General features: G+C 36.2%; 3 protein-coding genes and 3 pseudogenes across 9 annotated transcripts; 2 read left to right on the top strand and 4 right to left on the bottom strand.

Annotated features, from left to right (window-relative positions):
• Positions 1-113,225: 113,225 nt before the first annotated feature.
• Positions 113,226-114,450, bottom strand: PDHA2 (pyruvate dehydrogenase E1 subunit alpha 2). 2 transcript variants are annotated; one of them, XM_033106434.1, is made up of 2 exons: positions 113,938-114,450; positions 113,275-113,844 (listed from the first exon to the last, which is right to left on the bottom strand). In XM_033106434.1, exons 1-2 carry the CDS (start codon positions 114,448-114,450, stop codon positions 113,275-113,277), a joined length of 1,083 nt encoding a protein of 360 aa, XP_032962325.1. The 2 variants fall into 2 exon arrangements, with proteins under 2 accessions (XP_032962323.1, XP_032962325.1); XM_033106432.1 differs by having other exon boundaries at positions 113,226-114,450.
• Positions 114,451-317,258: 202,808 nt separating this feature from the next.
• On the bottom strand, positions 317,259-317,846 carry LOC117022241 (rRNA-processing protein FCF1 homolog; annotated as a pseudogene).
• A 14,237-nt stretch (positions 317,847-332,083) lies between these two features.
• UNC5C (unc-5 netrin receptor C) lies at positions 332,084-702,635 on the top strand. 2 transcript variants are annotated; one of them, XM_033106150.1, is made up of 17 exons: positions 332,084-332,559; positions 551,692-551,913; positions 579,118-579,261; positions 598,274-598,377; positions 632,365-632,545; positions 635,943-636,110; positions 638,628-638,792; positions 653,900-653,956; positions 655,929-656,120; positions 656,793-657,137; positions 659,994-660,081; positions 669,920-670,088; positions 672,398-672,631; positions 686,447-686,596; positions 688,643-688,807; positions 694,951-695,132; positions 695,901-702,635. In XM_033106150.1, the coding sequence occupies exons 1-17, from the start codon at positions 332,436-332,438 to the stop codon at positions 696,064-696,066; spliced, it is 2,856 nt and encodes a 951-aa protein (XP_032962041.1). In that variant the 5' UTR covers positions 332,084-332,435; the 3' UTR covers positions 696,067-702,635. The 2 variants fall into 2 exon arrangements, with proteins under 2 accessions (XP_032962041.1, XP_032962042.1); XM_033106151.1 differs by lacking the exon at positions 653,900-653,956.
• A 6,949-nt stretch (positions 702,636-709,584) lies between these two features.
• BMPR1B (bone morphogenetic protein receptor type 1B) lies at positions 709,585-1,077,880 on the bottom strand. 5 transcript variants are annotated; one of them, XM_033106684.1, is made up of 13 exons: positions 911,820-911,921; positions 894,575-894,673; positions 859,880-859,974; positions 757,124-757,283; positions 746,761-746,863; positions 746,124-746,226; positions 734,118-734,214; positions 732,898-733,036; positions 726,961-727,153; positions 725,892-726,189; positions 715,522-715,697; positions 711,536-711,666; positions 709,585-710,049 (listed from the first exon to the last, which is right to left on the bottom strand). In XM_033106684.1, the coding sequence occupies exons 4-13, from the start codon at positions 757,264-757,266 to the stop codon at positions 709,924-709,926; spliced, it is 1,509 nt and encodes a 502-aa protein (XP_032962575.1). In that variant the 5' UTR covers positions 757,267-757,283; positions 859,880-859,974; positions 894,575-894,673; positions 911,820-911,921; the 3' UTR covers positions 709,585-709,923. The 5 variants fall into 5 exon arrangements, with proteins under 5 accessions (XP_032962575.1, XP_032962573.1, XP_032962576.1 ...); XM_033106682.1 differs by lacking the exons at positions 859,880-859,974; positions 894,575-894,673 and adding an exon at positions 1,077,722-1,077,880; XM_033106685.1 differs by lacking the exons at positions 894,575-894,673; positions 911,820-911,921 and adding an exon at positions 1,077,722-1,077,880.
• LOC117022673 (uncharacterized) lies at positions 813,816-813,947 on the top strand (annotated as a pseudogene).
• Positions 1,077,881-1,119,487: 41,607 nt separating the features above from the next.
• LOC117022093 (pre-mRNA-splicing factor 38A-like) lies at positions 1,119,488-1,120,458 on the bottom strand (annotated as a pseudogene).
• Between the last annotated feature and the right edge of the window lie 32,975 nt (positions 1,120,459-1,153,433).

Genomic DNA, 1,153,433 nt, shown 5'->3' with positions numbered 1-1,153,433 from the left:
AAAATGACAGGAGAAATGACTTTCAGAACTGGGGAAAATTCCTAATGACTGATTTGTTTTGCACAGTTTTGTTCAACTATCACTTTTTATAGACACAGAATATAAAATGATTTATGCCCATTTTTAGGTATGTTAAGTATTTCAGTGTAGTATTCATGAACTCTTTTTTAAAATTTTAAACTTCTAATATACAATTACCTAGTGTCTTAACTTAGGACCCCCTTAAAACAGCCAATGACAACAAGGATTTGGGTGCCCTTATTGTATTTGAAGTGAGAAAATAAGGAAAGTGAGTTAAGCAAGGAGGAAAGAAAATGGGAGGAAACTTTAGCAAGTTTGCTCAGGTGAATGCTGTCAGGAGTACCTCGGACGCATGCAGAATACCTGTGTCAATTGTTCACCTGAAAGACAGGGGCCAATAGAAATTGGCTCCCTTTCCCATGTGAGTGTTGTCATGAGGGATATAAATTCTTCCACATCCTAGACTGAGCTTGAGCCCAGGTTCGGTGCACAAAGCACTGGAGGAGACCCTGGGTGCAAAACAGAAAAAACAGCAGTATGAACTTGGTCAACAATAGAACAAGATCAGCACAGACTGAGTCTGAGCTCCTCCACACCTGGGCCCACAGCAGTGACCAAAGCAGAGACAAGCCTAGCTATTATGATGTACGAGGTCTGACAATTAAGTGCGCAAATTTGTTGCAATGATGTTGCTAAACTTTTTTGATATCAGAGGGATTAATCATTATGAATTTGTACCAACTGGACAAACAGTTAACCGAGTTTACTATTGGGAGATGTTGAAAAGGCTGCATGAAAAAGTTAGAAGAAAATGACCTGAACTTTTCGCCAACAATTCATGGCTCTTGCATCACTACAATACACTAGCTCACAAGGCACTGTCTGTGAGGGAGTTTTTAGTCAGTTTTTTAGTTAGTAAACAAATAACTGTATTGGAACACACTACCTACTCACCTGATTTGGCCCCCAATGACTTCTTTCCGTACCCAAAGATAAAGGAAATATTGAAAGGAAGCCATTTTGATGACAGTCAAGATATAAAGGGTAATACGAGGACAGCTCTGATGGTTGTTAGGCCGTATTTAGGCCAGGAGCAGAAAACTTCTTATCTTAAAAACCATCTTGTCATTCATTGTACTTTGTACCTGCTGGCTTGTGTTTGTCTCCCAGGGGCTTCTGATCAGCAGGCCTGGGCAGTTCAGATGGTGGAGTGGGGGCCAGGATATGGAACCGGAGTGCTTGGTCATGCCCTGAAACCCTTAGTTGTGAGGGGCAATGCAACAAAAACCCCCTGAAGCATGGAAGGGGGGACCACCTCCTTTACCCCCTCCTATAAAACTCCATACCTCTGTTTGCTCGGGGAGGTTATGGTCTTTTCTAGCCTGACCTCCTGCAGCTCAAACAGCCAAATAAATTCTAATAGACCAATTTTGGTCTCCTGGGACTCATTCCTCTGGCCATGACTAAAAATTTGGTCGCCCATACGGGAGCCACCTTTGTCTACCCTTCGGTGGATGACTTAGGTAAGTCTTCCCTCTTTCACCCTCCGACTCGGTTAGATTTGCCGCCGGATACAAGACCTAGTGCTAGGCTTAACTGTGTCCTGGGGCCAGGCCCCTGGATCAGCCATTGGCAGGGACGCCTGCCCTGGTCTGCACCCTTCCCCTCCTCTGGACCTGTGGAAACCGACAGTGGGACGCTCTGCCATTTTCCCTTGTCCTCTGGGTAATTAAAAGGGCCTAGACTTTCCCTCCTTTTGCCCCCTATTCCCTTCCTCCATTATGATGGGCAACCAGCTCCTCCTCTGGCACCAAGGTCTCTCCTTTGGCGATTATTTTGGGCCTCATTAAGAGAAGACTTTACCCCATTAAGGCTAAACATCTTATTTTCTTTTCAACTGTGGCCTGGCCACAATATAAGCTTGATAACGGCGAATCCTGGCTGCCTACCGGAACTCTTGGAGCATGGCCCCCTACCTCCTGGTTTCCTTTGTGCTGGGACAGACTTGTCCCATTTCCCACCTAAGGGCAAATCACACCTCTTGGGTTTAGCTTCCGCCTCTTCTTCTCCCTCAGCTCCAGAGTCCTCACCCCCTAATCCTTATCCAGATCCTTTTGACCCCCCTGATTTTCCTTATCCTCCCCTACCTCCGCTGGTTTAAAAACCCGCTGCCTCCTTGTCCACCACCCGATACTTCCTCAACGCCTGATACTCCCGCTTCCTCCACTACTGCCCCGCCTGCTCCCGAACTTTCTTCCCCTCCTCGTACCCTATCTGGACAGCCTTATGCACCCCAACCACCCAGATGCCTCTCAGGGAAGTTGCAGGCACTGAAGGCCCTGTTAGGCTCCATGTCCCTTTCTCGATAACAGACCTGAGTCAAATTGAATCTAAGTTAGGCTCCTTTTTTTCCGATCCCTTCTGCTTTTCTAAAAAGTTTGAATATGTCACCCTTAGCTATGACCTTACTTTGTGGGACATCTATATTATTCTCTCCATGTGTACTAACTTTGATGAAAAGGATCATATCATTCAAAAAGCTAGGGAAATAGCAGACTTCATGCATCGCCAAAATAATAATAATAACACCCATCCTCCTGGGGATACGGCTGTTCCTACCCAGGATCCTAACTGGAATTACCAGACTCACCCCTAGCCCAATCCCAACCACCTAAGGGGAGACCATATGATTAATTGTCTCCTTCAGCGCATGAAAGCAGCCATTCAGAAAGCTGTCAATTACAAAAGAGTTAGGAAAATCTACCAAGACCACCATGAGAACCCAGCTGTTTTTCTCTCCTGCCTTTCAGAGGCTCTACAAACCTACAAACATTAATCCTGACTCTCCGGATGGCAGAGCTAACTGTTTTAGCCATGCGTTTCATCTCCCAGTTGGCCCCTGACATTCGCAGGAAGCTTCAGAAACTAGAGAAGCGTCCTAACACCGCACAAGCAGATCTTTTAGAACTGGCCTTCAAGGTCTTCAACAATTAAGATGAGGAAGGTAAACAGGCCCATACTCAGGCCTTACAAATGGTTGCCGCAGCAGTTTCCCTGGCCGTTAGGCCGGGCCAGCCCCAAAGCAAAGAACCAGGACCCCAGTCCTCTGCACAGCCTAATCAAGCAGGTGCCTGCTTTAAATGTGGCCTCCCGGGACATTGGAGCTGCTCTTGCCTAACCTAAGGCCTCCTACTAAGCCTTGCCCCCTATGCGGCTGTGGTGGCCACTGGAAATTAGATTGTCTTCCAGCAGCTCAAGGCTCAGGAACATCCACGTCCTGGCCCCACCAAACACCACTCCTGCCACGTCACTAGTAGATAGGAATAATCTTTCCCTCCTGGGGATCCTCGGCACCGATGAAGATTGAAGGGGTCCGGTCCCGTCACAGGCCTCCACCTCCACCATGTGCATGACAGAACCACGGGTAACTCTCCTAGTTGCCGGTAAGGCCATTTCTTTCCTTCTGGACACGGGGGCCACTTACTCGGCACTCCCCAAATTTTCAGGCAAGCTCTCTCCCTCTCTCGATTGTTGGGGTTGATGGGATAGCTTCTCACCCCATGACTACCCCACCCCTTTTATGTTCCCTAGAGGGACACTCTTTTACTCATTCCTTCCTAGTCCTGCCTCGTTGTCCCACTCCTATTTTAGGGAGGGACATCCTCTCCAAATTTCATTCCACTGTTATTATATACCCCTTCTTCTGCTACCACTTTTCTTCGGTTTACTAGCAGAATCACCCCCCAGAACGCACCCCTCCTTCCCCTTCTAACCCACCTGACACTGGCCCCTCAATATGGGATACCTCCCAACCCATTGTCGCCACCCACCACCCACGTCTTATCATCTCACTCAGAGGTCCTACGCTGATGACCTCCTCCTTTGTAGCCCTACACCTAATATCTCCACTTCTCATACCCGCCTGCTTCTGAAGGATCTGGCTTCCCTAGGTTATCGTGTCCCCCACCATAAGACCCAACTCTCCACCCAACCATCACCTACCTAGGACTTCACCTGTCCCCAAGTCGCCAGGAAATCATCACACAGTACAAAACATTCATTTATTTTATTCCCTTCCCCTCCACTAAACAGGATCTTCTCTCTTTCCTTGGCTTGGTTGGATATTTTTGCATCTGGATCCCCAACTTTGGCCTCATTGCCAAACCCCTTTACCAGGCCACTGCTGGCCCCATCCAGGAACCTCTCCTGCCTACTTCAGAGACCACCTCTGCTTTTTCTCAACTCCAGATGGCTCTCATTTCCGCCCCCGCCTTGCTTTACCTGACCTGATCAAGCCTTTCTTCCTATACACCCATGAATCTTAGGGGCTCATTCTAGGCCTCCTTGGTCAGAAACTGGGCCCCAATCTCAAAGCCATCACTTACCTATTCAAACAACTAGACCCCACTGCCTGGGGCTGGACCCCTGCCTCTCTGCCCTTGCCACCTCTGCCCTCCTCACTTCAGAGGCTTCCAAATGTACTCTCAACCTATCAATGTTTTCTTGCCCCATTTGGTAATTAATCTTCTTAATAATAAGGCCCCTTCCTTTCTTAGTTCTTCTCGCATTCCTCATTACCAACTTCTTCTGACCTCTTCCCACATTACTCTTCTTCAGTCCCCCGTCCTCAATCCCTCCACAATTTTTCCTACTTCCAACTCTGTGTCTCATTCTTGCATTGAGGAACTCAAATCTTCCCAACTTCTTCTCCCTGACTTTTCTGACAACCCCCTTCCTGATCCCGACTACACCTGGTTTGTTTACAGGTCCAGTTACATTCGTAATGGAGAGCGCTATTTAGACTATGCTGTTACCTCTGACCATAAACTCACAGAATCTTCCCCACTCCCTTCTAACACTTCTGCTCAGAAGGCTGAACTTATTGCCCTTACTCCCACCCTAAACCTAGCCAAAGGATGCTCTGTCAAAATTTATGCAGACTCCAAATATGCCTTTCATATTATCCATTCCTATGCTGCACTCTGGGCAGAATATGGCTTCCCTACCTCCAAAGGTTCCCCTGTAGCCTATGGCCACTTAATCCTCAAGCTTATTGAGGCTCTCCAACTCCCTGCTCATGTTTCCATTATACACTGTGGGGGCCACCAAAGGGGTTCTGGCCTTGTAGCCGTTGGTAACAATAAGGCCAATAGAAGGCCTGCGGGGCCACCCTCCTCAGCTCTCAAGAGCCTGTTACCCAACTCCTTGCCATCCCTAACCTTCAACCCACCAGATGAAATGACTTCCCTTACCAGTCAGGAAGCCATTTGGGAGGGCCGCTGGCTTACCTCCACCAGCAAACTAATCCTGCCTGATAGCCAGGCTTTAGACATCCTTACGGCTTTCCACAACTCTCTTCACATTGGACATAGATCCCTACTCACTTTCTTACATCCCTTTATTACTCACCCCGGTCTTTCTTCCCTTTTAGCCCACCTCAGCCAGGCTTGCTCTATTTGCCACCTTTCCAACCCCCAGCGGGCCATTCGGCCTCCCCCATCCTTCCTGACCCATCAGGCCTGCGGCCACATCCCTGGCCAAGATTGGCAAATTGATTTCACTCATATGCCACTCATCCACCAACACCGCTGTCTCCTCACCTTCCTGGACACTTTCTCTAGATGGCTTCAAGCCTTCCCCGCCACGTCTGAAAAATCCTCCATGGTCGCACATGCCTTTCTCCTCCACATTATCCCCTGTTTTGGCTTCCCTTCAACCATCCAGAGTGACAATGGTCCTAGTTTTATTTTCCAAATCACCCAACAAGTCGCCACCCCTCTTGGTATTCAATGGCGACTGCACATCCCGTATCGTCCCCAAACTTCTGGATAGGTACAAAGGGCTCACTTTACCCTCAAAAGTCAGTTACCCAAGCTGTCCTTAGAACTCCATCAGGACTGGATTTCCCTCCTCCCTATTGCCCTTTCTCACCTCCACACTGCCCCCCGTACCCCAACTTTCCTCAGCCCATTTGAACTCATGTATGGTCGCCCTTTCCTCTTTGGCAACATACTCCCATCCTCTTTACCTCTCCTTGGTGATTACCTGCCTACCCTTTCCCTCACCCAACACCTCCTCCACTATGATGCTGATACCTTCCTCCCCAAACCTCAGGCTGGAATTGAAATTCCAGCAACTCCTCTAGAATCGGCAGACTGGGTCCGCTTGAAGGCACTCCCAGACCAAGTCCGCCTCCTCCATCCCAAATGGGAAGGATCCTATCAGGTCACCTTCACAACCCCCACAACAGCCAAACTGTTAGGAATATCTTCTTGGATTCACCTATCTAGGCTTAAAAGGGCCCTGGAGCCAGCAACCCCGGACATAGACCAACAAAAAACAGTAGAAGCTAGACCAGCCAGAGGGACGCCTGCCAGACATCCCACCAGACATTTATACCTGCACTCGGAGAGGTGACATGAAGGTGACAAATACGTAAGCAACAGACCACATGAGTACTAAGACCTCACAGGTACGTGCTGGACAAGTTTATGATATCATCTTAAAGGATTCTGACTCAAATGCCCCCGGATAGTTTAAGGGACTTAACAGACACCCAGGTAGAAAAACTGATCTGGGAATTGGCTTTTGACAAACTGTTACAGGGGGATTTTATGGACTGTACACCAACTGAGCTTCAGGACTACTTGGAACTCTTGCTATAATCCCCAAACCCTTTATTCCGGCCTGTCAAAATGCACCATCACCCTCCCTTATCTTCCCTAGGTTTATTTCTTTACCTCACCTTTCTCTGCTATCTCCCCTCCCCTGGACACAGGGACTGGGAAGACAATTTTTTAATTAACACCTCTTGCATTTTAGCTGCAGGTGAAAATTTAACTAGATGCTGGATCTGCCATACCAACCCTGACACACTTCTAGACACAATACCCATGTTAAGGCTTATCCAATTATTATTTGCTCTCTAATCTAAACGAAGAACTTCTCCCTCCAGGATGAGAGGCCCCCCCTCTTCCTTGAGAGTTCGTTGGGAATGTAACTCACCCCTCTGCTTTAAACTAACTCCCTTACAACATAGGACTTTCAACTTCTCCAAAACCTCTCTCACCTGTAACGCATCCCTAGGCTGCACTCCCTGCTTTAATAACACCCATACATCCAACATTGACCTCCTTCAGGCCCTTGGTGCCTTAACCCAGGGTGGCTCTGCTGACTTAACAACTGGAGACATCCGAAAGTCTCTCAATTGGTCTCACCTCCTCTGCCAACCTATCTTCAGTCAACCCTGCACCCCTAATGACATCCATTGTTGTCCTGAGGCTATTACAACCTTGGATCAAGCCAACTCAACTGGCTGCAGACCACGGAAACGGGACAAATTACTTCAGAGGACCTTAGCCACGTTTAACCCACCTCCGGCTTCCCCCTACAAATCCAAGCTTGCCAACCTAACTCCTTTCTTGTATCTCCCCTCCATCCTGTATACTCCCTAGCCAATATAACTCTACCAATAACACTCACATCCCCTCCCCACCAGGCCTGATGTGGCTTTGTGGGACCCCTAACAACTGGCTCACTACCCAGCAGGAGCCCCTAGAGGCCACAGCCCACTCCCACCTTGATAATTCCCGACAGGGAGGAGACTGCACCCTGGGCACCTTGTCCCCACAGGGCCTTACCTTCGTAAACCTCACCCAGAGCCCACCTCCACATAGACAGAAGAGGGATTTAGGACTCATGGTAGCAGGGGCAGCTGCAGTGATAGTGGGCGCTGTCCCTTGGGGAGGTTTTGCCTATCATGAACACATTCTAAAGGAGCTCACTAAGTTCAGATAAGACACTTCCCAAGATAAGGCAGATGTCCTGGCAGAACTCTCCAGGTCATTGTCTTCGACAACCGCCTTCGCCTGTACGGTCATTAACAAGACCTGCTCTACCTTTATTAATAATTCAGGACAAGTTGAAACCAATATCAAAAAGATTTATGAACAGACTGAATGGCTGCACAAATACAACAGTCAAGGGCGACTAATTCCCTGACCTCCTGTCTTCCGAGCCTTTCTTGGTTCCTCCCACTCATAGGCCCCTTAATCACCTTACTTCTCTTACTTTTTGGCCCCTTCTTGCTCTGCCTGTTCATTAACTTTATACAGAAAACCAAAGCTTAGGTTATTGGCAGGCAAATGGCTCTCAGCATGCTCTTACAAATGCACCGCTGCATTCCCCTCACCCAAAACTCTAGTTAGGGATCCTGATCAATGCCCCCGCTCAGCAAGAAGCAGTTACAGAAGACTGACCACTCCCCCTTTTCCTAAGAATATAAGAATAGTTACCAAACACAGAGGGGGAATCTGTTAGGCGGTATTCAGGCCAGGAACAGGAACCTTCTTATCATAAAAGCCATCTTGTCTTGCATTGTACTTTGTACCTGCTGGTTTGTGTTTGTCTCCTAGCGGCTTCTGATCAGCAGGCCTGGGCAGTCCATACAGCAGCCAGGATGTGGAACCGGAGGGCTTGGTCATGCCCCAAAACGCTTTGTTGGGAAAGACAATGCAATGAAAACCCCCTGAAGCATGGAAGGGGGAACATCCTCATTTACCTCCTCATATGAAACTCCATACCCCTGTTTGCTCAGGGAGGTGATGGTCTTTTCTGGCCTGACCTCCCGCAACTCAAACAGTCTATTATTAAAATAAATTCTAATAGACCAATTATGGTCTCCTACAACTCATTCTTCTAGCCGTGCCTAACAATGGCCATTCCAAAAAAGTTCCAAAATTGCTTTGAAGGGTGGACTAGGCACTGGCATTGGTGCATAGCTTCCCAAGGGGAGTACTTCAAAGGTGACCATAGTGATATTCAGCAATGAGCTGTGTAGCACTTTTTCTAGAATGAGTTCGCGAACTTCATTGTCTGACCTCGTAGGGCTCTGGTGCATCTTAAACTAGAGACATCAACTCAGAAATGGATTGGAAAAACATTTCTTCCTTCCTTGATTTACTCATCGTAAGCAACTTACTTAAGCAGACACTGTATTAAGTAATATTCACATATCTTTTCTCTCAGCTTTTTCTTATAAGGCTATATTTATGTTTTTTGGTCACCAAGATATATTTTAATATACTACTCTAGAAATGTAGAAAATAGTCAATAAAATTATGGAGTTAATTAACTTTCCCAGGTGCCTTCAAATTTCTCAGCTGTGTGATTCACTATTTATTGAACTTCCAAGGACATGCATACATTTTTCTTATTATTCAAAAATAATAGTACTAATGGGGATTGTTCTCTCAGTGACTGAAAAGCTGGATGTGTGACTAATGGTCCTTTCCATCCTACATAAATGCATGCACTGTCCTTCAGCTATGACTTGCTGTGTCTGAGGCTATTTACAACTAAGTCTCTTATACTCACTCTCTTCCCAGTACCTTCACTGAAACAGAAACACCCCATTTCTAATTGCATTGTGTAGGTCTAAATTGATGTGCATTAAAAAGTAAAAAATTCTCTTCTAAAGAAAGCACTCTTTAGTTTCCATTTTAATGCCTAAAAACATTAATCTGTATTCACAAAGCCAAGCATACAAAAGTGGGCGGGAGTTGCTTTTCTCATCAAATGTACAGAAAGAGACCAATATTTTAAAATTGCAAATGCCTATATGTTACTTATATTACTGTTTATTTTGGTCTGTGCTTTTCCAACAGTTATGTGCTCTTAGAATTTTTTGTTGTTGTTAAAAAAAAGTTATTGGAATGGAATTATTTTTAAAAAAGATAATAAGTCACCTACCTCTAGAGTCAGCTCTCTGTACCCTGAATCCTCACCACAGGCATCAGTCCTCTCTTTTATATCGTATCACTCGCCAAATCCTTTGGGATTTTCTTTTATCACAAATCTCTGGTTTCCATCCTGTGTTTTCCAGTCTTATTGCTACCACCTAGCTAGACTATCTTTCTGAATTTATTCAGTATATCCCATGGAGTAGGCATTTTACTAGGTATAACACTATCCTAATAATTGCAGATATCTATCAGTTAATACTTCTTGCTGTCTCATCTAGACATTTTTAGTTTGAAGTAACTCAGTAAATAACTCAAACTAGTTCCAAACAAATACAAAGATTAATTTCTAGAACAGAATGTTGTCGCAGAGCACCCAAGGGCAGTAAGAGCTATCTGTCTGTAGGAGAGACCAGAACCCGGGAACAGAAATTCATCATAAACTCAGGTAATTACTACTACCTTTTTTCTCCTGAATGTTTCTCATCTCTTCTTCTCTTTCTGCAACTACTGAATTCTTCGAACTTCTTTTTACACTAGTTGTCTCTAACTCTTTAAGTGCTCATGTTTAAACATAGATAACCAACTTCTCCTAAATTTATGTGTTATAACTAAATGAATATCACAATAGATGATTAACACATGAAGGTGAACTCTCCACACTCACACTTACTCATTGAAACTTAGCAATCCTGTATCTCAGCCATCTTGTGTCTTTTAAAATGGCAATTAGTTAAGAATGTATATATTAGTATTGCCTATTGAAAAACTAAAATAAAGCTTCAGGATTTTTCCCCCAGCCTCAGTTAATATGCGTGGATTGTAATAATGATATTCTGAATGCAAAAACTAGAAGTTGTCTAACTCAAAGAATTAATCATGAACATCACATTAAAACAAAAGGAAAGATAGCATAAATGGCTAAGGAAAAAAAGTTCTTGGAAAGGACAAGCCTCACAGTGCCCTGTAAAATCATACTTTTTCAACATCAGCTCACATAAGTACTAACGAACAAGAATTCAACAAAAGGACTCTTTCAGCTTCCCCCCTGCTCCTCTTCTCCCCCAGGAGGAGGGAGATGCCAAGACAATCTCATTGGCATAAGAGCCAAAAGCTTTCTACAGAATTCTCCAGTATCTAGATGTGGTGTATTAACACCAAACATTCTTCTCCAGAGTATTTCAGGTGAACCTTCCTGCTAAAAGGGAAACAGAGGAGGTCACCTGAGCTTACCTAGTGTTAATAGGCATGGGCTACACTGGGCAACAAAGACAGGAAGAATGGTTATACACCTACTTTGTGTCACATCTAAGGTGGTCTTATTCAAATGATTTTGCTCAAATAAAAAATTCTGAGAAGTTTCAAAGCATGCCCCTCCACTTTCTCTTCTTGTAATAAGAATAGCTGAATCATCTCACTTCTTTGGGAAGGTGCATACCTGTCGTCTGTGATAGTACATTAAGAATCCCCGTGGATATAGAATTAATATCATTCTGGGAAGAGGTAGAGATTGGAAATAAAACTGCATAATATTTCGGCAAAAAAGTCTCTCTCTTTGGGTCACTGCAGGCAAAAGTGATGCAGGACTGCAGCCACTTGGGATTTGGACCCAGTCAGCTATATTTTCCCAGACAGCATTCTTGTCAAATCTGATAGTAGGTAAGTAGGTGCTACTCCTAAAACGGGGAGGTTAGTGTATTTGTGCATGCATGGCTGTGTACGCTCTCAGCCTCTGATCTTCCTGGGAATCTCAGGGTAAGAACTTACTATGTGAACGGTGTTCTTTGAAGTATCAGGAGAACCAAAAATCTTTAGCTGGAAGGTCATACAATTAAGACAATCAGAAAACTCCATCCATACGCTGCACAATGGGTCCTGAAACAACTGTTGTTATTTTTCTACTGAAACTATTGGCTCTAATGAAAAGAACACAGAGTCTGTAGTCATTGAAAGAATAACTGTATATTTATATTTCATTGCTCATGACCTAAAGTCACCAATTTATGTAAAAGTTCCGAGTCATGGAAATAATTTGCTTAATTACATTTAACACTAAACTATAGCACTTAGGAATGTGGTAAAATAATTTCTTAGGAGAGTTTTCAAGCTGACATAGAATATTTGCATATTCCTTATTCCATAATGCAAGCCCTTCATTAATTGCCTTCTCTAAAGAGCATTTCAGCACCTTTTCTAAGCCTAGTGATTCCTCATCTAAATAATATGAGCAAGCTTCACCATTCTGCTCATGAAATGAGGTCACTTTTATCAATATCATGTATTGCAATGGTTAATTAATGAACAGAAATTCTGTCTTTTTAAAGAGTTGTCTTCTCTTGATAGCACCAAAGCTCCCCAGCGAGCATTTCTCATAGAATCTATTCTTTTCTTTACTGTAACTTCTCTCATGAGAACTCAGGGGCACCTCTCAAGGCCATACTCAGAACTCACTAGTTCCTTTGGTTTGACCCACTCCTGCTCACCACCAAAACCTCTTCCTGCTTGTTTCGACTGCATCAAAACACTGCACTGAGCTATATCATTGTAGGAGTCAGGTGCAGCTGAAGCCCCTATCACCTAGAGAGGCTGGAAACCCAATACCAATTCTGTTGCATCTACCAGAATCTCTCCAACTCCTACTTGGTCCAAATAAGAAATGTTCCACGAAGTTGAGGAAAAAATATTTCCTCTCTCTATGTTAATGATTGGTCATGTGTATTCCACAGAAAAAATAAATAAGCTGAGCCCCAAGTATTATAGATTTTAATTATCCAGCTTTTCTAAATTGATAAACGATCCCCCCTTGCCTCCATGTTGAAACTTAGCTAATTTCAGAGCGGAAATGAATGCCTACCAGTTACACGTTGTGTCTAAAACACAGGGCCCTAGTGTTCTATCCAGCAATCAGGTCTCAGTCAAATCAACCCCACTCACAAGCTGCACATTGTTTCTGAAAAGAGAAAGTCCCAGTTCTAACCAGCAATCATGTCTCAGCCAAATATACTCCAGTCCATCAAACTCCTTATCATATCATTGAACTCACTGGGGAAGAGGGCGAGGGTGGGAAGAGAGAAGATAAATTTCTAGAGGCAAATAGGTGTTTGGAGAGAAAGGGCACCACTACAAAACATGCAGCTTTAAACATAAAATACTGACAAATGTTTGGAGCGAGGAGTGACAATAAGCCCTCCTAATAATATATTCTGAACAATAAGCTACAAATCCAGACAAAATGTCCTGATATACATGTTTTAACATGTAATTTTTTTCTAAATGTCTTTTACCCAAGTCTAGAACTAAAATTCTACAGATAGCATGGTATTCCCACAATAAAAGAGCTCCTACATGAGAAACTCATGAATTTTATTTATGTTACCTGCCTACTCAGGTAGATCATTATGTATCTATCTGAAGAATGTATGGATTCACGTAGTTTTATGTCTATTCTGTTATGTCTGAACAAAACCTTTAATTTCTTCTAAATGCAATAGCAATTAAATGAGCTTCCTATTGTGCGTAATCTCTTTTTTCCCATATAATGTGGAATGCACCTAAAATGCCTGTATGCCCTTTCCTTGAATCCAGAGCAACTCATAATATTGTTTCTTCATTTATCCTTCTGCTCTGCCCACTAAAGATCGGTGTGTAATGTGTGAGATTACTGAATAGTTGAGAAGGAAAAGCGTAATTATGAGGTTGGTGCAAAAGTAAACGCGGTTTAAAAGGTTAAAAATAATTGCAAAAACCGCAACCACTTTTGCACCAACCTAATATTTCTGAAGCTCTGTGAGAGTCACATCTGCCCTTTAGGTCAGTTGTTCCTAAACCTGGATGATCAACAGCATTTCCTGTGATTTATTTTGCAATTCAGTCATCTGGGCTCCATCTTGAGAGATTCTGATTTAGTGGACACAAGATTTTCTTTTAACCGAGTTAATTCTGATGTTCAAGATTGCTCTATCAGAGTGCAATCTCTGAACACAGTGAAGGACCACCACCCCCTTTTCCTAATCTGAGTATCTATTTCCCCCAAATGCTAACAATGCTGCTGGCAGAGGCCTGCATGCCTCCTGAAGGAACTGACTCAGCTAAAGTGAACTGTATCACCCAATGGAATGCTGCCGCATCTTGAGCACCAAGGCCCAACCACTCATCCCAGCTGTGGGCAACTGTGAAGGGCCATCTCACCTTCAGGCCTCCTGGTAGGGCTGGCTAAAGCCTGCAGTGAATCTGCTTTACAGCTCCAGTCTCCCTGAGCCTGGCTACTTCCAGGCGCTGATCCTGAGGACAGTCCCTAATAAAGCTGCACCCTGTTCTCCCTTTCTAAGTCAGCCTCCTGCCACCCCCAACACCTCCAGACCTCCCCCCACCCCACCCCCCTGCCCCATGCTGTGACAGGTATTTCATTAGCTAGTATGCCAAAAGCGAGCCCTACCAAATAATTGTAAATATATTTCTCCTCAGGTGGAATATAAACCCAGTTCCAAGAAGGAAGTCATATTTTATTCCCATCCACCCACCCCACCAAAGAAACACAGCTGGCTTAGCTGCTTCCTTTTGTCAATTATTTACTCATAGCACCCCATCTATCACTATGCATTCTTCCCACAATGAACTGCTCTCTCCTTTATTTCTCTAATCCAAACCCCCATTGTCATTGCTACTCAAGATTACAGTTTGTCTTCCTTGAAGCTTTGCCTCTTAATTTTCTCAGTACTTATCTATACATGTATATACAAATCTCTAGTATAATTATCAATTTCCTTATATATTAGCTTGTAATCTATCGATAGGTAATATGTTCCTGGAGAGAAGGACCCAAGTCTTCTTTTTTGTTTAACATTTGCCTTTGTTTTGCTCTGTTTTAACTAGTATGCCTATTGAAGGAATGGAAGCAATAAAGAATAATGATTCATGTTCTAACATAAGACCTTGTTCTTTCTAGCCACCAATTTTACCAGGATTTCTGAAAGGTCTAGTCATACAGGGAGGGGGGGGAGGACGAGAGGGGGGGTGAGAGAGAGAGAGAGAGAGAGAGAGAAAGAGAGAGAGAGAGAGAGAGAGAGATTTCCAACTGTCAGTTAATATTGAGTGTTTTAATTTTCTGTGTGGTAAATTAATTTTGATTTCTGTAATGTTTTAAGTGCGATTAACCATTATTTTTCTTAATATCTGAGTTACAGTTGCAGTTGTGTTTTACCAATAATGTGCATTGTTGAGTTGTACTGTCCTTTGTTTGGAAGAATCAAGGAATGAGGTTTTTTTTGGTTTTGTTTTTGCCTTAAAGAAAAAAGGCTGGAGTTACATTGAAAGATTGAGAAGATTTGAATCTGCTCATTATTTACAAGCTTTGGCACTTTGGATGGTTATTTGATCTCTCTGTGTTTCCATTCACTTTGCTGTATAATGTGGATGAAAATAATGCTCGTCACTTAGGGTTGTTGAATACTTTGAATGCATGTTTGTAACAGGGCAACACACTCTGGGTTTGAAGCTTTTTCTTTTTTCATTTATTTAAGTGTTTTTTTTTTTTTTAATTCTAAATTAATCCTATTATTTATTGTAAGGGATTTAATTCATAAAGTACAGTTACACACCTATTACTTAAAACTGCCAAATGGAACAACAACAAAAAAGAATGGAGAGGTTCATGGATGTAAACTACCTGGTAACTGGCACATGGTCAGCTCATGATAAAAGTTAGCTCTTGTTGGCATTTAAAAATTATTTCCACTCAGCACCCTTCATCGTGGTTGATATGATGTTTTAGTGTATCTTAGAGAAGGAACCCAATGATAGTCCATTTACTCTTATCTCTCAGAAGTGGAAATAGCTCTGGTCAGGAAAAGAATATATCAAATATAACAGTTGGATACTGTAGCCGATTTCCTCTTATCCGTGCAAAAACTTATATACCTTGGTAGTTGAGTAGCTGAGTCAAGTGTATAAACTAGTAGTGTTAATCATGGTGGTTCATCAGAATAACTTTTGGAGATTTTTAAAATTACACTTTTCCATTTTACTTTGAAATTCTAATTTAGTTTGGAATAGCGTGAGTCCCAGGTATCTGTATTTTTACATTTTCTACAGGTGATTCCTATGTGTATCTAGGGTTGAGAAACCCTGGTAAAATTAGCAGGTTAAAAATTATTGGCATTATTAAGCATGTCATAGGGAAACAAAAGTAAGGTGATTTGAAAGAGAATATCATCCTTTGAAAGTTAAACTACAAGTAGACACATAATATATTGGGGCCAAGAGGTGACTGTACCTTAATGAAACCATTACTGCCTCTAGAGAAAGCATATATCTACTAAAAAAAAAGGTGCTAATAATTAATAGAAGAATAAAAAAGGGAGAATAATAGACGAAAGTCATAGTATCCTTCCAACAATAATGCAGGAGAGAGAAAATGTTTACTAGGACCATCAAAAGATGGAATTATATTGATAAGGATATATCTTTCAGAAAAATAATTTATAAGCTATGACATTTACCAAAAACCTCACCTCAATGTTTAATCTTAACCAGATATCACTGAAAATTCCAATTCTGTAGCCTACAGTGTTCTGATTCTACGATATCCCAGTACACTGATACTTGGTATGCTACAAGGAGAAAGTCCTCATGTTGAACTGATGTGAGTAGTTTTACCACTTGATAAAATTCTCAATATAAGTGAAGACACAGACATTCACAATGCACATAGTTGATCTCCCATGAACTTGGCAAAGCTAAGAATTCCATCTTCTCATCAAAATTAGGAAATGGACAAGGTGAGTTCTTAGGCCTGAAAAGGTGAACTTTTCAGTTCACTACCAGAACTCAGGTAGCAGTAAATCTCAAGTTCACGGTCTCAGCACAGAATGAGCTTCTCTGTTCACCAAGAGACAACCCTCTACATTACAACCACCAGACTTTGTTGTGAGAGATTTATCAGAATTGTCAAGTAACTTCCTGAATAATAAGAAAGAAAGACTCACCTCAATGTCTAATCTTTTAGGGCAAGAAGTTTTATAAAATGATTAGATATTTATAGTTTTCCCTCAATCTCTAAATTGGTCTAAAAAAAATAGTTGCAAATACATTTTTGAAAACTTCAATAATATTGTGTTTGACAGTGATGTGAGCAAAATCACTAACCCTGTCGCCAGTGAGCAACAAAAGAAGCTGGTTTGATTGATTAGAAAAGCATGTGTTGGCTATATCCCAACATCTGAAAAGCTGACTATATCCCACTATTTGAAAAGTCAATCTGTAAAGTGTTATCAATTGAAGAAGTAAAGGAGTGCTGAGTGAGAGGAAAATAGGAGATTCAAAAGTACCATTTAGTAATTCCTTAGGTGACAAGGAACCAAAGATATGCAAAGTGAGGAAAGTATATTGAGCTACTTCAGAAATATTTGGAGATATTGTTCTTAAGCACATCTCTTCTGATAGATGTTTTGATAGTAATATAAGTACAGACAAAATCAAATAAAAACTTCACAATTAAAAATATAACTGAGTAAATAAAAATAGAGACATCTGAACTGAGGTTCAAAGAATGTAAATACAGAATAATATTGTTTCAAATGGAAAAAAAAAAAAAATGAAACCATTGTAAGGCCAATAACTAAACCCTGAAACCAAATGACTGTTCATTTGGGTAGGAAAGGAGATAAAGCTATTTTAATACCTCATTCAGTCACTTACCTTTGTCATTTAAACATCTTCTATGGAAGAAAATGTGACAGGCAATTTGAAAAAAAAATTATGGACTTTATTACCTTTTATAAGGAATGTATTCCTTTCTGTGTGCTCAAGTTGACAGAGCTGCCCAGAGTTCCTTCTACCTATGCTTCATCATATAAAAGCTAAGAGAAAAAAAATAACTTGATGTTTGCTTTGCTTTGCTTTCCCATACAATGTGACCCAAGGAACAATATCATTTTATGGATAAACGGATGAATATGTATATAATTTTGTAGAAAATGAAAGACATAGAAAATAAAAACGATCATGTTTTTTTTAGCCAGGTTTTTTTGTTGTTGTTGTTGTTATAATGAATATTTTAGTGAAATTACTTCCACATTTACACACAAACATATACATATAAACACATATATACCTTTTTTATATATAGATTTATGTGTATATGCATATTTTTGTTCAATTCAATAGCTCTTCACAACCTACCACACCCCACTCCCTCTATCTTTCCTCCCAGTGGTTGTTAGTCAGCTTTCCACCTATATTTGACATTTTTAAAGATTGTTAATATTTTTGTATTGTAAATGATGTTTGTGAGGATAAATATTATCTTGTGCTCACTGAGTTTATATACAACTTCCTGGCAAGTTTTCCTAAATAGTATCACTCTGTAAATAAAAGAAATTATTAGTTCTAAATCCAAGATCTATAATAGCATGAACATTTAGCACACTGATAAAAATATAAAGTAGGTTCTGCTTTATAAAGTGGTTTTTGCTGTTATTAATGTGTTATTTCAGTTCAAATTGATGAGCTTGTAAATACCAATAACTGATTCTCTATTTGGACTCTTTCACTCTGATAATAAGGATAATTCATCATTTAAGACTTTTAAGGTTCTCTCTAAAAATAAAAAATTTTCACAATTGGAAGAAAATGTCACAAAATAAGTACATACAGAATTATATAACTACATTACATATTATATTAGTATATATTTTAATATATTCACATTTTATAATTTTTTCCCTTTTATAAGATAATTGTCATGAGTCTGAGGTTTACCACACAGCTCCCCTACCTTCATTCCCCCAACTACTGGGAATATTGACAACTAACAGCTCTGAGCCCTTGTTTGAAGAGTCATTTTGCCCAAGTTTATGCCCCAGAGGAAACCAAATCCAATGAGTGATCAGCACAAAGGATAAAGGCCTGACCTCCTTGCATCAATTTGTGATAACTCGGCTGAGACACCCCAGCTCCAGAGCTGCCCATGGGCTTGGCTTGCTCACGTCTTTGTTGTGACTGTACCACAGTTTAACATCTCCCTCTGCCCAAGTCAGCTCCCTCCACACCCCTGACAGGTGCCAATCCTAACAGAATTCCTCAATTACTTTATGGCTGCTGATCTCCCTCTCAGAGTCCACTTCCTAAGTAACCTGACCTGGAATAACTTTAATCAGACAGATTACAGCAATCCAAAGTGGTTCCTACCATTGGAGGAGAACATTTTGTAATCTGATTACAAAACTAGGAAGCATAACCTTAGTGTTTAGGATTTTATCCTCTACTTGCTATGTAGCCTTTTAGTGTAAAGAGTAACATTAGCCTTCAGGGTAACACAAAATCTGTGGTCACAGATGGATCATTTTTTCATCCCTATTTGATAAAAATATAGAGCAAATACACTGTAAAAATAGCACATTAGAATAATTGTTTCTCAGAATTAATTTTCTGAAGATGGAATTTAAAAGCCCGCGTGACCCTCCTTTTGACACAAATAAAAGATACAAAATGCAATGCTATATTACCCCATTATGGATATACAGATAACCCTTATATTACTGACTATAAACATCTAGTTAAAGGCAGCTGCTACAAGGAGCTTCACTAGTGAATTCTTCCAAACATTCAAAGAAGATCTAATACTTGTCCTGCTCAAACTCTTCCAAAAAATTGAAGAAGAAACAGGACTCCATAACTCATTTTATGAGGACAACATTACCCTGACACCAAAACGTGGCAAGGATAACACAAAAAAGAAAATTACACACCAGTATCTCTCATGAATACTGATGCAAAAATCCTAAGCAAAATTCTAGCAAATCGAATGCAACAATACATTAAAAAGATTATTCATCACGAACAAGTGGGGTTTATCCCAGGGGCACAAATATGGTTCAACATACACAAATCCATCAATGTGATACATCACATAAACAAAATAAAGTACAAAAATCATATAATTATATCAATTGATGCAGAAAAAGCATTTGACAAAATACAACATCCATCTATGATTAAAATACTTAATAAAATAGGTATAGAAGGAAAATACCTTAATATAACAAAGACCATATATGACAAACTCTCAGCTAATCTCATTATTAACTGTGAAAAACTGAAGCCCTTTGCTCTACGTTCAGGAAAACGACAGGGCTGTCCCCTATCACCTCTGCTTTTCAACATGGTGTTGCAAATCCTCACCAGAGCAATCAGGCAAGACAAAGAAATAAAAGGCATCCAAATTGGGAATGAAGAAGTTAAATTGACACTGTTTGCAGATGACATAATGCTATATATAGAAAACCCTAAAGACTCCACCAGAAAGCCATTAGAAACAATAAACGAATACAGTAAAATGGTCAGCCACAAAATAAACATACAAAAGTCCATTGCATTCCTACATACAACATTGATATCTCAGAAAAAGAAATGAAAAAAAAACAAAAAAAAATCCTTTTGCAATTGCAATAAAAAGAATAAAATACCTAGGAATACACTTAACCAAGGATGTGAAAGACCCATATGCTGAAAACTATAAGACATTTTTAAAAGAAATAGAAGAAGACACAAAGAAATGTAAAGACATTCTGTGCTCATGGATTGGAAGACTCAACATAGTTAAAATGGCCATGTTACTCAAAGTAATATACAGATTTAATGCAATGCCCATTAAAATCCGAATGGCATTTTTTAAAGAAATAGAACAAAAAACCATCAGATTTGTTTGGAACCACCAAAGACCCTGAATAAACAAAGCAATCCTAAGAAAAAAGAACAATGCTGGAGGTATCACACTCCCTGATTTAAATTGTACTGCAGGCAACAATAATCAGAACGGCATGGTATTGGCAGAAAATCAGACACGTAGACCAATGGAGTAGAATTGAGAACCCAGAAATAAAACAACATAATTATGGAGAGATAATTTTTGACAAAGAAACCAAAAACTTACAATGTTGAAAATATAGCCTCTTCAATAAATGGTGCTGGCAGAATTGGAAAGCCATGTGCAAAAGAATGAAACTAGACTGTTATCTGTCACCATGTACCAAAATTAATACAAAATGGATAAACGACTTAAGCATAAGACTTGATACAATAAACTGCATAGAAGAAAACATAGGTACTAAACTTATGGACCTTTGTTTCAAAGAGCATTTTATGAATTTGACTCCAAAGGCAAGGGAAGTAAAAGGTAAAATAAATGCATGGGACTATATCAAATTTGAAAGCTTTTGCACAGCAAAAGAAACCATCAACAAAATAAAGAGTCAACCAACCAAATGGGAGAAGATTTTTGCAAACAGTGCCTCTGATAAGGGACTAATATCCAAAATATACAAGGAACTCATACAACTCAACAACAAAAAAACACACAACCCAATTGAAGAATGGGCAGAGGACCTCAAGAGACATTTCTACAAAGAGAACAAACAAATGGCAAATACACATATGAAAAAATGCTCAACATCACTAATCATCAGAGAAACGCAAATAAAAACCACAATGAGATATCACCTTATCCCGGTTAGAATGGCTATCATCAACAAGACAAACAGTAACAAGTGTTGGAGAGGCTGTGGAGAAAAAGGAACCCTCATACACTGTTGGTGGGAATGCAGATTGGTGCAGCTGCTATGGAAGGCAGTGTGGAGGTTCCTCAAAAAATTACGAATAGAATTACCATATGACCCAGCAATCCCTCTCCTAGGTATCTACCCAAAAAATACTGAAAACATTTATCCATAAAGACAAGTGTGCTCCAATGTTCATTGCAGCTTCATTTATGGTGCCATGACTGGAAACAACCAAAGTGTCGGTCGATAGATGAATGGATAAAGAAGTGGTATATATACCCAATGGAATACTATTTGGCGGTAAGAAAACATGAAATAGGACCATTTGTGACAACATGAATGGATCTTGAGATTATAATGCTAAGCGCAGTAAGTCAGACAGAAAAAGGAGAGAACCATATGATTTCACTGATATGTGATATATGAACCAAAAACAACAAAAGAACAAGACAAGCAAATGAGAAACAAAAACTCATAGACACAGACAATAGTGTAGTGGTTATCAGAGGGTAAGGGGGGAGGGAGGTGGTAGATGAGGGAAAAGGGGATCAAATATATGGTGATGGAAGGAGAACTGACTCTGGGTGGTGAACACACAATGTTATTTATAGATGATGTAATGTAGAATTGTATACCTGAAATTTATGTAACTTTACTAACAATTGTCACCCCAGTAAACTTTAATTGAAAAAAAAAAAAAGAATGACACACCTTAAAAAAAAGTTTTATACATTTCAATAAACATCAGATCTTATAGGGTATGCTGTAGAGTTTTGCAGTTAGATTAAGAAGTCACAGTAGGAAAAAAATGAAAGAAGTAAGGAAAACACTTTTGCCAATAAGAGTGAAAAGAAGAGAAGATCAATGAGATGGCTTCTTAATCTTCTAAATTCTTTTCTTATCAGAAAGTATAAATAAGTCATAGTCCTTAGTATAAAGACTTTATTTTGTGGCAAATGTTAAGCACTGGACAACATTCAGTTTGATTTAAAAGCATTACTGAGTGTGTATTATTTACAAGGCACTATGTTATGTGGTATAAGAAATGGAAAGGATATGACAAACACATTTGGGAACATAAAACAAACGTTTTATCAATCTAATGCCAGGTAGTGAAATAACTGGGGACTGTCCAAGGTCATTCATTGGAAACAGAGATTGTCGTGGGGCAGGGACTCACAGAATGCTCCATGTTGATAATGCCATTTAATAGAAGATCAGAGGAATGGATTACACTGAGAGTGGAGAGAGTGGTCATTTCAAACCAGCAGTGTAAGTGAAAGGGCATGAAAGCAGGAGGGAATGAAAGAGGTGTGCACGAAAGGCAGAAATAGACATTATTATATTTTCACCTTCTACTTTCCGGGAAGCTTTGATTAGTCACTCTTTTTCTTATATTACTTTAAACCCAATCTAAGGAGAAATTAAATAGTAATATAATAGCTAGTATAATTAACTCCACTAGTGGCAAGGTTTTCCAAAGCAAGATATGAAATCATTCCAATAAACATTTCTGGAAAGAGCAACAGTGAGGTTTAAAAACCCAAACCAGAATTACTTTGTTGGAAGTTGTAAGATACTGACAAAAAGGAATTTCTGTCTATATCAAAAGGAATGAAACCTGATTATGCTAATGAAAAACTGCAATTTCTGTTCCTACTGCTATTGCTGGATATTTAATAATTATATTTCACATATTTTTTTTCAATTAAGATAGACACTTTTTGATGTTTCAGTGGGGCATAAAAACAAAATGAGGGTTTCTTTACGCTCTTGTGTGATAAAGGTTGTCTCTAAGGAAATTATTGCTGCTATTGTACATAGTTTATATCTTTTTAACTCTTGAAAAGTACTTTACAATCATTTTATTAGTCCTATAGGAAAATAAATTATATAAGGTACACTAGTATTATTTCCTCATTTAAAAATGAGAATTTGCTGCAGTAGACTGAAGCAGCACTATTTATAGTCTACTTTTAGGGTCTAGAGTAGTGGTTTATAGACAAAAGAAGTAAATTGTCACTTTAGATTAATAATTTTAAGTCACAACCTGCTGTAATACATTGTGATATATTATTAATGATAAAATAATGATAAACTATTTTTACTGGGACATTGAAAGTGTTCAAAGTGCAACTCCTGCTGTTCAACAAGGTTGGATGGCTTCCTGTGGCTAACCATTGGCCCATGGCTGCCTGTGTCCCTTTTATTCCCAGTTACTCTGTTAGAACACCTCTATTTAAACAGGCCTGAATCTGAGAGGAAGTTACAGTCCTCAGAAAGTTAGTCTATAAATATATATATATGAAGAATGTCTGTTTCTCTATCTACTACCAAATATCTAATTTTGGGCTTTTTGAGGATTGCTACAAAGTATGAAAAAGTCAAACCATAGCCTGTGTAGATTATTAAAGAACAAGATCAGACCTCTTATAATATAGAGAGTGACTTTCTTGTCATCTACACTCCTGATGAGAGGCCCTTTAGGTCCTGTCACCCACTCCTCCCTGTCCACAGAACAAACTCATACCTCATCATATGGATCCATGGATTCAGAAATATTTTATTTATGTTCAGAGTATTTGATATTTAATTTAATATTTAATTAAATATTCAGGAATATTTAATTAGCACCAAAGTGATGCCAGGTACCACTCTAGACATTTAGTGTTAAGATCCAGCACTTAGCAAGTACGCGATCTAAAAGAAGAGACAGGATTTAAACAAGTAAATCAGTAGATGACTATATGCATTAAAATGTTCACGAGTCCTCTTAAGGAAAAAGGAGAGAAGAAATATTAGCATGGAGTCCCTACTTTAGATTATTTGTGGAAGACCTCGCCATGTAATATGGGTTTAAGCTGAGGTCTGAAGGATGAGAAGGATCCAGTCATTTCAAAGTAGACTGAAGACTCTTAAACTCAGAAGCAACAGTTGTGGATGCCATGAGGTAGGAGAAGCTTGACAGTCTGCAGGCTATGAAAAAAGGGTATTGTATGGGGAGAATGGACTATGAAAGGGAGATCTGAAAACCAGCAGAGCCAGATCCTGCAGCAGTACCATGCCAGTCAATGTAAGGCGTTTATTCTGTTTCTGTGGGAAGTTATGCTAGGGTTCTAATCAAAGGGGCTACACTATCTGTTTAAATTTTAAAACATTTATCCACTTAACAACAACAAAAAGCAGTTTTTAAAAAAGCAAAGGAATTTAATGACATTCCTCTAAAGAAGATACACAGATGGCCAATAAACATATGAAAAGGTGTTCAATATCACTAATCATTAGGAAAATACAAATCAAAATCATAATGACAATGACATACTACTTTATGTCTATTAAGATGGTTATCATCCAAAAAACAAAACAAAAGAAAGCAAATGTTGGCAAGGCTATGGAGATACTAGAACCCTTGTGCATTGCTGTTGAGAATTTAAAATGGTTCAGCCACTGTGGAAAACAGTATGGCAGTTTCTCAAAAATATCATAGAATTATCATATGACCTGGTTAATTCTACTTCTGGGTATATGCCCAGAAGAAATGAAAGCAGGAACTCGAACAGATACTTGCATAATTTTATACCAATTTCATAGCTGCGTTATTCACAGTAGTCAAATGTCCACGAATAAAAAAATGTGGTATATACATACAATGGAATATTTTTCACCTTTGAAAAAGAAGGAAATTCTGAAACGTGGTACACCATGGATGAAACTTGAACACATTATGCTCAGTGAATTAAGCCAGACACACAAAAAAACGAATATTGTACAACTCTACTTATATTAGGTACCAAGACTAGGCAAAATCATACAGACAGAAAAGAGATTGGAGGCTCCTAGAAGATGATGGGAGGAGGAAATCATTGTTTAATATAGTTTCAGTTTGGGAAGATGAAAAAGTTCTGTAAATGGATGGTGGTGATTCGACAACAATATGAATGTACTTAATGTTACTGAACTGTGCACTTAAAATAGTTAAAATGGTATTTTTCACATTATGTATATTTTGCCACAATAAGAAAAGGTAGTTTCTGAAGCAAACTCCAGATTTTTTATGAGGTCAAGAATAGTAACTGTATCATTCCAATTGTAACTTTATAGAATTTTTTTTTGATCAGTTGCTATATTAAGTACTGTCTGCCAGTTTACTATCTCTTTGTGCCATGTTAAAGATATATATGTGCATATATATATTTAATTTTGAATATTTCTAACTTGTTCTTGATTAATCAAGAGGTTTTTTTATAACCGTTTTAGGAACTCAAACTATACTTATTTTAACTATTTACTTTTTTCATTTCACTAGGAATTTCTTCTCTCATTTACTGAGTTTGTGAGCTATGTTTTGTTCTTTTGTTAATTCTGTACCTTTTTTTTGAAATATTCATTTTGCAAATTTATTTTGAATGGGAAATGGGTTTTAGTTTATTTTGGAAATTTATTTTCCTTCCTCTTTGCCCCACTTCACAACTGGATATTTTTGTGTCACTTCAGTTTAAGATTTGAGGGACCCCAGTTTTAAATAACATTTTATTTTGCTGATTTTAACCTTTCCAACTCATAGAAAACTTCCTAGACAGTCCCAGAGTGGGCGTGTCTCTCTGTAGTGCCACTTTTTCTGCTTTCAAACTTCTCTCCAGGCAAAGAGCTCTTCAAAGACCACAGCTCTGGGCAGTTTTCCCACCTATATTTAGCCTCTAGCATTTGAGAAGCCCTGCCCTAGACCTACTTCCATGCATTTATCTTTATAACAGATCCCTAACCCAAGTAGGCCCTCAACTTGGGTGATTTGAGCCCCTGGTTACTTCAGGAGTGAACTCTCAGAAAACCATTGACCATTTCTGTCTCTGGATTCCAGAGACTCAGTTCATCTCAATGTGTCTTTATTTCTTTTCTGGTACATGTAAATGTTTTTAAATGTTTTTTTGTGTGTTCTTGTTTTTCAAACATGTTGGGCAATTTGTAGTTTTTAAAACCTTTATGTTCATCACATAGAAAAATCTGGAAGTATATACAGAAAACCATAATGTTAATAGTGCTTATCTCTAGTTATAGCACCTAGATTCCTATGTCTTTCAGTGACCAATGCCCTTCCACTTTCAGAGACTTCTGGGAAAGGAAATAATAGAAACATTGTAGGACTATGTAGTTCCTGACTTTCACCATCCAGTCTGATAGGCATAAATTACAAGATTTTAAAAACTTTGTCTTCAGGACATTCATACAGGAGAACAACAGTAACCACTTCTCCAACTGTGTCAGGATTTTGTTAGGTAAGTCAAGGACTTTTTAATTCTCTGCTTCTGTTGCTTTCTCCTCCCATTTTTGCCTTCTCTCATTCTCATTTTTTTTTCTTGCTTTGTTTTAGTTTTTATGTCAAAAATAAAGGGAAAAATGTAAATGAGTTTACCACGAGGTAGCCAGAAAAATAATTAAAGAAAATTCAACAAACAAGAATAGTGACCATACGTACAATAAGATCTTTATTTCCTAGATCTGGGTTCCCATATTGGAGCTATAGACTGACTGAAGAGAGGGATTTCAGAGAAAAGAAAAACCCCTCTGTCCTGAGAGAAACCAAGATGGACGGACCCTCTATCAAAGCCAAAGCTATTGAGTTAGTTTTACATAAAACATTTTGGAGGTACGGAACAGGCCAGGGGCAGCATAAAGAGACAAAAGTTGTTAAAACCAAGAGCTACTTAAAGTGTAAAAGCACTAGGATTGGGTGATGGGTTGAATATTGTAAGACAAGAAATCAGCAAGGGATAAAATGACCACTACATATTTGGCAATTATTTTGGAATGGAATGAAATTGATAGGAATGGATACAGGAAGATTTTTTTTTTTTTTTAAAGAGTGTACAAGTATGTGATATAGTTGAGAATTTCTCTCTGAGCCAGATTTGACTGGGACCTTCTTTAAGTGCTGTAGCGTGGAGATTCTATGATATATCAGGAAAAGCGTGTCCCTATTTATCATTGAAAGTGGTTTTTAAAATTGAAAGTAAGAGGGTCAGAGGACCTAAATTCAAGAAAAAGCTCTACCGTGTAAAATCTCCATATCTCACCTAAATTTTCTGAGCCTTGTTCTAAAAATACATAAATCAATAAAAGGCAATTATGTTACTTATTTTAATGTTTTCACAATGTTTCTGTGAAAATTGAATGAGGTAAAAAACTTCATTCACAACTATGATCTTAGTTATCATTGGCACTGTTATTATCATGCTCTCCCCATGCTTTTCCTACCTTCTTTTTCCCTTGCGTGATTAATACTGCCTATGTGTTCTGGGGGGAAAAAAGGGAGAGAAAGAGAGCGAGAGAGAGAGAGAGAAAACGTCTGGGGAAAAGGTTATGGATATATGTATATTTCTTTATGAATAGTAAATTTCGCATAGTAAAGTACAGTTTGCCTAAGTAGGAAGAGAAAAGTTAGTGTTTTTGTTGTTGTTTTTAAATGGCAAGAAATTAGGGAAATAATATATTACTTTGATTATATAATAAGAATTTTTTTAAAAAATCAACAGAGGATCAACTTGTAAAAATTCTTGACCACCAAAAATGTCTAACAAAAGGTTGATATACACTATTTTGCTATTCCTATTTATCTCATTTCCTCTCTCATAATTGTCGAATATTTTAAAGAACAGTTCATGCATTAACTGTATCATTTACTAACTTCTTGTCTTCAGGAAAAAAAAAATGATTGAAATTCATCCTGAGATAAGCAGCTAAAACTGGAAATGCCCAGTTCGTAGTTGTTTTCCTTCCAAGACAGAGATAGCAAATAAATTTAGAATGATTTGAGAATCTCTGATAAATATAAAACAGTCGGTTCTCCATGGTTTATCTGTCAGTTTTTTGCTTCAATAATGCCTCATGAAAACCACACAAAAATTCAGTGGCATTTTTCTCATGCGTACAGGTCTGCAGTTCCATAGCAATATAACTCATCTAGACAAGGTAGGTTTGCTAGCTCTGGTTCAGGCTGAAGGTCAGCTCGGTTTGGCTCCAGACCGCAGTTCAGTTCAACTCCATTTCACATGTGTTTATTTGAGCTTCATGTAAAGAGGCAATGGCTCCTCTTCTCTTATCATGATAGATCACTGGAGCACAAGACAAACACATTTGAAACTGACAAACACATTTGAAACTGACACTTGTGTCCCCACTGCCAATCATCTCACTGGCCAAGTAAAGTCACATGGCCAACCCCAACATCAATGGATTAGTGAAGACCACTCTACAGTGGTAAAAGGGGGGACTGAATATTTGCCAAATATAGTCCACACTGAACGTCTTGGTTGCAACATTTTTGCTTTTATTGTGTGAAAACAATAACTCTTGTAACTTTGTGTCAGTCTGTAAATCATAAAATGAAGCCTTGGTATAATATAAATATGGTGTCAATGTAAGATCTATTTTGAAAACTAAGGAAATCTGGTCCTAGCCCATAGGTAGTAAAATGGTGTTCCAATTAAAAGATGTTTCGGACATAGGTACTAAACTTATGGACCTTGGGTTCAAAGAGCATCTTATGAATTTGACTCCAAAGACAAGGGAAGTAAAAGTTAAAATAAATGAATGGGACTGTATCAAACTTAAAAGCTTCTGCACAGCAAAAGAAACCATCGACAAAATAAAGAGGCCATCAACTGAATGGGAGAAGATTTTTGCAAACAGTGCCTCTGATAAGGGGTTAATATCCAAAATATACAAGGAACTCATACAACTCAACAACAACAGAAAAACAAGCAAACAAATAACCCAATTGAAAAATGGGCAGAGGAGCTGAAGAGACATTTCTACAAAGAGGACATACAAATGGCAAATAGACATATGAAAAAATGCTCAACATCACTAATCATCAGAGAAATGCAAATAAAAACAATGAGATATCACCTCACCCCAGTTAGAATGGCTATCATCAACAAGACACAGTAACAAGTGTTGGAGAGGCTGTGGAGATAAAAGAACCCTCATACACTGTTGGTGGGAATGCAGACTGGTGCAGCCGCTATGGAAGGCAGTGTGGAGGTTCCTCAAATAATTACGAATAGAATTACCATATGACCCAGCAATCCCTCTCCTGAGTATCTACCCAAAAAATCTGAAATCATTTATCCATAAAGACAAGTGTGCTCCAATGTTCATTGCAGCTTTATTTACAGTGGCCAAGACATGGAAACAACCAAAATGTCCTTCAATAGATGAATGGATAAAGCAGTTGTAGTATATATACACAATGGAATACTATATGGTGGTAAGAAAAGAGGAAATAAGACCATTAGTGAAAATACAGATGGATATTGCTAAGCGAAATAAGTCAGACAGAAAAAGCAGAGAACCATATGATTTCACTGATATGTGGTATATAAACCAAAAACAACAAAAGAACAAGACAAACAAATGAGAAAAAAAAACTCATAGACACAGACAATAGTTTAGTGGTTACCAGAGGGTAAAGGGGGAGGGGGTGGTAGATGACGGTAAAGGGGATCAAATATTTGGTGATGAAAGGACAACTGACTCTGGGTGGTGAGCACACAATGGGATTTATAGATGATGTAACACAGAATTATATACCTGAAATTTATGTAACTTTACTAACAATTGTCACCCCAATAAACTTTAATTTAAAAAAAAAAGATGTTTCGGAAGATAATAATTTTGTTTTATATTTTTATATTCCATCAAAAGTGTATATCAAGAAAATATCCAGATATTTTAACATTTTGAATTATGTGTATATTGTCCTCTAATGCATGTGAAATTAATATTACATTGATGTATAATAAATGAAAAAATATTTCATTACATGGTCCACAGTTGGCCTGTGGGGTTAATTGTCACAGGAGGTCACTGAATCAAATACTGTGGCTAGAATTTTGAAAGCTGTTGGAAAATGTTATGATGACTAATGGCATTCATTATTATTCATGTCAAGTGCCAGGTAATGAGCTCTCCCACTTGAGGCTCTGACTGATCACCTCAGGGGGTCAATGGAACCATCCCCTCTGTGTAGATAAACAACAGACCATTCATGTGGGGACATCCATAAGCTTACAACACAAATAAAACCCAGTTTAGAGACCTCCAAAACTCATATCATGCCTCAACATTTCAATGTGGTAGAAACAATCCCATATCTTACTATCAAAACTGATTTTGTTATTATATATTTATCCCAATTGGTTTTGATCACTCTGAAATGAAATAAAATTGAAATTGGAGCTATTTCTCAATTGTATAGAAACAGATAATTCATTTTCAATGCAGAATTCCAAGCTAAATCTTAAACTGTCAAAGAAAAACAAATATCATTGTTTTTCCTTATACTTTCTTATTTTAAGAGAGCTTCTCTACCCTAGAAGGCACGGAATGGGAAGGATTGAAGAGACTGATATTTCATTTTCTCCCATTTTTCCTTGTTCCCCAGTAAATTCTCCACTCCCCAAGGAAATGCAGAAAAACTGCAAATGCTAATATGAGTCTTCAAGTTAATAATACATCATTTCTCCATTTGCATTGTGCAGTGAAAAAATAGAAATGAGTTAAGTAAGATAGAGATAAGTTTCCAGTTTCTTCTAAATTGTTTTTTCAATATTGTTTTTATTCTTTTTTGTATTTTTAAAGATTGTATTTTAGCAGAACAACAGATATATTTGGTTTTTAATACAAATAGAAAATTTGCCCATAGCCAAAATACACATGTTGTGGGAAATTTTCTGCTACTTTGAATTATATAAGCACTTATTATCTACCTTAATCAAAGGCACACACATCTTTAAATCAGTTTTATTTTAATAAAAGTGTTTTCATGGGTGTGGCAATAATTCCATATATATATATATATATATATGCACACACATATATATATATGCACACATATGTATATGTATGTATGTAATATTTCAAGTATTTTTAACCATTTATCATTATCAATAATTTCATGAAGAGACAAAGGATAATAAATAGTTCAAATGATAAAGGTTTGCAGTAAATTATGAAGGAAACAAGACAAATAAAAGAAAGATTGAGGAGGTCTCTAGTCTTAGGGGAAATACAAAATACAAAGCAGAGATAAAGTCAGGTCACAAAAACTAAAACTGATGTATACCTGGAAGTCTGTGAAGACTCACAAGTCTATTCTTAGGAATATGTAAATAATTATATATATGTGATTATTTGTTGTTTCTTGTTTTTCAGATGCAGTACAAAAGACTTTACATTTTAAAACCTTGGTAGAATTTTTTTCTAGTTATATATTCCAAGCTGTTAAGTTACTTTTATGTGACAATATAGAAACCTGTTAGGAATAGTAGTTAAATGTATTATATTAGTTTTTTAAAAGTAGAAGGAAACATAGTACTCATAATTCAAATTTGTATTGGAATATAGTAGATGCTTGCCATTTAAACCAATCTATTTTATTATCCAAGTGATCACAAAACTCCATGGCTTAAAGGAGCTGATGAGTTTTCTGAGACATAATTTTAATAAATGGGATGTAGTGCCACCAGTAAGTGAGTTACCAAGCTGGTGGCTGTATATTTAGGTGACATTGCCTGGGAGTGCCAAATAAGTTGCAGGTTTAAGTCACAGGAGTCCTTTGCTGCAGAAAAGTGACTGACAGAACTGGAATATGAAAAAAGTATCTTCTCCCCTATTCACACCCTCAATATACAGCCTATTTCTTCCCATCCTCTCAATCAGAAGTCAGCTGAGAAGGAAGTTTAGGGAGAACACTTTGTAAAGACCCAGCCTCAACGTCACAGAAAGAGTGTGAATTGTGTATTTGGAGATATCAGGTAAATAATATCCCCACAACTCTATTTGTTTCTGTGAAGAAGAAAAAAAAAAACAACACATTACTAATATTACAGATATAGGAAGTGAATACATGTAAAAAAGTAATGGTATTCAAAAGTGTATGATTTAATAATGTCTTCCTTAACAAAATTATACCACTGTTTCTGCTTCATATTGTACGTAGAGCATCCACAAACATTGTTACTCATTCTTGAGATAAAAATGACTCTTGGACTTAATTTATAGTCATTTTTACTTTCATTGTTCTTAAAGTTTTTAAACTACTTGTCAGGCTCTGATTTGCCACCAAATGTACAAAAAATAATTTTTTGACATTTGGAAGTGAATTATATCTTCCTTATCTACCTATTGCTTCAAGCTTTATAATTAAAAGAATTTTCAAAATATATATTTTGAAACATAATCGTTGAGTATGATTTATCTATGAGTAGCTAAAGTGTGCCTAAGACTTCAAGGATGGTTCAACATATGCAAATCCATCAATGTGATACATCACATAAACAAAATAAAGGACAAAAATCATATGATTATATCAATTGATGCAGAAAAAGCATTTAACAAGATACAACATTCATTTATGATTAAAACACTTCATAAAATAGGTATAGAAGGAAAACACCTTAACATAATAAAGGCCATATATGACAAACCCTCAGCTAACAATATAATTAATGGTGAAAAACAGAAGCCCTTTGCTCTACGTTCAGGAACATGACAGGGCTGTCCCCTATCACCTCTGCTTTTCAACACAGTGTTGGAAGTCCTCGCCAGAGCAATCAAGCAAGAGAAAGAAATAAAAGGCATCCAAATTGGGAATGAAGAAGCTAAATTATCACTCCTTGCAGATGACATGATGCTACATATAGAAAACCCTAAAGACTCCACCAAAAAGCTATTAGAAACAATAAATGAATACAGTAAAGTTGCCAGCTACAAAATCAATGTACAAAAGTCCAATGCATTCCTATATACTAAAAATGAAATCTCAGAAAAAGAAAAAAGAAACAAAAAACAAAAAAATAACCAGTTGCTTTTGCACTTGCAACAAAAAGAATAAAATACCTAGGAGTAAACTAAACCAAGGATGTGAAAGACCTATATGCTGAAAACTATAAGACATTTTTAAAAGAAATTGAAAGACACAAAGAAATGGAAAGACATCCCATGCTCATAGATTGGAAGAATCAACATAGTTAAAAATGGCCGTATTACCCAAAGCAATATACAGATTTAATGCAATCCCCATCACAATCCCAATGGCATTTTTTAAAGAAATTAAACAAAAAATTATCAGATTTGTTTGGAAACACAAAAGAACCCGAATAGCCAAAGCAATCCTAAGAAAAAAGAACAATGCTAGAGGTATCACACTCCCTGACTTTAGCTTGTACTGAAGGGCAACAATAATCAAAACAGCATGATATTGGCAGAAAATCAGACACATAGACAATGGAATAAAATTGAGAACCCAGAAATAAAACCACATATATATGGACAAGTAATTTTTGATAAAGAAGCCAAAAACATACAATGGAGAAAAGACAGCTTCTTCAATAAATGGTGCAGGCAGAGTTGGAAAGCCACGTGCAAAAGAGTGAAACTGCACTGCTATCTGTCACCATATACCAAAATTAATTCAAAATGGATCAAAGACTTAAGCATAAGACCTGAAACAATAAACTGCATAGAAGAAAACATAGGTACTAAATTTTTGGGCCTTGGGTTCAAAGACCATTTTTTGAATTTGACTCCAAAGGCAAGAGAAGTAAAAGTTAAAATAAATGAATGGGACTATATCAAATTTAAAATCTTCTGCACAGCAAAAGAAACCATCACAAAATTAAGAAGCCACCAACTGAATGGGAGAAGATTTTTGCAAACAGTGCCTCCAATAATGGGCTAATATGCAAAATATACAAGGAACTCATACAACTCATCAACAAAAAAACAAACAACCCAATTGAAAAATGGGCAGAGGACTTGAAGAGACATTTCTCTAAAGAGGACATACAAATGGCAAATACACATATGAAAAAATGCTCAACATCACTAATCATCAGAGAAATGCAAATGAAAACAACAATGAGATATCACCTCACCCCAGTTAAAATGGCTATCATCAACAAGAAATAGTTACAAGTGTTGGAGAGGCTGTGGAGAAAAAGGAACCCTCATACACTGTTGGTGGGAATGCAGACTGGTGCAGCCACTATGGAAGGCAGTACGGAGGTTCCTCAAAAAATTATGAGTAGAATTACCATGTGACCCAGCAATCCCTCTCCTGAGTATCTACCCAAAAAATACTGAAAACATTTATCCATAAAGACACGTGTGCTCCAATGTTCATTGCAGCTTTATTTATGGTGGCCAAGACATGGAAACAACTAAAGTGTCGTTCGATAGATGAATGGATAAAGAAGTTATGGTACATATACACAATGGAATACTATTTGGCGGTAAGAAAATATGAAATAGGACCATTTATGACAACATGGTTGGATCTTGAGATTATAAGGCTAAGCGAAATAAGTCAGGCAGAAAAAGTAGAGATCCATATGATTTCACTGATATGTGGTATATAAACCAAAAACAACAAAAGAACAAGACAAGCAAATGAGAAACAAAAACTCATAGACACAGAGTTTAGCAGTTACCAGAGGGTAACGGTGGAGGGGTGGTAGATGAGGGAAAAGGGGATCAAATATATGGTGATGGAGGAGAACTGACTCTTGGTGGTGAACAGAAAATTTGATTCATAGATGATGTAATACAGAATTGTATACCTGAAATCTATATAACTTTACTAAAAATTGTCACCCCAGTAAACTTTATTTGAAAAAAAGATTTCACTAGATGTTATGAGGAAAAAAGGACCCATTAATACCAAAAAAATAAATAAGTAAAAATTGTTGCTTTCAAAAAGTTTCTGTTCCAGTTAGTTAGGCAATGAGAGCCATTACAAAGGAGTCTTCGATAAAAATACTAAGCAATTATAATAGTTAATACTTATTGAGTGTTTACAATATGCTGATCATTAAGTTTTGCATATATAATAAATCTTCACATTTATCCTTTGAGATAAAGTTTGGAATTATGTATATGATGAATCTGAAGCCCTAAAAAGATTGAAGTACTTGCTTAAGTCATGCAGCTAACACCTAGGCCAGCTTGGTTAAGTGTGGAAGCTGTCTGAACTAGAAATCTTCTTAAACATTGTGTTACATATTCCTCTGAGAACTTAGAAAAGAGTGTCAATGATATGATAATAGGTCATGACGGTTTTATGGAACTTTCAAGGATGATGTGGTATTTTGAGAGTGGAGAACATTCCAGACAGTCCCTCTAAGGGGATAGTGGTGTGAAGAGGTCAGGACTTGGGAAAAAAAATAATTAGATCAGTCAGACTGAAAGAGACAGTGAATAAAAGAGAACCATGAACTTGGACAGACTGGCGAAAATCGTGAATGCTGACCTAAAGACTTCTTTTTATTTTATTTTTTATCTTGAAAGCGATGAGAACAATAGAGGAGATGGAACAGTATGAAACAGAAACCACATACAACAACAGTCCTTCTAGGTTTCTTTCAGCAGCGATGTTAAAAAAGGAAATTAAGGTATTTCAACCTAAGGAATTATCCAGGAAGAGAGACCCCAAGAAATAACAAGCAGCAAAAATTAAGGCTGAGAAAAATATGTCATACAAAAATGAGCTACTTTGGATGTGGTGAATACTTTTTTTTTAAACCTACTGCAGCCCCAAGGCCAGCAGTCAGGAGGAACAAAGCCTTGGGTTCAAAAGTCCCCATGCAATTTCCATCTTCAAAATTCTGTCAAACTGAACTGAAACTATTTTTATCCAAATCCTCCTAAGATTTTAGGTAGCCTCCAGCTATGCTGAACCACTTTTCACACAGTTTCAAAATTCCCATTCCTTTTATATCTAAAATATGGGTTTGCCTTATCTTAAAACACATGTGCATGCATGCATACTCATTCCACACAACAAAAGTCAATGGAAAAGAAAAGTTAACAAAAATCTTCAAGAATATCAGAAAATATTTACTTCATATCCTGGTGTGGGGGCCTTATTCACATTTATATCACTAGTTTGTTCTTCCATAGAAATGACCTTAAAAACAGGGACATGTTATAAAGCTCTATGCTAAAACACATTTTAATTGACTATAAATTTAGAATGACTCCACTTTAAACCATTTTAGGATTTTTTAAAAGTCTGATGTATTTTTCATCAGTTAGCACTTTACAGCTAGACAATCCATCCTGCCTTATTTAGTCACATGTGTGATGACTGGTAATAAAACTATTTATAATTACAATAACAGCAAAAGGTTCCCTACTTCTACCAAAAATTTTAGCTGCCTCAATCCATATTTCCATGTGAAAAAGGACATTTGCATGATTAAATCTGAGAACCACATTTTAGTCATTTTACAAATGTTCACCAAGAATACTTTAAATGTATGTGTTAAGTGCAAAATATTTTTAGAAGATGGTGTTGAAAATACAGTGAGTGACTGATGCCAGAAAAAAAGTTTAACTTTATGAAAATTCAAATTTTCAATATATTTTATCTACTTTGAATTTATTTTCAGATAGTTGGTTGAGGCATTATTGAAAGCAAATAGAAGTTACACTCTAAAAGCATGGCTACCCAATTGAACTTTGTAGTTAATAGAAACGTTTTTTATCTGTGTTGACACACTTATTATAAGTATTGATCATTTGAAATGTGGCGTGTGTGGCTGAGAAATTAAATTTTAAATTTTATTTAATTTTAAATAAGTTTACGTTAGGTAACCTCATGAAGTCAGTAGCTAATGTATTAGAAAGTACAATCTCAAATCTGCTAGTAGTTGAAATATATTATCAGTGTATCACCTTTTTGACAAATAGGTGTTATTGCTTGTGTATTTTGTGCATTATCAATGAATCGATAAATCTAAAACACAAAGGAAACAACATAATAACACATTCATATATATTTGTATATATGTACTCATACATATATATCTATCAATATCTATATACAAGCTTAAAACAAATAATATAATTAAAATTCCTTGCTGCTGAATAAGAAGAAAATCTTGCAACCAGATGGTCACATCTAACAGGTGAGCTCTGTTTCTCCAAAGAAAGATCTCAACTAAATGTTTGATTTTGGGGGAATCTACACAAAAGGAATTTAATACTTACTAATATATCAACATATTTCCATACATTCCCTATCAGTTTGGAGCTTTAGAAATGAACCATTCACTTCTTTTCTGGCTAATGTCATTGAAAAGAGTCTCTCTCTCTCTCTCTCTCTGTCTCTCTCTCTCTATATATATATATACATATATATATATATATACACATATATATATATATATATATATATACACACACACACGTTTATTTTAATTGGTTAAATATACGTTCTTCAAACACCCTACCTCTGTGTGTCTTTTCAGTGTCTTAAAAATATCCTCAAGACCTATTTCTTTTACTAGCCCTATTTAATGTACAGTTATAGCTGTTACTGCTGGATGCGTGGCCTCACACAACATAATAAAGAAATTGTAGCTGTCACATAAAATTATTTACCCCCTATCTTTCCAAGAAGACTTACTTTTATGGGGCTATTACTGCCTATACCCCTTTCTTGGTTTTCCCCCCATTTCAATTGATTTTAGATGTTTTGTTATTTCTCCCTCTCTAATGTATTACCTACTTGATTCAAATATGTAGGTGGTATATTTTTAAGTGAATCGATAATGAAGTAGTTGAGGGCACAATCCTCATCACCGTCTTCCTGCTATTATTATTAGACTCCCAAGGGCCAACTGTGCAGTGAACCATGGTAATGAGGTTGATAGTTCATGAAGGAGCTGATGTGACAAATTGCCAACCTGCTGCAGGGACAGCCTCCAGAAACCCTCCAGAAGGCCAATGTTATTCTAATTTTCATCCAGTTTTGCTCTCCTTCTAAATGTGCCAGTAGTAAAACAGTACTTCAATGGCAGAGTCCCCACCTTATACCCCTTGCAAAAGAGAGCTCCTGGTGTCATGTACATTTATAATCCCCTTTTCAAATTGACATGCTCTCAGGATGAACTGAATCAGCATTTGTCATACATTTTAAAGTACAAATGGATGTTCCATTGTTCACGCCTTAGTTTGGAGGCATTTGTGAAAACAAGTATGTTCATTTAATGCTGTTCTGGATCCATAAGAACTTCTTACATCTATTATTTTCTCTCTCGATAGTCACATCAACTGACTTTTGTTATATTTTCTCATATTTGAAGGAAACCCTTGCAGGCATCTTTTTATTCCTTTTCCCTGCTTGAGTCTGTAATCTGGAAAAGAAGGTAAAACTCTTAGCTTATTGAAAGATAAGTATTACTCAAGTACTATTGAAGCAGGTGAATGTCTTTTTAGATTTAAAAACAAACAGATTTTTTACTTTGATCTCTTCACCTTATCTTAAAGGTATTTTTTTTTCTTCACAAAATTGTTATTGTTAGCAAGGGAACAATGAGAATGAATCATTTCTGACTTTTAGGGAGAATTTTAGCCTGATTGCACTGTCTGTGAAGCTAGCCTTTTATTAGACATTTATAAGCATTTTAAATAAAGTTTACACTTAAGAGAATGGTTCCCAACCACCGCTGGCTTGTCCTGCAAAGAGGTGGCTGGACATCATGAGCTCAATTTACACAGTGAAATTAAAAGGTTCTTAGAGGCCGAGGTGCCAAAATAGTTTTATTTAGTACCCGAGATGCTTCTAAAATTCTTGTTTTTGATTGATACCCTCCCAAGCTTAATAGAAATTTATTTTATAAATTGGAACTCTACTTCTTCAGCCCCTAGTTTCCAGCTTCTGTGAATCATACAGAATAGAGCTTTGTTTCCTAACCATAAGGGAACCAATTTTCTAATCACCACATAAATCAGTCACCTCAGGCCCATACATTTTGAACCTATGTTGTTTCACCTTGCATTTCACCATGTAAAACACTGAAATTATTCTCCTGACATTTCTTAGGCACATGTTTTGTCTCCTTATGTAAACTCCTTGGCACGTGTTTTGTCTTCTTATGTAAACTCCTTGAGGCCAATGCAAATGTGACGCTTTTTGTCAGACCCTGGCTATAAAGTCAATGCTGATTAATCGTGACCTGTATGTTATCACTTGCTCTTATTATTCACTCTGGGAATCTAATCATCTTGCAGGTTATTACTAGGATGAACCACTTTTTACTTCACAATGCTCAGAGCTTACAAATCAGCAGTCCCCTAACTAGATTTAACCGCTAGACTTGTTTTAATTGGTCAGTGAAGTGATATTAAAACATTAAAGCTTAAATGCTTTTAGGAAGGACATTTCCAGTTTTATTCAGCCCATTTTGCTCTTTGCTCTCTCACACTACAATAATCGACTCTTCAGCCAGAGAATATATGTGAGTTTGAGACCCTCCTCATATTTATTTTTTTGCTCCATGTGCTTCCTTCATTCATTAAACATCTATCTGTTGAGTTTCAATAGAAGCCAGGTACTGTTCCAAAAACAGGTAAACAGACACAAATCTCTCTCTTCACGGAGTTTATGTTCTGGGGAGCTGCACTGTGGGATCTGATAATTTCTCACTAAATATTTGGGGGGAAAATGAATATAAAGTAGTCGTATTAGTCCAGGTCTTCTGAGAAGCAGATACCAAGAGGAGATTAAACATGCACAAGAATTTTATTAAGAAAATGTCTATGTGGAAGGATATAGGGCCTGTTCAAGTTATGTCTGGGCTTTTGTAATTAAATCCAATTCAAAACGGGTGGTTGTAGATGCATGATAAGTTGGTGTCCTGTAGTCAAGAATTTCATCTCTACCAGCGTGGGGTAACAGAACCTTGTTTCCCAAAGGAAGTATAATCTTCTTTCCCTGAGGGATGGTCTTGCTTCTGATTCCCAGGGGATGCTTCATGATTTTCTCAACTGGACCTTGCCACAAACGCCATACTTCATCATGTCCTCCTACTGACACCTCCAACATCATAGGTCCTACTAGATGAAAGATAAGGCCCGAGGAGTAGGGCTTATTGTACCCAGCCTGGATCTACAACACTGCTCTTTCCTGCTCCAGGCCAGCCCTCCATATTACCTGGAATACAGGTATACAGGTGTGGAAAGAGCCCAAAGTGGCCTGAACGATGTGCTGTTTTCTTTGTGTCAAGGAATACAAGATGCATTTGTAACCTATTCCACTGGCCCCTGACCACTGGATCCCTAAAAGCTTTTGACAGGTCAAGCCTCTTTTGCTTCTCCTTCTACCTCACCCCGTATGGTAATCGTGAGTCCTAGTTTCTAGTGTTTAAGCCATTTGGCCTCTATGACTTCTTCAAGGCCCTTCACCCTTCAGATGTGCATGAGCTCAACAATATGAATGTCTGTCCTACTCTCATGCCTGGCCTTCAGAAAGAACACACCACTGATTTTTGGTGACGTTGGTGCCCCTCTCATCACCACATTCCTGATGGACCCTCTCATGTATCATATTCCTCTCCTGGATCTTCTGACCTCATCTAATATAGCTGGTTGAACCTAATAGGTAAGCATAACCACTTACTTCTCTCAGTCCTCATATTCCTTTTTTTATGCTCTGTTAGGCAAACTCAGGTATTTGTATTTCACTAAGAGTTGGCCATTGTTTATTCCAGGTTTCTAAGAGCCACCCAGCAGTGAACTTAATCCATGTACTAGTGTCCTTGCTAGGATGTTAAGTCTCTTGTCAGAGAAAGTGTCCTCAAGTTCATAAATTTTGCTTTCCAGCCTAATAGTCTCTTGATCTTGGGTCTCAGAGTACTTCCCTGGTTTCTGCTGGTAAATGCCAGTTAATAATTATAATCCTTTAGATGTATAGTCTCTTGGACAGTATGACACCAGGTTGGGTTACACTGGGATTTAATCCTATTTACCAATATAGGAGCTGGGAGAAAAGGTGGAAGATTCTGATGGGAGCCCTTGTTGCTTTGTGGGGGAGAGGCTTCTACAGAACTATTGTAATGCGGGGTCTCAGCCCCTGCTCCCCACACAAGATCGCAGGATATGGTGAGGCCAAAAAGGAACATGGATAGGGGTTCACACCACTATATTCTCGCTGGCGCCTGGGTTAGAGATACAGGAAGCGGGATACACACAATACGCAATCCGCTGTCCGCTTCTCTGCCAACCAACCAATCCCACTTGCTAACTGAAATCTGCACCTGCCAGCCTAGCCACGACAGTTATATTAGTGGCTAATGGTTAACCGGTTACAGCTGATGGCCAACTAATAACCGAGCCAGCACCTTTCCACATGAGGCCGAAAGCCTGGAAACTGCTCTCTGGGACTCTATCTCCACAACTATCCATGCTACCTCTTATGAAGGAAAGGTGGGCCACCTCTGCAAGCCTGGTGATCCAGAGGGCCTACAGAGTCAACATCCTCAGGGGAATCCTTCCAGATGTCTCCATTTCTGTCTTTAGGATTCCAGGTTTTCCTTGCCAGGGCCCTTATTTTGTCATAACAGACCTGCCTTGGTTGAGAGTTCAACGCCCCATGAGCTCTGTCATTCTCACAATTAGATCTTCAGGCTGCCTTTGAATTGTGTCTGCCCTTCTAGGACAGGTGATGACAGCGTCCTCATAGGCCCCCACTTGGGCTTCCTCCTTTTCCAACTTAACAATTAAGTGCTAGTAAACAACCCTCATTCTTTCATTATCCTTGCAGAGCATCAAACAACTTAACAGTCGCTGACCAGTGTCTATTGTCAACTATCTTGTTAGGCACGGATCTTTTCCCAAAGCCGATCTAATTGCAGCAGGCACAGCATTTCCCTCCACCAGGATATTTTCAAAACACATTGTTTTCAGTTTGTGCACTAATATGTTACCAAAAGTAAAAATTTTAGGTAAAAGTATATTTTAACTTATATAGACATTACTAGATTTCATTCCTGCTCTGTTTCTGTTGTGACCATTCATGTTTTCACCAGCAATCTACGAGACTACATATCACTCAGTATACTCCTCAATATTGGATATAAATGTTTTTCATACTTATCAGTCTGGTACATGGGAAAAAAATGTTCTTATTGTAGTTATAATTTGCATTTTCCCTACTGCCACTCAAGATATATTTTCATTGCCCATCTGGCTTCCTTTTTTTCTGTTCATATATTTTGCCCACTATTCTATTTTATTTGCCTTTACTTATCAGTTTGTAGAATCTATTTGTATATAAGTGTTAGAAATAGTTCCTTTGAATTTTCACTTTATGTATTTTTAATATGGAACACTATTTCTTACAGCCTATGTGTTTTCAGTCTTGCAGCTCTCTATACCAGAAGACAATACCAATATTCTCAATTTTTTTTCTTCTAAATGTATATTTTTAAATTTTATAGGTATTTAACCTAAATTTTAAAACTTGAAATTTATGCTCATGTGGGTTATAAAGAAGATGTCTATATTTGTTTTCTTTCATCAAGATAGCCACTGATACCAGGGCATTTATTAAATAATCTTATCAACTGTGTCCAAACTTGAGCATGCCTAATCTACTGAGGTTTTTCTTTTTCCCTTTAAAACTATATTTTTAATTTTCAGGAATTATAAAATACTCTCTTTTCATATCTAACAATAGTGATTTCTTTTCTGGCTTTTTTTGGTTGGTTGTCCATTGGATTCATAATGTTTTATTATTCTCTACAGATTGTATTCTGTCTTTCACTACCTAAGTACATATTTCAAAATCATTTTTATTCATTCATGTACTTGAAAAGTTTATTTGACAAAGTTAGCTTAGCCATTTGCCTCCACCCACTCTCTTGGGACTTCCAAGCCACCGGTTTCTTCCTGTATTCATATTGGAGAGACCACAGATCCACTTATGTCTACTTGTGATGCCCTACATCGCACTGTGAGGTGTGTGGGGGTCCTCTAGCACCACTAGAGTGCAAAGTCACACAAACTCTAGCTCTAACTTTTTTTGGCCTGTTTTAGGTATGAATTTTAAGCAATGAGCCTAACTCCAATCCCTGTAAGACATTTGGTTCCACACCCTGTTCAGTAGAAGTTCCAACCATCCTTGCTAGCTTCTGACACAGAGTCCTATAGTTTTATGCCTATTTCTACATTATTTTCTCTTCAATTTTAATAGAGATATTTGTTAATGTTTAAGCAAAACCATGTCTCCTTAGTTTTCCTGGGTTGTATTATAGGTATTCTTCCTTTGTCTTTCTTGTGGACACAAAGTTTGACACTGTTGTAACCAGAAATCATTCACTTGCACCAAATTAAAATGATTTCTTAAGTTCCCACTGAAGGTTGGATCTACTAATGGAAGTTATTTTACTCTAATACTATTTTTAAAATAGTTGCATAATAAGTTAAAGTGTTTTGTAAATCACTATCACTATCACTATACATTTTCAAATTATTCTTATTTATTTCATCATCTTAGTTTCTTAGATATAAAATATACCATCAGGGTACTGATTGGAATTGCATTAACTATATATCAATTTTTAAAGGTTTCACAACTTGAAGACATTACCTTTCTACTGTGTTTCCCCAAAAATAAGACTGGGTCATATTAAGTTTTGCTCCAAAAGATGCATGAGTGCTTATGTTCAGGGGATGTCATCCTGAAAACTCATGGGGCTTATTTTCCAGTTAGGTCTTATTTTCGGGGAAACACGATAGAGATTTGTTACATCTCTCTATTTTGGAAATTTTATTTCCTACTATGAGAATTTATCATGTCCATGATTTTTAGTTAACTGAATCCGTGTACTTCTAAAAACTATTGTGAATGGATATCTCTTTTTCTATTTCCAAATGATTAACAGTGTGTGGAAAATACTGATCTTTGTATATATATATATTTTTATAAAGGAAATGTTGCAATGACAGATTACATCCAGTCCTGAGTTAAATGTTTTTGATGGCAGAATATCTCCTGCATGGGATTATCCAATTCAAAAAGAAGGAGCATAAGATTTGATTCAACCGTGAATGCTTTTATTAGACCCAAAACTTTTTGACATTCCTATTCTCATTAAACGATAACATAAAACAAAATTTAAAGAACTATATAAGAAGGTTAAGACGTTAGCATTTTTTAATCTTCTTGAAAGTTATACAGAAAAATAGCAGTGTTAACTAGATGTGGAGGGAGAAATCTATCCCACCACTTCAGGAAAAGAAATAGCAGAAAGAAATGCTGACCCATATGTAGTATGTTCAAAATGTGTGGAAAGCTACCATGTTTCCTTTAAAATAAGACCTAGCCAGACAATCAGCTGTAATGTGTCCTTTGGAGCAAAAATTAATATTATACCCAGTCTTATTTTACTATAATATAAGACCGGGTTTTGAATAGAATAGAATAGAATAGAATAGAATAGAATAGAACAAACAGAACAGAATAGAATAATATAATATAGTGCGGGGTCTTATATTAATTTTTGCTCCAAAAGACGCATTAGAAATGATTGTCCGGCGAGGTCTTATTTCCGGGGAAACACGTTGGTGTCTTGAGGAACAAACCAGTGCTGTGGGTCTTTGCTAGTTTTTAAGAACATTAGCTTCAGTTGAGGAACATGGAGAGGGTGATTCTCCAACTGAAACAAACGTGAAAATGAGTGAAAATACTTCCTTAAGAACTAGACTTTATGAGTAGGTCTCAATCTTGACAGCACACAGGAATCACCTGGAGAGATTTTAAAACCAGGGCTATCACAGACATCCCCCCCAGAGGTTCTGATTTAATTAATTTGGGGTAGGACCTAGTCATCAGTATTTCTGAAACACTAGCCAAGTAATTCTACTGTGCAGCGACAGTTAAGAACTACTGTTTTATAGGCCTAAGCAAGCAATCTCAGCTCTGGAGGTACATTAGAATCCCAGAGAAAGCTTTTAAAATATATCCATCCCTGGACCCAAAGACGGAAGGTGAGGTATTTTAGCACAGCTCCCCCAGTGATTCTAAATCACAGCCCAACTTGAGAAACAAGGGCTCAAGAAGCTACAAAAATCGTTGGCAGCAGTCACTGATCACAGACTAAAAAATGCCTACTCACAAAACCTTTTGGAGATTCTTTCATGCTCATTTGAATATGGAGATGCCAGAAACACAGGGCTCAAATGTGATATGGAAATTCAAAGATTTTAAATATCCAAGAAAGATGTCTCAATTAGGACCTAGGTGACTGAGGGTGCCAAGATTGTAAAGTTCTAACCTTTGGAAAAATTCTGCAATATCCCAAAAGCCATTCTTAGAGAGAAGAGGCAGTTTTATGAGTAGATTTCCACCTAAATAGAGTACATCTTTGATGACTAAGAAGCTATTGTAAATGGTTTTTATTCACTTTTTGAGTGTTTATTGCTTGTATTAGAAAAATAATTAATTTTTGTACAATGACCTTGAATTCAGTAAACATGCTAAGTACATCTATTCATTTTAATGATTGATTTTTTGTTCAAAATGTTATCTATGAAAAATGATACTTTATTTATTCTTTTTGTAACCATATATTTATTTTTCTCCCCTTATTGTACTGTCTGGGACTTCCATCAAAAATGTTAATTAGAAGTGGTGATAATGGACATTTTTGTTTAGGTCCTAGTGTCAAAGTCAAAACTGTTTCATCTTTAATTTTGATGTAAGCAGTAGGGCTTTTTGTTTGCTTATTTGAAAGCAGCACAGTTTATCAGGTTAGGTGTATTTGTTTTCTATTGATGCATAACAAATTACCTCAAATTTAGTGGTTCAAACGCTTCAGATCTTTTAGCTGACTGTTCTGTAAGTCCCTCTGGCTAGCTTCAGCTAGGTTCTCTGCCTAGGGTCTCACAAGGTCAAATTAAGGTTTTGGCCAAGCGGACTCTTATCTGGAGACTATGAGAAAGAATCAATCAGGTTGTTGCCAGAATAGAATTCACTGTGACTGAAGTCCCCTTTCCTTGCTCAATGCCAGCCATAGCTCCTATCAAAGACATCTTTAATCCTTGCGGAATTCCATTTCTGTTACCAGCTAGAGGAAACTGTTTTCAAAGGCTCTTTGTAATTATATTAGGTTAGGCCCCACCCTTTCCCCATATAATGTAGCATAATCACTGGAGTGACATATCATCAAATTCACAGGTTCCACCAACATGCAAAAGAAAGTGTATTATATAAGGGCCAGGGTCACTGATGGCCATTCTTAGAATTCTGCCTATGATACTGTGACAATTTCCGTTATCTTTTTACTTTGTCTTCATTTTTATCATGAATATTTCCTATCAAATGCTTTTTCTGAACATTTGAGATAGCATACACATTTTTTTATTTAATCTAGTCAGTTACTGAGACAGGTTAGTTAGTATGACATCAGGCAGTTAGAGACTCCTTGGTAGACTGAGCAAAAACAGAACAAAAACAGAACACAGGGCAACCGTATCAGGATAACTGTCCCAGGACAAAAATATTATCAATCATACTCTGGGACAAATGGGTTTATTTCAAAGGCCTCCCCCAAGCTAAGCAGTAGAGTGAGTCTGGGAAACATTGTATCCATAGACACCCACATCCCAACATCCCCCTCCTAGGCAGAAATAAAGGTATATAAACACCAGCTTTTTGCCTTAGCTAGTGGACATCCCAGTTTCAGGTACCCCCTCCCTCTCGGGAGCTGTAACTCTTTGCTTGCTATAATGAACTATCTTCCTTATGCAACTTTATGCCTCTCCCTGGTCTGTGTATCCATTCTTAAACTCCACGAGACTACGAACCCTGACACTCACTAAGCAACATCCTACATCATTACAATGACTGATTTTTGAATTTTAAACTAGGTTTGCATTCCTGAAATAAACATAATTTGGTCAGACATCATGTGTGTTTGTACACATATTTACATATATATGTAAATATAATAATGAATTAATTTGTTGAATAGATATATGAGTATTCATACTTTCATCTGGTCTTGTGTCACCTTTGTTCATTTATGTTTTTGAGGAATTTGTCCATTTTTTATAAATTTCCAAATTTTTTGACATTACTTTTTATTACCCTCTTAATAGTGTTTTAATAGCTGTAGGAACTGTAGTGATGTCCCCTTTTTCATCTCTTACAGTATACTATCCCTTATATAAGGCATTTATGCACTGGCACTCTCTCTCTCTTGCTTTCTCTCTCTCTTTTCTTTCTGTCAATCTCTTTGTCTGGACAATATCACTAATTGCTTATTAGCTCCATTAGTAATCTTTTATTTTTTCTACTTTTATTGTGTTTGGATTGCCATTTTTTCCTTTTTTGAGATACATGATAATTGATTTTTGATCTGGATTCTTTTCAAAGATATGCATTTAATGCTAATGCTATACATTTCTCTCTGTGCTTCAGTGAGGTTGTTTATATATTTGTAATACAGTCAGTTTGCTCACAGTTTGTATTCCTTCCTGGGATTCCTCACCCTACCCCTGCCCCTAAATGACTGTGTTTTTTAAATTTTCATACATTAAGATCTAGGCTTTATGGCTGTAACATTCCACAGGTTTTGACAAGTGCATAATGTAATTATAACCATTACAGTATTGTACAGAATAGTTTCATTTCCCTAAAAAGTGCCCTGTGTTTTACCTATTCAACCTCTCCCACCCTCCAGAACATTTTCAACCACAAATCTTTTTGTTTCTAAAATTTTGCCTTTTCCAGAATATCATATAATTTGAGTCAAAGAGTATGTAGCTTTTTCAGATTGGCTTTTTTCCTACTAACAACATGCATTTAAGGTTTAGCTACGTCTTTTTGTGGCTTGATAACTCATTTTATTACGAAATAATATTAAATTGCAAGGATGTTCTATAGTTTGTTTATTCATTCACCTATTGAAAGACATTTTGGTTTCTTCCAATTTTGGGCTGTTATGAATAAGCCTCTATAACCATTTATGTGCAAGTTTTTGTGAGGACAAAGGTTTTCAAATTTGTTGAGTAAATACCTAGAAGCACAATTGCTGGATCTTATCTTAAGAATATATTTATCTTTATAAAAAAAATGCCAACTGGTCTTTCAAAGTGGCTGTACCTTTTTGCATTCACACCATAAATGAATGAATGTTATTTTTGCTTCACTACCTCACCAGCATTTGGTTTTGCCATTTTTTTTTTTAATTTCATCTTTCCCAATAGGCTAAATAATACAGTGGTATTATTATTTAAATTTGCAATTCCCTAATAACAAATTATGTTGAATCTTGTCCACAATTTTTTTTGCCATCTGTATATCTTCACATCGATGTGCCTTCACAAATCTTTTGACTATATTTTATTTAAGTTTGTTTGTTTTATTATTGTTGAGTTTTGAGAGTGCTTTGTATGTTTTAGATATAAATCTTATGTGATTTACAAATATTTTTCCAGTCTGTGGCTTGTATTTCTTAATCAAAAAGTATCTTTCACAGAGCAGATGTTTTTAATATTAAAACTGTTAAACATCAGTTTTTTCTTTCATGGATTGTGCTTTTGATATTGTATTTGAAATTAGTGTCCAAACCCAAATTTACCTAAATTTTTTCTTGCGTTCCGTTCTAGAAGTTTAAGTTTATGATCCAACTTGAAGTAACTTTTGTGAAAGTTTTAAGACTTGTGGTGTAGGCTCACTTTTTGCGTATCAAAGTCCAATTATCACAGCATCATTTATTAAAAAATTACTCTTTCTGCATTAAATTGCCTTAACTTCTTTGTCAAAGATCAGTTGACTATACTTGTAGGGGTCTATATCTAAGTTCTATATTCTGTTCCATTGATTTATGTATCTATAGTTTCTTCACTATCATTTTGTCTAGATTACTATTGCTTTATAGTAAACAAAATAGAGTAGTGGTACTCCTCCAGCTTTGTTGTTCTTCTTTAGTATTTTCTATATTTTGCCTTTTCACATAAATTTTAGCTCAGCTTATCTATATCTACAAAAGAGTCACTGGGAATTTTACAAGGATTGTGTTGACTATAAATCAAATGGAAAAAATTGACAATTTAATATATTTATCCTTCCAATCCTTGAACATGAACTATCACTCCAATTAAGTTTTTTTTCTTTAATATAGTTTTATAGTTTTCCACATATAGATACTATCTATGCTTTTCAATAGGTTTATATCTTGGTATTTCATTTTTCCAACTCTTTGGAAGATCCAAATCCAAAGAATTGGCCTATTACATCTAAGTTATCACACTTGTTGGCATATCGTTGCTCATACTATAACTTTACTATCCTTTTAATGTCCACAGGATGATCCTTCTTTCATTTCTGATACTGGTAATTGGAGTCTTCTCTCTTTTTCACTTGGTTAAAGTGCCTAGGAGTTTATCAATTTTATTAATCTTTTCAAAGAAAGAGTTTTTGGTTTTGTTGCTTTTCTCTATTTTCCTGATTTCAATTATAATGATTTCTGCTCTATTTTCAATTATTTATTTCTCCTGCTTGCTATATGTTTAAACTCCTCTATGTTCTCTATTTTCCAAAGAGAGAAGCTCAGATTATTGATTTTAAATCTTTCTTCTCTTCTACCATATGGATTTAATGCTGTAAATTTCCCTCTAAGCATTGCTTGCTGCATTTTACAAATTTTACTAAATTGTATTTTCTTTTTTATTTAGTTCAAATTACTTTTTAATTTCTCTTGAGACTTCTTTGACCAAGGTGTTTTTATACCTGTATTTAAACTCAAAATTTTGAGGATTTTGCAGCTATCTTTCTACCCTGTTTTTAATATAATTCCATTGTGCTCTGAGAAAATACGTGTACGATTTCTATACTTCCAACTTACTATGCTATTTTTTATGGACTAAAATATGGTCTATCTTGTTTAATGCCCCATGTGATCTTGAGAAGAATGCATATTCTGCTCTTGTTGAATGGATTAGTCTATAAATGTTACTTAGATCAAGTTGATTGATAGTGTTGTTTAGGTAAACTACATCCTTACTGATTTCTGCCTGCTTGACATAGATTTACTGATAGAGAAGTATTGAAAGTCTCTAACTATAATATGGTTCATCTATTTCTCCTTGTAATTCTATAAGTTTTGACTCACATATTTCATCACTGTGTTGTTAGGTACATACACGTTAAAGATTTTTGTGTCTTCTTAGGCAATTAACTGTTTAATAACTATCTAATGCCCCTTTTTAAACCTGATAACTCTCCTTGTTTGAAGTCTGATTTGTCTGAAATTACTATAACTACTCTAGCTTTCTTTTGTTTAGTGTTAACATAGTAACAAGTATCTTTTAATTTATATTTTAAGTAAGTTTCTTGTAGATAGCATCCAGTGGTTCTTCATTTTCCCCACTCTGACAATCTCTTTCTTTAATTGGTGTTTGTTAGATCATTCACATGCAAAGTAATTATTGATATGGTTTGGATGAATAACTACAGTGTCTGTAACTGTTTACTATTTGTTGCTCTTAATCTTTCTTTTATTTTCTTCTTTCTGCCTTCTCTGGTTTTAATTGAGCATCTTAACTATTTAATTACACTTTTTAAAAAAAAAATTTATTGGGGAAGGGGAACAGGACTTTATTGGGTAACAGTGTATACTTCCAGGACTCTTTTTCCAAGTCAAGTTGTCCTTTCAATTTTAGTTGTGAAGGGTGCCGTTCAGCTTCAAGTTGTTGTCCTTTCAATCTGTGTTGTGGAGGGTGCAGCTCAGCTCCAGGTCCAGTTTCCGTTGCTAGTTGCAGGGGGCGCAGCCCACCATTCCTTGCGGAGTCGAACCGGCAATTTTTGTGGTTGAGAGGACACGGTCCAACCAACTGAGCCATCCGGGAGCTCAGCAGCAGCTCGGCTCAAGGTGCCATGTTCAATTTTTAGTTGCACTGGGCGCTGCACACCATCCTTGGGGGACTCGAGGAATTGAACTGGCAATCTTGTGGTTGAGAGGATGCGCTCCACCGAGCCATCTTGGGAGCAGCTCAGCTCAAGGTGCCCGTGTTCAATCTTAGTTGCAGGGGGCACAGTCCATCCCTTGCAGGACTCGAGGAATTGAACTGTAACTGAATTGGTAAACCTGTGGTTGGAGCTCACTGGCCCAGGTGGGAATCAAACCGGCAGCCTTCGGAGTAGGAGCACGGAGCTCTAACCGCCTGAGCCACCCAGCCGGCCCTAAGTACACTTTAATAAAATTTTTCTAGTTGGCCTTAGAATTTGCAATTCATTTACAAACTAATCTAGATCTCTTTTCAAATGGCACTATACCACTTCAAGTGTAATGAAGGTACTTTATAACCAAGTTTTATGTGTTGAATTGTGTCCTCCAAAAAAAGATTTGTTGAAGTTATAAACCCCTTGCTCCTTTACATTTTTATTATATATAATTTTTTCTTGCATTGCATTTTGGGATTTTTCTATTATGTTTCCAAGTTCTTTGACTCTTTTCTTGGCTGTGCCAATCTAGTGATGAACCCATAATAGGCATGCTTCATAGCTGTTACAGTTGTTTTTGTATTTCTAGCATTCATTGTGATTTTCATTTAGAGTTTCCTTTTCTCTGCTTACATATCCATATCTTGCATGTTGTCTGCTATCTCCTTAACATATATAACTTTAATTTATTAACCTTAACATAGAGCCAACATATTGATTAGAATTATTTTAAATTCCTTGTTTGATCATTCCAAAATCTGTGTTGTAAACCAAAAATTAATTTAGATTGTAATAAAGAATCGAAAGCATTTATTTGAGCAAAACAGAGCTGCAGGGTTGTAGACACAGAATCAGGTAGCCACCTAAATTGTGTTCCACTGAAACAAAAGGGAGGCTAGCCTGTCTTTTATAAGGAACTTCCTGCCCAGGTTCTCAATTAAGCCCATTTCATGTAAATGAGGTTTCCCAAAATGTGCAGGTCTGATTGGTCATATAGATGCAGACAGGGATGCAATTTTGAATGAGATAAGTCTCATTCAAATGGTAAAAAGCTGAAAACCAGGGTTTCCCTGCCATGGTTGATTCAGATGGGATAAAAAAGTGGGGCACAGTGCAGATAGCCCAGAGTTCAGTCTGAGGTTCTTCCCAGTATACAGAGCACATGAGCAGCCACTGTCATCAAATAGCCTTTACGTTCCTATTATTTATAAAATTTGGGCCTTGGTTGACCATCAGGTAACCTTCTCAGCAGATAAATTTCTTAGGGTTTGCATCAAATAAATCTTTCTTCTTGGGATCCATAGTATAATATTTGAGTCTGGTTGAGATACTTGTCTGCCTCTACAGGCTGTTTTCTCTTACTTTTCAGAATGCCTTACAATTTTCTGATAAAATCTGGATATGATAAATCAGGTCATAGGAACTTAAGTAAAGTCCTTTAGTATAAGATTTTATGTTAATCTGGCTAATTTGGGCTTGTTTAATATTTGCTCTAGCTGTAGGTGCCCAAGATTAATTTTTTTCTTATGTCCCAGTGTCCTGTTTTCCTCTCCCCTTTTGTCTTTGTGTTTTCTTATTCTTTAAATACAGCCATACTTTACAACTATTTTTAACTGTACTCTTCTGTTATCATACTGGGACTTTGTTGATGTGGTGGTAAGGTTTGGGGGAGGAGAAGCATTTTCTAATCTTATTTTTATATCTCAGTATTTATATAACTGTATTATAAGAATATCATACTTATTTTTACAGAGGAAGAAGTAGAAAATTAGAATGTATATGTAATTTTTCCATGATTTCACAAGTATTAACGAACGGGTGGCTAGATTTAATACCAGATACGTCTGGTAGTGAAGATAATACTTCTTAACACTACTTTCCACAGACTACCCAAGCATCTTGACTTAATGAAATTCTTACAAGAAGAAATAGATCATCCAAATAGACCTACATAGAGCATTGAAATATGCCTATATCTAGTAAAGAAACTGAATCATAATTAATAATCTTCCAAAAAATAAAAGTGCCAGACCCAGGCTTCACTGGTGAATTTCGCCAAACATTTAAGGATGAAATAACAATTCTCCACAATCTACTACTTAAGAAGACAGAGCAGAGAGAACATTTCCTCACTCACTGAATATGACCAGCATTATCTTCATATCAAAAACAGGTAAAGATAGTACAATAAGGGAAACCGCAGACCAATATCTCTCATCTTTCAGGGTGGTGCTAATATAAGTGGTTTTGTCTTTTAAATTTCAAATTCAAATGCCCGTTGCTCCTATATAGGAGAGTGATTGACTTTTTTATATTAACCTGCATCCTGAAGCCTTGCTATAATCACTTATTAATTCCAGGAGTTGTTTTTGTTTTGTTTTGGTGATTTTTATTTTTGTCAATTATTAGAGAGTTTTTACATATACAATATTATCACCTGTGACTAAGACAGTTTTATTTCTTCTTTCTCAATCTGTGTACTGGTTACCTCCTTTTTCTCTCTTACTGCATTAGGTAGGACTTTCAGTATAGTCTTGAATAGGAAAGGACAGAGGGAACATCCTTGTCTTGTTCCTAATCTTAGAAGGAAAACATCCAGTTTTTTTACCATTAAGAATAAAGTTAGCTGTAGTTTTTTTGTTTGTTTGTTTGTTTGTTTGTTTGTAGATGAATTTTAGGAAGTTATCCCTTTTTTTTAGTTTACTAAGAGAGTGTTTAGCATGAATGAGTGTATGATTTTTGTCAAGTGTGTTTTCTGCATCAATTGATATGATGGTAAGATTTTTCTTCTTTAGCCTGTTGATATAATGGATTATATTATTTGAGTTTGAATGTTGAACCAGACTTACATACCTGGAATACTTTTACTTGGTCATGGTATATAATTATTTTTATGTATTGCTGGATTCAATTTGCTAACATTGTGTAAAGAATCTTTGTATCTATGTGCCCGAGAGATATTTTACAGATGAAGAATATACATGTAATTTATCCATGATTTCACAAGTAATAAGAATGGGTAGCTAAATTTAATACCAGATTGGACTGGTTGTGAGGATATTAGTTCTCAACATTACTTTCCAGAGACTACCCAAGCATCTTGACTAAATGAAATTACTGTATGAGTTTGTACATTATGTTTATTTTAGAATTTACATGTTATCACACTCTTCCTAGAAGACTTTGGTTCTGATGAATGTCTGCCCATTATTTATTCACAGACATTTTTTCCCCTAACAACATTTTATAGAGACCTATATGCCAAGCACAGCCTAAAAATCTTAAAATATTATTTTTCAACTCTTATAATGATTTGAGGTATATCCTATCAGTATTTCAATTCTACTTGTGAGAATACAGGTTAATAAAGATAAGTAATATTCCAATGATCACTATTTTGTGTGAAGGAGCCTGGATTTGAACCCTAGTCATTTTGTCTCGAAGTTCATTAACTTAACCTCACATTATATCATTTTCTTTGATAAATAGTTCTGTTGACGTTTTATTTTGATAAATTAATGGTACAGTCATATTTTATCCACTTATAAATCAAACCATTCAAGTTTTTTCCCTCAATGACTATTAATATGTAACAGATTCTAAGCTATTATAAACCATGACTAATCGATTTATCCATATAAATAAAGTTAATAAAATGTATTTTGCTACATTGTATACTTAGTGCACAAGACCAGCCAAGAAGTCCTATTCTGTAGCACCTCACATCCTCAACTTTAATCATCATGTCCTTTTTTTGGAAAGACATCACTGCTATGTTAGTTCCATTTGACAGCTGTCAGCATATCCTGGAAAATTCTAAAATTTTCTTCAATTACACTACTTAAAATATGCAGTATTTCACATTTATATTATATTGCTTATAACTCTTTTCCAATCAGGGATAATCACTTCTTTCAGAAGGAAACATATGTCATGAGAGAAAACATGTATCTGTGGGCTTTAAAAAAAAATCGTAAAATGGAGTTATAATACTTTGGCAATTAAAATATATGCTTATCAATTTTTAGGTACATCTAGAATAATTTTTAAACTGTTATCTACATATGGACATAAAAATTTTTAAATGTGTATTAGAAAGTTTATATTTGTAAAATATCAATTTTACAATACAAGCTTGTAACAGGTAGAGATGTTGCCTTTGTGCAAGTTACTTAGTTATTTGTTTCCTTTTCATTTTTGATATCTTGTACAAATTTGTGAAATGTTAACTAACACTCAGAAGAAATTAACTGAAAATTTTCAGAGGAAAATTCACTCTTGAAGGAAATTGATAATGACATATGAAAATGTTTACCTCTAAATCAATTGTCTTCTGCACAATGTTGATTAGCATACATCGGACATACAGGCATATTATAAAGTCAGGTAGTCATGCTTAATAGTTGAGATCTGTCCAAACTAATTACTTACTACTGCAACTATTACTAGGGAAAAAAGTGTCATGGCATATATTCTTGAAATGTTTCAACTCTTAAAAAAATAGACAGATGCACATGAATTAAATATTCTGTGTTCATGGACTGGAAGAATCACCATAGTTAAAATGGCCATATTACCCAAAACAATATACAGATTTAATGCAATCCCCATCAAAATCCCAATGGCATTTTTTAAAGAAATAGAACAAGAACAAAAAGTCATCAGATTTGTTTGGAAACACAAAAGACCCCAAATGGCTAAAGCAATCCTAAGAAAAAAAGAACAAAAACTGGAGGTATCACACTCTCTGACCTCAACTTATACTACAAAGTAACAATACTTAATACAGCATGGTATTGGCAGAAAAATAGACACACAGACCAATGGAATAGAATTGAAAACCCGGAAATACCGAGTTTCCCCCAAAATAAGACCGAGTCTTATACCATATTTCTCCAAAAATAAGACCGGGTCTTATATTAATTTTTGCTCCGAAAAACACATCAGGGCATATTTTCAGGGGATATCTTATTTTTTCATGCACAACAATCTACGCTTATTCAAAAACAGTCATGTCATCTTCTTCTGGAACATTGTCATAATGTACTAAATGCGTCCGTCTGGCTGACGATCTTAACTGGGACTTATTTTGGGGGTATGTCTTATTTTCGGGAAAGCATGGTAAACCCACACACACAGAAGGTGCCAAAAAAACTTATACACATTTTAATAAAGGAAAACTGTATTAAAATTGTAATACTCGATATGTACTAATAACAAAAGATGAATACAAGTCACGTTTGACTTGTGCAATTAAAAGAGGTGCTCAAAGTGGTTACCATCAGCATCCAGACACTTCCGATGAAAGCAAACTACCACTTGAGCAACGTTGACCAAAGTGTCCACTTGTGTATATTTTTTGACACCTTCAGTATATATGGGAAGATAAATTTTCAACAAAGGAGCCAAAAACATACAATGGAGAAAAGAAAGACTCTTCAAAAAATGGTGCTGGAAAATGGGAATGCCACATGCAAAAGAATGAAACTAAACTGCTATCTGTCACCATGTACCAAAATTAACTAAAAATGGATCAAATACCTAAACATAAGACCCGAAACAATAAACTGCGTAGAAGTAAACATAGGTACTAAACTTATGGACCTTGGATTCAAAGAAAATTTTATGTATTTGACCTCAAAGTCAAGGGAAGTAAAAACAAAAATAAATGAAAGGGACTTTATCAAACCAAATAGCACAACAAAAGAAACCATCAACAAAACAAAGAAACAACCAACTGAATGGGAGAAGATTCTTGCAAACAATGCCTCTGATAAGGAGCAAATATCTAAAATATATAAAGAACTGGTACAACTCCAACTCAACAACAACAATACAAACAATCCAATTAAAAAATGGGCAGAGGACCTGAACAGACACTTCTCCCAAGAAGACACAAATGGTCAAAAGATATATGAAAAAAAGACTCCACTTCATTAGTTATTAGGAAAATGCAAATCAAAACCACAATGAGATATTACTTCACACCTGTTAGAATGGCTATCATGAACAGGAAAAATAATAACAAGTGTTGGAGAGGCTGTGGAAAAAAAGGAACCCTCATACACTGTGGGTAGGAATGTAAATTGATACAGCTGCTATAGAAAACAGTATGAATGTTCCTCAAAAACAGAATTACCATATGACCCAGCAATCCCTTTCCTGGGTATCTACCCAAAAAATCTGAAAACATTTATCCATAAAGATGTATGTACCCAGACGTTCATTGCTGCATTATTTACAGTGGTTAAGACATGGAAACAACCAAAGTATGCTTCTATAGGTGATTGAATAAAGATATGATAGATAGATAGATAGATAGATAGATAGATAGATAGATAGATAGATAGATAGATACACACACACAGTGGAATACTACTCTGCCATAAGAAAAGATGAAATAGTGACATTTGCGACAACATGGATGGATCTTGGGATTATTATGTTAAAGAAAATAAGTCAGTCAGAAAAAGTCAAGAACCATATGACTTCACTCATATGTGATATATAAAAGTGAAAGCAACAAAGAAACAAGAGAAACGAACAAAAATTCATAGACACAGACAACAGTTTAGTTGTTACCAGAGGGTGAAGGGGGAGAGGGATGGTAGAAGAGGGAAAAGGGAATCAAATATATAGTGATGGAAGGAGAACTGACTCTGAGTGGTGAACACATAATGTGATATATAAATGATGTATTATAGAACTGTACACTTGAAACCTATGTAATTTTACTAACCATTGTCACCTCAATAAATTTAAAAAGAAAAATAGTAATAATTTTAGGAAGAAGTAACAGAGTGACAAATACACATGTATATATAGAGACACCTAGTCATATTATTCATGCAATTCTAAATAAAATTAAATTAAAAACTTAAATATATTCTAAAATATCATGATCATTGAGAACAAGTATTTATTAATTTAAAAAGGAGTGAAGAACCTATTTTTCAATGCAAATTTCTTTTAAGTAGAAATATGTTCATATATTGAAGAAGGAAAACGGAATAACATTGCTCATCGTAAAATAAGGTAGGATATTACCAACACATTGAGGATAAACCTTGATCCCATAAAACTAGTTCTCAGAATTACAAAGAAAGAAAATATACTTATCATATCTTCGATATAAAGCAAAGATCATATGGGGTGTAATAAAGTAACAAAGAAGGAAATTAACATTTATTGCACTAGATGCCCACTTTTGAGCTGCACACTTTAATGTATATAATTGTGTGATAGTCTCAGAACAGCATGAACTTGGAGGCAAGAACTGTACTTTTTAAAAATGTGTGCATCTACTGCCCTTAAGCATTGTTTTCCAATAAATGCTGGTTAAATCAATTATTACATGAAAACATGAACTGATAAATAAATGAATATGCAAATACTGTTATCTCTGAAAGGAAGAAGTCTTTGGAATACAGAAAACCGAGTACTTCTTTAGAACAGGAAAGTTTTATTTTATTATTTGTTTTAGTTTTTTGTTTGGTTTTTTTAACTACTCTGCTACCATTTTTTCCATCTGTACCTTTTATGTTAAGATTATTGGATCTCATGTATATTCATGTCCTTTATAACTTATTTCTCTTTTATATTTTCCACGGCAGTCTTGAAGAAACGCCTTATTTCTTCATTGAATTTTAATTGCCATGTACTCAACTCTAACCATGTTTTAAAATTGTTTCTCTCTTGAGATTTGTTCATTTCCCAAAATCATATTTTGAGGGTTTTATGTGTTTTTTTTTAATATTCAAGAACTATCTCCTTTACAGTTTTACATTTTTTTATTATAGCATCCTTTTCATTAATGCTCAAATCTCATTGAAATTGCTAATGAGACCTTAGAAAATTCTCTTCTGGCATCTATGTTTCAAGGGGAGCCATTTCCTTCAAGTGTTGATTTTCCTGGAATAGTAGTCAGTTTCTCTTAGTTGTTTATATTTACAAGAAGATGTATCATGGTGTTCTGCCACAGTTTATGCTGAGGACCAGAGACTTTCACTCCCTCAAGTTCCTTTCCTCTGCTAACGGGCTCATCCTTTTGTTCCTTCTCTTCACTCCCAAGGCCTCTCAAAATAAAAATGCCTTCGACTGTTCTGAATGATTCAGCTTTGCCTTCAGCTTGAACATAGCTCTCAATACAAAAAAAAAAAAAAAAAAAAAAAGATCTTGGAAGTTCAGCCAAACTTCCAAACCACCCCCAAACCTACTCCTACGCCCCAATCCTTCATCTACCCCACACACAGAGGGGGCTCTGAATAAGAACAAAAATGGTTCTGCTGCTAAAGAAAGTTTGACAAACATTCATCTAACACTTGACATCCTTCTGGAGAGAACGTCATGTGAACCCCGTCCCTGCAGCTGGGGCCAGCGCTGCACGAAGATGAAGGGGTTTTCCTTGGGTTCTGACTCGCTGGCACTCCACCTCGCTGACTCTGGGGTTCTACTGAGAAGTGCCTCTGGTCAGACAGCAGGGGCCAAACCCACTGGTTAGCAGGACCAGTTCCTGCCTCTTTTCCCCAGCAGAGAGATCTTTTGTCCAGGGGGCAAAAAGCTAGGGATTGCACAACATACATTCGAAGAAAACAAACCACACAACAAAACTCATGGAAACAAAGACGATGATAGGTAAGAGAAGACACTGAGGGTGTGCCTTAAGGAACCCTCCCGCTCTGCACTGTTCTGGAATTGGCCTCTCCGTACAACTGTTTCTGCCTGTGATGTTGGGGTTCACAGCCTCCTCTTTCTGTGCCCTCCTTATGAAGAGAGCTGTAGCTGACAGTGGTCTTCCTACATCTTATGCCAAACACCCAGCTCCCGCACCTAAAAATCCTACTGGCTGTAGCAGAGAATATTAAAACAAGCTTCTGTTTTAATCATCTTTTATATTGTTTTCTTCTGCGAAGACCAACTTCATATACCTCCCTTACGCCAAAAACCTGTTAACATTGTCTTAAGGCAAAATAGCTGTAAAATCAGTATTTAACTAATTTCTCTATACTCCTCTTTTTAATCAGTGAATCAATTGTGGATGGAAAAGGGGCCATATATTAAACCTGACAAGCTCAGAAGACTGAAAATAACCACCTAAGATGGTGTGGACATAAAACATGTCATAACTCAGTGGGCCATGGCGAGAAGTCACAGCTTTAGTTTCCTTCATAAAGTTAATCTGTGCCTTTAAGTGAGCCTGTCTGTTGTCTTTTTGCACCTAAGAAACTATGTTTGGAATGTCAGTAATCTTTTTTCTGTACCAGAGCTGGAAACTGCAAAATCCCTCATTATTATGCTTGTCTCCTGACTACCATCTCTATGTGCTGTAAAAAGCGAACTGTTAACTATCCTGCAACCACCTATGTAAAAGAGTATGTGTCTCTCCAATTTACTTTCATTCAATCCCAGAGATTTTCATGCTTTGCTTTCTCCCACCCCCTTAATCTATCACCAATGGATTTCACGTAACCTTCCTCCTTTGATTTTATGTATAAAATAAGCTGAAAACTGCTATTTCGCGGAGCATTTTCTCTATCTGTTGAGATTTTGCTTCCCGGCAATTGTCGTCAGTTTGTCTCAAATAAACTCTTATAAGCTTTCTCTTCGGCTGGGTGTTTTTCGTCGACACGATCAGAAACTAAGGACACTCACATCATAAAGGTAAATGGTAAATTACTCAATAGGAACAGGTAATACAAACAGTAGTATTTTTTTTTTGTCTTTAATTTTCAATCTATAAAGGATGGCAATTGCACTATGAAAAGAGAAGAAAAATTACTGACACTGTAATTTATTTACTCACGTGAGAAAGGCCTTTTAGCTAAAATAGATCAGAAATGCTATGGGACATATCCAAACTTTCATTCTGGACAGGGGAAGGACAGTCTATATAAAGTGAAATTGAAAGGACAATGGAAAAAAATAAAGCAGTGCACATCTTACTGTGTTCACATCATTAAAAAAAAAAAATACAGAAGTTGATTAATGTGAATAGGCTCTTAAAGACTTCCTGACTTGCTATGGTGGTTTCTTTCGGGTTTTTTGTTTGTTTTTGTTTTTCTATACTGGGTAGCCTTTCTTCTGATACAAAGATCCTCAAAAATCTGCCTTTGATAAAGCCTTCTTACTCAGCATGCTCTGTGCTTCAAGCTTATTGAGAGATAAACAAATAAATTTTAATTAAAAAAAAAAAAAAGCACATAGCCCACTGCACTGTGTGAAAGCTTTATAGCATCCCTTAAGAGAAGTCTTTCCTGTTCTTTCTCTCCAAGAGTCTCCCAAGATGTCTCGGGACCATCCTCCAAGTTACCTTGTTCTCTTCAAGTCCTTGCTTTTAAGCCAGTTGTTTTGATGTGACCCTGGGGCACAAGGTTACAAAGATTCTATTGATGATCTATGAACTGATCAAAAAGTACATATCAATTTGGGAGAGAAACCACCACAAAGTTCTAGAGATGTTAAATTTTACATCTGACTATAGGCTATTTGCTATAATTATGGAGGTACCGACATTAAGTTTCAGCCTGTTTTGTCTAAAACCTACCTAACTTTTCAAATTAGCTTAGGCCTTTTTCCAGCCAGTCACTTTCACTTTGTTATCACATGTATTGTTCATTATTTTTTCCATTAATTTTATAGTCTATTGAAAGGTTCTTCATGTTGGTACTGTATAATTCTTACTGAGTTTTCAAGCTATTTATTTTGTCCATGTTATACTCGTATATAGAATGATTTCTCCATTCAAGTTTTTACCATTTCTTTCTTTTATGTAGAAAAAATAGTTCCTTTAGAATACTCATTTTGAAAGAAGACACCATCTTGAAGTTCGTATTATTTTATAGTTTCCAATGGTTTTCACTTTCCTTTGGGCATAAACCTTGCAGGAAAGTATTTCTAAGTTATTAATATGTTTGTTTTATATTCTTTTCCACATCCATAATTTACATAATTCTTGCTACTGAATCCTATGAGCCTCTATATTATTACCACTATCTTCTGACTAATAAACATCAAATATCCATGAGGCAAACAGAACGAAATTTTGGGAATACTGAGATAGAAAAATCAAAAGGCACACTGAAGAATGAGTTTCTCCAATTGTAGAAACTAGTACCTACTAAAGTGCAGACTAAAAAAGAAAGAAAAACAACAACAACAACAACAAACAGAAAACAAAAAACTGAAGCAGTAGAAAATGGCCTGGAGGAAAAGGAATAGAAACACAGTGTTCTGAAAAGTTTTTCACATCGGCATTGAGATGAAAGGTGTAGAAACCATAGTGCCATATAAAGAGTAATGAAGAGCCATGGTCTTTATGCCCAGTCTGAGCACATGTTCAACAAATCCTTTTCTCATGAATGAGTGAATGACGTTCAGTATGAAGAGAAAATACACAGGACATGAGAACTGTTTTCAAAAATTTAGAAGCTTGTTTGGTGAAAGAAGCAACAGACTTCTTTGAATGATTTAAAGGGTTACTCTTAGATTGGAAAGAAGAAAATTAATATGAAGGGCAACTTTTTTTTTGGAGGAGGAGGGTGCAGAATAGCTTTCTAAAAATAAGAGATCTCCAGTAATGGAAATCATTCGTTCACCAAATATGCCCCTGATAATACAGGTGATGGGTAAAGTCTGGAATTTTAATGGTGGACATTATTAATCTTGAACTTATAAAGATGGAGAGAGTAGGGAAGAAGACAGATACTGGACAATTAATTACACTATAATTCCAGTTCAAATAGTTATGATAAGACGAACTACATAATTCTATGAGTATTTTAACCAGAGCACCGCACCTGGTCTCTGGAATTTAGGATTCCCTGAGGAAGTATCATCAGGGTTATGATTCAAAGGGTTTTTTTCATCATGAGTTTAATGATGAAAAATTCTAAATTAAGGAAGGGTGGGGAGAGAGTGATGGGTGACCAGGTAGTAAAAAAAGTGTAAAAAGGCTCCAGGTAAGAAAAAGTCAGTTTTGGGACCAAAGAGGAGTGTGGCAAGAGAGGTGAGTGAAATACAGTGCATGGTGCCTGACATACTAGATTAGAGAAAATATGCTTAGTGATGAGTACCAGGGAGCTGGGTGGACACTGCCACAGTGACGTCACACCGAAAAAGCCATCTTGATGACCTCCAAGGAAGAATTTTCAGCCCATTAGCCTGACTGAGTGTGTGAGTTAGATTGAAGTCTTCAGTGTCCCACAATCCTGTACAAACAGTCACTCACAGTACTTCACGCTTTTAGTGTGGACACTATTGAACCCTGCAGAATAGATAGTGCAAGACTCAGACCTCTTGAAGGATGATTCTGTTGTAAAGGAAAATCTTTGCAATCATATCATCCGCACAGAATGAGGTTTTTCTTTTATTTCCTTATATTTTGTGTAATATTTCTTTTTCTTTTCTAGTTGCAAAGTCTTATAGTCCCAGTAGTTCTTGTATCCTGTTAAATAATTGTGCTGATAATGGACATTTTATATTTTCTTGACTTTCAGTGTTTCCAGTGCTGCTTCTTCATTAAATATTATGCTGCCCTTGTCTTAAAACACATTTTTCAATTTTTCAAAATTGAATTAAAATTCATTTATTGAATTACAGCTTATTAAAAGTTGTATTTTAAAACAAAGGTGTGTTTCATTTCTAAAATGGTTTGCCCACAGTGCTACCTAAATTCTCTGAATCAGGAGACACATTTTCAATTTCAAGAATAAAAAGTGGTCTGGTGGGGTAGAGGATGGTAAAAATAATGTGGTGTGCTGGATACAAACAGAGACGCTCTGATATCTTTTAACAAGAATCTGCACACATCTCTTTTTCAGTTTTATTACTATTTGTTAAAGAATGCTTAAAAATACTTGCCAAAATTACTCATACTTTTTTAGAAGTTAATGTAAATTTGACTCTAAGATTTCTCACTATGGTGAAAATAGTCTGGAGCACAAGATATAGATATATGCCTATCAGGTGCACTGCATTTCCTATAGTGAACCCCACAGATCCTATTTAGTCCTTTCTACAAGTCAAATCACTCAAAGCTAATAGTTCTCATTTCTTCTCCTGTATTGTCTTCTGGCTCCCTTACTGCACCGACATTCAAACTTGCCCCAGAGATAATGTTTTCAACCATGAAGAAAGACACCTTATTATCCAGTGTAAGTCGAGAAGGTAAGAAACACTCTCCACTTCATTCTTTCTTCCCTACTTGCCAGACCCAAAGACTGTGCTGAAAAATGGCATATGATCAAAACCACAGACTTGGAGTTTTAGTTGAAAAATTCTGCTATAAGACACATAGCTTCTCAAAGCAAAGCCAGTGTCACTTGTTATAGTGCCTTTCTCTATATCTTTGTCACAGAAATGCGATAAAATTACCCAAGGCAGAGTTTCTCCTAGCATATAACTTCCTTAGCTGGAAACTCTACCAATGTGGCATAAGTTGAAAGAAGAGCAGGCGAGTTATAAATTGTACACCATTGTAATTAAATGTGAAATTGTCACTCATTAGGTGGCCATACCATTCATAAAGTCCTTCCCAGCTCATTGCACTGGACTTCTTAATTTGGTTCTTGTAAGGTAGTTAATTTTCTCCGTAATTGAAAGAATATCCATTGTGAATGATTTCTAGGAGAAAGGGAACATGATGATTTGCTTAACCAGACAGTGGGTGTTGAACTATTTTCATTTATTAATTTACACTGATTTCTTTGTGTCCACTGAAATTCTAACTTTATGCCAAAAAAGGTTATGCATTCAAAAATGAGCCTTGTAGTTGACTGTAATGAGTCATCTTGCAGTCAGCTTAAGGGGGGTGGGGGGTTGGGGGGGAAGGGCTGGCAGATCAGCTGGATGAAGAAGAAAATTAACCCAACATAACCTTAGGTTTATGACACTGAAAAGCTAGTTAAGCGGGCTATGGGCTGAGCATTGTAGTAAAACACTTCTGAGAGTTTAAAGTAAAATAAAAGCCCTCTGTGGAAATGCTACAATAGTGCCTAAAGCAAACGATTTCATGTTTTCTCCTGTGGGAAAATGACTATGATTAGGTTTATAAGACATTTAACTCTGCACAAGAAATATTGTTTGATGACACTGTCTGAGGCTATTGACAGCAGTGATGACTCTCATTCAGAAATTGATATCAATCATTTCAAAATTTCAACAAATATTTCAATCATCTGAGTTAGAGTTAAGTTTCCCAGTCTTTCAAATAATTACCTGACTCTTAATATAATGACTTCTTATACTGTTACCTTAAATTTGCATAGCACCTCTCAAAGGAGCACAGAGCGATTTCCAGACCGTATCTCATTAATTCTTTTAAAAGCATTGCCAGGGGAGAAGACCAAGAGAAATTAGAAAAGACTGTTTCTAGTTAAAAAAAAAAAAAAAAAAAAAAAAAAAAAAACAATCCACCATCCACACCGAGTCTCTGTCTGTGTGACCACAGCTCCCATTGTTAAGCAGCCGGAGATTCCTTGGACGTTCTTTAAGTTTGCTTTGTATTTGTAACAACAATTTAAAAGATATTTCTTTCTGACGTGTTCTTTGAAATAACAAGCAATGGAAAGGAAGTAGCCTTGCTTCTCTTGAGTAAATTAAAGAACATGTATACCATCCTGAAGGGTTTATTCAAGCTGATCCACAAGGGGACAGATGCCAGCCAAAGAAGTTGATCATGTTTACTGTAAGTCTGGAACTGATGAAGTTCCGGGTGAGTTTTCATTGTTGTACACACACAAACGAGGTTTCAGTTAGCTTATTAAGAGGTATGTGGAGCACCTGCATAGGTTCTGAAGCCATTGTTCGTGTACAAATGGAGTGGATGCTATCAAAGCATCCCAACATACTGAAACGGAATCAAATGCAAGCAGGAGTTTTTGGCTTTTAAATTATCAAGACTTGTTTATGGGGAAGACATGGAGGCTTGAGGACAAACTTGGTAGTCTGCCATGCAGTTCTCACCAGTTCAATAAAGAATGCAATAGAGGGTCATCTGAATCTATCTTGGAAACAATTACGAGAGCCATCAAAGTACCAACAAGGTTGTGGGATATTCATTGGCTTCAATGCAAGTAGAGAAGGACACCCAGGCTGAGTCATCCAGCACATTCTGGGTGGAATGACTGGTTCTCTCCACAAGTACTTGGAATGATTCTGGACCTCCCTGAGGAGCATCCCTGAGTTTGGGAGGATCAAGGGATGGAAATCAACAGAATAAAATAAACAAGAATAAGGTCAACAAGACCAACAGAACAAGAGCCTTTTGAAATTCCTTTGGTTATGATTAGACAGTACTCAGGCAGTGTTAGCAAGTGGCTGATAAAAGTCCAAAACAGGCAGGTGGAGGCAGCCGAAGCAAGGTCCTCTTATAGAAAGATCCTGCTGTTCTTCCTCCCAGCAGGACCAGAAGGTAAGAATTATTAAGACCTCAGTCACCATGGTGGAGTAGAAGTGACTAGCACCGAAGTAAATAGCTCTTGTCTGGAGTTATTAGTCCAGAACTACCCGGAGTAGCTGCGGCACTAGACTTTGGCAGAGGCAGCCAGCATGGCCGTGAGAAAACGGGAAGACCAGCATCTGGAGAAGGGGTGTCCATAGCCATTCTTCATTGAGAAGCCATCTGGCAAACTCCATCCCCAAGAAAAGCACAGGTCTTCCTACACTGCGCAAGATGCCCAGCAGTATGGAGCTGGTACCCAACTCTGCAGCTTCACCAAAACCAGAGGGAAACCATGCAGAAAACAAATTTCCTCCCTCAGAATCACCCATGGGCCAGCACCCTCAAAGAAACACAAATTAGAACAATAACTCAAATGTCACAGATGTGGAAAGAGAATAGAATTGGAAATTAGAAGAACTTTCTAAAAGCAAAAAAATGCAAACTTTTCATATGTATACTTTCTTTATCGTCAACATCCTATGAAAGGGATCAAAGGAGGTTTTACCACCACTTTAGATGAAAAGATCATCACAGAGAAATTAATTAAACTGCTAAAGTCATTCAACCCCCTATTAGAAATCCCATCTCTTGGTATATGAGTAGGAGGGAAAGGTATACTTCTTTTTTCCCCCACACAGGCCTTTTAGCTCATTTATTTAAAAGAGCAAAAGATATCATGTTGTAAGATTGGCTTCATGCTTACCCAATTTTTCCCAAACATCCCTGTAAACAAGTTAGGTCCTAAACCTACTTCACTACAATTCGTAAATCACTGTAAAATTTTATATTCATTTTACACTTCTAATTAATATGGCTGTGATTGAACTAATCTTAGCCTTATCCAAGTTTGAATACTTCCTATCTAGTCTCCACGCATCCACTATGGACCACGCTGTGGACCGGGCTCCAAAGATGAATAAGAGCAAATCTTCCTCTTTAGGAACTCACTATCTAGTGGGGGAGAAGAAGAGACTAAAACTATAGTAGTGAAAAGTACTAAAATCCACCTAGATGCAATGTGTTGTAGAGAAGCGAACAATTTAATCCCAGGTGTTTTAGAATGTTTACACATGCTTTATTATAGCCTATAAAGTATTTCTAAAACTCCTACTTTACATCATATTCACAACTGTCAGAGAAGTTCCATATGAAAGAGAAATGCAGCTCAGAGATGTTAAGCGAATACGTAATCTGAGGAGTAAGGAGCAGACCCAGGACACAGATTTCAGACTTCTGACTTCAGATCCTCTGCCCTTTCCACCATTAGGACATTTGAACTTAATGCCAAAGGAGGGATACGCCGGGTTAAAGGAATGGTAACAGAGAGAATATATGATTAAAACTTCTGTAAAATGCAGAAAGAAGGGAAAGGAACGGTCTTAACTTCCTCGTCTCTGGAGAGGCAACAGTATAGGTACTCTGCCTGAGAGCGTTATGAAGATGTGGAGATGGGGCGGGGGCAGCGCACGGGCCTCCGCCTCCGAAGGGCCTCACACCTGGAGCTGCTGCTATTGCTAGAGTGGACGACGGAAGGCTGGGGCAACTCTGGGAAGTTAGCTTGTTCAAGACTGATCTCCTGATCCGTGTCACGGCGTTACTCTAACGTCAGATCATTGTTAATTCCCTGTGCCTGAAATGCCTCCCATTTTCACAGGATTCTTCCTTTGAAATCCATGGTACTTTATCGGTTCTTCTCTTAGTAAATCAATTCCACTTTTTTTTTTTTTTTTTTATAGTTAAGTTCAATTTCTCACCTTACTCTAATGGTAAGGTTAGCAAGAGGACTTTAATAACCCTTATCTGTCTAAACAATGAACACAATGTTTAACAAGTGGAACATGCTTAAACATGTTCATTATTTTATATTAAGTTATATATGAAACATAAAATGTAAGACTTTCTGGGCCAATATTTATAGTTCTAGTGCTTATTTGCAGTACTGAATATACATTTAAATGAATGAATGTGTGATACCTATTTGGTGATGGATTAATGTGTTTGAAGTTGCAGAGAACTACATTTGACAGGAAATACCTCATTTTGCATTCTGTTGTATGAGATATATGTGGAGGGTTTGCACATATTTTAAAAGCAAAGCGGTTTGTGTAAAGCATATTTGTAAGTGAATGACCCCATATGTTAAATGTATGTATAAGTAGTTTTGCGAGTTGTCTGAACTCAGTAGGGTACAGTCTAGAAACAGTATTTTTTTCTCTTTCTCTTACAAATGTCTTCAACATAATTTATTGCACCTCTTTTTCTCGCTGCAGATACACTTGGGCTGATTCTATAGACTTTTTTAGTCATATTCACATCTTAGAAGAGTCTTTGAACAGTTTTATTTCCGGGGTATTCAGAAGTTCAGTCTGACCTAAATAAAAATTTTAATCTCACAATCAAATTAAAGACTGTTCATACCCTACATATCTGAAATGAGTAGTGGCTAGCAACATAGAAGAATGTATTTTGGTCTGTAAATCATTCTCCATCTCTCCTGTCTTGCCTGTTAGGGTCAGATAAAGGGGAGGAAAGGTTAGAGAGGAAAAGTTACAGGCTTCCTTACTTAGCTGGTGCATATGTCTTGAGTATAAAACATCCTCTGTCATGGAAGATGCTCTAGCAGGCTCTTCACAACCTAGCGGATGGGAGAGGGGATCCTCGCTGCACAGTTAGCTCCCTTTTGCAGGGGATACACTCTGGTTACTTCCCAAGCTTCCTTACAGTTGTTACCTCTAGTTGCTGAGTTGGTGAAAAGCATACTCACATATTCCTAGTAAAGAAGTCTCCTTTCCCATAAACCCCTAACATCCTCTTTTACTCCTTTAACATATCTAGGACCCCACTTTAGAATATGCGTGTTTACCCCCATTTTCTCAACTTTGTGGCTTAACTCAGAAACAATGAAAGAAGCAATGAATGATGGACCAAGAAGTTGAAGCCATTAGTTACAATAGATAGATAAATAGATAGATAATTGATAGATAGGTAATCAAAGACAGAAAAATTACTTATTTGCTCTATATCTTATTGTTAGTGATTTCGCTTGTGCACATGCACAAAGTAAAAGGGTTAATAATAGGTGAAAGGAACTGTCTTTTCACCTATTATTAAGAGACTATAGCCTTCTCTGGAATCGCATGAAATTTCATGCATTGTGAGGTTTTCCCTATGAGTATTCCAGTCTTCTCAGGATTTGGAGAATTGATGACAGTTGACTTGTTACCAGACTATAACTTCAGACTTGTTAACTTGGATATAAATAGACACATCCCAAGTATCATGAAGTGGAACTCCTTTGCTTGCTTCCTTCTAATATTTTAATTAAAGTTTATTGTGGTGACAATGGCTAGTAAAGTTACATAGATTTCAGGTGTACAATTCTGTAATACGTCACCTATAAATGACATTGAGTGTTCACCACCCAGAGTCAGTTCTCCTCCCATCACCATATATTTGATGCCCTTTACCCTCAGCTACCACCCCCATTCCCCTTTGCTAACCACTAAACTATTGTCTGTGTCTATGAGTTTTGTTTCTTTGTTGTCCCTCTAATATTTTTAAAACACTGTGTTTGACACTATACTGTTATTTGGATAACATGGAATGAATAAATTATATTCCTAGGTGTACATTTCAAGTGAAACCACCTTTTTTTCTTTTCCAATTGGAAAATAATGGATGATTAAAAAAACTTACTAGCTATAAAACTGCCAAATTGCAAAGTTTACAAAATAAAAGTCAGTTCAAAATGATACTACTGTATATATTTTCTCTCAATAAAAGTGTCATGATTTTTTTTCTCCACCCATGGCTATTCTTATAAAATAATATCTTTACAAAGTATAATTTCAATGACCTCTTATCTTTCCATAGTATGAATCTATTATAATTTAAGAAATCCTAAATTACTGGGAATCTACCTTGTCTCTTAATTGTATATAATTATAAAAGCTGCTTTAATAAACATCTTTATAAAATTTTCACAAACTATAATCATTTTCTTAGCATCAATTTTGGAAATCAAATTTATAAATAAATATGTGTGCCTGTTATAAGGGTTTTAGTAAATATCACCCAATTACATATTAGAAATGGACCCACTTAAAACTCATTATAAATGTAGGAGAGTAGCATTTCCTCATACTCTTTCCCTTTAATCCTTTTAAATCTTCTCCAACTAATACATGAAAAATGGTATGGCATTTGTTTGATTCTTTTAAGGTAAACTATGATTTTCATATGCTTACCATTTGTATTTGAAATTAATATTATAGTATACTTTACCCATTGGAATATTTCTGCTTTTACTTTATCTGTATTATATGAAATAGCATTATTTTATTTCTCATAGACATTGTAGCTTTTGACATCTGATATTTGCTTTTGTTATATTTTGATATACCAATTTTTATGGAGCAAACTCTACCAACTTCTCATTTTCTGGTTTCTGCCTGTGCTAAGTATCAATAGTTTATGGGCGGGGGAGGTAAAGAAGAACAATGCATTAGAAGAGATGGCAAAGAAAGGGCAGCATGTTAAATAAATGTATGTACAATTTTTAAGAACAAAAATTCAAAGGATTAGATATCATCCCCCTCCTAAGGGCCTTCAAAGTCTTCCTCATTGAAATCTCCTTTAGAAGAAGTCTCAGATGTTACAATGCTTTAAAAAAACAAATAAATAAACAATATCCTAACTAGGGTTATGATTACTCCTAAGATAGCCATAGCAAACAAGTGATTTAATTATGTTTTTTTAGTATGGTGGTTAAAGTAGAGCTATTTCTTTGATTGCTTATCTCTGTTATACTGTTAACAGAGATCATCTTCAAGGGACAAAATGAGATATTTTATTTTCTTCTTTATAAATTCATAAATATTTTCTTTATTTTTAAATAGACAGGCGCATACTCTTATAATCAGAAATATAAGATGTTTTCATTTTGAATTAAAAAGATATAGGATTTTGCTTTTAAAATCTGATATATGCCAACAAATTTCATTGTCAAGAAAAAAATGACAATGTAGTGGGGGAGATTTCCTGTCAAATTTAAAGTGCACAGGAATCACCTAGGAACTTGCAAAATACAGACACTTGTGAAATATATTTGCAGTAGCCCCTAAGACTCTTTATTTCTAACAAACTTCTAAGTGATGCTGATGGTGTGGAGTTGCAGACCACAATCTGTACAGCAAGTGTACAGAGATCATTCTTAATTTCGGCAGCAGAGAGAATTAGACTTCTGTTGCAATGTATTTTGTGGGAGAGTTTTGTTTTGCCTTGTTTAGGTTTTTTAATCTGCCAAACTCAGTGACAATTAAATGAGATATTGACTATGAAAATCCTTTGCTGAAGGCCAGGCAGTAGCAAGAATTCTGCAGCCTGTGATGCTAAAATTACTTTGGACTGTCAAACAACAACAAAAATTTATTCTTCATCTATAATTAGGCAGATAAGCCAAATGACTCATTAAAAAGAGATGTCACTATTCACTAATTTACCAAACATGTTTCAAAGCAAATAAAGCCAATGCAAAATTCTACAACTTGAGATACCAATAATTTCACTTTTACCTTCTCCTTCTTTTAGGATCCACTGATTTGGTACTGAGAAGTTTTAAAAGTAGTAAGGTTCTTGATACTATAGTAAAATTTCATTCTGTTTTAGAGCCCTCAAGGGTAGCAGCAATAGCAAAATAATGCAGCAATAGAAAATTCTAAATACAGTATACAATCTCAATGACCCTTTTTTTCTTGAGATGGAGGAGAAATGCAAAAACAAGCGAGGGGCTTAATGTGAGCTCCACTGATCTTGAGAAATTGTCAACAGTTTCTGTAACAACTATGAGGTGTGATCACAAAGTACAGCAGATGTTTAAATTAAAAAAAGTTATGACCATAAATGACACATTGCCATAAATCCCCCTCAAAATACTCTCCGTCACTTCGAACACAACTTATCCCATCGTTCTTGCCACTTTCTGAAGCAGTTCTGGAAGTCCTCTTTCGTGTCTTTAGTTGCGCTGTTGTGGCTGGTCGATGTCCTGAATTGGTTAAAAATGTTTACCTTTCGTGGGCATTTTGACTTTGGAGAAGAGCCAGAAGTTGCATGGTGCCAGATCCGGTGAATAAGGTGGATGAGGACACACCATAATGTTTTTACTTGACAGAAATTGCCATACCAGAAGTGATATGTAACATGGAGTGTTGTCATGATGGAGGATGAAGTAAAGCCAAAAGAGGACTTCCAGAACTGCTTCAGAAAGTGGCAAGAGCAATGGGTTAAGTGTGTTCAAAGCAAGGGGGGGGGGTCTATTTTAAGGGGGATTTATGGCAATGTGTCTTTTACTGTAATAATTTTTTTAAAAACATTCACATTTTTTTAAAAATCACTGCTTATATATTCCCTTGGGCTTGGCAAAGCTTCAAATGAACAGCTAAATGTTGAAGTGGATATCTGAACTGAACCTCTGAACTTTGGGAGGTTCACCTGTCATCCCTGAATGTATAATCAGATCATCTCTTTCCCTTTCTGCCTTCCCTCTGGCAAAATTTCCAGCATTAATTCCTGCCATTTTCTCATCTTTCAGCAGTTTTCTCTACTGTAGGCAAGGCAGCCACAGTCCAATCAAGAGCTCATTTACATTGCGAGTTCAGGGACAGATGACACCCTACTTTATACGCTTACAATCAAAATAGACTTCCTATCACCCTCCCCCTAGAAATAAAACAATCCTGCTATTCTTTTTGTGGAAATTAACATTTATGACGGATTGAGCTTAGCAGGCAAAGCTTCTTGACCTAGTTCTTAACATATTATTATCTTCTCCCTGTAGAGTTGTCAGGCTTACTGTTATGATAGTCCAAAATTGACTCTGTTCTATTAATGGCTCTCTGATTTTCCTTCCCTAATAAACGGGAAATAAAGTGAAGAACAAAGAGGTTTGTTTTTTGTTTATTGTTTTGGTATTTTGTTTTTTGCTTCCTTTTATTTTTATCAGAATCTCAAACAATATGTTAATTCAGCAATTCTATCTTTGGATAAATTGATAAAGTCACCAAAAGTTCAAAACCTGCTGGTCTCCTTCTGGATATTGATCTTCATGGGCAGTTTCAGGAGAAAATGCACATGAGATTCCTCTCTCCTGTTGTGGACACATTCTTCACTTGCATAAAGTGGGATAGCTTAATTTTTATCTGCAGACTTAGAAATCTTGAAGTTCAGTTTCTGAACTAGTTGTACAGTGTGAAAACGTGAAGCATCGGTGGTGAATCTACTAGCAGCTCTTAATGTGGTTTTATAATCCAATAACCAAATTCATAACGTTTTCTATAGCAAAAGAAAATGAGGCATGGAACTCTCTGAATGCACTGCAGAAGTGGGGCATTGATACAGGGCCTAATATTTGCACAATTTGAAACACAGATATTCTGGGGCTATGCTATTTTAATTGCCTTGCCACATGCTTTACAAACTTTTTGCGAGGCCCTTCAGTGGCAGGGCCTTTGCTCACCGATGTATCCCACCACTGGGCCTAGTACTTATACGATCTCCACCTCAAAATTCACTTTTTTCACGAAATAGTTACATTGGGGAGTTATGAAGCTTTCAACATGGGTGCATAGCAACATAAAGAGGAGGAAGACAGCAATAGAAGCTGTTGCCTGAAATAGTTAAATCAGTGGTGTAAAACACCAGCTTCTTCATGATACCAGGTTTTCCCAAAAATAAGACCTAGCCGCACAATCAGCTCTAATGTTGTCTTTTGGAGCAAAAATTAATATAAGATCCGATATTATATTATATTATACCAAGTATTGTATTATATTACTGTATTATATTTTATATTATATAAGACCCAGTCTTATATTATAGTAAAATAAGACCGGGTCTTGTATTAATTTTTGCGCCAAAAGACAATTAGAGCTGATTGTCCGGCTAGGTCTTATTTTGGGGGGAAATACGGTAGCAGCAGTTCTAGCCACACATGCTCTCAAACTCAAGAGTATCATGAGAGAGCGCATTCCCCTTCGGTCACTTTAGCAGAAGCCTTGTGATTCCAATCCAGGTTGGTCCTTATTGTCATGGCTCGAATCACATGTTTATCCCTGGCCAGGGAGAAAGTTAAGCCCCGATTTTAGTAGGGCTTTAAACATATGTTCTACCTTCAGGATAGTGGGTGAAGCCCTCTCTGGATCACACGGGGGGAGAACAGAGAGGAATGAATTCTCTCCCCACCATTTTCTGAGTGTTATTACTGGAGGTGGGATAACTACATACAGAGAGCCTAGACATACACACAGGTGCACACATACACACACACACACATAGACACACTAGCACACACAAATGTCCAGAACAATTAGCTACTTAAGTCAGGCTGATGTTTAACCTCATGTTCTTTCCTCTCAAGTAGGAGACTGTATCATGTGCTGACAAGAAGTTGGATCAGGAGAAAGAAAACCCCAGTGCTTATCAGCTTCTGTCTTGATTTTGGTTGCCAGATCTCTGATATGAGGATAATGTCTTATCTGCCTAAAATCAGTGAGCTGTATTTGATTTTAAGAAGAATGTGATAGATCTCAGCTATAAAATACTATATATGTTTGTACTTAGAGTCCCTGTGGCAGCATTCTCCCAGTTACATTAAAAATAAACAAATTAGTTTACTATTCCCAACCCCATGCTAATAATTTCACGTGAATAATCTTAATCCTTAGAGAAATGCTGTAAGAGATGTGTTTAATAGGATACTTTGGGTTCAATTTATTTGAAAAAATACGATCTCAAACAGGCATGAACAATAAAGCCATTTACTATCTGAAGGAGCCTCAATTCAGAAGGAAGAGTGTCCTCAGGTGTGTGGTATGAACACGGCTCTGGGGATTTTTTTTTTTCTTTTTTTCTTTTTTTTTTTAAGACAGAGAAAGATGAATACCATATGATCTCACTTATATGTGGAATCTAAAGAAAAGAATAAATGAATGAACTAATCAGAAACAGTCTCAGAGACATAGAAGAAAAACTGAGGTTTGCTAGATGGGAGGGGGCAGGGGGTAAGGGGGAAGTTGAGGGGATTAGAAAGCACAGTCAGTAGCCACAAGATGGCCACGGGGATACGAAAATCAGTTTGGGGAATGTAATCAATAATGTCAAAATGGCTATCATCAATAAATCAACAAACAAAAAGTGTTGGCGAGGATATCGAGAAAAGGGAACTCTTGTGCACTGTTTGTGGGATAACAGATTGGTGCAGCCACTATGGAAAACAGTATGGAGGTATCTCAAAAATCTGAAAATGGAACTACCTTATGACCCAGCAATTCCATTCCTAGGTATCTGTATGGAGAAACCCAAAACTCTAATTCAAAAAAATTTATGCACCCCTGTGTTTATTGTAGCACTATACACAATAGCCAAGACATGGAGACAACTGAAATGCCCATCAGTAGATGACTGGATTAAGAAACTGTGGTACATTTATACAATGGAGTATTATGCAGCCATAAAGAAGAATGAAATCTTACCATTTGCAACAATATGGGTGGACCTAGAGAACATTATGTTAAGTGGGGATTTTCTTAATTTGCCTGTCTCAGGGTCAGCTTTGTCTCCCAGCTACCTGCCCTCATGGTTGCAAGACAACTGCCCCCATGCACTGAGACAATATCCATCCCTGTTTATTTCCATGAGAGAGAGAAATCTTTCTCCCTTTACCAAAGGTGAAGTCTTTTTTTTTTTCTTTTGTCAACTTAGATTATACGCCCACCATGGATTTAAAGTATCCCCTGGAGAATGGCATGTGTGATTAGATAAAGTAGAGCAGAAATCCCCAAACCCAGCACTGGGTTAGATATATCAGGACCCACTCCTAGAGATGGAGAGGGAATCACTTTCCCTGACTCCTCTGAGCTGCTTGGAAAGATGGCAGGATCTGAAAAAAATCAGTAAGAAGGACTTGAGAGCTATAGCAAAATGTTATTTGTCACCAAAACTTAGACACTTTTGAGATTGACAAATGTCAAACCAGACAGAATGACATTCTACTAGACATAAACAGAATTATCCCATGCAAACCAGGATATATTACATGATTGCCCTATTTTGTATATTGAGTTAGCAATAAACATTTTCTACTACAGGAAGTATTATTACCATAGCCATTTCAGTAATAAGACATAGAGCTTAGAATGGTCAAGCGTATGTTCAAAACTACTTAGTAAGTGGTGATGTGGGGTGAAAACAACTATTTCCTACTAGCTTTTAGATTACTTTGTAGACCACAGAACAGTTTATTCAGCTTCTCGTCTCAGGACTGTAGATAAGTGGCACATGTCATGTGATAAGTTTCTCAGATGGATGCATTTATTTTCATTTACTGTCCTCTATGCTAATACCACTATGTTGAAAAAACATAATGATTTCTAATGTCCAATAATTTAATCCACATAGCGATTCTTTCTAATCTAGAGAAGAAATACAGCTCAGTGGGAGATTAACAACAACAAACCAAGCTGTAGGTTGGTGGCGTCAGAAAGAATATCATAAAAGACGCTGGGACACTGCACCATCCGTCTTCCACTTTGGCCACATGGACACATTTGCCCTCCAAGAATGGATCAGGTATAAACTAAAAAGTGCATATACCCTGAAATGACATGTGCAACAAGTGCTAATAAAGTGTTAAACTTAGAAATCCAGTTAGAAGTAAAATCACACTCCTTCCTTTACTATTCTATTTGAAGGGAATGGTTCAGCCAAATCTTCTCTCCTATATAAGAAATTATTTTAAGATCCACAGAATAAATTGCTAGTTTAATAACCTCGACTGCTTCCTTAGTAGATGTTAGCACACCAGATTTTAGAGTTTCCTTTCAAAAATTTACACCCAAATTTGTGCCTATAGAATAGCTATACCCTACCGGATACAAATAGAAAGATTCGTATAGTTGAGAGAGATTTCTAAACATTTCATGGCATTTCCAGTTCTATCCTGAGACTGAAAACTGTTATTTGAAAACACTTTAGAGCGTAACTAGTATTTCTCCAAATATTGTGGATGTTTCTTGGGTCAGCTCTTTTTTACGAGCCATTGAACACACAACAAATGCAGTACATGTGATGAATTATAAGTGATATATTGCAAAGACAGCACCTCCCACTTGAAACTCCAAGTATACCCTAAAGCAGTATAAGGAGGAGGAAATAAATCTCTTTCTATTTTCAAACCAACTGTGGGCAGCAGTTAGTATTGTTGCCGATCAGTGTTATTTCTGTATCTCTGAGACCTTGTCTAAAATAATGTGAATTTTTAAGATATTGTTTATATCCACCATGACACAATTTATGTGCAAGAAAATGAAAGAGAGGAAGGGAGGGAGGGAGGGAAGGAGGGAAGGAAGGAAGGAAGGAAGGAAGGAAGGAAGGAAGGAAGGAAGGAAGGAAAGAAGGAAGGAAGGAAAGGAGGGAAGGTGGGTGGGAGGAAAAGAGAGAGAGGTTGGAGGGAGTGTGAGACTGGAAAGGAGAGAAAAAGGGAAGAAAACTAGGGAGGAAGGCAGGACACAGGAAAGAAAAAAAAAACACAAAAAAAACCAGAGACGAATATTTAACAAGCAAAAGTTCTACTGCTCATTACACTGCTTGAATATACCATTAATTTCACCTGGTCTACTCCATCAGCTTCTAACTGGTCTCTGGACCTCACTCTTGATTCTTTGCTAATCATCCTTCCCATGCTACCACTTCTTTGTTAAGAATTAATCAGATCACAACTCTGACTTTCCTAAATTCCATTAATGCTCTGCTATTATACCTCAGTGTTTTGGTCACACGGTTGACAAAGGCTTAGCCTGCCTGTTTTTCTAGTTCCACCACTCCTGGTGACATTTCCCCTTCACACACCATGCTCTATATATTTTGTTGTTGTTTTCTTCTCCTTCAGTCACTACCATATACATTCCCATCCCAGGTCTTTTGCATTTGCTGATTGCTTGCCGCCCCCCTCCCTTTCTGTTTCCAATGCTATATCCCTAAATCTTTATGATGATGCCACCCTCCTCCTCTTATCCGGGTTTCAACTTAAATATTAACCTTTCATACATACTATTGGCAGCCAAAATCTTCCAGGTTAGTCTCCAGAATACAACTTTATGTTATCTTCTTTGAAGCATTTCTCAGTTCCTGAAATTATCTTATTTATGATTATACATTATTATCCCTGTCATGCAGGGACTCAGCTTCTGCTCCCTGCACAAGAATGCAGGATATGGTGAGGCCAAAATGGAACAACAACGGCGCAATGGATAAGGGGTTCTTACCAGTATATTCTCGCTGGCGGCTGGGTTGGAGATACAGGAAGCAGGCTTCACACGATGCACAACCCACCGACCACTTCTCTGCCAACCACCCAATTCCCTAAGTAGCCATGGCAGTTATATTAGTGGCTAATGGCCAACCAGTAACAGCTGATGGCCAACCAACCGCAGCGTATAGCCATCTACTACCCAAGCCAGCACCTTTCCACATGAGGCCGAGAGCCTGGAAACTGCTCTCCTGGCTCTGGCCCTACAATCCTCCACCCACAAAAATGTAATCACTCTCATGGCAAAAACCTGTTCACTGTTATTCCCCAGTTGTAGAATATTACAAAATAAGTTTAATGAAATTCTTTTTGATTGACTATTGATTGACCATCACTTCTCAGTCCCATTTGGCAATTATAGTTAGTATTTCAGAAAATATCCCATCAGTTCTTTTTTCAGACCTGTATATGCTTACAGATGGCTTTTGTGACTTTATATTCAATAATATAGGACTACATTACTTTATTTAACTGATACATAATCTGGATACACTATAAACTATTAATCATTCTGTTGATGAACATTTAGGTAGGTTCTAATATTTTGATACTATACAGATTTTATGGCATAAATAATATTGATAGCCTACTTTGCTTTGGTTATTATTGTAAGTATTGGGAACAATCAGTAAACAAACAAAAACATCTACCTTCATGGAGTTCTTTCTCATGAAGAGAATTATATAATAGACATTAAATGCAATAAATATGTAAATTTTAGACTAAGACTTAAGTGCTATGAAAAACAAAATGAGGTGAAGAGACAATAAGTATTTGATTCCCACAATTAAAAAGTTTTGTTTACTCATTTTTACCTCTAGATTAAAATATGTATTTACAATAAAAATAACAATAAATGGAGGAGACCAGTTTTCCAAAATCTTCATTGGAGAGATCATTGCAAAACTTAGAATTGGCTGCTTGCAAATCTATTATTTTTTTTGTTTGGTTTCATTTTTATTCTGGATGTTTTTAGGATTTTCTGCTTTTCCTTGGAGTTATAACATTTTATCAACCTAGTCTAGATGTTTGTCTTTTTACAGTGTTATTGCTTGGCTCTCAATCTGAAAACTCTTTATTTTGTTTAATTTTTTTTGTTTCCCAGCTCAGAGTTTTGTTTTTCATATCACTATTTTATTCTTTCTATTCTCTATATTTTGTCCAATTAGAGAACTAAAAATCTGTTGAAATTCTAAAATACACATTTTGAAATTCTTGGCTGTATTGTCCATCTCTCCATGCTTTTCATCACTTTGTCCTTTTAGTCCATGTTCTGGAAGAGATTCTCAATCAGTCTTTCAAGTCACTTATTTATTCTTCTTCCATGTATCCCCCTGCTATTTCACCCATATATTGAGAGGTTATTCTTCACATAGTTTGTAGTGCAGGGGATCCTGCCAACTACACGAAGTGTCGTGCAGGGCGTCCGGTGGGGTCTCTGGTCCCACTCCCCACACAAAAACGCAGGACATGGTGAGGCCAAAAAGGAACACCCACAGAGCCATAGGTAGGGGAGTCATACCACTATACTCTCACTGGAGGCTGGGTTGGAGACACAGGAACCAGGAGCAACACAATTCTCAACCCTCACTGTGCCGCTTGCAGACTCAGCCACCATCTTCTTGCTAGCTCCCCCCTTTTACTGCTAGCCTAGCCACGGCAGTTATATTAGTGCCCAATGGCTCACTGGTTACAGCTGACAGCCAACTAGCCACAGCTGCTGGCCATTTGATTACAGTCGATGGCCATTTACTACCTGAGCCAGCACCTTTCTATGTGAGGCCGAGAGCCTGGAAACTGCTTTTTGGGGCTCTGTCCCCACATAGTTGCTTTTAACTTTCAAGATGAGATTGTAGAGTCACTTACGTCCTGTGTGGCATTGGGAAATTTTTCCATCTATAAAATGGGAATAAGAATTACGAGGTATGTGACAATTAAGTTTGCAAACTCATCCTAGAAAAAGTGCTACATATCTTATTGCTGAATATCACTACGGTCACCTTCGAAGTACTCCCCTTGGGAAGTTACACACCGACACCAATGCCTAGTCTATGCTTCAACGCAATTTTGAAACTCTTTTACTGGAATGGCCATCAGAGCTGTCCTTGTATTATTTCTGATGTCCTGAATATCATCAAAATGTCTTCTTTTCAATATTTCCTTTTCTGTGGGCAAAGAAAGAAGTCACTAGGGGATAGATCAGGTGAGTAGGGAGGTTGCTCCAATAGAGTTATTTGTTTACTGGCTAAAAACTCCCTCATAGACAGTGCTGTGTGAGCTGGTGCATTGTCGTGATGCAAGAGCCATGAACTGTTGGCGAAAAGCTCAGGATGTCTAACTTTTTCATGTAATCTTTTCAGCACTTCCAAAACAATAAACTTGGTTAACTGTTTGTCCAGTTGGTACAAATTCATAATGAATAATCCCTCTGATTATCCATTACAAACAATGTTTAGCAACATCATTGCAATAAGTTTGAAAACTTACTTGTCAGAACATAATATGATTATTTCATAAAGCTCTTACATAACAGTAACACTCAACACTCAATAAATGTTACGTTTCTATTAAAAAATAAAATTAAAAACCATTTGGCAGCTCACCAAAAATATTAAATTCCCTTTTGATGTAAAAGAAATCAGACTGAGTGAACAAAAGAGAGCACATTGGAGCAAAGTCTTTAAAATCTTTAAAGAAAATGTGATCCAATGCCTTTATTCCCAGCCATTCAAGTATAAACACAAGACAAAATTTTCTGGCCATATAGCAAGTCAGTTCCCATGAGTCTTCTTGAAGATACTATTAAGGAATAAAGTTCAGCCAACTAAGAGGTTCATGGTAAAAATAATAAAAAGAGTGCAAAGCTCTAGGACTAAAAGAAATGTAAGCAGTATGGTTAGTAGTATGCTTAACAATATTGGCAATGTAGCACACTGATAACTAACAAAGTTTAAGAATTCAAAGGTAACAAAAAGTTTTGCAGTAACGTAGGTATGCCAACTCTTCTTTTATAAGCCAGATTTCAAAGGCTATTTAAGTCTGATAAATCAGGGCAGCTGAATGGCTCAATTGGTTAGAGCATGTGCTCTGAACAACAGGGTCGCCGGTTTGATTCCCATAAGGACCAGTAAGCTGTGCTTTCCACAACTAGATTGAAGACAAGGAGCTGAGCTGCCGGTGGGGCAGCAGGATGGCTCAGCTGGTCAGAGCATGAGCTCTCAACAAGGTTGTTGGTTCAATTCCCATATGGGATGGTGGGCTACGTCCCCTGCAACTAAAGGCTGAAAACAGCAACTGGACTTGGAGCTAAGCTGCGCCCTCTACAACTAGCTTGAAGGACAACAACTTGGAGCTGATGGGCCCTGGAGAAGCACACTGTTCCCCAATATTCCCCAATAAAATTTATTTAAAAGTAAATATGATGAATCAAATGGTAAACAATATAATTATAATTATATATAAATAACAAATATATAAAGTAAAATACAAATAAAATTAATGTAATCTAATAAAAATGGGAAGAAAAAGGAGGGAAAGAAAAGACCAAAAAAAACGTAAAAACGTACAGAATCAGAATTTACTCATGGTGGGGAAACAAATTCTTTCTCAAGATAAAGAGATTTAAATGTGATATACATGATACACATGCCTCTGCCACAGTGGACAAGCCATAGCTCACTGGTGCAGCTGAAGCCCTGTGTACCTTACCTGGCTACAGCGTATTAGCTAAAGATCGCTGCCTAGCAAATATACAAAACACAATGGTTTAAAAAGAACCATAATCATGTTTTTGTGAGGCAGGAATTCAAGAGCAGTTCAGCTGGGCAGCAGCGACTTAGGGGTTTCTCATTAAGTTGCAGTCAGATCTCACCTGCAGCTGCTGTCAGTTTTAGGTTCACTGGGTCTGGAGGATCTGTTTTCAAGGTAGTTCAGCCACATGGCTGTCAAGCTGGTGCTGGCAACTTGGTTTTTCTCCATGTTGAACTCTTCATGAGACTGCTTGAGTGTTCTCCTACCATAGCAGCTGGCTTACGCAAAGCAGTATTCCAAGAGTCTAAGGCAGAAGCTCCAACATCCACCATGACCTAGCCTAGAAGGATAGATACTATCTCTTCTGCCGCATTCTGTTGAGCACACAGGCCAGCCCCATTTCAGTGTCAGAGGGACTTCAGAAGGGCTTTTAAAAAAATGAGGTGAAGGTCACTGAAACGAAGAAGTACCCAAGGCCTGTTGAGATCTGTTCAAAATCACATACAATTGATTCCATTGAATTGAGTTGGCCAAACCAGATCCTGAGGCCAGCCCAAATTTAAGTTGTGGGGAAATAGACTCCACTGTAATGGAAGGAGGGCCAAACTCACATTACAAGGAATGTGGATGACAGGAGGGGCATAGTTATGACCATATTTGCCAAAGAAATCTATCAGAACTTTCTATGTAATTTTTTAAAATTTAAATTAACACATGATAATTCAGCTGATAAAGATTTTGTGAGAAGCGAAGAGAGGGAATATCCAGTGGTTAGTTTATACAACTGTCCTGGGTTTCTCTTCTGTGACTTAGGTTATGCTTTTTAATGCATTTTCATTTTTCAGTCCAACAGTTTTACAGCAAATTGATGCTTTAATTCTCTTCCTCACAATGCTGCAGTAAATCCCAATTTTCCTCTTTGTGAAACGTAAGTTCCTGATGGTAGATATTAAGGTCTTTCACTAATTTGAAAATTGATAGTTCATCACTTCCCAGTGGCTACTTAATTGACATTTTAATTCTTTGAAAATGACACACACAAAACATAAAACACATTTTTAGAAGCATCAGTCCAATACGAATCCTCCTTCGTAATATATAATAAAACTCGAGCCTTCACTATTAGTACACTCTACCAATGAATGTAAATGCATGGTGCACTCATACATACACACACACACATTTTTCTATGTACCTATGTTTTGTTTTATATGAGTTTATGAATTTTTGTCACTCATATTTCCATTTTATGTTTTTTCTTCCATTTCTGATTGAAGAGTATGGCTATGATTTAAACTACTCAAAATGGATGAAAATGGACTTTGAATAAAGGTCTCCCCATAAATGTAGACTGCTTTAAGGTTAGGCTATATCTCTTGTAATTAAAATGACAAGATTGAAGCATTGAAAAATGCATAAATTGCTAAAAGTATAACTACCACTGGGTTTAACTATATGTCTTCAACAGATTATCACTTGAGACAACCCCACTATTTAAATGGACTGGGTTGATTTTTGTCATTTGATTCATGGAGAAGAATTTCAGAATAGAACACTAAGTTATTTAAAATTTTTACCATCATGGTAGGCATCATTGGTAGGCAAACTAAACGTTTATTTTCTGTCAAAATCTTCTTGAATAATAATTACAAATATCTGGAAAGGACCTTATCGGTTATCTAGTTCAGGACTGACAAACATTTTCTTAAAGGTACAGACTATAAACATTTACTCTTGCTGGCTATACAATCTCTATCACAACTATTTGACTCTAACGATGCAGTGTGAAGTAGTTGTAGACCTGGCATAAACGAACAATTGTGAATACATTTCAATAAAACCTTATTTACCAAAATAGGTAGCTGGCCCGAAGGCCTTAGTTAGCCAACCTGTGACCTAGTCCAACATTTATTTTCACTTTTTACATGAGGAAAATGTTTCATAAAATAGTGAAATGAATTACCCAAGGTTACTTATAAAAGAATGAGAAAAAGAGTATAGTTCTTTTGGACTCCTACCGAGGGCAATTGTCAAAATGAAATGCCAAAATTTGCAGAAAGAATAAATGTACACAGTGTGTATATATTTGTGCCAGTGAGCATGTGTGTGTGCACATGTGATAGAAGCAGAAGTAGCAGTAACAGTACTAGAAGTAGTAATAGAAGGTGACATGTAGCTAAAGCATCCCATAGGAGTATAATATAAAAGTAACATAACTATGCAAGCTTAAAAAACATTGTCCTTGAGCGGCAGCTCTTTTGGAGAGATAGTGTAACTTATCTCTTGAGATTATTATAGATACTAATTTTTTTATGTTGGCTTAATTGGTATTATTTTGGGAAGTACTAATTTGTTCTGCACACTAAACTGAGTGAATGGCTCCTTAAGGGCTTCCATAGTTGCTAATTGACTAATCCTAAGCAGTTGGAAAAGTGAATTCAATTTTCTCAGAATAAATGTGTAGATTAAAATCCTTTTAGGTCTAGAAATCACAAAGGAAAGAAAAAAACAAGACAAAATCTGCATAACAGAGTAAATACATCAGAGTCAATGATAAAGAAATTTTGGATCAATATTTGTTGGTAAATCAAAGGGCAGAGTGGCAATAATAATTTAAAATTCGTGAGTAATATATAATGTGATTGTTCCAGAATTGTATAATCTGATCAAATTTTGATAATGAGCAATTTATGTTGCAGTTATTAAGTGAATGTGTTTATGTACAGAAATATTTTATTAGTAATTCTCACTTTTCTCCTCAATATGCTAGTAGAAGCCATGCCTTGTGATGAAACTGATTTCCCATTAAAAATTCATAATTAGATATTGCCTTCCTAACCAATATCTTGGCATCAAATAAATCATATATACAAAGGTCTGACATTTAAGTTCACAAACTCATTCTAGAAAAAGTGCTACATACCTCATTGCTGAATATCACTATGGTCAACTTCAAAGTACTCCCCTTGGGAAGCTATGCACCAATGCCAGCACCTAGTCCACCCTTCAAAGCAATTTTGGAACTCTGGAATGGCCATCAGAGCTGTCCTTGTATCACCCTTGATGTCCTGAATGTCATCGAAATGTCTTCCTTTCAATATTTCCTTTATCTTCGGGTAAAGAAAGAAGTCATTGGAGGCCAGATCAGGCGAGTAGGGATGGTATTCCAATACAGTTATTTGTTTACTGGTTAAAAACTCCTTCACAGACAGTGCTGTGTGAGTTGGTGCATTGTCGTGATGCAAGAACCATGAACTGTTGGCGAAAAGTTCAGGTCATCTTACTTTTTCAGGCAGCCTTTTCAGCACTCTCAAACCGTAAACTTGGTTAACTGTTTATCCAGTTGGTACAAATTCATAATGAATAATCCCTCTGATATCAAAAAAGGTTAGTAACATCGTTTTGACTCTTGATTTGGACTGACAGAATTTTTTGGTCGTGGAGAACTGGCTGACTTCCACTGTGCACTTTGACGCTTTGTTTCAGGGTCGTATTGGTACATCCATGTTCCATCACCAGTGATAACACAGCCCAGAACATCTCCTTGCCTCTCCAAAAGGTCTTGGCAACTTGAACTTTCCTTTGCTTTTGTTCACTGGTGAGCTCCTTCGGGACCAATTGTGTACACATCTTTCTCATGCCAAGATTTTCAATTAAGATTTTCCAAACTGTTTCTCTATCGATGTTTACTTGGTCTGCTATGCTTCTTCCAGTCAGCCAACAATTTTGATGCAGAATTCGTTGAATTTCTGCAATGTTTTTGTCAGTTCTGCTCATTACTGGCCATCCTCGCCTCTCTTCATCAGTGATGCATTCTCTCCCCTCAGAAAAACATTGAATCCATTTGTACACTGCCATTTTCTTCATGGCATTATCCCTATAAACTTGGACTAACATGTCCCTGCTTTCATTTCCTCTCTTGCCAAGTTTAACAAGAAATTTAATGTTTGTTCGTTGCTCTAATTCAAGCTCTGGCATTCTCACGAGGGCACACAAAAACACTCAACAACAATAATAAACACCACTGAGCAAGACACCGCCACACGTCGACATAAACACAGCTGTGAATCACTGACATACCAAGCTTATGAAACCTTACTGAGCTGTTTGTCCAGTGTTGCCAATGTAAGTGCACGGTGGCAAGTTCACAAACGTATTGTCAGACCTCGTAACTCTAACAAAGTTTAGTTTATAAATTAGGCACGGTAAGAGATTAACAGCAATGATTAATAATAAAATAGAATAATTATAACAACACACTCTAATAAAAGTTACATGAATATGGCATTAAGTAAAATAAGGGTGACTTGAACTCAAGCACTGTGATTGATCCCAGGACAGTTGATCTGATAACCAAGATAGCTGCTGAGTGTTTAACTGGTGAGTAGTGTTACAGCCTGGAGATGCTGGACAAAGGGATGGTTCATGTCCAGAGAGGGGAAGAGCAGGATAGCACAAGATTTCAAAATGGCCTGCAATTTAAAACTTAAGAATTGTTTATTTCTGGAATTTTCCATTTAATATTATTGGACCGCAGTTCATGTAGGTAAATTAGAAAGCAAAATCACTGATAAGGGGGGATTACTGTATAATCTACTCTTCTAGGTATGAAGTGGCCCTGCTTGAAAAATAAATTATAGAGAGGAAAAGAAAGAGATAAATTAATTTCTTAGAGATCAATAACAATTTACTGAAGGAGTGGTGTCATTTGAGGATTCTATTAGTCAGAATTCTACAGAGAAATAGAATCAATAGGATATATATATAGAGAGAGATATATGTGAAAGGAGACTTATTATACAAATTGGCTCATGTGATTACGGAGGCCGAGAAGTCCCACAGTTCACTGCCTGTGAGCTGGAGAACCAAGAAAGCTGGTGGTGTAATTCAATCCAAGTCTAATGGCCCAAGAACCAGTTTGAGTCCAAAGGCCCAAAAAACCAGAAGCACAGATGTCCAAGGGCAGGAGAAAATGAATGTCCCACCTAAAGCAATGAGCCAATTCGCCTCTCTCTGCCTTTCTGTTCTAGTTTGGCCTTCAGTGGAATGGGTGATGCTCACTTGCACAGGTGAGGGGAGTCCTCTTTCCTGGGTCTATGGATTTAGTCTACTAATCTCTTCTGGAGACACCCTCATGGACACACCCAGAAATAATGTTCTAACAGCCATCTGTGCATCTTTTAGCCCAGTCAAGTTGACACACAAAATTAACAATCAGAAGGGGGATATAATTACATAGTTTTTATTTTGTAAGTGCTCATTTGTTCCAGGTCTTATGCTAAATGTAATTTTTTCCCCCTCAGGACCATCCCGATACCAGTTACAATATTATTCCATTTTAGACATGAGAAGACTAAAGCACAGGTAATTGAGTAGTGAAACTTGGACATAAACTCAGCTTTGGTCAATCGCTAGTCCTACAGTCTTAACATCCATGCTATAATCCGCACTACTGTCCAATACGCTTCTCACAATTGTAACTGAGGACAGCTAACAAATGTTCTGGAGCCAATTAGGTTCCAAAAAGGATACAACTCTCTGACCAATACACTAACATCCCCCAACTTAATTCTAGTCTACACATAACACATACCAAAGAGTCAGACAGAGAGGAGGAAATGGAAGGAACTCTACCCTATTTTTCACTTCATTGTTAACCATAATAAACAAAAGAATATTTTTTCATGATAATTTTTCCACATTTTAGCAAAACAAAACAAAACAAAAAACAAACAATTCTGTCCATCCACAAAATTGTTTACCTTCTTGAGAGCTTGGCAATCACTCCACTTAGTACTTAGGCCTACTATCAAAATTTACAATCAGGTAAAATATAAGTGTATATATATATATGTATCTAAAATATGAAAAAATCTATTGCATAATGCAGTTTCATTTAACTTTTCTGGGTGACTGCTTTATGACAGTGACCTACATGGTTTGAAAATGTAATGTGACAAAAATATATCTACTTTCCATCCCAAGGACATTTTTGAAAATGAGATGTAATATTTCAAGAGTTTTATCCTTCTGAGCAAAATGTTAATAAATAGATAAATCTTTAACACTTGCCAAATCATGAGCTTGTATTCAGTATAACTAAAAGAAGAACATGATGTCTTAGGGAGCAAGACTAGAATATAAAATGTTCTAATGTTGTCACCACTATAGAGTTTAGTCCAATCTGGGAAGTTATTCTTGGTCATATGTTGAAGGATATCACAATTGGAGTGAGTTATTGGTATAGATGCATTAAGAAAGAGTAGGACCAAATAAACTACTCATACCAATAATGCAATGTGAAATCTACATCGAAATTCTCTCTAGAATGAACTGGAGGAACGAGGTGATTGGCTGTGAGCCATTCTTCTTCGGACATACTTCCTCACACTACAGGATAGACCACAGCCATGAGGCTAATGAGAAAGTCTCAGAAAAGTGAGAAATGCTCATCTGTGTGCTTACTGACAGAATATTTGAGAAAACTAGTCAATAAATATGATATCATTAGTTTTAAAAAGAAGTTTGTCTAAAAAATTGATTTAGAATTTATATTAGTATGCATATGTGTGTTTTATATGTTTTTGTCATATTTGAATAGTATTTGCTTGGCAAAAATAACTATAAAAATAGTATATAATATTTATTTTGACCTTGCTACGTATACTAAGTAGTTTTATCACATTGAACACTCTCCACAATATATGAGTCAGGTACTATTATCATAACCACATATAATATCTTTACGTACGTGAAACCTCCATAATAATCCAATGACGCAATCTTATTTTCATAGCCAGTGTTTCAAGATAATCAAACTAGGTTAAGAATGATTAAATAACTTGCAGTAAGACTCATGGTATATAGTGAAATAAGACTCCATCCCAGGGTCACCTGACCTCAGAACTTTTGCTCTTAACTGCGGTGCTTTCCAGCACTTTATCCTCTATATTGTTAAAACAGTGACATTTCTCAAGAAACTATTGATAAGAAAAAGTCAGGCTGCAGAAATACTGCAGCCACTGCTTTATTCAGATAAACCAATGCTTATGTGTTTCTCCTATACTGTTTGTAAAAACTCACACACACACACACACACACACACACACATATCACATGTTCTCTCTTTCAGAGAAACTATCAACATATAATTTAGTAATTTTTTGGATGATAGACAGTCATAAATCAAACCACCTAAAGTAAAATTCTTGTTTACCACAGACACAATAGTATATATTAAATTTGCAATACTGGAAACCCTTTTGAACCATTAAACATATTTAAACTGCCCCTCCAAAATAGACGAGAGTAAAATAACACACAAATATCTGCTTTTAAAAACATTTTAGAGTAAGAATTTAATATAATTGCTATGTCGAAATATGTCTCCAAAGTTTGGATTGGTTCAGACTTAAAAAGGTAGTTCACTGAAGTTTGTTCTGATGACACAATCCTTCTGATAAATCTTACAGCAAGGTTATGCCTCCATTGTTCCAAGGATCAGCAAAACTTATTTAAAATCTTCATTACCTGTTTCAAATTTCTTTAGTTTCTGATTCAGTGGATGTCAATGTATTTCTCTGAGAGTCTTTGAATGGTAAGTGTTAGGATATAAGTTATTTCTGTAAAGACATGTTGAATGATCTCTGCAATGCAAGTTAGTTGATTATCCACTGACTTACACCAGCCTGTTACCTACTTCACTATTCAATTATTTATTCTACAAGTATTTATTGAACATCTACTAGGTGCCAGGCATTATTCTTATGCTAGGAATATAAAAATACAAGATCCATCCTTCTTATAAATGTTAAATCGGTCATAATCAGGGATTGGTAAATATGAGTTCGGGTAATTACTATAAGGACTTTTTAAGAGTTATAATTTCATGACTTTCTTTTCATTCCTTTTTGCCCTATACTAAGATTATTCTCACTCATTTATAGAAGCATACTTCTTTTTTTTAATTGTTACTTTTTATATTAAATTTATTGGGGTGACAATGGATAGCAAAATTACATAGGTTTCAAGTGTACAATTCTACAATACATCATCTATGTATCGCATTGTGTGCTCACCACTCAGAGACAGTTCTTAACAACCCCCGTGTTTAAGGTCGCCAAAAGCTTTGAACAGTGGTACATGAAATACAAAGAAACAAATCGGAAGGTGGGGACAGGAATGGGACAACCTTAATATCTAAAATAAATCACTGTATTGTATGCCTTTCTACAGTTCCAACAGCTTAATGAAAATCTAAGTTCAGAGACAATCTTACCATATCAAATTATTTAACTCTGTTTCAGACAATCTGTAGTTAGTAATCGCATATATCATCTTCATGTCATTGTCAAAGGGAAGGGAAGAAAGACATGTATATTCATCAGCAGTAATTATTAGAGCAAAGATTAATTTTTACCAATAATAATTGCTCAAGTTGATAATTAATAACCGTAGTGAGCCTATCATAATATTAAAAGGCAATTATGTTACTCATCGCTACATCTCATTTGTATTACCTAGTAAATTACAATTGTAAATGATTATATGTTTTGAGGACTTTATTGCTGCATAATTAATTGAAGAAGTATTTGTAAGCCATGACTGACCCATTGGTTTTATGAGAAGGACATAATCTAAATAAAGAATATAATGTAAATTTATTGCAGTAAATTTGCTACAGTAAAACTGAATCATCCTATCTCATGGTGGAAAATGTATATAAATGTACTTTTTAAAAAATAAAAATGTAGCTCTTATTCCATCTAGAATTTATAATTGCAAAGACTAACAAGAAAATAATTGCATGAAATTCAATTTTCCCCCGAAAACCAAATATACAAGCAAGTAGCATTTAAAAGGCAAGAACACTGAGAAAAGCGATACGAATGAAATATAAAAATAATAGAACTCACTTAAATAATAAAATCATAAAACACATGAAAGTCAACTATAAAGTAAAAAATTATGTAATGATACGTCTCTTACACCGTCACAAAACATATTTTACTAGGGAGAAGGAGAGGAGAGTCTTAATAAATTTCAAAATGGAAGACCATGATAAATACAAATTTTATTTGAAAATGCAGGTATCAAGAAGATAGGTAGTGAATAGTAGAAGAGAAGCTAACAGAGATGAGATAGTAAACTCGATCAAAGTGGTCCTTTAAAAAAAATATAATGTAATGTAAATAGACTTCTAGAATAATGGAATGAGGACCTCTGTGAACTGTCTTTCCTACTGAAATTATGAAAATATAGGCTATTTTCAACCATTTCAGAATTCTGGAAATTAACCAAAGTCACAGAACAAACTGAACATCTATCCGGGAGAAGCTGCTAAGCATCTATAAAACAGCATAGTCTGTGACATTTTTTAACTGGTGCTAGTCCCATCCCCCTTCCCTCCCAGAGCAGTGGCCAAAAGTCTGCAGTTTTGCAGACACCAGTGAGGGGTGAGGTTAGACCTCTTTTGGAGTGCCTTTAAAAGCACAATCCCCTGAGCACAGTCAATATTTTGTCTGAAATTGCAGCTCACTGGAAAATCTTTATCCCCCGGGTGTTGTGGCCATTTGATTTGACTGGGAACTCAGATAAGTGGGTAAAGGGGGTGCCCCAGAGCATTCCTAAAATAATAGCAGTGTGCTGGCAACATCATAGCTGCCTAAAGCTGAGTTTCAGTTGGAGCAAACTGAAGCCTAAAAGGGCTGGAGGCATGACTTAAAAAGAAATTTTGGAGAACCAGATAACCACAAAGAACTTTGAAATGTTCCAACATATTCATGGGAATCTCAAAGGCTGTGCCCAGGCCCAGGAAATACATGGGAAAGGAGAAGGTAGGAATTATTCACATCTGACTGACCTTAAAATGATGTAGAAGCAAGAACTGAAAACTAAGGATGTCTTGTAACTGCCTGAAGTCTGGATGTGCCTTCTCAAACACATACAGATCCATTTGGCAAAGGTGGAAAACATAAAGGAATTGCATTTAAGGAAATTTTCTGATGGACCATTGCAGACCACTAAATTATACTGATCTAGACGTGACCTCCTAGGAAGCCAAACTTTAAAATAAAAGCAAAGATAAAAAAAGTATATACATATACATATATATATATATATATATATATATATATATATATATATGTTCTTTATATATTATATAAATATATTCTTTATAATTTATATATATTCTTTATATTATATATGTATGTGTTCTTAATATATTATATACATATATTCTTTACATAGTATATATATATACATATATACACGTGTGTGTGTGTGTATATATATATATATATATACACACACACATATTCTGAATGCTCAGTTTTGCACACTGCTAGATACAGAATCTGCAGAATTAGTCCATGAAGGTCTCTAAACAGATAAGCTAAGCAGATGCAAGAAAAACAACAATAACAATAAAAATGTAAGCAACAACAAATCTTGAGTGTGGCGGGTCTGATATCAGAATGGCTATATATCTAAACCACTCAACGAAGGTAAACACAATGATTTCACACAAAATAGAAAACATCAAAAAAAATTATTATTTAGAAAAGAAATCTTAGACTTGCAAGAACAAATAACTGAAATAAAAATTTCACGTGTCTCAATAAGAGATTCAAAATGACAAAATATAGAATCAATCAACAAATTTGAAGAATGGAAAAAGAATAAATAAAATAAACAGAGCTTCAAAGAATTGTGGGACACCATCAAGTTTACTAAAACAAAACATAACAAAAGTTCCAGAGGAGTGAAAAGAAAAGGACAAAAATAATCTGTGAAACAAATGGCTGAAATTTTTTTAAATTTTATGAAAAATATTCATCTGCATGTCTAAGAATATCAATGAACTCCTAGTAGAACAAACTCAGAGACCTACAGTTAGACAGAGCATAGTCAAATTGATGAAAGTCAAAGACAACAAAATCTCTTCAAAACAGCAGAAGATAAACAACTTTCTCAATTAGAAGAAACAGAAGACATTGGGATGATATCTCCAAAACATTGAAAACTGACCAAGAATTTGATATCCATCTACGCTCTTCTTCAAAAATGAATGGGAAATTAAGACATTCCCAGATTTTTTTTTTTAAATGTGGTGTGTTGGGGGATAATTTGTCCTAAAATTAAATTGGATTGATGGTTTCTGAATATACTAAAAATCAGTGAACTATACACTTTAAATTGGTTAATTTTATAGTATATGAATTATATCTCGATAATGCTAATTTTTAAAAAAATCAACAATGAAGCCCCTCAAACAAGAAAGCTCAGCTGCTGGAAGAGCCTCAGGTGGTATAGGAGTTGGGTGGGGTGGGGTCTCAGGGGAATAATTTTAATATTGAATATGTTTTTAAAAACTGAATAAATAAGTAATGAATAGTGTGTCATAAACCATTTTTCATCATGAAAACATGTATGGTCATCCATTAGTTCAATTCATCAAATTTTGTCACTTAAAGTAGTTACAAGGACATACAGAAATTCAGAAAGTATGCCACTAAGAGAGAGAAAATGACAGTAACGATTTGACTTAAGAAGAAAGTCTATTTGGTGTTTCGTATTCAGTATTTTTAAGAGAAGCATTTAATGCATGAAAACTGATTGCTTTTGTGTATTGCACATTGGTAAAATGCTGAGTGGTAAAGTTTTCATACCCATGGGTCTTTCTTTTCAGAAATAAATAGGCCCAAATTCCCATTTCTATCATCCTTGTAACGGGAGGTAGCCCTCTGACAATTTGATTGAGATCAGGACCATAAAGAACAAAGGGAAGAAAATCTAAAAAATTAAAGCCATTTTAGCTCCTGAGAATTGTTGTCTGTCTAAGTTCAGTATTGAGTCTCTAAGAAATTGTGATAAGCCACCAGTGATCCATTCAGAATGGGCAGGCATTGGCCTTAATATGCACAGGTGATTTCTAGTTCAATTTAGTTTCCAGGTTGCATTAGAATACTGCATATCTAGCCTTATGATAAATGCCTTTAGCTTTTTTAGTTTCCAGAAGATTTTTTAAAGAACAAAGAACAGCAAGGTCAAACTGAAAATAGCCTCACAATGCAGGACAAAAGGAGGACATGTAGATATAATCTGAGTTTGAAATCAGCTGATTTGTATCCCCTGTTTGTGTCATTTACTCTCTCTCCTCACTCCTGAATCAACTTTGGAACTAGGTTCTATAAATTCTTCTTCATACAGAAAGTTAAAATAATAAATTCATTCAATTTCCATTATCCTAAATGACCCTAAAACCTTTTTCCAACCTCCTATTGTCAATATACACCTGGGATTAATTCATCATGTTACTTAATACCTTATGAAAATAACTGAGTTATGAAAATCAATTCTATATGTAGATCATTTCTATGGTGGTAACAGAGGAAGATAAAACATGCTTCTAATCCATAATGCAACAATACCCAAAAGAGAAATCTGTTAATAGTCACCCAAAATGCCCTCACCTATAAAATGATAATAGCTAACATATATTGGGCATTTACAGCATGCCATGCCTTATCATAATCTCTATAAGTATGAATTAATTCTATAATAACATTAGAAACTAAAGTGACACATAAATCAGGAACTGAGGCATACAGGGCTTCAATAAATTGTTGAGGTTACTCAGTATGTTACAAAGCCAGGATTCCAACTGGAGCAGTTGGACTTAAGAGCCTGAGTTCTTAACCACTATATCTAGTCTTGTATAATAACAGCAGATGGTGTGGATTGCAATAGAATGTTAACCTATTTTTTAAAAATATATCAGTTGCAAATAGCTAAAGGTCACTCTATGCCATTTGGGTTTTCATACAGTTACAGAATTACGTGTGTGTGTGTGTGTGTGTGTGTGTGTGTGTGTGTGTGTGTGTGTGTGTAGTTACAGAGTGGCATATATTTAAAATTCCTTGTGGTTGTTAAATCACTTAATGGAGAATAAAGAAATTTAACTTTTATCTGTGTCTCTCTAGACTTGTTTCCTCATTTACAATGAGATAGGTGGAAGACTTGAGTTCAAATACTCTTAAGAGTATTCTTCCTACGAGTTACTTCAATATCTTATTTGTTTCTATGATTTACTACAATATCTTACATTCAGATCCTCTGCCTATTTTTCTCAGAGGTTGTTGATTTCTTTTTTCTTACACATTTATAAGAGCACTTAATGTATTAAAAAGTATAATTAGTTATTTGTGATATGTGTTAAATATATTTATTTCCCATTCTATTTTTTTATGGTTTATTTTGCCACTTAGAAATTTAAATAATTTTATATAGTCATGTATTTAATTTATTTTCTTTAACTCTTCTGGTTTCTGATGTTTCAAACATAAAATATAAAAGTAAATTACTCAGTCTTTTCTTCTACTTTATAAGTTGAATTAAAAACATGAGATTTTATCTATTAAGGATTTTTGATACAAAATGTAAATTAATTACAGATTAACCTTTCTTTCAAATAGCTAGCCAGTTATCTCAATATCACTTATTAAAGTTTCTACCTCTCTTTCAACGGATTACCTATTAAGGAAATTCAACCTTGAATATAAGTTACATTCTTAAGTGAATTTAGGTCACATTATAAACTCTTAATTCTGTCCCATAGAATTGTCCATCAGTACCTGCACGAGCATCATATTGACCAATAAAGATAAAGATCCTCACCACAATTAAAATAACAAAGTTTAAATACAAAGAGAAAATCTTAAAAGCCGCAACAGAAAGGCAGATAGTTACCTACAAGAAAGCGCCCATAAAACTGTCAGTTGATTTCTCTACAGAAACTTTGCAGGCCAAAAGGAATGGGCAGAAAATTTTCAAAATGATGAAAAGCAAGGAACTACAACCAACTACTTAACCCAACAAGGCTATCATTTAAAACTTGAGAGATAAAAAGCTTCCCGGACAAGGAAAAGCTAAAGGAATTCATTACCATCAAAACAGTATTACAAGAAATGTTACAGAAACTTCTCTAGGAAAAAGATGGGGAAAATATACATGAATATGAATAATAAAATGGCAATAACTACATATCTATCACTAATCACTTTAAATGTCAATGGATTAAATGCTACAGTCAAGACATAGGGTAGCTGAATGGATAAGGAAACAAGATCCACACATATACTGTTGACTAGAGACCCATTTCAGATTGAAAGACACACATACTAAAAGTAAAGGGATGGAAAAAGATATTTCATGTAAATGGAAATGAAAAAAAACACTAGGGTAGCAATACTTATATCAGACAAAGCAAATTTTAAAACAAGGCAAGAAGGACATTTGAAACAAAAAAGACATTTCATAATGATAAAAGAATCAATCTAACACTGGATAAAACCCTTGTATAAATGTATACACCCAACAAAGAAGCACCTGAACACATAAAGCAAACATTAACCAACATAAAGGGAGAGATTGACAGTAATACAGTCATAGTAAGGGACTTTAACACCTCATTGACAACAAGGGATAGATTTTCCAGACAGAAAATCAACAAGGAAACAGCAGCCTTAAATGACACGTTAGATCAGAAGGATTTAGTTTATATTTTTAGAGCATATCACCCTACAGCAGAAGAATATGCATTCTTTTCAAGTCCAAATGGAACATTTGGCCATAAAACAAGTCTCAATAAATTTTTAAAAATTGAAATCATACCAAGCATCTCCTCCCACCACAAATCAATTACAAGGGAAAAAAAAAAACAACTGAAAAACACACAAACACATGGAGGCTAAATAACATGCTACTAAACAATGAGTGGGTTAATAGTAGTTCAAGGAAGAAACCAAAAGATACCTTGAGACAAATGAAAATGAAAACACAACAATCCAAAATCTGGGACACAGCGGAAGCAGTCCTAAGAGAGAAATTCATAGCAAGACCAGTCTACCTTAAGAAATAAGAAAAATTTCAAACAAACAATTTAACCCTATACCTAATGGAACTAGAAAAATAAGAGCAAACAAAGCCAAAAATGAGTAGAAGGAAGGAAATAATAAAGATCAGAGTGCAAATAAACAAAATAGAGTAATATATTTATATGCATATAAATATATATACATATATACATATATATATAAAAGATTAATGAAACCAAGAGCTGATTCTTTGAAAAGATAAACAAAATTGATGAACTAAATTCATCAAGAAAAAAAAGAGAGGACACAAATAAATAAAATCAGAAATAAAAGAGTAGAAGTGCCAACTGACACCACAGTAATACAAAGTATTATAAGAAACTACAAACAATTATATGCCAACAACTTGGACAATCTAGAAAAAATGGAAAAATTCCTAAAAATATACAATCTCCCCAGACTGAATCAAGAAGAAACGGAAAATCTGAACCAACCAACTACTACTAAAGAAATCGAATGAGTAATCAAAAAATTCCCCACAAACAAAAGCCCTGAGCCAGATAGCTTCACAGGTGAGTTTTACCAAACATTCAATGAAGAATTAACACCTACTCTTCTCAACTAATTCCAGAAATTTCAAGAGGATGGAAGGCTCTGAACCACTTTTTATGAGGCTACAATTATCCTGATTCCAAAACCAGACAAGGAGATTACAAAAAAAAAAAAAAAAAAAAAAAGGAAAATTATAGGTCAATCTTCCTGATGAACATAGATGCAAAATCTTCAACAAAATATTTGCAAACCAAATTCAGCAATACATTAAAATGATCATGATGGAGTTGGATGTATTCCTAGGATGCAAGGTTGGTTTATATCTGCAAACCAATTAACATGATCCTAAATGAACAGCATTTCCTTCCTTTCATTGTTTAATTGCCAAAGATTCCATTACCTTCACTAGCAGGAAGGTCTTCAGCCTTACTTCCAAATTGCTGTAGTTCAGAGTGGTAGTAAGATTAGAGCCTGATCAATTTAGCCACCAATTTCATTGCTTCTTCTTTCTTTGACACATCGATTCCTTCTTTAACATATAGCTTTTTATATTATCCTATAAGGATTTCAGTAATAAAAGTGTATTTTAAAACACTGTAAAAATTAGTGGCAAATCACACGTGAAAATGCAAAACTCATATTCTACTTAGTAAAATGTAAGAAAGAATTACATTTATTTTTATTTAATGCAAATAGAGTTACTTGATTACTGTTTTAAAAATAAGATTAAAAATAATTTAGCATTGCTTTAAGGCTGACTTTAGGGATCTTTGGAACCCTCTGGGCTCTATCTTATCTAACTTCCCTAAGTAATGTCTTTCAAGAAGATTGCTTTACAAAAAATCTACTTATGCATACAGTCCTTTCAGTAGATGGCAATTATACTTTAATTTAATTCATTGTATCTCTGCCCACTGCATTGATCTTTTTGTCTGTTTCTGTGCAAGTTAACTTATTTTGATATTTTATGTCATGAATCACTATAGGAATTTAATTAAATTGATATATTAACTGTGCTGTAATTGCCACTGAAGTATTACAGATGTCAGGCCACTCTACTTTCATCCCAGATCATGACTGGAAATAAGATGCTGCAACTCAGATTCTTTTCTTTAGGAAAAGGTGTATATAAAATAAATAACCCACTGTTATGCATTTTTACCCAGGATCTGGAATTAGACTTTTATCTTTTAGAAAGAAATGATAAATGCTTTTGCAGAATATTGGATTAATTGCCTGTAATTATTTGTTTCAAATTTTTCTAATTTTGCCATGTTTAATGCCCTTGTACGTTCATGATCTGATCATTGATAAATTGCCTCTCAACATTAATGCTGCTGACTTTTTTAGACTCTAATTTATTCAGCTATTTTTTTTTTTAACATGAGAGTTTTATTTCAATTTTCACTGAGTTTATTTTCAAAATCTCTCCTGATAATTTATTTTCAAAAGTTGCATACTACTTCTTCTCAATATATAATTGTTATAAAAATAAAATACCCAGTTTAGCAAATTGATCATCAGAACACACAGCAGCTTCTGTACCTTGATGTCCTTATCAGTGTGGCAGCAAAGATACTATATAATGGAACTAACTGAGCCAGAGTATTTAAGATTGCATTAATAAGGGAGAGCACTTCACACACTATTAATACGTATTTAGACTAAAACAATAACATCATATCTTGAATAATAAATGTAAGTTTAAATATTTTGAATGTTTAATATTTTCATTTATTCAACATTTATATTATTGCATGCAATCAGATACAAAAGTAAAATCAAATTAAGCAATAAGTTATGTTAGTTTGAATCAACTGCTTATTATACCAAAGGTCATGTTTACTTATCATTTATCCAAAATTAACTTAATTCCTTTCCCAAATAGATGGATTATAGGCAAGAGATTTAGGCATTAATAAGTATTAATATATATAAAGCTTTAATTAACCTTTAATGTCTTAAAACCTTTTAGTATCCTAAAATTCTAGTTGGCTGGCATTTTCCTATTTACCCTTAAAAAAAGCCATCAAATATAAATTTGATGATGTTTCTTCTACCTTAACACCCCAAACAATGTAATATATAGTGCCATAAATAAATATTTGGGGGAGAATTAATTAAACGTTGGGTTAATAAATAGGTACTAAAATATATTTTTGGATTTGAAGATCTATGAGAAAGTCCACTTTTTAAATGTAGAAAGCCATCTGTTTTTTTAAATTATTAAAATTTAAAAAAGTAAAATATTTAATAATTTTTATTAAACTTCAGAATTTTCAATAATCTTAGATTTACAAAAAAATGCAGACATAGTGCAGAGAGTTCCCATATACCTCACACCTAATTTTCCCTTATTGCTAAAATCTTCTATTAGTATATACACAATTCATGAATCAATAATAATGAAATAATAATAATGAAACATTATTATTAACTCATGTTGATACTTGATTCAGATTTTCTTAATTTTTATTTAATGTCAGTTTTTTATTCCAGAATCCCATCCAGGATACCATTATAATTAGTCATCCTGTCTCTGTAATCTTCTCTTGGCAATTTATCCCATATTCCTTTCTTGGATGATCTTGATAGGTTTGGGAAGTGCTAATCAGGTATTTGGTATTACATCCCTTAATAGGTATTTGATGCTTTTCTCATAATTAAACTAGCATTACATGTCTAAGGAAGAAGACCATGGAGTTAAGTGCCATTTCCATCACATCATTTCAATGGTACGTACTATCAATATGATTTATCATCGTTGACATTGAACTCAGTCACCTGGCTTAGGTAGTGTTTGTCAGGTTTCGCCACTATCAAATGACCTTACTTGCCTATTTTCAATCTATACTCTTTGGAAGAAAGTCACTATGCACAGCCTACATTTAAGGAGCAGGGAGCTATCCTCCACCCACTTGAGGGTAGAATATTATTTGGAATTTTTTGAACAGAAATTCCAGAAATTATTTGGAATTTTTTGACACGGGAGATTTATAATTTTTGTTTTCTTGTTTATTTATTTATTTATATAAGTATGAAGGAAAGTCTAATTTAAATCAATAACATCTAGGACTAATGATAATTACTTAAATGAAGGGATAACAAAAAACATGATTATGTCTGAAAAGGGAATATGACGTTCGATATGATTTGCAAGTATATGGCTTGCCCAGTTGTCCCTGGTACTATTACATACTAATAATGGTCAAAATAAAATAGTCGTATGCACCATTCCCTTTGATTTTTTTCATCTTTCAACAATACTTATCTTTATTGGTAAAGAAAAAAGAAAACCTATTCTCAGTTCCTCTTTGGAACTCTTTAGTAAAAGCCAGATGGAGAAATCTGGTTTTACTTAAGAGTAACTTCTCATTTTCTCTTTTTCTAACCTATATATCCAGTTTTTCTCTCTGTTTTAGTAAAACTATATATTTTCTTTGTTTACTCCTTATTTATGGAACACTTACCATGTGTTCTGAGGATAACAAACAAGTTTGCTATGTTTAGTTTTCACATAGCATTTATTATAATTAACTTTGGTTCATTCGTAGTTAAATTGAGGAAAGCAGAGATTAGATATAGTCAAACACGCTGCATTTTTCTAACCATGTGTCCCCTAGGAAGTACATCACATTCCTCAGTTCTTTTTAAAATTATGTAAGATACTCTGGTTCAAATACTACACAACTTCCAGAAAACCTTAGAAACGGTCAGTTCAACAGCCTAGAAGATCATGGAAATCATAAGTGGCTAGTCACAGGACAGAAATCAAGGAAATGTTCTTGGTAAGACACAGATATTCCAATACAGCCCAATCATAATCGAGTGGTATTGACCTTAATTTCTGTATCATTTGCACACATAAAATACTGAAAAAGGTATAAAATGGAAAGATAATGCAACATTGTGATTACCTTGCATCTTGTATATATTTGCCACCTTCAAGAAAAATGGAAACCGTAAAGGTGATTTACATGTGTTTACCATCAGAGATCCCATATTTTAAGATAGCAATTCAAGTCAAATTCTCTATAGATTAAAAAACAATTTATTTTTTTAAAAATGATTAAGTGGCTTTGAAATCCTGGCCAAAAAAACGGATCCTACCTTAGGAATTTATGTTCACTATTATTTAACGGTATTTACAAAATCATGCTGTGACATATGATTGTTAATATCAACTTATACTTCCAAGAATTCTCATCCGAAATTGTTATAAAGATAAACAAATGCAGTGAATTTTGTCTACACTTCACTGTTCAAAAATTAATCATCAAATGCTGGATGAACCAATCTACAGAGAGTGTAGACCATTTTGAAAGAGCAGAGAAAAATTTAAATGTAGTAAATCTCCAGAAAGATGAGATCAGGCAAGTTCAGGGTGGTATGGACATAGACACACTTGAGAAAAAGATTTTTAAATCAAATTTTACTATATGTTGTTGAAGCCCAGTATTTGGCTTCCCAAAAATCCTATTATAGATGAATATCCTGATCAGAAGTGTTTTGACCCATTATGCTAAATCTATATAACACAATTATATTTGATGTCTGAAACTGTTAATTCAAACATGTGTCTCTTTTACTTGTAGTTCTGTGGCCTTGTGTGTCACTTTCTTCTGAAAAATACCTTCTTAGTAAATTAGGTAAAGAAAATGCTGAAACAATTAATGATATTAAAAACTGATATTTGCAGAATTAGGCTGAATTGCATAGAATATCAATTGGAGGAGAAAAAAAAAACTTTACCTAAATATCCATGTAATCACTGAGAGCTATTGTGAGTGGATATAAAATCATAATTTCCAACTTTTATTACCAAGCTATGGTAACTAAATAATACTATACTTCCGTTTACAGTACAGTAGTGTGCTTTTAAAGAAGACACGTAAAAAATCAAATGACAATAACAGCTGTTTACATATCCTCAAGCTATCCTATGTTTAAATAAAGATTTACTAAATACACATATTCTTTTACCGCCATGCACAAAGGTCAATTTATAAAAGAAGAGGCAGTCTTGAAGCAGGACGTTAACTAAAAAATGTAATTATCTATCTGTCTGTCTGTCTGTCTGTCTGTCATCTCTCTAATTATCTATCATCTATCATCTATCCATCCACCTACCTACCTATCTGTCTATCTATCTAAATACTGATAATTGTTTCATCTTACAGTATAGTATATCCCTAATTATAACTGCAAAGAAAGAACAATTTACTCAGCAAACAAAGACTATCATTCTATGGGACAGAACAGGGCCAGCAGGTGGACATCTGTGAATTATGCAAATAGAGGGATAGAAAACAACTAGGTCCTAACAAACAACTTCTATTCAGATGGAAAAGAGGAGCAGAGAAAGACTCTTCTCAGATAATTATTAAAGTTGGGAGGGCATTTATTCCCAGGGTGCATCTCAGGGAGGACTATTTTGTTTTGGCTTGCCTCCTCAAGTGGAAATTTAAGTGTGAATTAAAAAATGGCATGCTGAGTTTGAGGAGTGGATTCTTCTCTCTTTGCCAAATAGCAGCGTTGGATAGAGGGCAACATGTCATTGATTTCATGAATCTCCAATGTGCATTTTATACCCTTATGATGAATAGTAAGTAGTTTAATGCTGTTTATGGTAAAACTTTATGAATAATATTAATAAAGTGTTTGCACTACTGTTCATTTAACTTGACAGAATGTTGCCACCTGCTCCTTAATATTGATTAACACTAAAATAAAGTCCTTATTAAGGAATAAAAATAGCAAATTTATCTTCAAAGGAAACATTTACACACATGTAAAGCTTATTGTGCATATGACAAATTTTTTTCTAAATTAGCTAACATATGTTAGATTATAGCATTTTAGAGGTTTGAAAGTTTTCATACTAATAAAAATCTTTATGATAAGAGCTATACTTCATACAAAACTTTGACAAAATGCAATGTGATGGGGTATTAGAAAATGGGGGAGTTCAAAATGAATAAGTAGTCTGGATAATAAGGATAGGCAAGGCACACTCTTAGCAACTCATACCTACGCTACATATGTAGTAAACTCAATTTATAGACCAGGTGACATTTAAATTTTCCACTGGTGATGTGTATAATGCAATAAGAGCAATGCCTAGTGAGTTTCAGGTATCACTGAACAAAAATCATGACTAAGGTTTTAAAATGATGGATTCAAAATCTAAATGACATTTGGTAAAGGTAAGAGACAAATGAGATATTTTTCTGTAAAAATATGTGACAAAAATTAAGCCTTAAACATAAGACAGGACATGAAGAAGAAGGGGAGTAGAAGGGAATATATAACTACTCTTTGGAGAATTTAATATGTGACAAGCACTAAGGACTCTATGCATGTTATTTCCAATCTTCACAACAGCACTACAAGGTTAAGTGTGACATCCCTCCTTTTTACAGAGTAGTAAATAGTGACTCAGAAAAGAAATTAACTCACCCAAGATCACATAGCCAGAAAGGTCAGTTCTGGCTATGAGTTCTGTTGGGTTTGACCTAAGGTATAATTGAGTCTGGTTGCCTATGATCTAATAAGAAATCAGTTCTTTCCCGCAGCAGAATTCAGTGAATAAAGTCCAGATAGTGAAACTGTGTTTCTAATATCTTTATGCCTGTCAGAGTTTTATTTTTGGAGAGTTCTTGGTTTTAATCTCAACAATTCAGAAAAATGTAGGAAAACATAAAGGGCTAAGAAGACTATCAAAAGACAATGAGAGAAATGACAAAGGATTTTGGAAGATACGTTTAAATCACAAGAAATATGCCACCTTCACACGAACTGAGTTCATAATATGCTTTCATAGTGGTTGTAAACTGCAGTGCTTTGGTTCCGAAATCTGTGATATTCCACATGACTTCTATACCCTTTTGTCTAAAGAAAGCTGTAGATCTCAGTGAAGGAAAAAGCTCTTCAATTCTTTGAACCTAGATGTACCTCAAGGAGGTGATAAACTGGTCACTCTGCAGCACCAGGCCATACGGATGGTGATGGAGAGACTCTCTGGGCACTGTCGGCAAGTCACTCTGAGTCTCTAATGGAAGCCAATTACACAGGACTTTCTAAAGTGACAGTATCACTCTAGTAATGTGGAGATTAAGTGTTCCAGTGAAATCTAATAGCTCAAACGCGCCAGTAACATTATTAAAATAATTACTTCCTTCTACTTTTTGTCTACTATTTTTTGGCAAAGTGCTACTTCATGTGGCAGCAGGTTTTATAAAGAAGGTAACATAAACTATAGCAGGACACAGAAACTATAAAGGCAGTGTTGTCCCTCTTTAATAATTCTGACGTATGACGGCTGAAATAATAGTGCGGCCTGAAAAGCTGCCTTCCAATAGAACATTTGTGGATAATTGAACTCCTGCTCATTGTTCGAAAGGTCATGAGGTTTGAGTGGGCTCTTTTTCTTTTGGTAAATTATTCAGCTTGAGTATTTATTGGCATGCCAAAAGGATAGTATTGTATGAACTGTCTTTGTTGCTCTTCAGTGTTTCCTAATTTAATTGTGTTGTTTTCTGTGCATAACCTCAGCAGAAAATTTCCATCTCTCTTTCTCAAATTCCAGTACAGAGATCTCTCATCTTTGCTCTTTGCTATACAGACCAACCTCATGCATCAAAGAGACGTGAAGTAGCCAAAGAGAAAAAATTATAACACTGATTGAATGGAGAGTTTTGGTTGGATTTTGTTTCACACTTGATGAAATCCCTGCTTTTATTAATATATGGGAACACTTCTTAAAAGAAATCTATAATATAATAGGAAGAGTGGGTCTAATTTTGAAGAAATTGCGAGAATTAGAATATCTACAGTGGAATGGCAAAATGTGTATTTCCCAGACCTTATTCTACCAAAGTAGTATCTATACAACATCTACATGCTGAAGGAGAACTACTGAAGTCAAGAGTGAGAGGGTCATGATAAAACAAAAAGTGGATGGATTTATAAAAACATATCCTACATGCAGCTCTCATTTTCTTCTGATCACAGCAATCTCTGCACCTACCATGCTTCCCCGAAAATAAGACCTAGCTGGACAATCAGCTTTAATGCATCTTTTATAGCAAAAATTAATATAAGACCCAGTCTTATTTTACTATAAGGTCGTGTATAATATAATATAATGTAATGTAATGTAATGTAATATAATATAATATAATATAATATAATATAATATAATATAATATAATATAATATAATACCGGGTCTTATATTAATTTTTGCTCCAAAAGACATTAGTGCTGATTGTCCAGCTAGATCTTATTTTCGGAGAAACAGGGTAGCTACCTACATAAAACTGAAGGTTTTTTGTTTGTTTTTTTTGTTTGCTTTTGTTTTATTATTGCTTTCAGATAAGGGAGAGTGGTCTTTTCAAATTTTTGTCATTTTCTCAGTAAACAGCTCTCTTCCTATGGACCAGATCATCTTGGTTTACATGGAACTAAGCTAGATATTATTTACTTCTTCATTAAAATTTTACAACAGTCATATGGATCAACCTTATTACAGATGAAGAGGAGATACAGAAAATTAAGTCCCTTTCTTAAGGTATCATTTCTCATAGATGACAGGGCCATGATTTGACACCAAACTCCAGACTCTAATTTAATTCTACGTCACATGTCACATAATTACTGGATTGCTTTAAGACCAAGTGATACTAGACAGGAAGCATTAGGTTCTAAAGGGCCTGTTAAGACATAAGATGCTACTGGTTCAATTCACCCAATAGGTATCGACTTCTATGATAAGACAAAGGTCACCAATATGCTAACCTACTACTTCTAGTTCCCTTGCCCTTATTTGTTACATATTCCCACCTCATTGTCCAGGCCTCTGGTTTAGTCTTCTGTCTCTCTCCGGTCTGTACCCACCAGTTTGGCTCAGTTCTTGACTTCATTCCAGTTTTGCCTCTTGGGTTCCATTAATCCTCAGTCCTTAGCTGCCATGATTCCTCTTCACTACTTGGGTAGACTGGTCCCAAATAGCTGTGAACGCCCAACGATTCGCTCACAAACTGCCTTGGCATTTCAAGTGCCATCTATGACTCAGCAAGGCCTTATAGTCACTGATCAACAGAAAGCTTCCACCTGGACTTTAGACAAGCCCCAGTCAGTGAATTTGTACATATAATCTGAGTGTGATTCTCGATCTATGGTTGACAACACTTTATTATCATATTCTGAAAATGGTTGACAACACTTTACTATCATATTCTGAAAACCTAATGTTTTAGGTACTTTAGTTTCTCTGAAAAACAGGCTCAGGTGGTGGGAAATTATATGTTAAACAGTTGTAGTTTTTATTATTAGGTTTTCTTATTTTTATTGGAGACTTGTTTCCTCCTCTGTGTTTTCTGCTTTTGAGTTGTTTTAGTAGTCTTCACCTGTTCTCCTGACATGTCTGGCTTGGAGTAAGCAATGTAACTTTCATTTATGCTGAGTTTAACCTCCCTTTCTATTCTGGTTATCTGTTGCTATGTTACAAAGTACCTCAATCAATAGAATTTTAAAAGCAACCATTTTGTTTTTCTTGTGACTTATGCATTAAGAATCTGGGCAGGTTGATTAGTGCTTCCACTGCTCCTTGAGTCATTGTGGTCACTTGTTGGCTTTCAGTGAGCAAATGAGCTATCTGGAGGGCCCAAGATGGCCTTCACTCACATATTTGTGTGTGTGTGTGTGTGTGTGTGTGTGTGTGTGTGTGTGTGTTTAGGGTTGGCTAAAAGACTAAGCTCGGCTGGAACTGGTGAGAAAAGTACCTTCCCATATATTCTCTAGCGAGGGTTCTTGATATATTAGAACTTAAATGGAGATCGTAACTCCCAGAGATAATGTTCCAAGAGACATGAAGCAAAGTCTGCCTGTTTCTTATGTCTTAGGCCCTGAAACTGCAGAGCATTATTTCTGCTACTTTCTATTGGTCAGAGGACAGATGGGCTCACCAGATTCAAGGGGAAGGAACATAGATCCCACTTCTCAGTGAGAGGAGTTTCACAGAATGATATGTGGCTTTCTTTCATCCCCCTTACTTCCTATACCCTAATGTCTGTTTCTCTCCCAATTTTAGTCTTTAGTTTATACTCTAAGCTGGAAAATATGAACTCAGTTTATAGTAAAGTAATTGATAAAACCCCCTGGTTCTAATTTAATTCCACTCATTCACTTATTAACATACCGTTTTTGTTGGTTTTTTTTTTCACCTGTTACACAGTTGAAGATTACATGAAGTAATGATTAGAAAGTAGTACAATAAAGTAATTTTCAAAATATAGACTTTGTTCACCAGCTTTGAACTTTGCCTTCATCATTTATAAATTGTGAAATCTTAAGCAACTTAATTAACTTGAGCCTCAGTTTCCTCTTTTGTAAAGTGAAGAATAAAATGCCCATATTATGTGCATGTTTCAAATATTAAGTGTAGAAATGTATATTAAATACTAAGCATATTGTCTTGCACTCAAATAGTCTAACAAAAAAGAACAGTAGCTATGATTAATAGCTATCACTACCACTCATTATGTGAGCTTGAATTAGTCATTTAATATTTCTAGGACTCCTCTTCTAGATATATTTTTGTTCTGTGTAAGCAACTTGACTTGACTTTTTTTGGTTATGGTTTTAGTTTACTACAGTAAAAGATATAGATCAAAATCAGCAGAGGGAAAAAAATAAATAAATAAATAAACATGAAGAGAAGTCCCGGAGAAAACAAACTAGTATAGCATGGCTCCAGGCCTCAGGCCTGCAGAAATATTCTTATCAGCAAAATATCCCCAGGGTTCAGAAATCGTTTCCTAGGAATGTGAAGACAGGCCTTTCTTTGGGATATGCACGGATTGAGGCACCTAGGCCAGGTGGGATTATCCCTTCCTTCCCACATATTACTCTAAAACGTTTGCAACCGAGGGAACTGGGCACAACTCATAAGGGAATTCTATTCCTTGTCCTCAATTTTTCTGTAAAACTAAAATTGTTCTAAAAATTAAAGTCTATTAAAAATCAATATCTAAATTGGAACAATAGATCATATAAACTGATAAATATTCAGGCTGAAAATGTTTTAACACTTTTTAACACTGTCTTCTATCTAGTAATTTTATCTAATTGAGGTGATATTGTAAAAAAAATCTGTTGCATTGTTTTGGCCTTCTTTAAAGGTAGTGATTTCTGTTGCATTCTTTAAAGGTAGTAATTTATGAATGTTTTCTCATCAGTAATAGCTTTTATTATTCTTAGTTGCCAAAAAGCAGAAAAAAATCCAAATGTCCATCAACCGATACATGGGTAAATAAAATGAAATGTTATTCATCCATAAAAAAGAATATAGTCCTGACATATGCTATAGCAAAACTTGAAAACATTATGAAAAAAGACAGACACAGAAGAGCACATGGAGTTCGGATAATTAAGTTTGTGAACTCATCCTAGAAAAAATCCTACATACCTCATTGCTGAATATCACTATGGTCACCTTTGAAGTACTCCCCCTGGGAACCTATGCACTGATGCCAGCACTAGTCCAACCTTCAAAGCAAGTTTGGAACTCTTTTTCTGGAATGGTCATCAGAGCTGTTGTCATATTACCCTTAATGTCCTGAATGTCATCAAATGTCTTCCTTTCAATATTTCCTTCATCTTGGGTAAAGAAAGAAGTCATTGGGGGCCACATCAGGTGAGTAGGGAGGGTGTTCCAATACAGTTATTTGTTTACTGGTTAAAACCTCCCTCACAGACAGTGCTGTGTGAGCTGGTGCATTGTCGTGATGCAACAGCCATGAATTGTTGGCAAAAATTCAGGTCGTCTAACTTTTTCACACAACCTTTTCAGCACTTCCAAATAGTAAACTTGGTTAACTGTTTGTCCAGTTGGTACAAATTCATAATGAATAATTCCTCTGATATCAATAAAAGTTTAGCAATATTGTTGCAACAAGTTCACAGACCTCATATATAATTGTCAGACCTCATATATAATTTATGGTAAATTTCCAGAATAGACAAATCCAGAGGTAGAAAGTAGATTAGTACTTTCCAGAAGATAAAGAGATGAGGAAATGAGAATTGACTGATAATGAATATGTGTTTTATCTTTGGGGTGATGAAAATGTTCTGGAATTAGATCGTGAAAATGACTGCACAGCTTTGTGAACACTACTGAATTGTACATGATAAAAGGATGAACTTTTATGGTATTTGACCTATATTTCAATTTTTAAAACTGGCTCTTTCTCACAAATAAATTTTCAGGTTAAATTTCATGAACATGTGCTCTGTTTTTTGTACACTAGATTAGCAGACCTATCAATTTTGAAAAATAAACACACTTCTAATAGATCTAATATATCTAATATCTAATATATCTACCTTTATAAAATTTTCTTAGCCTCCTTTCTTTTTCGTTTCATTACACAGATACGCACACAATCCTTTACCTTTATAGAATACCATAAATATTAAGATAATAGGAACTTTTACTTTACTCAGACATTCTAGCATTGTTGCAACAGTGATATTCTTATTACGACCATCATGGCTTATTAGGTCTACTAATATGTGGATAAAATAGACTGAGTAGTATAGACAAGAAGCAGAATCCAACTGCTATTAATTTATTGCTTTACCTAATTGAAATCAACAGGGGGTTTTGTCTTGCTTCTTATTTTTTATTTTATTTTGTTTTGCAAAAAATACAGAATTGTGTGAAACCAGTGATATGATATTTCCTGAATGTACACATAAAGGCCTGGATATAAACGAATATAGAAAACACTGAAAACTCCCTGCTTTAATGGAATTTTAAAATGTATATTGTGACAAGTGTACTTTATTTCTCTAATATAGTAAGACTGGATTGTTTCCTGAAACGAAGTATCTGTGTATCTTGGTTTAGTGATGGTTTCATTTCTAATCAATTATTTATATCTTAAATTTTACTGATATTAAAAGAATCTATAATATAAACAAACTTTTAATATGATTTCTGTATATTGTATACACAAAATAGCTGTAATTGAGCAGCTTACCTTCCACTTGCAAGTTTACGAAAATATAAGTATGTCAAAATAAATAAAAATGAAATACTTCTTTAGTTTTAATGAAAGGAATCCAATCAACTTACCTCTGAACTGAAGCTGCATAATCAAAACATATTAGCTAGGGATATCACTGATTTATAAACAAACCAATGCTTTTCTCTGCATGCTGAATTTAGCATAGTGAGCTTATCTTACTTGTTTAAACTTGTTTGGTGAAAGGTATGAAGAATAAGCTAGTACATATGTGTACATATGTTCATGCACTCACAGACCTCTAAACTTGGTTTTCTGTTAAGAGTTCTTAGAAAGTATCTAGTTTTTACTTGTAGAAGTAGATGCTATACAATAAAGAAAAGCTTTTAACATTTTTCTCTAGTAAAATGTAAATGGCATATAGTGGAATATTAGTTTCAGGTGGATATAATGATTTTATATATGTACATATTGTGAAATAACCAAATAAGTCTAGTGAATATTCATCACCATGCATAGTTAACAATTATTTTTTTTCTAGTTACGAGTTTTAACCTTTAACAACTGATTCTTCTGGTGTTTTCTACAAACTGCTTCTTAAATCACTGGCAAATTCTGATTTCTGATTTTAGTGAGTCTATCACAGAGAAGTAAGACAGGCCAAACATCACAATAGGATTGTTAGATCATTAGTCAAATATAACTAAGTAAAAATGTTTTCACAAAGTCAGACTTGCTAATTGACATAATGTAGAACTGTGGGTCCAAGCCAGATTTTCCGTTGAAAAAAGTTATCTGTGAATGTTCAGTTCTTGCTAAGGCAGATTTTACTCTCAACTTTTTATTAATACCATCTCCTCTGCTTAAATTCTTTGATGTTACCATATCTATTCATTCATTTTTCAGTCTGAAATTTACCCTGATAGTTCTTTATGTAACACACAAAGATACAAATGGTTTGTAAAATAAGAGTAGCTTTAACCTTAAAGTAAAATCTAGGGAAAAACTGCATTTTAAAGCAAAATGCAGTTTTTTCCCTAGATTGTACTTTGTTTATATTTTTCCTTTAAATTAGTGTACTAAAAATATTGCAATAGAGTACAACATGATAAAAATGTCATGTCCTGTCTTCCTCTGCCCTGTTATATATCATGTTTCGTTGGAAACATGGTCTGTGTTAATTGGTTTCAGCATCGATATTGAGTATATGCACATACATACGAGTGTTATAGCAGGCTGTGTTACTGGTTAATTTAAGTCAGCTATTGTTAAGTTGCATAGCTGTAGGGGTCCTGATACCTTGGTGTGGCTTGAAATTACCTCTCTACCTCAGGATGGAGACTTTACACAAAAAGCCCTGGCAGGATGGAGCAAGAATTAAAGAATTATTTTTCCTTTGAATGTTTACTAAAATAATATAAAGCTAAATGAAATTGAACTATTACAGCAAATAACATGGGATGTTAAATGATCCTTTCCCTGTTTTTCCTGTTTAGGACTTGCATAAATGTAAAATAATCTTTAAGATAGTCCTACTGTTTAAGTAATTAAACAAGGTGGCCCTCAGACTAGGGTGGCTCTAGTGCCTTGGTTGCCAACCAAAATTGTAAGCAAACCAAAACCTAAGTCAGAGTCAATGCACTCAAATCTGAGAAAATGAAATTCAAGAATAACCAATCACAAATGGCCAACAAGGCTTTCCCAAATAAGGCAACCACTTAAGCTATAGCCAATCAAATAATCTTTGCTTCCCTTCTCGATAAAAATTTCTGCCCTAGTTCCTGTTGGTGATGGCTCCTAACTGCCTTTAGTTTGGCACTGCCCGATCCTAATCAATATATGTTCAAATAAAGTCTTGAAAATGTTAATGTATTTCAGTTTATGTCTTAATACTAAATGATTAGTATCATTTAAAATAACAATGTACAGTTGAATGCAATATCCCTTTTAATTGAGCGTACATCTTTCAGTGACCTCTTTTAGTCTCTTTTAATAGACTCTGAATGATGTCAACTTCTTTTAAGAAAAGTTTACAAGACTTGTTTTGTGGGGTTTACTTATTATTCTTTAACAAAATTGGGCACACATTTTCTTAAAGTTGACCATAAATATTCCTTTGAGGGAATAAAAATTAATTTACATAGAGTCTCCCTTTAACTTATGGACTTAAACTTGATCCACGGGTTTGCACCACGGACTTCAAAAGGTGGACCACTACTGTAGATGTGATGGCCTATTTCTTCCAGAGGTGGTTCAGGATCTGTTGTAGCAAACTGGGCCGCATCATCAATTTCTTTTCTCACTTCAACATCAATTTCCTTTAATTCTTCAATACTGGCAAGCTTGTTGTTTACCATTCTATCTTTGAGAAGCATAACAGGATCACTCTTACTTCTCACACTATGAATTTCTTCTCGAGTACGATAACTGACTCCAGGATCACTCATGCTGTGTCCGTGATAACGGTAAGTCTGCATCTCCATCACTATGGGCCCTTTTCCAGATCTGCAATAGTCAGCTGCAAACTTTGTTGCCTCTCGAACACACAGAATATCCATTCCATCTACCCTTAGTCCAGGGATAAAATTGCCTCTCTTGTAGTAATCAGTGCTGGCTGCTGCTCTCCCAATGGCTGTTCCCATTGCATAGAGGTTATTCTCACAGATGAAAATACAAGGTAATTTCCACAAAGCTGCCATATTGTAAGCTTCAAATATCTGACCCTGATTAGCAGCGCCATCCCCATAGACAGTCAAAGCGATCTCATCGTTTCCCTTGTATTTACAGGCCAGAGCAATACCAGCTCCCAGGGGTGCCTGAGCTCCCACAATGCCGTTGCCCCCGTAGAAATTCTTGGAATACATATGCATCGATCCACCTTTTCCTTTAGCACAACCTCCTCTTCTTCCTGTAAGCTCTGCAAGAATTGACCGGACAGAGAGTCCACGAGTATAGCAGAAGCCATGAGCCCGATAGGATGTGATGACATGATCGGTGGGATTTATCCCAGCCTCAAGGCCCACGCAACAAGCTTCCTGACCATCACACAAGTGACAGAAACCACGAATAAATTTCTGTTTATACAACTGATCTGCCTTCAATTCCATTCGGCGAATAGTCTGCATCGCCTTATAGTATTTGAGCCCATCCTCCCGGGTGAGCACTGTTGCGACAGGGGGACCTTCTTCCAACCGATAAAGATCACATTTCTTAATTTCAAATGTAACATCTTTTGAATAGTTACAGGATGCCACCAGCACTCTGCTAGTGGGCTTCTGGGGGACACCCGACAACACGCGGGACACGGCGGCAGCGAGCATCTTCCTCATGGAGGGAGGCTGGGGGCGGCAATGGCGACTGCCAACTGTCCAGAGCGCGCGGGCTGCGCCTCCTGTCGCCTTCTGAGCCTAACACACGTGGCGCCATAATGGCCACGCTGGTGACAGAGGCCACGTCATGCGCACTAGGTCCTTGGCCGCCGGCCTGGATTGATTGATTTTTACAGGGCCTTACAATTATAAAATTAAGAATAAAGGTCGTTTCTAATACTGGAAGACTTGGCAGAACTACAATCCTAATTAACTCCATCATCTTCGCTAAATCATAATAATCTGAGTCCTTTTTCCCTGCTAAACACTGTAGCAATGCTTCTCAAATGTGTATCTATGGAAGAGAAGAACAAATACAATCCTAAAGCATATAAGAATTCTGATAAGTTAAGCCAAAGATATTCTCACCAATATTTCTTTCAAGTCTTTTTTTAAACATATTTATGACTATTTTATCCTACTCCATAATATACCAAATTTATTTTAATGTAAGAATAAAATTAAATTATTTGTAATTTAAATATTTAATTTAAAAACAGGCACTTTTTTTTTTTTTTTTTTAAGTTGGTGCTCCAGAAGACACCACATTTATCTTTTTGGCTTCTGGTATCTGTGTCACCTGGGGTGGAGGGCAGGTGGTAGTACACAAACCCCAGAGTGAGAATAACCATCTAAACCACCTGATGTCGGAAAAATTGGAGGCAGGGTTGAATGCAGATTGCCCTAACAACTAACAAGTTTTTGATATGGTACCTTTCTTAAAATCCTCAATCCTATCCAAACAGTTTTAAGCCTATTTTTCTGACCAATTTACTTTTTTTTTTTTTCCCCTACAATGTCTTCAATAGGTTTCCATAGAAAACATCAAGATTCAGGTGGCTTTGTTTTTTGGCTTTCAAATCAATCTAAATAGAACCAGTTTTATTCTGGGAAATTGAGAAGCGTGTTCTTATAATACCTCTTTATAAAGTAAACACTTGAAAGTATAACTTCTGGTAAAGTGACTCACTCAACAGTATACAGTTTGGTCTGAAAGAGAGCAATAGAGTTTATTTAAGCAACTCATAACAGTTCAGTCATAGGGCAAAATAATCTGAGGCCTAGGGTTACAAAGACCACATATCATTTTCTTCTTTTATAGGTTTACTAGGAAGGTGATTTTGTACCCCAATAAGCTAACCATAAGCAGGGATCCTGTTCTATTTAGGCTATTAAGCAATTTACCTTAATACATGGTGTGTTTTATTTCCACTGCCTGTTTGTAAATAAACATGCAAATAAAATACAAAATCCCAGTTGGTAAATAAATTCTTACCCAAATTTCCCTAGGACACATTCAAAGCAGCTGCCTTTTCTGTATTTAGCTGCAAGTGTTATTTTGGACACTTCTTTTGATATTTAGGCAAGAAGGAAAAAAATAAAAAGTTATGCTATCTCTTAAAACTTGATATTTCCCCACCTTCCCAACCAAGCCATTATAACAGGCCTAATTTTTTTCACTCAGTTTAAAATTCTGCTGTTGGAATTCATGGTCTTGCTGTGTTGTTTGCTCCTCCTTTGATAGTTAGCCTGTCTCTGCTGTTCTCTTTCATTCCTGCAGGTATTGGAGATCTCCAGGGAGCATTATCTCCATGAGAATGAGAAAAATGACACTGCAGGATGGAACCGTAGTGTTAATGGGTCACTGAGTGACAGCTGAGCCTTCTCTCAGAGGTATCAGCTGGGTAACACTGCCAGGAACACAAGAGCTCTACAATAAAGTGTGCCAATTTAATCTTGTCACACATAGCCTGGGCTGCAAAGATAGAGCTCCCCTTAAAAGTCCAGTGTGACAAGGGTAAATCCGACTCATGGGAGAGGAGAACATGCAAGGATGCTAATTGGGAAATACCTGTGCTACAGGTACCCACAAAAGATGGCCATTTTTTTGCAACAGGCTCTGGTTAAGATAATAAACAATAAAATGTGAAACTTACAGGAACCTCTTAGACATCAGTTACACTATACCTTCTAAATTCGACTTAAAGATAGACAGATGAAATCATATTTGCAAAATATGACAAAGTATTTCCATTAAACTTATTAGTTCTGATAATTTTCTGAGTTTTTATTATGTTACCAAACCCATTCACATATTAAAAAAAAAAAGAAAAGTGAAATGTCCAGATGTCAGCGGAAAAGTTTAAAACTCCCAAGGAGACCCTGAGCTATTGAACCTCTCCTCTTATGGGCCCCTAGTTAGAGAGGATTGAAGATTACACATAGACAATAGAGTTGATGATGGTGTACTTTTCTTCAAATGATTTATTTTTGATCTTGTGGTTGTCCAGTAACAGTTTTATTACCAAACAGGACCAATAATCATCTACACAATCAGCGCTCAAATGTTGTTTGCAATTAAAGTCCCCGTAAATTCTAAGTTTTTAATTAATACCAAATCTCACTTTTAATCTATCTGAAATTAAAGGAAAACAGATAAGTTCTTTTATAAGGCCAATGTAATTAATTAATTACATTTAATTAATAATAAAAAAAACTAATAAAAGAGGAGCCAGTAATTATAGTAGCAGTCATTCTTGTCAATGTGACAGAATTTCACATTTCATGTCTAATGATTGATTTTCTACAGGGACGTTTCTGAATTTATCTTAAAAATGTCACCCCCATTGCATCAACAGCATAGAAATTTTTTTCAAATAAGTGACAAAGAAATGTTACAGAAAACAAAAAAAGAACAGCATGTTTGAGGGGTATTTAAATTCCTTCAGTAATAATTGCACTTTTCACCAAATGTTAACTGAGAAAAGCTGTTAAAAAGTGAATATGTTCTAGATAAATAATATCAAATCTCATTATACGATTAGTGACAATGTATTTTTTTTCATAGTTCTAAGATTTGGCAATTAAGAGTGATGAGTAAGAAAAAAACTGAGTTATATAAAACTCAGAAAAGAATTTTCCCCATTTGGTCGATTACTTTCCCTTGGAGAAAGGGAAAATGTCAGTACCATATATTCTGCAAAATAATGACAATCAAGCTAGGATCCTCTTTAATGTTATAATAAGTGAGGTTATTAGAGAACAGTTCAGAGCCCTTGGCAAACAATTTTTTTTTCTCCTCCTCCTCACCCCCCTTCATAATTCTGAAGATTCCTTAAATAAAAATTCAGGACAAATTACCATGAAGATAAGACTTGATTGAAAATGACAGGTAAAGTGAGAGTGCTTTTCATTTCACCCAGATATTGATGGTGTAAGGAAAAGAAAGACATTGTGGGTTAATTTTCAGTAACAACTGGTGGAGCCATCATCTTTCTCCTACTGGATGGCCTCAGTCATCTGATTCATCGTGTTCATAGTAATCAACCCTCTATAACTAGATATCGGGACCAATATCTAGCAGTTAATGATAAAAGGGATCATAACACAAAAGCATATTAAAAACAAAACCAAAAAAATTTTTCAAACATTTCAATGAGCTCCCTATAATTAGAGCTGTAATTGAATGCGGTCAGATGAAATAAGAAATAAAAATATATATATAATATGGTGTCAAGATTTGCTAATGCCTATATCTCAACCAGTACAGGACTAGTATAGGAATCAAGAGTTGTGCACTGATATTTGTTCAGTTCTTTGAGTTGTTTTGTAAAATCATAAACTCATTCAAAATAAAAATCATCAATACATGTCATTAACAGATCAAAGCAAGCTCAAGAAAGCTCAAGTCAGAATTAGGTATATTTGCATTTCCTTTAAAAATTATTATTTACAATTCTTGGGAAAGTGTTTGTTCAGATTTTAATTCTCACATACTTGCAAGTTCACGTCTCAAATTTGTATTCTTTAAACAAACATACGTTTATCCCTAGTAACCTTAATTTTAATAGTAATAATTTTACTAGTAATAATGTATATATTAAGTGTGATAGTAAAAATAAGCTCAACATATTCAATAGTGAAATGAGGGTGTCTTGCCTTTGTAAAGTCTTTAGTAATACATTAGTTTCTCTTTACTATACAATTTTATGATGTTTTCTTTATAAATGGCCTCCAAGCACCGTTCCTCTAACAACTTTGGGTAGACTACTACCTTTTTCTAATATCAGTATGCAATAACATAATTAGCATGTTTATTTCTTTTGATTGTCTTCTTTGAATGAAGACCTGAGTCACTGAACTAAGTTTAAAGAGAGACAAAGGAATGTTGGCAAAATTCCAAAGCACTGCTGCCGCCTAGAAGGAAGTTTGAGCAGCACACTTGACCATCACAGAGAAATCTTGAGGAAAAGAGACTGAGGAAGAGGCAACTCTTGTTCCACACTTTAAAAACATACTGTTGGCCACATCATCGGTTTTCATGGCTCTATTATGTATCTAAGATTGGGCACAGTCTTGCCTATCACACCGTAAACTGAGATCCTAATAGATCACATGGCTCTCTCAGGAAACCTCTGCAAATATAGCAAATATGTGCAAACAAAGAAGCGAAATATTCTTGGCAAAATAATACATATATTTTTAAATAAGGGAGACGAAATTTCAAGCTATCATATAAGTTCATTTGAGATTTAAGAACATGTTATAAATATTGCCCAGGTATGTGATAACCTTGCATCTCTTTGCAGGAGTTACAAAGTTTACTCATCTAATTCTCACAGACACAGGCAAAACTCTTTCTATCGTTCTCAATTTCTGCATGAGGAAACTGAGGCTGAGAGAGTTTAGATGAAAGGCAAAACTTACAGAGCTGGTAAAATTTTTAAAAAGCATAATATTTATTCTTCACTTATACTGCACGTATAATGAAGTGACTTCCTTTTATATGCCCCTTTTAGGACCTAAAGAGTAAAAACACAATGATGACATACAATTATATTTCCCTCCACTTAATCCAGTTCACATGGAGGTGTTGTTTTGTGAGTTCTCCCAGATTTTCTGGCAGTGCATGCGGAAAAGAACACATCATTATTGAATGACAAAGGAAGCGACACATGAGCAGCTGTTACAGAGGCAATAAAACTAACTTATTGCATTCCAGGCAATGGTTACAATGACAGTGTGTCTTTATTAGGATCAATGATGAGCAAATTAAAAATAGAGTACCGCCAAACTGCAACATACGAAACAGACCATTTTAATTTTGTAAAGTTGTGGTGTCTCCTTTAATTTGGTAATACAGCAGAGCTGGAAAGCCACACTGGGAAAAATGAAAATCAAGATCTCATAATTATGCAGTACATTATGAATATGAATGCATTTTCTCCGAGCAACCTAAGACAATGCTATAGAAGTTTTATGGAGCTTTTTGTGCGTGAGAATCTTTCTGTTCCCACAGACCCACTGTGCATCTAAGATTCTAAGATATTTCCATAGTACCTAACACTGTAAATCTACAGCCACCATGAAAAGCCTCAAAAAGTTTTTGAAATAAGAGAACCAATAAACACCATCTTCACTGGTAAATAAAGATAGTGTCCAAGAAGAGTTTTAGAGCTCAGACCTGTTAGACACTCATCAATAGCATCAGACTCAAGAAGCAAGATTGTTGGGCAATTGTCAGAGGAATTTAACAAGCTCCTGTCAGGGCCATCAGCTGGTTAACCTGCTTCCTTCTCTTAGGTCCTGATCACTACATTGAAATGTATGATGAATTTCCCTGAAACCTCCTAACTTCTATTTGCCCTCAGCCCACTTCATTTCACGATAAAATTCACCATCTACTTAGAAGAATGCATTGCAACTTAAAGGGATTTTTCTGAATTTAATGCATTTTCCCATATTATTTGGAAAATTATGTGGAATGTATCATATCCCCATTGATTTAAGGAGCAACGGACCTGGCATGGTTAATAAGCCACATAAACATTGAGCATGTCGTCAGGTCACACATCTAATTCATGGAGAGTCAGTCTCATCTTCTGAGCCAGTGCTCCTTGCCTGCACATACTGCAATGCTTCTCCAACCCAGCTGCCTGTCTCCTGATGAATTTTTACATCTATCAGAGCTTCCTTCCCCCTGATCTCAGCGGAAGAGTTCTCATCTTATCTGAAATCTAACCCCTCAGCCTTGCTGCAGAACCCGCTCTTCCCGCATAATGAGACACTGCTCTCACTCACATACCCCCGCCCGTACCCCCCACCAGAGAATCATCAATTTTGTCTTCTCCTTTGGGTCTTTCCTGCTCATATTTCCTCAGCTCTGAAAGAAGACACCAGAGTCCTCCTTGCCTCTTTTAGATCTCATCCTATATTGTTCCTTTTATCTAGTCAAGCTTCACAAACATACAGACTGTACCCTTAGTCTCCATTTACTCTCCTTTAATTGCTTCCATATGCTTCTGCAATCTGTGTCGTCAACAACAAACTAAAATTTCTCACATCAAGGACTTGGCTAAATTTAATGACAACTTTAGTATTATCACTCTCTGGAACTCTTCCCCACGTAGCCTAAGTGTTTCTCCATGGATATTCCCTTTCCCTAACTTCAAAAAAAATATCATGTTCTTATGATGGTTATACCCAAAACTTCATTTCCTGATATATCAACCTTGACCCCAAAAATAAATGTGGGTCTAAAGTTTAATACTATGTGCTCTATTCTTGCCAGCTTCAATGATTACTCACAGAGTCTCATGTGATTTATTGGTTTAATTCTCACCAGTAGGGAGCTGCCAACTACATTTTCAACATTAAGTTCCTTTCATGCTCTCTAATCTATAAGGGGGAAAAAAAAAGTGTGTTAAAGCCCTATAGTTATTTAAACCTGAAAATTTCTAAAAAGAAAGATTTTCTACCTTCTACCCATTTGATTAAAAATATCTTCTCTTCCTAATTTTCTTGTTATCATTAGAGACCTACATTTATAATCTTAACATACACCTTGACTATAGTGTCTTTTGAAAAATTTTATACTGTAAATGCAGAAAAGCACAAAGACAAAAGATTTAAATCATCCAATGATAACTACTGTTAAATTTTTATTTCCTTTATTTTTAAAATTTCTGATATAATTAGGATTATGTTACGCATTTTTTTAAACTCAAGTTTTTTGCATCATATTTTCATAATAATCAAAACCCATTTAAAAGATAATTTCAGTGGCTGCAAAAAAAGAATCCCCATTATATGGATATGCCATAACTAACTAAAATATTCCCTTAAGACTGCACACTTGTATTATGACTTAGCGCACATTATGTTCCAGGAACTATGCATTACGGAGACTACTGATTTTTTAAATTTAGATAATAGTGATTTTAACACACACAAAATAATGTATTCAATGTATTAGTCTCTTTTGTCATGCTTCTACTCCTTTTTTGCACACATAATTAGGATATGTGTGTTAACATATTCTAATTACTTATTTTTAATTGTTTTATTCTTTTATATTTAGTCTTTGAGACATCTGAAAGTTACTGCATAACACAGATGTGACATTGCAACTTAATTTTGTACACTCAATTCTTCCACTATCAAGTCCTGAGTACTCTATATCTTTATTATTTTGGGATATTAACTTTATCTTTATATCTATATATCTATATGTATATCAAAATCTCCATAAGCTAAAACTTTTGTTTCTAGGCTGTTTAGTTTTAGTATTAGGTTGGTACAACAGTAATTGCAGTTTTTGCAATTATTTTTAAACTATTAAACCGCTAATACTTTTGCACCAACTGCACCAATCTGTCAATTGATTCTTATGCAAACACTTCCAAGTTTTAATTATTAAAACATTATACATAATTACATATTTGATAGACCAAGCCCTTTCTCATTACATTTTTCTCCCAAAAATGTTAAAGATTTTTTAGTCTATATACTATTTCATAAAATCAGAGTAATTTTATTAAATTAAAGTATAATTTGGAATGTGGCCTAGAATTCCTTTAGAGATATAAAATAAATTGGAGAGAACTCTGTCTTTACAAAATTTGGTTTTGCCATCCAAGAATATGCATCTCTCACATATGCATTCACAACTTTACACACTGACCTTGTATGATTTTCCTTCTGAATATCCTATCAATTTCTCAAGTTGTTTCTCAGCTTGGGTGATGATGATTTTAATAGTCAATTATTTATGGACTTCTGCTATGTTCCAGGCACCTTGCTAAGTGCATTGCAAGCAACATTTTACTTAACTGTTACGACAATCCTGACATAGGTAAGATCGCCTCATCTATTTTCACTGATAAGAAAACCAAAGCTTGAATAGTAAGTATTTCCAGGAACCAAAAGCCTGTAAGTGATAGATTTGTCTAACTCCAAAGCTTCTAATGTTTCCTCGATAATTATGAAGTTAACTCTGAGATTGAAACACATATTTTATTAAGAAAATGTTTTCAATTTAATTTTTCTCTACATATTTAACAAATACCTTAAAATTTTTCAATATTTATTGAGGCAGTCATATCACATCCTTTTTTTTTTTTTTTTTTTTTGCTTACTATATTGGCATTGAAGGCTACCCTTATGGTGTGTGGGTCCCCAGGAAAATATATCTTTGCAGAACTCCAAAATGCAATACAAAATTCTTGGATCCATGTAGGGTATAGTTATTTATCGATGATAATTTGGAATAATGGGTAGAGAAGAGGTAATTACATATGTATTGTCCAATCAGAGTTTAAGAAGGTTCTTGATAATGTTCAAAAGGAGCAGTCTATTTTTGTTAGTGTCCAAACACCGTCCCTTTCCATTCCTTATGGCCAAATGCACAATTTCTAGCTAATTTGAAATCTGCTTCCTCAAGAACAAGATAGTACCTGTTACTAATCAAAAAGCAGTCATTCTCCAGAATTTGTTTGTGTTGAAACAACATAGACATTTTTGACTTTGTAGTTCCCTAAAACCATTTATTTAATTGTAGTTATATCATTACTCATGATGTTGCAACATAAATCCTACCACCCATGAAGGCTACCTTCTTAAAGATTGTTATTGTGCTTTATTGATGATGACCATATATACAAGTCTGATCCAGAGAATGCAGGTAAAAATAAGTGATCATTCTATTTCTGGTCATGATCAATTTACTTTTAGGATATTTATGGCATAAATGTGGAACAACACATCTTCCAACCATGTCTTTTCTTGAGCAGTTTAGGCTGAAATCACTGCATTTCTAGAATGTGATTTCTTTCCATGTGGATTGCATTCCTGTCTTCCACACAAGTCCACCAGAAAGAGAGGCCATGGAAGGGTTGAGATGAGCAGTCCTATCATGTAAGAAATGGCTCTCCTGTCTGTGGCACAGCATAAGGCCAACCAAGAAGAGCATGATGTCACAACGTCAATTAGAGGCAAAAGAGGAAATCTGTAAGAAGGGCCTGTTGACATCGTGGAGTAACTGTATAAAAGTCCTAGGAAGAGATAGGTGCCAAGTGCCTATTACTGGTTAGGCTTGGTAACCACTCTTCTCTCAGCCTCCCACAGCTTTAGTTTACTTATCTTTTTTTTCTTATTTGTCAAGTAGTTTTTTTGTTTGTTTGTCTTAAAAAAAAAAAAAAAAAAAAAAAAAAAAAAAAAAAAAAAAAACTTAGTGTGGGGCGCCACCACAGGGAAGGGAAAAAGGGATGTAGCTCGTCTCTGCTACATGTAGTATGGACTGGCTAATCAGTAGAAGAGCAAATAGGCATCACTGGTGCACATATGGCTGGAGGACATGGGTGTGACACTGGAGTCATTGAAATTGTGCCATTTTCCTGTCATTGGACTCTGGCAGTAGGATGTTTAATGGCTGCCCATGGAGGTCCCGGAGTAACTGGACACAGTATAGGTTGTAAATAGCATTTTTGGTATTTTCTGAAGCAAATTCTCTCAAGTCCTTGTCTCTTAATGGGAAATTCACAAATGTTGTGAGCATGCCAGCTCGTACTGTGTTTTCTGAGAACCACTTCAGATGGAGCACCAAGATCTCTGAGAACCTCTGGATGGAGAGATACTGTATATACAATTTCCTGGCTTGACAGCAACAGCATGTTGACTGTTCATGACCAAAAAGCACTTTCTCTTTGGTGAAGAGCCTTATGCAGTCCATTAAAGGTCATGTCAGGAGGGCTGCCTGATCAGTGAAGAGACGTTTGTAGAGTGGGGGAGTGATCTCTGTAGGTAGTACTTTGCATTAAATTCAGTGCCATACAAGCTCCACTCTTATCTGATCCTGAGAGTTTACTATATATATTTGCTGTTGTTAAAATTTATTAAAAGAGCACAAGTTAACATGTAGTCTGTTATAAATGAAGAAGAAATACACATGACAAAATTTTAAAGGGTATTATGTATACATTTGCTTTAGCAATTCAATGTTAATTAGTTTATGGTTGAACCACAACACAATCTTAAATAATGAAAGATTTGAGGCCCAAAATATGCAAATATATATGGCTTCCTACCATCAACAATAAAGTAAAACAACTGATAATGAATGCAACAATAAATGAAAATGAAGATGATGCTAACCTAAGAGTGATCTGTAAATAAAAGGGAAGAATATCAACTATTGGACATCATGTGCACTTCAGACAGCATAAATATGCAAAATCAGAACCTTCAGTAATCTTTGTGCTAACTTGGGATTATGAATATGAAATTTTAGTAATCACAAATATCATAATTAGGAAGTTAGTAGTAAGTATCCCTTAGTCACATGTAAAAATGGGTCCCCAAAACTTTATTCATTATCTTGTAGAATAAAATAAAAGATTTGCACCTTTGGATCAAGTCTCAGTCCATTGAGAAAACTCTTGTGGCTTTTCAGTGGGCAATTAGATCACATTTTAAACATTCTAGCTGAAGAGCAGGGGCTTCAGAAAAGTAAAAAGGAATACTGCATTTGGGGGCTGTTTCACCATATACTCTACCTGGTTAGTGGGACTAGAATATAAAATTATTCATTAAGAAGGTCATTTCTTTTCCTCTCAAGCTACTTTGGGAAGCAATTTATTCAGAGGAAAAGAAAGAAAGAGAGAAAATAAGTCATAGATACAGAGACCATTTTGATGGTTGTCAGATGGACGAGGGGTCTTGGGGATAGGTGAAAAAGGGGAAGGGATTAAAATGTACAAATTGCCAGTTATAAAAAAGTCACAGGGAGGTATAGTACAGCATAGGGAATATAGTCTATAATATTGTAAAAACTATGTATGGAATCAAATGGGTAATAGACTCACTGGGGTGATTACTTCATAAGTTATGTAAATGTCTAATCATTATGTTGTACACCTGAAACTAATATAATACTGTATGTCAACTGTAATTGAATATTTTTTTAATTTAAAAAGAATAGAAGACAAAGTTAAAGGAAAATGAAAGAAAAGGGAAAAGAGAAGTGAAGTGGAGGGGAGGGGAGAGGGAGGAACGGGGGGGGCAGTGGAGAAAAGAGGGCAGGTGGGCACTAGACTTATAGGAAGGATCAGTTTGTAAATGATGTAAGTATCTAACCACTATGCTGTACATCTGAAAGTAATATGAAGTAATATTGAATGTCAGCTGTAATTGACAAAACACAAAAACATCCAAGTTCTCTAGGCACTCTTCTTTTTTAGAATCTTTCTCAGATGTTTCCTCCGAATTTTCTGAAATAACCCAAAATGTATGAGTTAGAGGTAAGTTAGCTACACATTTTAGAAAATCCACATTGATGGTTGTTTGCTGTGATGGTTAATTTTACCTGTCAGCTTGACTGGGCTAAAAAATGCCCACATAGCTGGTAAAACATTATTTCTGGGCATGTCTGTGGGGGCGTCTCTGGAAGAGATCAGCATTTGAATCAGTAGAGAAGAAAGACTGCTCTAACCAATGTGGGTGAGCATCATTCAATCCATTGAGGACGTGAACAGGAAAAGGAAAGAAAGGAAGGAAGGAAAGAAAGAAAAAGAAAGATAGAATGAAAGAAAGAAAAAGAAAGGAAGGAAGGAAGGAAGGAAGGTAGGAAGGAAGGAAGGAAGGAAGAAGGACTGCCTTCCTTTCCTCCCTCCCTCCCTCCCTCCCTCCCTCTCCTCCCTCCCCCTCCCTCCCTCCCTCCTCTCCCCCTCCCTCCTGCTTTCCTTCCTCTTTCTTTCTGCCCTCCCTCCCCTCCTTCCCTCCCTCCTTCCCTCCTTCCTTCCTCCCCTCCTCCTTCCCTCCTTCCCTCCCTCCTCCTCCTTCCCTCCCCCTTCCCTCCCTCCCTCCTTCCTTCCTTCCTTCCTTCCTTCCTTCCTTCCTTCCTTCCTTCCTTCCTTACTTCCTTCCTTCCTTACCTTCCTTCCTCTCCCTCCCTCCCTCCCTCCCTCCCTCCCTCCCTCCCTCCCTCCCTCCCTCCCTCCCTCCCTCCCTCCCTCCCTCCCTCCCTCCCCACCCCCCGCTCCAGAAATCTCCTCCCTTCCTCCCCTCCCCTTCAAATGCCTGTCTTTCTGCTTGAGCTGCAACATCCATCCTCTTCTGTCCTCGGACATCAGTGCTCCTGGGTCTCAGACTCAGGCCAGTACTGAACACCATCAGTCCCTGGTTCTCAGGCCTTTGAACTCAGACTGAATCCCAAGCTTGGTTCTCTAGCTTGCAGACAGCAGATTGGAACTTCTCAGCCTCTGTAACTGCGTAAGCTAACTCCTATAATAAATCTTTTTGTATCTATATCTACATGTATGTGTGTATGCCAATGCCTATGCCTACACCTACATCGAGCTATATCTACATCTACCTATATCTATATCATCTATATTTATATCTATACTTGTACCTATATCTGCATTTATATCAATATCATCTATGTCATTGGTTCTATTTCTCTAGAGGCTAATACCCTTGTATTAATATATAAAAACTTTCATTCTCTCAATTCAGCAGAAGTCGTCAGGAACCCAGTCTCCTTCCAGATCTCTGCTTCCCATCCCTGATATGCAGCCCTTACTTTCATACTTCAGTATTGCTGCTTGATCTCTAACCATCACATCTGCTTTTCAGGGAGCAATATGAAGAGGTAACAAGAAAAGACAAAAATAGGTGAAGGGTTCTGCCAGACATCTTCTAAGAAATTTTCCTTGAAATTATATATTTTTCAGCTTACATTCCATCAGTCTTTAATTAGTGACAAGGCCACACTTAATGCATGGTAGAGAAACTGGAAATTATCATCTTTCTATTAGGCAAATACATAAAATAGGAGATTTGGTTATTAAAGAAGAAGAGAATACATTTTTATCAGTTACCTATTAATTTGTTACAGAATAAATTAACACTAGAGGCTACTCTACTACCAGGGTTAACTACTCATCCCAAGTTATATTCTGCACCTTTCCAATATATCATATCAGAGGTTTTGTAATGAGATTGAAAGAAGACAATGAGAAACTCTGAAAAAAACAAACAAACAAACAAACAAAAACTGAAACAAATATGAGGACAAAATGAAAAACCTCTCCCTCAATTTCGGTCAAAAAATACAGAAATACCTCATGAGCATCTGAGAAAAAGAGGTTAAGTAGAGAAAAGTATTTGGGTTTAGCCTCACCAGAATGATAGTAACTTCCCCAGAATTCTGTGAACTTAACCTAAATCCGGAGAAATGCCTAGGTAGAGATGAATTTTGGCACTGTACATTTAACATAGCAGGAGAGCAGCTGCTGGGAGTCTCCTGTGTCTGTCATATCCTCTCTCAGACAGTGGCTCTTCAGAAAGTTTTAAAGCACGGATGGACACAGTCACCTGGTCTTATTATTTTGCTTTTCTTTCCAACTTGGTATATTCCAAAACCTTGTGACTTCCATTTCCTCTCAGCTTTAAGTCCCTAGCACTTGCTGTGGCATTTGGTGTGAGGTTTACCTAGTGGTATAGCTACCACATTTCTTGTCAATCAGTATTTTAGTCCTGTGTCCAGTGTTGCAGCCACTGACTCTGAACTGAAGCCGCTGCTGATGCTTCTAAGCAGAAGCCTCTGGGGTTGGGGAAGGACAATGCCACAGGCTCGTACTTCTGTAGACTTTGCCATTTCCCCATTTACAACTTCCATAAAGTTCTTGGGAAGGTTCCATTAGAGCACAGACAAAACCTGCAGGCCTAGTTATAATGACAAAATTACCCTGAACCACACCCAGAAATCATTTAAGTAGTTTTTATTCTTGAGCCAATGGGTAAGCTATGTGAAATTAAGAACTGTTCCTCCAGAATTTCTTTCTTGGTTCTGAATTCAGAATGGAATTTGGGGCAGCCGACCCAGTGCTATGTCCCTAGGCCTTTCTCTAATAACTTAAGTCTAGAGATTCTCTAAGTCTCTCCAGAACATAAGGAGCTCCACCATGTTTGAGATTAAAAATAGAAAGCATAGTTCCTTCCTCTGATGTTTAAAGGACTCATAACCAGAAAGACTCTCTTTCACACAGATGGAGCTTTGCCTCAGCTGAGACTGCCTAGGAAAAATTCTGCCTGTAAAACACCTTAAAGCCTGAAACCCCTACATCGTGGAAAGACAGCAGTTTTGCAGAGGTTCATGCTCTGGCTGATTCGCTAACCCTTGCTTAGGCCTGTACCTTTGCTGAGGCCCATGTCCATATGGCTTGAGTTCTACTTGTTGGGCTACTTGCACCTGCCCATTGGCCAACACCCAAACATCCCTTTGCAAGATCGTGTGGCTAGCTGAAAGCATTCTGCTTAGCTACAGATGAAATCTAACTGCCCAAATGGAAAATCCCAATTCAAAACACTTTGTACATATCCAAAGGCATGGCACACCAGAAACCTATATTTTGTTTATATTTTGCTCCCTAAAATTTTGTTCCCTATAACTTATTTCTTTGTAGATGGCCTGGCCTAAAACTGAAATGATGGGTTTTCTTAGCATGGGACAAACAAATTAAGAGTTTGAAAAGGGTATCGGATAAAGGCTAAACATCATTTTTATTATTGGTAGCAGATGTGGTTTAGCAAGAAAAATAAATGGGCTTGGTCATTGTACTCCACAATTAGGCCGACTTGCCCACCAAGACACAAGCAGGACTGGGAAGTCTCCTATGGGAACAGGTAGTGAGTAGCTCGTTCCCAAAGGAGCAAGTAAACTGAACTGGGTCCCTGGGTTATATTTTCCAAATTTGCAAGTTAAATAAGCCCTTCCCCTCCAGTGAAGCAGAATGAGTAAAGGAGAATTCTGGATGATGAATGAGAAATCGGGATGATGAATGAGAAGTCTTTTCAATTCTACCTGGAAGAACACATCAGGAATAAAGGTCCCTGCCCCTCATCCAGTTATTTTATTGGGTCTAATATTAAATTACCAATAAAATTATTTATTTAAAATTGTAATAATTGTAGAGATCAGAAGAAACCTAATGGACATTTTAATACAACATTTGATCTATTTTCTCCACCAGTATTTCTCAATGGGGACAGTATTTGCATTTTGAAAGAGACAATATTTCAATGTGAAAAATTAACCTCACATTATGGCTCATTTAGCATCCCGGTCCCTGAGCACTAAACGGCACCAGCACTCCCCCCATAAGTCACTATTACAATAAAAAGTGCTTCTACATGTTCTTAAATATTTTCTAAGTGATGGCATCTCCCCCATTTGTTAATTACTGCTTCAGGTGATCCAGAAGAATTCTCAGAGGAGAAGACTCCACTCTGAATTCTTAAATATGTGTAAAAATTGGATTAGCAGAACAGGAAGAAATCGTGTTCCAAGAAGAAAGAATCTTAGATGGCCTTAAGGCCAGGAGGAACATAGCATATCAAAGAACTCAAAGAACACTTTTGAGCTTGGAGTCCAGACAGTGGGAGAAGTGCTGGCAGAGGTGGCTGGCGATGTGTGCAGGGACCCACCCAGGCCTTATTAGTGTTAACCACTGGCGCGATTTAATAAGGGATTGGCATGTTGAGATTTTTGTTTTAATGCCAATCATTTTATTGCACGATTCTCACTTGCAATAAACTCCTTTTGAGTTAATATTCATTATTTGCATTAACTTGGGCACCTTTCTAATTCTTATGGCTTTTCTCTTTTGTGTATACATTTTTGGGGGTTTTTATTTGCTTGTTTGTTGGTTTTGTGGAATTGTTTTTGTTGCTTTTTGTTTTCAAATAGAATAAAGGCATTTCATATGAAATGGAAATAAAGCATCTTTTAGTTACCCACGCCTTCACTCCTCATTTATTTCCACACCGTTGTTGCATATAAGATGATAATAAATCCAATTGTTCCATACTACATACACTGCACGAAAGCCTTGTCCTCACATTGCTTAGTCTTTAAAATTTCACGAAAGCAAGCTGATAGATCTGCTGATGAAGGTGTTCAATTAATTAACAAACAGTAAAGTAATAGACTGACTTTAATTGTGCATATCCACACTCCCACCCTGAGGACTGAACCTGTTTATAAAAGAACATAGATGCTGACAAAAAGGAAACAAATAAATCATAAAAGATATAATTGCTCTAAATTGTGTAGCAATAGACTGGACATTACACATTCCTTCATTTAAACATTTAATGATGGAAAACCCATTTTATCTTTAAGACAAGAGATGGTGATTAACCAAGTAACAACATACACCTTTATACAATTTGTATAGAAAAGCCAGAGTTAATGCTGCTTATAGAATGAACTCATTATGTTCAATGGAGGGACTATAATTTCAGTACATCTGGTATACCACAGCAAGCTCAAGGTTAATTTTTTGCCCTCCATTTAACTAAATTCATTCTAAGTGTTTGTAATATTTCTCTTGGAGTTTCAGAATTTATCTTCTTACTTTTAAGTGATTCGATGGAATAAAGAATTTCCCAAAATGTACAAAGCTATTTTCAAATAAATACCTGACATAGCTTTCTGTATTCATTATATGAGTTTTGAGGAAACCAAACATATAATTTTGCAGCAAATTTAGGGTTTAAACTTAACTTAAAATATTTTAATGCTCACCATATGCTTTCTCCATAGTAATTATATAGGACATAGAAAATTTACAAAACATGTATTTTGGAATTGTTATTTTGAGATGTTTTTTTCTATTGCAAAGGAAATACCTAAGACTGCATCATGCTAAATAGATGCCTGAAACCAGCAGCAAATGAGATCCATGGAGAATATAAGCAATTATTGTTTTATCTGAGAAATACTTCAGTGCAATTTCATGCATTGCCTTCTTGAGAATCCTGAAAATATAATATATTAAACACTTAATTCATTCAGTAATATTTATTGAGAGGATGCTATATGAAAAGAGATGTAATCAGAGAAGGTACAGCAAGTTAAATCCTTATGGCATTATAAACTGCAGAGAGTTTGGATTTTATTTTTAATAAGCTGGGGCCATGAGAAATTTGAGGAGAAATGTGGCAAATTGAAAGTTCATTTTACAAAGTATATTTAAATTATTGCTTATATGGAGGCTTAAATGTAAAAGGTAAATTAATATCAATTGAAAAGCATGATAGTGTTTACAGATTTGTGCTGAAAATATGCTGAGTTATTATCTGTAACTCTTTGAATTTAGAGAAAATAAAATAATTTCTTAAATCATTTTTTTCTTCAAGAGTAACTAACATCACAGCCTTGATCTCTACCCACTACATTTTAAGTAGGACTAGATTTTCCTTCAAGTTCTTCCCACATTACTTAATAATTAGAGAGACCAATTTTAACACTTTCTACATGCCAAGAACTATTCTAAGAAGGATGCTGCAGTTTAGAAGGCTAGTTTTAGTAACAAAACAAAACAAAACAAAACAAAAAACAGAACACTTTATTAAGATGTAGTATGAAAATTGCTTTAAAAGAGGTGTTCACCTGAACAAAGGGGGTTTAATAGACGAACTATCCAGACTTGAGTGGTTTTGTCATTTGAGAATCTTCTCCAAGACTTTGAACTGATTTTGAAGAAACAATTATATTTATCTAAGTAAGTTGTATATGTATGTGTGTGATTAAGAAAGGGAAAAAGAATGTTAATGGAGGTCAGAAACAAAAAGTATACTAGACAGAGGGAGCATTGAACACAAAAACATGGAGGACAATTTACTCCTATATGGGACTGCAACATTGTATTTATGGAAGTAGAGTTTGAGGGACTAGGTGGCAGGAAATTAAAGAAGAGTTGCAAATTCCATGTGAGGAGACTTCTATTATACACAAAGTTATCTGGAAGTTATTCTAAACGATTTGATCAGTCATACAGCATTGGGGAAAAAAGAAATGACATGATCATATTTGCATTTGGGGAAGATCAATCATTCTGACATTATTATGTCCTCAATGGCACAGCTAAGAAAGTGGAGGACCAGTTAGGAGGACATTCAATCATCCACGTGAGAAATTGTGAAGACTTTAATTAAGGCTGCTTGATAAAGGGGGATGCAAAGGAATGGACATTACCAAGAACCGTCCAAGAGGAAAATCTGACAAGACATGACGCCTGAATAAGTGTGGGTGGTGAGGGTAGGTGATGGCAAGGTAGACATCTAGATTTCTAGCATATTCCACTAAATTGTGTGGTGGTGTCACTAATTGAGATAAAAAAAATTAAAAAGGAGAGGGGAGTTTTAGGCTATAAAGTCAATAAAATTAAGGATTTGCTTTTAGAGATGTTAAGTTTGAAGTGTTATGAAACATTTATATTGTCCAGTAGGCATTAGATCTCAGCAGAAAGATTTGAGCTGGAACTAGAGATCTGAGTTTTAATAGCATGGGCACGACAATGAATTGAGCTGGAAATACAGACAAGAGTTTAATTGCATGAGCATAAGATTGCTTATCCAAAGTGCATACCACAAGAAAGAGAAGAAAATTGAGGCTAGAAACATGGGATAACCAATATTAAAAGTGCAGGAAAAGGAAGAGGAGTATGGAATAGAAGACTCCCACCCCTTGCCCTGCACTCCGCCCTGAAAAAAAAGAGGGAGCAAAGAGCAGGAGACATGTTGCTTTACAAATGAAAGAATGTACAATTATAAATAAAGAGAAAGAGGATGAACCCAATCACATGCCACAAGAAGGACAGTCAGGATAGGGTCAATTTTTCTTAATGGAAAATCTTGTGTTTGCAATTAAAGTCTATCATTCTAGGAGCCAGCGATCTTGTTTTACAGTTTTGTTTTATGCTACAGAATGCATAATACATTATGTATGCGTGTAAGTGTTTACTATGATGATAAATGGAATATAGCCTGCATCTTTTTAAGGCAAATATTTTTAAACACTTTCTTTAATTATACATATCTTTTGTATATATGGATCTTATGGCATAAATATATTAAATTTTTCCTTACAAATTAAAAACCTTAATCTTACAAATAAATATATATTATGTTTTATAATATATGCTATATAACATATATTTTTCTGATACTTAAACCTGGAGATACATTTGTTTTATATATATATATATATATATATATATATATATATATATATATATGATAGGGCAGGCTAGTTACATTTATCTCAATAATAATAAGAAACTATTCACTATTCTTATTAGGATTATCCTCATTGATATACTATGATTTGTCATATTTGCATCTTATATTCATGTATACATGGATTCTTTATTTTATTATACATATATAGTGTATATAGACTCTGAATGTATTATATTTACTTATTAAATAAACATTAACTCTAAATTGCTAATAGTTTGATCAGACTTCCCAGCAGATAATTAATAAGTTATGATTCATCAAACTCACTTTTAATAAAAACTTCATATCAAATGGACTGTCAGCTAGCAAAATCTAGCAAAAACACTCACTAGCATTTTAAACTAAGTATATTTGTGTCATCACATATTTAATATTTAAACTTGCAGGGCTTATTCCTGCAGGTAAGTATTATTAGCAGGATTGAAAGTGACAATTTCCCATTTAGACTTATTTTATCCTTGATATTTCTGCTCTTGATTTGGGTGAAGAAACTACAAAGAACATCTGAAGACGGGATTGCAATTAGGATCGGTAATCTTAAATACTCAAACGGGCTTCTACAAGAGCAAAGCAGGCTGAGTGTAATACAATAAGCTGTGGATCAGACCGGCATACCAGGGAGCTTGTGTCCGGCTGAAGGAGCTAGTCAGCTGTAGGCATATTTGTTTTCCCCATGCTATGTTTTAAAAATGATGTATATGGAGTCACTAATGATTACAAAAGTCACTAATGGTTACCAAAGAGAATAGGGCTATTTCTTTGCAGTATAATTCATGTTTATACCTAATGTCAAGTATTAGACGCGTGGTTTGTCTTTAATATCACCTCTATCTTCTATACTTATGACAAGCTTGGTTTTCCTTGTGGATTTTGGCATTTGGTATTTTAATCAGATAATACCTTTTTTCATTCTGTCCTAACAAGAGAAAAATTTGACTATGTAATTGCAGGGCTCCATTTTATTTTCATTGTTTAGATTACTACTTTATTTTAATTGTATATCTTGCAGAAAGAATTATAGGAATAAGTTTGAGATGGTTATAATTACAGTGACATTTAGGTTAAATAGTGGAGAATATAATTTCCAATTTTAAAAGCACATTCAATTCTCCAAGGGTTGGAAATTTATAGTATTGGACTGAAACGGATATAGTGCTGTTTGATATGTTGTTGTTGCTGTATTTTTGCTCAAAAGTTTAAAAAAAGCTATATTACTGAGAAAAATATTGAAACCATAAGTTTAAAGCATTTTAATACACAAAGCCAGAATCTGGAATATAGGTAGCCTCTAAGACACTCATGTCTGACTTTGAAATGCCTGGTACTCATCAAGAGCTCATTGCCCGTCCCTCGGTTCTGTGCTGAAGAATAAAGGAGAAAGTACTGGTCTATTTTAATCAGTCTGTTTCTGGGTCTCATTGGGAAGTCCTGGGGAAATGCTATGCTTTCTAGTTCCCAAGAGGGGATGTGGAATTGTCTACTGGGAATGTTAAATAATGCTACATAGGAGTCTTGCTCCTCCATGCCCTTTTTCTAGACTGGGATTAAGACTGAGAAGTTGTGCTTCACTAGAAAGGGTGCACTGATGGAATCTTCCCTCAGAGCATTTTGAACTTTGATGTTTAAGGATTTGTTTTGGGATTTACGTGAACTGGATTCTTTTCCCCAGTCCTCCATGATAAAATAGAGGAAACATATTCTTGGATACTTCCCCATTTCTTTTCCACTCCAACTTTGATAAACCCTGTATCTTCCTGCTTTTCCCAGTTCTGCTCAACATTAGGTATTGGAAATTTTTCATTCACTCAGACTTTTCAAACGTCAGCCTCCGTCCTTAATTTTCAGAGGTATCACATTTATGCTTGGGTCATTAGAGAGGGGATGGACTTGGCAGTTAATCTCACAAACCCAGGCTACTCCAAACCTAGCAAGCTGCAGCCTTTTCCTTACCCTCCCTCCTTTCTCTCGTCCTCCTTGTCATCAGGACTTGGCCAGAGAAGTGGGTTTCTTCTTATTCACTGATTTGTATTTCAATTCTCCTTCCGGGACAAGACTTCTGATGAAGTTTAAGCTTTTTGGCTGTGGTTTGCACAACCTAACTATTGTCCCAGTTTTTCTATAGGGATTATTTATTGTACCCAGTCACTGGCTCTGGGACTGCTTTGAATAGGAGTCGAGTTCCTCGAATAAAAAAGGTACTTGCTGCCTGACTCTTAAGTAGGAGATTTTGTTGTTATCTCGTAGTCTGTCACAGAGTCTCACTTCCCACTTCCCCAGATTGAATGCCATGGTCTGACATAAGGCTCGATGATTTCAAGTCCACTCAGCCTTGATAGCCAGCCACCATTTAGATTGGTAGCACACTCACACTTATGCTAGTGCTGCAGGTGAGGTGGGCCTTCCATCGCTGACCCACATGCATGCCTGGCTAATTTCCTGCATGCCCTCTGTTGAATGTACACTGGACTATTGGCCAAAGCTTCACTGGCTGTGCTCTTGTTAGCCACCAAGTTTTTGATAAGAGAAGAGAAACTAGCTGAAAGAGCACACTAACGGAACAAATGAATATGGGTACTTCGTCAATAGGCAGAAGGCAAACCACCTGAAATATATGTAATTTAAGATTCCAGAACTCTTCAATTTAGCTTTAAAGTAAACATATCTCCATCTATCCTCCTTTCAGCCCCCAGAGGATTCCTCAGAGTCTCCTGTCATCACAAAGTTGAAGTCTTTTCACTTTTCCACATGCCGAGGACACATATTATTGTTTTTCTCCTATCACAAAATTCTATTCCAATACCATTGGACATGATAAAGCCTAAAATATCCTTTAGAGAGATTGCCTTTTAGAAAAAGATATGGGTCCAGAGAAACTGATTGGCTAACTTAGCTGATTGTTACCTAAGCTACTAACAAAATGACATTCATGTATGTTCACTCTTTTCATGGCAGCATACTTAAAAACTCAATGCTAAACAGAAGTGAAGAGAACACTGCTTTATATAGTGGACAAAATATAAATAAAATAAATATTAATAAGTGTCTTAGGTAGGAATATCTATATGTATATTTCGATCCATATATATATATATATATATATATATATATATATATGGATATATATATATATAATATCTATCCATCCTGAATCTATCTAGATTTATAGATAGAGATATATAGATTTCAGAAACTTCTGGAAGAATATGTAGTTACTGCCCATAATCAGAAATAAGAGTCTTTACCAGTCAATGATCACAGCCAAACTCAGAATCCAGAGGATGGTGCAAAATAATTAGTTACTGATCCCAATGAGTTGTTAAAATTTGGACTGAATCTAACTTGAATGGGTGCCTAGAAACAATTTCTCCCTCAGTCTCCCTTCCCCTTTTTTGGCCAATCCTCTGCTCTGGCCTCTGTGTCATAATTCCATCATGGTACAAAATCCTGAAGTCAAGGCTAGAGTGACAGATTTATGGTTCTATCCTAATATAACATAGTGAATTCCTACATTTTTCAGATTGGAACAAATACAAGAAAAGAACAAGCTAAAAAAAAAAAAAAACAGAACAGAACAAAACTAACAAACAAAAGAAATCATCAAAAAACATCAAAGTTTCTCCTTTGTTCATATTAATCACCTGCCTTCTATAGAATCACATTAAATTGATAACTTATTGTTCTAAAAGGCTCTCTTAAAGAATGGAGGGAAGATGATGTGAGAAAAGAGAGTAAGAGAAGAGTCTGTGTTGCTCAGTTACCCGTCTCTCTCTCTCTCTCTCTCTCTCTCTCTCTCTCTCTCTCTCTCTCTCTCTCTCTCTCTCTCTCTCTCTCTCTCTCATCACTCTATCTCCATATCTTTCTTTCTTTTTCCACCTTTTTTCCAGGAGGTCTTCTTCCCTCCAGGAGGACCTATTAGGCAGGACACACAATGTCCTCCCAGCACTTCTTTCTTCCTGTTGGCTCACTCTTGTGCCCCAGAAATATAAATGCATCTCTTCTCCAGACAAACTATAGAACTTCAGACCAGCAGATCCCAATAAATTAGTACCCTCCTCACTTAGCTACCAAAACATTTAGTGTTTTTCTTGTCCTTTATGTTTCCTAGGCAAAAGTCAGATCCCAACTCACCATCCATTCCACTTTTCTTGGGTAGGGTTCAGGCTCCAAACCTGTGTGTCTGCCAGTTTTAAGAAATACATTTCAAAGCTCTCCAATTGTCTTTTCTTAAAGCTTTCTAGCTTTCTAGCTGCTGTTAGCACTAGAAGGTAGCTACACTCCCACTCCCCAGCTCCACCCTCCCGAACAAAAAAAAATGTGGGAGATGGAATGGGAAAGCACAAAAATGTAACTGCTGTCTCCAAGTAAACCTCTTCATTGATCACAAAATTGTTCTTCTAGAAAAATGACCTTTTAGATTCTCCAAGTGGATATAGGATCTCAAAGCATGAAACAAGCTCTATCTAATGCCTTTGAAATTCTGTATGAGTTACTTTGTCTCTTCTCAGTTGGTCTCTCAAATTGGTATTACTGTCAGAAAACAAGGCAGAGAAAATTCCAGTCTTAAATACTATTAAACACACTTGGCATGTGTATCAGTCAGAGAGAGATAAAAAATAACCCCCAAATCCCAGTGGCTTAAAGAAACAAAGATTTATACCTTGCTCTTGTTTCATGATAATTAGTTAGGGCTCTACTCTGCATTGTCATTGACAGTTCAACTCTTATCTTGAAACACTGATAGTTTCAGTGGTGGAGGGAACAAGGAACGTGGTACAGTACAAGGTAAGTCTAATTTAGCTGGCCAAAGAAATGTACATGGATACCCTTGAGTTCAACAGGTAAAGAAGTGTAATTTTCCTGCAGGGAGGAATCTAGATATTGGTAAATAGTTATAGTCTTTCACACCACATTAGCCACTCCAGTCTTAGAGGAAAACTAGAGAGGAGTTAAGTGTTCTAGTAACTGGTTACATGACAGTATGACAAATGATCAGATATGAATCAGGAAAGAAAAGTTTACTCACCCATAGTGCTCAGGGCTTACATATTTGATAAACTGGATATTGAAGTTCCTTTTACAAAATTTTCCTTGCTTTTATACATTGTAAATATACTTATTTCAATGGTTATGCTGCCTGAGTACTGAATGAGATTAGGAGAGAACGTATAGGCCAAAGGAAAAAAATAACAATTATTAAACACCTCCTATGTGCTAGGCATTGGTCATAGTCGTTTCACATGGCCAATATAGTTAATTATTCTAAGAAATCTTGTGAAGTAATAATTATCATCCCTGTTTACATATAAGGAAACGGGGGTTCATAGAGATTAGGTGATTGCTGAAGATTAGCTAATTGGTTAAGACAGAGTGATAATACAAACCCAGCTCTTAATCCAAAGCCTTTAGTCCCTCTATTAGATCACCCCTGGTTGTTTTACTGGGACATGCTCTCTTTTGTAGTAGTCTAATATTGTTCCTAGAAGATTCTTTAAGTTGTACTTCCCAATCAGGATTTAGTAAATCAACTTAAATATAGGAGGTGGAAATAGTTGTTTTGTTTTTAAACATGGCCCAGTCTACTTTATGAACCAGCTGATGAGCATTTCACTATTCAAAAAGCTACTTATTTCACTTTGGAATATGCAGAGCCATCATATAACATACTTTCAAAAAAAAAGAATTATTAAATGGAATAGAAATTAGTAGGAGGCTGGAAAACAGAAGATTCCAGATGACTCTACCCTCTCTCCTTTATATATACTCTCTTTGAGAGCCAAGCTGAAGAATAAAATCATGAAATTTTAGAGTTAGATGTGAACTAGAGCTCATACAGTAAAATTTCCATATTTAACAGGTGAGAATAATGAAAGGTTAAATGTCCAAAGAGACTTAGTGATTATGGTCGTCAGCTTCCAAGATGGCCACCAACGATCCTTATCTCCTGGTATTTATGCCCTTGTGTAGCTCCCTCTCACACTGACACATATTATGACACACAGAATGGTAGATGTGACAGTGTATAATGTTCGAGGCTGGATTACTAAGGCAAGGAAGCCTTTGACTTGATCTCTTAGTTTGCATTCTCTGGGTCAATCCAACCAACGTGCTGTAAGGATACTCAAGAAGCTCACATGGACAGGATCCACTTTGTCACCATCAACTTGCCAGCCATGTGAGTGAGCCCCCTTAGAAATGGATCTTCTAGCCCCAGAAAATTCTTCAGATGACTGCAGGCCCAGCTGACACCCGAGTGCATCTCATGAAAGACCCTGAGCTAGAGCTGCCTGACTCAGCTGCTCACAAATTCCTCATCTATGCATCCCACCATATGTGATAGCAAATGACCATTGTTTTAAGTTATTAAGTATTAGTATGATCTGTCATGCAGCAATAGGTAACTAATACAGACTCTTACTGTAGGACAGAGAAGTCTTTGGAAGGAGATACACAAATAGACTTCTAGTCATCTCTTAAACTCCAACACACTGAGGTTTGATTTTAGACTATTGTGTTACCTCCATGCCCAATGCCATCATTCTCACATACTTATGTCTGCTTTCTATCGCATCCTAAGATTGCCCTCTCTATAAAGTATTTCTCACAGCATAAAATTATCCTATTACTTTTTCTACTAAAACAACAACTATTTTGCCTTTTATCCAACATTCTCCTCCAGCTAGCAATCTAGTTCCAGGATTCACTTTACAGAAAAACTCTTCAATAGCGTTATCGGTATTAGCTGTATTTGTTGCCTCAGTTTTAATTCTCTCTTAAATTCGCCCCATTCATTCTATTATCCATACTTCTCCGAAAATATTGACAGTAAGATTACCAGTGACCTCATATTGTCAGACCCAATAAACAATTCTCAAATCACAATTTACTCAATTTTTTCACAGCATTAGACAGAGTTGAGATTGATTTCTTGAAATAGTTTCTTCAGTAGGGGTCCCAGACAACACACATTCCTGAATTTGTTCCTACTTCATTATCTCATTTTATTTTGCTGGTACTTTCTCCTACTGCTGATCTTTAAACATCAAGTGCTAGGAAATCAGTTTGGACTTTCCTTCTTTATCAGCATTCACTCCCTTGGTGATCTCAGCCAGGCTCATGATGAATACAGGTTGCTAACATTTAGCCATCCCGCCCGCCCCCCACCCCATAAGCTCCAAATCGATGTATCCAACAACCCAATGGATAGCTGCACTCAGGTGTCTAGTAAGCCCGGCAAATTTAACATGAACAAATCCAAACTCTTGAGTTTCCACGTTAAGCCTGCTTGTTCTTAGCCTTTTTTTCACTTCAGCAAATAGAGGAAGTAAATCTGGTCCTCCCCAGTCTTCTCCACTCACTTGGGTGAACATCCTGGAGTCATAAATGTGTTCTAATTTTCGTACACAACTCACCCCCAACCCATAAGCCATTTATGCAATATCGACCTATTAAATATATTCTGAACAAGACCTCGTACAACTTTTGTAGCCATGGCCCTAGCTAAGCCACTTTCATATCTTCCTTGGAGGAATTAGTGAATTGGTTTGAAGTGGACTCCTTGTATCCTTCCTTATTCCATCACAGTCTACGTGCATTTTCTGCATAGAAGTTAAAGGAATCCATAAAATTCTCTAGTGGCTTCCCACTATAGTTAGAATAAAATTTGTACCATTCTCTACAAATCTGCAAATGAGCTGGTCTGCCTGGCTTTAACTCTAATCTCATTTCTTCCTTCACTTCCCTCCAGGCTGACTGGCGTTTCTGTATGTGAAACACACAAAACAAAATCATATCTCAAGACTTCACACTTCATATTCCCTCTGCTGGAAACGATCTTCCTCATACATTCACATGGTTTACTCCCCATTTTCATCAAATTCTTCCCACGAAACCCCTCTTTAACACAGTCCTTCCTTAGTTATCCTATGCAAATGTAGTACCCATGTTTCTCACCCCTAAACCTTACCCTAATTTAATATTCTTCATAGTATTTATAACTTTCTGTCATATTATATTGCTCACTTATTTTATTCTACGCCCTCCCCCCACACAGAATATAAACTTTATGAGGCAAGGACTGCTTTTTTCTTTACTGTCATATCATTAGTGCTTAATGTAGTGCTTAAACTATAGTGTGTGTTCTATAAATTATATATTTGAATGAATCAGTGAATTAATAATTGCTTGAGTCCATGCTGAAATGGTTCAGCAAGATTTTGAATGTTCATCACTGTATGTCTCGCACTGAGTACTTTGGCTCATAGTGGTCACTGCATAAATACTTAGCTAGTAAGTCAGTGGAAATGTGATTATCACACAAGCAGACATAAATTCAGTGTAAGTGGGGAGTCCACGACTTGCCTGATGCTTCAACACTATTGCTCTCTTTGCGCCCCGTGCCTAACTTGCAGGAAACCCTAAAGGGTACAACCCGAGAATGTGAATGAATATCCTAATAAAATATATGAACAAGAAATTAGACATATTTGCCAATCCCACATACAGCAGATGAGTCAAAGAGGATAAGATGTGAAAAGGATTGGGTCACTAGGAAGTGATGGATGTTTAAAAAAAATTAATAAAAGGATTGGAGCAGAAGCCAGTTTAGCCAAGATTAAATGAATTAAAATATAGTGGTGTCAACATCAGACAAAATTTAGAGGAGGTTGGCAGAAAAGGGAGAATAAAAGGGGAATAGCTTGAGTGGGTAAGAAGTGTCACTTAACATTATTTTAGTCAGGATTGAGGCTTCCTAATCCTGTTTCCATGTAGATTGTAGAAAGTGATAATGCCTGTATTTTGAAGTGAATATATATATATTACATATTATATATATATATATATATATATATATATATATATATATATATATATATATATATTTTCTAACAGTTTTCAGGGTCCTAGATAATAGGTTGAAAATATTTCAGCAAAGCAAATCGCTTTCTAAGGAAAATGTGTAATCTAAAAATCATCAGATATTTTTGTTCTCTCTGACTTGTCTCAGGTTTTGTTATGTTTAAACCACAAACTAGCAACTGATGATAACTGAGGGTTCCAATTTAAATAGGACTTTTCAGTCTTCTTAGAAGCTATTGATACTAAGCAATGAAAGTTTAATATGTGAGAAATAATAGTTTGTGGCATGTAGTATATGCAACTTTCATTTTCTGGCCTATAATAGTTTAGCAACATTAATTTTCTAAATCTTCTAACATCTCCTCAATGTTAATCATATCTCCCATGAAATAATTTAGTTTAGGATATTTTTATTATGCTATTCCTCAAATAATATGAATTTTTAAAACTTAAGGTGACACAAAAATCTGTCAGAAATCAGGTTGTACATTTTGCTCAAGGTATAATTTGCTAAGTGGTAGAAAGTGATTTTTTAATGATTATTTTTAATTTGATGGGACAATGTGCCTTTGGAAATTTTCAGTTCTAATGTTTTGTTAGATATAAATGACCAATTCAGTAAACAAGGAAAACATCAGCTCTTTAGACTTATTAAACATACACACTTAATTCATATTTGAAATAATATGTTATACATCTATATTGCAAAAGAATAGTAACAACTTGTGGAATGCAACCTCTAGATTTGGAGGCTGAGTATTAGGCACAAGTCAGGATGACCATAAACATCTTAGTTTGTGTTTAACCCATATTTTGTATGTTTTTTATTTTGCTATTATGGAACTTAAAAGGCATTTTAAGGGAATTTTATATTTTCTGGATATTTTAAGATGGATATATACTCTACTTGTAGACATTTATTGAACAAATACTCAAGTTACTATCAAGCATGGCTTCAGAATTGCCATTAATTTTGTATAACATATAATGAAATCACTGCTCTTGTAATTTTCCCAGTGAGATGTAGTGACCAAAACACAACTCCAAACTTTTTAGCTTTATCCTATAGCTAATTGTGATCTTAAATAAATCTATACATTTTTATGTTGACAAATAGTGATTAAATCAGAATGATGGTTAGCTGAGTGCAAGGCAACATTAAAGTTAAATGAGCAAAGAAACTCATGTTAACACTAATGTCTTCAGAGACTGAGATTCTACCTAAAGCAAGACTTTCATAAAGTAGAAGATAACTTAAGTTTATCTTATAAGAAAGATTCTGAACTCTACTTATCAGAAATGTTCAGGTAAAATCCAAAATAGATTGTCCCTCTTTTTTTTCTTTTTCTCTTTTTTTTTTTTAATAAATTTTATTGGGGAATATTGGAGAACAGTGTGTTTCTCCAGGGGCCATCAACTCCAAGTCATTGTCCTTCAATCTAGTTGTGGAGGGCACAGCTCACTGACCCATTGGGAATCGAACCGGCAACCCTGTCTTTCAGAGCTTGTGCTGTACCCAACTGAGCCATACGGCTGCCCCTGAGATTGTTTCTTTTTCCTTATTAAATGTATAGGTAGATAGCTCAGATGTTGATTTGCATGCTAGGTAACATTTGATCATTTTGTGAGAACAGATTAGCTCATCCCAAATATTTCAATATGTCATTTATTCCTTAGTGAGGTAGAAGCTGCCACCTCATATTACAAAGGGAGCAACTAAGATGAAATGAGTTGCCCAACGATATATACTTGGCTAGAAGCAGGGGCAAGAATCAGACTTGAACTTCTGAACTCGGATCTAGAGCCCTTTACTCAGCCTCCCAATTGTTTCATGATGATCCAGGACTCTGATGTTGAGACTGTGCCCAGTAGGAAGTAACAGAAAAATGCAAAGCAGTAACGGCTTCAACAAGACAGAAGTGTCTTTATCTCTTCTCTGACAAGTGTTCTGCTTTAGAGAGTCCTTGTCTGGAAGGACCACTGGTTTCAGTTCCAGAAGCAGCAGCAAATTCTCCTTTATTGCTCTGCCTGTGCATGTAGACAAGTCATCATTATTCTGCATGATTCGGTACCAAACGCAAAATATAGAAAGAAAAGGCATCAGGGTAGGAAACCTGCAGTCTCTGACACAAAGAGATATGAATGGATAGAGATAGATGATGATAGATAGATAGACAGACAGATAGATGATAGAGGAAGAGAGATAAAGCTTTTTCTTCTGTGCTGTAGACTCGTTATATCTATTATATGTTATATGTGTGTGTGTGTGTGTGTGTGTGTGTATATTCTGAGCCATATGTATCTTTATATAGCTATATATAGCTATATGGATAACTTGGAAGTTATCTACTTTCAAGGTTTAAAACTAGATATAGTTTTATGGTTTTAGTTGTAATTAAATAAACTCTTGAATTATCCTTTACTAAGATTCAAAATAATTTTTCCTTGAAACAAATGAAAGTCCCCAACTTCGTTTTACAATCTTTTTTTTTTTTTTTTAATGTTGCTTCCATTTTATTTGCCTGTCTTGGTAGAATAAAGCAATAATGCTTCCAGGCAGATAAGCAGCCCACAAAGCCAAGGCCCACGGGGACAGCCTCTCCACTTCAGCGTTCATAGTTCATAGACAACACACAGAAGGCAGCCAATCCTCCCCAGTGGCTCAAGGAGTGGGAGCTGCTGCTCAGCTAGTCCAGGGGCACAAGATGATCCCAGCCTCTTCTAAATGTTGTTTCTGTTTGGGAGCTGTGTATTGCAATGTGGTCCTTAGTCCTAAAAATGCAAAAAAGGTTAATTCCAAATAGCAGCGTCCATTTTGTTAGAGCCCCATAGGAACATGCGGGGATGAGAATGAACAATCATCACACTTAAAGGACAATTATGTTTTTCCAAGTCCACTCCTTTTTCTATCCCAGTGCCAGCTCTTTTTTCCTTCATTTATACTGTGGGACTTACATGCTGCAGTGGTACAGTGAGAGCAACTTTTATGAGACAGGGATTGTGTTGCCTTATAGAAATGCTTAACTTTTTAGATTAAAAAAAAAAAAAACCGGGCCTTAAAAATTACTGACTGGCAAAGAAAAATGAATTAAACTAATCTAAAAGAAAGTAAGCAGCAATAATATAGATTGTATCTGACACCAGGTTACAGTCTCTGCTAGGCTTTCTAATCAAGAAATTCATTCCATGCAGTCATGAAAATAATGTGGTCAAGCAAATTTTGTGCTAACTTCCATGTGCCATGAGAAGACTGCAATTAACCTGTCTTGTGAGTCACTGAGCCTTTATGAATTCCATTTATATTGCATAGTAGAATATGGCATTTACTTCTTCAGACCATTTTGACTTTTTTCAATTATTGCCATGACAAAAACATATTGAGCAAATGTCACTGCAAAAGAAGCCATAGCATAATAGTGGTCATTCCTCCAATTGGCTGGTATTGACTGCTAAAAAACAGCAATATAAAGAAAAGGCCTGAAGTTCCCTAATATGACCTTTAACACCCAGAAATGGTATCCTGATCTTGTTAATTAAGTGAATTAGAAACACACCGCAAACCCCAAGGAAAAAGCCAGGTTGGTCATTTATAAAAATCTCAGAATTAATTTTTATCTTTGAATTCTCTAGAGCAGCAGAGTTATTTTCATTCATTAAAGACCAAATCTCCATTTTCTTGATTTTGACTTTCATAGCACAAAAGATGTCCATCTTAAGCTTGATTTCTCATAGGTACAATAATATATGTCAGTGATCGGTCAACTTACTGCGTCAAAGCCATCTGCACGGTTCCAATTCCCTCAGCACCTGATACAGAGGTTACTGTTTATACATCCAAAGCCTGACAATCTTTCAGTAATTAGGACAACTTTTCACTGCTTTGTGGGATGTTGAGAAAAAGAGTGAGTGTTTAATGAAATGCACCATGACTTTGCACTAATATAATCTTATTTCTTATAAGATAAAAAGAAAAGGCACATAGATTTTAAAGAGGTAAAGTATGGCAAATCTCAAAGCAATGAGCAAAGTAAACATCAGGTGAAATACAAAGACTGGAATAATTGATTATGTCACTGGTTGCTTCTTCTGAGGAAGATAAAAGGATCAAGGACATGCTCTGTTACTGCATGCATGCAGTAGTTGGACTTGGAAACAATATACTGACATCTCTGCCATACAGATAACTCCAACAAGTTAATGTGCTGAATCAACTATTATCATTTAGGAACTTTCTGGGCCTACCCATTGACAGCTACAAAGTATCTTAATGGTCTTCTCTTTGCAAGTCAATTTTAATGAAAAAGAAATAAAATTACATGGAAGAAAATGAGGATCAAAGGCTAAAAAGAAAATGGGACAAAAACAGAGAAAGAAGATAAAATGTCAATATTGCTTTACCAAACGTGAAATAGTCAGGGGATTACTCTAGTACTAGTTAGGTAATAAAAAATTTAAAAACAAAAAGGTGACCACAACCATGTGTTTAGACAATTCACCAGAATTGTCTAAACATATACTGACACAGCATATGTAATTTAGATGTTTTTTGACAGCTTCCATTAATAGATTCTTATCATTACAGTCTGTCTTAATGATCACAGCCATCCTCATTGGCCTGATCTGAATACCATTTAATAAACTAGATAACCACAAGCTCTCTGACATCTGACTAAATGATTAGTAATTCCAAGTATGCATAACAGAAGGGAGTTGGTTAGCAATTGTATTTGTATGTTACATCCACGATTGCTACAATTCCAAACTCATAAGCTCTTCAGCTCCCATAGAAAAACAAATACTCTTTCAAGCAAATTCTGCTCTGGATTCCAAAGCTATTTTATGCCTTAGGCCATAGCAAGCACTAATACATTTTAAAACCCTGTTCAAAGTTATCCATATTTATATATTTTAAGAAAAGTTCCAGGAGCATCAGAAGAGGAGAGAGGGTAATTGAATTTTCTGGAGATTTTTAACTTATTAATACTTCTTTCTTAGTAATTTTAAATATTAATTTTAATCACAGCATGAGGAGTTTCAGGGGTCTTGATGAAAATGGAATTGATGGATTTACTTTAATGATATTCTATTTTCTGTAACTAAAACAAATATAAGATGTAATATTGACAGTATTATTAATTTATAATTTATGTCTCACCTACTTCCATTAATAATTTTGGTACTTCAAAGAATAGAGTCAGTGTCAATATACACAAGAACAGAATATCCTATCAGAAGACAACAGAACCAGACTGAGATGTACATACATGTGGAAGGCTAATAATTTGACATGCCTTGAAAGTGGTTTTCTTTAAATATTTATTAAACATTTACTAAGAAGAAAGGCTGCATGCTTTGTGAGAAAAAAAGTATTAGTTGAAGTGCTTCTCTCTCCCTTATCATCCTTAATAATTAGATTGAGGCCCAAATTCACATGCCTCCTCCAAGCAAAGGAAAGACGAGCAGTTAACTGGACCCATGCACTATACAAGGCAGTGCACCTTCTGTGAGATAATAGAAAATATCCATAGGTCTCTCCCCCAGATTCCTGACATGGAGGTCTTAAAACCCTTGTAAATGCCTTTGTGACTAGATATTTACCAAGTACTAAGAGTACGAGGGGCATATTTTGTTTTAATGAGGCAACTTTCAGTGGGCTACTAGATGGGAATTACTTGGATCGTGGGCTACTTGGATGGGGACTATCAACAGAAAGACCAAGCCATCATCAGAAGCTTGGAATTTTCAGCCCCTTCCCTGACCCTACCTTTTCCAGAGAACGCAGAGGGGCTGGACATGCAGTTAGTAATTATTGTGCCAAAAGAAGAAGCCTCCCTAAAACCCCAATAGTATGGGGTTTGGAGAGTTTCCAGGTGGGTGAGTGTATTCACACCGGGAAGGTGACACATCCCAGTTCCATGGGAAGAAGCTCCTGTACCTGGGACCATTCCAGACCTCGCCCTATGTATCTTTTCATCTGGATATTCACCTATATCCTTAATCGTATTCTACAATAAACTGTTAAATGTAAGTAACTGTTTTCTTGAGTTTTATGAGTCACTTTGACGAATTAATCAAACTTGAGGAGGGGATCGTGGGAACCTCTGATTTATAGCTGATGGGTCAGAAGCACAGGTAAGAACCTGGACTTGTGATTGGTACCTGAAGTGGGGTGAGGGCAGTCTTGTGGGATTGACACTTTACCCTGTGATCTGATGCTATCTCTAGGTGGATATTGAGTTAAATTGAGGACACCCAGTTGGTACTGCAAAGAATTGTTTGGTAAAGGAAAAAGCTCTCCACACAGTTGGTGACCAAAATTGTCAGAACATTGTGAGTTTGGTACTCATGTGAAAGTAAAAGAGACACACTGAAGGAAGACGGAAGATGTTTTCTAATACACCATCCATTATTATTTGACTGTCTCCCTTGGGTGTCTACCTTCCTTCAAACCCCAAATACCTTATTCCTTACAAATGTATACTATATTCTACTCATCTGGCTCACCAGACGTTAAATTATTGCTACCTTACGATTGTACCCAAGTGATGCTTTGCCACCACTTAGAATGTCTCCCTGGGCAATTGGTCTGTGTCAACTTTATTAATATAGGTTTGAGTTCCAAACTACAAATCTGGCCACCCGTCAGGAGAGCCCTGGTCCTCCAAAGGGATGCAGAGCTAACTCTTTACTAGTGATTTTACTTTTCAGTGAGTTCTTCACCCAATCTAACAATACTTTCCTGTACTTTCAAGATAAACTTTCTCATCCTGCCTAGTACTCCCATACACTTTTTTTTTTTTTTACCTTGAACAAACATTAGCCAGCTGCTAATACCTCCTATGGGTCCCATCCAGAAAAGTCTCCATGAAAAGGCAGGTCCTGAGGTGAGAAGAAATATAATAGCTGAATTTATATGAGGACACCACCATGCCCCTCAAGACAAACACTCAGTAAACCATGAGCCTACTGAGACGTGTGAGAGAAAGATAGAAGCATTTCTTTCCCACAGCACATCAAGCTGGGCAGTAGGGAAGGCAGTTGGTCTGGAAAGGAAACATGCATTGGAGAATGCGGATGTGAAACAAGGAAAGGAAAACAACAAGAGGAGGGCTGCATTACCCAGCCAGCCACCACTGCAGGTAACTGAAGCTTAATCCCTACCTATAATGGCACTTCAGAGCCAATGGAAAACACATAACCTTAATGTTAATCTCTCCAGGGAGAAAAGAAGGAGGGATAATTGTATATCAACTCTACTCAGTTATTGGTTGAGGCCTGTTCCCAGGGCCACTCATTCCTGTGCACTTACAGCATGTCAAACAAGAGATAATACGGGCTCATAGATGCAAGAGAAAGCCCACAGCAAAGTAACATTGCCCGACCAAGTGGTAAGGACACGGGATATTCATGGGATACTAAAGGCGTCTTCCACCGAGGCCTTATAGGACCTACGCAAAACATTAAACAGAGTCTATCGAATATCGCAACTGTATTAACATGTTAAGTGTTGGAATTTGTGTGTATTAAATGTATTAAATGATGCAATTTGAAACTATGAAATGGAAATATTAATTAGCCACACCCCACCGAGACTATGTTCCTATTCTGTGCCACTGAAAACACATTCTTACTTTATAAAAATATATTTAATATTTAGTGGAATAAAACATATACGCCTCATCAGAAAACATATAATACATGTTTTAAGCCCTATGGTAAAAGAGATGAGGTCTTCAATAGATCAACGAGACAAGAGACCCCTCAACTCAATTTCTTTCATTACAATTAGGTAAAGAAAATGCATCTAGGGAAATTAGCCATTTACTCCTCAGCCCTTGAGCATATAAACATGTGAAAATGACATGGTGGTGGCCTCACTTCAATTTCTGGGGGATCAGAAATCCTTAAGTGCTAAAATAAATGCCTATTCCTGTAACCCCAATGGAAAGCCAACAGTGGGGTAATGCCCCAGAACAGAACAGTCGCACAGGATGTTCAGAGACAGGACGGTGTGGAGGAGAGTGTTTCACACTCCCAGAGCTACATCTGCTCTCAGCCTAAAAACAGAACTGCACCTACCACTTCTGTCCATCTGGTACCTGCAACAGGACTGAATTAATTTCAAAATGAGACATGCACAGTCACATGATGGAAACAATTAGGAAACTAATTAGAGAAAAATAAATTTCTTCAATAGGATTTTGTATTTTGAAAGAGACTTTTGGAGGCTAACACATACAAATATATCAAACTAAAAGATCAAATGAAATGTTCAGTGAAATTATTGAACTTAAAGGAAAATCTTGTGTTGAAAATATGATGATAGCTGACGTGTTGCCAAAAACATTCACTATACTTCTTCATAATAATAACCTCAAAGTCATTTCAGGCTCAGTAATTTTTACATGTATTCCAAGCAATCTAAAGATTACTTTGTTGGTGTCTTTGTTTGCTTATTGGAATGTTCAAGAAGCACAACTTTAAAAAATACCCATTGTTTGAGTACTATCAGAACAGTTATCAGCATCATATTAAAATGAGCGGACAAATCAAAGTGTCCTTAAAATCTCTTGGTAACCAGGGATGGTAGCTATGGGTGCCCAGTTACCACATGCATCAGTTATTATTACTTATCATATTACCCATAAATTTAGATGGCTTACAATAACAGTAATTAGTTATTCTCACAGAATTCTTTAGGTCAGATGGAAGTTGGAGAAATTATGATGTCCAGGGCTTTAGATGAAAGACTCAAAGTCTAGGGACTGGAATCATCTAAAATTTTTCATTCACTCACATGTCCAGTAGTTGATGTTGGGTCTCAGCTGAAGACCAACTGGTGCTTTCCACCAGAACACCTGCAGGTGAACTCTCCATGTGGCTTGGATTTCTTTAACGACATGGAAGTAAGCTTCCCAAAAAAGAGAGCAAGCCAGTTAGGAAGCAGGTAAGATTTAGCCTTCAGTGTCATGAAGCATCATTTCTGCTGCATTCTATTGGTTGAGGAATTTACACAGGCCTGTCTAGGTTCAAGGGAAGAAACACATACTCCACCTCTCAGTAGAGGAGCATGTAGGCTATTAAAGAAGAAAATGTCGGATGCAGTCATTTTAGGAAAGTGCAATTTGCCACACTGCAACACATGATCCTACACCAAAAGGATGTTTCCCCTCATTACCAGACTGTGCCTAGCATCTATCTTTTATACAGGGGTGTCCAAACTGCGGCCCGCGGGCCAACTGCGGCCCATGATCCATTGTTAATTGGCCTGCAGCAAATTCCAAAAATATATTTAGTTTACTTAAATAAACCAGGTGACGCAATCCGTACTTCACCTCGAGTGAGTGGCCCGGCTGTTTGTGTATTTAGCGCATATGGCCCTTGGTGAAAAACGTTGAAAAAACTTTGGACATCCCTGATAATATTCGGTTATTGAGCTGAATGAATCGGAAAGCCTTTGAAGGATGTTCATTGGAATTGATCTCTTCCAAAAGTTTGAAGTCAAAAGAAAGCAAAGAAACAAAACAAGTAGAAAGTACTAATTTTAATTAAAGTATACATTCTACCATATTTGCCTCTCCAGATTATTACATTTCTAATAATATCTCATCATCCCTTTAAAATTATTTCAGAGCCCAAATAATTGAAAGTTACTGTGTTTCATGTGAGTTTTGTTTAAACTATAAAGGAAATAGCATAGCAAATCACAGCAGAAATCTTTGAGAAGCAATATTTTATTCTCTGAATTTCTAAAAATGAGTAAATTCCTTCCCTTGCGGAAGTGCTCAATCTACCCATACCCCTTCAGTATGATCTAGGGTCCATTACAAAAAGTCAATTTTTCATTTTTGCATGACTCTTCTTCCTCCACAAACAAGTTTTAAGGAATTTTACGGCTTAGACTCAAACCATGTTTTTGATTCTTGAGTGAATTTAATTGTATTGGATCATTTCTGATACAGGTCTAGAAAAGTCATAAATTCGAATTCAGTTTATGATTTTTATTGATTGTAGATGAACAAAATATGATTCCATGTTTCCTCGAAAATAAGACCTAACTGGACAATCAGCTCTGATGAATCTTTTGGAGCAAAAATTAATATATGACGTGGTATTATATTGTATTATATCATATTAAACCCGGTCTTATAGTAAAATAAGACCTGATTATATTATATCATATTAATTACATAAAACCTGTGTCTTATAGTAAAATAAGACCGGGTCTTATATTAACTTTTGCTCCAAAAGATGCATTAGAGCTGATTGTCCGACTAGGTCTTATTTTCTGGGAAACACGTTGTTTTGTTTTGAACATTTTCTTATTTAGTATTTCAAAATGGTAATAAATATCCCCCAAATAAAATCTATTTAAATGTAGATAGTTGCATTTTGAAGACAGTAGAACACTGAATGTTGAAAAGCGAGTTTCTTTAAAAATATGAGTTTTAAGCTATTGAAAATAGGGCAATTGTTTCTATCTGTCACCATGTACCAACATTATTTCAAAATGGATCAAAGACCTAAGCATAAGACCTGGAACAATAAATTGCATAGAAGAAAACATAGGTACTAAACTTATGGACCTTGGGTTCAAAGAGCATTTTATGAATTTGACTCCAAAGGCAAGGGAAGTAAAAGCTAAAATAAATGAATGGGACTATATCAAACTTAAAAGCTTCTGCACAGCGAAAGAAACCATCAACAAAATAAAGAGGCAATCAACTGAATGGGAGAAGATTTTTTGCAAACAACGTCTCTGATAAGGGGCCAATTCCAAAATGTACAAAGAAGACATACAAGTCAACAACAAAAAACACACAACCCAATTGAAAAATGGGCAGAGGACTTAAAGAGACATTTCTCCAAAGAGGACATGCAAATGGCAAATAGACATATGAAAAAATGCTCAACATCACTAATCATCAGAGAAATGCAAATAAAAACCACAATGAGATATCACCTCACCCCCAATCAGAATGGCTATCATCAACAAGACTAATAGTAACAAGTGTTGGAGAGGCTGTGGAGAAAAAGGAACCCTCCTCATACACTGTTGGTGGGAATGCAGACTGGTGCAGCCGCTATGGAAGGCAGTGTGGAGGTTCCTCAAAAACTTATGAATAGAATTACCATATGACCCAGCAATCCCTCTCCTGGGTATCTACCCCAAAATCTGAAAAATTTATCCATAAAGACAAGTGTGTTCCAATGTTCATTGCAGCTTTGTTTACGGTGGCCAAGACATGGAAATAACCAAAATGTCCTTCGATACATGAATAGATAAAGAAGTTGCAGTATATATACACAATGGAATACTATTTGGCGGTAAGAAAAGATGAAATAGTATCATTTGTGACAACATGGATAGATCTGAGATTATAATGTTAAGTGAAATAAGTCAGACAGAAGAAATAGAGAATCATATGATTTCACGGACATGTGGTATATAAACTAAAAGCAGCAAAGGAACAAGACAAACAACTGACGAAACAAAAACTTATAGACATAGACAATAGTTTAGGGGTTACCAGAGGGTAAAGGGGGATGGGGGCTCTAGAAGAGAGTAAATGGGGTCTAATGTATGGTGATGGAAAGAGAACTGGCTCTGGGTGGTGAACACACAATGTGAGACATAGATAATGTATTACGGAATTGTACATCTGAAATCTATGTAACTTTACTAACATTTGTTACCCTAATAAACTTTAATTAAAAAGAAAGTAAATAATGCAGTTGTCAATGTTTATGTAAAAAGAAAATAGTTGACCAAATTATTAATAGGCAAGAAAATGAAGAACAATTGTTTGGCACATGAATTTAAAAGTATGGTACTCAAATAAATTATATTTGTGACAGACCCAGAAACAATGTAACAGACCCAGGGAAAATGATCAGTATAGAAAATTTTCTGATTTTTCACACCTAATCCCATTCTACTAAACTGCATTTTGACTATTCCCAGTTACTTTTAATTTTGCTAGCCAGATTATGCGCAGGCTTTTCATATTCTATACTTCACCCTCATTCTTCGAATCAAAATTGTTCTGGGGGTTTCAACAATCCTCACTCACCCATCCAATACTTCTCTAAAGGTCATGGTTCTTGGTAATTATGAATGTTTCCAAGCTTTGGTCCTTTTTCTCCTGGTATAAAATTATGAAAACATGCTCAAACCATTTTTGTAACCCCATAAAAGTGATTATTAAACGCTTTCAGTTTCTATACTGCTTGTTCTTACTTTCAGAATGAGTCTTAGAGAATGGGCCTCTGTGTTTGTCTGCCATAGATATTAGGCTGATCTACGAGACCCCAAAATAAAGTTTTCATAAGTCTGGTGGGTTTGTCCACTGCTGATTTAGCAACTTGATTGTGTTGATGGTCCAGTTATCTTTTGACTTATTACTCTGCATCCTAAACATGCAGGTTTGATTCTTGATGTCCAAGCAGGCTTGTGATGGCTCCCTCCTTCATAACCATAGTCCAGCCAATGACAAGGAAGGAAGCAGTAGAGAAGAGTACTCTATCTTTATGGTCATGGCCCAGAAGTTGTTGTAGCATGTTCACTAAGTGGAACCCAGTCACGTGGCCTCTCTTTATGAAAAAAAAAGAGAGCTGTTATATAGCCACTCGTATGAAACTCCTATTAATATAGAGAAAGGGATGTCAGATGATAGGGAGCAATCGGCTGTCTCTCCCAAAACTTTAAAATAGAGAGATTTGAGCTTTAGTCCCGACTCCATAATTTATGACTATTAGGCATCATGAATGTCTAAAAGCTTCGGTACCTTGTCTAATCTGACTTATTTCAAAGAGGTATTAAGAAGGTGCATCCAAAATGAATATAAAAGGTATAACCTTGTGTTTGGAATATAATATGTGCCCAATAAATGAGAGCTAATATAGACAGAAAAAGAGTACTAACACAAAGATGTAATATTGAAGATTCTGAATGGGGTAGGATTTATACTCACTGAAATCCTGCAACTAGGAACTATGCTTAGGAGGCTAGGTTGGAGAGATAAAGACAGGTAAGAAAGATCTTGATTACCTGAAGCATAGGTGAATATGCCAAGAATATAAAGACTAAAAGTAAAACAGACGAATGAAATATTGAGAGTAACTCAGGGTTGAAATATATCCCTACTTTCTTCATTAATTTTGTTTTTTTCTAGTCATTTGTAACCCAGTCGTCAGAGGTCAACATTTTCCCTACTTACACATATTGAACACAACACTGCATAAATCATATTTTCTTATACCAATTGAACTTAGCAATTGCCAGCCAAGTTCAAAAGTTCAGAGAAGAGTTGAAACTCAAACTAATTATTCTCCTCCCACAACTGCTAACTCTTTTGAAAACTTACTTATCTGAACCCTCACCAATAAGGATATTTAAAGCATGATATTGAAACATCATACATCCAGGGTTGGTGGCAAATAGTTGTTTTCCTGCAAGTTCTTAGCAGGTGGCCCAGTGAAAATTCTAGGTAAAAGGGGAAAGCCATGTAATCCAGACTCTCTGTACCCCTTTCAATTGTACTTTAACGTATCGGAGTCTTCTTTGTTTTCTCAAGTTAAAGGCTTTATTCTCCTTTTAGAAAATAATATGATATTCCTAGGTATTCCTAGGAATAAACTTAATCAAGGATGTGAAAGACCTATATGATGAAAACTACAAGACATTTTTAAAAGAAATTGAAGAAGACACAAAGAAAGGAAAAACATTCCATGCTCATGGATTGGAAGACTCAACACAGTTAAAATGGCCATATTTCCCCAAAACAATATACAGATTTAATGCAATTACCCATCAAAATCCCAACAGCATTTTAAAGAGATAGAACAAAAAATCATCAGATTTGTTTGGAACCACAAAAGACCCCAAATAGCCAAAGCAATCTTAAGAAAAAGAACAATACTGGAGGTATCACACTCCCTGACTTTAGCTTGTATTACAGGGCTACAATAATCAAATAGCATAGTATAAGCAGAAAATCAGACATGTAGACCAATGAAATAGAATTGAGAACGCAGAAATAAAACAACATAAATATGGACAGATAATTTTTGACAAGAAGCAAAAAACGTACAATGAAGAAAAGACAGCCTCTTCAATAAATGGTGCTGGGAGAATTGGAAAGCCATGTGCAAAAGAATGAAACTGGACTGCTATCTTGTCACCATGTACCAAAATTAATTCAAAATGGATCAAAGACTTAAGCATAAGACCTGAAACAATAAACTGCATAGATAAAATATAGGTTCTAAACTTATGGAATTTGGGTTTAAAGAGCATTTTATGAATTTGACTCCAAGCAAGGAAGAAGTAAAAGCTAAAATAAATGAATGGGACCATATCAAACTTAAAACCTTCTGCACAGCCAAAGAAACCATCGACAAAATAAAGAGGCAACCAACTGAATGGGAGATTTTTGCAAACAGTGCCTCCAATAAGGGTTAATATCCAAAATATACTAGGAAACTCATGCAACTCAACACAAAAAAACACACAACCCAATTAAAAAATGGGCAGAGGACCTGAAGAGACATTTCCCCAAAGAGGACATGCAAATGGCAAATAGACATATGAAAAAATGCTCAACATCACTAATCATCAGAGAAATACAAATAAAAACCACAATGAGATATCACCTCACCCCCAGTCAGAATGGCTATCATCAACAAGACAAATAGTAACAAGTGTTGGAGACGCTGTGGAGAAAAAGGACCCTCACACACTGTTGGTGGGAATGCAGACTGGTGCAGCCGCTATGGAAGGCAGTGTGGAGGTTCCTCAAAAATTAAAAATAGAATTACCGTACGACCCAGCAGTCCCTCTTCTAGGTATCTACCCCAAAAATCTGAAAACATTTATCCATAAAGACACGTGTGCTCCAATGTTCATTGCAGCTTTATTTACGGTGGCCAAGACATGGAAACAACCAAAATGTCCTTCGATACGTGAATGGATAAAGAAGTTGTGGTATATCTAACAATGGAATACTATTTGGCGGGTAAGAAAAGATGGGCCTCCAGGACCATTTGTGACAACATGCATTGATCTTGAGAATGTAATGCTAAGCGAAACTAAGTCAGACAGAAAAAGCAGAGAACCATATGATTTCACTGATATGTGGTATATAAACCAAAAACAACAAAAGAACAAGACAAACAAATGAGAAACAAGAACTCATAGACACAGACAATAGTTCAGTGGTTTACAGAGGGTAGTTAAGGGGTGGGGGGTGGGGATGAGGGTAAGGGGGATCCAATATATGGTGATGGAAGGAGAACTGACTCTGGGTGGTGAACACACAATGGGATTTATAGATGATATAATACAGAATTGTAAACCTGAAATCTATGTAACTTACTAACAATTGTCACCCCAATAAACTTTAATTAAAAATAAAGAATAAAAGAAAGAAAGAGAGGAGAGAGAGAGGAAAGAAGGAAAGAAAGGGAAAGAAAGAAAGAAAGAAGAAAGAAAGAAAGAAGAAAGAAAGAAAAAAGAAAGAAAGAAAAGAAAGAAAGAAGAAAAGAAAAAGAAAAAAAAAGAAAAAAAGAAAGAGAAAGAAAGAAAGAAGAAAAGAAAGAAAGAAAGAAAGAAAGAAAGAAAGAAAGAAAGAAAGAAAGAAAGAAAGAAAAAAAAAAAAAAAAAAAGAAAGAAAGACAGAAAAAATCATATGAAACATTTTTTAACACAAGATTCAGGTTCTAAGTGTTAAACAGACTCATATCAATTATTTCTTATATCTTTATTCATAAATATTCATTTGCATTAGCTACAAAAGATATTTTCCTCTACAAAAACTTTTTCATCTCTCACTAATTCATTAATTACTCCCCAATTATTCACTTCCTCCTTTGTTACACCTATTCTGCTTAACACGATACCTCGTATATAAAAACCTCAGTACATTTTACTGAACAAATGAATTCAAGAATGAATAAATATTAACTTTCACTGACTAAATAAACCATTATCAGAGGAATCTCATTAAGGATCATTCCATCACTAAACTGGTTTAGCATTATTAAATGGAAAGAACTCTGACCTTGAAGTCCAAAAAAGAAAACAAAAAAAATTTTGGTTAAATATTTCACTTCTGAAACTCATGAGTTCTGCCACAACAAACAAATTCCTGGCAAAACTTTAAACAATGCTGAGGCTCACTGTCTTTTTCTGTAAAGTGGAATTATTGCCAATAAAAATCTAAGTGAGACAATATACATAAGAACACTTTGTAAGTTATAAATTGCAAAGAAAAATTAAGACACTGCTATTCAATCTAAACTGGAGTAATTTTCTATTGTAGTTGCAGAGATCTTATGCTGATGTAATGCAGTGAAATACGTTTTCCTTTACAAAAAGACTGTGTGTGCTTGGTGCTAGGACAAGCGAGTGATAATATATCCACCTGAGATATATGTTTTTAAATGTCCACACAGATTCGTACTTGTGAGAAACTGATGCCCATGCAACTAGACACATGCGTAGTGAGACAATAAAACCAACGGAAGAATGGGAAGAATTATTTTACACTTGAAGTTATTGTTTCACATTTCTGTCTCTAAACATAAGATGCTTTTCCTCTCTGCCTTCCCCATTGTTCTCTTTTCCATAAGGAGATCCTTTTGGTATCAGCAAGGAGTATATAAAATGCCTTAGGAGTTAAAGTTGGTCTTTTTTTATAGCATTTTTTTTATTTATTCAGTTCAATACTAAGCAAAAACTTTTAATGGTATGATAAAACCAATAGGGGCATAAAAAAAAGTTCCACTGTTAACATTTTAATTATGTTTTGTTTATGGGATGTGGAGAAACACTTCAGTTCTTTCTCAACACGTCGCTGCTGCAGCCTGTTTCTTGCCATGCTTGTAATGAGAGTCCCTGTGGCTTTGAGGTCACACAGACATCTTGACTCTATCAAAAGCCAGTTTTATGATCTTGAGCACATTGCTTAAATTTCAGAACTTAAGTTTCATCATCTGTGAAATGATGGCAATCATCCCTATGCCATGATATCTTAGCAAAGATTAAGCAATTTTTTTAGTTTATAAAATCCGATCAATATAAGTAGCAATTACAACGGTGTTCTGTAATGGCGGGAACAAGAGCCAAAGTAAATGCTACATGGCAACAAAACTGTGGCATTACAGTAAAAATTAGTATGTCCCCAAAGCATGGTTTAATTTGAATAGCTTTATCAGAATGATTAAACCACTGGGTAAAAATTCCCAGCCCACAAGGCAATCAGATTGAACATTTGTGATTCTAACAAACATGCTATTGCTCAGCATATAGTATTACTTTATACCCAGAGAAACTTTCTGTTATGCATACAATGGGTATCATATATCATTATTCCACTTATTCATGACTTAGTCTAGCTTAATCTGGGCAGAACCCTTATATTGAGTTAAACTGATTAATTGAATTTCTGTTTTATCCAAAGATAATATTTACCCAATTATAAACATTTTATGATGGTTGAAAATCATGAGACATAAGCACAATAATTATAAATATTTTAAGCACAAATACAGATGGATAAATATAACTAAAGTGTTTTAGATTAGCTTCCACTTTTGTAAACTCAGAAAAATTGAAAGCTATCACATAACTCTTCTCCATCAACAAATAATTCAGTATTCATTATAGGCTTTTGTCTATAGTGATGCCTAACATTTCTCAAATTTTAGCAGTGTATTGCTGCTATCTTAATTTCACATCCTGGTTTGTTCATTATTAATTAAAATTAGTTATTTTTTAAAATCACATGATCACACCTAGGAAAGGCACGTCTGAAATGCTGGAAGAAGTCATTGTGGTTTTGTATGAAATCATTTGTACCTCATAACAGCACTTTTATTTTTCCTCCCGAGATTCAGAACAATTTCTTAAACAACACACTTTAACTTTTTATAAGTTCATATCTACACTAGTTAAAATTCCTTTCTAGAATGGAGATATACATTTCCTTTAAAGGTAAGAAATTCTGTGCTGATGAAGATTTTATTCCTGATTACTAACTTCAAGTTTGGGCTAGACAAATTTCTGTATGTTTCTTAGATAACAGCACAGTCTCAGCCTTAATTTCAGAATTTAGCTGACACATACACTATACTCGAATATGCCCCATTACAAACATATGAGTGAATTTGGATGGGTGAATCAATAATTTTGTATGTGAAACAGAAAATGAAGATCTGTTTATTTCCAATAAATATACGTAATAAATGTTCTTTCTTGGTATTCGGTTCTCTCTATTGTGGAGTGAGTGGGGTGAGATAAAATGAAGATATAAAATCAGATATACTCATATTTTTCCATGTAAAGGAAAACAGACTCTCTTTGAAGGATTTACTACCATCAGCAAATTTGGTAGCAACTCCTCAAATATTTAATATTAAATCAATGTTCAAAAACAATATAAGCAGAAGATATCTTGCTTTTAAAGACAAAACTAAATACAAACTACATTGGGAAATGTACATTGGGAAAGAAATTATGTAGTTTGAAGATTTCATTTATTACAGAGCAGAGGATTTAGTTTGTTGATGAAAGAATTATTTTTACCTATAATGACTGTTAAAGCCTCATTTTCTTTATGCCATGTTAAATTTACTTCTTTAGCGTAGGCCAAACATCAGGTCTTCGTTAAACACATGAGTTGAAAGATCGCTTGCAGGAGCGAGGAAGTAGAGATTATCAGGTAAGAATGGATACGCAGCATGTTAAAAATTGCTGAATTTGTCTCCACGCAAGAGAGTCACTTACAGCTGCTTTCACAATAGATATTAACTACCATATGTTTATTGATTTTTTAGCTGTAAGAAGAGAACAACCATCTAACAATTCAGATCAGTTGCAAATGACTAATTTTTTATATGTTTATCCATTTTATGATTGATAAGTTATCAAAGAAACATTACCAAAGCTTTGTTTTTTCATATAATAGCTACACTAGAAACAAAACAAAACTAAAACAAATTAACATTGTCTACAAAGTCCTTTTGATTTGAAATATGGTTCTTGAGGAATTAGGTAATTCCTCTGCACCCACCCTCCCCACTACTGGGTAGTTTTGAATACAGAGAAAGGAATGTTTGTAAATTGTTCTGAACTTTATTCCCACCACAACGGTACAGCTTATTACTATATTTTCCACAAAGAGTTCTCTGTGGTCTCAGAACACGATAGATATTATATTTTTGTTAGCTGTGTAGATATCTAACTAAAGCCACATTGCACAAACCACTTCACTCAATGAGAAGAGTGAAGCCAACTAATGTCTTTTTTTCCCTCTCTTCTTCTGCTGTGACCACAAAGTAATAGGTCTCTTTTACCTGTTGCTTCTGATTTCCTCTTTCACCTTCTCCAGAGTGGCTTTTGCTAGTCCAGGTTAGTGCCCAGACTTACAATTGGGCCAATTTTCTTAGAAATTCAATGACAGAAGTCTTTTTTGTAAGACACTGAAATTATTTTGTTTTTCTTGGGATCATTGGAGATCCTGGTGACTTGACACAGAGGAGTGAGAGAAAAGATAGAAATTGGTGAAATTTTTTTGGGTTTGGTGACACAATTTTTCCTAAACCAACGTTCTCTTCTGATGGTTCATATCCATTCATCCATTTAACAGCTAGATATGGCCTTTAAGTCTTCATAGAATATGAAACATATGCATTATATTCACATGATTACAAAAGTAACATAAATTCTCTGCTTTCCTTAATATTATTAAATTTACATGGAGAACATACACAAACATATGGAATCCATGTCAAAAATTAAGTGAAAGTATTGATTTCACTTCACTCATAAAATGAGCTCCTTTTTTAGCACCATAATTTTAGCACATTATGATTAATTATATGCTGAATCTTTTGACAGAAAAAGTTTCATATTTTTTAAAAGAATAAAATGTATATGAATTTTCTCTTCGTTTTAGATGCTTAATGATAGAAGAATTAAGGGTGAACTATCCTGAACGTTCTTATAAGTATACTGAAAATATAAAACAAACAAATAAACAAAAAGACATATCATTATTGAGATAATATGTAGTCATAATATTGGTTAGAACGAAAATTCTAATAATGGAATATTATCAGTCTTACGGGTAGCCTCCACTCTCATTTATAAAACTGTGGACTAATATACAAATATGAAAAGTCATAAACATTTAATCATGGCTTTTAAGAAGAAATAAACCACATGATACAGTAAAATGCGTATAATAAGATCATTATGCTCACAGTTTAGGGTAATTTAGAAAGTGGTACATAGAACTAAGACTCTTGTGATTCTTAACAAATGCTTCTAAATTCTTGTCTTCCTAGCAAGGTTAAAAGCCTTTAGGATGAGAGATTGAGTCCTGTGCTAATTCGAATCTCCCATTTCTCTTGCACTGTGCTCACCAAATCAAAGAATAGACATCAACATATATTTGTCAAACACTTATTATTGCTTCTGTTACATCATATGAGGGATAGAATAAAATTGTATTTTGTCTGCCAGAAATTTACAATATCTCAGGGATGTTAGCTGTTTCTTTACTTTTTTTGAGCTGATCAATTTACAGAAAACCAGCGACAAACTGTCCAAAAAGAGATAAATTGAAGCAAGCTCAAGTTTTATGTTGCCATTACCTAGCCTGACTTAGGACATCCACACTGTGCTGCCTTCAACTCATCGATCAGAGAATATGCTTTTGTTTCACCACATTGCAAAAATATATAATATACATTACATCATAAATATGACAGTTCTCATTTCCTAGGCTTTTAAGTGTAGAACTGTGTTCCTGATTTCTAAACCTTTACTATTTCTTTGATGCCACTGAAATTGAATGTTGGTGTCCTTCCTTAGATAGTAATAAAAATATTCCTCTTGTGAAATACTGGATAGCAAATTTCTATCCTTTCCTTTTCAGCTCTGGCCCTTAGTTAAGATTCTAGACATACAGAAGAGTTATAGTTATCTTAATCTGGAATCTTTCCCTTTTTAAATTCTAATTAAAAAAATATGCCAATAATTTCTAAGAATTAATCTTTACTTTGGCTATATCTAAGGCACTAGGTTCTAAAAATGCAGAGTCAAAACAGGATTTCTCACCTAAGTTAGGATCGGCATGACTAGAGAACAAGTTACAAGACATTAAAGGATGAGAAATGAACCTGGAATCTAGGCCACATAACAAAAAATGCAAATGCAGAAGCCTGGATTTGGGCTCAGGAAGTCTGGCTATAGAGCCTGTGCTCATAGAATCTCTGGCAACATTAAAATAAAGATCTACAAAGAGAAAAGTTTGCTATCATAGTGAAATATTGAAGTTTTTAAATTTTCAAAGCTGAATGAAATTCAAAATATGACAATATATTAATCACAAAGATTAATATGGTACAAAGAAAATTTAATTACTTGGAACATTGAATTGACTCATAAATGTCACCGTCCAAATACACCCAACTTCCATATACCCAGAATGTAGACAGCACATGGGTCTGCTTCGGATATATCTCTCTTCTGATATGCTCACTAGTCCTTCATGCCAGATTTGCTGAATGTGAGTTATCCTTTGCATTTTCTTTCTTATTTCTCCCAAATACCTCTCCCAAACTCCTTTTATGTGACCTCAATATACTTGGAGTCATTTCTGTGATCCTCTGAACCTCATTATCTACTTTCTCAGGTTGGTTGGCTTAATTCTAGGTGACTCCCCCACAAACTCGTACTAATTTGTGTTCTTACCTATAATCTGCTTCAGGTGGTCACCTTTGTCATATTTTATCCTAATTTTTTTAAAGTAATTTTACTTACAGTTCCAAATCACAGGTAGGTATTATAGTCTATATTTGTTGAGAGGGAAAAAGAAAGAATTGATAGAAATCATTTCCTTAGCCATGGCTAAGATTTGGAAAATAGAATGATATCTTTTCAACACTATCCTAGCATACGAGTATGTCAATATACAATTGAATCGATACTGAAATGCTGAAATGATCACAAAGATACAGTCATTTTTCTTGTGATTCATATACTTTGGAGAAACAAATAAACAAATAAAAGTAAATTATGGGGAATTATCTTGAGAAGGAAAGATAAATATAATGAATAGTGGCCATAGTAGAGATCTTGATAACAGGAGTGTTCTCTAGAACAACAAATGTAACATCTTAGAGCTGGCTAGACTACAGTTCTGGGATGTATAGACCTTAGAGGCTGGTCTTTTCTCAATGTCTCTTCAGTGTTGAAAATTTTCCATCCGATTTTCCCCTAGATCTTTATAGTTATCACTTCTAGGAATATGTAAAGATCCTTCTGTGTTCTTCATTCTCTCTGTATCTTCCATCTCAGTTCACCAGTATTAAATTCTCTGGGATTACAAAGTGTAAAGAATTTGTTCCAGTGGGGCTTCTGGAGAATCAGCTTTCCTAACCTGTGGGAAAGTGGCTACCTGAACATGAACCCAACACTAAAGAAATTATAACATAGAGATGGAAACAGAGGAGCCACGTCATAACATACTGATTAAGACTGAATTTAGTGCCAGATGAAGTCAGATATAATTCTGTACTTTTCAAGTAAGTTAACTGAGAAACTCCTTTATGTATATATTATGAAGTAATATGAGCTGGATTTCTATCACTTGTAATTGAAAAAAATCTTGAATATATATCTATATCTATATCTATATAGATATACATATATATCTATATAGATATATATAGATCTATAGATATATATAGATATATATATATATAAATACACACAGCACCATACCATGCTCTTTAATTATACTTACTATTTATGACAGTTTTAATATTGTACTTATACCTATGATAGTTTTTCTTCTTCCAGATGGTAAGCTGTAAGAAAGATCTTTTTATATTTGTTTTGTTCATCATTTCTATTTCTATAAGATTTTGCATTTTTTTCTCTCCAGCCTTCAGTAGCAGCACCTAGTTTAGTGAATGCCCCACTGTGCATAGGCTTATGGGAGGCAGTGCCCTATAGAGAGTAGATGGGGTTGAGGCAAATTCTCCTTCTTCCTGCTCTCGGAAAATCAGTGTGAAATGGGTGACTTAGATTGGGCCCATCAGATGTTTCTATTCTCATCTTTGAATCTTGACTTAGTGACACAGAGACAAAGGGTGAGTTAGAATCTATTTAACAGCATTAGCGACGACGATATTCCTTAGGAGTTGTAACATCATCCTGACCAAAATTTTGTTGTGTCTTTGTAGCCTCTTGGGCAGCCTTGGTTACTAATTATTTCCCAGTCCCAGTCCTACAATGTTAAGTTTGTTTACTCTGCGTTCTCTTGCACTTCTTGTAAGTTTCCTTTTTGTCTGCGATTTAGCCTAAGTTTGTTAATATTGCCTGCCTTGAAAAAATTCTGACTGGGAAACCAGTAAAACTTCTGTAAAGGAAAATCTCAGATTTTTTTTCCTTTCCATATAGGGAAAAACACAGTTCTTCCCTAGTGCCCTCCCACCCCCCGAGTCTCCTTTACTACTCACACAGAACACTTATGTCTGAGGCTTCTGGTTAACATACTTTGTCCATCACCATCCGATAGATACTCTGACACCAGCTGGGTGCCCTATAATTTAACTCAATTGTGACACTATCTCCCTGGAGATAACACCCAATTCCACAGATTAAGGCCTCAGCCCCACTTTACTGCCCCCCCCCCCACAGGGTTAATCACAAGTAGGAAGTTTCTAAGTTACCCACAACTTCTGTCCAACCTGGCTACATGTCAGACCTTCCCTTGACCTCCTCCCCATTGGATGAGATTAATGTTCTAGGGCACCTCATAGAACTCAGGGTAATGCTTACTTATGTTTATTGGTTTATGATAGAAAGATGTGATAAAAGCATTCATATGAACGTCGAGATGGAAGAGATGTGTAGGGCTAGGTACGTGGGAAGGAAGGGGTGCAGAGCTTCCATGCCCTCTCCAGCCATGCCACTCTCCTAGCATCTTCATGTGTTCACTCATCCAGAAGCTATCTGAACCCCATATTTGGGGGAATTTATGGAAGCTTCATCATGTAGGTATGATCTCATGAGATTCGCAGGGGCGGCTGAATTCCAAGCTTCTAAGTATGGCTTGGTCTTTCCCGGAACTAGCCCTCATCCAGGAGCCATCTAGGAGCCCACCTAGAGTTGCCTCATTAGAAAACCTTTTCCTACTGATCTTATCACTTAGGAAATTGACAGTTTTAGGAGCTCTATGCCAGGCACTGGGGGCAGAGGTCAATATATATTTTTTCTATTATCTCACAACTTCCACGATTAGCACAGAATAGGCAGTCAATAAATAATTATTTAAAACATAAATTTTTGTAAAGATGAAGATTTGGGAAAGAAAATATTATTTTTCTATTTAGATGGATTTTTTTTTTTGTATGCATTGAATTCAGGTCTATAAATATGTATGAAAAGGCACTGTAATGAGCTCATCTATACAGACATGGGTAAAACGCAGGAATTTATTTCAAAATGCTTATATTATAATTAAGGACTTCCAAGAGTAAAATACAAGAGATAAAAGATAAGGCAACTAATAGTTAATTTCCCCCAGAATTCCATTTTTGCCAGAATTACTAATATCCAAACATGTTATACTTACAAATATTCATTCACTGAAAAAGAGTTACTGAGCATCCCCTAGGTACGAAGCACGTGCCAAGCCCTGGAGCACACAGTACAATATAGTCAAAACTGTGCCCTAGTAGAACTTCTACTTTGACAATTCATTTATTTACCAAAGAACAAATTTAAATACAAAAAATTACACTTTTATATTTAAAATTATTAAAACGATTTTAAATGGCAAATGACAAACTTGAGAAAACATTTGTAATAGTTTTTTTTGTTTTTTTTTTAAACATCATTCTTTCTTTTTTTTTCTTTTTTTAATTGGGGAATATTGGGTAACAGTGTGTTTCTCCAGGGTCCATCAACTCCAAGTCAAGTCGTTGTCCTTCAATCTAGTTGTGGAGGGCGCAGCTCAGCTCCAAGTCCAGTTGCCATTTTCAATCTTTAGTTGCAGGGGGCACAGCCCACCATCCCATGTGGGAATTGAACCAGCAACCTTGTTGTTAAGAGCTCACACTCTAACCAACTGAGCCATCCGGCTGCCCCATTTGTAATAGTTTCGAGTGATAAAAATTAACACCTCTAATATATAAAGAGAACTCAGAGATTCATAAAAACAAATGCTAATTCTCAAACTGAAAAATGGTCATGCTCATACATAAATAATCCACAGAACTGCAAATTACAAATAAATATATGAAATCTGATTAGTAATCAAATAAACAGCAAAAAAAGAAGACACTTTATTTATCTAATTTGCAATATCTTTTAAGTAGTAATGCTAAATATTTATGACGAGACATAGTCAGGCATTCTCACCTACAATGTTGATAAGAAGTTTGGCAACATTTTTCTATGCCAGATATAGAGCATTTTTCTTAACGACACATAACAATAGCTCTAAAGTTTCCTTTAATACAATAATGCTAATTTTGGAAATCTGTTCTAAGGAAATATAAATTGGAACAAAGTTTATGTGCAAACATGTAATAAAAAAATGGAAAAACATGAAAACAAACAAGCAAAAGCTTCTCATCCAAATCTCCAAGCTAGCACCTTTTCACAGAGCTTTTCTATAATTTTTTTTCTTTCTTTCAGAGTCTCAGATTAAGTTCCTTTCTCTATTGTTATTTTATCTAACATCATGGGCCCATATTTTAGTATGGGTCAACAGGCTTTCCTACATTGAAAATGACTTGCATTCTAATTTATATTTATACTAATTATCAAATCAAAGTCCTCCTTCTGATTTCTGATACATTAAAACTCTTTTCAAACAGGGCACACTTCTTTTGAGTGGATTTTCTAGTTTCTTGTCATTTGAATTCAAATTAAAGGGGACACACACTTTTTTTTTCAAAAAGTACTGTAAAAACCAGTCCCAACTCACTATCATGAAAATATCACCTTTCACTTATCATTGTTTTGCAAAAATTAAAGTGATCAATCCAGTTACATTAACATATTTCATGAGAGAACTGTTAACACTATGTAATCAAGAAAAGGTTAAAGGCCCTTTCCCTTTAAAGTGGCCTATTTTTGAGAAAGCCCAGTAATGAATCTAATAACTATAAAGATTTTTAAGGCTTAAAAAATCTTTATCTCTTCCTTTTCTTTATGGAAAATGGAATTTTGCTCTCTTTCTGTGAAAATAAAAATGTTAATAAGAAATAGTGCACATAAGAATACAAAATGTGGAAACAACTTTTATCCATTATGTATAAAGGGGAAGACAGGAAATGGCAAGTCAAAGAATAAAAAAGTAACACAGGAAATATAAGGTCAGCTGCATCAAGAGATATTTCTCAGAGCACAGTGCCTTTATTAAGAATTCTACATTATTCAACCATGGTACAATGGAGATGTTTTTAGAAGTAAATAACATTCCTGTTCACTTTACAATTCAAAAATCACAAAATTACTAAGAGTTCTAACTGTGCCATAAAACAACCTTTATTCCTTCCTCCTTCTTTTCATAATGTAATGGTTTCAGTACACCCTGGAAGTCTGTATGCCCAGTGCTCAAAATGAAGAGTTCCGCATTGTGTGTACAAAGCAAAGCCTCACCAGTTGAAGCCTGTCCTCCCATCAATGTTCTACTATTTTCTGGGCTTCTTCCTTTTTCCTTTTAGCTGTTATGCTCCAGACATTTAAAAAATATTATCTTATTTGATTATTCCATTTTATAGATAAGTAATCTGAGGTTCAGAAATCTCATGGGCTATATTCAAAGTCATACATCTGATAGATAGGTTTCTCTGACTCAAAGGGTCTACTCCTTCAATGTGACCAGAAGGAAACGATTTTCATGATTGTTTCTTATTGTGATGGGTTCTATTGACTTGATGTTAGAATGAACATTTAATCGCAAATATACCAGTCTGGTGTATTTTTCCTTAACATATGTTTTGTGGAAGTTGAAAACACAAACACATATCAGGAATCATAGGAATATTACAAGGACTGCAAATAATGGACAATGAGAAAAGCAAATCTGTTGTCAAGTTCATACTTGGAAAAATTAATCAAATCAAGACAGCTATCAGTAAGACTAAGTTTGATAGAGCTTGATTCTGATATGTGTTCAATATAATGTTTATTGAAAGAAAAACAACCTCAAATATAGAAGGATTCTGACAAACATAAAACAAAGAAAAATGAGGCTTGATAGCATTGCTGTGCATCTAGAAACAGGTACTTGGCTTAGACGTTTCTCAAAATGAGTAAACTTTTAGAACCACTAGGCTTTTGTAATTAAACACACCCATTATTTAAAACGCAGAGTACAAGTTTTAGTTTACAAAACATAGTCTAACAATATTTTACTTTAAATGTATATTAACAAGGCACAATAGTTGAACATCATATTGTTCCCCCGTTTTGCCCAGTAAGTTTTAAATTCAAGACTTCCTGGAAAGGCATGAACACCATGAGTAAAATCTGTCAGCACATTGGTTATGAAGTGCTCTCTCTTAATTTATAAAGCAAAACCAAGTTCTCAGACTATAGAACATAGAAGAATTACCTATGAAACTTGCAAAAGCTGCAAATTCCTGGATTCCCCTTAGGGAGATTCTGATCCAGTAGAATTTCTTGGAGGCCAAGGGGTCTGCAGTTCAACAAATATCCCAGGTGATTCTGATGAAAGTGGTCCTGGAACATATTTTCTAGAACTCTGCTTTATAAAGCACGGATTGCTTCATGAAATATTAACCTAAGTGGCACTTTCTTCCACATTCTTGACACCCTTGGCATGCTTTTAATGTCACACTAATCTTTGCAGTGAAAGTTTCATGTAGTGGCCAAATTTTCAATTAAACACAATTCTACCCAAATTTAAATCACACACACAATTTATCACAGCTGCTAAACCTGCTGGCTAAATAACTTTTATGTTCCAGTCCAGACGTGCCTCATTTCAGGGATGAATTAAGAGATCCCTATAAAGTAGTCGCCTATCTACCTGTTGCTAGCTGTCATGAGTGTGTAAGGAGTACTATATGATCCTCAGGTGCTGGTTTTGAAAGTGAGAACAGAGACAGAGATATGAAGGGAAACCAAACGGCTGTCTAGGCAAATCAAGCAAAGCTGAATTCCACCTTAGGGTAATTGCCTGAAGTCTTATTCTCATATTTTCAGATTAAAGAATTCAAATTTGTTAGAATGCCACAAATCAGGATGGAGATGGAAAACGGTTCAATAACAACAAAATAATTATATCAACAACATGTCTCAAGAATTAGTGACTACTGTAAGGCATTTTACTATGCACAACCTATGCATTTCATCGTTTATTTTAATTTTCAGCCAAATGTATAAGGTAGGTAATGATATTACACATATTTGGCAAAAAAGAAAAGTAGGTTAACCAAAGGCAGAAGAAACTGGTGAGTAAACCAAAATGCAAATCTACAAATACCATGAGAACTCTAACTAGCAAAGTGACCCTAGAGTATTATCTCTCCGCTTAAAAATCTACATGGGAAATAAAATTAATCAGAGCAAGGAGAATAGGTTAGCTGAATGAACCTAACCGTTAATGACATCAAGCTATGATAGCCTGAGGCATCCATGGGGAGTGCTGGGGAAATGCTAACAAATTATTTTTCTCAGAGTCCCGTTTCTTCATGGTTTGGCTAACTATGCTATCTTCAGGAATGTTAATGTCATTGATCCACCTGTTTTTCTTTCATATCAATTCCATTCCAGCTGTGCCCTCCTGAGCCCACTCCCCACTCACCTTGATTAGGTGAACTTTTCTCAAATCTCCTCCAGGATAACTGAGAGACTGTTTCACAGGGTGAATTGCTTTATCGGATGACTAACCTACTACATTATTTATTGATTCTTCCTAGTATGGTTTTCAGGGATCAGTATTTTCATATTTTAAAAAGCCTCTCACTTATACCCATCTACTTATTACATAGAAACCGGAACAAAGCAATAAGTACCTTCAGCCAAGATGAAAAATAATTTGCAATCCTATTCAATCAATTGATAAATATTTATTGACGGTTTCCTTTACACCAGGCAATGTGCTGAGAGCTGTTTCACTTACTCCATGCTATAAACATTCCTTTCTAATATTGGAATGTGCTGAACAACGAAAACTGGAAACTCAGAAAGAGTTTACTCAGTAATACATTAAAAAAGAAAACAAAAACAAAAACCAAAAGAACCTCTTCTAGCTTACAACAAAAATTTGGTTAGGACTACGAAAAACTCTAGTAATCTTCTTGATATTTTTCTGATTTTTTTCATAAAGTTTCTCTTTTAGATAAGGTTCATCTTTACAGAAATATTTCAAGGCATAGAGAGCTCCCATATATCCCTCACTTGGTCACCCTTATTGTTAATATCTTATACTACCGTGCTTCCCCGAAAATGAGACCGGGTCTTATGTTAATTTTTGCTCCAAAAGATGCATCAGGGCTTATGTTCAGGGGATGTCATCCTGAAAAATCATGCTAGGGCTTATTTTCCAGTTAGATTTTATTTTCAGGAAAACATGATATTATGGAACATTTGCCTCAACTAACGAATTGAGTACATCCAAAACGGGGATGTACTTACTACCTAAACTCCACACTTTATTTGGAATTCACTAGTTTCCCCTCAAGTCCTTTGTCTGTTCCAGGACCCCATTCAGAATACCTCATTACATTTAGTCATCTTGTCTCCTCTGGTGTGTGACAGTCATATTCCCTTGCTTTTGATGACCTTCACAGTTTTGAGGAGTTCTGGTCATATACTTTAAAGAATGTCCCTTCCTTTGGTTTGTATGATGTTTTTCTCACATTTAGAAGTGTTATAGATTTTTGAGAGGAAGGCACAGAGGTGAAGTGCTATTCTTATCATATCATCTCAAGGATGCATCACTTATCATTCATGACATTCACCCTGATCAATTGGTCAAGGTGGTGTTTGCCCACTTACTACTATAAAGTTATTTTTGTTTCCCAACTGTTTTCCCACTGTCCACTGGAAACACGTTACTAAACAGAGTTCACACTGTAGCAGAAAGGGAAAGAATGGGATGTCAATTTCCATCTCCTGGAGAGATGTGGTCATCAATCTACATAAAGTACTTGGAATTGTTCTATGAAATTTGTCTCTTCTTCCCCATTGATTTAGTTTATCATTTATTATAATATATTAGTATAGATTTTTGCTTTATGGATATTTATTTTCTATTATGAGGTACAATGCAATAGTATGTTTTTTATTCTATTGTTAAAATTATTCCAGCATTGACCTTTTGGAGTTTTTTTCACATTGTCTCCCACATCCCTTTGACATGCGACCATCCTTTTGTTTTTATTTTTGTTTTTGTTTGAATACTTCCGTACTTTCTGCAATCCCCTTGATTTTGTTTCTGAATTGCTCCCTGACATTGAACAAATCACTCTACTCCTATATGCATTGACATGAATCTGGTAAATTAAGTTATTTTTTATATTAATGGAAATCACAATGTAGTAAATCTTTAAAAAAAAAAAAAAAGCTGAATTCATTTTAAACTTTCGTTCAGACGAAAAAGAAACCATACATGGAAATGGAGTTTCTTTCTTAAGAAATAAAGTGGCAAAATTATAGAAAATGAAAGAAGGAAAAGGTAGAAATTACATTTAAATGAATTAAAGCATCACTAATAATTGCTTATTAAGTGGGTCCTCTGATCAAACAGGCTTGCTGATTGTCAGGAACTCAACTCAAAAGTGACTATTTTTGCAGCTTCTTACATAGATGGCATTTATTATGTCTTTCAGGACATAATTTAATCTGCCCCACCCCCACCCCGGTGGAAGTATGGATCATGATCTTCTGGGGGAAAAAATGAATGTCTTATTGTCAGTTTTCTTGTTTGATCCTCTTTGGTCAGATTTCAGAAGAAACTACAAGATATGAGCCTGATTTCTACACTGTCACGTTGCTCCTTAGGAAATGAGATATCAGTTTGCTGATTGTATTCCATTTCTGCTCACGACCATTTATTTGTATCATGTGATGAGACAGCAGCTATTAGACTCTGTATACCTAACAATTATTACTATAATAAAAATAAACATAACAGTCAATAGGATGGGTTGGGAAATATTTTTGAGCCATAATCTAGATTTCCCACATGAAACCAGTAAAAATGTACCTTATTTCTTCATCAGATTCTTCATAGCCAAATAGTGGGTTACCGACAATATCCCTAAGTTTAAAAACTCATATTGGCTCTTTCTCTATTTTGAGTAGTGATGTTAAAAAATTCTAAAAGATCTTTAGAGAAATAGGTGTAATACATTTCTTTCAATAGGGAATAAATTCTTTTGTGAGACAAGATACTAGTGAAGTGACTCCCGATGCTAGTTATTTAATCTCACAGAATTACTGGTGCTAATTTGGGGACAATATGTCAACCCTTGTGATTCACCTACCTAGCAAATTGGAGTCAACAAAAGGATTATGTGTTTTAGGAAACAATGCAATTAGAGTTTCTTGCATATGTGTTGAGAATGTCATGCAAGCAAAGAATGGAATTTTTTGCTTATTTTTATTACATACCTCGAAATTTATAACAAGAAAATGAATGGGATTTTGTTTAATATACATGATGGTATATTACTACAGAGATCTAGGTACAAATTCCTATGACACTACTTACTGTTTGTTTCACATCCCCCAGATAACATCTGTGATTCTCTGTATTCTTTTCTGTAAAACATTCCAGGGTTAATACTGTGTTTCCTTGAAAATAAGACTTAACCAGAAAATAAATCCTAGCATGATTTTTCAGGATGACATCCCCTGAACATAATGCACCTTTTGGAGTGAAAATTAATATAAGACCTGGTCTTATTTTCAGGGAAACACGGTATGAGGACGAAAGTGAAATAAATGTAAAATGCCCAGCATGGTTTCTGCTGGATAATTCAAGCTGAATAAATGGTGGTTGTTATAATAATTATCAGTCAACAAATATTAACTGACTACCTTACAAGTATCCACCTCAGTATTAGGCCTGGATGAGATAAAGATTTGTACATACGCATTCTCTGTGCCTTAGTCTTGCAGGAAACAGATTTCTGCTCAGGTGGTTTAACTGAAACGACTTCAGCGAAGCACTATTTAAAGGAATAGACTTAAGGGAATCAACAAAAAATGACCAAGCATCCAGGTAAAGTAATTCCTTAAAACCAATCTGTGTGTGTGTGTATGTGTGTGTTTGTATCCTATTGGTTCTGTTGCACTGGAGACCCCTGAATTTTGCTCTGGATACCACCTCTGAATTTTCTTGAGTTTATTTTTTAACCCCTGCATGCATGTGTTTTTCTAAGAGCTCTACGATACTTGCTAGTTTCTGATCTCCAAGTCTCATTAGTGTCATTCCATTAACTTAAGGACTAGTGTGATGTTCTTTGGGTTTTCAACATTAAGATCCCTGCAGACTCTATACTGACAGATTTCAGGATATTGCTACCACTACAGGGTGAAGGTAAACTGCTTCCTGTTGTCTTTGTTAAATGGACTTGAGGTAGCATATGCCAAATTAATGGTACATACCAGGTGTCAGGAACTGAGTCGATTTCCTCTGAAAAATAGATGCCCTATAGTTGAGATTGTTACCATCATCTGACTAAGTTTGTGCTTATTTATAATTTTCTCAAAATCTCATCTAGCTTTCTCAGAGTTCAATCAGATACATTAAAGGTGATATAATAGGAATCATCACCTCTTTGTCTTCAAAGTTTGTACGGTGAAACTGATCTCTAAAATTCCCCTAAGAAAACAAGAATAACACTAGTTTACTAATTTGAAGAGTTTGTGGGTGGAGGCAGCTCCATATACTTATACCTGGCTCTTCTCCCATTATAATCATTGCTTCATAGGTCAGGGATCTAAGGTCGAGTTCCTGTTGCTAAATTATTCCAAATATGCATAAGGAATTGGAAAAGCAATGACAGGCTATCTGTGGGTCCGCTATACTCATTTTACAATGAACTTGAGTCAAGACTCCTTTTACCACTATACTACCGTAATCCACTATGTCTGATGGTAGTATTTTGGAGCCCCAGAAATTAACATCACCTCAGAACCATGTTTCTAATAACTCCTGGAAGATCTGGGTGTTTTCTTTCCTCCAATAAACTTTTGTCTAAATAAATGTCCTTTCTGGTGAAAGTCTGGAGGAAGATTTACAACATACATTTGGCCAAATTGCAGGATCTATCTGAAAACAGGTTCAACCCCTTAAAATATCAAGCAATTCTATGATGGTTAGTTTTGTGCTAATTTTTCTGAGGTGTAACACTCAGTTATTTAGTCAATCACGAATTTGGGTGATGCTGTGAAGATATTCTGTATGTATAGTTAATATCTGCAACGTGGTTAATTATTTATAATCTTTTCTGTGAAGGAGATTACCTTCCCAGAAGAAGAAATTATGCCTTAAAACTGCAGTATCATCGCCTGCCTGAGTTGCCAGTCTGCTAACCTGCCATACAGATTTCAGATTTGCCATCCTACAATTGTAGGAGCCAATTCCTTAAAACACCTCTCTCTCTCTCTCTCATATATATATATATGATTTTATATATATATTGCATATATATATATATATATATATAAGCAATGATTTTTTTTCTTGTATATACACACATATACATATCATTGACAAAATTCCTAAACATAGGATGAGAGTGTCAGGCCAATCTTCCCTGAGGTACCCAAAGGAAAAAAAAATGAAATAAAGTTCTGCTAGCAAAGGAAAAGGTGAGAACGCCTTTTCAAGTAGCCATTTGTCTCTGATACAAGTAGCATATACTACAAAGACACTATTAATAAACATAATGTAACAAATAGTCATTATGAAAAACTGCTAAATATTATTTCCAGTCTTTTAACAAACTATTTTTGTTTAATTAAAAATATGTTTTAACGCAATGAGTTTTGGAAAACTCCAGTGTGTGGGCGGGGGGAAGGGGAGGTGTTGGTGCTTTATATTAAAAATATAACTAAATAAAGGAGGCTGGTAAATAATACCCAAGAAACTTTCCTTTCTCAGGATCTATTTAATTTCAAATGTTTTATATATCTATATATATTATCTCATCAAAATTTGATCAGTTCATAATTGTTACTAAATATAATATATTCATTTTTATAAAAGCAATGATTTTTTTTTCTTGTCTCTTTAAAGAACAAATTAAAGTTTTGGAAGTAAAAGTAAGAAAAGCAAGTGTTTTAAGGGGTTTATTTGTTAGGATTTTAGACTACTTGAAGAATGCTATAAATTTCCTGGGGGAAAAAATATCTATGAATTAAGAACTTTCATTTTTCCCAAATATGTTTGGGAAAAAAAGTTTTAAGAAAGTATTATCTTTCTTCAAACACAAATTCACATATTTGTTCCTGGAATAAATCTGAAATCTCTTCATATATTGTTCTATCTAAAGTCAAACACGCAGATAGTTTTACAGTCTCACATGACTGAGAGCTCAAGGCAAAACCATCCTTCTGTTGTGTAATAAGAAGCCTTTAATTGATGACCCTTGAAAGACCCTCAGATTTGGCCTTATCACCATCATTATCTTTTACATCTTTCGAATTAATTGTTTATCTACTATATTCAATGCTTGGCTCAGAGAAGCTTCTCAATAAATATTTAGGTATGGGGAGGACAAAGAAGGGAAGGAGAAAAGATATAATATTTCGCAACATTTCTAAGAATTCTAACCAACCCACATGCTTGACGGGACTGAGCTGTTGTGCGCTCTCTCTTTTCATTTTTCCTCCCTCACAGGGGTCGGATTTAGGGAAGATATGTTTATGAACACCTACACACCCTTAAGTACATATTTCTCTCTCTCGTGATTTAATCAGTGGCTGGAATTGTTTTAGTTCACTATTGGAAACATTCATTAATTCATTACTGATAGTTTCCAGAGAAATTATGACATTCTTCAAAAGGCAGAATTGTGCAATACTTCGAGATATTCATGTAAGATGTTTTTGTTCACAGACATGAAAATCTGGCAGCTATTATTGAACAACTTGGTAAAGCAGGGAGACACCGCTTAAATGTACCCATCAGTTCTCATAGGCCTTCTTGACCTTGTCTAATGGTTCCTTAACGACACTACTGATAAAATCGCAGTCTGGTTTTTCAAGTGTGCCAAAGCTCCTAATAGCCTCCTCAGCTTCAGAATGCATGCTTCTCTAGTTTGTCTTCTTGATTCCCTTCTCTCTGACTTCTGTCCCCTCAAACAACCCTGCCTAACTAACCTTGAGAAATATAATTATGCCCTCACTATTGATTAGGAAGGCTCCATACTTAATTATGTGTAACATGTTCCACTATCAAACTTTCAGCTTGATTCACCAGTGCCTAGTGAGTCCTGTTGCCATATGCTGTATCAGTCGCCGTGGTTAATGAGCTTCTTTATAAGATGTTGAATTTTCCCAAGTCCTTATATTTTACAGAAAACACTATCGTATCTTAAGATTATAGTTGGACCCTTTCACGAAGCCTGCCTTAAAGAATGTTTCCTTAACACAGAGGAAATCATTACTGAGCACATTGTGGATATTTTTGCAGCAGCCCTGAGTGATTCATATGTGCCATTAGGTAAAATCCTGAGATCACACAGTGCTTAAAGTTCAACTACTGCTGTAATCAGAATCAGTTGCAAAGTGACTTATTCTGCTAAATCATGAATACAGTCAGTTTATTCAAAAGAGAACTGCTTCCTGTACTACCTTTTGTACAAACATAATATTACTGCCAGTGCTTTCAACCTTTGCATTGAAATTTCAGTTTTCTTTACCTCTAGAATTTTACTTCTAAATGTTATTCGTGTCTTTCGATGAAAGCTTGCAATGAAACTATCCATAATGGTTTACCTGTAATTAATACATAAATATGTTCAAATAATATAAAATGTCAGACTTTTAGAGTTGTACAATATTAATGACATCATCAGCTCTATTCTTGCTAAATAATAACTTTCCACTGATGCTAATTAAATTATTTTCAATGCAGTAGTCATTGAAAATGTCCAAAGGACCGGATGGGTGGGGTAATGTACGGAAAATCAGAATGAGCAAATGAGTTCATGTATGATATTTAAAATTCTGAGAATAAATTTCAAATAAATCAGGCTATTAAGATTAGTTGTTATCTAGGGCTAACATAAACACAGAAAATGAATAAAAATTAATAAACGAAACTTTGATAAAAGTTCTGTGCTTTAGCAGTGTAAGCCACGGGGTTTGAAAATTAATCTGGGGAACGTAATTTGGTGGTTACCAGAGCGTAAGGGGGTTGGGGGGGGGGGATGAGGGTGAGGGGGATCAAATGTATGGTGATGGAAGGGGAGCTGACTCTGGGTGGTGAACACACAGTGTGACTTATGGATGATGTGATACAGAATTGCACACCTGAAATCTATGTAATTCTACTAACAATTGTCACCCCAATAAATTAAAAATAAATTAAAAAAAAAATGTATTACTCAGAAAAGTTCAATGTTAAACTCTTCTATCCTATGGTTGTATTAATCAAAGCTAATTACATGCTGTGATCCCTCAAAAACTACTTTACACTTAAATTATTGTTACTAGGTCCAGTCATGCAATGGATTGTATTCACGCTTATTTAACTTTTTCTGATAATTCTTTGTGAACCATTTGACTACGAGTTAACTGGAAAAATTAATTCACCTTAAAGAGATGAGCCCTTCACTTCCTGTTTCATTTCTATATAACATCAAGTATAAATATGACAATAGTCCTAATAAGTTGATCAATTTAGGCAATTAAAATTTTATGTTGGAAGAACCATCTTATTGAACTTGTCACTCATCTAATCTGACAAACATTTGTCAAATAGGAACCAACTACCATGAATAAAATGAAACTCAGTGCTCAAATCGAGGAATCTCAGTTGTTAAAGCTATGAAGATACTGTTTAATGTCATCTTTCCCTATCCGTAAGTTTAACAAAAGTGTAAAGCTTCATCAGCAGTTTCATAAAACTTTAAAGCTTCTCAAAAATTATCTTTTGATCTTTAGACATCCTACATTTTCTTCCCTAATTTTCCCCCAGGGTGTATCTATCTGTGCCTTTTAGGGCTTCTGAGAGTTGCAACATGCACGTTCTTAACAAAAAATTATAGAAAGCGTAAAAAGCCTTTGAAAGTGCCCAGGAGTGAGACTGCTGTGAGTAGTCCTCCATATTGTGGCCACAATGCAGACACCACAGTCATGGACTCCTGATGCTTCCATGACCACCGTGGATTCTGTTTGTTGCTCAGGACTGAAAACCCCTGGTAGAAACACCCAATTGGGTAAGCCACATACCCTTGCCTTGGCTGCCATGAAGCAAGGAGGGGTATTATTAATATTTGTCCCATTCCAGCCACCGCAGTTGAAGTTGAGATTCTGCTCAGACTGGTTGGGATTCCCCAAAGCTATTCGGTTCTGCATTGACGAAAAACAAACAAATATTCCTTTCAGGTACCTGTCAGCAGGCACCTTAAAAACTCAGCAATGCACCCCATCCCTTACTTAAAATTAATCCCTAAAAATTTAGGGATGGTTCTCAAGGCTACAAATAACCTGGGATATGATGATTTCTCCCTTATTTCTTACCTTCCAATTTCCCTAATCTCCTATCCCATGTTCCAATTCTATGAATTATGTGCAGTTTTCCAAAATCTTCATGATTTTTTATGTCATTCCCTATGCCCAGAATGTTCAGCTCATCTCTGCCCATTTTCTTCTCTCTCTCACCTGCTATTCCTCCCCAGAAAGTTCCCTTTCACGAATCCTTCAAATGCAAAATTGTCGATGACATCTCGTTCGTTTGAACAGATTAATCATTTTATCCCTCATATTGCAATTTTTTATAATAGAAATGCTGACATTTTTGCATATTTTCTGGTTCATCCCCTTATCATATTATAGTATAATATAATGTTAGTTGAAATGACATTTAATTTCACAAAGCAGAAACATCCTTTTTCTCTTTTTTCACTACCTTTAATCACAATGCCATTGTTAAGGCTTCAATAGTTTACATATAAAGGATTCACTCAGTTAATAAATATTCTTTGTCTGCTTCTATGTAATAGGTTGTTCTGGGCCCAGGGGATTAAAAAAAAAGTAAACAAGATAAAGTACTTACTCTGAGGGAGTTCATATTCCTATGTGGAAGAGAGACAATATATTAGGTTGGTGTAAAAGTAATTGCGGTTTTTGCCATTCTTTTTAACCTTTTAAACTGCAATTACTTTTACACCAACCTAACACAAGCTAGCGAATACCTCTATGACACAATGTTAGCGATAATGCTGTGAACAAAAGCATGGTAGGGTAATATAGTGTGAAATTGAGGACAGAGAATCATTTAAATAAGGTAGACATGAAAAGACATTCAAAGGAAGTTATACACCCACAGAGAGAAGAATAAAATGAGGAAGAGAGACATGATGATATCTGGGAGAAGACATCCCAGCTGGAGGAAACCATAAATGCAAATCTCTGAGGAAATGCAAACTCAGTGTGTTAAATAGCAAAAAGGCCATGGCGGTTGAAGCTGTAGAACTAAGGAATAAGTATGGGACATATTGCCATGAGAGATAGAAGATCCTGTGAGCCCTGGTAAGACCTTTGGGTTTTATTTTAAGTGTGATATCCCTTGGAAGATTTTGAGCATGACAGTGGCATTTTCTGATTTATGTTCTTACAGGTCACTTAGGATCACCATGGGAAATGTACCACATAGGGCAAGAATAGAGGCAGGGAGTTCAGTTAGGAAACTGTGGCTATTGTCTAGGCAATAGGCGATGCTGATGACTTGAACTAGAATGGTAGCCATGGAGTTGGAGAGAAAATGTGAGATTCGGGATATAGTTTAAGGAACGTTCCAGTGGGCTTGCTAATGGGTCAAACATGAAATGTGGGGGTGGGGGGCGAAGGAGGATTTTTACTAGGTAAGTGGCCTGATAAAGTGAGCGTGCTATTACTCAAGACAGGTAAGACTAGAGGAAAAGCACATTTGGGTTAGGGGTTCCCTTTTAAAACAGAAGCATTTGAAATTCCCTCTGGACATGAAAGTAGAGATTTTTAGTAGATAGTTGAAGATATAAGTGTAAAGTAAAAGAAAATGAGAGCAGTAGGGAGATAGTGGGGGTGTCTAATTACATGGATGATTATTTAACTACTATTTCAAAGAGTGAGTATAGAAGGAGAAAAAAAAGAGGTCTGTTCTGGAGAATTCAGTAAAGTAGGAGAAAGAGAGACCTACGAAGCAAAAGAAAATGAATACTGGGTGGTTTCGTAGGAGCAAGGAAAATTCAATGTTTTAAAGTGGGTGATCAATTTTTTCAAATGATGCTGAGATGTATTTTGAGAATTAGTGAGGTGGAAAGCTGAAGATCTGTGAGAACCGTGACAAGACAGAGTTTAGGAACAGAAACCTGATCGAAGTAGACTGAAAGGGAAAGGGAAGTAAGGGAGCATCAGTCTTGTAACATGTCTCATTTCTTCATTTTCAATCCTCTGGTATCTTCATAGTCCATCAGCATATTCTTTGTAAATGTAAAACAGATTGTGAAAGTCTGTGCCTTACAGCTAGATACTTCTATCATCTATAGCAATTCTCAAATCTTCTCAACAATTCTCAAATCTCACGGTGTATAAAAACAGCATAGTTGTAACTATTAAAAATGAAAATTTTGTCCCCTGCTATTGCTGATTGTGATTGACTTGCTTTGGGAAAAGGCACAGGAACCTCATTTTTAACAAACACCCCATGTGATTATTCTATACGTAATCCGAGATCCTAACGTAATGATTGACACTTTATTATTTCTCCACCCTTTTTGCCTGCTCTTTCCTCTTCCTAGAATTCTGATATACCTTCACATTTTTGAAAAGTTCCTATTTACCTTTCAAAACTCTGAGGTCACTCCCTCTTTTAAGCCACCCTCATATTGTCAATCATTGAGCTCAGTAAATATTTGATAAATAAATGGAATATCCACAACTAGATTTCCTTTTATCAAAACACTAGGTGGTTGGTAAGTTTCTGCCTGCCTCAAGCGTTCACATCATTCAGTAAACTGAATTCTATTTATATTTATCATGTCAGTAAGTTTCCCCAAATGGGCGTGATTAACATTCTTTACATAGCCAGGAGAGAGTCACGGTTGTTAAATGAGGCTGTTTCTAAATAATTCCAAACATCTCTCTGTATTTCTGAAGGAAATGTCAAATGAGTTTGTCGTGAAGTGCATTCATGATCACAGCATCTGAATCAGATTGGTGTCACGAGTAAATCAAGAAATCAAGGGACACCCTTCCTTTGATTCTGGCCTATTTTAAAAATGAAGTTCTCTTCTGTTCTCACTTAAGAACCTAGTAGAAGTCCTGTTGCTTAACTATACTCGCTCCACCATCCTGAACATGGCTTCTTTGGAGTGTTTAAAAAAGAGGAAATTGCCCAACTTAAATTCAGTTTTCCTCTTGTTGAAGCAAGTTTTATTTTGTTTTCCTCCCCAGTTTCTTTTTGTTGTTATTTTTTTGCATATCAAAATTTCAAAGCAAAGAACTGATGGGTCAGCAAATCATTTACTGGACCTGAATTTTTCTTGCCACTAGCTTTTCTATTCTGATGCTTCTTTGATTTCTATTTTATTTGCATCTTTTATGGCTTAAGTTCAGGCATGTGGAGAAAATAATAGTGTAGTCTTTGCTCAAAAAAGTTTTATTCCATCCTATCCCCAAATCTCAGAAAATTAAATAACTTCTCCAAATCTGAAAATGCTTTCAGACAGAAGCTTCAGACACAAAAATTAGTAAATCTATGTTGTAATTCTAAACAATTGAACTTTCAGTAGCCAGGCTTCCAAATAGACAGGGATCAATTTGGCCAGGGATATTTCAGAGCAAACATCAATGGTAATGAACACTTCCTGTGTTTCATCATCTGATTTAGACAAATACTTATTAAAACAATAACAAAGTTAACACAGGCTGGGCAGAAGGCAATACAATATGGTGACCAAGATCTTGGTATTTGGTTATAGACCTGATCCTGTTTTTGCCACTTCTAGCTATAAGCCTAATAATAGTCTCTTTTTTCTTTTGTAAAATGGGAATAATAATAAGGCTTATTTTGTATGTTTTTATTGAGGTGATGTAAGATAATTTGTATGGCTCAGTACAGTCCCTAACTCATCGTAATTTAACAAAGAGTAACCATCATTGTTATTATTAGTAGAGTAACCAGCATTGTTATTTTTAGTGGTAGGCTTTTGCTGAAATTGTGTGTGACCCTGTTGCACTGCTGCATCTACAGGACAATGCAAAGCCCATAGCTGCAGCCGTAGCACCCAAGAATGTCCACTGGGCAGCAGTGAACCCCTAGACATGAGTCACAAAAGGAACGAGAAAAAGCTCTATGACATTTATCATGTCTTTGCAAGAGCAGTAGATGACAAAGTACCCAGCCAGCACTATTATTCTCTAAATTGTGATTCAAAGGGCAATGTCCTATGTTGTTACGTATATCTATGGTATATATGATAAACATTATTAGATCCATGAGCTCTGCTGTGAATTCTACTTGACAAATTCTGCTTGACTAGGTCTCTTTGAGCCCAAAACAAGTCCAGCAAGGAAGTGCAAGATGTGATCATCCTCATATTTCCCTTATGGCATCTTTTCCTCTATCTTATCCTCAAAACTAATAAAATAGAATTTATACAGAACTCAAGGATATGAGTCAGCTCCCAAGTTTATTCTTTCATGCCCAACAGTTATTACTATTATTAACAGTGATACATAATAGTAATCAGTTTTAAAACCAAGAGTTTTGGTTTTCTTATAGAGTATATGATTCTAATGGGGAGAATTGTCACAAATTAGACGTGGATCTTAGCAGCTATTAACAAAGAATTTTAAGTCCAGAATACATGCAACTCCATGCCATGAATACACTCTGCATATTTTACCAAAACTGGTGAAATAAAGGCACAATGGGGAGAGGCCACTGAAATTTGGGAAGAATTAAAAATGTAAATATCAACATGACCTCTGAGGTCAAGGTATAAGATGAAATTAATATAACATATGGTTAGAAAATAATTCAGGATATCTAATTTCTACATCTTATGATCTTCTCTATCATTACTTCAAATGGCTGATTCTCCCAGATTACCAGTTATTGAGCCACAGCTACAAACAAAGCACTGCTGGCACTTTGATTTAAATCTCTAATTCTCACATATATGGTGATCCTAATTATAGATACATTATATATTTATCATATGAAGCAGCTTGATGGGCACAACTCATCTCTACTTACATTTAAGAATCCATGTTAGAAGTTTCAATATTCTGCATGTAATTCAAAGAAGCTGATTTACATCACTGGGTTGGCCTTTATTCAGTTGACAAAATAGCAGACATTTGGTCTTTATTCCAAATTTTTTTGAGAATGTTATTCAGTTCTTCTTCACTTCAGGTCCCCGTCCCCTCCCCCGCAACAACTTGTCCAATAAAGAGGTTAGACTCAATTGAGTTAGAAGCGCCTTTTAGTTTGAATTTGATGTCATCATTGATGAGTGACCTCTTTGACTTGAATAATTAGTATAAGAGCAGTAAGGGACTATCTGTTGGCTTATCTCATATAGTGTATTTAGGTTTGTCATGTTACGCTCATTTTACTTAATCTGCCATTAATTATGTTAACCCATGTTCATGATAAATGAAAATATTTGCACAAAATATGTTTCATTTTGAAATATTGAAGAGTAGTTTTGTCCTTTCTAAATTTCAAATTTTGAGGAAACTTATGTTTTTAGAAATGTTTCTTTCAACCTCCCTATCCTCATAAATTTCATTCTCAGAAATACTTAGTGTAAACTTAGCCTACATCCTCCTGCTCCACTACAAATCGTGTTTGCTTGTAGTTTTAGTGTAAAAGCCTGGAATATGTGAAGGTGAGATATGCATTATATTTACTTTCAAAGATACTGATTTTAAAACCTCGGTTTAATTCAAAATTGACAGTGAATTTGGATATCACTTTGGCTATCTGAGCCAGAAATAATAGGTATTATACATTTTTATAACAGATTATCACTAAAAAAAAATTATGAATTAAAATTACATCAGTAAACAGTTTTGTTCTCCCATTACTGCTTGAGCAAAAACAAGCATAAAGGACAATATTATAATTCTGGTCCAGGTGTTTTAGTGTAATTTTAGTCATTTGAAAAAATAACAGAAGAAAAATATATATCCATCTATTTATATGTAAAGATTTAGCTAAGAAAATAGTGTATCATAATGCAAAAAAAAAAGGAAAAAAAGCCATACATATACCTACAGGTTTAAAATTAATATATAATGGTGATATGGAATCCAGCTACCAAATTAATTTCAAAATAACTGAAATATTCATTCAATAGCTAAAATAACTAAAATTGCCATAGGTTAGCTGTTGTAGTCATATAAAATACATAGTTATAGAATGGAAGGCACTGGGGGAAATTTCTATAGAAAATAATTAGGTTTTTGCAAATGATGAAAACATATAAGTATTAAAGTAAATTTTAAAAAACTAAAATATTCGCTAAAATTATCTGTCCAGCTATTCAGATTTTGTTTATAATATATGCATTTGCTAGTCTTTTCCTTCACATGATTACAAATAAATAGCACAATTCAAATAATGTTCATACTGTTGAGAATATTACCAAATATAAACGCTGAGTGTAAAATGTATTATAAAAATAATATGCACTAACAATATTATATACAAAATATAATACATGTCCATAGTAGTTTCAGGGCACACTTTTTCTATATACTATCTCAATGGTAAAAACAGTTTTTATCAGCTCGATGATGGTTACAAACGCTAGCATTTTCCATTTAAATATACTCAACTGCCAAGTTTTAAATTATAAAAAGAATCTCAAGTGTCAGGCTCAATGCAATGAAGAATAGTTTTCTCCTATAAAACAGCTTAATGGCACAGAGCTAGCATGAGTCATACATATCCAGACCTTGAACTCATTGGTGCATTCAGAAGAAGCCAAAGATTAATGTTTAATAAAGAACAGGTCAGCTCTGGCCATTTTAATTACAGGATGATGGTTTGTGATCATTTGGTGCCTTAAGCCATTGTGGAATTCTTGACTACTCCACAAAAGAAATCAATCTTGCTTTTCTAAACTATTCCAGTAATCAAGGGTAGAGGACTAGATTTTTAACCAAATTAGAAATTATTGCTCAATAGGATATCATGTCATACATTTGTAAATATTTTTTTTTCAAAAGTCACACACTAGGCCATAAACCCCAGGAACGATCACTGTAACTTGGTTTGAATTATATTTTCAAAGTAATGAAAAACAATACAGTACTGAAACCATATGGTTAATAATATTATAACGGCTAGCGTTTATTGAGCATGTACTATATGCCAGTAACTGTTCTAGTGAGCTTAATATTTATTAATTTGTTCAATCTTCACAACAATTTTTAGGTAGATATCACTAATATTATCTTATTGATGAGAAGACTAAGCATAAGTTGGTTAAATAATTTACCTGTCTAATAAGAGGTGGAATTAGGATTCAGTCTATGTTGTGTGACTTTGGAGGCCATACTCCTCATGTAAACCATGCCTTAGATATGTGGTAATAAACAAATTACTTATCCTTGCTGAGTCCACCTTTGTTTTCTGTAAAACGAGGATAATGACATCACATTTCTTTTTCCTTAATGATACTAAGGCCACTTGTATTTGGGATTTTTTTTGTTGCAATGAATAGGAGCATACTTCAGGTAGGTAGTTGTGGTTATCCAAGTACAACCAAAAACAATTCTACGTGTTTAAATCAGATGGAAATAGAGACTTTACTGCCCAGGGAATAGAAAAGAGCTGTGGAACAAACCACATATTAACAAAGCAGAGCAGGTACCACAGCTAGGCTGGCAGGACTTAAGGGGCCAGCCACGCTGCTGGAGCTCAGCCTGTGGGAAAGGCAGATAGGAGCTCAGGGTACAGAGGAGAAGCAGCTGCTGCTGAAGACACCACCCAACACAGACAGAGAGAGAGAGACATGTTTCCCCTTCCTCTCAGCCTCCTCCAATCTCTCCCTGCAAGTCAGTTGACACAACCTTCAGAAGCAGAGGGCTCACTCTAATGCTAAAATATTGTCAAAACTGTATGATGGAGAGAGGGAGGAATTTGAAATCCTGGAGAATGCCTGCAAGAAAAATAGTTGAGACTTAAAAGACTTTTTGGGGTCTTATTTGGGGAACAGAAACCCCTTAGCATGGCCTAGAACAAAAATGTTAAATGGAAATCGTATAGTGGAATTCTGTGTACTGCATTATATTGTCCCTCCGCAACCTCACACATTTTTGGTTAAGACTATAAAAATCATGAAATACTTGATAAAACAATATTTTGGAAAGATGTTGAAAGGCTTGGTCCTGAACTGCAGAAAATCTAAAGTAATCATTGAAAGAGAATGAGAAAGGGGTAAGAGTGTATATGTATTATTTAGTGCCACCATGGTTGCTAGTATCATAGTGCCATGTCAGTATCCACGAAGACCGTGTGAAGGATATTGCCTGGGATCTTGTAAGTTTTGGGGGCCCAAAAGCTGGAGTATCACCCAGGGAGACAATAAAGTTGTAATGAAAATTTATTACGATTATTATTAGTAGTAATATCATTACCATTATTAATATTGTTATGGTCCTAGTAGTAATACAGTGCCTGTGTCAATATCCACCAAGAATTTGTAACAATGGCCAGAGAGATACCACAAGTTTTGAATATCCAGAAGCTGAAGAGATGCCCCAAAATGGGCAAGAAAATCATAGTATAAAAAATCTCTAACAACTTCAGCTAATTTAGCAGAATACAGTCAGTCAACAACAGAGACATTTTATAAAAATAGTATAACCTCATTCCATTTTACATGGGATTTAAATATAATATTTAGTTCAACTAAATATCTAATCTCAACATAATTCAGCACTTAAGAATTGAGAATAGAAAGGAAAACAAAAACAAAAAACTGGAAAGCCAACCCATATGATTGTACTGGGCCTGCATATTTCTGTTTCCCAGGAGGGTCTTTTTTAAATTCTTGTATGACCCATAATTTTATCCTTGGTCTCCCTTTATAACTGCACTGCTCAAGACTATCTCAAAACCTTTCAATGAGCATCGATGTAGGAAAAAAGAATGATGAAATAGTGAACATAAATAGAAATTATTAAGGCAATATCCAATACAGCAGGCAATGAAATAGTACCTGAAATGGGAGACAATCTAAATGAAATATAACAGAAGGGCCAGTTTTGCAGGAAGAAACAGTTTTGATCTTTAAAATTCTGACAGCAAACACTATATTTTCAACAGAACTTCAACTTGAGAGGACAAGGTTTTGATTTCATTCAATAACTGTCTCACTAAGTACCTTGTTTACACACTTGCTACACACAATAAAGGATAAAGATCTGAATAACTTTCAGCTGCCACCTCCTAAGAATCCACAACCACTGAACTTCATGGAGGTTTCTGAATGTCAAGAACTGAAAGATTTCCAAAATAAGGTTCACTCTTAAAAGGAAACAAGAACAAATTGTTTAACTTAATAATTGTTTGTAGTAATGAGAATAATTTACACAAAGTGTGAGTAAGGGGCGAGTGAGGTGTTTTAAAATGAAACAATGTAAACAACTTGGTAGGTATAACAAGCAAAATAATGATCAACGAGGATGCTTATAGTGTCTCTTGAAAGATATGAAGGTAATGATCATCTTTAAAATGGTTTCAAATTAGAAATAAGGCAGGACTAGAACAGCCACATAAAATTTTGCAAAAGAAAATTTAGATTAAGAACCTTGGTATATTTCTGTACACTAATGTGTCAGCCTATGGGGACACTGCTTCAAGAGAAATCCTCAAAGTCCCTATGGCTGAGTGATTTAAGCATAAAGTGGGCAAAGGATCCAACAACATACTATAGTGAATAACTTCTCTTTAGCAAGGGAATATAGTGGATGACTTCATGACCATCTCTGATGCCACAACTGCTACAATTTCAATGTGGCACCATAATGAAACACAAAGAAAATGTTAGGTTGGTGCAAAAGTAATCGTGGTTTAAAAGGTTAAAAATAATTGCAAAAACCACGATTACTTTTGCACCAACCTAATAGCAATGAAACCAGGGATGTATAAGAGTATGTACTAGTGTGTATATACATCTATATGACATATGCTATGTTAATATACATATATGTGCATGCATATATTATAATTTTCTCTTTCTTAACTCACTTTATAATTTGAAAATTAATAGCCCAGGGAAGAAATATTTTTCTTGAGATTAGTGTTTCCAGAGAAACACTTCAGAAATATAGGGTGTTGTTTTTTGTGTATATATATATATATATATATATATATATATATATATCCTGCTAAATTTAAAAGAAAATTTTATCCCTTTTCTTGTCTATTTTTCTGAACCTCAAGAAAGTCTGTCTAGCATAGCTAATTTAAGTGACTGACTTAAAGAGTTTTGTTGTCTTCTACTTGTTTCTCTTTAAACAATTACCAAAAAAAAGCAAGTGGTACTTTTTTTGTAATTTCTCTTTCAAAAGTCTCAACAGCTGTTGTAACAGTTCATCCTGAGGTGAAGAAAAGGATGCCTAGAGGCCAGGAGTCAGCTAAAACCCCACTGCAGGTCTAGGCTAGAGAGCAGCCCAGGCAGAAGCTAATGGGGCCATTTCTCTGCTCAGCGCTAAGCACAACCTGAGTTTTTCTTTGGGACGCAGGCTGAATTGTTCCTTTTCTCCATTCTTAACATACTTCAAGCTGAAAGCTATATTCCTTTGGAAGAAACACAGTGCAAGAGGTGAAATCATTAACAGAGATGTATTGTCACTGGCTCTCCAAATCTGTGTCAGTGATGAGTGTCAGCTGTTGGTACTCTTTCATTTCAGACCTAACAATGAGTTCTAACTTTATAAATTAAAAAAAAAAAACAAGATGAATCAAATGTCCTCTTCATTTAATTTTATATTTCTTTAACAAATATGAATAATTAGAGGACAATTTTAATACATTGTCTGCTAGTTCTAAAATGAAAAAAGAAAGAGTGTGGGAGAGATCATCCTATATCATTTGTGTCATTGGATCTGCTGCACTAAATTGCAGTCAGATTGAATCAAAGCATATATATACACATAATCTTATCATTGATATAAAAATGCAAATAAATGACCTCGTTTATACGGGAGATCAGAGTTGGAAAAATAATATAGTATTCCTATGTCAGAATTTAACCAGTTATATCACTAATGCTTAAATTTATTTACAATATTACCTTATTTTTCCCAGGGAAAATTCACCCAAATCAAAAATCAGTGAATATAGAACTGTGCTCTTACTGATTGTCTCCAGTGTGAATTTTACAAAAAATTAACAGTCAAGGGTGGCCGGATGGCTCACTTGTTTAGATAGAGCACGAGCTCTCAACAACAAAGTTGCTGGTTCAATTGCCGCATGGGATGGTGGGCTGCGCTCCCTGCAACTAAGATTGAAAACGGCAACCGAACTTGGTGTTGAGCTGCGCCTTCCACAACTAGATTGAAGGACAATGACTTGGAGCTGATGGGCCCTGGGGAAACACACTGCTCCCCAATATTCCCCAATTAAAAAAAAAATTAACAGTCAAATGGAATTTGGTAATTTGAGTATCTAAGTTACTTGTTAGGTAGCTAAACTTTAAGCTTCGGAATTATAGGGTCAAATGCTTCCAGTTGTAAGAGAATGTTTATAGTAGTTGGAGCACTGTCTTTTAGTTCTTGACATCATTATTAAATTCTAACAATATCTCATTCTCTGTTTGCATTATTCTGTACTGATCCTTTTAAAACAATCAAGACTAAGTCTAGCTTAGGAGCCTCTAGGTCTAATTTGTTGACACCCTCAAAAATTCTCATTGTTCTTTGAGATTGGTGTTCCCATTGGCTTAAGTATAATGAGTCACCTAGGATTACATAATAGTCAGCAACTTGTATTTCATTTTTCTTTGTTACTGATGAGAAAGAAGTCCATAAAAGTGTTGCTGTCACCTCATATGTTTATAAGTGACACTCTAGGAGAGGAGGTGGTTTTCTAGACACTGACAGGACTCCCTTTCCATTCGAGTTTTTGGTGTGGTGTTACAACATTATTTTCAAGACGAGTCAAGCATTTGCTTCCTAGAGTTCACTGCTCCACTATTCCAAAAGGGCTAGAGAAGAACTGAGTTGGGAACAGAACCTGATTTTGCTATTTTCATTCTTAATCCCAAAAAGTGGGAGAATGGTGATGACAGGAAGGAAGGAGAGCCTGGCAGTGCTGTATAGCATAAGAATCAGTGGAAGACGGTCCTGCCCCCACCTCTCGATGCCCTATTTCTGTATAACTAAAGTTCTATGCATCCTGAATGCCATTGCACACAGGGAAAAAGTGGATTTTGTCTAGGACGGGTTTGAAAAATGGTGGTAATTGATTTCCTTATTGGCCACTGTATTCCACCAACCTAGGAAATAATTCACGTAGCACAGATAGATAGATGCTCAATAATTACTTAATGAAAGAATGAATGATCTCAAAAATGAAATATGTTCCACTTAAATATAGTTATTTTAACTTCATGGACAGCTACAATATATGCTCTCTGAAAACATGGACAGTTTCTGTCTTCTTTATTGAAAAACCAACAGCTAATACAATATCCTGGCACATAGTAGTGAAATGAAAAAAAAAAAAAAAGAATTATCAGATGAAAGAATTAATACTGATATCAAACAAAAAGAAAAGTACTTGCATGAAACAGCATTTCTTTTTCCTCAAATTAAAGTGTGAGAAGTTTCAAGAGAGAATGATGAAAATAAATATACTATATAAAAGGACATATGTGTTCTTATTTTAAAATATGCATATCACAATTTGGGGGGAAAAAACTAACAGGAAAATTACATGCCATTTTTGTTTTTCCAACTCAAATTTTTTGTCAAAAATTATATCAAAGTTAGAATATAATCTCAATGTTTACTGTAACCATTAGAATCCAAACAAAGGCATGGATTTATTACCATTTATCCTATGGATTTATTCTTACAGATGAGAGGTTACTAAATTTGGTATACATACATATATGTATATATACATACATATACATATATATATACATATCTATATATATATATAGAGAGAGAGAGAGAGAGAGATAACAAAATATATAAATTACCCCCAAAAAAATAATGATCATGATGATACAATAATATCACTTATACTAGGTATAAATAATTTACTTTTAGACTGCTGCATCTTTCATGAAGATGTGAACGGAGACCAAGCTGTGTGGAAGACAGTGCTGGAATAACCAGCACATTCTGAAGGCAGAGCCAGTGACCTAGGGAGGGATCTGAAATCAAAGAACAGTTTCAAAACTTGGGCCTTGTAACTGCAGTCCATTGGCAGTCCTTGTTGAAATAGCTCGTCTGACAGGAGGGAGTGGGGTTGACTGTTGGAGCTAGTAGTAAAATAAGGAAAAGAGGCACATGGACTCAGTCTGGCCTCCAGAAAGAGCGTCACAAAAATGCAGTTGGAGAGCAGGCACCAGCTGGCTTTCAGGGACTCACAGGACAAAAACCTAGGAAGCCCTTGTGAAAGCTAAGCTTCCTCCCCAAATTAAACAGAGGGACAAATCTCCTACAGAGTTATTTAGGGACTTGCATTTGATAATGTAGATGAAACACCAGGTGGAAAATTAAATTTCAAACATTTCAGTCTAAACTGAGAACTGTTTTCTGGAAACCACTAACTAGTGGAATAGAAGGTTTCAAAATATATGTATATATCTATTTACAGAGAGTGCCAAAAAATTGTGTACATTTTAAGAAAGGAAAAACTGTATTAATATTGTAATACTCAATATATACCAATAATAAAAGATGAACACAAATTACGTTTGACTTCTGCAATTACAAGAGGTGCTCAAAGTGGTTACCATCAGTGTCCAGACACTTCTGATTATGGCAAACTACTGCTTGAGCATAGCTAACATCTGTTAAAATGAGTATACATTTTTTGGCACCCAGGTATATATAATATTAATACTATTACTAATAATAGTAACAAGGTATAATATGATTGAACAGTAACCAGTGTCAGGTTTTTGATAACCACTGTGCATAGATTACCTCATTTATTTCTCACAGCAACTTTATGAGGAGGTATTGTGATTCCCGTTAGATACATGAAAACAACTGAAATTTAGAGAATTTGAAGAACTTGCAAATTTCCCAAGGAGTACAGCTGGCCTCCCAATTGAAGTCCACCTGACAATATGGGCTACCCTAATAACTGTTAGGCTTTATTTCAGGCTGGGTTTCAGAGCTACCCAAGAGAAAATGGGGCTACCAGAAGGTGGCAGAATGCTTGTCACACACAGTAGGGCAAGGATAGAGTAGGAGTTAGGGAAAAGTAGATAGCAAAGCACATTGTGAACTTTTGGACTTGTCAGATTTGATTAATATTGTTCTCTTTCTCACAAATTAGTATTACTAATAATTAGTCCTCATTTCTAATTTATTTTTCCTGTTTGCTACTAAAAATACAATTTGTACTCCTTTAGTCCCCTATACCTTTCTTATTACAAGGCAATGAATGCGTACACACTGAGAATACAGATTATCCAAAAAAATGATGAGCCTGAAAATGCACTCTTAAAGACTTGTGAAACAAAACTGAAGAGGAATTTATTTATAGGACTGATTCGACATGTCATATTCATCCACCTCCATACATTTTCATTTGAACCATCTGTAATTCTATTTCTGGAATACTTAATTGCATTTTTCTATTTGTGCAAACTAATGGGGAATTATTCCGTTATGAAACATGAAATTGTAATAATTGCCTTAGTGTATGCTTAATTTATTTATATTATGTTATAATAATGCATATACAAATATTGTAGGTACCTTTCCTCCTAAAAGCATTAGTTAATGACTATTTCCTGTACTTGCATAATGCCAAACAGCTGGAAAAAACCTGAGAATTTCTGTTACTTTTAGAATGTTTTCTACTTGATGCCACAAGTGCTGATAGTTGATCATTTTCAAGTGTGGTAGTGATAGCCAGATGTATACCAGGGTCCACTCTCCTCTTTTCCTGCGTGAATGTAGATCAAGTGTATTTTCCGGTCTACTTTGCAACCAGGTCAGGTCAAGTGACTGAATTTTAGCCAATAGAAAGTGAATGGATCAAACATGTGCCATTTCAAGGCCTTGACCACAAAATCTCCCATATGTGTTTCTCCAGGCTTTTCTAACTGTGGTAGTGACCACAACCCTCACTCCAGGAGAAACCTGGAAGCCACATACTAAAGCTAGAATTACTGTTACTTGTGCTTCTCCTCGTCTGTGTAGAGCGGAGAAGAGAAATTCCTCCCCCTGGCCTCCCACTCCCAAGTTTACTATCACCAAACTGCCTGTGAGAAACAAAAGCTTCCATTGTATTACGCCTTTACATGTCAGGGTTGATTTATTTTCACAGCCTAGTCTACCTCAACGTATATTCTAGATGATTGACATTTTTTTCTGTTCTTGTACAGATATTTGCATTTGGTTTTCTTTTCTTTCAAGGATTGAATTCTTCATCAGTTCTTCAGTTACTCCAGCAGCAGACCGTGAGACGTTGCCTCACAGACCTCCTCCTTCAGGGAGCAGAATTAACCCAGGGCCCCAGACTGCCTTTGGAAATCTCCCACCTCTGAGCAGGCGACGTGCCTCCCACAGCTGTTGGCAGTCATTGAGTAATATGGCAGGGATACAAAGGCCCACCTGTTCCCATAAAAACCCAACACATCCCTGATAGCTGACTTTGACTTGAAGACACCTCCATGGCTTTGCCAAACTGAATCCTCATTAGATTACAGGACAATCGAGGAAATGTCCATCCATTATTCTCTCCATGTTCCTTTCACCCAATGTCAGACTTACATGTAACCTGATAGCTCTCCTAGCCTTACCCAGATGCTCCAGCCTTACCTGGCCCCCTCCCTCTGTTTTTCTCACACAGGCATTTCTCCTACTAAGAAGCCAAATCCTTTCGTGGTATCTGTTGCTGAGGACCTGAACTAATGCAGACACCCTCTATGAACAAATATGTGTCATTCATTCCTTGGGATACATTATTTTATTAGTTTCCAAAGGTTGCTGTAACAAAATATCACAAACCGTGTGGCGTAAACAACAGAAACTTATTGTCTCACAGTTGTGGCGTCTAGAGGTCCAAGATCAAGGTGCTGGCAGGATTGGTTCCTTCTGAGGACTCTGAGGGAAAGTCTGTTCCTTGCATCTCTCCTAGATTCTGGTGGTTTGGTGAAAATCTTTGGTGTTCCTTGACTGCCAGATGCATCATCCCAACCTCTGTCTTCATCTTCACATGGAATTCTCCTTATGCACATGTGTGTGTGCAAATTCCCTGCTTTTACGAGGACATCGGGCTCCTTTGTATATTAGACTAGGGCCCACCCTAAGAACCGCATATTGACTTGACTATTTCTGGAAAGACCCTAAATAAGATCACATTCTGAGGTGCTGGGTGTTAGAATTCAATATATCTTTTTGAGGGTGTCAGAGAGGGACACAATTCAACCTATAACATAGCTATTAATCGTGACAGACTAGGTTTCCCGTACGCTTAGAAAATAGTAGATGACACACTCACGGAACTACCTTTTTATAGCAGATATCTCAACATGATAAAAAATAAAATCTGTAAGTTACCTTTCAAAGTACTTTAAATCTTATGGGAATATGGATAAATAGTTCCTCACCCACTAAAATTCTTTCCATGATACAATTTCACTACAACACAATCCAAATATCAAGCTAAGAGCCAAACCCTCACAAATAGACCAACTTGCTGAAGAAGCACCTGGGGCTACCAATTTTAATTAGATTCAAATTTCTTATCAGAATTTTATTTGAATCAGTAAGGTAACTTGGAACTTTAGTGGAAATTTGGAATGTTAAAAGTGATTTATTGTTTAATGTTTAAAAATGAGTACATGTTATTTAACAAGACAATCCTGCTTAGAGGAAGTTACAGGCAGCCTAGTATGTGTAAGACGCTGACACTATACTTTGCCGTTAGGGTTTCATCATCCAAATAGACAAAGCAGAACAAACGGTTATGTGTGCACTGCCTTATTTTTTCATAATGAAGTAAAAGTTTGGGAGGATACCATAAATCATCACATTATCTCTGGCAAATAAGGAATTCTACTCATTCATTAAAAAACACCTTGGGATATTTTATAAACCCCAGTCTCTGGGCCTGACAGTGAGGATAAAGAGACTACTGAAACATTTTCCCTCATTGAGCTCGTAGTTCCAGTGGAGAAGAAAAACACTAACTATATTATAACCTGGTAAATGTGATTTTATAGGATTGCACAGGGATCCACGTGGGACAATTAAACAAAAGGATGAAGATAATAGCATCAGCTTCTGCTAGTTTAAAATTGCATTTGGTTGCCATATCTCTACAATCTCTCCAAGTTGCCCAGTAAAACAACAAATAAAAATAAACACAAAAAAGCTCACATGAATACTTAATACTAACACTAATGGTTAATATTCCACAAGAAATGATGGAGAATTATGATAACCTTCAAGTAGATGAAATTGGCCTATCAGAGTGCTGCAGTTACATAAAAACAAGCTCCATACATATTTGTTGCTTTTATTTCAATAAATTTTTCCAGTTTGTGTATGTGTGTGTGCGTGTGTGTGTTTTCTTTATAGAGGATTAAGAATTGTTAATTATGTAGTTATATTGATATTTCATTTTGTGATCGCCTCAACAACTATTTAAACTTGTGATTCCTTTTAAGAGCTAACTTCATTTTTCTCCTCACAGCAAAAACATATTAAAAAGTACCTGCTTATTAAACGTATTGTGCCCCGACTATGCTTCAGGTATTGAGTTAGAACTAGAGACAACATTTGCAAAACATAATCCTAGCTCTAAAGTTCAAGTGCTTGAGACAGACAAAGAAAGCAACAACAACAATATAGAGTCAAAAAGCCTTCAAAAATGATACATTCACAGAGGGGCACAATAATTTAGAAGAGCGTTCTATAACTTTGGGGATTGATATTAGTGCTTTGGAAATATCACTTTAGGTGTGGGGAGTAAGATACTTTAGTGAAAAAGAAATGGGAGAGCTACATGATAAGTATCCATTTAGGAGTTAGGCAGGTAAAGATTGAGAACAAGGGCCATTATTGGCAAAGAAGATATAATTTTCACAAGGGAAGAAGAACGGAGAGAGACAGAGAGAGGGAGGGAGAAGGGAAGAATGGGAAGAGAAGAAAAGCAAACATAGTGAAACTAGTGAGTTGGAAATGATTTGTAGACTAGAGAATAATTGGGTGAAGAGTATAGAGGGACCTAAGATGAAACCGGAGAGACGTGTTGAGGCGAAGTCCTGAAGGGCGTTGCATATTATGCTAAGGAATTGTGTGTTATTCATGAAGATACAGGGAGCCATGGACTGCTTTAAGGCCAGAAGATAATATTGTTTCTCTGGTAAATGATTCGTGTGGAGAAGTCTGGAAGCAGAGAGATCAGGAAGGGACAATTGTCATCATGAGCTAGGTGAGAGGCGGTGATGGCCAAAACCAAGACGGTGATGGTATAAAAGGAAGACATGTATTTTATAGTTTTAACAATATAGAGTTGACTGACTGAATACATGTGGGGTTAAAGAAAAAACATGAGAATGACTCTGAAATTCTAACTTAAGCAATGGACAGATCACAGAAGCATTTAATGAGACAGGAAAGAAGAACAGACCACTATGAGGAAATCATTTATTTTGTTGGTTCTTATTCATCTGTAACATTAGTTTTTCTGAAAATGAAAATACATCTTCTATTTATTATTGAATTTGTCATAATGATTCTTTTTTATTTTCATTGTCACTAGGATAGGGAAGGATTAAATATGTTTGTACTGTTGTGTGTGCTTGTACCTAAGCAGGAAAGAGCCTTTTGTGTATAAAACAGCAAAATCTCCCTGAAAGACCTCAGAGATCTTTGTTATGTGTAAACATATTCTCAGTTCTAGAGAATGCTTTCTCTAGAATATATTCCAATATATTTTGGACTACTTACTTTTCATAGCTAGAAGTAAAATTTCAGTAATTTGATAATTTATCATAAATATATTTCCTTTCTTAAAAAGTAAACACTTTTATGATAAAATGTTTTTAAGCAAAAAGCAACTTTTTTAAAGCCAGAATTTCTACTAGTACATTCAAACCAGCTCATTTAATGTTCAACAAAGAGCAGAACTTTCAAGGCTGTCAAAATAATAACAATAATAATAACAATAATAATAATAATATAAACAAACAGAATATAAGTCATAATAAAATGTTAAAATGCATGCAATATATTATATGGTTAGTGTTTATTTTTCTATAATCTTTAAGCAGAAGGACTTAAAACACCTAATGTGTTAGATACCTACAATACAAAAAACTCAGCCAAAAAACAAACAAAAAAAAAGGTAATTATATAGGGATAGAAAACATTCTTGGGGAAAAAGACAAACTTTAAACTATTTCATGAAGAGACAGGGACTGAGTGCATTGCTGTCATTATTTTACATAATCTTGAATGAATGCACAATGTATCTTTTTAAACACTAAATACTCAGTTCAGATAAAATAGTAATTTTTTTTTTTTAATCCATATAGATCTTCTATAGCAGACAGAGTGCTGCTTATGGTAAGTTAGAACTGAAATAGCATTTTTCTCATCTGTTATCAATTGCACTTCTATGACTAAAATGTGTTCCTCAAAAGACTAGGTATAGTTAGTAGAGTCTCTAGTGTGTATATTTGAAAACTCCCAATACTGGAGAAAAAAATTGCCTCTATTTATGTGAAAATTCTCCCATCATTGAAGCCTAAACTTTCAAAAAACCAGTCGATAAACTTTATAAATAAATAAATAAACAAACAAATAAGCCATGAAATAAAGGCTCATAAATAAAAGTTGCCCTATTGTTCTTAGCATCAGAGAACACCTGGAAGTCACTATGAGTCTTGGTCTATACATAGTGAGAAAATCGGCCATTTAGTCAGCAATTATTGTCATCATCAGCAGCAGCCAACTGACAGAGGTTAACCACTGTGTGTGATGTCAACAGAGGCAGACAGCTGAACAGAGAGCTAAGGGAAAGAGACAGTAAAAGAGAACCTTGCAGAAACCACTGGTATCCCAGAGAGATTAAACATATGCCCCAGACTGTGTCTTCTGAGGTATGACATCAGTGGCTGCACACTGCAGAGGAAACAGACTTTACCAAAACAGTTCACCCAAATCACTGAACAAACAAAAAGAAAACAAACAACAAAAACAAGTTTCTGAAAGAAGAAGGTGCAATTATCCAGAGTTGCTACAATGTATTTCCTAAAAAGCCCCGTTTTCAACAACAACAACAAAAAATTACAAGATGTACAAAGAACAGGAAAATATGACTACTACCAGGGGGGTGAGAAGCAAACAATAGAAATTACCTCTGAAAGGGTCCACTTTGTAGACTTAACAGGCAAAAAATTCAAAGCAGCTATTATATATATGTTTAAAAACTAAAGAAAACCATGTTTAAAAAAAGTAATGGAAGGTCTGATGACAATGTATCATCAAACAGAGATTATCAATAAAAAGATACAAATTATTAAAAAATAAATGAATGAGGGGAGGCCGGATGGTTAGAGTGTGAACTCTTAACAACAAGGTTGCCAGTTCAATTCCCGCATAGGATGGTGGTCCGTGCCCCCTGCAACTAAAAATTGAAAATGGCAACTGGATTTGGAGCTGAGCTGCACCCTCCACAACTAGATTGAAGGACAATGACTTGGAGCTGATGGGCCCTGGAAAAACACACTGTTCCCCAATACTCCCCAATAAAAAAATAAATAAAAATAAATAAATAAAAAAATAAACAAATGGAAATTCTAGAGTTTAAACTCATAAGAACAGAAACAAAAACTTCACTATAGGGATGAAAACTAGACTCGAGTTGGCAGAAGAATCAGTGAACTTGAAGATACAGCAATAGAAATTATGCAATCTGAAGAACAGAGAATAAGGAATCAATGACAAATGAAAAGAGCTTCAGAAAATTGTGGGACACCATTACGCACAATCACATATCCATATTGAGAGTATCTGGAGGAGAGGAAAGAGAGAAAGTAAAACAAAAATATTTAAATAAATAATTGCTGAAAATTTCCCCAAATGGGTGAAAAACAATCCACACATCGAAGAAGTTCAATGAATTTCAAGTAAGATAAACATAAATTGATTTACAACCAGACTCATCACAACAAAAATGTTAAAAGTCAAAGACAAAGAGAAAATCTTAAAATCAGCAAGAGAAAAATGATTCATTACTTATCAAAGAAACTCAATAAGATCAATAGGTGACATAATCAGAAACAATAGAGGCCACAAGGCAGTAAAATGATATATTCAAAGTTCTGAAAAAAATAAAAAATAAAACAAAACACCTGGGAATCAGAAATCTTATATCTAGGTAACTACTTTTCAAAACAGAAGATAAAAAGAGACTTTCAGGTAAACATAAATGGAAAAACAAATGTTGCTGGGAGACTTACCTTAAAAGAAATACTAAAAATATACTGTGGGATGAAAGCAAGCAATTCCATACAGTAATTCAAATCTGCCTGAAAAAATTAAAACTACTGGTAGGAGAAATGAAAGCATAAGTCCTTGCAAAAGCTTGTACATGAATATTCAGCATTATCAATAGCAACCAAAAAGTTAGGCAATACAAACACCAATCAACTAAAGAATAAAATTGCTATATTTATATAATGGAATATTATTTGGCAATAAGAGGGAATAAAGTACCAATAGACACCACAACATGTATGAACCTTGAAGACATATATATACGATTCCATTTATATGAAACATCCACAATAGACAAATATATAAAGAAAAAAATTCGATTGGAGTGGAGGGATAGGAACATTGCTTGATGATAGCTAAAGTGTAAAGGTTTCTTTTTATTTCATTTTATTTTATTGGAGAAGGGGAACAGGACTTTATTGGGGAACAGTGTGTATTTTTCCAGGATTTTTTTCCAAGTTCTTGTCCTTTCAAACTTAGTTGTGGAGGGTGCCGTTTCTGCTTCAAGTTGTTGTCCTTTCAGTCTTAGTTGTGGAGGGCGCAGCTCAGCTCCAGGTCCAGTTGCCGTTGTTAGTTGCAGGGGGCACAGCCCACCATCCCTTGCGGGAGTCAAACCGGCAACCTAGTGGTTGAGAGGACGCGCTCCAACCAACTGAGCCATCCGGGAGCTCAGTGGCAGCTCAGCTCAAGGCAGCTCAGCTGTGTTCAATCATTAGTTGCAGGGGGCTCTGCCCACCATCTCTTGCGGGAAATCGAACTGGCAACCTTGTGGTTGAGAGCCCACTGGCCCATGTGGGAATCGAACCAACAGCCTTTGGAGTTAGGAGCACGGAACTCCAACTGCCTGAGCCACCAGGCTGGCCCAGGGTTTCTTTTTGAAGTGATGAAAATATTCTAAAATTTGATTATGGAGATGGTCTCAAAATTCTGTGAATACACTAAAACCCTTTGACTTGTACATTCTATAATGATGAATTATATCTCAATAAAGCTGGGAAAATAATACCCAAGACAGGAAAAATAAAATCAATCTGAGATTTCATGCTACTTGAAAGCTAAAAATTTAGTCTGCCGTGGTCTCAAGGATACTGACAAAATATACAGGCTTTCTGGGTCAAAGACAGAGTTACTTTACTCACAGTGCAGTACTCAGCATGAACATCATCATATGTACCTTGATTCTTCCTGCCACTGAGTTTCAGGGGGTGATTCAGAAGGACCTGATGGATACCTGCCAATATAAATTACATGAGTGGAATCTTGAGCTCAGGAAACCTGAATATTTTATAATGGGCACTAAACCTTCCCTCTTTGCTCTAGAGGAAGACATTGTCACTATCACCCAAGGCTATAGGCAAACTTGCTGTTGGCTCCGGAGGGAGACACTAGCTACAGGTTCCAGGGTTATTTGCTGTACAAACATACGTGGAAAGATAGTCCAAAACAAAAGGCAATCAGTGTCTCATTCAGAAGACATGCAGAAATCTCAGAGACCCGTGGAAAATTCTTCCCAAATAAATGGTAACTCAAGAATTTTCCGTGTCAAGAGAGAAAGTGAAAAACTGAGTCTGGAGAGAAACCCAGAGGAAAAGCCCAAGAGACTCTTATATTGACATTAAGCTGACACGTGAGGCAGATGAATAGCTGAGTAGGTTAGTAAGAGGCAAGATGTAGCAAGGACTTGTGAAAGTTAAGAGAGGAGAATAAAGAGAGAGTACTATGCTGACAGAGTGGTTCTGGATATCAAGTTGGTTGCTATTCTTTATAACATCTGTTGTATTCTTTGTGAAGCTTAGGCTGTGGCTCCCCAAAAGTACTGTACAGTGGAGAGATCCAAGTTGGCAGAGTCGATAAACATTGTGTATGCTTCCTGCCATGAACACATTAAAATTACAACTAAATTACAGAGCAATCAGTCTCGAGAACCATCTGAGGTCTGGCTGAACAGATATTTTATAACTAAGGATATAAAGAAGCCACATCGAGACTGATAGGTGGGGAGGAGATGTGAAACGGGATGATCTGAAACCTGTGTGGCGGTTGAGAATCAGGAGGGATATCTCAGCCGTGGAGGTTCCCCCTGGAGAAGAGAGGGACCCCAGCCCCAGGATCCCAGCCTGGAATATTGGTGCCAGGAAGAGGAGCCTCTATAACACCTAGCTGTGAAAAACAGGGAGGATTCTGAACATCGGGATGGGATAGAGGACTGAGGGAAACCTAGATGTCCTTTTAAATGGCCTATGCACAAACTCTTTCATTTCCAGGCACTCCCCTGGGCTCTGGCAAAGGGACAGTGACTCGGGGAGGCTTTCTGGGGCAGACTGTGGTGTGTGGCTTTGAGGCAAGAGTTGATGGAGAGTCACCATTTTCCCTGTGTGGTGTCCTCAGCCTGTGCAACTGACAGGAAGACACCATCTTTCCTTGTTAAGCCCTTCCCCTCAAAGCCAAATCTGAATCTGATTGGCTTGGTGAACTCCTTGGAACCCCTACCCACCCAGCTCCCACACACGTTGCACTCTTTTTTGGAAAACTACCATAGTCTGGACCCCCAGCAGGCAGTGACTCCTTGGTGTGCTCTGAGACTTTTGCTGAGTAGCTCCAAGCTCAGCACTGGCATCAAACCAGAACCGACTTTACCCTGGTGACCACAACTCTTCCCACTCTAGTGACTTCTTGAGACCCTACCTAACCCAACTCATGTACCACAAAAGGCTTTATCAGTGGCTGAACATTAAGGGAGCTGGCAGGTGGCAGTAGGCCCAGGGATGTACTGGCCTTTTGCAGAGCTACCCCAGACACGGTACTGGTGGCAGCCACCCTCAGTTCGCAGTGTGGCCTCTCCCACGTGGCCTCCAACTTTAGCACAGGCCATAAACAACTGTGGATTGCTTTGTAGCTCTTACCAGCTAGTTCCTGGCCAATCACAGGCAATAGCTGACCTGGGCCTGCACCGGAGCTCCTGGCAAGAGGCCTCAGAACCAACATACTTGAAGGTGGGCTTCAGACCACAACAGAGCACCGCCCAATTAGCCCCACAGGGGGCACAGGCAAAGGAAAGTCTCAACAGGCACCAGAGCCCACTGGGGCGAATCCCGCTCAGTGGGACAAGCCACCAACGTAGGAGCCCGTAAGCTGTGGATATGGTCAAGCCCCACAGCCAGTCAGCCTGAGGGTCAATCCCCAAAAAACTGTTACAACTTTATGATGAAGATATCTGTAGATCAGAGCCTTAAATAAGGAATCAAATTTAGCATATTCACTGATAATTCTTCTGGATATGATATAGTGTGGAGTATATATATATCACTTAACGTAATATTTGAAGGTAATTCCTAACCATGTCTTATTTTCTATTTCACTATTCCCTGCATGCTGGATAGCCCATTTCCCCTGAATATATATTAGAAATGGAAGTACAATAAACTCCTCATTATGAGAAATTATATTTCATCTAATGGACAATCACCATGCATTCCAATTAACTTGTAATACACAGAGGCAGTAGAATTTAAAAGAACATTTCCCAGTCTCTCTTGCAGTTAGGAATCGATATAACTTATGTACTGCCAATTAGATCACATACATGAGACTTTAATTCAAATTAACAAGGGGACAGGGGCAAGATATAACATGTCTGTTTGTTGGCATGGATTATGATTTGAAGTTTGAGGTTTTTGGATCGGTTGTGGTTCCCTGATTCAACAAGGAGCTTCTATTTTCAGTAGCTCTGGCTAAAGGAATGGAGGAATGTAGCTAGCAAGGCTCTGGAGCAGAAGGGCTGGTGGAAGCTTCTGCTTCTAAAATTACTGATCGTGGCAAAAGAAATGGCAACTTTAGTGGTTCGGTTCTGTGATATGGTGTTGAAAGTTCACCATGGAAATCACAGTTTTACTCCTGGGTGTTTTCCTGCTATTATGTAAAGTCATGGGTAGCCATGAGGCTAAGTGAGGTAAATAAAATCATTTTTTTTAAATCAGGTATGATTACATAAATTTCATAACGTTCAGAAATTTCGGAATAATAAAATAAAGACACACTAATCATACACAGTGTCATCAAATAAAAACATCATTAGAAATTTAGAATATTTCCTCCAGTCTATTCTTTATTCCAATGTGTCTATTATACAGGTATGATTATATTGTAGAAACTATTTTATAAACCATCTTTTTCATAAAACTGTAAGAATTTATCTTGTCACTTAAACTCTTCAAAAATTATATTTAATTGCTGTGTAATATTTTATAAGAGGGAATGTCTCTTTACAGTTAAACAGTATTTTATACAGTAAGTGGAGCAGTTTTCTAAAACAGTCATGTCATTTTGAAACACCCCTTACTTACTCTTCCCCAAGGAGAAGGAACAAATTACCTGCCTCATTCTCTCATTCACTCACATCTTTATTGTTTCAGTTAACAGACATGTTTTGAGGATCTGTACAGCATCTGTACAACTGTCTCAAGTGCTGAAGACAGAGTAATGAAGAAAACAGAAAAACAAACCAAAACAACACCCCCCCCAAAAAAAAAAAAAAACAAACAAACAAACAAAAAAACCTCTCCTAGCTTTATGTTGCTGGTATTTGGGGTAATGCTTTGTGTTTGTAAGGTAAAAACTACACAAAATAAATAAGTAAACTATGGTAGGTTAGATCATGTCAAGTGCTAAGGTGAAAAATAAAGCAGGTCAAATCGACAGTTTCAGATGTGCCAACTAGATTTGCTTCCTAGGGCTGTCACATCAAAGTACCACAAACTGGATGGCTTAAGACTACAGGAATTGATTGTGTCACAGTTCTGGAAACCAGAAGTCTGAAATCAAGGTGTCAGCAGGGTCATGGTACCTTGGAATCTGTAAGGGAGTCCTTCCTTGCCTCTTACTAACTCGGGTAGTTTATCTGCAATCTTTGGTATTCCTTGGCTTACAGCAGCATAACTCTGGTCTCTGCCTTTGTCATCACATGGTGTTCTCTCTGGGCTCACATGTTCCTCTTCTTATAAGGACACCTGTCATATAGGGGTAGAGGCCACTCTACTCCAGTATGACCTCATCTTAACTAACTACATCTACACTGTCCCTATTTCCAAATTAGGTTTCATTCTGAGATACTGGGTACAGGGTCTTCAACATTTTTTTTAGGAGGACACCATTAAACCCGTAACAGCAGCCAAGAGAGATCTCATGAAGAGACTGATATTTGAATAATGGCCAGAAAAAAAGGTGACAGGATGAGCCATAGGGATATTTTGGAGAAGAGTTTTCCAGGCAGAGAAAATAGAAAATGCAAAAGTCCTGAAGTAAAGGCATTTCTGGTATGTTCAAAAAGCAACAAAGTGGTCCAGAATGGGAAAAAAATGGTATGTCTTTCAGGCCGTGGGTAAGAACGTTAGCTTTTACTGTGAAATAGATAAAAAGACGTTTGGGGGTTTTACACAGATGAACAACATGATCTGTTTAGTTCTAAGAGAATCACTATGATGAGAATGGGTTGAAAAGTGCAAGAGGGATGGAAGGAACTCAGTTAGGACATAATAGCAACATGCCAGGTGAGAGATGATTGTGCAGGCACCAGGATACAGCAGAGGAGGAGGTAAGGGGTAGTCAGATTCTGAATATATGCTGATGCTAAAGATGTAACAGAAAGGGGTGAATTGATGATGCTGGAGAAAGACACCCCAGGGTAGGTTAGAGGATAGTATTTAGCTCATAAGTAGAAGCATTAAGCTTTGCCAAGAGCATGCTTGGTGGGTGACTGCTCTTGGCTCACAACTTTCAAGTAGATAAAGGTGATCTATCAAAGATCAAGAGAGCAGGTTTTGGTCCCTTTCTCCTTCTCCCCTGTATTAGCTGCTGAGGCTGCTATAACACCGTCCCATAGATTGGGTGGCTTAAACAGCAGAAATGTATTTCTCACAGTTCTGGAAACTGGAAAGTCTAAGAACAAGGTGTTGGCAAGGTAGGTTTCATTCTGAGACCTCTCTTGGCTGGTAGGCAGCACAACCATGTCATGACTTCTTCATGAATAAGAATGGGTGTGGTGTGGAACACTGAATCTCTGGTCTCTGGAGTCTCTTCTTACAAGGACAATGATCCTCTCATTGAGGGCCTCACCCTTAGGATCTTATTTAAGTTTAGTTACTGCCTCAGAGGACTTTTATCCCAAAACAGCCACACTAGGAGTTGCAGCTTCAACATAGGAATTGGGAGGCTGGCGGGGGGTCTGGGGGGCCTTTACATACACTGACACTCAATGAGTTCAGAATTCAGAAGGGAAGGCAGTTGTTGAAGCTCTCTAAGTCCCAATATATTCCATTGAGTGGATATGCCAAGTTAGTTAGCTATTTTCCTATTACTAGAAATTTTGGTATTTTCAAATCTTCATTCATTTATGAAAAAAAGCTTTACAACTTTCCTCACATATATTGTACACAATTTCCTGTTAAATTTAACTCTCAGAGTTTTGTATGTTATGATGTTATTATAAATGAGTTTTTAAAATGTTTTCTAACTAAATGATGCTTTTAAATAAGAAAACTATTGTTTATTATAATTCACTAAATGTTTTACTGAATTTTCCTTTTGTGTTTATTCTCTTCAATCGAATCACTTTTGTTTTATAAATATATATTAATATACTCTGTAAGTAATGATCATTTTTTCTCCGTATTTCATATATATATATATATACATATTTCCAAAATTATATATTTTTTTCAAAATTTTACATATATATATATGTATATGTAATAGCTTTCATTTCTATTTCAAATCTAATTGTATCCTATAAAACCTACCTGTAAGAAATTGATAAAAATAACAGCATGATTCACTGATTAAATATCTCTGATTTTATTGGGAATGTCTTTAAAGTTGTACTATTAAATATGTCAGGTTTTTAATTAAAGCAAATACTTTTTATGATATTAGTTTATAATCTTATTCCTTGGTTTATTCTTTAATACAATGTATTTTTTAATACAAATTGTTTGAATGTTATCAAATATCTTTTCAGGATCTCTTGAAAAGACTTTAAAGATTTTAATGTACTTAATCTACAGATTAAATATGTAATAGTCTCTTGACATTACACAACGTTTTCATTTGTTTGCAAAAATAAGGGAAATCAAATTATTGAACATAATGAGTAAAATAAATAGTGTGAGCACAAGAACTGAAAGACTGAATTCTTCATTTTCCAAGGTTGTCTAAATGCTTATATAAGAAAATATATGTGAGTCTCCTTAAGAATGAGGTTTGTTTTTCTTTCCTCATTCTCTAAAATGTGCAAAGGAAAAGTTTAATGATCTGAATTACAGAGATGCATTGATTAATTCCTTTGAAAATTTTCATCTTTATCATTTAAGAAAGCAAATTTTAACTTTTAGTTTACAAATCCTAAGAAGACAATCACCTATATTACTATAATACCATTTTGCTACTAAGAAATGGTGTGCTGTCTCTTTTAAAAGAAAATTTTGCCTTCTCCTATTTTGATTTGTTTTGTTTTATTATTTTTTATGACATTGTGGGGGGTGTTGGTTTAACATCCAGGCCAATTGTTGGTAGAGTGCTCTATATTCTAGATTTTTCTGCTTACTTCTCATGATTAAGTTCAGTTTTAGTATTTTGGCACAAATATTACATAAGCGATATTACATACTCCTTACTGTACCATATCAAGAAGCATTATCAGTAAATATGCTGTTTGATTACTTATTTAAGTCTCTGATCTATAGACATCTTCATCATAAAATTGTAACATTTTCTTTGTATTTAGTAAATTATCTGTTGGATAATACTTTGACTCCCTATGAATATCCTATTCCCAAAATATCTGTCACCCCATGATTTTAACATCTCCTGGTCACCTTTCCTGAATCAATTATTATAGAAAATGTCTATGTTCATACAATTTAAGAAAACTGTTTTAACATCCATGCGTGCTGTATTTATAGCTGTCTTCTTTATAGCACCTCTGGGTACATTGTAATAATTAATCACATGGTAACCCAGAAATTTATCACATCAACACCATAAAACACACAACAGAAGTTTTGAAATATTTTGTTAGTTTTTTTTTAAATGCTTTCATGAATTTCTGTGAACAAAGTAAGCTTTATATAAAGGGTTCTGACATCCTAATAATGGTTTTCTCTTAAACCATGGCAATGAAAAATAAACAACAGTTTGCTCTTTCCCCACTTCACAGTGCATCTCCTACCTTGGGGAAAAACATTTACCCTTCTTATTTCAGTGGCTTCATTTGGGACATCATTGTTTACATGGCTATTTAATTAAACCAATTATCACAAAGTGATCCCAATTTCTTCATTACAGTCCCTCCCTTTACTTTATAGTGCTCAGAATTTACATTCACTTGACAATTAAAGCTCCAAAACAGTTACTAAAGCCTTTTATATCTGGTTTTCATTAGTTCATATTAAACGATTCATTGGCTTGATTTTCACTTCAGTGGGCCCTCTCATAAAATCTGGTTAGACACGATGGTGATATAGCACGTGAAAGGAAATGAATTAATACATCAGCAAAAACACTGCCAAGCAGACTATTTTAATACATTTTATCATCTCATGTATGCATATACTTGTCACTCATATGAGAGCTATATCAAAGTGAGAAGAGTGAGGACTCTAAGAAGTTTTAAGATTGAAGGGATGAAATGAAGCACAGGGTCCTGCTTTCATTTACTGAAACAGATGCACAGTCAGCAAGTCTCTCTGGAGAGGCTTTATTCGGTGGACAGTTTCCTAGCATTATAGCGGCTCCCATTAACACCCCTGCAGTTATAGTTTTTATAACATTTTACTATTGGAAGCCATAATTTCAGTTTGTACATGGGTGTGTGTGTGTGTGTGTGTGTGTGTGTTATAAATGCATGCCTTTTTATATTTGAAATCATACATGTGAACAATTTAGAAATTCAGTAATTCTAAAGAATATATTTTCTTAAGTTTCATTAATTGGAACTTAGAGAATGTATCAAAACCTGTACTTCTTCAAAAACATTTAAAGAGGGAAAAATAGAATGATTGGATGAATCTTCTAAATCTAAGTAAATATTTTCTTATAAAGAGAGTCAGTTATGAAGATGATTTAAATACTTTTGCTGATCCTTGGTTTTATCCGCAATATTCCTGACTAATATGGAAAGCAGTAAGAATATAGAAACACAGGTCCAAGAAACAGCATTCTATGAAATATAGCAGCCATATCCATTACCTCTAATTAAAAAAAAAAAAATCTTTAGGATGACGAGGTCTTCAAGTCATTAAAAACATACCTAGGATAATTTCAAATATCCTAAGAGATAGATGTTCTGTTTTTGTAAACCCCCAAATGCAATTGTTGCCATAGGCAGAAAGAATAGGGCCACAGGGAGAGAGGGGGTTGGAATGGAACGAGAAAGTGAGAAGAGGCAAAGGAGGAAAGAGATGAGATCATCCTTAAAAGTACAGCTACAGACCAGCCAGCACTAGATTTCAGTGGCTGAGAGCACATCCAGGATACCATCTTGCCTCTCAAAGTGAACTTTAGCTAATTATAATGGATTACAATATTATTAGCATGGCAGCCAAGAAAAATTTCCACTCCTTATGTTGCCATGACAGTTCCAATAAGAGTTAAATAAAGACCAAAAAATCCCTCTTCTATGGGAAGGAGTGGTCAGGGAGGACCCACCTAAGGAACACCTAGAATGCCTGCCCTAAATCTTGAATATTTTGTGCCCTCATGTAAAGTGTAATAAATTCTTAGGCTTCTTAGCTCTTCTGGGGCGCATTTCTCTGGGCCTGTCCACTTTCTCTATCTTGAGAGTGTACTATCTTTTTAATAAATCTACCGCTTGCTTGGCTTCTTGGTGCATCATTGAATTCTTTCCTGCGATGAATAAGAACCCTTTTTCCGGCAACACTATGAACATTTATAAGACTACAGATACCAGGGGCTCCTGGTATGGATACATTAACTCCTTAAAGGTAAATTGCTTTCACATTTTCCAATCAAGAACACAAGAGTGGTTTTTATGTACGTAAATTGAATTCAGCATAGTGGTAAAAACAAGAGATGCAACTTCATTTTACAATGATGTGAAGGTATATCTTCCTCCCTATGAATGACCAGATGTAAATATGTTGTCATCAGTAGTTGATATTAAGACTGAGGTAGATGAAAAGCAAGCTGCAGAGGCAGGGCTGGCTGTGGGGGAAAAAAAAATATATCAACCCTCTGAAACTTATTACCAGACCCCTAGGCTAGACTTCAATGTGGAATAGACAGTTGGTGGTCTGGGAGCTGGCTAAGACTGGCTATAACCAGCTAAAACCAACATGGTGATGAATTGCTCCTAACAGTCTTTAGCATTAGCATGCTAAAAGACACACCCCAGGCCGCCACTGTCAGAAATGGAAAGACCAGAAAAAGATGCAAAATGGCCGACAGAGTCCTTCCAGAAATCTCCACCCTTCCCCAGAAAACCCCAGAATATTCCTGCTACAAATTTGAATGTACAGCCCATAATTAAAGGGACACGAATAATAGGCTTAAACCCTGGCAGGAGCATGGTTGCTCTGTTTATGGAGTATCCTGCTTCTTGCCTCTCCTCTGCTTGAATAAACATATCCTTGCTTTATTTTCATTTTTGCTCATGCTTGAATTCTTTCCTGTGGGCTACCAAAGACCCACTAGTCCAAGCCCCTCCTTTGGGCCTATGAGGGCAAAGGCATCATCAGGCCTCCTGCAACAAAACTGGCCACTTCATTAATGAGTGCTAAAAATCTAAAAGCTGTTTCTTTAACATCTCTAGAATATAAGATTCTCTGTGGAGGCCATTTTTGTCTACTTTTTTTACTCTTCATCCCAGGCTGTTAAATGGCAGGTGTTCAAGAAATATTTGTTGAATGAGTATTTGTTGTTTTTTTTCTCCTGTTATAGATCCTCCTATGGTTACTTCAGAATTGAACTAAAGTGTTCATTAGAATTTTCTGGCTGCTATACTCTCTTTAACCACTCTTTATTAATATTCCCATCAACTCACATAGCTTCCTCCAACTCCTCTTTAGATATGGGACCAAAAGATCCATCTCTAATCTTAACTTCTCCCATAAGTTCCAATTCCTCCATTAGCTGACTCACTTTACTTCTGTGTCTTTCATGGATTTACAGCTTGGTATAACCATAAAGAGCCCTGGAATTAGAATGAGAAGATTTCGTGTTAAGTCATAGATTTGCTAGCTACAAATTCTGCACTGTAATTTAATCAATTACTTTCTGAGTCTGAAATTCAGTTTTCTTTTCTGTAAAATAGAGATTAAAAAAACCTCCTTAAATTCAAAACAATAAAATTAAATCTATACAAAAGGCTTTTTAAAACTACAGAGCATTGTACAAACGCAAGGTTGTTGTTGTTTTTATTTTTTATTTTTGCCATCATTATTCCTTATGCCAAGGCTGTGCCAATTTTTACATTGTTTTACAAGATCAGGTTTCTTATTTTACTTCCTACTTGATTGGAAACAAGAGACTGTAACAGTCTCCTAATTCATACTCTGAACCTGTTATCTTTCTAATTCTGTCTGCTGCAGATTACTTTTCCTAAAACACAACTGAGATTAGGTTACTCTTTTATGTAAAATCTTCTCATGCCTCCCCCTTATCTACTCCAAAGCCCAAAATCCTTTGCATGGCGTGTAAAACCACACCCTACTTATCTCATTCCTTTTATTCTTCTTCCTATTTGTTCTGCTCTTGTCAAATTTTATTCTGTACATGAGTCATCAAGCTTTCCCTCTTTCAAGACACTCTGGATGTTATCTGTTACCTTGAATGCCATTCCTCCTCAAGGTGTTCAAATCCATTAGCATGCTAAAGCACATGGTGTGTTAATTCTGCTACTCTGAGAAACAAATTCCAAATGTTATTGGATATGCAAGAAATTTTTTCTTTTCTTTTCTTGCTTGAATGACTGGGAAAGCTAAAAACAAGGGAGAAGGCAAGTACAAATATGAAACGTGTGAAGGAAAGGTAGAGGGAAGGAATATGAGGTAGGAAGAGAATCATACTACAGTCGAGTTCTGTGAAAGTTTCAATCACGCCACTCTAAAATCCTCAATTCAAAGTCTTTCATTTGAAGAGTTGCACATCTTAAACAAACGGGCCAAAATTAGTACCTCCATCATGCTCAGTCATCAGATGGTTAGAGCCAATGGAAAGGGTGCGCTAGCTCCAACCCAGAGGGTGAGCTACTGGAAATCACAATCAACTATTCTCTCCTCAGCAGGAGATCTGTTGTCATGGTCACCTATGTTACAATTTTACTCACCCTCTACTCAACCATGGCCACCTATGTGACAATTTTACTCACCCTCTACTCAACCATCATAGCACTTTACCTCTGAAAGTCTCAAGAAATTTATCACATTCAGCCTCAAATTTAGTGACAAATGTCCTACTAGATTATAAGCTCCTTTAGAGATAAACCATCTCTTTTTCATTTTTGTTTTTTATAAAGTATATATTGCATTTCAAAATACAGCTGTAGGCTAGGTAGTCTGGCTCAGATGCTCTAAGGAATTAAATCTAGCTGTGGGGTAAAAAAAAAAAAAAAAAAAAAAAGGAAAACACCATACCTTGTTTTGGTTATCTATTGATGTGTAATAAACTAATCTAAAACTTAATGGTTTAAAATAACAGAAATTTATTAGTAGTCATGATTATGTGGGTTGGTGGTTGACCATGAATTTCCTTTGCCTCATGTTGAAGGAATTCAGGACATGTCATCCCAAAATATGCTACTTTGGCATATTAATTATTTTGAGCTGAAGACACTTGAGAAAGAGCAGCTGTAGGAGGGGATCTCTGACCAACACTTTCTACCTAAAACAGGCCATAAAATTTCCCATGAGAAAGGTGCCCTTCCTATACTAGGAAGAGAGAACATCCTTGTCACCAGAGACGGGGAGTTGCTGCTAAAATGGATCTCTACAAATTTACTAAAATAACCCTTATCTTCCACTCCCCCAATATATCTCTTAGTCATTTCCCCACAATTTACTGTCCCTGTCTCAAACCCCTTTGTTTTGTTATTTCTTCACATGTTTATTGTTTCTTTTTCCAAAAGGTCTAAAAATTTTCTGTTCTATTCACTTCTTCAGTGGAAGAGAATTTTTTCCTTCACCTACAATGTGGTATCAATTAGGCCCTCAGGCAAAATAAGAGTTCTAATGGCTTCATTCACATGGTGGACAGCTGAGACGGTCAGCCAGAGGCACCAGTTCTCCTTCATATGGACCACTGCACATGGCTATTTAGCATTTTTCATACATCATGGCATCTGGAATCCATGAAGAATGTTCCAAGAGGACAGATTAATGTCTAATGTTAATGTTGCATTTGTCAAAGATAGTCACATGGCCCTACCCAGAGTTGATATGGGAGGGAACTCACAAGGGCATGACAATCAAGGGGTACGTGTCACTGGAGGCTCCCAAATTTTAGCCTCCCACGTGCCACTGAGACAATACATGGGAAAGTAATCTAACAAAATTATAATTCTGAAGTAACTGGATCAATAGAATACAGAGATAGATGAAATAGCAATAAAGATAGAAGACATTGAAATGTTTTTGAAAATAAGAGGATAGGCTATATGATGTTGACGGCCCCTATTCTTTATTATATACAACATTTTTATACTAGATAACTGATTTTGCATGACAATGACATAAATCTCAGTCAAGAGGGCTTAAATAAAGAACATGCTTATTTGGGAAATGTCCAGAGTAAAGATAGAGTTTTGTCAAATTTTGTCACTACCCTTAACACACACACACACACACACACACACACACACACACACACACTCACACACGCATGACAGGTGCACGCACAGTTTGTTCCTTAAGTAACTCATCCTACATTAATATCATGCACACAATTCCTATGTAGAATGATTTTTTTTAATTATAAGGAATAAGAATAGTATTAACAATCCAGAATACAATGGAAAAAGGAAGAGAAAATATAAGACATATTAACATGAACAGTTTTAGAGTTATAGTGCCTTTGTACAATTTCAATCCTAAGAGTGCTCAGCCAAATATAGCAACTATATAATTAAACAGATAGACTAGAAAATAAATCAAGATAATAAACTTCTGTCAAATGATCTTAGTTTTTAAAATCAGCAGAGTTTCAAGCTACAGGGAAATTGTCCCAAAGGGATTCTCTGCACCTTCAGGTTCCTGACCTTAGTAATGAAAGGCTGTTGGGCTATTTTCTAAATTTAGAAACATACAACAGATACTAAAGGAAAAAAAAAAAAAAAAAGCAAATCACCAAGATAGTTTGCTTTTGCCTGGTGTTATATCAAGACAGAATAATAGCTTTAGTTTAAAATTAATGATCAGAAGCTGTTATAAATTTGTTTATATCTTTGATTACTATGAAATTGGGAAATATTTTTAGCTATAGGAGGAGAACTGTGTCTATAGGACCTAAAATAGTTCTTAATTTATAGCCGGCAATCAACAGTATTTGTTTAATAAATAAATGACTGCAAATTAATCTGGTGATTTGGTAGAGAAAACATCTTCAAACACAGGATTCATGACGGAAAAAATACAAGTGAAATCTGTTATTGAGAAGATAACCAGTTCTATATTATCCAGATACAGAAATATCCCACGAAATATCACTAGAGATGTGACTAAATATGAATCAAAGTTAAAATTAGCTAGTATTTCTCAACAGTTTTAAAGAGTGACATCCCTCATGCACTCCCAAACCAATGACTTCATGTCTATCGGGAAAGACTCTAAATGTTATTTGGGGATTACTGAACAATGAGTAACAGTAATTACTATCCTAGACATGGTTTTATGATTCATGTTTAACGTGCTGATGTTGTGGAAGTAGAGTAGAAGGCTGCCCATACTGCAACTGTGCATTTACTGTGGTCCGGGGTTAGTCTCTCTCCTACGTGACTATTACTAAGGACATGGAATTGTACCACCTCCGCCTCTACACATAGCGACTGGATCATTGAAGAGTATTTTACATGTGAGAATATACACGTATATTTCCTTTTCCTCTAGGAGACCAAATTAGTGCAAAACATAATTCCTTGTATTCTAAAATACCCATTTACAAGGCATTCACAATGCCTTTGAGGCAACATCTTATAATATCTTTGAAAGAGAGAGGTAACATACTAGTGTCCTTCTCATATAGCTTGAAGGTATAAGTCATTCATGGAACCGAGTTGAGAACATAGCTTGTTGGCCACAAATCTAAACCACCTCTTTTAGCACAACTGTCATAAACCCCAGATATTGAAAGTACTAAAAGGCATCATACCTGTAATTTTTATTACCCATTTTACTAATATTACTCATTTTAATTTAACATATTAATTCATAATGTACGCATTTCAAGTATTACATCAGATACTAGTGATAAAACATAAAAATCAATAGCCAATAAATATTCTTAAGTAACAAAAATATGCTTTACTGAACACATAAATTCTAATTCTGAGATATCTACAATATACATAATACATATATTTTTCTCAATTAAATTGTGTAGGCAAACAAAATGTAACCAAAACATTTCTTCAGGTACCTAATATGTTTATAAAATATTTAATTGCTTATATGTATATTGATATTTATCCTATATTACATAAGAGGCTGGACCAGCTCTGTCAACAACATAACAGTACATATGTTAAACAATACTATACATTAAAAAGCTACAATTATGTACATTACTAAGAGACAACTGCTCATGTATAAAAGTCTGCATAATAATCTATTAGTCTAAGTCTTAAATATATGATAATATATTGCTCCTTTATAACTTTATGTGCGATATTTAAATATACAAAAATCATTAAAACATGTAAGTGATTCAAGTACATATCCTTGAAACATCTTAAACATCTTAGCAAAAATCAGTGTGAAAATGTTTGCAGGCTCAGGCATAAACTCTTCTGATAAATAAGTCTGTTCATTCAACATGTAATATTAACTCTAGTAGAACATGATTAAACATAATTAGATCCTCTTAAGAGCATAAGCTGGGAATAATCCTTGTTATTTCTTTCAAATTGTTAAAGCATTTGAAATATTAAATTTTGTAATGGATTATTTTCAAGTTTTGAATCTTGTATTTGGTATTAAGACTTTAAATATTATTGGGAAGGAAAGCTACCTAAATGAAAATCACTCCTTATCTGTGAAAAACAGTTACCAAACTGATAAACCGGAATTCCACTTTAAAGGATAATTACTTTTATGTCAATTAGGATTCTCTAACTTTGTTAGCTGTGAGAGTACAGAGTTTTTTCAAATAAATGTGTATACTGAAAGTAAATACAAGATTTGTGAATATTAATATATTTGTGAATTGTTTAAAAATCAGTTATTACAGGCATTGATAACATCATTGAAGGTAAATGTTGTTTGAGTAATAGGAGTTCCAGTTCCAGACAAAATGGAATAAATTCCTTTGACAATTATTTCTTCTACTAAGGACAGGTAAAAACTCTGGACATAGTACAGCAAATAATATAAGAAGCATCTGAAAGGTAGAAAGAGGGCAGATCTTGGGATTTGAGGAATGGATTATCTTTTCGCTTCTCCCACATTCCAGACTGGGGGGTTGAGAAGCTGGCAATTTAGAAATGCCAATAGACACAGACCAAAAAAGGCCCAAGCGAAGATTCCTCTCTCTAGCCAATGAGTCAGAAAAAGAGTGACGTGGAAGAATAGAAAACTTCTTCAGCCAACACCAGAAGAAAACACATGTTCTCACCACCTCACCATCATTCAACCCTCCTTTCTCTCCCACCTCTTCCCGATCTCCCCATCAGAAGCCAGGTGGACAGCCTGGATTAGCAAACCTGCACAGCTTTAGCAGGTGACACTACACTACCCCAATCATGCTAGTGTAGGTAAAGACCAAGTGGAGAACCCTCCTGCATGGGTAGGAGGAACTCCCTCCCCTTCCAACTAGAGTTTTGAGGTAAGGAGCTAGTGAAAAGGATTCTTTAGACCTATATATTAAGTCTTAAGCTGACTCCCGAATAGCCCACGTAAGAAACTGAACAGATTTAGTATGGCAAAATATTGAAGAGCTAGACCACTATTAGGAAAGCCACTGACTAGACTCTGGGTACCACACAAACAAAGCAGAGCAGAAGACTACTGTAAAGACTGGAAACTAAACAGAACTTGTTGCTAAACCTAAACAAGGTGACTGCCTGATAAGATTTAAATAGGATGTGGAGTCCAATAACATAACACCCAAAATGTGCAGGATATATTTGAAAATCTCTTCTCATACCACCTACAAGAAATATCACAAATAGATAAGAAAAAGACTATTAATTGACATCAACTCTAAGGTCACTCAGCTCTCAAAACAACCTGACAAGGATTTCAATGTAGTCATCTAAAAATATTATAACAAGCAACTACAAACACTCTTGAAACAAGAGGAAAATTAGACGATTTCAACAAAAAAGTAGAAGGCTAAAAAAAAGATAAGACCAAATGGAAATTACAGAATGGAAAAAAACACAAAAAGCTCACTGGATGTTCTTTATAGTAGAATAAAGATGACAGAAGACTATCAGTTTGAAGACCAATCAATAAAAATTATTCAATCTGAACAACATAAAGAAAATAGATTAAAAATTAAAAATGAACATAGCTTCAGGGACATATAGCCAATAAAAAGGATTTAAAACTTATGTCATTAAAATCCACCAGAAGAAGAGAAAATGTGTTAGTTTCAAACAGTAATTGAAATAATGGTTAAAAATTTTCCTAAATTGGCAAGAGATATAAACCTTCATACCGTGTTTCCCCAAAAATAATACCTAGCCGGACCATCAGCTCTAATGTGTCTTTTGGAGCAAAAATTAATGTAAGACCCGGTATTATATTATATTATATTATATTATATTATATTATATTATATTATATTATATTATAAGACCCGGGCTTATATTTAGCAGGTGACACTACACTACCCCAATCATGCTAGTGTAGTGTAGTATAAGACCAGGTCTTACATTAATTTTTGCTCCAAAAGATGCATTAGAGCTGATGGTCCGGCTAGGTCTTATTTTTGGGGATACATGGTATTCAAGATAAATGAATTCCAAAGAACATTAATCCATAGAAACACATACCCAAATATATCATAATCAAATTTCTGAAAATTAAAGACAAAGAAAAAAATCTTGTCTAGAACTAGTACAATATGGCACATTATCTGTAATGAAGCAACCGTTCAAATGACAGTGGACTTCTCCTTTGAAACCATGAAGGCCAGAAGGAATTGAGAAAATATTTTTCAAGTGTTAAAAGCAAAGGACTTCATCCCCAAACAAATTTCATTTTTTTTTAATTAAAGTTTACTGGGGTGACATTTGTTAGTGAAGTTACATAGATTTCAGGTGTACAATTCTGTAATACATCATCTATAAAACCCATTGTGTGTTCACCACCCAGAGTCAGTTCTCCTTCCATCACCATATATTTGTTCCCTTTTACCCTCACCTACCATCCCCCTCCCCCCTTACCAAACACATTTCTATATATTTCTAGAATGAAGAGGAAATGAAAATATTTTCAGATGAAGATAACTAAGATAATTTATTGTCATCAGACCAAACTGAATGATTAATGAAAGTTCTTCAATCAGAGAAAACGATAACTTGGAACATCGGGGAGGGGGAGAAAGAACAATAACATGGGTTAAAATAGGGGATTATGTAAGAGACTTTTCTCATCTTGAGATTTTAAAATCAAAGGCTTTTAAAGACTTAGAATTGCACTGTCCAATATAATAGTCTCATATGTTCATCAAGCACTTGAAATCTACTCTGAACGGAGATGTGCTATATGTGTAAAATACACACCTTGAATTTCAAATATGTAGTATAAAAATATAAATTATTCCACTAACATTTGTTGTTGATTATATGTTGAAATGATAACATTTTGGATAAATTAGATTTAAAAAATAGGTTATTAAAATTGAAATTAATTTGATTGTTCTTTTTTCTTTTCCTTTTCTTAGTGTGGCTACTAGATAATTTAAAATTACATAATTGCTCCCATTTGTGGTTTTCATTGTATTTCTATTGGGCAGTACTAACCTAAAGGGCTTAACACACATTGGCGTAATATTTTATTTCATGAAAAACTACTAGAAGATGACCTTCATTAAGAAGAAATTTGGTGACAGGATAAAAACACATTATTGATTTTATAAATACTGGTATACGGTAAAATGCAATATTTTGTGAAAACATATTGGTATATTTAAATAACTCTTTATGAAATTTTAGGAGAGTAGTTTTAGGAGAGTGTGATAGGAACTGCTCACTAGGCATGTGAATTATTCTAAGTTAGATGTCTTATTCAGGAAAAAAAGCTTGCTGATTAAATATAGGCTTTTTTTTTTTTTAAAGAAAACTTTTGGTAAAGAGTTTGTATTAAAAAATTTAGGATAACCTCCAAAAGAACAACTATACAGCTTCAAGCCATTCAAGGAAAAAAGAAGCGGAAATACAGAAAGCTTCCTTAAATCCAAAGAAATGAAAGACAATAGACAAATACAAAAGAAAGGAAAAGGATTACAAACAGGAATTTTAAAATGTTATGTTAAAAGTAAATATAAATAGAAAAGTGATGAAAAAATAAATCCACTTATTAAAAGATGGAGTATATCATATAGGAGAAGTGATCAATAATCATGCAAAAACATTTCAATTTTACCTAATCAAATGAATGCTAATGAACAAATAAATGAAATACTATTTTTACCTATAAAACTGTAAAAATGTTTGGTCTTGGTTATCAAAAGTGGACTTGCTTAAACAGTACTAGTTAGAATATAAAGTGTTATCTCTTTAGAAAGAAAAATTAACAAAAAGATGCTCCTTACACTGTAATATATAATACCTAAAAATCAGATGTCATCCAGATGCCGAATGATACGAAATGGTTAAATAATTGACAGTACATCTATATTATTAACTATTAAACAGTCATTAAAATCATGTTTTCAAATAATATGTGTAGTAAGATGGGACATGCTTAGAATTTAAAAATTAAATAAAAACATGATACATAATTAAATCACAAGATTGTTAAGAAAATGATATATTTCGTTAACATAAACACTGTTTGTTCATTTTTTTGGTTCATTTTTAAAGCTAATATAAATACATTGTTTTTATATGTATTTAATAAAATAGAAATATTTTCCTTTAGTTTCTGTTAAGAACAAAGAAAACAGATGCTACTTTTCAAAATAAAGTGTGAGACCACCATGTAGAATTTATAAAAGGAGGCTGTGGAAAACCATTTGTTTTCAACCTCTCATTCACATCAAGAGGGGAAGTAGAAGATTAGAAGTTGGCTAGAGTGGTAGTTGTGCTGGTGTGCATGGAGTCTATTCACCCTCCTCCCAAGGAAGCAGAACGAATGAATTTTTCTCTTCACCTCAACTAATGACAGAGGACAATGAGGAAGTACTCAAGGGTCTTAGTATTTGTCACTTGCAGTGGGTGTACCTTGTGGACAGATGTCAGGATGAGTTTGAGAAATCTGAGGATGAGTAATTTTCTGACATGCTAATCTGCTGAGGGAAGAAGTACTTCTGCATTGATATCTGCCTGTTTCCTCAAGATTGTCCTGACAATGTATTTCCAGTGGAACAGATGTAGGCCTTATGTGTAAGCCTCTCTCATGAGGCCTACATCTGTTCTACTGGTGGGCTTGTATTGATTTTGCCCAGGATTGCCACTTAGAGGGCCAATAAGAATCCAAGAGGGAGAGAAAATTTATGTGGCAATGGAGTACTGAGAATCAGGGAGAAAAAAAGCAAGAGGAAGTGGCCATTATCTATCTGGTGAAGGGAACTGCAGGTGAAAACTCCCATGAGGCAGAGAGGTCATGCAGAGTAGTCTTCAAAGAACCAAAAAAAGTGACCCGTGGTGGAAAAGTTAGTTTTAAATATCTCCCCTTCCAAAGAGCACGTTCCAGCTCTGAACAGTGTTAGTCAAATAAAAAAAGTGTCTGACTTCCTTCCTCCCCTCACTCATGCCCCTGCAGGGGTCAGACACTCTGACTGACAAGGTAAAGAAAGTGGAGCACAGACATCAGTCAGGGAAAGAGAAGAGAGCACGCCTCTCTCCTACTGTCATTGCCCAGCCTACAAGCATGCATAATCTGGGAAAGGAAGAATACCTAGTCGTTGAATGAGGTTAAAATGTTGAATATTACAATGTGCTGAAAATATTAATTACTGTTTGGACGATATTTCATTATCTGAACATGACTAGATAAGCTTGGGGACGTGCCCTAAATCCCATCCAGAAAAAGAACTAAGACTAGGAGGAGAATTTGTCAACAAAATAAATGAAAAAAGGCAGGAAGAGGGAAATAAATATGCTTTGTGATTGTATCCCACAAGACGTGTTTGATCCCCATAGCAGCTATCTCAGGAAGAAAGAGGAAAGACTAGAAGGAAATCTACCCTTATTAGCAGTAGTATTTGGGATAGATAGTAATGGGATTACTAGTGACTTTTCTTTTCTTTCTTTTTAATTTTTATAAAATCAATAATGTGTTTTTATCCTGTCACCAAATGGGTTTTTTAGTGCATAGGCTCCTAGATCATAATGAAACGTGTCTTTCTAGTTAAATGCATACCTAAGTTACTTTCAGAAAGACCGGATATTTTCTCACTGAAGATCTATTGCAGTCCTTCTAGAAAAATGTTAAGAACCATAACAAAACTAAACTTTCTTTATTTCTTTTCATATCTTTCTATGCCAATTAGTCTACATTGTACAATTTTTAATAAGTTAAACCAATATTATAAATAAAAGTAATGTGAATACACACTTTAATAAAGATGAAATGCATTTAAAATTCAACTAATATTTACTTAGTTTTGTTATTTTCCAATTGATTGTGTACCTTAGTAACAGAACCTAAAACCTCTCCTTATTGCTCAGGATAACCAGGAATATTGTTAGGTTCATGTTTTATTAAAAGCTTCCCTTGTTTTCATTGAAAATTTATAAATGTCACTATGATATGACAAGCTTATTACTTAGCTGTCTAAATGAAAAACCAAATAAAACATTAATTTGGATTCTTTCAGATAAAATATTTTGGATAAAAACAGAAGGAATAAAATATATGACTTCAGGGGTGGCTGGTTAGCTCAATTGGTTAGAGCATATAATATGCTAATTACATGTGATGTGCTAATAACATCAAGGTTACTGGGTCGGTCCCACATGGGACACTGTGAACTGCACCCTCTTTAAAAAAAATTTATATGTATGTGTGTGTGTGTATATATATATATATATATACCCTGCTTCCCCAAAAATAAGACCTAGCCAGACAATCACCTCTAATGCATCTCTTGGAGCAAAAATTAATATAAGACCCGGTATTATATTACTATATTATATTACATTATATTAAAGACCCAGTCTTATAGTATAGTAAAATAAGACTGAGTCTTATATTAATTGTTGCTCCAAAGGATGCATTAGAGCTGATTGTCTGGCTAGGTCTTATTTTCGGGGAAAGACGGTACATATGTAATACATACATAAGTCAATAATACATAAGTCAACTATACATAAGTCAATCTTTCTTAATTATCACTAATGATATTTATTATTTTACAATACTATAAATGCATTGTTTTCAGTGCCTGGTAGAAAATTCTTATTTATTCAATATTATTGAATACATATTTATGTTCTCTTAAAAAACATTGTCTGTCTTTCTGTTTGCTATTTTAACTATGCTCATACTGTATCATGGACAAAACCTGCTCTAGTTCAAAGAATGTTCCATTATAAAAATATCTAAAAATAAACAAGTAAATCCTTTGGTGAAAACAAATCATACAATAGTGTCTTTTTTGTGCTAAACAGGGAAAAGTGTTACCTCAAGGAAAGGACTGCATGCAATCAGCTCAACAAATACCTGTGGTCCGAGCCACAGGCAATCAAGTATCACCCATCAACCTTTGAGAACATCAGATTATACACTCCCAACTAGGTGGGGCAGGAAAAAACTGTTATGCATTATGAGATTTACAATAATTTAAAATATCCAAGTACTATCTTAGAGGAAGACAAATTTTTACACTGAGACTGACATGATCATTATAAACAATGCTCTAGTTTGCAGTCTCTAATGAATGTGGCATGGCTTTTTGTTTTCATATTCATTTGGTTGCTTTTTATTTTAATTCTGCATTATATCTTTTTCCTACATTAACGCAGATTTGAAATTTGAAAATACCTATTGAGACTATATTTAAAAACCTTTAAATCTACAGTGTAGCTGGATTAAACAGCAGAGTAGAGTTATCGTTCTCAGAATAATTACTGCTATAGCCCCTTCTGTGTTCAACAACCATTGGGTTTTGAGCAGTGTATTGAAGATGTTAAGACCAGTAAAAAAGTTTCCCTGCTGCTCCTCCCCCTGAGCGTGTATGGATTTATCAGGGCACTTCAGGGCAGTATTCTTTCAAGATTCTCCTGTGTCTAAATAGGTATGCAGTTCTGTAATATAAGATAGTTGGCCAATCCTAAATCAGGTGATACATCCAACAGCTCCCAAGAAATTTACTTATCCAGAAATCCAGAGTGTTACTATGGTCCTCTATAAGTCCCAAACTTATATAATGGCATCCAACTACAGGCAAGTTCCAGGGGTTTAGAGTTCCCCAGAAACCCCTGGGATATAAAACAAAATAAAGTCATATTTTATTACATCTGACTCACTATATTTCCATTAGTTTGAGTGTTTCCCCAAAGACAGTTTTCAATCTCACTTAAGTTAATCTGAATTATACAGTGTCATAAGTTTATTATGTATATTAAATGAAAAGTAGGTATTAAAAAATGCCTAGCTCATGGCTACGGTACAGAAGGGATGTTGAGTAAATACTGTGAATTTAAACAAAATGTACTACATATCTGATCATATATATCAAAAATATATATTGCTCTAACATACCTCCCAATGATGTGTGATTAGGTAAAAAATGTTTAGCCACACATTTCTAACATCATAAAATATCAACAATGTACATAAAATATGATTAATGTTTGCTGTGCACTGAATTGTGTCCTCTTAAGACACATACATTAAAGCCCTAATGCCCAATGTGACTGTATTTGGAGACTGGGCCTAGAAGATGGTAATTAAGGTAAATGAGGTCATAAGGGTGGGGTCCTGATCCAATGGGATTAGTGTCCTTATAAGAAGAGACACCAGAGAGCTCTCTCTCTCTCTCTCTCTCTCTCTCTCCACATTCAGAGGAAAGTTCATGGGAGTACCCAGAGAGAAGGTAGCAGTCTGCAAGCCAGGAACAGAGCTCTCACCAAAAACTAAACCCTGCTGGACCATGATCTAGGATATCCAGCCTCCAGAAATATAAGAAATAAATGTCTGTTGTTTTAGCCACCCAGTCAGTGGTACTTTGTTTGGCAGCTCAGGTCGACTCATATAGTGTTGTAATTCATTATTTGGTTCTTGAGAACTAAATATACTTGTATATGCCTATTTCAAATTTTGCCACATTATAATTTTTCTTCATTGGTTAAGTCATTGTTTAATTCCACTCTGAACATCATTTTATATCATAACTCTATGGTCTCTTTCCTACTTTTTCTTGGGATTTCCCATTTTATGTAATAGCTTTATGGGTAATATAATACCACTGCTTTTTTTATTGACTCAACCCTAGCTCATTTCCCCAAAGCAGCCCTATAGTTTCCACCAACAGTGTCAAATGCTTTCAGAGAAAATTCTTACAAAATCCCTTGGACTCAGCCACAAACGTCTTTGGGCTTCGTAGAAACTTTGTCAAATCAACAGACTATTATCTTGTGTTATCGCCTATGATTTCTCTAGTGCTTAATAGGCACAATGGATCGTACATGATGTTAACTAAATCTAATGAATGAACAAAGCAGTATGCTTCTTCACCCTTGTCTTGCTATCTAGGCACTGATAGGCTCAACCTATCTGACTCTGACCATCACTCACCCATGAAGCTCATCCTGTTAAGGGCTCAAAACTTTGTGGCAACGGTAGCCTCAACAGGAATGAGTTTTCAAAAGCAGCAAAAGTCAAGTTTCCTGCGGTAGCATCTAGTGTTGGTGATACAAGCCCTAGATGGACAACAACATTCTGCAATGCGTTTGCTGCATTCTTCTGAACTACATTAATTCTCTGACCCACCCAAAGATTCTGTGAGCTACTTATAATCCTTTAGTAATCATGTTTCTGCTTGAGCCAAGCAGTGTTGGTTTTGGCTGTTTTCAGTGAATATCCTTGATTGACATTGTGCTTTTACCTAGGTAGATAAGTCACCACTTTCAATAGTTGTCAAATAGGATCAGTGATCCAACAAAGGGTAAAAGCTACAATTTAAAAGAAAACAACTCTCTTGAGAAAACTGTGGTTAAAATGTTCCTCCAATTAAACTGAGTTTTAAAATTTTGAATGTGAAACATTTAAGGAAGGAGCCTATAGAGACATAAAGGCAGGCTATAATAAAAAGATTAATACTGGGATATCTTCTTTATTTTTACCAAATGCCTTTATTCTTTTAATTATGAAACATTAAAATATGAATAATTTTATTTTATAGTCACATTTTTATTCATTGTAAAACTCCTGCTTATGTTGTATAACACATGCTTTGTCTTAGATTTGACCCTGAATATAGCTCAGAGTACTATTAGGTTGGAGCAAAAGTAATTGCGGTTTTTGCAATTATTTTTAACCTTTGAAACCACAATTACTTTTGCACCAGCCTAATACATATATATATATATATATATATATATATATATATATATATATACTCACACACACACACACACACATATATATATATACACACACACAAAATACCAATATACATGAAGTTTTATAATATAAATTAATAGAAGTCAAATTATTGGTCTTTACATCTTTAGTCATTTACAAATGAGCTTGAGTCAAATGACAGAAGCTACAAGAACTTGACAGGCATTATCTCATTAAGGTTCTCACTAATCTTAATATAATATTACCACCCTCATTTTAACATTGGTGCAACTGAAGGAAAGAAAAATTAAACATTAGCCCAAAGTCACACACACATACCCATACTGCCAAAAATAATGTCTACTGCTCTTAAATCCAAGCTTATAAAGAAAAATAAATAAAAATAATGAATATTTTTTTCAACATCAGTTAGTACGAGTGTACATAATGGTAAGAATGAAAATTAACTGCTCTGAAAAGTTGAATTTTATTCTGCTAAAGTTTCAACTCGCTAACTGAATTATAAGACTACTCAGAACATATCTATCCTGCAGTTAATTTTAAGCTTCATGCGGGTAACAAACTGTTACTCTTGTTCCATAACCTCTCCTTCCATCCATCTATGGAGAACAGAAATCAACAGATAGTCCAATAACACCCAGAGCTCCTGATGTGGTTCCCTGTCTTCTTGCTTATTATAATAGATAAGATAGCTAGTCCACAAAGCTAAAAGTTTTCTTTAAGCATGTGTAAAAGTGCATGGTACAGTGATTGGTATGCAGTTAGGTTTTTTTTTTCCTTTTTTTCCATAAATTCACAACTACACCCAAGCAGTTAGCTCCTCATTTTATTTTAACATGATCAACTGTAGCTAAAAAGATGAAGCCATCCCACCATACATTATATAAGAAAACAAGACAGGAAAATATTGATTTGTTTTTTAAGACCCTGATGCTTCATTTAATAGATAAAGCAAACACAGAAATTCAGCAGGATATTTCAGGAGGGTCATGTGTGTGCTTCAAAGACTTGGATTTCAGGAACAAAAGTGAAGAATAAGAGAGCCGGCAAAGGGGTGATGGGAGGAGCAGTTTAAGGCTAGCATCTCCTCCGACAGTTTTCATCATGCTTAGAAGTCAAAAGGGAGTTCTAAATAAGGAGGACAGGTAATTCCAACAATTTTGGTTTGAACCTCAAGAAGTAGCAAAGAGAGCTGCCTCGTGTCTTGCGTTAGACAGGAGTCCCTCAGTGTCTACTAAATGTGACAGATGAGTAAACCCCTCAGAGGAGAGGGAAGCAGAAACAAAATATCAAGAACAAAACCCCAGGCCTCAGGGTTTGATGATTATGGGCAGTAGTGTGGTGGCAGGGAGTGTGGAGAAGAGAGGGACGTGACAGTAATTTACATACTCAACAAATTTCATAAGCAGACATCAACATTAGTCATCATGCCATTAACACGATATTTTTGCAGTAAATAAAGCTCATGGGTTTTTTGCTTCCTCTTGGTAAAATTCTACAACATTTACACTACAACAAAACAAAAATAGGTGTGAATTAATCTTTCACAATTTCACATTGCCAACTTTTGGAATATTAGTATTTATTTTCTCCTTTGGAAATGGTCAATATGGGGGAATGGATTGGAGAGAGACTGAAAGAACAAAATTGTGATAAGCAGATGACCCCAGGACTTTAAGAAATTGCAGTGAATGTGATACTCTTCAAGAGATAAAGGAAAGTCATGTCAACTCAAGTACTTTAAAGACTCTTACCATACAGCTGTCTATCTCCTGCAGCAGTTACATTATCTAACCATCTCAATAGCCCCTGGGTTCCAATGAATATAAACAGAAGGATCTCATTTATCACTACCTAATCCTAAGGATAATTCATAAACAGTATTGTACACTCTTCTCAGACTCATCTTCTTGGACAAAGGACTTCTCCCCTTGAGACTATTAAATTTAGTGATTACTCACACATCATTTATGACTCTCCATAATCAATCATACTAAGAATGGAGAAGTCACTCATCACTAAATTCTTTATGTTTCTGTTCATGATTGCACAAGGAAGCTTTATGCCTGTTCTAACACTTAGCAAATCACCATCAATGACTTGTTTTTGGAAGCCCTGCAGCTATATTGATATAGCAGAATCTCGCAACCTTTGCCCATAGAATCAAATCTTAGTAATTAGAAAGGGGTTTAAGCATACTAGCCACTTAAACCTACAGAAATACATCTTGATGCAAGGTCAGTTTTCTATTTTCTATCACATTTTTAATTCACCTTTTTTTTAACCATGTAGATGCCTATATTTCTCCATGAAAACAATATGAATACAGTCAGCTCACCTCAAATGTTCTTCAATTTACTCCCATTAAATATGGGAAATGTGTGGGCTCTTCATGTGCAGTGATAAATGTACTTGAAAGTATGTTAGATCTAATACTGAATAGGTACTGCAGAGCTACATAGAAAAAGAGAGCATATCTTTGGAGTCTTATAAACATTGCTTGAATCTTTGCCCCTATGATTTTGCAAAAGATCTTCACCTCTATGAACCTTGGTTTCTTTAACGGAGAGGATAACATCCAATTTTCTGAGCAGTGAGAATGCTGTGATACAATGTATATGAAGTACATAGCCCATAATTTTTGTTTTAAAGTTTAATGCCATTTTAATTAATAATGTATATTTCAGATTCATTGTTTCCTTATGTGATATTCTAAAAGATCAATTTTCTCAGAGCAAACAGTCTCATTAAAAGGATAGGAGATGTCTACGGCCATACAACCCTGAACGCACCTGATCTCGTCTAAAAGGATAGGAGTCATATAATAATGCAAATTATTTATATATGTATATATAAATACAATTTTATATACATAAAACTATAAGGAAAGGAAGTGTGGAGAAGAAAGGGACATGACAGCAGTACATGTATGGACAGTATGTACATGTAGTATATGTAGACATTATATACTGGGGATGCCAAAAGAATGTATACACATTTTAAGACATGGTCAACGTTGCTCAAGCAGTAGTTTGCAGTAATCTGAAGTCTCTGAACACTGATGGTAACCACTCTGAGCACCTCTTGTAATTGCAGAAGTCAAACATGACTTGTATTTATCTTTTGTTATCAGTATATATTGTTTTACAATTTTAATAGTTTTTGCCTTTCTTAAAATATGTACACATTTTTTGGCACCCTCTGTGTGTGTGTGTGTGTGTGTGTGTGTGTATGATGTATATGCATACATATGCATATAAATGTATATAATATGTATATATAAATGCATACAAAGTATATACATATGTAAATAAGTATATATGTATAAAATATGTATATATATAAAGATCTATGTATATGAATATAAAAATATACATATGTAGGTATAAAATGCATATTATATGTATATATAAATGTACATAAATATAAATTATATTTTGTATTTAAATATAAATTTTATATATATGCCGAATCTGGTTTAAATATTAGTAAACTCAGGTCTACAAAACTAGCCAGAGCAATGAGGCAAGGAAAAGGTATAAAAAAACTTCCAGATTGGAAAGGAAGGAATAAAACTATTTCTATGAACAGATGACATGATCTCTATATAGAAAATCCTAAGGCATCCACTAAAATAATACTACTAGAACTAATAAGTGATTCGGCAATGTTGCAGGATATATCAAGACACAGAAACAATACAAAAATCTGAAACTAAATTAAGAAATATATTTACAAAAACATCAAGTGTAATAAAGTACTTGGATTAAGTTTAACAAAATAAGTGCAAGACTTGTACACTTAAAACTGCAAACATGATTGAAAGAAATTAGAAAAAGAAAGAATATCTAAAGACATGGAAAGAAATCTCACATTAGTGGATAAGAAAACTTAATATTGTTAATATGGCAATATATCCCAAATTTATCTAGAGATTGAACACAGTACTTATCAAAATTTCAGCTTTTTTGCAGAAACTGACAAACTAATCCTAAAATTTATATGAAAATGTAAGCAACCGATAATAGCCAAAACAATCTTTAACAAAAATAACCAAGTCAAAAAACTCACACATATCCTAGGTCTAATCTTACTACAATGTCAGAGAAAATAAGACAGACAGAGACCATAAAGATAGACATGTCAATATAACAGAATTGAGAGTTCAGAAATAAATCCTTACATTTATGGTAAATTGACATTTTAAAAGGGTGTCAAGACAATTCAATGGGGAAAAGAACAGTCTTTTCAACAAATAATGCTGGAATCATTGGATATCTACGTGCAAAAGAACAAAGTTGAACCCCCTATTTACACATACAGAAAAATTGACTCAGAAACGTATCATATATCTAAATGCACAAGCTTAAACTATACACTCTTAGAATAAAACACGGGATCCAACAGTGGTGACCTTGGGTTAGAGAAAACCTTCTTAGATATGAAACCAAAATCACAAGTGATAAAGGAAAAATTAATAAATAAATTGAACTTCATCAAAAATAAAAATTTTGTGTTCCTAAGGATACTACCAAGAGAGTGAAAAAACAGCCTAGGGAATAGGAGAAGATATCAAATTATTTATCTATAAAGGACTTGTGTCCACAATATGTTAAGAAAAACAAAAACAACTCATTTAAAAAATGAACAAAATATTTAAATAAATATTCCTCTAAACAAGATATACAAGTGGCCAATAAAATATAAAAATATGTTTAACATCATGAGCCTTTAGGGAAATGCAAATCAAAACCACATGAAATATCAGTTGACACTCATGATGTCTATAATCAAAAAGACAGATAATAGCAAGTGTTGCCAAGATGTGGAGAAATTGAAACCCTCATGCACTGCTAGTGTGTACCTGAAATTATGCAGTCGCTTTAGAAAGACTGACTATCCCTTAAAATATTAAATGTGAAGATACTGTATTACCCAGCAATTTCACTCCTAGGAAAATAAAAATATACATTCACACAAAAAACCTTAAATATTAATATTCATAACAGTGTTATTCATAATGGTCCCAAAGTGGAAATAACCTAAATGCCTACTAAAATGCGATATTTTCATACATGGAATATTATTCTGCAAAAGAAAGGGAATGAAGTACTGACACATGCTATGATATGGATGAATGAACCTTGAAAATATTACGCTAAGTAAAAGAAGACAATCTCAAAAAGAACACATATTGGATGATTCCATTTAAATAAAATGTCTAGAATAGGTAAATCTATAATGTTAGTAAGCAAACTAGCAGTAGCTTAGGGCTAGGATCATGGATGGGGTTTGGAGGAAATGGGGAGTGACTGCTAATAGGTTTACTTGGGCGGTGATGAAAGTTGGGCGGTTCTATAATTGATCAAGGTGTTGGTTGCAAAATTCTAAAAATATGCCAAAATCCACTAACCTATACACTCTGAATGGATAAATTGTATGGTATGTGAAATAGGGATATTAAAAGGAAAAACCCACATGCTACTTCCACTGCGAAATCAATGAGAGATCATCCCTGAATAACAAAACACAAAGGCAGGGCCAAGGCGTCACTGCTGAAAGGTCTGCAGACAGCAGCAACAATTCGAACAATTCGGTAGGACACAGATGGAAGGCAAAGGGACTTCCAGTGGCCCAGAGAGTCAGAGACACCATGAAGTGAACTGTTAACAAGTACTCATTCCCAATAGAGACATCTCCGATCGTCAGGCAAAATTCAGCAGGACAATTGAGAACATCAGCTGAGTCTGGAAGAGACTGTGTGGAGTCTATTTTACAGGTGAATAAAGGAGATATTGAAATATGTGGTCAGCAAATAGCACTCTGTGGCCTGTAAACTCTAGAAACCAACACTATAACTGGTTTTCAGGACTCAGTCCATCCTGAAAATAAACCACTGGAAGAGAAACTTAATTGAGAAGGAAGGAGACACTGGGGCAAAGGAACAAAAAGTTCGAGATAAAAGTGGGGAGAGGAGTAGATGACACAGATCTCAGAGGACACAGTCTATGCTGTTGAACACCCAATGTTAACATCAGAGGAGGGAACCCTAGAGACATAAAGCTGGAAAACATCCCTCCCCTACTCTGAGAACTGAAAAGCCAATAACAGGTGTGCTGGTCACTTACCTATAAACCTTCAGTTTCAAATCAATCCTTCTATCCTCTGTTCTATGATACTCCATACTATTTGCCAGCTGACATCCCATTAGGTTCTGCCAATAGTAGGACTTACTAAAGTAGGACTTGAAGGCAGAGGAAGGGAGAATTAATTCATTATTTTCCTATTTTCATACTGTTCCTGATAGTAATGCCCCAGCCAGGACATTTCAGCACAGCAGCAGCAGTTGGTCCCACCCTCCAACTGCCACGAGCATTCCCAGAACTCTTCTATTATTCCCTGCCCACCATTATCCTTGGCAGCTGGGCAGGATAATTCCGAGATACAGCTCTGTGACACCTTCCCTTAATCTTCTACTTATTAATAACCCCAACTTCTTCCCCATGTTACATCAGGTTTAAACGTGGTAGCTTTGCCGACAGTTATCACCATGTTACCTAAGTGTTCCCTGTTGACTCATTCAGACTTTCAACACCGGTTTAATCAACTCATGTATTAAATTCCCTCTGTTGAAATACCTAGCTTGGTTGCTTTATTCCTCTATAGATCCTAACTGAGAAGATTCTTGGGTTGGTTGGCAATGTTTTTGAATGCAGGCTAGATGTCATGCCAATGTGAAATAGAACCCTAGCAACCCACAGCATTCAGAAGCATCATGGTCAATTAAATTATAAGCAGCTGTTTGTGACAAAGTGCCTGTTAAGTACCTTGACAGATGACATGGTTGTTGCACTTCCCAATTGTAAAGTGGTGGTAATGATAACTTCAAGAGCTGTGAGGATGGAGGGCTATTGCTCATTGCATTGGAGAGTTTTACAAAGAGAAGATGGCAAGATTGGGCCTCTAAACTCTCCATTTAAGTCACAAAGAACCAGAGCTTAAATGGCAGACTTAATGGAATCACTCATTCCTTATAGCCATAGCGATAGAGACAAGCCTGCTAAAAGTAAGACCCAACATTTAATTGTTCAATTTGAAGAAGTACAACACAAGTTGAAGTCACAGATTCATCAACTGGAACAGCACTGATTAGGAAAGATTGAGACCCTGAGATTTGGAATGGGAACACATGGGAAACTTGAATAACGCTGATCATCCTGAACCCCCTAGATTTTCTAAGTCTTCTTTGCCAGCAAAAGCTTCCCCTCTCCATGTCTGAGAAAACTAGCTGTTCCTTGTTTGAACACCATATAATAAACTTACTGAGGTAGTGACATGGTAAGGAAGTGCTGTGTACCTCAAGACCCACCCAGACCACCCATTATTGTCTCTAATCTATATTTAGTGTCATATCTCAGCCGGCGTGAGAGAAATAAGAGTGAAGCCTAACCAAAAAAAAGATGGTTTATACTTCAAAATAATTGCAATGTTTTGTTCATTTACATCACCAGAAACTTTGGGAAAGATATGTGGTAATGAATTATGAGTGTTAAGCCATAGAAACAGAATATAACTTTTGATTATGCCCAAAGATTGATACGGATATACCTATCACACACTCTGGATTTAATGTGGTGGCTCCAGCAGCTCTAGCAGTTTGCTTTAAACTAAAACATTGACTTCAGAGTAACCTGAATCAATAAAGTTGATTTTGTTCAGTATGATATAGAGGAAGAAATCTCATGCTTAAGAAGACACTGATTTGAAAGTAGACTTATGTGCAATTGCACACTTAACAGTCAATTCTTTGAGAGGGCCCAAAGGATGCAACACTTAATAAACTATAGAGGACTACATTAGACATGGTGGCTGGTTGCCCCACATGAGTGATTCCAAAGAAGAAGGCTAAAGCTACAATGTCTTTTATGACCTAGCCTTAGAAATGACACATCATCGCTTCCAAAGTATATCATTGGTCATAATGATTAACCTGATTTGATGCGAGAGGAAACTGTGCAAGGGCATGAATACCAGGAGGCAAAGATCTTTGGGGACCACTTTGGAGACTGGCTACTACAATTTGTTTGTGAATTTGACTTTAAAATAATGAGATTATTCTAAATAATTATTATGGGAAATTAAAATGACATAGAAATATCTTGAAATATGAAGCTAAATTTTATTTACATATTTTAATTATTTATTAGATTGTTAGCATAACCACAAAGAGAAACGATTTCAAGTGAGTAAACACAAAATTTAGCTATATATTTCTAGTTAGGTATATCCTAAACACAAAAAGAACAGAAAAAAAATAATTTCAAAGTTTTTTGTGTGACCATGTCGTTGGTGATAACGCTGACAATATTTTTCTTGTTGTGTTTTTCTGGTAGTACTGATAGTGTTATATGTGTATTATAGAATAGAGTGAAAGAGTAATTATATTGGAGCCTTTAGGGACACGAATTTTCAGGACTGGTTGACAGGAGGTACACATACAAGATCAATGAGGTTATGTATACAATTCTAATTCAGTTGGTACTAAATCTGAATTCAAAGAGTGTAAATGAACTCACTTAGTGTTGTATATATATTTGTTAGTTCTTCCACTAAAAATGCCCAGAAACTATGATAAGCCTAGTTTCATGAAGCCAGTAGTACTCAAATTGTAGTCTCAAAACATAATTTCCCATACAGAGGAATCAGGAGTTCCTTGAAGAAGTGTCTGATTCCAGTTCTGGGGAAGAAAATGTACAAGATAAGTCTGGAACATTTTGCCACCCAGAAAGAAAAGGAAATCATTAAAGACAACTGGGGTTTAATTAAAAGGACTCAGTAGCCAACTTGAAACATCTCCCATTGGCCAGTAAATTAAAATACATCAAATATGATTAAATCCATGGGTCGTTAAAGTTCTTTTAAAATAATTTTAAAAACAGAAAAAGGGAAAGAGAAGAAATAGAAAAGAACAGTCATTGTTCACCTTTGAAAGATGCAAGGTTACCTATTCATTATTTTGAAAACTGATTAATACAAAAAGAACTAAACATTTATCTACATTTTCCTATACCAACTGTATCCCAGGGTAACCAAATATGTCTTGAGAAGTTTCTCCTTATAATTGTGTCCTAGCTAACAAGTAAAGGAAATATAAAACATCATCATCATTTTATAATCCTTAATGAATTAATGGAGTTAGATAATGATAATAGTTTTGGAAAGAGAAGTATCAGTGTTTCCTGATAAAAATAAACAAAACAACCTCTGAAGTAGTTTTCCTGAAAATCTAACCTATATGACAAGGCCCATAGCTCTAACTTCTGCGTTTCAGGAAATGCAAGAATCAGAAAAATACGAGTGCATTATATGAGTCCACAACAAAATTCAAACTTTCATTAAGTCAAACAAATGACTCTGTTTCTTCAAAATATAAATTGCAAGTGAAAAAACAGAGAAGAAAAGATGTAATATTTTAAAAGTGAGAGCTTAAAGATATATCTTCTAATTACAATACGTGAAATTTATTTGGCTCTTCATTTGATCACTTTTATGAGACAATGCAATATTTGAACATGGAATTCCCTAGTATTAAGAAGTAATTATTATTTTTAGTGTGGTAATGATATTAATTATAAAAACAACTTTATCTGTTAGATATATGTACTGAATAATTACAGATAAAATAATATAGATAAAATTATAGATTTGCTTCAAATAAATTCTAGGAAGATGAGTGTGGATACAAATGAAAGAAAATTGGCATTGAGTTGATTATTGTTGAGTTTGGGTTAAGAGGCATATGGCATTAAATTATATTCTTGTATTTACTTTTATATTTGGAGTTTTTCCATAATAAAAAAAAATAATTAAAATATAAATCTAATGAGAAAAGATCCAAGATGGTGGGGTAGATAAACACTGTACCTGCCCTCTTCCGTGAACACATTTAAACTACAGCTACATAAATTATAGAACAACCAACCTGGAGAACCATCTGAAATCTAGGTGAACAAAAGTCCTATAACTAAAAATATAAAGAAGAAGCCACCCCAAGACTGGTAGGAGGGGCAGAGACACGGGGCAGGCCCCACACCTGCACATGGTAGTTGACAATCAGAAGGGATATCTCGGCTGCCTTGGTTCCCCCTAGAGGAGCGAGGGACCTCAGCGCCCCCCACAGTAGGCTCTCCATCCCAGAGTACTGTTGCCAAAAAGAGGAGCCCCCACAACATCTGGCTATAAAAAACAATGGGGATTCTGAAGGTTCAGGAAACCCAGATGTCCTCTTAAACGGCCTGTGCACAGACTCATTAGGTCACGAGCACTCACCTTGGGCTCCAGCAGCCTCAGAGACTTACGGGGGGGCAGACTGTGGTGTGTAGTTTTGGGGGCAGAATTGGAGAATAGTCAGCATTTTCCGGGTGAGAGGTCCATCTTGTGTGCAGCCAGCAGGCAGGTGCCATCTTTCCTCTGTTGAACCCACCCTCTCCAGCCAAATCTAAATATGATAGGTCTGGGGAGCTCTGCTGCTCCACCCTGCTAACTAACTGGGACCCTGCCCCAACCAACTGACATACCACTGGAGGCACTTTCTCCGAGAGCAGCCAGTCCCACCCACATTGCACCCCTTCTTGGAAAGCTATCGGAGTCCCATAGGCCCAAGGTGCATGGCGACTGGCCTTGGTGTGCTCTGAGACTTTTGCTGAGTCTCTCTAGGCTCAACACTGGCACAAAGTCAGAATTTACATTAATCTGGTGACCACAGTTCTTCCCACTCTAGTGACCCTGGGATTTTACCTTACCCAACTCATGGACCAAAAAAGGCACTGTCGGTGGCTGAAACTTGGGGGAGCTGGCAGGGATTGGCAGGCCTCAAGTGTCCTGGCTTTCTGCAATGCTATTGTCATGCGGGAGACCCTGCTCACTGTGCCATGTGTCATGCGGGGCAGCCTGCAGGGTCTCTGGTTCCGCTCCCGACATAAGAACGCAGGACATGGTGAGGCCAAAAAGGAACACCCACGGAGCCATAGATACGGGAGTCATGCCACTATATTCTCACTGGCGGCTGGGTTGGAGAAACAGGAAGCAGGAGCCACACTGTCCACAACTCGCCGTCCTAACTGCAATCCGCACTTGCCAGCCACCATCTTCTTGCTAGCCCCCATTTTTTGCTAGTGTAGTCACAGCAGTTATATTAGTGGCCAATGGCTCACTGGTTACAGCTGACAGCCAACTAGCCACAGCTGATGGCCATTTACTACCTGAGCCAGCACCTTTTAGCATGAGGCCGAGAGCCTGGAAATTGCTCTCTGGGGCTCTGTCCCCACAGCTACCCTAGACCCAGTACTGGTGGCAATCATCCCCAGTTCACAGTGTGGCCTTCTCCATGTGCCTCCAGGTCTAGCACAGACAGTTAACAACTGGGGTTCGCTTTGCAGGTCTTACCAGGTAGACCCTGGCTGGACACAGGTAGTGGCTGACCTAGACCTGCACCAGAGCCACTCCCAAGAGGCCCCAGAACCAACACACTTGGAGGTTGGCTTCAGACTACAGCAGGGCACCACCCAATTAGCCCCACAAGTGGCACACACAAAGGACAGTCTCAACAGGCACCAGAGTCTGCTGCAGCAAATTCCACTCAGTGGGGTAAGCCTCCCACACAGCAGTCCATAAACTATGGATGTGGCCAAAGCCCACAGCCAGTCAGCCTCAGGGTCAATCCTTCCCACCGATGAACCAAAAGCAATCTAGGCTCAACTATAACACAATGGCACACGCAACCCATCAAGGGATACTCTTGTAGAACCCAGCTCAGATGACCAGGGAAATTGTGCCAGGGGTGGACAGGGCTCCTACTACATACGGCATCCCAAATGAAAGAACAGAAGAATAATCCAGAAACAGAATGAAACAAAATGGAGGCAAGCAACCTACCAGATACAAAATTCAAAACAATGGTTATAACAATGCTCAAGGAACTTAGTAAGAACTTCAATAAAGAAATAGCAAGCATAAAAAAAGGACATAGAAACCATAGAAAAGAACCAGTCAGAAGTAAAGAATACAGTAACTGAAATGAAGAATGCACTAGAAGGAATCACCAGCAGACTAGATGAAGCAGAGGACAGATCAGTAATTTGGAACACAAGATAGTATAAAACACCCAATCAGAGCAGCTAAAAGAAAAAAGAAGGTGAAAGACTGAGGCAATGTATTTCACTTATATCTGGAATCTAAGAACAAAATTAACAAACAAAACAGAAACAAACTCATAGATACAGAAAACATTTATGGTTGCCAGATGGGAGGGGGGTAGGGAGTGTGGGTGAAAAAAGGGGAAGGGATTAAGAAGTACAAATTGGTTGTTACAAAGTAGTTATGGGGATGTAGGGTATAGCCTAAGGAATACAGTTAATATTGAAATAACTATGTATGCTGTCAGATGGGTACTAGATTTGTTGGGGTGATAAATGGGAGGGGGTTTGGGGAGGCAGGGTGAAAAAGATGAAGCAATTAAGAAGTACAAGTTGGTAGTTACAAAATAGTCATGAGAATGTCAAATAAAGCATAGGGAATATAGTCAATAATATGGTAATAACTATGTACCGTGTTTCCCCGAAAATAAGACCTAGCAGTACCATCAGCTTTAGTGCGTCATTTGAAGCAAAAATTAATATAAAACCTGGTCTTATTTTAATATAATATAAGATCAGTCAGGTCTTTAACCTAATATAATATAATATAATGTAATATAATAAAATATAATACCAGGTCTTTCATTAACTTTTGCTCCAAAAGATGCATTAGAGCTGGTGATTCGGCTAGGTCTTAGTTTCAGGGAAACATGGCATAGTGCTAAGTGGGCACTAGACTAGACCGGGGGATCACTCCTTAAATTATATAAATGTATAACCCCTATGCTGTACACCTGAAATTAATATAGAATAATATAGATGGTCAACTGTAATTGATATTTAGAAAGGGGGGGGGGAGAACGGGAATAAGTGGTCCAAAAATCCAGGTATAAAACAAATAAGTCATGGGGATGTAACGTACAGCATAGGGAATATAGTCAATAATATTGTGATATCATAGTAAGGTGTCAGATGGTTGCTGGACTTATCATAGTGAACACTTCTTTAGGTATATAAATGTTGAATAACTGTGGTGTACCCCTGAAACTAATATAATATTGTATGTTAGCTATATTTTTAATAAAAATCCTTAAAAAATGAACTAACTAACTAAATAAATAAATATAAATTTACATGTGTTACATTTTTTACAAGGCCATTGAAAGTATAACTTAATATTGATAGCTAGATATTATCATCATATCTTCTATAGACCCACATTACTATTTATTTTCTCTCTGGCAATGCTTATGATTAAAGTATCTACCCTTTGATCTGTTCTTTTTCCTAGCACTTCAGACACCAACAACCTTACAGATTGGCACATGGCTTTATGCCCAGGCTTTAAGACATGAGGCTAGAGCGAACGATTAAAGTAATAACTAAGCACTTTCTATTATTTACCTTCAGCTAGATGTTTAAAGGGCTTTAAATTCAACAATTAACAAAATTATACTTGGCTGTAGATAGTCACTTAATTTTTTTGACTTTGAAAGTCATAAAACACCATGGACTGTAGAGCGACTTGACATAGGTAAGGACGAAGTGACTGGATTAGGGCCTTATTATCCTTGTATCTCCAGTTCTTGCCATTTGCCTGGCACACAGCAAAGAATGAACCAATTTTGATTTACCATTGAAGGAAGAAAGAAAGAGACTGAGGGAAAGAATGATAGAGATGGGAGGGAAGGAGAATTGAAAGACGCTGTACTATTTATCTATTGCTGCCCTAATGCTTTATAAAAAGAACCACAAAACCTCAATGGTATACAACAATAGGCTTTCAATGCCCAAGTGCCTGGGCTGCTTTCTCGTTGGATCTGCTGAATTTTGCGGTGCTTGTTCTCCTGGCATCGGGCTTACCTAGACATAACTCAGATGGGACAACTGAAATTATCAACTTTACTTCATGTCTCTTATCCTCCAGCTGGCTTTGACCAGGCATGGTGATGGCAGCGATGCAAGAGAGAGGGCCTGTTTGTTCAAGCACGTTTTCAGCTTGGTTTTGTTTGTTACATCCTACTGACCCAAAGAAGCTACGTGGCCAATCTTGGAATACTGCAAAGTCAGATAACAAAGACCATGGATGCATGAAGCAGGAAAGAATTGAGGCCATTTATTACTATCTATCACAAAAGAAATAAGGATATTAAATACATAACAGGACAAATTGGAACTCTGAATATTGCTTGTTTTCTTCATCTTTTTCCAATCCCTAAACAAAGATGATTGGAATTGTGGCACCAATTAACTTATACTTTGATGTATAGTAGAAGCTGTTTTATAATTCTTTTATTAATTCAACAATATTTATTGAGCTTAATCTCTTTGCAAACATCTGTATGAATCATTGTTCTTTTAGTACATGCTAACTACTCGATAAATATTGATTAAACTATCAGACTGTGCTCACAAATTCCTTGTCTGCCTTGGCACCATTCCTTATTTTGCACCAATATCCTATATACAAGAGTTTTTTTATGTGAAGCAAGGGTTATCCTGCTTCTCCACTCTTGATGCTCCCTTGAACGTCGAGGAACCACTATTATCTAGTATTCTTGCCCGCTCTATCCATATTCTGACCCCATCTCAGGTGGAGTGATTTTTCTAACTAGTAAGTATGGGGGGAAAAACTGGGCACTTTTAATGCCATCCCTCTGCTTTGCTTTCTCATAGGAGAACAGACCCTGCGCCTCTCGGAAGACTCTTTCTCATTATGGCAAGTATCCCACCTAATTTGAGGTTGAATATTAAGCAGCCCACTTGCCTTCAGATACAAGCAAAGTCCTCCAAGATTCACTATATCAATAAAAGAGATATTTTGGTTTCTATCTGTTTGATTCTTATTCAGAACTTGTGTGTGGAAAATGGGTGCTATTTCTGGCTCTCTGCCTCCAAAACACCTATAACAATTCCTATTTCATTATTCTCTCGTGATATATTCTATTTGTGATTAGAGGGTTGGTAGTCATGTGGATTCGACGTAATCCAAAGGAAAATACGTTACCAAGAGCACATAATCTGTGGCCTCATCAAAAGTTTTTCCAGAATGCCAATGCATATACAATAGCAAACATTTAATAGATAGTGAAAAATATAATTAATTATCTGATCTATACAATGCTCAATATCTAGAGCTAGAAAATATTAAACTGACTACATTTCTTGTGTTTCTTACCATGTCCAATTTTGTCTGTAGAGTTTAATTCAAAGTCACTTTCAGGCTGAAAATTTAATAACCTCCATTTCTGATAACATATTTCTTTTTATTTCCCAAGTGTTCTACTAACTTTAGTGTTATATAATGTATTTTCACAAGTATTTTCCCAAACCATTTATATAATATCAAAAAATCAAAGATGGCTAGCTAATCTTGCAAATAAAGATGTTGCCTATAAAAATGTAAAGTGACATCAGCCCTGCTCTTTGTTTGAAGATAAAGAATAGTTAACTTCTGTGATTCAACATGATTTACACTTGTTTGCTAACAACATATATTAAAGCTTATTTTTAATCATCAAAAAGGTATTTCCCAGTGGGTAATATAAGGGTTTGTCTAAGAGCAGTGAAGTTATAATTGGGCTCAAAGATTACTTATTTGGCTCCACATAGTAATGTGTACTAATAAAGTGAATTAAGCATTGAGTTGTACTGTACTTTTTCATGACCTACTGCACTTTCCAATGGCAAGCAAGACATAAGAAAGATAAGATCTATTATGTTATGCTTCACAAACTATCTCCATAGAAATACAGAGCTCATTTTCTCTCCTGGTCAAAAAGTGTTTGGATAGGGTTCAGTACTGATTTAAAATTTAAGTAAAATTTTACCCGTAAATGGAAGGATTTTGTTAGTCATGCGTGTATTGTCTTTTTTTCTGATATGACCTCTGTTTTCAACTGAATGTGACTTGTTCTTTCAAAAGCTGATGTATTCTGTGAGTGGGAAAATATAAAATAGCTTTGAAAGACAACTATTTTCCTTAAGTGCTTATTTCAATATTATTTGATGCAAAAGCTAAGATGCATCAAAAACAATTTTCCTGGTTTTATTTGTATCAGGTTTCCATTTTGGAAATGTACTAAGTATAGGCATTTAATGGAAGGATTGTGGCTTTTCATGCAGTTCTAATGGCTCTTAATTTAAACATACTGAAAGATGTGAATGTGAGATAAAAAGTAACATTGTTTGCCTACATTATACTATATAGTAGGTTTCTATAGTTGTACTACATGGCTGAGTAGCGAAACAAATATATACAGTAGTTATATTACATTCTTTTCATATTACTTTTATAGTATGAAATGATTGTCTTTGATTCACCCAATTTCAGCATAAAAGGAAGCACAGCTTACTTTATCTAAAAATGGTTCTAAATGCCAACTCCAACCCAACATGTAAATGCTGTTACCTAGAGATGCAAACTTCTTGTAGCACAAGGAAATAGACTTGTTCATTTCATAAAATAACACTCTTTCATGCTGCCTGGGGAGCCATGAGGTTAACAAAAAATAACTATGGATTTAACGTTTATCATTTATTTTTGTTCATAGAAAACTATATTTACAGAGCAAAGATTTACCATTTTAATCAGTGTTGTTCTTAGGTATTTTTTTGTTGTTGTTGATGTTTTCAATTCACAGTTGCTATTATGCTCAGATTATTTTATAGCTCAGATAATGAAAAAGATAAGCATAAATTTAAAACGCTTAACGTTTATCATTTAAAAATTCTGTAAGTGTTTATGTACAGTGGATAAAACTGTAAAACAAAAATCACTTCTTAAAAAATAATTTATTGTTCTTTTATTTAATTATTGAACAAATATTAAGTGCCAACTCATTATATGCTGGCTACTGCCTTAAATCTACAAGAAACAAAAAAATGTGTATGAGCACGTTTAACCTTTTTTGTACTTATTTTAGGATACAGGTTATAATCTTAATTATCATCTCAATTTTATAGATGTGCACACTGATGTTTAGCAATGTTATGTAATTTTCCCAGGCTACACACTAGAAAGTGGCAGAAAATGAATCTGGACTCATATTTTTGGCACTATATCAAAGACACTTCTTTTTTTACTGTATGCTTTGTTCGTCTCCTCCACTTGACTCTAATCTCCTTCAGTTTTGAGATTGTGTTTACACATTTTTCTCCTCTTGCAAATGTCTAATGGTGGCACATTATCTAACACTCATTAAATGCAATACTCACCATAAATGCTTGAACAGTCTCAGTTAAAAAGTCATTTTATCAGTGGACTACTAAAAATCATACCTCCACACCACCCCACTTCGCTTTTGCCTAAACTTCAACCCTGCTTGTTTTTCTCACTCTACTTATAACTATCCATCATATGTATATTTTACAGGTTTATTATTGTCTTTCTTATTTTACTAGATTCTAAGCTCTATGAAATAAAGTGGTTTTGTCTGTTTTGTTCACTTTTGTACCTGTTGAAGCAAAATAGTGTTTGGAACATATTAGACATTCAATAAATATCTGTTGAATGAATGATCTATTTTGAGAGTGTGAAACAGACATCACTGAAAAACCAGCTTGGAAACCAATGCAAAAGTCCAGATGCTTGGCTTTACAAATAAAGTGGTGGCACTGAAAGAAGGAGAGTAAATAATGAATCTAAGAAATATTTCATTAGATAAGGAAGCTCAGTCTTGCTTACCAAGTAAATATTAGACACCTCTCTTTTAAATGTGCCAAGACTTATGTAACTTCAAGTGCCTTTATGGAATCTGAGAGTTGAGAAAGCTTTGATTGCAAAGTATCTCATTTATCCCCTCAAAGTACAAAGGAAGAGACTGAGAGTCTGGTTGATTAAGTAACATATGCAAGGTACCAATCCCAGAACTCTCCCTATGTGAGATGGTTCTCTGGTAGACAGCAGCGAATAGATTTATAATATATCACTGTAATTTTATTAGAAGATAAAATTCAATGGGAAGCTTTGGTTAGTTTTGGTGTATATCAAAATCAGTTGTGAAATAATGACTCTTCCTAATGAAGTCTTATATGATACTATCCATTTAACAACTCCTCTCTAATCAAAATATCAAACTGTTGAATGTAGAACTACAGAATAGTAAAGTCTAACCTTGAACAACATTCTTATTGGCAATGAAAAAATAAAATGATAAGCTATAAAATGCAGGGGAATTCCATATCAAGAGTTTGATGAGATTATGTTTTTGTACTTGCAATATGTTTATTATATGTTAAAAATTGATCTCTAGAGTCAACTGAGTATATAATAGCTTTTTAAATATTTAAAATGTTACCAGAAAAGTCTCATTTTAGCAAGACTGTAAATGAAATAAAAAGATCATTTAAGAGTACAGAGTTACAACACTCACCACTCATGACTTACACATTTTTCCACACTCCTCACACTGCACCTATAAAGTGGTGACACCCCATGATCGTTTCCCATAAAGAAAAAGACACCAAATTTGACTGACTTCCATGCATTGGGAGGGTTAGAGAATCAACAATTATTCCAGAGTCGGGGGAGTCACTCTCTCCTGAGGCCTTTCAAAATTAGCATAGGTGCTTTTTCCTGCTGCTGTTAAATGAAGAGCTCACATTGTCATGTAAGTGTTCATGTTTGCATAGCTCACCCTAGTTAAGCATGCAGCATCACATGAATCTGAAGCTTACTGGTGGTCTGACCACACGTGATAAGTAGAACCCCGTTGGGCTTCTGCTCTATCTATACCGCTGGCAGGACCATAGCCCCATAAACAGCTGCAGTGACCTATCTCCTGATCTGGCCTGAGCTCCCAACCTGGTTTTTACCTAGTTCACACTCATTCCACAGTCACTCTTCAAGCCTGCAATGTTTTCTCCCCGATCCTCTTTCTTGGTTGATCACCCTGGTTCCTATTTCACTAACAGAATAGGAGCAATATGAAGAATTTCCACCCGCTCTTACCACCACATTTCATGTCTAGCTATATTTCTCCTTTTCCTTGGATGCACTCTTCATGATCCTATAAAAGGCCAATCCGTCCCATCTTTGAGTATCGTGCATTCGGAGGCACTATTCCAGCCATCGTCCCTTTTCTTTTCTGCATTTTAAATAATTCCTTCACAGCTCATTCCCATCAGCATCCATATATACTAAAATACCTCCCTTTAAAAACGTTTCCCTTGAAGGTATATGCCTTCTAGTTGCTAGCCAATTTATTTTAGTTTCCATTACCATAAAAAATTCCTTTAAAGAGAAATTTATTCAAGAGAGTAATTGGCTTCACACTATCTTCTCTCATTTTTTGATAAACCCACTCCACCTTACCCCTCTCTCCACCAAAGATTACTGATGGCCACAACATTGTCAAATCCAATGTTCATTTCATTCCAGATTAGCAGAATTTGACAGAATCGGTCATACCTTTCTTGACATATTCTCTTCACTCTGTTTCTGGCATCCATCTCTCCTATTCTCCCACCACGACTGGCTGCTTCTTCTCAGTCTCTCTTCCTGTTCCTCCATGTCCTCTACTACTGCAACCCAGCGCTCAGTTCTCAGACATCTACTCTTCTTCTAAGCAAACTGACAACCTGGGAGAACCTCATTCCATTTCATGCCTTTAACAAAATATAAAATGACAACCCCAAATATACATCACAGCCCAGACCTCTCTCTGACTTACACAATTACCTGTGTCTTCCACATCCCCACTTAGATGTCTAACAGGTATCTCAAAATTAACAAATCCCAAACCACGTCCCAAACAAAACACCCAATTTGCCCCACCAAACCTGCTTCTTCCACATTTTTCTCCATCGAATCAAATGTCAATTTCATTATTCTATTTATTCTGGACAAAATCTTTGCAGTCATCTTTGACTCTTTCTTTCTCTCAGACCTCACATCCAATCCATCAAAACATAAGCAACTGAGGAATGTTCTAGCCAACTTGCCATTAGTAGCAGACAAGTTAATAGAAATTATACGTGCAAACTACAGTTAAATTATATGGAATGTTATTTCAAGTGGCCCAACAAGAGGCATTGGATGGAGATTTAACCAGGTGAAGTATGGTTATGGTATAAGATAGATCTTACATCAGGAAAATAAAGAAGATGTGAGAATCGGTATTAAAGACCTGAATGTTATTCCTAACATTTTGAAAAGAATGGTACACACAGATTTGCCTCCTGGGAAGAGCCCACATGAAGTAGTTCACCAGGTATGTATGTAGCTGCCATTTATTTAATGTTCCTATTTTACTGAAGACTTAGCACATGCTAGCTACTTTTCTAGGTACTGCAGGTGCAGGTATAGCAGTAAACAGAGTAGACAAGGTCCCTAGAATCATGGAGCTTCCTTTCAAGTCAGGAAACAGAGATGGTAAACAAGACCAATAAGTAATCAAGATCATGTCAAATAATGACTAGTTCATAGTATTAAGAAATCAAGCATGGAGGTGGTTGATTAGGACAACAAGTCAAACTGAAGGTAACAGTCAAGCCTGTATTCACTTACTGTAACAATTCAAGCAACAGGCAAAAAGTACCAGCTCGCCAACGTTTTATTTTCCCCCTGCAGAGGGGACAAGATGAGGATCAGATGGATGAAGCACAGATAGGGGAATCGTTCACTGAAGAAGAGTCCATACAAAAGGCCCCTTTCTCTTGACAGATCCAGGGCGGGGAGGAGGGACAGGAGGAAGGACTAAGAGGAGAAAGGTGCTAAAGTCAAAGGATGTGTGCCTCAACTAAGGTCTTAAGCAGTCCCCGAACGGAGGAGCTTGGGCTGCGAATGCAGAATATTTATATGAGAGTATGAGAGTGGCTGACCTGGTCACGGGAAGCAGGAGCTGCATCCTGAGTGCAGAGCCCTCTGGAAAACCACACTGCACTAGCTGTGGTGTACAGAGGGCAGTTCCCCCCATGAGGCCTGTCCAAGAAAGCCTTGTAGTTGCCTATGGTTGGGCCTGAAAGATCACACAAAAGATCTGGGCCAGGAGTGACTCTTCACTTAGAAGGAAGCTGTTTACATATAAATATAACTGGGAAGGCCTCACCAAGTAGGTAGACTGTGTAGATGGCACCCAAATCACAAGAAAGAAGCCATCATAGGACAAGCTGTGAGACTAGCATTCCAGGAAAGAAAAGATCAGTACCAAGTGATGCAGCAAGGAGCTTGAAAGATTCAAGGAAAAGAGGGAAGGTCAGTGTGTCTGGAGCATTGCGAGCCAGGAGAAGCCATTATGAGATGAGACATCTCATCTCTTGAGTTCCTGCCATCTTCTTCCAGGCATTTTTCTGGGAGCTGAAAGAAAATAGTCTTTGCTAACAACACCACAAACACTTTCAGAGTCAGGTACAGTTGTTGCAATTAAAAAGAGAAGGCAATAAAGCACAGTTACTGACCTTCACTCTATCAGAGACTGTGCCAAAAGCATTAGAATATCAAGTCCTCAAAGCAACCTTGTGAACAGGGTTTAAAATATGTATTTTTATCTATAATGCAAATAAGTCTCAGAGAGGTTAAGAAAAATTGTCAAATATAACCATTTACTAACTGAAACTACAGCCCACGTCCTTGCTTCTAGACCACAAGTGACTGGAAGTTTGGAGAATGGTCATTACGAACTAGGGCTCAAGGCCAGGGAAGGCCCAAGAACGAGGATGACTCCTTTCCTAGGACTTTTTATGTCCCTTTGTCTAAGGAGTGCGTTAGTTGAGTCTTAGATGACACTGACCGTGGAGCTGTTGTCTAAGTGGGTGATGCTGCATGTGCTAGAAGCTGCCTAGACAAGTTGGTAAGCAGATCACGATTCCAGTGGACCTCACAACACCCCCCAACAGCCCCAGCCACTGCCTAGTGTGTGAGGAATTCATGCCTCACGTTGTGCCCAAACTAGACTTTATGTCTGTAGGGTTTCAGAAACATCATTCTCGCTAACATCTTACACTGGAACACAGTCCTTTCGTAAGAATTGATGGTTGCTTGAAACAAAGAAGTGATAGGACATGAGAAAATAAGCAAAAGCCTGAGACTCAAGAGCTCTGTATTATTAGCTTGGCTCAGAAATCAATTTCTGCATCCTCCTTGGTGATGTATTTCATTTTCTCTTTAATTTTGGTTCGATTTTGCTAAGAATATTAATGTCAAATTATAGCAAAATAAATGTGCGTCTTGGTGTTTTTATCTTTCAAATGGGAACAACATGTACCCACAACAGAGAATCACAGTGGGGCCATGGCAATGTGTATTGCATAAAAACAGAGGAGTCTGATTATATAATAATTAGAGTCTTTTTCTGGTCTGAATATTTTTCCCCATTGCTGAGAACATTTCCCAAGGCTCAAGTAGAATGTCCCTATTATCACCTGCATTTGTTATAATGGCTCATCATTTGCATGTCATCGTCCAGGTCTACAAAGAGAATGATTAATATTTGAAAGCAGCAGCACAGGGTATTGTTAGAGGCTGTCATTCTAGCCAGGGCTTTTTAATGCAATTGTGCCATGCTGCTGGAGTGGAGACCTCAGGTTAATGTCTACTGTCTTTCACTTTCAATTTAAACAGTAGATTAAAGATGATTTGCTCTTTTTGAACATGACAGAGACCTTTTGAGATGAAATGTCTTTAAGCCAATTTGGTTGCTGGAGTTGTTGGGCCCAAATCCCTGAGGGTAAACATTATGGTGACTGCTGAGAAATACCTCTCAAGTTCTTAGAAATGACTGCTTTTTAACCACAACAATGACAGACAGGAAATACCAAGACAAAACTCAGCACCATTTCCTTCTTTTACCAACTTATTGTATTCTCATCGAGAGAACATTTTCTTTAGCAAAGGAGATTAGAGTGTCTCTCCATTCACTCTGTCCTTTTTCCTTTTATCGATTGGTGCATCAGTGATTCCTTTTCCTTTCCTGAAAATATGCTACACATCCTTATCCATCATAGTTTTTAAATGCTGCATCATCCAACTCTGAGTTTGTTCAATTCAGAGCTACCACAGGCTGTCAAGCATTTCTGATGCAAGTCTAGGCAATTAACCCCTCTTTTGTGTTGTGTTTTTCCCAATTCTTTCAGTGGGGTGAACCAATATAATCCCAAAAAAAGAGAAAAGTCAGATGCCAAGAAGTGGATACAGTCTGTGCTAGAAAACCATAGGAAAAAGATTCATTATTCTAGCCATTCATATGCAGATGGATGTTTTCCTACTCTTGCAGAGCTTTGTACATACTAAGTGCTCAAAAATGATTATTTTTTGCTTTATTTTGTTTGTTTTTGAGGAATATGAATGAATGATGCACTTCAATCAAAATTTCTCTCTGGAATAATTGTAATAAATCTAAGCATGCATATTTGCTGGAAAGATCTATGAGGTTTTAGTTATTATCAGCATAATCAGCAGTGACTAAGTCACTTACCTTCATAATCTAAAAATCCGTTAGAAGTCTCAAGTTTCAGGACAATATCATACAAAGCAGCCCTCAAGCAAAAATATTGACAAGTGCTTAGAACAGCAAATAGGAGAAAACAGCTTTAGAGAAAGTACTCTAAAAAATTACAGTGAAGGGGGAAAAGTTAAATCTACGTGATATCTAAGATTAAGATACTCTCTTCTAATCTTTTCTAATTTGTTCTGTGAGAAATGAGAAATTTCAGCAAAACTTGAGTATTGAAGATTCATTAAGGAAAAAAAAAAGTAAAATGTGTCATGTATCTGCATTCTTTCTTAATCTCCTTGTAGTAAGTTTAATATATTGTCTATTGAATCATGAAAACACCGAAATTATTTTTACAATTGCTTTTATACTATTTTTAATTTTAAAGATAACTTATTTTAAGGAATCAAATGTTGATTAAGAGCCCATATTAGAGGAAACCTACACTAGGAAAAATAGGTAAAGATTTAAATAATGTTCTATTTGTTTTAAAGCAGTTGGTGACATTATTTCTTGTAATTCAGTCACACGTTCAGAGGTAAATCTTTTGCTACTCCTGCTTCTAGTTCAAGAAGAATTAACTTCATATCACACGCAAGTCAGGGTGTTTTGCAGTACACCTCGCAGCTGGAGAGCATACACAGGCTTACTTCTTGACCACCTCTTCTGGGCATGCTCCTCCTACTGAGTTTTGACTCAGTGAAGTAAATGGCACTGTGACCTTTTTCATCCCAGTCCCTTGCGATCAGAAAATCAGCTAGTTCAGAGCAACACTTTGGAGCACAAAATCCCACACTTAATTTCAACTTGATCTTAAAGAGTTGTTTATTTGAAAAGAAGCTGACAATATCATTGTGACATGATAGCACACAGTATTGAATAGTACAATACCTAAAGGTAGAAAAAACATTCTCTAAATTATCTATGCTGCGATTCTCTTCTCTACATTCATTCTCTCCCCTCCTCCTCCCTCCTTCCTCCTCTCACTCCTCCAGAAATCCTAAAGGATGCTGAAGGCACACACAGCTGGGCCTAAGAAAGTTGTATGCATATATGGGTCGTGTGTGTTAAACTATTTACACTGGTGTGTAGGAGGAAGAGAGAGATTTTGTTGCCCGATAAAGATCAAGGATAACACAGGAATGGGAATTGAGAATAACAGACGTTAAGAGCCTCAACAGCTGACATTTAAAATGTTTACAAACCACAAAAATTTCCATTAACATAAGCAGTGTTATTATAAAGCAATAAGAGACAACATAAAGAGACACAGACAAAAATAATCTCTGTGCATTTCCTGCATCAGAACAAATGGTACCAGATGACCTCTGAGATTCTTATGGGATGACTCTAGTCTTAGTTCATGTGTAGTATGGATATTGGTAGAGTTCAGAAAAGGCATAAAGAATGACATTTTCATTTTAAATTGCAACTAATTTCTTTTACAAAACATTATGTGTCATTGTTCCCTAATGGCACAGTCAACCCCTACAAAGTAGTTATATTAAAAGATTAAGCTCTAGTAACGTGTTTAATTTTTTTTTTTAGTTCTCAACAAAGTACATTAGTTCAATGCAGACTCCTTGATATTTCTAATCATGTTTGCTAATCTGCAAAATTTAGTAATTTGCAATGGATCTCCCAGTCATTAGTGTCAATTAGGAAGACTTTTCCTTGTACCAGATGGTACTGAGGGAACAGAACAAGAGAGTGGAAATAAAATGTGTTTTCTGAAACCCTCCTACGTGCCACTTTAAACAAAAACTGTGATTTTTTAAAAGAAAAATATAGTAAGAATTGAGAACATAATGCCTTATACTTACGGAGCATCTTAAACCCACAAAAAAAGAACTCACTAATGACACCCTTATGAGCTGAGTGTAGAGTCCATATGGCAACGATTTCCCTTTGCATATGAAACAAAAAATGGTACTCTGTGCAGGCAGGGTCCTGTCTTAGCTCTGCCCTGTGCTTATTTTTAAAACCTCCATCATTTGTAGATGAAGACTTAGCAAATCTTTTTTATTCCATCCTAGTCAAGGTTTGGTTTCTAGGACAGAAAAAAAACTGAAATAGTCTCAGTCTTTTAAAGTCCTATGAGCTCCCCATGAATGAAAACCAAGTATTATTCATCATTACTAAGTCTACCTTAGCTATGGGCGCATTGCAGGATCTCCCCAAGTACATGTCGTATGAATGAGAAACTGAGCAAATCACTAGTGGCTACCCTTATCCATAAATGACTCTTTCTGATGATCCTAACCACAATGCTTCTGCACTTTTCATAACTTCGCATGTTAGCTTAGGTTGCCTCCAGGAAAAGAGCTGAAGGTAATGATTTGAGTGAAATATTTTATTTGGGAAGTGATCCCAAGGAGCCTAAGTTCTGAGGTGAGGGAATAAGATAGGAAAGAAAGTTTATACAGAGTATGTGCATAAATCGATTATCAGGTATGAGGCACAGCTATAGCTCGGTCCTGTTGAGGACTTCTGGAAGACTCCATGAAGTAAGCTGCATAGTCATCCCACCCAAGGAGTAAGGATGGGGGTGTTTATCCATCAACTTGTTTCCACTATTAGTTAAGGTCTACTCCTGGAATTGTTAACAACCAGGCACTCCCAGCTTGTCCCACAGAAAGCTGAGAAGTACAAGAGTCACAGGTGCTGATAGTCGGAATCCACTAATGTATACAAATGATGAGCGCTGAGATATGAGCAAAGTAGCCACAGTAACTGGTACACTCCCATACTTCACCAGACTCTGAAGCCTTTTTCACTATTCTACGACAAAAACAGCATAGATTTAAATTGTGGCAATCCAAACCAATTACAATGTTACTGCTATTTTGAGACAAATTACCTCGACAGGTATAAATATGCATGCAGGTAGATGCAGCATTCTTTATGCCTTAATAAGCAAACAACTTAAATTCATAGCTTCTTACTTTGTTTTCCATTAAGATCAACTGAATCAGGGCCCAAGGTGTTAAAATAGGTAAAAAATAAAAGAGAAAGACCCTTCACTTTGCCATCAGTCCTGTTAAAAATCTGTGGAGACTATATGAAAACATGGGCATCTCATCACAGTTAGTGCAGGAAGATCACATTCACAGATTCAGCCAATATGGGTAACATTTCCTGAACCCTTATTAGTTCGAGACACTCAAGACACCCCCAACCAATTTTTAGAACCCGTCACCCCAACAACTTCAACAAGATGTTTAATTAGTATGCAAAAGTGAGAAATCAACTACACTTTGGTATACAACTGACTTCAGGATTGTCTGTCCCCATCCAAGTTGTTTACTAGAATTGCATGTGTAATAACTTAATTTTCTCCCACAATTATCCCACATATCTTCATACTTCACCATCCTACTGAGAAAGTTTAGAACTATCAGCGTGAAATAATTTATGTGCTATGGTTTGAAGGAGAAATATGCATCAAGTAGGAGTTTTTGGAAGGAGACGGTTTCTTAGCATGCTATTATACTTAAAGTCCACAGGCCCATATGGCCTCAGCAATCTGTCTTTGCCCACATAGGAGCTCCTGATGTGCTTCAGAAGGTAATCAAATGTTCCCCCCAAAACATACATAATTAGGGCATTTGTTAAAGTCCAAACAGTAACAACAACCACAGAAGGGCTTATTAGTGTAGTTGCTGAAGGATATAACAGCTTTTCTCAGTTACAAAGCCTGCTGCTGAACCTTAAATCTGATCAAAATCCATGTTACTATTCTAAAACTCACTCCTTTTGCTAATAGTCATCAAAGTTATTGCTATGAACACTCCTTTGTAAGATAGTCTAGTCTCTACTAGTCAAGGTAAATTTTATGATTCTCTTTCTTTCTGTTTTCTTTCTCTCTTGCTCTATTCTAAATTGAAAAACACATTTTACCAATTAGAAAAGACTCAGGCTTAAAATGGTTAATCATGTTTCCTCAGGACACACAGCTAGTTAGTGGCAGAGTCCGGATGCTCACACATGACTGACAGCCAGAACTTCAGCCATTGTCACCAGGTAGTCTGGCTCCTGTGTCATATGTGCAGCAGCGACATGTCAGTACCCAACAGAGATGCAGGAGGAGATTTATGGTAGAGGCAATAAGAAAGTAAAGGAGAACTCATGAACAACTGGGAAGAAAGGAAAAGATCACAGGAGAAAAATAATACGGCAATAAGAAAATAGTCAGGGAGTTGTAATAATATTTTGCATGTAAATGGTAATAGCTTTTGCCTTGATCTTATCAAAGCACTTTGTACATGTAAATTATCCTACATTCATACCATATTTGTTAGTACTTACTATATTCCAGACACCATTCTAGGTACCACAGATACCAAAACAAAGCCCTAGGCTTCGTAAATTTTCCATTGTTTGGGGGCAAAGAAACAACAGGCAAAGAAACAAACAAGTAGCTTAACTAACATCAGGTAGTGAGTGGATTATGGTCAGAGAAGAAGAAACTATTGAATTATTGAAAACTATTGAATTAATTATGTAATTTATTTAACTATTGAATTAAAACTGCTTAATTGATGTCTCTAGTTCATTTTTCTAATTCCAGTTCTAGTTTAAGCATCTAGTTTCAAACTCTAGCTCATTATTGAATTAATAAACTTGACATTATTTCAGATAGGCAGGCTTCAGTAAAAAAATGAACTTTAAATCTCACTTTGTTGTTATTGTTATTACAAACACCGCTTCTGGGAGGCAGTAGGAAGAGATTATTCTCATTTTTCTAAGAGGAATTAAAGTCCTATATCAGTAAAGTGACTTGTCTAATCTGTCATTATAAAACTTGGAATGAAATAGAGAAGTTCAGAGATTCAATTCACTGCTAGTAATAGTTTTGTTTGTTTGTTAGATCTGTTACTCATTTGCCCCTATTGGCGGGATGGGGCTTATACCATCATCCCATTTTTTAAAAAGCTGACGAGCAAACTAAGGAAAATAATTATTAAGAAACTTACCCCAAAGTCAGACAGGGAAGGGTCTGAGTCTTAGTAGAATTATATCTTCATATCTCTGTTCCTGTGTTCTCACCATGCACTCCAGTACCTTCCAATGAAGCAACTGACTTTTAGTGAATATTGACTCAACCTTTCTCCCATAGTAATTTAAAATAGTGGATATATTTCAACAAGTTTCAACCTTTCACCCACTCCGGTTTGTTAAAAAGAGTAGTGCTATATTTCAAAGGAATGTATAAACATGTTTCTTGATAGTTTGTCATGTTCATCATTCATGAATATTTATTAATTTTTCTAGAGTCTCAGATGTTTAGAAATCACGGATCCTTGTAAGAATCTGATGAAGACTACGAACACTCCCTAAATAAATTTATAAAATTTCAGGATGCTCATAGGCTTTAAAGCATATTCTTGAAGCACTGGGATCAATGGACTTCCAAATGAAGAATTTTTGATAAGTTGTGGGCCCACACCTCCCATAAAAGCAAACAAGTTAGGTAGCTCTCCTTAATTATATCTTCTGGGCTTTTAAATGAATCTAATGCCCATCAAGACAAATGTCTATCAAGATTAAGGGGAAGGTGGGCTGAGAGTCACATAATCTGGAGTGGGGTGACACAGGACCTGAATCACACAGATTTGACTTGATTCTGAGAGCTTTATATTCTTGGGTATGATGCTAAATACCTTTGAACTTAGTTTCATCATTAACAAAATGTTAAAATGATGCTGAACCATTTTAAATTAGATAATGTGTGTCAAGTACCAAGGTCACTGTCTACACTTCTGTAAATAATCCATAATTGATCATTATTTGGTTTATTGCTATTGCTGACATGGTGTTATGACTGTGAGGGTGTATTACACCAACACATTACTGTACAGACAGCCTCCAACTTACCAAGTTTCAACATATTTTTCCAATTTTACGGCAGTAAGAAAGCAATATGCATTCAGTAGAAATTGTACTTTGAATTTTGATCTTTTTCCGGGTGAGCAATATACAGTACAATACCCTTATGATTCTGGTAAGCAGCAGCAAGCCACAACTCCCAGTCAGGCACATGCTCAAGGAGGTAAATAATTGATACTCTACAATGTACTATGTTGTCAATGTTTTTTGGATATTGTGTTATGAGCACATTTAAAGTAGGCAAGACTAAGCTATGATGTTTGGTAGGTTAGGTGTATTGAACATATTTTTCACTTAGGATATTTTCCACTTATGATGGATTTATCAGAATGTAACCCCATCATACGTCGAGGAGCATCCATACTTCATTGTGACAGAATTTTGACAAAAGCTCCTCTTTGATATAAGAAGTTACCACTAAATAGAAACAAATTTGGCCAAAAGGAAAAACAAGGGACATTATCAGAAGATGAACCTCTACACATTGTACAGATATTTTGTAAAAAGATTGCTATTTAATTGAAATAAGGTATAATGAAATAAAAATAGTAGCTAATGTTATAGTATTTCATCCTTTTTGATATTTTAAAGTTTTGTTCTGGGAGCAAAAAATATATATATGGATGAAATTTTAGTTGGACACATTTTTTCATTAGCAGGATTATAGCTCCAAATTTTGAAACATTATACAATGATAAAAAGAATTAGAGGAAAGGAAAGATCACCAGAATAATGTTTCCACTGCATCAGGGGATATGCTAAACAACATCTGAACAAAGAGAGCTGACTTTTCTCTGCTCCCATTGATATGCTTGGATTTATATACAAGAAAGATGAAACAGTCGGTGTTTATATATTTGGATATGTTTGTCTTAAATATTTATACTGTGCAAACTACATAAGAATTTTGAGGATGTTTTGTGAACTCCTTATAAAATTTTAGTTCAAACGAAATTTGTTGGAAATGTCAGCTTAAGTGAAACCATTTGTTAACCAGAATTAGCCTTATATTATCAGGGTGATGAGAAGTAAGGAAGAGTGTAGATACATTTATTAATTCTAACTGACCTCATTTTACTCACTCATAAAATGAGATATAGTAGAGCTAAACTAATCATAACGGAGTACTCGGGACTTCGAAACGTGGCTCGTATTTATTCTACTCCCTCTAGTTTCATTGTAAGCACCGTATGGCAGAGACCACCAACTGTCCAAAGCCACATTCATTCTCATTCTCTCCTTTCTTGATAACAGAATCCTAATTGTAGTGGGGAATCCACACTCTTACCCCCTTCAGAAACCTGCTATGACCACTTAATATTTGACCAACAGGATAGAAAGAGAAATGTTTTGTGGGGCTTCTGGAAAATCTCCTTTAAGAAAGGGGACATGCCCTATGCTTCCCATTCCATTTCTCTACTGCCTGCGATGTGGACCTGTTGGTAGAATTTGTATGGCTATCTTGGTTCAGATAATGGCATTCTTGAGAAAGCAGGGCAGTAAAATATATGGCACTTAGGAAACTGATGATTGTGGGACTGCTGTGCTAGTAGTCTAGGACCACCTGCCTCAGGGTACGAAAGTGATACATTTCTATCTTTTGTTTTTCTGTAAGTGTCAACTGCACCAAATTCCAACGTCCATTATTTTTTATTAAGATTTTAAATAGTTTCTTTCCTCAAACTTAATACCTGGCTTTCATATCATTGACTGGCATTCTCTTATTTACTTATTCAACAAATATTTAAGAAGAACCTACTGCATGCCTGTCACTAGACTAGCAGCTGGTGATTGCTCAAAGAACAAAATAGATTTGACTATGGAGCTTCCAGTTTAACAGAAGAGCCAAACATGACACAAATAAGCAAATAAATAAATATATAATCACACACTGTGACGTAAAAAAGGAAACGATGTGATGAAAGTTAAAACAAGGCCTTGATTTGGATTAAGATTCAAAGCAGAATTCTCTAGAAATAATATTAAATGGAACCAAAGGATGTGCAGTTACCAGAAAGGGAGTTGGAGGAGAAGAGCATTTTAAAATATCATCAGCCAGGAAAGAGTTTAAATTATTTCAAAAATTGGGACGGGCATACAGTATGACTGATGGTTAAAGGGTAAATAAAGTAACAAGAGGCAAGAGGTGCCGCTGGAAAGACCCCTGAGGGGCTGATAACACAGTCTGCTGGTAATGTTCATTTGAGATTTTGTTCTAAAAGTGATGAGGAGTGGTTGAAGGAATTTAAGAAGAGTATGAACTTACTTTTGCTTCGGAAATGTTATTCTTGCTGTAATGAAAAGAATGGATTGGAGGAGGCAAGTGTGGAATGTGAGAAGAGTAGAATCAATTGCAGGGATCCAGGTGAGGGAACTTGGTGACTTGAACTAGAAGTGAGAGCAGGGGAGATGAAGAAAAGCGTGCATCTTCAAATCTGTTTTACCAGCAGTATTGACAAAATAGGGGGGGAAAGGATTAAATATAGAGGGTAGGTGGAACAAGGGCATTATGGCATGAGCACTTAGGGAAAAGGAAGTACTGTATCCTGGAATACAAAAGCCAGGAAGAGAAGATTTGGTAGGAAGTCAAGAAGTTACCTTTAAACTGATTTAGTTTTACCTGTCTGTGACACATCCAAGTGGGAATATCCAACAAAAAGTTGGATAAACAAGCATGAAGTTTAGAAGAGTAACATAAAAATGTAAGAATGTATATCTCTTCCCTGCCAAAACCCTCTCATTGCCTCTCATTGCCTACATGTAAGAAAACATCCAATTCATAAACGCGCTCTCCTTTTCCATTTACGATTAACCACTAATCTACTTTTCTTGTTGTGTATTCTACTATGCCCTCCGAAAGCCCTATGCCCTAGTCACATTGGTTCCTGAATACATCAGTAATCTTCACAGCTATGTGCCTTCTTTGTTCATATCGTCTGCAGCTGGTATGCACTTCCCACCGTTGTCTCTTTCCCATACTTTTAGCCTATTAATGCTACCCACATTTCAAGGCTCAACTCAGAACCCAATCCTCTGAGAAGGTTTCCCTAATTCCTCAACGTAGTCTTCCTTCTTTACTATGATGCTGTTAGTCTATGTATTTGGATATATTTAAGAAATATTTAACTGTTTTCTAGTTTCTAAAATGAACTTGGCCTCTATTTCAAGCCCCTCTTCTACCTAATGACAGAAAATTTTAGTCAGCTCCAGTTTTACTCAGTCAGTGTCCCACACATAATAGGTTTGACTCAATCACTGAAATGTTCTCAGTCAGTTCAAGGTTGTTGCAGCTATCTCAAGATTCTATACCGCTTCCTCTTTTTTTCTAGTGACACACTTAATTTCCTAGGGTACCTACAAAGCAATTGGGAAGTGGGTTACTTGCTTCACAAAACCTCTTCTATATTGACTGATACTGCTTCACTTATTCTGACATCTAATATTACCACCCATCTTTCCTAGTCTATCTAGTTGCCCTTTCCCTCTGCATTCTCCTTATCCCTAACCGAAGTCTACTCCAGAGTGCAAGTTCCTCTTACCTAATTTCCACACACTCTGTGACAGCACAGGAAGAATGCAATGTGCTTCCATGTGGACACAGGCTCAGAAAATTTGTTGAGTTTGCCTCAGAGCTTCTGGTTTTTCTGTGGAGGCATATTCACTCTAGATATCCACTTCATAAAATATGCCCATTCCATTAGGATCTTCCGAAATGCTGACAATTCCCAGGGCTCCAGGCAAAAAAATTGACCCACATTTGCACTACTCTCCAATTCTTTATCTGGGCTTCTATCATTTGTCCCCTATTCTAAGATTTTCAGACCCAGAAGAGTAGGTCATAGATCCCTATTCGGAAGCTCCAACTGTCTTGCTCGCTTTCCAAATCTCCTTCCCTGTCCAGGCTGCTTCATCTAATTTGTGAATGGAGGGTATATTTGCTCTCCATTGTCTGACCTTCTATGTCCATTGCTAAGAGAACATGAACTTTATTTCAATACTCCTAAGAGCTGAACCGTTTGAAATTCAAAACCCCTGGCTCTTACATATCACAAATTTCCAGTTCAAAAGACTAATTGCCTTGCTCTGAGTTTAGATATACAAAAGCCAAAAAACTGGCTCATTGTTCTTTGTATTCCACGTAATTATCACCATGAAGCAATGAAACAATACATATCTCTTAAGAGTAAGAGAGTAGAGAGTGAGAAAATTACCAAGTTTAAAATTTTCGAAGTTTCATTCTACCACAAATCTTCATTAAGAATATTTTATTCTACTTATGTTTTAGTTCATTCTGCAAATCTGTCCATTCTTTGAGAGAGGTAATCTTGTGAGACAGTTCAGAAAGCCTCAGCTTTTTTTCAGATGGCCTGGGTTTAAATCTCTGCTCCACCATTTACCAACCAAGAGCCTTTGGGCATTTTAATTACCCTTTTAAGCATCAGTGTCTTTATCTGTGATATTAATTGTACCAAAATTCAAAGGGTTGTTGTGAGGATTAAATTATATAATCCATATTAAGCACTTATAATAGTGCCTTGAAATGTAACTAGGAAGAGCTCAAAAAATGTTAGTTTCAATAATTATTGGCCAAAAAATTCCTGGAGTTATGAGACCATATGGGTCATCTAAACAAGAATTTATGGCTCATCTAATCCAACACTGTCAATCTATAGAGGAGGAAAACAATTTTGCCAAGGACACAGCCTGAACCCACTCATTCTCCTAACTCTACTACTTTGTTATCTCTGCTTTATCTATTATACCGTATTAACCACTGCACTTAGTTGAGTGATCATAAAATGTAATTCTATTTGAATGATTATATTATATTTGTTAGTGGCAATCACGACTTAAAGATGTATAAAAGGGCATTTTATGCTGAACATTGATAATGGAAATATATAAGAACATTTGGCTAGATCCTGAATATGCAAATCCATGAGCAGTCCTTTTTCATTATATCCATGAGGAAGACACACTCAAAGGACTCAGGGCAAATAAATGTAGTTTTATTACTGACTCAAGCTTCAGAGTTAATTCCCCACCCTCTTTTTACATAAAAGTGTTCTCAAACTCTAGTCCTCGATTCAGGAACCTAGGATTTCTCTGAATTTTAAATATATTTTTGTTTTGATGGTACTCTAAGGATTAATATAAACGTGTTCTGTTTCAATCTGATAGTTACCTTATAACAGAGTATTTAGAATTTGTGTATATAGTGCATAGAAAAAGTTGGTGCCACTAGATTACATTAAGTGACATGGTTAATGCATATGTGATGGTAATATGTTTAATATTAATATGTCTGACTGAAGTAAAAGTTGAACAATTGAAAAATGATAGCAATCATCCCTTTATTTTTGTATTTCTTTGTTTTAGATGGAAAATATTATATTATGTTTGCATGCTAATGGTAATAATCCATTAACAGAAAAAAACTGATGATGTAGAAAAGTTAAGTGACATATTTGCAGGGGCAAAAGTCCTTAAGTAGAAGAAAATGAATACAAATACGTAAGTATAGTGTCCTCAATAAGAACAGGATTGTTGGATGCATTGTAGCAGCAGAAGGGAAGACAGAGTATACAGATACATACATATGTGTATGGTAAATTTGGTGGCAGAAAGATAAGTTTTCTGCTCATTGCTTGCATATTCTCAGTGAAATAGAAAGCAAAGTCATCAGCTGAGTCTGCTTAAGAGCGTATGAGTGAATGGACTGGGAATTAACGTGGATTTTGCCTGGAAGTGCTGACCTAATCCACAGAAATGTTCCTATAATAAATAGAAGAATTCACTGGAATAAAAGAGAGAGTATAGATAAAAATGCAACCAGTCTGTTGGCACTAAAATATAAAATGTTGGCAAAAAATTATTTTCATATAGGATGGATGCAGAACAGCAAAACACCGATGCAGCTACTAGCCTTACAAAGGTTGTGTGTTGCAAGTCGATGATATACTTGAGGAAAATGGGCATAGCAAAGTAATTCACTAAATGGCTCAGACAACTGACAGGTATAGGAAGTAGCAGAAATGCCCAGCCAGGAAATGTAGACAAATGCTTCTAGCCATATACTAGAGGCATAAAAGCAAAATCAATGTTTGAAATAGTTGGCAGCGAGCGAAGATCTTGAGGTAATTGATATCTGTGACAAGTTTACTCAGTTTCAGAAAAGAGAACACCTGTGCCCCCCCAAAAAATTCAAAATGCATCAAAGGGGAAATAAAAAGATTAGCTCTGGTCATCTAAAGAACATTTTACAAAATAATAAAGTATAGCAAGGTGAATGTGAACATTTAGGCACCCTTTACTGCTATTTACCATGTGAAATACAGTTTGTGAAAAAAAATATTCTCTAAGTAACTTTAAAGCTGGAATTATTAGGGCCATTTGGTCTTCATGGTATCAAATGTATGCTCAAGAATGACAAGAAAATAGTAAAAACTATATAATTTTATTCTGGTTTTTATAAAAAAGAATTTACAGGGCATTCCAATGTCAAATCATCTTTCAGCAGACAAGTAAGAAGTAAAGAAGAAATAGAAATACAGGTTGCTTTACAGTAGTCGATGAACTAAATATAAGGGAAGCCTAAAAACTGTACTCCAACTAAAATTTTGGCAATACCATAAGTATATATTGTATAAACCATGATTGATGTTTATGGCCTTGATCATACAAGTACCAAACTTTCAGAGAACCAGTGTCTTGCCAAGATGTGTTACAACTCGGAAAGTTTCCAGGAAAAGCAACAGGTCACACTCAATTATATTAGCTTACCTCCATGGCAGGGAAGTGATTGATAGGCATAGTGCTGTTTTCAGAAATGCAATCTACTGAGATCAAGGCAACATTAGGTCTCACTAATCTACTAGAGTTTTTTGGGAAGGACAAATAAATGGCTAAATACAGAGGAACTTGCCATTAATCGTTTCTGACTGGAAAATTTTTCTAGATGTTATTAAGCCTATAATAGAATAGGTTATATAATGGAATCAAATTTTGTTGACAAGTCAAAAAAGACAGTGATTTTTAAAAAAATCTTTGTAAAATAGCCAGTTGAGCCCAGATCTGAAAGACAATTATCACTATAGTACAAAAATAGGAATTAGCACTTGATAATATCACAAACATTCCAAAGGAAAAAAGAAATCAATGAGAAATAACTACTCTTTAAAGCACAGTTGGGACCAAAAGATGTAATGATTCCTTTGCTTATGAAAGAAATCAAGTAATCAAGATTTTTTTTATCCCTATAATTTGAAAAGCTGGAGTTGAGACAAGGTACTAGTACAATTGGATGTACTCTTCTTGGTTCGTTCTCTCCAATGAAATTCCTCTGCAGTGTGCTGGACAGACAAGATCTACACAGCTTCACCAAGGAGAAAGATAATAGGGTAGTAAGTGGAAAGACAATGGGCTTCCACCTGACATGAGACTACAAGAAACATCATAAAGGAGTCCAGATAGCATCGTGCCACACATTTGTAAAAAAGGCCAGGCCAGAGAGAAACAGTAGAGATATATGATCTTTCAGAAAAAAATCCACTAAACATGGAGTCTCCTGGAATTACACACCCAGATTATGCGCCTTTCCCACTCTGGTTTCAATATCTCTCAGCTAATAATATAAGCTTACATCAACCAGCCCTTAAAACAAAAAAAAATAACAATAATTTAAAAAAAAAAACTTTAATAAACATGCATACTGTGGACCCCAAGAAGAAAGATTATATTGGTGTTAACCACAAGAAGGAATTTATCTACTCAGATGGATGCCCCATGGTCAACCAAGGGCCCAAATTTCATAAACAATGAGGGCCTACTGGCCATTTACTGACAGGGGCTCCTCACTTACTCTGTATGATAAGAAGAACCTCAGGCTGAACTCTCTTCTTCCCTTACTATGTCCTGCCTGTTTATGTTGTCTGAGTCATCAACTGCAGGGAAACCTTGGTTTCATCTCTACCAGGAGACTGAGACCGACCCCATCCAATTAGAACTGCACAATTTGGAAATCTCATTTACATAAGACAGGACTAATTGAGAACCTGGGCAGAAACTTTCCCTATAAAAGACAGATTCCCCTTTGTCCCAGTGGAACACAATTTAAATTGCTACCTGAATCTGTGTCTCCTGGGCTGCCATTCCTTTTTCTCAAATAAATGCTTTTTATTCTTTATTACAGTCTAGAATTAATTTTGGTTTACAATTTAAAAAAGGAGAAAAAAACCAGAAACTATACAGATCACAATATGTAACCCATATCCACGATAGTATTTCTACATTCTGAGAAAAGGCAAAGTGTCAGCAACAGTCAAACAAAGTTTTTTGTTTGTTTATTTTTTCATACTTTTTTTATTATTATTTGTTTCAGGTGTACAAAACAACACAGCGATTAGACATTTACATACCTCACAAAGTGATAACCCTAACAAGTGTCTACTACCCCTCTGACACTGTACTTAGCTATTATAATTTCATTGACTATATTCCCTATGCTCTACTGTACAACAAGTGACCATATATTTTTAAAATTATACTCGGCATCCCATATTACATTATATTATATTATATTATATTAGTTTCAGGTATACAGTGTAGTGAATATATATATATATATATATAAAATATAAAATTTATGAAGTTATCCCCATGAAAAATCTAGTACCCATCTGACACCACTTATACACAGTTTTTACAACATTATTTACTATATTCCCCATACTGTATTTCACATCCCCCTGACTATTTTGTAACTACAAATTTGTGCTTCCTAATCCCTTCACCTTTCTCATCCATCCCCAACCTCCCCACCATCTGGCAACCATCAGCTTGTTCCCTGAATCTATGAGTCTGTTTCTGTTTTGTTCTTTCATTTTTTTTTCCTTTAGATTCCACATATAAGTAAGATCATATGGTGTTTCTCTTTCTCAATCTGACTTATTTCACTTAGCATAATACCCTGTAGGTCCATCCATGTTTTTGCAAATGGAAAGATTTCATTCTTTTTTATGGCAGAGTAATACTCCATTGTATTATGCCTAGGAATTTTATTTTTTGATGCAATTATAAATGGTATTGTTTTCTTAATTTCTGTTTCTCATAATTTGTTGCTTGTGTATACAAATGCAACCAACTTCTGAACATTAGTTTTGTATCCTGCTATTTTACTGGATTCATTTACTAGTGCTAATAGTTGTTTGGTGGAATCTTTGATGTTCTCTATATATAGTATGATGCCATCTGCAAATAATGACAGTTTTACTTCTTTCTTTCCAATTTGGATGTCTTTTATTTATTTTTCTTGTGTGATTGCTGTGGCTAGGACTTCCAGTACTATGATGAATAAACGTGGTGAAAATGGACATCCTTTTCTTGTGCCTCATCTTAAGGATAATGCTTTTAGCTTTTCCCCATTGAATATGATATTAGCTGTGGGCTGGTCATATATGGCCTTTATTCTGTTGAGATATATTCCCTCTACTCCCACTTTGCTGAGAGTTTTTACCATGAATTGATGCTGGATTTGTCAAGAGTATTCTGCATCTATTGGTATAACAATGCGATTTTTATTTTTCATTTTGTTTATATGATGTATCATGTTAATTGATTTGTGGGTATTGAACCAACCTTGCACACCAGGAATGAACCCCACTTGATCGTGGTGTGATTTTTGTAACGTATTGCTGAATTTGGTTTGTTAATATTTTGCTGAAGATTTTTGCATCTATGTTCATTAAGGATATCAGCCTATAGTTTTCTGTTTTTTTTAATGTCTTTGTTTGGTTTTGGAATCAGGGTAACGGCTAATAAAATGAGCTTGAGAGCCTTTCTTCTTCCTGAACTTTTTAGAATAGTTTGAGAAGGATGGGTGTTCTTTTTTGAATGTTTGGCAAAATTCACCTATGAAACCACCTGGGCCAGGACTTTTATTTGTTGGTAGCTTGTTGATTACTGATCTGATTTCATTAATTGGAATTGGTAGGTTCAGATTTTCCGTTTCTTCTTGATTCAGTTTTGGAAGATTTTATGCTTCTAGGAATTTATCCATTTCTTTCAGATTGTCTAATTTGTTGATGTATAGATGCTCATAGTTTTCCTTTTTTTTTTTTTTTTTTTGTATTCTTGGGTGTCTACTGTCATTTCTCTTTCATTTCTGATTTTATTTATTTGGATTCTCTCTCTTTTTTTCTTGATGAGTCTGGTTAAAGTTTTGTCAATTTTGTTTATCTTTTCAAAAAACTGGCTCTTGGATTCATTAATCTTTTGTATTGTTTTATTTCATTTATTTCCACTCTGATATTTATTATTTCCTTCTCTGCACTTATTTTGGGTTTTGTTTGCCAGTTCCCTTACATGTAAAGTTAGAGGATTTATGTGAAATTTTTGTTGTTTCTATAGGTAGGCCTACATTGCTATGAATTTCGCTCATAGGAATGCTATACTGCGTCCCACAGATTTTCAGTCATTGTGTTTTCATTTTTGTTTTTCTCAAGGTATTTTTTTTTATTTCTTCCTTAATCTCATTGTTAACCTATTCACTATTTAGTAGCATGTTATTTAGCTTCCAAGTGTTTCTGTGTTTTACAGTTTTGTTCTTGTAATTGATGTCTAGATTCATACCATTGTGGTTAGAGAAGACATTTGATATAATTTCAATCTTCTTACATTTATTAAGAAGTTTTGTGACTTAACGTTTTGTGACTTAACATGTGGTCTATCTTTGAAAATGTTCCATTAGCTCTTGAAAATAATGTATGCTCTGCTGCTTTGGGGTAAAACCCTCTAAAAATATCAATTAAATCCATGTGGTCTAGTGTGTCATTTAAGGTTGCTGTTTCCGTGTTCATTTTTTGTCTGGAAGATCTATCCATTGGTGCTAGTAGGGTGTTGAAGTCCTCTACTATGACTGTATTACTATCAATCATCTCTGCCTTTATGTAGGTTAATATTTGTTTTATATACTTCAGGTGCTCCTATATTGGGTGCATAAATGTTTATATGGTTATGTCCTCTTGCTAGATTGATACCTTTATCATTATGTATCATTCTTTGCCTCTTAATATAGTTTTTGTTTTAAAGTCTATTTGATCCAATGTAAGTATTGCTACACCAGTTTTTTCTTGTTTACATTTCTGTGAATTATCTTTTTTTTTCCATGTCTTTACTTTCAGTCTATGTGTGTCTTTCAATCTGAAGTGGGTCTCTTGTAGGCAGCATACGCATGGGTCTTGTTTTCTTATCCATTCAGCTACCATATGTCTTTTGCTTGGAGCCTTTAATTCATTTATATTTAAAGTGATTATAGATAGGTACATAGTTATTGCCATTTTATTATTCATATTTTTGATCTTCTTTTGTTTGTTTTCCTCCTTCTTCTTCTTAAAGAAGTCTTTTTAACATTTCTTGCAATGCTGGCTTTGTGATAATGAATTCCTTTAGCTTTTTCTTGTTTGACAAGCTCTGTATCTCTCCTGCAATTTTAAATGATAGCCTTGCTGGGTAAAGTAGTCTTGGTAGTTGGCCCTTGTTTTTCATCACTTTGAATATTTCCTGCCACTCCCTTCTATAAAGTTTCTGTTGAGAAATCAGATGGTAGTCTTATGGGAGCTCCCTTGTAAGTAACAAGTTGTCTTTCTCTTGCTGTTTTTAGGATTCTCTCTTTGTCTTTATCCTTTGCCATTCTAATTATAATGTGTCTAGGTGTGGGTTTGTTTGGGTTCTTCTTGTTTGGGACTTTCTATACCTCCTGGGCTTGTATGTCTTTCTTTCACCAGGTTAGGGAAGTTTTCAGTCATTATTTCTTTAAATAAGTTCTCAATCCCTTGCTCCCTCTCTTCTCCTTCTGGTACTCCTATGATGCAAATGTTCTTATGCTTAATGTTCTCCCAAATATCCCTTAAACTATATATATTTTTAATTTTTTGTTTTTGTTTTTTTTGTTCCAATTGGGTATTTTCTGCTCTCTTGTCTTCTAAATTGCTGATTCAAACCTCTGCTTCATCTAATCTGCTGTTGATTCCTTCTCGTATATTCTTTTTCAGTTATCATATTTTTTATTTCTGACCAGTTCCTTTTTATGGTTTTTATGTCTTTCTCTGTACTTACTATCTCTTTGTTAAACGTTCTAAGTTACTTAAGCATTCTCATAACCAATGTTTTAAACTCTGTCTCTGGTCGGATGGTTGCCTCCATTTCATTAAGTTCTTTTTCTGGAGGTTTCTCCTGTTCTTTTATTTGGGATATGTTTCTTTGTTTCCTCATTCTTGCTGCCTCTTTGTGTTTTCTTCTATGTATTAGGTAGGTCTCCTGTGTCTCAGTCTTTGCCTGGTAGCCTTATGTAGTATTTGTTCTATATAATCCACAATCTCCCTGGTCAGTTGTGTGTGTTCCAGGAGTGTCCCTTATGTGTGTTGTGTGCATTCTCCTGTTGAGTTGAGATTTGATTGGATTTGGTACAGCACTTGGTTGAATTGAATCCCAGGCTGACTGGATGTGAGGCTACAGAGTCCCACAGTGTATGAGCTATTGTGTGAGGGCTGAGTCCTCAGAGAGGGATTTGCCTCAGTGGGCTATTGTTCCTGTTGAGTCCACCCTTTGGGTGTGCCATTTGTGGGCTAACTGGGTATTACTCTGGTTTGGTTTGAAGCTGGCCTCTGGGTGTATGGGGTGTCCTCCTTGTGAACCAAGGCAGCTGCCACCATAATTGGACCTGGGGCAGCTTAGCAAAAGGCCCAGTGCACCCCTAGGCTTTTTGCCACCTGCCAGCTGCCTGTAAGGCTCAGCTGTTGAAAGAGCCTTCTTAGATACACAAGCTGGGTTGGTTCACCCAGTGTTGAGAGTGTCCCTGGCAATGCAGCACTAGCTGGGTGGGGTCACAAGGGAGATGATTCTTGAGGTTTAATGGCTTTCTGCTGCAGTAAAAGGCTTCCACAGCTTGTGGGGTAGGAACAGCCACCCAGGAGCTGAATGTGCCCCAGCAATGCAGCGCTAGTTGGATGGAGCAGGGACCCAGGGTGCACATGCGGATTTTACCAGACCAATGTGGTCTCAGATTTGGCCCTTTGGCAGAGTTAAACATAGAAAAAAATATGGCACCCTCATGTCGCCTACACATAAGACAGTCTCCACAGAGGGACAATGGCAGCTCTCCCTCCAGCCCTTGCTCCAAGGCCACTCACCTCACTCTTTCCCCATATGCCTTTCAAGTTGCTGTCCTTCCACTAGACCCAAGGTGAGTATTTGCAAATGACTGAGTCTCTATGTGCTCCCTTTAAGATGACATTTAGGTTTCCAGTCACCTTTCTTTTCATGGGGATGGATGGACAGAGTCCATGCCGATTCTAACTGCCAAATGTTGTTATGACTCCTCTTCCCAGCACAGGACCAGTGGGCTGGGGAGCCCACTGTGGGGCTGGGAACACTCCCTTTCAGGGGGAACCTCTGCCACCAAGGTGTCCTTCCCAGTGTACAACCACTACCTGTGGGTTTGGGGTCAGCCTGTTTCACCTTCCCACTCTTCCTATGTGGCCTCTTCTTTGTATCCTTAGTTACAGGGGTTCTGTTCAGCCAGTCTTCAGATGATTCTTGAGGTTTATTGTTCATAATTTAGTTGTAATTTTAATGTGATCTCAGGAGGTAACAGGCATAGCATTCTCCTAATCCATCTTGGATCTTCTTCTCTACCTTTGTTTGTTTATTTTATTTTGTGTTTATGGATCATATATTATGCTGTTTGGGGGAAAAAATAATTGGAGAAACAATTATAGCTATAGTTAAATTGTTGTATTTTCTCTAATGATGGTAGAAACAGTAAAACTTATCCTAAGAGTTTAATTATCCATATTTCCATGCTAACATCAGCAGCCCATGCCTGCTTAAAGGTACCCATACTGTTGAAATTTGAATTCCAAAAATATCATAGAAACAACTTCTATTTGTATAATTTATTTATCATTAACATGTCAACTAGACTGATTATATCACAACAATAATTTGGGGAAAACCTTAAGCCATACTGAGTGTCTAATGTTTATTGCAAAAACTTGATTTTCCTGTACTTTCTTTCTAGATTATGAAATAGACCTGTTAAAGAGAAGACCACAGGCCCAAAATGGCATCACTTGTGCTAAAGCCCATGATATCAAACCTAGACTTAATACCTGAACTAACTGAAGTTTTAACCTAACCAGATGTCATCTTAATCAACCAATCTGGAATTTTCTTGTCAACACAAATGAGGTAATCTGTAACATGTGCCATTTCCACCCACTACACCTGTATATATAGGAAGAAGAGGCAGTCTGCGTGATAAAACCCTTGCTGTTCCCTTTCCACAAAAAATAAAATGTCCTGGCCTGAAAATAATCCTTTATTTTCTTCAACTAATAGTTCCCTTGCAACATCCTCCTTCTTATATAAACCTTCCGTCTTGTACAACCCTTGGAAGCACCCTTTTAGTTTGCTGAATGAGATGTTGCTTGATTCATGCATCGCTTAATAAAGCCACTTAGATCTCAGATTTACTCTGCTGAATTTGTTTTCATGGATTGATGTGATCCACCTTTAAAATGCTTACATTTGCAATACATACCTCCATTCTTCACAATTTACCAAGATATTTTAAAATTGCTATTTCCTAAGGGTGTCTATTTGATTCCTATCCACGCTTTAATGTTCCAGGTGATCATGTAAGCAGAATATAAAGGAAGTAGAGTATATAAGGTATGATCAAAAAATACGATGAATGTTTAAATTAAAAAATATATATATTACATACAGTAAAAGATATATTGCCATTAATCTTCCTCAAAATACTCCACCTCACTTCAAACACACTTATCCTATTGTTCTGCCCCTTTCTGAAGCAATTCTGGAAGTCCTCTTTCATGAGTGTCTTTAGTTTTCCTGTCGTGGTTGCCTCAGTGTCCTGAATCGATTCAAAACATTTCCTTTCATGGTCATTTTGACTTTGGGAAAAAGCCAGAAGTCTCATGGTGCCAGATCTGGTAAATAAGGTGAATGAGGACACACCGTAATATTTTTATTTGACAGGAATTGCCATACCAGAAGCGATGTGTAACACAGAGCATTGTTATGATGGAGGATGAAGTAAAGACACTCACGAAAGAGAACCTCCAGAACTGCTTCAGAAAGTGTCAAGAACAATGGGGTAAATGTGTTCGAAGTGGTGGGGAGTATTTTGAGGGGGGTTAATGGCAATGTGTCTTTTATAGTAATATATTTTTTTAAATTTAAACATTCACAGTATCTTTTGATCACACTTCATAGAACTATCCTTCCTTCTTTTATTCAAATGTTGCCCCATCCTTTCCTCTGTGAGCCAATAAATAAATAGGCTGGAGTGCTATGTTCTTTCATCAAATAATATCTTCACTTTTCTCAATATTGAATTTGAAATTTGGTGTTTTCTCCAGAAAAGGTCTCTTTCTATATCTCTAGTTGGCATTTTCAAACCTCAAACTATGCTATGAACTGCAATTTAAAAGCTCTTTCCTACAAGATGTAAAATGCCAAAGTGATATTTACAGAACTGTAAATATCGTCCTCATTGAATTTAGAACTGTTATATGTAAGGGCAAGAAGTCTGTCCTTAGTGCAGAGGAAAATTAGAACACAGTCAAATAGGTAAATTCTCAGTCACAGTTCAATGTCATAACTGCAAATGTCTCCATTATGAAAAGTCAAATAAGAAACAAGTGTGTCATGGTGAGACCTAAAGAATCATTCCTCTTTTAATACAAGGAAACTTGACCTTAAGATTAAAATTTACCAGAATTTTCTCAAAGTAGAATTCAAAACACCAATGGTTATTCAACTTTTCTTGGTCTCCCTAACTGTATAATGAAATTAAGGCTATCACAGGCAGCTCTTGAGATGATACTTTACCTGCTCCATAGGAGTCCTCATTAAATGTTAGTTTTTTCCTCCACCACAATTTAATAGATAAGACATGTTCACATGAAATAAATTAAGTGGACTGTACTATATTCCATAAAATATATAAATTCCTATTAGAAGGAAAGTAATAACGTCAGATATTTATTTGGGTGAGGCAGGTAATGGAGAAGGGGGAGAGAAAGAAAGCAGAATTAGAAAACCATGTGACACATTTTTAAAAGAAAAAGATATATTTAAGAAGTGGAAAGAATCTATTTGCCAGCGGAGTAGACCACTTTAAAAAAGAATGTGTGCAAGGCTAGTCTGGAAAGGTGGGTTTGCATTAAATAATGAATGATCTAGACAGTTGATAAGAGTCCTCTTAAAATGCTTATCTAAAGTTGGTGGGTGACAGGACCTTGTAGTTTCACTGGGTTATTTTTGTGGTTTTGCTTCTGATCTGAATAATTAGAGACAGGCTTTATGGAAAAATCCATCTGGAAGTTATATATAAATTGGGTCAGAAGAAGAGAAGCTAGTATGTGAGGAAAATCATTCAAGAGCTGCTGAGGACAGCCCAGGTAATGACATTATGAGCCAGAATAGGTACAGATCTAGAAAGTGGAGGGAAAATGGGAGAGACACACGAGTGGTGGCCATACAGTAGTATTCACAACCGGCTAAGTATTACACTGAAGGAAGAAAAAATAAAACACATTTCTTATGCTTCAAATTCAAGCAATTAGGAAAATAGTAATATTTGAGCCAGAAGAAGGGGTAGTTTTGTAAGGAAATATGATAAGTTTAGGTTCTGAGATGAGTTTGAAGTGTGAAAACATCGAACTGATTTTATGCAGTAGGTAGTTGAAAATAAGAATCTGAAATACAAGTGGACACTCAAGGCTGGAGATGTAAACTTAGAATCAATAAAGGTGAATGCTGAAGACCTAGATGTAGATGAGACCATAAAATAAAGAAAGGATTAAGGGCAGGGATTTTAGGAAATGCTTATAGTAGCAGATAAAACAAAAGCTATTTGAAGAGATATAAATAAAGAGTTCATGAGAGTAGGAAGAAAACCAGGATATAATACAGTACTATGAGATAGCATTACATAGCATTTAAGAAATTAGACTAGGATTTCAGTCCTGGCTGTTTCCTCATCTGAATACAAATGGGGATAATAGTGGTACATACCCATAAATTTGTGTTAGATTAAATCCAATTACTCAAGACAAGCATTTAGTAATGTGCTTGCTACAGAGTTAATACTCAATAAAGTTTAGTAATAAAATAACAATGAAAGAGAATTTTTTTCAAAAAGAAAAGTGAAACTAATCAATACCATTATAGTCCCCATTTTAAAGATGTGACAAAGAAGCCAGCAATGCCATAACAGATGGCTCCAGGTACTAACCCAGATGTGTCTGACTGGCTTACTTTCTTACCTGCTAATAATTTCTCTTTAGTGAAGCAATCTGGACTCAAATTCCTTGAAAAATGATTCTTAATTAAGTCTATTCAAGAGTGTGTATTACAGCTTGCTTTCTGAAACTTTTGTTTTTTGTTCCCAAAAATTGAGTTTTGCTCAGAAGTCTAGAAACAGTAGCTTAAAATATAATTTATAGTCAAACATAGGTATTTGTGTTATTAATACATACACTTGGCCTCTAGCACCTACACATATTGCCTCCAAACAGTTGCCTAGACAGCTTAAATTTGTTTTTTGCACGGTTTCAAGGTTTACAGAAAAGCACTAGAAATTGTGTTGCTTACAGTTTGTGAAACATTTATATCCAGGACTTCCATTTTGAGATTAAATTGGGAAATGAATTAACTAAACTAATACTGCTAGGTCTCCCTTTTTTAGACACCGGCTTTGCTGAGATATAAAAATATTCTCAGCAAAAGCTAGTACATCGACCACCCAACAGAATTAAACTTTTTCATTATGCTGCCTATTGACAACTTAAGCCAACATAGACCAGACTAGAAAACCAAAGATAAATATATGTAAATCTATATAGAGAGCTTTAATCAATTTATATATAAATCTTTATATATGTAAATATATAAATATATAAAAATTGATTACATCTCTACTCTTAAATTTTCTAAAAAGAAAAATATGCTTTTCAAAATCTGATAAATACTAATATGCTCTTTATAAGAAACACACCTAAGCCATAATGAAGGTATAGAAAAAGATATACAGGCAAACACTAGTCAAAAACAAAAAACAAACAAAAAAAACATATGGTATATAGCTCTATTAATAGCAAACAAAATAGGCTTTAAGATGAAAAGTACTTCAAAGGATTTGGTTACTACATGAAAATAAAAGCTTCAAACCACCAGGATTCTATCAGCCACTGCAAGAGATGTATTAAAATCTCCACCTATCATGATCGGTTTTTCAATTTTGAAGCCATGTTATTGAATTATGTCATGATAGGTGGAGATTTTAATACATCTCTTCCAGTGGCTGATAGATTAAACAGAAAAAAAAATCAACAATGAAAATAAATTAATGTTACTTGCTTCAATATCGATAAATTTCAGAAGGATGATGATGAATAAAAGCCAATAACGTACTTGTAGATAGAACACAGATAGTGATTGCATAGGTCCAGGTGTTCTGAAGAGGAATAGGGAATGATTGCTAATGGGTATAGGGTTTCTTTGCGGAGTGATTAAATGTTCTAAAATTAAATTGTGTTGGTTTGCCTAAGTTTGTGACTATACTAAAAATCATTGAATTATACACGTTAAGAAGGTGAATTTTATGGTATGTGAATAATATCTCAACAAAGCAGTTTTTTTAAAGTCACAGAATGCCCAGCCTGTGATATTATTTTTATGCATTTTAAAATATATTATTCGTAGTAATAAATATATGCACAAGATAATGATAAGCACAAAATGAAGATCATGCTACCTCTTATCTGGCTGCAAGCCAGATGAAGTGTGACAGAGACAGGACACACATGGAGCTGCCACAGTAATGTTCTAGTTTTCTGGTCAGGTGCTTCCATATTACTATTACAATTTTAAATTTTGTATATGTAACATTATGTCTTGCAATGGTGCACACTATTTCATAATTCAAAAACACTGATAATATCAATTAGAATTCATATCAATTCTAATTATTTTTCTACTTGAAACTAAAGTTGAATGGATGTGGATACTTTTCAATATAATTTCACACATTATCTGACTATTGTCACAATTAACTGAGATTAGGGCTCAAATATTATCATCCTATTTTACAAGTGAGAAAACAAACAAAAAATGTCCAGTTTAATTGATTTCTACAGAGTCACTGAATGAAGCTGTACATTCTTGTTGAAGTCAAAATAGAGTAACTTATATTCTGATTTTAGGTCAGTGTATTTTTCAGTACAACTGACATTCTGTTGCTGTTTATCTGTTGTTTTTTTTTCCTTAATTTTCCTCTCTAGAAAAACTCTGTAGCCATAATAAAAATAACTACAACAAAAATCACGACCATTCATTGAGTCGGTACTATGAGCAAGGGTCTCTATTCTCATTATCTTATTTAATACTAAACAATCCTGTGATGTTGGTACTGAACTCCTGAACTTACAAGTGAGGAAATTGAAAAATAAAGAATTTTATTCACCCAAGAGTATACAACTAATAATTGGTGAAAAGGCAATTCTGAAACTCAGTTTTAATCACTGTAATAGATTACCTGTCTAAAATTCAATGTCAAAGTCTGCACTGCAAGTTAGGAGGGTGAAAGGAAAGTTATATGATTTCTTTGAGAATACATTACATGCATATAATTGGTAGTACATAACAATAATATGGGAACTGGTACTCAAGAATCTGAAAATTTTAGCTTCTCTGCTATTTACTTTTACTTAAGTGGGTAATTTATGCCCTATACCATTCCGAATGGCCATCATCAATAAATCAACAAACAACAAGTGTTGGCAAGGATGTAGAGAAAAAGGAAACCCATGCACTGTTGGTGGGATTGCAAATTGGTACAGCCACTGTGGAAAACAGTATGGAGATTTCTCAAAAAATTAAAAATAGAACTACTTTATGACCCAGCAATTCCACTCCTGAGTATTTATCCAAAGAAATCCAAAACACTCATTTGAAAAGACACAAGTACCCTATATTCATTGAAGCATTATTTACAATAGTCAAGATATGGAAGCAACCTAAGTGTGTATCAATAGATGATTGGATAAAGAAAATGTGGTAAGTACATATATAGAATGGAATATTACTTGGCCATAAAAATGAATGAAATCTTACCATTTACAACAACACGGATAGACCTGAAAGGTATTACACTAAGTGAAATAAGTCAGACAGAGAGGGACAAATTTACCATGTGATCTCAATTATATGTGGAATCTAAAAGCAAACAAATAAATGAAACAGAAACAGACTTATAGATGCAGGTAACAAGCTGATGTTTGCCAAATTCGGGTGGGGGGAAGAGCAGCTGTTGGGATAAAAAAGATGAAGGAATTAAAAAGCACAAACTGATAGTTATGAAATAGTCAGGGGGATGTAAATTAAAGCATAGGGAATATAGCCAATAATATGGTAATAACTATGTATAGTGCCAGGTGAGGACTAGACTAGTCAGGGGGATCTTCGTAAGTTATACAAATGTCTAACCACTACGTTGTATACCTACAATTAATATAAAATAATATTGAGTGTCAACTGTAATTGATAAATTTAAAACAGGGGGAACGGGGACAGGGGAATAAGAGGTCTACATTTCCAGGATTAAAACAAATAAGTCATAGGGATGTAATGTATAGCATGGGGAATATAGCCAATATTGTGAAAGTGTAGTACATTGTCAGATGGTTGCTGGACTTATCATTGTGATCACTTCTATAGATGTATAAATGTTGAATAATTATGGTGTACCCCTGAAACTAATATAATATTATATGTTAGCTATATATTAATAAAAATAAAAAAGTAATTTGTGCCCTAAAGATAAAACTGCTCACATCCATTCCTTGATACAAATGAGTATAGTTGCAAAATGTTTAATTTTGCTTGTGCCTTTTATAACACATAAACTTTCTAAAGTTAATTTATATCAATATAATTTTCAATGCCTGGCATAAATGAATGACTGAGTTTGGGGCTTAATTTATTTTAAGTTGTAGTTTGACTATTGTCCTCAAAGAAATGTCATGAATTAGAGAACAAGGTTGGGGAAGTCAGCAAAAGACAGGTAACGGACTTCCAAGATGAGATAAAGCCATTGGGTTCAGACCATAAATTTAAATCGAGGCTCTTCATGAGACACAGAATTTGTAGAATATCAATTTTTGAAAATGTGCTGGATTTTAAGCCATGCAATCATACTTTCTGATGTACAGGTGATTGAGATAGAATATTTGTCTTAGGGTTTACTATCAAAGAGAGAATATGTTACCTGTCACTTTTTAAGAGTCACTATTACCCTTATCATATGTCTGACTATCAAGTTCAAATTCAGGCAAATTTTATTTGAATATTATGGGTTTTAATAGCATTTCTAATCATTGCTTTAAAAAAAATGTGCAGTGCACCACCAGAACTGCAACAATATCAGTGACTTTCAACTGCATTTCGGGATTTTAGGGAAGGGGGAAATTATGTTTTCAAATAATACCTGCTCCATACTCCCTTAAATTCTCTCATACCTCTGAGGAATTTGACTGTGCTATCCACCTTGAGAATAAAGCTATATATTGTGGTCTATTACATAAGTGAATAGTGTTTTTTTTTCAACAAAAGATTGTGAATTATACTTCAAAATGATTCTGTGAAGATTTTAACATAGCTTCAGAATCATCATCAGCCTTATTTAATTATTCTGACATAGTCAAATGGAAAAGAAAGCATGACTATACAAAAGTTCAAATATTTTTTTAATATAAAAACTCTTGGTTAATTCTATTTCAGTAGCCTATTACATCAGTAAGATGTTAAAATTTTCTCTGGATTATATTTATTAACTTCTACATTTATACAGTGAAAATAATTACTTTGGTAAAATGCCTGGAAAGTATTTATGTATGTTTTCTCTAGTCTAACGTGCATGTTCAGTTTTATATTTTTGTTTCCTAATGTATTTAATCTATTATGGTCTTTACATTAACAAATGAATTTTAACTCTATTCAACTAGCCTAGAATATGAAATGTAGATGTATTAGAGGATTAATGGGGAATAGATATTAATTTTAGAGTTCAGTTCATAGAACATGAAAGTTTGCAAACAGAAATTATATTAAACTCTTTAAAATATTTTATCGCATGTAAAATAAATGTATTTATGTAAAATAATTCTAGGACTAGCAGAGTGTAGGGGCCAGAGAGTTCTCACATAAAGTAGGACTTTATGTTAAAACTAGGGAATGCCTAAGACAGAAAGACGGAACCCCCTAGCATGATAAGATTCAGTAATCAGACCATACTTCTTGTCAGGACTTTTTGTCTGAGGGATGGAGAAGAGATTCAGTTATGCAGAAAAATTCAAGGACTATATTTTGGCCACTTTCTTGAATGGAAATTTGAGAATCAGGGAATCCTGTTTGCTTCTTCTTGCAAAATGCCTCCATGATATGGGAATAAAGAGTAGAAGATGTCTACATTGATTTGCTTTATCTTCAGAGGCCACCTGGCACACCAAGCTTAACTGAGGTGGGTAAACCTTTTGGGTGGTAAAAGTGAGTAATTTTGATTGTGATAATAGCAATAAACCCAAGTTTTCATAACTTTAGGAGTAGACTTTTAACTCTTTTGCACAATGCAAAAGACTTTGGGGGTCCCTAGTGAATCTTTAAAATTATCTGCTTCATATAAGGCCAGCTGTCAAAGAGAACATAATTGTGCTGGAGGTTTTCAGAGGTTGTGACTCCTAGAGCAGATTGATCAACCGTACTGGAGGCCCTTGAGGGAGATGCAGATCTAGGTGAATACACAGTGAGTGCATTGCAAAGTGAGCTTTAGAATTACGAAAACTGCAAATAAGTCATATCCTTCTTTGAAAAATAGGTCAACGGAAGAGGAATAGAAGACCAGAAAAAAGGGTACTGCAAAAGACATCTAGTATGGTTATGTCGTGGAAATGTGAAAAAATAAAATCCTCTGGGTGAGAAAGAGTAAAACTTAAATTTTTTTTTTTTTTTGCAAAGAAAGATTGATGCTTGGGAAAGAGAAGAAAGAAATAAAATGAAGGCCAAGAAAAGGTTTTAAAAGATTTTAAAAGATTATAGGGCCTTAAAAATAAAACCTAGTAAACACTACAGTATTTCATTACACTGAAGGTGACCTGTAATGTCCTTGACCTCTGGCCAGAGGAGTTCTTGCTCTGGTCTTCACCGTATCACATACTCACATACACATGCACACACACACACAGTTGTTTTTAACCACACATAGGCACTGTGCATCAGATCTTGTGCTCAGCACTGACACAATATGACCATTGTGAAACCACAGAAAGTACTCCATGTCTCTTGCCATAGGACCTCAAAACATGTCATTAATAATACAAATGCCATGAAGTCTTGGGAGTTGTGCTGCCGTAGATGTAAGAGAAGAACACAGTTCCTAAGAGGGAAGGATTTGAGTAGTAACATTGTTCAATTAAAAAATAATGACAAATTAATTTTCTTGTCAAATCTTGCCTCTCAGCATGAAAACATAAATCCCCATGTAACAAAGACTCGGTCTCAGTAATGCTGAGCATTAATTGTATTGTTTTGCTTTGTGTTCCAAATAATGCCTCTGGAGGTGTTTTTGAATTTGGGTGGTATTTACAGCAGTTGCACAAGATGACTAAGAAACATTTTGCAACATTAGACAATTCTTATTCTTAAATATGCAATGCCTAGGTCTAGACATAACTAGGGGGACTCTGAATACTAGAATTGAAAATTTTTATAAAAATATTTAATAAGAGCTTATTTTTAAATATAAAATCCTCAGATTTACTTAAACAATTTTGATTTTTACAGTTTTATATTTAATTCTATTTTTTTATTTTTTAACTTTAATATATAATAGGAATAATTTCAAAGAATATATATTTTTATGTATTCATATTTAATATTATGGTTGTTACGGCCCTTCAGGAAACAGAATACACATTAGTTATTTTCACAGAAATAATTTCATATAAGAAATTTATTATCTAGATTTTAGAGGATTAAAATGGCTAAAATATAACAGAGTAACATAGAGCTAGTCACTTGTAAGAGAAGCCACTGCTACTAAGGCTAAGGGAACAGAGAGACAAGATTGGGTTTTTAGAATCTAGAAGTTTATATGGAGGCCCACAGAGCTAGGACTCAAACCTCTAAAATGGTATCCCAGGAGCTTAGAAGAGTGCCCCCATAGCACTGGAGCTAAGATCTGAGGAACATACACTGGCTTTCTGGTGCTGGAATCCCTGAGGGAACACACTGAGGTTGGTTGTGGAATGTGAAACAAACAAAAAGAAACAAGAAACTGAAACCAGCAGCTATTACCAGGATGTAGAACCATTGCCAAAGCGAGTCTGACAGGAACAGGAAGTAAAATTATAATGGGCCCTAATCCTTCTCTCTTCTCTTGCTTTCCAGTCTTCCTCTAGTGTCCCAAATGGAAGAACCTAACAGGGAACCAGCTGACAAGAAGAAATGTGGATTAACAAATCCTAGTCTCAGCATAATAATGAGAAGACTGGTTTTGAAACAGAGAAACAAAATTTAGTAATCTACACAGTTATACCCCTTGACTACTCAAGATCTATCTTCGGCATATAGCTGAAGTTCCATGCAACAATAACAACATCTTTTGCCTACCAAAATACATCTCTTCCTTAAACTCTCACTTTCTCCCATAAAAGGTGAGACATATATGTGAACAGTCATTGTTACTCTGTGTATGTACTGTGGTATACTCTGTGACAATCACAGTATTCCTAAGGGAATTATCAATAACTCCTTAAAAATCAGTCAAATTTCCACCAGAATATTCTGTAACCTGAAGACTAACTGCAAAATTAAATAACACCAACCAGCCTATATAAAACAATGAGGTGATATGCATACACTAAAAAGCAAGGGAAAATATGTTCATAGTATAAATTCCTCTTTCCATAATTGGCCATGATGCCATAGCTACCCTTCTTCACCTATCCATTTGATGTCACCTTTGCACTCAGCCAGAACTTTAGATGGTTGGGGTTCTTTACCTGGTAGGGTGATCTAAAACTTCATTCCTAAAGAATCTGAATCCTTGGTGTTTTGTTTGTTTGTTTGTTTGTTTTGCCTTGGTGTAGTTTCCCATTAATTTTTACTATTTGATGAGGAAATTCTAACAAGCAGCCAGGGGAATTCACTGGATCCCAGGCATAGTCTACCCATACATACCCTTATTATATAGGAGGATCCCAATTACTTCCCAGTCATTGCCACCTCCATTAGAGTGGTGCACACCCCCATTTTCTTTGCCTTTTCATTCAAAGCCATGAAAAGTCCAGAATGGCCACACAGCATTCCAATTCATGGACCTCTTGTCATGCACCCTGGTAGAGGCACTCCTCCTTTGAAAACTAAGCGCTCCAAAGCAACATAATTCCAAATTTCAGGGGATGGAAGCAAACAGAAAATTCTCTGAGTGCACTGTTAAGGCATAATAAGGAGAAGAGCCATTCCACATCTAACCTTGATTTCAAGATCAATTATTCTTATTATAGGAGTAAATAGCATAATGAGTTGGTCACCAATTCAAGGGTAAACTGTAACCTCTTGGGTAGAACTCCATTGTTTCAGGGTACTCTCTCCCAAATGCTGCAATCAAGTATTATCAAGAAAGTAATTTAATAAGCAACACATACATGAAATATAATCTTAACTGTTTGCCATTTCACGTTGTTTATTTTATATTACTTTTACTTTAATATACTTTAATTTAATTTACTTAAATATATTACTTTTACATTTTAATGAAAATATATTCAATTTTGATTTTTTAATGCAACTACATTTAATTTTTTAAACCGTTATATCACTGTGATTGATCACAAGTTGAGATAATGACAGAAATAGAAGATATGTAAATGGAGCTCAAAAAACATGGTGAAAAGAAAAAATAATAGGAAGTCTTTAAAGCTGATCTGCTTACATTTGTAACAATACTAACAATAAAAGCGAATAGACTTCTGTCAACTATGACATATTAAATCCACAAATGGGACATTACTAAATATTTAATGATTCTTTAGTTACTAATCAAAATAATAAAAATAAGGATAAAATTATAAAAATGTATCACCTAATTTTCAACTTGAATAGGGAAAATGAAATCAGCTATATTATATTATTTACTGGATAAGGTAATTGATGATCAAAATATGAGAATAAAAAGAATTACTCATATCAAATTTATGATGCATAACACACAAATGCAACCCTGGACTGCATATTAGAATATGAAAAAAATTATACTATGAAGTTGGTAAATTAAGCAAGAAAGAACAAAAGTCCTCAATCATTTACTATATTTATTGGGTAGTAATTCTGCAAAATGGTAATAATACCATTCTGAGAGCATGATAATGTTTGTAACAAAGCATAATCCTATTCAATTTTATTATTACAATTATCCTTTCTTTTATCCTGGCAGAATACTTATATTTTAACATTATGACTAAATTATTTCAAATGGAGAAACTATATAAATGTTTTTTCTAAAAATTGTGGTAAAATGTGCATAATATAAGAGTTACCAATTTATTATTTTTGAATGTATAACTCACTATCATTAAGTACATTCAATTCATTGTGAAACCATCACCACTATCCATCTCAAAAACTTTTTTATCATCCGAAACTGAAACTCTGCACTCATTAAACAATAACTCCCCATTTTTACTTCACCCCAGAAAATTACATTTTTATATTCTAAATTCAGAAGCACAGTACTTTGTTTCTTCTATAAGATTTTTCACAACAATCTTTAATATCAACTTTGGGGCCTCATTTATGATTGAAAACATTTAAAGTGGGAAATACTATCAATAGTTTGTAAGGAACAAAAATCATACTGAATAACTAATTTTTATTATACCAACTATTGAACTACCAGATAAAATATATAGAAGTCAAAGTTAAAGAGATTTTCATGGGTTTTCTACATGATGTAAAAACGTTATATTTTGAATAAAATGAAGAATTGAGAAAACAGCTTTCAGTTTTAGGCACTGATTTCAAAAATAATTGCATAATAGTTCAAATGAAAGGGTCTCCAAGGCAGAATTTGGGCTAAAACTCTAGGTACTGTTTGTGTGCCAAGCAAGGCCTGTGGTGTGAAATACTTGCAAAGAAACATGATCTCAATTGTGCCAATAGCAATAATGACATTTGGAACATTCAGGATTATATATTTTCTGGATCTGCCTAAGGTGTAACAACTTGAAACATACGAGTTGTACATCTTATTTGATCTTATGACTCTCAGACACATTAGGGAATGCTGACTAAATTTTGTTAATATCATTAGAATTAATTTAGAGAAGATAAAATTCTTTAGTAGAATTAAGGAAATATGTTGGTGCTCCTCAAATCAAGATCAAATTATGGTTTTTTTTCGTAGAAATGAAATTAATTTTTAATTTGAGCTACATGCAGTTATTTGGTATGAACTATTACTAATATTAATCATGATACAAATAAGTTACAAAACTAATTTAAATTTGATTATTATACTTTAAATTTTTAAAATACTTTTTTATTCAGGGCAATATTTTTCTAAATTGAAACAAATTTTACATGAGATATATGACATTCTAATAAAATATAAGGATAATAGATTACACTTAAATCTTGAAATAATTGCTACAGGGACTTTTGTAGATATTACAGATTAAGATTTAATCTTGAATTATAATATATATGGCCAAGTTTAGTAATATATTGTTATTTAATTCTTCTACTATCATAGCATTGAAATATTTAAAAGAAAAAATATTTTAATAAACATTGCGGAGATTTATATACTGCTGTAACAGTAAAAATTGTAATGTGCAAGTAAACTGTAAGATAAAGTTAAAATATTTTGTATTTTCTGTGATTATGATAATTTATATTTGATTCCATTACAATGTATGAACATAGCATCAAGTTTATATATTTTATTTAAGTATGGCTTTAAGAATTTTATTCCACTCACTACTGCCTCAGCCAAGAAAAAATTCTCTAATAAATAAAAGTATGTAAGAATTATAATGCTCCAAAAAATGTTTAGTAGAAAATATGAATATATTAATATTAATAACCTAATTAGTGATTTTATTAAAATGAAGGCAAGAAAATAAAATTTTATGGAATAATAAAATATATGAATTTTACATGAATTTGTTACTATCCAGACTTCACCAACCTATCAACAGACCACCCAATATTGAACAATAATAATTAAATTCAATTGTCTTTGTGATTTCACTGACTTTCATTGATTAAAAATATAATCATAGCTCTACATTTGTCATCAATTTTGTCCTTATGAAGATATACTTGCCAAGATTGGTGGAACTAAGAAGCATCCCCAAGAGTCTTCAGGTAGCTCTGGAAGGTATTTACAATGGTTTTACTAGAATCCAGACCTTCTCTATCTTAGTCACCCCAGTCTTTCAGAACTCAGGGACAGGCAGGAGGTAGAAGCAGACAAAGCCAGTGGACCAAACACAAAGCATTACAGGCCACTGAGTCCAATTTGGGGGCATGGAACATTCTCGCAGCTTTCAGATTATTGGAAACGCTAAAGCCAGCAAAGACAAATGAAATAGCTGATGCTAGTCACTTTCTAGAATTCCATCAGAAAGCAGCCTCATAGTGGCTCAGGAAAGGCCCAAGGCCAGGGGTGGGGAGTACTCAGAACAAGTTCCTAGAAGAATTCTCCAATAAGTAATTGATGGAGATAATTAAACATTTAAAAAGAAATGTGAGAAAGAAAAATGAGAGAAATAACATTACATCCTTAGAGGTCTGATTAATTAGATAAACTTTAGTCTGTGTAGCTCTAATTTAGGATAGTTTCTCAAATAACAGTCACAGCTCAATAGAAAAGGGCGAAATGGGGCCCTAAAAAGAAGTCAGGGCCATAGAACATGTCTCCTGAGGCCAGGAGTCATCTGAGGGATGGAAAGATCTCTGAGCTTCTGGGCATCCCTCCTATACTCTGGGTACCTACATCCTCGCCAAGTTTCAATTTTTATTTTTAAACCATTCTTTAGAAAACTGTGTGTTTTTAATCTCTTTTGTAAAAACTAATTCTTCAGGGTAAAATAAACTCTCACTTAGAGTTTCTATGGTTTACTTAAAAAGACCTTAAGATCATTCAATATTCAGAAACTGCCGAGTTAACAAATAAAAGTTTTCATTTGGAAACAGAAAGTTTCATTGTCAAATTTATGAAAGCCCTTATCCTATGAGCATGTGGTTTGTAACAATTATGTGGTCTGGCTGGTCTTCTGAGTACTCACCCATGTTTGTTCTACATTAACTCCTGCCAAGGACATAAATTCAACAATTTAAATCTTCAAAATGCTAGTAAAAATCACACAACTTGAGGATGCTTTTTGTTCAGATTTCTGGAGTAATATCTGGTATAATTAAGCCAAAGTTAGTTAACTCATATGTTTTGTTATTATTATCCTGTTTTAGGTGTAATCCTCCTATCTGGGAGAACTTTTTTTTTTTTTTTTTTTACATTTATGCATATGCTCCCTTTTGTGACTAGTGGGAAAAGAGATCTCTTTTTTAACATGTCAGGAAAAAAAAATAAAATCCTTGTCTTATTTGGAGGATGGACATTATTTTTGCTTTTTGGGAGTAATTTCCATTTCCACTTCATAGAAGAAGTTTGCTAGCATCAAAAGTAGTGACCCAGTGAGGTGGAGTCAACTACAGATGTAAAGGCAAATGCTAAAAAGGCCATATGCCTTCAATAAATTAGGTAAAAGATTTGTGACTTTGGATTTTTTCTCTGAAAACAGTGTTTCTAAAAGAAAACGGAAACAGAACATCAATTTTCCTCTTTTAGAGAATGCCAAATGTTAAGTAATTTTTAGAATTTATTTTATTCTTAAAGGTTGAAAAAGTATCTGGCATAAAGCACTGAGAAACATACCACTTGTTAGTTCTGAGTTTCTTTCTTTTGATACCACCGGAGGCAAGCTTTTCTGACGTGAGGTGATTCAGCTCTTTGGTAGCGTGCAACTAATACTGAATACAAAATCCCAGGTAGTTATGTGGCTTTTATAATCCACGAAAAAGAAAAATCTGGATGTTTCACTAAAATATTCGATATTTGTCATACAATTCACTAAACATCTAGGAAGGTACGAGGGAAGAAAAGAAAGCAGTAAGAAAGGAAGGGAGGGCTTAGGGAATAAGGGGGGGAGGAAGGAAAGGAGGAGAGTTTGTTGAGTTGGAGTTCCTAGTAATGGGATTTTGATGTTGTAATATAAATATATAGTGCAATTAAGACTTTGGCAATTTGATTTTTTTCTAAAGGTAAGTGAGATTTAAAAGCTTATATGGAAATTGTCTCGTGAATTTTCTGGTGGAACACTTTTTATGTTCTAGCACTAGACACATTTTTTTCCCCATAAATTCTTAATATGACTTCAGATTTATCCTCTGAATGCCTCTAAGCAACTGAGGTTAGGTAAAAGTTTAATTGGGAAAACTTCAATAGCTCAGTTATCTTTGTCATTCCCCTGGATAAATTAACTTAATTTTGCATAAAACAAAGTTTGCTTAGGAACTGTTTTGCCTGGTTAGATTTGATGCTTTATTCATGGGTAGGAAAGCTTTTAATTTATTTTCTACTTTATATTCAAACTACAGACCTTTATACAGGACAAAAAAAAGTGTGGGGGGGGGCGGGCACAGACATACCCATAAGAAACATTGAAAGGACGTTATCTGGGAAAGATCGGTTAGAGTAAAGCTTCATGGTAATGCTAAAAAATACAAGGTTTTCAAAATAGAGAAATGAGTACATTTAAAATTTCCTATGGAAAAAGAAGAAGGAAGAAGGACAACTGCAATACCATCAATAGGTGCAAAAAGCAAGGGCTCTTTTGTCAGTCTGGGGCCTTATGCCCTTATGGTTGGGGAACTGGTTGGCAATTTCTTTTTTCAGATACTGGAATTGACCCTGGGGAGGCTGACCCGAAAGATCATGAGAACCTGCTCTCATCTGGGCCACTTTTCAGATGCATAGCTGAAGGTCAGGAAGAAAGATAGAGGAATCCAATCAAGATGGCAGAGTAGGTAAATGCTGTGCTCACCTCCTCTCACAACCACATCCAAATTAAACTAAATTATAGAACCACCATCACTGAGCATCGCCTGAAGTCTAGCTGAACCAGAGCCCAATACAGAAGAAGTCACCTCAAGACTGGTCAGAGGGACAGAGATGTGGAACTTGCTGGTCCCTCAACCACATGTGACCATTAAAAATTGGGAGGGATATCTTGGTTGCAGAGGTTCCTTCTGGAAAAGCCGGGTTCCCGGCCCCAAACAAGGATCCCCAGGCCACAGTTTCAGTGCCAGGGATAGAAGTTCACACAACTTCTGGTTGTGAAAACCAGCAGAGATTGTGGCTGAGTGAGACAAAGCATTGCTGGAATCCCAGTGCTCCTCTTAAAGGACCCACACATGGACTTACCCATTGATAGACTAACTCATTCTGAGCTCCAGCACTGTGTCAGCAGCTCAAAAGACACCAGGGATATACTGGGTGGAACTGAGTTATCTAGCTTCAGGGCCAGAGGGGCAGCTTTCTTCCAGATGGAAGAGCTGATGGAAGCCATTGTTTCTTTGTTGAGCCCTCCCCGCTCCCAGCATGCAGATACAGGTAGTGATCATATCTGAGTCTCCATCAACATAGTTAACACCCAACGTTCACCTTGCCCAACTTTCACGCACACCCAAGCCACTTCCAGTGGGTTTTCAATATAAACAGCCTGTCTGAGCTGATGCTGTGGATTGTCCTAAAATCTCTCAAAGATTTACAAAACCCAAATTAGCAGCATCTTTACTCAGCATATCCCATACCTCATGCTGAGTAGCCCCAAGCCCGGTACTAGCAGCAGTCAGCCATGGTTGACAACTTAGCTTTCCAAGGCACCTCCAAGCACAATGCAGACAAAGAGAGAATCTTAAAAGCAGCAAGAGAAAAGCAGTTAGTTACCTACAAGGGAGCGCCCATAAGACTATCAGCTGATTTCTCAACAGAAACTTTGTAGGCCAGGAGGGATTGGCAGAAAATATTCAAAGTGATAAAAAGCAAAGATCTACAACCAAGATTACTCTACCCAGCAAAGCTATAATTTAAAATAGCTTCCTAGACAAGAAAAATTAAAGGAGTTCCTTACCACCAAATCAGTATTACAAAGAATGTTAGAGGACTTCTTTAAGACAGAAAAAATAAACAAATAAATAAAATATATGAGTAATAATGTCAATAACTACATATCTATCAACAATTACTTTAAATGTAAATGGATTAAATGTTCCAATCAAAAGATACAGGGTGGCTGAATCAATAAGAAAACAAGATCCTTACATATGCTGCCTACAAGAGACTCACTTCAGATCAAAAGACACACACAAACTAAAAATACAGGGTTGGAAAAAGGCATTTCATGAAAATGGAAAAAAACCTGTGGTAGCAATACTTATACCAGACAAAATAGACTTGAAAACAAAGGCTTTTAATAAGAGACAAAGAAGGACCTAGTAATTCCACTTCTGGGTATTTATCCAAAGAAATCCAAAACACTACATCTAGAGGACATGGGCATCCATATATTCATTTCAGCATTATTTACAATAGCCAAGATGTGGAGGCAACCTGAGTGTCCCTGATTGGATGCATTGATAAAGAAGAGGTGGTACATATATACAATGGAATATGACTCAGCCATTTAAAAACAATGAAATCTTGCCATCTGCAACAACATGATGGACCTAGAGGGTATTGTGCTGAGTGGAGTAAGTCAGAGAAAGACAAATGTCATATGATTTTACTTGTAAGTGGAATCTAAAGAACAACAACAACAACAAAACAGCAACAAACTCATAGATGCAGAAAACATTTTGATGGTTGCCAGATGAGAGGGCTGGTTAGGGTTGGGTAAAAAAGGGAAAGGGATTTAGAAGTACAAATTTGTTGTTACACAGTAGTCATGGGATATAGGGTATAGCATAAGGAATATAGTCAATAATACTGTAATAACTATGTATGGTGCCAGACGGATACTAGGTTTTTTGAGGTACTACATGGGAGAAGGGCAGGGGGTTAAAAAGATGACAGGATTAAGAAATGCAAACTGATAGTGACAAAACAGTCATGGAGATATAAAGTAAAGCATAAAGAATATAGTCAATGATATGGTAATAACTATGCATAGTGCCAGGTGAGGACTAGACTAATCAGGGGGATCTTCCTAAATTATACATATGTCTAACCACTATGCTGAAATTAATAAAAAATAATATTGAATGTCAAAAAAATTAATTAAATTATGTATCTGAGCTCCTGAAAAAAAATGAAAAAGGAAAAAAAACAATAAAAAGTAGAAAAGTATTTTCATCACACTACACTCGTAAAGACTGTACTCATGAGTACTATTTGTAAATCATATTAATCCTTGCAAAGCCAATAATAGAATGACTAATAAAGAAGAGATGGTCCTTTATGGTGTAAATGGATGATACCTAAAACTCTGGAGAGCACTATAATTTAAATACATGGAACTGGGAAACTGCTTCTAGCATTAAAATGTTATATTTAGCAGGACAATTTATATATATATGATGCGTTAATCAACCAGTAATATTGAAGGAACAGTAAAAAAAGAAAATGCAAAGCTTTGTGCAGGTAATTTGTAAACATCAACTCATTCATCACATTAAGGAATTTTATTTTCTTCCCTCTTTACCAACATAGCCAAACAGTTCTGTGTGGTCTCACCCCATCACCAGTATGTTATGTCTAAAGAGGCCAGCTATGGACAGATTTTGGGTCACCCTGACCTTCCTTCCCTGCACTCCATTAAAATCAGTCAGGTCTTCTAGGAGGGTTTCTGAACCAGAACTGGAGGTAATAAAAGAGCAAGAAAACGCAGGACATTCTTGCTGTTTTCAGACGTATGAAATAATCATAGAAAACCAAGAATCCAGGTTAGAGTAATTCCCCTGGCAAGGCAGTAGTATATTGGGGGTTAAAAATGATAATAGTAATTATAATTCTACAATAAATACAAATTTTTATATAATCATTATTGCATATGTGAGTCTACCAACAGAGATACATGCACACACACACACACACACACACACACACGTATGGGAATCGCATATATGGGTTTTCTGGTAGATACATAATTTTCAATGTTTTTATTCAACAGTTGGTACTTGAATCAAAACAAACTATTCATTTAATTAAATAAATTTTATTGTTTTCCTGCTAAATGCTAGGCACTGCTCTACTGGCGATACAACAGTACACAAACAGGCATAAAATCCCTGCCCTTATCAAGCTAGAATTCCATTGTAGGTTTTATTCTCTCATTTTGATCAATGTTCATATTCCAAATTATGATTCATAATAGAAATAAAAAGGAAGTATAATTAAGGAGTGCCTTTAAAAATCGTATAGCTGTAGTATAGTCTATTCATTTTAACTTGGGGAGCATAAGAACATAAACATTAGGACACATGAGGATCATTTTATACTGAAACCACTTAACCTCAGTCAATGATAAAGTTCAGTATGGTTCCGAGCAGTAATAATTTGCAGATACTGGTGATATTCAAGTCTCTTAACTTAAGGGTTTGGGGGATACAGCCCCAAGTAAAGATGATCAGAAAGCTGAGTGCTTTCAAGAGTTGATTTTGACCTTTATCACCCTGAGCAGTTCTCTATTCACCTAACTACAGCTGTCATCCTTCAAGATCAGTTCACTTAACTTTGTGTACATGAAAAGACAACCATCAAAAGAGAAAATCCAATTTTACAACCAAGATACAACCCGGATCTCCCTTTAGAGAACTAAATAATATCAACCACAATCAATTTGGGGTTACTGACCAGACAGAAAGGACCTGAGGGCCCCATTTAGCTGTCTGCCTGCCTTAGTTACCACTGAAAACAAAGGTGGGACTTGATGTTAACCAATTGGGAATTACATGACACGAGACGAGGAGGAAATAAAACATAAACGTGATGACAAATTTTGATTCTCAAGTATTGATAGGACACTGATCACAAATGCGACTCCAAAGACATGATTTCATGAGGCTTTCTGTACTTCAGAGTCTTGGTATCACTTGTTTGCCTCCTGCCATGAAAAGCCACTAGGCATGGAGATGGAGAGCCTGGGACTTCTCAAAGATCAAAGGCCTAGATAACTTGTTACATGAATTTAGTAATCCTCTAGGCTCACGAAACTCAAGCCTTTTGGGGCAGTCATTTCATGCTTTGGATATGAGCTGGTGACAACAGCAAAGTCAGTGAGACCAGAGCTGCCAAATTTAACAAAGAACTATCAGGTCACTCTGACTGAAATGTGCAAAAATATTTCAGACAGATACAAATTCCATTTTCAGTGATATACATATAGGTAGGCTACTTTTCACAATATCCAGACCCAGTTTTTAATACCTCTCTTACCTCCAATTTTTTCTTGTTCTGCTGCTTTCATTGGAGATGATAAATTGATCACTGTATACCATATATACAGTGTATATTTTTCTTGTGTAAGAAAATTCTTGTCACTCCTCCTGAACCTTATTTTTTTCACATCAAATAAACACTGTCTCTTTCTCATACTATTTCAAACATTATTTTATTTTATTTTTTTTTTTACTCATACTTTGTCGACAAATAATTCATTAAAATTTGTGTTTGGAAATGCTTGACACCAATGTAAAAGTTGTTCAGAGAGAAATGTATTTCATAGATGAGTTAACATTTGCCCCTAGCTCAGTGTTATGAAGAATAAATCAGCTCCATTTCACCTTGCTACACAGACTGAAAACTTCAGGGTTTTCAAGATAGTGCTTCTCTATTCTCCCTTCTTTCCTTTCTATTTTTCCCAAACGTCCATCTGCATTTCATTATTAAATCTTAGGTGAAATCTTCTTCCTCCCTTCTAAATCCCTTCCCAGATGTCATCTTGACCCCGGTTACTTGGACTTTGGTTAGGCGATTTACCTCTCTTGTTTATCCCCTCCGCTCTGCACTGTGATTATTTCTGAGGTGGGAGTTAGCCCTTTTATCCAACTTGCTTATCATTTTCTACAGCAAAATTCCTAGTCAATTCCCACAGGGTTTACATCTCAAAGATAGGTATCAGATCCTCTGATTCGTAGGAATTAAGCAGGAAGCATTTGGGTTTAACCCTGACATGACAAATGGCACCAGGCTCTGTTCCTTAACCCGAACCATGCTCCATATCACACCCCTCCTCTGATCGCCCCTCCTGGTGTGAGCTAAGGGCCTCTCTGGAAGCTCTTTAGGTCCTGGAACCAGACTGCGTCGGTTGGAAATCCTGGATTTGGAATTCTGGACCTGCTGCTCCCTAGATGTGTGACCACGGGCAAGGTAATCAGCATCTCTGTGCCTCAGTTTCCTTACCTGTAAAGAGGAAGCAAGAATAGTACCTCACTCGTATAGTAGCTTCAAGGACTGGGTTAGCCCAAAGTTGTTACAACAGTTCTTGTCACTTAGAAAGCACTAAACAATGATTAGCTATTATTCGATTTGAAGAATAGATGAACTAGGAACACTTCAAGGTTCCACTTCAGCTGAATCCTCCACATCCTCTTTAGTACCCCCTCATGTCTCTCCTTTAAGTCTTATACCCTTAGTTTCAAGTACGACTTAGCCCTTTAACATATTACAACGCACCTACTCCCAGAAATCTTCTGCAATACCCAATCTCCTCATTACTTTGTTATTCTTAGTCCTCATGTAGGAATGTGTGTATATACATATATAATTTTCAACTTGCATAATAGTTGTCCTAAAATCATTTTATATATTAGCCTTTTGTCTCCTCAATTATATTTTAAACTTTCTACCTACTCATCTCTCCTATTTGCTTTGTCCCTAACAATAGCGTAATGAATAATAATCCATTTTAAAACTTTCTCACTGGGTGCTAAGTACTATAGTATTAGATATCACACTGAATCTTCACAATGACCCATGAGGTGAACATGACTACCCCACATTGATGACTAAACTGAAACACAGAGACTTTAAGGAACTTGTACAAGTGGGACTTAAACCTGAGATTTCCATACCCTAGATCATTTCTTCTCCTACAGAAAAAAGAGTTCACCTAAGGTACATAGAAAGCGCTTGTAGACTAAATGAGTGAATAATATGAATGCTGTCATGAAGTAACATGATTTTCTCTTGGACAAAGTTGGGGGAATTAAATTTTAAAAGTTTGTGTACTGGAAGGAGTATAAATTTTAGAGTCTGACTGACTTTAGGTTAATTTCTGGCCCCAACAATTTCTGATGCATGAGTTTAGGCAAGTAATCTAATTTCACTAAATCTCAAGTTTCCTCATTTGTAACACAGGACACTATCAATCTCAGAGTGTTTACTAGGGAATAAATGAATTTTCATTTACAAAACACATTAGCATGGTGCTTCAAGAGGGCTCAAGGCATGTGTGAAACAAAAATCCATGGAAGACATAAAGGTGGATTTATGTTTGAAATGAATAATAAAACAAAAACAAGAAGCAATTGGAAGGGCAGGGGGGTGGGGCATGAAAGGTAGGTTTGGGACATGGGGGTGGGTAAAGGATGTGGGAAAACTTAACAAAATTAAGTGTCTACCTCAAATTCCCAGTTTTGCTTCTATATTAAAAAACATTTGCATAATATAGCATTTGTTTAGATGTTCTCAAGGAAAGCTAATGATTCATTATATAATTATGGTTGTGTAGAGTTGTCATATCAATGCTCTGTTTGATTTACCTTATTTATATATTCTTCCTCTACCAGTTTCACAACTCAGAGCAATAGACACCTCACATTTCCTGTCAGTACAGATTATTGAGCTTTGCTTTCAATATGATGGTGTCATACTGAAGAAAGTAGTACGACCAAAATAACAAATTAGAAATCACTGAGAAGCAAAGAAATTCTGAGCTCCTAAGCACATATAAATTTACTTCTGGATATTCTCAAATGACATTTTTCTTACTGAATTCATTCTAAAGTTATGAATCACTATTGCAGTAAAATAATGGAAAAATTTCATAACTGCATAATCTCATAATCTCTCTTTGCCAGATTCACATTTAAATTCTTAGTTGTTTCTATATAAAATACACACCAGAGAAAGGATGACATGATTAAATAATCAAAAGATTGCATCACTCCAGTGGCTTCCAAGGCAATTAGGCAAGTGAACTTTCACATGTTTGCCATGGAAAGTACTTTATATATAAATGAAGATCACAATTGACTGATTGATATAGATAAGTTTTAACATGTTTTATTTCAGTCAAGAACCAGATTATTACCTAGATAGTTTTCACAATATAGAGCTTGGACCTCACCGACTTGTGTCATCAGTTCTAGGCATCTCCACTTTTGCAAGAGTCATGATCATCTACAAATAGAAAAAGAAATTACTTTCTGTGACATGCCGCTCAAGAAAGCAGACTGTTTGACAAAGTTGTTGGTCATCTAAAATTACATATGAAATCTTGCTCTTATCAAAATATTAATACTGCTTCAGCAAGCAAAGATAGACTTTTTACCCACAAAGGGAAATTTCTTTTTCATTTTTTGAACCCACACTAGCAACACTGCTATTCTTAAAGATCATATTCCATTTTGTAATATAATATTCTTATCTCCTTTCATTACATTGCAGCATATTTTTAATGTGGATAAGACTTATAGGAATATAATCTCTCTCTGTTGTAATAGCCAGGAAAAGGGTATTTCGATAGGTTTCAATACCTAAAAGTCTAGTGAAAGTGTCAAATGTAATTAAAATAAATATGCACAGATAAAAGTTGTAGAAAATCAGGCTGAATATATATATTGGCTCCAGATTTTATATTAGAAAAATTATTTTTACCTTAAAATAAGGGTACTGAAAAACCTAATTTTCTGATATCTGTTTATCTTCCATGATTTTCTCCTTAAAAATTCAACATAGATAACAAGCTGATCAATGGAGTATATTTTCATTGAAAGCACATATATGTATACATATATACATACTTATATACATATGTATGTATATATGTGACAGAAGTGATATACATACTCTTCCTATGTTAGTGCAGTAACTAAGAATAGCTTAATAATTTCAAATAATTGAATTTGGATCCTTGGGATTTGTGAAGAGGCATCAAATAATATTTTTATAAAATACAAATATCTGATTATACAGATAAAGTGGGTCATAGAAAATGTCCTAAAAATTCTACCTTGCTGATAGGACATATTTTTCAATATTATTTGAAATAGAAAATATTGGGAGGTAAAGTTTATGCAACTCAAATACCTATATAAACCTATAGAGTGAAGCCTAAATAATTAAATATAGGCTAGTGAATATTTTATATAGAGTGTGATGTAATTTATGTTTTTTTTAACCCTAGTATTTTTTTTCTTTTATATTTGTATTGCTTGCTAACCCTAGTTCATGCCTATTCTAGATAATCATTGGTTATCCAGAAAATTGACTGTTGTGAACATGTAGACTTTAACAGATATTTTATTCTTTGTCTAGGTATTTTGATATATTTAATCATTAATATAATGGTGAAAGCAAAAAAATATACATTTATTTAACATATGGTTTCTTCCCACAGATCAATGCTCTTTAGGCACTCACCTATCTTAACTCCTATAAGACGATATTGCTACTAGTAAGATTTCACAACTCCCACTACCTTTTTAGCCCTCAAATGCTCTTTACTAGCACATAACTGTCCAATGACCTGTTTCACAAAAGGCTAGAAATTGTCAGGGATGAATTACTTCAAATCAATATATCTCCTAAAACCACCTTTTGTAAGTCTGCTACTCTCGTCTTCCCTATTTTTTTTTTTCCTTTTTTTAAAAAAATTAACTAGGATATCCCACTTAATTGATGTTTTTGTATGGTCAGCGACCATTCTAAAATATGTCTATTATTTGGCACATATTTTGAAATTCTATTTGCATTTAAGTTATATTGTTATTGGTTCCACTCTTTTCACGAATTCATTGGAATAAGTAGGAACAAAAATGATATAATTTGATGTATTGGTTCACTGGAGATTTAATTTTCTGTGGGTCCTTGCTTTTACATTTGGTTAAGGTTTGAGAGCTCAAAGTATTATTCCTGACAACATGTTAAATGTGTGAGGTATGGATGTATAATGAAATACTGCAATAAATGTCTTGTGTCCGTATTGATTTTGTAGATGAATCTGCTTTAAAAATTCTGGCACCCAGCAGCCCAATATCATTTAACTATGGTAACCTTTTATTTTTTTAAAAGAGTGTGGCACCTTCATACTTAGGTGGCCAACTGACTCTTAGTGACAGAAGAATTGATCCTCATCCTCTCATGCTATAAGGTTATTTCAAAGAATGAGCCTCGCAATTGATACACGTCCAGGAAATCTAGCCAGTGTCAAAAAATTGAGACACAATCTGATGTTTTCTACAATATCTGGTATTGTTTTCTAGAAGGGAGTGTTCCTTAAGAATTAAAAAGTTATTGCGGCATGTGGCTCTGAGACATGTGACAAACAAGAAGCGATAATTCATGCCTTAGAATTAGACTTATTAATATGAGATTGTTAGGAATACTCTGCTACCTTTTAGAGATTTGCATAAACTTAATGAAACAATGAAGAGATTCTCTGTTCAGTAAAGATAACTGAAAATGTGACGGACCAAGAAAATGTGGGAATCAAGGAAGGTATTTTTGTGCACACTAGATGCTTCAGGATTAGTATAAAACTGTGATAGAAAAATGTGAAAGGAATGAGCAAGTAAAGGAAGATAGGGGCATTGTATCTATCGGGCTCTTCCTTATTTCCAAATCCCTGTACTTCCCTGGACCATATCCTTAGTATCCGTTAAAGCAAGTAGCTCCCCAAAAGTTCCTTAGTCCTGTTTAGATCTCAGAGTGGATGTTTGAATCTTTTTATACAGCTTCATTTGCCTAAGGTTGGACAGGAAGGAAGGAAAGGAGGAAAAGAAAGAAGTGGGAGAAAAAAAGGGAAGGAGGGAGGGAGGGAGGGAAAGAGGAGAAGGAAGGAGCAAAAGAATGAACAAACTGGTCCTTAGTGAGAATTTTTGTATTATTATTATTAAATTTATTGGGGTGAAAATAGTAAAATTACATAGGTTTCAAGTGCACGTTTCTATAATACATCATCTAGATATTACATTGTGTGCTCACCATCCAGAGTGAGTTCTCTTTCCATCACCATATATTTGGCCCCCCTTACCCTCTAGTAACCACTAAACTGTTGTCTGTGTCTATGAGTTTTTGTTTGTTTGTCTTGCTCCTTTGTTGCCTTCTGTTTTATATCCCACATATGAGTGAAATTGGGTTCTTGACTTTTTCTGTCTGACTTATTTCGCTTAGCATATCACCAACTATATTATGCTGTAGTTTTGCTGTGGATCCACCACCTTTTTATTTCTGTTCACTTTTCCAACCAAGGAGTAATTTTCCAAAACAAAAATAAAATATATCAAATAAGCAATGATGTGCTCTTTAAGTTTTTCCCTTTAACTATTCCTGTGATTGAGGCTACATACGTAATTTTAAATTCATCTTTAGAGCATATTTTATTGTTTTATTACTTGCTTTTTCCTACAGATGGAAGAAATTATCCGGGAGAATTACAACAGCTTCTATTCATGTTACATGATCAATTTGGCAAAACTCTGCTTTCATCATCCTGAACTTAATTTCACTAATAATCTATCCAGAATGCTTCCATGTTCAGAGTTATATTTTGCTTTTCTGTGTTCATTTTCATGTTAGAGCCTTTATCTATATGTTCCACAAAAACGTCTTGAGGATCTAACAGTCTGTCTACTGCATGCTCACAATTGTCCAGGCCCTGGGACTACGTCAATGATCCAGATGCCCCTGCTTTGGGATAGGCAAGAGACTGATCCAATGGCACAAAGTGACTCAAGTCTTAAATTTCCAATTTATGTGAAATCTTTTCAATAACTCACCTAAATCATTAGGCAGTTAATCACATATAATATGCACTCTTTAAAGCACCATAGGTAAGCAATTCAGAAAAATGATCCTAAGTCATTTTGCTGAAATAGGAAAAAAATATGATTTTTATAAACTTTACTTCTAATACAAACAAATTTTTGTTTGTTTGTTTTTCATTTCTCAACTTGGTAAAATGTCTGTAATGTTAATTGGGCAATTTGTCAGTTGTCAGCATGCTAGTTTTTTTTCAAATTTAAATTCTGTTCTCAGCATTCATTTTTCATACTATTTAATATTACAAAGTGCACCCTTTTAAAGTGTGTGCCCTACATACAAAACCATTTAGCATAAATAATACCTGAACCCTGGAGTAATGTTAAATTCTTTAAATGATAGGATTGAGCCCTATGAAAACAATATGTAGATCAATGGAAACAAGTTTGTTTTGGTCAATCCTGAACCAAATAAAGAAATCTTTAGAGTACGAATATTATCTATATCATCAGCAGTGGAAATTGATAACTTTCTTAATTAGCATGTCTCCTTGACCTAACGGCCTAAATTTTATTGGATTAAGTGGCACTTAAACACACACACACACACACACACACACATACACATATATTCTATATCTTTTTCATATACGTGTGTGTGTATGTGTGTATTTTGTCTACAGCCCTTTTAAGATTTCACAACTGCTAGCAGTTTTTAAACTATCAAGTCACCCAAAGAAAAAGCATTACAACTATGAAGGACTCAAAAGCAATTTAGTAAAATGTTATTTGAAGTCTTTGAGTCTGCTAAAGGCCAAATACATGGAAGTTTATTTTCCATTTTTTACTGACTGTAGTTTTATCCAGACCAATGGTCCCTTCATTTCATGGTATTTTCTCAGTCCATTTCTCTAAGTTCTCACCTCTCACCACAATCAGGGTTGAGAGAAGGAAGCAGATCTACAATTACCACCAAGAGATCCTATCTGGCAGTTGTCTCGACTGACACAGCTACTTTCCAAGCTACTATAAATGCGTTAGACTGCCTTTGACCTTTTTCCTCATCTCAGTGAACTACAAAGGAGAAACTGTCACTGAACTGTTATTTGTCTCCTAAGATCTAAAACTTGTAAAGCCATCAAACTGAGACACCCTGATCATAAGAGCATATAATCACAATCTAATGCGCCCAGAAGCTTCCTGGAGATTCCAGATTGCTGCTTCTACATTTTTTTTTTTGAATAGTACATAACACTAATTAGCAGTTATTTCTTACCAGAAATCACAGTCTAGCTAGTGAATTTTATCTGACACAACATAAATTCATGGCTGTACTAATGTTATCTTGCTGAATAAAAAATGTATATTGAAAATAATTGGGGTGAGGAAAAGTTCCCTTGTTTTTTTCTCTTTTATGTTCATTTACTATATTTCTGTTGTACTTTGTGGATATTCTGCCTCATATTGTTTTTTTTCAAGGATTTTTATTAAAAATATAGCTAACATACAATATTATATTACTTACAGAGATACACCATAGTTATTCAACATTTATATACCTAAAGAAGTGATCCTCATGATAAATCCAGCAACCATCTGACACCATGATATACGTTATATCCCCATGAGTTGTTTGTTTTATACCTGAACATTTGAACCTCTTATTCCTCTTCACCTTTTCCCTCTGTTTTAAATTTATCGATTATAGTTAACATTCAATATTATTTTATGTTAATTTCAGGTGTGCAGCACAGTGGTTAGACATTTATATAACTTAAGAAGTGATTCCTCTGACTAGTACCCAACTGGCACCATACATAGTTATTACCATATCATTGATTATATTTCCTATGCTTTACATCCCCATGACTATTTTGTAACTACCAATTTGTACTTTTTCATCCCTTCATCTTCTTCACCCTGCCCCCAACCCCCCTCCCATCTACACCCCCACAAACCTAGTACCCTTCTGACACCCTACATGGTAGTTACAATATAATTGACTGTATTTCTTATTCTATACTCTACATCCCCATTACTGTGTAACAACCAATTTGTACTTCTTAATCCCTTCCCCTTTTTCAACCCACACCTCCAACCCCTGACCCATCTGACAACCATCAAAATGTTTTCTGTATCTAAGAGTTTGTTTCTGTTTTGTTTGTTAATTTTGTTCTTAGATTCCACATAAATATGAAATCACATTGCATCTGCCTGATATACTCCACTCAGCGCAACACCCTCTAGGGCCATCCATGCAGCTGCAGATGGCAAGAACCCATTCCATTCCATGGAGCATTATCCCATGGTATACATGTACCACTTTTCTTTATCCATTTTTCTTTATCCATTTTTCCATCGATGGACACCCATCGATGTGCCTCCATATCTTGGCCATTGTAAACAATGCTGCAATGAACATTTGGATGCACACATCCCCTCAAAGTACTATATTCGGTTTCTTAGGATAAATACCCTGAAGTGGGATTACTGAATCCTTCACTATCTCTTTTATAGGCTTTGTTTTAATGTCTATTTTGATTGGTATAAGTATTGCTGCCCCAGATTTTTTGGTTTTTCCATTTTCATTTTCATGAAATATCATTTTCCATCCCTTTACTGTCTGTGTGTTTTTCAATCTGAAGTTAGTCTCTTGTAGGCAGCATGTATAAGGGTTTTGTTTTCATATTCATTCATCCTTCCTATATCTTTTGATTGGAACATTTAATCCATTTACATTCAAAGTAATTGTTGATAGATATATAGCTACTGCCATTTTATTATTCATAATTTTGATTTTTTTTTTCCATCTTAAAGAAGCCCCTCTAATATGCCTTGTGATACTGGTCTGGTGGTGATAAACTCCTTCAGCTTTTTCTTGTCTGGGAAGCTCTTTGTCCTTCAATTTTTAAATGATAGCCTTGCTTGGCTAGAGTAGTCTTGGTTGTAGATCCTGCTTTTCCATCACATTGAATATTTCGTCTCAAACCAGTCTTATGGGAACTTATAAGTTACTAGTTGCCTTTCTCTTACTGCTTTTAAGGTTCTCTCTTTGTCTTTAAACTTTACCATTTTAATTGTAATGTGTCTAGCTGTGGGCCTGTTTGGGTTCATCCTGTTTGGGACTCTCTGTGCTTCTTGAACTTCTATGTCTATTTTCTTTACCAGGTTAGGAAAGTTTTCAGTCATTAGTTCTTCAAAGAGGTTCTCAATCCCTTGCTTTCTCTCTTCTCCTTCTGGTACACCTATAATGTGAATGTTGGTATGTTTGATGTTGTCCCAGAGGCCTCCTAAACTATCCTCATTTTTTTGTATTCTTTTTGCTTTTTGCTGTTCTGATTCGATATTTTCTACTACCTTGTGCTCCAAATTGCTGATTCGATCCTGTGTTTCATCTAGTCAGCTGGTGATTGCTTTTAACACATTCTTCATTTCAGTTATTGTAATCTTCACTTCTGACTGGTTCTTTTTTATGGTTTCTATGTACTTTTTTATGCTTGCTATCTCTTTGTTGAAGTTCTCACTAATTTCCTTGAGCATCCTTATAACCATTGTTTCAAACTCTGTCTCTGGTAGGTTGCTTGCCTCCATTTTGTTTCATTGTTTTTCTGGATTTTTCTCCTGTTCTTTCATTTGGAACATATTTCTTTGTTTCCTCATTTTGGCTGCCTCTGTGTTTGTTTCTATGTATTAGATTGATCTGCTATGTCTCCCAGGCTTGGCTGGGTGGCCTCGTGCAGTAGGTGCCTTGTGGGGCCCAGAGGCAGAGTGTTCCTGGTCGCCTAAGCCAGGTGCTCCAACAGTGTTCTTTGTGAAGATTCTGTGTGCTGTACTATTATAGTTGAGACTTGATTGCTATTGGCACATCAGGGGATGGGATTGACCCTCCGACTGATTGGCTGTGGGGTTTGGCCACCTCCACAGCTTATGGGCTGCTGTTAGGGCAAATTACCTCATGGAGCAGGATTCACCCTAGTGGCTCTCATGCTGTTGAGACCAGCCTTTGCTTGTGCCACTTATGGGGACGATTGGGTGGTGCTTTGCTGTGGTCTGAAGCCAATCTCCAAGTATGTTGGTACTGGGGCCTCTTGGGAGGGGCTCCAGGGGTGGCCCACGTTACTCACTGCCTGTGACCAGCCGGGGACTACCTGATAGGAGCTATAAAGTGATCCACAGTTGCTCGCTGCCTGTGCTAACTGTGTAGGTGTATGGGAGAAGCCTCGCTGTGAACCAAGGTTGTCTGATATCAGTACCAGACCTGGGGTAACTCTGCAAAATGCCAGGACACCTGGAGGCCTGCTGCTAACTGCCAGCTCCCTTAAGGTTCAGCCACAGATAAAGCCTTGTATGGTACACAAATTGGATGAGGCAGGGTCTCAGGGAGTCATTAGAGTGGCAAAAGTTGTGGTCACCAGGTTAATGTAGATTCTTGTTTGGTGCCAATGCTCAGCCTGGAGTGACTCAGCAAAAGTCTCAGAGCACATGGAGGCCAATCACCACCCACCTGGGTCTTGCTGGACTCCGGTGGTTTTCCAAGTAAGAGTGCAATGTGGGCGGGTCTAGCTGATCACAAGAAAGTGCCTCAGGAGTTGGGGGAGTCAGCATGGTGGAGCAGCGGAGCTCACCAGGCCAATCAGATTCAGGTAGCCCGTGGGGGTCAGGCTCAACACAGGCAAGATGGCTACCACCTGCTGGCTGCACAGGAGAAGGATCCCACACAGTAGAATGGCAACTGTCCTCCAGCCCTTGCTCCGCAGCCACATACCTCAGTCTACCCTCATATGCATCCAACGCCCCCCAAGTGACTATCCCTCTGCTGGAGCCCAAGGTGAGTGCCTACAATTGAGAGAGTCTGTGTGCAGTCTGTTTAAGAGGATGTCTGGATTTCCCACAGCATTCAGTCCCACCCAAATGGCTGGAATTCACACTGTCTTCCACAGCCAAATGTGAGGGATCCTCTTCCCAGCACCAGTACTCCAGGCTTGGGAGTCTAATCTGGGGGACTGGGGTCCCTTGCTCCTCCAGGGGAAACTCCCACAGCTGAGATATTGCTCCTGATTCTCATCTGCCAATGGAAGGTTTGGGGCCCATTCTGCATCTCTGCCCCTCCTATCAGTCTCGATGTGGTTCTTCTTTATATTTTTAGTTCTAGGACTTCTGTTCAGTTAGACTTCAGATGGTTCTCCAGGTTAATTGTTCTATAACTTAGTTGTAATTTTAATGTATTCACAGAAGGATGCAGGCACAGTGTTTATCTACTCCACCATCTTGGATCTCTCATATCGTTTCATTTTTGTGGTCTCTCTAGGTGGATTATAAATTCCTCAGACCAGTGAAGAGGGTTCCTAATTTGTAAAAGCCTTCCTTCATGCTCAACACTGAATAAAATGTGATGAATAAAGGCTCCTGAAATAACTAGTTAATTAATGGCCAAGTAAATTTTACAATCATTGTCTATAAAATCATAAATTTAATTTCCCAAATATTAAAACTAGCTTTGTAAATTCCTTAATGCTTTCAGGTAAAATATTAATTTCCATTATTCTGTGGAAAATAGTATAGAATCTAGTTATGTTATTATATGTAACACACATATGCACTGTACATATTTATACGTATACATAAAATAGGCATGTACAAATATATATGCTAGCATATGAGCACTAAGTTATGAAATCACAGGGCATGAAATGAGCCAAGTTCTGTATAAATTCTAAATGTAGAGTAGTGTGTGTTTTTGTCAAAAGGCCATTTTTTATATAGTCTATCTAATCTTACATTTCTAGGTATTATTAGAAACCTTAACATTGGAAAATCTGTGAGAATACAGTTGTATATCCAATGAAATTAATGATTTGATCTAACCATCTAGATATTGGCTTAACTTTCTAGTTAGAGTACGCATATAAATTAGCAAGAATCTTTGTTTATTCTCCCTCAAGGGTAAGTTTCTCTGTTTTGTTTGCTCCTGTAATTCAAACATCTAGAATAATGCTTGGTGCATAATACGAACTCAACAAATATTTATTGAGTAAATAAGTGAATGACATGATTGTGTCCCAGAAGGCAACATGTGATGGAATTATATGTGATGGAGTTATCTACATAAAGAAGGAAGAGCTCAGCAGGGAGAGACAACAGCATGTGCAAAGACCCCATTGCAGAAGATAATGAGTTATGGTCCAGTACTGAAAAACCTCAGATGGGTTGGAATACAGAAAATGGGGGAAGTGATTTGTAGCCTTGGAGATAGAAATGGACTAGACTATAAAGTCTTTTCAGCCCACGTTGATTATGATGGTCTTTATCTTTAGAACAACAGAAGCACTGCAGGATTTCAGTCAGGGGAGAGATGTGACCTGATTTGCTTTTTGAAGAAATTATGCTTATGGAGCTGAGCAAGGTTTAGAGGACAACATGAGTAGCAACAGGGAGCCCAGTTAGTAAGCTGTGTGGTACTCCAGGTAAGAGGTGATACAGGCTGCAGTAGATGGTACTGGTGAAATGGAAGGAAGCTTATAGCTTTGATATAAGGTCACAGTACTGCGCATTTTCTCCATTCCATCTAGTAGAGTTTGTAATTTCCCATTTGTTTATGTGACTATTGAGTAATGAATGACTGCTCTACTAATCTCTGACCTCCATAAGGCTGACACAATGTGTAGTTTTACTCTGCACTCTACCCCAGTACTTAACATCACGCCAGCACATAACAAATGCTCCATAAATATTTGTTGATTGGGTGAATGAAAGTACATTCAAAATTAAACCTGTCTTGTTACCATACATAAAAGAGAGGTTTTCTAATTAAACTATACGTGAAACACTGAAGTTTAGAATTTTAAATGTTATAAACTTAAAGAAATTTCAAAATAGTATAAGAACTTTAAATACATAGGAATGCTTGAGTTTAGTATGTTTTACAATGTTTCTAAAAGATGATTGGTTTAGGTAGTTCCACCATGAATAGGCCACAAGGGAATTTATTCCATTGCCAGAGAACTGGGCTTTAAAAGTAATTCTATAGACAAAAATCTATATTCTTTTCACTTCCGTTATTAATCCTACTTCTGAATTCTGGAATAACATAGGAAAATTCTAATCCCTTTATTATTTTTCAAAGTTGTTTAAATATTTAAATATGCTCTGCTAAGTCTACTCTAGATAATCTCTGTGGCTTGCATATAACATGCCTTCTAGATTTCTACAATCTTGGATACCTTTTTTTGGAGGCATTCTAGTTTGCCAATGCTCCTAAAATGTATACTTGTATTTGAGGAGCACCACTTTGTGTGTATATATATTATAAATACTATGAAACTTCACCTCATACATTTAAATACATATTATATATATATATTTATATTATATATATCACGTTGTGTGTGTGTATATATACATATATATAATATAAATATATATATGTATATATATTTAAATGTGTGAGGTGAGGTTTCAACACAATGCTGCAATTGCAATTTGACAGCGTAGTGTGCAATGGGTTTAGTGCTTCCCATGATCTGAGCCTCATTTTTTTTCTTTTTTTTTTTTTACAACTCTTCCTCCACAAACCCTCTTTCAGCAACATGATGTCCAGTGTGAGAATTTCCTTTTCTCCCTTCAAGACCAGGCTATTCTTTGTAACCAGGCTATCTGTATATAAAAAGTTAGGGGACCTTCCCTATCTACCCCTGCTGTTGCCACCCCCACTGTCTTTTATGAAAGATAGTTCTGCTCTCGCCATAACTGCTCTGCCCTTAGTGAAGACCACATTGTTAAGCTTGGTATAGTTTGCTGTTTCCTTTCCACCGGGGGTTTGCTAGCCTTTCTTCAACCCCAGTATGAAGGGGACTATGAATGAATGAATAATTTGTAGTACATTCTACTTTGGAAAGGGAGTTCTGCTTGTTGCTTTATAATTGGACAAAATGCAAGTATAATGTTTTAAATTGCACTTGATATCTTATTTCACATCCCCTAAAAGTACCCACCTAAAATGAAGTGATGACATATAAGGCCATTCTGGAGCAGAGAAGGTATTTTTCTCCCCTATCATGAAATAATATGCTTTAACAAACATGTTCTTCCCTGGGTAACAGACCCAAGCAGGTTCTTTTATCACCACCATATTAAAACTGAGCACCAATCCTTTTGCAACAGATAAACAATATAGAATCCTAACTGTTAGCTGACTAATTTTAAAGAAGACAATGCAATAGAATTTTAGTACCAGAAAAATTTTGGGCCGTTCCACAGAGTTTGTTCCTATAGCATTTGAACATTATTCTCATTTGGGCAGATTTTTATGTTGATGCATTAAACAGTTTATTTTCATACTATGTTCTACAGTACTCTGGGGTTCCAGCTGAGGAGGGGACCAAGCAGGAAGAGCTTATTCCCTCTCTGCTCCCTGCTTTCACTAAAGCAATTCCATTCTTCTGCTTTATGTATTTTGTTTACTGTATTAGTCAACTGGGACTGCCACAGCAAAGTATCATTGACTGGGTTGTTTAAACAAGAGCAGTTTACTTCTCACAGTTCTAGAAACGGGGAAGTCCCAAGATCAAAGTGTTGGGTAATTTGATTCCCCAGTGAGGCACTTCCTGGCTTGCAGGTGGCCACCTTCTCGCTGTGTCCTCACGTGGTTGGTGAGCCTCATCTTTAAACAATTTGAAGAACTAAAACTAACTGAGGATAAGTCATATGCTTAAATTGGGATCTCCTCATTCACAGCTCATTCTGCTACCTGTATGATTATTTCTCACTACATGTGAACCTCAATAAAAGCATGATGATCAGAAAATTAAATGATCCTTGCCATAATATACTTCCATTGATAAAAATCAATAACTATTAATATAGTTTTAATTTCCAGGCAGAATCTCAAAACAGTTAAATTAGTGCAAATACTTTTTAATAAGTTAGGCTAGTTTTCATCTGGAAGCTTAGATAATGTCATTGAAAGTCAAGTGCTCTTTATATAAAATATGGCTCATCCAAGGAATGCACATCTGTTTTCTGAAATACAATTCCAAATTGAGAACCTTGTCAATTTTAGTTAGAATAATAACACAAACCACACTAGTATAGCTATTTTCTCTCATCTAATAAATACTTTAGCAAAAAATTAAAATGTGTTTAAAACAAAATGATATCCAATTATTAAGGGCAGCTGCTATTTTTCATCTGTTTACAGTTTTTCAACCTAGATATAATTTGTTTTAGCCACTATTTCTGATGTACTAAAGTCTAATTATGATAGGATAATTGAGTAGGTTGTTAATTGTGGAATCTAACTGAATCAGAATCCATCATGATAGCATTTAGTTATAATATCTATTACTAAATAGTAATTACTGCTATAAATATTAACATTAGCAAAATAATATGAGAAAATGTAAGAAATTTCTAATTTTGAGATGTATTACTTTGTAACTTGTCTTGTCAGATCTTCTACTAATAGATAAAATAGGACTTCTATAATTTTCTAAAGAAACTGATATAGATAAACAAAAAAATCTGAACCTGCGTAGAAAAAAATGTATATCATTATATATTATAAAACTAACAATTATTTTACAATCAACAATTTTTATGGAGTACCTACTATATGTAAGTAATCTATCATCTTAACAGGAAATTTAAGTTAACATGTATTGTATGTTTGTATAATTTAATGACTAATAACATTTAATAGTATACAGATCCTGTTTAATAATAGTATATATTACTACATATAAATATATTAATTATATCTATATATACATATATATTTCCATAGGCGCATATATTTTTTAACTAGATTATATTTAGATAATTACATTTAGTCATTTTTGATAGGCTGAGCAGTTATTAGGTTTTCAACAGATAAATACTGAATTAACTAAATTTAGGTTTATATTCATAGCAGGTGCTTTCAAAATAACGAGTCCATGTGGTAGAACAATTACTAGTTTGTACAATAAGTAAATCTCAGTTCATAAAACTCAAGAAAAAACTACCACCTGGACAGTCACCTAAAGACTGAACCAGATGAGCATCTGAGGTTCCATCTATTTATATTAATGTCCATTCCAGGTTGTAATAAGTAGGAAGGGTGTTCAGTTATCTGTTTACTGGCTAAAGACAATGCTGTGTGAGCTGGTGCATTATTGTGATGCAAGAGCCATGAATTGTTGGCAAAAAGTTCAGGTCGTCTAACTTTTTCATGCAGCCTTTTCAGCACTTCCAAATAGTAAACTCGGTTACTGTTTGTCCAGTTGGTACAAATTCATGATGAATAATCCTTCTGATATCAAAAAAGGCTAGCAACATTGTTGCAACAAGTTTGGGAACTTAATTGTCTAACCTCATATATAAAAACTCACAAATGATCTGACCTAGAATTTTTCCATGGACTGATATAAGCTTTCCAAAATTAAATATGTAAGATTTACCCATTTCCTTTAGTGGAAACTACTGTAATATTTGCTAGTTTTCCAACCTTATGTCATCTCTACCACTCACATGGATTCACCAACTCTCACAAGAGTTTACATATCACTATATCACAAGAGTTTGTGTGTGTGTGTGTGTGTACACATGCATTCTTCTCTGCCTTAGGATTTGCCTTTACATAGACAGTGCTAATGTAAAGCATCTACATGATTTATCATCTGTCTTGATTTTAATTTTTTTAAATAAGTATTTTTTCTAATCTCTTCACTTTGAAAATATATTTTTGACCGGAAAGGAAGGAAAGTTAGAATTTTATTAAATGAATTAGAATGTGCTGCATCTCTATACTAATAACTATCTTAAAACTTTTTGTTTTAATCAATTTGAACAATATATTTGAATATAGCATTTTAAATATTGAGCACCATCCACTAAGGCAGACACTCAAATGTGGATGTTTAATGCATGGACTGTCACACCCCATTTATATATGCATTTAAGCCACTGATGTGTATTCTGCTAACTGTATTCCACTGAGACTGTTATTTTCCAAGTACATTATTTTCCTTAGAATAGTTCTCACGTTCTAATATTGTCCTTATCATAACAATTGCAGTAGGATTTTTTTTCTTCTGTTTTCAACACTTCATCCTAAACTATTCTTCTCTGAATGAGATACATTTTTTAATAGCACTCACAAAGGGAAGCTAGTGTTTAATAATTGTTTGTATTGAATGGAAATATCAAATTATTGTCAATGTCCTGATATTTAATGATTCTAAAATTTAATAATTCAGGATAGAGTACCTAAGTGTGAATTGGGAATTTAAAGTTTCAGATCCTTAAACAGTGACACTTGTTCATTTAGTTATTCAAGTAGTTCCTGGATAGCTACTATGTGCCAGGCAGTGTGAGGGGCACTATGGAATCAGAGGAGAATAAGATAGAAAGATCCCTGCCTTCATGGTGCTTTCATTCAGTTGGAGAAGACAGAGAAGTCTGGTGGTGGGAAATGTGAGGAAGAGTGGAGAGGGAGGTGGGCACCCTCTTTAGGAAGCTAATTATGGAAGACCTCTTAGAGACAGTGGGGGGCAAGTAGTGTTATTAGTAAAATGTAATATACATGCCACGCCTGAAACATCTTTGATCTACAAGATTTTCATCCTTTTAATTGACTCGGTCTAATTTTATAAATGTCCCTGCCCTTGTTCAAGGAAAAGCAAACTATTTCTTCTACATTTATTTCTGTCTCCTTCAGTTAGTCCTCTGTATTCAGTCAGATCCTCACTTTTATCCCGGAGTTATATGGGGAAATATGGCAGTCTTATAACTTGAGATTTATCATGGGAGATTACAGAAATGGGAAGACTGGCAAAAGACAGAACCAGCTAGCATTGACTAATTTTATCCGATATGGAAAATCTCCATGGGAAGGAAGGGGTTTCATACCAGATCTGTAGTTTTTACAGGGAAGGTGTATGAGACTTGAAAGGCCAGAATTCACACCAGATCCAGGGGATCTGAAAAATCAGAACTAAACAAGTACTGGGTGAGTTAGAGCACATGATTTCTCTGTTACTACATGTGTCTACAATGGACAGATGTCAGGATTGATATATGTCAAATGCTGTCATATGTTGGGGGACCCCACTCTGGGGATATAAAACTCAAAACCATGGAAGCTTTCTCCAATGTCTTCACACTAAAGAAGTAGGCACAGATGTGCAAATAAATAGTATGTTCAGGGAAAGGAGTGATTATGTCTTTCTTGGGAAGGGTTAGTGATTATTACAGAGACAAGAACTAAGTTGATTTGGCTGATGAATAGTTATTTAACAGGAAACTCCATAACAAGTGGACATTAAGGAGTTGTCTTCATGTGAGGTAAAAAGTTAGCTTAAGAAGTAAACCAGGAAATTATGCAGGGTGGGGCTAAACAGATAATCTGAAGAAGGAGAATGAGATGACACATTGCTTTACCTCCCCCATCTGGCCATTGACTAGGGAACGCATACATAGTTTTGGGACTGGAAGATTATACACGGTTAGAGGGTATAAAGAATTTGGGGCAAAGCCTTCTACATTTGACCTTGAATGGAAAGAGATGTCCAGGTAGAAAAGATGTCATCAGTGGAATCCATCAGAGACTCAGCAGGGCCTGAAGTTAAATGAGATGCTTACAAAGGCCAAGAAGCACCATCCAGAAGGGTAGAAACCTACATAACTATTTATCCACTATGTGTTTTACATTTTAATGTAGCAAAGCTATTTTGAAAACGTCATAGTGTCTCAACTATTTTGAGGGAAATAGGCTGCCGTCCATGCCAAAGTCAAAATATTAAACCTAAGAGAGGGTATAGATGGCAACATGAGAAAAAAAAAACTCCCAAATGAAGTGGACTTGAGCAATATGTGGGGGCAGGGAAAGGCAAGTGGAAGATTCAGTTAAGTATCCAGAAATGTCCCTGAAACATCACCCTGCCTTCTGCCCTTGAATTTGACAGTGTCATTACGGAGAACTGATTAAACCTTGGTATCTCGGCCCTTCAATGAGGTAAACGGAATCAGGAGGGGCTGGAGGGGCAGCTGGTTCTAAGGTGGTAAGTGAGCCTACTGTTCAAAATTTCTACACAGACAAGTGCAAAAGTGAACCACCAGATGTAAGACACTGATTCCTGCACAGAAACACTTCATCTCTGCCCTGATTAGAGAGGGAAACAAGGACTTATATATTCACTCAGTCATTTCTTTATGTATTTCATAAATATTCATTGACTATCTCTCAAGGTCTGTGCTTTCTGCCAATGGCCAGAGAAAGGCAGAGCTGCTGTGATAGCACTACATGCAAAAGTCAAGTTGTGTTGGGAGGTCAGAAACTCCCTATACTTGCAGGAGGGAGCCACTGCAGCTCTGGGCTACTTTAGCACTCCTATGTGCAGAAGTACTCGGCAAGGCCTGCCAGTGTATGACTTTCCATCTTCAGGATTTTATACAAACCAGGACAGATCCAAAACTACTCTATCACTCAAGATACCACCAGCAGATTTGGAAAAGATTTCTCCAGCTTCTGAAGTCTGAGTATAGATACTTGAATGAGAGAAAAGAAAGTGAAATAAGAAGAACAAGAAAACAGAGCAATTTTGCAGAAGAGAAAAGAGTGAACTAAAAGGTAGATTTCAAGGTGATGTGACATAAAAGGAAAAGCATTGAACTTGGTAGGAAAATCAAACGTATTGTGCACTTACTATATCCCATTCATTGTATTAAGTCATATTATATCCATTCACATAATGATGCTTCAAAACAACTCGCTTTATTCAGGTTTTATCACTACTATTTTAAAAACAAAATATACTTGGTTGGATTAAGCAACTTGCCCAAAATCAGATAGCTAGTAAATATCAAAGGTGGAAATGACATCAGATATCCTATTTTACAATCTTTCCAATATGACAAAAAATCAAAAGACATCATTGTAGTATTGATTCTGTCATTAAGTCACATTTATTTGAACAAGTCAATTTGACATTCTGGAGATCAGTTTCCTTATCTGGAAAATTACATTTCCTAGGGTCTAGTTCTAATCATCATAGTAAAAACAGTCATGCTTTGGCTCTTCATAGAAGATGGATGAAGGGAAAAAAAGGCAAATGTGGAAAGAGAAAGAATGAAGTAGCAGGTAAAAATTGGGTAGTAGAAGGGCAGTATATGGGATTGAAAATGTTAGAAGGGAATTGAGAGTCCCAGGTTGCAAGGAGGGTAAAATTGGGAGTATGTGTGTATATGCAAAATCTACTGACGCATTACTTGTAAATACTGAAAAACCAATGACAGTAGTATTTGGCCTGAATCCCAGAAGAAAAAGCTGGTTAACATACCCTCTACATAGGCATGCACATACACACCTGACCAGGACCACCACACACCAATTACTAACCTTGAAAATCAGGGCAAGTTGCCTCACAAGGCAAACACAAAATGTAGAGACCATCGTTAGCCAAGTGGCATTTGGGCTAGTGGACAGACAAGCCCTCAGTGATAAGCTATGCCCCAGAACTATCATGGATTCTGGCATGGTTCTTATTTGCTTTAGTCTTTTTCTCTTTTTACATATACAATCCCCTCCAGGGAACAGGTGAGCTCAGAACTGGGCTATAGGGCTCTGTCATCCACTGACTTATCAAACCAGAACTTCAAACACAATTCTTTCCATAGCCTGCTCATCCAATTCTGACCATTTCTCCTCTTTAGGTATTCCAAATTCTTCTGATTACAAGTATCTAAACAAAGGAAATGGAGTTATCATCCTACCCTCCCAAAGATGGGAACCTCTGGTTCTTCCAGGGGAGCACAGGTAACACCCGTCAGATGTAGCAAAGATGATTTGCCCCCTGATAGAAACCAGGGTACCTTTCTAGCTCTGCTCCCTGGCATCCCTCACATCTTTGGATCCAATAACCACCTGAGGGGGCTTGATGGCTGACAGCCTAGATGAGGGGCAATCCAACCTGCCCCAGCTCAGGAACCCAGCATGTGCCGCTCAGTCTGGCTGGCACCGTCTGTGTCGCTCCTGCAGTGTGTCTCTTCAAGACGAGTTCCAAAGGAAGCTTTACAAGGAGCTGGCCCGAACTACAACCCCTTGGAGAGGCCCGTGGCCAACGACTCGCAGCTGTTTACCATCTTCGCCCTGAGCCTCCTGCAGATCATTGAGGTAGTGAGTCCGTAGTGACGCAAGCTCCCAGGGGTCATGGAAGCAGAGGGTGGCCACGGGGTGTGACTGGCGCTGACACTCTAGCTGGCTCCTGGCCAGGCCAGCCTGCGCTCTGACCCTACCCGGCCTTCCCTCTGCTGTGTGCCTCAGTCTCCCTGTTCGCCAAAGAGGAACCAGTGAAGCTTGTTCTACCGCCCCGACACCTGCGCGTGGGCGCTTCAGTCGGGCCTTAGAAACTCAGATCGAACTCAGAACGAACACATCCCGAGCCAGGAATCAGCAAGAACAGGGTCCTACTGATTATATCACACTGTAGCTTCACATGGGTTATAAGTGTTGGCATGAAGTCTAAACATTCGATGCCAATTTAGCCATTTCTAGACTTCTCTGCTGCCCGTGGCATGTAGCTGCTTTGGGTAAGGGCCTGGCCCTGAGCTTTGCAGCTGGTTAATCTGTCCAGGAAGGGGACGGGGCGCAGCTACGAGCAATTAAGAACCCCTCCCAATTCCAATAATGGGCCTTTTTGGGTTTTGCCTTCCGGGTGAGGGTAATGCTGGTAGTATTGCACTGAGGAAGGGCAAGGCTCCCCATTCCAGATACACCTGGCCGTTCCTCCAGGCTGCTGTCCTCGGCACCACAGGTGGCCGGCCTTGCAAACTTTCTGCACTCATTTCAGTTGGCGAATCTGTGTAGTCGCCATGTAAGTTTGTTCTTTTGCTCATCTGGATTGCTTTGAATATTGTTTCCATTGGCATAGCCTTCATAGGATACAAACATTTTACCAAATGTTATAAATGGGTTGGAGTATCTAATCTGTACAAGGTGTTGGGTTCTGCTCCCAGCTGGTGCAGGGCACAGAGATAACGGTGTTAAGGGGGAGGGAAGCATATGGTAGGAGAGAGGTGTGAGCATAGCCACAACTCCACGTACATAGTGCTAACACCCTCCAGAGGGGTTCAGAAGATAGGTGATATTTCATAGTCCTACAAATAAAGAGTACCCAGAGGACCACGATGGTAGAGGCCTAGGGATGCCGAACTTGCCCAGCCCATGAGCAAGATCAAATATCCACGTATACAGGTAGCAATTACTCCTGTGAGGTGGCCTAGCGTTGAATGGCCAGCCTCTGACAATACATAAGAGACCCAACAGAGAAGCTGGAGAGCCCTAGGAGCCCTCCGCGAGCTGTGGGAACTCTCCGGGCCCGCGGAGCCACTGATGGAACCACTGAGCCCCATTGTTCATGGTCCTATCCACCCAAACGGGGTGGTGGGAGCTTGTTACAGGCTTAGGCCTACCTGCAGGGCCACTGTGGTGCATTCACAGCTTCGCTGTCTGCAGCCTTGGCCTGGGAACACCTGGAGCAAGCAGGAACATCAGAGCGGCAGCACAGGCACCTTGTCGCCCTGGCAAGAGCAGTTCCTCCCCGCAGGAGGTGCACCTGGCGTCCTGAGCGCAGGCTCGCTCCATGCTTTCCCCACAACTACTGGGCACATAGAGCGGGCCCAGAGGCTGCTTCCATACGGACCACTTTCTCTGTAACAAACCAGAGAGAGACTGCATAGAGACGACTGGGGAGCCCCGCAGCTCTCTGGGGACCTTGGGAATTTGGGGGGGAGGGTGGTTTGTGTCAGAGGGGCTCCGTGAGCGCCATTGTTTATGGCCCTTCCACCTCCGTAGGACGGGAGGAGACTCTATATAGGAACGTTGGACTGCCTGCAACATTCCTGCAGTGTAAATCCCAGCCACAGCAATCAAAAAAGAAAAGGGAAATGAAGAAGTAAAACTCTCATTATTTGTAGATGACATGTTACTGTATGTATAGAGAAAGAGTCCACCAAAAAACTATTAGAACTCATAAATGACTTCAGTCAAGTTGCAGGAAACAGAATCAATATACAGAAATCTGTTGCATTTCCATACACCAATAATGAACTATCAGAAGAAGAAATTAAGAAAACAATCCCATTCACAATTGCATCAAAAGCATAAAATGCCTAGGAATAAATGTAATCAGAGGTGAAAAACCTGTAGTGTGAAAACTATAAGACACTGAAGAAAGAAATTGAGCAAGATACAAATAAACGGAAGGATATACATTGCTCATGGATTGGAAAGATTAATATTGTTAAATTGTCTTATTACTAATACACAAAATCAACGAAATCCCTACTAAAATAACAATGGCATTCTCAGAATTAGGACATCGATCCTAAAATTTATATGGAACCACAAAAGACCCCAAACAGCAAAACAAATCTTGAAAAGAAGAAAGTGGAGGTATCACACTCCCTAATATCAAACTATACTACAAAGTTACAATAATCAAAACAGGATGATACTGGCATAAAAACAGATATATAGATCAATGGGATAGAATAGAGAGCCCCAAAATAAATCCTTTTTTATATGTCAATTAATCTATGACAAAGGAGGCAAGGAAACACAATGGGGAAAAGACAGTGTCTTCAATAAGTGGTCTTGGCAAAACTGGACAGATACATGCAAAAAAGTATAATTGGGCCACTTTTTTTACTTCATATACAAAATAAACTCAAAATGGATTAACAAGTTAAATGTTAGACTTGAATCTATAAAACTTCTAGAAGAAAACATAGGCAGTAAACTCTTTGACATTGCTCTTACCAATATATTTTTTTTTAATTTGTGAGCAGTCATCAGATTTATAAAAAAGCTGCAACAAATTTTAAAATTATACAAAAATATCATTTTCAAAACAATATCAAAAAATGGGTGTCTTTAACCATACTCAGCTCATAACAGAGCAAATGGGTGAGTGGAATAATAATTCACGCTTTAGCATGTTTTGTAAACTGACAACAGAGAAAGTTGGTTGAAGGAAAGCAGAGGAAATTTTTCCTTTAAGAATTAGAACCGAGGGGCTCCATAAACATCTTCTCAATGTGGTACCTGTGTTTAAAAATGTACATGGGTGGAAACTCCAGGGATCTTCCTGATTCTTCATTTAAGGTCCTGGTCATCCGTGCCACAATGTAACACTTGTGCTGAGTTACTCTCTGTACCAAGCAGTCTCTGGTTCCTTTGTGTGTGCATGGTAGTGGTTCACATCTTGGCTCCTTGGCGATCCTTAGAGCCACTCAATATTTTTGCCCCAATTTCTCAATTTCAGCCATTAGCCAGGTAGTCATACAAGAGAAACACTGGTGTATAGACAGTCCATCACTGACTGCACTAAGTCTGGTTTGGCTTTAATGGAGAAGTTGATAAAGTTGGTGTCAACCAGGGTGCAATAAGGTGGGCCCAGCTGTGTGTTATACAGGAAGAATAGCAGGGGATGGGGTGTTGGCGGGGGTGTTGGGGGACTTCTTTTTCCTTGCGTGCACTGGGATCTTTCTTTTTAGATTTTAATCTATCCTTTTCTTTAAACCTCTGATCTCTGAGACTAAGCATTTGCTTCATGGTCCCATAATTTCTTGTTTTCTTTAGCTTCCCCATGTTCTCACTGCACTCTTGTTTCTTCCAGAATCACAAACAAACCAGCAATATCTTTTAAAATATGTCTCCCCAGGGAAGGAAAACAAAAGAAAAATAAACAAATCGGACTACATCAAACTAAAAAGTTTTTGCACAGCAAAGGAAACCATCAACAAAACGAAAAGACAACCTATTAAATGGAAGAAGATATTTGCTAATGATATATGCAATAAAGGGTTAATATTCAAAATTTATAAAGAACTCATACAACTCAACGCCAAAAAATCAACCCAATTAAAAAATGAGCAGAAGACCTGAATAGACATTGCTCCAAAGAGGACATACAAATGGCCAACAGACATATGAAAAGATGCTCAACATCACTAATCATCAGAGAAATGCAAATTAAAACCATAATGAGAAACCACCTCACACCTGTCAGAATGACCATCATCAATAAATCAACAAACAAGTGTTAGCAAGGATGTGGGGAAAAGGAAACCCTCCTGCACTGTTGGTGGGATTGCAAATTGGTGCAGCTACTCTGGAAAACAGTATGGAGGTTCCTCAAAAAATTAAAAATAGAACTACTTTATGACCCAGCAATTTAAAATATAATAATAATAATAATAATAATAATAATAAACAACCAGTCATAATGGTTTGAATGTTCCATTACCTTCATATAGACTTCCCTCCACCTTCCTTTAGATCTTAAATTTTAGCATGCATAAGTAGTACTGGGAAAATTTGTATACACAAAACATATACTGTTCTTCGTGATTGATTTAAAGAATTTTCCAAAGGTAATTTTGGCTATAATTATTTTAATTATTGTGAATCTCAAAACGTACTTCAAAGGCTCCACTAACACTACTGGTGGATGTGGTTGCTCACATTATATTACTATATGTGCGTCACCCACTTTTAGTGCGACCTATGTACATGGAAACCTACCTAAAATAAAAAACATCGTAGACCTGCTATTTAGCACCACCATATAAATGGAAATAATGTAGTATTTGACCTAATCAAAAGGTTTTAAATAAGTCAATTTTAGGATATTTTGGGGAGGTTCAGACTTTGAAAATTATGACATAAAATGCAAGAAATGCAATCAGACAAGTTTCTACCAGGAAAAGAGTTCATTTTTCACTCTGCAGCTCAAATCAGCTCTACATGACATTTATATATCCTTAAGCTTCAAATCAGTGCCGCACAGTGGGGGCGAGGTGGGAGGCTATCAGAATCACCCAGGAAACCTTTTCAAACAACACCAGCCCTCCTCCCCCAGGAGTCCCTCCTCCCCCTGAGATTCTGCCTAAGATGTGTCTCTGAACTTGAGCAACACCATCTGTTCACTTACAAATAGGCATGTTTATCTCCAAAAGGGCAGGTTTCTGCACATGAGTCTCTTACATGTATGGGAAGGGGGTAGAGAGAGCTGAAACATGCATCAATGACATAATTTTTCAATTGAATGGTGACATGTTAAACATTGGACATATCTGTTATTTTCTGAGTGATATATTCAGATAGTTAGCCCCTTGTACTAATGAGATAAATATTGCTACTTTAAATATTCACATAGGTCAGTAAGGTTTATTCTGGGAGTTTTCTGTAAATTCAGGCTTCATTTTGTGAGATTTTCATAAATGCAGGCATTTGTGGAATTAAACAAGAGAGTGACAGATTCAGCTCAAATCAACTACTACTATTAAAAAGCATGGTGGGTGAATAACATCAACTTTCTATCACAAGGAGCATTAAAAGCCATGTTTACGATACACACATTTCCCAGCGCTTAAATTCTTATGATGACTGTGTCACAGTCCCTGAGGTATATTTTTCCCCCTTTAAAACACACTGTGGGGATTTGTAGATATTGTTCTATTCTCCACAAAACTGACCTTCAAGGTTTCCTTTGCTACAAATGTTATCTTGACTTTTTGAACATAAGATACAAACATAAATACACATACTGCTCACATTTTTATGTTGTAATTATATAATTGATTCATTTTATTCTAGCGTGCTTTTGCCAAATTTTTGAAATGTGGAATATGTTGAGGTTTGTAAACTAAATATTCATAAATTACATTTTTTATTTTTGTAAGTAAAAATATTAGTATGAATACACATTAATGTATTTATGGAATTAAGATATTCATAATGTTACAAATATATTTGACATAACAAGTGTTTTTACCTGTGAAGTGACTGGAAGATGTCTGAAACCTCTTTGACAGATAGAAGCTTATGTCCTGAAATACAATAATAATTTTTAAGATAGCTAACATTGATTAATGTTTACTCCATCCCGTGTATGGTTAGTAGTGCTTTATGTCAATTAATTTGTTTCACCCTTACAACAGTTCTACAATGTAAATACTATTAATATCTCAATTTATATATAAGAGTGCTGATGAAAAACATGATATTTCTCAGGTCACAAAGTTAGTGAGTACAGAGCAGGAATTAGAATCGAGACACTTGCACTATAGTGTGTGCTCGGGAACACTTGACAACTGTCAAAGTCCACTGGTGCTTTGTGGCTCATCTGCCAAGCCCTGCTGTCCTTGTACAGCACGATTCCTACCCACGTCCATGGCCTCTCAGAGTGGACATAGTACAAGTTACAGTTGTTTTAAAAGCAGTACTACCCTGTGTGTCTTTTCTCATTAAAGACATTCTGTGTGGCTCTCCAGCACAAAATTGCCTTCAGAATGCAGCATAGTTTTCCTTTTTAAGTTATTTTCCACTGAGGCACATCATGTTAATGTAAGATGAGATCTTTATGTCTCCTTTTCTTATCCCATAGGGTTTCTATACTTGCCTCCCTCATAAGCAGACCCTATAGAGAGCAATAGAAACAAGATCTGACTTCCTTGCTCTTCTATTCTCTTTCTGCTTTTTGCCACCATTATCTAGAGATAGACATGGTGAGATTTGGACTTCTGGGTTTTTCTCTTCCCCTTATTATATGCTCTAAATCATGAAGTTTAATGGCCTCAATCTTAATTACAAGTGGCATCTTCTCTACACTATACCAGCTAATTTTTAAACTCATTGTTTGGCTACATAGAAATTTCATCTTGGAGTTTAGAAGCTAAATATGAATTCTTTCCCTTCTATATTTCTGCTATAATCATAGGAAAAGGTGCCCATTTCCTGCACCTTTCCCTTCTTCCTCAGTAGATTAGTGTCTTTCAATGACTAAGAGAGCTATTCTGTTCGTGGAAAGGCAAAAGAGAAGAGCCCATTAACACATTTTAAAAATGTTATTAATTTACTATATGTCAATCAACAGGTTAGCGGCTGTTAAAAAGCCCAAGCCATCTGAGACCCAAACTTCAATCATACACACCATATAAATTAGTAGAAGGAAACTATACATTTATAGAGATATCAATACAAAGGGATATAAAAGCATGTGGACATCAGAGAAGGAACGAGAACTTCCAGTTCTAGGGCTCAGGGAAAGCTTTACACCTGGGTTAGCATCTGAATTGGACTTTGAAGAATGGTTGATTTACTTGTGAGGAAGGAGATTTCATGTAGAGTAAGGGTCGCAAGCTGATGTAAAAAGATTTGAAGGCATCAATTTCCCAGGTAAATGGGCTGTGACCAGACTAAACACTTAATTACTGGGACAATGGAAGTTGGCCATGCCAAGGGCATGGAAGCAGAGGTAAGGTTCCAACACCAGTCTCCAGATGCCATTACCACACCTGAAATAACTTATTTGAAATATCCTTTGGAGATTTTTAGCCTTGTCAGGTATTCAAACAGATTTTCTTAAAGTTATTGGGGCCTGTCTCCTATGATCACAAATTTGCTCAGTAGTCAACTCCTACCTCTAACCAGCACAATTTGTAGCTTTTGGTTAAAGAGATCAATAAGATGAAAAGTAAACCATTGCATGTAAAAGGTCTCATTGTATTTTTAAAAATCAGTATATCAGCAGACACACACAAAAAAGTGGTCTTTGACCTCACCAGTGTCAGAAATGTGAAGTGAAATTTACCTTTGAGAATAATCATCATCAAAATATTTCCCTAGTCCTAACAAGAAATAAAATAGCAAATGACAACAACAACCAAAAAAAATCACTGGTTAAATTAAAATGCACATAAATTTATTTATTTATTTATTTATTTATTTATTTATTTATTTATTTATTCATTCATTCATTCATTCATTCATTCAGTCAGTCAGTCAGTCAGTCATTCATTATGAAACAACTCTTAGGGTCTTCTAACAGTTAGGCATGGGGTAGATAATGCTAATGATTCAAATGTTGCTATGGTAAATTAAATCCTTCTTGAGAAGCTCAAAATCTAGAGAAATAACATATGTAAACAAGTAAGCCAAAAATTTCAAGAACTTTATTCTTCTAAGTACCTGAATTGTAATAGTCTCCTAAATCTTATGCTAAATTGCCCGTTGAATCCTACTCTACAATACCAGGCTGTTTTTGGCCAGTGGGGCCCTCTGGTGGACCATGCGGGTGATAATCGAAACCATTGTTGCTTCCTCAGTGTTTATTAATTTCATTTCGTTTTAACTTTTGTTTCACATGGTTCTGTTTAATACTTCTGGAAAATTCTCACTTGAGTTGTTTTATTCCTTTCTTTCCCTGTATTTTTAATTTGTTTTCTTCAACTTTGTCAGAAAAAAAAATAATTCCTTTTTTACCTTCTTTGTTCCTTTTTATTCAATATACTAACCAAAAAACAACTATGGTCAAAATAAAGTTAGTTAGCACGAGTACAAAATCTCAGTTAAAGAAAATAAAATCCACTTATTTCTAATTGAAATTAGACATGAAATAGAAGGAATGGCTTCCTTGTTAAGCCATTGTTAAGTCATTGGAAAAATCATGAAATGAACCTAGAAATCTCAGTATTTTACATCCTCTTCTGTTTTGATTGATTGAATTATATATTTTTTAACATCATTATTTTCTTTATAATCATACACTATTAACAGGACTTTGTGGGCTGAATTCTAGACCATAATTTATAGCCTGTTTCTGTAAAATAAATCACAACACATTGCTAGCAATGAACTTATAAATAAATTCAGGAAAAATTTAAAGTAAAAGATATTTAATATATAATAATGAATTTTGGTTATAGATTATAAATGTTTCTTATAAATTACTTGTTTACTTCTTAAAATGTTTACTGACTACCTTCTTTGTGCCAGGCACAATGTTAAGGACTATGAAAAAAATAAATCTGGTTTTGTGACCAAAATGTTGATAAATCATTATAATATCTGTTGAACAAACCATTTCAAGTCCCAATTAATACATGTAGTTGCAGGAAATTAATGTGTCCCTCTTACCCTTTAAATCGTATTTCTAATTCTTTAATGCCTTTAATTAAGTTGAGGGTAGCTTACTGTTGCATGTTGCTTTTCAGGATTGCATAGTTTATTCTTAATTGTATCATGAACATTTAATAATACAAATTTTGCATCCTGTGTGCTGGAATTAGTAACCACCATCCCAACTGAACATCATGTCTACATCCTCTTCACTTGCTTTCTGTCTACTGTGCATTACATTCAGGCTCACACTATTTCTTATCTTGATTATTAGAATAGACTCCGGGATTTTTCTTCCAGCTTTACTCCACTTTGCACATTGATGCAAGACATGGTTATGATATCATTTCATTGCTCAAAGCCCTTTGATATCTTTCTAGTATATGTATAATGTAGGATAGACCACATAGCAAATCATGAAAAGCCTTTCAAAATTTAATTCTATCTTCCTGTCCAAATTCACTTTGTGGTATTTGTCTGCATCCAGATAAACTTGAGTTCAGATCTCATTCTGACACTAATTTAGCTAAGCAATTTATTTAACTTCTCTGAGCCTTGATTTCCTCACTTATGCGTAAAATGAAGATAATAATAATACCTACTTCATACATAGCATTGTGTATATTAAGTGAATATATATGTATACGTCTAACTAATGTATTCAGAAATATTAACAGAGAATTTAAAAATTGTAATTAATAGCATTAACTATAATACTTTCTGGGCTCTAAGTTAAATCACTCAGTATTTGACATACATGTTCTGCTCTTCTTTCCTGCTTTTGCTCCAGTTGTTTCTTCTGCCTAGAATGTTGTCCTTTTCAACTCAGCAAACACAAATTCTATTTATCCTTCAAGGCCTAAACCTAATGTAATCTCATGTAAGACTCTGCTGATTATTTCAAATTAAAGTAAATTTATTGACTTGAATACACAAATCATAGGCATGTATCCATACCTCTGCCACTGAACTTCTCAGAGCACTACAGGGAGATTATCATCTGATTTCCCTTGAACTTAATCTGAGGACAGGATTTCTCACACTATGCATATCGGACACTTCTTGCTCTGATAACGCCACATAAAAAAATCACCCCAGAACTCAATACTCAATATCTGAACAAAACAATCATATATATATATGTATATGTATGTGTATATATATATATATATATATATATATATGTATTTTTGTCTTGCTCATGGGTCTCATGGGTCATTACTTGCTCATGGGTCTCATGGGTCATTACTTCTGCAACTCAGTTAAGCTAGGCTGGACTCAGGTTCTGGGCTCCAGAGCACAGGCACCAGGCATACACTACACATCTCTCCATGTGTCTCTCATTTACCTTGGACTGGCAGCTATCTGGGGAATGTTCTCCTCATAACTACTGGCAGGAACACAGGAAAACAAGTGGGAGTATGAAATGGAAGGAACTGGCACCCTGTAGCATTTGCCCACATTCATTGGCAAAAGCCAGTCTCACGGCTAAGCCACAATTAGTGAGGCAGGGAAATCCATCTCAGCTATTGTGGGTGGGACTGCAAAGACAAAATGAAATTCTATTAACAGGGAAGGAATACAGAATCAGTTATAATGCAACCTAGCACACTATATTTACTTCAGAATTCCTTTTTCAAGGAGAGGAAATCCCTGTAATGGACTTTGGGAAAGGGAGCCTAAGACAAGGAGGAATCATTGAAGAGGATTTTAGGACAGTAAAATCACAGGATTTACTTGTTGGAAGGTCTATCTGGGGTGTCTGGAGAGCATGGATTGCACTGTGAAGGCAGACTGGCTACTACCGGAAGTAATTACGGCAGACAACACGGAACATACAATATGCGAAAGGACAGACAATTAAGTTCACGAACTTTCCACCATGCACTTAACATGTGTGGCCCGAGAGAATGGGATAGGTCCAGGAGATCTTTAAATAGTAAAATTGGATGGATTTAGTAATTGAATAGATGATGTGAACAAAGGTGAGTGAGATACTGAGAACAGCACCTAGTTTACTCTAGGGTAGTGAAGTTCACATCGCTAATGTTAATTCTTTAGATGAGAATGTAAATTAAATAAAATGGGCAATATAGAACATGCCTCATCATAATAATGTCCTACGTATAGACACGTTACAAAGCACTTTCAGACATATTTCAACTTCAGGGCAACTTTATGTGTTCATATTGTTCACTTTTTTTATAACAGAGAAATTAAAGTGCAAGGAAATTACAGGAATATCTGAGCAAATAAACTAGATAAATGGAGGCTTCACTCTTTGTTTACTGATTCAGAACCTTCTGACCAGTTTATAAAGTATCTTCTTTCTTCAATCTGCAACATGAGAAAAATGACTGTTGTCCAATTTGGCAGGTACATTTAAAGTAAAATTAGGTATTTGAAAAGCTCTAATAAACAATAATTATAATATTTATCCCAGTAATCGTCTAAATTACATATTCTATTATTTTCCCTATAACTTTTATTGAGCCTTTCATTGTTTTCTCCCTCTTATAGCAGTTACATCATGCTACACAAATGCAGAATTCACACTGGACTTAATTTCTTTTTATTCCTTTATTTCTTCTTTTTATTCTTTTTCTTTTCCTTTTCCCTTCCTTCCTTCCTTTGTCCCTTGCATCCTTCCTCCTTTCCCTCTTGCTTTTCTTCCTTCCCAGTCTTTCATGTAATCTTTTTTTTCCCCTTGGTTTGTTTCTGTTTTTGCAAATACTGTCTCTACACAACAACTGTAAACTTCTTGAGAAGACGTTATCTCAGTGCTACACACTTCCTAAAAATTTAATAAACATACTTTAGTGGACGGAAGTAGAGTCTGTTCCATCCTTTTATCCCAATGTGATAGAAAAACACTCCTCCCTTTTACTCAACTAAAGATAGAAAAATTACTTTCCATCAATTTGTAATTGTCTGAATATACCCTGTCATTTCCTGTCTTCATATCTTTCTCTTTATCCCTTCCTCTTGACAGAATGTTGGAGAGGAGGGACAAGAGGAAGGAATAAAGAGAAAGATATGAACCCAGCCAGCATTCACAATACCCTTTTCCTTATCCACTACATGTGACTGGTCTACGATGGCCCTTTGACAGGCCACTGAGAAAATGGAAACTGCATTGGCTGAGAGCTTCCAGAAAAATGCTGTTGGAAGGTGCCTAAATTGGCTCTATCCCCTTCGGCCTGTTGCTCCTTCATCCTGCCTGGATGTAAGTGCAACAGATGCCTGGAGGTAGAAAAGCCATCAAGCAACTCTGAGAATGAAAGCCACACATTATGGAACACGGAGCCAGGCCTTGAAAAGAGCATAACTGAGCTGCTCTTAGTCTATTATAGCCCTGGACTGCCTGCTTCCAGATTTCTTATTGTTAGACATCAATGCTACCTTTGTGTGAAGCTTAGCATTACTAATACACCAATGCTGAAGGCTTACTTCTTCTAGGTGTTTTTCTTCTCATATACGCCTAGTTAAAATTTTCTCATAGCCTTATATTTCCACCACACTTTGGTCTTTATGTGGAATCCTTTGGTTTATTCATCCATGTTGTCTGTTAGTCTACAAGCCCTTGGAGTACAAGGACTCTTACTCATAAGTATTCTTCCCTGGGGATCCTGGAACATAACCTCAATAGAACAGGGGCTGACTCAAAATTCAGTGAATTGAATTGAATTGAGTTGAATCAAATGGAATTGAATGGTGCTCAGGTGGAAAAAGGAATCTAAGCGGGGCTAATCTTCATTTGCTACACTGATGTGTTGTGTCACAAAACTCAAGCTTGGAGAAAAATTCACTCTGCCCCCTACACCAGACAGTAGGCAGACTTATTTTGTCAGTCCTACATCCATTCTCTAGGCATCTATTTTTTCCTTTTCTATATTGATTTTCCTTTTGGGGAAACTATTCTCCCTCCTCTCAATCCCAGTTTACAGTTGCCAGAAATTAACACACGATCTAGGCCTTGCCATTCAGGACAGTCTAACCTTTTGGCCATGGTAATTAGCTCAAGGATAGGTATGTAACCAGGATAAGCAGGGACATAATTCTGCGATTTTGTGGGCTAGACGGGAATGAGAGTGTTCTTTGTGCTGAGACTGATAATGGTAAAGACAATATAAACTTGGAGGTGCCAGGGATCCCAGTGTGGACATCACGAGTCTGTGAATGAAGCCAAAAGAGATGAGAGCAGAACCAAAAGATTGGAGGGAGTTGGGGGAGCGACCAAGTCCCGTGAGTAGTGGTATTTAAGTTCTTGAATTCTGGAACATGATCCCTGAAATAGGACTAGCATTAACAAATGTTAACTGTTTGTGACTTAGGCAAAATTACTTAACCACTGCTTCTTCATGTATAAAGTAAGGATGATAATAGTACATTCATTTAGTCTTCATTTTGAGCTTTAAATGAGACAACACATGTAAAAAACTTATTTTTTTTTACACAGTGCCTGACACTCAGTGCATGATTAATAAATATTAGCCATTATTAATATAGATATTTTAATACATGGCTTTTGAGTTATGTACATACAGCAATAAATTATCTTTTATGCTTTAGTTGCTTGAGTTAGGTTTCTATCGTTTTCAACCTAAAGAGTCTAGTCTAAATTAATAGAAAGCATAAAGCTCCAGAGTGTACAGGTTTATGGCAGGACAAATTCCCTTCTCTAGGCTGAGGTAGAAAAGGGGAACTGAGTCAATTAACTCTGGACCATCTGGCTATCCTTAGTTGATGGCTATCAGTAATTTTTCTTGAGGTCTATAGACCCCAACTCCTACTTAGGAAAAGAGTTTTCTCATCACCATCCCATTCATATTCACAAAAACCTTCCTTTTTCTATGTTGCCAATTAATAATATCTCTGCTATGATGATTAATTTTTTAAACATATAAAAATGCAGAAAATGGGAAATAAAACATATGACAGAGATAAAATGAAAGGAAATATTTCTATAATTAAAAAACATTTTCTATTGTTTTTTATTTCTTAAGCCTTAAGCTGGAAACTTTTCATACCAGTTTAGAGTAAATAATATTGTAAGTAAGCAGCCTACATGCTAAATAGCATACTTTTCTTGGTGTAGATTTCTGGAGGGATATGCAGGGGATTTGCATGCTTAATTCCCATTAGCACCTGTCACTGGGATTTATTATCCCAGAGTTAATTCTCCACTCACTGAAGCCAAGGAAAAGGAAGCCCTGGTACATGGATTTAAACCAAGCTTTTTATTTTTTCAAAATGAGATGAATTTCATGTCTATTCCTTAAATACCTGCAGTATTCCAACCCTGAAAAAAATTCATATTTAAATTCATTTTTGGTAAATATTTGCACAAACTTGATTTTATTCAACAACTAGAAAAGTATATTCATAATTTGAAAATTTGTCTTGTGGGAAAAAAAAGTCTTAATCAAGAAGTTAGATTAGTTTTCAAATCCATTAGCTCTTACTTTTCCATTCAATGTTGAATACACGTTTATTGACCATCTATTAAGTGCCAGGCAGTTTTCTAGATTCTGGGTAGAGAGTGGTAAAAGTACTAGGAAAAAAATCCCTCACCTTGAGAAGCATACAACCTACTAAAGAGTATATATATATATATATATATATATATATATATATATACACATATATTTTTTACACATATGTCTATGTACACCTAACCGTAGACATGTTACAGAGATACATGTGCATACAGAGGGTGTCAAAAAAATGTATACACATTTTAAGAAAGGAAAAAAAACCTGTATTAAAATTGTAATACTCAATATATACCAAAAACAAAAGATGAATACAAGTCACATTTGACTTCTGCAATGACAAGAGGTGGGTAACATCAGTGTAATTTTAATACAGATTTTTCCTTTCTTAAAATGCGTATACATTTTTTGGGCATCCTGGGTATATGCGTTTATATAAAAGAAGTGCTATACGGAAAATCAAGCCAGGTGACGACAGTTGAGGGTGATGAGGTGAGTGTTATTGTAGGTAGTTGGTCAGAGAAGGTTTCTCTACACAGTGACGTTTGAGGCCAGATCTCAGTGAAGTAAGTTAGCAATCCTATGCTCAGGAGCCGATGCAACACTGCATTACCTCTTTGGGGAAGAAAAAAACGAGTTGGGATGTTGATATACAGGGGAAGTTCCATCTGCAGCCATGGATCATAGGAAACTCAACTGCTTGGTAAAACGGATCTATTTGCTGTTTCTGTGTGTTTTTTTTCCCGGTCCTTGTGCTTCTGCTGTCACTCTCCCCTTCCTGTTCCACCTTATTTCTACCTACTATTACTCAAACCATTCTCCTGCCCTCTTTAGGCTGAATTTCAGTATTGTACTACTTTTGCCCTGCTTATCTTTTACTCTTTCTTTCAAAGAATTTCATGCAGTATCTGTCACTGAACACCTCAATGCCCCAAACAGGATTATGTGACAATTTAATTTTATTTAACTAACTAGATTTTAAGGTTTCTTCCCTATTGACATTTTGGCAAGCAATCAACCAATAGTAATTGAACACCAACTATATATATTGGGCTTTGTGTTAGGAGCTGGGGATGAAATAATGAACAAGGCAAAGTTACTGCCTTAAAAAAGAAATTCTAGTTAGAAATGGCAGTCAATAAAATTAAAATAAATAAGCAAATAACTTTTAGATGTTGTTGATATGATAGTGAGTATATGTGGGGGTTTCTTTCTTACTACTTAAGCTGCTGACCCTCTTGGAAAAATTGTAAAGACAAATATGAAATATAATCATAATCCTTTCGGGTGATGTCATCCTCAAAATAAATGACAGGTTATGAGTGGCCTAGATGCACTGTCCAACATGGTGGTTTACTAACTAAGTGGCTATTAAAATTAATTACACAAAAATTAAAATTCCCAATTTACACTAGTCACATGGCAAGTGCTCAATAGCCACGTGTGTATAATGACCACCATTTTGGAGAACATAGATATGAACATGTTCCTCATTGCAAAAAGTTCTGTTGAACAGCACTGCTCTAGATGGCATGAAGCTGATAGGAATTGTTTTATCAATAGTAAGAATAGCAGCTAACAGTTTTATGTGGTAGGCACTTCACATATATTTATCTCATTTATTTTTCACAAAACCCTATGATAGTTATTGCTACTAAACCTATTTTACAGATTAGGAAACTGAGATACCCAGCTTTATTGTTCAATATTTGTCAACTAGTAATGAGGAATGTTAAGCATTAATCCAGACAGTCTGGTGTGGGAACCTACTCTCTTACCAAAATCTCGTGATATGTTAGTTAGTATGGGGGAGCTAAAGAGGGTGAAAACCGACATTTTAATATGGCAAGCAGTTCCTCCCTAGAAATAAGAAATGGTCAGAGTTGTCAATGTTTTTGCCAAATATGACTTTTTCGGATCTGTCAGATTCATCCAAGACACATTTTATTTGTCAGAGGGTTAGATGGAGCTTGGCAGGCAGAATTGTGGAATGCTAGAATTGAAAAGAACTTTGAAACCATCCAATAAAATATTTTACAGATGAAGAAACTGAAACATGCGTTTACCTGACCTGTCCAGGATGACAAAGCGGGCTATGACCTCAGCCAAGATTAGACAGCAAGCTTCCTGCCTGTGTGCATGTGTGTATGCACCCCACCCTCGGCATCGAGAGCTTAAAATTTCCCTTATGTATTATTTATTATTAGCTTAGAAATGTACTAGTCTTAGGAAGTAGTTTTCTTCTTTCCAAAATGTTACCTGTGCAAGTGTATATTGACTTTTTAATCCATCCACTTTCCTTATGTCTAGCTTTTCTTATTTTATCCACCTATTCCTACATTCCTCCTTCATCATTACAACAGGGATGCACAACCTAGCTACCCAGACAATTCTTTCCTGACCAAAAAAAAAAAAAAAAAAAAAAAGGGTGAAAAACAATTGATAGCAGTTTGAGTCCACAGACACACCGTCAAGAGTTTGGAAAACATGTCATAGGTTCCACCATCACTTTAAGTGAGGCTCTACAAATCTTGTGCATTATTTCTGGGAGTTTCTCCCGGGGTTATCTCACCATGCTTTACATACTCAACCTTGCTAGCCACCAAGATGCATGCAAGTAATGCTCTGTTGAAGAATTAGTTTTCCAGGAGCTTTTAGTTTCTGTTCCACTACGGAGAGGTCACAGGCGCCCACAGCACAAAGCAGTCTGAATGGCGCTGACAACCCCAAGATTGCAGCGGGTTGGGCACGGAAAAGGCTTCACGTCTTCTTCCCCACCATGAAGAACTTCAGCTCCAGCCTGCACCCGGCTTTATCAATCTCAAGTCCCGAAATCGTAGAGCGAGTCCAGTCCCGGGAGTCTGGCTCAGGCTTTGCTGGCGCCGTGGAGAAGCTGGCAGGCAGTCGGCTGAGCTCCACAGGACACAGCCAAGTGGCTCCGGGCGCGCCGCTGCGCTCTGGGCGTCCAGGCCTGGCGCACCGCGGGAGGCAGGCGCGCTCCCACTCTCCGCGGGCCTTTCTACCTTCAGGTCTCTCTCTCCCCCGGCTTCCGCAGGTAAACCCAGAGCCGGTCTCCGCCTCCCGCGCTGGGCGCGCATCTCCCTCCCAACCTTGCTTACATAAGGCGGCCGGGCGCGCTCCCGCCGCCGCTTACCCCCCAGCCGAGTTGGGCTGCGCCCTCCACGCCTCCTAGGCGAGCGCCTCCGCGGTCCCTGGCACCGCACACTGACTGGGAGGTGACCCTCCTTAGCTACCCAGCGGTGGTGGCCGGGACGTCTCCACGCCGCGTAAGAACACTGAGATCGGGGACGGGAGCGCCTCACAGTGCCCAACTCCTTCTCTCCGCTGTCTCCTCCTCCCACTTCTGTCTTCCTCCTCCCCCCACCCCCGCCCGCCCGCGCTGGTGTGTGTTCGGCACTGGCGAGGGGACCCGGAGAGCAGTCCAGGCTCGGCACGCGGCGGAGCTGCGGCGCCCCAGCTGCTGGGGGCAGCGACGAGGTGGCCGCCTTGCGCCTCCCCGGACTTCCCAAGTGGGGGCAGCGCAGCCGCTCGCGGAGCCGCCAGTTAGAAGGCGCAGGGAAAGACCGACCTCCAAACTCCTCCTCAGCGTCTCATCTCCACCCCCTTTTGGCCCCTGCCCTTGGAGAAAGTGGAGTGGGGCGCTTGGTTATCATTCTTTCTTCTGACTGCTTCGTGGTGCACGGATTCAGCTGCTGCCCAGTGGGGCTCTCCGCTGTTCGCGCGTCTGTGTGTGGTTCCCCCCGGCACACCTCTGTCGACGATGAGGAAAGGTCTGCGGGCGACAGCGGCCCGCTGCGGACTGGGCGTGGGGTACGTGCTGCAAATGCTCGTGCTACCTGCCCTGGCCCTTCTCGGCGCCAGCGGCACCGGTTCGGCCGCTCAAGGTAAGGGGGTCCGCCAAGCTCCGCGGCCACCTCCCTTCGCTTCTTCCTTCCCTCCTTCTTCCTCTCCTCCCCAGTTCTCCTGGCTTTCTTAATCCACTTCGTTGCACTCTACTGGAAATCACTTTAAATTCCACTTTCCCAACTAGTCAAGAAGCTTTGGTTATTATTATTTTTAATCTGTCTTCCGAGATGGGCACGGATGGACCAGGGACGCACAGGGTATGGACACGCATCTATTTCTGGGCATGTGGGCGCCTTGGGTGTCTTTTGCACTTTCTGCTCCACTCGCTCACGTTGTTGCATATTATACACTCAGAGGTTTGGAGAGACTCTCCGTGTGAGTGTCTATATGGCTCGCCTTAGGTGCACTGATGCGCTGTGCCACGTCTGGGTTGCGGGATCTTCGGTGAGTCTCTGAGCACGCCAGACGCCGAAGGGCGCTCAGCTAAGGAAATATCCTTTACAGCCGAGGACCCCCCCGAGCTCCGCTGCCCCTCGGCTGCTGTTCAGGGTGTTGTGGAGACTCACAGCACACCCCGACCCACACGACCCATCCTGCGGCAGACCCCGGGGGTGCGCACGCCTCCGCGCTCACATCCTCTCTGTGTCTCCCTCCCAGCAGGCGACGGGGAAACTTAAAACCTCAGAGCTCTGGGGACTGGTTGCCTACACCAAATCCGAAACTCTCCGGGGTAACCGGCCTGTTTATAACTCTGACATTTTAATTTAGCGCGCGTCCAGCTATAAAATAACTGGGTCCCTGGGCAAAACCTGGGTTGGGGGGAAAGCGGCCAGGAGTTGAGAGTGGGTAAGGAGGAGGGGAGGCACGGGGCTGATCGCCTAGCTCCCTTCTTGTCCCCCGAGTTTGAATTGGTAGCGGCAGCTACCAGCCTTGCGAGCAAGGGAAGCTGAAGGGAAGAGAGATGGAGTGGAAAGAGCCAACGCTGCCCTCTCCGGTGTCTCTCTCGGGTCTCCTGGGCCCCCAACCTCTTGGCCAAGGAAAGCTCCCACCTGGGTCTTTTCGATCAGTGCAGTGGTGGTCACTGGCTCTGGGGATGCGACTCAGCTTTTCCCTTACGATGGGGGTGGCGTTGGGAAGTGGGAATGGAGGAAGCTTCTGCAGCATTAGGAGGTAATTTCAGGCATCCCATCATCTCGGTTTACACTTCTGTACACATCGGGAGAGCAGACGAGATGCGGCGATAGCCTCAACTCCCCTGGAGTAGATCAGATACTCTGGGGGTTCCGGACAGCATCCCCTCTGATCTGCGAAGGCGCTGGGGGCCAGGGCGTGGGAGGTGCAGGGGAGCTCTGAACGTAGGTGAGTGTGGTCTGGATGGGGAGGAAAGTGATTAGTAAGGCTTTGTGAATTAGCCGTAGCTACTTCGGGAATAAATTTTCCTGCTGCCGCGCTAAGTGGCCACGCTCATAAATACTTCCTTTCCTTCTTGCCAGACGCCTCCCATCCCGAGGTTCTGCTCTGGTTTTCTTATGCATCCTTCCAGAGCACATCTGCCCATTTGACAAAGGATTCTCCGTTAAGGATCCTATGAACTTGTAAATTTCTTGAAATTTGTTAAGAAGTTATCAGGGCTTTAAGAAGTTAAAGGTGCTGGGGGTGGCGGTGTTTGGAGTTTAAGTGGACAACCTGATGAATGGTTGTGGACTCACTCGCGTGGCTCCCTGTGGAACTCGCCTGCTGTTATTGGGTGTACAGAGCCAGGGGGTAGGGTCTGCGAAGGGGAATGTGCAGTGAGAGAACTGTTTGGGGAAAGGACAAATTAAAGTCCCCAGAGATGCCAAAAAGGAGATATGCGATCCCTGCTGAGAGGGTACTACAGCCAAATTAAAAAGACTGTAGTAAAAAGGATCAGTAAAAATGATCAAACTGGACATTGTAAGTGGATTAGTATTGAAAGAAGAAGGGAGAAGACATGAAAAGAAAAGATGCTCAGCAAAGACTGAGCGTTTGCCACTTGGGCTGTTTTTCTTCTTGTAGACCAGGCAAGCCAGAGATTGAGGACTGAACCTGCTTTTCTGATCTTAAGCGGAAAAATAAAATGTATTCCGTTGGGTGTATGGATTTCAGTGCTGTTCATCATTTAGTTTTAATTCTTTCAGTTCCAGATCAATAAACTATTTATTTACATTTGAATCTTGGTCTTTGAAAGATACTATTCCACCACTTTTATCTTAGTTATCCTCCATGTTCCAGGATGCCAGCTGTTCCTGTGTTGTCTGTTAGGTATCAAAGATGTAGAAAGCACCAAACTCTACCATCAGCTACTATCACATTTAGTCTAATCCACTCCCCCAGCCTGTTTACTGTTGAACCACTATTCCACTTCATTCGCAGAATCACACTTGTATAATGGCCTCACGTGGTCAAATCTCCTTTCCCTTCCATTTCTCGTCCTGTCTCCTATCTCTTTGGACTAGAACGCTAGAGAAATACAAGCTGCTGTTGCTCTCTCAAGGTATGATTTCCATGTGCTGAGGATTTAAAGACAGAATGAACTATTTTTATGAACGGCAGTACATATGCAATTACGATGAGAAAGTTAATTTTAGCACTTTACAATGTGGATGAGGTTTTATTCTGTTGTTAGAGAAGTACTGGGGAAAAGTTAGAAGTTTTAGGAAATATATTTCTTCAGAGATAGCCAAAAAAAACAACAAATGTTTAAGATAAAAAATGAAACAAAACCATAATGAGTATTATTTGTGAGTGTACTGCATTTTGTAACTGAGGTTTAAAGAAAGATGGCAGTCATTTTAAACAGGTCCTTGGGAGATTCTCTAGGCTTTAGGCAACAACTTTCTCCTTTCAGGCTATGCCCTAATTGTTTCATTCAGGATTGCTGGGAACGCCTAGCTCCAGGGAATTTGTGGTGCTTCTGACTTCCAAGAATGAAAGATTTTACTAGGGAAGGAGGGGGTGAGGGTGGAAGAGAGAGAGAGAGAGAGAGAGAGAGAGAGAGAGAGAGAGAGAGAGAGAGAGAGAGAGATTGAATGTTGTGCCTCTCAGAATTAGGGCCCTCCTGTTTTATAAATGCGTTTGATTTCTGGAGTACACAGCCTTGATGCTCTGCTTATCTAGCACCAACTAGTGTTATGAGTGTTAACACCACCAAACTCTGAACAGAAAAGTGCTGAAGACTCTAATCATACTGGGATAACTCTCTACTCTCATAAGTTAATTTATAATGCTTTTAAAAACAAATAACATACTTCTTCCTCTAAAAGAGTAAAAATTATTTTCATGTGTTTATGAATATTGGTGTGTAGACATAGACAATTGGTATGAAAGATAAATGAATTTCATTACAATTACACTACATTTTTTTCTATTTTAGGAACAAAGTAAATTTATAAATTCACATTTAGAATTTGCAATAAGAAAAAGTAGGCTAGTTTACTTTTGTTTAGAAAAATGCTTTCATGCATTCTAGCTTAATGCTTAAAGGGTTTTAGAGAACAACCTTTTTAAGCAAGTATTTAAAAGAGTACGAAACCATTACATTGTTAACATTTATTGACTCCTTGGCCTTCTGTATTCTGGATACTGGGGTGCAAAGTTCAACAGGACAGGGTCCTCCAGCATCGCCCAGTGTAGTCCTGACCAGAATTCATGGTGATCTTTTTTAAGCAAACCCCCTTAGGACATGAACAAGAACAAGGCATGAGATCCACTGCGCAAACCCTCTTAGCTCATTTATAGTTGTTGTTGAGACTTTGAAATAACTGTTCTACAATGTATGCTGGGTTCTCCAATTAGTGTGAATAGTGAGAATGCTCTGCTAGGCCTTATCTGCATTTAGCACTTTTCTGATTTAGGTCATGGCTCTGCTGGAGCAGCAGAGGGAGTCACTCTCAGAAGAAACATTAAAATTACTGCAACCACTTCGGGAAGATAATGGGGAAAAGTGTGGGGGCAGGCGCTGAGATTTCCAATCTGACTTTTATATATGTGGCAGTTAAAAACAAACCTGGTCCCATCTTCTCATTATTTAAAAACTTCCCAGCTTATTTGGATAGTGGGTGGCATTAGAAGTTCTTAAATAATTATAGTGAACTTATTTTGTCCCAGGCTGTATGCTAATTGTTAGAGACACAGATTTGAATGACACACTTTCAGCCTTCAAGATAATTATAATTCAGTTTCTGAAATATAATAATGGGCACAGGTATAGTGCTTTCTGGATTCAAGCATCCAAAGATAGTAAACGTAGATCAGGCTAGGGAGTGGTGGTGGGGGGGGGTGGGTCCCAAAATTTCTACACAGAGGAATTTGAGGGCAGCAGTTTGGTTGGAAGTGGGATACTCTTAAAGCCAAGTTTGCATTGCAACTGTCTTATATTAAATCTTACTTAGATTTAATATAGATTCAGTCTGGTATTGGGGAGACACAGCTAAAAGGCTGGTAGTGGTATGTGCCCATTCTGCCAATTACGTAGTGGTTACTGCCATCTCAAGATCCTGCCTCCACCACCTCCTAGGTGTGTGGATATAAATGAGTTATTTAGCATCTCTGTGCCTCAGTTTCCTCTGATATAAAATTAGGATAACATATACTATAAGTCATATTAGTATTGAATGAATTAATACATCTAAAGTATTTAGAACAGTACTTTTTTGTCTTCCAACAATGTAAATCACTGGCAAAGAAATCTAGAAGTTAATGAAAGTAAAGGCTAATAATTTTGAAGGTAGAATGGGGATTGCTGCAGACACTGCTTCCCCAAAGCAACAAATGGAGTGGTCTCAGGAGATGCTTCAAAGTGTAGCACTGCAGACTCCTGGACAGTGATTCTTTGAACAACATGTAGAAGCTGTCTCCTTGCATAGCCCAATTTCTTCTTTTCTGCTCTGTGAGAAAATCCACCTAATACCTATTCTAAAACTGCCATGTTAAGTCACTGTCAGTAAGGTCCTGGCTATAAGCTCTACCCTTGACTTTTCTTTCTTTACAATGAATATTGAAAGGGGACTTTTCATAAATAAGTAAATACTTTATAAAAAGAACAAAAAAATAAAATAAAATAGAAAAGAACATGTCAAGCAGGTCCCATGTTTTCAGATAAGGGTTTGGGGGAAATCAGCCCTTTATGCAAATGTCAATGTTTTTGTTTGTTTGTTTGTTTGTTTTTAAATAGATGCAAATGTATAGTCTAAAGAACATAATTGAACACATGATAAAAAAGACACAAAGAAACAGAGAAAATTAGGTTGACTTGAAGGCAAGCAAATTTACCAGGCCTTTCATATATTTAAATGATGTTTGCAATAAAAAGTTTTAGTATCATAATTTAGAATAACATGGATAATCTAGAACACAAAGTTTCACATTTAATTACTTCTAGTTGTTTAGTGGTTGTTGCTATTTTTTCCATGTTTGACCAAATGATTTTTGGCAAACTTTTATAATAAAATTAGAGATTTGTGGGGCTCTCTATGTTAAAACAGATCTTTCTCCTACAGTATTTTCATACTGCTTTAAATATTTGATTGCCTTGTGTGCACTTATAGAACCCCAACTTTCTCACTCCTTTTTAACCTTAACTTCTTAAAGCTATGTGTGGACTCTTCTTTGATTTCATATTTTATTTGGATTTATAATTGTTTACGTATTACTGGAGGAAGGCTACATGAACCTGAGACCTTGGGTATTGCTCCAGTATCACTTAGTTCAAAGATGTTTGAAATACATCCCAGAAACTCAGTGCTATGTTTTATGAAACTTTTAGAAATAGAGTAAGTTTGTCTTAAGCAATGTTAAAATTCCACTATCTACTTTATCTTAGTTCTTAAAAAGAAATCCAGTAATTGAATAATTTATAGTTTCTCTTATTTTATTTAAAATAAAATCATTTTATAGTAATTATTTTATGAGCTATCAAGATCAGAGATAGTTAACTTTTTTACCCTCTCTACTTGTTTAGAGCTTCCAGAATTTCTTCCTTTTCATGAAAACCCCAAACATACTATGTTGAATATATTTGAACTCTATAAACAAAATGTTAGAAAATATTGTTCTGTATTTTAGAATTTAAAAAACAATTTTACGTTCAAATTGTAATATGGTTTCTCATTTTGAGTATTCCTGCCCTCTACAAAGTTGTTCCCTTAAGATTATACAATGAGATTTTGAAATACACAGAATAACATCTCCAGATTTTATAGTTACTTAAAACATACCTCGCTTCTATATGGAGTTCGTAGTGTTAAAACTACTTTGACATGAATTAAATTGAAGTTATAATTTAGAAAGCGAGCTATGGCTTTGAAAGTGCCAAGTATGCAGATAGTTGTCCTTATGTCAGTGTACCTCTTATTAGCTGTGAGCAGTGGTTCAAAAGTGCTTTGTGTGGCAAAAGTGAAGTCTAACATCTGATAATTTCAATGTTTGGGGAATACTCTCTTTTAATTAAATAACTTACCATATCTCATTGCCAATGTGATCGTGCAACGTGAGAGTGAAGGGGAGCCAGGTGAGACTTCATTATATAGATGTGCCTGTTAGAGTTCTTATTTTAAATATGAAGGCTCATAATAATAATGTTAACAGATGATATTAATTAATCAAATTTAACTTCAGACTTACCAGTCTTATTTATTTTAAAATGTTGTGAGGATGGGGAGTGGGGGTGGGGTGGGGTGGTTAACCTTCATTAATCATTGTCATTTGGATCCTATGGCTGGTTTCATTTCTCAGCAATTATGAGAGCCATAAAAATGCCTCATGTAGATGAACAGGTATTTTCTCCTCTTCTAACCAAGGATGTTAAACAAGAGAAACTCCTTCAGCATATTTAACAAGTTTATTGATGAATGCTAACATTTCTCAGTTTTAGTCAATGTCTTAATTGATTATTTAATCATGGACTGTCTGAACTCAACTGCATTTATTACCTTCTATCTTTTTTTTTCCTGCTCAGAAGAAAAACCTTATATGTGAAACATTTCTTTCCAATAAAAGCAGATTAGTGCTTGCATGATGAAATGGATCTGCAACCCAGTTATAAGGGCAAATATGTCCATGGATAGAAATGCAGGTGTTTTTCAAAATTCAGGAAAATTGGTGTGTATAATAATATAGAATATAAAAAAGCAGTATAAAAGTAAAGTATACCATTTTTATAGAAAAATAATCATTTTAAATTAATTCGTAATGTACACTTTATTAGACAATGGAAGTTTAGCACAATATGATAGGGTATGTGGTGTAACAATATCCATTTATAGGCATAGTGAAATACATTCATGTATAAGATTAAAGTTAAAGGGAGCAATTTTGGACCATTCTATTCTCTATGAATTCACAAATTTGTTACTTGTATTCAAATAAAATATTTTGTATAATTCTAATATATTTCTGGAATTTCAAGAAACTGAAAAAATCCTTTCAAGATCTAGATCAAAGAGTACTGTTTAACAAAGGTATTATCTACTCTTATAGGAACTAAAAATGATAGTTGGTGACAAAAGCACTGTTGTTTTATCACAAGTGATTTTCAGAGACCTAGTTATCTTTAATCCATACCAAACAAATAACCAAACTACTATCATAATAAAAACTTTATGATTGAGATGACATAGTCAACAATGGCAATTTCACTTTGAGCATTATGTCTGTGTGAAATAATGTCAACATTTGAATTTAGCCTTTGATAAAGGGAAAGTGGTACATTTTATATTCCATGGAATAAAGAGTTTGTCAGATATACACATTGTAGCCACCCAGTGGAAGTGCAGAAGTTTTACCAAGTAGCAATCTTGCAGTCATTTTAAATAAAACAGTAATTATGTTACCTGTTGTTTTCTTTAGCAACTTTCCTTCTTTCTTCTGGAGCTCCATAAGATAATGAAAGATTGTAAGCTTTAAAATGTGTTAGGGATCAAATCCAAGGAAGCAAAGAGCCTAAGATATTTCCCTCCTAGCCTACCACAGACATCAGCAACAGATTATGCAGTTCGGTGGAAAACAGAAGCCCATTTCAGTAACTACTCTTAGAAGCTGAGGAAAAACAGGCATGTTCAAATGATTTATTTGTGCTATCTGGGATAGAGATCCGCATTTCATCATAATATTATTCAACAGGCCCTCTGACTTGAAACTTTTATCTAAATAGAGTCTTTATCTGTACCTATTTCAATTAACAGAGCAAAAGAATTTGTAAAGTATTTAAAAGGTATATATTTGAAAGAAGTTACGTTTGGATTTTACTTGGACCTATTTGGGCAGGATGTGGTGTTTGAGAAATCTAGACTTAAATCAGAAATATACTGATATATAGTATCTATACGTATATTCCTCTGGATCATATAATTAATCTTTTAGTGGTCTTTATAGAATGCATTGCCAATTCCTGAGTTCCTCTGTTAAACCTTATCATTGATAACAATACTAACATTGTATCTTAATTCTCACCTGTACTTCAGAAAACGAATCGCATTCTTTCTGCAGGGAAAGAATTTGCTTAAGTGGAGCTTTATCTGTAATATATCATAGCACATTTTTAAAATGTTGCCAATATCTTTCTCTTACATACTGATCAAAATATTTATTTTCATTTATATTTATACACACGTACATGTATCTATATAGTATTAAAAGGACCACAGTGGAGAAAGTTATGGTTTACTTATTTTAACATGATGAAAATAAATAAAAGGATGACTAAGAAAAGTTTTAATGATAGGTATGTTTCCAGAGGGATGTGGCTAATCAGTTTATTGGATTTATTAGAAATGATGATCACATAAAAGATACACATGTCACTTTTTATTGAATTAAATAGCTGTGGAATTATTTTCTAGGAGGGTATTTCCAGGCAGACTCTTAATGAAATGAAGAGTTCTAAGGAGTAGACAAATATAGTTCAATAATTCCCAGTGAGCATATATATATGTGTGTGTGTATATATATATATAGATATATATATATAGATATATATATATAGATATATATATTTGCACAAATGGTGTGTGTGTGTGTAACCTTTTTTGTTTGTTTTAGGAATTAGAGTTCATTTTCAAATAACCTTGGCAATATCCTTAAAAAACAAACAGAACCTTTCAACAAAGAACTTTTTTACTTATAAAACAAATTCATAAAGGTAATCATTGAATAGGAAATCAGATTAAATCACTGGTTTGTGACTGAAAATCATATGCTAGTTTTCTGCAAAAAGTGCCTTGTTCTCTGCAAGTTGCTAAGTCATTTACATAATGTACAGGAGAGATGCCTCTGCCTCATTCGTTCAGTGCCCTATCTGATAGAAACAAGATTTATCCTGCCCTCTAAGTGGCAGAGACTGGGGGATCTCCTCTTTCACTGGCTTATTTCAGACACCTGGAGGAGAACTTCTGGTGTTTTCCCTCAGAGTGGACTAAATTTCTTGACCAAAGGACAACGTCAACTTTCATGCATGCACAGGTACAATTCTTCATCTGCTTGTACGATTCCCTCTCAAGGTGCTCTCAGGAGCGGCATCATGTCTCTCCTAAGCAGCCTGCCTGAGGTGATCTTCTATGAGGGCTGATCAAAGGAGAGGCCAGTTGTGTTGTTCTTTCCTGAATTCTGTGATGGTTTGTTTCAACTTCTTAATCAAATGGAGGTATGTCCCCAAGCTGCAGAATATTTGATTTTCTTGGACTCCCTCAGATGCCAGACAGGTGGCTTTATTTCCAGGTTTCACCATTACATCTATTGAAAGCTATGTTTAAATGAACAAAGATGAAATTATTGAGGGAGAAAAAGTTTGTTACCAAAGAAAGAATACACAGAATTTTACTCGTGATAAAGGATAGTATGCTTCCTTGTTTATATTCAATATTGTATCAAAATGCAGTAATATATAAATATTTATATAATATATAAATATGTATTAATTATTGCCATGTGTCCACATCATTTGGCATTTCTGAACTAGGATTTTAAAAGATGCAAATGAATTCTAGGATTCACAAAGTTGTTTTGTATATTCTCTACCATACCTATCCCACATTCATGGATACTGGATTTTCAAAGCAAAATATGTTGTACTCTGCTAAGAAAAGCAAAATAAATAATAACGCCTCATAAAGTTTTGTGATCACAAGTCTAAATGCTAATGAGGGAGGTTGCCTGTTTAATGCTGAATGCAAGGTTAAAAACAGGGTCTTAAAGATAACAGCGGATTCCAGAGTCTTCGAGTTTGTTTTGCATTCAGTGACAGTCACTAAATTAGGGAAAGGAATGTTCAAACAACACACTTGAGGAAAAGTGATTTTTATAGAAAGGAGCCATTTCTGCTAATAGCCAGTAACTGCACATAACCCCGCTGACATTAAAAGTCCATTAGCTAAGCCCAGTTTAAATAGCAGCTGATGCAGTGTCAGCTAAATGTACATTGGACATTTTTTATATAATTCAGTAATAGCAGTTCTATAATTTTTTTCTAAAACTACATACATTAAGTAAAACAAATGTCATCTGATAGTAGTGGCAGGGCTGCTACTAAACAGGCAGAGATTTGTGATGAAACAAAAGTAACAGTCTATATAACAAGAAGATAATAAATGGTAGTGAAGGTTTTAAAAGGGAGCCTTTGAGAAAAATCATATGGAGAAGCTTAAGCTGACATCCACAAAGAGAGTTGTTTTCTTAGAGGCACATATTAACATGCATTACTTTGAGATATTCATTTAAAGTAAAGTGATTGTTTTTTTTAACCATTTGCCTCAGTGTTTAGTTTTCAGTGTATTTTGAAATAACAGGAAGTCCCTTCCTTAGATACTATTATGTATGTAAATAGTGGAGTGTAGAAGGTGGGAGGCACAGGCATTTGAGAAAGAGAACAAGTGAAAACAGAGGTACAACTTAGTATGTGTTAATATTTTTAAGGCTATTACGATGGTAATGTTTTTGAAAGCAAAATGCTGTGCTGTGCTGCCTCCAATGAGATCAAAGGTTGAAATGCCCATAATAACCATAAATGACCATAATAATAAATACCCCATTGCCTCATCTTTTGAATGTTTTTAAATCTCCATTGTAATCATCTAAAAGACAAAAACTTTTACTGCAAATTTATATTAGAATCCAAGAATCTTTAATAAGTCATCTTGAAGAATTCCCCACGATGGTGTTCTGTAACTATGAGACCATTGTAGAGACAAAGTGAGGGCTGCTCAGTCATCTAATGTGTGCGTGGAGAACAGGGCAGTAATTAATCAGTGGCTGCCATGCACTATAAAGTATTATGAGAACCTCCATGTCGACCCCTCCCCCCATTATCAGACCATTAGTGAAACCCTGAATAGGCAACAATGGGGAGTCCTGCTTAAGACTATGACCCCAATCATTGGGGCATAAGTTTTGTGTACATTTTTACAATGAGCACTTGAATTCGCATCACACTTTCTAGTCCTCAGAATTATGTATCACTTCTAACCTGAAAATTTTTTTTATACGTCTAACCTGAGACATCACACCATTTATTTATTTGTTTGTTTGTTTATGAAAATTAAGTCATTTTTCTTTATTATGTTAAAAAATACCTCACATAAGTATGCATTGCTTGAAAAGGACAAAAATAAAAATAAAAAATAAGAAAAGGATTATTATTGAATCATAATGAGGTGGCAGAAATCTCCCTTTTATGTTCACAGATTTTTTATACAAGCATTTCTTAATAAAATCAAGAAGTGCCCTTTGGTGTTGTTAACTGTTTTAATTCAATTCAGGCCACTGTAAAGGCTTGTTTTGAATGAATTGGAAGCTTACATGGACAGAGTTTATGCAATTAAATCCCTAACCAAAATCCCGTTTACTAACATATTATATGAGGGACTTGATGAATAATCTCATCTTTAGTATGTAACTCAGACATTAATAACAGATGGAAATATGCCTCAGTTCAACTAGTGGGCTTTGAATTTTAATTCTAAACCTACTTTATTTTTTTCAAACTAAAACATCTGTTACAAGTGACTATTTCCCGTATGTTTTTCCTTTTCTGTTGCATAAAACTTAATTCTATTGCAAGATGAAAAAAGAATGTCATTGTGTTTAGCCACGCAATAAATTTCTTCACATCTATGAGCTAGTATTATGAAATTGAATTATGTTGAAAATAACAAGATGATGCTAGCTAGACTGATTGAAATAGAACAATTATTACACGAGTTTAGAAGAGCTTTTAGAAAATCTTACCCTGCAATACTCACATCCTGTTACTTTCTTGGATAGCTTTACAAATGTATCTTTTTTGGTATGAAGAATTACATTAAAAAAAAAAGTTGAGTGAATACAATATACAGTACGGTTTGGTACAATTAAATTAATTTATTTATGCTTGGAAAAGTCCTTAAAATAAGATTTAATAATATTCATTTCTTACTGTGATTATCATGACCACATTTGGAATCGTGAATGGTTTGAGATGTCTCTCTTTTTTTCTTTTCTACAGCTTAACTTTTCCCAATTTTTGACTGTTGGGGAATTAAAAGCATATTAGATATATGTATGTATGTGGATCTGATAATTTCCTGACATAGGAAATTAGTCAGAATTCATTGAAAAATATATTCATGTCTACAACCAAAAATAACCTTGTGAAAACTGTGCTAGGGAAACACTAAATCCAGCCTTTATATAAATGTCTTGGTAAAGATGAATAACTGTGCTAAACTCTAAGCTCGCAAATTGCATACAAGTTTAAAATCTCTTAGTTCCATTCCACATTTGCAAGTAGAATATCAGAATAATGTTAGTATTTATAATGTAGAATTGTGAGGATTAACAGGATTATCAAAAGTGAAGAACTGAGAGCAGTGCCTGGCTCCACTAAACACTTAATGTACATTAGCAATCATCATTGCTGTTGCTATTATATTTTCATTGTATAAATTTATGCTGGTATACAGTGCTTTTAATTTGGCACTACTATAATATATACTACAAGTCATATTAGGATTGAATGAATTAATGCATATGAAGTATTTAGAGCAGTATTTTTTTGTCTTCCAACCATGTAAATCACTGGCAAAGAAATCTAGAAGTTAAAGAAAGCAAAGGCTAATAATTTTGAAGACAGAATGGGGATTGCTGCAGACACTGCTCCCCCAAAGCAACAAATGGGTCTGTCTGAGGAGATCCTTCGAAGTGTAGCACTGCAGACTCCTGATCAGTGGTTCTTTGAACAGCATGTAGAAGCTCTCTCCTTGCATAGTCCAATGTCTTCCTTTCTGCTCTGTGAAAAAATTCACCTAGTACCTATTCTAAAAATGCCATGTTAAGTCACTGTCAGTAAGGTCCTGGCTATAAGCTCTACCCTTGACTTTTCTTTCTTTACAATAAATATTGAAAGAGGACTTTTCATAAATAAGTAAATACTTTATGAAAAGAACAATAAAAAAGAACATGTCAGGTACCATGTTTTCAGATAAGGGTTTGTAGGGAATCAGCCCTTTATGCAAATGTCAGTGGTTTTTCTTAAAAAAAAAAAAATAGATGCAAATGTATAGTCTGAAGAACATAATTGAGTACATGTTAAAAATGACACAAAGAAACAGAAAATTAGGTTGACTTGTAGGCAAGCAAATTTACCATGTCTTTTATATATTTAAATTATATTTGCAATTAGTATACATTCGCAATCATCATTGCTGTTGCTATTGTGTTTTCATTGTACAAGTTTATACTATACACTGCTTTTACTTTGGCACTACGATGAAAATAAATTTATCACAAGAATTAGAGGATGACACTCAATTGGGGGTATCATTAGGTGGAAAAATGCCATATGAACCATCAAAAGCATATTGACAAAGGTCAAATTCTTATAAGAAATTGATAGATTTTAAAATGACATTTTTCATATGCAGTCTAGTTATGAAATTTTAATTCTACATTAAAATTCTTTGGAAAGACAACACTTCTTTGTTTCAGTTTTTACCAACAAAGAAATTTAGATTATTTTTTTTCCTGTGTCAGATTCTGAATCTAGAATATATTTCGTTAAAAATAGTATCTAATAAATTTCATTGTAAAAAATCATTTTATACTTGTCTCTACTGTACATTGGCTATACTTGTAAGAATAATATAAGCTGAAAGGCAACTAGAAAATTCTTTACATTTTGTTAATATTTAAATTCTTTGTAGAGGAATACACTTATTCACTTTCAGAAATTTTAGCACATTCAAGCATTTATTGATCCCTAAGATAAAACCAAAATTTATTAAACTGCAATTTCCAAGTAAGGCCAGAGTTCTTATATGTGCAAGAGGTATATTATAATATAGGCAAAAAGAGAAATCAGATACCAAACTGTGAAATATGTATATCGTGACTGACATGATGCATTTAAGAAAGTATTTTCCTAATGGGTTGGTTTATGAACAAACTATAGCTGAATTCTGTAGTTTTGCATAGGCATACATGTGTTATTTATTACACATAAGAAGAGAAAGGGAAAAAAATATAAGATCATTGTTTTGCCTGAACAGTTTTCCAGCATGTATTTATTAAATGAAAGTGTGCCATTGCTTAAGTAACAACTTTTGAAAAAATATGGACATAGAAAATGCTTTCAGCTGCAAATAATATTCAATATTACATATTTTAGTTCACTGTGACATTAAATAATTTTTTTGTACTTTTGCTTTATATTATTTAAAATACTTCACTGTAAAATTAAAATAAGACAAAACGTAACTTTTTTCCTTAAAATGTGTCAACTTGATAGGAAGAATATAACCTCAAACATTTGTAGCCCAAAATAATGCAATTGTGGATCTTTAGCAAACAGAATGCAATAGATACAGTAATTAAATAAATAAACAAGGCTAACTCATTCAGCACACCAAAATGATACCCACACCGAAGACACTTTTAATTGGTCCATTGAACATTCAGTTGGTCCATTGAACTGACTCCTTTGTAATTTTCTTTGTCCGAAAAGCAAAGTTTAACACTCTTTTAGTTTTTAACTCCAACTCTCCTCCCCCAGAGCAACGCTGTAGGAAACATTCCACTCTTGAAAGGCAAAATTAATAAGAACTCTGGAATCAGCAGTGTGGCTTAGTCTCCACATAATTATAAAAAACCTCTTATCTTTATAGGATCTTATTCTGCTCAAAGAACCCAACAGAAGCAACCTAGAATGCTTTTAATGATTGATTAAACTACTTACTTGGGGTTTTATGCTGTGTATAACATTTGGTTTGTAGTAGTTTTCTTTGAAGATTTCCAAAGGGAAAAAACCACAACCACTGAAAAGATCAGACTGTATTTATAACCCCTTCTTCTAGGATATACCTGTTTTTGTTGTTGATGTTGGTGTTGCTGTTTTTAAATTTCTTGATTTTGTTTTAATAAAGACAAGCTTCTTAAAATGTTATTTTTTTTTCTGGACATTAAACTGTTTTAGGAAGTTCTGTTGTGTGATTACTGGGATTTTGTTTTGTTTTTTGAATTGCTGTGAACAATATCTATTTTGTGCCAGAATGTATGTTTATTTGTTATTATTTTCTGACGGAGGAAGGGGGCAATTCAGAAAGTCAAGTTGTTAAAACAAACAAAAAATTAAATTATTTCATAGTCTCATATATTTATGTGTTTGCAACATTAAACATATTCAACCTTTTAATGATGGTATATTAGAAAAGATGACATATGTCACTCAATTATGTTTTAAATTATGTCCGTTTCTCCCAGCTGGATCACTGAAGAAGGTCTTCATGCTTCCTTTCTTTCATTCTCCTTTGTCCTCCACACAGTTGCCTGGCAAATCCTAACAAATTATATCAGTAGAGCCCTTTTGCTTAAAATCCTTTGATACCTCTTTATTGCGTCTAGAATCAGATCGAATCTTCTTAACATGGTTGACAGAGAGATTTGTTCTTACTCCTCTAATTCCATTCCTGGAACTGCACTGTGGTTAGAGTCTCCTCAGACCATGCTGCTCTCCCAAATCTCGTACAGGTTGTCCAGTGCAGCCCTAGGAGGGGACATCCTTCAGAGTTTTTTCAGCAAGCTGTTAGTAAGTGAACATGGCAGCTCACGTTCCATTGCTGTGAACAAGTGTTCATTCCTCATGTTCCATCCCTTCCTGCTGGCTGACTTCTTTTCCACCTTTACGTCTTAGTTTACATCTTCATTTCTTCATAAGGCTACCTTTCACATCCAATGGTAACACTCTTTTCTTTTTTCTGTGTCCCCATCTAGCATGTCAGCATGGGGAGAGTAGGAACCATGTTCATTGTGATTTGTCTGGTACAGTACGTGACAAGGTTCTTCACACACATAGTCAGCATGTTATGTAGATTTTTTGAATCATGTAGGATGAATACATATTTTGTTCATATATAAACATATGTTAGAGGGACTTTTGGTGACTACTCATGGTGGTGAAGTTAGTGAAAACTTCCCCGGTTCTCTTTGTCACCCACTTTTGAGAGCTACTGGACTGAGTGAGCTGAATAGAAAGTTGTAGGTGGAAAGTGAGGAAAGTCTCAGTAATGAAAGTTCATCATCTTGTAGATTCTGCCTAAAAGGCCAATCTCCTTACCCTTCCTTCAGGGAAATCCACTTCTATCTTCGAATTGTCTACTCTGTAATTTGGGGCTATTAAGTAATAAAGAACTTGGATTCTCTTGTAGTTGAAGGAAATAAACCTCAGACAGTTGATGGGTAAGCAGTATGAGCATAACTGGACTCTTACTGGTTTGGTCAAGATGCCTAAACACAGAATCAGGAGTTAAAGTCTACAAGTCAAATCAATACCCTGGACATGCCCCAAAGAACCTTTCCTGTTATTCAGTTTTAGCATTCTATCATGGAATCTTGCTGAAATAAATTCAGTTTCTACTGGTTGATAAAATTTTGTTTTATGTTGATTATTTTTATATCAAAAATTGCTCTACAGAGTACTTCTTCTTATTTTTCTACACTCTAAAGTAAACAAGTCTTTTGCAGGATATGTGTCTTAATCTGTTCCGGCTGTTAGAACAAAATACCACAGGCTAGGTAACACTCTGTAAGTTATAGATAACTTATAAACAACAGGAACTTATTTCTCATAGTTCTGGAGGCTGGGATTCAGAGAGCAAGGCACTAGCATGGTCATGTGGGTAAGGGCTCACTTCCTGGTTCATAAACACCCAACTTCCCTCTGAGTCCTCACAAGGTGGTAGGGGTGAGGGAGCTCTCTGGTGGCTCTTAGAGCACTAATCCCATTCATGAAGGCTCCACCTTCATGACCTACGTATCTCCCCAAAGCCCCCCCTCCTAATACCTCATTTTTGGGGATAAGGATTTTAATATATGAATTCAGGGGACACAAACATTTGGACTTTGGCAGTATGATAGTATGAATATAAGATTGGGGGTAGGAGTGTGTTTTGGTGGGGACAGAGAGACCCAGAGTCAAGAACAATAAATCTATTTTGGAGCGAATATTAAACTCATTTGTTTCCCTATAATTGACCATTGTCTGAAAGTATTTATTTATTTATTTATTTATTTATTTTATTTTATTTTTTGCTAGGACCACAGCCTATTATCTTTGTGCAGGACATTTTGGCTATTAGACTAAGAAATAGCATAGTGAAATGTATCATTATACAGTATTATTGAATGAGGTGTGCTTGTAGGCACTTTTAAGGTGACCAAAATATGTTATGGATTATGCTACGTTGCCAGCAAAGAGGAAATTATAACAAGTAACGGCATCTTTTTTGTTAAGACTTCTGTAAACACAGACCCAACTTGTCCTGAATAATTACTGCAGAAAGCTATGCAGTGGTTTTAACTGGTAGTTGTTTGTAATCAAGCAGCCTGAATCTTGCCTTGACATAAAGCAGAGGAAGTGGTTAGGAGACAGACCTGTAATTATCAGCAGCAGGTGGCCATAATGGAATGCCACAGAGATGTTTAAAGAGGCAACTATTACTTTAGGAAAGACTTCAAGACTGTCAATTTAGACCAAAAGACATCAAAATAAAATCTGGCCTCAGAGCAGTATTGAAAGAATATTTATTTGGAAACAACAGAAAATGTAATAAATTCATTTTATGCAAATTAATCATGTCCTCCATATACCTTATCAAGATACGAACTTTGAAACAAAATGGGACTCCAGTTTTGGAAAAGGGGTGATTTAACAACTTTAGATAATTTCCAGTTATTAAAATGTTTCTTCAGTGTGTAAACAAAAGCTTCGCTATTTATTTTAATGTTTCACATGAATAAATTGAATGAATGAAAAATTAGTTTCTTTTCTAAAATAAAATTTCATGGCTTCAAAGTACACCAAATCATTAATTTCATAATCAAATATGACCAAAAATTTTTATTTCAATTACATAACAATATTCTCCATTGTAACTTTTAAGTTGAAGAATAAAAACAAAACCAATTCCATATTTAATGAACCCAAAACATTCATATACATTTTAAATTTTACTAGATTTCTATATATTATTAGTATTAGTTATTTGTCAGCTGCACAAAATTTCACCCTTCAGTGATAACAATTTTCAATTTTGACCTTTTTCTAAAAGAAATAAATATCATCCTTCTAAGCGATATTGAGAACCAATAATGGTCCATACAAAAATGATGTACAATAAAAGCTGTAATCAGGTGATAAAAGAAATGTTAAGTGTGGATTTATAATACTAGCTCCCCTTTAAGAAATGCACTTAGCTAAGGTGTTTTGATAGTGCACCATTATTTCATTATTTTTCTTTCATCTTCAACTATACACCAAAGTCTATGGTCTATATTAACTTACAGGAAATTATATTATATGAGTCATAGAAAAGCTAAAGAAACTCAACAAAATATAATTGCCTGGCTAGTTTTTTGCATTTTTGAATGGAGAATTTTCTTTCTCTTTCTTTTGCAAGTAAGCATACACTTTGGCCGTTTTTATTTGGGTGTGAATGAACCTCATGGAACTGAACACTTTCGAGTAGAGAGAGGAGTCATGATATATCTGTATAACCCCATTCATTCTCGGATGTGCTTAACATGTATTTTTGGGAATATTTGTTTTCCTGCCTAATGCTAATCATATATATATATATATATACACACACACACACACACACACACATATATATATACATATACATATGTGTGTGTGTGTGTGTGTGTGTATATATATATCACTATGTAAACAAGTGAAGAAATCAGTCATTCACTGCTCCTGCCAGAAATACCTTTAGCTCCCACAGTAGTTGTATGTCAAGATCCTGCCCTACTTAAAAAGGAAGACATAAGATTTATTCTGGAAATCTACCAGGACAGACCCAACCCTCAAAAATGCGAAGGAAAAGATCTCTGTGGTTAAATTAAAATAAACATAAGTCACACTTGACGCATTATGCTTAAGATAACTCCATCTAAAAATATATATGTAAGTTATAGAGAGTCTCAGTCCTTGTTCAAACTGGACACCAAATATGAAAGAGAGAGTCAGGAATTACCCAAAAACAGATGGATAAGGAGAAGACGAATGGTATCTTTATGATTTGTAAGTTATCAGCACATTTTGACTTATTTGGAGTTCTTTTACTCCAGAGTGTCAAGTAAATTAAACCAAGCCTGACATAGGGCCCATAGTTTATATAGGTGAACAAAGCACCCTCGTAGTTGCTTGCATTCTCACTAGTGAAATTTAAGATTTACATGGAGGAGAAAGATGTGACTAGAACTGGTAGATGTAAAAGTTAGAATATATTTCTAACTACTTTTTAACATGTAGTATATTCTCTCAAATCACAGTTCAGTTTAACTTTTTATAGAAAAAAAAATCAGTACAGATGAGGTCAATTCAATTCAAGCAGTATTAATTGCTATAGCCCATAGAAATAAATGAGATAGTACAGTATAGCATATGGTACCTGTCTTCAAGAAACTTAAAATCTTGTTAAAAAGATGAAATACTGCAGATAAAACATATAAAACTACAAGATGGCAAATTGACATAAGAATACCTAAAACTATTTTGAAAGGGATAAAAGGAGAGAAATGTGACTTAGTGCTAGAATTTTTGGCTGGGATAAACTTTTAGCCACTTATGAGAAAGGAATAAAATACTGTTCTCACTTAGCTTAAAGGCCACTTGGAAATGTTTTGTTATAGCAGCTCAAGATTCTATTCTCTCTTCACCTCTTTCCATTTTCTTCCCTTTTCAGTCTTGAGAGAATTTCTTCCTTCTGGCTTTCTCTTTTTAACAGCTCTATTATTCTTTGCCTTGAAGAGAAGAGTTAGAGAGAGCCGGTCTCTAATTTCTTAAGTACTATTGCTTTGCCTGTGCTCTCCCAGGGCTACGCTACACTGTAGAAGTACAAAATGAGTCTCCAATCCAAATTTAGCTCTTTTATTACATACGCTGTAGCTAAGCTACTTTAGGCCAGACATTACCGCATCTCTCAGCAACAGTTTAAGTTTGTCAAGTTGTACAGGTTTGTTGTCTTCTTTCAAATATAGTTTTACATGTTTTAAAACTTGTTTGGATTTTGAGTAATGGTCTCCTTGGTGCCCTGATGTTTATAAAATGATGTCAGTGCTTGAAGGTAGAGGATTGCTATGTTAGATATTTCCCCTTCTGTCTAAGGCTGTATGAAGGGGACCTGTTGCATGAATCTCCCTGGGTGGGAAAGTGGATAGAGTTAAGCATAAGAAACAGGTGGAACCACTTCAAAGTCAATTGTAGAAACTTCTATGATTAACTGAAATTATTCAGGTAACTTTAAATTGAAAGGGCCAGAGGCATTTCTATGAATAATTCTGAAACTTAGCTTTTAAATTCAAAATATAAGTATGTCTTGCCTAATATCTTTCATAAAGGTTTGAAGATAGACAGATAATTGATAAATATTAATTTTAACCTTAATAGTATAATAATTTGTAGAGCTGTAATGTTCTTACTCTTTAGTCCTCCCTTTAGTAAAGGCTTTTTAATTTTTTCTTATGAAACTAAGATTATTGCTAGGGTAAACAGTATGTGGGATGCCAATGAATATTTCTGGAGCTCTGGTATTTTCCAGTTTTAGAAGTGTGAGAGCAAAAATGTGGGAAAAATATGGGAAAAGAGTGTAAAGTGATTTTGCAGTATGGTGTAACAGCCATACGTGTAGTAGGATCTTATTAAAAGTTTCTGAAGTGATTGGATTAAAACACATATATAAAGAAACTTTTTATTTTAGATTAATAATCTCACCCTACATTCTCTCAAATGGAGTTTCCAAAATTCTTAATAAATAATCTTTTTTCTCCTTTGACCCACTAATCATAAATCTATGAAAACAGAAAATTTATTTTCCTAAAGTATATGAATAATAATTATACAAGCAAGTATGAATGCTTTACTGTGTTAAATGTATATACACAAAAATATATATTGACATTAGTATCTCTATAGAATACCAATTTGAAGACGGTGAGGATACAGAGGCTGAGAGCTACTCCAATATTTCAGAAATGCTACGGTTGCACAGCCTACCAAATAAGAACCTGAACTAAAGAATGTTTCTTTAATTTAACATTATTAACTCAGTTTGGTGACAGTCACCAGGGCCCTAATTTTCAGTCATATATATTTTTCATTTAAACTGAGTTATCTATTATTTCTCAATGAATATATTTTATTAAGTAGTTAGTATAAAACAATGTCAAAGGTAGTGGAAAATATGAGAAGTCTTAAGTAGTGTGAAATATGGAAAACCATGATATATTTTATTTATTAATGTAGGTGCATTTTCTGGTAGTTATTAAAATATTTGAAATTAAAATTAATAACATTGTTTGAATTTAGTCAATTTTTGTCATTTGATTTTAATCATTTGAATTTATTTGTAGAGTTTGTATATTGATTTTTAATATTGTCACTTGACTTTATCCTAAAAAGGTATGATACCATGCCTAAATGAATGACATGTTTTGATTCTTATTATCGGTGCTTTCAGTCCTACATTTTCTTTTAAACATTTTTTTTTTAAAATTCAACTTTCAGCTACTTTTATTCAAGAGGGAATCAATGTAAAGAATTATTCTTATGCATTTTTATTGTTAGTTTATAATGATGGCTCATTGCCAGTCCACGTGAGTAGTTCCAGAGACCCCAACACAGAGCAAAATTGACTTCTTGTGAGAATATTATTTCAACTTTGGAAAATCAGAGGATCATTTAGGGCCTATATTCAACTTTGTTTTTAACTTGAATTAATGCATTCTACAGTGTTTAGAATAGTGTTCTTTGTGGTGATTATTTAAATGGTTTGGGCTTAATTTTAAGACAAATGTAAAACTTCATAGATATTGAAAGTAATCTGTTTGTTCTAGTACTACTTACTAGTTTAGTTATTTTAACCTATTTCTGACCATTCTTTATTGAAAAAAATTCATTACTTAACTAACTGAAATTTGTGTAGAAGTTTACTTATTTATATTTTTATGGTAAACCTTTCTTGAGCATTTTTTAAATCAGGTATAATCTTGTCACTGAACCAATATGTCTGTCTATCTGCAGTGTGTTGAATAGACAACTAGATGCATTATAGTGACCCAGAGGTAGGGAGACCATGTAATTGTTGCCTCAATTAGGTCGCTTTGTGAGTGAAAGAGAAAGCTATTAAGAATTATTCCTGGATAACAAGAATACACTAGGATTGTTCTGGGTAAATGGGGTAAATAATCATCCTACCAGGAGACCGACTGCAGGAGCCTGCAATACCTTCTAAATCACTAGGGGGGGAAAAAGTTAGCTTTTATTCAGAGTGATTTTAGAATTAAATATACTTTATTCCGTGTTTTTGAAAGTTACTTCCCTTTCATGAAGTTGAAGAGAATAATTGATTAAACCAGAACAACTGGTTTCTTGGCCATGTCAAGTAATTAGAGTGTGAGAGTGTGCTTCATTTATGCACCTTCACTCTTCATGAAGCCTGTATGTATTTTTTATGAAATGTGTTGCGGGAAGTAAAACAGTTTGCTTCCAGTAACAGATGAATTATTTTTTTTAAGTAATGGAAATTAAGATGCGTTTTTAAAAAAATAGAATATATTTCCTCCCATTGCTGTTAGTTGTCATTCTACCACTGGGAATTGTCACCAAATGGCCCTTTGAGAGGCTTTATCCACACACGTTGATTTGGGGCAGTTCCATAGCTACTCTACAACAGGACACAACAGACAGTAACCTTCTATAAGTTGGTTTACTTGTCTTAGTTGATTTCTCTTTCAGAGCATATATAAATTCAACTGAAAGGACCAAAATAGATCTTTGGGCTGAAAAGAATAGCGTTTCCAAACAAGTATCTTGGACATAGGCAGGATATATTTGCTATGTATGTCTTTGTCTTTAGCAATAATCTTAGCTAATTAATATGAGCATTGCATAAGGTTATTTTGTAAAAAGTATTTATCTTGGATGAGAATTTTGGTGATACATTTTGGAGTTTCATGCATTTCACATCTTTTATCTTGTGGAATTTACAAAAGTTATTTTATTAAAAATTTCTAGAATGAAAAACAGAGAAATAATAAATAATAATTAAATACCCATACTCCTCAAGTTTCAAAATGTAGTTCTGCAAAGTTATAAGAGGATAAGATTGGAATTTTGCCCAAGAAGAATTATAAAGCAGATCTAATTTACTTTAGTACTTGAGCATTCATTGGTATTTTAGGAAGAAGAATAAATGTGAGGAAACAATTAGTTATATTTACTCAGTTAGAACTAATGCACATGGCCAGCAAAACAGGGGAGAGCATTCGCAAAATTGCTACTATTATGTATATTATACTTCCTCTTGGCATGCGAGCTTCCAAATGTATTCTATCAACTGTGTGTGCAGTGTTTCTTTTTTTGACAGGGGCATGTGGAGGGAGGCTTTCTCTAATTCAGCTAGGCTTCAGTGACCCACTAATTTGGCATCGTTTTTAAGAAAGAACACATGAGAAGCTGAAACCTAGATGGGGAACTGACTTTTCTTGTATTCAGAAACTTGACTTACCCAGAACATATATTTTACAGATGAGGAAACAGACCCCCATAGAGTCCGGAGTTCACACTCTGGTATTAAATGTAAAACTGGGGACACCACCACCTGTCCCCTGGCTCCCGGTTCCAGATGCTTTCTACCACACAGCGCTGCAACTTCAACTGCCCCAATGCAAATTTATATTTCATGCCTCTGAGTCTTATTCTTCCTTGGCAAACCCAGGGATCGCAAGGTTCAGTGCCTACTGAGGTTCCACGAGAAAGCAGGCTGAGTGGAGGCTGACAGACACTGCTGGGAGCTTACGGCTACTGGAGAGCACAGCCCTGCCTGACATGGAAGCTCCAGGTCCTCACTGCAGGAGTATGGGCCCAGTATGGCGACAGCTTTCAGTCTGCCAAGAAAAGCCAGAAATCTCAGTTTGTATTTGAAATGCCTCAGGCAGGGCAGGCCATAGACAATGTGTATGCAGGTGGACATTTGCCAGCTTCCTGCCAAATTGTGACTTCCATGTAAGTGCATATTTCTTATCTCCCAAACAGCAGCAGCAATAATAGCAGGCCCTGCTACTTCAGACATGCAAGGTGCCATTTAGGCATCATCTCTACTAATCCCTTCAACAATCCTAGGGAAGTATTGCAGATGAGGTAACTAAGGGTTTTCCAGTTTGAAGAAATATGTCAAAGTCCAATAGTGAAATGCAGGGCTAGGATTAAAGCCCCGACCTGTCTGAGCTCCAGTTTTTAATCTCACCCTCGCACTCTTCAGTTTCCCTGATGGTTCAGTCAGCACTGGATTAAACGAAAACTACTGGTGAATGTGTATAGTTTTTGGAAGTCGATTTCAATTCAGCTTTTCAAGCACACATTGAATTACTATTGTATAAAAAGCATTGTGTGGCCTGAAGATGAAGGGTAATGTGGCCTTCGTGGCCGAAAGCAGGGTATTTGGCTTGGTGAACAAGTCAGGCATGTAACCTAATAATCATTTTAAGCATAGACTGTGATAATTTCTAGAATGTAAATCACATTTCTGATATAATACATTTTTAACTGCTTGTTTAGTTGGCTCCTATCTAGGTTGACATATATTTCTTCTCATTTTTCTTCCAGAAAAAAAAAAATCAATAAATCATTTGTATACTTCTAAGAGAGATGAAATTAAGGCTTTTAGAAACCTTATTTGGGGTTTCATACTTTTGACATTTATTCCTAAAGGTAACATTGTTGTCATTTGATTTATTGTGTCTCGGGCATTGGAACTCTAATTGACTCTAAGTTTACGTTTGATCTTTTATTGCATATCATTTTAACTGCAATTATTAAAATTATTTTGTTATTAATTATCTTTTTTCAACTTTGAATACAGCATTAGCATAAATGCATCATTGTCAGTTTAGTGAAACTACTAGAATCATTTTTTTGAACATTAATTTCTAATATTTTATCATTATCCCCTCCCTGCCTCCTCCCTTCTCTCTCTCTCTCTCTCCCCCTCTCTTTCTCTCTCTGTCCAGTATAGCCGTGCATTCTTTCACAAGATATATCCCAGTCCATTGCACAGACACATTTCATTCCGACAACAATCATAACTTTGCGTCTATCCTAATGTCGGTTTCTACTACATACAGAGATGATCAGTTATATCATAAGAGAGGTGATGGGGGATCTCTAGGGAATAGGACTGAAGTGGATGCTGTCCGTCCCTTGTTCTGATCTCCTTTACTGGCCCAGTGCACGCACCCCCAAGCTGCTGTGATGTTGGCGGCTAAAGGATCACAGCTGTCCCTTTCTTTGAAGAATTGCTTTTGGCTGAACCAGGAGATGCCTTTCCTGGTAGATTTCCTAAAGTTGGGAACAAAACTGTGGGGTACCCATTTTGCACCAGAGTACTTGTGTTGTTGAAATATGTTGTAATTTTCTAGAAAAAGTGCCTACAAGTGAGAGACCACAAAATTTCCTGTTCTTTGTTCTGGTCCTTGGGATACTGGAAGACTTTGGAGTCTTTGAATAGAACAGTTCTGAGAACATGTGCTTGGCATACAGGCAGTTCTCCCCAGCAGTCTGCCATGGAGATGCAAATTTTCACTAGTAGGAAGAAAAGAAAGAGAAGGTTATGATTAAAATACAGTAGTGATTTTAAGAATTCTGCTAGGGATTGCAATAGCCCTTGGTGTGGAAGGTTTATGGTGATAACAAAATTCATTGTGTTTGGTGGTTGACTCTCAACTCTGAACTTGAAAAGACTAATTGAAAATGTAGGACACTTTTTTTTCTCTATGGGCTTAAAAAAAATTAGTCTCTTTTGGTAAGTTGTTTTTCATGTTAATAACTTCTTCATAAAGATTTTTTTTTAATTTATTGGGGTGACAGTTGTTAGTAAAATGACATAGATTTCAGGTGTACAATTCTATATTACATCATCTATAAATCCCATTGTGTGTCCACAACCCAGAGTCAGTTCTCCTTCCATCACCATATATTTGATTCCCCTTACCCTCATCTCCCACCCCCCACCCCCCTTACAAAGATTAAATTGTTAACATTTTAATAAAATCTCGCTTTTAGTGCCTCCCCTCTGTTTTTTCCCTCTTTTCTACACCCTCTGTCTCTCACCTTTCTTCCCTCCGTCCCAGAGTTCCTTTCTCTCTTCTCACCTCTCTCATACACACATGGGGGTGCTGTAACTCTCATGCCTTCTTTCAGAATGGCTTTCATTCAGCCTTGCTTACTTTTATTTAAAAAAAATATTATGTTTACACTTTAAAATTTGATTATTTAAAGCCCCTGGCCGTTTGTAGGGTACCAATATATGAACAAATGAGGGTTTTGGGGTTTTGTTTTTTTTAATTATTTTGTAGAAAGAGTATTTTCCAAACATTGTTTTACATATAATTTAATATCTGGAGATCAAATACCTAAGCTATACGTTTATAAAAGGCTCAAATATCTTTTGTTTTTCTTCACATGCAGCTATTCAGTCAGGGACATATTTGTAGAGGATCTAGGAAAATTGAGTATGATTCAGTATATAATATTAAGTTAACCCAGAAGTAAATTACTGGGAGAAATTTGCTCATTTTTTTCCTTAGAAAAATGCACATTTTTGACCTTTATTTTCACTTTTTGATTCATTGAGTTGAATTACACAATTTGTGATTGGCAGTTTTCTCTTCACCATGCCAAGACCAAATTGAATGATAAAATTAAATAGAAAATTATGTTTACTTTTTCATAATTTAGTCATTTTGTTTTTCCTTGTATTCTGTGATATATAAAAAAATGGATAGGAACTTTTAAAAATATATGATTATTTCCTTCTAGGGCCTATCTTTGTAAAATTTATGAAGATCTAAGTACCTTACTCACATTTCTTCCATGCTTGTTCTGCTAGGGTTTCCAAGACAGAGGAGAGAATCATTGCTTTATACGGCCACATACTAATAGAAGAAGGTACCCAAATGATCAAAAAGGAGCATATACTTTAATTTTTTTCTGAAAAAATAATTTTTTAAATGTGGCTTTCTTGATGACTCAAGAAATTTGTTTCGTGTTATTCCATTTTTAGTCATTTATCCAAAGAGTTAATGAATATCTCTAGAGATCAAAGTATTTATGTCAAAGTTCATGTATAGACTTCTATCATGTTTTCCCCATTCTGGATTTTGGAGTTTGTTATAGTAAATAATATAACCTGACCAAATACATCAATCCATCATAAAAAATGAAAAAGTCTTGAATTTTACTTGTCTCGGGTTTAAATCTTACTTGAGTAACTCCCATCTTTTTGTCTTGAATTAACTAGAATAATTAGAACAATAACATGACAAAAACATTGAGATACCCACAAATGTATTTTATTTTATGTATGTGGAAGTGGTGTGATCTGTAAAGAGATGCAGAGATTTTGTTTTAGGTTGGGTATCTAGACACCTGAGAAGCTCTGTGACTTTGAGAAAGTCATTTTACCTTTTTGGAGCCTGAATTTCTTCATCCATTTGAACATTTTGGGGATTGATTGAGACCCCTGTATAACTGGGTTTATCTGAAAGGCTAAGAATCCATCTTGGCATTGCTGATAGTACAGGAGTCCCAGTGGTTCAGGCACTGATGATGTCTGGGTTACTGACTCCTGTGGGAGTAGAGCTTCTTCATTATGAAGTCAGCATGTTCCAAAACCTCATTATAAATCATTTCTATTAAAGATGCAGGCATTCGCAGCTCTGCAAGACAAAGATACCTTCAGCTATGTTTGCAATTTAGGTTTGAAGGTAAGTAGGGCAGACAGTGGAAGAAATGGGAACTTCATAACAAGGCTCCTCTTTCTGTCCCTTATGCATTCTGGACAATTAAAACATTTAATGAATGTTCCCTCAATTACTTCCATCACTTGTATTGACATCAGAAAGTGTTTTCTGGGAGGCAGTTAGGCAGGTAGGTTGGTTGTACTTTACTCCAGTGAGTTCCAGTGAAAATGTTGCCTCAGTCAGCCCTTGAAGGAGGAAAGGCTTAAAAAAGAAAGAAAGGTGTGTATGTGTGTGTGTGTGTGTGTGTGTGTGTGTGTTTGTGTGTGTGTGTGTGTGTGTGTGTGGTGTGTTTATATTTGCTTTCCTGTGGAAGTTTTCTGAGTTTTGAGTCAGTGGATGTAAGGTAATGGTGATGATAGTGATGATGAAATAATCTTAAGTCTATTTTATGATCTATAAATTGGGGAAATCATTTAATCACTCTGCAATGATAGGGCGGTGTGATGGCCTAAAGGGAGATCTCTGGTTTCTCTTTCCAAATGGCTTCTTACTTCTCTGGGGGATTCAAATCCATGCTGGCCTGCTCTAAAGCCATGCACCCAGTCCCACTTCTGAGTGGGTTCAGGTGTCAAAGACCACTCTCCTAGAATTTCTTTTTTTTTTCTTAACCAGTTCCTTATAGCTTAACAATGTACCCAAGCACCATTATAAAATGATCCTTAACTCCATTTTCTCTGTGTCCTGAAGCAACATTTCTCAGATACTGATTAGACCTTGAAGCAGCATTTCCAAAAGAAGCATTTCCATGGAAAACAGGAACTGTTTCTCAAGTCATATTCTCTCTTTCTCAACTTCAAAATGAATTTCAAATAAGATACTCTTGGAAATAATACTGTAAACTAAGGTCTCTAATTCTCTGCTATTAAGACACCCAAGTCAATATATTCTGTGGGTGTTGCAAATATATTTTTAAATATTGAATTATATTTCTCACTAGAGCCTGATCTATGCCCCCTTTAAAAAATTACATAAGTTTATTTATAAGGACTTATCCTAGGAAAGCAACCTCTTCATTAAAGAGATATTCATGTTTTACTTAATTATTCTTTGAACTCAGTCACCAAACACAAAAGAGATAGTATTTGACTGCTTTCCTATAAATTAAATAAAAATACAATTCTTAAAGACTAATGGCGGAAAAGCACTTTTTAAAGTGAAATTATTGTTCTTCTGTATTGAAGAGGACAAATAAAGCTTTTCTAAGGTGAGCCACTACAATTGTAGTTAATTTCCTGGGCCTTCCTCCATATTTGTATCCCTGACATTGTATCTTTATATAGTTTTTTTCTATAAATATGTATATTAAAGTCAATATTTTAAAATATTTTACCTATATTTTGCAGCATAATTTCTAAATCAGGTTTTCCTATGTATGTTATAATTTACAAAGTTTAAGGCATCATTGTATATGGAGTCTTGTCTATAGTGACCTCTTCTTTAGATTAGTGAATGAACAGATAAATGGAGTGTTGCTAGAAGAAAGGGGATAAGGATCATCTTCTTGCTCAATGTAAATATTGGGTGCTGGATAGCCTGTGATTTATTTGGAGTGAGAAAATGGGTTTTGTTTTTTTAGACACTGTCACCAGTGACACATAGGCCAAACATAAAGGAGATTGTGTAGCCTGAGTGCTGGTGCGGCAAGACCTTCTCTCTAGTGCTTTATCAGTTCTTGGACAAGAACTTCAGGGTTATGTTGAGTAACACATTCACTATCTCAGTCTTTTCTCCTCATTAGAGAAAAAAAATTCGCCATCATGTGAACCATGATTAGCGTTAATGGAGTCTCTAACATGTCCCAGATGTTTTAACATCACTCATGTTACTTGCAGAGTTTATAAATGTGATTTGTCTACTGGTTTATTCTTTCTGGAGCAAACATTATCTTTCTGCTTGAGGGAAAAAAAAAAGCTAAATCGGAGACTCAATGAGTTACTTAACATAATTTACAGTATGTTTAGAAACAGTGCTAAAATGCAGAGTATGTAACCAATGACACATTCTCAAGGAGAATGTATTTGCTCTGTGTAGCAGAAATGTGATTGTGCCAAAATGACCAGATGTCCCTCTTAATATCTCTTTTTAAAATACTGTGCCTCAATTTCAACTTTTCATGACCATAAAATATTTTCCTTTTCCAGTGCAGTAATCCCAATCTGGAATTGTGTGTCTTTGTGGTATTGAGTTAGTGTAATTCTCTAAATTGTCTCCATCATGTTATTTGTAGGAGCACTTTACTTCGGTTATCCTTTTTTGTTGTTTCAAGGTTCTGCATTTAGTTTTTAGGGGTGTGTATGAGTGTGTGTGTGTGTGTGTGTGTGTGTGTGTGTGTGTATGACACAGCTGCAACACCCTCCTTATCCTTCGTATTGTATGTGCTAAGCACCCTACCTCAGGCAGTCATATATTTATGTATAGTAAGTGTGACTCCATTATAAATTCACTGGGGCTTAGAAACCCCCTAATTCATAGGTTAAAACATACATGAACAATGAAATAAAGAAGGTACAACTTTCAAACAAGTAAGAATTGTTTTTGGAGGAAGCAAGAATTTTCTGAGTTAGATTTAAAGAATGAGATAATAGTATCTTGCATTTGAATAACACTTTAATATTTTTTATCATTATTAGTAGCTGTTTGTATCTAGCTTTACAATTTATAAAGGGATGTCTATATGTTATTACACTAAACCTTCATAGTCTTTGCGTAAGGAGAACTTGGTGTTATACCCCAATGTGCAGAAGAGAATACTGATCAGTGAGTGATTGAGCCATGAACACACTGTTTCCTTTTTACACACTTTCATTACTTCATGCTTCAAGAACTTCTATCCTGGGGACTTCAGTTCACCTTTTATAGTGCTCTCCATGTAGAGGTACCATGGGAAACACACTACCTGGCACCCACTGGAGGCCCCTTAGGGCATGCAGGAAGTGCCATTCCAAGAAGAGATTTTAAAATGTGTGGTTGAAATGAAGCCTTCTGTTGCTTGGCTCTTCAAGATGATAAACAGCAGATGCAGACATTGATGTAATGATGGTTATTCAGGCTGATGAGCATATTACTTCAATTACAAGAGCAGTGGACTTAGAGGCAGCATTTGGGAGGAAGGCTTTGGCAACAGTGGGGGATTTTGCAAATCCATCTCCCTCCACTCCGGAGGGTCATGTGCCTACTCTAAACAGGGAAGCTATCCACCATCAAGTGTTCACATACACACTCGTCCCCAAACTTTCATTGCCCACCAGCCGAAAATCTCAGAAAAGAAGGCATTTGATCTTCATAATCTGAAAAATTGGCCCAAATTCCAGCGGTTTCATTAAAACTGGGGGCCATGTGTGTTTTTACTCTTCCGTGTATACTCAGTGCTTAGTACATTTTGCTTGAATGAATGAAGGATTTTCCAAACCATAGAATATTCTACCCCAGTGAATACTGTGTTCACTTGTTTAACATTTAGAATTTCCAGTTCAGAATTCACATTCAAGCACTCTCTGTGAGGAGCTATATTCTGGGGTTAATTCAAGAAACCATATTTTAGACAAATATCAAATATGTCTAATTTTAATTACATTTATTTTAATTCAAATAAAATGATTATAGCTTAATATTTTTAAGAATTATAGTTGAAAATATAGGTATAAATTGCTATTATAGTATTGAGAAAAAAATAATGAAAATTTTTTTGCATGGGTGATCCAGACCAAAACATATACAATTATAGTTACTTAATTTTTTACCTGAGCTGTCCTATCTATGTAGGCACAGTTTACAAGTTGTAATATAAAATTTAATATGTGCATGAATACATGCACTTCTTGAATTAATATATGTATACATGTACAATTCCATATCATTTAGCTATGGTTAACGTTTATAAAAATTTTGCAACATCTATGTATACTCTTTAGACTGCCAAGTCTCACTTTGCTAAAGCCACCATACAGCCCTGAAATAGAAAAATGGGATGTCTAAAAGTAAGAACTGCTGAAATTGATTTTTTTTTAACCAAAATTGACCTGTCTTTAAGGTGCATTGTTTTAAAAAAATTGCTATTAGATGTAAGTTTATTTTTCCCTTAGATCTATGTTAAACATCTGCTGACTGACTGTTGTCTATGCCTAGCATAGTACACGATTATAGCTACCTAACTGCATCATTCATGCTTAACACTCTTTCTCTATCTTAAAGGAATAATTTAGATGCTTTCAATTATCCATTTATTCTGCTAACCAAAAGTTTGGCTCACTAAGGGAAAACCAAAGATACTAAGACAAATATCTTATTTTAAGGGGCAAGCTATGGAATACTCTTAGAATTCTATCATTGGGATTTCATTCAGAATAGAAAGCTGTGCAGATTCTATTCTGTTAATAACACCTACCAGCTATTTAAATTTTGGGAGGATCCTTGACATTTTGAGTCTCAGTTTGTCCATTGGTAGAATAGCGACAATAACACCTTACCCTAAGACCCTTGTGATAATTTATTGAGAAGACTTATGTGAAAGCAGCATGTTTTATGTATGTACTATAATTAGAAATTCAAATACAATTAGTAAATTAATTGCATGTATACTACTAGAAGATACATTTCATAAGCAGTAAGGTATTTTGATGCTATTTTACATAGTGCAAATAATTTCCTAGTTTTTCTATGCAAATTGAAGGAATGCCGCAAGAATTTGTTAGAGCTATACAGTTTACGTGTAAGAATTGCTTATTTCAGAAATGAGAAATTAAATACATTTAAGATAGGACATCATTAAATTGGGGAAATATCAAGTAATAAACCACAATTTATATATTTATTCATTCGATAGATGTTTATTCAGTCCTCACAGTTTGCCAGGCACATTTCTTGTATCTAAAGACTGTGTGTCAAAAAAAAAAATCAATGTGTGGTTCCTGCTTTCATGAAACACACAGGCTAGTATAAGACATAAACAGTGAAAAGTGATAGAGATAATGACCTAATTGCAATTATGATGTGTCTTAAAGGAAAGTTACAGTAAATTATAGAAACATATGATAACTTGTAGAGATTGCCAAGGAAGGCTTCTCAGAGGAGGTTATTTATTTGACCCCTACAAGACTGAAGAATTAACCCAGCATAAGAGAATTCTAGTCCACTGCAAAGGACAATAACCTTATAAAGTTTTATAAATTAGTCAAAGCATACTAAGGTCACACACATTTTCTTTTAAGTGTCTGGATTTGTGTTTAGTTTGTACTTAATTCAGAGCATAAAATGTTTCTGTTCTCTTATTTAGAAACACAAACTACATATAGGCATTTAGACATAAGCTTATATTTTGTTAGTTGAGTTACTCCTTAGCCAATGAAACATCGATAACGGATTTAATCTTGAGGTGTTATATGCTATCTATCATTTTTGAGCCATTATCTTATATAAATGTCTTCTGGTGAAAGAGGCCAGGGAAAAATGAGGAATGTGGTACTGAGATGGGTAAACTCATTATTGTCAGAAAGCTGCTTTGAGAAACAGAAAGAAAAGCTAAGAGGTTTGTCGGGATGAGTGGCAATACGTGAGCATCCAAGAAAAACACTAGGTTTGAATTCCCCAACTCCCAGAATACTCAAAAGGGTTTTCCCAAACTGTTCTAAAACTGTTGCCTTAAGACCCTCCCCCCTACAGCCCGTTTTCCTCTTAAATTTGGTGTGATCTAATATATTCAGCTATAAAACTAATTTAATTGGAAGAGATGTACATTTTAATGTACTTTGGTTCATGTGCCTTGATAATATATATTAAGCTTGAACTTTGGGAGGAAATTCATATGAATTACTATTAAAATTCAACATAATTTGTTTACTCATGAGAGAAAAGGAAAAGTAACGCTGATACTTAATGCTGGCAGATCTTTAAATTCCTAAAAGATTTCAGTCTGTAGCCTGAGATGGTATAACAGAAAGGGCGATTTATGAGATAAAATTGCCCCCTGACTCAGTGGGGCCGTAATGTATTTGTTTCCCTAACCATTACCTTCTTGTCACGTTATGAATGGCATCGCTTAGCACACCGGGCCTGCGTGCGCCTGGCATTCTGAACCTTAATCTGACTAATGCCCCCATTTCGAAATGTAAATAGATTACAAAGGAAAATTCAATATTTTCACCCTTCTCCCACCAGGGCCGCCCACATTAGTTGTTTCCTGCCATATAATTGCATTACATGCCGGGATGTGATCCATGGTTAATGGCAGTCACAGTCAACTACTGTCACTTTGCTTTTAGCCTCAGTCATTCAGTATGATTTACATATTTAGCACCACGACAAGAACTAAGTTTGTCAAACCACTTGTGGAGGCACGATGCTAACCTCTATCAAGAAAACAGTATTTTTTCCCCCAGAGAGACCCCTTTGCCAGAGAGTAAAGTACATATACACACGGCATCTATGAAGTACATTAATTTATCAAGGATTTTTATGTCCTTAAAAATATTGACTGTATTACTGGGTCCACACCTCTGAGAAATGATTTTTATTACCTGAAAAAATTGATTTTTGTTTTAATGTCTTACCAGTTAATCTAATTTTTAAAAACAACAATTATTTTTAAGTAGGTGGCCAATATCTGAAAATGTTTCCATGAACCTAGCATGAAAAAGTTGAAAATCTAATTTATCATAGTCAATAACGCAACAAACATAATTTCAGGTAGAGAATCTTTGAGTCCTATGAAAATGTGAGAAATGGTAAATTTTAAAATATTTTCTTGTTATTTGGAAGCAGATATCAATTTAAATGTACTTAAATAATTCAGTTATTTATATGAAAGTTTCTTCCCTGGGGTGGCTTGAATGCCCAAGGATGTTGAGCGTGAAAGGTTAGGTTGTCTAATTGCTTTATTTTATACCTGAACTCTTTTCAGAACCATACCCAGTTTCCCTCACTACATTGTTCCCAGGGAAGACGATTAGACAATTGTCAGCTGTTAACAGAAATTCCCCATGTTTGGTTGAAAACAGTTCATCCAATTTCTCTGTCAATATCCTGATCTATAAGCATAGAAAGAACTGCCTGACTCAAACCCATTCTTCATACCTTCATTAGGCTGATGTGTGTGTGTGTTTGTGTGTGTGCTCATGAAATGCAAAAGTAATGATTTTTTTTCATATATTTTTATACATTTCTTCATGTGTTCCCTTATCAAGTTCAAGTTTGTCTCTCTGATTAAAACCTTTAAATAATCCCTTATCACCAACTAAATGAAGTCACAACCCTATAGGCATGGGGACATGCTAGGTCCTTCACATTCTGGTCCTGCCTCCTACCTTCTGCCTCCTTTTCCAGCCTCATTTTTTGTTTCCATAATCCATTTGTATTGCCATGCTATTCAACCACTTGGTGCCAGCACCTGGCAATGCTGTTTCCTCCTTGTCTGACAAATATTCTTCACTCCTCCTTCAAGTTTCTTCCAAAACAGGATGATCTTGACAAAACAATCTTCCCTCATATCTTCTTCCAGACAATGCCCAGGATGTACCCACCATCCACCCACAGTTCCTCCAAAGGAAACTTCCACGTCTTTACTGCCACAGTCATTGATATATAGTTCTATTTTTATCAATTTTCCCATTGCATGGATGTGAATCCCTATGTCTTTCTCCCACCTTTAAAGGAAAGGACTTTTGATCAGCTTTATATCTTGTGCATTAGGAGGGGTAATACAGTTTCTGTCTCTAGAATGTAGACATGAAAGCAGATCTACTTACTGCTGTATCCATAGAGCTCAATCCATGGAGCTCTGCAAATACCTTGTGAAAGACTGATCAGTGTAAATATTAAGCAAAGAAATCACTAATTAAATAGTTGTACATTGTTGCCTGGTGGTAAAAAATTCTCTTTCAATGTCTTGGGCTCCCCCCCACCCCATGTAATTTAATTAAGTTGAACATATAATACAACACTAATTATGTGTGAATTATTTTTGGCATGTGATAGAGAAGCAGCTTCCATTTTAGTCATTAGGCAGAGCATGTCTGGAATACCTAGTGTGCCATAAACGTGTGAAGGTTAGAAAACGCTTTGAACCTGAGATGAGCAAGGATTAAAAGCAATCTTTTCTTGGAGAATACATACACAATTAAACATATGTTTGTATGGCTAAATTCTTCTTTGTGGTTTTTGGTTTTGGCTTCTACCATGGAACTCTTAGCTTCTGCTAATTTGATGACTCAGCAGTGGCACTATCAGCCTTGCAATTATCAAAGGTTGTAAGGAGTTCCTCTCAGGTGACTCACAAAATCATGAACTTCTCTATCACTGAAAGAACTTCCCAGCTATTCTTTCTGTCTTTCTGAATCAATATCCCCAGGATATCAATGTCCTCTAATAGTCATCAGAAATTATGAAATCATTCCACCTCTTTCTCAGGGCACTGGCTAATGCAGACTTGAAGAAGACTTCAGTTGTCTCAGACAACAGCTCAACCTTCTCTTTGTAGATCAATGCTGGACCACCTAATAAAAGAAGCGACAAGCTGAGTTAGGAAAAGACTGAGGCAAAATTTGGACAGGTGTGTAGAACAATCTATGGGCTCCAGATTTTATTTATTAATATACTGGATACCAAAAGCTGCTCTTTGGCTTTCAGTATTGGAGATGTTCACGTTCTCTACTACGGCTTGCCTGGTGAAGTCTGAATATCTGATTTTGCTATAGAATACAGTATTTATGATAATTTAAAGTAAGAAATTATGAAGAAATAAAAAACACTGAAGGAATGTATTAAAACCATTTTTCAAATATATATGCATATGTGTATATTCAGAAAGAGAGGCCCAAGGATATAGAGAGCTATATTTGATTGCTTTAATTCTGAGTTCTCAGTGTCTGGCACACAGTAAGCACTTAAGGATAGTTTTTTAAATGAAAGAGTAAAGGAAGGAAAAAAGGAAACAATGAACACTAGGTATAACTATAAAGACCTATATCCATTCACTTATAACTGAGATGAGAGTGTTGCTTGCCCTCTAGTGGTCTGTTTTAATGAAATAGGAAAATGAAATTAACCTGCCTTTTAAAAGGTAAACATTTATTTGATAACATACGAAGTATTTATAAATGGATAGTAGGGGCATTTGTATTTTTAATAGATATATGTCTAATAAAGTTTTCTTTTGTCCATGTTAAAAATTTTGCAGTGAATTATGTCAGGGCAAATTTGGGAAACCAAAAATTAAAGAACTTTTCCCTTTAGAAAGATGCAGGTATTTTTTGAGAGACTTTGGTATCTTAAACCTGATGTTATTATATTTTAGGTGTACTTTCAATTTGTTGTGCTTTAAATAAAATGCAGATATAGTTCAGATTGTGCCCTGTCTTGCAAGAATGAAGTATTCCACAAGTGGAAAACAAAATCTGTCTAACAGAGTATTGTAATTATTGAAATTAAATGCAAACACACTCTTCTTTGTATTTTCTGATTATAGCTACTTAGAATACTACTGACAATTTACACACCAGTGTGGTTGATTAATATTACTGTTTCTTTCATATTAGTTTAGTTGTTCATATTTGGTTACTATTATGCAAATAATGATTTAGATAAAAATGACCTGATATTCTAACATCAAGATAACATTCTAATGAGAATAAAATTAAATGAACATTCATAAAAACTTTAACTTTGAAGAATGTGTTTTTCTCTTAACTCTCTAATATCCTAATAATTGTCTTCAGTCTACATGACTGCAATTATTTTTTAATTGAATTAATAACAGGGTACATACATTTTTAGTAAGCAGCAGTGGTTAAATCAGTTATTTGAAAGATTGTCAATCTTCAAGTTTTTATTAAATCTCTTCCTCTAATTTGTTTCTGACATTTCAGCGTCTCCTTTCTTTGATTCTATTTGCAGTTTATATAATAGAAATAAAGATGGAATTTTTCTAGCTATAATATAGGGCTTAGAAATTAGGAGTCAAAAGCTGAAATATGTGCAAAAGAGCATAAAATTATAGACTAAGAATCTGTAAGAAATCAATCCATGTATAAGGAAGCTTGAAACAAAACTTTAATCAACATTGTATTATACTTCTTTAACTAACTGTCATCAGATGGAACATCAAAATTACACTGAAAAATGTGGGTAGATATTTGTATGGTTACTAAAAAAAGCTTTTAAAAAATCTTTCTCTGGGCTTTCAAAATTTTTAATTGATATAGTGACATAAGTCAAGAGTAAACTTAATTAGATATTATTAAACATTTTTTATTGTTATTCCAGTGGTATCATATGTTGAAACTTTTACTAGATTCAAAATTAAGTTTCCCACTTTCTCAATTCTCCAGGATTTAATGAACTCACTTTTGAAATTTGGAATTATAGTGACATATGGCGAATATAACAGTTTAAAATTTAAAATGTTTCCGTTTTATTCCTGACTTTGGAATATTCATGTCAAGATTTCTAATAGATTCTAGAAGATGAAAAAAAGTGTTTACTCTAGGACTTTTCAGAGCCCATTAAATTTTAATGTGCATTATGCATCTCTAAGATGGGTTATAACATACAGCTCTGTCCAAGTTTGGGGAAACTTTTTTCTAGAAATTTGGGCCATAAGAAATGCTGAGCTGGTCCACCCTCTTTGGGAACAAACAAGACTTGAGTGGGACATTGAACAATGAATAGCATAGTAAAAGTGAAGAGAAAAGGAAACGTTAAGTGAAGAGAGGAATACCATGAGGCACAGCAAGAATGAAAATATAATTTCAAAGTATATTTTATGAGTTCACCCTGACTGGACTAGAGAATTCATGTTCGCAAATACTCCTTATTGAATCTTGGCCATTAACGTGATACCAGACTACAGAGACTAATTGTCAGGCTACGGGATTTGGACTGGACCACATAGTGTACAGGAAGCTGTTAAAAGTTTTTAATGAGGAAGATGATAATGACAATAATAATAGTGGCCATCATTTTTTGAGCACTTGTCTTAGAACTTCTCTAAGTGCTTTTCTTGTATGAACCCATTTATTTCTCTTCATAACCCTCTATTCTAGGTAGGAAATAAGGCAACAAAAGGCCAAGTACTTTCACAAGATTAGTAACATAGTGAAAGTTGAAGAGGGCATGATTCCAGAACCTTTGCCCTTAAACTCTGTTCTACGGTATAAAGACAGTATTGTACAGGTTTATCTGGAATCACATGAAGGGGGATCCATGTGGAAGTAGACTGGAAGAAAAATTCGTTGGTCAGGAGGCTCTTGCAGTAAAGCAAGTGTGAGATCCTAATATCTTTAACTAATGCTTTGGTAGTGGAAGTGGGAAAGAAGGGGTGAAGTTTAGAGATTATAAGAAGGAAACAGTAATGCTAAATAGTTTTCCTCAATTAATGGCTTCACATTGATCCAGGAAAGTGAAAGAGTTCCCTCCATCAGTTATAGCTGATTGTGGCATTTTTGAATACGATGATAGGAAAGATTATGATACTACTGAACTGAGAAATTCATACAGAAAAAAAACAAAAATCAGTCATAGAGGAAAATGATGAGTCTGAATTTTAAAAATCATTCATTGAAAACGATGTCAGCATGCTAGAATTATGTGACTTTACTGGGAGGGAGACATGGCTATACATGGAGAATTGGAGACATCAGCACCATCATTATGGTTGAGATCAGGAGAAGGTATGAATTCTGAAGGCCATGTATAGGTAAGAATAGCTGGTAGAAAGAGATCAAATATATAGTGTCAGAAGGAGATTTGCTTTGGTTGGTGAACACACAATGCAATATATATTGCATTAATGTATTATAGAATTATACACTTGAAACCTATATAATTTTATTAACCAACGTCATCTCAATAAATGTAATATGATATAAAATAAAAATAATTGGAAGAAGATAAAAAAAAAAAGAATTGCTGAGTTTAGAGAAAGGGACCTTGGCATCTGCTCATTGCTACAAGTCTGTGAAAGAAGAAAAGTCAGAATTAGAAAACTAACAGGTTTTGGAAAATGGAAAATGTAGAGTTACAGAGGCTACAAAGAAAAAGATATTGGTAGTAATGGCACCCAACATTGTTAAAGAGTACAAAAAAGAAAAAGGAGAACTAGACTGAAGGAGGAAGGGTTAACTCATTTTCTTGTGTTGGTCTGTTTGGCTATCATTAGAAAGAACATAGTCATTCTAGAATTACCAGCTGTCATTTATCTTTCCTAATTATCAAATTCTGTGTCCTTAGCTCATTTTCTTTAGTCAGTTTAAATAGATAAGAACTTTCCTTTGTATCTGTCAATTAATTTGTTCAGTATGATATTATATTAGAGAAGAAATGAAAAGGATTATTCTCCAATCTTTTTTGGTATGTTTGATAGTCTCAAATTTGTGAGAGTAAAATGTGGAAAATGGAAAAATGCACCACATTTGTTAAGTACTCAAATACTTACTGAGTTCCTACCCTGTACCTCAAAATAAAATTATGATAATTTTTAGGTGGTTTAGAGTGCATCTTTAAAAAAAAAAACTTTATTGAGATATAATTCACATACCATAAAATTCACCCATTCAAAGTGTACAATTCAGTAGAATTTAGTACAGTCACAGAGCAAAAACATCACCACAGACAATTGTAGAACATTTTTATCACCTCAGTAATAAAGCCCGTATCTTTAGCTCCCCTCTAGCCCCCACCCCCCCCACACACACACACACACTCCAGCCCTAAGTAACCACTAACTTACTTTCTGTCTCTATACATTTCCCTATTGCAGATTTCCATATGAATGGAATCATATAATATGTGTTTTTTTGTGACTAGCTTCTTTCAGTTAACCAAATGTTTTCAAGATTCATCCATGACCTACCCTGTATCAGTACTTCATTAAAAAATATATATATATCAAAATATAGTGAACATACAATATTATATTAGTTTCAGGGGTACACCATAGTTATTCAACATTTATATACCTAAAAATGTGATCATCATGATAAGTCCAGCAACCATGTGACACCATACCACACTATTACAATATTAATGACTATATTACCAATGCTGTATATTACACCCCTATGACTTACTTGTTTTACACCTGGAAATTTGGCCCTCTAATTCCCCTTCACCTCCCCCACCACTTAAAATTTTTCAATTACGGTTGACATTCAATGTTATTTTATATTAATTTCAGGTGTACAGAATAGTGGTTAGATACTTATATAATTGAAAAAATGATCCGCCTGAGTAATCGCTTACTCACCTAGCAATATACATAGTTATTGCCATATTATTGACTATATTAACTGTGCTTTACTTACATCCCCATGACTATTTTGTAACTACCAATTTGTACTTCTTAATCCCTTCACCATTTTCACCCACACCTCCAACCCTCTTCCCATCTGTCAACCATCATTATGTTCTCCTTATCTATGAGCTTGTTTCTGTTTTGTTTGTTTATTTTGTTCTTTAGATTCCACATATAAGTGAAATCACATTGCATCTGTCTTTCTCTGTCTCAAACTCCACTCAGCACAATGCCCTCTAGGTCTACACATGCCACTGCAGATGGCAAGAACCCATTCCCTTCCCAGGGGCCGAACAATATTTCCTTGTATATATGTACCACATCCTCTTTATCCATTCTTCCATGGACATTCAGGCTGCCTCCACATCTTGGCCATTGTAAACAATGCTGCAATGAACATATGGAAGCACATGTCCCTTTGTAGTAGTGTTTGGGTTTCTTCAGATGAATACCCTGAAGGGGATTACTGGGTTCTTCTTTGTCTCTTGTTATATAGCCTTTGTTTTAAAGTCTATTTTATCTGGTATAAATATTGCTATCCCAGCTTTTTTTTTTTTTTTTTTTCCTTTCCATTTTCATGAAATATCTTTTTCCATTCCTTTGCTTTCTATATGTGTCTTTCAATCTGAAGTGATTCTCTTGTAGGCATCATATGTAAGGGTCTTGTTTTCTTATCCATTCATGCCTCCTATGCCTTTTGAATGGAACATTTAATCCATTTACATTGAAAGTAATTGTGGATAAGTGTGTAGCTAATGACATTTTATTATTCATAAATTTTTTTTTCTGTATTAAAGAAGTCCCTCTAAGATTCCTCATAACATTGGTGGTGATGAACTCCTTTAGCTTTTTCTTGTCTGGAAAGCTCTTTATCTGTCCTTGGGTTTTAAATGATAGCTTTGCTGAGTAGAGTAATCTTGATTGTAGGTCCTTGCTTTTGATAACTTTGAATATTTTATGCTAATCCCTTCTGGCCTGCAGTTTCTGTTGAGAAATCAGCTAATAATCTTATGGGAGCTCCCTTGTAAGTTACTAGTTGCCTTTCTCTTGCTGCTTTTAAAATTCTCTCTTTGTCTTTAACCTTTGACATTTTAATTATAATATGTCTTGGTGTGGACCTCTTTGGGTTCATCCAATTTGGGACTCTGCGCTTCCTGGATTTATATGTCTATTTCCTTTGCCAGGTTAGGAAAGTTTTCAGTCATTATTTCTTCAAATATGTTCTTCATCCCTTGCTTTCTTTTCCTTCTGGTATTCCTGTGATGCAAATGTTGTTATGCTTGATGTTGGCCCAGAGGTGTCTTAAACTGTCCTTTTTTTTTTTTTTTTTAATTAAAATGTATTGAGGTGATAATGGATTGCAAAATTACATAGGTTTCAAGTGTACAATTCTGTAATACCTTATCTATATATCACATTGTGTGTTCACCACCCAGAGTTAGTTCTCCTTCCATCACTATATATTTGACCCCCTTTGCCCTCTTCTACCATGCCCTCCCCTTACCCTCTGGTAACCACTAAATTGTTGTCTGTGTCTATGACTTTTTGTTTCTTTGTTTGTCTTGTTCCTTTGCTGCTTTCAGTTTTATATCCCACCTAACAGTGAAGTCGTATGGTTCTCGACTTTTTCTCTCTAACTTAATTTGCTTAGCATAGGATTCTTTTTTCTTTTTGCTGTTCCGATTGGGTGTTTTCTGTTACCTTGTCTTCAAAATCACTTATTTAATCCTCTGCATCTAGTCTGCTGGTGTTTCCTTCTGGTGCATTCTTCAGTTCAGTTATTGTATTCTTCACTTCTGACTGGTTCTTTTTATGGTTTCTATGTCCTTTTTTTATACTTGCTGTCTCTTAGTTGTTCTCACTAAGTTCCTTGAACATCCTTATAACCATTGTTTTGAGCTCTGTATCTGGTAGGTTACTTGCCTCCATTTTGTTTAGTTCTTTTTCTGGAGTTTTCTCCTGTTCTCTGGCTGCCTCTCTGGATGTTTTTATGTATTAGGTAGATCTGCTATATCTTCCAGTTTTGGCTAGATGGTCCAATGTAGTTGGTGCCCTGTGGTGCCATGGCACAGTTTCCCTGGTCATCTGAGGTGGGTACTCCAAGAGTGTCCCTTGTGTGCGTTGTTTGTGCCCTCCTGTTATAGTTGAGCCTTGATTACTACTGCATATAAGTGGGTGGGATTGACTCTCAGGCTGATTGACTGTGGGGTTTGGCCATGTCCACAGCTTACAGACTCCTGTGTTGGGGGCTTACCTCACTGAGTGGGATTCACCCCAGCAGGCTCTGATGCCTGTTGAGACTGCCCTTTGTGTATGTCACTTATGGGGCTAATTGGGTGGTGCTCTGCTGTGGTATGAAGCCATCCTCCAAGTACATTGGTTCTGGGGCCTCTTGTATGGGGCTTCAGTGCAGGCCCAGGTCACCCACTGCAGGCTGGTCACCCACTGTGACCAACCGGGGACTACCTGGTAGGAGGTGCAAAGTGATCTGTGGTAGTTTGTTATCTGTGCTAACTCTGGAGGCGTGTGGAGAGGCCACACAGTGAACTGAGGATGGCTGCCCCCAGTACTGGGCCTGGGATAGCTCTGCAAAAAGCCAGGACACCCCGAGGCCTGATGCCACCTGCAGGCTCCCTTAAGTTTCAGCCGGTGATAAAGCTTTACATGGGACATGAATTGAATGAGGCAGGGTCTCCAGGAGTCACTAAAGTGGGAACAGTTTGGGTCAATAGGTTAATATAGACTCTGGTCTGGTACCAGTGCTGAGCCTGGAGCTACTCAGCAAAAGTCTCAGAGCACACTGAGGCCAGCTGCCGCCCATCTGGGTCCTGCAGACTAATAGTTTTTTTCAAGAAAGAGTGCAATTGCAGGCAGGACTGGCTGTTCTCAGAGAAAGTGCCTCAGGTATTGGGCGAATTGGTGATGGGGTGAGATCTCAGGGAGTTAGCGAGGTGGAGCAGCAGAGTTCACCAGGCCAATCACATTCAGATTTGGCCTGTGGGGGTGGGCTCAACACAGGAAAGATGGCCTCCACCTGCCAGTTGCTCAGAAGGGCCCCACACAGGGAAAATGGTGTCTGTCGTCCATCCCTTGCTCCGAAGACACACACCTCAGTCTGCCCCCCATGTGCCTCTGATGCCTCCTGAGTTACTGTTCCTTCGCTGGAGCCTAAGGTGAGTGCCTAAGAGTGAGAGAGTCTGTGTGCAGGCTGTTTAAGAGGACATCTGGGTTTCCTGCAGCCTTCAGTCTCACCCAGACAGTCAGAATCCCCACTGTTTTTCACAGCCAGATGTTGTGGGGGCTCCTCTTTCTGGCACCAGTACTCTGGGCTGGGGAGGCTGGTGTAGGGCTGGGGATCTCTCGCTCCTCTGTGGGGAACCCCCATCACTGAGATATCCCTCTCAGTTCTCAACTGCCACACAGAGGTTTGAGGCCAGCCTGTTTCTGTCTCTACCCCTCCTACCAGTTTTGACATAGCTTCTTTATATCCTTTGTTATAAAACTTCTGTTCAGCCAGACCTCAGATAGTTCTCCAGGTTGACTGCTTTATAATTTAGTTGTAATTTTAATGTGTTCATGGAAGGAAGCAGGCATAGTGTTTATCTATTCCACCATCTTGGATCTCCTCTCCCAATCTAGAGTACCATTTCTGACCATCTCGTGTACTTGTATATTTGTGTTTTGTGTATACATGTATATACATATACCACTTATTGTTTATATCACTCATATTATACTTTGCTTGTAATATATTTATTAATATATTTGCCCTCAAAATCAAAAAGTGAAGGCATTCGAGGACAATAATTATAGAAGAAAATCAGATGTATACAGGATATTATCACTACTATATACATAAGCATTTTATTTTGTTTTCTCTTCTTATTTATACAGTACAGCTTTAAAAAACAAACAAACCTATTGATAATGTGGTTTCTTATTAATTTTTATCAGATTTACCATCTCTATAGGCCAACTACCTAGTAATTTTGCTGGGTCTTCTTTTCCAGTGTAGTAATTAGCCGTTCTCAAATCTCATGCTGGGATTTAAAAGAAAAAAATAAAGTAACACCTAATATATTATTATATTGAAAACCATTCAAAATAGCAACTTTAAAATGTGTGAGTGACAGGATAAGTACTACTGACTATTCTGCTTAACATCAGTATCACCTAGGGGCAAAACCCATCATGCAGTGCGGGTGATTTGGTGACATATTTTGACTGGAATGTGCTGTACTATTGGGCATCAGTCAAATGTAGTGATTTATGATAAATACTCATCTAAGGCAGATAAAAAAACACATCTTAAATACAAATATTCTCACAGCACTGCTGCTCTGAACTTAATGCCCCAGAGTTGAATATCCTGCAACTACCTATTTTACTTCTAAGTTATTTTTGATTATTTTTCATATAACACAATCATGTCTACTTTATCTACATTTCCAGGAAAGATCTAAAAATAAATTATGCTATTTCTTAGGAATAAGATGAATTAATAATGAAAATAAACATTTGATGAATGAAGTAAACAAATGAAACATGTTTTCATTCTTTTCTTTTTGTCAGATGTTAGGGGAAAGGATACAAGTCAGCACATATCCTAGTCTTTTGGTAGCGCTCCCAAGAAAAAGTCATGTTAGAGTTATTCTCTACCCTTGAAATGAGTTCAGTCTTGTGTTCTTTGAATCTGCTCTTGGACTTCCTCAGAGACAGAGATAAGATCAAAGTTGCAGCCTTAATGCTTCCTCTTTCCAGAAACATAGTTTCTCACTTCTTGTAGAAACTATGGTATTCCCTTTCAACATCTCCTGTATTTCAAATTGAGGGGCAGTAGTTTCACTAGAAGATATAAAGTTATATGGATACATACTTTCACCCAGTAGCATAGTAAATGATAACTTCATTTGGAGATCATTAAACTTTCTAGAACAGAAATGCAATGTACTCCTATAACCTAAATCTGACATATGCTCAGGAAGAACTTTTCATAATAATGATCAAACCAATTTGCTTTACTTGCTTAAAATATTATGTCACCCAATGACAGAACAAAAAAAGTGTTTATAAGGCATACTGCATAATTAGGAAGTAAATCCCTAAGATATATGGCTAATACGGCAGGGTTTGAATAGCACCATTTCTACAGCTGAATCATGGTCTTTGATGAGAGTAGGCTATAACAATGCAGCCTTTGAGAGCCTTGCAAAATCTCAATTAAGTTGCTGAAATGTTTCCACAGTTTATTTTTCTAGGATCTTTTCCATGACTGCTTGCTCATAAAGACCTGGCTGTGGAAGGAAATTGGGCAGGAACTCTTGAATTGGCTTCTTGTTTGCTTAGTTCTATTGACCTGTACCAGGGTGGTAACACTTTGGAGGCCTTAAGCTGTTCATTCGCTACTGTTCTTCATCCATAAATTGTTCTCTGTTAATGAATAATTAAAATAAAATTTTGATAATGGGCTAATTGAAGCAGGAAGCAAAATTTTGAAATTAAGAAGTGAATATTTGTTGATTTTTTTGTTTCTTTGATTCCCTGCCATATCTAGCAGGGAGTAGTTCCACTTTTTTTTAAAGAAAGTATCAGGACTATTTGGGTAACTAAGCCCCTGAGTTTTAGACTGGTTGAATTTAATTATGTCAAAAAATATAGATATTCTTTATTGAAAGTAATTCTAAAAAATTCAAATTAAATACTACCATATGAAAAAATTATAAAAATTATAAAACAGACCACCCCCAAATTTAAGCTGTAATTATGACATCATTAGGCAAAGATGTTAGGCGGTGATTCACATATAAATGCAAGCATAATGTCTTTGCAAAAACCATTTTTTAAAGACTTGTTAATTTGGTTTTGGCACAAGAGTTAATTTTCACTCCCTATTCTAATGTGTCAGCATCTTTTTTGAAACCACAGCTCAATTTTGTTACTATGTGTTAGACTAGAAGTGGATGTGTGTTTTTATTCCATTTTTTAAAATTTTCTACTCACCTTTAAATAATAGATGAAATCAGTAATGAAATACTCTCAAACTTATTCATTACCATTGTCATGATTATAACTTATGCTACTTTTTAAATTATTTATTTTTTTCAGTTACAGTAGACATTTAATATCATTAATATTAGTTTCAGGTGTACAACATAGTAGTTAGACTTGCTATTTTTTAAGAATACTATTAAAAAAAATAGATAACATTTTCAAGGATCTGAGCACCAGGAAGTGCTATCTTCTATCACCATCCATTAAATGTTCATTATTTCATAGATAATGTCAGTGGGACTTCAAGAACAGAAGTCTTCTTTACTGTGTAATGTGAATGGATTTAAGATAATATCATACATTGTAAAAGCTGTAGGAAATAAATTTTCAGAATTCTTAGTAATATGAGGTAGTGGTGAATGATTAATGGCATTAATTTAAAGTTCTTCTGAGGTTGATATGAAGTGATAATTAGGTGAAAGAGAAGAAAATGCACATGTCTCTGAAACTAAACTTGCCTTGTACATTGAGAATACCAGTGCAAAATTTCTAGTGAGTACAAGCAAAATGAAATGGAAGAGTATAAAAGCAGTGTTAAATATCTGACAACAATAAAAAATTTAAAGGAGTAGAGAGAGGGGCCATGCTGTTTTGTCCTCTTTTAAATAGTTAGTCAGATGGTCTTGAGTATTCGCAGGTAAGAAGAGCAGAAATAAAATAATGTACATAAATCTTATAGCTGCTATATTCTATTATTTTAATGCTTCTTAATAAATTTGCTGGGTTATATTTCATTTGGCTTCTATTCTTCAATAACTTTCAGAAGGTCTGTCCTGATGGCCGCCAAACAATATTAGAAAAAAGAAAATGAATTTATTGCATTTGGAGACAAATTATGTCAAATGACTCTAATAGACAATAAATTACAATAAAAATCAAAATGAATGTCAACCTATTAATGTTAAGAAAGAGAAAAGTTAGATATATTGTCCAATAATTACACATATGAAGATAATGAAAGACATATGAATTAAACTTTTTTCCTCAGTAGGAAGTTAAGATATGGAGTGCATTTTGGGAATATTAATAAAAGTCAAAAGAATTTTTTTATGAAGAAAGAGGGAGTTCAAAGCTGGTCAGAATCCAAGATAACATCATTTGAAAAGTCTGGGATAGGAGATGTGTGGAAATATTGGCAGGACAGAAATTTTTTAAAAATCTGGTAATATTTTATATCACTATAATATTTAAAATAACCTGGATTCAAATTTATGCTTTACCCTAAAATGAAGTTATGGGGAGGCAATTTTTTAAAGCATTTTATACAATGAAAATGTCTATATCCATTATTAATAATGGTAAAAATGGTGAATGGCATATACTGAGTGCTATCCATAGGTTGTCATGACAGGGTTGAACATCAGGCATTGTCACGTAACTGTCTGTAATTATGTATATATGAGAATTATTTTTGTTACATTTCTAAAAAAGTTTCTCATCCAAAGTTTTTACAGGGTGATCAGGGCTGAATCAAATCCATTGTAATAAAATAACCAACCAAACTAGGAAAAGTAATAGATTCATTAGTAACAGATCAAGTGTAAGTGCTCATTAACTTTTGTCCAAACTAGTGGTAAAGTATTAATATACCACCAGATTAAGAAGTTGAAAATAAAAGTATTCTTCAAACTAATGAACCATATTTTTTGAACTAGAAAAGGGAACTTCTTAGAAGCCTGATTTGTCAACATAAGAGTAGGATACGTTTGTAATATTTATTTGACATTTTTTATAAATTGAGGGAAAATAAATCCCTTCTCTGTTTTTACAGTAGCATTTATCTGTGGCTGCATCACCACAGGCTTCCAATCAAGAAATAAACATTTCCAACATAAGAGGAAAGAAGCTTTGGTAAATATACATATATTTCCAAAACTGTTTTACACGGAAGAGGTCATTCATCACTGTGAGAATATTTTCAAAGGTGGTATCAGATGTGAAATTCAAAACGGCCTCAAAGCTGAATCCTCAAAAAACAAATTATAATAGACAAAAGAATCCTTTATAAAGCTTTTTCACTTCAAAATTATTTTATTTCACCTATATATTAAAAAGATTCCAAGGATTTTTTAATTTAACAACAGTGACTGAGATTTCTGCATTCTTTAGCACGTAGTAATACTAATATTTGATATGCTGGAAATGATCTTTTGGCTATGAAAGGGTTTGTTAGTAATAAAAATACGTTACAAATGGGGATGGTTTAGTTTTAGTAGGAATCAAACTCCTTTCAATTTTTCTTAATTAAATAGTAGAATTATATGTAAATACTGTATTTATAACGTGATTGATACTAGTTGTTGACAATAAAGCTCTAAATATAATATTCTGTTTCTCAGATTTCTCAGCCAGTGAAATATGCCTCTAGCTAGTTCTTCTAAAGAACACAGGCCTATACAGAGCAGAGGACTAGCTAGCTGCATATATAGATATGTCTGTACAAAGTAAAATCTAATTGTACTTTTATCTATTTCAACATGTCAAACACATTCTAAGAACAAAAACAAGTGTATTAATTTGTGCCTCTGTGTCAAGGCACAATTAGAATCACCTCTCTCTATCTCTTTTTCTCTCTTTAAGTTTATTGGGGTGACAATTGTTCGTAATAATCACATCTCTTTTAATGCCCGTGAGTGCAGTGTTTTAATCTCTAACCCCAATTACCTAAATTCTACAAATATTTTTTAACACATAGGAAGTAGTGTTATTCTAGTTTATTTGCTAATGGTCATGTAGTACTATTTACAGTAGCTGTTAATGTTAGAAAACTGGACCTTTTATTTCTCATGTTATAGCACATGGCTTGCCCAAGGAAAAGAATATATCATACTTGTACATCAACCCAATCAAGGTAATATCAATGGGATTGAATTTTCCCTCCTTAAATAACCAGTAAATTAAAATTGCTCTCTAGTATTTCAAAGAAGAAAGTGCTAAAAACTATTAGCTAAAAGAGCTTTCTGCCTGACTGCATTAATTTCCTATTCACTTCATTAAAGGGAAAGTTTTGATAGGACTTATAAATTACAGCATGTTCCTAGCAGGCTAATAGCTTGAGGAAAAACATATAATGGCTCTCCTTAATCAAAATAAAAGCAAGTTGTTTATCCAGCTGAGGAACCTTGGATCAAGGGTACTCATTTTATTATTTCTACGCTAAATCAAAAGTAGCCCATAGACACATGACCGATAAAATAAGTATAGAAAGTTTAAGGAAAAACATATTAATGTGACTATGATAGGTACAGTTTCGTGAGAACTTATCTATTCATTAACCGGCTGATTTATTTAGGACTTAATATGGGTCAGGGAAGCTATAGGCAGCAGGGCCACCACTGTGAGCAAAACACTTATGGTCCTCATCCTCATGGAATTTATTTTATGGTGGGACACGGAACAGGTAGGTAAGGCTTGCAGGAACTCTTAACTCCTTTCAAAAGTGAGAGCCTCTGACTAATACTCTTTGTGGCATGACATGGTGTTAAGAATGATAGCAAAATGGAAATTAAACGTATTTTCTATTAAAAAGATGTAGTTTTTACAACATTGTCGACTATATTCCCCACACTGTACTTCACATCCCTGTGACTATTTTGTGACTACCTATTTGTACTTCATATTCCCTTCATCTTTCTCACCCACCCTTCAGCCCCCTCCCATTTAGCAACCATCAGTTTGTGCTCTGTATCTATGAGTCTCTTTGTTTTGTTTGTTCATTTATTCTGTTCTTTAGATTCCACATACAAATTAGATCATGTGGTATTTGTCTTTCTCAGGCTGACTTATTTCACTTAACATAATACCCTCTAGGTCCATCCATGTGTTTGACATGGTAACATTTCATGCTTTTTTATGGCAGAGTAATGTCAGATGGGTATGAGACTTATTGGGGGGATTACTTCATAAATTATGTAAATGCCTAACCACTGTGCTGTACACCTGGAACTAATGTAATATTGAATGTCAACTATAATATGTGTATGTATATATATGTATATATATACAATAGCTGTATTGTGTGTGTGTGTGTGTGTGTGTGTATATATATATATACATATATATATATATATATATATATATATACCGTGTTCCCCCGAAAATAAGACCAGGTCTTATATTAATTTTTCCTCCAAAAGATGCATTAGGGCTTATGTTCAGGGGCTGTCATCCTGAAAAATCATGCTAGGGCTTATTTTACGGTTAGGTCGTATTTTCAGGGAACACGGTAGTAGTCACGAATGCAAAGCACAGCATAGGGAATATAACCAATGGTACTGTAACAGCTGAGTACGGTGTCAGATGGGTAGTAGACTTGTTGGTGTTATCACTTTGTGAGGGGTGTAAATGTCTAATCATTATGTTGTTTTGCACACCTGAAACTATATAGATAGATATAATAAAATAATTTTTAAAAAGGAATATGTCAGAGCACTACTGGTGTTAAAGATTGGCTGCTCAAAAACAAAATGAACCTACAAAGTTTACATTATTTATATGAAGTCTCCATGTCAACTGGCCTTACAGACTACCTTTAGAGTGCTTCAGCTACTAAAGAGTCAGACACAAAAGGTGTATTGAGTACTGGAAGGATGGAAGGATTCATCCTCATATACCTTCTGTTTTCTGAAATCCAGGTCTGCGGTTAATGGCTTAGGGTGTAGCCAGTTACCTTTCTGAAACACAGCCCTGTCTTGTCCTGTTATTAACAGGGCACAATTGTCCTTTCCCTCCTGTTTTTTCCTCCTCATTGCCTCCACTTTCCATGTGTGCACACACATACCACCAACTTCCACGTAGACCTCAGTGTAAACTTACCTTAATGGCTTTGGCAAATGCCCGTGACTGAGGGGAGGGAGCACACTGGAATGTGTTGAGTCCCTTTACAAGACTTGAAGGTGTTTAGGTTTCCTGTGATTGCCCACGGTGCTCCTCCCTTTATCTCCCCACAACTTCACTTCTCTGGCCCAGATCAATGTCAGTAGTTAAGTGAATCAATTATTTGAAAGCTGTCTGTTGACCTTTCCTTCATGATTGATGGCATGAAAAGTGCAGGGGAGTGAGGTTTCCAGGCAAGAGAACCCTCATGCTGCCTGCCCTTGGCACTCCTCCCTGAGATCACCAGTGTTTCCCACAGAGGCATAGGCTACTTACGCAGAAACGAGACCTGAGAATGCTCTCAGGTAACCACAACGAAGCTGAAAGGCACATCCAGCCTTCCTCCATAGACTGTGGAAATTATTTATAAAGAGAAGACAGTAGTTGAGTGTTTTGTTGGCCTTCAAAACATTCCTGAAGGCGACAGTAACCAGGCTCTCCATTGCCTAATGGTATCAAGCTGACTTTTCAACTTCCACCTATTCTAGCCTTCTCCCACCTTGAATTCGGATAATCATTGGGATCTGTTGATTTTTAAGTTAGAAATAACATAATGAGTGAAATATGACCGAAAAAAAGCAGTGTATTTTAAAACTGTAAGCCTGAAAATATTTGTGTCACTTGACTGCATTTCACTGGGTCCTTGATAAACTTTCCTTTTCATCCATGTCCATGAGGGGAAAGAGGTTTCATTTAAAACAAAACAAACAAACAAACAAATACTCTGCCAATAGAGAATGATGTAAACTTGCATTTTTTTCTTGTCTAAGCATAGAGAAGTGCATTTTTGTTTGAATAGGACAATAGATTTACTGCAGCAAATGTTAGCAAAGAATCAGCATTTGAAACAGTAGTTCTCTGTGTCTTTCGGGTCTACCTGAAGTTTTACACGTAATTTCTCATAATTCAAATCAAAAATAAAACATTTAAAGGTAAAATCTAAACTCAGAATTATACATGACCCCCAGAAAAAAATTACATTTCCTGATATGAAAGTACTTTGGAAGGAATAACATGATGTAACTGAAGGGATTTTCCACTTTTTATCCAAACATGTAGAGATTGGTTCAAAGTCTAAGCCACAATCAATCAGTGAAGAAATGATCTATAATTAGTTGATAGTATTAGCTGACATTTATGTACATTGAAGACGTTTTAGAGCACTTTGATAAACAGTATCTCATTTGATATTTTTTTATAGAAGATAGAATGTTCTTTTTCTTATGTAATACTTGTCAACTAGTCAGAGAGAAATGTTTCATTTTAAGTATAGCTACACTACTCTTGTTCTTCATTTAGGGCTTCTTGAATGATCTTTCTTTTTGTTAAAATAATTACTATAATGTATTTCTGATTTTAGATTACAAATTAAAAAATCAGGGATCATTATGAGTGGTAGGCATAGTAGGCAGAGTTGTAGGTGGACTTGGATAAAGAAATAATTATTCGAAATATTTTACAACAGTCAGGGAATAATAAGTAACAGCTGCCATGTCTTAGTTCTCTCCTTAGTTTCAGTGATCGGTTCTTCATAAATTAATAATCTGATGTTTGAAAAGCCTGAAAGGCATCTACTATCATTCCTGTTTTATAGATAAGAAAACAGAGTAGTGAAGTGGCAAAGCAATTATCCAAATCTAAATCCCGTTCTATCGGATTTGAAAGATTGTGTGGCCTTTGTATTAGGCCATGATTATGATATATCTTCTCACTGGAATATTATGTGGCTATATAAAGCTTACAAAATTATGTAGGTTATATGAAAATGCTTATGAGGCAGTAAAGCAAAATGTAGGTCACAATAAAATGCATATATTTTAAAAGACTGGGGAATACCACGTAAGCTGAAATAGTTTTTGAGGTTTTTTTCACTGCTGTACTTTCTAAACTTTCTTTAATACCATTATAATTATATTGCTCATAAATACCAATTTTAAATAATGAGCCAAATGGTTGAGTGATAAATGAGTGTGTGAAGAATATTAATTATTATTTGTTTCATCTGTGTGCCTTTTGTACTATGAGTTTCCACTTATTACACTAGGTCTTACAATTTGTTTACAACTGTAGAAAACTGTTAGTGATTTCCACATGAGCGTAGCCTCCAGGATCCAGCATAGTGATTGGTCCATAGTGTTCATGAAATAAACCCCAGGTGAATGATTGTTGAATAAACCAGGGTCTTTCTTAAAGCTCATTAATAATTCAGTTTGTGAAATCAGCATGGAATTAATGAATATAATAGCTTATAAATATTTTACATGTGTATATCAATATGGATTTATATTTTTAAAGAAATACAAATATATATTTATTATTATGCTTGATTTTAATGCTATTGTCATTTAGCGCCCAATATTTATGTCACTTAATCAAATTAAGAGTTCTCCTAGATACAAATAATGTCTCTATTTTAAACCCAGGAAGGGCTAAACATGATTCTTTTGTTAGTAGCATACTTTAAAATATTTTAATATAAAGTTTATAAATTGAGGATGAGAAGGTCATAATTTCTGAATTAAAATAAGAACAACCTATAATTAGTTCTCCTTCTGTATTCTTCAGATACCTACCATTAGCTATTCAGGTGTGATACAGTTTGAACTACAGTCAATACTTTCAATTTTTATCAGATACTAATATACCTCTTTTTGGCCAATCTGAGTCATTCACTAGTTTGAAAGAAAAAAGAAGAAAGCTATTAGGCACTGTGAGTTAAATCCTAATTTCTTAGTCTCAGTAAATGCCCTCTTTGACAATCAGGAAAGAGCCAAAATATGTTACTAGTATGCATACACTGTCAGAGAGGATGCCACTCTGCTGCTAAGTTGATAAGTAAGGATTTATGCAAGATGATTTAAGTATAGAATGGCCAATACTGTTTTTCTTCAAAACAGTATAACCTCCCAGTCCTCGGATTTTCAGTTTTTTAATTGTAATCATTTTCCATTAAAAATTTTATTTAGCATGTTGCTTTTATGTTCAATATAAATGAGACAATGTATATAAAATGACTTGAAATGTACAAAGTCCTATACAAATGAAAAGTGTTACTATTAATATTAATATTGTCCCTGAATAATTGGTAATTTCTCCATGTAAGTAGAGTGTTGCCTGGAATCCACATCCTATGTCATACATTTGAACTTTGGCAAATCTTTCGATTACAGTTTCTCTTCCTATTTGGCCCTTTCTGTTGTTGCTACTTTGGTCGACAAAGAGAGACTTCCACTCAATTCATAATTTAAAAATGAGAATGACTGAATTGGCCAGTAAAAGAATATGAGCTTTAGAGTCAGTACTTCAGATTTTAAATCCTAGATGTACCATGTGATAGCTGTTTGAACTTGGGCAGCCATTTAATCTGTTGGAGTCTCATCTCCCTGTCCATAAAATATGGATTACAACCCATGTCCTTATTTACTCACTGAGATTGTTCTGAAGGTCCAGAGAGATAGTATATATAAAATTAATTTATTATATCGATTATTTAACATATCACTTGTTATCTTTTAGTTATAAATATGTGGATGACAAATCCATATAATGTGCACTTTTTTTCCTCAGAGGGTCTATCAATGCCAAGGAAAGATCAGTGTGTAATTTGATCTTGAAATTGATGAACTCTTCCCTTCTGGTGTTGGAAACAACTGTTTTGTCAATTTCAGGGCAGCCTCTATGCACTAACAGACTTGACCTCTATACTGGTACAATTTGTCTGTCTTAAAACTGACAAACATTACAGGTGATGAAAAAGAATATCCTATCTTTAAGAACATATTCTATCTTTAAGAACATTAAGAAGGTAGTGGGAAATGTGTGATAGATATCCTTTCAGTTACGCTTAGAAAATAAGGTGTTATGTAGAAAGAGAAAAGTAGAGAGGAATAATTTCCCCTATGAAATAAGGAAAATGGAAATGAATATGGGACATTGAGGGAAAACAGAAAAACTCTTTCCAGCTTAATGACTAGCTGGTGTCCATAAAAAATAATTAGAAATACCTGTGTACATGATATCCACAAGTGTACATAACTAAGTCACTTTTTATTACTTGTGGAGAAACATCCTATATAAATCAAGTTCCCAAATATCTCTCTATATGATGACCATATATAAGTATAAAATATTCTAATTTATAATGAAATAACTTTTTCCCCAATTATTTTTTCTGATAAAATTTAAAGAAATGTAATAGTGAGTTACTTCTGGGTACTAATATTAATGAAGACATTCACAATAGGTATTGACTGAAAAATTTGTATCAGTTCTACACTTTGAGAATATATGAATGCATGATAGGAACATCTTTATTTAAAATTGGATTTTAAAATAAATTTTAATTTTAGCTGAGTTCAATAAATTTTAATTTTAGCATTGCCTCTTCTCAGAAGCAGAAGACAACCCACCTTCCTCCACTGAATTTGCTTTTTCACATCTAAATTTTACATCTCCAATTTTGAGAATTCCATTTAATGTGGAAAAGCGTTCTAAGCCTTGCGCAACTTTGAGGGGCATTCCATGTATTTCCTATGACAAAAACACTGAATTTTGTTAGCTATACGTAAGGGAATGTGGAAGCAAGACCTGAAAAAGATTTCTAATGCCCTCAGCAAACTATGCAACATCTTTGGTATAATTTTTAACAGCTGAAAAAAATCTCATCACTAGTAATTCTTTTAATATTTCTGAAATCTCTTAATGAATCACAAGATGCATTATTATTATGCTAGTTGAATATCTGAACATACAGAACCCCCTCTCTTGACACTGTCATTAAATTGTAAATAGTTTGCTCTTCCATAAAATGTAAAAGGATTCAAGATATCATTGGATCTGCACTTTCACATTCACCCACTCCTAAGCCTTATCCAATGATTTAAGCTATATTCAGCCAGTCATCTTTGTATCTTTTTTTTTTTTTTAAGTGATCATGTGAGTGATTTTCCTTTCTTGCTCTTTTCAATCTGGGAACATTTTTAAGAACCCAAGAGTGGGTCAAAATAACTGACTTCTGCCGTTTTAATATCTCCTTATTGAATTTTGATGTCACAGTTATGATTTAATCATAAAATACTTCATATATTTGGCATCTCTTGCAGATTCAATTTTTTAAAACTAAAAAAAAATGCATTGTAATTGAAATAGAATATTAACTGGGAATAAAAGTGGGAATTTCCTGTCCAACCTTTGCCTTGAGATTGTTTATTAATAACAGGATTGGCCTTCGGGTCAGGATATTGTTGATCAGCCAGCTGTCTTTAACTTTGAGTTGCAAATTAATGATTCTCAAAGCTCTCTGAAACAAACAGGAATATGCAGCAAGCTTTCATCAACATTTTTAAAATTCCTGACCCAGTTACTGGATGCCCTAAAAACCTAGACAACTTTTGTTCTGTAGTACGTAATTGAAAATGAATACCTAAGCACAATTTAAAAATTTAAAGGAAAGATTTATTGGAAAACATATTGTATGTTTATTTTTCACCTTTTGCCGTACTATTGATTTTTTTTTTCACAGATTAAAAAATTTGTTACAGTTTAATAAAGCTTATTCATCTATTGTTTTCTTCTGATTAAAAAGCACAATGTTAGATAAAGACCTTTAGAAAACCCTTTTTGGAAAAAAGGCTACACGATAAAAATTTTAGTTTGAAATTCAGTGTTTAATAGTCTGTTTGTAACGTATTTACTGCCATCTTTCTTTCCAACCATGAATTCTGCATTGTAATTGGATTGTTTTACTCATGGTTTTCCAAAGAAGTCTTGTGAATTCTTTTTGCAAAGCTACCGTGTTTCCCTGAAAATAAGACCTACCTGGACTATCAACTCTAATGCATCTTTTGGAGCAAAACTATAAGACCTGGTATTGTATTATATTATGTTATATTATGTTATGTTATGTTATGTTATGTTATGTTATGTTATGTTATGTTATGTTATGTTATATTACATTACATTACATTAAAGACCCAGTCTTATATTATATTAAAATAAGACCAGGTATTATATTAATTTTTGCTCCGAAAGATGCTTAGAGCTGAGGTCCAGCTAGGTCTTTTTTTCGGGGAAACACGGTATCGCCTTACTCTTGGTTTTCACACCTTCTTTCCACTCTATTGTGATCTCAGTTTCTAGTTCTAGGAACATCTCATTCCTAATAACTTCAGCCCATGGTCATTTCACCTGAGCTTATATTGTAATTATTATCTTTATTCTAATTTGGGATTAAATTTACATTACCTTATAATAATGTCGGTTACCTTAAAACCTGCTCTCCAATATGGCATATGCAACTTTGCCCTCCAATATAGCATATGCAATTTTATACCCCGATGTATAATGGAAGTTTAATAAATATTTTTGAGCTGTTCTCTAATCGACAAGAGTAGTATAAATTGGTCAAAATCAGAGTTATTTATTAATTTAAAAGAAATGTAATTATTCAATATTAAATATATTTCTAGCTCTCCAGATATTGCCTAATAGGAGTCCTTTAAAGACAACTGCTTTAATACATGGATGAGAATGAGGTAAAATAAACATAAATATCTTATCTAAATTAGTTAAAAAGTTTATCCTGTTAAGTTAAATATTTCATTTTTAAGAATTTACACTGTTGACCTTATTAGGTAATGTATTTATCTTAGAACAATAGTGAACTTCACCCTGTACAGACCTCCACTAATAACCTAATCTCTACTAGAGGTGAAGCTGAGTGTGTGTGTGTGTGTGTGTGTGTGTGTGTGTGTATGATAACATGGGTGAATGATTAGATTTTAGATTTTTTTCTGCATTGAATAAAATATACTTTTTAATTTTTGACAGGGTTAAAAATATTTAATGCACAAGGAAACAAATAAACGCTTTTAGCTATGTGGTGTATATTTTGAGAGAAATTGTCATGAAATAAAAAAATACGTGATTCGGTTTTGGATGCTGGAAGAGGACAGCTCAGTAACTGTGGATGATTTCTGCTAAGTTGATTACATGTTAATTTTAACAAGAAGCAGAAATAACTTTTTAAAATTATGTAACAAGGTACTGCAAACTGTTAGTCTAATTTTTTAAAAATCATCAATAAATGGAAGCAGCATGATAGAAACAAACACACATGAAGTATTATGAAATAATCTTGGCTTCTCAGATAGTACAAGAAAAAAAATACTTTATTAAAATAATGTGACTAAGCATAAAATAAAGGTATAAGTCATCTAAAAGACCCATACATACCTATTTAAATAGCATAGGAAATATATCCCATTTTATATTAGAGATTTATTTCTGTCATCCATTTCCTTCTTTCTCTTTATTAAAACTACCCACTCCCTTTCACACACACAGACACAAACAAACTTTCCTATAAAATTCTGTACAATAAATAGTAATTAAATAACTAATATGCCAATTTCAAGAAGTTGAGTATATTTCCCCTATCTTACACGTTCATTGTCATGTAAACCAAAAATTTCTGGCTAATCTTGATGTTAGCTAAACATTGCCAGTGACGAGGACATTTTAGTGTTTGGATACAAACTGATATTATTCGAATGGCAATTTCTGTTTGAGAGTAGATCAAATCAGTCAATGTCTCAGGAATATCTTGTTAAAGAAAATAGAACAAAACAAAATGCAGAAATGAAATCACTTTCTTTGGAACCCAGCACTAACACATTTCAATATTCATAATGCATCGAGAGCTTTCATATAAGTAAGTGATGTCACTTAGTTGATGTCTGGAACAATCTTATGCGGTAAATATTATCACTTCTAACCCTATAGCTTTGTAAACGTATTCCCTAATGAGCAAATGAATCAGGGTTTGGGTGCATGTTCACTGCAATTGTCTAGCAGCCTCTCTCTCTATCATATCTTCACAGTAAACAGAATGAATTGTCCCAGAAATAGACTGACTATTTTGCTGATTTGTCCACTGATAGATAGGCAGTGTTTCCACATGTAGGTCTTTAAAAAGGTTTATTAAAAAACTTATATTTGGCCTCTTTGCTTAACTCTGAATGTATCTTATCCTAAATTCTGCACATTATTTTCCTATCAATGGTTGAATATGATCACTTCTACAAAATATTGTCCTTTTTCCATCTTTAAAATAGCAATGCAGTACTGTACTGGGGAGATTTGCCATTTGTACCTGCGATTATTTTGTCAGTCTGCACTTGAATAATTTATTATGTTCACATTCCCTTCCTCGTTTCATGCAAATTTCTAATACACACAAACACACACACACACACACACACACACAGAGAGAGAGAGAGAGAGAGAGAGAGAGAGAGAGAGAGAGAGAGAGAAATAGATCAATCTGTTTGTTGTTTTTTTTGCCCATCATTGAAAAACGTTTTGTTTTTCAATATTACAAAGGAGGCAATTTTGTGTATTCCCTCCATCTTACTTTTGTTCTGCCACCTGCCTTCTCATTTGTTCGTTCACCAGATATGTATTACATTCCTATGTATTACATTCCTACTCTATTCCATGAGTCAAGCTTTGGAGAATTAGGTTAATTCAGACCCTGCCATGAAGATCCTTTGATAGCAACCAGGAGAAACAGGAAATATATAAAAATTAAAGAAATAAATTATATTATGTAATTGACCTATTGCAGTGAAATGGGACCTGCCTACGTGTATAATAATTCAAGAGTTTCTCAATTTAAAACACTTTGTTTGTTACTTACAGAATAGTTTACCTATCAAAGTATTTTGTTATTTATTCTTTAGAACAAATTAAAAACTTCAGAGACTTAATGGACTATGCCTTAGATGTTCTTTTAGTCAATATAACTAAATGGATAAATGTATTCAGGAACAAAATTCTCCCGTTAGTAGGAAGATTATTGAAAGATAACTAGTGAATGATAATTTTCATTTCCATTTATATTTGTGGTTATGCTGACATTTCAGTATGGTTTTATTGAAGCAATAAGGTCACTTACTAAAATGCAGATGATGAATCTAATATGAGTGTTAATTATGCTTTATTTCATGGATATAGACATGCGGAATCTGAGTCATAGTCAAGATGCTAATTATTTTATAATGATTAGAATAAATTAATGTAGGGGCTCCTTTCATATATTAATTAAAAGTTCACAATGGGATCAGCAATTCAGATACGCAATAAAATGTTGAATGCTTATTTTACTATGAACTTTAGGAAGTTTATTGGTAGATATATCTTGAAAAGTTCAAAATATTTAGCATTGTCACATTTTTAATGCCTGTTTTTCTTTTAGTTATTTATATAAGGAATTTTGGTAACTTGCTATATAGTATTTGAATTTGACCAACACAACCCCTTGCAGCTTCTCAAAGTACTTGTTTTGGCGGCCGTGAAATCATGTTCTCGTACCATTCCCCTCCATCTCTCTACTTCTCAAATCTGTCCTTCTCAGTCTCCTTTTCAGACTCTCCTTTTTCTTCACAGCCCTTAAGAGTTGAGGCCTCAGGGCTCTATCTTGTGTCCCCCTTCTCCTCTCCACCTTATTAGGGCTTCCACATATATTTATTTGAGTTATGTGCCATGCTCTGTTTATCTTTGCAGGTAATCTCATGTAGTTCCATAGATTGAAATTGCATCTATATGCTGATGACTCCTAAATTCAAAATTACAGACCTGACTACCCCTTTAATTTCAGAATTACATAGTCAACTACATACAGTAAGTCCTCACTTAACGTTTTCAATAGGTTCTTGGAAACTGCTACTGTAAATGAAACAACACATATTGACACCATTTTTACCATAAGCTAATTGATATCAACAAGAGTTAAATTCCTACAACATCTTTCTAAGTCAAAAAACACCACTAAGCTTCTAAATAAAGACACAAAACCTTTCTAATATTAAACATGGAAATAAATGTGAGCTGTACATACATTTGAGAAAGATGAATGAAAACAAGTAAGATAGTTATTTTCCAACCCACTAATTCTAGTTCGGATAGTGCCGGAGGGAATCTATTCCAGTAGCTCAGGGCGCCAGACAGGAGCCCATCCTGGACAGGACGCCCTTTCATCACAGGGCTGCTCACACCCACACCGACACTCGCTCAGACTGGGACAATTAGACAAACCAATTCACCTCAAGTCCATATCTTTGGGATGTGGGAAGAAACCGGAGTCCCCAGAGAAAACCCACGCAGACATGGGGCTAATGTGCAAACTCCACACAGACAGTGGCTCTGGCCTGGAATCGATTTTTGATCATGGTATAATGAAATGATGTTATCAGAGAGCCTACTATATTTGACATCTCCACCTGTAAAGGGTTGTTGGTAACAGAAGTTTTGATTTCTCCTTCTTTGTCCTTCACCCTAAAACACCTCTTCTGCATCCCATCCCCCTTTCTCATTTTCTCACTGTATAGTTCACCATCTCTCACCGAGCTGCACTTGCCTTGATTCGGTTCCTTAAAAATGCCAATGTACTTTCCACTTTGGATCCTTTTATTTTTCTGCTTGCATTGCCCTGTCTCCAGAAATCAAATGACCTAAGATTTCTTAACAGGTATCTCTGTTGCATTACTATATCATAAGGTCTTAGATCTTAAAAAGTATATCTTTATTCCCTCCCTCCCTCCTTCCTTCTCTCTCTCTCTCCCTCTTTCCCTCCCTCTCTTATTTCTTTCTTCCTCCCTCTTTCCCTATTTCTCTCCCTCCCTCCCTCCCTCCCTCCCTCCTTCCTTTCCTCCCTCCCTCCCTTCTTCCCTTCCTTCCTTCCCTGAATTCTCTCATTTTTATTATATCATTACACCTTTATCCCCTCTATGCATAATACAATTTAACATAGCAGAAAATAAATAAATATCTACTAAATTTCATGGGTTAGTCAATTTGTCACTTTTTCTACTTGCTCTTTTCTTTTCTGAGGATACCTCTGAAAGCTGGAAAGCATGCAGGTCCATGTAAGAGAAGCTACTACTTTATCTAACGTTATTGTTATCTAAAATTATCTAAGTATTTGAAATATTCTGTGCTAACAACTCTTGCCTCCTCTTGAGACGGTGAATAGAATTATTTCCAGATGGTCCTGAAGTTTCAGCATATTGCTACAGTTAACAAAAAGCTTTTGTAAATGTTATATTAACCACAAAGGGGCATGTGCTACCATTAATTTGTGTTATGAGTTCCTGCTGTTAATAGTAGAATTTGCCTGTACATGCATTTTTCTCCTTAAATCATATATAATAATTAGAGTAATGGTTGCAAAGGATCACAGATACCAAGGAACTGACATTACAATACTTAAGAAAACATGTTAGATGTGCCTTTTCACAAAGAACTAACTTCAGAAGCTATGGAAGTATTGTGCTGTTTGATCTTAAGAAAATTTCCTTTAAAAATCTGCTAAAACAAATCCAGGGAGATCTGGATTATTATTTTCAGGGGGTGTCAAGTATAATTCATCTAATTTTTTCTTTTCTTGCATTTATATCAAGTAAATTAATGCAAGATTCTCTTTAGGACATTGTATTTCTCTTTAATTGTTACTTCAATAATAATAATATGAATAATAGTGGTAGTATATTGCATTCAGTAGTACATTGTTTTTCAAGGTTCTATATGTTGCATTCAGTAGTACATTGTTTTTCAAGGTTCTATATGTTCACAGAAATTACATTAAAGAAATGTTTGACATCAACCTTCCTGCTATTGACTTAATTGTTATTTCTTGAACATTTCGAGAATAGAGGGTTTAAAAAGTCATTTGAGCTCACTGCCCTTTGAAAAAGGCTAAAGATTTCTTTATTGATTGGACCAGTGTATGAACCATAAAAAGAAGAAAAGTTGTCACCATTGTTAGTCCTAATACAAAACATCTGAAAAGTGTTGAAGTAAATGGGATGGGATTTACTAAAGTTTTCTGCAACCCACTTGTAAACAGTTGACTTCAATGCAAAAGACAAACCTAAAATTGTAAGGTCATAGCCCAGTAGGAAGGAGTTAACTAATAACGAATTCAAGGTCATAAAGTATACTTCCTATTTCTTTACAAGAACCTAAGGCTATAGTTTCTCTCGCTGCTTGCCAACTTATATATGGTTGCCAGGGAAACTTCCTGTTCTAAATTATGCTGCATGGAACTTATATGTATTCTCTTAATTTAGACCCCAGATTTAGATTCCATTTAAAATAGCTAGGATGTGGTAGGAGGAAGTTCTCTAATATATCACTTCACATTTGTAGTTTCTTTGTTAAAATGAAAAAACTTTTCATTACATGCCAAATTTGGGGGGCATGTTAGCATTTATAATAGTGTAAATCGATACATTACACGTTTAACCTCTCATAAATATAACCAGTCTGGCTTCTTTGTCTAAATAGAATAAATTAGGCAAAAAACAGTGTTTTATTTTGAGTGATTTTGTTTGAATATTAAAAAGTGTACCACAAAATTTAGTGTTTATATAGCATTTTCTTTTTGTATCTCTTGTGGCAAAATATGTGCTAAAGATTTATGGGTATATTTTTAAATGGGAACAAATATTTATGGAGTTTTAGAGAATATGCTACCTCAGTCCTTTAATAAAACCTTGCATTCGGGTATTAGAGATGGCTATTTATTCACTCCTTTGTTTATTCAACAAGCACACACTATTAGGTTCAAGGCAATGTGCTAAACACAAAGGATCCCAAATCAAATCTTTCACTTACTTTCCAGGAGCCTAGAGGGAAAGATGGCAATATATCAATCATCACAATACATTGTGATAAATTCCATAAAAGAGAAATGAAACTCAGGGCCAGGTTCATGGTGGACGGGCATCCAAATCAGAAGGTGGGCTCCCGGACGGTCAGGATTCTTCCAGGATTTGGAAGAAGAAGTACATTAAATAATTTTTAAGGCAAGGAGTAACTCAAAGTATCAGATTTGTGTTTGAGAATGATAAGGCTAATAGCAGTGTGGAGGCTGGTGGGGATGAGTCCAGCCTAGAGATAAGGACACCTTACACTTGGGAGACCACTGTGTTATTCAAGCATAGGACGATGAGAGCCTGGATGAAGGCAGTGGCAGTCGGAACGTCAAGAAGGGATGCCAGAGAGTGTTGACATGCAATGATTTGGAGTCAAAGAAAGTTAGGAAAGGGACTATGGATGGTGAATGCCTGTATTCTATAGGTAAGGAAATGGTAGCCTAGAAAATGATGCTTACGTGTGGTCTAAAACAGACAGAGGATGTTGCCAGTGGTGAGTATGCAGTATTTTCAGGAACATTTTGTACACTAAGGTTAAAATAGTAATAATAATAAGAAGAAGAAGAATGAAACTTCTATAATGGTTATAAATTCTGAAATAATACATTTTATTTGCTTTTATGTATATTTGACAGTTTGAATCTGAACAAATCAGAAACTAGGAAGGTAAGCCTGAAATTTTTTTTTTTAATGAAAGCTGATCAAGTCAGATAAAACTATTTCAGCAAAAGATTACCCCTTAAGTAACTTGATATTTTTTAGAAAAATATTTTTTTGTATTTATTTCCAGCATAAATTTATAGAATAGTTTAATGTCGTCTAATATTTTCTTAGAACTATCAGAATATTCTTAATGGAAAAGGTATTGGAAGGTTGTATAATTAAATGCACGGTTGAACCTGTGGTTATTCTGTTACTAGTATTAGTCATAAAAGTGTCCATCTGAGTAGAGCAGAAATGTATTTTACAGAACCCTACCTAATAGCCTTGACCCTTTTGAAATCATCGCTGATGTAAATGTCAAAGTCAGTTGTAGGAGAAAATAACAAGCTTTGATCAGAAAAACATCTTTTTTTTCCCCTTTCCCCTTTAAAAATGATAATTAAACATCAAGATATATTGCATATCTAGCCTGTATTAATTTAGGGTCACCTTATAATCATGAGTGTGATAATCATTTAGTTTTCAAATACTTAGGCTGTGCAATGCATAGAGCAAATATTAAGTAGCCCACTAATTTGTGAATAAGGAGGCTATATTGTGTAATATTATGACACTGTTAATTTACTTGGGAACCACACGGAGGTCATTATATAGCATGTTTTTTAAAACACTATAACGTAGATAACTTAGGGCTACAGTTATTGGTTTTAAAAAGGTCAATTTTTTTTTTTTTTGGATCATGACTCAAATGACTAGCACAGGTTCTCACACATCATTTCCTTACTGTATGTTGACTAAATAAATAGCTCGTGGTATTTAACGTTAGCCACATCCTTAACTTCAGGCAGACTTTTAAGCACAAGTCATTTGTATCACTACAAAAACAGATCATATATGTTTTCTTGGATGGACCATAGTCTGTCTTAGCATAAGATACCTAGTGATTCCCAATGCAGTTTACTGCCGTGCTTTTTTTTTTTAATTGTATGTCTTTTTATTGGAAATTGTTACCAGAACATGTAATTAATAACATACCAGATTCCATTAAATGGAAATTTATATATTTTTCAAAATATGTAATCACTCTAAATCAAGGAAGGCAGAATAGAAATGTCAGATATGCACCACTGTCTTTGTTTGGGACCGCTTATAGTAATATATCAGCCCAAAGAGATTATATATGTTTTCCTGAATGGATTATATTTATCACTTGTCAAACATTTGAGAACCAAGGACACACATTTGGAAAGTGTTTTCACGTTTACAAATAATGTATTCTAAAGATAACAGGAATTTGTCAAATGGTTTGGTTTTACCTTCAAAATTCATTCAGAATCTCACCTTTCACCTTGGTCCAAGCTACTGTCATCACCGGACTGAGTTATTGTAATAGTCTCCTAACTAATTGATTTCGTCAGAATAGACTAGGCTCCTGCAGCAAAACTTTCAACTCTGCAAACCTCAGTGGCTAACACCCCTAAAATTCATATTATCAGTTCACAAATGTCTGCTTTATGTTGACAAGATTGAGGGGCTGTGGGAACTTCTTATAGTCCCTCAGGGACAGAGACTGTGCTAGTTACAATGTCACCAACTAAAGTAGTAAGGAGAGAGAGAGACTGGAAAATCATGACGCTTCAGCACAGAAGTGACACACCTCACTACTGATCACATGTCACTGTCCAACACCAGGCCTGTGGCCCCACCTAACTGCGAAGGCGCTGGGAAACATACCCTTTGGTATGTCCAGGCAGAAAAAGAGAACTGCAAACTGCTCAGCACTAATACTGTCTGTCACACTAATTTGGAAGATTCAAACCCTTTCCTGCTACAAGGCAGTCTCTACAGAACAGCTGAAATGATTGTTTTTCATGTGTCTGATCATGGCACTCTTCTGCTCCAAATCACTGAATAGCTCCCTGATTCACTCAGAGGAAAACTGCAGTTACCGTGAACCACAAAGTTCAACATAGACCTGCTCACAGGGCTCACTCCTTCAACTTCCTTTAGGTCTCCTTATTAAAGAGGCCCTTCTTTATCACCCTGTTTTATGTTTCTCCATACCACCTATCACTCTGTGCTATACTAATAAGTATGCTTAGTTATTGGTTTTGCCTATTTATTGCTTGTCTCTTCCTACTAGAATGTTAGCTACAAAATGGCAAGGACTCTTTAGTTTACCTTTTTAGTCCCAACACCTAGAATGGTGCCTGATGTGTTAGCATGTGGATGGATGGATGGATGGATGGGATCCTTACGAACTGTATTAAGAATCACATTTCCTCTGTATGGGTAACTTGTTTGTCATTCACTATTCTTATTGTTTTCCTTACTTTTTCCCCCTTGTTTCTAAGGGTATCACTAAAATTAGTCATACAAGGCCTTGCTCCATGCTTAAAGGAATCCAGATTGATAACAATAAAAATGAGATATCACAGCCAAACCTGGGTATAATTACTCTGCAAGAGATTGTGTCAAAGAGAGGGAACCCTGAAGGTCAACAGAGGCATGATTTGGGGTAATTGTTTAAAGTAGCTCCTGAGCCAAATTGAATTAATATTACACCATCGAACCATAAATGAGTCTGTTTCTTAGCTTTATTTTATTCATTCTTAGAAGGAGACTGTATCTGATTGTTGAAGTGAGAAAAGCTAATCAAGCGAACAAATTTTTATAGTAAGGTCATATTCTACCAACTTAAAATTTATAATTATGTTTAAGATTTTCAATGGTCAGTGAGTGAACTTACTAACACAATGAGCAGAGAAAAATACATATTCTTACGTGCATACACATTTATATTGGTAGAGGTGGAGTGGGTATTTATAAAATAAAGAGTTAAAGATAATATGAAAAGTGCTGACTTGACTTTAATATCTGCAAAATGAAGAACGTGATTATCCTTTATAGTTCACTTGACAGGAGATGAACTGTCAAAGAAGGGAAGACAAAGGGAGTCTGGGTGAATTATTTGCTAGTGTGATACTGTTGATTTATTATGACTGAATTGAGCTTGAGTTCTTTGCCAGTGGACAGTCTAATAAACCAGAACCAAAATCCAGACATTTGCTGTTAGCAGGGGGTCTTGAAAACAAGGGAGTGATGGGCTGGTGCTTACAAAGGGCTGGCTTGTGGGAACTACTAGAACTCCACCGCAGTTCCAGTGAATTCCACCGTGGTCATCTTAACATTGTCCACCCCTCCCACTGGCCGCCCCCCACCCCTTTTTTCATCAGAAGCATAACAAGAAGATTGTGTGCAATGGCAGAAAAATGACAGGGGGTGGTCTTTGAGAAAATTCTCAGCCAGATTCCATCACATATGCATGCAAATGGTAACATTTATTGCTCCTTTCTGAGAATATGGCAACTAGTATTTTTGGCAACTGTTTCCTAAAGTAACAATTTTTTCAGAAGTAAACAGAAGCCCCATTGTATGTCAGAGTTCTTTAGAGAAACAGAACCAATACGTATAAAAATTTATTATAAGGAATTGGCTCATGTGATTATGGAGACTGAGTAGTCCCACAATCTACAGTCAGCAGGTGGAGACCCACGAGAGCCGATAGGAAAGTTCCATTCTGAATCTGAAGGCTTGAGAAGCAGGAGAGTCAAAGGTGTAAGTTCCAGTCCAAGTCTGTGTGTGAATGCAGAAGAACACCATTGTCCCAGCTGGAAGACAAGCAGAGAGAGAGAATTTTCCCTTACTCAGCCTCTTATTCATGCCTTCAAAGGATTTGGTAAGGCCTCCCCATAGCCTTTTACTCTGAGTTGCCTTTTGCTTAGGAAGTGCCCTGTGCTGCCAGTATTGTCTGGTCTAGAGCTCCTCCCTCCCTCCTTAGATTCCAATTTGTGTACCTTATCAAATAAATGCTCATTCCTGGGTCTCTCGCCTGCCGGTATAGGGTATGTTGGTAAGTACTTCTAAGTTTCTCACTTACTAGCATTGTTTCACAGAGTCTGTCCGTGGCTGACTCTTTCGTAATCACTCTCCAGGCTATGATGGTTGGACAACTTAGAAAACCTCTAAATTTAGCATCTCTTAGTTCAAATTGTGCTTATATTCCATTCCCTTTTGAAAGATGATTAAAACTCTACTGTTGCATGACAATTTCAGGAAGTAGAGAACCAGTTTCTTTAAGGAGTTTGCTCCAAGCCCATGGAGTTGCTTTGGAAAAACAAGCCTAAGGAGTAGCTCTGTAAAACCTTAATGTCTTTGCCTTATTTATGCCTTACGGAGCTTAGCAGTCATTCATCTTAAGGGTGACTAACTTTCCTGTATCTCAGAGTACAAAATATATCTCTTGCTTGTGTCATGATCTTTAATCACACACTCAAAGATACTCGTATATCCAGTGGTCTAAAATTCCATATCCTATAAGCTCAAATGGGAAGAGCAATCACAGTTTTTTAACCAAAAATAGAGATACTAGACAAGAAAGAATGTACATATGAAGATAATGGGAGAGAATATTTAAAATCATGAATCACCTGGGAAATCAAAATTCATGTAAGTCTGCATACAGATAGACATGAGAGTAAAGCAGTGTCTTAGTCTGTTCAAGCTGTTATAACAAAATACCACAGACTGTGTCTTATAAACAACAGACATTTATTTCTCACAGCTCTGGAGGCTGGAAAGTACAAGATCAAGCAAGGAACAAGCATGACTGGGTTAGGGCCCTCTTCCTAGTTATAGCTGGCACCTTCTTACTGTGTTTTCACAGTGGAAGTGGCTAGGGATCTCTCCGGAGCCTCTTTTGTAAGGCACTAATCCTATTCATGAGGGACTAATCCTATCCATCCTCATGACGTAAGCACCTCCCAAAGGCCCTCTCTACTAATACCATCACTTTGGGCGTTAGAATTTCAATGTGTGAATTTAGGGGACACAAATATTCAGGCTATAGCAATCCTATATGGGTATGCACACCACAGTTGCTAATTGTAGGTGTTCAAATCAAATATAACCCTAGATTCTGGACATAATAGATCATTGTCTCTTTTGGACAGAGTTAACTAATAAAATGATAAAATGCCGATCAAATAAAGAAATGCCACTTGTACCAGTTTAGGCTAACTGAACTGCTTGTGGGGAAGCATCCACATCAGGTAAATTTACAACAATGATGTGGAACAGAAACAGCCACCCAGATATTGGAAAGGACATCAGTGTCAACACTATTGTCCCTAAAAATGAAAGGAAGGATATATGGTGAATATGAAGAGTTCTGAATCATTGAAATAGATGGAAGAGTGTTATTAACTGATTATAGAAAATAAATGTCAGGTAGTGCAGATAGTAAAAGAGGAGAGGTTGGTGAGTGATCTTGGGAAAAGCGATAGTGAGAAACAAGAAGAATGACAGTCTTTTACTCTTGTCCTGTGAGTCAGGAAGGTTGGTGACAGATGCACTTAGAAGGTCCAGCCTTCATTGGCACGGGTTACTAGAGAAAAGAAGAAATGTCATCCAGAGTGAATGAGGTGGTGGAAAGAGCAAAAGCCAAAATGTAGAAGAGATGGTCAGTATAGAGAACACGTGCTGTAAGGACTGAATAAAGGGTTAGGGTTGGGTATTGGGATTGGGGGAGTGATAGAATTGAGCTTAAAAATCTAGTAATACTAACACTAGCATTCACGATAATAATCCTAGTTAAAATGCGTTGAGCACTCTGTGCCATGCACCGGTCTCAGCACTTTGCACATATTAAGTTGTTAATTTGCATATTATGTTAACATATTAATTTTTAGTCTGTACATTAGGTGCTATGATTGGTTGCAGAGAGAGGCTACCTAATTTGGTCAGGGTCACATGACTACTGGACACAAGGACTGGATTCCAACCCCGGTCACCCAGCTCCACAGCCCGTGTTGTCCAGTGTCAGTATGTGTTTATTGTATTATACTTAAGTATGTGCTCTTAGGTATGACAAGAACTGAAGCCATTTGTGCCTAGATGATGGTTTTCTCCACAAAAGCCCTGCTTTTTATAACGAAATGCTATTCTAAGTTTAGCAAAGTTCCAATGTAACACGTTGAAAAAAAGACAAGTGTGCTGTCTACCGAGTGACCCTTTCAGACAGTTGCCAGGTGGAGGTGGACCGGGACAAGGGCACATAGAGGCATTTTGGTTCAGAAGGTATGGAGCTCTGATGTCGTGGCATCTCCATCTCGTGTACAAATACATCTGTCTGGAAGAGCATGGCACCCTCTGCCTTGGGTAGTGCTGAGCCTGGCACCATAGCTTCAAGTCCTCAGGCTTTCCCTTTCTTCAGTCCACATTAATGCCCCCTTAAATGGACATGTCCTTTTCTTGGAGATGTTAATATCATCACTGAGGTTTTTGGTCTGGGGGAATCAGGAGTCTCCTTAAGGTACGTTGCAGTTTTCTTCTTGTGATCTAGTTTGTATTGATTTTATAGTTTAACTATCGCAGTGCAATCTTATTTTTAAATTTGTTGTCTGCCTATGTAGATAATATAAATAACAAAATCACCGGGCTAAGGGGGGACTCAGGAGGGTATCTCCCTAATCTGTGCCACAGCCTGTAAGCAGAATTGCTCTCCAATGTCTTAAAAAGATGGCTCCCTGCATCCTTACACATATATCGGCTCCTTCTCAAAATATATGAGCAGTCTAACTTAATCGTGCTAATGGTTAGCTTTAAACATCTTTCATTTAAGTTAATGTTAACATTCAATTTTGCTTGTTGTCTCTCTCTTATACTTCTGTCTATTGTGTGTGCACATGCACACACACGCCCATGGTCACAAACTGTAATAATTCAGATTCTGAACATGTCTAAATGAATGAATGTGGGCTCAGATTACTTTTCTCCATACAAGGCTGTGGAAAAGAGCACAGGCTCTGGAGGCAGGAAGACCTGGATGAAAAGACCCTGGGTGACCCTAAGAGTTCCTTAATGTCTACCAACCTTGGTTTTCTTATCTGTAAACTAAGAATAAGAATAATATATGCCTCAGAGGGTTAAGAAGACTTAATGAAAAGTATAGCAAAAATCTTACTGCTATAACATGCATTTAATATTAAACAGCTATAATTTTTATTAGTTCAATATTGAAGTAATTGTATGTTTTTCCTCCCTTCAAAAATACTGTTTTTTCAAAAACAAAAAAAAAACTCTGCCAGAACTGTACTAACCATGTATTTGATCACATTTGCTTGATCTGATCCGAACAAAATGCCATCCCAAACGAATATTGGGGATTTCTTTCACACACACACACACACACACACACACACACACACACACACACAGGAGTTTTAAGTTCCCAATTTAGTAACAACTCATAGTTTACTTTCATTGGGTACTTAAGCTTGTCCTGAGACACAAGTTAATACATGTAAAGCAAAGGATAAGTAAGCCGTTGCTAAATCTTCATGACAAATTGCAGTTCAAGTCTTATTGTTCTTGTTTTATGAAGGAGGATGTTGGAAACTTGCTCAAATTTCCACAGCAAGGAAGGGCCATGAATTTGGAAGTTGGCCTCATTCTAAAGTGTAAGCCCTTTGCATTACATCAGCTGCTTTCAGTGTGTGCAATTTTTATTTCCTATAGGATTTTTTGCTTGCTTTTTTTTTTTTCTGGTTCATGTGAGGTGTGTGGTTCTTTGCAGCATATCAAGAAATTATAACATTTGAGGAACTATGTCAAAATATAAAGTTGTGTTTTAAAACTTAGAAAAGGTAATAGAGATAAAAGAAATGTTCTCTGACAAAATTAATGGACACCCCAGTTCAAAAAAGTTGTATTATTTTTCTCTTGATTATGTGAGATTTTATGTAATTTGTGTAATGTTTTACCTGTAATCTACGATCACCTTCTGGGACAAAGAAAATAGTTCACTGTCTGTCATCCCAAACTGTGCCATTCCTTTTACAACAACAAAGTACCCTGTAGAGATGCTAGATGCCAGGGCTTTTAAGACTTTACAAAGACTGGAGACCAACTGCTTTCAAGCAGAAATATTTACTGAGAAGCTAATCTGTATATCAGAGATCTGAAGAAAGAAAGCATGACTAACAACTGAAAATAGGGCTCATTATTGGAGCAATCTGCAATGAGCCCAGAGGGAAGTTCTCTAATTCTAGAAAGGATGTGTTTAAAAGGAAAAGCCAAGAAATGGAGTTAGATCAAATGATATATTTGAAGTGAAAAGTTAGACAAACTGACTTAAGGTACTGAATATTAATCAGTGTGAATAATTTGGGCCTCATTGGGTTATTAAAATGCACCATATGGTCTTCATTCAGAAGTATTTGCTTATCTAAGTAGGGATGTTGTGTGTGGCATAATTACGTGAGCATTTACAAACATTTTATTCCTCTGAGAAAGGTCATGGGGACCTTCTCTTTCCCATTAGTGATCTTGCTGCCTATTCAGGAAATAAAGAAGCGAAGCTGGTGATAGTCTCGATTCAGAGTCAAGCAAGAAATATTTTGAAAAACTTAATTTTGCTAACATATAGAAAAAGCTGATAAAAGATGGTTAACAGTAAGTTTTACAGATTCCCAGGTGGGTAGCTGTTTTTGTTTTTTTATGTTTTGCTTTTTTAACTGGACAACTGAGTTTTAAAATCCTTTTGTGAGTTTAAAGGGACAATGAAGTTAACTGCTGTGATTATGCAAAATGTCTTTTATTTTGGGTACCTTCTAGTTTCACATAGTTTTAAAATATTTTGATATCGATCAAAATGAAAAGACCAACAAAACAAATGAGACCTAGAGATAATTAAAACAATTAAAAAGACAACTTAATCATAAAAAATTAATACTGTCCATGGAGATTTCCTAGGAGCAAGATGTGCTGTTTTTTCTTTATTAGTACTTTTAATATTTTTAGTATTTTGAAGGTCACAGAACAGAAGTGACAAGAAAGGGCTGGACAAGTAAAGATTATTAACGCTTCTTATATTTTTAATATATACTATCATTTAGTTCTTTCAACAATCCTTCAAATTGGGTACCATTATTACTTCCTCTTTATAGATTGGGGGATTGAGACAAAGACGACAGAATGACTGAGTCAAGGTCCAAAGTGGGTCTTCAGATCCCATGTTCTCATGTGTTCTCTTCAATCTTGGATTCTTGGGTCCCTGGAGTTTCTTATCATCCTTAAGTCGGTTTTCAAAGCACAGAATATAAAGACAATTCTTAATTTAAATTAGATTATGCCTTTATCTTCAGGAAGGTGAAGACATTTGACCTAAGCTACAAGTAAGCAAAGGAGAAGGTAGAGCCCCAAGACGACTCTCATGTGAGCTGTTGGTTAAAAGCAGGTTGTGGTCAAGATATGAAGGTCGAAACGCCGTCATCACAAATGTAGCTGATGATATAGCTAAACCAATATTGATTAAACCTCAGCATTGTAACACAAACATAAAAAGTTCAAAAACAGGAAAACCTAATCTGTGGTGTTAGAAGTCAGAATAGTGGTTACTCTCGGGGCTGATGAGTAGCAGCTGGAGGATAGCACAAGGGGGACGCTGAAATTCTGGTGAAATTCTCTTCCATGAACTGGTGCTGGATGGGCAAATGGGTTCAATCTGTGAAACGTAGTGAGCTCTACATTATAATCCTACATTATAATGTCTTTGTCTAACTTTTTTATTATCCATTATTTTTATTTTATACTTTTTTTGTATATAATTATGTATTTCTGTTTCCACACTTTCTGGTCCTTACGGTATTGGTTTCTATACAGTCCCATGTCTTTTTTAAACCACAAAATATATATAGATCTATTTATCTGTCTGTCTGTCTATCTGTCTATCATCTATCTATTCCGATTTGACTGCATCTCAATTTTGTGGCAGAGGGCCAGTCACAGAAGGCACATCAACTCAGAGGCACGCAAGCACAGTTTTGTGCAATATAAACAAAGTGGGGGGAAATAATAACACAAAGGATTTCTGAATGAAAGGAAAATATCAAGTACTGAACCATTAAAGGAAGAATTTTTCATTGACAGTTTAGGTGATATAAGGACTTTGATTGTATGAAATATCACTCTCTTCAACACAGAGAAATTGAAGGCTGAGAAAAAATGTGATTGTAGCCTACCAGGGTTGAAACACCCTGTGATCTATGTCAGGTAGTTGGGTCTTGAAAAGAAACAGATTGTCAGGTGGGAACTATTATCCTAACAAACATTTTCCTTCCAGAATTCTGCCATTCTGAGACTGTGCTGACCTTGCTCTCGCATAATTAAGTCATCTGTGGCTACTGTCTCCCACATGTAGGAGTTTTCAATGCAAGTGATGTTAGATTTGAAATGTGCCACAGACACCTGGAGATGTTAATATTTCTTAATAATTTCAGCATAGGTCACTGCCTCTGAAAATCTGCCTGTATGTGACTATCTCTAATAATAAGACTTCATCTTTTCATAGTTTTCTTGAAAATGAATACTGCAGAACAGATCACCACAATTTAACATAAAGTGAAATACCTGCATCAGGGGAACATGAAAAAAAAAATTAAACCATTGTTAAAGATCGATGAATTCTAAATGGAATTGCCCTTATCATGAAATCTGAAGATACATGCATGGAAATTTCCCAGCAAGAAGAGAAAAGGATACAACACATTGTTCCTAAAGCACAAACAAGAAGCAAGCTTTCAAGAGAGTAAAGGGGATCTATTGCTCAGCGATATAGTGAGAACTTCAATATTCACAGGTGAAATTCCCATTCATAAATGTTGAAATAAAACAGGACCCCAGGTTACCACGGACGGAAAAAGTGCAGAAGTCCTAGGCAAGTGTTTATTCAAATCATGTTGCAGATAGTTGTGGTACAACAGGTCCCTGATCATATTTTAAGGCAAATTAGGAGTAAAACGTCAAAACACAAAGAGGATTCGGCATTAATTACCACCGGCTGAGTCTATCATCACATTATAATTTGAAGACTATAATAGGAATTAAATTCCAAATGCTCTGTATTGTTGGCAGAAAAATATAAGATATGGTATAACAGTTTTGTTATAAACAAATTTATGATCTATTGTGAAGCATAAGGGACATGATGAGAATTTGTTTCAAATAAAGGACAGCTTTGTTGAACAGGAGTCCATTTTTTTCCTTCTAGATTTTACAATAAATGGGCCAGATATCCTTGTAAATTATATTAATGAGATAGATTGCTACTTTTAATGGAGGCTCTGTGCTCTACGCTGTGCCTTATGCAGATTTGCCAGTTAATAAGCCTGAACAGTGTTTCTGTTCGTGGAAAATGAATCTGAAACGATTGTCAGATTATCTGTTTGGCATGCCTGGCTGGTGTCTGGAATGGCACTTTGCTAATGTGCCATTACTCAGTGTCATTAACCCACACAAATGATTGAAAGGTGAATTTACATGTGTACCATGGGGCTCAGCACTGGGAACAGACTGCAGTAAAATGATGCTGCAAAGGATAAAATGAACCATTCGTTTTGGATTTCCATTCTTTAGTCTTCATGTCCTCACTTCAGAGACATATGCTATTTAAATATATGGAGAATAATGAGACAAAACTATTATCTAAAAAACACAACTTTATATTCCATTGATGGCTGAAAAGTTATATAGTTGAAAAGTGAGTCGTCATTTGTCCCTCATGATCCCATATCTGAGCGATTTTGGCAAAAAAGGCAGATAAATTAAATACTTTGGAACTTCTTTCATACAAGAGTATTTTGGAAACCTTAAATAGGAAAGTAGAACTCGTGATGGATATGTGAAATGAAAAGCCTTGCACTCCTTCATCACAGGTATTTAATTTACACTTTTGTGCGGTAATTAAAATACTTTAGAATGGAAAATATTTTTCTTTAAAGAAGACATCCATGACAGACTTACAGCACAACTGTCAAGTGGAAGCTACAAAATATTTTCCATTTCAGTCTTTTAAATAAGTTTTAATAGTCCTTCAGCTGATAGTTCAATGCACACCTATGCTTTTCAATTCTAAGAGCTCTGGAAATTTTTAATTGATTTGTAAGTGACAGTTTGTGCCTATAGTCAAGAAATAAACAGAAAACATGCAACATATGCTCTGATTCTGATTCCTATTTTCTTCAGAGCTGGATTTTTTTATATATATATTTAACAGAGACACTTGAGGTATTTATCTATCTACCTATTTATTTATTTATTTATTTATTTATTATTTGAAATGTAATGTATTATTTTTGGATGATTTTATTCATCCAATTTCAACCCAAAATCTATATTCCCAATGAAAATTTTTTTTTTTTCTGCTTTTAATTCCAGCTTTCTCACCAGTGGCTTACTGTGTGCCCCTCCCCCACTCTTGGCCCTCAGAAACAGAGTTTTAAGTTTCAGGCAGTTTTTCGATATTTAAATTTAAGAAGTTATATGAGGATATTTCTAAATTTTCTAATTTGACTTCATTTTATTCAGATAATGGTTTCCATCTTTGTATCTTTTCTTTGATAAGGATAAAAAATTTCTTAAGTGTTTCCTGACATTCATGATAGATAGCTAGAAAATTTTCAGCCCCATTAATCTATCTTGTTAAGATATTAAATTTTTCATACTTAAAAAAATAAAACAAAGCAAGTTCTTGCAATTTATAAAGAATAATTAGTAATTTCTGCTTATCTAAGCATATAGACCATAAGGGTACTTTGGACTTGCTGGAAATGTGTTTTCTCTATCACCTTCTTAAAATATTTATCAAACCAGAATGTTGCTTATTTTCCTGCTCTGGATATAAATGTTTGTTAAGCAAAAAAAATTGATAAATATCTGACCCATCTCAAAACCTATTATGAAATAGCGTTTGTTTTGAGTAGTCACTTTGTTCACTCTTGTAATTTATTGCCATCACATATTTCTGCAATTTTTTTTCCTGGCCCTACTTTCTGCCCTTTGTTATCCAGCATCCTCCCTTCACCCACAACACTAGAGCTACTTAAGGGGGTCCACCCCTTCCAGGGTACTATCTCATCCGAAATTGCCATCCCCATCTCCTCGCCAGGTGTAACGTGCTTCCAGTGTGGTGCAGCCTGTGCTGACCAGGTAGTCCAAGTTAAACTGAGAAATGAATCCGTGTTAATTTGCTCACTTATCCTTCCCTTTAAAATATTGACCCTTCCTTAGAGACCCTCCCGGAGACAACACTTTATGCAGTGAATATGCAGATGACAGGGCCTCAATTACCTTTCACATAATTTTGTGGCTCTTCAAAAGTTATCTTTAGAATCTATGTAGCAATTTTGCCCACTCTGGTATATGCTGCTACAGAATAATGATTGTTAATTAAAGGAAAATCTAAAAAGAAAATAAATGCATATTGCAGAGGTTCTACATTCTCTCACTCTGCCTCTGTCTCTTTATGATTGTTCTTTATGTGACACTCTTTACACATATATACGTATACACATGGATTGCATTTCCTGGAATTCTCTGCCTTCTCTACCTTCCCAAAATGTGTTTGCATTAGTTATTTACTGCTGCATATCAAGTTACCCCAAATCTAGCAGCTTAAAACAAACAAACAAACAACCAAAAAACATTACATTTACACAGGTTCTGAAGATCAGATATCCTGGAGGAGCTTATTTGGTGGGTTGTGACTCAGGATATCTCATGAGGTAGCAGTCGACCTATCAGCAGGAGCCGGAGTCATCTGAAAGATTGACTAGGGCTGGAGAATGTACATCCAAGTTGGCTCATTTCACACGGCTTTGGGATGAGCAGGGGGTGCAGTTTGTCATCATGGTTTGAGTGCCCTCACAGCTGGCTTCCACCGAGCAGGTGATATCACAGAGAGTAAGAGGGCAGCAGGAAGCCACTGTGCCTTTTATGACCCACTCTCTCAAGTTGCATACCATCACATCCACTTATTCTATTCATTAGAAGGGAGTCACTAGATCCAGTCCACACCCAATTGGAATGCAGTTAGACTCTACCTCTTGAAGCGAGTAGCATCGAAGAAACTTGTGGACATGTCTTAAATCCACCATGTTTATCAAGAAAGAAAATATCTCTAGTTGCTGCAATTAACACTATAATTAGATTTATTAATGGCTTTAAAAAGTATAACAGTATGAGTTTCCTTTGAGAGTTAAGATTATGTCTCATTCACCTTTATATCCATAGTTCAACTTGGTAGATAGAACTTGGTAGCATAGAACGAAGCATAGAACTTGGTAGACAGTAGGTGTTGAATAACTGTAGAATTAATTAATCAGTGTCTCCAAAGGCTGGGTTGTGTTTCCTAAACATCTAAAGTTTTACTGCCAATATTTTGTTCTTCTTGCTCTATTTCCAATAATGTTACATAGGGAAAAATGGAATTAAATGAGTTTATTCCTTTTAATTTTAAAGATTCGTTGAAAAGTTATGTGTCCCAATTTATCTCCTACTTACTGTCCAACATATCTATTTTATATGTAATATATTATATAGTAGTATAACACTTGATTATTTATTATTATATATCTTGTTTATTGTCTGTTAACTTTACTAGATTTTAAGCTCCATAAAAACGAAGATTTTTACTTGTTTTGTTCAAGACAGTATCTCCAGCTCTGGAATATTGTCTGACATAACATAGGCACTCTATAAGTGTTTATTAAATGAATTAATTAAAATATTCACTAAGCTCAGAATGTCAGAACTTGAACTTGTCATTTGTAGGGATTTAGTTTAGACATAGTTATGCTTATTTGGAGGTCTTCAAAATATTTCTCTTTCTCTCTGTGCTGAAGTTTTCAGTGTTAAATAATTTATATGTAAATAGCTATTGTTGAAACACACACTTACAGCTGTTGTCCACATATCGGCCCATGGGAATGATACAATTTACTTGATTAGCGCATTGGCACCTTGGAAAGTATAGGGACAGTCAGGTTTTTTCGTACAGTCAAAGTATGATAAAGGGAAACCTTGAACACTAGTGAAGGTAGACTACATGTTCCAGGGTCTGCACAAGTGTGTAAAGAGAAGGAAGATCAAGGGGGAAATCGCTCCCTTGTAGTTCTGGGCCCAGAAATTAAAAAAGAAATAAATGTGCAAATCCAAACTATTGCTTGTTTTGTTTTGTTTTGCTTTGCTTTGTTTTTAGCTTGGATGCTTTGGATCCATTTATATATATTTGTCACTATTAGGTTTTTTAATTACCAGAATATAAATTGCTGTAGATCCTAAAATAAATTATTGAATATTCTCTATTCATTTTTCCCCATCTCACATGTTACCCGAAATGATGATGCAAATCTACCTTAAAGAACCAAGCCTGTTTAGAAAGGATGGGTGTGAGGGAAAGACCATTTGACGTCCTTCCTACAGATAAGGAAAAGCAATATGTATGGAGGAGCTAGAACTTTTTTGTGAACCCCACATGATATCATAGCGTACCACAACAATTCATGTACTTTAGAGTTCAAAGGGACTTAAGAGACCATGTATTCTTATCTCCTTTTATTACATTAGAGAATTTGGATAATTATGCTACTTCAAATTGTGTCAATATGACAGTTTTTACCGTTAAACCTCTGCATCCCTTCATTTTTCGAAGATGGAAGTTAGGGGCTGCAATCTGGATTGAAATGCTAGCCCCTGATATGGATGGATAACATAGAGAGTCTATTCAAAATAGCTCATCCTCTTCCCTTCATGAATTCCTATGTCTTTGTGGCCATTCGTTTTAAATTTCTTATTGTTTGCTTAACACAGACTGCAGGTGACAATACAGTTTTCACTTGGAGCTCTGTGCCTAAGTAGTAGGATGTCAGGCAGTCACATTGTTCTCACCATCTCTTAACTGGAGATGCATGTTAAGCCTGGATCATCTCTCTGCAAAAAGCTCCAAAAGAATTTATTTTTCATTATTTAATACCCCATTTCATCTGAATATTAGAACTCTTCACCTTCACCTATTTGCTCAAGGTTGAAACATAGCGTTTAACCCCAGTCAAAAAGCTAGTAAATCTTTTAGTTGTGAAAATGATTCTTTTATTTATTTTTAAAATTACTATTATTATTTTTAGTTTCACAACTTGGACAAAGGGTAGGCAGGAAGACACCCTCCATAGATTCATGTTGAAACAAAAGTATATTTAGAATTATTTTACATGCTCATGATAAGAAAATAAAACATGAGTTATAAGAGAAATTCAAACAAGTAATTCATGGAAACCATTTCAAATACAAAGTGATGTGAATTGATTTATAATTAAGAATTGTATCTCTGACATTTGGAAATATTATTAGTGAAATGTTATCCTATATTTAGTTGTGCTCTCCGTGGATAATGTAAGAGCACGTGTGATTATGTTCATGAGTTAAAGAATTTAAAATAGCATCATTTTATATTCTTTTACTTTCTAGCTTACAAAAGCCTTTCACATACCGTACAGGATACTGTCAAATAATAATTTCTAAGGCTTGGAAAGAAACTTCTCTAATCAGATTCTCCTTAATGATGCTATGCTCGATACTTGTCTTTGACTGTCTTCGACTAATTCTCGTGTCCTAAAGAAAGATGGAATGGCTCTCAGATGCTAAGATTAAAATGCCAAATGCAGCACATGAATCAATTGTAAATGACAAAAACGAACAGTAACAATTTCATTTCAGTAGGAACCAATTCATTATTAAGCAGCCTGCCAATGAGGCCCATTGTTCCAACTCCTTCTAGCAGGCTTACTTAACCTTCACCAAATATTTTTCCTTAAAAGAAAACCAATACAGAGCTTTTTAGATGAGCCTATGGTAAAGCTCAGTATCAGTAGTTTTTAAATACATTTTATTGGGTCACAAAGATGAGATGTTTCTCTTCATACACATATACAACCCTTTTTTGTGGTGTGATGAAAACGGTACCTTGTGAATAATAAGGTGTATTAGGTTGGTGCAAAAGTAATTGCAGTTTAAAAGGTTAAAAATAATTGCCAAAACCGCAATTTCTTTTGTACCAACCTTATATATACATTTTTTTATGTAACCTCATATTTTTAGCTTGTGTAAAGTACTTCTATGGATGTACTTCATCTTGCCCTTCCTGAGAAAGCTTGTTTACAGTAATGGTAGTAATTATTTTATTAAAATGCTCCCTTGTTTAACTGAATATTAATAATTTAATAATATAGTTGTAGAATTTAAAAATACTTAGGACAAAACTTCTGTTTTGTTCACATATGAGCACGTTGTCCCCTCCCTAGACTGTGCCCAGAGGGCAGGACATGCTTCTTCTTCATTTTTGTGTGTGGAGTACCCAACCCTGTGGTTTTAAAACAGAGTCAACCTAAGTCTGTTGGATAAATGAATGAATGGCTAAATAGATATAAATGTTTCTATAAAGCATATGCTGAGATTTACGTTTATAGTAATCAGAGAGTTACAATATCCCACATTTTCAAAACCCCCATTACTCTCTGTTTCACACGTCATATAAGTCATGCAGGTTCTTTGTAGTTTCTATGAGAATTTTTCAGTACTGAGGTCTGTCGTCCTCTGCTCCATGCTCCACTTTCCTGCTTTCCATTAAAATGAGTCTGTGCATCCTTCTGCCTCGTGGTTTGTCACCTGAGCTTCAGTCTCTGCTTGCGCCTTACTTTATGCTCACCACTCGTTGCACAGTTGGGCTAAGTCTTGCTCTTTAAATCAGGAAAGACTGGTGTCCCCCTAAACCGAGACTGCTCCTGTCTGTGCTTCCTCTTAGTCACCCTTCCTCTTAGCAGCAGAAGTCTCTTGTTCTCACTTGTTACAAATGCTTCTACACATGTAGCCACTCCACAATCCTTGTGACCACTTGTCTCTGTGCAAAGGTTGCAGCTAGATCCCGCAGCCTGGTTGCCACTCCAAACACTGACCTATCCATCCGCCCTTTCTTTAGCCCCCTATGTGACTGGAAGCCTGTTTTTCCTCCAACATAAAAGCCCACGGTTTAGTCAGTGAGGAAAGCACAGCATGTCTGAGAGTGGCAGCTGGAGGACTACCTGCCCCACCAGAAACAGATCAAATGATCATCTGAGATATTTGCAGGTTTCCTTGTTTAAAAGGCAGACAGATCAAAGACACTGCCACCCTCAAAGATTTGAAGACTAGCAGAGCAGCCTCAAGGCCTTCACCCCTCCGTGACCCCTGACTGTTCACCCACTGTGTGTTTTTTCACGTTCAAGTGCCTGAGTATGGTGACTTCACAGTATGTGATTTAACTATCTACCTTAATCAAGTAATCTGGAGAATCAAAGGGTACACTTACATATACACTTAAAATTCTTGAATATACCTACCGACAAGAAGAGGACCATTCATTAGTTATTTGAATACATTGGGAAAAAATCATCTGCATAAGTTGTTTTTAAACTTCTCACATAAACCCAGGATATATGCTATTGATAATTGTAAGTTTTTGGAAAGCTTTGAAACATTACAGACGTTAACTCGTACTCATTTAATCCAGAAAGCTTTCTCTGACATTCCCTTAAGACAAAATTACCTTCTGTGTATTTCCATACAAGAACTTACCCTTGAACAAGGAATACTCTCCTGAGCATTTCATTTTTACACTCAAGATTAACTTATATTCTCCACTAAAATGCTTGAGGCTGATAAAGGACTTTATGGGCAGAGAATGGGTCTCGTTTATGATTTTACCCATAATGCCTAGTTTAGTACCTGTGACATATTTATCGCTCAATAAATATTTCCTGAATTTATAAATAAATCCACAATATACGTTGTGCCATCCTGTGACTGGTTTGCATGTTCCATTTTTGTTTTCTAAATTTATAATTATTTACTGTGTATCCTCTTAGGTATAATCTGTACACACATACATAAGTCAAACGGAAGGCATTTATAGAGAGAGAAGGAGAGAAAGTGAGTGAGTATCCAGGAAATATTTTGCCCATTCAGTAACATTTAAAAAGCAGCAATATCTATTTTTGAATGTGGTTATATTTTATGGTACTATGACATACCATTTTTTTCTCTATTCCTTCACCTAAAAAACCTGAATGCTCTATCAAGATGATTAAGGAAAGGGTTGTGGGATCAGTAAACAAATAAAAAGTCAATAAATAGTTCCAACTGCCAATCATATAACCACAAGACAAGAATGAGAAAATCAAAAGAAGCAAATAAGTGTTTCCTCTTTTTTGCCTAAATTTCTGCATGTGAAAGGATATCTCGGGTTGGCTGGGAAAGCAGTCTGACTTTACCAGCAGCATCACAAGCTCCATCAGTATCATCACCCTGTGTCAGATCTGGTTGACTTCATCCTTTGTGGCAGGCCCTGGTTCAGACAAGGGATTGGAAAACACCAGGTCTGAGCTGTGCATCAGCATGCTGAAGTTGGACTTGCCTAATTAAAGACCCAATTAATGTCATTTTTTAATAGAAAATAACTGAGGATATTGTGACAGAAAACAACTTAACTGACCAGAAAATATTAACACTGTTGTTAATCCCATTTATCCCCTTGATATAATGTTTCTAAGGTAGAACTGAAATGGTATGTAGATAAAAGTGCCTATTTGATTCTCTTTTGGATTTTAATTGTATTTTGAATGAGCCAACAATAATCTGTGATTTTACTAAGGATAATATTTGTATACCTGCACTTGATTATAATGTGTTCATAATATAGTATTTTTTGAACAGTATCATAAATACTGTAAGTGTTCATACAGCATCAAAAAGAGAACGGAAACTTTTTTCTCTGATTTCTCTCTTCTGACACTTTTCAATGCATCACAGCCTTCTGCTTCATACGGGAAAAAGGACTGTACGAGGTGTGATCAAATAATACAGTGAATGTTTAAATTTAAAAAAAATACAGTAAAAAAATACATTGCCATTAATCCCTCTCTAAATATCCCCCCTTGCTTCAAACACACTTATCCCATCATTCTTGCCACTTTCTGAAGTAGTTCTGGAAGTCCTCTTTCATGAGCGTCTTTAGTTGCACTGTCATGGCTGCCTCGATGTCCTGAATTGATTTAAAACCTTTACCTTTCATGGTCATTTTGATTTTGGAGAAAAGCCAGAAGTCACACAATGCCAAATCTAGTGAATAAGGTGGATGAGTACACACTGTAATATTTTTATTTGACAGAAACTGCCATGTACCGGAGCGTGACACGGGGCATTGTCACTCACACCCTACTGACTGCACCAAACAAGTGGAAACTTGTCACACACTGTTACTGAGGTTCGACAAGCCACTTCCTATATTGAAGATCTCTGCCTTTCTGTTGGATGGCGCTCGGCAGCAGCATTCACTGTATTTTGTGATCACAACAGAAAGGCTCTTGTGTCACACATCACTTTTGGTATGGCAATTTCTGTCATATAAAAACATTACAATGTGTCCTCATCCACCTTATTCACTGGATCTGACATCGTGTGATTTTTGGCTCTTTCCCAAAGTCAGAATGACCGTGAAAGGCAAACGTATTGAATCAATTCAGGACATCAAGGCAGCCATGATAGGACAACTAAAGATATTCAGGAAAGAGGACTTCCAGAACTTCTTCAGAAAGTGGCAAGAACAATGGGATAAGTGTGTTTGAATAAGGGGGAGTATTTTCAGGGGGATTAATGGTAATGTGCCTTTCACTGTAATATATATATTTTTTTAATTTAAGCATTCACCATAGTTTTTGATCATACCTCATGTCTCATCTTAACTTTATGGGAAGAATCAGTCTAACGATACATGAGTTACAAATTTTGTGCCTTACTCTATCCTTGGAGGAAGAGATATTTTGCATTAAGAAGTCTTCCATTCAAGTCTTTCTGAAAGAATAAACAGAGGACCTGTTTATATCAGCAGAGTACTTAGTTTTGTAGAATAATTGTAACTGTCAATACTTTAAAACTAAGATTTGAATATTTTATATAATAATAAAATGTGGCCTTTTAAAATTAATGTTCCAAAATATCTGAAATATTTTAAACCATCCATTTTGCCCATGTAGACAATATTACACCATTTATAATTTTTGTAAATAATAAGCATCTTTTGTCTACATGTGTGGTAGGCAGAATTCTAAGATGGTCTACAAGATTACTTCCCCCTGGTATACACACACCCTGTAGAACCCTATCCCATTGACTGTGGGTGGACTTATGAATATGATGTGGTATTAATTCTAACATTCACATTAATTCTAACATTAATTCTAACATTCACATTATTTGACAAAAGGGCTTTTGTAGCTATAATTAAGATCCATAAACAATTGATATTGAATTATCCAAAGAGAAACAAGCACATTGCTAGCTTTAAGTTATTTTACATAAAAAAAGTTATTGTAATGTTATTAAATATTAATATATAAAACACATGTATATGTTATATGTTCATAAATATGGGTTCATATATTATATAAATGTATAATTTAATATATATAGTAATTATTTTAAATTTAATATTTATGCATTCATATGTGTAAATAGGTAGAACTCTTCAAAAAGCAAGTTTATCACAAGGAAATATGAAAAACACTTTATACTTCATCAAAAAAAAAACACAATAAAAACAAAACCGAGTCTCAATTCTGATATCATCGACACAGACAGTTTAAGAAGCAGGCTTATAAGATGTAATTACCCACAGACAGTCCTAGTAGGGGGCTTTCTGGTAACTTGTTACTCTTAACGCTTATTAAAAATTCAGTTTTCTTATATCTGATCCAAATAAAATTTTATTTTCACAAGAAACAAATGGCATCTGAATTTAGTACCTGCTCATATATTTTGACTCATTGGCTATTATGAAAAATAACTTCAGTTGCTCTTTAAGTAATTAGTAAGGTACTTAATGTTATATGAATTACAGTTCATATAAATTCCTAATTCATGAGTAAGTAATAAATATGTTACATTTGTAGAAAAGTATTGAAAATTACTTAGACATTTCTAAGCATGCCAATTGCATGCAAAGTTGAGAACAGTGTTCGTTCAAGGAATGGATGTGTTCACCAGTGTACTGCAATAAATACTATCACAATAAATAATTTCTATTCTACATCAAGGAGAGTTCTTTTAAGCCCTTCTGGGATCACATGGTCCCCCACCACTGCAAGGCAATATGAATTAATGTGACATGTAAGTCTCTCGTTTACTTCTGAAGGAGGTGGATCCCATATTACCTACTTTGCTTCCAATCCTATTTTCCTTGTTAAAACTGTGGAAAGTCATTTGTGAGGTCATTGGAATGTTTATAACTTATAAAGAAGTTTATCAAATCCATTGTATTGAACTGGGTTGTAATTACAGTCTATTTGTATACATTTATTGTATTTTGTCCATTTACGATGTGACTTATGGGTCTGATATATTCTCAGTCAATTACATGTTCATAATCATTATTGAACCAAAATAGACAATGGCATGTCTGGAGCCAGTGTAGTCTGATACCTTAATGGGCCTTTAGAGACTTTTAATACACTGATTACTGGAATGATGCAGCGTCGATCTACTGAATGACTTTATACATTTTGATTTTTTTCTTTTTAATCTTCTGGTACAATCCAAAGTTATTACTTAAAGTAAAGGACTTAAAGTAATAATTACAATGCCATCCGAAAGGACTTGACCTGAATTCCAGGTGTATTTTACTATACTAAATATAAGGATTAGGGATATGAAGGGAAATTCAAGAGTTGGAAGGGACAGGAGAAACACTGAACCTGTATAGCACATTTGCTTCTAATCAAAGAAAATTTTCACATGGGATACAGGATTCCTTTTAACTTTATTTTAGCAAAGTTGATGTAGTGAAAAAATAACCCAGGCAAATTCCTATGCAGTTAGCTGGGGTATAAGTGCAAAGGTACTAGGAATGACCACAAAGCTTTTCTGGAAATGCAAGGTAAGAGAAGTAGGAATCTTTCCAGCAAAGCAAAGGGAATTTTAATTTTATAATTCATTCACTCATCTATATATTGCTGGACAAAAACTTAGGATAAATGTTAACTGATGGTTATAGATTCCTACCACACCATTTATATTTGGGGGCCCCTGAGAGCTTCGGTGTTCTACTAAATAATAGTAATACTAGCACTCTCATTGAATCATTATGAGGATGAAAGCAGTTAACATGTATAAAGCTATAGTAAGTACTCAATAAAACTTTTTTGTTATTGTTCATTTATTCATTTAAACCAGAATTATCTAAGAATCAATTACCTATTTGACAGAGAAGACATATTTTTATAATCAATCTATTCTGAAAAAAATGAGAGTTCTTATTGTGAAAGGCCTTAGTAGAGATCTCACTGAAGTCCTTTATTTTCTTCAGTTAGCTCTGCTAAGGAGTTATATGTTTTGAGATTGAGAGCGAAGACATTAGAGACAAATTTTGTAATTTTTAGAAAAAGGAAGAAATAGAAAAGGCAAATTAAAACTACATGCTGGCTTCTGTGAAAAGAAAAAACAGCTATGTAAGGGAAACAGAAAAGTCTATTCTCATGTTTAGTTTTCACCTGACTGAAAAATTATATTCAGCAAAAATGCTATTGGTAGAAAAATATGATATAGACATCCTCTAAACCATCTTCTTATCTCAGTGATCTCTATTTTCTGGCCAAAACAGAGGAAAAATGTAATATTTCATGCAATAAATATTATCATAATATTTAAATATTGTGACATTTAAAAATGTAATATGGGGCAGGCCTGTTCTTTCCTACCCGAAGTTGCATTTTTGTTAATTTGAAACTGCTAAACCCCTAAAAATCATTGACCCTGGATTAATAAGGTCCAGTTTGGAGTCTAATTTCCTTGTAAGCTATATTGAAATAAAGTAATAAAAATTATAAGTGAGGGATACTATGTAGACATACACATCCTACATGTTTAAGCAGAAACAGAAACATAAAGGAAATGTGGATGAAAACGTGAAGACACCTCCATAATAAGTAAATAATCTTAGATAACACAGGCCATATCATAAATTATATACTATTTATTTTTTTCTCCTGTCTTAGGGGAAGCAAAAAACTGATTTTAGGCTAGAGATTTTGGACTGATTTCTAAGGATACATTCTCCTAGGTTAGCAGCACACAGAAAGTTGTTCACATTTCCGAGTTTTTCTGAGTTCTGTAGAACTCCAGGAATGAGTTAGCAGGCCTCTCGTCTCAGTCTCCTCAGGCAGAAATCAAGGTGTCAGCTTGTGTTGTAATTCCATCCAGGGCTCAAATCCTTATCCCAGGTCTTTGGTTTTTGGCATAATTTAGTTCCTGTAGGTGTAGGACTAATGTACCATTTTCTTGCTGGCTTTCAGTTTTTAAAAAGTGAATATCTCCTCTCATTCTCTCTCTCTCTCTCTCATTCGCTCTCTCTCTCTCTCCCTCGCTCCCTCCCTCTCGTTCTCTCAATTTTAATCTCAATTTCTATCTCAATCTCAATGTCAGTTTGATGCTTGCACCACATCTGATGAAATAGTAACAGCATTAAATACACAAATAGAAAATGTGAAGTGCAGAAGTGTTTGTTCCTTAGGGTGTGTTATCTCTTGTGCCTTTTCCAGACAAATGAAAAATGAGGTAAAAGTATTTGATACAGTCACCACAATTCTTGGACAGCAAAATCTGGCAGATGGATAAAGAGGACAAGGGATGGCACTCTTGTTTATGTTTGCTTCTTTGTTTATTTCAAGAAATTTTTTTTAAAGAGAGCACAAATCTGTGCTCTCTATAGTTCCCTTCTCTGCTTAAAAAACAAAAAATGTTTACAATCAGTGTATATAACAGGTATGAAAAAAGGAAATAATAGAAAATGATTGTGGTTCTTTTTAAACTTTTTAATTTATTTTTACATTCAATATTATTTTATATTAATTTCAGGTGTACAGCATAGTGGTTAGACATTTATATAATTTATGAAGTGATCCCCCTGACTAGTCTAGTACCCACCTGGCACTATGCATAGTTATTACCATATTATTGACTATATTATCTATACTTTATTTTACATCCCCCTGCCTATTTTGTAACTACCAATTTGTACTTCCTAATACCTGCACTTTTTTCACCCTGCCCCTGACCTCCCTCCCATCTATCACCCTGAGAAATCTAGTACCCATATGACACCATACATAGTTATTACAATATTATTGACTTTATTTCTTATGCTATACCCTACATCTTTGTAACAACCAATTTGTACTTCTTAGTTCCTTCCCATTTTTCACTCACTCCCAATCCCTCTCCCATCTGGTAACCATCATTATGTTCTCTGTATCTATGAGTTTGTTTCTGTATATTTGTTTTTTATTATTTATTTAGTTAGTTAGTTCTTTATATTCTACATATAAGTGAAATCACATTACATCTGTCTTTGTCTGTCTGACATAGTCCACTCAGGACACTATCATGCAGGTCCACCCATGCCTCTGCAGAGGGCAAGATCCCCCTTCCATCCATGGCCAAACAATATTCCATTGTATATATGTACCACCTCCTCCTATCTATTCATCTATTGACGGACAGCCAGGTTGCCTCTGCATCTTAGCCACTGTAAACAATGCTGCAGTGGACATATGGATGTACATGTCCCCTTGAAGTAGCATTTTGGGTTTCTTTGGATAAATATCTGGAAGTGGGATTACTGAGTCCTTTTTTGTCTCACGTTATAGCCTTTATTTTAAAGTCTATTTTGTCTCGTATAAGTATTGCTACCCTAGCTTTTTTGTTTGTTTCCATTTTCCTGATTTATTTCCCCCATCCCTTTACTTTCAGTCTGTGTGTGTCTTTCCATCTGAAGTGAGCTTTTTTGTAGGCAGTATATAAGGGTCTTGTTTTTTTATCCATTTAGCCATCTATCTTTTGATTGGATCATTTAATCCATTTACATTTAAAGTAAGTGTTGATAGATATGTAGTTAGTGACATTTTATTATTCATATTTTTTATCTTTTTATTTTTTCCATCTTAAAGAAGTCCTTCTAAGATTCCTTGTAATACTGGCTGGTGGTGATGAATTCCTTTAGCTTTTGCTTGTCTGAGAAGGTCTTTATTTGTCCTTTGGTTCTAAATGACAACTTTGCTGGGTAGAGTAATCTTGGTTGTAGGTGCTTGCTTTTCATCACTTTGAATACTTGGTGCCAATCCCTTCTGGCCTGCAAAGTCTGTCAAGAAATCAGTCTGCAGTCTTATGGGAGCTCCCTTGTAGGTGACTAACTGCTTTTTTTTTTCTTCCTGCTTTTAAGATTATTTCTTTGTCTTTAACCTTTGGCATTTTGATTATGATGTGTTTTGGTGTGAGCTCTTTGGGTTCAACTTCTTTGTGACTCTGTGCACTTCCTGTGCTTATATGTCCATTTCCTTCACCAGGTAAGGGAAGTTTTCAATCATTATTTCTTTAAATAAATTTTCAATTCCTTACTCTCTCTCTTCTCCTTTTGGTATCCCTATGATGCAAATGTTGGTATGCTTGATGTTGTCCTAGAGGCCCTTTAACCTATCTTTATTTTTTTGGATTCTTTTTTTCTTTTTGCTATTCTGATTAGGTGTTTTCTGCTACCTTATCTTCTAAATCGCTGATTTGATTCTCTGCTTCATCTAATCTACTGTTGATTCCCTTGAATGTATTCTTCATTTCATTATTGTATTCTTTATTTCTGACTGTTTCTTTTTTATGGTTTTTTTTAATCTCCATTTTTATGTTTCTTATCTCTTTGTTTAAGTTCTCCCTGAGATCACCAAGCATTCTTATAATCAGTGTTTAGAACTCTGCACTTGGTAGATTGCTTGTCTCCATTTTATTTAGTTCTTTTTCTGGAGCTTTGTTCTGTTCTTTTATTTGGGACATGTTTCTTTGTCTCCCCATTTTGGCTGGTTCCCTAGTTTATTTCTATGTGTTAGGTAGGGCTGCTACGACTCAGGATCTTAGTAGAGTGGTCTTATATAGTAGGTGACCTGTGGGTGCCATTATTGTAGTCTCCCTGGTCACCAGAGCTGGGTCCTCCAGGTGTGTCCTATGTGTGGGTTGCATGTGCCCTCCTGTTGTAGTTGAGCTTTGGTTGCTGTCATGCAGGGTGTCAGCTCCCACTCCCCGCACCAGAACACAGGATATGGTGAGGCCAAAAAGGAACACCAACGGAACCATGAATAGGGGGTTCATACCACTATATTCTCACTGGTGGCTGGGTTGGAGATACAGGAAGCAGGTTCCACACAATACGCAATCTGCCATCCACTTCTCTGACAACCAACCAACCCCCTAGCGTAGCCACAGCAGTTATATTAGTGGATAATGGCTCACCGGTTACAGCTGATGGCCACCCAGCCACAGCAGATGGCCATCTGATTACAGCTGATGGCCATCTAATAACTGAGACAGCACTTTTCCACGTGAGGCCAAGATCCTGGAAACTGTTCTCTGGGACTCAGTCCCCACAGTTACTATTTGCACATCAGTGGGAGAGACTGACCATTAGGCTGATTGCCTCTGAGGACTGGCTGTGACTACAGTGGAGGACCTGTGGTGCAAAGGCTGACCCTACGGAGTAGGGTTTACTTTAGCACGGCTCTGGTGTCTGCTTAGTCTGCCTTTTGGATGTGTTGTGCTTGGAGGTGGCTGGGTCATGCTCCTGCTTGGTCCAAAGCTGGCCACCTGGTGTGCTAGCCCTGGGGCCTCCTGAGAACGACCCCTCCACAGGCCAAGTTTAGCTACAGCTTGTGCCCTACTAAGGGTCACCTGTATGAGCCACAAAGCAATCTGCAGATGGCTGCCACCTGCACTACGCTTTGAGGTTCCTCAAGAGACCAGTCTGTGAACCAACACCAGCTGCCGATAGTGCTGAGCTTAAGGCTGCTCAGCCAGAGGGCAGAACATGCTGAAGCCTGATGCTGCTTGTTTAGGTTTTGTGAACCTTTGAGAGATTTTATGAAAGTTCGCAGCATGAGCTAAGATAGGTTGTTTGTAAGGAAAAGCCACTAAGTGGCTTGTGTGTGCCCAAAAGTTGGGTGGGGCGGGGTCTCAGGGAATCACTTGGGTGGAGCAGATGAAAGGTGATAGCCTGTTTGATGGAAACTCAGATACAGCATCTGCCTGCATCTGCACGCAGGGAAGGGGGCAGCTCAACAAAGAAACAATGGCTTCCGCCAGCTTCTCTGTCAGGGAGAAAGCTGCCTTTCCCACCCTCATTGTGAAGTTAGACAATTCAGTTCCTCCCCGTTGGTTCCTGGCACCTTCCAAGCTGCTGCCCCAGCACTGGAGCTCAGAGTGGGTGAGTCTGTGAGCGAGTAAATCCATGTGCGGTACTTTAAGATAATTGCCTGGGACTCCAGCAGCCCTCCTTCTCAGTCAACCACAACCTCTGCTTGTTTTCATAGCCAGTAGTTATGGGGACTTCTCTTCCTGGCACTAGAACTCTGGTCTGGGAAGCCTGTTGTGGGGCTAGGACCCTTTGCTCCTCCAGGGGGGACCTCCACAGCAGAGATATCCCTCCCGATTTTTAATGGTCACATGCAGTGTGGGCCCATTTCGCATCTCTGCCCCTCCTACAAGGTGGTGTTTTCTGTATGTCCATATTGTAGGGCTTTGGTTCAGCTGCACTTCAGGTGATTATCAATGATGGTTGTTCTGTAGGTCAGTTGTAATTGATGTGGTATGATTGTACTCTTAATGTTATTGAATCTAATTTGAGTGAACTCAAAAAACAGTATTGAGATGTGTGACTTAGATTATTTCTTTAAATGTGTTTTTAAACATGTAGGTGAAGGCATTTTTAAATTATGTCAACTGATAATTCATTCAAGAATAATAAGTACTCATATATAAAATGCATAGTATTTCCTGGTAACATTGAAGTCAGAAATGAATATAATATTTTATCGCTTATGTTGCTCATATTATTTTTTTTGGTTTTAAGTACTTATGGACTTTAGAAATGCTCTCATTTGTTTTTAATTTTCTAAATAAATAAGTCTCTTAATAATGTTTGTTAAATCTCCCATCAATGAATGTGTTATACCCATTAGATATGACAGAATACATTAATTACTTTTAAAAGGAAATCTTCTTTATACATTGTTAAATAACTTCACCTTCTTCAACATACTTGAAGTTTCCATTATCCATTTTGGATAAGTCCTTGAATATTTGTAATTTCCTAAATATGTTTTGGCTCCAATAATTTTTTTTTCTTTTTTTAATAAGGCAATATCTATTCTCTGAGACCATTCACTTCATTTTCAGTATTTATACTGAACACCAAAACCAAATTAATTTTGCATCCCAAAATTAAGAAACTTCTACTGGCGTAGTCAATGACAATGTATAGACCTATGAGGGCTGAGTTTACCAAAGCAAATAGTCGGTTTTTACTATCACTATGGTTAATTTCCTTCAACTCAGTGAGCTCTTTACCCCTACAACTGACTTTCCTGCAATCCTGATATCCTTGTACACTTTTAAATGTAAAATTAACTTATCTTGTAATTGTGTTTTTCTTGAGCAGATTTTTCTCTTCTTAATTTGGGACTTTTGTCTCTCTTAGTCAGTGGTTTGCTCCATTTGTTAATATTATATTCTGAATTAATGTTTCATTGTTTTATTATAATCATCACCATCATGCACTCAGCAATTAAAATTTGAGGGAAGGGGTACCTCTATGTGTAGTCTCAGCAAAATGGGGGGCTGTATATTGTTTACTTGGGTCAAAACCCTCAACTGTCACTCTTGAGCCTCATGGGGCAGCAGTTATTCTCTTAACAAATAAACTGACATCTAGGGTCTGGCTCTTACACTTGTGGTTTTAGACACTAGTAGATTTAATCCTTTCTCATGGGTATACTGAAGTATCAACCCCAAAATTCCTATTTGAAATAAAAGCCATAATAGTTACATGATGTGAAATACTCCCATGGACCATGGTGGTACATTCTCTCCCCATAGTCTAGATACATGGGAAATTAAATCATATAGAATGCCAAGTTATTCATGTACAGTAAGAACTAATATCTCAAGGACAAGAATATCAAGGTCTGTATGACAAAAGCATTTTCTCTCTGTAGGCAAATGTGCATGGCAAAGTAAGTAATAAAGATTGCTTGGAATCAAGGCAAGGAAAATTAGATAAATCATATGGCTTTGGGCTATCACACATGGATACCAAATGCAGTAGAGAAGATTTTGCTAATGGGAAGGGAACAGCACAAACCCCTGCATCTATCTCCAGCTTAGATATGACTTTGCCAATGGGAAGAAATTCTTGAAGTTTACTGCCCCGAATTCATATTCTCCTGAACAATGTTTGAAAGATACTTTGGGTATTGACCTCTGTGACTTCCCTTTTCATATGACCTCACGGATGATTAATGGCCCTCTGCATCTCGAGGGATTGAGACACTATTTTTAATATATATATATATATATATATATATATATATACACATTTTACACACCCCTTTCTTATTCCATTATGTTTCCATTTTATAGTTTATCTCAAGAGGGCAATATAACTTCTTGTTAATTTCAAGTTTTTGAGGATTATCTCATTCTGGGCTGCAAATATTGACAAGTGTATATTTCTTAATGCCCTTCCTATAGCCTTAATTGTGAAATTAGAAATCATCAGCAGATATTAAGATACTGATGTGTTCACATTATTAGAAGACGACTTTTACAGATGTAGACCCTTTAAAAATACATGTATGTGTTATTCATCACAAATGAAATCAGAAAATGATTAATTCTAAGTCCCATTCTATGTTCAAGAACACCTAGATATTTTATTCCAGGTTAGAAAGTGAATCAATTATATCTGCAGCTAATTATATAGTACTTCTAATTCAAGTCTTCTTCAGTACCCCATTTTTCCTCCTCCACAAATCCCACTTGCTTGTTTTCATGCAAAGCTGCCAAGAAACTGTGAGCAAATTTAATGTCTGAATAACTGCTTGCTCTCTCAGTGACCTTGAAAAATGACTTCTATCATTAAAAATTCATAGAAAAGAACATTTTTTTAGAAGACTGGCATATGTAATCATAGTACCTTCTGTTATGCTACTGTACCATTACAATCTTATGAACTTTAAAAAGTATCTCAAAGGCACTAACTTTGCTCTAGTTACCCAATTATATCAAAATTTTCTGATTTTCTTTCAAAGAGAATTACACAATTTTCTGCATATAGTGATTAAGAAAGAAATAAAGAGAGAAAAGACTGGTTGACCGTGTGAATTATTGATACTTCACAATGACTATTTCAGAAAGTAATACAAAACTTCAAATCATTTTTGTTTTAATTGAGGTGAAATTCACATAGCATACAATTAACCAGTTTAAACTGTACAATTCATTGGCATTTAGTGCATTCACAATATGTCTCTTTAGTTTTAAAACTTTTTCATCACCTGAGAAGAACACCTTGTACCCTTAAAGCAATCACTTTCCGTGCCTCTCTCCTCCCTTCCCCTGGCAACCACTGATAGGCTTCCTGTTTCTGTGGATTTTCCGAATCTGGATTTCAGTAGTTTGAATTGTAAATACGTATAAATTTAAAATTCTGTCTGTGCATTGATTTTATACCCCATTTTTCTTGAAGAAAGAGGTTTGGAGGAGAAGGGTGTAAAATTCTAATAGTAAGTCCTGAAAACTCTGGCAAAATGGTGAAGTGTCATCAGAAGAAGCCTTCTGATACCTCTCCCATAGCAAGTACCACACTGTATTATAGTGATCTGCTCACTTGTCTGCCTTCTCTTCAAGACTAGGCAGACTGTCATCATTGGGAGACTTTGTCCACTTTAGCTCTAGTGCTTAGCACTGTGCCTTCCTACATCTGCGGGCTTGCTGTTTGTGGCAGGAGTGGGGAGAGAATACACAGAGCTCGTTGACAGTGTTTTGACCTAAATTTATAAACAGAGAAATTATTTTACTATACTTCTTTTCTTTTTTTATGTTTCTTCTTTCTTCATTTCATGTGTGTGTGTTGTTTGTTTATTTTTGAGGTCTGGCTTTCCTGAAGTTACTTGGAAGAATATAGAATTGGCCCCAAATTGTATTTATAGAAATAAAACTGACTTTACTTTATTTTATCCAATATTTAGCTTTATTAGTATATAAGCAGTGATTATGTATCATGTGTATTATTAGCTAATATACAAAAGAGCTACACTTAATTATCTGGACCAATGCAATTTGATTTTGTTCTGTCTCTTTCCTCTGGACACACCCTTGTCTTTCAACCCCAGCCCCATTTACCCCCTTACCCAAAGCATTGGTAATCAGTTGGGTGGGTTCAATCAATGAACACTTACCCAGTACTGGAGTGAGACACATGAGTGTAGTTAGAGTAGTCCTTATGGACAACGGAGAAAAATTAGATCCAAATCAATTCCTCCTGTATTATTTTCAAAAAATATGATTTTTATTCTGCATGGGATGGTGGGCAACATGATTTTTAAAAACCCACTATCAACCCCATTCAGTTTCTTACAAGACAGTTTGCTTCTAACAGACAAATTGCCCACCATGGAGGCATGTGGATGTCATTTCAGCAGTGAAGAAATTTACCTTACACTTTATTTCACTTCATGTTTTAAGATAATTCTACTAACGCTGGCAGATCTATTTGGAATGTCCGAAAAAAGTCAGTGGGAAATAAAAGCCTTTTCTGAAATAAATGTCAGTGTCCATGAGCCTTCCATTCTGTGTTGGTTTAGACAGACAATTCCTTCACAGGTGAGGTGTTAAGAGTGCATTTTAATCTTCTGTTTCTAAGGTTCTGTGACGATAGTGCCACATATTTGATTTGTGGGCAAGAATAGGTCGTCATTGATTTTACTGAATTCCTAAGGAAATTGTTTTCTGCTCATTTTGTCTTTCCTCTGGGTTCGATATCACATGATCTCGTACGGGGGTGTCTGCTGCTTGCTGCGCAGTGCCATTAACGTACATCTGGGCCACCCTTTGTGTGGAACTGTCCCCTGGTGAAATCCTCAGTGGTCTGCAATGGAGAAAGACTGCAATTTACAGAGTCCATTATCACCTCTGGACGTGTAGAATGATAATGGAAGTGACAGAGGTGCAGCTGAAAATTGGCTCTTAATATTTTATGTGTTCAAGCAAAGGATTGGAAATCTCATGCTGCTCTTTAGGGAAAATGAAGTATGTGGGATTTTTTTTCTATTAGAAAGTTATACGCAAAAGGTTGACTGCAGGCTTTCAAAGAAAGTATTACAGCACATTCATTTTGTGTTAACCAATACTTCTCATTGGAGGTTCAGAGGGGTAAAAATATCTCAGCATGAAAAATTAATATATGGAAACAAAGTATATCCAGCATCGAAACAAAGTTTCAGAACTGACACTTCTAAAATCATGCACCATGTACATTACCACTTTGTTTTAACCAATGTGCTATGGCTAAAGAATCACAAGCGTTTGCCTAAAATGATTGTCTTCAAATTTTAGGGTTTTTTTTTCTTATTTTCCTCCTGACATAATTTTTTCTGACTTACAACTTCAAATAATGTTTCAAGAGGTATCATCTTTACATTGATTTGGAAAAAAAAAAATCTATGTTAGAATTTTTAAATGTTTAGGAAATATAAGGTGAAAAATAAATATAGCTTCTGAAATAGTTCTATTAGTAATTTAACATTTATCTCAGTATATTACCATGTTTATAATAGCCCTAAAGAGATGCTTGTTGAAAGAATCCTTTCTTGAAGAATGTAGTTATTTTCTGGCTTGACTAAGATGAGAAATGATACAGTACCCTCTTTATAAGTATTTCATTACTTGTCATCCATCTTATTTCAGGCAAAAGTATAAGGTAATTTTTTTTCTTAATAATAAAAGACTAAATATTATTGAAATTTTGCAGATGTTAAGTCCTGTCTGTATTTCCTTGATGTATATTTATGATATAAATAATTTTTAATTTCTTTACCAATAGTATACATTAGTGCCTTAACTGTATCACTGTTGCCTGATTATTAATATATCTACATTTTACATTTTTGAGGCCTTTAGAGACGGTGTGGTATACCTAGTGCTTTGTTTTTTCTTTCTTTTTTTTTTCCAGTTGCTTTTCAGAAATGACAGCCAACTTTCTCTTATGTGTTTCTGTTAATGTTTCTTTTCTGGAAATGAACATCACTTTACTCAACTGTGAGTAGGAAATGTTTCAAGTTGATATGGTGGATTTCAAGCCTCATTTAAATCAGCAACGCCTGCCATTTTGAATAAGGTCTCTGTAGATCCGTTTATTTAGATGTGTCATTTGATTCAGTTGCCACTGACAGGATCAAAGTAACAAGATTTTCAGACTAAGACTTAAGGAGAATTCTAAATGCTACAAACACCCTTGTCAGTTTCTGCTTGGATTCTAAGTTTCTCATAATTTTATGACACACATATAGTCTTATAGTCTTTATATTGTATGGAATCAATGTTAGTTAATATCATTAAGTTTCATCACTACAAATAGATTGAATATTATGTGCTAAGCAACATTTTAGGCCCTTTTACATATAGTCTCTATCCAATCTTAGTCTTTTGGGGCTTCCAAGTTACTAATGGAAACAGTGGTTGCCTTGGTCACTGTTAGCCCCCGCCTAATCCAGTTCCTGGAAATTAATAAGAACTGAATAAATATTTGTTAAGTGAAAAAAGGCATTACTTTATTTCATTCTAAGCATGATAACTAGGATAGCTGTGTAAACATTTTAAGGGATGGTTTTATAAAATGTCTGAAATTCTGGTGTCGGTGACAGGGTAATGGTTCTTTCTTTGCTATTGTGTACCTAGAATATAAATACATAGAACTCCATAGGTAAAAACCTCACCCAGTTGGGTTCTTACTTAATTTGCAATGTGGAGGTGGGCCAAGTGACGGTGGTCCTTCCTTTTGTTACCCAATAGAGTCACTCCCTCTGGGTCTTACCAGGTCTAGAACCAAGTGTCAATAGATAAAGTGTCTTTTTTTTTTTCCTTTTGGAATAATGTAAATCATAAAGTGATAAAAATGTTCATCTCAAAAGTGTATCTGTTGCTGACAACTTTTCTGTGTAAAACTGTATTTCCCAGGTGTTATTACATTACCATAGTTCTGGGTTAAACATCTGCAGGCATTGTTGGTAGCTGTAATTTAATTTATAAAAGGAAAATCTGTAGAAAATTCCATTGCTTCACACTTTTTCACACTACTGAACATTACGAAAACTTGTAATCTGTCCACTCACACAGCCACCATTCTCTCTGAGCTCCACGCTGAGTTGCTGCTCTTGGCCTCGCCCACGTGGTAAAGCCAGGCCAGGAAAACAAAGACATTTTTAGTAGTCTTTCCTTAAATTGCCCCATTGTGTGCCATCATTAGAATTTGAAATTTATTGCATAGATATATGAAATTATATTTAGTTTGATCCTTGCAATAATCCCAGAGGTAGACAGGGCAGGTAATACTGTTATTGGACTTCTTTTATATTTTCAGGAACTAAGGCCTATCTGGATTTTGTGGTTTGCCCCAGTGAAGAGATTTTCAAGTTTTGCCTATGGGACTACAACCCTATTTTAGTGTTTTTTTAATGATATGATAAATATGTCTTCAATGATATGCTATTATATAATACAGTGTCCACGAATCAGGCTTAGGTCTCTTTTTTGGGTTAGAGAAGATCCTGATCATAGCAGAAATCACACTCCTAACTGGCCATCAGCTAGAAAAGTGTTAACAGAGATGTGATTGTTTCCTCTACTGGCAAAGTCTTTCTTCTCATCTTTGTTTGTCAAAGTTGTATCCGTCTTATAGGGTCAGCTCCATGCACCTTCTTCCTGGAAGAAGAACCGTTTTCCTGCATACCCTTTTTCTTCTATTATATTCTTCACAATCTGCCTTGTTTTAGACTTTTCCATTTTCTATCATGTCTCAATTAATCTAGAATTAAGCAGACCTGAGTTTTATTCTTAGATGTGCCACTTTAGCTGTGTGTCATTGGAAAAGTTGCTAAATTTGGTAATAGAGGTTTTTCCTATATTACCATAAATTTAGTTCACCTACCACATAGAAGAATTTTCAATCTTAAAACATGTAAATAGCTAGGCAAATTGTGACTTACAGTAAGTGTTCAATAAATAGTAGCTCTTGTTATTTTGGCCTTTGTATCTCACTAGAGTTTAATTCAGATCTTCATTCTTTTTATGAATCTAGCACGGTGGTTGGATATAGAATGTTATGACTATCTGTATCTATCCATCTAATCTTCAACTATTCAGCTACAACTGGAAAAACTAGATTTAGATCTATGTAAATAATTCTAGATAAAATACTACATTTTCAACATGTTAGAGAGGAACTCTTCTTTCATTTCTATAAATTAAATTTGTTGAGTGAAAATGGTTAGTAAAATTACATAGGTTTCAAGTGCAGAATTCTATAATACATCATCTGTATTTCACATTGTTGGGAGTTCACCACCCAAAATCAGTTCTCCTTCCATCACCATATGTTTGACCCCCTTTACCCTCTTCTACCATCCCCTCTCCTTACCCTCTGGTAACCACTGAACTGTTGTCTGTGTCTATGAGTTTTTGTTTCTTTATTTGTTTGCCTTGTTCCTTTGTTGCTTTCAGTTTTGCATCTCACATATGAGTGAAATCTTATGGTTCTCGACTTTTTCTGACTTATTTTGCTTAGCATAATAATCTCAAGGTCCAGCCATGTTGTCACAAATGGCAGTATTTCATCTTTTCTTATGGCAGAATAGTATTTCATTGTGTATATATCTTCTGTATCCAGTCATCTTCTTTATTCAATCATTTATTGAAGGACACTTTGGTTATTTCCATGTCTTGGTCACCGTAAATAATGCTGCAATGAATGTTAATGGGAGTACATATATGTTTATGGATAAATGTTTTCAGATTTTTTGGGTAGATACCCAGGAGAGGGATTGCTGGGTCATATACTAATTCTATTCATAATTTTTTGAGGAACTTCCACATTGCCTTCCATAGAGGCTGCACCAGTCTGCATTCCCACCAACAGTATATGAGGGTTCCTTTTTCTCCACAGTCTCTCCAGCACTTGTTATTGTTTGTCTTGTTGATGATAGCCATTCTAAGACATGTGAGATGATACCTCATTGTGTTTTTGATTTGCATTTCCTTAATAGCTAGTGAAGCTGAGCATTTTTTCATATGTCTGTTTTTCATATATCTATGTCTTCTTGGGAGAAGTTTCTGTTCATGTCCTCTGCCCATTTTTTATTATAATTGGAACTCTTTTATCATGATTGCACAGTTCAAGGTATTACGAATATATTTAATAAATATTTTTTGTATAGAGTCAATTCTTGATTGTGTCAAATAGAAAGTAATAAGCACAGATAATAACGGTAATGGTAAGCTTTTCCCAGTCTACTGAATTGTGCATAGGGAATGATGGAGAAATAAAATGAGAACCACCTAGTGAATTGATAGCCAAGATATAAGTGGTACCTTAGTCATAATCAACCAAAGGACATATTTAATGCTCCACCATGTACAAAACAGATAATCCCAGAAAATGAACTAATATTTTTAATTGTTGTGTAATTTACGTTGAGTCGAAGTCAACCCTTTTAGTTTGCAGTTCTAAGATATTTGACAAACACATTCAGTTATGTAACCACTACAGTTGTATAGCCAGCACAATTAGGATATAGAACAGTTATCATTGTCAGTGAATCTGGAATTAGGCAGGCCTAAATTTAAATGCTGGACCTGCTGCTTTCAGGCGGAATATCATTGAACATCTCCATCACCACCAAAATATGCCTTTGTGTCAATTCCTCCTCTTACTCCCAGATTCTAGCAACAGTTAGCTGTCCCTATAGTTTTGTCCCGTCCCTATAATTTTGTCTTTTCCAGACTATCATATCAATATAATCGTATAGTATGTAGTTTCTTTCTGTTTTCTTTCATTTAATATAGTTATTTGAGATTCAGCCAAGTTTTGGGTGTGTCAGTAGTTCATTCCTTTCATTTCTAAGTATCATTTCATTGTATGGATGTACCAGGGTTTGTTGATGCATTCACCAGTTGAAATTTGCCTCCAGTTTCTGATAATCAGAAATAAAATCACAACAAGTATTTGTGTATAGGTTTTTGTATGAACATAACTTTCTATTTCTCTTGGGTAAATACCTAGGAATGGATAGTTAGGTCTTATGCAAAGTGTTTTGAACTATTTCTTAGAAAGATTTTCAAAAAATATAACTAAAGACACATACTGATTTTTAATTGAATAATCCTAGATATACTCTGTCTTATAATATTAAGCATTATGTAAGATTTTCTTAAATAGCCATCATTTTGAGCATAGCTCATTGACTATTGAGTAATCACTGTATGTAAGAATTTGTATTATTATACTAAGTAGTCCCTTAAAGCTTATCATTATATAGGGAGCTAATTTTCCTTGAATGGATTTAGACAACTATTTTTGGTTTCTTATCTTCTATTTTGTACATTGTTTTCCTTCTTTCTTTATAACATGCTTTTTTCAGTTTTCCCTCTTGCTACTTCTTGCTACACTCTCCCCTTCTTATTTACCACCATTTATCTATTGTATTATTATACATCAGATTAAACAACTTGTTAAATTTTTGGTTACTTTAAGTACTGAAGTTGATGTTCTGAGTCTATTACAGGGTACTATTTACAAAAAAAAAAAAAGGCTCTGAATGAGGGTCTCTCTCTTTAAGGCACTCTTTTGGGAAGAAATGTATCTTTCCTTCCTTCATTCTTTATACTTTCTAAAATGTATGTTTGTTTAAAAAAACAAAATCACTTTTTTTGTAGGTTCTTTACTATCTTCCAAAAACTTGATATTCTTGATCAGTAACTTCTGTTGGTAACATGGATTCACATCCTTGTCGTGCCCTCTGCACTTCAGCAGTAAACACCAGTCCTATACTGGGGACTAAATAACTCAAGACTGACTTCCCCCTTTACAAATGTATCTAAATGACTCCATTGATCTTGATTTCTCTAACTCAGATTGCTCAGAAAACCCATTTATTGCTTTATTATATACTCTTTGCACATAATAATTTTAAGCTTATTTTAGCAACAAAATTATCAAGAACTTGTACCATCTTCCCTGAAGTGCTTCCCTTCATATTAGATGTATAATGGCCAAACAAATAAATATTTACAGATTGATTGCTGGATTAGATTGTATAAAGCAATATTGCTAAGAGCATCATATTACTGAATTTGCATATAGCAGGTCCTTGGATAATGTCTGTATTTAATGTTCTTATAATGTTGAGAAAATAAATAAATAAATAAATAAATTCCTGGCTGGGGCCACTGTGTGGCGTTGCAAGCTCTCCCCGTGTCTATGAGGGTTTTCTCACGTGGGTTATCCCAATCGGAGTGTGGGTGTGGGGATGAATGTGCCCTGCGATGGAACGGCATCCTGTCTATCCTGGATTGGCTCTGGCCACCCATGACCCTGACCGGAAATAAGTGGATCAGAAAATCATTATTGGATTTGTTTTTATTAATCTTTCTTAAATGTATGTCTAGCTCACATTTATCTCAATGTTTAATATTACAAGTGTTTGGGGTCTTTAGTTAGATGTTTGTTGATGTGTTTGTGATCAGAAATATGCTTTAGGAACTTTTGCTTATATCAATTAGCCTATGGGAAAATTGGTTTCGTTATACAGCATTTCATTTAAAGTTGGAGTTTCCAAGAGTCTATCAAGGACATGAAGTGAGGATTTATTATACTTGATGTTGTCGGTCTGTTATAGAGTACTGTAAAAACAAACAAATCCCTTCATTCTGGCTGTGTCTATCAGAGGGTGATACAGAAAAGCCCTAGATGATTCTAGATGGAGAGAAACATAAATGTAAACTGCATTGAGCTGTACCCTCTCTCTTTTTCACTGTTACTCATCTAAAAGAAAAAAAGAAAGATTCATCCCTATAATTAATGTATCTAAGAAAAGAAGGAGGGAGACTAGATGAAATTAAGCAAGAAAAAGTATGAATTAAAATGATATATACTTACAAGAAACGAGCAAAAAATAAACCTTGATAATTTGGTTTGTAAAGCATCCCCTGAAATTATATATTTGATATATGAATTTCTCTAAAGTCCCTCCTTTGCAAAAAATAGAGAATCAAAAGACAACTAATAATGAAAATAAGTCAAGTGAGGTGACAGCTTTGTCATTTTTAAATTGGGTTTGCTCTCTCCTTCCCTTCCAGAATGAGGCACCCAAAGCTCTGCCACCATAGCTGTCAGTTTAGTTTCCTCCAATGTTATTAAATCCTGCACTGAAGGCTCCATTAAAATAAATCTACCAAGAGTGGCTATTTATATGCTTCTCAGTACATTTCTAAATATAATTGAAGACTCTTCCAGTATAATATTTCAGTTATTTTTTCAGTGGAAGCAAAATCTTGGATTTCCAATGTGGTGACAGTCCCCTTAAAACACATGACTATCAGAGCTAGATCAAAGGCTCTGAGTTCCAGCAGTTGATGGAGGAAAGAATTATTTATCCTCTGCTCCAGTTCTAAGGATTAATCTCCTTCAACTGTGGTACATTTACTGTCTGTCCCCTTAGCTGATTGTATAGGTTCCTAAAGGACTTATAAAACAATCTGTTCCGGCTACCTATTGCCATACAAGCAAGTGTCCCCGTTTTATAAATGGGATTAGGGAGGCCCACAGTGAATTTACAAGATCTTGTATTGAATAAAGGAAGACGAGGTTAAGGAGAAGCAGGTCTCCATCTAACCATTGCTATTTTCAGTGCGGAACCTCACGTTAACAAAGGTAATCTAATTTTCTTGCTCATCTGTCCATTTTCAATACAATATAAGAAGAAAGATTTTTGCTCTCAAACTTTCAGTAGACTATCAGTATACAGTAGTACCCCCCCCCCTTAGCTTTTTAAAGTTTCAGTTACCCATGGTCAACTGTGGTCCAAAAACATTAAATGGGAGACTCTAGAAATAAACAATTCATGAGTTTTAAATTGCAAGCCATTCTGAGTAGCATGATGAAATCTAGCACCATCCTGCTCCGTCCCTCCCAGGATGTGAATCATTCCTTTGTCCAGCAGATCCACCCTGTACACACTCCCTGTCCTTTAGTCTCCTAGTAGCCATCTGCGTTATCAGATCAAATTGACTGTGGCAGTATCACAGCACTTGTGTTCAAGTAACCCTTATTTTATTCAATAATGGTGCCAAAGCACAACAGTAGTGATGCTGGCAATTCAACTCACATATGCCAAAGAGAAGCCAAAAGTGCTTATTTTAAGTGAAAAGGTAAAAGTTCTCAACATAACAAGGAAATAAAAAAATCGTAAGCTGCGATTGCTACGTAAGATGTACGGTATGAACAAATCTATCCATGAAATCATGGAGAAGAAAAAGAAAATTCATACTAGTTTTGAGGTTGCATTTCAAACTGAAAAAGTTGTTGCCACAGTATGTGGTAAGTACTTCGTTAAAATAGAAAAGGCCTTCAATTTGTGGGTTGAAGACACAAACAGAAAATGTGTTCCAATTGACAGTAATTGGTTGTGCCTGAAAGCTTTGAGCCTATATGAAGACTTTAGAAAGGGATCCCCTGAAATGAATGACACCAAGTCATTTACTGCAGGTAAGGGATGATTACACAGATTCAGGAATAGGTTTGGACTGAAAACTGCAAAAATTATTGGTGACAGAAAAAGACCACATTCACAAAACTATTCTTACAATATATTTTTGTAATTGTTCTATTTTATTATTAGTTGTGTTAATCTTTTACTGTACATAATTTATAATTAAACTTTGTATAGGTATGCATGTATGTATAGGAAAAAAACATAGTATACGAGAGGGTTTCGTATTATCCAGTTCCAAGAATCCGCTGGGGGTCTTGGAATGTATCTCCCACAGATAAGGGGAGGACCGCTCTATATGGAGGTGAACTATTTTGATAACCATCTCCATGATAGAAAACAAAGGGATTTATTCTGTCAGTGTTTTAAAAGGGTGATGGAGTATTAACAGATTAATATATGGCTGTATAAAATAAAACATTCATGATTTAATTAATTTTTTTTTGCAAATTTTGCTTGGTTTCACCTGTAGTGAAAAATAAAGAATTTGTATCATACAGGAACAGGTTAAATCCTATCAACACTGAGACTTAAAATTTCATAATCCCATAGAAACCCAATAAAGAAAAATATTAAAAAGAGACAACAAATAGCTCAAAAAACTTTGCTATTCCCCTTAAAATCGATAAAATTCTATTCAGAAACATCAATTTTCGTGTTATATCTCTAAAAAAGTATAAACTGAAAAATCAAATAGTCAAATAACAAATGGAAAATATTGTTAAGTATCATATTTTCAGGGAGTTCCAAAAGGAGGAATTAGTTCTTAAATTCTCAATGTTCTAGATTCCACTGAGGCCTGTTGGGGGAAAGGTGACTGGCCAATTGCTTTGATCGTTCATATAGTACCGAGGTACGTTTAGGTTAGCAGATAGAATTAGGTCATCCAAAGGAATCTCTTGAAAGTTAAGTCTCAAACCAGAATTAAGTCTTGAAATCTCTTGAAAGTTAAGAAGGAAATTGTGCTTAAAATACTAGTTCATACTGTGAGTATAAAAATGGGGAGTTTATCGCCCTCCAGTGGCGTCCAATTACGCTTGAAAAATAATAGCCACAAAAACGATAGGCCTCTGAGGCCCTCCTGATCTCTCAGTGGCCCGTGCGGGCTCCTGTCCCCTCTGGTGAGTCATGTACCATTCCTCTGTTGCTTGTGTCTCACTGGCCTTCTGGCTGTCTCTTGGCTTATCCAAGTTGAATCCCAGCTCAAGCATCTTGCATTAGCTATTTCCTCTCCTCGAAATGCTCTCCTCGTTCACTGCTTCCTTATTCTTATTATCTAGTCCTTTCATGTGAAGTCTCACTAGTATATCACCATGTCCCTACTGATTCTTTGTCTCCAATTAGCGTATTTTTTACATGTTCCCTCTACTGAAATGTAAGCTCTTTGAGGGCAAGAACTGTCCTGTTCGTCATTATGTCCCCTAAACCTAGGAAACACCTGCCTAAGTTACTAGCATGATAAATAGAGCAGGAAGAAGCTATGCATAGTATATGTGTGTGTGCATGTGTGTGTGTGTGTGTGTGTGTGTGTGCATGTGCGTGTGTGCGCGCACACGCACGCTCTCATGGATGGGACTTCTAACAGAAAAATAAAAGACACATCTGCATACATCATTCATGGTTTAGCCTACTACTTAGAATACACTGCTAATTATTCTTTGTAAGATAGCTATTATTTCACCTCACCAAAATTTTTCCAACTGCAAATGATATTGCAGAAGAGAATATACAAGGACAGACAATTAAGTTCAATTGTAAGTGAACTTGCCACCGTGCGCTTACACTGGCAGCACTGTACAAACAACCTAGTAAGGTTTCATAACATTAGTATATCAGTGTCTTACAGCTGTGTTCATCTCGATGTGTGGTGGTGTCTTGTTGAGTGGCGTTCATTATTGTTGCATGTTGTGCTATTGCAAGAATATCCAAGCTTGAATTAGAGCAACGGACAAACATTGAATTTCTTGTTAAACCTGGCAAGAGTGAAAGTGAAATCAGAGACATATTAGTCCAAGTTTATGGGGATAATGCCTTAAAGAAAACGGCAGTGTACAAATGGATTAAACATTTTTCTGAGGGGAGAAAATGCATCACTGATGAAAAGAGGTCAGGGCAGCCAGTAATGAACAAAACTGATGAAAACATTGCAAAAATTTGTCTAATTGTATATCAAAATCGTCGGCTGACTGTTTATACATTGTTAAAAATCTTAGGGACCTTCAAGACTTTGTAATTCAGTCTTTTTTTCTCCATCTCTGTTGTACAGTTAAGGTCAGTGGGACCCAAAAAGGTTATACAGTGCACAGGGTCACATGTCTGTAAGACTATAGGAGGTTTGACAATTAAGTTCGCAAACTTGTTGCAACAATGTTAATTTTTTTTTGATATCAGAGGAATTATTCATTATGAATTGTACCAACTGGACAAACAGTTAACCAAGTTTACTATTTGGAAGTGCTGAAAAGGCTGCGTGGAAAAGTTAGAAGACCTGAACTTTTTGCCAAGAATTCTTGGCTCTTGCATCACAACAATGCACCAGCTCACACGGCACTGTCTGTGAGGGAGTTTTTCGCCAGTAAACAGATAACTGTATTGGAACACCCGCCCTACTTACCTGATCTGGCCCCCAATGATTTCTTTCTTTACCTGAAGATAAAGGAAATATTGAAAGGAGGACATGTTGATGACATTCAGGACACTAAGAGTCATACGAGGACAGCTCTGATGGCCATTCCAGAAAGAGTTACAAAATTGCTTTGAAGGGTGGACTAGGCACTGGCATCGGTGCATAGCTTCCCAAGGGGAGTACTTTGAGGGTAACCATAGTGATATTCACCAATGAGGTTTGTAGCACTTTTTCTAGGATGAGTTTGCGAACTTAATTGTCCAACCTTGTACAAGCCGTTTTCCATACTGGGATTCTGAATGGAAGTCGAACATCCTTTCTACTCACCCAGCTTGCCTTTCTTTCCTCTGTGCTTCATTATCCATCGATCTCCCTGCTTGGCATCTGCTGGTCTCCGTGGTTTCCTATACTATTTGGCTTCATGTAAGTGACTTACTCTGAAACAGTGCTTAAGAACCCAGGCTCCTGAAACAGACTATCTGGTTTGAATCTTGGCTGTACCATTTATTACACATATCATCCTATTTAGGAAAGTGATGTGACTGTTAATTCATTCATAAAATGGTAATAGCAATACATATTTTTTTCTGTGAGAATTAAATAAAATTATATATATATATATATATATATTAATTGTGCCTATTTTTTATAAGATCTTTAAAACATTAGTTTGTAGAGTTATTTAGGATAAACAGAAATTGAGTACTAACATATTAAAGAGATAATACCTGGCTAAAATAATTTAGAAATTTCTTATTAGTTAAATATCAATTTAAGAAAAAATAAAAACACTGGACAGATTTTTCACTACTAACCAAGGAGTTCTCCATCACTATTAATTAAATGTAAAACAATTTCAGTATTATCTTTGCAACATACAATTTAAAAAATTAAATTTACTGCAAAGAGAGTAATAAATTCATTTGAAGTCCATTATGAGTGATTTTTATATTATGTCGTGCATTAGCAGTGTCATTGCTTCCTTTCATTAAATTGCATAATGAGTGGATAGCCATATTTGACTGTTCAGGAAGTAGATAGAATTGAGACACAAAAAATGGAAGTCTGGTGGTTTTAAATTGAAATTAGCCCTTTTGTATAAATTCTTGAGCCACTTTCTCATACATGGTTGTGTTTAAGCAACCTCCACAAAGGAATACTTCTGTGTGGTCAAATTTAGATATCAGGAATTCTAAATTCTAATGTTATATCAAGTCTTTTTCCAGTGGCTTGACCAGTTTTTCTTAGTGCTTTGTCTCTTATCCTTTATAAAATCAGTTGAATATGGTTTAATTTTAATATTTGTGAAGTTCTTTCAGATTCTTAAAATGAGTAACTATAAAAATGCAAAATATCATTGTTAATTCTAGGCATGTTGTAAAAAATTAATGTTTATAAAGTAACTTGAAGATTAAATTATGATATAACTATTAAGTGTAAATTTTATTTATTAAAGAAAACTATGTTAGAGCTATATTTGCTGATGAGTACTTTTAAAATTTCATTTCACTGCATTCTTTTCAAAAGTTCACTGTGGCATGGTGAAATGTTGTTCAAGCTCTCCAGGAATCTTTCCTACATTTTCTTTGCTTTTGCTTTATTTAGTGTCAGATCTTCAGAATTGTAATTTTCTCTTTTTAACCATCATCATTACTACCGTCTAAAAACCTATATATAACAACTTAAACTTGTATGTAAATGAGATTAACAATATATGCCCTATTGTCTTTTTACTATAAAGAAATAAGTGTTTCCACTTATACGTTATTTACTAATTAAAAACTTATTTAGTAATAAAAAATCATACCAAATATTGAAAGAATTATGAGAGTACTGAATAAATGGACAGAATTTAGCATCCTCCCTTGATGGTAAATTATGTGAATTATCACTACTAACTTAATATTAATGAAGGTTATGAAACCGTGGTCTGTTCTGTCTGAATTTCTCACAATTAGAGAGAAAACTACTTCTTTTTAGATGTGACTAAATGCTTCTGGGCTATGCTTTTTCATTTTCATTTCCTTCTCTAACACTAGTGCATAGGAGGCAAAAAAAAAGCCAACTAACACAGATAAGTCACCTCCCACTGAAAATAATCTGGTGTCTCCCTTTATCCCATTACATATTTTTCTGGCATCTCTATCCATGTAGAACAACTGTGAGGCTTTCTGTGATTTTGAAATGTCCATATAGTAACATCAACAAAAGTACCTGAGGGTAGCTGCCTTGCCAAACAGAGAACAGAAGCGACAATACCGCCAATAGAAAGCAGAAGCAGCAATAGTTGGACAAATTTGTGGCCACAAAGAGCTGAAAGTCAGGAAAGAAATGTGAATAAGAGAAAATAATCAGTATTATGAGTGTCTAAGCTCTTGGCTTAATCCTGTCTTGTGAAGGAGCAGTGCCATGAGATGACAAGTGAATCATTGACATTCCATTTTTTGTGCATGTGGGGTCTCTACACACTCTTGACATATGGGTTTATGTTTCCCATCCAATTAGCCAAACTGGGAATGTTCAGTGTTTTAAGAAAATCCAAGTTGACATTAGCGTCTCCTAAATTCCTTTGACCTCAGAACATGTTTTTTGTTTTTTTGTTTCCTTAAACAGCATCAACATTCCACTTCTAGAACTACTGTTCTAGAATGCATTTTGGGGAATGATGCTTTAAATAATCTAACAAGGCTTAATTTCATTTTCAACATATCACATTAACAAGGAAGTATGTGATATGTCTTGGGAAACTTTCCTTCAAAAAGAGTTCAACTAACAATTGCTTTGTTTCAGAAAGTGGTTTTCTTTCATCTGTCAGAAGCATATCTATGACCCTAACCATATCAGATAACTAAGGGGATGCATATGTATTGTATTAAAAGATTTAGGCTTAAAACATAAAAAGGAAAAGAAGAAAGAAAGAAAACAAAAATTCATTTAACACTCTTCTTTTTTGCTAAATGATTCCAATTTTTCCTCTGGTGTTTATGGTTCAAATGGCCTCTAAACTCTCCTACACATCATCCATGCCAGTCATGCTTATAAATCTCTTACATTCTAGAAGCTTAGGGTGTTTCATTATTTATCTGTATTTGTTGGGGCCAGCCTTGATGAAAAAGGACTGCTTATTGCAAGGGCCTGTAAAAGAAAAATAAACTGAACTTGGCCTGTGAACTTGGGTATAGACCAGAGGTGTAATTTGTCTTGCCCCATGACAGGGCAGAAGAAGACTGAAATGAGTGATAGAGTTTTTGATGATGTAGGGATCAAGAACAAAGCTACCTTGTATCATCTTCACTTGGGGAGAAACAAAGACACTAAGCATTTAGGCATGACCTCCTACTACATAATGGCCCTGTTCATTGCTGAGTTTCCTTACTGTTTATGGAGAACACGAAAAGGAGAAGGTTATCTGTAGCTCATTTCAGGAAAACTAAATACCTTCAGAAACCAGAGCTACTATTTGCAAATTTTACAAATAATCAATAAAAGCAACTGTTAAGGATACTATACACATGATCAACATTTTCTATTCTAGCACATCTCAGGTGACTACTGCTTAGATTTCTCACATGCAAAATCCAAGTAATAAGAACATACCTCTCTCTTAAGGATGTTTACATGATAACTGTATTTTTGCTCGGATTATTTATCAGTGAAAAGTTAAAAGCATTTCTCACAAATTCTATTTTTGTTTTGAGTAATAAATTTTTGCTTCATGCTATACATTTTAATATGTATTTTATGGTCATTCCATATATAAATATTTTCAAAAAGAGACTTTTTACATGGTTGAACTATTAAATGAGAAGGTATTTATTTTCAGACAATCATTTTTGACTCCAAAGCCACCGGATTCATTCCTCTCATCTGCATTGCTGTTAGTGGTATATGGTTATATGGGAGCTTTGTTTTAATAGCGGAATAAGAGAGAAGGTTTTTGATTTTTACTTGTATTACTTTGAGTTGGTCATGGAATCTCCATGTTCAGGTCTAGGACAATATTTACGAAAAATAAAGCAATCCCTAGCAGAACCAATTTAATTTTTTGGTTATGTTGATAGGCTTCCCCAAAACTCCAATCTAGTAGAACAGCGCCAGTGTCTGTACATGCAGTTCCTTTATGGCCAAGTTTCTTTTACCATGGGTTTTGTTACAGTGATGGCAAAAATACATATGGGCTATTATTGAACTTAGAAGCACGAATGTGCAAATTTACCAGCAGTTCTGCCTTTATCTCTACACTCAAAGAAGCCACAACTAGATGGTAGAATTAATCACATTGAAGTTCTGGGCTCTGAGAAGGGTCCTGCCATTCTCTTTTATTTCTTTTGACGCTGCAAAACAATTTAGCAAAATTGTCTTAGTTGGACTTTTGCTTTTATTACAGAGGCATATGGCATCACATTAGACCTTATTGGTGAGGCTGTATCATTCCAGTGATCAGATGCAGATTATTCAACTTTTCTTTGCTTAATTGCAGTGTTGCGGAAAAGCTAATTATAGCTCTGTATGGGACTGGCCTTTATTGTTTACTCTCCTCACTACAAAATATGGTGATCTATGCTAATCAAAAATTTTCAGTAGTTCATTTTTGTAGTTTCTTGTTATATATATCTGCATGTGAGAGAAAGATACCACCTTTATTATAAATTATTTAGTACTTAACAAAACTCTAGATTTTTTTCCCCTAGTACTACAGGTTGTTAATATAAAATGCTACAGAATAAAGACAGGCTTTTATTTTCTCATTTACATAGTGCTATGATTTGTGAATTTTCAATGAATAAAAATATTAACCTTCATATTTTAATATTTTTTGTATTTTTTGAATCTTTGAGAATTTTAAATTATGCAAAAAGAACTACGGTCATGTAACACCATCAGTTCAAGTATTCTGGGCCATCTAAATATGAATTTTTAATACTATTTTTAATAAAATATAATGAACATATTAGAATTGACATGATACACTTATGTAAATTTCACAATTAGAGCTGCATACTTTATTCACATAAATATAGACCTACATTTGATGTTCAGCTATGCTTTTATTCACTTTAAAATGGTTTCTGTTCTGCTTAATTGGTTTGGATTTGCTCTGTCAGGTTTTTTTTCCTTTATTTCCTTAGTGAGAAAGTTGCAGACCTGCTGTTTTATATTAAGTCCCTATTTTTTTAATAAAATAAAAAGGCAAGCAAAATCTAAGTCTGATTAAAAGTAGTTTATTCAGAGTTTATAAGCACTTCAAAAACTGTTTCTAGCCTATACTGGAGCATTATGAAAATCCCATGATAAATCTTTCATAGAAAATAGACACGAGAAAATACGAAAAGGACAAAACTACATTAAAGTTCATTGTTTCTAAGATCATACTATTGACTATTTTCTAGAAAAACAGAGCATACTGTCATGGGGACACCACCCCACACCCTTCCTTAATTTTTTGAGATTGAGAGTTTGCTAATTTTGTCTATATTCCTATTGGTTATAGACCAATGGGTACTATTTTAGTATATTTTGGTAAAATATTGTTATCCTAGTAGCTTGAAAGTGTTCATTTAATTCTGAGTTATTCCAAGAGTTAACTAACAGAAAGAACCTAGGACCTTTTGTCATGAGTGACCTGACCAGTCTTCACATTTTTATCAAGATGAATGCCTCAGAAATGCCCATAAAAGAACTAGGCCATTCATCCATAGTACTTTCTATAGTTATTTGTATACGTTTGCACTATTCAGTGTAATATTTGAACAACCACTGTGGTTACAGTTTGTCTTTAATTTCATAATTGCATCTTTTTCTACTCTCTCATACTAAGGAATATTTTCTAGTTTCAAAAATGATTGAGTCTACCCCCAAGAGAATCATTCGTGGTGTCTTTGGAGATACTATTATGTGACATAAGAGCATTTTTTCTCAATTTCAGAGAAATAGACTATGAGTTATTATTTTTAATCCACCAGTTAATGATTGTGCCATTTAGTTTTCTCTTTGGATTTTGCATGAAAGAAATTACAATTTCTCGTGTTCCTAGTTATTACCAATCCTGCAAATGGATAATCACAGGAAATTATTAAAATAAAATTATTTAAGTTAAATTTATATTTAATATCGTGGGTCACTTTTAAATTGTGGAGAGGGGCTTCATAAAAATCACACAAGTAACAATGGGAAATTGTACAACATGTATGTTCCTAAAATTTGCTTCAATATCAAAAATCATGAAATAAAAATTACAAGCACTCTTGGGAAAACATCGGGTTGGGGAATAACATTCAATATTTGAGCTAGAGGGCTGGCTCGGTGGCTCAGGCGGTTAGAGCTCCATGCTCCTAACTCCGAAGTCTGCCGGTTCGATTCCCACATGGGCCAGTGGGCTCTCAACCACAAGGTTGCCAGTTGGACTCCTCAACTCCCGCAAGGGATGGTGGGCTGTGCCCCCTGCAACTAGCAACGGCAACTGGACCTGGAACTGAGCTGCACCCTCCACAACTAAGATTGAAAGGACAACAACTTGACTTGGAAAAAAGTCCTGGAAGTGCACACTGTTCCCCCAATAAAGTCCGGTTCCCTTCCGCAATTAAATTAAAAAAAAAAAAAATATTGAGTTAGACACACATATACAAATACAATTAAAATGGTAGCAGAGTTTTACACATGTAAATTTTTATGAAATATGTAAATGTTACAATAACTATGGACATTACCTTGAAAGAGACCTAAAGTTTGCTTATGGAAGAGCTGCAGCTTTAACGTTATTGTAAAGAGTTGAAAGGAGAGTTATCTGAAATCGGAGGGGAAGCTGTAACACAAGATGTGAATAAGTGTGGTTCCTAAAACATGTGGTAAACTGAAGTAGCTGGTAGATGTTTGAGGTGTGTGTGTGTGTGTGTGTGTTTGCATTTTGTGTATTTTTATGTGGTTCTGTTCAATTGGGTACAGTTTTCTGCATTCATCGGTCTTCTCTTACATGCAAAATAATGCATAATCAAATGGAAAATTTTGTGTCATGCTCAAATTATTCCCTGTTGAGCATTTGCATTTTGAAAACGAGTTATAGTGGAACTGACTATACATTTGAAAGATGGGCACACTAACTTTTCTAATTAAAGATGATGAGCCTCACGGTAAGAGGATGTGACTGTTCAATATTGTCACTAACATCAGTACAATTAGTATGTAACGTTTTGACTTTTCCATCTACAGTTATGCAGAACTGAACTTCACCCTCTCTGTCCAACTTGATTCATTCATTTGAATTTGTTTTCAGTTGAGAAATAACATCTTACCTGGAAAGGATATCAGATTCAGGAAGACCACTGACTAGTCACTTAACATTTAAAAACCTTCCATTTGTCTGCTTTAGTGTACTCTTATCTAAAGAATTTGTTTTTACCAAACCAGTCAATACAAGCAAACATAGGATTCTTTGACTAATAAATGAATGAATTTAAAGGAATAAGTGAAAATGTAGGACATGCAAAGTTTATTCAACCTATCCTATTTCCTGTTATATGTTTTTCTGCAAGAGCAAAAATCTCCTGTGATGTGTTACTATACTCTGAGACACATTAACAAATATTGAAGGGAACAGGCTTTGACAGACTTTAGTGCTTCTGTGGCCCTTGCAATATGCTTTTATATTCTGGAGCTAGACTTCAGTGCACAAAGTAGAAAAATAATAAGTTCTTTGAGCTGAAACTTCATAGTCACTGTGGGATATTCAAGGAGACCAATAGGGAGAAAGATAATATAGTCATGACTTTGAATTTGTCCTGGATTTTACTTGCTAGAAACCAAGTGAAAGTCACTCTGACACCTTATTATTACTAGCTCTTTCTCCAAGTAGGGAAAAGTGCTCCACAGTCCATGTTGATAAAAGTAAAAGCGAGTTCACACATGAGAGAGAAGGTGGTCTTGGATTTAGTGTCTAAAAGAAGTATAGTAAAGCTAAGATCTACTCCAAGACTCAGCTTGGAGGCTACTTTTAATGGCAAGTCTCTCCTAGCCTTCTGATTCAATCAGTTATCCTTTCTTGCATTCCAAAAGCACTTTTCAGGCCATATCATATTTCTCTGCTTCCTGTTTCCAGTTATGGGATGAGGACAGAAACAATTCTGTCTCATTCCCTATTAAATGCCCCAATGTTTAGTTAATTGGAGCAGCGTAGATGATTAATAAGCATGTATGAATGGATGATAAGTATTGGAACTCAAAAGCTTACTGTCTACAGGAAGACAAAAGATTAACATACAAATTAGCTAAGAAATAATATGTTGCATTATTGGAGACTGAACAAGTAGTGTCCAAGAAAAAAACAATCAGAGACTATAATTTGCTCAGTCAACAGTTATCTGCTTTATGCCCACTATATTTCGTTATTTTAAATGACATCGTGAATTAGAAATATATAATCTCTGCAATCATGGAGCTTCTAGTCTAATGAAACGCACAGATATTATATAAAGGAAACAAACAAATGTATACATCCAGTTTTCATGAAAATGATTACAGAGCATAACTGGGAAGACATTCTCTACATGGGCAGGCAGTAAGGGCATTTTTAAGTATGGTATTAAAAGGTGAGAATTGAAGAATGAGACGGGGCAAAAAGAAGAAGGCTTAACCTGTGCACAGGCTGTGAAGACAACAGGAGCTCATGTTGTGTGAGAAGAGAAAAGAAGGTCAGTGTAATGGGGGATGAGCTAGAATAGGCATGCTGGACTGGAGTTGTGGTTAGAGGAACAGGCTGCAGCCAGATCGTGTGTGGTAAAGGGTTTGGATTTTAATCAGGATGAAGTTGCATCCACTTGTCAAAACTTAGTGAATTTGGACTTAATATTTGTGAACTCCATTTTGTGTAAATATTACATAAAAAAACTAAATAAATACTGAACTCTTGTTAATGATGTACATCCTTAAGTATTTTAAGAAAAGTGTACTGGGGTGTGTAATTTATTTGAAATGCATTCAAAAAATAAGGTTGCTTGATGTAGGAGTGGATAGATACATAGAGATACAATAAAACAAAGTTACTGGTAAAATCTAGGTGCTAGTGATACCAGTATTCAATGTAAAATTCCTTCAACTTTGATGTATGTTTGTATTAATATTCATAGTAAAAATGTTGAAAAAATAAGTAAATGCTCAAATGATACTAAGGAAAGATAATAATCATGCAAGACCCCACAACCCAAAGGAAGGATTATTCTAGCATATTACCATTTGATTCTTTTTCTATGAATTTTTATTTATACAGAATTGGTACCTGCTTTTATGATAATAAGCATATCCCGTAGCTGTAAAAATCATTTCAAATGTGTTGTGTGGTTTTACATCACTTACAGTATCAAATCTTTTGACGAGGTATTTTTTCGAGTGAGTATAAAGATAACTCTGTTAGACTAGAATTCATCAGTCCTGCACTGGCCACCAGCACCTATTGGTATAGCAGAAAGGAAGTGAACACATTGGAGTCTATTAGTGTGATCACCTATCTGCAGAAAGTTCTACCTTGAATTTTTGTTTTCAGCTTTGTGATTGAATTCAATGACAAAAGAAAGAACTGTTATTTCTTTGAAAGTTAGCAAAGGGTGCCCAAGAGTCTCAGTGTACTCAGTAGTTTCGCTTCTAGCCTGTCTGTGAAAATTTAACTAGCGTAGTCTGAAGGCTGTGGAACAGAGATTGCTCTCTTCCTTGATGAGTGGTTACCCACCACGAACATTTCACTGATAAATTAGTACATAACAGAATCACATTAGGAACCTCATGCTTGATCTCCCTATGTTTTCAATGAAAACATTTCCCTTTTATTGATGTTTGTTCTCATTGACCCTTTCAGGTCAGAAGACAGAGTTTCTTTATTAAATCGGTAAATCAGAGGTATTTAATTGGCTCTAGAAACTTGTGAGTGGTCTTGGCCTATCCCAGCCCCAAACAGGGATTTGACCAACCACTGTGAATTCTGCTTTTCCAAGAAGGTAGGGGGTGAGAGATTATAACAAGCTCTGTGTATGTAGTCAGACTCTCATTGCCTTCAAAGCACTGATTTTCTTGGCGTAGGCAAAATGCCAAAATCAATGTTTTTGACAGACTTAAAAAAACAGGTTAGCATTTAGAAAACTAGATGGTTACTTCCATTTTTCTGAAAAACCATCAGATATTTTAAAAATAAAATATTGTACGTTTTTAAAGGGGAACTTATTTTTTTCTCCATATTACGCAGAAAATAATTAGATGCTTGCTGGCATTAGCAACTGTGCTAAGATCAATGATATTGCAAGAACCATGAAAGCTGACTTTTATAATGAGAGCAAGTGGCCTGGAGTCTACGAGAAATTGCTGAGAATCCTTTTAGGGTGCCACAAGTGCTAATTAAAACTTGAGAAACAACACCAAAATTGTTCAGGAATCATGAACACTCATTGCAGAACCAACCTTGAGGGTCATTCTGATTTCTAAACTATCTGCATTGGAATTTGAGTTTTAAAAAAATGTCTCCAGAGCTCCATCACCTCATTTAGATTCATTTCCTTTTACATCTTTTTCATTTGGTTCTCTCGTTTTTCTGACTTCATTACTACTTAATATGGGGCATTGAGAAATGTGGGAAGAGAGTTGTTCAGAAATCATGCTTGTGACAATTATTTTTAGAAGGGAGAATGTAGCCTCATTTGTCATCATCATTATCACTAAAAAACTACAGGTCAGGAATGTCTTTAGTAGCATTGTCTACTAAATTGGGGTTAATTAAAATGTCTCTTTTAAAAGTACTTCTCTAGAATACACACACACACACACACACACACACACACACACAGGCACACACACGCTTTTCTCCAGTCTTCTTTAAAAGGGTCATTATTCTATGTCTTGCAGGGTGGAATGGAATTGACATGTATAGGGCATGGTTTCATTTTCATTTTTCTAGGAAGAAAATCATCTAGAGAATTGTGACTTTCAGACATGTAGATAGTTCTACCTCTCATGTCAAGGCTATAATCCATCTTTAAAATATCATTATGGTTTTGAATTTTTATCCTGATTCTCTTGATATGTTAAAAAAGCAAAAGTATTTTCAATCTGTGCTTTCACGCCTCTAAAGAATATATTTCCCCTTCCTGTCGTTCTTAAACTGCAGTAGATAGGTATTACCCAGAAAGCTCAAAGAACAGATTTCTCAGCTTCATTCTCAGAAATTTTGATTCAGTAAGACAATGGTGGGACCCAGAAATGCTGTACTTTAATGAGCCTCTGAGGAGATTCTGATGCATGCCACCTTTGGACACATTTTGTAAACCTCTGTCTTATACCATCACCACTGTAGAGTGTTATGGGGACAAGTAAGAGGGTGCTCTGAAACTACACAGAAGGGGAACCTAAATTGATGTGACAGAAGCACTGTGATTCAAGCTGAGTACTGAAGGTTGAGCGAGAGTTATCTAGAAAGTCAGTTGGGATTAACGGGAATGAGAAGGTGAAGACATTTTAGGTAGAAGTAAATTCAAGTGCAAAGACTTAGGGGCTAAAGAGAAAATGGTGTTTTCTAGAGTCCACAGATAAATCTATTTGGATAAAGAATGGCATGAGTGATTGAGAAACTGTGATATAAAGATGAGGTTGGAGAAGTGAGTTGAGACCAGATTACAGAATTCTTGTAGACAAGTCAGGGAGTTAGGGTAATATCCTGCCAGGCTCCACCAGAATTCCTGTAAACTGTGTACTCTTTCCTGTGCCTTTCCTATGCCTTTTCACGTTCTTAGGCTCTATATAATCTTGGGTCTCTCATCATTCTAAGAAGACAGCTACTTTCAATGTAGCTATTCCATTGCAACTACCAAGGGTGGAAACCCTACAGATATAACAGGTCATGATGTAACATGTGAGAGGAATAGCTTTTTCAATATATTTTACTTGAAGACAGCTGCTACCTAATTCAGATGGCTCTCCTCATTGACTTTGTCTCATAAATATTAGGAAGAGAACAATAGCAGTGTGTTAAAACATTATCACGTGACAAAGATAGAAAAAAAAAAAACACCTCGTCTAAAATTCTGCCATTTGGGGAGTGTGACCTATATTATTATGTGTATTTCTTTTTTACTCTGTAACTGAAGATAAACCAGACAGTTTTTTATCATTTATTTTTTAACACATTATATTATGAAATTTAAATGAAGATATAAATATCACTATCCTGCTCCACAAATTAATGTTAAGATGCATTTTAACCTTCGAACGGAAGAAATTCTATATTCATTTTTTTTTTGGTCATTAGTTTTTCAGTAAGTTATCCATACCTGTTTTTTTTTTTTTTTTCTTCCTGGTTCAGGACATGTGTGTGTTTAAATGTATGTTTATGTGTCAAGAATTGTCAGTCAGGAAGTGGCAAGAAAACATGCACTGAAATGTAAGAAAACAGTGAACTTGCACTTAAACTTAATGTGTTGATTCCCCTGCTGTGAACATGACTTCTTCGTCCCCACTCTCATTGCATTAGTGTACAAACCTTTAAATGGAAAGCTTAGAAGCCTGCCAGAAGCAACTTTTTTTCCCCTTTCCTTTTTCTGCGTTTAACTTTGAAAGTGGGAGGATTTGATTTTTTGATCAACCAAGTAGCTGTCAACTCAGAACAACTAGATTTTATTTCATCGGGTTTGATTTCTTGATCTGCATTAAGACTTGAACAAGAAAACAACTACCGATCAAAACAGGTATTGGGACAAGAAAAAGCTTTTACTACGTGAGGCCTTGAGAAACTGCAGACACGGCTAGTAGTCTGAATGATTAGACAGTAAACTCCAGGTTTTTTTGTTTTTGTTTTTGAAATAATTACTTTTATTTAAAGGAAGATGCTAAGTGCTCCTTTGAGTAGAAATCAAATTCTTAAGACAATCTTTAGAGGCAGTTTCAGACATGTTATCTAACTGCTACTTTTAAAGTGCCACCTAATGAACTAGAAGAGGCCTTCATTAGCAAATTCACTTGTATTTGCTCTACTAAGTAGTGAAAGGCTTGTTTAGGGTGGGTTTTGCTTTCTCAAATTGCCCTCCTTAAACAAACAGAGCGAGGGAAAAAAGCTTTTAGATGTATAACATGAAGCCATTACAAGAAGCTGAAAGTCAACCCATGAAAGAAAGGAGCTGTTTAGTGGGTTTCCAGTTAAGGATCTGGGTGGTGCTGGAAACAGAATGGGAGATAATAGACTCTTAGTGACGCAGCTGTCAGGAGACAGAAAACTGTAGCAGCTTTGTGGGAAAATAGAATTGTTGGGTTTGCCCACTTGACCTTTACTCTGAATAGATGAGCTTAAGAAGATCACAAAGGAGTTTGCAAAACAGTGGTCTGCTCAGTTCTTTTGGTGCCTGAAACTCCTCTTTTGTTCTAGGGAGTTTTAAGTTTGTTACCAAGCATTCTTAAAGGGATTCCTTGAAATCTCTATGATCATAGCAAAGGTGTGTGTTTTAAATGAATTGCTCACGCTGTGGCCTTCGGGTTTCCTGTACAACAGTGTGTTTATGAAGGAGAATTACTGAACAGAGACTCCAGCATCTGTACACTGCACGTTATCACTCCTCTCACAGCCATTCATTGAGTCCCCTTCTGGGTTTCTGGGTAATTGCATACTATTATTTAAATCAAAAACACAATCCTCATTTGAAAGCACAATGTATAATAAATGCATATATACTGCCTCATAGATGAAAGGCTTGCAGATTCATTGCCAGCATTTTCTGAAAATAGAGCTTGACAGTAGAGGTTCATGTGAAAAAGTTCTGGGAGATTTCAGTTAAGTACCAGTTGAATACGTGCCAAGGTTATGATGTAGTAGCCAACAACCGTATTTAATCTTAGTTGTATTTATGGAATTATAACTTCCTGCCCTAAAATGCATGGACACTGTGCATTTTAAAAATTGTGTCCAGTTGTGAATTTCACATTTCCTAATAAAGTTGGCAATTTTGAGAACATACAGAAAAGACTACTTTTCAACTTTTCAAACCCTTTTGAAAAACAGAATCAGTCATATTTAACATAGAGAATACTTATTAGATGGAAGAGAAATGATAAGCATGATCAAAGATTTCAAGTATCTGAAGCCCTATTATATAGAAGAATATCATTTGTGAGGTATCATAAAATTTATAGTTTCTTAACCATATAAATATATGACAGAATAAATGGTAAATTAAAGAGATAATGTGGGAAATATTAAGAAACCATAAAATTTATACAGGGAAATAGAAGCAAATGTTTAACTTCTGTGGAGTTGAAATAGAGGATTTCAAATGAAGAAATGATAGAGGAAATGTTGATAGTTATGAGTAGGAGTATCTGAATTATTCAAAAATGCTTAAAAGTTGTAATAAAAAATTAAAAATATAAAGAAGCTAAAGAACTTATAAAAATCATATTCACCAAGAGTACTTACTGGCATGGATAAATGATCACATTATAATGTTCAGTGAAAGATTGCTAAATCAAAGTTTATTTTAATATATATATATATATATATATTAAACTAACTATTAAGAAATCCTTTTTAATGGATTTCTTTGAGTGGTTGAATTATAGGTTTTTATTTATATGTAATATTCCTGTATTTTTCAAAATTTCACAAAATCTATTTTCTTTCTCTTTGTAAAAAGTTATATAAAAAGCAAAGGATATAAAAACAAAAGAAGTTAGTCAATTTTTAGACCTTATGGGTAGATATAAAGCTAATAAAAAGAAGGCATTTCTAACAAACTTTTAACAATATCTCAAGACCTGTGGGCTATTCCCTTCACTGGAAGAATTCACACAGAAGAATCATTGTAAATCAGAAAGAGTATAGATTTCCTTAATGGAAGGAAGGAGCTGGGATTCAGTGATTTCAAATATCCATTCATCACTAAACTTTTTGGTGTGAGGGAAGTAAGTTACAATTTGAAAGATTATGAAGATTGAAGCTGAAAAGTGACATAGAAATTCACAACTTCACGTTATTTAGAAGCGCAGTTTACAGTTTGAAAGATTGTGCAGATTAGAGCTGGAAAATGACCTAGAAATCCACAGCTTCAAATAATTTAAATGTTTTTGAAATGAGAAAATGGAGGTCCAGAGTCATTATTGTGGGCAGGAATGAATCTGATTCAAATTTTCTGAGCCCTATTTCAGTTCTTTCCCCTCCTACAGAGAAAGAATATTTCCCCAGTTGTGGGTTTCCATCCCACTCCAGTCACTTCTAATTCCTGTGACTTCTCTGTGCCTCAGCTTCCTCATCTGTAGAAGTAAATCTGTTACCATATGAGGTTGCTAAAAGGATAAAGCACTAAGCAGAGTTCCTGACACAGATGAGAAATCATTATTACCTACATTTTATGTATTAAAATATATACATATATATGATAGTTTTGACATTTCAATTTTGGTTTGTATGGATAGGCATGCATGCTTGGAGTATGTGGGGGAAGAGAGATGCCAGGGGCTCTTCCAACATATTTATTTATTTTTATGATATCTCAGTACTTTCAGAAGTTACTCACCAATTTTGTCATCCCTCAATATGATTTACTAAGAATTTCATGAACCAGAAAGAGAAAACATAGAGCCCTTTATCATTTTTCCCTTATGTAAAAGACAACATACACTGTTGGTGGGAGTATAAATTGGTACAGCCACTATGGAAAACAGTATGGAAGTTCCTCAAAAAATTAAGAATAGAATTACCATATGATCCAGCAATCCCTCTTCTAGGTATCTACCCAAAAAATCTGAAAACATTTATCAGTAAAGATATATGTATCCCTATGTTCATTGCAACGTTATTCACGGTGGCCAAGACATGGAAACAACTGAAGTGTCCTTCGATAGATGATTAGATACAGAAGATGTGGTACATATATACAATAGAATATTACTCAGCCGTAAGAAAAGATGAAATACTGCCATTTGCAACAACATCGATGTATCTTGAGATTATCATGCTAAGCGAAATAAGTCAGACAGAAAAAGGTGAGAACCATATGACTTCATTCATATGTGGGATATGAAACTTAAAGCAACAAAAAAAAGACAAACATACAAAGAAACAAGAACCCACAGACACAGACAACAGTGGTTTCCAGAAGGTAAGGAAGGAGGGGGAGAGAGAATGTTGTAAAAGGGGTCACATATATGGTGATGGGAGGAGAACTGACTCTGGATGGTGAACACACAATGTAACATATAGATGATATATTATAGAAATGTACACTTTGAACCTATATAATTTTACTAACCAATATTGCCCCAATACATTTAATACAAAAAGAAAAAGCCAACAGCTTTTTACCTGTGAATGAATACTGACTTTTTAAGTTAGTATTTAATGTTTGTGGAAACTGATTGATTTCCTTGTATAGTTATTCATCTTGAGACCTCTAGCTTAGACCATGAGCATATTTCTATTCATTCCAGAAACAATAATAGCTATACTGAAATGCTTGTTTTAGTGTAGTTTGTGTCTCTAAGTTTAAAAGATTTTAGAGGTGTTAGAAAATATTTACTTTAAAGTTGCTGGAACTTGGCTCTTTTTTTTAATTTATTGGGGTGACAATTGTTAGTAAAATTACATAGATTTCAGATGTACAATTCTGTATATCTATACATCATCTATAAATCCCATTGTGTGTTCACCACCCAGAGTCAGTTCTCCTTCCATCACCATATATTTGATACCCCCTTACCCTCATCTCCTACCCCCCACCCCCCTTAAGTGGAGCTTGGCTCTTAATCACACCAATACAAATGCTGACATGGACAAGTACTTCTCCCTCAAGCATACAGAAATGGGCACAGAGTCTGTACCTATTTAAAACAAAGACTGAGATTACTTATATCTTTGACTATCTACTATCTATTTTAAAGGACATTTCTCCCTAAATGCTTTGTAAAATATCTTTTATTTGTGACTTATCTTTCCCAATTTCCAAACTTAATACTGACAGCTAAGAGAAAAAAAAAAAAAAAAACCTCAAAGTTTATTTGTTTGAATGGAAAATGACAATATAAAAATGTTCTTTTCTGCCTTGAGGACGTATTATATTATGAAAGATATTTTTCAGATTTTGTAGTGGTCCATAGATAGAATCCCTTACATGCAATTTCATGATTTCATCATTCCATGGTACAACTTATAGCTATTTAAAAATTTTAAATGAAACTACATTGGGAAAGATGAGCCGAGAACAGGCACCATTTACAAGCAGCCACTGGATAAGCTGCCAGTGAATACAAATGGTGGTGGTTCCCATGTATTCTGGGTAGCATGGCTACGTCACTGTCACCTTAAGAGTGTCACAGAGATTCAAAATGCAGTTTTGTTTCCTCCAACTTCCAGAGAGATATTCTTATAGGGATAGTCACTTGATTTGTGTCTCAGGAAACTCTCTCTAGCAGAACATATAATACTTTCATACAGAAAGTGTCTTCTTTGCAATGGGGGCTTGTCAAAGGATTTGTCTGCATTAATAAAGGTATTCCCAAAAGGTAGGAGAGAAAAGCCTCATTGTTGAGTAGAGACCACCGCCACTTTATGTACATTTAATAATGATGTTCCTAAGGTTTAAAAATCAACAAATGTTTAATTCATACAACTACACTCCTACAAGTACAGCGAAATTATCCACTGGCAGCCATTATCTGTAAAACTAATTAAAGACAATAGCATATTAACATGTACACCGTGAAGCAAACTCCATTCTCTCATTGAAATACAAGGACTTTATCTTTGGCACAGTGGGTCTGAACTAATTGAGATGTCATTTGGAAAAAAAAAAAGAAGTCAGTTAAGAAGGTTAGGAGACAGTGATGTTGTTGCAAAATTGTCTATTTTTAAGAAGACATTCTTCCGTAAACCATACAGCCCCCAGTTGCAGATCTAATCATTATCAGGAATGGGGGTGAGGCAGGGCCAGGAGTTGGGGGGGGGGGAGATACAGAGAAAAAGAATGTCTCAAAGAGGAAAAAGAGCAAGACCCTAATTGAAATTGGAAGCACTCTCATTTTAGGAAATGTTTTCTTAACAGATTGCTCTAGCCCTCTGCCTCAAGGTTTTTGATTAAATTAATGATGGTAGTGATAAGCTCCATTAATGTTGCTGTTTCCAGAGGGACATTTTCTACAGCCTTCTCTTTTCCTGCTTCCCCAAATCTCTGATATGACAATAGAATTTCTAATTGAAGCCAGAACAAGACAAGAAGCTGAAGTTATTATTACCATGCAAATGAAGACAATCTAGGCAATGAATCTTTCATGTGTGCCCACCTAAACAAGTAATATTTCCATTATGGGCTTTGTGTCACTCAGCTGGGAAGCTGTGGCTGCAGCTTGTCTTCAGTGAGGTCTCAAACTTCTCTTTTTTGTTGCATGTTGCCTGCTGTCTTGGGACCAGTTAACACATCTGACATATTGTGCTCAGTTGGCCCTTGTTGTTACTACAGATATACTAGTGCAAATAGATGAACTTGTTATGATCCATAGGGCATTACCAACTTGAGTTCCTGTCTTGATAATAAAGTGTCAGAGAAAGAAAGCAGCCGAGTCCTAGATAATGAAGAAAGGAAGAAGTACTTCAGTAAAATCAACCATAAAATCCATAATGGGAGATATCGTAGGGACTCTTCCATGCAGCATAATTAGCTTACTGAGAGCTTTGGAGAACGCAAGAAAAAGAGTGTTATTTGGGGGCCCTGAAACAGTTACATTAAATTATTCATAAACATTTATTTGCCAAACACTATTATATTTCACATCCTGATTAAAACTATTGTGTTGACAATTAACATTGTGCGTGCGTGTGTGTGTGTTTGCGTGTGTATGTGAGAGAGAGAGAGAGAGAGAGAGAGAGAGAGAGAGAGAGAGAGAGAGAGAGAGAGAGAGAGAGAGAGAGAGGTAGAAGTAGAACTGAATGCGAAGTAATTTTGGTTTTAACTTTCTGATTTTTGTTTTGGATCAAATGTCAATAATAGACATGCTACTTAACAGCAGAAAACAAAAGAACATCTTGTTTTTTAATCTACCATAGTACCAGAAATAATACGAAGTATTCAAATAGATGTCCAATAAATATGTTGAATTTAATTTATTTTTACTTTCCTAACTTTGTTTTAAAAAAAAATAGGTAAATTACAGAAGTAGAGAATGGAGATGAGGAACAGAGAAAGGTGAACTTGTTGAGGTCTCCACTCTATTTCATTCTGTCTGTCTGCAAAGCCATTGATTCAGATATTACCCTTCATAGTTTATTAGGTCTTTCTTTACCTTTCTGAAGAATACACTATAGTTATAAAGTGATATTCAATGGCAAAGAGACATTTAGGGTAACTGGAGTCAGGGAAAGCTGTTACAAGTAGGTCACGTGGAAGTTTTGAGCATGCAGAGTAATTTGTTTAGACACAAATGAGTGGGAAGTGGGAAATATATATTTAATAATTGAAAGAGGGAAAAGTATTACTGTATTTATATTGCTTATATTAGATGGAGTGAAAACCCTGGGCTAGAACATTATAGAGATAAAGATAGTTAGTTCTTTCAGAGAACTGGCCCCAAATCTCAAAATCTAATTAGGTGGTTGACCTCGAATTAAATCCCAGGATGGCCTTGGTTTACAAATCTCAAGTGCTAATTGTATGATTTTATAGAAATTGATCAAAGTAGCTTTTGTTCTTCTTTACTAGAAAATTTTCTTTACTTAAGCTCTTTGAAAAACGTAATCTAAAAACACTAATTTAAAAAATGTATATACACCTGTATGTTCACTGCATCAGTATTTACAATAGCCAAGACATGGAAGCAACGTAAGTGCCCCTCAATAGATAATTGGATAAAGAAGACGAGGTACATATATATAATGGAATATTACTCAGCCATAAAAAAGAACAAAATCTTACCTTTTGTAACAACATGGATAGACCTAGAGGGTACTAGTATGTTAAGTGAAATAAGTCAGACTGAGAAAGACAAATAACATATGATCTTATTTATATGTGGAATCTAAAGAGCAAAACAAACATGAACAAAACAGAAACTAACTCATAGATACAGAGAACGAACTGATGGTTGCCAGAGAGAGGGGGCTAAGGGGTGTTGAGTAATAAAGGTGAAGAGATTTAGAAATATAAATTGTTAGTTACAAAATAGTCATGGGGATGTAAAGTGTAGCATAGAGAATATGGTCAATAAGGTTGCAACAACTATATACAGTGCCAGGTGGGTACTAGACTAATTGGGGAATCACTGCATAAATTGTATAAATGTCTAACCACTATGCTGTACACCTGAAACTAACATAAAACAACATTGAATGTCAACTAAAGGGAAAAAAATACTTTAAAAAAAAAGTAACCTGGATTACGTACATTTTCCTTTTCTGCTCCTTTGAGTCTCATATATCTTCTCTAAGCTACTCACACTGACAGTGTACAGATGTCTCCATGAGAGAAAAGAGTGTGTTTTCTGCTATGTATACAGGACCTTTGTGTTGCAGCCAGTGTTTTATTGAATTTTTTTTATTACAGCTCATTGTAATAAAATCTAAAAAAGACTTCTATTTAAAAGAAAACAAAAATGAATAATGAGTTTAAATCCGTTTATGCATCAATAAAACAGAGTTGCATAAAATTTTATTAGAGCATATTTGCTCATTCTTTTTAAAAAGAAAAGTGTGGATGTGCTAGTAGTGAACAATTAAATTTGTTGAATCTCTAGACTTACAAAAATATTGATTTTTTTTTGTTATGTGCCCCCTTTGACACAGCTATATCTGACATTCTCAATGAAATTTCTTATAAAATAGATTAAATCTGCCTGGATTTTATATCAGACATTCCCAGTGAACGTAACAACAAAGAATAACTGGAATTGAAACTTAAAGATATTGTCTTGGTACTTTTTCAGTGAGTTTTCATCATATTTTAGAGGGTATAGATTCATAATACTTTTCAAATAAGACACATTATTTATCCTGGTCCATCTTTTGTCAGACACGCAGTAAGTGCAGATTAAATTAGCAAATTCTAAATGCTTATTAATGCTTTGTTTTTGCATTTGATTATTTGTATTTATTCTCAGGATCTCTCAAGCTCAGATGTTGAAAACGCCATTTCTTCATTAAAATACCAATGATTATAGAAATATTATGTTGCATATCAAGTTCCTTTTATTTGTAAGTTCTTCAGAGTCAGATTCATGCTACCCATTTCTTTAAGAACTATTGAGCTATTCTGAGCGTATATTTTTAGAAGTTAAGTTCCAGGGGGCAAGAATCCTTTGTTTTGCATCTTTGATGTTATCCAGTTTATCCTTTAGAGATAGCACCAAGAGTAGTTAGTATTTTATAAATGTCCAGCATGTACCAGGAAAGCACTAGAGGAATGAATTCTCTGGGTGGGGAGCTCTGAAAGAAGTTTGAGGGGCTGTAGGGAAGCTAGGTGGGGACTGCATTACCACATTACTGCGACACTCTGTCTTATGCACAGTGGCACTCAATAAATATCCATTTACTTTAATTGAGTGGGCATAAATAGCATTTACCAGAAATCCTTTGCTGGCTGCCAGCTGCACTAGGCTGCTGAGAACCATAGCATGTTCTCTCTGGTATCAGAGGGAACACAACCTCTTTTTAGTATCTACCTATGCTCAAAGGGGAGACTCGAGCTGTAAAATCAGCTATGATTGTATTCTGAGCACTAGTACAATGGTTTAATAGGAAACAATTTTCGTATTATCATGCGTCTATGGACAAAGAGGCAAATGGGGTAAAATAGTAGGTTTTCAGAAAGTTGTTTGACCTCTTTGTGGTTTTCATCATCTTTAGAAAGTAAGAATTACTTTCTCTATGTATGTTTACATAATAGCAATGTTACTTTGTCATTTGAATTTCCCTGATATAAAACTGGGTGAGTGAGAGGGACTATTTACAAACCAACCCCAAAACCACCTGGATATAGTTTACTTCATCTCCATCAATCATTTATCACAAATTTGATAACTTAATATTTCAGCTGTCTGAATGTTGACTTTCACCTAAGGAAGTCTGTATTTTTGTTTGTATTACCTCAATTCCAAATATCTCTCTATGAGAAAAAAATTTAAGGGATGTCAAAAGTATTGACGGTTATTGTGTCTCACCTAATGAAGTGGATCTCCCAAAACAAACCAAAGGCAGTGATACAGACAGTGAGCAGCAGAAAAACATTCTGAAGTCACGGGCGGTGGGAAAGACTTCGGGCGGGCAGCAATTTAGGGAGGAAAGGAGTTCATCTGGGACATTTGGCTGGTGTTGGCCTCTGATTTGGGTGGAGAACAGGGACTGTCTTGTAATCGTTTCTCATCTTTGTAAAGAAAGATTTTCTCTTGTTAGCACTGAAAGCTTTGCTTTCTCTCCATCATGGCTGGCTGGCAGTGTTTGATACCACCTTTTCTCTTTATCAGTGCTCTGGAGTCAGAGCCATGGCAGCTGGTGCTTTTTCATGTTGCAGTAGAGGTCAGGCTCCGGTGGCTACACGTACTTCCCATCCACCTGCCTGGTCTCACTATTCACAGGGACATTTTAGATCCCAGCATGATTCCTTGTAATGCATTTTCTTTTCATCATTTCTTTCTTAATTTTACTTTATTTTTTAAAATTCCTAACCAAATTTGTTCAAAAAATGTCTTAAAAGAAAACATGAAACTCCACATGTCCAAAAACTATCACCAAATCAAAGTGAAAATCCCTTGTGGCATTTCGAATTAAACTTGCATAGTTTTAGAATTGAATTCTGAAAGAGAGCAATAACCACACACTGATGTTTCAGAGAACATAGTTGCTTTTTGAAATATGTAAATCATTCACTATAGCAAGACTAAAGCTATAAAACCATCAGAGTCTACAATCATGATTCAGAGAGTCGGTTCCTTACCACTCTTGAAGTGGCAGAAGTGGCCATAAAATGAGTTTGAAAGATAAGTCTCCTTCAGAAGACAGTTCCCCACGTGCTCATCCGTACTTTGTGCTCATCCGTAAGCTGCCCCTTCTCCATACTACAGAAGGAGTAAAAATAACGTTTCTAATCACTTCATGTGATCATTAAACATTAATTTATCTGTAAGTCATTTTCTTTGGGAGAAGCAGCATCCAGGTTCTTGGAGGGAGAGGCAGCCTATAAGGAAGAAGAAAGGTGCAGAAAAGGAAGCACAGGAAGATAACTTTCAGCTGCTTTTACTCTCTCCAAGAACTGACCCCATAGGAAGTCCATTTTGTGAAATTCTAGAATTTTGAACCATTCTACAAAGTTTGGAAGAAATGCATTTAAGTCAAATAAAGTGAAATACTAGGTTCAACAGAAGATTATGATTGTTTTGAGGAGATAAAGCTAAAAATGTAAGTAGACTTATAAACCATTTAGCTAAATTTATGGATAAATCATAATTATTTATTTGAGGAATGTTTGGGTGTATGTCCCTAATCTTTGGCAATTGATGTTATGGGAGAGAAAACAAGTACTGCTTACCCCAAAAAGCCCATTGTATTAATACATAGAGTTCTTTGCATAACATTTATAAAGCGTGCTTGGATTTTTAAGGACTTTTTCTCTTTCTCTCATGTGCTTTATATTTCCTGTGCTCATATATAGTTGTTTAATTTCACTTGGTAACAGGTCAGAGGAGAGGAAATAACTGGTATTTCTATGACAAAACAACAGCTAACCACATTTTTATTTGAAGTTGGCATAGTGCCAGAGGCATACACTCAATCCAATGTACTGAGTGTGTGTATTCACCTACCCATTCCCCTTGTGCCTGCCGCATTTCCTTCCTGCCTTAGTTCTACTTCATGAATAATCACTGTATGAATGATGAAATACAACTATGAAATGTTATGTCAATTACACAGACTTTATATAATGCTAATTATCTTAGGAACTGAAGATGCTTGCCTCCTATTTTCTCTAAATTAGTTTTAATCAATCTGAACAACATCCCAAGGAAACATTTTGAAGGAGAATTGCAAAATGGTCATCAAAAGGATGATTTTTCCTGCTCACTAAATGTGAAAATCACTATGCAACAAGTGCATGAATGTCAAACATTGGGAGTTTATTAATAATGAAAGTAACAGAACGTAGGTCAAAGAGTTGGGTGTGTGGGGAGACACATTTAAAACAAACGATTAAACATAATGCACGTTCAGGGCTTACAATGCTAATTTATGTAAAAAGATGTATTAAATCTCCACCTCGCCAAATCATTTCCATATACAATTCATTTTTCCGTGTGCCATTAGAGCCGTAGTTTCTTCATGTACAGAGGTCCTGAGGAGGCTCACACAGAAATGCATAAAGAAAAATTTGCTAGAGCAAGAGGAATGGATAGAGATCACTCAGCCCAGACTATGGGTAAATGTGTCGTTTGGGGCATTGAACAGACTTGGGTTTAATTCTTGTTTCTAGCATTTATGTTGGGCAAGTTCCTTGGCCTCAGTTTCTCACCAGTAAGAGAAGTGTCGTCGAACCTACCTTATAAGGCTATTTAAAGAAATAAATGAAACACTAGACTTAACACTTTTTAAATTACTGGAACAGAAGTTAAAGCTATCACAGCATTCATCTAGTTCTAATGTATGCATTCCATACATCTTTATGGAATGTTTACCTTGTGGCAGGACAGGCACTCTACTAGGTACTGGATCTTTTCAAACAGCTTTACACTACACATACTGTTAAGTGCATACTTGTTTCTCAAAGACGCACAAGCTATTGAATTATGCCAGATATTTTGCTCTGTCCCCCTGTACCTTGGACATGGCATGGGAACATTTGGATAATGATGTCATAGAAGTTTTGAAATTGAAAGCATATTTCTGCAATGCTGATAAAAGCATATTTAAGCGAACTGGTACTAACTGTTCTAACTGCCAGAAAAATCTCATTTATCTTGAATCAAATTATGTCTCTTTTTAATTCTCACACATTCATTTGCTTTCTGTCTCCTAGAGTCAGGGAATCAAGGTAGTAATTATACACAACAACAGAGAATTTGCATCATCATATTCACACACCTCTCCCTGCCCCTCAGTTTTTTGTTGTTGTTGTTTGTTTAAATTATTGTCCTCAAAAGAGTCTAGTTATTTGGAGTTCCACTTGATTCTTAAAGGCAAAATAGTTCAAGAATGGACTGAAGGGTGACGTTTCCTTAAATTAAATGGTCTAATTCTTTAAGGAATCTGCAGTGCACACCACTCTTTCAGGCACTTCCTCACTCTAAAGACTCATGTCCGAGTATAGCCTGTAATCTTTCAAAACCCTTAGTCTGAGTGCCCACGGAAACACTGACAGATGGTTCCCTTGCCTCTGCTGACAAGCCAGTCCATTCCATAAAATAAGTGTTTAAATTTAAAAGTTCTTCCTTACAATGACTTAAATCTTTCTAACTTCCACACACCAGTTTTATTTCTGCTCTCCGGACGTTCATAATTAAATTTATTCCAAAGACCTTTTTCTCTCACTTACTTTCTCCTATTTTAATCTTAACATGTCCACTTCCTTCTCAAATTTTGAAGTTTGAGATAGGCGAGAAAGGGACATTATTATCTTTCAGTTATTACCACTGTAAAGAAGCAATTTTAAATTTAAAAAAAAATTAAATATTGTTTTCAGAGCTTTTGCAAGACACTTCTCAAAGTAAATGTCTCTTTGCAGAATGATAAGGTCACACGGAAGGTTTACTTTTGGCACCTATACTTCCCGTGTGGGCAATTAAGTCCAGCCTATTTAGCCCATACTTTCTAATTACTCATCATGGATACCCGTCAAGGTAGTTAATCATCAAGGTTGTTTGGGAAGTAAGTTCCAATACATGTGATAACCCTTATTTTTAAAAATCAGCTATGCCTTAATGAAAATGAGGCATTGAACTTATTAAAACCAGACAATGGACTTTATGAATAGTATATAAATAGTGCATGGGGACTAGAAATGTGGCAGACACATGAGAGACCAGCAATATTAACCCAATCAAGGAATTGTCAGTGTGTCATATTCATTCTGCTCTTGATTGACTTGCTTTTCTGTTTGTTTGTTTTTTCTTAGAAATCTGTGTTTTGGGGGCAACTTAAAGTGTTTGCTCTGAATCGTCTGTGCTCTAGTCCCGTCTGAGATTTGGCTTCAGAAAGTCAAGTTAGGGCTAGGAAGCTAGGTTTAACAATTTCAGTGGTTCCTTTTGCCATGTAATTTGAGGATCATTGTGCTAACGAATTTGGGAACTTTGAAATATAAAGTTGTGACTAAAAGAAAGAAGTAAGGTGTAAGTAATGATAGACTAGGCTGAAACAAATATTAGTGGCTAATGAAAGTTTTGCATGCTTGGCATTTTAAAGATCATTGACTTGGTACTTTTGCATTCATGTTTCTGGCATTCTCTTTAGGAATTAAAGGGGTCTGTGACAGCAGCTCAAGCTAAAGTATCAACAAGATAAAAGAAGAAAGAAATCCTTAGCTGTGATAGCCAGGGCTCAGATGGATTTATAATCAAGGGAGAGGCTTAAGGTTATATGAATTTAATATGATGAGTAAATATTATTGTACTGAAGATTTGGACTTCATTTTATTTCCCACTTGTCAAAGAAAGGTCACAATAATCTCTAAAATTATTTTCTTGATATTTTCAGCATAATTATCCAGATCATTTTTTTCTCCTTCACTACACTATATAACATCCTTAAAAAAATGTGTTTAAAATCTAAGGCATTTTACTGAACTTTAAAATATTAGTTTGCGAGTTTCTGCCTGCCCATTTACATCGTGTGGATAAGGTTATAGGCATTCATGTTCTCATACAGAGAAGTGTTTACCTTCCATTATCTTTTACCTTTTCATGTATATTTCATTAGAATAGATTGTGGACTAAAGGTTAGAAAACATAGACATCACAAAGGTGGTCGTGGTTACATGGTCACGTGGTAGTAAGCTCTATCTTCATGTTAAATACAAAAACGGTTGAATCTAAGAACCTTAGTTGCTAGATATCTTCTATATAGTCTGCCTTGTGCCACCATATGGTAGTTAATTCAGGTAGGACCTCCCATTGAGAAACAGAATTCAAATCATTGCTGACAGTCTTCACAGCAAAGCCAATTGACTTCCCTGCTCAGATAGTGTTTCAGAAACCCATGAGCAATCATGGAGGTGTTGGGAGCATACAGTCAACCTTGTAGGCAGAGTGGACCTCGGGACTCTTTCCTAATTTCTTTATTTAGAATGATCCTCTACCTTTTCATCTTATATGTGTGTGTGCATGCGTGTGTGTGTGTGTGTGTGTCTGTGTGTGTGTGTGTGTGTGTGTTTGTGTGTGCTTTTTCCTCTCCACAAAAACCTATGTTCTGGAAAAAAAGAGGCGGATACTAAAACATGGGAAATGTTAGGGGATCCTAAAAAACTGATAAAAGAATCTTTAATTTCAGAATTTTTACCAACCATATGAATTGTTTAGTAAATTAATGTAGTTTGCTACTCAAGGTGATGCCTAGATCTGATGAAAAGAAATTGATGTTTGTCTGATGTGCCTTCACTATTTAATAAGGCACAGAGAAATTTGACAGTGCATTTGTGTCTGAGTGCAAACTAAGAATCAGGTTTTCTCTAAGGTGAGGACTCATACTTCCTATTTCTATTCTGTGTCTCTGCAGTTTATTGGATATCTGTATATTTTCAGAGTGTGTGGTGGGGAGCTGTGTAGCCTAATGACTCAGGAACAGGAAATTTATAATCTGCCTCTTTGGCTGTTGCATAGACTCAAAACTAGGCTATGAAGAAAAATTTTCAACATTTTGGAAGAAACATTTTTGTTTTAATTAAAGTTTATTGGGGTGACAATTGTTAGTAAAGTTACATAGATTTCAGGTGTACAATTCTGTAATACATCATCTATATATATCTCACATTGTGTGTTCACCCCGAGTCAGTTCTCCTTCCATCACCATATATTTGACCCCCTTTATCCTCTTCTACAACCTCCCTCCCCCCTTACCCTCTGGTAACCACTAAACCATTGTTTATATCTATGAGTTTTTGAAAGAAACATATTTTTAATGCAAAAATTATTATTGTTATAAGAACAAAAACAAGGTGTCTTGCAATGCTAGGAAACACTTTTCCCAATAGGTGTAGCTATAAAACCTTCATTCTCATCACTGGGAAAATGAATTCAGTTGATTATTCTGAAGCATGTTTTCTTCAATAAAGAGGAAAAGTAATAAGGCCCTCCACACGAATGTGGTATAATCAGAATGATTAGATGTTAGATCAGATCTGAATTTGATGAGGCTGATGAATGGCAATTCTTGAAAAGAGTGTAGCCCTCTGTGGGAAAATGTTGGAGGCCAGCCTCCACCCTGGGTGGCCTTTGAGAAAGCGGGGCTGAGGACATAGACAGGGAAATATAGGCCAATGGTCTAGTTAGCATCTAAAGAGAGCACACAAAAAAGTCCACTAGGGTTGCATTAATGGTGTTAGGAGAGATACTGGAAGCAGAGGAGATATCATACAAAATCTGAACAGGATATGCCTCAAGTATATTAAAGTAAGTGATAACTCCAAAAATATCAAGAAGTGTAAGACCAAGAGGCTGGAGAGTGGCCAGGGCATTGTGATCTGAGTTTGGGGAATTGACTTTAGTGAAGAGGAAAGGTGGGTTTCTCCAAGGGTCATATGGGATTGATTCATTCTTCAATGGCCAAGGTATTTTTGTACCTGTGAAAAAGAAGTTGCCCTGTTCACTTTTGTTCAGTTCCCATAAGTGAAAGAAAAGGGAAAATCCTGGCTGAGTAAATGGAAGGCAAGAGCTGGTACCAGGAAAAATTATGAAGCTGATAAATACACTTTTATTCTTCTCCTTAGCTCACTTTACAGCCTGGCCTCACCTTTTCGCTATCTGCCCTTTCTCTTACCACCTATAGCATCAAGTCTCTTGCTCTCAGTTCTCTCTGTTGACAGTGGGAACCTAAAACCTATTCAAGCTCAGGAGTTGGTGATTCATTGTGCTAACTCTCACAAGAGTATTTACATTTTAATAGCCTTCCAGGAATAAGGCAATAAATCATTTACAAAATAAATCATGAATGATAGGTAGATTTTCAGGCCTGGGTACTTTTTTTTTTTTCTTTTTAGATATTTGACTTCCCATTGCCTCTCACATTATACCCAATACAGTGACTTTCAACTCAATGTACTCCTAATTATCCATTCATCCAACACACATTTGTCGAGTGTTTACCAATATATGCCAAGCACAACTCTTGGTACTTGAAAAACAACTATAAGATATAAAGGTCAGGTCCTTCAAGGAACTTACAGTCCAAAAATGGAGGGGTGGGGAAGCTAATATAAAGTTATAATAAAGTGTGAGGAAAGCAAAGCAGATCCAGTGGGAATTCCTGGATGGGACAGCTGTACCACCCAGAATGTGTTCAGAGAAGCAGTCATGGAAAAGATATCTGAGTTGAATTTTGTGTAGAGTGATGTTAACTTGGTGAAGAGAATAAAGAAAGGGGAATTTCTGAGAAGGGGAGACATGTGTATGAACATATAGAGGCTTAAAGTAGCACACTATATTTGAAGAATTGCAAATCCTTTGTCCTGACTCAAACATGGGATGTCGGAGGAGAGACGGGTAAGGACAAGCGGTAAGACTGAAGAAGCTCATGCAGGACCCTGTGCTAACCTGGTTGGCATCTGCATCCTAAAGGCAATAAAAAGACATAGATATGGCATGATTAGAATTGTGTTTTAGAAAAAAACCTTTCCACAGGACGGTGGGGAACTGATGAGAAGGAGTCTGGACAAGAGGCCAGGGGAGGCCAGTAAGGAGGCTCGTGCAGGTGCTAAGCAGGACATTTCCATAGGGTACTTAATGATGGCAGTAGCAATGGATACAGGCAGGAGGGACCCGTGGGGGTTGGGGGGTATAATGCCTAGTCTAGGATCCATGATTGCTTCTGCTAAAAGGCATCAGAAAAGTTCCAATTTAGTAACCAGTTGTGTTCTCCTAGACATCACTTAGCCAAGTAGGAGGACTGAAAATTTACAAATAAAGGAAGGAAACTGAGATCCAATTTAATTGTGACTTTTTCATTTGCCTACTTTCCTTCGGTGTAATACAGGTTCACACTGTGATATGTGAATGACAGTAACATACACATGCTTTTCCTCAAGTATGAAGACTTATGGGTGGATACCAGGAAGCCTGACGTTAAACATACGTGTACATTCATTTTTGATAATCAGGAAACTAGATAGTTACTGTTTAGTGTAAGAATTTCTAACTGAAACAAAAAAAAAGTCACATAATGTGCCAGAAAGTTCAAGGCAATGTATAAAACTAAATTGCAAGGAAGAGAAACCTGGCCACCCAAAGGAAGTTAACTTCCTCATTAAAATTCTGGCCTATGCGCCCCTAATCAGATAGGCTGAGGGACTGACACAGGACCCTGTATCCAAGTTTCTTCTGCCCACAGACCAAAAACATAAATCTTGATTCTCTAATAAAGACATTTACGGGAGAAAGTTATGATAGTATCCTCAATATCTTAAAGTTAGAAGTGTCAAGACGCTGGAAGACATCCATCTTCCTTGTTCTGGTGACTCTCTGGTTTGTCTCGAGGGGCTGTGTCATGTGTTTTCCTTGAAATTTTCAATAAAAGATAAGAAAATAATTTCTTTTGGATTATCAGCTTTCCCAGCTGAACTCCTGCAAGGTTGACTTGTAGAGACAATTAAACTAAGCATTTGCTCGGTTTCCGCGGACATTGTTATTGCAGCATTTGTCCCTTTCCTGACAAATTGCATTATGCCTCTGCCCTCTGCACCATTAGAAAGTCCAGAGAGAACCAGGTGGTGATGAGGAGGGGCCGATCTCACATTTGTCAACCCTGAGGCAGAGCCAGGCTGAGCTGCGAACTCCCTTTGATTCTTTACGCTGGGTAAAGGGGGTGGGGGCTGAATTCGGGTGGGACGCACATTTGAATGCTGTCGTTTGCCTCTGAGCAGAAGGCTATCATCTCTTTAGTGTTCAGAATGAATGTGATGCCCCCAGATTTGTTCAATAATTGCCCTGATTTGTGCCTGAGGCTTGACTTTCTTCTAGCTAAACGTTGTCTCCCCTAACACTCGCCCCTTTTTCTAACAAAGTGGCTCTTTCATTTGCTCTGGGCGGTAGCAGCCCAGTCAGCTTGCGCTGCAGCCTCAGCCTGATTCAGCATCACAGACTGCCCTTTGTGAACATTCTTCTCTCCTCTCTCCTCTCTCCCCTCCTCCAGGGGTTGAAAAAATAATGGGGGATTTTAGTTAACGCTGAAACATCTGTTGAATTCTAGAGAAGTAGAGTTTGTAATAAATGCACTAAATAAGAGAGGTAGCCCCTTTTATGGAATCTGCTGGTCTTTTCTTTTTCATAAAAGTGGCTGTGACAGTATGGGGTGCCATGCATTTGGGGTAGTGTCAGGGACAGTATAACACAGTGGATTAAGACAGTTTTTAGGAATATGCAGAGGTCTGTAAAAGGTGCATCAATACCTCTTCCTAGTGTGGCCTAGGGTATGGTGTCTAATTCTCTGAGAATCAGTGTTGTCGTCCGCAAAGCGGAGGCAAAGATATCCGCCTTGCAGATGCGAAAGCAAATACAATACGTATGTAAGGTACTAACATGATGTGCTAAACACCCGCAAAACCATTAACCGTCACCATTTTCATTGGTATAGTCTTTTTTTTTTTCTACTTAGACTATGATCAACTGCTCTCTAAGAGGGTAGAGCCCACTAGGGGAATGTGTGTGGCAATGTTCCTTCCATAAGAAGTCCTCAAATTGGATGAAGACTCTCCTTTGTGCCAGGCCAATCTTAGGTGCACAGTACAGTGAATAAGATTAACCCTGCCTCTGCCCTCATGGACCACACTCTCCTGTAATGTTGAGGGATGGAGCTGAGTGGACTCCAAGACAAGTCAAAGATAAATGGAATGTTTGTAAGTGTGATGAGTGCTATGAAGAGAAAAAGGGGCTGAGACAGAAAACAGTGGCTGGATTGGGTGCTTCATTGACCTTGGCTGGTCAAGAAGAGCCTCTCTGAGAGTATGGTGTCAAGTCCCCAACTTTATTTTCCTTTACATCAAAAAAAATTTACCACCTCTGTAGACTAAGTAGTTGTACTTTTAATATTTATTGATTTGAAAATACACAAAGATAAAAGGCTGTCGTGAATTCAATAAAAAGCTTTACCACAAATGTATATTTTATTCATCAGAGCGACATGGACATACATTTGAAAAGTAGAAATATATTCATATGTACGTGTAGGATATATTATTGATTCTTCTGAACATAATGCTGGGTTTGCATTTGGACCTGAGGGTTTGGACACTTTAAAATTAGTCTGAGTCCCTTGAGTTGTTTGAAGCCAGAAGGTTGAGAAATCACTGACAGTGAAAAAAGGATTAAATGGGCAAGAAAGAAGACCTGAGCCCTATTTCTTCCTTTTTCAAAAACTAAACAAAGAACAAAGAAGCCACTTAACTTTCTTGAATCTGTTTCCTCATTATTGGAATGAAGATAATAACATCTGTCACTTAACCTTATAGTGACTGTGTGACATTGAACTCCTCTGACACATAGGAAAGGTCTTGCAAAATACTTTGACCTATGTAAAAATACAAATATCAGCAATGGCTTGAAATATGGAATTCTAATAATCTAGAATACAATCAATCATTAAAAAAAAACTAATTTGACAAAATACCCACTTCACCTGCCTCTTCCTGGATTAGGATCCTGAGCAACTCTGCTGGCATCAGCTGCTTAGCCTGTATCCACTTCTGTAAATGATGTGAATGTGGGTTAAATCATGGCCTTTAAAGGGAGAAGGGGTTATTATTCTCAACCCTCTAATCTTTGGGGAGGTTATGTTATCTAGGCTACTTAAATGCTATAGAAGATCATCTTTCCTCATATGTGAAGCAGCTAGGAAAGTCTCTCAGTTTTTCATATATATATATATATATATATATATATATATATATATATATATATATAAATATATATATATATATGAAATACATATATTTCATATATATATATGCAAAAAATATATATGGAAAACATATTTCCCCTGCTCCCTTGTATTAATAAATGCTTTGCTATTGAAAGAGGCAAGATTTCCTTTGGAAATCTTACAGAAGATCAGCAATTCAAAAAGGATTCTATCGTTCATCATAGTCTCCATATTTTAAGTTGAGAGTGAGTGATTCCAAAGGCAAAAGCATTAATGAAAACAGACTGAACACATTTACGTGATCAAGAACACAGAAGAGAGATGGCAGGTAAAAAAAATCCCTATTATCTTGTACACAGAATTTTAGCCAGACAGCAAGAGGCATTTTTATTATTCAGAAGTCTAAAAACACCTTAAGTCATTTGAAACACAGATTAGAACACTATACATATTTAAAAATATGAACAATTGTGACAATGAAATATTCCTGCAAATTTTTGCATTCAGTGGCATGAAATGCCTGCTATGACATATTTACAGACATTATTTAACAATTCACTTAGCAATAAATGTATTTAACAATGTAGAGGCATTTACTATCATTTGCATTAATGTGTATGTAATACTTTTATTATAACAGTAAAATACATGAGCTTTTTAAAATTTAGTTATTTACCCAATCATATGGAACCCATGAGCCAACCACTTTTGACTCTTGTTTCTTCCGCTTTTTACATATTTATTCCTAAATAAACCATTTATTTTATGGTTTCATAACATTTATAGCTATCTATGATTGACTTTCAACTGTTGCAAATTTCGGTTTTTCTCTATTATAACCACTTTCCCACCATACAGGCTCCCATCTCGTATCTCCCTAATATAATAATATTTTGATTAAATTAGTATTGTTTACAGATTCGTGATTGTATAAATATCATCATACAAATTTATTTTCTTGTACTTTTTATTTTGCACATTTTATTTTACTTTATTGACATTCAATATTATTTTATATTAATTTCAAGTGTACAGCATAGTGGTTAGAGACCTGTATAATTTATGAAATGATCCCACTGACTAGTAGCCCCCCTGGCACTATAAATAGATATTACCATACTATTATTATTTTTTGGAGATGGTTGACACTTTTATTTATTTATTTATTTATTTTTGTTTTTTATTTTTATATTAGTTTCAGGTGTACAAAACAACGTAATGATTAGACATTTACACCCCTCACAAAATGATAACACCTGGCAAGTCTATTACCTCTCTGACATTGTATATAGCTGTTGTAATACTGTTGACTATGCTGTACTTCATGTCTCTGAATATATATATATATATATATATATATATATATATATATATATATATATATTTTATAGTGTACATTCAATATTATTCTACTTCAGCTTCAGGTGTACAGTGCAGTGGTCAGGCATCTACACAATCTATGAAGTGATCCCCCTAATAAGTCCAGTACCCATCTGGCACTCTACATGATCTTTACAACATTATTGATTATATTCCCCATACTATATTTCACATCCCCATGACTATTTTGTGACTACCAATTTATATTTTTTAATCCCTTCACCTTTTTCACCCTGCTCCCAAACCCCCTCCCAAATATCACTTCAATAGATCTAGTACCCATCTTACACCATACATAGTTATTACAACATTACTGACTAAATTCCTTATGCTTTAACCTACATTTCCATGACCACTGTGTAACAACCAATTTATGTTTCTTAATCCCTTCCCCTTTTTCACCCACCCCCAAACACCCCCATCTTGCAACCATCAAAATGTTCTGTGTATCTATGAGTTTCTTTATTTGTTTATTTTGTTCTTTAGATTCCACTTATATGACATACACTTATATAAAATCATATGACATTTGTCTTTCCCTGTCTGATATACTACACTCAACACAATACTATCTGGTCCATCCATGTTGTCACAAATGGCAATATTTCATTATTTTTTACAGCTGAATAATATTCCATTGTATTTATGTACCATCTCTTCTTTATCCATTCATCCATGATAGACACCCAGGTTGCTTTCATATCTTAGCTATTGTAAATAATGCCGCAATGAACATAGGGATGAGCACATCCACTAGAAGTATTATTTGGGTTTCTTCAGATAAATACCCAAGTCCTTCTTTGTCTCTTGTTATAGTCTTTGTTTTAAAATCTGTTTTGCCTGGTATAAGTATTGCTACCCAGCTATTTGTTTGCTTGTGTGTTTCCATTTTCATGAAATATCTTTTTCCATCCCTTTACTTCCAGTCTATGTGGTTCTTTCGATCTAAAGTGAGTCTCTTGTAGGCACCATATATAAGAGTTTTTTTTTTTCTTATTCATTCAGCCACCCAGTCTTTTGATCGGAGCATTTAATCCATTTGCATTGAAAGTAATTGTTGATAGGTATTTAGTTATTGCCATTTTATTATCCATATTTTTTATTTTATTTTTTGTCTTAAAGAAGTCCCTCTAAGATTTCTTATAATACTGGTTTGGTGGGGATGAAATCCTTTAGCTTTGTCCTGTTTGGGAAGTTCTTTATCTGTTCTTTGATTCTAGATAATAGCTTTGTTGGGTAGAGTAATCTTGGTTGTAGATCCTTGCTTTTCATTACATTCAATATTTCATGCCAATCCCTTCTAGCCTGCAAAATTTCTATTGAGAAATAAACTGATAGTCTTATGGGAGCTCCCCTGTAGATAACTAACTGTTTTTCTCTTGCTACTATGAAGATTCTCTCTTTGTCTTTAACCTTTGGTATTTTAATTATGATGTGTCTTGATGTTGACCTCTTTGGGTTCATCTTATTTGGGACTCTGTACTTCCTAGGCTTGTATCTCTATTTCCTTCACCAGGTTAGGGAAGTTTTCCATCATTATTTCTTCAAACAGGTTTTCAATTCCTTGCTCTCTCGTCTCCTTCTGGTACCTCTATAATGTGAATGTTGGTATGCTTGATGTTGTCCCAGAGGCCACTTAAACTATCCTCGTGTTTTTGTTTGTTTGTTTGGTGGTTTTTTTTTGGGGGGGGGGATTCTTTTTCTCTTTTAGCTGTTCTGATTGCATGTTTTCTGCTACTTTATCTTCTAAATCACTGATTCAGTCCTCTGCTTCATCTAATCTACTGTTGATTCCCTTGAATGTATTCTTCATTTCCATTATTGTATTCGTTATTTTTGGCTGTTTCTTTTTTATGTTTTCTATCTCCATTTTTAGGTTTCTTATCTCTTTGTTGAAGTTCTCCTTGAGATCATTAAGCATCCTTATAACCAGTGTTTGGAATGCTGCTTCTGGTACATTGCTTGTCTCCATTTTGTTTAGTTCTGTTTCTGGAGCTTTGTTCTTTTCTTTTATTTGGGACATGTTTCTTTGTCTTCCCATTTTGGCTGACTCCCTGTGTTTGTTTCTGTGTATTAGATAGGGCTGCTATGTCTCCTGGTCTTAGTAGAGTGGCCTTATATAATAGGTGTGCTTAGTGGCTCACCTATTAGGTGGGGCTTAGTGGCTCAGTGTTCCTGGTCACCTGAGTCATGCACTTGAAGTGTACTCCTTGTGTGGGTTGTGTGTGCCCTCCTGTTGAGTTGAGCCTTGGATACTACTTGCATGTCAATGGGAGGGGACTGACCCATGGGCTCATTGATTGTGAGGATTGGTCATGATTACAGTGGAGGAATTGTAATACAGTGGCTGATCCAACAGAACAGGATTTGCTTTAACAGGTCTCTAGTGCCCACCCAATCCCCTTCTTGGTTGTGTGATCCTTGAAGATGGCTGGGTGATGGTACAGCTAGTTTCAAATCTGGGCATACCAGCCCCAGGGCCACCTGAGAGGGGCCCACTGCAGGTCAAGTTCACCTGCAGCCCGTTCCCCACCTGGGGCCTCCTGGTAGGAGCCACAAAGCAACCCACAGATGGCCACTGCTCCAGCCATGCTTGGAAGTGCCTCAAGAGGTCAAGCCATGAACCAAGGCCAGCTGCCACTTGTGCCAGGCTTAGGGCTGCTCAGACAGAGGCACAGTCCACATTGAAGCCAGATGCTTAAACCTTCCTTAAACCTTTGAGAGATCCCAGAAAAGACATGAGTCAAGGCAGGTAGTTGGCATGAAAAAGTCACTGGAAGCAGCTGTGTGTACCCAAAGTAGAGTGGGGTGGGGTTTCAGAATCACCAGGGTTTGGCCAATGAATGGTGTTAGCCAGGTTGATGGAGACTCAGATATAGAAGCTGCCTGCATCTGCCTGCAGGGAGGGGGAGGGCTCAACAAAGAAACAATGGTTCCCGCTATCCTGTCCATCTGAGAGAAATCTTCCCCTCCAGCCTTTGTCCTGAAGCCAGACAACTCAGTTCCTACCCCCCGCCCCCCATATGTCCTTGTCGCCTCTCCAGCTACTGCCCCAGTGTTGGAGCTCAGAGCCAGTGATTCTGTTGTTAAGACCATGTGCAGTCTTTTTAAGAGGAGCACCTAGGACTCCAGACACCCTCTATCTCACTCAGCCACACTCTCTGGTGGTTTTCACAACCAGAAATTGTGGGGACTTCTCTTCCTGTCACTGGAACCCTGGGGCTGGGAGCCTCGTGTGGTGCTGGGACCACTTGTGTGTTTTTTGTTTCTTTTGTGTGGGGGACAGGTGGGGTATTCCATAGCTGAGATATCCCTCCCAATTTTTAATGGTCAGATGTGGGTATGTGACCAGCCCTCCTACCAGTGTTGAAGTGGTTTCTTCTGCATGTTTTTAGTTGAAGGGCTTAGGTTCAGCAATATTTCAGGTGATTCTCAATGATAGCTGTTCTGTAGTTTAGTTATAACTTTCATTTGGCTGAGAGAAGGTCAGCCCAGCATTTACCTGTTCTGCCATCTGGACAGAACTCTGCCAGTTGTACAACTTTTTGGTTTTACTGAAGTTAACAGTTGCCTATCTGCATCATTTTCTCTCTTTGTCCCCCTCCTTTCCTTCTTTTTCTTCTCCTTCTTCTCCTTCTGCTCCTTCTCTTCCTTCTTATTCTCTCTCTCTCTCTCTCTCTCTCTCTCTCTCTCCCTCTCCCTCTCCCTCTCTCTCCTCTCTTCCTCCCTCCCTCTTTTCCTCTCCATTTGTTTCTCCCTCTCCCTCTCTCCTTCTTCTCTCCCTGTTTTTATCTCCCTCTCACCTTAGATTTCTAAATATGGTACTAACATTAGTGTAGCCCGAGATAGTGCCATCAAATTTCAAAACTCCTCCCAGGAAAGCCAAACAGATCATATAATCTCCGTATTGTCCCTTGGATCCAATCCTTGTGGAGCCCTCTCCCCTGTGTCCCAGCTCCATATTTCTTGGAGTCCCTCCAGGTTTGTTACACAAATGTCTACCAAACATTTTCCCTTGCCTGTTACCCTCTTGTTGGACACTCTGTTTCTTGTAATACCTCACATCCTCTCTTATATGGTTTACTAAAGAGTGTTGGTGAAACACACTCTTTAGTTTCTTTGTAAGGATAGATTAGGTGTGATATGTAAAATTTTAGTGTCCTTTGTATATCTGAAAACATCTTTATTCTTCATAGTCAATTGATACTGTGCTGCATATTGAATTCTAGATTAGGACTTTATTATCAAAAACCTTAGCTCTTAATTATTCATTATCTTATTTCCATAGTTCACTTTTTAACAATCTTAATCTGCTATTGTCAGATCTCCCATTCTCTTTGTTCTAGTGTGTTTCTAATTTTTCTGTTTCTTCATTGAAATTAGGTGTTTGAGGAGTGAGGTGCAATTATTCATATATAACCAATAAGTTATAGCTCATTCATGAACCCCCTAAAATATGCCTATTTAACACATTTGGTAAGTTTGCCATCTATATCTATTGAATTATTTTTCTATTTTAAAATTATTTTGATTTTAAAAGCAAATGTTTTTATTTTTGAAGGGCATTTTTATAATAACGTAATTGCTGAAAATATAGTTTAGAGTAAACTAGCTTTTGAACAACATGTAAGTTGTTTTTACTTAACATTTTTAAGCGTTAAGATTTGGATTTTACTTTCATTCTCCAGAACCCTATCACTTTATTTGTCAGTGTTTGAGTTGCTTTGTAAATTACACTCAGATAGATAGGTAGAGAAAGGTATACTCATTTTAAGAAAGGAAAAAAACTGTATTAAAATTGTAATACTGATAACAAAAGATTAATACAAGTCATGTTTATACATATATATCATATATATATATACATATATATATGATATATATATGTGTGTGTATATATATGATATATATATATGATATATATATATATCATATATATATACCACATTCTAATAAGTTTGGACTATGAGTCAAGTCTACCTACTTACATCACATATAAGCTATACCTAAACTAGAATTGTCATATTTCATTTTAGAGAAATGAGATCAGCCATGGTCCTAATGGAATCAAACAATAACTTTTCAGATGATTTCAAGGTCTTTGCACAGCCTGCACAGTACCTGCGTGTCATAGCATTGCTAGTATGGCTGATATCTCTTAACATTTGCTAATCTCCATTTCTAACTAATAGCGTCTGCCAAAAGCTCCAAGCCTATTGCAAGCAAAAGTATCTAACTAAATGATGAAGCATTGTTTTACATTCATTTTATATATTATGGTAGCTTCTAAAGATGGCAGTTGATGCTTGTTTCCATTTATTGTGATGATAATAGATTCCTCATAATAAATATACTTAAGTAAAAACATGAATTGATTTCAATTTTTAAAAAAACACAAATAATAGTTCAAGTAGTGAGCAAATATATCAGAAATTGTAAACATGGAGTACACGCAACTGAGGTTTGGGAAACACTGGCACAGGGCAAGAAGACACGAGGTATGAACTTTGGTTGTATCCATAGCAAGTATAAGACACAGGTCATCTAACTTCTCCAACTTCGTTTTCTTCGTCTAAAATGAGGAGTTGAATCAAATGTCTTAATAAACCTTTCATGTGATTTTTTCTGGCACTTGACATAGTATAGGTTGTTTTTGGTTTGATGCAACTGGAGACGACAGAAAAATTATGAAGAAGCTGGTGATAAGCATTCACAGTAAGGAACAGAGGAATAATAGAAGAACAAACTAACTTTGTTTCATAGAATTTTAGAGCTAGTTAGCACTCTTAATGAACATAAAGAGTAACTCCCCCTCCTAACACTCATTTAATAAAATAAAATTTAAGGGAACCAAAGCGTCCAAGAAAGATTATGTGGCTCATTATCATACAGCTGAGTAGTTAGAGCCAAAGAACTATTTGGGTCCTTGGACCTTCGCCTAGAACTTTGTGTCCACTTTGGTCCTCTTCATATATTATTATAGTCTTGTGATATTATTTTCTCAACTTTAATGAGCTTGTAAGAAGTGAGGCTCATGCTTGAAAATGTTGAATTTTTTTTACATCCAACACAGTCAAAAATGAAACAAAGCTCAGCCAAGTGGACACTTGACTGTCACATAACTAGTTTCATCAATACCAGCAGCTCATAAAAATAACTCAAGACTACTAACTTTTTTCTGACATACTTTGGTAGTTTTGTCCAAAACTTTGCTAATTTCCTTTAATGGTTATATCTTACTGAAGCACAGCACATAATCAAACCCCTTCCAGGAGAACATTGTAAAGATTAGCAGATATTGTAAATTACTTCAGAATTGTGAACAATCTCATTATTAATTTGTTGTTCTAGTTGATGATATAAAAGTTATACTTAAGGAAAAATGGAGGAGGGGAATGCTTATGTGCTTTTTATTTTTACCTCCCAGCCCTTTAGAGTCTATTGACTCTTCATCAATTTAATTATTGTGTTATATATGTCTAATGTACTTGCCACACAGGAGGCTAAGTACTTTCCTTCCCCCAAGGTACCTTTCTATTGCTGGAAAGTGATCCATCTATGAGCCATGCTGGCTTCTTTGGAAATATCCTCCTATTGATTACTCTGTAAGAAAGAACTTTAAATGATGACTCAAGAAACACTAGTAAGGAAGCATACCAGTGTTTCCTTCTTTAATTATGGCCTGAAGCAAATTGTTGAAACAAGCGATTGAAAACGTTCCATGGAACAGTGAAGATACAGAGGCATGGACACTGAGGAAGATGAAAGGAGATGGGCTTAGGACAGAAGAAATGAACTTGTGAAATAGTGATCAATCTGCAGCTAATTATGAATATTGATTGAGCACTACTGACTTCCTTGCATGGAAGCTTTCAGTGACTTTCCACCCTCTGTCGAAGTAAATGCCTTCTCTTCCTTCCACACCAAGCTTGTTCCCAAGTGTGAGTCCTAGGCCCTGCACTGGGGCTGGGTTTCAGTTAAGCTAACTTTTCAAAAACGTACTCTGGGTTGCTCTACCAACATGTTTTCATTCAGGGTATTTTCCCAAATGGTCTATTCCCAGCCAACCGCCAGGCTTTGGAAATGTTATTAATACTGCCAGGCTTATTTCAAGGCCTTACTCCCAGAAGCTTTATCTGATTCTCCCAACCAGATGCAATCTTTTGTTCCTCTTTCCTTTGTAATACTTACTGCTCTGACTCCTGTGTTCCACTTAGTAATTACTGGCTCACTTGTTTAAAACTCTCTTTCTGCCTCCAATACTGTAAAGTTCTTGACGTCCTCTTAAACATTTATACTCATCAAACTGAAAAGATATCTTAATACCTTACAATGTCTTTTAAGGAATTGGTATCTAATGCATGAAAACGTAAATAATCTAGAATTTCAATTACTGTTAGTACCACAAAAGAAATGTTTCAAAGAGATTTTAGATTAGTTTCTAACTTCAGAAAAAAGGAGCAATCTCTTTATACTAAGAGACTCTAGAGAAATTAATTGCTGCCAAGGAGCCAGGATTTCAAATAAGTTTAGAAAGATTTAGCTCTGTGGAGATAATAATCTAAAGAAGTGCCATGAACTGAAGTGGAGAGGAGGAAAGTATAGGGTAGGATCATGAAATAGATAATAAATATTTGTTTGTTATAGTATATTTATATAGTGATAGAGGGTTATTACAGCTTGCAAATTATTTTTGTGTATATTTGTCTTCAACTCCTACCCCACTCCCCCTCCTGCCCCGTAACACTTAGGAACTATAACTGTTTAAGGCCCTCTGGGCATTATCTGTTTATTTCTCTCCTCTAATGTCTTATGTGATTAGAAACAGGAGGAATCATTTGTGTGCACTTTTATTCCCCTCAAGGCTAAGCAGTTCTTCAAGAAATAAACAAATGGAGAATGATTATGCCTATTACACAAAATAAGTCCCTGAGAGAAATGTGCTTGATCACAGAGCCCACACTTAAACATAGGACTTCTTTGTCCAGGTCCAGAGCTCTTTCTTCCATGTCAAAGCCACCAGTGTGCCAGGACAGCAGGCCCAAGCAGAGCGAAACCTAGAAATGCACATCTGATGGATGGTATACCAGAGGAAGGAGCCATTTACAAATTATAACCAAAGTAAAACATAGATGATATCTTTAACTTGCATAATAGCATTGATTAGAAAGCATTCGGAAAAAAAATTACAAGTAGGTAGAAGTGGAATTAAATGAAAATGTTGCATTAGTAGGATTACATTTCACAAAATGAATAAAACCACAAATGATACATTTTAGGAACAGCTTTTAGGGAAAAATCTAGATTAATTGGTACCTGAAATTGCAAAAAGACAAGAGAAAAGCTATTTTTCCATTCTCTCTAATAATACTCTGTCCACATCTTCAAGAACCAACGTAAATGGTTCAAGAAGCTATCCTTGACATGCCCCAATCATACTCCAGTATCTCTCGGGCTTTCAATTAAAAGTGAATATTTCTTGAATGTTTGCTATTCGTCTAGGGAATACACAGCTGAATAAAATAATGTTCTTGGCCTCAGAGGAGAAGGGAGTAATCAAATAACTGTGTGCTCAGATCCAATCAGCCTCACCTCTCTCAGGCCCTTGGCCACTTGTTCTGTCCCCAAACACCAAATGGGGCTCCACACCAGTGGCTCAGGGACCAGAACAAAAATATGAGGAGGCACTAAGTGTATATCCTGAGTTCTTTGTATTACTATTCAGTTGTATTGTTATTGGACTATATGTTTTGTCCAATAGCTTCAATGCACCCCCACCAGAAAAGTGCATCTTTTATATCTTGTAGTGCACATGAGAGGCACTTAGTTATAAACCACTTAAAACTCTCAAATCAGAAAATATAGAGAAAATTTACAAAAAACAAAAAACTCTAAGATTATATCTCAAGGTAAAAAACAAAAAAACAAATAAAACATTTCTTTTAGTAAGAAAATTATCTCTTAAAACAAACAAACAAACAAACAAACAAACAAAAAAACAACACCCTGTCATCCAAAATTAGCAGCTTAAGACAGACTCATTTATTATCTCACAGTTTCTACAGGGAAGGAGTCCAGACACAGCTTATCTGCGTTCTCTGCTCAGGGTCTCAACAGGCTACAGAGCAGGTGTTGGCCAGGGGTGCATTCACAACAGTCTTGGTTTGGGGGGATCCACTTCTAGGCTCCCTCAGGTTGTTGGAATAATTAATTTCATTATGGCTGGGCCACGTTTTCTTGTAGGCTATTGGTGAGGGCTATTCTTAGCATCTACAGTCTTCCGACAAGCCCTTACTACATGCCCCTTTCAGAGTTCAACAGCCTATTTCATCAAAGCCAACCTGGGGGGTGAGTCTCTGTCTGCCAAGATAGAGTCTTACATAGTGTAATATAATCATTGGAGAGACAGCCCATCACCTGTACTATATTCTGTTGGTCAGAAGGAAGTCACAGTTTCCTCCTGCACTCAAGGAAAGGGGATTATACAAGGATGTAGCTCATTGGGATCTAGGATATGTCCACTACAACAGTTTCGTCCACTACAGTCTATATATATATATGTAAAAGATTGGTTACTTCTAGTATCTGTAACAGTCTATATATATAGATAGATATATATATAACAGTATATATATATGTATATATATATATATATATATATATATATATATATATATATAAAATTGGTTACTTCTAGTATCTGTAACAGGCCTAGGAATCAAGACCAATGATTGAAAAGTTAACCATATATGTATATGTGGTTGATGCAAAAGTAATTGTGGTTTTTGCAATTATTCTTAATCTTTTAAACTGCAATTACTTTTGCATCAACCTAATAGACATATATTAGGTGTGAATATATGCAGACATTGTGCTAGCTTAGGGATAAACAAACAATGGAGACACAGTTCCTATAGTTGAGAACATATACTCTAATGGGGAAGATTAATATTAAAGACAAATGAAAATTCTACTCCAATACATAATTAATTTCTCATAAGTACTGCCAGGATAGGACCAGGGTTCTAAGAAAATAGATTAATGAGGGAAGCCCACTTGGGTATTAGTATAACAAGAAAAAAGTACTCTGGATTTGGTGGTCATGGCATACCTGCCTAAAGAAATGCCATTTAGCCACCTAAAGAATGCCTAGAAGCTATTTTAAAAGGAAGTAAAGGGAAATTTAGGTAGGGAGAATAGAAGTGCAAAGGCCCTGAGGCAGGAAAGGCTAAGTCCATTTGAGAGACTGACAGGAGGAGATGCAGTCTGGATACATGAAGATGGAGAAGTAGGAAGGAGCTATAGGCCATGCTGATGATTTTCAATTTATCTTAAGTGTGGTGGGAATCCATGAAAGGTTTTCAGCAGCATGTGGTGTGATACAATTTGAAAACACTAATGGAGAAAACATATTTTGCATGTTTTTTATTTTTAATTTTTATCCTTAATAACTTAAAAAGTTTCTTACATCTTGTATGCAGTTCGATGCTTTTTTGTGTGAAATTGTTGACAAGGTTTCTCTGGTAGTCTCTAGGGAAGGTCCTGATTAAATTAATTGGAGTTTAATCATGTTGCAGTTAACATTTTTAGAATACTGTTTCTGGCATGATACTTCCTGTTATGTGCCCCCCCCCCCTTATTTTATAGTGATTGCATTTTTATTTTAAGGACATAGCATTACAGGTGACACACTTCTATTTATATTTGTTTTCCTAATTTTATCTAAGATAGTAGAAAGACCTGTGATATAAATACATGTTTAAAATAAATTGACCTTATTTTGGAAGATTTCAATGGAGAAATAAAATACAAGTAGAGAATCTAAGTTCTATGTTTTTGCTGTATTATTCAGGAAGTTCATGGAGTAAAATGTTTTCACTTTCCTTTCAAGTAATAAACAATATTTTCCCTGTGATTTTTATCTAATTAGTTCGAAAGCTGCATTTCTATCTGAAAGCCTTCTGCAGCAACCTCATTTCCACATAGAATTCACTGTTGGCAGAAAAAGGACACGCTGCTGAAGTTTTTTGCTACCAATTAAATAGCAAAAACCGTCCCACTGAGAAAGCACAGACTAAACTTTATCTCATTAAGACAAAGTCCAGATGCCTTGTTTACTTGTAGTTGAAAATCAATGCCCTATTGTCTTCTAGAAACACATAATTTGCAACAGACATAAGAAACAGGAGGTATGTATTCATTACTCTGTCTAAACTAGTAATTAAAATCTAACTTTTATTTTTCAGATGGACAGTTTTAGCAAGTCAACAATGGTTTACACTGATGCGGACACTCAATAGGGAGCATTCTGTTCTGTGGTAGAACTTTACTCATTGCCTTGTGCTTAGCTGACACTCAAATAATTGTTGAATGAATGAATAATGAGGGATGGAATGAAGTTAGACTTCTGAATTGCAGCTATTATTCTACCAATTTTGTAGATGGTTTGCACAATCTGGCCACCAGAATCTGGCAGGACTGGTGTCACAACCAGGAATGATGGTTTTTTGCTTGCAACTTTGGCAAAATGCAGAATGGATTCAATTACTCAGCAGTAGAGGATACCTTTCATTAAAATTCTGGGCAGATAATTTCTTATGAATACCTAAGTCATTTTGATGACCAGATAAATGGTTTTTATTATAAGCATGGACTCCCTTGTTTCAGTTTGCATATGGTTAGTAATATAAATTTTCTTCCTGCCCTTTGAGAGCCAGGGTGTATGTTATCCACTGTAGCATTTTACATCGGAAGCAAAAAAAAAAAAAAAAAAAAAAAAAAAAAAAAGCTGCATTTGGCTAGTTCTTATCGGGAAATTGTGTCCCACGGGTGCAATAAAGATGCCAATTTTCTGAAACAGATGTGGAACTGGACACATTGAATTATGAAGATGGAGCAGAATGCAGACAATTAATAATACCACTGCTCTAAAATATAGATGAGAATTTTAAAGAAATGTTTTTGATAGTTGTCTTGATGTTGTACATTGAGATGATCTCTACTCTGCTTTGCACAGCTAATTTAAAGTGCTTTGTTCCCTGAAGTCTATGTCTAGAAATTCAAAGGGCAGTAAAAACTCATACATTATTTCTTCCATATATGGACATTTATCCAAAGAACTGAATTTTAAGGATGCTACTGGCCACATTGTGTACATTCATGTCCTGGGCATCTAATGACACAGACAAAATACTTAAGTTCGTACTTGTAGTGTATCCTGTCTAATGTACTTTTTTTTCTATTTTGGAAGAAGATATTTGCTGTTTATTTGAAAAATAATTGTTCGTGTAATATATAATGAAAAATTAGGAGACATATAAAGAAAACCAGTTCTTTGTCGAGGGCATAATTAACTAACTCCTTTAGGTGCCTAAGTGTTTTCTTACTAACTTTTCTCTAATGTTACTACTTAAAAATAATTGGTGGAATGAGAGTAACAGAAAAACAAATGAGAGTTCTCATATCCCTACCTGTTTCGTTGAAAATATAACCAATTGTCAAAGATTTAAATATATCAGTTTATTAACCTTGGAGTTTGTTAGATTTTCTCACTTTGTGTAAAGCACTTGTATTCCTCAGAACCATGAGTGAAACCTATTTTATTTCCTTTAAGAAAATTTTTCTTACTTTTCACTTGTCAAACCACTTTTCCTTCTGTATTCTACTCCTCCTCAGGACACCCAGAGAACATACACAAAACTTTGTACTTTTCCTCTTTCTCCTGCCCCTTCTCTAGCACTCTGCCTCCTGGCTTCCCTGAGCCTCAATGCACTGAACCCCTGGGCTCAGTCATAGATTCCGGCACACAGTAGGAGCCTCGTTAATGTCAGTATTCTTCAGCTCTTTGGGCCTCAATTCTCTTACCTAAAGTTAGGCATAGTACTAGTACCTCCCTCATAAAGTATTTATGAGAATTAGATGAACTAAATGTAAATTTAACTTCGTTAAATGTTACATGTAAAGCACTTAACCAGAGTGTGGCACCTAGTACCATCACCACCACCACCACCATCATCATCATCATCCTTCTTCCGTGAAATTAAATTCCCATTAAAAAGAGATGTTTCCCTATTTGAGAAAAGATAATCCAGGTCATCCCTCTTTCTTTATCATCTCATAGACTGAGTTAATATTCCATGGACCCTTGGAATCATATTCAACACCTTCATAAGTGAGAAAAAGGAGATTCAGAGAGTTGGACTCTCTTACACAGGATCGCATAGCTTCAATGAGCACCATAATCTGTACCCAAGTGTTCTGATATCTATGAAATCAGCACATGTTTTCTCCGCAGAGGAATCCCTCCCTTTTCTCACAGTTCCCCAGAGTCCTAAAGACACACACCCTCAGAGTAATATCCTGTGGGTTTATCCTAAGCTGCCGGTGACTTTCCTTGCCCTAGTATCAGTTATCTGTTTATAATAGTCTGCAGGTTGTTTCCTAGGGCTCTTACCACAAAGGCTGGTTGAAAGAAATATAGACGTTGCTTCTTGATGGAGTCAGAGAATCTGTGCTGCTCTGAAAGCTGCCTGCACACTCATTCCAGCTCAGTGAGAGGCAGACAGGCCCAGCTCCGGATGTGCGACCGGAAGGGTGTGTGTCCTTAGAAGAGCCCCACATTTAGGTTAAGGCTCTGCTGTTGCTATCTTGAAATTCTTAATATTTTTGAATAATTCTTAATTTTTTTTTAACAAATCCCATATTTTCACAATTTTGCCGCCTCATAAATTACTTGGCCAGTCCTGCATAGACATAGTGGGTCTTTGTGGTAAATCCTTGGGCACTCAGGAGACTTTCGATCTGCTTTGCATAGGAGGAACTGAGATGCTTTTAATAGCAAAACTCGGGACTGTAAACTCCTCAATTAGTACGAAAGATGAGAACTGTATTTTTATTAGAGCAGCATGCTGCATTTTATTTAAGAAGAGGACTCTTTAGCTTTGAAATGCCAGAGAAAGAGCAAAGACCTGCTCTGTGACAGCTGTACAATTGTGTCACAGAGGACACTAAGACTTAGCAATCTATATGACTACTTCCTCTCAAGCTGTTTAAAGGAAATTTGTTCCGATTTTTTCTTAAATAGAGAATATGGTTTTGTATATAAGAATAAAGTTAATCATGCTTTATTAGAACTTGTGCAAAAAGAAATGGTGGTTATTACTGTGATTGAAGATCGGCATTGTAACCATCCAACTGAATTAATGGCTCTATTGCCAAGTAAGGTAGTAAGGTAAAAAAAAATCACAGAAGTGCCTTGCGAAAAGGCAGATAACTTTGGATCCAATTAGTAGTCTGTTGGCATTTCAATGCAATGACTCCCGGAGCCCAAACTAATGGTCTACAGGACATGGGGCCACTTTTACACTGATGTAAAGAGAGGCTTGGCCAAATGACCTGACCACCTTGGAGGGCTCCTCCAAACCATTTACCTCCTTGTCAGAGAGGAGAGTTGAAGAAGCAGACTGGTGGGAAATAGGAGCTCACTGTGAATATTTGCCCTTTGAATTAATTCTAGTTGACCTACTTCAGCAATGATTGAGGAATTTTTGATTCAGTTTCCCCGGATCTATCCCCTGGTGAGCATGGGCTTGTTATTTTTTAATGAAACCGTTTTCACAGGCTGTTGTTTAAGGTGTCAGCAATAGAAGAGAGTGAGGTTATTTATTTATTTAGTTAGTTATTTGTTTGCTTCTTATTCCCTTTTTTTTTTATCAATTCTTCTTGGGCTATTTGTGCTGCTTAATTGCTTTAAAACCGCATCTTGTTGCAGAGTATGCTTTCTAGCAAATAGAAGGGTTAATGCTAACAGGATAAAAACAATCCCAGATAATGACAGATGAGAAAAAGATATATATAAATATATCATATATATATATATATATATATATATATATATATATATATAAAATACTTTTTCAGAATTATGACTGTGTATCTTTGCCATCCCTTCTGATTTATGTAAAGAAATCTGTTTGGAGTTACTTGTCCCAGTGTTGAGCTTTTCCAGCCCAACTCATCACATACTTCTGGAAATCAATGAAAAAAATATTACTTTATATTTTTAGCTGTTAAAGTGAACTCTGTTTATTTACTCCAGTTTTCATCCTTTGGCAGTTAGGGTAGGTGAAGGTCAATCCTTGTTCTACCAAGAGGAGTTTCCAATTAGAGACATTTATTCTTAGTGAAAGGAAGGACTAACTGCACAGCTAGTGCTCCCCAGTCTGTGAGGTTTCATTATTTCAAACGGGGAGAGTGGGTAATTAGACCACAGAAATAATAATCTCATTTACTATTTAGAAGCAACAAAAAATGAAATATTTGGAAAATGTGAATGTTACTAGTGGAACTTCCTAATCAAGTCCAATTGCCAATTAGAATAACTCTAATCTAGAAAATACTCCAGAAGGACCTTAAGATATAGTAAGTGGGTTATCACTCCAGACCACATAGTGTGTGTGTTATAAACATTTTATACAAAGAGTCTTTTACCTCCTTTCTTAATACCTCCACCCCATTGGTTCCTCCAACAGCCCTCTCCAGTCAGCTAGTATGATCAGCTCACAAAAGTTCCATTTTGGAAAATTGAAATTACTTGCATTCATGCAATATTTATGTTTTATCCTATGATCTTTTTAAAATAATGACTCCTAACATATGAGTAGGGGGAAGTAACAGTGCAGTTAACAGGCATGGCTTTTAGATTCCTTCTGACCATCTAACTCCGCCATCTGTCCTACTCCCACCTTGCATTTTATCATGAAGTGACACATAAGAGAAGAGCAGTACAATAAATCTAAGCCAATGCCTTACTATGTTTCCCCAAGGGTAGAAATCCCTTCTGTTTCTTTTCTCGTTTGTTTCCAGGTTAAAGAGTGCATTTGTAGACATCTAATACCTTTCATGCTGATCTGAAGGAATTTCCTTGAGGGATGTGAGATGCATATTTCTTCTTTATAGTCTCCTGGGAGATTTTTACTTTTAGTTAGTCACAGTTAAGTCATCATGGCTTCAGTCCTTCCAAACCGGTAGTATATATGTTTAGCTGATTTGGTTTATAAAACATCGGATTAATTAAAACTCTCTTATTTTCTATCTTGTGATACTTTTAATCACTTTGCAGTGATAAGATTTGTATAGTTGAATAGTCTATTGGAAAGTGTTCAGATAATCCTAACTCTCTTACAGATTGCTATGCCAATTGTTTAAATTATGCCAAAAATTTGTACCATTTTTAGATGCATTAATGACTAATTATTTTAACTGAAATGCTTTCTCTTAGCCTAAAAATGTTTCAGTTACATAGTAATTTTCCACTAACTCAGAAAAATTAGTAATAACTATATAATTACTCAACAATGAATGGGGTGTCTGGGGGGAAGGGGTCCTGGGTTGAAAATTGTGTACATTTTTAAGTTACCTAGTTCTCCTGGGCCTCAAAGATACATTTCTGTAAAACAAATGTTTATTTTTCAACCTAAAAATACTTTTTCCCATGAAAAGTACTTTTTTTCCCATGAAAAGAACATGATTCTGTATAGTTTGTACAACATGGTAGTTAAAAACAGTTGAGAGATGCGTCATCATTGAAAGAGTTATGACAGTGTCTACTAAATAGTGTTTAATCCACATTTAATAGATATTCTCCCTGAGTTCTGAGTTTACATATGAAATAAATGGTGACAGTGAAAGAAAAGGGTGCATGTTATATTAGAAAGAAATACTTATCTGACTGTTTAGCCCATCATTTGTAAATGATTTCGTATATGAAAATTGTTCAGCCTAATTTCTGCCATTCTCAGAAAAATGGTAATCAGTATAACATACTAAAAAACAATTTAGATTACTTAGCTGTAGCCCCTGGCTCCCCATTTTCTAAAAATGTGTCAATTTGGAAGAAATTTAGCCACTTTGTCTCAGATTTCTTCTCAGTACAAGGGTACGTTACGAAGCCTGCCACCAGGTTGTTGTGAATTAAATTACGAAAAGCGCTATGAAAAATGGAAAGCACTCAATAAGACTTAGCTTCTTAGAATCCACTTAGAATCAACAACTTTTAGAGCTGGAAGAAGTCTTTGAGATAATGAACACCCCCTTCTCCATCTGGGAAATAAGGGAAGAAGCCCAGAGAGGTAGTGCAGTGACCTTTGCTCCAAGCCACTAGGAACTGGGGTTCAATTCAGACCTCTTGACACACTGAGCCATCACATTTGTTTACTTGTGTGTTTATTTGTTTTGTTTACATCCTTTAGAATGTATACCAAAGGATAAATGCCAAATGGAATTATGAAGAAGTTTAGGGTTGTAACTCTCTCTTGGAAAGGTAAAAGGGGCCAAAAATGAGAATGCTATAGAGCTTTCTTTAGTTGCGAACTCTCCTGTTAGAAGTTCTAGGAAATGTGCCTGCTTTTGAATGTGTTAGAGATTTTTCCTTACATAACATGTCTGGCTAGTTTCCAGCTAAGCATTTTGCCAAATCCTGACTTCAACCTATCAGTGGTGACTGGAGCAATGGAATGAGTTAGACACCACGTAGAGTCTTCCAGTTTTCCTTTTATCTGACGTGATTTATCTTTTGCTGATTCTACTTCATAAAGAATCAAAATGACACTTCTAACTGTCCAACAACTGGAATGGAGATTATGATTGAGAAATAATGTCATTTTCATAAGTTTGGGTGCACACTTTTACACTATTTTCAAGATAAGCAATAATTTTGAACATTACCTTCTCAAACAGAGTTATCCAACAGAACTATAACATGTATTGCATATGTAATTTTAAATTTTCTTAAGGTCATATTAAAAAGTAAAAAGAAGCAAGTGAAATTAATCTTAAACATTACTTTTAACTGAAGATATCTAAAATATAATTTCAACATGTAATCAATATTTAAAAACTATTAATGAGACATTTTACATTCTCTTTTTAATATGTCTTTGAAATTCAATGTGTATTTTATACTTATAGTACATCTCAATTCCGATGCTAAATTTTCATTGTAAATACATAATCTATATTTGATTTCATACAATTTGTATTTGAAGAAGTCAATTTATATACCCGAGTTATACCAAAGATAACTAAAAACTTTCTAGTAACTGAAGTGAGTATCAATCCATTTAAAATTTAAATAAATTAATATAAATAAAAATGTTAAATTCAGTTTATACGTTGTGTTAGCCAAATTTCAAGTACTCAATACCACATGTAGTTAGTGGCTACTATATAATATCGCACAGTTCTACAAGACTGTGCAATGCTCTTGTTTTAAGATATCCCTATTTATGTGGGAGAAACAAAAGACAAAAATCCATCTATTTTATCTTATTTTGTTGACCAATGCTTTATTTTATTGTGCAAACGTCTTTCACATGCTTTCTGTAGTAAATATTTAGATTTTCCTTTTCATACTAAATAGTACAACGTTTATTATAAAAACTGATGGGAAGATAAATGTTGGGAAATTGCCTTAATTGTGATTGTTAGTACTTGAATTGACCAGATTTCCTTTCGAACAGCTTTAAATGCTTTGTGGGTTTGTATAACCATGAGCCCTGCTTTCTAAATACTTCCAGTGTAACCTGCTTTGTTTCACTTGATTGCTCTAGTATGGTTAGGGACAAGTGTTTTTGAATAATAACAGGCCTATCAAATTGCCATCTGGGAGAATCATGGAATATACTTAGGATGGTTTTTTGCAGCATTTCCTGTACCTGGCAAAAATTTTTGGAAAAAATAATGTTCAATTGCACAGTGGATTTTTACCTGGTAGATTCAAAAAAACGACTTGTTTATATAATACATAGGCTTATTAATTACCATTACTTTAAAAAAAAATCAGTGTTCTGGGACCACATAGAGAGATGGTATACCAAAGGAATTGAGAACCTGGCTCTGGTGTCAGACTGGCTGGTGTAATCATGATACCATTACACCAGTTATACATTATGTGAATTTGTGCAAAGTTACTTCACCTTTCCAAACTTTAGTTTCTTCATGCTACAATAGAAATCAGAATAAGATCTACTTAATAGGGTTGTTAGAGAATTTAATAAGTATATATCCTCAGCCCTCTACCTGGCACAGAGTAGATGCTCAGAATATGGATTATTATTATGGGCACTGCTAGAACTCTGGACATCGACACACTTTAAGCCTATCTCCAGAAGTTGAGAGGAAAAGGAACTGCTTGCTATATGTGGCCCTGATGAAGTCAGTGTATAAATCCTGAAGAGTAGAGAGTCAAAGTGGACAGTCTCAGTTTCATTCTGTGGTTGTTGTTTAATTAAGTGCAAGTGTTGCACTCAATAAACAAAAGGAATTATTTTCACTGTGAGAATTTTGCTTTTTCTACCTGTTCCAAGATGACTGGTTTGCATCTGTTTTAAAACAAGATTTTGTAAACAAACTCTCTAAGATGATTCTATGAATAATAGATCAGAGTTTTAATCAAGGTATGGATTTATGTTCTGAAAATTATAGCAAAGATAAATATCATGAAGTACATTTGCTAGTTTTATGTAGTGCCAGATAGGTAAATTACTGTTCTTTTTGCTATCCTCTTATGATTGTTGTTGGTTGTTTTTAAATTTACATCAACCTTCACGTTCCTGGACTCCTCTTTCTCAAAATCTTTTCTATATTATTATTATTAATGTGGCATGTGTAATGTTTATCACGTTTGCATAAAAATAGATCATCACTGGTGGGTAGTTTTCAATGTTAAAGCAAATGTGCTTACTCATCGAACATGAAAAATATCCCTCTGGAACAAATGTAGAACCATCCATCTCTTGAACAGAATTCTTATGGGCTTTGCTTATCTACCTAACTGCTTTGAAAACATAGCTTGGAAATCATTCCCATACTTTTGGGGAACAGTCCATCATTTAGGCAGTTTCCATTGAACAGCAAACTCATTGAGATAATCAGGTTATTGCAAGTAAAAATATTTTAGGAAGAGGGTTTCTGTCAGCTCAAGCGAAAACCTCCGCTCAACTATGTTTAAGATGCATTATCACAAGCATCAAAAAAAAAAAATTGCCTTTGACAAGGTTGGTTACAAAAGTTCATAGTCAGGTCAGCAATGGCAGAAGCACAGGACTTTACAATGTATTTTTAAAACCATTAATATTGAATCGTTAGCCTTGCATTTGGGTGGAATTTCAGAGCACTTTTTTTTTTTTACATTTTAAAAGTAGGACTAAGTCAGAAAGTGGCACAAAATTAGAAATGTCAGGATATTTAATTTGAGATATGGTTGTTCATTCTTGAAGATATTGAATTTAAGAAAAAGAGCACCATATCACATAAAACATGAATGCGTTTTTAAAATATTATTTTTATGACTTAAAGTCTGTATGCTTTTCTTCCAGATTTTAGTTACTGTTTTTTAAACCTCACATTTTACTTATGTGAGGAATGAAAGAAAAGTGTTTCTAAAAGACCAGAGTTTAGATTAAACATTGCCATAAATGTCCAAGCCTTGATAATTAATATAGCTTGAATTTTGTTGACATCTTGTATAAGTTTCAAATCTTCGATTATAACCTATATGAATGTCCATTACGATTCACAAGAAGGTCCTCATGGAGAAAAAAAAAAAATACCACATTAAGTTAAACATAAGAGAAACATAAGACAAAGCCCCTTCTTTTGAGAGGTGATAACAGCTCCAGCATTCACTCTTCCCAGCAAGGTGAGGACATGGCATGGTGTCTCCTGCTATCAACATTCTTGTCCCAAAGAGAGACTAGCAAGTCACAGCCCTGAAGAAGTTTGTATTTGTTAGGGAGACCATCACCCTCATGGAGACTGAGATATCTGCATCTCAAAGATAAGCAGGCATTAGATAGGGAACAGAGGGCTTCAGATAGACAGTGGATTGATCAAAGGCATTCATGCTTAAACTATGCAACTGTGCTAAGTGTGCTCAGAAGAATGAAATACTTGAGTACATCCAAAGATCAGTGTTTTAGTAAAGAAAGAGATAAAACGAAAAATGTGGAGACATGAATGCTCAGCCAACGCGATGCACAGAAAGTGTCTGTGGGCATAACAGTAGTGTCAAAGAGACCAGTTAGAAATTTGTTGTAATAATATGAAAGTGAGCTAGGGGGAAATGAAGAAATGGATGGGGAAAACATGAGAAAAATTACAGGGAGAAACATTGGAAATTACGATAGATGACTAGAAATGAATCAAGACAAGTTTCAGAATGGGTACCAGCCGTAACGGTGGCACCATTAACAGACTCCTTATGTAGAGAGAACATCAGATGTCCTTTGGAGAGCATTGAGGGCCTTTGATTTTTCTGCTTTGTATAAACTTGGTTCAACCCCTGAACAACTTTTAGGTTTTGGTTTATGCAATAACTATCATCCTAATATGGCCTGATTTTCCTTAGGTCAGTACTAAAATATGGCCAAAAGAAAATAATTGTGGACATAGCAGAACTCAAAAAGGTATTAAATAAAAACAAGACTGGGGAGGTGCATTTCTTAAACATGTGCAATTTGAGATCCCAGGAAGATGTCCAGGTGAGTTGTCTACTGGAAGTTGTCATCATGAGACTGGATTTTCAGCCAGGAATAAAGTAAAGCACTGGAGATTAAAATTTGGATAGCCATTAGCAAACATAATAATTTTGCTGCAAGAGTAGAAATATTTGAATGGTAGGAAGTACTTTTTTGTCAGTGGAAACTTCTGACACTTCTAATGGCAATGCCCTAGAATAATAAGCTGCTATTAAAATTCTTTTCTACATTCTATAGTTCTATGAAGTATCATTCAAAGTTATTTGGCTTTAGTTCTTACTTGTTTAATGGTGATAAAAGTGAATGTTAATGAAAATATAAATGTTTTACAAGAACACAATGATACTGAGCAGTATAACATTAAATGTTCTTCTATCATTCTGCAAATTGCCGTCTACAATTTTTATAGGTATGAGCAATCCAACATATGTACACAAGAGGGAAAAAATCATGAACAGCACAGTTGTGTTTTCGGAGCGTGTCTGAAACAAAATGAAATCTTTATGAGCATGGAAGTTTTCCTTTCTTTAATTCAGAGTCTGCAAAGCACTGAGTGAACAGATGATATACAGGGAACCCATAATTGCTCCAGTGTTTGAAAACATTTCACTTCACTCTGGGAGATCTCCCACTACCACTTCCAAATGGGCTCCAAACCGAACCTCTGGGCACAAATGCAACGTGAGGGAGCTCATCTTTTTCCTCCTTTTTAATACTCTGTCCTTTCCTTGCATTCTCTGTCTAATTTATTGGTAGCATCAGTCAGCCAAGCCAGACACTTCATCTCTTTCCTCCAGTACCCACATCCAATCGAAGATCTAATCTTCTCAATTCAGCCTTTAAGGATCTTTTAAATTTTCTTCCTCATCTCCAAAGCCACCGTTTTGGTCCAGGCTTTCACAATCTCCCACCAAATTTGCAATATCCTTCTTCCTGCTTATCCCTTTTTAGGTCTTCTGCCCCTTCTAATACCTCTTCAACACAGCCACCAGACTAATTATTTTTTAATGGAAATCTGGACCTGTCCTCTCCTCTGAAAAATTATTTAATGGCCTTTTGCCAGGATGTCATTCGTTTTCTTGATTCCACCTACCAGGCCCTAAGCTACCCTATAGCTTTTATACACACTTGTGCACCTACAGCCTGTGCTCCAGCTCTACCACACTTCCTGTGCTTCTTCACAACTGCTCTGCTTGGGCTTCCTTCTGCAACGTGGAAAGTGTATAGAGGGCCTTTTACCCACATGCCCACCCAACCAGGTCATCTTTCAACATTCTGCTAAAACATAATCTCCTCTGAATCTTCCCTTGCAGGCACAATTTGTTACCCTTGCTTTATAATTCTGTTATTTCTCTTGTTCTAGTATTTGTAATTATTTTTCAATCTCTCTCTCCATTATACTGTGAACTCTTTAAGAACAAAGACCATCCATGAGCACGTTGTATTTGAAGCACAGACCCTAGTACATAATCATTACTCAATAAATGTTTCCCACATTAAGTTAATTTAAGTAAGCATAGATGGGCTTAATGTTGGGACAATACTCTGGTCTTTACCATGATATTGACAAGCTTTTATACAAAGCCTGCTAAATATATTTATATGTGTGTGTGTGTGTGTGTGTGTATGTTATACATATAAATACATACATATATATTTGTGTATGTGTGTGTGTATACACACACACACACACACACACACAGTTATTCCTTGAACAATGCAGAGATTTGAGACACCAACTCCTCACACAATAGAAAATCACCATATGACTTCTGACTCTCCCATAACTACTAATAGTTACTGTTGGCCAGAAGCCTTACCAATAATACAAACAGTTGATTAACACATATTTTGTATGTTATATGTATTATATACTGTATTCTTACAATAAAGTAAGCTAGAAAAGAGAAAATATTATTAAGTAAATCACAGGAAAGAGAAAATATATTTACAGTATTTATTGAAAAAATGTCTGTGTATCAGTGGACTTGCACAGCTCAAACTCATGTTGTTCAAGTGTCTACTGTATATACCTCCACATAGACATATATACAGATATATGTTACATATATTTGGGATATATATGATTAGTTATAGTTATATATAATAAAATATGTGGGTTTGAAACATACTATTATAGTTATTATTTTCTTTTAGAGTAAATAATTTTTCAACACTAAACCACTAATTTAATAAATTTAATAAATGACACTTTATTAAGCAAATTCATTAATGCTGTGTACAGAATGTTTAGTGGACTAAAGTAAAATAATGTTTTGAAAGAACCTAGTTCTCTTTTTTCAAATGTAAGATGAAAGAGACAAATTTGAGTATCCTTATATGAAGAAGAAACCAGTGGTTCTTATTGAAAATTAAGTTGAAAAGGTTACATGCACAATTATTTGCCAGTGTAATGAGAATGTCCATGGCTCAGCTTATTAAAAATTGGGAAGTTTATATTCAACCTAGTTGTCGTGCTTCAATTAAGTTAGCAAATATGGATGTCAATATTATCACAAATGCAATATTAGAACTGATGTTTGGTCCTGTCTCGAATGCAATGATTAAATTAAGTCTAGTGCTCCACTCCCTTATATTGAATAAGGGGTAAGAAGCCTGGCATTTTCCTTCTCACAGAAATCTCCTTGGTACTCTGTTGTTCAGTATTTATATAAATAAGCAGTTTGAAAAAGGTAAACAGACTCATCACCAAGTTGTATTGAATCAGTAAGGTAGTACTTGAGTCTTCACATACCAAAACAGAAAATTTGAGGATGGCTATTATGGGAATAGTTTTTAAAAAGGAGAAAGAAAACATTACATCACCAAAAGAGATGTGCTCATAGCATCGCACTATTTTTATGCATTTAACAACAAAAATAAAGAAAATCCAGGTACATACATTTTGGAGTGCTTATCCTGTTATATCTGTTTATCAGTTTGGAAAATGTCTGGCTAAAAGTAACTATAGATCAGGTAATGTATGTGTTCTTTGTTAGAATAAGAAAAATATGAGAAAGTGTTGATGATTTAGCTTGTTTTTCTTCATCCTCTTCTCTTTTTTTATTTGTTATTTTCAAGTTTATCTTCAGCTTTGACATTGCATCAGGCTCTGGCAGCATTGTTTACTGTTTATTCTATAAAGGAAGAGCCTCTGTTATCATATCCTGTTAACAATATAGTAAATGGAAATTTGGGAAATGCAACAGTAGGAACTGCTATGTATCTGCAGTAAGTTAATCAGATTTTGATACCCCAAAACTAACACAGCCCAAAAGATGGATAGCCCAGTGCTGTAGTAAATTGTTTCTTAGCAGGAAATCTACAGTAGCCGTGTAATTTGGACAATGGAGCATTTGACAGCTAACCCATCAAAGCAGTGCACCCTGAGGAAGTCACTCACTTCTAGCTTTACAATCAGCCAAGCATTGATAAAACCGTGGCTAAGTAGGAGAATCAATTTAGAATCAAATGATGGCAAGGCTATTTATCCCATTGCCAAAAGGGGACACAGGCAGATAGTAGATTTCTTCGCCTGGGGAATCTATATTAAGTACTTACCCAAATTAGAGGATGGGTCATCTATGCCTTATGAATTCCTTTTGAGTGCCAGTTTGCTCATATATTAATAAGCGTGATTAAAAGCTAAGCTATTATCTGTTCCCAAAAGATTAATTTATGCAAAATGACACAGGCTAGTCTAAATTATCTCCCAGGCAGTGTACTAGAAGTAATCAAATATGCAAGATGATGATCGTGACTTCAAACGAAAAAAGATCTTTGGAGAACGTGTACATCATGCTTTAGTATAGAAGTGTATCTTACATAGTGGACCAGAAAGTGTTAAGAGATTTAAAGGGAATAAAGATGCTTCCAACTCTCATTGGGAAAACATTTTTTTGAATGTGATTTTTTAATGTTTTTCTCATATTAAGCAAAGTACACAGAGTTATTTCCCATCACCCACAGTTATTGCCTATTCTTTTCTGCTTAAAACAACAACATTTCAGGTTTCAGATCCCCACTCCATATCCCAACTTGCTTTAAGGAAAGGCCAGAAATGCCAATGACAGGAGTCAGGAGAGATAGCAAATCTCTGATAGGGAGAAGCCAGTGGTGGCTGTGAAACTAAGCTCATTGTCCTATCTTCTGGCCAGTGTAATTGAGTGATTCCCTATAGTACGTGTACTAACCAGACCAGTGCCGCATGCCATCAAAAGTCAAACCAAGCATCTATGCTTAGGAATAAGAAGCTAAAGGCAAGCAGCTTTGAAAAACGTTTCAAAGATCAGCATGACAGTGGACTGCAAGCTTGAAATTATAGGAGCTATTATTAACCTGGGGAAATAAGACAAGGCAGATTAATACACACTAAGTGCAAAACATTTGTTACATGGAAAGGTCATCAAAGAGTGGGCAACAAACCAAATGCAAGAAAAAAAAAGGTATTATAGAAGTGTGACAAGCAGTTAGTTAAGAAAGAAAATGTTACTTTTTTCAAATTTGTGATATTTGTCATTTTCCAATTTTTAATGTGTTATGACTTCCTTTATCATTCTAAATAAAATATTTGATTTGTATTTAAATTTATATACATGATTTTGGATTATTTTCCAAATGAGACTTCTCAAATTCTTTAAGCTAAGGTCCCACAAAACCTGGATATATTCCTACAGGTCAGAGATGATGATGCTAATAAAAAGGACTTTACAATTGCCAAGTGCTGACACTGGGCTTTGTGACAGACCACTCTTGATCTGAACTCACTCATCAGCATAAATTGCAGATTGGCTGGGAAACCTGGAAACCAGGTTTTCACTCAGCTTCGGCTGGGGCTCCTGAGTTTGCAGATGGATGCTTTAGTAATCATAGAGTTTAGGTTTTGCTCTTTCCTTTTAATAACTCTCTGTTACGGAGCAGCTGGCCCTCCCATACACATACACACTTATCTACATCCCAGGTGTGTTTTTGTCAACAGCCATTCACTATTAAACTGATACCATACCAACATGAGAAGCCTCCATGGTCAGAATATCTTAATAGCCTTGTAATCTATACTTTTCATTTAATGGTTTAGCAACTTTTTAAATATCTAGGTATTTAGGTTGCTGTGTAGGTAATTGGTAAGTGTACAGTAGACCTTGTCCATGGGGGATACGTTCCAAGACCCCCAGTGGATGATGCTTCATACCTCGTAGACCAAACCCTGTGTGTACGGTGTTTTGTCCTATACATACAGACTTATGATAAAGCTTACTTTATAAATTAGGCACAGTAAGCGATAAACAACAACAATAATAAAATACAGCAATTAGAACAATATACTATAATAAAAATTGTGTGAATGTAGCCTCTCTCTCTCTCTCCTCTATCTCAGCAAACTGGCATGAATTTTCTTACCTTATGCACAATTTCACAGATAAAAAATTAGTTCTTAGCAACCTCAGCATACGTATTTTTTTTCTTTTATGATTAAGACAAGAACTTCCACTTTTTCACTCCAAGGAAGCACTTTGTAGCTTCTCTTTGGCATATCCAAAATGAATAATTGAATTGCCAGCATCATCATTCTTGTGTTTTGAGGCCATTATTAAATAAAATACGGGTTACTTGGACACAAGCACTTTGATATGGGGACCGTGGCTTTGATAACCAAGTTGGCTACTAAGTGACTGAGGGGTAGGGAGAGTCTATAGTGTGGGTGCTCTAGACAAAGGAATGATTAATGTCCTGACAGCGCAGATCAGAAATTCACGAGATTTCATGACACTACTCGGAATGATGCACAATTTAAAACTTATTAATTGTTTATTTCTGGAATTTTCTATTTAATATGTTTGATCTGTAGTTGAGCACAGGTAACATCACAGAAAGTGAAAAAAAAAGTGAAATCATACATTAGAGGGGTTTACTGTATATGCAATAGTTTCTGCCGTATTTCCGAATCTCCATTATTGACAGTAAAATTCTTAAAATGTAAACATATCAAATAATTAAGTTGTACAATGTAATTTGATATTCTAATAGCTTTAGACATATTCTTCAATATTTAATTATTTTTTGTTCATGTTAATTCTTCAAGGTGAAGTATCACAGGCAGGGATATATGCTGGCAGTGTGTTTTTTCCTTTTTGGCAAAGCTATAAAAGGCATGTTTATTTGAAAAGATAAAGTAAGATATAAGAAGAGGCATAGTTGCTTGTTCCATTTCCATTTTCTTCTGGTATCATGGTACCCACACACATACACATATTTTCCTCTCACAGCAGATCTGCTGTGAACTTCAAGTCATTCAGTACCTTCATGAATAATTTCACAGATATAGACAATCAACACCAGCTCCATGATGTAGCTCTTCAATGTGGCTCACTTAGAAGCACTATGATGTTCAATAATGATGCGTGTTCATACTCAGAAGCAAAGCATACATCTCATTCTGTGCCTATAAGGAATTTAAGTTGTTGCTTGCTGTTTGATGATAGTGCAGTAAGTGTTGTTTGAAAACCTTGAAGTTCTAGAATAGAAAGCTCATTAAGAATATACACAGTATATATAAACAGTAATAATATTAGTTATAAGAACTTTAAAACTATTTAAATCCTAGGTATCTTGTTTCCTTCTCCTGCGTACTGAGTAAAATCCTCTCTAGTATAAATTACACATATAATGAATATTTATTACAATGAAGGTTTTAAATTGGTATGGTAAAATTGAACAAAATATGAATTAACATTTCACTGGTCATGTGGTCCCGGAAGAAAGAACCTTTCTTTAATGAGGTTAAGTTAATTAAAATGGGCTCAGTGCTATTAGCTACATGCAAAATCTGAATCTAAATGCTTAATCATAGAAATTAGAGATGATCACTTAATGAATAAATAGTGTGGTTTTACTTCAGGATATTCACAAAAAGAAGTTGTTTGTCACACATGGAAAGAACGGTGAGAAAAACTACATTACAGAAAATCCGGGGATTCCGTTTGCAGGATTGGTTTGCTTATTTTTATTTTTATTTTCTTTGTAAATAACTTATTTTGAGAAGTTATGTTAAAAATGGTCATATAAAGAATATAAAGCTCTGGGGTGGCCGGTTAGCTCAGTTGGTTAGAGTGAGGTGCTGGTAGCACCAAGGTTTGATCCCCAAATGGGCCACTGTGAGGTGCACCCTCCTTAAAAAAATAACAATAACAATAATAAAAATTAAAGTTCTTATACATAAGGAAAATAGTAATTTGTAATAATTATATCGGTAAATTAAGTGTTCTTTGTAATATATTATTTATACTCCATCCAAATTTGATCATGTTAATGAGACATAAATACAAATTGATAACCTTGATTTTATTTTTAAATAAATGTAAATGTTCATATTATCTTAAACATTAATATAAAAATAATTTTTAAGATACATTTAAAGTACATGGAAGGTAACTAGATATGAGTACATAGCTAAAACAAAAATTAGCACATGAGAAAATTGGAGCGTGAGACAAAACATAATTGCTTTCCATCAAAAAGAGTTAAGTCAACACCGAGGGCCTGAAAATAAAGTAAGGAACAAAGATAATTTTCAAAGCAAAAACTTTACAGAGGATATTTCAGGAAGCTTTCTAATAGCAAAGACATAATATCAAAAAGAAGTATAGCAAAGTGGTAAATGCAACAAATGCTCCAATAATACATATCATTTTTATGTCATCAAATCACAAGTCTTTCAGTGACTTTTTGTGACTCTAATGCATCTCTTGGCCAATCTAACAACCCTTCTCTAGTAGTTGACAGAACTAACAAAGCCATGAGGCAACACTGCCATCTTGTCACCACCTTCTCTTAGGCCTGTTCTCTCCCAGATTCCTTATCTTGCCTCAGAAGTGCCAAGTCCTTGTTATTCTGATGGCTACTGAGCACTGATCTACTACCATCTGAAACTAAATCATGTGAAACTAAATCCAAAATTCCACAAGGAATGGGGTCAACCTATCAGTGAAAATAATAGCCCATTTGAGCGCTTCTTCTTTCTCTGACCGGAAGGCAAGCTCTCCAGAGTCCACTGGGGATATTTCCTAAAAACACTTTGAAAGCTCACACATGTGTGCTGTGATTTTTAGAAAGCAGGATACTCCGCTTGGGGAATAAGAAGGATTCTGCAATAATGAAAAATGGTAGAAACGGGAAAGATCCATGAGCATGGTCAAAGAAGAGTTTGCCTAATGTAATGCTGTTTATGTTTTCTAAAGCTTAGATAATTGCTTGTTAAAGACTTCAGCAAGTTTATAGAAATAATGCTTGCTATAGCATAGTCACTGTATGGCATAAACCTATTTTAGCAAATGTTCCAATAGTGCACAGCATGCATCTGTGACTGAGACAAAAATCAATGCTTATGGATTTAGCAGTGTAATCCTATCACTTGTTCTGTGAGATATGATTTGAAATGTAAAGTACGTTAAGACTTAAGTGAACTTGGAGGCATGTAGTCTCTGGGGTGTTTCTTAGTATCCTATTTATTATTGATCAGACTGTTTCTTTATTGTCTCTCTGCTCCTTGTCCCAGTTATCCTTTTTCCCCTGTTCACCAATAGTTTTTAAATTATGTGAATCAGAACCAATCAACTATCCTCAGTACAAGTATTTAGTTCCTAAAGAAGTAAATAATTTTCAGGTTTTCAAACCAAGATCATTATCATGTGGCCAATTGGGTTAAGTCTTAAAACAAACTATTAGTAAACTACTAGATGAAGTTTCTAAGTTTTACCAAGAAAATTTACTGTTTTCTCTAGAATCATAACACAAAGTCAGTAAGTCAACTACTTTTAGGTAACTTTAAATAACCCTAAATTATTGTGTTTTGTGTTCACAGGAAGTCGCTAATGTAAAATTTTAGGAGCTGTGGTTTTAATCTAATTAAGATTTTAAAAATCACGTGCTTACCTTCAAATTTACTATGAAAGAACAATTAAACGCAGTTTGAAATAGTCATAGCTACCAGGAGTCATTCATTCATCCATCCATCCATTCATTCATTTGTTCACTTATTCATTCATTTATTCATATCTATGGAAGAGCTGATGTGCCAGGCACTGTCAGGTGCTACGACAAAGTCCCCAACTCTATAATGCTTATATTCTAATCATCCCTAATATGCTTTCTACAGGCAGCTATTACTAAACAGCATTTATATAATTGCTATTTGTTTGTACATGCACAAAATTAGACTTTTTTTAGCTCCTGAAATGATCATCAGCCATAATAGCCTTAGGATATCAAAAATTGTTACAGTTACATAGACTTTTATCAGTACTTTTAACCTAGCCTAATTTGAGACAAAATTCTGCCCAGTTTAGTAAATGTGCCTCCCATTAATAGATTATATTTCTGAGAATCTGGTTTTTAGTCTCTATTCTGAAAGTGGGTTATGCTTTCCATTTACTATATACTTTTTGTTTGGACAATTCAGTTGCAAACTAATATGAATTCTAAAAACTATAATTTTCATTCTCATTAGAGGATTATTAGTTTGGGGAAGAACATGACCTGACAATGAAATTTAGGCTACTCTCTACATACACGTACCCTACTAAATCTTGAGTGTCTATTAACTGGGTGGCTTTTAGACAGGCAAAAGTAGTGAAAGAAAGGAATATAGGTGTCCGTGTAATAGGTAAGACATAAAAGAAAATTATTCAAAACACTACTGTGTGTGAAAATAATTATGGGGAGAAAACCCTGTCCCATGCTGTGAGCCCTTCTTGCTTGGATAAATGTGTGTGTGTGTGTGTGTGTGTGTGTGTGTGTGTGTGTGTTTAAACCCAGTCACTTATGGAGAAGGAATCCTAAATACTAGTATGAACACTGTGGATAGTATCTGCTTACACATGCAGTCTGAGTCTTTTAAAGTTAGTTTGCCTTTAAAAGAGCAAATCCACAGAATGACCTTCAGCTACTATTAATCCATCTAAATGTAGGGCGTGAATGCAGAACACATCTGCCATCTGTCAGCTGAGAATCCCCCTGCCACCTCCCCGACCCCCACTCCCCACCAAGTTCTCATGGGGCCAAGATAACTTAGGGAGAGGTCTTTCTTTGCTGGCAAGGAAGGAGTGCATTTAGACTAATCATTAAAACCCATTACCTAACAAAGTGCATGTTCTGAAGGAACACAGCGATACTTGCCAATGAATTAATCAGCAAACGAGACTATGAGAAGGTGAGATTAGCAGTCTCGGGAAAAATCAGAATCCATGAGATGCCAAAGCACTTTCTAGTTGCCATAAATCTTAGCCCAATTAGAGGGATTTTTCTCTTAACAATTTTGAATTCTATCAAGATTTTGTCTCTGCTGTTCCACGCTACGTTATATCTGGAGCTGGAACAATAACCAAGACATTCTTAGAGCTTGATAAAGAGAATCATTTATTTGAATAATTGATCATTCAATTAGTAGAGCAAATGTTGAACAGTTGGACAGCTCTTTTTATCAGTGTTGATGGGAAGTAATTGGCTGTTGTTCATTATAAATCGGAAAATTGAAAAATGTGATTTTAAAATACGAATATTAAATACAACCTTCCCCCCACAATAAAGCCTTCTTAAGTGCTCTTTTTGTCATAGCTGTTTGATGTCCTTTTCCTTCAGTGCTATTACATTCCAAAATATAATCAAGCAACTGGTTATGTTCCCTGAATATTACTGAATAATGGTTTGCTTATACAAACTGTGTCTAATGTTAAATAATTAAGGCTGACCAACAGAAAATGATATTAACATGTCATCATGCTCAGCCAGAAACACTAGACAACAGGCAGGCAACCAAAACTATTGTCTAAAAACACTGGTGATACGTTTGGGTTATGCTGACTCTCCCCTCGATTTGTAAGAAGAAACTATTTTAAGAAAAATATTTATATCTCAAATGATCAAATTTAAGTTTTTAGCAGTAAAATAATAGTATGGGTGAATTATAAACAGTAACATTACATTATCTTAAAAGAAATTTGAAATTTCTTAATCAAGGAAAACCCTATGTAATTGCAGCCTGTGCTTATTTCATGTTAAGTTTATTTCATGTTAAAAACTGCACTTTGGCTCCGGATTATATAATTATCATAAAAACATAAAACCTTATTTTATTTTTTAAATAAAGTAAAGTTCTAACGATATAAATTGATTCCTGATTCTTAAGCTGACCCTGTTCAAAATCAACATAAATATTGATACACCAGTATATCTACTTTTCCATGAAGAACATGGGAGCAATTTTAATATTTAAAAACAACCTATTTCCTTTTAGTCTCTAGTATCAGATATCTCGATTTTTAGAGTAGAATCTATGAATCATTTTATACCTCAACAATACAAAATGCAGAGCAAACATATTTCACAGAAAAAGTATGTGTGTGTGTACATGTATATGTGTGTGTGCAAATATATATGAGATGTATCCTATATCTCAAGGGCAAAATTTAAAAAAATGTAGATATATAAAACTCCAGGGCATAACTAAAAATGAATTATGAAGGAAATATCATGTTTATTCCCTTTATTTTAAAAACATTTTTATAAGAAACATTAAATAATATATATTATAAATAATATTATATAAAATGATATTACATAGTGAGCACTCTTATTTCATTCCTGGTTTTAAAGGGACTTTCTTAAGAATTTTGCCATTGAGAGCATTGCTTTTCATTTTAAAATTGATACTTGGCTATTAGAAAACTGTTCTTCTAGTCTTATTTTCAATGGTTTGATATATAGATGATGTATTACAGAATTGTACACCTGAAATTTATGTAACTTTACTAACAATTGTCACTCCAATAAACTTTAATTTAAAAAACAAACAAACAAAAAAGAACATTACCAAATATTTTTTGGCTCAAATTAATTATATGATGTTTTGATTGTTCAGATCAGTGTGTTGTCTATACATATTTTCTTCATAACAATCATCTTTGAATTTTTACTGTTCTGTTTTTTTCTTCATCGCAGAAAGACTATCTCCACATTTCTTGGTAATGGTTTCTTTAAACATAATCCATTATTTTTTCACCCTGTTTGAGAGTGTGGAAAATTTATTTTTCTACAGAATCAAAGAATCTTAAGAGAAGCATTTTTTAATGGTTGCTTCTTGCTAATTTTAACTGTTTTAAAACAGTTTCTTCAATTATGCCCATAATAATTGATTCTGATTCATTTTTATGTTGATTTAGAACCCTGATTATATGTTTGTCATCTTCTTTCACCTTTTTCTTAATTTAACTTTATTTGTTCATCAATTTCTTACCCAAACATTTAAGACTCAACTATGTGACATGCCACTAGGCAACGTGGATGAAGGAAAAGATAAATATGATAAAATGTTCACTTCTCAGTCTCTGTTAAGTATAATCAGAATGTGTTACTCCAATCTATGTTGTTTTCCATGTCAGTTCTACTATTTAATGCTAGAAGTGCTGATTTGAATACTCAGTATTACAATTCAACCTATTATATTATTGTAATTTGACTCCATGACATTTTTAACTTCCTGAGAATAATGTGATTTTTGTTTTCTAAACGCTGTATTTACTTTACATGACCAATGTTCTGTTTGGTTTCCATATGTTTTGGCTTCCTTCTTTAATTATTGTATAGAAAGATTCTGACTAGCACTGAACCATATCTCCCTTAGGCCTGGGTGAAGAGACCTGCTGCCCTGGGTCTTGCACTCTAGAGGGTCCCCATTCTCGCCCTCTCCCAGATATTCCTCTTATGTTCTGAGCATCCAGGGCTCCAGAATTCTCTGCTCAAGTGGCTCTGGCTTGATTCCAGGGCCTGCACTTACCAGTTCCTTAGGTTTATCATCTGGAGGGCAAACCTGCTGTCAGTGTATAAATCCTTAGGTCCAAGGAGTAACCAAGGAGCAACTGTTTGTAAGGGGTATGGACAGAGCTTCTGCAGGAGGATGGGATGCCCATGTAGGTGCCTGTAAGGCCACTCATGGCAACTAAGGGATCTGGGGGTGGAAAGAATGCTTCAGCTCTTCCCAGGCCCCTTGAAACACAGAGCACTCAAAGAATGATAATTTAGAACTGAGCTATATAATAAATCCCTGGAAGGTATATTTGTCAAGATCAGAGGATAACAGATATTTTATTTAATAGTTGGTTAGCTTGATTTATAACCTTGGACTATTTACACATATGGCTTTCAGGCCTCCCTCCGTTTGCACTCTTGTCCTGAGCCCTGCAAATGTTGGGGCAGGTCTTTGTTTCTTTGTTTGGGTTACTTTCCTAATTCATTGACATCAGTACTTGAGGGATGTTTTGTTGGCATCCCTTCCTTTTTACTTAATGTCAGAGGGCACACTCCCTGAGTTTGTGTTGGGATGTAGACATGCTTATAATGTGACTGAAGGGCTAATACAGACCCATTCCTTAGATTTACAGAAAGAGGACAGTTGGAGTCCAACTAGACAGCAGGCCTCATCTATGGTGATTTGATTAGAGATTGTCATCAAAACAAGTCCTTTTTATTTAGAATTGCTTCCCAAACCAAGATGAAGCAATGTGTTTACTCTTGCCTTCTTATTTTGAAGCCTAACATAGTTCAATGGCTAAAAAGAAGTTAATGGAAGTGTTCCACCTTCTTCCCACATTTTTAAAAAGTCAGTTTCTTTCGTTCTCTATCCTATAGTCTAAGAGCAAAGTCATTTATTTCCTATGAAATGGCGGTCTACTCACTTCTTCAGTAGTCATTTGTTGAGTACCTACTATGTGCCAGTCACTGTGCTAGTGCTGAGGATATAGCAGTAAAACAAACACTTTGAGGATATCTGAGAGGGGAATTAGATAAAAATCAATTAACAAATCAACATATGCCCTATATTCGATGAAGATTAAAGCCAGAGGAAGAATGAAGTAGTAAATAAAGAGACAGAGAATAGTCAGGGAAGCTTCTCTGGGGATGTGATGATGGCAAGGGATTCTGGATGAATTGAGAGAGTAGAGCAGGAAGAATGTCCCAGCTGACAGAACCACAGACAAGTCTAAGTCAGGAGATTGTTTGCCTAGTGGTGTGTCACGTAGTTAGAGGAACACCGAAAAAACCTAAGTGGCTGGAAGAGTTGAGGAGGGACGGAGTAGAAGGAAGGAAGGACGGGAAGCTAGTGTTACCATGTGTACATATAGGGCATTTGAGGCCATGGTAAAAGGAAACTCTCAGGAGGGTTTAAGTCGTATTGTGGCGTGTGTTCATTTATGTTTTAAGAAGATCACTGTGGTGTTGGGAGATTGTCATGTTGTAGGAGTTTGCAGTCAAAGTAGGGAGCATTACAAGGAGGCATTTATGCTAGTACAAGAAAAAACATCATGGCTACACTCTGTGGGTAGCAGAGGGCACTATAGGTAATGGTTAAATTTGGGGTATATCTGGTTTTGCAGAAATAAGCTTAGAGTACTGGTAGAATCCTGCTACTTCTTTTTTATTTTTTTCTTGGTTCTCTCCTTTCATGTTAGTATGGCTTCCTGAGGGCTTAGAGTCTGATGCCATCTCTTACACTCAACTGTACAGTGATCTAGAATGCATTCTTTTGTTATATTTGTATCCTTTGAGCACTAAAGAATGATTTTGGGGTAGTTTGCTTAGAAGCAGAGCAAGAAAGTCTCCGTGTGTTCACAAATCACCAACCACACATTAGTTCAACTTTATTGTAAGTGCTGTGTCTTATATTTGTTTTTATTGTAAGATACCTTGGATCTATTTTTGAATGTTGAATGAATAAAAATGTACTAATACCCAAACAAGGCTGAAGAAATTGAAAATCAGGATGTTTAATCTCAGAAAGTGCTTTGGACTATTTCTCAATTTTGAAGACTAAGAAAGAGAGGGCAGGATTTAAGAAATCTTTTTGGAACCAATGGTGCCTGATAGAGCAAAATTTTCCTGTTTGAAAATTGCTTTTGTGTATGTGATTGGGGAAGGAGGACTAGATACAACATCTGAAATATCATGGAGACCGTTATGCTTGCACTTGTGTCCATGGGTTCACGTAATTTTGGCCTTAAAAACATGGATGCTGAACACCTAGAAATCAGCTGTTCTTCTAAATGTATTAAGCAATTTGCTTTAGCTAATGTAGCCTATAAAATGTTAATTTTGGATTAAATAAGCCATATCCTTCAGCATGCCTATTGCACCTTGATATTCAAAAGATGAAATATGGGCATGTTTAGTGAATTTCTTCTCAGGATGCCCCACTGAAGAAGGGTCAATAGTTTCCTAATGAAAGAAGTCAATAGCAATTCCTCTTAGGAAGCTCAAGGAAATTAGCTTTAAACAACAATCATGGGTGTCTTGGGTTTTACACAATTATGTGATAGGATTGTTACATGTTTTAGGAAGTGGTTTCAGGAGACTTTGCATTGAAGAGGTAATTGATAGGAAATAGTGTAATTGTCTGGGCTCTGGTGCTGCTAGTTGCATTATAATCTAGAAACAAGAAAGACAGGAACCTTGAAAACCAAAATGCTGATAAATGCAAAACATGGTCTTTATAAATAAATTACCAAGGGTTAGTAAGGGTCATTGCATTTTAATGGTTATTTGGAAGAAAACAGATGTTATACTGAATGAAAATTTGAATTAAATACCCATTTGATTTATTGCTTCTCAAGTATCTGTATGCTGTGAGGTTTTGAGCCTTCTGTGAAAAGCTATTTATTTTATAAACACTTATGTAGCCCCTGTTTTCCCTGTGCTTTGTACATATTAATTTATTTAATCTACATAATAGTGCTTTGAAGTTGGTAATAAAATTATCACTATTTCTCAAATACAAAAGCAGAGGAACAGAGAGGTTAAGTAACTTGACCAAATTCACACAGATATTAATTAAATGGTAAACTCAGGGAATATAGATGTAGAGACATGCCTGCTAACTGACAGATTATGCTGCATCTTTCTATCCTTTATTTGATCTGTCTGTCTATCTCTAAGAAATTTTATTTCATCTCCGTATAAAAATTCCCACTTGACTTAGAAAAATTGGGAAATACAAAAAAGACTAAAGAACGCATGCATCTGTTGTTACATAATTAGAACCTTATTGTCTCGTTTCCCATTTTGTATAAAACACATGAGAATTCTCTTGTCATCATTTATTCTCAATGACATGACTTTAATGATGGCTCTTATTATCTTTATCCTTCAGAGTAACAAAACAGATTTTTTCCAATTCTAATCTCAATTCCATTTGCTTTCACAAAAAGAAAAAAAAAACACACTTGTGTTTTTATTACTTTTTTATCATAACTATAGGTTCAGCAAATGTTGAAGCACAATGACAAGTCTGCTTTATGCAAAGTGTGTTTGCATTATTTTTAGGAGTCTGGATTTTCTCATCTTTTACATTTCTTAGTTCTTTTATGACACCATTTTCTGTCAAGTTGTAACCTATGGAAAAAATGTACCCAATGGCAGTATAGTGAGGAGCCTATTATAGCTGGGAAAAGCTGCCTAACTGAGGCGTTACTGAAAACAGGCTTTCGATTCACCTTTGATGGCATTCGCTTTTCTCAGTTCAAAGAAGGAAATTGGTCATAAATATTGAGCCAAGAAAGTTTATCTGTTTCCTCTATAGCATTTTAATAAATAAAAAGTGAAAAGAAAATCAATGCCTCCCTATTTTCTAATGCCAACTCTGGTTTATTTCATTGTCTAATTAACATTTGACATACCATGTAGTGTCTTAGAGCACACAGAATTCACTCGTGGCCTGAAGCAAATTCCACTGCTGTGATTTTGTTAAATCTCTTAAGCCACGCTGTGATAGACAAAGGGAGTTACAAAAACACTAAGGACTATTTTAATGCTCTGGAAGTGTTGTTTTCATAGATGGTATTTGTCCTTTTAACTATATCCAAAATTAATATCAGCTGTTCTAAAAGTATTAGATGATAATGAGTCTCCAGAGTTCCTGTTATTGACTTAATACAGGTTAGTCAGTCTTTCCTAGTTCTTTCCACTTGAGGAGTCAATACAGGTTTGGGAAATTACACCTTGTCTCCCTTTGTCCTTGCTGTTTCTCAGCTAAAATAGTAGCCTTATTATGATTCTGTTTGATAAACTGTGGGGACAGAGCCCCAGAAAGCAGTTTCCAGGCTCTCGGCCTCATGTGCAAAGGTGCTGGCTCAGGTAGTAGATGGCCATCAGCTGTGGCTGGTTAGCCGTCAGCTGTAAACATTGAGCCATTGGCCACTAATATAACTGCCGCGGCTACGGAGGGAAGTCGAGGAGAGAGGAGGAGAGAGGAGGAGACTGAAGGAGACTGAAGGAGAGTGGAGGAGAGTGGAGGAGAGTCGGTCAGTTGGCAGCAAAGCGGACAGCAGGTCGCACGTCGTGTAAACCCAGCCTCCAATGAGAATATAGTGGTGTGACTCCCCTACCTATGGCTCCGTGGGTGTTCCTTTTTGGCCTAGCCATATCCTGCATTCTTATGTGGGGAGTGGGACCGGAGACCCTGCTGGGCGCCCCGCACAACATAAACCCATGTTTTATTTTTCTCAGTTTATGTCCCAATCGAAGTGCTGCTTAAACAATCAATTTACTGAACATGTGTTAAGCTCCTACTGTGTGTGCAAGGCTGGACAGATGAGAAGATACATTTCTCTCAGTTTGATAATGGCGACAGCAAATCATATCCCAAGTTAGACTGGGTTAAGAGGTCTGGAGGCATGGAATGAGTATTGATTAATTACAACTAAGGAATCAAGAAAATCCTTAAAAAAAAAAAAAAGGCAATATTAGATCTACAAGTTTAGGGATAGGTGAGATTTTTGCCAGCTAGAGGATAGGTAATTAGGTAAGGGATGAGCGTGCCTTGGAAACAGAGGATACAAGGAACAATTTCATTCAGGGAATTTATTCACTCATTCAACAAATATTTGTTGAACACTTATTATGTTTTAGAAACTGTTCTTGTCATTTGCAATGACAAATATATAGATAAACCAAAAAGACAAAAATCCCTATTCTGGTGTGGCCCAAATTATAGCAAGATAAAAATCAATAGTAAATAATAGAGATATAAGGAAATTATTTGTGGGTTGGAAGGTGACAGATGTTCTGCAGAGAAAAGTGTGGAACAGAGCAAGAATTGGGAATCCTGGTTTGGGAAGGGAAACTTACAATCATAATAAGCTAAGTGAAGATTAAAAATAAGCTTAAAAATGAATTAAGGCCAAAGATAGAAGTCCTATATGATCAGAGTAGGGTGGGAGATGTTAGATGAGGCTATAAAAGTAGACCAGAGACATTACAAATATGATTTTGGATACAAGTATAAGATGACTGACTTTAATGCCAGAGATAAAAGGAAACATGAAAGGATTTTGGAGAAAGTTGGTAATGTGTTTAGACTGCACTTTAGAAACAAACAAACAAAAACCATGGGCAGTGCGGTGTTTCAATGATCCAGGCAAGAAGAACAGATAGGTAGGTAGTTCTGGTAGTAATTCAGATGAGGTTGGTGAGGATCCAACTAAAAGCAAGTGGGAAAGGAAAACAGGGTGGAATTTAGACACATGTCAGAGGTACAACAGACATGACTGGAACATGGAGTGGTTGTGAGGAGGAAAGAGCAGGAGGAATTAAACTTGATTCCTATATTTCTAACTTTGTTAACTAAAGAGAAAATTATATTTAATTCACAATAGCTGGGCTAAGTAACACAGGAAAGAGAGTAGGACTGGTGGTCATCATATAGAACTTATGTAAATATAAATGACCTTGCTCACGGTAGCTACATAAATGTATCAGCTTTCTTTTACACCCTCGCTGCTCTCTACCTTGGATAGCTTGAATTTGGAGATGTGAGCTGCATATTTACATGCAGGTGTCCAACAGGATGGCAACTTGCACTTGAGCCACAAAAGTCTAAAGACAGATTGATGAGTGATGGAACTAATGTCGGGGAGTGAGTAAGAGGAAGAAGGGTAAGAAAACCAAACTCTCTTCAGTCACATACTCACCAGAACTGAAATGTTAACTCAAATTTCAAATCTTCGATTTCAATAAAGAAACTTTCCTGCCAACTTTTCCACAATTTCCCTTGATAGCTCTATGACATACAGTCTACACTATGCCATCAAAAATATATAAAATCATAAATTATCCACCTAGGTAGCAGTCCTCTCACAATTGTGAGCATTTAGCATTCTTTCATTATGAAACTTTTTTTTTAACTTTTTTTTTTCAGCTCATCCATGATTGGTTCACATAACAGTTGAAGCAGAGAGAAAATGCACAAAAGTTCACTCAAAAGTTTATTCTTTAGCTTACTTTAAGGTATAAATCTTAAACAGAACTGGCTCATTTTCCTTTAATGCCCGCTCATGTTACCTGAAGAGTGTAATAGAGAAACGTATGTGTGTGTGTGTGTGTGTGTGTATATATATATATATATATTCATATATATGTGTGTGTGTATATATGGAGTGTGTGTGAATGTATGTGTGTGTATATATACATGTGTATATATAATATATATACAGATATATATATATCTGTATATATATTATATATGTATATACATATATATACGTATATTATATATACGTATATATATAATATACGTATATATGTATATACATGTGTGTGTGTGTGTGTATATATATATATATATATATATATATATATATATGTTTGGTTTCTTAAAGTTGACTTCTTTCCCCTTTTTTTCCCTGTTTACTCTTCTTCACTCTCCTAATACTAGTTCCATATATATATATGTCTATATATATATCTATAGATATATATATAGATATATATATATATATATAGAGAGAGAGAGAGAGAGACAGAAGCATATACATATAGAATTATGAATTACTAGGAAAGTTATAACATTTCCTTTAGATGACCATAAACTTGGAAAAATCCACATGTAGACAGAAGGTAATTAATTCACTGAACAATCTTTCAATTTATTATCAGACAAAAAATAGAATGAATCACAAGGTTGATGTCAGCTTTGTGCCATTTTTCATCTGACTGATTAAAAGATTGTTCTGTTGCATAATTAGGATAACCTATTTGTGAATTGCTTAAAATTAGTGTTAACGGAGGGTGAGTTATGAGTAAAAATGTATAGCTTTATTAAATGTCACTAAAATATAGACCTATTGTACTCTAAATGTCCAACAACATGTGGTAGTTTCTTTATAGGTTCATTTCTTATTTATGTATTTAGAACATTATTTAAGCAAAAGGTAATGCCAAAGACTTAGAGATTAGAGACTTGTAGTTTTTTATCGACAAACAATTACTGTAAATGTTATTGAATCCAAAAATTTTAGCTCAATAAAATCAGTCCTATGCTTAATCAACATGTTATTTCAAGCAATTAAAAAAAAAATCATATCACCAAGCTTGAAAAACCAACCTAAATAATCACTTTTGAATAATTGCTGTAGTAGTATTAGTTGGTAATAGCCACCCAATTTTATCGCAAGTGCATTATTTTTTCAATGTGAAGACAGCCCGTTAGCTCAGAAGAAATGAGTGACAGAAGTTAGTAACTGTAATAGAAGTAAGGACATTAAAAGCTTAGATCAGTCTTGACATCACATTTGTGATTCTTCATCTTATAGATTCTGGAAAAGAAGATTGAGAAACATACCTTTGTCTATCACCAGAGAGGTTTGAGATTATTTCCTATTATGAGTAAACAATTGCCTGAGGGCTTATGCAGCCATAATTCCTAGTTTTATACTCCATGCACTGGTAACAATAAGTAACGTATCTCTAACATTTCACATTTATCATTGCATAACTTCTTTCATAGTAGCAGCGTAGCTTAATGGAAAGCCCTTCTACACTCAGACACAACAGCATTCTGTTTTCTGTACATACAAAGTACATGGCCTTGGGAAACTGCTCTCCCTTACCCTTGGTTTCTTCATCTACACTTGAAGCTCTTAATAAAACTAATTGTTGTTAGAATTGAGAAAGCCATATACCTAAGTGCCCACAGTAGACTCTCAACAAATGTAATATTATTTAATTCAAAGATTTGGAAATTCTCTCTGAGAAAGGAGTGCTATTTAAATGAATGAAAGATATATTGACCATAACAACAAAGATTATCAAATTATTTAATGACGTCAACTCTATATTATTGAAGCCACAAATTTATGAACAAATGTTAGGCATAGTCCCCTGAGTGTATTCCTTCTTTTTCTGTCTATCTCTACCAACCCTTTGTAAATTTTTATTTGAAAAACAAGTGTATAAATATCCCATGCCTTTAATGTTCTATTCCCAAGGACATGCCTTTTCTATTTATAATTGAGTTTCAGGTAAATAATTTTGAGAGAAAAGGGCACATATTTTGTAATTATTCTGGCTTGACTCTTCTGAAAATTCACTGGAATTAGTAATTAGAAAAACCATTATTTCTTAAAACTAGAAAGTATGTTGTATATGCATTTTGAAATGCACATGGATACCACATGGGGTGCTAAAGTCAGCGTTTACATAAACTGCCATTCAACTTCTTGTCTCCCAGCAAGATTAACCTTTAAAAAGGTGAATTACATTAGCTATTTTCCATTTCAGTCATACAGGCAACCTTATCAACCCTTTAAAAGGAAGTGCTGAAGTTGATGGTCCTCTAGTAGGCAATCATTCTGTATAACTCTGTTTTCTGTTTCCTGTTGAAAGTCTGAGGTTGCAAATGATGTTATTAAATGGTGTATTTTTAATGAGGTTTGACTATTTCGTATTCTAAGGGCTTCCTTCATGGGATCCTTAGAGGCATATTACCACAGTGTTACAGGCAGGGTAGAAATCTGCTTCTTGTTATCTAGGCCAAGCAAGAGTGTGTTGTATTAGGGCCTCAGGGCTACGGGCAAAATTCCTTTCAAGTGCCAAACACAGAGTCTGTGCTGTGGAAGCAAACTTTGTACATCCATGATAGGTACCAGGAAATTTCATGCAGGACAGTCGGCATCAGATGTGGTTTTGGCATCTCAGCAAAATGAGCAAGCACCCTCTGTGTCACTTTGCACTGAGGAACTGGCAGCAGTGTGGTGTGCTAAGATAGAGTGCAGAGATCAGATATGCTTGAGTCACTTATACAAAGAAGGCCTCAGAAAAACAGATATGATAATACCTCTTTATAGGTTCTCCAAACTTAAGTTTCCAGATGCCACTTCACTCTGTGTACATACAACCTAAGCAACCAGATCCAAGTAATCACTTAGTATCTCTTGGGGTAACACCATGGAAGCTATTCTTCTCTCCTCCTTGCCCGGTGAGAGCGTAGCAGAGCAGGAAGCACAAGTTCCGCAGGCTTTCAACTTTCCTGCCAAGCCCAGGACCAGGCAGCAGAAATGGTAACCAGATAGTGAAAAGACTGAGGCCTAAATGAAACTATAGCTTTCCTTCTGCAGACTGCCTGACTATTAAGAAAATGAATGACCACTTTGGACTGCATTTTCTTTTGAATTATGCACACTTTTGATTAGTTTATTCCTGTAACCATTCTTGTAGCCCTTTTCTTGGGTGCCTCGGTTCTACCTTGAGAAAAATGTAAAACTGCACACACTAGTTGCATGGAGTTGCCCACAATGGGCAGTGCAGTTTGCTACTTTTGCAACTGCTGAAGAATGAAGAGCAAAAATCAAGCTGCCAAACATATGTGAGCAAAGAAGTTAACAGAACAAAACAAGAATTAGCTGAAAATGAGTACAGTCATGTACCACATAATGACATTTTGTCCAACAATGGACCACATATACAAGTGGACCCACAAATTATAATGAAACTGAAAACTTCCTATTGGCTAGTGACATCACAGCCATGGAAACGTCATAGTGCAGTGCATTGCTCACATTTGTGCTGATGCTGGTGTAAGTAAACCTAGTGCACTGGCAGTCTTATAAAAGTATAGCACATAGAGTTAGGTACCGTACATCATACTTGATAATGATAATAAACGACTTTTACCAGCTTATGTATTTATTATATTGCACTTTTTATCATTCTTTTAGAGTATACTCTTTCTACTTATTAAAAAAAAAATATTTTCTGTGAAACAGTATGCCCTGTTACTCCAGCGGCAGTCTCATACGTCTTGTGCTCCCCCCCCAGTCTCTTGATTGCATCACTTTCTCTTGGGCTTGATTTACTCTCATGTTGTTTTATAAATTTAGTGTAGCCTACATGTACAGTGTTTATAATGTGTACCGTAGTGTACTGCAATGTCCTGGGCCTTCACATTCACTCAGCACTCACTCACTGACTCACCCAGACCAACTTTCAGTCCTACAAGCTCCTCTAAGTGCCCTATATAAGTATACCATTTTTATCCTTTATACCATATATTTACTGTACCTTTTTTATGTTTAGATACACAAATACTTTCCATTGTGTTACAATTGCCTATAATATTCAGTACAATAACATGCTGCACAGACTTATAGCCTAGGACCAACAGGCTATATACCCGTTAGCCTAGGTGCGCGGTAGTCTGTACCATCTGGGTTTGTGTAAGTGCACTCTGATAGTCGCACAGTGGCAAAATCTCCCAATGATGCTTTTCTCAGAATGTATCCTTGTTGTTAAGCAGCTCATGACTGTACAGATAAACCTCCTTTTCATTTAGGTCCTGGAGTCCACCCTAACTTTGCTTGCAAAAACCAGCCATAGGAAATGGGGTCATAGGACCCACTATAGCCAAGAATATGTAGCCTTTTATTGGCAGCATATTGGTGAAGAGAAGTTCTATGAACAACAGAAATCACACACCCAGAGTTAACCGAAAAACCAAGCAATGTAATCTCAGGGGTCAACTCTTGGATACAAGCTAATTCATGCTCACTCTCGACAGTGCTGTCCAATAAAAATATAATACAACCACGTATGAAATTTTAAATTTCTGGTAGCTACATTAAAAATAAAACAAGTAAACGTAACAACGTAATTATATCATCTAACATATTAAAATGTAATCATTTTAACATGTATTCAATCTTAAAATACTATTAATGAAACATTTCCCCTCTGTTTTGTGTGCTGTCTTTGAAATCCATGTGGATTTTATACTTACACCACTTTTCCACCTGTGTCTGGCAGCCAATGTCCTGGGCAGTTCAACTCCAGACTACACTTTTCTTACTGATAAAAAGATTTGAAATGGATGCTCACTAGCTCCATTCTATCCTTAAAACTCTGTCCTGTATTCTCTTGTGGACAGAAACTTAACAGATGGCACAATTATTCTGGAAACCACGAAAACAATAATCTGGTAGACAATTTTCTTTTAATTAAGCATACAAAAGGTAGTCTTATCCATAGTTACCATTTCTACTTGTTTTCTTCCTCTAGAATGCCATACTTCTTACTTTCTCGTATTTTACAGTCAACAAACGTTTTGTTTTGTTTTTACTACAAAAGATGAAGTTCAAAAAAATACTGCTCCAGTTGAAACTTGTTTTGTTTAATTTGTTTAGATTTGTGCTCTCTAATATATAACCCTAGCTACACTGAATGACTCAGGACTTAAAATATTGCTAATGTGACTGAGGAATTAAATTTTTCATTGTAGTTAATTTTCATTAATTTTAATTTAAAACTGATTCTGGATTCAGTTATTAAAATAAGTTTAAATATGCTTGGAACATTTTGGGTGTGTGAACCTACTATAGTTTTTGAACTATGCGTTTTATAAAAACCAAATTTAAATCAAGTAATTCCAGTAAAAATTTAGCTCTTAAATTGAAATTGCTAAAATTATAAATAAAATATACATTGGATTTCATTGGCTTAGCACAAAAAAAAGAATATAAAATAGCAATTAATTTTTATGTTGAATATGTTACAGTCATAATATTTTTTATTAGGTTAAATAAAATAGGTTATTAAAATTAAATTCATTTGTTTCTTTTTTTTATTTTTGGTAATGTGACGACTGGAAATTTTTAAATTGCCTGTGTGTTTTGCATTATATTTGTATTAGGTAGTTCTAGCTTAGGTCCTTGTACTTACTTAGGGTTTCGGAATGTCTCAAACACTTGTTTTGGAGAGTAATAGCCGAAAGTAGAACACATTCCTTAAATCTATAAATCACAACTGGTTTACAGGTGGCCCCTTGAAAAAGTTGAAGGGTTTAATGAGGTGCATCGTAAATCCACATTAGCAGTCATCAGAGCTAGCCTACCTTTCACCGTATTGCTCTGTGAAATTTTTTTGCCTCTTTTTTTTCTAGGTTTTGTTTTGTTCATGTATTTATAATTTTAAATCAATTAATAATTCTTACCAATGCCATAAGCTGACCTGAAATGTAATAGTCTATAATTTGTAAAGTGTTTTTAAATTTACAGTTAAAAGGAAAAGATACTATAAAAGCACAAGTTGTTTTACTTCAATTCTGTGGATAGAGGGGGAAAAATATAGATTTATTATCTTATTGAATTTGTGTTTCCAAATACCTCAGTGTTCAATTGAACTACTCAGTTATGATATAATTTCATACATCACTGATAACTAGATTTAATGTTATTTTAGACGTCAAAATGTTTTTAAATCATGAAAGGGGTATTCATACACTATGCTGTACAGGCTGTCAGCACACCAGAGGCTAATTTAGACTGTCTGGGTTATTTTCATGGGATCTAATGCTTCTGTGAAAGCATCTATTCACTGCACTGTATCTGTCTTTCATCAGAATGAATTTGTCAGGCATTTCTAGGGAAGATAATGTAAAATAATTTTATGACTATATTATTTGTATTCCATTTCAAACACAATCTTCAAACTTCTCTTTAGGTAGAAGCTGGTCAATTCAAAAAGATTTTCTTAAACTACCATTATGGGCTGAGTATAATAGGCCATGTAATTCATTTCCTTGAAACAAATAAAATCTATATGAATCATCCAAATTAACTGATGTGAAAAATTTAAACATCAGAACAAAAAAAGTAATATTAAATTAATATAATAAATAACGTGCAAAATCTGGTTGTTATCCGGAAAACGTAAGTAATGTTAATATATTCCAATTTTCTAGGAGTAACCAATAAGTTTTGTGAGGAGAGGGGCTCAAAATTTTAAAGGATAAGTATAAATATTTAATATGTAGAATGTTTAGAATATCTAGCATCTAACTTCAAATTAAGTGGTATAAGGCATAGTGTTAGAAAGAACTGGAGAAGTGAGAAATCCCAGAATCTAGTTCTGACCTACCATTGACCAGAGGTATACTTTGGGGGATATATTATTAAGCTTTCTGAGCCTCAGTACTATTATATGTAAAATGGGATTAATAAACTCTTCCCTGCCTGATCAACAGGGAAGTGAAGATCAAATGAGATAGGTTTGTGAAAGGTTCTTCTGAACTTTTAATACCTAGTCAAATGCAAGACATTTTGATGAACTTAACTTCCTAAATTCCTTTGAAGGCTTATAATGTTCCTCTGCTTTCTTCAGCTGCTTTTAGACCTGTTATCATGGCAAATTACTTGTGGACACAAAGAGAAATGTTTTGGCATAAACTGTCTCACAACAAACAGTTATTTTAAGGTAAATTCAATGTTGAGCTCTTCTCTTTAATGTGACAAAAATACGTCTAACAATTAAAAATACAATGTTAGGTTTGACTTTGACTATATTTAATCAGATCACAGAAGGTTTTAATATGGAACTACTTTGCAAATTATTTTACAATTAGGTTTCCAGATAGTATTTTATGTTAACAAAGGTCCTACCAGTAATAACTTATTATTAGATTTTAGAATGAATTGTATGGCTACTTTTAATATTTGATTTTTTCTTTAAGTGGGTGATTTTAGACTATGAAGCAATTTCTCAAGACTTAGGAGAATTCAGGGAAAAGAATGGAATTTTCATAACGTTATTTTTGTTATTGTTGGACACTCTGGGCTGTTCAGATTCCTTAAGAAACTTAAGAGATATATAGTGACTCATGTCTTACAACAAATTTTGGGTGAAATACAGTTTGAAAGTTGTTTAGTGTTTTCAATATCACATACATTTTATTAATATTAAATAATGCTTACCTTGACCTCATTGTTTTTAATTTTTCAATTATAGTTGATATTTAATATTATTTTATATTAGTTTCAGGTGTACAGTATAGTGGTTGGACATTTATATAATTTATGAAGTGATCTCCCTGGCTTTGTTCTTCTTTCTCAAGATTGCCGTGACTATTCGAAGCTTCTTGGGTTCCATATAAATTTTAGGATTATTTGTTCTAGTTCTGTGAAAAGTGCCATTGGTATTTTGATAGAGGTTACATTAAATCTGTAGATTGCTTTGAGTAGTATGGACATTTTAAGGATATGAATTCTTTTAATCCATGAGCACAGTATATGTTTCCATTTATTTGTATCTTCTTCAATGTCTTATAATTTTCTGATTTCAGGTCTTTCCCCCCCTTCGTTAAATTTATTCCTAGGTATTTTTTATTTTTTTGATGCAAAATATAATTGATTGTAAACAAAATAGTTTTCTTAATTTTTCTTTTTTATAGTTCATTATTGGTGTATAGAAATGCAACCAACTTCTCAATATTAATCTTGCATCCTGCTACCTTATTAAATTCATTTGTCAGTTCTAATCGTTTTTTGGCAGAGTTTTTGGGGGGTTCTCTATATACAGTATTATGTCATCTTCAAATACTGACAGTTTTATTTTTTCCTTTCCAATTTGGATGCCTTTTATTTCTTTTTCTTGTCTGATTGCTGTATCTTGGATTTCCAATAATATGTTGAATAAAAGTGATTCAAGTGGATATCCTTGTCCTGATCCTGATCTTAAGGAAAATTATTGTAGCTTTTCCCCATTGAGTAGGATATTAGCGGTAGATTTGTCATATATGGACTTTATTGTATTGAGATACGCTTCCTGTATTCCCATTTTGCTGAGAGTTTTTAATCATAAATAGAGGCTGGATTTCATCAAATGCTTTTCTGCACCCATTGAAATGATCATATGATTTTTATATTTCATTTTATTTACGTGGTGTATTATATTAACTGATTTGTGGATATTGAACCAACCTTTCATCCCAGGAATAAATCCCACTTGATCATGGTGTATGATCTTTTTAATGTATTGCTGAATTCGGTTTGCTAATATTTTGTTGAGGATTTTTGCATCTCTATACATCATATTCATCAGAGATATCAGCCTATCGGTTTTTATTTTATTTGTTTTTTAATGTCTTTCGTTTTGGAATCATGGTAATGGTGGCCTCATGGAATGAGCTTGGGAGACTTCCCTCCTCTTGAATTACTTAGAATAGTTTAGGAAGAATAGGTCTTCATTCTTCATTGAATATTTGATAAAATTCACCTGTGGAGCCACCTGATCCAGGACTTTTGTTGGTTGGGAGTTTTTTGATTACTGATTTGATTTTGTTAGTAGTAGCTGGTAGTTCAGATTTTCTATTTCTGGTTGATTCAGTTATGGAAGATTGTATGTTTCTAGGAATTGAATTATTTCTTCCTGACTGTCCAATTTATTGGCATATAATTGCTCATAAGTATTTTCTTATAATACTTTGTATTTCTGTGGTGTTGGTTGCCACTCCTCTTTTATTTGATTTTATTTTTTTGGGTCCTCTCTCTTTTTTTCTTATTGAGTTGGGTTAAAAGTTTATCTTTTCAAAGAACCAGCTCTTGGTTTCATTATTTATTTTTTTTCATTCTGATTTTTTTTATTTCTGCTCTGATCTTTATTATTTCCTTCCTTCTACTCACTTTGTGTTTTGTTTGCTTTTTCCCCCCAGTTCCCGTGAGTATAAAGTTAGATTGTTTATTTGAGACTTTTCTTCATTCCTATGAATTTCCTTCTTAGCACTGCTTTTGCTGTGTCCCATAAATTTTAGGTTGCTGTGTTTTTGTTTTCATTTTTCTCAAGGTATCTTTTGATTCCTCCTGATCTTATCGTTAACCCATTTATTGTTAGTAGTATGTTATTTAACCTCCATTTGATTGTGTTTTTCAGTTTTTTTCTTATAATTGGTTTCTAGTTTCATACCATTATGATTAGAGAAGATGCTTGACCTTTTTTAAATTTATTGATACTTTTTTTGTGACCTAACATGTGGTCTATCTTGGAAAATGTTCCCTGTGCAATTGAAAAGTATGTATATTCTGCTGCTTTGGGATGGAATGCTCTAAAGATATCAATTAAATCCATCTGGTCTAGTGTGTCATTTAAGTCCACTCTTTCCTTGTTGATGTTCTATCTGAAAGATCTGTTCATTGGTGATAATGGGGTGTTACAGTCCCATACTATGACTGTACTACTTCCAATATCTCCTTTTATGTTGGTCAATATTTGCTTTATATATTTATGTCCTCCTATGTTGGGTGCATAGATGTTTATGAGTGTTATAATCTCTTGTTGGATTGATTTTCCTTTATCATTATGTAACATCTTTCTTTGTTTCTTATTATAGTCTTTATTTTTAAGTCTATTTTGGTTGATATAAGTATTGTTATTCCAGATGTGTTTTTCATTTTCATTTGCATAATATACCTTTTTCTATACCTTAACTTTCAACTATGTGTATCTTTTGATCTAAGATGGGTCTCCTGTAGACAGCATATGTATAGGTCTTATTTTCTGATCCATTCAGCTACCCTAGGGCTTTTGACTGGAACATTTAATCCATTTACATTTAAAGTGATTATTGATAGCCACATAGTTTTTGTCATTTTATTATTCATATTTACATTCTTTCTTTTCCCCCTCCTTCTTCTTAAAGAAGTCCCTTTAACATTTCTTGTAATACTGGCTTGGTGGTAATGAATTCCTTTTCTTATCTTGGAAGCTCTTTATCTCAATTTTAAATTACAGTCTTGCTGGGAAGAGTAATCTTGGTTATAGGTCCTTGCTTTTTATCACTTAGAATATATTTTGCCACTCCCTTCTAGCCTGCAAATTTTCTGTTGAGAAACCAACTGATAATCTTATGGGAGCTCCCTTGTAAGTAACTAGTTGTCTTTCTCTTGCTGTTTTTTGGATTCTCTCTTTGTCTTTAACTTTTGGCATTTATTAATGATGTGTCTTGTGGGCCTGTTTAGGTTCATCTTGCTTGGGTGTCTCTGAGCTTCCTGGACTTGTTTTTTTGTTTTCTTTGCCAGGTTAGGGAAGTTTTCCCTTACACTAGCTTCATTTTTTTTTTAATTCTTTTTTATTTTTATTGTTTCAATTGGATATTTTCTGCTACCTGTGTAAATCAATGATTCAGTCCTCTGCTTCATCTAACCTGCTGTTGATTCCTTCTAATGTATTCTTCATTTCTGTTATTGTATTCTTTATTTCTGACTGGTTCTTTTTATGGTTTCCATGTACTTTTCTATGCTCCCTACTTCTTTGTTGAAGTTCTCACTAAATTCCTTGAGCATCCTTGTGACCAGTGTTTTTAATTCTGTCTCTGGTAGGTTGGTTGCCTCCACTTAATTTAGTTCTTTTTCTGGGGTTTTCTCCTGTTCTTTCATTTGGGATATGTTCTTTGTGTCCTCGTTTTCACTGCTTCTCTGTGTTCACTTCTATATACTAGGTAGATCTCCTATGTTCTCCATCTTCACTTGGTGGCATTATGTAGTAGACATCGTATGGCCCATTGGCACAATTTCCCTGATCACCTGTGTCATGCACTCCAGGAGTGTCCCTTGTATAATCTGTATGTGCCCTCCTATTGTAGTTGAGCCTTGATTGCATTTGGCACATCAGTGAGTGGGACTCTCAGGCTGACTGGCTGTGAAAATTGGCCACCTCCACAGTATATGAGCTGTTGTGTGAAGGCTGACCCCACAGATGGCGTTTCTGTGCCTACTGAGACCTCCCTTTGGGTGTGTCATTCATGTGAATAATTGGGTAGTGCTCTGCTGCGGTCTAAAGCTGGCTTCCTGATGTGTTGTTTCTTGGACCTCTTGGAAGAGGCTTTGGTGCAGGCCAAGGTCAGCTGTTGCCTGTGACTGGCCCAGCTATACCTTGTAGGAGCTACAAACTATCTACAATTGATTGCTGCCTGTGTTGGACCTGGAGGTGCGTGGGGGAGGCTACATTGTAGACTGAGGCTGGCTGCCACCAGTACCAAGCCTGGGGCAGCTTAGCAAAAGGTCCAGGGAAGCTTCAGGCCTGATGCCACCTGCTAGCTGCCCGTAAGGCTCAGCTGCTGACAAAGCCTCAGTCAGTACAGGGATTGGGTGAGGTAGGTCCCAGGTAGTCCCCTGGGTGGGGCAAATGTTCACCAGTTTAATGCAGATTCAAGTTTGGCTACTGTGCTGTGCGTGGGACCCCTTACAAAATTCCCAGAGCCCATCACAGCCAGCCACTGACTGCCTTGGTCCTACAGACCCCTAACAGTTGTCCGAGAAAGATTTCAGAATGGGTTTGGGTTAGTTGTACACCACTTAAAGTGCCTCTGGTGATACGTGAGCCAGGGCCTGCTGTTTATTGCTGAAAGAGCCACTTGTTGTGCGTGTGGTGTGGTTGGTTGCCTTGGTTTGCAAATTGGGCAGAGCAATGTCCCAGGGTATCACAGAGGTGGGGTGAGTAGTGTTCTCAAGGTTATTGCAGATTCAGTTCTGGCACAAGTGCTGACCCTGGGGCCACACCGCAAAATGCCCAGAGGTCACCAAGGCCAGCTGCAGCTTTCCTGGGACCCATAAACCCTGAGTGTCATCTAAGAAATTCTGCAGTGCAGATTGGGGCTGGTTGTCCACCACCAAATGTGCGTCAGGCAGCACATATGCTGTGGTAGGCTGTTTGCTACTGAAAGAGCTTCCTGCATTGTGAGGGGCAGGACTGATTGCCCTCAGGCACAAGTTGGGTGGGGCAGGCTTGGGCAAGCAGAGTTCACCAGCCCAATGCAGTTTCAGCTTTGGCCATGTTGGGAGGGCTCAACAGAGGAAAGATGGTGCTTGTTTGTAGGCTACATAGAAGGACTCCACACAGGGACAATGGTTGCTGTCCTTCTAGCCCTCGCCGTGAGCTACACAACTCAGTCTTTCCCCATATGTCTCTAGCACCTCTTGAGTTGCCACCCCTCCCCGAGAGCCCAGGGTGAGTGCCTGTGAACAGCTGAGTCTATGTGTGGCCCCTTTAACAGACATCTAGGTTTCCAGTAGCCTTCTGTCTCACTTGCACAGGCAGAATCCTCACTGATTTTCACAGCCAGATGTTGTAGCGACTCCTCTGCCCGACACTGGAACCCTGGGCTAGGGAGCCCAGTAGCGGATTGGACCTCTCACCCATCAAGGGATACCTCCGCTACCGAGATATCTCTCCCGATGCTCAACCACTTCACTTGGGTGTGGGGCCAGCCCGTTTCATGTCTCCACCCCTCCTACCAGTCTCCACATGGCCACTTTATATCCTTAGTTATAGGACTTCTGTTCAACCAATCTCCAAATGATTCTTGAGGTTGATTTTTCTATAATTTAGTTATAATGTTAATGTGATTGCAGGAGGTAGCAAGCACAGAGTTTCCGTGCCCCGCCATCTTGCCTGGAACCTCCTCAAGTTTTTTACTTCATTTCTTAAAACTTGTAAACTTGTACCTTTCTCTTTTCAAAAGTAGGTAATTGTGACAGGACCAGATACTAGGTTTGCAGTACCTTTGCTGCATGATATTCCACAGAACCAAAAGTAATTTCTCTTCAAATGGAAGAAGAAAGCATATATATCTCTTATAACTTGGATATGAAAAAAACTGCTTCTCAGGAAATTTCTTAGTGTGGAGAAATATTGCAGGAAAAAGTTATTTGGCACATGACAGTTAAATCTTGCTTAACAAGGAAGATATTGCCCTGTAATCGAGTGCCAGAGCTCAGATCTCTAGAAATGACGAGTCATCCCAGACAACCCAAGTGTTCTTATTGCATTTACCTTTTGTGTTATTTATTCTCAATGATTTTTTTATATGCATTGGTATTTAGAGCATGCACAATTTTATTTCTATGTACATATTTGAGTGTTGAGAAGAACACTTTTAAATATAGTATGAGCCATTAGATGTAGCATTATGAAATGAAATTTTCAATGAGGATGTGCTTGTAAAAACGAAGTGTGGTACTATTTCTGTTAGCAAATTAAAAGAATAAATTATGTATATTGTTTTGTTTTATTTTGTTTTGTTTATACTGTACTGTGCTCCATAAAGAATTTGGCAATGCTTAGAAAAATACATAAACCACAATGAATAAGATAAATCATTGAGGAAGTTGGTAGAATAGGAAAATCACCAAGGCAATTTATGATAATTTATGATAATGATGACATGTTTACTCAGTGTGTTCTCAATGCCAGGCACTGTTGTAAAGACTTTTCCTGTAGAAACTCATTTAATCCTCAAAGTAACTTTAGGTAGTAGGACCCTCTTGTAGATGAAGAAAAAATATTAAGATACATGTCCCGAGTTAAAGAGGCTGAACTATGTTCAAAATCTGTTGCCTGGCCTCCAAGCCTGGGCTCTGGGTCACTGAGCTTTGCTCCCTTCTCTGTAATATAAGCCAGTGGGATTACAGTAGTATTTACCGGGTACCACACATTTGGTTCTAAGACATTTAGCAGCTAAACCAAAGCTTCAAACATAGTCATAGTGTCAGTAGGATAAAAATATCAATCATCCTGGGGAATTAAAAATTGAATACTTTATAGACCTATTTGAAACTGCCTCACTGCACCATGTATCAAATCATACTGAGAGTCAAATGCCTCCCCATGTCAATAATGTGCTACAGCTCTTGAAAGTATCCATACCTTTGACCATCAGCATATGAACTAGGTAGACACAGGTGTATTTTGCCAGCTCAGCTTAGAGCCAAACATTTCAGCTTCCAGACCTTTAGTATTTTGCAGCATGCAGCCAGAGGGGGCTGCGTCATGGGTAAGGGCGGCAGCAGAAGGCCAGGCTAGGGATGATGGAGTTGGGTAATTATGAACATGCAGCCAAGCTAGTGGCAAACACAGATATGAATGTATATGGATATGTCAGCCCAATACTTTATCCAAAGAGCTTGTCTAGCTTGGTTCAAATGCTGGATTATAATTGCTTCCTCCAGAAGAGTGAGCTTCAATATACAAGGGAAAATAAAGCTATTAACTCAAGCCAGGGGCAAAGCTGTTTTGCCTGAAAAGGAAAGGTGGCCTAGTCCTAATGTGACTCCAAGAGGGAGGCATCAAGTGAGCTCACGAGGGTGGCAAGAGGAGCTGTGGCTATTATTCCACCAGAAAAGAAAAGCATCATCTCCCTGAATGTCTCATCATCTCCCTGAATGTCTGTAACTAAACAATGAACTATCTTGGCATTGCTTCAGAAGGGGCATTATATCAAAGAACTTTTTTTTCTCTCTTTTGTGACTGAGAACAAGAGAAAAGCAAAGCCTCGTTTACATAGTATGTATTAATCACTATAAAAATATACAGCTGTTGGATTAATTGGGATACTAATTTACTTATAGTTTGATTTTGCCACTTAAAATGAAGTATTATTGCTGAGGCAACAGTGTGAAAGTATGTTGTTGCAAATGACCTTTGAGTCATAAAAGCTCCACTTGTTTTGCCAAATAATTAATCTGATGCTCAATGAATCTCCTACTGCCCAAAGACCTCTGTAATCCTGAGATGCAATATTTTATGTTTGCACAAGCTTGATTTAGCGGTGCCTCTGCCAGTTGATTGCTCACAAATGATGGCATTGCCAAGCAAGACCTGAGAGATTTGCGTCTGGTGTATGTAATGGTGAACCTGCGGTGCCAGCTGTCTGCCAGAGATTTCCTTGAAAACTCAAATATAGTGAGTAATAATCAGTTCACTAAAAAAATGCAACAGCTAACAACTATTAGGAAGATTGGAAATATTTTCTGGTACTGTGGCTGGCCCAGTCTATCAGCTGACAGAGGTGTAGTTGAGCTAAGGTTTCTGTGTACGACTCCAGGGGATGACATTTACCTAAGCTATGGTGTGAATGGCACCCTCTAGAGTTGTGTAATGTGGTAGCCCTGCACTTTCTATAGGCCACAGTTTTTACCTTTTTTACAGTATCCTATTATTATTGAACACATGTTTCTGTCCCTACTTGCCTATAAACTCCTTCAGAACTAGTTTTCTTTTCTTTTTCTTCATATTACCAAGCTCTGATAGAATGTCTGTGATATAGGAAACTTTTTTTTAAGCTTATTTACTTAATTGAATAAAAGTGCAAATATATTTTATAAAGCTAAGGATTTTAGCCTTTGTATTTAAACAAATAAGAACTTTCAAAAAATATTTTTCACACTGATATGTCAGCTCAGTCTCCACAGTGTAATAGTTAGGAATCTTCAGGATACAAGTGAAAGAAGACCAAAGCAAACAAGTTTAAGTCAAAAGAAAGTAAAATGAATTTAGTGGTTCACGTAACAGAAATCCCAGTAGATTCACCTGAGTTCAGTTGCAGCCAGATCTATTGACCTGAATGTGTGATGACCTCAACCCATTCCACATCTCTCAGCTCTACCTTTCTCTATGTTGGCTTCATTCATGCTTGCTCTTTCCATCCCACATCAGAAGGCCACTAACAGCGCCATACTAATAGCCAGGCTTTTCAGTAATCATTTGCTTTCCATTACAACAAGATCCCAGGTTTCATTTTGATGATACTGCCTTGCATCATGTGTTCACCTTGAACCAGTAATTGTGGTCACAAGATTAGAATGCTCTAATGGACTGGAGGGGACATGAATGGGGAAACTGAACCACATGGCCCGAGAGTATAGAGGACATTTCTGTCACAAGACAAGAGAAAATGGATGACGGGCAGAGAAAACATGTTTCTGCTATATCATCCTCCACTTAACAGGTGATGAAACCAAGGCTCAGGAAGGATATATGTCTTGACAATGGAGGTCTGACACTGAGTCCAGTATGTTTTGCACGATATCGCTCATTAATTCAGTTATTCCTATGAAGTATCAGATTTGCAGATAATTTTAACAGTCAGGCTTTTTGAGACCTGTAGCATGGTTCTCTGAGAATACTGAAGAACCAGAAGCAGGGTAAATTGATAATGAGTCAAAAGAATATTTCTTAAGTCTTTGATTCAGTAGGATTCAACTTGATTTCCTAATTTATGACAAAAGGCAACTTGATTTTCCTGACAAATCCTGTAAGTAGAAGCTTTCACTGAAGTACTGGCAGTGATTTCAACAGTAACAAATTCAAATAGCGTCCTTGTTTCTTTGCTCTCCTGACTATTGAAAGGATTTTGTTTACTTTGATTTGATTGTGGTTCTGGTTTGGGTGAGAGTAAAGTGACACTTTGGCCTAAGGGACTTGTGTGTATTTTAGTCACAGGCATTCGATCTACCTGCAGCTCACACTGCGTAGGAGACATTTTCATAAATACTGCATGATTCTGCATCCACATGTGCACAGAACAGCATATGCTTGATAACCACATTTTATTTCAGTTTAGTTTGGTTTACTTTTTGATTCACATTTTGTAGCAGTCAGTCTGGAAGGTATGTAAAGGATAATGATTTCCCAAGAACTTGAGTTGAACCCACACAGAGAAAGAGGGAGTTGGGGGGTCTGCCCTGAAATCAACCTGCTTATTTAAGGAGATTTGAAGAAAAACAGAGCATGAAAACAACAAATCAGCCTGACTTCTCTAAGAGGAGTGGATAAAACAGTCCCTGCAGGAGGAAATGTGTAACCCAATCCAGTAGTTTATCACATCTTCATGAAACCTTGAAATAGCTCTATGAATTTATATTGTTTCCGAAAGCCATATGAGCTGTTATGTCTTGCCCTGCCCCACTGTGAACCCTGAAATCAATCCATTGCTCTCTCAAACTTCAGAAAATGATATGTTGCTGATGTCAATGAGCTAGCTGTAGTCACAAAATGGTTTTTCACTCCCCGAGTTTACTGAAGTGGAAGACAGAAAAGGTAGGCCTTCCTGAAAATAACCACATGTGCTCAAGACCTAGATTTTCTAGGCCTGAGTGCACTGCTGATAAAGCACCTCAGTGTGAGGAAACCTTGTTATTCTTCTTTTCCACAAATCATTTGCCTCCTTTATATTTGTAAAGATTGTCAACTCCTATTTCTTCGTTGGAGGTTTGAAAAGACAGAGACCTTGGTGAAAGGAAAATGGATACTATTCAAAGAAATCAACCTCCTATAACAAAAGAAGCCGGAGTTCTACTCTCAGTGCCCCTGTCTTCTGCCCCACTTTATATTAGTTCATAATCATTATTTATATTATTGATATTCTGAAGAAACACTTTCTAGGTGAATAAAATGCAAGTTAAGATTTTTGGTTCAAGAATAATAGTTAAAAATCTGATAAATTTTGCAGTTAAGTTGTACTATGTAGCTTAGAATATTTTCCTTATATATTCTTTTTGCAAATTGTCTTAGCTTTTTATTACTTATTTGACAATAACTTTTAACAGTGCTAATACATTATTCTGTGACCCAGTTAACTGTGAAGCAGTTAACAATTTTCAAAATGCTTACACGTATTCCATGCCACTTGTGTTTTATTTTTCCTCTCCATTTTGTGGGCAATGATTTGCTGTCTTTTTATTATTATTATTATTTTTACCTAGACACTAGCTTTTATAGGTAATTTAAAACCGTTATTATAAATATGTTGGTTGAGTAAATTAGAGAGTAAACCAAATAAAAGAGTAAAAAGAACATATCATTGTGATCTCTGAAGAGACTAGCAGATACAGTATATGTAACATTATATATTGAAAAAGCAGCATCTGTATATTTCTCATTTTGACTTGTAACTGATAGATATTGAGAAACTCTACAAAGGTGATTGTTCGTCAGGTGGTTCTCCAAATCTGTGTGCTGCGGTTAGTCAAGGGAAATTTCTGCTCCTTATTAGCTTTGTGGACCTTAGGCAAGTTAATTGGCTTCTCCATTCCTCTGTTTTTTTTCATCTTTACAACAGAGATAGCAATATTACCCAGGGTGCTGTTTTGGGAATTAAATGAAGGAATAAGTTCTTAAAGTACTTAGTGGGGTATCTGGCATTTTGTAAGAGCTTTATATGTACGTGTTTTTTTTGTAGTTGTTGACATGTTGCTAACAGTACTGTAAGAAAATTGTCTTCACAAATAAGTTTTCATGCTGTGAGAGGAGCTTCATTTATAGAACAGTCAGGCTCACAAAGCCAGAAGAACCAGGATTCCTTTCCTAGCTCTTCCAGTTTGGGGAAATACACTCAAACTTTGGTAGTTAAAAAGATGGCAATCTAGTATCATTAAACAATATAGAAAAAATTGATTTCATAAAGAAAACTTCCTTTACCTCTTCTTAGAAACAGTACAGGTAACAATTATTAAACTAAGAACACTTCTGGCTTTAAGCTAATGATGGGTAGAGCCTATCATTAAAGTTCATTCAATGTTTAGCCCTGGAACTGAGAATCCTTGATCAACAACCAAGGTATATGCCTAATCTTTACATGCTTAAGCAAAGTAAAAGTAATGTTTTCTGTTTATTTGTAAAATATGATAGAAGGTTTAAAGTAATTGAGAAACTGGCAAGTTTTAATTTCATCTCAGACAACAAACTACTCAAGCCGTGCCATATTCTCAGACTTAATATTTTATTTCCTTTGACCTTCATTTTGTCTTCTTCTAAATTGATAACAATATTAAAAGTACTGCTTACTTCTGACGTTCAATATTATTCCCAAAAGAAACTTATTCAGCTATACTCGTTAGTTAATCCGTTTCTGTTTTTGTTGTAGAATTTAATTATAGACCCCAAGTAAAACTAGTTCCAAATATACATTTTAAAAAGTGTAACTGTCTTTAATGAGACCAGAGTCTTTGGAACTTTTTGTTTACTTGTAAACTTCTAAAATACTGAAGAATTTGTCATATTTCAAAATATAGTCTTTATCTAAAACATCAAAGTTAAATTTAGGTCTTGAAAGATTTTTTTATCTTATAAAAATAGTTCACCTCTTTCAACTTCGTGTAAAGATGGCAGGCTAGGCTAAAGTGACAAAGACTGCCTGAAGGGGAACTCTGAATGAATAACTTTGAAGGAAAACTGTTTTCACCAAAGACTTGTCCAGATTTAATTAGTTTCAGGGGTTAAAGGCAGGGAGAAAAGGCCAGGAGCCTAAAGGGGTTTCAGGAGGAAAGTGTCAAGGAGAAGTGAAGCCTCACATGGAGAAGTAAGGGTGCCGCTTTCAGGTTTAATAATTTTGTGACCCAGTGTCAAGTGCTGTAATTATCAGTGACAGGGGAGGTGAAAAAGCGAAACATTAACCAACATTAACCAACCGTGTACCTTGCTAGAGATGACTTATTCCCTTACCATCATTTTTAGGACGCTGGGTGTATTATCCTTAAAAACAGTATATTTGGGATGAATGTCATTTTCTTCATCAAAAAGGATAAAAGTGGGGATATCGGTTCATAATCAGTACCTTCACGCAACAAGCAGAATTAGTCCTCTCCTGGTAAAGTCATGAAATATGGATTTATATCATATACCACATGGAAACCATGATTTAAAAAAAGACACACATGGATCTAGAAGATAAAGATAACAATGACATTAATAAAGGCTGTGATACTTGTTTGTTTTTCGTTATAAAAACATCTGCAGAAATTTTGGTGTCATGCAAACATTACCAAAGCCGTAAATGTATAGTGTTTTTTGTTTTGTTTTGTTTTCTTACCATTGGATGTTAGCTTATATAAAACATTGGAGGATAGTGGTTGACACATAGTAGCCATATGATAGCATCAACTTTGGCAAGTGATGGATCAAGTAAGGCAAAGAATTTACTATAAAAAATGGTCGTCAACACAAAACATGTACAGCATGATCCCATTTGTATTTTTTAATGCTATACGTATATTCACATGCATTTACACACACAACTGCATAAGTAACTGCATAGAAAAAGGTCTGGAACAAAACACTAGTGTCAACAGTAAGTAGGTTTGGGGAGTGAATGGACCTTGAGGAGTGACTGTCCATATTTGTTATTTGTTTATTGTAGAATTTTAGCAACTAAAATATATTAGTATTGTAATTATTTAATAAAGAAAAAAATAACATGTAAAAAGTAATAATCCATGGGGTAGCTCAAACATAAGAACACAAAATAAACAGCAGATGAATTAGAAGGATCTATTGAGGCAGTGCCACACAGCTTACATAATCAGAAAATATATACCACAGCCATCAAATTTCAATATTGGCCTGGGAGTTCTGTTCCTGCCACTTAATAGTCATGCAGTCTTATACAAGTCACTCAGACTATCTGAGCCTCAGTTTCCTCTTCTATAAAATGAGACAGTTGTACAAACTCAAAAATTCTATGTAGATATTTAATTAGGCAACAAATTACTCGCTAATGTTTTCCCCACCCCACAGTTCTGAGGCAGCCATCCAGCCAGTGAGACAGGACACAAAGAAATGAGTCGATTCTCTGAGTATCTTTTCCCATCTTTGTAACCCTGGCCTTCCCCTCACTGTCCTGACCCACAGTTGTGATGGAAGCACAGACTTCTAAACGAGAGGACTTCTAGAGTACTCTCACATTCTCAAAACTCTGTTGTTTGCATGTCTGGTGTATTCACAATGTGGGTATTCCTTCACTCTATACAAATAGACCTATCGACCTGCATACCTAACTCCACTTACAAAAAGGAATAAATCATTGAGAAAGTGACCAGGTTCCCTGCCCACATTTATTGTTCCTTTTACCACTTCCTGCTGGCTACTCCAAAGCAGCCTAATATGTTACCTAAAAATAAACATATTTTGGGAAATAATATGGTAACTGGTGTTTGTATATATGGAGATTATTAATGAGAAAGCAAGTTCTGAAATTTTATTTATAAATTACATCCAAATTTGAAAAGAGAGAAAACTAAGGTGACACAAAACTATTTCATATACCCACAAGAAAGAATGAGGACCCGTAAAAAGATACTAAGAAAAAAACCCTAAAGTTTTTTGTTGTTGTTGTTACAAAATAGAAAAAGGAAGGGTATTGACTTTGACACTGAAAAAAATTTTTGGAAACTTACAGGTTTAGGAATTGCTGTACCTCTTTATCAATTCGTTCAACAAACATCATCTTTTATTTATCTTGTAGCCCTGCTATGTACCAAACATGGCTGGTAATACAGATTCATAAGTAAAATACATATAAGCTTGTTCAAATAAGCTCTCTGTGTAATGGAAGCACAGAAAAGCACAATATGACATATCACTGTGTGATAAGTGCAACGATATAGCAGTGCATATTGTGCAGTATTAGCCAAGAGAGAGGGCAACAAACCCATTCTGGAAGAGTCTAGAATGACTTCCTGGAGGAAATAAAGATTAAGGTGAACTTGGGAAAAAGAGTAGGCGTTTACTAGGCACAATAGAGAAAGGACATTTCAGGAAGATGAATTAAAGACATAGTGCTCAAGCGTGTTTAGGAAAATGAGAGAAGCTTAGTATCCACAATAGCAACACGACAAGAAAATAATACAAATAGTTATCATATATGAAGATCTCATCTATGATCAGCTCTGTGCTAAATCATTCCTATACCTATTTCATGTAACTCTCAGACTTTCACCACATTGCTATTCCTACCCATTTTACAGCCCTGGAAGCTGAGATTAGGTGAAATGCTGAAAGTCCCATACATAGTAAACAGCAGTGCTAAGATTCAAACCCAAGTTTGTGAGATCCCAAAGCCAATTTTTGTAGCAATTACACAATTCACAGTTTATGAGAACCCAAGGTCTGTGTGTTCTTCTCTAGATATGGAAAGCCCTGCAACCATTTATTCAGAAATTGTATATTCATATATTCTGTATAATACATAGAATTATATATAACAGACTATAATAAGCACCAAGTATACTAAGATGAATAAGAACCAGTTAATTAGCTATAAAGTTAATTGTAAAATGCAGCATTAAACATATATATATGTGGCTGTAACAAAATTGAAGGTAGGGCTAGGGAAGAGCGAGGTGCTAAGCTAGCAGAGGTGGAAAGTCAGAGAAAACTTCTTAGAAAAAATGATACCTGCGCTGAGGCTTAGAGGATGAGTAGGAGCAAGTGAAAAAGAAAAAAAGAAGAGGAAGGTCCTAATTATTTAAAATAGAAGAGGAAGGTCTTAATTATCAACTTATGGACTACAGTTGACTGATCCTTCAACAAGGTGGGGTTAGGCACGCTGAACCCCACACAGTTGAAAGCACATGTATAAATATTGACTCCCCAAAAAGTAACTACCAAAAGCCTACTATTAACTGGAACAGTCAATAAATACACATTTTGTGTGTTATATATATAATAGGTAGCATATTCTTGCAGCATACAATCATAAAGCAAGCTAGAGAAAACAAAATGTTATTAAGAAAATCATGAGGAAAATACATTTATAGTAGTATATGTATTTATTGAAACAAAAATCCACATATAAGTGGGCCCTTGGAGTTCAAACCCATGTTGTTTAAGGGTCAACTGTACTGTGTTTTTTTTTTTTTTCATGTCTTATTAATAAATCATTTCATTAAATTTAAGGGATAATTTCTTCACTCCAAAGTCACTAAACAGAGTTTCTAATTTGTATGGTAAATCTCAGATTAGAATTTTTTAACGTCTATGTCTTGCAAAATATACTTTGAACCATGCGGTCTCATTATTAATCATTATTAGTTTTAGGTCTTAATTTTGTGGATGAACATTGAGCCCTTAAACCAAGTGTTCTTATCTTTAATACATTGCCATTGATCTTATTTTTGTTGTTTGCAATATTATAAATTTAATTCTTATTCTTAATTTGGTGATATTTGTCTTTTTTACTATCTCAGCCTAGTACTCTGATATGTTCAGTGTCCCGTACTTATGAATTCTGAATGCTTAAAAAATTTTTTATATGTGAAACAAAATTAGAACACTTGAAAATTCCTTGAAACTGGGTTATGGGTAATTGAGATTCTTTGTTCTATCATTTTCCACATACTTAAAAATGTCCATCATAGTTAAAAATACATACAGATTTTCTATAGATAGATAGACAGATAGATAAATAGATTGTATTCAGAATTGTATTCAGAATTGTATAGATTGTGTTCAGAATTACCAAAACACATTATCTATGGAGATGACATTAATTTCCTTCATAGTTCTTGAAACGAGTAATCAATTTTAGATATGTTCACTTAAATTGAGAAAAAGTTTTAGAGCCTACTAGATGTATGGCTGAGCTGGTTGCAATAAGGGATACAAAAATGACTTGAGCTCTCAAATTGCATTAAATGATTTTTATAATTGAACACCAAGGGATGGTTTTTCCCTGGGAATTAGTATAGATTTTTTAGTAGTATTGAGATAACCATTGAAGAGTCAGTGGGGAATGAGACATTAGGTGAGGGGTAAATATACAAAAGTGGGGAGCGGGGAATTTAAGCTGTTCATGGAATACAGAATGACCAAATTTGGCTTTGGTGGAGGGGTGGTAAATAAGTTAAAAATTAAATAAATTCTGGACCATGTTCTGTTGAATACTGACAGTCGACAGCAGAAGCCATTATGAGTCCGCTTTCTATTTAGAAATGCTAATATAGTGATGTGCTATAGAAGGAATTAAGGAAGGAAAGTCAGGATCGAAGCAAATCAGTAGTAAGGCTCTTGTAATAATCCAAATGAAAATGGAAAGGACCTCAACTTGAGTTCTGATGATAAAAAGGAGAATGGAGTTGATGGTGAGGGAGACATTGTAGAGCTGATATGCACTATTGATGTAGATGGATTCGACCTGATGGGGAGACAGGGCTTCAATCTTTTGACTGTGAAAAATATATATTGTCAGAAATAAGGAGTTGGGTGCAAAGGGGAAGCTAATTTTAGAGTGAAGATGCATTCATCTGATGTTGATGGATAGTGTTGAACAAAATAGACAAAATGTCTGACCTCATTAAGCTTGGAGTTCTGTGGGAGCGGAAAAGAACATAAGCAACTAACTTACTGAATTTAAGATAGTGATAGGTGATAAGAAGAAATCAAATAGAATGACATGTTTTTCGGAGAGACACAAGAGATTTGAGATTGACTGGTCAAGAATCTCTTGGTCTTGACCAAGGATCTTTCCTAGAGAAATGAAAAGCAAGGGCCAATGCTTTAGGGTAGGACTGAGTTTGTTGTGTGCAAAGATACAAATACCAGTCTGCTTGCTGAAGAGTGATGAGGAAATACCAGGAGGGTAGAAAATGAGACATAGAGGCCGTCAGCAATCAGATCGGGTGGGTCTTTGTTGATCTTGGTAAAGAGCCGGATTTCATTCTCAGTCAATGGCAAGACACGAGGGGAGTGGAGTGAAAGGTTGTGTATGTGACATGCTCTGATCATTGAAGCCCGTGTTGTGGATGAGATGCCCAAGGGAGAGACTAAAGGAGAGAACCTTGGTAAGTATCTGACTGTACTCAAGCAGCAACGGAGAAAGAGAAAGGTCGCAAAGGTGGGATGGGAAGCAATCTAGTGCAAATGCACAGTCCCCAAGAGAGGAGGAAGTTTCAAAAAGGAGGGAGTGGAACAATGAAGTCAAGGGCCAAATGAGCCCAAGAGGGTGAAGAGGCACTGTAATCATAGGTAGCGTATTATTTCCCACTCGCGACCTGTTTTCAATTCAACTTTGATTACTTCATGAAGGAATGTATTTATTCCACGTCTTTGTTCACTTTATGATATGTGTCGTGAGCACTTGCATAGAAGATAACTATAAATTGTTTTAATGAGGGAACTGGACCTATATTTGTAAACTCGAAAGGACCACCTTTTAAATCTGTATATTTCTGTTGTATTTTGTGCAAAGATTTTTTTTCATGATTTCTTTTAATGGAGTAATTCCTATATGTTTCTATCTTATGCTACAGAACTTCTTTAGGAACAACAATTCAAATAGAAAAGGGAAAAAACAAAAACAACCCTGAAATCCATGCCAGACTGGACTAGACATCAGTTATGCAAAAATGAATAAGATAAACACTGTTTCTAATGCTCTGAACTTGCCTTCTAGTGGAAAAAATGTAAACAAGAGTAGAGAGCAATGAAAGAGGATAGCAGGGGCTTATGTCCAGGATTTGGAAGAGGGGGACCTTTAGAAGAGGGGGTTTTTGATATCTGAAGCATGAGCAAGAGTTATGAAACAAGGTGAAGATGAAGTTGTGGAAAGTATAACAGCCACTTTTATGTGTCAGCGTGGCTATGCCACGGTCCCTGGTTATTCAATCAAACACTGATCTACGTGTTGCTCAGGGAATCCTCAACTTTGTTTATAAGGCCTTTCAACTGATGGAAACAGGCACACCCAGATTATCTAGCATAACCTCTCTTACATAAGGTCGGTAATTATGGACTTAATCACATCCACAAACCACCTTCACAGCAACACCTAGATTAGTGTTTAAATAACTGGGGAATGGATTCCTGGCCAATTTGACACATGCAACTGACCATCACAGAGAGTTTTCTAGGACAGAGATCAGCATGTGTCATACGCATATATTATAAAGTTGAATTTGCAAATCTTTATTAGATTCCTTTGAACTGTCTTTCATTCTTTTGGTGAAATAAGGTTAGCCCTAAGTTTATGTTCTCTTATTTATCAATTGATAATTGTTTAATTTTTTATAATTTTCTTCTGAATGATCTTGTTTTATTCTTCAGATTCCTGAAGTTCATAACTATAGTACAGAATTTGTAGCTCTAACCATTAATAGAGAGTAAGAAAATGATAGACCTTTTCCTTGATTCACTATGTAAGACTCTACACATATTAACACACATTCCTGACACCCTAAAATGAAGCACTTTAAAGTGGAAGCCAAGTACTAATGAATTATAAACGTGTTCCAGACTAATAGACCATTTTTTATTATAAATTTAGATTATCATAAGCTTAATGTCTTTGATTTCATTATTTCTTTTTTATAAGTAAAAAGATTTCATCGAGAGATCAAGTGCAGCTTCAACTACAACCATGAGGACTGTCCTAGCATATAGAAGGCGATCAACAAATATTTATTTTTGAACAACATGTGAGAAAGATAGTAAACTATTTTAGTTCAAAACCAGCGGTCACAGCGATAAGAAAATGAGGGCCCTGGAAAAGGAGATGAAAGGAGGCAGAATGAAATAAATGCTCGGGTAGCTACAGTAACGTGGTCTGTAAGCACAGGTTTCAATGGAGACCTCATGTAAGGCCTTATGGAGTCAGTATAATTGATATGGAAGGTTTCATTTAGTGAAAAAGCCTGTGGCAGTCATTCCAGACTGAAGCAGTAGTTTGCACAGAGAGAATTATTTATTTCTCTGAATTTTAATACAAATTCAAAAAAACACATTAAAAATAGAAATAATGCATAATCTCACATTTGAAAGACCTACTCCAAATAGAAGGTAAAAGTTCCTTCTAACGTCCTCTGATTCTCCCCCCCAGAAGTAATTACTGTTAATATTTTTGTGTGCTGGCTTCTAGGCATTACCTTACACTTCTTGTGATTTATTGATGCATTTTACACACACACACACACACACACACACACACACACTCACACACACACATACGTCTCTCCTTTCTTTATTAACAAACAGTGTTATCGTTTTATACAGATTGGCTAAAAACTTGCTTTCTTTGCTTAGGGACTAACGATGCCCTTCTAGTATTACACATACAAATCTGCTTCCTTGTTTTTATTGGTGAAACTGTATTCTCCTGGAAGGATGTGTCATAAATAATTAACCATTCCTCAGTTGATTTTCTGTTGTTCTTAGTCTCACTTAAATCTTTAATTCCAGCTTCCTTTTGTCATTTATTTTTAAATGAACAATGCTGTAGTGAACGTCTTTGTGCATGTCTGTGTGCGCACACACGTGTGTTTGTGTGTTTGCATGCATGCACACGTGTGCACTATGATATCTGTAAGATGGATTCCAAGATGGGAGATAACCTATTTGGAGGTATGCAGAGATTTCATTTTGATTTATATTGTCAAATTTTCTCTACTATGATATCAATTTACACTATGGCCAGTATATGCAAATGTACATTTCCTCAACCCCTTATCAATCATTCAATATTTTTTAGCTAATCTGATAAGCAAAAAGAAACTATCATGCTTTACGTTGTATTTATTAAATTATTTGAAGAAGGAAGTAAATGCACTTTTGAAAAATTTTTTCTAAGAGCATGATAGAAACTACATGTCAGAGGTAGAGACTGTAGGCAGGAAAACACATGGGAGGATTTTACATTAGTAAAAGTCAGAGATCATAGAGGCTTAAACTGGACAGAAAGAGGTGCTTCTGTTTCATAGGTAATCGCACGTCAAATAGCGCGTTGACTTCATGTCATTATTAATGTATGGGCATGATTTGGAAAGCATATCTTTAGAAGCAGAAAAGTTTTTGGTTTTGTTTTTTTTTATTTTGGAGTTAGAAATCATTCAGTACCTCCAAATTGCACAATACATTTAAGGAATTATATATTCAGCCACTTAAATTTAAATGATGAATCCATTAGTATGTTGTTTGACATATAGACCATAGTCTTTGTCTTCCAAAGAATATTTTAATCAAAATATTAAAAATAAGCTGGAGTCTCATTCAAATAGTTCATTCCAGCTGCCTTTTGTTGTAATATATCATGAATTATCTCTCTGATGGATGGGCAGCCAAATGCAGATAAAATTAGCTTTGCAGTCATTCATTTTAAATTGCTCTTGAATCATTTGGAAGTAAATTCCATTTCAGAAGAATACGCTTCAGGTCTCAAACAAAGAGATAATAATCCTATATTTTATGATATAAGCAATAATAGTTTAAGTCTTATGATTCAGAAATATAGAAACTTATGTATTAAGTTGATGAAAATTAAGGCTTGATATATAACCATAAAAACCAGCAACCTAAAGCTTCCTAGATTGATGTTCATAGCATAATATTTTCCTGTCAAGGATTAGGTGGAATGAAAGTCTATGAAAATAATACATGGTACAAAGCTTTCTCTTCTTGTATATAAATGAAAAAACAAAGACTGTATGAGATAACAGAAAAGGAAATAGAGATTTATCTGATATCTAGATTTTAAAATGTCAATTTCATTATTGAGTAATGCTGGAAAGTATAAAATTTATTCAAGTAGTAGAGGAGGGTAAAATGAATAGTAATGTTATATCTAAATCAAAAAGGCAGTTATGCTTAAAGGTAATACTGAATCCAATGAACAAAACAAAACCAACTCTGGGAACTTGACTTTGTTAATCTGAAGGAACTTCACATAAAAAACTTGTTTAGCAATGTAATTAATCAAACATTTTGCCCATAGAGCATAATGCAGTCAATATCAACATCTGGGTGTGCCTTTATACGACATATAATAATGTGGAATAACTGTGGCATGTGACCCAAAACAAGCTCACAGACTGAAGTTGCTATGTACACACTGAGTTCCTATTATCACCCTGAAGACTTCGGAGACTTCAAATTTTTTTATTATGGAATAAAGTGCTGAAAGGATGCACTCCCTGCTGAAAAGTTAAATTGTTCTTTTATAGCTTCAGGTTTTGGCACGTGACCTACATAGTAACAGAAAGTTGGTTTATTTGTATAGTAAAATGAATCGCATGCTAGGAACTGATCTCAGTAAACAGTCTACCAGCTCAAGGTAGAATCTCCAACTTTATCATCTCTTGTATTAAACAGTCCCCTAGTGCTCTGAAAGAGTTAACCTCAGTGTGACAGGGATTTGCTTGTTTTGGATTAGGTCCTTGGAGAGACCCTGGTATATGTCCAAAGGAAAAGCCATGAACAGATAAAAATCACACGCTTTCACTTGCAAACACACTTGCTTAGAGAACTGATTGGAGCCTCAGTTTCATTGTTTGAAAACCCATGTCTTCTTCTAGAAAACATCTAATCTGTGTAAGAAGCCAGGAAATGCCAACTAAGTTTCAAAACGAATATCTACTAATAAAGATATAATTTCAGTTCTCAGATTTTCCACAAAGTAGAACGCTCAAGTGAGTGACATTTGTAGACAGGACCAGCTTCACAGGTATGTGATTCGTCCTGACTGTCACACAGGACCTGCACTTGGTTTAATGCTCTGCTTTCACCATCCCAGAATTCTTAATACATTTTTAAGAAAGATCCCTGGATTTTCATTCTGCACTGGACCACAAAAATTTTGTAGCCAGTCAAGTGTGTAAATCTTATTATGGTTTTAACATCTTATATTTGTAAATGAATTTGAGACACTGTAAACTCTAAAATATCTTGTGAATCTTTTAGGAATGATCAAAGTTACTATTAATGTTAATATTTTTGCTTCTGTAAGATTTTTATTGACCTCCTGCATGGCACTATGCTTGACTTAATGGAAAATAAAAATGAAAACGATGTAATCCCTTCCTTCAAAGAGCTTTCATTCCTAGTTATTAAACATTTGTTATATATTTCTGGCTTTTGAAAATTGGGAATAGGTGCATAAAACTGGTTGCAAAAACTGAAAAGTAGACTCCTTCACATGTATGCAAAGCAAATGCATATTGCAAAGGAACTAAATATTCATTAAGACGTGTTTGTACATGATCCTTTTTTCCTTGAGAAATACACATGGTATTTGAAGATGATCATTTTTCTCCTTGTTAAATACATATAGATGTAATAATGCTGGATATTTAAATACTCAGAAGTTTCCTTTACACTTTTGGTTGAAGAGGATTGGTAGCTTTTTTGATTAAAAAAATTACTCTAGAATAGAAATCAAGAGGAAATTTCATTAAAAGACAATTTCTGATAGGCCACTATATTGGAAAATTATTGCTAATACCATTTTTGTCTAGAGCAACGAAAGTATTGTCTTAGCATGCTTAACCTGATAATGGGGGAGCTGTTATCTGGGCTGATATCCAGGTTGGGCATGGTACCCAGGCCAACTGTTGCAAATGGAGAAGGGAAGAATTTCAAAGCAGCCCATGAGCCTATTGATAATCAGCTGATTGCATTTTGTCACATCTATCCCACAATACATATCTTACTGACACAGGGTCTTGAAAATTATCTTCATAAATATCATTCCCAACACCTGAATTGAGTACTGGAAGTGCCATATTTCCTATTGTGAATTCACCTAGAGCAGTAAATCTACTGTACGTATATTACGAGAGATGTTAATAAACTAATATGCTGTGGTTAGTTAAGGCATCTCTCTAGAGAAAATTTAAAAGATGGAGTTCATACAAAAACTAGAAAGACATGTAAAAGAAACACTGGATTTACCACATGATGAAAGCATTTCAAATGATAGAAACAATTCCCTAATAACTTGCATATTAAGTGTTATTTAATAAGCGCCTTGAAAAATCAACACTTTATGAACGCTCAAACCAAGATATAAATTATGTCTCTTTACTTGTAGTGACCTGCTTGTCTTAAAACCCAAAATTAAGGAAATACAAAATTAGATTTCTATACATTTTTACATTATTAAATCATTATTATTTTTTTCCAGCACAGCCCCTTTTGACTTGAAAACATATGTGTGACTTTCTCAACTTCCATTAGTCCTTCCAGTAGTTTATGATAAAATATCAGAAGAAAGAGATACATGCTTTGGCAAGGCAGGGTAATCACTTTTTAGTGCCTCTCTATCTTTCTGTCAGATGTGAATGTATAAGTCCTTTGGCTACATTCTTGACTAAGGTAAGATACTATACAATCATCTGATGTCTTGCAATCATCATTCCTTTTAAAGGAACAAATCTCACCTTCTATATCAATGACTGACTGACAGATTTTTATATTTTACATACCTAAATAAATATATTGTTATGAAAGACATACAAAATTTATTGTGTGTACGAATATACACCAATAGTAAAAATAATAATAATAGTCTAACTGACCCACTGCCTTCATGAGCAATAATAATTAAAAACTATAACTAACATTTTACAGAATTGGAGTCTGATATTTTGTGGAGCTTTATTGATTATCAGCACTGTCATTACATATAACAATAAGTGCTTTGGAAGAAAAAACTGAATAATGCCTTCAAGACATCAGCTTTGTGCTGATGGATCTGTCACTAACTCCATTCCCCATGCCTTTGCCTTTCTGAACCATTTTTATTTAAGATGTCTTGAGTGTTCTTGCATATTGACTGAAGAAGCTGGAATTGATGGAAACAAGGTTATCCTTAGTAACCTGACAGTCTGGGTCCTTGATGTTCAACAATAGAAAAACCAGCCCTGGCTGAAGAAAACAAATTAAGGAAATAAAGTAAAACAGAATGCTAGCTACAGGAAACATCATTCACATGTCAGTGTCAGGAATTTATAATTGTGGATCAGCTTTGAAAGCAAATTTTGTCTGTGATGCAAGTGAAGCCAATTTTTATTGCAAACCAAGTCGGAAAAGCCCGGATGCCTTTACTATTTGACAGCTATCCCACGACCTACCAGAAAAAAGTCCAAGGCCATGGTACTTAGCAGACAAATATCCACATACCCATAATAGGGCAGCAGCCGAATGAGTGATGCAATGAGTTTTGAGGTAATATCTGAGCAACCAGTCTTTAACTACCAATAACATACCCTATGAATACTATATATATATATGTACTAATATACATAACTGCTGAATATATATACTTTTAAAGGACTTGTAAAAACTTTTAATTTTTGGCATCACAGTTTTAACTTTACATATTAGCCTAGGGTGCTCAATCAACCTAGGGAATTAATAATAGTTTTATTCCCTCTGTTTCTCATGGAAGAGAATTATTAGGCTTAACTCTATAGTGTATTGGAAGACTCTTTTTACCTTGACCTTTTTTTTTAAATTAAAGTTTACTGGGGTGACAATGGTTAGTAAAGTTATATAGGTTTCAGGTGTACAATTCTGTAGATGAGGGTAAATGGGGTCAAATATATGGTGATGATAGGGGAACTGACTCTGGGTGGTGAACACACAAGGTGATATATAGATGATATATTACCTTGACGTTTGTAAAATATGATAATGGGATTTTTAAAAGGCACTTTTATTATTTTCTTTTTTTTTTTTTAATTTGGAATCATGTAGAACCCAAGTTAAAGAAAAACATACTGCAAAGTGGGCAAACATCTCAAGTGGTTTTAGGTTTTGTTTATTCATTGGTGTTGAAACATCAGGGTAGGAACAATATATTTGATCATTTTCAGTGTTGTAAAAAACAAGGCTATTGTTCTTTATGATAATACTCAGTAATATTCTAATGAGGATACTTTTGACTGTTCACATAACACATATAACATAACACTTGAGGTATAATTTCAAAATGAGACCAAATAACATTGCTAGATTCTTAGCTGTACTTTAGCTCTACTGTTGGCTGACTTGATATTATCATCTATATTTCCAGTACTTAGCATAATTTTAAGTTCAATAAATATTTTTGGTTAGATGAATCAATATTTCATGCAGTGGCATTTTTAAAAAATTATAAATCTGATCCTTAATTCATGATTCATGTTTCTCGTATTCCTTCTCAGCTCCTTGCCAAGGATTTAAGATTTACCTATGAGTCTTATACTTTTCAAACAAATGTTTCTAATGAAATCGCTTTTGCTTTTGTCAGCTCTCAAGAATAACCCTGTGTAATGAGAGGTATAGTACTCTATCGGGATCATCACAGTTTTTGAGGGACACAAACCTAGGTTCTGATCATGTGCTGCTATTTACTACCTGTGTGTTCAGGGCAAGATATTTCTCCTCCCTGGGGTTGAGTTTTGCCATGCACAGAAATGAGAATGATAATTTAAATCCTTAATTGAGCAGTCAATAGACCTAACACACTGCCTGGTGCCTCGCACTAGGCACTCAAATGCTTAATTAGATCATTTATGAGGCATTATTTTTAAATGAGTAGCAAGTAAAGGCAATTGGCTACCATGTTTTGAATGTTTTCCGCTTTCTTCTTGTTTTACCAGACGATGACTTTTTTCATGAACTGCCAGAAACCTTTCCATCTGATCCACCTGAGCCTCTGCCACATTTTCTTATCGAGCCCGAAGAAGCTTATATTGTGAAGAATAAGCCTGTGAACCTGTACTGTAAAGCCAGCCCCGCCACCCAGATCTACTTCAAGTGTAATAGTGAATGGGTTCATCAGAAGGACCACATAGTAGATGAGAGAGTAGATGAAACTTCTGGTGAGTTGACCATTGCATTTGGACTGCTGTTTAGGATTCACTTACTTACTACTTTAGCATGTTGTCATACTATTCATTCAATCACTGGAATTGAAAATGAAGTTATTATTCTTTGCTAAAATGTTTTGAATCGGTTTGGTTAAGATTTGGTGGTATCATTCCATGCATTGCAAAGTAAAATGTGATGAATACATCTTGATTTCATTCCTCTTGGACTATATGGAATTAAACCATTCATGCTTAAGAAGATAAATAATGAGAATGAATGGACTGAATTAATGCTAAATGTCCTAGTAAAAGATGTTCTTGGATTTCATTTGTGTGTCATATCTGGTGTCAGGTCAGGTCTAAATATCCTGGGGTTGGGGAACATATTTAACTAAGGATAAATCATACTTGTTTACATGACCCTCCAATGTTAATTGACATCCATAATTCCCCCTTACATTTTTTAAACCATTTGTAAGTGCTGTAGATTCAAAGGATCATGTATCCTTAACTTATATCTAAAAATGAATCCTAATTACCTACCTTATTTAAAGTTAATTTGAGGGTGATTGAGATAGAGATAGTGTGGGATCCAGGAAGAGAAATGGTGAGTGTAGCCACCATCTGAGTGGATCTTGATACTGGCATGGTTACAGCTCCTGACTTTATTGCTCTGTAAATATAATCCTTAATGGTAATATAAAGGCATAGAAAGGCTGAAGTGGACTTTAATAACCTGAGGAATTTAGATTGAGTACGAAAGAAACTTTCTTGATAGCAGTTATTTACTCTATGGTGGGTAACTTAAGATAGTTGTGGAATCTCCTAGAGTTTTTGATTTGGAAAGACATACAGGGGGTTAGGTGTGTTTTTGCTCTCCAGCGGGGAGAAGAGCAATTTGAACTTTCAGATCCTTTCCAGATCGATGATTTTAAAATATATAAGACATATATTTTAAACATTAAGATTTCACTAATCAGGAATTTCCAAGCTAAATAGTGACATACATGACAAAAGTGGAAGCATTTAAATATCTCCATTACCCTTCAGGAATATCTTTACATACCCAAATGGATACATATTTTCAAAATGCAAATCGTTATTAATTCACATTTGTATCCAAATTGGGATTAACCAAGGGAGAGCAAAGACCAACCCTTGAAGGAAATCTGTACTCAATGTCTCTTACACAAACATATTGAGGTGATGGGACATAAAGAAATAGAGCAGACTGTGAGAGGTCTGAGAAGAGGCCTGTGAAGCATACATTTATATAACACAAATAGTCTGAGTCAATCAGGTGGGAGCTCTACCTAATAGTTTGTCAATTTGTGAATCAATATGTTCTCTGCATGCAAGCTGATGACAGAAATGACTGGGTATCCAACTGTACGGTAGTTGACCTCAGGGAATTGGCCCGTCTCTTGGTCTAATTACTCAGAAAAATAACTTCTCCACATGTCTTCACAATCTTGAGTGAAATGAGTTTTATTTGTTTTAGCTCATTTATCTGTAAAGATTTCAAACATAGAAGTTTTAATGGTAAGAGGAAAAACAAAGAAATCATAAAAGCTAAAATGAGAGTCACAAACATATTTAGGCTTGTCTAAATTAAAGAAAATGCTTATATGGGAGGATTAGAAATAAAACCAAAACTGTTCTGATGTTGAGCATCTCTCACAGTTACATGCTATGTTGGTTTCATTTTATACACACACACACACACACACAGAAGTGGACACTTTGGTCAATGTTGCTCAAATAGTAATTCACTATAGTCAGAAGTGTCTGGACACTGATGGTAATCACCCTGAGCACCTCTTGTAAGTGCAGAAGTCAAAAGCGACTTGTATTCATCTTTTGTTATATATTGAGTATTACAATTTTAATAGATTTTTTCCTTTCTTAAAATTTGTATACTTTTTTGTCACCCTCTGTGTGTGTGTGTACATATACATATATATGCACACACTTTATTTCTGTAAAGCATACTTTTATTATTTTCACATAAAATTAATTAATATTGCACATACCAATATTTAAAAATGCCATTCAAAACAACTACAAAAGAAATATATGGCATGTTTTCATTCAAATTCACGATGGGATAGATGAGAGCTAAGGGAAGATTTGGTCGCTCCAATATTTGAATCTCCTAAGATTCATGGATGGAGTAGAATACAATATGCCTTTTTGTTGTCCTTTGTTTTCATCCAAAACATTACAAGAAAATCAGCATCCAGATGATGTATTAGCTTTAAAGTTAGGAAAAAGGCATATACACTCAGATACCAGTATTATTTGGTATTGTTCTTAACATACTATTCAGTGCAATTATACAAAACAAATAATTAAAAGATATAAAAATTGTAAAGAAAGTGGAAAATGATCATTTTTGACAACTAGCATGATTTTTGCAGATCTGGAAAAAAAGCATTTTTAAAGTAAAGAATTGGAAAAAGATCAAGAGAATCCAGAAAAATGGCTGATAAAAGATTTACATAACCCATCTACTTGTCTAAGTACAGATAGCCAATTTAGATTATAATGGAACAAATGATATCATTTAAAAAGAAAATATGTAGTTATTAAGTTAACAAGAAATTTACAGAATTTAGAAAGAAAAAGTTTAAATTTTACTCAGAGACAAAATAAAATGCAATGATTTGAATAAGAGGAAAGACACATCTTGTTCTTAGATAGAAAAGCAACATATTTTTTTAAATGTTTGCTGTTTATAAATGAATCCATAAGATCACCAGTATTATATGAAAAATAATAGCTGAGAGAATTCTGAAATAGGAGTATAATGAGGGAAACTCAGCTCTTTATAAACATATTATAAAGCTAAAGAAGTTAAAAGAGTTTGATCTTAGCAGAGGATAAAACATGTAGATTAATGGTTTAAAATAGAGACCAGGAAACACTCAAATACCTAAGACTTTCTACAATGTGTTAAAGATGGTTTTTCAACCCACAAGATAGGCATTTGGGAACGTATAAAATAAATAAATAAAGCTTGAGTTCTATCTCATTCTTTAAAATAAAATAAATTCTAGATGTTAGGACATAATGTCATCATCATCATCATCATCACTAGGAGAAAATTTTGTTCGTTGGTTGGTTGGTTTCAGTGATGGGCAAAGCCTTTGTAACGAAGATAAAATTGAGAAGTCTTATAAGAAAGTATTATTAAATTTGAATATTCAAAGCAAGAAAACCACAAAGCCAACGTACAGATCCTCCCTCCCCAGAAAAAAACCTCCAAAAAAACAAACAAAAAAGAAACTAAACCTAATTATATCTGTGGACAGATGTTAATCAAAGGGCTAATTTAATTAATATGTAACTATCTCTTAAAATATATTTAAGCAAAAGATCAGCAACCCAATAGAAAATTGAGCAGAGTCTGAACACAGAGATACAGGAAAAAAATGCAAATGGTAAATAAGCATCTAAGGTGATGTTGTCCCAATGAAAACAGGTGTTAGCATACAGTACTGATGAAGGAGTGGGATAGAGAATATCTCCTAGTTTGTTGATAAAGTTGCAAACTGATACAATCTTTTTGAAGGACAATTTGAAAATACCTATCAATATTTAAATGTATATACCCTTTCTTCAGTAATTACAAATTTAAGAACTATCTATAAATAAAATTCCAAATGAGCACAAAGATTGCATGCAAGTTTGTCCCTTGTACCTTGTTGCAGTAGCATGTCAAGGCAAGGACTGTTTATCCCTAGGTTGGAATACTGTGATGCTTCTTAAACCACTGAAATTTCTCAACATATTGTAGCTGCAGAAAAATCTCTCAGACAGAATTTTAAGTGAAAGCTAAAGTACAGAACACTACATGCAATATAGCCTCATTATGTAAAGAAAGAGGATGCACATATATTTGCCTATGCATTGGGATTTCCCGGAGAAATATGCAACAAGTAGTTGACAGCTCAAAATCTGGAGAATCCTTTTATTCTTTGTTTTTTGGGTTGTTGTTTTGTTCCCAATCTTGTGAATGCGTTATTTTCATTAGAAATAATGAAACCTGAAAATAAAAGCCCAAAGCACTTTCTTGCATCTTTTTGCTTGCTATCATAAATCTCCAATCTTTACAGTATTGGGGGGAAATGTATAGTTCTCTAGTATTAGAGCTCTTTGCTTTCCTGTGAAATCAGAAACATTGTGAATGGAATTGAAATTGAACTGCTTGCTTTTTTTCCCCCTTTGAAGCTTCATTCACCTGCAATTTTGGTCCTCAACTCTCCACTTAAAATAGTCTGATTATAGTCATGTTGGGGTCTTAATGGTTCCTAATCACAAGGAATGTTAGAATACATTGTCTTGAAATATATTACAAGTCGGAGAAATTTTCTTGACATTTAAAAAATCAAATTGGTTCTCAGATGATAGGGCAGAGAGAAGTCATTGCAAACAAGTTCACTTTTTATAGATACCTCCACCTTAGAATAATGATACTGGAAGCATGTTTAGTGGCAATCAGATACATTGCCTTGCAACTAAGCAAAATCAACTGCATTCAATAAAATCTCCCTCAAACGTACCTTCACATCAAAACCCCCCAAAAAATAAAACTGAAGAAAAGAACGAATGTTTTTCCTCCAAGGCACAAAATTCTTCCTTTTAAATTAGGAAGGCATTAAATAGACTCTGATGTATGAAACAAATGATTATTTGTACTTACTGAGCATAGCTATAGCATTGATCATAAAATGTACTGATTAAAGATCATTCATTACTGGTATTATTTGCCTTTCCATCACTGAAACCACATTTGCATTTCTTGCAAGTATGTAATATAAAAACCAGAAAAGTGGAAAGCAGTATATATTAGATGGTTTAGAAATTTTCAATAATCAGAAGCTTTTGATTTTGGTAATATAGTAATAAGTACCTGTGTTCTTTCAGAATCCCATTAAAATCTTGATCTGTTCAAAATTTTATGGTTACATTTTTAAGAAAAACTCAGGCTTGACTGCTTGCTTTCTATTTACTTCAAGTCTTTCCAACCCTTGTTTCCATGGTACCAAAGATTCACCATCAAAAAGCAAATATTCCCCTCTATGAAGAAGCAAGGGAGTTTAGAAAACGTTGATTGCTTTGAAATTTCAATAATCCCTGAGATTTTCCCTTTTCGTTTTTAATTGTTCTCACATTAGCAGAATAATGTCAATAGGACCAACATAACAACAACAAAAATAGAATTACAAACTTTATACTGAATACCTTATATGTATTAGACCATTTAGTCATAAAAACAATCTTATGAGATAATTTTGGGCTTCTTCTTTTGTAAATGAGAATACTGAGGCTCAACAGGATAAAGAAACTAACTGTCCCCAATTCACATACCTAAGAGGTGACAGAGCGAGGATATGAACCCAAGGCTCTGATTCCAAAGCCTTTGCTCTTGGTCATTGTACCCAATGTCTTCCTAAATTCTGCCAAATCTACTAAACACAGAACAGACTTTAAAAAAGCTATGTAATATCATTACCCCTTTTCTCAGGAAAAGAAAATCAGGTTCAGTAGGTCAGCTAAACTTTTATCTTTCATGCTTTCATCTGCCTTCCTTGACTTGTGTCAGATTTTCCATATGTGGCCTTTTGTGATTCGTTAAAGTACTAAATTAAGGTAGTGCTTAGGATTTGATTCTTTTTATTCTTGAGGGTATTAAACATTCGACCAAATAGCAAAATGTGAAACTTACTTTAAAAAAAAGAAAGAAAGAAAGAAAAGAAATTGATGAAAAGAAGCTATAATGGGGCACAAATTTAAGTAAATTGCCTTTACTCAAAATGGAGTTCTCACAAATATGCTGTGCTCACTCTGGTCCCCATTTGTTGTGAGAGTGGCACAAAGAGATTCTCCTCTTATATTCCTATTTCATATAACTCTTCTCTCCATCCCATCACCAAAAATAGAAATCTCAGCTTTATCCCTTATTCCATCATCAAATACTGCCAGTTCCTTCTCGGGATTTTCCCACAAAACATCTTTCTATTTTTAATTCTTGCTGCTACTCTCCTAGTAGTGGCCTTTATTATATACCTCTTAGATTATTCAAGTAGCCTCCTATTCCTTCTTGGTTTTGTCCTTTCTTTTCAGCAATCCATTCTTCAGGTAGTTGCAGGCCTAAAGCACAGATCTAAGTGATTTTATCATTCTATTTCTTAAAATACAGAAGGTGTCAAAAAATGTATACACATATTAAGGAAAAACCTGTATTAAAATTATGCTGATGGTAACCACTGTGAGATCTCTTGTAATTGCAGAAGTCAAATGTGACTTGTATTCAACTTTTGTTATCGGTATATATTGAGTATTACATTTTAATGCAGTTTTCTCCTTTCTTAAAATGTGTATACATTCTTTTGGCACCCTTGAATCCCTTTTGTTCATGGAATAAAACACACTCCTTGGTCATGTATTCAAAAGCTTCCGTACAATCTGTTCCTGATCAAACTTTCTAGCCTTTTTCTAATAGGTTCTCCCCCAACATATGCCCTATGTGTGAGGGTTTTCCCCCTTAAACTTCATTAAGTGAACCACCAGGGTCTTATAAGTGCTATTTGGGGAACAAAACAAAATAAAAACAAACAAATAAACAAAAAGCTTTGTGGTCAACTAATTTAAAAAACTACAATAATTATAATACCCTTTTGGACAAAAGAATACATTAAATTTGTGTGTAAAAGTCCCAGGAAAGTTCTGCAACGAAAAAAAAACTTTTTTTAACCTCATATTATTTGGCAACTGAACTCTTCTTCACAGAACCTCTATTTAAATATCATGAGACCTTAATGTCACAGTAGGACATTATATAGGAAATGTTGCTCATACAGATTCAAAAGGAAATAGGTGAGATGTTTAATTTTTATTAAATGAATGAAAACACTCTTTACACTTTTGTGTCTTAGAATCACAGACATTTTAAGTTGTGACACTACAACAGTCATTTAAATTCAATGAATTACTGGCATGCTCTTCATTAAATTGAGTGTAATTAATTTTTCATTATCTTAACTTAGTGGCCTTATGACATATGGAACTTTAGGAAATAGGTCTGGTCACCTCCTGGCCTTTAATCTTAGAAAGGATATTTGAGAAAGATAATTTATCAAGTCTCTTTTCTCAAGTTATCTCTCTTCTTCAGTCTAAACATTAGGTGCTAAAGGTACAACTCCATGAAATCAGGGATTATGTCTGTCTTTTTCACTATTCTAGTTCAATGCTTAACTTTGTGTTGAGTACTTTGTAGGTGCTCAATAAATATTTGTTCTATGAATTAACGATTCCTTTATACCATACTTCCCCCAACCCACTGCTGTTAAAATCCTAATCATTCTTAAAGAAATGTCTCAAATGCAATTACATGAGTGAGTCTTTCTATAATACCCCAAGTCATACATAAACATGTTTACATTTCTCGTTTGTACTTCCATTTTCATTATACTCATACATGTGAGTTGTAGATGTGTATTAGGTTAAACTTGATAATCTGAAATTATCAAGTCAACCATTTCTGAAGTACAAAAATGACCACTTCTTGTAATTAAATATCATTAAAAGAGTTATATTCACATATATTGTATAAAATCTCTGTCTCTTCAACTAGGTTGGAATGGTACGTAAGGTTTTGTGAAGCTTTGTCTTTTCTGAAGTTTATAACACAAGGCACTAAGCACAGGAGATGATCAGTAAAAGTTTGTTCTGTGAAATTATAGCCACTCGTCCTACTACATGTGGATAATGGAAATTTAGTGAGACATACTGATGATGTTTTTATTTGGAATATTTCATGAACAGGTGATTTGAGGAATACATAAAGATAGCATAATATTCTATAAGAGTTATATTACACATTTAGTATACACATCAGACCAAGGTATTCTTCTTGTAAAATAATTACTTTAATTCTCAGTTCTCATCAACAGAGTGAACATTGTCAAAAGGAAGTAAGACGAACTTTGCTTAAATTTTAGTAAATGAGACATAAAATTTGGAAACTCTATTTGAACTTTATTCCGTAATTTGGAATAATTTTTTAAATCAATGGGAATATTGCCTTTGCAAGACTAGAGCCTTATATCTGTAATATATTTGTCTGCCAATGAAGATAAATTATTCTAAAATATAAATCAATTATTTTATTGATTCCCTTCTCAGAGGTAGTTATTTCAATGGCAGAAACTTTACACAGTTTTTCTTTTGAGTATGAGTCTGGCCCCAACATAAAAATAGAAAATTGGCAAGGATCCATTTAGTACATGAAGGCTTTTCCACTGAGTAAATCTGATAATTTAGCAAGAAAGTAGTTAGTGATAACAGAATATCAATTACCCTGAAATATCCTCTTTCATATTCCTCATTTGTTACTGCTCACAATTGATCCATCCCTATTTCCCATTGACTTTTAAGTATTCAAACATCTAGGTTAATGTGGCCAATACAATCTCAGCTGCACTTATAAAAACATGGTTGGATCAGAGTTCTAGAACTCAGATTTTTGTTGTTGCTTTCATTCCATTCTAACATGAAGATAGTCTCGACTAATTGAGTGGTTTTGGCTCTCTCACTGTGTATAAACCTGTTGTTTGTTCTCATCCCTTTTCTAACCTACAAACAGAAGTGAGTATTTGAAAATTTTTAGACTGTACATTTGGATTCCTTTTGTTTTTCATCTATTGTGAATTTTTTGTTGTTGTTTGTTCATTTTTGGCAAATATCAATATTATAGACCCTGCATGTATTCCAAAACACCCTGACTAAACCATATTTGAAGAACTATGTAATGTAATTTAACTATGTCCCACGGGGAAGATTTTTAATGTTTGAATTGCATACTGTATAGAAAATTTTAATAGTATGTATTTATTGAACAGATCCAGTCCAGGACATGGTTGTAAAGTAGAGGCAAGAAAACATTACATCTTTCAATGCAGTTTTGGCAAGCTGTGTTTCATTAGAGGAAAACAGAAATTTTCTAAAATTATATACAGCAAGAGTTAATGTAATGAACACGAAGGAATTCTCCCCTGCCAATTAACACTTAGGGCGGGGTTACTTGCAATGTGTTACTCCTTTTCCTTCTCACAGCTAAGATAAAAGCACTGATTACTACAATTTAATTAAGACTATGTATGTGTATAAGCAGATATGTAAATACGTACATACATAGGTATTTGTGTGTGTGTGTTTGTGTGTGTATTTTCCCAAATTTAGAAAAGAGAAAATCAAATGCTACCCACCCCCAGGCCCACACAAAGGCTACAAGAAAAAGCAAGCGTCCAAGGACCATTCTTCATCTAGATTACTTGCTATCCAAATAGGGCATTTCAGGAGCAAAACTAGTGATTGTGTTGCTATAGCAATTTTGCCCTGTGCCCAGCAACCATACGTATGCTGTGGCTTAGAGTTTTAATATGCCCACTTCAAAGTGAGAATAGCACAAGTGTTAAAAGCCATAATGTATTTTTAATCTAACCTTTGGCTAAAATATGTGAGGGTTTTAATGAGAGTCTCTGGTTTATTTTCATAGGAAGGTACATATCTAATAGAGTTCTGGATTGTAATATGAAATGAATTAATCACTTTGTTTAAGGAATTTTAAGAATATTTTCAGTTTAAAAGAGAGGATTAGCTTTCTAAAGAACATGGCTTTCTCTCACAATTTAAATGTTCTTTCCTGGTTGAAAATTATGAAATAATGACTCAGGTTGTTGTTCTTTTGATTCTGTGATGTCATAAATTGTTATCTTTTCTGTTTGAGTCTCTGTATTGCTAAATCTTACTATCTAATATTCTCTCAATAACTGGCTCAAAAGTCTAGTGTTTTTTTCTCTCCTCACCCCAACATTTTGGGGGGGTGGCATTTTGAAGACACAACAGAATTTTTTAGTTAAAGATGTCACAATCAATGAGTAATCTAATGCTAAAACTTGAGGGGAGAGGGTTTAACTTGCACTGGACCCTTTAGTCTTCTTCCCCAATACCATCAATCCCTCAGCTGGGAAGTCTCAGGGCACTCGTGGGAATAACTGTTGAAATAGCCACTCTTGCCATTTCCTTTGAAAAGCACTATTTAGAGATACAAGACTAGCATGCAAAACATGACAGTTACAATGAGCAAAATATCAGGGTCTAACCAAAAATTAAGGACAGTAGGAAGTACAGTATCTAGCAATGAAAAGTAATTCGTATTAGGGAAGTCTTGGACTCACTTATGGTATCATCTAGGGTTTAACCTGATCTCAGTTTTGGAAGAAATCTCCAGGAACACGAAGGCAAGAGCAGCAAGGAACTATTGGGACATTAACTGTCACCCTGACAGCGTTTGATAATAGTGGGGAGAGGAGGATTTTGAAAACACCTATGCTTGTCCCCACCCCAGAATTATTTAATTGGGAACAGGGCATAGCTCTTTCTTTGTCTGTTTTTGTTTTAAGCTCTCTAATAATGGTAAATAGCCAGGCTTGAAAACCAGGGCAAGAGGAGAGAGTGTTGTGAAAACGCAGCAGAGAGGAAGTACATAGACGTGCTATTCAAAAACCATGACCCACATATTTTACATGGTGCTGTAAGGAAAGACACAACTAAGACCTGATGCACTTAAAATCTCAGTTGAGGGGAGGCAGAGAAAGGCAAGAGAGAGGGAGAGGGAGAGGGAGAGGGAAGGGAGAGAGAATGCTTTACCATTTGCTCCTGTTCTCCTCTGATTATGAGAATAAATTCATGAAACCCCTTGATAGTTCCGTGGTATAGAGTTACATGGCAAAGAGCCCTTGCTTTCTTCAGTATCCTTCCGCCTGTCTCTGCATATTAAACTTCTCAGGCTGAGGTATAGCAGTCTCTTGAGGGAAGAGAGGGGAACTCTAGGGCTTGAGTGAATTAAAATTTACCTGAAAAAAACCCAAGGGAATGTTTTGTACAAGGCAATTCCAGGAATGGCAGGGAGTGAATAACACGCATCTTTTTATAGCTACTGCCTTTATGATGCTAGACAGCGATGCCCTCTGTATGAAATGATGTTAGCGCCCGAACGGCTACCTCCCCGCACCCAGTGCTTAGTGCATTTGTGCACACAGAAAAACACTGCATGGCAGACAGATTTTTCTCACCATCATGTCAGATTTTTTGAGTCCACTCCTTGAAAGTAGAGACAGAGAGTAAATGCCCTTAGTCATATTCAAACTGTATTAGTTTCCTTATGCTACCATAATAATTTACCGTGAAATACATGGCTGAATGCAACAGAAATGTATTCTCTCTGTTCTGGAGGCTGTAAGTCTGCAATCCAGCAGTGCCACACACCCTCTGGAGACTCTAGAGGAAAATCTGTTCCTCGTCTCTTCCAGCTTCTGGTGACCTCCCTGGATTCCTGGGAATCCCTCCAATTTCTGCCTTTGTCTTCCTATCATGTTCTTCTCTGTGTCCGTCTTCTCTGTGTGTCTCTTATAAGGACACTTATCACTGGATTGAGGGCCCACCTGCATAATCCAGGCTCTCAAGATCCTTAAGTTAATCGCATCTGCAAAGACCCTTTTGCCAAATAAGGTAGCATTCACATTGCGAGGACGCCTATGTGCGCATGTCTTTTTAGGGACCACCACTGAGTCCACTACACTCACCAAACATCTGGCAAGAAAAAGTCACCTAATATGGCAGTTCAAAAGAACAATGAACCTTCATAGACACCTCACCGAGAAGATACACAGATGGCAAGGAAGCATATGAAAAGATGTTCCATATCGTATTTCATCAGAGAAATGCAAATTGGAACAACGTTGAGATACCACTACACATCTATTAGAATGGTCAAAATCCAGAACCCTAACAACACCAAATCCTGGCAAGGATGTGAAACAACAGGAACTCTCATTCATTGCTGGTGAGAATGCAAAATTGTACAGCCACTTGGAGCACGGTTTGGAGGTTTTTAACAATATTAAGCATATTCTTACCATATGATACAGTCATTGCACTTCTTTGTATTTACCCAAAGGAGTTGAAAACTTATGTCCACACAAAACCACAGATGTTTATAGCAGCTTTATTCATAATTGCCAAAAGCAGGAAGCAATCAAGATGTCATTCAGTAGGTGAAAGGATCAATAAACTGTGGTACATCCAGTCAATGGAATAGAATGCCGCACAAAAAAGAAAGGAGCTGTCAAGTCAGGAAAATATATGGCGGAAACTTGCACACATATTATTAAGTGATATTAAGTGAAAGAAAGCAGCATGAAAGGGCTATATACTGTTGGATTCCAACTATATGACATTCTGGAAAAGACAAAACAATGGAGACAGTAAAAAGATCAGTGGTTGCTGATCTAAAAACAGAGGGAAAGGAGACGTAAGTGGAGCACAGAGGATTTTTTAGGGCAATGAAACTACTCCATATGCTACTATAATGATGGATGCGTAGCATACTTTTTTCTAAATCCATAGAGTGAATGTTAACGTAAACTGTGGACTTTGGGCGACAATGATGTGTCTATGCAGGCTCATCAATTGTAACAACTCTCCCCTGTAGTGGGGATGTTGATCATAGAGGAGGCCATGCATATGTAGGAGGAGGAGGCATATGGGAAATCTCTGGACCTTCCTCTCAGTCTTTCTGGGAAACATTACCGCTCTGAAAAGTAGCCTATTAAATACCATGAAATAAAAAGGCCATGATGGTGGAGGTGAGTGGGGTGGTGGGAACGAAAGTAAAGCCATATACCTGGCTAATTACCCTTGTTTGGTCAATTTTTCTAAATTACAAATGTAACAGGCAATGAAAGCATTTCCTAGTATTCTTTACCAGCTTTCTGAAGCCTCTCCCTATCTGTTGCATTGTCCTGTGGGCCAGATACAGGAAAAGAACTGCTCAGTCAGGTTCCTGCATATCGCTCTTTTTCCTCATGCCCGTGGCATCCTTGCCAACCTGTGCAAGCTGGCAGTTGTCCCGTTTCATGGAGACCTGAAAATTCTCATAACCATGTTGCTCCTGAAAATTGTTTTCCTACATAGTTGCCAATACCAAACCAAAATAGCCAATATAATCAACAGAATATCACTTGGTGATTTCCTACACACACACACACACCACACCACATACCAGATCTCCCCCACACACACTACACACCACACACACACCACCACCACCACCACCACCACCCCCACCACCACCACCACCACACCCCCCCCCACACACACACACACCTCCTTGGCCTAGCAACACAATGGGAATGTAAACACATTGTTAATGCAATCGCTCTCAGTTGGCTTCCCAGATGGCTTAAGTTCAATAGATTTTTCCCCCTGATTTCCTCAGCTTCTCCTAGCAAGTGCTAAACAGCCATTATGCCTTTTCCTGCACATTGAGATTCATCTGCAGCTACTAAACTGCCTCCAAAGTGCTTCAATTTTGCATGAGCACTAAGCTGGGGACTGGGAGACATTACCCAGTGCTGAAGGCCGGGATCATTAGAAAGAGCATGTAAATCCTCTGAACCAGAAATAAAAAGTGCAGAGATTTCCTTTGTGAAGTCCCCACTGCAGCTTTATGTAAAACACAAACCTTTGGCAAGATTTTATGTGGTTTCTTTTACCTTCTAAATTTTATTATCCCCTTTTTAAACTTTGGCATATGTGTTCTAATTTTTCTTTTAAAATAGTGAGATTTATTTCATAGTCAGAAAGATATGAAATAATAGCCATGCACTTTCATTATTTCTCTTCTGAGGACACCAGATCCCGCTTCACTTTTAATGGGCATGGAACTTCAAAATATTGCTAAGAGATCATCCACAGGATAGATGTTTAAAACAATCTCTAAAATTGCTGAGTAGGCAGAAGCTTGGGGCAGGGGGAAGTATTGGCATATCTCATATTTATGTAGGGGACATAAATCTGCATTATTTAAGTAAGTATAGATGTAGGAAGTGTACAGATATTGGACTATGGAGAGAGGTTGGCATAGAATATAAAGCGGATTGTGAAAATTATCAATGAGCAAAAAGTGATTGTATTCTTCTCATTTTTCAAGAGATAACAACCCTGTCCATTATAGATACATTATTACCTAAAAGTCTTTTTTGCATTTTTCAAGGTGAACATACTTTTATCTGTACCTGGTCGTATTTCCATCTTTACTGTCCTCCCAGTCTGTCAGACCAGCTTGCTCAAATGCAAAGCATGTCTGTGGTCAGCTGGAGCAGTACCTCCAAGAGGATGGCTGCAGTATTTCTGAGTGTCCTGCCATCCTGCCTGCTGTGGGGCTGGGCCAGTGCCCCAAGCCCATGGAGTTGTCACAAAAAGCACTTATGAAGGAAAGATTGACTCTCCATCCTCATTTAGTATTTCCTTTGAAGTAGAATTTTTTGATCAGTTAGTATAACATTTTTTTAATTTGTTTTTTTATTTTTTGGCTACAGTATATCCGTTCAAGAGTAATAAACCAGGCTCCTTTTACATGATTGCTCTATAATTATTTCTCTTTTTCTGTATATGTATGTAATAGGTCAGGCTATATTTTTTTTAGTATTCTGACAGTAAAAATGTACATTTATGATCAGACACAGTAGCTCATTAGTTATCTCTAAATATATTTCCAAGCACATTTATTAACCGTTGATTTATACAATACTGCATATGCAAGTGGGATCTGACAGAAATGTGACTAAATGGGTTTATAGTAGAGTATGAAGGAAATGCATTCCAACTTGTAGGTAAAAAGAAAATTCTGGATGAACAATATACATATAAATATACACAGTAATGTTAGGTACATATGTGTACTGTCTCTATAACATATCCATTTTATACTGAAACCCAGTTCTTTTTGTCAGCATGTTGTATGTATCCTTCAAACTGAATAGTCCTATTCATTAATTTCCCTTTACTAAAAACATGGCTAATCATGAAAATGTCATCATCTTTATTAGCATTAGTATCATCACAAAATATTATTTACTGTGACGCCACACCTCCTGACACTGAACCACACATATTAAATAGCCAGCTTTCCTGTTCTCCCATGGAGATTGTTTATCCACTCGGGTGGATACATTTATAAAAGAAAAAAAGGAGAACAAAACTTTGCCTGGAGATATGAACAGACACATGATTGAAGCTGTTTGTTCAGTTGGCAGTATTATACACTTACATAAATATCTCAGGGAATTGGAGCTCATGGTGGGAAACAATCTTTTTTTCTTCTTCTTCTTTGTGCTGCTAGTGCAGAACGAACATGAAGACAACACACAACAGTCAGAATCTCCTGAAAAGAGAAAAATATTGCAAGCGTAACATTTTGAAAGTCATGTTTTATTACATAATAAGAAAATTCCCCTGTTTTGCAGCATTTTGAGCATAGTATTACAATCACATATTCAGATATTTGAAAATTCAGAATTAATAACAGTTTTTCTCTGGGTACCTAACAAGACATTGCCAAAATAATAATAATAGCAATAATAATTTGGAACTAAGCTCTTGATCGTGGTTAAAAAAGAACCAAAATATTAGGAGATTTATAGGTATTTTTTTCATCTACTGATCCAATAGTCATGTATGAAGACCCATTGTGTGTCAAGCATATTATAATATATCATTTAAGTCTGTATTATGCTGAGCTGTAGGGTGGCTGGTTAGGTCAGTTGGTTAGAACATGGTGCTAATAACACCAAGGTTGCCTGTTCAGTCCCAGCAAGGAGCACTGCAAACTGCGCCCTCCTTAAAAAAAAAAAAAAAAGGTTATGCTGAGCTGCAGTAACAATTAGAACAGGCCCTCCCTCCCACCTCCCCAAAGACACAATGGCTAAACCACAGTAGAATGGTACATCTGCTTACACAACAGTTCCAGGAAGGTGTCCTTTTTGTTCCCTTTGGTTAGGCCTGGACTCAGACCCCTTCCATTTGTGGCTCCACCATCTTCCTAGGCCTCATCTTCTTCGGCATCCAGCCAGCAGAAAAGAAAACACAGAGCAAGGAGGACACTTACCAGCTTCTTCAGCAGCGTGGCTAAGAAAAGGTGCATGTTCCTTGCACTCATGTTCTATTGACTAGAATTATTTCTGTGGCCACTTCTAAAACAACGGAAGCTGGAAAATGCGGTCAAGATGTGTTCCCTGGAAGATCTAAGAGCTCACAGTCTTTGTCTATACAAGGACTTTCTCTTCAAGATGTCTTTTGATCCCTTAACAATCCTGTGAAGTACACTGGGGAAGGACTATCTAATTTATTGATATAAAGTTTAAGAAAATGAGAACTTTAATGCCCTTCCCAAAGTTACTCATGATGATAGCCAAGCCAGGACCAAAAATCTGGTTTTCTTCCTTTGGTCTAATGTTCTATTTTCTTCTACATTTAGCTCTTTCTGTCAGTAAAGACTTTCATACTATAGAAAACAATAGTCGAAATTTCATTTGACTTCATAACTATAAATATTTCAATGTCATTGGGATTTCTTAAAAATTCAATTTCTTGGTTTTCCTATTGACACTTCAACTCTACTGGAGTAGGACTTCTAATACTCAGAGCCAGTTCTCCTCTCTTTCCTGGGCACACAGGAGTACTACAAGTCCTGGCATCCTTGTGGTTTAGCAATTGGCCCCTTGTGGGGCCAAGCAATTATTTCTATCCAGCAGTCTAGAAGCAAAAGTTATGTCACCACTGCTGAGCAGGTCATTCAAAAACAGGTGTAAGCAATCTGTGCTCTCCTCTCCTTGGTCAGAGACCCTGGAAGCCATGGTTGAAAGGATGTAGATTCAAGATAGACACAGACTGGATTACTAACAAAGCTCATGTAGGACAGCTTCCCTGAAGACTTTTGTGATAGAAAGATAGACTTTTATTTTGTAAAGCCTCTGAAAAGAGAGGTGTTATTTAGTACACAGCAAAGCATAAACTCTTCTAGCTGCTGAAATCATATGAGTATTACATATATCACTTGATTTAATCCTTAAAATAATCTCTTGAGTTAGGAATTTTGATTCCCATTTTCCTGTTGAGGAAAGTGATATTTAGGGAGGTAAGGGAATTTTCCCAAAGTCATACATTTAGTCATTGGAAGAATCAGAATTTGAACCAGATCTTTCTGTAAAGATCATACTCAATTAACTTAATTGCCAAGGATTCATTAAAAATAAGGTTTTACTGGCATATGTAACAATATTATCTTCTGAAGTTCTACCTAAAGCCTTATGTTTACCAAAAACTAAGTATGTGCAACTTAGAATCAGCAGAAGAACAGAAACATTCTCTGTATTAAGAAAGTGGGGGCTGGTGATTAAGGGCTTTATACTCGGTTGCATTTTTTATTAAATTATCTCTCCTTTTGAAAAGATAAAAGAATGATTTGAGGCAAGGATCTCATAATACATAGAAATATTTTGGAATGATCAGAACAGTTATTACTTAGTCCCTATATAAAGTTAAAATTGAAAATTTGTGTTTCAGCAGGAGATCAAAATACCCCTGGCTTGAAAATATGAAATGCTAATGTTTATCATCTCGGTTTGGAATTTTACAAGTTAAAATTTTCCTTCTTGTTGTGGATTAGTCATTTTTGCATACTGGAGTTCTTTTAAAAATATAAAAAGAATAAAGAATCTTTTCATTGGCACTTGATCTATGTTGACTCAGCTATTATAAACAATTTTGGAGGCATTATGATAACTCTACTTTTTTCCCTCATTCTTAGTGTGAGTGCCCAGCATGTTCGAAGTTTCAATCAAAGTTGTTTTGAAAATGTCTTTCTGGCGACCATAGGAGGTACAACTGCCATCGTAACTGAAAGTTCCTTTCCTCTGAGAGATAATCAGATGCAATCACATATCTTTTAAATAAATGTATAATAAGGTACTGGGGAAATATTCTTTCATTAGTTCAACTGAAGTTTATCATATGCGTGCAGTAAGTGCCAGGTATTATGCTAGCCCACAACAACTGCGTGCAACAAACGAAAACCTGTGCCCTGATGACACTCCCATTCTAGTTGAAAAGTCAAGATTCCAGATGACATCACTGTGCTCATCAATTTTAAATCTTCATTTTAAATATGGAAGTTTGCTCATTCTACCCCAAATTAGTCAGAACTGACTTCCTTAGTAATTTCCATTCAGCTGCTGAATGTCCCTGCCTCACCTGTATTGTGGAATAAGGATTTAATGGTTTCCTGATAGATGAGCTGTGCGAGCATTTTAATTGCCGAAGTAAGTAGATTTCTACTCCTCATGTCAGGGTAGTGCCACTCTACCTGTACTTCAATATAGTGAGGATTCTGTGGGGTCAGTAGGATCCTGAGTGACTTGGCTGGAAGACAAAAAACTTTAAGGCAATTCCCTAGAACTCATTCCCACTGTTAAAATACCATTTCTAAATATGGTAGCCAGATTTGCATTGCCCTGGACAATTCATGTCCCCAGCCAGACCTCACTCTCCTAACTTGGTTGAAAATTTCAAAACCAGTTATGTCTTCCTCAGCTGGATATGCACCTGTAATTTCTTATCGGGGTGCGCTTCCCCGCTCCTATGTCTGTGTAGTAGCTCCAATGGTAATTTCGTGACTAGAATACAGTTTTATTCTTTAAAAAATTTTGACTTTCTAAAAGTCAGATAGTGAATACGGAGCTGGAATTTATTTTTTGTCTAAATAAATCACTAGGTTGTTGTGTGGTAAATGAGTATTTGTCTAGTCGCCCAGTTATAATAATTGTTCAGGATGAGTTAAACTTTTTAAAAAAATGAAACTTCATAGTTTGGTTTACAAGTTTCCTTAAGAATATGAAATATATTGCTTTTAAGATAAACAAATAGCTTTCCACACACAATGTACTGTGTGTGAAGTATTATAAGTGGCAGTCACCCCAGAGGTGATTGCTCTTAATACTTGTTTCTAAATCATTTGGGATCAGTACAAAATGAAAGCCCAACAGTATGAGTAATCATTCTTCTCAATAAATGTGCCTGGTTTACATTGTCAGACAGTGTTTGCAGAGGGTCAAGAATGTTGCTAACACTTACGATTAATGACTTGATGCAAGATCATAGATATGAAAACAAATTTGTAATAATAATTAAAATTAGCATTATTAAAATAAATTAGATTAGTCTTATTTACTAGTAGAGACAAATTAATCTTCCTAAAGCATATGTCATTCTTTAAAATGTCATTTCACCAATTTACAACTTTCTCAGGCTCCCCGCTCCACACAACAAACTTCACTATCTGCCATTCAAGCCTCTTTAGGAATTTCTCTTCCATCTAGTTCTATGGTTTTATGTAAACTGTGCTCCATGCTTTTTCATCTCTTCCCTTTGGCTTCATGCTATTTCCTCCTCCTGAGGTGTCACTGATTCCTCTCTAAATTTTTGAACCCAAACCATGTTACAGCATCAAACTCAAATATCTCATTCTCCATGTTTCACTTGATCTCTCCCTCCGATGCTATTTCACTACAGTTTTCTCACGGGGTTTTCAGAATTTTCCAAACAATCCACTTTTATTCAATAAATCAACATGTGGAGAATGAAAACAAAACAACTTTGAAAGCCGTGCTGAGATGGAGTTCTGTGTTTATGGTGACTGTGGAGATTTTTAATAAAATTAGGGGAAATGGTGGTGATCCGAGTTAAACAGAATTTTTATGGCAGAACTTCTGACCAGTGCCTTCAATAAACTGATGAGCATGCTGAGATTCTAAGAGGAGGATATAGTAAACAGAAATCCCCAAACTTATTTAACCAAAGGACATTCTTTGAGACACAGTTTGAGGAATATTGGTGTAGTGAAAGGAATAGAAACATTGGATTGAGACAAATACTAAATCCTGGTTTCAATAATTATTGGCTGTATGAACAATTGTTTCAATTCTGATTTCTGCTCCTTACCCATATTATAGGTATAGCAATACTAATCCTCAAGGTTTGTCATGCAGATTGACTGAGACACATGGTAGGACCTCAGTAAACACTAATTATCTCTTCTGAGTTAGAATTAAATTTACTTGTATCTGAGATTTAACATCACTTTGTATTATAGCTGTATATGTACAAATCATTCATTCATTTAACATACATGGACAAATATTTGTGCCAGTCACTGTACTGATGGATCTACAATGCACATGGCAGTGTCCCTTTACTCAGTCAACTCCTATTGTTTTTTTATCTCTAGTGTTAGGGAGTAACTTCTGAAAGAAGGATCCATAAGCAATTCGTCTCTATGGCTATCTTAGAAATTACTGTGCACAAAATAAATGCACACAAACTCTCTCCACAGAGGAATGTAACACATAGAATGACATGCCTTGTTTACCACTCTATTTCCAGCACATAGAAGAATGCATAGCACATAGTAGAATCTCAACAAATGCTTATTGAATGAATAACTGAACAAAGTAATAGTACGGTCTATAATTCACAAGCACACAGTTAACCAGATCTGCAAGAACATATTATTATTCCACACCCTTACTGACAGGAATATTTTTAAAACTTTTCGTTAAAATTGCTTCTATTAATGTTACTAATGAATTGCATGAAATAAAGACAGAAAGGAATGCATGTTGTTAGATTTAGATAATTATTAAGAATTATGCTTCCAAAGAAAAGTGTTGGAATATACACTCAAATATGTGTGGTAAGTTACATGTTTTAGGAATAATATTTAAGAAGAGTAATGCATTTACAATCTCAATGGAATATGCTTTATGCCCTACCAAATTAAATAAATTGCCATCATGTTTTTTACAAAATTGCTTTTTTCATTTTAAAGAACATTGACACACAAGGCAGAGGTAAGTTACAGAAAGCATTTAATTTCCATTTTGATCTCGGCAAGACTTGGAAAAGAAATTGGACAGGGTTTTCATCACCAAAATTAAGAATAGGCATTAAATGATGGGCCCAAGCTGGTAGGATTAATTTCCATCACTTCATTACAATTTTATATGTAGGAGAGAATATTTTGCATACCCACCACTCCGAATACCCTTCGTACTTACAACGCTAAGTTTGATGGTGGTTAGAAAGGAATGGGAAAAACAGTGTTAACATTGTCGCTGTATTTTAATCATTTGTCCCTCTATTTTAATATAATCTTACAATTAAAATTGCAAGTTTCAAGGCAGAAAACTGTATTTATATATAGTTGTCATGTAGCTTTTTAGAAGCACTGGAAGTCTCCCCACTCCATATATACAATTAATGAATATCTCCTCAGTTCTAGACAAACAAAAATATAACAAAACAAAACACCCACATTGGACATAGGATGCCAAACAGAACCAAGTGACTACAAATTATCACATAAAAAGGAATCAAGTCAATAACCTAGGTATGAAATACATCCAAGCTAATCCTTTGAATCACTCAGGCCCAGCCATGTTATTCTTTAACTTTTGGGTAAATCATCTTGATCACAAATATATTAAATGTAACTATAACAGAATTATACTTATAATAAGTCTAATATAACAGTAAGTTCTAATTCCCAATTACACAAAGTACTTTTAGTTAATTAGATTGCCTGTTTACATGTTAAATATTATGTTTAAATTATTATGTTAAAAATTCAATATTACATTAAAAATTAGATAGCCTGTTTACATGTTAATTATTATATTTAAAATATTTAATATATTAAAATTACATATTAAATACTATATTAAAAATAGCAAACATTTCAGAGAAATATTTGTAAATTATGTGTTTACAATGTGTCCTTTTCCTGACATAGTTTAAAGGTGGTCAAATGACTTCATGTAATATGAAACAATGTCTTCATTGTAAAGTTCTGCCTTTCAAGTTATTGTGTTTTGATTATTTTAGTGAGTTATAAGTTGTTAAAACAATTATCAGTTTTTATAGTATGACATCCTTTTAAATGATGGTATTTTGTGTGATTTAATTTATATTGAGACATCTAGAACTGATATGTTCCATATTTTAGACCATATTAGTAAAAACTAATAGGACTAAGCTCTAGAAGAAAGCACGAAAAAGAGACCACACTAATTTAATAAAATGTTGTGATATATATTCCAGAGCATCCCTACTTGTGGCCGTGTACATTTCCCACCAATGCATGTCCTCATTGTGAATGTACTATAATGAGATTTGCTCAAGTGATCTCTGCAGCTCTTCTCCCAATAGGGAAAGTGCTGGAAGAAGTCTGCACGACATGGTATCTCAAAGCTTCACTTTGCCATGTGAAAAATAACGTAGTTGGGAGGAATGAGAAATATAGCTCAGGCACACATACCATCTAAGTTTAATGTGGGGTAGGACGCTTTTTAGTGAAATATACATGGGGTATCAGAAGGTACAGATTCGATGACTATGTTTTTAAAAATCTTTTAAGAGGATGCATTTTTTTTTTTTGAGTATCGCCTAATAAACAAGATAAATGTACTGTAGGTGAACTAAGGCTGTAGGTGATGTTTGATCCATCTTTACATTGCTGGAACTTAACATAATTTTTGACATTAGTGGACTTTTCATATTTGTTGGCAGCATTACATATTACATTTCTGGGGGAATATGGATCTTGTTTTAAATTATTGTGCAACGGGCTTCATCATGTATTCGTGATGGCTTTATAATAATCTCTAGAAAAACACTATTTGTGGTGCCTGACCGTTACCGTGTTTCCCCGAAAATAAGACCTAGCCGGACCATCAGCTCTAATGCATCTTTTGGAGCAAAAATTAATATAAGACCCGGTCTTATTTTACTATAACTGTCGTGCGGGGAGGCCTGCGGGGTCTGTGCTCCCGCTCCCCACACAAGAACGCAGGATATGGCTACGCCAAAAAGGAACACCCACGGAGCCATAGGTAGGGGAGTCACACCACTATACTCTCGCTGGCGGCTGGGTTGGAGACACAGGAAACAGGAGCAACACAATTCTCACTCCTCACTGTGCCACTTGCAGACTCAGCCACCATCTTCTTGCTAGCTCCCCCTTTTTCCTGCTAGTGTAGCCACGGCAGTTATATTAGTGCCCAATGGCTCACTGGTTACAGCTGACGGCCAACTAGCCACAGCTGATGGCCATTTGATCACAGTTGACGGCCATTTACTACCTGAGCCAGCACCTTTCTATGTGAGGCCGAGAGCCTGGAAACTGCTTTCTGGTGCTCTGTCCCCACAATAACATAAGACCGGGTTTTATATTATTTTTTGCTATTAATTTTTGCTCCAAAAGATGCAGTAAACTGATTGTCCAGCAAGGTCTTATTTACGGGGAAACACAGTATTATGAAATTAAAATTATGCTAAAGATAAGGTACAAATGTCAATTACCAGATTTTATTGCCATAATCATGGACAGCCTCATAGAGACCCAATCAGCGAGTGGCACTTCCATCTAGATTTCTAAAACATTTGAAACTCCCTATTAACCAGTGCTTGTTTTTACTCATTAGAAGACTACGTGGTATAGCACGCTAATTAATTTCCTGCACTCTGGCTCCCAAACTACAATGAATTCTATTATAAAAGCAAAATCACTGCAAACTTCAAACAGCATACATCCTTGAGATGCCACTATTAAAGGAAGAGCAGTGATGGGAAATCTTTGATGTTATCAGATGTGATGGAAAATACACATTTGTATTGGAGTAAATCCTGTAGACTGGAGCATTTCCCCCCACCTTTAGATAACCTGAAACCAATTTCAAGTTCCCAAATGCTCTTCAAAGCAGCCCGCCTTGGAAGCAATGCTTATGGCATTTCAAATTTCAAGGTAGCTTGTTCTTTCCTTCTCAAGACTTCAAGCAGATTTGAAATTTTACTTTCAAAGAGAAAGGAAATTACTTACTTTTACCCACACCACTAGCCTCTGGTTTGATGAGCAAATTGTCACAGGGAATGAATTTACCTATGGTAATGAAAAGATGGTATGTAACCAAGTAGCACAGAGTCTGAATAATGCAGCTGATTCTATGGAATTCTAAGCTGTTACGTGTTTAGATACTTCATGCTTCAGTTCTTTCTTCTTCTTGCGTTGTTGACCAATAGCTGAAATGTAAACTTTGGGCATGTGGCAGGACAACTATACACACTGTGAGTCACCCACCCTCTCCTGAATGGGGCATCTGTGAAGCTGAAAACAGAAATTGGTGTATGCTTGCTCCAGCGCCCACAGGGAGCCCGGGCCACACAATTCAGAACATTCATACTAATAACTGTGAGTAATTCCTGTAGCAGGAGAGTCAGTCTGTGGCTTTTTAAGAGGCTTCAGATCTGTGGTCAGTAGAAACATCCATGAGCCTATTTGGGCTAAAGGATACAGGGCACTAGTGACCTTCCCCTACCATTTAATTAGGTTTCCTGTAATTGCTTTAAGTAAAAGGAGTGGTGGGGGATGAAACCTGAATATCATCTTGGGAAACAAAATATTTGTATGTGGTTTTAATATCCTGAGCCCATTTGTTGCTGCTCTGCATTTTGGAAAGAGCCATTATAGTTCTAAGGAAATACACACTGCAGGTTTATCAGCCCTCTGGTTACTGTAAATTACTGCAACGACTTTACAGGAAGAGTTTTGTTTCCAGTAAGTGAATTTCTGCATGAAGAGAGAAAGTATCAAAAAGTAGAACAGGCAAAAGTATTAAGTACCAGAGAGTGGAATGAAAAGAAAGGTGGAGTGGAAGGGTTGGAAAACTGTGCTGTTTTTGCATGGATTTCTACATACTAGAAAAATAATTATAATAAGATAGGAAAATGAGAGTCTCATGCAGGGACCGGGAAGTAGTGTTATTTGTTAGTAAGTTGGGATTATTGCTGTGGTGATTATTTTACTAGTTTTGGACACTGGCTAAGATAATATGTTCACCTTTTCAGAGAGGGATGAAGGGTTAGGATATTCCGGTTACTTGAAAATTCTTTTTGAGCTGGTCACTATATAAACATAAAAGGATTACTAATTTTCAAAACTTTAAATTAATTTTAAATATACTCTATACACTTTTGACAATAAAGTTTCCCTGCACGGTCTTTGCCCTGCCTGGGATTCTAAAACCCACTTTCCTGGGCTTCATTCCAGTTTAAGGACTCTTGAGTGGACCTAATGGCTTTTCTATGACTCAAGACTCATCACCTCTTGATAGGAAATATGATTTATTCCCCAGTACGACAGACCCTACTTCTGTTGGGTGGTTGTTAATTTTCCTGAGTGATTTTACCCATTTGAGCATGTCCTAGGTTTTAGGTTAAGTTCTGGAATACTTTTATAGGATCTCTAGATGACAACTCTTTCGTGTCGCTTATAACAAGAAGGCATGATCAAACGTTTTAAGAAATCATAACTTTTCATAACTAATTAAACTCTGAAGAACTAAACTCTGTATCTTGTACAGATCACATACATGTATTTTTAAAGAGTTTTATCTGATTATATCATCTACTTGCTTACAACACTTTAATGATATCCATGGCTCTCAGGAAGAAATCCCAAATCCTAAACATGGTATACAATAGCAGTTCTCAAACTGTAACACGCATCAGAATTCTTGGAGGGTTTGTTAAAACACAGATAGCTGACCTAATTTTCATACTTCTATTCAGTGAATCTGCAGTGGGACCCGAGAATTCACATTTCTGACAAATTCCAAGTGATGCTGATGAAGCTGTCCTGGGGCCCGGTGGTGAGAACCACTAGTCTACAAGACTCTATACACTGGTCCCTTTCTTATCTCTCGTTTCATCTCAGGCCATTATATCCTGTGTCTGCTGCTTAATTGTTTTCTCCCGGGTCCCTAATCTTTGCATTATCTTTCCTCTTTCTTCCCATATGTCCTGTCCTTCTCCTCATATAATTTAACCAACCTAACTCATGGTGGATCTTTCATAAGTTGGGTCCCCTTCTTATTCGATCTCATTGTCCCTATACATCTCCTTTGCAGCACTGAACACAATTACAATTAAATAATAAATTGTATAATCTGTTGTTAATATGTACCCTCCTCGCAAAAATATTAGTTTTTTGAGGACAATGACTATCTTACTCATCATTTCCCAAGTACCTAATACAGTGTCTTTTACATAATTGATACTTAATAAATATGTGTTTAATGAATAAATGAATGAACAAATGAATAAACAATACAAAGCAATACATTTAATGTTTCTTCCTGTGCTTATACTTGACTCAGAGCAAATTCTTCTACTCCTTAAGGGTGCTTGTTAGTTCTCTCAGTACACACTCCATTCTGGAAGTGTGTATGTTCAGTCTCCAGCAGAACTGGCAGTTATCTGCATGTATTATTCAGATCATTCTTCTTACTCAGTGCAAAGGGGCACACTGCAGAACGGATCTCTGAAATAGGATTTGATATCTCAAGTTAGATACTACTCCTAAAATGGTAATCCCAGATTCTTAGTTCAATTTTTGTTATTTAAAATTACATAACTCTGTGAAACAAATTCCAATTATTCGATCATTTTATCTGGAGGCCACTTTATCTTTAACAGGATTTTGGTTACAATTATAGAGAAACATTTGGGATTTCAAAATATTATGCATGAAAACCTTGAAGTAACACATTCTTTAGAGAGAACAGCACAGTTTGTTAACTAAGGCTGGTCTATCTTTCAAAAAAAAAAGTGCCTTAATAACTCAAACACAACTGTTAAAGTAATTTAATTGTTAAATAATCACCACATATTTATAAATTACTAGATGATATAATAAAACCTGATGTATGTGAATATATTTATAATGTATGACTTATAATTATAGTTTTAGGTGATTCTCTCTATTTCATGTGAACTAAATCTTTCTAGGAGAATTTAGATGGGTAATTTTTTGTGCAGCATGTGGGTATCTTACAACCTATATAATTGAGATGGAATCTTTAGAAGATATGAAATTCAAGTAAACATTTACATATACAGAGGGAGATAACTTGCTGGAGGATGAATATTAGGCCATTTGAGGAAAGGTATAATTTTGTGGAATGATAGATTTTCACTTTCATCTTCTGATGAATCCAGAAGATTTGAAATAACAAATAAGAGAATGAAACACATTGTGAATCAAGGAACTAGAATCAGAGAAAAATTAGAGGAGATGAGAGGCAATATCTGGTATCTATGGCATTAAGAAGGATCATTGGGGGAAAAAATATGGTATGATGTTTTGTATTACTTTGGTACAAATCTTCTCCTGACTTAAATCTTCCGTTCTCTGGTTAGGTCTCATTGTCCGGGAAGTAAGCATTGAGATTTCGCGCCAGCAAGTGGAAGAACTCTTTGGGCCTGAAGATTACTGGTGCCAGTGTGTGGCCTGGAGCTCAGCGGGTACCACAAAGAGCCGGAAGGCCTACGTGCGCATTGCATGTGAGTTATTATGCATGGACCTAAATCATTGTGGATTTAGGAAGCTGATGGAATATGGGAAAATGTAGACTATGATTGCTCTACTGTCAAAGAAACCTGGTCAGAAATGGCTCCCAGATTTCTGCGTTGAGCTACGCTTTCTCCTTAAGTCATCAGAATAGCATCTTCTGTTTCAAGGCATTGAGTAGGTTTCCTTTAGGGACATGAAAGCATTAATACTACTTTCAAAAGATTCTGATATATATATTTTTTAATCTGTAATAATTAAGTTATAGGAAAACCAACTATATTCCTTTAATGAGCTTATTCTGATAATTTGTTAAGACAATGTTGACTAGTTTTGCTATTGGAAACAGAGATTACCCAGACAAGGCTTCTCTATTTATTTTGGAAATGTTCCAGTGCATCAAAATTACCACTGTTTTCTACACTGTGTTAATTTCTAGAGTATTCATGTTCAGGGAGATGTCAAATGGTTCCTCACAAAAACGATTCTGTAATCAAGTAAATGTTGTAAATACATTTTTTTTTTTTGCCAAACTTAAAGAGATTTCTTCATTGCAGAACTTTTTAAATTCTTTAATAAGCTAATGTTTAATATGCTAATTGAATATGCTAATATATCCCTAATAAGGAGATACAGCCAGCAGCTCTTTCTACAGAACCTTTTTTCAATGAGTACTATTCACATCTTGAGCAACAAGAATGCTTCTATAATTTGTTTTAAGGTTCCATATTGAGAAATTTTCTCAAGTATGAGACCAATGAAATCCATGTAAGTTTTATTATCTGAACTGTTTTGCAGGTCTGTGTTTTACTAACTTCCCTTTGGTGGCAGATGTCAATATCACTTATCTCTAATATATCACTAAGTCCCAACAATCCTAGCTCTAATGCTTTCCCGATTCTACACTTGTCTTTTCCTTCCCTTCGCCTCAATTGCAAACCATTGCAAAAATTTCCCAGTTAATGTTGATGGCTCAGGTCTTTTCTCTTTTCCAATCCTTCTTCCATATTATTACAAATGCAATCTTCCTAAAACTCAGGTCTCATCTCACCTCTACCTGCTTAAAAATTTTACAGTAGCTCGTGTGATAAAGTCAAAATTCGTTCCAATGGCATACATCATTATATTAGTTTGTCAGGGCTACCATAACGAAATACCGCAGAGTGGGTAGATTAAACAACAGAAATTTATTTTTCTCACAGTTCTGGAAGCTAGAAGTCTGAGACCAAGGTGCCAGCAGTACTGATTTTTTCTGAAGCCTCTGACCTTGATGGTCATCTTCTCTGTGTCTTCACATGGCCTTCCCTCTGAAACTGCCCAGGTCCAAATTTCTCTTCTTAATAAGATTATCAATCATATTGGATTAGGACCACCCTAAAGGCCTCAGTTTAAATTAATTACCTCTTTAAAAGCCTTATCTCCAAATAAAGTCACATTCTGAGGTTCTAGGGGTTAGGAGTTCAACATGTGAATTTGGGGGGGACATGATTCAATCAGTCGATAACAACCATATTTCATGGTTTATATATTCAACCTATGTCTCCATCTTTGACCACAAAGAATTTCTCCATTCTTGTCACGTTATATTACAAGTACTTTGACTTCTATGCTTTCCAGCTATTGTTCATAATAAAGGGTCTCACTCTTCTCTCATTCTTCTTCATTATTTGTAAAAATTCACTTATTCAACCAATATTTTTGTAAACATTTTCTCTGTTCTTGGAACAATTGTATGTATTGGGTCTGGAGCCAGAAACAAAACATGTGATGATCCCTGCCCTTCCTTTTAGAGCTAACGTTCTGGTGAGGAAGAGCAAACTCTAAATAAAATAAATAATAATCAGTACAGAGCATGTGGTAAGTTATATAAACAAAGCAAACAGGAAAGGGGACTATGTAGTGCTAAGGGAGGGTGATCAAGGACGTTATCAGGAAGAAGTCGACAGTTAAAGAAACCTCATGGAAGGAAGGGAAGGAGTCAGGCAGAAAAGATAGCAAGTGGCACACGTTCAGATACCCTGAGGCGAGAGTATACTGGGCAGTTCCAAGAAGACCAAATTGGCCAGATTGCTGGAGGAGAGTGAATGGGAGGAGACTCCTAGAAGAGCTGAGAAAGATAAGGCATGAAGGTGAGGACAGGATGGGCAGTGTGGAGATGGCCTAGACCTTGTAGGTATAGTATCTTTGGTTCTTAGTATGAGGTGGCAGATTTGGAATGTTTCCAGCAGAGGAATTCATGACCCAACTTCCATTTTAATAGAATCATCTGACTGCGGTGTTGAGAATAGACCATGAGGGGCAAGGGTGGAAACGGGGAGACCAGTTATGAGGCGGCGACTGTGAAAGATCGTAGGTGAGCATAGATTAGAAGCAGTGGATGTGGTACAGACTGCTACAGTCTGGAGTCTAGATATACGTAAAAGCAGAAGTAATAGCTTTTGTTAAGAAGTCGGATTTGAGAGAAAGAGAGGAAAGAAAGATTTAGAAGTTTTGAGTTTTTAAGGATTTCTTTCAAATGTCTTTAGTGAAGTCTGGGTCCCCAGAGTGATAGGCATTCCTTTCTCAATACTTTCAGAGCAGCTTGTCCATACTCTTAATATAGGGCCTGTCTTATTTGAACCATATTCACTTGTAACATCTGTATTTCATGCCAGTGATTTCCTTGAGATCAATTTTACTTAATTCAATTTTGCTTAACTTTATATCTTTAGTGCTTAGCACAATGCCTAGAACATCATAGATGTTTAATAAATTATGTTGAATTAAAGCCATTGTAAAGAATTCCTAAACTTTATTAAAATGTTCTATATGAATCATTCTTCCTGAGCATGTCTAAAGAGATTTTTTATGTGGATTCTCCATGAAATAGTTTGAAATGGAGGCATGTATGTGGGCCAGAATATTAAAGAGTGCTCTTAGGAACAATATCTATGGAGGAATGAAGGCAGTAGGATGGGCAGAGGGAGAAATTGAGCTATAATACAGGTGCAACAAAGGATGACCCCACAGGGAGCTCTGGTATCAAAGGGCCCTTCAGAGTTGTCCTACCTTGAGACAAAGGAAGTGAACAGGCCTTTACCCCCCACAGAGACAAGTCAATGGATGTGGGCTCCTCCTTTACCCGCCACCCCCACCAGCTTGTATGAACTTGGTCATGTCTGTTCTCCCCAACTGAGGGCAATTCCAGGGGAAAGAGGCTGAGAACCTTCACTACCATCACTCCCAACAGGTGGGATCAGTCCTGAAAAAGGAGCTGGTAGTACACCGCCACTTCCACTACAGCTGTCTACCACAAATCTTGAAGAATTTATCTTATTAATTATGAAGAAAAAAAGATGTTTTTGTACATTTTGAAAAGAAACAAAATTAATTATTTGGATTAAACATTTAAATGAATTCAAAATTAGATTCTAATTATAATCAAAAAGAGGCACAATGATATAAAACTGTATCTTTCATTGCTCTGTGTTAATTAATATCAAGTATAATAAATATTTAAAATTACCAATCTATACTTCATACTAAGTTGACTTGCCAAAAAGTCCTATTTTAAGTGCTTCAAAATCCCAAATGATGAATCTTGTGCCAATTTTATGTATATAATATTCTATGTATCCCTAATTATATAAAATTAAATACATTTAAGAACCCCATGTTTCTTTGCAACATAATACATAATCTTTGCTATTGACAGCTTTTAAATGTAGTTTGACATTTTCACATAATAAGAAAACAAACTCTTCTTCTAGAAAGAGATTAATTTGCTCATAGTATCTTTTCATCTTTATGTGATAAGAGCAGTTTGCTTGTACTTCCATAATTAACTGAACTTATATATGTGTGGCCTAGGAACTCCATCCAACAAATAAAGATTTACTCATATAGACTTACTTCATGATGAAATAAAAAGGTTACATACCAAATTCTCTCTGTCAAGTCTGATTGCTACCGAAGAGTCCTTGCTAATATTGAAGGAAGTTTGCAGATTGTCTAGTTAGTTCTGTTTTGAGTGAGCTGTGGTGCTTTGCTCAGTAATATTCGACAGATAGCCACCACATAAACTTCAGTTAATATTTAAATTTGTTTCAGGTAAAGATAGTCATGATGCTAAGTGCAATTACCTCTCACCTAACCAGATTTATACTCATTTTGTGTACTTTGGAGGGGGCCATATTTCTTTCATGAAAAGAAGAACTCTATTTTCAGAAGTTTATAAAGCAGAAATGAATATTGGCTATTCATTTATTTAAGTTTGCTTATAATATTTCGCACATTCAAACTATTTTAAAATATAAAAATAAGTTTGTGACACAATCAGGGCAGAAAGAAGAAAGGAAACATGAAAGTTAGAATTCAGCCAAGCATGAGCTAAAAACATAATATGCCTGCTCTAAAATCATGCACATTTGCCAGAGGGCAGTGCCAAATGTCCTAGGTGGGAGCTGTAGCTTCCACAGCGGAGAGAGAAGTCTCTTGTGAAAGAAGTCTCTTGTGAGAAGTCAAGCAGACACTATAATGACTGTCCAAAGTAAAACCCTTATGGTAATACACCTACCAGTTTATGGAATTGTTTCTTCCAGTGTCCCTTGTTCTAGGCCAATGGGAAAATTCCGATTGTTAAGGTAGGAAAATGTGATTCAGGCAAAATGTCAGCAAACACCATCTTTCTACAGGAAATGTCTTTGTTTTGATATGGCTGCTGTTGTTGAGGTTGTGATTGTTGATGATGTGGTTATTGTTGTCAGGAGATGGTGTTTATAATGTGAAAAGAGTAGTGTAGTGGAGTGGTTAGAGCACAGGCTTTGGTGCCAGGTTGACTTTTATTCAAAGTCTAGTTACATCACTTACTCATGTGACCTTGGTCAAGTGACTTAATCCTTCTGAGACTTAGTTTCATGAACCGTGAAATGAAAATGATAAGATTATTGTTAAGATTAAGCAAGGTCAACGTGTAAAGCATATGGCAGAGTGCCAGACCCAAAGCAAATACTTATTGAATTATAATAATTATTCATAACAACAGATAAAATAATTTAAACAACTTTGTGCATACTGAAACTTATCAATACTAAGTTAACTTTAAAAACTTAAAAGCCTCTTCTTTTACCACTTCATGTGCCAAGCCTGGGCTGTCAATCCTAGAGAATGAAACTCTCTGCAGATTTACATATAATTAAATTGTAATATTTCCCTGTGCCTAAGGAAGGAGGAGCATTCCAGATGGTTACCCTTCAAGAGTTGTAGTGGATTTATGTGCACAGAGAATCTATCTTCCTGGGAATGGCAGGATAGTTCCTAAGGATTTTCTCTTTATCATGTATACAATCAATAAACACAGCCACCATCACAAAGGCCACTGGCTACAGAGAGGAATGAGATAGCTCCTAAAAAGAATCAAGGAGGATCATAGCCACCACCTTAAAAGGCAAAAAAAAAAAAAGCAAAATTAATTTTATTAATATATTTTATTTAGTCCAATATATCTAAACTGTCATTTCAACAAAATAACCAATATAAGCAAGTAATATTTAAATACTTTACATTCTTTTTTTATACTAGTGTTTGAGATCTGTTGTGCATACACTTACACTAGTGCTCAGTTAAAATTAGCCACATGTCAACTGCTTGAGAGCCACATGTGTTTAGTATTGGCAGATGGGTTCTAGAATAATGATAATAATTGAAGTGCTGTTCCAATTACTTTATTCTTTCACCTCACATAGTTACCTTTTTCTTTTGTAGTGAGAACACTTAAGAGCGATTCTTTTAGCAAAGTTTAAGTATACAGTACAGCATTACTAACTGTAGTCACCATGCTATACATTACATTCCTAGAATTTAATCATCTTATTTGCTATAAGATAATTACAAATGTTTGACCAACATTTTCATGGATTGTCTCATTCAGTCCCTGTATGATGGTGTTATTATCCTCATTTTACAGGTGAGGAAATTAAGAACAAAGGGAGATTCAAAATCCTGTCTGAGTTCACATAGGTGGTATATGGAGAAGCGAATCAGTTCAGCAGCAGGATCCTGAATCAACACACTAGATACAAATAAGTGAGGAGTTGACAATGATTTTTATGTCAGGTGGCAGGTCACAAAAATATCTTATTTTCCAGATGCATAATGTTGTAGGCTTACTATTATTTATAATGCATAAATGTAAGAAGGCCTTGGGTTCCTGCCTTTCTCCTCATTGCTTGGTCTGTTCCAGCCACAACAGCTTCCTCACTGGACTCCAATACACTCATTTCCAGAATACGATACACTCATTCCAGATACGAGCTATTTGCAGTAACTGTTCCAACACACTTGGAACATTTTCCCCAACTCTGTGTGTCTCACTTTTTTCTCTCATTCAGATTTCCACTGAGGCGTCACCTCTACAAAGGGGTCAACCTTCACCAATTTACCTAAAACCTACTGTCCCCAACACTGTCACTACTAATCACAAGCCTGCTTTATTTTTCTTGAGATCATTTCTCACCTTATATTGACTATGTGCATCACGGAAATATAAGCCTCACAAAGACAGGCACTTTATTTTCCTCACCATTGCATCTATGTGAAAATTAATAAACAGAAACCTCATTTCAAATGGAGTTTGGAGAATAGAGGAGAACTCTCGGACATGTGCCAGTGAACACACACTACCGACCCCAACAGGAAGAGATGCACCTTGTGTCTTGAACAGGAAATGATAACTGCATTACTACTTCAACAGGAGGAAGAAAAGATTCCTCCTTGTCCAGTTACAGCTGCACCAATGGGAGACCCCTGTAGCTCAGCCAATGCAAAGTCACCATATTTCAAACTTTCAGTTTTGTCCAATAAATTCTTTGTTTATAACAGTCCTTCCACTGACCCAAGTTCAGAAAAGAACATTCCTCTCCTTTGTTTCTCTGCACTTGTATGTGACTTGCCATTAGGTCCCATATCCTGAATTGCAATTCTTTGTTGTTCTTGAGAAAACCATTTTACTGCAGAAATAAATGCTGTCATTTTATTAAAAATCAACCGTCCCTAATACCTAAAAATAGTTCCTTGCATGGGTGGGGCTGGTGCTAAGTAAATGAAGACATAAAAAAATGAAATTAAACTGAAAGCGTATGATGGGCACAGTGATGATGCTACTCAATGCTACTCATTTGTTCATTGAGTAAAAGTGTTTTATTGCCCAAGGAATTCAAGGCGACCAGATAGCCTGAAATGACTGACGAGGACGTCTGTGCTCCCCCTACTTCAAATCACCCTTACACTTCTGGGCTTATTTATTTTCTCCACAGCACTTATCAACTTCTAAACTACTATATATTTACTTATGTATTATGTTCATGGTTTATGGTCTAGCCCTCCCACCCCCTTAGAAAGGAAGACCCTTACATGCCAACATTTTTGTTTGGTTTGTTCACTAATATTCAAAATGCCTACAATGATGCTGGGCACAGTGTGGGAACTCAAATATCTTAAAGGAATGAATGGATGAATATTTCTACAGTAGGGGTGATAGTATCGCCAGCGAAATATATATGTAATCTTATGAATTATTCTGTTGGTTTACACATACAGAAGTCATTACCCGTGGCCTTATATGTCATTTTTCCATTTCCTATCTTCCTGGCATAAAATAGACTTAATTATGAAATTTAACCAAATAATGTATTTATTTTACCAGGTGTTCTGAAAGATTTACATTATACCATGTCAGTATCTAGATGCTACTGCCAAATGCCTTGGTAGAGCTTAGCAGGCTTACCAGCACACCAGAATAAATGGTCTGTTTACTAAGGTGGGGGTTGATCTCTGTACAACTATTTAAGCCCTGAGTAAGTCCGTTAGAAATTACGGAGGCCAGAATTTGAATTAGATGAGATTAATTGTAGAATTTAGACCTTTTTAGATAATAAGAGATAAATTTTTAACAATAAATTTCTCTTTGTTTCATATAAATCTCAACCATTGTATTAAATAGTATTAAATAATGTTGCTCCTATTTCAAGATTAAAAAGTATAATATGTACCTGATTATATCAGTCTATTTTTCCAAACATATTTGCTTTTGTATATAGACAGAAGTTGCCAAGATTTATAAAGACACACACAAATCCATAGACATTCATATCCCATATTTATTCTGAAGGTAGATATCTAATTGACAGAACACTGTCTCCTAAGTTATATTTTGAGGGAAATCATTTCCTATGTGTTCTTGGCAGGGCTGGGGACCCATTAGACTACAATGTTTCTTTTAAAGTAATGTTTTATGCTGGATGGATAGGGAAGTTTAAGGCTAACATGCTTATTTGCAAAAAAAAGCTCGTCTGCAATCATTGCATTCTTTTTTTTGTACTCTGAGAAAAGAGCCTTAACTTTTTGATGTCAGGTACCTCATCTATAAAGCTGGCATGTTTCTTAAGACATACTTTTAAAAATATTGTGATGACATATAATCATTTTTTTTTTCTGAAACTGAAGATGCAGTGTGAATATAAAAGAGTGGCTTATATGTTTTTTTTATCTTCCTCTTCTCTGTAATGGATGCCATTTGGAGTTCTAGCTCTAAAATATTTATTTAAAAAAAAAAAAACCTTTAGCAAAACTATCTGAATATAACTATGTCCTATAAATGCCCCAAAGCCAAGAAATAAAGAATGGCTGAAATCATACTTTCCTTCTGCAGGGACTTTGTTCGCTCAAGATTTCTCTGTTTAAAAGACCTCAGTGCAGTAGGAGTAGTCATCCCTCAGCACCACTTAACACGTTACCAAGATGGTCTTCTTCTGCTGATTTGCTTAAAGATCATTCTAACCTCTGTCCCTGGATGTGAACTATGATATTATAAAAGGTTTTTGTGGTAAATTCCTAACAGTCATCAAAACTAGCTTTTAAAAAGCACAATGAGGTTATGAAATTATAACAGGAACAAAAATCAGAATCTTTCATCCTCATTAGACTTTTAAAAAGTCTGTGTCCTGGTAGCCAATGTTTATGACGTCCTTACTGTGTGTCTAACTCTGTCAGAAAGCCCCCAGTGCATGTTAACCAGTGTGATGCCCCCAACAATCCTAGGAGACAGGCCCCATTATCCTTAGTCTGAAAATAATGAAACAGGAGGAAAGAAACATGAGCTAATTTGCCCCAGTCACTTGTTTAGGAAATGGTAAGTCTGAGTTTTTAACCAAACTTTTTACTTTGTAGTCCAATTTATTGTACAGATTTTCAGAAACATGTGGCAATTCTTGACTTTTCAATCTAACCAGAGGGGAAACTTCATGTAGTTTAGTTTTGTTCGTTGTTTGGTTGGTTTCTGTTTGTTTTATATATTACAATATTCAACAAGGAAAAGCAAGTGAAAAAAGAAAATTCCATCCATTTTTTATATACTGTGTCTCTTACATCACAATAAGAGTCACTGAATATAAATTTTTTTCATGATTTTTTTTTTTTAATTCAAGCAAAGATAAGATACTCTATTCCTGAAAAAACAAGACCATGGAAAACTTTTTAGGGTTCTATGGCCTTAAGTCAGGCATTTTTCACTTTTCCTAAGTGCCCAAAGCTCGGAAGACTAATCCAGTTCTCCCAAAATATGCTATACTGGTCGATTCACGCAGTAATTTCTCGTTAGCAGTGAGATTTGGTGATGTAAGCATGATCTCTACGCTATGAGAACATAATTAGCTCCTTTAATCATTATTGGAAGAAAATAGTATAACACAAATATTATTACTAACCAGAGACTTGTTTTATTTGCTAGAGGAGCCCTTTGAAAGTACATTAAAACAAATGTTTAAAAAGTTGAAAAATGTATTCAGCACCTCTATTCATTGAGCATGCAAAAGAATTAATTGAAAAGTAATTTGAAAGTAGGAACATGTGAATCATGGTAAAGTAGCTGTATTCGCTTAATGCAAAGTCAGGCCCGTGTCAGAAACTACAGAAGAAGCCCAAGAGCAGATGACTTCATGTGAAGCTCATCCCTAGAATGGAGCCATTTTGTCATGACCAGCTCAATTTGCGAGGCAAAAAGCTTAATTCTGAGGCTTGGAGTGGCCTCTTGGTAGACATAAATAACTAAATAAAATAATTTATTTAATTAAATATCAGTACAGCCATGAACTCTGTGAAACTTTGACGGCTATACTGACTGAGAACTGAATGAAATGGGTATCTAAATGAGGACATATAGAGAGGGCTTTTATGTAACAGCCTTGTCCTAAGTGTTTTTATGTGTATTCCCTTATTTAAGCTTCACAGTAACCGTGTGAGGTAAGTATTGTAATTATCCTCATTTTAGGGATGCAGAAACAGAAGCACATAAACCTCACTAAGTACAGAACAAGGGTGAAAGTCAGGCAAGCGGGTCCCGGCTCCATGCTTATAATCCCAGCGGTAGGCTGGATAATGGCCCCCAAGGTATCAAGTCCCAATCCCTGGAGCTTGATACCTTAAATAAATCTCACCTTACGTGGAAAAAGGATCTTTGCAAATGTGCTTAAATTAAGGATTTCGATATGGGGAGATTATTTGCAATTATTCAGGTGGGCTCTAAATGCCATCACAAGTGTCCTCATAAGAAAAAAGCAAAGGGAGACTTGACAGAGAGAGAAGAGGAGGAGGCAATGTGACCACAGAGGCAGAGATTGTAGGGATGCACCACAAGCCAAGGAATGCTGGCAGCTACCAGAATCTGGAAGAGGGAAGCTACAGATTCTCCTTGACAAGGGAACACAACCTTTCCAACACCTTAGTTATGGCCCAGCGAAACTGGTTTCAGATTATTGGACTCCATCCAGACTATGAGAAAATAAGTTTATCCTGTTTTAAGCCAGCAAGCAAAAATTTCTGGAGAAAACAAATGTAACCACTATGCGACATTCCTCCCTCGACAGACCCTCATCATGAGGTGGCTTGCTTCTCAATAGCTGATAAGCTTGAACAAGTGAGTTTACCTTTCAAAGTCCTAGTTGTATCACATATAAAGTAAGGGGATTGGATGTGTGAATTCTAAGGGCTTTGATAGTTTTCCTCCATAAGAGATATTGTTCCAAGACCTTCATTAAAGGGGATGGCCATATTATTTGAATTCAATTCAGTGTTTATTAAGAATCTACTATGCATTGAGCACCAAGCATCAAGATGTATTTGACCTCATAGAATTTTTAAAATATACAAATTCAGTAATTTGCTGGGAAGTGAAATTTAGCAGTGATGTAATATCTGATAGAAAGATGACCACAGCTGTGCAGGCATATCCCACATCAGGAAGTTCTGTGCAGTGAACTCTAGGTTGGGAAGTCAAATGCATCACATTTTAAATGCTAACTCGGGTTTAGATGTAGCTTCCAGGGTCCTATGCTAGGGAAATCCCAACTCCAAGAAAAAGAATATCATGATCAATTACTTACAGACACATGTGCTGAATGGGAAGGTCCCGGCACCAAATATTTGCCATTTCTACTCTAAAAACTAGCATTGAGCACAGATCATAACCATTCTTGACAGTTTACTTCTGTGCATGGAAGAGCTTCAGGTTTTTGTACATAGCAGCTATAACACTGAAGGCATTGCTTCAAAACAGGATGTGGGGACACGTTTATCCTATGTAGTCAGCAGCAGTTATAGGAATGATGACAAAGTGTCTTTTCAGTCATCAAGAAACTTTTGGTTCACCTGACTGAGGTAATAGTTTCCATTTATTTAAAATGTCACCTCATCTTCTGAAGCCCTGAAATTTATTAGCTAACATTCTTTCTGAAAGTAGGTAAGGGAACATAAACTAATAATTATAAAATATTAATTCAGAATATGTTATATATATCATCCTACTAACAGAAACAGTTTTGCCCACCAAGATCTCTTGGTCAGCTTTCTTGATTAGGTGTCTGAAAATCAGAAGGGCCAGGAGAGATGTCTAAAGTATTGTCTCTGAGGTGGGAGAGGCCACAGAAATATTAAGATAATTTTGACACTCTCAACACTGAACTATAGAACGCCTCAAAGTGGCAGTCCTCAGGCCCAGTATATAACCCACCAACTTTTTTGTTTGGCCCTTAAAATGTTGGCCCACACAGGTATTTTGTTAAAGTTCTCAGCAGTTGACAACATCTACTATTAGAAAAAAAATTTACCTAATAATCCACAGTACTAACTTCTGTTAGCAATAAAATATGCGGCTGTGGTCCAGTAAGCCTGCATTCCTGTATGGCAATGTGTAGCTAGAGCTGAGTGGCAGGAGTAAAAAGTTAAGTGGATTGGTTTTGCACCCATATATCTATTAAAATTTAGAAAACAATAGACAGCCCACATGGGTGCCATGTTGCAAGAAAAAAAAAATTCTTGTTCCTAATTTTCTCCCAGTTATATTGCCTGAATGGCCCCTAGACACATGTGAAATTTCAAGTCCTATGCTAGAAAGTGTACAAAAATGAATTCCACTGTAGAAACACTAATAGGGACTTATTTTAAACCCAGTTGTAAGAGCCCCAGTAGAGAAGCAGGTTGGCTTGGCTCCCACAGGTTTCCAAGCCTCCTCCTTCCACTGCCTGCAGGGTCTACACAGTGCCGTGCATATCATAGGTGTGACAAACATAATCAGTCAATCAGCCTGTAGTTCTCAGTTTCGTGCCATTCACACCTGTGGGACCAGTTAAGGCTGTAGATTCCCAGGGCCCAACCAAAGTATGAAATTGTGCGTTTCTTTTTTAAGCACAGCGAGTAGTCCCTGGGTTTCTCTTCGCGACACATCACTTCCAGTCCTCTCACACTCAAAATTGTTTTGTCTCACTTGATTATGTTTGTTAGGACTAAGGGAGATAATGTTTGATGTTTCTATAGCATAACATAATTCACTAATACTATGAGAAAACATGGGGTGGGGATTACTCTCTTTTGAGCACAGACTATATTCAAGGCATAATGTTAGAATTTTATAGGTGCTTCTTCCTTTGTAACCCTGTTAGATAATATAGTTTCCAGTATTACATTCGTTTTTTAGCTGAATAATCTAAGGCAAGAAGAGGTTAAGAATATGTGCTCGAGCTCACACACCTAGTCAAGTGGTAGAATTAGGACCTGAACCCAGGTTTGTCCATGTTGAAGACCCAGCTCTTGGTCACAATGTTATCTTGTATTCCACTTGCTTTTAGATCATTTTTACAGTGATCTACATTAAAAAAAAACAACAACAACATATTGTGTGTGTGTGTGTGTGTGTGTGTGTGTGTATTTAATGATCCACTAAATATATACCCATCTCATCTCACATACAATACAGACAGATATGTGTGTGTAAATGGATGTGTGTACATATACACATATATAATAATACTATGTATGATACACCTTGACATTATCTATTTATACAATTTCATATTTTTTAATGCTGGTTTTTAATTCACTAAATTGATATATGACTTTCTAAGGGGTTATAAAACAAAGTTTGAAAAACACAATAATAAACCTTAAATCCCATAAGAACACTAAGTAATATTAGATACAATGGTTTACAGACTATATGGCCAAATTATGAAATAGAATGACATGTTGAAAATTTACTCCTATGACTTACCATCTTTCATGCCAGAGCTCTCTGAGGAATAATAATAGAAATGTTTGTAATAATTTAATACATGTGTTTTGTCCTTTATAATCTTCCAAAACCTTTTCAGATTCAGTTTCTCTTTTAATATTCACAAAACCCTATGAGGCTTAAAAACAAACACACACACACAAAAAAATATTAATAATATTATATTTCAATTATCCTAATATTCTGTGGCATTTAAGAATTTTAATTTACACTAGAAAAGCCTATTGAACTAAATCCATCAGAGAATTCTTGAGTTCATAGGATTAGTCTATCACATTGCCAAAATTTTGACTTTTAAAAAATATTTTATTCTAAAAAATCTTTTAGCACGATGAAGTAACATTGCTGAGGGAATAAACACTTTTAATAATGCAAATAGTTTTTAAAAACTTGGAGTAAGAATATGTGTATTATTTTTTTTAAAGATGACAGTATCAGCAACCTGCCTGCATCACAGGGAGATCTTTTTGCTGATTTTTTTCCCGGGTTCCTTGCAAAATCAGTAAGGCTCACAGGTACTTAGATGATAGTGTGACTCATTATACTCAAACTTTTCCTTTCCTATTGCAGGTCACACTCACCCTTTCATATGGTGTCAGGCAAAGCTTCTGTAGGGGTGTCCCTGGGAGGGATGGGGGCAGACATGATTTTCTGCCCCTTTTGTAACGCACATTGACATGATGGGCTTTCTTGCATACTGTTTTGGGTAGGCATTTCCCTCCCCGTCTCTCCATGGAGACAGAAAATTAGTTTTCTAAAAGTAATTTCCAAAGCATTTACAATCACCCAAGCTTTAATTTTCATCTGCTTTAGTGATTGCTTCCTTGGATTTGTAGGAAGAATTTTCTGATATTTTTAACACTGAATCTTCTGAAACCTACCTTTCTCCTGTTTTCTAACTCTTACCCATACCTGTCTGTCCGAGTGTCCAAAAGTTCCATGAAAATTGTCCTGAGGGGAAAATCGGAAGCTGTTCTCTTCAAAGATGCATCAACTCCTAGGTTATTGTAAAATAATTTCTTCTATTATTTCTTTTGGACACTGATAATTGGTATATCTTCTCAAAGGTTTATCACAACCAAGAAGTATCTTATTTGATAAAGGATAAGCTTTTCTTTGCCTAAAATGCATATTTAAAATGTTAGTCTATTCAGTCACGGGCCCTTACAACAGAATAGACACTCAAAAGCATCCGGTCATTTACTTTCACTTTACAAATGAGGATGGTGAAGGCCACAAGGTCTTTGAAGTCCATTAGCCTTCTTTCCTCTTTACCACATTGTCAAAAAGCGAAGTTCATGTTTGTCGAATGCCATGAATTAGGGTATGGCACATCATAAATAATTTGTAACTGTAGGATTATTATTGTGGACAAAAATCATTGAAAGAATCAAAATTCTCTAATAAAAGCTGTGATGTTGTTTGCACCCACACATGCTTGTGTTCTAAAAGCCTTTCTTTGATTACTGTGTAAATGGTAAACAGAAATCCATATAATTTCAGGTCTGATTCTACCTCTGCTAATTGGATTTCTCTTTATGGATTTAGTAAGCCAATATTCATATTCTTAAGTAAACATCTCTCTGAATGCATGCATATAACAAAGCTGATTTTCCTTTTCATTGGTGGAATCAATGACTAAATCAGAGGTAGGCCAAGTTGACTTTGCAAAAGTAATCTATGTCGTATTGAAAAGACTTTAATACTTATTTTAGTAGCAGCCTTAGAACTAATGGAAAGGAAACAGATATTTAGATCCTAAAGGTCTTCCAAGGGCAGAAATTCATCTTTTTTCCTGACAGGAATTGCCCACATTATTCTGAACTATTCTGTTTTACATCTAATTCCTAGCTGACAAGTGTCCGTTTTTCATACTTATTCATTCGTCACCCATGTGTTCTCTCTGCCTGCAAGGCACCCAGCCTGCTTTCTATCACATCTCTCCAAATGATGAAGGATATGCTTAAACCGTTACCCACTTTCTGCTTGCAGAGTAATGCAGAGGCATACTGAAAGGAGCAGCTGCTCTGCTGGACGACCACAATATATTCTATGCTCGTTACACTACCTGGAAGCTAGAAAAGGGGTTTTATGGCAGGAATTAAAAGAAATTTTCAGGAAGAAGTATTGCTTTCTGGAAGGTTAAATATAAGATCACTTTAGAAATTAGATAAAATTTACAGAGTTTAAGGCCAAACCATTAAAACAAAATAATTATATGGTATTCCTTGAGGGTTCGATTAAACCTGTCTCTTGAAGTACATGGCTCTCATGTGTGGTCACCATTCTCAATTAGGAAGCAAGAATCCTCATAAGAGAATGTGGCAGGAATGTGAAAACTGTGCCCCAACCTATACCGTACCCTAAGAATCATAACACACCTCATTCAAGCCCATCACCCCTTAGTGGTGCTGCTGACTTTTGTCACCATTAAATTTTGCAAAAGAATAGTAGCTTCCCATGGTGGTTATTTTCCCAGTTCCTGTGCACCCCTCAACACAGTTTGGCCTCTACTCTCCCTTCACTCCTATATTTTCCAAACCACTGACCTCCCCTTTGCTTCCTTCACTGAATTTGTTCTGTCGGCTTCCCAGCTTCTTAAAACCTTGTTCTTCTCTTGTCTCCTCCAACAACTTGTTTCTGGTTTTTTACTTCCTTCATTGTTCACGCCATGTCATTTTTGCTGGCAGTTTTCCCTCATATTGGTGTTGTCCTTTTTTTATGCTGCAGTCTTTCCCTTGGTGACACCATCTATTTCCAGGGCTTCGGCTGTCTCCTAGAAAAGAAAGCACAACTTTTCTACCTGGATCTCTTTTCTAAACTCTAGACCTGGTGATTCTCAGGTTGGGGTGATTTTTCCTCTCAGGAGACATTTGACATTGTCTGGAGGCATTTCTTTGGTCATGGCTGGAAAGGGGACTACTGGTTTCTAGAAGGTAGACTCAAGGGATGCTGCTAAGCATCTTACCATGTGCAGGACAACCCCACAACAGAGAATTATCCAGTTCCACATGCCAGTAGTGCTGAGGTTGAGAAATCATGATCTAGACCTACTGGACTTTTCCATTTGAATATCCTTCAGGCATACCAAAGTGAATATGTAGTAAAATAAATTGCTATCTTTCTCCTCACTTTTCTGCCCAATTTGGTACCAGTGTTTCATTTAATTATGGTACCGATTTAACAATTGCAGTAGCTAAGAATATATAGTATTAGCCTGCCTCCTGGCGCTTTCCAAATACATAGGTTTTCCCGAATGTGTGATCTATTTATTTCTAGGATTTGCTTTCTCTTTCTCTTCACTATCACTAACAGACTTCAGGGCCCACTCATCCCTCCTGGTCTATTCAAATGATTCCCAAACTACTTTCTGTTTCTTCACCACTACATCAATCTATCTGTCACACTGAGGGCGTTATGACATGTGATATCACTCCTTTGCTGAAAAACCTTTGAGGGTTTTCCATTCCTTAGCATGGCAGAAAGACGTTTCATAAACAGATCTCAATTTACCTTTCTCGTCTTTACTCTCTATCTTCCACATTTTCATTCTAAGTACCTAGTAAAGTGCCTACCATAAGGAGATAATTAACAAATATTAAAGGAATTTGTTTTGAGTATTTGGATACATATGTCCCTCACTTTTTCTTATTCTCAGTCTTTATTTTATGATAGGCTGATGAATTTAACTGGGAATGAGTCAAAATGTTATTCGATTTGAGAACTAATTCCAATCATTATGTCTTCACTTTTACCCCACATCAGATGCGTGTTTTTCAGAAAGTAGATATTTTTCACAAAGTATAAGTACTTTGTTAAGAACATCTTATTCCATAAAATTTATTCATCGCCACTCTTCTTTATTAGTATTTAGTGTTTTATCAAAAATTTTATCTTAATGCAGATCAAGAGCAGAGAAACCACCATATCAGAAGAGAAAGAGTAGAAAATTTTTAATGTTTCTGTTGGAAGGACACAGATTAACCAAAACAGATGTTAAAGAGATGTGTGGAGAAGTAAAATATGTATCAAATCAAGAGTCAACAGGTTCTAATGCAGCATCCATTATTTTGCTGTGAGGCTTTAAGTAATTTGGTAAACATGTTCCTTATATAAAAATTAAGGATTTGGTTTAGATAACTTTCAAATTTAATAACTGTAGATTTTAAAAGTTCATTTCTACAATATACTCAGTTTCTCAACAATTAAATGAGAAGAGCCCTTCTGCCAGGAATTCTGTCACCATTTGGAGAATCTCTTGTCTTACCTCAAACCCACATAGATCCATAATTTTCTCACAATCCCTAAGCTCTTGAAGGCTTTCTTTTGCCAAGAAATTCAACAAAATGATACATATGTAACAATGAATTTTTTTTCTCAGTGCATTTTTCCAGGTGCTGCTTTCTAATAGCTCTTTGAAAGACTTTAGGGGTATACATGCAGAGCTTTTGAGTTTCTACTCATTAGTTCAATAGGATAAAATAGTGCTTTTAAGTTAAGTTTTCATCAGGGAAATGAGATGAAAGGATGGAGGCATTAATTTTTTTATTAAAATTAACGGGATAAAATTCCAATAACTTTATACCAGTATGAAATAAAGAAATAATTTTTTTGGTGTACATTTTTTAAAATGCTGGTTCAAAGCTGAATCATATATTTTTTTAAGTTTGGTGTTTAAAATAGCAAGTTGGTTTCTAACATTTTTGTGTCCATCTATAATAATTTTTTTAAAATCTGAATATTGCTATGGCAACTATATATATAAATATGTAATTAGGTAGTTGGTATATTTGGGCAGAAATGACCATTTAATCTTCTAATTGAAGAATGGCCACGTAATTACACAGGGAGAGATTTCTGGACTCATTCCAGTAGTTACTCTTTCCCCTGCCTTGTATAACCTCAACAGGTTATAGTCATTCTTTCAAGATTCCCACATTCTGTTTTACATTCTGAACTGGAAACTTGCTTTTCAGTTATTGATCCAAAGATCTCAGTGATTGCAAGTTTAATAGTACCTATTGTAAAGAGAGAAGAACCTTTATGTACATAAGAAACTGTGTTTATCAAAATCATGCCGTTGGGGTTCTTTTCATGAAAAAAGTGGTCATCATAGTTGATTATCAAGAAGTACTAAGGAAATACAAGGAATGAATTTCACTAATTGTTACTATGAGGATCTTCAAAGCATTTCAGTGAAGATTAAAATACAAATAGTTAATAGACTCCGAATTTTATAATTTCCAACACGTAGAATATAATCAGCCAGATTGTGGTACAGTACTAACATGTGGTTTAAAAAAATACAAAAACACATAAAATACTAAACCAGAAAACTTTTATTGCACTTCCTATAAAAAATAAATGTTAATTAGTTTCTCATGTATTTTATTACCTTTGCTTTCCAGATCTACGGAAGACATTTGAGCAGGAACCCCTGGGAAAGGAAGTATCCTTGGAACAGGAAGTCTTGCTCCAGTGCCGACCACCTGAGGGGATCCCAGTGGCTGAGGTAAGTATCAAATTTTTTTTGCATTTAGCAATTGGTTCTTAGTTATTCTAACAGTTCTAATCCATGGCTAATGGTGCAGTGAATTAAGGGATGGCATGATGAATGGTTGGTAATGGAGTCCTAACTGCCTGCTGCTGGCAAAATAGATTGATTGGGAACTGATTAATGACTTTGGAGTCAATTAGAACGCCCCACTGGACAAAACTACAGTCAGCTTTGTTTGATTTTGTCATTCTCTTTCAAGAAATCAGAAATTCTGCTTTATTTTGTCTGGAACTTACCATACAGAGAGATGGTACGACTTAATAATGTACCATCAATTTTATTATTCTTGATAATATGCAAAAAATGTAAGAAGAGATAATGTTTGCGTGTGTCTGTGCGTATCATTGAGCCTGTGGACTCCGCACACATATTTCTTGTTCCATGATGTCATCATGGACATACCTAAAAAACACATTTGCACACCATGAATAAAAACATATTTTGAGGCATAACAAGTGTCAATTAGTTTTATCCTGTAAGCTTTCCATCAAGCTCTTCATTTTCATTTTCTGTTTTTGCTAAAACAAATCCTATTGATTGCTAATGGAGTACTTTGAATCAGATTCATATGAAGAGTTTTCATTAGCACCATACAATACAGTGCCCTTTGAAAATGTCTGTCTGTGGAGGATAGGACTACAGGACCACGAGAGAGTGCCATGCTCTCCTTGAGATACTCCCATCATCTTAGAGTGTACCATTGAGGAAAATCATCTAATACTGTGTCTTTTGTTGGTTAACAAATAATTTCAAACTCTGAAAACTATTAGCCTTTTATGATTATTAGGCGAAATTCTGATATGCATCAAACACTAGTGACCTAGCTAATCCAGTATACTACAAGCCCAGAAAAATTTTAATTTGACAAATGACATACTTGCCAATTTGTTGGTAGATCTTGTTAGCCTCCAAACTACATTGAGTACTTTGGAATTTTTATTTTTTATTTCATATATGGAAAGAGGAATTTTTTTAAATTGTTGCAATTTTGGAGTGTGTATAGATCAGCAGATATTTTGTAGAAATAAATCCTAAATCATCCCTATCTAAGAAATTACAAAGTAATATTACATAGACTTCACAACTTGTCCAAAAAATGTTTAAAAGCTAACAATGCACTTACTATTGGATTTCCATAGTTTTTTCAATCTTTGGAAGGTTCGAGAAAAGGTGGGAGTCAGCTCAGTTAGCTGGTCCCATGACAACAAAATTAAACTTCTGATTGCTCTTTCCAAATTAATAATAATAAATCAGTTAGAAATGTAAGTAGTACCCTTACAAAATAACTCCAGTTTTCTGTGACAGCCATTTATATCTCCATGTGTCAATGAAAAGATGCAAAATGACACTGTTAATGAAATTTCTTTTTTACTTTAAAAAAGAGAGATTTTTTGCCTTGTAACTGGCATTCCATGGCACTTTCTAGCATTGTGTCAGAGATTTTTGCATGATTATAGCTGTTTTTTCCAACCATTCCAAAACCTTATCTTCCAACACTGACATACATGGTTTATTGTGATTAGAAAGGAGGCAACTGTTCTCTATTCAATATTTCATTTCACTTATTACAGCAGTGCATCTGTCTCCTTAATTGTATTTCTAAAATTCTAATGCAAACTCTTTCATTAAATTATGTTAAAGACCAAAACATATCAGTAATATGGGTGTCCACAGCCTCATTTTTACTCGATATATTTTTTTCATTAAAATTTATTGGGATAACAATGGTCAACAAAACTACATAGGTTTCAAGTGTACAATTCTATAATATGTTATCTATATATTGCATTATATGTTCATCATCCAGAGTCAGTTCTCCTTCCATCACCATATATTTGACCCCTTTTGCCCTCCTCTACAACCCCCCTCCCCCCTTACCCTCTGATAACCACTAAACTATTGTCTGTGTCTGTGAGTTTTTGTTTCTTCATTTGCTTGTCTTGTTCTTTTGTTGCTTTCAGTTTTATATCCCACATATGCGTGAAGTGATAATGGTTCTCAACTTTTTCTGTCTGACTTATTTCGCTTAGCATAATAATCTCAAGATCCATCCATGTTGTCGCAAATGGAACTTTTCATTTTTTTCTTATAGCAGAGTTGCATTGTGTATATATACCACATCTTCTTTATCCAATCATCTATCAAAGGACTCTGGTTGTTTCCATGTCTTGGCCACCATAAAAAATGCTGCAATGAACACTGGAGTACATATATTTTTACAGATAAATGTTTTCAGATTTTTTGGGTAGATATCCAAGAGGGATTCCTGGGTCATATGGTAATTATATTCTTAAATTATTGAGGAACCTTCATACTGGTTTTCATAGCAGCTGTACCAATTTACATTCCCACCAACAGTGTATGAGGGTTCCTTTTTCTCCACAGCCTCTCCAACACTTGTTATTACTTCTCTTGTTGCCATTCTAACAGGTGTGAGGTGATATCTCACTGGTTTTGATTTGCATGTTCCTAATCACTAGTGAAGTTGAACATTTATTCATATATCTGTTGGCTATTTGGATGTCTTGATGGGAGAAGTTTTTGTTCATGTCCTCTACCAATTTTGTAATTGGATTGTTAGTTTTTTGTTGTTGAGTTGTATATTTTGGATATTAGCCCCTTATCAGAAGCGTTCTTTACAAATATCATCTTCCATTTGGTTGGGTGTCTCTGTTTTATTGATGGTTTCTTTTGCTGTGCAGAAGCTTTTTAGTTTGATATAGTCCCATTCATTTATTTTAGCTTTTACATACCTTGCTTTTGAGGTCAAATTCATAAAATCCTCTTTGAACCCAAAGTGCATAAGTTTAGTACCTATGTTTTCTTCTATGTAGTTTATTGTTTCAGATCATATGTTTAGGTTTTTGATCCATTTTAAGTTAATTTTGGTACATGGTGACAGATAGCAGTCTAGTTGCATTGTTTTGCATGTGGCTTTCCAATTTTCCCAGCCCATTTATTGAAGAAGCTTCCTTTTCTCCATTGTATGTTTTTAGCTCCTTTGTCAAAAATTATCTGTCCATATTTACATGGGTTTATTTCTGGGTTTTCAATTCTATTCCATTGGTCTGTGGGTCTGTTTTTCTGCCAATACCATGCTGTTTTGATTATTGTTGCTCTGTAGTACAAGCTTAAATCAGGGAGTGTGATACCTCCCACATTATTCTTTTTTTCTTAGGATTGTTGTGGCTATTCCGTGTCTTTTGTGATTCCCTACAAATCTGATGATTTTTTTGTTTTATTTCTTTTAAAAATTCCATTGGGATTTTGATAGGGATTGCATTTAATCTACAAAGCTAATCTCTGCAAAGGTTTTCAGTAAAAGATCCTAGTGATTTATTCATTTATTCGGTATCCTCAACGAAGTGGTTCACTTTGTCAAGGAATAAAGAGTCATGACTGTAAACTAACTGGCTGTGAATTTTATTTGTATCATCACTAGAGAAAAGTCCAATTAATACTTGACAAGCTCAAAAAATCATATATCCATTTACATTCAAAGAACTATATTTAATGCATTTTCTTTCTTTCTCTTTCTTTCTCCTTCTTTCTTTCTTTCTTTCTTTCTTTCTTTCTTTCTTTCTTTCTTTCTTTCTTTCTTTCTTTCTTTCTTTCTTCTTTCTTAAATCAGAAGAGAGATCAAGCCCACATGCTGGAAAGCAGGATAATAAACTCCTATGTGTGTTCTTTTCAATACCCTTAGAATCCCCAAGATTGGAAAGCTAATGAATACCTTAACATGATGCATTATAACTGTGTTTTGCTCAAGAGGGGCAGATAAATTAAAAAAGGGAATGAAATACAATTTGTGAGTTAAAGGACCATAGGCTTATTTTAATTTAATGATAAAACATTAATTATTGAATACTCTATTCGTTTGAAGAATCTAAAAGTATTAAAATAGCATAATGAATAAAATAGCAGAATGAAATAGTGATCTTAAAGGGAAACCAGCAGGTAAAACTTTTATGTTTTACTATAAATAAAATCAGTCCTTAAAATATCAGGCCACAGTGCCAAGGATTTCTGCTTCTCTTCTATCCAAGGCAAATGATTCTAAAGAACTTGGATAGTCAATGCTCAATGAACACATGGCCGATTAAGTCAATTGATCTTTGTTTTATAAGTACATGTCTAGCTCCATTGAAGAAGTACTCAGTTACATTCTTTGTAGAATATCAGGAGGCAATAATTTTTTTTCTTTCCATGTAAGTCAGTAACTTTCTAAAGAACTCTACTAATTTTAAGTCAAATGACGTTTCATTTGGTGCAAATAATGTCATAGGCATTTCTGAGGTAATAAAAAACATTTAATTTTCTCCCCTCTTTTGGCTTTAGTTTCCACTACAGAATGTTAAACTAATTTCCTTGTAGAACTCTATATTTAAACCCAAGCATCACCATTTTAATCTCTGACTTTGGGCAAGGTATTCAGTTCTCTGGACCTAGGTTTCCTCAATTACAAAGTGAAAATAATGATATTACCCATCCAGAACATAGTTATGAAGTTTAATTGAGAAGCTATATGCAAATCACTTGGAACATGTAGTAAACACTCAAGAAACATCAGCCATTATTAGTACTATAATTATTAGTACTATTGATTCACAGAAGACTGAATTCAACTTCAATGCAAAACAGTCACTGAACACATTACAGTTCTGCTAGGCACTGTAGTGTATGCAGAGATGAAGTTTCTGTCCTCCGAAGAATCACTAAGATGCCCTCCTGTATTCTCTAGCCAATTGCTTTGGCTGGAGTCTATAAAAGCTATAAATGAAGATAATGTGAGCTTTAAAATAAACAAATGTCCATATTTATATAAACATCTACTTTACAAATGATTTGTTAATGTAAATATCTACAGTAAGTCATGATGTGCTGCTGTCCTTTCTCTAATTTCTAAAGTTATTCTTCTCCATTTCATTATCATTGTCTCAAGACACTGGACCAACCCTCATATTTTCTCCCAAAGAGCAATCTGGGCTGAGGCTACCATTGGTAGTTCACGTTTTCAGAGCCCAAGGAAAGAGAGCAATAAAGAAAGCTTCAGAGGAGGAAAGAAGCCAATCCAGGATTGCTTATACTCCATCTCTCCAGGTGGTGACAGGTTTGACTAAGAACTCCTCTCAATATTCATTGGTTAAGAAACAAACTATGTTGTGGGCACCCTGGTAAGAGGCACAATGGTTTCAGAGCTCTAGGATTGACCACCTCCTCCTCTCATCTCCTTGTCAAGCCATTTCTTTGTATCTATTTCCTTTATTTAAAATATTTAACAACCACACAGCTTCTTTAGCACAGGGGCAGAGTCTGAGGACTTTATGCTATAACAGGTATAAACTCTGCCTGCTGAATGATAGGGTGGCCGAGGGATCCCAGGGGGCCAGCCGGCATATGGGAGTAACAGGCACTCAGTTATTTAGCAACAGATACAGAACTCTCAGTATGCAACACCTGGTCTGGAGGAACCAGTATGACTGGCTGAATGTCAGCTTCCATATAACATGACTTTGTATAGCTCTGACTATTACTTGTGTTCAAATGAATCTGTTTACTCCTCTGCCTCTCTCACTAGATTTATGAAATAGGAGCCGAAAGGGTTTTGTGTGTGTGTGTGTGTGTGTGTGTTTATCTCTAACACCAGCAGGCTGTAGTTTCCTTAGTAGATTCCCTAAGTATATTTAACTAAATGAAATAAAAAGAGTCCCTGTTGGATGTGACACAGAGGCTGTACCTCAGGAAATGGAATTTTCCAGAGAAAAGAATATTTGTCACCTCTGAAGATGCAACCGTCCTGAAAGCACTCAGTGTGGGGTGAGGAATCTATCAGTCATCAGGGTTCCAACCCACTAGGACCTGGAATAAAAGGGCATTGAGAGTTATTTTAGTTGGAAGACTATAGGACGGGTTCATAATCATCATCAAAATTAAAAGACTAGATGAAAAAAAGAAAAAGAATCCCAAGAAATACTCTAAAATAGTATTGCTCAGTATTTTAATAACTCTTTTGCTAGGATCAAGTCAAAAACATAATTATTTTCTTCCATTTCTGGCCAGGCACTTGCATCCCCTTCAACAGAAATCTCCCCATCTCCCTAAAGAAGCCTAAAAATTAATACACCCATGAATGGTGCTGGGCTGCTCCACTGGCATAATAGCAGCACTCTATGAAATGAATCCCTCTTTGCTCATTTTAGTTTATGCCTAGAAACTGTTGCTGTCACATGGTGAGCCAGAAATATACTCAGAGATGCTTTATTTCATCAGATTATCTCTTTCAGAGAGTACTGGGATCAAAACATCAATGGAGAAAATATCTGTTGGCAGGGCAAAAGGAACCAAACTGAATTTTGCACTAAAACCCGTGATTTGTTTCACCTTTAACAAGGGGATAATTGCTCCTCTAATTATAAATGAGCTATTTCTCATAGGAGTTTAATTGGAGAAACAGGGCACAGTGTCCAACTTATTGACCCAGTTGAGCTTCAAAACTGGCATCTTATTTATTAACATTTGCATCTTTCATTAGCGAATGGGAAAATATGGGGTGTCATGCGAAAGAATAGATTATTTTGCTGAGTTTAGTCTTGATAAACAGGGAACAGATTGTTTTAAGCTCATCCTGCCAGAGCCAAAGCTGCTGGCCGCTGGAGGCTCAGCCAAATGAGCAGCATCAGGTGGCTCTCCATCTAATTGATTATTAATATGGCCACTGAACACTTTGTTTCGTGAGATGCATACAAGTTTCGCTACCATTCCCTCCTCACTGGAACTTCATGTTGATGGATTTTCGTGCAGGTGCATTGTCTCCCAAGCTGTGCTTTATATTCTTTGCAGACAAAAGAGGTTTGAGAGAAAAGAAGGGTTTGAAGACTAATTTGGAGGGAGCCATTGCTTTCAGTGCCCAGTAATGTCTGTGGGAATTTTCTTCTAGCATGTGTCTGGCAACAAGAGTTATGATCATGAGATGATTATCAGCCTGGCAAACAGCTTTGCACAAGTATTAGGTTCCCTGACTAGTAGTAAACTTGCAAGGTTTGTATTTATTCAACTGATATTTGCAATGTCACCTCTTTATGATGGTCACCCCATGTGTTTTTCTGCCATTATCTGCCCTTCATAGATAAAATACCCAGAGATCACCACAAACTCAGATAACCGAGTAAGTCAGATTAAAAATAATAATAAAATTAATCAATTTTAAAAAGCGATAAAAAATAATAAATCTTCTCTGACTTATAATAGATTTGTGTCTTAACTTCTGCACATACATAGTGGTTTCTAAGAGCCTATAGTACAAAATGCAGGTTTTAATCATTAATTCATTTAGTCAAGAAATATTTATTGTCCACTCACTGTGTGCCAGATGCTCTTTTAGTTGCAGGAGATACATCAGTCAAAGTCCCTAGAGTATAATAAAACAAAGCTAACACTAAATAAGAACAGAAGTAAATGAGCAAGATATTGTCAAATCACTACACGTTAAAGGAAATAAGACCAGGTAATATCTGAGAGGTTGATGGTTGCTAGGGATTGGGAGTCACTTTAAAGTTCAAGGAAAATCTCTCTGAGGAGGTAATATTTGAGCTGCGATCTGAATGACAGGAAAGAGCCAGGCTTGAAAAGATCTAGGTCAGGAAATTCCAGGCAGGGGGAGCAGAATACCCTCAGAAGGAGCTGACCTGGTTACTGACTGAAAAGCGGGCTAGTGTCTCTGAGACATTGTGAGCTGTGGAGGACAGGAATACCTTCAGTCAGAGTTGGGAGGACGACCTTGGGGACTTCTAGACATGGTAATGTGTTTGGAGTTGTTTCTGAGTGCATGAAAAGTCATTGGAGTTTTTAAGTAAGAATGCCATGGCTTTTGAAGATCATTCTTGATGCTATATGGAAAATGTATTTTTGAAATGTAAGAGTGGAAACAGGGATATCATTTAGGAGATCTTGCCTTAACCCAAATGAGGGAAGATGGTTCCTTGTCTTAGTGGGAGATTTGAAGACATGGTAGAGAAAGGTGGAGGAATACAGGACATATTTTAATTCTGTGGAAGAAAAAATTCTGAATGTGGTTTTGAAATTTGATTTTATTAAATAAATAACACATAGAAAATATTTGGCCATTCAGAAAGAAGGTGAAATCTTCCTTGCTAAAGCCCACTAGAGTTAAGTTTTTCTTAGATGACCTTCAATTAGTAGTCAGTAGATCTCACCTGTTTTCACATACAATCTCTCTCTCTCTCTCTCTCTCTCTCTCTCTCTCTCTCTGTCTCTCTCTCTCGGATGCTTCACCAACAGGCAATTACCTAGCCTGGTCCATCATCACAGGGAGGAGGGTCTTTTATTTGCGCAGCCCTTTGTTCTTGAAAAAAAGTTTATCTGTTTCTTCCATAAGTTGTCTTGCTTTGGAATTTCTTTCAATGATTCTCCATAGCCTAAAGGCAATATTTACTGTAAACTCTTTGTGGATGAAAAATGGCAGTCGCAGAGAGCAAAAAGCCAGTGTTTTCTAAAGGTGGTCAGACTTAATAAGAGTCCACAACACTTTTAATTGGGAAATAAGAAGAAATATGCTGATAGTTACTTCTCCTGAAAGGCAAGTTTATTGTAAAGACTGGTCAGGAACTTACCCATGGACTAATCAATTCATAGTCCTTTTGCCGTGGAAAATTGAGCATTTTAAGGACATTTCAGTGCCATTTTGCTCCCGTGGAAGGTATTAGATATAGTCATTCTACTTGTAGCTTTTTTGGGGGTAGTTAACACTGTTAGTTCATTTGTCAGCATGGTTTTATCTCCTCATAGTCAAACTTTTTAGGCTTTAGAAATGGAACTTTTCAGATTTCAAGACAAGTTCACCTCTCCAATATGGTCTGCATATACTCAGTCTCAAAAGCAATGAGCCAAACATATGTGCAATTAAGGGAGTGCTTCCCAGCAGGAAAACAAATTCCATTTCTTAGCAAATTCCTTCCCTTTGCAGTAGTTGCAACAACTGAGCAAAATGTCACTATAGTTTCCACTTGCTTTTTTGGTCCTTTGGCTTTTTTTTCCCTTCAATTATTTAAAGATATGATTTTAACTTGTTTGAAGATCAACCATTTTTAAGGCATAAAAATACACATGCTGTCACAAACCAACTGAAAAGTGCAAAATATATTGGAGGGTAGTCAACACAGAAGTGAATGAGTGCCTTACTTTATTGCAAATCTGAGAAGCGAATAGCTGCAGAAACAAAGTAGCCTCGGTTGGGGCAGGGTTCTTTGCATACTTTTTAAAAATGGCCTTTTGCTTCTTATATTTTAAGACATTTTTTATCCACAACCTTCATGGTTAACGGACATTCATTTGCATCCTATAATGAAGACTTTCTTGGTCATAGGAAGCACCTATGAGGAGTGATAAAAGACCTGTTTGCATTGTGAGAATTCAGAAGGAAATAATTCTGGGATTTTGAACTCTGGAGCAATTGGCTCTAAACCCTATCTGCTGAAAGTCTACAGAAAGCTTATTACCGTGTTTCCCTGAAAATAAGACCTAGCTGGACCATCAGCTCTAATGCGTCTTTTGGAGCAAAAATTAATATAAGAGCTGGTATTATATTATATTATACCCAGTCTTATATTATAGTAAAATAATACTGGGTCATATATTAATTTTTGCTCCAAAAGATGCATTAGAGCTGATGGTCCGGCTGGATCTTATTTTCGGGGAAACACTGTAGCTACAGATGTCTTTGAGAATTGTCAAGGCCTTTCTGTTCAAAGTGTGATGCATAGGTTATCTATATTGACATGATCTGGGATGTTCTTAAAAAGGCAGAATCTGAAGTCCCACCCCAGGCCACTTGATCAGAATCTGCGTTTTAGCAAAATCGTCAGAACCAGTCTGCATTACTGATTCTCAAACTAGGATGCATAGTGGGATCACTTGGGAATCATTAGAAACTACTAATGCTTATATCCCACCTTAAAAGTACTGATTTAATGGGTATGATGAGCAGCCTGGCTATCAACATTTTTAATAGCTCCCCAGGTGATTCTAAAATGCCACAAGGCTTGAGAACCACTGATCTAAAGGGCAAAGTTAAAACAAATACAGGAAAAGCTTCAAACTTGTCACTTCTAAACCAGTCAGTAGAACTTGGCAGACTCCCAATTTCTGGCTAATTCTTTTCTAAAAGCTTGACTTGGCTGAGTATGCATTTGATAATTGCCCATAATTGCTTTTCCCATTTGTTTGATTAATGTACCTGCATACAATGATTCTAGTCTGAATCTCCATTCTCTTAGATGTGCACACTCTTCTCAACCTTGTCATGTCAGTTGCAACCTCCTGTCGGTTGTAAACTTGAAGGGCCCCTGTTTGAGTTTAACAAAGTAACCTTTCTGATAGATGCGGATTTTTCTAGGTAAGAGTTGCTGGACTCACTTTTCATGTTGGGTGGCATGTGGCAGTTTCCCTCTGTTAATTAGAACAAATGTGCCAATTATGTTAATGTTTCTCCCGATACCAATCAGAGAATAATTAGACACAACACATCTGTCTTTCACAGGGGAGTAGAATAGGAAAGAAAACTGCAAGGTGCTTTGCTGTTTATTATTGACATACATGATTAGATGATTCCTTAACCAATCATATGGTTAACAAGTTCATGTATCAGAAGGGCAAAGGTTGCCAATAGCTACTTGGGGGCAGAACACCTCCTATTACTAGCAATTTCCTGTCCAACATCCAACTATCTCTAAAGGACTTCCACAAAGAATTTAAGTGGTCTTTCATTCCATTTAAGTAAATAAAGTACACAGTCCTATTGGTAAAATGAAGGTAATCTTATTTACCCTGAACTACGGAAAGAAGTTTTTAAGCAGAAGTATTTAAAATTCTCAAAAAGAATTCAGTTTTATTGATATGAAAGATCACACTGAAAGAAATCACAATATTTGGCCTTTAAGATTATATTGCACATATTATAAACATATGTAAATCACCATCAGATTTATAATTTGTTACAATTTCTGCTTATATGTTCCCTTGTATCTTAACTTCGGAGCTTTCTGATTAATGGAAAATTTGACATCGCTTCTATTGTTGTTTCATTGGCACTTGAGGTCCATAGTTGGCAGGGTTTTAGATAAATGGCGATGTAGCCAAATTATTTCATAATACAGTAATGCCTCTACTCGTGCATTGATCTGGCAGTTTGGAGAAGAGATTTATGAACACAACGTATTAGTCTTCTTGAACATAGTCGAAGCATATCCTAGGCACTTTTTAGGTAAAGCTTTTTGTTTAGTTCAGAATTTGAAGTATATACACTGTAGTAAATACGGCTCACCTTCCTGACGCTTAATGATACTCAGCTATGTACTTCCATCATCTAAAGGTAAATATCATCATTGTTATAATGGCTATATTATTGTGGCTCCAAATATATTGTCACTCTTCTTTAAAAACTGTTGATCAGAAAATAAGACAGGAATTTCAGATTATAAATTCATTTTCTTACTGTGACATGGATTTACTTAAACAAAACAAGGAACAACTCAGAGCAGACATGTAATATATTTGGAAATAGTCATGATGCTAATACTAGTGCCAGGTATTCCTAGAAAGCCCCAATACATGAATCATCCTTTTGCCCAGGGATTAGGAAGGATGAGGCCATAAGAAAGAGATGGTTGTTGATTTATTATTACATCATTCTGCCCCAAATATTTGTATTTTATTTTTTAATACTGAAACATGAACATAGTTATGTTTTAAACAATTTTAGTAGTAAACCGTAAAAAGATATTACTGGAGATAAATGTTTGAAAAATAATGATCATGTGTAAATGGATCTCCCACTGTATATACTCTTAACATTGTAACTTTTGAAATCTGTTTTAGATAGTCCAGCTTTTTATGATGCTTAATTAGAAAGAGCAGAGTGGAGAAGGTAAAGGTGAGGAAATAAGTATAGGAAGTCAAGATTAAATTGAGGATTATAATTTATCCCATATTTAATTATGGGCTATAAATGGATAATCTGTTGGGAATGTTAATCCACTTTTCTCTCTTTGCTGATGATATAAATCAAAAATTAAATTCAAACTGACCAATAAAGTTTTTAGGGAAGTGGTAATAGAGAATTTTTGAAACTTGAGAGTTGTTGAATGCTGGAGAAGCTGCTCAAATGAGGTTATGGAAGCCTGAGCCATTGAAAAATGATCTCCCTGTTTTGCTGCAAAATGTCTCTTTCCCTGACAGCACATATATAGCCAATAGTTCTGAATTTTATAAAATATCAGTAACAGTAAAACTATAAAACCATGCATCTAGGAGCCATAAAACAATGGATCCTTAAATCACACGACACACAGGAAGGGATGGCAGTTTTATACATCTTTGCTGGGAGCACACAACATGGGGCCAATATGCTCCAGTCCTAAAACATAATCAGATTGGGAATCACTCATCTTCATTAATAAAATCATGTTAGTGTTTTGAGAACTCTGTGCCAGACTGAAGGTGCCAATACAACTGAAAGACTTAACTGTTGGAGGGATTTCTAAACATTTTACCTTCCTACTGCAAGAGCTGGGAACCACTCCTCACATAGGAAGGCTAGAAATCTCGACTCTGCACGTGTGAGGGCTGGGACACAGAGCCAAATGTGACCAACTCCAAAGCCCATGTATTCTTTTGTTGTTTTTTTCCTATAACCAAAAAAACATTTAATTGACTGTACATTTTTTTAAATTTAGTGCATTAAAATGATACTGGGCTTATTTGATCAATTTTCATGAACTAGTTAGATAATATCCAGACAGATACATTTTAGGAAAAGTCATTTATTTTAAAAGTGTTACATCACCTCATCAATTTTCTAAAAATAAGCACATTTATTTGTGTTGCATGTTGTTATTTTCTACACTTCATGAAATATGAAAATTTTAGAATTTTACAATGGAAATTAAACTCAGTTACAGTGCCTTTTTTTTTTAAAGAATATTTCAATGATTTTTAACCATTTTATTTGGTGATGTCTAAGAACTTTTTTCTAAATATTTTTCTAAAATAAAACTAATTGTTATGTTCTATATGTCCCCAAATCTCATATTTTTGGTTTACCACAGTACTGCTCTTCGTTCTGTGAGAAATAATATTTCAGCTTCTAGAAATCAAAATATATACATTACTAAGTGTCAACAGAATCCAACATTGTGATTGTCTGAAACTTTTAAAAAGTCATAATTATTAAACATTTTATCTAATTCCTAGCACCTACAAATAGTCCTTGGTACATAGTAGCTGTTCAATAGATATTTAATGGATGAACTAATTTTGAGTAGATCCCACTGACTTTTATTTTCCTATGCAATCATGTCTTTCCTTCTTCTCTTTGAATGTATCTACATATCTCAATTAACGACATGCTTCTTTATAAAATCTTGTTCCTTATGGTAGTAGTTTTTTTATTCTACATGGTTAAACTTACTCATTCATGCCTCTATTCATGCATTCATTCATTTATTCATTCTTTCACCACACTTTAGCCCTGAAGGCTTTATTTCTGCTTCTCAAACAACAACGTTTGCAATTGCTCTTCCGTGTACCTGCAACACTCTGCTCAGCGTAATTGTTTCTTTCTAGGTATTCATGTCTTAGTGTGTAGTCACTTGTTCAGAGAGGCCTTCCCTGTCATCTAAAACAAGAATCAGCAAACTATAGCCTATAGGCCAAATATAGCCAACCACCTGATTTTTTAAAGAAAGTTTTATTGGAACACATCCATGTTCATTTATTTACGTATTCTCTATGGCTGCTGTTTAGAGGCTATATGGCCCACAAAACCTAAAATATTTACTAAATGACACTTCATAGAAAAATATTTTCTGACTCCTGATCTAACGCACTATATAATGCTGATTTATATTTTTCCTAGCCCTTAGGTCCACTGAAGTTATCCACTATGTTTATTTGTTTATATATTATCTTTCTTCTCTCTTGAGAATTACTTGGAGAATAGACATTGCCCGTTTGGTTTATTGATGCATTCCAGGTACCAGGACTAGTGAGGCCACATAGTATATACTCAACAAATATTCTTTGAATGGACAATCAATACATTTTGAACATCTATGCTAGGGCTCTGTGCTAGAGACTGTAACATATATATATTCAGATATTATATGTACATATTCAGAGATATTCAAAAGGTATCATATTGAATGTGTAACATACATATGTGTAATCGTGCTCGCAAGAGCTCCCAGAGTAGGAGTCTGCAAACTTTACACAAATTGTTATGGTACAATATGATAAGTGGTTTGAAGAGTGCTGGAGCTGCACAGAAAAGAAAACACTAACTCTGCTTAGCAGGAACAAAAAGGGCTTTGGAAAAGAAGTGTCTCCTGAGTTGAATATTGAAGAATGAGTGCAATTCTCTCTACAGAAAAGAAGGAGAAAGGCATTCTGGGTAGAGTGCACAGAAAATATGAGTTATGAGTGGCTATGTTAATGATGGTCACAGGCTGAGGAAACTTCCAGAAGTTCAATATGTCTAAAGAGTAGGATTAAGTTTTCAAAGTGAAGCTAGTGCAATAATCGGGGATAGCTTGTAAAAGGTTTTATATGGCACATTATGAAGTTTGAATTTTAAATTAGAAACAGTGACACAATGGAGAACTTTTTTGTGGCAGTTATTGTTTATAAGATTTCTTTTTTGATGAGAGCAAAGAGGAAGGAAACCTGTCATAAAGCAGATCAATGTAGAAGCTTCTTTTGTATCCCAAGTGTGGCTTCTTTAAAGGACCAAGCTGCAATGCGGTATTGACTTGACAGACCCTCTATTTCAATGATATTTGTCTCAAAATGGCTCCAAACGATTTCTGTATCGTAAAATAAAGCCAAATTCTGGAACCAAAAAGCAAACAAAAGATTGTTAGTGAGAATTGTTGGAATTAACATAGCATCAAAATACTTAAGAGTGTGGCTAGAGAAGAGGGGTCAGATTTGAAAAACATTTTAGGTACCATTCATTACTTAATGGAATGATTTTTAAGAGAGGTGTGAGGATTACTGTAAGCTTTGAGTGTAGGAATGGGAGGAAAATGACTCCATTCATTAAAAGAAGACCCAGAGGAACAAATTTATAGAGAGAGGACTGATGTGAGGAGATGTTGAGATCACTTCAGCAACTGCTATGCTTTGCATATTTGTTGAGCATGCAGGTGGAATTATCTAGAAAATAATTGAAAATATGGGACTGACATTCATCATATTTGAGTTCACAGCCATGCGAGTGAATGAGATCACCGAGCCAGTGCGTGTGTGCCAGTTGTTGGAAAACCTGGCTGCACAGTAGTATCATCTGAGGAGCTTTAATAACATGGATGCCTGGGCCCTTTGTCACCTTGATTAAATCAGATCCTATGCAGGTAGGGCCTAAAGCGCAGGAAGGTCTTAAAAGCTCCCCAGGTAAGTACGATGCACAAAGTTGAGAAACACTTCTATAAAATGAAAGGGGGGAGAAAGTGAAAGAGATTCCTGACAAGGATTATATGAAAATAATGGATGAAATAAAGGGACCAGAGGAGGTTTAAGAAAGAACAGATAACCAGGTGGCAATAAAACCGCAGAGGGAGGGAAAATGCCCTTGGACTGGGCGATTAGGGAGGCCGCTGGTCATCTCTGAAAGAGAATTTTGAGTAGAGTGGTGAGCGTGAAACCAGACAGCAGTAAATTAAAGAGTGAGAGGGCTGGTGAACAGATAGACGCTGTGAACATTCTGCTCTTTCAAGCAGTTTAGCCACTAAGCGAAAGAGCTTGTGGAAGCATAGCTGAGAACGGCAAGCATGTCAAGGGGTGATTTTGTTGTTGGTTTGTTTTGAGGATAGAGGAGACATGTGCATGTTTGTGGGTGACTTGACACTCAGAAGAAAGGAAGAACTTTGAGAGGAGTTTACATATCTTTTGGTCTATTTGGTCTGTTAGGAAAATAAAAGACATGACATCTACTGATATTAAGGAAGATCAGAAAAATATTTAGTAACTTGATGACCTAGAGCCCTTCAAAGAGCCTAGAGGTGGAAGAAGTGACCAGTGCATGCGATTTCTGAGTGCAAGATTCAGCAAGATGGAGTTGGGAGTGATCTTGGGTGTGGCGCATACACCCTCAAGTTTGTATCTTCTATATAAACTTTCCCTTTTTCCTATTAGTTAACACTTTTCAGCTAGAGTAGGACGACTTTATTTTTGTCTTTCCTCGATTGAATGTTGAACAAGGTCTCACAATGTGAAGACTGTTGTTCAGCTGCCTTGCCAGGGAGCATGTTGCCTAAGAAAATGAAAAAAAGACAGAGGTTTTAGTTAGATTTAACACAGATGAATCATAGCATCTGGACATATGCAAATAGAAGGTGTCTTCAGGAGAGAATTTGATGGAATGCTGTTAGGTAAAGCATGTGCCCATTAAAAATATTTTTAAATATCTTTAATTTTGCCCTAGGTATTATTCTTTCCTGTTTATTAAACTTAAGTCTTACTTTATAAAAGTCGCTTAAACTAGTAAAGATACTTAATGTCCTGGAATAAAATATTTACCATGTGGAAAAATAAGCATAACATAATACCAGCTTAAAGTTGTGTAACAATTATCAAAAATTGTTTCATATATATTACGTTTTGCCTATCTTACAGGAGCCTTATGAGGGAGTTAAGACAGATATTAGTAGTCTTATTCTAAAGATAAAAATATAAGGTTTAATGATATTACATGACTTGCCTAAAATCACAGAATCAATGAATGGGACAACTGTGTCTTAACTCTAGACCTTCATATGAGATGCAAGTGTCTTTTGGCAAGCTCTCACTGGCCTTAGGTAAAAGTGAAGTGATATACATAACTGCAGAAGCATCCAGGAGAAATACGTGGAGGGTTCCATTCATCGGTCTGCAACTCCCATTCTTAGTATCCTGTCCTTTAGTCTTCCTTGTTCTCAGCCTCCATCATCCTCCACTGATAGAGTTCCCTTCTTGATGACAGAATCACCATCCTCCTATGCCTTAGCGCACTGATCTTCAAATTTTTGTTAGCATAGCCCTAAAAGACCTTTTATATACATATGTATTTTTATTACATATCATATATAATATGTAACATATTTTAAATTAGTATCTCAAATTTTTATCACAAAATTAAATAGTGGGAAAATACATTATGTCTGGGTATATATATAAATATTTGGTATCTTTAAATAAAACAGATGACTTAAAGTGATCCAATGCAATGCAAACACTGTAATAACTTCTTAACCAACATTATCCATTGACAAAATATGAGAACAAGTCCTTCTTTAATAATAGGGAATATTTACAGTGTTCCTTTTTTTTTCTATTTTAGCTTGTATTTCTACACCATTTCCTCCATAGATTTTTTACTCAAACATAATGCAGTGTGTGCATAAAAGTTTTTATTTATCATTCTATACTTCTCTTTAATAAAAATATGCAAATAAATTTTATTTCTTATGACCATGGAGATTTAAGTGTTAAATTTGTTTTAGATGAAATTGTCTGTACGTTCATTATGATTAGTACATGATTTGCTTAAAGAACCCAAATATATTGCAAATTTGATAATCCTTTAGTATAAAGACTGAATTTTTATTGGAAATACATCGTTTAATAGGTGAAATGGGGTTGTCCTTCTCCTTGGTTAACTCATTTAGCATATTTGAATGTTACTGGTGATATGAGACAGGATAAAATCAATTTTATTTCTTTCACTAATAATAGATTCAAATAGAAATGAGATTCTGCTCATCCATAAATAAGTAAATAGGAATACATGGAGTTATATTGTAGCAGTGTCCCTCAACTCTTTGCACAACTTCCAAATTGTATGCCAAAAATCACATAGTGTTCTATCATCAAAATTTATGTTTAGTGACACATCAGCTGGCATATTAGGTCCTCCTTCAATTTTGATGAAAACAAAGAATTGTAAACCACCTGATTTGAACAAAGATTTGAACAATGAACTTGCCAAAAGACACTTGCATCTCATATGAAGGTCTAGAGTTAAGACACAGTTGTCCCATTCATTGATTCTGTGATTTTAGGCAAGTCATGTAATATCATTAAACCTTATATTTTTATCTTTAGAATAAGAATATTAATATCTGTCTTAACTCCCTCATAAGGCTCCTGTAAGATAGGCAAAGCGTAATATATATGAAACAATTTTGATAATTGTTACACAACTTTAAGCTGGTATTATGTTATGCTTAACACCTGATTTGTTACCCTGTCATTACAGTCCCTTATTTTATCAACTACCTGCGAATATTTCCAATAACTCACTTGTTTGGCATACTGGAGGTCTTTATACCCTATACAATATATAATACCATGGTAAGATTGGAACGCAAGACGTGCCTTTATTTTGAAAAGTAGAAGGCAAGTTCTCAGGGCTATTAGTTTTAGGGATGAAATGCATGGGGAATTTAAGATATAAATACTGATTCCCTTAAAAATATTTTTGCTTGTGTAGCTCTTAGAAAATTTTGCATACTGCTAGTTACTTGAATCCCAGTTTGAAATCCTAGTGCCTTCAAACTCCTCTTCATCTGAACATGTCCTTTAGTCATTTATATGCCATGTTTTACAGTATTTCATATGCTTTAGTTTGAGATGTTATTTCTCCAATAATTTGCTTGTGAAGACAACCTTCTAATGGTAGAATTGAAAACTGGTCCCTCTTAAAGATATTTCAAGTCATTGCTAAAAATTTGGGAAGCCGTTTTGGAGAGCAAGAAGGCTTTCTTGATACCTCTGAAATCCAAGCGCACTCAGTTCCAGTGTAAGCTCTGAAAGCAAACCTGTGTTGGTTCCATAAGAGTGAGCAGGGTCCTGCTGATAATAGAGCGTGTGTCCTATGTCTCTCCTGTGGATGGCACTGCTTTCCTGGGGAGTACGAGCCAGAGGCTAGCCCACGCCCGTATTTGGAGTGGCTATGGTGTGTCTTAGTGTCCCAGCTTCTTCCAGCAAGCACCACATAATCCCAAGCCTACCCTCTCATTTCTCAAGTCTGTAGTACTATAGGTGCCTCCTCCCAATTCTGTACTTTATAGAGAAGGAAAAGCCCAGAACTCAGACAGTCCTGACTTCAGATTTATGCTCCTTCACAAGCTGTGTGAGTCGGTGCTAGTTCTTCCCTATAAACGTCATTCTCGTTTGGAAAATGTCAATATAAATACCTCTCTCACAGCGAGGCTGTGAGGTATAGATTGTGTCCATAAGTTACACTTATAGGTACCTGGAATGCTCCATAGAAGCTCACTGTTTTCCGCCTTGTGCATTCTTTACTTTCATGCTCCATCCTTCTCACTCCCTTTTCTGTCCTCCCAATTTCAGCTTAGGAAAAATATGCTGGTTTGAACTCCCTTAAAGCAGGTCAGGATTTGCATTAGGGACCATATAGTGCCCTCTTTCCCTCCATGTTGCATCCCCTAATTCTCCCACCCCAAAGGATGGCAATTGTTCCATAACCATAAGGTGTGTCCCATAATTTCTCCCTCTTCTTTCCCATGAAAGAAGTCTGTCTGCCCTAGAATCATTTTTATGTGGGGAGAAAGAGAAGCAGAAAAGAGAGCTCAGGACATTCAATCATGAACTTGGGGGTGATGGGGAGAGCTGAGGTGCTAGAAAGAAGTTCCATCTCTTGGGACTTGGATAATGGTGTTAAAACTAATGATGTGTATGCCATTATATGGGGGTGGGGGTGGGTAGAGACTGATGTCATTAAAAGAACAAGTGATGTGGACTAGCTTGAAGTAGCAGGAGAAAAGAAGTGGAGAACTCACAGAGGTAAAATAGAAACCATATGCATGTGGATGGTCTAGGTCTAGGTAAAAGTAATAGTGATGGTTTCTTTTGCTGTGCAGAAACTTTTTACTTTGATATAGTCCCATTGATTTATTTTAGCTTTTATTTCCCTTACCTTTGGAGTCAAATTCATAAAATGCTCTTTGAACCCAAGGTCATAAGTTTAGTACCTATGTTTTCGTCTATGAAGTTTATTGTTTCAGGTCTTATGTTTAGGTCTTTGATCCACTTTGAATTAATTTCGGTACATGGTGACAGATAGCAGTCCAGTTTCATTCTTTTGCACGTGGCTTTCCAATTCTCCCAGCACCATTTATTGAAGAGGCTGCTTTTTCTCTGTTGTATGTTTTTGGCTTTGTCAAAAATTATCTGTCCATATTTATGTGGGTTTATTTCTGGGTAATCCATTCTAGTCCTCTGGTCTGTGTGTCTGTTTTTCTGCCAATACCATGCTGTTTTGATTATTATTGTCCTGTAGTACAAGCTACAGTCAGGGAATGTGATACCTCCAGCATTGTTCTTTTTTCTTAGGATTGCTTTGACTATTCGGGGTTTTTTTGTGGTTCCATACAAATCTGATGATTTTTTGGTTCTATTTCTTAAAAAAAAAATGCCATTGGAATTTTGATGGGGATTGCATTAAATCTATATATTGCTTTGGGTAATATGGCCATTTTAACTATGTTGATTCTTCCAACCCATGAACACGGAATGTCTTTCCATTTCTTTGCGTCTTCTTCAATTTCTTTTAAAAATGTCTTATAGTTTTCAGCATGTAGGTCTTTCACATCCTTGGTTAAGTTTATTGCTAGGTATTTTATTCTTTTAGCTGCAATTGCAGATGGAATTTTTTTGTTTTTTTTTTTTTATTTCTTTTTCTGAGATTTCATTGTTAATAATAGGAATGCAATGGACTTTCATAGATTGATTTTGTAGCCGGCAACTTTACTGTATTCGTTTATTGTTTCTATTAGCTTTTTGGTGGAGTCTTTAGGGTTTTCTATTTATAGCATCATGTCATCTGCAGAAAGTGACAATTTAACTTCTTTATTCCCTATGTGGATGCCTTTTATTCCTTTCTCTTGCCTGATTGCTCTGGGTAGAATTTCCAATACTATTTTGAAAAGCAGAGGTGATAGGGGACAGCCCTGTCGTGTTCCTGAACGTAGAGCAAAGGGCTTCAGTTTTTCACTATTAATTATGAGATTAGCTGAGGGTTTGTCATCTATGGCCTTTATTATGTTCAGGTATTTTCCTTCTAATACCCATTTCATTAATTGTTTTAATCATAATGGATGTTGTATCTTGTCAAACGAAGAGAACTGACTCTGGGTGGTGAAGACACAATGTGATATATAGATGATATATTACAGAATTGTACACCTGAAATCTACGTAACTTTGCTAATAATTGTCACACCAGTAAACTTTAATTAAAGAAAAAAGTAATAGTAATATATAAATTATCTATCGTTTATACTTTATTACCAAGTACCATAATGAATATTTCTCAAATTAATATTATAGAATTTCTTTTATTAAAAATCTTTTCTACTTATACCTTTAGAAATTAATGTAGTCTGATAGTTTGCATATAACCTAAAATAATTAGAAAATAATATTTATACAGACTGATTAAAATGTCATGTTCCGAAGCTCATGCGTGCTGATTACATCTCTAGAATCATGAACTCATAGAGTATAAGTGGAAATATATATTTAAGTTTGGCATACCAATTAGATTGGTCAATTTAATACTTAATCACTTATACATTCCTAGTCTTAAAGAGTTGTACTCTAATGGTGAATTGACTTTGTCCCAATAGAAATGTCACTGAAGGCAGAAGGAATTCAGCCATTAAGATATTTTACTTTTTGTTTTTAGATTAACACCATTTCTCTGGTATTTTTTAGAGTGATTTGGGTTTTGTCCCATCTCTTTTAGTATACCTTGATTGTCTAATATTAATAAAAATTGAAGAATATTTGCTGTATGCCAGATACTGTGTATTAACTCATTTGACCCTTAAAAACCTTATGAAATGGGTAAGGAATTATCCTTATTTTATAAATGACGATCCTGAGGCACGTGGAAAATAAGAAGCTTACCCAGGAGAGGCACAGAAATGACAGAGATCAGTTTTGAACCCAGGTAATCTAGCCCAAGAATAGCCCTTTTAACTGGTATGGTAGGAACTCATTCTTAAAGTAAGATTCTCAATTTCACACAGTGGGATTAATCAACACCAAACATAACAACATAATATGCAAATAGGACATCCTAAACTCGTGATGTAACTACTTTATTACCTGTTAATAGCATCCATGTCTTTATAAACACTTGAGTCAATTACTTCAAATATGCTTATTGAAGTATTGAACTTCCACTTATTGAAAAGACTGCAGTTACTGGGCCACAAGGACAGAAATGGCACTTTACCTCACTGCAGCCCTGACAACGAGTTATGGTTTATGGGCAAAGTCTTTTATTGTTTTCTGAACTTCAAACTATTTTCCTCTGTTCTTGAATGTTTTATACATAGCTAAAAATAACGTCTAACTCAGAAAGACCTCCCATATATAAATCAGAAGATTTGCTAAACGGGAGAAATGGGAGGAAGCAAAGTCTCAGGGTTAAATCAACGAGAAGCATTGAAATGACCAAAATATATACAAAATTCAAGGCCAGACAAGAATTCTGACCCCTGGTTAACCAAGATTAGCTTACAAATAAATAACATTGAAACAATAATTACTTACTTTCTATTAAATACCATAAAATTCTAGTACAACAAAAGATGTATTATTTCTTGGGATTTTACATAGACTTTACATAAGGAGACTTACTGTGAAATTCCTTCCAATGGCAGTGTCACTTTATCTGGTGGTGTTGGGTTCTGGATCATTTGAAAATGATATATTTTTTAATAAAATGATATATTTATAAGGTTCTCATATGGATTCCTTTTGCTGATTCAAAAAGTCCTTTACATGATAAACAGAATTATTCTCACATATTGTTTTCTTTTCCACACATCCACTCCCAAATTTTCAATTAACTTTATCATTTTTCTCTAAGCCAAATGGGAATATTTTCTTTCTTTCTTTCTTTCTTTCTTTCTTTCTTTCTTTCTTTCTTTCTTTCTTTCTTTCTTTCTTTCTTTCTTTCTTTCTTTTCTTTTCTTTTCTTTTTTTTAGCAATATCCATGTTCAGTTCTTCATGCTAAGCTAGAGCTGATCTAAGAGAAGCAGAAGTCATCAGGATTTTGCTGTCATTGTTTTAGTATTTCAAAACTTTAAGGAAAAATATCAGTGTTCATGAAAAAAATGGGATTTTTTTTAATTTATTGGGGTGACAATTGTTAGTAAAATTACATAGATTTCAGGTGTACAATTCTGTATCATATCATCTATAAATCACATTGTGTGTTCACCACCCAGAGTCAGTTCTCCTTCCATCACCGTATATTTGATCCCCCTTACCCTCATCTCCCACCCCCCACCCCCCTTACTCTCTGGTAACCACTAAACTATTGTCTGTGTCTATGAGTTTTGTTTTTTTTCCTTAGACGTTTATGATTTATATCCCTCACACTGTGGACCCCCTTCCCCCATCCACTATCTCTCTGACATTGCACCGAGCCAAAAAATGGGATTTTTTTAACAATTCAGTTATCAAAATCATGCTGTGCAACCTAGATTTCTTGTAAGATCAGCCAGATCTGGATTCACCCTTATCCTTTCCGCTCTCAGATGTTTTCTGCCTCCTGCATCGCTAATCCACATGCAGGTGCCCGAGCCAGAACTTGGAGATAGGCTCCTCTTGCACCCTCCTTTCCACATGCAATCAACTCCTCTGCCCGATCCCTTATCCCTTCAGCTCACTTTCTGAATCTAGTCTTTTCTCCCCAGTCTCATTGCCATGTCCTTAATTCGCTCTTCATCGACTCACCAGGAATATAGCAAGAGCCTCTAACTGGTTTCCAGCTTTCTTTGTGCCTCCTTCTAATCCACACTGCCCTTTATAACAATCTTAAAGCAAAGTGTCACTTTACGCTTCCTCGATTTAAACCTTTCTCTGGATTGCAGCAACTATAGGTAAAAGCCAGATGTGTTAGAAGAACTGTGGAGTCCCTGGACGATCTCCTGGAAGCAGCTTCTGCATCGTTGCTCCACTCTCATTCCCACACAGTGCAATTCATGCCCATTTGTCCTGGGCTCAGACTCCCCAAGTGGCATCAAGCCTTTGCGGGAGAACCTACTGTTTCCTCTTCCTTAAATACCCTTCTCATCCTCCTCTTTCCTTCTTTGCCTTCCCACCTTTCAGAAACTAGTTTAGACATTTCCTCCTCACATGGCCTCTCCCCACACTATGGGGACTTCACTTTACCTTCATCCTGTACATATGTCTATGGTTTCTCTGTCACACTATAATTGATTGTTTATAGGTTTCTCTTCTTATCCAGAGAGCGCCACAAGCCAGCACTTATCTGATTTGTCTCTTTGTCCCCCAGCACTTGACACAATGCCTGGCACATGATAGGTATTCAGTATTTGTGGAATTTAATTAAAACCACAAGATGCTTAACCCTTTGTTGAAAATTAAAAATCTTAGGAAGCTCTAGTGTAGGCTCTGGTTTACTATGACCACTTAGATAGATTCTTTGTTTATGAGTACTAGATGAAATTCTGTTCAAACACCTTTTAAAAAAATTTCCAGCAAACATGTACGGTAGGTATGTAGTCAGCTAAAGGGATGCGATACTTTCAAAGATGCCTTAACTAAAACATACTGGTGGCAGGATACCTTAGACCCATAAATGGCAGTGAGACACTGGGGGTCTCACAACATAATTCTAGAGGCCCTCTTATATCTCATGATGTCTCCGAGTAGTCCACTTGGAACCCAGGCCTGCTCCATAGGATTTTTCCTTAGGCAGTGAAGATTTGTGTCCTTTTTTTGTTTTTAAAGACTTTTATTAAAAATATAGCTAACATACAATATTATATTAGTTTCAAGTGTACACCATAGTTATTTAACATTTATATACATAAAGAAGTGATCACCATTAGTCTAGTAACCATCTGACACTGTACCATGCTATCACAATATATTGACTATATTCCCTATGCTTTACTTTACATCCCTATGACTATTTTGTAACTACCAATTTGTACTTCTTAATGCCTTCACCTTTTGCACCCTGCTCCCCAACCCCCTCCCATCTATCACACGAATAAATCTAGTACCCATCTGAGACCATACATAGTATTACAATATTATTGACTATATTCCTTGTGCTATACCTACATCCCCATGACTACTTTGAAATAACCAATTTGTACTTCTTAATCCCTTCCCCTTTTTTACTCACCCCCAACCCACTCCCATCTGACAAACATCAAAATGTTCTCTGTATCTATGAGTCTATTTCTGTTTTGTTTGTTTGTCTTGTTAAGATTCCACATATAAGCAAAATCACATTGCAACTGTGTTACCCTGTCTGACATACTCTACTCAGCTCATTACCCTCCAAGTCAATCCATGCCACTGCAGATGGAAAGAACTCATTCTATTCCCTGGCTGAGCAATATTCCATTTTGAATATGTACCACCTCCTCTTTATCCATTCTTCTATTGATGGAGACCCAGGCTGCCTCCACATCTTGGCCATTGTAAACAACGCTGCAACGAACATATGTATGTACACATCCCCTCAAAATAGTGTTTTGGGTTTCTTCAGATAAATGCCCAGAAGTGGGATCACTGGGACTTTCTTTGTTTCTTGTTATAGCCTTTGCTTTAAAGTCTATTTTGTCTGATATAAGTATTGTTACCCCAGCTTTTTTTTTTTCCATTTTCATGAAGTTTTCCCCCCATCCTCTTACTTTCATTCTTTATGTGTTTTTTAATCTGAAGTGAGTCTCTTGTAGGCAGCATATATAAGGGTCTTGTTTTCTTATCCATTCAGCCACCCTATCTTTTGATTGGAGCATTTAATCCATTGAAAGTAATTGTTGATAGATATGTAGTTATTGCCATTTTATTATTCAAAGTTTTTATCTTTTCTTTTTATTTTTTCATCTTAAAGAAGTCCCTCTAAGATTCCTTATAATACTGGTTTGGTGGTGATGAACTCCTTTACCTTTTTCTTGTCTGGGAAACTCTTTATCTGTCCTTTGATTCTAAATGATAGCTTTGCTGGGTAGAGTAATCTTGGTTGTAGGTCCTTGCTTTTTATGACTTTGAATATTTTGTGCTAATCCCTTCTGGCCTGCAAAGTTTCTGTTGAGAAATCAGCTGACAGTCTTATGGGAGCTCCCTTGTGGGTAACTACTTTTCTCTTGATTCTTTTAAGATTCTCTCTTTGTCTTTAATTTGGCATTTTAATTGTGATGTGTCTTGGTGTTGGCCTCTTTGGGTGCATCTTGTTTGAGGTGTTCTGTGCTTCCTGTGCTTGTATATTTATTTCCTCCACCAGGTTAGAAAGTTTTTCATCATTATTTCTTCAAATAGGTTTTTAATTCTTGCTCCCTCTCTTCTCCTTCTGGAAGCCCTATGATGTGAATGTTGATATGCTTGACGTTGTCCCAGAGGAGACTTAACTATCTTAATTTTTTTTTTTTTGGATTATTTTTTCTTCTTGCTGTTCTGATTGGGTGTTTTCTGCTACCTTATCTTCTAAATCACTGATTCGATCCTCTGCTTCATCTAATCTACTGTTGATTCCCTCTAATGTATTCTTCATTTCAGTTATTGTATTCTTTATTTCTGACTGGTTCTTTTTTGTTTTCTATCTCCATTTTTATATTTCTTATCTCTTTGTTGAAGTTCTTTCTGAAATCATTGAGCATCCTAATAACCAGTGTTTTTAACTCTGCATTTGGTAGATTGCTATCTGCATTTTGTTTGGTTCTTTTTCTGGAGCTTTGTTTGTATCTGTGTCCCTTTCCCTCCACTCCCATTTTTGCTGCCTTGCTGTGTTTGTTTCTATGTATTAGGTAGGGCTTCTATGACTTCCTGTCTTAGTAGAGTGGCTTATGCAATAGATGTGCTGTGAGGCTCAGTGGTGCAGTCTTACGGGTCACCTGAGCTGGGTACTCCAGGTGTATCCCTTGTGTGGGCTGTGTGTGCCCTCCTGTTGTAGTTGAGACTTAGTTGCTGTTTACACATCAGTAGGAGGAATTGATTATCAGGCTGGTTGGTTATGAGAACTGGCAGTGACTATAGTGGCAGAGTTGTTTTGCAGGGGCTCACTCTACAGAGCAGGATTCACATTAGCAGGGCTCTGGTGCCTACCCAGTGTGCTTTTTGGGTGTGTTGTACCTGGAGTTGGCCGGCTGATGCTCCAGTTTGGTCTGAAGCTTACCACCAGACCCAAGGCCTCCTGGAAAGGGTGCTACTGGAGGCCAAGTTCAGTGGCAACCTGTGCTCTGCCCAGGGCCACCTGGCATGAGCCCCAGAGCAGTACACAGATGGCCACCACCCACGCTGGGCTTGAAGTTGCCTTGAGAGGCCAAGCTGCAAATTGAGGTCGGCTGTTAATTGTGCCAGGCCCGGGTCTGCTCAGCCAGAGGTACAGGATGTGCCAAAGCTAGATGCTGCTTCTTTGTGTTTTGTGAACCTTTGAGACATTTTAGGAAAGTCTGCAGCATGAGCCAAGGCAAGCTCTTTATACAGTAAAGCAACTGAAAGCAGTTGGGTACACCCGACAGTTGAGTGAGGCAGTGTCTCAGAGAATCAGGGCAAGTGAATCGTGTTGGGCAGGTTGATGGAGCCTCAAATGTGACGGCCACTTGTGTCTGTATGCCGAGATGGAGGAGGGGCTCACCAAAAAAATAGTGGCTTCTGCCAGCTCCTCTGTCCAGGAGAAAGTTACCCGTCTAGCACTTGTCCTGAAGGTAGACAATTCAGTTCCTCTCCCTATGTCTCTGGTGTCTGTAAAGCTGCTGCCCAAGCACTGGAGTTCAAAGCAAGTGAGTCCATCAACGAGTAAGTCCATGGTGGGCCCTTTAAGAAGATCCCCTGGGACTCCAGCAGCCTTCTGTCTAACTCAACCACAATCTCCACTGGTTTTACAGGCAAAAGTTGTGCAGACTTCTTTCCCTAGCACTGAAACCCTGGGCTGGGGAACCTGGTGTGGGATTGGGACCCTTTGTTCTTCTGGGGAGGGACCTCTGCAGCTGATACATCTCTCCCAGTTTTTATGGGTGACATGCGAGTGTGGGATCAGCCCGTTTTTACATCTCCACCCACTCCTACCCGTCTCAAAGTGGTTTCTTCTACATGTCCCTGGTTGAAGGGCTTTTGGGTCCTTGTAAAGACTTTGGTTTTGACATTGATTGAGAAAGGGAGACACTGGAAGGCTGGAGATGAGGTACGACATGATGTGACTTAGGGATAAATATTACTCTAACTACTTTGTTAAGAATAACTTGTGGAGGGACAAGGGGTAAAGCAAGATGTGAAGTTGTTGCAATAATCCAGGAGAGAAATGATGGTGACTTGAACCAGGAAGTCAGTGGTAGTAAGGGGACGAGATTTCAATGTGTTGCTCTGATATTAAATGGACAAAGGAAGTAGAAGAGAGGAGTCAAGGCTAAGTCTGAGGTTTTTGTCTAAGTAACTGGAAGGATGGCGTTGGCATTAACTGAGATGGGTAAGGCTATGGGAGGAGCAGGCCTGGAAGGGCAGTTCAGGAGGTTGTTATTAGACAACCGAGTGGAGTTGTAAGAAGGCAGTTGAATATATGAGTCTGGAGTTCAGGGGTGGGCTCTGAACTGGAGATAAATTTAGGAAGTCATCTGCATGAGACTGGATGAGCTAATCAAGGAAGTGAATATGGATGGAAAATAGAAAAACGAAGGGTTCCTAGGATAGAGCCAACACCGGGGAACAGACTTCAGCTCACGGAAGTCGTGGGGAATGAGTGAGGTAGGAAAAAAAGCAGGAAAGTGCCATGTCCAGAAAAACCAAGCGAGGAGCGGAGAGGGATGAACTGGGTCAAACAGTGCTGCTGAGTCAAGTAAGAGAGCACTGGGCCCTCACCAGCACATCTCACACAGTGAAAGTAATTGTGACTTTGAAAAGAGCAGTCTGAGGAAATGGTAGAGGTGGAGGCAGACTGGAATAGATTCAGTAGAGATGAAGAAGAGAGGAATTGGAAAGAGTAAATATAAACAACTATTCCAAGGTGTTCTGTGAGGTGAGCAGAGGAATGTGGGGGTAACTAGGCGCAGAAATGAGTGGGGAGGGATTTTATTATAAGTTGTGAAAAATAATTGCACGTCTGATGGAAATGATTCAGTGGAGAGAGAACATGAATGATTCAAGAGAGAGAGAAGAGAATTGCTGGGGCACACGCTTGAATAAGAGAGAGGGAATGGGGTTCAGAGTACAAATGAGAGGTGACAGGTCAGAGCACAGAGAGCTTACCCAGAAACAAGAGAGGGTACAGAGCAGAGAGGGGGAGTTTTGGAAATTGTCTCATGATTGTCAGTTTTCTCAGTGACATAGAAATCTTGGTCATCAGCTGAAAGTGAGGATAGAGGAGGAGGGAGTGTTTAACAAAAGAGGAGAATTTGTGAAATAGGTGTCTAAGAGTGTGGGGCAGCAAATAGACCATGAAAATAGAGTATGACTTTCAGGCAGAATTAAGGGCCCACTTGAGTTCTGTTATCATGAATTTAAGATGAGTCCATTGATTGTGTCTGTTCAGAGCCATGGTCCACTGCAAGGATACAAAGGTAGTATAGGGGAAGTGTGACCAAGTGAGCACCTTGAAATGAGAGAGGGGTGCAAGGGTTGAGGATATAATGCGAAGGGTTATTGATAAAGTCAGACACTGGAATTTACACCTGGTCAAAAGAAAGAGGGAACACAAGAGGGGTGAGGATAAAGTTGGTAAACTCAATTGATTGTAGGTCCTGGTGCAGGTTTGTTGAAATAGGGGTCCTAGAGAGAATAACTAGGAAAGACAGAAAATGGTAAAAAGAGAGGATGATTGAAACTGAGTGTGTGGAGGTTTTGCAATTATTGGTTAAAGACAGGAGTTAGGCTAGTGCTGCTCAAACTTTAATGTGCATGCAAATCCCCTGAAGTTCTCATTATGATGTACATTTTTGATTCAGTTAGTCTAGGTGGGTAGAGCCTGTGATTTTGCATTTCTATGACGCTCCCAGGTGACATTGATGCTATTGGTCCAAGGATCTCATTTGAAAGGCAATGGTCTAGAGTGGTATGTCGTGATCCCAGCAGCAAACCACGGCCCCTTGCAGAGTTTAAAAAATACTGATGCTAGACCAGTCTTAACCAATGAATCAGAGTTTCTCTGGGTTGGATTTAGAATTGATATGTTATAAATGTTCTCCAAGTTATGTTGCAGTGAAGCCAGGATTGAAAACCTCTGGCCTAGAATATATAACTATGAGGGTAAGTGACTTAGAGGCCAAGATCATTGCAAAAAGAAGGTTATGGAACTGAGGGGCCAAGACGTTAAAAGTGTAATCCTGTGGTTAAGACACCAAAAATTATGACAGAAATTGTACTGGATAAAATGACTGTGAGTCCAGAGGTCTATAGATGACTACAAAAAATATGGCAATTGGGTGACATAATCGAATGGCATGAGATTGAAAGCAGATTTATTTGTAGAGAGAGGTTTGGAATAGACAATGCAAAACAAGGACACTTACTGTACTGCCATGTTATTTTATTAGATTTGTTAGATTTGGGAAGTCAAATATCCGCCATTTGAGAGGATTCAAAAAGAAGCAGTAGTATAATGAAGAACTAGGTTTTAGTTAGAGAAAAATGAAGAAAACAATCTTAAAAGAGATTGACATTTTGGAAGATTTTACTGCTGTATTCCAAGGCAGTAAAGATTTTGAGACTTTTGGAGGGCGGGTGATAGAGATGCATAGAGCAGGGTAAGGATTCTAGTACAGGAGGGAGTGATGACCTGCCGTCTGGACCCGAACCTCTCGTGGAGATGATGGTCTCAAAGCAGGGCATTGTGGCACAACTGGGAGTACTAGAGCATAGGGAATGGTGGGGAGGGGTTTTGCCAGAAGTCAGAGAAGTCCTTGGCTCCCTTCTCCATTTCTATAGCTGTTTCCTAGCAGTAGAACCCTTGGTTTCTTCAAACAAAGGTATACAAATGAACCCCATGTGGAAAACAGATCAAGGAAGAGCTTCTTTGGTTAAAGCCAGAGTTCGGACAGGAGGACAGTGCCCCCTCGCAGGGCCCCAGGGACCTCCTCAGCACCTCTGAGGCTCCTCAGGGGTCCTTGAAGCTCCAGGGTTGGTAAGAGACACCCAAGGAAAGTGCAAAGTCATGTATAAGAAAGGAAAGACCATATACCCAACAATCATGTAAGTCTTTTTAAGTCTCTTGTCAACTGTTCCGATTGCTCACTTTTTAACATGTAACAAACTCTTCAAATAAACAAGTGATTTCCAATATCCCTTGAGATCTCTTTATGTCCCTTATGATCAGGAATAATAATACTGCTGTGAACTGATATTATATAAATAGGAAAACCCTAATTTTGAACAGTCATGACTTAGGGCATGTTCTCCAGAAGCAAACCATGAGGCAAAGATTTGAATGCAAGTGCTTTTTATGGATATGCTCCCAGGAGAGCCTCAGAGGTGGATGGAGCCAGGAAGAGAAAAAAATAGAAACCCAGAAAGAGTGTAAATTCAGTCGAAGTTTTAAGGAGGTAGCTTCAGCCTAATTTCTGCAGGAGAATGCTGGAGAGTAACCACTTAGGTTCTGACCCCCACTCACCACCATTGTCCACAAGGCTTATTTCCACACCCTGTGAGCCAATGCAAAGGGGAAAGTTAGGGGAGTGGGCTGTGAACTGCTACACTTCCAGGAAGAGTCCTGGAGCCTAAGTGCTGTCCTTCAAAAAAGAGTAGCAGTATGGGTCCTTGAAAGAAAAGCCCACAGAGCACATGCACACACAAACACACATACACACACACACACACATACACACACACACACACATGCACAAGTGGAAGTGATCCAAGACCAGCTCAGTGGAACCCAACAGTGACTTCTATAAGTGGAAAGCTTTCTTTAGAATAGTATAGACAACCCAGGTAAAGATTAGATTATGTGTGTGTGTGTGTGTGTGTGTGTGTGTGTGTGTATACATTTTTAATGTGTTTCATTAATTCATGTTTTATTAATTTGTTCTTTCATAGATTTTATTTTTCCCTTTTTTTATTAGTTTCAGGTGTGCAAAGTAACATAATAGTTACTGAAAATAAGACCTAGCCAGACAATCAGCTCTAATGCGTCTTTTGGAGCAAAAAGTAATATAAGACCCAATCTTATTTTATTATAATATAAGACCGGGTCTTCATAATATAATGTAATATAATATAATATAATACCAGGTCTTATATTAATTTTTCTCCAAAAGATGCATTAGAGCTGATTGTCCAGCTAGGTTTTATTTTCGGGCAACACGGTAAACATTTACATCCCTCACAAGATTCAACAAATATTAATGTCAGCTTTCAATTACTGTCAAGTAGATTTCTGACAGTATGAATTTTTCTCCCTTACCCCTTGCAGTTCTAGCAGGATCACATTACCATACACATAGGGCCATATTTTGAGAAAATCCAGGTCGAGTGAGTATGAATATCTGATCAAATATATCCAAGCATGGCCCTGATTGAATGTGCTGTCTGTATTTGAAAACAAAATGTGTGCTTTAAAGTTCCACTGTTTTAGATGGATTCTATTCTCTTTCTCAATTCCATTAGTGTAAATACCAAGAATGGTTATCTATTTCAAAATGTACATAATTACAAATAGTTGCTCTTATCTACTTCCTCATACATTTATTTCAGGATTGTTGTTTGTTTCTGTTTTTCTCTATAAATGGTGGCCTCTCTTGTATGGATTAAAGGAACGTTATTGTAGAGTCCCAGCATTAGATTTAATTCAGAGCTGTGCAACGTCAAGCCCACTGACAGATTTAGAGATTAATTTCCAGACTTTCTTGTGGTGCCAGAGAAGTTCCTTAATATTTTGAAAATGGCAACACTATTTACTCCCTACCACTAAAGGTTACCTGTATCCACATCCACACTAATATAAAAAGAAACGTTAAGTGTGGTAAATATCAATATCGTTTTGCTTTGTGGAAAAACCTGTGCACAGGAAAAAGAATGAGACACAGGACAAGAAATAGTTTTTCCTTCCTAAGGACAGCTTATACAAATATATCTTGCCTCCTTTCATTCTATGGGAATAATGTTGCTATTGCTAAATTGATATTATTTGCATAGAAAAAAAATGTAGTTTAATAGTTTTGGACAGTCATTTCTGAGGTCACGTTCCCCAGAAGCAAACCATGAGCCAAAGATTTGATGCTACTTATAGACAAAAGGAGAGATTTCAGTATGACTTATATGCTATTTGGATTATATTGAGAGTTGGTAGAAATGCTTCCCCCCAACCCCCAAGTATTTTGGCTTAGATGCATCTCCAAATATGTGTTTACTACATTTAAAAGTAAGTGCATTTTCAGGGAAATTTAATCCAAATGTTCCAGCAAAGCTACACGTAAATCATCCAAATGTTGTATTATTAGAGCTACATGATATGTAAGATGCCTTTTGAGCTTTTTAAATTGTTCTTATAGTCTTTACTGAAAAGCAGCAGGTAAGTTGCCAAGAGTCAACAAATCAAATAGCAGAAGGTTCGAGTTCAGTTTGAAATGCGTAGCCTATTATTTTTGATTGGGTTCTGAACTTGGCAGTGCCAGTTCTCTCTTCCTGCCTGCAGGGCAAAGTGGAAACAATTTGAACACTGTATTTCCCAGTGGGTTCATTGGCATTTGAGAATAGCACAGTACACACAGAATCAGCATGTTTGGCAGGTGAGTGATCCCTCGCATGACCTCAGAAAGTTACTTCCTCCCAGTTTGCAGAAGTTCATAGCACGGAGCAATACGATACATATTGCAAAACCCACGTTAGAATGGCAGCCATCAAGGGACCCATAGTTGGGAATTAACTATTTCTCTTGTGCATCTTTAGGTGGAATGGTTGAAAAATGAAGACATAATTGATCCCGTCGAAGATCGGAACTTTTATATTACTATTGATCACAACCTTATCATCAAGCAAGCCCGCCTCTCAGATACTGCAAACTATACCTGTGTCGCCAAAAACATTGTTGCCAAGAGGAAAAGCACAACGGCAACTGTCATCGTCTATGGTGAGTGAGCTGTTGGGTTGGCACTCTAGTTCATGTCAAACTGCAGTTTCCCATTTTAATTTGAAATATCAAACAAGAGGCCCGTTTTCAATCGCCATTGCTGCTCTCTTCCAGCTTCTCACGTGGACATTGAGAAGTTTAACTGCTTCTCTGATACTCATAGAAAGACTAGATTTGGGAATTCCTAGCCCTTTTTTCAGTCAGTTTGTAGGAAAGTGAAAGAAAGTGCCAGTAGATATCCCTGCTTCCCTAAATTCTCCCCTCTCCATACCCTGGACCACTGAGATCTAGAGTGAGTTCAGAGATGAAGCTGCTTAAAGCAGTCTGCTGCTACTTCTGTGGTTCTTGGCTCAGTCCAGTGGTTGCAAAGCATCAGGTAAACTGGAGCTGACATGTTCCCCAAACACCTCAGAGCAACTTCCACTTCCTAGAACTTTCTTTACACACTCCATTAGGGGCATTCTGTGTGAAGACAAGCACGGCCATTGCCAAGTGGCCCTAATCCCACCATGTGGCAAGGTTCAACATCATGGCTTCAGGAACCTTCCTTCCCACTCTCTGGCCCTTTCTAACCGGTCTCATCTCTAAGCCTATCATTTCTCCAGAAGTAGTAAACAACTTCCTAGCCAATTTTGCTGTGACGTATGATGCTTTATCTCCCTGTATGGTTTAGAACTCAGTGGTTTTCTAGTCATTCCATGAGTAGTTCCAGCACCCCAGCTAATCTTTAAGCTCCTTTATGGACTAAATGACAACTCTGTATATTCATGTATTTCTCACAGTTTAGACACATAGTAAGTCTTCATATTCTCAATGAGTTATTGTCTCTAAGGGAACTGAACCACATTGGGAAAGATTTGGAGGTTATGCAACCTCCTGAATGATATGACTATTATTTAGAATGCAAGGAAGATTTTCATGGCTGCTTCAGTGTAAAATAAACTCTAGGGGCCTTAGTGTCTGGATGAGTGACAGAGTGATAGTCACTATCAAGTATCTGTCTCCTGGTACTTACTTAGAGCAGATGGTACCATAAGGATGGATGTGTCCTCATGTGGGAGGGAATTATGAGAATAGAAACGACTCTGATGCCCCAAAGGCCGAACACAGTGACGCTTTAAAACCGTCATTTTCATTACAGAGATGCAAAGTATTTTCTTTTAATCCTCTGAATACTCTGAGGTTTAATTTCCTAGTCAAGATAATGGCTATGTTGAATTATAAGCAATTGCATTTCCTTAGTCACAGTGATATATTTCCTACTTTTTGTCTTTTTCTAAACTGAATGAGTTAACAGCATTGAAAATGCAAAAGAGGAATGAGGCTCATGACAGCACATACCAATTATAAATAACTAATGAAGGCAGGCTCTGTATAGATGTGTTATATAGACGTTTAATACACATGCAAATCTCTTTTCCTAGGTAGACCACACTTTCCATACCCAATAATTACAATCAATAGTCACAAGTAATCAGTAATTACGAACCACAAATTGTCTTCAGGAAGACTCAAACATAAGTAACAAGCATTTTGAGTTCAGAAAATAGCATCGGACTAGCTAGCGGTCAGGAGTCTTGTGTTCTAGAACTAGTTCTACCACTAACTGGCCTTCAGTTGGTCACTTAACCAGGATGCTTTGAGCCCTTGTCACCTTCTTCATAAAATGAGGGAATAAGCCTAGGATCTTCAAAGACTTTTATTTTCTCTAAAAGTTTAAGATTATTCATTTCTCATTAAAATCCTAGCAAAGAATACATGTACACGATAACCCCAAATATCATCTTTGCAGTATGCGAATGAGCAATTTATACTGACAATTCTACAACATTTGAAGTTTTGTCAGGTGAAGCAGGTTAAGTTGCTTTTTGGAACATTAACTGAGATTCTACCTATCAACCATCTCCTTGTGCTTTTCACAGCCTCAGAAAATAAGTTGTCCAAGGCTCACAGGTTGGGTTCACCAGAAGTCCACAGGAAAACATATACATCTAACCAGTATTTCAGTTTCGAGTCAGTTGTATATATTTATCTTATTTTAATTAGTGCTGTTTTTAGATTGCAAATATATATCCATTACAGAAAATTTGGGAAGCATAGAAATGGTTAAAGAAGAAAATACCTATAATCTTGTCATTTTGAAATGACAAGAAATTCCAGAAATAGCTTTAAAAATATACTACTGATATTTTCTATACATCAATAGGACTTTAAAACATGAGATATAAATATATGCTTTACTTAAAACATAATATTGACATATTCATCTATTATTAAATACACTTCTCCAGCATCATTTTTAATGGCTGCCTAGGAGTAAGTCACATGAATATATGTGGTTTACTGTTTTCCTATTGTTGAACATTACTGTTGTTTTCGATTATTTATCATTACATAAAAGAATAACTCTGCTGTGAAAAGTGCACTTGTCTGAATCTGTGTACATGACACATTCATGATTATTCCCTATTATGTAGGTTTCTAGAAAAGGAGATGTTGGGCATTTTATGTGCACATATGTTTATGTTTCTTGAATGGCTAATACTCTTTTTTACTACCAGGAGGCATATGCATATATTAGTTTTGTCATATCTTAACTACCAGCAAATAATTTTTGTTAGAAATTGCTTAATTACAATAATTTTATAGACTCACATTATTGAAGTACTAAAATATAACAAAATATTTTCTAGAGTGATATTTCCAGTGGTAAATAAAGAACAGAGTGTTACAGTGTAGGTTTTATAATCTCACCTATACTAACATCTCCATCAAATACCATAATTAGCCTTTATACATAAAATAAGTGTCCATTTCTATTACATCAACTAATCGCCAATTCAATCAAATAGCTATTCAATTATTTAAAATTTAGCAATGTAAGACTTTATTTCTTAACAAGTTTCAATGGTTAGTTAATAAAACTGGCTAAAAATCCTTGAAAGGTTGTAAAGTTGACATATGCTAAGGAAAAATAATCAATCATCTGTTAAGAAAAGGCTAAATGATTTTATTCAGTTCCCATGTTTCTGATCCACTTACAGCCTTGACATAAGGATGTAAACATTTTTATTTGAGATAAGCTGTCAAAAGTAATTTTTGGAGCTTGATTAGGTAAGGGGATGTATTTAAAAAATAAAAGAAAGAGAACACAGTCCTATTTACTTTTCTGAGGAGGTGAGTAAATATTGGTAATTAATTTTATTTATCTCTACCCTTAGATTCTTCAGCTCCGCAACAAAACTTTGAATGTAATGATGTGCAATATCTCTCATGGCTTTGAAATTTTAGATGTTTTATGGTCATTTGGGAGATAACTTTTCGTGTATGTGGTTTGTGTGTCTTTGTGTGCATGCACATATGTTTAATCTACATTTTATTATTTACCTCCTTCCAGTAAATGGTGGCTGGTCCACCTGGACAGAGTGGTCTGTGTGTAATAGCCGTTGTGGACGAGGGTATCAGAAACGCACAAGGACCTGTACCAACCCAGCGCCACTTAATGGTGGTGCCTTCTGTGAAGGGCAGAGCGTGCAGAAAATAGCCTGTACCACTTTATGCCCAGGTAAATAAACCAGTGTTTTCATTCCAAATGTCTCCTATCACTCTAAAAATAAGTTTTAAGGGATATATGCAAAGCCTTATTCTTGACCTGAATGTGTGATAAACATTATTTAAATCCATCATATCAAGTCAATGCTTATATTGCTTGGAAGTGAAGTATTTTCTGCCAAAAGAGTACTTACCTTTATTACCTAAACATGCAAAATAGTATAAAACAAGACATTAAACACTTATAAACACAATCCCTCTCTATTACCAAATAAAATTACAGGAGCCAAGGTTTCAGGTTCTATAACTCAAGGGATTTGAACAGAATTGAAAGCCACACATTTTAGGAATAACAACCCTTGATCTTCAGAAAGCCATAGAAATTCATTGGAACTGAAATTTAAAAATGTTTTAGACTGAAATATTTGATATTTGGTGTCAGTTTCTGGGCAAGGGCAAATAAAACATTTGGAATCAATTAAAAGGAAGTCTAAGCTTTGTGACACATGAGCTAATAGATTTTGAAAATACAATGCAGTCAGTTCTTTATTACCTGTTCATGTTGGTCACCTATTTTGTGAGTTATTTGCAGTGGTATCGATGCCAAGATTGTAGTCCTCTGCCTCGGAGCATCTTTCTGTGCTTTTCCATGTTATCACCAGGTATTATTTGAACTTATATAATGTCGGACAAAATCAAAACCAAAACTCACCAAAATGCCTAATTACATAATAAATTGAAAAGTTCAGCTAAAATTATTTGGAAATAATCCATAAATTTAGTGCATTCCATAAAGGTAGTTATTATATTGTCAGTTTCATTATTAAGATTCATAGTCTTCTTACTTCCCTTTATTTTGCCTAATGTTTGTCTGGTTTATACTTTAATAGAACCTTTCTCAGAGATGGATTGAAGAAATGAACCGAAGAGAAAAACATAATCTATATTATTTATGCCTGTGTTGATTTCCAAATATCAAAACAGTATCCCACATTGAACCCTTTGAGAACTTTTATTTATGGAACAAATTTTGACACTTGGCTAGGCTTAGAATTTCATTATTTTATCTTGTACTCTCCTATGTAGAGAGCTAAGTACTCTCCTATGTACTCCTCTATCTAGATGTTGATTCCCACAATAAAAAATTCACTTAGCAATCTGAATTAAAATAGAAGTGTGTGTGTGTGTGTGTGTGTGTGTGTGTGTGAGTGTGTGTGTGTGTCTGGGTCAATGCAAATGCATTTTCCCCAGATAGTTAGGAGCTGCTTACACAGCCAGCTCTGTATGATTGAAATATTAATGCATTCATCATTTTTTTCACGTGGGTATGTTTATATCTCTACATAGTAAGCATACTATATTTACACAATAATTTGAATACAAAATCATATAGTAGAGTATTAAAATTGATATAATTTCTATCAATATGCCGTTATAAGATGCTATGTGTATTAGATGTTCAATGAATGATCTTTAACATTGTTTTACATTGAATTCTATTTAATCATAATTATTTATGTATTTCAGGGAAAATTATAAAAACTTAACTCTGGTCAATATTTTTATCCTATTAATGTAATAACCTTTAAAGACTGAATTTTAAAATATGACCTTAGTCAAATTTACTATATATTTCTTTTCAAATTAGGATTGAAGTCATGGAGGGTTTTTTTTGTTTGTTTGTTTGTTTTTAAATAGAGGTATCTCAGCTCATTATCGTTGAAATTACTGACAAACCAGCCACCAAAATTAGGAAGAAAGTGAGTCAACTCTAAGTGACTGAATCACAGCAAAATATTGGGAATGTGACTCAGTGTATTTTTTAAATAAAAATAGAAATGTGTACATCATAACATAATGGAGTGGAATCATCAAATAATAAATGGAAAATAATATTGTTTTTTCAAGAAGTCACTGAAGAAAATCTCAGCAGAATCAACTAGCCTGGATGAAAAATCTAATCAAAAGTGTATATAGATCACAGACAGATGATCGATCGATGATAGATAGATAATAGATAGATAGATAGATAGATAGATAGATAGATAGATAGATAGATAGATAGATAGATGGATGGATAATGTAGATTTCTTCCCCTTCTACCATCCTCTTGTCCTTATCTCCACATAGGTTTACTTGCACTGCCCATATGACATGAAGAAATCTTAGGTCTAAAAAGAATCCCCCAATTTTCAACACAAAATCTAGAAGTTTCCTATTTAATGAAAAAAGGGGCAGCACCATGATTTATTTTTATGTAGCTCCTAGTGACAACTTTGGTTTCTGTCCCATTAAGCTTCCCTTGCTTTGTCAGTGAGGAAGGAGTCACACCGTTCGTGTGGAGAGTTCACGGAACCTAGCGGATGTAAGCAGAGCACGCTCTACTTCCAGTGGTTGAGATGAATGTAGTCCTTAGTGGGACATTTTCTTTAGTTTTTGTTTGTTTGTTTGTTTGTTTTTTATACATGAGCTCTGTCCTCAAGCAGCTCCTTCTCCCTTTGACCTGACGCTGAGCTTTTCTCTGTGGCAGTGGATGGCAGGTGGACCTCCTGGAGCAAGTGGTCTACTTGTGGGACAGAGTGCACACACTGGCGCAGGAGGGAGTGCACGGCGCCAGCCCCTAAGAACGGAGGCAAGGACTGCGATGGTCTCGTCTTGCAATCCAAGAACTGTACTGATGGGCTTTGCATGCAGAGTAAGTCTATTTGAGAGAACGACAGACACTGGGGAAGTCTGAGATTTTTACCAGTTAGATTTCTTTGAAGAATATACTAGAAATTAAAAATTATTTGACAACAACAAAAATGCAATAATATACCAATATCTTAGCTCTCTCCCAAAATTGAAAATGGTAAACTTTCAGAAACCAGAAGGAATAATAACTGTGTCCAGTTAACAAATACTATGTGCAGTATTGCTTTCCTAAGAGCAAAGAATGATTTAGTGATTTCCATAGAGGGGCTGTCATCCTTTCCAGGATAAAAACCACTACTCAGTTTTATTAGAGTGCACAAAAGGGAGCCCTAAACTTTTCAAAGGGTCACATGACTTCCAAAACGTAAGCTATTTGTTCCTAATTCATGACCATTACCAAACTATCCAAAGGGTATATAATATATATAAGGACAGGAAACATTTCTGCAGGTAGATCTACCAATTTACAAGTGTTTAGTGGAATTGTCTTCACAACTCCTTGAAAATGCTGGGATTTGTTAGAAATCATAATGTTTGTTTAAAGGAAATAATGTTAATAAAACATAAATTTAAAAAATGGGTGTAGAAGATTGGCTCAGCAATATAATAGGTGCTTCAGCTAAATAGTCCCCATTTTTCACAGCTTTGTTCCTTAGGTTTTCTTAATGAGATGGTTGTTTGATTTTCATACCTGTGAACTCTTACCCCTTTATTGAGGAGCCCTTAGATCAGGGGTATCCAAACTTTTTTCAACGTTTTTTACCAAGGACCATATGCTGTAAAACACACAAACAGCAGGGCCACTCACTGGAGGTGAAGTACGTATTGCCTCACCTGGTTTATTAAATTAAACTAAATATATTTTTGGAATTTGCTGTGGGCCAATTAAAAATGGATTGCGGGCCGCAGTTGGCCCACGGGCCGCAGTTGGCCCACGGGCCGCAGTTGGCCCGCGGACCACAGTTTGGACACCCCTGCCTTAGATGTACAAAATCTACCATCTCTTTCATGACCATGAATTAAGGTACTAAGAATTTTTTTGAAATCACACCTATACCGATGAATGGATCAAACAATGTCCTGTCTTTGGATCTTACCTAATGGCAGCCAAATGTTGACATTTCTTATAATACATTACAAATTGTTTGTGGAATACAAGCAACCAAATGTATTTGTGTAGAAGCATTTAACAGTAAAATATTTTATTTTCACCATATTTATGAAATTCTGTTCCAGAGTTTATATACACAGGGACCTTTAAAGAGAAACCTTACTCAAAATACAAATAAGTAATTATGTTGCTGACACAGAATAAAAAATGCCACAGGCCTTTTGTTTTTCTATTCCTGGGAGGATGCATTCTTGAGACTGGGCTGCTGCTGAGTGTAAAAAGCACGGCTTCTGGTTAGGATTTTGGGACTGCTGCTGTGCATCTCCCTAAGTTTGTACCTTAAGTGCAAGAATGCAAAGAATACAGCCGTTTTACTACCCATTTATCCAGAGAGGCAGGGTTTGTTCCTTTAGGCGTGAGTTTGAGTAAGGATGAAAATAAAAACATACTACATGCAAGTTATTCTTTTAACATTTTTATAATTTAGTACTCTTCCTTTAGTGTTTGACAAATTGATTCACGTGATCTAAAAGTAGCAATATTTGAAGTTCCTCTCTTCCGCCGCCCCCCTGCCCCCCACCCCTAACTCTCCTTCCCTTCTGGCCTCCCTCTCCCTCTCTCAGTGTTATATTTCAACTTTGGGTGATTTAGTGCTTACTGCTTCTATTGTGCATATTTAAAAATTCCCAAAGTAACCTATTTAATAAAGAATACAATGCTGCAAGATGGAGCACTGGGCCTTTTATTAGTTACACAAATGACACATTCTAAATTATGACATTTATCAAATACAAACATAAAATACTCAAGGTAAGATTTTCATGAGAGCATTCCCTTAGCATCTAGCTTATTTCTTACAGCATTAATAGAATTCTTTCTTATGGTTGCATATTTGCCAATAATGATAGCATGAAGTGTGTGTGGACATAAAGAAAGGGAATGAGGCTACAAGAGGGTTTTGTTGTTGTTTGTTTTTATTTGTTTATTTTTTATTAAGTCTCTTGTTAGCCTGAAACATTTGGATGTTTGGATTAAAATCAGTCAGTTCAAAAGCTATTCTCTTTTACAATTCTGATTTGCTATAGTAACAGCCCCTACTAAGTCAATAAATTCTTTCATTTGCCCTCCTATATCTACTCTAGTGAAACAGAGAATTGTAGTCTGTACTACTATCGATTTCCTCGACGATAAAAAACCACAGAGATATTGCTGCACTGTGTAACTGTAGTATTTTATAGTGAAAGCCATAGTTACCGGTTCCCAGTGAAGCTGGGTGTTTCTGGCATAACATTGTTGCCAAAGTTTTGCAAAGAAATAATATGGCTCTTGACCTTTATTTTGGAAAACAAAAGACTTTCTAATAGTGAAAATATCAAGCTTGCAAGAGGAACAAGTCTGTATTAAGAAAAAGAATTTGAGTAGAAAAAGACAGCCAGAAAGTTGCAATTGACGGTTAAGAATTATCATTTAATATGCATTTACTTTAGGAGAGGTGTGTCTTCAATGCATTAATAAATAGTTCTTCATCAATATTATCTCAAAATAAAGCTAGCCCACAGGTATGCAACACAACCTCGGCATGCACTTGAAATTATCTACAAATGATTCTGATATAAATATAGATATGCTGCTAGGTAGGAGAAATTCAGAATTCATAATTATGTCAGTAGAATTCAGTTACCTGATAATGTAGTGTAGTATATTTTAAAAGCCAAATTGGTACTTAAAAGCAATACAATGTGAAATATATAGAAAATATTACTATCAATGCTTATTCACTAACTTGTTCAAAACAATCATATTCAGACACATTTATACCTTAACCACCATCCTCATTACAAAATGACAAACACATTTGACTCAAGATATGCAGAAATATTGGATGAAATATTTAAACATAAAAGACAGACACACATATAGAGTGTGTATGTGTGTGTGTGTGTGTGTGTGTGAGAGAGAGAGAGAGAGAGAGAGAGAGAGAGAGAGTAACAGAGAGAGGGGGGGAGAGAGAGAGAGAGGGAGAGAGAGAGAAAATGAATCAAAAGGATCAAGTTCAAGAGAAAGAGGGCAATCCTCAAATACCAGAAATGAGGTAGGAACTAAATTCTAGAGCAATAACTGTCTGAGTGGACACCAGAATAACCAAGAAGGGCATTGGACATGGCTGTAGGATGTAAGCTATAAGATATATTCTTACTTGACATGGATTTAGGGGTTGGGAGTTAAGAGTTTCGGTTTTGGCACAGAGGCAGAAGCCCTGGATTTGCAATAGCCTGAGGCTGAGAGTTGAAAGCAAGAAGCCTGGGTAAAAGCTGGGTCTCATAAATGGCTGCCCCACCATGAAAAATAACTAGAAAAATTTTACCAACCAAGCTAGGGAAGCCACAGGAAAATTCATGGTAGAGGAAAGAAAAATGAAATCTTCACTTAAATAAAACTTAAAATAAAACCACAATCCTAAACCCAGCTCTGGTATGGAGTCTAAGATACAGTACAGAGAACAAAAAGAAAATGAAAGATGTGTAATTTACATAATTGGTAAATTCTGGAGTACCACCAGAAGCAAACAGCAAGCCATTTTTTAGAGTTCTTTCCACAACCCAAGTGTACTGGTCTATGATAAAAATAGCCTACTCCTGAAAATGAACTTCTAATACAAAATTTCCTATCACCCAAGGGAGCACAGTCTGCTGTAAGGGAGAGTCAGCAACATAGTAATAGGTGAGTTAGCACTCTCATAACATAGACTCATAGAGCAATCTGAATGAGACTATAAAATAAATAAAAATAAAAAGACAAACTGTAGTTTTAAAAGGAATATAAGCATAAATGAAAGAATAGAATGCAGTAAAAAAGGCAGACAGATTTGGGGAAAAATCAAATGAAATTTCTAGAATTGTAAACATGATGAGTGAAAGTTAAAACTTGGTGGAAGATTAAAAATCAGAGCAGATCAGAGAGAGCTTTAGAAAAAGTTAAAGAGAAAATTAGTAAAATAGAATGTAGAATTCATGAAACTTCTCAGAATACAGGGAAAACAGATAAAGTGAGTGATTATATAAAATGGAGATTAAAACAGATGGAAGATAAAATAAGAAAATCCAAAATTTATTACTAAAAAGAGCAAAATTAAAAATGTTCAAACAATCAAGAAAGAGAGGGCTTACTACTTGTTAACTCTCACTAGTAAACTACTAAAACTATAAAAATTGATTCTTTTAAAAAAAGAGAAACCATTTAAGAGGCAGTTGAAAAAAATAGATGAAATTAAATTATAGACAACAGTAACAGAATATGGGAAGGTGTGATCGAAGTTAAATTTTTCTAATTTCCATATATTGTTCAGGAAAAGAACAGTAATACTATTTGCATTAGACTTTTACTGAGTCAAGTGTTCCAGTTAAAATGTTACAACTGACTACACATAAAAGTTGAATGGATAAATTCAAAATAAGATTTTTAAGGTCAGAACAGGAATGGTAAAGAAAGAAGAAAAAATATAGTAAATGAAAATAATAAATAAGCTGGTATACATCAGAGATCAAGGAAAAAACTGTATATCTTGTTTGCTGGAGTCTAGGGATTTGAAATGTAGCAAAATCACTAACACATCCTGGGAATTTGGTCACATTGATTCAAATTAGATTAAATTTAAATTAGATTACCAAAAAAGTATTTGCACAAATACTTGCATAAAAGCCCTAGTTGTATAAAATCCTAGGTGACAAGAGTTACTTATAGCCAGTAAATCAATTGTGTATATAAAAGGATTATGAAGACGTGGGGATTTGGAACTGAATTAAAGTTTTGCATTATTTCCCAGTTGCCTATTATATACACTTTGCAAACATACTTATTCTTAAACTCTTTGATAAATTGGATTCATTATGTGATGCTGTGTAATTTCATTTGTGAAACAAGGTTGTGGTCTTTAAGCAATTTCATTAGCTCTACTAAATTTTTTAGGCCATTCATACATATTAGTTGATATTGAAGTGTAATGTATGTCATGTATTTATTACACTGGACATATCAGCATTGGCCTGAAAAAGTATTTCCTACATTGGAGACACCGCCTTCAAATTAAGAACTTCTAGAAATTGGTGTTTTTTCACTAGAATGCAGTATTAATGATTAGTTAAAAACCATCAGTCACTTAATGTCCCAGAAAGAAGTTGGGCATTTTTGGTTAAGCACATTGTTAACTTTAAAAACAATTTAACCACTGGAGTCCTTTGGTATGCTAAGTGGTGTGGATTGCATTGAACAAGAAAGGATATAGATTGACTTGGAGTGTTTTTCACTGTTGACAATAACTAAACACACTTGTCTGATATGTCTGATATGAGAAACTTAACATTAATAACAGGTTAGACTGTTTTTACTTAATAATACTACAGAATAATATATCTTATTCAGAAAGCAGTAGTGGAAGGTTCATTGTGCTGTGTATCCATTTAGCTTTCTTTATATCATTCCTAAAATTATATGAAGGTAGCCCCTATATGGGTTTGCCATGTGGTTTTGAAATAGGATTTACATAAAATGGTTCAGGCAATAAAGGGGAGGGGAAGAAGAGAGGGAGGGAGAGAGAAAAAAACCTAGACACAGTTAGAAAAAGATAGAAGAAAAAGAGCATTTAGTACAATCTCCAAAAATGCTAAGCAAATAAGTATATTTACCTTTTATGTTGAAAACAATGGTATTACCAAGACCTGACAACTTTTAACTTTTATAATCTCTATAATGAATTTGTAATAAGATCTACTTTGTCATGGTTGGCATACAATGTTTTAATCCATGCCTACTTTTTCTTTTTGCATATATATATATATATATATATATATATATACACACACACACATATATATATGTATGTATATATATATATATATATATATATGGCTTAGTCCAGAAATGGTGCTTTATATATATTTATGAATATACACAATTAGATTATTACATTACTGCGTCTATTCCTATGAATTTCATTTTTAATCCAATTTGAAGATTGGAGTCCCATACAGCGATATGTAACATTTCAAATCTGAATTTAAAATCACTCCTTGCTGAAGTGGGTTTACATCACAGTAGACAAATTAAAAATTGCAATTTACAAACAAGAAATTGTGTCTGCATCAGTGAACTTCCTGACTTTGGGAAATTAAAATGTTATGCAGTCTGCAAATTTAGCACTTTCTACTCATTAAAAAATGTACATGTCACACAGCTCTTCCATTAATTCTCACATCCAGAGGAAGTGGCAGAACTTGGTGTGTAAATTGTGGTGTGGACTCACTGCATACCAGGCTTCCGGAATCCCAGGTGCCTTTAATGTGAGGAAATAATTTACCTTACAAATACCCTTTTCTTGACTTTCAAATGATGTGTTTCTAACCACTGGCAGGCATTTGAGAAGGTGCTAGTCAGTTTCCAGTGAAATTCTTGTCAACACAGCAGTTTGATAGGGAATGCATAAGTGTGAGTGTCAGACAGTGAATGCTTTCTTTTATCTCTAGTTTGGAAGAAGTTGATGTCATAGCTGTGTTTGTATAGTCCTTGATAGGCGTCGTGTCCCAGCTGGCAAATAAATATTCTGTACGTGGACTGGCCGCCCAACACAGTTCTCTGCTGTCTCCGGTATAATAACTGCGGTGTGCTTTTGCTTTTTTCCTTTCTGGTAAAACATTTTCCTGCTTTTGAAAGCAGGGATGTGGTTAGACACTGTAACCCACAGAGACTCGCTGAACACCTAAGGAGCCCCCACACGGATTAGTGTAAGAGGACAAATGCAAGGTCTTCAGCTTCTATAATGGAAAGGAAACTCCTAGGGGTTCAAAAAACGTGCCACTTTTCACAACCACAGTAGGGTGTGAATTCCTTCCAGATCACATAGGAGCAGGGCCAGAGTTTTCAATTAGGTTTCCTTTTTGCCTAAAAATCTAGCAGATATGGTGATATACGCTAGAAATCAGACTTGTCATTGTTCTATCAGGTGTCTTTACTACCATAGATTTAGAATGTCATTGCCTTCGGGTTTGGTAGTTCATTGTTCTTCTGAAGGAACATTGATGGGGATCCAGTCTAGTGCATAAAAAAGAAAAAAAAAAAAAAAAAAAAAAACATTTGGGCAGCGGATCTGTGATTTTGTGTTTACTCACCTGTTGAGCTAAATTTCGGACATTTATTCTTCATCTCCTATGAGTCACGAGATAAGACTTTTACATCCTGAGAGGCAAATTCCCTACTATTCATTTTCAGAGGGTTGTGGGTGTTACTTCCAGGAACAGAGCTGTGGGTCTACTTAGTGAGAATGGCTGCCTATCCTGTGAAGGCTGGAGCTCCAATTACCACAACAGTTTTGAGAACTGACATCAGTGATAAGCAAATGTCATTTTCAATTTTTGTTGTCATGTGCTAGAATTTATGTGTGCATATATTCGGGGTTTCTTAAGCCCCTGTCAATAAATAAACCCTCAGAAGAGTGGTAAATTCTAATAAATGACCTGAGTGTCTTTGACAGGCCTGACCTTTGACATCATTAGCGCTGTTCTGATGGGATTACTAGATAAGAACTGACTAAAAAGGCAAAACACCAAAACCTGGACATGTTTATTTTGAATGGCCCTTGAGTTTTTTAATAGGAACATATGCATCAGAAGAAATGTAATCGGGGTGAGAAAAATCACATATTTTGGCTTAGGGTAAAGTCACTGGCAAAAAGAAAGACCAAATAAAAAAAAAAAAGAAAAAAGAAAAAAAAAAAAGAAAGACCAAGCAGCCAGATTGAGGAGAGGGGGAGATCCATCAAGAATGGAAAGTCTTCAACAAAAACTCATAGACACAGACAATAGTTTAGTGGTTACCGGAGGGTAAGGGGGGAGGAGGGTGGTACAAGAAAGTAAATTGGGTCAAAAATATGGTGATGGAAGGAGAACTGACTCTGGGTGGTGAACACACAATGTGATATATAGATGATGTATTACAGATTGTACACCTGAAATCTATGTAACTTTCCTAACAATTGTTACCCCAATAAACTTTAATTTTTTTAAGAAAATGGATTCTTCTAATGCTAGGAAAGTAAAAATGAGGACAGATCTTTTGAAGTTGTCTAGTATACTTCAGATAAATAAATATGACTAAAAGTAAACCAAAACCTGATGATGTGCAAACATGTACTTTTATGGAATACACTTAATGCTTTTAAAAACTATAATTGAGTTATATCATAGTCATAATTTACATTTTAACCCCCATCTAAGATTTGAATTATCTTCTATTTTACTGAATTCTCACAATACCATACAACCTATTTACATGTATTAAGGTCATAGAAGCAACTCTATATTGAAATATAATGAGTAAACCTTGAAGGCAAACAAGAACACTTTATAAAACTCTACCCATCTCCCTTTTGTCTTGGACTTTGATAGCTAATCTAAATACAGAAAGTTTTCATTCCCAGACAGAATGTTTTTCCTTTTAGGTGTTCCTTAAATCTGGTTCAGTGGTCCTCAAACTTTAGTAGACATAAATATCACATATATTTTATTTTAAAGGAATTACAGATGTCATTTTATTTTCATTCACTTTCAGCCTAATGAACTGACCTAGGCCATGGCATAAGTTGCTACTGACGCCCATCTAGTGCGTTAGACATTGCCAAGCTGAAGCAAAATTGACCTGAGTCCAATATAACAAAACTCTGAAAGTACAAAAAAAGTACCCTTACACACAGAACTTTTGATAATCCCCTAATAATAACTCTGTCTTACAAAGGAAGAAATTGAGTCATAAAACTGAAACAGCCCAATCCCCATGACAAATTAGTGCAAAACCAACGTGTGAAACTAAATCTGTCTCATTTTGAAATACTCCTTTTTTTTCATGTGGGCTCTTGGATGGTGGAAGCAACAGGTTATCAGTCTTTATTGCTTTAAAATGTGATTTTCTTCTGATGGGTAGTGTCCTTACGATTATTGATGTTTATTCCTTCTTTCCTGTTGGATCATTTGAGGAAAACAATTATTTCTCTTTTAAATATTTATTTATTGTAGGGTATTATGACAAATACAACGCGATGATCATACATTAACAACTACATTATTCTAGCATGAGTTACATTAGAGTAGAAATCCCCATGTTTGGTGCACCTCTTCACTTGCCCAATATGTAAAAGAAAAGATACTGTTTGGAAGTTGTTTCATTAAAGTTGGTTCATTGAAGTTGTTTCAAAACTGTCTCTGTTATTTTAGCTTTATCATGAATATCAATGATAATGTTTTAAATGGAGAGGTATTTAATAGTCTAAATAATTCCATCACTGAATTGCAAAGTAAGCCATGAACATATCAAGCCCTTTTCTATTATTTCCTTGTCTCTCCTCATTTACATCTACTAATTAATACCCAGTCAATATTTACAGAGACTGTTGGGGCTTGAGCTCAGGAGCTGGGATGTGACCCTGTCTTTGCTGTGGCACAAGCTTTGCCATGTTAGACAAGTCCTTTTACCTCTCCATGCTCCTGCTCTTTATTTGCAGATACAAAAAGGTTAGAGTAGCAAATTCTAATCACTGATCTATTTTAGCTCCACCATTCCGGGGGTTACGAGTTAGGAGGGCATAGACTGGTTTTTGAGGAATTTAAACCTGGCTGGTGATGTTCAGAAATTCTGACATTTCTCATATCAGCAGATTTGCTTGATAATTTTTTTCTTTAAGAATATTATCTATGGCATAAAAGCAGCTTGTCTTATCTTTTTAAAACATTTAATCGTGAAAGCGTGATCATTTTTGGCTATGATCTATCATCCACAGGGCAGGAAAAAAAATTTTTTTTTTTTTTAAAGACTGGAAGAATCAAAGCAGTTACTGTTTATTCAAGGAAATGAAGATTTATACTTGGTTTCTGGCATTGTTCCTGAGATTTCCCAAATATAAACCAACCAAGAAGACCTATTACTACGCACTTATGAGCCACATACTTAAGGATGATGTGTTGTTACTTATTTCAGTATAAAACCAAGGAAAGTCTCTTTCCTTTTTAAGATACTTGGCCATGGGCTTCATTTTTTTTTTTAACAGTTGGACATTAGCTGAAAAACATGGGCAATGCCACAGCTAGTCTAAAAGATGACCTTGTGACAATTAGAAAAAGTCATTCTTTCCCAAGTCACTTTCCCACCATCAGCCAGAAAATTGTTATATTAACAGTCCAGGTCTAAGTCCAAGGTGAATGGAGCGACCCAGAGTTGGACAATGCAAAACTCTTATATTGTCAGCATTACGGACAGGAGATGTAGAAACCAAATTTTAATCTCAGCATTTTTGGTAACTTTAAAATAGCACTTCTCACCTTTGGGGCTCAGTTTCCTCACCTGGATAAAGGTTGGACTAGATAACCTGTTAAAATGATGTTTTAAGCAATCGGGAGATGGCTTTGTGGCCAAAGGAGTCTTTCACTAATTATTTAAGACAGCCTACTCTTGCTCTGATTTTCAAACTGTTCACACCTACACTTAAAGTTTCTCTCCAGAAAGTTCCTCCAATCCCTATTTTCCCAGGTCAGGAAAATCTCTCCATTGAAAAATACATGTTCTATAACATTACCATAAAAATGAATGAATGAATGAATGAATGAATGAATGACAAAAGTCAGGGTGTGAGGCATTTCCTAAGCAGAAGCACTGCTCTGGGTTGGCTTCCCTTAACTGCAGATGCTGAGGCATGTTCTGCAGCATTCCTGGAACCCGGTGCCCAATGTTCCTTCTATCAGTCCAAGAGAGGTAATTTTGAAAGTTATCAATGGAGCTGCATTTGTTCCAGACAGTTCTTCCATGGCAAGACTGTCCTTCCCATTGCAGGACATTCAGTAACCTTGGCCTGCACTCACTAAATGCCACAAATAACCCCCAATTGTTATGACAACCATAGAACACCTCCCCTACCCCATTTGAAGTGACACCAGCTCTGGTTGAGAAACCATTTTAGCATCAAGTTGCGCTCTGGTCCTGGAAATTTGCTTCTGAAACATGCCACTATACCTTTGCTAGAAACCACAAAGGTCAGGAATAAACCTCTTAAAAAGGAGAGGGTGAAAGAATATATAGTACTTAGAAGAGTGCATTTCTCATGGTGTCTAAGAAAAACTGGGCTCCTTGTCTCTATAATAGCTAGGGAACCTGAATTCCAAACAAATTTCCTAAGGTCACTCATTAAGTAATAGGCTGCATCAACTCTACACGTAAAATCCCTTAAGAACGCAGCATCTTAGTGTAGTTGTAATGTGCATCACAACGATATTGATAGAGATGTCATGTATTGATTGCTTGCAATGTACCAGCAGCTTACAAATCTCACTTATCCTTTCCACAACCCTACGGATGTGATTATTCCTATCCCCTTACATAGAAAACTGGTTCTTAGAGAAGTGTAATAGTTTGACTAAGCTTCATGGTTAAGGAAGGGGCAGAGCTAGGATTCAAACTGAAGTCCACAAGACTGAAAAACTCAATTTCACTGCCTTGGCCGATAGCTGTGGTGCTTTTTCAGTCAGCTTTATTTTCAAGTAGTAGGAAAGTTAACTGAAATCCCTAACTTATGTACCAGGCTATTGATAGTGACAGAAAACAATTATTTTGCACCGTGTTCTGCCAGAGGTGTTATTTTTCATTATGGCTAGGACAACTCTCAGCAGGGTCACCTTATTAGCTGACAAAGATGTCCCACGTTTTTCTGTGAGAGAGAGATCAGATGGAGAAGTGTAAAAACAAACTCTAGAAAGTGATTCTGTGTTCCTTTCATTTAGGGGATGGAACAGTAATCCCCTTCTTTTCTGATTCCCGGCACCCTCAGTGATCTTTTTAGTTCTGTAGTTCCAGAAATGTTTTGAAAAGGATGGGAAAAGTTTTACAGAGTTACCTTCCCAAACTCTTTATCAGTGTTCCTGTAACGGAGTAAATTAGGATGTCGAACTGCTGGTGAGGATATTGAATACTGGTCTGTTTTAAATTTTCCCATGTAGGAAAATAACAGTTTGGCTAGGAGGAATAACTATTAGTGAGACTTATTTTATTTTGTTTTATATTTTATTATTTTATTTTATCTTCAAACAACCTCAAATGCAAACACTTCCTGATGGACATCTCCCAAGCCATGTGTTGTAGAAACCATCCATAAAATGCTGTCACTTTGCCCTCCATTACCTATAGAGAAACCAAAGTGCTCTTTTCAAAATTACATTTGATCACAGGATTTGCATTTCATTTAGAAGAACATCCAACTGCCCCATCATGGGCCACCAGGTCTGCGTGATCAGGCTTCTGCCCACCCCTCAGTGAGTGAGTTCCCGCTCACTCACTGCCCTCTAACCACGCTGTTTTTATGTCAGGACTCTTAGCTTTACTGTCCCTCCTCATGAAACATTGTTCACTCCTGATGTTTCCTCATTTGTTCAAACTTCAGCTCAGATTTCATTTCAACCGAACACTGTTCCCTGATTCCCTTAGTTGGTCACCCCTTCATTTCCAATCATGTTACATTTTTTCATTTTATTTTTTGAAAGGACTTTTTCAGCATTTGAAATGACCTTCTTGGTTAATTTGTTTACTTGTTTATGTTCTGTTAAACTAGAAATAAAACAGGGACTTTCCCCTTCTCATTTGTCATTTCACCCCTATGACTAGTACAGAATCCAGCATATAATAGGGTTCAAGAGCGTTTGTTAAATAATGAATAAATGAATGAATGGGTGGATTCCAATTCTGTGTGTGTAATGAAATGTAAGCTTCAGATAAACACCATAACGCACAAAAATATTGAGTGGGCTAGATCTACATAAATATGTGAAAGTTGAGATTGAAACCAAATTATAAAGTTATCTTTTTATTATTTCTTGGTCTGCATGTCAAGAACAGGTATTCTGTTGAAAGTAGGGATAAAAATCAGGGAAACCCCAGAGCTGCTTCCCAGGGAGACATTTCAGACCATGTTCTATCTCTCTGGAGATAGGCTTCTCCCTTTATTGTTTTTTCCATTTTTTTTTCTTTTTTTTTATTTAAGTGTGTTTTTCCAGGACCTGTCAGCTCTAAGTCAAGTAGTTGTTTCAATCTAGTTGTGAAGGGCACAGCTCACAGTGGCCCATGTGGGGTGCGAACCGGTAACCTTGTTGTTAAGAGCACCACTCTCTACCCAACCGAGCTATCCGGCCACTTGGCTTCTCCCTTTATAAGTCACATCTCTTCTGTTTACTCCAGCAGGTCCTTGTTGATTCTTATCAAATTTTTCATGGTGAACATCAGACCCTCTCCAAATATCCTATTTTACACTAACTTCTGGGCCCTCTCACTTGCAAAAAATAAATCTTTTGGCATCCCTCTATTTAACATCATCCCTACGAAAATGACAACATCAGTGATCTGGTCTCCTCTCCAAGCAGCGAACTTGTGTTGTCTTCAGCCTTTGGGTTTCAAAAATAAATAACCTTTTCTCTAGTGCCCGTGTATGTCCCAGATGTCTTTTTATTGAGTTCATGGAATACAAATGGAAAAAGGTTATTACCAGAGAGAAGTGTTTAAAAATGAAAATCAAACCTAATAATGGATTCAGACAACTGGAATAAGGAATATAATATTTATAAAACTGAGTTGGAGGTTGCAATCATTGCTCTAAAATAAAGCATTAAAGATTAATTCAGAGCAAACCTGTCTGTGCTGCAGCAAACCTCTTTTTCATTAAGGTAGGACTGTATGTTTCTCCAGAATTAGTTGCCCCAAATAGGTAAATAGCTTGTCAGAACTGAGTGTTCTGCAAACTACAAAAAAAACTACCTGAGGCATGATTTAGAGTTACCTTTAATATTAAAGCATTACACACTTTTAATTTGAAACCAATTAATTATGATTCTTGCAGGTTCTCTACATTTTTGCCCTTGAGTATTGCTAAGAAAGTTTAATTCACATGCTACTTATTCATCTTCATTTGATTAATCCAAATGGTGCTGGATCATTTGATTAACTCATATGTTGCAGCATATTAAATATTAGGAAACAGCAGGTGCCAGTTCTAAGTTATGCTTCTAAAATGCCCATAGATTTTTTTTTTATTTCAAAAAGTTTCTCTTCCCATTTTTTAAATGTTTTCTCCCAGTTATTCCTATTGTTATTTTCAGTTTCCTACCTTGGAATAAACTAAAAAGAAAGAAAAATCGCTAGTGTTATTTCTGCATTTATTGTTGAGATGAGGTTTTTATTTTGCCCAATTTGCCCCATTCCTATGAATAAATAACCCTAAAATAAATAACCTTATAACCTCTAGGCCCTATTGATTTGTGAGTGATTTGAAATAAAAAGCATCCAGTTTCCATTGTATTGACCAACTGCCCAGTCCATGGGCAAAACCTATTGGATTCCTATTAAATGGAGAGGGCAGGAAACAACAAAAAATCCAAAAAGTGGATTTGAGATGGAGAGGGGAGAGGTGGTCTTGGCTCAGCTCAGTAAATGGTTATTTAACCTTTGACCAATGACGACAGGTCGTCTTCAGTTCTATTAGGCCAAGAGCAAGCTGTTATGATTAAATAAAAAAGAAAAAAAAACCTGTTTAGAGCCTTACTGAATATGTCCTGGGAATTAAAGCATATGGCAGGGATAAGGAAAAAAGATTTTCCTTATGCTAATGACCCTTGATGTCTAAAATAAATTAGATCCATTAGAGTTTATGCTCAATAAAAGGAAGACTTTAAGCACTCCAAAGTTAGTGACTCGAGACCAGTTTTTGCTCTGAAATTCAATCTGCCTGCTTATTAATTCTTCCTGAGACTCCAGAGCAGACAGGAGATGCAAAATCATAATTCTGTACTGAAGCAGAATTTTAAAGGACCGCAGAATTCTATTCCTTTTCTTTTTAATTAACCATTTTTCATGCTTCTCATTTTGTTTCTCTCATTAATTTGATTTTGTTCCTATTTTTGTTTCATTTTTTGTTTCTTTTCAAGGTTTCATTTATCCTATTTCAACTGAACAGAGAACCCAGAATGAATATGGATTTTCTTGTAAGTTTGATGTTTGGTTTTTATGTTGCTGAATAATCATTTAACGTGATTGCCCCCAGTTCAAGTTTACCTTTCTTTAGATCGCAGATGTGCACATAGGAAATAGGCGCCTAATATATTCTAACATGAAAAACAAATTAGATTTTCACCGCTGAAGAGAAGAAAGGGTCATTTCAAGTCTCTGCCAGCTTTAAAATCTATCAGCCTACTATCCAAAGCTTGAGTCCCAGTAGCTGACAAAACATACCATGAAATATGCTGATATAAATAAAGGGCAGGGTTCAAATGCTAAAAAGTAAAGGGTTGAGAAAATGCAGATCTATTGAGTTAGAAATCATGAATGTAATTACAGGCTGGTAAAGTAAAACATTAAGGGTTTCAGTATAAAATTCTGACCAGAGTTCCGAAAGCGGCTGTTGGGCCTCAACTACAACCCGGCAGCAAAGTAAAGTCAGCACTTTGAAAGCAGGTCTAACACAATCAAGACTGTTTGGGATGTCACTGGTTTTCTGCAATGATCTGTCAGTGTTGACTTGGCTGATAGAAAAGCAGATATTCTGGAAACTGGGGGAAAGACAGTAGTGTAAAAAGAAAAAAAGAAAAAGGCTTTCACATACAGTGCATTTAAACACAAAATGCTAAAAGGGCTGGCGCGATTTCCAACAGAGAATTGCTTTACTGTCAGTGTATCAGAGATGCCATGGCATAAGAATATGAGTGATCCCGTGAGCCATGGGCAATTTAAATGATGAGTCATTTCACCACAGGAACCTGGCTGCTGTGAGTCTTAGGAGACAGTAGTGGTTCCTCTATGCTTAGGAGGTCATGAGACCTACAAATCAGAATTGTCTCCCCCAGAATGCACGTGTATATAAAATTGAGCATAAAAGCACTATGGCTGACCACTGGAAGTACCTGTTTAATCACCTTTTACTGTGTGAGCACCTTCAGTTCACTTCACTAAAAACAGAAACTGAAAGATGTCTATGGGATTTAGTAAAGGTTTCTTTTTATTTGTTTTGTTTTGATTATCAGCTTCTATCACCTTCTGCAGTTGGCTCCACGCATGTGCTATGCCACCAAGGCAACAAGCAACATTTGTAGGAATTTTCTTCTTGCTTTACCCAAGAACAGACTCCTCCCCAACTGACCACACACTGTGTGGTCAAATGCTTGATTGCCTTCAGGGGTAGTCTGACCTTTCTGATCACTGAACCAGGCCTTTATCTTACTCCACACACCGTAGAGCTGTATTTTATTCCAGTAATGAGTAGCTCAGATGTGACTCTCTGACAAAAGACCGTGAGAAGCTCAGGGTTCTCACAGGTAATACTGAGTCTGTATCAAAAGCCTGAGTCTTCTGAAAGCACACCCTTCAGGTTCAACATGTTTGTTCCTAATATTTGTTTTGCTTAGTTACACCATTCCCGCCCACCCCTTCATTGATTTAGGGGAAAATGAGAAAGATTGCTCCCTTTCATTATGGAAAGTAATTATATGACTTGGAATGATACTTGGGAAAATATTCTGGTTCGATAAACATACAGATTCAGAACAAGCCAGGTATTTCTAACATAGTGTTTATGTTTTAAAGAACTTTCAGTGAATTCAAAGCTACCTTCCCAACTTTCCCCCTGAAATTAGTAATAAACCTTTGGGTCGTGTGGGTCAAGGATGGTTTTAGTTTCAGTTTCTTTTTATGCCGTGTAATAAATGGTCTGTTACACTGCCCAATTTAAGATAGGTGAGTGGGTGGATAGATGCAGAGTGAGAAAGGAAAAGAAATCAGAGATAATTTTCCACTGAAAGACCAAAGTTGTTTTCTATAGCTTTTGAAATAGATTTGGAATTAACCTATAAAAGAGGCAATAAATGTCTGAAAAAAAATTATAGCAATATGTATGTGTACTGTGGGAAATGTCTCTAACCAGTCAGTCAGTCCAATGTTTCCTTCTGCCCACCCCCTGTCCAGCTGCTCCTGACTCAGACGACGTCGCTCTGTATGTTGGCATTGTGATAGCCGTGATCGTTTGCCTGGCCATTTCTGTAGTGGTGGCCCTATTTGTATATCGGAAGAATCATCGTGACTTTGAGTCTGATATTATTGACTCTTCGGCACTCAATGGAGGCTTTCAGCCTGTGAACATCAAGGCAGCAAGGCAAGGTCAGTTGACATTGCACTTCACACCTGCCACTTACGCATGTAAGCAGCCTCCCTGTGTGGCTTCAAAACCAGTGAAATCATCCAATCAGCTAGAACGTAGTCTCCATGAGGAAAGGAACATTGGTCTATTTTATTGATTACTGTAGTACATTCATTCACATAACAAATGAGAATTGACAAGGCGCATGAATTCTTTTTTCTTTCTCTAACAGGTTTCTCTGTTATACTTTTTAACTTTTATTTGAAAAGAGTACATGGATTGGTTGCATGATTTCTTGAGTCTCCTTTTTTCCCTTTTGACAAGACATCTTGTATTGCTATAAATTCAGTACTCTCCAGATAAGTTCAAATCCACTATAGAGAAGGGAAACTTTTACCTATAGTCACTTAGTGGGATCACTGTCTATGAATCTAACCTGTTGAAATTGATAAATACACTAGGAGCCGTGAGTAGACTTCAAGGAAAATATACAATGAACTTGTCTATTTATTTGTAGCCAATAATAACATGGATCCTAGTTATCTAATTGCCCGGATGTAACTTTGGAGTATACATCTCTAATGTTCGCTGAGTTGCTTTCCTTTTGCTCAGGAAGCTTCAGGGGGAGTCTGACTGATGTAAGTTGCTTGAGTGGAGAATGCTAGTGGACTTTCCTTCTCTTTCTGACTTAGATCTCCTGGCAGTCCCCCCAGACCTCACATCTGCTGCAGCCATGTACAGAGGACCTGTCTATGCGTTGCATGATGTATCGGACAAAATCCCAATGACCAACTCTCCAATTCTGGATCCACTGCCTAACCTGAAAATCAAAGTATACAACACCTCAGGTGCTGTCACCCCCCAAGATGACCTCTCTGAATTTGCATCAAAGCTATCCCCTCAGATGACCCAGTCCTTGTTGGAGAATGAGGCCCTCAACCTGAAGAATCAGAGTCTAGCAAGGCAGACTGATCCATCCTGTACAGCATTTGGCACCTTCAACTCTCTCGGGGGTCACCTTATTGTTCCTAATTCAGGTAATTCCTAAAGGTTTAAATTGCAACGATAGAGTTGGAAAAAATATTTTTGTACCCAAATATTTTTTTTAATTTGTTTGTTTTCATTAGGCCTGAAAAGTTAAATGTAGCCTATTTAACCCAAATCTACTTTTAATGTAAACCAACATCACTTCAGACAAAATCAGCAAAGCCATTTGTCTTCCTCCAACCAACTCTGGAAACACTTCCTCTATGAATAGTATACTCACAACTTTCTGCCAAGGTGTAATTTAGAACTGTCATTGGCCTTCTTTTTAACAGAGCTTCAGAAGGCAACATCAAGCCAGAAGCTCTCACTGTTTATCATCTCACTTTAAAAGGACAAATTAATTAGAAAACATATCAGTCGGTTCAGTTCCAATTCACTACAGGAACCAATACTTCAGAATACTAATTTTCAGATGATCAGAGGACATCATAATAGACATCAAATCTTCATTTATTAACCCTTTATTACACAGTCTTCAGCCTCAAGGTATTTATAAGGTACACACTCCCACTTCCAATATACCTCTCTAGAATCACAGCTTCATCATGTGTCCTTTTGTAGTCTTATTTTGTTTTCAGTCTATTATTTAGTTATCCGATTATATATAATAAGCTTCATAAAGGTCTTAAGTGGTGAATTTAAGTTAATGACTGATAATGTTTGATTAAAATTTGGTAGTCGTTAATCAATAGTAGTAATGGGTTTGGAACTATGAGTCATAAGAGGATTAATGGATTCCTCTATGAATCGACCGTAGCTCTTTTGGACAAGACTAAGTATTTTGTAAAAACAGCAATAAGAACAATTTGATTGACCTAAAGCCTTCACGTAGCATAAGAAAAGTATATAATGAATTCTTTTGTAAACAGCCATACAGCCAATTAATCTACTACTAATTTTTCTTGAGTCTGAATATGAACTTGTGTTTGATTCTTCCTCTTATTCAGTCCCCCATTTGAGTGCCTTGACAATTTTTGCCCCATACCTTTAAAAGCCTATTTTAATAAATTGAAATACTTAATGGAATATTATTGTTTCTATATATTTTACATAGTTGAGATTATATATTTTATAAAATACATTTTACCTTTTTCTCATTAATTCTCATGCTATTGTGAACTCTTTAAAATCATTATTTGAAATATATTTTAATAGTCTATCAAGTGAATAGATCAAAATATACTCTCTTGATACTTCCATTGTTTAAACATTATATTATTCTTAAGACAGTGGTTTTTTTTTTAAAGGATATTCACTAGATTCTACCTTTCCTCCTCATTTCTACACCTGTCACTTTTTCATATGTGAATTATTATAAAGGCTTATCAAATGAAAAGGAGGGGGCCAACGTGTGTTAAATACTTTCTATGTACTAAGCAATGGTGATTTACACACACTATTTTATTTAATAGAGTAACAGTTGTTGCCTAATATGTATCAGGCTTTATTTGTACTACTTTACATCTATAATTTCACTTCATCCTCATAACAAACATAAAAGTACATTTTATTGTTCTCATTGGAAAAAAGAAAAATACCGAGACTTGGTAGACTCATGTGTGGTCTTCCTGCTCCCATTCTCTGCACCGGTGTGATGTCCCACTTCCCACAGCACCACAGCTCTGACATTGCTTTCCTTCTCAAGAATGCCATGACTCAACGTTTTCAGTTATACCAAAGCATTTGAGTAGCTAGTCCTCCTTAACGCTCCATTCTTTCTTCTCGAGACTTTCCCGTGTGGTCGGGCAAGTTTCCTTACTGCCCTCCACTCATTTGGCATATTCCATTTCCTTGCAAATTAAATTATAAGCTACTCAAAGACAACAACACTATCTTTTACTTCTTGGCATTCACAACAGTGCCACACACTGTACTCCCAAGGACGCTCCATAAATTTTTATGGAGTTGAAATAAACCGCATTTATTAAAGAATAAAATCATGGAGCCCAGTATCTTCAGGTTGCTGCCCGCCCTGAATTACTCTTTAAGATGACAGTGGGTCTTACAGGGTGGTCCGTGGACCACCATCATCGGCATCACCTGGCAACTTGTTAGAGCTACAAAAATTTACAGTTTTGTTAGAACTATAAAATCAGAAACTCGAGGGGGAGGGAGGTAGGATCCAGTAATCTGTGTTTTAGCAAGTCCTCCCGATGATTCTGATGCAAGCTCCAGGCACACCACTGTAATAGTCGCTGTTAACTTGGAACAGACGTCAATCCAATAGTCAAAATGGCACTAATCCTCAACTGAGTAAAAACCTGTTTGCCCTGCTGTGACTGAAACTAGCAATTACTGTTGACTTTCTGGCGTTATGTATGATAAAAGAACTTCTTCATCAATTATTGTTCTGTTACGGAGAAACACTGATTCTAACTAGCTATTTCAGAAATAAATGTCTTTTGATATTGTTGAAGTTAGCATTTCTCTGACTTTGACTCTCGTGGGGATTTCTTTTTTTCTTTACTTTTCTTTTTTAATTACAAACAATTCATCATTACAGCTGTTGGAAATTGTAAGAACAGTTGTTCGTTTGCCCCTCCTTTTACAAGGAAAATAACAGTGGAACCATCTGTCTATTCCTTAAATAAAACATGAGTTTAAAAAATTACATGATTCCTTTAAGTAATTTCATAACAGGTCACGGGGAGCTGTGGTAACAAGGCCAGAAAAGATGTGAGGCAGGGCAGCCATGAACATCTACATGCCTTTAAAGAGAAAGCAGGCGTATGGTTGCATAGCCACAAAATCTCCTTGATTCCCTTTCACTTGCTTCAAAGGCATTCTGTGATGTTTCCTTTTGATGCATAGGTCCTATATGACTGCTTTTCTCTTTTGCTATTCAGGAGTAAGCTTGCTGATTCCCGCTGGCGCCATTCCCCAAGGAAGAGTCTACGAAATGTATGTGACTGTACACAGGAAAGAAAATATGAGGTAAATATGCTTTTTCTGGGGCACTTGACTTTATCAATGTCTGACTTGGAGGAGAAGTGTACAACAGAAAGAATAAAACCAGCATATTTTTGTCTTGCGTGCCCTGCTTCTGGCGTACTCTTGTTTTTCTAGACCAGTGAAAGGTCAGCTTTTACTTCGCTGCATCTTTGAGGCTCCAGACACTTTTGAAGATCTTGAGTATGGGTGGAAGGCCAGAGATCTCTTCCCAAGTGGACATGTGGCCATATTAGCTGAAAAATGGCCACACACATATCCATAGATTGTCCAGAGAGATATGTGGGTAGACACAGAAACATCAGCTTAATATGGCCTGGCTCAGGATTCCAGCCTGTTCCCATTACAGGGTTAAAGGTTACAAAGAATTAGACAACCTCTAGCTCCTGACCTACCCTCACCTCAGCCTAGCACTTTATTCTCACCTGCAGATTCCTCTTTTTGTGACTGTCTCTAACTAAAATGTTATCAACTTCCTTCTTATGTTTATCACCTATGAATTCCATACTGTGCTTTTCTAAATGGATCTAGGGTTGATTAATGCTAAATTGAATCAAAAGGCTCCGTTTTGAATGTGTCATAATCATAAAGAGGAAGGTATTTTAAGTGAAAATAATAAGAGGAGTTTAGAAGTCCTAATTCAATTTGCAGTCTGGCCTCTAACAAATTATACATGATTATTTCTTGCTTAGTTCCCATATAAAGTGCTTGTGTTAAATAGTGCTTTGGAAGCCTGACTGATTAATGCTTCTGAAGTATACAGTGATTTTAAAGTAAAAGATGTTGTTGAAATGAAGATCCTTACATGTAATTTTCATTGTTTTTCCCCAGGGGAAAGGCATCAGTTCCTCAGCCCTGAGCACTGAATGTAAAGCATTAGTGACAAATGTAGAATTACATTATCATTATAACACATTATACCTTTTCTCTTCCCCTCTCTCATCCTCAGAAAAACATCCATTTTTAGTCTTGTTCTTCAATAGCTGAAAACTCTTTTATCATGCTCTCAGATGGAGATACTGATATTTATAATCTGTAGGACCCAGAACATTTTTTTTTCCTCCAGCGGTGTACTTTCACCTACATAAACACGAGCCTGTCTAACAAAATGATAAAATTCCGTGAGCATCACTCATGCCCTTATATTTGAGCAAAGGAAAAATCACTAAAGGCTTATATTTACTCACATCAAATATTCATTTTTTCATTCTCAATGCAAAGTAACATTCATGGGCCCTCAGAGCCTTTTTTTTTTTTTTTTTTTTTTTTTGCAGTAGCAACAGAAATGAAAATTGGCAAGCTCTAAGATCTCTTTGGAATTTGTTTTTTCTTTCTCTTGTCCAGAGTCAAGGTTAGCAACTAGTACATCCATTCCTCAAGGTCTTTGCCAACATGGACATTTTTGTTTAAACAGAAATGAGTACTGGCTGGTGCTTTATGCTGAAAAACAATGAGGTGTTCATGGTCTCTTATTTCCCATCTAATCACCATTATCTTTAGCTGAAGATCACATCAGAAGGGGATGCTTCAGGGGCCTGCTGAAGCTAAAAGATGTGTGTACTCACCTGCCTCCCTTCGTTTGCCTTCCCGTCCTTTAGTCAGCACCCTCACCAGTATAATTACACATTTTAGATGAAAGAAAGAGAACACAGAAAATTGATTAAAGCTAGACACTTCTGCTTTGACTCTAAAGAAAAGGAAACTAAATCCCTCCTTGCTACGCCTTCCACCTGAAGTTAGGTGCAGAGGGAATTATTCTATTGAATTTGGTGTGTATCAGAGAAGGTCTGTTTATAAAATGAAGCTCGAGAAGCCTGAAGATCTCAAAAGAAAATAGGCACAAGGGGACACAAGAAGATAACTATCTCAAATAAATGAGAAAGTTCTCTCTTCCCTAATTTTCTGTTGTACACTGGATGCATTTTTTTCCTTGTAAAAATACAATGACAAGAATGTGTTTCAGGGTATAGTGATAATGCAAAGCATAGCTACCATTTATTCAGCATCCTTTTGGTTTCATGTATTCTTCCCTACTTCTCTGCAAGTTATGCTGAGCTTTACTTTAGCTATGAACAAACTAAGCTCGGGGAAACTAAGTGGCTAGCCAGGTTTTCACAGTTAACGATTGAGGGAAGGCGGAATTCATACCCAGGTTATCTCAACCGCAAAGCTCTTCTGCTCACTCTCTCACACGCCATCTATCCTCCATCGCACGAGTACATGACTCAAGCCTGTGCCTTCTTATTACAGTGCATTCTGGAACACAGCTTCTTTCTATTGCTCACGAAAGACCTTTCCTATCCTCACATGATGTAAGAAAGAACTTCTTTCAGAGAAGACACTGTAAGGACTTTAGGAGATATGAATGTTACTTCAAGGCATTTAGGAAAATTCTGATTATTTTTCTCCATTTTCCTTCTCTATGATTCCCTTTATTGCATCCCAAACCGGGTGTTTTTCCAGCTGGATGGTATCCAGCTGGTCATGTGCTGATGTGAACTGTCCAAAGGGAGGCGTGAACTTAATTACATGTGGCATAGTGAATGTGAAAAGAGGGGCCTTGTCATTACCAAATGCGCTCTAAGAGAAAGCACTGAATGGCAGATAAGAAGCCTATATGAGCTGCAGAGATGGGACAAGCCGTCTCGGACCAAAAGGGAGCAGAGCTGCAAGGCTGTGCTCGTGACTTCTCCCCTTTGCAGATCTCTGCAAAGCCCCTGGAGAGACTGCAAAGCCCCTGTTTCCCTCTGTGGATACAATTGCCACGATTGATGGCACCAATATGGGCTCTTTTGCCTTGTTTCCAGTAAAAGTCTTTTTTAAATACGAGCCTAACTAAAGACTGTTTTGCCCATTGTCATTGTTTATTGAAAAACAATTTGCATTAAAGATATGAGCATTAAATTTTCCTGTCTTTGTATCCTGTACTTGCCTAGCAGTTTTCTCAAAAGGCCAAGAAATGAATTTAGACATTCCAAAGATAAAGGTAAATAGAACTTTTTTTGTAAACTGTAGGGGGCCAAGGAAGGTTTCTGAGCAGCCAAGTGATACAAGAATAGCAGTGCTTTTTAAAGATTGATCTGGTGAGGGTGTGTGGGATGAATCGTAGAGGGAACAGAAAAACTTCCCTAAAGGATGGATGCCTGGTTGAGCTGTGGCAATAATCTAAGTGTGCAGAGAAGGGATAGAGCCAGGCCTGAGCCTGGAGAATGGACAGTGAAATATATTTCTGAATCAACTGTTGGAAGTGATGCAACACACACACAAAGTATATATTTAGTAATCAAACCTTGGTCACTGGGAGAATTGTGAGAGCATTGAAAGAGGTCAGAAGCATCAACTGGTTCAAGGGGGAAAAGGATAGATTCTGAGTTAGATGCGTACAATGTGTGCAAGTGGAGATAAGGCATTATGGTAGATGTGCAGATGGGAAGTCACTGGTGAGTGGATCCTTCCAGGGTAAAAGTGCAGAAGCAGAAAGAAGAAAACTGGGAGAAATAATTTGGGAAATATTCCTAGTATTTACGGTTTGGGTGTGATGAGCAAAACTAAATAGAACATGCAAGGATAAGGCAGATAAAGAATTTGCATCACATGTGGTGCCACGTAGCAGCTCCTCAAATGACTATTTTCAATGAAAGAATGAATGATGGTACGTGTAATAGGAAAAGATCAAAGGTAAAGACGGTTTCCAGATGGAGGAAGTGGTTGACAGAGGTATTATTAAAATTAAATTGTAAAGAAAGAATAATAATTTCAATAATTATTAGATATGTTAACTGCAGGACATTGATAGTCTTTAGGTATTATTTTTTTAAGGATGACTTCCCAGTAGGAATAGTTTAAAGTATGAGTTCGTGGTGAGGTAGTTAAAACTATCATATATATTTACTGAATATAAATAATGAAGTAATGTGTTAGGATAGCGGGCCAAAAATCTCTTCATGTAGGTAATCAACTAGCAAAAAGGTTTCATTTATTTTAACATGTTGTTTGCAACTTTGTAAACGGTTGACATTATTATTTCTCAGTGAAACTCAAGGTATTCTCCTTTTAAATAGAGTCCTAAGTTCTTCCTTTGAAGGAACAGCTATAAAAAGATTAAAGATATAGGTGTGAGGGAGACAAGTCCAGGTATAATTAAATCTTATTCTCTCACTGTTCTCCACAGTGTTTATTTATTGAAATCCTACAAAATGATTCAAGGTGAATTACGAAAACACAATCCTTTCACTGGAAGAAAAAAATGTAAATAAGTGGACAAAAAATGGGAAAAATAAAATTAGAAAAGATAAGACAAAGTCAGGCTGGCAGTTAGAATATAAAATATTTGGTGTAATTCCCAGCATATTTCCTGGAATAGATCATGAATTTACTATTTCAAAGTTTTCAAGAGAAAAACATGGTGAGTTACAAGATCCCTGTGTCCATGAGGAAAAAAATATGCTGGGAAGAAGCTTAATGATTTCTCCTGTGGTTCCGCATGAAGAAGACATTTTGTTAATACAATGAACAACATCCTTAAAATAAAAACAGCAACGAGTTTCATAGGGCTGCTTCTTTTAGTGTTCCTCAACATAAGTAGATGGTACAAGGTGCTCGTATAAATTCAGTAAAATAATTTCACAAGGATTTAGTAATACAGTCAAGGTCACAATACCTAGGATAGATTTTGGCCTGGCCTTTCAAAGCAGCTTCCATAATTTTTGTTTGTTTGTTTGTTTGTTGCTCAATTAAGCTTTTTTTAAAAAAATTTATTGGAAAAGTAGAATTTAAAAAGCTCAGGGCAGGTAGTGCAGTTTTTGTTTTGTTTTGGTTTGTTTGTTTGTTTAATAAATTATATTGGGGGATAGTGTGTTTTTGCAGGACCCATCAGCTCCAAGTCAAGTCATTGTTTTCAATCTAGTTGTCCAGGGCGCAGCTTACTGGCCCATGTGGGAATCGAACTGGCAACCTTGGTGTTATGAGCACTGCGCTCTAACCAACTGAGTCAACTGGCTGCCCTCAGTTAAGCTTTTGATAGCCAGTGAGTTAGATATTCCTTGTCAGATACGTAAAGTGCAAATATTATATAAATTGCCAGCTATATGTGAAACCATGTGTTTAAAAGGAAGCTGAACCTCCTGAGGTGCATGACAAAAGACATGCCTGTCATTAGAAGGCATCTCATCCCCACATAGAGGTGGATGGACATAGCTTCTTTTCAAGAAGCAGTTTTGAGCCTGCTATAGCAAACAGACAAAATTTTTCAAGGCCCCAAACCCCCAAATAAATAACCCAAAATATACTATTATGTGTGAGAAACTAAAAGATTGTGTTTGAACTCTAGCTTTGCCTGTGACTAGCTATACAACTTTAGGCAAATGTGTTCATATCTCCAGATTCCAGTTTCCTCTTCTGGAAAAAGAAGTAACAGAAATACCCAAACTACCTAACAGGAATGCTGTGAGCAGTCAATGCAATTGCTTTTGTGAAAGTTTTGTAAATTACGCACTTTTGTATAGAAGTTCTCATTGATAATAGCAAGCAAAAGATGAGAAAAATATCTCTGAACAGGACCTATAAACTCCTCTCTGAGAGCTTTGTTCTAGAGGCCTCAGAACCCATCCAGCATTTACAGTAATATTATTTTTGCTGGACTTTGAAAATTTACAATTTTAATCGTCATGCATTACTGAATTTCTACTTAATTGCTGCTTCTGCAGGTAAGTTTTGCTTTGTGTTCATTTCCATATCATCTGCAATTAATATTTATATAGTGTTAGCTTAAATAGCTTAGACAACACATGACTCATAAAGTAGTCAAACCCTTCTTTGTAAAAACATGAATCAGACTTATTTATATTTATTTTCTACTATTTTTGTTTCACATATTTTAATATCCTCCCTTTGTGCAAATAAAGAAAATGTGAATTTAAGCGCTCTGACCTTTGGTTTCATGTAGTTAAATCTTAACCGTCCCAAAGTCACTCCTTCCGTAAATGCTTGGAAATATTTTCAGTTTCAACACTACTTCTTTCAATCTCTAAAACACAAAAAGATTCTTATCATTATTTCTTCTTTGTTTTTCATTCTATTATGAATTCCACTTCACTACTTCCCCATTTATTATGTTCTTGCACCTCACTAGTTTAATAAATTCTTTTGACACCTACCGCTCCTTCTTTCTCTTGCTGTCCCTCCTCCAAGAATGGCACCCATCAATATTGCATGCCAGGGGTGTGCGTGGAGAGCACAGGTCTGACAGCTCCCCGTCCCAGCAGGGAGTCTTCTTCCTTCTGTTCCAACTCAGTGATGAGAAGAACCCCTCCTCTTTCTGCCTCAAGCACAGGCTGCTAAAAGCAGGGTGAGAGACAGATGTTTCCAATCCCCAACTGTATTGCAAGGACCACTTGAAATGGATTCCACTTTAGTCTCCTTCCTTAAAAGTTTAATGCTTACTTCTCAAGATATACTTGTAACTAAAAGGTAAGAGTAGTGCTCAGGAAAACACAATCATTGCTTTTTTTTTTTTTTTTTTTTTTTTGGCCCAGTTAGGAAAAGTAGAATTTAAAAAGCTCAGAGCAGGTAGTGTAGTACTGTTTTTTAAAATAAATTTTATTGGGGAATATTGGAGGATAGTGTGTTTCTCCAGGGCCCGTCAGCTCCAAGTCATTGTCCTTCAATCTAGTTGTGGAGGGCGCAGCTCACTGGCTCATGTGGGAATCAAACTAGCAACCCTGTTGCTGCGAGCTCACGCTCCAACCAACTGAGCCATCCGGCCGCCCAGGTAGTGTAGTATTAGCTATGGTACAATGAAAGCAAAACTTCACTCATGTTCTAAGAGAATGAATTTCAGACTGGAAGGAAGGAAGGAGGAAAAATTGGGTTAAGAGGAAATGAAAATGAGGGGCAAAGGGGATGGTAATGATTTCTCAAACTGCCAATAACCTTAAGATTTCATATAGAAGTACATTTCCAAGTACTTCAATAACTTTTGATTTAATAAAACTATGTTGTTATCAAGTAGAATCAAGACAGTATTAACAGACTAAAAAGAGACAAAACAGTTGTTTTGATTTTCTAAATAGAAGGAAAGAAAAGACATATGTTGCTGAGATCCTAGTAAAATTTTAGAATGAGGAAATTTTAGAATTTTAGAAGAGGAAGCAATGATAGCCAAGTTTTATGAAGGGGAAAATGTGCCAAATTTTACTTGAGTCCTCAGCACTGATGATGATATTTGTCAAGAACTGAAGAATCTCTAAGATTTACTTGTGAGCTACCACGATTTGTGAATGCTGTTATATGACACCGACTCCTAGTCAGAGACAAAGGACAGTTTATTACTCAGAGCAATCGTAGCATCCAGAGTATCATCATTTTTGTGCCAGTTTCCTGAACCCCAGTTCCAAAAGAGTGATGCAAACGGGGTCAGTGACATCGACACACTCAGTGGTTGCACTCCAGAAAGGACCCCTGAGCTTAGGTAACCTGGGTCTTTTATAATGGGAAGTAGATATGCCTGCCATTTACTCCAGAGTTAAGCACTATCTTCATCTTCCAAGGCAATTGCTATGTAATCACCTTGAAAAGATAGTCGGGAACATGCAAAAGCATGAGACATCCAGAGAGAATTGTCTTTCAACAATATTTAAAAAAAAATTAGTAACAACCTCCACCACTCATTGAGTATTAATTGAGGCCACAGAGATAAGCTAACTTCTAAATTATGTAGTATTTAATACATAAAATGTAGATTGACTACACAAAAATCCATTTCGAGTGTCCGTTGCAGTTATAAAGGAATTTGATATATCCCCTGTAGTATCCATGTGAATAAAATGGAAAGATGTGAACTGGACAATGTATATTTTAATGGATTTATATTAGGCTGAACTAAATAACTCAAAGTATTGATGTCAGAGTGGAGAGAGGTTTCAAGTGATGTCCTTGAAAAGGTCTCTGTCTTTATCCTGTTCTTGTATTACAATGTTATCAGTGATTGGAATGAGAACATAAATGGCAGGCATATCAGATTTATGGAGGATAAAAGACTGGAAGAGGTGGCCAATATTTGGGGGAAAGACTTAGCATTAAGAAATAGATGACCTGAAATTTTCCCTGAAACTATTAAGGTGAAATTAAATAGCTAAATATAAATTTCTGTACATAGGTTCAAAAGCTTTCATTGCAACCATAGACTTATAGAGACTTAGCCTAAGACATTTCATTTTAGCAATACACAGAGTTGATAGCTTTAAGAAATTGCTCAACTGTCTTGGGGCTTCATTACCTCATTTTATAAAGGCGATGCTTAACCATATTATCTCTGTCTTTCCATCTAACTGAAGCCTGCTAGATAATATTTATAAATAATTACTTGATTGAGAATAATCTAAAGCAACAATTTTGAGGGTATTGATCAAACTCCATATTCCAAATCAAAGCAATAGTAGTCCCTCTATAATGTCTATTTGAGTGTTACATTCATTTCAAGATGACCCATTTTAGTTGACATTGAAACAGACAAACATCTATATGTGAAGATTATATAATCTATATAATGAAGATTAAAAATATAGGGAGAGAGATGGAAACTATGCTTTTACAGCTAAAGTCTAAAAAAAGATATTTGATCTGAAATACAGAAAACTTTTTAGACACCATAAAAATCTCTAAATAGTTGAATGGCTTTCATGCCAAAGTGGAGAGAAAGCAGAGCAAGGATATGTGAAGAGAAGTGTCAGGAAGGCAGATTGTGTTCTTTCTAAGTAAGAACATGTTGTAAATTAGAGTTGGTAATAGATGAGTGACCCTCAGTAGTGGACCACAATTTTGGGTGTGTCTAAAACACCCACCACATGTCAGCATATTGTAGAGAGATTTCTTCTTTGGATGGAAGGTGGTACTTGTGGACCCTGAAGGGCCCTTCGTCCTCTAAAGTTCTATGTGTCTCTGGTTTCTTAAGCCACTCTACCTGACAGAGTAGTTTTGAGTACTGTTGTTAAGACAGCACTGATTTTAGTCCTAGCCCTAGCACTGTTACTTGTGAGACTGTGGGCAGTCCACTCAACACCTTGGGACTACTTCCTCACGTACCAACTGATAGCTCAGTTTCATTTATACATTTGCTTGTTGATTACAGTCTTATTAGGGAAAGAGTTTAAGGGAATTAAAATAAAACCTATGAAATAAAGATTTTGAATCTTTAAGGTTTTTACTCCCCGACTCTCAGAGTATGAAGTATACAAGTAGAGAGATTTCATCTTAAAATGCTATAGAAATAGTTATATATTCTGTCTGGTAATATTTGAATGAATGAATGTGCCATACTAGCCTGAATTATTCCTGAAAAAAAAATCATTTGGATGAAGTTTAGCTCTATGATGTCCGTATTCTGAAGTGATGTTTTAAAAAGTATTTTTCAAGTTAGGTCCTAAAAAAAACACAAAAGTATTTAAAAACCTGTGAGACCAATGACAAGTTTTATCAGAAAACATGGTTCTGTAACCTTTTAAGGACTCTGTACCTTCTCATTCCACCCTGAAAATATCCATCCATGGATTCAGAGGACATCACCAAAGGCAGACCTGTGTCTGAGGGAAGGGGATCAAAGAGAGGCAGGCATATCCACTGTTATCATAAAGACCTTCAGTCTTGCAAGACCAAAGTCTTGGTATAAAGAGCTTGCCTTTCTATGTAGTTCTGTGTCACTACCACCCCCAAAAATAAACTCCAAGAAGAAACTATTTGTTCAATTTTAGATTTAAATTCTCAAAGAGTACGTAGCACAGAAATAGGATGGAAATGTCACTGATGCTGTTCTCTGCTCTCCTCCTAGGCCACCCATGGAAGACACACAGACACTCTTGACCCCTGTGGTGAGCTGTGGGCCTCTAGGAGCCCTACTGACCCGGCCCGTCGTCCTCACTATGCATCACTGCGCAGATCCCAACACTGAGGACTGGAAGATACAGCTCAAACACCAGGCAGCTCAGGGGCAGTGGGAGGTGAGCTCTTGTTGGATAAAGATGGAACATAGGAGCAATCCATGCAGATAAACAGGAGCAATCATGAGAAGCAAAAACATTTTTAAAACAAAACATGGATGGAATTTTAGGTTACACTCAAAATGAAAGAGAAAGAGAGAAAGGGACAAAGAGAGGGGAGAAAGAGCGAGGGAGGCAGGAAGGGGAAGAGACAGACAGACAGACTGTTTATTGAATGCTTTATCTACTGACTGATAGACATAAAGAAAATGGTCAAACATGAGCTAGCTCATAGGGAAAGTGCATTTTGGAATCTTACACAAATCTCTTTTGGAAAATACATACTATATCTTGGGAGGGAAATAAACATATATATTTATATTTGTTATATTATTATTAAACATATATTTATGTTTATATTTATGTATGTATATATACATATATATATATATATATGTATATTAACATATATATTGAATTTGCAGTTAGAGAAATATTGTACCTGGGTCAGAAAACGTTAGGCACTTACTTATAGACAAGTACTGGAAATCTAGTTCTTCTGAACTTAACCTAGGAAAACAGAAAGGGTATATCTTCTACGTTCCGCTGGAATGAAGAACACCTATGGCATCCTGGCTTTCAGTGGCCATTGCCATCATAACTTCCTAAGGACAGTACCTTAAGCAGATCCAGGTTTTGACATCAGAGCCCTTCAGTTAGCACCTAAAGTTAAGTGCAAAAGGGTTTGTTATATTTACCACGAAGATTTTACACCTAATGTCTTTTTAAAGCTTGCTTATGTTTATTATTATCCTTTGAGTAAATAATATCTATTGTTTTAATGGAAAATACCAAGTAAAGAATTACATTTTAGACTATTCTCAGGAAAGCATGTTTCAGGAATACGTTTATCAAAAAATATCAAATCGTTTTAAAAGCTACCCCTCCCTGTATTTTGTGTCATCGTTACAAAGAGAAGTATATGTTACGTATTGTGTGATTACTTACGGTGTTTTTCTTTTAGGAAAGAAATTTTTGGAAAAAATATACATAAAAATTCAAGCCCCTAATATTTTAGGAAAAAATAGCATTAGAGTTAGAAAAGCAGCAGGGCATCCCTGGGGTTGATTCTTTTTCTATGGACATGTTTCTTTTCCTTTCTATGGACATGTTCTCTTCGACACGTGAGGGGATCACTCCTTGCCCACACATGTATTTTATCTCTCCCGTGTGAAATTGTCTTTTAAATTTGAATTAATTAAAAGTTGGAAGAGCTCACATAAATATCTGAACTTCCAGCTTCTTCTGAAAAAAGAAAGGTTGTACGCTCAAGGGGCCTGAATTCCTGTGTAGCCTCCATGGGCTGAAACAAGTGGAGACTGAGCTCTTCAGCCAGCTCTGTGCTCTGCTTCACTGCGGTCTGCCCCATTCGTATTGCCATCTGCCCTTCCTGCTTCACACCTTTCTATTGCCTGGCTGCCCTGGGAGGCATGTGGAATTGTGACGCTTGGTGTATGGATTCTACACTTGGTCTTTCTTCTGTGGCCTGAGTCGTCTGGATAAATCAAAACCTGGTTGAGTTAGTAACTGTTTTTATAGAATTCATCACTTCACTTCCACTTATTTTTATGTCTTGCTAATTTTTTCCCAAAATTTAAAAGGATGGACTGTTTAAAGGCTGACGTGAAAAACAACAGAGAAAAGTGTCTTAAAAGTATGGACTTGGCCATATTGTGCTTTCTGTAGAGTCCAGCAGCCCAGATTATTGAGGAAAAGAAGGGTATGGCTTCGGAAAGTAATTGGCGGGTGAGTTTGGAAGAACATAGTAGAGTTGTAGTGTATAATTCCTTAATTCATCTAATTCTTTCAAACTCCAAATTTTAAGGAGGGGAAAAAGAAACTACTCTGCTGTAATGACATTGATATAAAATAGTACTTTAGGATTACACAAGAAATTGAGAAATTAACACATTAAATTCTCAGAAACAGATAATAAACTCAGGTGAACTGAAGTTAAAAGGATAATTCATCAATTTCTTGGGCAATTTTACGTAGACTCCAGTATTGCAGATTCTCAGAAGATCAAAACATGCTAAATAAAGAGTATCTAAATAAAGAATATTAAAGTATAAAGACAAGGGAAGTACAGGAGATTCTGATAAAGAATGGAAATAGAAATACAATAAAGCCTGAGAAAGAAAAGAGCAGGAGAAAGAATTATAACATTTAGGAGAAGACATCCTGCTCTATCCACCACCACTGGCCACAGTGACAGTGGTCAGCTGGACCCTCAGGGGCTCAGCCACGGTTCCTTCCCTCTTGTCCCCCAGGACGTGGTGGTGGTGGGAGAGGAAAACTTCACGACCCCCTGCTACATTCAGCTGGACGCGGAGGCCTGCCACCTCCTCACAGAGAACCTCAGCACTTACGCCCTGGTCGGGCAGTCCACCACCAAAGCAGCCGCGAAGCGCCTGAAGCTGGCCATCTTTGGGCCACTCTGCTGCTCATCTCTGGAGTACAGCATCCGTGTCTACTGTCTGGATGACACCCAAGATGCCCTGAAGGTAAGCGCTCCTGCCTGAGCCACCCTTTTCACCTTCACACAGAAGCCAAGGTTTGGCGTGACTGTGCACGTGTGTGTGTAGGTGTATGTATGCGTGTGCCTGAGTGGATGCACACAATGTTTGGCCCCAAAAGATGCAGTTAAAAAAATAAAATTAGACGTTTCTGTGAGGCCAGGATGATAAATGAGCTGTTTCCATTATGCTGATTCCTCCCGAGAGCTACTTTTGTTTACCTTCCTTGATTTCCTTTAATGAAAAATTTAGAAATGGGAGAATTTGGCAACAGGACCCATGGATGGTAAATAATCTGCTTCCATGTTCATCTCAGCTGTGTTCTTCCTATAAAAGGAATTGGTGTAATTGTTCACTGTGTATGTTTGTCTTGTGTGCTACTGTATTTATACGCTTCCCCATTATTTATATGAGGACTGCGAGGAAGAGGGTTAGCATTTGACAACAGGTGGCTGCTTTGCAGAATAAATGAGCTGAATTCCTGATGGTATTATTGCCATTCATTTTATCTCATTTGAAGCTTTAAAGGATATAGTCAGTGCCTTTGAAGAAGTTATAATCTAGCAGGAGGAATAAAAGAAGCATGCCACGGCCTAGGAGACGAGTCAGAGCGTGATAAATGCTATAGATGAATGCAATGTTCTATGGACATTCAGGACAGGGAGGCATCATATTATTTTAAGGAAATATGACAAGAAGTCAACGTTTGATATTGGCCCTAATGGAAGACATGGTTTAACCAGCAATAATGGGAAAAAATACAAGATTTCTATGTGAAGGGAACAGCGTGAGAAAACACAGAGAGAACAGTAAATACAGACTCTATACAGGCATATTATTTCCAGTAAACTGAGAATGATACATAGGTGTTTTATGGACTTTGGCTGTCAGAGAGAAGAGCTGAGATTCAGTTTCTTGAGTTAATGGAGAGCCACTGGAGACATTTAAACAGAAGAAAGACATGGTTGGAAATATATGTTAGAAATAGTTTGATGTCAGTGGGAATATAGAGTCTAGTTACAAAGAAAAGCATGTTAGTGTTGGGGTGATGACAGAGGCGTGAGAAGAAGAGAATAGATGTGCGAGGTTCTATTTAAGTAGTTCTCGCAGGCCTGGGGAACTAACACCAAGTGGACTAAGCAAAAGATCAAGTCTGCCTCTGAGTACCAGTAGCAAATGCAGGAGGCAGGTAGCTTTGGGGTGTGGATCTGGTGCTTTTGCTTTGGGAATATTAAGTTAGAGATATGAACAGACATCAGGACAAAGGTGCCCAAGGCACAATTAGAAACATGGGTGTGGCTCTCTGAACAGATTGCATATCCTGAGATAGAAACTCAGCAAGCAATTCTGTAACATTCATTTTTGTCATCCATGGTGATCAGAGAGAATATCAAGGGAAAGTAGAGGGCGAAAATAATAATAAAAAGTCACAAACATAACTGAGAACTTGCTATGCGCCAGGAAAGATTGTAAATATTTTTTAGTAGCACGTGTAATCTTCACAGCTACCCTATAAGATACCATTATTTCCATTTTACTGATGTACAGTCCAAGGCCCAGAAAGGCTAAGTAAGTTGCTCTAGGTCACATAGCTATCGAGTGGAAAGCACAAGTTAATGCCCAGGCATCTGGCTGCAGCATGGATTCTCCAGTCCTAAAAAGTGGGTTTCTTGAAGAGCCACCTCTAGAACATAGGGACCAAGGCGGGGGGCGGGGGACAGGGGGAACCCTGCCATTGCAAGGGAGCAGGAAGGGCACCCAACAAAGGAGCGTCAGAAGGATGAGCACCCAGAGAAGGGAAAAGTGGAAGAAAAATGTGTCAAGGAAGCCAAAGGAAGCGATATTTCTGAAAATCAGGGTATTTCTTTCTAGAGTTTCCATCCAGAGAATATTTCTGGGTCATGAAAACTTGAGTGTTACAGATTGGTTCCAGGGAAGGGATAAGACAGAGTTGGTCGCTGGATATATTTTTGAAGGTCGAGCCTGCGGGAGTTTCTGATGTTGAATAAATGATGTGACCACACAGCTCTAGTGTAAAGCCTAAGGTTATTTCTTTTATATTCTTTGCAAATGTGATACTTCTAAGGCACTGTCAGGATAGAAATCATCCCTGGCTTAAATTCTTCTTAGGGAAAACTGTATTTGTAGACAGGTCTGATTAAGGCAAATCTTTTTTTAACAATTCCAAGGAAAGTTCATTGCAAAAAGCATACCATAGTAGATCTACATCGTATTTGAAATGTTTGATACACATATTTTATACTCACACAAATCGTTCTTCTCAGGTACCTTTGCCCTTTCTTCCCAACAGACACACACAAATCCATGCCAAAAAAAAAGAGTAATGTTTCATAACATAATTTTGATTCTTTTAATTAGTGATCAACACCAAGAAAGATTGATATACAGGTTTAAACAGTAAAAACAATCCAAGAGAAGTTTGTATTGTGGTCAGGGCTTTCCAACTAGACATTTACAAATTCTCAATATCTGGGGATCCAGCACTTAGCGTGAAATAAATATGAATAATGGATAAGGCTTTCTTGCACCTCATGGCCTTTTAATAATGCAGAAATACCAAAATCCTAGTTAAAGGTGGGCGGTCTATCCACCTTACCAAAGAGACAGTTAGTGCAGTGTGGTCAACACTGCCTCACACCCAGGAATAAATTGGATCCTTGGGGCCCATAAACTCAGAAAGGCCCTTTGCTATCTCAGTTTTGCACCCTGCACACGTTTTAGCACCTTGCCTGCTAATGATCACTACCAGTCTCTTTCTCATGCCCCTACTTCTCTAATCTCTGTTATCCATAAATACTACCTTTTGTAGCACCCCATCCAGATACCCCCTCCTTCTTCAGGCTCACCCTACTTCATGTCCTTCCTAAATCAGTAGTTCTCTGTCCCACACACATAGGAATCAGCTCCGGAGCTTTAAGAAGACTTGCTCCAGGACCCCAACCCAAAGGCTCTGATCTAACTGGTCTGGATATTGGTGTTTGGTTGGTTGTTTGGTTGGTTTTTAGCACTTTGTGGGTAATTCTATTGTGCATCCAAGGTTCAGAACGATTATCCAAACCACACAGATCTTTTTGGAACTTTAATCCTGTCAAGGACAAAGTTTCCTACATCCTCAAATCATTCTCTCCCCAACTCTGTCACTTGGTCACATGATCTGCAACTGGTTCTTCCAAGTAACATGGCATCTCTCCCAATTCCCGCAGTGAAGACAACACCCTTTAACAACAAGGCCGAGAGGAAAAATGCCAATAGTTCTCACAGCCCCTGAGCACATCTGGACACTCCTTCACTGGCTGGGTCTCTGTTCTGTTATTCTTTATTCTGTTACTCTGCTATTCATCACCCATTTCAGCTCCTTAGTGCAGAATCCCCTTAGTATACATCCTCACCCTAGCAGTACCTGCCTCATGGTCTTTCTACTCATTTTATTTCCAGCATCCTCTCAAATTCATAGTCACCACTTAATCACAAGTCCTTTGTCCCCATTTAGTCTAATAGCCTTCACATCATCCCACGTTATCTATTCTCCAGTGTAGACACGTTGTAGTTTCATCCTTATTAACAACTGCACCAAGATCTCCACCTGCTAAGATCTTTACCTGTGAAACACCCCCTTTCTGACCACAACCGTCTGACCTTCCATCTCTCACACACATCTCTCACACACAAAGCACACGCAAGCTGCCCTTTGTCCTTAAGTCAGCACTCTCTCAACCTTTTGTGACCTCCTGTTCCACAAACCTACATCTGCTCTTACCCATATCTACAGGGAACTCACTGTCACTCTGAAATCTCCCGTATGCAGCTGCTACAGTTTCCTAATTTCCATAGCTAAAGATGACCTCCCCTGAATAAGCCCTCTACTTCTCCTTCCAGGCTGTTGAGTTGCTCTAAAAAGTCATACATTTCTAATGGAGTCTATTATTCTCTCAAGATATCTCCCCTAGGCTATGCTTCCCCTATTTCTTCAAAATCCTTTCACTTCTTTTCTTGACTCATTAGATTTCACAGAGCACTTCTTCTAAGTCTCTCCTGCTCTCCTGAAGCCCCTGATTGTGTCATAGCCCCTTCATGTTTTGCAATGACCTAACTCCTATTGTACCATCCAAGGGATGATCCCTCAGATGCTGTCCTTTATCTTTGAAACTTTTATTTCAGCCTCTTCTCACCTTACCTGGGCTCTGATAAAAAGGAGCTCCGCTTCCTTGTGTGTGCTTTAATCCAACTCCTATACCACCTTCATCTCCAGCATAGCAAATGCTGCCCGGAAGTGGGTCTCCCTGCACTTGATCTTTTCTTATAACCACTGCTGTGTACTGAGGATTCTTTCTGAATTGCAGAAAACCTCACTGCTGCACTAGGGCAGAGACGGAAGTCCAGTGGAGGGCTCATTCTCAGGGTTTAGAACCACTCAGTCTGGAGAGCTATTACACAAAGACAATGTCTAGAGCTGAACGTAGCAAGAATATTAATTCCCACTTATTATCATATGTGCTTATTTTTTCCATGTGGATGAGGGTGGGGGGAAGGATACCACCACATCAGTCTCAAGTAACCCTGATCATTCTTTCCTCTGTCACCCACCTCTTTGAGTTCAGCAGCTTTCTAACAATGTCTCAGATTTGTTAAGCCTGGGGGCAAAAATCTTCACCTAAGCCTTAAAAGGTGCTTCAGCTATTGGGGAGCATTGATGTAGAATTAGAATACAGGGCAGTGACTGCTGGAGTAAAAAGTCAACGCTGCTGAGAGACAAAGGAATTATTTTTTCTTATTCTTATTATTAGTTTCAGGTGTACAAAGCAATGTAATAGACATTTATCATTTATATCCCTCACACAGTGATAACCCCCCTCCCGCATCTACTACCCCTCTGAGATTGCAAATCTTACCATTGCAACAATATGGATGGACCTAGAGAACATTATGCTAAGTGAAATAAGTCAGAGAAAGACAAATACCATATTATCTCACTTATATGTGGAATCTAAAGAACAGAATAAATGAATGAACTAATCAGGAATTCTTTTATACACCTTTCAGGTGGGTTTCTTCCTGTGCATATGCTGAAAGGAGCGGTGGGAGCTATTATTATGTGCAAGTTGAGTTCACATAAAGAGATAAAGATGCTAAGGATTCTGCGGTAATTTAGAATCAATCCCATGCTCAAAAAGAGGTCACATCTATTGTAAAGATTGTGTTGGGTGTTATCACAGCTTTTCTCTTTCCCTCCTCTTCAGGTGATTAAATTAAAAATATTGGTGTTTTCCTTCCATTATTTGCAAGACTTAAATCCTAGTGGAAATAGACTAGAAATTAATAGAGAACAAGATTATAGTTGGGTAAGTTTTGAAACACTCCAGGAAAAACACACACGTACGTGGAAACAAGTAATTTCTGCCCCACTATCCAAATGGTACAATTTGTGAGAATTTCCTTTTACAATAAAGGGCTTCATTCTGAACTCTGAGGAGTTATTTGCATACAATCTAGGCAGTATGTGATGTTTATTGAATTTCTGACAAATGTACATACGATACAAACCAAGTAATGTGTATTAACACAAGCTGGCTTTCCTCATGTAGTCGTTTGGCACAGAGAACAGTCTTCTTTTCATTTCTTCAGTTTTCACATACCCTAATCCAGGCTACAGTATGGTATAGTAAGTCTGTGAAATATCATATTTCGTGGAGGGAAAAACAGTAGAAAGTAAAAGAAACACTGAAAATTCAAGGAACTATGAAATCCAGTTAAGAACTTTGTGCTACTCATTTGGGGGGTGCGCTGCATTTGTAGTCAGGTAACCTAAAAAAGTTTTTTTGTCTTTTTTTTCCATCCTGCCACTTGGCGCCTTCCTCACCAGTGTCCTTCTGATGCTCCGTCCATGACAAATCGTGACTCTACTGAGCCCAGAACACCTGAGGCCTGCCTCTTCTCAGCCTACTAACATGGACCCTCAATTGAATAGGCCCCATTAAGCTATCTTTTCTTTCAGTTCCTTCAAACAACCTCAAAACTAGCCTGACCTGTGTTTCATATTTTCAGAATCCTTGTCTCCATAATTACCATTGGCCCTTAACATTGGGGTTAGGGGCACTGACTCCTGCACAATCAAAACTCCATGTGTAAATTTTGACTCCCTAAAATCTTCAGGTGTCCCTTGGTACCTACGGAGGATTGGTTCCAGGACACCAGCGGATACCAAAATTCTCAGATGCTCAAGTCCCATGTATAAAATGGTATAGATTTTCTACATCTGTGGATTCCTAAATGCAGATCGAACGTTCTGTTTTCAATCCATATTTAGTTAAATTCGTGAATGTGAAATAACAGGGATACAGAGGATGGACTGTATATTTATCGAAAAAAATTCATATATAAGTGGACCCACACAATTCAAATCCATATTGTTCAAGGATCAACTGTGAATATTCATACATGTAACACATGTATTAGATAACACCAACAAAATCTGTGTTAAAAGTTACAAATTTGTTTTCCCTGATGAGAGTATGGACGGATGTGGCATGATGGGAAAGCTTACCTCAGGCTGGCTAACTCGATTGGTTCTGCCACTCATCAGCTCTGTGGCCCTGGTCATTGAATTTGACCTCTTTGGACAGTCATTTGGTCTGCATCAGGGACCCTCAGAAGATTCAAGGAGATCAAAGTTATTAAATTTCCTGGTACAAAATAGACACTCAATAATGTTAATTATCTTTAGGTGGGCATTTAGATTATACTGGTATTTTGAAGATAATGGCTCAATGAAAATATTAACTCTAATTGCGATCTAATTGTGGGGTGAGTTTCAGGTTTAGTGGCAGGCTAGCTGGTCAGCCATTTAGGGGCAGGGATTATGGAGGTACATCTAAATGCATTCCATCTTTATCGTCTTCTCATGAGACACGGTCGTGTCCTTGGCTCTATCACATATTTGAGAAATGACCTGCCATGTTGAATTTATTTTTTTAAGAGAGAGAGAAAAGAGGGAAGAGAAAATAGACATTGTGGTAGGCAGAATAACGCCCCCCCCCCCCCACGCACAAAGATATCTACACAGAATGTTCAGAACCTGTAAATGTGTTACCTTACATAGCAAAGGGACTTCACGGAGTTCTCCCCTAGAGCCTCCAGGAAAGGAGCAACCCTAACAACATCTTGATTTTAGCTCAGTGGGACTTGTGTCAGACTTGTGACCTACAGAACGATAAGGTAGTAAGTTTGTTGTGTTTAAAGTCTCTAAGTATATGATAAATCCTGACTACAGAAATAGAAAACTAATACAGAAGTTAGAAAATAATGTGTTAAGGGTGAAAAGAAATACAAGAGGATTTCAGAAGTTCTAGAACAACCTAGAAAGTCCTATTCCTAATACATAGTTATGAGAGATTATCTTTTCCTTAGAAGTATGCCCAGAGGTGGACACGTGACACAGTCACTTCCCTGAGTGCTACCCTTTGGCATTTTGCTTCAGAAGTGTCACAAACCACCCTGACTAGGCAGACTGGAAGTGGCAGCTCAAACCAAGCATCCGTGGTGGCAGCAGCTGTGGGAGCAGCAGGCAGAGCCCTAGAAACTGAGTGACTTGACTGGAAATGTTTGTACATGGTCACTGGCGTCCAGCCTTGTTGTTATTAGGGATGAAATATGGCAGACAAACTCAGGGGGAGAGCAAAGCTCCCCAGTGTGAGCACGAGAAGAGAAAGTAGCACAGCCAGGCCAGATGCCAGCAGTGATGACCAGAGCCAGGTGGAGAGGCTGCTGACAGTCAGATGTTCCCCACAGCCAGCTCTGCAGCCTGAGGCCTGAGGCCAGAGGAGGAGTCAGCACGGGGGGAGCCGAGAGCAACGCGGCTGAAAAGCTGGCAGGGAACCAGCAAGAAGGATGGCGCTCTGTCTGGCCTCTGCTTTGGAAGAGGACAGGCTCACAGCTGTGATAGCCACAGTGGCAACAGCCTCGGGAGCAAAGACAGAAATTTCTCATCCTCAGTGACAAGGGCAGGTTTCAGCACAGGATGAAAGAATGAATAGGAGCAACGCAGGTTCCATAAAATCTGATGGGAGATGTGATTTTTCTAAGAACACTAGTTAGCACAATCCTTGAAAGTTGTTGGTCTTTGGAGGTTGAACACACGTGTCATGTTGAACATTTGCCAGTTTGTTCTTTGTGCCCCCAGAGCCCTGCGCCCATATGGCAGAAACATGGAGACGGTGGGCACAGGTCTTGAACTGCACAACTCGGCCTTTGGTGCCTGGTCCAGCACTCTGGACAGAGCATGGAGTGCATGTGGGTCCCTTTCCATGGGGCGGTCTAGCCAGGCCAAACGAAAACCCCCTGGAGTGCAAGGCTGGCCGCTGTTTCACTGCCCTTCGCACTCTCACCCCTGAGTGGGAATCTTAGTGGCTTCCCCACGATAGCTGCCTCCACCTGCTCAGGGTCCTGGCGCTGTCCGCAGGCTCCTCAGCAGCACTAAATACCATCGATTCAGGGTTCTGTTTGCATCAAGAATAAAGAGTACGCAGACAAGCCACATCCCAGAAAATACCAAGAAAGAAGCAAGACAAAGTAAAGCAAAGTCTTGATTTAACCTCCTCAAACCTTCTCTACCACAAGAGATTTTAATGAGTTATATGAGGTTTAGGTTTAATCATTTGTGTTTTCCATTCTCTAGTTGATAAGATTTCTAATAAGTAAAGGACAGGACTGATTGATGGGAGAGATGTTGGAGGGAAAACAAGACAGAGTCACAGACACAGAGAAGGAAGTGAAAGGCTAGATAACCCACAGGTAGGACATCCCCTCTTGAGAAACTGGAAGCCAAGACAAGTGCCTCCGAGGACGAGGAAGAAGGCACAGTTCAGAGCAGTGGTGTGAGGCAGGAAGCAGGTTCTCGAGCAGGACGTGGGTGACCAAAGGACAAGTTTGAGCACCGAGTGTGGCCCCAGCACCTCCCACAGTTCCCTACACAAAGTCACTGCTTCACACTTGGGAAGAAACTGGTCACGTTCTTGTACACAAGCGTCAAGCATCTCAGTGTACGCAGCTGTCACCTGGATGTTCTCTTGTGCATTCTTAGTGAGACTGACTCTTCAGGGAAATTTGGCCAGGCTGGAAAGGACCGGGAGGAAGAGGAAGAACCAGAGCGGCAGTGCAGGCAGATGCAGTCTAACCCTGGCAGGAATGCAGAGTGAAAATTCCGGGGTGAGGAAACCAGAGTGTAGGAGTTGTCCGGCTCCTCCCAGGTGCCTTGTTCTGTCAGGCCTTAATGAGGGGGAAAACCTATCATCTCAGAGCCTGGGGAGCTCTGGGTGCAGGCCAGAGGGGCTCCCTTTTTTATTCAGATGCTTTTAAAACAGTTTGGGTTTATTGTGGCTCTTAAGTGGCCCGGGCTAATGGCTTGGCATGGATCATGTCTTGGTTTAATTGGTTATTGTGAAAGCTTCTGTGTTGTGGAATCCCTTGTCTCTGCCTTTCGAGCAATCCCTCACAGGTTCCCTGAATCAATAGAATCCTCACTCAGGGCCACCAAGAAGTTTGGGATGGGGAAGTAGCCATCTCACAGGTTTGCTCAGATCCCCATGGGGCACCAGGCTCTGTGGGGGGGCTTGCAGCTGGGGACATTACGACTGGGGTTCTTGTGTGTATTTCAGATGGGCTAGAGATACCTCCGTTGATAACCGACCCCTGAGAGAATCTTTTCAAGGTTAACTTAGAGGGGTAGAAATGGAACTGCCAAAGGAAAACAGAAAGTGACCCCTTCTGTAGAAGCAGAACAAGTTCCTCAGAGCACCAGGTAGAATCACCTGGGGCCAAACAAGGCGCTGACGTGGGGGTGCTGCCAGAAAGGAGGACAACCTTTGCAAAGGAAGGTGACATTTATATTTCTGACAACAAAGAGCCTAGATGATCCTCATTCCTATGATGCCATTTTTTCCCCAAGGTCATGATATTTTTCTTAAGTCTTCCTAAATCTTTTGACCTTAAATATATTTTGTTGCTATTCTCTTTTAAGGTGTGTGAAATAGCCTAACAGTTGGGATCCAAAAGCAGACTGTCAGGAAGCTGTCTTAGAGCAGAACACACTATGTTGGGGTTGTTGGTCTCCCTGCCGTTCTTCATGAGTGGCTGGAAGCAAGGACGGAACTTGTCTGTGTGCCCCAGAGCCTGACGTGGTTCCTGGCAGAGCACATGTGCTTCATTGACGCTGAATGAATGCTCCCAGGAAGACTGAGAGAAAAGCATTTAACTGTGACGCTGTATCTTATTGATACACACATCTGTTATTTTGTTGTTGTTGTTCTCTTACTTATCTATGTCATATGTATAATAACCAAAACGATTAAATGCAGAAGGAATTTCAAAATTCAAGCTTTTTGAAATATAAGCTATAGTATTTTTAAGTGGGATTGGCTATAAAACATCTGAAATCATAATACTTAAACCATAACAATATAGAATAAAAGCCGGATTAGCCTCTCAAGTGGGCTTGCTTCTTCTGTCTTCTGACACAAAATTTATACATGGGATTTGCTGAATGTGGCAAGTCATCTTCAACTCCTGTACGGTTTTAGATGATGTTAGTTGTCAAGGAGTTGTTTTATTGATTGATTGTAATATCTTTAATTTTCACTATCATATTTTTAATTTGTGCTTTAGTTATTGTCTTCTCCTTTATTTTGTTATTTCCTTTAAGTTGAATATTCGGTCCTGAGTGTGATGATACCAGTTGCTGCTTTTCAGGGAAAAAAATGTTAAATTTAAGTTTGGTAAGGATCATTCTTACTGAGTCATTTACTCCTGGGTTGATATCTCCCAAAGGTTCTCGTGAAAGGACAGCTGCCCAAGCCAGCAGTCTCCAAAATGGAGTTCACACACCCCTGTCCCAATGAATCTATGGGGTAAAAAAATACAACATTGATTCTTCTGTGTTTTTCTTAGCTCATATTTTTAACTTTATATTTTACAATGTAATATTTTATTATACTGATGTGTTAATATAGGTGTATAATTTATAAAGAAACATTTGAAATGCTTGCTTAATTTTTGACTGATGGGCATATGCAATCACATATGTTTAGAGACCTCTGCTCTAAGCCTGGATGAATCCTGACGGGCAGTTTAGCTTTCACCAGAGTTCATGTCCAATTGAAGGGGAGAAAAAAAGTCAGGTTTCTCCCAGCTCTGTGCATTCCGACAACTTCGTGTCATTTTGGTTAGTGAAGAGAGGGAAAGCTTAGGCGTATGGAGAGTGTGTATTCCCTGGCCCAACTGTCTAAAATGGCACTTTATTTGGGACTTCTCTCAAAAAAAGGCTCAAGCCAGCCCAGTTTCTTTCCCCACTAGGAAGAACTCTTTACCATGAGTTAAAGTCAATGACAAAGTCAAGGACTGAGCCTTATTCTTGGGCTAACTCCAAACCCAGACTTTGGGCTCAACATATGGCATTTGATTTCTTGACTTCAGGGTCATGGCCAATAGGCAATTTAGGCTTTTTTCAATGATCCTCCCTGCCAAAAAAACTGACAATGCTCTCGATATCCTCTGGCAATCTATGTTGATTGTAGCAATGGGGTGTGGATTATACATTGTTGGGTACAGTTACCTCCCGGAATGCAATGCATCTTCTTTCAGACATCCCAGGCAGATAATTGGGACATAATGAAGATCTATAGTAATCAGATAATTACTATCGATTGCTCTTTAGACGTCTTGATGAGGTAATTAGGGTATACTGGAAAGAAGCTAGAACTGATTGATTGGCATGACTGTAATCTCAAAGATTTCTAATTGTGTTTCTTTTCTTCTAATGGCGTATAAACAAACATCATTTTAGCTTTAGAATTTCTCAGGTGCCAGGTTCACAGGGAACATCAGCTTTCTCTATTATGCTAACTAGACGCTGAACGTGAACATGATCAACATAAGCTCATTATGCCTTCCTGTTGAAGCAGAAGGAACTGTAATTAACCCTCACTTTTCTTACTCGTCTTCATTTCCACATGGTCAGGTTCTTGTCCAGGAACGGAGTGTGAAGTGCTGTGGGAGGGCGTTCCATGAGGAGCATGTGTGACTCTGGGTTGGGTGGATCTGTACAGCCGGCTGGGCACCCTCAGAGCCTGCTGAGCCGTAGGCACAGCAGAGCCAGGACACAATGACACAGCCTATGTGTCCAGGTGGCCAACTGACTGGTTGGGGAGTGGCTGACTGTTCAGGCTCCTGTCACAAGTAATAGCTACTCATCAGCCAGCAGCAATGTTGAATACTCTCAATGTCAATATTCTCAAGCAGCTGGACCATGCCTGTGTCTCCATCAATGTGCTATTGCCTCATCTCTTTCATTAGACACTAATTAGAGGAGTGTCTGTCTGAGACCACATTCCATATTTTCCTAATATTTTCTACACCTTATAAGACCTTTCAGCAGATTGCATTGTTCAGAATAGTGGCCTGAGTCAGAGATGATGGATGCTGACAACCACTAAAGAAGCAGCTTAAAATGAGCTGTTTACATCTAATCAATGATATCGGTGAGCTCTGCACTTACTGAACTACAATCTGGTTCCCATACTCACAATTCTCCACTGTGACCCATCCATACTTGTTACCATGGTAGGTGCCCAATATAGGTGTATGGAATAACCTGAATGATCGCCTGTGTTATTGAACCCCATGCTTTCAACTGAAATATCACCAAAAAATAAAATTTTATTTTTCTTTTATATTTTTATTGAACCCCTTGAACCCTTATTATTTTCTTGAATTCCTATTAAAGAAAAGAAATGTCACAAATTGCCAACATATTTGTATCACTAAAACTTTTAAAGCATGAGAGGAGCCATGTGTGTGCAGGGATGGTTCAAACAGCAAAGGAGATCCAGGATATTTTGTTCATTGATAATTTGTGGTTAGATGCTGTTTGGATAATTGCAGCTGTAGCTGGAAATGCTTCATTAACTCCCATTAACTAGCTTGAGGAATGAAAGTATATATAGAATCTGTCTTCCTTTTACATCTTTATAGTATAAGTAAAGTTACATAGTTTTTTTTTCTTTTTGCATCAGCCACAGATCTTGAGAAATGAGATGTTCTTTTTTAAATTTAATCCGAGTAACTGTTTAGTTCGATATTTGGTGCTGAAACACCTTCCTAATCTGTATCAGAATATTTTCCTCTAATAGGACATACAATGGATATATTTTAATTTTTTTGATCACTTGGAATCATGCAATGGATAATTTTAAGCAAAATTTTATTATTTTATTTCTATAAGAAACTACAAAAGATTGAAAAAATGCCCCAAACACATTCCAAATTTTTATTCATTAGCTTGTTTCACCAAGTCTAAGACACGGATTTGTTTTCTAGTTCTTTAGCCCTTTACCTAAAAGTTCGTTGAAAATCTACTTATTTATCTATTTATATATATTTCTAACAATTTTGTTTTTTAATCTGGGCTTTTTCCCATTTGGTGTTCTGACCGTTGTTTTCCTGTATTTGACTAAATATGCCACTTATCTTTCGGTAAGTGCAGGCTGTACTGAATTTGCCCCACAACAGTGTGATATAGATTGCTGAAGCACACGTGATGGTCAGTAGGATCCAGTCAGATAGAAACCGGCAGGGGCTTCAGTTGGAGGGTATCGAGGCTGCAGAAGAGGAAGTCACATGTTGCACAAGTTAGCAGGATGGGGGTAGGCACAGTGAGGAAACATTTGATAAGACAGCCAACAGACATGACATGGATTCGGTAATTTGCTTTTGGTTTTGGGTGTGTCATTGTAGGAAGTTCTGCAGCTTGAGAGACAGATGGGAGGACAGCTCCTAGAAGAACCTAAGGCTCTTCATTTCAAAGGCAGCACCCATAACCTGCGCCTGTCGATTCACGACATCGCCCATTCCCTCTGGAAGAGCAAATTGCTAGCTAAATATCAGGTAAGGTTCCTGAGCTGAACTGAAGGCTTGGAGACAGCTCCACAAAAGAGGACTAAATTATTTAGACATAAAACATTCCCTTCCTTGAAGTTAATCTTACATGTGCACTCGTTTCTCCAAAATAGCTTGGGATTATTTAGGATTTTTGAAAAATACTCTAGATATATTTAAAGGAATGTGTTTTTTTCTTAATTTTTTTCAAATAATTGTATTGTCATTGTTTTGTTTTTAACAAATAAGATTTCTGAGTTCATCATTTCAGTTCATTTTCAGAGTAAATGTTTATATCGAATTGATTTTTAAAAACCTGAAAATGCATTCATAGGAAATACAGAGGAACATTGTTATCCATGTGAAACAAATTAGGCTTCAACCTTCTAGAAGAGTATCTTTCTGTTGAAAACTTAGAAAGAACCCCAGTTTTGAAAGTGAAATGGCATGTAAAAATAAAACCTGGTCAGAATTTTATTAAATACAGTATGAAAATTCTGGCCCCAAGTATCATTGTATGTACTTGTGGGAAAATCATACGACTCCCCAGGGGCTTCCGCCTCCTTCTTCATCAGTCAGCCTGAGCTCTCAGGAGACTGTGTTATGGGATCCCTAGCCTCATACCCAGTCCTAGGAAATGTACACACACTTAGGTAAACTTTGAAGCCTTGTCTATGTGCATGCAAATCCAATCCCATGCCCCAGCACTGTAGCTGGACTGGTTTTGATTTCCTGATATAAGTCAAGGAACATACTAGAAGGAGGGGAGGGGAAGATTTTCCAGCTCCATTTTTACTCTCGTAGGTCCAGTACTCACACAGAAATTGTGGGAAGCAACCCTACTAATTTGCTAACAGTCTCAAGCTTCCACGAGGGTTGTGTGCCAGACTCTTCTGAATCACTCTGCATTTGATTGAGAGATCTGGCTTTTAACTTTCTCATAAAATGTCTTCCTTTGCTTTTTTCTTCTCCCTATTTTGCAGCTGCCATGTAAGTCCACACATCTCCCCCCACAACCCTTTTATGAACAATTTGCTTTGTGCAATCATAATAGAAAATGCTATTTATATAATAATGATAATTCGATATTAGTTCAAGCTAAGCCTGGCTGCATTTTTATTATAATACCATCCACCAGACACTCATGCACTTTGGTTTATCTCATCTAACCCCAGCCCATCTAGGTACTCTTTTACTTATTCTTTCGCAGATGAGGAAGCTGAGGCATGGAAAGGTTAAGTGACTTGCCCAAATCACCAAGTACACAAGGGGAGAGTGTTCTCATTTGTATTGAATTCTCTGCTCTTAACCACCATGTCCGCCCATTTTTTTTAATGTATCAACCGTTTTCTTTCTTTCCTTTATTGATAAGTTATTCTAGGATGGGCTCTGTAAGTTGGTCTAGACTTCTTGAAAATGTATATCTGTTCGAGGCTTGGTGTGTTTTTTTAGGCCAAGGACATTTCTGCAGCATCAAACCAAGTCTGCAGTTTCCAAGTATAGTGCATGTTGCCGGCCCCCTGTCCTGTGCAGAGGGAGGATATAGGCATGAAAGGGAACTGGATCAGCAAATTATCCTTTAGAGCTTCTTTGCTTTTCTCCAGAATACCACGGCAGGGATTCCTTTTAATGAGCAATGACTGGAATGTGTGGGTTTTATTTTGGGGATTTTCTAAACTTAAAAAAAATCATTTACAATGGCTTCTCTCTCTCTCTCTCTCTCTCTCTCTCTCTCTCTCTCTCTCTCTCTCTCTCTCTCTCTCTCTCTCTTTCTCTCTCTCATAAATGAGACAAGTAGATTCTGAAGGCTGACTCCTTGGGTTCAATTCTCAACTCTGCCACTTACTACATGTAGGACTTTGGCTGAGTTATTTAACATCTCTGGGTGTCAGCTTTTTCATCTGAAAGGGGGGGTCAGGATGTACTTATGGATATAAGTACATTTGTTGTAATGACTAAATGGGGTGAAACGTGGTATACTGAGAAAAGTACTTGGCAGCCCAGTGTCTGATAGTTACTTTTAGTATTTGCGGTTAACATTTTTATATCCTTTAGGAAATTCCTTTTTACCACATCTGGAGCGGGTCTCAGAGAAACCTCCACTGCACATTCACTCTGGAAAGATTTAGCCTGAACACGGTGGAGCTGGTTTGCAAACTCTGTGTGCGACAGGTAGAAGGAGAAGGGCAGATCTTCCAGCTAAACTGCACCGTGTCAGAGGTAAGAAGCTCTTGTCTGTCTCAGAAATCAGGGGAGAGGAGGACCATGGGGAGGAGAGAACATGTGGAGTATAAAGGTATCTCGATATAGGCCAAATGGGCAGGAGTCCTAAAAAGCTTTCTATAGGTCCTATTTATTAAAAGAATTGTATTTTTAATGAACATAGGGAGCTAGATGCATAAAAGAATATAATAAGGAATTCTTTTTGAAAAACGAGACTTTTATTTTTTACGACATGAATTTAAGGATCCTGTTCCTGCTTTGTACAACAGATCTGAATTCCAAATATGAGGTTTAGTTTAAGTAATGTGCACAAGGAATAACTTTTCCCCAGGCATCCCTTGATGTGCCACCTTCCCGCCTCCTCTACATCTCCTCCCTGGTCCCTTCTTTCCTCAGGGAACCTGCCTAACACTGGTAGGGTGGAGGAGAGAGACCAGCCTCTGACCCCACACCTCCTTTTTTTCTTCTCTTCCTTTTTCTCCTTGCTGAAAGGAGAAATCTCTTGGTCTCCTTTCTATCTTACACATCATTCTCCAAATATGAAAAGATTGGCAGAGGAAGAGGGGATAGGTGTGGACAAAATGGGTGAAAGGTACAAACTTACGATTATAAAAAACAATAAGTCCTGGGGATATAAGGTACAGCACAGTGACTATAGTTAATCCTACTGTATTGCATATTTGAAAGTTGTTAAGGGAGTAGATCTGAAAAGTCCTCATCACAAGGAAAAAAATTATAACTATATATGAGGACAGATGTTACCTAGACTTACTGTGGAGATCGTCACAATCATTATGTTGTACATGTGAAACTAATATAACGTTATATGTCAATTATACCTCAATACAAATAATAATTAAAAAGTAAAATTAAAAAAAAAAAAGGAAACGAAAATATGCCCATTTCCCAGGGGTGGGAAAAATGTTTCAGAAATAGAAGTAAGATCTACGAATTTTTCCCCTAGTGGCCATCACTTTGCTTTTCTCGGCTATGATCGTCACTCAGTTCAGTCGGGCATTTTTATAGTCCCTATTACAGAAATAGCAATAGGCCCTGCTAATTAAAACTGCTCTATATGGAAAGAGGGGGTGTGCGTGAACTTATCGGTTACCTTGGACCCCAAGGCTGTAGTTTGAACAGTGGAAACCCTTCACACTGGAGGAACAAAGGAAATAGAACAAGCCAAATGGTTAGAAGGCAGCATCTCCTCCTGGGGCCTGGAGATAGCTCAGCTCTGTGCTGTTTGCTACGCCACAGAGCACAGGATTGTCGTATTTTAAAACTACAGCGGGACAGCATATGATTTAAAAGATTTCTTCTCTCTCTCGCTGTCTCATGCAAAGTGACAAATGAAATGTCAGGATGTTCAGCATGTCTCCCTCCACATGTTGTATTTAAAGGCTGCCTTCCTTAGCAAACCGAGGTGGGAAGAATGGCAGCCTCCACGATGCTCCATCCTTCTTTCCCACAGCCTGCGGAGGTTCGGTCATCATTTCCTCCTGTAGTTTCATGAGACTTTTGACTCATAAAACAACTTTAGTCACAGACCCCAGTGACATTCATAAGGAATGATCTCGGTGTCAGGGTGCCATGGCAACCGCCAGGCCTTCCTGAGGCGCAGGCCCTATCTCCCAGGCACACAGCACCACCCCTGCTGGCTCTGGAGGGTGTTTTCACTTTCTAGGCCCAGCAGGTCTGCAAAGTTCAATAACCACCCAGCTCCAGTGACAACAAAGGCTGCAGAATTTTGGAGGGGGCGAGGAGGTCTGCTCCTTTGATGCTTGCTTTCTGTTCAGCGGGAATGTTTGCCGTGTAATGAAAAGGTGGATCAGATGCAGCCAAGAATGAAAAGATCTGTGGAGGGCTCTTCCCTGCTAGGTCCTAGGTCCACCATCCTCTCATCCAGAAGAGACAGTTTTGCATAGTGTGATCTCAATTTAAGGACTTTCTTTCTTGTGCCATCATAGAGGAAAGACGATTTCTCTTGCAACTTGGCGGCAGTCAGCTCAGAGAGGCCAGCCTTTCAGTCCTGTTGGAGGCCTTTGCCCATGTGTGATAGACAAGCCCATTTAACAGAGGGAGGGGCAGAAATGACTGGAGTCAGATGACTTTGGGGATTAAGGGGCACTGTGCTGCTTTTACTTCTGGGTCACTGAGTCCCACTGTCGTTGTTAGCATTTGAATGTGGTGCCTGCAGCCCCCAGAGGGGGCAAGTGTGGGGCTGGGTTCAGAGATAGGGAGTGAGGCTCAGCTCTGAACACTTGGCTCTAGAGAGCCCTGAAACCCAGGTCCTCATCAAAAGCTCTGAGAAGGGGTTCACTGTGACTGATAAACCATAACCCAACAGAAAAGGCTGCATTGGTGGTGTCTATTTTCTGCACAGGGCTCCTTCCTAGGGTCACCTGGCGAGCTGGCGGGTGGGCCGGGTTTGCAGTTCCAATGTCTTCTCCCCCGAGAATGAGCTGACTTGCCAGGAATGTGCGGCTCCCGCTCCCTGCAGCCACCCACCTCTCAGGGCACTCCCCGGCAGTCATTTATAAAGCGACATGGCCCTTGGCCTCTCTAGTCAGACGGAGGACCTGTTGCCCCCCTCAAGGGAGACCAGGCTATGCTTGACATAGACCATGGTGATGTCAAGAGCCAGCCGATTGTTCCTCTCTGGATGCTTTGGCCGGAGATTCCTTAACTAGAAACAAAGCCTTTAGTCTCACAGGGATGCAGTTTAAGAATGAAAACGTCTGAAAAGTATGGGCATAAATGTATCTCAAAATGTAAATGATAATGACAGGTTTTTTATTTTTCTTTTTTAGAGGGATGGGGGCAGCTACCCACCACCACCAAGAGAAAAAATGGTGCAGAGAAAGAAACTTGTCTCTTCAGCCCTTCTATTTAGTTTTCGCTATGGGCAGAGTACTTATAACCCCTATTAACTATTGACGCACAACACTTTGGTGTACACAGAGGGTAATATTAAAAATGTATAAAGTAGCATCGCTCTGCTATAGCCAGCCTGTCTATTGACCTCTTCAGTGTTTTATAATCTGTTCAAAACAACCATTGGGAAAATCTAGTTTTTCTAACTGACTTCAGGAAGAGTTGGAATATCGGGGTGAGGAGTTGATTCTACTGTGGAGTGAGGGATGAAAACGTGTGCCATCACCCGTAGCAGCTGTTCGGTTAATAGTGAAAAATCGGATGTTTAACTAAGGGACTCCCAACATCAAAGACAGATGGTACCGGTATCATAAATGATTATTGTCATAAGCAGGCTGTGAGAGTAAACTCTACTTTTACCTGGAAATAAAGGAAAAACTAACAGCCACTGAAATTATTAGATGAAATTGAAATGTAAATGCAGAGGTATAGTCTTCTTTGACTTCCAAGGCTGTTGTCAGCCATCCGGTAAGCTCTTCTGTGCTTGCTTCATCCACCCAGAAGTTAGCAGGCTTAGAAGCCAGGACTGGAGACCCAGGTGAAGTGGTGGTGGTTCTGTATTCATTAGGAAAAGGATGACTACATGGATATGTGAGCAGACCTCCCTGATAGCCAGGCCTACTTTTACCTGGCCTTTGTCTTCAGGATTTGATAGTGAGAAGAGCCATATATTCGCTTAGCCACATTTAGCTGGAGGAAAGCTCAACATACTACTCAGTGGGGTGAGTTTCTGTCCGAAACTGGTTTCCGTCCCTTTGTGTAGTAGGAGGCAAATTTTCTCTCGTTTTAGAAAATGTGAATTGAGTAGCTTCCATGTACAGGTCGCTGTGCTGAGTTTCACGAGGGTTCTGAGGAAGACAAAAGTACCCTCATCTGCAAGAAATTTGAGAAATCAAAGGAAGAAACACATAAATTATGACCAACATGAATAGGGCAGAATGAGGACTGCAGAAGAGCTGTGAAAAGTGCTGTAGGAGGTGTTCAAGTTGGCGGCTTTGGATGGATTTGCTCAGGGGAGACTCAGGGGATATGCTTTTGATCTAGACTTTGAGGGGTTTGCTTGACGGAAATTAAGGGAAAGGGCAGAAAAAGTGCCAGAAGTAGAGCCTAAAAGCCAGGTGATAGAAATAGTGAGTGGTCCTGTCTGAGGCGAGTTTGAGTCATGTCGAGTCAACCAGAGAAAGACTAGGGTCTGATTGTCCAGTGGTGGGGGCATGTGGGCATGAATGGGGCCCCTCGTCCATGTCAGGCCTGGCTCTGAGCTTTCCGGACATCACCTCTGGGGTTCATATCAGCTGACGAGGCAGATGGTACAGATAATCCCCAATGTCTGATTAAAAGTTGGGGTTCCCTTTGGTAGGAGGAACATTTAGTGTTTTTTAATAAGAGAGGGTGGAGGGGGAGGGAGGGGGGAGAAACATCAGCGTGGCGCTTTGGGAAGATCAGCGTGGTAGTGGGATGGACCACAGATATGCAGGAGGGGGTTCCTATGTCCAAAACAAGGATATCTGGGGACAGTACTACACAAAGCACCCCCCTCCCTGTTAGAACTTAACCTCCACTGCTAGCACGGGACAATCAGGGTAGGGTTGTATTAGGGGGACATGGTGGCTTTCCTTCTGGACCCTATTGTTATTGTCCAGACAAGAAACAAGCAGGACCTCAGTGTGGGTGATGGCACTAAGTTGTAGAAAGACCATGTGATTTCTCTTCACCTCCACCTCCCCAACCCACATATAGATCGTTTTATGCCTAATGCAAGTGTTGGGCACTTGGGTTCAGACATCGCCAACATAAATCCATTGATAAACACCGACAGGTACTCTCTGTAACTCTTCTGCTCCCCTTTGTTGAAGCCCGATGCCCTTGAGGTCAGGAGCCCTCTCTCCTCACGTGGAAGGAACTCTGTGCCACTTGCAAGGAAGGATCTGCTGGTCGTGTCCTCATTCAGGGATGCCAACTGCCATTGTTGCTTCTGTGTTTCAGTCTTTTACATCCTGGCATGTGCTGCTGGAGTTAACACAAAGGAGCAAAATGGAATCCTGAAAGTCTCAGTTTGCTAAGCGTTGGGTTTTGGGGCTAAATACTGTCATGGCAGCCAACACCACTGTGTATATTACGGCAAAAAATGTGTTTAGCTCTCACGTGCCCTGCAAGCCCCAGAGGGACCCCGTGCAGTGGGATTACACAAGCCTAGCTGTGCACATCAGCTGTTGGTCCTGTAATGCAGAACCCACTGTCAGTCAGCACTGGGACCAGACAGCAGCATCCCCTGCAGTGCAGGAGCAGCAAGGTTTGGGGGCTCTGGGCAGTGGTGTCGCTGACCCCCTCTTCTGAGCACTCTTCGAGACACAGAGACTCCTTGGTGGCTGAAACTATGTGTGGCTAGTTTATCCTCTAGAAACCAATTATGTACACCAAGGAGTTACCTGCTGAGAGAGAGAGAGAGAGAGAGAGAGAGAGAGAGAGAGAGAGAGAGAGAGAGAGAGAGAGAGAGAGAGAACATTGAAAGTAGATTTCCTATTATTGCTTTAAAACTTCCCAGGCAACATTTGCTTTTGCTTTTCCAACCAGCAGAAGATCAGAAAATGATTAGGGTTTCTCCTGCAGATGAAATTCAGATTTTGCATTTGTGCTGTTTTATGAGCTGAAACTATTCTAAGAGCCAATTTATGGTTTTCTCTACTAAAATTAGATTTAAAAAAAATACGGTGTACAGCAATTGGAGGATGCCATTAGCAGCTTGCCCTAAGGCAATATACTGTGTTCACCATTTTCTTTAAGAAATTAGTCTTAATTTGATATCATTTAGAGGAGAGCTGTGTTTCATTTCATTCAACAAAAGCAGAACCGAGCCATCTTCTGCAGAGGTTAGAGCAAGAATTTCCTTGGGCGTTTACCTAGGGCATTTTCCTCAGGGTCGGACAGCTTCTAGAAGCTCTGAACTTTCAACCTTCTAATCTCAGATCTGTTCACCCATAAATCCAAGGCTATGCAAAGTTAGCTCAAAATGTACCTCTTACTATCAGCCAGGTTACAGATAGCTAATCACAACTTTCAGCCAGGAAGAAGCCATTCTTACTAGCAAGAATAATAGCACCCATTCTCTTCTTATCGCTCAAAGCAAGGCATTATGGTGATTGCTTCGATAGGATTGCTTTTGTCTTCAGAAATAATGCTGTGTGGTTCTTGTGCCTGAACCACAGGAACCTACTACTGGCATGGATTTGCCTCTGCTGGATCCAGCAAGCACCATCACCACCATGACAGGACCCAGTGCTTTCAGTATCCCTCCCCCTATCCGGCAGAAGCTCTGTAGCAGCCTGGACGCCCCACAGACCAGAGGTCATGACTGGAGGATGTTGGCCCATAAGCTAAACCTGGACAGGTAAGTATGGCCAGGCTCCAGCATTAGTTTCTGTTAAACATAGGACTCTAAGCTGATAACTCGTAGACATAGGGGAGCATCCCTTTTTTTTTTTTTCCATCCATACATCTATTTACTTTTCATTCTGCAAACATGTATTAAGCTTCTTCTTTGTTTCTTGTACTGTGGGCTTGCAAACGCATTGTTGAGAGACATTCTGGGCTTATCTGAAATTTATAAGCATCAAGTTTTGTGATCCACTTTACAAAGCTGATGGGCTAAACCCCCCTAAGTAATATATGCACTTGCTGAAGTAATTATTGTTCCCCATCTCCTGTTGAGCCAGATCTAATGCTGGATAAATCACTGATATGCAAAACACAGTATTGATATTCAGTTATAAAGAGACCTCAGGAGCCTCTTCTTTGTAAAATGTTGCCATCACTACCAAGCAAAAGACATGTCATGACCTGCCAAAGATGATCAGAGCCTGGGCTGGAAAGAAAACATGTCTTTTGATTTCCTGTGTAGGATATGATCCATACACATCTTGTCTCTTAAATTATCTTACTCAGAGTTGAGGTTAACAAAGTTAAACGTCACGTCTCCGGTCTGGGGCTGATCTAATTAAGTATGGGCTAGTTATATAGGATGGCTCATTGTAAACCACAGTTTCTCAAGTGGGACTTGGATATGTAAAAGACAAACAGAAAGGGTTAGCAAGAACTAAAGAGAAAAACAGATCTGTAAACCACGCCATTCGGCACATTTTCCCCTTCCCCATGACAGGTACTTGAATTACTTTGCCACCAAATCAAGCCCAACTGGCGTAATCCTGGATCTTTGGGAAGCACAAAACTTCCCGGATGGAAACCTGAGCATGCTGGCAGCTGTCTTGGAAGAAATGGGAAGACATGAAACAGTCGTGTCTTTAGCAGCAGAAGGACAGTATTGACCCATGCAGGGACTGACGATAAGGCCGAGAATGCACCGGGAGTCTGTGGCCATCCCGGGGATCCCAGCTGAGAAGGAAATCCAGACTAGACCAATGAGCTTCACAGGCAAGATGGCAGCGGGAGAGAGAAGAAAAACAGATGCAACTGATATACACGCCCACTTTACTCGGACATCATCACAAACGTTAAGAACAATTGTATACATTTGTACTTTGAATTTAGAAACCAATCTAATTTTCTTCTTTGTTGGGCTGTATGCTGTGTGGTACAGGATCTTACAGTTTCCTAGGAAACGCTTTTTATCGCTATCCAGATATATGGATAAACTTTCTTAACAAACCCAATTTCTACAAATGTTGTTTACATCACATTGGACAGGGATGCAGACACTGTCCATGGCTCGTTCTATTTTTGTTTAAATCATTTGAAGTTGAAGCTGGGGATGGTTTGTTGTGTCTAATTCAGATTAGTAATTTACCGAGAAATCAGACTTTTGCTACAAATCATGTGCACCAAGTGTCTCAGATAATCCTCCCATCAGTGTTCTGTTTCTAGAACTTGTAGAACCAGTGTTACTGTTTGTATCAGGGAAGTGGAGAGGAGTAAGTAACTGAGGCTCCTTATTCCTTGAGGACACCCATCCAGTACCCTCTGGGAATAAAGCTGTAGCATTGCAGGAAAGACAGTGATTCATGTTCAACCACACAAACAAGCATTTCTTCACAACGTGTGTTTGTAATATTCAATTTGAAGTGTTTTCTTTTTTAAAGTATCGTTATTATCATTATTATTATTGATGAGTATTTACAAGTATTCTAGTAAAAGGAGTTTCTTTCAACTTCTGTTTTTGTTAGCAGTACTGCTAGTATTTAGGTATTGACTAGACCTGCCTCATCTTCTCACATAACAAGGTGGGCGTGGTCACCAGTTTAATTAAACAGGCATTGCTTCCTTGACCTTTCATCTTTTCCCCATCATTCTGCCCCAGAAAGGTAGTAAATGCGTACTGGCTTTGTCAGTCTGTTTCTGCTTGCTCAGGCAGGGTCTTTCTCCTCTGAGTCTTGTCATGAGAAGCATTCTCTATTCAAATTCACATAATATTGGGGTCACATGGCCCCACACTGACTCCCCTCAGTGCTCTAACTACCTTAGAGTCAGTGTGCTGGGAGGAACAGCCTCTGAACTGGTAATCAGGAAACCAGTTCTCATTCTGGGTTTGTCCTTACCTAGCTGTGCTACCCTGGGAAAGTCATTTACCCTTACTAGACTTCAGTTTCCTCACCTGTAAAATGAAGGGGTGGGATTAGATCATCTCAAGGTTTCAAATGTTGGACATCCACTCCAGTCTCATTCATCACTGTGAAGACCAAAATGGACTCAGAGCTGGATAATTTAAAGATCCATAAAAGCTAGTCACTTGCCCAGGCTACATTATGCCTTCCAAATAGTTTTGACTTGGAAGATAATTATTCTAACCTGTACCATATTTGTTATGCTTTCAAGTCTTGTCTTTGTGTCATTGCATTATGTTGTTCACCAAGAGATGGCATCCCTTTATTATCACTTTCTTTCCTCTCTTGGGACCACTTGCCTCCCTGCTTAGTTGCAAATTATGTTCTATTATTGTCTTCGTAAAAATATTTTAAATTAAAAAAAACAATTTAACTGAAAAATAGTTAATCAACAGACTACTTTGTGTAAACTATGATATTTCCTTAGGACTATCACAGGCTCCTCGTTTTAACACATGGACTCAAATCATTCAGCAGGTGGGGAATAGAGAGTCAACAGCCCAGCAGCCAAACCAAGATTGAAAAACAAGGACCCATGTGTATGAAGCAAAACCTTCAAAACATGGTTATGGTTTACTTTGGGGCTAGAGGTATCCAGGTTGCTGAGTGGATTTTAATTAGAAACCATTTCATACATTTTCTTTACTTCCACATGTATTTCCTCTCCTATTTTGGTGACTTCTAGGTATTTCCATGCTCCTCCATCCTCATCGTTGAGAAAATATTGATGCCTTAGTATGGAGCCTTTTCTTTCAGACCTTTATTTTCTGTTTTAGGCATTTATTCTAAATCTGTCTCTCTCGCGCGCCCCAACCCCCACCTCCCGCACTATATATAAAAATATGCTACAGTTATCATGAAAGGGAAAGATTGCACTAGTAAACAAATTCAGTGGGTAATGTTTGTACCAATGCATATTTGACCAAAAGATAGTAAAAGTGTATCCTACAGAAAAAGAAAAATAAATAGATTATTTGTTTTTAAAGGAGGAGAAAAGCGAGCTATTGTCCACTGCAGCATCTTGAAATACCTTCTGAAGATTGCTCACCATTACTGGTTGTCATCTATGGAAATCAAGAATTAGAAATATGAAGGACGCTCAAAGGAATGTCCACGCCTAATGAAAAGTAGAAGCAAGAAAATATGTGGCTATCCAAATAAATCCATTCAGAACTTGAGCTAGAAAAAAAGTCACTAAAAAGTCATCAACACAGAAATATTGAACATAGCAAGAACTATATTATCAAAGCCATTGAGGGCCTTTGGGGTTCATTTCAAACACTTTGTATTTTTTGTTCAACCTCCCAGCACCAGAAACAGCAAGAGGGGTTAATTCCTTATAAGCAAGGTACTTAACTGTCATGGAACAGTGTTCTGTTCCCTATCAAGAGAATGGCAACCTCCATGCATACAACACACCATGTCAAATAATTTTCACTATGAATTCTGATTTCCTTCTTCTTTGGAGTAGAGTAATAGCTATTAGATGGCTCTCAGACGTGTAAGGTCCATACCCAACAGTTCATTTCATAGGGAGCCACTTCATCAGCCATTCTGTTACACATCCTGCCTTTCATTCCTAGGGCTTCTGTAGAGCTTGTGAGGAAAGACTGGCTTCATTTGGAAGGGAAAACCTATCACTTGTGCGTGGTGCCATCTAGCGGTGTGTAACACAATCTACCCTGAGTTGAATATAAAAACTAAAAGTTTGGCAAAGGGAATGAATACCTGCAGAGTCAATAGGACGTTTATGACAAATCAATGTGGGGAAATTTTCACTTCAAATAAGTTTTCCTATTCTCACATGTTGTTCACTTAAGTTACCCGTATCAAAAATTGCGTGTCATTATGTGCCTAGTACGTCATCAACTCATTCATACATGACATGTCTCAACTTGGTTTTTGGTAATAGAAATACACAAAAATCTATACAAAACATTTTTCATTGGGCTTTATATGTTTTCAATCTCCTTATTTCTGGTTCTCTAATACTTATTTTTGGAAATGTAAGAAGCATCCTCTTGGAAAGAAATAAGCTTTATATATGCAAATGAGACAACTATGTCTAAGGAAGTAAAAAATTATGGTTTGTAATCAAGGAGAAGAAAGAGGCTTCCTTTCTTCTGAATTTGGGGATCTAAAGGCAGCGGTTTAATCCAGTTTCATTTTCTTTTTTCCACACTCGTTCAGATTTCCTTAAAGTGCTCTGGAAGGAACAGAAGTTGGATTCTGAATTGATAACTGGGCATGAAGTGATGCCAAACACATAACACCAAGGCCCTCACAGCTAGCAGCCTTTTCACACACAGCATGAATGCCAACGTGGATCCCTACCTTAGTTACACAGAAACACCCATCCTCATGTGAGTAGTTTGCACTACTCACATGTTCTTCCAAGGCAGGACAGTATTTTGCGTGAGGTGCCCAATATTAAACCGCATAATCATTAGCCATTTTCATATACACTATCGTTTTGTAGATTTTAATCTCTCAAGTTTCCAATAGGAGAGCCATTTTTTAGGAAGCTATCATAGAGAGTGAGTTCAGGATACTCTGGAAACCACACAAATAATATTTTTGAAAGGTATTTCTCCTATAAGATGTCTAAAGGTAAGCATTCAGACCGTAGAATCAAAACTTGTTTACTTTTTTTGGAGATGAGCAAACCGGCTCTTATCTTATGTATCCTTACCCGTGTCTGTGTCAGGGACACAGCAGCTGTGCTCTCTGTCCACTTGCTCTCTGTCATCAGTGTATGAGGAAGGGAGCCAGTAAGGTGATCACTGTCTCCCCAGAATTCACAAGCCTTTGCCTCTATAAGGTCTGCCCCCATGGGGTCAAGGAAATGAAAACCATGTAAAGACCTATAAGAGAGTGTACAGAAGGTGGAAACGTTTACTTGTTGAATTATCAGCCTTCAGATTGAAAGTGAGCTTTAGCTTTTGCTCTTTGCACTAGTTATCAGTTTCACTTAGAAGACCTCAGTGCAAACCCAATGCTGATGAGAGAAAATACAACCATGGGAACAGCTGAAATGAAATTGGGTTTTATCCATCTTCTTTGGAAAGAGGAGATTTTGTGAATAAGAATGTCTTTGCTTAAAGCCGATTATTTACAAAGATGATAATGGTCAATGAGCATTAGAATTTATAGATCCAATAAAGGAAATATTTTTATTATTATCTCAAGGTAATAATTTTTTTTAAAACCTTTCGAGTGCCTCATAGGACCAACTATTACACTTTGGGTTGTTTTTTTGTAAATTTTTTTTAACTTTACTGAGCTAATGTTGACTGAAATTCTTAGAACTTTGCCTCTGTGCAATGAAGTGCTGTTTCTCTACCCTAAGAAATCTATTTGTATAATCTCTGGCTGTACTTATCACTTTCAAAGATTTTTCCCTTGTATCTCTCAAAAAAATTTTTTAATGGAGTAAGTCATAAGGGGAATAAAAAATATTGTAGCCAATGTTAACTTAAACTTGTGTCCATACAGGTCAGGTAACCAAATGGAGTCATAAATATTTCCAGAATTCATGACGGAAAACCTGCTACTTTTGAAACATAGGGAGATGGCCTTTTATGTCACTGGGTGGGTTTTCTCTACAGACTAAGTCTAACCATGAATTTCCTGATCCTTTAGTTTTATCAGCCTTCTGGTTGTCCCCATTTTCAGAAATTCTATCTTAAAAATTTGTCTTCAGAAAAGTTCATGGCTCCCAGATTTTCCAGTGGGCTTATCACCTCTTTGTATTGATCTGTGGTGGGATATTAATGGGTTCATTCAACCAAATGTAATGTATGTCCCAGACCTATTTTAGCATGGTTAAGGAAGGTATCACCAGGACAACAGACAGGAATTCCACGAATGGACTAGTACACAAAGCCAAGCCGGTGTAAGAGGCTATTTCCCATCCTGTTGTCCACTAGACTCTTGAGTACTGATGAGATCTGTCCAGAGATCTTCTGGAATTCCAAGTCAGGATTCCCTGCAGAATGTCTTGAGAGTCGTAGCCCATCAGTTGTAGAGTAGAAAACAAGGAAGCTGCCTTGAGATACCATCCGCTGCCCACCAGCCAAAGCATTCACTCCTATATACCAGCCTCTCCGTGTGCCACTTCAGATTTGTGCCTCAGCAAAATTAACTCTCAAGGCCATGACACCAGACAGTCTCTTTCTGATATGCCTAAATCCTATGTGTCATCATCCTTCAATTCCAAAGGTCCACCACAATTGGCACTGTTAGATCTATTGTTGAACTTGATGGCACTTACCCGGGGAAATGACCCTGGAGTTCAGAATTGTAGGCAGGTTTTGCTGATCAGTAGCCTAAGGGAGACGATCCCTTGGCCTCTGAACCTCAGCAGAGCAGTGAGGCAACATCCGACAATCATGACCTGAACTATGTTCTCCACGTTAAAACAAACCTGTTGTGGAATCGCATAAAAGAGCAAGAAATCTACAGCCAGTGGAAAATGCCTTTGCCCTTTTATATTCGTAAGGTCTCTGATGACATCTGCTCATGTAAGTTTAAAACACAAATGGATATTCCCCCAGGCCTTGGGGAAGAGAGAGGACAGCAATCAGGACAAGGTGGACATGTGATTTGCGCTTAGCGTTCTCCTTTCATTTGTGCCCAGACCTTGTATTGGTAGTGAAGACCTCACCCTCGGGACAGGGAGCATGTAGCCCAGCTGCAGGGAGCGTGCTCACCCCATGTGTGCCGGACGCCACAGGGCTGTGTGTGTTCACTAAGTTTAATGTCGTGCTGTGATAAGTTGGTGACTTTCCTCTTTGCTCTTTCTAAAGAAGACAACCTATGTTTGTCCGAGGAAAAGTCCCAGCAGTCTGTGCTGAAGAGCCTGTGTCATCCACCCGCTGTTCACTTTGGAACTGTTCAACTGTAGAAATGTCAGATGGAGGTTTCGTGCTTTGTCCTTTTCCTTTTTTTTAAAACCCAACAATACAACATGGGCTTTTCAGCTATGGAACACTTCTGTTTTTGTGGAATTCCCTCTTGCTATATCTTCTATGCAATTCCTTTTCTAGAAAAACCCTGGTGGAGGAGGAGAGCTCCCTGGGCATCCTGCCCACCACGTCGCTGTGTGGCAGAGGTGAGGGGGCACCAGCTCTGGGTGTGCCTCTGCTCTCTCCCTGGCTGCCGCTCCCCATTTTCCTGCAGTCCCCTTGGTTTGTAAATTGCCTGCATTTATTCTGCCAGCCAACATGTACAAAATGTAAGAAAGAATTTTTAAACAGGTAATAAATTATATTTATAAGCAATGGAGAATTCTGCCTCCGTCATTTCTTCCTAGCAAGGCTTCCTCCATGTGAAGGGCCACCATGCTTCTTCAGTAGGACGCACAGCTCTTGGATTCTGCATCGATGGCAATCACCACCTCCCCCAGGCACAGGATGAGGTTCTAGAACGGTGCCTCTCAAGCCTCTCTGTATATTGCAATCACTTGAGGAGCTTTAAAAAATACTAGTGCCTGCGTCCCACGCCCAGAGATTCTGATTTCATGGTTCTGGGGGGTAGTCTGGGCCGTGAGGGTTTTTAAAGCTCTCAGGTGATACTAATAAACAATTTAGGGGGAGAACCAGAGTCTTAGAACTGCTGCATTAGATGCCCCAGGCAGCTTGTGACTAAAGACAGTATGAGATCCCACCCTCAGAGATCTGATTTTAAATGAAGCTTGCAAACCACTGCACTAATAGGTGGGAGATGAAAGGGGAACCCAGTAACACAGGGTGCTCAGGGCTCCAGCGAATGCCACACAAACATGCTCACCTTGGTGCAGGACACCCGGCCCTCCCTGGGGGTGAGCGAGAGAAAGGCTCCAGGTGTGCGGCGGGAAGCAGCTAAGAAAGTGAGGCAGGGGAGCAAAGGCAGCCCTTCCTTAGCGAGAGAACGACAGTGGACCCTTGAACAAGATGGGTGTGAACTGTACATCCACTTATATGTGGATTTTTTAAGAGTAAATACTGTAAACGTATCTTGTCTTCTTATGATTTTCTTAGTAACATTTTCTTTTACCTAAATTACTTGATTATGAGACAGTATATAATACATACAGCATACAAAGCATGTAAATTGACAACTTATGTTATCGGTAAGGCTTCTGGTCAACGGTAGGCTATAAGCAGTTAAGTTTTGGGGGAGTCGAAAGTTATATGTGGATTTTTTACTGTGCATTCACTGCTCCTAACCTTCACATCGTTCAAGGTTCAACTGTACTTGGAAAACGTGCTCAGATGGTCTGCAACCAGCCCGCAGTCCTAATCAACCAGAGTATCTGTGAACAATTGGACCAACACTAAGAAACTGCCCCCTCCTGGGGGCTGGGAGACAGTGACGTAAGACTGAGGTCACAAACTCGAATGTTTGTCAGGGCTAAGGAAGCAGTGACAATATGTAAACAAAAAGGAGAAGTGGGCCCTGTGGCTGAACTAGAGAACTCAACTCCATCTGAAAGAATGAAAATTCAGTTAAAGAACAACAATACTTCAGAAAGAAAACACATGGTAGCACAGACTCAGTCCAATACCACCCAGTGACCTCTAATTTGGAGCTTTGGTAGCTGGGATTCCTGTTGGGAAAGCTGAACCTAGGAGAGCATGGAAACATTTTCAAAGTCAAGTCAGTAAGGGTTCCAACTGAAACCCGGTCTGAGTTGAGGTCATTGGCAAGTTCTGAGACTTGGCCACCCTCTGTGTCTCTCCATCTGTGCCAGTACGTGGACACCGTACAAAGAACCTTCATTGATCCCAGAGGCCTCTGTAGCCTAATTAGTACCAGAATATAGGATAGGAACATTTTGCAGAAATAACAGTCCTTCTGCGAGTGGGGTCATCTGTACCTCATTGCTGTGACCGGAAGGAATTACCAAGCTTGCAATGTATACAATGGCCAGTGCCAAGAGAAGAACCTGTTCTTAGCTTGAATTACTGCATATCTGCCTTTGACTACCATGAAAGCCCACGGCGTAGACAAGTTGGGTAAAAAGAGGGTGGGGGAGGTATACCCATAGCAACTCTGGCTTGTTTTAAATATTGCTTGTTTTATATCCTATAAAACTACCGTCAGTAAGGAAAAGCAATATTTATGAGGACTTGCTGTGTGCCTGGCATGGGGTCTTCAATACTTCACATACTCACCTCATTTGTTCCTTATAAGAGCCCTACAAGGTGGGTATTTTTATCCCAATTTACAGGGGGTGGGGGAGATTGGAGCTTAGATTCTGTATGTAGTTCCACAGAAATGAGAAAGTGAAAACCAGGGGATGTGAGCCAAGTCAATCAGAATCCCAATGCCGGGATGACTTCTCTTGGCATAAGCCCAGCTGCCTGAACACAGCCAATCACACAAAAACTTTGGAGTCTAAGATGCAAGCCTTCCTTTATTCTCCATGCCCAAACAATTTTAGATTTCCTCTCTCCTGATCCAGTTTCCAATGGATCCCCTCAAAACTGAACTTTCCACTCTGCCTGGCCTCCAGGTTTCACAACCCATGGAAAAATAACCCTTTCTCTCTCCCTCTCCAGAGGGTTTTCTCCTCCCTCGGGACACTGTTTCAGGGACAACAGCTATCGCCTCCATTCTTTCATATCCCAGGTACCTCACAGTAGGGATGAAGCATGGACTCTTTCTCATACTGTTCTGCTGCTTCCAGATCGTTGCTCTGGCATAAAACCCCACTCCTTTGCACCTCTGCCCATCAGGCCCTACCAGCCTCTGTCTCTACTCTTCGCCCCACATTGACTGCCCACCCATTCTCCTGTGGTCCTGGAGAATTTTGCCTCACAATCTTCTTCTCCTTAGACTGCCACCATCCTGCGGGGCTTCAAAACCCACAAAGACCAATCCAAGGCCTGGCTTTTGGGTTCCTTTTTCGTCACCAGTTATCTTGTTCACTAACTAAACACCACTCCGGTGATCACACCCTTAGTCTGTGCTTAATCTCACTGCTTTCTCTTTGAATCTTCATTCTGACCACAGGAACTGCACCACCTCAACACCACCAGGGATCCCTGTCCTTTGACCCATCCGCGCCTCCTCTATAATCCTTTCTGTACTCTGGACTACGTCAGCCATCCCCTTGATGATGGTATCTTTATTTTCCATGACCCTTGCTCCATATGCCTAGTAAATCCCAACCCTGAATGAATCCAATTGTTGCAGTCTCCACGCCTACATTTGGGTTGCTGATAGCAAAATAAAATCATAAAACTACATAGAAAAGTGTCATTGTGAATTGATAATAACAGCTACTGTTTAGGAATGGCTGGGTGCCTACCTCATGCATGGTACACAGATACTGCATTTCATCTTCAGAACACTCCATACAGTATGTATCAGTAATACCCTCATCTTCAAGAAGAAGAACCTGAGTCTTCGAGAGGTCAAAACATGCCTAGTGTCACTCACCTGAAGGAATGAGTGAGCCTGGAGTCACACACACACAGGCTGTCTGGCTGTCCAGAGGCCACACTGTCGGCCCCTAAGCCACACATTATTATTCATCTCAATTGGGCCCTCGCTGTTGCCCATAACCATCTGGCTGTAATTTCTCACAGTAGAATTTTAAACCTTCTCACTTCTCTTAAACCACTGACTTCCCTACCTTTCTCTCACTCTCAACAGATGACTGTACCTCCCAATTACAGAGAAAATAGAAGCCATCGGACCATTTTTCTTGCTCTCCTGTCACCAAATGTACAAACTTACCTGCATCACTTTTCATGGCTGACTTCCCACCTGTTACAATGCGATATTTTCAAAGACAGAAAAAAGGCACAACTATTAAGATAACAGACATTTTCTTTCCAAGGGGAGAATGAAACCGTTTTATTTGGGGGAATGTTCAAACAAAGCCATATACAATTTGTAACAAATACAATACAACTGCTTGTTCCCTAGTCCTGAATAATTACAGTATATACAAATTCAATAAGGCACTGGTTCCCCAAAAGAGCACAAATGAGTCTTCTTTTGAAAAAGACAACAAAACCCTTTATATATTGCCAACTCTTCTCCAAAAAATATGGCATTGTTTTTTTTTTTAGTTTGTTTTATAACAGGAATCATAATTGCTAAATTAAATCACTTCTGATGCTATTTCTTTGATTTCCACTGCTATATGACTGAGTTTTCTAAGGAGATATAACTACAGAACTATTCAAGTTTAAAAATTGTACTTCTTTCAGTCTCTGTCCACCTACAAACAAAGAAGAACCAGAACAGACCAACAACATAAAACACTGTAACTTCTAATGAATATGCATGACTCTAGGAACATAAAATTCAGTTGCCATTCAGTTCTTGCCATATCTGACTACACAACCGAAACAAAGAATTCCCTATAAATAAAGTCTTAGCATGTTTTCTAAGAAGCTTAATGTTTTGAGAATAAAAAGAATGGTCACTAGTGACTTTTGAGCGGGGCTTTCCAGGAAATCAAAGGCCTGTCACCTCACACACAATGTTCATAGCACTGTCACTTGTGATTTAACAATCTACACACTTTCATAAATAAATATTATGTTTCATTTAGTACTTTATCATCCATAATATTTTACTCTCTAATCCACAAAATGGAGTTGTGCCAGACTCCAAACTGAACATAATATTTATATATACATTTATTTATATAATATATACACACATACATAAACTATAAACCTGAACATCTTAGCATACAAAACTTATATTAGCTAGCAACTAATATTTTAGGATTCCTTTAGAGGGGAGCAACTAGCAGAAAATCTTAGTCTTTGAAATATTCCTGATAGTAAAAAATCAAGTACACTTTAATTTCCAGGTTCCCACTTACTCTATTGAAAGACAAAACAAAAAATAAAATAAAATTCACTTCTGAGCTACTAGAAATTCAAAAATCAAAACAGATTATTTGGAAGTGAGTAGGTAGTTTCTTTAAGGACAATTTAGTATTCCCTAAGTAAGCTGGATTTTGGTAAGACACAGAAAAATCTATTCATAAATAAATTCTAGTTTCACTGAAAGACTATAATAATTAAAAGAGTCTTCTGAAGTATCTCAGGAATAATTTTTAAATGTTCATAGTGAGTAAATCAAGTTGAGGATTAGAAAGTAAGCTACTGATTTTTCCAAAGCAACTAAACAAAATAATGTAGAAGAAATTTCCTTCCATTCTTCATTGGAACCAACATCTCCCTAGAAATCTAGTTTACTTTCAAATCATCACCTGGCCACAAAAATATTCTGATTTGAAGTTATCCATGTATAAAACTTACCAAAAAAGAACATACATTTTTATCTAAGAGATAAGTCCAACCTCACCTAAATTTAGAGAAAGTCAAGGAACAAAAACATGTGCCCACTTAAACCAGCAAAAATGTTTACTTAATTTTTTTGTAGATGATCTGATTAGAGACACTGAAGTTTCTCTTCATGGCTCAGATGATCATCACACTTAGTTCCAGCCACATATTCTTTCTAAGCTATCATAAAGAACACAATTTCACACAAGAGAAAAGGAATCTTTACACTGCTATTTTGGTTATTTAAATATCACCAAAAACAGTATTCTGATTACAATCATATTTGGAACCAACTGTTTTTAATCTTTGAAAAAAACAGAAATTGTATTTGTATTTAGGAATTAAGAAAATCTTCTTTCTTTGTTGCAAACAAAATGTGGCTATGAAGCATTGGGAAGTGAATGCTGAATATAGAACACTATTCTTCTTATGATTTCCCCAAATGTAAGCACAGCTCACAACCACTCTCTGCTCTAGGATGTTTTCTGAATGAATAAGTCACCAGCTGCAAGCCTATTTCAGAAGTGAGGAAAACATTTTCTCATTTTTCATGCAGCTGTCAAATTTTCAAAAACCTTCCCTCCTTCAGTTACAAAGTGGTGAAAATGTGTTATAAAACACTGCCCCCTGGAGTGTTGTGGAAGGAACGCCTTTTTTAAAAAGGCCAAAGGGAAGTACTTCTGAATTCTTTATTGAACACTACAGAATTTCTAAGAAGCAAAAGAAAACCGTAGTAAGGAAATGCAAATGAATAAAGGTGAGAGGGATGTGTACAATTTTAAATTATATGTTCCTGTTGCTAAGGCATATTGGCTCTGTTAACGATTTGACATATGTTGTTCAAAAGTTAAAACCCCATAGAAATGAATAGGTAAAGAGATGTTTTGCACAAGTGCCTCAAAATATATAAAAATAATAAATTAAAAAGTGAATTGAACATCATGAGAATAAAATAAAATAAATTGAGTTAGCATTCCTAAGATGTGAAATTATCACTTAAGATGTCCATACTCGATTCATATCTATTCTAGAATAATAAATCACAGCAGCCATACATAATATTTTGTGGCCTCCTCTGTTGTCCCATTTGGAGGTTATATTTATCTATTTTTAAATTAAAATTTAGTTAGATTAACCTCACATATGCTTCCTTCCATTAATTCAGACACAAAAGAGACAATAACAAATGAAACCAGCTTTTTCTATACAAAGTAAAGTGTGCATACTTTTCCCCTTGTGCTTTTGAGATTGGCTCTTCTGAATATATAAGCAACAAGCCACCCACCTTCATCCTCTTCTTTACAGACACGGTCTTCTTACAACACTAGAGCAAATTATCTCTATTTTAAAATGTCTTGTCTTCAACACAACTGATGGCAATTTTATTTAATGTTCACCCTTTCGTTTAAGAGATCAAAAGCATGCATGGGTCAGTTCTCTGCACATAAAAAAAGAGCTTTGTTTGTGTTTAATGAAAAAGAAGGGATTTTACCATAAAAGATATGCCTAACAGAATCAGAAACACAAAGTAGTTCTGAAGAATAACATGGACACTTCTAACAGAGTCACATAAAATCTTCATTTGTTCCATATCATCTGAAGCTGCAAAAGGTCTGCAGGAACCCCAAAATGTGGTCCCAGACAGGTGATGTTTGTATCCAGGTGCATTCACATTGCTGTGGCAGCCAGCCCCCAGTGCAGGGCTGGCCAAAGTGGTCTGAGGAGGCAGGGGCAGGGGTTTTTCAGATTAGTTCCATTCTGTGTTCTCCAACTTCACAGACTGTCTTTTGGTTTGTAGAGTGCAACAGGATTTTACCAATGAAAACACACATATCTTAATTTATCTTCCAGCAGAATTTCTGGGAAGAATTTTCTTTGTTATTATTTAAACTATAATAGTATAAACCTTAAAAACATCTAAATTATTTTTTTTTTTATTTTGGCAAAATTAAAGCATCTTTTGAAAAGAAAAAAAAAAGGCAATCCCAAAATACAGGGCTTTCTTAGAAAGCAACATGCATCATATCTTGAACAAGTTACCCAAGCGGTTTCTCCCTCCTACAAACAGACACGATGACTCCGTGTTTCTGGGAACTTCTCTGTCTTTGTCCAGGCTGCTCCCTGAGAGGTAAGGCTGAACCCACTGGGAAGCAGGACTACGTTCAAGGATTGTACTGTGGATGCGTCTGGAACATCTTTAGCTCTGCCCACAAACAGGATATCTACTGGCTTTCTCCAGTGGTGCTTTTTTTTCCCCCTCAAATCACAGTTTAATATCCTGGGACTCTGACATTTTGGCAAGTGTTTTCTTAACACGCAGGGCTGTCAGTCTCGATGCAGGATTGTGAGCCCAGCATTCCGTCATGAGCTTCCCCATCTGCCTTAGACACTGCAGGAAGGGAAGGGAAAATTGAGGGTAACATTAGAGAATTGTATTTATTATCTGCGAGGCTGGCACTTGATATCTGGCTTTTAGTTTACGGTTTCTGAGGTTTGAATCTATTTTTTAAAGATACTTTTTAAACCATGTAGATAAAATTTCATAAATTTTCTTTGTCATGCAAATTTTCGATGACTAAAACAGATTTTCATATCTTCCTTCTGATGGGACCAAGCAGGTGGTTTTGCTGATTGTAGAAGAGTGTCTTTGAAGTCAGTATTAAATAAATACAAAAATTCCTAGGGAGTCTGTATTCCACTCCACACTCCCAGATTGTTTCTAACACTTGATAAGCTTATATGTTTTTAAATCTAATTTCATACTATTCAAACAAACATGGTTATTCCTAAATCACAGGTATCTGCTACAATAACCGCATCACACTGCCACATTTAACAAGATTAATGACCTGTGCAGAGCCTTGCTGAAACTTTCTCCTGTGTTCTCCCGTGGTACATCAATTATTGGTCTTTATGTTGAAAAGCATAATTTCACTTCACTAGAAATCCTCAGTGAAGGAACGTGGGGTAATACCAGTGCCCATAACCACCTTCACAATAATATAACTCCAGCATCAGATAAAGGTTTCTGCACAGCTCATTGGAAAACATGCATTATTTAGAACGAACCAAAGGTTATTTTTACATGTATTTAACACGGAAGAATTAGTTTATAAACAGTTCTCTGTCCATTTGTTTGCAGTGGCTTTGGTACATGTTTGATGAGTCTTCCCCACTCCCCCTGGAATGCTTCAAACTCATCTCTGAATGTTCCAGCCGGTCAGAGCACTCCCGGATTTGGGTGGGTTTACAAGCTTCTGGGATGGATGGACAGAATGTGGAGCAGACGAATCAGGACAGGCAAGGCCTGCCCCACTCATTTCCTCCATCTGAACAGCTCCTTTGCCGACGTCGTTAGGTTTTACGATCATATCACGAGAACCTAGCTGCATGTGGATTCATGCTAATGGTATCTCATCATCTTATTAACAAAGATGCCCAGTCAGGCATCTCAACCAGTATCACTTCTGTGCAGAGACAACTGGAGTTTTTAGAAGCTTATATTTTCTTTAATTGAAATGCATTTGTCGTGAAGAAAATTCATGATGCTTTAGAAACACATACACAGAAAAATAATAGCCTTCATGAACATGTCAGTACATCACAAATAAATGCAACAGTGTTATCTGTTATTCAGGCTAAATGTTAAGCCACTTCAATATATTTCGGAAGTGGCCAAATCAAATTAGAAAAAAGGAACAAGTAATTTATCATACTACACTGAGCTCCATATAAATCACTGGAGTGAGGCAACATGACCATGACCATCCAAACAAAGAAGAAGAAGAATTTCTGTAATCAGTATTTGGACTTTGGGCAAAAAAGAGAAAAGTCTATTTTGAGGTTGGTTATCACATAGTTACTTCAAGCCTTACCTCATCGCTACTCCACCGGTTGGGGAATGACGGACGTAACTTCTTGATACACACAATCTCTCTCATGTCCTCATAGGAGGGATCACTGGGCACGAGATCATGATAGGGGAGCTGGTATTCTTCCACTATACCTGAAAATAGCGTGTCAGTATTACTTTTTTCTGTGAAGTAGAAAAAAAAATCTAGCATACAAACTGTTCTCAAAGAAAAGTTTCTGTCAGTACTAAAGACAAATTCAGGATGAAAAATAGCAAAATAAATCTTGAAAAATTGTGCCCAAATGATAATTTAATTTTTAAAATGACTAGAAAGCCTAATGAAGCATCTTATTATAGGTCTTCAAGCCTTTTTTCTAATTTCCAAAAGCTAAGTAAGACAAGCATCTCCACTTGATTTCCAATTTTATAAAAGCTCTTGCGTGCTAAATTAAAAACAAATCTATATTAAATCTCAACGCAAATTTGGCAGACACAGCCCCAACTCATACTGCATAATATGTGATTGTTTCTATTACTGCAGTATGAGATTGTGAATTTCATAATAAATTTGGCAGTGTATTCTACTTGAACAAAATGTCAGATTTACATTTTTTTCTGCTTGATCATTAAGAATGTGTTTTTGCACATTTAAATTTTGGAAAATTACACACACCTAAAAATATTAACCATGATTTTTGAGGCATGAAGACTGTCTAATTTTTATTTTCTTCTTTAAATTTTGTGTACTTATCCAAACCTTCTACAAGGAGTACACTGCTCTTAGAAAAAAACATATATATTTATTGTTAAACGAAGGGTTACGAAACACAAATCTATGCCATTTTTAGGGAAATGGCACTTATCACGCTAAATTTTATCTCATTTTTCCTGTATCTAATTTCTACCCTTTTCCTGTTGTCCTTAAAATACAGGCTACTTGTGTCTTTGTTCTTCAGAGGATGTTGCTCTGAATAGTCTCACTGGAGTACCCTTACCCCCTGTCCTAAATCACCTTTTATAGAAATGTCACTGCTTTTTACCTGAACAAGATGACACCACCAAGTTGGCAGATTATCCAAGTATCACTGGGGATAAATTCCTTGGGGATCTACTCTGACAAAATCTGGCATCTCTAGTATGTCCTTCAAAAAGTAAACTCAAACACATGTGTAATCATAAAGGACCACGAAGGTTCAACAGTCTTCTTAGACCACTCCAACTCACCATGTAGTCTGTCCCCTGCTGAGATCGTACAGCATAAATTATAGGTATTATCTACATTAACATTTCCTTCCATAGTGTTTCCTCTCTATATGAGATAATAGAAGCATAGGGTCTAACACCCGGGAGATGCTCACTTCATTTCAGTTCTTCCTCCCTTTCTGATTCTCAAGACAATCTGCACACATCTTGAGGGCAAGGACTGTGTCTATCTTGCTCACCTCATATTTTCTCACTGCCTAATGTTGGTGCCACTGCTGAGCTGGATTGATGAATGTACACTGGGATAGGTGTATATACTACAAGAGACACAGAGCCAATTACATAAAACTATGACTTATCAAAGTCTATGTTCAAACGATAGGCCTCATTCCTTTCTCCTTATCATGCAACTGCGATATCAGAATGTCCATATTAGTTGCCATTTAATTGTTTCCGAAACCTCAAAACTTTCTCTCTTTTCCTTCCCAAGTCTGAAAGGCCTACCTGGATGTGTCCAATTCACCCCAAAGTACCAGGACTAGAAAGACTAGCCTCAAACTTCCAACATCTTCATAAAGGAAAATGTTGGAGAATAGAATTTTGTGTGCTTTGCCACTTTGGGAAAAACAAACCAAAACAAAACAAACAAACAAAAAAACAAAACTCATTTGTTGAGAGTCTACTCTACACGAGGCATCGAGGTAGGTATGCTATATATCCTTTGTTCATTATTATTATTAAAGCATAGTTGACATACATTATTACTTTAGTTTCAGGTATACATAGTGATTTGACATTTATATACCTTATTAAATTCTTACAAGCACATTTATGAGACAGCATTACAGATGAGGAAACTTGGTTTTGAGGGATTAAGGAACTAGCCCAAGGCCATACAGTTTGTATGGGTAGAGCTGGGAATCTCACATCTCTGACAAATACATGACCATCTCATAGAGATAAGGTAACAGTTTGGTGCCTCTCAAATCCCCAGAGGCAAAGATAGCCCTAGTAATACCTCAGCTTGGTTTTAAGCTGAGAATCATTCCTCCTATATTCTGGCTCACAGGCTTTCAAATATAGGCTTCTTGTGGCCCTATTTGCTTTAGACATCGAGAAAAAAATAATTAGAAAAGAAATCTTGTACTCTAGTGCTCCTATAAACCTATCTTAAATAAGTGTAAACATACTATTCAAAGAAAGGTCATCTCCTCTTTATAAAACATGAAATCAAGGCATAGGCAATTAATTTATACCTTGGCTACTTTTCTTTTTCAAAATCATGATGGGAGATATATTCAATATCTGGCTATGAAAAATTTCCTACGTTAACTTTCCTTTTGGACAAAAAGAGTCGTCTCACTTTGGAGAGAATATGTTCTATTTTAAATGAAACTTATGAGAGGCTCAAAATTCCCCGAGTGATTAGAAAGCACATCGTATCACGGAAGATGATCTTCCTACAAAGTCTGAATGCCTATTGATTAGCTGTTTCTCCTCATGTTTAAATAAGTGAAGACTCTACCAACCAAGATGAAAATTTAGAGTAACAGTTAACTGAGTGCTACTTATGGTCAGGCAGTTTTAATTCTCTTTACAGTCATTGAAACCTTACAACTGTCTTAGGTCGATATAATTTACCTCCTTCTTAAGGATGAGAAAACCGCACAAAGAAAAGTTTAATAACTTGTGAAAGGTTCATAGATAATAAACGGCAGGGCCAACAACAAATGCCAGCCCTCGTTAAGTTTCCAGGGAAGTGAGTTTAACTGGCCATCATGAGGAGCAGCAGCAGCATCGGGGTTTCATAACAAGCACAACCATCAGTAGAACCATAAACAGGGTACCTGATGCTAAGGAGCCTAGAGTCTACTCAAAGACAGATTACATAGCAATAAGCAAATACTACGAGCAATACCACCTCTGAACACAGAGGGTGCCGAACAAAGTATAAACATTTTAAGGAAGGAAAAAACTGTATTAAAATTGTAATACTCAATATATACCGATAACCCAAGATGCATACAAGTCACGTTTGACTTCTGCCATTACAAGAGGTGCTCAAAGTGGTTACCATCAGCGTCCAGACACTTCTGATTATGTCGAACTACTGCTTGAGCAACGTTGACCAAAGTGTCCATTTGTATACACAACTTTTTGGCACTCCCGGTATTTAAGGATGTCTTCTTATTTAATTAGTCTTATTAGGGAATCCTTATGTTTGCAGAAAAAGTATCATGACCAATAATAATGTTCTTATGTTTTAATTCCTTTTGATATAAACTGATGTTTCCAAACTGCTTTATGAAGAAGTTTTAAAGAAAGTCAAAGAAGTAGGTGAATTAAAAAAAATGGGTGTCCCAGTCCACATGTATGTCTCTGACTTTACCTGCACAGAGAAGACACAGGAAATAGGGGATTGGAGTTGGGGGTAGGGCCCAGAAGGTTGGTAATAAGAAGCTGGAAGGGGTAGAAACGGGGTTGACCTGATGGAGCAATTGCTGGAGAAAGAGATCAAGGGAGAAATGAAAGAATACATACAGCAGAAGGGGGTGAGCTTTGAAAAGGCAAAAGAAGTTGACAATGTGTCTAAAAGAGATTCCTCAGTAGAAGGCGGAGGGAAGAAGGCTACTAAAGATCATTTTAAGATGTGAAATATCATTTCCTGGGAGGATTGTGGCTGTATCAATAAAAAATAAAGGGGAAAAGAAAAGAAAATCTGCTTGTTGTGGACAACATGATATCTTTGACTTCTGACAAGGACAAAGGATTGGTAGCAGCTTCAGCAATATCACTGTTACTTACCTCCTGATACACATCTCCTAGCAACCTCCCAAAGGATGAGTCCAAAACTGTACATGTCAGCCATGATGTAAGACTGGAAGTGATTTCTATTCAAGCTCTCATCCAACACTTCTGGAGGCATATAGCGTTTGGTGCCAACTCGAGTGTTGGGTGGTATGTCAACTTCATTTGTATCACTAAGAAAAAAGTAAAACAGAGCACTATCAGCATTAAAGAGGACCAAGAAATGACAAATCAATGGGACTGATTCCTGAACCAAGGCTTTAGTGAAAAGTAGAGAAGGATATCTCCCTTCAGGGAATAACATTCCCTTGAAAAAGATGTCTTGCCAGAAGTTATACTAAATACTCACAAGTAAAAACCCAATGAGGATGACATGAAATCAGAATGAAGCTGCAACATATAAGACTGCATGACCACTAGATTAAATGTAAACTCAAAATACTTGCTACATATGTATTAAACGTGCATATACCAATTTAGATTGTTTGAGACAATCTAAGATTAGATTTGTTAAGCCAAGTGTTGTGAGGCTTTAAGATCTACAAACACATAAAAAGGGTGGGCGGGGAGGACCAACAGATTTGCAAACGTTTTACTTTGATAAGCAGGGACCTATAAACAAAGCTTTCTACTATCACTATTATTTTGTAAATCAACAAATATTTTTAATAAAAGGAGGAAAGGAATGATTGAATACAGTATCTTTAGCTTTATGAAAATTCCACAACAGGATCCATTTGTTATTACTTCCCATAGACTGGAAGGAAATTCATGATGGATGGACACCAATCTGCAGACTGGCACTTGAGAACCACTGCCTCAGTGCTGTGAGCGGGAGCTGGAGTTCCGAAGCCATGTCTCAGAAAGAGTGAACTACTATCACTTGATAGGTTGACAATTAAAGATGAGATGTGTAAAATCGCTGCCAGCACAGAACTAAGCACAGTGGAAGTTGAATGAGGACTACCACAATAGAAACTAGTGGAATTAAGAAGAAGAGCAATAAATCTCAGTTTTGATGGATGTAGAAACTATGAAACAGAAAAGGTACAAAAACTCCATTATTAAACTGAAGTTTGTGCAAAGTCTTGCATAAACCTTCCTATCTCCTGATTCCTAAGAAAGTGTCTGTCTGTTTTTCTTTTCATCACACTCATTGACTCTCAAGCATTTACAAGCTTTTTCCTCCTCAACATTGAAGAGTCAGGCAGATAATCACCTTTTATCACGCTGAGTCATAGACAAATACTGAATTTACCAAAACACTGGTGGCTTGTACAAAAAAAAACCAAAAAAACAACCCGCTGGGTTTGATCTTATTGCCTCAATCTCTATCTTCTAAAACATAAAATATGTAGCGTCATTTGACGCTAACTTAAAGGGTAGCAAAAAACTTAAAGTGTAGCAAATGTCCCTCTATATCTCAAAACTGTTTACATTTACTAAAACTTACAAATATAAAGCATCTTTCTTAGAACCTTTTAAAATTCATTTCTAGTTAAAATCCTTAATCTAACCTAAAGCTATTGTAGCAGACGAGTCACCAGTGTACTCATCAGTCCCCTTGTGATCTTCTAGGAGCTACAACTTTGAAGGAGCCTATTTTCTTAAAATAAAAGTTAACATGTAAATTTTGTTAAATGAAAAACACTAAACATCTGGTATTCCTTACCATCTGCAAATGTAAGTCTTAGTATTCGGGGCTCTTTTCTGACTAGGAAAAGACGTTAAAACATGACTTCTTAATATTTATCCACATGGTATAATAGAAAAATGTCATTTGTGTACCTAAATCGCAAATGGTAAGAAAGGAAAAGGAGCTATGAAGAGGCTTAATGATAAACTGGAAAATATCAGATTTAAAAGATGCTACAAAAGCTCCACCTTCAAATATAAAGGAAGTTCTCTCCTCTTCTTCTACCAACTGAGGACACCTCTCCTGTGAACACACAGTGGCTATTTCATTAATGTGTTGTAAGCATGTTAGAATTTATAATTTTGAGTCATTAGAGAAAGACAGTGGTGTCCCCAGGTAGGGTGTCTGCAGGTGGCAAGAAGCTGGTAAAGAGCCTCAATTATATTTCAGAACATGTAGTGGGGAAGGAAATCAAGAACAGTCTTAGCATGGGCCTTACAGGAGCGCATTTAGATCAAAGAAATATCAACTGATCACAGTTGATAAAGATTTTAGGCAATTCCTTTCCATTCTTACTCATAGCTCCTTAATGTTTTGTTTGGATGTGGGAGGTCAGAGAGAGCTAACGGAATATGTAATATCAAAACCTCTATTGGAAAACTGAAAGGTAACTGTTACCTAATGATAGAATCATGATTTATGATGGCCAAACTATATATATATATATATAGTTTGTGTGTGTGTAAATATATATATATATATGTGTATATATATATATATATATATATATATATATACAGTTCATTTCTATACTCTCATTTTCTCAAACACTGAAAAACACACAATCAAGGATTTTTATTTTGTCCATCAAACTCCCCCAAAACAGCTCCTTACACAAGCCAAGAATACTCAGCACTGCTCTCCCTGTCCATCTTGCTCTCCGCCCACTAGGTGTTTTATCTCACAGTACCTGAATAAATATCCTCATCTTGTAGTATTTGAATAAATATCTGTCTTCCTGCCTAAGGCTGTAACTTCTTCTCAGCCCTGAATATCTGTCATGACCATGTGGTATGTCCCTGAAGAGTACAGCCCCAGTCTGTCTCCACTAATAGCACTTTGCACATGGTAGGTAAATAATACACTTTAAAGGAAAATAATCTGTTTACAGTAAACTTCACTTTGGATAATTTAAAGAGAAATGTAAAAATCTCTATTATGTATAGCTCATAAAATGAGACATTACTGATATTGAGGAGAATAAATAGAATTTTGTTAGGCAAATTAACTTTGCAAAAGATGATTATTAACCTAATGGCAAACACTTTAGCACTACATTTAAACAGCAAACATGCTAATTATAAGTAATTTATATCTGATATTACAAAGTGTCAGATCCTCCAACACACAGAGCTCTGCCCCTTCTTCCCTTGGGAGTGTTTCTATACTTGAAAGTAATTAAACTACATTTCTCTCTCAGCTTGTCAGAAATATCATCTTACCTGTCCCAAATAAGAGCAGAGAAAAACTGAGGTCAGAAGTCTTCAAGGCCACAAACAGAAATTAAAGTGAATGAACGCCGGGACACCAAAAATAAAGGAAGAAAAAGAGACAGGAAGTAGAGTCCGACGGCCCAGAACATGTAAGAATAGGGTATGGAGTAAGGAAGAAAATCACCAAGGAGAAATAAGGAAGCAGAAAAGGTCAGAGCGACTTCAGCTTTCTCCGGCTTTCTTTTCCATGGAGGGGCAAGGTGGAGTGAGAAATAAGGTTGGCAAAAAAAGATGGATACACACAAAGGACAGAGTCAGAAAAAAGAACTCCAAACCCACAACATAGCTACTGCATTGGCTACTATATGTATATATATGAATATATGTAGTCAAATTATAAAATCATATACAAGAAAGATAAATACCAACTTCAGGGTACTGGTTACTTCTGGAGGGATACAAGGGGATGAAGAAAAGGAAAAGGATGCAACCGGGCTATCTTCGACATTGTATTTCTTTTAAAAAGAAAGACCAGATAAAATAAGGCAAATTGGTAACATTTGTTATAATGTTAAAGTGTCACGAGTGCCTCAATATTTTTATACTTTTCTGTATGTTTAAAATATAATTAAATACATTAAAAATAAAAAGAACTCAGCAGGATAAGTAACAAGGACAATGCACATTTCAACGATGAACGCATAAGGCTATGAAAATTAAAAATCGTCTAAATAAACTAGACAAAATTACAAAGGTGAGTGTCCACCAGGGAGAACTGAAAATATTCCATCAAAACTGTGGATGCTGCATTCACTACAGAGGAAATGTGATCTCCCTTCTCCCTTCTCATGGAAAAGTATTGGAAGTATTTACACACAGGGGTCCTGATTGAAGAACTGAGTTTAGAGATTTACAAGACTATTTGTATCCATTTGTGTTTTTATAATTAGTGCTTCCACTTGTCCCTGTTAATATGAGGACCACAGACTTAAGTAGAACTGGAAGAAAATAAACATGTAATTTGAACAAAATAAAATCAATTGAGGGATGTCAAGTAAATTCCTCTCCAGGGAAAATAAAAAAATTCTTTTGTTTTAGAATCACACTTTAATGGGTAATTTTCTTTGAGAACTTTAGCGACAGGAGAGCGGAAACAAATAAAACAAAAATGTCTAGAATTTTCTGAGTAAAAAAGGAAGAGCAACTTGGGAGGTTGAGGGTTAAGGGCCAAGTCAACTAGGGAAAAGTGGGGGGGTCTCCCATCTGGCCTAGAGTCATGACAAGATGTTAACCCTCTGCAGAGAAAAAAATAAAAAATCAGGAAACACATTCTGGTAGCACAAAGTCTATAACTAAATTTTATGCAATAGCCTGTAACACATCTTAGTAAAGATGTCTTCAACCTTGAGCTGATGGTGTTTTGGGACGAAAAGGGCCAGCAGCTACATCACGTGGAAAAGGTATAAGAAATACCGGAGGTATAAGGCTGATAAGGCAGAGAGGAAAACAAGTTCTTTAGGATGCACAGATTCACTGTGAATGACGCTGAGCTCCCTACTGTATTAGGCAGGAGTGAGGATGACAACATCTAAATTTATTTCGATTTTAAAATGCAAGATGCCCTCAGCTTGGATTGCATAAAGAGGCATGAATACAAAGTTCATATTTCACACCAAAGCCCCCTGGAAGACAGCAGTATGATACAGAAACGCCAGGTGGTGCAGTAAGAGGTCTGCACTGGCGACCCAAAGGCCTCCAAGGTGTGTGCACACTTTGAGAGGCGCTTCTCACCCAGGACGACACAGAGGTGAGAGCGCTCCAGGCAGCTGCTTCAGGCAGGGGGAAGGCAACAAAGACTTGGGCCCTATGAAACAAAGAGAGGTGCAGGGGAGGAAAAGATACAAAACCAAGATGTTCCTCTTCTCTTCTGCAGGTGCCAGGGAGGGGCTGACAACAGAGGGGATGGAGAAGGCAATGCACCCACTGGGAGATGTATGTTCGCACTGACATTGTTTAGAACTTGGGCATACGGTGCTCACTGCAGTCGAGTTTCATGTCCACAGACATAAGTGAACCACCTAACTGCCTGCGAGGTCCTCTTCCATCTGGTACTGGGACCTGGAGAGGTGGGTGCACCATTGGTTTCACAGTCATGGAGGGAGGGAATCAGAGAACTCCTGTTGATGCAGAGAGGCTGCAAGTGAAGCCTCCAGCTAGGATCCTGAATGTGCTGGCCTCAGGAGAGCAGGGTACGCCTTACACCCTCGGCACCATGCACTGGATGACGGGCAGGCAAAAGATTTGTATACTGGTGGCAGAGAATGAAAGAGGGTTTCAAAAATACAGTATCTGTCTTAACCTTGTTTTATATTCAGTATTTTCCATGTTAATTAAGCTTCTTAATTATATATCCATAGCAGGAATTCTTACAAGTGTTATGTAAAGGAAAAAGCCACTGCGTGGTTCAGCACAGTGGACATTCCCACTGGACCATCAACTGAAGGGAGAGGAGACTTTCTGAAAGTCACATGCACAGCCCGCTGCGGCCATGACAGCCAGCATGGAGATGGCACTGCCGGCCCCAACAAGGTGACTCTACCTCACTGAGCCCTTGGGCACATGCAGGGGTCTTCTGCTGGATGCCTAAACCAGAGAGGAATAGGGAGAGACGGAGAAGGGGGATAAAAGGGTAACAGAAAAAGAGAAGAAGCAAACATTTTATACCCTTGATAATCTAAAAGCTTTTTAAAAAGTAGGAACTGAACTTTTAAGAACAGTGAAAGAAGGAGGGGGGAGCAAAAGATAAGTGAGGGAGGCCATTGGTTTGCTTGTGGTTAACAACTGGGGTTTGAAATCAACCACACATGACATAGACTGGAGCATATTAAATCAGTTCCTAGAAAGACTACCAAAGCAAACAACTCCTATGAGTCTTTAGAAGAAGGGGCTATGCAGGTTTCTTTGTGTTTCCTGGAGCATCTTATAAGTAGCTATGGAAGTGATTTGCTGCACTGAACTCTGCCCAGTCAGATGTTAACCAAAGAGGAGAGTTTCCTGTTGCACTTTTCAACAGGATTCATTGCTTTTATGATTAAATCCTGAAAAATCTCAGGCTTTCTTAGACACAGAACTTCAGAACTGAAAACTCTTCAACAGAAGGTGGATGTGGCTGCAGAAACCTTGACAGGGAGGGCTGATTCAGTCACTAATTAGCTTAGTTCTGTGACTTTGGCAAGTCATTTAGCCATGTCACTTTTCTCAAAAAAACAAAACAAACAAACAAAAAAACTACTAAGTATACAAATCAGACATGGTGCTAAAAATAGCAACATCTGAGGAAATTTAGTGCCTTCTGGGCTAGGCCACTCTGTCTCCTTTGCACTCAGGCAATTTTGCACTTGACAAACATCAATTGGGAGATCTGGGTTATAGCCCACTCTTCATTGTAAGATTTCTGTTTAAGATTTAATACCTGAGAGACCTAAGACAGGATTTATTTTCCCCCTAAGAAAACAGGGAACATTTATTATTCTGACACTGAAGTACCAGAGGGGTTGCTTGATCTTCTAGAGTAAAAAGTGAAAAGCTTTGTTAAGTTCCTTCAAGGGATTGCACGTGTTATTGTTTTCTCCTCCCAAGAGAGATTTGGGGCAATGGTAATGTGTGCCATGGCCTCACCTGGATTAAACCTCTGTTGGGCAGGAAATGCATCAGCACTTACACCATTTTCCAGAGAGTATGTGAAGAAACCAATACAGGATAAAAAAAAAAAAAAAAAGTATGTGAGCAGGAAATCTCTAAAGCGGTCTGCTATCTCCGTGCCTCGCAATTTCCCTGGGAACCTCCCACAGGTGACTTAAGAGCCTGAGAGAACACTTACCATGTAGAAACCATGGTAAAGATTAAAAGTTCTCACAGGAAGGTCACAGAAGAAGTCTGAGAACTCAAGACTGGGTTAGCTATGACCCCGTTTGTAATAAAAGGCTCTAACTATTTGCATGTGTGTACACGTGCAGACACACCGCCCCATAAATATGAAAGTCAGGAAGACAGGAGAAGCCAAAGAAACAGAAAGGTTTTAAAGTGAGGCTCAAAAATTGAGAAGAACAAAGTGCCTTTGAAACATAGAAAATAAAAATATGAAAAAGACATCTGAAATTAACAAACACAACCTCCGTTTAATGGAAGAGAAAACTGAGGCCCAGAACCGTAAACGGTTCCAGAATCACTCTTTAGCCATGTGAACTCTGTGCATCCCATGGCTGTCAGTTGTACATCTGAGCCAGGATCCTCAGATCTTTACTCTCTTGATGAACTAGTCTTTTTGCCAAATAAATCTCTGCATTATCCCTTAAAGTACTGCCCTCCATTTCCTAGAATCAGGGTTTGCATGAACTTTAAGAGGTCCTTCAGTTCATTCCCCTTATATTAAGCACACTAAGCTTCAGAAATGTTACAGATACTCACTTTCCTTGTTTGTTTTAAGGTCTACAAAGAAAATGAGTTCTCAATTACTTTTATATAGTCAACATTTATTGATTCAAAACAATGTTAGAATACCTATAATGGGTAAGTCACAATGGCATGTCAAATGGGAAATACATTAATTAATTTGGCATGGATCCTGCTCTGAAGCTGCCCAATGACTAGTAAAAACGATGAGGCATGTCCTAAAATAAATATAATATCATCAGACAAGGGCCAGGAAATTACTACAGGAGTAGAAAACATGATGTCATTATTCCTAGTTGGGGGATGAGTACAGTGACTTAAAGGCAACTTTGAGATTGGATTTATGTACATGGAGAAACAAGGGGCTTCCAATTAGAGACTGTAATCAACAGCAAGGCAGTAGAAACATGTCTATGGAGAAAAAAGACAAGTAGCTCAGTTTTCTTTCTTGCAAAAGAAAGCATACAAGTTGGAGAGTCTGTAGGATATAAAACTGGAAAGGTAGATTTAATCCAGAGCGTGTAGGCTCTCTGGAGCTAAGAAAAGGTGCGTTTTTTCCTTCACTATGCAGTCCGGATGGAACCATTCCTTTATCCATTATACAAGATTTTGCAGCAATACTTAAGTAATGGGCACCAAGGAAAGGGACTACAGATGCACATTTGAGAAAAACATGATATCTACCTTCATAGAGCTTAGTCTTCAATGCAAATGATGGATAAGTAGTCAATGATTACTGTGCAACACTGTGAGAAATGTCATGGGAGCATGCACGGGGTCACATGGGAGGATGCAAGAAGACTAACTTAAAGTCAGACGTGTAAAGGAATAATAGGCTCCCTAAAGGAAGAAACTGTGCAGATTAGTAGTAGTTATCTAAATAGAAGAGGGGATTTGAGGTATTCAGATAAAGATAAAAGTGTGTTAAAAACACTTGAAGGTATGACAAAGTATAAATTACTCAGAATAGAAACTATATTTTAACCCAAAGTTATAGGAAACTATGAAATTATGCTGTCTAAAAGTATGTTTCAAGAAAATAAAGTTGGCAGCATATAGAAAAAATTAGAAATAGGCAAGACAAAGAGGAAGTAACTACAAAATGCTTTACTCCAGAATCTAGAAAAATGGTAGACAGGATCCACACTGGCCCAGTTCAAGTGGGAATATCATGGAGACAGAATTCATTCAAATGAGCTAACCAAAAACTTAAAGAACAAAGGAAATGTCGGACACCTCACATTTTAGAATGGATGAAGCAAAACTGGGAAGTAGGAAGTGAAAGCAGATGTGGCCGAAAATATAGCAGTGGGAAAATATTTAAAAAGTAGACAGAAAGCAGAATCTCCAGAAAGAAAGAAGGTGAACCTGGGATACAAAGGCACATCACGCAAACAGAAGGAAGGGAGGCTTAGGTGCTGTGTAAAGTGGAATGACAACGAGAAAGCCTTATGGAGACTAAGATCATTGGTGTCCCTTCAGGTGAGAAAGGAACAGAAACCAAATTACAAGATATTATGACTTTCTGGATTGTGAAAGCAGATTACTTTTTAGAACTCTTGAGAAATTTAAAAGGGGAGGAAAGGAGAGAGGGTGGTAATTTGAGAAGCAAAATGGGAATTTTTTTGTGTAAAGGAGACTTGAAAACAGTTGTAGGTCAAAAAAATAAAAGGAATTCAAAAGAGAGAGAGGATTTAATCATCTTTATGGGCAGGGGGTTCACATTTCTAACTTACGTCTACAGTCCAAATCATTTCCTTCTGCTTTGTTCTTAAAGATCAAGAACTTCAATTTGCCCTCCTCGAAATGATGCAGACCTTCCTATATTTGGGGTCTATTTTTAAATCACACCTCAGTCTTCACTTCTAGGTGACAATATGACTCCAGTAGTCCTTTCTCATGAATTTTATTTTCCAAACTTTTAATCACCTCCATGGCTTTCCCTTGGGACCATTGTCCTACCCTTTCAAAAAAATTCCACAAGAGGGTCCAATAATTTAATAAAGGCTAAGCCTAAATTGAGTTTTGGAAAAGGTAGTTATATGATGATCCCTCCCTGCCTGTGGTTTGCAAACTCACTTTGTTTTATTTTCAAAGCAGAGGAACCATTTTCCCTAATTAAATCACCTGCAAGATAAAAGGTGCTGCTCTGATGAGAGTGAGTGTAAGCAAAAGAGAGTCCCAACTATGCGGCATTCCACCTCCCTATTCTGTGGAAGCTACTGATGTCACTCCAAGGAGCCCCCAGGGGTCTGAAAAGCACTATTTTACAGCACGTACTGACTTATGGGTCCAGGTGTTATAGTCACTTTTCACGTTACAATATAATAGTGTTGAATACTGGCTGTGTTTGGTTTATTAGTTTCTAACATTTCTCATAGAACACCTGTGCAAGTTATCTTTCTTTTATCATATAAAAACATTGCCTTTATCACTACATAATGTATAGATCATTCCTAAAAGCTCTTCCTACTTTCAACTGTTATTCAGAATTCTGAAGACATTTGCTACCTCCTTCCTCAATACCGTAGCTTCATGGCAGCTATGAGCCTGATAATCTAACACTGTCTCAAAGCCAGGACACCAATGAGCGCAGAAACAATAGGATCGATGGAAACATGATACGTTGCAAATAAAATATTCTCTTCCCCTCTCAAGAAAAGTCAAAATTAATAAAATTCCTCCTCAACTACATACCCTAGTAGCACTGAACTACAAAATGTATAATCTATAAAAAGTGATAAAAAAGAATTATTAAAAGCATACTAGTTCACCTTGATACTAACCTAATAAATTTAACAGCCAGGCCCAGGTCGGCTATACAGCAAGTTCCATTTTTCTTCACCAGGATGTTCTTACTTTTCAGATCTCGATGGGCAATTGCTGGTTTGCCTTGAGTACTAAAGATTTCAGTGTGTAAATGACACAGGCCACTGACAGAAGAATAGGCTAACTTCAGCATTGATTTGGTATCTAGGGTGGTGGACTTCAGGTAATCATAGAGGGAACCATTTTCATGATAATCTGTGATTAGGTACAACTGGGTCCAGGACCCTGTCCCTTTGATATCTGCTGCAATGAACCCTAAAAGAAAAAAAAGACAAAAAAGTTTGGAGCTAAGTGTTTTCTGAATATTAGGAATAATTCATTTTCTCAACTATTATTCTTTGTCAGAGGTATCTTTTGTTTAGCAATTCGTTCGGTTTTCTGATTATGCCTATGACAATACGAAATTACTAAGACCAATCAGAGGCAATCAAAACAGTAGAGAGAAACATTAAGTTTGTAGGGGAAATGGGAAATTTCAGGTGTTGATATTCAAATTAAGTTTAAGTTCACAGTAAATAGCTCATGGCATTATAGTTACACTTAAGACACTGTTTAAAAAGCATACACTTCTGATTAGCTTACACTTTTTCCCCCTGCATGATCCAGCTAGATCATTTCTAATTTGGGAAAATAAAAAGGAAATCAATTATCTATATAAACTCTGGATATAAATAAACCCTGCAGATAAATTCGTGTAAATTTTCAAAACATTTAAAGAAAAATGTGCTCCTTCAAATCCCTAAGAAACCCTAAGAAATGTTGGTATTACACATTTCCTGTTCCTCAAGGAAAAAAAAAAAAATTGGAGAGTATTCCATTTCCAGCCCTCCATTCATTCATAGAAGTGTCTTAATCATTCCTCCTGTGATGTCTCCCATTTAGAAGTTTATGATGTTCTTGGACTCACGCCAAGAAGAAAATGTCTATATATTTCATAATAGGGCTAAACAGATGAGTTAATATGCAGATGTTAACAGAAAAATAGAGGAAAGCTAGGAAACCCTGAACATTGCTATACAGACTCACCCAAAATGTTTTCATGCCTCATCAACACTGTCTGATATATTTCTGTCTCTCGGAACCAGCTGGCTTCCTCTGTGGTGAAGAACACTTTCACAGCTACCTTTTCGCCACGCCACTTTCCCATCCAAACTTCCCCATAGCGACCTTTTCCAATCTGTTTCACCATCTGAATCTGCTTAGCTATAGTCCTTTGAACCTGTTAAATCCCAAAACACACTGTTAGTATATTCACAGCACTACAGATGTGTTTAATCTATTTTTCTCCAGAGATGAAATAATTACAGCATGTAAAACAGAATTAGCCAGTTTTCCTTTATATAGAGAAGTTATTTGTATTTATTTATGTATTTATGTGTCCTCTTTTAAGATTTGAGATTTGAAATTGAGTGTGGATTTTGAATGTTTGAAATATTGCTTCCAAATTATTATTGACTATTTCATTCTACCTATTATTCTCATCGAGAAAAAAACCTAAATGGGTTCCCAGTGTGGTAGATCAAAGTACTTTTCACTTCTACCACTATAGTGGGATACTAGACACTCTGAAGGGACTCATGCCACACTTGAATAAAATACAAGACAAAATTGTAATGCATGGTTGGGCACATAAAAAAAAATACTCAAGGAAATCTTCAAGCAGGGAGGGATGAAGGAAGGAGAGAGGGAGAGAGGGAGGAAAGAAAACAGGGAGGAAAAGAGGAAGGAAAGCGTTGAGACCACAGCAGGGAACGATGACCATTAAGCACATACAAAAGCCAGGTTGCTCAGCCAGGTCTGGGCTAAGAATGATACCAACACTGGGATCCAGAATCTAAATGTTAATCCCTTTAAAAGTAAAGAAACCGAACCTAGGGCTTCAGCATGAAGCTGGGACCACTGAATGATGCTAAATTTGTCCTAGGTGGTAGCACCCCATGGCTTCCAGCAAAATCAAATACAAATCCTCTCTTGAGGAAATCATTTGCATAATACTTCACATCCCACCACTGCAGTAACTTACTAGGTACTTGGAAGGAATTCTTGCTACCATATAAGCTGATCACGGGTAAAATATATGAAATAAAAAACTATAACGTATTGTTGGGCTCACAAGTATGTTCAAAAAAAGGGGTTCTAAGGAAATAACCTCACAGTGATCTGATCATAAAGTCCTAACAGAGCAGGTCATGGTGGGCAGCCATACCACAGGCATACAACTTCTTTAGTAAAAGGTTTATCTTTGCCTCAAGCAAGCCCTGTCTATTGTTTCAGTGCATCTGGGTTAACACACCTTTGAAATGCCTCTCTTCAGGCCCCTCAGAATCTAAACCACCAGCAAGAGCACGTAATCTTGTTAACTATCCTGTAATCCAATCTCGCCTTGCTTTCTCCCACCTTTATGTACTTTCCCTCCTTAATTTCAAATGCATAAAAGAAGCTGCAAACTTCCAATCTGAGAAGCATTTTTCTCAGTCTGTTGAGATCTTGCTTCCAGGTGTATCCTCTGTTTGGCTCAATTACATTTTTATAAAAATTCTTTACAGGTTTGGATGTTCTTATGTCAATACAAGTAAATAAAGGAAATCCCCAAGGAGGGACAGAGAGGAGAAGAGGGAGGGAGAGAAGGAAGGGAAAAAAGAGAAGATCCTACAGAATAAATTCCTCAAAACAAAAGGAAATAGCTACTATAAATGAATCAAGAGAAACAATCCCGATATATTTAACCCCTCCAGAGTACAGACATTGGCATTTTCAGAGATAGAATGCTGAGGAATGCTACATGAAATATATAAAGAAAGAAGATGGAATGAAAAGTAAGCAAGCAATAAGAAACTAATGAAAATTATACGTTGAAATGGACAGTTAATTGTCCCAATCAAAATGGTAAAATGGACAGGTAAAACAACAGATTAGAGCTGGAGAAAGCTCTGAAAAATTAGAGTGCAGTAGAGACAAAGAAAAAGAAAATAGGAGAGTTAAGTGGCATAGAGGTTAAATGTCACTTTATACATAATCTTTATCCCATCTGTGTTTACAAGAAAATATTTTAAGAACACTATAACTGAAGGGGCCAAGTATGAGTGACAATTTATATAATTGGGGACTCATATAGAAAGAAGCTAGCACAGAACTCTAATAAGATCTGATCAGAAAACTGAAATGAACTGTATGCAGAGATATGCTTTGCATCAAATACACTTAAAACGTATTTTTTTCACATTTAAGGACCATGTAATTACGTTGAATCTACCCAGATAATCCAGAATAATCTCATCTCAAATCCCCTTGACCAGGTAAAATAACAGATTCTACAGATTAGGACATGTACCTGTGGGCGGCCATCATTCTGTTTACCACTGATGTCTACCAACTAGGATTAGTTCTGTTTTTTGCATATGGAGGATTCAAGAGATAATGCTATCCATTGCCATAACTATTAACAGTAATAATATTATCAGATTAAAAGCTTTTGGGGGAAAAGTGGTCTTTTTAAAATTTTCTAAAAGCAGGATTGAAAAATAAAAGCATTGCTGACATGCCATTAAGCCCCTCAGCCTGAAGGAAATAAGGAACAGAGTATGTGCTGAGCAGCCTTCCTTCCGTAGTAACCAAACATGCTATGCGAGGAGGTATTTCCAGTACACTTCCATTCCCACGTGAGGGAACAGAAGCGTCAAGAGCACTAAGCAGCTGAGAGCCCAAAACACAAGTACATAGTTAAATTATTGACTTGAGAGGCAACTTCACACATTTATTAAAGGACTATTATACTTCATTTACCGATGTGACAAAGCATTGCTATGTAAATCTATGGAATATTTCCTCACGAACTGTTTTGCATCCTTTTCTTTTCTATTGCTAATATATCTTATAATTTCATGAAAGTACTGATGGCATTGGCAATGCTTGAAAAAATAGGAACAACTTATTTCAAAGACAAAAAGTATCAACAAATTATATTGAAAAATTAAAACTATACTTGTATTTTGAGATTTATTATAATATCTGAGGACCTGAAAAGGAACTTGAAAAATGTAAACACTATGTGATTTATTTTTTTATTTAATTTAGTAAATGTTTCTGCTCTTTCTCTACCTAAACTGTTAATCTATATTACATTCTTAGATATCTATTTTGAAAGCTTATTGTTCACATAAAATATCTGTAAGATACAATCACTTATAATTGTGGTTCCAAAAAGAATTGTTTCCTGTAAAATGGGTACAATTAGGTATATAAATATCATATATATATAAGACACACATACAGTATCTTAATTCTTACAACCACCCTATGATATTCCTTCCTTAAAGGGAAAGAGACAGAGACAGAGACAATTGGCAAATACAAATGTATACATTTTTTTGGCACCCCCAGTACACATTAAGCATGGATTGTCCCCTTATGTTAATGAAATAACAAATTGGTATTTAAGGTATGATACTCACATAATAATATATTGTACACTTTGCATTATCTTACAATACGATCTTAAATCTGTAATACTGAGATTTTTTTTCTTCACTGAACTGGGTTTTATGGGATCCCCCTTCCCACCTGCCCCTATCAAATGCATTTCTTTGTTTTATTTAACCAGTATTTGGTTCACATCTCACAAACGTTCAGGACACAGATTCTAGAGGCAGATCATCTGGATTTGAATCCTGGCTTCTCCACATAAGTGCTAGTTGACCTATCTGGGCTGTATTTCTAGAACTACCTCACACGGTTGATATGAGAATTAAATGAGATCGTATTTGTAAAGGCCAGTCCATCCAGGATTGGTATCCTGGCAGTCTGGCTACTCTTAACCATTTTTTGATAAAAGCCAAATTCTATTTTTTGGTATTTAGATTATAGAAATAGCATAGTATTTTCACAGATATTAAAAATTGGAGTTGAAAGCTTTTAAAACAAATTATTTAATAGCCCCTTTAACCAATCAGAGGGATACAAAAGTGAACAAAATGTAATCTCCACCCCTAAAGAATGAGAGTCCACTTAAAGATACAGAAACACTAATATCCATTATAACAGTTATTTTAAACTGCTGTATTGATACTACAAGCAAATGTTATGATAGAAGACTATAAACAGACTTCCTCAGCCTGGGGTAAGCTGTCTCAGAGATAATACATGAAGTAGGCCCTGAGCCATAAGTTTGAGGAACTCTCCATAAAGATATTACATTTACAAAGAGACATGGACTTTAAAAAGATATTTTGTACAGCAGGTCCTCAAAAAACGTTGTTTTGTGCAATGTCAGTTCGTTATAAGCCTGACAAGATGTCATAGGAACCTAATTCCTGTTTATGTCAATTAGCTTAGGGTAAAATTGGTTTTGTTAGAAGTTGTTTCACTTAAAGTCAGAGAACCAATCAACAATGTTAAGTGAGGACTTAACTGTATTTAAGAAACCATTAGGTTTCTCAAGGCTGACAGAGCGCAGGAAGTAGGTTGAGGTAAGGTGGGAGAAGAGGAATGCCCACAGACCAAGCTAAGAAAGAAGACCCAGAAAGGCTACTGGATAGTAGAATGTTTTATACAGGGAAGTAACGTAGTAAGGACAAAGATTTTGGAGAGATACCTCCACAGTAATAAGAAAGATGGGTTAGAAGGAGAAAGCAAACCGTTTTCAACTCCAAGAGCATGAGTATCTGATTCATAAATATCAAAGGGGATGTTAACATTTGTACTTTTAAAATAAGATTTTTAAATATAAAATTTGTATTGCTATATATTAATTAAATTCTAAGAATTAAAAAAATCAAGCAATTTGATAAGAACTTTTACATAAGAAAAATGTGTATCCTAAGTAGCAGCAGTTTGGTCACAGTGACTCCTCCTTCGCAAGTGGTTTGCTGCTGCTTTCTTACCTCCAAGGGAGGTATTAGTCAAAGAGTACAGAGTTTCAGTTATGCAAGATGAGTAAATCCTAGAGATCTATAGTGTCTACAGTTACAAACGATGTAGTGTATTCAAAAATTTCCTACAAGAGTAAATCCTGTGTTGTTATCATAAAATAATAATAATGATAAAGAGGGCAGGAGAAAACTTTTGGAGGTGATAAATATGTATAAGGCACAGATTGTGGTGATGGTTTCTCAAATGTATACTCTTCTCCAAATTCTTCAAGTTCTACACTTTAAATATATACATTTTTTGTATGTCCAAAAAAATGTTATAAAATAAATTCTTGGCTTGAGACTTTTTTTAAAAGTTATTTTTAGTACTAAATTAAAGGTCACTAAAGGAATAAAGTAAACAAGATATCCAAGTCAGAACCAGACAATAAAGATTAGGAAAATTATTCTAATCTTTATAAAAGGAGTTATAAAAAAAGGAGTTATAAAAGAAAATATTTCTCATTAAAATTGGTATTTCCATCCCGAGTCCCAACGATCTTTTTGAATGGTCCATAAAGGAACCAACTGTTTTTCTCATTAGAGCAAGTGCCTTGGATTCAGTATATATTTTCTTCAAGGTTGGCAGTGTTGACCATCAGAAAATTAAACCTCTCCAGAATGGAAAAGCCAGGACTTCACTCTGAAACATAAGCCCTCCAGCTGAAATGCAGCCTTCTTCCTTTGTAAAAGCACTCAGATCCCAGTTGGTTGTAATACTTTTGCCTTCAAAAGCCAGGCCAAAGTGCAGTAACGCAATCCTTACTGAAAACAGAGGGAAGATGGCACCAGTTTAATGTTTTCTAATCTGCTCTTGATCAGAATGTCTGAGGGTTTGGATTGTAACCATACACTGACATTAAAAAACAATCACCTCACCCCCAATATGTCACAATGTTACCATGAAGCCCTGCATCTGAGATCTGAGATCTCACTGATTGCACAGAACGTTCTCTTTGTCTTGCCGTATCTGTTTCAGGAAAATGAAACCCTGTATTTATTGACATTTCCTCTCAGAAGACATTTCCTTTAAATACAAGGTATGTTCTTCTCATACCAGCAGAGGGAGGCCTGATCCACTTCCTGAGCTTTGAGACTGCTCAATTAAGTCTCTCAGGGATTCTCCAGGAGGAATGTAAGTTTCATCCTGTTCTAACCCAATGCTGTACCGAGGTCTGGTTTCTTGTCTTTTATACCTAAAGATACATAAAGGAAGAACATTTTAGACACTCGATTGCAATATAGGCAAAACACTACAGATAAAACATTAATCCTGGCAGGTTTTATTTTAGCACATAAATATAAGTTTAAATGCACAGTATTTATCACCCTCAGTTATGATTTCTAAAATACAAATCATAATTATTTTCCTAATCTATTTTTTAAAGTAAACTACATGTTTTTACTTAGTGTCAACCATCTACAATTTTTCTTCTCTATTCCCTTCCATTGACTATTTCCCAGCAGGTTATATTCTGTTAATGTTTATATATAACTCCAATATTCATTTCCTAAAATCTTTCCCTTTAAGTTCCTAATTAATTATAGATGAATGCAAACTTTTGGTTTCCAAAAGACATTATAGCTAACTCTCATCTAAGGTAATATATAGAGCAATATTGTAGATAAATGAAATAAATTTAAACTTTAAAAACTTTTTGTCAGTAATTATATCTCCAATTAGAAATCAATTTATTTGAATGAACTCCCATTTATAGAATCGTATTATAAATGAGTATTACAAAAGGGAAGTGACATGAATTTAAAGGTCTTTGCCTTTCACAAACTACAAAATAAGTTCTTAGTGACTAAAAATAATTTGTAACCACTATATTTAACTTTAATACAGTACCTGAACTTGTTTTAATAATGAATCTCTAAATTATCTTTAAAATCTTTCAATACTGCAGGGAAATTGTTAACTCAGGAAATAGGGAATTACTAGAGTGATTCTAAGTTCAACATGCTAATTTCTCTGCTTTGAATCAAACTCAACAGTAACTAGTTCCTTAATTTCCTAACTACTCTAATTTCGCTAGGGGTGAAATTTGTCTGGTTAGTTTTGATGTCTGAAGCAGAAATGAGATAGGTATCTATTAATAGCTTCATTAGGACAAATATCCATCTTATCAATAGTAACTGATATTATCAATGAAATCTAAGATCTAGTTAGGTCAAAGAAAGCTGTGTGAAAAAAGAAAACATCAACAGGTAGTATAGTAGTATGAGAAAGATATTATAAACTCAAAATTCTACATCTACATGTTGGAAACTTACCTGAAGTAACAGAATAAAATGATAAGGACCAAGAGCAAACTACAGACAGTCACAGATATAAGTAAGGCTTTGTGGTGTATAGGTCCGTCAACAAAATCTGAAATTAAAAACAAAGTAAAGAGAACCATAATACAGAGAACATTTTCACTTAAAAATTAAGAAGCAACTCTTTCCTAAAAGTGCTTGCTAAGCTCCATATGCAAGATGTGACAGATCCTTTTAACCTGCATTTTGATAAGAAAATAATATATATGTACACACTCCAAATTAAGTAATTTTGACTAGCATGAATCATTGTTCATATAAGCACTCAATTGAAGAGCATGCATTTCTTCCCATCTGTAATGAATAGGCTTGACATTGGATAGATAAAAGCACAGAAAATGAACAAATGTAGTAAATGGATCAGTGCCCCTAAAATACAAGTAGGTAGTTCATTTCTAGTTCAGATCCAACTCATGGATTTATAGGCTTCTCTCATGAAGTTTCTAGAGTGCTTTATATTATGAATTTGGATTAAAAAACTAACATATATATATTGTACATAACACACAAAGTCATCTTATGATAGATACAAAGGGACAGGATTCCGTGAATATTGCCAAACATGTATAGAATATAGGGATATGCATCACTTTAAACAAAAATGCCCCTCTAAAATACATACAGTCTTCATTAATTGCATTTATATTTTTTAAATGGGTATGTTCTACTCAAAGAATATATAGTGTGATCCTTTTATAGAACAAATTGTTAAATATTATTCATGTTGTTCTAACTCCAATTAACACATCAGATTTACGTATAACATGATTTCTCCAACTTCATATAAATAAGAATGACTTGGAGAACTTTATGCAAGTGTATATTTACTGACTTCAACTTCAGAGATTTTTATTCAAAGTACTTTATTTATTTATTTTTTATAATCATCCGGGCTGATTTATATGCAGGTCGTCTCTGGAACATATTTTGAGAAAACTGACCTAAAACCAGGTACAGTTATATAGTAATAGTATTAGCACCATTCTTATTAAGGGGACCATATGTCTTTTAGAGTGGGATTACTGCTATTGAATTTTAAATAGTATTACTATCACTTATAACTATGGTTACTATGAAGAAGAGGTTTTCCAACTGTGCTGTGTACATTTAACTGGAGAACTACCTAAACACTTGCGCTGCAGATCTTTTCCCACCCATATTATATGTTCCATGAAAAACACCAACTAACTTAAAATAAAGAGAATCGCCACTACTTAGGAAAATTACTACCAACATTTTATAGGTTGCCTTTGCAGTATCATTTCAATGAACAGAAAGTTCATGAGCAAAATACTTCCTAAAAAAGCATTATATACAACCATATCCATGGCAGCATCGTTCGTAACAGCAAAAACATGGACGAAATCCAAGTGTCCACTGACAGATGAATGGATAAACAAAATGTGATGTATACACACATGGAATACTATTCAGCCCTAAAAAGAAAGGAAATCGTGACATATGCTACGACGTGGATGAATCTTGAGGACATTACGCTAGTGAAATAAGCGAATCCCAAAAAGACATATACTGCATGACTCCACTCATATGAGGTACTTAGAGTAATCAAAATCCTAAAGACAAAAAAGTAGAATGGTGGTTGACAGGTGCTGAAGAGAGGGGGAAATGGGGAAATTATTGTTCAATGGGTACAGAGTTTCAGTTTTACAAGATGAAAAGAATTCTGGAAATGGATGGTGGTGATGGTTGTAGAACATTATGAACATATTTACTACATTGAACTGTACACTTAAAATGGTTAAAATGGTAAATTTTACGTTATGTGTATTTTACCAATACAAAAAAATGGAAAAAGAAATCATTGTAATTGCTTTATAACTAGATTGTTTTCATTTTTAATATTCTGGATGTTTCCAAAACAATAAATTCTTTCCCTGCAGCATGAGTTCTAAAGACTACAGAGTACATATACAGACATATCCAGAAAGTCAATCTTCTGATGATATATATCTAGGAGACTACAAAGATTTTGCAATAACACATCTTTGTAATACATAAAATTCTGTGATGAACACTTTATGTGTAAATCATTATACACGTCAAAGACTATTTCCTTAATCTTGACTCTTAAAAGTAGAATTATTAGTTTAAAAGTATAGAATTTAAGGCTTTTTATACATACTATCAAAATATCCTTTAAAAAAAAGATTACACAGTTTCTATTTCACCATCAATGTGAACATATGTTTTAATTATTTTGAAATAATGTGAGCTTTATGAAAACCGGTAAGGATAAAGAACTCCAATACGCCCTTTACAGTGATTTCCCATTTTAAAAATGTTGCCATATTTGCTTCATAATTCTCTTCTTCTCTCAGTATCTCTCCTCCTCTCTCTCTCGATATATATATATATATATACTATATATATACTCGTATACACACACACACACACACACACACACGTGTATATACAGTCATGCACTGCACAATGATGTTTCAGTCAATGATGACTGCATACACGGCAGTGGTCACGTATATGATCACTGTCAATTATAATGAAGCTGAAAAATTCCTATTGCCTAGTGTTGTTGTAGCCATCCTGAACGGGCATAGGCAATGCGTTATAATTACATACAGTATTCAGTACAGTAACATGCTGTACAGGCTTATAACCCAGGGGCAATAGGCGATACCCTTTGCCTAGGCGTGCAGGAGGCTAGATCACCTAGGTTTGTGTAAGTGCACTCGACGATGCTCACACAAGGAAATCGCTTCATGACGCATTTCTCAGAATGTATCCCGATCATTAAGTGATCCACAACTGGATATATCTGTATTCCTATTTCTGTTTATTTATTTATTTGTATGTATGCATTATTTGTAGATCGTCTGATGTTACAGACATAACATCCCTACCCATAAACACTTCTGAGTGTGCTTCCTAAGAACTGGACATTGTCTTATCAAATGGTAATTTAATTATCAAAATCAGGAAATTAACATGAACATATAAATTGAAAATCAATCTTCCTTTGAAATATTTCAGAGAAAACTTATTTATAATAAACTAAAATCCACAGATCTTTATACTAATTTCTTGCCTGAATATTGTGATAATGTTAGAATTTACTCATCAGTCTAAAATATATGTTTAACAATTATTTATGATCTACACTACTAGCCAAATATTATTGGAAACAGTCTGCATTTTAAAAGACTAAATGAGGGACCATTAAATATAAGCAATTTTATAGTAACAATTTCAGAAACATTGCCAACGGTTCAGAAAAAAAGGAGTTCAGGAATTTGACCCACTATAGTACATATCCAAAAAGCCACTGAGGCTTTAACACCGACAGAAGTCATATATAACTAGCACATGCATTGTCTGAAAAGTGTTGCTTAGAAAGTCTTGAAAATAATTTGTAGGCTCTTAAAATTAAGTAGGCTAAGATTTTACACAATGAATCGTCTCAGTCAATTTTCCCTCTATCCCTTCTTTCCTTAATTATAGGCAAAGTTAACAATAAACCGAAAGTGAGCACAATTCACGATGTTTACATATGAGTGTGCAGGTGCACAAATACCATGGGACATAGATGTGCAAATACTATCTCTGGAAACTTAGCTTAAAATATATTTCAATAACAAAAGCAAAAAGCCTGAATTTGCTGAAAACCAAAGAGCACACTGGATATTCAACACTAGGGGAACTCACTACATAAGCACGACATGTCAGTATCTGAATACAGAATGCTTTTCATTCAAGTGATATAATTTTACTAAGACTCTCAGGCCCACTGCGCTTTACTTTTGCAGGTAATTGCAGAATACCCTCTGAACTGTAAGCACACTATATTTATTACTCATCTTATTATATATCTGATTTATGAGAGGAATGGAACCAGCAAGGATCTAAGGGATTCTTTCCTTACCATCAAGCACTTTTTTTAAGTCTAGTATTACCTTCCCATTTTCCTTTTCTTTGTCCCCAAAACTCTATCCCCTGCAGCCTCATCTCTGCCTCCTTGTCTTCTGTCATGAATAAGTGATCCTCATCAATAAACCTTTTGTTTCTGTTGGTCGTGCTGGTCATGTTTTAATCCGCCATTACCTGTGCTCAGAGCATGAACAATGTAAACATTCAAGTCCCTGCCAGAGTCTTGGAAAGCCAACACTTCCAGATACCTATCAGGAAAAGAAGGAGGCCGAGAGTTCTTGCTAGGGTAGCAGATTTCTCCCTGCCCTGTCACTCCAAAGGCTCAGGGAAGCAGAAAAGAGAACTCTTCAGGGAAATCTGGTTCACCCTGAAAGGCAAGTAAGAACGACCAGTGGTTTCCTAACAAAATAACATTCTGTGGCTACTTGTCTCCTCTTTGCTAATTAGGTGGTTTGTAAGGGCTCAAAATGATAGGACTGTTTTTATAAGGTTTACAATTGCAATAGGAAATTTAATAAGCAATTTCCTGGAAACAAAGGAGGTTAAGACAAAATTTTTATATCCACATTATTACATTCAAGGAGAAATAAAAAGACTATTTCTAAATTCCTTCCTTTTGTCCCAAATACAAAATTAACCAGAAATTCCAAAATAGTTGCTGAACATTTCAAGAAATGGTAGAACTACTCCCTGGCAAAGAATTTAGCTCAAATTCACCTATTGGTTTATATTGCCATGGTGTAATATAGGTATGAGAGGCAAATTATGGCATGTACCTTTGCGTTTTGGACACTATCATATATTTGATCTGTGTTGTGGAGAATAAGGGAGGTGTTTCAATGTTACCTATATAGTTTCATTTGTAATCGGCAATATCTAACCTAAGCAGTAGCATTTTAAAACAAATCTAAACTGCTCAGAATATATTTTTAATTGAGTGTGAAAAATAAGATAAATTTTAACTTTGGAAATCCTGTACTATAATTTGCCTTAAATGACACTGAAATTACCATATTTCAAGGCAGAATATTACTTTTGATACATTTTCTATGAAGTATATATGTAACACATATGAGTAATTCCCACACTTAAACACAAACTTATGCCTATTTCAAAAAATTATATACACTTTTATTCTGTAAAAGCCAAATTACAGGATCCCATTAAATAAAGCAAGGGCTTCTGTTCATTTCATCTTAATACCAGTCCTTCACTTCCAGTGTTCTTTTTTCAAAAAAAAAAATAAATAAAAATAAGTGATTAAAGTAAGTAATTTGAAGGAAGGGGAAAAAGAAATCTTATCAAATTCTCCAACCTACAAGGACATTTTGCTCAGTTTCTTGGTCAAACCATCTGATGCTGAGAGTCTAGGCATAGATCATCCCTCCCAGCGTCCCGCTGCCCCTTCATCACTAATTCTGAAGGCAGAGACCAGGCACCGGGCACCACGACTTCTTCCTTTCCGCCTCTCCATCAAAATAGACACCTCTTCCTACTCTTAGCACCAGCTGCAGTGTCCGTGGGCTTCCCAGATCATATTTTATTGCTTATGATGAAGGTGCTGCATCTGATCTAATTATTTTTTCATATTTCCTCCTCAAAAGAGAAAGACTATTATCCTAGGGTATTCTGTTTTGCTGATGCTGAAATGGAATAAGCAAAGCAAAAGAAAAACGAGTATTTATAAAATAATTTAAGCTGCATTCTGGCCTCCCTTTATCTTCTTTTTTTTTTGAAACAGGAGATGACAAATAAAATTTCAAGGACATTGATAAATATTCGTTGAATGCAATTGTGCATCTCTAATTTCCTGCTAAATGCCCCTAAGTTTTTTGTTTTTTTTTTAAAAAAAAAAGAGTTTGAGGAAACTCTAGATCAGTAGAAAAGGTTTTCTGATTTATTTGTTTTCAGTAGGACAATTTATTGGTAGCGATTCACCTCTACACTTGGTACTTCTCTGATCTCTAATAATAGAATCTCACCAAAGCCTATTATTATTTAGCACCTAGTAACAGATATTTTGCCATACGATTAATCATTTAAATTTTGGGGGACAGCAATTATTAAGTAACAAGAATGACACCGAAAGGTGGTAAGCTGGACTTGTCTTCCCCCTATTCTTTTAACAAAATTGTCTCTATTTTATAGTAATTTCATATATAGATTTATAATAAATCTATAGTAATCTATAATAATACCTATAACAATCTATAATAAAATGTAATAATCGACTAGGTGATGCCTAGTACAGGTTCTCAAGGTATGATCACTGGGTTAACAGCATCAGCATCATCTGGGAGCTCCTTAAAATGAAAATTACTGGGGCCCACTCAGATCTACTAAATTGGAAAATAGGTGGGAGCCAGTTATCCGTGATCTAACAAGCCCTCCAGGCAATTCTGATGCACTAAAAGCTTGAAAGCCACTGGCCTAATACACAAATGGGACTTAATAAATGTTAAATTGGAAGAAGAGGAGGGAGGAAGACAGAGAGAGAAAGCACACACACTTGCAAGGAGCAGAGCAAGCAACCCTCTAACACCATATTCTAAAAATAGTAACTAACGTGTACCTGAGAATGGTCTAAGTGGGCAAGGCGAATATAATAAATAGAATACTTTGAAAATAATCTATTAATTGTTTATCAATTGTTATGTAAAATGGCTAACAACTATTAAGAGTTTCTGAATCATATAGGTTAAAGCATTTGTTTTTGTTTTTTGGGTTTTTTTGTGAGAATGTCATTCAGAGGTTTCTATAAAAGATTTAGTGAGATGACATCATTGGCCCGTTTCTTATCTCCACTACTTACTCTAGCTATGTACACTTTGCACAGTACTTAATCTCCAGATTCCTCAGCTTTCATGTCTGTGAAATGGGGACAATATAGTACCTTCTTCCTTGGGTCGTTATGAGGATTAAATGTTAAAAAAAAGAGCCACAGTAAGTAAGCACTCCATTCACATAAGCAAATATCACAATTAATATGATGATTTCCATTGTTCTTAGACCAGAAAATTGGCGTGGGCTCTGAGCTTCAGAGGGTCCTGGTCTGGCTCCCTGCAACCATGACCCATCCCACTGAGCAATGAATCTGCAGGAACCAGGAGAATGTGTTCACCCAGAAGCTGTCCCCTCCCATTCTCCATTGCCCAGAATTCTGGAGTTCCTTGCCTACACATCTCCTGTCTGTGTTCAGGAACTGTGAGGCCCTCCTTCTGTACCCCTGTCCTCCTGGGGGTAGACCAAGGAGCTGGTGCGGGTACCTGAAGGCCTGAGGGGTGGCCACAGACGGCACAGCATGTGAGTGGAGTATAAACCAGAGAGCTGGGGTGTTCTAGTGTAAGTATCTGATATTAAGCTTTTTGATTATAACATAAGTGCCTTACATTAAGCTTCTGATTGCTGAGGCATCACTCAAAGACATCCATCTCAAATAACCATAACTAGATAAGAAACCAGGCCGCCCTACACGTAAAGTTTCCTTTTAGAAAGCCCTGGGTAACCTAGATAACCGGCCACTTGAGTAACTTACTTTTCCCTAACTGTACCCTAATTCCTGCTCTTATGTTTTAAATCCTTCAATAAAGAGTGAACTCACAAAACACAAGGTACCCTACCCTCAACCCCAATAAATGCAGAGCCCCACGCCCAAGCTCACTTTTGCTCTCTCCCTCTCTCTACCCATGACCTTGCTGTGCTGCCCTCAGGCATACCCTGTACCCTCAGAACCTGTGAATAAGAAACCTGGTTTTTCAAAGTTCCCTGAGGGTTGTTGCTGAGATGAGTCTTAAAATCATAATAAAAACCATAAGGGACGATTCAGCCACAAAATTGGTCCAGTCTGGGAAATGTCTATAGGGGTTGCCATAAGAAGTAGGGACCTAGGTGAGTGATTCAGGCATTTCTAACTACAGTATCACTCTCCACAGTCTGAGACCAACAGACTGTGGATATAAGAGGCCACTCATGGTGTCGGACAAAAACGAGAATGAAGCTGTTCCCATCACTCACACTCCCATGTTGGAGAGAATAAATCTCAGTAGTTCAAGTATTCTAAATGCCAAGCTGGTGTTGCCCATCATTATGAAAATGTATTTGTTAATAGAATGTATTTTATTTACCAGTATTCTATATTGGTTTTTGAGTATTGAATATGTAGGTAAATGGTATGTGGATCTCTATTTATATTACTGTCACAACCCCACAAAGTTCAGGGCTAGTCCTGTGTGTGTGTGTGTGTGTGTGTGTGTATGGCCTAAGTTAAAATTAAAAATATCAAAAGAAGATGGTTCCATGTCTCTTTAACATAATCCCTGTTCTTTATTTTGAGTTTATACTGAAACACATGCACACATATCTCCAATAGGAATTGTAAATAACAATATAAACAGAGCCACTTCAAAATGGAGTTGGAACTGCCAAAACGGAGAGGAATGACCTTGCAAGTCTTACTCCTCTTCTCAAACCTTTGGAATGTTAAAACTGGGCAAATAACCTTTGGACTAGGACTAAAACAGCACAGTATTCCAAACAATTCTTTGCAAAGAAAACAAGAAATCAGCTATTATGAAAATTAAAGGCATTTTTTAGAATTATCATAACTATGTTAGCTTAGCTCCACCCATAAAAATTCCATCCTTCTATTCATGTAATTGTTCCCCTTGCCTTTCTAAAAAATACCCCTTGCCTTCACCCCCTACTGGAAACACAAATTGGGTTTCTGCCTGAATGAGTGCTTCCTGAAGAGCTATTCTTTTGGATTTCAAATAAAGACTTGTTGCCTTTCGCACTGGCCTTTTATTTTTAGGTTAACATTATCATAAATAGATATACATCCAATATGGCTACAATGCTCATGTTTCTGACCAAGGCATTGCTGATATACAGTAAAGATATATAGTGCACTTCCAAAAAAAAAAAAAAGTGCTGTATATGCTGGAGGCAAAAAGCAAACAAACAAAAAACCCTGCAGCTCTGTGGGATAGCTATGTAAAAAACACTAGTTCTCTCAGACCACAGTGCAGTGACTTTTACTGCACCCCAAAATGAATGATCCAGAGGGTGAGGTAGAATTTGTAGAGATCTTGTCTAGATACTCCCTGGGATCCTCAGAGTTCAAAGCAGTAAACCCTAATGCCACTAAACTCTACCCAAGCCTATCACCTTGTATAATCTTCAGTATAATCCACTTGCATCCTTCTTCTTAATGCCCTGAACCAAGGACTTGTCTTCTCATTGCTGCTGCCCTTCTTTTCAAAGCATTTTCACTAAGTTCTCTAGAGACTTATTCCACTATTTTTCAGAGTCCCTACCTGCTCAGCCTCAGAGAATACTCCCTCACCTGCCTAGTCCTACCTAGAATCTGGCTCCATCTACAGGATAATGCATGCATTGCAGACCTTTCAGCATGTGATAGAAAGTCTACATTTTCTTAAACTCTATTGTTACTTCTAGGACACTTGCCGTCTACTTGCATGTGAAAAACCTTTTCTTTTTCATGGAAGAGATTCTAAAATCTAGCACTTCTGTCTTCATTTCCAGCCACTCCTCACCCTCCCCCTATCCCGCTCCTAGCACAGAAGTCCCTATACCAATGCTATACAAAATGTTGTCCATAGATCACCTACTTTTTGAAACTGGTTCACAAGAAAATAACTACACATATTGAAAGTAAACCTTCAGAATTTTACAAGTTGACATAAGTGGTTTTTCTCTGCAAACAAAGAGTTGTCGGATTCACACAGTGAGACACAGTGCCGCTGGCTATATCCACATACGGATGGGTCTAGTCTTTTTCTAACAAAAGCTTTGCCCAAACTAACATGCATATAAATAAGTTGGGGGAATCTCGTTCAAAATTCAGGTTTAGGGATGTGGCCTGAGGTTCTGTGTTTCTAATGAGCTCCAAGTGATAATGATGCTATTGGTCCATAGGCCCTCTGTGAATAGTGAGGCTTCAAAAAACTTAATTAGGAGATTTTCTCCGACCAGCCACGCTGTTCCATATGCCTATATTTTGCAAATGTGTCTCAAATACCACAAACCAAACCTCTGCACGTACTATTGCCTGTTTGAGTCACGGCTGCTGTGGATGATAAAGGGCCACGTACTAAATCTGAGAAAGTCAGGGCAGGCCCGCATGGCAGGGACAACTCGGAGACCCAAATCAACCACATAGGATGGTCTGAACTTAAAAATCCCTAACTGAAAGTAGGTCGTGGCAGGTAGTCACATCCTGGGCCTATAGCTTTCTTGACAAATGAAGTAAGTCTGCCTATTGTCTTTTGCATCTAAGATAACATATCCTTGGAAGGTCAGAGTAATCCCCTTTTTCCAGACCCCTCAGGGCACAACCCACTGCACCAGAGCGCTAGACCACAGAATCCCTCATTGTTATCTTGTTCCTCGAAAACCATCGCTATGTGCTGTAAATGTTAATTATTACCTATCATGTACTCACCAATGTAGAAGAAGTATGGGTCGCTCCATTTTACTTTCTATCCAATCCCAGAGATTTCCCCGTTTTACTTTCTCCTGCCCCCTTAATCTACCACCAATGGATTTCATGTAACCCTCCTTTGGTCTCCTCCATAGATTCTAATGTATAAAATAAGCTGCAAAACTGCCATTCTCCAGAGCATTTTCTTAATCTGTTGAGATTTTGCTTCCTGGCAATTGTCATCAGCTTGGATCAAATAAACTCATTAAAATTCTCTACAGGTTTGGATGCTTCTTATGTCAACTCACAGGCTGTGCAACCTTGAAAAAGTTAATTAACCTCACTGTGCTGCAATTTAAATGGAGAATAATAATCCTAGGTACCTCAGAGGATTGTGAGGCTCAAGCAGGTTAATTAATGTAATACTTGGCACAATGTTTAGTTATGTTAGCCGTTTTATTTTATTACTATTATTTTTATTCCTGCTTCTTCATTTGGCAAACTCCTGCTCATCCTTAAAGTCTTATTCAAGTATCATTTCTTTCAAGCTATATTGACATTCTCCCACCCCAGGTAGAGTATGTACTCACTCTTCTGTGTCCATAACTACACTTTATAATCTAACTCTACTACAGGGATATTTCTGACAGAATATAATTATTTATATATTTCTCTTTCATATCCTACTGTGCACATCTTGAGTGCAAAAATTTCCTTCATCCATTTCTGTATCCTTAACACACAGCATGTTGACTGGCAAAATTAAAAAAAAAAAAAACTGACAGAATTTTTGATGTGAATTATCTTGCAGAGCTTTCGAGGCTATGGAAGTAACAAGTGTTGTAAAATGTTATCATGCAAACCATGAAATGTCATATTTTGTTGGAAAGATTTTCCCTTGTCAAGAAATAAAATTAATCAGTAAAAATCATTTTAAACCACTAATCTAAGACTTAGGACTTGGGACTCTATGACAATTACAAATCATTGATTTTTGTGGTGAGAGCAAGTAGGGTAAAGGAAAAGTGGAAGCTGTTTTTAACAAGCAGTCTCTGGGGATGATAATTTGTCTTTTAAAATGTGCAACATTTAAATATATAAGTCTTCCAATTAAATTTTGTAGATATTTTCTCCATTCTATCAATACATATAATTTGACTAAAAAGCAATTACTCTAGCATAGATAAAAAGAAATGTCATCCAGCAAGTAATCTAATTAAGTCCTTTGTAAGGTCCTTATTTTTAAAATGAATGCAGATAAATAGTTTTGGGGTTAAGTACACCTGAATAATATTTAGGTGTAAGCATAAAACACTGTTTTCCTCCTCTATCCTCCTGAAACACACTACAAGCTCTAGCAACTGTAGTTTTCTGAGGGGAAATGAAGCGAGGTTAAAGAAATAAGACAAACTGGAGTGAAGCCATGTAAGACTATTTTCCCAAGAACTACTTGTACGTGTCTTTAAATGACAGTTTCATTATATCATCTTACCTTGTCCTCTGTCCCAGCAATGGAAATGGTACAGGTAGATTCATTTAGAAACAAGAATTAATTCAAGTTTTTATTTTCTTTATGCCTAAAGCTTTTCCAGCCTGGAAGCCCCTCCTCTACTTACCTTTGTTTTTCAGTGGAGGCAGCGTAGGGTGTAGATCTTTATTACATTCATTCCGTTCTGTGCAGCATTCAATTGATCTTCTCTGATGTGGAATCGGGGTGTCCTGAAATTGAACCCAAAGACCTTTTAGTGGGTTTCCCCTAAATTCTATAGTCACATAATCTAAAACGTAAGAAATTGACACCATTTAAAGAACTCACTGAAAATTCTTACTCAAACATGTTGAAAATAATTGTTTTCTATTAGGTAATTTCTTTCAAATTACCATGTATTATCCTACTGCAATGTCTCCATTTCAACGAAATCACTGCTACACTTGTAATAACAAGTGTGCACCTTATAAACTGAGGAAGAAGGCCTGACTTAATGCAATTAACTAAACTGGAATTTGAGCAAGATCTATTGCCCACTAAGCCAAAAGTTAACAGCAAAAATACAAATATTTAATTTCAAAATGGAGATAGAATTGGCCCAATGAGAATGTTCAAAAATTATTTTCCAAATTACAAAAAACAGGCTAGTAAAACAAACAAACAAACAACAACAAAAACCCAATTATTTTATCTTGTTCGAAACTTGACCATTTGAAATCTAGCCAAGGAAAGGTTACAAGGTGGAATCAAGTTATCTTCCTTACCCGGCACTGAAAATCTGAGCCTTCCAGTCCTAGACATCCAGAAGTGACCACAGGCATCCCAGAATCATCTTCTTCTATCATTGTGAAACAATATCCATCTGTGCTAAAGACCAAACAGGCAAAGTAAGAGTGAATGAGTGAGTGACAGTGTGTGTGTGTGTGTGTGTGTGTGTGTGTGTGTGTGTGTGTGTCTAGGGGAAAAGGAAATTAAGATGTTTATCATTTGTTAGATAGATTGTTAGATGTTTATCATTCATTAGAAACAAGGAGAAGGTCAATGATCATGACAGGTTACAATCTGTTAAGAGAATCTCAAAACTTCCTGTTATAAAAGTTGATTTAAACATCATAAAACATTTGGTAGTATCTCCTCTGTCCAGAAACTTGCGAGAAAGAAGGATCCAGACTTTCCATATAGCATATACCATTAATAACCATATATACTAATTACTAAGCACTTACTTTGGTCCTTTGCAGGGATCACTTTCACAAATCCAGGAAAACAACTCTGTGAGGAAGATGGTAGTATTCTTACCTTCTATATGAGGAAACTGAGACTCAGAGAACTTGAGTAATTTCCAAAGGCCATATAGCTAGTGAGCGGCATAACAGGGGTTTGAACCCATACAGGTGGACGCGGTTCCACTTGCTCTGACATAGTGAAATAAACTTATCTCTTACTGAGGCATGCACACTAAAGAGGGGTAGGAATCAGCACACCGTGAGGTAACTAAGATTCTGCCTTTTGGTACCTTTGTTTCTGGGCTGGCGTGTCATATTAAAACATCAAGCTTTGCTGCAAGTAGCCTGGACTGAAATTGAGTGTGGGGTAAAGACAGACAATGGAAAGAAGAGGTTTTAACGAGACCACAGAAGGTAAAGTAACAGTATTTTAAATGTCTCTATGGGCTTTTAGATTACAAAGAACTTTCCCTTATACTAACACATTTAATCCTCTCAAGAATGATGGAAAGTAATATTATTTCTATTTTACATATGAGAAATTAAAGTTATGAGAGTCTAATAAACTTGTACAAGATCACTAAACAAACAGTTACAGAATCAGGCCTTGAATCAAGGACCCTTTGCTTCTTTCCCACACATTTTCCACTATCTCCTCCTGGAACTAAAAACGAAAAACAAGAACTATTATATATAGAACTATTTGTAAACAGACTTTACTGTCTTCACAAGTTTGGGTGATGAATGCCAGCAGACTCCCAATATAAGTCATAAACCCCTACTGTATGTGCTAAGAAAATACAGTACGAAACTATGTCTCCATCTTTTCCATATATACTCAGCATCCAAGACAGATATAACAATGCCGTCCTAAAAAGTCAGGGAAGAAAGCTCTGAGTGGTATTAGCTATGATTTGTGGTTGGTCTGTTCTGTATTAGGGGAAACAGCATTCTGCCATACATTAGCCCTTCAGATATCATCAACACCCTTAGAATTGTTTACTTGGTTTATAAGCCCCAAGTGATCCAAAATACCTCAGTTTATAAGAACTAGCACCACAAAGTTCAAACATACTAATGAATGGCTGGCTGGGAAGGGCCAGTGATAAATCTCTTTGTTAGACTAAGGTCAAATGCATGAACATTGGTGTGGAAGAGAGAATGCTTCTGAACAGGCCATGCTCTGAATTCTTTGGGGCTTTTTAGCCAATATACTGAAATTGCTATGAAAATCTAAAGCATGTAAACAACTGAAGGCAATAAATAAAAAAGCTGTCCCTTACAAATTTACTTCAAATTTTAATATAAGCAAACAATACCCACGTGGATTTTTTTTATTCCTTCCCTACACATTTAGACTATATGTGTAACTTATATTTCTCTTCAAAAATAAAATTCAGGAAATATCAGAAATAAAGTCATCTTAATTTTCTGACATTTGGAATTCATAGAGGCTAGAAAAGTTGATACAATATATTAAATCCCAAAAGATTAATTCCTCCTTAATCATGAGCTCCTCTTGCTCAAAATCTGAGTAAATGAAAATATCATTTTAGGCAACTTACAAGAATCAAAAATGGGAATACAAAAAGCTGGTAAAGGTGTTGGCAAGTTACCATTCCAATGTCCTAGGAAATATAAAGAAACATCAGGGAGAGTAACTTCGAGTTTTAAAATACACTCCCTTGTCTGTAAAGAGGATGGAGATAAAATTATAAAGAGGGGATGGAGAGGGAAAGAGACCTGGAAGAAAAGAATTGGTGTCCCAGAAGTCATACATTCAGATAGGAATCAAACATTTAGATGGAGGACAAGCAAGAGGGTGAGAAAATCATTTCAAGAGCACTTAATCTGCAAGAAAGCAAAAATACTTTATACGTTCCTCATTGAAATTGCTATCTAGTAAAGGACGGTAACTGAAAAGTAGCAGTACAATTACAGAGGCTTAAGAATTACTTGAGAACTTTCAACAACTCTCAAGCATGCACAAATGTAAACAAAGCTAGTCTCCAGAGTTAGAGCTGAAAACTCCACCCACCACCATGAGATGGCAGCTAAATGCCACAAAATGCAATTAACTCTTACCATAGGCTTCTCTGGGGCATTCTGCTGCCTGGTTGCCATGTTCAGCTTAATTTTGAAATGTTTTATATAGATTATTGCCCTATCATTCCCAGAGTGTTGAAAGGGATAAGAAGAGATGAAGAATAATGAAGAAAACAAAAATAGAAATCACTGTAGACAAAATTGAAAGTAGTGATATGTATAGGAAATGTAGGATCAATCATGTGATTCCAGTAATGATTATGAATTAAAAAAAGACAATTGTGAACACGCAATGCAATGTACAGATGATGTATTCTAGAATTGTACACTTGAAACCTATATAATTTTACTAACCAATGTCACCCCATTAGAATTTAATAAAAATTAAAGAAAGATAGAACGGTAACATTTCAAAAATGCTACCCTTATGTTATAGGCAAAGAAAAGTAAGTGACAAAATAGAACAACAGCTGTGTACCAAGATGATCAGTCATCAACACTGAAATGCCTCTTAACATAATGTTAATTCATGAAAAAGCAAAGCACTTGAGAATTTAAAAGTCACATAAGGTCAAAGTAGCGATAATAAAACTTTTGTTACAACCCTTGGATGATGCTACAGCTTCAAGGCTTCTTGAATCTGCTCAAAATTCCACAAGCAAATGAGTGTCTGGAACATCTAAAAAAGATCATCAGGGAATTAACTGCCTCAAGAGATTTTCGGCACGCCTAAGTGAACATTTTCTAGCAGGTAAAGAAAGGGGTACACCTGGCTTAAAGCTTTGAGGGACTAAGTGATATTCTTTTAAGGTGGATGTGCATCCACAGCCTGCAAGGTTTGACTCTTCTCATTTGTGGTCAAATGCATTTATAAACAAACTTTTGGATCCCAACCTGTGCATTAGTTCTTACAGGATGTTTGGAAACCAATTTCATAATATGTCTAAAATAGTACTGACAGAATCCTCATTTAAGATGCTCTACTTGTTGTTTTATTTTACTGAGTACAGTGTTTATAAGGTTTACCCAAATCTTGGTCCCTTTAACTCTATTCTTCCAGTAAGATCTCATGTTTCTCTGTTGCAAACTCCAGGACTATTCAAAAACATCACCACTACAATTGAGAAGGGATTGTAGAACTTTTCTTCTAACAAGTTTAGATCTTTATAAAGATTAATTTAATTATAAAATATAATTTTTAAAATATGAATTAAAAAGATTTATCTGCTCTGCTCAATCAGGGTGATAAGAAATTTTAAAGCATTATCAAAATTAAAAATTATTAAATCACTTAAAAAGTATTAATTATAAATCGTTTAAAATTTTGCTCTTGAGAAAAATTAATTATAGAAATGAATATCTTCTCAAGTTCATGTGCCCATCAGGAGTAAAAGCTCTCTTGACTGATTAATGTATATTCCATTTTTTTTTTTTTAGTATGTGCGAGAAGTCTTAAACGTCTTTCAAATCTCTTTTAATTTCAGTCAGAATAGATTTGAAAAGTCTGCTTAATTTTAGGTCATTTGTAAATAGGTCCTTGGAAACAATCTGTATTCTTTTTTTGTTGTTTTTAATTAAAGTTTATTGGGGAGACAATGGTTAGTAAAGTTACATAGGTTTCAAGTGTACAATTCTGTAATACATCATCTGTAAGACATCATTCTGTCTTCTAAAATATCCACTTCACTTTCAAGGGAATAAAGACAGTTTTCAAAGTTTTCTGTCCTAAGTAAACTCAAAGATACATACCACTTTCAGAGATGATATTTAAATCATGTAGATGTTAGTCAGTTAATTGAAAGAGCTGAAAGCTTCTTAGAGCTCTGTTAACAGTAGGTCATTTTCCAAACATTTATTGCGCACACAATGATTCAGGCAGTTAGATGCTGAGAATGCAAGGGCGAGGGAGATGCAGCCTTTGCTTTGGTGGAGCTGCTCATCTATCAACAAATACCACTGATCCTAGGAGCGACAAAGTCACTCATCTTCAAGGGGCAAGGATAGAAATCCTAGCTAGTCAAGTATTTTATATAGGGAAAAAAAGCAAAGAAGAATGATGGGCAGCAGTAATTACCAAAGTAATAGAATCCTAAGGTTTATGGTGTTTTGTTGTTTGTTTGTTTTCTCCTCATCATCTTAGATGGGTGGATTCCAGAGTGGTAGAGGAAAACAGGGTGAAATGCACATGGCTACTACTACTGTTCCCTTTCTCCGGCTTTTCCTCTGAGTGGTCATAGAACTGGGGAAAGGTGAAGTTATAATATTTAAGTACCAATGTGAGAAATGCTTTTTTATTACTTTATCCTTGAGAAAGTATAACTATCATACATCCTCCTCTGGCAGCCATGCTAAGTGATTTAGCGCTTTGTTCATTTTTTTCAATGAGGTACACAATTTTTTAAAAGTTGTCTCAATTTTTATATTCAGCAAGCTTTTGCATATTCTCACCCTTCCCCGGCCCCCCGGTGGAGGTACCCTCACTACCTCTTACCCAGACTGCTCTGATAGCGTTCCCCTCTCCTCTGTCTAGATTCTACCCATACTGTACAGCACTGCCTGATAAATCTTACATTTTCCTTCTCTGCTCAAAAATCTCCAATGGTTCCTTCCCTATGCACAATTTTAAAGAGCCCTACAGTGCTCACTTTCTATATGAAGTCCAGCAACAAATGGGCCCATTTAACATTCTCATTTATGACTAATGAGAAGCAAAAAGGGACAGTCATTCTTTGTAAAAGACTTCATAAGTGAATTTGAAATCAAAGCCTCTTCCAACTAAATGACAAGTTCTGATGCAGGACCCGCCATTGTTATAAGTGCAACGTCTTCTTCTGAAAAAAAAAAGATCTTAACGCTCAGTGTTCAGATGGCCTGGGCAACCGCGGAATAAACTGTATGCAATGGAAGGTGAATAAACAAATGAGAACAACATGTACTTTAAACACTCTGAGACCTTGGGCCAGGAGCTCCGGTTTGAAACTCATACCACCACATTCAACAAGAGGTTTCAACACCCTAGGTTAATACAAACTGTAAAAAGGCTCACAGCCCCTAAGCTTTTCCTTCTACCCTCTGTGACTCTTCAAAGCACTGTTGGAGGCTTATCTAATTCCTCATGTAGGCAGCCTGGTGTCATTTGCAAATCCTTTGTGCAAACATCCCATGCAATTTATTATACCTGCAAACTCTAAACACTGCCCAGGCAGGAGAATTCTTGGTCAGAACCTAATAAGTTAAATGAGGACGTAAACTTATCTCCGAAAAAGAGTAAAAAAAAAAAAAAAAAAAAGAAAGAAAAGAAATTTTAGAAATGGATATATTTGTGTGAGGGAGTGGAAGAACCTGAGAGAGGTGGTGAAATAGGGACAAAAATGACTATCACAGATAAAGTCAAGTCCAACACCTAGGGATAAAGCAGGAAGAGATTCTATGGAGAAAAAAATAAACAAACAAGGCTGAGAGTCCACTTGGTAGGTCGGGAAAATAAGACAGAACAGTGGCATGATGAAAGTCATGCAAAAAGAGTGGTTCAAAGAAACTGCAGTGTTCCAGGCATGCAGTCTGAGGTCCCAGGAATAGAAGAATCTGGAAATGGAATGGGAAGGATTAACAATGCAAAGCAACACCTGGAAAGATATTTAGAAGACAGATATTATCTTCCGGGAGAAAGACAAGGGTTTCACCCCTTATGTTGAATCACGGATATTAAAAAGGCTCTTATAAAAAAAAAAAAATGCTCTTATACTGTATTCAGCATGACATATTTACACTGCATCCTCTAACACACATGCCAGTAGGCTATGGAAACGGCATGGATTTTGGAAGCAGATACATCTATCCGCACCTGATAGGAAACAAGGCCAAGAGTGACTTTTGCCTTGGTGTTAGTGGGTAAAGTGACTGCAGATACTCAGGAAGACTTTTAACTCTCTAAACTTTGCACATGTTCTCTGAACTATCATGTGAGATTTCAGAATCTCTTTTAAGTATGACGCACTCTTGATTTGGGCCACTTTTTGGATTATTTTCTCCAGGAAAGTGGGAGTGGTAATGAGCATGAGCTCTGGGTAGGACACCTAATTTGACTAAGATCTGCCTGGTACAAGGCCTCAGGCCAGACAGCTTAGACCAGCCCATATCTAAGTCTCAAGCAAACAAACCCGTCTTTAGAACTGTTTTACCCAGGAGTGTAAGACACCGCTTACACACCGCTTGCACACCACTCAAAATGTGTTCCCTTGTATCAGCAAATTGCTTGTTACTGGTCTACAAGGAGGTTAATACAGAAGTTGAAATTTGTATAGCAATAAATTTAGCTCTGTTGAATCTAAATAATAGAAATGAGAAAAAGGGAGCATGTAATTCGTAAGTATTTTTAAATGTGTTTTTCTATCAACCTGTAATTCATTTTTATCGTACTTCAATGCACAACTTATCAAAGAGGAAAACTATCTTTCAACAGAGATAGCTTGAGAAGTACTGATTTGGAGGTCAAAGAGTAGAGTGTGGACTCACAGGAATGAAGGCAGAAAGATCCGGATTTAGTCTCAGTCTTAAGGCAAAGGAACAGAAGTCACCCCTGTGACTCATCTATGATGGATCTCAGCGCCCAGGAGACTCAACTGGAGTCAATACCTCATTAGCAAAATGGATGTGAATTTTACTCGAGTGAATATTTGTTCCTTTGAGAGCCAGTGTCAAGGGTTGGCTGCTGATCAAGAATTCAGGACTTTGGAATCTTGGTCACAATTTTTTTCATATCGACGTGAACAGTGACTTAGTGAAAATTACTTAACCTCTTAGAGTCTCAGATTTCTCACCTGAAAAATGTAGATAATATTGTGTTCTTTATAGGAGTGCCATGATGATTAGAGATAGGTGAAAGTAAACATAGTAGTATTTATAAGAAGCTCGATAAATATTAGTTTTCTGTTGACTTCTACAACTTTACTGATTCATGTTGACTGTGATGGTACACCCATTGTTTTTGATGGGTTCCAATGTTATTGGTGTTGTCTTTGTTGCATTTTTGTTTTCTTTTTCTTTGCCATCATAAATCAAAGGTTAGAAACCATATAATTCACAACCCATTCCTATCTGGCTTCCATCTCTACTATCACATTAAGTATTTCTCAACTACAGTTATTCAGGTCAATACATCTGAGTGCCGTATTTCAGTTCTTACCCTATTTGACCTTGAACAACATCCAGAACAATGACCTTACTTCTTCCCTCTGGAAATCTGGCTTCAATGACACCATACTCACTGCTTTATTGCTAATTCTGAATCTCCTGGGGGGAGCCTCTACTACCCAAGCATTAAGTGTCTCAAGGCTCAGTCCTCCTCTGGTGGACTGGATTGCTCTATTTTAATTCTCAATCCTTCATACCCCACCCTAGCCAGTTTCCCCTTGACTTTGAACTTGACCATGACACTTGATTTGGTAAATGGAATATTAGAGGGCATGACACAAATGGAAGCTTTAAGAGGTTGCTCCCTCATACTTATGTACAAGAGAATATGCCCTGGCTAGAGCTGCTGGTCAAGAAGAATGAAGACACACGTGGAGCAGAGCTAAATTCAGGAGGCAGCCTGAAGCCAAGCCCAATTCATCAAAGCCCAATTCAGCTGCAGCCCATTTGTAGATCCAGAAATGAAAATAATAAATGTCTTTAGTTGTAAGCCACAGTGATTTTGAGGGCAAAAACTGACTAATGATTTACTCACTCTATACTCTCTCCCCAACCTCTTGTCTGAGCCCCAAATCTATATCCAATTGCCTACTCTTCGGTATCTCTACTTGCATGTGTCCAAAGCCTTAAACTCAGCACATCCAAATTGGAACTTGATTATTTTCCTCCGTCCTCCTTTATTACAAAGCTACACTATACATCTAAATGTACATTCAGAAACTTGTGAAACCCCTCTTGGCTCCCTCTCATATCCAATTCATCAACATAAAACTTCCCTTCTAACTATTTCTCCCATACATCCAACTCTCTCCTGCACTAGCAACAGCCTAGTCCAAGCCCATTTTCTCTCATATGAATCTACTTTTCAATTTCTCTTACCTACCTGCTGTTTTTTAATTCACTTTTGACTCCCCCTCTAATATATTCAATACTCTGCAACAATTTTTCAAAACAGCCAAACAAATCACATTAATCTCTACTGCTACTCCTGCTTAAACATCCCCTTCAATGGCTTCCTAGTGCTCTTAAAAATAAGACCAACATTGTAATATAGACAGAGGTAATCCTTCCTCTGTCTTCAGGTGCTACTCCTTTCACATCTCCTCCTACTCTCTGTACCCTAGGAAAACCAGTCTTCTTTGAACTTGCCAAGCTTCTCCTTTCTACTACAGAAAATTTGTATTGCAGTTAACCCTGCCAAAACACTTTCTTCAACATCAATTGAGGACACTTCAATGGCCTGTAAGGAAAACAGGACAAAATATTTGAAATTGGGATAATTTTGTAAAGTCTGAACATAGGATCACCAGAACTATGGTTGAAATGACACACAGAGATTTATTCTTACTTAGTATAGACTCAGAAAAAGTAGTAAAATATCCCCCTAATATGTTTCTTCCTGTTAGCTTTCTTCAGGAACTTTGTAAAATGCCTGATACTTTTTTTTTCTGTTTACTACAAAGAGGCAGTGTTCCTCAGGAACCACTATCTGAGCTTTGGAATCATTTTGCTTTCAAGACTCTGTGATCTCAACCTTGTTCTATCCTACAAGAGCCAAATTCCCAGATCTCTCTGGGTCCTGAATCCCTTACGTCTGATAGTAAGAAATAAGCATTCCCTACCATGCTGAGCTGTTGTGCTGAGTAAGTGAGATATATATTTATGAATACACACAACTTTCCTCCCCATGTCATTTAGTGAATATATATTTCTTGGGCTACATACTGCATTATAGATTGGTATGCTTGTATCAGATCACACTTCATAGGAAACATAATAAAATAAAATAAAGTAAAATAAAAAGGTTTCAGGAAGAAAAAAAGCATTCAACTCAGCTTCATCCTCCTTCCTGGATAATGAGGCCCCAAATGGCTGCCAGGATATTATGCCTGGACTACAAACCTGGCAACCCATCTCCTCATTTGGGTCCATTAGCCTTCTTGAAGCAGATTCTGCTTCTCTGATATTTTAACTTCTGAGATCTGCATTTGTTTGGTTAACTCAGCCATTTCTCCCTGGGCACACTCTGGCCTCAGGCTATGCCTCTATTGTCCTCGCCCTGGGAGTAAATGCAGCTTTAGACCAACAAAATGGATGTTGCTGCATGAAAATGTATAAGGAAGAAAGAGGCCAGTAGTCCAGTTTCAAATACTAGAACGCATACAAACATGATTATCTACTAAGAAGCTTATTGTCTAGTACTCTGCCGATAGCTTTCCTACGTCAGATGGACTCACACAAGCTCTGTCATTAGACTGCTTCCCACAGGCAGTCCATGAATATTCCTAGCAGCTAAGGGGCTCTTTCCAAAACAATAACACTATCATCATGATGAATGGTTAAAAAAAAAAAAATTCTGATACTCTGTATTGAATTTATTGTGGAGACCAGGTCTTTTCAAAGAAAATAATTGGTTTTTGCTCCAGGAGCCTGGGACCTGTGCTCTGTGTTTCTGTATGTGTGTGATGTTTGGAAGAAGGAAGAAGAGTCTCAGAGAACCATTTCAGGGCAAAACACATATCAATACAGGTACAGCTCTGAGTGTTAGTGGTGTTAGGCACTAATCCCCCAAACATGCTCTCGGAAACGCTAGCCTACAGTTGCATAGTTAAAAAAGTATGAGTTTCTGTTAAAACTAGTTTTAAATAATTGTATGACCAACCTGCAAATATTGTTGACCGAGTCTTCTGGACAGTGATGGTGGCATTTACAACGCAAGATCTTTGGACGAGGGGTGGGGGCTGTACTCTCACCATCCTCTTTCTTAGTGCCCACATTTAATTTTCCTGAACTTCGCAAAAGCATGTTACCAAGGAAGTTTGCTGAAAAGAAGAAGGAGTAAGAGTTTATTTGCCCAAAGTCTTTTTTCTGAAGAACAATGTGACATCAAATAAAATATTAAGTAATGATAATTAAAGAATTAAACAAAACAGGTTCTCATTTTCTTACCCATAAAATGGAGCACCTACCTCACGTCCAGAGCTTAGAATGTGTATTTTACACAGTAAAACTTGACAAATGTTAGCTAATATTATACCTTTTTTTTTCACACTTTATATAGTAAGACAATGTTTCATTAACATAGGGTGACACAGCACTAAGATAGTTTTCATATTTTCCTTCTTTGCTAGTACTTTTAGAAAATAATGATGCCTGAGAAGGGGGCATGCGTTGATACCTATTGTATTTCTGGCACTGGGATAAAAGCTCTCATAACTGTCACCATACAAACTGTCACCCTGAGCACAATGTTTGATTTAAAGCCTTTCTCACAACATCCAGGTTGCCTATAATTAAATAAAATTTCAACAAAATTATTATCGAAAAGATTGTGGGGCTAAAAAATTCTTGGTCACAGTGCAATAGACACGATAGATGTGTACCATGTGCATGTGTTACTTTATATGCAAATAGATGTCCCCAGGCACTGGTTACATCAATCAGTGATACTTTTAGAAAAAGATCTGTGATGATTTTTTGTGATTTTTTCTCTATGTTAAGCTCATCAGTTGAATTCTGGTTCTCAATATTACTAACCTTATGACCTGAATTACCTCAACGTAACACAAAGTGATGAAAATAAGATATTTAAAACTTACACCCTGCTTCCTTCCATACCACACCTTTTCTCTTTGAAGTTTTAAATAATAAAAATTGATTTATTATGCATTTGTCTACTTAGCAAATATGTATTGGGTGCCTACCCTGTTCCAGGCACAGCCTGTAAGTAGGATAAATTAAACATATACAGAATTTACCATTTGATGGGTAAATTTATTAATTGAAATGCTTATACAGAATGGTCTACACGAGAAAGGAAACATCCTCATACTATTGGAAATAGGATGCCATTTTGTAAGAAACCTTTTAAAGGAGCCATGAATTTTTCACATTTCAAATTTATTTCAATTACAAAATATAAAATTCAGCTCTAAGAATGTTCTTTGCAATATTGCTTATAACAACCCATGTTTAAAACAATATAAGTTAGATATAATATAATATAAGGAGATATAATATAAGGAGTATAATATAAGGAGATAAGTTAGATCTCTAAAATGAGATTCCTATGTAGCCATTAAAATGCTGATGTAGAAATATATTTATTGACAAGCAAGAATACTGAAATATAATTTTTGTTGAAAAGGGTACATTTACATGATATCTTAATTATGAAATCCCACTCAATAACAGGAAAGGGGGCTAAAAAATTAACCTACAATATAAAAGAGATCAAAGAAGACCCTAGTGATAAAAACCTGGAAAGCAGAAGGACATTAAGAAACTGAAGAAACAAAGCCAAGAATGCTGATCCTAAGCCAAAGGTAGACAGAAGCCAAGAAGCAAAATCATTCTGCCACTCAAACCCAAAAGGCTCCAGAGTGGTACCACCAGTTACTTTCAAAAGTAAGAGTTTAGGGAGTATTGAAAACAGAAGGAGGCTTAAATCTAGTTTAGAAGACATGAGAACTTCAGCTACCCTTTCACAGTCCCTACAGGCTAGTAAACCTCCCTTCCCCACCCTGCATAAGACTGGAAGGATAAATCTGATATGTACATTACAGAGATGTTTTCCTTGTTTACCGTTTTTACCATCATTTTGAAGAACTACAGGAAACGAAGCATAGAGGTGAGCAGGGGTACCACCTTCCTGCAAACACTCAGTGAATATTTACACTGGATGTTGACTCCTTCCATTCCCCCCTGTCCCCTGCAGGGCTTCCAGAACTCAATGCAGCCTGGCTCATACTTTCTTTACTCAGGAATCTGACAAGGTCATGAAAACTAAAATATTTAAAGGTAGGGATACTGAGAATTTGTCAGTGAAACAGCCCTGCAATATTATCCTACCATGAGGCCCACTGGTGAAAAGTTCTACCCATGTGCACAGAGCTTCCAATCAGCTTTCATAGTGCTTCATTCTCATATACATAAGCCACTAATTCAGGGTCAATAGATATATATATGAAGAAAGCCTCAGACATCAAAGACCAAGAACAAAACATATACACAGACAAAAGCCCCTTGAAAGAAACTATATAAAAGTAAATAAACCTTAGAAACTATTACTAATACTCTCAGCTTTATAAAAATATATAGCATCAATGAAACAAGAATGTGTTGTTATAAAGAAGGTAATGACAAATAAGGAACTCTAAAAATATGATTGTGTAAATGAAAATCTCAGCAGGTAAATTGAAAGATAAAGATTAGGTAATCTCTCATAAAGTAGAGAGAAACAGACATGAAAAGTTAAATAAATTAAAGCGTCAATCCAGGAAATTTAATATCTGAAAAACAATAGTTCTAGAAAGAGAGACTTGATGAAACAGAATGGAGAAAAATCATCCAATAAATCATGCAAGCTTCCCATACAAAAAATTATGATTTTCTAGTTTGAAAGAACCCATAAAGTACAAGAATAGACCCATACCAAGGTATGTTATGCAAAATGTTATAAGAGGAAAAAGGAGACCCTAAGTTTTTATATAGAGAGAGATCAAGAGTGAGAGAGAAAGCAGTATCTGGGCAAATTATAAATCAAATATGAGGATAGGAAAAAAGCATTTTAAGATTTTCAAGTTATCAAAAATTTACCTCCCATGTACCTTTCTCAGATTGGGGGATATGCTCCATCCAAAGGAAAGTATGAATAAAAAAAATAAAATACATTCCTGCTAATAGGAGACCCAACCCAAGAGAAAGGTGAAGAATACTCTCAAGATAATGGTACAAGTGGATTAATAAGGTGAGAACTATGCATTGGACCTAAGGAACAACCAGGCCTGGTTGAAGGCAAGTCAAAAGACTTTAGGAGAGAGAGCTCCAACAAGTTGAAATGAATAGAATAACTCATATATATTTTACATTTAAACTAATTGAAAGTTCAGAAATGAATTAGTGATGGGAACATAAAAAACCAAGAAAACAAATAACATTTAAATGCCTAATATATAAAGGATGGAGGATAGAAATATTAATATATGTGTATGTAGTGGGATGAAGGCCGTAAAAGAAAGCTAAATCCTCATCTTCAATAGTGGAAGGTCAAAAGTGATGGCTACCACTGAATCATCAAGAGGTAGCAGTACAATTATTTATTTAGACATATGGAGGAAAATACCAAAAGAAAGAATGCAAGAGGCATTGGTATAGTTGCTATAGGAGAGAGAGAAGTTGGGAGAACACATTTTTATTTTATTTTAAATAAGCCTCTTTAGACTATGTTAAGACAAAAAATAGCAAGTTATAAAATAATATCTCATGATGATCCCACTGTAGCTTGTGTGTGCACTGTGTGTGTGTGTGTGTGTTAAACGTCTAGAAGAATTCATATCTATAAGGATATTGATGAAATATATAAAAACCATGCTTCTTGTAGAAAAATATAATTATCTCTGTCAGGGAATATTAAATTTTGCATCATGAAATGTTCACTTTGCATTCATAAGGGCCATAACTCCTGTTTCTACATCAGCATGAATCTATGGAGTAACAACAGACATATCATAGCTGGAGTTATTTAAAAACACCTGCAAATTGCTTCTCAGTTTAAAATAGGGAAGTAATTACTCTCATATCCTGATGTGGAATGAAGAGTATTAATGAATAAAGAACTAGGAAAAAAAACAACAACCAAGGAAAAGGAACTTTCCTACCCAATCTTCATTTTCGGATTCATCACAGGACCAATAAACAGGGCTTGGTATTAATACTAAATCCATATTTGGTTTACCATGTTGTATGTGTTTCATGCATGTGTACTTTAGAGTGTGGTAAATCTACACACCTCATTCTGTATTGTAAGTTATCAACAATCCATTTCCTGGTATTTTGTAGAATTAATTACTTCAGTTATTATTAAGGAAAGATACCTGAGTCTGGTAGCTCCAAGTAACCTTTACAGACAAATCCTGGCTCTCAAACACTAGACAAGTCAAGTAAGAGCCATTCTTTCTATAAAGATTGTGAACATGAAATATTGTTGCATAATCTTTCTAAAATTACTTACCATTTTAACATGTAGTCAAAATATATACTATTTTACCAGACACATATACAAGAACAAAAAGATAAGAAAAGCATTGCTAGGTCATAATAGAGAAAGGATTTCTATAAGCTGAGTTAGACGACATCCTGAATGAGCACGTAAAGTTGGCTTCAGACAATGTGACCTGAACAAGTAAAAGTAATAAGATGAGAAAATGATTGCTTTTAATTAGTGTTATCAAGTAAGTGGATGATTAAATGCAAATCTGAGACACTGTGGAGAGTTCTTCACTTGCTTCTGTCAAAATAATCAAATCAAGGGAATAACTTATGTAAAATTGTGCAATTGTACTTAAGAGTCAATTAATCTATGTGTGTTTAATTCCCTGTGAAATGAAAATCATTATCACCTAGTTCACAATATTTCCAATCACCAGATAAAACTAGAGTAATTGGGTGATAATTTGGAGATTAACAGACAAAGGGGAAGAGAAGCAGCAGCAGCAGAATGAAACAATCTGATCAGACTCACCTTAAAAATTGAGAACATTGTTAAAAAGAAAGATTATAAGATCTTATTAAGGGCTAGTGCACATTTGAAAAAAGGGGACTGGACTGTCTATCTACTATTATAATAATGAAAAGGGATTTATAAAATGATTACTTTAATATAAAGTCATACTGCACGTGAGGCATTTTGGATCAAAAACAAGACAGACCACATCAGCGAAGGCATGAAGAAAGCCAATTTACATGCATTCAAGTATACAAAGAATAATCATTTTATAAAAACATGAATTTAGCCAGATAATAATGATGCTGAAATAAGAGCAAGAAGGAAAGACAAAGATAAATATTTATGACAAATGTGACCATCCAGAGCAATAATAATGAAGATACATCCTCAATATCAGCTGTCTGATTAAAATAATTATTAAAATGCATTTTCACATTTTATTATATTTTTAGTATCCTTCCATTTGAAATAGGAGAAAAGCATACTTTAAGAGATAATAAAGTCTGATTTAGTCAGCCATTCAAATAATGTAACATCTTGATTTTTATTAATGTTATAAATGTTTATAAATGTTATTTGATTTTGTGTTAAATTTTATTTGAAAGAAACTAATCATGGAAAACAAGTGGAACATGACTAACCATTAAAGAAACATTAAGTATATAGTATATTGTATTTTCTAAATCAGTAAGTTAAACCTTAAAAAAAATGTTTATACCAAGGAAAGCTAAATAGTGACTGGTTTCTACTTAATTAAGTTGAATTTCAAGAAAATTGATTATTTTTCCCAATAGGATTTTAGGCAATTTTGTTTTTTTTTTTAAACATTTAATGACAGAATTATAAATAAACCTGACAGAAAAAATGTAGGGAAAATCAACTGAGAAAAATCACTGTCTAGAAATTTCTTAGGAATAAATGCTATACTGGATAAATCACTCTTTAGGGGCTCATTCCATATTTCAGTTTCCTTCCTCTCTTCTACTCTCCCTTCTCCCTCTATCTCTCTGCCTTTCTCTGTCTATTTCTCTCTATCTCATGATCAATCTTGAGCTTGATAGTATGAATCCCCACACTTCAGATGCTGCCCGGTTAGCTTAGCTGGTTACATTACAGTTAACCCGGATAGTTTACTATCCAAATTACCAAGGAAAAAAAGCATATAGCATGTGGAAGCCCGTCTAAAACTGGTTCTCATTTTTTTCAGAGGACAACCATGTATTTAGGGAACAAATGAACCACAAAATTATTTCCAGACATGTGTATGTATGTGTATGTGCCCTTAATGAATTACAACTAAATTATATTCCTTATGATTTTCATATATAAATATGAGATAGATTTATAGATTTCTAGAAAAATTAATCAAATTTCATGAAATAACCTAATGATCAGCATGCAATAATGTAACTTCTATTCAACTACAAAGGTTAAATAAAAAGTTAATTTTCTTGAAAATCTTGAATAATTTTTCTTGGATTTATGTCACAATTTTATACATGTTTCCAGCTATTTTGTATATATTTATATATAGTTATATATAAGTTTTCTAAGGCTTATCTTCTTGTATAAGTTAGGAAATAAGGCAGAGTTTCTTTAAACTGCTTATTTGTCACTAGTGGACAGTTATTAGCTGGAAGCCTGGTATAAACAGCATACATTTTATATGAAAGAAATTTTATATGTGTTAAATTTTATACGAAAGAACTGGAAATAACTCATTGTATATACTCAATAAATGAGTTTATTTTTAAAACATTTCTATATTTTTATATTAATATGGACTCTCCCATATGATTTTTACAGAACAATCAGAAAACAGGGAAGAACAAAAGTAAAATGTAAAATAAAAAATACAATATGATTACAACTCTGCAACAAATGAATTTTAACTTCCATATTCATCCTAAAGTATGTTTCAGCTATATTTAATTTTAATTACTTTTTCTCAGTAACATCCTAATCGCTTCAAAAATACCATAAATAAAACATTTAAACTTTTTGGTATAAAACATTGTTTTGTATGTCATAGTGAAGAGAATATCAGAATCCACTGCCACATTAAACCACATAGAGAACAATATGAACAGAGGTAATTTAAGGAAAATTAAATAGCAATACACAATGTGCTTAGAAATGAACGAATGTTCAAAATTCATTGAAAGAAGACAATTATTTTGTACCACAGGATCTACTAGTTATCTATTTTCCTTTTTGCTTTTTTTAGCTTTCTGAATATCTCAAAAGTTAACAAAATTTTGAGTATCTTCACTATTCTACCCCTCTACACCAGAGGGCAGGCAAGCAGCAAGAAGAGAAATTGAAATTTTTATCACACTAGTTTACATTTAAGTATTTTGGGTAGATGATTAGTGGAAGAAAATTTGGAAGTACTGAACTGGCCAGCAATGCATTGGGAGTGATCCATTCTACACTTATCCATATTGTCATGATTAATAAATAATGTGAATCAATGCCCATTTCCTTTCTCAACCAAAACTGGTTTAAATACATTGGTTAAAACAAGTCTATAATACACAGGAATAAAACTTGAATCAGAGCTTAAAAACAATATTAATTTTTAAAATAACTTTTAGTGACTTTAAATAGTGGGCTTAAATCATTTTTATTTTCATCACTTAAACCCTGAATCATTCAACTCAGTGTAATGATTTAATTTACTGTCTATTGAGTTTACTCAGTTTTCATTACTTAACCCTCTTTCATTTCACTAAGACATTTTGAAATAAATTTTCTATGTTGTTTCCAACAAAAACTTATACACACACACACACACACACACACACACTTATATATGAACAACATAAAACCAAATGATTAATAAAAAGTTGGGATATGTGCCTAAATTCTTTTGAACAGCAAGAAAATATAAATACAATTTTGATTCAAAAATACCAAAGCAAAAATCGTATGTATTAAAAGGGAGGTGTAGACTTTATATTATTAACTCTGATGTTACTTGCACAGAAATCTTTCTCCTTCGAGAATTTCAGGAGTCAGAGGAAAGAGGACAAGGGAGAGTGCTGGTGGTAAGTTTCTGGGCATGCTATGGAGGGGGATATAATATCAGGTGAGGAACCAAGATCCGGTATGGTCACCGAGCAGTGGACCCAGACTTGACCAAAACATAGGGTAAAACAGAAAAAACAGTTCAAAACCTAGCTCAGCTATTTCCCTTCTCTGTGGCCTTAGCAAGTCACTTAAACTTCCTTACAGAGGATGTGGAGAGTGGCAGCACTCATTGGTTTGCTTTGAGAACTGATGAAATATTCCAAGGAAAGCACTAACCACACAGTTCCTTGCACATAGTAAGAGTGAATAACACTAAATTGTTGTTTTCTGGTCTGCTTAAGTTTACTATTCATTTTTTTTTTCATTCTTTAGATTTTTCTCTTCCTACCACAATTTTTTTTTTGTTCCTTTAGTCCCTACTTCTTCATCTCCTATACATTTCTACTTCTTTTTCTTTTCTTCTTTTCCTGTACTCTTTCTCTCTTCCTGATTTCTCTTCCTCTTCAATTCCCTTTTCTATTGCTTCATTTTACTTTTACTGTCCCTTTTCTTTCTATTAGGTTGGTGCAAAAGTAATTTCAATTTTTGCAATTTTTTTTCAACCTTTTAAACCACAACTTAATTTTGCACCAACCTAATAGATTCATCACTGTGAACAAAAAGTCTATGAAAATATAGAGCCTTTTGGTTTCAAAAAACACTGCAAGTTTGTTCAAGGCTGACTAATATACTTAGTTTTCTTTTTCCTCGTAGTACATTCATTTATTTAGCCAATAGTCATTAAATCCATTCCGTCTACATAACACAATGGCCTAGAGCACTTGACGTACCCTCAATAAAATCACAATCTTGCTGGTGAGACAAATCATCTACATGTGGAACATCGTGAGACAAATCAACTACATATGGAAAACCAAAAATTGTACATGAAAACAATAAAATAGATGTCACAATGCCACATATAATTGTCAAATATAAGCAAGTCCTAGGTGGGAGTGCATGGGAGGAAAGATTATTATGGGTGGCAGTAATCAACCACAATTTATTATGGAAAACATAAGCACCCAAACCAGGGAGACAGACTGTTTTTCATTTCAGTGGCTCATTGTTGACACTATTGAGTAGCTTAAGAAAAACACATTCAGTTTTAAAATGTTGGAGATGTGCTGGCTCTCTACAGAAACTAGGGCTTTTATCATACCATATTTCTACACGTTTCCATTTACTGACAATTGTTTCTCTTTTCACCATACTCACACATCCACATTACCACATCACTCAGGTTCGGCAGGATAATCATGTTTTCAACATTTTACATCATAAAAGCCCTGCCAAGAGACCCCAAAACACCTGGATAAAAAGTGGAAGCAGCAATCATTCAAGTGTTTTATTGTATGAGATAGTAGAACATGACTTGAGCAAACCACGAAAAGATTATATATTACATAAATGTGAACCGACAACCTATACATTTATATTTATTTCTTTTGTAGCTAATACAGAATTATGAGCCTGAGTAAGCATAAAATTGATTATGATAGCAAATATAGTTCTTTGGACATCACATTTATACTCTTTAAAGGTATACCAAACAGCAGTGAGCCTTTCCCTCAGGTTTTAATATGCTTTTGAATTTGGAGAAACGCAACCAAAATATTCAAATAAATTTAAAATCTTTGAAAATACTCTAAACACAATATGGATATAAGTAGTTTAATAAAAGCATCAATATAAGAGATAAGAAACTTGACAAGCAAGTAGCCACGATGTTTAAAGATAATTTAACATCAAACTGAATCTGTATTCATAAAATAGCATAATCACTGCTGATAGAATGATTAACAATTAAAAATTTCTCAGTATGTTAAAATACTTAATGTGTCTATTTAAATCCACATTGTTGGAAAAGAAACTGAACTATGGTCTCTGACAATCATGTCAGAGACTCAACTAGGACTTGGCAGACGGCCAAGCCAGGAGCTGTGGTTTTACTCAGTGACGTTTCTATCAAGGCTTTGCTTCACAGAGTTCTGAAGCTAATCAAAGGCGATGTTCAACTTGCCCCCACACCAAAACTTACTCGAGGGTTTTGCAAAGCACTCCCAAGACAGCTTGATGTGTAAATCTACTTTGAACACTCATATATGTAAAGAAGAGACGTGACACTGAAGCCAGACAGATCAGAAACCAAATCATCACATCCATGCTATTCTTTTTCCCTAAAGAAAAAACCTGAAAAGCATTTAGGATCTCTCCTAAAATGCTGTTTCTAAACCTTTCTGCATCCTCTAATTGGATAATCGTTAAAGGATACCTTAGTAAAAGTGTGTATTGACCTAAAAATACAAATACTGGGGGTGCCAAAAAAATGTATACATATGACTTGTATTCATCTTTTGTTATCAGTATATATTGAGCATTACAAATTTAATACAGAATTTATCTTTCTTAAACTGTGTATATATATTTTTGGCACCCTTTGTATATTGGTATTTCAAATGTTTGAGGCATAAAATACATAGAATATACACATATTTTTTAAAAAAACTTAGAATATACTATTATCAACTACTATCATCACCAATGAACTTAAAGGTCTATCTCTGATTAAACAATTTGGAATAATGATAACCAGCAACAAAATGAATTAAAACAAAATCTGATATTTGAATGCCATTATAGAGTTTTAAGAAAAAAAAAACATAAACTAAATAAACAACTGTTCAAAACCTGCAGTGTTATCTACATGGCTTTGTTTACATTTATGTGTTATGCTTCATAAAAAAGTTTTCTAAGACAAGATAACCAAAAATGACTTACTAAATGTTTAAATTATTTAGTGAATTTTCAAAATACATTTGCCTTCCTTTCTAAGTGTAGACTTTACCTTGCTAAAACAATTTATAACTTTCTTGATCAAAAGTGAATGACTTAGTAAGTCTATTTTCAAAACATTCATTTGTTCTAATACTTAAATCATTAATTTATATTTTTAAATATTTTTGTAGTTATCAAAACCACATTTGCAAGAAAGCAACCTTGACTTTTCTAATCTGTGAATTTAGAGTTGTATTTCATAGATAGCAGAAGAATTCAAAACATCAAAACTACAAATGATTAAATTATCCCACAAGGACTTTACACAGCCACAACACTTGATTTTAACCATGACAGTGCTGAGAAGTGTGCAGAGGCAAGCACACATACCTACCTACCTCAACACATCTAAACACAAAAGATAAAACCACGTATGTAAAAATTTTAGTAGTCTAAAGGTAACTTTAATTATACACTGCTGGGAGAGCGAGGCTAAACCATATTTTCTTGCCATGTGATGGTTGTGCCTAAAATGTTTGATTCCTCTTGAATTGTTCTATTTCACCCTCTATGCCAAAAAAGACTAAGTTCTATCATTTTTGTGTGTGTGTGTGCCAGAATTGGCTTAACTGATCTGCTTACATTTTCTAGACAGGGGTAAAACAGCCTCTGTAAGACAGAAAGCTTCTCCCACTGCTCACTTTTGATTTCTGTACGCTTGATAGATCGTTGCCAGGTTCCCTTGGATGAGACACGAGGAGGAGGCACAGAATTGCTAGGGGTTTCCACTAAAAAGACCAGCACCATAGGCAGCACTAATCCTGCACCTGTGATGTGTTATTCAGCAGTTAAGAAATGCAGTCCAGACTGCGGTTGCCTAATACAGCTCAGCTGTTTTTCTCAGTACTCCCTTTGATTATAAACTGGCAAGAAAGATTATTCTGGTCAGGCATTGAGCTATGTTCAGGATACATGGCATATGACAGTGGAAAGGTAAAAGAGAAAGGAAACTTTAGAATCAAAAAAATAAATAAAAAGAAAGAACAGAAAAAAAGTCACTGACCACAGTGTATTATGTAACATTTCCAGATGGTTAAAAGCTGCTTTTGATTATATGCAAGGCAGACAAATACATGACATTTAAATATCTAGAAACCTATTTTTTTATATTACCCTTTGACATTCAGAATGGTATTTCAACATGCAATTTTTAAGTTCATTTCAAAATAAGCACAATTTCACAAAGTGATCAGCTACATATACATTTAAAAATATTTCTTTAAAGAGGTTTACCTATACTAAATGTCAAACTCCTTTTATAATGCGGAACCTTTCAAAATGTTGGGAGAACTGAAAACCAAATGATTACCATTCATTTTATCTTTTTATTATATTCACCATATCACTTGACTCTTTAAATTTTTTATGTAAAGTTTATATTTCAAACCCAACTATCCTATTAACCATGTATGGTTACATAGTATGGTTAAATCAGCATAAAATATTTATTTTAACCTAGCATAAAATTGCTAGCAAGTCCAAAATGATTTAAGGAATATTTATCACACACAAGGCTGTCTACAAAGCACTTTGGTTTCACAGAGATGAAGAAGAAATGACCATTACATTCACAAAGCTTAAGATCGAACTGGGGAGAGTGGAATAGAAGTTACCTTCTCGTTGTTCTTTTCTCATAAAAGGGCCGACCATTCCCTCACACCAAAACTTTCCCTCTCTTTCCTTTAACACTCTCTATAAACACAAAACCATCTGTCTCCCAGGCTAGTATCCATGCCATTTCAAATAAATAATCTAAAACATTATCCAAAAAAAGATATCCTTTCCTAACAGCAGATGGTTAAAAAACAACAAAAATTTCATTTATATAAACAAAAAGAGCTGAAATGAAGAAAATATATCAATTTCAAAATATAAATATAATTTAAATGTATAAAGGAAATGTTTACTATTTTGTTATTTTTTGTTTTTGTTTTCATTGATTAGATACTAATTATTGGTTAAGCTGAGTAGTCTATAAAAAATGTTAGAAAAATTCCATATGACATATATTAAGAGCAATAGGGTCAAAAGAAATTACTATATCCATAAAAACTTTGTCTCTCATCAGAATTTCACAAGTCTTATAACTTTCCCATATATTCAGGCATCCTTACGGACATTAGTACTAGAGATAATACTGTATTCAAAATTTCAAATAACACTCTGAGGCCAAATGAAAGAGGACAAAAATTTAGGAAGTATGTCACAAAATGTTACGTTAATATTCTATTTCCGTAATCTCGTTTGTGCATCCAAAGTAAAACAGAATGATTGAATTAGGTCCTGGGTATGTATATGATTCGCAATAATAATACACTCTTGATAATTTAAGACAAAAAATTATTTTTCTGAAATTATACTTAATTGGCCATTAAAATAGTGCTGAGACTCAGAACCACCATCCACTTTGCTTTGATTTATAGGAATAAGGTTGCCAAAGGACAGTCTTGCTGACTTTTGGGCAGAAACACTGAAGAAAGGTCTGAATTGAGACTATGTTATTATAATGATTGTGTTATCTGAAATCTGTGTCTGGCACACTTTAGAACATTCTGGCCCGATGCTGCTCAAGCTGTCCCTTTTTGATAAACAAATGGCTTCATTTTTAAAACGTTCTCTAAAGCAATCTTACTTTTTATTTTTAATTGTATAAAGCCTAGTAGACTCAGTGACCCAGGCTCTGAACAGCCTTATTGATTTTGCCTTTAAATTTTCCTTCTTTATTTACCTTACCCAATTTATATCTCCTCATTTATGCCAATAATGTACCCACCCATATTCTTAGGTCAAAATGTTTCCTTCCTCCTCTTTTTAATAAATATAGGGCCTCACAATGAACACCAAAAAAAGAACAACAAAAAAACCTGAATCAAAGATTCTACATGAAAAATAATTACCTCTCATAAACCCTTTCCTCACATGTTTCTGTGTTTTGAGCCATATCAACATAAGGCAGATGTATCTGGGTATGTTATATTTTTTCACCGCGAAATATTTTGATAAGTTGGGTATATCATCTTAAATTTCAATATCAGAGCAAGAAGTTAAGAAATACATACTTAAATCACGTTCCATTTAAATAACCAAAGTGCTCCCAAACAATAATAATACTAATATAGGATAAAGGACAATGCTATATTAAGTTGCCGTTTCAGTTAGAAAGTTTTCAACACTCATCAAGAACATAGGACATCAAACAAAATATTTTACCAAAATGTTAGAGTTTGTACTTGAGCTATAAAGAAACCATTCTCTACATTTACCTTCAAAATTCCCTATTCTCTACCTAAAATACCAGAAAATAATTTGGTATGGAAGGCAAGAACTCTTATTATTTCATGAATTACAGATTGTCCGCTTTAACTATTAGGGTCACCAGGCCTGTTGATCCTCATTACGAACAAAGTCTCCTAGTTGTTTTTTGTTTTGTTCTGTTTGTTTGTTTTGTTTTCCCTAAGGAAAGAGCATGATGATCTTTCAGAATGAATAAGCCCAATGTATGATAAATGATTAGGTAACAAAATTATTTTCTCTCCATCTTTCCTGGAAGAGTAAAAACATATGCTTTCATCATTAAAACCATAGTTCCTGTTTGGTAGTAGTATGAAAATTTCCCAGTGGCTCCCTGTCTCCATCATGACATCAAAGAGCTTGACCGGAGAAGTATTACATTTGTGCTGATTATTAATTGGACAGATAATCTGGAAGCAAACAAATAACTCTAACAGCTATTTCTAAAATCTTTTCACCCAGCCCTTTGTGAATACAGCACTAGAATATTCACAAAGCCCTTTGTGAATTCACCCAGCCCTTTGTGAATACAGCACTAGAATACAGCACTTTGTGACAGCTTTTGTGCACGCTAAAATCGTGGTAAAGGAGATACTTCTCTTCCCATTTCATACCAATAAGGGAAAAAAAGCCAATAGGCGCCATCCTGAACACCACCTCCCAACTGTGCCAGGCTCTTGCCTTTGTAGAATTCAGTGTCTCCTCGCTAGAAAGAAAGTATAAGCAGAGGGATCATTAGTTATGACACGTAGACGCTAGCAGATAATGTTGACTCACTTTAGGAACTATTAAACTATAAACAGTGTGCTGAAAGCCATTTATCTACATTTTAGGATAAACAGCAGAAGCTACTCAATTAAATAGATTACAAAGAATAAGTTTCTGATGCCAAACAAAGTGAAACTTAATTTTGAAAAGAAAAATCTGTGAATGTAATAAAAATTGATCTAGGATACCAAGGATGCTGAACTATGAGAACATTAAACACTTTATTTTATATTAACATAACTATAATATATACATATATATTATAACCTATATTTTAAAAGGCCAACAAGTTATCAAAGTTATTGGCAGAGCAGTGTGAGTTCAAAGGAAATTTACCCATACTTGATATTTTCTCTTATATGACAATATTTACAGTAATACTGATGCTGAGCAAATGTATGTTATCAAGGAAAGCTTTATTATCTATCAATACGTAAAAGGAAAAGTTGAATTAGGTCAGTTTTCTTTATCAGCACTATTTCTGCTCACGAACAATTTAACTATTTTGAGCATTTCTAAAATGACTCCTCCCAAGAAAAAGAAACACATGGTACTATTTTACATGTAAATATATATACATATTTCTATCTCTAGCATGTTAAAATGTTTAAGAAAAACGCTAATCTATCCTAGAACCCTGGAGGTTTTATTACACAGTTGATTGGAAGGATGTAAGATAAATCAAGGCTCTTACTTCAAGTACCATACATAGGTAAAACACTAAATTTAGAACTTATTTTTCCTACTTGTCAGAAAACAAATCAAAACCTGCTCTTTTTTCACACTTCCAGATGTCAGAAGCTTTTCAAAACAATTTTGAGGTCAGAGAAGAGAACACACAGGTGTGTGTTATGTCAACTACTGAAAGCCACTGAAGGTTAGCCTGGAATCCGATCCCTCCACCAGCACATTCTTCTGGGCATTACAAACGCTCCCTGGTACACTAATGCTGACTACTTTGAAAAAACATCCCAAATCTCATTAGATCTATTTTTTTTTTTTTAGCAGTATTGTTCAAAATCATCTCTGCTAGTAACATCAACCTCACTGCTACCTCTGAGTAAACCTTTAATGTTTTCTCCAATATCACCTCTCCTGTTCTGTTCCACTGATAATATATCAGGTTGAACAACAATAAAATATTCAATATTAACATACATAAGTTTTTGTCACATCATGAAAACTATGACAACCCACAAAGAAATTAAATGTCAGGATATCAGTCACAATTGCTGAAGAGTAACTGGTTCACAGTAACGTCCACTTGGTCATGGGAAAACCATTATATATATTCACTGTTGGTGTAACAAGCCTGGAACAGAAAGATGGCAATAGTATATCAAATCTGAAATTACCAGTGCTTACCCTAAAAAAACGGTGTAGTCATTCAAAATGTCTATTAAACACAAACAACAACTTAAAAGTGACATGTTCTTAACTTATAAAAACAATAAGGACTGGAAGGAAAGTCTTGCCATTAAATAACTGGGTTTCCAAATAAGACTAGAAAAATTTTGCCTACCAGCAAAATGACCTAATATTGATAGATTTCTTATGTTTATTAATGATCCAGAATAATCACATTAACAATGCGATTCAGTATTTATATAATCCTTTCTTTTTACACATATACACACCCCACAAATATGACCATAGTGAGGATCCACAAGGAACAAATTATTCCCAGAAACCCTGTCTCTTCTCACCAAATGTTCCTGGTATTTTCCAAACCCAAAAAAATGTCTCACTACTGAATAATCCGCCAGCTAACAATAAAAACAACTGAAACTTTAAAAACATTTTTCCTTTCTCTTCTTCTCAGTCCGGCACCCAGTGCCTGAATGCTCATGCCTGGAACAGCAAGCTACTTCTCAGAGCAGGACATACTGCGGCACTCTGAGCGCAGTACTGGTAGCGGCTGATAAATTGACTTGTAGGTTTTATATCTACACATCTCATGTTTCTCAGCTTTACTTTTCTCGTCAGTAGGCAGCAAATCCAGAGACCTTCACCATCAATGTTGCACAATGCATGGCAGGCTTTTTCTCTACTGGAGTGTATGGGCATAATATGCTTTTTGGATCTGATATCCTTCTCTGCCTTCCTTCTTCATTTGTTTTCCAGCCCCCAATAGCTTCTCAAAAACCTCAATATTCCTGAATACCCAGATGTCTCCTCTCTTTCTCCCCACTCCCACCGAGAAGGCAGGAAACACCAGGTGTGGCATGTCCTTGTTTGTCCCCTTCCACTCAACACACACCTCCTAACTGGGAGCGTTTATCCTTGCTTGTCATCTTAGGGGCGCTCCCCTGCCATTTGTCTGCTGGATCCCATCTCTTATCACACACCCAGGACTACAGTCTCTCTCACAGAGAATGGTTTGCCTTCCTGGGTTATGAACAGAGAGTAGTTTTCCCAGCCTCGATCAGCCCATCTGAAGAAGGTTTTAGGACAAACAGAAAATGAGTGTACTGGGAAGAAAGCGAAAAGGAACCTTGAAAGGAAAACCTGGGATGTTTACACTTGTGCCTTTTTATCATAAGGTAGTAATTTGGAAAAAATGTAGTAACATATACAAAACACATAACCAAGCACCAATTCTTACAATAGGCCAAGTCACGTGTGTAACAGGATAACTAGACTCCAAACACGTGTAGGAATCACGATTTCTAGCCTACACTATGCTACTGACTTGGAAATCTCCAGAATGTTTTGTTTGGAAAACCAGCATACTGCTGATTTACCAAATAAGCCTTAGGCAGTAAACATAGGTTCTCAGGATATGTTTGTGGAAGGAACACCTATGAATCAATTAGCTCACTAGAAAAGACTCAGCCAAACATACCTGTCCAGATTAGAAATGGAGTGTGAAGGAAATGACCCTGAGTCAACACCATGATCTCGTAGGGCCACACAGTGATGCTTTTCCCATGACCACATTCCCTGGATGGGTAACAAAGAGAGTGATAATGGGTGTTTCTAAAGAAAGGATTCGTGTGCAGAAAGTAGTGGCTGCTCCAGTAACCAAAACATTTCAAAACTCTGTAACATGTGAGACCTCTAACGACTTCCAACTACTTCCCTGACCTAATGAAGAATTTGGGAAAAGAACATCTAACCTCGTATTTCCCAAGATCATACATAATCATTCATGGACAGGAGGAATAAAAATAAATGCAAGCCTGCCTGGCTATAAACATAGGAAATCATTCACAACTAAGTATGTATGTATTTATATATTAGATGTGGATGTGTATATGGGTATCCCTGACTTTACCCACCTAATTTCAAGCAGATTTTAAGCCTGACATCTACATTTACATATTTAGGGAATATTATACACATAGAATCATTTATGCTTGTGAGTTGCATTAATGAGTTTACTGGGAAAGAAATTTGACTAGACCATATTAAATTAGAGAAAGGGAAAAAAATAGAGAAAAGAAAAAAATTAACAGGACAAAAAGCCAAAAACGAACAGCAGCTGTGAATTTCCAAAATTAAACTAATATAATTAAGTAGTCTGCAAATAACTTTCATTTCCCTTGAGCTTAGTATTTACACAAACTAGAGTTAAATAAATATTGATTTTTACTCTGATACAGCATATTAACTCAATCGATTGTTTGTTTTTAATTCTTCTTAGTAATAGTAAAATGGGAACAAATTATGAAGAAACACAAAAAGAATAAACATCATAGAGTGGTGGTTCCAAAACCGTAATTCCATCCTCCATAAGGTATTTTAGGATTGTGTGTGAAGAGAGGTAGGTAGCATCAGCATGCATAAGATAGTTAGTACTACGCCCTCCTCTCTAGAAACCACCAAAAAATAGTTATCCTGAAATCTGATTAGAGAAGATGGGTTGTCTGATCCAGATTATCCCATGAATTTTCCTGTTTCAAACACTTCCAATTCCTTTTGCTTTTTTTCTAACAGTATTAATGTCCCCTGACACCCCCTTTTTAAATCACTTCAACTAAATTTCAGACAAGTACTGAGTTCCTAAGGCCTGAAAAAAAAAATCTTCTAGTAATTTCGTTACTAACAGAGGTAATGAAAATCAGCCAGTAATCATAGAAGGTTATGGCTATTTACCATAATCTTTCATTCTTCTTTCTCATTTGATTTTGTGTTTTTGTTTTCATTGGCATCTGTGTGGGTTAAGTATTGTTCTTGCCAAAGATGCTTGAGTTCTCTTAGCCTGGCCAAGCAAAGAAGAATCGAAGGAGGCCAAGAAAGGATGAGAACAATTATGTGAAGAATGCTGCCAGGTTCAAAGCAATTTAGGGGTCACAATAGTATATTTGTGTATCTTAACTTACCATATCAGTAAAAATGAGATGGTAGGAAGATATGCTCTCTAACCTCTCTTTGACTTCAAACACATGATGGTTCTACAGAACTTCTACTTTTTTTGATACATTCTTTCTTCATATCTATAGCATGAAAGGAGGGTATTGAATATTATATTTATAAACTATGAGAATCCCAATTCCGCCATTTATTAGTCGCATGATCTTGGGCAAGTTCTTAAATTTCTTTGGTCTAAAACATATTATAGTAATAGTACTCACACTTCAAGCAGTTTTTCAGAGGATTAAATAAGACGTAATCATTGATCTATCCCCTATTTTGTGTTTATAAATCTTATATAATACAATCCTCAAAACACTCATTTTATAGATGAAGGGATTAGGGCTGGGAGAGGTTATTTGCCTGATGACAACAAGTGAGCAACAGGCAAAGGTGGGATGCAAGCTCTGGTGTCTGTGACATTTAGAGAAAATGACTCCTCTAGACAGCAGTTCTCAAAAATATTTTGTTCACAGGACCCTTTCGCAAAAATTAAAAATTATTGATGACACCTAATTTTTTGTTTGTATTTATTACAGTTATTAATATTTACCATGTTAGAAATTAAAACTAAACTCTCTTCAAATATGTATAATTCGTTAAAAAATAATAACGAACAAGAAAAGTGGCACTGTTTTACATTTTTGCAAATATATTTAATGTCTAACTTAATAAAAGAAGTTAGATATCTGCTTCTGCATTAAATCTATTGAAACATGTTGCTGTGGTTGACATGTATGAAGAATATATGACCACATGTATGTAGCTGGAAAAGAGGAATATTTTAATAGCCTTTTCATATAATAGTGATAATTTTGATACTACATAAGAACTAAACAAGTAGGAGTGTCTTAAAGGTTCGATATAATGTAGAATCTGAAATCCTATCAATGAAATTTTCATTTTCCGATACATTAAAATCTACTGTCTATCACGTACTTTGAATGGATGTTTTACAAACAAATGCTTATGAAACGATGGGTAACAATCATCTGGAGAAAAAAATATTGGTTCACTCAGTTATGCAGATCAGTTCTGTGATTACAAGCTTTCCAAAATCCTAATCTTTTTTAAAGTTTGAGTTTTACCACTCGCAATAAATACTGTCAGCTATCTTCCTTCAAGTGACAGACCCACTAAATTCATTTTTGAGAATATGTCTGCTAATACCCACATCTGAATAAATATAATTTGTCAGTCATTCCCTCTAGTAAAAATTGTATTTCATGAAAAAATTCTTAAGGTAACCATTAATCTTCAGTATGCTGAAGAATTTCATTATGTACATTTCACATTTTGTCACACAGAATATTAAAAAGACATTTACTCAGAGGTTGGTATTTAATAAAATTAATAATTTTTACCGTTTCATTCATGATGTTATTAAATAAAGCTAGCTTTTTTTGTTTGGTGTTTTTTTTTTTTGGTCATTTTTTACTGTGAGTACATGGCAGTGAAGAATATGGATAGAGTTTGGTGTTCTGTCTTGATTTGTACTAAGGTTCCACCAGCAGTTCTATTCACTATTTCTTTTGTACCATCAGTGCAAATGCTAATAATATATCATTAGTATTAAGCTTACAAATCATAGTTTGAGAACTGTCACACTAGGTGAACAACTACTGGTCATTAGAGAACACAATTTATATATTCTTTTAAAATAAGTTAAGAAATTTTGCAACGATGGAAGGGAGAATAAGAAGTGATATTTAAAAGAAAAAATGAAGAAGAAATATATGTAATTATTGAAACCTTTTGAGATTTAAAGAGAGATTTTCACTTAGAAACACTAGATTGCTCATAAAAGTAGGTGTGCCAAATACATGAGAATGCAATTAGTAATGCAAATTTCTGCTTTAATACTTTTAATCTGACTTTAAATGGCACAATTAAAGTATAGAACGGTAATTAAGCTAGCACCACTTAAATGCTGCCAGTTATAAAATGTTGACAAACACTTGAGAAAAAAAAGAAATAAGCCATTAACATGAGGGTAAAACAAACAGATAATAAAAGTTCACATTCTCACAAAAGTAATTAAAAAGAGAAAAATCGTTTGTCAAATATGTCACTAATCAATCCTGGTTGACTTCCTGTTTGTTTGTTTCTCTGATTTTTGGTAGTAAGCTATCATAGGCAATATTTTTTGTTTCTTTTGTGTCTTTTCTTTCCTTTTTCATATCTGAACACTGAAACGTTGACCATAGTGACAAGCTTTTCTCTAACTCTATGCAAAAATGCAGCTCAGTTTTTCTGATATCCCTTTTGCACCCCAGCCAAATAATTTTCTACCTTAAGAAACACTTTGACATAAAACTGAAAACAACAAAGGAACAAGACAAACAAATGAAGAAACAAAAACTCATAGACACAGATAATAGTTTATTGGTTACCAGAGGGGAGTGGGGGAAAAGGGTGGTGATGAGGGTAAAGGGGGTCAAATATATGGAGATGGAAGGAGAACCGACTCTGGGTGGTGAACACACAATGTGATATATAGATGATGTATTACAGAATTGTACACCTAAACTATGTAACTTCACTAACAATTGTCACCCCAATAAACTTTAAAGAAAGGAGATAGAAAAGGTAAAATTATCTTGTACTTAAAAAAGAAAGAAAGAAAAAAAGGAAGGAAGGAAGGAAGGAAGGAAGGAAGGAAGGAAGGAAGGAAGGAAGGAAGGAAGGAAGGAAGGAAGGAAGAGCCAATTCAATTAAATTATATTTTCTGTTAATATGGAGTGGAACATTGGAACATGGAGTGAGAGGAAGGTCCTAAACATTGTCTTTAACACCAATGTAACCTGGATAGCATTTACAAAAGAGATCACAGGGCTGGAGGTCATGCCCAGCTCCACTAATTAGCTGTATGCCTTTGGGCAAATTCATTAGTTTCTCTAGATCTCCATTCCTCCATTTTGAAAACAGGAATAATAATGTCTACTTCTGATATGGTTGTTGCTAAGATTAAAAGAAGTCCGAAAAAAGCACTTAGCACAGGGCCCAGTGACTGAGATAGAATAAAGGCCCGATAAATATTAGTCCCCTTCATTTTTTAGAACTCCATGTCTTGAAACTTGACAGTAAAGATTGTGAGGTTTATAACACAGAAAAGGATACACCTTTCACTCCAACTACATAAGGTTTTATAAAGTCACTACTAGAATCCAGAATCAATTTAAAGACATACCCAGTTAAAAAAAAAATACACAGGTTTATTTTCAACAGCCCGATAAATGACCTACTGGTATTTATACTGGTAATACCTGTTGGTAAAAATTCGTATTTCCAATTTTCAGTCAATTTTAGCCACTTTCTAATTTGTTTTATAAAATGATTTCACTATTAGGAAGAAAAAGACATGTAGACATTCCATTATCATGGCTCTTGCCAGTGCTGATAAATAAATGTGGAACTGTTCAAAGAAATAACAGTACAGAAGATTATGCATCACCAATATTATTTACTCATATTAGAGTTGTTTAGTATGTCATATTAACTTTGCTTCATATCAACTTTGCTATTTAATATGTCATATCAACTTTGCTTCAGAGCACTTTACGTGAGTGTATCTTAAAAATAGTATGGCTTGTATGCCATATTCAATTCACTTTACAAGTTATTACCAACTGCTAGGTAATATTAGCTATTATTTTTTAACAATATTGTATATCTTCACAGCACCTTACATTTTGCAAGATACTTACATGAGCATGTACACATTTAACAAATTCAAAAATTATAACATTGCATTCTATCACATCCACATAAAGTGTTAACGAAGTTTCATAATTAGCCTACATTTAATCATTTACCTCAGATCTCCAATGCTATATAATCATGTAAAGTTAGTTATAATATTTACCATGTTTCCCCGAAAATAAGACCAAGCCAGACAATCAGCTCTAATACATCTTTCGGAGCAAAAATTAATGTAAGACTCAGTATTATATTATATTATATTATATTATATTATATTATATTATATTATATTATACCCGGTCTTATAGTAAAATAAGACCAGGTCTTACATTAATTTTTGCTCCAAAAGACACATTAGAGCTTTTGGTCTGGCTAGGTCTTATTTTTGGAGAAACACGGTAACTTCACTGAACTCTAATGTCCTATTTTTAATAGGAAGAGCATATACAGGTAATAGGGACACTCACTTCTTACATTCTTACATTCTTACTTACATCTTAAAATGTAAGAAGACAATCTCCAAGTTGTATATAGAAAGTGGCTTGTCAATTAACCTTTTACTGTATACGAAGGCGATCACAGTGCGCTGTATATGCTTCAGGCAAGTAAGTAACAACTGCTGAAATGATCCACAAATAAAAGAAAGAAAACTACTATTTACTGAGTACTTACAACAGGTAAAACAGTTCTAAGAGCTTTCACATATTTTCATAAAATTTTTACCAGAGCCCAGCAAGACGGGTACAATTTTTCCCATTTTTATAAATGACTGAGGCTCAAATAAAAGGTCATAGGCTGTGCTGAGATTTTTCACTACACAACTGCTTTAACCAAATCACCTACTGATAATGATGATGATGATGATGACGTGATGATGTGTCACCATTAGCAGGTGTGTGCAGCTTTGATTTCTTCTCCCCCAGTAGATAGAATAGGTTTTCCAAATCTGCCGTGTTCCCTCATGGCAAAATACAAGGGAATAGCTGGAGCCCCTCCTTGCTATCCTCTTTATCCCTGCCCCTAACCAGTACTATTTCTGCTACCAGTACTGTTCTGCTCTCTGATCCCTCCCCACTTCTATGATCCATTATTTGCCCTGCTGTCTTCTAAAAATAACAGCACACATGTAAACTTGCCAAAGCAAAATACACAAAAGGCTCTAATGGTTCTCAAGTTCTTAGGAAGGCATTCCGGATTCTTCATGAATTGACCCAACATCTTTCCAACTTCGTCTCCTACCATGGTTCTCCCTGTCCATACCTCATTCTTATTATACACACTATGTTTTTTCTATCCCCAGGCCTTTGCTCATAATATTCTTTCAGCCCGTAATAGCCTCCCTCTCCTTCATCATCTGTGTTCCATTTCACAATCAGAAATATACACATCTTTGTTAGTGTGTCTGTGGAAATTTACCATGTTATAGCTGCTACCCTACCTTGAACAATAGTTAGTTGCACACATGTATTCTGGCCTATCAACTATCACCTTCGTATTGCAAGTAGTATAGTTTATTTACATAGTGTCACCCAATTGATTATTAGAATAATTAGCTGTGTGACAGACTAATTACTAACCACCATGAACCTCTATTTCCTCATCTGTAAAATGAGGATTATGGCAGTATTTATTCATTCATACATGTAAACTGTTTAGAAAAGTACCTTAAACAGAGTTTGTCCCCATATAAATGTGAACAATTTGTATATTATTATTAGCTGAAATTTGTGACCAAAGAATATTAACTGGCTCACATATGCATTCAACTCTGATTTTGGGCTTTGCAAATTTTTGAAGGAAAGAGGTTTAAGTTTTGAGTATAAAAATCAATGTTTTAAAAGCTAGATTATAACTTTTCTAGTAGTTTTATATGAGCAAATATATTCATTATTATAATGGACTAAAAGGTAAGCCAACTACAGTGTAAGACATTTCTCTAGTGTTCCACTAATACTAATGGAGTCAGAATGGATTCCTGCAGAGCACAAAATAAACTCATACCTAAAGCAAAGCATCAGTTCATCCTCAAATTTTACTACACGTGTGGTTAAATGAAGGCTGCAAATCAAAGTACGACTCTTGAAAAGTGTCCTGAACATTTTCACTGAACATTTCCATTTCTGCACACAACTTAGGAACTCTTTTTCATGCCTTCTGAACATTCTGCCATTCACACACACAAAAATTAAGCCTGTTTTACAATTGCAGGACATCCGTAGTTTAACATCTGATCTCCTTCTCTTCCTTCTCTCTTTGCATTAGACAACAACTTTGATCCTTTAGCTCTTGGCATCTACAACTAGAAAGGAAATGGACTGCAGGTTGAGATAGTGGCTGGATGGGAGAAGGAAACTATGGACCACACTGAGCTGGGAGACAGAGCGTGACTACAGCATACACCAAGAAGCAGATCAGTACTAAAGCACTGAGTGCCTACTTAAAATGTAGAAATAATTAGTTAGATTGCCTAAACTAAAGAGTGTCCATTCCAAAATGAGGACTACATGGCTAAGAATTACAAAGGCAGAGTTAACAACAATCGAAAAACTAGGAGTAAACATTCAAGTACACAATAACCATTCAGTGGTAAAAGGATCATGTTCTAACATCATTACTAATAAATACTGTACCGTGTGCGTATAACAAGTGAAAATAAAGTCTCCCTGTGATGCATCTTAAAAAACTGAAGAATAAATCAAAGCAGATTCACTACCGTCTCCTCAAAAAATATAAATGTAGTAATCACTTTTCCAATAGAAAACAATCATTAGATGTGAAAGTTTACTCAGTTACTGTGAAACATATCCAACCCCTTGCATATAGACTACGGAGAACAGATGTTGAAAGCAGTAAAAATTCCAGTGGAAACTATGACTAATTATTATTAAATTTATGAGGCTTGTCTTAAAGATAAGGTTTGAGTGCAATAACAGCAACTCAGCACTTTACAAAGACAAATTTAATCTTATGACCTACAGTGTGTAAAGTAGGATGGTAAATTACTTAAGAATACATGGAATGTTCTTTAGAGAAACACATTTATCAATAGAACTACAAATTTTTTGTTTCCAGGTCAGTGCTTACTTCTGCAAACGTTAAGCCACATAGAAAGAGAAATATGCAGATTGATGTTTTATTACTTCTCTGCTCATCCCAATATTTACTTCTCTTTCATATTTAAAGTAATGTTGAGCAGGCAAATAACTTTCTAGGCCATTATCTAATTTCAGGTCCAGGTATTTCTTTATTTCCATTACCAAATAACAATGATTTACATGTAACAGCAAAAATAGTATAACTGCTCTAGCTTCAAAATACGTTGCTTAACTTTAGCAATTCCTCATTCATAAAAGACCATGCTTTAAAAAGTAAATGAATATACGTGCAGGCATTCGGTATAGTCTGTGTGTCATAGTTGGACCAAGAAAACAGCTGTGGTCCAAGGTAGCTGGAAGTGGCAGGGCACAGAGCCTTAGGATTCTGGGAAGAAGGAAAGGAGAAAAACTGAAATGAAAAAGGAAGCTAAAATGCTACCCATCAGGAGTGAGAATTCATTAACTACTCCTTTGCATCACCTTAGCCAAGGGAAGATGAAGACTTTCCTAAGGGCCCTAACAAGCACCAAAGAAGTATACATTGAAAAGAAAGATACTCAAAACAGAGGAAATCAGTGCTCCAGGAAGCATTCTAAATGTTTTCCATGTATTTACTCAGTTGCTTCTTCCAACAAGCTTCTGAGTCATGTAGTATTATTCCCCCACATAACAATACAGAAACAGTGAGAACTTGCTCAAGATTATAGGCTAGAAAGAGTTGAAACTGAGACTTAAACATCAAAATTTTGACTCAAAAGCCTGATTTCCTACCCATTGTGATATAGCATACATATAAAAGTATCATTTCCTAGTATCTACAAAAAAAGACAGTCATCAAAGACAATAGTTAATGCAAAGTTAGAAAGTCCCACATAATAATTAAATGTGTCTATTATATTCTAACTACTACCTAGGCTCATTTTAAAAAGAATTTTAGTTCTTTTGCAGTTTCTGACTTGACAGTTCACAACAACAAAAAAAGAGATGTGAATTTCTACTTGCCACCATAGTCTGCTTTGGTCTTAAAAGTCTTTCTATCTCTTTTCTTTTGAAGTGAATTTTAACGAGCCCTTAATTGTCAAAGGACTTCATAAATATTAATTAAACATTAAGAGAAGTTGTGTTTCTTTTCCCTGAAATATAAAAACAAAAAACCAAACAATTAAGCCTCCAGTGTGGAGTAGGCCATTGTAAACATTTGGTTTTGTATTAGATGTTTATCCGAATGGTTCATGTCATTAAAACGTAAGACAATTCTTATTGTGGATCTCCTTTTATTTTTTGCTTTTATAAGTTCTTCCTAGTATCACCTCCATTGGAGATATTTTCATTTTTATCACTCATTTAATTCTGAATGATACAAAACATTTCACTAACTCTTTATGTCTTCTGCACCACTGAACAGTAAAAATAGTTATGATGTTGGGAGGAAATGATTTTGATCTAAATCAATAAAGCAGGCCCAGCTATTATGAAAATACCACAAACTTTTTTCATTAAAAAAGGTTTTCACACTGGATTTGACTCTTCAAAGAAAACATTCACCAGTGCGGCATTTTGCATCAATCTCACACTGAAGTTAGGGACTATTATCACAGAGATAGGCTTCTCCTGATGAAGCCATAGCCTTAGATATTTCCTAGTTGCCCAAAGGAAGAAGATGCCCACAAGATATCATGGCAAAGCTGGTGTTCCCAAGGTCAGCCTAGGAAATGCAAATGGCCTGGCAAGTCAAATATTAACTCTCTGAGAACAAATCTCTCCAAAACGCACCACATCTGATTCATGGAATCAAGCTGACAAAGGTGAAAGAGGGAAACATACATTTGTATTTCTAGGTGTACAGTAATGATTTTCTCCCCCTTTTCTCTTACAATTTTTGTTTCCTCAATCAAGAGAGATAAACATATAGTTTATAAAAGGACCTTTATAAAGTCTCTGTATTGTGAAAGTATCTATCTTGTCATCATCGTGTAACCAGAAATAAGAGATATATCAAATTTGGAAAAATTAAGACATAAATATTAAGAAAATGAGTATACTTATTTAATGGAGTTCCTAGTTCTATAATTTCCAATATGAGCCAAATTCAGAATTCTTAAGTCATATAAATGTTTTTAAATGTTTTAATTAAAAATAAATAGTTTTGGTTTTGTATTTGACTCTAAAATGTCTAAATAACCCAAACACAGTTATCACATTCTTAAAATTGTTTCCTCAATTGCCTTGTATTTTTCCTAAAGATTGGATGGGACTGGGTTCAGGTGTGGTGGGGAGAGGAGGCACATCTGTAATGAATATTTAATATGGTATCAGATGAGTACTAGATTTATCGGGGAGATCACTTTGTAAGTTATATAAATGTCTAATCACTATACTGTACATCTGAAACTAATATAATATTGTACACCAACTGTAATTTAAAAAAATAAATAAATAATAAGTTACACTTTGTGGCTAAATAATTATATTATGTTTATAAGAACTCACATGCTTTTTCAAATAAAATCAAAACTTTGTTTACCCAACATGTCCAGTAAACAAAGAAACATTTTACATTGTGTGAATTCAGAAACAGTTGGCATAAAAAGTGGGCCACAAATATGAAACAAGAATAGAGTAAGGCAACTCAGAGACCAAAAATGCTGAAGAAATTTTATTTTGGTGGTGTCCTTTAGATATAGTAATGATTTTTTTAACAGACTGAGCTTTTATTAGTTCATTACTTCGTGATTATGCTGCCACCTTCCTGATTAATATATATTGTGATATAAACAGATGAAAAAGGAATAAAAAGACAAAACAACTGTATGGTTTTTTTAATGTCTGTTCAGTAATTTAAAGTTCAGAATAAGAAACTCAATTTTAATCCCATTTTGATCCCAATCTTCAATATACATGAAAAATATCTTGGTGAAGAATGCAAACCCAAAAAAAACTTTATTTTTTTCTTGATTTTGTATTAGTCTATTTTGTTCTATTAAGGGTTACCTGATGGGGTCTTCTATTCCTTTACATACTCGAAATGTCTTACCTTCTCCTAAATCCACAGAACTATGCCTAAAATGCTTATTGATTAAATGAATTTGAACAGATTTAAAATAGCTATTGTGAGGGTTAATTTTATGTGCCAACTTGACTGGGTTACAGGGTGCTCAGATATTTGGTCAAACAATATTCTGGTGTTTCTGTGAGGGTGTTTCTGGATGAGTTTAACATTTACTTTGATAGATTGTGTAAAGCAGATTATACTCCCTAATTTGAATGTAACTCATCTAATCAGTTGAAGGCTTGAATAGGACAAAATGGCCAACTGTTTCCCAAATAGAGGGAATTCTTCCTGGTTGACTGTCTTAAAGTTGAGACATAGGGGTGTTTTCTTCCCCTTGAACTCAACTGAAACATCAGCTCTTCCTGGGTTTCCAGAGTGCTTGCTACAGGACCGGAACTACACCGTTAGCTCTCCTGGGTCTCCAGCTTGCCAACTTCGGACTTGTCAGCCTCCAGAATCATGTTTAAGTTTTAATATATATTAAATTACAATATAATTTTTAACATGTACTTCTCCTATTGGTTCTGTTTCTATGGAGAACCCTAATACAGTTATTCTTAGTTTCTTTAAACATTCAGGCTTCCTTTAAGTAAATATAAAAGGTTCTTGTAATTAAATCTGAATTACCTTGGGCCCTTGAGTTGTGGTTCTCAGAATTTCTTTCATCCAATAAAGAACTGTAATTTCACTGTCAGCAATCTAGTTTAGATCTCATCTATGTATTCAGAATCTATGCTTTATTAATAGCAATCCAGGCGGTGGCGCCCCTAATGCCTCTGTGCCCTAGTGAGTATCCAAGGCAAGCTATGACTATGAGATCATCAACACCTATTGGAATAATGCAATGTGTCAACATGAGAATAAACAGCAAGGATTAAATTCAAATAACTTCAAGTCAAAGATTTCACCTTGAGCGAAGATACACTCACCAACATCAAGATAATCAAAGATCAGACAGAGTGATTTTGTTTTTGTTTCTATAAATTTCCTTGGGAAGTATCTTTCCCATCTCTATCCTCTATTGGCCCAGAAATCTATATATAGTAATCTTTTCCTACAGTGTTTCCCCTTGAGAAATCAAATTGTTTAATAAATTTCTAGGGCGAAGGCCAGTTCAAGATGTTCAACTCTCCTCTACTAAATACGGTAATAAAAATCACCAGAGCTATGAAAGCTATTGGCAAAAATCTAAGCTTAAAAATACATGAAAAACATGTTGATGAAGAACATAACAACTTAAAATTTATATTACTAAGCAGACACATATTTACCAGAAATCTTACTTGAAACATTTAGAAATTTTTCATTACATGCATTCTAGATGTTTTACTTAAGGATTTACTCGTTTCCGGTGACTAAAGGGGAAAGAAAAAAATACTTCAACATGTTTTCAATAAAAGAAGATGGCTGTGGAAGTAAAATACAGAGTTTGAGGCTAGCCAGGACAAGCTAAAGGTAAATTCTTTGCACTCTAAAGGTACTCAGACACTTCATCCTAAGATAAATGCCTTTTCATTCTGTCAAAATGTACCAGCAAAAACGAATCAAGATTTTTTTTCTTTTCTCTTTTTAAGGTTTTTCTCTAACTTAAAAAAAAAAAAAAAGTCTAGGAAAGAAAGAGTAACAACAATCCATAATTCCCATGCTCGTATAGAAATACAGAGTAATATAGGGTTTTTCCTTGTTTGATTGTTGTAAGATCACTAGCCTACATGAAGGCCCAGTGCCCTTACCAGCACTAGTTCATATCCAAGTACCTTTTTCTGAGCTCTAGTTCTATACATTCAACTGACTACTGGGTCTCTATCCTTTTAGGCTAAGAGGTCTTACTGATCCACCAAACTCAACATCTTTAAATCTGAAGTTCTCCTTCCTCCTCCTTGAATCTTCACCTATCCCTTTCCTTTTGAAATCTGCTCCCCCTTCAGTATCTCTGAACATAACCACCATCCACCCAAATGCCAAAGCAAAAAACCTGAGAATCTTCCTAGACATCGCCCTTTCTCATATCCAAAGTACCCAATCCATCAACAACCCAATTATCTTAATCTTCTCAATTTTTCTGTAATCCTTCCTCAACTCTCCACTAACGCTCTTAAAAGATGCTAAATGTGGCCTTCATCATTTCTTACCTGGTTGTTGGTAATAGGCTCCTGATCTCTGCTGTCTGGCTCTATCTTCCTTTAAACCATTTTTACAATACAGCCAGAATTACATTTTCTTTTTTGTTTTTAATTAATGTTTATTGGGGTGACAATTATGAGCAAAATTACAAAGATTTCAGTTATACAATTCTGTAATACATCATCTATTTATCACATTGTTTGTTCACCACCCAGAGTCAGTTCTCTTTCCATCACCATATATTTGATCTTTGATCCCCTTTACCCTCATCTACCACCTCCAGAATTTCATTTTCTAAAATACATATTTATTCACTTGCTTAACTCGACAATCATTTATTGGGCACCTTCTAGGTACCAAGCTCTGTTCTAGGCCCAAGGATGTAACAATAGGAAAAAAAAAAAAAGGCATAATTTCCTGTCCTGACAACTGACAAAGCTTACAGTTACTGGAGGAAAAGAGATAGTAAGCAAACAAATGTGAAAGTATATTAATTACGATAAGTGCTATAAACAGAAAGCAGGGAAGGGCAATAGAACATGTTAGAGATGGTTGTTACTTAAAAGATGACAGAATTTCTTCATTGCACAAGTCATCTTTGAGAATGGTGAAAGGTAAGCTATGAAATGGATGAGTGTTCTAGAAAGAAAGAGCAAGCATGAGCCCTGAGAGAGAAGTGCATCTGCTGTCCTTGAGGGGAAAAAAGGTGTCATTTGTTCAGCAAGAAGAATAGTTGTAGGTAAGAAGTGAGATTAGAGAAGAAAGGGGGGCAGATCCTAGTGGCCCTTGTTGGAATTTCTACGCTAGTTGCTCTGCCAAGAATACACTATATAGAGGGCAAAAATAAAAGCTGGGAGCCAGTTAGGAAGGAGACAATTGCAGCAGTTAAGGCAAGTATTGATTGTAGTTTGGATGTGGGTGGTACTGGTGGAGGTGATGCGAAGTAGTCAGATTCAAGATATATTTTGAAGGTACTGCCATTATCCTTAGTTTCCCAGGAAAGTAGAACCTATGACAACTATTTGAATAAAGGTAGTTTATTTGAGAATGTCATCTCAGGAAGCAGGGGTACATGACCAGGGCAGTGAAACAGGAAAGAAAACAACAACAACAACAACAATAAAAAGAAACGGTAAAATGAGGATGAGTTTTCTAGTTTACCCCCACTGCGTATTATGACATGAGTCTCAGTATGTCCATCCTGGGGAAAAAAGGAGAAGTGATTATCCATCAGCTCCTATACTTATCTGCCCCTTCCTTGCAAGTTGTGTAGGAGTAGAGAACGGTTCTTGTCAGAGTCCCACGTACTATATCAAAGAAGCTCTAGGGCAGGAGGCCAAGAGGTAAGGCGGGATCCAATTCTGCTTTTACAAAGCAGGGCAAGCCTTCATGAAACTGATTGCTGCAGCTGTGAGAGCAGAGAGGGTAGTCAACGAAGATTCTGAAGTGGTGCACATGGGTGCCCAGTACAGACATGTTGATATATTTTTTAATACACTATATGTACTATGTGAGAAAGACGAGCTATGGATAATGCCAAGAGTTTTATCCTAATCAACTACAAGGATGGAATTGGCACGAACTGAAAGGGAAGGTGGTGGAAAATACAATCATGTTACTTCCTCCTTAAAAGTCAGTCATGGATCTATGCAACTCTTTGGAAAAAGTATGTGCCTTCTTCCACCTTCATCTCCTGCCCGCTGCTTACAACCTGAAATTAACAACTCACTACCTCGCACCTCCCACTCGGTAGTTACACTAAACTCTGATGGTACCACGCTCTCTCAGGTCTCTCTGGGATTTTGCTTATGTTGGTCCCCTGTCTGGAACTTGTTTACCTCCTCCCTTTTTCCAGATAACTCCTAACCAACCTATAGTTGCCAACTCAGTTGACTGCTGAGGTATTTAGTTGATGCCTCCTTCTAAATCAGATACATACCTATCTGTTCCTAAAATATTCCTTGTATTAATATTTGTCTGCCTCCCCTCCAGAATGTGATGAGGGAATATTCTCCTTGGCATATTACAACATTAGAAGATAGTAGGTGTGTAAAGAAAGTATAGTAAATGAAAGATAAATGAATGGCTTCTCCAAGTCATTTTATATTTATTTTAAAATACAATATCCATGCCCAAAACCAACGTTCAACATGGACTATTTCAATATTTTAATATACTCGTATCATTTCATCCTCTGAGACATTAAAGGTTATGTTCAAACTCACATAAGTATTTAGTAGCAGGGCAACAATTAAATTAAATTCTTCTGATTCCCATCAGAAAAGCTGCTGCCTTTCCCCAAAATTTAGTTAACTCTTGGATAAAATCTAAGTCTAGTCGGCTCTAAGATATGTTATAGGATTGGTTTGTTAAAGATTAAAAATGCCATTTCATTTTTAATACCAGCTTTCCATTTAAATGTAAAAATAAGACCATTTGAGAGTAAAATAAAATCATTCTAGTGAAGCTTAACTCTTACACATGTGATTCTCAAGGACAGGAATAATACAATTAGATTTTGTGCAGTCAGCCCCATCTCACACTTACAGGTAAAAGATCTTTTTCAACATGTCTGTGATCTACAGAACTAAATGACATATTTAGTTAATGCGGTTCTTGTAGGGCAGAGACCAGCAAACTTCTCCCAGTGCCTTCTTGGCTTCATTCCATTTTAATTCTGATGGAAAATGTGAGCACGTCAGTTTTGACCCAATATAGGTTTCTGTCGGGTAAACTTCTTGGCTGACTAAATTTTCTGAACCTAGTCCTTTTCACTTGGAACAAATGTGTTATTCCAGAAGATGCCAACACATCATGTGTTACTGATACATAACAAGATTAAGAGGAAAAATGAAAGCATTTAAAATGCAAAACATACTTGGGAAAAAAATTACACAGTGAAGTGACCTGGGGAATGCCCTCAGCCATTTTCTAAAAGTATTTGGACAATTATCTTAAGGATTTCAAGGCATACCTAGGTCCTGTTAAATCTAGAAAATGATTTAAGTTTATGGACAAAAATGACATACATAAGAATCATTCTATACTTTATAGTGAATAAAAATCATTTAAGTTTGAAATTTCCAAAGTTCTACTAAGTTATCAAAAACTCTCACATTTAAATATAAGAAACTACAAACTAATAGACTCTCACATTTAATTATAAGAAACTACAAACCAATATACTCTTCTGAAATGTATAGATTAAATCAGATCACTAGACATTGTGGCATTTTTATACTTTCCTAAACTAAAATTCCTTTACTAGAAAAATAAAGCAGAAGATTCCACTATCTAATTAAAAGAGTAATCATCCCATGACTGTGCTCACAGATACCCCATGAATTTCCACTACCCATGGGATAAAGTTCAAGCTTACTCACCTGGTATTGAAAAAAACAACATAATTTAGTCCAGTGGTTCTCAAACTTTAGTCACACAGCAGTACCATCTGGATGTCTTGTTAAAACACAGATTTCTGGAGTTATCCCCTGAGAATTTTGATTCAGTAGATCTGGGTTGGGACCCAAGAATTTATATGTCCAACACGTTCCCAAGTAATACTGATGCAGGGACCACAATTTGAAAACCACTATCAAGTTTTTGTGCACCAATTTCTACTCCCCCACCCCCACCCCGCCTCAAACTTCTAGCTCAGCACATTTTCTCATCCTTTGACTTTGTTTAAACTATTCCAGTCACTCCTATGTTTATAGACTCTTGAGTTAAAAAGAGAGAACTTTTACTTAACCTGTAGTCTCCAGGGCAACTGTATTTCAACTGCATTTGAATGCTGCCACAACTATAGTCCAGCTTACCTTGACTCAGCTTTAGTATCACTTGTTATTACTCCTCTGAGGTACAAACCTCAAGGGCCTGAGGTCCTTTTCCTGCCCTAATGATGGCCAAGGCCCTGAGTGGGAGAAGCATGAGACAATATTCTGGGGAAAGAAAATGTTTTTGTTATGACTATGAATTCCTCCTATCTAAGAAGGGCTTGTCAGCATGGGCACTTTCCCAGCCACTCTACCCCATGACAGGAAAGGCGTTTCTGCTACATTAAAAAGTAGATAAGTAATGGGCACCTCTGGTTCAGGAATGAGCCTTCCTGGCCTACAGGCATGGTCTCTACTCCCAAGACAATCTTAGTCTATATAGGGAGAGTTCATGATAAAGGTTCCTAGGCAAATTAACAAATTCCCATAAAGCCCAGACTCAGAATTATGAATAGCAGCTGTCTCCAAAACGGTATCTTTTCTTTGAGTAAGCAGGATTGCAGGTGGGCTACTCTGCTAAGTTTTTAACAAAGGAAAAATAATCTCATTTTAACCAGAACAAATGTTAACTCTTAATCACAAAGAATTTTTCTCATAAAACAACTCAAAAAAATCATAAAATGGCAAATAAAACTGCCTCACTAAAATTCTGATTTCAGAGATAAGTATTGTTATAATTGATATCAGAAAAAGCAAACAACAGTCAATGAAGGAGCCTTAATTCAGTATTCCGTTTGTAGAGGATATTTTCTAGAATCAAAGTCTTCAATTATTAGGAAAAAAGGAAAACCCATAATGTTTTCTAGCTGAAAGGGGGCGTAGGTATATATTTAATTTTGTTTCTGGTTATCTCTTTTATTGTATAACATTCTACAAATATGTAAAAAGAAATTAGAGCATACTGGGTTTTCACAACTCATTTTTTATAAAAGCTTTATTTTTCTACCACTAAGAAATAAAATATTATAGAATAGAGCTAAATGAGTACCAACCTCTTCTCTTCACTTATTCCTCACTATCCTAAATTTGCTACTTATCACTCCTATGAATGTTTTAGGAGCTTTATAAAAATATAATTCACATGCCATAAAATCCATCAATTTAACATGTTCAATTCTGGACTTTTCACATAAACGGAATAATACAATATGTGGTCCTTGCATCCGGCTTCTTTCACTTAGCATAACATTTTCCAAGTTAATTCATGTTATAGCATGTATCAGTACTTCATTCCTTTTTATTGCTGAACAATATTCTATTACATACGTATACATTATCCATTCATTTGGACCTTTGGGTCATTTTTATTTTTTGGCTGTTATGAATGATGCAGCTATGAACATTTGTGTACAAGTTTTTTGTGGACTTATGGTTCTTATTTCTCTTGGGTATATACCTAGGAGTGAAATTTCTGGGTCATATGGTAACTGAATGTTTACCATTTTTGGAATTGTCAGATTGTTTTCCAAAGTGGCTGCACCATTTTATATTCCCAAAAGTAGTGTATGAGAGCTCCATTTTCTCCACATTCTAACCAACATTTGGTATCTTTTTGATTACAGCCATGCTAGTAGGTGAAGCAGTATCTCATTGCAGTTTTGATCTTCCCTGATAGTTGATCATGTTGAGCATCTTTTCATGTGGTTTACTGACCATTTGTATATATTCTTGGGTGAAACGTCTGTTCAGATCCTTCCCCTTTTTAAAATGGGGTTACTTATCTTTTTATTATTCATTTTTTAAGAGTTCTATAATCTAGATTCAAATCCATTATCAAATATATGATTTGGGAATATATTCTCCCATTCTGTGGGGGTCTTTTTTCACTTTTTTGATAAAGTGCAAAAGTTGTTTTGTGTGGTTTTATTTTTTAATTGATGAAATCCATTTTATTATTTTTTTATTGCTGCTGTGCTTTTGGTGCCTTGATCCGGTTACTACCTAGATCTATAAATGATATGTCACTCTTCAATATGATTGAAAGAATTTATATGCCAGCTAACACTGGTTAAGGCTTCCCATTTCTCCACATCCTTGCCAAACCTTGCTAATCTCAGACTGTCATTTATTTTGCCAATCTGTTGATTAACACTCTGTATATCATATTATTTTTAACTTGCATTCCTCTATTTAGCTTTTCCCCCTATGTTTCTATCTTCTTCTTTGTGAATAGCCTGTTCATGTCTTCCGCCACCCTTTTTGTTTTTGTATTGTTCTCATTTTTGAAACATTCTCTATATACAATGAATAATAAATATTTCTCAGTTACATGTCCTGCAACATGTTTCCCAAGTGTGTGGGCTATCTTTTTGCTTGTTTGTGATTTACTTTGTTGAACTATTACTCATTTTACTGTTAAGAAAATAAAAAATATATATTTTGTTTTGTGTTTTGGGGCTTTTTTTTTTGCATTTTTAAACTTTAAGTTATATAAATGTTCTCCTCTAACAGATGTTGAATTATACAGTTGCTAATGGAACTGACACAAGAACTAAGCTGTCTTCTTTTGCATCTAGACTCTACCATGTGTTAACTTTGCGATCTGAAACCAATTATGTAACGTCTCTGAACCTGTTTCCTCATCTAAAGAATGGGGATAATAAGAGCACCTATCTCATGTTGTGTGAAACTCAAATGAGTTAATCTTTGTGAAGTGATTAGAACAATACTTGGAACATCAGCTATTATTTTCTTCTTCACATTTTCAATTTTTGGATTTTACATTTAGCTTTCTGATATACTTGGAGCTGATTTTCATACATTAGATGATATGAGGTTTTCATATAGTCCACCTGTTCCCATTGATCTCCAATGTCCCCTGTGACACAAATTGTTTTCTTATATATATGACTCTTTACTGTATTCCATCAGTCTATGTCTACCTTAGGTCATAACCACACCATTGTAATTACTATTTATAGTTATAAAACTGTAAAATAATAATATGATTTTCTATCTAGAAGAGCAAAATGCCCTATATTGCTCTGCACTTAACATTGACAAATGCAGACATCTGCAAATTAAAAGATAAGAATGCTGATATTTTTATCCTTGGATTTGTGAGTTATAAAATTGCAAATGAAATATGCCAGTTATTGTAGATTAGATGATTAATGATTAGTAACTATAAGAACTATATTTAACTATAAGAACGGCACTTTCTTTTTTTACCCCTAGACCTTTTTGATTATTTTGCAGATAATATAAAGTAATGACTCACTGAAAGCCATAGGAATAATAAACAAAGAATCTAGACTAAGAAGTAAAACATTATAGAAATCTTGGGGGGGGGTAATTTTGCTCAAGTATCTTGTAGGTACACAGAGATGATAGGAAATCCTCAGCAGATCTTTGAAACCCCTTAAGTAGCAAATACAAGAACAGAAGCAAAGCAGAACAAAAGACCAAGTATTCTCATTGAGTTTGCAATACCACAGCCTGGATTCACAATTACTGAAGAACTAGTCAAAGGAAAGGTAGAAAATGTGAAGAGAAATAGCAGAGAAAATTTACCTGGTAAACACAGTTCATCGATTATTCTAAAACATTCTACAGCAACTGCCCGAAAGTATAAAATCCCATGTGTAAATCCAAAGGATCCCAGTACAAGTGATATTCTACAATGGAAAGGAACAATAACCTCGTAATTTTAGCATTAAGAAATAAATCTGCAGAGATGTTAGCACTCACTCTCAAGGTATAAAGCTGTAGATCACATTTCTTGTTTGCAGTCATAGCTACTCAGGATATTTTGTAAGTAGTCTCTTTCGCTTAACATTTTCAGGAAGTCTTAGGAAGAGGATAAAAGGAAGGTTGCTCCATTTTTCAATGCAGGATGCAAAATTTTCTCCTAGAAAATAACTCAAATGTGTTCCTAACTTCTGTCTTTTCCTCACCTCAGATGATGAGGTAATGTGGCTCAGAAAAAACTGTGAAAGTTGCATTCCCGTGCGCACTAAATTACGACAGACTAACTGTGGCTGAATATAGAGTACTTTTTACAAACTTGTATGTATTAGAATACAGAGAAAAATCAAAGCAGAAATTCTCAGCTCTGAGCTTTATTCATACACTGGAATATTTATTTGTGGTGGTGATGGTGTGGCATTTTGTAATTTGTCTCTTAAATAAAATGTTCATGTGGCAGACTTGGTTTTAGCTTTCTAAACATCCAGCCTAAATAACAATCCTAAAGTCAAATTTAAATGTCATTCCTAAAAAAATAGCAACTAACACTCTGGAACACTGAGTTCTGGTTTCAGTTGTACAAGTAATAGTGAGACTTTAGGGAAGTCACCTAACAACTGCATGCCTCATTTTCCTCACTTGTAAAAAGGAGAAAACAGAAGTAGATCATTAAAGTTAACTAGGTATTTTTCAAATAGAAGTGTGGGTGCCTGTAGCATGTATTTCCACTGGGTTTACATTAGGTTGTGTAGATGTTTGTTTATATAACGGCACTTTATTTTCTGTTAAAGGAAACCTCCAGCCCCATCATTCCCCACACAAACTACTTCTGTTCTTACTTGAAAGGAAATTCCTTTTCAAGGTTCACAGTACATTAGAGACAGCTGCATTGCTGAGCTTCCTCCAGAAACTTTAAAAAGCTACAGATGTAGCCCGTGCATGACATGGATCATGGAACAAGACAATCCCATGCATTTAGACTGCTGCTTCTTTTACCCTCTTTTAATGTTATATTTTCCGAGGTGTTGCCTGACTACACTAAGTGGTGTGTGTGTGTGAGTGTGTGTGTGTGTGTGTGTGTGTGTGTGTGTGTGTGTATTTTAAATCAAGCCTCTGAAGGAATGTAGGGGCTCTAACGTGACTATTTTGACTTCTAATTACCAAAGAAAGATAAGGTAAAATGTACATTTCCAATTAATGACATTTTTAACAACAGATGGTCACTACCTATTAAATTCCAAAGAGACAGTCTTCACATTAACTACACATTCCCTGACTATACATGTTTTCATACTGCACCAGAACTCACGGTGTTTGGAAAACTCAATTCTGGACTCAGAACCAGCAACACAAGAATACTAAACTAGCACGAAAGTAAGAAGTCTGGCATAAAACTTTTCCAGCAGTAGCATAACTTGGTCTATCTCCAGAATAGTCCCCAAAACCTGCATATATAGCCACAAAGACAAACTACTGTCATTGGGAATAACATGTTGGATACAACTGGACGTGGGTACAGGGCTGAGGAGCATGCAAATAACAATATGGTGCTTTCCAAGGGGAGTTCACAGAGCCAACCTCGAAAAGATTTCCAGGAGCCTATCAGGTGTGCAATGACTACTTGGAGTACAGAAATTACTTAATACATCTGAGAAAGAGATAGGAAAATCGGGATTCTCATTTCTATTTGACTCTCCCATAAATCCTTCAAGTTTATACTTGGATTGTTCCAAGTAAATTAAGACTTACTATCTCTTCTTCATCAATAGGAGCGATATTTTAATAGTACTATGACAACTGTTTTTTATTAAAAATAGATCATACTAACGTAACATTTTATGAAAGAACATCAAAACTGGATATGGGGGTAAGTTACTCTTGAAACAAATTCCTGACAATTCCTTTTAAACACAAGTTAATAAAATAGGTTCTTCCCTTGGTCAGAAAAGGCGGGAGGCAGAGGTTCTGTCTGTAGGTAAAGATGAACTGAAATGTATTAACTTTAATCCATTGTGCACCAAATGCCTTGCGGGTAGCTTAATCCATTGTGGCTTTCTGGGCTCAGCTCCCGAGTATCTGGTTTAGCAGATTTGGGATGGGGTACAGGGAATTGCATACTGCATCTTAAAAATGACCTACAGTGATTTTGATATAGGAAATACATGAAACCATGCCTTGAGGAAAGCTGCCTATTCCTTGTTCCTCAAATGGATGGATGCAGATCCCACACTGCTCACAGGTTGCTTCCTTTTCAACAGCCATTGCAGCCAGCCCTCGGCCAGTGCTCACTGCAACATGTGCAGAAAACCCAAGTCCCACCAGTGAAGCCAGAAAGAGGCAGAAAATTACCTGATCCTGAATTCAGGTCTCTTCTGCCACATTGCACCAAGCTGCCACAAAGAAAACACACTGGCCAACTGCTATATTATTGTTGGCAAGCACCGAAATTTGCTCAAAACCTTTACAAATGAAACCCAGCTGCTTAAGCTCAATACCAGATGTCTTCTACAATGTGTGGCTTTGATAGATTAAATTGAGCATAAGAAAGAGATGAAATATATGAAAATCTAATTTGCAAGATGTTTGTCATTAAGTCTGTTTAACAAAAAAAGACAAAAAGTTTTATTTTTCAGTATAAGAGGTTAAGTAGGATAGATTAATAATATTCATAGCAGCTACTAAAATGCATGTTATGAATAAACTGTTTAGTGTATATTCATAAAATCCAAAGGCCAAAACATAAAGACAAAAACAAATCTCCAGAAATGCCCACTGAAAGAATGTCAAATGTCTGTGAAATCACATGATTTAGCATGAGGGTCCTATTCCTTTAGACCCATTCCCCAATTTGAACAAGCTTTCAGTCAGGGCATAGGAAATTAAGTAGGAAATATTTAGTGATATTCCCTGATTTCAATAAACTGTAATAATCCTATGAAAACATACATATAAGAAACATATGTGTGTGGATATGCAGAATATATGTAAGAAAGTGTGGAAATAAAAGGCAATTTGTTTAACAACCTCAATTAAGTGGCATGTACCCTTCTGTTACCACGACATGATGGAACTCTTTTTTGTTGTTGTTTTCCAGGTCACGGCACAGTTCTCAACATCTTCAGCTGATTTCAGAGCCTAAGTTAAACTCAGAGAGGCACTCTGATATTCCTCCAGTGAGCTGCTGGCCATTCCCTCACTCAAATGAGTTCATGGATATATACAACACATTACTCTCACAACATTAACCTTAAAAAAAGGAACATAAAAGACTTTGTAATGGAATTTGAAAACAGTACTCAATCGAGCATATTAACTTTAACCAAGACAAACATTCAGTTGAGATTTAGTCCCATTAAAAAGGTGCATAATCATTAAAATTATGTACAATTACAATCGGCAGGTCATTGTTTTTTTTAAGATTTGAAGAAAAAATATTGTCATAGTTTTCTTTTAGAAAGAAACCCCAAAAAAGCTAAACACTTCAGCAAAGACATAGTTTGATCACACATATTTCTACAAACATAATAACTGAAAGACAATTTCATGCAGAGTTTGCAAAACAAAACTGGCCTCAGATTTCCTGAAACTGCATGCTATTGGTTTTGACATAGCTTATATTTATTTGAAGGACAAAAGAAATGTCCAGGAAAAAAATTTTAAGATGTCTTGTTATATCAAATTATCTCACACTTAGCTGATATCTCATCAATGCAGTTCCCACATCACAGAAATTCCATAATTGATGCAAAAGTGATGCAAGTCACTATTTCCTTACATGTAAAACTCCATTAAAAATCGTGAGGATACCAGGATAAATCTAGGAATATTATGTACCACAGGATACTATCAGACAGTAAAAATACTACGAACCAAAGCCAGTTTTCTGTATGTCCTCATAAGGTTTTAAAAAAGTGAATGAAATATGTACATTAATTTTACTCAGGACTTCAGAAGGGGTCTAAAGTCTAGTTTCGGATACTAAGTCCCCAGAATTGATCAAATGAAAGATGTACACTGTTAGCCTCAAACTTGTGGCCTGTTTGGGATTTCTAATGCAAAATTTAGAAGATATTCTTTGTGAGACACTGCAACTATTGTATTAACAAAGGAGTGAAAAGTATATGAAACAATCTCTGACAGAACCAAAATCTGTCAAATAATTGCACTATTTGTTTCATATATTATTTTTGCTACCACCTTGATATCTTGAATTTCTATAGCATCTTTTTTTGAAATAGCAAAAAATAATCTCATACTTCTTCATTTACTGTTACAATAGTTCTGTAGAAACTACAGAAATACATTACTATTATTTTTGGTACTGACATTTCTCTAAACATATAGCTAATAAATATGTCGCTTAGTAGCCAATAGGAATCATTATAAACAAAGGAATAGTGGAAATATTCATCATGCTATTATAAATGACAGTAGCAGCTGTATTAGATGTTTCCGATTGTCAGCCTAATCCAGAACCTCTTCCAGAAAAACATCCCCTGCCCACAATGTCTATTGTTGCCATCTTGGTACTGAGTGAGTACACATCCCAGCTGGATTACATCTGATGACTACAAGGGTCAGCAGCCAATCATATTCTAGCTCCAAAATATTAAATGTAAGAGACAGTGAAACATCTATCAGTTAACTCTAAAGAGCTAAGCCCAAAACCGTCTTGGAATACCAGGGAATGGAGTCACTATTTTGGGTCATGTGCAAAATAATGGGTACAGCCATGTTAAACCCCTCCATATGCCAAGCATTGTGCTATGCACTGGGGATGCAGCAATAAACACAATGGACACAGTGTTTTCTTCCAAGAAGCTGAGCTTCCAGTAGGAGAGTGACATGTGCAATGATAAATCATGATATGTACTATAAAGGAAAAATAAAACTTATAATGAGGGATTCTATAAGGGGATCTCATTTAATTTAAACTGCTAGGGAAACCTTTTATCTGACATTTAAATGGATAAGCAGAGTGGATATGCAAAGAACTTTCTAGACTGTGGAAATGACATATGTAAAACCCCGAAGGGAAAAATGCTTGGATCGTCTCAGGCAGTAAGAGGCCTATGTGGCTGATGACCAATGAGTAGTGAGGTGAGCAGCAAAGGGCGTCAGGGGCCAGCTGGTACCAAACCTTGAAGGTCATGTAAAGATCTGGATTTTATCCTAAATGCAAGGAATGTCCATTAAAGTATTTTAAACAGAAGAAGGGAAGAGACACACAGGAAAGAAGAGGGGAATGTCCATGAGGCCCCGCGGACACACAGATGAAGGGAAGTTCAGGTCTTCAGGTCCTGGGTTCCACAAGTCCTGTGTTTCTTTTACCTTTTCTTCATATCTCCACTCAGTTTCTTTCTCTACTTAAGTTTCTGTTTTTTATGACCAAAATATCAATATTAATAATGTGATTTTTACAGGGATAGTTAATTAATTATCAAAGGAATTTCACAGAGATGATACCAAGCAGAGAAATTAGTTAACCCCAAAGCCACAGCTTCTCCAAGTGCTAAAAGAAAAATGGTGGGGCCTCAAAATAAGAGTTAGGTTATTCTCAGCATACAGTCACAAAATCATCCTTAGATATTTCAATATTTAAATTTCACAAAAAATGCATAAGATGACAAAGTAACTGTTATATACTTATGGAAAAAAGTCTAATAACCAAGACCAAAAGAGTCCATCCGGACCTAAAATGTTGCGTAAGAACGTTTGATAGACAATTTAGCTGATTAAGATATTTTCCTACTCATATAATTAACTGTCAGTACTTTGTCTTATTTAAGTATGTGACCAATGTCCCAAATGAATTCTAAAGTAAATATGCATTTGAAAATTGAGGGAAAAAAACATTTCATAAGTTTGTTCCTGGCAGTTCTAAGTAAATAAAAGATTTTAAATGTTATTTCAGACTCAATTGGCTTACAAATGCAAAAAAAAAACCCCAAAAACCCAAAACCTTAATTTGAATTACTCTGATCTTTCTAATACTATTTTTCTTCCAGAAGCCTTCACATACTTGTAATTTAAAGAATAAAAATTATATGTGCATAATTATACATGCATATGTATGTATCTATATATAAACTCATACATACACACACAAACACATATATACTGAATAGTTATGTGAATATACAGCTTATATATAGTTTATACTGAATAGTTATGTGAATGTCTATTAACAAATCTACTTTGCAGAATTTAAGTTGAGAACTATAGTCACTTTCCTCCCAGGTAACTTACCACAGAGATCAAATTTCTTACATCTGTGATGCTCACCACAACTTGCAGTTATTGCCGATTAATAGGCTGAGATTAATTGTTGGAAGTGCCACATAATAGCTGTAGTAGAAAACATTTTAAAGACAGAACCACATTTATGCATTTAACAGCTGCGTCGGTCTAACAGTTCAGATTTTCACTATATTTTGCCATATGGTAACAAGGATCATTTTTCACTTAAAATATTACAAAAAATTGATGCCCTATAGCAATATTAACATTCTAATTTTGAAAGTACACATTCACAGCCATGTTGGTTATCCTCCTGTTACTGCATTACCTGTTTGCCTTAATTCTACTTTAAATATATAATAACATCAATTTTTTGAATTTTAAATTAGTCTCAACCAGATCAAACACAAATACTGCAATAGGAAACCTATGGAATATGACCTGGCGATGAACAGGCAGGATGTAAAATCTGGGTTGTATAAAACCGTAGGAGCCATAGAGATTAGGACCTATTTTTGTTCATTGGGTTTGGGGGTTTTCCTGTATTCAAAAAGAGCTAATTCCTACTTCCTATCGCAGCTTTCCCTCCCTGTAACTCTTTATGATGTAGAATTATTCCTAAACACAAACAGTTGACTGCCAATTGTGATTCTCATCTGATTGCTATAATAATTTATTAGCATGCTTTTAAGGGGGAAAAACACTGTGGAAAACTTCACATATACATTTAACAGGAAACTAAATAAAAATCTCACCTTTTTAAATTGCCAGAACATGAGGCCCATCCATGCCAGGAAAGGCGGATTGTTGCCATCAATGTGTGAGAGCAACAGAGAGTCCTTTAGTTTTAAGCTGTGGATCTATCACCTTTATAACTTCCCTAAATCCCTTCAGCAGAATTTAAGAATACAGTGACCAAAATGATGCTTTAATACTGTTTGCACAGGGCACTATATTCATTAGGATTGTGTGATTCTCTACTGTGTTTTGAAAAGTAAGAAGCAGGGTGGTATAAATGCCTTAAAATAATACATTTCAAGTAGAAATGAACATTACAGATTTTCAATATTACAGGTCATATTTTCACTATTAGAAAAAGGAAATCCTACGTTTCATGATCCCTACCTTTAAAAAAATGCATTTCTAAAGCAATCACAATGTTGCAATAGAAAAAAACAAAACATGAGGTTCAAAACTTCTATCAAGATGTACCCTTGCTTTCCTTTTTCTAAGCCTGTGCCCCCTCAAGTGAAACATTTAAGATAAGATTTAAGCAATGATAAGACTTAGGCTGATGAATCACCCTACACATGCTCCCCTAGCTCCTCCATTCCAAGTAGGAAGAGTTCTCTTTTCCACTTATTGCGACTTTGCAGAGCTTTGTACCATTTAAGGTAGAATTGCAATATCACACATATTCCTTCCGTACAGAACTTGCAGGTTCCCATATATTTAATTAACAAAATATTTTTATTAGCCTGAAACTCATACAGACTCTCTAAATGTCTCAAGTTGTCATTTTGGAAACACATTTCCTTTAAGTAAGGATTTAAAGTCTCTCAGATCATTAATCATGGCTTTGTCATTCACTTAAGAGCCATGACCACTTCATTTGTCTGTTTACTTATTTTTGGGACCATCATTCTCACTGAAGCACATGCAGAATTAAGGATCTAAACATTACAAGATGTCAATGAATATTTAACTTTGATAGTTACAGTTGTTTAGTCTTGGTTAAATGCACAGTCTCTGTGTACAGCATGTTCTGTCTTCATCAAGGCAAAATCATAAAAACCATCAAGCTTACTTTTTATAGAAAGTTACAGGTAGAGAAATTCCTCACAAAAAAAAAGTTAAGATCACTGATAACAAATCTGGGAATATAAATTGTAATTGAGTATGTTAATCACACTAAAATGAGATAGGGGATTTTTTTTTTAATTTGTCTCAATTTCCAGCTTGGTTGTCTCCTATTCCTGCATAAATTAATGTTACTAATAATAGTACTAATAATAGCAAAACCTCAGATAATACCATGTACCAGACACTATTCTAAGTGTTTGATGTGTATTTACTCATTTAGCAATTAAATCAACTCTATAGTAAGTATTAGTATTATCCCTGTTTTACAGTTGACAAAATTGAGGCACTAATAAGATACCTCACTTGCAATCACACATCTAATAAGTGGTAGAGCTAAGATTCAATCCCAGGCATCCTGGGTCCAGAGTTCATACTCCTAACCACAATGTTATGGAGGAATAAATTAGTAGAAACACACACACACACACACACACACACACACACACACACACACACACTTGTGAAGGTGCCCTGGAGAAGGATTTCAAAAGGCTATGTTACCTAGAGGAAGGCAAGGAATGTCTCTGGGCTTCAACGTCCTCATTGGAAAAGTAAGACAACCATACATTATTTTAAGGTATATTTTAAGCCTAACATTTGTGATGCAAAGATACAGTCTGGAGCATATGACCTCTTTGCTTTTTACTGACATAATTCAATAATGAATTCAGGTATTCATATGTTTCAAGGAAAATGCTAAAAAAAAACAAAATGAAAAATAACTCTCAGGCAATCACGAAATAGTAGTTGCATGAATACAGTATAAGAATTTCACGTCACATATATCATGTTTTGAGCTTCCTGAAACACTGTTAAGAAAGAGTTTTCCTGTGGGCCTTCCATTCTCTTCTAGAAGGTACCAGATTATAACAATTTTTGAAAAATTAGCAAATCAGGTAATTGAACTACCTATTATTACTTCATATCAATACACAAACCTCCCTTGTGTTACACTCCTCTATACCAGAAACTAAAAGTATCTGTCCATGTAGCCAAGCTATAAAATACAATATTTTAATAGCATCATGGAATACTTCGAGATTATGAAAACATTAATCTTATAAGTGCTAAACAAAGGTGGATGCCAACTGATAACACATACTTCTCAAACAAATAGTACTGCCAAATTCGTTCTATAAAATGCATTCTCAAGTATATGAAGTTGAATTAGAAATGCATTTTGATCTCATACATATTCCCTTTGTCCCCTGACTTCATTTTATAAAGCCGCTTTCTCCTCATTTCCAACCTTATACTCTCATTGCAAATCACTGTTACAGATAGCTCTTTCAATTTCATTCTTATCTTTCTTCTAACTTCAAAATAGTTCACTTACTTTTATAATTCCTCGTTTTATTTAAATTTTTTAAATAATTTCTAATAACTGCTATCCTTTAGTCAACCTTACTTAAACTAGAATAACTCTTCTGAACAAAATGATCACGAAGCAAGCTCCTATTCTTAAATGTGGATACCCTTTTGACATATTCGCAAATTACAATTATGGCCATTATAAAACTAGAGATTTATTCATTGCATCCATATAAAAATTCAAATGACCTACAAAGTTAATTAGCTAACCTATAAACATCTAACAGTACTAAAATGATCAAAACAAAGTTTATTAGAATTGTTATTTTCTTAAATTCTTTACAGATAAACTGTCACTGTATGTTGACAATCCACTTTATACTCAAAGTTCTAAACTGGGTTGCATTTAATTCTTAATTGCTAGAGAAAACAGAAACTTTGAATCCTTTTAAAATTATTCTAATATACGATCTAGAAAGCTTTGCCCTAATAGAGAAAGTAGTAAAATTACAGAGCAGTTGGAGGATGGGGTTTGCAAATGTTTAGCCATTGAACTTCTGCCCTGAACTTTCCTTTCTGTGATAAAAGCCACAAAACCAGATATTCACGGAGCCCCCTGTCAGCAGCACTGTACTGTGGGGCGCTGAGCTTACCCCTTTTGTGCACAGACAGAAGAATGAGCAAGGAAATGTAAAGCTGCCAGTTGAGTTCGTCCAGCCAACCCATTACAGCAGGAGAGCAGTAAAAGTGACCTGCCTGTGTGCGCCTCCTGTTTCTTGCCTTTCCTTCTTTAACTGAGACTCCTCTGCTGCCACTCTTGTCAGAGCTTCAGGCAAACCTGCCAGCAAGCATGAGACGGGACCGTGAAAGACAAGCCTGTTACAAACTGGTTCTGTCACCAGAGAGACTTCAACTGATCACCTCGTGGTGAGGATAACAAAGGACGGTGAGGACCCCGAGCAGGATTGTTTTCTTAAGACGGCAGCCTGACCCAGCTGCCCACACAGGGTCCGGCACGGGCGCTGCTTGGCTCTGCACTGGCCAGCCCCAAGTCCCCCACATGTCTCAGGCAGCTATGCAGGAACTGCAAAGCAATACGCACCTATACTTTGTTGTCATAAAATAGACTATTCAATCAAGGAATTTTTGTTTTGTTTTGTTTTGTTTTGTTTTGTTTTTCTCTGCTAAAATTGTAACTGCTTGGGAATTGTAGAAAGACAAGGAGAAATAAAATGTTTGATTTGATAAAATGCTAGAAATATTGCAACACGTCAAGTGTCACATTATGACAGTTTTCTCACACTCTATCTACCTTTAAATAATGAAGCAAATGCTTCTGAATCAAGTGCACAGATATGAAAAAGGGTCACATGTAAAAGACATCCTTAATGAATATTTGAAGTTAAAATATTTCAGTTATGCTATCACTTGTTAATTTTAAATGACTATGGTTTGAGGTTTTCCTATATAGAAAATAACTATGAACCTCAACAATCTTATGCAATTAAAACCACTAAGTTATTCATTTTTTAGATTTTAACTGTAATTGTGCCTCAGTGTAAACTGTGAACATTTTGTAAAATATGATTTTCCATGATATTCTGAGTGACCTTTTCCTACACCAAAAAACTTTTTAAAAGGAGATTTGTTTTCTTTACTCTGAGAACTGACAATAATAAAAACAGCCAGAAATATAAATGAATTGTCAGTATGTGTAGAAACTGCAGTCACCATAGACAGATACAAACAGAAGCTGTTACTAAAGATTCATGAGTATGAGAGCACAGACATTTTTCAATGGTTATACCGAATATATCATCAGAAGTGTTTACTTGATATTTTAAGACTTAATTTCTTGGAAAAAAAATATCTGCCATCTTCTCATTTTTAAGAGATACCCCACTCCGTCACCACACACTAGCACCTCCCAGCACTGCCCTACTAGATGCCATTCCAATCTATTCTTTAGCTTAGGGTAGCCCAACAATTGCTTTTCGATAATTTTAGAAACACTAGTATCAATCTAGCACACACAACTCACACTTTCATGGGATGAAATTTAGCAGAAATACACTGTTTTTAACCATGAATAAATACGCTGTTTTAACCCGGAATATCCTAAACTTAAGAAACTACACATTTTGTATTTCACAGAAGCCATACAACTTACTTGTCAGAAAAAAATGGAATTTGGGGGTGGTGAGTGAGGTAATCTTTCAGTATCATTTATCCACATCCTTTTAACCTAAGAAGGGAGATTGAGGCATACTAATATGAATAAGAGTGATTGGGAGCAGAGGGATAACATGTGGGAAAATCAGAAAAAATTCAAGCAATAGACTCTCTTGTTCAAACATTCTACTTTGGGCTCAGAGCCACATCACAACATGGTTCCACTGCCAATTTGGAACCCAGCCTTCAGCTTTGGGATGAGGAGTGAATGGCTGAAATGTGGGACAGCTCCCACTGCTCGCATTTCCCCAGTATGGGCATCCATAAATGGTTCAAAGCATAAAGAGAGAATCGTTGTTCTCTCCCTAGAATCCTAATTCCATTAAAAACTAAGTGAAAAATGTAAGGTATTTTAAGACCAAGTGTCCTCAAATGGAATAAAGATGGAACTTCAGACTAAGGGGTGGACTAGACTGGGCCACAAGACTTGAAGGGAGAGCTGCATACTGAAATATGAATTGAACTTATATGTACAGCATTGGAGGAGATGGAAAGGGAAGAACAAGGATTAGAGGTAGGATGAAATATTTCATTTGTGTAATAGCATGAGAAGAAAAATCTTACTGGAGGAGATAGCTATTAGTAAATGATTGGAGAGAAAGCTAGACAGAGTGGAACCAGACTGCACAGGAGACTCTGAATGCGTGTTACAAAATTTGGACTATATATTATATAATAATTAAAGGTTTTTGAGCAACTGGCTTGATGAATAAAAAAAAATGGTTTGGGATTTCAGCACATAGGCTGAGTCTCTGAAGAGAAGTGAAAATTAAAGTGTGAGAAGAGGTTTCCACTTAGTCACAACAGTTACCATGTTTCGGTAATACAGATTTCTTTCTTTCCTTTATAATACTAAGAAATTCAAGATGTATCCCTATTAATTCCCTCCATTTTACCTTTATTGTTTTACCTATGCTAGGTGCCAACAGTGAAGGAGATGTTCTATAAAATGTGTAATTAGTTTCCAGACAACTAGGCTTGAAAGGTGCAACGAAACTCATACTCGTAGGTTAGGTTGGAAATCTGGCGTAGCAAAACAATCACGATTTGCTTATGATTTAGCCCACTCATCATGAAGTACACACCAAATGAGGCTTCAAAGAAAGCTCTGAGAGTATATTAAAAGACAGGTCTCAATTTGAAAATATACACATGAGAGAGGGCCAGGAAAGAGAAAAGGACTACAAATAGTACTACCAATATGAGTAGGACACGGCATTGCTATGTATCATTTGTAGAATTCTTACACAGACCCACTGATTAAAGATTTATGGAGTCTGTGCTGTGCAGTAGAAAGCCTATTTGTGTTATCTGTATAACCTGGGGTGAATTATTTAAACTCTCTGTTCTATAGTTTGCTCATTATCTAAATTTTTAGATTGTTACATGGATTAGACAAGTAAATTAGTATAAACTACTGAATACTGTGCCCAGAACACAGAAGGACATCAAAAAATGGTCAGCAATTTTCTGACAACTCTCACTAATCACTCCTCTACCTCCTGACCAAAAAAATAAACAAACAAAACAAAAACCCTTGTTAAAAATGTTCTTTAATGTAACATTTGCCAAATTGTTTCTGTCATAAATAATGTGATCAGTAGAACAAGGATACAAAATATGTCTTATGTTAAATCATTTTAAAAATTCTAAGGCAAAAATTCTGCAAAGGCAAATATTTATTTAATCAAGTTATTTTTACTCAACCCATGAAACAGTCATGTAATTGAAGCAGAAGTCCACAAAAATAGTTTTAAATTATGCTACTACCTTTTTAACAATTTTGATTTGTGACTTCTTTTCACTTAGACACCTCCCAAATCTCCTGATTTTATGTATCTATACAGTTTTTAAACTGTATTTGAGAGACTGTGCCTAGTGAATGGAATATGAGAATGTTAAAAAGTACATGCCTTCAGGACAAACTTACCCTGGAACGGGTGAAGACAAACATACAATTAAATAATGACAGTGCAATACAGTAACTGCCTGCCATACTGAAGAACATGGGAAGTACAGTGGATAAAGATTAATTCAGAGTAAAGATGGGGACTGCACTTGTGGGGCAGAGGCAGCTGAATAGGTCTTCAAAGATAAGTAGGAATTCAGCAGGTAATAGTAGGGCAAAGGAATCCTAAGCAAAGAGAACAGACAGTACAGACATTTATGAGTAAGAAAAAGAGCAGTGTTTGCAGAGAACATGAGAGAGTGGATATGCCTAGAGAGCAGCAAAATTAGGCTGGAAAGTAGACTGGGAGAAATTGGGCAGAGACTTATGTCTCATAATTTGGTTTGATCTGATTTTATCCTACAGTCAAGGGAGTCAATGCCTTCATTTCTGGGGGGAGGTATGTGTACAGTTTATTTTCTATTGTGTGAACTGACTGTAACTACTTCTTGCAACTGATTATATTTCCAAAGAAACTAGTAAGGTTTTTGAGATAAGATGAAAAATATTTTCCTTTTTTCCTAAGAATATGTAACAATATCCTTATTATCCTTAATGAGAACAATAAGGTGAGTGTTATTGTCTTCCTTTCTTGAACATCCCTGCTAATATTATTTGGAACAACATCTAGTTTTTAATTAAACTTCTGTTCAAACACACAGGCACATAAAAACAACAGCTATTTCCTTCTTCTTATTAGAAGCTATAGCATTTTAGGTCCCTACCATCCCACAGAGCTTTGCACTAAAATATTTTTCAAACTTTCATACTGGCTGTGACAAAAATATAAAAGTGCACTCAGAATTGTACTAATTGATTTTGTTATTCTGATTTTTAGCTATACATTTGCATAATGATATGAAAATGCACTCCACCATAGGGGTGGGATGTACAATAGAACTCAAGTGAACAGAAACGTTTTTCCTAACTTCAGAGTTTATAAAAGTCCACAACTTCGGCCCGCTTTCAGGCTGCCTCTTGCCTCCCCACCCGTTCTAATTTGCAGCATTCCACATCACTAGTCATTAACAACCCAAAGCTCCCTTCAGCTGCACAGTGAAAGAACATCACTTCATTACAAATAAACAATCCCTTCTTCCCTCCAACGAGTGACATATTATTCTGAGCACGTCTTCTCTCTGCTTTCATTGCTCTGCCAAGGTCCCCATGAGTGGGAAGGGGTAAAAAGAGAGAGAAAATATCCCACAACTTGTCTAAAGCATGGAGAGGATGATTTGTGTTCTTTCTGACGGGATATGACTGTCACTGTTGATCTGCTTTCAGGCCTAGATTACATGTGATAAGGGCTGACCTTCTTTAAGCATTCACACATTATGCACTCATGGAGAGCAGGCAGGACACAAAAGTCCTTCAGATGTTCTGGGCATCAATCAAGTACACAGCATGGAGCCTGCCAAACTTTTCTTCCATTTACTCAGGGAGAGGAAGAAGGGATTCCAAGACAGACTTAATCAAGTTTAAAGCTATGCCCTAGTATATTTGGGGAGACCATTGTTATTAAAAGAGTGCTGTTTGAAAAAAAAATTCTCTATTGTTAACATTAGTGGCCAAAAAAAGTTCACACACAAATATAGAGACAACCAGATTTCACTCCAGCTTTAAGTTTTCAAAACTTTTAATAGAAACCAGGTCTCAATGGCTTTAGAAGATTTTTTTTTTTCTGAAATGATAGTTCATTAGGTATATATTTCAAACACTGAAAATGTAATTTTTTATACCAACCATACATCAAAGGCATCTTTTTTAAGGAATTTATAAAAGTAGTGGAGGATGTACATTTGTTATTCAAAACTCTGCACATATTGTCATATAAATTAAACACCAATCAACAATATAAGCCATTTCTCACCTAATACAAATATTATCATTATTAACAGTTTAGAGCCCCCAAATTATGGAATAGACATGACAATGTCTTCTGATATACTCGGAGGCTTTCAATGCTGGTCTTTTATCTTTGCTATTCTCGCAACTCATTAAAGGGATGTGAGATGGCTTTTGAAAAAGAACAAATAAGCCCCAAACTATATTCTTCTAAAACACTGTAACACTGTGTACTTGGAGGGCATAATCTGATCATCAGCACAACCAACCTCCTAAGAGCAAGATGCTTCATGGAATTTTATGATAGAATGTCTTAAATCTACAACAATGTCACTTACCTAGAGATTGCAGAGTTCTTTTTAAAAGCTCATGTAAGATCATAAATATAACAAGGATATGCACAGCCTGAATACAAGATAAGCAGACTAGACTCAAAAAGCAATTGACATTAAAGAGTAGGAAGAAAATTAAAGGCAACTTACATGATTAAACTACCAATGAAAATTAACTCAGTGAATCTGCTAAACTAAGCTCTATAGATAAAACAAAGACAAAGACAAAACAAAACAAACCAAATTGCCCCAGGATCCCTTAACCCTGTACAAGCATTTTCTGTTTAGTTTATTACCTGCTTTCAGTGTTCCTCAACTAACGGCTGATAAGGTCAAACTTGTACCCTAGTAATAGGGAACCAAGTGATACATAAAATGTGAGATTATTTTTATATTAATCAGTATACAGTAATTCATCACCTGGTCAATATGAATATCTCAGACCAGAAACTAAAACTGAAAGAGAGGTAGATGTCCTAACAGGAGTGGGGAAGCAAGGAATCCAGGGAAGCAAATTATTTTCAGACAGAATATAGGATGATGCTGACGATGATGATGATACATACGACTTGGTGAGCTTTTGCTATGTGTTAGGCACTATGCTTTGTACCTAACATATATTACCTCCGTTAATCCTGCCTCCCTGTACACTAGGTAATACTATCCCCACTTACAGATGAGAATACCGTGTGTGCCTGCACCAAACGAGGCCTGGAACTGGTTGAGGTTGAGTACCTGACTAGTAGGGACCTACATTTTGCTCTGCAAGAAATAACCAGGGCAAAAACAGTCCATTCAGTAGATGAAGGACTCAGAGACTTTGGGGGCTGGTGAAGTTCATTCAGGGAACATGACTGCCAGAAATTCTGAGGGCTGAACCAAAAGAGGGATCGGATACCCCGATTCCCAAACCTGCTAATTCAGAGCAAGGGGACACCAGACACCCTGGAAGCCCCAGCAAAGCATTTATTAGAGGTCAGTGGTTTCAGACCCAATGGAAGACGGAAGTCTCCTCCTGAGCATGTATATTATTTGTTTATAAAAAATGATAATGAAAACAGATACGTATCATTAATTTAAAGCAGTCCCCGCACTCCTTCAATGCAGGTATTATCAACCACATTTTACAAGTGAGGCAACTATAAGATGAACGAGGTACCCTGGAATTGAGGAAAGAGATTTTTTTTCCCCCCCTTGAGTAGGCTTGTGCTTTAGGAAGTATAGTGAGGCGACTCTGCAGGCTTAGGGAAAAGAATAAGTGGGTGAATGAAGTCATCAAAACTGTGTAATGCAGTCCTCCCCTCAGCAGATGAGTCTGAGTTTGTGTTAACAAAGAGGCTGTTGTCTTCATACCGTGAGAAGGCAGTTCTAGATCTACTGTGCCCCACTAACAAGGATCTATGTAAGTAAGAAGAGGTTTTTGTTGTTTGTTTATATAACAACAGACATATCCTAGTACCATAATTTTTAACACTTTGGCCCTGGACTCCTCAGAATTAGTTATACACTATGAAAATCACGAACCACTGAAACTACTAACTTGATGTACCTGAAGCTGTATTCCAGAGGTATGCAAAGGATATTAACTTTTTATTACATTTGTGCTAAAGCATCCCTGAGCAGAAAATCAAAACTCCTAGTACCTGTTCGCATCCCATGCTAGCCATTATAAAAATGTGAACATAGTTTCATTCATAAATCAATTCCATAAAGATTACTATCACTTTTATCCTAAAGTCAATTGTGCATTAAATTCATGCAAATCCACTTGAAATTCATGCAAATCCAACTTGAATATTAAATAAGTAAACTAAAAATAAAAATTTAAATAGAAATGATAATATCAATAAAATTTTATTTTATTTTGCATGTTTCCTCATATCTCCGTCTGAATATATGTTAGAAATAATGAAGGTGCACATTAGTATACATATAAATGAAATATAAAATGAGTTAAGTATAGCTTTTATTTCAACTTGAAGAGTCTATGCTGAAGTTCACACACCATATAAAGACAGCTCCCAAAAAATCTATTTTCCACTCTTTGGAAAATATCTAAATGTGTATATAAGGAATTACATGATAAAAATTTTCTTAAAGTAAAAGAAAAGACATTCATATCAAAGAAAAGTTTTGTTTTTATTTAGCATATACGAGCCTTTCCATAGAAATGTCAACAATAGTGCTACCAGTGTATGATACACACATTTCTTTGTAGTCTTTTAAAAATTGATGCTAGAAGAAATACAAAGATTACAAAATTAATTATTATTATTTTTTTTATTTAAAGTGACATTTAAAATCCATGTGCATGCATCGCTTCTCAGCCTTTTGGCTAAGATCAAGTGTAAAATCCATGTGCATATTAAAAAAGTATTTTCAAATAAAATAAAATAAATAATAATGCCATGATTTTCAGTTCAGAGTCATGGCATGCTAGACCTTTTCATCTCTCTACAAGCCGGAAGTCAACTGTGTGTATTCAAATATTTTCCTAATGACAGACAGATGGTTGATACCAAAAGGATGCCTGAAACATACTGTATCCCAAATATATATAAATAAAATTCCCTTATCTTCCTTCACCTGTCCCCAGATATAAAGCACAGCTGCTTAGTGTTTTGAATTTTTTTAACGAGAAGTAACAGTTTTTGATAATCTCATTAATGCCTTTCTAGCAGGCTCCATACAATGAGAATTTTCACAAGACTGAGGGTTGGTTTGAATGTTGAACCTAGTTCATAAAACATAAAGAAATGAAATGAAACCCCCATGTATATTATTCAATCAGAGAATGTCACAAAAGTGAAATCAGACTTTAGTCTTACTGAAACCCTGTCTTTCTGTGCTCTACCAAGAGCATTATGACAAAATCAGAGAATACTAAATGTATTTCAAATGACAGAAATAAGATGCTTAAATTATGGAAGTAAAGAAGATGAGCTTTAGAGGATGATCACATCAGATAAAATCAGCGACACAGACACAAAAATAATTCTCTACTAGTCTGATGCAAACAAATAAAAGTGTAATACTATCCTTGTTTACTACAGAAGCCTTAGTTACAGAGGCATTCCTTTATCTGACCACCTTGGTCTACATTTCTTATTTTGGTTAGTCAGCAATTTCTGTGGTTGTGTCTGCTACTACCAACCACCCCACTAAAAAGTGAAAAATGTAGTCCAACAATGAATTATCTTAAGGATTATGCCAAATGAAACACTCAAATTCAACCTTAACCAAAATGAGTAAAACTTATATTTATCCACATGATTTAAGGCCCATTAAGATGACCAATCTGATTTAAACAGTCACCATACTTGACACTCAGGTCTCCCAAAAGTTTATAGTGGAAGCACTTCAACATCCTCAAGATATCTCATTAGCACATCCACCAAAAGATATGTAAAAAAAAAAGAGAAAAAGAAAGTTCAGAAAAAGTAGCTGCTCTTTTAGAAACACTTGTTTAAACAGGATTTTCAATATTTTACAATAGTGCTACCAGTGTATGATACACACATTTCTTTGTAGTCTTTCAAAAATTGATGCTAGAAGAAATACAAAGTTTACAAAGTTAATTATTTTTTTTATTTAAAGTGACATTTAAAATCTATGTGCATGTGAAAAACAAATCTATGTGCATGTAAAAATATATTTTCAAAGAAAATTAAAGAAATAATAATGCCATGATTTTCAGTTCAGATTCATGGCATGCTAAACCTTTTCATCTCTCTACAAACCAGAAGTCAACTGTATCTAAAATGATATGTGTATAATCAGAAACTGACAACCAAATGACAAAATGTTTACTTCACTCTATGAATTCAGGCAAAATAACTAGAAATAATTCATCATAGTTTACTTTCTGACTTTTCTATAAAGAATCTTGCCTCACTTTGCATCGATTACGTAACATTATCTTTTTATGTTGGTTTTTACAGTATCTCTTTCCGGAAATTGTTATAGATAGAAATAGCCTATAGAAAGTAAGCTTGAAGTTTTTCTGCATTGTATAAAAAGCGATAGATTAACTTCACGTTGGGCTCCAGAAAATACCAAAGAGCTGGCAATCCTAGAGTAGATGCTTATGATGTCCGTATGAAGTCCTTATGATGGCTTACAAGGTCCTAGAAGAGCTGGCCTTCAGTTATCTTGTTGGGCTCGTCTACTATTCTCCCTCTTCCTTATCCTGTTCCTCAAACACGCCATGCATGCTCCAGCTCAGAGCTTTCGATCTGCTACTCCTCTGCCTAAAACAGTCTTTCTTCGCTCAGATACCTACTTAGATTCCTCCATCATCTCCCTCAAGTTTTGGCTCAAATCTCACCTGAGTGAAGCCTTCCATACTGCTTATTTACCATTTTACCTACGCCATCCCTAAATCCCTACTTGACTCTACTGGATCTCTATTCCCACCATTCTAATGAATTTCTTCTCTCAAAGGTGAACAAATGCAATCAATTGTTCTTAGTCTTCATCCTTTTATGCTTACACTGGACACTTTAGCAACACTGGACACTGCAAGCACTTTGCTTCTTAAGAGCCTCACTCATTTAAAACTAAGTTGAATAAATTCAATGTCCTAGGTACTTGCTAGAAGCTCTTCCTTTGTTTTTCATGATGAAGACCTATCCATTCAAGCTTCTTCCTCTTGTGTTCATATAAATATAGGTAATCATGATTCTCTCCCAATGATCTCTTTTCTCAAACGTGTTCCCTTGTAATGTCAGGGCTCCAACTAATATCACTTTGATGACCAGGCTAAATCTTTTTCTGAACTGCCATCCCACATTTTCAACTACCACCGCAATTCTAAATATTACTATTAATATGTCTCCTACAGCATTTCAAATTCTACCTCTCTCAGCTACACTTTGCAGCCACTTAGAATTAAGCCCTTCTCACTTCCTATACACTGCGCATTTTCCATGTGTCTGAAGCAGAACTCCACCAAAACAGAACCTAAAAAATTCAGATATTCACTTTCTTTTCCTCTCCTGTAGCTAGAACACGAGTACATGACTGAAACCCTGAAAAATCAAATACACATGCCCTGACATTACAAGAAGCTAAGAAAGAACCTCAGGGCATTCATTCTGGCCAGTGGCGGTGGGAACAGTAGCAGCTACATTCATTTTCCAAAGGCAGAAGCAGCACCAGTTCTAGTGGCAGTATCCAGATCTAGCCTGGAGGATGTGAGCAGCAGAAGTTGGAGTGTCTTCACTAAGCTGTGCTGCAATGGTGTCCTGACCAACCACAGGAGAAATTGCGGGGTGGGATTTTAAGTATTGTTCTAGGCTGTATCTGTTCCAAACCTGGTTCGCGTATTCTCTTGGAGAGTCTATGAACTAGCAAATATCCTCTTAATAACTTTGTTGTCTGTGTAAAAATATTTTTAAACCTTTATTTAAGTGTGTTTTTCCAGGACCCATCAGCTCCTAGTCAAGTAGTTGTTTCAATCTAGTTGTGGAGGGTACAGCTCACAGTGGCCCATGTGGGGATCGAACCAGCAACCTTGTTGTTAAGAGCACCACCCTCTAACCAACTGAGCTATCTGGCTACCTCCAATGTTTTCTGTGTAAATTAATGATTGCTTTTTTTTTTTTTTTTTTTTTGCTTTCAATGAAGGAATTTTGATGGACATATCCAGAAAGACCCAACTGGTCCTCTCAGCAGAATTCTACACTTCCCTGCACTTTATCAGTATCATTTCTATGACATTTACCTTATTATCTTACCCAATATTATAATTATTTATGCATGTTGCCTTCCCCATTACAGTCTATATTCCATTAGGGTAAGGCGCCTGTCATTCACCTCTGTCCATGCTTTTAACATGTCCTCTTGTCTATTTCAGCTGTCCTTCCAAAACAGACAAAACACTGTATGTATATTCTTTGTAACTTAGGGAGCTGCTCTAAGTCCCTCCTTCTTTATTCTTAATCTGACAAGGTTTCATCATTCCATTGTTGGAATTACAATCATGAATAACTTATCTAGAAAGTCTCTAGTGTCTCTTAGGTCATTCCCTCATTTCCATGAAATAAAGGCCTTTGTTTTTCCTTTACTCCACCAGCATACGCATATACAGAGCACTAACAAAGGTACCAAGACCATTCAATGAGCAAAGGACAGTCTTTTCACCAGTGTTTCTAGAAAACTGGATGGAAAACATGCAAAAAAAGAAAATTAGACCCTTATCTTATACCATAGGCAAAAATAACTCAACATGGATTAAAGACCTAAATCTATAAAACTTTTAGAAGAAAACACAGATGAACAGCTTCATGTCATTGCATTTGGCAATGATTTCTTGAATATGACACCAAAGGCACAGGCAAAAATAATAGTAGTAGATAAATTGGACCACATCAAAATTTAAAACTTATGTGCATCAAAGGATATAGTCAACAACTTGAAAACGTAACCTACAAATAATAAGTTATGCAAATCATATCTGATAAAGGGTTATTATCCAATATATAAAGGATGTCTATAATTCAACAACAACAAAAACCAACAACCCAATTTTTTAAATGGGCAAAGGACTTGCCAAACATTTCTCCAAAGATATATAAATGGCCAACAAGTACATGAAAAGATGCTCAATATCACTAATCATTAGGGAATTACAGATCAAAACCATAATGAGATATTACCTCATACCCAAAAGAATGGCTATTATCAAACTAAAAAATAAACAAAATAACAAGCATTGGCAAAAAATGTGGAGAAATTGGAATCCTTGAGCACTGTTGGTAGGAATATAGAACGGTGAAGCTGCTATAGAAAACAGTGTATTGACTCCTCGAAAACTTAAATAGAATTACCATACGATCCAGCAATTCTACTTCTGGGTATATACCCAAAGGAAGTAAAAGCAGGGTTTTGAAAAAATATTTATACACCCCGTTGTATAGCAAGATTATTCACAATAGCCAAAAGTTGGGAAGCAACTCAAGTGTCCTTTAATAGACGAATGGATAAACAAACTGGTATATACATATAATGAAATATTATTTTAAGGAAATTCTGACACATGCTAAATTGATGAACCTTAAAGACATTATGCTAAGTGAAACACGCCACTTACAAAAAGATTACTATGGTTCTAATAATCGTATGTTGAAGCCATAACCCCATGTGATGGTATTGGGAGGTGGGGCCTTTGGGATATAATTAGGTTTAGATGAGATTATGAAGATGGGGCCTCCATGATGGGATTAGTGTCCTTAGAGGAAGAGGAAAAGCGACCTGAGCTAGCTCCCCTGTCAACTTGCTCTCTCTATGCCATGTAAAAACACAGCAAGAAGACAGCAGTCTACAAGGAAGAGGGCCCTCACCAGGAACCAAATCTTCTGGCAACTTGATCCAGTGTCCAAAACTGAAAAATAAATGTCCATTGTTTAAGTCACCCAATCTACTGTACTATGTTAGAGCTGCCTGAGCAGACTAAAACAGAGTTTCAACTTTGCAAAGATGAAAAGAGTTCTAGAGATTGGCTGCTCAACAATGTGCAGGGACTTAGCACTACTGAACTGTACCATGTAAAAATAATTAAGTAGTAAATTTTATGATGTGTATTTGACCATAATTTTAAAAAGAGGGTTTTGTTTTTGTTTTTCTTAAAAATAATAATAAAAACAACCCTTTTTCAACCCAGACTTCCAGGATACCATACCTCAGACTGGATGAATCAGAGAGTCGGTTTCTTACTCCCACCCCATTCCCATTCTCCACATTGCTGTCAGAGTAATTAGCTACTTAAAATGCTGCAGTGGCTCCATCATATTCTCTGTATATGACCCAAGCACCTGAGAACAGCAGCAATTTCCTTGCCTAATTCTCTAATTTCATCTCTCATCACCAATCTCCATGCTCTCCCTGTTCCAGTAGTAACTTTCTATTTCTAATTGCAATCCTCTCTAATATACCATATTCTCTCTCAACTCTCTTTCATTCAGTTCAACAAAATTCCATTGAACATGCACTATGCATTGAGCTCTGTGAGCTAGAATATATAAATCATTTAAAAAATGCTTCGAAATTGAATCACACATCATCAAAATGGCGGTGTGAGGTGAGTCTCTGTAAATCTCCCCTGGAATTTACAACAAATTGAACAACTGTCATGCAGGGTGTCAGGCTGGGTCTCAGCTCCCACTCCCCACATAAGAACGCAGGATGTGGCTAGGCCAAAAATGAACACCCACAGAGCCATAGGTAGGGGAGTCATACCGCTATAGTCTCACTGGAGGCTGGATTCACACGACGTGCGACCTGCTGTCCAGTTTTCTGCCAACCCACCCACTCGACTCTCCTCGACTCTCCTCCCCATCGCAGCCGCGGCAGTTACATTAGTGGCCAATGGCTCAAGGGTTACAGCTGATGGCCAACTACCACAGCTCACAGCCATCTACTACCCGAGCCAGCACCTTTCCACGTGAGGCCTAGAACCTGGTAACTGCTCTCTGGGGCGCTGTCCCCACAACAACTATAACTCCACAAAGGACTCCCTGCACAGCAGACAGGTAAGACGAAGAAACCCACTACTGAATTCACCTAAAGGAGGGCGAAACACGCGGGGGGGGGGGAAGGAAAGGAGAAGTGCAGAGACGGAGCACAGGGCGCAGGACGCAGACCTAGCTCAGTTCTCCGAGCTTGCTGCATCCCAGAACTACCTCAGCTGTGGGAGAGGGAAAAACTTGGACTGCTAGGGCTCCGCTTGTGGCCCAAAGGGCTGAGGGGGAAGCATATAACACAGCTGAATCCAACGCTCATGGCAGAGACCTCGGAGAAAAGACTGAGGGAAGAAGGCTGAAAACAGTGGTTTAAGCCCTCACTGCCGAGCAGAGAATGGAAGCCTTAGGCACTGAGACTAGCCGCCCCCTCCCTACCCTCCCAGAGCTCGCCCCGCCGCCACCTGCCTGGTGCTAGCAGCGGAACAGTAGCAGTGTCAGATCGAAAGAACAGAATATTTGCTATTCTGAGAACTGTGGACCGCAGAGACAGATTCGCAGCCCAACTAGTTCCGGCACAGGGGAGGGAGCTGTGGAAGCAGGACTGGCTGTGGTGGTGGGCACCACCATTGCTCTGGGCCATCTCTCACAACTCACCCCGCCCCTGTCTCCACCTATCTGGGCTGATCCCTGCAAGAGTCAACAGAACTGCTGAAACAAACGGGCTCTGAATCTGGTGCAGGAAGAGTTTTGGAACTTCAAAAGCTCTCCACATACCCACACGGACACTGCGCCCTGTGACCCAGGCGAACTGTTAACAGAGGAGAAGCCCGTCTCCCAGGGAATCCCCCCATTGTGTGAGAAGCTGGAATAGTGCAGAGAAAACAGAGCACTACAGTGTGAGAGAGAAAAAAAGGCTGCAGTTGAAGAGAAAATAAAACATTCTACCAACAAGTACTGGAAAACAAAAGAAAGACCTCTTCCTATCAACCTGTTGCAGAAACCACTCCTGTAGATGTCTAGGAAGAGAAATAATAAATCAATAATTGCTATGAATAACCAAGGCAACAAGACAGCTCAGAAAGAAAGTGAAAAGTCTCCAGAAAACGAACGTAAAGATATGGAAATATGTGACTTAAATGACAGAGAATTCAAGATTGCAGTTCTGAAAAAACTCAACAAGATGCAAGAAAATACAGAAAGGCAGTTTAATGAACTCAGAAACACAATCAAAGAACAACATGAACATTTTACCAAAGAGATTGAAATTTTAAAAAAGAACCAAATAGAATTTCTGGAGATTAAGAACTCAATAGAAGAAATTAAGAATGAAATAGCCAGCTTAGGTAGTAGAGTTGACCAGATGGAGGAAAAGAATCAGTGACATCGAAGATAGAAACCTGGAAATGACAGTGAAGGAAGAAGGAAGAGACTTGAGACTTAAAAGAAATGAAAGAACTCTACAAGAACTTTCTGACTCCATCAGAAAGAGCAATATAAGAATAATGGGCATACCAGAAGGAGAAGAAAGAGAGAAGGGAACAGAGAGTATATTAAAACAAATTGTTGTTGAGAACTTCCCAAACTTGTGGACAGAACTGGATCCTCGAATCCAAGAAGCAAATAGAACACCTAATTACCTCAATCCCAACAGGCCTTCTCCAAGGCACATTGTATTGAAGCTGTCTAAAATCAATGACAAAGAAAGAATCCTCAAGGCAGCCAGAGAAAAGAAGATAGTAACCTACAAAGGAAAGCCCATTAGATTATCATCAGATTTCTCAGCAGAAACTCTACAAGCCAGGAGGGAGTGGAACCAAATATTCAAACTATTGAAAGAGAGAAATTATGAGCCAAGAATAATATATCCAGCAAAGATATCCTTTAGATACAAAGGAGGAATAAAGACCTTTCCAGACATACAGAAGCTGAGGGAATTTTCTAACACACGACCTGCACTACAAGAAATACTAAAGGAGCCTATTTGAACACCATCAACAGGGGCAATTTGTGGCAACCAAAACATAAAAAGGGGGAGAGTAAAGGCCTGAACCGGAATATGGGAATGGAGAAAGTAAGCATGCTGAAGAAAACGGAATACTCTAAATATCAAACTTTCTTTTACATAAACTTAAGGGTAACGACTCAAAAAAAATCCAGAACTGAAATATATACTGTAATAAAAGAAGAAACGGAGGAAAACATCATAGAACACCACCACACAGAAATAATACACAACAACAAAAAGGCAAAGAAACAATGGAGACACCGCTTTACCAGAAAACTAAAGATAGAATGACAGGAAATCCTCACATATCAATAATCACCCTAAATGTAAATGGACTGAACTCACCAATAAAAAGGCACAGAGTAGCAGATTGGATCAAAAAACCTAACCCAACCATATGCTGTCTCCAAGAGACACATCTCAGCTACAAGGACAAGCATAGACTCCAAGCTGTCCTTGGGTGGAAATTGACACTCCAAGCTAATGGTATCCAGAGAAAATCAGGTGTAGCCATACTGATATCAGATGAAACAGACTTCAGTGTGAAAAAGGTAACAGGAGACAAAGATGGACATTTCATAATGGTAAAGGGGACAATACAACAAGAAGACATAACAGTCATCAGTATTTATGCCCCCAATCAGGGAGCACCGAAATATACCAAGCAACTACCAGCAGAACTAAAGGGAGAAATTGACCAAAACACAATTATACTAGAGGACTTAAATACATCATTGACAGCTATGGATAGATCATCCAAACAGAAAATAAATAACAAAATAGCAGCCTTAAATGACATATTAGATGAAATGGACATAATTGTCATATATAGAGCACTTCATCCTAAAACATCAGACTATACATTTTTTTCTACTTTACATGGAACATTCTCAAGGATAGACCATATATTGGGACATAAAATCAGCCTCAGCAAATTTAAGAAGATTGAAATCATACCAAGCATATTCTCTGATCACAAGGCTTTGAAACTGGTTATCAACTGCAAAAAGAAAGCAGGAAAAAACACAAATACATGGAGATTAAACAACATACTTTTAAAGAATGACTGGGTCAAAGAAGAAATTGGAGGAGAGATCAAAAGATACATAGTAACAAATAACAATGAAAATACATCCTATCAAAATTTTTGGGATGCAGCGAAAGCAGTTTTAAGAGGGAAATTTATATCAATACAGGCCTATCTCAAGAAACAAGAAAAATCCCAAATAAATAACCTCATGTTACACCTTAAAGAACTAGAAAAAGAAGAACAAATGAAACCCAAGGGCAGCAGAAGAAAGGAAATAACAAAAATCAGAGCAGAACTAAATGAAATAGAGAACAAAAAGACAACAGAAAAAATTAATATGACAAAGAGCTGGTTCTTTGAAAAGATTAACAAAATTGACAAACCCTTGCCTAGACTCACTAAGATAAAAAGAGAAGACACTAATTAACAAAATCAGAAATGAAAAAGGGGAAGTTATCACGGACACCACAGAAATACAAAGGATCATCCAAGAATACTATGAAGGTCTATATGCCACCAAATTCAATAACCTAGAAGAAACGGACAAGTTCTTAGAAACATATAGCCTTTCTAGGCTGAACCATGAAGAACTGGAAAATCTAAACAGACCGATCACCAGTAACAAAATTGAATCAGTCATCCAAAATCTTCCCAAAAGCAAAAGTCCTGGACAAGATGGCTTCACTAGTGAATTCTACCAAACCTTCAAAGAAGATCTAATACCAATCCTGCTCAAACTCTTTCAAAAAACTGAAGAAGAGACAATAGTCCCTAACTCATTTTATGAGGCCAACATTACCCTGATACCAAAACCTGGCAAGGACAACACAAAAAAAGAAAACTACAGATCAATATCTCTGATGAATACAGATGCAAAAATCCTAAACAAAATTCTAGCAAATCGAATACAACAATGCATTTAAAAAGATTATTCATCACGACCAAGTGGGGTTCATCCCCGGGGCACAAGGATGGTTCAACATTCGCAAATCCATCAATGTGATACATCACATAAACAAAATAAAGGACAAAAATGTTTCCATTCTCAAGAACTTAATAGTCTAGTGGAGGGACACTCATAAAGAGATTATTCTAATTATTGTGATTTATACTTTAGCATTGACACATAATTACAAGTTAATAAATATGTAAATGCATACTTCTTCAATTTTGCTTTTTAAATTTTTTTCCATATTTTCAAATTTTCAAATTGATGTGCAATGCTTGGATCATATTTTTAAATTTCACATTGCCATTTCCAATTTTTTAAATTTATATTGGGTCTATAAATGGAATTCCTACATTGGACATAATGGATTTCTAATATCCTTTTATATGGAAACACAACATATTGGAAGCACACCTTTACCACCATACAATGGATATTTTAAAAAAATGTAAAGTTGAGAATTATAAAGAGATTCTTTAAGAGTTCGGATAACATTATAGTAGAGGGGGAAAAACTGCAGGTACATTTTTTAGTAGTCCACTTACCATTTTAAACCTAGGTGACTCTGCCTTTTTTCTGGTTTCATAATTAGAATTTCTCCTGCCATTTAGAGAAAACACAATTCCAGTCATAGGAGACAAGAATGACCGGTTCAAGTTCAAGGGTTCACTGCACATGAATATCCACAAATGCTCCTTGACAGTCTTGGTAGTATAATGAACCTTGCAATTACTCAGCAGGCCATCACCACAATACGTGAACTATAATGCTTCCAACGTCAAACAACAAAACATTGTACAAATAATACCAACCAACTGTTACAGTTCACATAGGACCTTTGGAAACTAATTAAAATGCAACGGTTCCTCTTAAACATTTATAAATTTGCAGGGAGTTCTGCTTTACTGAGCTATGCTTATGGGAAATAATTAACAGAAAAAGGTGTTGGCATTATATACAATTGAGAGATGCCAATTAGCAAAACCCTCCTTCAAAATGACACCAGTGAATTCCAGCATGAGTCCTCAGAGCGAAATAGCTTTTCTCTTAAGCAAATACTAGTGCCTCATTGTCTTTAGCAATGTCTCCAATCATCCTATATAAAACCTCCTGGGGAAAATGCTTCTGGTTCTGCTTCCCTGTTGCCTCTGCACTGGAGAAATGATCTTCATTAAGTTAATTCATTTGAATAATAGTATGCTCTAGAGGCTCTTTTACTGTGGAAAGTTTACCTCTGCAGGACAACCTTTGACATAACACAAAGCACTGTGAACTTAAAAATAACACACAGACAAAAGACAATTAATTGTTAGCATCCCTAATAAAAAAGTACAGAACGTATCAGACAATGTATATATGTGCATAAAAGCAGGCATCTCATCTACCAATGTACTTATCTGGGTGGTTTGGGGATTAAAATACAAGGCTGAAGGTGAAAATATTTATATTCTATTTAAGATAATCTATTTTAACTCAGATTTTCACACTCAATAAGCCGAAGACTGCAGATATGCAAAGCACATTGGAATATAGATAATAAGTAAGTTTGCCATTTTTAACTTGGTGAAGAGCAGCTACCTTGAGCTATTTTCATCACAAAGGGTTTACTGTTACTCTGGACATCTTCAGAACAGGCTTGACATGATGGCTCAGCATTTATTATCCAGTTCAAAAGAAAAGATGAATAATAAATCAAGCTGGGTTTCCCCTCAGAATCACCTACTGAGGAAAAAGCGTGTAAGATTCGGTCGTGAGAAATGGAGAAATTTCGGTTTTCTCTCATCCACAATTTTTAATCAGATATGTGGTTTATTTAACATTTCAGACCCCAAGAAATTAATCTATGAATCAATTATTATTTCCACTTCTAATTTTATATTTAATTTTTTTTAATAAAGCAAAACACATAAGAAACAATAAGTCAATGGGAAAGAGGTTCTTCTGGGTTTAGAAACAAGTATTTCTTTACATCATGTTTTACAAAAAATCTACTTGCTCTTTGGATGCTAAAAGAACACCACACCATTTTTAATTGACCATGGAGAACGAAGCAATAACCTAGATGATGGATAACTTTAATATTTAGTTAAGAAAATTCTGCCCTTCATTTTTAAAAAGTACAGACTTTAAAAAAATACATTATAACAAGCACAGTTCTCCACATTTTACAAAAACAAGATTCAGAATAATTCTGATAATTTTCATTTTTATCTAAAATAATAAAGACATGATGGGAAAAACTTTTAATGTTATTTAAAAATATGAACGTTGAAGAAATATTTTCAGAGAAATGAAAAATACTAGCAACAAGACTGAGAACATAAGATGTAAAGTGCCTGCAGTAAAAAATGGTGAGAAATCATGCTTAAAGTGGATAGAGTCCTTATGAACAGAAAGTTATTTGTAACTTTACAGAGGTACAGCTTTACAACTGTGTTCTCAAGTCTACACCTTTCTGTAATATTAGGATTGCTCCCAAAGTTATAATTTGCAATTTAATTCCTAAGAGTACAGAATTGAGTAGATCCTATATATACTATGATGAAAATTTGATAAATTAAAAGATTTAAATATCAACTCCCCTATCATTATAGCATACAGTTATGTTCTATAAAATGAGCAAAGATATACTGTATAGATTGATTATACAAGGGGCCCTGATGTATTGTCAAGTGTATTCGTGACACATAAAAATGCAATCATAAATCTATGCTAGCTACAACAAAACTTAAGCAATTATATTTACTATCTTAAGGTTAAGACTACATTGTCTTTCAAATTCATAATACAAATTTGGGCAAGGTTCACTTTTTCTTGATAACTATGGTAAACAGAAATATTAATAAAAACATTCTGGTGAACTGAGACTTTGACCACAATTATACAACAGATATTCAAAAAATGATTTCTAACAAAGATGATGTTTTTGAAAATCACTTTGAAATTTAAAACCTGAAGCCGAAATCCATCCCATTCACATTCTCTCCTTTTCACTAAGTGTATTAGAACCTACTGAAGCAGCAACTTCTGGGAAACAATTCATGGGCAAAATGCTGATTCTATCAAGATACTTCATACTTCTACAAAAATGAATAAATGAATGAGGAACAATCAGTCAAGTCATTAGCATTTTTACTCCCTACAAGAGATACGATATATTCTGTTTACAAATCATTAGGTGTTTCTTAATTCCTCTCTTTCTCTCAGTTCTCATATCCAATCCATTATATCAAGACCTGGTAGTACTATATCTAAAATATATTGAACCCAAATTGAACCACTTCTCACCACTTCCACTGCAGAAACTTTAGACCAAGGTACTATTACAGATTTTGCAGAACCTTATATTAAGAGTCTCCTTTTTAGTCTACGGATTCCACTGTGTCCTGTCACAGACTGAGTTTTCACCTCAGCAACCAAAGTTACATGCACAAAGTGTAAATCACATCTTACTTCACTGTGTAAAACCTCCAATTACAAACGAAACCCCACTCACTACTGTGGACTACATGATTTGGCCTCTGCCTGCTTTTCTGACCTCATTTCCCATCACTTTCCCCTTTGTCCAAAATGTTCCATGAACGCTGATTGTCTGCTTATCCCTCAAGGATAACACACTAACTTCCTTTCATGGTCCTTATTCTTGTTCCTCTCTCCTAGTCTAATTATTTAGATTTCAGTTTCATGACCATCCTAAGAAACATAGCCACCAACTTTTCTAATTCATTTTATTTTCTTCAGATCATTTGTCTCTCTTGCTTGATGATCTGTGTTTATGTATTTATTCTCTGTCACTACAGACGATATTGTTTGTTCACTACCAAGACCAAGCCATCTATAACTGTACCTGGCACACTACTGACATTTATAGAATGAATGAAGTTGGGTTATCTGTGTTCATATTGTATTTACAGATACAATGAACCCTTGCTGATTATATTCAGGAAGGGCTTGGACCACAGATTGAGTAACCAGGCTGGCAACCCGGGTGCACAGCAGTAGATGCATTGGGTTACAGAGGAAGGTACCAACACCACACACCCCTCCCTCACTATCATAAGGCTGCTGAAAGCTTTCCCTAACACTGACGTGGGAAGGATGAACCATTCGGTAGAATCTTAGAGAGAGGAGGAAACACTGAAAGACTGAGACACTCACCTGGAAGATAAAATTTTAATCTGAAATTGTCAAGATCAATCATCTCTCATCATCAGAGAGAAAACAAGGGAGTTTTCTAAGAGCAAGACCAGATTAATGTTACTTCCGTATTTCCCAAAAATAAGACCTAGCTGGACCATTAGCTCTAATGCGTCTTTTGGAGCAAAAATTAATATAAGACGCGGGTCTTATGTAATGTAATATAAGAACGGGTCTTATTTTAATATAATGTAAGACTGGGTCTTATCTAATAGAACAGAGTAGAATAGAATAGAATATAAGAACGGGTCTTAATATAAGGCTGGGTCTTATATTAATTTTTGCTCCAAAAGACGCATTAGAGCTGATGGTCTGGCTAGGTCTTATTTTCAGAGAAACATGGTTTTTCCATTAATACGCAAAGAATATGCAGTGTACAGATATAGATTCTAATATATTAGCTCCTAGAATCATCATTATTCAAGTAGGCAAGAATGTTGTCCTCATGGGCTAAATTACGGACAGATTCAGCAATTCTGAATTCAACAGTACTATTAATAAGCAGTGTCATCTTGCTAGATTTTAAAATAGAATTTTAAGTGTGGTCTAATGGAAAGTGTCTTGGAGTAAGAGTCACAGATCCCAACTCTATTGCCATTAATCCCACAGCATTAGTTCTTGGTAGAAAACAGAAATCCCCTTATGCCTCACCATATTGTCACACTGAAAAAAAAATGACATATCATACGGGAAAGCTTGTAACCTGTAAGATATTGCACAAAATTAAACAAAATTAAAGTCCTCACATTAGAACTTGTAATATATACTTTCTCATTCATGTGTATAAACATGCATATAGTAAAATATATTTTGTGTGAGAGGTCTGTTTCATTTGCGGCCTATGCTTCAAAATGAGGGAACCCAAAAATGTATTACACAAACGCGTATAAACACATTTTAAAAGAAGTGAGTGTTGAAGGCTTGCCATCATTGCTTCTAGATCTGAAATAAGTTCAAGGGTCTCTGACATAAGAGTTGGAAAGAACATATAAATTTAAAACATTTTACCATACTAGAAGTTTTGTTGGCAGGCATGTGCGGTACAGCAGGCAGAGGTCTCTGAGGAGAGAGAAGAAAGGTATGGAGAAACTTTTTTTTTTTTTTTTTTGGAGTGGGGGTTGTTTAAACTGGAAACATGTTAGGTTTCACTTATTCTGAGCCCTATGGGCTTTGCACTGGAAATGGGAAATACCCTCACGTGAAGGAGAGTAAAGTTAGTGGCAACTTACTATAAATAAGTTACACTGTGCTTATAGAAGTAAAGACAGCATTTGAAGTTTTCCTTAACTCTAATTTTAGAATATGATCCTTCTAATAGTTTTATTTACCATATCTAAACTGAGCTCCAAGGTATTATTGGTAATCCATAACACAGTCCTTCCTACATAAATCAGGTTGTTCTTTTCTCTTCTGTTATAAAGAAAATAGACTTTATATTAAATCTTTTTAATTCATTTAAACTCTCCATAGTAGTTTTATGGCATATATTATTTTAATACCATTTTAATAAAGTCACACTTAGAATTAAATGCCCATAGTCTTTTTATAAACTTGAATTTCAGAAACTGCATTAATGCCACAGAAATGGACTCTAGGTACACACGCTCATAAACATCGCAGAGATAAAAATATTTTCCTGACATAGAACACAACGTTAAAACTCTGGACTAAGCAGATCCCGTGCCTTTCCAGAGACGAAACAGCAAAGGTCACCTAGACTTTCAATACAATTTCCTTCCATTTGATATTTTATTTCAAATATTGAACATCTGCCAAAATTCACAGAAAAACCTTGGCCAAACGATTATGTATGATTTCTATTATCATTCAAAAAAAAAAAAAAGAAGCACACCCTCACAGAAGTTGAGAAATGCTGATGAAGGCAGTTACTTAGTCAATGCAGTTAGAAAACAGATCTGTTTTGGAATGCTTACCTAGTAACTACACAAAAAGGTATTTTCTAACAGCCTCAACTAAGACTTGCTTCCAAACGGGGAGTTTTCATATTTTCTTTCCAATAAAACAAAGTGGCCCTTTAACAACCATATGGCCCTGTGCTCTAAAAGAAGTTTCATTCAGCATCTATTTTTAGACACAGATTTCCTTATAAAATATACTGCAGTTACTGAGCTGAATGAGCCTTCGTGTTCTGTGGACAAAGTGTCCTGCCATCTAATAAGTCCTCTATGGCACTGCTGGCCCCGGTGCCGTCCTCTTCCTTCTCTCCCAGGGAATAAGACATAAAAAATTACTAGATTGTTTTTCAAACAAGTTACGTTTCATTTATTTACAAAGCTATTTTTGGGGAATACATATGTTAATAGAAATCTTTCCCACTTCTCACATACTTAGTCCATATTAACTTTCTGCTGAGCTCTTTAAATATAACATGCTTTGCCAATAATACCTGTGAATAGAGCTGTTCAAAAAGCAAACATCTGTATTTCAGCCAATATTCAAATATATTAACAATGTTAAAGTTCTTAGATACAGTCATAGGTTCAGAAATATTTTTATGCTCCACCTCTTACATATGCCATATATATAAATATATATATATATACATAGTATGCATAAAACATTACATAAAAAATTTTTATGTAGTATGTCTACCTTTTATACAAAGACGTCAATAAGAACTGATTTAGTGATTTTTGGTAAACCAACAATGAATACTAGAGTGCCGAAAAAGGACATTTGATATATACTACTCAGCATATCATGAAAGAAAAATAATGAACAGATGAAATTTAAATTGTTTAATTTGGAATCAAGCCATTGTTTTCAAGGTAAATAAACACCTAGCTTAAAATTTATCTATGATCATAGGTTAACAAAAAAAATATCACATATAAATAAAAGAGGACAAATTTTTCAAATCTGAGGACCTGAGGCTTGAATTTAGCAATATGGCATATAGCACCTGTACTGGTCACACTACATTTTTTTCTAGGCCAAGTAAGTACTGTGCTTTTTTCCATTTTGAATATGCATATAGTAAAAACTGAAAGAAAAACCTATAAAGAATTTGTAACTACTATTTCCTATGATATCTCAGACTAATTCCTGAGTCCACTTTTTCCCCAGTTTTATTGAGATACAATTGATATGTAACATTTTATTAGTTTAAGGTGGACAACATAATTACATACAATATATATGCATACATATATATTGAAATGATTATCAAATTTGATTAACCATCTACCATTATTTTAGTTGGCATCTATCATCTCACAGAATGAGTCACTTCTATTCCTGCAGTATAAGAATTCATCATTTGAATGGAGGAACAAAAATGAAAATTAGGACTGTGTTATTTATTAGTTATTCCCTTACAACCCAAGAAACAATATATGATTGTTTCTTTAAATGTACAGCATCTCTTCAGGCATTTTCCAGCATCTTCACCATCCATTGATTGATTATGAGTAAGTAGTGTTTCATCAGTAAAAGGCCACATTTAGGTAGGGCACATTTCTCAATCCCAGCAATCCCATTTAGGGCCAGCAAATTCTTTTATGTGCGGGGGGACTGTCCTGTGCATTTTAGGGTGTTTAACAGCCACCATTTCTACTCACCAGATGCCAATAGTTCCCCCTTCCAGAGGTGAAAATGAAAAATGTCTCCAGACATTACCAAATGTCCTCTGTGGAGGAGGGGGATAAACCATCCTGGGTTGTTGTAGTTCTCACCACACATTTAAATGAGAACCACTGATTTACATCTTTATTTTAATTGTATATATAAATTAGTCTCTGATTGGGCACACAATTATTATAAAATTTCATTGTTATGTATTAAAACTATCAGTATATAATTAACATCCAAGTTTATATAAATTTATAATGTACCCTAAATAATGCATTAAATTTTATCAAGGTATCAATAGCAGAAGCAACTATTTCTGATTTTCCAAAAATACCACCCAATTAAAATGTTTCCTTTCACCATTTGAGGAAGATTTATTTTGGTTTTGGTCTGGCCCAAAATGACTAGAAGTAAGTACAGGAAGTTTTATCTGAAAAATGAACATGGACCAAGTCTTATAAATTGGCGCTAGTGCTATTTCCTATCATAGCTCCTGTTTGTTTACATTGGAGTTCTTATAAATTGGGTGTTATTTCCTTTCCACTAAGTTTCAAGGTATTAACAGCCAAGGAGGTGTTTTTTGACTTCTTCCTCCCTCCTTTTCTCCTGCTTCCCCCAAATAAATAACGCATTGCTTGGAACACAATTTTAACACTGGTTCCCAAACTTCAAAACTATTATGAATTTATTTTGCCTAAACCCACCTTTACACTTGAAAACTCTTTAAAATGGAAATGAGCAAATTATGCATCTTCTAGTAGCTACCTCCTGTCCAACCAGAATCATTTATCTAGTCATTTCACAGCTACAACTTGCAAATTCTTAAGTAAATCAGTTCCATTTATTTTGACTTCCTGCCTAGGCTCTTCCTTCCAGAAAAAACATTGCTTTAATATTTTCATCCATTAAGTACTAGAAAAGTTCAATGTCCCTATTTAAACAAAATTTCTTACCCTCACTTCAAAAAAAAAAAGATACAATTAAAGGAAGCATAAATTTCTTTCATTTCTCTGGATAGAATTATACTTGTCTAGTTTTAAGGAAGCACCGAGTACCTCCATTAGCCACTTTCATTTGTGCGAATTCATAACTAAAGTGGTAAAACCTTTGTATGCAATGTGTAGCAGTGTCCGACAGTTGCAAACCTGTCTTTGACCAGCAAAATTCCAGTGAAATAAGCTGTTGAAAGTTCATACACCCCAAATTCACACTCGTTTTAATTAAACAAGAAGATTACACAGACATCGCTGACAAGGATTATCAAAATAAAACGGTGCCACCTGTCCCTTGCTATTCCATTAATTAGTATGGAGTTTGAGGTGCCAATTAACAAGAAACTGAAAAGGATCAGAGAACACAGCTCAAGCTGAACTTGAAGATTAACTCTTCCACTGCAGGTCCCATTTCTTAACCATACTATGATTTGTCTATGCAAGCTAAATCTGAATCTTAGTCTACCTTTTTTTTAAAAAAACAAACAAACAAACAAAAACCCAGTATCAATAGGAAGACACTTCAGTTGTTTGAAATAGTTTCCAAAATAACTCTCCAGAAATTTCACATAATTCCATGAACAAGTGGCCATTCAGTATTTCACAGAGATGCAAAATACTAAATAATTCAGGTAATTCCAGTGACTAAAATACTTTCACATTATAAATTACAAATCTGTGGTAGTTAATATTAACCTAGAAAACAACTAGAGTACTGTATGGTTAGTAGTAACTAGCACCACCGCCATGCCTCCCCACAGCCCCTGGCTACTAAAGAACACTTTATGGGCTTGCGACCACAATTTTTTAAAAAGTGAGTAGAGTAAATGGTTTCATTATTGGTTTGATGAAGCTATTATTAGTTACTTTTAAATCTGACCATTCATTCTTTAAAAAAAAACTTTCCAAACACAATATATGGACTTCCATACAATTCCCAACTTGATCCATAACTTCTCTATAGATAGTATTATTATTCTGAAAATCTAAAATTATTTCTCAAAAAAAGCACTGTAAATGCAAATTATCAACAATATTATCAATAAAATGTAAATTTTATTACATTGTTACATGTGCATAAGTGACTAATATGCATTTTTTAATAACTATATTTCATCAATAAATATTCCAGTTTAACTTATTGCTTTACTTAATGTGACTTGATTTTATTAAAAACATAGTATTTTCCTCAAAATTTAGAGGTTTCCCCCCCACTGAAGCCTTCTATGTTTGTTTACCCATTTCATAATAGTATTTTTTTTGATGCAGATAGTATATCTAATCACTAGAGTCACCACAACTACAGAGAACATGTTCTATAAGAACAGTATTTGCAAATCCTGTTGAATAAAATGTAGAACCCTACCATCAGAGAAAGCTATACCAAGACTATTTCAAAACCCATATTCCTCAATGACATTATAGCATACATTGTGATACATGGGAATAATAATCTTGATGAGTCCCTAAAAGAATTAAGTTAGATTACATGTTCAAGAAGACTATTGAAAGGCCACAGTGAAATACTGATGCTGAGTGCAAACTCATTGATCTGCTTGGGAAATACCTCAAACATTATCTTTGACAGGCAACACTCCTACCATCTACCTTGGTTCACATTGCTCTATTCATTAAGTCTGGAATGGAGACTAAGAACTTGCATTTTTAAGAAGTACACCTAATGATTCTAATACACATATGGCCCACACCAGTATTGCCGTTAGATGTGTAAAAATGGGGTCTCTATCTTGAGGTCCGCACTTCAGAGGTACCAGCTTCAATCCTCTGTTGGCTGCATGCCCTACCAGCTACGAGTAATCCATGGTATCAATGGATGTGCCTATCTGGACCCTACCATCCCTCCTTTCGGATCACACCCTCCCTGCATACCTGGGACCATGGAATTCTCTTCTCAAGGAACCAGAATATACAGTTGTAGGCTCAAAGAATGGCCAAGAGAAACTAGTTACTGACCATGTGACAGAATTTGGACTAGAGGGCTGAGATATCCACATATATGTAAGTCCCTGGTGGTGTAGTAAGAAGGTGGCGGTGGGTGGGTGGGGCCAGGGAACAAGGGTGGTGGACCATAGGCCAGGGTCATATTATCTCGCCCAAGGCAGCAGTAGTCCAGCACAGAATTCAGATAAATCTGGGAACTCTATACTGAAACAACTTGGCCTTCCAACATCCATTCCATGTGAGGAACTCAAAAGAAGAATGTTGCCATGGAGGGGAGATGTCTGCATGGCTTGCTGAAGATTGAAGAGAAAGCCGACAGACTCCTCACCTTGGACATCACATGTGATGTCTTGGACAGTGGGTAAAGGGAATAGCCCAAGGAGGATGAGCAGCTGAATCTTGGGTGGGGAAGAACGAACCTCCTCTCACACAAAGAAAGATAAAGTGGGTATTTTCTCTGTGGATTTGGTAAATGTGTGGAAGAAGAGGCTGGAATAGCAAAAAATGAGGATAAATTATCTTCCTTACCCTTTTCTTTTGTCTGGTCAATGCTGCTGGATCTGCCTAGAATAAATTATTGTCCTTAGTAGAAAGATAATCATTTTGAATGTGTGCTATCCACAGTTATTTGGAATAAACGGTTGCTTTATGGATATTTTTCTAATTGTGGGTAAAATGGTATATTTGTCAGGGCAAGAAGACAAAAATACTTTATTCAACAGTGTGTTAGCTTAATTTATAACTTTTAAATATTTTGACATACAGAATATAATTCTCCATTTGTACTCTTGCCCCAGGCCCTGCAAAAATTAGGGGTAGAGCTGGAAAACACTTTACAAATACTTTGTTAAAGCCTTCAATCTCTCTCTCTCTCTCCCTCCCATACCCTTCATGTCTCTTATCCCTACAATCCATATATGATTACATAATACAATATGCTGCAAAGGTATCTACCTCTTCCATATTTTCAAACATACCACAAAGAAAAGGGAGTGAAACAATAATACTCGTACTTCTTCAAGTATTAGCCAATCTCTGTCATAGTAAGCAACGGCAAAAAACATGAAAATACCAAGCTACATCTCCATATTCATAAAGATGAAGAAAACAGGAAAACTGAAAATAAATACTCAACAACTTTACCATAGTTGGGATAAATAAAAACAATTATAACACATGGATATGTCTTTAGAGGGGCTTAAAGATAAGCAGGGGACACAATCTTTACTTGAAATAACTCTCATCACCTAACAAGGTATCTGGAGGAGAGAAGGTACACAGTATTATTTGTTGAATGTATCAATAAATGAAAAAAAAAAAAAAGAAATAACAATTGTACTGAGACAAAACTAATATGTTAAGCAGTGTCACTCTAGACCTAGGCACAAAGGCTCTAATCTAGAGTCTAGAGAAGTGTCACACGTTTTGACCTTCGATTCCTTTTGTTTATTTTTGTCTGTTTGTTTTGTTTATGATTTATTTGTTTCCCATATTACAAATTAAAGCTGAGGCATTTAAAAAATATTCAATTCATTTTAAATAATAATAAATCTATTATATGTTATTAGGTTGGTGAAAAAGTAACTGCAATTTTTGAAATTATTTTTAACCTTTTAAACCACAATTACTTTTGCACCAACCTAATATCATAAATATTTTCATAAAAAATAACCATGTTCCCTCAAATAAAAATAATTTGGTGAAAGTGTCTGGTTTGACAGAAGATAGATTCTTAACTCTGCTTCTGTATCCAGTATACTGTGATGAAGCTACTTTGATTGAAATATATAAAGACAAACCCGTTTTCTGCAGAGAAAAAGAATTGGAAAAGGGGGAAATATTTTAATAGCCTTCAGATATTGTGGATATTTTTCCTTAATACTACACCAAAACTCAACATGTAGTAGTTTCTTAAAGTTAGGTTCCAATGTCGAAATATCTGTATTCTGTTACATTAATATCCATTCTACCACCTTGCACTTTGAATAGATCTTTTGGCCATATAATTTTATAACATCATGCACTGGTGATTTAGAAAATATCAGTTCACTGATGTTGCCACGCAGCAGCCTACCGTGTGTCTCCTTGTACCTGCCCCTAAAGAAAGGAGAGTCTGTGAGACGGATCATTTCAGGGACTCTGCTTCACCTTTGTGCTTGCACCTTATGTCTCCCTGTTTGGCCCCAGTAAGATGGCTGGTGAGCCAATGATGAGCAAGATTCCCCACGGGGGGCGGGGGGACAACTCAAGCCAGGCGCAGTCGAGTGGGGACAAACAGGAGAACCCACGGGGTTCATAGAGGTGGGCATAGCCCCCACCTCCCCTCACCCCAAGGCTAAGGAGAGCCTCTGCCTCTGTGGCTGCATTCCTTCCCACAACCTGCAGGGGAAGAGATTCAATGATGTGCTCTCCATCTATTCATATGCATAAAGGTTTTGTCCCTTGGGGAAGGATGTACATCCTGAGACTTAGGGTTCAGCTGCCTGCAGGCAAGGGTGATTGGCTTGAATCAGATTCCTATTATGATGTATGGGATTCACCTAACTAAGAAAAGCTAATGTGTAGGCCCAATTCGGGGCATCCAGTCCTTGAGGCTGCAGGTTCCTTGGCCTCCCTTCACTCTATTCATGGCTACTGTCTTTTCTTAACCCTGCGCCACCCTCCTAGCTCCCCACAACCCTCGTCGCACGGGATGTGATACATTGACTCATGCAGAACTTGGATAAGTTAACACATTTCCTTACACAATAACAACAACAAAAAAATCATATCTGTTAATATCAGAACCAATATCATCAAAAAAGATTTTAAATATTTATATACTCTCAAGCTCATGGCGGCAATGAGAAGAATTCCAAAATCTGGGTTATCTGCATTTTGACTTGCAAGCTCAAATTTTATCAGCGGCACAGATATTGTCATTTTTTTCCTTGATAGGCTCAGTGCATTCATTTTTAAGAATATGTTCATGAAATATCCAAGTCTAAATGGTCATCATACTTTCAATGTAAAATTATGATCAATTAAAAAGGAACTAGTTCAGCAACAATTCCTTGAGTAAAACCATTGTTTTCCTTTCAGTATATAATACTTTCAGTATGCAGTGGAAGGACAAGGCATACTTCCATTTCATCACATACAATATAAAAAAGGCAAGTACTCAAAGGTTGAGATTTAATTCATAACTTTTATTACATTGTCAAGGATATTTTTAACTTAAATGTTCATTTTTCTTTCTTTCTTCAAGAAGAACACAATGGTGAATAGTACACCTATTGCAACTACCTTGGTTGATGCTGAGGTGCCAGCCATTTTTCCTACCATTGCTTTTGAATCATTGGAGCAAACGTTGGCACAGTATAAAAAGGCAAATGCCATCTTAATATTATTATTAAAATAATAATACTCAAATTCACAAATGCCCTGAAAGTTTCTTGGAGACTACTTTCAGCGTTCCATGGACCATACTTTGAGGGCCACTATTCTGGCTGCCCCTTTCCTTATGTATCAAACAGCCCATTGGGACAAATGAACACCCTCCCAACACCACCCCCTAACCCTTGTCGATGACACTCCGTGCAGTACAGAACCATTTTGTTCTTAGCAGTGTATCTTCTTTAACTAATATGTAGGGGGACATCATTGGGGAATACTGATATTTCAAAAAGGCATCAGTATTAAAATTAGGAGATTTGAATACTAATTCATCCTTGTAGTATAAATCTACAATTCTAATCACTTTATTTCCAAGAATCCATTTTACCTGTAAAAGACTGAGACTAAAGATGTACAAAAGACCCTTTTGGAATGTTGATGTTATAACGATAAAATCAGATAAATAATCCAGTATGATCTTACACTACATAACTCAATCATCCCCAAACCTTATTCCATAGCCAGATTAATGAATTTTCACTCTATATGAACTACAACATAAATTGAAAAGGAATGTCACTCAATTAACTAACTGAATATTAGTGGGAACTTAGCATAATATTAAAATTTTAATCAATTCATCAAGTTAATATAGGTGAGGTTTTTTTCAGTTTCTTAAATCATGATAGTCGAACCCAAGAAAAGATTGTCTTTATTAACTTAATTATTCTTAATAGCCTTGAATCTAAATTTCTTGGGTGGCTTCTATCAATTTTAAGATAATCCAGCTTCTGAATTTGAATGCTGATATAACAGTTGCTGAATGAACAAATATTTATACTAATCACTGAATTTAGAATTAGAAGGGACTTTAGAGTTACTTTAGTAACAGAATGCAAATATGTTGCCATTCTTACTTGCCATCTCAGCTACTGCAGAATCATTTATTAATTCATTTAACAAATATTTATTTAGTACTTATAACCTCTCAGGCACCATCTAAGCTCCAGATACATAACAATATATAAAACAGAGTCCCTAGCCTAATTTATCACTACATTCTTTCTACTGGAACAGACATGGCCTCAGAATCTTCAAGACACTGCTGGAAGGAACCACTACTAATCAAATTCTTTACCCAGATCCAGTTAAGTGTCTTTATTTTAGGTTTATAAAGTGTCTGAGATGATGCCAGATGCTATAGGAGATCCCAAAGAAATAAAAGATATTAACTGTTTCCATGGAAAAACTATAATCTAATTAAGGAAGATAATACATACATCCATAAAGCAAACATGTAATATAAACAGTACGATAAAAATACTAACTTTATAATATAAAATAACAAGTACAACAGATATCTAGTTTCAATGTAGATTGACGACTTCAAACAATATCTTTTTCAAATTCATCCCCTCTTTGCCCTTACTATTTTCTTCTATTCCCACGAATCAGTAGTACTGTTGCAGAAGTTTACTTTTCCTGATTTTCTTTCATCATCCATAGAACACTGTTTGATCCCCTATATATAGAAAAACTATATATGAAATCCTGAGATGCAGGGCAGTCTCAGTACCTGTTTTCTCATGCAAGTCAGCCTTTTTCAGAGGACAAATAGCCTGGGAGGCATCTCTGCATGGGGCGGGCTGTCTCATATGAGAAGCTTATTCATGTGGGTCCTTTAGTACTCACCCATACCTGTAAGTCAGCCAAGGAAGCAAATGTCCATGTTTTCTCAAAGGAAAATCAGATAAAAATCGTTTTATCTAAAATAAAATCAGTTGGAAGAAATACATGAAGAACTAGACTAGCAGGGCTCAAACTCAAAAATTAACTATAAAAGTAAAATACTATGACTTTTACAAAATCGAATTGGACCAATATAGAGCCATGGTTTGATGGGGAAAATAGCTTTTGAAAGTTATATTTACTAAATCTGCTTCTCTATTTTATATGTCTTATTTACCCTAAATGCCACACAATGTTATTTCAGTTGAAGAACTAATTATTTAATGAACAAAGTTGCATAATATTTTTAACACAAAACAAAGACACTTAAAAACAAAAGCAAATAACAATATAAATCTCCCCTTTTAAAAAAAAACTGATTCCAACATTTTCAATATTAGAAAGCGTAGTCTTCCAGGAGCTCTCTTGAAAATGCTTTCTTACTAATTTCAGCTAGGTCTCTATCTGTTTTTATGGGAGACAGCGTTACTAACATAAATAGTATTAAGACACTCGTCCCAGAAATTTTGTTCCTTCCTCTAAGTACTATTGTGCTACAGTGTCTTTGTATACGTGTACATACTTATAATTTGGCCTGTGTTACAAAAGTAAATGAAGGACAGATGTTGAAAACTTTGGGTCCACAATGAAATTATAAAGCCTGCTAGCAGAGTAAATCTGTGATTAAATTTAGTCCATTTATGCAATTAGCATATTTACATTGCTGGAAATGCACCAAAAATAACTCTCCTATGCTAATATTAATTCAAAATCAGTATTAGTTAGAACCAGCATAATGTAGTTATATTAAATATCTAAAGACTAAGTTAAATGTTTATGCTTAAGACTTCAAATGACTCAAATGTATCAAAAATCAATTTCTCTCTAATTAGTAAACGCTGTAAATTAGTGAAATAGTTCACAACTTATTTGCTGTGACCTTTGACAATTACTGCCTCACTTTCTTCTGCCTAAAACACATAGCTTTTCTCTGACAAACCTAACTTTGTAGACATATTTGTACATCAAGATATAGACTTCTTTAGTTGACCCTTTATTTCCTCCTCTGTCTGATATACTCATGGGAATAGTTATTCAAATCTCTTTGTGGAACCATGCATTTTAACTCAATGTGTTAAGAAGAACAAAAGAGCAGGGATTTTTCTTTTCAATTTCAAATGGTTAATGAACTTTAAAATTATCCATCAGAGACATTTCAGAATGGGGTACCTGCACATAACATTTATGACTACAGAGCAATGTCCATTCTACTTAAGAAATTGACATATTATCTATGAAATACGTCCATCAATTTCTCAAGTAGAATATATGAGGCAAAGGCGGCTAGTCATCACCCATTTTCCATTTTGTCCTCTTCCTTAGCTACAAAACCTGGTTTTTCAAGGCAGAAATACACCCAGCCAAAAGACTATGGTGTTGCCACTTGATTAAACGCTGACCATAAAATGTAACCAGAGATAGGACATCTTGAATTGCTGCTTACGAGAAGGTACCTAACTAGGAGGTTGGTCCATACAATCTGTCCCTCACTTCCACCTCTTTCCTGCTGCCCAGAAATTGGACATGACAGCTAGAGCTGTAACAGCCACGAAGGACCATAACGTGTGTTTGAAGATGGAAGCTACGTGCTAGGTTGGTGGAGTAGAAAATAAAAAGTGACCAGATCCGTGATGTCTATGGAACTGCTACATCTTCCCTGGATTACCTACCTCTGGACTTTTTTATATGAAAGAGAAATATGAACTTCTATTTTTCTACCATTATTTCCAGTTTCTGTTATTTGCATCCAAATGCAATTCCTAAATGATAGAAAGTGTGTATCTAGAATATGAGAAGTTAAATACATATACTATGCCCTGATGCCTCACGAGAATGACCCTAGCACTTCCACCACATAAGAAGTTATAAGCCTAACATATCTTTGATCTAGGTAGACACCAAAACTCACCCTGAAAAAAAATCTTTCTTAGCTCTTACTGAATGTTTGAGTGGTTTTCTTATTATAAAACATAAAGTAAAGATACTCCAGTGCTCTGGATTGAAGAGTTATAGAACTCTTGGTTGCATAGCAAAGATTATTTCAATTCCCTGGAGTTTAAAGAACTGTTCTAAGTGGGGAGCTAAACGAATATCCATATGGACCAAACAATTTCTGAGAGGCAGAGACTCTCAACTCCATTCTCTGAAATTCAACAGTATTGGAGTGTTTTGTGATTTTTGTTTTGTTTTGTTTTTTTGTTTTGTTTTTGTTTTTGTTTTTTAATGAACTGGGATGATTCTGAGAGCAAAGAACACCAAGATACTAAAAAGAAAGGGAAAGAGCATCAGAGTCAGGTCCTACCTGATGGAGTTGTTAGAGAAAACTGGTTCTAATATAGCGGATGACTTAGGATGGAGGTTTCTCCAAAATAGAAAGAGTACTGCTTCAGAAAAAGCAAGGACCTATTCTAGCAGAGCAGAAAACACACCAATTAACAACCATCCCATGGAATGTATATACCCAGTTTTCAGGAGTGACACAGAGTGGCCGGTACAGAATTACAGCAGTAGGAAAGATGATAAGAATAATTTTCTAAGCATGAGATGACTATACTTATACATGGAAATGTAAAGCGCCCATCCTTCCTTTAAAACAGGCCCTTCCTATATTTCCTATCTTGATAAACAATACTAGCATCCATCCAATAGGCCAGGTCAGACAATATGTAATTATCGGTCACTATTCCTTCTCTCTACCCCTCAAATCTGTTTAGTTTGTGCTTTTAAAAAAGACTTTAAAGTATCCCCTATCTTCCAGCCCTCTGCCTCTGTCATAAGTCCATGTCTTCAGTAGGTTGTAGTATTCCTGTCTTTTGACTAGATTCTCACCTCCAGTCACCCATTCTCCACACCGACAGAGGGACTCTTCTCAAGTGAAAAATCCCACTTTACAAATGAGGAAGTTGAAGCTCCAGAAGGTAAACTAATTGGTTCAAGTTCACAGAGTTACTCACTTGATGGTAGAGACGGCTCAGAGCTCAGGCTCTCTAACTTCAGAGCCGACCCTTTCAACCTCTTATCAAACCATTAAGCCAGCCTCAGATACATTTTCAAAGTAGAGAATGAGATGATCTTGAAAATCAATGCTTGAACCTACCACGAACTCGATAAATGTTTGTTAACTATCATATTTCCTCAATTCTATGAAGTCAACTTCGATTTACTATGATCTCTCCTCTCAAAAGAAGAAACTGTACCTCATTAAACATACATACATGAGATAAATAGCAATATGTGTAAGAGTATTAACCTAAGAATAACAGAAAATGCAGTGCTGACAGCAGTATGCAACACTGCAGGTACAACAACGTGTCTTCACACAAAAGCTGGAGTGTTTGGGAGTATTCAAATGTATCTTTTGAATGAGGTCACAGAGGAATGATCTTACACACAACTACATGCATACCGTGTTTCCCCAAAAATAAGACCTTGCCGGACCATCATCTCTAATGCGTCTTTTGGAGTAAAAATTAATATAAGACCCGGTCTTATTTGACTATAATATAAGACCAGGTCTTATATAAGATCGGGTCTTTATAATACAATATAATATAATATAATATAATATAATATAATATAATATAATATAATGTAATGTAATGTAATGTAATGTAATGTAATGTAATGTAATATAATATAATACCAGGTCTTATATTAATTTTTGCTCCAAAAGACGCATTAGAGCTAATGGTCCGACTAGGTCTTATTTTCGGGGAAACACCAGTATTTCAGTAAAACAGCAGCCTAGACAGCTTTCAGTCAAATAGTACATTAGCTGACAAACAGAAACAATTTTTCACAAACCCAACCTAATTTAATAAAGAATAGCAAAATGAGCCTAGTTTCACTGTGACAGAAAGGTTTATCACAAATTCAAGTGTTAGGGATCTGTAGCAATTGTTCAAGCAAAAGTGTGGGAGAATATTATTTATTCTTCCTTAATTTATATTCATACAGATATGTAATATGAACAGAGTTCATATATTATAATCTTGAAATGAATACATGCATACTTATAATACACATATAAAAACAGTAGAATTTATCCTTCCCAAAAAGCTAATACTAAATTGAAGTTGGCTTCATGGAACTGAGGAAATACAATATTTAAGAAACCATTTGTGGAGTATGCAGCAATAAAATGGAGTGTAATGGAAAGAAAAAAGAAAGATGTGGTCCACATTTTTCTCTTCCTCCTTATTTTACAGATAATCAGTGTGCTGATTTTGGTGTTAATCATTGTCAGGCATATTTTAATGTATACGTGTGTGTGTACATGTGTGTTATATACACATGTATATGTGTATACATGCATGCATCTATGTGTATACATACATACATATACATACATATGTACATGTGTATGTACATGTATATATGTGTGTGTGTGTGTATATGTATTATATATATACATATTAGGTTGGTGCAAAAGTAATTGCAGTTTTTGCAATTATTTTTAATCTTTTAAACTGCAATAACTTTTGCAGCAACCTAATATATCTCCATAAACCATATATACTATTTTGTGGAATTTTTAAACATTTTCTATAAATGATATTATAAGTTTATGTGTCCTTCAGTAGCTTATTTATTTTGTTTAATATTATGTTTTAATGATTAATCCATGTTAATAAACATAGCTCAAGTTTATTCACTTAACTGCATTCATTTAATTGCATAGCTATATAGTTATTTATGCATATAGTTATTTGTCTATTCTACCATGGATGAACATTTAGGCAATTTCATTTTTTTCTATGACAATATGACAATGAAGATTCATGTTTCTTCTCATAGGATTTTGATCACTCTCATTGTCCGCTGAATCATTCTACAAGATAACCCAGGCTCAAAAAATGAAGCTACTTATTACCCAGAGGTATATACCACTTATAATTCAGCAGGGAGAGGTTACTGAAAAATTAAACTTAATTGCAATATATCATGGAAGCTTAACCCACTGCTTAATAACAAAGTAATCAAATGTTGACTAAAGAGGCTTTCTGGTCAGGGAAATACTGTAGCATCTGAGAATTCCAGTTTAGCAGATAGGAGATCCAATTTTTGCAGGATCAATTCTCAAGTATAGAGCACTATCAGATTCAAAAGAGTATCATCAAACCAAAGTCTCATAAAAATAAATTGCACCACTGAGCCATTATTTTCCCATCCGAGCTTCCAAGATCAGACGAGTTCAGGCGCATTCAGAGTGGTATGGCCATAGACCTGAGCCATTCTTTTCAAACAAATTATTATATTATTATAGAAAAATTCGTAATTCAGAATAAGAAGGTACTAAGATAAATGAAATCACATTTTAAAGAATGTACTGAAATTAATAATATGTGTCAAGAAAAATTATATCTAATTTAGTGACTTTCAAAGAGAGCACGGGCTTTCAAAATTAGGTAGCTCTTTTTTTGTAGCAGATCTCCACTTTTCAGCATCTATCCAAATTTGGTTATTTATATAATCTGAGGTAGGATGATAAAATTTACCTCATAGATTTTAATGAAATTTAAATGAAGTAATGTATAAAATGTATTTACCCTTGCTGCTGCTTTCTGCTGTTATTATTATTACTGTTATTTAGTGGGATCCAGGATGGGTTCAGAGTTTAGATGCTGATACGTGTGGCTACACATATGTTAGGGTCACCAATTCTCTCCAGCTACATCGTGCACCATCAGATTTCCCTGGGGCCTGAGGAACCACCTGAGAAATAATTCAAACTCAATCCATAATAAGAGTTCTGATCTAAGTAGGAATGTATGAACGGAGAGGAAAGGATTGAGACTGATTAGTTGATTGACCAATCCATCTCAGGGCTGAAGCTATCACAGAACTGCAAGATTTCTAAAAGCAAATTTTCAAGGTGGAACCAGGACCTCTGAGAGAGAACTTATCCATAAGGAATGAGTGAAGTGGCAAGTTAGACTTGGTAGAAGACCAGAGATTCAGAGGAGGGTAACACCTCTGGTTATAACTTGACGAATGTAAATGTAACCTTTACTGATCCATCTACTTGGTGGCATGGGAACACCACAAGAATCGAGGTAAAACTGGAACACCTGACTCTAAAAAACCTGTAACACTTTAGGGCCTAAGCTAACATGCTTCAGGTCCTCAAAACAGGTGTAATTAACAGTAGGAAGAGAGCTCTTCCTCTTCTCAATTTGCAACAGAGTATACACTGTCAGGGTCCCAGCATTAAAGAGGATTGATGGGCACTAGACGAGATCCCACACCCCAGAACAAGCAATCAGTTCTGGAAAGACAGTGGTCAGGTACAAATCACCATTATCAACAGTGGTGGCAAAAATATTATAGCATAGTGATAAACAGCAATGAGATAAAGTAACGACCCCTCCCAAGTCCATAGGCCTGGCTCAGCTGGGAGGAGGAGGGACCAGAAGATGGAGGCAGTGCTGGAGAATGGCAGCCTGCAGTTAGGAAAGGCCACAGTGGAGAAAACCAGAAGGCTGGCTCACAGAGGCAACCTGGCCTATGTGAGAACAAATGTGGAAAACCCTGAGGACCCCTAGAAATACTAAAGGAAGAAAGAAACCTGAAAGGGAGGTCAAAGTCCTGTCATTGAGCACAGGGGAATTAATGAACTTAAGAAATACGAATGTACAGATGACCAAAGCTAGTGAGTCACCAGCACAATTAGACAACACTATTACAAGACGAAAATCATGACAGGATAAAAAATCAATACAAATACTTCCTGGACATTAGAGCCAGCAGGCAAACGGGTCGAACTAGGCATAAACTATGAAAAAAAAAAAAATGCACCTATATAAAAGACAAGTAGCATACCCTGATAAACTTAGCTTGAAACTTAAACGGTCTTCTGAGGAAGAAAGCGGGAGAATCTTTTTCCTCTAATTATTTTTACTGTACTATGAAATATGTCATACATGTTACACAATTGTATTTTAATAATATAATTATTAATGATACTCAGAAAATAAATCCATTGTTTATAATAATATATCAGTAATACTACACATAATTGTTAATAATTATACTTCTAAATAATATTTTTAACAATCACCCACTTATATATCACCCAAGCTCCCTGGGCTCCTCGCTGAGCTCAACTCCTTTCCTCCTACTAGAGGCACTCGATATCCACAATTTTGTTTTAATCTTTCCCTTGATTTTCTCTATCGTTTGATTTCAACATAAATATTCCACAAAAATATATTACTCGGTTTTGCCTCTGATGGAGGTTTGTATAATTGGACTCATGTATTTTAGGGATCCATACAGGTTCATTCGTATAGCTGGGGTTCATTATTTTGCTAATTCCACTGTATACAAATATTCCCCAACTTATCCATTCTGCTCTCTGTTAGGTAGTTTCTAGATTTGTTTTTATTTGTTTGTTATTATATACAAGACTACAATAATAATAATTTTAAAAAAAACAACTTGTATCTATTTCCTAAGGCATACAAGCAAGAATTTCTATGAGATATACTCCTAGGTGGGAACTGCTGAGCAAAAGAGTATACTTATGGTCAATTTCAATTTACCAATTTAGTTGTACCAAGTTACATTCCCATTAACAGTGTATCAGAGTTCCTGTTGCTTCACATTCACACCAATATTTTGTATATTTCAGACTTTTATATTTTTCACAACATGGTGGGTAAGAAATAGCATATCGCGCTAGTTTTAATTTACATTTCTTTAATTATTGAGGCTCAACAAATTTTCATGTTGATTGACTATTTGAATTTTCTCCTTTTAAGATTCCTGTTCATTTTTTACATTTACTTTTCTTATTGATTCTTAGGATCTTTAATATATTCTATACACTAATTCAGTTTTCACCCTTTCTTACTCTTTTATAATGTCCTTTGATTAACACACGGGGTTTTTTTCTTTTTAATGATGTTGAATTTATTACTCTTTTTATTTATGGTTTTCTCTGTATGTCTAGTTCAAGAAATTAGTATCTTCTCCTAAAATAATACATATATCTTTTTCGAAACTTGTTAAAGTATTGTTTTGCATAGTTAAGTCTTTCTTTCACATGGAATCTGCTTCTGTTTATGGAATGAGGTGAGTAGGGACCAATTCCACGTGGATAACTAACCACTGATTGTAGTGGTAGCTTGGATTCAAGCCTTACTAGGACTCAAAAGAAGAGAATACTGATGGGCTGGTGATGTCTGCCATGGATGGATGCGTTAAAAAGTTGAAGCCCACAACATCTCATTACAGATGATAAGAGAGAGAAGAAATAAAGTAGAAAGAGTTGAGGGAAAAGAAAATCAATTTGATCAATTCACTCCATTCAAATTTATATGATTTTTTATGTAGTTTATATAACTCTTAATAGTCACGCTGTCATCATTTCAAGCCATACAGTGTGAAACGACATTCAGTAGTTTACTTAAACCAGCCTGTGTTCCTTAGAAACTCTTTATCGACATACCACACAGCTTATGAAAATCTTTAGGAAAATATTACTATTACCCTATATACTGATTAAGAAGTTTTATGTGACAATTCAGTGGTTCTGAAACTAGACCCCCACGTAATTCCACAAGCTCAATACAGGTGTTCTGCCACTATAATCATATTAAATTCTTTTCTCAGTTTCAGAAACAACTAAATTAAATTCATAAAATTTTCTCAATATTAACACTCTCATAATTGTTTTCTTAAATGACTTGCACCTGCTACTCATTATTTCTACTAGTGTCTGGTATGGGTTAACATATTTATTTCCTTACATTTTCATATATTATAATTAAGCAAATCAATTTTAATAACTATTTTGGTAAGGTCAAAACACTTGGCTTTTCAGTCTGGGATCTTCACCCCACCCTCACTTCATGTTAATTTTTCCATTCCTAAAATACATACACTTGCTTCAAAGCATTTCATGAGCAAAAAGGTCAAAAGAAACAGTGGGTGTGAAAATGCTTTTAAAATGTAAAACATTTTACAAACAGGAGTTATAATTTATAATAACCTTAAACTATACCTTACAAATATAGGGCTAGAACAGTCATGGAAAAATCAACAATTCCTAAAGTTCAGTTTTATTTACAGTTTTAATTTCTTCCATATTGTCTTTAAAAAAAAACAAAAACAGGTTTCTTAACTAGACTAAAAATAAAATTTATTTGTTTAAATGTTATTTCCTGCCCCACATCATTCCTAAAGAACTTCCTGAAAAGCAGAGCCAGTCCAAAGGAAAAAGGTAGTCTACTAGCAGTGTAACTCATCTCCAAAAAAATCTGAAACTATCTACTTTTACAATGGTATGATCTAAACTGCATGCCATCCCAGTGTGATTTATAAGTAGTGAGAAAGTTGATTGAGTCTAACTGAAATCAAAGAGTATTAGATTACAGATGAAGATGTAACCTGCCTCAAAAACATTTTAGAGCATAGCACAGATTTATTTGGAAAAACATACCTTACTAAATATTTGTTGTTATCTCTTTGCATAAAGAAACAGTGATAGAGTTACAAAAGTGAGAAAAATATGGAATGAAATGAGAATAATATAGTATTAAGATTAAGATTTATTTTTTTCTCTTTGTAAGTATCAGTACAGCTCTACCTTCCTTGTAGGGCATAAAGTTGCTGTTCTGGTTTGGACCTCTATCTATCACATTGTGAAGCAGCCTGCACTGCTGTGAGACGTATCAAACTGTTAGAAGTCTGTAGGAATAGGAAAGTGAAATGACTTATTTTAAAAGAAAGCCATACAAGGTGTGATCAAAAGATACAGTGATGATTTAAATTTAAAACAAATTTAATACAGTAAAAGACACATTGCCATTAAACCCCTTAAAATACTCTCCTTCACTTCGAACACACTTATTCCATCGTTCTTGCCACTTTCTGAAGCAGTTCTGGAAGTCCTCTTTCATGAGTGTCTTTACTTCACCCTCCATCGCGACAATGCTGTGTCATACATGGCTTATGGTACAGCAATTTCTGTCAAATAAAAACATTATGGTGTGTCCTCATTCACTTTATTCACCAGATCTGGCACCGTGCGACTTGTGGCTCTTCCCCAAAGTCAAAAAATCGATTCAGGACATCGAGGCAGCCATGATAGCACAACTAAAGACACTCATGAAAGAGGACTTCCAGAACTGCTTCAGAAAGTGGCAAGAACGATGGGATAAGTGTGTTCCAAGTGAGGGGGATTAATGGCAATGTGTCTTTACTGCAATAAATTTGTTTTATTTAAACATTCACCATATATTTTGTTCACACTTCGTACATTATACAGCAGAATTTTTAGAGTCAGAAAGAACTGGGTTCCAATCCTAAATGTCCTACATTCCAAGCTGTGTGATCTTAGGCATGATTATTTAACCTCCCTGAATTCCCATTTTCTCATCTTTAAAATCAGGATACTAAAAACCACCTCACAAGATCACTGTAAGGGTTAAATGAGATTGTTGTCATATATACAAATATCCATGGTGTGATGCTGACTAAGTTACTATTAATTATAAAATGAGAGAATAAGTAACTTTAGGGAAGTTGTGAAAGATACTAATTGGACTTTAACATTTTATGATACAGGTTTCTCTTACTTCCAGGCATTCATTATTTCTGTTAAAATTGGGAAAATTTTCTTTAAATTATACCAAAAAAAAAAATAGTTTTCTGATATAATTGGGCAACAGATGGAAGACAGAGGATAAAGGAACTGTTGAAATTAAAAAAATCAATAACAACTTGTATGATATATAACTGGCTGCGATGTAACAGACATTTATGAACAAGATAAAAAGAAAGTAACCAGGAAACAAGGGAGGGAGATGAGAAAGAAGAGAGAGGAGGTAAAGGAAGATGGTACAGGGTTGAGGGTTGGGGAAGTAAAAGGTAAATAAAGACTTGATAGCTTGCATGGCTCCTGAACGGATAGGTGATTCTCTGCAGGCCACCAGGTGACCCCAGGTCAACCTGTTTGTTGAACTGCCCAACATGTAGAAATGAACAGCCTTACAGTAAGTGTGAGATAGAAACATAAAGGACAATTGGCTCATCTTTGTGTTTTACATGCTGTACGATGGTTGTAAACCAGTGTTTGATCTGAAGTATGCTTTAAGTCTCCAAAAGCATCAATTAATACCACTGACAATATACAGTTAAAAAACAGAAACATATATATGTATATATAACAGAAAATATTTTATTAAAATCTAACCAAAATTTTTTAAAAAATGATTCTCAACCTCTGAGCAAGCTACATTCAGTGTGGATTATTAAGAAATTGAAATCATGTTAGCAAAATATCACATTTCTTTTCCATTAGAGGGAACATGCAGTATAAGAACAGCTTCAAATTGACCACAAAACCAACTCCCCTAGTTAAGAACACATGGTTTCAGTAGAAGTACTTTAAGCTCACAATGTGCTTTGGAAGCTGTACCAATCTACTTTAGACTGGAAAAGTACAAGAAAAAAAAAATTCATTCTAAATAACTATCTATTTCTACCAACAATAATTTGAAAGGATTACAAGTGGAATATTAATGAGTAACTCAAAAGACTATACTCATTGTATGTTGGCTAAAACAAATAACCCCCCAAAAATTACACATTCAAAGAACTATGAGTTGCTTCAGTAGAACAGTGTGTGCTAGGTCACCATGCTTTCCTTCTCTATTATTGTGAAGTTCAATTTTCCAACAAGTCTCTGACAATAAACACAGAAATAAATTTCAAGGTCAGTAAGCTAAACTACAACTGTAATGATATATTCACTTGGTAATGAAGTTAAAACTGGTATAAAGAGAAATGAAAAAGAGAAGGACTCTTAAGTGAAGTAAATTTTACATATAGAAAAGAAACAAACATTTGCCTGGGGAATTAATGTATGAAATATATGGAATTATGTTCCAACTATGCACTCTGCAGTTCTAATCATCTATATAGTAAAGTAGGAAACTAGAAAAATGTTTGAAAAAAGGAGGAATAATATGAATAATCTATTTACAATTCTTAAGACTGTTAATTAGTACAGATACTGACTAATGTATACTTTTCCAAGTAATAATGTAAGAAAAATCTGTTTATTAACTAAAATATATAGTTTGCTTTCAAATGTTCCAAGGCAGGACTATAAAACAAAACCCCAGTGAACCATAGGATAAATCTTACCACAGATATACCAACGTATCAACAAAGGGCAGAGTGACCCAAGAATACAAAAATCCTGTATTATCATTAAGCGAAATTGTTTGCCTTGAGTCAAAGAGAAAACACAACAAATTACTTCATGGTGGGCAAATATACAATAATCATGATTGCAAATGATGTCTTGTATAAACTTTTATGTATATATGTGTTCCCCCCCACACACACAAAAACAAAAACTGTATTGATGAGACATGTCCACTCATAGCAGATTAAGCTCTCCTCTTTCACATCATTCCAGGTAACCATTAGTGTATAAATACTGAGTTCTAATGATATCAACATATCTAGAATTTTCTTTCCTCCTTTAAATACCAAACAACTGTGAATCTCTCAACTGAGGAGCTTAATTTAGAAATGATAGTGAAGGATGCCAGTTAAGTAGACTCATTTTTCCCCTGAATGAAACTTGTAGTTACAGAAACAGGGACCCAAATGGGAACACTCACTCCCTGCTGAACTGGCAGCTCCTTGCCAATTTTCCTGCTGAAGTCATGAGCAGGTATGTGAGGGAGAGAGTAGTACTGTGTGTTAAGCACATGAGGGAGAACCAAAGTGTAAGTACACTTGGAATGGAAGAAAATGATAACACTAACAGAGGTGCTAAAAATTGAAGCAGTTAAAAGATTTTTTTTAGCTGTTTCCAAACTGATTTAAAGTATAGGATTATTTCTGCCCATCTTCAGATTCTGATCTCTTCAGTGCAAACCCCAAATAATAAAAGATTCCCCATATCACTGATTTCACTGACTGCCCTCTATACTTTGGAAGTTATTGTTCCTGAGCTCATTTTTTTTCACAGATGGACCTAATTTGGGAAGGATCTTGCCATCTGACCTGTATGGACTTGTAACTATTATCACTTAGGGCAAAAAGTTAATTTCTCTATTTGGCAATGCTTTCTTAAAAGATGGACTTTGGCCAGATATGAGTTTAATTCATGACCTTATCAGTTATTAGCTATGTGAGGTTGATGAAGCTACTTTAAATTTTGGGGTCTCGGTTTCTTTCTCCTGAAAAGGGAAATCAGAATAAGTCAGTCAGAGGTCTGTACAAGGATTAAATGAAATCATATAAAGTCTTGGTAGAATGCCAGCTATATATCTAGAAACTCTTGATAAATGTGGCTATTATTAATGCATAATTTCTTACGCACTCGGAATCATATTCTTATTAGGTCTGCTTTAACATAAGTAATATATGCAGCCTCCTGTCTACAGTAATTTCAAGGAGCATGCCAAGTTAAATCCAACAACACTCTAATATGTTCCAAAGCTTACATTTCATTTAACAAGGAACATGAACTTTTATTTCGTAGGGATAAAATTTTAAATGCAATATAACTTGAGAGGTAACACAAAGATTTAAACTTGTACCATAGGAATACAAGATAAAGGTAACTACACAATAAAAGTGGGGGATGGGGAATAGTAATTCAGGAAAAGTACTGAAGTACTTGTCTAATAAATTCTTTGTGAATCATAGCATTGACAGTTAAATAAATTAAACCATAAAATGTGGAAAAATATTTTCCGTATTTCTGGATAGAAAATAGTTTTCTACGTTTCAAAGGAGATGGACAAAGTATTGATTAGATTTAATAAAGATATCTCAAAACATACTTATGTTTCAAAACATATAAAACTTAAAATGTTATCAAGTTTATAGACCTGAAACTAATTTAAAAACTAAAAAGAAAAAGACATCAAGGAAAGAAGAGAGAAGTCAAAACTTGGGACAGAAAAACGTGAATAGAGCTTTCATTCTAATTACTTTCCATCTAGGATGAGTTATGCATTAAAAACATATGCAGGGTAAACTCATAAACAAATACAAGTCAAAAGAAAAAGTAATTAAGTTTGTGAAAACAGTTGCAAATAATAAAACTTTAAAAAATTAAGATTCTTTGATTTAGAAAAAACTCTTCTAAACCAATAAGAGAAATACAGCTCTGAAAAAGGAATAAGTACATAAATAGATCAATGATAAAGAATAAAATATTAATAACTAATAATCCCATCAGATTCAAGTTCATTAGTAATTAAAAATATAAATTAAATACAGTATCTCTTTCCTCTATTATATTAGGAAAGATTTAAATATAAAACTCAGCAGGGAAGAGTTTGAAAAGATATATGATATGTACAAGTATGTGAAGGGCAAAATAACAATCCAGTGGAAAATGTTTACTACTGGGCAATCAGACTTTTTTCATTGATTGGGGAGATGAATAGAGATGGTCACTTTGATTCCGATATAAGGAAGGAGGAAACAGGAACGTACAGAAATCATAGGCTGAGAATAACTTTCAGCTATTAGCTCAAAAACTCTTTCATCGTTAGGTATACAAGTGATTTTTTCCCAGCGACCTTAATATTAATGAGAATGGAAGGAATCAAGAGCTCCAATTGTGGGGGGAGTTTCTTAGCAGAAATAAAGGAATCAAGTCTTACTAGAAGATGACATGTACAAAACAAGCTTGTTTTAACTATTTACATTTTTAAAGAATCCTAGATAAAAGTCAGTGTAATCTGGAAAATCACATTTGGTTCTTTGATTTTCGTTTTAATCACGTTTTCTAACCATTAATTAGAAGAAGGAATCTTTTTAAAAACAAAATTATAAAATAAAATATAATCATATATTCTCTATTAGAATCCCTTAGATATAATCAAAGTATAAAATGCGTTTTTGCAGTTTTTATCACTTGCTTCAATATTATCTGCCATGATCTATTGAAAAGGAGAATAGTTATGGGACATAAATCTGACTATACTGCTACAGAGAATGGGGGAAATCAGGAAAGCCAGAAAGAATATCCGTCATTTAAAAAAAATATGTAAATAAGTGTGCGTGTGCATGTGCGTGCGTGTGTGTGTGTGTGTGTGTGTGTGTTAACTATAGTTATGAGTAGAAAAGTACTTCATCCCAGTTTCGGGCAATTATTATTAGCTTTAACTTTCAGGAGTCATGAAATAATGCAAAGGAATCAAATACAATACAAACACAGTGATATGACAAATCAAGCTTTACATGCAATATGCAGAATAAAAATACAGCAATTACAAACAGATAAGAAAAGCCACAGTGATAAAATATAACAATAACTATTTCTTTTTTAATCAAAATCTTATTAAATTAAATTTGTGGTATACACAATGGTATATACAATGTGGTATATACAATGGAATACTACTTTGCCCTAAGAAACGATGAAATACTGCCCTTTGCAACAACATGGATGGATCTTGAGATGATTATGCTAAGCGAAATAAGTCAGACAGAAAAAGTCGAAAACCATATGATTTCACTCATGTGGGATATAAAAGTGAAAACAACAAAGGAGCAAGACAAACAAATAAAGAAATAAAACTTAAAATCTTAGCTAGCTACTTTAAAAGCTGGCATTTAGCGAGTTACATTACCTCTTTATACCACATTTGCCCACATCTATAACATGAAACAGCTGAATGAAAAGAGCTTTAAGGTTCCACTTAATTACAGAAGTGGAACCTTAAAGCTCTTTTTCCTCTAATGTTCTATGAATTCCATGCCATGCAATTACAGAAAAACTTGGATTGGAAATCTAAGCTGCTAACAATAGTAACAATAAGACTTCCTTTTTCTGTCAAAAGCCTTTATGCCTCATCCTAAAACCACCTAGTTCTTTGACCTCTTCTTGGTGGTGGTGTTGGTGGTAGTGTTTTTTATGGTTTTTGTTTTTTTGCTTTTGTTTGTTTTTACAATAATCTTTTAATACTGAGACAACTTTGGGTTTCTCTCACCCCGGCTGATAGGAACTAGGTACATTTCTATGTCCATGACCAAAGGCAATCCGCCTCTTCCAGTTTTATAATATTTACATTATTTGATATGACAGTGAGATATATAAAATGTATGCTTATAATTCTTTGGTAAGGTACCATCTCCATACCTCTTTAACTACCAGATAGTGACGTAGGCGATATAGATCTGAAGAGAAATTCTAAATTAAATTATGATCCATTCCAAGCAAATTAAAAGGCTACCAAATTTTCCTATGAAAATACCAATCTTGTTTTCATTCCTAAAACAGATTACAATTCAAGGTTAAACAAACAAGTCCTAGTCAATGTCTGGAAGAGGTTTATAAGGCTTCAACAGAGTGGAAACTTCTGGTAGCATACACTAAGAAGTAAAAATAATCCAAGTAAAAGTTGTGAATTACCCTACATTGTGCATGAAACTTTACATATCTTCCTGGTTTACAAAATATTTCATATTCAAAGTATTCTATGTATGGTGGGGAAATAAAATACAATTAAGGAAAAAATAAATTTTATTTTTATTGAATATCATAACTAAAAAAAAACAGCTGCTATTTCTCAACTACTTTTTTAAAAAAATTAACATCCTTTTCTTTCAGCATTCTATTTTGAGGAGCAAATTCTTCTGACTGCAATGGAATATCTCCTTTCAGGATCGAGAATTTTTAAGCCATGGCTTTCTATTAATTTCTATAAAATCCCTATCTCTACAATAGTAAATAAAATTAGGTTGCTTACCTTTATCAGTAACAGCAGGCGCCATTCCACTCTGTAATTCTATAAGATAAATGAGGATAGACCTAATCTCTCCTGAAATTCTTTGTGGGCCTTTTGGAAGGTGTAACACTGTCTGCAGTTTGCCAGGGCATCATTTGACTCATCACAATAGTCCATGTGGGAGCAGTAACTAGCAGATTGTTTGACAGATTTCATCAAATTAATTAAAAAATATTTTGGAGCTGTATATTCTGAATTTGTATATGCTAATCAATATAATTATGAATGTTTGTTATTCAAACAATTTTATGAGTTCAAGAAATGTCTGTCTTGGATAAACGCACATGGATAAACATACATACACACAGATTACTATGATTGGTGGTAAAAAGAGAAACAAAATCATTTTTTTAAAAAGAAAAAAGTATTGTTATTGTCTCAAAAGCATTCACCATCTACTAGAGGGGCTTTCCTTTAATTAATGAAAGTTTTAAAACACAGTAAATAAAAAGTCTGTAAAGAAAAGTGGGTTTAAGTTAAATATGATAAATTTTTTCTTCAGTCCAAGTTCTTGAGTATCTGTTATATGATAGGTCTTGGAGGAACAAAAAAAAAAATTTAAAACCTGGCTACAAGTAGCTTACAGTCTCATGTGGAAAAATAAGCACAAAACATATCTTCAGATTTGCAAAGTGCTGAGACAGAAGTCTATACAGAGGCCACCACAGAAGCTGACAGAGAACCAGCAGAGATCCAGGGAAGGGGTACCTTCACTGAGGCTGAGAGGCAAAGACCAGAAAGAGGGTTTTCAAGCTCAAGGGAGCAACATGAACAATTCCAGAAAGTAAGCAATATGGATTGTTTTGAGAAATACGAGATGTTCAGTATTGCTGGAGCATAAAACAGGGAAAAGAGGAATCTTTCATGGGTGAGCAAGAGAGATGTGGAAAACAGCCCAGAAGGAATAGCAGAAGATGAATATAGAAAAAAAGTAGCAGCTAGATCAAGAAGAGACTCATTGTACCCAGAAGCCTGACCTTTATCCAGCTAGATAGAGAGCCAGGGATGGAAGCGTTTTTGACAGGAAAGCGAAGTGTTCATGGGGGTGGGGGCTGATCCCTCTAAGTGCAGTACTGTATAACAGATGGATGGACTGGCAGTAGAGCAAAAGGACTAGGAGCAGTGAGATCCATTCAGAGGTTAATATTAATATTTCAAACCAAATTCCCTAATCTTTCTTTAATAGATAGTTAACACGATACAAAAGGTCCCATATTCATTTTTATGATATGTTATTTACAAATATGATAAATACCCAATGTCAGATCGGCATTAAAGCCAAAAATAGTATTGAGAAGGCATGTCAAGTTTTAAAATGCTCAACAAGCCTGCAATCAAAATACATCCCATTTTAGACATTGTCAACCAATATCCCAGTTTTCTATTTCTTCTCTTGCTTAACGGGACAACTTTCTTTAGTTTCTTTGTATTGTAATGATTTTATTCAGTCTGTTTTCTGTGCCAAATTTTCACAGGGTACAACAGAAACCAGATACCAGAAGGAACAAAAATAAAACAAATAAAAAGGCGTAAGAGAGCAATATCATGTATTTATGCAACATATAACGTGAATAAATAAAAGATATTGAATAAGAACTGAAATTACAATCATGACCATGAGCTATTACCCAGAGGTAGTAGCAAAGAAAAGTTTAATAGAGAAATGGCCACTCTAGAACAACTGGTGGCATTTTCAAAATAAACATATTGTTGTCAAAAATCTAAATCAAATCCATAAATAAACTGGTAGGCAGAGCTTGAACAAATATAAAGACAAGGCTTGATTCAGAGGCTAAAACTAGCCTTAAATGAATGTAAAAATAGAGTTTAAATTTAGATACCAGATTAGCCTTTAAAGCATTTGTGAATAAAATAGATTTTAAAATATTTTGCATTATTTTAAAAATTATACATGATTTTAAGAAGTGATACTCTACAATTATTGGTGTAATTTTAAGATATTTATTTTACATTTAGACCTGTTCCACCTGCTGTTTTGGAAGTGGTTTATCCCATTGAGAATGAGTTGGTTCCTGCATATCAGTCCTAATACTGTGCCAGAGTATTAGCTTCTCCTTATATCTCTGTTGGCCTACAGTTTAAACTCTGCAGCTACTTTAAGATTATTTTTGTTTTTAATTTAAATATGTAGTACAGAAAACCTCTGGAACTATAATCCACTATAATCTGTAACCTAACCTAAAAATGTTTAGATATCATGCTAATGTTTCTCTTGCACAATTAAAAAACGAACAACAATTGGGAAACTTTCACTGTGCCAGTGGGTTAAGTCTTGAACAACGCCATACTTCCAGTGAGGCAACATATTTACTTTCCAAGTTACGTATAATACATATAAGACATATACGTTTATACATTTCATGGGTTTTCTGAATCAGAAAATACATAGAAAACAATTTTTCTGTCCCCTTCAACACCTCTTTTATTGTTCATCTGGGATACACAAAGCAATGATGATAAATGAACACGTTACAGCACTATGAACATACCGAGAAACATGTAAAGGTGCTGCACGTGACAAAAGGAAAAAAACAACCTAAGAATGTGTAGCCAGAGATGTTAATTTAATGTTTTTAGTAGAGAATCACATTTTGTAAGGAACCAATCTCACAAGTCACTTGGACAAACTGAGAAACTCCCCTAAATGCTGAGTCTCTTGCACCTTGGATTAAGAAAACTGTTCCTACTTTTCATCACTCTCGGTTCTCTCCATTCCCCAAAGCAGTCATTATTTCACTTCAGTGCACTGCCAAATGGACACTGGCTTTCTTTTACAAAGACCCCATGTTGCTTGCACATTGTGACAAGCTCTATTACATCTTCACATGTTCATCTGAAGTTCCCCCCATTCCATTTCTAGACCACAGACTCCTGTAAACTTATACAACTTCACGTTTTAGCACGGATACAAAAGCAACCAGAAATTTACCAATAGGAAGCCTTCCAGTGTGACAGAAGGAAGAAACAGAAGTTTGCTGATAGGACACAACATGAAATTAGTGCCGAGAGCCATTCCCACTGCCCACGTTGTTTAAGTATACTATGAAAGAATACAGCATTCTTCACCACAGTACACAAAACGACACTGCCACCAAGAACATTCTTAAACAGCAGGACACCCTCCCTTATTAGCTCTAACATGCCACACAGCCCAGTGCTTACTGATGCAGGGCAGCCAACAGGGAGATGGAGTTTACGAGTAAAAGCGAGACTGAACTGGCTAATGACTTACCTTCTCACTTATGGCAGGCTTGCTCGTCTAACTTTTTGTTTCCTCTCTTGTCATAGCTCAGCGGCAAATGGTTATGATTCAGCAGGAGTTTGAACCTGACAGTTAAAAAGAATGTTTTTTAAGGAAAAAAAAAATGGAAATTCAAGTTCCCCTCCACAGCAGTCTTTCTTTCCTTGCCCTCTGTGTGCGTGTTTCTCTCTCGTTTTCTCTCTCTGCAAGGCAAGCTACGTAGTGGTCTATAAATATTGACCCTGACACTTGCTCAGGGCTTTACTTGCTCATGGCACAGGTCTGTGTTACTGAACACCGTGGTAATACTCCGGCAAAGTTCTCAGCTGCTCAGACAAAGCTGTGGATTGGCTCACTACCCAGCAACCCTGTGCCTGCCTGGAAATACCATTTTGCTGCCAGCTTTACAGATGCTATGGGCCTTTCCTGAGGCCCAAATCAGGCACAGAAGGGCAATTATGAGGTTTGTCTGAAAAAATACAGTTTTCCTCAAGCAGGTGGAAAGAAGCGGGGGCTGGGTAAAGTGGAAGACAAGAAAGGAAATACTGCCTTTGTTTGGCCAAACAACATAATCTCAAACCCCTTACAAAAGTCATACCTCAATATTCAGTCAAGCTTTATAAAACTGAATTACGACATACTGTGAATGACCAAAAGGCGCAGGAAAGCATTTTTGTAATTGTTTTCGATACTGCTTCTCATTGAATAAGGCTGTAGTGACTGAGTAATTAATTGGCCACAAAGAAATGTTTCGACAAAAATAAGTTCATTTCCAGAACAATAGAAATATACTAGAAAGTATGTTAATCAGATTAAATTATGAATTTAATGAAAAAGCTAAAATTTAATCTGAAAATTATATGAATCAATGTATTATATTAACAACTACTAGCTTTTCAAAGGTCAGGACAATATGAATTATTTTATTTTACTTTTTTTTTTGGTTAAGGATAAAATCTACGCCATGATGCTAGATGGTTTGCGATGATAGGAACAAGGTCACCTTGACATACATACACCACCTACAATGCCCACAGTATGAATGATCAGAAGATAAATCAAGTCTTCTTGCCAAGAATAACCATATGTTCGATTTATTGAAATTTTCTCCCTTAATCAAATCAATGGTAAAGGAAACTATAAATAATCTGGTCACAAACTCATTTCACAGATGAGAAAATGAACCCCCAGGCTCGTGAACTTACCCATGGTCACATGGCAAGTTTGCAGCAGAGCCAAAACTAGAGTCCTTGCCTCACTGCTCACAGAGCTATGCTCCTGCTATTACAAGAGTGGTTCTCAAATTCTTTTTAGGTTCGAAATCCTATCTTCATGTGAAATCTTACTGAAAACCTTACCAGTAAGCCAGAAAAATAACTAGCATAAAACAAAAATAGACTTTTGCAGTTTGACTCCCCCAAAAAACTTATGCACAAGAATTAACTTTCTGAGAACCGAAATCCACCTTGCATTGTTTCATTCAATAATTAATATTTGCCCAATAAATTAACATATTACTAGGAGAGGTATATACTAGGTGCTGAGGAGACAAAGATAAAACATAGTTCTACTCTCAGAGATCTTACAGTCCAATTTCAGAGGGAAAAAAAGCTATTTACAAAATAATGTGTTCCTGTGATGATGAAGACTATATCGGGGGTAGCGGGGGAGCAAAGGAAAAATGACATCTGAGCCAATATGAAGGGAAGGTATGATAGGTAATTCCTCAGTCAAGACTTCTGCATCTTAAAGAATGAGTAGAAGGCAGTGAGGCAAGGAAAGGAAAGACGATAAAGACAAAGAGGCAGGGAAAAGCATGATATAGGACTTTAGACAGCTCTGGCTGGAGCAAAGAATGTGAAGCAGGAAATAGTTTTAAAAAATTTTTTAAAAGAACGTGCTTCACTTACTCATCCTCCCCCACCCAAACCCTGGCAATCACTGACGTTTTTACTCTCTCTCTAGTTTTGCCTTGTTCAGAACGTCATACAGTTGGAATCACACATTATATAGCCTTTTCAGACTAGTTTCTTCAGTTCACAATTGAATGGATAGTTTTCATAGAGTAAAAGGTCCAAAATCTCTGCTACATAAACTCTTTATTAATATCGATCTGGCTAAGAGAAATGCTTTACTCACAATAACCTTTCTTTTACTTCAAAAAAGAAAGGCACACTCCCATCTATCCTAAATCTTACTATGGTATATTGCCCCAGGGTCATAGAAAATTTAACAATTTTAAAATTTCAACTAATGTCTTAAATTTTTGTTGCAGAGAGGTATGATAGGGTGAACAGTTAAAGACTTTTAACTATAAAATATACTGCTTAAAAATTCTATGAGGAAGTGAGATGGAAATAAAGGTCAAGAAAATAAAATAGTAATGCAAAATTTTCAGCTTTTAATAGAAGTCTACTGATTATTATTTAAGTGGATAACAGTTTTATCAAGTTACTATGGATTCCAATTCCATTGAGTATTCTTAAAATAGTTGATATAAGTTTTGTTTTAAGACGTCAATATTGCCAATGATATGGAAATTAAATTCTTTGCAAACACATATTTTACCACAGGTGAAAACCTGTAGATGTTAACTTGGTAATGTGTGAGTGGTTACATAATTTTCCAAAATTCTTTTAAGGGTCTGTAAATAAAAACAGCTGAAGACTGCTAGCCTACTATATAAAACCCCAGTTTTTAACCTGGTATATAAAACTTTTCATCACCTTTCTCCTTCAAAGGAGATTTTAAGGTGGTGAAACTATCCTATGTGATACTTCAATGGTAGATACATGACATTATGCATTTAGCAAAACCCTAGAACTGTACAACAAAAAGAGAAGCCCTAATGAAGACTACAGACTTTAGATAAATCTCTTTCCTTGTCTTCCTGGAACATGTGTGCTAGAGAGAGTATTATTACTTATTGAGCAATTAGCCACCATCTAACAGTGGCTTTAGAAATATTATCTCTAACACTAAAAAACAACACTGACAGATGGGTATGCCTTTTTTAAGAAAAAGAAAATGAGGATAAGAGTTATGAAGTGGCTTGTCCGAAATCATACAACTAATACACAGTGGATTTGAAATTCAGCCCAAATCTGACAGAACTGCAATACCACCTGCTGCCTTTAAGTTAGTCATTTAAATAACATGTAGAAGCTGCCCAGGCCAGGCAAGGAAGTGGACGCAGCAGTGCCCTCAGAAAGTTAGAAAGGAATGAAAGAGTTTTATCCTGCATTTCTTCGAGGAACTGTTTAGAATTTTAATACTGAGTATTAAAAGGTAGCAAAAAGAAAAGACTAACAAATTAATCAATGGAAACCAGTGGACAAAATTAAAATAACTAACTTGCCCTATTCAGAAGAACTTACAGGGTTTTATCTTCACTGCGAAGGGAAAGGAACACATGAAGAGTCAAAGGTGTGAAGACTAAATATTGTCAGTGTTAGTTCTTCCCAACTTTATCTATAGATTCAGTGCAATCCCCCAAAAAAATCTCAGGAAGTTATTTTTGTGTATATGGACAAACCTACACTAAAGTTTATCTAAAGAAGCAAAAAATCCCAGAATAGCCAACACAATATTGAAGGAGAAGAACAAAATTGGGGGGATCACACCACCAATATCAAGACTCAGTATAAAGCTACAGTCATCAGGATAGTGTGGTACTGGAAAAACAAGAGACAGACGAACGGAAGAGACTAGAGAGCCCAGAAATAGACTTACATAAATGTAGTCAACTGATCTTTGACAAAGGAGCGAAGGCAATATAATGAAGCAAAGATAATCTTTTTAACAAATGGTGCGGGAAGAACTGGATATCTATATGCAAAATAATGAGTCAAGAAAAAGATCTGATGTCTTTCACAAAAATTAACTCAAAATGGATCGCAGACCTAAATGTAAAGTGCAAAACTATAAAACTGCTAGAAGGTAACATAGGACAAAACCTAGATGACTTTGGGCATGGCAGTGACCTTTTAGATACAACACCAAAGGCATATCCATGAAAGAAATAGTTAAAAAGAACTTCTGCACTGCAGAAGACAATGTCAAGATAATGAGAGGACAAGCCACAGACTAGGAGAAAATATTTGCAAAAGATACATCTGATAAAGGACTGTTATCCAAAATTTGCAAAGAACTCCTAAATCTCAACAATAAGAAAACAAACAAACTGGGGCAGCTGGTTGCTCAATGGTTAGAGTACAGTGCTTATAACACCAGGGTCACTGGTTCGATTCCCACATGGGCCAGTGAGCTGTGCCCTCCACAACTAGATTGAAAACAACAACTTGACCTGGAGCTGAGCTGCGCCCTCCACAACTAGATTGAAAACAATGACTTGACGTGGTTTTAAAAGAAAAAGAAAACAAATAAACCAATTTTTAAAATGTGCCAAGACATTAACAGACACCAGAGAAGATATTCAGATGGCAAATACGCATATGAAAAGATGCTACACATCATATGTCATCAGGGAAATGCAAATGAAAGCAACAATGAGATACCAGTACACACTCATTGGAATGGCCAAAATCTGGAACACTGACAACACCAAATGCTGGTGAGGATGCAGAAAAATAGAAACGTTCATTCATTGCTAGTGGGAATACAAAATGGTACAGCCACTTTGGAAGACAGCTAAGCAGTTTCTTACAAAATTAAACATATCCTTACCATGTGAGCCTACAATCACATATCTTCCCAAAGGAGTTGAAAACTTCTGTCCATGCAAGAACCTACACATGGATGTCTATAGATGCTTTACTCATAATTGCCAAAACCCGGAAGCAACCAACATGCCCTTCAGTAGGTGAGAAGATGAATAAACTGTGGTTCATTCATATAATGAAACATTATTCAGTGATAAGAAGTAGTGAACTATCAAGCCATGAAAACATGGAGGAAACTTAAATGCATATTACCAAGTGAAAGAAGCCAATCTGAAAAGGCTATATACTACATTAATTCCATCTATTTGACATTCTGGAAAAGGCAAAACTATGGAAATGGTAAAAACATTAGCATTTGAAGGGGGACGGATAAATAGGCAGAGCACAGAGGGTTTTCAAGGCAGTGAAAATACTCCACATGACACTATAATAATAGACACATATCATTACACGTGTCCAAATCCATAGAATGTATACTACCAAGCGTGAACCCTCAACTATGAACTTTGGGTAATAATGATGTGTAAATGTAGTTTCATCAATTGTAAGAATGTACCACTCTGGTGGGGAACAGTGATAATGAAGAAGGTTATACATGTATGACCGCAGAGAATGTATGGGAAATGTCTCTACTTTTCTCTCAATTTTGCTGTTAAACTGCTCTAAAAAAAAATTAAGTCTTTAAGAATTCAATGATGGTTCCTCCTTCAGGTAGCTGGGTCTTTACCAACACAGAGGTTATAGAAAGAGGGAACAACTTTGCAACAGGAACAGGAAAACGGATTTGGTGTTCAAACATGATGAACTTGAGGTATCTGTGTTACATCCAAGTGAATACGTTCATTAAGCATTTAAATATACTGATCCATGATACAACAGAGATGAAGACTGTATCAGCTCAGTAGCCTTCTATTCTTGTTTTGGGGCTAGAAACCTTTTCACCATTTGGTCTATTCTCAACACAGAAACCTAAGTAGTCACTTAAAGAAACATCACTCACATGATATTCACCTCCTATTCAAAACCCTGCCGGTGTCCCCATTTTGCTCAGAGTAAAAGCTCAACTTCTTATAATAATCCATAAAGCCCTACATGATCTGCCCTCTTATTATATCTCTGACAGCATCAACTACAGCCCCCCACATTTTCTCAGGTCCAGCCCACTTGTCCTGCTCTTATTCTTAAAATGTGCCTGACAGGTGTGCCCTTATGCCCTTGAATTTGCTGTTCCCACACTGGTACGCTCTCTTGCAAACAGCTTCCTGGCTAACTCCTCCACTTCCTTCAAATCTGCGTTCAAATGGCACCTTCTCAGTGAAGCCGACCGCTACAATACCATTTAAAATCACAAATTTCCTTCTTTATCATTTGATCGTTAATGCTTGTCTCTCCCAATGGAAGTTCAAGGAGAGCATAGATTTCATGTGCCTAACCTGAGCTTTGCATATAATAAATATACAATAATATGTGCTATGTATAAAGAGAGATCTGTGAGCCATATACCAGCATGGTGGTATATGCAGCAGGTGGTGCCTGAAGTCATGAGGTCTCTCAGCGATAGCATAATGAGAAGTAACCCACACCCAACATTTAAAAGGTGGGTTAAGGAAGAGAAGCCCACAAAGACTGTAAACCAACTATAAATGTTAGTAGGAGAAGGATGAGAAAAGGAGTGAATGAGGATGGAGTATTCAGGAGGGAGTGGTCAGCATGCCAAATGCCACAGAAGGATCAAATCTGACAGGGATTGAAAACAGCTCATTATACAACATTCAGAAAGCACTGTCATACTAAGTATCTCTGAATTGTACATTTTAAGAGGGTGAATCTATGGTATGTGAATTATATTTCAGCAAAGAAAGAGAGCGTTGGTGGCTGAGTTGTTTCCACTGGAAGTGAGTGGTAAGCAAGTGAAGTGAGATATGGAATAAAATCTCTCTTTCAAAGTTTGCCCATGAAGAAAAGAAAACAACAGAGGTAACAATTTAAAACAACAAGCAAACAAAACAGCAACTCATTAAAGTGAGTGTTCTGAAGCCAAACTGCCATTTTTGTCTGTCTCAAGTTACCTAAGTTAACCTTAGTTTCCTTATCAATAAAATGGGTTTAATATTAGTACCTATATCACTTGGTAGCAGTACTCCATTTCTTTTTATTGTTGAATATTATTTTATTGTATATAGATATACCACATTTTACTTATCCATTCATCAGCTCATAGACATCTGGGTCGTTTCCACTTTTGAACTATTATGAATAATCCTACTATGAACTTTCGTGTACAGATTTTTGCATGAACATGTGCTCATTACCCTTAGATAAATAACCAGGAGTGAAAGTGCTAAATAATATGCTAATTTTGTGTTTAACATTTTATGTTTAACATTTTAAAGAACTGTGAAACTGTTTTCCAAGATACCATTTTATATCCCCACCAGCAATGAGAGTTCCAATTTCTCGACAGGTTTCAAACACCTGCAATTATCTTTTTCATAACAGCAATACCTGTGAATATAAAGTAGAATTTCAGTATGGTTTTAATTTGCATTTCCCTAATGACTAATAATGTTGAGCTTTTCATGTGCTTATTGACCATTTGGCGACTTATTCTTCACTTCTGCTAAATATAATTTCAGAAAACTCTAGAACCAAATAAAGCTTAAAACATATTTTCAAGGGCCTGGCTTGTTGTACCTGGCATAGACATAGCCACTCACTTGTTACCTGAATGAATAAACTAATAAACAAATGAAAGATTAGAAATTAGAAATACTTGATTTATTTGTATCTTGTTTCAGTTTTTAAACTAACAATTTGAATTCTTACACAGTTTCAATAAAAAACAAACCTTTTCAAAAGAAAAGAAACTTTTAAAAAATGCAATTACAAAGAAAGTGTGCTAATCTTATGTTCAATATTACTATAAATACCTACATTAATATTTTAAGTTTGGTAATACTGAAGTGCTCTATTGGATCAATGTTAGGAAACTGGAATTGTAATCCAGTTACACCAATGCTTTAATTTAATGTTTCCTTGATGTTAGAGGTGAAAAAAGCAAAAGTAAAAAAAAAAAAAAAAAAGACTAAGTAGTGAATGATTTTAAAATATGTTGTTGACAAACTTAATCAGATATGAATACTACACATTTATCCAACAGTATAAATAATGAGACACTCCTCAGGGGCAAATGGGTACAAGGAAAATATTAGTAATTCAAGCTTGTCATCATTTTTCAAAAAGACCTGAGGGAGTATGTGACTTACAGTGTAAATGACTGAGGAGAAAGAAAATTGACTCTACAATGTGCCCAGTTAGAAGCAAACTATGGACTGTTTCTCCTTGCTTTTCCTCTATAGGCCCACTACTAGTCATATCATATACAGTCACTTACCTTTAACTATGAGGTTCTTTGTTTTCAAGTAATAAATACTTTGGGCTCCCGGGACCCCACAGGAAAATCATACATAAGTCTACTACTAACCTTTACTGCTGCCAGTTTATTGTAAGCACTTACCCATGATTAGTTTGAGAAGTATTGACTGCACAATTAATAAATAGATCATTTGTTCTTTTCAAATAGAACAATGTTGTATATAAATTGAAAAGAAGAAAAACACTAAACAAGAAAACCATAGCAAAGAGTGTGTGTCCTTTTTAACTTCCATTTGACGTGACACCAACTAACCCCAAACTAAACTAAAATATTTTATCATTTATAAATAAAAATTGTTCTGAAATTCACAGTGTATAGAACACATATAACTACAATAATAAATCTAAATTATGTTTAATAAAAGAAGGCAATAATGAAGAGTGGAAAGCATCAGAAATATCAAGTTATTTTGTCCTTCTGAAGGCAGGAGGGGTCCTGAAATCACCCACACCAGAGGGACTTACGTCAGCTGAAAGGAGAGCAGGAAAGATTGGGAGATTCCCCCAAACAAGCTACAGCCTACATTCCTTAGGATGGAAAAGGAGAAATCCCAGCCAGGAAGGATTCAGCAAAACCAACTGCATGGAGGAGTTGGTCTACCACATTTTAGTTGAACTTTCTTACTATTCACTAATCATTAGAAGCTCACAAAAATATCACTGAATGATTACATTTAACAGACAGTAAAAATAGGAATGTACATTAAGTCTGATCATTCATAAAATAAAACAACACTAGTTTATTTTACTGTTCTGTGATGAATCTGTTCTCATGTGGAAGATTTAACTTGTAAAGCTGAAGAATATAGTTATTCACTTTAATGACACTCCAATCAAAACATATTTCAAAAAAAAAAGAGAAGAAATCGGAAGAAAACAATAAAGCAAACTAATTTTAACAAGAAATAAATGAGCCATTCAGTACTTTTTTTGGTTCACACATAAAATGTTTCTACTTGCTGTCCTACCTGACAAACCCTAAAATTTTCTTGAAATGTGGTATCAAGAATAGCTAAGGAGTAATGCAGAACAAGAGACATTTCTGTATTTTGGTGGATCTGAATATTATCGTGCACTAATACATTTACAGAAGTGAATTAAATCATACTTTGAGGTGGACTGGAACAATCTTTCTAATTTTGTGAGCTGTAATTCCATTAGATTACTTTGTAGTTGAAAAGGACATCGGAGTGCACTTTGAGGCCTTTCCCCTCTCCTCCAATTTGTTTCATTCTGGTATCTGGTCTACACTGACCAAGAACAGAGTTGAAAGTGGGCCTGAGGATAGGTGGGTGGTAAAAGTAGAAAAGGTAAGAATAAAGAATATCCTTACACTTTTTTTTCACGATCCCATAAATAGATGAAATAATGTTAACAAATAGCATCCAATTTAGTAATCGACTTGCTTGGATTTTTGTTTTGTTTTATTTTGAAGACAATTTGGATTGAACCATTGAATCAAAATAAGTGTTTTGTACAAATATTTGTGTTTTTAAAAGTATATACAAACTGGTCCTCTTACTTGATGCTTAAATCACACCAGTAGAGAATATGAAAGAATACTTTAGAAGCACAGGAACCGCAGCACATGGCCTCAGGGTCAAGCAATCCCTGTTGATTAGGTAAAACCATTCACTGTCCAACTCTTAACGGTCTGTACAAATCTAACAACTCACATCTATATAGCCCTTTATAGTTTTAAGAAGTGTTCTTTCATGTGTTATCTCATTTGATCATCAGGACAAGCCAATGAGAAAGTAGCCCTACTTTACATATGAGAAAACTAAAGTTCAAAACAGGTAAGGGACCAGCCCAATGTGTCAAAGTTGAAAAGAAATATAGACAGAAACTGAATTCAGGTCTTTTTACATTAAATCCTTGACCCTTACTATTATATTTTTCAATAATACCAAGGGGACTATATCTCAGTAGAAATTTTTTCCTGTAGAAAATAATAATAATTCCAAGGTGACAGACTGAAGTCTTCCAATTTGGAGCATATATATTTTTGTTGATAATGGCAACACACACACACACACACACACACACACACACACAATTATTATTACTTGGGTAATGACAGTATCATTACTTAGTCATCCAAGCTAAAAATTTCAGTGTTCCATTTCTGTTCTCTCCTATTACCTATTAGTTACTAGGTACTGAAAAGAGTCTATCTTTGAAATACCTCTCGAGTTAGTCCCCTTTTCCCTTCCCTCTGTTCCTACCAAAATTCACGTTTAGCTTTTAGAAAACACTGAATACTGAAATAATCACAAGTTAGTCTCCTGTCACCACTCTCCTTTCTCCTCCACCAATCTTCTACATTGCTACTACACTTAAATTTTTTTTCAACACCTCCTCCTGCAGACAACAGAGGGTTCAAACTTCTCAGCACAAGATACAGGCCTTTCCGCCATGCTGACCTGGCCCCTTCCCTTTCGGTTTCATTTTCCCTTTGCCCACAACACAAATCCCACATTACACTCTTCTACGATACTAAACCACAAGTTCACTGGAAATGCCATATGTAGTAGCAACTCCACACTTCTGTCTCTTCTTAAAATGACCTCTAAACCTTTATTTCTATGGAATAATGTTTCAACTGGTACAAAACTAGCTCCAACTATGAGGGAATGCAGGTTCAAATTAAAAAAGGGAAAATTTCTTTGGGTGCTGTGACTGGTATTAAAATTCCTTGCTATTTTTGCTTGTTTCCTTCTTAAAAATGTAAAAAATTGCTCTATTTGTGTTGGGAGTGTTTCCTCCTAAAAACAGAAGGGAAAAAGCACACCCCAGTTCCCAGGCTACTAGCAGTAAAGTGGCGCTAACACTGTGAATTTCAGGATGATTTGGGGGGATCTGACCAGCATTCTGCCCTGAGTATCCACTCTTCTTTCTCTTTTTTATAACCTTTGTGACAGAAAATGAGGCAATAAATAATTCCACAATGTTAACAAAAATATGTTCCACTGTACGATTGTCCTTTTGAAAGACTTACTAATCTAGCTTTCGGATATAATTGTGTATGGTAGTACTGTGAAGATTTTGAAGCAGGATATAATCTGAAAGAGCGGTCCTAAGTAGTATTTAAGTGCTAAAATTATGACGATAGTACCCATGGAAGGGCTTCTACAGAGAGAATTTTAAATATTTATATGCCCAAAGATGGCTGCATTTTCTTTGGGGCAGTACAACCAAGTTCTGAGTACACTGATGAAAGTAATCATTGGATTTACTGGCAATCAATACCAATTAAAGGATACTTTTTAAATGTCTATCAGGTGTTACTGGAAAATGTATCCATCTGAATAGCAGCTATTGAAAGGAACTTTATCAAAAAGGGTAAATAATGTACAAAAAGTCCCCAGTGAGTGATGAAAACCTCATTCAAACGACAAGCAGTATATCAGTCGGAAACTAGTGCTCAGACTTACCGGCACCGACAATGTTTTCCTAATTTCCTAAGTAAGTGTCCATAACATCACACCCAGTTGCTTATTTACTTCTGTATTCTACTAAAGACTACTTCAACTTACTTATAGTCCTGAAAAATCCATTTTATAATTTTAAGTAGCAGTTGTAATGCTTCTTGTGGAATTTTTATATTTATTTATAATTTCATTCAAGCAAACATTTGCTGGGTCCCTGGTATGGGTTTGGCACTATAGACACAATTCCTCTTCTTGGGGAGGCTACAGGCCGGTGCAGGAGACAGAAGACTAGTAAATAGGTCAGTGTAGTACAGTATGGCTATGGCCATGATACAAACAAGCAGAGTTCATAAAACCTCACTTTTCCTGGAGACTGAGCTAAAGGAAGGCTTTTTGGAGAAGGACGTGATATCTGACTACTTAAAATAGAAGTGAACCAGAAAGTATATGAAGATTTCAACTGTGCGGCACTTAGGGGTGACATTAAGACCCAAAGTATGGCTATGGAATGAAAGCCTTAGTGGGTGGAAACTAGTTCAGGCTTCATATCACCACCCTTACATTTTCAGTACTGGACGGTGCCACATTTCTAGGGTTACTTCTTCTTTGACGATTGATTTTTTCACTCATTTCATCCTGGGTTTTATTCTAATTTTAAAATGTGATCCCGTGTTTTGTTTTAGGTCGTTTTATTGTGGGGGGGCATGGTGTGGATATAATAATGTGTATTCCCACAAAATTTGTCTATCAACATTATTATTCGTTTACTAAAAAAATATTTATCGAGCAACCGCTATATGCCAGGCTTGGTTTTAAGTGCTAGAAATATGATGGTGAACCAAATTTGCCAGACATGCCGTCATGGACTTTATATCCTAGTGGGGGGTGAGGGGTGGAGAATAACCCATGAATATGATAATATCTCACGGCAAAAAGAAAATCAGTAATAAAAGTAAAACAGAATGTGATAATGCTGGGGGAAAGAAAGCTTAGACAGGGGAACTAAGAAAAGCCTGGCCTGAAGAGAGCCCTTGAAGCTGAGGCATGAATGATGAGAAGGACACAGCCATGTCAAGATGTGTACAAAGAGCATTCTGGGAAGAAGGAATTGCTAATGGTGAGATCCTTGAATAAGAACAATCCTTGGTACTCAAATAATTGAAAAAAAGGGTGCTGGGGGGAGGAAGAGTTGATACACAATGAAGTCAAATAATTAGACAGTGACACAATGATTTGGGAGTTTGGGGCCAGTGGTTCTTACTGTGTGCTGCACTAGAATCACCTGTGATGCTTTTAAAAATCCAGATGCCTAGGCCATATCTCAGACCAATTAAATCAGAATCACTGGAGTATGAGCCACAGACCAGTATTCTTTAAAGCATCCCAGGTAATTTTGATTTGCAGCCCAGATTGAGAAGAACTAATGTAAGCCATGGTAAGGGATTTACATTTTAGTCTAATTACATACACAGCAATTAGAAGATTAAGATTTCTTCTCTAATTTCTGTCAGGCCTCTAATTCCTATCTTCATATCTAGTAAAAAGGAGCAATACACCTTAGGAATATGTTAGTTTCTAAAAGAAATTCTCCTTAAGAGCAACAAAAACGAAAGCAATTATTGGAACACTTCCCTCTAAAAATTCAAATAATGTATGCAAAAATTAGTTTTTCTGAAAATGCCCAATGCAATTTTATCCATTCCTGATTCATTGTTTTTAGGTATTCTCCCTGTAAATTCTAGAATACATTTGCTTGTAATTCATGAATAACATTGTATCTCTTAAGAGGGAAAAGGATACACAAAAGTTTTGGATATTATCTGAAATTTGATTGCATTATTCTTTTTATTTGTAACATTGACCATGAGATTCTTCACATGAGTACTTCATCTCATCTGTAAATGGCACATCATTTTGTGGCACGTAATTCTGATAAGAGTTCACCCACTAAAACTACACTGGAAAATAATCTTGAGGAGAAATGGGGTTGATTTACTAGGACTGCTGGAACCTGAGAATCATCATGGATTAAAATATTTGGATACATTTATCAGGTACAAATGACATGTCTATTATTCAAATAAACACAGTAGCATACCTTTCCTTGGAATGCATTTAGTAAAGAATGAAGTCTCCTAAGGGTAGTTTACTACATTTTCCAACTCTTAGTATCAATTTAAGCTTCTTATTTTTTTAACAGCTAATAACCATGCATTAACTAAGGAACTTAAATTAAATTGTAAGAAAAGCAAAGGCAATCGAGGCCTGGTCACACTCCAGGAAAGCAAACCAATCAGTAAAAAATTAATTTCACTATCGTGTGGGGCTATAGTCCTAAGAGTTCTGCTGATACAGCCTCTCCTCCAGCTTCTAACAGTATATGAAAATACACTAACTACCTGAAGAAATTTTATTTAAAATTAAACCACTCCATAAAAGATAAACTTATGGTACCCGATTATTCACACACCCAAAATAGTATTTTATCAAAACTGTATATATATTTTCCTTTAAAGGAATTTCAAGGCAGTAGACAAATTTTCTGCACAGTCCATTTGTTGTGGAATTCACAGCATATGAGTAAAAATGAATGGCAGCATCTACTGAAACCTTTCTTCTTAAAGCTGTATCTGATAAAGCCAGCCAAGGTAATCTCTCTATCTCAAAACAGCCTTTGAATTCTTTCCGTACCTTTAGAAAACCCACAGCATTCCCAACTGGTATTATACCTGGCTTCTCTTTTCTAGTAGAAAACACCTTCATTGAAATCAGGAGCTATGTTTTATGCATTTTTCCGTATCCACAGTAGTTTTCTTTGTGGTGTTAAAACACCTAACTAATGAATGTACCATGAAGACTTAACCTTCCACTGTTGAAATTAAGATACATTAAAGCAGCATATGAGCTCTGCAAATATGCATTTCTACTTGCAAGCCCTCACTACCATTCTCTTCCTTCTTGGTAAAATAAAGAGAATTGAGTAATACTTGAAAATATGAAATGAGAGGTACTGCTATGCTCCAAACAAGAAGGCTAGATCAAGGAGAAAGAGGATTCAATGATTAAAGACTGAAGACGCAAATGAAAACTACACTAGGGCCATAAATCATTCAATCACTCTGTAAGCAATTTTGAATATCTAATATACACCAAGCACCTGTAACATACACAAGTAAATAAGACATAACTCCTGCCTCCAGGCAGCACAGGCAAAAACCATAACACCTAGTAATCAAGGCGATGCAAGAGCTATCCATAAGTGAAAGATATAAGGACCCAATTCAATGGGGAAGAAAAGTAGTCATCGGACCAAGTTGAACAGTGATCACTCTAGAAGAGGCAGACGGGATTCCATTCCAGAAAGAGACAGAACAAAGGCATAGCTTGAGAGATAGGATAGTTTGTGCAAGAAATGACAAGCAAGTCTCTGTGGATGTAGCGTGGCTCCACAGGGAGAGGCAGGAGATAAGGCAAGCAAGGGAAGAAGGGGCCTAATCATGGAGGACCTGGTCTGTCAGGAAAAAGTATTGCAACATTAGCCTCCTGGCAATGAGAAGCCACTGAGCAGTTTTAAGAAACAGAGTGGCATGATAAGATTTGTAGAGCTCTGTGAAAGATGGTTGGGACGAGGGGAGGGGACACAAGCCAAAAATATAAAGGCCTAAAAAGTTTGTTGTAAAATTATTAATAAATTTTGGTTATCTAAGCCTACATAATGCTGAACCCATTATGTAGGCTTAGATAACCAAAATTTATTAATGTGTAGGCTGAACACATATACTTAACACAATTACTACTGTGATAATCAATGAGTTATTGACCTCCTTAGAAACAAATGGTTTAGATTTTGGGTAGAAAACTAATAAACAGAACATTTTAACGCCTACTTAAAATGAGTAAGTTCAATTTTCCTGACTATGGTAAATAAATAATACACTAAATAAACCAAACCGTTAATAACTTTCATAGTACAGTTAAGACACTAAATGACGTAAATTGAATGATCTGCAAACATTTTAATCAAAATTTGATACTTCATTTGTCTACTCACCTCATGTTACTTCTATGTTATTTTATGAACCAGTTATCAGTGTTTTCATATTTTTTTGTCATCTGTTGCTTTTGTAGGTTTACTATTTACCTAATGATGTAACTTCTTTTGTTTGAAAGACAATTGAATAGTTTTAAAAATCAGGTTATAATTAAATGAACAAACTTACTGCCACTTTCACTAGTCTGCTTGCTGGAGTTCATATCATATCACAGAGAAACTTACTTGAGGGTGAATTGTTGAGACAAAATTATGACTATGATTTGAAATAAGCAATCCTACGTTGGGATTTATTATATTATAACCACACTTTGCATATATTTTAAAATGATCAAACTAGAGTTAATAATTCACTAAGTAACACTGCCTTCAATTTTGTGATGACTAAAATGTCACTGTCAGTAGGTCAGGTGGATGGCTAAAAAGTGGTGTGCTTTCCTATGTACAATAATTGAAATGAACTGTGATAATTCATTCTGGTATTTTCCATTCATGTCACATCACCTTTGACCTGGTTAAGAGGACCACATGGCAGCTGGTCCCTTGACAGTGGAGATACAGTCATGATTCACACAGGTAGCAGCTTTTTGGTCCTTCGCTTTCCCAAGCTGTTGCACTGCCTGGCTCGCCCACACAAATTAGCTGGATAGCATTGTTGCTGCAAGCAGAGGGGAAACTGAAGAAATAAGATGCAGTGAACAGGGTCCAGCCTATGCAGACTAAACATCCTAAACAGTCAAAAATTTTCCAAAGCACACGTGGCTCATTTATGCAGTGATAGAAGACAAACTAAGCTGGTGTGGCCAAAAAGAAAGGAGATGCTAGCAGCTGCACATTCATCATCTTTAATGGGGTTTTCACCGTTCATGTTCATGCAGTTCAACCGAATGATTCTTGATATTTTAAAAAGATTAATTTTTAGAATCAGTGGGAAAAATCATCAGTACTTAATGCAGAGCCAGGTTTCAGGAAGAGATATAATTTCTCTTCATTTTTAGGGAAACATTTTTCCTCTTTTCTTACAAAAACACAGGTTTTGATAGTTGGCCAGTTAAAACTATTCCCATTCACAAATTCTACATGTCTGAGAACTTGATATAACTTAAAACATGCACCACCCACAATCACAATTTTGGCTTAGCCAAGAGAAAAACATCACATTTAGATTCCCATTAAATGCTGTAAGGAGGAATTCACTGAATGTTTAAACAGTAAAGTTTGATGACGCATGCAAGGATGATTTTTTTTTTTTTAACACAAAAGGCTCTATCTACATCTCTATTGACATCTGTATCTTTATTCTATAACTTTGGAGTTAACTTGTGAAGATTAGATACAAAGTATGGAAGATTTTATTTGCCAAAGATGGTCACAACTATATCTCCCACGCTAACTGCTCTTCTTACATCCCATTGAGAGGTGGGGTCTAAATTCTTTCTCCTTGAATCTGGATGAGCTTCTGACTATGGTGAAGTGACAATGAATATGATGAAGTGACACTATATGCCTCAAGGCCAGGTGATAAAATGTGACTCAACTCCCACCTTATTCAACAGAATCTGTGTTCTTAGCCTTTAGTTGCCACGTAAGCAGTCTGACTGTGTAGAGGACACGATGTTGTAGGACCAAATGTGGAGAACTCAGAGGGACCTTGAGACTACATGACTAGAGATATGGCTGACTGCTTCAGCACCTGTGGTTCCAGCGATAGACAGCATCGGACTACAAAAGCATCAGAGACCCTGAGCCAGAACCACCTAGTTAAGTTCTGCCCCAAATCCTGACCCACAGAAATCATGAGAGGTGATAACTTTGTTGGGGCTATTTTAAGCCACTACATTTTACAGTTGTTTTTTAAAAAGCAACAGATAACTGGAGCATATTTTCATACCCAAAGTGAAGTACTATAAAATAAAATAAAAAAGTAAACCCAAGACATACGTTATTGGCCTTAGGACCAGACGGCAGATGGAAGCCTGAAGGAATTGTTAGTGGAAGCCTGATGGGCCTCAAAGAGTTTGACTGTGAGGGCTCCAGAGAAATAAGGGTGATATCTTTGAGAGGTACAGAAAAGGAGATTCTTGTTACGTAGTGGCAGAATATTTAGCAATACACCTGCCCACAGTGATGTGGAAAATAGGAAATGTACCTCATCAACTCCAAGATTTAGGCTAAGGAGGCTTCCAAGCGGAACACTGAAAGGGACACCCACCTTCCTTTAGCTGCTATGGTAAGAGATGGGTAGGGATAGAGGAGTTATAAAAGAAATTGTTTGGTTTTCAGCAAAATTTGGAGAACTTAAAAAAAAGGGACAGAACTTGTTGGGTTGGAAAATAAAATTATTTCTCATTCTCTATCACTTCAGAGAGCAAAAGAGTCTCAAAATAAGAGCAAGCCTCGGCAAAAAGGTAAAATGCCAGGTGTAGTCAGAAAAACCTGGCCTACAAACAAAGGTATGCATATTACTATAAATACGCTTTATGAAAACCTCAGAAATATTCAGGTGATGCCTCAAAGATCCTTTAAGACAGAGAAAAGGCTTTTTCAGGATCTGAAGGGCACACGTCGCCTACTTTCTCTGCTAAACAACTGAACTACTGAGAACCTGAGGATGTTATCCCATTGCAGCCTCACAGGGAATGGCTGGTAAAGGAGTGATGGCCTCAGTTTTCTTCTTGGTATAGCTTTGTTAATAGAGGGGATTATAAATTGATAAAAAAAACCATTAGGGTTTCTTATGTAAGAATTACACAAGCTGGAACTAAAAGGGGAAAAGGAAGTATAACATAAAAATGGGCCTTCAGATCCCCAAACTTCCATGCATTGGAAAAAGGTTGAGAAAACTTGTCAGCTATGTTTTATTTTTTTGGAAAAAGAATGATGATTCAGAGGATGGAAATAAGAACATGGTGGGAGGAGCCCAGAGTCGCAGAGAACAACTCCGAGGGAATAGATGGAGCCCTAATTAGGCAAATGGCAGCAGGGACATCTGGGTTTCAGATTTGCTAGGAAGTACAACAGCCTCTCATTTCTCCCTTCTTGCACAGGAGGGACTACAGAATTTTCCTATGCTTGTCACACCACTGAATGTTAGAAGTATAAAAAGGGCAGATAACTTATCTAGTTATTTAGTTCACAACTTTTTGGAAGAAGCTCTAGTTTGAGTGTGTTCATATTCAAGAAGCCTTACTCAAGGAGCCTCATCTGTACCTGGACTTGATGGAGAATACAAGATCCTGGATTTCAAGCTAATGCCAAAACAGAAGGAGACTTAGTGGCTTTGAAGGCAAGAACAAGCATATTTTACATGTAGAAGGGGTATAAATGATTGCGGTCAGAGGATGGACAGTGACAGACTATATTTCCTAACGATAAAAACAATACTCTCTCCCATACCACCATGTTCTTCGTATAATACAACTTCAGCACTCCCACCCTCAAGCCCTGGAGTTTCCTGGATATTCCTTCACCTTAAATTTTGGACTACAGCGTAAGTGAAGCTATGTGATTTCGAGACCAGATCACAAAAGGGCAATATAGCTCTAACCTTGTTCACTATCACACTCACGCTTGAAGCATTCAGCTACCATGTTAGTGGTGTGATTACCTTGAGGCTGCCATGTTGTAAAGAGGCCCAAATTAGCGCCTGTGGACTGACCCCCTGAGATTACATGAAAAGAGAGAGATGCCTGACTAGCCCCTAATTGCTTCAGCTGCTCACTGTCACAACTCCAGTCACTGTCTGACTGCAAACGCGTAAGAGACCCTGAGCCAAAAGCAAACAGTCAAACCCTACACAAATTCCTGACCCACAAAAACTTGAGAGATAATAGTTGCTGTGGTTTTAAGTCACTATGGATTGGAATGATTTATTATACAGCTAGAGATAACAGAAATGAAAAGCACAAATTATCACATCTCATTTTAACTACATATGGGAAATGTCATAAAAATTACTCAAAATAGGAATTGATATTCTGATCAAACTTTATAAAGTAAAACAAAAATTTTTAAAGACATTATCTATACATCTTTAGATGAAATCATTAAACAAAACCAAAAAGTGGTCAGATATTACAATCTCAAGGTATTAAAGAAAGGCATATTAAAAGATGCTCAGATTCAGTCCCCAAACTACTCAACTCTCCAAATGAGGTCCTGAATCTCTGAGAACGCTTGAGGATGTTTCCTGGACAGAGTTAGTTGTTCTGTACTTTTTCCACAACCAAGCGATATTCTGAGTCCTATCGGTAATACTGGCTGAGGGCACATACCACGCCTACTCACCTGGCCAACTGCAAAGCCTACATTCTGAGGAGACCTTGGAGCCTGCAGTGACCCCAACACCTTTTATGACACTTTAAAAACAACCTGGAAGTTTCCTCCCTGGGCAGTCTGCTGGCTCTTCAGAGTCAGTGAAGTGGTCTGGCTATTGTTTGATGGTATATGGGATTGTTATGAATCAGAGAAAACAAAAGGCACCAAACTCCAAAATATTTGTTCCAAACCCATTACAGATCATTTATCTTAGCTGCTCTGTCACTAGGTAAAAATCAATAATGCATGGGGAAGTGGAGGTGGAGGACAGAGGCAATTATCTGCATGCAGGTATATAAATTAACAAGTGCTCACTGAGGGCTCAGTATTCTCCCTGCCTGTGAGAGAAAATTTGGGGACATACAAAAGTATAAACCATGAATCCTATTCTGAAGCAAGTTTTAAGGCAGCTGGGGAGACTGATCTAATTAGCAAAACAATTATAAAATAAAATAACCAAATGCTAAACTGTGGTATATTAGATATTAGAACCTTGCTCAGGCTTCACAGGAGATAATGCACAGGAATAATTAAAGAGCACAGCAAGGGTATCGTGAGAAGAACATAAGTGGCGTAGGTCTATCTGATTGCATCAGTGATTCAGGGACAGAACTGGGAAAGGGATGAGGGATACATGAGAAGACCAGAAAAAAAAGACCTGAAAACTAAGCTAAGAAAGGCTAGAGAGAGTCAGAAAAGGCTGCTGAAAAAAGAGTCATCATGGAAAAAGAGATAATTTAAATAATTTTTCTATAGAAATGCATGTTAAAATGTTTAATCAATAAGATGAAGGATAAATCCTAGGCTATGAATATATTTTTAGAAATACGACAAAATTTTTAATAGCCTTAGTAGAATAAAGGACATATACAAATTGGTAAGAAAAATACTAAATAATAGGCAAAATCATAGAGAGATAACTCACAGAAGAGAACCATAATCATGAAAATAATTTAACTTCATTGATGATGAAGCAATAATGAAAGATTCCAGCTAAGTTAAGTCAGTAAGTTTTGATAATATTGAATACTGGCAAGGGTATGGAGAAAAAAAGCGCACTTAAACACTGATGATTTAAGTAAGAATAAAGACAAACATTCTGGAAAGCAATTTTGATGTATGACTGGAATTTTTAAAATATCAATGCCTTAAATACTTTTTTATTAGTAATTCAATTTTTAGAATTTTTTTCAAAAGCAAGAGTTATAAATTCAAAGACTAAATTTTGAATTCAGTAAACGAAATCATTACTCATCAAAGAGTAATGATTTCAATTATTATTATGGCACTACTGTTTAGCATCTATTATGAACAGGGTTCTACGAAAATGCTCTTTGTATGTTAACCGTGGTTTTCTGAGGTGATGGAACTGGGTGTATACATCGATGCATATTTCATAATAAATATATTATATAAGGAAACTTGAATTTTGTTGGATTAACCAATCTGAAATATCCTGTTACACTAAATAGTAAATGCAATATATCTATCAATAAATAAGCAATAAGAGAAAACTAGTAACTAAATATGATCTTTCTGGTGTCAGGCTCACTATGATCAGGAAATGAAATGTATGTAGAGTTCTTGTCTGCAGTTGAGGCACCTTGTGATTAAATTAGAATTGTACGTGCTTATCCATCATGTGATAACTGTCATGTGAAACTAAACACTTCAGTTAATTGACATAGGTGACAGAGGAGAGGACTAAATTGTTTCTCCTAAAAGTGACAAGTAGAATAATAAACTACCTTAGTAAGATTTAGTTTTTAGTATTGCATTCAAACACCAGTGGAATCACTCTATTCCAACCAATTGATGCTCAAATAATTTTTTTTTTACTTAAATCAAACTTATCCTTTCTAAAATACATCCATTCCCAGAGGAAAAACAGTTCTTTTTATTACTCATATTCCATGGTTCAGTTCTCTCATGTCACAAGTACAGAAACTGAGGCCGAGAGTTTGGGTGACTTTCTACAAAGTCGATGAACCAGAGGTATCAAAGAGTTTCTCTGAAACCTGACAACTCTACATAGTTTCTCTGACAACTCTTAAGAGGTCCTTGCTTCCCTACCTGGGGATATATTCTAGATTCTCACAAGCACTTGTTTAACATATGATTCTAATATGCTATCAAAAATTGAATAGGCCTCCAGAGGGCACCTACAGAGCAGGTCACACGTTAGGAAACATCTGAATTGGTGTTCAAATCTATCTACACTCTCGGCATGAGGGCCCCTTTATCCAAAAGCCCTAAAAGAACAAACATGTTCAGCAACCTGCCTTCTTGAGATCTAAAACTCTGAATCTCTGCAGTTGAGTTGGTTTCATTTGTCAAATTGCCAGCTGACAGGTTTCCATTACATGCAACGTCAGAAGGAGTACCTTGAAATCACTGTTAGGTGATCAATCACTCCCTGTAGCTCAACACTTAGTAATAGCAACCCCCGTCCAAAATATCACTTTGTTAGATTAATTTAGGTATATGAAGTATATGAAAAAAGACTATCAAGTATTTTTGTGATAGTTTCTCAGTAGCTTTGTCATTCAAATAAGAACAAATTACTCTAGATATTAAATTTTAATGATTCTTAAAAACTATCCAAAACTTCAAAATGTAACTGAAGTATTTCATCAAACATAAAATATTATTTATATTATGCAGCAACCACCATTTTATGATGTAACACTGAGGGAAAAAATGCTATGACTGGCATATGATGACATTAAGATATATCCCAAAGTCAGCAACTGTAAAATCTGTTAAGACTGTGTGTCTTAGGATCAATTAATAAGATATAGTTAATGTTAATCGGTTTATAAGATACAAAAAAAAAAAATTAAAGGTCTGTAAAAAAAAAAAAAGATATATGACAAAAACATAATCCTGACTTGCAATAACTAAAAAGTTAATCTATAATTATAAATCTTAAGTGTAGTAAATATTGAAATATTTAAAGTATAGTAAATATTTAAAAACTCATGAAAGTATCACATTCAGAACACAGTGATCATTAACTCCTAAGCAGATTTCTAAGCTTAAGGACATAATTATTTGACAAAGTTAAAATTCCAGTCTACAAATACTCGTATTTATTAAGCATATAGTGCACACCAGGCGCTGTTATCAGAACTAAAGATACAAAAGGGAACAAAGCAGACAAAAACCCTTCCCCAAATCGAGCTTACATTCTGGTGAGAAAGACTAATAAACAAGATTTAAAAGTGAAATACATGTCAGTAATAAATGCTAAAGAGAAAACTAAAGCAGAAAAGGAACATTTCGACTCTTCTGATTCTGTTATTCCAGCTCCCAATCCTAAAATGCAAATAAGATATTCTAAAAATAATCAGGACTTTGTCAGGCTAAACTAAAAAGAAAAAGAAAAAAAAGAAAGAAAGGGCTTTGTGATGGGCTATGCATTTCCTGAGAATATCACCCATGTTAAAATAAAGGCCTTCAGCTTTAGAACAGAATGAGCAGCTTGGTCTGCTAGCCTGGTAACCACAGGCTTCTAAACGAGTGTGTCTCAGTGTCAGAGTGTAGTCACAGGGATGGGTGGAATGCAGCTGTACAAGGAGACCTGAAACATACAGGGGAACTATGACTGCCCAGGAAAACTGCTGGAAAATCCACGTAGCAAGGAAAACGTGAAGCTGAGGCAAACAGGTAGAACCTGGGGGAATTCCGGCAGCAGAAACCGGGGCAGAGGGTGGAGGTAGATGACATGGAATAGAGCAAAGACCAAATTACTTGGGAACACAGAACAAGGGTACAAGAACATGATGATGCTAATGGTACAACTCACTTATCTGGAAAGATCTTACATTCTCATTGACTGAGCATAGGATGGAGCCTAGAGCTGTCTCAAAAAGCACAGTCCCAAAGGCTGTGTGCCCACTGCCTGCCCAATGCCATGAGCTGTCTTCCAGTTTGAGCATGAGGATCGAAGCCAAACTAACCCAGGGAGCGGAGAGTGACTCTGAGGTTGTGGCTTCTCACATAGTCCCCCATGCTCCCATTTCAGGGGCTACGAGGCAGTGCAAATTTTTGAACTGACATTCTTCTATCCAATAACAGTAGGATATCTACTTTTTAAATGAACATATTTCAATATAGCATTTTCATATTTTCACTTTAATGTGCCGCCCGTAAAAAAATAGCTTTCTAAAACTTGCCCTTATTTATTTTATTTTATTTTTTTTAAGTGACTTACTCACCAGGTGCCAGGCACTCACCAGGTGCTCACCAGGAGCTTAGCCTTCTAATGTTCCTCCCAGTGGAGGCTCAGTGAGGTCGTGTCATGAAGAGTAAGGTGGACAGACATCGGGCAGGGTGGAGTCACTGTTACTAGCAAGCTATAATCACTTTGCTCACTAGCTTCCTCTTCCTTTCTGAGCAAATAAAGCATAATAACACCTACAAATATTATTAAGTAATGATATCTACAGAGATGCCAGAAAGGTCCAAAGACGACAAAAAGGAAAAGAAATAAAATCTCCCTGAATGTAAAGTTACAAGTGCAGTTGATACTTACACAGCTAATGGGAAAATGAATCAAACTACTAAAATGTTATGATTGTTACCTTTATGGAGATATCCGTCAAGTGAGATAAAGAATACAGTCATTCTTCCATCATATGTGATGTCTCATGTTCTCTAACAAATTTCTGGATATGATTAATTTTGAGCTCTTACAGTAGTACTGCCAAAATTTTGTATGTTCTTACTATTTTATTAAATAGTTAAAGGAAAACTAATCTCTTTCATATGGACAAAAACACTTGCAAATGAAAGTTATTTGTTCTTTAATAGAAAATGGAATGCAATTTTAGAAAATTACAGTAAATGTGGTTGATATACTAATCTATAACAGTAAGGTTGCATTTGTAAGAGTCACGACTTTCTGAATGGCTCTGGTTCTAGGCGGCCTTCTCCATTCTAATACCATTAATCATTATACCCAAGAAAGATGTTAAAGGTTGTATGTCTACCTAACAGTTGAAGAGTACACAAAAGGTCTAAAAAGGCTTGGTCTTGATCAAAACATAAGAGAAAACTATCCCTTGATTCTATGGTTTTATTTTTCTGTAAATTTACAGAACTCGAATATAACCCAACTTTGAGATATTTTGTTGTGGATTCCTAGCTCCTTGCTGCATGTCCTTATTATATAAAAATATCTCACACACTTTTTCTGCCTCCTCTTTTCATCACCTAAGATAAAATAATTGTTTCGTTACAGACTGACTAATATTTCTCCAAGGGCCTTCATTCTCTTTATGGAACTTCCAGAATCTTCTGCTTAACTTCTCTACACCACTTAGGATACAGCTGGCTGGGTTCATTAAAATCTTCCAGTGTAAATCTACCAAATAAAGTACATTTCAATGATTGCATATAATCTAATTTAGTCATTGAACTTTCGGTTTTCAACTTTTACTGTGTTTCCTCGAAAATAAGACCTATCCAAACAATCAGCTCTAAAGAGTCTTTTGGAGCAAAAATAAATATAAAACCCGGTCTTATTTTACTGTAATATATGACCCGGTCTAATATAATGTAATATAATATAATAATATAATATAATATAGTATAAATATAATCCCGGTCTTATATAATATAACATTATATTATATAAGACCGGGTGTTATATTAAGTTTTGCTCCAAAAGACACATTAAAGCTGATTGTCCAGCTTGGTCTTATTTTCAGGAAACAGGGTATGTGTATGTTAAAGCTAATGAAATGCAAAAATTTATTGGGCATCACAATTAAATCATAAACACTTTTGAGAACATTTATGCCATATATATGTAAGCAAAGTGAAGGATTTGAAATTACCCAATTACTGGGAGATTTTCTATATAGAGCTCAGTATGAAGATTTCCTGACTTAAAGAATATCCACAGTATAATGGATTACTCATTAAAAAAACAACAACACTGTAACCAATTCAAAAGTTTGCTTTTTTTTTTTACAGTATATTCCTTACCCTTGAATAAACAGACATATGACTGTTTTTCTTATAGCAAAAAGTTTACACTATGTTTGTTCATGGGTACTTAAGTATTCTATTTTCTTCTAAAATTGAGCTACCATTCATTGTAATTACTCCTGATGTTATTTTTGTTTCTATGCTTATATATTTTTATTCTTTTGGTAATTTCTCTGAGAAAGGTTATTAAATCTATAGATTTAAACACCATTTAAAATCTAAATATTTATAAGTTTGTTATTTGAGAATTCTCACTTTTACTTACGTAGGTTTGAAGCTAATTTTAACTTCAACATGTGTTCTCATGCAATGTATTCCCAGAACAAGAAAAATTACCAGGGCTGTAAATCAGAAACAACACAGTACTAGTTATCCAACAAGATTGCATTACTGCCACTTAACATGTGGTAAGAAAGATATTGCAACATGGCATATATCAACTTTCATCTCATTTCAAAAGTCAATATTTAAACTAAGGGAGTCCAAAGCCAAGATTTTGTGTTGAGAGATTCAAATTTTTTTTTCTACAACTGTGTGGTCGCATGTCCATTCTAAGTGCTTTGCTGGCTAATGCTTTCCCTATGTGCCAATGAACTTGCTTTCCAGTGTTTCTTTGTCTTTTCCAATCCCACAAATCTTCCATTGTTGAAGCACCGGGCTGTTACTTTAAATACTGTTCAGAGCTGTTGAGTGCCTAAAGATGTGTTTATCATATCGATACTCCTGTGCATAGATGTAAACATGAGAACACACACACACACACACAATTTACTCTTTCAGTCTAAATCAAAATATACTTTCTTTGAAACGTATTCTCCAGGAAGAACACTTCTTGCGTGTACCACCAAATTCAGAGGAAAAAAATAATCGATGCCATAAAGTGTGAAACACTTTAATCAAAGTTACTAATTCCCCAAATTTTCTCCAATTTATTTCAGTGTTTTTAAAAACGGAGAAAATTCGCCTGAAGGGAAAAAAAAAAAAGCTTATAACTCAGTTTGAAATATCTTACATAACCCAGGTCAGAAAAACAAATGGGTTTGCATGAACTCTCTCAAATACCTAGATCTTTTTCTTTGGTCATAGAGAGCTCACCTCAATTTCTCCAGTGATGAGAAAGAGCATTAATGAGTTAACCTGGGTGAAGTGCCTACTATGTGACAGTCTATTGACATATGCTAGCTCAACTAATCCTCACAATAGCCCTGAGAAAGGAGGCATTACCCCATTTAAAAAGAAGGAATCTAAAGTCAAAGAGGTTTTAATTTGACTAAAGGCACGCAGAGTTCTGATTCAAATCCAATCTGTCTGACTGCAAAGCAGGTCTCTCTTCGGCTCTTCTCTATTATCTAATTTAAAAAATGGACAGAGAAAGGTTTAATGGATTGTTTCCCTTGGAGAAGTAAAATACAATCTCATTTGAATTGCAGTCTCACCAAACACTGTCCAATGCACACTTTCTTCTATTTCTTCTAATTTGAGCAATTAAACAGGCGTTTAGTTTTCAAGATCAATCAATAAGTAAACAATAAATGATAAGTGGTACCTGGAAATATAAGATGAGGGCTCTACATTAAGTAGATAAAGCTAAGGGAGGTGACTGAGCAATAAAAGACATTCTACACAGTGTTCTCATAAAATGTATTATATAATAAGTTCAGAAGGTAAATAACATACACATAGAAAGAATGCACCTGATATTCTGAAATATTATTAGGTTGTTTAAGGTAAGCAAAATGAGGATCTGACCAATGTACTTGTTAAAACATGTTCCTGTGTGGAAACTGCACTGGGAAAACTGCATGCTAAGTTCCACTTTACATGCTGTGGATAATGAATATGACTGATGCAATAAGCAGAGGAGTAGCTGGAGAAGACTTCTTAGAGGAGTTCGAAGTTAGCATGCACTTGACAGAAATTTAGCTTTAGGGTAAGGCAGAGGCAAGGGTACCCGTACTCCAATGAGAGATTATATCTAAGTGAGGACTAAGGGCTGGGATAAACCTGAAACTCTTAAATATACTTACATAGCTGGAAAGAAATGCCAAGAACATTGGGATGAAACTCTCAGTTCAAAGATAAGAAACCAAGTCCCAGTAGTTAAGCGGTCTGCCCAGTCACATACCGTGTTTCCCCGAAAATAAGACCTAGCCAGACCATCAGCTCTCATGCGTCTTTTGGAGCAAAAATTACTATAAGACCCAGTCTTATTTTACTGTACTATTTTACTATAATATAAGACCGGGTCTTATAGCAATTTTTGCTCCAAAAGACGCATGAGAGCTGATGGTCTGGCTAGGTCTTATTTTCGGGGAAACACGGTAGCTAGAGCCAGAGCTTGATGAAAAACACTGCTCACCTGCCTTTACAGCCAATGCAATTTCCACTCTTAACAGCGGTTTCCACCTGTGAAGTTACCTCAGGAGCCCAGTGGGGAGCCAGAGGGAGGGGTTTTCAAACATGGCAGTTCTGTTTTTATTTTTTATATATTGGTCTTCTGATCAAATTTAAAAAACAGAAAAACAAAAATGAGCCTCTGTGTTACAAAAAAGCATTCTTCAAGGCTTCATTAGTGATTAAGTAACAAAATTGTTGAGTTCTATGCTATGTGACACACAAGTATTAAAGGAAAAAAAAAAGCCTTTGCCCTCAACTAATTAATTTACTCCTTCAATAATCGTGTATTGAGTGCATGTTGTGTGCCAGGTACTTAGCTATATATTGAGAAATGTAACGGTGAGCAAAAAGCTGCAGTTATGGCCTAGGGTCAGGTAAACCAAAGGACATTAATCAAATAACACCACAAAGAAATATCAAACACAACTATTATATCTGGCATGAGGGAAAGTTGCAAGATGCAAGGAGACTGTATGACCAAAAACTTCAGTCTAAGGAGTCATTCATTGTCTTAGCAGAAGTGAAGTGACTGTGAACCAACAACTATTACAAATGCAATTGTTTAATAAGAAGTATGCACAAGGCTCTATGGGAACACAAGCTAGGCAGTGATGAGCTCAGCTAGAGGGGAACGAAGGTGACATGCATGCTTCACCTAGGACGGGTTCATAAGGACACCTTCTCATAGCAAAAGGGGGGAAAGAAAGATATCTCAGACAGAGGCATTGTATGTGCAAAAGAAACAGAAATTGAGTAGCATTTTAAAACATGGCAAGCCGTCCTCAAGAATAGAGTAAAATGTGGGTGTCTCAAAAAAGAAATGGAGTTAAAAACATATGTAAGGGCCAAATCAAACAAGGCCTTGTACGCGATGCTATAAATTGAGATTTAACCTGCACAGCCTGCCATAGAGGTGATGCGGGGTTCCTGAAGGCTGTAATCAGGAATGTGACATGATCGGAACTGCATTCCAGATTACTCACCTGGAAAGCAGTGTGGAAGACAGACCAGAATTGGGAGGACTAGTGGCAAAGAGACCAATCAGAAGCTGCTACTATGTTACAAGCAAAAGGTAACTAGAGCTGTGGATTTCTTAGGTTTCCCAGCACATGTTGACATTCAGCAAGTGTGTTAAGTGAATTAATTAATACATGGATAGGAAATAAAGTTAGCATGCTAGAGTAGGGCAAGAATATAAAGAATCATAGAAGACAAGCAAAAAATGTTATGACCTGATGCTGTAGGAAATAGGAAGTGATTGAAAGCTTTAGATCAGAGAAGAGACATAATGTACACTACGTTTAAAAAACCTTACCATGTTATATATAGTATAGCTGATAAAATAAATAAAGGGTAAAATTATAAATGATTTAAGGAAGCTTACAAGACATCTAAAGTAGTTCAGATATGAGGTGAAAATGGTTAGCCTGACAAGGGACCCATATAAATGCAGGAAAAAAAAAAAAGAAAGATAAAAGACACATTTTCAAAGAAAAAGTAATGAAGTCAATCAAAAGACTAGATCAGAGATCAGCCAATTTGTCTCAAAAAGGTCAGATCATAAATGTTTTAGGCTTTGAGGCCACATAGTCTCTGAGTAGCAACTCAACTCTGCAACTGTAGCAGGAGAGCCCCCATTGCCTGCTACTCTCAATAGGAAGCACATGGGTGGGGCTGTATTCCAATAAAACTTTATTTACATAACAGGCAGTGGGCTGGATTTGGCCTGCAGGCCATAGTTGACTGACTCCAGGACTAGATACAGCTAGAGCCATGAGTGATAGAAAACCAAGAGTAACAGTGGTTCAATAAGACAGGAACTTATTTCTCTCTCATAAACAAAATCCCCAGGTAACAGGTTTGCTATGGCAACTTCACAATTCTAAAAGACCCAGTCTCCTTGTATACCAATTTTTCACCATCCTCGACACGTGACTGCGAGCTCTCAGTTCAAGATATCCAAGTGCCACTCATCAGATTAGCATTCTAGCAAGCAGAAAAGAAGGGTGAAAAAGGACAAGCCTCTTCACTTTAAGGACAATTCTAACTAACAAAACCTTTCTACCTGACTAGCTATCTGCTGGCATATAAAAGCCAAAACAGATGACACTTGTTTCAAAGAGAATGGCTAAGTATCTTGAGCCTTTATCATTCATTCTCCCTAAACCAGAAAGTATTTTTTTGTTCACCTCTTGTTTGTTGGCCTGTAGAAAATTTCTTATTGGCTGACAGTTACTCAATAAACTGTTTTCCTTCTGTCTGAAGTAATAAAACTATACAACACTATAAACATTTTCCATGTTTAACTCCAAGATATTTGGTTTTTCTGGCTAGAAACAGTAGAGCTTTTGTTTTTAAAATTAAAGCAGGCCCTTATACCTAATTTGCCTCAGAATGCCAAATAGTTTTCTCTTGTTATGTTCTAACATTACTATCACCTATTCCAAAAACACATGGATATATAAGAAACTGTCCTCACTTACTCTAGTTATCCCTGAAAATAGTTCATGGACATAAAGTGTCCATTGTTGGAAAACCAACAATGTTCAAAGAAAAAGATCTCTTAAAGATTCTAGCATACAAGAGATTTAAGATGCGAAATTAAGTTTAACGTAAGCACAAGCCATAATACCACAGCCATATTGAAGATAAGATATTTCACTTAGAACTGGTAACACAGATACAATTTTCCTTTTATTGAGACATAATTTGACTTTCCTTAAAAGATGATTTATGACTATAATTGCAATCATAAAACAAAAAGATTCACTAAGTTTCTGGCTCTTCATATTAGCAAAAAGAGATCAAATTCAAGCACCCCACACAATTCTAACAAGTGAAGAGGGGATCTGGTCCTTAGGAGCATGCAATAATTTAATATATGTTGACACTTTCAAGTTAAACAAGAATTCAAGAGCTATTTAGCTTTTACTTTGACAATGAAAATATGTAGACAATTAAACTAACATTTAAATCTTTGAAAACTAATTTTTAAATTATCTCTCCCATTGACCTTTTTATTTTTCACTTTTAAAAGGATTTCAAAACTAATAAATAATGCACAAAACTTTCCAACTTGCAACTAACGTTGTACTCGCTACCCTAGATTTTATTTCAGATAGATCCTAACTCACATAATATTTTTATTACCTGACATTTTAATCAAAGATCAAAAACTTCACTAGCCAAAACATTTCCAAAGTTCTGTGAAGTAAATTAACTTTATGAAATGGAACTCAACTACATATTTTGTAATGAAATTTTATATTACATTTCAAGAAAGAATGCTGTCCTTATAAAGATAGCCAATGTGCCTCAGACAGTAATAATGGTAAAAATATTTAAAAGAAATGTGAGAAGGTAGAAATATTCTAATAATCCAAAGCAATAGTCAACTTTCAAGAGTCTTTATAAAATGCTTACTGACTCTATCAAAGATTACCCAGGAGGCCAACCTGACTGGTCCGGGAAGGTTTCTTAGACCTTATAATGTTCTCAAAGAGAAGGGGAAGAGGAGAGACCTTGAACATATTTTTTCAGGGTGTTCTACGTGCCTTACAAGACTGCTAACTGCCTAACCATGATCATGGATTGCTAACAAGAACATTTCAAATGCTTACAAAACGGACTTATTTTAATGACATGAGTACTATGTGAATATATGCTTACTTTTCATATTAAAAATATACAGAAATTTGTAAAATAAAAAATGTTTATGACCCTCCTAATTTTTTTTTCCTGTCACTCTCCAGCTCAGTACTTTTTCGTGTGAGTTTAAAAAAACCTAACCTGGCTTTCAAGTAACTCTAAAATCTGGTCTCCCCTTATCTTATAGGCACTTAACCTCTCATGATTTAAAATGTGAAGCTCTTTTTCTGCCAAATCAGCTTTCTCACATTTTTTCCAACCATATCATGCTCATTCGAAACTCAAGATTTTAGACATTATTTACAATTCCTGACCTTTTCCCTAAACTCACACGATTATTCTCACTACCCAGTTAAAAAAAAGACCCTAATGTTCTCATGTGACCTGTCCTGAATATGCCAGCCTGAGACAAGTCTCCTGATGGGGCATTACACTCACACTACTTATTTTGCACCAGACACCACTTGAGAATTCTTATATAAACAACAAACATTTTTGAATAACAACTAATACTTTGGACCTGCTATTATGTTCTGAATTGCACTACCCCAAATTCGTATATTGAAGCCCTAAATACCCCCAAAATGTGACTGTTTTTGGACATAGGGCTTTTGAAGAGGTAATTAAGTTAAAACAAGGCTGTCATAATCCAATATGACTGCTGTCTTTATGAGAGAGAGAGAGAGAGAGAGAGAGAGAGAGAGAGAGAGAGAGAGAGAGAGAGAGAGAGAGATTGACCAAGAATGCATGCCTACAGAGAATGACCATGTGAAAAGGCATCCGTCAGCAAGGCCAGAAAAGAGGCCTCAGGTTACCCTGACTCTGCCAGCACCTTGATCTTGGACTTCCCAGCCTCCAGCACTGTGAGAAAAATCAATTTTGGTAGTTAAGCCACACAGCCGTGGTATGTTAGTATGGCAGCCCTAGAAGCATAAAACACCTGTCACATGCCCAGACACTGGATAAAGACCCTAGTACAAAGCAAAGCATAGGTCTACTTTCCTGTGAAGCTTAGGGTATTAAACACCATGTTTTAATGACTATATGTAAATGATCCAAAGATAACATTACTACTACTTGAACTGCTTTTTAGGTAGAATGTGGATGGATTGGGAAGTAGAAAGCCTCTTTTTTTTCTGTGTGTTGTCATACACACACACAGAGGGTGCCAAAAAATGTATACACATTTTAAGAAAGGAAAAAACTGTATTGTGCTAATGGAACCACTTTGAGCACCTCTTATAATTGCAGAAGTCAAACGTGACTTGTATTCATCTTTTGTTATCAGTATATATTGAACATTACAATTTTAATACAGTTTTTTCCTTTCTTAAAATGTGTATACTTTTGGCACCCTCATATATGTATATATACGAGGTTGGACAATTAAGTCTGTGAACTCATCCTAGAAAAAGTGCTACATACCTCATTGCTGAATATTACTATGGTCACCTTCGAAGTACTCCCCTTGGGAAGCTATTCACTGATGCCAGCGCCTAGTCCACCCTTCCAAGCAATTTTGGAACTCTTTTTCGGGAATGGCCATCAGAGCTGTTGTCGTATTACCCCTGATATCCTGAATGTCATCAAAATGCCTACCTTTCAATATTTCCTTTATCTTTGGGTAAAGAAAGAAGTCACCGGGGGCCAGATCAGGTGAGTAGGGAGGGTGTTCCAATACAGTTATTTGTTTACTGGCTAAAAACTCCCTCACAGACAGCGCTGTGAGATCTGGTGCATTGTTGTAATGCAAGAGCCATGAATTGTTGGGGGAAAAGTTCAGGTCATTTCCTCTAACTTTTTCACACAGCCTTTACAGCACTTCCAAATAGTAAACCTGGTTAACTGTTTGTCCAGTCGGTACAAATTCTTAATGAATAATCCCTCTGATATCAAAAAAGTTTAGCAACATCGTTGCAACAAGTTCGCGAACTTAATTGTCAGACTTTGTGTGTGTGTGTGTGTGTGTGTGTGTGTGTGTGTGTGTGTGTGTGTGTTTAAGAATGCATATAGCAGTCAGGTTCCACAATTAAGAACTGCCTGTTTAAATAGTTGTTTTCAGAAATGCTCATAGAATGGAATCTGGCACACATGTTTATGTTGGTTCCTTCTATATTATGCTTGTTCATCTCAAACATTGTGGTAACTGATAGCAGCCAGTATAGTTCACCGATGCGAAAACCTGCATTTTTAAAAAATTACCTTAATAGCCTTGAAAAAAATACATCTTATATCGGTAACATTTTACTATCACCATAGCCATGTTTTCACATTATTACAGCACTGAAATCGAAACATGTATCTTAAAGTTGATGGCATATTTTAATTCACTAATTGATGTTACATGTTATCTCCTAGACTCGAGTAAAAAATTGATCACAAAATCATCTAGGAAGCCTCACTGTAATGTGCTAAAGGAATACAAGAAAGGGAGGCTAGTGGAAGCAAAATGTTTCTCATCCAAAGTTACCATGCAGAGGATGAGAGGGGAGGGGGCATAAAAGAAACAATGAAGTAGCAAGTTTAGCAGGGTAAGTACTAGAGCTTATTGCAAACATCTTGAAGTCTGGTGAGAAAACAGACAAAAAGGAAGAGCCACAAAGAATTCTTATACACATTCTCTCCCACACACACTGCAAAACGAAAAAACCATCCAACAGAGGCAGCCTCCATGGGCACAGTATGTCTATCAAGTGGAAACCAGTCTCACACTTTATAATCACACCTCATATACCGCCATGGAAGGCAGGCCTCCTAGGTGAGGCATCGAGTTTCACAGCCATGCTCAAATACGGGATTGTTAACACTAATCCACACCCAAGATCTGTGAAGGAGAAGAAAGAAAGATAGGTAAATACCCACATAAAATATGGCCCCAATTAGAGGACTCAGCAATACTTGCACTATTGATTATCTGTTGTTTTGGCAAACGAATAAACCAATAACAATCACTGAAGGATCGATAGGTCAACAGAGTAATCGACAATTTAAAGAACTTTTTATCACAATCAAGTCTGTTCTTCTTTAGCCATCTCTTAAATAATTTGTTAGAAAATAAACAATTTTCTTTGATGTCACAGGGAAAGCAGCCTAAATCTCATTCAAAAAAAGATATATTTACAAACAAATCAAATCGAAACTCAGTTTCTTTGACGAACGAAAAAAAATGATAGGATTAATCTCAATTATTTTTTTTCCCTTTAAACAATAAAAATCAAAGTCTATTTGCACCAAAAGGCTTCCAAAATAACTGATGGGATATGCCAGCGATCCATGGTTTATATTATAAAGTTTAACGAGAGAACACTAAGTTTATCAAAGTTGTTAAAAAGCAAATTCTAGTCTGTTACTGGCACCCAAATAACCAGAAATTAAATCTAGAATTCTACCACCATAAATATTTTGCAAACTCAACATTCTGTTCTTTTTCTCACTGGAGATGAGCCTTCACCAGTTGTTTTAAATTAGACAAATCAGGAAGCATTATAATCTGATGTGCTGACCTGAATTATAAATGAAGTTATAAAATTACAAAATAAGCTACCCCACATTCCAAAACATGAAAGCCTTATATCTTTCTGTGTTGTTGTTGGTAATTATATTATGTCTTTATGTGAAGGGGGCTATCATCAAAAAGAACTTTGATTTAAAAAGATACATGACAAGGCACAAATACAGAAAATATGATGCAACATAATTTCAAAATGTTGGTTCTCGAGGAATTATAAAGCCTTTGATTTTACTGTGAACTTGTGAAATCCAGTAAAACTTATGGTCATGATCACCACTAAATAAAAATCTATTGGCAACATCAAATTCCTCAGTTTTAAAATGGGGACCCTAGTTCCTGCCTCATATGTGTATTGTAAGAATTAAATGTGTTCCTATGTACGAAGCACTAAGAACAATGCCTAGCATAGCATCCTGTGTTAGTGTGTCTTCTTAGGATTAATATTAGGATTAGCTATTAGTATAAATAGAAGCACTTACATTATCAGTATTGTGGGAAGGCTCAGTCCAGCTTTCTCTATTCACATACAACTCCATTTAAGTTCTGCCCCACAGGAATACTCTTCTCGCTAACGCAGCTCGTACAGACATGGCTCTCTTCTACACTCCTACTGATGTCTGTTAGGCCCGCTATATATCCTACAATTTAATTACATTTTCAACTGTTCACTGTTGTGTATGTTACTCTTATATAATCAAAGGGATTATAAAATCCTTACAAGGAGAGACATTGAGTATACCATTCTGTTTTTTGGTTTTTTCTCTGGCTCTCAAGCCTCAGTTTCCAAGGAGAGCAACTGCCTTCAGAGCAGAGGGCAGACACTGAGCAATCTTCAGCTAACACTCGTCATACATAAGACAGACCACTTTAAAGATCCAGATCATCTTAAAGGCAAAGATCAGGGTCCTGACCTTCAGGTATCTTCTACTTTAACTACAGAGAGAAATATGCATATTATAAAGTAGCGTCAGTTCCAGGCTAAATCACACTCCAACTACAATCCCTGCTGTATGGAATTCTAAAAGAACAGTAACTGAAGTATAAGGGGGTTGGGAAAGACCTAATGGAGAAGGACCATGAATGTGAAGAGTAAATCCTACATAATGATAATAATAAAAATTACCAGTCAAAGCACAGCAACAGCACAGTAAATGACTTTCATACAATAAGAACAATAGCTAACTTATATTGGGTGTTCAGTATATGCCAGGAACTATTCTATGTGCTTTATAAAGTTTAACACATTTGGTCTTCAAAATATCCCTATGGGGTAGGCACTGTTCTTTCCATTTTAAAGATAAGGGAAGTGAGGCACAGTACATGATTTGCCAAAGATCATACAGCGAGTAAGTAGAAGGGCTAATTCATACTCTATCATTATGCTAAACTACTTTCTTTATGAGCTCATGTAATTCTCATAACAACCCTGCAAAGGAGGCCGTGCATTCCACATATGAAATCCATGTGAATAGAGTTCCTGGGGTTGTGCAGTGCACAATCTGAGCAGCCATAGGTGGCAGCAGTCCTGATCTGCACTGTATTAGGTGGGAAGTTTAATAATTTAGCCAAAGTGGCATAATTTATCGCGTCAAAATCTGAAATACAGTCAGTCTCACTCTTTTCACTTAGTCATGGAATCAGCAAGGCCAAGATATGGTAATGAGCAATATTTGTTCTGGCATCCAAGGAGTAACCCACTTTGGTTTGATCAGAGAAAGAATAAAGATAAAGGATAAAGGCACTTAGTTCATCTTACTTCATCTCCCACCTGATCTCCATGCTCTGGATGGGAGAAAAATCCACTGGATGCTCCTGAAAAGCAGAGTGCATATAGCACTATTTCAAAGAACTGACCCTACCAATGGTATATTACAAAGACAAAATGTAGGACATTCCCTCTTTTTGAGGACAGAAAAATTAAAGCAGCAGCAAAGAGAACAACAGCCGAAAGGTCAACATCTGGGAGATGGCAGGAATGGATGGAGTCTAAACCACATGCAAAAGTACTTAGAACAGAGTTGTCATACGAGTTGTCATAGGATGGAATAGAGTTGTGATAGGATGGAATTAATTGATGGATGTAAAAATATTCTGGAAATAGAAGGACTCTTAACAAGTACAAAATGGTACAGCCTATAATAATGGGGAAGCAAGGAATATTGAATAAGGGTGGGATAAGAATGCAGTCAAGTTTTCTAGATTACACGGAGTCTATTTTTTACAACATCGTTTCATTTTTGCATTTGCATTTTGCATTTGCAATATTGTAAATTCCCTGAATAACATTCAGAAAAATGTAACAGCACTGATTTTAAATTAAAATATAATTGACTGTATTTATTACCCTTACATTTGTACTACTTAAATCCCTCTCAAATGACTAGAAAAACAGAATCAAATAAGAATATAAAACATTATACAAGCAATCAAGATATCCTTCAGAACTGAATAAATAAAACTGTGGTATATTCAGACAGTGGGATATTATTCATCAATAAAAAGAAATCAGCTCTCAAGTCATAAAAAGATATGAAGGAAACTTAAATGAATACTACATAAAAGTAGCCAATTTGAAAAACCTACATAACTGTATAATTCCAATTACATGATTTCCTGGAAAATGCAAAACTATGGAAAAGAGTGGTTGCCAGGCATTTGAGGGGGTGAAGGGGAGGGGACACACAGGCAGAGCATAGGGGATTTTTAGGGCAGTGACAATATTCTGTGTGATAACACAATGATGGGTACACGTTATACATTTGTCCAAACCCATAGAATGCACAACACCAAGAGTAAACAGTAACGTTAACCATGGATTCTGGGTGATAATAATGTGTCTATCAAGGTAGGTTGACCAACTATAACAAGTGCACCACTCTGGTGGGAGTGCCAATAAGGGGGAAGGGCATCATGCTTACGTGTGGGGGCATGGGTACCTGGGAAATCGCTGTACTTTCCCTTCAATCTTGCCATGAACCTAAAACTGCTCCGAAAGAATAAAATCTTAATAAAAACCAATCTAACATACCAGAACTTCTTGGCTTCACGATATGCACATGTGATATACTCATTCATGCTCCTATATAGAGGCTGGAACACTTTCTTTGAGGAAAATAACATTTATTAAGACTGGTATTAAGTCTGATACTTATTTTTCAGAAGTCATTTTGTCCTCAGTAACTCCATTACATAGGAATTAATACAGCCATTTTGCAGATGAGAAAACTGAGTCTTGGTGAAGAAATTTCCTTAAGGAACTTGTGAAAGTGAACGTCTGGCAATACGTAAGCCTCCTACAGCCATGATTACAAATTCTGCACTGCTTTACTTTCCACAAAACCATCCTGTCTTGAACCTCTAAGTATCAATCAATTCAGTAAAAATTTCGTAAATCTGAATGAGTAGGTTTACCCTTGCGATCTCCGGCTCTTAAAAAAGGAAATTAACCTAAAGACCACAACAGGTACTCTTTTCTATCGCCTGCCAGCACAAGCTGAACTACGTTCAGATGGATGCGTCCAGCTTGCTGTAAAAAATGTTACATAAAGAGAATCCCAACCAATACTTTAATAGCAACAATGAAAGGAATTTGATGGCAAATACTAAAACCAAAGTCTAAATGAGACTTGTTTGTTCCCCATAATAAGATTTCTGGAAAAGAAATTCAACCTGTTCCAAATACACCCAGCAGGAATTGGAGACTAGACCCAAAAAACCTGCAAAAGTGATTTTCTGCAGTCTGTGGCACATTCTTCTGCACATGATATGAAACCAAATGTCTTTCTTTTAACAGGTTAATATAATTGTGATTTTTAAAAATTACAGTGGACTTTAAATGTTAACATATAAGAAGAATGTATTAATGAGAGGCAGAGAAAATTAGTGCATTTCTTTCCTATCAGTTAAGTGGTCCAAAGATAGCTAGACTCCTTCGCCTGATTCAAAATACCCTATTTCAATTATTCCACATGTGGGCAGCAGTTCAGTAAGATTAAATGATTTCCTGAGGAAATAACAGAATTTGTGTCAGGCACACAATCAACATTCCTGAATGAATAAAAAGAATGAATGAATTTTCATTTGCAAACACATTAGAAATATAAATCCATCCATGAAGAGTAAGGCGAGTCTCTTCACTGACCACCTTTTATTCTTTTCAGACTATAATTTATTGACAAATACATTTCATATAAGTTATACATGTCAGAAAATAAAGACATGCTTAATTGCCTGTTTGATAGCAAAAATTTTGTCTACCTTCATTCAGGTTTCAGAGAACATCAATAAACTGCTTAAAAATGTTCACTGCCTCCCTACAAATCAACACCCACACTCCTTAGCAAGGTAGCCTTCATTACTTTCCCACTCCAGTCTCATCTCCCTACCCCTTCACTAGCCCAGGCTGAGATTGTGATTTAGAAAATCTTGTCTGAAACCTAGACACCTATAGTAAAGAAGGAGGAGGAGGGGGAGGGGAGGGGGAGGGGGAGGGGAGGGAGAGGGGGAGGAGGAGGAGGAGGAGGAGGAGGAGGATGAGGAAGAGAAGAAGGAGAAGAAGCAGCAGCAGCAGCAGCAAGTAAAAGGTAAAAGTGGGGTAAAAACCCCAGGAGATTCTGTTGTACAGCCTGGATTTTCAAATTACAATCTCCAATTTACAAATAATGAAATTTAAGCTCAGAGAGTTATAGAAGTTGCCCTACGTCACTCGGCTGGTTAAGAAGGTCCTCCGTCTGGACGTCTGAACCTCCGGTTATATGGACCCTTTAATAAAGGACCTGGGCTCCTCAGGGAAAGGAACTGCAAAGCCACATCTTTTTACACTTCTTTTTCTTTCCCTGTTTATTTTTAGCTTCTATCTGATGAGAAGGATTAGATACCTCAAAAGCCCTACTGACACACTTAGTTTTAGGGAGAAATATTGGTTTTGTGCTTAAACACAATATCTGACTTGGAAACCTGAGAACTTCCGGTCAGAGACCGAGGGACTGTGAATGTTTACCTTGCTCTGTCTCTAGCACTATCTCTGGCCTTTCTTCCATATTCTTCCTTTTGCTTCTCAACATGCTTGTTCTTCTAGGATCTTTCAGAGTGATTCTGGTGGTATTACTGTAGAAAATACTGCCTGATATGGGCAAAGGTACTTTAGAAGGGTTTGAACAGTTTAGAGAAGTTTGATGAGGGAAACAGACTATGTCCAGGAAGAGGCTAAGGGCAGAGGTTTGGAGTCAGAAAGTCCTGGGTGAACCCTATCTAGTGTGTGTCCCTGGACATGTTACTTCTTATTCCTGCGTGTAAAATGTTTGTCCCGCTGGATTGGGAGAATTAAATGACTCTGTATACATAAAGTACTTAACCCATAATATCAGACCATAAATTGCAGCTAGTATAGTAGTCACAGGGAAGTGAGACCTCAATGTCATGGATAGGTTCTTGGAAACTGTGGTGAGTGAAATGACACAAAAATGAAAGGAATTTTACCATCGGCTAATTGATATAAACAAGAGTTAAGTTCCTACCGCATATTTCTGGTCACGAAAACATCACCAAATGTCCAGATAAAGACCCCAAACGCTTCTAATGATAAACACTGAAATAAACGTGAACTATACATACATTTAAGAAAGATTAATAAAAACAAGTAAGGTAGTTATTTTCCAACCCACTTATTCCAGTTCAGGGTCTAAGATGGCAAGAGCCTCTCGCAGCAGCTCAGGTGCAAGGTGGGACCCACCCTGGATGGGATGACCTCTCCTGCAAGATGCATCACACCCACACCCCCACTCGCTCACATTGGGACAATGCAGATCCACAAATTGACCTCATGCGCAGAACTCTGGGATGTGGGAGGAAACCGGGGTACCTGGAGAGAACCCACACAGACATGGGGAGAACCTGCAAACTCCCCATAGACAGTGGTCCCAGCCAGGAATCCTTTTTATTTTTTTTTCCTAATCAACATTATATCGAAGCTACATTGAATGAAACTGCATTGTTCAAGGACCTGCTGTAGTATAATCTGAATTTGTGAGTACTGGAACAAGAATACTGTTAGGGCAAGTGGGGATCAGGACGGAAGCCATGGACAGCCAGAGAGGGTGCAGGTTGGAGGAAGCCTCTTTTCCAGGAACAGAATGAAATTGTAAAAAGGAGCAGTGCTGGAGGAGCCAAGACAGGCCAGAAAATTAAATCTCACTACCACTCCAGCCTTGGCTACTTGTCCAGCTGGTCCTATCACACGAAGGTATGTGACCTGACTCCAAATTCCTGGTTGGCTAACACGTGCATTACTTCAGTTAACACATCTGTATTGAATCTACTCTGCTCCCAATCACAGTTGGGATACGAGGAAAGAAATGTTCCGGCCTTCAGGAACCTTGCAGTCGAATAGGAAAAAGATTAATATATATGAAAGACAGTCACTAACGAGCTCAAAGATGCAGGCATCTGGGAAGAATTGTGCCTCTTTCTTAAGATGGGCTTATTCGATACCAATACTCACAAGCAATCTTTCACTAGCATACCTCACTTTATCCAGTTTGTTAAAGCTACCTTCACTATGAGATAAGCATATAAGTAGTCGTTATAGCTAGAATTTTTTTTAACTAAAAAATATCACTTGTTAAAGGAGTTCACAAAAGGGCTGTGTTTAGAATTTCTTTCCATATTTATTCAATATATACCATTAAATCTCTCAACTCTGAGTGTTAATAATCAATCTAAATTTAATCATAAAGATACAAAGATTATGACTTCACATCTTTTCTGCCAAACTCAGGCCCTTCCTTTGAATTTGCCCTTTTAAATATCATGACAAAAACTATGAGTTCTAGTCTCAAAATACAGCATTTGAAACAGAACATTATATTTATTTGATGTTGGTTTTATTGCTTAACTGGATGAAGTAATGTAGTGATTGGAGCTAAAAACTGTAAATTCATAATTTATAATCCATAATTCTAGGCTACTCTAAACAATACATAGTACAGGTTCAATTCTTACTACTAAAAAATTAATTTTATGTAGCTTATTTCAAATTTGCTCCAATGCCTTCTGTAAGAAACTATAAGAGCCATTTTTTACTGTGTATTAGATGCCTCACCCAAAAACCCTCACTTCAAACTAAGTGATATATGAAAACAATGGCAAAATTGATAGAAGTTTAGAATTACAATTCCCTGATGAATTCAAGATTTGATATTTTTAAAAGCCCCAAACAATTTTTGTTTCACTTTCACTAGGAATCTGAAAAAGAAAAATAAACAGTTTTTGTTCTTACATTGCTAAACAGGAAGCAATTAATCCCCATTCAAAAAAAGTAGTGATGACAATAATGATCTGAAAAATTAGTTTGTTGCTAAGAGATTCATAAGAGACAAATACATTCACTAATATTCCATGGAATACTCACGACTTTTAGCAAGGATTGTACATAAATATTTGTGAGATCACTGTTATTCTAAAAGTCTGTATTTATAATGAAATAGGGAATTATAAAAGATAGTCTTATGAAAATTTCCCCATCTCAGGAATTTTGATATCTCTTGTTTAAAATACTCTGCAGAACTTTAAACATTCCAGGAAAAGGCATTATTTCAAAGACATTAGTCTGTTGCTTTTTTTTTTTAACTAGAGAAAACAAACATATGGAAAGCACATAGTTTGTCACTGCAAATCACAATAATGAATCAGTATTCAAGAAGGAAATGTCTGATGAGGCACAATGTGTAAAGAACTATTCAGGGAGGCCTATAACAGTTAAATAAATTTCTCGGCAAAAATTATTTATTGTTGCTTTACTATTATGCAGATTAGAAACAGAAATATCTATTTTACTATACATAAATAATCTTAATACTCATCAAGAGAATTTTTTTCCCCAACATACTAGATTCTTACTTTTATATTAAGAGTAAGCATTTTTATTTTTGATCTTCATGGAACAAGAATTCTTGTTTTTCTATATAAAGGCTGGAAAATGGAACACTCATATGCTGGAATTTCAAAATAAAATTCAACTGAAGATATGCTCCAGCTATTGAAACATATTGCAATTCTACATTGATTCGCTGAAGTTACACTGAGGAAGAGGTAAAGAAAAACATTTCAGTCAATGTGCTAAATGACAGTCGTCCCCGTTTTCCTCCGTTATGTTATGAAATGTTCCATACATGGGGCCCATGTCATTACTAGATCTGTTAACAGTTTCACAGCTCAGAGTTTGGCTTCATTTGTTAAGCATCAAGCTGCCCTATCACTTGTATAGACCTGGAAAGGTTGTTATGGTTCATAATGTAAAACTCACAAAAGTGCGCAGCTGCTGTTCATACTCTCAAAGAAGTCTGTTATAATAATGATGTCACGGAAAAAGGCTGGAATGGATTACATGTCCCAGACAGCCAAGCCATTCAATCTCTCCAGTCAATGCAGGTATACAGGTTGCAGCATAAACATTATGGTAGCATTACAATAAGGCAAAAAGTTCATTTAAAAGAAAAAAAAAATCACTGAGGGCATGTAATTACGGCCTCTTTAGGAGTTCTACCTTCAGGAAGCCTCCCTCACCACTGGGACTACCCAAAAAGTACCAATATCACCATCTCACTGTCTGATACCCTATTGTGAACCACAAAGGTTTCCAAAAATTACAATATATATCATTAGGCCCTTGAAGGAAACTATACAAGGTTATCTAAACAAATAAACCTTCTTCCCTTTAGTTATTATATATCTTTATTTAGGAAGTGCAGTGAATTCAATCCTGGTCTTCAGAGAAAGGCAAAGCAATAATACGTTATTAATTCTAAGAGCTTAACTTACATATTAAAACCTGCCATCATTTGTAATGGCAAAGAATGTTAAGTAGTTTCAGACTCTGGCAGAGACTGAAGAGATGGAGAAGAGGAGGTTGGCATCCTTATTTTAGCATTCTTGTAGAACAAAACACACAAATCATTTTCCAATTGAGATTTTTTAAAGTGATTTTAGAAATAGATGAATATTGAAAAGTTTCCACTCTATACATTTGCACTATTTTAACTATTTTAGTGAAATTCTATATTAAAGCAAAGAGAAATTTTGATCAAATATGTAAATTATAACTATAAAAATTATTTGAATGCTTTTGAGATAAAAACAGAACAGAGGCAGAACATTGGAAAAGGCCAAAATTCTAGTCCCAAATCTACCACTAAGATTATTTAATCATCAACAAATCATTTAATGGCATTCAATTTCAGTTTCCTTAACTTTAAAATGAAGGCCATGAGAAATGATGACATATGAAGTTTCACTTTCCTATAACAGTATTTCTCAACCTATAGTTAGGATCGGAGGACCAAGCATCGGAATGATGACAGCTAAGCCATACTTGCTTGGTGCAGGGCACTGTCCAAAGCATATTAATTCATTTAACTTTCAAACAAAACTGTGTAGTAAGTATGATTAATATCCTCATTTAGAGGTGAAGACACAAAGGAATGGACAAGTAGAGTATGGAAGTGCGAGAATTCACACACAAGCTAACTCCACACCCAGCTCTTCCCATCCCCATGCTAGCTTACCTATACTGGCATATTCATTGGAATGGAGAGGTCTGGTTGTTTTCTAATGAATAGGAAAAGTCAAATTTTAATAGTGGAAGGTTTGATGACTGAGGATATCACAGTGCCTTAGATCATAGCAGTTCTACACTATAGTACCATATATAAGCAGAGAAAGTATTAGATATTTTCCCAGCGCCTGGTCACTTTTATTCTGTCCATAACATGTAAACACATTATCAAGGTTGCAAATAAGACCATTTAATCTGCATGGACATACTGTTTCTTATGCCTACAACTCTAAGGCAACATTTCTTAACACCTGCTTATATTTGAAGTTGCACTCTGAGGCTAGAATTCAATCCAATAATGGTATGCCGTAAAGTGACAGCAATAGTTAAATTTGATATCAGCTATAAAATGACATTCAAACATGGTATCTGTTACATGTAACTACAGATTGAAAATGAGATGTTTCAATCATGATTATTTATAGCTGAAGGCAAAACCTACTTATTGGCATGGGAAACGGCTTTGTTTAATTTACTGCCTATTGAGACTGGTTTATTTGGTTGATTAACAATAAGTATACAAAGAATGGTTTTTTTAGTTGCATGAAACATAAATATTCCAAAGTTCTAAAGTCTAATATCTTGAGAAAAGTGCGATATATTCATAAAATTTCCTACATGTCCCCAACTGTATGATCGATCACTAACCAGGTAATTTTACAGATAAAGAAGACCTTACATATGTTTTACTTCTTCATCAAAGAGGCAAAATAGAAGAGCTCTTTTCCTCTATTTTAATAGGCCACATAGCTTGAAAATTTCTGAGAATTCAAACTCTTACATTGTATCTTCAAGCAGCTGTGAAAATAAAATTATTCTGACTCCATTTAAATTCTTTCTTGCCACAACATAAATATGCATGCCAAAGTATACAAGATTAAAAGAAGAATCCATTTATTAGCACCAGCACTACACGCAAAACAATCCTAGTCCTCCCACGTCTCCCTTCATCGGAAGCAATAACAACACACAAGAACACCTCCCATTAGACTCACTTTTCTGTCTCCTGGTTTTTCGCTGTGCCAAAAAAGTATGTAATTAGAGAACGTCTTTTACAGTAAATAGCCACAATACAAGGTAAGTGTGGAAATAGTTTCTAAATCATTCGAAACGTTTGGGGCACAGCTGGCAGAACACCTGTTGGAAATGAATGAGTGATATTTGAAACATAAAACAATAGAAGTAAAGGACTGTTCACACAACTTTCACTGCAGTTTTCAGCATCAACAATTTTAAGTTCATTGAAAGACTGATGAAAAAGCAACCAACTAGAATAAGCTTAGCATTTTATTTTTCTTCTTGAAAACACAGGACAAGCCATTTAGAATAAGCTCTCCAAAATGAATTATTACCAATTCAACAATCTCACAGATACGTGATTAAGTCCTATAAAAATGCTCATTTTTCTTTCTTTTATTTGTTTATGTTACCCTTACCACCCACTAACTTTCATAATCATTTTTATCCTTCCAATTGTCTAAATATGTTTTACAACTAAAAATATAAAATATCTCTAAAGAAAATTATTTTTACCTTTGTTATTTTTAACTACTAAATGTTTACTTACTCAAAGTAAGTAACCAGCGTTTTTTGTTTTTTTTTTATCAACTATACGACAGCAAGGGATCAATTTTTACAACTAAAATGTAGAAGGTATGTGAAGAAAGAACCTAGCTGAAATTCATAGGATTTATCATCACACAGGAAAAAAAAAAAAAGAAAAAAAGAAAAAAATATGGCTTCATTATTAAAAGTCCCAACATTCAAGTGAAGTATCTGACTTTCTACCTCTGAGAACTCATTTCTAACTAATCAGTAAGCATTTACCACATCCTTGTAATGTATCTACATCATGTGCCTCAAAATTCAGAGCAACTTTATGCAAGGGGTTGGAAAAACCAGAAACAGAGAAATCAGTTAGAAGTCTGTGTCAAACACCCGTCATTCAGGATGAAAGCCTTGAAGAGGATTGTGAAAGTGAGAATGAACTTGAGCAGTGAGTTCTGGATACCAACAGAGTATGAAGTAACAGAGCTTGGTAATATATTCAATTCAGCATAAAGGAGAAGAACAAATTAATGCAGTTACAGAGGCCTTAGTGCATAGCAATAACAAAACAAATGCTGAACTGAATAATAATCTAACTAGCAATAACAAAAAAAAATGCTGAACTGAATAATAATCTAAGTTAACTAGCAATCTAGCAGCCTCATACTAAGGCAGACTATATATATATATGTGTATATATATATATATGTATGTACATATATATATATATAGTTGCATGGTGTAAGCGCAAGGTGGAAAGTTCGAGAACTTAATTGTCCAACCTCGTGTGTGTGTGTGTGTGTGTGTGTGTGTACATATATATGTATGTATATATACACATATATACAAATATATATACATATACATGTGTATATATACACACACACACACATATATATAATAGGTTGGTACAAATTAAATTGCAGTTTAAATTGCAGGTTAAAATAATTTCAAAAACTGCAATTACTTTTGCATCATATATATATATATATATATATATATATATATATATATATATAGCAACTAGGCAAACACTATTCCTTCACATGTTCAACAAGTGTGATAAAAACAAAAAGAATCTTTAAGAACTTAAAGCTCTAGTTAGACTATAAAACTTTTTATCCAGAAACAAAAACTCATAGACACAGACAACAGTTTAGTGGTTACCAGAGGCTAAGGGGATAAGGGGGGATAAAAGAGGGTAAAGGGGGTCAAATATATGGTGATGGAAGGAGAACTGACTCTGGGTGGTAAACACATAATGTGATATATAGATGATGTATTACAGAACTGTACACTTGAAGCCTATGTAATTTTACTAACCACTGTCACCCCAATAAATTTTAATTAAAAAATTTATCCACAGGGACTATGACATGTTGAAAATTTCATAAGCAATATTGGAAAAGCTTGAATTTATAAGAAGTCAGATGGAAAAATTAACCAGATCCAGTGTCTAATTGTATCTTGAACAATTCTCGTTCTTTCATAAATGTTTGGTTTTTACATCATCATCATAATAACCCCCAAATGCATTATATTGTTGACCCAGTTCCTAGACAAAAAAAACAGGGGTGGGGTGTCAGATTAATTTGTAACAGCATCTGACTCAAAACAAACAATTTATGCTAAAGTATTTACCACACTAACTAAAATACTGTTGAAATTCGCCAGGTACTTTCATGAGTGTTGGCTTCCTTCAATTGTGGTAAAGGAATCCTAAAATGATTTTTTTTTAAATGTCTCAAACCAAAACAAGACATTTTCCTAGGTAATATCTGGAAAAATTACATCTGCCTACGAAAATCAGAAAGTATAACCACTAACCCTAAACACTGTACAGTAACAACTGAGATTTTTTTTGCTACATATTACAAAATTGTGTTAGTAATATGCCACCTCTACGTGTTTGCTTCTATCAAGGACTTGTGAGAAAATGAGAAAGGTACGACTAGACATCAAATGTCAGTTATCAGTTTCCTTTGGACCTGACTTTAAGTAACAATGTTTATGAATTTTACAAACTTGACAAAATCAAGCATAAACTCATACTGCATTTGTCTAGGAAAATTTCCAAATATGCAAGTACAATGGTCACTCAAGCCCACTTTCAAATTGTAATTTTTAAGTTTTCATAACAACCTAATAATATCACAGACCACCATATTGTCAAGAACTATTAATTTTATGTTGAAGAATTTAGTTATTACCCTAGCTTTAACTCAGTATTGGGTTACTCCTTAATTATAGAAGCTATAAAATTAATTCTAGAGCAAAGGAGAAAAATGTGGGAAAAACTTAAATTTGTAGTTATAGTTCTTTTTGGCTCCCATACAGAATTCTCTTAGGCCTCTGGTTCCATCATCAATTTCCTTAATCATTTGCTGAAAGTTGGTGACTCCCAATTTAGAATGTCAGAGTCATAAAAGTTTTTTTACTTGTCAAATGGTAGAGGGGACATAGTGATTAAGAGTTCAGAATATGGAATCAGATTGTCTGGGGTCTTGGGCAAAGCTCAAAAACCTCTCTTTGCCCTAGTTTCCCTTCCAAATAGGGTTGTCATAGAAATAGGGTATTGTGGAAATTATAATGTGCTTCTAAAGAGGGTTTGGTATATGGTAAATATAGCTATTATGATAGTTATTTTCTGTAGTTCTCAGAATCCACCGCATCTTAAAATCACTATCTCCCTATGTTTGAAAAGCTATCAACTCAACATGCTTCAATCCTATATTCTAAGGACCGAAAATAGACTTTTAAAAATCTAAGTGATTCTGGACTGAAATGGAGTACAAGTACTTCTTCCTATTTCTCCCACTAGTGCAGCTGAAAACTCTGGATGCTATATCCAAAACACACCTAAAAATATTACAGAAAGTGCAAAGGAAATGACCAGCTAGGGACCTCGGGTCTTGAGGGGAAACAGGATGGTAGGTTTCCAAAATTGTCTTTCTGCCTCACATATCCTAGACTGAGTCAGCATTATCTTCCATACACTCAGGGAACTAACGTGCAAATGAGGAATGTATAGCTGAATATTGTGGCTACAGATTGCAGTCTTTGTAGACTTAATTACGTGCTCAGTTTGGAAACGCCTGCACACTCCAACCGGTTTTCTCTTTTTTGACTCCCCAGGAAAACGGTTTCTTTTCCATCAGGCAGTCATACCCAACTCAATTTAAACCCTTTTTACACGGTTCACCTGCAAACTAATGAGTCTGGCTTGTTTGTTTTTTTCATTTCTGGTTTTGTTTTTGTTTTCCTGGAGAGGGTGAACGGTGTTCTAGCCATAACATCCTGCATCCCAATAAATACCATTTAACAACTATTGTTTAGAACCCAGTCACTGCCACTATAAAATTCCCTAATTGTCAATCATTCCATTTAATTACTGCATTTAGGACTTAATTATTCAGTGCAGATTCCACTTCATATGAATTAGTCTCTTTCCACCACATACCCACTATCCACCTCTACTTTCATTCCCTGTTCTAATTTCCCCTATTTGATTTTTGGCCCTTTACAAATGAAAATGATCAACATATGCCTTTACATTAAATCTATATAAGATTTACTAAGATTTACTCCCTCACTATCCCATTAAACACTTACCTAGTTCATGAAACCTATCTCGTACTTAAATTTGATCTTTGCCCTTCCTCCACCCACCATATATAGGTATGTTTGTACCTGTATGAGTATATGTGTATGTATATCTATCAAACTTTAAAAAATATATATATAAATACTTCATTTGTATGCTATGCTTTATCTTGTGTCCCCTAATTATTTCATGTGTTTAAGTCCTGTCCACCAAATAAAATTACAGCCTTATACAGAAGAGGAACTAAATCATATTCTTATAATTTTTCTTCCACTATAAATATCATGGTGCCAAACACAAAGCAGATATCATTTACTCACTGAACACATAACAATTGAATCCCTACTAGTTACTATCCTGATGAATGGGGATAAAGAGGAAAAAAGAAGGCAGTATCTACAATAAAGGGTTTACAGAGCACTGTAAGAGAGCCATGGAACTATTTAAAGGTATATATTAAGAATCAAATCAGAGGTGCATTCAAGGCACTGCAGGAGGACAGAAAGGAAGTACCTACCTCTGCCAGGAAAAGTATCACAGAGAAAAAAAATATTTCTTTAAATAGAATCATGAAGGATAAATACAAATTTCCCAAGTAAACAAGAGGTAGGAATGGCACTCAAGAAACAAGGAACAACAAATGCAAAGGAACAGAACCATGAATGAATGAGCAAGCAGATGAACTGAAGAAGTATAGAAAATGCACAGACTATGAATATAGGTATTGAAACGGTCCTGACAATTGACAAGGTGAGTAAGGAAGGCAAGAATTTGATGAAGATGATGGCCCTGTCGGCCACAGAATGCAATCGTGGAGGCTTTGCAGGTCATTGAAAGGAGAGAAATAGGATGAGATATCTATCCCTTCTGCTGATGAAATGGTAGGCAGTTTCAAAAGGGGAAGAAAAGTGCACAGGATGTTACGAAGCTATTTTACAGTACAACAGAGAAATGATGAGCATCTGAGCTAAGGGATGCTGGGAATGGAATCATAATAATTGAAAGCATAGAGGTGGATGAACACAATTAAATTGAATGAGTAGAGAGAAGAGCCAAAGAAAGACCTCTGAGCAAAATCAACATCTAACATGAATCTTTACTGAAAGCCAAATTCATTCTTAGTTCGGGAATTAATTAAATATTTTTTCTATCTTTGAAACCGCAGTTCCCAATGTATAAACAAGAAGAAACAGGTCAAGGATAATATTTTAGAGCCTAAACTGGAAACTAAGTTTATCTAGCTACTGATCTTGGACTGTCTTTCAAACACTAAGTGTTCAGAGTTAACAGAATTCCATCTCCCCTGCCCACCCCCAACCTGTCAAAGTGAAGGGGCTGCAGACATACCTGTTCATCAGGTTTTCTTTCGAAAATGGGTACAAATAAAATTCACTTGAAGGCAATAAATAAAGTCTACAGTCACTCTTTCTGTTTGGCCTCTATGCCATTTGACTTCTTGCGTTCACTAGTACCTCTCCCCTTCACCCCCACCCCAGGAATTCAAATTACTGCTTTAACACCTTAACTAACTTTTTATGTGACCTGGTTAGACATATGGTGAATTGCCTCAATGTAAGTTAACACACAAAATCATTTTATGGTTTTTCCCTTAATATCAATCATTTAATGTCTATGAGGTGTACTATCAATCACTTAATTTCTATCATGCCAAACCTGACTTGATTCAGAATACCAACCAGATAAATACACTGCTGGTATTTGTAGCGTACGATGCTCTTGATGATTCATACAAGGTACACCCACTTCAGATACATGCACCCTCGTGACCACGTTGAAACCTATAAAATAAAAGAAGTAATAAATAACTAAAGGAAAAAATTCAATGTGAGGCTCACATTACATTTTAATAAGAACAAAAAAATGCATATAAAACCTCAATCTTTCATTTACTCCACTATTGGAGGCAACATAACTTTAGAAAGATAAAGTAATTTCCCCTTAAATCATACACCAATATCTACCAGGAATGCCAAAAAAAAAATGTATACACATGACTTGTATTCTTCTTTTGTTATTGCTATATATTGAGTATTACAATTTTAATACAGTTTTTTCCCTTTCTTAAAATGCGTATACATTTTTTCTGCACCCTCTGTATTTATTTTGTTCATCCTGCTAATATCCTTTCGGTATCCACTATGTCCATGCATTATGCCTATACTGAGAAGTATATGATATCTTGCATATTCCTTCACATGAAGTGACTGCCATTAACTGAATGAGAATAGCACCTACCCAAAGGCTACCATCTCATCATTTAGTTCTCAGCTCTAATACATCCTCCCTGAAAGTTATTCCCTAAATATTGTGGCTAATACAACATCTCACACAAATGCCAGTCACTCTCTATCCTTTTCCCATTTAGTTGCGTAAAAAACAAGCAGCCTTGTCTTGAGTTATAATTACTCTTTGTTTTTATAATATCCCCCCTTACCTACAGGGGATATGTTCTAAGACCCTCCCCCCAGTGAATGCCTGAACGCGCTCTATATATAAGATGTGTGTGTATATGTGTACACACACACACACACACACATAGGCACATATTACGTTTTTTCCTATACAAACACACTTATGATAAATTTCAATTTATAAATTAGGCACAGTCAGAGATTAACAACAATTACTAACAATATCATACAACAATTATAACAATACACCAGAATAAAAGTTACATGAATGTGGTCTCTCGCTCCTTGATAACTGAAATGGCTCCTAAGTGACTACAGGGTGGGTAGCGTAGACAGTGTGGATACTCCGGACAAAGGGAGGACTCACATCACACTACTCAGAATGGCACACAATTTAAAACTTATGAATTATTTATTTCTGGAATTTTCCATTTAATATTTTTGGACTGTGGTTGCCTGCGAATAATGGGAACCAGGGAAAGTGGAACCTTGGAGAAGGGAGGACTACTGCATTTTGTGTATGACTTCTGCTGCTGGACTACAAGCCTCAGCAGAGCTGGAACCACCAGTCTTGGTCACTGCTTTATCAGCAGTGCCTAGAAGAGCACCTGCCATATGCTCAACAGACATTTGGTGGTCTAATAAACACTTCCAAATCCACAAACTACCAAAATATTAAAACTGTTCTAAATAAAATCCTAACAGGAAAGCATTTATTTGGTACCGCAGCCAGTTCACAAGATCCAGAGAAATACATAACCCCATATATTGACAAACTAATATGAATAGATTTATTCAATTCGGTTTCTATCCACTGCCATGAATTCAGTGGCAGTCAAATGTTAAATGCCCTTGAAGTACTTTTAAACTGTCTCCAAAATGAAGGAGAAGTGAGGAAAAGAATATAGGAGGAAATAAAATTAATCTTCTTACTGAAAGAAACATGAACACCACAGCCAGGAATTCATAATGCAAACGTTTTTAAAAATGTCATTCAAGCTTCAAGTTCCTATTTTTTCCTAAGAGTCACTGTGGTTATGAGAACATTAGAATAGCTAATACAGAAACTGTGGTATTCTACATAACTGAGCTTCTCTGAGGTCAGCAGCACATTTGGATCAAATAATGTGAGCGTTCTGTTTAGTGCTGCTATAAAATGTATAAGAAGAAAACTGAAACAAAAAAGGCACACAGAATCTTGCAGCATCGTACTTTCAAAACATGTGATGGAATAAAGTTCCATTTTCAAAATCTATTTTCTTAAAGAACCCAGTATTAATTGCATGTTGATGTCTACAGCACACAAAGTTGCATTTCTCCACTTTGAATACCAGACTCCCAGTTCCTTAAGTATAGCCCATTGTACGTAATTCCCAGGTCAGGGGTGCAGTAGACAAATTAATTAGTCTATTAAGTCTCAGTCGTATCCTGGCACTGATGTTTAGGTTAGCACCTTCAGCAACAAGTTTCTAATGCTTAACTATACTGCCATTTGTTCCTGAGAGAAATTAGGAATGAAGGGGAAAAAAGAAAACACTGCTGGGAAAAGTTCCCACTGACCTAAAGGCAGAAACATGCACGTGAGTCAGGGGTAGATTGGTGTATTCATAAAAAGGAGAAAAACTCCAGTTGATTAGTTCTTGCTATTTTAAGTGATTAGGAGAAAAATAAATGGCTTCATATCTCAGGGAAATTTAAATAGCATTTAACACTCTACAAAATCAACCTAAAAAATGATGATAATTTGCTATGACTTAGCACTAAAGAGAAACCAATGATTTCGTATGACGAATCTCTGAAGCATTTCATGGGAAGATTAAACACTTTGACCAAATATTTGTGGATGTTACAAATGATTGAAATGAACCAAATCGCATATTTGAAAAAACAGACATGTGAGAATGTGTGCACATATACACACACGCACGCACATGCCCACATACAGACCCACACAGAGGGGAAAAGAAAGAGGAGAGAAGGGGAAAGAACTATTGGTTATCTTGCACCTTATAGACATTAGCTACTGCAGACTGTTTCTAAAAGAATCCCATACCATACAAAGTTCGAAATTCAATATAACAGCAAAATTTGTTGATTATCATACAGCAGAACAGAATACATATGCACGGTGTAGGAATTTTCTTTTTCTCTTTTTTCCTTTTCTTTTGTTCAGTGGGGTCATGGTACAGTGAAATGTCTTTACAGCATCAATGACCCAGAAGAGTGTGAGAGATTAGGCTCTAAAAGCTGTTTTATGCATAAGAATTGGGTGTTGAGATTATCTCAAGAACAGTAATGAGAAATGAATAACTCAGTGTACAATGGCACCATCTGTCATAACAAATATCTGTTACATATTAGGCAATCGCACTATATTACAAACTTGATACACCCACGCTAAAGTGTTGTTAAAGTCTAGGTCATTTAAACTCCATCCATACCAAAGGCTGGATTATTGAAAAGGCAATCACAGTAACCGTGTCTTAAAATTTCTCCTAAATATCCTATTGTTTGCACTCTATAAAAGCTTAAGTTCATCCAGTTTTCTCCAAACACAGTGCCATTAAATGGAAGATTATTAAAATATAATTACATTTACTGGACTTTTTCTTCAGGAAGTAATCAGACATATTGAAATAGGAAAGAATTAGACAGGTAAAAAAAAAGTAATGATTTAATATTATTTATAATAGCAGAAAACTGAAACAATGTAAATGTCTAACAATAAGGACATAGTTACATAAATTATGCTATAATAGAAATTGAGAAGTCATTAAAGGTCATGCTTTCAAGGAACATTTAATGGAATAGAAAATCCCTAGGTTATGGCAGGCACACAATGAAGAATTGTTAAATGAATGAAATAAAAGGCAGTTTACAAAAACCATATGCATAGTTTGATTCCAATTTTGATACACATATTCACATTATATAAAAATGTATTATATATGCGTGTTTTGTATATAATATGGAACCAAAGTGTGCTGAGATTTTTTTGGTAGTAGAACTGAACTCAATTCTAATTATGAATGCATATGGCTTTTACAATTAGAAATGAAGCTATTGTAGCTACTACAGTAGTTTGAGGTTGTCATTACTGAAGATGATGCTCCTTATATAATCAGGGGAATAAAGGATGATTCAGAACCTTCTGAGTGATGTTCTCAACCACTTGCAAAGACCCCCAACCCTAACCACGTCCAACAAATTTGATAACCTCCAATACTATCTTTGCTTCAGGTATGATTAATCTCTATTCTTAAACTGTTTCTTACTAATACGAGTATGTGTATTAATAAAATGTCTACTTATCTGGGAGCGTTTTGTACAAATGCAAAATATTCCTTTATATGTAGTCCTGGAATTTCTCTTCTGAAGCCAAAACAGGATATGTGTGTGTGTGCGTGTGTGTATTTGACAAACTCACCTATTTATGATAAACTGCCTGAAACCTTCTTCTCATATGGCAATGGATGTTTTACAAGATCTACTGCAAATAATCCATCCTTTAAATTCACAACAATAGTTTCCCCAAAAAATATAATTTTGAAACTGAGTTTTTAAATAGCGTTTTGAATCAACATTTTTTATGTGTTTAAAAAGACACAGTTTTTATGTGTTTAAAAAGACACAGTTACTCCCTGGGGTCCGTTTCTAAGATACAAATTATTTTATGGGCAAAGTCCATTCCAACCTATCTCTTATAGACAATGTTTTTGTACCATCCTCTAGGTCACCTATAAGCACCTCTATGTGTAGTTTTCTTTCCATCACTATGGAATTAAAACAAATAGCATTTCTTGGTGCCCTATTTGTGTGGTTATCATGGTAGTGATCTGGATTTTGCACCTAAGATAACCCTATTGGGGGCAGGGGAGAGAAGTATGGGACCAAAAGAATGAAATAAGTTAGGGCAATGGTCAGCACCTTTAAACATTTACTTTTCCCTCGGAACAGCCTTTGGCCAAAATCTATAAAACTCTGACCTGAGGGTTCCGCTTCCTGGCATGAAAGTACTTAGCATTACAATGTGAACACCATGACACTGGCAAGGTCAGCAACCCATTCCCTTGTTCTTAAGAAGCATTAAAATTCTCTTTCTCACCATTCCCCAAATTTCCACCTCCCGGTGCCCCCAAATCTAGTCAGGCCTTGGTCCACATGTTGTAATGACCAGACAATGGAAATACCAGGGGTAAATGAAAGTCTCTGATAGAATACGAAAGAGACAGAACACTCTGCTTGCCTCGCACTTTTAAATGTATAGCTCTCCCCAATGTCTTTTAGGATGTCACTATAGGTGACTCATGGAAAGAGCAGTTAGTGAAAGAAATGTACATTTTCCATTTTCATAAGTTTCCTCAATTGTCAGCAAAAGTGATTTCCTTAAATACGTGCGTCAAGTGAACCAATGGTTTTCAAAGTATTTTAGAAAATACATTTTTTTTTCTTCCCCTCTTAAAGACTATCCAAAAAAAACCAAACAAACAAACAAACAAAAAACCTCCTGCAGATAACAGGAGTTAATCTGATGAAGAGAGGAGGATGAAGGAAGGGCAGCAGAGCTGTGTGAACAGCCTGCCTACCTAGTCCTCAGCTTCCCCCACACGGTTCCTTAAATACTCCTCAGAATTCTAGGGCTCTAGAGACAGGATTTGAAAACCAATTAAAGAGATCCTGTCCTTGGAATCAAAGACTTAATATTCACAGTGTTGACTATTCTAAGCAAGACACACAGTCATTTATAACTTTCAACGTCAGAAGGGGTGGCTGTTTTCAACAATTAATTTGCTCCATTATTGAATGAAGAAAATAATGGCACGATGGCATTTTTAAATCTGAGAGTTTATAAAATAGGCCAAGTTCTTAAAAATGCATTATGTCCTCAAATTATTTTAGACAGAGGAAAAAAAACACTATTATTTCTTGTAATTAGTGAATTAATTATAAAACACAGAGTCAGAGGCCAGAATCATGTGAAATCTTATTAGATAATAGAAATTGTCATAGTAGTTTCAGAAAGAAAAAGAAAAAGAAGCAACGATCCTCATGCCTCCCTAGCTGGCCGAATAAATGTCCAGAAATTTAATAAATCCTGCTTCACTTTTGGTGAGTTCTCATAAAAAATGACAAAACAAAAGACAGGTAAAGTTTTAAAGAGTCAACAAAAATATTTTATAAAGTACTCTGAATATCATGAATGTTACAATGAGGTCTCAATTCAAAGAAATACGGTTGAATACCATGAAACTTTCTGTGTCATTTTATTATTATATATCCTCAAGAGACAATCCTTTGAGGTATCAGCATTTAATCACTTCCTACTTGAAAACATGAGTTTTAATAGCTTATACCACACTCTGTTGTAATTGTTTGTTGACGACTTTTGAAAATTATTTGTACTTATAAATCACTAGGCAGTGAGCTACTTGACAGCAGAATGTAGGTTTTATCGATCTTAATTTGGTTACTCATTAATTCAGTCAACATCCCTATTGTATATCTACTAGTCTTGTGCTAAACACTTACAAGTAATAAGTATATATGGAAATATATCATAGTCCTGTCCATAAATACTAAAAATGTAAAACAAATTACTGCAATACATTGCCTCAAGAGTTCAACCCAGTGTGCCACAGGAGCAAAAAGAAGAAAGAGAACAGATCTGAGCTACAGTGGAAACTTCAGCCAGGTTCTTTTGTTTTTATTTTATTATATTTATTGGGGTGACATTGGTTAAAAAAAATTATATAGGTTTCAAGTGTACAATTCTAGAATATATCATCTGGATATTGCGTTGTGTGTGTTCACCACCCAAAATCAAGTCTCCTCCTGTGACCATATATTTGACCCCTTCTACCCATTTCTACCTCCTTCCCACCCTCTTTTCCCTCTGGTTAACCACCACACTGTTGTCTGTATCTATGAGTTTTTATTTATTTGTCTTGTTTGTTGCTTTCAGTTTTATATGCCCCATATGAATGAAATCATATGGTTCTGGATTTTTTCCACCTGACTTATTTCATTTCGCATGGAATGCGAAAGATCCATCCATGTTGTTGCAGTGGCAGTATTTCATCTGTTAGGGCTGAGTAATATTCCCTTGTATGTAAGTACCACATCTTTATTTAGTCATCTATCGAAGGTTACTTTCATTGTTTCCATGCTTTGGCCACCATGAATAATGATGCAGTCAACACAGGGGTACACCTATCTTCACAAATAAATGTTTTCAAATATATTGGGTAGATAACCGAAAGAGCGATTGCTGGGTCATAGGGCAACTCTATTCTTAATTTTTTTGAGGAACCTCCATAATGTTTTCCCACAGTGGCTATTACCAATTTACATTCCCACCAGCAGTGTGTGAGGGTTCCCTTTTCTCCACAGCCTACCCAACACTTGTTAATTCTTGTCTTATTGACAATAGCTATTCTAGGTGGTATCTCATTGTGGTTTTGATTTGCATTTCCCTAATACCCTGTTTCCGTGAAAATAAGACCTAGCTGGACAATCAGCTGTAATGCATCCTTTGGAGCAAAAATTAACATAAGACCCAGTATTGTATTGTATTATATTATATTATATTATATTATATTATATTATATTATATTGTATTATATTGTATTATATTATATGACTCAGTCTTATAGTAAAATAAGACTGGATATTATATTATACATATTATATTATATTATTATTATATTATATTACACTATACCTGGTCTTATATTATAGTAAAACAAGACCAGGTCTTATATTAATTTTTGCTCCAAATGATGCATTAGAGCTGATTGTCCAGCTAGGTCTTATTTTTGGGGAAACACGGTAGCTAGAGAAGTTGAGCATCTTTTCAGATATCTGTTGGCTGTTTGTATGTCTTCTTGGGAGAAGGGTCTGTTCAGGTCCTCTGCCCATTTTTTAATTGGACTGTTTATTTTTTTGTTGTTGAGTTGTACGAATTCTTTATATATTTTGGATACTAGCCCCTTATCAGAGGTGTTTTTTGCAAATATCTTCTTCCATTCACTTGGCTGCCTCTTTGTTTTGTTGATGGTTTCTTTTGTTGTGGAGAGCTTTTTAGTTTGATAGAGGCCCATTCATTTATTTTTATTTTCACTTCCCTTGCCTTTAAGGTCAAATTCATAGAATTATCTCTAAGACCAAGGTCATTAGTTTTGTACCTATGTTTTCTTGTAAGTATTTTATTGTTTCAGGTCTTATATTTAGGTCTTTGATCCACTTTGAGTTTGTTTTTGTGTATGGTGACAAACAGCAGTCTTGTTTCATTTATTTCTAAATGATTTTCCAATTTTCCCAGCACCATTTATTGAAGAGGCTTTCTTTCATTTTTGGCTGCTTTGTCAAAAATTATTTGCCCATATACATGTGAGTTTATTTCTGGGATCTCAATTCTTTTTTTAATTTTATTTTTTATTTTTTATTAGTTTCAGGTGTCAAAACAACATAATGATTAGATATTTACACACCTCACCAAGTGATAACCCCAACAAGTCTACCACCCATCTGATATCATACATAGCTATTACAATACCATGGGCTATACACCCTATGCTTTACATCCCGTAACTGCGTGCACACACACACACACACACACACAAACACACACACACACAGTCAATTTCTGCCTTTATGTCGGTCAACATTTGTTTTACATATTTAGGTGTTTCTATGTTGGGTGCATAAATGTTTACTAGGGTTATGTGCTCTTGTTGGATTGATCCTTTTATTATTCTGTAATGCCCTTCTTTGTCTCTTACTATAGTCTTCATTTTAACATTTATTTTGTCCAATATAAGTATTGCTACTGCAGATTTTTTTCTTGTTTCCATTTGCATGAAATCTTTTTCCATCCCTTTACTTTCAATCTGTGTGTGTCTTTCGATCTGAGGTGGGTCTCCTGTAGACAGCATATGTTTTGGTCTTGTTTTTTCAATCCATTCAGCTGCCCTTTGTCTTTTGATTGGAGCATTTAATCCATTTATATTTAAAGTGATTACTGATAAGTACATAGTCATCGTCATTTTATTATTCATATTTTTTATCTTCGTGTGCTTGTTTTCTCCTTTCTTCTGCTTAAAGGAGCCCTTTTAACATTTCTTGTAATACTGGCTTTGTGGTAATGAATTCCTTTAGCTCTTTATCGCTACTTCAATTTTAAATGATAGCCTTGCTAGGTAGAGTAGTCTTGGTTGTAGGCCCTTGTTTTTCATCACTTTGAATATTTCCTGACACTCCTTACTGGTCTGCAAAATTTATGTTGAAAAATTGGCTGATAGTCTTATGGGAGTTCCCTTGTAACTAGTTGTGTCTTTCCCTTGCTGCTTTTAGGATTCTCTTTGTCTTTAATCTTTGCCATTTTAATTACAATGTGTCTTGGTATGGGCCTGTTTAGGTTTGTCTCGTTTGGCACTCTGCTTTTCAGGTTTGTATGTCTATTTCCTTTGCCAGGTTAGGAAAGGTTTCAGTCACTATTTCTTCAAATAGGTTCTCAATCCCTTGTTCCCTCTCTTCTCCTTCTGGTACTCCTATGATGCAAACGTCGTTACACTTGATGTTGTCCCATAGGTCCCTTAAACTATCTATTTTTTGTTTTTGTTTTTTTTTTCTTTTTTCTTCTTGCTGGTCTGATTGGATATTTTTTGCTACCCTGTCTTCTAAATCACTGATTCAGTCCTCTGCTTCATCTAATCTGCTGCTGATTAGATGTATTCTTCTAGTGTATTCTTCATTTCTGTTATTGTATTATTTATTTCTGACTGGTTCTTTTTTATGGTTTCTATATCCTTTTTTATGCTTACTCTTTGCTGAAATTCTCACTAAGTTCCTTAAGCATTCTTATAACCAGTGCTTTAAACACTGTCTCTGGTATTCACTGTCTTTGAATGTTTGCCTCCATTCATTTAGTTATATTTCTGCAGGTTTCTCCTGTTCTTTTATTTGGGATCTGTTTCTTTGTTTCCTGAATTCTGGCTGCCTCTCTCTGTTTGCTTCTAGTATTAGGTAGATCTCCCATGTTTCTCAGTCTTTTCTAAGTGGCCTTCTGTAGTATTTGTCCTGTGTGGTCCAATGGCAGTCTCCCTGATCTCCTGTTCATACATTCCAGGAATGCCGTGTGTGTGTGTGTGTGTGTGTGTGTGTGTGTGTGTATTCTCCTGTTATAGTTGAGCCTAGATTGCTTTTGTCTTGTCAGTGCATGGGACTGACTCTCAGGTTGACTGAGTGTGAGGACTGGCTACGCTCACAGTGTATGAGCTGCTGTGTGGGAGCTGGCCCCTCTGAGTGGAGCTCACCCCTGTGGACTCTTGTGCCTGTTGAGTCCACCCTTTGGGTGTGCCACTTGTGGGCTAACCAGGTAGTGCTATGGGGTGGTCTGAAGCCAGCCTCTGTATATGTTGTCTCTGGTGTCTGTTGGAAGGGGCTCTAGGGCAGGCCTATTTTATTCAGCCTTGCCTGTGACTGGCCTGGGACTGCCCAGTTGGAGCTACGCAGCTATATGTGGTTGGTTGCTGCCTGTGTTGGACCTGAAGGCATGTGGGAGTGGCCTCGCTGAGAACCGAGGCCGGCTGCCAGCAGCATTTTGCCTGGGGCAGCTTAGCAAAAGGGCCCCCTGTGCCTATTGCCAGTTGCCACATGTTGGTTCCCCGTAAGGCTCAGCCTCCTTAGGTGCATGGAGGCTGAAAGAGCCTCCTTAGGTGCATGTGCAAGGTTGGTTGACCTGGTGTTCAGAGTGCCCCTGGCAATGCCAGCCCTAAGTGGGTGGGCTCCAGGAAGTCACCGGCTGTGGACAGTGGTTTTTACAAGATTAATGCAGTTTTAGTTCTTGCACCAGTGCTGGGCCTGTGACCACTTCATAAAAACACCCTGAGAACACTACGGTCAGCCACAGCTTGCCTCAGGCCTGCAGGTCTCCGAGAGCCTCTGGGCTCTCAATTCTGTTCCATTGATTTGTGTGTCTGTTTTTCTGTCAGTACCATGCTATTTTGATTATTGTCACTTTGTAGTATAATTTGAAGTCAGGAAGTGTGATACCTCTGGCTTTGTTCTTATTTTCTCAGCATTGTTTTGTTCAGCAAGGTTCTTAAGAACATTGGGAGGTAATCTCAGAACATGTGGTGAAACATAAGATCCAAAGATTTAAGCAGTATCATATATTCAACAGTCTCATATACCACACAGAGGATTTTGCATTTTATTCTGAGGAACCATTCAAGAAAGAGTTTTAATGAAGTCACTTTGACTATAAGACAGATACTAGAATGGAGGGAGCAACACTGGCTGCAGGGAGACCAGTTAAGAGATATTTATGGTGAGAGAGGATGGAATCCTAAACTAAGGCTGTAGTAATAAAAATAGAGAAAGGTTGCCATACTTGAAAAGCATTAAGAAGCTAAAACAGGAAGGATTTTAAAACTTGAGCTGAGGAGACAGGAGTTATGATATTGTGGACAATTCCTAGGTTTGTGGTTTTGGCAACAGGGAGAATAACGATGCAGTTTAATAACATCGAGGACACAGGAAGAGAAGCGAGCCTGGTGGAGGAAGGGAAGATGACTTTAGTTCGGGATATGGAATATGACAAACTTGAAGTTGCTGTGTACATTCCAAGTGAAGATGTGCAGAAATCGTACAAGAGCGTCTGTTCTGTTGAGGAGAGACCTGTTCTGGGGACACAAGTTATGAGAGCCATCAGCATTTAGTACTGACAAATGAAGTCACAAAAGGGATGAAATGAGCCAGGAGAGGGCCAGGAAAGGAAGCCTCAAATGAAACCCCTGAGAGTACCAACAGGAGGCAGAGGAAGGGAAGAAACCTGCAAAAGTAACTGAGAAGCAGCAGCACAGGGTTAGGAGAGTGCAGAGAACAGTTCTGAGAAGGGAACACTTATATGTCAAATGATCCTGAGATACAGTAAAAGGACTAAAAGGAGGCAATGGATTTTGCAACAAAAGAAGTAGTTCATGAACTTTGCAAACACAGTTTTAGCAAACAGTGTTAGCAGTGAGATACTAACAGAAGTGATGCCAAGAGTATTGAGGAGCAAATATGATGTAAGAAAATAGTTCTAGCATAACTCCTGGCACATGTTACCCTTTGCCATGATGGTTGGATACATCTGAATGAATGTTTCCATCTGTTGACTGGGGATGGAAACTTCCAGAAAGGAAGTTTAGAAAAGCAGATGTACATTTTTCTATGTTGTTGTGTTTTTCCATAATTAACACCAACATGAAATTTTTATACATAAAAATAATGTCATTTATATACAAAGCAGCTCAAATTGTTATCATTAAATGCATAAAATAGTCAAAATATCAACCTTTTGTTTTTTGTGGATTTCTGACACTGTGGGGGGGGAAAACTTGAAATCAATTAATGCAGTGAAAGAGTTAAATTTCCAACTATTTCTAATTTATGTTTCTCCACTTTGTGTCACCCTGCCCAAGCTTTTAAAATATGCCATAATCCTCCAAAGCAATACCAAATGTATGCTTAATGATAAATTTAACTACAATTGGAACCTTAATAAGAAGCATGAGAAGTGCTTTGGGACACTCATCATATTGAAGTATTTAGGATTCTTTAAAACATTATCTTATCCAAGTTTCAAGTTCCTCAGTCTAAGGAAGGTAGAATTGTTAGGAGGCATTGGCTTTGGTTGGTTTTAAGAGTCTGTGTTATTCACAAATCATTTTTTAATGAATCTTAAGGGAATCAATAAAATGACTTTAGCCCTATCTAAAACATTTGAAAAATAGGTCACATGTATAACTTATAAAATGCAAATATAACATCAAATTAAATTATGCCATAGATTTCTGTGTGACTTAGTAAAGTCAGCCCAATTCATTGTTCAGTTGATTATTATTAAATATTAATTGCAGTACAGGACGTATTTAGTATGAATTCACCTCTCTCCTTATATCACCCATTAAACATTTCAATGAAGTCTAGGAGTTTATAAGAATTGAAGAACTGCATGTTATCATTTGTGAAAAACACCGGTATACGAAAGTACTTGAAAAGACAAAATATCTTCACGTAAAATATCTGGTATAAACAAAAGACCAAATAGCAAAAGTAAGAACCCTGTTTTACAACTTCTTGCTAAACATGTTTTAATATCAATGACAAAAAGGCAGAAGTCCCAGCCAACTGTTTATTTCCATAGCATCTGGCCAAACAATATTTTCCCCTTTTCTTTCTGTAGGACATCTAGAAAAAAAAATGCAAGTCTTTCCTTCATTTGTATGAAAACACAGCAAGAGGTGGACCCATCCCGTGTTGTCTCAGAAGAATCAATCAGAACTTAGGTTGAGATCTCAACTTTGAACTTTTTTTAGTTTACGAACATTAAAATGTAATGGTCTGCCATCATGCACAATAATTCACGCTTTTACATGTAACTCCAAATCTAAGAAATTTATGAAAGAATTTCACGTATCAATTAGAATGACTTGCAGATACTATATAAAAAACAAAACAAAATACATTTAATCATCAGATGAGACGTTTTCCTTCTAGGATGACGGGGGGGAAAATACATGTAAAGTCTATTTTTCCTAATTCCTATATTTTCTCTCCACAAACAGCTCCTTATTCGGACTCCCCAATTTCTGTTAAGAAAATAACCAACATTCCAGAGACACACAGCCTCAAAACTTTGGTGTTTTCTTTAATGTGTCTCCCTCATCCTCTATACCTAAATAGTTGCCAAATACAATGGAGTCCACATACTCAATGTGCCAGGAATTTATCTCTTTCTTTCCATTACTTCTTCCACGATGCAGTTAGGCCTTTTACTCTTTGAACAACTTCCGAATGCATTCCAGTTCTCCCTAAGCACTTTCAACTGCGCTCCATAAAACCCAGCCCCAAGTTAGTGCTGTTCAGCCTTGGGTGGTTCCCTCTGCCTAGCAAAGTATGTGCAGACTCCTTGGCCTGGCATTGGAGATCCAATCACATGGCAATTTCATCATGCACAATCTACTTAAGGCTAAAAATTCTGGAACTTCATTTCTCCACCATGTCCTAGCTTCTTACCTCCCCGTCTTTACTCATGTCATTTCTGCTAACTGAATGCCCTTTCCTCCCAGCTTCTCACCAAAAAAGGTTGCTTCATGCTTCAGTAATCTCAAATGTCCATTCCTTCATGATGATTTTATTTCTCCCCATCTACCTGTGACACTGCCCTCCTGTGAGTCCTCACAGAATGCCTGCGTCTTGTATAGTTCTTATATACGTCTCCAGCATTGTTTATATTTGCTTTTGCCTTATGCCATTAGTAATCCATTGGCTCCATGAGGGCAGAAATTTCTCATCTCAAGACACCTAATGATCTGATCATAGTAACACTGTCAGTACTTGCTGAATTTAGTAGAAAATGTTACTGCATTAATGCAGGTTCGGAGGTAAATAAACTCATCAGTAACCCAAAAGGAGTGAATGAACTGGTCTGTCCATTACAGCTTTTGCTGCCCCCTTCTTGTAAACCAAGCCTGTGATTTGTGCTAGCTCTGCCCAGTTCATCAGAGTTGACCAGTTATTGTTAGTGAAACTTAAGAAGTATTACATACAAATAACTTTCAAGCAAATACCATAAATATTAAGTCAATTTTGACACAGGGAATACTTTTTTAAAGTAACTCCTATTATTCTACCACAGGAAAAAAGTATCCTTTGAATAAATTTCAAAATAAAATGACATGCTTTAAATTAAACATGTTTTTTCAAAAGCCAATACATAATTTGAGGTCATCTGTTTTCTAAATTTTATCTACTAGATTTTTACCTTATGAACACCATTGAAAGGCACTATTTTAAATATATTTTGAAATTGCAAACAGCAAATGTAGTTTTTTTCTCTCTCTCTTCTTGTCTCTCTCTCTCTCTCTCTCTCTCTCTCACACACACACACACACACACACAGACATACACACAAACTATAAATCAATATAACACTATAAGATTCAATGAAAATAATGACAGCTTTAAAAAATGCAACCCAGTGTATAGCCAAATAACTCATGAAACTCAGCATGCATTGCTGACTTTGGACATGATCACCAAATTTAACAAGGTGTTCTTGAGAGAAACAAAATAAGACAGGTCCCCGGAGCATCCATTCAAAATGGCAGATGCATCTGAACTCCAGGGCAAACTCCTCTGGGCTAATATTATGGTTGGCCTTAAATTAAAATTGTAAAGTTTAAACATTTTTAATTTAAGTAATACTTCAGAACACAGGAAAGCTCTTTGTTAAAGTCTGGCTAGCAAGCATAACAGAAAAATTAGAGCAACATAAGCTCTAAATATGATCATGAGATTTTTCTTTATTAATAAGACCAAGAAGAGTTTGGTACAAAATGTGAAAAATCTGTAAAACATATGTTCAGAAAAAACAACAACAGCAAAAAAAAAAAAAAAGAAAAAGAAAAAGAAAAAAACCAACATTAAATGTCTTGCAGTTGCAATCTGAAGAAGCACATATTTTTTTATATAAATAGTATTTCACAAAGTCATTCATCACGGAGCCACACATATCAAAGCTGTCATTTTCAAAAAGAAAACAAAGAAAAAGAAATTTGTGCCTTGCAGGTAATCTTTGCTACATGAAATTGGCTTGATGCAGATTACCACTCACTGAATTCTTATAAAGCCCTGATTGCTACCTGTCAACATCTGGCACAATCCAATAACAGTTATTTCCCACCAACACTCCGTCCACCACCATCACCACCCATTCAGCTTAAAAAATCTACTTGGTTTCTTTACATTATCTTTTTTAATACATGGTTAAAGTCTTTATGAATTTCCACTCTTTCGTTAAAATTCCCCCAGTACGATGTCCAAGTTTCAAAGCATTTCTGTTCTTTACATGTGAATTTGACATGGACTTAGAATACCTTTAAGACTTAGAATACCTTTAAAACAACTCTACTCTGAGTTGTTTTTCTAACACTAGATGAAAGATTTGGGCTAATCTGGGAAACTATTCTCAAATAATTATTTTAACTATGGACATTTAGGATATAGCTAGCTAAAGTTAGGAAGCCAGTATGTTATCTATAAGAAAATAGCAAAATTGATATATATTGGGATAGACTGCTTAACTTCGGCATCATTAATCTTAGCTTCCCTATATTTCCAAAGTGAAAAAGGAGAGAGGTGATCATAGATTGTAAAATTGACTAAAAGTGTATGACATTATTACTGTTCTATGTATGGCATGGGAGAAATCCACGTTCCTAGAGTCTTTCTAAATAGGAAGAGGGAGGTTGACAAATTTCTGACCTGACAGACATGAATTCCACTTATTGGAAGCAGAGAGAAAAAGTAATCCAACATATATTTTGTACAGTGCAATACAAACTCTTCATTTAATAGGTGGGGAAACTAAGGTCTAAGCAGGAGATTTTACTTCTAGAAAAGTAAACTAAATTAGGAAGGTCCCTGCAAAAGTGCCAAAGGCTTTGATGTATCAGGCAAAATTCATTCAATGGCAATGACTTATTCAAACTAACTTACACATAAATATATTTATTGGCTCTCATAAATGCAAAGTTAAGAAGTAGTATGAGCTTCAGGTAAGGCTTGATTCAACAGTTCAATGACATGACCAAGAACCGAGTTCCATTTCGTTTTTCCACTATACCATTTTAACTCATTACTCTAACACAGGGGCCAGCAATTCCTAAGGTTAAATAATCCTCTTGCTCAAGTTCACCAGGAAAGAAAGCATTGCTGTTCTAAAACGCTCAACCACAGCTCTGTGATTCACTTCATGGAATTGACTTAGGTCATATATGCACGCTGCATACCCCACTAGAGCCAGGACGAAATACACTGATTGCTTTTATCTAAGTTGCAGGAGGTGAAGTCAACTTCCCTGGAAATCCACAGATACTCAGGAGAGAAGTTGGTAAATAAATATTGGGGAGATAACCAAATAGTCCACCCCACCAATCAAGGCTGGGACACATTCTAATCCTATATTCAGATTTTTTGCTTCTGTCCTTTTTTATACTCCCTGTTTTGAGAGATTTTGTAATGTTGATAAAGCAAAACGTAAAGCAAAAAATATTCTTCTCTAATTTATGACTATAGTAAGTTTTACCTAGAAATTTAAGAACAGAAGTCACTATACGAGGGAATAGTTAAGCTGATAGGATGATTTCAGTAATTCTAAAACTCCAACTTTACCTTGCTTGTCCCAGCAAAAGTGAAGACAACTACATAGGAGTAATACAGATGTCAAATAAATGTTTTAAATGCCTAAGCGCAGAAAAGGAAAGGAATAATATTCTCAAAAGCAAAAGGAATTTCTTCCCAAAATGAAAGAGAAAGCCACAGTCCCCAAAATATGCCATCAAGACATAACATCCTTAAATTGAATGCCATAATAATTGGAAACAACCGAGTGCTGAAGGCAACCCCCCCGCCCTCCGGAGTAGTTTACTCATCATGTCATTTAGCTCCATCCATACTGTAGATTTTCCTAACAGCCAGTCAAAGTGTGAGCCAAACTTCTCAGAAGATCATGATCAAGGAGATCTAGAACCCAAATTATCTTTGAGCTGAAAGATCATCTAATTTAGTACATTTCAAACTGCCTAGGGGAAGGGACAAACAGAGCAAAGGAGGTTTTCAAACACTCCATCCTCCCACTATTGCATCTCTAAAAAGAACATGTCTGATTTTATCTATTAAACAAAAATAGCTTCTGGAAAAGACTTCATTTGAACAAAGAGCTTTGGATTTGAAAGAACAGTTAATCCAAACTTGTTATTTTTCTTTTTTTCACATTCTTTTCTTTTAATGTTATAATATTTTATTGTGGTAAGAACACTTAATGTATCGACCCTCTTAACACATTCTAAGCGTACAACACATTCTAAGTGTAGCACAATCATGTATAGCAGATCTCTAGAGCTTAATTCATCTGGCTTCACTAAAACTTCATGCCTGTTTAGTTACTCCCACTTCATCCAAACCACCATTCCCCTCTTTGATCATACTATGAGTCTAACAATTTTAGATACCCCATGTAATAGTAAGATAAGTCATGCAGCATTTATCTTTCTCTTACTGGCTTATTTCACTTAGCATACTGTCATCAAGGTTGATCCATGTTGTCACACAGTGCAGAATTTCCCTCTTTTTTTTAAGGCAGAATGGTATTCCATTGCACGTATATATCACATTTTCTTTATCCATTCATCTGTCAATGAACATTTAGTGTCCCACATCTCAGCTCTTATGTGAACAGTTCTGCAATAAACATGGATATGTTAATATCTTTTCAAGATACTCATTTTGATTCTTTGGGTAAATACCCAGAAGTGGTATTTATGGTAGTAGTTCTATTTTTAATTTTTCTAGCAGCCTCCATATAGTTTTCCATAGCAATTGCACCATTTTCAATTTCCATTAACAGTGTACAAAACTTCCAATTTCTCCACATCCTTGATACACTTGTCTTTATATATGTATATAAAATAGCCATCCTGAGAGATATGAGGTGTTATGTCACTGTGGTTTTGATTTGCTTTCCCCAATACAGTGATACTATATGTATATATTTATATATATATAGTCACACACACGCACACATATATAGTCACACACACGCACACCACATACCTGTTGGCCATTAGTATGTCTTCTTTGGAGAATTATCTATTCAAATTCTTAACTCATTTTTTAATCAGGTTGTTAGTTATTTTGCTAGTGAGTTGTAGGAGTTTCTTATATATTCTGGGTATTAACTCCTATCAGATATGTAGTTTGCAAATATTTTCTCCCATTCTGTAGGTTGCCTTTTTAATCTGTTTCGTTTGCTGTGCAGAGCTTTTCAGTTTGATGCAGACCCACTTGGTTATTTTTGTTTCTGCTGTCTGTGCTTTTTTGTCATATCTATGAAATCACTGCCAACATTAATGTCATGAAGCTCTTCACTTACATTTTTTCTAGGAGTTATACAGTTACAGTTTAAGTTTTTAATCCATTTTGAGCGGATTTTCATTAATTTTTGTACATGATATAATTTCATTCATTTGCATGTGATATCCCATTTTCCAACACTTAAATTCATTATTTTTTATCTGAGAAACTTAAGTCCAAGAAGTTTCAATCCTTTTTTAGTATCCAGTCTAAATTCCAGAATTGGACCCAGGTCTCTGGAATTCACTTAACAATTATTATGCCATCTATTAGTATATAAGTAGAGCAGTCTCTCTAAACCAGACACCAATCACCAAAGAAATGAATCGGAATATCTAAACAATCACTTCAATTTCAATATTTCCTTTCAAAAACAAAATTTCAGACTTCATAAACCTGTTGCATTGATGTACCTACTTTGCTTACTTGCTATGTGACTAAGGAATCATTCTTAACTCTCTTAAGATTCAATTTTCTCATCTGCTAATAAAAATACCCTGTTTCCCCAAAAATGAGACCTAGCCGGACAATGAGCTCTAATGCGTCTTTTGGAGCAAAAATTTATATATATATATGTAAAATATTATATAAGACCCGGTCTTATAGTAAAATAAGTAATTAAATAAATAAGTAAAAATAATATATTTTACTATAAGACCGGGTCTTATATACTATTATATATATATATATATATATATATATATATATATATATATATATATATAAATTTTTGCTCCAAAAGACGCATTAGAGCTCATTGTCCGGCTAGGTCTCATTTTCCGGGAAACACAGTAGCATAATGCTACCTCTAAAGGATTAAAAGAGATGAAAAAATATGAAGTACATTTGAAACTGAGAAAATATTAAATATATGTTAATTTATAATATTGATTAAAAATATTTCCAAACACTAATACGTATTCTATCACTGAGGTGGCACTTTTTTTTTTCATTTTAAAACTTCATCACCTACATTAAAAATGCAGAGAGAGATATTCAATAAAACAATTATAAAGCAAAGTATCTGATGAAGAAAAAGAAGCTGTATAAAAATGGATTGGTTATACGCAAGGATATCTTGAGTAAGTATAACCATTTTAGAGACCCACATTGGAAGATGAGTCAATGCAATAGCACTTTTGATGCGAGTTCCATCAGCATGGAAGAATCTAATGGCAGCACAGTCGTGGTGAGCACTCTATGCATTTTGGTCCTTCAGAACTCAAAATAAAGGGAAATTTCTAGTACAACGTGGAGAAGAAATGTTATCAATGGTTAAAAGATTGCCATTTGGGTTGAATAACAAATAACAGGTTTAAGCTCTTAGAAGAACTTTTAAATGTAGATTAATGTTTATCTTCAATAAACAACATAGATTAACGTTTATCTTTAATAAACAGTCATAAGGTTGGTTTTATGAATCATATTATTACATCCTTATTTACAATAAAGACATAGCAAGGAGCCATCCAGAGATAAAATTTGGCTTAAAAGAGTAATTTTTCACACAATCAGTAATAGCAGACTAACATTATTTTATACATAAAGGTAATTATAATATATAATTGAGATAAAAATATCATGGAGTTACAGTTATAAGGAAATTACCATTCAAGTTTCCTCTCTGCTTTAGATTTTGCAACCTTATGACCAACTTTGAAAGAACAAAATAATAGTTGTATTAATAAAAGGTTATTAACAGACTATTGATATTACTTTTTGTAGTATGTAGACCCACACTAATTTTGCACTTAATATACATAATGCTTTACTTGTGATCTGTGCTATATATTACTATTGTATTAATAGTGCTATTGTATTAATAGTCTAATCAAAACATATTAAGTATCACACAAAAAGAAATATGTATGTTACACATACATATAAGAAACATGCTAAGAAAAGGAGAATATAATTTTTTTCACAAAAAATTGCTACTCCAGGATTATTTATTTGAAATACATAAATCGTTTTTCTCAAGAAGAGCACATTTCGGTTACAAAAAAGCACTCTACTTAATTTTCTCATCAACTTCCAAAAATGTATTTCAAATTTCACACAAAGCTCAGTATGTCATTTAGTGTTATCAACCTGCAAGGAGACAGGTTCTTCTTATCTGCCTACAAAATACAGAATTTCTACTCTAGGCCTATTGAAGTGTGACTCTAGTAATTCTGGTCATTAACCAAGTCAAAAGCAGACGCTGAGGTTACACAACACCTCAAAACACCGTGTTTCAGTCTCTAGAGGAAAGACAGGTTCAGAATGCCAAGCAGATTCTTGAGAATGAGAAAAAAACACCATGCCTGGTGAAGCAGCAGGAGTTTGAATTCTGCCATTACAATTCTTTAAAGTTTAGGAGGTAACTTTTTTTAGTGTAGATACATGCAGCTTAATGGTTATTAGGGAGTAAAAACATGCTTCTTTCACTTTTTCAGAGGAAACAAAAACGATGAGGCACACAACTTTGAACACGTTATTCCAAGACTAAATGTTCACAGGTAACCGTGATGAGTTACCTCCCCTTGAAAGAACACATAAAAATATCGAGTTAGTTGTATTGTTTTCATCACTTGGAAAACCATAGTTTACCAGTGCCAAACTTTGAAATGAGTGCCCAAATTCATTACGGAGTTATTTGTGATGTGATTTTTCTCCCCCAAAATGTAATGAAGTGAGTATTCTCTGAAACAGGAGTCACTGTTTAAAATCCGTCAGCATTTGGCATGTTTTGTGTTCTGCTTATGCTCCTTGGCAACAACAGTACAGCTACCCAGGATTTTTCAGTGCTCTTTCTGGGGATGTTTGACAACTCCTCACTCCCACAGTCCTTTAACATGGGCTTCCCCAGTCAGGGATGCAGATCCCACACTGAGCCCATAAAACAATTAGTGGGAGGCCTTGGCACTGCATTCAAAGACCTTTATAAAAAGCCAGTGTAGCTGGCTGTGTGAAATTTGACGTGTGGGGAGCCCCCATAAAACTCTTTAATGGAAACTAGGGGCTTCTTCTGGAAAAGGTTGAGAAGCTGGGCCCTTGTTGTATAATTAATGTAGTTATTTAACAAGAGACAATAAGCATTTCAATAAAAATAATCAAAAAGCAATAAAAAACTTAAGAATTCTGGGCAATATTTTGCATATGTAAAAGAACCTGAAATAACTGCTCTTTAGAAAGAGGAACCGGTTTCCTGGTGTATGGCAAGGTGATTTGCTTGTCGTTATATTTAGAAGAATTTGTCAGAATGTGTTAATATAGAAAACACAATTAACTTCCCTTTTCCTCTTTTTTTCAATGTACCCACCACATCTGTTTTGTTTTGTTTGTCTAACACCATTTGTAATTGAGATATTACGGACATACAACATGGTATTAGCTTTAGGTGTACAACATAATGATTTGATATGTCTATATTACAAAATGATTAACACAGTTTAGTTAACATCCATCACCACACAGTTACAAACTTTCTTTTATCTTACAATGAGAACTTTTAAGATCTACTCTCTTATCAATGTTCAAATACACAATACAGTATTGAAAACTATAGTCATCATGCTGTACATTACATCCCCAACTTACAAAGCTAAACTCATAGATACAGAGAACAGATTGGTGGTTGCCAGAGGAGGGGGGTGGACAAAATGGGTGAAAGTGGTCAAAAGGTAAAATCTTCCAGTTATATGATAAATAAGTCCACTACATCTGTTTTTAAACCTCACATAAAATTGTGTTTGAAGAAACCCCTAGAAATCCTGAACACACAGACAGTGAAAACTTGAAAGAACATATTTTTCCACTAGGGGCATTATAAACCAATACAGAGTTTAAAAAATTATTAATATGCATAAATAACTGAAAGCTAAACACTTTTAAATAACAGAAAATATGATAGCAAAATAACATCACTGTCCCAAATTTTATTCACCAGCTTTATCCAGAATAGAAAAAATGAGTCAAATTACCTCCTAATATAAATAAGCATGATCCTAATCAACATCATGGGGTGACATTTTTAGAAAACTAAAATAACCTATTTTTATTGATAATCTCATTCCCATACCAAGGATGACTGGCTCATAGAGTTTACCCATAATACAGAAAGGGTTCAGCCTGTGATAAAAGGGAAGCCCCCAATATACAGAAGGAAGAAGGTCTGCCCCTTTTGGCCATGGGAAAGTATAGGAAGCAAAGACAGATGGAGAACCAGGAGAGCAAACTTAAGTGACCGTACAAAACCAGAGTGTCTGACCTCAACCTTTTATGGGGGTAGGATGAGGGGATGAGTAAAGACTTGTCTCTGCCAAAACATCCAGTTATGTAGAAGGCACCCAGAGACCATCTGACTTAGGCTCACATCTCAGGCATGAACTGGGGAAGGCTGCAAGCCTCTAAAATCATGTTTATTACATTTCCAGTGATGACTTATTACTACATCACAAATCAATTTACCAGGTCATAAGCAGAATTTTCAAACATCTACCGGAATAATACAGAAAATATCAAGTTGTATCTTAAGTAGGAAAGACAAATACTGGTTTGTAAAACCTTTGTTTCCATGCTAGATTATAATTTTAAGTGTATTTCTTATTATTGTTCATAGCATAACAGTATGAGAGTAATTGCCATAGGAGAAGATTATCAACTTAATTCCATATCCTAAATGATACGGGAATATTAATGTGGCTTGGAAGGGGATGGCATACCTCAGGAAGCGTTTCTGGGTATCCATGGGTTGGGCATGGCTTACAAGATTCAAAACGTCCCACAGTTCTTACTGAGAAGTATACTCAGGCTGAGAGGGTTGGTGGGCTGGCAGAGGCCTAGGATAGGAGTGAAGGGTGGTATTATTTGAGGTCTTTAAAGCTGAAGGTAAATAGTTGGGATCATGTGCTTCAGTAGTACATATTTACATGTTGACATAAAAAGCCTAAAAGAACCAGTTACCCCTCGACAGACACATGTCTTGGTTCATATCAAACCAGGTTTCCAGTAGCAGAAAGCTCACAGTGATGGAGAAAACACTGAATGGATTCACTGTCACAGGAGAAATTCCCTGTGATAGGTACAGATGCCATCTTACAGAGTAATATGGGAAGGATTAAGAGAAAATAAAAGACAAGTATTTACACCAAAGAGAATCAGTCAACCAGAAGTGGCTAAAATACTACTAACTAGAAAAGTTTTATTTTTAAATCAGGTACTCAGCAAAAAATGAGCTCATGAGTAAATTTAAATCCATTAAAGATAGAAGTTGTATTTCTTTTCGAATGAATAAAACTACCCTCTTGCTACATCTACCATTTAAAATGAGGCTAAACTGAGAATAAAGAACTTAATTTCTTATTAATGTTCTATGATATATGTATATTTGTACAATTTTAAGAGAATTGCCTCAACATTTAAGTCTAAGTAAAATTAGAGAACAGTATATTTCATTCTAGAATAATCTAATTAAAAAAAACATTTGCTGCTGTTATTTGTGGAACTTGGGTAAGATCGAGTGTAATTGTGCATATATACAGACAAGTGGCAACTATTTAGCAATACAAATCATCAAATAAATCACAACTGAAAATTGGTATTTTCACTTATACTATAATTACATAATTTTATACTAATATTTTCACTATATTAATTAAATGTCTTGATTTCAAAAATATTCATTTAAAGAGAAGCAAGAAAAGATGTAATATTTGTCAGACTGGACAACTATATTTAAATTATTTTTAAAATAACTTGAGAATTATATTTTACAACTTAACCCTAAATAGAAAGATCAACTTAAGTATGCTTTTTGCAAGCATGGGGGATAGGGAGAATCGGTTGAGAGAGAGATTCAAAATGGTTTTGATAACTATTTCCCTATAGGTATTAAAACTTCAATGGCTTTTTTCAAAATGAAATTCAAATAGCTCATATTCTTTCCAGCTTGTGGTTTGAGTTCATTATAAAAGGAAGAAAAAAAAAACGTAAGGGCATCTAAAAACAGGCAATGCCAATGAAAAACGGATGAGCAAATACTCAGTTTTAAAGATTTCAACGCATGGACAGGTGAGTTAATTTACAATACCTTCAAAGCTACAAATGTAAAATTCAAGGCATTTTTTTATTGGTATCTCCCAAGGTTAAAGAGGTCACATACATTTTTTAAATAATGGAGTAAATCATCTTTAATCATTCTGAAATGACCTTCTACAACAAATCTTCAAATTTTAAATAATCAAAAAATCCCTCAAAGATACTCTATGATCATTAGCTTTATTATGTAACATCCCAAATGAATTTCATATAATGTATGTATGTACTACTACTTAAATATATGCACGTTATAAAGTACATTTTAACACCTTATAATTCTAACAAGAGAGTTTTAGACTTTCAATCAAAATGGGATTAAATATGTTTTCACTTTAATTTGTATGATCTCTTTTTCCATTAATCTTCATGACCACCTTCTCTACTTGATTTTGGTCATTAATTTCCATAGGCAATCCTGAATATTATCATGAGCCCCATTTATTCCACCTCAAATTCATTTATTCAAATATCTTAAAGGAACCATCACTTCTGTCCTCCAAACCTATTCAATCCACTGTATCCATGAAAACCATCATTCTTTGACTTCACTAGCACCTCAAGTTCATGAATCCATTACCCTTCTCCTTCCTTTATATGCTCACCCACCATGAAGCACTAGTTTCTCACTCAGTCCTGGGCCCTCACATTGTGTCACTTAATGCTCTCTTTCTAAACGAGCACATTCTGTTTCATATCTTTGTGGGAAAATATACGTTAAGTCATGATGTTGTTAATTTTATAACATAGGTTGAATTTTGGAGTGGGGTTTTTATAAGTAATGGAGGATAAAATGGGTGGAATAAAATGGCACTCAGCATCTGAAGAAAGACAGAGGCAGTGGTGGCCTTTGGAATGCAAGCACTGCCATAGGAAAGCCTGTGCTGGGCATCAATGCCAGATCCCATGGAAAAATGCTCATCTTAGAGACATGGAGGCTACACCAAACCACAGACTGTACTACTCTGTCACATGGGTTACCCGTTATCATGTGTTATAATCAAAATGTTACTGAAATAAAGAAAATAACCCACTAAACTCTCAAAAAAAATTGAAGCTCATAGCTTCAATTATCAAATGTCTATTTCCATCTCAAACCCCTACTCTGTTTCAGGTCTATATATTCCAACTCAATATTACAACACCAAGCTCATCCGCTTCACCCACAATCTGGGTCCTTTTTCAAAGTTCTATCTCTTAGTGAATAGGCCTCATCTCTTTAGTTGTACAAACAAAAAATCTAGAAGTTATTTTGAACCCACCTACTTTCACTCTATTTTTTAAATTAAATTCGTCAGGGTGACAATGGTTAGTAAAATTACATAGGTTTCAAATTTTAAAACCACCACCAGATCCTGTTGATTTACACCCCATTTATACTTCAAATTTGTCCATTTCTCTCCATCTCTATCACCCAAACTTAAGCCTTTTATGCCCTGCCTGTATAAGTCAAATAAACCTTTACGTATTCTCAAAGCATCATATATATCTCCTTCACACCACTTATCAGTCTTGCAATTTTACATTTTGTGATGTGATTATTTGAATAATATCTAATTTCCCCTAAAGTGGCACTGTCCAATAAGATAGCCACAGCCAGCACAACGAGGTATTTAAATATAAATTAATTAAAATTAAATAAAAGAACTCAGTTCCCTAGTTACACTAGTTGTATTTCAAGTACTCAATAGCAACATGTGGCTCGTGGCTACCATATTGAATAATACAGATATACAACATTTCCATCATCACAGAAAGTTCTACTGAACATTACTGCACTAAAATGTAAGCTCCATGAGAGCACTTTGTACCCACCATCCACCATGGAGCACTCACTAGTCACAGAGCCTGAAACATAGTAGGCTACACACACACACACACACACACACACACACACACTGAACTAATTAGTGAGAATGAACAAAAGACAATGCAACAGTGATCAGAGATCATCTTTTATACACCATCTATTGTTTGGCACATATCTTTATCATTCTTTAAAAGAAACTCTTGGGAAAGCAAAGCAAAGTTTACATATTTAAATTGAATGACTCTAGAGGACTAGAAATTTGTGATCCAAATCTATCACATTATAAATCTCATTTACTGCTCTAGCTCCAATCCTTACAAAGGCTAATAAAAGAAAGTGACTTTTTCAAAATTGACAAATTATCAGGAGTGGCAGCAATTCTGCATCTCATTCCAAGGGTTTGTTGTTCCTGTTGTTGTAGTTAATATGAAGACTCATTACTACCTCTTAGATAAGTAAGTTGGTAAATTAGTAATCTCACAAGCATCTGTTGTTGAACTGGAGATGAAAAGCAGAAAGCACATGCAATCTCTGCTTATGAGCTAAACAATACTCATACATATATGTTGTCTACCTACTTCCAAATGGAATCTTCACTAACCGTAACTAAAAGTATGTTCAATTAAAAATTAATTCCTCATGAATCCAAGGATTTTCACCTCTCACAGAAGCAATATAATTTTTGAATGTATTTAAAAGTGATTTTCCAAGAGTTTTAAGAAGTCTAATTTTAAGGAAAACGGACTTTGAAAATTGGCTGAAAAAGCATAATAATAATAATAATAATAATAATAATAATAATAATAATAATACTACGACTGGTAGAAAAATCAAACAAAATAAGAATGATGCACATCAAATACTAAATCAAAATTCAACATTTAATTCTTTCTAAGACTTACCCTCCCTGAATTTCAGAATCTGTATCTGCATAGGAAGACATCTGGCTAGTTTTAATACTCGAGTAAGTTAAAAAGAGAAAAACGCACTAAAAGGACATACTGGAATCACCTGCAAGCCTTTTTCAAACTACATATTATTCCTAAACACTCTTACTCTCTCTAGAAATCCTAATATATGCTGGTTGCAGGGGCAGCTTGTTGTCCATCAAAGATCTGTGGTCATCTTCCGTAATGTTAGTCATCGTTGAGAAGCAACAGTCCAGCAGGAGAACTCATTGCCCATCCTCCTTTGCATTTAGGTGGGAGCCTGTGGCTGATTCTCAACAAGGGAATAAGAGCAGAGGTTACATATGTCACTTCTGGGCTTAGGGGAAGATTAAAAAACTGATTAGGCTTCTCCACATTCTCTCTTCTCCCATATGGCACTTATCTGGGGACATTAAGGCAACTTTGGAAGCTATACATTGAAGAGAGTGGGACACCTATCAGCCTAGATACTTAAGCAACAATATGGAGCTAAATCCACGCCCTGGCACCAATCCTCCACCCACCTCGTACCCTGTTACTAGTTAAAACTGTCAACCCTGTACTTTGCATAGGTGAGAAATGAACATCTAGTGTATTAATCCATTCATATTTGGAAATTTATCTGTTACTAGAATTAGACTGACCTTAGCAAATATACTACTTGGTCTAGGCATAATCCCATATCATTGCCCAAGATTGAGAGCTATTGCCCGGGTGAGCCACCATTACTAATGGGAGTGCGTTACACAGAGTACTGGAGCAGAAGAGTCGTTGAAAATGGTAGGACTGCCTTATTACCTAATACTTTTCAAATCTCTAATTTTATGATATCAGTTATCAGGACTTAATCTACCTTCCCTTGTGAAAATATTTATTAATCTGATATAATCTCTTCAAATGATTTAGCAAGTATCATGAGGTCCATAAAATTTCCTAAATTCCCGCAAACCACATCAAAGACCACATCTACCAGACAAGTCCTAGAAACAGAATAACCATGCACTGCAAACTCTTAAATACCATGCACTGTAGTTCTTAAATACACCATGATATTTTATGACACATGGCACCTGAGAAGAACTTGCTGACTTTCTTTTTCTCTGTTCCTATCGGCCAACAACCTTCCATTTCAAAACACAGCTCAGGTGTCACCTACTCTTAGCAAACTTCTCCCCACCCTCATTCCTAGAGAGAGTTAATCATTGCCATCTCTTGCCCTTTTCACACTATATTGTTATTTAATGGTTTACACATCAATTCTCTGTTCCAGTCATTGAGCAAAAGGTTGAGTACCATTCATCTATGTATCTTTAGAGTTTAACACCAAGTCAGTACAATTTACACTCTAAACACTGATGAATGAATAATGACTCAGCTCACCCACTGTACAAAGACAAAAAAGTAGACTAGTCTGTTTGAATACATTAATATCTATCAATATCCAAGAAACAAGTCAATGAGGTAAAAGCAGGGCATAGTTATGTGGTTGACCTCAATACTGGATAAGTCAATTTCATTTAATAAGTTCTCTTTTTCAACAATAACAATTTTTTTAAAAAACCAAAAACCTTTTGTTAAAATAAAAGTGTGTTTTTACAGGATCCATCAGCTCCACGTCAAGTAGTTGTTTCAATTTAGTTTTGGAGGTCGCAGCTCACACTGGCCCATGTGGGGATCGAACTAGCAACCCCGGTGCTATGAGCATCGCGCTTCAAACAACTGAACTCACCGGACGCCCCAACAATAACAATTTTAAAAATCAGTTATCTGAAACATTTAACATTATAGTTTCATTTCAAAATATAATAGACATAAGCAATTATATCTAAAAAACACATATTTACAAATTATACTAAATACCCAAATTTACATATATATATTACTTGGCTTGACTGATTCTCATTTTTTGCCATTGGTCTCTATCGGCAAAAAATAATTCAAAAGATTTTTATTTACTTCTATGAATACATCTGGAATCCAAAAGTAAGCTCAGAGCACTACTACCACCTGAAACACTTGCTGTGTTTTTTCCTTTAATTTTGAAAAAAAAAAAAAAATACTGCAGAGAATAATATAAAATGAGGCATGTGCCTTGAAGTGAAATAACTTCTAATGACACCAGAAGGTTCTCAGAGGAACAATGAGAGCACCTTTCCTTATCGCAGGGTCACTTAGTTGCCATAAATCTCCCTCAGCTTTGGAAGGCACACAGTCTAAAGTAATCCCAGAATCTTTAGTGTGAATATGTCACCAAAAGCTCCAGGGCTAGACCTGGGAGCAGATTTTAAACTAGCTTTGCAAACCTAGAATACCTTTTAAAGGTCTTAAAAAGGATAAAAAAGCTTCAAGTACAGTTTCCTATGAAAGTGTCAGTGAATGAGGCTGCCACTCTGGGGCTCAGCTCAGAAACTCTTTGTTCCAGCTACAGAAGTAACTTAAAGGGGAATATGAAAATTAATCAAGATTCCAGGGATCCCATGCAACCGCAGGCATTTGGAGGCACAATAGGCCCCACAATCTCCAGCCATTCAGCCGTGCAGAGTCTTCCGAGTGGGTCCATCCAGAACTGACCTTGAAGGTGTGTAAAGGCCATCTGTTCTACCGTAGTACACCTTTTGAAACACCTCACAAGTAATTACAGTGAGAAGGAGAAACAACTAGATAATGTGTAAGGTCAGGAAGAGGGAGTAGGAGGAATAAAATCGGGAGAAAGTTTTCAGAAAAACATCTTGATAGGCCTATTAAGCAAGAAGACTGTGACAGTAGTTATCACTAAAATTTGCTTACATACTAAATATTGTTCTAGGTACCTTATCACAGTAAATATTTTAATCTTTACAACACTTTCATGAGATGGACATTATTTTTATCTCCACTTTATACATGAAGAAGCTACAGCAGAGCGCAAAGAAGTCACTTGCCTAAGGCCACGCCCCCATAAGTAGCAGTCTGGCAGTGATTTTCTAGATTTTGCGCTTTACCTCTGCATGACAGCTGCCTCTCATGTTGGATATTTAACATGTATAAACCCAGAATACCATGGATAGTGTCCTCCAAACATTCATGTCCACCCAGAACACTGGAAATATGGTCTTTTGCAGAAATAACTAAGATGAGGTCATACTGGATTAGGGTGGGCCCTAAATCCTTATTCCTATCCTTCCAGGAGAAGGAGGAGAGGACACACAGAGATGGACACAGAGAAGAAGATCATCTGTAGATGGAGGCAGAAGCTGGAGTTCAGTGGCTACAAACCAAAGGCAAGAAAGGATTCTTTTCCAGAACCTTCAGAGGAAGCATGGCCCTGCTGACACCATGATTTCAGACTTCTGGCATCCTAAACTATGGGAAAAGTAATTTTTGTTGTTTAAGCTACCAAGCTCGTGGTAATTTCTTACCCTAGAAAAGCCCTAGAAAATTACTACGGAGAATTAGATTATGAGGAGTAGATAAGAACAATAAACATGGAGGAATTAATAAAGCAATGAATACAGGTTTTTTCAGTTTTTCAAAGAGATAAGATATCTGACATTAATGCATTAATGAGGCACCATTGGAGTTAATGAAAGGTCCTGTCTTCAGCTGCACATATCCATCAGCCCACCCTTTACTCATGACTGAGCTTTTGAAATGAACTACTACCTATAATAAGAGAATTGAAGATGAAAAAAAATTGGGAGATCACCGACATACAGATGGTAGGAAGAACCTTGAGAAAGGGTGATAACATTGCAAATAATGGTGCAGAAAAATAAGGGAAGTTAATCTGAACAAAAAAGAGCTCTTAACGAGCTCTACTATTTAGAGGTTTAGGATGAGAAGCAAACAGGAGAGACTGAGGAGCTGAGATTAGAAAGATAACCAGGAGAGAAGAGCATCACAGAGGACAGGAGATAATAATGCTTTTAGAAGAAGATTCAAATAATGCTTGTTGAATGAATTAACAAGGGCCCAAAAGGCAAATTCAAAAGTAGTGTGTAAAATATTCAGACACATACACTAGGTAATAGGTTACATTTCCACTTACAAAATTCTGAAATCCCAACATGCTGTCAAATCTAATTAAGGCTAGAAAGCGTAATTCTTGTGAAAAATATCTTCTTGTCTCCTATTCAAGGTTAACAGGTAAAATTTCCCCCGTTTCTTTGGAATGGATCCTCCCTATAGACCTTTCACCTTTTAACTTACAAAGACTTCAGCCATGTACATTCCCATTAATTCTGCTACTAGATAGAAAAAGTAGTAAGCAACCACTAACAGGCCACCTTCTATGTTTGGCACTCAGGACACAAAAGTTTCACAGGCTACTAGTTGCCATCTCTTTCCTGAATGAATCCACAGGCTATTGGGAGACACACACAAGTAAGCCATAACAAATAATGAGAATATTTTTACACAGTATGATACAAAGATGACAGCAGTAGGCAAAAGATTCTAGAAAGCTATAGAGGTGGCTGCTATTTCTACCTAGAGGCTCTGCTAAGGAGCTTCATGGAAAAAAAAAGATGGTATTGCCTGATTTATATCTTAATAGATGAGTTAGTTAAAGAAAGAATGGGGAAGAAATGAGTTTTGGAGAGGAAAGAAACTGAGGCATTATGTTTGTGGCCTTCATATTGAATCCTTAATGCTTTAGCACATAATAGGCACCCAAATAAACATTACCGGAGTGAGTGACTTAATTCCGAATGACTAATTTTGTTTCCTGTTAATACAGCCGGGTTCCCTTTCACTTGTCATAGGCAATGCCATTCTGGGTTAGAAACCACAGAAGATGCCTTCATCTCATTAAAACAGGAGAATTGGCAATAACGTATTTTCAGAGTTTATGGTATAGTCATGTGGTAATCAGTTTCTTCACCACGGGAGTGTGTCACAATATAACGAGCTTCTCCAAAACGCACATGCCAAGCTACCACCTCCAAAATTCTAAAGCAGCAGGTCTAGAAGAGGGCAAAGGCATGTGCACTGAAAAACCTTCGCAGGAGACTGATTGTATATTACAAAACCTAGAGTTCCTGATCTGATCTGAGGGCTATAGAGTAAACAGACTGGGAGGTACTCAAATGTGACAGCACATGAAATACTCTGAGATATTTACCTGGGTATGGGTGGGATAATCCTGGCGGGGATTATAATATAAAAATTGCTCTGCAAAATCCATAAATTGACTAAATTATAATACAAAAGACCTTGTTTGTATGGAGGAGTCAAAATGTGAGCTCGTTCCTAAAAATTGAAAATAAAACATATATGATTGCCCTCAAGTGCTTAACTCAGCATTAACAGATCAGGCCAGAGAGATGTAAAATGAAAGGATGTGCCTGTCTTGGATGAACAATTGGGAAGACTACTAATGAGTCATGAAATGTTTCTGCTTTTGGTTATTGTCCCTCAAGTATCACTATTTTACATGCTTTTTGTCCATATAAAACTCAAATAAATGTTTGGTCTGAAATGCACTAGTATGTGAACTGGGCTTTTTGACATAACAAAAATAGCAAATATCAACCAAAATAACAACAACAACAAAGGTTTTAGTTTTAATTTGGTCTCCAGAGTTATTTTCAAGGCATTTACCCATTTGGGTTCCCAACTCAGCTAGACTTGACTCAAAACAGATTGATTTATCAAAATATCTACAGAAACAAAATATCCATCTGAAGGGTTATTTAACTTTAGCAGCCAGGAAAAAGTGGAGTCATTGGAGATAATGTGAATTACAGCCAAATACTTTTCAGAAGAGAAAAATCTTGGCTGAGCAGAAATTAAGAGTTTCCTTGACCAGAACATGTCTTAGCTGTGAAACGCTTCTTGAAAATCACCAAAATTACTTTGTTAATTTTATTACCCTTTAAATATTCCTTTGTAGTTTAATTCCCAAAACAAATAAATTTCTGCTATCAGTGAGAAAACAGAATGAACAGTAAAAAATAAATACATAAATACATAAATAAATTAATATATATATATACACTTTACTACTTAAACTGTAAAATATATTATTGCCCTCTTAGTAAATGTAAAAATTCCAAATTTTCCATCAAAACAGAAAAGTAAATGCAAAGAAAATCAGGAAGAGAGATGTACTTCCCTGTCCTCCACATGGCCGGCTGTGATGAATTCTACCTTTAGGTAAGCTGTGGCAGCCAGAGGTAAGTAGGCATTGGATGTAAGGAGCCCTCGGCACCAAAGCTCCCAGCAATGCAAAGGATGCAGAACTGGCAACATGATCACACCAACTACCTTTCGGGCACATGTATAATGGAGTTTAATAAAGGGAGAAATTGAAGGAAGGCTATGTAAATGTAAGCTCTTATTAGTCAAAAGAAGCCTGATCTTCATAAATCCAAATCAATGGAAAATCTAGTACCATGTTTCCCTAAAAATAAAATCCAGCCGGACAATCAGATCTAATGCGTCTTTTGGAGCAAAAATTAATATAAGACCCGATATTATATTTACTATATTTATTTTATATATATATATATATATATATATATATATATAGTATAGTATAGTATAGTATGGTATATTATATATTATAGTATATAGACCTGGTCCTATATTATATTAAAATAAGCCTGGGTCTTACATTAATTTTTGCTCCAAAAGATGCATTAGAGCTGATTGTCCGGCTAGGTCTTATTTTCGGGGAAACATGGTAGATTAACTTTCACTGATTAATCTGTATAAATAATATGTAGTTGTAAGAGTTACTTTTTGGCTATAAATTGATTATAAGAGCTACCATTTTTAAACTATTAACTACTCTGTGTTAGTAATCAGTTGTCTTCGCTACAGAAGCAATAGTAAATGGTAATAAAATCTGTATGTTCTAAACATGATTCAAATTGGGAAATTTGCTATGTCAGTCTAAAGTAGTCCAATGAAAATGAAACAATTTACTATTTAATGAATAAAAATGAGAAAATTCATCTAAATTAACTCATGCTGTTAGGTGTGGTGAGAAATTCACGACACTCTTATAATCACTACCACCTTAAACTAAAGTAAAAATATCCCCATCTTTGGACACTGCTTATAAAGCAATTCACAAATAGTACATGAGTTAAGTGAAGAAATTTATTTTTAAAAATATTTCCAAAACAATTCTCATGGTGTCTGCCAATAACAGGGATCATTTAAAGATTCCAAGACTTTTAAAGCTCAGCATTATTAAAAATAGAATACTCAAAATTGAGAGCAGACTATTTCATATAAAATACTGCTTTTATTTTCTTGTATTAGTTGAAGTAAACACATAGAATTTTGAGGGAAGATGAACAAGAACAAATAATAGAGGAATGCAATAATCCAAGTTTGCTTTTTCTGATATTTGCCATGTTGTAAAATAAAACCAACCAATGCTAAAAAGTAAGTAGGTTCAAAGCCAAATTTTTCATATTTAAGCTTCACTATCTGTCTTGAAACCTCAGAGAACTTACCTCCATGCTTGCTACTAGAGAAAACACTGTTTTACATTATTATCACATCTTTCACTTTAGAAGCAAAAGAAAATGCTTCACCATTGATCACAATTTTATAATCTTTGATGTCTCTTACTAGTAATTCACAAATCACTTCGGGTGGCTGAACTGAAACCTGCACAGCTAAGTTACTGCAAAGCCAATGCAGTAAATAATATTTAGCATACCTAATGTAAGGAACGTGCAATTTGACCCAACCTGACATTCTAATTCCTTGCTTGCTACCATATTAATATACATTGTTTACCACTTTTTAGAATAATAGTACAAAATTAACATTAAATCTAACTGAGGAGGTAAAGTGCCTGAAAGGTACTAGTACTTCAAGTCACTCTTATAACCACTAATTATTGTTACAGAGCTGTAGTATATAATGAAATGTTGCCGTGCCCTGGAATGTATCTTAATGTAAGTCACTGGTGTCGGATTTCTATCCAATGAAATGATGTATGGCATTGTATTTAAAGTCTACAAAACCATATAAACATAAGGTATTATTGTATAGAATACATGGCTAACATCTTTTAATTTCCTTAATATATTCCATATTTCAGTAGCATATAATGGCCAGTATTTAAAAGTTCATTTACAAAATAAAAGATAAATGTGGATATATTTATTCACTTTAACAAGTGTTTTAAGTTTTCTAGTTTCCTGCTCTAACCAATACTACATACTGGGGGCTTGAACAACAGAAAGTTATTTTCCCACAATTCTAGAGGCTAGAAGCTCAAAGTGTTGGCAGAGTGGGTTTCTTGTGAGGCCTCTCTCCTCAACTTCCAGATGCCCACTTTCTCCTCTGTGTATTGTCACATGGTCTTCCTCTGTACTCTGTGTCCTAATCTCCTCTTCTTATGAGGATATCAGTCATAATGGATTAAGGCCCATCTCAAGGACCTCATTTTAACTTCACTACCCCTTTAAAGATCCTATCTCGAAGTACAGTCATATTCTGAAGTACCGAGGGTTAGACTTGAACATATAAATTTTGGGGGACACAACTCAGCTCATAAGACTAAGCACTTGCTTTATGAAATTAACAATTGAATTCTGCTAAAAAATACTGGACCCCAATTACATTTTAAATGATTGCATTTTCACAAAAAAGTAAGCAATATACAACTGTGCAGGAATATACTTTTTTATGGAAATAACGTCATCTTAATTTGAAAAAAGAAACACTTCTGAGACAGTTTACATTGTTAAGACTATATGAAACATGATAATAAAACAGCCACAAAAGCAAACAGAAATTAGAAACCATAAGACACCGTAGAGATACAGGTATACACAAACTCATTCTAAGATGTCCAGTTGGACACTAAGTTTAACTCTGAATTAATCAGAAACTGAGGTATAAAGGGAGGGGAAGAGTGGGAGTAATTGGGTTCTTATCTTTCAAAGAAAGATAGCTTATAAATTTGTCCAGAGAAAGAAACTGCCCTGATAATAAATTCTAGGAGGCCAGTAAGGAATGGATTAATAGAGAAGCATTTCACAATGTTTTTTACCATAACTTCACTTGGCATCTAAGATGCACTAGTCATGCTACTAGTTATTAAACAGGTTATTAAAAAGCATTCACAGCTGGAGGTTCATTATTTATCATTTTATTCACACATTCAACAAATATTACTGAACCCTACAAGTGCCAGGGAATAACCACTCTGGATGCCAGTGAGCCAGAGACCAAAATCACAGCCCTCACAGAGCTTCAGTTCTAGTAAATGTAAAAAACTCTAGTAAATGTAAAAACATGGAGAATGCAAAACCTGCATTGAGTAGTTTACTTATTCCTTTACTGAAACAAAGCCGAGTAGAGCAGAGATTGGCACACAAGACTGTTGAGATTTAGTTTACCTTTTCTTCAAAAATATTAAATTACAAGTGAATGTATTCAAAGAGGTATGGAAATTCAAATAAATGTATTAATCTATAACTCAAAGATTAAAAATTCTACTTTTTAAAGCTAGGATAGACTATATTTTAAGTTGTTTAGTATTTCAAAGAAAAAGTTCAGAAAACGATGTAACACCCATGTGCTTATTAATCACATTTACCAAATATTAACATTTTGCCCTTTTTTTTGCTTCGGGGCCTTTTTTTTATGTCAAAAATAGAATTTTACCAATAATAGTTAAAATACCATTACCAAGTACCACTAAGTACCACCACCATCCCTTCTCACTCTCTCCCTCTACAAAGATAACCAATCTTCAGAATATTCTCTCCATTCAGCCTTTTTATTTTAATACATACAAACTCCTAGACATAATGGATACTATTTATTGTATTTTGTGGGTTGAAGTTTTACATAAATAGCATTAAACTATATGAATTCTTCATACTTTTGTTTTTCTATACTCCCATTGGTACAGGTAGATCTAACTGATTTGCTCCAAGTGCTATAGATTATTTACAGAATAAATAAGCCTCCTTTTGTTATTTGTTCCTCAACAAGAGGATGGTCAGTTTTTTTTTCTTTACACACACACAGTCACACGCAGTTTGCAGAGTGAATTGAGAATAAACAAGAAAAAAAACAAAGCATTTTGGGTACATTCTTAACCATTCCAGTTTTGAAATAAAGCAGAGTATATAGCAAAGATCAGGTATCTCTATCTATATCATGTATAGTCATACGTGGGTCTGAATCTTGATGTATCGTGTATGAATGGTGCAATGAACACTCTAGCACATGTGTTCGTGTGCACATGCAAGAGAGTTCCTTCCTCCGGGGCAGACACACAGCCATGGAAGTGCTGGGTCAGAGGATACACAGACACGTCTTCCACTTCACCAATATTTGTGAAATTGCTTTTCAAGGATGGGAAATCATTCCTCTTCTGCCACATTTAGGCCAATGTTGGGGATATCAGATATTGGGGGGTTGTTTGTTTTGTCCAATTTGATGGGTATCATTGCTGTTTTAGTTTCTATTTCCTGGAGTACAGACAACCTTTTGAGTTAACTGTGTCCACAATTCCAGGGGTGTGAATCAAGAATAGAGGAGGGGAAAATCTCCCAGTCATGTTAAATACAGTTTATCACTGCAGATCATTCTGCATCTGCTCCCACCCCATTTACCACCAATACTAAACTGCCATATAGTGTCTCTACCCCTCCCAAGATCTAACACAAAGGTCCAGGAGTGTTCAGCACTTGGGAGTACTCCCAAAATATGCTCCTGGTCCTACAAATGAGAGTGATCTCAAAATAGGTTAATAGAGGATTTGTACATTACATTACATAATATAAACAAAAAATTTACAAAACCATGCTTATCCTTACATGTGAAGCACTCTGATATTTTCTATTACTTTAATCTATTTAACTGTTATTTGAAATTCACTTGATTCATAACCCCATCAATGGGTCACAACACTCAATATGAAAAACACTGGACCTTTTCTATGCCCCGTGTATCCAGGAGGAAGAGAATACTCTTGTGAGTTTCAGGGAGGCTCCCTACCCAGTCCATACAGGTACTGACAACCAAGGATCCTAACCGGCCTCTGTCCAAGGGGTTCCAGGCTCTCAGACCATGAATGTTATAAGATCTCGTTCTATTTTTCATTTGGATGTGCACAGGATAGGATCATGGAGGTTTGATACTCTTCAGACAACTTTTTAAGGATTATTTTAATTATTCTGGGGTTGTATTGTTTTATTTTGTTTTGCTTTGTTTTTTGGCAAATTGTCTTTCAGATTCCAGAGATGTGGACCAGGAGCATATTTTGAATAAATCTAGACGCATACTCTACTTTTTAAGCTATTTGAGTTCCAACATTTGCTATAACAATAAAACAAAATTGTTTCCATGCCTTTAGGATGCAATCAAATAACTTATTACTTGATATTCTTGATATTCCATTCAAATACATACAGACAGCTTCTTTACTGTCCCATCTATGGCCTCAAATAACACTATAGCCATTTGCATTCTTGAACAAAATACGTTTAGGCTATGGGCTTCTTTCATTGTTTAATTTATTTTTCTTTTTCTCAGAACTCTACCGTTTTCAACATACTTCCTTTGTATTTAGCTGATCCTAAGCACTGAAAATATCTACATATTTGTGTCTACACATGAAAACTTAAATACCTTTAATATTTGAATTATAAATACAGAACCTAACATTCTGATTAACATGTAAAATGTTCTTAAAACTTACTACCGCTATGCTAACTATATTTTGCTGGCTATTTCTCTTTCCATTTTACTGGATGCAGTATAAAAATATACCATCTAGCCAACTGATGTCTGAAGTTCAAGTTATACACAAAGCCAGTACTGAAGCAGATTTGGGGAGCTACTAGTGCATTACAATGTGGTGTCTTTCTGAAAGTGTACATGCACTCAGTATGGAATGTTATGATTGGATAAGTTACAGGTTTCCAAAATTAAAAAAAAAAAAGCGACACTGTTTTCATTCCAATCTTGTTTATGCAAAGGTTCTGAAGATTAGAACTGGCAGGTTATTTCTAACCCTTGCCTTTTCTCCCACTTTCCCTGAGCTCCTCTGTCAATTTGGGGGTGTAGAAATGACAACTTGCTATTTTTCTAGAACTGTACAGTAGCAATTTGAATAGCAACCTCTGAGCCTGGTAGAGATTGTCAGAAATATATACCTGAAACTATAACTGCACATGTGTGGATGAACAAGGAAACTTAGTTGACATCAAAGCAATTTATGCCCAATTTAATTCCAGTAGAATCATTTCCATTCAAAAACAAATTTTAATATCTTGCTTAACTTTGTCAGTGACTATTATTAATTTTCTCAGTAATTTTTCATTACCTTGAATTAGGAAATTTCACATTTCTAATGAAAAGTTTGTTGAATACCAATTATAAAATATCAACTTCTCTTCTGTTACATCTCAATAAATATAAATATACCATCTTTAGTAGCAGGTCACACAATACTAGTAAGAGAATTCTACTTAGTAAGAGATAATACATCTTTATACTCATATTCACACTTCATATTCAACTATATAATGTCCCAGTAGTATCAATTATTTTTCTCTAAATAATACGTAAGATTTAAAGAAAAATCCAAATCATTATTCAAAGTATCTTACTAATATTAGTAATAAATTATTGACAGAGTTGAATGGTGGCCCCCAAAGACATCAGGTCCTATTACCTGGAACCTGTGAATGTTACCTTATATGATCAGAACTTTGTACATGTGATTGAGGATCTTTTGATAGGGACATTACTCTAGATTATCCAGGTGGACCCTAAATGCCATCATAAGTGTCTGTTTAAGAGAGGGGATGAGGGAGATTTCACACACAGAGAAAAGAAGGAAGTAATGTGACCATCGAGGCAGAGATTGGAGCAATGTGGCTACAAGTCATTGGGATGTCATCAGCCTCCAGAAGCTGGAAGAGACAAGGAATGGATTTTCCCCCAGAGCCTCCAGAGGGAGCATGGGCCTGCTGACACCTTGATTTAGCCTTAGTAAAACTGTTTTCAGACTTCTGGCCTCAAGAATTATGAAAGAATCAATTTCTGTTGTTTTAAGCGACTAACATGTGCTCATTTATTGCAGCAGCTTCAGGAAACTTAATGAATAAACATACAACTTAATGAATAAAAATACAACTGTAAACATACAACTTAATGAATAAAAATACAACTGTAATGGCTATTATCTTAGGATAATACATTAAATTTTCAAATTAAATTAATAAATTTGGGGGAGAGGAGTCCATACTCACTTGGGGAAAATGAAAGGTCCTTGCTAAGTGTGTTGGGAGAAGTCCGGGAAGGTTTTTTGAAAGAACAAGACCTTGGAAAATGAGTGTTTAAAGAGTGAAAAGCCAATGCCTACCTAGCCCAGGGGCAAACTTAAACTACATTTGAAATCTTCCAGAAAATAATTTCTTAGTAATTATTAAGAGCATTGAAGTACTCTTACCCCTTAATTCAGTAATTCCAAGGTTAAGAACCAATACTAACAGTATGTGCCAAAATCAGAACAGATTATACAGATTAAGAGGTTCCTTATAGCAGTTATCTATAATATCAAGAACTAAAACAATCGAAACATCTAAGTATAGAAGAGTTAAGTAAACCACAGTATAAGTTTCCTTGGCTGAATGTATTATATATCCATCAAAAATAATGTTTAAAAATAATTTGGGAAAAAAATATACTTATGATATTACATGTAAAAAGCAACATGCAAAAGAATTTACACATTATTGCTTTTAATTCTTATTTAAAATGTATAGAAAAAAGACTGGAAAGAAATATACAGGATTATAGATGACTTCTACCTTCTTTCAATTTTTTTTATGTTTTACTAAAATACAACAGACACACTGAGGGTGGAGGATGCCGAAAAAGGTAGTTGGCAAGGTACAAATGCTATAGTTTTCTGGGTGACTAAAAGACATAAGAATAATGCCTTACCAGCCAAAACTCCCAAATGCTTTGAAACATATCACATCATATACAATGACTCTGAATCTCCATGAGTCATGCAGGAATAAACATTACTATCACTTATTTGCATTGGGTGCACATGAAGTTTTGGAGTCCACTAAAGGTCCTCCTACATAAGCAGGAAGAGCTGAGGCAAAAGCCATATCATGTCGTTTCAGGTTGGGGGCTAAATCCCCCTCTCCATAAGCAGCTCTTACAGAAAGCTTTAGGGAAATAAGGTTGAGGCCTCAAACCCATTCTGAGTGGCTGTTACTTAAGCATGGAAATCCTATCAGGTAAAATATATCAGGTTTCCCTACAACCCTTTCAAATTGATGAGCAAGCCAAGGTATTAATAAATCATACTTTCATAAATATTGCCTACTATATATAACCATAAATATGTAAGGGATACCCAATCTTTCAAATCAGTACCATCTCTTCATTTCACTTATTTTGATTCAGGATATAGTTTATGTTAATTTATTGGTCCAATACTCTCCATACAATAGGGTCTTAGTTTTGACACTTGATCATTTTATAATGTATTCTAATATTCTAAGAGCCAACCATTTTTGGCAAGCATTTGCTTATAGCTGTAATTTTACTTATTGGGACAAATGAATAAAATAAGACCTGCAAAACTCTAGCAACTGAATTAATGTAACCTAAAATATGCAAAAAATGTATTATAACTACATAGTTAGCTTTTTCAAAATGTCTACATTCTCATTTAAATTGCAGAATCAGTTCATGGGTATTTTATATTTGCAAATACACCTGAGAGAGCTGTGTATTTTAGTTTTGAGCCTAAGTTCCTAAATATTATAGAAATAATATTCATAATAAATTGAAGGGAAAAAAGATCATGCTCAAATTAGAGCTAATTTAGTACTTTCATATTTAGATACAGCAAGCTCCAAGTATCAGAAGAGCAATCAAATAAAACTGACTACCAAATGTCAATTTAAAAACCCTATTCCCAATCTTTTCTGTTTCTGTACTGGAACAGATGTTTCGACTATCAAGGCTAGATTTAACTATCAAAAATATTGTACTCATGGGCTATTCATACAAGCACAGCCATATATATCACTAATTTAAAACTGAAAACATCAACAAACCAAGAGGATAAATATTTTTTTCAACTCTCTAAAGATATTATCCATTTTTCTCATTTCTGTTAGTATTAGTTGAAGATATATATATATGAAGATATATATATGAAGATATATATATTTATATATTTATAATATATTTATATATATATAAATATATATATATTTACCTATATATATATTTACCTATATATATATATATATACTTATATATATATAAATAAATCTCCAAAGAGCTTTTTACCAACACTAAATCATTAAATAAAAAATAAATGTCTACAGAGGTTCCGGTCAAGATGGCGAAGTAAACGCCGTACTTACCTTCTCTCACAACCACATCAAAATTACAACTAAACTACAAAACAACCATCATTGAGAATCACCTGAAATGTTGCTGAACCAAAGCCTTATAACTCAGGACATACAGAAGAAGCCACCTCGAGACTGGTAGGAGGGGAAGAAATGTGGAATGGGTTGGTCTCACACCTGCATGGGACCATTAATAATCAGAAGGTATAGCTCAGCTGTAGAGGTCCCCATGAAGGAGCAAGGGGTCCCAGTGCCACACTAGGCTCCCCAGCCTAGGGTCTCAGTGACAGGAAGAGAAGTCCCCATAATTTCTGGCTACAAAAACCAGCGAAGATTGTGCCTGAGTGAGAAGGAAGACTGCAGGAGTCCCAGGCGCTCCTCTTAAAAGGACTGCACATGGACATACCCACTGACAGACTCACTCACTCTGAGCGCCAGCACTAGGGCAGCAGCTGGAGAGGTGACAGGGACAAATGGTGGCGGGGGCAATTGAGTTGTCTGGTTGAAGGCTGGAGGGGCAGTTTTCTTCCAGACAGAGGAGCTGGCTACAGTCATTGTTTTTTTGTTGAGCCCTCCCCCTCCCTGCATGCAGACACAGGTAGCCGGCCACCATATCTGAGTATCAAGCTGACTAACACCATTTGTTCACCATGCCCTGGTGATTCTGAGACCCTGCCCCACCCAACTTTTAGGCACACCCAAGGTGCTTCCAGTGGCTTTTTCATACAAACCACATGCTTTAGCTCATACTGCAGACATTCCTAGGGAATGTCTCAAAGGTTCATGGAACCCAGACAAGCAGCATCTGGCTTGAGCATGTCCCATACATCTGGCTGAGTAGCCCTAAGCCCAGCACTAGCAGCAGGCAGCCTTGGTTTGCGGGTTGGCCTCATGAGGCACTTCCAAGCATGGCGCCAGTGGCAGCCATCTTCAGATTGCTTTGTGGCACTTCTTGGGTGTCCCCACGTGGGGCATGGGCTGTGGCTAAACTTGACCTGAACCGGGTCCCCTGTCAGGTGGCCCTGGGAGTGGCGTACCCAGCGGCCAACTTCAAAGCAAGATAGAACATCACCCATCGGCCTCCAAGCATGACACATCCCAGGGGAGTATTGGGCAGGCACCAGAGCCCTGATGAGGTGGTTCCTGCTCTGTAGGGTCAGCCCCTGTACCACAATTCCTTCACTGTAGTCACAGCCAGTCCTTACAACCAATGACCCCGAGGGTCAATCCCTCCTATTGACGTGCAAACAGCAACCAAGGCTCAACTACAACAGAAGGGCACATACAACCCACACAAGGGACACACCTGCAGTGTATGCTCAGGTGACCAGGACGACTGCACCAGTGAGTCCCACAGAACACCTACTACATAAGGCCACTCTGCTAAGACCAGGAGACATAGCAGCCCTACTTAATATATAGAAACAAGCACAGGGAGGAAGCCAAAATGTGGAGACAAAGAAACATATCCCAAATAAAAAAATATAACAAAGCTAAATAAAATGTAGAGAAGCAATTTACCAGATGCAGAATTCCAAACACTGGTTATAAGGATGCTCATTGATCTCAGGGAGAACTTCAACCAAGAAATAGGAACAATAAAAATGGAGATAGAAAACATAAAAAAGAACCAGTCAGAAATAAATAATACAATAAGTGAAATAAAGACTATATTACAGGGAAACAACAGTAGATTAGATGAAGCAGAGAATCAAATCACTGGTTTAGAAGATACGCATAAGGTAACAGAAAGCAACCAAACAGAATACCCAAAAGAAAAAAGAAATTCAAACAAACAAGTTTAAGGGACTTCTGGGATAATACCAAACATACCAAAATTTGCTTTATAGAAGTACCAAAAGGAGAAGCGAGTGCATAAGAAACTGAAAACCTATTTGAAGAAATAAAGATGGAAACTTCTTTAACCCAGCAAAGGAAATAGACATACAAGCCCAGGAATGCACAAAGTCCCAAACAAGCTGAACCCAAAGAGACCAATAACAAGACACATCATAATTAAAATACCAAATGTTAAAAAACAAACAGAATCTTAAAAGCAGAGAAAGAAAAGCAGTTAGTTCCCTACAAGGGAGCTCCCATAAGATACCAGCTGATTTCTCAACAGAAACTTTGCCTGCCAGAAGGGATTGGCACGAAACATTCAATGTAATGAAAAGCAAGGACCTACAACCAAGATTAGTCTACCCAGCAAGGCTATCATTTAGAATCAAAAGACAGATAAAGAGCTCCAAGACAAGAAAAAGCTAAAGGAGTTCATCACCACCAAACAGTATTACAAGGAATCATAGAGGAACTTCTCTAAGACAAAAAAGAAAAAAAAATATGAATACTAAAATGGCAATAACTACATATCTATCAACAATTACTTTCAATGTAAATGGATTAAATGCTCCAATCAAAAGATAGGGTAGCTGAATGGATAAGAAAACAAGACCCTTACATATATGTTTCCTAAAAGAGACTCACTTCAGATGGAAAGACACACACAGACTGAAAGTAAAGGGATGGACAAAGATATTTCATGAAAATGGAAACAAACAAAAAAATCTGGGCTAGCAATACTTCTACCAGAAAAAAATAGACTTTAAAACAAAGACTATAACAAGAGACAATGAATGACCTAGTAATCCCACTTCTGGGTATTTATCTGAAGAAACCCAAAACACTACTTGGAGGGGACCTGTGCATCCGTATGTTCATTGCAGCATTGTTTACAATAGCAAAGATATAAAGGCAACCTTGGATGATTGGATAAATGGATAAAAAAGAGGTGGTGCATCAATACAATGGAATATTAGTGAGCCATAAAAAAGAATGAAATCTAGCCATCTGCGACAATCGGGATAGACCTAGAGGATATTGTGCTGAGTGTAGTAAGTCAGACAGAGAAAGACAAATGTCATATGATTTCACTTATAAGCGGAATCTAAAGAACAAAATAAACAAACAAAACAGAAAACAAACTTATAAATACAGAGAACATTTTGATGGTTGCCAGATGGAAGGGAGGCTGTGGGTGGGTGAAAAAGAAAAAAAGGAATTAAGAAGTTCAAACTGGTTGTTACATAAATTGGTTAGTCATGGGGATGTAAGGTATAGCATAAGGAATATAGTCAATAATATTGTAATAACTATGTATGCTGTCAGATGGGTACTGATTTGTTGGGGTACTAGATGGGAGGGGGGTTGCAGGACAAGGTGAAAAAGTGAAGCGATTAAGAAGTAGAAATTCATAGTTACAAAACAATCATGGGGATGTAAAGTAAAGCATAGTGAATGTGGTAAGTGATATTATATAAACTATGTACCAGGTGGATACTAGTGAGGCGGATCACTTTGTAAATTATATGTCTAACCACTATGCTGTACACCTGAAATTACACCTGTACACCTGTTGTGGGGAGGAACCCCACAAACAGACACAGACAGGTTAACTTCCTTTCATTTTACGATTAATATATTTGTGTCACATTTTAGCATTAAATAAAGCATACAGTGCAATCATATTTGCCTATCTTAGAATGCTCATATGATGATTTCCAGGAACTGAACACAAAAGAAACAGCAGTTTAGGAAAAATTCTGATTGTTTTATTTAAAAATTAAGTGCCATATACAGCATATTTTTTGATACACTTCAAAATAGACAAATATCACACACACTTTATTAACACCAGCATGTATTTTAATTATTCTGAAGAGCAATATATTCAAATTTTACCAACGTATTATATCATATACCTGCAAGCTGTCTCCAACAGCAAATCATGATAATTTTTCTTGATCCAACTGCCTGATGGAACAACTCATGAAAGGACCTGAATATATAATTTAATGTCAATGATGAAGCACTGCTGACTAAGCCTTATTCAGAAATTGCTGTCTGGAATTAATAGATTTTTTTCTCTATAATCTCCCTATTTTTGTTGAAAGAAGAAAAATAAAGACAACACATTTCAATTTTTCATAGATAATAAATCAAAGAAAAATTGAAGGCAGCTCTATAAACAGTCCACTGGCTGCATCTGTTGTATATGATACAATGATCTCTAATGTAGAGCATTTAGCCTATTCTCCTCTTAGCTGCCACCTTTGAATAAACATGTCTTAAAGCACCATTAATCTAAGCAATGAGGGATATTTTTCTTTCAAGAACAAAAACATTTTCAACTTTGGACCAGCTATACAACTGTAAAACCAAGAGGAAAAAAAAGAATTTTGTGATACTTGTTTACATTAAAAGTTGGACATGAAACTACCAAGTCTCTCCAATGAGAAGTTACACTAAAGAACTTAAGACGTTGATACTAACTATTTTCTTTTCTACTATTATTCTTCTGTATCATGGTACTTCCAGAATAACTGTTCTGCTTAATCCTCAGTGAACCAAGAGGGAGACATTAGTAGTTTCATCATGGATTTAATATAATTTTTAAAATCCAATCATGGTCAAAGGACTTTATATAGCATTTAAAGAAGTATGCTAAAATGTGAAAGGACGAAAAAGAACTAGCAGCCTCTCTCATTATTCAGTGCCTAAGACTATCAAGTTTAAAGAAATACAAGTTTACTTTCTTCAAATAATTCCAAAATAACCAAATACCAATAATCAATAAATTTTCCCTATTAGAAAAATGATCAAAAGATATGTGAAGGAAAAATATGTGTCCTGTTTTATAAATATGGTTTAAACTGTTCTATTGGGGTGGAGGGGGCCAATAAGCAATGTAAACTATTCTCTAAAAGAAATCCTTAAAGAACCATTCATTCCTTTAAAATACAAAAAGGGACAAATGTGAATTAAGATCAGGTATCACAACCCTGCTCTGAGCCTGTATGGAAATTTCTTCATAGACAGTAATAAGGGCTCCTTTCTTCCTTTCTTTCTCTTTTTCTCTCTCTATTCTTCTTTCTCTCTCCCACTCTCTCTATACATCTCTTATCTTTTTCTTTTCTCTTTTATAAAGGCTGTAATGGCTATGTTTAGTGAGGAAAAATAGGTGGGAGAAAGAGTTATAAATGCTGACTGTTTAAGAAAAGCTGATCTGTGCCAATACATTGGAGAAACTGTTCAAGAACAGTGATCCATGTGAAAATGTAACCCCTGAAATGTTGCCAAGGTCACGGAGACCCAGGCTGATCTCTGACACACAATGAGTACCATTTGGGCATTTATAAAGAGAACTTGGTAGTTTGGGTTATTTTTACATTATGAATCTCACTGCAAGTAAGGTGGGAAAAGAAAATGCAGGTCGGTTGTGCTTTTACAGTATTTCGTTTCACTATCCTTCTTGTGGGGTTACTAAAATATTAGCTGTGCCCTGCTTATGAGATATATGTGATCCCTTTCAAGGTGGGAGTTAGCACAGTTTTTAAGTGAAATATGAGAGCAACATTACAATTTCCAAATTCAATTTCAATAACTACATTAACACGACAAGGTTCTCAAGAACTGCCAAAGGCAACAACAACGGGCTGTTTACCTTGAGTAGCAGATTTCACTGTGGGACTCAAATTTTGTATGTCTGCCCACTTTCTGTTGTTATCCATTTCTGACTATGCCACACAGCAGTCAGTTCTCTCCACCATTCTCTCCTTTCTTTACTTTAATATCTTCCATTTACATCTTGCCTTCAACTGGGGGCTCTCAGATGGCCATTTTATAGGAATAGAAAGGCACTAAGACATCTTGCCTGAAGTCCTGTGAGGCTCCAGCTACAGAACAGGGAGTGAACCCAGTGGCTGAGCACTGAATAAAGAACATTTCTTTTCTGCCAATTAGAGAAAGCCAAATTCAATTTGTTTTGTGAGAAAGGCTCATCTGCTCTTTGTTAGTTTGGTACTTAAATAAAATATGTTTTCCAAATTTGTGAGGTAAAAAAAAAAGGAGGAAGAGGAGGAGGAGGAGACGAAGAAGAAGAAGAGAAAGAGAAGTGGTATTTTCTCTAAGGACAAGTGCATGTATTTCTTCTTGGGAAGCCCACACACAACATGGTGAAGAGTCCACTTCACAGAAATTTACTATTCAAATATTTATAAGGCATTGGGGCGAAGCTTCATTAAGAAGGGCTGAAATGGCCCGTTACTATAGACAGAGAGGGCCTGTCCCGGGATTGACTATAAAAACTAAAGTGCAGAATCTGGAGAATCTTAAGTTTGCAAATTTCCTCTTTGAAAAGGTGGAAATATCTTTTTCAATTTTGGGATACTGTGATTCATTATTTCTCATTTTTAATCTTTTCATGCCTTAGATTACAAATGAAGATTTTTTATTTATTATTATAGAGGAATATTTTTACTTTAAACATGTGTCACATTGTTGTATTTTCCTTTTTCTAGTACAAATTAGTAACATTATGTCAAGAAAAAAACTGTTCTTAAAATCATTAATAATAGTTACAATTTACTGGACTCCATAGTGCTAAATTCTTTGCACCATAGTGCTAAATTCTTTGCACCTGTAATCTTCATTCAAACCTTGTAGAACTGATACTTCCACTTTACAGATGAAGAAACTGAGGCTCAGAATGTAAAATTACTTGCACTGGACTCCAATGCTCATTATATCACATTTCCTTAAGAAGCAGTATACTTACCCCATTGAAAGACTACATCAAATATACAAAGTTTGATTTAGGAGCTTACCTAATTTTTAAGACTTTCAACAACCTATCTCTAGTAATTCACTTATTTGAAAGTTCATAGATAAATGGAATCTGAGAAGGGAATCTGGGATACATCTCCCTCTCATCCTGAACAAATCCTTACAGATCTTTAAAGGTCCAGTTCAGGTATCATTTTTCTAAAGTTTCCTTACCCTTCATACTGATATCATTACTTCTTTACTAGGTTATAAGACTTATAAACTACTAACCATGGCTAAAAATTATTCTCCTTTTTTTGTCCTCAGCTCCAGTACAATACTTAGTACACATTCAATAAATCTTTGTACTCAATAAATTCTTGTTAAAAGAATACATGTGCAGATAAAACAGCTCAGTGATGAGATCAGATAAAATTTCAGGTCGTATAATTATGAATACAAGTTAAACCTTGTATTAAAGCTTCCTAAATTTCAACACCTACGTATATGAATCATGTAAAACTCTTATTAAAATGTAGACTCAGATTCATTAGGTCTGCGATTCTGCATTTCCAATAAACTCTCTCAAGTGATGACATTGCTTCTGATTCTCGGACCGCCCTTTAGGTAGCAAGGACTTAAACTACTGGGATAATACATGCCAGATTTAGTGAACGTTCTGGAAAGCCATATGGTCCTCTTGAATGTTAACCTTTATTTAGACCTGGCACCAAACCTCAAGTGATTAAACTTAATAACTAAAGGCAATTATGTGTTTATGTGTATTTCCCTTGATGAGACAAAGCTTTTTTGAAAAAGACCATTCTTTTTCTTTTTTTTTTTTAATTAAAATGTATTGAGGTGACAATGGGTAGTAAAATTTCATAGGTTTCAAGTGTATAATTCTGTAATACGTCATCATTCTTAATGATGTTCATATTTTCCGTCACAAGACACAGAACAGTACTGTATACTATGCAGGAGGGACTCTACTGGATATTACTTTAGTAAATATAGAATTATAGAATTAAGTACCCCAGGTCAATGCTATCACTGATTTGTCTATCTATCAGTCACAGTGCTTGATGTGGTGCCTCAAACACCGGACTACCTCAGTAAATCAATGTTGAATGACTGAATGAACAAGCAAACAAACCATTCCTTCTCTGTAAATCATCAGGTTTTGAAATCCCCCTGATCAATGCCAATCCGGCACTTGATAAAAACTCAAACTGATCTGATAAGGCCTAAGATATTAATGAATTTACAATTTATAGAGATTATAGAAATGATCTCTTTGCGGTTCTGTTTTTGAGTGTTGTTATTTTTTTTTTTTAATGCCACAAAAACTTTCATTTCAACATTTCTTTTTTGCTGTGCCAGGACTGAAATCTGTGGCCACTACTGTTTTGTTTTAAGCTCAGGATTATTGCCACTTCAAAAACCACTAATACCAAAAAATTAGTGTTAACCATGTGAGAGAAGCCACTGCAACCATTCTCTTCCCATTTTCATTTTATGATTTAGGACGTCAGCTTCACATGCACACAAACATTACTAATCTGGGAAGATATAAATAAAGCTTTACATTTAGTTCCTAAATGTACCTTGTTAACCAGCTTTTGTTACTTATTTTTGTTATGCAGAAAAATGTTTCTCATAATAGTCAAGAGAGGATGCGACTGTTCCATTAAACCAAGTTTTACTGGTTTATCTCTCTATATTTCAGTGAATTAAGGTGTATGAGATATGTACTGTGAGAAAGTGCTAAAAGTGTTTAAGTTTTTAATGTACCAAACAAGTATTAAGCACCAATTACATGCAATGCATACATCAGGGTGCTATGTGAAATACAAAGATAAATATCCCAATAAAGTTTGGGGAAAATTCATATAGCAAAACCTTATGAAAACAATAGAAAAATTTTTTTTAAATATTCAATTTTTACTGTTAAATTATTACTTTTAAACTAATATTTTTAAATGAATAAAGTGTTAAGGACATACACTGGGCTTAAAAAGATATGTTATTTGTTAAATACTTCTGCTATGGACTGAATTGTGCCCTCCCCCCCGCCTCCACCCAGATAACATATTCCTGTGTTGAGGCCCTAACCCTCAATGTGATGTTTTGGAGATGGAGACTTTGGGAGGTAATTAAGTTTAGAAGAGATCACAAGGGAGGCCCCTATGATGGGATTAGTGCTGTTAGAAGAGACACCAGAGAACCTTCTCTCTCCCTCTCCCTCTTCCTCTCTGTCCCCTGCTGCCCTCCACACCCCCACCTGCACCATGTCCCATGCTCCTTCCCCAAGTGAGAATACAGTGAAAACTCCACCATCTGCAAACCAGCAAGAGAATTTTTGCCAGACCCACCATGGTGGCACCCTGATCTCAAATTTCCAGCCTCCAGAATCATGAGAAAATAAATGTGTGTTGTTTAAGCCATCAACTCTATGGTATTTTGTTATGGCAGCCTGAGCTAATACAATTTCTCATGTTGCCTTTTAAACCTTTACATAAGAATTATTCTAGGTCATAATTCTGTAATTTAAACTGCCATGCATGTATTTTTTATGACATAGTAAGAGTTTTAGAAGTGAAGTTGGAGTTAATAAATATTTGTTCTTCAATTGCCAATTGTTTGTAAATATGAGTGAGAGAGAGAGAGAGAGAGAGAGAAAGACAGAGAACAAGAACTAACTCTCCATTTACTTTAACAAGTAACCCAGAAATATACTTTGGGTGAAGGGTTACCTCATTAGCAATAAGCGCAGACATGCAGACATTCCCCTACACAAAACCTCTTTCAGCAGCATCAGAAAGAGAATGCTTTTTGCATGTGTCACTTTTCAGGTCCAAGCCTCTAGCACGCTTCTTGTTATATGCAATTAGCTCCATGCCAAGATTTAGTACATTTCATAATAAATCCCTTGACCGCATTAACTGTAGGCTTGGCAAAGTTGGAAAGGCTCTATTCACGAAGGCAGAAAACAAGCCACAGGACTTACCCCACAGCAAAATTCACTTGCTGGATGCCAAAACACTACAAATTTCAACAGCCTGCCATGCCCTCCCTTCATCCCGCCCCCCTCTATTTGAGGTGGAGGAGGAGGCAGAAAAATACAACCTGCCATGTGACTGTGATTAAAGAGTATAAAAGAGTGAAAAAGCTACAGACAAATTTGGTTTGTTTACTTCTTTCTCCTCCTCCTCCTAAATCTAGTGACCAGCTTGTTCCCTTGACTAACCCTCCAAACCCACCCACCCCACAAAACCCTAAAATCACTTCACAGATGAGATCCAGAGTTTACCCTCATTTAAACAGTAACCATCTGTTGCTTACAGGAAGACTGGCTCCTTCTCAGGTTTCCCGTTTGAGAACGTGAAGGCTGTAGGACATTATGGTTATTCTGTATAGGAAAGCTCTCTGCAGGACAGCAGCGTCAATGAAAAAAACTGGGAGAGGCTCAGGACTAATAAGCACTTCCTCTGTTCCTATCAGAACCAAGAGCAAAACCTTCCGGGTGTTTTTCTTGTTTTTGATTTTGTTTTGTTTTTTCCAATGGCCCCTTTTTGTATTGAAAGAACCAGAATTCTAGCACTGCTGACCAGAATATGAACGAGCTTTGTTTTGGAACTGCACAAACCTAAATTTCAATTTTAACTTCTTTTCATTTTACTAATTTAAACCTCAGTGTCTTCATCTGGGAAATGGAGATAATACAGTTGTCATGGTGCTCAGACATGCTTGGCTTGGAAAATGCCCACCACATGTAAGATATTTGATAAATCTAGTGTATTATGACACACTGTTACTGAAAAAAAATTTAACCACAGGCAAATTAAGATAAAAAATATAGGAAGGCAAGGCATGAACTATCTTTAGTAAAATGCCACTAAGTTCCTTTTGGGATAATACATTTGGAACATCACCATTGTACAATACAATAAAAACTCATTAAGAGGGAGGTCTCTCTTGGATCACACATGAGACTTGAGTTACTGACATACTCAAAGAACTTCATTATGCATTTCCTTCTCATTCTTTGAGTCTCCAGTATACACTAAAAATAAGAAAAACAAGGCTCCTAAAGCCTATATTTTGTTTTTCTAAAAGAACTCCTATTTCAATTTAGTACTGTGTCCCACAAAATTTAACAGGTTGTAATACTGGTAAAATGTCAGGTTTTCAGTGTGAGAAAACTGGAGTCTGTGGTTTCCTTAGAGATCTATCATTAATAGCTTTTCTAACAATAAAATCCAACAAAACAATTCAATCCCCTGTAAATAAACTTTTACCAAAATTTGAAATTAGGGCTAGCCTAGAAATTTGGGGTCGTTTGGACCAAGTTATTACTTAATCCCTCTATGCTTTATTTTCCTTATCTGTAACATGATTAATAACAGCACCTATCTCATACAATTTTGAAAAATTAATGTTTAGCATGCTGTAATACGCTTAGAACAGTGCCTGGTCCATAGGAAGCACTCAGTCTCACCATCGCTATTATTCTTATTCGTGCCATTATGTGATGAACAATAGTATCGTCACAATTATTTGCATTTGCCAAACGCAACCTACATTCTCCTATCCCTGTTCCTTTAGTAAGAGAACTTTCACCACCATGCTTGTCTTCCCCATTTTCGCCTGTCAAAAATCCTTCCCTATTCTCTGAGACCCAGACCAGAGGTCACTATCTCCAAGGCCTTCTGTCATTTATCATCATCCCTGGTACCACCATCACACTGGGTATAAAAGAACAGTGGATACATATAATAGTTTTAATTACATACATATAGAGGGTGCAAATGAAAGAGAAGAAAGAAAGGAGCGAAGGAGGGATGGGGAGCTGGGAGGGAGAGAAAGAACAAGAAGAATATAAACCAAAATATGAAAAGGGCTCACCTGGGTGACAGAATTCATGGATATGTTTATTTTCTCTCTTTTGTATTTTGTACTTTCTAATCAGTCTGAGATAAACAAGTCTAACTCATGTAACTAAAAAAGTAGAGGTTACTTGTTACAAATAAAAACAAGACTTAATTGGCCATCTCACTGCTATCCCAAAATGAGTAAAAGAAAGGATCCCTAAGCAGAAAGCAAGCTAGCTCAGAAAAGATCCCGTCGGATGAAGGTCCTCATTTACCAAGAGGGGTTACGATCTCTTATTTAAAGGATTGTTACAAAGTATAAATAATAAAATGACATGAAAGTACTTATAAACTGCAAAAGCATGATAAATAGAAATCATTAGTTGAGTTTCAATTGTACTGAATGCCAACTACATGCAGTCTGTGAAAGGATTTGCACTATACAGGCCACAAAGTACAGAAGAAAAATAGCACAGGGGTTAGAGGGCTTCTGCCTGATATGAAGACCCAGCTCCTCCACAAGCAACAAAACTGTAATAACATTACATTAGATACTGAGTATTTTCCCGAAGTACTTGGTCAATTCCGCAGCTATAATAATGACTACAATATTCACCCATGTCTACTGGGAGTTTCTCCAAAGCAGAGAAGAGTTGCTTTTTCATCTCCGACCACCCAGTGTTTGGCACACAGTAGGAAAAATAGGAAGTTTGCTGAAATGAGCATTACAACTGGTAAATTTTTTATTCAATTCTAATATGACAGTTTTTTTTTTTTTTTTTTTAACCCAACAACACTGTCATCTTGACAGCAATGAAGATTCATTCCCCCACTGCTCTACAAACTTAGTGCATCTGCTCCTGGTCTCTTTAAACTTATTTCTATTTCCTCCAAAGCTCCTACTATGTTTTGTTTTTGTTAGGAAATTCCGCTATTAATGCATAGTTATCAGAGAATGCTATTTGCCATATTTCCATTTTATGAAAGCAACTGATGTTTTCTCTGTGACTGATACGCGATCGATTTTTGTGAATGTGTAATCTCTACTGTCAGGGTAGAGAGTTTACATATGCACCGTAAGATCCACCCTATTGATTATGTCGTCCACTTGCTCTGTCCTGTGCCAAGTGTCATGTATTGAAGCCAACTGTTATTTGTTGGTTTCTGTCTTCTTGCTTCTCCCGTAGTTTTTATTTCATAAAGGATGTTGCTGGGTTATATGGAACATACATACTCATAAGTATTACAGCTTCGTTGTGGATTGTGTCCTGCTGTGTGACACTTAATGTTATGAGACTCGAATTCCACTTTGTCTGACATCAGGACCCTTGCCCTCTTTCTGTGTCCTTTTGCTTGATACAATTTTGTCCATCTCTTTATTTTTGAATCACCTTGTTTTAGATGTGTCTGTAATACAGTAGTATATGGCTGATTTTCATTAAAATGAAAATCTTTTTAATGAGGTGAGTTAAACCCATTCACATTTATTGTTATGACTGATACGTTTAATATGAACTGCATCATAATCTCGTGTAATTGTGTATATTTTATTACATTTGCTGTTTGCTATTTGAAAGATTTGGGTAATATTTAGGCAGGATTAAATTTTTCTTTCTTTCTTGAGTTTAACAATAATAGTAATAATAATAAACTGTTCCATTGTTGCCTTGCTTCCTTTGTATGTTGGTGTTAAAAAAACCTGATACTCGTCTACTTATTTTTCCTATTTAGATTATTTGTTCTTTTTGTCTATAAGCCTTGAGGATTTTAATCATTATCTTTGAAACAGGCAAAATCTCAGAGTTGACTTTTTGGTGTTAATTGTCCCTTGTAAGTATTTTCAGTGTGGAAAGATTCAGGTTTTTCTCTATTTCTGAAAATTGTCTTGTATTTTAGTTTTAAATATTACATTATTCCATACATTATTTTGTTTGTCTCCTTCAGAGTCAAATAATGCAAATATGATTCCTTCATTACCTATCTCCATTTCTACTATTTTCTCTCTGATCTGTTTTGCTGCTTTATGACATTTGTATTCTTTTGGTGGTTTTCCTGTCTTTCTTTGATACTTTTTATTAATTTTTACTTGAGTCTACTTGGGTGCCTTTTAATTTATCTTTGTTTTAAAGATATTTTTGCCTTTTCTTCTATTTATTTCCTGAGTTCAATACTTAGTACTATGTTTCATTTTTCCATCCTTTATTTCTAATTTTCAGTTTTTCAAAAACTGATTAACAGTGGGTTATCATATACTTCAATGTTTGTTGAATATATTGAATTTTTTGCTATAGAGGCAGTTTTTTCTACTTCTTGGTTGTCTTTCAGAGCAGGGGAGGTATTTTCCTCCAACTGATTGTGTTGTTGATTTATGTGAAATTCATTTCCTGATTTTCTTCAATAGATCTGTACATTTTATTTTCCTTTTGTGATATTAAAATATTTGGGGGGCTCTCTTCTGTCAGTCTGACGAAGTCCAGGTACTTTTAGCTGGTTTGTTTGGTTCACTCGCCTGTTTATTTGATTTGGTAGTAGGGGAAAAATGGTTGTGAGTCGTCCAAGATTGTGGTTTTCTTTTGTTTTGTAGATTCCAAAATTTAGCCCCTTTCCTTCTTTTCTACTTCATTATCCAATTGCCAAAGAACACTTCTTCCTTCCTTTTTACCTTTGTTCTCCTCTCTGAAAAGCTATGCATTTGTAAAACTATCCCACTAAATTGTTGATCTGGCACTTTAAATAACAGGTACCTTAAAATCCTTTTGCCTGAAGTCTTGCTCTGATTTGCCCAGTTTCTTTTTCAGTGTCTTTAAATTTGGGTTGTAGTTAATCTTTATGAAGGTCTGTCCAACTCTTCCCCACGGTCTCTTGCCAGCATCCCTCTTCTTCCCAGCAGCTTTTCTCAGTCTGTGTTTGTCCACAGCAAAGCTCTGCCCCATGAGGACCAGGAGCGTGGAGGACTGCAGGGTCTGCAATTATTTTGCAATCTCCGTATTCTCTATCAAGTAACGCAGAAGGTGTACTTTTGCATAGAAATGTAGTAGCTGTAAGTTTATTTCATGTCATTTGGAGAGGAGATTTGGGGAGGCTACTTACTACTACACTACCCTCCAATGTCTTCAGCTACCTGGGAAGTCTATGGTCATTATGTAAAATGTTCTCCATGACTTTGAAAAGAATGTGTGTTCAACAATTTTGCAGTGCAGTATCGAACAGAGACATTACACCAAATGTAGGACTTTCGTATGTGGCTCCACACTCCTGTATGCTTACCTGCTCAGCCAATTAAAAACAAAGAGCATTACATTCAAATATCCTGCTGAAAAGGTCCATTTGTCAACGCCTACCTGTAACTCAGGTAATTTTAGCTTTATAAAAATAAAGTTAAGCCATACTTTTAGAGACACACAAGAATGTTGTATCTTTCAGGATATTTGAATCTCTTCCCAAAATGTAGTAACATCATTAAATCTGTAGTACTGCTTTTTCATCTTAAAGTTTTATTTCTTATGTTTTGTCTAACCAAGCTTATTTTTATTATTATTTGGCTAATATGTATTTTTCACTTTTTATTTTCAACCATGTTTAACTTATATTTTAGGCATGGTACTTATAAATAGCATTTAGTTGGTTTTTTGGTTTAGTTGTTTTTTTTCTTTAATGTCTTGAGACAATCTTTATCTTTAAACTAAAAGGTGCAGTACATTTACATTTATTGTGATTGATGATATATTTGGACTTATTACCATTGTCTTATTTTTCCCACTTTTAATAAGCTTCCTTTCCAAAGGAAATTTTTGGTCCAAATACATCCTTTCACTGAGAATGCCACATTTCCAGGGTTGGGTGACCAGTGCTGTCAAATTCAGAGCTCTCTTATTTTGCTGGACTCATGTTTTCTTATTTTTGGCCTCTGAAGATTTCCCTTAGTATCTTGCCAGCTTAGCAATGCATTTAAAAATTATATTTAATGCTAGATTGCACTTTTTATATTCTATGTTTTTTAAGTACTGAAAGAGTTTTCAAAATATTTATTCTGCCATCGTGTCAGAAATGGAAGTCAAGTGTTCTTTTTCTATATAAATTTAACGTTTCCTTCAAAAAGCATAGGACAGTGAGACTTTTGGCAAAATGTCTTTTGTATAAGTTTCTTCTCTGGTAGTAAATGTGTTAGCTCCAATGGCTCCAGCAAAAAAAAACAAAAACAAAAAAACAAAGATACTTTGTGTTCCCTGATGATTTTTAAAACAAATCAGAATAAGAAAATGTTCACATTTCACCATTCTATGCAAATTCTTAAGAAACGGCAGATGCATTTGTCAGATCTTTCTAAACATCAATAATAATTTCCTAAATAAAGATGTAACATTTTCAATTAGCTTTTACTGATTCAGTTAGCGCCTTCTTTTCAGTGAATGAATGGAAAAGGAACTAATATCTGTGTATCCATTAGCTTTCACTACAAAAATAAGCTATCCTAAAGCCCAGTGGCTCCAAACATTAATTACTGTTCATGAGTCTATGGGTCAGCTGGAAGGTTCTTCAGGTCTCAATTGGGCACACTCAAGCATGTGTAGTGAGGTGAAAGTTGGGTAGATGGCTGTGCTCATCTCACTTGGGATCTCTTACATATTTCAGGATCAGCTGGCTGGTGGCTGGCTAGTCTAGAACAGCTACCCTTGAATATAACAGTTTGGCTGTGGTCCACTTGGCTGATCATCTTCTACCAAGCTAGCTAGGCTTTCTTTGTTCTCATGGCAGTGGCAGGTTCCAAAAGAGAACAGAAGCAAGGGCTCTTAAGGCTGAGGATGGGAATTGGCACACCTTTACTTCTGCTCATTATATTGGCTAAAGCAAATCACAGGGCCAGCCAGATTCAAGAGGTGGGGAAATAAACTCCACTTCCTAACAGAAAGAACTGTGAAGTCACATTGCAGAGGATATTGATACAAGTAGAAGGGAAGAACTGGAGCCATTTTTGCAATCAATAAGCCACAATTAGCATATAAGAAATTAAGTTTGCAATTGATATTTCATGAGATGTTACCTTATTCGTGTCTAAAAATTCTATACCTAAATAAAGTTATGTAAATATTCTGAAACCTCCCTGGAGTGCTAACTCTCATTTGATTTGAGGACATCCTCCATTTGGCTGACTTGAGGTCAGTGTTTTATATGAGGCTAGAAGAGTAGGCAGCTAGTTAAGATTCTAGGGCACTGGAAATTTATTAAAGGCTTTTAAATGAGGGAGTGATATCATTAGTTTTAAATCCCTGGAGGATCACTTTAGCTTCAGTGTGGAAAGCAGATCACCACGGACCAGACTAGAGTCAGAAAAAAACCTTTTAGTAGGTTATAAGTTATAGCAGGGGTTTAGGCAAAAGACAGTGCCCTAGGATCAGGGTATTGAAAGCAGACAGATTTTGGAGATAATTAGGGGGCTAAAACTGATTATAATGCTAAATGTGTTTTCAATACACCTACTATGCACCAAATACTCTAGTAAATTCTGGGGATTCAATAGTCCATCTACTCATGGAATTTTCAGCTTAATGAAGAACAGAGACATGAATCAAAAAAGTCGCATGTTCCTCAAAATATGATGGAAAAATAATTTGCTTTATCATGGGTAATAGTTTAATTGCAAATATTCCTACAAAGCGAGTAAAGCAGGGGTCACAGACAGCTGCTCTTGCCCCGTTTGTTAAGCTATCAGTGGTTTTCGTACAGTGTGAATGTAAATGTTTTAGTAGTACAATTACTTTCTATTTTGTTATAGTTCCTAGTACTACACCTTATTGTCTTGCCCCCAACACACACTATTTCCATCAACCCCCAAGGCATTCAAGTTTCAACCTCTAAAACAGTCTAACTAAAATATAGAAAAATCATAAGAATGAAGTAAAAATAATTCACAAAAAGAAAAAGTCAGGCAAAATAGATATCCTATACTATGTGCCTTAAAATTTATAAATTTTATATATATTGACCAGACCGCACTAAAGAATTCTCCATCAAGAAACCATCTTTTAAGTAAGTATATCAGATGAAATACTTATGAAATAGATTAAGGAATATATTATACAATGTAATGTATTATAAAATGTATTCCCCTTGTTTAAAAATGAATTTATTAATGAGTTTTTTTGATGTTTTACATGAACAATCTCAAACACTTTGTGAAAATAGAAGGGTATAAACAACAAATAAATGAGCATGCGTATTAGTAATGAATAAAAAAGCCTTGGGGAATGAGCTATCACAGTAATATTTGATTAGTAGCAGAGATAGAAAGTATAAGATAAGACCATCTAGAATGTCAACATGATGGAATGCAAAAACTTTCTGTTCTATCTTGCTTTTTGAACACAGACTCCTGGGAGACTCTGATTAAGTTATGGACGAAAAGTGTACATACAGATAAAAGTGTACATACAAATAAACGTGGCATGTAGTATCAGAGTTCACTGATACTCTGTCCCAAAAAGCTACCTTGGATTCTCAATCACCTTATAAAAGTAAGAGCTTTGGACTGGAATCCAGCTAACACAGTTGCCTCATTGGTGAAAGAAAAAAGGTAAACAAATACTTTATTACTTTTCCAGGTCTAGTTTTCAATGTTTCTGTGGGACAGTTCTAGGAAGGATAATCAGTAGAAAGAAACTGCACTGAGAACTGAGACCACATATAGCTCTGCCTTATCTTGGAAACAAGAAACTAGTTTCTCTTCATCGGAGTTTAGCTTGGGGGTGGCAAACAAGAGTGGAGTTACATAAAGATTTAGCTAGAGAGTTGCCATTTTGCCTTTTCCCTTTATTTATTATTGTTGTTGCTTGCTAAAATTGCCTTCTATTTGTCAGGTACTGTGCTAATGAAAAATTTGTCTGGTGATGGAATAGTTCTTGTTTCCTGGAATAGAAAAGACACAAAAGATTATCACACTTCCCTCTGCATGCTATTAAGAAAATCTTCCTCTAGGTAAAGGAAGACAAAAATTAAAAAAAATTAAACAATCCACAGAAAGATGTCCCTCTCCCCAGTCTTTCAATGGAGAAAGAGTAGTAAAAGATAGCAACATACGAGCCATTTTCACATTAGTAATTCCAAACTTGGCTATCCATTCGGTTCACAAGACAGTTTTTTAAAAAATACACTGTCCTGAGTCTGGAAGCCAGAATTTGGAATCACATTCCTTTAGAGATGGAAATAAGCCTCTATTTTTCAAAGCCTCATAAATTTGGTCAGGTGCATAGCCAGGACTGGGACACTGTCTTACCCTTAAGAGTCTTTCATTTCACTATAAACGACTTCAGGATGTTTAAGCCTATTTTACCAAGATTATTTTTAGAGTTTGAAAGCATCATAACCACCCACTGAGGTGAAACCTATGGCCTCATTTTACCACTGAAGAAAAGAAGGCCTACACAGATTAAAATATTTGCCTAAGCCTAGAACTTGGACCCACCTTCCATTACCAAGTTCTTGTGCTGCATCTTTATCAGCCACAGGTCTTTGAAAGAAAAAAGGTGTGTTTTTTTTTAATCTTTAAAAGCTGATGAAAATATCATTTTAATTCCTTGCATTGAGGGTAAATTAAGTGTTCTGCCTTGAATTTATTGACAACTATGATTTAGAAAGTACTCCCTGAAATTCTTCCAGTTCTTGAATGAAAACCACTCAAAGATTTGCAGTGTTCAGCTGCTTTAAATATGGGTTTTCCTGCTAGGAAAATTCTGTTTTTTAGTAAATGACAAACATGTGCATACTTGAACAGTATCTTACATGTTTTTTAAAAAATAAAACCTGCTAAGAAATTGAAGGGATTTTTGTATTCTTGTTTTGCCATTTTATATGATAGGGTGTCCCCTAAAAAAAATTATTCTGTTGGTGTGATAATCGTTTCCCTTAGACACTGGATGAAAGCCACAAATAAGAAATCTGTAATTATTAAAATTTCATCTAGGAAATCTGAATAACCCATATGGTTGTTATAACCACAGCATTTTCAATGTATAAAGTTTTTCTAAACGTATGAAACTTTGTATTCAAAACTAATTGCTCATTGTCTAGTTAAGTCTTGTCATACACAAACTGGATGACACTGACAAGCTATGGTTAGAAAAACTATGTTCCTAGGATAATGCTCAAATTCTATAATAATGGAAATTAAAAAAAAAATCTTCCAGAATAATCCACAGAAAAAGAAATCACTGAATATTAGAAAAATGAAAATCAAATTCAAATATTAAATAAATCAAATGTCACCCATGATGCTTTCCACTAATACTTAAATTATTTTCAGAGTACCCTTGTCTGTTCTGTTCTACCATGAGGTATGGGGTAGTGAGGAACAGCATGGGATCTGGAGTCATATGACCAGTTCAAATGCCAGTTCTACCATTTATAGGCTATCTCAGACAAGTAACTCAATCTCTCTGTCTTAGTATTGTCATATGCAAAACAAGCTACAACACTGTTTCCCCAAAAATAAGACCTAGCCAGACAATCAGTTCTAATGCGTCTTTTGGAGCAAAAATTAATATAAGACTCGGTCTTATACTATATTATATAAGACCCGGTATTATGTTGTGTTGTATTGTATTGTATTACATTATACTAGATCCAGTCTTATAGTAAAATAAGACCTGGTCTTATATTAATTTTTGCTTCAAAAGATGCATTAGAGCTGATTGTCTGGCTAGGTCTTATTTTTGGGGAAACACGGTATTAGCAATTACTTCTTAAGATTGTTATGAAGAATAGGTCGTATATGATAGAATAGGACCTGAAACACAGTACATGCCCTATCTATTAAATATTATTAAAATCAAAATGGCAAATTTCTTTTGGCTTTCTAAATCTGGAAACTAGAAGAAATTATAAGGAAAAACGCATTAGACCTGAATATACACTGTGAAACCTCTATAGTTCAATAAATTCATTAAAATTGAAGGTAAGCAACAAATTGTAAAAATATTTGACATGCTAGCCAAAGAATCAATAATCATAATTAAATTACATAAGGATCTCATACAAATTAGTAATAAGCTAAAACTGCAATAGATAAATTAGCAAACACATAAACAGGAAACTCACAAAAAAGTGAAGTACAAACGTCTATCAGAATAAGTACATCAGAAGTTAAACAAAAGTAGAACCTCAGAAGGGAGCAAAGAATTGTATATTAGAACAATGGAACACAAATTTCCCTCATATAATTATCAAAAATTCTAATAATGATAATACCCAGTGAATGCAGTCCCCTTATGTACTCTTGAAATATAAATCATAAAGAAGCCTGGAAAGAAATTTTGAAATATGTTTCAAGACCCTCACAAATGTTCCCAATTCTTCATCTACTTACTGCCAGGAATATATTGTAAAGATATAATATGAAACAATACAATGAAAGATTATATGGCCATTAAAATTGTGTTTTAGAAGATGATTCAACAATAAAGGCAGTATGATTCCAATTTAAACACAGAAAGAGATTGAGAGAGCAAGATAGAGGTGGAAGACTATAAAAATGCTAACATTGAGGTGGTACGATTCCTTTTACCTCTGCTCTCTCTACAATAATAAACATGGATTGTTTACACTAATAAAATATTTTTAAATGTCTGATTAAATATTATGTTTCTAGACAATACATATATGAAATGAAATTCAATACATTTGACAGTTGACATCTCTGGAAATATACATATGCATTTCAGTTTCTACTAGCTTCCTTGCAATCACTGTTTTATAAATATAGTTAAAATTTTAACTTATAGGCTGAACACTCCCATTGTTCTGGCCTATCTTCACAGCGCCAGACACTGTTAGAAACCATACATAGTGGGGGATGGTGTCAAGATTAATACCGTAATCTAGATCAACCTTAAATCTTATTCCTAGGGAAAGAACTCTGCAGGCACCCACTCTCTGAGCAGAATTATGAGGGCCTCCTTCATAGGCTGAGGTTCTCCCTGCTTTTCTAATTTATTCTCCTTCACTGACCAGCAGGAAACCCCAACACTGAAGCCAAACCATCTTACTAGTTCTCTGACCCCATCCCAAGTCCTTTTCTTTTTGGGGTTGGACTCTGATCCATCAACTTCGAGCATGACTCAGAAGTGGATGTGACCTTTTCCAAACTCTTCACCCTGGTACTTCAGCTCTGTCGCAGCCCTCAGATGCTATCCTTTGGAAAGAGACAGCAGCCAGATCAAGACCTATTGTTTTGGATCTGCTCTCCCACCATCTCTATCCATGAAGAAAATTCATGATTTTGATACCCAAGTCAGTGCTGGGTTTTCCGTACAATGACATAAGCTTCGGACTTTACCACGTTGAAAATTTAACCTCAAAACACTTAACCCTGGGGGGGAAAATTAAGTTGTATTGATAGCCCAAAAAGCATTAATAACAGTACTTCTAAATTACATTATTTCTTTTTTCGTAGTTAGATTTATGTTGTCATCTTTTCAAATGGTCGTTTTTAAAGCAAGTAATGGAATCTTTTGTAAATACGGAGTAACTTTTTGAAAACTTTACCAAGTATATTCAGTAATGATTTAAAATACAAAAAATTTTGTTCGAGTTCACTGTAGTAAATTAAAGTCAAACACATTAAGAAGTATAACTTTTATTCTTCCTACTGCTCCTATGTTATTAGAAAAGATGTTAAGAAAAATAAAGCCCATCTTCTCATCATTCTTATGAACCAGCTCACCCTACGATGTTCACACACAAGTGTCAACAGACTATTTCATGATCTCATCTTTCCCTATTCTTTTAAGGAAAATGAACTAGTTCAATGTCACTGAAGTAAGTGGTGAAAAATTCTTACTCTCTTTTCAAGTTGCATTAAGATTTCACTTATTCTCCAATTACCAAGAGCAAATTAGGCACCTCTCAGAATTTACTTATAAATTCTCTGACATTCAGAACCTCAAGAGCTATTACGTAATTCATATTCATTGTTCTTTTTCTTCATCTAACACTTTCCGTATCACATTGAAGAGGTGTTTGTTCACCTTAGGTGTAGCTGGTTGTCAATCAAGAGATTTAGGTTTAAAAGCCTTCAGAGCAGGGGTGTCCAAACTGCGGCCTGTGGGCCAACTGCGGCCCGCAATCCATTTTTAATTGGCCCGCAGCAAATTCCAAAAATATATTTAGTTTACTTAAATAAACCAGGTGAGGCAATACGTACTTCACCTCGAGTGAGTGGTCCGGCTGTTTGTGTATTTTACCGCTTATGGCCCTTGGTAAAAACGTTGAAAAAAGTTTGGACACCCCTGCTTTAGAGCCTTCTTATTTTCTCCCGGTACTAAGTCTCTAATTCAGGTCGCTGCCACCAGGTGGATGCCACTCCCTTTAATTACAGAAAGAGCAGGAAAAAAGGCACATGGTTTCAACAGGTTGTGCTTTTTGTTTCGTTTTGTTTAGAAAACTACTATAAAACTAGAGCAATTAATTACTGGCCTCCATGAGCCTTCAAATAGAAAATATAATGTAGAACATGTTTGAAAATGACACACCCCTTATACACAGGTTTTCAGATCTCCTTGGTCTCCTACACTCTCTACTCAGGATTTTCTGACCAACGTTTCCTGTGTTTATAACCAGTCATGTTGTGAAAGTGAACTAACTTCTTCACTCCAACAAGTATTTACTTCATGTTCCTAAATATTTCATTTTCAGAGAAATATGCAGTGCTTTCCTCGCACAGAATTTGTCATCAATCTTGTAATACTGAGCAAATTTTCCAGGAAACATGAAATAATGAAGCAAAGATTTTCCAGAACAATTTTTAAAAGAAAACTAGAAAATATGATGAACCAGTAATCAAAGGTAAAAACCGTGTTCCCTTTTATTATTCTCACCTTTCATTACAACAATTTAAATCTTTAAAAACATGGACAGAACTTTACAGATTAGAGGAAAGTCATGACATTGGTATTCCCGCAGAAATGACTTTTATGTATTTGTTTTTGACCAGAAACAAATGAGGTGATCAAAAATTAAGAGGTATTTGTGAAATACATAATTTTACACAAAGGTAAGATTTGGCCAAAAATGTAAGTTTGTAGTTGACATTGTCAGTGATGTGTGATAACCAAGGGCCTGCTACAGCGTAATGTACAAATAGTGTTATAGGTGTTCAGTATAATATTAGTAGTAAAGATCATGAGGTTGTGATTTAATTCCAGCTCTACTACTTACTAGCCAGGTATTCTAAGAAACTTTGGGCAGGTTTCTTAACTTTCCAAAGCTCAGTTTTATCATCTATAAAATGGCAATATTAACAGACTAGTTCCCACAGAGATGTTGTAAAGAATAACTTGAATATATATGAAGTATTTGTAACACCACCTAAACATTATAGCACTCTATAAAAAGTAGTAGATCTCCAAGAAAACAGTCACCAAGTTCCATGGCAACTTCTTCAGGGGTGCGGCCTCTGAAGTCCTCTACCTGTTTCACATTCGCCCTTTCAAATGAGTGCAGCCAACTAGAACTATTGGCCCAAAAGTATAATATAATGGATTCTATTTGCCTGGAAACAGCATAATTTTGTAATCTAGTTTGTATTAACCTGAAAAAATGTTATTACGATGATATCAGCAAATTTGGGAAAAGGTTATTACCAAGTGTGTAACCATTTGTTTGATGAACAGACTAAGTGTGTAAGCCAACATTTCAAATGAAAGGCACAGGTTACTTTCTCATTATATAACATATCCACACCCACTTTGTCATGCTGATTTACACCAGTTTCCTTATCTTATGTGTTTTTACTGATAATTAATAGAACAATTGTACATTCCATTCATTGTATAAAATACATTATCTTTCTGTTGACTTCAGCATACCACAAAGTCAAAATGTCAAAAAGCAAAAATGATACCTAACAAACAGCCTTAACTATTTAATAATTACTATGACCTTACTTTTATCAACAAAGTATAAAATGACCTCCCATTCCTTTTAAATCTAAGAAAGAGTAAGCTGAATTCTGCCCTATCAATAAAGGGGGGGAAATTGAGTTGCTATTAGTTTTAATCTATTGGCTTGGGAAAAGTATGGGTGATCTTTTATCAACTCAAATGCAGATGCAATAAATATTTTTTTAAAAAATAGTATATTTGAACTATTGCATCTCAAAGCTCTAACTTTCGAACTCCTAACTTGTAAACATGAAAAAATATAGTATATTATAACAGTACATGTAGTTTGTCTGATCTTTCCAAAAGAAGCAAATATTAAGTCTAAGCAGGCCTATAATTTGAAGATGTCATTTAAAGCAAAGATTTTACTTAAAAGGATAGCAACAAATTTTAAGAGTAAACATGTAAAATAGATTTTCATCTATAACATTTTTCTAACCAAATTTATTTAGCAAAGACAGCAAGAAAAATGATCAAATTTTGATAGTCCTTTGTTAGTATTCACATCACCAATAACTCATTCTTGTAAAATTTGTATAAACCACAATCCGATCTTAATTAGGTATGAATTGTGTTTTTCCAGTTAAAACATATAAACAAGAAAAGCATAGAATAAGGAAGAAGACTAAAAGCAAAATGCCCGTGTGATCAGATAAGGTCGAAAATAAAGACTATAACAACACTTTTCATTTTAACAGTATCAGATGAAATAGGCAAACAAATTAGTATCTGAATTAAATTGACAAAGTGACTTGACTTCCAGATTTCGTGTAATAAAATTCCCAGAATCACAAAGCAAAATAAAATCCACTTCATATGTAGTTCAAAGTTACCATAGCATTTTGTTAGAAATGTATTTAACCCCAAATCAAGAGACACCTTGATTTGGATTCACAAAATAGAACATTTTCATAGTTTGAAAAACAAATTTGTATGAGATTATGATGCCAAATATGAAATTAGTTGATTTACTTTTTATTAACCCTCTGTTTTAAAGTCATACCAAGTTTAAAAGCTTTCAATCAGCACACAAAAAGCATTAATAAATGGCACAATCAACACAAATCACATCACTCTACAAAGAACTTAAAATTGAAATGCCTACATAAAGTAGGCGGTCTTGCCTGAAATACCTAATGAGACCAATTTCTTAAAAACGTCGTCTTGGTAATAGTAGATATTTGATAACTAGGAATTAATCAATTGATAAACATGTCTCATCCTGGCCTTAAATGAGTTAACTGAACTTCCTCTGAGCTTCAATCCCCTCATCTGTAAAGTCATGGTGTTCTGAAAATGCCTAAACTCAATGATGAATGTTAGCTTCAGTATGATTAATGGAGTGGATTAGATAACTTTCGATATCTAGTTTACATTAAAAAGTGTATTTGTTCACTGAACAAATAAATATGGAGGCCTACTATATGACAGGAATTTAGATTCTGAGTGGATAACTCAATATTCCAGTTTTCAAAAAGCAAAATATTTATTATTTCCTTTCTTTTCCATCTTTCAATAATAATCTCCTTTTCTAAAGGACAGCCTATCCTTTAGAAACTATCACACAAATAGTGACTATCACACAAATAGTATATAATAATCTGTGAAAGCCTTAAATGAAGCACAAATATCTAAGTCACATGATGCGGTTTTTTTGGTCCCTCCCCCAAAATCAGAACCCAGAAGAAAAAAAATGAATTTTGGTTGTGGGAAACTAGCAACCTTCTCTGAAATTGAGAGGAGTAAGAGAACATGGCTTAGATCAGGGCCCCCAATCTCTTCCAGACATTTTCCTATTAATATAAACTCATGAAAACTTAGAGGTGAAAATTTGGTTTCTATCAGTAAAATCAAAAGGATAGCAGTGCTGATAAAATGACACTACTGGCTGAGGATTGCTTGCTTGATCCTAGGAACCTTTGCACAGTGGACAATTTGCTGGGGTAATAGCTCTCACTGTAAGCACTGAGTCTCCAGAGAAACTCCATGCCTTACTCCCAAATGATAATATTTGCCTTGACTCTCTGGGTGCAGCATGCTCAAGGCCACTGACAGGCACTAGGACAAAAAAGAAGTGTCTGGAGAATTTCTATAGAAATTTCTATAACCGTATCATAAGAGAATATATCTAACAGGAAGCAGTGTTGATGCCATTTCAGGAATTTTAAACCACTTCACACCACTGATAATCTCGGTTTCATATTAACCAACGATGAGGAGCACTATTGGTACCCAATTTGAAGGAAAGTAAACATTAGCTGTTCATTCATTAGCTTACCTCTTCGTGCTGAAATATTTTTAAGTATGAAACATTTTCCTTACTTAGGGGACTGAATTCATAGGTAGCAAAAAGCAATGAAATATTCCTATTTCCTTTCATTCACCAGGGCTTTAATAAATGTTGAAAACACATCCTTTAGGGAGGAAGCCTTTTGAATGTGCTATTTTCTTACCTTTTAAGACTCTAGATCTGCACTGAATTTTTACAAAAATTCAACAATGAAAAGCTTGTTTGAAATAGGTTAATGATCTTAACTCGTACCATACCAGAATACTTTTTACCCTCTTACTTCAAGGAGTCTTGGTTTATATTATTAGAGAAAATCTCTGAGAATTATATATTTTCTTATTATGACAAGTATATTTTGTAGTGAAAATTCATTTTTGTTACTCAGCTGCATTTCTTTCGTCCAACACAAATAGAATACGGACTGTGTATGATTCATCTATCTTGGAAGATCAGTCAGCTTAACACCTTGATACTGGGTATTTGGCTCTTCACCAAAGACTCCAACTCACACAAATTCAATGCAAAAGGGGCTTGTGGTAGTAATTAAACAAATATTTTCTAACCAACTATTGTGTGCCAGGCATTGCAACAAGTCTAGGAGACACAAACATGAATAAGCTACATATTATACTAGCTTTTAAAAGGCAATACCCTGAATAGCCAAAACAATACTGAAAAAGAACAAAAAGTTAGCAGTCTCATACTTCCTGATCTCAAAACAAATTATAAAGCTACAATAATAAAAAAAAAGTGTGGTATAGTCATCAAGACTAATGCAACATAATAGAGAGCTTAGAAATAAACTCTCACATATATGGTCAAATGATTGTTGACAAAGGTTTCAAGACCACGTGAAGTGGAAAGGACAGTCTCTTCAGCAAATGGTGCTGGGAAAACTGGATATCTACATATGAATGAAGTTAGATAAAGTTGGACCCTTCCTTACACAAAAATTAATGCAAAATGGATTAAAAATCTAAATGTAAGACTTAAACTAAAATTACTAGAAGAAAACATAATATTGGATTTGGCAATGAGTTCCTGAATATGATACCAAAAGCACAGGCAACAAAAGCAAACATAGACAAATGGGACTATACCAAACTTAACTTCTGCACGCTAAAGGACACAATCAACAGAGTAGAAAGGCAAACTATGGAATGGGAGAAATACCTGCAGATTATATAGCTATTAAGGGTTTAATATCCAGAATATATAAAGAACTCCTACATATCAACAACAAAACAGATGACTCAATTAAAAGATGGGCAAAGGACCTGAATAGACATTTCTCCAAAGATGATATACAAATGCCCACTAAGCACATGAAGAGATGCTCAACATCACTAATCATTAGGGAAATGCAAATCCAAACCACAAGGAGATATCACCTCATACCCACTAGGATAGCTACTATTAAAAAACGAACAAACAACAACAACAACAAAAAAAAACTAGTGTTGGAGAGTATATGAAGAAATTGGAACCCTTGTACACTGTTGGTGGGAATATAAAACGGTACAGCCACTATAGAAAACAGTATGACAGTTCTTCAAAAATTAAAAATAGAACTGCCATATAATCAAGCAATCCCTCCTTTGGGTATATATACAAAAGAATTGAAAGCAGGATCTCAAAGAAATATTTACACACCTGTTTTTCAAAACAGCATTATGCACAATAGCCAAAAGGTGAAAGCAACCCAAATGGCTACAGCCCGATGAATAGACAAACAAAATGCAGTATATACATAATAGAATATTATTATTCAGCCTTTAAAAAGTAGGAAATACTGTCACATGCTACAACATGTGAACCTTGAGGACATTATACAAAGTGATATAGGGCAGTCACACACACACAAAAAAATCCTGTATGATTACACTTTCTATATGAGGTATCTAAACTGGTAAAACTCACGGAAACAGAAAGTAAAATGATGGCTGCCAGAGGCTGGGGGTATGTAGAAACGGGGAGTTGTTTAATGAGCACAGAGTTTTAGTTTTGCAAAATGAAAAGTTGTGATAATCAGTTACACGATGTAAATATACTTAACACTACTGAGCTGTATACTTAAAAATGGTTATTAAGATGGTTAAATTGTATGGTATGTGTTTTCTGTCACAATTTTTTTAAAAACAACTTAACGCACAGGTAATAAGTAACACGCATGAGGTTACAAAATCAGAATTCATAGCCTTAAAGTATAGATCAGTTGTAGAAAGGCAGAAGGAGGAGTGGAAAAACCAGGTAGATGAGCCAAGCTACACAAAGGTATTGGAAGGAGAAAAGCAAAAATTCAGGCAAACAGGCAAATAAGAGAGAGTGGCCCACATAAAACTAGAAAAGTAGACAGAAGATCATTTGGTAAGGAAGTCAGTACTCAAGGGAGAGACTCTGAGGTGACAGAAAAAATAAAGCTCTGGCCAGACAGACCAGACAGGTGAGAGAATGTCATCAGGAACACCTGTTACAAGATTACTCGATGCTGACCCAGGAAAGCTGGCTTAAGGCGAGTAAAATACAGATAGAATATTTCTAGATATCGTCTAGGCATACGTGAGGTAGGCCTGGGGAAACCATGGGCAAAACTAATTAGTTTGGTTTCCCATGAATGAAGACATATCCTACAACACCTTTTAAAGGCAGAATGGATTTATATTACTTTTGGATTATATCACATTGAAATTTCTTCACTCCAAATTTCTTAAGAGCAGAGATTATCTCTTAAATTCTTCATCCAAAATTCAGTGTATTCTCACAGAAAGTATTTGTAAGTAATTGTCTGGACAACCAATGATTATCTTTTAGTGCTGAATGTTTACATGGGGCTGTGCTAAACACTTGATATTGTCAATCAAATATTCATCTTAAATATAACAAAAATCAGTAAATTCATCAATTCATCTTCTTTAACAAAGATGAGTAAGAAATTTCTATATTCCTCACCTAAAAAGTAAGATTAATAATTTCATAGACTTCTACTTTTATCAAAACATAGAATTTCAAAATTTTTATTTCAAATAACTTGTTACCATTACTAAATATGTAATACCGATAGAGATTTTTTTATACCAAATTGCCCCTGGGTTTAAAAACTAATTTTGAAAAAATAATTATACTTGTAGAGGGTATTTAAACTACAATTTAGAGTTGAAGGCTTTGTCTACAAATAATACCATTGAGTTTTACGTAAATTATTATTTTTGAATTCCCAAACCATATTCTAGAACTTTGCCTTCAAAACTACCATAGGTTAAAAGATTTTTTAAAACACCGTTGTGAGGTCACAAAGGCTGCCAAGAGGCCAGTAAGAGAAAGCAGACCTCACTGCCTGGATGTCAATTATCCCGCCCCTGGGCACTAGCTCACAGAGTGTCACAGCTTAAAATCATTATAAAGATAGCATTAAGACAATTAAACAAATTACTTGGAATCAAAAGTACTTAAAATCTATTCCCAACCTGGAAAAAAAAAAAAAAAAGTACCAGAGGACAACCTCAGAAATTGAGGGAAATTACAGAAAAGTGTTACAACATGAGTAAGCATTCATTTGTTTGCCTCTTGCAATTTAAAATTTTCCATGCATTCTAAAATCAAACCTTAGGGTAGCTCAACAATGCATACTAACTAAATCCGCTCTTAAAGTATTTCAATAATATATGACACTCAAAATAGCACGTGTACACAGGTAGGTAGTAAAACTCCGTTGTTCAAATTTTTTGACTATTCATTATTCTTAATGAAACAATTAATCATTTTTATATGTATTTACCTTGTATTATTTTTTAAATGATGAAATGTTAAAGATCCCGTTCTCTAGCATAAAATTATAAGTGAATACTATAACAAATTATTAAATTCTGAAATCCAGAATATCCTAAAGATGAGTCTGAGGTAAAACTATTGATTTTTTTTTTTCCAGAACAAAAATCCATGGAATTCGGTGAGGGGGAAGGGGAGGGGAAGAGGAGTCAAATTTCCTTCCCTCCTAGTAAAGGTTTTAAAAATAACACATGACTATTTCATAAATCAAGAAACATGACATTGACAAAATATTAACAATCCTGAAGGGGCAAGATCTTTACATATAAAATTACAAAGTAAATGTAAAGTCTTAAAATAGCAGAAGGGATTAACATTTCCAAGTTCCAAATATGTCCATATTTTACTATACCAAGACTAACAGCTTACTTTACAAAGGATGTGCATATTAGCTCATTTAGTCTTCACAATAAGCACATGGTACTTCACAAGAGGCAGAATGCAGAGCTGTGGATAGCCAGGTCTTAGAGTCAGACAGTTCCTGGGAATTCCATCTCTACATTTACTGGCTGTGTGACTCACCTTGGGCAAAGTGCTCAACTTCCCTAAGTCTTGGTTTCATCATTTGTAAAATGGGTATAAGAATGTCTAGTTCACATTTACTATACGAATTAAATAAATTAATGCACATGCAGCATTTAACATAATACCTCTCACCCCACCATAAAAAAAAAAATCATCATTTACAGATGAATGTCTGAAACTCATAGTAAACAGGAGTCTACTTGAGAACTCAGATTATTTAGCTGCTCATCTAAGGCTATTTCCACTGCTCCACCATTGCTCTTCAAGAGTGTACCATAAGATACCTTTCAGCCCTGACATGGGAAATCTCAAACCCTAAGTCATGTTACCCTTCTTTGCATCATCGCAGTTTTAGAGAAAAAGTTTCCAGAGTAAGGTCAGAACCCAGTGCAAGACTTTCAATAGAGTTGGAGCAATTATGAGTCATTGTGTTAACAGACAGTAATTTTTTCAGGAAGACAATCAAATCCACAGATAACACAAAAGCTTTGTTGTAACATTTTTTTTTTTAATTTACTCTCACATACTCAAGAGAAGTTGAATTAAATGATGAAACATTAAATCATTTTTTTTCTCAACTCTCCATTCTCTAAAGCATAATGAAACAAGCACAACAACTAAGAAGAAATCAAAGCTAAGGATGCCATCAGTCTAAAACATGCACTGATGACTTAAGGTTGACAGTGTCTATTAGAGCAGTAATTCCATAATCATCACACAGCAAATAGCATAACCAAGTAAAGATGTTCTCTATCACAAGCGGTAAAACTGTATCCTTTTTTCTTTCTTTTTGTGGCTGAAACATTTCAAAAAACCTTGACTGTAAATACAGAGAAGGGGAAGTAAATACATTGAGAGCTCCATCAGTAAGACGCTCCACAGACACAGTGATTAAGAACTAGTGTGTGACTATGATGGCCCCTGAAAGCCAAAAACCAATGCTTCAACACTGCGTTCCAAGTTTAGTGGAAGAAAAGCACAAAACAAGCCCAAATACGGCATTAAGTTCACTCTGAAGGAACCCATGTAACATGAAATTTTATCCAAAGGTTTAAAAGCAAAATTTAGTTCAGACTGTCAGAATTTATAAAAATAGAATTTGAAAGGGCGGTTTAGGACAAGATAAATTTCTTTTCCTTAAAATCTAAATTTCTCTACAACTTCTTCCATAAGAAATGTAACTTTTCAAAAGTATAGACTACACTTATTTTCAACTCTGTTATCCACAAGTCTTGCTAAATATCACCTTGAAACTACGAATAATTTATTCAATCTGAAAGATATTTGTTATGCTTTACACAAATATTGACCAGGCCTCAATCAAAGGGGAAAGTGATACCACTGTTCTTTATAATCATTCATCTTCACCCCTCTAGGAAAAAAAAAAAAAAAATGGGCAGGCCAAGCACATATAAAACATGAACCTATTTATAAAAACTAAATTTTTAAAAGAAATGTTTATATGATGTCAAAGAAAATAACAAGTTAATATGTCACTAATTAGGGAAAGTGTACATACTTAAAATAACAGTCACATTTTATTTTATTGAATACTTATGAGTAACAGTACTTCAAAATGAAGCAGGTGTTTTGAACCCATATAATATAGATGGAATAGATCTCTAATTTCAGTCAAATCTAAAAGAAGAAAAATAAGTACTACCGAGTTTAAGTATAGCCCATCTATAAAGCTGAATATTAAAGATATATGCTATCTGAACAGTATAAATTTAGACAAAGTAGCTCAGATTAAAGTGCTGGCCATATAGACTTAAAAGTCTACATTTGATCATTTAAGGGCCTCAAAGGGAAGGGGACTTCAGCATGTGATCTGGAAGAAATTTTAGCATCACAGGAAAAATTTGACTTTCTTCTGGTTAGTAATATAAAAGAAAGGTTTGAAGGAAAAAAGTGTAAAATTGTTTTCATACAATATATGAATAGACTTTAAAAGAAAAGCTTATGGAGGTTTTATCTTTTACATGATGAAAAGAATAAAATGAAATTCACAAGTTATCTAGCAAGCAGCAATACAAATTATCATTCCTCCTTTAAACGCATATATGTGTAAAATAGTAAGAAGTCAGACAAATTAGTTATTTAATTAAAAAAATAAGTTTTAGAGAAATTTAAGATACAATCTTTGAATTTTAGCCCTGTCCTCAGATTGCGCTAACATTTTTTAAATAATGACTCCATGAAGATTCGTACTACTACGTAAATAAGCAGTGCTAACATGAAACTGGGAGGTAAGGAAGAAATTAAAGTTCAACATTCAATCCATCACATCTAGTCAACCAACTTGGAAATACCAGAGATGCAATATTTGTCTAAATAAATTAAAGTGACTAGTCGAACATAAACACTCATTTAATATTTTTGATTAATAAGTCATATGTATTTGCATAAATTCAAATATTTATTTTCATGTTTCAAGAATATTTTCACCCTGCTTCTTTTCATGGCATTAAGCATTGGCGTTTGTTTTCTCTTTGCCTAAAATGGCCTTTCCCTCAGATACAACTGTTAAAGTCATGCTTAACCTTTAACTCTAGAAACAAAGGGCACTTCTTGTCCCCTCCCAAGGAAATGTAATCCCATTAGTCTCCCCATGCCCAAAGCCAATGACAGTGGGGAGCCTTCTTTTCTACTAAATAAAGAAGTAACTCATCTTAATATGCAGCTAAAACTAATATTCAAAAATACAATAGTTATATTTAAACCATAAACATTGAGCAATGTGTCAATCGCTTTTTGAAGGTTTTGAAAAATTCTGTATTCCCAAGGGTTCACAAACGAGTCTTTTCAATTTACTCAAGGAAAAAAAAGTTCATATATCCCAGTGAAACCCTAAAAAGTTTACATTTAAAAAAAAAAATAAGTAACAAAACACAGACAACCAAAGCTAGAGAGGCAGACAGGAAGATTAAAGTAAGGCCATTAAAGATTAAAGTAAGGTGACAATTGATATGGCATTGAACCAAGGCTCTAAGACAGAGGAATAAAGAGAAGAGGAAGACTCAGAATTAAGACACTAGAGGCAGCAAGAATTAGAGGGCTGTTTCTAGATTTCCAGTTTCAGCGTTTGTGTATCTGGTGATGTTACTTACAGGGATGGCACTTATACAAATAAATAGCATAAAAGAACTACACTTGATGGAATTGATCGTGAGTTCAAAATTGGACATACTGAGTTTGAGGTATTTATGGCACACACAAAAGGATACAAGCCTTCTACTGAGGATCAAGATTTGAAGTGAGAGACCTGTTATATATTTGGAGGCATGCTTATGAATGTGCTGTCTATCCAGAGAAAAAGTGAATCATGCTAGAGTGAGAGACACGGTGGTATCTCAGAACCTAGAAAGCACAGATATGTAAGAGCCTGTATGACGAGAGCCTAGAAAGGGGAAGTCACATAAATAAGATGAAGAGTAGTAAGGTAATCTAAGTGCAAAATGTCATTCATTTAACTACTATTCATTGTGTGCTCAATATGCAGACCATGGGATACAAGAAAGATGCCAGGACCTGAAACAAGTGTCTGGGATTTGGCAAATCAGTGGTCATTAGTGACACGATCGATGAAAGCAATTCTAGCTACAGACAATGAAATAAATAACAAACGGGTGGTCAGGAACACAGAAAACTTCTTTTCAAAGGGAGAGCCAGAACGGCAGTTAGAGAGTGACATTGAGTCAGGAAAGGGTTTTGCTAAGGGGAAAAAGTTTGTGAGGAAGACATCAGCAGAGAAGAAAAAGAGAGGGAGAGTGAAAGGAGATAGAGAGAAAATGATTGAATAAGAATACTGTGTCAGAGGGAAGAGAATCCTTATAGTTAGAAGAAAAGGCAGTATGAGTATGTAGGAATATAGGTGGATGCTGGTACAAGGAACAAAGCTGGTCCTCTCTCATGACTTGTGTTTTCTCGATTAGAAAAGAAATGGTCAGTCTCTGAAAAGCTACAGTGATGTGTTGACGTAGAGAGCTCAAGAGGAGGGATGATGACATAATCCCTGTTACGAATGGGAGAAGGAGCAGATTGGGGACAAACAGAAGCTTTGTAAATGAAGAACTGAAAAAGACGAGGCTGCCATAACAGAGATGTTGGACTTCATCTTGAAGGCAATGGGAACTGTTGAAAGATTTTAAGTAGGAAACAGTATGAACAGATTTGCGTTTTGAACTATGTACTATATTCTTATGTTAAATTTAACAACAAAAAATAATTAAATCTAATTTATTTTCTGAATTAATCTAGACTACATCCATAAACCTGAAAATTCTTAAAATTCTATAAATTATATTGAAGTATATCATTTGAAAAACATAAACCTCCATATGCCACTAAGCTATTAGAAATACTCCTATGTGTAATATAAACTATATCTTTAAACAAAAAACTGAAAGTTAAAGATTTCCTGAATATTGGCATTATTTATAATTTTAGATATAACTTAAACTTGATTAAAAGGCAATCAAGAAAGTTTTTTGTTGACTTTTAACATCTAGTCCTAGTATTTCCAAAACATAAAAAAGTACCTTGAGCTTGTACCCCTTTGCAATGAACTAATATAACTAAATTTGTAATCCGCAATCAAGAAATGCTAAGAAATTAACAACAAACACAATTTAAGTGTTTTAATAAGTCTCTGATCTTATCAAATCACCCATTAATAAAAAAAAAATACAAAACTAAACTACATGGCTCAGAAACAGCAGCTAACAAACATTTCCTTCCTATGACATTCAGGTCATCCTAATACCCAAAATGATTTCCAAATCCTCTCTACTACTGTTTCTCCCCCCCAAAATTTTATAAACATACCTTGTTTTGATTTTTCAATAACTGAATCTTATTTTAATCCTGATTTTTATCCTGACATCCTCCCTTCCTGCCACCATTACTTCTCACCTACCATGAGGAGATGCAAAATGGGAGAGAGGTTGAGGTCCATTCTGGGGGTGTGGGGGTGTGCCCCAGACAGAGGGTCTTCTAGAGACTGGACTGCAGTAATTACAATGATGGGCATTCGAGCCACAGACCACTATTTCTTTATAGCATTGCTGATACAACACATACTCCTTGAGTTTTGCCCAGTCAAAACTTTAGTACCTGAGAATGTAACCTGACCTACCATCGCTTTTACTTTTCTTATTTACAAATACCAATGTGATATCACTAAAATCTACAAAAATTCAAGAAACAATTTAAATATACAACTCTTCAGGTATATTTGAATCTATCTTCCATTACGTTTAACCCTTATTACCATATACTACCACCCATGTACTGAATCTCATTCTGTCTGACAGCCACACATTACTGTATAGTCATTTAAAAACTATAATTTTCAATAGGCAAGTATAAAATATCTGCCAATGTTAGAAGATGTTGTATGATTATTTAGATATGGCTTCAGGAATGCACTACAGAGCAGCTCTGAAATGTGTAGATGAATCAAAAAGATATCTGCCTCTTTCATTTGTATAATTAACACTATTTCTGAAATAAGTTTGAGTCTGGTTCTCATCACAAATGATTCAAGTAAATAAAACACAGCCACATTGTCGCCTAGAACTTGAGAAAAATCATATCATAAAATGTTTATCCACAAGAAAAGTCCATTTTAAAATATATTATGTCAAAATGAAACAGTAAAGGAAAATACACAACCCAAATTAGAAACCAAATAGCTATTGCAAAATAAATACAGAGTGCTACTGATTTCTTCACTTTCCATTTGAATAGCCTGAAGATCTTGGAGAGATTTTTAGTGGGAAAGAAAATCCTAGTACTGCTATTCACCACTCCATGTTGCTCCACGGTCCCACTTTACTTCCTGTGGTGACCGCCACCAACCAATATCCCCCAAAGCCACATACAACCTGATGAGCTATCTAGAAGTCACATTTTATTACATACAAAACTCTCTCAAGTCTTTCATTTAAAACAAATTTCTTCCAAAATTTATAATGAAATTTGGATTATCCCAAGTCACGTTGTCTTTTTTTTTTTTAAGGCTTTTTTGTCAAGATTGAGTGTTGGTAAATGGGTACTATATGGCACACAGAAAGTACTAATATAAAGTCAGCTACACCTATTTCCACTAAAACGTATTGTTTCCTCACAATTAACATTCAAAAGAAGTAAATACAAGGTATTCACTCACCTGGATAAAATTCAGCCTTTGTGTAACCCTATTTACTCAAACAACAGGGAATACGTGATATGAGACAACCTCTGATTATTCCCAGTCTATTAGTAAATGCATAACTGAAATTGTAAACAGCATAAGTCTGTTCTGACCTATATCATTATATATCACTTTTGCATTTCTCTTTTGGAAAACAGATTAGCAACAAGCACATTTTACAATCAGCATGTGTTTAGACGGTAACTTTTTTGCTCAGTGCTCTAATAAAGAATGTTAGGGATGCCAAAAGCATCACTTCTGAGTCTACACTCAAAAAGTTTGCAACCTACTTTGGTAATGTGTGTTTTGTGAGTTCCTGGACCATGTCTTTACTTTGATAGTAAGAAAAGGGTAGGATAAAAGGTTTGACGTGGACCCTCCCAGATACTTAGAATTCAGATAACTGGTGCAGTATGGAGAGTGTTCCAGGAACTCGCAGGCATGGGTGGCACACACCAAAGGAAGAGTTCAAACTTGGTCGAAGTAAAATACGAACATCAAATTGGGTCAGAAAATACTCTGGGATGAAACAGGTAATATCTAGTTCTAATCATCCTTCAAAGACAGACAAAGGAATTTAGAAATGCACTACTCATTGTTCTAAACACTTTACATGTATTATCACATTTAACTTTACAATAGTCCTGAGAGGTAGGTGATACTGTTATCCCAATTTTACAGATGAGGAAACTGAGGCAGAGAGGAATTAAAATAAAATTTACCTTAGATCATCCAGCCAATAAGTAGCAGAATCGAAATTTGAATTCAGTTTAGCCAGTGTCTTTTCCCTTAACCACACACTATAACTCTCAACAGTGAAAAATATATGCACCTACACGAAGGGATAAAAAATGGAATGGGGTGAAATAAAATGGAATGAGAATCTGTGAAAGAGACAGACACACAGACATGAAAGTGAACTTTTAGGTGGACTTCAAGAACTTCTTGTAAGATGGATTAGCAGCAAAAATGCCTAGAATCAAGATGACCCAGGTCTACCAAACTACAACCTGGTGTGACTATTAAAAAACAGAACTTATTATACTGTAATCTCAATGCTTATTCATAGGAGGAAGAGAAAACTCCTACAAAAAGTAAAAAAATTAAAAAATGAGTATAAATAGCACACACATCTTTAAAAAAAAAAAAAAGGAATATGCCTTGCTACAGAGATCAGCAAAAAGTTTACAAGGACAGCAAAAAGTTTACTAAGATAGAAACAACTGAATTCATAAATTGAATCCTTATGCCTCAGTTGTTTTTGTGTGTGTGTGTGTGTGTTTTATTATTACCTTGATGGATACTTACACAAACCTATTGTGTGAAAACTGCTATTCAAACCTAAGAATTAAAAAATAAATGAATAAGAATTGGCCCATCTTTATTGGCTGCCCTTTGTGAGATCATGTATATCTCATTCTGTAATATCTGATGTCTATTTTAGAAACAGCATTTGCTCAGCATCTTAATGACGGTTCTGGATCTCCAAATACTCCTGAATATACAATTTTTGGTCTTCAAGTCTGTAGCATATATCACCTAATTTTCAGACCTTACTTTATTTCCTCCCGACCCAAAGGAGATCAAATTTTCCCTTTAATGAAAAAATCTGTATATAAAATAAAGTACCGGCCGTGTTAGTTCTTTCAACCCTCAATTTCTCTCTTCATCAGCAGTACTTCACCCAGTGTAGGAAGTGTTAGGGAACCACTGGTGAAGGGAGAATGGGGGCACAAAAATGTGCTTCTCTTATTCCAATTAGGGAGTTTCACCAAGGAAGTGGAATTTCAGATCAAAAAAAACAAGTTCTAATTAGTTACAGAAGAAGATCCCCAACACCACTCTGATCACAATGCAAATCACTAACTGAACTCCTGGAGACCCAGGAAGAGGAAGAGTTTTCAATGGATGTAATGGAAATGATTTACTTTTGAAATCCTAACCACACTACCCTTTCGTCATTTATATGCAATTAAGTAATTTGCTCACATTCTGGGCCAAAATAACTAAAAAACGTTTCATTTGTTATTTTCACAGATTTCTCAATTATCGTTACTGCATATTAACTCTTAAAAAAAAAAAAAAAAAAACCCCACAAAACAGCTTTGTCCCTAAACCGGTTGTTTTAAGGTTCATCATCTTTATGCCACCTGGTTTGGGATTTAGCTGCAAAACTGCCACACTACACTGATCAAAGTGTTCACCAAATCAAGAATGCAGGAGTTGACCATATGAGGATTCCAGTACTTTCTATCTTTGAATGTTCAAAAATAAATGTGCACAAGGTCTTCTGAAATTATGTCTTACCTAGTAAATTAACGTGAGAGAAGAAATGCTATTTTACTCTATCTACACTACAGTACATAAAACTGGTTTATTGACACTTCAGCATTAAAGCACCCCTCATGAGAAGAGTATTATTCATGTGTGTGCTATGGTCTTCAGTTTAAATCACAAAAAATTAACTAGAATAATTGAAAAGATGAAAAGCTAGGCTGCTGGTTTTTTTTAAATTATTAACTAGAACATACATTTCTTTCAACTTCACTTTACAACTTAGAATGAATACCATCCATTGTAACAAAGTGTAACATCTTGAACTTTAATTCTTTCACCTCCCAATTTAACTTGCTCTAGACAGTCTGATGGGACCACAATTCAAATTCTTCAAAAAGGCAAGGATCTAAATCACTTCCAGATTTGCCGCTTGGTCTAAAATTCTTGCATTAATAAAATAATATGACATGGCAATAGTAAACCATATTGACATGCTTATCTATTAACATAGCTGCAAAAAGAAATGTAACCATCTCTAAAAGAAAAAGAAAAGAGGAATAGAACAATAACATGAACAAAAATTATTCTAGGCTTAATCTCACCTGTGAGTAATTAGAAGAATTTAAGTTGATTTGGAAAGGGTGGAAAAAGACTGAACAGATAGGATTACAGTGTCTTTGATGTATTAAAAAGTGAAGAAAATGAGGAAGAAGTTAGAAAACTTAAACACACACAGGTCGTGCATATGGGAGCTGGAGCTCCCAAACACATACACCCTCCACCATTAACAGCTAATTTCCCTGACCCATTTTTCATGGTTGGAGTTAGTAACAAAAGTTGTCTTCAGTTCTTTGATTAGAACAAAATAAACATCAAACAACAATGTTCACTCTACTTTGACTAAGGATAACTCTTTCAATTTTTTGGTCTATTGTAACTCATCATTCACAGTGAAGAGGAACCAACTCTTGTGTGTCATTAAAGATTTTGTCAAAATCTCTCTCCCCATGTTTTTAAATAAACACCGAAACCAAAATTCTGTAATAGCAAATAATCATGATGTGAATTCTATCAGAATGATATTTTATTTCCTCTAATGACTGTTAAGTTTTATAGTTGGAGTTCCCCAAATATTTTTTTTAGAACACATTTGCTATATTTTGTTATTTTTTAAAAAAGGAATGCATTCTTATTGAATAAATTATTATTGAAGAAAATTTAAGAGTTACATATATGTATAAAACAATTCCACTATTCAGAAATAATTTTAAGTTATTTGCTGTATTTACTGCCATTTCGTTTTTTTAAATATATTTAACATATTGTTTTGTAAACTAGTATTTAAAGAATTTTTTTCTGGGAGGTGATAATATTATATTAATATATATACCACTAAAAACAGTGTTCTTTGGTATAAAATGATATAAAACAGTTTAAGCAAAGTTAGCAAATGTCTTTATTAGAGGATTTTTCAAAGCCTATAATGTGCTAACATTTATTTATGACCTTTCAAATCATAATAAATGTCTTAAGAAGCAAGTCATCACAAATTTTGGTAGTAAGCAGGCTTCCCAAATTTATTTCCCACTTAATATCTTTTCCTCATTTATCTGTGAGCATCCAGCTTGGGAAACACTGAAACTACATTATATGGGAAGAACATTTCTATATCATGAAATATTTTCAAAACTATGATTTTATGACTACAAATTATTACTACAGTTAAGTATCAAAGTTTACTAAATTTTTCCAATTTCTGTTATCTTTACATATCTTATTACATATGCATTATTCCTTTAAACAAAGTGCTAACCTTTTTAAGAAAACATTACCAAACTACCTAAATGACTGTACATTTCAAACAGCACCTTTCCACTGAACTTGTCAAAAGTGTGTCACTTGATTAGTATTTGTTAATTTGACTGGCACAAAGTGAGAACTCATTTATATTTTCATTTACATCTATGTGCACAAAAATAAGGCTGGATTTTTTTTTCATATTTTTATCAGTCATTTTATCTTTCTCAGATTGAATTTCAGTTCTCTCCCCATATTTGTTACCTTTTATTTGTTTTCATTTCTAATTCTTCTCTGAAGTCTAAGAAAGATTCTCAAGTTTGTTCTTCACATCATTGATTTAGTTTTTCAAAACATTAATTCTTCTTCCTTGCCTCATCTGCAAACTTACATCCCACTCTCACACTTCTAGCGTTCCTTGCAATCTTTCCTTATCTTTATTAAAACATGAGTTTGTTCTCTTTAGTTTTCTGCTGCAGTTTTATAGATACCATATACTCTACTGTTATGCTAAACTGTTTTCTAAATGTTCTTCTAAGTATTTACAAAACTGTGCTTTTCTGCTGCATCTTCAGGATGGGAGGCTTTTATCCTGAAGTATATGTTGGCAGGTTCCACATTGTTGAGCGGTTCTATTTCCTCTTCCTGAGATGGTGATGGTGTCCACCATCAAACAGAGGACTTGGCTTGGATCACTGTGCTCTTGGATGATTCTAGAAATCCCTTTTCAGTGCTGTAGCAGGAATGTAGATAAACATGAAGAGTAACAAGCCCAATTCTCAGTGACTGTCAGGCATTAATTTAAAGCTGGTCTTCTGGACTGCAGAGGGACCCTTTCCTTACATATTGCTAGCCTGAAAAGGATCACCTAAGGACAAAATGCCTACCCTTCAGTTCTCCATTTCCACCTTGAGCCTGTGCCCTCAGGTGACCTGATCCTTTCAGGACACAGCACTCAGCAGCTCCAAATCTCCCGATGCTTCATGTTCTTGCTGCTTTATATGTTCTTATAGCTGTTGGGTGGATGTAGAAAGGCGAAAAATAATGCAGGTATAATAAGTATGCTAATACAACAAGCATCCTGAGAAAAACAGCACCCCTGTAGGAGATGGAGGGCTGCCCCATTTTCTCACTGCTTAAAACCCATGACTTTAGAATGGCTGGGTTATCTGTTTCCTGAGACAATCCTGTATTTTTCCCAGTCTAGTTCCTTTTAGGTAGAGGAAATGCAGCAAAAGTTCTACCGATTGAGTGTCAGTCTCTCCCCCACCCACCCATTACTGTGTGCTTGCTTGTTTCTAGGTCTTCATTAGTCTTTCAGCAGAAAATTGGAAGAGGCTGTGTCAGCAACTGCAACCAAATGTTATTTTTAATGGGAAGCCTCTCTAAATTTTAAATGCAAGTTAAAATCTGATTATTTCCCTTGTCAAGCACAAGAAGAATTAATTTGACCCATTCATATAACTTCGTTTATTTTAAATCAATTTATTAATGCTGAAAAGAACAACACACAGGCGACTAGAAGGCACTGTTTATCCAGAAGTCACAAATATCACCAGTGGCAGCGATGCAAACTCCTTTTGTTTACGGGTAACTGGCACCAGAAAAATGAAAAGGGAGAAAAAAAAAAAAAAACAGCCTTTCCCATTAGTTGAAGTTGAAGGTGGTTAACAAAAAATAAGTATTATCTTCTGCCTTCGGGGTTGGGTTGTTCATACAGTTTTTTGTTAAGTACATGGCTGTGTTGTCGTATTTTCTCCCATTCTTGACCACACAGGCGGACAGGCTCGCTTGCTTATCACTGAGCATCATGGTGGTGAAAAGCGTGAGGTACTCGGCCCCATCCACTTCTCATGACACTTAAATAACATCAAGTAGGATTTCTGTTTATAGCTCACTTGTATATCCCATACCTCTAGCTGACTCAAAAGTAACAGGAAATACGAGGAATCACAGAAAAAGGTATTAGAAAAGAAATTCGGAGAGCTTCTCTGAAGAGCGATGCTGGACACCTTTTAACAGTGATGATAACCTTCTGAAAAGATTCATCTGAACACCACTGCAACTTAACAGCAATTGCTGTAAAGTCAGAGGAGCCTGAGTTTAAATCCTGGCTCTACTGTTTAATAGTTGTTTGACCTTGAGCAAGGTAATTATCCTTTCTATGGCTCTGATTTCTCTTGCGTAAAATGAAGATATTAATAATGCTTACTTCATCAGATGGCTAGCAGACTTAAAAATAAGAGATAAGGCAAACAACATAATAACTGTTAGATAAGTGTTCTATAAATGTTTGGTGTTATTATCATCATCCCCTATGTATTTTAAAATAAAACGCTCAATCTTTACATGAAGTGGAATTCCACTTAAAGAAGATGAAAGGATTTATTTCCCTTAGCATAATAATCTCAAGATCCATCCATGGTGTTGCAAATGGCAGTATTTTATCTTTTCTTATGGCAGAATAGTATTCCATTGTGTACATATACCATATCTTCTTTATCCAATCATCTCTCGAAGGACACTTTGGTTGTTTCCATGTCTTGGCCACCATAAATAAAGCTGCAATGAACATTGGAGCACACATATCTTTACAGATAAATATTTTCAGATTTTCCGGGTAAATACCCAGGAGAGAGATTGCTGGATCATATGGTAATTATATTCTTAATTTTTTGAGGAACCTCCACACTGCCTTCCATAGTGGCTGCACCAATCTGCATTCCCACCAACAGTGTATGAGGGTTCCTTTTTCTCTACAGACTCTCCAACACTTGTTATTATTTATAAGTAAGACAGAAAAAGCCGAGAAGCGTATGATTTCACTGATATGTGGTATATAAAACTGAAAACAACAAAGGAACAAGACAAACAAATGAAGAAACAAAAACTCATAGACACAGACAATAGTTTAGTAGTTACCAGCGAGTAAGGGATGAGGGTGGTAGATGAGGGTAAAGGGGATCAAATATATGGTAATGGAAGGAGAACTGACTCTGGGTGGTGAACATACAATATGATATATAGATGATGTATTACAGAATTGTACACCTGAAACTTATGCAACTGTACTAAAAATTGTCACCCCAATAAACTTTAATTAAAAAAAAAAAGATCTCTTAGGTAATCACCCAGAATGGTTTGCTTGCAACAGTGATTTGTTTAAAAATGTATTTTTACACCTAGATTATTATAGCTTGCACCGTTCAATATATATTAAGCTTATTTTGAGATAAGCAAATGTGAATATCTTACTGATCCTATTAAAAAGTGTGAGACAGGAAAAAGTGGATAGCCTATATGAAGGGGAAAAAAACCCGATGCTTTAGAAAACAGACCCTAAGTTTAAAATCTTAGCCTAGAGCAATGGTTCTCAAGAGAATCAGCTAGGGCTGGACTTTCTAAAAATAAGAGATCTCATTTTTGGCTTGCAAAATGACCAGGCAATATTATTTGCCTTTCATGGGCTGAAAAGAGGATTGCTATGTTTGCTGCAATACAAAAGATAATCCAGAAGAATATTCTTGGGTCCCTCAAGATTAAATGAATGGGTAGAGACTCTTGAGTAAAAAATATTGTTTATAACTATCTGAGTCTAGAACCTTATTCTACTTTACAGAAACACATAAGATTTATGAAAGATTCTTAATACACACTAAATTTTTCAAGAACACCATTATGTTAAATCAAGAGCCTTGTTCAGAGCCTTGTCAAAATGATTCCCCCTATCAAAAACTTGCACCCACAATCTCAACACCACTTGTTGTTTTTGAGTCATTGATATAACAAAAATGTTTTAGCCCGTATTTGTAGCTGTGGTCTTTGTAGTGATGCAACACATATATACAAGAATCTAAATACTCCATTATTCCTGGTATGGTCATGCCCAAGCATTTCCATATGGAAATTCATCTTGTTTTTGAAAATGTATTTGTTAAAATTTGATATAAAAAATAAATTATTTTCATATAATTTATATCACAAGAGGATTACGGTAGAGTATCATGTCAACTTTTTATGATTTCAGGATATGAAAGGATTGTTATAAAATAGAGGAAGCAGCATAGGGTTTGAAGGAACAGAGAGCGAGCAGGAACAGATTGCTTCATAGTAGTCCTCACATATGAGAGTCCAGAGAAAATGCAAATAACTCAGTCACTTTTCCTTCAATTACAAATTAAACAGGAAAGAGTAAGTTTAACTTGGAGTAAGGAGAATTTAGGTTAGGTGTTTTAAAAACACCATTCTGAAGAAAAGGACTATAAATCACAAGAATGAGAAATTTCTTATCAGCATATTTCAGCCATTGAAGAATGTGATACGCTGAGCTTCTTTAAAAATTAAATTGGACTATAAACTGAGGCAATTCTATAATTATTCACTTAATGTTTGTTTTAGAATTTCAAAATGTTTCCAAATGAATTCACACAAAATTCAGTCTTCTTTAAGTATAGCTTTAGCGTCTCTAAAATGATTTGGAGAAACGGGGGGTGGAGTGTGACGTCCATTCAGAGTTTCTGAAGCTTCATCGTGGCCTGTGCTGCTAACCTAACCACGTCCTCCTCCCATCTTCTCAGGGAGGAAGGAAAAAAGAAAAGGAAGACAAACGAAGGAAGAAAAACTAAAACTGGCCCTGAAAAGAACAAAGCTTATTTGGGATAACTTTTAATTTAAGTACCTTAAAAGTTGCTTTAAGAAATATGAATTCAGTATCACACATTCATTGAATTTAGTACAATACATAAAAGATGTATCAGCCTCCGCATGTATTTTCATCACAGAAACCTAATAAAACCCTCTTGCATTTTTCATCAAAAATTTTAATGCAGGATAAAAAGTAGTTCAAACTTTGATATTCACTATGAAGTAAAATTCAGAAATGGGTGAAGGTGGGCCAAAAGGTACAAACTTCCAGTTACAAAATATGTAGGTCCTGGAGACATAACGTACAGCATGGTGACTATAGTTAATAACACTGCATTGTATACTTGAAAGTCGTGAAGAGAATAAATCTTAAAAGCTCTCATCACCAGAAAAAATAATTATATAGCTATGTGTGGTGACAGATATTATCTAGACTTAGCGTGATCATTTTGCAATGCATACAAATATCAAATGGTTATGTTGTACACATGAAACTAATATGTTTATGTCAATTATATCTCATTTTTAAAAAACATTCAAGTTCAGTTAAATAGTTTGTGTTCTTAGCTTTACAAATGAATATATTAATTTGATCAATAAAAATCTTTAGAGGTAACATCTCACATATGACAATTGCATAAGTCATACTTCAAATTGGCATGAGTCTTTCCCAAGGGAACTTTTTATGTTTATTCCATGAACTCTATGTCATGAAAAATTTAGTAAACTAAACAAATTGCTCATTTTAAGTAATAAGGATTTGTTCATTTTTAATAAATCAAGGATATACTACTTCACGTCGGTACGTTTGACAAGGATAATAGGACCAGTGGTACCAATCTGTGTTTGCAGGTCCCTAGGTTTCTGAGAACTCCTGACTGAGGACATGAGTCCACAATATATTAGGTTCTAAAAACATAATATGGTTATTAAGAGTAAACCAATTTTTCACAAACGGACTTTCAATTTTAAACCACCCAATATTTCTTTGTCTAAATCCCAGAGTTTTTCCTGTAGCTGAAATTCCACACATGGTCTCCATATCCCTAAAGAAATGCCCTTTCCAGATGAGTTCCTAAGAACAGAACTATGTTTCTTCGAAGTCAGCAAGCTATTTATAAAAACTACAGTAGCCCCCAAGGGAAGATCAATTGGCAAGTATAAAATTACTTTATATACACTGCAGTAGTTGCTCTGCCTTTTTCTTTTTTAAGGGGGAGAAATAAGACAATGATGATCAAAAAATAAGGTACATAGAATGTGACCATTTTAATGTAGGTGCTTGATATTTCAATTAGAAAATACTACTGATTAATCTTCATGACCCTGTAAAATATTTGAATCCCCTAATGAACTGGCAAGTACATAAATGTAATAAAACCAATAATGTAGGTTCATTACCATGACTGCCATTTGTAATTAGAAAAAGCAACATGTTCAATAGTAAAATAGCTTATTTTTAGTAATATTAAAATATAACTAAAAATAAATAAGCAAATAATTTAAAATAAAATAAAATATAACTTACTATTTTTCATAGGTTCTTTAATATATAAATGGTTTATATTGAATATATGCAAAAATTTCTATCACTGCTTGAAATCAGACATATAGTGATGTTCATACACATGTGTGTATATACATATTTCTTCCTCTATATACAGCTTAACTGAATACATTTTCTTCCAAATATTCTCTTAAGCCCACAGATGATATTCAAAATGTTGCCCAGCTGATGTGGCCTATATGTAGCCAGTGAGAATGGAGACTAGCCATAAAGAACCAATACAACCAGGCCAGTGGCTGAGTACTGTACCTCCCCTACACCTCATCCCCCTGCAATTACCACACTCATTTCGTATTTGTGAGAAATACTAATTCCACTGAATACAAACAGGTAAGAGGGGGAAATGTGTTCATCTTTAGCATGAGTTACCGGAAAAAATTTCTACTTTCTCCATGTCTGTTCCCACCCTGCATGGCCACTTCTCCTTAGGGGCTTCTAGTCACACAATAAATATTTATTGATAACCAACTATGGGCCAGACACTGTGCCACGTGTGTCTGGGAGAAGGAGATACACAAGACAAACAGAGAGGAGATTACAAGACAAACAAGGCCTCATGTTCACAGAATTCACAAGAAAGTTTATAATCTAGTTGGAGAAAATAATGTCTGTGTATATGTTTGTATTTCCTTATTTTATTGAATAACACTTATTATATGCCAAGCACTGATTTAACAGCTTTAAAATTACCTCTATTGACTCACTTATATTGACATAAACATATACATATAAAAATTCAACTAACCATTCAATAATTAACAATAGAAAATAACAACAGAATATTACAAAATAAAATATAATTAATAGCTATATAAATTAGAGGTATGTATTCAAAGACTATCAGTTCCTGGATTATGAGAAAATTAAATTAATTCAGAACACTGATGGAATAAAAGTGATTTCATATTAAGGACAAAAAACATGTTCTAATAGTACTAATAGTGAATAACTTCTCCAAAACTAAATTCTATTGCTATTGAATTCTATCCTTTTTCTAAGATAAGTCAGGTCTACATGAATCTACTGCAAAATTTAAATCAGAACTATATTTTTAAACATGTGACTTCAAGAAATTAAGGTCAACCATATTTTTTTATTCTGAAGTCCAGCAAGTTACAAATCTTTCAACATTATCTTCTTTATCAGACATAAGTGGAAACCAATGAACTGGTTTGACAAAGAGTCGATCTCAACTTTCCTCATCAAAATTACTTAAATTTGGAAGTCTAGCATATACCTTTGTGAGGATACTACCTTTCACGGGCTGACGGATTAACTTACATACTCTACTGAGTGTACCAATGGGGCTTGTATGATGCTCACTGATCCAGTGAGGAAGGACTCCCCTTCATCATCAGGAAGACAGTTGTAATATTCACTAATTGACACAAAGGTTTGTGAAGTTCCATTGGAAATGGAAGCATCTATTTATTTAACAAACATTTAATGAGCACCTTGCACAAGCAGTAAACATTTAAAGAGCACATGCTGGACACATCCTGGCAAGTAAGGCTATTTATTGCCCTTACGCGAAACAGAAGACAGAAGAAATGCAAGTATATTCCAAAAAGGAAAAACAAAAGTGCATAGAAAAAGAGATTCAAGATATCAGAGCAGTCTGGGATATTTGATTGGAGTATGTCTCAGAGAAAACGGGGGTAGGCGGCCTAGACCACTGTGATTAATCTGAAGTCCCAGACCGCCCCCAAAAAAGTTCATGCACAGAATACAGGATAGAACGTTGATGGGTGAAAAGACGTCCTCTCTGTTTTTATGAACCTTCAGCTGAAATTTAGCATTTCCTTTAATTATGAAAGTACGAAACAAATCATAGTACCAATACTTGTGACCTTGTCACCAGTGGAAATCAAACATTTTCGTATCATATTTCAGTTCTTACAGATATCTCAGAATACTGTTTGCTTATTAACTACTTTGAAATTAAGGCAGTTGTGCGACCTGGCACTAGGGCTTGTTTAATGCACAATAAAGACTCATGTGTTTTTTTCTTTTTGTATTTTGAAAACTGCATCTCATTAGTTGGTTGCCTTTGCAATACTATGAATTTTTTTCATTTAAAAATTATTTTAAGAAGGGGGTCCGTAGGCTTCCCTAGTCTGCCAACAGCTCTGAACAGCTCTGAAGCATGAGGGAAAGGATTTAAAAAGAAAAAGCATAAAAGCAGGAAGGACAATGTTGTAATCTAATCTCCTATTGTCCCTTTAGTCAAAGTCTGCTGCACACAGAGCCCTGGTGTCCATGGTGCAGTGGGGGACGGACGGAACAGCATCAACAAGAACTAAGAGGAAGGAAAAGAAGCCAGAGGACTCGGGCTGTAAGTTTTGACTGAAGGTTGGAATAAAAGGAGAGAGAATACAACATAGCCTATAGCACGAAACAGCTGTTATAAATCCATTGACCACTTGCCTCTCACTTGGATTCTAGCCCTGCTTTCTCTCCCTAACCCTTCCTTATTTCTCAGTTCCATACCCTTCAATCCTCTCTCTAGGACAGCCCACAGAAAACTAAAAAAACAAATTAAATAAATAAACATACACACACACAAAAACCCCTCTTAGTTTATCATGGCCCACCCCGCCTAATTACCAACTTCCCTCCGTACCCATACACTCTGTCTTTCCTCCTAACTGACTACACAGACTGTGCCCCTGTGCTAACCACCTCTCCCCGCACTGTCCCTTTTCTGCACAAGCAGTTCCCATGTCCTCTGACTAACTCAAGGACAGCACGACAGCAGTCGTCATCCCATCAGCCCCTGTATCTCTCGACTGAATCACTCCCATGCTGGATTTACTTTCATTTGTTTAAAAACAAAAACTTACCTTGCCTCATTTCTACTCCCAATCCTCAGCTCCTTTTTTCCTCAAGACAACTGTCTACATTTGCTGCCTGAAATTCCTTCCTCCATTCTTGCCCTCTCTTGAAACCAATGCCATCAGGCTTTCCCTCAGCACTCCCACCTGCTTTTGTCAAGGTCACTAGCTGACCCTCCCGATTGCTAAACTTGAAACAGGATTTAGCGGAGGTTACCAATTCCACGTCCTTAAAATCCTTTCCCCACAGGGCTGCCTGGATACACAAGTGCCCTGACTGCCTTCTACCTCATCTCTCTTCTCCTCCTTTGCTGGGTCCTCCTCATCTCCCCAAGTTCCAAACCTCAGAGTGCTCTACGATCAGTCCTCAAATGTCTTTCTGTCTACACTCACTCTCTAAATGGTCTCATCCAGTCTCGTGGTTTAGGCAAAACTGATATGCTAATGAAACTCAAATCTGTATCTCCTGCCAGGCTCCTCCCTGAGCTCCAGCACACGTATCCCTTTCAGTGAACGTCTCAACGTGTCCAGAAATGAACTCCTGATTGGCCCCATAAATGGGAACTTCATCCTTTAATCTGGAAAAATCTTTGCACTTGTTCCTGATGCCTTCCTATTATCTATCTCCCAAATCCAATTCAAGTCTTTTCGGTTCTTCCCTTAAAATATATTCTGAATTTTACTTTTCCTCATCAACTCCACCTCTGCCATGCTGGCTCACAGAGGATTGCTGCAGTGATTCCCATCCTTTGTCCTAACATTACTCTCCATGCAGCAGCAAGAATGATCTTTTTAAAGCCAATGACAGCGCAGGTTACTCATTTGATTAAAGCATTCCAATGCCTTTCCATATCACTAAAAATACAAGCTAACGTCCTTAAGTCTGCCTACAAGTCCGAACGTGATCTAGTTGAGTGTTACCTCTCTGAATGCCCTCTTAGTACTCTGCCCTTGGATCATTCCACTCCAGGCAGGCTGGCTGGCCTCCTTGCTGGTCTCCAGGCACATCAGTCACACTACTACCTTGGGTTATCTGCACTCGTTCTTCCCTCCGTCAGGACCACCTTCCCCCAATATAAAATGAATTGTACCTCACTCCTAATATATGAAAATTACTATAGTGATTAATTCTTTGAAATAATTACTCCCCCTTTTTATACTTCTCTGAATGAAAAAAATATCCCCATTGGGCACACTGGGGGATTTGTTATAGAGAATTGTTCTATATAGTAGTCCAACGAATTCTAATTTTCCTCTTCAAACAGCTTGCATAGACAAAATGAAATCTTAACAGAAATATAGTGTCACCTTTCTTCAAATTCCTAATTGAATCCTAAAATTGACAGATAGTCTAGAACTTATTATTTACCAGTGCTTCAACTATATTAAGCTGGATATTTTTATGCTTACCTCCACTGCAATTTGCAAGACACCTTTTAATGTACTTGATAAGTTAACAATGATTAAATACAGACTCTTGGAGGAAAGTAATTATTCTAGTGTTTTCCCCTATATCCGGATCCTCTATCAAGTCAAAACAATAACACTCACTGACTTCGTATTTCTTCTTTGGATTACATGTAAAGGCACTAGATCCCAAAATGTTTGCTTATGTCTAGACAGCATTTTAATTAAAAATTGGTTTTATAAAATTTAAATAAAGGATATAAATACAAGGTAGAAATTTTAGATTGTGACTGAAACAAACGGGAGTCTCCCTAAGTTTTACAAAGAGTCTTTCTTAAAATAAGAATTTCCTGGTTATTGTCAGTCTCACCTTTTCTAACCTATTTATTTTGAACTGTCTTAAAATTCAAAACTTTCTGATACTGAATTAAAATTATTAAGAAACATAAATTCAGCCTTGAAAAAAATATTCTCTCTTGTAACTTTTTACCCAGTGTTTTACTCTTCAAATTATGTGGTGAAATCCCATATGAAATATGTCATCTGTGATATATTATTTTATAAAATTCTAATTATCGACATTCTGTGATTTTCTTTTTCTCATCCTTTAGTGTTAACATTCTATTTTGCTCTCTTCTTAGTTGGTGACAGCAGAGAGGTCTCGCAAGGAGCTAAATCAGAAGAACCAGTACAATTTCTAATCTAATTCTTCCACCCCCTTCTTCTCTGGATTTACCCTGAACAAGAGCAAGGTGGAAATATATGGTTTCTAGATTCTGGCCCACTATTATCCTTTCAGCCACATTCATTAATCTTATCAATTTGCACTCCTGATTAGTGAAAAACATGGCTCACTGAGAATTACCCATCGATCCATATGAAATTAATTTGGTATTCAGAGCCATTACTTCTTTCTTCAGCATGTCTTTCTTCCCTAGAGCAAAATCCTGCATCAAATTAGACTGCCTAGGTCTGGGAGTGTGCGTGAAATCCAGAGACAGAGACAAAGAGGGGCAGAGAGAGTGAGACCTGGCCTGCATCCCATCTCCTGCAGCAGCTCCACTACATGGCACACCCATCCCTCTGGCTCAGGGAAGGGGTTGAGTGGGGATCTGACTTGGGTCCTCCCACACTTTCTCCCAGATACTATATTCCTGAGCAGAAAAGGTGACCAGAGATAAGTCATCCACACTTGAAGATGTCTAGACACAGGCAGCTGGCTGCAATCCTAAAGCCTCATGGTTCATCTCTTCCTTTGAGTCACCCTGAATCCTCCCAATAAATCTATTTTCCTTAAGATTGGTGTCCATTTCCTGTAAGTATACTAGAGGAGGCTGATGCGGGGAGGAGGGCAAGAAAAAGCAAGCCACACTGGAAAAAGAATCAAAGTAAACAATCCACAATGAAATTATTCAAATCATGCAAGTAATATGATTATTCAAATCACACTGATGATTCAAAATAGAAAGGAAGGTATATTTACATATTAAATAGCTCTTCAAATATTTATTAGGGTTGCAGCCATAGCTCATCCTTTACTCTTCCAACGAGACTGAAAGGCACTAAGGGACTGACAGGAGCATAAGGTGAAGGTGAGCAGCGTCTCAATGAGGCTCAGACAGGAAATAATTCTTAAAGCTCTTCACCCAGTCCTTGCTTCCCAAAACAAAAATGAAATTCATTCACCGCGTTTCTTTTCAACAGAGTAGTTGGTGTTTCCAAAAATGTTCTTCTAAAGTTTCTAATTTGATTTGTCACTGAATGGACTAAACACATAAAATAACCACCACAAACTAAATCTTAAAACTCAGTATGCTGATTAGTTAAAATAAATTTCTCTAAAAAATCCAGCATCTTATGACCAACATAACCAGGATAAAAGAATCCAAGTTCTATTATGTTATTGGTGAAGAATGGCACCATTACCATTCATTTGAAGTTAGACACCTGAAAGGAACCTGGTCAGAAGAAACACATCAAAGACCCAGTGAAGCATGACTTCAAAAGGTACAGCACAGATGTGAGCTCCTGGGAAAAAGCCTGCTCTGCTGCCCGAGCTGAAATAAGAGTTGGCCGTTCAACTTTCAGAAAAACTAGAGAGAAGTTTATGAACAGTATTACCACAAATTGTTTTCACAATAAACTTCCATAGATTTACTTGGCAAAGGCTTACTCTTTATTAACAGAGTAACTAAGAATAAAACAGTGTGTTGTTGCGACCTGGGATCCCAGTCTGACTGCCTAGATTCTCCAACTTGACTATTTACTAGCTATGTAAATAACTTTGGGCAAAGTATGCTGGAACTTGACTTTTTCCGGGTAGATATACATATTAAATGTGATTATATTTTAAACATTAAAACAGTGTTTGGCATCTAGTAAATCCTATTGTGTCTTGAAAACAATTAAGAGTTTCCTTTACTATCCATGTTCCAACCGAGATATAGGTATCAGAGTGAATGGATAACTCTATTTCCTAAAAACAGACGGACAGACATAAATGTGTGTTTGTGTATGTGTAAAATAAAAATATCATTAAACTTAAAAGGTACTGAACAGTACTTTTAGTGAGGCATTTATATTAATGAAGATAGATTTTCTTTCTCTTATTTTTCATACTGTATCTCATGGGAAACCTGGGGTTAAGAGTTCAATTCATTTTTAAAATGTCCCGCAGCACAATGACAGCTATTAAACACATTCATAGACAAGTGTAATGACCTAGAGTACAAAGCGTGTTCAAAAATAAAGTATCCTCAGATATTAGTATTTTACCATGATTGTTAATATTCAAAAAGTGATTAATTCCAAAGACTACAGGTAGTTGTAAATAGAAGTGAATTGTGGATAACTTGCCCTTAAAATGGACAATAATTTATAAAAACCATGGCTTCAAAACATATCTAGGATATAACGTTTAATAAATATCTTTCAGTGTTCTCTTTATTTTACACATCAATCATGTGTTTTAAAGAGTCCATCAGGTTAAGATTATGTAAGACTTGTTTACAAATACCTACTGGTACCAAGGGATGTTTGAAGTCACAGGTTAAACAACAGACTTGGATCTTTTTTTTTACTCACAGAATTAAACAGAATTTTTTATTTCTACTGAAGTGTATTATGGCAAAGAATGTAAAATTGTAATTCATATTTAATATAAAACAGGAAACATTAAAATACAAAGTGTGTGCCCTTCAGGCTACTTGTCCAAGGTCCCTGGGGTGTGTGGTCATTCTCCCTTCCCACTGGTACTTTGGGAACTCTCGGTTGTATCATCAGCGTCTGTTTTCCCACTCCCCAGTAAGCCCTAGTTTCTACTTGGGATACATATAATCCCAGGAACTCTAACTCAGGGGTGGACTTTGCAATCTAGCTGCAGTCTAATTAGAATAAATCTCAGACTCTCTCTAAAATTTCTGGGGCGAATGCACTTGGCTCTTACTCTGCACAACACAGATGAAGATGTAAGGCAAGGAGGACACACAGCCGGGGACAGCACAAACATGGAGCAGGGCAGAGTGCAAAGTGTCTCAGAAAACAGAACTGGATCCCACTGCCTTCCTAAGCCTCGGGATCAAACTTTGCCTGAAGCTTGCATTCCCTGAACTTTTTGATTTTGTGAGCCAGTACATTTCTTTCATTGTTTAAGAGTGTTGGGGATGCATTTTCTATAACACGTATAGAACATAGATATTTTTGTTTAAAAAGTTGAAAAAACACTGACTTAAAGCAAGAGAGTACATTTAGTATCCATTCATCTTTCCTATTGTTCAAGTCAGTGTCTCTTTCTCTCCCCACATACTCCTCTCCTCCACTATTCCTATGTGCCAGAATTCCCATCAGCCTACCTCCACCCCTTCCGTTATGAATTAGCCTAAAACTTCTAAGACCCCATCTGTGGCACATCAGCCCCTGAATCCCCCTACCAAAAGGTGAAACGAAGGCTGCGTTTGTCTCTTTCATGATCTGTCTCATTATCTATATTCTGTGGCCTCAGCATCGTAAGCCATTTCTTCAGTGTGAAGAATGAATGCTACTATAAGCAGTGTCTTTTTTTTTAAATAAGTGTTTTACATTTAGGACAGAAAACCAACCACTGTATTCACAAAAGCTCTTGCTCAACAATCCAGGAAAGAGTAATAGAGACCTCTGGCCTTCTGCCTACCTTTCTGAACTGGGAATCCCATAAAAACTTGACTCCACATCTAAGTGTTGCTTGCCTTAGGGTTCTGCAATGACAAGAAAATTCCCAGTAGTCTAACATTTACATCTCACCTAAATCCAATCATAGCAAGTAAGTGTTATTTTCTTCAGGCCAAAAAAAGATAAATCAAAATGCACTATTAATGAACATCATCTTTCAGACACAAGTTTCTTCCACGCCTAAAATTCCTTGTATCAAATATAAAAATCTGAGTATAAAAATGCTTCTTTAACCACAAGAACAAATAACTGTCAATTTTACTTTGAAGTGAGTAGTAAATCAGTCCCTGTATTTCAATTTGGAAAAACATATATAATTAAAATGTATACCTGCTTATTATCAGTTGCCAATAATAGGAAGAAGAAAAAAATCCTGTGAATTAGAATGTTTTCTAAAAAAATTCAGAAACATTACCTTTCTAGTGTTTAAGAAAACCAGATTTCGGCAGTACAATACACAGTAGTTAGGAGGGTGGGCCTCACAGTCAGACAACCTGAGTTCAGTGTAGCTGTGAGATTTTGGGCAACTTACTCATACCTCATGGTTATTTTCGGTTTTTTGAGGATTAAATAAGTTTACGAGGACAAATTAAAGAAGGGTTTTAAAGAGTGTTTGGCACAAAGTAAATAACAACAACAAAAAAATGTTACCTGTGCTTCTAAGTCAAAAAAAAAAAAATCATGAATCAAGTCAAAACACAAATTGAGTAAATATTTCCAGCACAATCAGCACAAAGGACTATTTAGTCCCTAATATATAAGAAGTGCCTAAAAGGTAAACGAGAACAAAGTCCAACAATTCATGAAAAATAATCAGTATGAAGAAAGATTTTACCAAAAAAAAATCTAACGTAAGTGATTTTTAAATACATGAAAAGATGCTGGACCTCTCTCATAATAAGAAAAATGCTGGACCTCTCTCATAATAAGAAAAATGCAAATTAAAATATCAGAGATAATTTTTTTTTTTTTTTTTTTTTTTTCTTATCAGCTTTGCCAAAATTGAAGAGTTTGATAACATTCACTGGTAGAATATAGGGAAGCAGGCACTCTCACATCCTGTGGGTGGGCAGGGAAAGCTCTGTAGTGTACCACTCCCTGTGCTGCAGGAAATGTTCCTGCAGTTCTGTGCACACATGTATATAAAGGGCGAATAACTGGGAAACCAAATACATAATATTATATCCATACATTGAGTTTAAAAGAATCATATGCAGTATTTATAGGAATGATGCAGCTTTATGTGTATTAATATGGAATGACTGACAACATATATTGTTGAGTGAAAGCAAGATACAAAACAGTGTGTGTGTGTGTGTGTGTGTGTATATTCTAATTTATATTTAAAAGCAAGGCATACATATGCCTAGCATATATGTTATATATATTACCCTATATCATGTGTGTATGTATATGTGTACAAATACAGACACACACACACACACACACACAATCTCTGGAATGATAACAAGAACCTGGTCACAGCAACTGTCTCTGGGGGGAACATCTGAGTGTCTCTGGGGGGGACATCTGAGTGCATGGGAGACAGAAGCAGGAGAAAAGTTACTTTTTTAGCTTTTGAGTGTTATACCATGTGCCTAAAAAAACCTACTTACCTAGTAAACTAAATTATTCATTTTTTAAAAATCAAGTTTCTAAGCCCTCTTTACTGCATTGTACTAAGCCTTAAAGCGTGTATCCACGCTGAAGGACCACATCTAGATGAGTTATTATTAGAATAATGTCCTTCCATTTTTCCAGCAGTCTGGAAGTGGCTCTCTAGGAAAGACGTCCCATAAAGTAAGATTAGAATGTATAATAAGAAACATTACTGAAAACCACTTAATGTAGAGTTATTTTTAATCATTACTTGATTGTTATCAATAAGAAATATGATGGCTTTTAAGTGGCTAGTAATCTCACTTTTTAATAAAAATCATCCTGGTTTTAGGAGATAAAATCTTTAAACAGTAGAGTTTAACAAAAATTATATTTAATAAATATTTTCAACATAAGTTGGCATCTAAAAATATTTTATTGCATCTTTCTGGTCATATTTGCATATCACCAAAGACATTATTACTGTGTAAAATGTAAAATGTTTTGCCAATTGATATAATTTATTAAAATTCTGAAAACTTGTTAACGTTACTAGAGGGTCATTCCATTTTTTAAAGGCATTTCTTTTTTAAAAAAATTTCAGTAGACAGTGTTAGTATGCATAGGGAATGACTGTAGTTGAAGATCTGTGTGCACTCTGCTGCCAAAAAAGAAAGTGTCGACAAATCATGTCTTACATTTTAAAAATTGCTGTAAAGATAACCCTGGTGTTCTACAGATTATTAAAACATCTTCCAGAAAAAATATTGACGACTGTCTACATAACCAAAGATGATGACTCAGACACAACCAATAAAACCTATATGTCTTCTAAAATGGGCCTAGAAACTACAAAAGTAAATGTTTGTCAAATGGATAATGCCTCATCAAGGTGAGGAGGAAAGACCATTCCTTATCTTTAAAGGATATTTTCAAAGAAAAAAAACAGCACAGTATTCAGATTCCTCTGAGATTTTAATTACAGTCTCATTCTTAAGAACTGTTGAGTTCAATGAGTAGGGGGAAAAAATCAGTCCCCTTTATTATCAAAATATCTAAAGTAGGCACTGCTATTTCCTTTCCAGAGTAAGATATAGAGGAACTGCTTACTGTCGTGTGATGGTGATGCTGAACTTTCTGTACTGGATAATCAGTGATCCAGAAAGGATAAAACACTCCCTTTCTGGTGAACCATTTTATTGGTTCTGGTTCATAAGGTTCTAAACTATAGAATTTAATTTCCTATGCCAAACTTTAATCTTGAGTGAAACAGGAGTTTAAGGTCTTTGAACACGTTTAATTTTGACCAGTTTTCACTGCCTGTATCAAAGTTGTAAAAGGCCTCAGAGATTCACACCAAAATATCTGAGAATTTCAAAGGGGAAAAAACTGCGTCTCTCAGCTTTTCAAAACAAAGAGGAAGTAAGGGGGTGGGGGGGCGAAAAGTTTTCAAGTGTGCAAAGCTGGAGGAAGAAGGGAAAAAGAAGAAGCATACTAAGAGTAGGGAAGATAGTAGGACAAGTTTAAAGAAAAAAGGGGGACAGGAGAAAATAAGGAAGTTAACACATGAATACAACCTAATGGAAGTGACCTGTCCCCCAAACAAATCTATACTTGTAAGGCTCATGCAGTAGCCTTGGCATCCAGCGTGTCATTCCCAGTGACTTCCTGCAGGCAATTGCCTCAGGGTGATCACCTGTAGAAGGCACACCTAGGGACACAACTGTGCCTCCTGCAGCCCCACAGCAGCCTGGGAAAGCAGTTCAAGCTGGCGGTGCTTAAATCCCCGAGTATAATGGGAAACGACTGGCATCGTTCATACTGTGATTAGCATATTTCAAGCACAATAATATTCTTTTTCTGTTTTGCACCGTTTGCAAATATCAAATTTTTTTTCATTTAGTCAACAAAACCAAACATTACACTCTGTGTGAGTTGTTCTCAAACACACCTGCATACAGTGAAGCATTTACCTTCTCAAGTTTCAAGAACAAAAAATGTCTAATCTCATGTATCAGGATTACCTGGTACCTGTGTTTATAACACCCAAATATACATAATACCCAAGTGTACACAGGGCAATTCATTTATTCATAATTCACTCATTTCCTTACACACACACTCACCAAATATTTATTCTGTGCCCACTCTGTGCTAAGAACAGCTGTGAGTCCATAATATGTTATAGTGTGGAAAGTCAACAAATAACCCAATTGTACCATTATTAACTGTTAAAATTCTGTATGGAACATAGCCAATAACAGAGAGAAGCATCTAGTTCAGATGTGGAGAGCTGCTGGGAATACCTGAAATAGGCTAAGGATGTGCCCTTTGAGCTCAAATCTGAAGTATGAGAAAACAATCAGCTGGTTAAGGGGAGACAAGGAAGAGAGTATCTTGGGAAAGAATGACAAGCAGGTATAAAATCCCCCAAAGAAGGAAAGGAATTGGAAAGGGGAGGGAGGAAGGGAAGTGTGGAGAACAAATAGTGGCCAGACAACGAACGGGGTTTGTTAAGGGTATTTTCTTTACCCTGTTAATAAAGAAAGGTTATTAAAGGGTAAATAAAGCATGATAATTTCTAACACTTATTGATCACCAACTACATGCCAGGGACTACTCTAAGCACTTCACACTACTTAACCTTTTTAATACTCATAACAACTCTATAAAGCACATACAATTTATGCTTATGCTTTAAGGATGAAACTGATTCACAGAAAATTTAAATGATATGCTTAAATGTAAGGGCAGAGAAGAAATTTGACTTTTGTACTTCTCTTTCTACATGAGACCAACCAGCTGCTCCATGGAGTAAACACACCTTCCTCTAATAAGCCTGAAGGATTCTAGTTAACTGGAGAAATAATAGTGTCTGAAGTAGATAAACATTTACCTCTAGTAGTAAACCAAAAAAATAAATAAAAAATATAAATAGTAATACATACTTTTATTAATATCCACCTCTACTATTTCAGAATGGCAGTATCTAGAGATAAATTTCCTAAAAGGAAACTCTAGTAATAACAGTACCTGAGTTTTGAAAAGGGGAGGAAGAAGGAATGTAAAATTAAAACTAAACAGAATCAAACCCTATCTGTGATGTTGATAATTAACAGGTAATTAATAAAAATTAGTGACTCAAAAATATTTGAAATATTTTAAAGTTGAGACTAGAAATATTCACATTAAACAGTTCATCCATCTAGAGACAATTATATTCACAAATAACAAAATACACTGAAGCACATTAAATGTAAACACACATTTGGGTAGAATTCTATAATCACAAATCATGTTTATACATTAACATTCCTGAGAAAGGTTTTAATTCATAAATAGTTCTAATATTTTTCCTAATTTTGGAGTACCCTTTGGAAGATGTCAAATAAATAACTTAAGTTTCTAGGGAAATTCATAACCAAAATATAAACAAGAGTTATTTAATATAAATGTTCTTTTTGCGATAGCCTAAACACATTACTTATCAGGACATGCCTGAAAAATTCCACCATCACATACTTATTTTATTAAATTTCTGTTCCAAAATTTTTTAAATTCAGGATAATTATGGTCTTTGTTTTCTATACAACTCAGCCAGCAGAAGACAGATGCACTGAATTTTATTGTACATGATGACCTGCCCACTGCTCAGAGACAGGCTCACAAACTGAGTACTGTTTTTCCTCCTAAATTTACAGATGTGTTAGAATATCCCTGCACTATTTTTCAAGGTAATCACTATGCGATATAAATAACTGCATACATCACATCACAATATTTTATTCTACATTTCTTCCGAAGAACCTTCAATCATGCCCAAAGTCTAAACTGTGTGCCCCTCCTTTTTGCCTGTCACCTTGGACTTCCTTATTGGACCACATGACTCCTGAGGCAATGCTGGAGCCCTTGCCTCTACCTTCCCATACACTACAAACTCAGTGATGGTCTGCAATGTATTCACCAACATATGTGCAGCTCTTAGTGCAGTGCCCACCAAGCCCCCAGGGAGCAGGCAATAATAACTGTCAAAAAGATTTCCTAAAAGCAACACTATAAGGAAGTTGTGACTTGCTGGAATAAATCGACAGAATCAGGAAGCTTTAAGGAAAGGATAAAGACAAAGCTCCTCATGAAAATCAAAATCCCGAGGAATTCTACTGTCTAATCCACGATGTGCAAGCATGCACTTCAATTTATGAAAGCATAAATCTGAAATAAGGTGTGGTGTAGGTTAGATATATATTCTAAAGCTAATCCAACTCCACTTTTACTACAACCTGAATCATCAACTTTCAACACCTTTTTCATTCTACCACACCTATTCTACTTGGCAAGAATGCATTTACTTTTTTTTTCTTTGATGATTTCACACATATACACACACACACACACACCCCTACATGAAAACTTGAGACCTAAACATCACTACTCAGAATAGAATGGTGGCCTTTTTTTAAAAGCATACACATTTTAAGTCCATTTGACCTTTATTGTCCAAACTCTGTTCCAGGAACCCAGTGTAGTGAGTGGTTCTCCATGCACCAAAATCACCTGGAGGGCTTGTTAAAACACAGGCAACCGAGCCCCACCTTCAGAGACTTTGATTCAGTAGGTGTGGGGTGGGGCCCAGGTGATGGCAGTGCCACTGGTCCTGGGACCACACTTGGAGGACAAATGACCTCGTGCACTATTAACAGATGTTCTGAGGGGAAAACATCCATTCTCAAATACTGTTAGAGAATGCTACATATTCTGTATGCCCTCTCAAAATTTCCCTATAACATTAGCATATTAAACTCTTTGAAAAGTTCTGCAGTAAATTAACAGTTTTACACTGTTTATCAAACGAAACGGTTTAACCCTGGAATCCTTTCATCAAAGAGCCATTATTAACATCTTACCATGCTCTGTGGAATACACTTCGGAAAAATCTACATTTGACTCTTTAGAACTGTTTTCTTAAAATGTATTTCAGCAGAAAATAATTCTTTCCTTGGAAATAATCCAACTTCTTACCATGTATGAATCCAGTCCAAATAAAGTAATAGCATCTCAACTTCAGATCAGGCACAGTTCATCCAATAGTATACTATACCCTTTCTTGCAGTGCTAACTTTTGTAGCTCTTGGTGTGAAGTAAATACCAAGATCCCCTACCCAATGCTTCAATCATCAATCCAATTAAATAGAAGTTATGCATAATTTAATGTCATTTTGAATTTGAAATACTGACAGCCACAAAATGATCTTATTTGTTCCCATTCACTAATAAAACACTTACAGCAATGGGATAAAAGACCTTAAGTATGTTTGGGTCAAAATATTTTCTGACACATGATCTTATCTGCTATTTACAAATACCCTGTGTGAAGCCATATGAGAGGCATCTCTCTGTGTGTTACTGTGAGTTAGTTCTCTGAGACGAGGAGCAGCAAACCGAGTCATCAGTTCATGGGACTAAGTGATGACATGTCTTTTGACTCAGGCTGCAGGCATCTCTCCATTACACGGCACTGCCTCAGTAATAACTTTTATAGTCATCCTGTTCATGTTATCTAGCAACTTTTCTTTTCTCCTGCCTTTTAACCACAAGACCTGCATATGAAAATACATACATGTTTAAAATCTTTCACATTATAGTACAGACAGATACATTTGAATAGTTCTGTGTTAGAAGCCAAGCCCTGCTGGCTGTCATAAGAATAGCAAAAATGAATTACTAGGGCAATAAAGAGAAAGAAAAGAGTTGATTCTTAATGAAGGCATTGTGACTATTTCATAGGATTTAAAGAATGTTATCTCAGTGAGGAAAAAGACTTTTGTCTGTTCTAGGGCTTAATCCAGGGCTTGGTACACTAGGTACTCCAAGTATATTTGTTAAATCTGTGAATAAAAGACTGAGAGGAAGTAATTTGAAAACAGCACAGAAGCATAACGAATGTGTTTGAGTTTAGTCCTTTACTTAACTCTATTTTCAAGGATTATTTGGATTTCCAAAGGTCATATACAAACCTTATATAACATAATCATACTAATGTCAAGAGAGGAACTACCACTTAAAACTCTTATCCTACCAAAGGAGCTGGTTTTGCTGTTCAAGTGTCAACCAACACAACCAGAGAAACACAGTGGGGGATTAGAAAAGGGGAAATACCATCAATATATTGTGGTAGCGTGGTACGGTGTCAGATGGTTGCTGGGCTTACCATGGTGGTCACTTCTTTAGGTATATAAATGTGGAATAACTATGGTGTACACCTCAAACTAATATAACGTTAGCTTTATTTTAATAAAAATCTTAGGAAAAAAAGAAATGGAGTAAAGAGAAAGCCTAATACACAGAATGTCATTTTAGGAAGAATATTCATTTAATGAGCCAAATTAGATTTTTATCAGAAACATTACCTCCTAAAAACCCATATTTTTTGTAATTCAGTATTTTTCATTTATTTTTATAATTATATCATTTTGAAAGTAGTAATATGCTGCATTTTTAATCATGTCAATTATTTTAGTTAAAGAATTTACATCTGTTTGGCAAGTCATATCAAAGTTAGTGTATTTTAATTCCTGTATTTTATTGGCAAAATTGTTACTCTTGGAAATGTAAAATTATTCACTGAAATCTCTAAGACTAATATAAAAGTACTGAGTTCAGTTTCAACAACTTAATATTATGAGTATATATTTACCATTCTTTGTACGTAGACAGAATAAAAATTTTTCCTAATTTACTAAAAACAGAATTCTGACAGGAGGCAGGACGGCGATTATGCATCTGTTTCCATTTTTATTATTGTACAGAACTTTCCAGATGTTCCTCCTTCATTGGTATTCCCCAAAGATTACATTTACTAGGTTCCCTTTATAATCACCTTACTAATAGTAATGGTTATTGAACAGAAAAACTTTTAATAGGAATCTCAATGATTCCCTTTTTTTATTTTACAAGAAAATCTAAATTCCACAAGAACAACATCCCTTATGAAAATGGCTTAAACAAATGAGAGTGAGGACACAGAAAAGCACAGTGGAAAAAAAGAAAAGAGTGAACAGGAAGTAAATCTGGAAGCAGTCTGGCCCCCAGTGAGCTTTTTATGCATGCTGAAAGAAGACCCCAATGTTGCAGGTGTGCAAATGACTGCACTTGACAGAGGAATAACATCTGCAATATCCCTTCAACCTTTATTTAACCTTAACATTCTTCACAAGCTATAAACTCTCCCACCAATAGACTGCAGTCAAAAGCCTCATATAAGATTTTAGGTACACATTTTAGTAACTGTTTCATTTATGCTTCACGAAGTATCATCAAAAATCTAAGTTCCACACTCAGTACCATTCTATTAATTCATTTACCTCCTGACTGGCTATTATCAAAGAAAATAAGACATAAAATATGAGTTCATATTCTTTTCACACAATTTTTTTAAAAACATTTTTTTACACAAACGTATGTTTAGATCCTGTCCCAGTAACTAATGGCATAGGGAGGAAAAGTAATATCCTTAATGCCAAAACATGAAATAAAAAAGAAATGTTATAATGTTCCTGGCTCCAAAGTTCAGAAAAAAAATATTTTCCTTTGTTGTAGTACTTTTTTTATTTCTCTCCAAGTGTAATGTATATTTATAAGATTTGTTTTTTTTATTTTCTCATAAAACTATTTTCATTGATGTGCAATGAAATGTGTTTTGTTTCCATACTCGGTAAAGCACTTTGACATGTGCACACAGGCAGTATGGATTTATCTATCACAGTAGCCATTCTGATTTACTCCCCAACATCCATTTCAACACAAACGATAAGTGTGAGGCAATCATTGTCATCTATTTCACTTGTCATTGCTGATTTAAGAATGGTCAAGGGGCCCGATTCTTGACAAGGAGAGGGCAGGACAAGAGTGCTGTGGGGCTTCTGGGAAAGAAACCTTCCATGCTAAGAAAGAGGCATAAAAAAAGATGGTACCTGTTCTTCCTCAGGAAATGTTCTCATATCTGAGGGTGGTGTGTAGTGCGAACAGCCACAGGATGAGGCCAACACAGAATGTCAGAGACTAGAGATGACCAATCACCAAAAATTCCAAATGTGCAACAACATGATTGAGTCTTTGTATCCATCAGCTCTGACACTACCCTACGCAGACATTCACTTAAGAGAGATTATAAACTCCTTTCTTGTTCAAGTCAGTTTGAGTTAGAACTTCGTATATAAAATTATTCTGATACATCAATGAAATATAATGTCAATTTAAATTAGTGAAACTGCCTCAAGGACTCCATTCATATCTACGATAGTCAATAAAATTTTGTAGAAAGCAGAAATGACAGTAATTTGAATATTACATATAACCATGAAATTCACAGAACCGAAATAAAAACATACCTAATATAAAAATGTTTTTACTCAAAAATCTCTATCATCAAAGTTCCCCCAATGACTTCCCCATTTAACGTGCAAGTTTTTTTGTGAATCTAACATTTGGAATAAGGTTCCTATTTGTCTTCTTTCACAATTAAATGTTTTCACTGTCTCAAACAAAATTAAGTCTTTAAACACCATGTAGACAGTAAAAAAGAGTTGTAATTTTATAATTTGTTGGGTCTAGTGAGATTTTCAGTAAATAGCTAGGATGTTGAAAAATGGATCAGTTCATATATCACATGGATACACTACTGGCGCATTTGGGGCCAAACCGTGAATTGGGGTTAGTGTGGATGCCTCACAAGTAAGATAGCTGCTCTGTTCCCACGCTCATGACGCACTAAAGAAATCAGACACAGAACAGATAATCACCATACAACAAGTGCTACCACAGAGCTGTGTACCAGCCCAAAGAAGGGAGTATCTCCTCAACTGGGGAGTTCACAAGAAAAAGGGTATGATGAGGAAGGTTTCCTCAGCTTCCTGCTGAACAGATGCATGGGGAAGTGCTGGCAGTGAGCAGGCTAATTAGAATTATGTGGTAAGGTAAATATCCAAACAAAAATGTTTGAAAGTGCAAATCACTTAAATTAGGAGCCCAATTATATTATACATTTGATTTCATTTCACTACAATTTTGAAAGAAATGTAAACAAATCAGACTTTAAAAACTAAAAGGACACTAAGATAAATATTCTTCCATCTGCAGGGTGCTCAGATAGGCACAGCGAACCTTTTCTCTTTGTCAGATCTCAGGCAGAAACCAGCCCTGGGAAATAAGCGTAGGGTCAGTACTTGACCACACCAGAGAGGCTGGGCTGTGTGTGCAGTAAAGGGATCTCAGGACATAACCTCAGGTCTTTTTATTTTTTATTCATAACTCTGACCACTATTTCCTTCTCCTCTGCCAGTTATCTCTCAGAATCACTTTCCAGCCACTGGTTCCCCCAAGTCGGGGCAGAGCTCTTCAAAGCACAGATCTAAAAAATCAAAGCACAGAGCTAAAAAAGCTCTGCCCCAAACGTTTTCCCACAGCTCACACACCTGTACCCACGGAACCTGGCAGTCCATCAGGAGAGACTCACGGAAGTGAAGGGAACCAGAGCTCATCTTCCAGTAAGTCAGTTCTCCCACCAACACCTCAACAGAGAAAGACCCCTTCTCTTTGCCCACTCCATTCTCGTATTAACCCAAATTTTGAAAAGTAGTTTTGTCTCAGCATTCTTTAAAGCCTTATGCTACTCTCCAGGGAGGCAAATTAAGGATGTGAGCTGAGAATGGGCACCACATCAGGAACAAATAATTTCAAAATATCTGAACTAAGCATTTCAAAGAGTTTCTGGTTAATTGGGAAGCTAATCGTATAGCAGAAACAGTGGCTGCCTGTGGAAATGTTTGCCAAATGTTGATACCAAAAATTAACTTGAAAACATTTTATTTTGTTGACATGAATGATTTTTAGCTAAGGTAAAAATATAATTCTACTAACATACACATCTTGGGCATATCATTTCCCATTCAAATGCAATAATCATTCAGAGCTTAGCTGACAGGGAAGGCACCACAGAACTGTGGAAAGAACAGTGGACTGAAGAGTATTGCATTAAAAAATCCTCAGTGTCTCCTTCACACTTGCTCAGCAGCTGATTAGGTAATGCTGCTGTTTAGAAAACAAAGTAGGGGGCAAACAGGTGCCCCACTTCCTATCTTGGAGTGCAGCCTGAAATGCACTCGAACTAGACATCTAGGTATCAAGTTTATGGTAGTGACTTCAATTCAATAAGACTTAGAGACTCACCTCAGCCCAAACCCAGATGTAAAGCTGCTACCATCAAGCCCTCCCCACCCCCAGGGGCAAAAGTTCACAGCTAGGGTAAAATGAAGAGGACAGGGAAGAGAGGTGGTAAATCATCTCCTATTCTTTTATATTTCTTCCTTTCTTTCTTTTCTACACTGTCCATCTTCCTCCACATTTTTTCTTCTCTCTGTTCCAGTCTCCTCCTTTCTTTCCAACTCATTAAGTTACCCACCTATCCAACCACCATTAAATATGCTGAATGTGCCAGGGAGCTCTGGACTGTAAACATAAGAGTGGTTTCTGCTTTCCAGGCGCTCACAGCCCAGCAAAAAATCTGATAGATAAATAATCACCACACAATAAAATCAGAGCTTTGTACCAGCACATAGAAAGGAATGCGTCATCAACATGGCATGGGGAAGAAGAGGAGTTGGAGAATTCACTTACCTGCCACCTGAGTAGACGCGCATGACATGAATTTACCAAAAGCAGCCCAATCTTTTTAAATTAGCTACTGATATAAGGTTCCACCCAGGCCACAAGAAGAAAATATTTATGAACCTTGCTTATAATTAAATCCAAACAATTCAGCGCTTGTATCTTGTGCATTCCTATATCCATATTGCCTAGCACAATGCCTTGCAAATAACAGGTACTCAAATGTCTTATGGAATTACTTCAACAACTTCTGTGTACTGCTGCTGTTTACTAAACTCTTATTCATTTTGATTGTTTTAAGATCCGCACAGGCAGGAACCACTTCCAACATTATCTGAAGCCAAACGTTAACACGTTTGCGTGACTTTTGTTTAGGATTAGAATTTGGAGTTTTTATTTTTTTAATTGTATGGTATATATACTCCAGCTGAAATTATTTTTTTGAGAAATTGTTGCTAATAATATTTTTAAATCTTAATTTTTGTTAGTATTAAACCCAAAAAAAATGCTAAATAAAACTTACCTCTTAAGTGCTTACTAACGCATACTAGTTACAGAATACATGTTTTCAATTAGTAGGTTGCAACACCTTTTGGCTTTATTTTCGCCACGATTTTCTGTGGCAATAAATTTAATTTCAAAAGAAAGTAGCTATAGATTATGGAACCCGGTATAGCTGTGTAACACATAAATAAGTCTCAGCCAGCTTTAAAGCATATTAAAGAGAGTTGTGAAATATATGTGTAAACATGAAATTCTGAAGTGTTAATCCAGTGACACTTAAGTATTGGTTGCAGTTTATAAACAGATTCTTTTAAAGCTTCTAGGCAAAATCTGAGGAATAGCAATGGCATGCCCTGTCACAGCTGGTAAGAGTTAAGGCACATTGAGAGCTCTAATGATCTCTCTTAGAATCCATTATTCTAATTACTGTGAATACCATATTTTTGAAAACTCCAATTTTAGCAACATATGTCACTGGGTTGAAGTTAGTGCCAAAAGTAAAATGAATCAGCTTCTTTTTTCTAACCAGTTTAAATTTACCTCTTTTAATTCATGAAGTTTGTAAGTATAAATTAGATTAGGTGTCTATGTGATTTCGTTAACACCTGTAAGAACTGAAAACATATTTACATTTCTGACTTTGTTAGTGATACTTTACAACCTGAGTTAAGAATCCTGGGTACAACTGCTCTTTGAGAATCAGTTAGTATCCTTCTTAAAAGTTCTGATCTCTTTAAAGTACTGCAGAGAACAGTCTTCTGTTGTTGATGCAAACTGGTACCGTAACTTTTTGAGAAAAATATGTTTTAGTCACAAAGCATTAAGTAATTTAAAACACTTTTTCATGGAACACTCTGCATAGTCCTGGGAATAAACAAAGAACAAAGCACTCTCCCTGCCCTGGAGGAGTTTACAGTCCCACTGGAAAGGCAGACCAGCAATCAGTTTACATCTATTGGTAGATTGCTCACCAATCATGAGCTCTGTTAAGCTCTGCAAGAAAGCAAAGGTTTATTGCGGATGGCATATATTCCAATGCTTTTTAAATTTATTTATAATTCATTTTTTGGTGAAGTTAAACCATAAACTTTGGAATCAGACCACCTCAATAAAAGTCCTGCTCCACACCCTCAAGGTCTAGCACCCTAGGAAAATACTTCTTGCTTCCCCTACCTCTTTGCAAAGGTATAAGGAGGGTCTCAACGGGCCTCCCATGGGGAAGGTCCTGGAATCATACTCTGAACAAGATGTGATTCCCAGGCTTAAAGGATCTTATAGTTTTGCGGGAAATGCTGATAATAAAACCAGGCAATTTCAGTTTGTTTACCTACTCAGTAACCATGAGACAAAATGGATGGATTCAAGGAGAATCAGCAGGAGAAAGTAAAAGCTCAGAATGACAGTTTGTTTCACGAATTGTTCCTTTTGGCAGGAAAGTGCTCCTCTATCTACAACTGCGAGTAAAATGTGTTCCAGCCAATCTTTTAAAATTCAAAATGTCATTAGGTAAATTGTGTTCCACTATTAAGGTACTATGAACCATCTCCAAATGTACATACTGGGTGCAGTCCCTGTTAAAAGATTTCTCACCATGAAGCACATACTTACATATTCCCATAAAATCTCTGTCAGCATGCACTTGAAAATCTCAAGAGCGTCCAGATTATAGCATAAAAAAGGTCACCACCAATGCTGTATTTGTGAAGGGCTGAATAAGGGTCTCAAATCTAGATCCTGGGGAGGAGGGAGAAGGACTTGTTTACATACACAGAGTAAGTAGTTGTTTAAGTGGTGTAACTGGAGGGGGTGATGAAAGGGCCCCTGGGCTAAAAATACTGAGCTGGCTAGGCCACAGTGCCTGAAATTCCCACACCACTCCTTCATTGGAGCTCACATGGAAACTCCTGCTAAGATGCAGCTGGTATCAGAATGGGTATTATCTGCCAATATTTTAGCTCAAATAGTTCAGTTCATTAGTCACTTATATCATTTCACAGGGCTCGGAGAGAATGAGATGTAACAGAGAGAAGTTGCAAAGGTGAATGAGGATTAATCCAGGTCTGGATACTTGACTTTTTCCAGTCAGAGAGAAAAGGAGGGGAAAATATATTACGGCCCTTCTCTGTGAAAGGACTGAGCAAGTTCTAACTATAAAATAGTACCTGCCAGCCCAAGTCTAACAGACTTGAGAAAGCCTAGAGAATGAGTTTGTGGGATTTTTTCTATAAACATCCACTTATTCTTCTCCACCCCCCCCCCCAAAAAAAAAGTCAGTCTACACTAATAGAACATTTCTGGAAGTAAGGATACTATATATTTTCAATTATACACAATTATAAGTGATTATATGGGATGAGGGAAGAGTTTAGGCGTAGAGCATTTGCTGAGAAACAAGATCGTGACTAAAAATCAGGAGCACCCTTAGAATTTCCACTAGACCGGATTTTCCACCAAGAGTAGGATTTCCGTCGGTTCTGTTCACTGCTTTAATCTCAGCACCCAGAAGAGTCTCTGGTATATAGCAGATGCTCAATTAGCTACAGAAACAGTAGAACCTAAAAACCAAAAGCTTAGTCTCTACCATGTTTCCCCGAAAATAAGACCGGGTCTTACAATAATTTTTGCTCAAAAAGATGCAATAGGGCTTATGCTCAAGGGATGTCCTCCTGAAAAATCGTGCGAGGGCTTATTTTCCGGTTAGGTCTTATTTTCAGGGGAACACAGCAGCAATGAGGTCCAGCTCTGCCTATTACTAGCTGTGTCACACCGAGCAAAGCATTTAGCCTCTTTGTGCCCCAGTTTCCTCATGTGCAAAATGGGGGTGATAATAGTACCTATCCTATGTATTCATCATGGAAAGTAAGAGTTAAATATATAGAGTATTTAGAGCAGTGCCTAGCACAACATTAACAGTATATAAATATTGGATATTATTATTTGTTGAATAAATGAGGACACCTAGAAGGCTAAACTAAAATAGCAAAGTTACAAATAAAAGCATAACACAAAGGCACTGTAAGGCACTGACCACAGAGATATCGAGAAAGGAGTCATGATAAAATAATAAGAAAGAGAATATAAAGAGCAGTATGCTTTTATTACAGAAGAAAATTCCAGAGTATTTGTCCTCAAACCCAGGTTAACAACAGAATCATCAGCACAGCTTTTTAAAACAAACAATCCAATTAAAAAATGGCCAGAGGACCTGAACAGACACTTCCCCCAAGAAGACATACAAATGGCCAACAGATATATGAAAAAATGCTCAACTTCACTAACTATTAGGGAAATGCACATCAAAACTACAATGAGATACCACCTCACACCTGTTAGAATGGCTATCATCAACAAGCGATAACAAGTTAGAAAAGCTGTAGAGTAAAAGGAACCCTCATACACTGCTGGTGAGAAGGTAAATTGGTACAGACTCGATGGAAATGCCTCAAAAAATTAAAAATAGAATTACCATTCAACCCAGTAATCCCTCTTCTTGGTATCTATCCCAAAAATCTGAAAACATTTATCCGTAAAGATACATGTACCCCTATGTTCACTGCATGTTATTCACGGTGGCTAAGACATGGAAACAACCAAAATGTCCTTGGATAGATGATTGAATAAAGAAGATGTGGTACATATATGCAATGGATTACTCGACTATAAGAAAAGATGAAACACGGCCATTTTTGACAAACAAATGGATGGATCCTGAGATTATCATGCTATGCAAAATAAGTCACACAGAAGAAGTCGAGAACCATATGACTTCCCTTATTATGTGGCATATAAAACTGAAAGCAATGAATGAACAAGACAAACAAACAAAAATTCAGAGACACAGACAACAGTTTAGTGGTTACCAGAGGGTAAGGCGGGACGGCAGTGGTGGAGGGAGGTAAAGAAGGTCAAATATATGGTGATGGAAGGAGAACTGACTTCTGGGTGATGAGCACAGAATGCAATATACATTTGATGTATTATAGAAATGTACACTTGAAACCTACATAATTTTACTAAGCAATGTCACCCCAATAAATTTAATAAAGATTTTTTTTAAAAGCTAATGCTTGGGCCCCACTTCAGGGTTTCTGACTTAATTTTTGAAGTTTCCCAGGTGATCCTACAGTGAGGCAAGTTAACCACCCAGTTAGAATTACGGTTTTCCAGTCTTTTCCACCTCAATGCATTTGAGGCATAGACCACCATCAGTGTAAGAAACTCGCCATGAAAGCGACTAGAAGAGGAGAAGCGTGGAACCGTCAGAAAAGGTTTTCTATATAATCGTAATGCCTTCTCTTGAGGGGCACCTATTCTCCCATCATCACCCCCCTCCCTGGTCCTGAGCACAGAGCACCCACTATTTCTCTGCCATCCTCATAGAAACCCTGGAAGCAGGAGACATTTAAAAATATGTAGCAACCAATTAGACACAGGAACTGATCAATCAGAATTATACCTGCTGAATACAACAAAAGTACTACATGGCTAATTATTTAATCCTGCCTACATGGGAGATATTAGGACTCCCATTTTGCAGACCAGGAAAAGAAACTAAGGCCTTGAAGCTAATATGCCATAGACCACAAACCTAAGAAACAGTAGAACCAGAATTTGGACTAATCAAAAAATGCCAAAGGGGAAATTTCTGGAACTATGAAAGGAAAATAACACATAGCATTTGAAAAGTTCAGTGCCTGACAACAAATTTTCTAGGGATTTTGTGTTTTCATTCTTCTCAGAATTAAACTGTTGCTGTCTATACCGGCCAAGATTCTCAAAACACTTTACAAGTGTGAACTCACTCTTCAGACAGACAGACACGTTGGAAAACTAAATGACTTGCACCTTTCTTTTCTAACTAAAGACTCAGGAATGGGATGAGCCTGGACCACTTTGTTTTCCTCGATAGTAGTACCTTCTAAGTTTCATAACAGTAACTTCTGAAAAATTAACTTTTTAGAAGACAAACTGCAGCAAACAATGCTAGATTTTTATTAAGAAGCATTTTATAGTATTTTTTTCTTTTTGTAGAAAAATAACTTGAGCTATTGAAAAACAATGACAGAGTGAGGAATAATGGTCAACAAATTTAGGAATATAATTTAGATCCATTATTTCACATTGTACAGCAAATTCCAAACAGAATGAAGAATTACATCAAAATAGTTCAAACTATATAAATACTAGCATAAACCAAAACTATTTATTAGATATATGAGAAGGTGTTGTAATGACACATGTGGTTTTTAAATAAAATATAAGGAAAATAAAAGAAAACCAACAGAACGAAGAAATTATAAAATGCTAAAATAATAGATAAAATGTCAACATACATAACGCATCCTATGAAAAATGTACTAATTGTTTAGGATAAAATAGAACCAGGTCTCTGAAAAGACAAGCCACAGGAAAAAAAAGAAAAACGTAAACAAACATCAAAACTGTTCAACAATCACTGATCATTCTGCCAGCCAAAAGTACAGATGGAAAATTACTGGATATTATAATAATAACCATATAAACTGTCAGACACTATACTCTTTTTATACATATCATCTAACTTATTTCTTATAATAATAACCACATTAGGCAGAGTATGGTAGTATTCACACTTCACAGTAAAGCAATTCTTAGAATAAGTAACTTTCCAAAGATCACACATCCAATCAGGCATAATTCTGGGATTCGAACCCAGACAGCCTAATTCCAGCACCCACATTCTTTAGTACAATCCACCTCCTCACATTACCAAAATAAAAAATAATATTACCAATACCAATCTGCCATTATTACTATTAACCACCAAATTAGCAAAATAAAGAATATTAGCAATATTGACTACACATCATTAATAGGAGGGTATGTTGCACAGGTTTCAAAGAAATTTAGCAAAATGTTTCCAGAGCAAGAAAGCATATATTCCTTTTCCTAATTAACTCCACTTTTAGGAATATAACCTCAGGAAATAAGTGAAATAAAAAGAAAATTATTTGCTGGAAAATATGTATAATTCATAATATCATATAACAGCACTAATTATAGTAGTCCAAATACCCATCAACAGAGTGTATAACCAAGAAATGTTTGTTACATTAAAATGTATAATCACGACTATATTACATGGGAAAATGACAAAAAGATACATTAAATATGCAAGTAAAAAGGTCTAAGAAGGACTAAGAAAGAAATGAAAACACCTCATTAATGTGAGGTGGTAGAGGTCACATGATTTTTTCGACATTTAGTTTCTGATTAATGCTGTTATTGTGTGCAGTACATGGAGTCTCTGAAGAAATATAGTTTAAAATTGTACAGTACAATACCATATGCAAAGTGCCCAGCATAAATGTTGAAAGAGAGTAACCTTTAATCAATAGCAGATAATAAAACCTTTGATCAATAGACATTTCTGCACTTATTATATGCCCTGCACGGTTCTAAGGACTTTATATAATCCTCATGACAATCCTGTACTTATTTTATTTCCAGTTTACTAATAAGGAAAACGAGGCAGAGGGATAGTAAGCAATTTGCCTAAGTCCAGTCAGCTAATAAACTGCAGCGCCAGGATGTGTTCCAGAGCCGACACTCTTTAACAACCAAGCATTTCTGCTCTTTGGCACTCACTGTGTGACCCTGTCACAAACTCTTATTACTGGAAAGCAGAATAAGGATGTAGGTAAACAATTAGTAAGCATAATGTTTACGTATGGCAGGAACATGCTGTGGATTTCGGAAAGCTTACTTTCTGAAACCAAGCTATAGATAAACCATCTTATCTCTTGTACCAAATTCCAGATTTATAAAAATGAGAATCTGTTAAAAAGTAATTTTAAGATAATATTAATAAAACAGAGAAAGGTCACTCAGAAATACATTTCATGAAAACAATTTATTTTTCTTGTCATTATGACATAATCTTACTCACTTTTAAACGTTACAATCTTTTTAAATTTCTATGAATCGATGATATTTGAGTTATTTGCAACCAGTTTTAAATTAACTGTATTTTTCCCCTATATGTGCAATATAATCACAACACACTCAAACTTCTACCCTGACCTTCAGACTTCCAAGGTCGTCTACTTGACAATTGCCTACTTGGTATTTCCACCTGCATGTCTTATAGACATGGGAACTTAAAGATGTCCAAAACCAAACTCCTGCTATTGTCACCCCATATTTTTGCTTTCCCCATCTTGACATTGCTAACTCCATTCTTCTAGGTGTACCAGGCCAAAAACCTTGGTGTCATCCTTGACCCCTCTCTTTCATACCACATATGCAATCTGTCAACATATATGGTCTGGATTTGTCCACTTTTCCCCACCTCTATCATTATCCCTTGAGTCTAAGCCACCATTTTCGCTCTTACCTGGATTGTCTAGGTAGCCTCCTCACTGCCTCCCACATTGGCCCACTAGTCCACTCTCAACACAGAGACCACTGCTATCCTTTCAAAACTTCAGTGATCTCTACTCAAAACTGTCGGTCCTGTTTCAGAGAAAAGGCCAAAATGCTGAGGCTCCAGTGACCCGGCCTCCATCTCACCCTCACCCGATCTCCTTTCCCCTGTATACCTTTCCAGGCACATGGCATTCCTGCTGTTTCTTACATGTAGGCCCAGCAGGTTTCTACCTCAGTCTCGGTCCTGACTGTTCGCTCTACTTGGAAATCCTTCCCCTAGGAATCCTGAGAGCTTGTTTCCTCAAGAACTTCAGGTCTCTCCTCACATGTTACATTCCCTGGGTGGCTCTCCTTGGTCGCTCTGTAAACAGCAGACCCTTCACTGTTGCTGTGTCCCTTCCCCTGCTTTATTTTTCTCCATAACTGTTAAGACCACCTGCCACTGAACAGATTTTCTTGTTTATATGATATATTATGTCCTCCTTAATATTAAACACCATGCAGGCAGAAGTTATATAATTTGCTGTCACAACTTAGATCATCTCTGAGTACATGCAGATTCTCTGTATTTGTGTAATTAACAAGTCAGTGAATAAAATTAGAATGGTTAAAATCCCCATGTGAGATGAAGTGAGAAAACGAGGCTCACAGTAAAACATCAAATATCGTCACAAAAGAAATAAAAGTTGTCTTAATCTTCTATATTTTTAACTTTTATTTGTTTTCCTGGATTTGATACATGGTGCAGTCTATAAACTGTATTTAACATAAATTTATTAAAGTTTGGGTTAAATATGAGTACACTACTCAATTTTACTTATCATTATCTTTTCAATTTCTCATGACAAACTGAAAAAACACTTTCAGGAATTAACTGATGACAAACGTTTCTTAGTTCTACCTGCGGACTTTCTCTCCTAGCCATTTTGGGCTCTCCACTCCCAGCAACTGCCCTCTCATCCTCTCTCACTGCCTCTGAGCTTTTCAACAATAACACAACATTTACAGAGCAAACAGGGTTCTATTTCTAAAACACAGTTCTAATTATATCACTACCCAAATTACAAACTCACATACCTACCCAGTGCCTGCAAGAAAAAGCAAAAAGCCTCAGTACAATCTGCAAAATCAGTCCAAACTATTGGGAAAAGTTCACATCCCACAATTCCTCCCCAAATTGCCAAAATTCCAGCCTTTCAGAACTAACTCCAAGATCTCAATCAGGCCATGAATTTTCAAAATTTTCATCATTTTGCCATCCTGTTCTTCACCTTGAATACACTAACCCCTTTCTATTCCAGGCAAATACCAAGTGATTATCCAAGGCCAAGATGGTATGGTATCTTCTCTATGAAAACTTCACAAAAAAACTCTCAAAAACAATAGTCTCTTCCTCTTTAACTATTTCCACTATAATAGGATGGATACTGTGCTAGAGTTCATAGATTAAGAGCTCCTCCCCCTAAAGGACTTTACATTCTGGAGGACTGAGGACTAAGTGTGGGCCCACTGTGCAGCACACAGCTGGTGCCAAATAAATGTTTGTTTAATGAATGAGAACAGAAAACAGTATCTTCTGGCCAGAAGACCATATAAACTGGAAGGAGTTAAATGTTCTCTAGATATTGTTTCTATCATTTCTACAAGATAAATCTTTGAACTATAAAAGTTAAATATTTTCAAGCTGTCAAACTGCACAAGGACTTTATGAGGACCCCTTACATCTCAAAGCCTATAAATTCTATGAAAAAATAAATTTCCACATCTCTGAATATGGTAAAATTGTGTTTATATGGAAACACTGGCACCATATTTCAGTAGAAAACTTTTTTTGGCACTCATTCACAGGGAGCAATAAATCATTTCCTTCTGCAAATGAGTGTTATTGTGGGTGGGCCTTTTATACAGAGAAAATATTTGGATTCAAATGTTCCCTCCCTGGCACTGGCAAAAGTTGTCATGACCAAGGTATCGAAGCTTAGCAGTTCTTAAAATTAGGAATTTTGAACTCAAACATTCAATATAAGCTTCATTTTGAAGAGAGCCATTAAATCTCTTAATAATCAGCCAACTGGAGTATAATAATCATAATGGACTCATTTTGTTCACAAATGAAAAGAAACTGATTTAAGAAGACTGAGAGGCAGCTGATTATCTGTGGTCTACCATGCTTCCCCGAAAATAGGACCTAGCCGGGCCATCAGCTCTAATGCATCTTTTGGAGCAAAAATTAATATAAGACCCTTTCTTATTTTAGTATAAGGCCCGGTCTTATCTAACAGAATATAAGGCCGGGTCTTACATTAATTTTTGCTCCAAAAGACACATTAGGGCTGATGGTTCGGCTAGGTCCTATTTTTGGGGAAACACGGTAGCCATCACTAGACTATATTCCTAGTCCCTTGCAGTGAGGCGAGGACCTACGCTTGAGTTTTAGCCAATGGGATGCGAGCCAAAGTATGTGCAACACCTCCAGGTCTGGCCCATGAGAACCTCCAATGTGCTTTTTCCCTTCAGCTGGCTTGATGCACAGAAGTACCATGGAAGCCATCCGTGGAAAAGGACGAAAATATAAAAGATTAGCCTGGGTCCTTGAATCACTAATCAGAGAACCATCCATTGGTCAGAAAACCTGTTTTGAATTTGAGTAAGAAGCAAATTTCTATCTCTTCTAATGGTTAAGCACTACACATTTTGAGATATCCTCATGGTGAAACAGCATTATTATAACTAAATATACTCAATGAGTCTGCAAATTAATAGTCTGAGAATTTTAATAGGTATCAATCACCTTTATTATGTGACCTTTTTCTCATTTCATAGGGAATCATATAAACATCTGATTTTTCCTTGGAACCAGTAAATCTCCTACCCAATCTTCCTAACACTATATTAGGCACTATAAAAGAATGTTATATATACATTTTATATGTATAAATTATATATTACATATAACTAAAAGAAGATATTTGATCCCTGCTTTATATATAAATATAAAAAGCATATAAAATATATAAAGCTCCATCCATGTTGTCACAAATGGTATATAAATGATGTAATACAAAATTGTACACCTGAAACCTACATAACTTTACGAACAATTGTCACCCCCAATAAACTTTAATTTAAAAAAAAGAAAAAATATAGAAAGCATATAAAATACATATTACATATATAATTATATAATTTATACAATGTAAAATATATCAAGATTTTGGTCCCTGCTTTAAAGAATCATGCCCAACTAATCCAATTAGCATCAATTAACAACCCTACTATGTGCCTGACACTGAGGGAGCCCTCAACACACCAGGGTGAAAATGACACACGCACACACATAGGACTGAATACTTGGCATATTTCTTCTTTGGCTTTATTTGTAACCAACACCTTCAAGAAACACAGTTTAGGTTTTATCTTTATAGTAGAAGAACTTTAGGTATGAAGTGTATTTTACATATTTTAAGAACAGACTTCTTTAATTTGGCTCTACTTGCCATACAAAATACAAAATCAAATTGCATTTGCTTCTGCGATGATGTAGGCCTGCTTCCCAATCTCCCTGTATTCCTGACCTTGGGACAATAACACAACACAATTTACTGCTAGTTCCCATTCGCATACCAAATTCCAACCTTCTTCCCTTGCACTGACTTTCTAATCCTAGAAAATGACTAGACACTACTCCAAGAGCTAGGAACAAAATCATTTATTCAATCATTGGCTGTATTTGGTTATATACCTCTTTAGAGTGCTGTGAGTTACACGTTTTTCAAATTTCCACATATTCCTTAGCATTCTGAGTAAAATTAAGTTAATATGGTACTCATTAAAGACAGGACATGCCCAAACGTGTTGAACAAATTGTAGTAGGTCTTTGACCCAAAACAGTACAAATACTTTGACTGGCTTGGAAGGAAATAAATGCCAACACATACAATGGCAAGGGAATGTGACTCAAAAAGCTGTGTTTCTTGAGAATCGATAGATAGCAACAATTTGCATAATACTCTCTCCTTATTCCTTGAGAATTTCACTTTAAAGCTCAGACGATAGAAAAGAACACTGTGCCATTTGGATCTTAGTCCACGCCAACCTGTTTTAGGGTCGAAATCGCAATAAATTCACCTGCTTCTCTGTGGTTTTAGACAATTGCAAAACATCTGAGAGGTGGCACTGACACACATACTTCTTTTAAGAATTCAGGATCTAGAGTACAATAACAACTGCTACCTGAGTCCCTCCCTCTCCTCATGAGTGAAGACTTGGCTGTACTTTTGCATCAAATCTTGGATCCTCTCGGAGACCAGATGGATATTTAACTTTATGCAAAAATTCTTTTTTCCTACAGCAGAAAGCTGACTGGTATTTTTGAGTCCTACAGATTCTTGGCCACTCTTTCTGAAGAGCAAAACAAATGTGTTTTAGAAAAAGGATAAAAATTATTCACGCAAATACTGTTTCTCTTTTCTGCAAGTTGGCATCGAGGGTCTGCACAGTGTACACAAAAGGGAGAGAAAAATACCTGAATGGAAAAAAGTACTTAATAAGACTATTATTATTAATAGAGGAGAAACCAGTTGTATTAGATATTTGCTGTTTGTACTCTCTGACTTAGAGTCAGCACGATCCTCAGAGACTTGAAAGTGGTATCATCTGAAGCTTATACATTATGAAAGAACTGATAGGCTGTACATTGCATACAGTAATAATAACCTCATTTCAAGTGAACTTTGGGGATTTTTAAAATTATAATAGTGTAAAGGTGGTAAAACTAGCAAAGTGTTCAATGAGGACAATTTTATATAATGTTCTACCTACATACAGTATTCAAGCAACAAGTATCTATGAAGCTTCTCTCACATGCCTATAGCACATAGCTACTCTAAAATTCTATCAAAATATCATAAAAAGTAAAATGAACAAAAAAGTCAGTGGTCAAACACACTTATAAAGGTTCAACCACAGTAATACACACAGAAATGTGAAAAAATTACTTTTATTTAATTATCAAATTAGCAAAAACTTATGAAAATATAAGGAAGATCAACACTGAAATGATGGAATAAAACCAGGAACTTTGACACACTGCCAATGTTGACAAAAATAAGCACAATCCTTTCAGATGATAATTCTGAAAGGCTATATCTAGAACCCTATACATTTCTTTGAAACTTTGTAAACTAGCCTAAAACAAAATCTTGACCATATAAAGAAACCATATGCTAAAACTGCTCATTCTCAATATTACTTCTAATAAAAAAATTGCAACCATTCTAAAGGTGTAACAGTATTGAACTAGCTGAGTAAATTACTGTACACCAGCAAATGTAACATTAAGTAGCCATTAAAATTATGAAATGTTTCTATATTATAAAATAATACAATAATTATGTCCAATCTAAAATATGTATAGAGATAAAGGTGAAGACTAAAATACCAAAAAAATATTATGCTAGTATCTTTCTTTGGGTAATGGAGCCATGAGTTATTTTTCTGTCTAATTTTCTGTAAATTCCAGTTTTTCTTATATTGGATATATAATGCTTATATAGAAAAGAAAATGCAAAAACCTTCAAAACAGCATTAAAAACAAATGTGTTCATTTAATTTTAGAGATGCTACAAAGTAATTACATACAAATAACTAAAAAATAGAAAATCACAAATATTACAAATACAATGTTCCAGTGCAAAAAATTTCTAAAGCTTTTAATTTAAAAAAATTCTAAAAATTCCTATTTACCAAAAAATAGTTTCTTAAGAAAATGATTTCTACCTGGAGTTTGACTCAAACTATTTCACTACTTGAAATGCTTAAGCAATACAAAACAAAGTTCCAGTAAACATAATGCAAGATCCAGATAGAATTTACTTTGTATTCTCCACAGATTACAAAATATCATATGTTACTCTCCAGTCACAATGTCCCAGGCAGGTATGAACTGAGACATTCATCTGGTTTGCTGTTATCACATTTAACTCCTTGAAGTTAAATTAAATTGTTTTTAATTACCTCAGTGTGATTTATTTCATTAGTTAATTGATTTATGGGCAACTGTACATTCACAATTTCTCTCTACTGGATATCCTCTCTCTCATTCACTCGCTCACTCTTTTTCTCAGTGATTTCTTAATTCAAGAACTAAGACACAGGCATTTATAATAAAAGCCATGCCAAATTTTCAATATCAAATCTGATTATTTTAATATATGTGCCTTTCATTATATAATATTGTAATGCATGAAAAGCTAGGAACATCTAATATTACCATGTTTCCCGCAAAATAAGACCTAGCCGGACAATCAGCTCTAATGCATCTTTTGGAGCAAAAATTAATATAAGACCAGGTATTATATTATATTATATTATATTATATTATATTATACCCGGTCTTATATTATATAAGACTGGGTCTTATAGTAAAATAAGACTGGGTCTTATATTAATTTTTGTTCCAAAAGACGCATTAGAGCTGATTGTCCAGCTAGGTCTTATTTTGCGGGAAACATGGTATATTTATTATTATGAACTGATTTAATAGTACCATCTTTTTTTGGCTTAAAGTGAAGGTTACATTATTAAGTTGCAGCTCCTGAAGGATGTGACATATATAAAGAATAAGACACAGGGTATGTGAATAGCTTTTACGTTCTTGACCTTCCATTGTTGAAAGAACGGGTTCTTCAGAAGATTTGGCTTATGTCACATTGGTGAAGAGCTTCAGAGTCATAACCAGCCTTAAAGGCTCTTTGACTGGTGTGCATCATCCCTGCAGGCCCCTGAGAAAGCAGCCAGAGCTCCATCCCATTTCCTTCTTCTCCAAGGTAGTGGAGCTTGGTGGAGACACACAATTTCAGAAATTCAAACCACCTCCACCCAAAAGACAACTATTCTATAATTGTGTTGAACCAACTTCTGGGCTCTCTACTCTTCATTCTTTCCTACATTGTTTGCTTGTTTGTTTGTTTGTTTTCTTTCTCTTCTCTCCTTGACAGCAGATCCACAAAAAGTGAAAACGCCAAAAAGCATCACCTTGGGAGACAGAAAAAACAAAGACAGATCTGACCACAGGATGTGTCTCGGCCTTGACCTACACAAAAGCAGTTGAGACTGCAGTGAGCGAAGGCTGCCCCGGCTGCTGCTACTGCACAACATCGTGTGGAGATGGTTGAACACTTGCTAAAAGAATGGTGCTGAATCCCGTTTGTGTCACTCGGCTGTGCAGCTCATGGTGTCGGAGGTAGCTTCAGAGACGACAAGCCCTTTCGCTGTCAAAGCTGGCAGCTCTGCCCTCCCACTTTCCTGGCTTCTTGTAAGCATTCTTGAGTTTTGTCCTAACTCCGGGTGGCGATCTCCCGGCTTACAGCATCCATGTGAATGCGATCACACCTAAGAGTTTCCCTTCACCAAGGAATGCCAGTGTGTGATGTGCTTCCGCAGGTATGCAAGCATCCCGTTGCCGTGGCCTCACATGAATTGGTCCCCACGTGACAGACTCCCTTGATCTCACTGCGGTCCACTGGGTCATAATCCACCACCAAGAAGAGGAGGCTGACTTGATGCATGTTCTCCAGAGGAATATCAAAGATGATGGATGGCTTCATTGTAGCCAGGACTGAGCGTGTTCTTCATGGTGGTTTTCTTCTTTTTCAGGCTCCGCCCATCACAAAGCAGGGACACTTTGACGTATGGATCTGAGGAGCCTGCGATGTCCACTGCCTTGAGGTTCTCACAGTTGATCACTGTGAGAGTGAGCCTGCCTACTGTGCGCAGATAGCAGAGGGAGAAGAACACGAGCTCTCCCAAATCCTTGATTTCCTCCTTGGAGCTTATAGGACTATGCTTGAAAATCACTTATCCACAGACTCAATTGGCATTCAGGTTTCTTCAGGATTTGGCCCTTGCCTTTCTCAGCTGTCCTGCTCCACATGCCCTGATTAAGAAGGTGGAAAAGGCTAGTAATATCTTTAATGTAATAAGAAAAAAAAACAGTATCAGTTGCTAATAATGTAAAATTCAGCATGGAGTAATAAAGTTGCCAGACTTAGCAAATAAAAATACAAGATACTCAGTTAAATTCGAATTTCAGATAAACAGGAATAATTTTGTAGTATAAGTACGTCCCATGCAATATTTGGAACAAACACATACTAAAAATTTATTCCTTATTTACCTTAGATTCAAGTTTAACTGGGTGTCCTGTATTTTATCTGGCAGCCCTAGAAGTAATGAAAGGAATATTAAAACACTGGAAAAATAACTAACTCAGTTATTTACATTTTGACCTGCAAAATAGTAACATAATACAGAGCAGGAAAGGTGAAGAAGGAATTACTACTTACCGGTGCAATAACCTCCTCCTGAACTGTGCTGGGCAGGTGACATATCAAATGATCAATTTCATCCTCACCAAAGCCCTGTGAGATAGGTATTACTCTCATTTTACTTGAGGAAACAGAGTCTCTGTGAGCTTAAGTAACTAGTATAAAGTCCAGCAGCTAATAGTCTGCTACAAACAATGGAGTCAAAGAGAATGACTTAGCCAACTCATTAATTCTGTTCAAACTCCCAGTTAGGATGAAGAAGGTTTACTCTGGGCCTGACATGTAGAATCTCACAGTCGGCACTGACTAAACTCACTGAATATTGTTGAAAGATCCTTGACTCAGCCCGAGTTTATGTTTTATGTATACCACCTTAAGATCAACTTGACACAGTACGGAGACTGTCCCCTTTTGACAACAAAAGATTGGTTTCCTTGAATAAAGCTAAATTGAACTACACCTCCAAGTCATCTCTGAAATGTGTTGCTTGGACAAATATTTGTTGTCTTGCATTGGATTCCAATATATATGGTTTACTGCTATATCCAGGCAATGAAAATATCAGATAAATGTATTATAAGGGAATTGAAAATGCCTTAATTATACGGGAAATCTTCTGCTCCATTATTATTGGCTACAATTTCCTAGATCTATATGCATTCATTCATTTTCTTCATTCACTCTATATATAACTTTTCAGCCGCTACTATGTGTTAGGATGTGGAGATTTCATCATAAAGAATAAAAGTTGAGGACAAAATACAATATATTTGTTCATTTCCAGAGGATTTTAGGTTACAAGCCAGGCTTTTGCCAGAATCTCTATCTACGTCCACACTGCTTTCCCACTTTTCATACAATTTCCCATATTAATTATCTAACCCCCATCAGAACACTATACTTATCCTGTGACTTTTCTATTTAAAACCCATTGCAACTGCTGGGAACAAAAGTATAACTTTGTGGTTTATAACTGCATTATAAATTTGTTCAATTTTGGTTCATGTATACAAAGCAGTCCAAGTGGGGGGACAAAAGTCTTCTGCAACTAAGTTGAAGCTTTCATTTATCATCAATCACCAGAATACATTTTTTCTTTTTCAAAAGAAATTAAAAGTTGAAACTGTTTACTCACATATCTAATAGTTTTGCAAATATACTTCCTTTCAGTGAATAAAATATAGAGATACAATGGGGGATTTAACATCCATAATGCGCAATTGGTTTAAGATGTTAAAAGAGATAAGAATCCTTGGGTTTCAGTGCAATGTTTTATCTAAAAACAAAGTTACCTAAATGTTAAATCATCACTCAGCTTATCAACAACAATAAAATTATATTTTAGTGCTCACTACATAATCTTAAAATTGTTATTTAACTTCTTTGGGACTCATTTCTCTTCTTCGATATATGCTGTATAGAGGCACTGAGTTTCTCCCAGGTCCAAAATTCTGTGTGTCTTTAATTCTATAATTTTAAGTCTTAAGCTCTCCTTTTAACAGGCACAACATATTTATTTATTCATTTTGTAGATCATAGAAGAATTCTCAAAAGTACTATTAGTTGGTACATTATTTCAGACAAGTGTATGTCCTGGCTATTTCTGTCTATAATGACTTCCAGAATCATACAAACATAAATATTATTAATATTACACTTTTCGTCTACAGAAAACTGACACAAAAGAGGTCCCACATGAATTTGCTTGCCTGTAGCCAAGTGAAACAACATTTCAGAGTCTCCCATTTAATCTGAAGAGAAAACTCTAATTGGATCTAACAAAGGCTCACTGCTTAGGCATATATGTTACAAAACAGTTTCCACATCACCTGAACTACTTTACCAGAAAATAGTTCCCAAAGAAAATGATTTCTACCTGGAGTTCAGTTCAAAGTAAATACTATGTGAACAGCTTTGAACTATACATTCACTTTGAAAAATATCTTCCCAAGAACCTCAGTAATGGTATTTGGCAAAAAAAAAAAAAAGCATTACAAAGCAAGTTGTATAAACAGCCATACAAATCTCGGATTTATCTTTGGTTTTAGGCTCTAGCTGGCATGGCCAGGACCCTGGCCTGAATTTAGGTCAGTTATGGTTAAAAACTGTTTTTCACTAAGAATCAGTAGGTATTTAACAATTTTTTTAAAACCTCATAGTCAAAATTTAACAGATACTTTTTTTTTATGCAACACTTTTCAGAACCTTTAATAAGGCTAATATTTGTTATGACTCTCCAAGAGACAGATATCCCATTTGGCCATACATCCCTTTTGGCAGGAATCATTTTAAACATACTATTAACCAACTCAACAAAACACAGTTTGGAAAGTCTAGTTCAAAGATGTTGAGTCAATTTTCTGAGTCACTTTTTACCATTTGTAACAAACATACTCTGCAATGTTAACGTACTTTTTACCCTTTGACTTGTTGAGCACATGACCTTTTCCCAAATCTGCCCAACGCTTCCATCTTGGAGAGGTTAAGATTTATCGTAGAATAATTGCAAATACAAAGACCAAGACAGGAGAAATATTTCACATGTAACATTCAGAAAATAAGATTTTACAGCAAAACAAGAGCTTTGGAAATCAACTTATTGTCTTGAGAGAAGACTGCACAAAGCCCCTTTATCCTTCCTTTACCATCTCTGCTGGGCTGAACTCCAGAGTCCTACATACGGAAGACCTGAGAAGAGAAAGGAGGAATCCTGCCTATTTTGGACATTGGGAGCATTGTGGGAAAAGGGATGAGAGGCAGGAAACTGAGATGAAGAGACACATATTAACTCTCCTTTATTTCTCATAGTCCCACTGTGCTCACAAGCTCCTTTTCCACTGGAGAGTCTTCGGATACTAAGGAACTAGGATGCAGCCATATCAATGTAAAGCACGGTTACCTGGCAAGTAGGAGAGTTTCCTGAACCATGCTGGATTACTGTGTGGGGTAGACCAGACCCAGACATAGTTTAGAATCTGGCCAAGAAGCTTCTCAGGGGGAGATCACTGCCATAAATTGAGATAGTGCTGGAACAAGGTCTGCACGGTGGACTGCTCAGGACACGACCAAGTAGGTGTCACAGCCAGAACTCCAAGGGTCCCATGGTCCAGCAAGAGCCAAGGGAAAGTCTGGAGTTAGCTAGGGAATACTCAGTGAGAGAAATATTAATAAAAAAGAATGGATCAGGAGTTCATCAGTTGCAAGCATCAGCACTGGAGGTTAGCAACCAGGGAAATAAGAGATACTGCCCCCAGAGGCAAGGGCACTGGACAACAAGCGGAAGGTCAGTAACTTCCCCTATCCCATATCCCATACAACTCGCCATCTTGGAGAAGTGCTAGGAAGAAGGGTGAGATATCCGAGCCACGAGCGATGTTTCCTACTCAGAAGTATTATTACCCAAGTAGATTATGTAAATTATAAACTCAAAATACTTCTAATCTAGATTGGCTCAATAGATTTTTTGTTTGTTTGTTTTACCTCTTAAGCAATTAGTAAATGAGCCTTATTAGAAAGTTCAGATCAATTACACACAGAATAAAGTACATATTTCTCTGTCCAACCGAGTTATAATAAAAGTGAATTTTGGGGCCCCATGAAACATTTTCCTCTAATCCTATCAAAATTTCCCCTAAGACTCTTAATATGGTGTCAGTTCTAGGTCTATGCTCATGTCCTCCGTGCAACACATCTCAGTCAGTCCTACCATCCCTCAAAGTTCACCTCAAACTTCACAATTACCCCAAAGTGTCCGATTTTTACCTCACTGACCTTACCTTCTTGGACAAAAATAATTTTTGGCTAGATAACTCAACACCTGGCATGACCCAGTGCCCTTAAAAAAAAAAACAAAAAAAAACAAAAAAAAAAACCTGAAGAGTCTTCCAGAGTGGCGCAGCTTACCTTGCTCCTGGGGCTTGCTACTAAGGGGAACAATCTGCTGTCACAGTCCTAGGACACACCAATCTCAACATAAATGCTTGGGGTTTACGAGCACCAATAATGTGGAAAAAGCAGGAAGTCAAACATCCAGTAAATATGATGTCTATCCACCTATCTCTCATAATTACAGTAGGCAACTACTACACCTATCACCACATACAATACATTCCTTGCCCCCAGGGAAAGTTTTCCTCCCAGCAAAAAATAAACAGAATCACTTTTAAACAACAAATTTGCCTTGGTATATATTCAATTCATTTGTGAAATATGAAATTAAATAATAGAATCTTATAACCAGAATAAAGAAGTCTCTGGATGTATATCGTATAAAGTCTTACCAGCGAAGAAAAAATACATTCTTGAAAACCAGAGTCAGTTGCAATTAACTCTTAATTATCTCCACATATTCCATATTCCTTATTTATTTAATCGTAAAGTTCATTTTATCTATTGCTCAACAAAACTCTAGGAGGAAAATTTCCAGTCTGTTTTTGTCTCTTTTTTTTTCCCCTTCTCATATTTATATGCAAAACTTTCTGAAAATTGAATACTTAAAAATTATCTTTCAATTCTCTATCATTGGGAAGAACAGGTACATAGCAGGTTTGGTTCAAGTCCCAATGTTTATTATTAGCTGGAAGACCTTGGAGAAATTTAAATTTCCAAAGTCTCAGGGATTTAGTATTATTTATAAAATATGAGTAATAATAGTACTACCTAATTTATGAAGCTATTACAATGACGAAATGAAATGACACATTTACACCACATGGCACCACATCTAACAATAGCTAATGCTAATCAGTAATGGAGCCCTCTAGAAGGTCCTTCTGTAGGAAGGCAGAGGAGGGCAGGTTTAATTGTGCAGCCAGGGAATCATCATCAGTCAGGAGATATATGACACTGGATTGGAAGGAGAAGAGGTGAAAAATAATTACATGCAAAGGAGTAAGCTAAGTCCCAGGTACCATGGGATCTGCTACGGAGGACCCTGGATGATATATAAAGGCAGAAAATACTCAATTCCATGGCACTTAGGTGACATCACGTTGATCAGCTTACCCACCTTCCTTCCTACCACCATGATCTCTCTCTGCCCTATCCACACTTAAACCTTCAGCTCCAATCCTACCCTCTCCTGCAAGCCTCCTCTGACTAATCCACCTACATCCACTTCTCCATTTCCTGATCTCCTATGAAACATAAATATAGCTGAAAAAGAGTCGCATTTTGTTGTATCTTATTTTATCTGCTCTTTAAATATTTGTTTTACATGAACCCTGCTCATACAAACAAATTTTAAGTTCCTCAAGGATAGTGACTATATCAAAAAAAAAAAAGAGTACTAATACCACCAATTAATTTTTAGATAATCGTTTTATAGTTGAAAAAGACATCGCTTCCCTTGATCCTCAAAACAACCTAATCGGAAGGCAAATAGCGTCTACAATATGATAGTTCCATTTTACAGCTTGAAGACACCAAAGTCCAAAGATCGGAAAGGACTGGTCTGAAGTCACACAGACACTAAGTGTCCAGGACAAGACCAACAATCCAGGCAGGCAGACGTCACTCTATCACAGCTGGCCCTATACCGTCTACAAGCGTGCTGTACTCACATTAGGTGTTTAATAGTCTTTGTCTTGTTCACTGAAAGGCCATTTGCTGACCAAAGAAAACAGTAGAACAACTAAAAGTTCTTAACATAGTTTTGCTTCCCACAAGTAAATGTCTAAATAATCCTTAAAGTAAACTTTTATAATTTCTCAATCCTTGATACGGCTTAAAATAAATCTCCTACACAAGTCTTCAAATACAAACTTTAAACTACTATAAAATCTGGATCCAAATGTTCTTCCTACACAAATGATATCTCTAATTACAAATGTGTAAAACTTTCTAAAAGAGAAATTCCTGACTTAACATAGTCAACGAGGTACCAACAGCAGTCTGGAATTTCTGCAGACACGGCAATGACAGAATGTCTTTGGCTAAAGACGGCATGGAGGCAAATGAGGAGAGAAATCTGGGATCATCCTGTAGTTCTACCCAAATAGAGAACATTATTCTAATTGCAAATACTACACTATTCTGATTGACTTCCACTTAGAAAAACTGACACCCACTGAATCAAATGCAGTAAAAACAAGAGAGGAAAAATGTCATGAATTAAAAAACATACAATAATTTTAAATCACACAAGAGTGAAATTCTCTCTCTTTTTTAAATTTGGCTTTCATTTCCCCTTTGTCTAAAAAATCTGAAGGAGTTTCGCAAAGTCATTTTAAATCACACAAGAGTGAAATTCTCTCTCTCTCTCTCTCTCTCTCTCTCTCTCTCTCTTTTTTATTTGGCTTTCATTCCCCGTTTGTCTAAAAAGTCTGAAGGAATTTCCCAATGTCTTCTCTCCCTGGAGATGAAAGTTTGGGTCAGTGTCACCATCCAAAGCAGTCACTGAATTGTATTCACCAAGCATCTCAGATGTGATCTGTTCAGCCACCAAGAGAACAATAGAAAGAAAACAACTTTTCACCCAGTATCAATGCGGCGAAGGCTGCATTGAAAAGTTACATTCTAGAAGTATATCATGAGTGCTAGCCATTGTTTTTCTTTTGCTTCAATCTTGATGGAGAAAAAGGCTTTATGGGGATAGTATGAGAAACTACACTAAAACATGCCTGGGATGCATGATTACTGGAAGTTTTAGATGCAAACCACAGCGACTCACATAAGCCAAATATCTTGCTGAGACTACTCCTGTCATCTGTCTTCCTCTCTAGATGCTACTTTCTGGAAGAACAACGAGAGAACAGTTCTCAACACTAAGATTAATTAATCTGCTTTAAAACCTGGTGGGTGGGGTAGGGTACAAAAGAAACTTTCAGTATTTATAACACTGAGGACTCAAAGGGTACATCACACTCTGCCACTCTGGACCTCCTCCACAGTAAACACCTCAGACTGTCAGTGCCCTGATTAAACACTCCACTCCACAGCTCTGACTGACAAGCAGATGTCACCATAAAAGTCATCACTTAGGACTGAGACAGCTAAATCTGCCAATGGTCTGTCAGTAAGTAAAAACACATGTGAAGGATGGGCCTGCCTGGCTTCAAGAAAGTGTGTATGTTGTGGGAGGCTTGATATGATGCGATTTTCTTCCGGGGGTGGGAGTGACATGGTGGTTTTATGTGCAACTCTCAGCCAATGTTTGGAAACTTGTAACTAAGAATAAGGGATACGCTAGGACCATTTCAGGCTATGTGCATCTCTCTTTATACTAAAGCATTCTCTATGAGCTATGGGATACATTTCACTGGGAATAGCATGAGTCCCTTCACAAAACTCCCAAGAGTGTTGTGAGTCACTCCCAAGAGTGACTCTTACTAGAATCACTTTCTTATTTCAGGGATGCTGAGGTTGAGGGTGCTGGAATTATAAAGTCTTATCAAAGGAAGAGGGAATCAAAGCATATAATATACCTATACTTTGGTTAAGAATGCTAACTCAGGCAACAGACTGCCTGGGTTTAAATCTTACCTCCCCGACTCACTAAAATTGATCCTAGTTAAGTCACAACTCTCAGAGTCTTGGTTTCCTCATCTCTGCAATGAGATTAAAATTAGATGAGATATATAAATAATAATCACAAATGCTTTATTTGGTAAACACAACGTCTGGCATATCCGGAACACAAAATAAATACTAGCTATTATGATGAAGAAACAATGCAATTATATGTGACTAGAACTATTTCCTAGCATTAGTATTATAAATGCATCCGCTAACTAACATGGCAAATAGTACTCATCAAAAGCATAAGCACTACTCTTTGTTTGGCAGCTACAATCAATAGATACTATTTGTCAGTCTAACTCTTCAAACCATTCAAGTGTTTGCTAAACATGCTAAATAATAAGAATCAAACATCTAAACTGGTAGGAGAGGCCGACATGTGAAATGGGCTAGCCCTAAAACCTGTGTGTGGTGGTTGAGAATCAGGAGGGATATCTCAGGCATGGAGGTTCCCCATGGAGGAGTGAGGGACCCCAGCCCAACACCAGGCTTCCCAGTGGAGAGTTCTGGTGCCAGGAAAAGAAGTCTCCACATTTGGCTGTGAAACACAGTGGGGATTCCGATGGAGGGCTGAGGGAAACACAGGCATCCTCTTAATCAGCCCACACACAGACTCTATGACTCTCAGGCACTTATCCTGGTCTCCGATGGAGGGACGGTGACTTGGGGGAATCAAAGGCATACAGGGGACAGAATGAGGTGTGTGACTTGGGAGCACAGGATGGAGGCCAGTCACCATTTTCCCTGTGTGGGGTCCTTCTACCGTGCAGCTGGCAGGCAGGTGCCATCTTTCCTGTGTTGAGCCCACCCCCACAGGGCCAAATCTGAACCTGATTGGCCTGGTGAGCTCCTCTAGAACCACACCCCAATCAACTCCCACAATGTCAGAGGCATTTTCAACTGAAAAGCCAGCCGCACCAGCATTGCACTACTTTCTTGGAAACTATCAGAGTCTGTGGGCCCCAAGCAGGTGGTAACTGGCCTCACTGTGCTCAGAAAATTTTGCAGAGTAGCTCCAGGCTCAGCACTGGCATCAAATGAGAGTCTGTATTAACTTGGTTACCACAACTCTTCACACTCTAGTGACTATCTGAGACCCTGCCTCACCCAACTCATGTACTGCACAAGCTTTATCAGTGGCTGAACCTTAAGGGAGCAGGCAGGTGGCAGCAGGCCTCAGGGTGTCCTGACTTTTGTGGAGCCCCAGGCCCAGTACTAGTGGCAGCCATCCTCGGTTCACAGTGTGGCCTTTCCCACATGCCTCCAACTTCAGCAAAGGTAGCAAACAAATGTGGATCGCTCTGTAGCATCTACCAGGCAGTCCCCAGCCAGTCACAAGCAGTGGGTGACCGGGGCCTGCACCAGAGCCCTCCCAAGAGGCCTCAGAGCCAACATACTTGGAGGTGGCTTCAGACCACAGCAGAGCACTGCCCAATTAGCCCCACAAGTGGCATACACAAAGGGAAGTCTCAAGAGGCACCAGAGCCCACTGAGGCGAATCCCACTCAGTAGGGTAAGGTCATAAGCTGTGGACATAGCCAAACCCCACCGCCAATCAGCCTGAGGGCCAATACCACCACTGATGTGATAATAGCAATCAAGGCTCAACTATAATAGAAGGGTACACATTAACCCACACAAGGGACAGTCCTGGAGCACCTGGAGCAAGGGACCAGGGAGACTGTGGCACTGTGCCCCACAGGGCACCTACTACATAAGGCCACCCAGCCAAGACTGGGAGACATAGCAGATCTACCTAACGCATAGAAACAAACACAAAGGGGCAGTAAAAATGAATAAACAAAGAAATATGTCACAAATGAAAGAACAGGAGAAAACTCCAGGAAAAAAAAAACTAAAGAAAATGGAGGCAACTAAACCTACCAGAGACAGAGTTCAAAACAATGGTTATAAGGATGCTCAAAGAACTTAGTAAACACTTCAGGAAAGATAGCAAACATAAAAAAAAAGACATAGAAACCATAAAAAAGAACCAGTCAGAAGTGAAGAATACAATAACTGAAATGAAGAATGCACTAGAAGGAAACACCAGCAGACTAGATGCAGAGGATTAAATAAGTGATTTGAAGACAAGGTAACAGAAAACACCCAATCAGAAGAGCAAAAAGAAAAAAGAATCTAAAAAAAATGAGAATGGTTTAGGAAACCGCTGGAATAACATCAAGCATAACAGCATTGACATCGTAGGGGTACCAGAAGGAGGAGAGAGAGAACAATGTATTGAGAAACTATCAGAAGAAATAATGACAGAAAATTTCCCTAACCTGGTGAAGGAAATAGATATACAAGCCCTGGAAGTGCAGGGCTTTTCAACAAGATGAACCTAAAGAGGCCAATACCAAGACACAACATAATTAAAATGCCAAAGTTTAAAGACAAAGAGAGAATCTTAAAAGCAGCAAAAGAAAAACAGTAGTTACCTACAAGGGAACCCCCATAAGACTACCCCCATAAGACTATCAGCTGATTTCTCAACAGAAACTTTGCAGGCCAGAAGGGATTGGCACAAAATACTCAATATGATGAAAAGCAAGGACCTACAACCAAGATGACTCTACCTAGCAAAGCTATCATTTAGAATTGAAGGACAGATAATGAGCTTCCCAGACAAGAAAAAGCTAAAGGAGCTCACCACAACAAAACCACTGTTACAAGGAATCTTAATCTTAAGAAAAAAAAAAAAAAGAATAAAATGGCAATAACTATATACTTTGTCAACAATTACTTTCAATGTAAATGGATTAAATACTCCAATCAAAAGTTGGGGAGCTAAATGGATAAGAAAACAAGACCCTTACATCTGCTTCTTACAGGAGACTCATTTCAGATCAAAAGAGACACTCAGACTGAAAGTAAGGGATAGAAAAGGATATTTCATGAAAATGGAAACAAACAAACAAACAAGAGCTGGGTTAGCAATATTTATACCAGACAAAATAGACTTTAAAACAAAGACAATAGCAAGAGACAAAGAAGGACCTAGTAACCCCACTTCTGGGTATTTATCCGAAGAAACCCAAAGTGCTACTTCGAGGATACGTGCTCATCCATATTTTCACTGCAGTATTATTTACATATGCCGAGATATGAAGGCAACCTGGGTATTCCTGAAAGGATGAATGGATAAAGAAGAGGTGGTACATATATACAGTGGAATATTGCTCGGCCATAAGAAGGAATGAGGTCTTGCCGTCTGAGACAACCTGGATAGACCTCGAGGGTACTGTGCTGAGTGTAGCAAGTCAGACAGCGAAAGACAAACATCATATGATTTCACTTACAAATGGAATCTAAAGAACAAAATAAACAATCAAAGAAAACAGAAACAAACTCATAGAGAGAACACTTTGATGGTTGCCAGATGGGCGGGGGGTTGGAGGTAGATGAAAAGGGGAAGGGATTAAGAAGCACAAATTGGTAGTTACAAAATAGTCATGGGGATGCAAAGTATAGAGAATATAATGAATAATATGGTAACAACTATGTATAGTGGCAGGTGGGTAATAGTCAGGGAGATCACTTCCTAAATTATACAAATGTCTAACTACTATCTTGTACACCTGAAACTAATACAAAATAATACTGAATGTCAACTCTAATTGAAAAATTTTAAAAGGGGGAAAAAGAGAATAAGAGATTCAAAGTTCCATATATAAAACAAGTAAGTATTGAGGATGTAATATACAACATAGGAAATATAGTCAATAATATTGTGATAGTGTATACAATGTCAGATGGTTGCAGGACTTATCATGGTGATCACTTCTTTAGCATAGTGAATATAGGAGGTGGGCACTGTTGAATAACTATGATATACACCTGGAATAATATAATATTGTATGTTAGGTATATTTTAATAAAAATCTTTTAAAAATAAAAATAAAAAGTAGTTACAGTGATACAGGGTACGGCATAAGGAATATAGTCAATGATATTGTAATAACTATGGATGGTGTCAGATGGGTAATAGATTTGTTGAGGTGATAGATAAGAGGGGGGTTAGAGGGAAAGGTAAAATAGGTGAGGGTATTAAGAAGCACAAATTGGTAGTTATTAAATAGTTATGGGGATGTAAAGTAAAGCATAGGGAATATAGTCAATGATATGGTAATAGCTATGTATAGTGCCAGGTGGGTACTAGACTAGTCAGGGGGATCACTTCGTAAATCATTTAAATGTCTAATCATTGTGGCGCACACCTGAAATTAATATAAAATAATATTGAATGTCAACTGTAATTGAAAAATTAAGAAGTGGGAAAAGTGAAGGAGAATAAGTGGCCCAAATTTCCAGGTATAAAACTAGTAAGTCATGGGGATGTAATATACAGCATGGAGAATATAATCAATAACATTATGATAGCATGGTACAGTGTCAAATGGTGCCTGGACTTTACCATGGTGATCACTTCTTTAGGTATATGAATGTTGAATAACTATGGTGTACCCCTGAAACTAATAAAATAGTGTACATTAGCTATGTTTTTAACAAAAATCTTTAAAAAGGAAATAAGAATCATAGAGTACTTGTTAAAAATACAAACTCATGGGCCCCATCCCAATTCTCCTCAATTAGAATCTCTTCAAAACGGCCCCAAAAATGTGTCTTTACACACACACACACACACACACACACACACACACACACACACAACCTCCACCACCCAGGAAAGCAAATTTTGGAAATAATATATAGTCCACCCCAGGTCAATGTGAATTCAACTTCACTATTAATCACTAGGCCTAAAGTTGGCCATACTTTTTACCTCGATAATATCCAACAACTTTTTAAATAACATTTAATATTTAGTTGTATCATTTCTTCTGTACCACATGTGCAATTGTATCACTTCAGCTTACAGAATATATCCTTCTGGAATATATATATTTCTGAAAATTTTCCCTTAGCACTTTAAAAATAAATATTCTAGAAATAGAGAAATAATGGTTCTAACTAAATTATGTCAATTTTTACATATATATCTCTTGAACTGTGAGTACTTCAACAGAAGTCAAACTATACTTTATATACTTCTGTATTACATTTAATATTTATGTAAATAAACAAATAAGCCTTATTGAACCTGCCCACCACCACAGATTAAAGATAAATGAGAAATATGCAAAAATACTTTAGAGGTTATTTTTGTTGTTGTTGCCTCCTTACAGCACACAACAATTTCCAGAAACACCAGAAAATAATTATTGGAACTACATAATCAATAGAAACTTCAGGAAGCCCAATAAAAGCATATGGGCAACTTATAAGAACTGAAAGCACAGAAAGAATACCCTCTTCTGGGAAAATCTGTTACCTTAAAGTCTGTCTGTTATGAGATTAAAGAGCAATCAAGACATGTGCTTAAATTATGTCCCTTAATCCATTCATTCAGTCCTGATCCTTAACCTAATACTTAAAAAAAAACACTTTTTAAAACTTCTTCTCAAAAGGTGGAATTATTTCCCATTTGTATACAATCTGAGAAAGACTTACAATATGCTTTTGTTCGATATATACTGATACTAGTTGTCCAGACTATTCAGAAAAACGTTGATGCCACAAACATATGTCATAAGTCTGCAATTTTACCCAATTTTGTGTTCAACAGAAGAGTCAGACCTACTATTACAAACATGACTTCACCTACATACTACAAACTACATGGCACATCTGTAGAACGAGACAGCATTTTTAAAAAGCTCGTATAAACCTGGCCTGACAATTTATTGACCATGTCCAAATATGTGAAGTAAAGCACCACTTTTACAAATGCAAAATGAACCTACCAAACATAACTTCAAACAGCAAAATCTGAGGCTAAACATTTGGTATTCTGCTTATCGTCGTCTAACTCCCCAATTGTTTTAGTGTAGTCAAATGTGGTACGATTTTTTTACTCTTTTAAATATTAATCCAGACCCAAATTATTTTTTAAATGTTTCAATCAGAGGTTTTCTGTATATCCTTCCATAGGAAATTAGTTATACCATATTTTCCCTTTTTTGTGACTATCTGAACAGTGTCACTGCTTTGAGACAGTAATTTTCTAAAAGGTAAAAGTAGCATACACATAGGTTGCTTTGGATGTTTTTCAGGTAAGTTTCATGTATATATGGTATTTAGTGAACATTATATAAAGAAGACCATTGTATTTTCTTGGATATGCTTCTACAATTGATTCTGTTTCAAAATTCATATGTAACTAAAAGTTATATTTTTACAGTAACATCGCAATTACCCTAAAGTCAAGTTTAATTAGAAAATTCAACTCTCTAGCACAGCCAAGACGAAAAAACAAATGAAACAAGGCTACTGACCAGTTAACAAACAGAGATACCAAATGATAAATACAATGAGATTTAGAGACTTTACTCATAATAGAATCCCTTGGCTTCAGATTAAAGCCTTTTTTATTCCCATTTTGGACATAATTCTGGTTTTTCAAGCACACAAAGCACTAGAAACAGCACAAGTGGTGTGTGTGTGTGTGTGTGTGTGTGTGTGTGTGTGTACATAGTGTTATGGAAAAAGAGGGTGATGAGAAGGGAATGGAAGGAGGAAAGGAGGGGAATTGGCATGGACCCACTAGATACATAAATACCGCAGCTATCTAATAACTGACAAAAATCAGAGGCCAAAACAGACAAAAGAATTCAGTCCTAAGAACACTTGGAGTAGGGACAAACAGTTGATTTTTATCAGCAGTCTTTATGAAAGTGGAGTTTTAAAAAGTACACATCCATAATAATCACTGAGTAACCAAAACAGATTAAATTATGTTCAATATAACCTATTTTTATGTGGCAAGAAAGCATACATTTTTTAAGTTGCCTATCCATGATAATTACAATTAAAATACTTTAATGATTGGAAATGTGAAACTTAGTTATCTGAAAAATTCTCTTAATTTGAATAACCCAGTATTCAAATATGCCAGATAAAACATTTATACCTCTTTTCAAAATATATGATAAACCAAAGAATGCTATTAAATAATGAAAAACTTAGGCCACTGATCAAAGAAGAAAGAATAGTTTAAAAACAACCAGTAAAGATAAAGTTAGGAAGTAAAGAAAGCACTATCCATTTCAGAAAATGGATGCGGGTAGGGCATGGGAGGAAGAAGGAGACCTCTTCCTGGCTGATTGTGGGTAGCTTTTCCTAAAGCATTTACTTTGGGATAAACTTCATTTAGACTATAAAACTGGTGGCCAGTAGGAAAAGAAGGTGCAGAACTAATCAAATCATTTATTTGATTGTGTGTATCATTCCATATTTTAGGTCAAGTAAATAAAAAAATTTAGGTACCAACTATTTTTTCAAGTGATGAGAAGACTCAAAAATTTCATGAAAACATTTTAAAATTTAACAAGAGCATAACGGAAACAAATTTTTTCCTTAGGCATTTAAATAGTTTGTACATATTTTTCAGCTTTTTCTGGACTGTTAAAACACTATTGAAAGAACATGAAGCAATAACCATTTCTAAACTTCATGGAGACAAAAGTCTTAGCTCTACTCCAAATAATATCATCATGGTAATACTGAATAATAAAAAGACTTACTTAGTAAAGGAGATTTCAAAATTATACTTGATAATAAAACAAAGTAGTTATTAACGGCAGTGAAAGAATGTAAATCCTACATAGAATTTCTACAAAGCTGATGCCACAACCTACCAAGGAGCCATTAACTGTGATGAAGCATGAGATACTACAAAGATAACAAAAGGTAAGAAACTAAAAGGGATCCTTCCTTTTGGTTCAAAATTTACCTCGATTAAACCTCAAACTGCTCTGAAAAAGTCTATTAGTTGTTTTTTAAAATTACCAAGACGCAAGAGAAATTTCTTCTACCTCAACAAACTGTAGGAAGATACAGTGAGAGCTCTGGACTAAATAAAGTGTACAGCCTAAATGTGAACAATGGAAAACCATAGGACGTTACCCAGGGTGCCAGGCTCGTACTTTATGAGCAACCGCAGAAAGTTAGAAAGCTCCAGGCCAGGGCTGAGAGCACAGAGGAAGAGGGAGAGTGCATCCTCAACATTTGGAAGTCATAAACCTCCTAATTGGTTTTCTGCCTCCAGAACCCCAATACCCGACCCCACGACCTACCTCCGACCCTCAAAAGAGTTATCTTTCTAAGGGATATCTGATGATGTTCGTCGACTCCATTACAACGGCAACAGCTCACACTGGTTCTCCTTAGTTAGCATCTGTCAAATATTTCATGCTACGTACATACACACATATGCACGTGATTTACCGTACTAAGATATTTATACACATAAAATAGAAATTTATAAAGGATGAGACTGAAAATAACTATTAATGGAAGTTTATTATCTTCCTAATGAACACACTCACCATTTTGGAGATCACTATTAAACTCGAGGATAACGTTTAAACTTTTAAGATCAGGCCTTTATCTGTAACTCAAATCTCATTTTTTTTTTTTTTTTCAGTTCCCTCTGGTCTCAACTTACCAACCTATTTCAAGTACTCAATCACACAGGAGCCCTTTTCCAATCTTAATAATGCCACAGAGGCTGTTATTCTCTCTTTGGAACAACTCTCTCCCCTCCCACCTCAGGTTACCTGCTAAGTAAGTGCATATTAATCCTTCACAACACAGAAAGAATGATGGGGGCCACTGCACCTTAGAACGAGCTACTAAAGCAAAGAAAGATGAGCAATCGCTTATTTCCTTCCCATCTCCCATCTCTTACTAGGCAGTTGGCCACCCCAGGGTGTTATCTCCCCATACTTCCAGGTTGTGCTTCCTGGCTATCTCTGGGCAGCTGCCTAGGAAGCCACAGCCTCTCCACGCAGGTGGTGTCTCAGCACCAGAGCTACTGACAGGCTGTCCCAGTGGGAGGGATGGAAGTGGGCAGCAGTCAGGCCCTCCTCGCCTCTGAGAAGGCTGGGACAGAAGTGATTATGATGGGGCGGTGGCAGAGACAGGCCACCACAGTTAGGACAGGAGATATCTCGGGGCTGCTCTGCAGACAAAGCACTGAGACGTGGGAAGATGGGACCCAGAATACCCCAAAGGCACATAAATTGGATTTAGGGCAATCCTGCCCTTGTGCCACTCAGGCGACTTGCACTCTTAAGATACGCAGATCTCCTTGTGAGAAGAAGGCTGCCTTCATCTCTTCTCCAAGAGAGGCTGTGCCGGGCCAATTCTTCATGGTAGTGACCCGCAATCACCAAATAAAGAGTTAGTAAACCAAGTTAGTTTGTGCCATTTGCAGCTGCTTCAGTACCTTTACATTTGTCATCCCCTCCTCCACCTCCCATTTTAAATTCCCTACCCTAGACCTGTGCTCTGGGTAGTCTGGGTTTTTGCTTTATGGGGTGACTCAGTCATTTATTCCCGAGGGGCTTGGACCTATATTTGCCTTGCCTCTGTCGGGCTGTGGTTGGTTATACTGTCCACTCCCAGTTACCACAGGCAGGGCAGCACCAGAAGGCAGCCCAGTGAATTCCCTAGGCCAGAGAGGGAATTCACTGTACTGTCAGTGTGGTGGTAACCTTAACCCTTCCTGCTCTAGCTGATACTTCTATTATGCTTGCTGGTGCACTGTCATAAGCCCAAAGTGAACAGGTAGTAGTCACAGCTTCCAGACAATGGGAGTCTTACTGTATCCCACCCTCCAGGAATCAGGACCTCTTTCCCAGCAGAGCCCAAAACTGCAAAGACAGAAAGCACAAAATCTGCAAGTGGGTCACTGCAACTGATGGTCAAAGGCAAACCCAGCTCCCACGCCTTCATTTTCAGATTCTTTTCATGTGTACCAACTCAGTGTTATCCATCGGCTATTGCTTCAGCACCATGTAGTCCCGAAACCCCAGATTCATCTACAAGCTGCTGCCTTCACTGAACCTTTCCTCTGTTCCACAGGCCACTCCTCCCTCTATCCAGATGCTTTTGAGTGTTGGGAACACAATAAGATGCATGAATCCTGTGACCATGGGCTCAAGTATAAAATAGGTCCCTTAGTCTGAGGAAATGTTACGTGGTGTACCATGTTGATATACTAGGCATTCAGTTAGTGGATTAATCACTCAGGTGGTGATATCAGCAGGTTTCTGCAGGCAAGCGAATAAAAAACCTGTATCTGGCATACATATCAACTTTGGTACGACAATTTGCTACTTCTTCCAACGTCAAAGGTGTCCAAGGAACCCATGTGCCACCAGCGGCTGGGTGGACTGTACTATATCAGGGCTCGGTGTCTATCTCTATAGCAGGTTGGGCATTCAGCAGATGATGCAGCAATGCATCCCTTGGTGCCTTGGTAAAGGGAATGTCCTAGGAAATATAAGTGGTGGATTCTCAAGTCTTACAAAGCAAGTCCTTCCCAATATTTCTGTCCACTAAGACGTACGACCCTTCCCTCAATCGCATGCTAAGGAAATTCTGATATTTCCACATGTCCTAGCCAGAACATTACCCCCAAGTCACAGTTAAGTATCCACATGACAATGAACTGTCACCCAATAGCATCTTATATCCCATGTCCTACAATCTTTTAATAGTCTCACGATCTACTCCCACAAATGTTCACACAATCCCTGTTCACACCATTATTTTGACATACATTATATTTCATCTTGGAGTAGAGATCCCCCAGTCAGCTGTGCTGAGACCCTGCTCAGGCTAGTCAACCTGAAGGTAATGAGGGATAATGCGCACAGGTCTTGAGGAGTGTAAGCACAAACTTATAAAGCACTCACTTCAGGTAAGGTCACAGCATCGACTCCAACACAGGGAGGACTGTTTTCCCCAGCCAGACATGCTGGGAAATTTGAGTCTTCAGTACTGTCAAGCAAATCCACCCAATGTCTCCACTCCCAGTCTCAAAGTCCTAGCTGCTCTTTACCAAAGTCCTAGGATTGACATAGGTGACCTGTCAAAACTATACATGTCATCTGCTGTGCAGGCCTGCCACCTTTATGATTAGATCCTGGGCCTCGTTTCCAGTACAGTACTCAGTGTGGATACAGAAATGCGTGCCTCTCAAATCAATTACAGAGGCCCTCTGGCCCTCACAGGGTGCCTCAGGTTGGCTTTCAGGTGGCCTGCCTATCCTTTTCTTTTTCAAGGGCTCTAATGCTGCCAAAACACCAACATCCTTTCCATTACCCATACCCCTGTATCAGTTAAGGACAGAGCCACATATTTTTGCCTTTCACACACAACTCACACCAATCCCAGTTGAAAGCTACAGTGAATATAATACCACAGTGCACGAGGGGTCACGGTCGGCTCCCTTACAACCAGCAGTCTTCGTGGCCTTCAAAAAGGTAAGCAATCCAACTATAAAACCCCATCCAAGAATCTACTTCTATTTCTGTTCCTTACAAATCAAGAGTTTGAGACAAAGCTTACATGCCAATGACAAGTAAAGGAAAAGTACAGGACAATGGCAAGTACAGGAAAGGAGAAAAGAGGCAGGACAGAAGGGAAAACAATAAGGTAACACATGAACACACTGACCAAATAAGAAATCACAGCGGCTGTAAGGAACATCTCCACAGAGGCCGAATAGAAGTACTTTACCTCCCATCTTCTCCCTGTCTCTCATCACTCACTGGTCAGTGTCTGTGACACAGCATGTAACTCCCCTGTGTGTCCAGGCTATGGTACCTGGCCCGTCTAGGCAGCTGCTGGGGAAACCTGAGTCTCTGTGCATCTACATGGTTAGACTTTGCCTTGGACTGGCTACGGCGCCCACCCCAAAGGTCATATGAAGTCTGCCCCCAAAGCACAGGAGAGGAGGCTAAGATGACTTGCGGTGACAAAGATGAGGTTATGATGAAAACAGCCAGGGCTTTATACCCATGAGAATGGCAGGAGCTGCTACCGTAGCCACCTGCAAGGAAAATAGGGCAAGCAGCTGAGATCGGATGGGTTGGTGGAGCCAAGTGCATATGAGGAAAGACATAAACTGGAAGCCAGTACAAACTTTAGGCCAACGTACAATAAAATTCAGACCAAGAAAATGGTATTTTTGAAGCTCAAAAATATACTGCTTAGGAATACACATGCATGTGGTAACACTATTTTTAAAAACTAAGTGAATAAGAAGGATACAATTCTGGGTAATGTTTGCTCAGATGGGAAGGAAAGAAGTAAGACGAGACTGAGGACGGAGTCCATGGGCAGCTTAAAAGGTACTGGTTGTACATTGTTTCATAAGCTGACTAGTAGATGTAAGATTATTCACTCGATTATTCCTTAAAATGTACATATGTTACATACTCTCTAATATGAAAAAAAAAATGTCTCTTTTAAAAGCCTATACTTTTTTTTTAGCAAGAAAAGAGCAGAAATCAGCAAAGTTAGTTTCTGTAGCTCCACTACAATACAAGGGAATTTTCACAAAGCACAAACCATCTTAAATCGTATTTATATATCAAATAAGAATTTGGATTAGGTTTTTTTTCCTAATGTCAGTTCTACCTTGGCCTTCAAGCATTTTGTGTAAATCAATAGCTTTTTCCTAAATCATTCCCACTGTTACAAATTAAAACTTAGAACCATATAACAGAAAAATGATTGGCATTAATTTGCATTTCTTTTATAAATTTTATGAAATTATATATCAAAGGTGATGATCAGTATTTAATAAGCAGTAAAAATTCCTATTTTTCTTTTTTTAATAAAAATAACGTGGAGCACATGCCCATTGACTCAAAACTACTTTATTGTTTGGGTGTTTCACATTTTGTTTTGTCTTTTCTGAGCCCCATGGAGACTTCATGGATATAACCAAAATATTTACTAATACACCTAAAACTACGAGTAAAATTAAATAGATACCCTGCTGGAAGGATTATAAATTAGAATGACTTCACTGGTAAGCAATTTGTTGTTATATATAAAAGCCTTCATATAAATATTTAAAGATCTATTCATAAAAATATCCACTGCAGCATTATTTATGATGAAAAATGTATACAAATGAATATTTTCCAGTTATTAATTAAAATACTTTGAAGCATATTTAATGACATAACATTCATAATTTCAAGCAAAACTCAAACAAAATGCAAAATTTTTTTGAGTGGTATTTTCCCAACTTTTTAAAATCTAAAAATAATACATGAGAAAAAGTGAGGAAAATATATCAAAATGGTTACAAATAATAAACTCCAAGTAGTGCAATTTGCTTTTTGACCTCTTCCTATGTTTTACAGTTTCCATCAAACTGGTAGTCATTTGATTAAATATAACCAGTTCTTGCAGAACCAAGATAGTAATATAGTAAATGAATGAATTCTGAACTTCGGCATATCACAAACTTTATTTTCTACTATTTTAATGAGCATGGTTTAATAGAAAATTGGAATTCTGATGTTTTTACATCAGATAGCTTTAAATATTCTGAGTGAAATATAATCTCAAGATTCCTTTCCAGAACTAAGAGGAAAACACATACACAATTAGCTAAAGAAATGCATTTGCTAAAGAATTTCCTAATGTCATTGAGGCAAAGAAACAAAATGAGAAAATTAGGGCACTTTACACTTACTGTTAAAAGGAGCAAAATGACACCAAAATTTACTTAGAATTAGCCTTCATTTCATAAAGAAAAAAAACAAGAGAGGGAAGGAGAGGAAAAAAAGGGAGAGAAGGGAAAAGGGAGGAGGCACAATGGTCCCCAACCAAGAAAAGTGTCTTAACTGCTTGTGATGCATTACTATAGACATCTGCTTTTAACATAAAACAAAGGAGTCTTGTTTTATGGTTCTTCTATAAAATATTTCCAAATACTTCCCAGCATTTATTTTGTATAGATTATAAATGTGATATTTAAAATAACCTTAACATCTCAAAAATATTTTAATACAGAGGGAATAGTGAGGATACAGAAACAAAAGTTGCAAAAGGGAAACTTTCAGACTTTCAGAGAAAATAAGCTATTAATTTCTAACTGTAGTAATAATATTTGAAACAGATGTCTATCGACTTTCAAATCCAAACTGGATCATGGTTTACACAGTTTAATAAAACTTTAATTAAGGTTCTGCAATAGTGTAAACTGATCATGTCATGCAACTAAACACTTGCTTAATATTAATATCTCTTCAGGCTCCACTAATGCTAAACTTAACCAGACTTTTCATAATGCATCCAAGGAAAAAAAGTCATTCAAATTAATAAAAACATAATTTATCCTCTTATTTCATTATATAAACTTTTTTTAGAAGCCAGCATTTGAAATAGAAATGGAAGGATCCCAAATTGAATAAAAAGGGAAGGAAATAACTTTGTTTCTAAGAGCTTCTTGTTTCTAACTAGGGACTTAACATTTTAATATGAATATCTGTGACCTAAAACTTTTGTATTTGGAAACATGTTATAAGAAAATTATTTTTCATTAAAATTGATCAATTAGCCTCTAAATTTTCTTCATTCTATTTTAGTAGAACAATCCATATAGATACCTAATAAAGTAGACGGAGAGCCAACACTACTTAAAGAAACCTAAAATAAAGGACAAGAGTGAGAATTTGCTGAACAATTATTGTATGAGGCAGAGTTTTAGATACATTTAATTCCCACAACATCCTTACTATACGGTCCACTTATTATCCCCATCTTACAGATGAGAACACTGAGTGGCAGAGCAAAGATACAAACCCAGACATCTGCCTCCAAATTCCAGTGTAGAACATCTACATTGGCTTTATTCAAAATACAGAAGAGAAAATTTTTCCTATTTTATGTTCTCAGAATGTATTTTTAAAACAAATGCAACAAATGACATCCTAAGGCTCCTCACATATTCTCAAAGTGAAAATGTCCACAATAACAAGGAAATAAAGGTTCCAACCACACAAAATAGGGAAGTCAATCGACACTGACCAAGTATCTCTTTAGTGTTATGTCCATACTGTGGAATATGTGGAAAAACAATGAAAACAGAAGACAGTTTTTGCCATTCAATAACAACTAAAATGGTGAGGATGCTAATTACACTAACAGTTCAGGAAACTAGTAATTACAAATTGATACAGTGCAGAGTACATAAGAATGGAAGAGGGTGCAGGCAGACAAAAGGAAGAGGAGCCCAGTGAAAGGGGATTAATAGAATATTTTCTGAAAGGGAACTCTGAATCAGATCTCAAAAGAAGGCAAGAGCACGAGTAAAAAGAATAGTCTCCATGAGAAATTAATAAATAAAGTGATAACACGTTGGGTTTACAGGTAATCAGATTATTTTTTTCATTTTCAATCCAACTTCCAAAAAATGAGTCCATATGAAGGGGCGACTTGCCTTACTGTTTCACATTCTTCCTCATTTTTGGTTGTTCCAGAGTTTTAGTATTATGAACACTAATCCACTCACTATGATCAAGAACATTTTCAGCATTTCTTAAGAACTTCAATTTTGTCCTCATCTTGTTTCCCTTATCTCATATTAGTAAACAATTCATGTAAAACAAGCAACTCTATAGTTTTCAGTGGAGGCTTCCTGCTTTATAGTAACAGCAAATGATCCAGCATGAATTTTTAGGGGCACTGATGATTTGTTTTCTCAATTCTATTTTACTTAGCTTGATAAGTACAATTTTCCTGTTAGCCTAGATTCTTTCAACACATACTGACATACTATAGGGAAAGGTTGCACCGAAGCATGCTGGTATTAAAAATTTGTTATGGATCATCTAGAAAATACCACTGCAATCTTCACACATACAAAAATAGTAGAGTTGACTGCTGTATGAAAATACTGTTCTTAAAAGGAAATTACTAATCAACTTGAAAATAATATTTCAAGTGTCCTGGACGTTTTAAAGGGATCTGAACATTAAACCAATCCTAAAACAGTATGAAAAAAAGAGTATTTTAGCTAAACATACAACAGGCATTAATTTCTCATACTGAGAACCAGTTTAACTGTACATTTCAACTTAGTAATTCAGTCTGTGCTTTTATATTTAAAAGGGTTTTTAAAAGAGAATAGTGAGAATGGGGAGTCACAGAAACAAAAGTAACCAATAAGGCACACAAAAATTCATTCTTATTGATTAGTGAAAAGTTACAATCACAAAAACTAAGTTATATTGCTAGCATGCTCTGCAGATTTTATCTATAGTAAAATTAGCCATTATAATCCAATACAATCGAACATGAAACTATTTGACTTCTGAACAAAAACTTTTTCAACAACTGCCTTAAAGTTCTTAGAAAATAATTCCAAACACGTACAGTTAGTAGAATTATTTCCTACTAACCAAAATTATTGGCAATCCCCAAGTAAAAGGTTTATTTATAAAAGTATATAAAAATACACAATATAATTATATGAATTTTAAGTATCTTTCATGTAAAGAATTATAAAAATCTCAGAAGTTTCTGAATTTATATTCTCCTTTGTCTCCGAAATTCTAAAAACCACCAGAAGAAAAAAAAAAACACACAAACATGAAACAGTTATGGTGCCTTGCTCTCAAGAATCTAGAGCCATAGTACATACAATTCTTAACTATGATAAGATTTGCCAATTTGGGTTACAGAATCATAGCATTTCAGAGCCAGAAAGACCTCAGAGAGCTTGGCTAATCTTTTATTTAAGTGATCAGTCTGAGGTTCCCAAACTAATTATAGCTTTTCCTGCCTTCCAATTCTGTGCTCTCTTCAATATTCTACTTGCCTCCCTCCCCTGAAAGAGAGAACAGATGTAAAATGCTAAAATAAGAACAACAAATGTATTGAAACATATTACTCTATCCCATTCATTACTGTGATGAGAAATTGCAAAACAAGAATTATTTGACCTGAGAAATGAGAACACAAAGAAGATCTGAATTATATAAGATTATGAAAGTTAAAGTAAAAAATAATCAACTAGTCCTTCCTTATTATATGGTTTCATAATAAAATTATGAAGGGTCATCCAATGATTCAAATGGCAGGTAGAATTAGAACAAATAAAAGGAAATACCCTTGACATGCATAACAAGCCTCCAGTATAGGTTGCAGAACAGAGGTCGCATCGTTAAATCCAGTAACATGATTTTAAAATAATCTGGATCATTAGTGAAACAAATACCTGATTATTTATGTTCAACATAAATACAATTTTCCATAATGGAAAAATTGTATTTTGGAATACACGAAGTCACTAAGGAAGCTTTCCATTTGTTGCAAATTATACTATAGCTTAGTATGCTTTTGTGATAGTTATACTCGTTTGGAAAAATCAAATGGGGATTCCTGGACCAGAAAAAAATGTGTTGATTTAACATATGTGTACTATTTTAACATTAAGTGTTTTGAATTTACCATTTCACTTTTAATGCCTAAATCTCTTTTAAACTTCGCTTTTCCTAAAGCACTTTGGCTCCAGGTAAAATACATGTTTAATCTAGTTATTTTGGAAACTAAAGATTTCTTTTTTAATTTAATAACTCTGCTTCAGCTAAACTCCATAGCCACAGCCAAGAGACTCCATTACATTTTGCTCTGCAACAACAATAAAAATATTACGCTTAAAACAAAAAAGAGGTTTTATGTATGGTTCTTTCTAGAAAAGACACGTGAAAAGATACGAAACAAACTATCTGATGGGAAAATAATGTCAGTCTGAGCAGGCTGCAAACCAGCACAGAGAACCCCTGCAGTAATTTCATTTCACTCCAGCACATTCTAACAAATCAAATAGAAATTTTAGGTAATATATCTATTACAGATTATGATCTAGAATCCATTTATATATTAGAGAAAAATGATTTACAAGAATTTCAAGATCAAACTCTCCTTGAAGATTTTTACTGTGTTTTTAGTACATATCTTCTGGTCCCTGCCAACAACTTGAACTTTTGCCACGCCCTACAATCCAGTGTTTACTGTTAGGTACACATTATGGTGCTTCCTTCAAAATAATTGTTTACATTTAAAAATATCATTTCAAATAAATTGATCAATTTTAAATGATCTTTTCTCATCATTTGCATCTCTCGTCTTAGCAAATTACCTGATATATTTGATTTCCCAAATTCACTAAAATGTCACTACATTTAACCCATATTAAATGCCCTGCAAATCAATTGATCTCTCTCTCTCTCTCTCTCTCTCTCTGACACACACACACACACACACACACACACACACACACACAATGTGTGGATCAAACAGAAGTCAATTTTAGTAAAGATGTGGAAACTTTGCTCTAAAAGACAGTGCAAATACTCTTTTTATAGAAATGATCCATAACTAACCGGGGGGAAAAAGGGAGATTACACTATTTAAGTTTCAAAATATATTTTTCCGAAGTTTTTAAACATTTTCTCTCTTTATCCATCTCTCCTCTCAAAATATGATCAATAGCCCAAGTCTCTACCTTGGACACTCTTGAATGATCAACCAGTCTCTGTGCGCTCACAGCATCTTCCCCATGCAATTGCCATCTCATACATTTGTTATCCCTGGGTCTCTGCTTTCCCTCAGGAGTCTTTCCAAGCTCTTGGACCATCAGGGCTGAGGGATGGTCATCTGTATCATCAGTAAGTGACACAGTGTCTGATTCTAACAGGCCTTCAACATGTACGCATGGATTTAGAATCAGGGGGTCCTATGTTAGAATCCTGGACTACTATCTGCTGAACCTCACTGTGCCTTAAGTTCCTTTATACGTAAAGTGGGATGACAATAGCTACTATCTTAAACGAGATGAGTTTATTTAGCACATTGCCTGAAACATAAGACTTAACCACAGTAACCCCTTTTATTGTATGCTTATATAGTTCAACCATCCACATTAATGCCAAATTTCATCTCTTTTATTCACAGCCTTTCAAATGACCCCAATTTAGTGTTATACTTATTTCTTGGCAATTTGGCAGATTTGTGTAGTCTATATATGCTAAAGCATAAAGTCACTGAAGAATTTAGTAAATAGTGTGTGGGGGGTGAGACTAGCTTTGGTTTTTTTTTTTCGGGGTAATTCTGTGTTGGCAAATTATAAGCTGACTGGAACCTCAAGGGAGAAACCAGTGGATATAATCCACTCCATTTTTTTAAAAAAAAGCCCTTGACAAGGTACTACCACAAAAGTTATTAAAAAGAACTGAGTCACCATAGGATTAGGTGAACTTCTACGGGAGAAACAAAGAAGACAGTGAAAAAAGGCATTACTTTGGCAGGAAAACTATAAATAGGGAAAGTGCTAAAAGTGGTCTTATTTAACATCTTTATAAATGATGCAGAAGAGGAAATGTAGATTAAATTTTCCAGGTCTGCAAAAGATACTAAGTTTTTCCAGCATGTGAAACGCCAAGTCAGTGGGATAACCTAAAAGATTTCCAAAATTTTATGAATTAGTAGGGGGAAAACATCAAATAAGATTCAAAGCAGAAAACTATAGGGTTTTGCATGTAGGGGAGGAAATATACAGACTGTACTTCTCAGGATAATGGGCCTTAGTTATAACAGAATAGTTATAACAGAAAGGAACTTAAGTCACCGCATTAACGCATTCCCCATGGCCACCAAAGCTCACAATGGCACCGACATCACCTAAAAACAAAAATACATGATTCTCATCTCATTTAAACCCATAGTTCATCCTTATTTGAAATACTCCATGCAGTTCTAGTCTAACACAGCCTGGCACTCCAAAAATATCTATAGCTGCATTAAAAAATTATAACTCTAATCCAAAAAAAGAAAGGAAAATAAGATTTATAAACTGAGAAAAATCCAAGCAAAATAAAAATCAATGCTCAAGTGGAGCACAGGACAGCCCTATGAAGAAAAACAAGAAAATTCATCATTCTTTAAGTCTAGAAAGGTGAAGGCAACAAGGAAACGTTACAGAGGTCAAGACTCATAGACGCTATACAATGATGTGAAAGGATGGACAAGAAAAATAAAAAGCTAACGAAATGCTGCTATACTTCAACTAGAATACACGTTTTCATTGAGGAATGAAATATAAAGCCAAGAAGTTAAACAAACTAAGAAATTCTAATCAGTTCCAAAAAGAGAGCAGTGGTTTATATTGAGGAAAACAAAGTTCTTTGGAGAATAGCATACTAAATTTTAAAAGTGAAATCATGGAACCAACCCTAGCCTTCCCTAACATATCCTCTGAAGGCACTGCCTAAAGACAGAATAATAGGCTGAATCAACGTGGCACTTCATAAATGTTCTCATTGTCTTATTTCGTCTTTCCCATATTCAGTCTATTCATGCTCTGCATTTATTTTTTGATAGTGTGTTATCTGTGATTTTAAACATCTTTCCCCTTAGTGCAAGACACAACTATCTCTTTGACACATATGGCATCAGCTTCATTCATACCGCATAAATATTTAATAATTCAATTTGTAATAAAGACATTATTCACAAACTAAAGATGTAAAATATTATTGTTAAACTGCATTATACTTTCCAGGTTTAGGGCAGATGAGCCAAAAAAGAAATTTATAGTCTCATAGTAAGTCAGGCTACACACTAGTAAGTTAGAAGGAAAATGTTGACAAATGCATAAGAACAGATTTCAAACCACAATTATAAATACATGAAATTTCAAATAAAATAAGGGCTAAAGAGTATTTGATGAAAACCCTACATAATTATAGATTTTTGCATATCAAAGAGATTGTATAAAGGAATGAAAATTGTCTAGACCCAAGTAACAGCTACAATATATTTTATATATGTCAATGTCATTTTTAGCTTTTTATCAGCTGTGAGCATGTTAAAAAGGACATTTCATGAAAATATTTTGAGTGAAATTATAAAATTAAATAAGTGATTTCATAACAAAATAGAAATACATCTTACTGTTATATTATCAGTCAATATTATTAAAGTATTTTAGGACCATGTCCACAGAATACCAATCATTATTCTAATTACACTAACTTAGTCAAAACTCCAATCCTTTAGAGGATGGTAAACCAGAAAGGAATCTGGAAATACTCTAGAGGTTCAGGATCATAGAAATGAACATTGTTTAAGCCCCTCTGACTCAGAAAAAGTTATCAGAGGTAATAGTGTTTGCAAATCAAGTGAAAAAGTGAGAGAGAAAAAGAGAAGGGAGAAGAGGGAGGAAAAAGTGGGAAGGTGGAGAGCAAAAGAGAATGCAAATGAGCATTCATGTATTCACAGGATTAAGGAGAAAAGTAGCACAATTCTAATATTCAGATTGTGCCAGATACCACAAAGTTTTTTTAAAAAGCTAAATATGTTTTAAATATCTCTAAACTGCTAAATATGAAGCATTCAAGAAATAAAGGCATTATGTTACAGACCTTTACCAAGGATATAAAATATATCCTCATGCTGTTGACCACAAAGGATGAATTTTACAGCTAAAAAAACTTGAAAATTGAGTTTTTGTAAGCAATTTTCAATTTCTTCATGGCTTTGTAAAAAACAGATTACAGCTTCAGAGTGAATGCAGAAAATGTAGTGTGCAAAATCTTTGATGTGCCTGAAATACAGATTGCTCCCAGGCAACAGATTTACAAGAAGTTTTGGATTATCTATCGTCTTTACCAACAGCAGCACCTACTTTTATTGGTAAAAGTGTCAAAACTTAAATTCTACAAAACATTTTTTGGAAGAAGTTAATTTACATATGATTATTTTATCTCAGCCTTAATATATTCAACAGAATGCTAACTTGATAAAATTTAGATAATTTTAAGTCACAGAATTAAGAATTTCTTACACCATCTCCATGCAAAGAGGAAGCATACATTATTCCATAAATATGCATAATTATGGGGTAGGAAATGCCTAATTTGCCTACAAAAATTGCAAGGGTTTGATGACTAAAGCAAGGAGTGAATCAGGCCCACTGAGAATTACTAAGAAAAACATAATCAAACATAAATGACACAGAATACAAAGATCATTTTCCAAATTGGTTCCAGAAACAGCTCCTAGGTAAATTTCCATGAGAAGCTAATTTAATTCAATTAAACAGTGTAGTATGGTTTTCCTCTTCAGAAAGAGTTTAAATATTTTCATTTGCTACAGATGTTAAAGATAAGTGTTTTAAAGAGTGATTAATTTAATCTCAAGTGAGATGAAGATTCAAAATTGCTGAACGACTTTTGAATGAAAAGGACTTACTGAATAGACATATTTTAATCACTATGGCATCTATCATTTATGAAGTACACAGAGTAAAACTTGGAACAATTAGTATTTTTGCAGTCCTTACGTGTATATTGCCATATAAATGCAACATTATTTCTATTCAAAATTATAGGACAAGATAAAACACTTAGAAACAATGTTTGCCCTCCACATTGGTATATTTACTAGAATCCTACCTCCAATACTCAATGGAGGGTACAGACTTATCATTTAAACATTACATAGTTATATTTATTTTGGAGTAATTCAGGTTTTCCTGGATAACTTTTCCTACTTAATCTCAACATTATATAAATTCACAGTCACTCAGGGTGAGTAAGTAATGCCTACAAACCAGCCTGGTCATGGATTCTTGTGAGTCCCATCTGGCTGCTGGCTAGAACACTGGAATGACTCATAAAAATGAAGCAACCTGAGGTCACCTACTCCAGGTCTTTTAAACAGAATTGCCAACTGCTTACCAGGTGGTTCCAATTTCCGAGAATACTTAAAATAATAGAGAAACTCATTCTAGATACACCATTTTATTTTCATATTGTCTCTGGCCACAGACTTTGGTAAGTAAGGAAGGAAGCTCTTTTGAAATGTAGATTACCAATCATCTGAAGGCCAGAAATCACTGCAGGTCTTGGATTGAGAATATTATATAAATAAAGTCAAGGGAAAAAGAAACGCAAGACACAAATCCATATTATATTATGCTCCCAATTTTGTAAAGAATAAAAGACCCGAAATGTTAATAGTGGCTATGTTTGTGTGGTAGAACAGTGTCTGATTTTTATTTTATTTCTTACAATTCCCTATACTTTCCAAAATCACTTCAATAAATATATACTCTGTATTAGAAAAAAATAATAAGTAGCTTTTCAGAAAATAGTATATACTATAAACCGTGCGCTCAGTGATCCCCAGAGGATACTCACATCTGTACTAGCAGGAATTCTTTCTCTGGATAACCATGAGAAACATTCATTTTACCTCTAGGAAGGAAAAGGAAGGGGGTGGGTAACAAATAAATAAATAAATAAATAAATAAATAAATAAATAAATAAATAAATAAAATAAAACTGGGTTCTTATTCTATGGTAGGTGTGACAGGTAGAAGAAGTCATGGCAATAAGAATGGTCCCTTCCTTTCAGGAGACAATAGGCTGGTGAAACGTTTAGTCAATTACTTGTATCCATCTTTTCTTCAAAGTGTGTTCTGAGGAACATTCGTCCAACCATGCCTCAGAGAAAACTAGCAGCACCATGGTCAAATACCCCTCTGGAGAACTGTCACAATGCATTTTACCATAATAAAGGCTCAGAAAAGGTTTGCAGTTTTAAGATATATATGAGCAATTGCCAGATTTCTTTGATCATTTAATTTACTTATCTAACGCTTCTGGTATTTTTCTACATGCTGAGAATTGTTCTAAACATTTTACAAATATTCAGTGTTCTAATCCTCAAACAAACCTATAAAGTAATCACTATCATTGTCATCCCCATTTTACAGATGATGAAGCTGAGACACAGAAAGTTCAGCAACTTGGACCATGTCACAGAGCTAGCAAGTGATTACTAAACAAAAGAAGTTTAGTTAAATTGTTTTCCCTTCCTGTTCTCATTTAATTAATTTTATAAGACATTGCAATCCAAAGGAGTTTTGATGAAATAAAAACCTGTATGACTTAGGCCACTTCTATACTCTGAAATTCCAAGAGTCTCATAATTTTCAAAGGTTATCTATGTGGTGGATTATTGATCATTTTCTTTTTCATGCCTACCTAACTTTTAAAAAATCCTAATAAATATAACCCAGCAGGGAGATGTGGAAGCTTGTGATTTTACATTAGTATACCTTAAATATTATGTTTCAAAATGAATAGATTGATATAGAATGGTGTTCTCAATGTATAAGTAAGGGAAAATGCAAGTAACAAAATTATATACATAATCTTATGTTTGTTTAAAAATATAAAAATGCACAAGAAAATTCCTAAAGGGTATATACATGTGTATACCAAAATATTAATTTTAGGTAATGGTATAAGGCCATTTATTTTCTATAGGTTTACCTGCAATTTCTAATTCTCCTACCAAGAAGATTTACTAGTTACATTATTGGGAAAAGCTTTTAAAATTCACTTAAGAGCCTGTGTAACAGATGCAGGTCAACAAAAGCCACTTAAAAACGCCCCTGCCTTTCAGTTGCTTGTGATGTCAAGCAAATGGTAGTCATTTCTATTACTCTCTAGCACTGCACATTGTTTATTTCCTTCACAGCCCTAATCACAAACTGTATTTGTAAATACTATATTTATATATCTTTTTATTTCCTACCTCCCCCTCAATCCTCGTCCCAAACAAGGGCAAACATCTGCCTGTTTGTACCCATAGTACCTAAGCAGTGCCTGGACCTAGTGATTCTATAACTATGCACTGCATTAATGAATGATTAAAAGAGTGAATGAGACAACCAAATTACATAAGTAGAAGGTATACAGACTATCAAGCAATAAGTTTAAAGCAATAAACTGGCTGACAGAAAAGTGTTTACAGCACAACTTAGGCTTTCCACGCCATTGTTGCATGGATAGAAAGAAGCATATAATTTGGCGTGGAAAGCAGATACCCAACAGAGATAAGGGGGTCAACTGTTCTTATCAATCCAAGAAAGTTCAAAAAAAAAAACAACAACCAAACGGGGAGGCTTTCGGAAGCTGACTCAACAGAAAATGGGACTTTAATTGTTACCAAGTCTGATAAGCAGATTTATTTACAAACAATAAGTTTAGGCAGGAGGCAGGAATGTAAAATAACCTGACCGGTAGTAGAGTAAAAAAGGGTAGTAAAAGCAGAGCAGCTATTTCAGGGACTACTGGAATCTGAAAGGACAGAGTCAAGCAGAGAAGGCTACCTAAAGAGAGCAGTGACGTTCAGTGCAAGCACTCAGGTAGCCCCAGTTGATCTAGCAGGGAAAGAACCAAGAGAATAAATACCCTCTCTCTACCCACCCTCTAATCTCCTGCTGTGGTTCCTCCATGCCCTAAGCCATCTGGATATCAGAGCTGTCCACCCAGGTACCCTCGTGGGCACAGGGCGTAAGTGAGAAATGGATCTGGAAAGGCAAACAGAGGATATGTGACATAGAAGCCAACAGGAATAATGCATGAGGTTTTAGCAAAATCCAGTTAGACAGGAAGAGAAGATGTTTGGATACAGAAGGGACTCTTGACTAACTGAAAAGGATCTAAAGCAACAGTGAGAGATAATTGCTAGATACATGAAAATGTGATGCCAAGTTGTTTGCAACCTATTTATGCAGAGTGCTACCTTCTGCAATAAGAGGTACGATGTGTACTATTACAGCCAAATGTTTATTGGACAACAGCAGAAAAGTAGCTTGTTTTCAGAGAAAAGAACTGGAGATAATGTGGTACCTTTTATAGACAGTTGTAAAGTGTATTAGTCAGATAAAACTCACTGATTTCTATCAAGAGATTAATTTAGACAAAGACACAATCATTACAGACTTCCTTGGAATCATTGTAGATTCATAAATCACCAAATTAACTAGTGACAGATGTGTCTGTACTTGTTTAAGTCCATATCTATCTAACTGCTATAAAAATGACTAAAATGTTTATCTGAAGACAGCCAGGCAAGAAATGTTATAAAGAGATATATTGGATTGTATCTTTTTTCCTTTAGCCAGTAAGTAAATACAACATTCAGAAAAATCATTTCTAAACTTGCTACTTAATATCTTCTAAAGGTAAAGGCACATGGGGCCAATATACGTGCTGATAAGCAGGAGAACTAAAGTCAACTGAATCAAACTATGGGTCTCTAATCGACTGCATCCAGCAGCATTCCACAAATATTTACTGAATGCCTACCATATACTAGCTCTTTGCAAAGGGCTGGGATATAACGATGGGTGATTTCCAGATGTAAGGACGCAGACTTGACAGTGAAGTCTTTCAAGAAGCTTGCAAAGTCTTCAAAACTGAGGGTTAGAGAAAAATGACACTCAAACCTGATTAGAAAATTCTGACTTGCTTCCTTTGCCTTGTAACCAGAACACAAACTTTATGTGACATCTGGGAACAGTGAGGTGCTGAGGTCTGCAATTTAAAAGTAAAAGCAACTGTTGAACCAGTGGATTTCTGTAATGTAGATCAAGGAGGGGAAAAAAAGAAAGGGGGAAAAAAAAAAAAGCCTGATTCAACTCAGTGACTCTTCCCAGTGATAAGAACAATATCTGATCAATCTCTCCAGTTCCATCCTTGGGCAAGTCAACTAGATCCTTTTCTAAGCCTCCCACACTACAGACAGATGACATGCTAAGTCAGATTTCTTCACTTCTCTGTTTAAAATCCTCCAGGGTAGTTCAATAAAATGTACTTTGAATAAAATGTAGATTTCATAACACAAGCCTGGCTATCTCTCTGACCTCATTTTTACCATTTCTTTTCTCCTAACTGCCGGAGTCTAATCACTGGTCAGTGTGCACCTAGCTTGCCGCTGCTTTACAGACAGCCTTAATGTTCCCTCTGCCAGGAAGTTCTCCCCGATCTTCACTGGACTGCTCTTTCTTTTGTTCAGGAATGTCCTTGGAGAGGCCTTCCTTGAACACCGCATATTAAGTAGCCCCAGTCACTCACTGTCACATCACCCTGTCCTATTTTACTAATGACAGCTTTACTATTGGAAATGATTTTCCTCATGTGCTTGTGTATCGTTCATTGTGCTTCCACTCTCTAGAGTGCAAGTTCAATGATAGCAAGGACCTTAGGTCTCTGATGGCTGCAGTGTCCTCCAAGTGTATAATAATGCCAGGCCGAGAGTAGGCACTCAAACATTTAAGTAAAAATGAATGTAATTACAATAAGTGGCATGTAAGTGGATGCTCTGAAAATCATGAAAGCAGATTATTGTCTGATGTAAATTATGCATTATCCTTTTTTAACTTAATACTATAGATGAACTTTAAAAATATTCAGAGGAATCATAAAATGTCCATCTGGTCCATCGCTCAATCTTCGTTTATTTCTCTCTCCAGCCTTAATTCCTAACGTTTTACTTTTCCTCACTTTTTATCATTAATCCCATTTGAATGACTGTTAAAGCCCTATTTCTAGCTCTGGCCACTCCCTTCCCTGAATTCTGGCCTGCCTCTATATATATGATAACACTTCTACTTCATTTCTGCCACCATGTCCAATTTGGCATATGGAAACCTGAAATGAGTATCTCTCAGGCAAAATCTCCTTCTATCCTTAATACTTTTACCAACCATCCTCCAGATACCCAGACTTAGAAGCTAGAAATTATCTTACGAAACTCAAGAACAAGAAGATTGGAAAATATCAAGTGAAGAGGTCTTCAAGACTTTTTTAAACTATGTTAGCCCTTTTTCAAACAAAAGCTCACAGGGGAGTCTGATATGTGAAACAGATGAATTTGCAGTTGTTCTGGGAGTTAAACTGGTGGTCTCTGAAGAAAAACTTCAAAAAGAGCCCTTAATCTGGTCCAAACTTCCTTTCCTCCCCACCCCCCTCCAACGCATACACAGAAAGTTCTAGAGGAAAAAATTTAAGTCGCCAGAGCTTAAATCTTTTTTGCAGGTAGAAATAATCAGTCTGCGAAAGATGACTCAAAACAATGCTGAGCATATAAAAGCACTTAGAAGTCAATGTTCTAAAAGAGAAATATTACCTCCATGCATATGAGTAACACATGATTATCAGTTACTGCAAATTGGCAAGTTTCATATATGACTGCTATTAGTTGGCAGGAGAAGAAATCTTCTGAGTTTAGATAATAATTGTTAGTTTCTAATAACAGATGTATCCATTCCTAGTGAAAGAAGGCAAGTATGAGTCCACTGAAAAGAACTGTGGCCCAGTGAAAATAGCACAAGGTCTCAGTTCCATAGCCCATGTGGCTTCATTATTTCTGAGCATGGTTTTCAAACTCTTTGGGCCTGATCCACTTCATCTTCAATATTAATGTGTGTAATGAGATGCTACCTAAGACTCTTTCATCCCTCGGTCTATGATCTGTGATTATACCATGCTAACATATTTCCTTTAAGCTACTGCAACTACAAAGAATTAGTATCACAAGTCAGGGACAAATTGGAAGAGAACAAATCATCCTTCAAGGATTGTTTGAGTATCTCTCCTGTGCCAGGTACACTGCTGCGAATCTGAAATTCAGAGAAGAAAAGAAAAGGAACACTATCTCAGCTCAGTGAGATATAGCCAAGTGAGAAAAAGCCAAGCAAGTAATTATACAGCAGAGAGGGGAATGCGATACCCAGAGAGGTGTGCTCAGAAGCCCCCCGAGGGGCAGAGATGAGGGAGCTTATGAAAATTAGGAAAGGCTTTGTTAGATTGGAGTAGGAGACAAGTGACTTACATTAAGATGATAAATATGAGCTGCATGCTGAGGAAGTGTGTAGGGTGCTACACATACCACAAGATATCACATTTTAGACTGCCTTATAAACAAATAATAAAATCAGCATTTACTGTAATAAAAATAATTTATCAGGCCATCTCACACGGTTTTCAAACTTTATGAGGAAAATATTAAGTCAATTTCCTTTTAATAAATATTATTTAACGACTGGAACATTTTGAGGGACATATATGAACACACCCTGAGTAGAGGCAGCACGTCACTCAGGGACAATAATCTAACAGGGAATTTCAGACAACCTTGCCTGGGCTAAACGCTGTGCAGCACCTGGCAGACAAGGTGGCAAAGCCCCTATAAATAGTGATGATTCACTAACATGACATAAATCAAGATTTTAACTCACCAAAAACTAACATTTTGATTTAAAATCACAAATCAGTGCCATTAAAATTCATCGGCAGACCCTAGCACATGAGTAATGAGATCATATCAACTTATATCTTGTGACCAAAAGGAAAAGGTCGTTTTCTAAATGGTAATTCAGATTGGACAAATAACGCACTGTATCAAGTTTTGTAGCCCTAGGCCATATTTGGCTAAAAACAAAGGTACATTATGCATGACTAAAGAAAACAGTGAAAATCTGAGCAATTAATTTCCCAGCTATGTTTCCCATAAAAAACCATCACTACTATGATTTGCTTACAGCACACAACCTTTTTTTGCATTGCACAATGATCTAAGTGTGTAATAACTTGCATATTTCACTAAGATGTAATATCCTTCAAAACATCCTTATAGTGAAAGTTTTCCAAAGAAATTATTGATCTCTGGAATGTCTTATGTTTTAAAATTACTGACAAATCCTTTCCTATTTTTCTTGCATTTAGAAATAATTCTTCTTGATCACTAGAGTGTAAAGAGGTATAACAGTACAAAGACTATTTCGTTAAAGACCAATGTCCCAGTTGACACAAGACATTTCCCATAATTTTCGCAAAACAATAATTAGGAGAGTTGTCACAAGGATCCTAAAAATATATGTAAGAAAACAAGTATTAGTTGGCATCACTTCAGTATAGCAAGAAATTTCCATAAGTGCTTTTTCAAATTATTTTCAAATACTTTCTGGCTGAGCCCTCTCATTATTGGTGGAGCCTTTTGTGTTTCTTTCCAGAATTCAAGAACGGCTCAGGTGGTTGTGCTTCACAGCAGATATGTTTGGTACATTCTCTTTCTATATTAGAGGCAATTAGGGAGCTCTCTTCTGTTTTCTTTCACTGGCACCTTTGTGGCTGCTCAGGCACTGACCTCACCTTTGTGGAAAGGTGACTAAGAAAAGAGCAATTCCTGTAACTCAAGGAAACCACGGTGCTCCTTCCTAATCAATAGAAAACAAGTACGAAGGACCCTGAATCCAGCTGGAGTGGAGCGGCTCAAAAAGAATAAGACACTGCACCGGACAACTTCCGGACGATCTTCTTTTAATGTCTGAAATCCTAACACCGCAAGGGACAGACAGAAATTCGGAGCCCTGACAGAAACAGGGACGAATAGACATCGGCGCAGAGATCGACAGAAAGTTGAGTAAGAGAAAGACAGTGAGACAAGGAGCAAGCAAGTCAGCCTCTAAATGAGAGAGAAGGAAGGAGTGTGGGAGACAAGGGACAAAGATAAGGAGACAGAGAGGGAGGGACACACAGAGACAGAAAGACACGAGAGGCGGGTGGGGAGAGGGAGACATTGAGACAAACAGACCCTGGGAGAGCGAGACAGAAGGCGTGGGGTTGGGAAGAAAGACGGAAAGAGAGTAGAGGAAGAAGATAGAAACACTGAGAATGTGACATAGACAGAGCAATAGACAGAGGGAAAGAGACAGGCAGTAGCAGCAAAGAGACAGAGACAAGTCCGGGGCGCGGGCACCAGCCCGGGGCGCACTTTCTCCCGCTACAAGGCTGGGTCCGCAGAGGCGTCCGAGGCAGGTGGCTCTGCACGAGCTGGACGTCTCCGGGTGGGTCTCGGCGGGCTCCGCGCCTCCCCGCCCGCAGGCTCCCTCCCATTTCTCCGATTCCCGGGCAGCGCTTCGCTCACCCTCCCGCCCCATCCCTGGGCCGTCAGGTCCTGACTCCCCGACTCCAAAGCACGTGTCCCGCCCGCAGACGCCTCAGCCACCGATTCCTTGCCTGCTCCGGCACGAGGTCTCGGGGTCCCGACAGAGCCGCCCGCGCACAAAGCCCAGGCGGCCGCCGCCGCCCCAATGCCGCGCAGCTCGCTCCCGTCCTCACCCCTGCATGCTCGCTCCCATCGGGAGCGGAGTGATGCCGCCGAGCCCCGCGCCCGCCTGCTACCCGCCCCGCGCCGCCCCTCTGCCCGCTCAGCTGCCGCCCGCTCCGCAGCCTCCCGCACGCGGGACCAGCCCCGCCGCGCCCGCCCGCCCTCGTCCCCGCGCGCTCCTTACCCGCCGCTGCGCTCCGGCACTGGCGGACTCCCCGCAGTCCCTAAACCGTCCTGTCGCCCTCGCAGGCCCCGCACCAACTCCGCGACCCGCGCCCACCGCACCGTCAACTTCTGGCCGCCGTGGCTGCTCTGCCGCCGCCGCCGCCGGACTTTTTTTTCCTCTCGCTACTCGGCCGCCTCTGGAATTTTTTTTTTTTTTTTTTCACTTGCCCTCTCCAGCTCCCACTAGTGATTGGAGACTGAGAGCCAAGTACTTAGCAGAGGGATTACACTTCTTGACGCGCTTGGAGCTGCCCCAGCAGTGCTGCCTGCGTGCAAACTTGGGGAGCCTCGGGGCATCGCACCCTTCCCCAGCCCTGGATGGAGGGTGAACTTCCAAAGCTTAGCCTGCTTCTCAAAGCATCACTTCCATTTCAGTCATAGATGCTTTCTTGCCCATGTGTAAGAAGGGGTTTCAAAAAAAAAAAAAAACACCTAGGTTTAAAGAACAAAGATTCATGGAATTACTGCACATTGAGAGCTGGAATAGGGTCCCAAAGATGATTAGTGCAGTGGATTTAAACTTTTCAGGGCCATTGACACTTGAGAAGCTGATAAAACGTTGACACACCTCATAAAAGAAAATACATATACACATCAAATTATGCCTGCAATTCTAGACGGGAGTTTTGGAACCCTGAAACATACAGTTGGGCCTCCTAGGAAAATATTTCTTCAAATATTTGAAATAGTTAAAAACAAACAAAAATTAGCAAAAAAAAAATTTATTCCATTTGTATTTGATGAAATTTCACAACTAAGTATTTATTTTAGAAAACTATATAACTTCTTTACTTTGTGGTCTCCTTGCTAAATCTTTAAGTTTTGAAACATTTTCTAAGAAAGTAAGTATAAATTAAGCTGTCCACAGTCTTTCAGGAGACTTTGGGGAAATAGTTAACTTTTTTAAATCAGCCATTTTGCCAACTCTATCTCCCAGGGAGATATCTAATGACTTCCAAATATTGTTTTTTTTTCTCACTCCCAATGTCTTTCAGCTGCCTAAGCTCCAGAACTAATTTCCTCGTTTTGTAAATATTTTCCATCTTCCAAATGTATTGATAAATCAACATCAAGCATGGGATTTAAATAATACAATTTCACTCTGACATAGCTTTTTTCCCAATTTTCTTCACATCTATTTCTCTTGTCTAATTCTTAGCCTACCATTTTCTTTCAACTCTTCCCTTTTCTTAAATAATTCCTATTAAATCTTTTGACATCAGACATTAAATATAATCCTTCGACTATATCAATAAGAAAATAAATTCAATTGTATACAAATTTATTTTTTGCAGGTCCCACTTAGGAGCAGGTGGTGCTCTAGGCATTTATGAAGAGTCTGTGAAACATGGGCACATTTTCACCATCAAAGAAATCTTAGGGTCCCCACAAAAGTCTATTTGCCCCATAATGTATCTGAACCATAATATTATCAGGACTAACCTGCATTCTAGTTCCTGGTGCCGGACTGGAAGAAGAAAGTTCTATTTAACATAACACTACAAAATTTTCAAAAGAGATAGCATTTGTCATTGGCATGGTCTCACCTCCCTTACTCAACTGCCGTTCTATTCCCTAGTACCAGAACTTATTGTTCCAAGAATCCACAGTAGAATCTACCCATGTTACCCTTACCCCAAGTCCTCTCTGCAACTAGATTACCTTCCTCCTGGTCCTCAGTCAAATTTTCTATGATCTCCATCTTCTGACATTAACTAGCTTGAAAGAGGAAAGATGTGATTGAATGGATCCCCTCCTACTGTGTGAATTACTGATAACTTTTACTTACTGATAACAAATACTGGGAGCGCCAAAAAATGTATGCCCGTGGACACTTTGGTCAAGATTGCTCAAGCAGTAGTTCACCGTAATCAGAAGTGTCTAGATGCTGATGGTAACCACTTTGAGCACCTCTTGTAATTGCAGAAGTCAAACATGACGTGTATTCGACTTTTGTTATCGGTATATATTGAGTATTACAATGCTAATACAGTTTTCCTTTCTTAAAATGTGTATACATTTTATTTTTTGGCACCCTCTGTATATTTTTCCTTTTAGAATTTCAGTCTTCACAAACTGCAATGAAATAAATCAGACATTCTGGGAAAAGTTTTGGAGCAGAGTATTTGGGTTGCCCATATATTTTCAGAAACTATACTAAGGATTGATTTTCCTGGGCTTAAATATATTCAGCAAATATCCTCCTAAGCATCTGTTGGACATAAGACACTGATCCTAGGAATACAGGCATCTCTGGGTACGGAAGACACAGATTCCATTTCAATTAACTTACTAGAAAAGTACATAATTTTTTAAAATTATAAGATATGTATAAAAAAATCCAAATCAGAGGAATAAAGAAATTTCTACAGGTTTTCATTTAAAAAAAAAAAAAGCCCTCTGGGTGAAAAAGAATCAGAGAATCAGAGAGGGCATCTTTACGGAAATTGTATTTGAGTTGGGCTTTAGAAAGTAGCATTTCAGTAGGTAGGGATGGGGAATATAGGATATAAGCCATTGAACAATCAACGCTTATTGAGTATGTACTGCTGTTTGAGATTTAAACCCTGTCCATTCCTTCTTGAAACTCATAGAAGAGACAAGATATTAACAAAAAAAAACAAAAAACAAAAAAACCAGAACATTCTGTGAGAAGTACAGTAATCAATACATGAACACACAATTAACTATTGGAGCAAAGAAAAAAAAAACACTATTCTGCCTGGGAATATCAGGAAAAACTGCACAGAGTGGTCACATTTTATCAGGGTCCTGAAGGATCTTTAGAGACCAAAGGGCAGCTAGAAAGAGAACAAGTATTCTAAGCAGAGGGAACGGTATGAAAAAGCACAGTGCATTTAGGAAGAGCTGGTAGCTCACTGCTGCTACCCAATTTATGAGGAGCAAGTACAGCAGATGAATCTGTAAGCAGGGTTCAGGAATGACCTTGCCAGATATGCTAATGAAATAGATTTTTCCTTGCTAGGCAATGGAGAAGCATTAGAGATTTTTAAACCAAGAAGTAAAATGGTGGATTGGGATTTTCAGAAGATCATTTAGAAGTTGAGAGGGAGAAATAGAAGCACACAACTGATTAGGAGTCTGTCATAAAGAGTAAGATCTAAACCAAGACAGTGACAAGGCTACCAAGATCACTAGCAGACTTGAAATATACTTCAGACAGAGTTGTAGAAACTTCCTCCCTGCTTGGCAGCTGGGATGGTGGTGATTTTAAAGGCAATAGGGATCACTAGGGGTGGAGCTATTGAGAACAAGAGGAGAGAGAGGCTCAGTTTGGTAGAATCACAAATTTGGGCAAACGCACAATTTCTTTTTTCATCCAATTGTAAAAGTAAACCATCTCGAAGTTCCAAGTATCCCAGGAGACGACACCAGGGCAGCCAGAGAAAGGGTTCTCAAAGAATTCACAGGCTTATTTCCCATGAAGGAAGACATTTGTCCAAGTCTGCTGGATTCAAACCATTCTGGGAATTTAGACGAAGCTAAATAAGACAGACCTGAGCTGTGATCAGTGCTTTCAGCTGCCCGTTTCTCCAACTGTTTCCTCTTTGTTGATACCCTTACTCCCACATTTTTCCCTTTTCCATCTCCCCCTCTCTCAAAACTCTACAGGCTCTGACAACCATTAATATTTTATTATAAATCAAGGTATACTACCTTATGCTTTTAAATTATTTCTCTCTAAATGTGGAATAAAAGATTGTATCTTTTATGAGATATTTTAGGAATGCAGTGAAAGAAATATTTCAGTGGAAGGAAGAAATCTTTTGCTTTCCCCATGACTCATGTTGCTGGGGTTGCCTTAAAACCCACTGCTAATGCATTGACTCTACATACAGAAAATAAGAGATTAAACCGCTCAGTAACTGGAGTATTTAAATCCTTGACATAAGGATATATAAGTATTGGTGAAATGTGTAGCTTCTCAAATAAAAGCCAAATTTATTCAGTTATTACCATGTGCTAAGCACACTACTAAGTACTTCACACATATCAACACATTGAGGTCTCATAATAAGGTAGATAGTATTTGTTTCCCATTTTACAGATGAGGAAATTGAGGTGCAGAGAAGTTAGATGACAGGGTCAATGCCATGCTACCAAGTGGAAGAGACAGGATATGAACTCAGGAAGTGTGACTATGGCACCTGAGCCTTAGTCAGTGCACTAACTACTCTACAGCGTGAGAACATTTTTAAGTATCTAATGAACAGACACTAGACAAAAGTCCATAAAGATCGTGAATCTAAGGTAATATGTAAGCTTGATCCTAGAAAGTATGAAAAGTCAAAGCATTTGAGTCCTTCATATTTTGTTAAAGTTTCCTGTGCTTCTTGGAAAGCTAGCAGCTGGAGGGGTGGGTGGGGAGTTGGTGATGCCAGAACAGGGGAAATGATATGGTTTGTGGCTTTTAAAATTTCCCTCTCTGGATCAGCATTTAATACCTTTGGCTAGGCCCTCTGCCAAGTTGTGAACTTCCTGAGGATCCCTCCCCTGTCTCACTACTCTCCCCAAACTTTTTTTTTTTTTTTTAACACAACCACTTTTGGTAGCTAGAAATGGGTGAGTTCAATTCAAAATCAGATTTTTCCATGCTGTATAGCACATTGCATCATAAGGTAGTGAGATTCCCACCACAAACATTCAAGAAAAGGTAGAGAAGGGGATATTATGGAAGGAATTCCTAGTGGGTGGGAGGGCAGATCAAAAATCTCTAAGACCAATTTCTACTTTCCGAACTTATATTTAACGTAGTTAATATGAATAATTTAAAAAATACAAATATTAAAATAAATATAATTTTATATAATTCATATAAATATTAGTGTTAATATTCATATGAATATTAAATAACTTTACTATTACTATGAATGACTATATTGCTGATAATTCACTCTGGTACATAATAACTATATGAACTCTCACAATTGAAATACACATCAGATTACTCCCATACTTATGTCCAATACTTCCACTCTACTTTCTCCTATTCCCTTTATTTGATTTTTATGTAAAACCACTGTGATTGCATATAGGAAAAAATAACACAGAGAGTCCAGTTCTATAACAAGTTAATTTTGTCCAATATGCAAGGTCAAGAAAAAAATAGAATTCCTCAGTTGAAACAGAATAAGCCATGAAAAAATAAAAAATCTGAAGGAGAAATGCTAACATGATTTCACTTTCTTTTTGCTCTCAGCATTGTTCTTATTTTTCTTAGTAAAAGCAAGCATAATATCCACCTATTTATATGCTGCCAAATTATTCTGGGCCTTATATAAATTAATCCCTTTGAACTTGAATTTGAATACAACGGCATTTCAATTGTTAAAATTTTTTCTAAATTTCTAAAGCCCGAGCAACATTTTTCTGAACCACCCTGATCCATACACCTACATAATTCCTGAAACTGGAAAATCAGGAAAATTTTCTGCAACAAAAGTTATAAAAAGTAATTCTGTTTCTTTGGAATCTCATGTTCCTGATGACTTTTTCCTTCTAAAATAATTTGCCAGCCCTGGAACTTCTCAGTGTTTTCCTGACTCACAGTATATTTACAGTGTGTCCCTCAGGAAAAAATATATAGCAACTATTTCCTACTGTACTCGAAAAAAACTAAAAAGTTAGAGAACAAAATCACCTGAAGAGTAAATCTCCAATTAAACGACATGAAAAGAATGTTCTTTGACTCTTATTAACTAAAAGCCTATTCTTTCCATCATATGTTCTTAAATGAGAGAATTGTTTTAAGCTAGTGGAAAAAAAATTAATCTCTGTTCCATGAATTCAGAGATTGTGCTTTATATAAATTCAGAAAGATTTAACATTGTGTTAAGGTCAGAAATAATATTGCAAATAACCACATTAACAAAATGATGACATTTTATGAATTCCTAGTTGACATTTCTAAGAATATCATATGCATTGGTGGTACGAGACTTATCAGGGAGGTCATCTCATAAGTTATATAAATGTCTAACCACTATGTTGTACGCCTGAAATTAATATAAAATAATATTGCATGTCAACTGTAATCGAAAACTAAAAAAAAGTTTAAATAAAAATAAAAAATTGATACATGTGTATTATACATAAAATTAGTATAGAGGTAGGAAAGAGGTATTAAGCAAAATATTGCTTTTTTTGGCTGCTGTTGTTTTAATCACCTCCGCTCTCCAGGATGATTGTCCTTGGGAGCATAATAGAATAGTGTGCATGCATGATGCTCAGAGGGAGGTGGAAAGGTTAGAAACCAGTTACCAGCGAGCCTTGCTATCTATTCTACCCAAAAGACATCAACCTCAGAATTTCTTGCCATTCTATTTATTACTGTACTTCCCAATAAATGAATATCAGTTTGAAGGCATTATTTCAGTATACCTATCAGAAAACAGACTTCTGATGTGAAGATTCCTAAGTTTTACTTAGGAATTAAAAAGCAGCATTCATGACGATTATTTGTAACGAGACTTACAGTGGTGATCATTATGTAGTGACACAAATAACAAATTATAAAGTTGTACACCTGAAATATATTTCATCTTTTTTTAAGTTAGCAATGCTTTTATAAATTTGTGAAATATGTATAATCTTATATACCAATTTTACAAGAAAAAAAGCAGCATTTATTTCTATATAACTACAACCAGGCTGACTTCCTTATACATAATATTAGTTTTGATACAGCAGAAGATGGAAAACCATATACCAACAGTTCCATTTCTTTAAAACTAGTTCCCAGGAAATTATTTAAGTTCTGGGTCTTACTAATTTATACAATTTAGACCTAGAATATGTCAATAGAAATCTAACAAATTTGGAAATGAAGAACGATTCAGACCGTTGAATTCCCCATAGCCTAGCTATGTAGTTTTATAAGTATAGAAAATTCATTAAACAGCAATTCACAGTATTTTTTTCTTAATGTCTTATCTGGTTTTGTTTTTGTTTTCTTGTAAAGCAATGTCTTATCAAATCCTTTAGTCATGGTCTATTTTGTTTCAGTCATATGGGTGTTACTGTGAAGGTGAAAAACTAATGACTGCAGCAGGAAAAAGAATTGATGTGTCATGAATTATGGCCCTGTTTACACTTCTACTTTAACCATAATCGTTTGTTTAAACAAAAAGTCTGCATTTGAATTTCCACAATTGTGTGCATATTATAAACATCTCATCTTTCACCCAGGCTCAGCCAACACTTGCGTTTGTTGACATCAAGGAATAAAATTTTATACTAACAAATAATTATCCTTCATAAGAAAATATAAACAGAACTCTGATTCATAGACTTGCTAATTAACACTGCTATTAACTAAGATTTTTGTTAAAATAAGTAAAATTTATGACATGCTAATCATTTGTTTAAACCATTTCCTTTATCTTAGGAAAGCTTATCTTCTAATGTTTGGCTGAGGCAGCTGATACTATTGATTTTACCTTTAAAAAATCTTCATCTCCCTCACCTTTGGCATACCAATATAGCCACGAAGTATAAGACATTACACTTCTTTTCCTAGATCATATCGTAGTCATGTAATTTCCTCCCCCATGTTTTCTTCTTTTCTCATAGAGGGATTTACAAGATTTAGGATTCACTTCAATGTGCAACACATTCTTTCACTTTGGTTTTCCTATTGAAACCAGTGTATTTTCATAGAAAACACATTAGTAACTCTACCTTTCTATGTTCTACATCTGGATTGCAGCCTCCTTGCAAATGAGCACCATAATTACTTCATTCCCTGGACTTTATCAGAATTCATGAGCAAGCAGAACTGTTAAATGCAGCCCTCCCAGTAATCAAGCCTAACTAGATAATCAGCAAGAACTTTCAAAGGAAGTCAGTGAGTTTTTCTCATTGTGTAATAACCATAATTTACTCACATCCTTATTGGCTACCTCTAAATCTTCTATGAGGCAGTTTTACTGTGGTGCTACTAAAACCAGGAAGACAATAACCTAAAATTTCATGGTATAAATTTACTTAATAACTGTGCCTCAAAAGATGAACAGAGAAGAGTGATTAACGAGTCTAATGAGCTAAGCTGAAGAAGATTCAATTCCAAGTCAATTTTCACAAGGTCTTTGTCTATCTTATTTACCAGGTAGAGAACATATTCAATTGATTATCCGAATTCTAAGCTTTTCCCACTTATATGTGGCCTCGTTAATTCAACATATATTAGGTTGGTGCAAAAGTAATTGCAGTTTTTGCAATTATTTTTAACCTTTTAAACCGCAACTACTTTTACACCAACCTAATACAAATAGACATTATGCTGGATGCTGAGGCTGTGTTAGACATAAATCTCTGTTTCAGTTGAGTTTATGATTCAGAGAGGGAGTTACATAAATAGCAAATTACTAAACAATGTGCTTATTTATCCTGATTTATTAGTTACAGTGCTAGGTGTTAGGTATACAACAGAGAGAAAGACAGACAGGCCTCTGCTCTGGTAGAGGGTGCATGCTAAGTCCTAAGATAGTATCAAGCGTTAGATCCTATCACACAGGGGCTGCTCAGACTAGCCTTTAGAGGATGAGAAAGTCATTCTGGAGGCAGTGCTAGCTTAATGGATTCCCAAAAGGAAAATAAAACACAGCCAGACAAAGGGCAAGGAAAGGCAGAGTGTCCTGATGCACGCGCCCAAAAAACAGAGAGATTATCCCGCAGTCAGGACACTAGTGGGAGTTCAGCATGGCCGAAACAGAGGATGTGCAACAGGAATCTGGGAATGCAGAGGTAAGCAACGTAATCAGGAACCAGATCCCGAAGTCCATAGCAAGATGAACCATTATAGAATCTGAGGCAGACTGTTGGTGTTCAAATCCTGGTTCTAGCACTTACAAATTGTGTCTTGACTTTGAGTGTGCTGAGCCATTGTATTATCAACTTGGTTTCTTTGAGGATTATATACCATATTCTCTTTCCCTGGGTCATTCTCTGTTATCATTGACCAGATAAGGAAGTTGTACATGATTTAGGAGATGGAATTGAAGCAGTAGCCAATACCCTCTGAAGTTCATTGTGTTGGATATAGTGATGGACAGACCCAGAGGTACCTGGAGGGTTCCAGCTTTCCCTCACTCTCCTCTGTTCCACTTCAGGCTCTTCTTCTCCTCCATACTGGCTCCTCTGACCACGAATAGCCCAAGACCCATCACCAGATGCTTAACTGCAGAGCACAGAGACAACAGCTCCCATACACTTATCCACCCTCACAGTCCCACTTGAGTGGCTAAATGGGCTTGGCTTTTCTTATTGACAAGCTGGTGACCCATCTGATCTCCCAGCTTCTCCTTTAAGACCTTTCTTTCTAACATCTCATAATACTATACTTATCCTATAATAAATCCCTTATCCCATAACTCCCAGTGGATCTGTTTCCCTGACTGATACGTTGGACATGTTGCAAAACTTCTCTGTGCCTCAATTTATCTTCAAAAAGGATTATAATAGTTACAATACTATCTGCTTTATGGAATTGTCTTGAGGAAATAATGTATGTTCATTAAGTGATAGTTATCTTAAGGAGTTTATACTCTAGTTTAAAGTGAGTCAGATGTCAATAAAAGATTTTTAGTGAAAAGGTACGTGGCCAGACTTGTTTCAGAACAATCAGTCTGAGTGAGATGTGGAATACAAATGTGAGAGAAGCAAAGACACGCTTGGAAGTCTGTCACAGTAATCAGAATTTGAGATATTGGTATTTTTAAGGAAATGACACTATGATTAAAGATGTGGACAGATTTGATAGCCATTAAGAAACTAGAAATGTCTTTCTCTGACTTATCTCATTAGCATAACATTCTCAAGGCCCATCCATGCTGTCACAAATGGTAAGATTTCCACTGTATGATACCACGATGTAAAATAAAAAAGCTGAACTCGTAAAAACAGAGAGTGAAATGGTGGTTACCAAGAGTGGAAGGTGGTGGCGGGGATAGGAAAAAAGTTGTTTAAGGGTACAAACTTGCAGCTAGTAGATAAATAAGTTCTGGAGATCTAATGCACAGTATAGTGCTCATAGACAACAATATTGTTTCATAAACATCAAACACACGAAGAAACTAGGTGTTGATTATCCCCACCACAAAAAAAAAAAGAAAGGATATTTATGTCATTTGATAGAGGGCTAGCTAATGCTACAAGGACAATTATATTGCAGTACATAAATGTATCCAATCAACATGCTGTACACAAATATATTTCAATTTAAAAAAATGAAAATACAAATTATGAACACGACCTCAAAAAAAGATACTAGAAAGGACAGACCTTGGTAAATTATTAAATGTGGAAGTGGAGGAACGAGTGGTATGAAGGATTACTCTCAGGCTTGTAGTTTAAGACATTGGGAGGATCATGAGGCCATATTTCTGAAACAGTAAAAGTGGAAGAAGAACTTGTTTGGTGAGGAAGTGATAAAATTTAGCTTTGACATGATGAGCCTGAGGCGCCCATGTAACATCTAATTGGAGGTTTTAAGGAGGAGATTCCTTATGTTGGACAGTGGAGTGTGGAGATCAGGCATGAATGGTGACCCCTTGTTCTTCCATTATACTTACAAGGTAAATATAATTTCAATAAAGGCAAGGAACAGAGAAGATGAAATACTGGATTTTTTTTTTTGTCTACCTCAGCTTTTCTAAAACTTATTAGTCTTAGAAAAACTTTATAGTTTCAAGGAACGTTGAGGACCCCAGAAAACTTCTGTCCATATGAGAAATGTAAACTTAGAAATTAAATTTAAATATATATATACAAATTTATTTCAAAATAATAAGCCATTATATGTTAATATAAATATCGTATTTTTATGAAAAATAACTATTTTTTCTAAAACAAAAATATTAGAGATAAAAGTAACAATGTTTTACTTTATGAATCTCTTTAACATCTCGCTTACTAGGAAATAGCTGGAGTCATATCTGTTTCTACATTCAATCTATTGCAACATCACATACCATGTAAACTCTGGAAAGCTCTAAAGTACACTTGTGAGAGATTATAGAGAAAAGGGAAAATAACATCTTAGAATTATTATAAAAATTGTTTTGACTTCATGGACCCCCTGTAAATTTCTCAGAGAACCCTAGTATCCCAGAACCCCGCTTAGAAAACCACTGTTCTTTGTGAACACTGAGTCAAAAGGGATGATGATTAGAGTGGGAGTGAAGAGGAAGCACCAGAAACTCAAGTCTTCATTAAGGGCAGTGATTGGGAGACTAGCAGCGGGCAGTGACAGAGCAGTGCGATGTAGCTGAATAGTGCATGGCTCAAGGGGACAAGGGGTCTAAAAAGAAAAGGGAGAGTTAATGCGTGGTCTTGAAATAGTTTTGGGAAATGTGAGCAATTCCTGTCACAACTCCACTCCCTCAGTGGGTGGTATTTTGGGAAAGAAAGCAGCATTTATACGAGAGGATTGTTGGGGAAGCAGTGTTTTCTAGAAGAGCCACGTAGCAGTCAGAAAGTAACAGAAACATAAATTTTATGTTAATGGGGCAAGGGACTTTCTGTACTACATGTTGCAAGCACTATTGGTTACCTACAAATACCTATTCTCCCTTTCGTCCCTGAAAACAAAACTTCAGTTCCTAAACGGGTTTACTGCCACCCAGAATCAATCCTATATTGTCCAGCCTCCCACACAGCTAGGTCACATTGTTATGTGACTAATTCCTGGCCAATGAGATATAAATAAAAGTGTTGTGTGGGCTTCTAAAAAGACTTTTTAAAAGCAGCTAAGTTTGGAGAAGCCCTCTTTTTTTCTTTTCTCCTCATTGCTGCCTGGAGCAAGTATGTGACAGCTTGAAAGCATGATCTAATAAATATAAATATAAATATATATATATACATATATATGTATATATATACATATATGTATACATATACTACATATATGTATACATATATACATATGTGTGTGTATATATATATACACACACATACACATATATATGGAACTTTGGACTCAACAAATCTAATGTACGCATCATTTTCAAGTACACAGAAAAGATTACGACTTAATGCAAATATTAATGCATTTCAAACGATTGGTATCACATAGATCATGAATGGGTTTGAACACAGGCTCTCAAATACGGCATTTTCTTGGTGAAAAGGGGAAGGGATAAGTTTTCAGGCCTTTGACTGTGCTCCTGAAGGAAATCCTTGCCCTTTGAGCAGGAAAAGAACAGCTTTCACTTAATTTCCAGGGCTTTCAGCATGTGTTAGAGACAGCAGAGGAACATCCATGGATGCAGGAGGACATTAAGATTAAACGTTTGAAAGGATCCTGGATCAGGTAATTCAGCAGGCATCACTTTCCCATGCTGATGTGCATTCAAATCACCTGGGTTGTATTAAAATGCAGATTCAGGAGTTCTGGGCTGGGGCTTGGGATTCTGCATTTCTATCTAACAAGCTCCAGGATGAGGACACTGCTGGCCCAGGGACATCATTTTGAGTATCACTAATAAAGACAATGGCTGTGGAATAAATCTATGTATGGCCTTAATGTAGCTATGATGCTAGAAGTCTCATTATCAGCCTCAAAATGACTTATTGCAGACGTTAATGTATCTACTTAATGAATACTTCTTAGAGGCTTATTATGTGCTGGATATATGCTAGCCTCTGGAGAAATCCATGATGAACAGATGAGAATCCCCACCCCTCATGCTATTTATGGTTTGTTAGGGAAGCTAACCATTAAAAAAGTACATATTATTTACTTGAAAACACATGTGCCTAGAACAGCATCTGGCACACAGTAATTCCTCAATAAAGATGTCAGTAAATTCTGAAGGACAGATTTCCATGGCTGCATATAATATGGAGACTAGTGGAAGTTTTTCTGATGAAGTGATGGTTAAGCAGATACCTACCTCTGTGATACATAAAAGTTCTAAATAAAGAGTGATAGGTAGAGATATAAGAAGCAAGGAAGTAGAGTAACTCTTAAAAGAAGAAAGAGCAATAGAAAAAAATCCCAGAAGTAGGAAAGGACAGGATAATCCAAGGAGCATATGAATATTTAAGAAATATATTAAATAAAGACATATTTTAGCCAAATGAATTTCACTAAAAGAAAGACTAAATTTTAAATTATAATGTCTCTTTTCTAAATTTGGAAAAAGTTAAAGGTTATGTCTGATTGGACTTACCATGTTCTCCTTAGACAGGGACCACCAAATTAATGTAATTCTGAATCAATCAGATGGTAGTCAGTTAAGTGATCTCACATAATCATAGCCTAAAGTTTAGATATTTATGTGAAAACTAAAAATTTTTATATTAAAATTTGGTCACATTCTCATAATAGTTCTAAGCCAGTATAAGGCAAAAAAAATAAAAAATAAAAATAATAAGTGGATAAAAATTAGAAAGAAAGGAATATGTGATTATTCAAAGACGCGATGACTGCCTACATAGAAAATGGAAAAAAATTTCTAGATTAATTATTAGAAGTCATAGATTAGAAGGTCTGGTGGCTACAAGATAAATATATAAAATTAAACTATATTTCTATATGCCAGGAAGAAATAGAAATGTAATTTTTAAGAAATGCTATTTACAATAAATAAAAAAATACATAAAATACCTAGAAATAAATTTTTAAAAGGTCTTTACAAAGAACACTACCATTGGGTTTTCTAGTATGATATTAAAGAAGATGGAGAAAATTACCATGATCCTGGATTGCTTCAACATCATAAAGATGTTAATTTCTCCCAAACTAACCTATTGATTAAATACAAATCTAATAAAGATCTCAGAACATTATGAGGGTATATGGAACTTAACATGCCAATTCTAAATTTATATGGAGGAGAAAAAGGCCGAGTCACTACGAACAAAGACGAAGTGGAGGATTGGGGGTAGGGTTCGGTCTACCAGATAATTAGTATTAATATAGAGTTACAGTTATTAATATCGACTGGTATTGGTAAAAATGTAGACAAACTGACCTACAACTTGATTTTTAATAGAACGTGAATTGAAAACAGTGTGGGGGGAAAGATAGACTTTATAGTAAATACTGGTAAAATCATACAGTTGCCCTATGAAAAGAAAGAAAGAAAGAGAGAAAGAGAAAACAAAGAGGAAAGGAACGAGGTAGATGAAAGAAAGAAATAAGGAAGAAACTGGCTCAACCACAAAAATCCAGATATATTAAAACTTAAATGTGCAGCAAAGACATAGGGAACAGCTTCATGACACCAGGATAGGTAATGATATCTTTCTTTAAGAAAATACAAAAAGTGCAAATCATACAAACAATCTTGCAAATTACTATGCCTTTTTAGCACAGCAGTTAGATTTCTATTAATATTTTAATATAGTATATATTATTAATTTCTAGTAATCATAAAAATTAGAAATACCCAAATATTTGCATGAAATGATCATGATTTATCACATATGTACCATTATCTAGGGCACTGGAGATGAAAAGAGGAGGACCTCGGTAATGAAGACTGGTTGGAGGTCTACTTAAGAAGCAGTCTGACTCCCAAGTTCCATCACCTATACCACTTACCTAGGCGACTATTTATTCTTTCCTCATACCTTGCAAAAAAAAAAATAAATAAAACAAATGGAAGTTTGCTCTGTAGAAAGAGCAAAAATACAGGGTCTCTGGATTGAGGTCACAATAGGTGGAGGCTTAAGTGAACGTTTCTCAGGTGAACGTTTGCACCCTGCAGGCCGAGACCCCCAACCCTCTTCTCCGCTCAGGTTCCTAGTGCTAGCCTTGAGTACCCTCTGGGCAGGACACAGAAAGAGCCGAGTGCCCTTGGCAACTCATGCTTAGGAAGCTTCCCTCTCTCACCCTTAAAATGGGGATAATGTTATCTATTTACTTTTGGCGAAGACTAAATGAGATAATATGATATTAGCATAATGCCTGCAATGCGAAGTAGCTAACTGCATAATAAAAAAGTTTGTTGTAATAATTAATTTTGATAATGAAGCAAAATTTAGTATTTATTCCATTCACATATTCACAGCTATTCAACTCAAAGTTTCACGAGACTAGGGTATCTGTACCATTCACACTTCTATGCCAATGTTTAGGATAGTATACCTGGCATATAGTAAAAGTACAATATATATTGGTTTCTTATTAAATAAGCAAATATCTGATGATTTCAAAAATCCATGGGGCCAGTACAGGTATTTGAGAAAGAAATGAACTAGAATGCAAGAGTTCTAAATTCTAGATCTGGTTCTGCTAGATAACCTTGAACAAATCACCACAAATTCCCTGGACCTCAATTTCATTTTCTATTAACTGTACTTAGTGGACTGAGATTTCGAACGCCTCTTCAAGCAATCACCTCGCATCTCCATTGGGAAGAACTGCCTATGTGGTCTTCGTGGTGCCTACTGGCTGTCCATGAAATAACACCTGACAACATATTTTGTACACATTCAGTCAGTGAGCAGGCATTAATTGATTGCTAGCACTATGGTAATGCTAGGAAAGCAAAGATGAAAAATATATAACTTTGTTGCTTAAAAACAAACAAATGAAAGCATGGAAGATACCAACAAACCAGAAATTCAGTACAACAGGATACACAATTTTTTGCCCTCTGTAATTTTAACAAAGTTCTATCTTTAATCCTATTACTATAAACTTTTTGAAAGACCCAGTGTAGCATTTTATATTTGTATTAGCATAAGATCATATACGAGGGAATTAATACTCTAGAAAACTAAATTAAGTTTCTCTTACACAATACAAACTTTCCATATTGATTCTCATAGGTGACTATTTTAACCAAATATCTTTTTGTATTTCCTAACCGTATGACATGATTTTAAGTGATATTATTCATAGCCAAAACATGAAATTAATTTTTGGGGTTTGACAACGTAAGAAAATAAACATGCAAATTTACTTATTGAAACCACTCTACCCCCCACACTTCAGATAATAAAAGATAATAGCATTTAAAGCAATCTTCTTATTCCAGACTTCATATCATTAATGTGGAATTTTTCCCATGTTAACATGGCTGATTGAAATTATCATATGGGACTATTTGGGACTGTAAAACAACATGTTATTTCCTGTTGGTTGAATGCTATGGATATAGCCAATATGACAATGCTATGAGGTTCGATTTCCTAGAAAATTTAGTAAGTTATGTTCAAAAATTAAAATTAAAATTTTCTCAAAGTATTCTCAGAATACCAGAAGCAGCAGAGAGTAAACAGTAAATCAATTAAAGAAACATTGAGTCCGAGTTGTTATATTATCTTGGCGGAACCAGAAACTTAATCTTCCTGCAATGGATGACCTAATTGTATTACTAGATTCCCTTTCTAGTGCTAGAAAACTCTTCTCAGCATCCCATAGTGATTAAACGTTTTACAGGGAGCTTCTTTTTCATTTCTCCAAGAGTTGAAACTATTTTTAATGAGCTTTATTGAGGAATAATTCACATACAATAAAATCTGCCCATTTAAGTATTTAATTCAGTAAAGTTTGACAATGGATACAGTAGTGTAACTGTGACCACAATCATGTTATAGAATATTTCTAAAAACTATCTTTTTTAAATACCAATTGTCATTTATTCTTTCACGTATTTAAAAAATGTTTTTAAGCATCTATTTTTCAACAACGTGCAGTATATGAATACATTGCATGAATAAAACATATAAGCTCTGGTCTCAAGTTCTCATGGTAACATGAGGCCTCAGAACAAGCCAGGAGACCAAGCTAAAATAGACAATTCCAGAAATCCATCCAAGAGAAAACCGGAAGGAAATTAACATTTACTGAGTGTCTGCTTTGGGAAAGGCATTCTACATCCATGAGTTCTCTTAATAAAATGTTTTACTTAAGGAAAGCAATGCAATGCAGAATTATAGTTAAAGGCCAGGGCTGTGAAGATGACAGTGTGGGTTTAAATCGCCAACTCTGTCACTTACTGGTTTTGAAAATCTTTGTGCTTCAGTTTCCACATCTGTGAAATGACTCATATTAATCCCTCCCTGACAGGGTTAGTCCACATAAATGAACTGGTACATGGAAAGCCCTGAGAAAAGCACCTAGTATTGGGTAAGAACTCATAAATGTTAACTATTCACTAATCGTTGTGAAAGCCCCACGTAAACATATTTCTAGCCTCCTTTCACAGGTGAAAAAGCTGAAGTATACGTTTCAGTACCTTGTCTAGGTACTAGTCACACAGCTAGCAAGGTTCAGACTGTAATTTGAAAACAGGTCTGTCTGACTCCGAAGCTTATGCTCTTCCTCTACATCTTGGTTGAATTAGAAAGTGGAAATAAAAGGGGGGGGCCAGGGAGGGGTACGAATCTATTCATCTTTCTCTCCTCCTTGAAGTCCTCTTGTCATTTTCCCCTCACAGTGATTCCTGACTCTGAAATAGTGATTCCTAATTCTAGGAATGCTGTCGTCTGCCACCCAGATCATCCCACAGGATCAAGGCACCTATGCCTGACCTCCGCCCCCTAATTCTGGAATTAACAATTTAATAATTTGGCTGTTTATGGCTCATAACTGCATCCTTCTTTGGGAGTTACTTTTGGCCAAAACAGCCTCCCCCAAGGTCATGTCTCCTTCTCAGGGATTGCTTACCTTTAATCCCTGGTTAATGTGGTATTTTAAAGTTCCTGGGCCCCCTTACTTAAATTTGGGGCAACTCTGAAGAAAAATTGCACTTGTAGAGCTCCCTGTGGCATCAGCTGAGGCCTCTGTTACAACTGATTTCTCTCCCCAGTCATGCTTTCCTCATAGGCGCGACTCCAGGAACACGCCCCAATAAACCTGCTACACGCAAACCTCCATTTCAGTCTGTTTCCAGGAAATCCAACGTAGGACATGGAACTGGAAGTGGTCCCAGGAACAATTCTATAATTGGGCTTTGGAGGGCAATCAAAGCCTCTGGCATACTGTAGCAATGCAATTATTCACCAGCAGCGAAGGAGGAGAGGATGCTGGTGGAAGAAATGCCCTGAGAGACACTAATATCTCAGTCATTTGAGAAGTCTGGGGGAATAGTGGTGATAAGGACCAGGGAATCAGATGGCTGCTGCCAGGGATTATTGACGCGTTAGAAAGAGACAATAAAGACAATGGTGACTAATCACCAATTTAAAAGTACCAGTAGGAGACCTTCCTTGGCAAAGAGGTTCATCTCCTGCAGAAGGAGGAGAGAGAAAGCTGAGGGACGGGCTTTGAATGTAATTAAAAAGAGAGTGAAGCCCAGAGCTTGCATTTTCCAATCAAACAAGTCAACTTGGTTACAGCACCGCTATTGGGAAGGATCTGAGACTTGGGATAGAAACATTCCCATTAGTGCACTCAAGAACTTTGAAATCTCAGATTCTGCTGAAACCTTTGGTGCTGTAGAAGGGACCCACCTTCGGTGTTGAGGGCCTGCATGCCTAACCTTCCTGAAAGATAATACAGAAACCTCTGTCTTGCAAGATGTATGCACTCCAGAAGATGGGAGATAATCTCTGTGAAGTTTCAGGAGGCTGCAGCATCACTGACAATATTTTCTTTTTAATTTTTTTTTAATTGAGCAATATTGGGGAACAGTGTGTTTCTCCACGGCCCATCAGCTCCAAATCCTTGTCCTTCAATCTAGTTGCGGAGGGCACAGCTCAGCTCCAAGTCCAGTCGCCGTTTTCAATCTTTAGTTGCAGGGGACACAGCCCACCATCCCATGTGGGAATTGAACCGGCAACCTTGTTGTTGAGAGCTCGCGCTCTAACCAACTGAGCCATCTGACCACCCCGCCACTGACATTTTTAAGGGCATGCAAGGAAATGCCCTCAAAAATGAAGGACTATTGTTCCACCTCTTATCTGCCACCACTGAGAACTTAAGAAGCACAGCATTTTGCAGGCCTTTTTGGGATTTGAAGATAACTCATCAATGCTCTCAGAATCAAAGCCCCTTCTTTATAATATACATCACGTGGTGTCCCATTGAAGATCCTGAAATTAATAGATAACATTATCTTCACAACACGTGTTTAAAAATATTCAGTAAACTATACTAATATAAATGAGAAGAGAGTAATTTATAATAAATTAGTACAATAAATTAGTAATACATTAGTATAATAAATTTATTTAAATAAATAAATAAATTTTAATATGTAAATACTTTGAGTCAACTATACTAAAAGCCAGGATTAAGTGTTCAGATTCTTCAACCTGTATCTTTAATTGCCAATTGTGACAATTACAATATAGACTGATATAGTTATATAACTCCAATATCATGAGGGATGTTATCATCTGTATGATTTTCTAAAATGGTCAGCAACTCTTGGAAAAATTCCAAACATAGAAAAGTACAGTTACTTATGAAGCAGTTACATTTCTGGAAAATAATCAGTGTATATTGAAACCATGAAAACAACGCCCTCTGTTTATATATAAAATGGAGTCTGTTCTATTCTCAGAACAAGTTTTACCTGCATCAGTGTCCAGCAGGGTATTCAAAAGTCATGTGCAGTGCAAGATAATTCTTCATTGTGTAGAACTGTCCTTTCATTGTAGGACCCTACATGCCAGTAGCGCTTTCAATCATTGTGATGACCAAAAATGTCCCCCTTGGAGGTAGTATTGAGACAGCATAAGGACCTAGGCTCATGGCCGAAGGAATACCACCACCCCAGCACTCCCTACCCCAAAATGCAGAAGTAGCTGTTTTTATCTCCCTTCTAACCATTTGCTTCCTTACAGATGTAGAACCCCCTGTTCCACATGCACAGTTGATCAACGTTTGTCATTCAGCTGGCTCAACGTTTGCTCTACCACCTTCCTGGGGTGACGATATTGAGCAGTGCTCCACCTTGCCCCCAAAATGCAGGTGAACATGGTTACCAGGCAATGTAACCTGTAAAGAAAGCCTGCCACTTTCAAAACACCCCATTTTCAAAAAGCCCGCTGTTTTAAAAAAGCCTGCCCTTTCCACAAGCCTGCTTTGTCCCCAACTTATAGAAGCAACCATCAGAGCCAACCCCACGCCCGTTTGGAGGACCTTCCTTTCCTCTGTGCTGCCTCCCTTGTGCTCAGGCATAAGCTTCATAAAATGTGTCTGGAAATTTTTCTGGGATCTCCTCTCAATTTCTATCTGGAGGAGCCCAAGAACCCCACAACAGGTAACAGCATCTCTCTTCTCCCGATGAGAACCATGACTCTATGTCTGAATTTCTCCAGTCTCCTTTGCTACTATTGACATGCTGGCTCCTCAAGAGCCAGCTGAATGCCGATAACTATAAATCCATGTCTCCAGTGCAGCACTCTCTTAAGCTCAGACTTCTATCTGCAACTTTCTGCAGGAAAGAGCCTGGATATCCTGCCTATACCTCAAACTCAACATGTCCAAAGCATTCTATTAATTTTTATCTAAATGTACTTCTATTTCTGTGGTCTTCACCTGTAGCACTATCATATACCCAATCACACAATCTAGCACCTGGGTGTCATCTTTGACTCTTCCCTCACTCCCACCTCAACCTAATATTTAAGGCCTTCTGATTTTATCTGCTCTTCATTCTATGACACAAAGTCAGGCCCTCAAGATGTAAAAAAGTAGCCATCTTGCAACCAGAGTGAAATTGCTGGATTGTGAATGTGATCATGTTACTCTCTTGATTTAGACTTTTCAGGCTGGCCAAATATTCTGTGTTCATAAAAAATGCCCTGAGTGTGCTTCAATCATGGCCCGCACTGCATTGTATTTTAATCACTTGTTTATACTTCTGTCCCAGTAAGCTATAAGCTCCCTGGTGTTAGGGATTGCGTTTTATTCATCTCTGTATCCCCAGTGCTTAGTACAGTGCCAGACACAGCATGGACTGTCAGTAAATATTTACTGAATGAATGAAATATTCATAAGCAACCACAATACTGATGATTAACTTCATGTAAGTGAAGTAAGAAATAACTTGATTATATCAGATGTAGATTTTGGCGATCTTAAACATTATCAATGAAATGATTGACTATCATCCTTTGGAATTATTTTAGGACAAAATAGATACTTAATACCTTCTTGACTTTAAATGAACAATAACAAAAAACAGCTTGGCCTGATAACTGAATGAGTTTATTTTCCCTGTTTGAACAAAGGTGCTATTAAAAAAATCCTCTTCTAATCATAAGGGGAAAGTGAGTTTCCTGTTGTCCTTTTTTCATTGATTTATAAATAAATTTAAAAAAATAGTCATCAAATGGTTGACATGTGCCAAAAAGTATGCCAGAAAATGAGAAAAGGTAGAAGGCAGGGAAAGACAACCATGGTGATGAAGATACAGTCTTTTCCTTGGGGTGTTCAAAGTACAAACAGTCATGTCAACAAAAATCAGTGTTCACTGTGGCAGCTGTGACAATGAAGTTATGTACAAAGAATTGTGAAAGCACTGGGAGTGTTGGGATCAATGTGACTTTGTGGGAAGGGGATGGAGCAGACTTCTTAGATTAACTATCAGATACCCAATTCAAGTATTTGAATTGAGTTCAGTTATTGTATCAGGCAGAGTAGGGGAAGTTCAGCCATAGTAACAAACGCCATCAAAATTTCTGTAGATTTAACACAGACACAAAAGTTTATCTCTCACTCCCATTACATATTCAGTTCTGGTTAGCAGGGAATTGCTGCTCAACAGAGACTGCATCTCAACACATGCCTTCTTGATAGCTGCAGCAGGGAGAGGGGACACAGGAAACCTCATTCCTCTCAAAATTTCTGCCAGAAAAATTTCTGCCTGAAAAATTTCTGCCTGATACATAGCACATCTATTCACAACATATTGGAAAAAGCAAGCCACATGACCACATCTAAATTAAAATAGGATAGGGGCAGAGTAAACCTACCAATTGCCTGAAAGCAGGAGAAACTGATCATCTCTAAACAGCCCTAATGATTGCCAGTTATTGAGGATGAAGGAGACACTGTTATAAGAAGAAAAGGCATACAATTCTAGATGGAAGGAACGGCTAGCACAATGTCACAGAAATGTGCTGTACGACATATATGGGCAATAACACTGTTTATATGTTTGTAGGCTGGAGCATAGTCTATACAGCCAGAGATGCTAGAAAACATTGAGGAAGGTAGCTTGGGGACCACATTATTAAGGGCCTTGTTAGCAGGCTGAGAAGTTTAGACTTTTATCTATCGGTAACAGAAAGTACTTTTCAAAAGCTTTCAATCAATACAATCACTGTATCCCTAGTAAATTGGGAGACAGTAAAGAAATAGAAGAGACTGGTTAGAACGGCTATGCTTCAAAAAGAAACTATGTAAGAGAGAAGAATACCTTTGTATCCTCAATAACCTGCATCCATAGACTAACCTGCATCCATAGACTTTCTGGACGCAGGACTTTGGGCTGGATAGGTGTGTGAATACTGATCACTGTATTCTGGCTAGAGTCTCTGACACTTCCCGTCACGGAGTTATAGCTCCTGGAAACAACAGAGTGCTTGGGACTGTTTATTCACTCTGGAATAGAAAACCACAATTCTCCCTGTGGTTTAAAACCTTGTAACCAAGATTTTGCTTTAAAATTAAGAGTAAATTACTTATGTTGAAGATGCCCTAGGGGCCATTAGGTATCCATCACTTAAAGCAAAGCAAGCAAAGCCCTGAAATCATTAGAATTCCTCCAGAGAATATGTTGGGCTGTCTCCTGGTGTCCATTTAATGGCCTATTTATTAGGAAGTTTTGTGAGGATTCTTTATCAAACTCAAAGCTTTTTCCATTCAGTCATACTGGGGAGGTGGGGTTCTAAATAAACAGAAAACATTGGAATAATTAACATACTGACATTGATGAGAGATCTCATGTTTCAACTCCACTGTGGTGACTAATTGCACATGTAAGTTTTATTTTTGTCCATCACAAACCAAGTTTAATACAGACATAGATATATACAGATATAGGCATAGACGTAGCCCTAGATGCCAAAATCCAGTCGCTCATTTATTTATTCATTTACTCAAAATCTAGCAAGGGTCCAAGCTTGATCCCAAACAGGAAATCAAGCATGCCAAACATGCCTAATAAATAGATGGGTTAGGGTCTCTAAGAGTCGAGTGCAAGTTTTTCATGGGCATGTGGAGCCAGGACTGGGAGAAGGGGTCAGCCATCTACCCCTCTGGAATCCAGGTCCCACTGCATTGACTTGGCCTTGTGTATAGAGAGGCTGTATCCAGAAGTTGAAGCAGCTGCTTACAGAAGAAATGGGATGCAGGCAGTGCTACTTCAGTGCTCAGGTGTCCAAGTGTTTCATAGCCCAGCGAGAAGAGCACTTTCCCCATTTCTGTATTAATACACGCTATCGGCATATCATGGACTCAAGAGAATACAGTGTAATTTTTTGATACCCAGAGGATGGCCGAGAAAAGCCACCTTGTAGCACAATTCCAGAGAGTGTCGTTCACATTGAAGTGCATGAAAACGGTTCTCCCTGAGGTTGTGCAAGGCATAATCTTTATGGTCCTGTTCAGAAGACCAGAAGGCTGCGGCTTAGCAATGATACTAGCATGGTCATGTTGACCCCCTCAAGCAGTTTTTAATCAGCAGGAATTAAGAAGGGAGCTGGAGTAGAGAACATGACAGACCTGCTTTTCAACTCAAATAAGACATTCCTTTCAAAGTCCCGGAAATCACTGGGAGAGAGATATGAAGTGGACTTGATGGTCCTGTAACTAGCCTACAAAGAGTGAGAGTTATTGCTGGTAGTGTAACAGTTGGGGGCAGGGGCCTAGAGGGACCTAGGTTACAATCTATTAAAAAATATTTACTGAGTACCTAATGTGCCAAGTCCTGTGCTATATATTTTTCAAAGAGCATTTTCAAGAAGTAAAAAATTAAAAGTCAATGCATTTCACCCTAGAAGTTTTGTCTATAATCATAGATCGCCCTCTATGCAGCATCCCATCCTATGCTTCCCTTATTCAGAATAACAGCCACTTTTGAGGGGGTGGAGGAATATACAAACATGCACGCAAATAGACATACACATATCCATTCAGGTTTTTCTTGCTGTATTTATATTTTCATTTAAACAGAAATAAATACTAAAATCCCCACAAGTGCTTTTTTTTTTTCTGACTACAACCAGCATAAGTGATAAAACAGAAAAGATTTTCTCTTTTTCCTTCCAAATTCCAAGTGGTATTAAAAAAGAAAGTTCCAATAAACATTGGTGGTGTGGCCAGGTCTGGTGGAGGCATAATCTTTCCTTTTGTGTTCCAGTTTATTGCCTACCTCTAATTTGGTCTACCCTCAGAATGTCACTGCCAAAAAGTGATATTGAGAATGGAGGGACTAATTTAGATACACTGTGCCCTCAAAACAACTTTACCCTAAGTATTAAGAGCATTTAATCCAGGTGGTATCTCACCCTAAATTTTCTTGTTTTACCCCTGGCTTTTGATCGCTTACATAAATATAACTAAATGTGTGAAAATGCTTCATAGAAATGATTTACTCTCCACATATGTAAAATCTGCACACTTTACTTTGAAGTCCAGTTTCAGTGCTACAAACCAATGCAACAGAAAAACAAGAAGAAAAAAAAGTCAGAAAGCTCTGCCAGCAAAGTCAACTTTCCCCCACAAGATCCAAATATTTCAGGTTCACAGTACACATAAAACCTTTTCTACTGTTGCATTGGAAAGGTTATTTCCAGTGATCCACCCATCTATTTTTTTTAACCTTTAAATATCTTAATTGCCCAGATCATTCTTTTCACTGTAGTTCTCACCCTGGACATGAAACTGTTAAGTTTCAAGTGACAAATTTTCATTTTAAAAAAGGAAGCGCACTACTTAACAAAATAAATTCATTTCCTCATATAGATTAACATTTGAAGACTGCCCCCTTCCTCCCCAAGATTCAGTCTCTAGACTAAGCTAATGTTTAAGCAGCAGTTTACCTGATACTCTGACAAAAGTTACATCAGAACCTTTGTTAAATGTCCTTTCATAGGTGATAAATGAGAAAGCACTTTAACAGAAATTGATTTAAGCAAAACCCTTGGCCCACTTAACGCTTTTTCTCACACTGTTTTCTCAACTGATGTCAAGTCCAGGTTGACAACTAAGAAAGCACAGTAACACTTGAGAGGCAAAAATATTTCTGACATTAAAGATGATACTGAAAATTGAGATTTCTATTAAAATTGCTCTAATGATCAAATGGGACTATTTCAGAATGGATTATAAGGCATTAGTAGGATTTCTGTTTTAATCATATTAGAATTTGTACACCTTCATGAAAATTATTTAACTCATCTATTTAGAGGTAAACATTCATATATATTTTTATGAGTGAGATTGTATGCTTTTGGGATAGTGGGAACTCATTTTTGTTTGATATAAAGAATATATCTTGATAAGTGTTAGTGATGCTGCAACTTTTGTATAATTCAATGCTTATTTGATACCTGGAAAAGTGATCCCTCGGTTTTAAATTTTCTGATGGAAAAGCAATTACATTTCAAGTAGTGTTTCAACTATATTTCCCATGAATCTTGTGGGAGTAAATCTGAGTGCTTGTTGCTTCTTAACACCTACTGCGAAGCATAGATTTAATGAAGAACTGAATATGATAATATCATACCCAAATATTGAAGGTGAAAAATAGCAACTGTGTTTCTGGCTTTAATTATGCTAACCACATGAACAGTTTTACTATTTATGATTAAACTGGTCAATTTAATAAAAAATAAAATTAAATAAATAAAAAAACACTTCTGTGATCATATCAATTAAAATAATCAAACTATTTAACAATATCGTCCATATTTATATTAGTCAAGGTCCCCAAAACTTTAGTTATAAAATCCTTTTTTCACCACTTAATAAAGAAATTTTCCAATCTTAGAAGTACATGAAATGAGTGATAATTAAAAGTAACAGTAAAAAACTACTGATAAATAATGCTTGATGTTGTACAAGAATGGAGAGGATTACATTACAATGGATGGTAAATATAGCACGGTTTAGGCAGCATAAAAATCATAATTTAAATATTTTTTTCTCATAGAAAACATGTGAATAGGCTGTTGTGTTCCTATGTCAACTGGCATAAATATGCTTGTCTATTTTATGAAAGATAATGCCAGGATCCAAATAGCAAATTGTAGCAGGTGTAGGATTCATGGCCAGTTTTGTGGTTTATCACATCCCCTTACAGGAAATGAAAGAGGAAAAAAAAAGAAGAAGAAAAGCCAGAAGCTGCGAATATGGTCAAGGGCAACTGATGCTTACAAGTACATAATTAACTTTCCTGGCCAGCATTTTACAATCTTGCCTGTATCATAACAAACTGAGAAATCACTTCTACAGACAGTGTTGTCATATGTAGTGACACAGTCCTAGCTTATTTAAGAGGGTCACTAGAGACAGGGCAAGCAGGGATAAATAATAATAGGTATAAATCTCAGGCATAAATAATAATAAATTTATAGTGCAGATTAGACAGGGACATTCTTTTTATTCTTTTTTTTTTTAAGTGTGTTTTTCCAGGACCCATCAGCTCTAAGTCAAATAGTTGTTTCAATCTAGTTGTGGAGGTGCAGCTCACAGTGGCCCAGGTAGGGATCGAACCCGCAACCCTGTTTTTAAGAGCACTGTGCTCTAACCAACTGAGGTAACCGGCAGATCCTAGACAGGACCATTCTTAAATGATTAGGATGAGAAGAAAAATCATCTGCTCTAATGAGTAGAAAAAGCTAAATCTGTAGTTTAGTTTAGTTTAGTTCAGAAAAAAAATGTTTTAAAAACTTTCAACAGGACCACTGAGTCTGACTGAGCGGGTTGTGGCTTGCACAAAGGTGCCCAGCCTAGAAGGCCAGGGGGAGCTCAAAACCAGCTGGCTGTCCTCTTGCCAAGCCATCCATATACACTGTTGGGGGCGTATGTCTGCTCAGAGAAGGAGCATCTTTTTCTTATTCTAACAAAGGCACTCTTTGGATAAGCAGAGGTCCTGCTTTAAAGAGAATGCTCAGTGTTTTCTATGGCTCAGGAAAATAGAAACTCACATATACTGCTATAAGAATAAAATTAGTACAAATTGTTTGAAGGGCCATACAAATGTATAACCCATAACATGTTCCACATCCTTTGATCCTTCACGTCCCATCTTTAGGAATTTATTTTAAGTTAGTTGTGATTTTAAAATGTGCCCACAAATTTTTTAACACTCCTCCCTTCAAAAGATGGAGCCTAATTTCTCTCCTTTGAATGTGGACCAGATTTAGTGAGGGCTCACTTCTAACAGATATAACATGACGGATGTGCTGTTACATGAATTCTAAAACTAAATCATAAAAAGAACAGCTTCTGTCTGGCTTTCTCTCTCTCTCAGATCAATTGGTCTGGAGTGGGAAGCTAGCTGTCATGTTGTAAGAACACTCAAGCAGCCTGTGGAGGGGCCCAGATGGGAGGAACTAAGGCTTCCCATCAAAACCCAACACTGACTTGCGGCCATGAGAGTGAGCCAGGAAAGTCAAGCACCGTATGATCTTGCCCCTTATGTTCAACTCCTTGAATGAGATGAAAAGTAGTTCCCCAAAATGATGCAGCCCATCATTAAGCAGTTTTGATTAAGAGAAAGTTATTCTTTATATGATCTAAAATTAGTTTTTCTAAAACTTCCAAAGTTTCTGAGAGGCCAATGCCCCTCAGAAATATAATTTGTGGATAATTAAAGAAAATTTTCATCTCTCTTATTTTTCATATAAGCTTTTATCAGTGAAGCATAAGATCTGATTAACTTTTGGTCACCTCTTTATAGCACCCATAAATTCAGATTTACTATCAAATACAAACTATATATTCTCTTTTTCCTATTTTGCCACAAGCATGACTTCCAACCTCAACTTCATAAAAATAACTGACATTTTTATAGAAACAAAATTTCAGATACTTTGGACACAAGTAAAGAATTTTATTTTAGTCATTTAAAAGTATTTAATATTCAGTAAATGGGTCCTGGGAATTTATACTTTTAATAACACTCATTTCAGATGATTCTGAATCTCAAATTACACTTTGAAAAACACTGTTGTTGAGGTTTTTGTAAAAGTTACAAACCCTTGACTCAGAAAAAAACACTCACAAACTTCGCAGACAATTTGAAGGGTTTTGTGGACCTTCTTAAATCCATCATTTGTTTTCTAGGCTAATGGTGACTGGGTCCTTTGGGGGACTACTACTTTCCAGCATAACTTACCTTTTGACTGCACAGATTCATTCTTTTTAACCTATTCCATATCATGGCACACATAGAAAATGATAATTGTCGTACTAAGGCAGAAAAGGTCAAAGGACCATGAGTCCCAGCTTTCCAGACTCGGCCCATCTGCCTAGGTATAACCTGTTTGTGGGACACCTATAGGCCCCACTATTGGGGAATCATTTGCAGAGATCAGATCTTTGGAAATACAGAGCCACAATAATCCTTTTACATATACCACATTAACTTACATAACAATAGAAGACGATATCTAGGTGACCAATTAAATTGGTTCTTTTCAGGATGTACAATACATTGAAAAAAACGCATGGACTCTCAAATGACTCTTAGAGGGGCATAAAAAGCCAAGTGTGAAGCAATTCTTAGATATCTTTAATCAGTAAACATTGATTGAAACCTACCATACACCAGATATTATTAAGGAGTTAATAAACTCCTAAAAGTCATAGATTTTCTCACAGTTAACATTTGACAGAATTTTTTTGAAAAAAAGGAAAGATGAAGAAGGAGGAAAATGGGCATGTTTATATGGTTTGAGTTGGTAAATAGGAAGTTTGGACCAAAGGATACAATCTCTGAGGAACCTCATTGTGTGATTTAGTTAGACTACGTCTGTATCATAGATTAAAAAACAGTAGGAAATGTTGACCTAAAGACTAGAATAAGAGACTTCTGGTTTAAGGTGGTAGATTGAAAATAATTTTCCACTCAATACTTAAAGTTAGCCATAATATAAATAAAAAGATTATCTAGCATTCATTAAGTGCTTACTATATGTCAGAGACTGTTCTAAAAGCTTCACATGTATTAACTGACTTAATCTTAATAACAAATCTTTGAGAAATCTTTGACAGACTGGGTAACTAACACCATGGAAACTAAATATCTGACGCCTAGTCTTAGAGTGAACAAGTGGCAGAGACCTAAAGCCAGGTAGTGTGGCTCTAGGGTTCATGCCTTTATCCACTCTACTAAAGCTGCCTTTTATAGTTTAAAAAAATGTAAAAACCAACAAAAGAAAAATTTATCAAACCACCAAATAAGGAAAGAGGCATAACCTATTGCAATAAGAAACAGCTGATTTCGGAATGAAGCGATGATGAAAGACATAGCTTGGGCAGAATCCAGCCCTCAACTTTCCAGAAACCATAATGGTGGGTTCACAAAAATCTGAGAATTCCCACAAAAACTTCCAAATATGGAGGAAAGGAAATTGAGTTCATTTTATTATTCAATTCCTCTTCTGACTGAGGACTAGTGGTAAAGGGCTGAAGGGGAAAAGGGGTGAGACAGAAAGCCATCCAATGCCCAGGAGACCGCCTCAGTGTAAATGGGATTGAGTCCTCATTAGCTGGAGTGAACTCTTACACAGGAGATGTAATAAAATGTCAGGGGAAAAAAAAGTCCAGGACTCCAGGTCATCTAACACAGCCTGCACATGACTCCTGATCCCCACCATTCCTTTAGGATACAGAAAAAGGGGTAAGAGCAAATAGAATCTCAAGCTGTAAGTGGGAAGTGAAAAAAAACAAACCCTCAGATATTGTGGAACGACTTCAGAAATCACTCACACATTATCAGAGCAAATAGAGTGTGGAGAGTCACCCCAGCATGAACAATACCAAAAGAAGCAGCATAGCAACTCCACAATGTGCAAACATTAAAATGACAAGAGACAAGAACATACCAACAAAAGGAAGCAAAGGATAGGAACAAACCATCCAAAGGACAAAATAAAACCAACCAAACAAAAACTCAAGCCAGAAAAACATAAAATTCAAACCACAGAAGGAAATTCCTCCTAAGTGCTTTGCATTGTTCACTTTAATAAGAATATCAATACTAATTTAAAGAGAGCTTTAAGATGTGACTCTGTGTTATATAAGCGAGATGAGAAAAATATGGCAGCTGAAATGAAACAAGGTTAATAGCTTGGGAAAACAAAGTTAATTCCAAAATAAGGATAACTGAGATCTGTGAAGCAAAGAGCCCATGAAAAAATGATATATTCAAAGATAACAGAAGAACATTTCTCTAAAATGAAGGAAAAAATTACATTTTCAGGATACAAACTGTATTTTAGAAAAATTTGATACAGAACCCTTAAACGTCACACACACACACACACACACACACACACACACCCAATTAAGTTATCTTCAATAACTTAAAGAAAAAAAGAAAAAAAATTCTACTCAATCTATTTTAGAATGAAGTTCAACTCTAGAAGTCAACAAACCAATGTTTGCCACGCTCTGAGGAAAAGAAAAGCATGACCCATAATTATTACAGCCAGCCAAGATGTTCAATATAAATGCAACAGGCAGAAATCTCAGATAAAGAAAGGCAAAACAGAATACAACCCTAGGAACCCTTCTGAAAAAAATTATTTGACAATGAAATCCAGCCTTTAAGAGTTGAATCACAAAACAGAATATAGAAATAAAAATGTTGTGATAAGAGATGATGATAGCACTAAGTAAATTACAACATAGAATGAATAAGAACAAACATATGTTCTACAGAATGCTAATATTGTAGACCTGGGCAACATAAAAATAATATGAATAAAAGTCAGGATGTGAAGGAAGAAAAAGAGAGGGGCATTAAAAAGGCTCTCGTGTTCTAACATTTATAACCAAGAATCAATTCCTACTGTTTTTTTTTTTTAAAAAAATCATTACAATACTAACTTTAAAAGTTATTCATAATTATTTTTTAGCATTAGCATAGTTTGAGAGAAAATAATATCTCCTGAGATGTGTGTGTATGCATACCACGTGTGTGTATGTGTATGTGCATGTATATATTAAAATATTCTGTTCCATTTCAGCTTTTCCTTTTTCTTAACAGTCAAGTAAAATTAACTTTAATACTTTTATATTAAAAGCAGCATCTATAGTATGTGTCCAGTTTTATAAAATAATTTCTACATATCTACATGCATAGAAAAATATTGCAATTGATATTTACTTAATGTTAATGATGTAATGATGGTTATTTCTGGGTGTGGGATTTGAGTTTTTCTTCTTTCATTTTTGTGTTTTCTGTATTGTTTCAATTGTTTATAATCAATACGTATCATTTTTTTAAGAAACGAAAGAGTAATTAAGTTGAAGGAAAGCAAATAGGAATGAAAGAAGGAAGTATATTAAAATTGGCTAACCCTGAGGGGTAGAAATGTGAAGCAATATGCTCTTCTTTGTGTGCATTTATCTTTCTTAAATGTCCAATGAAAAGGGGAAGAAAAGGTATAACTGTAGGTAGGACAGAGATTTCATAAACGCAAAATCACAGGATTGTGTGCAACATTTACTTGGTTAATTAACTGATTATCTTTAGTGTCAGGGACTAAAGACCTAATTCAATCCCTGTATACTACGTTTTGTGCCTTGTTACTAGCCAGTCCCACATGACTGCCAGCTTCTCCCATCACCTCTCACCCTCCCCCCCACAGCCCCAGAAAGTACTGAAACTTTGACCCTGCGGAATCCTTCCCTTCAATGTACTCGGAATGGAAAGAGATAATGAAACCCTCAATTCCTTTATGGTCTGCTCTGAGTTAACTGACCAGTGCAAACTAGCAAGACGATGTTTCACCTATTATATTAAAATCAAACACATAAAGAAACCCAGACAAACAAACAAACAAAAACCCACAAGACTCATCAGCATTCTCCTTCCCCAGCTTGGCTTGGTTTGAGAGTCACAAGTGTTCTTGAGAAGACCACATTTTTTTATCCATTCTTCCTTCCTGGAGATATGTAAGAAGCACCCCACTGCCCCCTCATGTAAGCTGTTAGGAAAATGATTGTTTTTGTATTTTTTAGAAAATTCTTGAAAACACTCAGCAGGCAGAACAAATACCCTAAAGCTAATGTCAATCCATAGAAGAGACTCACAGGGTCAGGATAAAGATTGAATGAAATACTTCTGGCTTCCTAACATTTATTTCTGCGTGACTATTCATCATGTGTCTGATATTCCTGTAGTAGCTGTGGAAATTGTCACTTGGTGCTATGCTAATTACTCTAAGAGACTGCACCAGAGACAGGATAACGAGCCACAACAGGACTTACTTAGTTAAAAAAAAAAAAAAAAAAAAAAAGCTTTCAGTAATAAGGTTATACTTTGATTTGCTTGTGAAGATAATTTATTTTCAGGTGAAAATACTTTTGCTTACTAAAACTTGATAACCCAGTGGTAAGGTGTTGATACTACATAGTTGACAATTATAGATGCACAATTGACATCGTCACGATCAGAGGGTTGAACTTGGACAAAAACACAATTTATTTCCTAATAAATGTATCTCCTTCTTCATATAACTGCCCTCCTCTGTTTAGTGGAAGTTACTCCGCTGCCTGAGAATAGAAATAATCCCTCTGCCTGAAATACTCTAGTCCCAGATTTTTACAAATTCTGGTTCTTAATGAGGCCTTCCTGATCCCTATCTAACTACAACAATTCTGTCTTCAGCTGTGCTTGTAGTTAAAGCCATCTACTGAGATTTTGTAATTTCAGTTAGCATTAGTATAGTTTGGTTTACCTCACTGTAAAATCTGCTAAGACTTTTTCAAAAAATGGTTTTGCATTTCCTGCAGGTATTTCTAAGTTTGTGTTTTCTTTCCTTAACTATGATTTGCTTTAAACATAAATTTATACTTATATTTACACTGAAATCTGTCTCATTGTATCAAACCAACATTTGAAATTTATATCGGTCTTGTTAGTTGCCTGCTGTTTCTGCTGGTTCTTGCCCAGTGTACCCATCTCCTTGTGTACTTATCCTTGACAGTGAACTACTCGATTTTCTTGAAAAATTCTATGTGGGAAATTTTTGAGGGCTAGGAGCGTAGGTGGGTTTCTCCACAGGGGATTTGTGTTTACTTCTGCCAGGTATATGGGGGTACTCTCAGTCCTGAAACACTTTAGGTTAAATTCAAGGCTTGAACTTTTGGGGGCCTCCCAGAAGATGTGAATTTTGCCAAAAAAATTTTTTTTAGGACAGACGTATGATTGCAGCTTCTCAGGGATTGCTTTATTCTTTTTTCCCCATACCCTGCTTTGCCCCATAACTTACCTTGCAATTCTCACAAGGCCTTGAATTTGGGTGAGTGAAAAGAGCAGAGAGAGTTTATTGTTACTTCACTGTCACATCCTTACACATGTGGCATAACTCTTTGAGGTCCCAGTTATATTAGGAATTTACTTGTTAGACTGCCCAGCTTTACATTAGAAGGGCTCTGTCTTCTGCCCTTCACACTCCCCGAGGCCTTGATAAATTAAGCTAGGTTCAGCATAACAGCTCTGCTTACCTTTCTGGTTACTGCCCCTTACATGGGTTTTGTCCTGATATTTCTTAACTACATTTTTCAGGATTTTGATGCTTAAAGAAAATACACACATGCACAGCATTTGTAGTTCTTTTTAGAGCTAAGGTTAATATAAATACTTTGATAGCCATATTACCGACATGGAACTCATAGAGGCTACCATAGTTCCAAAACGTGTGAGACATCCCTGCCATCCTCTCTATTCCTATGACTCCTGCCCTCATTGAAGTCACTGCTTCTTACCCGAATTGTCGAAATAGTTTTTTAAACTGCTTTTTCATCCTCCAGGCATTCCCCATTAATGTCATTTTCTAACCTGCTGACAAATGCTTTGTAAAATTCTACCTATCACCTGACTCTTCTACTTAAATATATTCAATAGCTCCCCATTGCCTATAAAAGTCAAATTCTAGTCTTGTCCCAAGTTAACCTGAGGCACGTTCAACCACTTTCTTGCCCACACACCAAAGTATAATACTCATCCCTAACCACCACGCACTACCATATTTCTACGTCTTTGATCAAAGTCTTCTACCTAAGTGTGCACTGTTTTCCGCTAGGTAAATTTCTTCCGATTCTTCACTGACCAGGTCTCGTAATCTGCACTTCTTTGAGGCCAGCCCTCACTCATGCAAGGGGAACTACCCGCTTTTCCCACTACTCTACCATAATACATAGTAGTAGTTTGTTTGCATGGTCATGTGTCAGAATAGAATGTGAGGCTGAAGTAAGTCTAGGAATGAGTGCTATTTATTTAGTTTAAAAATTTCTGGACTTTAACATAGTGCCTGCCACATATCCAGTGTTTAACAAATAAACAAAGGCAGGTGGGTCAGCCTTTCTACAAGTCCAACGTGCAGTTTTTTGTTTTCAATTCCCCACCTATGGCAGTGTAGTCATAGCATTTCAGAGCTAAAAGGGCACTTCAGAAGTCATTAGTATGATTGCTTTTATGAGTTCCAAAGACTAAGGCCCAAAATTGTTAAGTGTAAAACTACATGAAAACTCAATGGATGTTGGTTGTGAAAATGAATACTATTTATTCACTGTTTATGTAATACCAGCTATCGCTAAGTATGTTTTATTTCATTTTCCCCTTGGCCCTATAAATTAGGAATATTTACTTCATTTTATGCAAAATGTTTATCAGTTATACTAACTAAATTTTGTGATCTGAAATAATGCCACAGGTTCAAGTTATTGGACCTTTTCATGGCCCCTGGCACCTTCTCCTTCAGCCAGTTCCTGGCTGCCATGTAGAGGAAAAGATTTTATTGCCTCCTTAACACCTTCTGGTTACTCTAGACTCTTAATTTTTCTCCCCCAGGGCTGTTCCTGACTTTAGAGGCTAGAGCTTGGAGCCTCTGTGCAGTTTCTGCTTTTATCAAAATGGTGGCAAATTATTTCATAAAAGTCTCCCCACACTTACTGAGAGCCGGTTCTTTTTACAACAATTCCTACATTTGATACTCTGGTTTCTTAAAATATATATCCTTTTTATATCTATTAATTTAAAAATAATTCCTCCCACATCATGTCAACCAAATCTGAACAATTAACTGATTTAAACAAACATCATCTGATTCAATCAGGATTCCTTTAGCCATAAGTTTTCTAATTCTGTGGTTTTCATCTCATTATACCAAATAATCCTAACTATATGTCTTTTAATTGTCACAAAGCAGTTATCTAATTTTCCTAGATTCTCTATGATTTTTTTAAATGGAATCTAATCAGGCTAAAATAGTTGGAGGCATTCAGTAAATTGGTAGATAAGGCACTAATTGGGAGTGATTAACTCTAAGAAGCCTCAGTAAATCAACCTGGATTTCAATAAGCCAAATTTTGTTGTAAAAATATTGTTTTCCTGAATATGGGTATCATTATCACACATGGATCAAATATTAAGAAATCACAGAATTATTAAGAAATCACAGAATTCTTAATAAATGATGAAAAGAAGTAGGAAAAATAGAAAATCACCATTAGGCAAACATTGTTTGAAGGCAAGAACCATCGATGGATGTCAAATTTAGTGAACAAAAGTAGAGTGAAAAAGAGCATAGTTGCATCCTCTGAAAGTATCTCCTCACAAGGTATTTTTTAATAACAAAGAGAACATGGTAATTTTATAGTAGACAAGCCTGGTAGACACCACAGTAATCAAATGAGCAAAGTTAAGAGCACAAGTAAGAAGACAATCTGACATCACTGATGCGATGCTTCTAGAAAGACACAGCATCACTTCTGCATAAACTCAAGCTAACCCTTGAAAACGTCAGACAGACCCAAATGGGGAAACATTCTATAAAATATCTGACCAGTACTCTTCAAAAGTCTCAAGGTCATGAACAACAAGGAAGGACTGAGGAAACTTCACAGACTGGAGGAAGCTAAGGAGATGACAATGCAATGTGGAATCCTGGATTGGATTTTGATAAAGTGAAACACAACCTGAGAAAACTGGTGAAACCCAAATAAGGTGTATCATTGACTTAATGATAAGTACAATACTTAATGATAAGTATTGTATCAATGTCAGCTTCCTGGTTTTGATCTTCCCACTATGGTTATACAGGAGGTTAACATCAGGGGGAGCTGGGTGAAGGGTATACTGGAACTCGGTGCTATTTGCACAACTTTTCTTTAAGTCTAAACTACTTCAACATAAAATGTTCAAAGAAATTATGAAATTCCAACATGAGATCTCTGTTTCTTCCAGGAGAGAGGAAATAAAAGGCAGGGTGGGGTCAGTGTTCTGCACGTCAGCTGCCACTACTGGGGCCCTGAAAAGACTCTCTAGTCATTCCTGCAATCAGATCGGATCCTTCTATTTTTCCTTCGATCTTTGGGAACTGTTCAATATCTTTCTGATAAATGATTTTTTTCTTCTCTTTGTCTTACGATTGCCGGAGGTATATATTTTTTCACTTTGTAGAGTCTAAGACTTTACTTAAATATTTAATAATCATTATTGCACCAGATTAAGTACCTGTCTGTACAAGGTGAAGTAAAGAGATAAAAATGGCTCCTGTTTGAGGAGTGTATAGTGTGCTTGCTACCTCCACATCACTTACAAATTCTCTCCTCTTGCTCCTGTACTGACACTCCGAGCCCCTCGCTTTTGTCTGCTTTCTTGACCCCAGTATAGTCACCCAGAATTTGTTTTCGTTGTTTGTAACCAACCTGTCTGTAAACAGTGTTAGAGCTCAGCTCACATTTCTGACTTCTTGTCCATTTTCCCCTTTAATTTCCTCTTACTTTTATTTTATTTTGGTCTTACTTCTCTTATAGTTCTTCTTTCTTAACTAATACCTATCTTGTGCTCATAATCTCTCTAATTCTCTCTCAAACTTCTAAGCACATATTATGTCAACTGGCAGTTTACAGTGCAAATTTAAATACCCACCTTCACACCTTAGGTTTCTGCTTTTAAAAGTACATTTGTATCTATTCTTTTATTTGACCCTGTGGAGTAGTTGGGTCTGTTATCTATCCTATGTTCAAATAAGGAAATTGAGTCCCAGAGATGCTAACTGACTGATCAATGGAGCAAAACAAGATTGGGAGCCTGGGAGCACTCCGTCACTGCAGCTTTGTGCCCCAGAGGGCTCCAACAGCACTGGGGGGTTGGAACCCAGGGCGTCAGAGCACCAGAAGGGGTCAGCATCCCCAGTGAGGAGGCCAACCTGGGGAGCGCTGAGTAGGAGACATGAGACACCCCTCCCTGGGTCTTCCTAGAAACACTTCCGGCCATGAGGACCCTCCCGGGAGACTCTGCTACAGAATTAGGGACCTGTGCCTTCTTTGGCTTCCCTAATGAAAAAGTACAACTTCAGAGCCCTCCACATAATTTCTTTCTAACAGAAAATTCTCACAACTGTCATAGTACCTATTTTTCAAAATGTAAAAATAAAAGAAAAAAGTTTTGTTATTCCAGTGCGTTTGCTCTCAAAATATACAGTGATTAGAGCAAGCTATGTCATTTGGCAGTGAACGCGGGACCACCCTTTGGTTTTGTCTGTTTCGTTCTGGAAGGCCATGGGAATTCTTGGTGCTCAGCTTTCTGTTTTCACAGCTTTGCCCCAGCACCTGTTCCAAAAGCAATTGGAAGGGCTTGACTGGATCCTGCTTCTTAATTTTCTGTTCACAAGCAAGAATGTTTAGGATTTAAGGTAAAATACAGTGTAAGAACTGAAGCTTTTATGTGGAATGATACCATAAAACACTTCACAATTTAGAGAAAACACTATATTTAAAAGGGGGTTTTGTCATTACTGCAAGAAGACAAATAAACATATATGATAAACATGTAAGGAAGTGTTAAAAAACAAAATTCAACCAAGTAAATCCGAAGACCTAACTGGCTGTAATTAAGCGAGTCATGAATTGGGCAGATCCCATCTAGCGACTAGAAGGGCTCTCTGAGGAGTTGTACAAAATGGAAGGTTTTTATAGCAGAAAGAGGATGGGACTCAAAATAGTTTAAAAAGTGGATTAGGGTGGGAACAAGAAGTTAAAAGAGTGAGTTATTTCAGAAAACACCTTCCCTAAGGGAAGGCAGAGGATCTTATCAGGCAGATTACCTCACTAGTGCAGATCAGGAAATTCCAGAATGATCAAGATTACGTTTCTGGGAGAGGTTGAAACTGCAATTAGATCAGGTATCACATCTAGGTTTGGCATCATGGGCTTGCAGCACGACTGACACCATTTTGGGCCTGTGGTTTACTCTTTAACAATTCTACCCTTTTGACCATCCTCTCAGTCTAACTGAGAGATGTGACCAAAAATTAAGGCCTTAGTGTCACTTGCAGCTACCTCTCTGCAGCTCTGCTGAACTCTGGTGTGGCATCACCTTTTTGCTTAATCTTTGTGACATTCACAGGTCATGGTTCCAGGTTCCAGGTTCATAATCTGCACATCAATCATTCTCTTTGTGCTCTCTGACATTCAGTCTTAGGGAGAGCATTTGCTTGGCAGTTAGCAGCTGTGAGCATGCATTTAAAGCTTTTGAGAGACTGTAACGTGCCAGGGAGACTTTTATGGTAACTATGAGTAGGATAAACTTCGGAGTCATAGTCCTCAAGACTTAAACCAATCAAAGTAAGGCCCCATTGTAAGGAGACACCCTTTTAAGCTTGCTCAATGATCTTATGTAAGTGAGTTCCAACTTCTCCAGAAGTGTTGATCCAGGTACAGCAGGTGTTGGCCATAGCACAGACACCATCTTGCTCAGCAGAGAGTCGAAGGATCTTTGCTGGGCAGCTAATGCCTTAGCAAAGGAATCTGTGATGTTTCCTGCAGTTAAGGAAAGGTTTCTGATCATAATCGCATTGGTATCAATTCCTAACCAGGAAAATAGGCTCTGCCAGAGTTAGGAAACCCTGAATCATGGAAAACCTGCTGGTCTGTCCTTTCTAGAACATGTAGGGGCACATTGCCTAGCTATGCGCCAGCAATCTAAGCATACATGGGTTCAAGAATGATAACCATTACAGACAAGGATGAATCTTGTCAGGGCACAATTGCCCAATCAAGGCAAGGGTCAGTTAGGCTTTCTCCTCACCTGAAATAAAAAGTTGTTCTAAATTCCAGTGGTTACCCCACACACACATTTAGAAATGGACTGGGAGATATGGATGGGGGGGGAGGGAGGGAGGGAGGGAGGAAGGAAGGAAGGAAGGAAGGAAGGAAGGAAGGAAGGAAGGAAGGAAGGAAGGAAGAAAGGAAGGGAGGGAGAGAGAGAGAAAGGAAGAAAGTGTTTCATGTTTAGCTAAGGTAGGAGGTCTTGATCTGGCATTTTGGGCAGAAGTGTTCTGCATTGATGTCAGCTCCTTCTCTTCCTAGTCAGTTTATCTGGAGGTCTCCAGTTGGTGTGAAGAATCAGAAGGTGGAGCCAACTTCAGCTGTGAGATGCACACCCAAGTTTCCCTGCCTTCTCGTTTTGCAACAGTATCAGTGGTCAGGAGTACCTGGTCTCTTTCAATTGGGCTTGCACGCTATGCTTCTCTGACAAAGCTTCCAGAATACCAGGGTCTAGACAATAACCAAGAGTCCTTGAATTGGAATCTGGGATATCTTCCTTAACCTGTTAATAATAGGCTTCAGCATAAAATATTAAAGACTAACAGTATCTGGTCATACTAACATAAGATAACAAAGGTTATATATCAATACACATTGGTCTATGTGACTATCTTATGTGGAGTGAAAACACATTTTCTAACAGCTTTTAAGTCACTGTGAGGGTATCAGCCTTACAGCACGGGAAGGCTTCAACCCATCCATAAGACACACATACAACAACAAAAACATATTGATAATCCATAAGTTGGACAGTTCAATGAAGCCCAACTTTAACGCATTATAATAAATAAAGGAAAGCAAAAACCAAAAACCTAGAGTAGGCCAGGGAGCTTGGAGGAATCAATCTGCTGTCTTGGGTTTCTCATAGCCCTAACTATTTGTTTAACTTACAGCCATTGTTTACGCATCTTAATTTCTCTGATTCAGGAGCAGACTGTTGCCATGTTTACAAGGACATCAGGTGGCAGAAGTCTGGCAATTAGGGGTCACTTTTGCAGGAGCAGAATGAATTTCATTCACATGTGCTACAAGCTGATAGTCAGGTTCAGTCCTTCTAGTGTGTGCCTCAATTGTGATGACAGATATCTTATGTCAGGACATCTCAGACTTCCAGGAATTTCACATAATTTTTGGAACACTTATATACTTATACGAATACAACATAAAGAAGGCTCAGTGTTACTTCTTATTTGACAATGCTTCCCTTGTAATTTAACATATCAAACACGTCTAATTAGTTGAACATATCCGTTTTTATAAGGAGAGACTCAAGTTCTTTGAGATTTTCTAGGGGCCCTCTGGGAATTCTCAAAGTTGTTATGGAGTTTTAAAAAAAGACCTTTTAGAATCTGATTTTGGGAGGTTTGTCAAAAATATTGAAAGGTTTGGACACTTGATTAAATAAGGATCACAGGTTATTATGAAAGAATACTTAATTATCTATGTAACCAAAGTGAAAATAAAGGATTTCAGAGACCAATATAAGTTAGTATTTACTATGAGAAGATTCAGTTTTCTTAAGTAAAAGACCCAATTAAAACAACATAAAACACAAAATTATTTTGATAAAACACAGAATCTTTGCTTTCTTGGCAGATTACTCAAAAAGAAAATCCTTTTGTAATTTCTTATCAGGAGCAGACCTACAATTCAAGAAAACTTTCTTCTTTTAGAAGAAAGAAAATTAAAAGTTTTGGTTTTACGTAAGTGCATGATTGATATTAACACTTATTTTTTTAAAACTCTTATAATAATTCAATTTTAGCTAGCTTCACTACATAAGGTAAAATTCTCTGTTCCCATTCTAAAACAACTACGACAAAACTACTTTCATTTCCCTTAATGAAAATGCATCTTCATTTCTTACCTTTCTTAGCCCAAAATATATCCTACTCTCCTTGCACAGTCATCCCTTTTATTATTTCCAGTATTCTCAGTAACATATAATTTTTAACCTTTAAAAATCTTAATTTCTAGTAAGACTAAGAAATAAACAATTATGAGCTGTCCTTTATATTAGCATTCTGTGTCTTGGCAAATTTATAAATATTTTTTTATAATTTCTAAAAACGTTTGCTTTTTTATTAAAAAAAAAAGTCTCAGAGTGGCATGGAACGTGTTTACTGACAGATCAAATTTATCTTTAGTTTTAGTTTTTGTTTTGGGGTTTTTTAGGATATAACAAAAGGGTCACTAGGTGGCCACATCTTCTCCTTGTCTGTTTTACCCTCCACCCCTCAAATTCTCTCTACTCTCATAAATTTGAGCACAGTCAAGGTTGGTTGTACAAAGGGGTCAAAAACAGCCCTCGGGAAGCATTATCCTTCAAACTTGTGGATTATAATTCAAAAAGAGATACAAAACTCAGCACCTCTTTCATTAAAAAAAAATAAAGTAGAAAAACTTTTAGGTGAAAAAAACAAACAAAACCAAAACCCTAAATTAGTTTCATAACTGCCTTGGGAGTAGATCTTAATCCTTTCACAAAGACAGATGCCTTCATGTACGCAGGAGGCCATTAGGACTAAAACCAAACTGAATCCATAATTCATTCCCTCTCCAGCTCTTCCTGTGGCTTTTCTCAGATCTTTCAGGAGACTTCAAGTGGCTCCTGTGTCTGTGCTATGGTAATGATCTGGGGACTTGGAGCGGGACCTGTGTTCTCTATTTCAGGACCTGCTGTGGTGACATCTTGGACTCTTGCTCGGAAGCCTTTCTCTGTGAGAAGAGCTCCTGCTTTGGGGAGGCTGACTGCCTTCTGGGAGACCTGCTCTTACTGCTCCTGTAGTGTAGTGTGGGCGAGTGCCAGGGACTGTCCAAGTCACAGTAGCTTCTCCAGCAGTGATCAGGTGATCGTATCCTCTCCAACTTCTCACCCTCCCCTTCCTCCTCTTTGCTGAACTGCACATCCTGCGTGTCCTCTTCTAGAGCATCAACCCAAGGCTCCCATTGCTCAGCTTCCTCTACCACATACCATTTCTGTAGCCGGGGCAGAATGATATCACAGACACACTGTGCAGTACTGCATCAATAAACTCACCTACTTGCCTCCGTGCAAACTACCCATTTCAGTTCTGGCTCCTGATCTTTCAACAGTCATTGTGCCGAGGCTCCAAGCACTTGTAGCAATCAATTGCGCTGCCTGAGCCTCATGGAAAGTGCTCCCAACATGCAGACATACTTGAAATCTCCATTTCTGATGAACTCCACAATGATATCCCTCTTGGGTTGAATTTAAAGCATCTTCAAGATCAGACACAGAAAGGAGGTTGGCTTTACATTGCTCCCATAGACACTACTCACACACCTCACTGCATGGCTTTACCAGCTACAGATTCAGCCATAAGTCCAAAACACCCCTCTTTTGAGTGATTGGACTCATAGATTTGTGTCTCAATGATCTTCTCCACCAGGTACTGAGGGCTGGTACTGTGGATGCTGTGCACATCTTTCACACATGGTTTGCCATTTTAGAATGCCTTCAGTTCTATTTCAGGTCCTTTAATGTGTCCCATCCAGGTTAAAGAAAGCAGTGAGGAAGGGAGAAAGATGGAAAAAGTCTTATTTAAATAGCTTGAAACTGAAAATGCTCCCGCGTTAGGAACTTCCTTCCACGAATAGCATCTTTGATCCCATCAATGAGGGCCTCTGCACCTTGGTGATGTTCAACATGCATCTCCCGCCTAAGAAGGGTTCGAACTGCTTCTGGAGCCACACTTCTGGTCTTGTAAAAATTGCATTTGTAAAACAAGGACAGCTGTTTTTAACACCTCAAAGAATTGGGTTGCTACCCAAATGACTTTGTAGTGATACAGGCCAAACGAAAAGGCTTCTCGCTACAGAAACTCTAAGTTTTCTTTCATTAGTGTTTTAACTCCATTACTTTCTTAATCATAAATAATATTGTTTTTAGCCTGAATCATAGAAATCTCCTACCCCGGCTTTAGATAATTACCCTAAAACTTGTGATTCATACTTGTTGATTGTAATCATTGAAGTCTAATGTTCTCTCCTATCCATTCCGGGCCTAACTCCTCAACAATTAACAACACCTGAATGACTGATTGAATGGCCACAGGCTCTATAGAGCTAATGGATTTATTGATTAAAATCTATTTTTCCTCATTCAGGGGCCTTGGGGATGCGGAGGATGCCCCAGCAAGGTTGCCAGTTGCAACCAAAGAAGCCAATGCGGTCTTCCAGGCGGATCTCAAGACCCCTTCCTTTCATCTGAGATCAGACAGGGTGAGAGTTCCATGAATCCCCCAATAGGTAGGGACAGCTCTATGCCCCTGTCCAGCAGGAAGCAGATACAGAAGAAAAGACCTTCTATCCCTCAACTTCCCATACAAATTTTATGGGGATCACGTCTCTCAAGGGGAAAACAAGGCAAGCAGTTAGAGATCGGCATCAGGTCTCTTTATCATCCACAGAATGCAACCGCCCAAAAGACTTCCCCTCTCTGCCCAAAACTTCCCCTGTTCATTGTAATTATTTACCCCTATGAGGAACAGATGGGTACAAAATACCCAACTAGATTAAACCGGCCACTCACACCTGCTCAGTAAAGGCCACAATGACCTTCATTTCACCTGGGTTTCATTATACCATCATTATATTATACATTTGCTTGGAAGTTCATAAATATCATTATAACAGACTGAATTCCGGAAAGAAACATGTACAGTCTGAAAAGATGAGGTAATAGCCTCTTGTCAAGCCCAGGTGTCAATCAATTCTCCCACGCCCGGAAAGGAACAGCTCATTTGAGAGAAAAAGGGATAAAAAACACCAAGGCCTCATTAGTCAAGGTCCTTGAGCCATTCTCTGTTGCTCCGGTCCTCTCCCATTTCTTTGGAGTGTACTATCTCTTCTAATAAACTACTCTTTCACCACTTTATTTCTATGTCTCATTCAATTCTTTGCTCAAGATGCCAAGAACCTGGACACCCACTGAGAACAGCCCACTCTCTGGTAACAATAGGTTGTTGCATGTATCTAACTACATTACCTCTTGTGGTAGACAGAATCCACAGAGTCCCAGAGAGCAGTTTCCAGGCTCTTGACCTCATGTGGAAAGGTGCTGGCTCAGGTAATAGATGGCCGTCAGCTGTGGCTATTTGACCCTCAGCTGTAACCAGTTAGCCAATTAGCCACTGATATAACTGCCGGGGCTATGTTGGTTGGAGAGTCAGTCGGGAGTCGAGAGTCGGGTGGCAGGCAGAGAAGCGGACAGCAGGTTGCAGGTCGTGTGACTCCAGCCTCCAGTGAGACTATAGTGCCACCAGTGAGAGTACAGTGCTATGACTCCCCTACCTATGGCTCCGTGGGTGTTCCTTTTTGGCCTAGCCACATCCTGTGTTCTTATGTGGGGAGCGGGAGCTGAGACTCCGCAGGCCACCAGGCACGACAAATGGCGCAGTGAGCAGGGTCTCCCGCATGACACCTTTTTTTCTAAAAAAAATCATTTTCCATAGGATTTTCTTTTTACCTCTATGCTAAAATGAAACTCTCAGTCTCAGCTTCCAATTTAGCCAAATTTCTGATCAAAAGTTATTAAATTCTTTCAACTATCTTGTCAGGTTTTAGCCAGGACAAAGAGTAAATATTTCTGGCAATATTAAACAACCCCATATACCCTAGATGGCACAAAGATCACTACCTTCCCAAGATCCAGAGTCACTCTTAAAGATTGCCAAAAGAAAGAACTGATAGATTAAAACTAGAAGGCAATAGCTATCCTGGAAAAGATCAATAACCAATTGGTTTGGAGTTGGATAGGAAGGAATAATGTAAAATTTTAGTTTTCTCTCATTGGCCCCAGGAGATAATCCATTTACAAAAATTTTTGAGACTCCTCCCTGCGTTTAAGAAATTCTAATTATGGCACTTAAGTCAGCCTTTGACTTAGGAGTGAAAGATAGCAGCAAAGGATTGCCTGTAGCCTCAAATTGTTTTATTTTAAAAATGTAACTGTTTTTTAAAAAATGGAAAGGAAGATAGAAGTTAGAGGGAACCAGTTGGAGTTACATCAGTGATCAAGTCTGTCCTGTTGTCTTTTGTCTTAGGTACCTCTTATCTCTAATTTTTCATTAGCCTTTTGCAATTTTTCATTGAAGCTACTTTGAAATTTTGAAACCTTTTTGGAAGCTTCTGCATGCCAGTTCTCATTCTGTTTGCTCAATTGGGGAATCCTTTACATTTAAGTGCATTTTAAAAATTATTTTATCTAACTAGAAAGTGCCTCACAATGGCCAAGCAACTCTAGGCTGTCTCCAGCAAGATTTACCTCCTTTGCAAATACCTGGGGTGCCAAAAAAAATGTATACAAGTAGACAATTTGGTTAACGTTGCTCAAGCAGTAGTTTGCCATAATCAGAAGTGTCTAGACGCTGATGGTAACCACTTTGAGCACCTCTTGTAATTGCAAAAGTCAAACATGACTTGTATTCATCTTTTGTTATTGATAAATATTGAGTATTACAATTTTAATGCCGTTTTTTCCTTTCTTAAAATGTGTATACATTTTTTTGACACCCTCTGTTTTTGCAGCTTCTGGGACTGTAGATAGTAAACATAAAATAATAAGCAGGTATGCCAGAAGGTGGTACACTCAATAATTTGGACATAAATGATCCTGTTTCTCAATGTTCAAATGAGGCCTCCTGTTGGGCCCAGTCCAATGCTGGACCCAGTCCAACTGTGGCCAGTCACCAAAAATTCCCATGGAACCTTGGATTGGGGAAAGGATTGAACACACCACAAGGAATGGGATGATCAACTGATTCCAATCAAAATGGAGAACTGCAGCTGCCACCCACAGTTCTCAACGTGGAATCTAGGGGGCTAATTCCAAACAAATGGGAACAGCAGACTAAACTCAGCAGTTACCAACGTGGAATCCAGGGACAAAGCTAAGGGTGCGGGTCCATCTGGGGAATTGTCTGAATGGCTATGGGCTTGGCTCTGGGTAGACATCTACCAGCTGGCTCTGGGAAGACGTCTCTATAAGGAATTGACTCCATGTCCATCCCTAGACCCGCTCAGTTGTCTTAGGAATAGACTTCTCTAGCACCTTAAGTGATCTGCCTTATAAAGGAAAGTCAATGAGATCAGGAGCCTGAACACAAAGAAAGGAGCTCAAACAGAGAGGAACTCACCAAAGGCCCTCAGAAACAGCAAAAAAGACAGTGAACCTAAAATGGGATTTGAGGGCACCTGTGTTTCTCTTTGTCCCCAAATACCATTAGAAGTTCGCGTCTGTGTTGATGTTGCCACCAATCTGTTAAAATACAAAATTTCAACCAAGTAAATGTGAAGATCTGATTGGCTTTAAGTAAGCACTGCATAAGTCAGGAGAGCCCTGCTAGTCGCTAGATGGGATGCTGCCCAATTCATGAATCGCTTAATTAAAGCCAGATGGAGCTTCAAATTTACTCCATTGAATTTTGTTTTTTAACAGATGTGAAAAAAATATATTTGTATGAACTTTTATTATTTTGACCTGTTCATTAGATTGTAAACTTTTCCCTTATGGAATCCTGTAGAACATAAATGCCTTATAAATGTTGTTTCATCAAATAATGAAAGAATAAACTACCAGAGAAATAATAGTTACTCTAGTATTTTCCGATGTTTGTCCACCTACATAACCTGAAGATTCTTTCAATCCTACAATTGTGTATGAATTATTCATTAAGGCATCAAGACTAAAAATACTAAATTAAGTAACAAATAATTCCGTGTACACATAAGATAGAATGTTACCTGAGTACTGGTTAAGGTCACCCAAAGAGGACTTGTATCACATGGTCATGGAAATGCAAGCTTTCAAAAGATCTTTGCTGATTTGGAGAACAGCAGGGGGAAAAAAAAGAAAATACTTCTGTGGGTGTCCTGTTCTTTGGACTAAAAGAAGACTTCTAGCCTAAACCACTGTGACTTTAAAACATAAATTCATCTTTCATTTAGAATTCACTCAAAAAGCAACACCACAATTACAAGCGGTGGTGATTTAATGGACACTACACTTCTCGATATGGAGGAGAAACTCCATTTCTCGATATGGAGGGGCCAGCAGGGTGAGCCGAGGCTGTCAGGGCCAGGTCAAGAGCAATACAGGGGGTTGGAAGGCCTGGGTACGGCGAGGCTGGGCTAAGGCTTGGGCTGTGGACTACCACACAAAAAAGCAGGAGCACGAATGGGTCTGAAACAACCAGTGGGAAAGAGTAAGTCACTGCAAACTTCAAGTTTTGCCAAGAAATTGAGAACAGGAAAGGGAATAAAGAGGTTTCTGAGGCACAGCCGGGGTAGATTGCCCAGGTAACCTACATGGGTAGAAGGAGCTCTTCCCAGAGGGAGGGCAGCTGATGAAAAGGCCTCCTGCTGGGAAAGGCTGTAGGGCACAGATGAAGTTTGGGGTTAGGTCACCGAAAGGCAAGTGCCAAAAGACATCAGTGGATGCTGGTCCAAACTAGACTTCAGGGCGTGTGAACAGAAAATTAAAGTGGACATTCATACTCAGCTTTTCTGTACCACAACAGAATGTCATTCTGTCTCTTAATAGTGGGTTCTGAATTATGTGTGAAATAGCCTGTCTGAAATCAACAGAGATATGCTGTCAGGTTGCTTCAGAGCTTTTTCCAATGGACAGAGGAAGAAATTGTAATGAATTTTTTCATATATGAAACTTATGCTTGTTCACTTTGTATTATACAAAGTCTAAATACCAGATTAAAAGCTCTTACAGTATCATTTAGGATTATTCTCATTTAAAGTAGTTACTTTTGAAAATTGCCTCTTTAAGGTTTATTTTTACTAAATTGTTAATATAAATATCAATAGAAATGACAGTGGTACACAGACTGGTAGAAAGTTTATATAAATTGATCTGCAAAAATTGTTAATAAAGTTGCCTTCTAGGCTTATAATTTCTGTGCTTCTAAGTTATACAGCCACGAAGAGCAAAAATCATAATTTCAAACAACAGAAAAATCTCTATCCAGTCTCTTGTAAGGATTTACTTGTTCCATCAAGGAAAAGTATTCAGGAATTATAAAGTAACATAGTAAGAATAACGTATTTTACTCTTTTTCAGATGGTGTGTTCTGATTTTCATATTGTAAGATTCTGTTTTAAATTTAAGTTAGCCTTAAGAAATTTTGAAATCTCTGACCTAGTCCAAACTGAGCCTCAGGATCACAGAACATCTAAATGAACAGCAGTGTTATGACTAGAATCTGAATTTCCTGAATTTCCACCACAGTCCATTTCAATTAGAACATACTTAGGCAAATAAAACAAAATTGATCAAACTGATGTTGGATTTTTAAAAAAATGATAATAAAATGTAGTTCCAGATTTTGCCAATATTTATGATAAATGATACTCAAAATAAAAGGAAAGTACAATCTTATCAGTTTAGTAAAGAACAAGCTTTCAATTAGTAATAGTGATCCAAATATAAAACTTTATGGATCAAGGCCATATTGCACTGTTAAGTTCATGTTTTAGCCCCTAGAAATCAGAGTATAATGGAAGTATATATTATAACTGTAGAGGAGGAATTGTGCCAATGTCATAAAATTCAATACCATAAGTTTTCAATTTTACACTCAAAATGTAAAAAAGTAAACAAATAAGAACACATTGAGAAATTATGCAGAAAACCTATTAAATGGTTTAAGGGGCAATAAAACTGCCACCAACCCATTAAATATTCTCTTGTAACCATTAGATCAAGAGCCAATAGTACCAAAGTTTCCACAATTCAAAAAAAAAAAAAAAGAGAGAGAATATCGTAAAGAACAGTCTTACTGAAAAATTACAAAAATGGCTTAGTCATGGATGAGAAAATAAATGTACTGAATATTCTCAACATTATATCTACTTGCACTATTGTGCAACATAAGCAAAGTAATCACTGCAAGAAGATGAGGGTTGAGGATAGGTATTACTGTAGGATAATATTAAGCACTGGAAAATCCTCAAATTCCTTAACAGAAACTTTGCAACATATTAACCTAAGCATATGATGCACAGTTTATTTGTTTTAAACAAAACTGGAAAGGGAATACATATTGTGTTTTTAATGGGGAAAAGAAAATGAAATAATTTCCAAATATAGCATACGTAGCCTGTATAGGATAAGAATATGCTTTGTGAATCAAAAAAAACACTATTGATTTAAGTGATACATTTGTGTAATGTTAAAGAGAACACATCATCATTTTGTTCAAATATTTACTGACAATATGAAAGATTTCTCTAACAATATGTTTGAATTATTTTAGTCAGACATTGAATTTCAAAGAAGAGAACTCAATCAAAGAGGCTTTTATTGTTAGGACAGATGTGGAATCTTGGTTTTCTAACAGGTGTTTTTAGAAGAGCACATGGTAGATAGAACTATAGCCAGGTTCTACCATCAAGAGGGAAGGCACTTATTTTGATCAACTTTTTATTGTATCCACCTGACTTATTTAAGATCTGGAGTCATGCTGTCTGAATTTGAATCCTGAGCTCACCATATGCTAGTCATGTAATAACATTTTTATTAAAAAAATATTTTGTAGCTATAATTGGAGAAACATAGCACTTAAGTAAACACTGCTTTTGTCTGCTATTCTTCTATTTTCAAATACAATTCACAATTTAAATAGCAAAGAAGAATAAAATCCACTTCGGCATCTATATAGATTTAGTAATATGGCTGATGTCTCTTCCTTTAAGAATTTCACATCTGCAAATGTATCCTAATGGCCTTGCAGACAAATAGAACAGAAATCAGAGACCTGGGCCCGTGTAGGGTAAGGGATCATATACAGGAAATCCTCCCCACAACAAGTTGAGGTGCCAATGGGTCACTCCTTCAGGATAAAGTTGAGAATCATAGGTAAGCCAGCCCTTGCCTGGATTTGCAGTCAGAGTTCACACCACCTGGGTTGTATAGGGAAATTAAGGAGTTTCTATATTAGCAGTGTCCCCAGGATGATGTAACTATATACACATTAAAGCAAAAAAAAAAAAAAAATTACTAGAAGTTAAGAGTTATTTGATAAAGAAAAAATATTTAATTCACCAAGAAAATATAACAATTTAAAATTTATATGCAACTCAGAATATAGCCTCAAAAGGCATAAAGTGAGGGAATGTACCTCAACATAATAAACGCCATATATGACAAGCCTAAGCTAACCTCATATCCAATGGTGAAAAGATGAAAGTTTTTCCTGTAAGATCAAGAACAAGAAAAGAATGACCACTGTTACCACTTTTAGTCAACATAGTATTGGAAGTCTTCACCAGAGCAGTTAGGCAAGGAAAAAGATAAGTCATCCTAATCAGAAAAAAAAAAGGTAAAAATCAATATTTGCTGATGACATGATATAATATATAGAAAACCCAAGGACTCCACCAGAAAAACTTTTAGAACTAATAAACAAATTAAAGTTGGAGGATAAAAAATCAATATGAAAAATTTGTTGTGCTTCTATACGTTAATAATGAACTATCAGAAAAAGAATTTAAGAAAAAAATCAAATTCACAACTGCATCAAAAAGAATAAAATACCTAGAAATAAATTTAACCAAGGAGGTCAAAGACTAAAAACTATAAAATATTGATGAAAGAAATTGACGACGACACAAATAAATGCAAAAATATTCCATACTCATGGATTGGAAGAATATTGTTAAAATGCCCATACTACCCAAAGCAATCTAGAAATCCAAAGCAATCCCTATCAATTCCAAAGGCATTTTTCACAGAAATAAAATAATCCTAAAATTTGTGCAGAACCACAAAAAAAATAAAAAATAACCAAAGAAATCTTGAGAAAGAAGAACATAGCTGGACACATCATGGTCCCTAATTTCAAGCTTATTACAAAGCTATAGTAACCAAAACAGTATGGAATTGGCATAAAGACACAAAGGAGGCAAGAATACATAATGGGGAAAGGACAGTCTCTTCAATAAATGATATTGAGGTAACTAGACAGCCACATGCAAAAAAATAAAACTGAACCACTCTCTTACACCATACACAAAAACTAACTCAAAAAGGATTAAAGACTTGAGCATAATACCTGAAACCATAAAACTCCTAGAAGAAAATATAGATGGTAAACTCCTTGACATGAGTCTTGGCAATGAGTTTTTGGATTTGATATCAAAAGCAAAAGAAACAAAAGGAAAATAAGTGGGACTACATCAAACTAAAGCAAATCATCAACAAAACAAAAGAATCTACTGGATCGGAGAAAATATTTGCAAATAATATATCTGATAAGGTGTTAATATCCAAAATATATAAAGAATTCATATAACTCAATAGCAACAAAACAAATAATTTAATTTAAAATGACAGAAGAATGGAATAGACAGGAAGAAATACAGATGGCCAACAAGTACATGAAAAGGTGCTCAACATCACTAATCATCAGGGAAATGCAAATCAGAACCACAATGATGTATCACCTCACTTACTAGAATGGTTATTATGAAAAAGACAAGAAATAATTATTGGCAAAGATGTAGAGAAAAGGGAACCCTTGTGCAGTTGGTAGGAATGTAAATTGGTGCAGGCACTACAGAAAACAGTATAGAGGTTTCTCAAAAAAATTAAAAATAGAACTACCACCTGATCTAGCAATTCCCCTTCTGGGTATTTATTCAGAGAATAAAACACTAACTTGAAAAGATATGTGTACCCCATGTTCATTGCAGCATTATTTATAATAATCAAGACATGGAAATAACCTAAGTGTGAACTGATGGATGAATGGATAAAGAAATTATGATATATGCATGAAATATTATGCACCTATAAAAAGAGGGAAATCTTGCCATTTGCAACAACAAAGATGGAACTTGAGGGTATTATGCTAAGTGAAATAAGTCAGATAGAGAAAGACAAATACTGTATGATCTCACTGATAAGTGAAATCTAAAAACAAAACAACAAAAAGCTGAACACATAGATACAGAGAACAGACTGGTGGTTGCCAGAGGCAGGGGCTAGGTAAAATGGGTTAATGTGATCAAAAGGTCCAAACTTTCAGTGATAAGTCCTGGAGATGAAATGTATAGCGTGGCGACTATAGTTAATACTATATTGTATATTTGAAAGTTGCTAAGTGTAAATCTTAAATTTTCATCACAATGTGGTGATCATTTTGCAATATATACATATATTGAATCTGGTACAGCTTAAATTAACATAAGTCAATTATATCTCAATAAAAATGCATAAAGTAAAATGACAGAATTAAAAGGAAGAATAGGAAGGCAAAATGGGAGTTCTATGAGTAACTTGATAGTACAAATACACAAAAATGCAGTAAGATTAAAAGAGATCAAATTACTGATTAACAAATTTGACCTAATGGACATGTATATAACCTCTAGGCCCAGAGGACTTCACTAGAGACATCTACCAAACATTTAAATAAGGAAATCATCCTGCCTTACATAAGCCATTTCAAAAACAGAAAAAGAAGAAACTCTCCACGTCATTTTGTCATTTTTCACCAGCAAAAACAGCAAGACAATGAAATTCTGAAGACATAAAATAGTGATAAAAATATTAAGTCCTAGAAATAAACATAACACAAACAATACAGGGACTTTATATAGAAATCTAGAAAACTTTATTGACAGACTTTTAAAGGGACTTAAATAGAGAGCTATACTAGGTTCATAGATTGCGTTGTATTGACCAAACACAGTAACATTAGTATGGGACGATAAGGGATGAGAAATATACCGCAGTATAAGTGACTGGCCTCTACATATATACCACTTGAGACTCAGTAAATGCAGGAGAGGAGCTCAAGCAGAATACTTTGCCAAGGGCCACAGGACTTTTTCTGTGACTGAAAACTAGGAATGTTAAGAGGCTCCCACATCCATCCTTCGGTGATTTGCATCTGGCAACCAGTGCAGGAGGAGGGATGGGTCCACACAATGACTACCAGAAACATATTCAGCCAGGTTTCTTGCTGATCAATCAAGTTGAGAATATCAACTATTCTTGGAGTCCAGTGCTGGTACTCTATCTTTAAAGCCTATGCTTTTTTGAGCTGCTAAATCGGTTTAGTTCTGGCTTTTTTGACAGGAAAAAGTCATCTTACGTCATAAATAACAACTAAAATCAACTTATTGATATTTTAAAAATTACATTTCTTCACACTTCATACTTCAAGAAATTTTGACATAATTTTTTTAAAAAGTATTCACCTTTTTCTAATAAACAATTTCTCTATGAGAAGTATATTTGTCAGGAATCTCCAGAGAAACAAAACCAACAGAATATATTGATGAGGGAAAGAGAGAGAGAGAGAGATTTATTTTGAGGAATTGGTTCACATGAGTGTAGGGGCTGATGAGTTTGAAATCTGCAGGGCAGGCCAGTAGGCTGGAAATTCTGGGGCAAGTTAATGTCACAGTCTTGAGTGAGAAGGCAGAGTAGACGCTGAATTCCTTGCCCTGCAAGGGACCTCAGTCGTTTCTCTTACGGCCTTCAACTGTTTGGATGAAGTTCATCCACATCATGGAGTATACTGATTTAAATGTCAACCACATCTAAAAAAATACCTTCACAGCAACAGCTAGACTATTACTTGGCCAAACAACAGGGTATCAGAGTATAGCTAGTTGACACAAATTTAAGTCTCACAGTAAGGGAACATTTTCATTCACTTGAGACTGAGACCATCAGAGCCTTTTAGAGTCTTCACCCAGCAGTTGCACTCACAACAGAGGGTTCTTGTCATCCTAGAAAACTTCCTCTCCTTCTATTATAGCTTATTCATTTCTGATTAATTGTGAGATAGCTCACTTAAAAGAAAATAATTACACCCTGAGAGATGAGGGTAGGAGATTAAGGAATTTCCCAAAGAACATGTTCTACAATCATCTCCTCCAACCAGGAGTATGCAAGAACTACTGTCTAGTTTTTGGTATGGCACAGAGATAAACCTTTGTATACATCAGCAAATTGTGTCTTTCTGTGCAAGACAAGTCAGCTCAACTAATAATAAAGATCCTGCTTTGGAGTGGGTCAGGAAGAAATAAGGCAATAAAGAGAGAGCCCCACTTATGCTTTAGTTGAATGGAGATGGATTAGTGGGGAATGAGAAACCTTAATGACGAAGGAAGTCTTGGTGGCCCCAGGACCCTTTTTGAGACTGAAAACTGGGAATTTTAAGAGGCCAATATCTTTAGGTGATTTGCTTCTGGGAGCCAGTGCAGGAGAGAGGGATGCGTCCACACAATGGCTTTGCAGAAGCAATATATGAGGGCTGAGTTGTGCACATCTTGTTTATTCAGATAGTCATTAGTTCCTAATTCAAACCCATGGTTTGCTTTTTTGAACCAATCACCAAAGGTAGGGGATTCACTATCAAGAATGGGAGGAGCAGGGGTACTAATGACCATATTTAACAACTCATGGCACCAACTGATCAAAGTGAATGTTGATGGTAGCTCAAGATAAGGATCCAGAATGCTCTAGCTATGCCAGCACTTACCCCTTAGGTTGCTGGATAGTGGGGAGGTTTGGGTAGCCCGTGGGGGCAGAGAGCATTGGAGTGGGGATGCAATGCAGGAATGGACCTCAAGGTAGTGATGATTTTCTAACCAATATAAACTGGTCAATTTAGCCAACAGGTGCCACTACCGTGTTTCCCCAAAAATAAGACCTAGCCGGACCATCAGCTCTAATGAGTCTTTTGGAGCAAAAATTAACATAAGACTAGGTCTTATATTATATTATAGTAAAATAAGACCGGGCCTTATATTAATTTTTGCTCTAAAAGACGCATTAGAGCTGATGGTCCGGCTACGTCTTATTTTCGGGGAAACACGGTACCTGGGGTTTATGAGATGAATCCAGGTGAGAATATATGGAGGATAGAAGCACATGACACTTCTTTCATTCTTCATGTAGTGCACCTCATGAAATGGGGCTCTTTTCTTTTTTGAAATGCCCAGTGTTAAAAGAGCTCAATTTGATTGTCTCCCTGAAGAAGTCAGGGAGGAGTAGGATAAGCCATTATCCTATCCCCTAATTTCTTTAGTCAACTCAGAAGTGATTTGAAACATGAACTTTTACACAAAGTCCATCTTTTAGTTATTTGAACTTAGAAAACATTATTTTTATAACTTGGTTTTACTTAATATTTTTTAAAATCAGAAATTTCAATGTTTCTTAAGGCCCATCAGCAGTGATACAAAGAGAGTAAGTCACATTGAGCAAACAAATGTATTTGAGAAGGCAACATTATTTAATTGTTGTACTTAGTTCCTTCACTTAAAGATGTCATAGAGAAGTGCAATGATGGCAGTTTTTATATTTCCTAGACCAAAAGTCATTGAAAAAATTAAAATTACTAGATGTTTAATTGTAAACAAATTACATAGTCTCTGTTTTAGTTCTCATCTATAAAGTGGGATGTTAAAAATAGTACTTATCTCACAGGTTTGTAAAAAATAAAAGGGATAATCCATAGGAAGTTCTTAGCACAATGCCAAGCACCCAGGAAGTGATTTAAAATAATTGTTATAATTATTAATGATAAAATTGTGGTTTTGAGAACCCTAAGTGAGTTTGGTTCAACCATGTGTCCAGAAATCAACAGAAAGGAAAGGATAAGGAAGCCTTGTGTCAATAGAAACAATTTGAACTTATATGGATAAAACAAGGAGGTACTAGCAACTATTAATTTGTGATTTTCTAAGTAACAAATTTGAATTAAATCACAGTATTATAAAAAGCTTCTCATAACCACAATTCAAAAATATTCATGTTTCATGTGCAATGGAAAATAGCAATAACATTTAATTTTTACTTAATTCATATGTAATAAATTCATAGAAAACATTTATGACCTTTAAAATATTTTTAGCCACTAAAATTATATTTTTATAGTACCACATACATGTTTCTTTTCTATTATATACCTACTATGTATAAAATAATTTGATTTGTTGATTTATGTTTTGCAAATATTTTTTCACACATTGTGTCTTTTCACTTTTTAAAAACGGTCTTTGATGAACCTAGGGTTTTTTTATTTTAATGAAGAATTCATCGAGATTTTCTTTGTGTATGTACGAGAGAGATATTTTAAAGAATTTATGCTACCTCCAGGTAATAAAAAAAATGTTCCTACATTTTATTCAGCACTTTTGAAGGTTTATTTTTCACATTTCCATTTTTATCCACTTCACTTGAAATAAGTCTTTTTGTATAATGTCAAGAATAAATCTAATTTTCCCCATTTATGGAAAACCAATAATAGCTGCACCATTTATTGAAAAGACGACTTTCTATGGCTGATCTGCCACGCCACCTCTAATATAGATCAAGTTTTCATGTTTTCATGTATTTGAATCTCAACCATCTGTTTCCATTGATCTGTTTGCCTTTCCTTGTGTCAATACTACTCCAATTACTGTTATAGAACATATTGGCTATACAAAAAGATTTACTGCAAGGAGACTTAAAATGATTAAATCCTTTAGGGCATTAGTAATAACTTAATTGTAAAAAAATCTAACTCACATATTTCAGGAACTATATAGTCTGTAAAAACAATAAGCTACATTTCCTTTGTGGCCATAGGGTTCAACATTTACTTATCTTGGGTAAAAACTCTGGTCACTTAACAATATCGGTCGAACTTAATGCCCATACAGGCAATGAATGAATGGATGATCGACAATCATCAGATGTAGAATTTCTGCCATGTTGTTAGAAACCTACTTCATCACTCAATAATCATCCTTTAGTTTTGCAATTCTTATGACAAAGATGTGTAAACCAGAAACTGTCCTTGTCCAAAGCTCAGAGCTTCTAAGAGTGGCCTCAACAAAGGCATTATTTCTTTTGTCCTGGCAAGATTTTCAAAATGTATACACAGACATAGTGTTTGTGTTGAGACACCCAGTGCCAGCTGTCAGCAGAAAACAGAGCTCTTACTGCAGCAGGCGAAACTGCTCTCCAATAAGGAGAAAGGAAATGAGGGATATAATAGATCTTCGCCTTAAGGCAAGTCCAGGCAGCTGTTGAGGATCTTTTTAAAAATTTTATGGCAAATTGGCATCTCATTTTGAAGTTATACAAAATTGATTAGCCAAAAGTCAGTTGGAAAAGCAGCAGCAGGAAATGAGTTTTATTCTATGGGAATTTCACTTTCAAGAAGAGAGGAGGGTGTTCACAGTAGAAGCACTAAATATATCAGGATGATTTTTAGTAAGAGTCCGGAAACAATTTCTGGCATGTCTCAGAGAGAGAGGAAAGTAGGCTCCATGAAGACTACAAGCATCCAAGGCTGAGGGGTTTCTTGAACTCACGGAATTGGAGCAATGTACTTTCAAAATACATCTGAAGGCATACTTAGCTCCTAAATTAAATAAAACTCTTTCTGGAATTAAAAGTTGTTTTTGAAAACTCATAGTGCTCTAAGTGACTATTTCTGAACTTACTTTTATTGAGTATTTTATAACTTCCTCTTATGAAAACTATAAAATTTTAAATTAACCAAAATCTGTTAAGAAAATAGTGAAATACCATGGAAAACCTCTGAAAATCTCTCCAATTCAAAGAGAGTGATATGCTTATCATGAATGTCTGCTCAACGAAAAGTTATTATAATACCTAAGATTTTAAAGTGTTTTAAAGTGTTTACTAGATGCAGGCAGTACTATTGCCTATAAACTTTATACCTTTATAAGATAAGGTAATATTTTTTCCCATTTGACAGATGAGAAAACTGAGGCTTAGACAAATTAAATAACTTTCCTAAGGTTGCATTTCTAGGAAGCAGTGGAAATGAACTGGAATTAGGTCTAATTTAAGTCTAAAACCCCCATCATTTTTTCTAAACCAGTTGGGTATAAGCACCACATGGCAGCTGCGGTTGGCAGATAATGGCGCCAAGGAAGTCCACATGCTAGTCCTCAGAACCTGGCAACGTGGTATCTCCATGGCAGAAGGAACTTGGAAGATGTGATTAAATTAAGGATCTGTAGATGGAGAGATTATTGTGAAGGTGTGCCAATGTAAACACAAGGGTCCTTACACATGAAAGAGGGAGAATCAGAGAAGGAAATGCGATGATGGAAGGAGAGGTCACAGTGATGCAACTGTTGGAAGGGACCGAGAGTCAAGAAATACAGTCAGATGCCAGAAGGGGGAAAAGACAAGAAATAAATTTGTCCCCAGAGCCTCCAGAAGTGCAACACAGCCCTGCCAAACCCTTGTTTTTAGCCCTCCAATTTCCATTTTGGACCTCTGCACACATTTGGACTTCTACACACAAAAGCACACATTGGTACCAATTCCAATGTGTATTTTTTTTCCACACCACCGAGTAATTCTCCAACGCCAGCTGGGTATCCCACAATTTAAGCCAATCCTGACACTATCTACCTGGAGATAGTGCCAGATCCCACAGGTTAAGGGTTCAGTCCCACAAGACTCCCCCTCCCCCCCTTCAGATGTCAATGGCAAGTCCTGGTTGTCACCTGTGCTTCTGACCAATTGGCTGTGATTTGGAGGTTCCAACAACTCCTTGCTTAGATTCAATCAATTTGCTAGAGTGGCTCACAGAACTCAGATGAACAGTTTACTTAATTTGTAAGTTAAAAAAAACCCTAGATTTATTGTAAAAGGATATAAATCAGGACAGCCAGATGGAAGGGCTATGTAACGTAAAGTATGGGGAAAGAGCTGGGCGGCTCCATGTCCTTTCCAGGCACTCCACTCTCCCAGCACCTCTACAAGTTCACCAACCCAGAAGCTCTCTGAACCCCATCGTTTTGGGTTTCTATGGAGGCTTCATTACGTAGGCATGAGTGATTAATGCACCGGCCATTGGTGATCAAACACCGTCTCCAGGGCCCCTGCTCTCCCTGAAGGTCAGGGGGTGGGACTGAAAGTTCTAACCCTCCAATCACAAGGTTGGTTCCCTGGCAATGAGGCCCCCTCCTTAGGTGTTTTCCAAAAGTGACATAACAGAAGACACCTTTATTGTTCTCATCTTTTAGGAGATTCCAAGGTTTTAGGAGCTCTGTACCAGGAATGGGGACCAAGACCAAATATATATTTCTTACTAGAAATAACAATATATAACTTCTGACCTCTCGAACTATAAGATAGTAAAATTCTGCTGTTTCCAACCACGAAATTTTTGATAATTTGTTATAGCAGAAATAGGAAACTAATAACAGCAGCTAAATATTAATTCAAATTACTTAATACAGAACTGGATTCAATGACTAGAAATACAAGTACTTAGAAATGTTTGTTGAATTGAATTGACAGGGTCTAACGTGTAAGTCGATTTGAAATCCAAAACATGAGATGTAAGTAGATGTTAAGATACTATGGGTTTGTGAGGATTTCTCAGGTCTATGGTGTTCCCAAGCTTAGGATGATGTTGGGCACCCCTCTGCTGGAACAGCCAAAGCTCTGGTTCTCAGTGGCTGGCAAGTATCTCCAACCATTTCTACTTTATTCATAATGAGGGCATGAATGGACATATGCTCCCTAGGAGAAAATACAATGATAAAGTAACGTCAACATCAGGGAAGGCTGCACGAAACACAGTTTGAACTGTGTACAACCTGAGAGCCTGTCCTAAAGTCTCATTCAGAGGCAGGGAGTTTCTAACTCACGCCCCAGGTGCCAGATCCCAAGGACTGTCTGTTGGGAGCTGCTAGATATCACTTGCTGGAGGACATTTATTCATTTGTTGAACAAATACTTATTGAATATTTACTATTACATGAACAAGACAAACCAAGTTCCTGTATTATAGTGCTTATATTCAGACTAGGGAAGCAGTAAATAAACAAAGCATTGCAGAAACAGGTATGTCAATGGAATCATGCTAAATTCTGTGATGGAGAAGGACAGTTGGGGCCAAATGTAGTCTGGAGACCAGAGTGAATCACTTAACCTTTGAGGGAAGATTAGAAAATGTTTTTGAGAATGGTATGAAATTATTTAAAAAAAAAAACCAAAAACAAGATCTTCTTATATAATGTGACTATAAAGTAAAGGCAAAGTTCTAAAGTCATAAAAAACATGACTACGTGAGCCCACGGGATTTTTATTTTAGAAGACATACATTTCTGAAAGGCAAACCTGATAGCCATGTTTCTGTTAAAAACTATTCAGTGGTTTCCGTCAGCCCCAGAATTATGTCCAAACTCCTGGACGTGGCCCTTGTGATCTGTGGTCTGCTTCCCTCCATAGTCCTCCTCTTGCGCCCTCACCCTTCTCTTGATGAGCTCCGGCTCTTCCTTCTGCAGTGACCAGCTTTGCCAAGGCTGCCCCTGGAAGTCCCCTCTGATGCCTCTCTGGGTCAGGTGCCCCTCCCTGTGTGCTGTGGCTCCTTGTATGCTCCCCCCACTAGCACTCACCACCATGAGCGTCAACGGCTTATGTAAGTCCTTATGTTATAGAGACATTATAATTCCATGAGTTCTGTGAAGACGGGGTCCATGCTGTCTCATTCATTGGGGATGGAAATGCATAAAGGCCTAGGGAAATGAAATGGTGGCAGGAAGGAGAAGAAAGGAGGAAACGGTGTTGTGGTCCTCTGCGTGGGTGATAGACACACGTGTATTAAAGACGAGTGAGGGAGGTTATAGAGAATCATGCCTAAGCATGTACCTCCAGGGTCACACTGCCTGGGTTTGGCTCCCAGGCCCTCTCCTTGCTATGTGGCAGGCCTAGGGCTGTTGATGTAATACATTAAAGCTGCAGGGAATTAGGCAAGACTGGAGTTTAAACTCATCCTACTGCTCACCAAGGCTTATTCCCTGGTGCAAGACTGTATCTGCTCCAAGAAAGGGGCACTTCTTCCTTGGGTATAGACGATATCTATACCCAAGACATCTTCACTGTATCTCCCTCCCTTTGGGGGACATAGCAGGGCAGGCACCTTTTTATAACAACTTTAGCCAGTGGGGCAAATTTCTGTAATTTGTCTATGCTTAGATAGTGACTTTTTAAAAGTTTGCTGCAAGAGCCTGATACAGGCTAGCCTACCAGGTTGGTATCTTGGGCAAAGTACCAATCTTTCAGTAAACTTCAGCTTCATCACTACCTACATGTCATGGGGGCTCTTCCAAAGTTTATGTTAGATGATCCATGTAAGACCCTTAGCACATAGTAAGTGTTCAAAATTGGCAGCAATTTTAAGTGTTTAAAACATTCACGATCCCATGCCACCATTTTGTCTTAAAAAAAGTAAAAAAAAAAAGCCTTAGAAACTGTGCCCTTCCCCAAATGCCTTATAGGAGGCGCCAGAAGTTTCAAAGATGCCTTCTTATCTGCCTGTTGTGCTTACATTTCTTGTTAAATCTCTCTTTGTTCATTATGCCCTTCTAGGCTCACTTGTAAAACTGCAGGATGCTGATTTCCTTACACATAATATAATTCTCACAATGGATATTTAAAATTTATGACCAAATCTCCCACATGAAGGTGGTCTGGCAGCCATAATTTTTTCCTTCTGTGCATAAATGACTATTAAACTTGTTGGCGTTTTGCAGACAGGTTTTGATGAACTATGATATTTTGCTTAAAATCATTCCAAGAATAATGTCAGACTTCGTAATTGCCTTACCCATGACCACCAGCAAGCAAAATTCACCTCCAACTGCACAGCTTATATTAAAAGGAATCAAACCACAACCGCAGACAGAACTGCGAATTCGAGGACACAGGGCAGACAGGTCCTTTTCTGCAAGGTTTTCGGAATGTAGTCAGAAGTGGCACAGAGCTCAGATGATAAATATCTGTCAGTTGATTTCTACAAGCATAGAAATATGCTGTGAGAATGGCTTTTATAATTAAAAATTGAAAAAAAAAACTTGGCAGATGTTTAACGTGAAATTAAAAAAACTTGGCAGAAGTTTAACATGAAAACAAAGCAATAATAAAAATTCAATCACAGTGGCAATAAAAATATTTCAGTTTGTAGTTGGGTGCTGTTAAGAACAAATGTTCCCAAATACCACATTATGTTAAAACATTCACTCATGCAGATCAAGATCAGACAAATTTATATCTGTAAAAACAAATGCATATATATATGTCAGGCTAGATTGCCACCAATATTTACAGAGGAACAATTGCCAATTATTCTGAGATTATATCCATTCAACTTCTTTGATATTAAAATGCTCTTTCTTTATGTAATGATTTCCATAGTCAATGATAGTTGTCAATCTGTGGAAAATTTAAAAATTGACAGCCTCTGAGTTTTTTTTCTTTTTTTCTTTTTTTTGGAAATGCTACATAAAATCCAAAAGCCTCAGAACGAAAAACTGACTGTATTTTCTATTTGCTGGGCCACTGGTTTGTTCTCGTGTATACTAGACTCTCTTATCCTCTCTCAAAGAATGGGGGGGAGGGCTATACGGTAGGGTACCTCCTCCTTCAACACATTCTTAGACCCAATCTCAGGACAAACAGGTTTGCACAGAGAGCCACAGCCCACCACATCCACACACAGTAATCTATTGAGGAGGGTTATAACATTATTTTCTGTTCACAAAACATGAAGAAGGCTCTGGATAGATGCAGAGGGTATTATGCTATGTGAAATAAATCAGACTGAGAAAGACGAATACCATATGATCTCACTTACATGTGGAATCTAGAAAACGAAATAAATGAACAAGCAAAACAGAAACAGACTCATAGGTGCAGAGAACACACTAATGGTTGCCAGAGGGGAGAGGGGTTGGTGGGCTGGGTGAAAAGGTGAAGGGATTAAGAAGTACAAATTAGTAGTTACAAAATAGTCACAGGATGTAAAGTAAAGCATAAGGAACATAGTCAATAATGTTGCAACAACTATGTACAGTGCCAGGTGGGTACTGGACTAATTGGGGGGACTGATGTCTAACTACTTTGCTGTACACCTGAAACTAATATAAACTAATACCGAACATCCATTGTAACTGAAAAAATAATTTAAAAAATAAAAATAAAATCAGGCTCATTATGTAGTTAGGTAGTGCATAGTTTCTTTAGGACCTTCACTCAAAACCTGATGCTTTGCATTATTTTATAACATTAGGATAAACTTTTTCACACACACATTCAACAGAGAACAGCTCTTATGCCAGGCAGCCTTGAGCAAAGTCGCTTTTCCTAGATGAGCATTTCTGTCCTCAACTGTAAAACAAGGGTTGGAATCAATGGCTAAAGCACCTCCCAACCATAACATTACACACTTATTGGCTCCTTCAGCTTACAAATAATACTTCCTAGAAAAAAATTATTTAGTGGGAAGATTTGACTGGAGGTTAGTGGATCGTAAGGATTGCTAGCAAGTGCATAAAAAGCCGTACGCAGCAAAGTTAAACATCTATTTTCATGTATCACTTTGTCCTCTTTATTGCTTCTTAAAACTTTTCTTTAATCGTGTTACTCTCCTACTGAAAGCCCTCTGTCACTCTTCAATATTAAATCAGGGGCCTCGCTCTCAAATTTGCCAGGTCAGGCAGGTGATAAAGATGAGTGAAGCACCTGTCGAGACACAAGAACACATGGATAAGCCCGCGCCCATGAAAAGGGACAGCAGCCACTCAGCTCCAGCGCTTAAGGCCAACCAGGACCACCAAAAGCTGCCAAATCTTTCTCCTTTTTTTTTGAGACAAGATAGAAATCTGATTTTTTGGGGTATAAAATCTTTAGAATTTTTATAATGAGCAACTACGTTTACACTTTTGTAAACCTGATGGCCACATAAAGGTCACAATGGCAGGTGAAAAGTTGCTTGTTTCCAATTTCTGAGACAAAGGAGAAAAATTCTGATCATAAAGACTGTCATGTAGCCCTGACTTAACTTTAGGGCCCCGACACACATTCTTTTCTTTTCATTATGTTCTTGAAATCAGCAATTAAGTCCAACACTCCTGATTTATAGCTGAGGGCATGGAATATGGGCTTTAAAGAAAGACAGAGCTTGATGCAAGTTCTAATTCTGCCATTTGCCACCTTGTAAAATCCTCCATAAGCATTTGCTTCTGCCATCACCAAAAATCTTTCTTGTTTTCTGTCATTCCTTTGTCTCATTCTAGATTTCAGAGAATGCAGTGGAAATGGTCAACTTACATTGTCAAATTCTAACCTCAGAAAGAGTGAAATTATTTGAAAAGAAAACACTCAGAAATTGTATGGGTTTCCGATTTTGATCCGTCCTAAACATCATCCCACACATAAAACCATACAATCCCCTTGCAATTATATAAAACTTCCATATAGGATAATTTAGAGAATAGGAAAAGGTGTCTTTTTGATGGTTCCTTTTTTAATACCAACAGGGACCAATTTCAACAGCCAGAACCAGGGACCGTTCTGTCCTCCTGGTTAAATACCAACAACAGTATCAATAATAGGAATAACTAGACTGTACTGTCACAGCTGCTTCCTCTTGTACCCCAAAACATGGCTGTAGTTCTGAGCTGCTAATAAGATCCTGCTCTAATTTTGCCCTGGGCTACGTCAAGACTTGATGGTGAAATGCTTTGGATACACCGTGGTACGTGGGAGCCCCGGGAGTGGTTTTCGTCAAAGGCTAGCTTCAGTGATAAACCCTGCTCTGCAAGGAGATAAGCAATGCCCTCCTGCAGCAATCCATTTCAATATCTGTCCAGTGTAGGTTTCTCTGGAGATTTATTTGCACTAAGTTCCCATGATGTCACACAGAGGTGGTGATCTGGAAGTCGAATTAGAGACGTGTTTGGGGGAATTACTCTGATAAATGATTGGCCAAGGTGGGTGGTAATGGAGCACACAACACCATTGAGCCCTTCTTACTTGGGATAAATGATCAACTGTCAACTGTTCATAACCTGTGAAGTGCATAAAAACTAGACCTACAAATTGGCAAATGCTCAAATGCACTTGGAGTCCAGGAGAAACAAATACTGTCGTGAGTATAAAACATTCTTACGTATACTTAGAGGGAACTGTCTGTGAAACTTTGACAGCTTTGTTACATGGTCAGAAAGCAGTTTGAAGAACAAGGTGAGTGTTGTGCAGCTGGACAGCAACTCAAGAAGGTGAGCAAAGGGCAGGAGGGAAGAGGGTGGCCAAGGAAGCCATTTTATTGATGGTGCTAAACAGTGTCTGAGAGGTGTTGCCACACCGCCAGTTCATATCTACCTCCAACAAACAAGACGCCAACACTGAGACAAAGTCTTTAAATAGTCACATACTCTCTTAACATGCACACGTTCGCATGCATTGGCCACTTCCTTTTACCCCTAAACTTCTCCTGATAGTTATTTTTCCTAGATAAAAATGTTTGAGTGAGGATTATAATGTCATTTCCCCTAAGCTTTGCAGGTCTCTAGAACAGTGGTTAGAATCACTTTAAGACAATTAAGCCATGAAACAAACAAAATACAAGTCTCATTTTTAATTTCAAGTGAAGTTCCAAAACACCCCTTTCAGGGACTCATGGGAAGAAGGCAGAGGTTATTCCCACCACCTGTGGATACAAGTACCTCTATTTAACCTCCTGGGCCTCCAGCAACTTACTTAACATCTGGTCATTCCACCTACTTCCCACTCATCCGGAAGCATTCTGTGGGAAGCCCGCGGCCAGGGCCTAAGAGCTGATTTGAGTAAGGGGTTCTCAAAGCCTCATCTCACAGCATGGCAGTCCTGTAAGAATGAGCTTTCTCCAGGCCCAGAAACAGCAAGAAACAAGAAAAGGAAAATTGGACACTCCTAAATTTTGTATTACGGAAATTAGAGAGAGTCCAGACTTGTGAAATTTCGTCAAGAGGAGAACTACATAATTTCTCTTACAAGCCAAAAATAGAGTGTTCAGGAAGCCCTGCCCTGTGAGCAAATCACAGTAAAAGTCAAAGGTGGTTAGTAATACTACAGACACACTCAGGCCTTCATTCATTCAGACATTGGAATGTGGTCCACCAGTTGCCAAAGACCTGCCTCACAAGTGGGGAGAGAGAGAGAGACAGAGAGAGAGAGAGAGAGAGAGACAGAGAGACAGAGAGACAGAGAGAGAATGAATAACATATACCAACCTAAAGGACTTGTTAACTATTTATCATTAAAATAAAAGCCGAAGTCCTTAAAATGGCCTCCGAGGAGCCCCGGGGCTTTCCCAATTCCCTCCTCTCTCCCTCCCCAATCTCCTCTCTTTCTTTCTTTCCCACTCACTCCAGCCACATTGGCTCTTTACTGTTTCTTGAACAAACCAAGATTTTTCCTTTACCTGGAACAACCTTCTTTCAAATCTCCACGTGGCTCCCTCCATCCCTCCCTCCCTTCCTTCCTGTCTGGTTCACTCACACTTACATTCCCTTTCCTTTACCCGTCTTTATTCTGCTTCATTTACCATCTGATAGTCTGTGTATTCAGTCCCTACCTTGTTTATTGTGTCTCTCCTGACTGGAATACAAGCTTTTGGAGGCAAAAGACTTGTGATAAATCTACCCCAGTGACTAAAACGGTGCACTCCAATACATATTAGTTCAATAAATGAACGTGAGAAAGAGTGGATGAGGCACCAACATATGTGGACCATATTCTCTTGACTCCATATGTTTCCTGAGATGAGATTTAATATTGTACTCTTAGAAAGAGCTGCTATAAAACATGATTTTATATAAATGACGGTCCTTCTTACCCATTCAGGGTTTGAAACCATGGGCCACTTTGTTACCCAAGGTCTCTCACACAAGGATCAACACAATAAATTCAAGAATCCAGGGCCAGGACGTTTTCCCAGCCTAACACTTATTTGCATCCTTTAAATCTGACTGTGCAGACCACCTTTCTCTTAGCTTCCAGGAAAACAACTTAATACCACTATCACCAACACGTGGAAAGTGTGTGTGCATGCATGTGTGAGAGGCTGTTCTAGTTAAAATTATCTGCGTTTTTTTGGTCTGTTTTATAAGTTTTCCCTTGCTGGTTATACTTTATATGGATACAAGAATGTATATGTGCTTTCTAGTTCCTTATGTTGCATTGAATTAGAAGTAATGTTATTTTATTGTTTTTTAGGAGACCTCCTGGTCCTTGAAATTGCTTCTGAGTCCTCTGAGATGGAGGAAACTCAAAAATTGAGCTATCATCGTACAAGAATAAAGCAAAAGGATAGTGATCTCCCAGAGTGTGGGGACGACGGGGTGGGGAAAAATTCACAGGACGGATGACCCTGAGACCCTGAGGGAAGAGGGAGAATCCTGGGCTCTGTTGCCTGCAAACTTTCCTAAAGGTATTCTGGATTCTCCATTACCCTGTTGAATGCAGCATTCACGTTGGCCTCTGTCCAAGCAGGTTTAGTGGGAAAAGTATTAACGCCTGCAAGGTGGTCCCCCGGTAAGGTCCCGATGGACAGAGGTTGCAGTATAGCTGGGGGAAAGCCGGGGAATAGGCCGATTCCAGACCGTGGTGTCTGCTGCTAAGTGACAAGGCTCTATATCATATAACAGACTGCAGCTTTAGAATGTGAACAGTAGAGGAATGACTGAAAACCGGATGTCCCCCAGATGGACGTAAAATGAGTGAGCAGCGCTGTCCTCGTAGAACATAATCTACATACCAGAACAGGCATGGGTTTGTTTAAGTCTAAGCCATGGCAACAAATTGTAGCTTTGCAGCTCTCGGAACAGCTGTACTGAGGGGCTTTGGGCAAGCCCGGCTGGCCATGGCGTTCCTGGACTCCCTACCCTGGGCTCTGTTGTATTATATCTTCAAAGGCACCTAAGTGTTAAACCTTCAGTTCATTTGCACAGCACAGCTAAGAAAACAAAGCAACTCCCAGACCTCCCTGTGTGGCTGCAGACAACCTTTCTTCTTACCTCCCCCTCCAAGACTGAAGTAGTTTTCAATAGTTTGAAAAGCAAAAACAAAAGAAAACATACCTGCTTGTTAGTTTTAGGGGGAAGAGCATCGAAGAAACAGATTATGATTAAAAACAGAAACAGGAAAAACAAACTGTTCCCTAGGAGAAGCCAAAGTCGAGGCAGGAAAGGTGGATGCATGTGTATCAATCAGTGCAGACCCACAATCCCCACAGGCATAATATTCGAATGGAAGAAATTTAGGCAGCCGTCCAGTTCAACGAAGTATAAACCTCGCTCCTAAGAACCTGAGAAATTCAGATGTTCTTTCGTGTTTTTGCAAATTACAAGTATCTTCTGCTAAAAAAAATTAAGAAACAAAAGTGCCAACTGCTTACCTCTTGCCTCTTATATGTTAGGTACTGAAGATGTTTCCAAAGAGAGTTACTCAGACAAACAACCGAAGTGTAGAAACCACTGATCTCGTTAATTTTCATAGAGAAGGAAGGTCTGGTCAGGACTGGTAGAGTGCCATTGCCAGGGTCAGAGAAAGAAGTAGTGATCCGCTGGGCCAAACACCCAAATCCATTCCTCTTGGCTCCTCTGTAACTTACTGCCCACCCCACCCCCCCAACCCCTGGCAATGAAGTTCATCTTTAAAGGTTAGGAAAATTAACATTCGTAATCGGGAATGATGAGAGTCACAAAGATGGAGCCTTGCACCATCTGCAAGGCTGCACATCCTCTGCTGGCATCTAATGCTCCAGTTCAGCTCGGGCCACAGCCAGATCTGGGTGAGATCTGTTATCTATCTGCTCTGCTTTCCAAGAAAGAAGTGTGGAAGGAACTTGCAAAATGTCCAAAGTAGATCATACTTTTCTATGTGTACATGATTTTCAGAACTCGAAGGAGCCTCTAGTTTGAGACACAAGAGGAGGAGAGAAAATGTTGGTTCCTACCTGTAGTCTCTGAGGGCTCCTCACCGCTTTGTTTCTGGATGTCTCAGCAAGACAAGCTTTCCTCCCAGTGTGGCCTGTGGGCCAGTAGCCGCATCACCGGGAACTCCTCAGAAATCCCAGTTACGGGCCCCCTCCCACTCCTACACGATCAGTCTCGAAGTGTGGCCCCAGCAAGGCCTCTTAACAAGATTCTCAGGTTATTTGCATAGTAAGGTGAGAAGCATTGGTCTAGATGTAGAACAGGTGCTTTCCAGAGGGGTCTCCAGACCAGCAGGGTCAGCCTCACCTGGGAACTTGGTAGAAATGCAGATTTTCATCCTGCTTCACATCTTTCAAATCAGAAGTTCAGGGGTTGGGGCTCAACAATGTAGTTTTAACAAGCGTTCCAGAAGACTCTGATGCACAACAAAGTTTGAGAACTACTGGTTTAAAATGTGAAGACAGACCTAACTCAGGACATGCACCATAAAAAAAAGGGTAAAGCTAAGCCAGTACTTCCCAAACTGTATTTTATATATAATAAGGTATTCATAGGCGTTTCTTAAATAAAGGGATTTGTGGTCAAATATATTTGGAAAATACATAAAACTGTTAATTTTTGTTTTCATGGCAAGACCTACTCAGCTTAAATGTGCATTGTGGATCTCTGAGATAGTTGATGGCAATGCCCAAATTTATTTGGGAGCACTTAAGTTAAACCACAGCAGTTCATTCACATATTACATGATATGTCTCATTTTACGAACATAGGATTAACAACTTGAATTTGTTTCTTGAGTAGTATCTCTTAGTATCTTCTTCAAAACAGGCTGGGTAAGTGGTTTGTAGCTCTAGTATGTTCACACACACACCCTCTCTTTTAAGAGTCACAACAGCTCTCCAAGACTTGAGAGAATTAGGCTTCAAGATGGCGAGGAGAAACACTAGTGGAAAACAAAACAAAACAAAACAAAACAAGTGCTCAACCAAGTTCTGTAGATCTTTCCAGGTCAGCAGGCTCCTAAGTGAGGGAACGCCAGTTAAAGAAGTTGGTCTCCTGGTCCACTGCCCAAGATGCCAATCCACGAGAAGCTCTAAACCATCACCGGAAACTTTATGAGATGTAGAAAATTATAATTTACTAGGGGGATTCTTGGGGCGAGAACTCCATGGGGTTGGATGGGAGACTTTGGAGCAACACCCGCTAACTCCTGGCTGAGGGCTGATTTGCTGGGTGAGGTGGAGAAGTGTGGGGCAGAGGGAAGTGGAGCAGAGCTTTTTAGATTGATCTCTGCTTGCAGGGACTCCCCGCCTCTCCCTCTCTCTCAACAAAGTGCTCTGTTTTCCCTCTACATATGTGTTGAATAAAAAACAAAAAAAAGGCAACACCATTGATTTGGAGGTGATCCAAATGATGAGCCTGCCTATGGCACTCCTATAGATAAGTTCAACGTGGATGGAATGTAATCAAGATTCACACTCAGATGGCTGTACCAAATGTCGGTGCCTGTGTTGCTCTAAACAAAGTCTTCTCTCTTTAAGCACTTGACTTGTGTATTTACATATCATTACTATATTCGGAGTAAGCGGTAATACTCTCCTTCCCCAACAGCTTAAGTTGGTCTTGAGATAAACTGAACTGTGTTCTGGAACATATTCCAATGGCTCCCCATCATATTAGTGTGAGAATGCAATTTGTGAGTGTGAGAGTAAACAATTACAATCCTTTCAGGAGATTCTTTAGTGATCCCCCACCCCTACACTCCTTTTTTATTTTCAGAACATTTCATTACAACCTGGAACTCAGACAAGCCCTGTAACTAAGTCCTGGCTCTCAAAGAAGCTAAGAATAGTCAAGTTGCACAGGTTTCTGATGTATAATAAACGTAATGGTCAGAAGTCTAATGCACAATATTTTTATCATTATTGTAGTTTAAACCAGTTTAAGAGCCTAAACACTTAAGATTTAAACTATAGCAGTTCATTCACATATTTCATAATATTTCTCATTTTCCGAACAAAGGATTAATAACTTGAATGTAAGAAGCAGGTGTGAGCACTCTTGATAGGTCAAAACCTTAACACCACCCAGACAAGTCCATAATTTCTGGGCACAGTACATGGCATGCGTGAATTTTGTTTCAATATGTTTTCCATAGTGATAGCTTAGAGTCACATAGCCATATCCTACCCAGGCTGCCATTCATCGTGGCAGAAGTATTTGCTGATGATTGAAAGGTCATACAAAACAGATGTGAGGGCAGCTGGATTTTTCAGCTCTGCTTCAGCAGACTTAGCAGTGGTGCCTGCCATTACCAAATAGCAAAGAGATTTTATTTCAATTGAGTGAAAAAAGACTCTTAGGCAACATTGTCGGTATAACTGGACATATATGCAGTTTCCCACTGAGGTCTCACCTTTCCCATCTTCAGCTCTTCAGATTCACAGCCTGGAACTAACTTTATCACACGGCAAAGTACCAACGAACTGAGTGTCAACTATCCTGCACTGTTTTCCAGCATTTGAGAAACAAGTATCATTGACCTCTGTGCGCGGAAGTAATTTTAATTGCATTTCCTACAGACTTCTCATTTGTTTGGTATCACATTTGTTTGGTACCTACACTTCAAACCAACTTACTTGTATTATTCCTATGCTTCTTTTGAAATTCAGCAAAAGCACAAACAGCAGCAAATGGTGCATTGCAAAGAGGCCTACCACATCGTAAATACCCTTGAAGAACAGATGGTCCAATTGCAAACTTACCAAATACTGACATCTGTGGGGCAAGCAACTGCATAAGTCAGATAGATACAGCTTTTAAGTTTTACATATTCTACCAAAATTAAGTAATTCCTAAACCTGTCCTTTACTAACTGAAAATATGAGAATTGGCCTTATTAATAAGAGAGACTCCAAGAGAATGTGGATGAAATAGTAAATTTTCTTCCTGATCTATTACAAAGTTTGTCTCAGATTTGCCAGTTAATAACTGTACGGTTTTAGAGAATCATTTCTCTGGGTTTTCCTTTTCTCATCTCTAATATGTTGGTTAAAAATACTTGACTCTCAGAATTCCTTCAGTAATAACAACCTTACTGTGTACTAGCATATCCTAGTGCAACAGATAATATACCATATGAACGACAAAGACTATACAACAAATTCGTTATTATTATGGACCCACTGGGCTTGATCCTTCATGGTTCAGTTTATTGTGAAGGGAAAATTGTTAATCTCTTTGCTTTCTATTACTGAGTAGGAAAATAATCCATTTATACATAATAACAGTTTAGGTCTATACAGAAAAACTTGTGTTAACTGAAATACCAATTAACTAACACAAGTCTTCAATTAAGTATGTTGTACTCATTTTAACTGCCGTGTTTCCCTGAAAATAAGACCTAGCCGGACCATCAGCTCTAATGCGTCTTTTGGAGCAAAAATTAACGTAAGACCCAGTCTTATATTATATGAGACCGGGTCTTACAGTAAAATAAGACCGGGTCTTATGTTAATTTTTGCTCCAAAAGACTGGGTCTTATATTAATTTTTGCTCCAAAAGACGCATTAGAGCTGATGGTCCGGCTAGGTCTTGTTTTCGGGGAAACACGGTATAGGGAAAGCATTACAGTATAAAAAAACTAAACTCATTAAAAGCCCTTCTGGTTATCTTAGTATAGATCCGACTAAATCTCCTAAATATTCAGAACTGTTCAATTACACTGGATGTTTAGATAGACCTTGAAAACCACAATCAATACAATATTATTTTGCACATTGAAGGTATATCAATCATCAGAGGATTTTTGACAATTAAAAACATGTTAGACCTTATTGTTTGACTTTCCAGTTACCCAGGAATATGCATTGATGTTCTAGATAATGGAGGTTTCTCAATATAGTTGAAAACCTAGTTTTTATTTTGTACCCAGATGTGTCAATTATCAATTTATTGATTTTAAGTTTACCCTTCCCTACCTGCTCTGTGATAATGAACTGGGTTCTTTAAGCATTTCTCCTTTAGAGCACTGTTAAGTTTCGTCAGCCATCAGCTGAGAGAGCTAAAGAAATATTTCAGAAGGGGCTTCTCTTTCTGGTTCCAGGTGTTGTGTTGTATTTTGCTTTTGCTTTTTCCAGTTGCATGGTCCATTCTTGGTGCATGTATGGGGTGACATCTGGTGGCACTCGCCCCAGCTTTGCGTCCAGAATGCCCTGTTTCTTGGTGACCTCACATCCCTGGCCTGGACCCGGTGGCCACCTCACTGCAGTCCTCTTTGTTTCCTGCATTCCAGGCTTCATTCCACAGCAGCACCCCAACTCCCACCCACCGACCTTGTCTGACCTGTATTCTGGAGGGTTGCTTTTCTCGTTCCGGCAACTGAGGACCAGCTCTAGCCTCAGCAACCAGAAAACTGTCATTCAGTGGACCACAACCACATCATCTCCCACAAGGTCTGACCTCCAGCCATCAGGAGAGGTGCTTCTTCTGGGGCTGTCTTTCCTTGGGTTCGCTCTCTCAGCTCTAGGTTACCCTTTAAAGTTCTCTGTATTTTCATAATCTCTTAATATTTCTTTAAACTTTTCCTGTTAAGTCACTGTGTGATTTCTGTCTCCTGACTGGACCCAGTCTGATCCATCAGAGGTAATCAAACACATTTTCCTCCCTAAGCTGTGATTCACTTTCAACATCTACACTATGGTGATATGGTTCAAGATCACCTAGAGCAGCCTGGATATTCAGGCAGAAGCAAACTAGATTCAATCATTGATTTATATCTTTTCCTGGGGCAGACGTACTGGGTTCACTATGGAGCTTGGTAAATTCACATTTTATTTGAAGCATTGATAATGGTACTAAAAAAATTAAGCAGTAGCATAATAATTTAACAGAGCAAAATGACTAAGTTTCACTTGATATGCCAGAATTAATTTAACTTATATTTCAAAGTTTATACTTGAAAAGTGCCATGGCTTCTCCTGCTTTCCAATTCATTCCACTAAGGAGGCTTGAAATCATCAGGATTCTCAAACAAAAGGGAGAAACCGTCTGGGGTCAGATGACATCAATACAGAGTCACCTAAGCAAAGACTATTTATGCAAAAACCAATATTGATATGATAAGTGCACTGGAATTCAATTTACTTTCCTATTTACAAAGGGTACAGTTTGGCATATCTGTGACAACACTAGGGAAAAAACCATCAAGACACCTCTGAATACTTTAAACAAACAATGGTATTTTTTGAGTAAGTGCTTAGAATAGCACCAGCTGTGTGTGCTTTACAAGGAAAAGAAAAAAAAAGAAAAAGGAAAAAAAAGAAGAAACAAACCTAAGTATATTTGAACTAGAGAGCAAATGTGACAATTTAGAACATGATGATGAGAAACTAATTTGAAACCCAATTATTAAACAGAAACTTTGTCCTTTGAAACATGGATGCTTTAGAGACCAGGTCAATCAATTGATGGAGCTGGCACAGGAGTCCTTTTCCTTGGGAACTATATTTGCCTGAAGAGAAATTGAAAAATTATACTGAGTTCTAAATTGTTTTATTTTTCTCCCTGAGGTCAGTGACCAGTGGTTTTCTGACATGGAAATGCTTTCTTCTTCTACGCTAAGCAACGGCTCCAATCTTTATTGTATGTGATTACACTCAGTGCAAACACGGGGAAAATTGCCTTCTTGGCAAATTTTCATTTGTTAGGGCTCCCCCAGTGCTCTGCCCTTAGTGCCAATCACTAAACACACCTTGCTTTCCTCCAACTCTGTGTTCAAGGTGTGGAAGCCACACCTTTCTTTTTTAATCACTGATGCAATCTTGCCACCTACCCAGAGAGCTTCTAAATCATGGAATAAAAAAGTCAGAAACGCAATAGCACAGACAAATGGTTTGTTCTCAATTCTCTTCACAAAATGAACTGTTGAGCAAATCAGACACTTGCCACATTCAAAATATTATGCATCTCCTGAGTATGATAAATATATAGCCGACTTCTGACTTTGGGGGGAAAGGGGTTCTTTCACAAACTTTTGGGCTTGGTGCTTCCTGAGTTAAATGCTCTCATTCATGAGTACAACACAAAACTGTATCAGTCTGAGATTCCTGTTGGGTAGCCATGTGTCCTAGCCCCTTTCCTCTTTTAAAATTTAAATACTGCAAAGGAACCATTTTCCCTGTGAGGCTCCGACACTTGGGATGAAATCTTCTCTGCGGAATTTTGGCACCCTATTAATTAGTGGTTATGAGTGGGAGCTGCTCTCTCTCAGCAACTCCTATTCTGCCATCAGTCAAGTGTGATTCTGTAATAAATTCCCACGAAGCAAACTATTTCTGGTAATTCTCCCTAATTAACACCAGGCCCGCTAATAACACATCAGTACCTATGTGTTTCTGATATAACCAAGATCTTGTCTGAGACTACTCCAAACGGGAAACTGCCAACCTAAATTAAGCTTTTGTGGGCAAAAAGGATTTTATATGTAGTTCTGTAAGAAAACCTTTGATAATCTTATATTGGGGACATTTTGACCAGAGAACATTGAACGACAGGGAGGCTTGTTCTGGTTTGAGCACTGAATGGGGATTTATTGTGAACACACACTGTTGAGTCTTAAGCCTATAAATCTTGTACTGGATTACTGTTT

The sequence above is a fragment of the Rhinolophus ferrumequinum genome, chromosome 5, assembly GCF_004115265.2.
Source record: "Rhinolophus ferrumequinum isolate MPI-CBG mRhiFer1 chromosome 5, mRhiFer1_v1.p, whole genome shotgun sequence".
NCBI classification, from domain to species: Eukaryota; Metazoa; Chordata; class Mammalia; order Chiroptera; family Rhinolophidae; genus Rhinolophus; species Rhinolophus ferrumequinum.
Note: the sequence above shows the minus strand (reverse complement) of the source record. Positions and strands in the feature narration are given on the sequence as shown.

What these genes read in the sequence shown, in the direction of transcription:
- PDHA2 (XM_033106432.1), bottom strand. Translation starts at nt 114,450, where the DNA reads ATGAGGAAGATGCTCGCTGCCGCCGTGTCCCGCGTGTTGTCGGGTGTC.
- UNC5C (XM_033106150.1), top strand. Translation starts at nt 332,436, where the DNA reads ATGAGGAAAGGTCTGCGGGCGACAGCGGCCCGCTGCGGACTGGGCGTG. An exon ending in CACCGGTTCGGCCGCTCAAG is followed by an intron (nt 332,560 to 551,691) that starts GTAAGGGGGTCC and finishes TTGTTTTACCAG; the next exon opens with ACGATGACTTTTTTCATGAA. An exon ending in GAATGAATATGGATTTTCTT is followed by an intron (nt 653,957 to 655,928) that starts GTAAGTTTGATG and finishes CCCCCTGTCCAG; the next exon opens with CTGCTCCTGACTCAGACGAC.
- BMPR1B (XM_033106682.1), bottom strand. Translation starts at nt 911,871, where the DNA reads ATGAATCATCAAGAGCATCGTACGCTACAAATACCAGCAGTGTATTTA. An exon ending in ACCAGCAGTGTATTTATCTG is followed by an intron (nt 757,284 to 911,819) that starts GTTGGTATTCTG and finishes TCTTCTTTTCAG; the next exon opens with CAAACTTCCTTGGTAACATG. An exon ending in ACCGGTGGAGTAGCGATGAG is followed by an intron (nt 710,050 to 711,535) that starts GTAAGGCTTGAA and finishes CCCTTCCTGCAG; the next exon opens with TGTCTAAGGCAGATGGGGAA.